Source organism: Gopherus flavomarginatus, chromosome 6 (genome assembly GCF_025201925.1).
Source record: "Gopherus flavomarginatus isolate rGopFla2 chromosome 6, rGopFla2.mat.asm, whole genome shotgun sequence".
Taxonomy (NCBI): domain Eukaryota; kingdom Metazoa; phylum Chordata; order Testudines; family Testudinidae; genus Gopherus; species Gopherus flavomarginatus.
In genome coordinates, this window is record NC_066622.1 from 116,688,921 (window position 1) to 117,672,117 (window position 983,197).

The window sequence follows — 983,197 nt, forward strand, 5'->3', positions numbered from 1 at the left end:
ATAAATATCTTATTTCTGTGTGCTCCATTCTATGCATCCGAAGAAGTGAGCTGTAGCCCATGAAAGCTTATGCTGAAATAAATTTATTAGTCTCTAAAGTGCCACAAGTACTCTTGTTCTTTTTGCGGATACAGACTAACACGGCTGCTACTCTGAAACCTTTTTAATACTGTGTACTATTCTAGTCACTCCAGTCTGAAAAAGGATGCAATACAGAATCTCACCCAGTGATCAGCTCAAGGTCTCATAACAAGTCAACTGCTGGAAGTAGAACCCAAGAGCTCTGGCTTCTATGCTATTTCTAAGCATTTCTGTGTGATAAGACTTGTGCAGGTGCATGTCACTCTGTCACAGTAAGGTAGCTTAAAGCCATAATCTGTTCCATGATGCCAGAAATAGAAATTAGCTGTAAAATCACATTTTGTGGATCCTGTCTTGGACTTATTCAAAAGGTGTCCTCAACAGCATCAGAGTCACAATCCTGTATTTTTAAAGTTTAAGTCATAATCTATAATTACATTCTGTTATCCCATTATAGTTCAAGCATATAGGAATAGCGTGGGCTCATATGGTGAATGTTTCCTCATGCAGCTCTGACAATCCACGTCACTGCCAATTATGCCAAACTATGCTGTGGTTTTGAGCATGCTCCTGCTGAATGTCATCATCACCTATTGACTTCAGTTCTTAGTGCTACACAACATCTGGCTCTTTGTGAAATGCATAAACGTCCACTGGGACCTCTGCTGAAACCACAAAGTGCATATCTATAGCCCACTGCAAATGATGAGAATAACCCATTTTATGTAAGGCACGGGTGGAAAAAAATCATATTTATAAATAATCTTGAATTTTTAAGCAAATCTTCTAAAAAAGAATTTACATGGTGCCTAATGATAAAAGTTAAAGATTGTTGGAGACAAATTGTTTAGCATGCAAAAGCCCAAGTGTGCAAATAATTTGAGAGCTTGTATTTGGAAAAATACAGCAGGCAAAAACTGCTCAACAAATTTAGGAGAAGAGTAATTAGCATATTTGCTATGCATATTTGCACACCAACATAAATTATGCATTCAGAAACTTCTCAGATAGGTAGCAACTTCCCTTAAAATCTAGGAAAAGATGTCAGTATCAGGCTAAAGACATCTGTCAAAGATTAAATCTAATTTCAGTTTCGATGGAAGAGCTGCCTCAACTGAGAAAGTAGGATAAACATTTAGTGTCTGATGGAGCAGCAAGGATGAGTCCATACAAGAAAGAGAAAATGCAGCATAGCAAAGCCTTAAAAATCAATGTGGTGGGTAGTGGTGGGGACAAAAGAAAACTGAAGAAACATTGGAATGACTTAAGAAGAAGAGATCTCACTATAAAGAAACCAACAGAAGCAAATATGCCTGGTTTACTGGAGAGTAGCTTGGTTTAGAGAAAACTTTAACCCATCCTGAGTCAAGATTTTTTATGAACACAGTCATGTGTGTATTGTACTACACCATGCTCTCAGTTGCCCTAGTGCAAAGCCAGAGAAATTTCTTTGACTTCAATGGATTTACACCAGGGTAACAGAAGAGAATTAGGCCTATTATGTACAGGATACACTGTCTTAACAGGTGATTCACCTGTAACTTCTTCATCACTGTCTATCCCTATCCATTTTTATGTATAGTAAATATATTTCAGTTTCTTAACATACAGTCACATTTCAGTTCGTCCAAGCTTTTATGGGGCAGTAGGAGGATATAAAAGTAGACCTGCAGCTCTCTTAATCCCCACACTCCAACAGTTCTCCTGGGCAGGTGGACAGGTGAGCAGCATGGGTTTTAATGTGTCAGTCAATGTGAAGACTAGAATTCTGACCTCCTCAGTGTGTGGCTGATCTCCAGGGCTGCTGGGAGAGTGCGCAAAGCCGGGATTTATGGCAGATGGTTATGGCCTGCAGGCCCCAGATAGTGGCTGTCGTTTCTGTTTACTACTCTGGCATCATGTGGCCACAAGAACAGGTATTCGGCAAGGGTCCAGCCTGTTTCTTCTGTCTCCCATTTGACTTTTGAACTATGGATGTCAAAACAAAGAACTATAAACTATAGCAGATGTCTCCTCACACTGTCTCAGCCCTAGAACCAACCAGTCCACCACTCGTCTTCTGACAGTAGGGAATTGTTCTAATGCTCAGGTGACTTCTACTGTAGCCCTCTGTAGTGGGATGGTCACCCCGTTCCAGCCCTGAAGGGGTTAAAGCAGCCCTGGAGAGGGCTGTGGCTGGTAAAAGCTGGGCTGATTGGAGAAGCCGCCACAGCTGTGGCCAGCTCAGTCAGGGCCCAGCTGGCCCTATAAGAGGGCTGAGGGCCAAAGACTGAAAGACACTCCCTCTCTAGCTCCCTAGAGAGAGAGAAGGACCGGGCTGCCTGAGAAGCTGAACAGGGTACCTAGGGTGGAGCAGTGCTGGGGAAGGGCAGAGGGAGATGGGGAGCTCCAGCCTAGCAAGACTCCAGGCTGCAGGCTTAGTAAAGGGCCCACAAAAGGGGTACTGGGGCTGCAGAGGGGCAGCCCAGATATAGGCAGAGGCAGCTGGTCCAACCCCCCCTTGCTGATGATGAATGGTTTATAGATTGCAGTTTGCCCCAGGAAGTGGGGCTAGATGATGACTGGCACTAGCCACTGAGGCAAGGTGGCCAGAAGCCTCCAGTGCAGTCCACCTCTCTACAGCCACTTACTACAGCTTATCCACTGACCAAACCACCAATGTGTGTCCCAGAGCAATATTCCAGTAGGGTTTCTAAAACCTCCCTAGAGCCCCATCCCAGCATCCTGTTCCTTCAGTGAAATGCTGAGGGAGTTTGCCAAGGAAATAATCAATGAGTGGGAATCAATGACTGGATGGCTTTTGGGGGTGGAGGTAGTAGCGGTGACCATTTTTCTAAGGCATAAGTTAAATACTCTGGCTAAAGAGTTGTCAGATCCAAGGAAGCTCACCTAGAATAAAGCTACTAAACTCAAATTGCTCTACTCTTTAAGGTACTCAGCTACCATAGAGTTATATAATGTAGTAATAGAAAGGCAAAGAAAGGTGGGACACAGACCATTCATTGTGACAGCCAGGCAGTCAACCACTATGTTGGGAGACAATCAATCAATCAATCCAACAGAAATCTTTGGCTACTGGGAGGGTTAGTTAAGGTCTACTGTATAGTGGCTCATTTATGGTGCTGCAGGTGTGTTGCTGTATTGCCATAGTGTAGATGCTTCCTACATTGACAAAAAGGGGTTTTCCATTGAAGTAGTTAATCACTTCTCCAAGAGGTGGTAGCTAGGTTGATGGAAGAATTTCAGTCTACACCGTGGATTATGTCAATCTAACTACAGTGCTCAGAGTGCAAAAATTTTGACAGCTCTGAGTGATGTAGCTAGGTCGATCTAATGTTTAAGTGTAGATCAGGCCTTAGAGCCAGTACTTAGAGCAGTAAGCAAGAGGAGGAAACTAGAGGGGAAAAACCAAGACATTTACAATGAATGTCCCCACCTTTTACACACTGGATGAATATGGCTTGATAACTGGGAAGGGATAAGGTGCTGGCAGTTTGGCAGGTTTTTAATTACAGCAGTGTATCCCTGAAAGTGAAATGCAGATCAGCAGGCCCATCCACTGGAGGTCCCCTCAATGTCCCAGGTAGAGCCACCTAGGACTAGGGGTGGTGATGCAGGCAACGCCAACTAAGCAGTATGTAAGCTGTATCTTGATGCCCATAGACCATTATTTAGACTACAAGTAAATGAAGGTTCACATCCTCATAAATTTGATCATTTTGGATGCAGTGGAATTCAGCCCTCCTACAGATTAGAGATTGAGTAGGGATTAATAGAGGCTGGTCACCAGAGAGCCCATATCCTCCATACAAGAGGAAGACATTCCTGCATAAGTGACTGGCAATGTGGACTCTAGGAACCTGTGCATCATTTGTGAGTAGGGTGGGAATTTGTGCAAGTTTCTTCTCCAAAACTCAGTTTGTTAGAACTAGTTTCCATTATGCCTGGCCGATATGTCCCTTTAATTAGCATTTTTTTTCTACCGTGTCCACAGCAGATACTCTCGAACACTACAACCTCGCATCACCCAACCCATCAAAAACCTTTTGCCTAGAAATGGTCTTTACATGAGTGTCTTACTAAACTACAGAAAACCTGAGGGATGTTTTAAAGGAACCACTTCATACTCAAGCAAATTTCACAGTGTGTATACATGAATATTTTTAAATTATCGCCGGTAAAAAAGATAAAATCAAACCATTATTCTGCCTTGCTACAGCATTCAGCCAGGACAAAAAGCCTATAAGTAGGAGGGAGAGGGTGAGAGCAGGTAGTTCCATATCTACACAGCTCTAGTCATCAGTTATCAGATGGTACCCTTTGTAAAGTTTATGACTGACAGCAAGGAGCTTTACTACTACTGCAAATGTCAGGCCCAGATCATTATTTGATGACTATCATTGCTGGCATAAAGGTCCTCATGTAGAATAAAGCTAATGTTGCTGTCATACAATTCAGTGCCCAGCCTGACATGCCTTTTATCTGAATGTAAGCTTTTGAACCTGGTTTCCCCGCCTCACAATAAAACGCCTCATTCAGGAATATCACATACCAAGGGACATCAGAGTTTTCAGCTTTCTCCCTTAAAAGCTATCATGTATCCCTCTACAGTTAATAATGGTAATTTAACACACTGACATGAAAATGTCTTTAGGGTGTTTCCTCTGGGACCGTTATTGTTTGGTCTCTTACATTAGTATTTAATCTACTTTAATCTACTGCCTTTTTGGCCTTCTAAATTCTCATTTTAACTTTAAGGTCCCTAATCTGGATGAGGAGCCTTAATCTGTCTGAGGAGGACTAGACAGGAATCATTTTAGAGTCTATTAATTATTTTAGAGTCTATTAATGACACTCTTTAATCAGTAATAAGGATTACCAATAGTAAGAGGAAGTCATTTTCCCTATGGGCAGACTATTCTATAACTGCCTACAGCAGGGTTTCCTTTTATGTTCCACAGAGACAGCTAGTACTGACCATTTTGAAGATAGAATAGTCAATGGACCATTGTTCTGAACAAATATGGTGTGTTTATGTTCCTTGATAATGATAAGCAGATATTGCAAAGAATCAAGTGTAATCCTCCTCCCTCTCTTTCCAGCAGTCCTTCTTCCCAGAACACCATGGTACAGAAAGCCAAAGCCATCCATTCAGCCCTCTCTAGGATGTTTGTGTCCCTGCCTTTGCTCTTACCTTCAACTGGAAAGATGGATGAGAAAAAAAACCTGCACCCCCCCAACTCCTTCACTCTTGCTACCAGAGCCTTGTAGTCACTGCTAATCTGTTTAGGATCCCACCTGGTAATATCATTAGTGCCGAAGTAGATAAGCAGCATAGGGTAGTGGACAGAGAGATGCATGAGCCTCAGCAACCTTTCCATATCATCTTGTATGCGGGCTCCAGACATGCAGCACACTTCTTGGGACACCATGTCAGGTTGTCAGATGGATGTTTCTGTCTCCCTCAGAAGGGAGTCCCAACCATTGCACTCTATGGGTATGTCTACACTACGGGATTATTCCGATTTTACATAAACCGGTTTTGTAAAACAGATTGTATAAAGTCGAGTGCATGCTGCCACACTAAGCACATTAATTTGGCGGTGTGCGTCCATGGTCCGAGGCTAGCGTCAATTTTTGGAGCATTGCACTGTGGGTAGCTATCCTGTACCTACCCCATAGTTCCTGCAGTCTGCCCTGCCCATTGGAATTCTGGATTGAGACCCCAATGCATGATGGTGCAAAAACAGTGTCACGGGTGATTCTGGGTAAAAGTCGTCACTCTTTCCTTCCTCCGTGAAAGCAATGGCAGACAATCATTTCGCACCCTTTTTCCCTGGATTGCCCTGGGAGACGCCATAGCATGGCAACCATGGAGCCCGTTCAGCTTTTTTTTACTGTCACCGTATGTCTACTGGATGTTGCTAACAGATGCGGTACTGCAGCGCTACACAGCAGCATTCATTTGCCTTTGCAAGACAGCAGAGCCTGTTATCAGTTGTTCTGTACCGTCTGCCATGCCATTGTAAATTGGCGATGAGATGATGGTTATCAGTTATTCTGTACCATCTGCTGCTGTCATGGGTGCCCCTGGCTAAGGTCGGCCGGGGGCGCAAAGACAAAAATGAGAATGACTCCCAAGTCAATCCCTCCTTTATGGTATATAAAAATAGAGTCAGTACTGCCTAGAATATGGTGCAAGTGTACTACAGCACCAGTGTACCAGAGAACCAGAGAGCACAGCTGCTCCATGTCAGATCCCGCAGAAATGATGAGCTACATGCCATTCTAGGGGTGCCCCTGCAACAACCCCAACCATTGCTTCCCTGCTCCTCCAACCCTCCTGGACTGCCGTTGCAGTGTCTCCCCATTTGTGTGATGAAGTAATAAAGAATGCAGGAATAAGAAACACTGACTTGTTAGTGAGATAAAATGAGGGGGAGGCAGCCTCCAGCTGCTATGATAGTCCAGGCAGGACATTAAACAGTGCAGGGGAGAGGAGTCCAGCAACTTTACACATGAAAGGGATGGGGCTGATGGAGCTCAGCCCCCGGTTGCTATGATGAAGATGGTTACCAGCCATTCTGTACCATCTACTGGGAATGACTGGGAGTCATTCCTATTTTTACCCAGGTGCCCCCGGCTGACCTCACTTGAGGCCAGCCAGGAGCACTCACGGGATGATGATGAGGATGGCTACTAGTCCTACTGCACTGTACCGTCTGCCACCGGGGAGGGGAGGGGAGAGGATACTGCTGTTCACTGCCGCAGCATTGAGTCTACCAGTAGGATGCAGTAGACATACGGTGACATTGAAACAAGTCAAGAAACGATTTTTTTCCCTTTTCTTTCACGGGGGGAAGGGGGTAAATTAATGAGCTATACCCTGAGCCACCCCGGACAATATGTTTGACCCTACAGGCACTGGGAGCTCAGCCAAGAATGCAAATACTTTTTGGAGACTGCTGGGGACTGTGGGATAGCTGGAGTCCTCAATACCCCCTCCCTCCCTCCATGAGCGTCCATTTGATTCTTTGGCTTTCCGTTACGCTTGTCACGCGGCACTGTGCTGTGGACTATGTATCATAGCCTGGAGATGTTTTTAAAATGCTTTGGCATTTCGTCTTCTGTAACGGAGCTCTGAAAGAACAGATTTGTCTCCCCATACAGCGGTCAGATCTAGTATCTCCCGCACCGTCCATGCTGGAGCTCTTTTTGGATTTGGGACTGCATCGCCATCCGTGCTGATCAGAGCTCCATGCTGGGCAAACAGGACATGAAATTCAAAAGTTTGTGGGGCTTTTCCTGTCTACCTGGCCACTGCATCTGAGTTCATATTGCTATCCAGAGCGGTCACAATGGTGCACTGTGGGATACCGCCCGGAGGCCAATACTGTCGATTTGTGGACACACTAACCCTAATCTGATATGGTAATACCGATTTCAGCGCTACTCCTCTTGTTGGGGAGGAGTCCAGAAACCGGTTTAAAGAGTCCTTTATATCGATATAAAGGGCCTCGTGTGGACGTGTGCAGCGTTAAATCGGTTTAATGCTGCTAAAATCAGTTTAAACGCGTAGTGTAGACCAGGCCTATGTCTCCTCCTTTTTGGTGTGATGGTTGTGAGCCTCTCAGTCTTTGGAGCAGGTGGCTCCTCCTCCTCAGATGTCAGGGTCTGCTCCTCACACTTCTTGTCGCTAGAACGGCATACCGATTCTTGACCTCAATGGACAGGGGGCCTAGGTAGGGGCTCGAGAACTGTCTACTGCCCAAAGAGCCCAGTAGCCAGTTCTCCTCCTTCCTCTGGTGCCACTGTAGTCATCAGGCTAACATCCTCCATCCCATCTCCATGTGCATCCTGCTGATGAAGCACACGTGCTTCTGGAGGCCAGGGCCGGCTCCAGGGTTTTTGCCGCCTCAAGCAGAAAAAAAAAAAAAAAAAAGATCCACAATCGTGATCTGCGGCACTACCGCTGCTGCATCAGTCTTCGGCGGCTAGTCCTTCGCTCCAAGAGGGAGTGAGATACCCGCGGCCGAATTGCCACTGAAGAGCCGGACGTGCCACCCCTCTCTGTTGGCCACCCCAAGCACCTGCTTGCTGGGCTGATGCCTGGAGCCGGCCCTGCTGGAGGCTACACAGATGAGCTGCCTCCTCTTGCAATTCCCTTACCGGCTTCCTGAGGGACTCCATCATTACATACCTCTCACACTGGGTCTTTCACTTTGCCTGGCTTTCTGTGGAAGGGGCATGCAGGCTGCATCCCCAGTAAGTCAAGACTAGGACCTGGTTAGAAGCCTCCTAGATCAGAATGCCTGGCTGGCCAAGGCCAGGGCCAGGGCCTTCATAGGTTCAGGCATATGAAGAGCAATGCACCATTTTCCTTTTCCATTTTCTTCCCATTATAGGTTTTTCCTTGTGTAGTACCTGCAAGTTAAGGAGTGGGGGGAGATAACCTTTCTCCCTGCCTTTCTCTGCTGGGAAACTCAGCTGGCTAACTCCCTTAATCTCCCAGCATACCAAACACAGCAAACCAGCCCAGAGTCCTACCAAACTTCCTGGCAAGCTCCCAGCACAGAAAAGTGCTCCTTTTTGTCCCCCAAAATTAATCAATGGCAATAAGACAGAAGTGGTCTAGAGATATGCACCAGTGGTTAACTCCCTTAGTCTCACCAGCCATATATCTTACTTCTTATGTAGTATTATTAAAATTTATATTGAGAACTGGATAATAATTGGATAACCTATCTGTGGATACAGTGCAATTGGTACTAATTGGTTATATGCACACCTGTCTGCCTCATTTGGTTTACAGATGCTGCCTTCCATTTCTAATGTCCTCTTAGCTGCATAAGCAGCGTAGAATAATGGGGGCATAGCCTTCATCTCTCAGTGTTTGCCTAATTCCTTTGAACCTGAGCATTCCTATAGCCTTCATTCATTGCATTTCACCCATAAAATCACCCAAACCTCAGAGGGGAAAGTTCAGAGCCAGCTCACCAGATTTGCTCTCCCAACATTAACAAAAATGGGAAAGCATTCTGTACCAGCAGGAAAGGAATATGGGCAAAGCTGAGCTCCTGGACCCTATTACGTCTGAAGATATTACTGTTGCCTGGGAAACCACTCTCTTTGTATACATGAGATCACTAAAATATATTCTATATGTTTATCTTTAGATATGAGTTTGTCACCTTGCCTATATGCTGTGTCGGGAGAAAAACATGACATTGGATAAAATTTAGATTGCAACCTGCTAAAATTGATTAACTGTTTTGTGGCGTTAGAGGCATTTTCCTAATGTTAAATGCAATACAAACCGTTCAGTGTCCAATATCAACAAATCTCATCTTCTGCTGTAAAGGTGGATTATTCTTTGAACCTTTCATATTCCAGGTTTAACTAGTGCTAGAAAGAAAAACCATTCTCAAACCATCTGGTATATTATTAGCAGTTCAGTGAGCTCTATCAGGTGAGGCAGATAATCTGTAATCACAAGATGTCAGGGTTATTTGAGGATTGGGATAATTTATTTAGTTTGGCTGGTTGTGAATGAAGATCGGAATATTATATGTTGAGGATTCTTTGTTTTTTAAAGGAACTACACAAGCCACTTTTAATATCAGCCAAATTACCATCAGGATCATATTAAAAACAAAAGAAAAAAGAAAAATTAGAAACCATCACTGAACAGTCAGGCCATTTATCTACATATTATTTCCCATAACAACAAGCACAAGAGCATTTGCACCTAACTGAAAGTTTAGATTTTTGAAGCATGATCAGCTTGTTCACTTCTCCTGAGTCTTTCCATGGTGTCACAATGCAATATTCATGGCATCACATACATATCCCCATACCAATTCTAGAATGAAGGATCTCTAAATAATTTAGAGATAGGAGCAGCAGGCAGAGAATAATACTACTGGCCAGATAAAAATATATGATAGTAAGCAATAAGAAGTAAGGAAATAAAGTTAGATGGGGTTTTATTAAAATACAATGAGCCGTATTCTGCTCTTATACCTGTGTTTTCACATTCAATTGACTTCAGTGGGGATTGCAAAAACTCATCCCTGGGAACATGTCAGCTCTGGGTATTATGTCCAAATCAAAGGAGACTAAGAGAGGAGGTTTAGAGAAGAAAGGGGAAGGAAATATAATAATGTGGTGCTGGAAAACTCTTTATATCTCTGGAGTTATCTTAAAGAAATAATTCAGTACAATCCTACTGCTTGCTTACTCAAATCACAAGACAACACCATGCTTTCAAATTTTCTCTGCATGTTGTATTAATTTCAATGGACTAAATGGACCCAAAGAGGAAAAGGTGTTAACATGACTCTGTCACTGTCCAACATAAAATAGTGTTAAACAAAGGTTGTGGTTTTGTATATGGAGACTTCAGCTTGCTTAGTGCCATGGCAAACACACCATTAATTTTTATTAACCTTTTATTAAAGATACAGAAAAGAAAGGGGAGAAGTGTTGAAGCATTTGAAAAAAGAAGTATTAAGACTTTCATTTTAATGACTTCCCTTCTTCCATTTCCCTTAAGATGGAAAGAGTTTTTATAAAGAATCCTCCTCTCCTCCCACCCAACCCCATTTGGCAGGCTTTTAGATGGTATTAAAGATGGTAATAACTGTCCTTAGGGGTGGAGGAAGAGAAGAAATTAGTTGAGCTGTGTTGGAGCAGTTTTTGTTGCTGTTAAAATCCAATCCCATTTCCCAGAAAACAAAACAAAACACACACAAGACAAAAGAACAGCAAAGACAGAAAATGCAACTTCTATCTTCACACTGCTGGAGAAACATAGGAACAGCACATGGTCTTATCCACCACTTTGAGACCTGGCAAACTTGTACCAGTATTGGGTTGTTTCAGCGATTGCTTTTATCTGACTCTCTGGTGACAGGCTTACAGCAGTGTTGCGAAATATATGGTATTGGCCAACTAAGTCAAACTCTTCTTAGACAGAAGGAAAAAGGAGGATAGAAAAGTGAAGAACCCAGGTATGTGTTGTGTGTATGGGGGGGGAAAAGGGGAGGCAGGATTCAGCCAAAGCAGGTGAAGGTGGTGATGTCACCTGGGTCCCTCTCTCTCTCGTGGTCTGGTCAGGATGATGAAGACCTAATAGCATTACAGTACATCCCGGGTCCTAGAAGATGGTGAGGTTGGCAGCCATGATTGCAAAGCTCACTCTTTCCCTTTCTTTCAGTGAGAAATTTTTGTATTTCCTTCCCTCCTAATTTTCCCCTCAAAATATTTTTAGGACGCCCAAAAAGGGAATAATGGTGGAATAATGGCGGAATAGCCCATCCCCGTGTTATTTTGTCCACCAATTAGGCCTAATTTCTGACATATCACTTTTATTAATAGATTTCTATTCCCACACTTCTCTTGTTTATCAGGCACAGTCGCAACCCAGTCCTTGAATTATACCAATAGACGTGTTTGTTTATACTAATTCAATCTGTCTCCTTTTTGTATCTTTCCCCATCATTTATGATAAGTTGTTGTGCAATTTAAGAACTTTCACTAGCTTATTGTAGTTGAGCTCAGAATTTGAGTAAATTGTAGCCCCAGTTATTACAACAGTGTGATACAGGGCTCGTAAGCTGAAATACATCTTTATACCATCAACACTCTAGGTCACAAACTGGGACCCAAAGCTGTGTTTCCTACAGGAATACCAAAACCTAGCCATGGACACTAAACTCCATTTTGTACTTCAAGATCCCAGCATATCAACTGCCAGAAACAGTCTTTTTCTCTGGAAGTTCCAAGAAGTTAAGTAAGGGGAGAAGGAGAAGTGGGAGTAAAAACCATGTTACAAGGTCTTTTTAAAGTTCTGATTCTAATGGGCAGCGCTGCTCTACTAGTACAGCCAACAAAGAATCCATGATAACCTTAGCTGAGAATACATTGCGCAGTATAAGTAGCTGAACTGTAGGATAAAAGCATACATACACCTCAGAGGTGTAAGACAGCATTCGGGAGTGCTCCACTAGCATATTTTTTCTGTTGTAAACAGGACTCAATATCAGTGTTAAAGGAATTAGTGGGATCATGCTGTTCGCACGCATGGAAAACGGAGGCTAAGGTGCATATATAGCTAACTTGATAGTTTTTTTTTAATTTGAGGCACTTTGGTAAATGTTCCAGGGTTTCATCAGTAAAATCTACTGCTGCATCTGGTATACACCCTACAAGGTAATTTTCAGTATTTTAGATATGGTTCAGTATATCATTAAAATTATACATACCCTTTTATCATGTCATTCATTGTGGTGTGAATTTCCACAGTTTATTATGATCATACTGCACATAAACATAATTACTTCACAGCAAGCTATAAATTCCACCTATTGGAGAACATAATTAGTTTCATTATTGTATGTTTAGTATAGTTTGTTCATGTACAACAAAAATATATAGCAATTCTTCTTTGTGAAAGTATTATAAACAAATGGAGACAAGGTCTTTTATTTCGAACGCTGACCGTTCATTGATGAAGTTTAAATAAATAAATTTCATTCAATAAGAGAAGTATCTATATACTTTGAAGAATGTAAAATTGAGTATTGCTGATGTCTTTTTTCCTTAGGTCACAGTAGGTCAAATTCAGAGCTGGGGTAAGTGGAATTCAATTGCATTTGTGCCTACTGCTGCCAGTGTTAAATTTGGTCCTATAACTATCATCGACTTGTTGGGTCCTTTTAAAATGTAACCTCTTAAAGGGATTTTTACACTGTTTTGATTTAATTGTGGTTTTAATTATTCTAAGGTTCAGGTAAGGTGCTTAGAAATTAATTACCAGATTAGCCACTTTAGGAATAAAATGTTTCTTATTTCAGTTGACATCTGATGTTAGCATAAGAGATTATGTTGACAGAACAAGAACATTGTCCTAATCAGCTATCTCTTTGGGATAAAAGGCTAGCTCTTTGGGATAAAAATAAATAAAATTAAATTACTTTTTCATTTTTTTTTACTGGTTTTAATACAAATTTCTGGTAGTTTAGTGCTCACAAAAAATGCCAGACAATCAGGCCAGTCAGCAGAGACAAATGAAGTTGCCCCAATCTCCACCACCTGCCTCAAACTTGGCTTGAAAGGATGACCTCTTGGGGTTGATAGGGTAATTCAATCTCCATGCTCAGGCAAATCTTTGGTCTTTCAGCAGAGACTGCCAATGAGGCTGTCAAATTAGTGCTCAGTGAGGTGGTGTTTTTGTGATGTGGATGCCTCTCATGTAGGTCAGCAAACCTATTTCATATAGGCTATCAAAGAGCCGCTATCAGCGTGGGCTGGATTCAAACTAGCCACCTAGAGATGAATGAATCAATATCCAATTACCAATTCCTGGAGACATCTAGTCCCTCTCTGCTAAGTTTGTTTTAAATAGGAACAAAATGCCAAGATATTACCATGAGACAAGAATGCCATCATTGCTCTTTAGCTGGCTTTTATATTCTGTGTTATATTTTATATTGTTTTACCTCATTTTAATATATCTAAACAGCCTACTACTATTGGAGCTGGAGTGGCTGGAAGAAACGGAGGAAAAACTACAGTATTTCACATGTTATTTTAAAATATAGCAATAGCATTGTGACAGGCTGAAGTAGCTCTACCTGAGCTCTGGCGGACTCCCCTTCAGGCAAATGGTGAGATAGTCAGCCAGGCTCAGGAGTTCAGAGTTAAATCAGGAATTGCCATGATAACATGTCTGTGATACACAAGAGAGTGTGAGTGTCTGAGGAGGAGGCAGACAACAACACCCATTTATTTGAAGGGGTAGATTGTCTTGGAATCAGAGCTGGGCCTTTTCCTTTTGATTTCTACTTGAGGAGAACATGAGTGCCCCATCTGTGTAGGTGTCTGCTGACCCACTGCTTCTGCACCTAGTGGTTGATAAGGGAATCCCAACTATTCCCAGGGCTTCAGAAGTTCCATCCTAGGAGCTCTTACTCCACTTCTGTTGGACGGTGAAGCTGGAAAAAAGAGTTTCTGGAGCCTCTGCAAGGGGATATCTCCAAGAATTACTATATTGTAATAGCACTGATCAGAACTAAGGTTAGAAATGTTCTGTATTAAAATAAGAGTAAACAACCAGCAAACATGACTGATGCCCCTACCTATGGAACTCTTGATCAATGAGGTCAGGATGAACTCAAGGTGCATCAATTGTAAAGTACACTGCAAAGCCCATCTTTGTGGGCAGGCTTTCCCCAGTAACAATGGCCAAAGTTCCACTGAACTGCATACATGAAGAAGGGAAGGGAGAAAAATAAAATCCCCTCGTATAAGGAACAGTTGGCAAAATTTAGGAGCAGTGGGAAAACTGAGGTCCTTTGTGGATAAAATGCAGGTGTTTTTTTTTATTTAGTGTCTGTCATATATATTGCAGTGATGGGTGCTTTCTAAGTGACTAACATAGGTAAATCCTTTGAGGGGGGCTGAGAGGAGGAGATGTTTCTGCAAATAACACATTACAACAGTGTAGATAAAGCCAGTAATTCAAAACTGCCTGTTTATTTTGTATAAATACATGGATCTGAGTCATAGTTTCACGTCCTGTACAGGTTCCTGCCCCCAAGCTTAGTCAGAGGGCGCCCTCCTTCTTATTTTAACTCTACTGGTTTCTCTTACCATTTGGGCCGCTCCTCCTTTACTGCCAAAATGGGTTTGTGCCGATGGAGCAACTTTGCTATACCACTCCCAGAGCTCCTCTTCCCTTCCTTCCCTGTTATACTTGCCCACCATCACCAAGGTAACATTCAGTTTCACCACCATTAAAAACAGGTACAGTTCAAAAGCTTCAGTTCCCTTCATTTTGAGCTTTCACCCTCCCTTTCCTATCCATCCAGCTGCTCGGTGATAACAGCGCCATCATAGCATCTTATCTCAAGATGTCACAAGTACATTCTTGTTAAGTATTTCATGGATTATTGAAAGGACAGATGGTCTAAGTACGAACCCCCACAACAAGTTCAGCCTTGAAAGAGAGATGGGTTTTCTATAGCTTTGGCATTATATTGTGCAACTGCTACACCACAGGATCAGGAATTCAGATACAACCTTTTAAATATGTGTGTTTAGACAGAGTAAATGCATATGTTCTCATCTGAACTGTTTTGTTTTTTTCTATATACTCACCTGAATGCAATGAACATAACCAGTACCATGGATAACTCCAGGACCAGTGAGGCAGGTAAGACAATTTAAAAGTAACAACTCTCTTCAATCAAAACAGATTAATTTCCAGGTGTTAAAAGGAGCAGAATTTAGAGAACAATGCCAATCACTATGGAAATCAAATTAAAATACATGCATAAACTTGCTTTTTCCCTTATATAACAGAAAAAAATTACAAGAAATAAGCATGTAAAATACACAGGTTTTCAGATGTGAAGTGTGGTGTTATTGTACAGGTATTTGTTGCAATATTGTTGTATGCTGATACTGTAAGGCCCATGAACAGGTCTATCTATCTAAGATACTTATATGATCTCCATTACTGTAGCTAAGTGCCTCACAATCGGTAATGTATTTATCCTCACAACATTCATGTGAAGTAGGGAAATACTATTAGCTTCATATTACAGATGGGGAACTGAGGCATAGAGACACTAAAGGTATGTCTACACTGTAATTACATACCCATTGCTGGTCCATGCCAACTGGCTTGGGCTAAGGAGCTGTTTAATTGCAGTGTAGACATTGGAGCCTAGGCTGGAGGCTGGGCTCTAGGACCCCGTGAGCACGGCAGGTCCCAGAGCACAGGCTACAGCCTGCGCCCAAACATCTACATCTCAATTAACCATCCCCTTAGCCTGAGCCCTGCAAGACTGAGTCAGCTGGCACAAGCCATCTGTGGGTGTTTAATTGTAGTGTAGACATACCCAAAGTGGCTTGTCCAAGATCACACAGAAAATCCATAGCAGAGCAGCAAATGAACCCAGGTCTCCAAAGTCCCAGGCTAATGACTAGACCATCCTTCCTTTGACCTTTACTCACAGGTAGGCTAGATCTTTCTCCCTGTAAGGTCAATGTCAAAATTTCCTTTGATTTCAATGGTGCAGAATTGTTTTACTCTGGAAAAGTATGCAAATGTTATTTATTCACTATATAAATGAGATATTACACATGCATATTTACTAACTGTGTTCAAAACTGTGTGCTAAATTATGCCAGGAATTTACATGGCCAGCAGCTTGCAAAGCTGTGCCATTAAAAACAATGCAAAGTACACTGAAAGCAAAATGAGAATAGTTCATGTATACTAATAATCCAGGAGGGCATGATCAGCATGGAGAATCTAATTAATGTCCTTGAATTTTTTGAGAGGGTTCAAGATATTGATAATGACAGTGCATACATAATCATTTATTTTGATTTTCAGAAAGACATTAATAGACTGTTCCTCATCACAGCATCTTGTGTAAGAAATGAGCTTGGGGGATGCAGCTTGGAACTTCAGAACTGATAAAGAACTGGTTCACTACATAAAACAGATGTTATTTATCTATGTAGAGGACTAAGTGAAACTTGCCATGGATCCAGATCAGAGTAATAGTAAATATAAAATGTGAATCAAGTGATATACCACAGGTTTCAGATCTCATTAATAAGTAGGATAAGTGGCCCATATGGCATTAATAAATACAAAGTGCAGTGAAAGCAGAGTTTAAAGCTAATTACATGACATACAAAATGAAGAAAACTGAAATAAAATAAACCCAAAACTGATTTCTGGGGAAAAACCTCTCTGTGAAGAGTTTGATAGATTTTCTAATGTAGAACTTACACATTCCAGTTAATTGTATGTAATTGCTGCATCACTGAATGCCTCAGTGTCAAAGATCTAGGAAAGCTCTCCCCCATGGACACTCACCAGACTGCTGTGAGGGGATCAACATACTAAATCCACCTGTGCTTTAGCCTCCAGAATCCAGGCATTGCCCCTAGGTTGGGGTTTCTAGGCACACTCTCAGGTGCAGATCTTCTCTGTCTAGCACCCTGTGGGGTGTATGCACACCCTATCTCCTATTGAGGCGGACAACGGATGTGCTGACATTGCGGTTACACTTAGGGTTGCCAGGTGTCTGGTTTTTGACTGGAACGCCCGGTCGAAAAGGGACCCTGGCGGCTCCAGTCAGCACCGCCTACTGGACAGTTAAAGGTCTGGTTGGTGGTGCAGCAAAGGCCCATGACTAAGGCCTTACCTAGTTCCATGTGACTCCCAGAAGCAGCTGCCAGGTCTTTGTGGCCTCTAGGCGCTGGGGTGGCCAGGGAGGCTCTGTGCACTGCCTCCACCCAAAGTGCCGGCTCTGCAGCTCCCATTGGCCGGGAACCGCACAGAGCCTCCCTGGCCACCCATGCACCTATGGGCTGCAGGATGCAGGTGTCTGCTTCCTGGGAGCCATGGTTAGTGCCGCCAGGATCCCAAACCCCCTCCTGCATCCCAACCCCCTGCCCCAGAGTCCCCTCCTGCACCCAAACTCCCTCCTGGAGCCCACACCTTGCACCCCTCAACACCCCAACCCCCTGTCCCAGCCCTGAACCCCCTCCTCCACCCCCAAGCCCCTCATTCCCAGCCCCACCCCAGAGCCTGCACCTCCAGCCAAAGCCCTCACCACCACTACCCCCGCACTCCAACCTCCTGCCCCAGTTTGGTGAAAGTGAGTGAGGGTGAGGGAAAGCAAGTGATGGAGAGAGGGGGGATGGAGAGAGCAAGGGTTGGGCCTCTGAGAAGTGGCGGGGCAGGAGCAGGGCCTTGTGGAAGGGGCAGAGCAGAGGCATTCAGTTTTGTGCAATTAGAAAGTTGGCAAGTCTAGTTATGGTCTACTCGACTGTCTCGTGCTTCATCACGATAAGGGACAATTATCAGATTCATAAGGGTGGCCCTTCAGTTTAGGAGAGTGAGGCCCAGTGGCCAGCCTCATTACCACTGCCCTTGGAGTCGGGGCTGTGCAGCCTACATACCAGCCTCAGTACAATGGCCCTTGGGGTCAGGGCTGCGTGGTCTAGTGGCCAAGGTCAGTACAATGGCCCTTAGGATCAGGGCTGTGCAGCCTAGTGGCCAGTCTCAGTACAACAGCCCTTGGGGTCAGGGCTGTGCAACCTAGTGGCCAGTCTCAGTACAACAGCCCTTGGGGTCAGGGCTGTGCAACCTAGTGGCCAGTCTCAGTACAACAGCCCTTAGGATCAGGGCTGTGCAGCCTAGTGGCCAGTCTCAGTACAACAGCCCTTGGGGTCAGGGCTGTGCAACCTAGTGGCCAGGGTCAGTACAATGGCCTTTGGGGTCAGGGCTGTGCAGCCTACACATCAGCTCAGTACAATGGCCCTTGGGGTCATGGCTGCTCATCCTAGTGGCCACTCTCAGTACAACAGCCCTTGGATCAGGGCTATGCGGCCTAGTGGCCAGGGTCAGTACAACAGCCCTTGCGTCAGGGCTATGCAGCCTAGTGGCCAGTCTCAGTACAACAGCCCTTGGGGTCGGGGCTGCGCAGCCTAGTGGCCAGGGTCAGAGAAGTGAATTGCCACCTAGGGTGGCAGTGGAGGGGGTAGGAGAACCTGGCCCCTCCCTCTCCAACTGGTCCTGGCCCAAGGCCCTATTAGTAGTGAACATGGTCACCAAACAGTCAGGAGGGATCCTACCACAACACGCTGACTTTCCTCCGGTGCGAGGTACCACTCACTACATCCCTCCAGGCCACTTCTTACCATGAGTTCTGAAGCTGGGGTCCATTCATCATCAGGGTCTCTAAGCTCCTTCGCGCAGGTAGCTTGTTGGGACTCCAACTCCTGTCGACTGGCTGTAGGCAGCCAGTCTTTGGTCTGGGCCTCAGGCTTTCTAGTTCCTGCAGTCAGGGGCTGAAGTGGCTCCTGGGCTGGAGCCTTCACCGAGCGTCCTCCTTCCCTGGCTGTCAGTCTGAAATGAAGTGGGCTGCCCTCCTTTATACTAGTGCAGCATTTGGAGCATGCCTGGTCTGGTCTAAGAAGCAGGACTTCTGGCGCCTATACTGTGGGATTAACCCTTTCCTGCTTAGTGTTGGGAATGCACGCCCCGTCACACACACCTTCTGACAGCTGTGACAATATAATTCAACTGGTGACCCCTCAGGCTTCCCACCTCCATAGCTTATTAACCTCCTTTCCCAGAACTCTGTCTTTGTGGATGCTCTGGGTTTATAGTTTACTTTTTCAGGGGCAGGTGCTAGGTAACACACAACACACACGTGGACTTTGTTCAGAATTCTAAAACATCATTGATTTTTACTTAGCAAAATGAGAAATGCACACATCTTGACAAAAATAATAAACTCTGCATGTATTTCTCTGCCTCAGTTTCCTCACAACTCTGGAACATTCTTTGGATTAAGGTTAGGGTGTTCTGTGGCATCCAGAATCCTTCTCCTACAGAGCATAGGTTGTCTTCAGAACCACAGAGCCTCTCTCTCTCTAGGTTAGCTTACTTTGACCTTGGTTGGTCCTGCAGTTGATCTGCCTCTACACCCTCACTACAAAAGCATGCCCATCTCTCGCCCTCTCCTCTTCACAGCTTCTTGCATGACTCTGAGAATCTTTCCCCATCCTTTTCAAAGAACAATTTCATAACAACTTTATAGCATCAGCCAGAGTTCAATAGTTATGCAGACATATTCTCCAAATCATCACACTGACTGTATACTGCATCAAGCATACTAAGGCCTGGTCTACATTATACAATTATGGTGATGTAAGTCACCTCATGTCGACCTATTTGTGTATGTTTCTACACTCAAATTTGTCTCCAATAGTCATAAGTGCCCTGTTATGGTGAGCCAGGAAAACCACCTCTCTGAACAGTGTTGAGCCATAGTTGACCTACCAAGGTCAGCACAGTCCAAGTGTAGACACTGTGTGACCTGCGTCGGCTCTAACAGTCATCCAGCAACTGTCCCACAATGCCCCATTCCATAGACAGTGACCATTCTGGTCTCAATTGTAATCTCCACTGCCTAGGGAGTGGAAGCCACCTCCCTTTCCTGTTTAAAACCCTCAGCATATTGTTGAAATGTGTTTTCCTGATTGTCCACATTGGCAAGAATACCTACCAGCTCTCCTTTGTTATGTGTAACTGCTCAGCTGACCATGCTGGCTCCATGCACAAGATACAGTCCTGCTTGGAATAGATGGGAGGTATTGGATTTCCTGGGCCTGTGGGGAGAAGAAACTGGGCAAGCACAGCTGCGAACCAGCCATAGACATCTATGAAAAGGTTTCATGAAGGAGACAGGCAAAGGGGTACAGCTGCAATCAGCATCAATGCCATATGAAGGAACTTTGGCCATCAGACCATAAGGCCAGGGAGACCAACAATAGACCTGGTTCCGAGCTGCTGACCTGCTGCTTTTACAATAAGCTGCATGGCATACTTGATGGAGACCCCTCCAGCACCCTGCAAACCACCATGGATACCTTGGAGGAGCCCTGAGACAGAGTCTCTTGCTGCGAACAACAACGAGGAGAAGGGATACGCTGTGCGGGAGTCCAGCCATGCCACAAGGCAGGACCTATTTGAGAAGCCACCAGAGTCTAGCCAGTCCTGCCAGCCAACCATGGATGAGCCCGATGAAAGGGAAGGGACCTCGGGTGAGTGTGTGCATGCACTCTCCTTTCCAATATTTAAATTTAAAGATGGCTCCTGATTCATCCCAGGTTGTCATGAGACAGGAATCAACTTTTCATTGTTTTCCTCACATGAGAAGGGGTAGCAGTACAACAAACAGAGGCAGAGTTGGTATCTGCTTTTCATTCCTCTGTAGGATTAGACAGGGGGCAAAGAGGTAGGGGAGAGCCCAGACAGAGTAGCTTGTTTATCTACATAGGGATATCCCTTGTATCCTCCTGAGAGATCTTGATGAAACTTTCATGGAGATACTCTGCAATCCTTTCCTAAACCTGTGACTTTCCCAAAGGTTGCTAGGGATGGCTGCCATATTTCTTCCTCCATGCCACTCCACAATGAATTCACTGTCACCATTACAGTAAACAGACTAGTGACACATGAGCCCCATAGGCTTCAGAATGCCAGTAGCAGCCGAGTGCTCTGTGCACTTGTAACCCTCAGGAGTGAGATATCAGCTAAAATCACCAATAGTGCCAATATTCAGTGCCATTACCCAATAAAGACCAACATTTTATTTTTTCATGAAATTCCTTCCTCCCTCCCCCGCCCCCCTGCCTTGCTCCTGCCCCTGGCAGGCCATACTCACCATGGCTGGGGTTGGAGAGTGGTGCTGTGCAGGGGCAGTCCAAAGCTGAAGTGTTAATTAGCATGCCTTATTAAAAGCTTGTATGGGAATAAGAGAAAGGAGTTTTAAACTTATCTTTTCCTTTGCATTATGACTTTAAATCCAGTGCTACAGCTATCTGTTTGTATCAGCAGCTGCTTCCATTCTGCCCTTGATGTATTGCATTGCCTGTTTTTTGTTTTTTCTGGGTTTAGGAGAACAAAATTATCTATAGTAGTAGTAAAGAAAACCTGTGTTTATGTGCATGTAAGCCTACATAATTTATCTTTACTTATTGATTTTATGCAGCAAAATCACATCACAAAGAGAAGCTGATAGAGGATGCTCTTCTAGTCATGGGAATGTGAAGGATCTGTTTTTATCTGAAGCAGTAGGGGAAATGTGTTGTCTCTTGGATGATAGACTCAGCAACCATGTAGTAATAACAAGGTCAACTGATTCAGGGCATGCAGCTGATTCATAATGAGTTGTCCAATAATGAGAAGCACAGAGCATAGTTATCTGAAGTGATTTTAGGATTTGGAACAGCATGTTGGGAAACTTACAATGATCCAAAGAGATGGGCTCTGCAGAGTGAAAGAGGATCTCTCCATAGGTCTGGCTGAGGCAAATGAGGCAGATGTCTTCCTATCAAGTTACCTCATTGCATCATTTAATTCCCCATCCTTGAAGTGGCCTGCTGGCTAAGTAAGCGATACAAGGTAGAAAGTTTTAGTTTGGTGGAACACTGGCCCATCTTTTATAGGGAAAGGAGATTGTACAGTTTGGATTGCTCCATTTCAGTATAAGGGGAACCAATCATCGAGGGGACAGTCTGGCTAGACTAGTAAAGATGGCATTAAACTAACAACAAAAGGGAAGCATGCAAAGAGAGAACAAATGAGCACTCATTTAGGACAAAATCAAGATGTTGAGCAAAAATGTAGTCAAGAAACCAAAGGACATGAAGTGAAGAAATTCTTTTTAAATTGCCTATCCACCAATTTTAGGAGCCTGGGTAACAAACAAGAAGAATTAGAATTGCTCACCTGAGAGCTATAATTCAATCTAGTTGGCAGTACTGAAACTTGGTGGGAAGATTCATATGGTTAGAATGTTAAAATCACTACTTTGACCTATAGTATTACCTGTTTCGGAGTCATTGTCAATTCAGAAAAAAATTATTTTGAATTCTTATGTGTAAATGTTCTGAAAGATAAACACAAGAGAGGGTGGTATTTGGTGTTTTTTGCAGACCACCAAATCACACTAGAGAACCCAGCAACCAGCTCTTCAAGTACCTATCTCTAACATATTGGGGGCGGGAGCTGAGTTATCATGGGGGACTTCAATTTGAGTGATGTATTCAAAAAAGTCTCATGCTGCCAGGAGTACATTGTCCTTGGAATTTATACAATTTATAGATGACTATTTTCTAACTCAAAAAGTGTTGCATCCAACATAGCGGAATTCTATATTAGTCCCCATCTTGACAGATAAAGACTTGATTGCAGAAAAAAAAAATGAGTGGCAGCGCATGCAGAAGAGATCATGATTTGATTATATTTGTTACATACAAACAGAATAAAGTCCAGACCAGTAATACACACACACACACAGTATTTTAGAGGGGCCAGTTTCACAAATATGGGTCATATCAGTTGGGTGAAAAAAGATGAATGATAATTGGGAACTGTTTAAGCACATTTTATTAGATGTCCAAAAAGAAGGTAACGCTGACTAAAAAACCCAAACTTGGCTTAGAAGTCAAGTGAAGGCAGATAGAAAAAAATAATAATGTCCTGCCACCACCACCATATTAAAAAAAAGAAGAAAGGGGAAGTTGATAGTTTTGAATATAAGTTAGAAACTAGAAATTAGAGAAAATTGATAAGGGAGGCACAAAAGGAGAACTCTATGGCCAGCATTGTTAAGGCTAATAAGGAATTATTTTAAGTAGATTAAAAATAAAAGTAATACCAACAATGTTATTGGTCCATTACTAAGTAGAAATGGTAGAATTGTCAATAACAATGCAGAAAGGGTAGAAGTAGTCAATAAATATTTCTATTTTGTATTTGGGTTGAAGTTAGATACTGTAGTCATATCATATGATGATAATGAAATAATTTCCATTCCAAGAGTAACTAAGGAGGATGTCAAACAGGAGCTACTAAATCTAGACATTTTAAAATCAGCACGGGATTTGTATCTGACAGTTTTAAAAAAAGAGCCCAAGGAGCTCCTTGGGCCATTAATGCTGATTTTCAATAAGTTTTGGATTACTGGGGAAGTACCAAAGAACTAGAGAAAGCTAATGTTGTGCCAATATTTTAAAAAAGTAAATGGGACAACCCAAGTAATTAAAGGCTTGTCAGTCTGACATTGATCCTGGGAAAAATATTGAAACAGTGGAGACAAGACTCAATTAATAAAAAATTAAAGGAGGGTAGTATCATTAATATCAATCAACATGGATTTGTAGACAACAGATCATGTCTAACTTGATTTTTTTATGAGATTACAAATTTGGTTGATAAACAGTAATAGTGTTGATGTAATAGACTGTCATAAAGCACTTGACTACCACACAGAAATATTGAATTAGAATAATATTAAATCAACATAGCATTAAATGGATTAAAATCTGGCTAATTGGGAAGTCTCACAAATGCAACTGTAAAAGGAGAATCATCATTGGGTGTGTATATTTCTAGTGGAGTTCCACAGAGATTGGTTCTTTGTCCTGTGGTATTTAACATTTTTATCAATGACCTGGAAGAGAACCCAGTATCATCACTGATAAAGTTTGCAGATGGTAGAAAGATTGAGGGAGTGGTAAATAAAGAGGACAGGTGACTGTTAGAGAGTGGTCTGGTTCACTTGATAAGCTGCGTGCAGGCAAACAGTATATGCTTTAAAAAAGATAAATGTAAAGTTATATATTTAGGAACAAAGAATGTAGGCTATATTTACAGAGCGGGGAACTCTATCCTTGGAAGCTAAGCCTGTGAAAAGAACTTGGGGCTCAAGGTGTGTAATCAGTTGAACATAAGCTCCAAGCGTAACACTGTGGCCAAAACGGCAAATTTGATCTTTGCATGTATAAACTGGGAATATCAAGTAGGGGTAGGGCCCTACCAAATACACTGTCCATTCTGGTAATTTTCACAGGATTTTAAAAATAATAAATTTCATTATTTCAGCTATTTAAATCTGAAATTACACGGAGTTATAATTAGAGGGACCCTGACCCGTAAAGAAGTTGTGGGGTGGTCACAAGGTTATTATAGAAGGGGGGTTGTGGTACTGCTACCTGTACTTCTGCACTGCTGCTGGCAGTGGCGCTGCCTTCAGAGCTGGGCAGCTGGAGAGCGGTGGCTGCTGGCCGGGAGCTGAGCTCTAAAGGCAGAGCCACGGCCAGCAGCAGCGCAGAAGTAAGGCTGGAATGGTATAGTATTGACACCTTTACTTCTGCGCTGCTGCCTGCGGAGCTGGGCCCTCAGTGAGCAGCTGCCACTCTCCAGCCGCCCAGCTCTGAAGGCAGCAATGCAGAAGTAAGGGTGGCCTGGTATAGTATTGCCACTCTTACTTCTGTGCAGCTGCTGGCAGGGCTCTGACTTCAGAACTGGGCACTTGGTGAACAGCCGCCTCTCTCTGGCCACCCAGCTCTGAAGGCATTGCAGAAATAAGAGCAGCAATTCCGTGACCTACCCTAAAATAACCTTGTAACCCCCCTGCAATTCTCTTTTGGATCAGGACCCCCAATTTGAGAAACGCTGGTATCCCCCATGAAATCTGTATAGTATAGAGTAAAAGCACACAAAAGACCAGATTTCATGGTCCATGATGCATTTTTCATTGCCTTGAATTTGGTAGGGTCCTAAGTATGAGTAAGGAGGTTATACCATTCTGTATCTGTTACTGATGTGATCGCTACAGGAATACTGTGTCTGGTTCTAGTGTCCATAATTCAAGAAGGATATTGATGAATTGGAGAGGGTTCAGGAAGAGCCACAAGAATGATTAAAGAATTGGAAAACATGCCTTTTAGAGAAAGACTTAAGGAGCACAATCTGCTTAATTTCACAAAGAGAAAGTTAAAGGAGGACTTGATCCCAGTCTCTAAGTACACTGCTACCTCGATATAACGCCACCCAATATAACACGAATTTGGATATAACGCGGTAAAGCAGTGCTCCGGGAGGGCAGGGCTGCGCACTCCGGTGGATCAAAGCAAGCTCAGTATAACACGGTTTCACCTATAACTCAGTAAGATTTTTTGTCTCCCGAGGACAGCGTTATATCGAGGTAGAGGTGTAGCTACATGGAGAACAAAAAATTGAAAATAGAGGGCTCATCTGTCTAGCAGACAAAGGTATAACGAAGCTCCAGTGGCTGAAAGTTGAAGCTAGACCAATCCAGACTGGAAATTAGGAGCAAACTTTTAACAGTGAGGATAATTAACTATTGGAATACTTATCAAGGGTTGTGCTGGATTCTCCATCAATGGCCACTTTAAAAACAAGATTGGATAATTTCTAAATATATATACTCTACCTCAAACACAAGTTAATTCAGGTATGTTCTATGTTATACAGGAGGTCAGACTAGATGTTCACAATAGTTCATTCTGGCCAGACAATCTATGAATCCTCATTAAAGAGAAATGAAATAGATTCTGTGTAGACAATGAGATGGGCTTTCTTCCTTCTCCATCCCTACAGCTCTGCTGTTGATGCGCAATAAAATCTATTTTCTTCATCATCTTCTCAGTACACAAAGAATGACATTTTCAAAAGTGCACAGCATTCGCCAATCTCTGCTCCCATTAAACTCAATGATAAAACACACTTTCACTTCAATGGGAGCAGTTAATACAATATTAAGTGCTTTTGAAAATGCCATCCAGAGAGTTCTTGGAAAAGCACAAATTCAACAAGATTAATAATACTTCTCTGATGGATTGAATTTACTAAGGGACAACGTATACTAAATTCTCAATTACTGAAGGAGAATCTACACTCATTGCTATGTTTGTTTTCCATAAGCTACTCTTAATATAACTTTTCTGAGTGATGTACCAGAATATTTGGATGCTAATATTTTAACTGTATTGTTAAATTTATTAACCTTAATTTGGCATATTGAAGATTATGTACTACATGTATTTTATGACTTTTAAATCAAATTTTGTACTTAGGGATAATATCCAGATGTACAGACAATTTTCCCTTAACCTGTGTATTAGACAATTTTAACATTATGTAAGTGGTCATTTTAACATTTTATGTAAAGTGGTCATTTTTCCTCTGTTATTTGATCTATATGGCATAATTTCAAAAAATATCATTAAAATGGGGATCTTCAAATTTAGTTCAACTTTTTTATATTAAGTCTATTTTGCATTAATGATATATTTTTTTATATTAAGTCTATTTTGCATTAATGATATATTTTAATAGCATACTTTTTTGGGGGGGGAGGGTGGCATATGTATGTGCATCTTTTAAACCACTTGCTTGCTTAAAAACATCATATGTGTATATTACTTGGCTATAGGTATGGATGTAGATGTTTTTGTAAGTTATAACAAACATCGCCTTTCTTTCCCCTTTGCTTTTCTTCTGAAACGCATTATCTTTCTAATACCCTATGCCTGTAACACCAGATGTGCACAACTTTTAACATCTAGAGCACAGAAGTGAGAGAACTAAATTCAGTCTCAAGCCTTAGGTTGAGCAGCACTTATCTAGTGGTCCATTGAAATCAATAGAACTACTTGTGTAAGTGCTATTCAGCATGAGGCAGGGTTGCAGAACAGGGCTAGGACAGAATATGATGGATGGGTTTGAGTTTCCTTACTTTAACTGATTTGTTGCAGCCTTACCACTTTTGCTCTAGAGTTTTAGAAAATATGAATTGCATGTCAGTTGTCAAATTACACAGCTTTGATATTTTTCAGTCATCCTCAGAATTTGGGACTAAACTTCCAGCCTGAAATTGAAAAATGCCCAAGGTTCTATTTCTAATGCCTTGTCTATACTAGGAAAACTCAGTGTCCAGACAGCTCTGTACCATCGCCATCAAGCCCTTCATCCATGTTCTCTTAACAGGATGACAGAGTTGGTGCTGTGGGAGCTGGACTTGTGGGTGGTCCCGTCAGCACATGCCCAGGACCCAGGAGACCTGGCATGGGTAGAGGCTTGCCAAGAAATCCGTTTGGCAGTCTCTTTTGCCTGGCTCAGCTGGGTCAAGAGCACCGGCCTGGTGGTCAGGGGTGGGTGGTAGGTGGGCTCCCTCCCACCCACATGCCATGCCATCTGGTGGGGTACAGGTACACTGCTCTAGCTGGGTATGTACCTTTCTGCCATCAATCCTTCCCCACTGGAGAATTGGATCGATCTTCTACAGGCCAGGGTGTTTGATTGGTTGTGGAAGTGGATGGGGCTGCTCTGATGCCTTTCCCTTCAGCGGAGGGTACTAGCAATCAATTAGCTAGTCCTGTCCATGCTCTGGCACTGGTTCAACACCCAGAGTCTGCCCCCATAGAACCTGGCCAGCCTCCAGAAGAAGGTCCTGGAGTTTTTATGGCTGGGGCTGCACTGGGTTTCTGGATTGTCCTGAAGGTGTCCTGATCCCCCTGTAGGGATTGCAGACAGGGCCTGGTTGGCTTCAACAGCCAAGTCCATGTCTTCCACCTCCAGACCCTGCAGAGATTTCTCTAGAGTCTGGCATGGAGTGTGCCGGCATATGCCTTCTGTGATCGTTGGACCCACCATCCGGGATGCCACCTGATGTGCTGGGGTCCCACTAAGCCCACCTGTTCCATCAGCCTGGGCTTCCTCACTCTGTCCTTGCTGTGCCAGGCCCTGAAGCCTTCTCTGGCACATGCACACAGGTAAGGCCACACCCAGCTGCAGACATAGACTGAAATCAGCTCTATGTGGAAGGATTCAGCTTGGGGATTTGCCCAGCACTCACGTGCAAACCTCCTTTCGGGTGTAAACCCAAAATAATATTGTCTTGTGCTATATAGAGCTCTATATAGAGAAAGCTCGTAAAAACTGCCCTCTCTCTCAATGTGGAGGGAGATATGCACCACTTTTTGCGCCCCTCGCCTGCAGATATGAATTACACAAACTGGGTTTTGAAATAAACAGAAACCAAGTTTATTAACTACAAAAGGCAGATTTTAAGTGATTGATTATAAGGGATAGCAAACAGAACAAAACAGATTCCTGAGCAAATAAAACAAAACACGCAAGCTAAGCTCAATATACTAAAGAAATAGGTTACAAATAGTAATTTCTCACCCTAAATCTTGTTTTAGGCAGGTTGCAGAGTTTCTGAAGCTTAGAGTTCCAGTTATTTCTCTTCACAGGCTAGATCTCTGTCTCAGCCTGGACTCAGCCCTTGCTTTTCCCCAACTTAGTTTTGTTTCTTCAGGTACTTTCAGCAATCTTCCTTCTTAGGTGGGGAGGCAATAGAGAAGAGCCTAGATTACCTCACTTCCCAGCCTTAAATAGGATTTACACAAGGCAGGAATTCTTTGTTTCCAGCGGAAAAATATCAGCAGTGTCCAAGGTGGTACTCCGTACCAGGTGACATCATCACATGACCTTGCAATGTTAAAGCAACCATGAGACAAGGTTTATTTGTAAAGTCCACAGGAGGGAACTCCAGGAAGACGAGAGGTCAGCATCTTCAAAAACCCATTCCATTGTCTTTCCTAATGGACCATTCAGGCTGATTGCTTACTGTCTGGTGGGTATTACCCAAAGTACACACACAGTTGTAATTGTTACATAGTCAATATTCCTAACTTCAGATATAGAACTGATACATGCATACAAATTGGATAATAACATTCAGCAAATCATAACCTTTCTAATGATACCTGACATGACCCATCTTGCATAAAACATATCTTAGTTATGCCATATTCATATTATAACAATATTTTTATGAAGGATATTCCTCCATTGCCTCCATGGGCTCTGATATGACTGGATTATCTCCACCCAAGCGGTCTCCACTTAGACCTTTCTGAGATGCCGGTCTTTTGCCAGGACCTCCTCAGGACCTGGAAGCTAGTTTCAGTGATGAGGTTTATAGTGGCCACCGAGCGGGAGACCTCCTAGGAGAATCCCTGCTCTAGAATCCAGACCTTAGTGTGCAGATGGTGGAGTCCCCTTTGGTGCACTGAAGGTTGGTACTACCAGACTCAGAGACCTCCTGGACTACTATCAAAGAGACGGGGTGGACCCCGTGATGCTTAGCCAGCACATGGGGCTGCCCACCCTGTACATCCCCTGTCATGTGCTCCAGGAGGTGAGGGCAGCCTTGCCTTCTGCTTCTCCCACTTTCCTCAGGGGGATCCTGTGGAATGCTGATCTCTGCCCACCCCTCACCCTCCAGAACTTATCATCAGCCCCTGCCCTGTGAGCCTCCCCTGCCACCCCAACACTCAGAGAACATCTATACATGCTCATGTTTCACATCATATACTTCATTGCCTTGGTGTCCCACCCTGACACCAACTGGTGGGAGCTGTTGCCAATAGAGGAGAGTGATGAACCCCGCTGAGCCAATCTGTACTCCACTATGGTTTCACAGCCCACCGGAAATATTATTTGGGGGCTCCTCCATGGAGTCATGACCAGGGGCCTGTACCTGGGGACATTCATGTTAACTGTCCTTTTTGTAGCGAGACCCTGGCACAAATGTACATAGAGTGTGTCAGGTTGCAGCCCCTCTTCTGGCTCCTCCAGAACTCCTTACTGAGATTCTGGCTAAATGTCTTCTCATTTATGAGCACCTCATCCCTGGCCTCCCAAAGTCATTGGACCTCCTCATCAACCTCTTCCTGATGCTGGCCAAGATGGCCATCCATCACTCCAGGAGGAGGAAGCTGGACATTGGCGGTACACTGCGATTGTGAGGTCTCTTTCCATTCCCTTGTTTGATCATGTCTCTGGGCAGAGTTCCTCTTGTTGGTGTCCACTAACTCCTTAGATGCCTTTGAGGAGCAGTAGGCAATGTGTGGGTTCTCTGCTTGATGTCCCCTTTGGCTGATTTTCAACCTTTGATGTCACTCCTGTCCCTGTTTTTTCATTTGCTGTCCAACTCAGTTGCAGCCTGGGCCTAGTGCTTCCTCTCCCATAGCTGAGATATGGGCCTTAATCCACCTGTCCCAGTCCTGCAAGTAGTACTAGAAAAACTCTGACCCATAATTCACCACTGCTGCAGCTTCCCGATCCTCAGTGATTACAAAGGTGGAAGCTGCGGTGGGGACACTGTGCCTACAGCTTCTATCATCACCGGTGGAGCTGCACCAGTAGAAAGTTATGGGCCCCAGTTTCACCACCAGACATGCAACATGATTGCCAGGCTGATCAGTGGAAACTCCTAAAATGGATGACTAACATAGTAAGATATTAATAGAAACAATTGAGTCTAGCAGCCTTCATAGAGAAAAGGAGGGATCTTCTCACTTGGAATTTTTATTTAAATACAAATATACCTAACAGTTTTTCCATTTAATTTAATTTGTTTTATTATTAGTATTGATTGATCTCAGTTTGATGTACGTAAAGAAACAGAAAAACATAAAGTCATCCTGGTAAGTAATGCTGATCAACATTGCAAGAAAAATTAAAAGAGAGCACAGAGGTGCATACTTGTTAGTTTCTCCACCTATCTTCTCATCTGAAAGGTATTATTTTCACTGTTGAGAGGATCTGTAACAAATTTATGAATGATTTTAACCTCAGCTAAAGGTTAAAATCACCAACATCTTTTGGTGCAAATTTTTGAAAAAATTGTTCAAAGAATAATTTTTTTTCTACAAGTATACCCCAAAACAGTTCCTATTAGACCAAACGTACTCTTCTGAACTGGATAACAACAATAAAAGTTTTCAGTGTGGTGGATGTATTTAAAGCATTTGGAAGTCATCTTAATAGGTCATAAAGTAAAATAAGTTATTGTGATGTTATTCATACCTATAAAAGTAAAAAAAAAATAATATAACCAAATTAAAATAACTAAGGGAGAAAATTCGGGGGGGAAGAGGGTTGTTGCTTTAAAAAAAAAACTTTAATCTCTAACTTAGAGTAAAAATTATTTTTAACCATTATATATTTTAATTCAGTTATTTTTTGCAACTGGAAAAACCCACCTCTGACATTCAGCAGAGGCTAAAAACACATCAATTACAAGCTGCTAAAAGAAAATGTATCAGTGAACTGCAAGCTGATTATATGGTACCCTTGGGCATTCTGACTGTTACAGAATTTCAAAACAAGATGTGAGAATCTAGGACAGTCTGTTGGTCACCATATCTTCTGAGAGATTCTCTGGCTTTTAATTTGACATTAAATTACAATATTTCTATTATCAACTCATCCACTTTTGCTAAAGTGGTCTACAATTCCTAATACAGCACATAAGGTTTGTCTAGCAATGAAAGGGGATGATGGGGATTAAATACAAAAGTAATAGCAGCATATGTTGTTAGACATAGGATAAACACAGTCTCTGAATGAAAGGGCTGTATGTGCGACTGTATATCTACACCCATTGTGAAAACAGCACATTGCATAACTAATGAAAATGCATCGGTTCATACAATACACATAGTCTTCCAAGATGCTGATTCCACAGATTTTTACATATTTAGTAGAATAAGCCAATATTTAAATATAAAATGTACAGGTTTTACATATTAGGTGACGTTTAGTGAAATGGCACCACAAACCTCAACAGCATAGTTTTTGTTAATGAATGGAATTCCTGCATAATGCATTCAAGCAAGAGCAGGATGTACTTTCAGTAGTGGTGCCACAACTGCAGCTAATGCAGATAGTAAAGTGCCCGCTAAAAGGTTATGTACAGAACCTTAAGAATATTTTCAAAGTCTACTGTGCACAATGAACTTTCTATGTCAGCAGAAATTCAGCTAATCCTATAGCAAAGAGGATTTCAAAAGGTAATTGATGTCTTTTTAACCTAGAACTGTCAGATTGTATTGAGAATAATGGAACCTGACAAGTCTAAAGTTAAAAGAGAAATTGTAAAATTGATCCACCTCAGGTTCTGAATTTCAACATTAAGTTAGCATTATACTTGTATTGGCATATTATTACAATATTTGCCTTTAAAGCTTGGAGTTAAAGTATGGAGGGAGTGTTTTCTAGTGCTTAGATAAGGGATGGAGTGTCTAGACAATTATATTTTTCCTATAACTCTGCAGAATGGCTGATTCCCATTTTTAATAGCAGCTACAATGCTGCTGATAAGAGTTTGATGCATTGGGAAGAGTTTGATCATCTACAATGATAAAAATCTAGTCAATTTAAAAGAAAACCCTTTTAAATCTAAAATACACTCACCTTTTGCAGCCTTGTTGCTGTTACTGTGAGTCTCCGATCCCATGCAGAGAGGCCAAAGGGAGACCTATATGCAGAATTTTAAGGGCTTTTATGACTAAGAGAAATGAGAAAAGGCACAGAAAGAACTCAGCGAATTTGTTCAGAATTGAGAGACCATGTCAAGATCAAAGATTTGGATGCTCATGTTAAGGAAACTGAAAATGCTTCTTTCAGTTATGTTATTAATTCTGCCTATAATGATACATAACATGCTCTGTGATAGGGTAGATAATCTTGAGACCAAAGCAAGGATGATGAACCTGAGCACAGATGGAGCACAAGAGCAGTTAACTAGGGAATATTGCCAGATTTTTTGGCAGTCTACACTAAACTGTTCCACCCTAAAGTTTTCCACTGTTGCAGTTCTGCTGATGATAGCAACAATGGGAGTTCTAGGGTATGAAACGCACCAGCAGAGACCAGTGTTTTAGCCACTGTGCTATACAGATCCACTCTGAGCAGAGTTAGACGAAATGACAGTTCAAATTGAGCTTAAAATGCCAATGATGCCTTATTTTCACCAATATTTCCATCACCAGCTACACTGCATGAGTGGTAGTGATAGTGATAGATTTTAAGGAACAAATGCTGGCACACATAGGGCTTCAAGAAACAGTTGGCCGAGATGACTATGTCAGTTAGAGGGCTTAAAAGAGTTGTTATGGTCAATTTATGGTACAGAACTGCCACCAACTGGGGTTTCATGCACTACATTTCTGAGGCCTGTTTTCTCAGATTTTTATTCCCTTTAGTGTGAAGAATTTAAGCAACATTTTCAAAAATGGGTGCTTGAAAATAGGTTCCTAAATCCATGTTTAGGTACTTAAAAAAGAGGCCTGGTTTTCAAAAGTTCTGAATATCCAGCAGCTCCATTAAAATACAGTGTAAAAATGTATCCTTTATACATATAATACTCAGACTTTATGCTTTGTATTATAAACCCATTCACTTTAAATAAATTAAATATTTAATAAAATTATATAGCAAAAAAAGCACAAACAGCTAATTAAAGCATAATATAAGCATAACAGGTAAAATCCTAGCTTCAGTGAGGTCAATGGCAAACTCTCATTGACTTCAGTGAGGCCAGGATCTCACACAGTGCTTCTTAAGCCCAGCTGTGCTCTGCCATGTCCAGCAGGGTTGAAAGTGGGGTTCAAGGGCCAAATTTAAGTATTTGCTCTTTGGATGAAACCGGATTATGTGATATCCTGGGATCAAAACAACCACAAACAACACTATTTTCAACTATGGATTATGTGATGTCAGATGCGACAGTTTAGGTACAGTCAAACCTCGCAATATCGTGCCCCGCGATAACGCAAATTGGGATATAATGCGATCTTAAGTTGGCACCCCTTTAAGGCCGTAATACTGTTCGCGTTTTGCCGGAATACTTTTTTTACGACATTTATAAATAAACCGCATTCTTCTGGTTTTATAGGATAAAGTGATTCGTGGCCATTACAGGCCCATTGCACTTAGTTCTTGGGTTGTACATGTGTATGGTGTTTGCCTATGAACTTCTTATTAATCTCCTATATTTTTGAAAATATTTTACTGTTTTGGACACACCAATTGCAAATGCAAGTCATTTTCTGCCCAAGAGAAATTGTATGTCCTGGATCAACTAAAGAAGGGCAAACAACAAACTCAGCTTGCTAGAGATCTAGGAATTAGCGAGTCCACTCTGCAAAGGTGGAAAAAAGAAGAAAAACTCCGTAGCCTACCCTTAATTCTTGAAGCGGAAACTGGTTTACAGAGTAAAAAGGTCAAATTTGCTAATGACGAAAGCCTAGATTCAGCCTTGTTTCAATGGTTTGTCCAGGCTCGCTCAGAAGGAGTTCCCATTTCTGGCCCTATTCTGAAAGCTCAAGCAGAGAAATTTGATCGCCTTATCAATAGAAATGAACCAAATTTAAGGCAAGTAACGGCTGGCCGGACAGATTCAAGAAAAGGTACACTATAAGTAAAGTTCTTGTGTCTGGGGAAATCTGCCCAGCTGATAAAGAGGCTGCTGATTCCTACCTAATTGAGCTTAAAAAGTTGCTGGAGGAAGGTTGCTACACAGCCAATCAAGTTTACAACTGCGACGAGACTGGTTTATGCTTTAAAATGTTTCCTGATCGCATCCTCGCAACCAGGAGTGATAGTCACAAACAAGAAAACTTTAAGCAGGGGAAGGACTGAGTCACACTCTTGTTTTGTGTCAACAAGTTTGGCAGCCACAGAGTCAGACCTCTGATGATCGGAAAAGAGAGGTCTCCCAGATGTTTTCATCATGTTAATATGAAGGTCCTTGCCTTTGAATATACCAACAGCAAGAATGCATGGATGAATAGCTCCATATTTAAAGGCTGCGTCCACAAAACTTTCGTGCCAGCAGTTCGGGCTCATTTGTGAAAACTCAAGCAGAAGGAAAAAGCTCTCCTCCTGCTGGATAATTTCCCTGCCCACCCCCCAGCGGAAAATCTTGTCAGTCGTGATGGCAAGATTAAAGTCTCTTATCTCCCAAAGAACACTATGTCAGAAATCCAGACACTGGACCAAGGCATCATATCAGTATTTAAGCAAAACTATCATTTTGAAATGATGAAGTGGATAGTAGCGGATAACAACTCCTCCGTCGACACATCGCTGGCATCATTCAGCTTGAAAGAAGTCTGTCACCTTGGCAGGAAAGCCTGGGATGCTATCTCTGCACGTTGCATTGAACGATGCTGGATACAGGGTCTTGGTCCAGCTTTTCCGACATCTATATACAATGACAGTAACGATGACGAGCCTGAATTTACAAGATTAATTGAAGACGACGTATGTTTAGCCAAAGAAGCACTCAGAGAATATGAGCACAGTCATCATGATATCTTCAACTGGTTTTCAGCAGATGATATCTGCCCCATATATGAACACATCTCAGATGTCAAAATTGTTGCAAATGTCAGTGGGAAGAATGAAGCTGCACCACTAGAGCCCAAAACCAGTGGCGTTGATGATGATGATGATGGCACCTCAACTCCACCACCAAAAGTGTCCGAGGCAGTAAAGCACCTAGAAGCCAGTTTGAGGTGGCTGGAAACTCAAGATGTGGACAGCATCAAAATCCTCCAACTCAGAAGCATACTTGACTTTGCTAGAAGCCAACAGTCCGCTGCAAATAAGCAGACCACACTAGATAGCTTTTTAAAGAAGAAGTGATGAAATTTAAAATTATGGAGTCATGCAACCAGATTGACTTTGCACTCTGCGCAGTGATTAGTATAGTCGATTTCACGTTTCTTTCATGTACAGTACATGTAATTAAATTACTACTGTTGTGTTTAAAACACGCTGGGATAACTGTTAGGTTTTTTTTACAAGACTTAAACTGACCAGCTTGAAATGGTAAATTTTCGTAACCCCACTATAAAGCGACCCCGCATTTATCGTGATCGAATTTTTTGGACCCCAATTATCGCGTTATAGCAGGGTTTCACTGTACTCATTTCCATGATTTTCCCGAAAACTTGCCATATTTTGGCCTTTAATCTTTGCTTCCCAATATGATTAAGCACCTTCAAACACAGACCTGGGGAATTATTTGGTGGTTCTGTGAGCCACCAAGTTTATTTCCATCCTGGTCAAAACTAAAATTCTAAAGGGGAGAAGAAGACAGTTACTCACCTTTGTAACTGTTGTTCTTCGAGATGTGTTGCTCATATCCATTCCAATTAGGTGTGCGCGTGCCACGTGCACGTTTGTCGGAGACTTTTTACCCTAGCAACACTCGGTGGGCCAGCAGGTCGCCCCCTGGAGTGGCGCCGGTATGGCGCCTGATATATACCCCTGCTGGCCCGCCCGCTCCTCAGTTCCTTCTTGCCGGCTACTCCGACAGTGGGGAAGGAGGGCGGGTGTGGAATGGATATAAGCAACACATCTCAAAGAACAACAGTTACAAAGGTGAGTAACCGTCTTTTCTTCTTCGAGTGCTTGCTCATATCCATTCCAATTAGGTGATTCCCAAGCCTTACCTAGGCAGTGGGGTCGGAGCGAGACGTTGCGGACTGTAAAACCGCTGTACCGAAAGCGGCATCGTCTCTAGCTTGCTGGACCAGTGCATAGTGTGATGCGAAGGTGTGCACAGAAGACCAGGTGGCCGTACGGCAGATTTCCTGTATGGGGACATGAGCCAAAAACGCGGCCGACGAAGCCTGAGCCCTGGTAGAATGGGCGGTAAGGGCCCCCGTTGGCACGCGGGCCAAGTCGTAACACGTCCTGATGCAGGACGTGACCCAGGATGCAATATGCTGGGAGGAGATTGCCATGCCTCTCATGCGTTCCGCTACTGCCACAAACAATTGTGGTGAACGTTGGAAGGGTTTAGTTCTCTCAATGTAGAACGCGAGAGCCCTTCAGACATCCAAGGAATGGAGCTGTTGCTCTCTTCGGGATGAATGCGGCTTTGGGTAAAAGACTGGCAGGAAGACGTCTTGGTTAATATGGAAGGCGGAGACGACCTTAGGGAGGAACGCCGGGTGCGGTCGCAGCTGTATCTTGTCCTTATGGAACACCGTATACGGAGGGTCCACGGTCAGAGCCCGAAGCTCCGAGACTCGCCGAGCCGACGTGATAGCGACTAGGAAGGCCACTTTCCAGGGCAGGTACAGCAGTGAGCATGTGGCTAAGGGTTCGAAGGGGGGCGCCATGAGCCTGGTCAAGACAAGGTTCAGGTCCCAAGTAGGGGTAGGCCGTTTGACCTGAGGGTATAGTCGTTCCAGGCCCTTGATGAAACTTGACACCATAGGGTGGGAGAACACGGACTTGCCAGCCTCGCCTGGATGGAAGGTGGATATAGCCGCGAGATGGACGCGCAGAGAGGAGATTGCCAAGCCCTGCTGCTTGAAAGACCACACGTAGTCCAAAATGGTGGGGACTAGCACGGAGAGTGGGTTGTGGCCGTGCTGGTTGCACCAGCAGCAGAAGCGTTTCCATTTCGCTAGGTAGGTTGAACACGTGGAAGGCTTCCTGCTGCCCAACAACACTTGTTGTACTGCGTCAGAACAGCGCAACTTGGACTGGCTTAACCAGCCAGGAGCCATGCAGACAGATGGAGGGACTGTAGATCCGGATGGCGCATCCTGCCGAAGTCCTGTGTGATCAGATCCGGCCAAGGAGGTAGGGCAATTGGATTCGCTAGGGACAGATCGAGCAGCATGGTGTACCAAGGCTGCCGCAGCCAAGCCGAAGCGATCAGGATGAGGCGGGCCTTGTCTCTCCGGACCTTGATCAGGACTCAGTGGACGAGAGGGAAGGGTGGAAAGGCGTAGCAAAGACGTCCCGTCCACGGAATGAGGAACGCGTCCGACAGGAAGCCCGGGGAGCGACCCTGTAGAGAGCAGAACACCTGGCATTTCCTGTTCGATCTGGAGGCGAACAGATCTATCTGGGGAAACCCCCACCTCCGGAAAACGAAATAGAGGACGTCCGGACGGATGGACCATTCGTGGGACAGAAAGGATCTGCTCAGGTGATCCGCAAGGGTGTTCCGCACTCCCGGGAGAAAGGAGGCCACTAGATGAATAGAGTGGGCTATGCAAAAGTCCCACAGACGTATTGCTTCCTGACACAGCGGGGAGGACCGGGTCCCGCCCTGCTTGTTGATGTAATACATGGCCGTTGTGTTGTCCGTGAATACCGCGACACAACGGCCGTGCAAATGGCGTTTGAATGTCTGGCATGCTAGGCGAACTGCCTGCAGCTCCCGCACATTGATGTGAAGAGTCAACTCTCTCTGTGACCATAGACCTTGTGTACGCAGGGTCCCCAGGTGCGCACCCCAGCCAGCGATGACGCGTCCGTTGTCAAGGACACTGAGGGCTGAGGGGCATGAAATGGTAGGCCCGCACACACTTGGGAGGGCATTGTCCACCAGCCTAGGGAACCTAGAACATTCGGTGCAATCGTTACGATTGTGTCTCTGGCATCCCTGCCTGGTCGATAGACCAACGCGAGCCAGGTCTGCAGCGGGCGCATGCGGAGTCTTGCATGCTTGGTGACGAAGGTGCATGTGGCCATGTGCCCCAGGAGAGCGAGGCACGTTCGAGCAGACGTGGTCGGGAAGGCCTGTAGGCTTGTGACCATGGACACTATGGCTTGGAATCAGTGCCGGGGGAGGCTAGCCGTCGCGAGGTTGGAGTCCAGCATTGTCCCGATGAATTCTATGCTCTGCGTAGGCACCAGAGTGGACTTGTCTGGGTTGATGGTCAAGCCTAGACTCACAAACAGCTCCGTGATGATGGTGATGTGCCCGGTCACCTGTGCCTCCGATGTGCCTCGAATGAGCCAGTCGTCGAGGTAAGGGAGACATGGATACAACGACGGCGCAGGGCAGCGGCGACGACCGCCATACACTTGGTGAATACCCGGGGAGCCAAGGAAAGCCCAAAGGGGAGGACCGTGAATTGGTAGTGGTCCTGATTTACCACAAAGCCTGTGCGGGGGAAAGATCGCAATGTGGAAGAAAGCGTCCTTCATGTCGAGAGCGGCGTACCAATCTCCGGGATCCAGGGAAGGAATGATGGTTCCTAAGGTTACCATGCGGAACTTGAACCTTTTGATGAATTTGTTCACGCCTCGCAGGTCCAGGATGGGTCGAAGGCCCCCTTTTGACTTGGGGATTAAGAAGTTCCGGGAATAAAACCCCTTGCCCCTTAGCTCCCTTGGCACCTCCTCTATAGCTCCAATGAGCAGGAGCTTGCGAACCTCCCGGATGATAAGTTGCTCGTGAGAGGGGTCCCTGAAGAGGGACGAGGAGGGAGGATGGGAGGGGGGTGGAGAAATAAACTGAAGATGGTAACCAAACTCCACCGTGCGCAGAACCCAACGATCCGAAGTTAGCTGGGACCATGACGGCAGGAAGGGGCGGAGGTGGTTGAGGAAATGAACTGGATCCAGGGAAGGGATTGGTAAGCTGCTCTCGGGCGTACCTTCAAAAGTTCGCCTTGGGTCCCTGCGGTGGCTTGTCGGACCCAGAAGTGTTACCCCTTTGAGGACCTGACTGACGTCTACGGTTCGGCCGGCCTCGCCTCTGGTTAAAATCTTGTCTGGGGCGAGGCGGGGGGTAAGTGCACTGATGGTAGGGGCGGAATGGCCTTCTCTGAGTCTGGGGCGTGTGCATTCCCAGCGAACGCATGATGACCCAGTTATCCTTCAGGCTCTGTAGCCTGGGATCCGTCTTATCAGAGAAGAGGCCCTGCCCGTCGAATGGCAGGTCCTGGATCGTGTACTGTAGCTCCGGCGGTAGTCCGGAAGACTGTAGCCACGATACACGGCGCATGGCTACGCCCGACGCCAGTGTTCTTGCTGCCGAATCTGCGGCATCTAAGGACGCTTGTAGCGAGGTCCTGGCGACCCTCCTGCCCTCTTCTAGGAGAGATGAAAACTCCTGGCATGAGTCCTGGGGAAGCAGCTCTGTAAATTTGCCGACAGCCTGCCAGGTGTTGTGGCTGTAATGGCTCAAAAAGGCTTGCTGGTTCACCACACGGAGCTGAAGGCCTCCCGCAGAATAAATCTTGTGGCCCAACAAGTCCATGCGCCTGGCTTCCCTGGATTTTGGCGCAGGAGCTTGTTGGCCATGGCGTTCCCGCTCATTGACTGATTGTACCACCAAGGAGCAGGGAGCGGGGTGTACATAGAGGTACTCATACCCCTTGGATGGTACCATATATTTCCTTTCCACTCCGCGGGCAGTGGGTGGAATGGAGGCCGGAGACTGCCATATGGTGTCCGCCTTCGCCTGGATCAACTTGATGAAGGGGAGGGCTACCCTGGTCGGTGCCTCCGCAGAGAGGATGCTTACCACTGGGTCCTCTACTTCCGGGACTTCCTCTACAGGAAGGTTTATGTTCTGGGCAACTCGCCTCAGAAGGTCCTGATGTGCACGGAGATCAATCGGCGGGGGCCCTGATGAAGATGTGCCCGCTACCGCCTCATCTGGGGACAAGGAAGAAGACACCCCAGGGAGGAGTGGTTCCTGAACGGAAGCCTCGTCCAGAGGGACCTCCTCTTCCTGGGCATCCTGCTGCGCCAGGGGATCCGTAGGATTTTCCTCTATACCTGGGGGGGGGGGCAGCTGACTGTGGCCTCTGGTGCACGATGCTCCGATTGGCTGGAGCGAGCTGGGCCCGAAGGTTCGCCCTGGGCTTGGTGGTATGCCCAGGGCGTCCAAAAGGACCATTGAGGTGGTCCCTGGTCCGGGCGGGCCTGAACATCCGAACCCCCGTAAGAGGCGCTCTCCATACGGGAAGAAGCGGACGAGTGCCTTGAAGGCCATGGAGGAGCCGTTGATGACTGCGGCAGGCCTCTGTGCATCCCGTCTCTGCGCGGTGCCGGCGAGCGGTACCGGGAGTCATGGTGGTACCTCGATCTGGACTGGGACCTGCTACCAGCTCGGTGCCGGGAGGTCGACCGGTGCCATATGCTGCCGTGCTGGGATCGGCTGCAGTAGGAACGTCGGTGCCGCGATCTAGACTGGTGCCGCAGGTAGCGGTCCCGGGACTGCGAGCAGCGTCTGGATCTTGAGCAGCGACGCTGAGAGTGGTCCCTCGATTTGGAACGGGACCGATGCCCAGTAGTGCCTGGCGAATGCGGCCGCACCATGGCGGGCTTGCCCATCGATTGGAGAACCCACACCGGCGGTGCCGGGGGTTGGGGCAGCTCGGGCTGTCAGGGCAATGAGGTCGCGTGCAACGGAGAAGGTCTCCGGCATGGAGGGCGCGACAAGCTCAACCGCTGTTCTCACTGGGGAGCTGAGAGGCACCGGACTCAACGGTCCCTGAGGAGCCGGAGTCGACGGTGCGATGACGCTCGGTGCCACGGCGGATGACGGTGCCGGGTGGTCAGGTTTGGAGGCACGCTCTGACTGCGGTGCAGTTGTAGGTACCGCAGGAGCCCTGTGCTTCTTGCTCCTCGGGGAGAGGGAGCAGTGCCGGCTAGGGTGCCGAGCCGGTGCCGAGCGGGAAGTTGAAGCCTTTGCCGGTGCCGGGCGACACTTGGTCCCGGTGCCGGAGTTGGTGCCGACGGTGGGGGAGTCAGCGCTGCCTCCATCAGGATCTGCTTCAGGCGACTGTCCCGCTCCTTCTTCGTTCGGGGCTTCAACGCCTTGCAGATCCGGCACTTGTCCGCAAGGTGGGACTCGCCTAGGCACCTCGGGCAGGAGTCGTGTGAATCTCTTGTGGGCATAGGCCGATGACAGGCCGCACAAGGCTTAAACCCGGGTGAACCGGGCATGGGCCCCGGCACCGCGGGGAGGAAAAGGGGGCGAACCCCCTATCCTCTGTATAACTATTTACAAACTACACTTAACTAACTTTATAACTACAACTATTACAATAATTACAGAACTATATATACTGTAGAAGAATGAAACGCTAGGGAGGTGGAGAACGGCTAGCCGTGCTCCACAGTTCCAACGACTGACACGGGTGGTGAGAAGGAACTGAGGAGCGGGTGGGCCAGCAGGGGTATATATCAGGCGCCATACCGGCGCCACTCCATGGGGCGACCTGCTGGCCCACCGAGTGTTGCTAGGGTAAAAAGTCTCCGACGAATGTGCACTCGGCGCATGCACACCTAATTGGAATGGATATGAGCAAGCACTCGAAGAAGAACTTATAATTTAACACCCCAAAAAATCACTCTTTGGTCTCTCCTGTTGCATGGGCTTTTGATTTAAACAGCATAGCAAAACCTATAGTAAATATAATTATTAATAATTATGCTTTGAGAATGGAAAATATTGCTTCAGTCAACTTAGCTATTGTTAAAACTAATCAATCTACTGTGTTTTATTTTTATGGTAAGAAAAACTGAGGAGAGGAAAGCCAAGCTCTCACCTATTTCTAGATAATTTACCTGTGTTTGAGCTATAAAATAAATGTCTTCTGGATTTCTCTCTTCCATTGTAAAAGAGAATGATGGAGCAGCTGAAGGCACCTTCAGGCAAGAGCAGAACTGGCTAAGAACAAAGTAGAACACATGCTAGCATTCTGGTTCCTGGAAAATTATGAAAGCATTCTGCAACTCCCAGTAATATATTGTGACATCTGTATATTCTAAACAGGGTGCTGTTAAGTAACAGTGGGTAGCAAAAAAACCCACCACCACCAGACTGGGAATTACTGTAGCCAGGTCTGCTGATCACATGAATTATTTTCTGGTAGGAAAATCACATCTGTTATATATCTCAGGTTAAGATTTTATTTATTTTGCAGTATGTCCCCTCAAAGCCCTTCTTTCTTTTTTTAATTAGCTGAAAAAGGGCATACTTACCCCACCTGAACCATTTAATCAGCACACTGTGTTATTTCAGACATTTGGTTTTATTACTATGAACACAGGACAGAAAAGTGCTACAAGATTAATAATATATCAGTGCAGTACATTTTAAAAGAGATGGTGTGGTGCAGTACTTAAGAGTGCCTTTGTTTGTTTTGCTGCCTGTTTTTTCAGATGCCTGAATCTTGCACACTGTGAAAAGAGCCACCATTTCCTAAAAGAGCATTTCTTTCTAGAAGTTTCAGTGTCTGCCCAGAAATAGAAAGAAATCCTGGTCTTATTGAAGTCAATGGGAGTTTTACTATTGACTAAACAAGGCGAAGATTTCATCTTTAGGAATGCCTTGCTGGTTCAGATGACTGCCATTTTGACTGTAGCAGATCCCCGATGATCAGTGATTTGCTTCAGAAAGTGGTCACCATTAAAAAGCCAATACTGTATTAGTTCTTCAGCAGGAGTAAGAACTTGACTTTTTAATTACATTATAATTCAATTACATTAAAATTTTGATTAATTTCAGGATCAAATATAAAGTGACTCTGTGTGACACTAAGAACCCTACCCCAGAAAACCCTTGCAAGGTGGGGCATTAGACTACCATCAGGTTCTGTGTGTTACTACAGACTTCATTTTCTATATATACGCATTGCTTAGTGAGGTCTAAGAAATCCACAGCATCCCATGGCCTGCAGGGCAGGTTGGAGGGCAGGGAGGTCTAGCTGATGTCCAAACAGCACCTGAAGTTCCATGTTGGCTTAGTGTGGTATTTATCTGTCCATTGTCTGTTTGCAGCTGAGTTAGCTTTGATTTCCAGGCAGATCTGACTTCAGAGTGTTGCCTAAGAACTGTACTCAGAAGCCAATGGACAGATGGATCCCATAATTCCTGCAACCAGACCATGAAGAAACTTTAAGTTGCTTCTGGATAGCAGGTAGGATTCCAAGAGACAGATTTTTAAAGAAATGGGATGGATATAGGAAGGCCCATTAGGCTTTGCTTGACCACCAGTAGGATGATCAGGAGTCCTTTTAAAATAGATGCCAAAACAGTTGTTTTTGCTATTGTGAAACAAGATGCAGGATAGTTTGGGCTTCTGAAGGAAGGTGGGAAACTTTAGAAGCTGAGAGTGGAAGTGGGTTGTCAGTCACTAGATGGGACGTTCATAGGAATTGGGCAATTTCCTTTGTCCCCTGAAGAGCTTTGTTGCTAGAAAAGAGGACTAATCCTCTAGTGTCTGTTCTCTGATGATCCCTTCTCTTAACACAGTCTAATGACATGTCACATGTGGAACTGTGAACATCAGGGAAGCTGCAAAGATACTCACTTAAAAAAAAAAGAAAGAAAGAAAGAAAGAAAGAAAAAGGCCTACATCACAATTTTGGGGCTTCATGCACCTTTTTGCCAGCAAGGGTGTTTATGAATGAAATATTATCCTTGGGAAAATGGAGCCAGTGCAATTCTGCTATGCGCGAGAGCATGATAAACGGAACACATGGACATAGATTTTTAGGGAAGCAAGGCAGTCCAAGAAGTTAAAATATGCAGTTGCTGTGCAAGAATGGTTCATTAGAAGCTAAAATATTGAGCCTTGGAGTAAATGCTTAATCTAAATACACTGCAGTAAATTGTATAAGCTTGCTTACTTGTTTGCTCTATTGATCATAATTTTCCAAATATTCATCAATATGCCCCATTCAGAGTGAGGACTCACCATTACACCATAAACCAGAAATAGAGGGAAGCTAGGATAGTGTCAGTTGCCATGTAATTTTTCCTCCAGTGGATATTTGCTGAAATAAAAAAAACATTAGGCAGTTTGGTGCGGTGGCCAGTCTGGTGCTGAATGGATCCCTAAGATTTAACAGTAGTAGGGAAGGCTGTATATCAGACCTTGTAAAATATTCTAGGGTATTAAGCCATAACATTACTGCAAATTGTAGCATTTTAGATGATTACTGTAGAATATTATACTATTTTAATTTAAAGGGAGGATAATGGTTTATTGGCAGAGCTGTGACTGAAAGTATGCATAAAGCCAGCATACCATCTATCTTAGGTACTTATATGGCCCCAGCACCACAGTATCCGAGCAACTCCCAATCTGTAAACGTATTTATCCTCATAACATCTCTATGAGGTATGGGAGTTCCACTAGCCCCATTTTGCAGATGAAGAACTGAGGCACAGAGAGGCTAAGTGAATTGCCAACATCACACCCAGAAGTCTGAGGCAGAGCAGTGAACTGAACCCGGGCCTCCAGAGTACAAGGCTATGGCCCTAATCATTTTAAGAGCCTCTCTCTCCCACAGCCAATGCTTTTAAATCCTCAGTTGCAGGAGCAAAAATTTCATCCAGAAATATGTTTTTACAACATTCCCCTGATTAAGTAAGGTGCGATATGCTAAATGAATGGAGATTCTGTACTGCTTTGAAATGTTTACACATTTGTATGTTGTGCTGTAATTTGGTGGTTACAGTGCATTCAATGTACTATTCCTCCATAGACTGGAGAGAGGGGGAGGAATAGAGGGAAAAAAGTATCTTCAATGCAAACATTTTTAAAAGGAAGAACTCCCACACAAGATTTTGTGGTCACTGGTCACTTCCAATTATGTTGCAACATCAGCTAAGGTTTGTTGTCAGCCAGAAACAAAGAGCAATGCAGAAAAATAAGTTCGAAACAGAGAAATTGTTTCTTCAGTACTATAATGGCCTACAGTAAAAGAAAACACTTCTGCTGAAGTTACATAATTATATGTTAGATAACCCTATCAGAATCTCAGTGAAAGCATGGCAGTGCTGCTTTTTATTCCCATTAAAGATCAGTGCCCTACTGTCAATTACCTGCCAACTTGAGGTCACACTGCTCTGGGGATATACTTTTCCTGTACTAAAATGGAGCAAACATTTTTACTGTAGTTCCTTTAAAATAATATTCTATGACTAGTGAACACAGGAGACAAAATCATTTTAACTAAATGTAATTGAGCATATATATAAAACATCAAGATGCACATTGGTTAGAAAGACTGCTATTTTTGAATCACAAAGGTATTCTGCATCTCAGGTTGACAATACTATCTTTTGTAATTCTGATCACTATAAATGCAATTTTAAAGGATAAGAAACTCAATGGAAACTGGTTTAAAATAATTCTGCAGGGTTCTAATTTTTAGAGGGTGAGAAAGCAAAAGGCAAAATCATACCATTAAGCTTATAATCAGATGATTTTCTGGGGGCCCATCTACTGAGCAGTGGATTCTGGATAATAGGTTGCTTTTGGCCTAACAACAGGCCTCATCCTCGAAGTTCAGATACTGATCCAAAAACATCCAAAATTCTATAGGGATTTGCTTTTATTCCTTTATAGAGGTATCAGCCATGAACTCCCCATTTGGCTCGGAACTTACTTTGTCTGAGGTTTTGCTTTGGGCCCATCTTTACATCACAAAACGTTCAAGACCAGCAGGATGAAATCCTGCATCATGGAATGGACCTTTCTGAGGCACCCTAACAATAATCACCTGAACCTGACCTTTCTGGTAAAGGTCCCAAACCATAAACTGCTGGGAGGTGAGAAGAAGAAATGAAGTAAGGTTACAACAAAGCAACGGGAGCACATTCTGTAACCTTCAAAAACTGACACAGTCTTTGGAGGATAAGCCTGTGGGTGAGTGGGAAACTTCTCATTCCCAAAATGCAACTGCAAGAATTTTAGTGGGACAGGCCAGTCTATGATACTGTGGGCCCCTATTTGAAACGAAGATGTTCAAAGGCCCATCCTCACCATACCTATTGCACCCTTCCACCCAACACATATCTGCCAAAAGTCTGCTGGTGTGTGTGTGCATGCATTTTATATAATATCGGGTAAACATGAACGGAAGACAAGTGATGCAGAGACGGAACAGGTAGGAAAATCTCTCTGACATTGTATCTTACTACCCTGAAACACACCCATCACAGAAATGGAGAAGGAGACTGAACAGGGAGGAGTGGCCTTGAAGCAGTGAGAGAGCCGGAAGTATATTGGCAGCTATATTACTGGAACTGTCAGCTGTGTACAGGGCCTTGTGCAACCACACAGAAAGCATAGGTATGTCACGGTGCTTTATCCTTTTGGTCAATGTTTTTTTTCTCCTTTGTTGTGCTCTTTACACAATACATGGAATATGCTGGAATCACGAAGGCAGAGGAGAGTCCATATAACCCCATTTACTTACCACAGACAACATGCAAGGCCTAGCTACGTATATGTATATTGCTGCTTTGGCAGGGTTCTGCTGGCTTCTGAAACATAGATGACAATAAGGGCTACCTCATGGCTCCAAAACTATTTAAAGTGATACTACTCAATTCTTATACACTACATACTTCTCCACCTGTAGAGTAAAAATGAAATTATGTATGTATTGCTCTCATTAGAGCTATTTAAAAGGATTCTACCCAATTCCTGTACACAATGTCCTTCAAGGATTGGTATGGAAAAAACTCAAAAATTCTTGCTATCCCCTTTATTTATTTGGGATTTTTGAGATCCTCTTCCTGAAAGGGCAAATGTGGGCATTTTTAATAGGCTCCAGGGAGTAAAAAGTGCTTAATCATCTCTCTAGCTCTAGCGAACATTTCCAGTGGCATGTATATATGGAGTTTGCATGAGATAGACTTGCTGTCTTCTTTATCTTATTGGTACAGCACACTGGTAGTCCTTCCTTCTCCAACTCCGCCCCCGCTCCCAGCCTTGTTCAGAACAGACACAAACCGTTCCTCCAACCTTCTCCTCGTTAAAGGGTTGTTTTACCTTAAAGAAGCTATTGCAGTTCCTCTCTTCAGTTCTTATCCCCAAGAGGCCTGGACTTATGAAGCAGACAGTCACTGTCTGCTAATGGGAATGCCTCAGGGCATGGCTACACTTGCAGATGTAGAGTGCTTTGAGTTAAACCAGCCTTCATAGAGCGCAGTAGGGAAAGCGCTGTAGTCTGTTCACACTGACAGCTGGCAGCGCACTGGCATGGCCACATTAGCAGCTCTTACAAGGGCCACAGAGAGCAGTGCATTGTGGTAGCTATCCCAGCATGCAATTAGCTTCAATGTGCTTTTCAAATGGGAGTGGGGTGGAGTATGACAGGCAGTGTGTTGTCTGTACGTGGGGGGAGAGTGAGTGGTTTTTTTGGGGGGCTGAGAGCATGTTAGCATTCTGTCTTGTAAGTTCAGACAGCGGCAGACTACCCCCTCCTGCTCAGCCTCTCTTTCTCACACAGCATTCCACAGTAATGGTTGCTTTGTCTCGGAGCAGATAAGCAGCTGGCTGTCAGAAATGGAGCTTTCAAAGGGCATATCTAAAACAATGACAAGAGTGGCCACTTGACTTAAGGGGATTATGGGACATTTCTGGCAGGGCCAGCTCCAGGCACCAGCAAAGGAAGCAGGTGCCTGGGGCAGCCAATAGAAAGGAGTCAAAGCGCTTTACGTGCCTTGCCAGTGTGGACAGATAGTGAACTAATTCACCCGAGGCTCCTTTAATACGCTGTAACTCGCAAGTGTAGAGACGGAGGCCAGCTAAGCTGCAGCTAATTCAATGAGTTTTAGGTGTGGCACTTAGCAGCTAACTGGAACAATTGTATAACAAAACAAACATTCACTTCAGGGCTCACTGCTGTTTAGCGCTTCAGAAAGGAAGGTCAAATTAAAGAAAGGGTCCAGGATAACCTCAGGAGCAGAGGCTAGGGATGGAATGTTTCATAAAGAATCTGATGCAGAAAACCACTCTGTTTTTTTAAAATAAACACTTTGTTTTATTCAAACCTGAACTTTTACTCAAAAGTGCATCAGTCACTTTTATGTGAGCCCATGCCTTTCCCTCAGACCAGCAAGTTTAAGGTTACCAAACCTAATGGGCCTTTTTTGTGGCCACTATGTGAAGGACTGTATCAACACCCTACAATCCTTTTGCTTGCATTTACATAAGTGCCCCATGCAACCAAGTTGACAACCATCTTGTTCACTACTGTGGTAAATGAGATGAGAGAGGTATTAGAAATGAATATCCTGAATATAGTGTGAGTGGAGGAAGTTGAGCACCTAGCTAAGAAACGAGGAGGAGGAAAGAGAAAAGTTAGGAACATAAGAAAGGCCATACGGGGTCAGCCCAAAGGTCCATCTAGCCCAGTATCTCATCTTCCGACAGTGGCCAATGCCAGGTGCCCCAGAGGGAATGAACAGAACAGGTGATCATCAAGTGATCCATTCCCTGTTGCTCATTCCCAGCTTCTGGTAAACAGAGGCTAGGGACACCATCCCTGTCCATCATGTCTAATAGCCATTGATGGACCTATCCTCCATCAATTTATCCAGTACTTTTATGAACCACGTTATAGTCTTGGCCTTCACAACATCCTCTGGCAAGGAGTTCCACAGATTGACTACGCATTTCTGAAGAAATACTTCCTTTTGTTTGTTTTAAACCTGCTGCCTATTAATTTTATTTGGTGACCTCTAGTTCTTGTATTATGAGGAGGAGTAAACAACATTTTCTTATTTACTTTCTCCACACCAGTCATGATTTTATAGACCTCAATCATATCTCCCATTAGTCATCTTTTCCAAGCTGAAAAGTCCCAGTCTTATTAATCTCTCCTCACACAGAAGCCATTCCATACCCTGGGATGACATCTGCATGCAGTATTCAAGATGTGGACATACCATGGATTAGAGGCAGCACGTTATTTTCTGTCTATCCCTTTCTTAATGATTCCCAACATTCTGTTCACTTTTTTGGCTTCCACTACACATTGAGTGGATGTTTTCAGAGAACTATCCACAATGACTCCAAGATCTCTTTTTTCAGTGGCAACAGCTAATTTAGACCTCATCATTTTATATGTTTTCCAATGTGAATTACTTTGCATTTATCAACACTGAATTTCATCTGCCAGTCACTCAGTTTTGAGAGATCCTTTTGTAGAAAGGAGAAACAAGAAGACTTTTTATCATTACATTAGAAGCAAGAGGAAGACCAAGGACAGGGTAGGCCCACTGCTCAGTGAGGAGGGGGAAACAGTAACGGGAGACTTGGAAATGGCAGAGATGTTTAATGACTTCTTTGTTTCGGTCTTCACTGAGAAGTCTGAAGGAATGTCTAATATAGTGAATGCTTATGGGAAGAGGGTAGGTTTAGAAGATAAAATAAAAAAAGAGCAAGTAAAAAATCACTTAGAAAAGTTAGATGCCTGCAAGTCACCAGGGCCTGATAAAATGCATCCTAGAATACTCAAGGAGTTAATAGAGGAGGTATCTGAGCCTCTAGCTATTATCTTTGGGAAATCATGGGAGACGGGGGAGATTCCAGAAGACTGGAAAAGGGCAAATATAGTGCCCATCTATAAAAAGGGAAATAAAAACAACCCAGGAAACTACAGACCAGTTAGTTTAACTTCTGTGCCAGGGAAGATAATGGAGCAAGTAATTAAAGAAATCATCTGCAAACACTTGGAAGGTGGTAAGGTGATAGGGAATAGCCAGCATGGATTTGTAAAGAACAAATCGTGTCAAACTAATCTGATAGCATTCTTTGATAGGATAACAAGCCTTGTGGATAAGGGAGAAGCGGTGGATGTGATATACCTAGACTTTAGTAAGGCATTTGATACGGTCTCGCATGATATTCTTATAGATAAACTAGGAAAGTACAATTTAGATGGGGCTACTATAAGGTGGGTGCATAACTGGCTGGATAACCCTACTCAGAGAGTAGTTATTAATGGCTCCCAATCCTGCTGGAAAGGTACAACAAGTGGGGTTCCGCAGGGGTCTGTTTTGGGACCGGCTCTGTTCAATATCTTCATCAACGATTTAGATGTTGGCATAGAAAGTACGCTTATTAAGTTTGCGGACGATACCAAACTGGGAGGGATTGCAACTGCTTTGGAGGACAGGGTCAAAATTCAAAATGATCTGGACAAATTGGAGAAATGGTCTGAGGTAAACAGGATGAAGTTCAATAAAGATAAATGCAAAGTGCTCCACTTAGGAAGGAACAATCAGTTTCACACATACAGAATGGGAAGAGACTGTCTAGGAAGGAGTATGGCAGAAAGAGATCTAGGGGTCATAGTGGACCACAAGCTTAATATGAGTCAAAAGTGTGATACTGTTGCAAAAAAAAGCAAACGTGATTCTGGGATGCATTAACAGGTGTGTTGTAAACAAGACACGAGAAGTCATTCTTCCGCTTTACTCTGCACTGGTTAGGCCTCAACTGGACTATTGTGTCCAGTTCTGGGCACCCCATTTCAAGAAAGAAGTGGAGAAATTGGAGAGGGTCCAGAGAAGAGCAACAAGAATGATTAAAGGTCTTGAGAACATGACCTATGAAGGAAGGCTGAAGGAATTGGGTTTGTTTAGTTTGGAAAAGAGAAGACTGAGAGGGGACATGATAGCAGTTTTCAAGTATCTAAAAGGGTGTCATCAGGAGGAGGGAGAAAACTTGTTCACCTTAGCCTCCAATGATAGAACAAGAAGCAATGGGCTTAAACTGCAGCAAGGGAGATTTAGGTTGGACATTAGGAAAAAGTTCCTAACTGTCAGGGTAGTTAAACACTGGAATAGATTGCCTAGGGAAGTTGTGGAATCTCCTTCTCTGGAGATATTTAAGAGTAGGTTAGATAAATGTCTTTTAGGGATGGTCTAGACAGTATTTGGTCCTGCCATGAGGGCAGGGGACTGGACTCGATGACCTCTCGAGGTCCCTTCCAGTCCTTGAGTCTATGAGTAGCTCTTCACTATCTGCCTGAGGTTTAACTATCTTGAGCAGTTTTGTATCATCTGCAAATTTTTCCCCTTTTTCCAGATCATTTATGAATATGTTGAATAGGACTGGGCCTAGTACAGACCGCTGGGGAGACCACTATTTACCTCTCTCCATTCTGAAAACTGACCATTTATTCCAACCCTTTGTTTCCTATCTTTTATCCAGTTGCTAATCCATGAGAGGACCTTCCCTCTTATCCCATGGCAGCCTACTTTGCTTAAGAGCCTTTGGTGAGAGACCTTATCAAAGGTTTTCTGAAAATCTGAGTACCCTATATCCACTGGATCCCCCTTGTCTGCATGCTTGTTGAACCCCCTCAAAGAATTCTAGTAGATTGTTGAGGCATGATTTCCCTTTACAAAAACTGTGTTGACTCTTCCCCAACAAACTATGTTCATCTATCTATCTTACCATTTTGTTCTTTATTGTAGTTTCAACCAGGTTGCCCTGTACTGAAGTCAGGTTTATTGGCCTATAATTGCTGGGATCACCTCTGGATCTCTTTTTAAAAATTGGCATCACATTAGCTATCTTCCAGTTAAGAGAGACATATCCATGTCCAGCAGCGCTTGCTAATTTAGGGTACAATTCAGCAGCCCTGAAGCAGACAAAACTCTTGCTGACTTAAAGCACTGCAGGACTAGGTATTTTTATTGACATTTAAAAAATAACTATGATTTAGAATGTAATATTTTAAAAGGGGTTCAAATTCTAGTCTATTAGCCTTTGGAAAAGGTCAAACAAAACCTGGAACAATTCTAAAATTCACTTTGGAAGCAAGTGTATACATAATATAGAATAAGAAAATAAGAACATTTTTGCTACTCAACCATTGTCATATATATAAAAGGAAATAATACTGTTTGGCATCAGTCTTGGCCAATCTGCATTCATTATTGACTTTTAAGGTAGACTTATAATTTGTACTAATTTATTATGTCCCTTTGTAATTTGCTCTAGGGTTTTCTTGTTTATATATAAACAATAAAGCTTTATTTAAAATAAAGCCAAAAATGAAGATGATAGACAGTATCTTGCAGATCTTGACATCAATGGAAATTATGTCTGAGTGAGACTTGAGTAAAGACTGCACAATTTGCCCTATGTTTTCTATAACTAATGAGCAGAATGAGATTTCTTTTTAAAGAAATGGAAAGTAAATGGTATTGCAAAACCATTTTTGACATACCACAGAAGGAACAAAATAAGCTTTTATAGCAACTGTTTTATTGCCTAATGTTACCAAAGTTTAGAATAACAATCACAGTGTAAGTGCTATGGGCATAAACTTACTACTGGCCTTGCAGTTTCATTACGCTGAAGAGGTTGTTATATAATTTAATGGATACATTTACACTGAGTAAATCTTAAGAACGGGGCTACAGTTGACTCTTGGTTAGACCTGCGAACACTGATTTTGATGGCTTTGCATAATTGTACTGTAACTGAGGAAAGACTTTATAGCCCACCGTGTTCTCTCTCTTCTTGCTTTTAAAGTTGACAGTTACAAAGCTTGTGAGATCAAGACTAAATTTGCCTCCAAATTTGCCTCTAAAATTTTTTTTTAAAAGAAATATCCTATATTAGAACATGGATTCTACTCTTTACCCCGTCTTTCCCCTACCCCCTTTTTTGTTTGTTTGTAAAGAACAATATTTTGCACAGAAACTGAGTCAGGAAGGACAGAAATATAACCAGTTTTTCAAAGACAGTCAGCTTTCACAACTGTTCATTTCCAGAATCCCCACAGAATAGGTATTGAAGAATGAAGATTCCCCCCATGTTACTTTTTTTGATACAAGGTTCAAAAGTGGATTGGCTTTTTTGCTTAGTTAATATTTTTCCTAACATACTTGACCCTGTGTGTTGGGTAGGTCTTCTTGAGTGATTTGAGTTCTAGAAGACCCAAATTAAAGCACTCAACAATCCTCCACAAATCCTCTCGTCTCTGCAAGGATGATGAAGTTATTTATAAAAAGCTGACCTTTGAATCTCTTATTTACATTTTTCTAGCTATTTCCTCTTAAGATGGATTCATCAATAGGATACTGAAAGGAAGAGAAACTGTAACACACACACACTTGGGTACTACCACTCAGTAATAAATGCAAGTAAAGGTCATGAAGTATTCTAAGACCTTTATGAAAAACAGAAATCAACCTGGTTATAGATACATTTCAAGACAGGCTGCTTTTTAATGCAAGTCTGTAGAATATAGTTACTGAAGTTTTTTTTTTGTTGATTCTGAGCATGTGTAATCAAAAGTCAAATGAATGTATATACCACACAGAATTTTCTCAGACACATTAATTACAGCTTAAATGAACTTTCCATATTTTGCAGTGACTTCTTTCCTCTGTAGAAGAGTACACTCCTCAAACCAGTGTTCATAATGTTAATTTAACTGTTAATAAGCATTTTAAAATAGTGTAAATAAAAATTGCATAATTTATGCAATATACTGAAGCTGATGATTTTTTTTACCTTGTAAATTGTTTCACTTTTACATAGGGTTTTTTGATTAATTGCAGCATGCACGTCATACTGCTTTGTAATGGTTTTTGGATACCCATTAATTTCCATTGGATATTTTATATTTTTATGTGCTTGCCTAAGTATTTTTTAGTTGGAACATATTTCACTTTCAGTTTACTCAGTGCTACAACATTGAGACTTTGATCTGTTATTGTCTGCAGGAATGATAGAGAAGAAAAAGTCAAATTAAGTTGTGCTTATAGTTCTGAATAAACATAAGAATAGTCACAAGAAAACAACCCCCTATGAATAAGTGTAAATTTTTTAAAAAAATTCATAAATACTGCAGACAGGCCAAGGAGATAGATCAAGAGAAATGAATTCAGAAAGGCAACTCTGTAGTAATTCTCTTCCTACTTGTAGGAAAAATAAAGATATTGTTTACCTGCTTTTTGAGGAGGAGTCACAACGATGACACCTCCTAGTCCTATGATGAAAACTGGCAAAAAGCCACAACTTTTTAACTGTAGCAAAGCAAGCAAATGAACTATGGCATTTCCTCAAGCACCTGGTACATAATCCTTGTAGTTTGGAAATTCATAAGAAATCCACATGCCCATTCTTGATCATGTAATTGTGACTGTAGTCTTCAGACCCAAAGCTCTCCCACACAAGACTCACTTTATTTATGCCAACCACCCATAGAGAAAATGGGTGACAGGAAACTTGGCGGTCCTGATAAAGAAGCCCATTTATCTATCTATAGCTGGAGTTTGAAGAAGAATAAAGGTTTCCCCTTTACTGCAACCCTTTACCGGATTTGGTATAAATTAACTACGTGCTTATTTGTCAGTGAGTATGGATCCACCAGAGAATTATCCAGAGTAATTACTGTAGGTTTTCACTGCTTACTGAGCACTAACAGTTTTCTGTATGCTATATAAAAACATATCAGGGGATTTGGGGCCTGAATCTGATCTTAGCTACACTGTTGTAAATCATGAGTAATACCACTTAAATCCACTGGATTACACTAGACTAACAAAGCCAGTGTAAGAAAGACAAGAATCTGGGTCATGGTCCCTATTTCAAGGAGTTTGTAATTTAATCCAGCTACACAGAGAACGGTTCAGGTACATACAATACACTGGGTGCCTGTACAGCTTAACGTAGCAAAGGTAGCAAAGCAATTCTGGTGCCTTGCAGAAGCTGCACTGTGATACCTTTCATGGTTGTGTGTGTTTAACACAGGGGTAGTAAGGAGTCATTTGGCAAATGAGCAGATGCCGGGCACGTGAAATATATGCAGTGAATAACTGAAGGTCAAGCTGGTGTTTAGTACTGACAGTGAGAGGGAGAAATGCACACGAAGAAAGTACTAGTATGGAGGGCAAGAGCAATAAAACCAACAAAGCCAGAGGGGTTTGTTAGTCACACTTACCCAACACAATAGCAGGATTTTTCTTTGTTTAGAACAGCATTTCTCAAACTTTTTTACTGGTGACTCCTTTTGCATAGCAAGCCTCTGAGTGCGACCCCCACCCATATAAATTAAAAACACTTGTTTATATATTTAACACCATTATAAATGCTGGAGGCAAAGTGGGGTTTGGGGTGGAGACTGACAGCTTGCGACCCCCCATATAATAACCTCATGACCCCCTGAGGGATCCTGGCCCCCAGTTTGAGAACCCCTGGTTTAGAACATGCAACACCATTCATGGTGACTCACGAAAAAGCTGAGGCTTTTTTTGGGCTTCACTGTAGTTTTAGATATTAACTCTTCCAAAAAGCATGTTTACTTTGGTAACGGAAAAAAAAAAAAAAGAACCTGGGAGTCTCCAACAATTGGAGGATGGCAGAATTAACCCAACATTTTCTCAAACTACACAAAAGGCAACTGCCACTTCTGAGGACCCTGGAATACAGAAATTATTTTAGATTGTCAGATGATGTATTTTGTAGTCATTTTGAATGTTGCTTGAATATTTGTTTATTTCATTTGTAGTGTTTGCATTTGTGTTAACAGATGTTTTATGTAAGTAAGTATAGGAAGGAGAAAGCACTGTCAGGGGTTTATGAGCAGAGCATGCTGATGCACTGAGAAATCTGCCTGAATCCCCACAGTGGGGAAGGACACAGCCTACAGGAAATGCCATTAAAAAACGAACTTAGAATGCAAATAATAAAAAAGTTATACTGCAAGAAAACAAAGCATCATCACTGATTGCATACCGGCACCATATCATGGCCAGACTATCCCCCGTCCAGTTCCCCAGAAAAACATAATGGGTATACTCACTGTGAAATCAAGCCCTTCTAATATCACCTCCCACACAATCTCTGTAAATTTGGGGTTGCAGATTGGGGCTTAGAGGTGACTCGAGACAATCTGCTTAGACTCCAACAACTATATAGCATAAGTGAATAAAGAACTGGAAGCAGGTTTGCAAAACAGAGTTTTATGTCGTCCCTGGCCATGGTGGGTCCCACTGAGTGATCTCTCAATGACTGGAGCCTGAGGAACCCATCAGTTCATCCATGTCCTTCAAAACCCACTCTGACTAAATTTGGGGCAAGTTCTTTAATTCAGCTTCGTTCATTAATTCAGGAGTTAAATACTGTATCACATGTCTGATAGAATACAAAGGATGTTATATTTTCATTTTAGAATTGGAAAAGAAATCTCCACAAAAAGCATTTCCCTTTCTGATGGACATATCTCATTTACAGTAATTATTCAAGTCTGCAGTATATTCATGAGGAGTTTTTACAAAACCAGGAAAGAATTAAAACCATAATCAATGGTACTACTGCAAAATAGCTACTGTATTACTGTAGCTAGTTCCCATTTACTAAGAGGTTATTTATTCCCCAAACCACACTCTTCTGTATCACCAGAAAAAATGGCAATTGTAAGCCTGAAATTAAGTTTAAATCCATGAAAAATACAAAACTGGAATGAAAGGAAATTGAAATGTCAGAGCAACTGGACCTCGCAGCTATAATATACTGTATTCATGCTGAAAGCTGAAGATAAAGAAAAAAAAACCCACCTTAAAATAAGCTTTTCAACACACACATTCACATCTAGCAAGCTCTCTCTTTGTGTATGTTCTGAATGGAATACAATTTGTAGCACCTATCAGCAGAATATGATCTGGATGTAAATTGAAAAATGCCTTTTTTTTTCTAATTCTATCAGACACTATTTTTTCCTAGCACAAAGTGGGCCAGCAGCACAGGAGCAAGAAAGCTGCACCTTCCACAGTCTAAGGATTGCCCTACTGCAAAGAAATGTCAAGGTAAGTTGTCCACTCTCCCTGTGAACTTGGGGTGGGGTGGAGCCTCCTGAGAAACCATCCCCTTCAGAGCTACCCAAGGAGGGTCCCACTCCCAACCATACCCATAGAATGTGTGGTTGTTACACGTGTAACACCTTTCATGTAATATAAAGGTACAGAACAGAGTGCAGCTAAATTGTTGGAGGTGTATATCAAATGGCACAATAAAAATGGGTAAACTACACAAAAGAAAATTAATCTAATATGTGGTAAGTTGGGGGGAACAGGAAATTTTACAAGAGAATAAAAAATAGCCCAAAATACAAAATCAGGGCAAAGGGATTTTCATCAGTGACAACATGAACGAAGGGCAGGTGTAGTGTTTGTAACAGAGGAGGGAAGCCAAGGAAAATTTGAGAAAAAGCGAACGCTTCTTACTCCATATTTATAAATTGAATGAGTTTTTGGTGCTATATAAGAGATTAATAATAGCAACAATATGAAATGCTGCAGAACACACACATGGTACATAACACAGTAGATGAAGGAAAAACAACTATGTCCCAAGATCTCTGCCTGGAATAAAAAAAATTGTTTTATCTTGTTTAATAGCACCCAACACACTGGTGTTTAAGCACTGTAGCACTTGAAACATAAGAGCATGACTCCCAGAATTCCATATGTTTATTAAAACTTGTCCAAGCAGATTTAAATACTGAATTGTAATCTTTATAAAACCTTTATTTATAGTTATTTCATCAGATTGCATCAAACACTTATATTAAGAATGAATGACTAATGTAACTATGGGAACTTTGGTTAAAAACAGTTGATCATGTATATTCATCATAACGGACAGCTTCCTTCACAATTGCACTAAGTTTCTTGGGCAGTACAATCCCACACAAGGCCATAAAATTTTTGGGAACATACATTGTATGAAGCAAAATATGGTGGAATCTTCTTTAACCTGATACTGAAATAGTTTAATATGGAAAAACATCAATAAAACTTGCACCCAACCTAGATTTTGTTTTTAATCCTGCTCCTATTGAAGGCAATCCGTGTTTAATCGTTACCTTTAATGGGAACAGGATCAGGACCTCTAAGTTTCTCACTAACATCATCTACTACAAGCTCCTCCTTTGGCTCTCTCTACACAAAAAGTCAACACAGACATACTGTGTACTTACATTATACATTATGAAGAATATTTCATGCGTTAATGCAACACTGATTTTTCTTACTTTATTATTCTTATACATAGCATTTGTGACCTCACAATCACCAGAGGCATTTTCAGTAGTTATAACTCAATCCTAAAAAAATTGGTTATTATGGCTGAAAATTGGCTTGGAGTAACTCTTTGAAACAAATTTGATTAAAAATACTTCTGGCCTACTATTCATAGATTCCAAAACCAGATGGGACCATTGTGATTATTTAGTCTGACCACCTATATAAACACAGACAATAAAATTCCCCCCCCCAAATTCCTAGAACATATATTTTTTAAAAATATCGATTCTTGATTTAAAAATTGCCTGTGATGGAAAATCCACCATGACCCATGGCAATTGTTCCAACAGTTACTCCATGTTAAAAAATGCTTTTTTTTCCAATCTGAATTTGTCTAACTTCAATTTCCAGCCATTGTGTTATACCTTTCTCTGCTAGATTGAAAAGCTAGGTTGAAATATTTGTTCCCCATGTAGGTACTTATAGATTCAAGTCACTCAATAACCTTCTCTTAAGAAGCTCAATCTATTTAGCTTAACAGTCAATTAATATAAGGCAAGTTTTCTAATCCATTAATCATTCTCATGGGTCTTCTCGGAACCCTCTTAAATTTATTAACATCTTTCTTGAACTGTGGAAACCAGAACTGGATCCATTATTCCAGCAGCAGAACTACCAATATCAACTACAGTGATAAAATACCCACTCCACTCCTGCTTGAGATTCCCCTGTTTATGCGTCTAAGGATTGTATTATTCTTTATGGAGACAGCATTGCACTGGGCGCTCACGTTCAGCTGATTATCCAACCCTCCATCAAAAAAAAATCTTTTTCAGGGTCACTACTTTTTGAACTCGAAGGGAGCAGTCTCTGTTGGCATTGCTCAACCAGCCAACATCCAAATTTTTAGGTACAATGACTGGGGGTGTCTGGGTTCAATATGACAGAAATACATAAATGAAAACTGCCCTTTATATCTCAAGGTAAACGACAAAGAAATAATAACTTAAATTTCCTTCCTATACAGGAAATCCTTGAGAAAACATTCAATAACTAGAGACTGCGAGCTGTTCATTCAACATCATGAAGGCCATTCTTGGATTGCCTACGTTTTGGACTCCTACATGAATATTTCTTTGCTTTGGCAGATTCGTGTAACAAACCAGTTACGGTATTATGACTCCTTTTTTACTGAGTGTATACCAATGGCTGATTTTGCAGTCTTGGAGGATGCAATACTTCTGTTGGTTTCAATAGCTGCTTGCAACTCAGGCTTATACGCACAAAGTCTGAAATATTGGGTCCACGGAGGAACTAAGTACCTTCATTTTAGACAAGGATGTTTTAATCTTTGTAGTTTAAGAGACAACAATCAAACTGCATGAGTGATGAACATGTTGTGATAAGCCATCTCCCGATAATATCATTCTGCACTTATAAATATAGGGAACCAGCTAAATGTATCACTAGCTTTCGCGTATGAGTTGAATGTAGCTCACAGCAAAAATACTGGGGACCACAGCCAGGCAGGAAAGGTGAAAAGATCGTGTTTGGAGCCTGATAGCTGGAACTGGCAAGAGCAGTAACCAACTGAACTCTAGAGTGTGACTAACAGTGACACCCTTTGGCAGGTCTTGTCTGTGAGGCCAAGAGGGCTGTCACCTGTCCCAATAGTTTTAGGATCAACTTGGTTTTATTAGTGTGAGTCTACATCTTGCAAAGAGAGCTTGAAGGATGCTCACAGGCCCTGAAATCAATTCTGGGGCCTGCAAAATGTCATTCTGCTCTTGATACTACAAAATGCTGCAATTTTTTTTTTTTAAATATAGTATCCTCACATTGCATTTGGATATTTTGATGCAACATCACTAGAGTGTGAAGCAAGAGTTTATCTTGCTGGAAAAATGACAATCCTACCAGCGTGATCAATGGGTAAGAAGGTTGTTGTTGGATTAGTTCCTGGGCTTGGTGCAATGTGGCTTGCCAGCAATAGCTGTGGTGAAGAGAGGGATTCTTGGTGGCTGGGTTTTGTACAGTAACTCCCCACTTAATGTCCTCTCACTTAACATTGTTTTGATGTAACGTCCCTGCTCCATTACAGAACATGCTCGTTTAAAGTTGTGCAATTCTCCGCTGTAATGTTGTTTGGCTGCCTGCTTTATCCATGGCTGGCAGCTCTCCTATCAGCTCCTCTATGCCCCCCCCCAGCGCCTCCCACCCGCTGGTGGACCCCGCGGATCAGTGCCTTTCCCCTGCTCCCCACACCTCCTGCCTGCGGCAATCAGCTGGATTTCCATGAGCAGGAGGCAGGGGAGGGAGAGGGGAGGCTGCGCGCTGCATCCTTGCTCCTCCCCCCTCCCTCCCTTGCCTCCTGCCTGTTGCAATCAGCTGGTTTATGGCATTCAGGAGGCTGGGAGGAGGGAGGAGGAGCGAGGATACAGCGTCCAGAGTAAAGGGGGAGGCAGTGGAAGGGGGGAGAGGAGGTGGGTTAAGGTTGGAGGCATGGAGGAAGGAGTGGAGTGGGAGGGTTGAGCACACCCCTCGCCCGTGGCAAAGTCAGTGCCTGTGCTTGCACAGTAGGTGAAGCTGCCGCTGCACAACATGCTTCTCCGAGCCTACGGCACCTTCAACCTCCTCGCCTGCTTCATTGTCTGCAGTGCCAATGGGCTGTGCCTGTGTGGGGTAAGGTGGGGCACCTCCCAACTATAGTACTGTATGGTATGTACAGCATGTTTGTAAATACACAGCACATGCACCCCGCCCCTCTTATACCTGTATTAAATTGCTTGTTTAAAATTGTTTAAAATGGATATAATGCCTTTTGTTTGGAACCTAACCCCTCCTATTTACATCAATTCTTATGGGGAAATTGGATTCGCTTAAAGTTGCATTTTTCAGGAACATAACTACAAAGTTAAGTGAGGAGTCACTGTACAAGTTACTAGAAACTGCTGGGTAATAAATACAGTGAGCAATCTGGGTCTCAAAGTGAACCTAAGAGCCTGATTTTCAGGCTACACCAGTGTGTCTGCAAAACTGTGTGTACATATATAAGAACACATGCAAATGTTGCAAATTTTACTTGTCCTAAACAGTCTTGCAGGACCAAATTCTAACATTCGCACAAAAGTTAGAATTTGCAAAAGCCATGTGCAAGTGTTTGCCCCTGCAAAAAGTATGCACAGGCCCATGTATGCAATTTCATGTGTGCACAAGTAGAGACTGTGTTAAGGTCCAGATGAAAATTTGGCCCTCTGAGGCCAGCTCTTAACTGAAATTAAGTGAAATTAAAATGACTGGAAAAATTACCACACACAATGCGATTTCAGCACCGTTACTTAAAACAAGAGCAGGAACAACAACAACAACAAAATCTTCAATTCAAAACTCTCTTCCTACAACCATACTGCAATTTAAATTCGTCATTACCTAAAAAAACACTTTTCTGATTGACTGTAGCCTGAAATCCTTTTCTGCTTCAACCCTTTGGATCAAAGGTTATATTAATAAAAAAAATAGTAAACTGGAATTGAAGGACCACTTGTAACTTGTGTATAAGAAGTTCAGTTGTATGGAGAAATTTTGGTCAGGTGGCATGTTCTCTCTCTGTTGTAACAAAAAGTGCTTGGTTGTGATCCAAAGCTATGTGGTGCTTCAAGGCAAAATAATTTGCATATTTATCTGACCAACTGAGCTGACAAAGACTATCTGTATATTTAACGAAGTTGTTGCTTTACTGCTCCGTAAGTCATGTCTCTGCCTTTTATTTTTATCTGGTTGGCATCAAGTAAGCATTAAAGCGCCATGCAAAACTAAGCTATTTTATGTGCTGTTTATACAACATTGGCTTTAAAATTGAAATAGACTGTCAATTGCAATGTGAATAGCATATAAAAGATGCACCCTCATAGTGTTGAAATTCTTATTTATTTCAACACTACATATATGCATCATAAACACGTCATGTAACTATTATAAAATAATAGGGTAAGAATGTGGAATTTATCAGAGGCAGTTTCAAATTTTTCTTGTTATAAATCTGCATTTCAGAAAATTAAAAGTACAGACATTTAATAAAGCAGCTCCTGAAATTAATAACACTTCCATAAAAAGGATGAAAAATATATAAAGTAAATACATTTATTTTCTTAGACAAACCTTTTTTTAAAAAATGATCCTTAATTTTTTGAGTCAGCGATGTATTTAAAACAATCTACTGTAAGATTATAAAGATTGTAGATAGTAAAAAATATATAGTGTGAGGGCAATAAAAACACAGAGGAATAAAAAAAAAAGAGTTACTTTCCTTTTCTTTTCCCTTATCATTGTCCAATATTTTCAGATGCCAAATTTGGAAAAAAAAAAAAAAAAAAGTTAGCTATTTATACACTTCCAGCAGTTACAATTAAAAACACATAAGGAATCATTTGCAGATACATTAAATCATTATTATATGAAAAGCAGGCAGCAAAAATTAAAAACATTCTAAGAACCATCATATATATAAACTTCTGTACAGAACGATGACACAGGGACAAAAAGATAACATTCAATTTGTCCTAATCCACCTAAAATATTACACAGTATAAAAAAAGCTCTTCCTGTTCTTATGTTCAACTGTTCGGTTGTAGAATCACATCAGGTCCCATATTTGTATATTTGGTTTCTTTTCCTATAAATTAGTGCCTGTTTAGTAGCTAAAAAGTTACCTTAATTTAAAATGGTATCAGACAGGAGGAGCAGCCAACCATTCATGAAAGTTTTAAAAAAGCTCATCAGAAATCAGCTTATTTATAACACAGAACAATTAAAAAAGCTATGGGAAAATCAGGTTTCTGAATGTGTAATGCACTGAATATATTTGTTATTTGAAGCTATCATAATGCTGCTTCTTAGTATTGTTATTAGGCCCAATCCAATGCCCACTGAAATCAATGTGAGTATTCTCACTGACTTCCACAGGTGTTGAGATCAGGCCCATAGTGGTCAACTGTCATTTTTACACACCAGTATCCATTTCTATTTTCTGTTAAGTAGTTTGGTATGACAAAGCAAAATGTTCTGGAATTGAGAGTAGTGTATTGTCAGTTGACAAATGCCCCCTTGCTTTGAAATAGGTTGCAAGCTCCTCCCAAAAAATGGGTCACCATTATCCTGTGACAGCTTTATTCCAGTGACATGATCTCTTTAGAAAACTGTTTTCATGTTACAAATGAGTTCCGTTCAGAGTTAGAATCACTTCACTAAACGTTAGACACTACAGGTGTGAATGAGGTAACTGTTATATACCTTAAAATATTCAGGGAAATGAAATATTACAGCTTCATCTTTGGAGAAATGCTTTCTTGTTCACTGGACAATCCCAGAGTCAACAGATGTTTGCTTTCGAGTTGTCTTTGGAGGAGGCGGTGGTGGAGTTTTGCTGGGTAATGGAGGTGGTAGGTGCTAGAAAAAATGAATTTTTAATAGAACATGTTACTGATGAACTGATTTTGATGAACTGGTTGATAATGTATGATTTCATATACTGCTGTAAATCTTTATCTGCTTTATTCCTGAAAAATTCCTCTCAAACTTTGCCATTATGAATACAGTTTTGCTTCTAGCTTTTCACTTACAACCTAATTTTTACTGCTGACAATAACAAGTCTCTCAAGAGTTATTGATTAACTATCTCAATATTACAGAAAAAGTCTACTGAAAGAACTTGTCAATTTTTATATCTCTATACTTTATATCATATTGATTATCAGCCTGTACTAATTGTTGTCACCCCTAAACACTACATGGTTTAAAAAGTACATTGAATTACAGCTCTACTTCTTGTCTTTTCTTTTTTCTTTTCATATTTTATATTTTTAGAAAAAGCACCACGCTAAAAAAAGAAAAAGCAATAGATTAAACAGATTATAAATAGTTTTCATCTTATTACTGGATATTTGATAATCTTCAACATTATTCAAAATAACTTCTGAGTTGATGAAAAACATTACAAAAATTATCCCTCTACATTATAGGAAATCATACAACAATGTAACAGGGCTGTCGGTTTGCTTCAGAAGCGAATGGAAGGGCAAATATAAGCAAGTATTCCAATTGATCATGGAAGTCAAATGATTTATTTTTATAAAAATCAAGCTATATGTATGATGACAAAAATTCATATTGCTGAAAGAATACAAGGACATTGCAGGCTTGTTCATCACTGTTTACAGGATAGATTTCAACAGCATGTTGGCTATGAAATCATTGCAGCTTTTCAATCACTGCATTGGAAGTTATACTGCAGCATTGCACCCGCTAAGTATTGTTTTTCGGTTCATAACATCCTTCCCCTGCTGGTGAAGATAAAACCCACCTTTGCTTTTTTTGGTTTCTCTGTAATTTCCTTTTTTGCCATTTACACTCATGTTAAATGCCTCCCTCTCCTTAACCCATTCTTGTTATACCTTATTAGATTGCTATCTGACACACTTCCAAACAAATGGTTATAAAAACGTTAGCCACACACTAATACTTTAAATTACAATAACACTGCGAGTTTTCCATGTTTCCTGATCACTGCCATGGGAACAATTCAAATGTTTGAAATAGCTTAGCCTTTTATTGCATGTACTGTACATGGAATCTTGATATTGGCGTTTCATTTCTACTTCACATGGCTCCATTTATAGATTGTTTTAGTTACTAGAATTCATTGTAAATAAGATCTTATTTTTATTAGTGTCTTGGAAGGCAGTCCATAATTTCTAAATCATAGTTACACACTCATGCTATTATGAGAACATCATGGATAGACCATGTGAAATTACATTATTTGAAAAGAAGCCGAATATTGTGATACAAAAACCTAGTGGCTCTGGATGACTCCCTGCCATTTCACATAATTCCCTCCATTCATTTTGGGCAGGGTAAGCCCTAGAGCTATGCTGGATATGTTTGCTCATATTGAAACATTTAATTTACTTATTGAGAGCCAGCAGAAATGTCAGGGAGTAGAGGAAAAGTATTTTTAAGGTAATTTAAGGTCCATTTCATGGCTACATTTTAAGACAGCAGCAAACAGAGTTAAACACGGGCTTGAAATATTTACCAGCCCTCTATTAGCCATAGGCAGATACAAAAGATGAGGGAGGGGATTGGATTCCTACTGAAGCTCTATTCTTGGATCCTAATTCGAGAGAAATGTCTTTCATATCAGTCTCTGCCTGGTAGGTGTCAAATTTGAAGCCTCATGTCCTCTTTCTGACTACTGGAGGAGAGGACCGCTCTCTCTCTCTCAGCTATTCAGTGGTGATTGTGATGATGAAATCTTTGTTGCTATAGTCCTGTCCGAGCTTCCTGGCTGCAGCAAAGGGAGGTAGATGGCATTTCTCCCCTACACATACTCTCATATGAAAAGCAAATACTGACTCTTGCAGGGAGGGGGCCTGTAGTGAGGCAGTGTGGCTCCCCTCCTCCCCAGGGAGGGTTGAGCCCCGTCAATCACCCCTCAGGGCGGAACCGCTGGGAGGAAGTCCCGCCCCTCAAAGGGTCAGGCGGCCACCCGGAAGGATAAAAGCCTGGCCTCAGCCCTCAGTCAGGGCCCGGCCGCCGGCAGGAGCAGACATGCCCGCTGACCCTCCTCACCGGGAAGCCGCTGAGGCCCGAGGGAGCTGCCCCGCAGTCGCTACGACAAGGAGCTGCTGGAGCTGCCCCGCAGTCGCTATGACGAGGAGCTGCCGGAGCTGCCCCGTCCCAACTACGGCCCCGAGGAGCCGCTAGACCAGACCTGGTCCGCCGTCCCGGAGGTATTCCCGGACCTACCGCCCTGCCCGGACTGGGAGGAGCCCATGGTACTGGACACCCCGACGGACCAGGTAGGAACCAGGGGGGAGGCTGGAAGTAGCCCAGGGGCAGCTGACTACAGTCAGGCTGCAGAAGGCCCTGTGCCTATGTCAGTGTGTTTCGGTCAGGACCTCCCCACTGACTGCCACTAGCGGCGTCAGCCGCTACTAGGGCCCCAGGCTGGAACGCAGAGGAGTGGGTGGGCCTGCGTTCCCCCTGCCACCCGTAACCGGGTGGCAGTCTCCCCCTCTTCCCGCCTAGTGTCACTGCTCTGCCCTGCTCCAAAGGCCAGAGCTAACTGAACTGTGTTTGGTGCCCCGCTCGAATCAAGGGCTGGGCCCCCTTTGGCTTTGCCACTGCTCTGCCCTGATCCAAAGGGCCAGAGCTAACTGTTACTGCGTTTGTTGGTGCCCTGCCCGAACCAAGGGCTGGGCCCCCTTTGACTTTGTTACTGCTCTGCCCTGCCCCAAAGACCAGAGCTAACTGAACTGTGTTTGTTGATGCCCTGCCCGAACCAAGGGCTGGGCCCCCTTTGACTTTGCCACTGCTCTGCCCTGCTCCAAAGGCCAGAGCTAACTGTTACTGTGTTTGTTGGTGCCCCGCCCGAACCAAGGGCTGGGCCCCTATCGACTCGCCACTGCTCTGCCCTGCTCCAAAGGGCCAGAACTGATAACTGTGTTTGGTGCCCTGAACCAAGGGCTGGGCCCCTAGTATTTAACTGTGTAGCTGTTCGGTCCTGCACACAGGGTCCGAACCGCCGGGGCGGACTGCGAACCCGAGGGCAGAGGCCCTCGGACGACGAGACGAGGCCGGTGTGGCTCCCCTCCTCCCCAGGGAGGGTTGAGCCCCGGCATCCCCTCGTCCACAAGGCCTTTGCTAGTCTCCTCTTCCATAACCTCTGTCTTTGGGTCCTCATCCAACCATCTGCAGAGTGAATATGACATGTTTCTTGTTAGTTTTTGCTGACTTTTACAAAGTTCTGATAGCAATTGGGAAAGTAATCATAACTGGTAATTTTAATCTGCTGCTGGATCGGAAAATATGAACAGCAGCAAAGACAGTTGGGTTGTATCTACAGATGAGGGAAGATAACACTGCATGAGTTCCTATTTGTAAGATTATATTTGCAGTCATAAAGGAAAGAAATCTTACAGAGATTGATAGTTTAGGCTCCACACTTACCATATGAAGGTGCCTACTCAATAGTAATGAGTCTATTTTTCCAAGACCTGATTAAGCATATCCCATAATGAGGAATTTCACATCCATAGTCCAATTAAAATTTACAATATGTCTTTCCAGGGAATAGCCAGATTACCAAGGAAAGCTTTTATCCTATAAACAGCGTTGCTGCATTAGTTACATGATTAATGAAAATAATGCTCACAGCAACATTCATTTTCAGTGTTTGTCTAACAAACGATGTACAAGTTTCTCCTGATTTACATTGAAATACAGTTCTCAGTGACCTCTGTATCAGAAGATCAAGTCAACATACTATTAATATGAAAAATAGACCGCTAAAATTAGAATTTATTTTTGGTTAAAAGTGAAACTTTTTTTTCAAAATTGGGATTTCTTTTATGTTGTGCTAGTAACTTTCAGTTTCTAGGTCTGATGGTCTGAAGCTTTAAGTTTATTTATTCCTATCTGGCCAAAATTTTTGAACGTAGGTCTCTAAAGTTAGGCTCCTAAAGCTGTACTTATGCACTTGAATAAAAGTGGCTTGATTATTAGAAGGATCTGCAGATCTCAGCACTTTTAAAAAACAGGACATTTCTATTAAAGTATTTACATATAGATTTATGAACGTGGTGTTAGGGATCCAGTTTTGAAAATTTTGGCCACATTAATCTACGGATATAAAGTGAACACTTAGTGGCCCAGACCATCAGACACAGAAACTGCAGATCACTAGTAAAACATTAAAAAAAAACCCAAACCAAAAGATTTTAGTTTCCTACTAACATAATAAACTGCATATCCCTTCTGAAAAACTTTATGGAACATCACAAAAAAGTGACTTAATATTCCTTAGTATATTTTCGTCACAGGCATTTTAACTTCGTATTTGTCATTAAGCAAAACTACTTTAACTTTATTGATCACATAACTTACAAAGAGCCATTTTGAATTAAATTAACTTTAAACTGGTAGTAATTGGCAATTTTACAAATCAAAGTCCTTAATCAAACCAATGGGTTTTTTGTATGATTATCACTCATAGAAATCAAATGATCAATTATCATAAAATAGAGTTGAAGACCTAATAGGGAAGAGTATATATTGAAAACACGGTGAGGATGGGCTAAATATACTAGCCATAAACAACATGCATATTATGTGAAAGCGCTCACATTCTGCAAGTACATTAGCCAGAAAATAAATAACAGAGATAGTTGGATAATTAATATAATTGAATTTACAAATTCCATTATAATGTGGGCTAAATTTAGCACTCATTCATTTACATAAGCTACCACTGAATATATTAGTACAACATTTAATGATGCCAAGGCAGCAGTATTGAGAAATCAGCCAGACAAAACTTAACAACCAATGAGAATTGGTACAAAAACAAATTTGGTCACCTAAGAGCTTACTAGTCTTTTCTTTTACTCATCTATAGTATGAATAGTGACATTCATACTCAATATGAAATTGGGAAAATGATCATTACACTCACAAAACTGATATCACGAGTACTCAAAACAATTCCACATCGAACATTTCTGAAATACAAGATAAAATTTCCCTTGCATTTACATTTAATTAAAGGTGCTCCGCAGAGTTTATGTTTATGTTTCAGTGGTAATAGTGAGTTCTTCAATTCTTGGAGATTGCTTTTCTTTCTGAGATACAGATAGTGTCTGCCAGTGCACATTAGAACCCATTTTCAGCAGATTCCCTGACTCACGTGCACCTCAGGAGAAATGGGAACCTTATAAAAAGGCTCATCTGGAAAATATAAGCATTTTGTCCTTTCCATTTCAAATATTAAATTGCTCCCATTTGTTTGGCTTTCCTCGCTACAAAAAGAAGTAATCAAATTTAGAAATCTCTCCTTTCTCCTCACTCTCTTGTAGAAATAGAGCACAAAATGTTGTACGCACAGAAAATAAGAATTAAAGAAGGCAAAAAAAAATTATTTCTTAATCTACAGAAAAGAAAAATATGATGAGTGAAGGGTTTTTGTTGCTCAGAAAGCAGTATAAAACACACAAAATGAATTCTACAACGAAACCTTGTGGCACTGTACAAGAGATGAGTTCCTATATTCTTATTTTATTGGAGCTGAATAACAAGATATATGGTTAGCTTCCAAAATCTGATCAGGAATACTTGACTTTTCAGAATTAACTGATTTCACTTAATTAAACCATAAATTGTGGGAGGTGTAGGATGGATATTAGGAAAAACTTTTTCACTAGGAGGGTGGTGAAGCACTGGAATGGGTTACTTAGGGGGGAGGTGGAATCTTCTTCCTTAGAGTTTTTTAAGGTCAGGCTTGACAAAGCTCTGGCTGGGATGATTTAGTTAGTGGTGATCCTGTTTTGAGCAGGGGGCAGGACTAGATGACCTCCTGAGGTCCCTTCTAACCCTGATATTCTGATTCTATGAGTGAATGAAAAGTAATCAGGACATGAGCTACATAGTGTTGTGCAACAATTTTCCAGCACTGTTGTCTAAAATTCATTCTCTTTTACTATTATTTTTACAGTGCTACTGAGTCACACAATCTATAAACAGCAGCAAGTTTGTTATTTATCTATAGAAACAAATGACGCATGGCAAAAATTCGTCAGGATATAATACTCACATAATTAAAATTTGACAATGTGCCAAATCTTCAGCTGGTATAAGTCTGTATAGCTCCACTGATTTCAATTGAGCTACACCAATTTACACCAGTTGGATATTTGGCCCAATATCTGTAAGCCTGTCACATTTAAAATACTATACTGTATAGTGCTGATTTGGCCGGTGATGGTAGTGCTCATGGCCAGTGATGGTACTCATTAAGAAGAGTATCTTGTCTCAACTAGGTAAAAACACACAAAAAAATGGTTATATACCTATACGGTTATTGTTGTTCTTTGAGATGCTACATACACATATACAGTCTACTGCAGATGTACATGCACCCAATCATGCACTCAAGTGGGAGACTTTTGCCTGCATGTGCCTTCACTATCCTCATGTGATTGCTGCTTTCCTCTCCATTCCTTCGTACCGTCAGAAGCTAATACTCTTAATAGTGGGGAAAGTGGGAGGGTCATAGAATATGCATAACATCTTGAAGAACAACCGTTATTGTAGGTGATTGGGTTTGATTTTTTCCCCTTTGAGTGACTGTGCACATATACATTCTACTGCAGGTGACTCACCAGCAGTTTCCTAATAGGTGGTGGAATTCTGATTTGGAGATTGTAACACTGACTTGATGAAGTTGACATCATTTTGGGAAACTTGAGTGACAGCGTAGTGTCTGGAAAAGACATGTATAGATGTCCATGTTGTTGTTTTGGAAATGTCCAATATAGGAATGTTGCTCAAAAAGTTGGTGAAGAGGAGTGAGCCATAATAGAGTGAGCCATTATCTTTGGTGGAGGAGAGACCTTAGCAAGATTGTAGCAAAGCTTGAGGAAGACTGAAATCCAATGAGAAATATGCTGGGCTGTAACAGGTTGTCATTTGATCCTTTCAGCATAGCTTACAAAGAGCCTAAGAGAGGATCTGTGTGGTCCAGGTAAAACTCCAAAGCCCTGCAAACATCCAAGATTTGAGTTTTTCTTCAGCCTTGGAAGAGAATACTGGGAGGGCAAATTGTCTCATTCAGGTGCAATGCTGATACCACCTTAGAGTGTGGTGTAAAACAGACCTTGTTTTTGTGAAAAAGTTAGCTGATCCTCCTGCCTGAAGCTCTGAGAATCTCCTTACAGGGATAATTGCTACTAAGAATTCTGTTTTAATTGACAACAGCAACAGTGATGTTGTCATCAAAGATTTAAAAGGGAGAAAAGTACTCTCGATCGAGCAGGACAATACTAAATTCAGGTCCCATGAAAGTACGAGATTGGACACAGGAAGGCACATGTTAATAAGTCCCTTTAAAAATCTGGAAACCAAGGGATGCAAAAAGATAGAAAACCCATCCAATGAAGGGTGTATGGCAGAGAGGATGCAAGGTGGACACTCTCTAATCTGGCAGAGAGACCAGAGGATTTCATATACAGTAGGTAGTAAAGTATATGTCTAATCTCTGTACAATCTGGAGATAAATGGTGAGATTCCACTCAGACCGAAAAGCTTTTCCATTTCATTGCATATGTGGCTCTAGAGGAATTCTTTCTGCTGTTCACCAAAATGGTCTGGATATCTTGGGAGCAGAGCATCTCTTCATTGCTCAAACAGGAAGGTGAAGTTTATGGCTGTGAGGTGGAGAGACTGTGAGTTGGAATGTAGAGATATGACTTGGTCATGAGACAGGAAAACCTCAACCAAGGGTAAGTCAACAAGTGGTCAAATGGAGAGTTGATTTAGGTCCATGAATCTATACTGTCTTGGCCAAGCAGGCACTACAAAGATTAAGTGTGTCCTGTCATTCACTCTCAGAATGGAAGTGACTGGAGGGAATGCATAGAGAAGATTTCTCCATCATGAGAGGAGAAAAGCATCTATCATGGAACTCAGGCTGTGACTTGCCCTGGAGCAGAATCTCGTGCATCTTTCATTCAGATTGGTTGCAAAAGAGGTCTATTACCAGGTATCCCCAAATTTGGAAGGTCTGGTGTAGAATGTTTCTCCTTATTGACTATGCAGATGGTCTACGAAGTTCCTGCTGAGGGAATCCACATTAGTGTTCGTCACTCCTGGAAGGTAAAAGGCTTTTAGTGAGATATTGTTCTTTATACAAAAGCTCAACAAATGGATCGCTTCCTGGCACAGCTGATATGACCTTACACCTCCCTGCTTGTTCAGCTAAAGCATAGCTATGGTATTGTCTGTGAGAACTTGACCCGCTCGATCCCCGATGGTCGATCTCTCAGGCCCAATGAATATCTCAGAGCTCTAGTACATTTATAGAGAGTGAAATCTCCTGAGGATTCCAAAGTGCGTAAGCCTGAAATCGACCCAGATAAGCCCCCTAGTCTTTGGTGGACATGTCTGTTACAACAGTCATAATTGGTTCCAGCAGAAAAGGAACCCCTTTGTGTACATTCTCAGGATCCAACCACCAATCCAGGGACTGAAGCAGTTGTGGAAGTATGCAAATCAGCATGTGCAGAGAACATCTGTTTGGAAGATGTACTGAATGAAGCCAGGCCTGCAGACATCTGAGGTTAAACCTGGCATGCTGTCATACACATGGACGAAGCTGGATAGGGGAAGGTGACCTCCTCCTAGACTGACATTCTGATGCAGATCTAGATGCTCTTGGAACAGTCCAAGATGCCTGATAAGGCCCAGGAGAGTATTCTAATCTTTGTACTGCCCATGGTGGTGGGTACCATACTGGAGACTCTTTGTAAGGATACCGTTCTTGTTCCCTGGTCCAGGTGTCCCTAGAGCATGACCTGTATGGAGCGCTGAAAGAGCATGGAGGAAACATAGGTCTGTCATTGTCAGAGTCTGAAGAGGAGAAAATGTAGCTCTCCTAGTGAATGGAAGAGCAGCTCCAGATGGTGTTAGTGGAGGTTTTGGTACTGCCAATACCTGGTGGGGTCCTAAAGGTGGGAGGAGACAAGGTGGTTGGAAGGCAGAAGGCTAGAGCTGTGTTGAGGGTTGCATGGAAGATGCAGGAAGAACCAAGGGGACAATGAAGCAAATGACATTGATGGTGCCGATGCACTGAAGGCTAATGCAGTCAGTGCCAGATGATGTAGTATAAGAGTCTGGCAGAGAGAAACGCAGAAAGTCCTTTGCTACAAGGAAAGCCTGTGCTATAGACAACCCTGATATTGGAGGCAAGCATTTCTTTGCCATACAGAAGGTATGAGCACGTGTGCTAGTTCTTCACTTGCCCCTAGTTCTTTTCAAAAGCCAGGTGAACAAATAGACCTTGTAGTGTGCCCTGAAAGTCAGCTATTCTGAGCTACTTCAGGCCAGGGGTGGAAGGACGTTCAAGTCATCCAGGGCTATTATGGAGACTGTTCTGTCAGTAGCTCATTTTGTTGAGAGGGATGTAGCATCAGGGCATCTGCAGTGAATCTCAGAGAGAAAGAGAATCTCTCAGGTAGACTAATGCAGGCCATTTAGGGCTTTACAAGTGAAAATGAACTCCTAGGGTCAGATCCTCGGCTGATGTAAATTGTCATAGCTTTATTGACTTCAGTGGAGCTATGACAACCTACATCAACTAAGGATCTGCCCCTAATACTTAACTCAACTTCCAGCTGAATCTTACCAGTGTTTTTATGGCTAAATGAGGATAGCACATAGTGAAAACTTCTTATAATCATTTTCTTCACATAAGAGGAGTAAAATAATCTGCAATGCAACATACAAACATGCAAACTCTGGATTGCTTCACTATAAACAGATTTTCACTATATCCAACAGATTCCAGTCTGAATGTTCTGATGCATCAGAATCTCAAAATGTCAAAATAAATGTTAATCATCATCATTAACAAAGTTTGTTTTTGTTCTTTTATTATGCATCACTTCCTTCTTTGCCACACTGTCAAGTTTTGTATCTGCTGCTGGATTGATGGAAATCTTCTCATCAAAACTGTTGTCCTGTGAATAGTAAGTATTATAGCCAATATTTATAAATGTAAGTGCTCCTTTGTCTATTTTCTTTGAGTTTCCCTTTTGACTCTGAATGCTAAAGAGGCAGTTGATTTTGTATGTGAAGATGTACATGAACCTGTGAAGGAGCACAAAAGCCTAGAGGAATGCCTTGATGTAATAATAATCCTTGCAAGAGTCCTAGGATTCTTTTCCTGTTCATGTACATTATTAAGAATTTTTTGTAGCAGAACAAATCAGACAATGCAAGAACGAATACATATATATGGACATACTAGTTAATATTTTTAAAATGACAATGAACAAGATAACAATCAAAACATTATAGTTAGAAGATTATTGGGATAAAAAGAATTAAGTAAAATAGGTTAACAATGGATTCCAAATAATCTAAACGTAAAAAAAATAAAAATCTCAAGCACCATAAATGATTATTGGTAGCAGCTAGACCTAAATGTATTTCTTGATACATTTGTCATTGTACCCTTTTCTGTTCACTGAAGCTTTTTCATGTCTGACTTCAAGGCAACCAGTATTGTGCCAAGTACTTAATTTTAACACAGTGAGATCTTTCCCATTCTGTAATATTATTTTTAAAGCAATTGGGATAAGATCATCTACAGAACTTTTTAATGGTTTGTCCTTATTGATGCAAGAATAGATAACTAACATTCTTGATTCTGATTAGTTTTAGCTTATCTCATTTATGAAATACTATAGCCTGCAACCATAAACTGTGGGGGGTCAGTCATAAAAGTTATAAGAGCATATCTGACTCATCTTTTTCATGCCCTGCACCAGTCTTCACATTTTGCTTTTGATAATCTTACTGGGGTCCAAGTACAAAGTGAAATAAATGCAATCATTGCTACAAAATTGGAAGCCTTTCTTAAATTATATGAAATATAATCCCTCTAGCTTTGTGTCAAATCTGTTTTCAAATCTACCTCACAGACTTTGTCACTGTTCATTCACCCAGACTTTCTGCTCTTGAAGAGTTTATGAAGTCTAGATAGAGAGCCAAGCACTCAATTGTTGTCTTATAAAATTGCAGGAGCTTATTATCTAAGGATTTAGAACTTATTTTTGATTAACTTTTCAGGTTGTGTTCAAATCCTGAGCTCCTTCAGAAACTGGTTGTTAGGGATCAGGACATTTTGGCAAGCTAGAGTAAAAGAGAGAAAACATTCTGGAGGACTGTAAAAAATGTGTAAAACCTCACAAAGTCCCAATGAAGCATGGTATTATGATCCTCGTTTTAAAAATAAGGAAACTGAAGCACAAAAGTTAACTGAATTGTCCAAGATCACTCAGCAACTCAGTGGCAAAGTCTCAGAATAGAACCCTTATTTTCTGACTCTCAGACCTGTGCTTTAGCTATTATGCATGTTTCTTTCCTGTTTGTACTTGAATAAATTCACTAGCACTTGTCCACAGAACTGATGATCATATTAAATAAGCTTTGCAGTTGAGGCACAAGACAAGGAATCAGAAAATCTGGGTTCTATTTCCAGAATTACCACAGACTTCATGCATGACCTTTGGCAAGTCACTCAGGGCCTGATTTTCAGAAGTGGAGAGTATGTACAACTCCAGTTGCTCAGTCCGTCTGAAAAATCTGGCCTGTAGTGTCTCTGTAAACCATATTCTTCACCTTTAAAAATGGGGAAATTTCCACCTAACTTTTCTTCCAGACTTGATCAAGTTTCCATTAACTTTTTTTAAAACAAATTATTTGAAGGATACATTTCAGAGTAATTTTGTTAATTCAGACAAATCTGTGCATATCTCTGATAAGCAAACTGAAAAATTATCATTCTTACTAGGAATTTGCACAGGGGAACATTCCTGCATATGACTGTATCTCTCTTTTCTAAAAAGGTACAACATTTCAAGCCCAAATGATAGCCTTCTCCAAAAGTGCTGAAGATTTTTTGAAAATCAAATTATTTTTAATAACTGCAATATATTCTAGTGGCTTTCAGGAAATAAGAAAGCTGAAAAAGTATCTGCCCCTGCCTGAATCTGAAAAATATGTTCATGATTAAAAATGTTTCAGGGATCTGCTCCTTTCAGCAGTAACTGTGCTTGCCTATATAGAAAATGACATAGAACTAAAAAATGTAAAGCTGTCAGAAACATACTTTATTTCCTCTCCTGAAATAGAATTGTATACGAGTATAAAAACTAATTTGCTGCTGTAACTACATCCTGTCACTTTAAGCTCCCTTGCTAACATATTTAACAGTGTTTTGCTTTATATTTAGTTTTCTCCACCAGAATGAATCTAACTTTACTTACAAGTCATTCAGAATGAGCTACCACGTTCCTTCATGCCCTGATTAAGACACTGTTCTGTAGCAGTAGAAATCATTTGGATGCGTACATGTCTGCTATCAGCATTACATAAAACTTCATGTTCTTGGCCAGTATAATGTAAATAAACTAGCAGAAAATCATTTGTACCTCTAAGACTTACCCTTTGATGTGCAGCGGGGGGTGTTGTAGGGCTAATCAATTCTTGATTTTCCATGAGATTTCCATAGTCTGCCATGTTACCTTTGAGAGGCAGAGGAGGAGGAATGTCTGCCATTTCCAAACTAGAGATACCATTCAGCTCCAGATCTGTAAAATTAACATTTAAGTCTCTGGATCATTCAAATCAATCTTAAGATGCAGAATGTTCCTTCAGGCATTAATACTGATAGAGATAGTGCCCATGCATCCATTTACCCACTCTTCATTTCATAGACTATATAATAATTTGCTGCTCATGGAACAATAGCTTTTAAATTAAAAAAAACTGCTGGAAACATGAAAGTAAGGATCACTAGGTCAGGGTAGGTCAACTTTTAAGTGTACAGTCTGTATCAACACTGACAAGGTCTCTCCCTGTTTAATAAAAAAGGAAATTGTACAACATTGTCACTTGTCTCAGATTTCACTTGCTGATATTCACAGAACATTTAAAACAAATAAAATTGTCTCAGCTGTAACCCCTGTGTATATGCATTGTACATCCAAGGTATACACAGAATATAACAGAGCAGAGCTTTATTTACTTTTCTACTTTTAGAAATTTAGACTTTTAAAAATTAAATGCACTAAAGAAATCCATAATTAACCACAAATCTCTACTGAAAATTTTCAAAATCCAGAGCACCATAAGAATGGCCATCCTGGGTCAGACCAAACGTCCATCTAGCCCAGTTTCCTGTTTCCCGACAGTGGCGAATGCCAGCTGCCTCAAAGGGAATGAACAGAACAGGTAATTATCAAGTGATCCATTCTCTGCCTCCCATTCCCAGTTTCTGGCAAAATTATATATTAGTTGTTTAAATAACTAACATTATAAACCAAGAGAATGTACAACCGATTTTTTTTTAATTTACTCATAGAAGGTGGGGAACAATCATTAACAGGGTGAAATTTAGCCCAGTGAAGAAGATCAGAACTAGGCCTATGAACCACTTAATTTCTAATTAAGTCTTGTTTTGAAGGCCTAAGTGGTGTATAGGTCTTGTGCTGGTCCTCCTCACAGGGGTAAATTTCACACACAGGAACATAGTCAGCCATTCTTCAACAGGCAAATCTTCCACTGGTTTAAGCGAGAGCTCTGCCAGAGGAATGAGCACTGATAAGGCCCTTCTTATAATACATCATTTTGTTTATAAATTGGGGAAAATTATTGTCACTTAAAGGTGGATTTTTTTTGAGTAGATGGAGGATTTGTTAACACTGATTCTTTTTTAATGCAGAGTATTTGGCAATATCTTATAGTGTGTGTTTTTTCTGGTTTTCCTACTTTTCTATTTTCTTCACTAGTACAACTTTAGCTTCAAGACAGTTGTATTGATTTATCACTGAAATCTCTTTGTCATTTCATCTCTATTTAGTCCATTCAGACTACATCGTCTAAAAGAACATCCCTCATCCATCACTTTCAAATTCTTCCAGTGGCCTCTTCAACTCAAAACTTGTCATTTCCTTCAAGGACCTGAGCAGTTCTATGGCTTCCTGCTTCACTGTTCTCATTTCTGTCTACTTCCTCCTCAATGAATCCTGCCTCACTTCTCTCATTGTCTCCTTTTCTCTCATTCTCATCCTTCCTTTCATTCTGTTCCCTACACTTGGAACTCCCTCCCAGATCCAAAAGTAGCAGGCACCCCACCACCTCTTCTTACAGACCCCTCAAACCCCACTTATTCTTAAACACATCATCAGAATATAGCATTACAAAAAAAAATTTTTAAAAAAAAGCTTCAAACAGGCTTCTCAGATAGCCCACGTTTTATGTGTCTATTTAGAAATTTAAGCTGCTGACGGGAAAGACTGTCTCTTCATGGTAAAAATCAAGTTTCATAACATTCATATGGCATGTGTCTTCTTAACAACAAAATTTAATACAATACAATAGTAATATGTTAAATAAAATGATACTTCCACAGTGATTTAATGGAACATTTGGAGAACCCTGGCAGAAGTAAGATTTGTGTGTGTATGCAGTTTTGACAAGTGTCTGTTTTTTCTTTAGTTGATGTTCTTCCATATTTAGACTAGCTACATGCACATGTTTAACCCTAGGTTAACCTATAGGCTTTACCCTAACTGTAGTTTTTGAGAGGAACATTTAAACGCCTTCACATTTAATCGTATCATTCCAGAGAGTTAAAGAGTATTTTATTATGTCTAAATAAACATCTTAAAGTGGGAGATTTAAGCCTTTTTAATAGAGAAATATAAGTGTACTGAAGACTTCCCCTAGGTATATTAAATGATAGTATAGTATGTATTAAATATTAAATCATTGTATGCTATTGTGGATAAACCACTAAAAACTATCAAGAAGATAAAAGGTCAAAATGTTGATGTCAATTAGAATGGTGAAATTCCAGTGGCTATAACAGAACTCAACCATTGTAACTGAGAGCAGAATTTTACTTATAAAATGTAAATGTACACAACTGTAATCCCTGAGTTAGGGAGATAAACTTAAATTGTATGAATATTTTAGTTCTAAGAAACACTTTCCTTAATGAAGCACACACATATTTTTACTTAGATTAACATAAAAATAGCCTGGTTTATAATTTCAGTGCTGTCATAGAAGAGCTAATTCTTAAAGGTGAGGAAAATGATCAAATTTTCTATTAAATACCAAATTTACTTTGATTAGAAAATGAAACTTTTGAGTAAACAGAGCACACATGTAGCCCTCAAAAATAGATGCCTTTGATGTTTACATTATTTTTAGTAGCTGTAATTGTATTTCAAACTCTTAATTCATTTGATTTTAATTTCTGGTCAAAGGAAATTATACAGGAATTTCTGGTAAAGCATTTTAGTGTATTTGCTAAGAGTATGAGAAAACCGGGCTCTCTGTTTCTTTAGAGCCAAATCTACTTGTCCAGGCTCAGCCTGTGAATCTCAGATAGCCACTGGGGAGATCCATGGAAGAGGTAGAAAAGAAATCATTTCCTCAAACAAAGGAGCAGCAGAAAAGATGCCCTGTGGAGACTACTTCATTTTAATAAATGGACTAGCCTTGACAATTCCTAGTGGCCCCCAGCCCTGGCTAGAACTGCATAAGAGTAGATTTTATTCCAGCCACATCCATGCTCCTCTTCCAAATAACTCTGTCCCCCTGTACCACTGCGTAGGGGGTATGCACCTCTTACCTAGCCTCCCCAAAGCCAGGACCCACCTGTTCCATTGCCAGATAGCACTGCACACTTACAGAGAAGCAGCAGGATACGTCCCAAAGTGAAGGACTTTGATACATACAGTATTTGTAACACACTCTATTTTTCATTTAATATCAAAGTTCAAATTTAGCCATGGACCAAGTCCAGCACTTCACTTAGCAGACAATTAACATATATAAAATAAGTACATGGCCTGAATGGGCAGTCCAAAAGTCATCTTACTGCAGCAAAAAGTTATTTAAACAAAACCACATAATTTCACTGCTATTATGTTGTATGTCTATTGGTGATATCCTGAAGACAATGTACCCCCTACTAAGCTCCTCTTGGAACCCAAAAGCTTGAATTCATCTTGATTTCTGAACATTTAAGTGTAAATAAGTCTAATATTTTCTTTTTGCTACAACTGTGCAGGGTACTTTATCAGAGATGACAATCATCCAATGTTGTCTGTGTATCCCTTAACTTTATTTACTATATGCCATTAGGACGATTCTCAGCTGGCAGGGATCAGCTAGATGACTTCAGTCTTTTTCATCTCTACCTTCTTTGAGTCTGTGGAGCAGATTATCAATTTGTAGTTTTCATTCTCCTAGATAGTCAAGAAGCAAGCACTATTCTCATAGCTCAATATAAGATTAACTCTTTTTAGCCAGCTTGCTTCACAAGAATTATTATCCAGGAATTATTTAAAAATGTTAGAGCTATAATTCTTTGAATGATTAAGGTCAAGGTTCTGTGTACTCTGTAGCAAGCTGGACCTAAATAATGGAGCAAGGTCCTACAGCCTGCGGCAATCTGGTAGAAACATTCTCAAAACTATGTGATAGCTTCAGATACATTTTTAAAATGGAGGTTTGCATTAAATATGAAAATGAATATATAATTAGCACAGTAGCCACTGTGAAATGTAATTCAGAGTATGTTATGTTTCCAAATTTTCAGTTTTCAATATGTTAGATTGTCATTTTTGGATTTCAAAAATTTATACCTGTCAGAATTATTGTTTCAGGCTGGAAACTCAGGAAGGCAACATTTGATTTACACTTGGTTCACCTTTTTGAGGTTATCTTTCCAACCAGGATGTCTAGAAACAATTAAAAACCCAAACAAACAAGCCTCCCTCTCCCCAAGATTCTATAACACACTTTTGCTACATACAGTGAATTCTGTTGATACAGCTTTGTGGAATACAGAAGTCTTGGATTATGGTTTATAAATTTGCTGTGTGTCAACATTCTTTGCAATAAGTTTTGCTTATTTAAAAACAAAGCACTTTGAAATATCAAAGGAAATAAATAAAGCAAACGTGAACTTCCCAGATCTGTAATTCTTGCTCTCTGGAATAGAAGTTAGTCACTTGCATAAAAAATGATTATTTTCTAAACGTTTCTTTACTAGTTTAGTGCCCAGTGAGATTTTAGCCAAGTGTCAACAACAGGACACTTTGCAAGGCAATTTGTGGAAGCTAAATTTGTACACAAAATGGGAGTTATACTCCCTCCAGTTATATAACAAGAGTTCTTGAAGACTGAAGCCAATGTATGAAAGTTTACAGAAGAATTCACTGAGAGATGCAGGGAAAAGACAAGCTATTCTATGTCTACACACAAAAGGAAAGTCCATTTCAGGTACTAACTACAGTAGCTGGAGACTTCCTTCAACCTCTGTACTCTCCAGAAGCCAGCACAGCATGAATCTTTAGGCACTTATAAAACAACGACCTTGTGAAAAGGAGCAGAAAACTTATTTCTTTAAGCAATTTTTCTTGTTTTAGTAAAAAATCAAAAATAGTTTTTGTCACTTGACAAACACAACAGGTGTACCATAGCACAGGCCTAAGGAGTAAATTCCTTACTATAGGATTTATCTGCAACCTACATCTTATGGTCAGTAGCAGTAAAACTCAGAGAGAGAACTCGGAGCATGCTGGCGAGAATCTTTGGGAACAGATGTTGATGAAATATTTGATGGTAGCACTTATAAATCACCTGAAATGCTTTGCAGAATTAAGGCCTGCCTGTGTGTGTTAACAAAAAAAGCGGTATTTTTCCTATGTATAGAGAGGTAGAGAGGATGGTATTAAATGAAAGTAACCAAAACTCCAGTCACTGAACTCTTTACACCAAATCTCTAAAGAGACGTGACAAATACAGTCATGAGAGAGAGAGTCAGTTAACAATATTCACATTATTTTAAATTAATTCTGATATTAAAAGGTGTAAGAAATGTAAACATAATCAAGTGATCAGGTCACAGACATCATCATCTCTAATAATATAGCTTAACCAACCATATCTCTGCTAACTCCCAAAAATGCACTTATACCTCATGATGTGAACGTACGCACTGGATTATCCTCTTGTTGATCAGACCTAAGTGATTCAGTTGATTCTGAAACATTTCAGAGTAAGGGGGCTGAACTGTAATTCATTCTGCAAAAAATATTTTAGGAAAACAACGTTTCATTGAAAAGAAAACTTACTGGACTGTAAATTGAAAGGAAGTTTGGTCCTTGGAGTGATTGGAGGTGGTGTTGACTGAGAAGCTGGAGATGACGGAGAGACAGAAAAACGTCTTTCACTTGCAATGACATTGATAACTTGGCTCTTTGGTCTCTGTGGTCTCAGTGGACTGATCTGCATTAGGACAAAAACATAAAAATGTGATGGTTTCATCATGACGTGTCACATAGCCTGAGCAGACACACACATTATTACAGCACAGCACGTTACACTGTAAAAAAAAGCACTTCTTATTGAGTTGTTGATTTTGTGATAAGTAAGACATTTCCCTAGATCTAGAATGTAACATTGCAATGATAAGATACATGTTTTAGATTTAATGAGTACTGTACTGAGGAAAATCATGGGTTTCCCCCTTTCCTGCACAGGTTTTTATGAACTAGAGCATATAGTCTGGCAATTTTTAATCTTTTGTTCAGTGTTTGGAGTTATTCCTGGCCTTTTGTGACTATACTCTGATATTCAACAACTTCCATCATAGTAAAAAATGGGTTATAAACTGAAGAACACTTAAAAATCAAAAGTCAGGGATGCAGAATTGGTTGTTAAACATATTGCCTTTTCCTCACTCCAGCAGTCACACATGTATTGTTTTATTTAATGCATACTTTTAAAATGAAGTTACAGTAAAAAAAAATAGCCTGAAATCCTTGATGCTAGCAACAAATGCACTAAGACAGCCTAGGTGCCATCATGAAACATAGTTAAGCTCAGTTTCATGCAAATAATTTTTTCTTTGAAAATGTTTCTTCCATCCATCCACTGTCTCAGATGTTAAATTAGTCCTCTTTCCCCAAAACCCTCAAAATCACTCAAAATTGAATGCATCCAGGGTGTTTAGATATACACAGTAGCCCCAGACTGATACATTGGCATACTTCCTTCGGTTCCATAACCTACACATCTCTCCTTAAAACCTGTGTCTTCCAGGATGTAGGGATTCCCTCAAGACCTTTTCCACTCAGCTTATCCAGAAAAACTATACAGATTTCATGGGGGACACCAGTATTTCTCAAGTTGGGGGTCCTGGCCCAAAAAGGAGTTGTGGGGGGGTTCACAAGGTTATTTTAGGGGGATTGCAGTCAGGGATGGTTCCAGGCACCAATGCAGCAAGCGCGTGCCTGGGGCAGCAAGCTGGGTGTGGGGGGAGGGCGGCGTGCTGGTCGTTGTGAGGGAGCCTTCAGTGGCATTTCTGCGGAGGTGCGGTGGGCACGACAAAGGTGCAGGACTGGCAGATCACCCGCAAAACTTCCGCTGAATCTGCGTGACCAGTGAACCTCCCGCAGAAAAGCTGCCAAAGGCCGCCTGACTTCCGTGCTTGGGGCAGCAAAAAACATAGAGCCGCCCCTGATTGCAGTATTGCCACCCTTACTTCTGCACTGCCTTCAGAGCTGGGTGGCCAGAGAATGGCAGCTGTTGGGTGGGTGCCCAGCTCTGAAGGCAGCACCCTGCCAGCAGCAGCGCAGAAGTAAGGGTGGCAATACCATACCATGCCACACTTACTTCCGCGCTGCTGCTGCTGGCAGTGGCTCTGCCTTCAGAGTTGGGCTCCCAGCCAGCAGCTGCTATTCTCCAGCTGCCCAACTCTGAAGGCAGCACCACTGCCAGCAGCAGCATAGAAGTAAGGACAGCAGTATAGCAACCTCCCCAACTCCTTTTTGGATCAGGACCCCTACAATGACAACACCGATATTTCAGATTTAAATAGCTGAAATAATGACATTTATGATTTTTAAAATCCTATGACTGTGAAATTGACCGAAATGGACTATGAATTTCGTAGGGCCCTACTTATACAGCATGCTCTGTCTATGCATTGTCCACATTTGACCTATTCCTTAGCTGATCTCTACGTTCCTAACTTATCTTGTCCATTGTTATTCTTCTTCAAAGTAAATGGTTCCCTGGGAGCTCTCCCTCTTAGCTTGCTCAGACATTCTGTCTTTTTCAACCTCATGACCTATTTACCTCTGTGATGGGGTGGACTAGGCCCAGGGGCTCCCTGCTGGAGGTCTCAGGGTCCTTCCACACCCCGTCCCAGAGAGAAGCAGAAGTCCTTCAAGCAGCCTCAAGTGGTTGCGGGGAAGTAGCCAATAAGAGAGGCTGCAGAGAGCAGCCAATCAGGGCCCAGCAGGCTCACATAAAAAGAGCTGCAGGGCTGGAGTCATCAGTTACTGCCTGGAGCGGAGGAGAGACAACTGTGTTCCTGGCTGGCTGGCTGGCTGGCTGGCTGAAAGAGCAGCAGGACCATGGACAGCTCAGTGTTGGCAGGGTCTAGGGGAGCAAGAGAGAACTCCTGGCTGCTTGCTGGGTCTGAGGGTACGTCTACACTACGGGATAATTCCAATTTTACATAAACCGGTTTTATAAAACAGATTGTATAAAGTCGAGTGCACGCCGCCACACTAAGCACATTAATTCGGCGGTGTGCGTCCATGGTCCGAGACTAGCGTCGATTTCCGGACCGTTGCACTGTGGGTAGCTATTCCGTAGCTATTCCATAGTTCCTGCAGTCTCCCCTGCCCCTTAGAATTCTGGGTTGAGAGCCCAGTGGCTGATGGGGCAAAAATCATTGTCGCGGGTGGTTCTGGGTAAATGTCGTCAGTCATTCCTTCCTCCGGGAAAGCAACGGCAGACAATCATTTCGCGCCCTTTTTCCCTGGATTGCCCTGGCAGACGCCATAGCACGGCAACCATGGAGCCCGTTCAGCTTTTTTTTTTTTTTTTTTTTTACAGTCACCATATGTATACTGGATGCCGCGGACAGAGGCGATACTCCAGCGCTACACAGCAGCATTCATTTGCTTTTGCATGATAGCAGAGATGGTTACCAGTCGTTCTGTACCGTCTGCTGCCAGTGTAATTTGGCAATGAGATGATGGTTATCTGTCCTTCTGTGCTGTCTGCTGCTATCATGGGTGCCCCTGGCTGAGATCGGCTGGGGGTGCAAAAGCAAAACTGGGAATGACTCCCCGAGTCAATCCCTCCTTTATGGTTTCTAAAAATAGAGTCAGTCCTGCCTAGAATATGGGGCAAGTGTACTAGAGAACCAGTGTATCAGAGAGCACAGCTGCTCCGTGTCAGATCCCGCAGAAATGATGAGCTACATGTCATTCACGGGGGGTGCCCCTGCAACAACCCCACCCATTGCTTCCCTCCTCCCCCAACCTTCCTGGGCTACTGTGGCAGTGTCCCCCGCATTTGTGTCATGAAGTTATAAAGAATGCAGGAATAACAAACAGTGACTTGTTAGTGAGATAAAATGAGGGGGAGACAGTCTCCCGGTGCTATGACAGTCCAGGCAGGACATTAAGCGGTGTGGAGGAGAGGAGCCCAGCATGCCGCTGCTATGATAGTCCAGGCGGTACAGAATCTTTTCTTTACACAGGAAAGGGAGGGGGCTGATGGAGCTCAGCCCCCAGTTGCTATGATGAGGATGGTTACCAATCGTTCTGTCCCATCTACTGGGAATGACCAGGAATCATTCCTATTTTTACCCAGGCGCCCCTGAGGCCAGCCAGGGGTATTCAGCAGTTATCAAGCACGGGCTGATGGTGACGACGGATAGCAGTCATATTGTACCGTCTGCCACCGGGGAGGGGAAAAGAGCAGATACTGCTCTTCACTGCTGCAGCATCACGTCTACCACCAGCATTCAGTAGACAAAGGGTGACATTGAAAAAAGTCAAGAAACGATTTCTTTCCCTTTTCTTTCACATGGTGGGGGGAGGGAGTAAATTGACGAGCGATACCCTGAACCACGCTGGACAATGTGTTTGAACCTACAGGCATTGGGAGCTCAGCCAAGAATGCAAATACTTTTCGGAGACTGCTGTGGACTGTGGGATAGCTGGAGTCCTAAGCACCCCCTCCCTCCCTCCATGAGCGTCCATTTGAGTCTCTGGCTTCCCGTTACGCTTGTCACGCAGCACTGTGTAGCCTGTAGACTTTTTTTTCAAATGCTTTGGCATTTTGTCTTCTGTAACGGAGCTCTGATAGAACAGATTTGTTTCCCCATACAGCGATCAGATCTAGTATCTCCCGTACGGTCCATGCTGGAGCTCTTTTTGGATTTGGGACTGCACTGCCACCTTTGCTGATCAGAGCTCCACGCTGGGCAAACAGGAAATGAAAATTAAAAGTTCGCGGGGCTTTTCCTGTTTACCTGGCCACTGCATCCGAGTTGAGATTGCTGTCCAGAGTGGTCACAGTGGTGCACTGTGGGATACTGCCCGGAGGCCAATACCGTCGATTTGCGGCCACACTAACCCTAATCCGATATGGTAATACTGATTTTAGCACTACTCCTCTTGTCGGGGAGGCGTACAGAAACCAATTTAAAGAGCCCTTTATATCGATATAAAGGGCCTTGTAGTGTGGACGGGTACAGCGTTAAATTGGTTTAATGCTGCTAAAATCAGTTTAAACGCGTAGTGTAGACCAGGCCTGAGTAAGGACTGAGCCCAGGTTAGGCTGCAGGAAGACACTGTCTCCAGGGAGGAAGCCCTGGGGGTACAGCCCCATAGCAGGGCTGGGACATGCTAAAGACTCTATACCCCAGAAGAGGTTTGTTCTGTTTCACATACAGACAGTGTGTTAAACTTGGCCAGAAGCTGAGTCACTGAAAACCTATCTGAGAAACCCACCAATAAGGGTCACCACAAATTGAGAGACTGCAGGCACATGCATTCAACCAGCGTGTGCTCATGAGAGGTGGGTGCCACCATAGTAGGATCTCCCTAATTCTTTCTTTCAAGGAATGAGGCCTCCTTCCAGGTGTTAACTACTCCTGTCAGGTCAAGCCTCAGCTGCAAAGGACTATCTTGTTCTTAGACTCATAGACTTTAAGGTCAGAAGGGGCCATCGTGATCATCTAGTCCAGTGGTTCTCAAACTGCAGGTTGGGACCCCAAAGTAGGTCGTGACCCCATTTTAATGAGGTTGCCAGGGGTGGCATTAGACTTGCTGGGGTGGAAGCTGAAATCTGTGCTCCACTACTTAGGGTTGAAGCCAAAGCCGAAGGGCTTCAGCCCCGGGTGGTGGGGCACAGGTTACAGGCTAGAGCCCTTGGGCTTTGGCGCCCCCACCCGAGGTGGTGGGGCTCAGGCTTTGGCAGGGCTCAGGCAGGCTCAGGCTTTGGCCCCCCATCCTGGGTTCATGTAGTAATTTTTGTTGTCAAAAGAGGGCCGCGATGCAATGAAGTTTGAGAACCCTTGATCTAGTCTGACCTCCTGCCATAATTGCAGGCCACAGAACCTTATTCATCCATGCCTGTAATAGACCCATAACCTGTGGCTGAGTTACTGATGTCCTCAAATTATGGTTTAGAGACTTCTTGCCAATAATCTCCCTTATCTGAACTATTGTCTCAAATTTTATCTTGGTCTTTTTAGCCTATCTAAGGGTTTGAGAATAGAGCAAACAATCTCATATGTCAGTAATGTTATTCATTTGAGCTCTAAGCCCATGTCTATCTATGTAAGAAAGTCACACATGTTTAACTAAAATCATGATTTAAACTGATTTAGTTAAAACAGTGGGACAGTGTTGTTGACACTCTTATTTCACTATAACAGTGGCCTATTTTTGCCATACGGCCTACTTATCCTCTTTCTCTGACTGGACCTTGATGGTGGCTACCACCTTCTTCCCCATGATTTCAAACATGTCAGAGAGGGAGAATCTCTCCTGCTTCTCTTGTTCAAGTTTTTCATGATCCAAAGCCAAGCTCCCCTTCTTTGAGAGGTGATGAAATTCATGAAAGGAAATGGGAATCTTGATCACTTTTGTCCTATTCACCCCTTTAACTCTTCCAAACTACAGCTGGAAAGGAAGTGGAGGACAACATCCTTAAAACAGCTCAGTTCTTCCTCTTGGGAAGAATAGGTTATAAGAGAAAATGTCCCTGCCAAATTACAACTTCAGAACCAGGGATGGAACCTTGAAACTTCTCCCTTCCAACCCTGTAGAAGTGTCTCTGGAAGAGACTCAGTTGATGTGGAGCAATCAGAAGTCCCAAACTCTGGGACCTTTTCTCTGACATTGTGAGGGTCCATAGGCTGGGAGCAATCTTGGTAGAGCTCCCTTTCTGTGGCTCCTGAAAGGATATACTTCTACAGACAAAGGGTAGTCCAGTGGCTAGGACTGGCTAGCCAGACAGTGATGGCTATATTTGGCTATTTGCAAATATCATTCAGTGTATACATTGGCTCAGCTCCTTCTACAGTATGTTTTCCTGTATTGCTAAATATATATGGAAAATATAATTTGGCAAAGGAGAAACCATAAGTCCTTGCAAAATAACTGACCTTTTCTTTTAAGACAGAGCAGGCTAATGTCATTTTAAATGAAAACTGATTTCCCTTTCACCAGTGTAAGGAAAGCAAATACGGCAAAGTTAAGCCCACCCTTTTAGAAGATGGATAGGTTGATAGCCTGGGAGTAAGGAGGCCAGTATTCAAATTCCTGTTCTACTACAAGCTTCCACTGTGGGCTAGTCATTCTGTGCCTCAGTACCCTCTCTGTAAAATGGCAGGAAATAGTACCTGGCGGGAATGTTGTGAGGATAAATATATTTAAGATGTGAGGTACTCAGATACTACAATAATGAGAGCCAGGTAAGTACCTAACATACTTAGAGAGCCCCTCTTGGTCTTCAACTTTCTCCATTTGACCTGCTCATCCTGACAAGTGATAGAGATAATGAGTTTGCCCTTAGGAGAGAGTGGGAAGAAGGCTGATGTCCCCAAATCAGCCTTAAAAGGTGTGGTTGCAGCTCTGCTTGTACCCCTGGAGACAGAGGAACTGGTATAAAGACAGGAGTGGTGTGGGACAAGTGCTGGAGCCATCTGGACAAGTCTGAACTGCCTGAAATATTTCTGAGTACAGAGGTGCAGTCCAGTTGTTTCAGTGTGGAGGACAGCTCAGGATTCAGAAAGAATGATTAAGGCAGATAAATGACAGTGATGGCTATATTTGGCTATTTGCAAATATCATTCAGTGTATACATTGGCTCAGCTCCTTCTACAGTATGTTTTCCTGTATTGCTAAATATATATGGAAAATATAATTTGGCAAAGGAGAAACCATAAGTCTTTGCAAAATAACTGACCTTTTCTTTTAAGACAGAGCAGGCTAATGTCATTTTAAATGAAAACTGATTTCCCTTTCACCAGTGTAAGGAAAGCAAATACGGCAAAGTTAAGCCCACCCTTTTAGAAGATGGATAGGTTGATTCAATTAGCTAAATGGAGATCTGCTATCTGAAGACAGAAAATTCTGCTTGGAAGGATCTTAATATGAATAATTTAGTTGTCAAGAGTCCTAAATGGCAATACCAACATGTATCTGCACCACTGTGTGGCAAAGTGAAGAGTACTATTTTGCTCAGGCTGTGCTCACTTTGAGAGACTTCTGGCTATTTCTCTGCAAAGGTGAGCCAAGACCTAGGCCACTTGTCTCAAATTTGCACCCTAATTAAAAGTTTAAATGCCTGTGTTCTCATGCAAGACTTCATCATATATAAAGTTTTCTTTCCCTCTTCCCATATTGACCTAGCGTTTTTTATTCTTCTCATCTCTTTCCCTTTCTAACCTTTCTTCTCTCTCAATAATTGCTCCCATTCTCAGTTTCTCTCTTACCTATTGTGTAAGAAAGGAGCTCTGTATTGGGTCCATAAACTCTTTACTTGATGTTGTGTGCTTGTGTGTGTTTGCGTAATTGAAATGTCCCAATACAGCTGGTCTGCCCACCCCATAATCCTCTCTCAATTCTCTGCCACAATCTCTTCAATGAGATGCTCCTAATCAGACAGAAAAACAGCCAACTCCTTTTTGCAGTTTATTCCCTTTGCCATCTTTAATTTTGAGTTCTAATGTTTCGGCCCCATCCATTGTTAAAAATACCTTCCATATACCAATTATAATAAAAAAAGGGAAATGTTTACTCTCAGTAGATGGTAGAACATGGAGTAGTGGCCTGAAGCTAAGAAAAGAAAAATGCAAGCAATATACTATATAAAGGGGAAAATGGAGGTTACTTGCCAGGAGTAATTCTGTTTTCTGCACATGCTGCCTCCACAGACACAGCAGGAGTTGCGTGCCTAGCCTCAAAATATTTTTCAACAGTAGCGGGCACGTAGGCCTGATCTACACTAGAAAATTAAGTTGACTTAACTATGTAGCTCAAGGGTGTGAAAAATCCACACTCCTCACTGGCATAGTTAAGCTGACCTAGCCCCCTTGGTGCAGCTGTGCTGCTGTAGATTTTAAAGTGTAGAGAAGCCCTTAGAGGGCATACACAATCACTCTGAGAATGAGAAATTTGGAGTGAATCTAAGTACCACCTTTTCTTTGTGGAAAAGGATAAAAGTTGGGTTGGCCTTAAAGCACTGTATGTCTTAAACCTTCCTGGCAGAGGTGATGACAGCTAAGACTGAAACATTCTGAGAGAGTGAATACTTTTTATGAGTTCAAAGCTCCCTCCCAGAAGTTGGGTTAAATTCAAGTTCCAAGGTCAAATAGGCTTTCAGGTAGAGGGCATCTGTTTCTTAGACCTTCTAAAATCCAAACATTCTGATCCTTTTCTCAGGGACATGGTAGATAGAAAAGCAAATAAGTAAAAGTCAGTAGTTGCTAGGGATAGCTGTGATTTCAGAGTCAAAAGAAAGTCCAACATAACTGGAATTAGACAAGAAACAAGGTCAAGGTGCCTGTCTCCAGCAGAAACTTTTTCAAGTTCCATTTGACAGCATATCACCTCCTATTGAAAGGCATTCTGGACTCCAACAGGACTGCCTCAATCTCTGTAGACAAGCACAGGACGTGCCTTAGAAGCACAGCATCCATGCTGCCAGGTGAGATTATCTGCTAGGACTACAGTTCTCGACTTGGGGAAGAGATTTGTAGACTAGAAGGCCAGAAGGAACCATTGTGATTGTCTAGTCCAGGGGTTCTCAAACTGAGGGTCGGGATGCCTCAGGGGGTCATGAAGTTATTACATGGGGGGTTGTAAGCTGTCAGCCTCCACCCCAAACCCCGCTTTGCATCCAACATTTATAATGGTGTTAAATATATAAAAAAGTGTTTTTAACTTATAAAGAGGGTTGCACTCAGAGGCTTGCTATGCGAAAGGGGTCACCAGTACAAAAGTTTGAGAATCACTGGTCTAGGCCGACCTCTCGTATAGCGCAGGCTGGCCACAGGACTTCCCTGAATTAATTTATGTTTGAACTAAAGTTTATCTTTTAGAAAAATAAATAGTCATTCTTGATTTAAAGATTTCCATTGACTGAATCTTGATCTATGAAAAGGACCAGAAGCTCTGAGAATGAGGACTGCGATATCTAGACCAGTGCAAGTATAACCAACCTGGATCTGTCCTCTCCAATATTCGGCAGTGCTCTTGGGATGAGAGGCCATGGAAGGAAGACATAAAAAATTCATTTCCTTCATTGTTAACTTAATAAATGAGCAGACTGCTATTTAAATCCATTCCTGTGTCTATCATTGACCTGTGTGCGCTAATCCAACTTCCTATATATCCTCTGTAGGCATTTCCAAGGTGCCCATCACTGAAACATCTGTTTCCACATCTCATTGAGACTTACCTTTGCTCCATTCAACCTTTCCTTATCTCTTCTCGGTGGGATGCATGGTGCCTCCCATTGCTGTAGCCAATGCAGAGCAGCTGTGCAGTCACCAGGGGAGCAGACTTTTCCTCTGCAGCTGCCAGCACAGCTCCTCATGTGTAGATGTGAACATATACACCCTCTGAGCTATCAAGGTGTGGGCCTCTGAGTTTACTCAATGTACACACCTGCAGATTGTGAATGCTAGTGAATTCTACCTACAAAATATGTCAGCTGTGCGTTGACACATGCTCCATCCTAAGACCTGAGACTAGGCCATCAATGTTTGATAGTGTCAGCAGTTGTGAACTGAACTCTGATATCATGCATAAAGAATGAAAAAAAGATATTCCAAAATTTGCAGCAGTCACTTAACCCATGTTGTTGTCACCCAGAAAACAGCAAGTAAAATTAAGTTATACTAACAAATATTATTTATCTAAGTATTTATACAATGTTCACCACTGAGCATCTCCATGACTATATGATAAGGACCTTTGGTATGTACTAGTTTAAAAATGAAAAAAATCCACTCTAAGGATTCCAAATGGAAATCAATGGCAACAGCCAAGATGGGTTACTGATCACAACACCTAAGACATGTCAGTGCAATAGTGATCTATCAGAGATATGTCGAATGCAATGCTTAGATTCAGTGAAAATATGCCTACTAAAAGACCCTAATATTCACACAGTTGACTGCACTGTGCCAAACACATGAGGCACATTGGAAATTTATACAAAATGTGTCTTCCGGTTGAGAAGAGGCTAAGAAAACTCTTCTTGCTAGATCTGGTAGAGAGACAGTCTCCCTTTTAACAAACCTAGGGCTTGACTCAAAACCAACTGAAGACAATGGAAAAACTCTAATTTCAATACTCTTTGTGCCAAATCCATGGAGAGAACAAGGATTCTGATTTAAGTTTTTGCTGAGGTCTGTTCAGGGTGTACACAACAAAACTCCAGCTACCACAAAGGGATCCTGCTAACAGGGAATTTTGCTCTAGTAGTCATGACACTAACACAGAGAAGAGACCATTACATGTATTTCTTGAGGTCAAAGTTTTAAACCAACAGCATCAAAATAGATGTCCCTCCTGAGCTTCCAAGGCTATGGTTACTACTCTAGCAAAAAATGGATTAATTTTCAATTTAAAAAATAAAACTTCAGTATTTACATATACCAGTGGGGTGGTCCTGGTAAACTGGAATATTTGCAAAGAAGGGTGGGTTTCAAAGAAGAGATACACTATAATAATTATCTTTACATACAGCCACCAGTGAACTGATGAAAATGTATGTATGTTTCTGTTAAAAATTGCTTTCCAAGAATTACTCCTGGGGGAATTCTGTGTCACTGTGCAATGCAGAATTTGTGCAGAAATTAATGTTCTGCGCAGAACTTCCTTTCCCCTCTCCTCCCCCACAGGAATGGGCTGTAGAGCTGCTGGTTGCCACTAGGAGCTGCTGGACCTGGCAGAGCCCAGCTCACAAATAGAAGACACTGCTGATGAGAGGGGAACGGAGCTGGAGGGCTCCAAGCAGCTACAGCTCCAGGCATGCACTGAAGAAAAGGAGGCAGTGCGCAGGAAACTCCACACAAGCCTGGAACCCAGCATCAGGCTGTTTCTCCATCTGGATTCCTGGGCTCTGAGAGGGTAGGGTATGTGAGTGTGTGGGCTGAGGGGGGTGCCCCGCGGTTGGGCTCTGGAGGAAAGAAGTGTGGGTGTCTGGCTCCTGGCTGGGCTCTGGAGGGGGGAGGGGCAGAGAAAAAGGAACTGGATTGTGGTAGGGGTTTCTTTTAACTCTACTCCTGGGGGAATTTTTTGTGTGGCTCTGCATTGTTACAGAGTTGCTGAAAGGTGTTTTGAAATAAATTAACGAAATAATAGAAACTGAGGTGATTATACATAGTGTTATTTTGACAAATTAAATATGCAGAATTTAAAATATGGTGCATGGAATTTTTAATTTTTTGGTGCAGAATACATCCACCAACAATATCTTGCAGAAAATAACTGAAACCACATTGGAGAACCATCAGAATCTCACATGACCAGCAACTAGAAGAATCCCTGCTATGAATGGAGCAACTGAATGTTCTTTAATTTTATCAACTATTGTATTTTTCAAAAGGCCATATATAAAAATCTTACAGCAGGTCTATAAGAAATACCATTATTCTGTTCTTTTTGTTTAGTAAAATATCTACTTTTGGTACACTAATGAATGTTTTAAAGAGTATACATTTTTTCTCAGAGTTATTTTAAGTCTAAAACCAAAATGAACTGTCAAAATGACCCTTCTGCATTGTAAAAAATGTCCGAGTTATTGCCCACAATTAAATAAAACTGTTGGTTAACATTACCGTTTCTGAAAGGATCACTGCTTCAGATTGTTGCAGAGAAATATCTGTAGATTTCAACTCTTTATCAAATATCTCTTGGTGTTTGCTGTTCCTTTTTTCCTTCTTCTTCTCCTTCTTATCTTTATCTAGGTCATCCTTGTCCAACTTATCTTGAGACCTAGAATGCATCTTTTTTGGCAGAAGAGGTTCAAGCACAAACCTGAAGGAAAATTTGGTTTATTTAGACCAATGAAATATTACTGTCAAACAACAAATTTTAATTTTCCAAGTTCCCAACAACAGTATAATTTTAGTCCAGAGATCTTTTGTTAACCAAGTAAGGCTCATTACACTGCTCTACAGCCAAAATGCTTCTGAAATAAATGTAGTCCAGCTTTACTAATTCTGGGTCACTGAGAACGAAAATGATGCTTAAAATTGTTGATTGGCTCTAGTTTTCAAGATATGCTATTGGGTCAGTATATACGACCCTTGACTTGGGAATGGCGGAGGATAAGTGAGTTATAAAGGGAAGGGATCTCAATTTAAACCAGAAATGACTAAAATACATCTTTGACTGGATCTATGAATAAATCTATGACTGGGTTTGGACAGTACTTGCTTTTTAGGCAAAACAATGAATGATGCAATCTGAAGTGGTATTGCATCATACATGATATGAATTGCATCGTGTTATTCCTAGACGTCATGGATGATGCAATCATAACGAAGCTTACATCACTCTGCTGAACAAATTGCCCTATATCAGCTCTAGAAATCATACAGTGCGGTGCTCTCTTATTTGTCAGTGTTTGATTTTGCAAAGGGACACATTTCTGTTTAGCCAAAGTGAGCAGAGATGCCTCGTACTTGTGTGAACAGTGCAGATAACTTCTGCTATGTTTGTGGTGAAGTGACTTTTGCATCACAAAAGCGCAGTATAACCACTATGGTTAAGAAAGCCTATCACCTTTATTTTGGCTGCAAAATTGGAGATCAGGACAAGAGGTGGGCCCCACGGGACTCTTTGCTGCTGTATCTAAAAGGCATCATGTAGGATATCACTGGAAAACTAACAACTCACTGATCATTAATAGTCTTGCATGACGTATGTACAGGGTGTGTACAAAAAGTTATGTGCTAGAATTATGTTCCTAAAATGCACAAGCCCAAGGTCTTAACTAAAAATCCATTATGGAAAAAAGAAAGATTGGTAAGAAATCTATCTTGTACCAAGGCTGTAGCTTATTTAGTTAAGTCTTAGCCACTAGGCAGCATATTTTCCTTTTATTTGCTCGTAATGATTTTGTCTTTATCCCTTGTACTTGAACTCTCTTAGAACCTCTCTTTATTAATAAACTTGTCTTACTTTTAATCTAAACCAACCCAGTGTTGTGTTTGTATTGAACTGAATGTTAAGTTCAGTTAAGGCAACAAGTTGCTGTGCTTTTGTCTCTTTAAAGGAGCAACAGATATTATTAAGTCTCACTATTCCAGGAGAGGGCTGGACAGTTCAGGATAGATGGTTTTGGGAAAATTAGGGACTGGGGGCCTGTTGGGGTCACCCTACAATTAGTAACCAAGGATGGTCAAGATGAGGATGGGGCTGTTGTGTTGTAGGCAGGCTACTGGGGTCAGACTGCTGAACCAGGGTTGCACAGCACACAGACACTCAGCGCATTTTTGTATGCTTATTGGGAATGTCCAGACAGGGAGCTACAGCACTGAGCATTTAAGGCACTCAGGACAAAGTGGTGATACAACTTCTCATGGGTCTGAATTGCAACCCAGAAGATGACAGATGTACAGCCTGACAAAAGTGAGACAAAGGTCTTTGTGCATATTCAGCTATAGCTATATTCAACCTTCCAAGGCACTATGAGCCTGAGTTAATGTCCATTAAAAAAAATTGAAAAACTCCCATTAATTTCAGTGAGCCTTGGATCAGGACCTACTGTGAGTTTCAAAACTAAGTTCTTTTTTCTGGTGATGAAGTGTATCCAGCAGGTTATCGTGATATTTATTACAATTGCCTTGCTGCTTAGTTCACTGTGTCAGCTGAGCTGTGCTGAGCTGCAAAATGAGCCTTGTTGGTTTCACTTTTCTGTTCAGCCTCAACTGAATTCACCCATAGAGTTGACTTCATGGGAAGGGGCAGGCCAACCTACATAACTATAAAAGAAAATTGTAACCGTAATTCTTTGTAATAGTTCCATGTGTAAAAAGCTCACACAAGGAAGATGACTTGCATTATAGAGCTTTCTTCCGAATTGGACAACCTCTATGAAGCAGGATTAAAAAGGAAACAGACTGGAGGAGGAGAACAAAGGAAAACTGTAATCCCAGACAAACTGTCTGCAACATGCATACCCCACCTCCACCTCAAACATAGTGCCTGCCAAATGGTACGTACAATGGCAGAGCTGGAGTAGAGGTACAAAATGGAAAAAGCTGAAAGAGAGGCAAAAAAGTAAAAGGCTTGAAGGGGGAGAGATAAGAGCCAAATATGCAGAAATGGAAAAAGTAACGTGAGGCGTGAGAAACAAAGAGAATGACACTTTTACGATGGCAGCACACAGCCAGTTTCCCCACTAGCTTTATATGGATATATAGTTTTCTTTTAAGTCATTTTCTGCCAATGAAGAGCAATCCTACTGCAAAGCTTCACTTTTTGGCAGCTAAACCCTGCCTTACTCCAATCTACACCTGGTGGACAAAGCATGAAGGGGCATATGAATGTTTAGCACATCTGGCACATAAATATCTTGCAATGCCAGCTACAAAAGTGCCATGTGAATTTCTGTTCTCGTTTTCAGGTGACATTGTAAGTAAGAAGCAGGCAGCATTATCTCCCATAAATGTAAACAAACTTGTTTCTCTTAGCAATTGGCTGCACAAGAAGTAGGACTCAGTGGACTCTTGTAGGCTCTAAAGTTTAACATTGTTTCATTTTTGAGGGTAGTTATGTAACAAAAAATATCTACATTTTTAAGTTGTGCTTTCATGATAAAGAGATTGCACTATAATACTTGTATGAGGTGAATTGAAAAATGCTATTTCTTTTATCATATGTATAGTGCAAATATTTGTAATAAAACTAATATAAAGTGAGCAGCGTACACTTTGTATTCTGTGTTGTAACTGAACACATTGATGTACTTGAAATCAATACATTTGAAAATGTAGAAAAACATCCAAAATGTTTACTAAATTTTAATTGGTATTCTATAGTTTAACAGTGCAATTTAAACTGCAATTAAACATGATTTAATTTTTTTGAGTTAATTCTGTGAGTTAACTTCGACCAATCAACAGCCCTAATAAAAATCAAACAGTGTATCTCGAAATCAGCATTGAGAAAAACAAGGTTCTTTTAAGAAATGATAGTATTTGTTAAAAAACAAAGCTTTCTTCTCAGTGGTAGAGATGTAAGTATCACTGCTGAAAGAATTTTCTAAAATGCCTAATTTCTAATAAGACCCATGTCTCCCCACATGCACACCCAAAAATGCTTTCAGTATAGAAACAATTTGCTCAAAAGAAATGTACTTGAGTTTTAGTTGCTCATATTGGTAACTTTATAAAACAAAGAATTAAGATAACACATGCACTACACTATACATTTGTAATTAAAGAGATTTTTAGGTGCTGACGGCTTCTCAGAACCCAGTAAGGATTTGCATGCTGAATCTTTCTCCACAATTACAAGCTCTTAATTGTTATACCTTACTTACCCATCAGAGCCAGGTCTGGAAGGAGTACTGTCCGATGAGACAGATGATACTGATGCAACAGATAACGGTCTTGAAGATGAAGGCATTGTGAATGATCTAACCATAGACCTTGGCCGACTGCCTCGTCTATCATCCAAACTTGAGGGCTACAACAAAGAAAAAATATGATCTTATTCCTTTTAGAACACAACCTGAAATTAATGAGTCATTATCATGTAATGCTTAATGGTTAAATGCTTCTTTTCCACTTAGAATTTTATGCTATTTCAGTTACAAATAATCTATAACAACACAGATACTGTTAATAGATATATTTAAGGAGAAAAAGCAAACAGGCCCTGATTCAGGAAAGTGCTTAAGCATATGCTTAATTTTAAACACAGGTATGGCTCTGCAAGGCAGGGGACTATAACTCCTCCTCACCCACTGCACTTCCCATTCTTCTGGCCAGGTAAGGGGAAAGCCCTGAACCAGGAAGTGGCTGGGCTGTGGTTGGAAGCAGTGGCTGCAAGCAGTGGCTGCAGGGAAGCCAGGGGCTGAGGTCAGCTGAAGCAGTAGCCACACAGAAACAGGAAGCTGGAGAGAAGTTGAAAACAGGAACAATATGGAGAGCCACCTGTGCAAGAGGCTGTGACTGCCAGACAAGACCTGGATGCAGGCTTGTGTGGGATTTATGGGGGAGCAGCAGTGGTTGGCAGGGAGCAATTGCAGAGGGGCCCCAATGATAGACACTAACTGAGCCTGGCTTGGAAACCTGAAAAGTCCTATTTGCTCTGAACAGTGACTGGACTGGTGAGGAAACCTCAGGCACTAGTAGGCCTGGAGAGCCCCAATTCTCAATTGGCCTGCCCCCTAGGGCCTGAAACATTTACCATTATTGCACACTTTGCACTGTAACTGTTAAGCCTCCATTCCTAGGGTATCTGCAATCTTTCCCTTTCCTGCCACTTCCACAAAAAATAAGCTTTCCCTTAGCCATGTGTCTGAATGGTTACTGGGACTCACCAGGGCTACCAGCACCTACAATGCCTTGAAGCACCTACAGTTTCCTCTGAGTTGGGGTGCACATGCATGCTACTGGTACCCTAGTGTACTCCAGGACTGAGCAACAGCAATAATGAGCCAAAGTTTTAAAAAACCATGAATATGATATTGCTGTTAACAGAGCCATTTTCACAGAGTGACATCTAGGTTGAGAAGGAAATATTTAAATAATGTTTTTTATGCAAATAGTCTTTTATAGTTCTGAATATTTATACAAGCTTTGTTAGTCATTAATAACTGATATATGCATAAAATAATTGAACTCTTTCAGACAAAAATAAGAATCTCCTGCTGTTTAGTCACAGGTAGCTTTTCCATGCTGTCAACTACTGCTAAGTTGGCACTGAACAAGAAAAACAGAAGTGATAAAATTCCATCAATTCTTAGTAGCGGATCAGAGTGACACTGGCAAGATAACACCAGCTGGGTCTGACTTTCCAGTTGTCTCTTTGACAATGTTAATGTATATGACTGAAGCAAGTGACACATAAGTATAGTTAATGCCAATATCTCATTTCTTCCTGGGAATAAATTACTATTTAGAAGCACAGTGCATCAAACATATCAAGCAGGGATTTAAGGACCATAAAGGGAAAAACATTTACTAAGACACTATCAAGGCTGGTAAGCTTCAGATAGGATTTCTCTCTTCTCTAAATATGTCACCACTATAGAAGGATCTGAAAATGAGTTTCTGAAGTCAGGGCTGTCATAGTCAAATTCATTAGCCCATTCTGCTCCCCTGGTGCACTGGCTCTCATGTCACTCATCCCACTGACTCCTAGAGTAGGATGTTTAGTCGGGGAAGAGAGTTGGTGTGGCTAGCGTGTGCTGTGTTCTTGCTATCTTCAGCTGGCATCTGTTCTCTTGGGGACTGTTGGCACCTGGCCCAGGATGCTCTAAGCTACACTGATACTGATCAAAGAATCAGAGAGCTATACCCAGATCCTTGTTGACCCACTCTACTGTGCCCAATGGAAATCTGGCACAGCCATGATTCTGACTTAGTGCATTTAAAATACACAATCTAAGCACCTGTGTGATCCCCAGTAATAACAGAAATTCAGGGCCAGATCCTGATCCCAGTTACACAAGTGGCAATTTGGAGTAGCACCATCACTGGACATACAGTGCTGTACATCCATTGTAACTGCAATCAGAATTGGGTGCACTGAATCTTGGATATAATATGTTTAGATTACACATTCCATGAATTACAGTTTGTCTTTTTCACACAAGGGATATAATATCAGGAGGCTCTTTCTAGTGGTGGAATCACCCTAGAATTAACCTTTAACAGACTTCTTTCCAAAATTTTCCTATTAGTGTTTCAATTGCTATTCACTAAGGACTAGATGGCAGCTAGCTCTTTCATGGGTGTGCACTGTGCAGTGAGGTGAGATTCATGAAACACATCTTGTGCTGCCCAAAATCTCAGACCTGTTGGGAGCTCCTGTGTGATTAATCCTACCTTAAAGGTCCATAAAAAGTTCAAAAATGGCATAGAGGGAGCCCTGTTTATTCTGTAATTCTGCAGCTCTGGAATTCACCCAGTACTGCAGAATCATGCTCCAAATTCAGAATAATTATGGCTTTAGCCCTTATGGTTGCAGAGATAACCTTCAAAACATGAACCAAATGTAAACCACCACAGTGACTGCTGTTTAAGTATGCAGACTGCATAATACAATAACTCACATGAACTGCCCCTAATCGTCCCAGCTGGGGTATGTAGCGAGGCGGCTGCCCCACACCATGAGAAAAAGGGCTGAAACAGGCCAGAGAGGCTGTGCAGACTGGCAGCCAGTCAGCAAAGGCCTGTGGAGAGCCAATCAGGGCAAAGAAAGGGGCAGCCAATCTGGGCCAGGCTGGGCCCTACATAAAGGCTGCCAAGCAAAGGAGAGGGCAGTCTCTCTCTGACTAGCAAGGGAGAAGGACTGGTTGCTGAGGTAAGACCTTGGACAGAGCAGTGCTGGGCCGGCTCAGGGGAGCAGAGAGAGGGCTCCCACCTGTGACCTGCCAAGCTGCAGCCCCTGACTAGAAGGCCCAAGAAGGTGCAAGGGGCCAAAGGGGAAGTGGCCCAGGGAAGATAGTTGTACAAGGGGAGAGAAGGAGGGCAGAGAGAGGCTGCCACTAGAGGGTCCCTGGGTTGGGACCCAGAGTAGTGGGTGGGCCTGGGTCCCCCCCTTTCCTCTTACACCGCACCTGGCTGCGGAGGAGCATGGCTGATACAGACTGCAACATGCCCTTAGGTGAGGGGCTAGATGTTGGGTTGTGGTTGGCCACTGAGGCAGGTGCAAGCCGAAGGACTGCCATTACCCCCAGAAGGGAAGAGAACCAAGTTGGGCACAGCCAGAGAGCTGTGTCCAGAAGAGGACACTGAAAGCCAGGGAGCAATGTGGGTCCCAGATAGCCCAGCAGAGCAGGCAATGGGCGGGGCACCACCTGCTGAGGGTTCTGCACAGCTAGGACTGAGCTAATTCTCGGAGCAACCAACAGGAGGCACCAGCAGTGGTAAGTCCGCACCGTCACAGGGTGACAGTGGAATCTGGCATTTTTCCAAGCTCCACAGAAGTCAACATTTCACCATGGAATTTGCCATTCTGCTGCAGCCAGGCATTCAATATTTTGTTTTGTCTCCTTGCTCTTTCTTCTAATGGGGAGTTAGCTGGATTACCATGCATGCTTCCTACAGTATGCCACAGAACTAGGCAGGAAGCCAGAGTTGGAGTACAGATTGCAGCCAGGTAGCTTGGGAACCAGAAGCATACACTGGGAGGCTGGACTGCCTGCAGAACAGTGTAGAAGCTAATGTTCCTTCAACTGGCAATTTTCCTTTTTTAATGGTCTTATTGATAGGAAATGCATTTGTGCAACCTTACAAATATATTGTTTTTTTGTGGGGGATTTTCTGAAAGTTTCAGTTATTAGTGTATGTTTTCTCTTGCTTGTAATTATTCTTTACAATTTCTGGGAAAATATTTACTCTCTTAGGCAATTTCTGATATTTGCTTTCTTGGAGACAAATCATATTTTGCTACAAGGTCACATCTTATCAAATTGTTAAGTAGATTTTCCCTTAATTTCATTTTTCATGAGCTATTTGTGTGGTTACTACCGCTTGAAATCTAATTAGCCATTTGGGACCAAGATGAACAATGCAGGTCAACATAAAGAAGTAGACAAAATCTGAGTTTATTCACTCACTGGTATAGATTCACTTATATTTCTGATAAATACTGAATACATTCATGTATTTATTTTGAGGGTTCTTTTTTAACAGTAAAGTGGACGTAAGTTTCATCTGAATCTTTCTTTTTCATTACAAATTTAACCAAGACCTACAACAAGGTTAAAGAATACTTACAGCAGTGACGGAGGTTTTGATTCTGAGCCTGTCAATGCTACTAATATACAAGGCATAAGAGTTGGAACAGAAGCCTTCAACGTACTTTCAGAACACAAATCCCAGCACAATCAGACCTCTAACTCTAACTCTTTACTTGTATGTTACTGAATTTTAAAAATGTATTTATAAAACATGTGCCTGCTTTGCATAATCTCCAAGTGCACTTATGGTTTTCAAAACACATTCTCAATTAAGAACCTACAGGCAGGCTACAAAAGCCAGCACTTGAAACACTCCCCGCACTAAGCAGCAACACTCAGTCTTAAACCAAAACAAAACCTCTCTATTAACTAACCCGCCTTAAATCAACAAGATTCAAAGTGTAAGGGGACTTTCAAAATTTCTGGTTGCATCTTGAAGCTGAGGCAGAAGGGTGGCCAAAAATGATTGATTTGTTCATGTTGGGAGAGTGCAAATTACAGTACTGAGGACCATCCACAGACAACAATCTACCCTTCTCTCCTCTCTCCCTCCTTTCCCCTCCCCCAGTCTTCTGAAATACAGTTTGGAGCTATAGCAGCAGGAGATTTACAAGTAAGGTCAAGGATGCAGTTTGTACTTAAGAGCAGCAAGTCATTGCTGAGAATCTGCAGATACAGGACCTTGACTTATTGAAAAAAAACATTTAAAACAGCCTTAGAACTAGCTTTGGAAGTGAGAGTCTAGCTTTGGAAGTGATGATACTCTGTGATATTCCTCGATATGAACCTCTGACTTCAAAGAACAAATGCTTCAAAGATGTCAGAACCTCCTAGAGATTGTAACCTACGTAAAAGATCCTTAAAACTTGAACACTGAGGGACTATCCTGACTTCCAAAGGACAGATCCTGATATTTTAGGGTAAGTCTTCTATGCTGTGGAGTCATGTTGATGAGGGTTTTTGAATGTTTTTTAGGACATTTGGTTACTTCTCCTCAGCACTGACAATTTAAGTCTTTAATGAAGTCTTTAATTGGGTCCCATGCTCTAAACTACAATTGCTAGTCCAGAGATAAATTAACCAAGTAGACCTATTCATCTAGCATAGTTACAGACAAAGATACCTGTTGAAGTCACTGATATATAACTATGCTTCAGAAGACAACCTTCTGGATAGGTATATAAGTACAGGACAAATCTAGAAACCAGAAAGATATTATATTCTAATCTCAGGAGAGATACTCATTTGATGTGCAACACAAGGCAAGTCATTACACTTTTGTGCAGCTACCCATGTGGAACATTTTAGGAACATTAAGAGAAATAAACCTCTGTCTAAAAATGAGTTTAAAGCCCCCAGTACCACAACACCAAAACAAAATGAAAAACCACATACTCCCTTAAGATTCTTAATCACCCTCTATTAAAACTGTTTTTTCTATATATTCATTTAATCACTGAAATGTGAATTACAGCAATTCTAAAAACAGATTCTCTCTTAAATGTCAGGTTTGGAGACAACTTACAATTGTTCTGATACCGTATTGCTTTTCCACTTTTTCTTTAAGCTGTTTAAAACAGGCCTCCATTCTCTCATGAAATGGCCTTAGTGCTTCAGTTACTTTCTCTCCATGAATTCGAATACCTTCTGCCAGGAATGGAATCTAAAGAAGACAATTAGATGACAATGAATTTTCTGGTCTTTTCTCATGAAAGGGAGTAGAGCAAGGGGGATTCTATATATACTATAAGGCTTCTAAGAGGAATATGAGATTTTTATGGAATACTAGTAGCAATTAGAGCAGAACATGATTTTTTGTACTATATATGATTTCATTTTCACTCTGCTTTGCACATAGTAATTTAAAATTAATGTATGCATAATTCTGCCCAGTAATTATAAGGTACAGCTAAATTTATCAGGTTGAACAAATACTCCTTTACTTTATGTTTAAAAAACCCTCAAACATACTGCCCTTTAAATATGACTCAAAAGCTAGACCAGTGATACTCAGACCTCAGTGGTTCAGGAGACAAATTAGCAATCAACATTACCCAAAAGAGCCACAGTAGTGTGAATTCATTGTTTCATTTACTATAGTATACAATATTCATATTTAAACAGTATGACAGGAGAAATATTTAGTTTTTATATATATAATTCTCACAGCAAAATGACTGACCAAATATTATTATTTTATCATCTACAACTGGTTAATAACACATTAAAAACATCCTGCTTGGTTAATAATTAAATCAGTGTTTTAATATCATGTGCTGCAAAGAGCTGAAGGAGACACATTAAAGAGCCACTTGCGAACCCGAGTCTGAGTATCACTGAGCTAGACTATTAATAACAGTCCCACCAGATTTCATGGGAATAAACAGCAGAGAAAAACAATCTTCATATCTATTTCTGTTTAACACATGCTATTTGTGAAACCCTGTGTTATCATGAAAAAATATCTTACATATTGTACACAACATAATTTTAAAGAAAACATACAGCTCTACATACAAAAACGACAATATTTTCATCATAAATTGGTTTTCAATGATTTTTAGTAGAGAGTGAGGTGGGGGAAGGTGGAGAATAAATTAAAATATTATTTTCAGTTATAAAAGAGAATTATCTGCAAGGCTGCTGTCACAAAATATCCGTGCCAACACAAAGTTATATAATTAGTTCATAGAGTGGAGGTGTAGCTGACCTTTTAAAATGTTTTAAGAGAGACGTTTTCATTCCCACAGCAACATAAAAGAATCTGATAGTAGGTGTATCTCATGTTTAAGAAAAATATTTCCTTTTCCAGATTAGCTCCAACCTACACAGTACTCTGGTTCTGAGTCAGATATCCTTCGCAGCAATCAAGCTAAGAGGTTTCCCCTTAATAATTCATAATTAAACTATAATACTGATTAAAAACAGATTTTTCTAATATGATGGATCAGCAATCTAAATGAGCAGACTTATTAGCAAGGAGGATAAGAAGTACACAATTAAATTACATGTGAATAAATTTAAGAAATCTTATCAAGATGAATCCATGAAGAAAATGCATTTTGTGCCATTTAACGGCACACAGCTGTTGCTTCTCTTGGCACTCTTCAAAAAAATACAATATTTATTTCTACTCTATCCACTTTTATTTATAATCCATATGGATTTGTACTCAGTAGCAAAAAATTAAACTTTCAAATGGTCTTGTTCCTAATTTTCTGTCTACAATAAATGAATCTCTGTTTCCATAGGGCCAAGTAAAGAGTGCATTGGCTCATTTGTTTTATCTCGCTATAAGGGAATGGGAAGACTTGGGCAATATATCTTAAAATTTATATATTTTTGCACCAGGGGTACATTGTTTGCAGTACATATGTTGGTGGGGGAAGAGTTACAGCAAGGGTCCATTTCACTGATGTGTTTTGAAGGATTGTCAAGGAACATCTAAAGGAAGAGATGGGTGCGCCTTTTTTTTAATAGATGTACAAATAAAATAATAAATGAGATAAATTAATGAGATCTCTGCAACAGCTTGACCAATCCTGAGAACAATTAGGCTGGCAGAAAAGGGGATATACAGTGCCTCTGCAGACAAGAAGAGAGGAAGAGATCTTTGGCACCAACAGGACCATCCTCTTGTGCTGACATCTCCAATTTGGAGAAACCAGCCCGAATTGCTGTTTGGAGTAAGTGGCTTCTTTACAGCTGACTTGCCCCCAGCCAGAGAGAACCTCAGAGATCTGCTCCCAGCCCCACAAAATTGAGGAAGCTCAGCAGGACCTCCCTGGTGCCATCCCCAGGGGCCTGGAAGAACAGAGTTTGTTCCTTCTTCCTTTGGGAATTGAGCAGGATCCGCTGCAGCTCCTAAGGGGAAGCATCCTATTTCCTCACCTACATCTGTTTCCATGACTGCAGAGTCAAGCTGAGCACATAAATTCAGCTGGCTCTGTGCAGCAGAATTCAATAGGGCTAAACTCTCACCTGTTATGACAGAGGTGTTAATGAAATGTATGTTATGAATTCTTGATGTAGAAGTGTGATATGAAGTTCTGCACAGAAAGTTAAACAGAGGCCTGGCCCAAGGGACCTCAATAGCACTGGCTATAGCAACAGCAACTGGATGGTCATTAAGAAGACTGTACGGGTTAAGCATTCTCTTTAGTTAGACAGAGACTAGCAGATGAGCAGGCTCCAGTGGACAATGGATATAGTCAAACCTGTGTGAAGTTCCTTGATGTTCAAGAGCAGCTGAACAAGGAAGACTAGTGGCCAAGCCTGTCTGAACTAGTCCAGGTTAGTTTTGAGAACATGAGCACCACGCACCCAGAGCTTAATGACATTGGATTAAAGGGTTTGCTAAGCAAAATTCTCAGCGTAAAGACAGGGGAGAAGACCAGATACGCTTGAGAGCAAGGAAACAAGGAAGACAGTGCTGTTTCTTAGATGAACAGGGCTGAATTTTAGAACCTGATAGTGTCTTAATTTGGGGTTCTGCTTTTCAAGGTAACCAGCACATAAAAAATGTATCCATATGTTATTTATGCCATAATATATTTTTCCTTATCCTCTATTTTTAAAAGTTTATCATGGCTCTAGCTGCCCTTACTTCTTAATACCATGAAGTACTACAGATAGGGGTTCTGGGTTTTGGTTTAAACAGAAAGCTACCAGTAAAATCACACCAATTCTATTTTTTTAAATAATTGAGCACCTATGAAATGGAACATTTTACATGAAAGGGATTATTTTTTAACTTTTCATGTTGTATGCTGTAATTCACTTTCCCCGGTATGGGAAGGGTACAGAAATAATTCTTTGTGCTCTATCCTAGTCTTGGTGTGCTCTAAGTAGAATGGCTAGAAGCTGAGTGACTATCATACTGAGATGAACTTCATTACTGTCATGTACTGATGAAACAGTCTATTTCAGATCTAAACGATACTGTCAAATAGAACTACAGGATCTGATTTCTCTAGGAAGTGAAAAGGCACAAAATTAGACAAAAAGAAACGTCTAAAATGAATACAGTAGATTTAAAAACTAGAATATTAGTGGTTGAGCAGTGCAGTCATTTCCCATGAGAGAGATACCATGACATTTCATAGGATTTTAATGAATTTAAAACAATGTTCAAACAGCAGAAGTTTGGATGTTTTTGAATTCTGTTGTAACTCTTTTACACGATACTAATTTAGGGTAGTAGCTGGAAGTACACATTAACAGAAGACACCAGACTACATGGAAGCACTGAAAAATAAAGTTCTCATCCACAATTTAAGTAAAGCATAGTTTGCAACACTGAATTTTCCCACATCTTGCTCTCTCTCTCTCTGTACTTCCACCCTGTTCTGTAGGGGCCTCTCCAAAGAGTAGTGCCAATCTGCAGGCCAAATTTGAGACTGAGCCTAGAAAAGTGGTCACCAACCTGTAGATCATGATCAACTGGTTGATCCTGGTGACTCTCCCAGTTGATCACAATCTCCAACCACTACAAGTCTGGTCGTGTAGTGGGGAGGGGGGCAGGGGTCTCTGTGCGCTGCTCCTGCTTGCAAGCACCATCCCCACAGCTCCCATTGGCTGGGAACAGGGAACTGCAGCCAATGGGAGTTGCAGGGGTGGTGCCTGCAGAGAGACTCAGTGCACAGAGCCATGTGGGCCCCCTGCAAGGGCGCGTTGGCCTCTTCCGGGAGTGGCGTGGATTTGGGGAAGGCAGGGAGCCTGCCTTAGCCCGGCTGCGCCACCACCAGGGAGCCACCCAAGGTAAGTACCACCCAGTGGGAGCCTGCATCCCAACCCCAAGTCCCCTCCCAGAGCCAGCACCCCATAATCCCTATTATACCCTGAACCCCAACCCCATGCCCCAGTCCTGACCCCCCTCCCAGACTCAGCACCCTAGACCACCTCCTGCACCGCAACCCTCTGCCCCAGGCTCAGCCCAGAGCCCCCTCCTACACTCCGAACCCCTTGGCCCCAGCTCAGAGCCTGAACCCCAACCCCTGCCCCAGCCCGGTGAACGTGAGTGAGGGTGGGGAAACCAAGAGACGGAGGGGGGGGGAATAGAGTGAGGGGGTGGGGCCTCAGAGAAAGGATGGGGTAGATTCTGGGTTGCACTTAAATTCAAGAAGTGATTTTGTGTATAAATAGGTTGGAGACCACTGGCCTAGAAGGTGCCCAGGAATGAGGTCTTAAATCTTTGCCCTCTCTCTCAACAAAGATTACTCTTCAACTAAAGAGTATCAATTAAAGATTATTACCAATTACTTGTTTCCGGTGGTGTGCATGCATACAAGTTACTGCCAATACTTATATTTTAAAATAAGAATATACAATAAAAAAATCATATTCTATTCCAAATACACGTTTTATTTTTCACTTGTCAAAGCGAAGGCACTATCCCTATCCTGAAGAGGTTGTTTTCCAAAAGACAAATGAGACAAAGGAAAGGTGAAGGGGTGCAACAATACAAACAAAATAGTCACGGAGGTAACTGGCAACATTCAATATCATAATGCTTTATTAACACAATGATCTATATTGAGAGATCAAATCTCTGAGCACCTATAATATGCTCAGCTGAGATACAGAAACCTATTTATTAGGAACTGGACTGAGACTGTCAACTTACTGTGTTTCATATTGGCCAACAGATACCAACTGCTGAGCTGGAGATGAAGTCAAAACAGTGATTTAATGGATAAAGGCTCTATACTGTATCTCTCTCCAGTCCCTTGAGCCAACTTGTTCCTTATGTGAAATACAGTTTAAGAGTTTTCTTTAACCTGCCACCTTTTCTATGAAGTTATGCTATTTGATAAAGTTTTCAGAAATGTTTTAGAAATCATGAACACTCTAATTTTATAACAGATAGTTTCAAAATTATTCCTTTTCCTTTTTGATATTTATCACCTTACTGATGACAGTTTCAGAAAAATATTTGTATTAATCTCTTGTCTTTAAATTGCTTAGAATTAAATTCACACTTGGAATTAAACTAGTGACAAGAAAGTTGTGTGTATTTTTAAACACGTTGACAAAACAAAACGTACAGATTTTAAATAATGCATTTTCCAGTGTTTATTCTTATTTTAATGTACATGGGTTGCCCACAGGATGATCGTCTTTGGGGGTTAAGTGTGTTCATGAGCACCAATACAATTCATTTTTAATATGGTCATTAGGGGTAATGACAGTGCTGACATGAAGTTACTCTCTTGGGATCAAATTATTTTCCTCTCTAGAATCTGAAGTCCCTACAACCCAATCTGCTGTAAAACCTTACAGGGAAACAGATAAAAAAAAAAATCAATAGAACTTTTGCAGACCAAACTAGTGTTTGTTCTGCAATAGTTTTATGGCCTTCAAAGGATTTTTGAATTTTATATCTTTGGTTTCTACTACATCTAAAATTGAATCCTCTAGAAATGTATATTATTCCATTTATTATAAAGTCAGAATTGAATATAAAACACTATAATATACTTTTTTCAGGGTAAAAACATTTCCAGTCACATCTGTGGATTTTTATCATAAAATTATTCTGACGCCAATGAAAAAATATCAGAGTATATAGCCTTACAACACAGCTAGAATGTGGTTTCCTGTTTTTCCTGAAATGTATTCTTTGGAAGACATAAATGCAGCTCTTCACAGAGGAAGGACAGTACTATGTTTAAGGGACGGGATTTGGAGATCTGGGTTCTAATTCTGGTTCACTACAAATATCTGTGACACCTCTTAAGTTAGTTAAAGTATGTTTCTTCTGTGAACAATGATTGTAAAAATGGCATTGTAGAATTCCACCATACATTATATATTATGATATTTATGTATATATCGTCTGCGTGTATATATAGTAATACATACATTTGTTACATATGCCTATCTATCTACCCCACCCGCCCAATTTTGTAAAGGGTGCTGGGAATGAGGCAAAGGCTTCGCATTATATTATAAACTCTTGCCTCTTACACATTTTGTGTATACGTGACTTTAACTGACTATCTATTATACACAATATACAGTACTACAAGATGGTACATATGCACATCTGTGGTTGTGGAAAAAAAATTGTTTGGAGGAACAACAAGTGATCATGTAAACAGACTACATTATAAAACATTTGCATAAAGGGACAGACTTATGGTTGAACATGTAACCTAGGCACTTAAATTGAGTTCTTAAACTGTAGGGCCTTAATACGCCTAACTTAGTTTTTATTGTAATTCTTTATTAATTTAGCACTATCTTGGAAAAAATTACAACTAAATTTACAACAGAATTGGCCAACACAATCATAAGATATTGAGTCATTTGAAAATGAAAGTGTATTTGTATCTCTAAACTGGTAACAGGAGAGACTATGTAATAAAAAATGGGTTAATAATGTTAGTCACTTATGGGATTATCAAATGACAAACTATGTCAGATTTGAAAAGATGAACTTTAGCTCATGTTCCAAGACAGTCTAAATGCCACGGAAATGTATACACTAGGGTGAATGGTTTGATGCCTGAATTTTGTCACAAGTGACAGCAGGTTGCCTTTGTATGCCACTTGGCCCAGGCATGATTTGAATTAGACAGTTTACCTGCCATGCTATGAGGTCCTTTAGTTTTTCTATCTTTTCGTGATCTTCTGGGTGCTCATGCATGTATTTTTCAGTAAAAAAAGCCTAATGAAAACAGAAAAGTACCAGTTATTTCAGAAAAGATTGAACATTTAATATCTAGGAAGGCTTTTAGTTAAAGCAAAGGAAAATGAATAAAACCAAAAGATTTTGCTACAAAATATCATGTTATTAGTAATAACATGCCTACAAATACATAATTAAAAGCAATAAATGACAATTTAATAGTGCATGAGATCATGATATCCTTTCTTTTGGGGAAAGGGGAGGACTATTATCATATGCTGCTCAACACTGAAACCTCTGGTCAAGCAAGAAGTACGGCTGAAGGGTTTAACTTAGTTCTTATGTCCTCCTCATCTACAATTATGGGTATTGTGCCTAAGTGCAATTTTGGGGGTCACTAGGAAGATTAGTTAAATTTTGAAGCCAATACATGCTGCAGCACGACATGATTTATGTTCCACAAAACTATATATCAGTGTCCAGTGGTTTAAGTGTCTTATATAGGTAAACTAGACTAGGGATGTTGGAGGCTGGAAGAGTTCTTCCGATAAGAGCTCAGAGAGTGCAAATAGGATGACCAGATGTCCCAATTTTATAGGGCCAGTCCCGATATTTGGGGCTTTGTCTTATGTAGGCTCCTATTACCCTCTTACCCCCATCCCAATTTTACACACTTGCTGTCTGGTCACCCTACGTACAAACCACATGTCCCCATTAGTTATCTTACAAAAACTTATTGCCTATGTACAGCCGTTTGAATAAGCACTAATATAGTTGTTACATTTTCACCATTTTTATACTAAGCTCTCGTGAATATATTTATCAGACTAAGTCTGTGATAAGCAGCTGGAGTCATTCAAATATATTTGGGATGGACTGTATATTAACTAATATATAATAATGAGGCAATTTCACTAAATTAATCCCAATTATCTTGACGTCATAGATGTTAAGGCAGGAAGAGACTACTTGATCATCTAGTATGACCAGCTGTATAACACAAGCCACAGAATTTCACCCAGTAATACCTGCATCAGCTCCAATAAATTTCAGTAGAATTACAAGCATAAATTTTATAAAGTTATCAAATATTCATTTAAAGATTTCAAATGATGGAATCTACCACACCTCTTGGGAAATTGGTCCAATGGTTAATAACTCTCACTGTTAAAAATCCTTATAGTTGTTTCTCTTACTTCAGCCCACAGAATTCCTTTATAAATAACACCCATTTATAATATACTTGAGATGTGGAAAATTTTAGCTTTCCAAAACTGACCTATAATGCATGTGTTTACTCATGCACCCGTAGACACCACACACACTTGATTAGATTCCATAAGCAAACAAAGCTAATTTTGAACATACCTTTTCATAGTTTGTGAATCCTCCCATGACTGCAGGATCCACAATGCCATTAAGTAGCATAGAGAGGGGGTTAATAGGTAGGTCTGCATCATTCAAATGTTGTTGAACCATATTATTGATCTTATCATTTGTTAACTGCATAGTTTCTATTGCATTTTCCAGTGGACTGATTTCAACCTGAAAGAACAGCACAAAAATAAGTTTTAATTACTGGTCCAGTAGTCATGTAACAGATCACACTTGAATAGTTTGCTCCTCACAAAACCATCCCAATGATAACTAATAGATTTTAGAGTGAAAGAGGAATTTTAGTCAACAGCTGCAGGAAGGTGCCGTTTCTACTAGGCAAGATATATAGTGTCAATACTGCGGTAACTGATATGATATAAAAGATAAAAGGTTTACCATTTTTCACTCTTACAGCATAATTACTGCATAGGCCAAGGCTCTCAGAAAGATCAAGCAAGTCTAAAACATTGGAATTACTTTGACAGAGCCCAAGTGAGCTTCTAGTGAGAAACTGAAGAAAATTATGCTAAGACGACTTATAGAAATGCAGCTCTTAGTGGGTACACAAGAGTGATCCAGTTACCATTATGGTAACAGCAGAGCCAGCATCTTCGACTGGATTGTCTGATAGAATTTGATGATGTGCTCTTCAGAAACTCAAATATTAAAAAGGGAGAAGGTGCTTTTGCAGTAACTGTTTTGGCAGCCTCTCAGGAAGTTGTATTAAATATGTTGTAAAAAAGGCCAACAAATTTATCCAGCAGATATCACTGTCTTCATTCTATTTTGGATAATTAAATCAAAAATATGCCTTCTTCTCATGCAAAATGAGAAATGACTGCCTAGGAAAGAGTATTGCGAAAAGGGATCTGGGGGTCATAGTGGATCACAAGCTAAATATGAGTCAACGGTGTAACACTGTTGCAAAAAAAAGCAAAGATCATTCTGGGATATCTGTGGGGATACCGGCTGGCAGAGGGCACTCCAAGGCCGGAAAAGCTAATTCCCTGGATGACCAGCAGGAGGCACTGTGCTGGTGAGTCGTCGCTTCGCTACAGATGTATTAGCAGTATTGTAAGCAAGCTATGAGAAGTAATTCTTCCGCTCTACTTCACACTGCTTAGACCTCAACTGGGGTATTGTGTCCAGTTCTGGGCGCCACATTTCAGGAAAGATATGGACAAACTGGAGAAAGTCCAGAGAAGAGCAACAAAAATGATTAAAGGTCTAGAAAACATGACCTACGAGGGAAGATTGAAAAAGTTGGGTTTGTTTAGTCTGAAAAAGAGAAGATTGAGAGGGGATATGATAACAGTTTTCAAGTACATAAAAGGTTGTCACAAGGAGAAGGGAGAAAAATTGTTGTTCTTAACTTCTGAAGATAGGACAAGAAGAAATGGGCTTAAAATGCAGCAAGGGCGGTTTAGGTTGGACATTAGGAAAAACTTCCTGTCAGAGTGGTTAAGCACTGGAATAAATTGCCTAGGGAGGCTGTGGAATATCCATCGTTGAGGATTTTTAAGAGCAAGTTGGACAAACACCTGTCAGGGATGATCATGAGTGCAGGGGACTGGACTAGATGACCTCTCGAGGTCCCTTCCAGTTCTATGATTCTATGCTATGGTCTAAAGTTATTACATTGTTTAAAGTAGGGGTCCTCAAACTCTTTAATAAGGTGAATCGGTTCTTAATAGAGAGATTGCATTGTATGCACCTCCTTCCTATTGAAATCATAGGGATCACCTCCCATCATTTATGATCAGATAACATCCTTTTGGCAACTACAGCAGTTGGTTATGTCTAAAAGTAATATCTGGAAAATATTTAAAATATAGCTAAAATACATATTAATGTGATTTAACACTCTCTATGAAGAGAGCAAGCTCTCTACAGACCACCAGCAAGTCCTCTGAATACCCTAAGTGATCCACTCACCACATTTTGGAAGTCTCTCACTTAAAGAATGATAAAGTTCTAGCCTATTTATCCAAAAAATGTTGTGGTAGGAATGCAAAAGGCGTGTGGGGGGCGTTAATTGGGGCCTGTTAGGAAAATGCAAGTGTGTAGCTGATTACACTCTAATTTACATAAACTCTGCATAAATGAAGCACTTCTAGCTAGCTATCAGTTGCTTAACATGCTTCTAAGAGCCACTTATAATCAAATTTCTTCAGTTGTCACTCTTACACCTGCTATCTGATTAAATCAAGTCTGTTTTAATTATAATTTTTTAAAGTGTATTTTGAGCATTTATTTTAGAATTCAAGGTTTCATGACAAATTACTCTGTCTGTAACTAAGTTTGTGCACACAAACTTTTAAAATGAATACTGAACTTGTAAATCTGTGTATTCAAACCAGAAACCTGATTTTAGAAGTTATGCTCATCCATTCATTACAAACGCCAGTATATGATCTGTGAGTCCAATTAAAATTTCAGAGTTCAAATTTAAACAACCTGCTTGCAAACAATCTACAGACCAAGAAATATTAGTAAAAGTGAAACAAATAATTTCAAACAACACATTAAAGGAAATCAAAAGCTGCTATTAGTTATTTACAAAAAGAAAAAATAAATTAATTCGTCTATTAAATTATTTAATCCTCTCTAGTCAATGATATGATGTGGCATCAACTCTTTATTTAAAATGGAATTTCCTAGTTCTATCAACACCGTATAAAATATTCAGAGGAGTTTAATTCATTGTGTTCTGTAATGTACCCAGAGTATTTAACTCCAGAAATAAAATGTTGTGTTATAGAGGTACAAGATTTGCAATTTTGCTGCTAGAGTTTTACCTGATACAAATAACTGCTTTTGTAGTAAATAGATCTTACATAGTCAGTCAAAAGTCATCCTTTGCTCTCCTCTAACATTAAGGTACTTTTGTTTCTGTTTCCTTTTTTCAACTGTGACTAATATAATCCTTGCTTACAAAAGGCATATAGAAAGAACTCCATTAGACAGATTCATGCACATTTCTATCAGATGCGCAGAATTAAAAGTGCACATGTACACAGTGGATGAAGTGGCCTGTCAGACCGTGTTCTTAACTCAGAAGGTGAAAGAATTTTCATTGGATATGCTAGGTTTTACAGAAAACAATTCTTGCAACAGGGAAGGCAAATGCTATCATCTCTATCAAGATTATGTTGAAAATATAAAAATACAAAAAAAATCAAAATGTTTTATTCAGTTGCCTAATACTGTCAAACATCACATTCATATTCTGTTACTATAGATACCATAGTCATTTTCTGCATTACTTTTGTTCATCTAAATACAACTGTCCAACCGAATCTCAATGGAGCAATAAAATGCTTTTAATTAACCATATGCAAATTGTTCTGTTTGTTTTTTTTTAAAAGCCTCACAAGGAAGATTTAAAAACTGCAGCAAGTAACAATGTTTTCATTTCAACTTAAAAATTACAGTTAATTTAGTACGTAAGATATTTTATGGATATATTTTATGTAAACAGGTATGAACTAGAAAAAGGAGGTACACATTTGATAAAAATCTTGGTGAAGTTTTTAGGGCATATTTTAGCCAAGTTAAAAAACAGAGAGAACTCAAACATTTAATCACTAATGATATTTACAAAAGAAATTTAGTCAGCAGAAATAATTTAATTTAGTTTGTCTTCTCTTGGATAAATTACAGTTAAATTATCCAATTCCTACTTTTAAAAAGCAATACTTTTGTGGTCCTTACAAATTAGGGCCCCTGGCAGAATTTTTTTAATTTAAATAATTTTGACAGATAATATTATATTTATTTTTAAGTATTTTTTAAATTCTTATCAGTTAACAGTTTCATAATTGTGCAAAATCATTTGTTTGAAGCATTTTTCAATTTTTATTTATGTAAATTTTCACAGTTGTGGGAAATTATGGAGAGGTCAGACAATACTTAATGACAGTAGATGTAGAGAATAAGACGGTTACTCACCTTTGTAACTGTTGTTCTTCGAGATGTGTTGCTCACATCCATTCCAGTTAGGTGTGCGCGCCGCGCGTCGGAAACTTTTTACCCTAGCAACTCCAGTGGGCCGGCAGGTCGCCCCCTAGAGTGGCGCCGCCATGGCCCCCGATATATACCCCTGCCGGCCCACCCGCTCCTCAGTTCCTTCTTGCCGGCTACTCCGACAGTGGGGAAGGAGGGCGGGTGTGGAATGGATGTGAGCAACACATCTCGAAGAACAACAGTTACAAAGGTGAGTAACCGTCTTTTCTTCTTCGACTGATTGCTCACATCCATTCCAGTTAGGTGAATCCCAAGCCATACCTAGGCGGTGGGGTCGGAGTGAGAAGTAGCGGCATGGAGCACTGCAGATCCGAAAGCCGCGTCCTCTCTGGACTGCTGGACCAGGGTGTAGTGGGAAGCAAAGGTGTGGACCGATGACCAGGTCGCTGCCCGACAGATTTCCTGGATGGGCACACGGGCGAGGAAAGCCAGCGACGACGCCTGCGCCCTGGTAGAATGCGCAGTCACACGGCCCGTAGGAACGTGGGCCAGCTCATAGCAGGTCCTGATACAGGATGTTACCCACGAGGATAACCTCTGCGAGGAAATGGGAAGCCCCTTCATGCGGTCCGCTACTGCCACGAAAAGCTGGGGGGATTTGCGGAACGTTTTGGTCCTCTCCACATAGAACGCGAAAGCCCGACGGACATCAAGTGAGTGGAGCTGTTGCTCCCTGCGTGAAGAATGAGGTTTCGGGAAAAAAACCGGGAGGAATATCTCTTGGTTGACGTGGAAGGCTGAGACCACCTTGGGGAGAAAGGCAGGGTGCGGCCTCAGCTGCACCTTATCTTTATGGAAGACTGTATACGGGGGATCTACCGTGAGAGCCCGGAGTTCCGACACCCGTCTAGCTGAGGTAATAGCTACTAGAAAGGCAGTCTTCCAAGAAAGATAGAGTAGGGAGCAAGTAGCTAACGGCTCGAAGGGAGGCCCCATGAGCCGAGACAACAGCAGGTTAAGATCCCAGGACGGGGTAGGGGGTCGGACGTTAGGGTATAGACGTTCCAGCCCCTTCAGGAATCTAGTCACCGTCGGGTGAGAGAAAACGGAGCGGCCATCCCCACCCGGGTGAAAGGTGGAGATGGCCGCCAGGTGGACCCGCAGGGACGAGATCGCCAAGCCCTGTTGTTTGAGGGACCAAATATAGTCCAAAATATTGGCCACCGAAATTTCCATCGGGAGGAGACCTTTCTCCACGCACCAACAGGAGAAATGCTTCCACTTTGCCGAGTATGTCGCTCTAGTGGAAGGCTTCCTGCTGCCCAAGAGTACCTCACGTACCGGGGTGGAGCAGCGCAACTCAGAACTGGTCAGCCACGCAGGAGCCACGCTGCTAGGTGCAGCGACTGGAGGTCCGGGTGACAGAGAGTTCCGTGGTCCTGGGTGATCAGGTCTGGGTGAAGGGGCAGGGGAACTGGGTCGGCTATGGCCAGGTCCAGCAACATGGGGTACCAATGCTGTCTGGGCCACGCCGGGGCTACCATGATCACGCGGGCCCTGTCCCTGCGCACCTTCAGAAGGACCCTGTGGACCAGCGGGAACGGGGGGAACGCGTAGAACAAGTGGGTCGTCCACGGAATAAGGAAGGCGTCCGCTATAGACCCGGGTTCCCGGCCCTGAAAGGAGCAGAACACCTGGCATTTCCTGTTCCCCCTGGACGCGAAGAGGTCCACGCGGGGACAACCCCACCTCTGGAAGATCGAGAGGGCGACGTCCGGGCGAAGGGACCACTCGTGCGAGAGGAAGGATCTGCTCAGGCGGTCCGCCAGCGTGTTCCGTACTCCGGGGAGGAAGGAAGCCGTGAGGTGAATGGAGTGGGCTATACAAAAGTCCCAGAGTCGCATCGCCTCGTGACATAGGGGAGAGGATCTGGTGCCGCCCTGCTTGTTGATATAGTACATGGTCGTCGTGTTGTCGGTAAATACCGTGACACAACGACCCCGAAGCTGGTGACAGAACGTTTGACAAGCAAGGCGGACCGCTCTCAACTCCCGCATGTTGATGTGTAGCTTCACCTCCTGTGGGGACCACAGGCCCTGTGTTCTCAGGGTTCCCAGGTGGGCCCCCGAGCCGAGATCTGAGGCATCCGTCGTTAGGGACACCGAGGGCTGGGGCGGTTGGAATGGGAGCCCCGCACACACTACGGACTGGTCTAGCCACCAGCTGAGAGAATCCAACACCCCCTGGGGGATTGTGATCAGCATGTCTAGTGGTTGCCTTGCCGGCCGCTAATGTGCGATGAGCCACAACTGGAGGGGCCTCATGCGGAGCCGTGCGTACCCGGTCACAAACGTGCAGGCTGCCATATGGCCTAACAGGGTTAGACATGTCAGTATCGATGTCAAGGGGGCTGTCAGCAAGCGCTGAACGATCGCCGACAACGCCTGGAACCTTGGCAATGGCAGAAGGACCCTGGCCATGGTTGAGTCCAGGACGGCCCCAATGAACTCCACCCTCTGCGAGGGGAGCAGGGTGGACTTGTCCACGTTGATCATGAGACCCAAGGTAGCAAACAGGCCGGTGATCCTGCAGACGTGGCTGCAGACCTGCAGCTCTGACGTGCCCCGAATTAACCAATCGTCGAGGTAAGGGAACATGTGAATGCGACTGCGCCGAAGATGTGCCACAACGATGGCCATGCATTTTGTGAATACCCTCGGAGCCGTAGAAAGGCCAAATGGGAGGACTGCAAATTGGTAGTGAAGGCGGCCCACCATGAATCGAAGGAAACGTCTGTGGTGTGGCCATATAGCAATATGAAAATAAGCGTCCTGCATGTCGAGGGAGGCATACCAGTCTCCCGGATCCAGGGATGGGATAATGGTCCCCAGGGATACCATGCGGAACTTCAACTTCACTAGGTATTTGTTGAGCTCTCGCAGGTCGAGGATAGGCCTGAGGCCTCCCTTGGCCTTGGGGCTCAGAAAGTAGCGGGAATAAAACCCCTTGCCTTTCTCGTTTTCCGGAACCGCCTCTATAGCTCCTTTGTTGAGGAGCGTCTGTACCTCCTGTCGAAGGAATTGCTCGTGAGAGGGGTCCCTGAAGAGGGACGAGGAAGGGGGGCGGGAGGGAGGAAATGATACAAACTGCAGACGGTATCCCGTCTGCACCGTGCGTAAGACCCAGTGGTCGGATGTTATCCGGGACCACGCCTGGATAAAAAACGAAAGGCGGTTGGAAAACGGGGGGGAAGGATCCATGTAGGATACTGGTATCACGCCCTCTAGCGCACCTTCAAAATGAAGGTTTGGGTCCAGGTGGGGCTTTAGAGGAGCTTTGGTTTTGCCCCCCTTGATTGCCCGACGGCCTGCGCCTGCCATTTCTGCCGCGGCGCCTATTAAGGTCCTGCCGCTGGCGGAACTGGGGGTATGGCCGACGCTGCTGCTGCTGCTGCGGCCGGAAGGGTCTGCGTTGCGTCCCAGGCGTGTGCATCCCAAGGGAGCGCATAATGACCCGATTGTCCTTAAGACTTTTCAGTCTGGGGTCTGTCTTCTCCGAGAACAGGCCCTGGCCTTCGAACGGGAGGTCCTGGATGGTGTATTGAAGCTCCGGTGGAAGGCCAGAAACCTGAAGCCAGGAGATGTGGCGCATCGTTACCCCCGAGGCGAGGGTACGGGCAGCCGAGTCTGCAGCGTCCAAGGAGGCCTGCAACGAGGTTCGTGCAACCTTCTTGCCCTCGTCAAGAATCGCCGCAAATTCTTGACGTGCCTCTTGTGGCAGCAGCTCTTTGAACTTGTCCGCTGCCACCCAAGAGTTAAATGCGTAGCGGCTAAGAAGGGCTTGTTGATTGGAAACCCTGAGCTGAAGGGCCCCAGCCGAATAAACCTTGCGGCCGAGGAGGTCCATACGCCTGGCCTCCTTGGATTTGGGGGCTGGGGCTTCCTGTCCATGACGCTCCCTCTCGTTCACCGACTGCACCACCAGGGAACATGGTGTCGGGTGAATATGGAGGTACTCATAGCCCTTGGAGGGGGCCATGTACTTCCTTTCGACGCCCCTTGCAGTAGGGGGGATGGAGGCCGGTGATTGCCAGATTGTATTGGCGTTGGCCTGGATCGTCCTAATGAAGAGTAGGGCGACCCTGGTGGGAGCATCGGAGGAGAGGATGCTGACGACGGGGTCCTCGATCTCAGAGACCTCCTCAGCTTGCAGGCTCAGATTCTGTGCTACGCGCCTGAGGAGGTCCTGATGTGCCCTGAGATCTAGCGGAGGAGGGCTATTGGAGGAAGTGTCAGCCACCGCCTCATCAGGAGAAGAGGATGAGGAGACCCCTGGCAAGAAAGTGTCCAGCAGGGGGTCCGCCTCAGCCCTCGCCTCTGGCTCAGGAGGGAGACCAGGGTCCTGTTGCTTTGATCCGTCCTCCCCGTCTGGGGAGGGAGGGGGGCGAGACAACGACGCCTCCGGCGCCCTGTGTTCTGCCGTTGCAGGCCTAGGAGGAAGCTGTTGGGGGCCCTGGGCTTGATGGTACGCCCAGGGTGTCCAGAACCCCCACTGCTGCGGACCCTGGTCCTGTTGCGGAGGGTCTTGGAAAAGAGCCGCTTGTCTGTCGGTGCCCAGCGCGTATACGCTGTCCGCCTGCGATGACACCGACGGCTCTCTGGAAGGCCATGGAGGGGCCGACCGCGGCTGGTAAGAGTCTCCGCATTCCGGCACCGAAGATGTTCTCGGTGCCGGGGACCGGTACCGGGAGTCATCCCGGTGCCGGGATCGGGACCGGGTTCTGTCTTGGACTCGGTGCCGGGATCGGGACCGGGACCTGCCACCGACGCGGTGTCGGGAGGTCGACCGGGACCGGGACCTGCCACCAGCTCTGTGCCGGGAGGTCGACCGGTGCGCTGATCGACGGCAGGACTGGCTCCTAGAGGCCCGGTGCCGGTATCGGCGGCTGGAACCAGACCATGACCATCTGGAGGCCAATCGGTGCCACGAGTACGACCGGTACCGCCGAGGGGAGCGGTGCCGGGACTGCGAGCGGCGGCGGGATCTTGAGCGACCATGGTGTCGGGACCTCGACCGCGAGCGTGAGTCCCGAGACGGCGCCGTCATCATGGGTTTGCCCCGGATGCCACCCGCACCGGAGGGACCGGGGGTGGAGGCTGAGTTGACTCAGTCAGGGCAATGAGATCCCGTGCCGAGGCGAAGGTCTCTGGCGTCGATGGGACCAATAGCTCAACCCCAGATCTTATGGGGGAGCTCGGCGGGACCGGACTCGGACCCACCGGGCCCGGAGTCGACGGTGCCGGTAGCGCTGCGGCAGATGTCGATGCCGGGCGCTCCACTCGAGTCTGCCTGGATGGAGTTGCAGACTTCGAGGGTCTTGCTTCTGCACCTGGTGCCGGGGAAGGTCGGTGCCGGGGAGTCTTTCCGATGCCGGTGCGATCCGGTGCCGGTGTCGAGATGACGGTCTGCGAAGCTGCCGGGTCGAGTGCCGCTTCCATGAGGAGAGTCCTAAGTCTCTGGTCTCTCTCCTTCTTTGTTCTGGGCTTAAAAGCCTTGCAAATGTGGCACTTGTCCGACCTGTGCGATTCCCCCAGGCACTTTAGACACGCGTCGTGAGGGTCGCTGGTCGGCATAGGCTTCTTACAGGCCGCACATTGCTTAAAGCCTGGCGAACCAGGCATGAGCCCGGTGCCGGGTGCCGGAAAGGGCTACGGCCCAAACCGGCTAACAACTATCTACAATATTAACCGTAGAACAAGGAGAGCTAGGGACGTGGAGGACAGCTATGCCGCGCTCCACAGTTCCAACGACCGACACGGCAGTAAGAAGGAACTGAGGAGCGGGTGGGCCGGCAGGGGTATATATCGGGTGCCATGGCGGCGCCACTCTAGGGGGCGACCTGCCGGCCCACTGGAGTTGCTAGGGTAAAAAGTTTCCGACGAGCGTGCACGCACGGCGCGCACACCTAACTGGAATGGATGTGAGCAATCACTCGAAGAAGAACAAAAAGTTAAAGATTTGTAACTGCTAAAACACAAATTGTCAGCTTCACGTCAAAATGTACAAAATAAACATACATAAATCAAACTCAAGTAAGATCTCAAATATCATTGTTCTTACTTTGCCTATCTGTATTTTTACTATTATTAAAACTGGAAATACTTGTTTGCTGATTTGTGTGTTTACGGTGAAATTGACACAATGTTAAAAATCTAATCCTTTCAAGCCTACTTATACAGCAATGAATGAGTAATCCCTTTGATTTTAACGAGGCTACTCCCTGTGCTTAAAGGTAAGAAGCGCTAAAACTCTTGCTGAATCAGGGCCTATAGGTTCATACCATTCATATTTTTGTACCAGTGATGGAAGAATAATACTTTTGCTATCTGAGCATTCACCTTAGTCAATAAACAACAGTATTCCTGATGAGAAGAGTGGGTATATAAGTCCCCATTCCTTTAGCAGGTTACATATAGTTCCATTGTTTAGACTTTGAGGTTAAGCGGAGTTATATACACTGCATATATGCAGTAACTGGAAAAAAAAAAGTTCTAAGTAGTCTCAGTAAATTCATTCTGATTTGTTCTTACCATGAAAACTGATTTGACTTCAAACCATCTTAAAATCCCTGGTAATTTATATGCTGTCACATAGATGGTTCTCTCAATCCACATATTCTGCAAATATAACATTAAAAAGGTTAGAAATAGCATGTTAGTAGATTGATAGCTTTTATCCTAACCAAAGATCTACAAATTCTTTATCAGAAAGAAGAACGGCACCAGTACAGAAATTACAAAGCTAAAAAAAAATTTGCAAATGGAATCTATGTGTATTTCAGGGCTATGTCTGTGGCGAGATTGGTTTCAACATGCTCGCTAATGTGCTATTTAACAGTCAAACATTGGTCTTTTAACTAAAGGGTAACATTATGTAAAAATCCACCTGCTTCTGTTGAACTGTCATTTTCCCACTAATCAGTCTCTCATGTGAAAAGCACATTAGACAAAGTGGGATGAGAGACTTCAGAAACAAATCTGTCTACAGAAATCCTCCACTCCATTCTCTGACTGGACAATTTTAAATATAGCTGAAAACAAGTTTCCCAGGTGCAACCTTGAGGGTTCTCACATTAGTGCCTTAAAAAGTGCTTTACAGACTACCTTTCATCAAAAATCTCAGTGAGTTTAAGTGCAAGGAGAAGCAGCCTAATCTGAAAACTTCTTCAATTTTAAAAGAAATTATTGTTTTAATTATTGCTCTCTCATGTCTGTAAATGTTAAAGTCATGATGAAAATGTTTCTTTACCTAATTTTGTTTTATCTGGCCCTGCCTCCCCATTTTAAATGGGGAATATATTGGCATGGCTGTCTTTTATTAGCCCCTAGCTCATTTAGGAGCCTATGTCCCATTGAAAGTCAATAGGATACAAGGGCCTGATTTTTAAAGGTATTCACGTACCTAGTGGGATTTTCAAAAGCAACTAGATGCCTAGAGTTAAGCACCTAGGTGCTTTTGAAAATCACATTAGGTGCCTACGTGCCTTTAAAAATCTGGCCCTAGACTCCTAAGGGTTTTAGTTATTTTAATTTTTTTTAATTGGAAATCAAGATGCATTGTACATTGTAGCACTTTATCTCGCCAAAACATCTTTGTTGGTTTTTGCACCAGCATCATCCATTGATGATGGGAGCATTTTCTTCCATCTCATCTGGGATCACTTTGATTAGCAGCCAAGTTTACTTTGAGTAGCAGAACAGCCTGCTGTGGCACAGGGCTTGTCAAGTGAATCAGGATAGGCTGGCCTGGTAGGGGGAAACTCTCAGTATCTTCTGCCTGAAATGACAATCTGGAGTTCCGCATCACACCAGCCCCTCAAAGCACAGCCGATTAAAATTGGCTAGCTTGTATGGAGGCGTAAGACTGCAGCTCTGTATTCACAGCAAATGGTGAAATGGACAATGAAACTGGGAAAGCTGTTCACAGTTCTCTGCTCTAGTAAACCAATTCCAGTCTATTCAAAGGCACAAGGAGCCTACTAGTCTAAAGAAAATTGAGATTTACAATTGAAAAATTATACATAAGTACAAAGTACTGTTAGTATTATTCTTCCTCCTATGCCATGAATAAGGTGGGAAGGGAATGGGAAAGCACTTGATTTTGTGGTTTGTTGTAACCAACTTGGTGGTCACAGGCTGTGATAAGAGAGAGAGAGAGCTTTATTGACCATATGGTGAACCATATGGCTTTGTAAAATTGTATTGCTGTAGCAAAGACTGATTTTTAAAGGATGCCTGGCTGGGATCCTTATGGTAAGACAGCTTTCAGTGAAGGATGGTTACATTTTAAGGCCTGACAGTTTTGTATTTCTCCTGCAAAGCGGTCAAGTGTTCAACAGACTAAAGACAGCTTTGTTCATTTTTCTTCGTGCTATAAAAAAGAATTCATGATACATGTAGTTTTCATTGCACTCATAATAAATTCAGTCCCATTTTATTGCAGTTACAAAAATCAACCAACCTACCACCAACAAACCAAAACGTAACAGTTATGCTGCATTCACAAAAAAGAAAAGAAAATTACCGCAAATTCATTATCTGGGTTTTTCTCTCCTTTTCGGACAGGCCGTGAATACTCAAATCTTTGGACCTCATTCACCCTATAGAAACTGAATTAAAAAAACCAAACAGATTGCATAACTGCAAACATTTTGTATTAACAACACGTTTAGTCATTAGATCATTTAAATAAAATACTGCTGAACCTCTCTAATAACAAGGAAGAAGAGTCGCAGTTTGCCCCAGGGCTCTGAGTCTGCAGGCATGTATGGATGCAGTGTAGTTGTAGCCGTGTCGGTGTCAAGATATTAGCGAGGTAATTGGACCAGCAGAGATTGGTCCGATACAAGATAAGAACATTATGTTCTTATCTTGTACTGGATCAACATCTGCTGGTGAGAGAGACAAGGTTTCGAGCCACACAGAGGGCTGGTCTACACTACGGGGGAAAATCGATCTTAGATATGCAACTTCAGCTACGTGAATAACGTAGCTGAAGTCAAAGTATCTAAGATCAAATTACTCACCGTCCTCACGGCACGGGATCGATGTCCGCGGCTCCCCCTGTCGATTCTGCAACTCCGTTCGGGTTGGTGGAGTTACGGAATCGATATAAGCGCGTTCGGGGATCGATATATCATGTCTAGATGAGAAGCGATACATCGATCCCCGAGCAATCGATTGCTACCCGCTGATACGGCGGGTAGTGAAGACGTACCCAGAGCTCTTCTTCAGGTCTGGGAAAGGAACTCCCAGCATCACAGCAAAATACAAAGTGGAACAAACTGTTTATTATAAGTAGTTAGCACATATTGTAAGGGATCATTCAAGGTAGAGTGGCCCGTTAACACTTCTGCGGTCATAGGACAAAAAGAGTGGGTGTGATGAGGTGCCTGCCCCTCAGCGGCAGAAAAGGGGTTAAAAGGAGCCCTAGGGAGACTGCACTTGAGACAGCTAATAAGGGCCAAGCAGGCCCATATAAAAAGGGAGCTGCAGGGCAGAGTTCAGTTCTTTGCTGGGAGCCCAGAGAAGAAGGACTGTGTCTCTGGAGGGCTGAGAGAATTGCCAGCACCGAGGACAGAGCAGTGCTGCAAGCAGGAATGGAGGGAGCGACAGACAGTTCCTAGCTGGCTGCTGGGGTTTGCAGGCTGACTGGCTGAGGTCCTGGAGTGATGAGTGCACACCTGTTAGAGTGGGTTACAAAATATTGTAGTAAGCGGTAAATCCATAATGAATGGCTTTAGACACAAAAAATACTGGACTGAACACAAACACTGGATTTATTGCTTATTGCAACAATCTGTAACCCACTAATCCCCTTTTTATCTTACAACTGCAGAGGTGTGCAGTTGTTTTTAGTAACTACAAGGGTTCTTTACTCAGGGGCTAAAGGCAGTCTGCAAAGATTAAGGGCCAGGTCCTGGAAACTTTATCAATATTGTCTGAAGAGCTATAAGTAGCCAGGTAAAATGGAAAATTCAGCATGATAGTGTTTAAAATTCATACTTTACTTTTCTGCTTTCAGCTCTTGTCATGTCTGTGAATATAATGGTTGCTTGGTTCCCGCTTGGCTACAGTATCACATCATTCACTGGACTGTGATGTTGCAACTAACACAGTCCTCTACTTAGGCATGGAGCCAGCCCAAAGAAGTGAAGTAACTGCAGTAGAACCTCAGAGTTATGAACTGACTAGTCAACCACACACCTCATTTGTAACCAGAAGTACGCAATCAGGCAGCACCAGAGACCAAAATACCCCAAAACAAAACAAAACAAAATACGGTACAGGACTGTGTTAAACATAAACTACTAAAAAATAAAGGGAAAGCAGCATTTTTCTTTGGTACGGTAAAGCTTCAAAGCTGTATTAAGTCAATGTTCAGTTGTAAACTTTCGAAAGAACCATAGCACTTTGTTGAGAGTTACGAACATTTCAGTGTTATGAACAACCTCCATTCCCGAGGTGTTCATAACTCTGAAGTTCTATTGTCACTTTTATTATTATTTATATTTTGGTTTGTGGTACCGCCGAACAGTCCCAGTTATGTATCAGAACCCCATTGTGATATGAGCTTGGGCTCACCTCCTCAAGAGTTGTGTGTCTGTATTATCTTCAATGGCTGCTTATAGAAACTTATTTTTAAAATCAAACACGCACTATAACAATAAAGAAGAAGAATTACAGTTTACAAGGGTTTATGTTAATTAAGTGTTGTGTGCAGGCCATTCACCCAGATTGGTAAGAAGGTAGAAATAACGGAAAACTCACCTTACAATTTGCTCTGATACCGGCTTGTGAAATTTGGGTGGTAAATTAAGTTTGGGTTTTACAGTAAAACACTGAATATCTGAATTGACAGGTTAAGAATTGAAAAGAGACAGAGTTTAAATTATGCAGGAGAGATGGTTCAACTGAGAAATGTCTCTTGAAAATGGGTATAAAGACAGTAATATATCAATAAAAACATAAAAAGTGCAGTGAACTTTTGTGCAATTTTAGCAACAACACCACATTCTCAGTCTGATTAGATTACATGAGCATATGCATGTAGCAATTTCCAAGGATACACTGACCAGGGGAGTTTTTAATATCATCGCCTGGTGGAGATGTTGTCTTCATTTTTTCGGCATTTGGAAATTGGGTTAATAACCTTGCTTCAAAGTCTTCACGACGTTCATATTCCTTCCCCCGGTAAATGAACACTTTGTTCTGGAAACAAATTAAAGTGAAATTCATACAGTAATATTCACAGTAAATTCACAATGAAATAATATCCTAGTCCTCTGAAAGTGTATCTGGAGGATTCTTCAAATGCTACTAATTAGTGGTAGAAATATAAAATATCTGGTTTACAACAGAATGACACACAACAAATTACAGGTATTGTGGTCAAAATTTAGTACAGCACTGAAGCATTAATTAATCCATAAAGCTTAAATTAATCCATATTCAGTAAAGCCATTAAGCGCATATTGAACTTCAAGCACAGGCTTAAATCCTATTGAAGTTAATTGAACTTTAGTATGTGTTTAAATAAGGGCCTATGGCAAATAATTAAGGCCTCAATTCAGGATAGCTCTTGAGCACCTCTTAACTTTAAGTGCATAAGCCACCTTCCTGAATATCTGAAAAGATATTGGCCCAAATAATCCTCTCCATTGCACCCACAAATCATCCTCTGAAGTTAATGGTGTTTGCATGGTGTATCAAAACAGAATTTACCTATTATGTCTACACATTTACAAAAACAATTCTGATGAAGTGAGTATTCAAGGAATATCAGAGATTCTTGCTACATCTAGCAGGACAGTTCCATATAGTTTGCAGTTATAAAATCACATCTTATCACATAATATCTCAACTCTAATGCACAGCACTTCATATACATCCAAGGATTATATATCTAATTTAGCTTTTCTAAAAAGATTGAGATACTGTGGATTTCACTTTAGTTCTGTCAACAGGTTTCTATTAATACTTTACAGTTATCTGAAAAGAATAACTTCTATATGATTATCTTAGTGCTAGGTCATTTCTATTTATTGCTTTGTGTCACTGAATGATGAAAATAAAGATAAATCTGTAAACTAAATCTGAGTTATGCATTCAACAAATATGCTTAATTCTAAAGATAAATAATGTGTATAATAGGAAGCACAAACGTTCATAGCACTAAAGCGATCAAGACACATTCAAACAAATTTTGACATGAAAGTAACAATCTAATCTGAAAATGTTTTATCTTACTATTCATCTCAGAAATAAGATTTGTAAAAAAATTATTAACAACCTAATAGAAAAACAATGATTTGTGGAGCATAATGCTAATAATTTCTATAATAATCAATTAAGTTTGGTTCTGCAATGCTGCTCCTTGAAATTGACAAGAGCTGAAAAATATTTATCTTTATTTGAGAATAGAAATATGAAGATAGATACATTAAAAGTGAATCATTTATATAACTCAAAGACAACACTGAAATACAGTGAAAATCTTGTACTGAGAACCTTTTCTGTCAGCAGAGCACTTAATAGCCAAACGTAACAGTTTTTATTGCTAATATATATATGACATACTGACCCTTGACAATTTTTGAAGCATAACAAACGTGTTGCTACAATAACACAAAATTATTCAATTGTGAAGAAAAAGATCAGTCCAATCTTAGTAAACCTAGGTTAACTCTCTATTCTTACTTTCCATTATATCCCTTTGAATATACAGATAACACAGTGCTTCAACTGGAAAATTGTGTGTTGTATTCTATGCATATTTCCTGAATGCAAATGTATTACTGGCTGAGATGCTGGAATGTGCGAATATACTGCTATTGCACTCAGATATTCAAGACAGCTTGCTGCCTCTCTTATGATCCCAGCAGAATCATTTCCACAAAGTTGTATTTAACAGCTCTAAATCGTTGACAGATAACTCTGTCCGTAATGGGAAATATGCACTCTGTTGTATGTTAATGTACATGTGGCAAGATTAATAGTAAATCACAGACATACTCTCTGAGAAGTTACCAGCAACTTTATGGTACCTTCTATTTTCTAGTTTTGAAGATTACTGTTATTCTCACCATTCCCTGTGTTTTGTTTTTCAGGAATTTTATAAAATGTTTATCCAATTATTTTCTGGGGAAGCAGTCAAGTTTCAGAATTGCAGATCAGCCGACGTCTCACAAGAACAGAATAAGCAAAGCTAGCATTTACAACTACATAGACAAAGCACTAGAAAATATATGGTAAAGACAAATCCTGCACTTACCAGGTGTAAGGATTGCATGCCCTCATGAGAGCTTATCATTTTCGTAATTTATGATTCTAACAATTAGAATAGGAAATATCTGCCTGCTGTAATCCCCAATTAGCTAAGTATTATATTTTAATACAATAATTACATGCAGCTACTTTTTATTCCTAAATCTTCTACAATTTTTGTTAAGAATATCTTTAATCTGCAAATGAACTATGACAAAATGTAAGCAAACATCACAGTATCACAAACAATTAGAAAATACTTTTATTAGATATTTTAAACTGTAACTATACAGTAGTTCAGACAAAAATAATTTATTAAACTTATTGGCCCTATACTAGTGAAAAACTGTTCTCTCTGACAATCATTATTTGCACTCTGTATTAAAGGAACAGTCAAAAGGAAGACAATTATTTAGATTTAAAACATACTGGTTATACATGTTCATTTCCAATATATGAAAACTTAAGATTTATAAAACACTCCTTTTACTACAATTCTGCTAAGTCATAAGTGAAAAGAAAATTGACATCTGTTTCATATAACTACAAAAAGATTCCTATTTACAAATCCTCTCCAGCATGAAAGGAAAATTTGTACAAACCAAGTAATCTACCTGTAACTCATGAAAAAACAAAAAAAGAATATTTACCCGTAGAAATGTAGGGAATCCTTGGCCATAGTATCCAACAGCAAAGTAATCTGGTTTAGGTCTTATCACTTTCACAATGTTTTCATAGAACTGTGCTTGCTTTTTCTGTAAAGTAAACAGCAACAACACTTTACCTGAAAGTTTCCTTCTAAGATTTCACCTGAAGATGAGAATCCAGTGTAAGAGTTTTTCTGTTCAAATCATTCTCTATTAAGTGTTTTTGTCTTTATTCATCTTTCGACCAGTTGTCTATTGATATCGAAAAATGCCAAACTATTTATCCTCCATATTCTTTCTGGTTAGGGTGAACTTGTGTTAATGGATACAGAACATGGACAGAATAAATACATACTTCCCCAAAGGAATTTTCCAAAGCACTTGAATTCTGACTTGCAACAACTCTGTTGTCCTACCCTCTGGAAATTTCTTGAGTAGACATGACCAAAAAGTACCAAATTCCATACTGGGCTCAGTGATATAGATTAAAGGCTTCAAAGTTGAATCCTGGAAGAACTTGCAGCTGAAGCTAGCTGGTCTCATGGTACTGGCTCCCCTCCTTTTTTCCAGCTGCTAAATTGCATTAAAATATGCTAACATTATATAAATACATTCCTAGCATTACTCTTCCATGTGAACAATTGCTGTAGTTGCAACTGGAATGTTCTGCAATTGTGAAGGGGAGTGAAGGTTGTCAACAGGACTCTATTAAGATGCCATCCATAAAATTGAAAAGTTTGTGAACCCCATGACATAGACAAATGTGCCAGGGACTATTAGGCCTCTCCACGGATCTCTATTTGAACTCAGCTTCTTATTTCTTTTAAAACCAGTGATAAGCTCAAATGATGAGAATGAGCTGTGAGATAAGAGAACAGAATTTATAACTTTACAATATGTACTCATTAACATAATTTCAGTCTACAACATTTTGTTTGTGGATGTAGTGTGATTCTGGGGTAGCTTTATTACTGCAACCATATGGCAGAGAGCAATTGGTTTGTAAGACATCAGCTTACCAAGTACAGCTCAGTTCATCTTTGGAAAAGTGAATTTTGCAACTGGCAGTAAAAATATCATTCTGCTAATGTCTTAAAGTCCAATGTTTAACATTTGAACAACAGCCTCTTCATAGAAAGTATTCAGAGGTGCTGCAGGATCCAGCTTTAAAAAGCCTCCCAGTAGATGAACATGGGAGGGACGCTACTTACATTGTCTTATCTCTTCCTTAATTAAACATTAGGAATCTAAACCTCACAATTGCCAAGCTGTGCCGGGTGCACAACCAAACTATGCTCGGTGGCGGGCCAAAAGTAGCTGCATGCTACCTTTATTCCCCTGTGAACCCTGCCCTAAGTGAGAGCTGCCTAAGGAGAATAAGATCATGGGCCTGGTCTGGGAATTCTTCAAGCACAGTAGATGTGTCATCTTCTCTGAGGGAAGCAAGGCTGTGGGGCTGGGTATGTTGCCTCAGTGCCGCTGGAGGGATCCTTAGCTGGCCACTTAGGCAAGCTGTATTTTTCTATATCTATCTAAGGTACTTCTGTGGTCCCCATTACCTTGGTATTTGAGCACCTCATAACCTTTTAATGTATATTTATCCTCACACTGCTGTGAGGAAGGAAGTGCTTTACCCCATGGTAGAGAGGGGAAACTGAGGCAGAGAGTGGCTAAGTGACCTGCGCAAGTCTGTGGTGGAGCAAAGACTTGAAATTGGGACTCCCAAGTCATAGAGTTGGAGTTCTAACCTCTGAACCATCCATCCTTTAAGTCTGCTTTGCACCACTAAAGCCCTGCAGAACAATCTTAACAGGGCGGAGAATTAGCTCAGTTTTCACAGATGGTCAGCTACCACTAAAATCAATCTTAGACAGTGTGAGATACACAGTTGGACTGGTATAAACAAGAGAGACCAGCTAAATCTAAACCTGCCTTGCCAAGAAGAGGGCAAAGATACATTAGCTACAAGGACTGGAGAGCAGAAATATGCAGCCTATTAAAGTCCATATTATGGGTACTCCTGTACTGAATGAGATCTAGCATGCCTCCTATTGAAGAGGACTTGTCTAAATCTCTCTTTGAAATCTAGACTGACAGCAGACTACTTGCAGCTGATTCACTGATTCAAATGATTTTGCAACTTCTAAAAATTTGTATTTGAGCTTTAAATTGGAGATGAAAATCTTATGTAATAACTTTTCCTGATAAAGTTATATGCATGTTTCCCTTTATGAATTTTTTTTATATATGAATACTTATAAATACTAAGCTATTACTTAAAAATTATTCTCTGGTTTCATCTGTATGATCCAATTTAAAGATTGACAGTAATTAGCCATCCAAGTGATGATAGAATCTATATACAGAATCATAGAAATAGGTTGCTAGTCATAAGGTCCCTGCTCTGGAACCCAGAATAGCTAGTGGACCCAGGTTCCCCTACTAACCAGAGAGGAAATGGCAAAGGACCTGGATAATTGGAACAGAAGACCATCTGAAAACAGTCTTCCAGTGATAGGGAACTGTACAGTGACCTTGGCCCAAGGGTCAAGTCACAAAGATGGAGTACCGCACATCCCAAAGAGAGAGGGGTCACAGAGAAAGCACCCAACAGAATGGGGTGCCAGACAGGGCGGGAGCTAATTGTCAGATCTAGCCACAATGAGGGACCCCTTCGCATTCACATAGACAACTGCTGCTCAACTGTCAGACTAGACTAGAACAGGTTTGCTGCTAGAACCTGTTCCACACATAATAAATGTAAGTAGCAGGAGAAGTGCCCTTCATATAGCTCGGGTCTAGAACTCTTCAATTGAGCTTTATCACTTTATCACCACTTCCCTGGAGCTATCCTACCATCTCCACATGCATCTTCTAACCAGACAGACTCACAGGTGTAGTTAGAACAGTTAAATGGACATCAGACATGCAAGTTCTCTTAACCAGTGTTGAGTTGCGGGATCACCATATGAGAGAAAATCATCTGTGGAATGGTTACAAAAAGTTATATATGCAAGAGACTACATATCACTTGGGCCATGCTCTATTCTCTGCTGGATCTGATGCACAGAAGGAACATCTGATGGATCTGAACTCAGAAGCAGGCCAAGGATATAATCTCAAGGCAAGCAACAAATCCAAGAAACTGCATTCCCCAGGAAGAGAATGTAACATCTGGACAGTTGATTTTACATTGATCAGTCTTTTTATGGATACGAACTATTCCTGAGGTCTGTACATAAATGGATTCCCTGATGGATGAGATTCCAAGAAGGAATCCTCGAGCTTTTGTTGGGATTCACAGTGAGATCAAGAACTCAGAGCATGGCTACAGTCTGGAACACTTAATGGTATCTCCTGCAGTTATTGCTGCAGACCAGCCAGTTTTCAGGAGAGGAAATTATTATTTAATAATTACAAAGATTTTTTAAAAACTGGGATTGATGAGAAGCTGAATTATAAAGTGCACATTCATGATTCAGGTTTTCTGAAGCAGAATTTAGGTACTGTTGGTGCTAAGGAGACATCAACGTATACCTCTAGAGGAATGGTGATTCACAACTTTTTGTAATGGATCAGTGCCTGCCTTTCTTTTTTTTTTAATATGAAGAATTACCAATCTCATAGAACTGAAGGAGACCTTGAAAGGTTATTGAGTCCAGCCCCTTGCCTTCACTAGCAGGACTAAGTGCTGATTTTGCCCCAGATCCCTAAGTGGCCCCCTCAAGGACTAAACTCACAATGCTGGGTTTAGCAGGCCAATATGAAAATCACTGAGCTATCCCTCCCTCTGCCTTCTCTGCCCCAGTATCTTTTCAAGTCATGCCCATGTGTGCCCAGTAACAATTAAAATGCCTGGTGTTCCTTACTCAATTTTGAAACTAAAACAACACTTTAAGTGACTTTCTGAAGACTAAATAGTAGGTCAATGACAGAGATTAAAAAAATTCAGTTTCCTGGTTTCCAGTCCTATACTCTGTTCAGTACACCTCATTACTACTAACAAGCTACAAGCTCCACAGTTATTGGTAAAGTTATTATACAGAGATTCCCTTTGAAATAACTGTATTTACATACAGTTTAAAAAAAATTAAATAATTCTATCAAAGACTGAGCTCGCTCTATCTTTAATTGCTCCAGGAATGATAGGAAATTTTCATGTACACATCTTGCCAAGATACATCCATCTATTTTTTAAAAAAATCCCATATTTGCTTCTGACCACAAGCAAACAGATTATCTTCGTTCCAATATAAAAACCTAACATTTCCCACTTAAGTCACTTCCAAAGATGGTCATTTAATTAATCTGCCAGACAACATCTGCCACAAGAGGCCAAGTAAATCATTCTTCCCACTGGGCTAGTATATCCAAGGAAAGAGGAGTTTTCAATATTATTTTAAACACTTAAAAAGTGAAATTCCAGAGAAACTGTTTGATAATATTTATGTTAATTTAAACTGAATGGAAAAGAAACCTACCAGCAGTTCACTGAGTTGTTCATAATCAAACATTTCATTTTCATACTGTTCTGCCAGTTCTTTGCCCAAGGCAATGGCCTCTTCCCACATCTGTTTAAAAAAAATGCAACTGAATCATATACCTTAGACAAACAATGAAACTGGATTAAAATAAATTTAAACAAAACATAGCAAAATACATTCTGATAAGCCTGCAAACAACTGTGCATAAAATGTGACAAAATAAATATTTGTGGCAGCTTTTTTCATCAGCCCATCTTTTTATTTACTGAAGATTAAATAAACACTTTTCTTACCAGCCAGGCCAGGTACCCAATGTGTGACCAACTCTTACAGTCTACTTGGAAATCCTAAAACTCAGGGCTTCTGATAGATTCTAGTAACTGTTTATAATCTACAAATCCATACTAGATAAAGCAGGCTACACTTGAGAAATACTTCTTTTGCTTTGTGTAAACATTCAGTATATTTCTGTTGTCTCTTTTTTGTCTCCTTCAAGCATGAAATTCAAGAGCCACACGAACTGACACAAAATAATTTAACAATAACTAGCAATATCCTTCATCTACTCAGAATACAGAGACTCTTAAAGAGGAAGAGTAAGAATGTTTTAAAATGTGTATTTTTCATTTTTTACTAATGTACGTGGAAAGAATCACGTTTAAATCGCCATACCAAGAAATCCAAGAATCAAGCCTTACAACCTATCTTTACGGCTGAAACTTGGCTGGCATCTCACTTAATAAAATATGAGCATCAGAATGAGTTGGATACCAATTTGTTCCATATTACCCTTCATCTAAATTTTAAATCGTTACATTTCTCGCCGAGCCACCTAATTTCCTTCTTGACATGTGCCACTCCCCTCCTTGCCATGCTGAAAGACACATGGCTACTGCTTCAAACAGCAGAAGCATAAAAATGGGGTAAAAGCGAAGGGGTAAGCACTTGCTTTCCTGTCACTGCCCAAAGACATCTGCCTTGCAGGGAATGAATTTGAGATGCAGCAACACAAGCTTCCTGAGCTGGCTGCTGAGAAGGCGTACGAAGAAAGAGCGCTCCTGGGAAGATCTGCGTGTAGTGAAACCGATTCACAGACCTCTCCTACATGGACACTTGCTCACCTCGACTCTCAACTCTAATAGTGCTGACTGAATCTTGCTAGCCCCCACGTGAGAGCAGCTGTGGAAAGGGCTGAGGGACAGAAGAAAAGCTGGTGAAATTTATTCATCCAATAAGCTTCATCCAGAGGAGAAGCAGGTGGTTCTGGGGGAAGTAGTAGGTGTCAGTGGGCTGTGGATTTCATGGATCAAAGCTAACGGGCAGGTCTAACTGAATAGTTTCGCAAAACACATTAAAAAGTGAGCCAAGCCACCCAAAAATCATAAGATTGGCTTAGAAGTGATGAGATTAAAAACAAATTTGTAAATGTTAAGTACATTTTGTTTGCCTTGTGGTTTGCCAGGGTACACTTAGGTCACATCTTCAAGCTTTTCTCCACAACCATAAGGGCTCAAAATTAATGTTGGTTTTTTTTTTCACATAAAAGCTGAGGTACTCAGGTAATCACAGTATCCTGGGACCCGGGCCTTTAAGAACAGCACCAAAATGTCACAGGACTTACAATAAAATCATGAGAGTTGGCAAACTGAGTTTTTCTACAAATTATCCCAGAGGCTTTTTAGGCCAAAACGAGAGACCTGTGACAGACTGGTATGAGCACCATGCTGGGAGCCCGTAGGCTCAGGCAGCCCATACAATTCTACCAGACAAAGTTATTTGACAAACACTCTCTGCATGCATGTGTCCATCCAAATCCATTCCTTCTCTTCCCACAAAACAAATCTATTCCTTCTCACCTACTGACATCCATCCATCCATCCATCAATCAATCCATCCTTTCTTTTCTCTCTTCAACTTCCATTCTTGGTCTTCTCCCTTCACCACAGAAAAACATTCCTTTGCTCCCTACCCACCTCCTCCACAAAACAAACCCATCCCATCTTTTCTCCACTATGCTCCTTTTTTTTTTTTTTTTATGTAGGGCTTGGCAATTGGAGTAGGCAGGCAGGCTGCATGATAAACAAGACTGCTTCCAAGCTGGTATGGCGCTGAGCCAGATAGCTGGAAGGCAAGTGGATGCCTCAGCCTGATAGGTCTCATCCTTGTACAAAGCCCTGTAGTAAGTACCTCTCAACTCCCTGCTTGTCATCCACCCTACCACATTCCAGAACCCTGACGAGAAGCCTGCACAGCTTAGTCACTGCTGGAGCGTGGAACAGAGGGCAGCAGTCAACAGCCTGTAACCTGGAAGAACCACTCTAGCAGCTGGGGGAGAGGGGAAGAGGGAGAGGAAAGGAAAGAGGGAGCCAGAAGCTGGAGAGAGAAGTTGCTCTCTGTTGTGGGGGGAGAGATATAGTATGTCTACAGCTTCAAAGGGAAGCCCGTGCAGGAAAATAGGTTGGGGGCTAGTTGCAGGCAGAAAAGATACAGTGAATCTGGAGTCCCAGAGAGAAGCTGTTGTCAGAGTTGCAGAGATGGAATGGATGAAATAATAACCCAGAATCCTCAAAAACTGCTGCTGGATTAGGGGAGGGAGGGTAGTGGTGAGGGGATCTGAGGCCTTGAAAAGCAATTATAGACTCACAGACTTTAGCAATTGCTGCTGCTGGTATGTGTGGGTTAGGAAACAAGGGGTCTAGAGCCCCAAAAACAAGCTCTGGACATCTAGGAAGGAGCAGAGCCTGAGTTGTGCTGGAATGTCCTGGAACGCCATTTTGGCACTTTTTTGGGGAGCCAAAGGCTGTTCCAGTACTTCTGGTTCTCTCACTTATAAGTGAGTTTCAGCACTTCTTTTTTCAAGAGTCTAGCACTATTACGTAGAACAGAGACTGTGTCACCAATCTAATGTCTGCTGCCAGCTGCCTAGTCCGGGACTAATGGGAGCCAGGAATTCATGAGGTCTAAAATTTGGTACATTCAGTTCTCTTTGTAATTTCAGAAATCACTTAACCACTTTGCCAAAGTTTCTACCTCTGCAAAATGGGGATCACAACATACTCACCTATGGATAACAAGGATGGAATGAATATTAGTTAATGTTTTTAAAGAGCTTTGAAGATGGAGTGTGCAATATAAATCCATGCTGTGCCCACACCTTGAATACTGTGTCCAGTTCCAGTCGCCCCATCTCAAAAAGGATACAGTGGAACTGGAAAAGGTTCAGACAAGGGTAAAAAAAGTGACCAAGGGAACAGAATGGCCTTCATATGAGGAGAGACTAAAAGATTAGGGCTGTTCAGTTTAGAAAAGAGACAACTAAGGGCGATACAACAGAGCTCTATAGAATCATAAATGGTATAGAAAAAGTGAATAGAGAAGCATTATTTATACATCACACAATACAAAAACCAAGGGTCACCCAATGAAATTAATAGGTAGCAGATTTAATACAGACAAGAAGAAGTACTTTTTTTCACACAATGCACAATTCCCATGGCAATGAGTTCCACAGGTTATGCTGTGATGGCTAAAAGTATAACTGGGTTAAAAAAAGCTGGACAAGTTCATGGGGAATAGGTCCATCAATGACTAGGATGTAACCCCATGCCTGGGGTGACTCGAAACCTCTGACTACCAGAAGCCAGGAGTGGAAGACGGGATGGTTCTCTCCATAACTAGCCTGTTTTGGACACTACTCCTGAAGCTCTAGTATGTGTCATTGTTGGAGACAGGATATTGGGCAAGATAGACCATGGTCTGACCCAGTATAGCAGCTCTTATATTCATTGGAATTATTAATTACTATTTTGAAAACAAAGCATCTAGGCCTGATAAAAATTATATGACAATTGCTACAGTAGGAAACAGATTTTTTGCAAATGTATGGCTTTACTTTCCAGTGCAAACTACATATACGAAACTAAATGGTGAAAGAAAAATGTTTTAACTTTATTTAAAGTGTAATATGGCTACAATAATCGAGGAATAATTAGAAAAATCTTGCACTTTTTATGTTTTAGACTAAGTTTCTTCTGACCTATAGCAACAATATCCTGCAAATGTATATAAACCAAAACTAATATTTATTGTAGTGTGGTAAGTCAGCAAGTGTAGAATTCTTTTTAAAGCATTGAACCTTTCTTAATGTTTAATACTTCTTTACAGCTTCAGTCATCCATAACATCTTTTGAACAAGTCTGTTTCAAAGAAAATATCCTTATCTTAATTTTCATCACACTTTTTTTGTTTGGTTGCTCTAGACTTAACTAGTCAGTCTCCAAAACTGAAGTATCACTAGCTTCTGCTTTTGTGAAAATATTTTAGCGACAGATCTAAAGTGACAGATGATCTGTATCACATAGTTTTCAAAAAACTTCAGGTTTAAAAAAAATGTAATTCTAAATAATTTTGGAATCACACCAACATTATAAAGAAGCACATTCAGTCCTTTTACTGAACTCTGCATCAGAACAATAATTCTAGCAGCACATTCCCAATCTACCTTCAGTAACTAAAAGTGTTGCTTCAGTATAAATGCATGGTGCCATTTAATATAAACTCACTGGGCCAGATCCTCAGCTGGTGTAAACTGGCATAGCTCCCTTGACTGTAGTACTACTACTGACAGTTCCTGGGATAAAATTCTCTAGGATTGGAAACAATCATTCTCCGAGAAGCTCTTTGACTGGAGAATTTGCTCTTTCTCTGGCAGCTCACCAGAGCTAGAGTCTGGTGGCCTTTTGGGCACAAAGATAGGTCTATTTAATTAACCAGGCTTTTGGAAAAATAATTACATAGGGCTGTTATGAAGTGATCACTGACAGATGGATGTCCCTATTAAAATCAGACAGTAGCAGTATATTTGATATTAGAGAATACTCTTAATTATAAATACTTGATCTTAAGAATTTGATTAACCTAGATGTGACTACGATGGGCAACTTATGCAAAATAAATACAAATATGTAAAATCGCAGTTGGGGCCCGTAGAAGCAACTGCAATACAAATCACATTAATTATACTTTTATTAATAATAAATTATTGTTATGACATGAGAGCTTAAACATAAATCCCAAAATTTAATATGATATAGACTATAACAGAGATTCTCCTTTATATCTGCAGTCAAACAACCTCAGCCTTCTTCCATTCTGTTGAAGAAACAATTCACTTAACTACAGTTGTACCTGAATGGGGGGAAAAAAACATCTCAGACACCACCACATTTTCTGATTTGAAATACTAAAACTACTTTAATAGCATCCTTAACTCCCCCTTCCCTCTTCTCACACTAGAGAAGTATTAATGGGTCACTTCACCTTGAATGATCCCTTAAAATATGTTAACTACTTATAAACAATTTGTTCCACCTTGTAAATTTCCCAGACCTGAACAAGAGCTCTGTATAAGTTTGAAAGTTTGTCTCTAAATCTAACAGAAGTTGGTCCAATAAAAGATATTACCTCACCCACCTTGTCTCTCTAATCATTTTTGTAACACTAAAAATAAGTTTTGCTTAGTTTTCTTGTTAAAACTGTAACTGTGGGACAAAATTCTTTTAACTTCCTTCCTGTGTCTACACTGGTACCTTTCTGTGGAAGAAATTTGACCAAAAGCAAAGGACTTGCTGTTGGTCACAGGGACCTTCCTATAAATCCCACTATACCCCTACATGCTCAACTTTGACTCAGTGAGGAAATCCAATTGTCATATAGTGAGGGAGTAAGAAGGGGTTTTTATCTTCCAATCTGTGTGTTGCTGAGTGCCCTCAATTCCAGTGGCCCACAGTCAGTTAACCATGTGCCTTTTCCCCTCCTTTACTTTCTCAACAAGGATTGGTAGATCTACCATCATGGCAGGGAGAAGAAAATTTAAGCATAACACTAATCCTTACCATTTTTCTAACATTGTGAGGGTTTTAGATATCCATCTTCAAGTAAATTGTGCACCTAAAATCCACTGCAAACTCTCAAAAAAATTCCCTTGTGTATACTACAGCTAATGTATATTGGATGAGGGCAATATGGCTGTGACAAAGGATTCTGTTAACTGAAATCTATAAATATTCTTGAAGGTCAGTAATATCCAATCTGCTTCCTCAGAGACTTCTTGCTTTGGAACTTTTCCCAGCTTTGCCTAGGACATGGTAAGTCTTTTAGAGAAATGAGCTGTAAAGGGAAAGGGAGCTAGTAGTATATAGTACTTGTTTGATGCATGATTCTTTAATGCAAGAAACAATTGATCTGGATAGCGTACAAGTGAGAATGGGTTCTGATTTTATTGGGAAAACGTCTCTCTTCTGTTGAAAGAACGAGGAAAAATGTGTCCTCCTGAATTCAGTTGTGTGGCATATACAGGACTCTGACTACATTCTTTTATGGGAAAGCCTTTGAGAATCTGAAAGGATGTTCTTTTTATCGAATAGCCTACAATTAAATTAATTTTAAAGTTCACATGAAATAGTCACAGCCTGAAAAGAGCTTTGGGATCTAGTTTCATATGCTTTAAAAAGGTTCCTTAGCAATAGAAATGGATATCAGTTATGATATTATTTAACTTCTGGCTTGGTTAACGATAAGTAAAAATATAATGTTCCAAGATAGGAATATTAGTTCACAATACTGCTAAATCTCAGGAGAGTCCTAACGACTGTACCTAAGTTCCAGAAGCTATTACAAAACTACTAAAAAAGCTTACGTATGTAATGAAATTATAAAAATACATTCTTTGTCAGCTCTTAACACTGGATTTAATGTGTGTCAAAAACACTGATGGGAAGGTGTCTAGAAACCCTCTAATAATAATACCTGACTAGATTCATTTCAAAGAGTTCCAGCAGATGGTCTCACTCCATAGTCACCCTCCTCAATCTGTCAAGATAGTCAATCACCCCTTCTCCTCCTCTGCAGGTTTCTCTCCCTGGGCTTTAGTGATTCTGATGCCCTCTTTCTTCTTCTACCTCTCTACCCAGCATTTCCTCTTCATCTTCTCTTTAGTTATCCATTGGTGTGCACCAGGGTTCTGTCCTTAATCCCATCCTCTTCTACCTTCTCCTAAGGAAAATTCATCTGCTCATGCTGTATCAATCTTTGTAAAATTGCAATTTAGCAAATTATGTAAAGGAAAATTTATAATATTATTGTAAAAAAACATTTAATACATACTTCTTCAGTAGAGTACACAGGAATCTGTTCTTTTCAGTGACTGGAGATTATCTGCAACTCCTTTTACTAAACAGAAAGTTAATATAGCTCTCTTATAAATGGTTATCTTGAACACTACATAATTCTATCTATCTACCCAAACTATCCTTGTGCAGTTTTGGATTGCTGACTGCCCTTCTGATGTCTCCTCCTAGATTATCCTTCAACTATGACAACCTCAAAAGAGTGTAAACTGAACTTCTCAATTTTCCTTCAAAAGCTTTCTGCTCTCTTTTCCTTCTCTATAACCTTAGACTATTCCAGGTTCTTTCTAAATACTGTTGTTTCCTCCTCTTCATCACCTCTAAAGTCCCTCTATCTCGCAACTTCCTCCTATCTGGCCTCCAGGCATCTCATTTCATTCCATCCCCTCAGTTTCATCAAAAAGCTACTCTTAAAATTAATCTCCTCTCCATCTGCTTTGACCATTTAAATCTCCTATTTGAATTTGTTCAGTGGTTTACTCTTATCTTTCATATCATGTTCAATTCTTTGTAACATATCACATTATTAAACTCATCCCTAATGTATATAGTTCCTCTCACTTCTTCTTGCTGCCCTCCCCACATGCCTTTGTCCACACAATCCTGCCTACTGAGCACCCTTGGAACACGGTGGCAGAATTCTCTGTTGCCCACCTTGGGAGCAGTCGTTGGGACCTGGCAGGGAGCTGAAGGTTAATTACTGCTGACTGGAGCAGATGTAGCCCATTAGATAGTACACTATATGTAAGTAATAGCCTTTTGGAATCAGAATGTAGGGGCCTGAGACAGACAGGTAATAAGGGAAGTAATCTAGTCTTGAAGAAATGAAAAATAATGGGGATGAGGCAGTGAAAGGAGGATGTATCCATCTAGTTTTCGTTCACAGTAAGCACATATTTCCTATTGCTTATGGTATGAAGAATACAAAATGTTTAGTTGTATCCATCATTTTCTTGAATATGTTGTCAAAGGCTAAAATTCATACATGGCCTAGGCACCACTTAATTCCTATTTAAAGCCTTAAGTGTGACTTAAGCAGTGTACAGACCTTGAACTGGTCCTCTGCACAGGTATAAATTTCACAGAGAAACGCTATCATGTGAGTTGCAACAGACGTTTGAGCTTTTTGCCATCACAAGATATTTAGTGTAAAATATCACTTATACTTTAATTATTGTGAATCCAGCAAAAGCATGATTTTTTATCAAATCAATCAGCAGTGTGAATTTATTTATTGATTAGTCACTTCTGAGGCCAACATTTTTAATTTATGAAATAGTTGTGAAAAATGTTTATTGGTCTGTATATCATAGTATCCAGCTCTAACCTTAAAACATGTTTAAGAAGTTGTACATTTTACTTACAAGGAATAGGAACAGGTATTCCACAGCTTCTGTTGAAAACGGTTGCAGAGACCACATAAATTGGGTTATAAAATCTATATTATTTTTACTAGTGCCTCTAGCCTATTTCTTGGCTTCAGTGGTTCTTTGACATTGACTAACATCAACTTCTCCACATGGACTACATTTTTCTTTTATTACTGCCATTCTATTTTCTACTCTCATCATGGTACACAGTTACATTTTCAGGAAAGTCCTTGGATTAAGAGCTTTATGGAAAACTACAAGATCTTAGCCAAACATTGTACTTCCAGACAATTCAGGGCAGATTCAGTGGATAGGTTAGACTGACAGGATAAAACTGTACACAAAGGCATTTAGGGGGAAAACCAAAAGATGATAGCAAAAAGTACAAAACAGGTGAAGGATAATTATCTAGGAGAGGAAGAAAAAGATAGGAAACCTGGAGGAAATTGCATTTTACTTTGGAAAGGACAGAGATTAGAAGAGTAATGAGAAGGTTAAGAAAAAACATCTTAGAAAGAAGAGACAGGGAGCAAAATACGGCACGCATGCTGAAGGCGGTAAGCGAGTTGATTGTCAGTGGCACTCACACTGCCCGGGTCCTGGCCACCGGTCCGGGGGGCTCTGCATTTTAATTTAATTTTAAATAAAGCTTCTTAAACATTTTAAAAACCTTATTTACTTTACATACAACAATAGTTTAGTTATATATTATAGACTTATAGAAAGAGACCTTCTAAAACTGTTAAAATGTATTACTGGCACGTGAAACCTTAAATTAGAGTGAATAAATGACGACTCGGCACACCACTTCTGAAAGGTTGCCGATCCCTGATTTAGGAAAAATGGTAAGCATTCTAAAGAATAAAGGAGAACATCAACCAGTTAGAAAAAATAAAATGTTTGCAAGATGGAAGGTCATATACAAGAAACAGGCAAATGTATTGGGGAATTTAAAAACTAAATTCCAAAATGTTAATCTTGTCTCAAACTACAAAAACAAAGACATGCAAAGTTAAAGTTGACATTCTGTTTTATCCTGCTACGCTATGCCTATGTACTATAACCAATATGGTATTTAGTGCAGCCCTCCAGTATATTAAGAGAATATTTAATTCTGAATTTCTCTGGACTTGGATCCTAACTCTGAAGGTCTAAAAGCAGTACATTCTCCACTGAGGGGTAGCTTGTCTCTGGAATTTGCCTTACACATTAGTCCAAGATTGCATGCGTTTATTAACCTCAGGGCACACTGATATTGTTAACTATCCAAAAATATGTGAAAGGGGCAAAATATAGGCCGTTCAGCAGTTCTTAAACAAGCGAACATTTACTTCCCTCTCTCACTTCTGAATTATACAGTACAGTATGTTCAAATTATGTGGGGTTATTCAATCCAACAGTGTTCTCTCAAGCCTTAGATGCCTGACTGTGTAATGCTGCACAGGATGAACGTTTGTAAACAGCAGGTATTTTTGCCTGCTGTTCATAAACAGCTCATTAGTTCTAAAAGTAGCAGAAATGGGCAAGTACAACTTTAAAGTAGCTTGGCTGTTTCACATGCAGCTGAGGAGAAAGGACATTACTGGTTTAATTTAAAGTTAAAATCCAGTGGCCTGATTTTCAGAAGTTCGGCTCCCATTGAGTCTGGGGGAATTGCAGGTGTTCAGTTACTGAAGAAATTAGGCCATTGAAAACAAAAATGTGTAATTTATTTAGGAACAAGAGTGAAACTATAACATGCAATAAAAAACAAACCCTTTCTACCAGCTGCCCCCAAAAATGTATACTGCAAAGACAATTAAAATATATTTTTGGTCATGCTTTCTATTAAGGTTCAATGTATTAATGGTTGATAGAGGGCTAATAAGTATTTAATAGAGGTTACAAGCAAGTTAGAGACATGACTAGCATACCTTATCAATAGTTACAAGCACACCTGGAGGCTTATATAAGAATCTAGAAGATTAATCTTTTATTAAAATATATATCATCATTTATTAACTATTTATAAAGGTAACTAATATCAAGTGATCATATTTGGCTTTTTCAGTGCATAGAATATAATGGAATTTCATCCAAACCAATATGAAGCCATTAAAAATATGCTTGCATAGTGCTGAGTTGGCAGAACAACAATTCATTCTTGTAAAAACTGACTATTTTTTGCACCATTTCTGTACAATAAACTGTGACAACAGACGTATACCTGATGATGACCACATTCTGATGATGAGTCTGCCATCTCTATTATACATCCTTTTAAACATTTTCTGCAAGGAAGGCCCAATGAATGGTGTGCCACCAACTGTGTCTCCTCTCTCCTTCTCCCCCCCCCCGCCAACTTAGACAAACTGACAGACACACACAAAAAAATGAGCCAATGTCAAACCCATATTCATCCAGAGTTAAGTAGCAATTCCAATGAAATATTCCCTTCTGACCTCTCCCCTCCCTACCTCTTTAAGATACCAAACTGAGATTCATCCATCCTTCTAGGTAATTAATTTGATTGTTACAAAGGGGGAAAAAACAAAGATAGCTAACAGACTGCATTAGCCACAATTGCCAATGAACCCTCTCAAAATAAGATGCTTCATTCCTTCTCACCCCCAGCATGTACACAATTGTTTACTCTTTTCCTATTTACACTTAACACAGCATTTATAAAAGTACCATTGATTTTTTTAAAGTATTATTATCTGTAAGTGGTAGCTGGCAGATTGTTTACATAAAACATTCCAAATTACAATTTATAACAAGTTTAAAGCTCCTTGAAGGTCACTTGATGCAAGTTTACTACTTGGCATGCGTTTAGCGAGAGAGAGTGTGTCAGAGAGAAAAGCAGTGGAACATGCTTTTTTTTTTTTTTTTTTTTTTACCTTGCCCTTGTCAAAGTAATGGATAATTTCTTGATACAGCTGATCTTTAAGTTGTCCTTGAGTAGTTGCCTGGTATCCATCTCGCTGAGTAAGATGCGCTGCACAAGCCTCTTCTGACCACTAAACCAGATATGAGGAGTGAAAAAAAGGAAGGCAATAAAAGGTGATGTAACATATCAATGACATTAGGCTAATGCAAACGTTCAATCTTGGTTTATTTTTAAAAGTGCCATCACGGCTGGCCTGATATTTAGAAGATTTTACAGCACCTATGATGCCGTATTTTGATTTCCAGAGCAGTGGAGTTACTTACCTGAACTATAGTAATTATAGGATGGTTTATATATCTCAGCATCAGCTAAGGGACAGGTCTTTGAGGTGGTTTTCTTTTCTCCTTGATAGAAGGGATTAGAGTGACCTGGCAGTCTTGATCAATACAGTTGGCTGGATAAATAGCCATTATTAGTAGGTTTACACTGAGAGAAAGCCTACAAAACTGGGTTATGTCAATATGGGTGGCCAGAACTGTATACAGAGAAGGTAAAGAGCTAACATTCTTGGAAAAAAATGACTGGAGAAAAAGGAAGAATAGCAAACAAAAATATAAAGACTGCCTGAAATTGATGTGTGTGGGGGGAGGGGATCTTGCTTTTTGTAACTTTCTAAACAATTTGACTCCATGACTATCTTCATTAAGGTTGAGAGGGTCTTTTCCCCCAATTGCCGGCTCAGTGAACAATAGGCTGTCTCACACTTTGATACTGCCATACCTAGGCATGATACTTGCCATAGAACAAAACAACAGTGCCAACTACCAGAGATGCGACGATAAGTCTGCACAACCCACAACCTGAAATGTCCTGTTACAAACACTGTCTTTAAAAATATGCAATCTATATACAGATGTGTTTTCAATAAGAACATTGGGGTATAGTGTTTTATGTAAAATATCCATCTGGGAGGTGGTAAGGGGGAGGGATAAGGTGGGACTTCAAGTAGATTAGAAAAAAAAATTCGAAGAACTGCTCATTGTCTGCTACAGAATGTAAAATTATTGTTTTCTTGTCCCCAAAAGTAAAAGGTATAACTCTGTGATGAAAAGGAGTCCCTGCAAGGACAGCAATTCATAGATTCATTCACAGAGTTTAAAGCCAGAAGGGACTAGGTCATCTAGTCAGAATACCTGCATATTATGAAATTTCACCTGTTACTCCTGCATTGAGCTCAATAACTGTGTTTGAATAAAGCATATGTTCCAGGAAGACATCCAGTCTTGATTGGAAAGAATCAACAGACAGAGAATCCATGAATTCCCTTGGTAATTTGTTCCAGTTGTTCACCACCCTCACTCTTAAAACTGTGTGCTTTATTTCTAATATGAATTTGTCTGGATTCAGCATCCAGCTTCCATTGGTTCTTGTTATGCCTTCCTCCACTAGATTAAAGAGCTCTTTGACACCTAGTATTTTCTCCCCCTGAAGGTACTTATGCACTGTAATCAAGTCACCTCTTAATCTTCTTTTTGATAAACAGATTTAGCTATTTAAGTGTGTCACTGCTCCTAGATTTATAACTTTGATTAGATTACCAAGCAATTAGATTTGATTAACAAGTGATTAGATTAGATTACCAAGTGATCCAGACCACTCTGTATGACAATCTATTTGTCTGGGCTAGAACAATTTTAGTATATACTCAGTAGAATGAGTTTAATCAGAAACAAGCTGCATCTGGAAGGAAGAATAAATGTGTTTCCAAAGACCCAGTGATAATTTCAATTTTTAAGTCTCCACTGCTCAGCTACAAGTCACATTTTGTAAGTAGCCACATTTTTTGTATGCAAAAGTCATATTGTTCAACTGCACAAATTCCAAAGGAGTCTAAAATGCAATTACATTTTTCCATACACAAAGACCTACTGTGCACTATTAGCTTGAACAACTTAATTTAGACCAAATGAAAATAACAAGAAAAAACATCTCCAAGAGAGAGAAAGTCTCCAGGAGAGAGTGAGTGTGTATGTTTGTGTTCGTCCAGCTGTCCTATATATGGCGTGGAGTAATTCTAAGAACTAAATAGCTGTGCTCTCTGCACAGTGACATAGTTCTTATAGATTTAAAGGTGGGATTTTCCAAAGCACTCAGGGCTGACCTAAGTCTCATCCCATTAAAACTGATTTGTGTTTTACTATTAACTTCAATTTGATAACATTTATTCCCGTGCTGAGTGCCATTGAAAATCCCATTCTCAAGGTCCAGTGGAAAAAAACCCTGAAGCTTTGAAGTTTAAAGTTACAAGCTCCACAGTAATGCAGAAACACTACATGAACTGAAAAAGCAATAAATAAACTTTAGAAATTTTGACATAATCCAACCATTCACTGAAGGATTTAGAAGAAAACATTTCTCAGGGGCAGGTTATCCCATAATGCCTACTGAAGGGTTTCTTTCACCTTCTTCTGAAGTATCTGGTCTTGACTACTATTAGAGGCAAGCTATCAAACTAAATAGACCACTGGTCTCATCAAGTACTTTCCTACGAAAAGTAAAGTAGACTGTGTACTCTTTAGGATGTGAAAATCACAACAGATCTGACTTATTTGCAAGCCAAAGCAAATGGTACTTTTATTTTTGCTATTTTCTATTGTCTTACATTGCATAAGTAGAAAACTGATTATATGATAGATATTTTATTTCAATTAATTAACAATAGTAAATTAAAATACTCATCTGGTAACTGAAAATATTTTACGAGGGAGAATAAAAATATACTCCAAAGTGTAGTTAATTGAAATAGTTTAAACTATAAATAGAGGCCACATAAAAACATATTGATTAAAAAATTGCAAAATCTAATGAGTAAAAGACAGAGTGAAATTATCTTGCCCTCTGAACTCCATCATCTTCCTGGAAGATGCAGCACCTCAATAGAGGGAAATGTTTTATCTGTCTATCAGATAAAAAGTATGGAAAGTATGATCAAGCAAGTTATGACAATCTAGACATCATTTAATAACTCCAGTAACAAAATATTATCCAGACTGTCAATCCCATTTAATTTCCCTAATGCGAATAACAGAGATCCTTGTGTCCACAAAATCAGCTAGTTATTCATTCAAATTTGTAATCAAACCCTCCTGGAAAATCCAGTGTGACTGAAGGTGTTAGAGCCATCTTCTCAAATCTTTACTTCATAAGTTATGTCTCTGCGTAATATATTTCATTATGAAAGCAATAACTTATAAAAGCACTTTAGCAATAGCTTTATCCTTTAAGTGCCAGCTGAATATCATTGACATTTTTGTTTTTATATAATCACCAATCAAGTTTAAAATAAAGTTGAGTATATACCTTTGAAAATGTCTTCACACAATTTCACAAAAGTGTTCTGAACCACATTCAACCTTACAACTACAATTTTGGCACAATGTATTCACAATCCTGAGAGAAAAATAAGAAGGTGCCCAGGATAGCCTTTAAAAGTGTTTCAGTCAACACTTTCAATTATGTCTTTCTAAATGCAAGTTTATTTATTCTTTATTCCAAACATTTTTTTCTGTGTTCCCCAGATTAAAATTACTAAAACTATTTAGTTGCAATTTATTAGCTAAAAATCCTTACAAAATTAATTGCTGTTAGAAGGGCCGACTTCTTTCTTATAAAGAACCACCCTATCTTTCATATATCCGGTAACTGGTAGGTTTTTGTCCTTTGGTAAATAGCTGTTGACATGTGTTTTTTTTATAGCGCTTCCCACTACAGGATACTGCACTACAAAATTGTAAAGGCTTTTAATTTATACGTCTGTTAAAGTTCTAGGTACAAATACTGAGCTACATATTGTTTATATCTCTATACATACACATATATACATATTTACATAAATGCACACACTCTAAATTGATAAATTATTTTGAATTACTGCTATCACAACAATGAAATATTATAGTGACAAATTACAAGAATGAAGCTACTTTGTACTCACAGTTGTCTGCTTAAGAGTCCAAATTTGGGTTTTATAAATGACGTGCAGAGATAAATTTTGCATGCAAAACTTAAGCATTAACCTTGCAAAATGTGCATTAACCTTTTGCTACTTTGCCTATCAGTCAATTCTTTGTTATCATTCTAGTTCACACAGAGAAGTTCCCATGACTATTTTGATTCCCACTTTTGGAAGCTGTGATTTCACTAGACATACCTAAAAGCAGCAAAGAGTCCTGTGGCACCTTATAGACTAACAGACGTTTTGGAGCATGAGCTTTCGTGGGTGAATACCCACTTCCTCAGATGCATGTAATGGAAATATCCAGGGGCAGTTGTATATATGTGTGCTAGCAAGCAAGCTAGAGATAACGAGGTCAGTTCAATCAGGGAGGATGAGGCCCTGTTCTAGCAGTTGAGGTGTGAAAACCAAGAGAGGAGAAACTGGTTCTGTAATTGGCAAGCCATTCACAGTCTTTGTTCAATCCTGAGCTGATGGTGTCAAATTTGCAGATGAACTGAAGCTCAGCAGTTTCTCTTTGAAGTCTGGTCCTGAAGTTTTTTTGCTGCAGGATGGCCACCTTAAGGTCTGCTATAGTGTGGCCAGGGAGGTTGAAGTGCTCTCCTACAGGTTTTTGTATATTGCCATTCCTAATGTCTGATTTGTGTCCATTTATCCTTTTCCGTAGAGACTGTCCAGTTTGGCCGATGTACATAGCAGAGGGGCATTGTTGGCATATGATGGCGTATATTATATTGGTGGATGTGCAGGTGAATGAACCAGTGATGGTGTGGCTGATCTGGTTAGGTCCTGTGATGGTGTCGCTGGTGTAGATATGTGGGCAGAGTTGGCATCGAGGTTTGTTGCATGGATTGGTTCCTGAGCTAGAGTTATTATGGTGTGGTGTGCAGTTACCGGTGAGAATATGTTTCAGGTTGGCAGGTTGTCTGTGGGCAAGGATCGGCCTGCCACCCAAGGCCTGTGAAAGTGTGGGATCATTGTCCAGGATGGGTTGTAGATCCTTGATGATGCGTTGGAGGGGTTTTAGCTGGGGGCTGTATGTGATGGCCAGTGGAGTCCTGTTGGTTTCTCTCTTGGGTTTGTCTTGCAGTAGGAGGCTTCTGGGTACACGTCTGGCTCTGTTGATCTGTTTCCTTATTTCCTCGTGCGGGTATTGTAGTTTTGAGAATGCTTGGTGGAGATTTTGTAGGTGTTGGTCTCTGTCTGAGGGGTCAGAGCAGATGCGGTTGTACCTCAGTGCTTGGCTGTAGACAATGGATCGTGTGATGTGCCCGGGATGGAAGCTGGAGGCATGAAGGTAGGCATAGCGGTCGGTGGGTTTTCGATATAGGGTGGTGTTAATGTGACCATCACTTATTTGCACCGTGGTGTCAAGAAAGTGGACCTCCCGTGTAGATTGGTCCAGGCTGAGGTTGATGGTGGGGTGGAAGCTGTTGAAATCATGGTGGAATTTTTCCAGAGTCTCCTTCCCATGGGTCCAGATGATGAAGATGTCATCAATGTAGCGTAGATAGAGAAGGGGTGTGAGTGGACGAGAGCTGAGGAAGCGTTGTTCCAGGTCGGCCATGAAGATATTGGCATATTGTGGAGCCATGCGGGTGCCCATAGCAGTGCCACTGATCTGGAGATATATATTGTCATCAAATTTGAAATAGTTGTGTGTAAGTATAAAGGCACAGAGCTCAGCAGCCAGTTGTGCTGTGGCATCATCAGGGATAGTGTTCCTGACAGCTTGTATTCCATCTGTGTGTGGGATGTTTGTGTAGAGAGCCTCTACATCCATGGTGGCTAGGATGGTGTTTTCTGGGAGGTCACCAATGCATTGGAGTTTCCTCAGGAAATCAGTGGTGTCGCGGAGATAGCTGGGAGTGCTGGTGGCATAGGGTCTGAGTAGAGAGTCCATATATCCAGACAGTCCTTCAGTGAGAGTGCCAATGCCCGAGATGATGGGGCGTCCAGGATTTCCGGGTTTGTGGATCTTGGGTAGTAGATAGAATAACCCTGGTCGGGGCTCTGGGGGTATGCTGATTTCTTCTGGTGTAAGTGTAGGGAGTGTCCTGAGTAGATGCTGTAGTTTCTTAGTGTATTCCTCAGTGGGATCTGAGGGAAGTGGCCTGTAGAATTTGGTATTGGAGAGTTGTCTGGTTGCCTCCTTTTGATAGTCAGACCTGTTCATGATGACAACAGCACCTCCTTTATCAGCCTCTTTGATGATAATGTCAGGGTGGTTTCTGAGGCTGTGGATGGCATTGCGTTCTGCACGACTTAGGTTGTGAGGCAAGCGATGTTGTTGTTCCACGATTTCTGCCTGTGCACGCCGGCGGAAGCATTCAATGTATAGGTCCAGGCTGTCATTTCGACCCTCAGGAGGAGTCCATGTGGAGTTCTTTTTCTTGTGCTGTTGGTGGGAGGGCACCCGTGTATCAGTGCACTGTTCAGTGTTGTCCTGGAAGTATTCTTTGAGTCGGAGGCGGCGAAAGTAGGCTTCCAGATCACCACAGAACTGTATCATGTTGGTGGGGGTGGCAGGGCAGAAAGAGAGTCCCCGAGATAGGACAGACTTTTCTTCTGGGCTGAGTGTGTAGTTGGATAGATTGACGATATTGCTGGGTGGGTTAGGGGTACCACTGTTGTGGCCCCATGTGGCAGGTAGGAGTTTAGACAGCTTACAGTCCTTTTTCCTTTGAAGAGAGGTGAAGTGAGTAATGTAGATCTCCTGTCTTATTCTAGTGAAGTCCGTTTGTATAGAAGTTTGGTTATTAATGAGAGTCTCCAGGATGGAGAGCTCTTTTTTGATGTTTTCCTGTTTGCTGTATAGGATGCTGATCAGGTGGTTCCTCAGTTTTTTTGATAGAGTATGACATAATCTCTCACTGTGGTCTGTGTAGTATGTAGATAGCAGTGGATTTTTTACCTTTAGTCCATTTGGTATGATGTCCATCCGTTTGCATTTGGAAAGGAAGATGATATCTGTCTGTATTTGTGCAAGTTTCTTCATGAGGTTGATGGATTTCCATTCCATACGGCTAAATGCAGTGCCTTGCATGGTGTCAAGTATCAGAGGGTAGCCGTGTTAGTCTGGATCTGTAAAAGCAGCAAAGAGTCCTGTGGCACCTTATAGACTAACAGACGTTTTGGAGCATGAGCTTTCGTGGGTGAATACCCACTTCCTCAGATGCATGTAATGGAAATATCCAGGGGCAGTTGTATATATGTGTGCTAGCAAGCAAGCTAGAGATAACGAGGTCAGTTCAATCAGGGAGGATGAGGCCCTGTTCTAGCAGTTGAGGTGTGAAAACCAAGAGAGGAGAAACTGGTTCTGTAATTGGCAAGCCATTCACAGTCTTTGTTCAATCCTGAGCTGATGGTGTCAAATTTGCAGATGAACTGAAGCTCAGCAGTTTCTCTTTGAAGTCTGGTCCTGAAGTTTTTTTGCTGCAGGATGGCCACCTTAAGGTCTGCTATAGTGTGGCCAGGGAGGTTGAAGTGCTCTCCTACAGGTTTTTGTATATTGCCATTCCTAATGTCTGATTTGTGTCCATTTATCCTTTTCCGTAGAGACTGTCCAGTTTGGCCGATGTACATAGCAGAGGGGCATTGTTGGCATATGATGGCGTATATTATATTGGTGGATGTGCAGGTGAATGAACCAGTGATGGTGTGGCTGATCTGGTTAGGTCCTGTGATGGTGTCGCTGGTGTAGATATGTGGGCAGAGTTGGCATCGAGGTTTGTTGCATGGATTGGTTCCTGAGCTAGAGTTATTATGGTGTGGTGTGCAGTTACCGGTGAGAATATGTTTCAGGTTGGCAGGTTGTCTGTGGGCAAGGATCGGCCTGCCACCCAAGGCCTGTGAAAGTGTGGGATCATTGTCCAGGATGGGTTGTAGATCCTTGATGATGCGTTGGAGGGGTTTTAGCTGGGGGCTGTATGTGATGGCCAGTGGAGTCCTGTTGGTTTCTCTCTTGGGTTTGTCTTGCAGTAGGAGGCTTCTGGGTACACGTCTGGCTCTGTTGATCTGTTTCCTTATTTCCTCGTGCGGGTATTGTAGTTTTGAGAATGCTTGGTGGAGATTTTGTAGGTGTTGGTCTCTGTCTGAGGGGTCAGAGCAGATGCGGTTGTACCTCAGTGCTTGGCTGTAGACAATGGATCGTGTGATGTGCCCGGGATGGAAGCTGGAGGCATGAAGGTAGGCATAGCGGTCGGTGGGTTTTCGATATAGGGTGGTGTTAATGTGACCATCACTTATTTGCACCGTGGTGTCAAGAAAGTGGACCTCCCGTGTAGATTGGTCCAGGCTGAGGTTGATGGTGGGGTGGAAGCTGTTGAAATCATGGTGGAATTTTTCCAGAGTCTCCTTCCCATGGGTCCAGATGATGAAGATGTCATCAATGTAGCGTAGATAGAGAAGGGGTGTGAGTGGACGAGAGCTGAGGAAGCGTTGTTCCAGGTCGGCCATGAAGATATTGGCATATTGTGGAGCCATGCGGGTGCCCATAGCAGTGCCACTGATCTGGAGATATATATTGTCATCAAATTTGAAATAGTTGTGTGTAAGTATAAAGGCACAGAGCTCAGCAGCCAGTTGTGCTGTGGCATCATCAGGGATAGTGTTCCTGACAGCTTGTATTCCATCTGTGTGTGGGATGTTTGTGTAGAGAGCCTCTACATCCATGGTGGCTAGGATGGTGTTTTCTGGGAGGTCACCAATGCATTGGAGTTTCCTCAGGAAATCAGTGGTGTCGCGGAGATAGCTGGGAGTGCTGGTGGCATAGGGTCTGAGTAGAGAGTCCATATATCCAGACAGTCCTTCAGTGAGAGTGCCAATGCCCGAGATGATGGGGCGTCCAGGATTTCCGGGTTTGTGGATCTTGGGTAGTAGATAGAATAACCCTGGTCGGGGCTCTGGGGGTATGCTGATTTCTTCTGGTGTAAGTGTAGGGAGTGTCCTGAGTAGATGCTGTAGTTTCTTAGTGTATTCCTCAGTGGGATCTGAGGGAAGTGGCCTGTAGAATTTGGTATTGGAGAGTTGTCTGGTTGCCTCCTTTTGATAGTCAGACCTGTTCATGATGACAACAGCACCTCCTTTATCAGCCTCTTTGATGATAATGTCAGGGTGGTTTCTGAGGCTGTGGATGGCATTGCGTTCTGCACGACTTAGGTTGTGAGGCAAGCGATGTTGTTGTTCCACGATTTCTGCCTGTGCACGCCGGCGGAAGCATTCAATGTATAGGTCCAGGCTGTCATTTCGACCCTCAGGAGGAGTCCATGTGGAGTTCTTTTTCTTGTGCTGTTGGTGGGAGGGCACCCGTGTATCAGTGCACTGTTCAGTGTTGTCCTGGAAGTATTCTTTGAGTCGGAGGCGGCGAAAGTAGGCTTCCAGATCACCACAGAACTGTATCATGTTGGTGGGGGGTGGCAGGGCAGAAAGAGAGTCCCCGAGATAGGACAGACTTTTCTTCTGGGCTGAGTGTGTAGTTGGATAGATTGACGATATTGCTGGGTGGGTTAGGGGTACCACTGTTGTGGCCCCATGTGGCAGGTAGGAGTTTAGACAGCTTACAGTCCTTTTTCCTTTGAAGAGAGGTGAAGTGAGTAATGTAGATCTCCTGTCTTATTCTAGTGAAGTCCGTTTGTATAGAAGTTTGGTTATTAATGAGAGTCTCCAGGATGGAGAGCTCTTTTTTGATGTTTTCCTGTTTGCTGTATAGGATGCTGATCAGGTGGTTCCTCAGTTTTTTTGATAGAGTATGACATAATCTCTCACTGTGGTCTGTGTAGTATGTAGATAGCAGTGGATTTTTTACCTTTAGTCCATTTGGTATGATGTCCATCCGTTTGCATTTGGAAAGGAAGATGATATCTGTCTGTATTTGTGCAAGTTTCTTCATGAGGTTGATGGATTTCCATTCCATACGGCTAAATGCAGTGCCTTGCATGGTGTCAAGTATCAGAGGGTAGCCGTGTTAGTCTGGATCTGTAAAAGCAGCAAAGAGTCCTGTGGCACCTTATAGACTAACAGACGTTTTGGAGCATGAGCTTTCGTGGGTGAATACCCACTTCCTCAGATGCATGTAATGGAAATATCCAGGGGCAGTTGTATATATGTGTGCTAGCAAGCAAGCTAGAGATAACGAGGTCAGTTCAATCAGGGAGGATGAGGCCCTGTTCTAGCAGTTGAGGTGTGAAAACCAAGAGAGGAGAAACTGGTTCTGTAATTGGCAAGCCATTCACAGTCTTTGTTCAATCCTGAGCTGATGGTGTCAAATTTGCAGATGAACTGAAGCTCAGCAGTTTCTCTTTGAAGTCTGGTCCTGAAGTTTTTTTGCTGCATGGATGTAGAGGCTCTCTACACAAACATCCCACACACAGATGGAATACAAGCTGTCAGGAACACTATCCCTGATGATGCCACAGCACAACTGGCTGCTGAGCTCTGTGCCTTTATACTTACACACAACTATTTCAAATTTGATGACAATATATATCTCCAGATCAGTGGCACTGCTATGGGCACCCGCATGGCTCCACAATATGCCAATATCTTCATGGCCGACCTGGAACAACGCTTCCTCAGCTCTCGTCCACTCACACCCCTTCTCTATCTACGCTACATTGATGACATCTTCATCATCTGGACCCATGGGAAGGAGACTCTGGAAAAATTCCACCATGATTTCAACAGCTTCCACCCCACCATCAACCTCAGCCTGGACCAATCTACACGGGAGGTCCACTTTCTTGACACCACGGTGCAAATAAGTGATGGTCACATTAACACCACCCTATATCGAAAACCCACCGACCGCTATGCCTACCTTCATGCCTCCAGCTTCCATCCCGGGCACATCACACGATCCATTGTCTACAGCCAAGCACTGAGGTACAACCGCATCTGCTCTGACCCCTCAGACAGAGACCAACACCTACAAAATCTCCACCAAGCATTCTCAAAACTACAATACCCGCACGAGGAAATAAGGAAACAGATCAACAGAGCCAGACGTGTACCCAGAAGCCTCCTACTGCAAGACAAACCCAAGAGAGAAACCAACAGGACTCCACTGGCCATCACATACAGCCCCCAGCTAAAACCCCTCCAACGCATCATCAAGGATCTACAACCCATCCTGGACAATGATCCCACACTTTCACAGGCCTTGGGTGGCAGGCCGATCCTTGCCCACAGACAACCTGCCAACCTGAAACATATTCTCACCGGTAACTGCACACCACACCATAATAACTCTAGCTCAGGAACCAATCCATGCAACAAACCTCGATGCCAACTCTGCCCACATATCTACACCAGCGACACCATCACAGGACCTAACCAGATCAGCCACACCATCACTGGTTCATTCACCTGCACATCCACCAATATAATATACGCCATCATATGCCAACAATGCCCCTCTGCTATGTACATCGGCCAAACTGGACAGTCTCTACGGAAAAGGATAAATGGACACAAATCAGACATTAGGAATGGCAATATACAAAAACCTGTAGGAGAGCACTTCAACCTCCCTGGCCACACTATAGCAGACCTTAAGGTGGCCATCCTGCAGCAAAAAAACTTCAGGACCAGACTTCAAAGAGAAACTGCTGAGCTTCAGTTCATCTGCAAATTTGACACCATCAGCTCAGGATTGAACAAAGACTGTGAATGGCTTGCCAATTACAGAACCAGTTTCTCCTCTCTTGGTTTTCACACCTCAACTGCTAGAACAGGGCCTCATCCTCCCTGATTGAACTGACCTCGTTATCTCTAGCTTGCTTGCTAGCACACATATATACAACTGCCCCTGGATATTTCCATTACATGCATCTGAGGAAGTGGGTATTCACCCACGAAAGCTCATGCTCCAAAACGTCTGTTAGTCTATAAGGTGCCACAGGACTCTTTGCTGCTTTTACAGATCCAGACTAACACGGCTACCCTCTGATACTTGACACCATGCAAGGCACTGCATTTAGCCGTATGGAATGGAAATCCATCAACCTCATGAAGAAACTTGCACAAATACAGACAGATATCATCTTCCTTTCCAAATGCAAACGGATGGACATCATACCAAATGGACTAAAGGTAAAAAATCCACTGCTATCTACATACTACACAGACCACAGTGAGAGATTATGTCATACTCTATCAAAAAAACTGAGGAACCACCTGATCAGCATCCTATACAGCAAACAGGAAAACATCAAAAAAGAGCTCTCCATCCTGGAGACTCTCATTAATAACCAAACTTCTATACAAACGGACTTCACTAGAATAAGACAGGAGATCTACATTACTCACTTCACCTCTCTTCAAAGGAAAAAGGACTGTAAGCTGTCTAAACTCCTACCTGCCACATGGGGCCACAACAGTGGTACCCCTAACCCACCCAGCAATATCGTCAATCTATCCAACTACACACTCAGCCCAGAAGAAAAGTCTGTCCTATCTCGGGGACTCTCTTTCTGCCCTGCCACCCCCACCAACATGATACAGTTCTGTGGTGATCTGGAAGCCTACTTTCGCCGCCTCCGACTCAAAGAATACTTCCAGGACAACACTGAACAGTGCACTGATACACGGGTGCCCTCCCACCAACAGCACAAGAAAAAGAACTCCACATGGACTCCTCCTGAGGGTCGAAATGACAGCCTGGACCTATACATTGAATGCTTCCGCCGGCGTGCACAGGCAGAAATCGTGGAACAACAACATCGCTTGCCTCACAACCTAAGTCGTGCAGAACGCAATGCCATCCACAGCCTCAGAAACCACCCTGACATTATCATCAAAGAGGCTGATAAAGGAGGTGCTGTTGTCATCATGAACAGGTCTGACTATCAAAAGGAGGCAACCAGACAACTCTCCAATACCAAATTCTACAGGCCACTTCCCTCAGATCCCACTGAGGAATACACTAAGAAACTACAGCATCTACTCAGGACACTCCCTACACTTACACCAGAAGAAATCAGCATACCCCCAGAGCCCCGACCAGGGTTATTCTATCTACTACCCAAGATCCACAAACCCGGAAATCCTGGACGCCCCATCATCTCGGGCATTGGCACTCTCACTGAAGGACTGTCTGGATATATGGACTCTCTACTCAGACCCTATGCCACCAGCACTCCCAGCTATCTCCGCGACACCACTGATTTCCTGAGGAAACTCCAATGCATTGGTGACCTCCCAGAAAACACCATCCTAGCCACCATGGATGTAGAGGCTCTCTACACAAACATCCCACACACAGATGGAATACAAGCTGTCAGGAACACTATCCCTGATGATGCCACAGCACAACTGGCTGCTGAGCTCTGTGCCTTTATACTTACACACAACTATTTCAAATTTGATGACAATATATATCTCCAGATCAGTGGCACTGCTATGGGCACCCGCATGGCTCCACAATATGCCAATATCTTCATGGCCGACCTGGAACAACGCTTCCTCAGCTCTCGTCCACTCACACCCCTTCTCTATCTACGCTACATTGATGACATCTTCATCATCTGGACCCATGGGAAGGAGACTCTGGAAAAATTCCACCATGATTTCAACAGCTTCCACCCCACCATCAACCTCAGCCTGGACCAATCTACACGGGAGGTCCACTTTCTTGACACCACGGTGCAAATAAGTGATGGTCACATTAACACCACCCTATATCGAAAACCCACCGACCGCTATGCCTACCTTCATGCCTCCAGCTTCCATCCCGGGCACATCACACGATCCATTGTCTACAGCCAAGCACTGAGGTACAACCGCATCTGCTCTGACCCCTCAGACAGAGACCAACACCTACAAAATCTCCACCAAGCATTCTCAAAACTACAATACCCGCACGAGGAAATAAGGAAACAGATCAACAGAGCCAGACGTGTACCCAGAAGCCTCCTACTGCAAGACAAACCCAAGAGAGAAACCAACAGGACTCCACTGGCCATCACATACAGCCCCCAGCTAAAACCCCTCCAACGCATCATCAAGGATCTACAACCCATCCTGGACAATGATCCCACACTTTCACAGGCCTTGGGTGGCAGGCCGATCCTTGCCCACAGACAACCTGCCAACCTGAAACATATTCTCACCGGTAACTGCACACCACACCATAATAACTCTAGCTCAGGAACCAATCCATGCAACAAACCTCGATGCCAACTCTGCCCACATATCTACACCAGCGACACCATCACAGGACCTAACCAGATCAGCCACACCATCACTGGTTCATTCACCTGCACATCCACCAATATAATATACGCCATCATATGCCAACAATGCCCCTCTGCTATGTACATCGGCCAAACTGGACAGTCTCTACGGAAAAGGATAAATGGACACAAATCAGACATTAGGAATGGCAATATACAAAAACCTGTAGGAGAGCACTTCAACCTCCCTGGCCACACTATAGCAGACCTTAAGGTGGCCATCCTGCAGCAAAAAAACTTCAGGACCAGACTTCAAAGAGAAACTGCTGAGCTTCAGTTCATCTGCAAATTTGACACCATCAGCTCAGGATTGAACAAAGACTGTGAATGGCTTGCCAATTACAGAACCAGTTTCTCCTCTCTTGGTTTTCACACCTCAACTGCTAGAACAGGGCCTCATCCTCCCTGATTGAACTGACCTCGTTATCTCTAGCTTGCTTGCTAGCACACATATATACAACTGCCCCTGGATATTTCCATTACATGCATCTGAGGAAGTGGGTATTCACCCACGAAAGCTCATGCTCCAAAACGTCTGTTAGTCTATAAGGTGCCACAGGACTCTTTGCTGCTTTTACAGATCCAGACTAACACGGCTACCCTCTGATACTTGACACCATGCAAGGCACTGCATTTAGCCGTATGGAATGGAAATCCATCAACCTCATGAAGAAACTTGCACAAATACAGACAGATATCATCTTCCTTTCCAAATGCAAACGGATGGACATCATACCAAATGGACTAAAGGTAAAAATCCACTGCTATCTACATACTACACAGACCACAGTGAGAGATTATGTCATACTCTATCAAAAAAACTGAGGAACCACCTGATCAGCATCCTATACAGCAAACAGGAAAACATCAAAAAAGAGCTCTCCATCCTGGAGACTCTCATTAATAACCAAACTTCTATACAAACGGACTTCACTAGAATAAGACAGGAGATCTACATTACTCACTTCACCTCTCTTCAAAGGAAAAAGGACTGTAAGCTGTCTAAACTCCTACCTGCCACATGGGGCCACAACAGTGGTACCCCTAACCCACCCAGCAATATCGTCAATCTATCCAACTACACACTCAGCCCAGAAGAAAAGTCTGTCCTATCTCGGGGACTCTCTTTCTGCCCTGCCACCCCCACCAACATGATACAGTTCTGTGGTGATCTGGAAGCCTACTTTCGCCGCCTCCGACTCAAAGAATACTTCCAGGACAACACTGAACAGTGCACTGATACACGGGTGCCCTCCCACCAACAGCACAAGAAAAAGAACTCCACATGGACTCCTCCTGAGGGTCGAAATGACAGCCTGGACCTATACATTGAATGCTTCCGCCGGCGTGCACAGGCAGAAATCGTGGAACAACAACATCGCTTGCCTCACAACCTAAGTCGTGCAGAACGCAATGCCATCCACAGCCTCAGAAACCACCCTGACATTATCATCAAAGAGGCTGATAAAGGAGGTGCTGTTGTCATCATGAACAGGTCTGACTATCAAAAGGAGGCAACCAGACAACTCTCCAATACCAAATTCTACAGGCCACTTCCCTCAGATCCCACTGAGGAATACACTAAGAAACTACAGCATCTACTCAGGACACTCCCTACACTTACACCAGAAGAAATCAGCATACCCCCAGAGCCCCGACCAGGGTTATTCTATCTACTACCCAAGATCCACAAACCCGGAAATCCTGGACGCCCCATCATCTCGGGCATTGGCACTCTCACTGAAGGACTGTCTGGATATATGGACTCTCTACTCAGACCCTATGCCACCAGCACTCCCAGCTATCTCCGCGACACCACTGATTTCCTGAGGAAACTCCAATGCATTGGTGACCTCCCAGAAAACACCATCCTAGCCACCATGGATGTAGAGGCTCTCTACACAAACATCCCACACACAGATGGAATACAAGCTGTCAGGAACACTATCCCTGATGATGCCACAGCACAACTGGCTGCTGAGCTCTGTGCCTTTATACTTACACACAACTATTTCAAATTTGATGACAATATATATCTCCAGATCAGTGGCACTGCTATGGGCACCCGCATGGCTCCACAATATGCCAATATCTTCATGGCCGACCTGGAACAACGCTTCCTCAGCTCTCGTCCACTCACACCCCTTCTCTATCTACGCTACATTGATGACATCTTCATCATCTGGACCCATGGGAAGGAGACTCTGGAAAAATTCCACCATGATTTCAACAGCTTCCACCCCACCATCAACCTCAGCCTGGACCAATCTACACGGGAGGTCCACTTTCTTGACACCACGGTGCAAATAAGTGATGGTCACATTAACACCACCCTATATCGAAAACCCACCGACCGCTATGCCTACCTTCATGCCTCCAGCTTCCATCCCGGGCACATCACACGATCCATTGTCTACAGCCAAGCACTGAGGTACAACCGCATCTGCTCTGACCCCTCAGACAGAGACCAACACCTACAAAATCTCCACCAAGCATTCTCAAAACTACAATACCCGCACGAGGAAATAAGGAAACAGATCAACAGAGCCAGACGTGTACCCAGAAGCCTCCTACTGCAAGACAAACCCAAGAGAGAAACCAACAGGACTCCACTGGCCATCACATACAGCCCCCAGCTAAAACCCCTCCAACGCATCATCAAGGATCTACAACCCATCCTGGACAATGATCCCACACTTTCACAGGCCTTGGGTGGCAGGCCGATCCTTGCCCACAGACAACCTGCCAACCTGAAACATATTCTCACCGGTAACTGCACACCACACCATAATAACTCTAGCTCAGGAACCAATCCATGCAACAAACCTCGATGCCAACTCTGCCCACATATCTACACCAGCGACACCATCACAGGACCTAACCAGATCAGCCACACCATCACTGGTTCATTCACCTGCACATCCACCAATATAATATACGCCATCATATGCCAACAATGCCCCTCTGCTATGTACATCGGCCAAACTGGACAGTCTCTACGGAAAAGGATAAATGGACACAAATCAGACATTAGGAATGGCAATATACAAAAACCTGTAGGAGAGCACTTCAACCTCCCTGGCCACACTATAGCAGACCTTAAGGTGGCCATCCTGCAGCAAAAAAACTTCAGGACCAGACTTCAAAGAGAAACTGCTGAGCTTCAGTTCATCTGCAAATTTGACACCATCAGCTCAGGATTGAACAAAGACTGTGAATGGCTTGCCAATTACAGAACCAGTTTCTCCTCTCTTGGTTTTCACACCTCAACTGCTAGAACAGGGCCTCATCCTCCCTGATTGAACTGACCTCGTTATCTCTAGCTTGCTTGCTAGCACACATATATACAACTGCCCCTGGATATTTCCATTACATGCATCTGAGGAAGTGGGTATTCACCCACGAAAGCTCATGCTCCAAAACGTCTGTTAGTCTATAAGGTGCCACAGGACTCTTTGCTGCTTTTACAGATCCAGACTAACACGGCTACCCTCTGATACTAGACATACCTATTTTACCATAAACATTGTTTTCCATCAGTTACCTATACAGAATCCTCATTCTAAAAAAACATCTTCAGGGCTGGACAAAGTATTTTGTACGGAAACTTTTTTCATTCTAGAAAAATGACCTTTGTTCAAAACTGAAACTTTTCATGAAAAATGGTCAAAATTATTGACATTTTAAATTTTTTGCAAAAACTTGCATAATATTTTTATAATTTTTACCAATTTTTATTGAAATGTTTATCAAAATTGTTATGGAAAAATTTAGTTTACCAATGACTGTCTTTTCTTAGAGTTTTCAATAAACAAAGTATTATGAAAATGAATGCAGTACAAGTTTTTATAAAAATATAATGGAAGATTTCACAGAAAATGAGTAATTTCAAACTCTGCTAAACAGAAATAACTTAAACAATTTCAAAATTTTTCACTAAATCATTTCCCTATTTTACATGCTTTAATTATCATAATAAAATTAAAGTTTATAGAAGGACGTGCTTTCTGGTACATGCACTGCATGAACATCAGCTCAGTTATGCAGCTCTCACTTACTGAAGACCAAATTTTTTTTCTCAATAAGCATATGAAATTTGCACTAAAGTCTATGGGAAGAATGATCAAAAGAGTGAAGATCTTGACACACTGAAGTATATGCACTATCCAAACTCAAGTCCCAAATTTAATCCTTTCTTCTACCTTTCCATGTCTTATTTTTTGAGCTCCCTCCCTTTGAGATCCCTTTGACACAGGATCTAACCCTGCAAAGACTTATACTCGTGCTCAATTTTATAATGCGTGGCCAGCCCAATTGACTCCATATGCACGAAGTTAAGTACTGATGTAAGTTTTTGCACAATCAGGCCATAAACAGAAAAACAAAGATTTTAAAAAAATCTGACCATTTCCAGTGTGAAGTTTAGATTTCTACTTCTCCCCCTCTCTCTTTTAAAGCTAAAAATAAAAACTCACTGTCACTCATTAACATGGGTGGAGTAGTAAAGTAAAAATGTGATTTCAAAATGGCATGCATACTGTTGAAGTGCAACTGGAATCTTCCTAGATGACAATTCAGGGAATAAAAGAAACTGTTAATATATGCAGCAATATTTATGATGTAATGACGTAAGTAAGCCACTAGTTTTAGATAACAATATGTATAAAGTGAAGCTTTTAAGTGACATTACATTATGGCTTTATTACACTGTCAATCAAAGCTATAAAAAGTTAGGTATTATTACCCGGTAATATTAAAATTCTCTGTGTTTTATTAAGACGTTATACAATTAATTTAATTTATACTATGGTCTATTTATTGACCTATTTCAGACTTTCTTTAAAGTACAGTGGTATCATTAAATGAATTTAGATGCATTTGGTACATCATACCATTGAATTATTATAGACACTCCTTTAAAAAGACATGATCTTGGAAGGAGGACTACTGTTCATTTTTCCCCAATGTCTTGAAGCAAAGGACTAAGTTTAAGATCCTCCATAACAGTGCACTGAGCTTCCACTAGACTCTTGGGCTGACTCATTCATTACTTTAGCACAGTTTTCTATGAAAAGCTGATTTGCAGTGCTTAGATTCTTCCAAAGGTTACTAGCATTCCTATGCATTTAGCTAATTGTTAGCTTTTTATTGATAGTTTATGCTATTTACTCTTGATTTTATTGCACTTTTACTGCTGATGTTTTAGATCATCATCATCATCATCAGTAAGTCACATTGCTCTTCTACGAGACTGAGAGAACATGGATTCAATTTTCGTTCTCTAGGCTATATTCTAAGTTTACAATAACATCTAATTATGGAACAAATAGTAAATCACAATACAACTTTGAATTACTTCTTTTTTTTGAATACGGCAATTATTATAATTTGTAAATGTGGATGTCCTAAAGCTCATATGAAAAAATAAACACAAAGCTACATACATCTGCAACAGCAAGATCTTCAAAATGCTAAATATATTTCAAGTACTTTACCTTAAGAAGCTTTGCGTGCAGAAGTAATGTGTAGGCAGCTTCAGTGTAGTTATCACACTCTTTGTGCAGGTCACATAGCTTGTACAAATACCTACGGTAATAAAAGAGAGTCAATTCTTAAAATGTCACAAAATAATTTGTGTTGAAGACTACAACAGCTAAATTCTATGTTCAAACAGTAAAACATATCTGGGATTTTTTAAAGCTCATATTTCTCTTCTTCAGACAAATTTTTCGGATACAGCATGCCAAGAAAACCATCAGCAACATCAACAAAATATACTAGTATGTTTTAGAATAGCTATAAAACTGTAACTTGTTCTGATGTCCTGTTTTTTGGGAGACGAGCAGAAAAAAAAAGACATGTAAAGAGTTTGATATAAAAGTGCAATTCTCTTTAAAGAGCAACACTAGCAACTTGCAGTCCTCACTTCATTTTCCCAAACCATTCCTGTCAGATAAAAAAGTCAGACAGAATGATAGGAAAATAATATAAAATACTAATTATATGATAAAGAACAATAACTTTGCATTTCTATAATGCCTTTCTTCCAAAGAGCTGAAAATGCCTTGCACTTATTTATGAATTAAACCTCACATCACACCTGTGTAGTAGGCGGTATTATCCTAATCTTATAGATGGGGAAATAGACACAGGAGAACAAATCAATGGGCCCAGCATCATACATGATGTTTGTGGCAGAGCTAGCAAAGAACAAAGGTATTCTGACTTCTAGTCTTTTGCCTGAACCTCAAGACCGGCCTACATCTTGAGAAGAATTCTATTTTGTTTTTCGAAGCAATTACCAATAAGTAGATTAATTGTGTACTTTAAAAATCAATTTAAAAACAAGCTTCAGTGCCCATATTAAATTGAGTCAACATTTTCTGTTTACAGAAATAGGATTTGATCCTGTTCCCATTGACTTCAATGGGTTCTGGATTGGCCTCATACAGATGTTGTATCAGACATATGCATGAATAATGCTCTTGAATGCACTTTCATAGTCAGCAATTCATCCTTCTGTTGCAAGGCACAAATTTAATTCTTTAAGACAAAAAGGCATGTACATTGATGAGAATTATGTTACTCTTTCTCCCAAGATGAGAATAAGTGGCTAAGAATGAATGCATAAAGGATATGCAAATACTCATAGCACAACAACGAGAGAATCTGTTTTATCACAACAGTACAGCAGATGGAGTATCTTAAATTGATGTAAAAATATGGGAGTAGCAACAAAGTTCACTAGAAAACTGCAATCAGAAGCTTTCTTGCAATGTTACCATTTTTAAAGTTACATAATAAAGGAAAATCTTATATGGGTTCCTGAAAGCTTTAAGCTTAAAATAAACATTTGACATATACTCATTAACGGTCTTTATTCCAGCAGATCTTTTAAGTTGGCAGAAAATAAAATTCAATTAGTTCCTTGCTTTTCTTTTGCCTTAATTTTCTTCTGTAGGTCATAATACCTTTAAGTATTTAAATGGTTATAATAATGAAAGTGAAAGTGATGTAGTAAGGTTAAAAAAGTTTATGAGCCTAATTACTGATGCTTATTATTCTCTGTAAACTCAGTCTGCTTATGCCTCAGTACAGGTATGTGCCTTTCATTTCTGCCATTTCCCCCCCTCCAAATCAGTAGCTCAGCAGACAATTCATTTTTTCCAATTATAGGAAAGTGAGCTGGAAAAATATGTCAAAGGGCATGCTTACACACCTTATGTACATTTCTTCTCTTTCAATTTCTTTGTAGAAATTCTGAAACATAAAATTATAATTTGATTTTAAAGGCTTTGATTTTGCAGTGTGTCATGTACATAGAATATGTACTAAATTAAAAGTCATAAGTGCATAATATCAACCTCAAAAACTGAAAAACGAAATTTGCCTCTGGTTGAGAAGCCTGTAAGCTATTTAACTATAAAATCTAAAACCATGATGATGTTTCATTGCATAACATTTTAGGGCTTACGTTCCACTGCAAAGATTATGAATCAGAATCACAGTACTAGTAGAAATATACTTCGGGCATTTGCAAGTTACACAGCATTAATGGCTTTCAGTTAAAATTTGGTAATCTACAAAAACATAATTTTCAAGTAATTGTTTAACTATGAACTTTTTAAACTCTCAAACTTGAATAATAAGTCATTAACTCTTGAATTCAAAAATTTTCCTAAAAAATAGAAAGTTAAAATTGTTCCTTTTTTGGTTTTTATATACCACATCTCATCCTACTGCAGGAAATGCCTGAATGCCTCTGGCCTTGAGTCAGACAGAGATAAAGTATTGCAAATATTGGAAATGTATGATATGAAACATTGGGAAAGATATTAAAGATGCTAAGATTTACCAATTTTTTTCCTCCAGCCGTCACGGGGAGACACTCGTCCTTTAAGAGGAACAAGGCTAGTGCACCTGTGACTACATAGCTGCCTCTGAAACTGGGTTTAAAAGAAGGCATCTATCCCATATAAGTCGGCAGAGACTGAGAAGGAGTGATCAGAAAAAGGGCAGGTAAGGTAAGGCTGCCTGAGAGTGAAAGACTGACAGGCAAAATCTGCCAGAGACTAGGAGACTGTAGAACAGGGGTGGGCAAACTATGGCTTGCAGGCCGGATCGGGCCCACGAGCTGTTTTACGCCGGCCTGCTAGCTCCAGCCAGGGAGCAGAATTGGGGGCCACACCATGTGGCTTGGTCCCGCTCAGGTGCTCCGGCCAGGGTACTGGGTCGGGGACCACACCACGCAGCTCCCAGAAGCCATGACATGGCCCCCTTCTGGCTCCTACGTGCTCCAATGGCCCCCTCCGGCGCTCCAATGAGAGCTTCAGGGGCGGTACCTGCGGTTGGGGCAATGTGCAGAGATGCCTGGCCATGCCTCTGCATAGGAGCTGGAGAAGGAACATGCCGCTGCTTCCAGGAGCTGCTCGAGGTAAGCGCCGCTCGGACCGTGCACCCCTGAGCCTCTCCTCATGACCTAACCCCCTGCCCCAGCCGTGATTCCCCTCTCACCCTCCAAATCCCTTGGTCTCAGCCCAGAGCACCCTCCTACACCTCAAACTCCTCATCACGAGCCCCACCCCAGAGCCCACACCCCCAACCAGAGCCCTTACCCCCTCTCGCACCCCAACCCCAATTTTGTGAGCATTCATGTGTCCCTTCTCTGGGTCCTACGTGGAGGCGTGGCCAGGAGGCTCTGCATGCTGCCCCATCCACAGGCACCGCCCCTGCAGCTCCCGTTGGAGCACTGAAGGGGGTCACTGGAGCATGGCCATGCCACAGGAAGCCGCATGGTGCGACCCCTGACCCAGTGCCCTTGCTGGAGCACCGGAATGGGGCTGAGCAGCATGGTGTAGCCCCCAACCCCGCTCCCCTGCGGGATCTAGCAGGCCAACTTAAAACAGCTCACGGGCCGGATCCGGCCCACAGTTTGCCCACTCCTGCTCTAGTAAGTGCAAGGCCTATGTCCTATTTAAGCCCTACTTTGAGATTTTAAGAAGGAATTAAATGGTGAATTGACGTTAGGCTGGCCCTCTGTACAAGGATGAACTTTGCCCTAGGCGCACTAAGGATGAAAGGATTATGTTAAACCTAAAGGCTGAATACATCTTTAAAATGAGACCATGTCATCAAATATGATTTAAAATCTATGAGGCAAGTACTGCCCTGAGATGTTTGCATCCATCTCCAAATGACTTCAATGGGAGTGTTGTGTGGGAGAATCTGATGGCAATTTGGCTCAATGACAATAAATCCCCCACAAAATTTACCATATGCAAATATTTGAAATATTGAGATCACATCCAGTATAATAAAAATTCAGCATCAGAAGACACTATTATAAAAATGTGTTTCTGTATAGATGAATAAAGTGGAGTATGTTAATAGAAAGGCAAGATGTGGTTAGAGAGACATGCAAGTGCACATTTAGATTCCGACATAGCTGATATGACAAGTTTTACTATGAAGAATTCTTAGAGTTGACATTAAAGAAAAAACAACAAGCATAGGATATGAAGAAGGGAAGGAAAAATAAACCTCTTTCCTACTAGACTTTTCCAGTCTTGTTTTATATCTTCTTAAAAGCCACTGCAAATGCCTCTTTATTTTTGTAATTTGTCAGTTACCAATAGTCAGTCTCTTGTCACTCTAATTCTACGCAGAATGGCATGCTGCCTCTTCCACAAGCAATCTAAGAGTCATTCCTTGGATCACTGATCAGTGGCAACTTCAAGAGTTCTCTCCTCCTCAGATTATAAAGTGCTCAGTCTCTGCTGTACAGATACAAGAAAAGCAAACCTTAATGCAAATCCTCGTTTCTAAATCGACAGACTGGTATGCTGTGCCATTCTGTCACATGGGTGTGGCAACTGGGCCAAGTAATCCACCATCTGTGCAGTCTCCCTCACACAACCAATAAAATTGTTTCATGCAAATTAGCTTCAGAGTAAAGCTGGTAATTGGTTGAGTTACCTCTGATGTCATGAAAAGAAACCATTGGTCACTTGCAAAGCAAGGGACAGAGGCACTCCGACTGACCACCATGGGTGGTAAGAAGGAACTGAGAGGGCACAGGGCTGACGGTGCCTGATATACCGTGGCAGGAGCACAGCACTCCAGAAGGCGTCACAGCTGGCCCTACGAATACTGCTAAGGCAAAAATCTACAACAGCCAAGCACGTAGGCATGTGCACACTGTGACAGACCCAGACCAGTGGGGTACAGGAGTCGTAGAGGGCAAATATACTGGTCACTGGATGAGTAGTTTTCTGTTCCCTGAGTGACCAGAGCAGGGGCTGCACTAGAATAATCAGGAACCTGCTAGAACCAATTAAGGCAGACAGGCTGATTAGATCACCTGCAGCCAATCAAGGCAGGCTAATCAGGGCACCTGGGTTTAAAAAGGAGCTCACTCCAGTCAGGTAGGGAGGAGCCAGAGGAGAGGAAGTGTATGTGAGGAGCTGGAAGCAAGAGGCACAAGGAGCTGAGAGTGAGAGGCTGTGCTGCTGGAAGACTAAGGAGTACAAGCGTTATCAGACACCAGGAGGAAGGTCCTGTGGTGAGGATAAAGAAGATGTTTGGAGGAAGCCATAGGGAAGTAGCCCAGGGAGTTGTAACTGTCATGCAGCTGTTACAAGAGGCACTATAGACAACTGCAATCCACAGGGCCCTGGGCTGGAACCGGGAGTAGAGTGCGGGCCTGAGTTCCCCCCAAACCTCCCAACTCCTGATCAGACACAGGAGGAGCTGATCCAGACTGTGGGGAAGATCACTGAGGTGAGCAAATCTGCCAATAAGCGCAGGACCCACCAAGGTAGAGGAGGAACTTTGTCACAACACCTACACTGGAATCGACATGAGCAAGCATCCGAAGCAGAACCCGGTGATATTCTGAACCAAAAGAGCTCTCAACCATTCTTGTAGCTGCTTCCATCACTTCACACTGACTCAACAGATATTTTAGGCTTCAAAGTAACACACAGGTGACAATCCTGGTATCTGACTGTGTAGATGATGATGTGGTATATGGGTTATACTGACAGGAGCTGAGGATGACTACATTACTCCCTTTCTAAATTCTCCCTTAAAAAAAATAAAATGAAAAAGTAAATGTGCCGAACAATATTTTTCAAGAACTCCCCTCTTTAAATCAGATTCATCAGCCTTATTTCTAACAGCTGGGTGAAAATCATAAGATCTTTCATTTAGAACAAACAGAAGCTAGCTATTAAAATTAAAAATTCAGTACCCATTCTAAATTTAGCCAACTCATTTCTTCTCACTCACCAGTACATTGACAGTGCAGCTCATGCGATTTTCTTTGTTTTCATCGTGCATTATAGTTCTGTAATCTAGCAGTCTTTCCATCAGACGGACAACAAGTTTGACAAAAGTTTCTCCATTTTTAGCAAGATATTTGTGTTTTCTGCAGTGCTCCAAGAGTCTGAAAAATAATTACACACTCCTTGTTAATCACACTCAAGAAGAGATACTAGACTAAGGTGCAATTTTAAATATTTTGCACCATTAACAGATTTTAATTATTTCTGGGCTACAAAGTTCATTGTAGTCCAAAAATAGTCTGACATAAATCCCACTGCTAATCAACACTTACATTTTGTCAAATAACACTTTGTACTGTTCATCGCCTCTGCCTCCTTCCACTTCATGATCCAGTTTTGTGATGATCTCATTTTCAAACTATAATAAACAGAGCAAGCATCAATAATCAGTATGGCAAATACTTCATTTTATTACTGTAGCATTAATGGTTCATAGATTGGTTGCATATCTCTGTGATATGTTTAACCATTGTTTTTAAGCCTGACTGACTTTAAAAGTCTGCAGTCTCAGATATCCATTATGATCTGTTGCCCGACAAGGATTTTCATTTGAGGAAACCATTGGTCATGTTGTTAAATGAAGCTTAAATATATGCAATAGGGAAATCTAAAAAAGGTGGCAGATGACAGGAAGGAGTGGGGGGAGGAAAAAGCAAACAGAGCGGGATACACAATGGTCACCTGCAGTGATTACAACAGCCACAAATACAACTCAATTGGATGAACATCCCAACATCTGTTTTTGGCTCACACTAACACACCTAATAGACCGTTTCAATGTCATTCCTGAAGGGAAGAGAGTTCTTTTGAATGGGTTAAGATCAGTATTTGTATTTAAGAAGTAATAAGAGTATACACTCAAAGGGATATTAACTATTTTAATATTGGATTGGATAGTTCCATGGATTTTTAACATAGTACAAAGCCTTCTGTCTCCAGTTTCCATGTCATTTTGAATCTGGTCCAGGTCGGTAGTAAACTAAAGTTGTTACACAGGATTGGTGACTGGCAGCCTATCATACACGGAATGAGTGATGTTGTCTTATACTACCAAGGGTACAGGTATTCACATCACAAATATATATTCTATTTAGTATCAGTCGGCGGAGGAGCCAGAATTGAATGGGCCCATGACGTTGAACTACCCTATCACAGCTGGAGTTAGTCCCATTAGGTCAGAGTGGGAGCACATTGGTAGAGCAGTGTCTTGAAATTCACTCTCACTTGTTCATGCTGTACCTATTCTGTGGCTAAATGAAAGACTTCAGTCTCCAAGACTCTCTATCCAATATCTTTCACAAGAACTAAAATGTACTCAATTTTTTTTAAATATAAAGAGATGTATTTTCCCCCCACACTTTGCATCTCTTTAACAATAGAGTAGACAATAATATATTTCGATGAAAAAGAGTGAGATTCTTAGTCTAACTTAAACTATCCATTCACCAATAACTTAACTCTCAGTTAAACCATGTTTCATTTATGTCACTCTTGTAGCAAATGCTACTATTGCAGTGACATGTATATTACAAATAACTAAGCAAACACAGATGCCTTTACCAAAAGAGACAATAAAAATGAGACAAAAACAAATATGACTTTAAACAAGTGTGAAATAGAGCTCACTTGCAAAAGATTTAGAGGAAAACTAAGCTCTGGCCAAATTTTCTCATCAAATGTCCTACACCCAAAACAAAGTGAATCTGCCACGAAGAAAAAATCCTTCCTTCTCCCACATATAGCAATCAGGATAACTATTTGCATAAGGACAAAGATCAACTCACATCAACAGTAATCATTCAGTAGTTAAATAACTGCAACATGCACATGATCTGTCAGAGACCAATATAGGAGGGCCAAATGATGTCAGTGCTTACCGAGGAAAAGCTATGGGAAGAGATGGTGAGAAGAAACATCCTGCAATGGGCAAGGAAGTGGATATGTGTGGCTGCCTTCCATTAGCGGCCTTTCATGGCCCCTCACACACCTGAAGCAACCATAATCAAGTTTGTCAAGAAACACACCAGTCTCAGGACAGCAGAATTTACATACAAATCCTGTCCATTTGGCTGAATAGAATGTGTGGGAGAATCTGTCCTGCTCCTAGCAGTTCTACAGATGGCAGGAATCTGTATCTGTGAACAGCTTAGTAACAACAAAGGAGATCTAAACATCCACTCTTTAGGGTCAAATTATTTGATTCAATCTCTTAACATCTTGATGTCCTTGCAGTAACTCTTCCAAAAGATCCTTAGCATTGTTTGTGTCTCCCCATCTGAGGCCTAGTCCCCCTTCAATTCCTAGTCCCAGGCTCGCTCTCCCAGGTTCCTTGACCCAATTTTGCTTCCTCAGTCTGGGTCCTGTCCCCACTGCTTTCAAGTGAGGTGGCTTTCTCCTCCATACTGCCGGAACAAGCAGGGGGAGCACTGAGAGAAGATGAGAGCTGACCTCCCTGCTCTGAGTTTAGCGGCTGGTACTGCAATGTGGCGAGCAGCAACAGCTAGAAACAGCAACTGCAGGGAAATCCTGCTCGGCCCCTGAACCCCTAGAATGAAACATGTTCAGTGCAGACTGAATCTTGGTGATCATTTAGCCGCCAAACTCCCAACTGGTCTCCACAGAGCATGTGTGAAGTGAGATTTTCCAAAAGCTTATAACTTGGACAAATTTAGGCAACTTTTTAGAGAACAGCAAAAGGCACATCCCTGACTCCAGGGAAACTCCTCGACCAAACATCAAGCCCATGTTTCAAAGCACAGACACTCTAGTGCTTCTCAATAAAATGATTATAGGATTTATTTAGAAAAACATGGGCAAAGTAATGGACTTTTCCCTAGTATCATTCTCTGAAATTGGATGAATCATTTTTGCTGAAACTTTAACAAACGAACACACACACACACACACAGCCTGAGGTAGACAGGCGGATCTGGAAAACTTCAGCCCAAATGTTTAAAGTTTGGTAAAGTTATAAGCAAGTGAAAACAGGGGTTTATAATTAGATGTCTCAGGCAACCTTAACTAGCGCCACCTATAAATATACAGTATATACAGCATTAAAAATCATCTGAGTATCCAAGATATAGTGCATACAACAATGATTTAAAATGCTTTGTTTGGCCAGTTTTTAAAAAAATGAAAAGCTCATAAAAACCAATTAAAACACAAGTTGTAGAGAATTTCAAATGTCCCCTTCTGTGCCCTAGCTGAAACAAAGTGACTCTTAATACATTGCAAGTATTATTTCGGAAATAAAATGAGAAAAGGAATCCACCACTTCGAAAAAGCAAAAACAAACTATAAAGCCCAACCCTGTAGTACAAAGACAAGTCCAATAATATTTAAACCACTATGTAAAACAAAAGTCACAAATGTCATGTTCTCTAATAAGGCACAAAAACGAATGGTCTTTCCCCATCTATCTGAAGGAATGACACTTGCCAGCATCAGCTCTCTGGGTGCTTTACCTATTTGTTTGAAATCACTCATAAGAAGAGGAGGATTACACTTGACATACAGGATTTCTGACATTTTGTTGACATCAAGATTATTCAAATCACATTTCAGCTAAATGTAAATTCCTATAAGTTCTAGCTCCTTCTGTAGACCGTAACACTACAGTCTGGATACCCAGATATGGTGGCACATCCCTCTGATGCTCACTTTAGGTTGTTTGAGTGGGCTGAACAATGCTGGTGTATACTAGGATTATGGCAATCGCTGTGGGAAGTGGCGGAAGGGAATGATTGTGGAAGGGCTTGTTTCCTGGATCGTTGCTGTGGTATTTGGAAGGAAACTGACTGGTTTAGATCAAATACCAGGCACAGGTTGAGAGTACATTATTTAAGATAATGTTTTCACCTCTTAGCTCAGAGAGCCAAGAAGCTATTACTTCCAAGGTCTTTTCACAGAAGATCATGGTGTCAATAGCAGCCCTGGGTTCATGTTGATAAATTCAAGGCTTATAAAACCTTTATGTTGCCATAAATTTGTTGATTAAGGATGATGCCCTGGCATTGCCTATACTAACTATTCAGGGAGACTGCATCTGATGTTAGTCAAGTGTTCCTTGCAATGAAGATTTTTCACATTATTCTGCATTAAAATTGCTCAGATTCAGACTGTGCAGTCTGCCTCTAGATTGATGGAACTGATTCTTAAGGGAACAAGTGCTGAGTCCGTGGTGTTTAAGTTCCAGTTGGTGATACTCATGGAGGTTGAACCTGGAAGTTTAGGGAATGTATTTGTTAGGACCTATGAGTTAGAGCCATATCCTTCCTCTGGTTTGTGAAAGCCAGTAGGGTGGTGTTGGAACCACTACTGGAGATTACTGTTAACTCTTCCTTGGAGGTAGTCAAGAAATCATCCCTTGATGTAGACTATCTACCCAATTATTTCCCTGCTTAGTCTGCCATTTTTGAGAAAGACTACCATGACATCTGAAGGGAGGATATGCCCACAATATGTGGCATCATCAGGTCTTTTTTAACACCCTGAATCAATTTGTTTTTTGGCCTCAGAACAGTATGGAGAGACTACTCAGGTAGCACTGGTTTACGGCTTCCTTCTGCCAAAGGATGAAGATCAGATACTAGTATTTTTTAGTACAATCAAGCTGCCTTAAATATCATTAACTTTGTGAACTCACATTTGCCAAATGAGAATCTCAGATACCTGCAACTAGGAAATAAGTTCAAATAAAGAAACAAACAAGATTTCACATTAAGTTTGTACTAAGGTTAGCATGAACCTTAATGAAAACTTCAAGTGGCTTCAGCTCCTTCTTTTGTTATACCCCTACAACATCCATCTCCATAGATGGACCTAGGACCAATCACTTATCACAAGGTGATTCTAGTGTTCAGTGACCTTTACTACCTTACCCCTTTTCTTGATGTCGCTGTGTGGGCCAATCAGCTGTCTTTCAAAGAAATCAAAAGTCAAGAGAACGTTAACTGCCACTGATACTTCAATCCTAGAAAACCCCTTGTGATAAGCTACCAAACAAAGTCCAAGAGCCTTTTGGAAAGAGGGTTGAGTTTGTGAGGAGTGTACTCGCCCATGTCACCGCAGCATTGGAAGATCCTGGACAAGTCACAAACTTGTTGTGCCTCTGTTTGCTCATTTATAAGATGGGTATATTAAAAATTGCATATAAATGGATGTGACGTCAATTGAAATTGCCTTTAAAGCATCTGGCATTGGCCACCATCAGAAGACAGGATACTGGGCTAGATAAACCACTGGTCTGGCCCAGTATGGCCATTCTTATGTGATGTCTGCCTAGCCATTGGATTATAGCTACATTATATTAATGTATATTCCAATTTCTGCGGATATGGGACAGATGTGCTGTGGTGTCCCATGGGGCTCTTTTCTTAGACCATTACTTTTCAGTATTTATATGCACCTTTTAGCTTTAATATCATAACAAACTTTTTGGAACTTTCATGCGTACACCAATGACACTCAGCTACTGGATACTATGCTGGTCCATCTTATTTCTGTTGTTCAGCCTTGAAGTGCATAAATGGACGTTTAATTTCTTTATGCTCAGTGCTTTGGGGTATTTTTGTAGGGAAAGTGAAGACATTCTGTGGCATATTATTTTACAGATAAGGAATTTTCTTTCCATATTATTTCATAAGAAGTATGGCAACTATTTTGAAAAAAAATAGGCAATAGTTATTTTTGGCTAATTATATTTTTTGTTAATGGTTCTTTTCTCTCTTGGTGAATATGCTAATTCTACCTATTACTGTGCAAGGTTAAAATGATCTTTTATACTATTATAATTCCAAATTTGGATTTTAATAAGGGTAATTTGAACCAGTATGGATTAAAGATGAGTCTTATCCAAACACCCATTAAATCTGGGGAATGCTGAGATCCTGACCCAAACTATGCAGCTAGTGCCCATTTGTAGTTGTGATAAAATGAAAACCTCATTTGGGCCTTCATCCAAAACAACACAGTAGCTGCAAAAAGTTCTGTTAATGATTTTTTAAACAAAGAGGTGGTGGTAATATTTGGATTTGACTCTATTCTTCCTGGCTCGAGTGAAGAGAGGAAGCAGTGTCCAAATATTACTAAGAAAGGCTATTTTGTGGTATTTTGGGCCAGCGTGGGAATTAAAAAGCCTGTTTGACTCAGTTTCCAGGTCATTTTTGTGGATTTTTTGCAGGTTCCATTCCTATTGCCTTTATTCACATGACTCGAGGCTAAAGGGTTTGCCCTGTACTTTAGATAAACATTTACATTTTGTGTGATATTCTATTCTCACTTGTACCCAAACTGAATCATTTGTGGTATGCTCAGGGATATCACTATAACACTCTGGTATTTCTGGATCTGACTAAAGTTATTTAGGTGCTCAGAATGGAATAAAATTCTGCTACCAAGTTCCAACCTGTACCATAGAGTCTTGTTCCAAAATTTATTTTGAAAACTTTACACTAATTTCTTGCTGAAGCTTATATTGATTATCAAATCACTCTTTAACCTCTTAATATTATCAAACTGTCCAAGTGAATTAAATGAAATGGTGCTCCTTATATGCACCTGTGATTTATTGATGTGGAGCTCAGCGGTGAATCTAAGTTTAACATTTTGCTCATGACTTTGTAAAATACCTTGAGATGTGGCTTCATGAAAGGTGCTCTACAAACTTACTGCTGCATTTATACAAATTTGTTTCCTTAGCTAGGAAGATCAGACTGTTAAACTGAAATTCAGATAGCTTACTAATAAATGTAAAATTTGATTTTATTCCTATTGACTTAGCAAGTCTCCTTCAGACATGCCAAACCCATGAAAAAAAAAGCAGAAATTGGGCTTGGTTTTGGCTTAATTGGCTTGTGAGTTGCTTGTTGGATAGTTTTTTGCTTGTAGCTTGTTTGGCTTGTAGCTTCTTTTTTTTGATCAGCTCCTGGCAAGCAGGTGCAAGGAGTCGGGAGGAGAGTCAGAGGTGCACAATGGGCCCACCACAGTCCCAGACTGCAAGCCGGGGGGACCTAGTCACATAGAGCGTTGGGGTTCTTAGCGATTGGCTTGTTTTGGCCTTGTTTTGAAATGGGATTAGCTTGATTTTTGATTTATTGTGAAAGTTGTGGTGCTGATTTATCATGTGAAAGCTGGCAACTGTGGGTTCTTTGTGTGTATATTTATTTTGTACACCAGACATTGGATAATTTATATAATCTTAAAATGGAAAGATGATAAGACGATATAGCTTTACTATAACACTATTATTTTAATGTCAAACTTTTAACGTGAGCACAGGAATTGGAAAATTAATCATCATTAGCAATGGGTGAACCACCAAAGGTTCAGAGTACTGGTTCAACTAAGTACCCAAGGATTCTACTTGCTGAGGTCTGGTTTTGAAATCTCACATGATTAAGCTTTTCCTACAGAATTCTCCTCGGTGTAAACCTAGATGGAAAGTCCACATACATCAATATATTATGTTTGCTTCTGTTCTGACCCACACCAGGAAGCACAGAAAGGTGCAAAGACATATAAAAAAAACCAAAAAACAAAAAACTAGAGCCTCAAAAAAGTTCTCTCTTTTGTTTGGTTCATGTTTTGAATGAAGCTACAAGTCTGTTTTTATTTTAATCCAGACTGGTTCATCCAACATTAATTGCACGATTTTAACCCTTAGGAATTAGCTGGCTCCCCACTGAAACAATTCTAATTGTCTCTTTTCTCAAGTGTTTGCAGGTCACATTGGGGGTGTTTACATGCAATTTCAGAGAGGATTTTTGGCAGCAGGTCTAGATGTGAGTCCTGTCTTGCACATTGTGCCAGCCTATCTCACCCCTCTGCTGATGGAAACCCTCACTGATCTTCAGAATGTATTCTCCAGTGTTCCTTCTCCCAACTCGCATTCCTCATTCCCAATGTGACTCTCATTCTCAACTTTGGAGAGATAAGGCTGGAGTTAGAGAAGGTAGATCAAGGAGACAAGCAGAAGTGAGGTGAGAGGGGAAAGCAATGGGATGGGTCCAGGGAATGAGAGCTAAAGCTTTGTGTGTGCAAAGAGGGGCAAGAAAATTAATGGGAAGGGTCCAAGAAAGGTGAGACCAAAACGAATCAGGTGGTGCAGTGAAGGTTGTAGACCAGTGGAGCCTAAACTTTTCATGGTATGGGCCACCTTTAGTAATATGGTCATCTCATGGACTACCTTCCCTTCCGCAGCTACACATGACTTATCACCACTACCTGACTGGGATTGGGACTCTGATAGTCAAAGTGATTCTCCTCACTATCTTTCTCTGGCTCTGACATTCCCTCTGGTCTTTGAAGTGTGGAGTGCACTGATGCAAGGGAGGCAGGGAAGGAAGCAGAAGAGCAAAGGAGACAGCTTCTTCTATGGGGAAGCCTTAGTGGACCTTAGTGGCAATTCCATGTTCCTTGTTTTGTGGTGTGTCCTAGCTGGAGCTGCACACAAAAGATGAGAGAGGGGAAGTGGGCAGCATTATATGTATGCCCAGATCTCCACATACCACGATTTGGGAACTTACAACTTAGTTAATTAAAGACAGAGCACAATTTTACTGATCTTCTGTTCTTTCTCAAGGCTGCAAGTACAGTAAGAGTAAATACAGTCATGCTGTCTAAGACTGTTTTCACCAGATAAGAACAAAAGATAAAATACTGAAATAAAAGTAGATTTGGTGAGAGTTGCCTGTTAATAATATAGGCCACATGTTCTAGTATTACAATTCTGTGAAAAATCTATATTCTTCCCACACATTATAGATTTACACATTTGCTGGGGAAGTGGAGCCAATTTAAACCCTTGCTGATGTGACTAATAAGGTTAGATAATTGGATTTCTGGCAGATTAGTTAAACAGCAGCCAACCATTCAATTCTAAGTTCTCTTTGCAAGCAAAGCAGAATAACTGGCAGTTGCATGTACATAATATAATGCAGCGCGTGCACACACAAAGCCTACCTAGGTACTGGTAATATTTCTTGAAAAAGTATGACTACCTTTCTCACAATGCATAAATCTGTTTTTGTTATTGAAAGAAGGCCACTCACCATAAACAGTAAACAGCAAACCAGCAATAGTCTGCATAACAAGACAGGAAAACCTCGGTCTGCTCAGCTTAAGAAAGCATCAGGGAGCTGGAGCTGGCTGCCTTCTTCTCCAGACCAGAGTCAGCCCCAACACTGGCTTAAGGCCCTGAATGCACTCTGCGCTAGTGGAATAGTGCCAAGGCAGTGCAGGGCTCTGCAACACCCAGGCAGCTTGGTGGAGGAGAAAAGAGGCAAAGGGGCTGGCTGCTGTGTAGCTGTACCAGTGAGAACTTCCTCTACCTCGAGGGAATTCTCTACTGGCCATATGCAATTGCCTTTCAGCCTCTTTGGGGTGCAATCTAATTAGAGGACTAACCCACTGAGTTGGATGTTGAACATGAAAGAATCTTTTTGATGAGGTATAAGGTGGCATACATGTACTGAAAGTTGAAGTTAGACAGGGGTATTTTAAAACTCATAGCCACACTGTTTAATCAGTGAGTATGTCACATTCTGTGCCAAATATAGTCTAAGGTCTTGCTTAAATGCTGGAGCTTAACACCAGTACAGAGATGTGAACACAGTGATGTGCCTTGCAAAGTATACTACCTAGCACTCTAGCACTTAAATGTGAAACTATGGATGGACAAATTTTCTGTTAGATATAAATACGCATTCCAAATGTACTATACAAGGGGTTTAGTGCTTCTCTGTATGTTATGATAATATTGTATTCATAATGAAGCAAGCTGTTGTGACACAAGGATATAAATATATAGAATATTTCTATCTAAAATCCAAAACATCTGTGGTTTAAGCATAAGGTATATTTCTCTCAAAAAGGGAAGAAAGTTTACATTAAATATTTAAGTTGTTCATCTATTAAAATCACTAGTCTATTCTATGCAAAGAAATATAGGGCCATAAATTAAACTATAATGCCATCTTTATATAGTTCATGATCCATATAGTTACACAAATAAAGAAACAACAAGTAACAAAAGTAAGCATCTGACATGAGAATGTGTAAGTGGTATCTCACTGAGCACTTCACGTTTTTATTTAGTTACTTTTTATTATGGCAAAGTTACACACAACGTTACACTACACTGTACGTTACTTATTACTGCAATAATATCAGAGATAAATATAAAAACTGATTATTGAAATTGAATTGAATCAAAATACTGATCAAAAGTTCCTCTTTCACTGCAATGCAACTGAAAATTAATACAGCTGGTCATGTTTTATATGTTTAACTCATTCTTCGTAGACATTCATTTATTTTGGCTACAGATATGTTAGAAGCTCATTATGAATATTAACTTATGAAAAATAAGTCCTGCACAGAATTAGATTAGTTCCCACCCAATGACCACTCTGCACCTTTAAGCAGGTGTTGGGGGCATATTTGGCTGGCTGGCTGATTGAAGGGAACAGTGCTTTATGGAGGGGCAAAGATGAAAACTGTTGCAAAAGGGGTCAGTGTGGTTGCTGACTCAATCCCTAGGAATGCAGGGCTTAAAAGGGGCAGCCCTGGGCCTGAAGACTCCCTTTTACACAGAGCAGTATGAAATAGGATGAAAAAGAGGGCGCACTGGTAAAAGCTCTCCAGGGAATTACAAAATAAACATGGGGTTACCTGCACTGTACACTTTTATCTGCGGGTTGTCCTAGACATCTAACAACAAAGTTGCAGCTTGATTAAACCCATGTCAAATGTCTCTGCCTTCTTTCGGTATAGCCAGACAAGAAACACAAACCTCAATTTAAATGAACAAATGGTTAAAAACAAACAGAGCTTCAGAACTAGAGCTGGGAAAATAAAGGATTTATGGTTTGCTGGAAATTCTGATAAGTCAGGTGAAACCAAAAATTTATTCTAATTTTTTTTTTTGTGAATCAGGAAGTTTAAAAAAAAATAGCATCAGGTCGAATAAAATGTTTTCAAAATAAAAAAAAGGAAATTTCAAACAAAAGTTTTTTCAAGTCAAAAATCAAAATATTTAATTTTAAAAATGATTTTTTTTGTTTTCTTCTTTTAGTTTTTTTCCTCCCAATTGAAAGAATTAAGCAAAATCAAATCAACACAAATTCATTACACAGCTGCATTTTTTGCCCAAAAAAGTTTTGGTCAAAAAATGTTGCCCATTTTGATTCAGAACACATTGTAAAATTCATAGGGATAGATCCCCAGCTGACATAAATTGGCATAACCTCCATTGACTTCCATGAAGCTGGGCTGATTTACACCAGCTGAGGATTGGGCCACAGGAATCTAAGTTCTTTTGCTCAATATTGAAAGTACTGCTAATCTTCACTTTTTCTCATTAAAAAAACTTTGGTCTCAAAGATACTTGCCTCTAATGCACACTCACATATTTCCCATTTAAAATACGGTTTCAAAGAACAGATTGAAGATACAAAGAGAGTGCTGTCAAGATATTTTTTGCTATTACTGCACTAATCTTTCAAACACTGAAGATGGCAGGCCAAGATTTCACATGGCCGCAGGAAGATTTCTACCTCTGCTCCAGAATATAACATTTCAAAATGCTATTTACAGTACTCATATACAGTATATGAGACATTATTTTGATGTCAAAATCATGGTAAAGACCATCATAATTATGAGAGAGACTAAAACAATATACTACACAGTTAATTTTGGCTTCCTATTTTCTTTCGTACTATGTTCAAAATTTCTTAATCTAATTTAGCTCAGTATGCAGCCTCTTTTTTTGAGTGACAGTGCAGAATTAAAACACCTGCCTTTGTATTCCATTTGTAGCATAAAGAAAGGTTTCATTTGCTTTGTGAAAAACAAGTTTCAACAAAAAATAAGAGTTAAACCATTTATGCTGAACATCTTACAGCCACTTAAAAGTTATAGAAAATGAACTTATCTGTAATTGTACCAAATACATGTAAAACAAAATTTAGTATTTATAACCAGGTTACAGTTGTGCTTACTCATTGTGATGCTTCCCCAGGGTTATCCAGAATCACAACCACCTTCCCTTAGTGGAGGAAGGCTTGACCCCAAGCATCCCTCTGAAGCGCCCAGCCCCTTATCACCTGAACACTCACAGAACTCTCATATTCTCTGCTCCCAAAGGATTAGTACTCACCAGATGACTAGATTCAGCTCAAGATCATCACACTGCTTGACATTCAATACTCAAGATATATTTATAATGAAAACAGGAATATGTTTATTATCAACGAACAGACATTTCAAATAATAGCAAGAATGAATACTGGAAACAAAAGGTTACATGCAAAACAAAATTATAAGAAACTTTTTAGAGCCTAAACTTAACTCACAAGACATTATCCTGTCTCCTACAAGTTAGCACACCCCAAAGTCCTTTTCCTAGAGTTTTCAACCAAGATGGCTGAGATCCTCCTTTCATAAAATCAAGTCCACTAGTAGCTTGTCTTCCAAAATGAAGGATGCCATACCCTTAATTATTCCTTTAAAATTCATTGTCTTTACTCAGACAGGATAATCCCTATTGTTTTTGTGTTTTCCTGCAGTGTATTCATTAGCTTTGACTCAATATGACAATAGACTTCCATTGTAAGATACACAATACACATTCATCAGCCAGGCGAATAAGTGTCTCCCATCTCCTGTCTGGAGAAGTCTTTCTCAATGCATGCTACCTCTGAGCAACGTGTGTTTATCTACAAGGACTTAAGAACATAGTTTTCAGTATACACACGTAACTCCTTACACATTATCTCCACATATATTTCTTAATGGTCATGATGGTCTGCTTTCTTAGAGATCTTACATGACCTCTTTTGGTGAACCCTGAGGATCACTGTAAGGCTATGCATCTCTGCGCCTTTTACCAGTGGGCATCAAAAGGTCTTTGGATCACATTCACAAACCTAAAATATTTGTAGCTAAACAATGCTTACCATTTGGAAGCTTCTGGTAGAATGAAATTCGCACTGCATCATGTCAAAGAATATTGGGATCGTAGCTTTCCGAAGCTCAGTTTCAGGAATCAGTGTCATTTCCAACATAGGCCCAACCATTTCTGGAATGAATTTGATCTTATGTTGACCTTTGGAGGGGGAAATGTACTTCAGAATTAATGAAAGGCCACCAATAGTGCTACAAGATTACCTTAAAAAATGCCACAGAGAATAAGCTTTGACTATCCTGAGCGTAAGAATGCATTTCCTGATTTTGGCCTCAATTTCTTAAGTGCAATTTATGTCCTAATGTAAGTCACTAACCCTCAGAAAGAGAAGTGAACTCTGTTCTTAAGGCTAACAGTAAAACTATTAAAGAACTGTTCAAGAGAGAACCAAACCAGAACTTGCCATACTTCCATAAATCAAACAAATTCACACACATCCATATTACATATTAAGTACTTGAGTTACATCATGCAAAGAGGATGGAAGAGGGGGGAAAAGCCTATTTTAAATTATTTAAAATTCTGTATGTTTCTCAGTGTTACAAAATGTAACACTCTATCAAAATGTCATTATGATTGCATACTTACAGCCTCAAGATACGAAACTACATCTAAGTCAGATCTAGATTATGTCTTCTTTCTTCCAGAGTTGGTTTGACTGGCTAATTTTATTTTACATTTTTCTTCCCAAAAAGAAACTGTGTCTCCCCAAGTTCTTCCCCCTCACAGATTCAGAAGGTAAGTTAATTCTTAACAGCAACTTGAATCCTTAGAAAAATTAGACCATTGAACTAAAAACATCTAGTTACTGTAAGCAGCATTGGCTAACAATAGAAATTATCTATCCAATGAATTATCTATTCTATAATATTAAGGAAGTAAGAATGGATATCGTGCACAGTAAATGAAATGTAAAACAGATTTGGGGGTGCTGGGTGGGCGAATATATAGAAGTCTTAGAAATATGATTGTATTCCAATCTCAGCCATAGACTTCCTGGTGTGACTCTGAAAAAAATCACGTAACTTCTCTAGGCGTTAGTTTCCACAGCTGTGAATTGGGGTAAATAATGATTACCTAATTCAGAGGAGTGTTGGGACACTTAATCTCTTAATATTTGTAAAGTGCTGTGAGATCTCTGTATGGAAGTTGCTAATAAGACCCAGTGTATTATAATACTGTACAATGTAGGGAACACTAAAAAAAATTAGTATATCCTATTGATTTTTAAATTAAATGTAATATCTATATGCAAGAAAAATGTATGGTATATTATGAATTCACATAATCTGAAATTTCACACACATACAGCCATGGAGCAGTATGTAATACACTGTATTTATTAACATGCTTGTCCTCATAAGATTACTGTAGTAATCACTGAGATAGTATTCATATTCATTACCAATTTTAGTTGTGATTGCAACTAACGTTAACATAAGATCATTTAATACATGAGGTGATCAAGAAGAAAATCCTTAGTAACAAGAGAGCAACATTATAATCATTTTATTTTTTTAAACAAATACGTTGCTTTATTTGCTTTCTTGGTTGAGAATTTTAATTGAAAGCATCAATAGCAGAACTTTAGATATACCTGGAGGATGAAGGGATGATCACTAGCAGCCAACATGGATTTACTTAAAAACAAATCATGCCAAACCAGCTTGATTTACTTCTTTGACAAGATAACAGGTTTGGTGAATAGGGGGAATGTAGTGGACATAATATACCTGGACTTTAGCAAGGCTTTTGAGACAGTCCCACATGACGTTCTCATAAGCAAGCTGGAGAAATGCAGGCTAAGTAAAACTAACATTAACTGAATGCATAATTGGTTAAACAAACACCAACAAAGAGTAACTATTAATGGAATGATGTCAGATTGGAAGGTTTCAAGTAGGATTGACATACTATCTTTCCCAAATCTGAACCTTAGCGTCCAAAATGTGGGTACTAGCATGAATTCCCCTAAGCTTAATTACCAGCTTAGATCCTGTAGTGCTGCCACCAATCAGGACTTAGAGTAGAGTGCCTGATAGACTCTGGTCTCCCCCAAAACCTTCCCTGGGGACCCCAAGACCCAAATTCCTTGAGTCTCACAACAAAGGGGAATAAACCGTTTCCCTTCCCCCTCCTTTCTTCCTCCCAGCTCTTTCCCACCCTGGGTACACTAGGAGATCACTGTGATTCAATTCTTTGAATCACCACACAGAGAGGAATGATACCTTCCCCCCTCCTCTTTTCCCTTCACCCAGAGGCAATCCACATTCAAACTCCATGAATTTAAAACAAAGAGGAAATTCACTTTTCCCTTCTCCCCCTTGCTCTCTTTCCCTTCTCCCCACCAATTCTTTGGTGTACAGACTCAGTTCCTTTGAGCCTTAACTAGGAGAAAAAAATCAGACAGGTCTTAAAGCAAAGCTTTTAATAAAAAGAAAGAAAACAGGTAAAAGTTTATCTCTGCAATTTAGATGGTAAAAAGTTACAGGGTCTGTCAGCTTATAGAAACTAAAAAGAAGCCTCCCCCCAGCAAATACAATTTAAAATACTTCCAGCAAAATACACATTTGCAAATACAGAAACAATCAAAAGACTATAACCGCCTTTCTTACTAAATTACTCACTATTCTGAATATATGAGAGACTGTAGCAGGGAGATTGGCAAGAAACCTGGTTGCACATCCAGTCCCTTCCAGGACCCAGAGAGAACAAAGCAAAACCCAAAAAACACAAACAAAGGCTTCCCTCCACCGAGATTTGAAAGTATCTTGTCTCCTGATTGGTCCCCTGGTCATGTGTTTGGTTCCCTGTTTGTTAACCCTTTACAGGTAAAAGAGACATTAACCCTTAACTATCTGTTTATGACAAGGGTTCCCACAGAGATCTGTTCTGGGGCTGGTATTATTTAACATCTTTATTAATGACCTGGATGTAGAAATAGAGAGCATACTGATCAAATTTGCACAACATAAAGCTCTGGGAGGTTGTAAACACTTTGGAGGACAGAGCCAAAATTTAAAGTGATCTTGATAAATTGGAGAACTGGCTATAGACAACAAAATGAAATGTAACAAAGACAAATGTAAGGAGCTACACTTAGGCCTGGGCTACACCAGCGTGGGGGTTCGAACTAAGATACGCAACTCCAGCTACGCTATTCACGTGGCTGAAGTCGAAGTATCTTAGTCTGACTTACCTGGTCGTCCTCACGGCGGTGAGTCGACTGGCACGGCTCCCTCGTCAACGCCTCTTACTCCTCCTGCCTAGGTGGAGTACGGGCATCGATTAGCGGATCGATTTATCGTGTCCAGATGAGACGCGATAAATCCATCTCCAATACATCGAACACTACCCACCATTCCGGTGGCTAATATAGATGTACCCTTAGAGAAGACACACCAAATGCACAAATACAGAATTGGAGATAATTGGCTCGAAAGCAGCACTGCTGAGAAGCATCTGGGAGTTGTGGTGGATCACAGCCTCAACATGAGTCAATGCAATGCGCTGTCGCAAAAAAAGGAAATGCAGTTTTGGGTTGCATTAACAGAGACATAGAAAGTCATAAGAGGTGATAGGACCTTTGTATTTGGCACTGGTTAGGCCTCAGCTGGAGTACTGTGTTCAATTTTGGTCACCACTGTTTAGAAAGGACGTAGAGAAACTGGAAAGGATTCAGAGGCAAGCGACAAAGATGGAATGAAAGCCATATGAGCAAAGGCAGAAGGAACTGGGTATGTTTAGTTTGTAAAAGAAGAGATTAAGCGTGGCGGGACATGTTAACAGTCTTCAAATACTTAAAAGATGGCTATAAAAAAGATGGAGAAAAAATGTTTTCCTTCCACAGAGGGCAGGACAAGAGGCAATGGGTTCAAAATTATAGCATAGCAGATTTAGATTATACCTCAGGAAAACTTTCTAACTGTAAGAACAGTAGGACAATAGAAGACACTGCCTAAGGAAGTCATGCAAGCTCCTTCACTGGAGGCTTTCAAAAAGAGGCTGGATAGCCATCTGTCTTCGATGGTGAAGACACAACGAATTCTGCATCTTGGCAGCGGGTTAGAGTAGATGATTCTATGATATAGCTAAAATCTTATTAGCATGTTTGCATGAGATCGGTTAGTGTTTGACAACACTGACTCTGCCAACGCTGAATGTTTTTGAGGAGAATGCAAGTAAAAGTTGTAAAGTTTTCTATTCTATTCTTTTTTTTTCCTAATGCTATTACCTTCAGCCTCTCCGGTGACAGTTTTCTTGTATCATGCCTGAAAAGTGTCAGAGCCAATATTTCAGAGAACAAACGATAGTGACAAAGTTATTTGTCAGGCGCAACATCAATGTCATGAAGTTCTCTATCTGTCACAATGAGTTTTTCATTGTTCCAAGCTTAAAGATACACAGCAAAGAATAACTAGTATCTCTTGAGGCCTAGACGTGAAAAATAGCAAATTTAAAAAATAATGCATTTAAAATTTTTGATTACTCTTCCTTTTCTATAACAGAATATATTGTTTCTGCCCAAACAGAAAGTCACACAACATCTCAACTGAGTGACCAACAGCTACATTTCTTGACTATGCAGCTTTGAGTCGAATCCTATGAGGTGCTGAGCACCTCATACAAAGTGCTGAGCATCTCACACAAAGTGCTGACATTTATGGGAGCTGTGGGCACACTCAGGACTTGCTTCACACCTCATACATTCAGGTCCTTTATAAGTATCAGCAGAATCTAGGGAAATTGCTGCTGTTAAGTATTCAGTCCTTCTGTTATTTAGAGTGCATTATATTCACACTAATCCTCTCTCACAGGCAATAATCAACAGAGTTTTTAAATCAATGAGGACAGGGGAGGTTTTCAGCAAGTGAAATAAAAGAGAAGAACATGGGGGGGAAAGGGGAGTAAGAGTGATTAGCAAAAATATTAAAATTATTTGTATAATTTTGTATAATTTCATCTGCTGTGTGAAGCCCGTTTAGCTCTTCACCTCATCTGGAGAGTATGTAGATGGCTCCCATCAGAATTTACACTCTATGCTGCATGGAAAAACAAGTACAATAATCTATAAGAACTGTGGAGTCAGCATGCTCCTGTTCTGGATGCTAAGCATATTGCCTCACGAATCAGAGTTACTGTACCCACTTGAGATTTAAGACACAAAGTAGATTCTTAAATACGGGGAAGTTGTAGAGGACCACAAAAAATCAGGATAGAGCAAATGAAAATGTTAACTAATCCTCATCATTACCCTAAATCTACATTACACAAGGAAAAACAGATACTTTGGCTTGTCCAGTAAGATGTGAGCAAACTGTTCAAATGGAAGCAGGTTTAAGCCTCTTACTGACACCCTTCTAATCAGAATTAAAATGATATACTATATGATGTATTTCAGTATATCAGCCATGTACAGAAATACACGTGTATTTGCCATGACAACATGATGCAATGCAATGTTGTGCCACGATATAAAATGTTACAGACAAAATATACAAGGAAACAATCTTATTCTGGGACTCAACAGCATCTACTCCAGCTGTCTGTCACATACAAGGCATATCCCGAGATAAACAAGTGAACAATGAATTCACAGGTGTTTTTTTTCTGAAGTGTGAGAGCTCCCATATACAGATTCAAAATGTGACAGGTTTGGAAGAAAATTTAGGACTCTTGTCTTTGGAAAGGTAATATAATGTGCAGCTGCTTTAAAACTATAGTGAAACAACATTTGTTGTTAAACAGCATGTAAATTTGTGCTTTATTTTGGCCCCTGCTTTGCTGTAGTATGCACTGCATCTTTTAGAGTGCTTTCATCATAGTGCCTTATGATAGATAATAAATTAATTGTACCAAAAATAAGAGATGGAAAACATTAGATAGTTATGGTTTTCTGATTGTGCTCTATACCTGGACACCACAATAGTAATATATGGTGAAAAGCTGGATATTTCTGGTATTCTTTAAGTAATTTCAAATAAGCCCTTTGCCTTTGCCTTCACCGAGAAATATAAAGTATGACACAGTTGCTTTGCACCTGCTCTGGGCTACGGAGCTCCAAAGATATGAAGCCTTAATCACAATATTTGCAGTCATAAACTGACAAGATAAAATGGGATATTTCCAGTCTGAACCTTGTCATTTATTTTTGGATATCAAGTCACAGCTACTTGGTTTCATCATATTTTTTGTACAATGATAGAATAACATCATAAACTTGTTCAAGGACATACAGAAATAATAACTTTTCACTTCTGATTTTGTTTCTGAGCCGTATGCAACAGTGATTTGACTACTCAGTGTAATAAACACTGTCAGATATAAAAGTATCAGTAATAATAGGAATCTGTTTATTACCAATGGTAATTTAGTATTCTTAATCTTTGCTCTGAAATATACGCAAGTAATGCAGAGCCAGGGAATAAGCATTACCAGCCTACTTTTCCCATCAGTAATAAGAGTAAGGTGGGATGTGGAAAGGTTTCTCTTCAATGGAGGGTGCAAAGTGCTAGTTGGAATGGGATTGATTTTCTTATCTGATAGTTAATTTTCTCCTCCTCCTTTTGTTGTGGGAAAAAAACAACAGTTTGCTTAAAATGTGAAACTCCAGCATAAATTAATAATAATACTGTGCTCATCTACAGTATGTTGCAGCTAAGGATCAAGCACAAATAATAAATATTCAGAGCCTCACAACACCTCTGTGAGGCAGGTAAGTATTATAATACCCATTTCACAGGAGGCACAAAGCAATTGGATGACATATCAAAGGTCACTCAGAGTCAGTGACAGGAGTAGATATTAAGAGTCCCAATTCACAGTCCTACTATCTTTATTTAAAACGGGGGAGGGAAATGAGTCACAGAGCTATTGGCCTGCATTAATTTGAACATTTTAAAAGGACTGTACATGGTTGGTGCAAACATATATCTCAAAGGGAACATTTCATTCAGCCTTGAAATAATAATCTGATGGACGGAGAATCTGAGCACTCAAAGGCTACACAGAGGTAAATGATGTGTGTATATGAAAACATAGATTTTACCTTTAATTTTGTAAATTTCTAGGGAGGCACAGAGGTTTAAATATTGCCTCAGCAATAGATGCTGTAGAAATTGTAGAAATTAGTAAAATAAATAATAGATAAATAAATAGCCTTAAGGTTGGAACAGTGAAAGAAGATTTTGGTGAAAACTGGCAGAGACTGAGCTTTGCTGACCTGACATAAGGGAAAGTAATATTGATTTTGCTATCTGTCTGTCAAGTCATATATTATTGTGTACTTTGCTTTATTTTGGTCTCCAGCCACTAATTCACTAAAGACACCTTTAATAAAAAGAGAATTCAGCTGTTCTCAAAAAAGCCTCTTTTTCTATCACTACATAGCTCTGCAACAGAGTGAATGGGAACACTTCCTCCACGTCACATAAATATGCACTCTTTCTCTCTTTATATATGCTGCACTATTTTTTAAAGTTTCAGCAAAACTGATTTAGCTATTTCTGAAGATGAAGTTAGTGTAAAATAGGTGTTTTCTGCTAATTTAAAAAAATCTGATAATTTTCTGAACAGCTCTAGTGCCTCCAAAGTTTGGGCCAGGAACTTGTAATTTGGCAGGTGGAGAGTCCCAGAGTCACAGTGATATCTTCTGCTTTTCCCATGAAATTCCATCCAGCTATGGCTAACATTATACCCAAGGAATATTGCCATTTGCACGTGCACAGCAGAACTTGTACGATATGCCTTAATTTTCTAAAAATTCCAAATGTGTTGTGCATGCTCCCGGGCCCTGCTGACTGTTCTACATCGTTCTGAAGTAGCCACACAGAAAAATCAGTTACTGACCTGTTCTGTAACTGTTGTTCTTTGATATGTGTTGCACATGTCCATTCCACTTCAGCTGAGTGTGGGCACAGTGTACCAGAGTTGGAGATTTTTCCCTGAGTGATATCTGTTGGGGTGGAGCATGCACCCTCTGCTGCCTCATACTGCTGCACAATGGTATAAAGGGTGGAGCCACTCTCAGTTCCTTCTTACCAGAGACACTGATACTGGAGGAAAGGAATGTGGTTCATGGGTCATTTTCATTGCACATGTCCATTCTACTTCAAGTGACTCACAAGAAGTTCAATCTGGAGGTGGGACTTGAGTCTATCTGAACAATGACTGAAGGACTATTTGTCCAAATTTGCTGTCTTTTCAGGAATGCTGAGAAATGGCACAATGAGTCACAAACGTATGTACCAATGACCAAGTTGCAGCCCTATAAATGTCTAATATAGGCACTTGAGCCAGATAAGCTGAAGAAGTTGCTTGAGATGTAGAGGAGTGTGCTATCACTCTGGTTGGTGGGGTTATGTTGGCAGTGTCACAGCACACATGAATACAGGAGGAAATCCATGACAAAATCCTCTCAGTGGAGATGAGAGGCCCTTCATCCTGTTTGCAACTGCCATGAACAGTTGAGATGAGGACCGAAACAAGGCCTGACCAAGTGAAAAGCTAACACTCTTCTGATATTTAAGGTATGGAATCTCTCTTCATCCTTATGAGAATGAGGCTTAGAAAAGAAAGTAGCTAAGTACATCACTTGATTGAGGAGGAAGTACAACACTACTTCAGTAAAAAATTTTGGATGCAGGCATAAGTATACATTGTTCTTATAAAAGACTTTGTAGGGAGGGTCGGCTACCAAAGCTTGCAACTCCCCACTCTTCTCGCAGGGGTAATTGCTACCAAAACCACCACTTTCATGGATAGATGAAGGAAAGAGCAAGTAGCCACTGATTCAAAGGGTGGACACATCATCTTTGATAACACAAGACTTAAATCTCAGAAAGGGATAGGTTCCACCATCTGGGGACATAATATGTCCAGACCTGTTAAGAACTGGAACTCAACACCTTGAATTCTACCTGGCTCTTGGACCAACCTCTCACCAACCAGTTTTTCAGCTACGGGAAATACGTTTACTCTTGTTTTTCTGAGGAACACAGCCACCACTGCCATGCATTTTTTAAATACTTGCGAGGCTGTGGATAGGCCAAATGGCAGGACTGTAAATTGATAATGGAAATAGTTGAGTAGAAATCTTAGGAATCTCCTAAGTGGCTTTGATGGCGAGCCACGTGGAAATACGCATCCCTCAAGTTGAGGGCAATTTTGTTGGGATTTAAGAAGGAGATAATAGAGGTTAGGGTGACCATACAGAAACTTATTTTATTTATTTTATTTGTTCAGTTCTTCGCAGGTCTAGAATGGATCTTAGGCCTTCATTTGCCTTTGAGATCAGGAAGTAAAGTGAATAAAATCCTCTTCTTTGGTGGAATGCAGGAACCTCCTCTATAGCTTCCAAATGGAGATAAGACTGCATCTCTGGGAGCAGGACAGCTTCATGAGAGTGGTGTCTGAAGAGAGATGAGGAAGGAGGGATAGGAGGGAAGGACTGAAATAAATGGAAAGGTGTATCTCTAATTCTACAGTGCTTAGAACCCATTGATCTGTGATAATATGAGTCCAAGCACATAGGAAGTAGGATAATCTGTTGGAAAACACAGGGGTAGGAGAAATTGGTGTGATGTAAACTGACCTCAACCCCGACTGCTTGGCATTATTGAGCTGCCTAAAATCACGTCAGAAAAAGGGAAGTGAGGAGGTAGAGGTCTCCTATGATTCTCCCTTTCTTCCTAGGCTAGTCAGGGTGCCTAGACATGAATGACCAACATCATTGGTATGTTTGAGGGCGGAATTGTATTTCTTTAGGCAGAAGCGTATAAATCCCCAAAGACTATGAAGTTTCCTGTCAGCCTGCTGAGGTAAGAGGGTTACCCTCAAAGGAGAGATTCTGTATAGTCTGCTAGAACTCAGGAGGAAGAACTGATGATGGAAGCCATGAACATTTGTGCATCACTACTGCAGATGCTATAGCTCTAGCTGTTGTATCCAATACAGTTTGAAGAGTGGCCCTAGCCAAAAGCTTGCCATTCTTCAATACAGTCTGAAACTCCTGCCTGGCATCTTCTGGTAATTTGTCCATGAATTTAAGGACATTGCTGCGGAGCAAGGCTTGCTGATTTGAGATACAAAACTGCAGGCCAGCAGTAAAATAAATCTTTCTATTTGGCCCGTCGATTAATTGCAGTTAACTCATGCGATTAACTAAAAAAATTTAATAGTGATTAAAAAATTAAAAAAAATAATTTAAGTTAATTGCAGTTTTAATCGCACTGTAACACAATAGAATACCAATTGAAGTTTATTAAATATTTTGGATGTTTTTCTACATTTTCATATATATTTTATTGTGTTGTAACTGAAACCAAACTGTATATTATTTTTTATTACAATTACACTATAAAAATGATAAAAGAAATTGTATTTTTAATTCACCTCAGACAAAGTGCAATCTCTTTGTTGTGAAAGTGCAACTTACAAATGTATTTTTTTGTTACATAACTACACTCAAAAACAAAACAATGTAAATGTCACAGCCTACAAGTCCACTCAGTCCTACTTCTTGTTCAGTCAATTGTTAAGACAAACAAGTTTGTTTACATTTACAGGAGTTAATGCTGCCCTCTTCTTATTTACAATGTCACCAGAATCTCCATTCAGTCCTCTTGGTTATCATTGGCAAAGATGATGTTATCTGCCACGTTAGCCTTTGCGGGCATCCAAATACAGCTTCGTTTATAGGCAGAGCCCCATAAGAGGTCCCACTGACTCCAATATGTCCACCAATCTATGGGAGCTGTCTTGTACTACCTCCACGTGGATGTCCAGAGAGGAAGCAACTTTCTTTAGCAGGACCTAGTAGGCCCTACAGTCATCCTAAAGGGAGGAGGCCACCACAGATCTTGCTGCTTCATACGGTGATGATGACAAGGAGCTAAAAAGGGAATTGAGATAGATTCTCTTGTACTTCCTCTGTCAGGAAGGATGGTCAGGTTCAGTACCAATCTTGGTACGAGGGGTAACCTCATGATTCTCTGCATGAGAGCTATCCTAATGTCTGTTTAGGGAACTGGAAGGAGGAGGAACCAGGAGGATCTGGTGCTGGGAGAAACTTTCATGGGTTCCAGAACAGCCGTTGGTAGGACGGGGGCCCCAACTTCTATCAGCCCATGGATCTGGGTCCTTGGACCACTGTGGGACTTCTGCCTGGTACCTCTTGTTGAAGGTGAGTGATGCCTTTTATTCCAGGTGTGAGGGGCACAGGAGCCTACTTCCAACTCTGAGGAAGAGTCTGAGTTGCCTGACCAGGAAAGTGTGGTACCACACAGTACTGAGGACTGGTAGTGTCTCTCTGGAGATGTAGGTACCATATATAGCTTGTTGGGCTTGCCTCTGGATGGCACTAGACAAGGAGGACTGGATAGTCTGAAATGGGCCATTATACTGGAGGCTGGATAATGCTACTCGCAAAGGAGCTCAACAAAGACTGCAGATTCATCAGTACCAGATGATTTGTCTCCAAAACTGCTGAAGAATCTGGTGCTGAGAGGCACAGGAGATCCTGCACTGCAGCATATGCCTTTGGCGTCATGGATACTGACCTGTTCTCCAAATGTTGCTGATGTTGCATCAAAGGGGTTGGTACCACAGAATCGGTAGGTCCTGACCACATAGGCACCAGTGTCAACGACTCCAGGCAAGATGAAGTCAGTACTAGGGAGCATCCCTTTTCCAGGGACACACTACCCTGCCTTTCACCCTGCATGCTGGCAGATAGAACTGGGGACCTTGATCTCTTGGTGGAGGCTGGCTCCTTTGAAGCATTTTGTCTATGCTTCTTCCTCGGTAGTGGGGAAGGAGAGTGGTGCTGACTCTCCACAATATCTGTATAGCCACTTCTCTTGGCCCTCGTCCTGAGTGGGAAGGCTCTGATGGTGGACTGAAGGCTGCCTTCATGAGGAGGTAACACAGTCTCACATCTCTGTCCTTCTCAATCTAGGGCTTGTAGTCTCTACATATTTTACACCTGTCCCGGAACAGAACCCTTTCCAAGGCACTTCAAACACCTGGAGTGAGGGTCACTCACCAGCACTTCTTGCCATGGGTGCAAGGCTTAAAGCTCAAAGATAGAGGCATGCCCCAGTACTGGGAGTCAGTACTCAGATATACAGGAACCAACACTCTAAGTCAGTGGCTCTCAACCTTTTCAGGAGTCTGATTCATCTTGTCTACCCTCAAATTTCAGCTCACTTAAAAACAACTTGCTTATAAAATCAGACATAAAAATACAAAAGTGTCACAGCACATTATTACCGAAAAATTGCTTACTTTCTCATTTTTACCATGTAATTATGAAGTAAATCAATTGGAACATAAATATTGGACTTACATTTCAGTGCATAGTATATGGAGCAGTATAAACAAATCATTGTCCGTATGGAATTTTAGTTTGTACTGACTTTGCTTCTTATGTAAAACTAGGCAAATATCTAGATGAGTTGATGTACCCTCTAGAAGCATAGACACTAACTCTGTGGGTGCTCTAGGGTTGGAGCACCGACTTCATGGGCTGGAGCACCCACAAAAAAAAATTGGCAGGTGCTTAGCACTCACCGGCAGCCAGTTCCCTCTCCCCCCAGTGCTTCCCCACCAATCTACTTCTCCTCCTCCCTCCCAGCACCTCCCACATGCTGCAGATCAGCTGAAAAGCTGGGGTGGGAGTGGAGGCTTGAGGGAAGGAGTGGAGTGGGGGCGAGGCCTGGGGCTGAGTAGAGACTGAGCACCCCCGGGGCAAGAAGGAAGCTGGTGCCTGTGTCTAGAAGACATCTGCATAACTCTGGTTGAGAACCACTGCTCTAATTAACATTAAATATCTAAAATAAATAAATAAATGAAACATATTGAAAAGCTCTATTAACTATGCCAAGCGCACTATAACTATATACAAAAAATCTGAAAGGGAGAACACCTGGAAAGCAAGTCAACACAATCCCACTACCAATCATGGGAGGCAAGAAGGAACTGAGGCTGGTTGGGCAGCTTCACCTTTTATACCATCACACAGCAGCATGAGCCAGTAGAGGACACATGAAACTCAACCTTATTGAGTTGTTGGTCACAGCCACAGAGAACTGAACCACCACTGTCAACCAGAATTGTTAGTCGTCAACTTTCATTCTGTCCCTTGTGCATATGAATTATGATACAGTCTCCAGTGACAGGATCATGTACACAGATGAGGATAAAAAAGATTACTGAACAGTTGCCATTAACTGAGCATCAACTATCTTGTGTGAGGCGAGAGTACTGGAGAAAAAATACTGTGTAATCATGTAATAAGACTATCTTAATTAAGCTTGCATGGGAAACTTCAACTCTGGCATTACTTGAATTCTGAGTGTGTGACATTGCAACTATTCCATTATTTTAGGAAAGTTTTTTTTTTAAATGCTATGTAGTTTTAAATGAATATACAAACAAAATGAGCGATCAAAACAAGAAGTAATTCTGACTACTCACCTAGGTTATACCACATGTCTCTGATCTCAAAACCAATTTGCCTCCTCATGTCACCATACCTAAAAAAAGAACACATTTCTTTATAAATGGCAGTAGGCAAAATGAATTGGATATGACAATTTGAGTAGCATTTAAAAATTCTTAAGATCCCTAAAATTCCAAAATACCAACTTATACTAATAATACAATTAGCACCATTCATTTAGTACTCTAAAACAGACAGTGGTATAAGCCACCCAGAAGAAGCATGGTAGCATAGTCAGGAGCTATGGCTCCCAGGCTTGGGTTTTAATTTCTACACTACTAGCTCTCCCTTGAAGGAAATATATTGCGATTTCTACAAAAGAGGTCACAGAAATGAGTCACCTGCGGGAATTTCTCTTTCCCATATCTGCATATTACATAACTGTCCTTTGGGACCATGGGGGTGGTTGTGTAGATTAATGAGAGTATTTTCCGTTTTTCAGTCTCTAATGGTGGGAGAAAGCATACTGTACAGCTTTACAACCTAAAGAATATTTTATTTTTATACATATTCTTAGCATAATATAGATTGTCCTAGCAAATGAAATGAGAAACACATCACAACATACTTACACACGAAAGTCACCGGCACAAAGCCACAATCATTTGGGATTTTTGGATTTGAAGTTTATGCTGGGAAGCTGTGATGTCCTGAAACAGGGCTGATGGCATTAACACTTCATATCCCACCCCAATACTCACTACTTAGCAAACTATCATGGAATCCCTCTACAGTAATGAAGATCAGGGCCTAATCCAGCTCCCAGAAATCTTTGCAAAGCTTCCCACTGATTTTGATCGGGGCTGGATCAGGGCCTTAAGTGAGTTCCTAGAATATATTTGCTTGGTGGAGTATACATTTTTAAAACATTGCTTTTCTCATATTAGCAAAATCACAACATTTGGTAACTGGCAAAGGGTCTCCCTGATATTAGTGTGGGTTAAAGAGATTCTACTGTATTTTTAAAAATGTCTGCTGCTATTTAACAAACATAAAATCCCAGCTGAGTAGGAGTGATATTTGTTACACAAGTAAATAAAATCTTATGCTTCAAGATCCATGACTTTATTGGTTGCTGAGCAATTTCCTCTCTCATTTTATTGCCTAGACAAATCTAATTCTATTAAAATTATAATTTGTAAAACCATTATCACAGAGTTTTATAAATCAGCAAATTTTAATAACTAGTCTTGTCCAAGATCTGATCTATTTACTTTTATTCTCAGACATGAAGAATATGGTGAAAGTCTGTTGATCTCTTACATTTCCTCCATAGTGCAGTGTATAGCACAGATTGGTGGAAAAAGAAACCCTTATAAGGTTCTCACCTTATATGAGTGGGTGAACAATCTCATTTACAATCTCTTCCTCCGAGATTAAAATATAAGGCATTTCCAGTCCGACCACCTCCCAAATTCTCCCTGCTCTTTACTCCTTGAATCTCCTACTGTTTCATGGATGGATACAGGAAATTTGCATGTCTATATGCACACACACACAGATTTAATTTTGTGAATGTATGAAACATTATATACATACATAATTTATCATGCCAGTATTACCTCTACATACATGATGCATGTGTACCTTATAAATGTGTGTATATATACACACACATATATACATAGACACTCTCACAATTTAAATAAATAAACAAAGACACAGAGAGACAAATATATAATGTGGAGGTGATATCCATATAACAACTTGGAAAGGTATGTGAAATTGTCTGGGTATGTGAGAATTAAATATAATTTACTATATGTCTATGACCATATTATCTACCTACTAAGCTAGCTGCCTGGGACCTATTCTAATATTCAATCCCCATTCTCCCAAACAGCTTCAGACACATATAGTAAAAGTAAAAAACAAAAACAAAAAAATTACAAAAGCCTCAGCCTATCAGAGAAGCATTTTCTCCTCCTAAAGTTACCCTTGCCTGAGGCTTGGGATGTGTAATATTCAGTCCTAAACCAGTAATTACCTTTCTGTACATAAAAATGTCATGATTTTGAAGTCTCTTATTTTACAGCCCTGTGGGGCCAGACACAGGAGGGAACCCAGCCTCCTCAGTGGGGTCCAACACTTCCATCTAGCCCTGGAAGGGTATGAGATTATGGATTTTAAGGCTGTAACATTTCCAGGTTTTTTTAAAAAAAGCTCTCAGGTACATTTTGGAGGTTTTTATAGTCCTGTAATTTGGACTCCAGGTTAATAACCTAGCTTTTCTCACACAGGGATATGACAAACAGTCCCAATAAAAACAAATTAAAACTCTGAGTTTACTACAGTAAAATAGATATAATGTATGTGGCACATAGAGAATACACAATAGTATGGTATGAAGGTTTTATTAACATGAGTTTGTGAGTCATCTACATAACTCAGCTGTGACTCCATCTCTCATAACTAATATCAGCATCCCAAACTCATGTCCACAAAATACCACCCCATCATATATTCTCTGTAGTGCATGTGTGTATACATAATTATATACACACACACACACACATATACACACAATGGCTCAGATTTCAAAGCTATCATATGGGGATCTGGATATCCAATTTCCATTGATTTTACTAATGCCTGGTCTACGCTGGCAGGGATCGATCTAAGATATGCAACTTCAGCTATGAGAATACCATAGCTGAAGTCAACATATCTTAGATCAACTTAGAATCACTTATTTTGCATCCTCGTGGCACGGGATTGACGGCCACCGCTCCCCCATCAACTTTGCTTCCGCCTCTCGTTGAGCTGGAGTTCAGCAGTTGACGGGAGAGTGATCGGGGATCGATTTATCATGTCAACACTACACGTGATAAATCGATCCCCAACAGATCGATCACTACATGCTGATCTGATGGGTAGTGTAGACGTACCCTAAGTATCAGAGGGGTAGCCATGTTAGTTTGTATCCACAAAAACAAGGAGGAGTCTGGTGGCACCTTAAAGGCTAACAGATTTATTTGGGCATAAGCTTTTGTGGGTAAAAGCCCCACTTCTTCAGATGTATTGATTTCACTGCAAATTGGGTGTCCAAATCCCTTAGGAACCTTTGAAAACTTCAGCCTATATACAAAATGTAAACTACCTAGATTTTTTCAGACTGCAGTAAGGCAAATCTTGAGGCATGGTTATCTAAGCATAATTATCATGCTTCTTGGAATAAATAATGCTGAAATGGTGCTGGTGGCATGAGACACTACACTCCAGGAAATCACAGCACCCCTCTGCTGTGATATGCTTGCCTATGCAGCTACAGCTGATCTTATTGTGTTCTTTGAGTGGTTTGTGAACATTTTGGGCTTTGAGTGTTTTTGGGTGGAGAGAGGGATTGGCGGGGATTTTAAGTGCCCCTGTCTGGTAGGTGGTTGAACATCATTATTTTGATACCCAATTGCTACAACTACATTCTTTCAGTGGCTACATAGTTTTCATGTTTCAGTACAAGACTGTATAATATTAAGAAAACAGACCTCTTTTAATACAGTAAAGCCCACCCTCTTATGACACAAAGGATTTGCCTTCTGAAAATGGCCACAAACATCTACCACATATGCAGCTTTCAGTATTTAGGCAATGTGCTCACTAATGCTAACTTGTGGTCTTGGCAGAGATCCTATAGAGAGGAAATGTTTTTACAACATTCAGGAGATGGCTGTCACTGTAAGGCCAGATTTGTACTACAAGACTTCTTCCTACAGAGCTATCACAGGGACAAAGGAGAGACAACAGGAAACACAGAGGGGAAATCGAATCAATATCTTAGATGTCTGTATACACACAGTGATTACAAATGATGTTTTAATGGTCAAATAAAGCAAAGGTTCCAAAGCAAGTGTCTCAAACATCATGGTGGGGAGAATAAGAGCTTGAACAACAATATCAAAGGTTAGGGCTCAGGCAGAGAGAGATGCATCCTGGAAGTGAATGGATGGCTGTGCAAATGGTGCTGCGAGGAGGATTTTGCCTTCACTGACCACAGGATCTTGTTCTGGGAAAAAGAACTGCTGAGTGTAGATGGGGTCCATCTACTGAGGAAGAGGAAGAGTGTTTTTGGATACAGATTGGCTAACCTGCTGAGACAAGCTTTAAACTAGGTTCTATGAGGGCAGGAAACAAAACCCCATAAGTAAATCAAAAACATGGAGACCTGGGTGATGAGTTGGAATTTGGGGGGAGCATGGGCAATTATAACATGAATTCAAACTGGAACAGGTTCAGAGACAGGCTACTAGGATGATCCGAGGAATGGAAAACCTGTCATATGAAAGGAGACTCAAAGAGCTTGGCTTGTTTAGTCTAGCCAAAAGAAGGCTGAGGGGGGATATGCTTGCTTTTTATAAATATCTCAGAGGGATTAATATTAGGGAGGGAGAGGAATTATTTAACCTTAGTACCAGTTTGGACACAAGAACAAGTGGGTATAAACTGGACACTAGGAAGTTTAGACTTGAAATTAGATGAAGGTTTCTAACCATTAGAGGAGTGACGTTCTGGAACAGCCTTCCAAGGGGAGTAGTGGGGGCAAAAGACATATCTGGCTTTAAGACTAAGCTTGATAAGTTTATGGAAGGGATGGTATGATGGGATAGCTTAATTTTGGCAACTGATCTTTGATTATCAGCAGATAAGTATGCCCAGTGGTCGGTGATGGGATGTTGGATGGGATGGGATCTGAGTTACTGTAGAGAATTCTTTCCTGAGTGCTGGCTGATGAGTCTTGCCCACATGCTCAGGGTTTAGCTGATAGCCATATTTGGGGTCGGGAAGGAATTTTCCTCCGGGGCAGATTGGCAGAGGCCCTGGAGGTTTTTCACCTTCCTCTGCAGCATGGGACACGGGTCACTTGCTGGTGGATTCTCTGCAGCTTGAGGTCTTCAAACCACAATTTGAAGACTTCAATAACTCAGGCATAGGTTAGGGGTTTGTTATAGAAGTGGATGGGTAGGGTTCTGTGGCCTGCTTTGTGCAGGAGGTCAGACTAGATGATCACATTGGTCCCTTCTGACCCTAAAGTCTATGAGTCTATAACAGGGACAAAGGAGAGACAACAGGGAACATAGAGGGGAAATCAAATCTGTATCTTAGATGTCTGTATAATAATGCAAGAAGTATGGGGAATAAACAGAAAGAACTAGAAATACAAGTGAATAATTACAACTATGACGTAGTTGGAATCACAGAGACTTGGCAGGATAATACACATGCCTGGAATACTGGTGTAGAAGGATACAGCTTGCTCAGGAAGGACAGGCAGGGGAAAAAAGCGAGTAGGTGTTGTCTTGTGTATTAAAGATGCACACACTTGCATTGAAGTTGAGATGGAAACAGGAAGAGACTTGTTGAAAGTCTCTCGGTAAATATAAAAGGGTAAAAAAACCCACAAGGGTGATGTCATGGCAGGGATCTACTGTAGACTACCTAACCAGGAAGAAGAGGTGGATGAGGCTTTTTTTTTTTAAACAATTAACAAAATTATCCAAAGCACAGGACTTGGTGGTGATGGGGGACTTCAACTACCCCGTCATCTGTTGGGAAAATAATACAACAGGGCACAGATTATCCAACAAGTTCTTGGAATGCATTGGAGAGAACTTTTTATTTCAGAAGATGGAGAAAGTAACTAGAGGAGAGGTTATTCTAGATTTTATTTTGACAAATAGGGAGGAACTGGTTGAGAATTTCAAGGTGGCAGGCAGCTTGGGTGAAAGTAATCATGAAATGACAGAGTTCATGATTTTAAGGAATGGTAGGAGGAAAAAGCTGTATAAAGACAATGGATTTCAAGAAGGCAGACTTTAGAAGAGAGTTGGTAGATAAGATCCCATGGGAAGCAAGTCTAAGGGGAAAAATAGTTTGAGAGGGTTGGCAGTTTTTCAAAGAGACATAATTAAGGGTATAAGAGCAAACTGTCCCAATACGTAGGAAAGATAATAAGTATGACAAGAGATCATCCTGGCTTAACCAGGAGATCTTCAATGATCTGAAACTTAAATAAGAGTCCTATAAAAAGTAGAAACTAAGTCAAATTACAAAGGATGAATATAAAAAGCAACACAAGCATGTAGGGACAAAATTAGAATGGCCAAGGCACAGAATCAGATTAAACTAACAAGAAAACATTCTACAAATACCTTACAAGCAGAGGAAGAAAAAGGACAGGGTAGGCACATTATTCAGTGAGGGGCGAAAGATAATAACAGAAAATGTGGAAATGGCATAAGTGCTAAATGCCTTTTTCACGTCAGTTTTCACCAAAAAAGTTATTAGCAATCGGATGTCTAATACAGTGAATGTCAATGTAAATATGGTATGATCCGAGGCTAAAATAGGGAAAGAACAAGTTAAAATTAGACAAGTTAGATGTCTTCAAGTTGGCAGAACCTGATGAAATACATCCTAGAATACTCAAGGAGCTGACTGAGGAGATATCTGAGTCATTGGTGATTATCTTAGAAAACTCATAAAAGACAGGAGAGATTCCAGAGAACTGGAAGAGGGCAAATAGAGTGCCAAGCCATAAAAAAGGGAATAAAGACAACCCAGAGAATTAGAGAAGGCAGCTTAACTTCAGTACACAGAGAGAAAATGGAGCAAATAATCAAACAATTGATTTGCAAACCCCTAGAAGATAATAAGGTGATAAGTAAAAATCACATGGATTTGTCAATACCAAATTATGTCAAACTAACCTAACAGCTTTCTTTGACAGGGCAACAAGCCTTCTGGATGGGGGGAAGTGGTAGATGTGGTATGTCTTGATTTCAGTAAGGTTTTTGATACTGTTTTGCATGATCTTCTCATAAACAAACTAGGGAAATATTGCCTAGATGGAGCTACTACAAGGTGGGTGCATAACTGGTTGGAAAACCATTCCCAGTAAAGCTGGTAAGGCGTATTGAATGGCGTTCTACATGGATTGGTCTGTGTCCAGTTCTGATCAATATCTTCATCACTGGATCACAAGCTAAATATGAGTCAACACTGTTGCAAAAAAAGCAAACATCATTCTGGGATATATCAGCAGCAGTGTTGTAAGCAAGACACAAGAAGTAATTCTTCTGCTCTACTCCTTGCTGATACCTCGATTGGAATAGTGTATCCAGTTCTGGGCACCACATCTCAGGAAAGATGTGGACAAATTGAAGAGCAACAAAAATGACTAAAGCTCAAGAAAACATGACCTATGAAAACAGATGGAAAAAATATGATTTAGATGCCAAGGAGGAGTAATTTATCTTTCCTTTGGTTAAAATAAAGATTCAGCCTTAAAAATGTGAGCACATTTAATCCTAATGATGAATCTTACCTGTTGCCTCCCATACCACTTATGGCTGCCATCTAGTTGTAGCCTAAAAGAGCTCTGAGATTTGGGCCATGACATGATTTCAAGGACATTTTGGCGTGAGGACTGGTGCTGAGTGGGGGACTGTCGGGTAGGAGGGTCCCCCAAGAGCAAGGCATTCAACTCTGGGCACCACTGGTTTCAAAGGCTGTGAAGCTGGCTCTACAGGTCCTAGCAACAACGGTTTACTTGCTTCAGCTGAGTGCTGTGTGGGCAGGAGGACAGAGAATTAGGAAAGGGAGGAGGTCTAGTTTGGCTGAGTTGGGGTGGAACAGGGGGAAAGTAGCAGACAGTAGAGGGGGCCTGTGTGAATTGCTCTTTTCTTTCCCCTCCCAGGTCTCTCATTGGATTTTTTGGGGACTTTACCTCCCCTCAACTAGATGGCCCAACCCACAAGGGGGTTCTTCATGAACCAATTAAAGAAATGCCCCATACGTTGAGTAGCACTACACTGAGCTATGCTGCCTCTTACTACAACACAGACATACTGCACTTCTTTGCTGTCAGGCAAAACTAACAGTGACACAAAAGGCTACATAAGCACAAGGGTGCTGAGATAGATGTGGTGAGGGAACTATAATATTGAACTTCCTAGCATGTGTGCCATTAATGCAGTGTTTTGGTTGAAAATTTAAATACAGATTTTTGCACTAATTTATTAAAAATATTTGGATTTTGAAAGAGTCCACACACATTGTTTAAAACCAGTACACTGATTTTTATTGTCTCTAACTTATTTGCTCAGTGAAGGAAGCACACACTATGCCTGAATTTAAAGAAATGGAGGCAATAATACAGTGGGCAAATCCTCTGTATTCCCAAATCTTTGTGTCTTCTCATTTTGACAGGTTTTATTTGCTGTGAAATTTAGAACTTCAGTCCAGACAGTTCAAATTCCCTGTCCAGAGGTAGCAATGTAATCCCTTTTGACCAGGAAACCGTAAAAGTCTGCAGCTATGCAACAAAACATTCTTCCGGGGTATCACAGTGACACTGACTGTTTCACTGTAAAAGGCCTTTAGGAATTAGGCAATAAAGAATACAAGTGAAATGAGATTAGAATAAGCACAAACCTAAAGAGGATTTAAAAAATCTACTTTTGGAACATGTTCATACTTCTGAAAGTCTTGACTAGGAACGTACTGCAGCATAAGCCATTTCAGACCTTGATTCACTGGTAGGAACATACGTTATATTTGATTCATAGTTTTAAAATCAACATTTCATTACATCACGATTACATGTAAATTTGTATGGATTTATCCAAGGAACCAAAGTAAAATTATGTTAATAGTCACTCAAGTTCTTGCTGATGGTTTATATTGAGACTAGGACTTACTTGTTAAGTATTTTGGCTCTTTTAGCACTTGAAAAATTCTCCAGTTGTAGAGATTCTTGTGTAAGAAAAGCAACAGCCAGGTGGAAGTAGTTGTTCCAAAGCTGAAAATCAGAGAGATGCCAAGAATAAATACTATTAAATCTCTGAAGTGTTCTTCTACACACCTACAAAACATCTTAAAATACACAATTTATGCACATAAATATTAATAGAAAAAACAGACATCACCTTCTTGAAGAGATCTTAGTCCATCTCCATACTGTTTATATTTTTAATGAAACAAAACAGTCCATTTACACAAAATCAAAGGCATTTTGATTATTCAAACACATGAAATATGAATACGAGTGTGTGTGATGTTTTATATATATTTGACACATCCATAATTTCATGCATCTATGAATGAGACTGTGTGTGTGTGTGTGTGTGTGTGTGTGTGTGTGTGTGTGTGTGTGTGTGAGTGTGAGAGAGAGATAGAGATAGAGAGAGATTTAAGTTTACTGAATGTCTATTAAAGTTTGCTGAAGGACAGACAGGGTTGGCTGCTCCTTGTGCAATTATCTTTGGAAATACTTACAGGAAAACAAGTCTGGAAGGGACCTCCTGGGTCCCCGAGTCCAGTTCCCTGCTATCACAGGCAATCCCATCCCATCATCCCATTCATAAATGTATCAAACTCCATCTCAAAATTAATTAGGTTGTTTGCTTCCATCACTACTGGAAAGTTGTTCCAAAACCTCACTCCTCTAATGATTAGAAAGCGTCTTCTAATTTACAGCTTAAACTTATTCATGATCAGTTTATACCCATTTGTTCTTGTGCCAACATTTTCCTTTATTTTAAATAATTCTTTTCTCTCTCTGGTGTCCTCCCCGCTGCTCCAATGAACTTACGAAGAGCAATCACATCCTCTCTCAGCCTTCATTTTGCTAGGCTAAACAAGTCAAGCTCTTTTAGGTCCTGTCCTAAGACAGATTCTTCATTCACCTGTTCATCCTAATAGCTCTTCTATGCCACTGTTCCAGTTTGAAGTAATCTTTCTTGAACTTGGGTGACCAGAACAGTACACAGTATTCCGAATGAGGCCTTATCAATGCCTTGTAAAATGGCATTAACACTTCCCTATCTCTACTGGAAATACCCTGCCTCATTTGTCCTACGATCACATTTGCCTTTTTCATGGCTACATCACATTGATGGCTCATAGTTACCCGATGATCGACTAATACATACAGGTTCTTCTCCTCCTCTGGTGTTTCTAACTGATGAGCCTCCAGCTTACAGCAGAATTTCTTGTTAACAGTCCCTAAATGCACAAACTTGCACTTTGTACTATTAAATTTCATCCCATTTCTATTACTCCAATCCTCTGAGTCAGGCAGTTCTTCCTGTATAATATTCCCATCCTTTCTTGCATTGATTATGCCTCCCCACTTCATGTGATCAGCAAGTTTCATTAGCACACTCCTCCTTTTTGTGACAAGGTCATTAATGAAAATGTTAAATATAATCAGTCCCAAGACTGATCCTTGAGGAACTCCATTAGTAACTATCAAAAGAAGTTTCCTATAATGAATCTCAACAAATCACAACACTGTAATGTTAACAGTCTCCAGCCCGCATTCCACTCTGTGAGGCTACCTCAGAACTTGGTTTCAAAGAACCATTGCCAGTATTCGCTCCTATTGATACACTATCCACTGCAGACCTCTGTCATAACATTTCTTTCCAGATCTGGACCTTAGCGTTCAAAATATGGGTGTTAGCATGAAAACCTCCAAGCTTAGTTACCAGCTTGGACCTGGTATCGCTGCCACCAGCTAGGAATTATACAGTGCCTAGCTCACTGTGGTCTCCCCAAAACCTTCCCTGGGGGACCCCCAGACTCAGATGCCTTGAGTCTTACAACAAAGGGAAATAACTCCCTCCCCTTGTTTCCTTGTTACTTCCTCCCAGGCTCCCCTCCCTGGACGACCCTAGGAGATTCCCTGCTTCCAGTCCTGGAAACACAAGTACCGAGAGATCTCATCTCTCCCCCTCACCCAGAGGGTATGCAAACACAAAGAGATTTTTCCCTTGACTTCTTCCTCCCACCAATTCCCTGGTGAGCTGCAGACTCAATTCCCTGGAGTCCCCACTAAAGAAAAACTCAAACAGGTCTTAAAAAGAAAGCTTTATATAAAAAGAGTGAAAAAGGACATAATATATAGTTTTTGTAATAAGATGACAATATACAGGGTCAATTGCTTAAAGGGAAAAAATGAATAAAACAGCCTTATCCAAAAAGAATACAATTTAAAACACTCCAGCAACTACACACATGTAAATACAAAAGAAAAACAATATAAACCTATTGTCTTATTATCCTTGTACTTACAACTTGTAATTAGAAGATTAGAAAGCCTGGAGATAGAAAAATCACTCTCAGAGCCGAGAGGGCACAGACACAAGACAAAGAACTCACACCCAAGACTTCCCTCCACCCAGATTTGAAAAAGTCTTGGTTCCTGATTGGTCCTCTGGTCAAGTGTTTGGTTCCCTGTGTTAACCCTTTACAGGTAAAAGAACATTAATCCTTAGCTATCTGTTTATGACAACCTCAAAGCATTTTCCTATGTATAAATAATTAAATAATAAATAAATAAATAAAGTGCATGCATTTATCTGATTAAAAACTAAATTTATATGCAAATAAGGTATGGCCCTCATGCTCTTGGGAAGTTGCCAACAGGTCTCCCAGCGCTACAAAGGTTGTGCAAGATCACTGTTTTTATTTTTTGCGGTGGCAGACATAATGTAAGGCGTACTTATTGGAAATATAAATTTTTCAATACTCTCTAAAAATATTTAATTGATTTTTAAAATTCTACTGCCATAAAGAAATCTCTAGGTGACACAAACAAAATAAATTAGTTTAGTCTGGTATTTCTTATAGTATCTCCTAAACTAGAGCAAGGGAGAGAGGGAAGGAGTCCGGTTATGGTTCACCAGTTCTCTGGGCTAGCTCCAGATTCAACATGACATTCAGCAACCCCTAGGGTGCTCTAAGTGATGTCACTGACATAAGGTTTTTAATGGGTCCTATGCTAGTAGAGGATCAGGGCCGCCCAGAGGATTCAGGGGGCCTGGGGCAAAGCAGGGGAGCTGCGGCGCTTGTACTCACCCAGCGGTGGTCCGGGTCTTCGGCGGCATTTCAGCGGCAGGGGAGCCCTTCAGTTGCTCCGCGTCTTCGGCAGCACTGAAGGGCCCCCCGTCGCCGAAATGTCGCTGAAGACCCGGACCACCGCCGGGCCAGGGCTCGCAAGGCCCGGGGCAAATTGCCCCCCTCTCCCCTTCCCCCTTGGGGCGGCCCTGTAGAGGATAGGCATAGATGAACTCTGCTCTGTCACACCCTCTACCTGCCTTCCCTATACCAAGAAGGGTGGAGTGCTACAGGTGGAGGACCCAGCTGTGGCATGTCTGTGCCAGCAGCAAGTTCTCTAACAGCAGAAAGCTGCACATTGGTGACCAGATTATGGCCCTTTTGCACTGTTGCTGTAAAGAGAATCTGGCCCACTATGTTATTCAGGCTTTGTTGACTGAACAGTGGACATGATGGTTCCACAATGAGAAACCCTGCAACGGATCCTCAAACGTTTAAATCTTGAAGTGTTAGCTGATCTCAATTGTCAAGACAGAACAAAAGCAGAGAAGCAGTCTTTAAGGTAGTCAGGCCCCAAATCAGTGCAGAGCTCTACAGATCAATAGTTATATACTGAATTAAGTTAAAAGAGTGGACTTGTTACTCCACACTAACTCCCTGCATGGACACTTTTACTGTGCACTAAAAGTTCCTTTGTGTGCATTAGCTTAATACACTTTGGAAATATACAAAGCTAAACCACCTCAGGGCACTCTTTGTGCACAGTAAGAGTGTCCACATAGGGAGTTACTGTTGACTAGCTAGCGCACTCAATTCACACCCTAGCTTACTGAGCACTAACTTCCCCGTGTGTCTTCATTCAAACCTCATACTCAGGCAGACACTAGTAAAATTGAGAGACTGCACTGTCCGAGTTTGATGAAAAGGTAACTTAGGGTTGAGTATCTTCAGCATATTGATGGAAGAGCAAATTAAACTACCTCACCATATCTCCTAGTAATTTCACAGTAGCAGGAGGATGAATGCACAGAATAATGCAGTATTCCTCATAGGAGAATTCTTGGAGAAGAGCTGGATCATCTCAGAGAAACTAATAGAGACACCCAATGTGCCACTGCCATCTATATCTACACGGGGTCACAACCAAAACAATTCCTTGTGGTGGACAGTCATAGGCAGATGAGAGATTTAAAATAATCAGCAAGGACTTCTTTTTATTGTTCTTTACCCAGAGATCACTTACCAACCAGACCAGGACTTCTAGGACAGTCATGACATAAATCAAATTGAAACAGGTCCAGGAAATCTGAGATCACTAGATAATACCAGAGCTATCACACCACAACATCCTGAATAACAGATTGTTTACACGAGAAAGTTGCACTGATTTTAACCTCAGGTGTAGTTTTATATTAATTTAATGAAACTGGGACAAAACAGTGCGTGGACATGCTTATTGTGTTATGAATGGTTTATCTTAAACAGATTCCTAAACAATTTAAAATGAACTGAAATAAGGGTTGTTTAAACCAAAATAGGGGCATTCACACAGCCTTTTACATGAGTTTAACTAAATTGGTTTAAAAAGTATACCGTAAGTTAAATAGGTGCAATTTTCTCATCTAGGCAAGGCCCAACTTTCCATCAAAATGGAACATGAGAGCAGGGCTGTAATGAGGATGATTATCAGTATCAAGACACGGCTTGATGGCCCCAATAATCACTTCTTTGAGATACACTGGAATCTTGCCCTCAAAATTTGTTGATCTTCTTTTTCTAATAACAGATCCGCTGTTTTTAGTACCTGAAAGGTGCATGGCTCCAATGAGTAGATTTCACTTGAAGTTCTTTAAATAGCTCTGGAAATTCAGTAGGTCAGGTTGACTGAAACTCCATGTTGTAGTTGTGCCTTCTCTCACACCCCACACATGCAAAACTGCCAACTGCAGAAGCAGCAAATTTGGCCCATATGTGAGATTTGCCACAAATTAGGTAGAAAACTGCTCAGAGCAAGAAACACTTAACTCTGATTTCAAGTGCAGACAACCTAGATTCACCTTGCTGTTTACCACCCAGAACTGTTCTACTGACTGAAACTTCATAGATGCTAGGGTGGAGAAGAGGGAATTTTTCTTTGCCTACATTATGACAATGGCATAAGACTATAATGTGATAAGTCAGAATAAAAGTATGATTTCCACTACGGACATGTTAGTCTTCACCTTTCATCTGCTGCAATGTCATTTGTAACTTATCTCCTTGCAACTAAACCTGCCAAAATTAACTAAATGAAAATGAGTGTCACACATGGCAGGCCACGGCATTTCCAACACTGAACAGGATTTTTCCTGTTACTCAAAACAAGAAGCAGTCTTTCAGTCACACTGCTTCATGTGCTCACACAGCAGTTTTCCAGGCAAGGAGAAAGGCAGTGGAGTGAAACTGACTAGGACCACCTGGAAGAAATGATGTGTGAGTTCAACACAATTAGTGCTAATAAGAAAGGGACTGGGAAATACTCAGGCCTTTAAGGCTTTGTGATGATTCTGAGGAATAAGATATGGGGAAGCATTCTGGGGTCCTTCACTTTTGAAAGAAAAAAAGACAATTTTAGCATTTGAGCCATTTCTTGTTGAGGGGAAGAGCAGACCACTGAGAAGGGAATTGGCAGAACAGATTTAACAAGCCAAGAAAAAAATTTACAATTCAAAAATAGAAGAAAACTAATGAATTAATAAAAAGGACTATAAAGAAATATCAAAGGTGAGCATGTGTGTTTGTATGTGTGCACGTATTGTATGTATATGAGAAAGAGATAGGCAGACAGCCTTAGGGAAGAACAAGATAGACTGCAGAGTCAAAAATAAGCTGGGGGCAAAAGAGAAAGAATCAGAAATTAAAAAATCTTGGAAAAGAAAAGATGAAAAATACAGAAATTGAATATTACCACATGACTTCTTGATTAATAAACTACAATGATACAAAAATCAATGCAGCACATATTACATGGATTCAAAACTGATGAAATTATATGTCTCAAAATGTAATTATAAATGGAGAGTCATTCTCAAGTGGCTGTATTTCTAGTGAGGTCCAACAGGGATCAGTTCTTTGCCCTACGCTATTTCACGTTTTTATTCATGGCCTGAAAGAAACCACATGATCATCACTGACAAAGTCTGCAGGTGAGACAAAGATTGGGGGGAGTACTAAACAATGAAGAGGACAGGTCACGGACAAAGAGTGATCCGGATCACTGAGCAAGCTGAGCTCAGGCAAACAAAGTATGTTTTAATATGATGAAATGTAAAGTCATAAATCTAGGATCAAGAAGGTAGGCCATCCTTACAGTTAGGGGGACTCTATCCTGGGAAGCAGTGACTCAAACAGATTTGGGGGTCATGGTAGATAATCAGTTGAACATGAGCTCAAAAGGCAACACTGTCCAAAAAGGGGTAATGCAATCCTTGGATACATAAATGGGTCATATAAAGTAGGAGTTGAAAGGTTAAATATTACCTATGTATTTGGCACTGGGGCAGCCACTAATGGAATACTGTGTCCCATTTCTGGTGTCCACGATTCAAGAAGGATGTTGATAAATTGGAAATGGTTCAAAGAAGAACCATGAGAACAATTAAAGGATTGGAAATCATGTATTTTAATGATTGAGGTATTTTGGGTCTGTTTATTTTAACAAAGAGAAGGTTAAGTGGTGACACAGCTTATAAGTACTCTACCTTCATGGGGAACAACAATTTGACAATGGACTCTTCAGTCTAGCAGACAAAAGTACCACAAGATCTACTTGAAAGAAGTTGAAGCTAGATAAATCCAGATTGGAAATAAACAGCAAATTTTTAAGTGAGGGTAATTAACCATTGGAACAACTTACCAAGAACTGTGGTGGATTTTCCATCACTTGCAATTTTTAAATCAAGATGGGCTGTTTTTCTAAACAGATATGTTCCAGTTCAAACACAAAGTAATTCAATTAAGTCATATGGCCCGTGTTGTACAGGAGGTCGGATTAGATAATCACAATCCCTTCTGGACTTAGTCAATGAATCTATGAATGATGTCTGATGCCATTTATAAATCAGTCATTGTTTCCACAAATACACACCTAAATGGAAAGCAAGATGCAGCCTTGTGCCAAAGTCAGAGGGCCAAATAAATCTGAAAGTTTGCAGCCCTGAGATGACATTTTGGAGACCCAACAGGACACCGCTAAATCAGAATATAGCTTACAGTGCTTCCATCCTTAATTGAGGAATGCAACTACATCCCCAGTTTTTGAGCCCCTGGCCTGTGCTTCTCATACTCACCTGACAGTTTGACTCATTAAAATTGTTTATAATCTTCTCAAAAACTGAAATATTTTTAAATTTAATGGGATCCTGTTGTAATTTAAGTTTCAGTTGGACCTGAGTTGTAAAGTTTGCATCTGGATATTTAAACATTCTCAAACAGGACTGGTAGTTATGGTATAGCCACTAAGGCTTGTGCCTAATTCCCCAGCTCCTGGAATCATGTGATTAGATCAAAATAGCATCTTTTATTTTTGCAAGTAAGTTTCTTGCCCTCGTGATTGGGAAGAAAAGCTTGAAATTTGTGTGACTGATGCAGACATGTCTATCTGGGTCTGGAGACAGCCTGAAACAATGGCTCTAAAATGGTGACCTACTCCATGCACTTCAATGGAGTGTTAACTCCAAGACTGACTGTTCTGGGCTACCCCACCAACACAACACCAGCAGACAATGCTGTTCACGGCAGGAGGAAAGGGAGTGCTATGGCTTGGCCCAGCTGCCCAAACAGATACACCTCATCTGCTGGGGTAAGCAGCAAGAAGCCCTATGTGCTGCCACCCTTCCTTCTCCAGGGGTGAAAGGAATCTGCTGCCACTCCTGCTTCTTCTGAGGGGATGGAGAACCTACCTCCCTTGTTCCGCTCCTAAAACCGTGGAATGTCTTAATCTGGCTCTTAATCTCAGAAATGATTGCTATTCAAATCCAGGCTTTTGGCTCAACTTGGCTTGAGAGAGAGGGGGGACAGGTGATGACGTTTGGATCTCGATGCCAGTTTCCTCAAAGTACAGAGGTGTTTGGGTTATTTGTTTAATTCAGCATGTCACAGAAGACATTGTATAAATTCAGCGTTCATGCTCCAAGAAAGAGATGCATAACAACAAATAGAGAAATCAAAACTATTGGTTTGTACCTGAAATATATTAAAACATTAACATTAGTACCAAATATACTGTTTATATTTTCTCTTACCTGTAACTCAAAGTTGGCTTGGTCAAGAAATTTTTTGTTTAGCATATCTGCATACTGATTAATTGCTCGCAAGAAGACTCTGAAAGATCAAGAGAAAATTACATAATTACACACTTACATTTTGGCACCTTTGTAAGTTTGGCATCACAGTTAGATACAAATCTGAGACTATCTGGAAAGTGAAAGCTGTAGCAGTTATTTGAAAAGCAGTGTGATCTCACCACTGTTAAGCATACAGAATTATATGCAGATGTTCCCAAAATTAAATCATGTAAATTAGCATATGCAGAATAAAAGAAACAGAAGCAATGTTTCGGATAAAATCACTTCTCTTTAAAATACCACAAGATAGTTAAGTGAACATTAAAATTTCATTTCATTAACAAAAAGTGCAAATTAATTACTTTTTAAAGTCCAAGTGTCTTAATGTTATATATTTAGCATTAAACTTATCTTAACAATTAGTTCAGGCAAGACACATTTTAAACTAATTATCAACCATTCACCATCTTACTTATCGGCCAGTGGCCAAAGTACATACGTTGTGCTTGAGAAAAATATTTTGAAGTTGTCTAATCCTATGCTCTGCTTTAAAATGATAAATTAGGACCTGTATCAATTTACTACTTCTCTAAAACAAGAAACTTCTCAAATAGATAGTAGATGTTGTTGAGAAGCTTTAAAAATAAAAAGCATTTAAGTAGAATAAGTAGGTCTCTACATATTCTTGGTGTCAAAGAATAAAACATTATTCTTTAGCCTCTTGGTCTCCACTTTTGAGACAAGCATTATCTTCCATCTGTAAATTGCTTAATTGATGCTATTAGACTGTCAAGCTAAACCCTGGGTAAAGGAACATGTCCTTTGAGCAGACTGTACATACTGTAGATTTTATTACTTTTCAAGGCATGTGCAATAATCAAGACCAGTCACAATGCCTTTTTCTAATGGCCTCTCTCTTTTGCACAATAGCAATCTGTCAAGTAGAATCCACATTAGGATACAGATAATAAACTTAATTACCTTTTCTATATTTCAACAGCAAGCAACAGAAAATTTAAGACACTAAAGTTAGGGACACATGATGTACTGGCAGCTGGAAATATCTTTCACAGGAATTAAGAGTCTTACCTACATTTGAACAAAATGAAAGATCCTTTGTCTTTGCCACATCTCTCTCACAATTAAGGGAAACAATCCCCCCAGTTGCACGTACACAGCACGATAGTAAAGGAGTTTCTATGTAGAGACTACCTGCTTGCATTTACTTAATTTCTTAAGACATTCGGATACCATTGTGATGAACATGGTACAAATACCTATACCTATAGACAGACCAGATACCTGCTGTAGCATGGCCCCTTAGAAATTTAAAGAAAATGTATGATGGTGGATGGGCGGGAGCCTTATTACGGTGTCAATTATGCCTAAAAACTAGAGTGATTCTCCATTTGCCTAATAATCTTTAATAATAGAATAAAGTGCAAAATTACTTTTGTTATTCTTCTTTGTTCTTACACTAAACCAGGCCTGCACAACATGTGGCCCGCAGAGGCTCACTGTGCGGCCCACGGCCGGGAATCAAAGGGCTCTGGGCTGCCTGTTGGCTGGAGACAGGGCAGGGGGTGCAGGGCTGGTTGGAGACAGACGTTGGTGCAGGGCTGGAGACAAGGCAGGGCGTGCGGGGCTGGCTGGAGGTGGGCTGGCTGCGGGCAGCGGGTGCAGGGCGGGCTGCAGACGGGAGCTGGTGCAGGCAGGGCACGAGGTGCGGGGTTGGTGCGGGCAGGGGGTGCAGCAAGGGTTGGCTGCAGGCAGCTGGTGCAGGTACAGGGGGTACAGCCCATCCTGTATGGTGAGTGTCCCCTCCTCCTCCCTCCCCCACCAGGGTAGCAGCAGCAGCCCGGGGCTTTCCTGCTTCCACTGCCCCAGCCCTGTAAATAGCTGCGGGAGCCCTGGGGAAGCGGTGGGGCTCCAGTGGGTATTTAAAGGATCAGGGTGGTAGAAGCGATGGGCTCCCCGGACTTTTTAAAAAGCCCCCAGAGCCCCACAACGCTACTCCAGGGCTCCAGCAGTGGTGCTCTGGTGTCAATTTAAAGGGCCTGGGACTCCAGCCCCTGCTGGGAGCCCCAGGCCTTTTAAATTGCCCCCTGGGGAAGCTGGGCCACCCCGGTACAGCGCACTGGCTTTTGCCGGTACACCATACTGGGGCTTGGGCGTGCGGCCCTCTTAGGGGCGGGGCCCAATTCAGGGGAATTGGTTGAATTGGCCTAAAGCCGGCCCTGGTGGCTGGGATTTAAATGGCTCTGGGCTCCCTGCTTCTGTGGACAGCCCAGAGCCTTTTTAATCCCGGCCGCGGCTGAGATTTAAAGGGCTCAGGGCTCCTCGTCGCTGCTGGCAGCGCAAAGCCTTTTGAATCCTGGCAGCCGCTGAGATTCAAAGGGCTCTGGACTCCCCTCAGCGGATGGGCTGGGGCTGGAATTTAAAGGGCTCGGGCTCCCCTCAGCAGCAGGAGTTCTGGTCCCTTTAAATCCCTGCCCCAGCCCAGCAAAGCTCCGGGTTCCCCCAGCCGCCGGAGGCCCAGGCCCTTTAATTTGACCCTGAGGGCTCCCAGCCACCTCTTCAGCTGGGAGTCCCTGGTTGATTTAAAATCAAGTATCACCTCCCGACCCCCAACCTTCCTTTTTGGCCCACAGTTGTTTTGGTGGGGCAGCGCTGGGGAAGGAGGGTTTGTTTCTGCAGGGCTGGGCGGTGCTGGGGTGGGGTGTTTTCGCTGGGCCGGGAGGTCCTGGGGGTAGGGGGCGTGTTTCCGCAGGGCCGGGGGGTTTCGGCCCTCAGCTGTTTTCTTTGGAGTAATGTGGCCCTTGCCGCTTTACGAGCTGTGCAGGCCTGCACTAAACTTTTCTTCTCCCCTTTTTATATGTACACATTTTGCAGTATGACCCTAGCATTTCTCAAAAAAACAAACAAATATATGTATGTGCATCCCTAGCATGCACAAATGCACTGGAGGGTTTGCACAAACATGTATGTCTGCATTAGCTATCTTTGTCAGCATATACATTTTGGGATCAATTTATTTAATGGATTTTACAAGTGAGATGAATTTAATGTATATTGAAAAGAAAACCAGGGAGACACATAATATGTATTTAGATCTTACAGTGATTCAATTACTCTGCTGTGATATATGCAAAGACTGATTACCTTTCCAAATAATTTAATTATGTTGCCTCAATATATTGCCATAATGGATTCAATGTGATCCATCTAATTAAGCTTTGGAAGAATTTCAGGACTTTATAGGCAAATATTTTCTTAAAAATTTAAGGTTCATATTTTACTCTCTGATAATTCTAGTACATAACAATAATAAATAATGAACAAATTGACTACTGAAAAGCAACAAATTATTTTATATATATATTTATATATATATATATATATACACACACACACACACACACTTGACTGTATATAAACTTTAAATTAGAAAGTTGTGATTTTGTATTATTGTTTGTGTATTGAAGCTGTAAGGATAACAAATATTGTCTATACATGTATTTATGAATAAACTACCAAATGAATTAGGTGATGGGAAAAATCAAGGCCCCAAACTTACAAGTAACAATGTGCAAATGAACCCATATGAAGAGCCTCACTGAATTCAATATAACTTGCAGGATCATGGCTCAAAAGAACAGCATAATCTATGTAGCAAACAGGTCTGTTTGCAAAGCACAATAATACACATAAATTACTTCCTATAGTTCATTCATACCAAAGTAAACATTCACTTATGGTGTCAGAACTATTTAACATTAATCGGTAATCCTACTAGAAAAAAAGGGTTTTTCTGTATGAAGGTGCAACTTGTGTAGAGACAGCCTTTTTGGTAAAACTAATTTATTATAAGTTATAATTCACCCTTTAGTTCCCAACAGATGTCAAACCTGATAAAAATTGAAAGGAAAACACTTTAGAGGAAAAGCTTTTGTAGAGCTGTGTATGAGGTTGCAAAGAAATGTTAAAATACCTTTGCTACATAAACCAATGGTCTGGACATTATCAGAGTGAGTTACGTGACATCAGTTACGTGAGTCCAAGCTCCACAATTCAGAACTGGATTGTGATTAATACTGTGTTGAGTGGAAGGGTGCAGTGGGGTTGAGTTCAGATCTTGGAATTTAATTCACTCCATTATAGAAACAAGATCACTTGCATAAGCTAAATATGGAGTATTTGGATCTGGATTCTTAATCAGGCTGGTCTCTAACGATAATGTTACAAAAACAGCAAAGGCCCGAAATTCTGCTCTCTAATGTCAAAGACATCCTTGTGATCTCCAGGAGTTCAAGCTTTGCTCTTAACTCTGAACTTATTATTATTTCTAATTTGTAGAGAGCTCAAAATGCATTAGGCATTTTAGACAGAAAAATAAGATTAGGTTCTTCCTGGGCACATTACAACGTGCAGACAAAGAGGGGAACAATATAAGGCAGCGTGACTCATCAGTGGAATGGGGCACACTCCATGTAGTTCCATCACATAGGGTAAAGCTATCCTGGAAGAAGTGTGTTTCAAGAGGGACAAGAAGAGGAGGATGGAGCCACAGCAGAGAGGATCAGGGAGGAGCATCATAGAAGCAGGCCAGAAGAAGTGAGTGAAGAGAGGACACAAAGGGGGAGTTCATCAGGTGGTTTGGTCAGAGGGAATGGTCATGGATGGAAACAGGTATATGTGTGTGTGGGTGAAGTGGCAAGGTAGTACAGCAGTGTAAACTTGTCCTGGTACGTAATGGGAAGCTAATGAAGGGACCAAAGGGGAGGACAAGGCAAGAACTTGAATGTTTCCTTGCTTTTGTGGCTTTGACTATTACCTTCAGAATGTGAAAGGATTTTTTTTTTTTTGGTGTGACTTTAAAAAAAAAGAAACAACAAAACTATTAACCCTGCCTCTCCCTCATCACTATGGCCAAAGCTCTGGTAATCTGTAATTGAGATTAATGCAAACCACTCCCCTCCGTCTTTCCTCATTCCTATTCCTTTCCCATTTCAGCTGATCCAAAACACGTACAAAAGACCTTTTTTTATGACCCTGACTGACTTTCTGGCCTCTCTGAAATCAACTGGAGTTTTTCCATTAGCGTTAATGGACCAGGACTGCATCCCATGTCTCCCAATTACTGATTCTCTTCACTGGCTCCAACTTTTCTTCTACAGGACATTCAAGCGTGTCCTGTTCACAAATAATAGAATGAATTTATTTCAAACTTTTCAAAAATAAATCAGCCTTTGGACTGAGGAAAAAGAAAAAAGGAAACTTTTTAAAAAAACTTAGAAGCAAATGAAAATAGCGGCTATAATGAAATCAAGTTGCAACCTTAACCATACTGCTTGCTCCAGCCTGTCTCTTAGATACCACTCTTGCTTTTTTGTAAAATTGTAAATGAGTTTGCTTTTGTTTGCTGACAAATGTCTTTGTACACAAACATAAAAATGGCTGGCAGTAAACAAAAATGTTAAGTTTTAAGCTAAAAATAGGAAATTTAAGGTTACTTTTTCCATTAAGGTAGCAAATATAAAATAAGAGACAAAATGTGAAAGTTAAGCTTCACACTATATGTAACTGTGTATCTTTATCAAATGTGGGTATACACAGACTTTATACATATATAAAATCATCTTGGCCAAAATACCAGCCAACTGAGAGAGAAGGAGGGAGGGAGAGAGAGAAGTAAATTAAGACCTGGCTTACCCACAGAGTTACACCAGTGTTATTTTTAATCAAGTTAGTTAAATTGGTACAACTTTGTGTTTAGACACACTTAAGTCTATTTAAACTTGGTTTATATTGGTCTAGCTTGCCGTAAGGGCAGGCAGTTGTAAAACAGTAACTGTGTCCACACAGAGGACCTCTGTAATTCAACTGGAACAAGCTGCATGTAAGCAAGTACTGTACATAATTGAGGCCTACTACCCTTGTATCTGGCATTTTGTTTTGTGTCCCATCCCCTGACGCCAAGTATTGACCAGTTCAAAATTGACTAATCTTCTTGCTGTCGTGTCTCAATTGGATTGTTTTAGCCTTTGATCCTGTTACCATCTTAACTTCTTTCTCCTCAGCCACCTCCTTATTTATTTATTAAAAAGTGTTGCCATTTTCTGCTATGCCAACATCCTTTTTGGAAGTAGGATTTCTTCGGTGGATGTCAGACAAAGCCCAGAGATCTTAGGATGCCTGCCATGGAGCTGCCATGGAGCTGCAAAAGAGAGCTGCTATTAAAGGACTAGAGCTGTCTGGAAAATGACAATTCCATTTCAAGGCAACTTACAAGATTTCAAAATTTGTTTTTGTTTCACATTGGAACAAAACCAAAACTTCTAGAGCATTCATTCATTAAATGGAATTGTGTCAAAATGTCTGTTTTTGGATCAAAACTGGAGCTCTTCGATTCAAGACGGAAATACTGACTGAACCTTTACTGCGGTATAGTTGAAGGATGATGGCAGCAGATATTTAGCATAAAGCTATTCCAGAATACAGTACTGCATAATGAAAAGCAATATCTGCATTGCAATAAAAGGAACATCCACCCTGAATAATTACAAGTTAATTGAGCAAAGGGGAAGTTAGAAAGGGAAATAATCAGAAACCAATTTAACTGCTATAGCCTCCTGGCACAATTAAAGTTACTAAAATGACATTTGTTACAATCAAGCCCACAGCACTTTCTAGCATGTCTGTTACTCACTGGTGCCAATAAAATACAAAATTTTTGATGATACATTATCTTATAAAAGGAGGAAAAGATCTAACTTTGAGCAGAAATATGAAACCAAAGGTAAATTTTGTTTCTTATTAAACTTGGTATGAGTTAGAGGACAGTAAAATTCTGCCAGATATTTCCAGGTGTATTTTGGCTGACTATAAAATGAATTTGCTTCAGTCATACTCACATATGTGTTTGTTTTTCACAATGCATTCATCAATGCATATGATACTTGCATGAATGCTCAAGAAAGTGAAAGTGTTCAAAACAGAAGTGATCTATTGTATAGGATGGAATGCTATTTGGTACAGCAAGGTCACTGAGGGCCTTATTCACCACTGCATTACTTCTGTTTTACCTAGGTGTAAATCGATTTTGCAATAGACTTACATAAATACAGGTCATAAAATTGCAATGGTATATTAGGACTGCATTCTCCAAAACCCCTGAAGATTGCCTTAGTAGAGAGGCAATTAAGTAAGCCAGGCAAGGATCTGACCACCGATGTCACAGCTAGGACCATGAATACACATGCAATTACTTTGTGTGAATGTGATGTGGAAAATTAACTTGCAATTCTGCACCAAGACAGTGCTTTTTTACAGTAGTCTAATTCTTCTAGGGTTGATGTCTCAGGTAGAGTCTATGTGAGCTAGATTCTATGATTCATCGGGTCACTCAATGAAATGAATAGGCAGCAGGTTTAATACAAACAAGAGGAAGCACTTTTTCACCCAAAGATAACCTGTGGAATTCATTGCCATGGAACGTTGTGATGGACAAAAGTATAATTGAGCTCAAAAAAGAACTGAATATGTTCATGGCAGATAAATCCCATCAATGGCTGGTAGCCAAGGCAGCCAGGGATGCAAGCCTAAATCTTTGGCTACCAGAAGCCAGGAATGGAAGACAGAGTAGATCACTCCATAATTTCCCTGTTCTGTATATTCTCCTTAAAGCTATGATACGGGCCACTGTCAGAGACAGGATACAGGAGAAGATGGACCACGCTCAGAACCAGTACAGCAGCTCTTATGTTTTTATGTAGTTATTCATCATTTATTGTGTCCAAAGTGTGTTAGGTGGTTTACGGATATAAACTAAGAGAGGTCCCAGCCCCAAAGAACTTTAAAATGAATTTATCGCTAGATGCATGTGGAAAGACCTTTGCACCCATATACAGTTCCATGGATCCCAGGGGGATGCCTACGTGTATCAGAATGCAAAATCTGCTTAAAAGACAAAAATATAGATGAAGGATAGGTAAAAAGATGCAGCTTCCAAGAAAAGTGATTGGAGGTTTGGCACACAATTCATCTCTGTGTGGTTTTTTTTCGTTATTTAGTAATGTCATCCTTCTCTTCTCCTATTTTCTTTTACATTCATTCAGGGTGCCCTGACTTGCTTAATCACCAAGGTTTTTAAAAGTCCTTATGCTCTGCCTTCTCTTCACTCGCTCCCTTTTATCGCATGGGGGTTTGCACAAGTGTAGGGGGAAAGAGTGTAAATCACATAATGTCGTAAGAGTGTAAAACATCTAATTCACTCTCTGAGCAACACTCTCTGTTACACACGTCAAACCTACCAAAAATCCAACAAGTAATTGTGAAGAAAGGATGTATGTGAGCAAATCATAATCCTCATACAGACATTTCATAAAAAGAACAAAGCTAATTCGTAGAGGACATTAGTCACTGCAGATTATTTAGTTAGATATAGTTTGGGATTCACAATTAAATTGGAAAGCCCAACATATTGCAGTATTTCTGATATTAAAACAATTCAAGCTGCAAATACTCCTCTCTCAACAAATGCGTTACCCAAAATGATACCACCTTTTCTAGAGAGTGAAAAAAAGAGTGACAGATTCAATCACCAGAGCACAATTATCCAAATAACCATACATGGACTCAGTCTTTTTACTATTTGGGTCTACTTGAGAATTCTGTGAATGAGAGGGAGTTTAAAGTCAGGTTACAAAAGGCATTGTTATGAGGTCACCAATTAAGTCAGATGGAAGGATAATGAATGCTTTATTTCAGCTGACCAACTTCCAGTTCATCATCAACCTTTGCCTTTTGAGCTTTCGCATCTTTGGAAGTCAGATGATCCAATAGATAAGGCCTGGTCTACAGTGGGGGGGGGGAGGGGATGACGTGACTAAGGTAGCTGAAGTTGACGTACTTAGATCTACTTACCGCAGTCTCTTCAGTGCGGTAAGTTGATGGGCTGATGCTTTCCTGTCGACTCTGCCTGTGCCTCTTGCCCTAGTGGAGTACCAGAGTCGACGGGAGAGTGCTCAGTGGTCTATTTATCGCATCTAGACTAGATGCAATAAATCGACCCCTGCTGGATCGATTGCTGCCCGTCGATCCAGCAGATAATGTAGACAAGTCCTAAGAGTCAGATACCTCCTTTCTTGGTACATTTGAGATGAAACTAGAGCAAAATAAATAAGAGTGACCAGAACCTCACTAAAGCATAGCATTCTCTTTTCCTTTAAAGGCTACAATCGCATATAAATACAAGTAAAAACTATTGTTTTTAATCAGGGCTGCTGGAGGGGGAGGGGACGAGGGAGCAAGTGATGCAATTTGCCCCAGGCTCTGCAGGGCCCCACAAGCCCTGGCCTTGCGGTGGTCCGGGTCTTTGGCGGCATTTTGGTGGCGGGGGGCCCTTCAGTGCTGCTGAAGATGTGGAGCAACTGAAGGCCCCCCCCCACCGCTGAAACGCCGCCGAAGACCCGGACTGCCGCTGGGTGAGTACAGGTGCTGCAGCTCCCCTGCTTTGCCCCAGGCCCCCTGAATCCTCTGGGTGGCCCTGTTTTTAATTTCAATAATTTTTTTCTTTTCAGTAAGCTTAGAAATTCTAAAAATCAATAAAGTGTGAACAATGCAATCGACTTTATGAAGTACACTTAATTTTGAGCAATTTTTTACTTCACATATAAAAAGCTCTATTAAAACGCATATTTTAATAAACTACTGCATAATGGTTTTAGTCATGACAATGTACACAGTACATTGATTCTCTGTTTACTTTGCCATCAATGTGGACAAAAGATGTAGTGATCTGATGCGGTATTAAATATTTACATGTATTAGCAGTATCCAAGTTTTATGATAAAAAGTTGCTCACTGATATCTTTATTGTCATAGGTTGGAGAATGGGAAACCATGGAAAGTGGGACACCACATGGAAGAATCTCTGCTTTTGTAGAAGCAACCACATGAGGGTTGTGTCAGTCCCCAGCACTCCCCAGAGCCAGAGGGACCATCATACCTATCACTCTGTTCTATCCCCCACCACCTGAATAACAGCAGCAGAGGAGATAGGAATTTCCAATTCCTACAACTTTCCCCCCACCAACCCAGAAGGACCCAGCCTAGGCACCAAGCTAAGGGTTTGTCTACGTACGTTTTCTGTCCTGTTGTCTTTGTGTAAAAATTGTAAGAGTTTACATTTTTAATAAGCATCCATTTGTATATGTTACAACTGGCATATTTGCAAATTGTTGAAGGTGGTTTTCTGCTGATAAATGCATAGGAATAAGTTATACCATTATAAACACCCGTATACTGGTATAACAGCATCCGCAATATGGGGTTGTACTGCTTTTTAATCAGTTTCTAAACTGATACAGTTCAAGTGGTGCAAAAACTGTATGTAGACAAACCCTTAGCTTGGTGCCTAGGCTGGGTCCTTCTGGGTTGGTGGGGGGAAAGTTGTAGGAATTGGAAATTCCTATCTCCTCTGCTGCTGTTATTCAGGTGGTGGAGGATAGAGCAGAGTGATAGGTATGATGGTCCCTCTGGCTCTGGGGAGTGCTGGGGACTAACACAACCCTCATGTGATTGGACCACTTTAACTGTATCAGTTTAGAAACCAATTAAAAAGCAGTACAACCCCATAGTGCGGATGCTGTTATACCAGTATTCGGGTGTTTATAATAGTATAGCTTATTCCCATGCATATATTAGCAGAAAACCACCTTCAACAATTCGCAAATATGCCAGTTGTAACATATACAAATAGATGCTTATTAAAAATGTAAACTCTTATAATTTTTACACAAAGACAACTGGACAAGGGACATCAAGTCAAAGGCAGAATTTACTTGCTTAAAACCTAAAACAAGTTTCAGAACCTGGCTGTGGGTCTGTGAATCTGAGCTAGGGAAAATGTGAAAAATCATACATATCTCTTCTGTTTAAAACTACACTCCAGGAAGAGAATGCTATAACTGATTCACGCTTTCCCTACATAGGTCTGACCCAAAGCCTAATGAAGTCAATGGAAATGAGCTTCAATAAGGCCTTCGGCATTCGAAGATTAGCGTAGGGAAAAGCGTAGATGAAGTCGACATATCTTATTTCGACTTACCTCCTGTCCTCATGGCGCAGACTGTGACCTGACATGGTAAATTTCACTCCAGAGAGAATTTTTCTGACTGAGTCATAGAAGCTTGGAAATAGGGTTTTATAATGGAAATGCGACTTTTAAAGAATTGTAAGCCAAGGCCATGATATTAGGAAACTGGGATCACTTTAAGGTGAAACTGTAAGTTTGGCTTTCCAACATTTTTTCAACAAATTCATATTCTACAAAACTAAGCTAAGCTTGTAGGCACAGGGCTCAAAGATGGCCCCATCCAGCTGTCAGGTGGGTGCCAGCTCAGACCTGGCCCCTCAACAACCTTACAGCCCAACTGTCAGCCAAGTGGTGGAGCTCAATTTCACAGCAGGGAACCTACCAGCAGTGAAACTGACATTCTTGTCAGTTTCATGACTACGTTATTTCACTTTTCAGATCAGGTTCTGGCTATCATCCCATGGGGGGCTCACAGTTGACCCTCTGACCCCTGTCCTGATGTGGGGCTCACAGTTGGGAGCTCTGCACCGGGATTACAGTTTAGGCTGTCAGTCCTGGGGGAAAGGAGCACTCCCACTGTGAGCCCTGCTGCCAGAGCTGACAGCCAGGAGCTCCACTGTTGCCACCTGGTGAGAGATGGAGGGTGGGGAGGAAGGACAAATATTTAGTTGATTTAGTTGGGAATTGGTCCTGCTTTGAGCAGGGGGCTGGACTAGATGACCTCCTGAGGTCCCTTCCAACCCTGATATTCTATGATTCTATGACAGTTGGGCTTGGACTCGACTCTCCTCTCCCCCAGTCCCTCACCGAGAGGCAGTAGTGGGGCTTCGGGTTGTCATTGCCCAGGGGTTGCGGGGGGAAGGGCTTCAGCTGTTAGCCCCTGTAGGGCTGACAGCCAACAGCCGATGTAAGTAACTACACTGACATAAGCACTATGTCTCTCTCATGGAGGTGGAGTTATTATGTTGGTGTAGGCTATGTCTGCACTGTGTACCCTACAGCGGCACAACTGTCAACATAAGAACATAAGAACGGCCATATCGGGTCAGACCATAGGTCAATCTAGTCCAGTATCTGTCTACCGACAGTGGCCAATGCCAGGTGCCCCAGAGAGAGTGAAGCTAACAGGCAATGATCAAGTGATCTCTCTCCTGCCATCCATCTCCATCCTCTGATGAACAGAGGCTAGGGACACCATTCTTTACCCTTCCTGGCTAATAGCCATTTATGGACTTAGCCACCATGAATTTATCCAATTCCCTTTTAAACATGGTTATAGTCCCAGCCTTCACAACCTCCTCAGGTAAGGAGTTCCACAAGTTGACTGTGCGCTGTGTGAAGAAGAACTTACTTTTATTTGTTTTAAACCTACTACCTATTAATTTCATTTGGTGACCCCTAGCTCTTGTATTATGGGAATAAATAAATAACTTTTCCTTATCCACTTTCTCCACATCACTCATGATTTTATATACCTCTATCATATCCCCCCTTAGTCTCCTCTTTTCCAAGCTGAAGAGGCCTACCCTCTTTAATCTTTCCTCATATGGGACCCTCTCCAAACCCCTAATCATTTTAATTGCCCTTTTCTGAACATTTTCTAGTGCTATAATATCTTTTTTGAGGTGAGGAGACCACATCTGTACACAGTATTCGAGATGTGGGCGTACCATGGATTTATATAAGGGCAATAAGATATTATCTGTCTTATTCTCTATCCCCTTTTTAATGATTCCTAACATCCCGTTTGCTTTTTTGACCGCCTCTGTGCACTGCATGGACATCTTCAGAGAACTATCCACGATGACGCCAAGATCTTTTTCCTGACTCGTTGTAGCTAAATTAGCCCCCATCATATTGTATGTATAATTGGGGTTATTTTTTCCAATGTGCATTACTTTACATTTATCCACATTAAATTTCATTTGCCATATTGTTGCCCAATCACTTAGTTTTGCGAGATCTTTTTGAAGTTCTTCACAATCTGCTTTGGCCTTAACTATCTTGAATAGTTTAGTATCATCTGCAAACTTTGCCACCTCACTGTTTACCCCTTTCTCCAGATCATTTATGAATAAATTGAATAGGACTGGTCCTAGGTGTGACCCTTGGGGAACACCATTAGTTACCCCTCTCCATTTTGAGAATTTACCTTTAATTCCTACCCTTTGTTCCCTGTCTTTTAATCAGCTCTCAGTCCATGAAAGGACCTTCCCTTTTATCCCATGACAGCTTAATTTACATAAGAGCCTTTGGTGAGGGACCTTGTCAAAGGCTTTCTGGAAATCTAAGCACACTATGTCCACTGGATCCCCCTTGTCCACATGTTTGTTGTCCCCTTCAAAGAACTCTAATAGATTAGTAAGACACAATTTCCCTTTACAGAAACCATGTAGACTATTGCTCAACAGTTTATGTTTTTCTACGTGCCTGACAATTTTATTCTTAACTATTGTTTCGACTAATTTGCCCGGTAGTGACGTTAGACTTACCGGTCTGTAATTGCCGGGATCACTTCTAGAGCCCTTTTTAAATACTGGCGTTACATTAGCTAACTTCCAGTCATGGGTACGGAAGCCGATTTAAAGGACAGGTTACAAACCATAGTTAATAGTTCCGCAACTTCACATTTGAGTTCTTTCAGAACTCTTGGGTGAATGCCATCTGGTCCCGGTGACTTGTTAATGTTGAGCTAATCAATTAATTCCAAAACCTCCTCTAGTGACACTTCAATCTGTGACAGTTCCTCAGATTTGTCACCTACAAAAGCCGGCTCAGGTTTGGGAATCTCCCTAACATCCTCAGCCGTGAAGACTGAAGCAAAGAATCCATTTAGCTTCTCCGCAATGACTTTATCATCTTTAAGCACTCCTTTTGTATTTCGATCATCAAGGGGCCCCACTGGTTGTTTAGCAGGCTGCCTGCTTCTGATGTTACTTAAAAAACATTTTGTTATTACCTTTGGAGCTTTTTTCTAGCCGTTCTTCAAACTCCTCTTTGGCTTTTCTTATTACACTCTTGCACTTAAGCTGGCAGTGTTTGTGCTCCTTTCTATTTGCCTCACTAGGATTTGACTTCCACTTTTTAAAGGAAGTCTTTTTATCTCTCACTGCTTCTTTTACATGGTTGTTAAGCCACGGTGGCTCTTTTTTAGTTCTTTTACAGTGTTTCTTAATTTGGGATATACATTGAAGTTGGGCCTCTATTATGGTGTCTTTAAAAAGGGCCCATGCAACTTGCAGGGATTTCACTTTAGTCACTGTACCTTTTAACTTTTGTTTAACTAACCCCCTCATTTTTGTATAGTTCCCTCTTTTGAAATTAAATGCCAGAGTGTTGGGCTGTTGAGGTGTTCTACCCCCCACAGGGATGTTGAATGCTATTGTATTATGGTCACAATTTCCAAGTGGTCCTGCTATAGTTACCTCTTCGACCAGCTCCTGCGCTCCACTCAGGATTAAATCTAGAGTTGCCTCTCCCTTTGTGGGTTCCCGTACCAGTTGCTCCATGAAGCAGTCATTTAAAGTATCGAGAAATTTTATCTCTGCATTTCGTCCTGAAGTGAAATGTTCCCAGTCAATATGGGGATAATTGAAATCCCCCACTATTATTGGGTTCTTAATTTTGATAGCATCTCTAATCTCCCTTAGCATTTCATCATCACTATTACTGTCCTGATCAGGTGGTCGATAATGGATCCCTAATGTTATATTTTTATTAGAGCATGAAATTTCTATCCACAGTGATTCTGTGGAACATGTGGATTCGCTTAAGATTTTTACTTCATTTGAATCTACATTTTCTTTCACATATAGTGCCACTCCTCTCCCTGCATGACCTGTTCTGTCCTTCCGATATATTTTGTACCCCGGAATGATTGTGTCTCAGTCCACCAGGTTTCTGTGATGCCTATTATATCAATATCCTCCTTTATCACAAGGCACTCTAGTTCACTCATCTTCTTATTTAGACTTCTAGCATTTGTGTACAAGCACTTTAAAAACTTGTCCCTGTTTATTTGTCTGCCCTTTTCTGATGTGCCAGATTCTTTTTTATGTGACTGTTTATCATCTGATCCGGGCCTTACATTATCCTCTTCCGTCCTCTGTTCCTGACTATAACCTGGAGATTCCCTATCATCTGACTCTCCCCTAAGAGAAGTCTGTGTCCGATCCACATGCTTCTCTGCAGCAGTAGGCTTTCCCCCATCTCCTAGTTTAAAAACTGCTCTGCAACCTTTTTAATGTTTAGTGACAGCAGTCTGGTTCCACTTTGGTTTAGGTGGAGCCCATCTCTCCTGTATAGGCTCCCCCCATTCCCAAAGTTTCCCCAGTTCCTAATGAACGTAAACCCCTCCTTCTCTACACCATCGTCTCATCCATGCATTGAGACTCTGAAGCTCTGCCTGCCCACCTGGCCCTGCGTGTGGAACTGGAAACATTTCTGAGAATGCCACCATAGAGGTCCTGGATTTCAGTCTCTTCCCTAGCAGCCTAAATTTGGCTTCCAGGACATCTCTCCTACCCTTCCCTATGTCATTGGTACCTACATGTACCACGACCACCGGCTCCTCCCCAGCACTACACATAAGTCTGTCTAGATGCCTCGAGAGAACCACAACCTTCACACCAGGCAGGCAAGTCACCATACGGTTTTCCCGGTCATCACAAACCCAGCTATCTATGTTTCTAATGACTGAATCTCCCATTACTAACACCTGCCTTTTCCTAGCAACTGGAATTCCCTCCCCCGGAGAGGTAACCTCAGTGCGAAAGGCAACCCCAGCACCATCTGGAAGGAGGGTACCAACTATGGGAAGGTTTCCCTCTGCTCCCATTGACTGCTCTGCTTCCCTGGTCCTTTCTTCCTCCTCAACAGCACACAGAGGCTGTCTGAGCGGAGGTGGGACTATTCTACAGTGTCCCGGAAAGCCTCATCAACATACCTCTCTGTCTCTCTTAGCTCCTCCAGTTCCGCCACCCTGGCCTTCAAAGTCTGTATGTGGTCTCTGAGGGCCAGGAGCTCCTTGCACCGACAGCACACATATGCCACCCGCCCATAAGGCAGGTAATCATACATGCTACACTCAGTGCAATAAACTGGATAGCCCCCACTCTGCTGCTGGGCTTCTGCCTGCATTGTCTCCTAGTTAGTGAAAGGGTGGTTTAAAGAAAGGGGTTTGGAATATGGTTTGGATTACAGGTTTTCAGGGGACTACAGGGAAACAGGTAGGACTGACAAGAGCCCCCTCTCCATTCCCACTCCCCTTCCAAACTCCCTTGTTGCAAGCTCCCTGGTCGCTTGTGCGCGGCTTTATAAAGCCCTGGCCTCGCCCCACCCACTGATTAAGGCTCAGCTAACGAAATAAAACCTCCCTCAATGGGAGTGGCGGTAGCTTTGTTGGTGGGAGATGCTGTCCAGTTGACAAAGTGCTGTCAACACCAGCGCTTTTCATTAGTAAAATTTTGTCAGTCAGGGGTGTGTTTTTTTTACACCCCTGACTGACAGAAGTTTTACCAACAAAAGTGCAGTGGAGACATAGTCTTATTTTGGCAGAAGCAGCATTGTAGTATAGATGCTGACATAATTAAGGTGACATAAGATGCCTTACATTGACCTAACTCTGTAGTGTAGACCAAGCCTTGACTTTAGCAGAGGTACAGAACTTAGCAACACTTTATTAACAGTTTGTGATTACACTGTACCCAATTTTTTATTTAAAGACAGATGCTATAAAAAGAAATTTTAAAGAAGAAAATTACAATATGGTGCTCTGTCACACAAAACAAAAATCCCACCACCAGTGCCTTCTATCTCAGCTGTTTGATTCAGATTTTATTATTTATCAGTAAAATTTATCACCACAAAATTGTCAAATGTAGTGGAATTCAGTTCAGCTGTCTTATATTTCACAGTAATAGAGTAAAATAAAAGTAAGAAAAAGGTTGTGTACAATGTACGGAGCTATATCAAAATGCAAAAGTCTGCTGGATATTCAGGTAGATATATTTCAAGAAGATACTAAGAGTTGCTGGATTTGTGTTCTATCACACCTATTAGAAATTACTACCATTCCAAAGGTTGCGTATTAAAGTACAATTCAGCTACTTATTGCAGTGTTAGAATCAGTAAGGCAAAAGATGCTTTTTACTAGTGTCCTGCTTTGGGAGGAAACATTAAGTTCTAAAAAGAGACTTAACTGAAAAAAAATGAATGAACTCATGCACATTGCAGGAATGTGAACTATAGGCAAATTTCTCAACAACGCATAAGAGTTCTAACTAGGAACTTGGCAAGAAGTTTTCAAATACGTTGCTGTAATTCATAGACTATCCCCTTGGTTTTCTGCTGACAGCACAGTATTTTGTAACTTTAAAATTTCTGATGATACACAGACTTGAATAAATGTAAAGTTTACTCAAGATAATTATGGATAAATATAACACGTTTAATGAAATCATTTCTCCATGTCCCAAATTATTTGATATTTCCATCAATGTTACAATCAGCTGTTAAGGCAATTGCTGATGACTGAATAAAACATGTAATATAACTGGAAAAAGTCATTCTTTATTCTTTCAAGCATTCAAATACCTTGTCAGATGTCCATCATAAAGTGCTAATAAGGTGCAACAGAATAATCTGCAGATGAAGGAGGTGTCAAAAGGTCAGTTTAACACCACTTCAATGTTATTAGACATAAATTAGGTATGCCTCAGCAGCAATTTAATTCCCTGGAAAGGTCTCTTTCTCTCTCTGTTACCAAGACAGTAAAAGCAGCAAAGAATCCTGTGGCACCTTATAGACTAACAGACTTTTTGGAGCATGGGCTTTCGTGGATGAATACCCACTTCATCAGATGCAAGACAGTAAAGCTAATCATGATGTCAGATGGGCAAAAAGTTTCGCAATGAAAGCTAGCTAAAAATCATTTTGTTCTCAGCCCCAGATCTTTGATGCAAACAGCAGGGAAATGAGGACAGAGAATTTACTAAACTTAAACACACAGAAGGAGAGCTACCTGCCCATCACCCAGATTCTCTTATACCAGGCATTTAGGTGGTTCCAATACAGGGGTCCAGAGCTCCTACCAGACAACCCATAATGTGGGGTAGGCTCTCCTCAGCCTACCTCGCAGGACTCAGGCTGGAGGTGGGGGACAGAGGGTGCACAAGAGTAGGGACCTTGGCCCACAAGGTCTCATCATATCCCATGAGCCCAAGGGCCACCAGCAAAATCCCAGGCCTTTTTATCATTGGGTACCATTCATTTTATACTTTTAATAACACTGGAAAGCAGCCATGGGACACCAGTGACGAGCTTGGTCACAGCCCACTCAGCAATGCTGCCTGATATCACAACTCCTGCCCCATTCATTCCTTCACTTTCCGCAGCCATATGTCAGTGTCTCCATCTGAGAAATGTAGACAATCATCCCTGAAAAATTCAGCCCAGTTCTGACAAACAGCCAGAGAGACACATACATACACAAAGAAATCCCCTCAAGTGGTATAAAGATTTAAGCTCCAATATAATGGAAGAGAATGATACAATTGTTCATACATACAAACATACAAAATGTTCTGTTTTGTTGGTCTGATAATGCTTGCTCTTTAAATGGATCACTAATGTTGGTAAAGTGGAAAACCTTACTGCAGCTTTAGATAAGCTTGTTTTGATCTAAACAGTGGCAGGTTGTCATATTTTAACACGAAACATTACACTTTTAAAAGGCACTGGTGTGTGGAGAGAGAGGAAGAGGAGACATGGGGGAGGAGGAAATACTGGTTAGCATGCAGAGAGCATTGGTTGCACATGGTTTAATTTGAACTGTTAACCTGGGGCTAACACCAGTGTTGGTGCTAGCCTGTAGCAAAGAGGCAGGCCAGGCTACGTTTCTTGGCAAGAATAAGAGCCATCTAGTCCAAGCCTCTGGCATTCAGAGGTTTAGAGAGACCCAGAGTATGGGCTTGCATCCCTGACCATCTTGGTTAATATACTACATGAACTGATCTAATTCTTTTTTAAATCCAGTTACACTTTTGGCCTTCACAACATCCCACGGCAATAAGTTCCACAGGCTGACTGTGTATTCTATGAAGAAGTATTTCCTTATGTTTGTTTTAAATCTGCTGCCTATCATTTTCATTGGGTGACCTCTGGTTCTTGTGTGATGTGAAGGACTAAACAACACTTCCTTATCCACTTTCTCCACATCATTTATGATTTTACAGACCTCCATCATATCTCCCCTCAGCTGTGTCTTTTCCAAGCTCAACAGTCCCAGTCTTTTTTATCTTTCCTCTTGTAAAAGCTGTTCCATATCCCCTAATTCAAACATATCTTTCTTGAGACAGGACAATCAGAACTGCATGCAGTATTCAAGGTGAACCAGTGATTTATATAGTGGCATTATATTTTCTGCCTTATTATCTATCCCTTTCCTAATAGTTCCTAGCATTCTGTTAGTTTTTTGACTATCACTGCACATTGAGCAGATGTTTTCAGAGAACAATCCATGATGACTTCAAGATCTCTTTCTTGAGAGATAACAGCTAATTTAGGCCCCATCTTTTTATATGTACATTACTTCACATTTATCAACAATGAATTTCATCTGCCATTTTGTTGCTCAGTCACTCAGTTTTGTGAGATCCCTTTGTGACTCTTTACAGTCAATTTTGGACTTTACTACCTTGAGAAATTTAGCATGGTCTGCAAACTTTGCCACTTCACTGTTTACCCCTTCTTCTAGATCATTTATGAATATGTTGAACAGCACTGGTCCTGGTACAAACCCTTGGGGGCAAAGGACATCAAGCAACAGGGGATAGGTGGGGGTGGAGGGGAAGGGTGGTAAAGGAAAGGACCTGTCTTGTGAGCAGGAGGGGTAGTTGTGGTAATGTTAGGGAGAAGGAAGTGTTTGAGCAGGGGGAATCAGGTTGCTGCAAGAGATCAGAGTGCCTTTGAAGGTTGGGATGATATAAGGTAGAAAGAGGGTTGAGAAACTGAGAAGCATTTACCAAAAACAAATGTACCCGTTTGTCCTCAGTGCTAAGGATTCTGAAGCCATACCCTATCAGAAACGTACAAATTGTGATGAATCTACATTTTGGGTGGTTTTTTTCCTATAAGTAATGTATTTTTATTTTGAAAAGGAGTTTGCAAGGAGCATAAAAGCTAAGTAATTGCTAATATTCCAATTTAAAGAACAGTTTTTAAAAAATGTTTGGTTTTATTATCATATTAGCAAAATCACTCAAAATATTGCAACATGGAGAAAACAGAATGAAACTATTTGTCAAGGAAAAGAAATACTTGTCACTGATTTTGTTGATAGCATAATCCAGTTTGTGTCCAGTGATTACTGTTCTTCTTTGTTGGATGTGAACCTCGGAATAGAAGGTAAAAGTATCTTATTGGGAAAAAAAGCTCAAGGTTGCATTCTAATTATGGGCCTGACCTTGCAAACGCATACTACCAAGAGGACTTCTTTACTACCATGAGTAGTTCAATATTCTTAATATTTGGTAGCAAGTCATTGGGCCTGGCACTGAGCATTTGCATATTTGGACCCTAAGGATACATCTACACTATAATGAAACACCCATGGTTGGCCCGGGTGGCAGGACTACAAAATTGTAGTGTAGAAGTTCGGGCTCAGACTGGAGCCCAGGCTCTGGGATCCTCCCCCTTTACCGCGTCTCAGAGACCAGGCTTTTCACTACAATATTAAAGCTCTACAGCCCAAACCTTGCAAGCCCGAGTCAGCTGACCAGCACCAGTCATTGGTATTATATTGCAGTGTACATATATCCTAAGACTGCCGAATGTAATTGTGCCGTTTTGATCAAAAATTCCATTTTCAAGCAGGTGTTGGCCAGTTGAGTTAATCTCACATACCCCGTGATAAAATGATAGCTTAAGTCTTAATATTTGGAAGAATCATCTCCTCCCATGAGGAAATGAAGAGAAGCTTCAGATTTTTCATCTCCTTGTGTAAGATTTGAACTGAATCCTACTGCCAGTTAATCACTAGATATTTCAGGCGAGTAATTACCAGGTGCTACAATAAAGTTCTTCCTCTTGCATTTTCTCCTAGTATCTCAAATACTTCATATAACTTTGTTACTGCTCCCTTAATTTGAGATTAAGGAAATCAGCATTCCTTTGACAGGCAGATTCCTTAAGCAATCATTTCAATCCTTGATATTTATTTTACTTAGTTCAGAAAGGCAAATGGTGTCTGAAGGGCCAAAATCCATGTGCTGTTATGTAAAAACCTGATAAAGGCTGTGTCAGCTCATTTTACAGGCACCAAGTCCAGAGTATGGTCAAGAGGTCAGAGGCCGAGTAAACAGTGAACAATATTAGCTAAGAGAAGCAGAGCAAGCAAAAGACAACCTTGCTTTTTACTAAGGCCTGGTCCACACTACAGCGTTAAATCGATTTAAACAGCGTTAAATCGATTTAACGCTGTACCCGTCCACACTACAAGGCACTTAAAATCGATTTTAAGGGGTCTTAAAATCGATTTCTGTACTCCTGCTCAACGAGAGGAGTAACCCTAAAATCGATATTACTAAATCGATTTAGGGTTAGTGTGGACGGAAATAGAAGTTAATGGCCTCCGGGAGATATCCCACAGTGCACCAGTGGCCGCTCTGAACAGGTAAATGAACTCTACTGCACTGGCCAGTTATACAGGAAAAGCCCCAGGAACTTTTGAATTGCATTTCCTGTTTGGCCAGCGTGGAGCTCTCAGCAGCACAGGTAACAATGCAGTCTCCTGAGAATAGGAAAAGAGCTCCAGCATGGACCACATAGGAGTTATTGGATCTGCTGTATGGGGAGAAGATTCTGTGCTATCAGAGCTGCGTTCCAGTAGACGAAATGAAAAAACTTTTGAAAAAATTTCTAATGCCATGAGGCAGAGAGGACATACCAGGGACTCGGTGCATTGCAGAGTTAAAGTGAAGGAGCTCAGACAAGCGTACCAGAAAGCAAAAGCAGCAAATGGCAGATCCGGATCTGGGCCAAACACATGCCGCTTCTAGGCGGAGCTGCATGCAATTTTAGGGGGCTGCACCACGACAAGCCCCCCCTTGTCTGTGGATTCCGAGGTGGGGGTAATAATCTCACCCATGGCTGAGGATTCAGCGGAGGGGGAAGATTACGAGGAGGAACAGGAGGAAGACCTTGCTGAAAGCACACAGCACTCCATTCTCCCCAACAGCCAGGAGCTTTTCGTGACCCAGACAGAATTAAACTCCCAGCCCTCCCAAGCCACTAGCCCAGCCAGTGAAGCCATGGAAGCGACCTCTGGTGAGTGTACCTTTGTAAATATAAAACATAGTTTAAAAGCAAGCATTTTTTAATGATTGATTTGCCATGAGGGCTTGCATGCATTAGCTGGCATTAAAGTTACTGGAACAGTTTGTTAACATGTCTGGGGATGGAGCGGAAATCCTCCAGGGACATCTCTATGAAGCAGTCCTGGAGGTACCCCAAAAGCCTTTTCAGAAGGTTTCTGGGCAGGGCAGCCATTCCGTCCACCATGGTACGACACTTTACCACGCCATGCCTGGAGCACGTAATCGGGTATCATTGCATGACAAAGCCTAGCTGCGTATGGTCCCGGGGACTGCTGGCATTCAAGAAACATAATTTCTTTTTCTCTGTCTGTAATCCTCAGGAGAGTGATATCGTTTACGGTCACCTGGTAAAAATTAATGTATTTTATTAAGGGGACAGAGATGACCATTCCTACAGTGATGCTTTCCTGTGGCTTAAAAGAAATCCTTCCCTTGCAGTTAGCCATGTGGGGGGAAGGGAAAAAGCTGCCCATTCCTACGGGGAGGTGTCTTTAATGACGCTGAGCTTTTTAGTATTTGGGCAGCAGGAATTTTCCCTGCTAATAGCCAAGGGGGGGGGAAGGGAGAGGGGGTAGGGTTTCAGTGACCTGCCATTACAGCAGACATGCAGAGTGGGGGGGGAACACAATTCACAATTTCCTCTAGTGCTTAACCTTTCTGAAGGCATAAGAAAAAAAGCAAAAGATGTGCTTTTTAGCATTTGGCTGCCCAGCAGGAATTTTACCTGCTAATAGCGGGGGGTGGGGAGAACGGTGAGGGGGTAAGGTGATCTGCCATTAGATGTAGGCCTTACCATGACCGCCTGCAAGCTGAATTGTAATCCCCGGACCTGTGTCTGTGTCGATCTGTTACACCACAGCCGCAGGCACTAAATACTAAAAGAATCCAAAGGCGACCTTGTAGTGAAGTGACATGTGCTACGTACGGTGAATAGTGTAGTTCACTGTGAAAGAGTATAACCATTGTTCTGTGAAATGTATCTCTTATGATCCTTCTCTATGATCCACTCTTTTCCCCCACTCATTCAGCTGCAAAGTTTTCAAGCCTCCCTACTCCAGCCCGAAGGCTAGCTCAGATAAGGAGGAGGAAGACGACGACACGGGATGAGATGTTCACAGAAATCATGGCAGTAACCCGCAATGAAAGAGCTCATCTGGGGGAGTGGAAAGACGTGGTAGCAAAGTACAGGAAAGATGCCAGTGAACGTGAGGACAGGAGGGACCAACGTGAGGACAGGAGGGACGCTCGAGATGAGATGTGGCGGCAGGAAGATCAGAGGTGTAGGCAGGAAGATCAGCGGTGGCGGGATGCAACGCTGGAGCTGCTGCGCAATCAAACTGACATCCTCCGAAGTCTGGTGGAAGAGCTGCGGGGTCACAGAGTGCCACTCCAGCCCATGTTTAACCTCCCTCAGTACTCACCGTGTTCCATATCTTCCACACCCAGACGTGTAAGAACGCGTGGGGGAAGGCTTTCTGCACCTGCCCACTCCACCCCCGTTGACAGTCCAACCAAAAGGCTGTCATTACATTGAAATGTCCTTAATGGCCTTTTTCTTCCCTCCTATACTCCTCCCAAACCACTCCCGGGGTACCTTTTTATTTCTCTTACTCTTCTTATAATTACATGCTATTCAAAGCAAGTGGGAGGGTGGGTTGGTTGGTTACAGGGAATGACTTTATTTCCATAAGCAAGCTGTTATGGAAGGGTGTGTACTAAACCCAGTACTGTGTGTACTAAACCCATGTGCTTGAGTCCACATGGTGTCCATTTTGTTTCCTTCGGTGTTCCAGATAAAAATGATCTATCCTACAGTTATAGGAGAGTGTAATGAAACTGATTAAATGAGAATATTTGTTTGTTATTTCACATACCATTCTATATTTAAATGGAATTTTCCCAGAAGTCTAGACATGTTTCTGAGGCTCTAGATTTAGAAAGAACATCTTCCCTATTAAAAATGATGTGTTCGTCAATTAGCTAACCCAAGGTAATATCCTAGTGAAGACAAGGCAATCTGTAGTTTTAATTTGTCGGGAGGTTGAGTTAAAGACTATAGGGGAGTTTAGTATTTATCGTGACCTGCTAACTCATGTTAAAACTACGAACTGCCTCGTCTTCACTAGGATTTTACCTCATGTTAGTTACCACATATTAGCTAACTTGAATTATGAACACGCCTTTGTTCTAAGTGAAGACAAGCCCTTCGGGGTGATGCAATATATTTTGAAAGGGAAATAATTGGAGGGGGAATTTAGATGTCATTATATGAGTGTCCCCAATAGAGTTGTGAAAATTTGATTATGGGTATGTCACATCTGACTTTCATTTGGTTAAGACGTTTAAATTAATTTTCGAGGCGTTATGCTGGAAGATATTAAATTCCATTCTATTTCCAGATTTTGACTGTCATATCTGAAAATGTATACGGCACATAAAAACCGTTCTACAAAAGAAGAAACACATGCAAAAAAGATTTATCCCTAAAGCTTTCTAATCTCTCTCCAGAGCCTTCTGAAGTGCAAAGCTACAAAGTGCCAGCTGGTAACACAGTCATTTTCTAGTGGACGGTGGGTTTCCTTGTTGAAGTTGAGAAAATATTGTCTCCAAATGGGTGTGATGGGCAATTTCTTTAAGCAAGTTACTTGGATTGATAAATCTTACTGCCAAATCCAGTAGCATGAAACTTGGTCCTGTAAGATCTCTCACGCATATGCAGCACTCTTAATATTTCTCCTTTTATTGTTAATTGCTGCCCCCCCCAATATAATATAAATTGATTAAAACAAACATTTTGAAGAGTATTGGAAATTACCTGGCTTCTGCAGTGTAGATATGATCTGCAAGAAACCATTTCTTGGAACACCTTGAGCTTGAAATTTTGCTCCAGGTGGCTGAGCTTGCAAGACTGTTATAAATGGTTGTAATGGGTGGCTGCAGCATTTTGGAATAAGTTTTAATCTTAGGTCCTACTAAACCACAGACATCTAGAATGTTTTCTGTTAAATGTGGACATGAGGAAACAAGCTTGTCAGCTGCACTGGTTCTCCTAATGCCATCCAACATGCAGCACCATGCATTTGGAAACTACCCAAAAAACTCCAACAGTGCTAGGAACTGTAGGATTGGGATTTAGATTCATAGATTCATAGATTCTAGGGTCAGAAGGGACCAATGTGATCATCTAGTCCGACCCCCTGCACAAAGCAGGCCACAGAACCCTACCCATCCACTTCTATAACAAACCCCTAACCTATGCCTGAATTACTGAAGTCTTCAAATTGTGGTTTGAAGACCTCAAGCTGCAGAGAATCCACCAGCAAGAGACCCATGCCCCATGCTGCAGGGGAAGGCGAAAAACCTCCAGGGCCTCTGCCAATCTGCCCCGGAGGAAAATTCCCCCCCGACCCCAAATATGGCGATCAGCTAAACCCTGAGCATGTGGGCAAGACTCACCAGCCAGCACTCAGAAAAGAATTCTCTCCAGTAACTCAGATCCCATCCAATCCAATATCCCATCACCAACCACTGGGCATACTTATCTGCTGATAATCAAAGATCAATTGCCAAAATTAGGCTCTCCCATCATACCATCCCTTCCATAAATTTATCAAGCTTAATCTTAAAGCCAGATATGTCTTTTGCCCCCACTACTCCCCTTGGAAGGCTGTTCCAGAACTTCACTCCTCTAATGGTTAGAAACCTTCGTCTAATTTCAAGTCTAAACTTCCTAGTGTCCAGTTTATACCCATTCGTTCTTGTATCTACATTGGTACTAAGCTTAAATAATTCCTCTCCCTCCCTAATACTAATCCCTCTGAGATATTTATCCCCCCTCAGCCTTCTTTTGGCTAGACTAAACAAGCCAAGCTCTTTGAGTCTCCTTTCATATGACAGGTTTTCCATTCCTCGGATCATCCTAGTAGCCCGTCTCTGAACCTGTTCCAGTTTGAATTCACCCTTCTTAAACATGGGAGACCAGAACTGCACACAGTATTCCAGGTGGGGTCTCACCAGCGTCTTATATAACGGTACTAACACCTCCTTATCTTTGCTGGAAATACCTCGCCTGATGCATCCTAAAACCGCATTAGCTTTTTTAACGGCCATATCACATTGGCGGCTCATAGTCATCCTGTGATCTACCAATACCCCAAGGTCCTTCTCCTCCTCTGTTGCTTCCAACTGATGCGTCCCCAATCTATATCTAAAGTTCTTATTATTAATCCCTAAGTGCATGACCTTTCACTTTTCACTATTAAATTTCATCCTATTACTATTACTCCAGTTTACAAGGTCATCCGGATTTCTTGTATGATATCCCGGTCCTTCTCCGTGTTAGCAATACCCCCCAGCTTTGAGTCATCCGCGAACTTTATTAGCACATTCCCGCTTTTTGTGCCAAGGTCGGTAATAAAAAGGTTAAATAAGATTGGTCCCAGAACCGATCCTTGAGGAACTCCACTAGTAACCTCTTTCCAGCCTGACAGTTCACCCTTCAGTATGACCCGTTGTAGTCTCCCCTTTAACCAGTTCCTTATCCACCTTTAAATTCTCATATTGATCCCCATCTTTTCCAATTTGACTAATAATTCCGCATGTGGAACCGTGTCAAATGCCTTACTGAAATTGAGGTAAATTAGGTCTACCGCATTTCCTTTGTCTAAATAGTCTGTCACCTCCTCAAAGAAGGAGATCAGGTTGGTTTGGCACGATCTACCTTTAGTAAAACCATGTTGTACTTTGTCCCAATTACCATTGACCTCAATGTCCTTAACTACTTTCTCCTTCAAAATTTTTTCCAAGACCTTACATACTACAGATGTCAAACTAACAGGCCTATAGTTACTCGGATCACTCTTTCTCCCTTTCTTAAAGATAGGAACTACGTTAGCAATTCTCCAGTCGTACGGTACAACCCCTGAGTTTACTGATTCATTAAAAATTCTTGCTAATGGGCTTGCAATTTCATGCGCCAGTTCCTTTAATATTCTCGGATGAAGATTGTCTGGGCCCTCCGATTTTGTCCCATTAAGCTGTTCAAGTATGGCTTCTACCTCAGATGTGGTAATATCCACCTCCATATCCTCATTCCCGTTTGTCATCCTTCCATTACCCCTACGCTCCCCATTAGCCTTATTAAAGACTGAGGCAAAGTACTTATTTAGATATTGGGCCATACCTAGGTTATCCTTAACCTCCTTTCCATCCTCAGTGTGTAGCGGTCCCACTTCTTCTTTCTTTGTTTTCTTCTTATTTATATGGTTATAGAACCTTTTACTATTGGTTTTAATTCCCTTTGCAAGGTTCAATTCTACTTGGCTTTTAGCCTTTCTCACTTTATCCCGACATGTTCTGACCTCACTAAGATAGCTTCTTCCACTCCTTGTAGGCTTTCTGCTTTTTCTTAATCACCTCTCTGAGATGCTTGCTGTCATAAACAGATAGCTAAGGGTTAATGTCTCTTTCACCTGAAGCACCTGACCAGAGGACCAATCAGGAAACCGGATTTTTTCAACTTTGGGTGGAGGGAATTGTGTGTCTGAGTCTTTGTTTTTCTGTCTGCCTGTTTTCTCTGAGCTTTGGAGAAGTAGTTCTGTTTTCTAATCTTCTGTTTCTAAGTGTAAGGACAAAGAGATCAGATAGTAAGTTATATGGTTTCTTTTCTTTGGTATTTGCATGAATATAAGTGCTGGAGTGCTTTGATTTGTATTCTTTTTGAATAAGGCTGTTTAGTCAATATTCTTTTAAGCAATCGACCCTGTATTGTATCATCTAAATACAGAGAGAATTTGTATGTATTTTTCTTTCTTTTTATATAAAGCTTTCTTTTAAGACCTGTTGGAGTTTTTTCTTTACTTCAGGGAAATTGAGTCTGTACTCACCAGGGAATTGGTGGGAGGAAGAAATCAAGGGGAGATCTGTGTGTTGAATTGCTAGCCTGATTTTGTATTCCCTCTGGGGGAATAGGAAAGTACTTTTTGTTTCCAGGATTGGGAACAGAGAGGGAGATTCACTCTGTTTGGATTCACAGAGCTTGTGTCTGTGTATCTCTCCAGGAGCACCTGGAGGGGGGAAGGGAAAAAGGATTATTTCCCTTTGTTGTGAGACTCAAGGGATTTGGGTCTTGGGGTCCCCAGGGAAGGTTTTTCCAGAGGGACCAGAGTGCCCCAGAACACTCTAATTTTTTGGGTGGTGGCAGCAGGTACCAGGTCCAAGCAGGTAACTAAGCTTGGAGGTTTTCATGCTAACCCCCATATTTTGGACGCTAAGGTCCAAATATGGGACTAAGGTTATGACATGGTGTAGCAGTGGTGGGATATAGACAGAATCCAGAAGCCAGTAGAAATATTATATTTTTCTTTTCTCTGCTAAGGGCTTTTTAGCAGAGAGAAACAGTTGGTTTTAAAAGGGAACCAGAGAGAATTTTTTTTTCTGCTCTCTCTGGCAGTTTGTGGCTTGCATGTTAAGCGAGAAGCCATTACCAAACTGTTAAGGGTCTTTTGTCATGCAATAGCCCTCCCATTAGGAGGCAAGTCCAGCACTATAGGCATGCAAATAAAGTGGTTTTTCAGGTTTACTTAACATTGAAGATTAGCTAAAGGCACTGTTGCTAGGCAGACTTCAGGAGGCAACAGAGCCTGCAGTGCAGAAGATAAACACCGGAGGGCACCCCAACACAAGAAAACAGGAATCATGACTTCTAAGGCAAAAATTGAGGTCGAAGAGCAAATCAAAGAAGCTGAACACAGGCGACAACTGGAAATAAAACAAAAAGAGATGGAGATGAAAGAAAGAGAAGAACAAATCAAACAGGCAGCACACAAAAGGAAACTAGAAGAAGAAGAGTTCACCCACCGAAGGAAACAAGAAGAAGAAGAGTTGGCCCACCGCCGAGAAATGGAAAAACAACAAAAAGAGAATGAAGAGAAGGAAAAACAGAGAAAACATGAACTGGAGTTGGCAAAAGCTGGGCTGCATGTGCCAGCCAACCCTAACAACCCGGCGCCAATTATTGCTCCACAGCACAGGAAATTTCCCACCTACAAGGCAGGTGATGACACCGAGGCCTTCTTGGAAAATTTTGAAAGAGCCTGTCTTGGGTACAGCATTCCCGAAGACCAGTACATGGTAGAATTGAGGTCACAGCTCAGTGGACCTTTAGCAGAGGTGGCAGCTGAAATGCCTAAGCAGCAAATGAATGACTATAAACTTTTTCAAACCAAGGCCAGATACAGAATGGGGATAACCCCAGACCATGCCCGTCGGCGTTTCAGAACCCAAAAGTGGAAACCAGAGGTGTCATTTCCCAAACACGCCTACTACATTGCAAAAAACTATGAGGCCTGGATAACAGGAAACAACATTCAAACCTTGGAAGAACTAAACCTCCTCATACAAATGGAGCAGTTCTTGGATGGTGTTCCTGAAGACATCACACGGTACATACAAGATGGAAATCCCAAAGATATCGCTGAGGCGGGGGAGATTGGAGCCAAATGGATGGAACTGGCAGAAAGCAAGAAAGCTACTGTCAAGGGGAACGATTACCCCAGGGGGCACACAGACCATAAACCCTACAACCGAGGACAGCCAAAGACCCCACATACAACCCAAGTCAAGCCACAGACGCCCTACTCTTCCACCTCACCAGTCTCCAGTAACTCACTTCGGCCCAGTGACCCATCAGATGGAAGATGCTTTAAGTGTAATGAACTGGGACATATCAAGGCCAACTGTCCCAAGAACACCATGCGAGTGCAATTCATTACACCACCATCACACCAAAGATCCCCAGGCCCGGATGCCTCTCAAATACCCTTGGAGCGAAGGGAAAATTTGAGAGTGGGCGGAAAGAAGGTTACTGCGCGGAGAGACACGGGGGCACAAGTGTCAGCTATCCACCAATCCTTCGTTGACCCCAAATTCATCAACCCAAAGGCCAAAGTTACAATTTACCCCTTCATGTCACAAGCTGTAGACTTGCCTACAGCTCAACTGCCTGTCCAGTACAAAGGCTGGTCAGGAATGTGGACTTTTGCAGTCTATGACAATTATCCTATCCCCATGCTACTGGGGGAAGACTTGGCCAACCAGGTGAGGCGGGCCAAGAGAGTGGGAATGGTTACACGTAGCCAAACCAGGCAAGCTTCCAGACCCATTCCTGATCCTGAGCCGTCCACAGAGGCCCCGTCTGTGTTACCAGAGACCCAGACAGAGGTAGTGGACCCGGATTCCATGCCTACCACTGAAACAGCCACAGCATCTCCAGTCCCAGGCCCGGAACTGGAACAGCAACCAGCACCAGCAAGTGCAACCACATCTTCAAACTCAAAGCCAGAGGGCGCCAGCGAGCCAGAACTGGCAAAAGCAACATACAGCCATACCCAAAAGGCTCAGCCAGAGCCCGAAATACCCTCAGGTGCACCAGCGGAGAGCGGTTCACCAGCAACGGAAACAACCCCATCACCTACATCGCTTCCAGAGGGACCAAGCCCAAGTCCACAGTCTGAGGAAGAACTGGTGACCCCAGCCTCAAGGGAACAGTTCCAGGCTGAGCAGGAAGCGGATGACAGCCTTCAGAAAGCTTGGGCGGCGGCACGGAGCACCCCACCGCCTCTCAGCTCTTCTAATCGATCCCGGTTTGTTATAGACCAAGGACTTTTATACAAGGAAATTCTTTCTGGTGGACACCGGGAAGAATGGCAGCCGCAAAAACAGTTGGTGGTTCCAACTAAGTACTAGGGGAAGCTCTTAAGCTTAGCCCATGATCATCCCAGTGGCTATGCTGGGGTGAACAGAACCAAGGACCGGTTGGGGAAGTCCTTCCACTGGGAGGGGATGGGCAAGGATGTTGCCAAGTATGTCCGGTCTTGTGAGGTATGCCAAAGAGTGGGAAAGCCTCAAGACCAGGTCAAGGCCCCTCTCCAGCCACTCCCCATAATTGAGGTCCCATTTCAGCGAGTAGCTGTGGATATTCTGGGCCCTTTCCCAAAAAAGACGCCCAGAGGAAAGCAGTACGTACTGACTTTAGTGGACTTTGCTACCCCATGGCCAGAAGCAGTAGCTCTAGGCAACACCAGGGCTAACACTGTGTGCCTGGCCCTAACAGACATCTTTGCCAGGGTAGGTTGGCCCTCCGACATCCTTACAGATTCAGGGTCTAATTTCCTGGCAGGGACCATGGAAAAACTGTGGGAAACTCATGGGGTGAATCACTTGGTTGCCACCCCGTACCACCATCAAACCAATGGCCTGGTGGAAAGGTTCAATGGAACTTTGGGGGCCATGATACGAAAATTCATCAACGAATTCTCCAATAATTGGGACCTAGTGTTGCAGCAGTTGCTGTTTGCCTACAGGGCTGTACCACATCCCAGTTTAGGGTTTTCACCATTTGAACTTGTGTATGGTCACGAGGTTAAGGGGCCATTACAGTTGGTGAAGCAGCAATGGGAGGGGTTTACGCCTTCTCCAGGAACTAACATTCTGGACTTTGTAAGCAACCTACAAAGCACCCTCCGACACTCTTTAGCCCTTGCTAAAGAGAACCTAAAGGATGCTCAAGAAGAGCAAAAGGCCTGGTATGACAGACATGCCAGAGAACGTTCTTTCAAGGTAGGAGACCAGGTTATGGTCTTGAAGGCGCAACAGGCCCATAAGATGGAAGCATCATGGGAAGGGCCATTCACGGTCCAAGAGCGCCTGGGAGCTGTAAACTACCTCATAGCATTTCCCAATTCCTCACTAAAGCCTAAAGTGTACCATGTTAATTCTCTCAAGCCTTTCTATTCCAGAGATTTACAGGTTTGTCAGTTTACAGTCCAGGGAGATGATGCTGAGTGGCCTGACGGTGTCTACTACGACGGGAAAAAAGACGGTGGCGTGGAAGAGGTGAACCTCTCAACCACCCTGGAACATCTGCAGCGGCAACAAATCAAGGAGCTGTGCACTAGCTTCGCCCCATTGTTCTCAGCCACCCCAGGACGGACTGAACGGGCATACCACTCCATTGATACAGGTAATGCTCACCCAATCAGAACCCCACCCTACCGGGTGTCTCCTCATGCCCAAGCTGCTATAGAACGGGAGATCCACAACATGCTACAGATGGGTATAATCCGCCCATCTACCAGTGCATGGGCATCTCCAGTGGTTCTGGTACCCAAACCAGATGGGGAAATACGCTTTTGCGTGGACTACCGTAAGCTAAATGCTGTAACTCGTCCGGACAACTATCCAATGCCACGTACCGATGAGCTATTGGAGAAGTTGGGACGTGCCCAGTTCATCTCTACAATAGACTTAACCAAGGGGTACTGGCAAGTACCGCTAGATGAACCTGCCAAGGAGAGGTCAGCATTCGTCACCCATGCGGGGGTGTATGAATTCAATGTCCTTCCTTTCGGCCTTCGAAATGCACCCGCCACCTTCCAGAGGCTGGTAGATGGTCTACTAGCTGGACTGGGAGAATTTGCAGTTGCCTACCTCGATGATGTGGCCATTTTTTCAGACTCCTGGCCTGAACACCTACTACACCTGGAAAAGGTCTTTGAGCGCATCAGGCAGGCAGAACTAACTGTTAAGGCCAAAAAGTGTCAAATAGGCCAAAACAGAGTGACTTACCTGGGGCACCAGGTGGGTCGAGGAACCATAAACCCCCTACAGGCCAAGGTGGATGCTATCCAAAAGTGGCCTGTCCCACGGTCCAAGAAGCAGGTCCAATCCTTCTTAGGCTTGGCCGGATACTACAGGCGATTTGTACCACACTACAGCCAAATCGCTGCCCCATTGACCGACCTGACCAAAAAGACCCAGCCAAATGCCGTTAAGTGTACTGACGAGTGTCAAAAGGCCTTTACCCAGCTTAAGGCGATGCTCATGTCTGACCCTGTGCTCAGGGCCCCGGACTTTGACAAGCCATTCCTAGTAACCACGGATGCATCTGAGCGTGGTATAGGAGCAGTGCTCATGCAGGAAGCAACAGATCACAACTTCCATCCTGTCGTGTTTCTCAGCAAGAAACTGTCTGAGAGGGAAAGTCACTGGTCAGTCAGTGAAAAGGAATGCTATGCCATTGTGTACGCCCTGGAAAAGCTACGCCCATATGTTTGGGGACCGCGGTTCCAACTACAAACTGACCATGCTGCACTAAAGTGGCTTCATACTGCCAAGGGGAACAACAAGAAACTTCTTCGTTGGAGTTTAGCTCTCCAAGATTTTGATTTTGAAATTCAACACATCACAGGAGCTTCTAATAAAGTTGCTGATGCACTCTCCCGTGAGAGTTTCCCAGAATTCAGTAGTTAAAAAGTGTTCTTAAAATGTAGAAGTCTGTTAGTTATATACTTAGTAGTATATGTAAAGGTGCATGTGTTGTATTAATCTGTTTATTTTCAAGTTCTAGAAGGAAATCGCCGCCAGTGAGCTTCCCCACTGTCTGCAATTTGGGGGGCGTGTCATAAACAGATAGCTAAGGGTTAATGTCTCTTTCACCTGAAGCACCTGACCAGAGGACCAATCAGGAAACCGGATTTTTTCAACTTTGGGTGGAGGGAATTGTGTGTCTGAGTCTTTGTTTTTCTGTCTGCCTGTTTTCTCTGAGCTTTGGAGAAGTAGTTCTGTTTTCTAATCTTCTGTTTCTAAGTGTAAGGACAAAGAGATCAGATAGTAAGTTATATGGTTTCTTTTCTTTGGTATTTGCATGAATATAAGTGCTGGAGTGCTTTGATTTGTATTCTTTTTGAATAAGGCTGTTTAGTCAATATTCTTTTAAGCAATCGACCCTGTATTGTATCATCTAAATACAGAGAGAATTTGTATGTATTTTTCTTTCTTTTTATATAAAGCTTTCTTTTAAGACCTGTTGGAGTTTTTCTTTACTTCAGGGAAATTGAGTCTGTACTCACCAGGGAATTGGTGGGAGGAAGAAATCAAGGGGAGATCTGTGTGTTGGATTGCTAGCCTGATTTTGTATTCCCTCTGGGGGAATAGGAAAGTACTTTTTGTTTCCAGGATTGGGAACAGAGAGGGAGATTCACTCTGTTTGGATTCACAGAGCTTGTGTCTGTGTATCTCTCCAGGAGCACCTGGAGGGGGGAAGGGAAAAAGGATTATTTCCCTTTGTTGTGAGACTCAAGGGATTTGGGTCTTGGGGTCCCCAGGGAAGGTTTTTCCAGAGGGACCAGAGTGCCCCAGAACACTCTAATTTTTTGGGTGGTGGCAGCAGGTACCAGGTCCAAGCAGGTAACTAAGCTTGGAGGTTTTCACGCTAACCCCCATATTTTGGACGCTAAGGTCCAAATCTGGGACTAAGGTTATGACACTTGCTCATCCAGCTTGGTCTACAACTCCTGCCTATGGTTTTTTTCCCCTTTCTTGGGATGCAGGCTTCCGATAGTTTCTGCAGCTGCGTCTTAAAGTAATTTCAGGCCTCTTCCGCATTTAGATCCATAAGTTCTTCAGTCCAATCCACTTCCCTAACTAATTTCCTTAATTCTTTAAAGTTAGCCCTTTTGAAATCAAAAACCCTAGTCCCAGATCTATTTTTGTTTATCCTTCCATCTAGTTTGAACTGAATTAGCTCATGATCACTCGAACCAAGGTTGTCCCATACAACTATTTCTTCTATGAGGTCCTCATTGCTCACCAAAACCAAATCTAAAATGACATCCCCTCTTGTCGGTTCTTCAACTACTTGGTGAAGGAATCCATCAGCTATCACATCCAGAAAAATCTGAGCCCTACTATTCTTGCTAGCACTTGTACTCCAATCTATATCTGGGAAGTTAAAGTCTCCCATGATCACACATTTCCCATTAGTGTTTACTTCCTTAAAAACATTAAAAAGGTCTCTATCCATATCCAAATCAGATCCCGGCGGTCTGTAGCACACCCCAAGCACTATCTCAGGGGAGGCTCTAGTAGCTTTCTTTCCCCATGTGATTTTTGCCCAGACAGACTCTGCCTTGTCCATTCCATCACTTCTTATTTCTTTACAGTTAACCTTCTCATTGATGTACAATGCTACTCCACCACCTTTGCCTTTATTTCTATCTTTCCTAAACAGCACATAGCCTTCAATACCTGTACTCCAGTCATGACTACTATTCCACCACGTTTCTGTTATCCCTATAATATCTGGTTTCACTTCCTGCACCAGTAGCTCTAGTTCCTCCATTTTGTTCCCTAGGCTCCTCGCATTAGTGTACAGACATCTTAATTTTTGCCGTTTGGCTTCACTCACATTCTGTACCCTGTTAGGCACAGACATTCTACCACCAACATCACCTGTTAGTCTGTTATTTACACTACCCTTCCTCCTTACGCCAATTCTTCTGTCCACGGCTGTATCTCCTCTTACTTTGTTTACTTCCCTCTCAAGGTTAAATTCCGGCGTGGAGATCTCCCGAACATCTCCCAACCTTCTCCCCCAAATTTCTAGTTTAAAGCTCTCTTAATCAGGTCGGTGATCCTCTATCCTAGAAGTCTATTTCCCTCCTTGCTCAGGTGAAATCCCACAATGCACTGACACAGAAGATGAAAGACACACTAAGAGAAAGTGACAAAAATGTTGTATCAGAATCAGTTCTGCTCTGTGAATTACTCCTGGGGGAATTCTGTGCCAAAAAATTAAAAAGTCTGCACACAGTATTTTAAAATTCTGCAAATGTTGTCAAAATAACACTACATAATCATACCAGTTTCAATTATTTTGGTAATTTATTTCAAAATACTTGTCAGCAAGTATGTCTGTAACAATTCAGACACACTCAAAAATTCTCCCAGGAACAGAGAATTAGAGAAACCCCTACGACAACCCAGTTCTTGCTTCTCTGCCCCTTCCCCCCCAGAGCCCAGCTGGGGGGCCAGACACTCAAACCCCCTTCCCCTCAGGGCTCAGCCATGGAGGCCCTCCCTGCCCACATATATGCCCCTTCCACCCTCCCAGAGTCCAGCTGTAGGGTTGCCAACTTTGTAATCACACAAAACTGAACACCCTTACATCACCCCCAGCCTCTTTTCCAAGGCCCCACACCTGACCTGACCCTTCTCCGAGGCCCTGTCCCCATTCACTCCATCCTCCCTCCCTCCATTGCTCACTGTGCCCCACCCTTACTCACTTTCACTGGGCTGGGGAAGGGGATTGGGCTGCAGGAGGGAGTAAGGGCTCTAGATGGGGGTGCAGGCTCCGGGGTGGTGCCAGAAATTAGGGCTACAGGGTGCTGGAGCAGGCTCCGGGCTGGGGGTTGGACTGCAGGAGGGGATGTGGGCTCTGGGAGGGAGTTTGTGTGTAGAAACAGCTCAGAGTTGGGGCAGGGGGCTGGAGTGTGGGAGGGAATATGGGGTGTGCGCTCCAGGAGGGGGCTCAGGGCTGGGGTAGGGGTGAGGACTCTGGGAAGGGATTTGGGTGCAGGAGGGGATTCCAACCTGGGACAAGGGGTTGAGTAGAGGAGGGTGTTCAGGGTGAGGGCTTCGGCTGGCCGGCGCTTAACACAGGAGGCGCCTGGTAAGCAGCGTAGCAGGGCTAAGGCAGGCTCCCTGCCTACCCTAGCTCCACATGGCTCCCGGAAGCCACTGGCATGTCCGGCTCCTAGGCAGAGAGGCCCGGGGGCTCTGTGCACTGCCCACGCCTGCAGACGCCACCCCAGCAGCTCACATTGGCCACGGTCCCCACCCAATGGGAGCTATGAAGCCGGTGCTCAGGGCAGGGGCAGTGCGCAGAGCCCCCATGACTCCCCTTGTGCCTAGGAGCTGGCCATGCCTACAGCTTCCAGGAGCCGCACAGAGCCAGGTTGGCAGAGAGCCTGCCTTAGCCCTGCCGACCGGACTTTTAGAGGCCCAGTCAGTGGTGCTGACTGGAGTACCAGGGTCCCTTTTCAACCAGGCATTCCAGTTGAAAACCAGATGCCTGGCAATCCTATCCAGCTGTGGGGGTCCCTAGCCCAGATACCTGCACCCCCTGTCTCCCACCCAGCCCAGACACCCACCCACTACCCCTCAGAGCTTGACGCTTGGTCCTAGGCTTGCATTGGGTTTCCTGCGCACCACCCACTCCTTCTCTCAGGGCATATGGGGAACTCCAACTGCCAGGAACCCTCTAGCTCCTTTCCTCTTCCCCCAACAGTGTCTTCTACATGCAAGCTGGGCTCTGCTGGGTCCAGCAGCATTGCAGCCCATTTCTGTGGGGAAAAGGAAATTCTGCGCAAAACCCATTAATTTCTGCAAAATTCTGCATTGCGGAGTGGCGCTGAATTCCCACACGAGTAAATGAAGGTACTAAACCACTGCAAGGACAAATGAGACAGCCAATAATTTCATGCAACCAGTGACATTGGAGCAATGCATTTGCTTAGGATGACATTCGCCCTGGGAAAAGGGCCTGCACAAAGAGTATGCACCACTGAAGTCCCTTTTGACCCTTCGTGATCTGAATTTCACCCTTGATGGCCACATCTAGACAGCTGGTTTATAATGCCAAGTTACAGTGTAGTTAGCTTCTGTATGAATTTTAGGATATAAACCTTTATGTAATTTCCATATGTCTGAACCATCTGGCATCAGGAAGCAAAAAGAATCCACACTATTTATTTAGATTATTCTGCAAGGGATGTTCCAACCCTAAGAGCCAGAGCATGAAAAGGACAAAGCAAACCAGTCACTTAAACTACAGTTAAACCATCCTATGGCTTGCAAGGTTCAAACGCTTATTGAAAACTGGGGTAGAAAACTAGCCAATCAGGAAAAGAGATTTGCTCTGGGATAATGAAGGGCAGTGCGATCCAGAAAAGAGGTGAGCTTGCCTATCCAAGGAGACTCTTGCTTATCCTTGCCAGGACTCGTAGGGTGTGTCTACAGTGCATTTGGGAATGAGCCTCCCAGCCTTGGTTGACAGACTTGTGTTAGCAGGGCTTGCGCTAGCATGCTAAAAATAGCCATGTAGATATAGCTTTGGCACGACGACTCAGGCTGGAGTTCAGGCACTCAAGCTGGGATAGTGGAGATGAGGCAACATCTACACAGTTATTTTTAGCACAGCAGTTTGAGCCTGTGGACCTGGGCCTGGAGGTTTATTCCCAGATGGGGTATAGACAGACCCAACGAGACAGCGAGGGATCACTGAAAAAGAGGCAATTTTTAGACTCCAAGGGGATAAGAGATGAGTTTTTGCAGTTGCTCAAGGTACAACCATATTTCTAGGAAAATTTCTAACTCACTTAAAGATATTCTTCACTCATCAGCCTGAGATGTGTTTAGTTTTTTTTTTATCTTTTATTTTATTATATTCTCACTAATTGCTCATATGAAACTGTTTTTAATTTATAATACACTAAATTTGGATTACAGTGCTTGCTAATGGGGAGTATGTGGGGCAGGGAGCGTTCCCAAAGAAAGGACACTGACTTATCGCCTTAGGAAGCAAAAGCTGAGTGGTGGCAGTGGTTCAGGATACATTTATGTCACCAAGGACATGGAAGTCACGGAATCAGTGACTGCCAGAGACCTCCCTGACAATTTCTGTTTCAGCCCCAGGGGCTGCAGGACTCTGGAGCGGACAGCCAGTGAGGCCCTGGCAGGGTTCTGGTGACAGCAGTGACAAGTGACAAAGGGCCCCCTGCAAAGTTCCAGGGAGAGGTTACAGACTCCTGAAGTGACCCTCCCCAGGGTTCCAGTGATGGGTGGCAGCCTCACAGGGAGTGGGCGGGGTAGGGACACCATGGGCAAGCAGCTGGGGTGTCCTATTTTCTCTTTGGGAAATATGGTCATCCTGCAGCTCCTGGGCACCATGGGTGGAGGGGGAACCCCACAGCTCCCAGTTACCATAGTGGTGGGGGAAACCATGGAGCTGCAGCAGCAAAAGTCACAGACATGTCACGGCTTCCATGAATTTTCTTTTATTGCCCGTGACCTATCCATGACTTTTACTAAACATATCCATGACAAAATCTTAGCCTTAGCAATGGTGTGAACGTTTAGTTAGAAAGCATGATTATAGCAGGGATAAGCATTCCCAAAAGTGTTACAAATGGCTGACTATGGTTAGTTGGTATAAAGACCTAAAGACCAGAAGGATAGAAAACTTAGCTATAGAATTCTATAAAGCAAACTGAATGACATCTCCCTTCAAAGAGCAATCACACACAATTAGCCAGATGAGAACCAAAATAATATAAATTTTATTGCTCCTAGACAACTGTATCATGACTTCACAAGCAACCCATACAAGAATTTATTTCATCCAACCACTGCATCAAGGCGTAAGCATCAATTTCATGTCAGAAGATACATTTCTGACTCTAGTGGCCTTGTCTTTGAACATTCCAAGCTTGTAGCAATAACAAACACCTGACGTAGGAGGTCCAAGACTGGAGAGGGACAGACACATCATGTGAGGATGAAGAATTGATTTGAAGCAGCTGGATTTTCCCTGACTCAGTAATTAAGCTACTGTTACAACCCTACTCAAGTGCCAGGACCAACACGCTAGAAATAATTAGAGCATTTTGCAGTGACTAACAATAGGAGCCTCTTGGTGAACAGTGAGATCCTGATATTGTCAAGTAGTTTATGAAGGGCAGTGAAAACACTTCTCTTGGAGAAGATATTTATGCTTAAATAGAGAGGACTTGCCAGGATGCCCAAACTCTCATGCACTGGACATTATGGAAAGTATGATGAAAATAAGAGGCTATTGGGAGGATCACACAATGCAACACCAGACCTTGACCAAGGTTTTCTATAAGCTAGATGACAACATATTTGGTGTCACTAGGTACAAGATTAGCAAATAAAAAGTTAGAAACAGAACAGCACATGTGGTTGTTAACATTTTAAATAATTTCAGTTTTCAAGTTTTTAAATATGCTCTATAAAATGCTGCACTGAATGCCATAATGGGAATGCTAAAACTGAATACATGTACTGTTTTAGCTTCCCTGACTTTATACCTGTCTAACTTGGAAAAATAATGCTTTTAAGAACTAAACATTTTTAAAAGGTCTTTGATACTTGCATTATTTTTGTAACAACTCACAACAATGCTATCTTTACAAAATCTCAACTTGAAGATAAAGATTTATTCACACCTTCAGGATCTTTTCCTATGTTCTAACTTTATTTTTAAAGTATCGAACACGTTGTTATTTAGGTAATTTAAAGGTTACCTACGGGCAAATAGTCAAGTTTTTTTAAATCTACTTACCTTAATACTTAATCTGCTACATTACAACTGTGAAGCTAACAACAAAAGTCTACCTACGCATTTCTTATGCACTCCTACATAATAAGTTAAGGTGACAATGAGCCTAACAGGTTATGAAGTGATTAAATGAATAGTAAGCCTTAAACACTTAAACAGCAATTGTGCCATTCAAATATTACTGCTGTAATTGGTGTATACGTACATTAATACAACATTTCTTCAGATTTGTATGTGACTGTAAACAAATAATAGTCTGATTAAACAGAAAACATTAAGTATTTAGGACTCCCTCAAAAGTCACAAAAAGATGACACGGGATTCAATAGAGGCCTCAAGTAATTACAGCTTTGAAAGTGTTTAGGATTCACTCAACCTTTCTTGAGAGAATTCCTTATTTCAGAAGGGCGGAGCACTGACAATTGGGGCCACAAACTTCTCTATCATAGAGTCCACTTCTACCTGACAAAGACCTACTCCGACCTCCCTCATATGCAGGGTGGAATTAATATGCCACATATATGCCACAAGTCATCAGAAAATGAGCAGCAGCTCACTGCAGGGTTTCAACACTTATTAACAGGATGGGTCAACAGAAGATTCTTGCCACTAATGCTAGTCAGAAAATACATTTTTCCCTCCGTGGAAAATTTCAGTTATATCGCCCAGGGTGCACCCTGGTTTCCGCTCTTGATGGTGGGATACAAGGCATCATAGGGACCAACTGGGATGCCCCGATTGCAGGAGAAGAACAAGAAGCAACTCCAATGAGGCACCCAGGCTGGCATATCAAAAATCAAAACACTTCAGTTTTCAGACAAAACTAAACAAACTGGCAGTTTAGGTGCTTAGTTTCTTCATAAAAAAAACAAAAAAATATCCACAGAAAGCAGATACAAAATATAGCTTAGTTGAAAACCCAATTATCCATTGAAAACCAGTTTTGAGGGACAAATTTTAACTAGCCCTACTAGGCACCTTGTAAAATGGTATTTTGACAGTGTATTATATATCCAGATATTTTTATTAGACAGTTTCTGACTGTTTAGAAAAGGAGGGCAGGATTAACAAGATCTTCTAGTTCAGCGGTTCTCAACCAGGAGTCCGCAGCCCCCACTTTCAGGGGGCCCCTGTGGCTGAAACCTGGTGCAACAAGTGTTGGGAGTGGTGCAGGGCTTAAGTGAGGTCCATGCTAACACACTGTTTGCAGGATAGTGGGACTTATAAAACTGATTAAAATTGTGAATAATCATCCAAGTCTTACTGCATGCTAAAATGTATGTATGCATGTGAAGGTTTGAACTAGTCACTGAATTTCATAGAATGTTTACAGACATGTACAAACTTTACCATAATATATTATTCACAGAGTCAATACATACAACATTTTTACAAGTCTGAGAGTGATGTACAGGGCGCTGCATGCCAGCTATATCCCTAAAGCACAAAATGAAAATATATTTCTAGGGGCATTTTTATCTATCTACCTACCCTCTCAACCACTAGAAATTCCAAATATCTGCATAGCATAAATACAGACTGTTTTTGTAACAATACCCAGGTTTTGCTGAGGGTACTTTTTCCATTCCATTAAAAATATTAAGTGACAACCCAGAACAAAGTCAATTTACTGTGCTCAATTATTTTTCCATAGCACAGAAAACTAATTTAATTGCACAAAACAGAACAAAAAAACCTGAGTCCAAATCAAACCTACACATATCACCTCTGTAATACAGTATCATGAGTGCAATAAGCATTCAAATAGCAATACAGAAGTTTGTTATTAATTTGTATACAAGTACTTTGTTATTAATTTGTATACGATGTAGTGAGTAAGTCTCTTAAATTAGTCAAAAAAGTGAACATTAATCTGTGACAAGTTATTACTGGGAGATCATTTAGCTGTATAAATAAATGTGTTAATTTCTAAGTTGATTTCAGTTGTAAATATAGCTGTGTGTTCATGTTCAGAAAAAGGTTGCATTGTATCACAAACAGTTGATAGGGCTTCAGTTTGCTTCATTCAGGATTACTTATTTAGACATTCAGGAAAGTGTAATCCACTTTCACTGACACATAGCCTTTGAATTTGGTCTGCTGAATCTAAGTGTAAGAAGTGTAACAGCCAGATTATAGTTGGCCCTTTCCTGGGAGAACTGGTGGTTCCCATTACACCTCTGGCATTTAGGGCAGCGACGAAGCTCGTCCACTCCTGTCTGTTTCTGGCAAGTCTTTCTATGGTTCCCCAGCTGTGCCCCAGGTTTTTCAGCTTGCCTTCCACAGCTCGTCACCATGTTGTTTTTGGGCAGCCTTGTTTCCGCTTGCCTTCAGGTGTCCATCTTATTGCTATTCTGGTGATGGAATCAGTTTCCATTCGAAGCACATGGCCAATCCATCTCCAGCGCCTTCTGGTAGTAAGAGTGCTCATAACTTCTTGGCTGCACTGTGTCAATAGATCTTGGTTTGAGATTGTTCTGGGCCAAAAGATATGGAGAATTTTTCTGAGGCAGATTGTATATGGAATGAAGACAGTTTGGACATGTCATTCTTTCTCATTCCCCAGCAATCTGACCTATAAAGTAGTGTTGAAAGTATACAGCTCTCATAAATCTTGAGTTTGATTTTGGTGTTATATTTTGATGATTTCCAGACTATTTAAACCCGTGAAAGTGTTCCTAGTTGTACTGATTCTGTTCCAGATATTCTGGCTTGTTCCACTGTCCTGACTGACGGTGCTGTCCAAGTATGTGAATGTTTCTACATGGGTGAGAAGATGATCCTCTATCCCAGGGGTCGGCAACCTCTGGCATGCGACTCACCAGTGTAAGCACCCTGCTGCATCGGCAGGTTCGGTGGACCGCAGCTCCCACTGGCTGTGGTTCGCCATCCCAGGCCAATGGGACGGTGAACCAAGGCTAGTGGGAGCTGCGGTTCGCTGAACCTGCCGATGTGGCAGGTAAAAAAATGGCCCAGCCCGCCAGGGTGCTTACCCTGGTGAGCCATGTGCCAGAGGTTGCCGACCTCTGCTCTATCCATACTAGCGATGGTGAGACAATATTAAAGGTCATGATATCTGTCTTATTGAGATTGATTTTCAGTCCAATTTGCTGGAGTCAAGTGTTTTTGATTCTGTATGGTGTTGGATATGTGATAGGAGAGCAAGATCATCTGCGAAGTCCAGGTCTTCAAGTGATAAGAAGAATGACCGCTTAATGCCTCTTGGCATGTTTTCTGTTGTATGCTGCATTACCCAGTCAATGGGAATGTTGAAGAGGATTGCAGATATGACACAGCCCTGAAGTACGCCTGTTTTGACTTCAAAATTGAGCTCACTGTGATCAACACTGCATGTAAAGTTGGAATAGAAGCTTTTGATTATGTTGATTTTATGGAGAGGGATTCCATATGCCCGCAGAACGCGCCATAGGCTGGTCTTGTGAATTCTATCAAAAGCCTTCTCAAAACTCTATGAAGTTTATGTAGAGTTGCCATTGCCATTCTAAACATTGCACTATTATATTTTGTAGAGTGAAGATCTGGTGTGTGCATCCATGCCCTTTCCGAAAACCGGCTTGCTCTTTTCTGAGAACACTATCAACTGCCTCTGATTTACACTGGACTACGATCTTACACACTACCTTGCGTGGCACAGATAAAAGTGTGATATCAGTGTAATAACGCCAGTTATTACAATCACTGAGAGTTCCTTTCTTAGGTATATTCACTATAACCCCACTGGTCTACTCATCTGGCACTTTTTTCCTTTCCCAGACTGATGTAAATAGAGGGGTCAGGATAGATGCCTGGATAGGTCAGGGAACCTTTTTGCATACCAGTGACCTTAAGGAGGATTTATGTGTCCCTGACGGTACATCTATACTACAAACCAGATCGGTGGGTAGCGATCAATCTATTGGGGATCGATTTATCGCATGTAGTGTAGATGAGATAAATGGATCCCTGATCACTCTCCCATTGACTGCTGAACTCCAGCTTGGCGAGAGGCAGAAGCAAAGTCGACAGGGGAGCAGCGGCCATCAATCCCGCACCACGAGGATGCAAAGTAAGTGATTCTAAGTCGATCTAAGATACGTTGACTTCAGCTACGCTATTCCCATAGCTGAAGTTGTGTATCTTAGATCGATTTCCGCCCCCCCCCCTCAGGGTAGACCAGGCCTAAGACAAAAACCCTTTCTGAATTTTCCCCAGGCAGTGCAGCACTGCATTACCACAATCCAGGGTTGCACCTTAAAGGCATGAACTAATCTAAATTTGTATACAAGGGCAGATGAGATGAATGTAGCCAGAAGTGGAATAACAAACAGAAAGTTAAAGGTCACCCTTACTTGAATATATATATTTTTTTCTGGGTCCTCTTCATGTACATTACATCAATGCCCTCCCTTAGATTTGCTACTGATGTATGAGGGAGACTAAGGAAGACTAAGGAAAGACTAAGGAAACATAAGTTACACTACCAAAAAAAATGACAACATGATTGGTAAGTTCACCTTCAGATGCCTTACTATTTTTCCCTCTAATAATATCAATGTGTTGGTTATGTGAGACAAGATCACACTGTGTACACAGTATATGTCTGCTCCAGCTACTCAAATAAATATAGTCGTCTTTGAGAATTATTTGTTTTCTTGAGCCCTATTTGCTTGCTTCAGTTTGTTTGTAAAGAAAAATATATCAAAAATATTTTTAAAAAACCCATTAGTCAACATTAACTAGTTTACATTCTAAAGAACAGTAATTTACATATTTTGCCCTTTACATTTCAAGGCTATACTATAAATAGACATCACTGCTATGATAACCTCAAGACATTTGGGAGTTACATGTCACAAATGGTCTCGTCAGCCAACTAAAACTGAAAAGCCAGGTGTTTGCAGAAACCATTTTAGTTATGAGCAAAGCTTCTCAATATAAATATTAGGTCCCAATCCTGAGTAGGTGTATGGGTTTGTCCTAGCACATCACAATTCAGGATATAGGCTTGAGGGAGGGAGGATGATTTGCGGCTGTGGAAATACCATGCTGCATTTCTTTGCAACATAAAACAGGGTATCAGAGAGCTGATTTGCTCACCACGGACCCCGATGAGAATCAAATGACTTTCCATCTTAAAGAGACCTGAGTTTTACTCTGAGTCAAAAGTTTGGTTTCACTACTTGATAAAGACAATCTGCCCTTAGGTGAAACTTGTAGATCACAGAAACCGAAACCTGGCAAACAACCATAGCATAAATTCATCCAGCTGTATATGAAACACGATGATGTACATCTGACAGAGAAAATGTTTAAGCTTTTTATCCTTTGTTTAGTAATACAAAACACAAAATAATCTCCATTTACCCACAGTAATTGAAAATCTAATCGTTGGTACTGCCATTGAAAACAACACAGGTCTGTTTTTTGAACAAATCCAGTCCTCATAACATGGGGATCTGTTTGAATAATTAAGCAAAGCTGTCTCTCCATGTTTCTTCATCCTCAGCTGAACTCAGTGTTTCCTTCTTTCATTTCAATAGGGGTTTATGAGTATTTAATAATAAATGTATTGTATGATGGACTGCTCAAATCTGGCAGGGTCAAGGCAGGTACAATGCCCGCCTTCCAGGTGGTTTTTGAATTTAGGTCTAGTGAAAAATACTAAAATGACAATCTTAGCAATGTCCCCCGTCTACAGAACAAGCACAGCCCACACTACCTTGGCAACAGGGCCGGCTTTAGGCCGATTCGCCCGATTCCGAGGAATTGGGCCCCACACCTTAGACCCTTTTTTTTTTTTTTTTTTAAACTTACCCTGGGTCCCTGGCTGCGATCTGCTCAGGGGTCGTCCGTGGTCCTGCTCCCTTGAGCGAAGCGCAGGCGGGAGCGCGGCAAGCCCCGTGGCCCCGGCTGGAGCCCTGGCCAGAGCGCGGCAAGCCCTAAGGCCCCGCTCTCCCGGCTGGAACTCCGGCCGGAGCGCGGCAGGTCCCGAGGCTCCGCTCTCCTGGCTGGAGCCCCGGCCGGAGTGCGGAAAGCCCCGCTCTCCCGGCTGGAGCTCCAGCCAGAGCGCGGCAAGCCCCGTAGCCCTGCTCTCCCAGCTGGAGCTCCGGGCCTTTATATAGCCTCCAGAGCCCTGGGGTAGTGAGGGACTCGGGGGCTATTTAAAGGGTCAGGGCTCCAGCTGCCTGCCCCGGTCCTTTAAACAGCCACCAGAGCCCTGGCACCCCCATGCATTCCCCAGGGCTCCCACAGCTATTTAAAAGGTCCAGGGTGGGGTAGAAGCTGGGGAGCCCCGGGCCCTTTAAATAGCCCCCAAAGCCCTGGGATAGCAGGGAGCTTGGGGGTTATTTAAAGGGCGAGGCTCCAGCTGCCTCTGCTGAACCCCCTGCCCTGCCCACACCAGCCCCGCTCCACCTGCCTGCAGCCAGCTCTGCACCCTGTGCCCACAGCCAGTCCCTGTCAAACCCCCTGCTATGTCTCCAGTCAACCCCTGCCACACACCCGTGGCCCTGCCCAAAGCCAGCCAGCCCCACACACACTGCTGCCCGCACCAGCCCTGCACACCCTGCCCTGTCTCCAGCCAACCCCTGCTGTACCCCCCTGCCTGAAGCCAGCTAGTCTCACACTCCTCTGTCTCCAGCCCTGCCAACCCCTGTTGCATCCCCCCGCAGCCCTGCCTGAAGCCAGCTCGCCTCACACCCCTTATCTCCAACCAGCCCCGCACGCCTTGCCCTGGCTGCAGCCAGACCCTAGCTCCAGCCAGCCCCATGTTCACTTGTGCCCTGCAGTTCCCAGGGCAGTAACCTTGCACACCTGCTTCAATGAGGGGGGCAGAGAGCAGCTGGGACCCACACATGTGAAACGGCAGTCATTAATAACCAATCAACAGCATATATGATGCAATGTACACAATATATAATTTTATTATTTAGATAGTTATGGAAAGTAAATAATACATGAAAGAAATGAAAGGCTTTTTTTTCCACTTTTTTTTTTTAAGTCATCCCTGCCAGGGCCCCACCGAAAATGTTCGAATTGGGCCCCGCGCTTCCTAAAGCCGGCCCTGCTTGGCAATAAACTCCAAATTAGAGGGAAATTTTTAAAAAATCCTTCTGACTGCTAGATGTTATCTCTCTAGTTAGGAGGGAATGTGACTGGAAGGGCAGTGTGGGCTACACTTGTGCTGGATCTTCTTTGTAGATGGAGCATCTCTCTAGGACTGGCATTTTGGTACTTTCACCAGCCCTAAATTCAAAAGCCATCAGAGATCCTGGAGGGCACTGATATTCTGTACTGGCTTGTTAGCTGAGGTTGCCAACAGCAATGCCCCCCCCCCTTTTTTTTAAAGGCAGATACTGTGTGGTAAACCTAGATGATATTAGCAATTACATTTTTTTTTTACTTGAGACGTATCCCCTTACATTGCATTCAAGGAAGTCTCTGTTTTCATTGGAAGTAACAGTGGTAAAAAGAAAAGGAACGGAGAAAAGAAAGGGGTGGGAGAAAGAGGAGCAAGGAAGAAAGGAGAGTGGAAAGAGTGTTTCTCACCCCCACATCCCTTTTTATTTTATTTTTTAATTAAAAAGATTCAAAAGCCCCTTTTTTTCAAGGAATCTATATATTAAGTTGGTCTTTCCACATATAGTTTTAACACAAGTTAGTAAGTCAAAGTAAAACTCTAGGCTCCCCCAAAGTCTTTACCTTGACCTGCTAACATGTAAAAAACCCAGCAGACTACCTTGTCTTCAGTTGGATTTTACTTTGTGTTGTTATCAGGTCAGAGCACATATTTTTTCCAAGTGAAGACACACCCTCTAAGGACAAGGCACATCTGCTGGCAGTAATATTGACTTAGAATTGTTAAACACAGATTGATTGGCTGAAAATAACCTTCTGCGGCTGTTAGAAAAGTGGTCTATAATTCACACTTTTGCTGTACATTGGAACTATTTGCAAAGCATAATATGTGAATGATGATGCTAGTGAAATAATAGTAAGTTGGAGTGTGTTAACACTACTTCATAAAATAACGAAATTCTTTCAAATAAAAACACTGATCTATATGCTGCCGAACAATTGCTGCTTCTAAACATTTTTTTAAAGAAACAAAATTAGCATCTACCTTGCTTTCTTAAAATGTTCTTTTTGGAGCACATGTGAATGCAATCTACTGGAATAAAAATATACACTTGAGAAAAACCCACATGATGAGATATCCTAAATAGAACACGACAGTTTGAGAGCTATCCCTTTCCTTGCCAACTACTCCTCTGTAACACAATATTCATAACAGGGAAAGAGTTAGATAAAGAGTGGCATTTATTGTGTTTATTTGTTCTAGATACTAAATGCGTGAAGCCATCACATCAGAGTTCCATCTCTCTTGAATAGATAATTTTATATAATCTCCATATACTAGTCTACATGTACAGTATTATCTCACTATAACAAACCCAATCAAAACAATAAAACAAGCTTTAAAACTAAAAAATGGATTGGATAAAAGAACAAAAGATGCTTGACCTATATTATTTTATCTCAAATTAATTTTCTGCCATCCAGCTTTAGTAGTTCTTATTTTCCCCTCCTCTGAATAAGACCTAACAGGTGACAAATCAGTTTTCTAGTTTTGGGCATTAGGAGATTGTAGTGATATGTTCTGCTAACCCACTGTAGTTTATATCATTCTGTTTCACAACTGGGGCATTAAATAGTTTTAAATCAAAAGGCTGTCCCCTTTTCTGCTCTGTGGCCACTCCCGTGGCTTTGAAAATTGAGTATGAGAAATCATTCTTTATGGCAAGACGTAGCTCCAAGCAAAGCAATTTAGAGAACATTTTTATCACAGCAGTTTCTACATATTGCTTCTGTTACAAATTACTTTGCTTTGACAACAGTTACAAAATATGCTGTTTAAGTAATACAAATGGGTTATCAAATTACCATGATGTAAACAGATAGGAAAGTTGTTTCCTATCAACAAATCCATTATAAACTAGCAACATAACAGGAATATTTACTCAGCATCTATTCATTCCTGCTAATTTGGCACAATGTTATTAGAGGTGAAGCTTTAAATGCAATTCACTCAAATATTTCAGTGTAATTTGCTAATGCAGTACGTGTTGCCTAATCCATCTTTTTCTATTAAAAAGGTGGAACAAACATCCTTGCTAACATCAAAAATCATTATTCAACTTTGATCAAAGTATTTATGTTCCAATTATAATTATTATTAATAAAAGTCTGAATACACTTGACACAAAATATTTTTGGCATATTATACACCTTCTCTATACTCCATGCTCTAAAAGCTATAAGCTGTTAAAATGCTATTAGTTAATTAGGTTCATTTGCTCTTAAGAGTCCCTATAAACCTACAAATTAGATATAATTATAACTTTTTCATATAAATTATAACTAATTTTCATAACAGTCAAGGTTTTAAAACTGAGCTGAATGAAATTCAAGTACTTCAGTAGACGAAAGCTTTTTTTGCTTTATAACCTTGAATAATTTCTCCAGTTATTCAGTGAAAATAAGATGTATGCTCCTTTCAACTACAGTAAGGGTCTGTTGTTCATATGCACAACCACTACACAGGGAAGTGGCACCGATTAGGGAAGAAGACAATAAACCTGAGTTCTATTCTGGACTATCACTAACTCACTGTATGAACATAAGGAAATGACTTCACTTCTCTGTGCTTCACTTCCCCATTTGTTTAAGGGCATAATGCCACACATCTTCCTAAAGTGCTTTGAGATCTGTGGATGAAAGCCTAAGTATAAAAAGTTTCAGAGTGGTAACCATGTTAGTCTGGATCAGCAAAACCAACGAGGAGTACTTGTGGCACCTTAGAGACTAACAAATTCATTTAGGCATAATAAATAATGTGCTAAAACCCACTTCATCAGATGCATGGAGTGGAAAACACAGTAGGAAGATATATATACACAGTGCGTGAAAAGATGAGAGTTGCCTTACCGAGTGGGGGGTCAGTTCTAACCAGACAATTCAATTAAAGTGGGCTATAATCAACAGGAGGAAAAATCACTTTTGTAGCGATAACCAGGGTGGCCCATTTCAAACAGTTGACAAGAAGGTGTGAGTAACAGTAGGAAACCCAAGCTCTAAGATACAACCGCATTTGCTCCAATCCCCTCAGATAGAGACAAACACCTACAGGATCTCTATCAAGCGTTCTTAAAACTACAATAGCCACCTGCTGAAGTGAAGAAACAGACTGACAGAGCCAGAAGGGTATCCAGAAGTCACCTACTAAAGGACAAGCCCAACAAATAAAGTAACAGAATGCAACTCCCATCTTTTCATGTACTGTGTAGATATATCTTCCTATGATATTTTCCACTCCATGCATCTGATGAAGTGGATTTTGGCTCACGAAAGCTCATGCCCAAATAAATTTGTTAGTCTCTAAGGTGCCACAAGTACTCCTCGCTGTTTCTGTAAGTACAAGACGTAGTTATTATTCTTATTACATATGAATTTTCCACTCTGCAAAAAGAGAATAAAGTTATAGCCCTTTTAAAAAAGGCAGCATTTTAGCAACTATCACTTGCATCTATTGCAAACACCAATTGTCAGCAATTGGCAATTTTCTTACCATAAGCAATGTCCAAGTGTTCGCATGAGAGATTTGAGTATGTTTTGTAAATTATTATGATTTAGCAGATAAATATACACCATTATTACTACTTAGTCTGTCTGATGATAATTTTACTATATCAGGCAAATTATGCAAATATTACAGTGTACTTGTCATAGAGGAGCTATTTTATTCCGTTTCTTGAAAACACATAAAGGAAAGTAAATACAGTTATATCAAGATGATTAAACCAGAAGCTAAAGAATTTACAGACTCAAATAAATGCAAAGTTAAGTTTGATTATTGGTTTTAGGTAAACAGATTTGTGTTTTGGTGAATGAAAGATGGAAAGTATATTTTAACTTTGAATTTATGGGATTAGTGAATTTTTTACATTTATGAACATATTATTTCCCACTATAATCGATATATAATAACAGACACAATTTTACCTTTGTCAAGGCCACTGGCATATTTTTAGATTCAAATTTATACAAAGCATAATAAAATATATGCTATGTATTACTCCCAGCACAGAAGTGATAGGCTGTAGAAAACTGATCTTTGCTACTGCTCTTTCTCCCCCCCCCCCGCAATTTATTTTTGGAAATGTATAACAACAATACTACAACTACAAACAAAAGGGCCTGATTTTCATTTACACAACGGCCTATTCACACTAGTCTCACAGTGTAAAGAGACTTTACAGTAAGTATAAATCTTGGAATAGTGTCAAATGACTTTACTGTAAATGAAAATCAGGACCAACAGAATTTTCTGAAAATTAAAATTTAACAGCTGTGATGCTACAATTGAATTTAGGGTGATTTATTAAGACTATATAGAGCAGCAAAATGCAATATGGTTTTGTGGAGATGTGAAACAAATTGCAGTTTTGTACATTACAAAATTCTGTGCTTTTATTTAACTACAAAAACAATGAGAAGTGGTGACAAACATGTTAAGAAAAATTCTTCAGTCTTCCTACTGGGCAATCCTTTCAAAGTATTCTACAACACCACACCTGTTTGATATATCATACAGTACATGCTATTATACCAACACCTGTTCCCAAAGGACACAGTCCCTTCAATTTATGCACATTATTTTGAAGCATCTCTAAGTGCTTCAGCACTTTCAGAAATGAATTGCACTTCATTTAGAAAAAGTCTGTCTCCTTTATGTAAAATACTCTATTGCCCACATACATGTTCACCATTCAATTTCAATTAATTTTTTAAAAAATTGGTGTCTTGAAATACAAATGTTGTTCCTTCTACTGTAGATCTCATTTTTTAAACTATGTATTCAAACCCCATTATACCAATATAGACGTAGACCCTGATCCTAAAAAAATGTATACACACTTAGTGCGCTGTATGTAACTTAGCACACTCTCCAGGACTCAGAGTTGTGGACCTTGTCACTACCTGCCCTTGAGTCTTGCCTGTGCTTGTTGTGGATCAACGCACTTAAATCACCAGCCTCTGCACAGCCTTCGAGGACTCTGCAGGTCTCACTCTCTCTGTACAGGTTAACAATAAGTACACACCAAACACCAATTCCTCTGACCATCCCTCTGGAGTGCCCAGTTCCTGCTTCACTGAGCACTCACAAAAATCTCAGATTTGCTACTCCCAAAGGAATAGCACAACCCAACTTGCATGATTCAACTCAGGATCACCACTTAACTTAGCAAGCACACAGCACTTACATATATACAAGTGAAAAAAAAAGAATACGTTTATCATCCAGAACAGAGATTCAAGTGGTAGTTAGAATATTGAAAACAAGTGGATACATATAAAACAAAATCATAATATGTTTTCTAAAGCCTAAACTTATCTAACAAGGCATTCCCCTATCTTCTGCAAGATGGCTTGCCCCAAGTGCTTTCCCCAGTATTTTCTACCAGTTTGGCTCAGATTCCTTCTCATAAGATCAAGCCTGCTGGCAGCTTGTCCTCCCTGACTGCTGGTTCACTTTTTCCTGTAAATGTTCTCTCTCTAAAGATTTCCCAATCCTTCATTAGCATTCAGATCAGACCGTCAATGGATGCCCATTGAGAACCATACAACACTTAATTTACATGTAAACAGACAGATGGATAAACATTTCTTGCCTGAAAGAAAACCTGTTTTTCACCTTTCTGGTGACCAGCCACTAATCACAGATGTTAACATAATTTTCAGTATATAACGTCTTATACAACATTCATACACGTTTTGCAATGATTATGATGATGACCAGTGTGACACAGGCTTTCATTAACCACCTCACATGACATTACTTTGGTGAACTCAGGTGATCCCTGTGCCCCTTTGTATTCCTGTGCCCTCTGTCAGTTGGCATCCAGTTTCTTGGGTCCCACACACCAAATAGAGTAGGTCCACTGGCTTCAGGTGGGAACCATATGTGCTTAATTTACCACATTCCTAGTAGTCCCATTGTTTTACATGTTACATTATACTTCAGTGGGGCAACTGAGAATGCCTTACATTAAATAGATGGATAAAAGTTGTATAAAAATTGTTTCCTTAGGTTTGCTCCCTACCTTTAAAATACTACTTTGGCAACTCTCCTACTTTCACATGTTGTATACAAGTCTTACAAAATTAGTTATAAAAAAGAGGAAATAAACGTTTACACTAGCAAAGTTGTGCACGGTATGGGGAAACAAACAGATTAACTAGAGGTCGATTCTCTCTCTCTTTTTTTATATCCCATACATTTATTCTCTAAATCAGCATAGAAAAAATAGATGGTAATTGATACATTTTCTGTAGTGCACTAAAAAGCTCTAAGACCATAAAACTTCAAAAACTCTATGCTGCAACTTCTCTGATTTGGACAGGACTTCTACCACCTGAGGTCTGGCCCTCTTCCCTCCCAAATGATCAGTCACAGGCTATCTGAATATCAGGGTGACCTGTGAGGAGGAAGCTAAAATAAAGGACATTTATGAGACACTGTATCAATAGTCAAGGATAGCAGAACATTGACATCCCACCAAAACGGTCAGAAACTTCATTTTCCCCCTCAGTGGTGTGGTGTGCAAAAATGCCTATACACAGTAATTGTGCACTTTTGATAGTGTAGGCCTTCTCTTGGTTGGGGGTTTTGGTTTTTCTGTCTTGGTTTTCAAAATACATGAACAATCCTGGATAAAGTATAAATAAAAATACCTATGTCCAATATTTTTTCCTTTAAATCAATGGGTAACACTTTCTATGACTCTTCATATAGTTTAAAAATGCTCAGCTTTGAGGCAGATCATCAACCTTTCCACTTCCTGGTCCCAGACAGCAACCTTAGCAGCCCGACGATTTATGTTCCAGTGAAAAAAGGAAATGCTTAAGGGAACTGCTTTATAGGTTGACAATGGTCAAAGCAATTGCTTGGTGCAGTCAAGGAGAACTGAAGGATACTAAAGTACATTTAGAAATGAAAGGAAACTCATTAATTGAATTACAAAATGTACCATCTAAAAAAAATTGTCATTTTAGTAAACATGAGTTTTTACAAAGCATTTACAAAACAATGGACCCACAGATACTGATAAGAATCTTTAACAAATTAACATTTGACTTTTAAGCAAGTGAGCAACTAACCAAGTGCTTCCAAAAAAGAAAAAAAAAAAAGATTGATTAATTTTTAACTCCTAACAGATTTCTGTATTTTACAATTCCAGGAAAATCAGTGCATAGCTTATTGATATTACTGTGAATACACAAAAGACTAAGAATACCGTATAACTAGCAATATGTTCATGTATTCTACAACATACAGTGCTTTGAATTGTTACAAAGAAATTAGACCACAATTAACAATGGGCCCAAATCCTGCTTTTACTGAAGTCAATTTTGCCTTTGTCTACAGAGGGAGCAGGATGAATCCTAATGTGTGATATTCAAATCAGTTCTTTCTTAATAGTCAAAACGTTAAGCTACAGGTAGGGTGCACAACGATACACTTAGAGGGGTTTTTTCCCTGATGTTTCTTTCCCTTATGCCAAGACCCCAAAATGCCTCAGTGGCAGATTCTATACAGAGGGTGCAGAAATTATTCAATAATTTGATGCTGGGTGAAGTTTGTACTGTTTACTTTTACAAGCCACTGAATTAGACTGTAGTTTCAGATACAGAGCATCAAAATTAAGAGAGTCGCTTCTAGAACTCCATTAAACATATATTTTTGTACACAAATTTTATAGAACATATTTTCTGCTACAGATGAATTTCTATGCAAAGCTTTTTCATTTTAAAGCCTCAAGTTTCCAGTTAATGCAGTGAATAAGGTCTGGCCTCTAGATGGTGCTTGTGTGAGTATCAATATACAAAAACCTGATTTTTAAAAATATTTGTCCTTTACCTACCTTACAGTCCCTAGGGGTCTACAAAGACAAGGTGAGTTACTATATTACATAGAGAGAGAGAGAAAATGAGATTATTCATTGTCCCAGAAAGAAAGACAAGACACCAAGACTGTGGCTTAAGTAGGCCGCAACTTTATTAAGGAATGCATCTGGGAACGATCTGGCAATAACTCATGTAGTATGTGTCATCCTCCCTTTGTAATCTGCACCCCCTGGTGGAGAGCCCGCACACCCCATTACAGCTGGTAGAGAGCTATTGGTATTCTCCAGCCCCATCGGCCTCTCCTCAAACGAGGGTGCGGAAGAGGGGGGTGTCTCCTCACTCTCTCTGTCTCACACGCTCAGGACTCAACTGTTCCCATTTCATGGCTTGGCCCTTCAGCCAGGGGATGTGGTTAACCCTTCCAGAGAAATCATGTGCACATAAGTCTCGCCAGACCCTGTGTCCCAGGAAGTCTTCTCTTTCTTTGCCCCTTTAATGGTGTCACTTCTCCAATGGCTGGTAGGGGAACCCAGGCCCATCCTCTAGACTGGGTTCCAGCAGTACTTAATTTGTGCCAGGGCTTGCCAGCCAGGGCTGAGCCTGAGCACCTGCAGGCTTGGCAGTTCATAGCCCTGGCACCTTGGCGCTTGCCGTGTCAGTTATGACAGTAAAAAAATTGCTTCAGCCCCAGCATCTCTTTCATTCAAATTAAGCACTAAGTCCAGGGACCCTACAACAAGCAGTCCAAGGTCTGCACAGTCCTTAATTACTGCTGTATCCTTGGGCTACTTCCTACTTTACCTTCCTACCTACCTCTGAGTGTGACTGTAGCTCCTCTTTCTGCAGCCCCCTTCTACTCGCAGCTAGTGGGCTTTATACAAGCCCCCCCGTTTCTGTCTAGCTGAGTGCTAAATCCTTGCTCCCTGGCTCCTCCTCCAGGTGCAGCCTAGGCAGTTATCTGGTCCTTAACCCCTTCAGCCAGCTTAACCCCTTCAGGCCTTGTACGGGGTGGACACCCCATCAAAATATCACATGCCACATTTCTCTTCCATGCATCTGTGTTTTAATTCATGTCATGTTCCATGTGTATCCAAGAGCAGAGAGCCAGGGTGCTCCTTGAGGCAATTTGGCCCTAAAACTCTTTACTATAATGGAAACAGACCTTCATGAATTATATTGCAGGAAGCTGGATTTACTTAAACTCCATTTCGGGGAATATCATTTCTAAATAATCTTTTCTTAAAGAAAAATCAGTAATTTCAAACACTTCAGTGTAATCGAATCCTTTTAATGTTTACATTTCATCATCTTAAAAATAGAATAGCATAGCACAAAAACCTAGCCTTACAATAAATAAAATAATTTAGGTTGGTTATGATTGCTATAAATATCATATTCAATAAAGCTTTCTGAGGGAGATATCTCTCACCACTCCATTATCAGTTGGGAAAACACTACTTTCATAAATTCATAGATTTTAAAGCCAGAAGGGATCATTATAATCATTTAGTCTTGCATAGTGCTATACTGTACATCATAACTTTCTTCGGTACCCTACACTACTCTATACGCACTATAACTGTGTAACATACATAGTATGAATATTTCACATTGTTTACTTTGTTTGATAAACCTATTACAATACCTATATTAAAGAAAGACAACCATTGTATTTCACCTGTTTTAGTAAACTATATGGCATCAATAAGATGAAGTTCATCGACTGGTCCTTTGTCAGAAGGGGAGCTATGTCCAGATAAAATTTGTATGCCAGAACAAGAACGTCATCTTAGCAAAAATGTATAAGCAAGATAGGATTCCATATTTTACACGAGAGAGAACAGCATGCGTAGCATTGTGAACTTTAGCCTGGATACAATTAAGAATTTGTAAAGGAAAAAGTGAATGGGAAGTGGAGATGGTGGAGGGAAAATTTAAGGTGAAAGCCTTGCTGAAGTAAATGGGAGTTTTGCCACAAACTTCAATGGGCAATGGTTTTCACCCGTAATCTTCAGAGTAATCAAATTAAACAAAACTGCAGATACCATAAGAGATAAAGACAATTTAATGTGGTAATCTAACCAGAAAACAATGGAATTTAAACAAGCAAATGTTTTTTATTTCTCTTGATAGATGATTCCATGGATTCTGTCCAGTATGTATTTCTGTTTTGTGTGCATGATATTCAGATCTTCCAGTATATACTCTAATTTCTTTTTAACAGATGTATGACACAGAGGCCCATTGGTGCGAACTGGCAAAGGGCTCACTGTTCTTTACAAACAATTCCTGTCTCAGACTGACAAACTCACTACTTTTAATACACTACTTTCATTGTATTTATCCATAAAGGATAGTATGTGACATCTCTGCTGAAAGCTTGTTACTTATCAACACTCGTAATCATTGCGAGATGTGTGTACAAGTAATATTTAAGGAGTAATGTAACTATACTGAAAATTATGACCCTATGCTTTTGGCATGAAAGTGAGTCACAAGGGGTAATATGACTCGCTGATGGTCCATTCAAGTGGGAACGAGTTGCCACCCCTCTCTGGCTAGTTGATTATGTAATACATTGCTCAACAGTCTACCAGGCAAAAAGAAAACACAGGAAAGTCTCCAGAAAACTCTCAAAGACAAACTATAAATATTGAAACCATCTGGCAGTGAAAATGAATGAAAGGACAGTGACAGGATGGCCCTATCTGTGAATGAACACAACAGACTAATTCAGTATATCACAGAGAAAGATGCTCTAGATCTATTCACAGAGTAGGCATCTTGATGAGCCGGACTGCTGCCATGGCTACACTAGAGAGTTGCAGCGCTGGTGAGGGGGTTACAGCGCTGCAACTTAGGATGTGGCCACACTTGCAAAGCACGGCCAGCGCTGCAACTCCCTGGTTGCAGCGCTGGCTGTACACCCGGTCGAGCCTCGGGTGTAGCGATTCCAGCGCTGGTGATCCAGCGCTGGTCAGCAAGTGTGGACCCCACCAGCGCTTTTATTGACCTCCGGGGTATAAGGAGGCATCCCAGAATTCCTGTCCACAACAAACCGGAAGAAAGGGAGAGCTCGGAGTTCAGCCAAACTGCTTATTTAAAAAACAAACACAGCTCCTGTTTGCTGAGCGAGCGGAGGCAGGCAGGGGAATTACTTTGGAATGTTCACAGCTGTTTGCTTGAAGAGAGAAACAGCACGCTCACATGGCAGAGGGGGAGGGGGAAGTCCGTGTTGAGCAGATGCTTATCTGGTGGCTATTTAGGAGTGCATAATTTGCATTTAGTGAATGAGAGAGGAGTGGGGGAAGGGGGTCAGAACTTTTAAAATGATTGAAGGTAGGCACTGTTCAGTGTCTTCCAGTCCTTAGAACTTGCAAGGCAGGGAGCTGACACAGTGTCAACTCCAAAAATCCATTCTGTCTGTCTCCTCCACGCTCCCTGTCACATTCCACCCCACCCCCCTTTTGAAAAGCACGTTGCAGCCACTTGAATGCTGGGATAGCTGCCCACAATGCACCACTCCCAACAGCGCTGCAAATGCTGCAAATGTGGCCAAACTATAGCGCTGGTAGCTGTCAGTGTGGCCACACTGCAGCGCTGGCCCTACACAGCTGTATGAACACAGCTGTAACTACCAGCGCTGCAGAACTGTAAGTGTAGCCATGGCTTACCAGGCAAAAAGAAAACACAGGAAAGTCTCCAGAAAACTCTCAAAGACAAACTATAAATATTGAAACCACCTGGCAGTGAAAACGAATGAAAGGACAGTGACAGGATGGCCCTATCTGTGAATGAACACAACAGACTAATTCAGTATATCACAGAGAAAGATGCTCTAGATCTATTCACAGAGTAGGCATCTTGATGAGCCGGACTGCTTCATGAAAGACTGAGTCCTAATTCCATAGAGCTAGTGAGCACTGCAAAAGACCTGAACTTTGGAGTGAGACTCCACTTTATTAGATAGGAAAGGTAACTATTCATAAGTGTAGACACTAGTTAACATTTTATGATTTTATTTTATACATAACCATTTGTTTCCATCACTCACACTTTTCTTAAATAAATTTCCTTTTGTTTTACTGTAATCAAACTCAAGTGTTGTATGTGATACTGAAGTGGTGATCTAAGGAAAAACTTGAAAACTGGAGTAAAATGTTCCTTGGGGAACAGATGATCTGGGATTTCTGTGGGTATCTGGTGATCGGGGACTGAATATTCAGGGGAACTCTTTGGGTGTTGGGGTGCATCTGTTGTTAAGCAGAAGAGCAAAGGCAGGGCTGGTATAGCCCAGAGGAGAATACTTAGGTGGCTGACAGGCTGATTGTGTTATGGAGCTGTCACAGATGAGACTCCCTTGTGCTGGAGGCAGGTGGTAACAACGTGCCCCGAGAAGCATCATAATAAGAACTTCTGTTCTTTTGGAGATTCACACGTAGGTGCTGGAACTAGTAATGCTGAGGGTGTGAGTGCAGCCGCACCCCCTGGCTTGAAGTAGTTTCCATTATAGGGGGTTTATAGTCTGGTTCAGTGGCTCTCAGCACCCCCACTATACACATTGTTCCAGCGCCCCTGGATTCACATTGTTTCCTGATCACTGTATCCTTCATCTGAAACACAAGGGCTGACTATGAATTACATTTGTATCTCTTTGCATTATCCTGTTTGAGGCATCTCGAAGGTTCACTCTTTCCTCCTAAGACACATGGTTCCATGTGATATAAAAGCAACACTTGCGTTTCTGAGACACATTCTAGACTATTCCTTTTTCTGAGAGATGGATACAGAATGATATCCTTGAAATGTGTCACCGGTGGCATTTTAGTTTTCTGCTACAAATGTCACTGTCCCTCTTTGGTTAATGCCTGTTTCAACAAGGCACTATGAATCTCCTGAGAGGGGCGGTGGCTCTAAACTGCTACTCATGTTATTGTGAATTAAGCGTGAAGCACCTTGCAGGATCTCAACCTAGTGTCCAATGTTTATGCTAACCCACATAACCAACAGTCCTACTTTTTATGTTCTAGCAGTTCATATTACCAGCTATGAATCTGAGAAGTTGGAATTTCATTTTCCAGTTGGATAAGTTAATCACACATGCTGGTACAAATTCTTCATGGGAAAAGCCTCATTTCACATTGTCCAGTGTCTTCTTGGCAGGGACCAATAACATCTGCATTCAACAATACTAAGACCAGCAGATATGATGTGTGTTTATCAGCCATATGCATGTGTAGTCACACAAAGAAGTATGTAACAATGCTTTTGTAAATAAGCATACTTCAAAATTCAGATTCACTGCTGTGAATTGCCAGTTAACAATTTTCTTTTCTTCACACTCTGAGCACTGTTCTTTCCATCACTCATTTTCATCTCATGATTCCTTTAGGTCTTTATATTCTATATCTATCTGTTTATAAACTCAAACCTATTTACGAGCTGCATTTTGTTTCACTTCTGCACAGAATGGGAAATATTTGAGCTTTTCACCCTCTTAAATTTATATAGTAAATAAAGTATATTACTGGAAAAAGACAATTCTTTTAAAAAAAAATCAATCTGAAATTCTGCCTTGTACTGAAATCAAGTCTATTGAAAGATAAGAGATACCATCTTCCTGCTCCACCCACAAGTGAATCAGGCTTCATTTTCATTCCCATAGGCTTCATTCTCAATCCTAAAACTCTCCATCTTCCAATTTCCTAACTGTTCTTCTCCCCAACAGTATCTTGGCTGGATGACAGCAGCTAGGACCTAGCTGCTGTCATCCAGCCAAGATACTCCAGCCACCATTTGCCCCACCTCTAAAGATCCATTGCTACTTCAACTCTACGAGGGAAAGACCCACTGAACAGGATGCTAAATGATTTATTACAGAAATAGTAGGAAAAGCAGGAGATGACTGAGTCATCCAAAGTAAGAAAGGATAAGATTTAACTAATGGTGGCTATGATTGAGAGTGTCAAGAGCCGAGGCCAAAGTGGATGAAGACTGAGTAGAAGCCTTAAGAAAATGGTCATTAGAAACCTTGGTGAGAATACTTTCAATGGAGTGGAGAAGGTGCAGAAACAACTAGAGGGGATCCATGACTGAGCTGGAGACAAACTTAAGACAACAGGTGTAAACTGTGCATTCAGTAAGGCTAGAAATGAAAGGAAGATGAGAAAGGGTGGGAGCTGAAGCAGCAAACAGAGCAAAAGGCTGGATTTTTTGACTATGGGCAGAGACTAGAGCATGCTTTTATTCTGAGGAGGAATGGCCTGGAGATTGTGACTAAAACCCTGCCACTAAGGATTTTTCAAAATAAATTTGACCATTATGAGAAATGACATTTCATTTTTACTTAGGTATGTCTACACTGCCCACATTACAGCCCGGCCACACTGTGACATGGGCAGTGTAGTCACGCTTTATCGCCAGGGGAAAGCTCTCCCAGTGATAAAAAATAACCACCCTGAACAAGTGGTGGTAGCTTTAATGCCAGGCTCCCGGTCATAAAGCGCAGTCTATACTGGCACTTTTCAGCAGTAAAATTTTGTCGCTCAGGGGTGTGTTTTTTCACACCCTGGAACAACAAAAGATTTAGTGCTGAAAGTGGCAGTGTAGATACAGCTTTAGTTGCTACTTTCTTAAATTCATCCACAATGCACTGGGGCTCTCGAGCCTAGACAAACCAGGCAGAGAGCCATGCAAGACGGGAAAGATTCATGCTCTCTCAACTTCCCTGGCCTTGCAATGAAAAAGCCCACTGAAGCTCCTGTGGTTGAGCTGAGTAGAAAAGGCTGATTTGCAACCCTTGAAGAGACATTAAATTAGTGATGAGAAGAAGAGCTCTTATTTAAATTAGAGTCCAACTGTTTCCTTTCACATCATTGTGAACATAACAAAAACAAGTTATGGGGGAAAAATCAGCAATGAATTTTGGTCTGCATATGCAGAGGTGTCAAATCAGTAATAGCCAAATCCAGCCTAGGTGTGAGCATATGAAACATACTGATTTTAATAGATTTATACCCGCTAATCCCAGCACTGAATTTGGCATGGTAACGGGAGGCAATAATCCCTCACTATACAGCTCTGATGAGACTGCACCTGAACAATGGCATTCAGTTCTGAGCACTGCTATAGCAGAAAGATATGAACAAACTGAAAAGAAAAAAAAACCAGAAAAAAAAAAACCACCTGTGGAATAGTCTCCTAAACAAAGTGGTGGGAGCTGCAGGTTTATTTAAACTAGACCAGGCAAACATTAAAAACATGTATTGTAGAGAAAAGGGTCTTTTGCTGTCAGGAGGATGACCTGGAATGCCTTCCCCATCACTGATTCCTTTGATTCTATAAGGGAAAGTAAAATACCATACAATAGCAGTGGTGAAAGAGTCTAGTATCCATTGTGCATCACCAGTGTGCTCTGCTGTACAAAGCAAAGAGGGCAACTGAGTCCCGCAGAATTTACAATCCAAATCGCAGAGGCAATACACTGGATGAGCAAATGGAGATCAAATCTCAAAATGATACAGATTCCCCCTAAGAACTGCTTCTTTTTTGGAGAAGTATCATTGTAGGGGTTTGTGGAAGAACTATACTGTCAGAGTGATTTGACTGAAGAGTGGGAACATGTTTGATGGGCAAGGAGGAATGACGTCAAACATTTTGGGGAGTTCAGATACTCTTCACTTTTTTCCTCTTTTGTTTTTATTTAAATCTGATTCTGCCTCACTGGTGCTGCCTCCGGCTGACAAACTACAAGAAAACCGAACACAGATCATATGGGAAAAGCCATGATGAGAGGGTTATTTGTAAGAGTGAAGCACTTCTTTCATGTGTGTCCATGAGAAGAATATTAATAATTTGTTGCTTCTCTGTGTAAAATAAACACTCAGCAGTGCTTGTATTTTTGTTTTTGTTTTATCATCTTTGTAAACAAAGTGTTGGAACATCATTCACTACCTTTCTTAATACTTCATCAGTCTTCAGACTAACATTATTAATACTTTTTGTATGCTTAACACATTGTGGACACCATTGGGAATATAAATAAAATAATAATTACAATACTTCTGATCACTTGAACATGATGTGGGGAAGGAGTAGACATCCTGCTGACAAAATATCTGACCGACTGTAGGAGTACTTTGAGTCTGACAGGATATAAATAATACCAGACAGAAATTGTTTTTATTTTCTGCTGCCACCACCAGACCCTCCTGCTACTACCAAAGAGGTATCCTGGAATGACCCCAGTGAGAACAGGATTGCCTGTAATGTGAGACAGCAGGTGAAGTAGTTTTGCTGTAGGGATAATGTAAGAAGTCTTTTCATACTTACAAAAACAGTAGCAAATAGACAGAGACACACACAACCAGGAGGGAATGGCAACAAAGGGAGCAGATAAGTAAAGAGACGGGAGAGTAGGTAGGATTCCCACATTCATCTTGTGAGCACTACTCCATCTAATCTACATTTAATTCATCTTTGCAAGTGAAGAGTATGATAGGCATTCATCACTATGCATAACACCATCTGGTGGACTAAATTCTGAATGTTTTTGAGAATAAGTTAACTTGCAGCATGCTGCAATGCATGCTAATGTACAAGCATTAGCAAGGAACTTTTCATTGTCCTATGCATTCTCTTGTAACTATAACTGCCCCTTGAATCCAAGTCTCTTAACAGAATTAAATTGGTTAGTCGTTGAATTTTTTTTGAAAAGTACTTTACAGCAATGTTTAGGATTTGATCAGGACCCATAAGAGCAAGAAACTAAATTAAGTAAAAAAAACTAGGCTGACAGGTATGCACTTGCCCAGAGCCCCTTGGTACATACTTGAGCAGGGAGCCTAGTCCACTGTCTGTGCCACCCTGGCTACATTGCTTATTTTCAGGGCGCTAGCTTGAGCAGAGGAAGTGTGAGTGCACAGGCACAGTGTGTAGATGCATAGAGTACATCTTCATTGGAGCAGGGGGTTGTGATTCCCAGCTTGTGTAGATGCATTCTATGTATTTAAGTATTGCAGTCTCAGAACATGATGCGTGTCCCATGTGTACTACAAATAATATTGAAGTACAATGTCATCATTTAAGGAAGAATTGTGAGCAAAGACTTTCTGTGTGACTTTCTATTCTAGTCTATATAGTTTCTTACCTCACCCTCCTCATTGTAGTGTGTGAGCACCTACTTTGGATTGTCATTGTTCATACTGGCTTTAAAAAGTACCTCAGTTGAGGGTTACAGCATTAAAGCTGAGAAGCAACAAGTAAGACCCTTCCTACCATCATCTTTCCTGAGATCACAGGCTCCCAGATTCAGAAACTAAGACTTCTGAGCTAGATTAACTAAAGCTTTTGGAAGGCAGTGGAGAAACAAAACTTGATAATGGCTCTTCAGATCGGGGTTCTCAAGACACATTTTTTGGTGGCCTCAGAGTGATGACTACAGAGTGGAGCCAGAAACCTTACTGCCCTGCGACCAGAGCCTGAAGCCTCGCCACCCCACAGTCAGGGCCGCAGCCCAAAGCCTTGCCACCCCACAGCCGGGGCAGGAGCCCAAAGCCTCCTCGCCCCATGGCTGGAGCATGAGGCCGAAACCAGAAGCCTCCTCGGCCTGTGGCCAGAGTCCAAAGAGCCCCAGTCCTGTGGCCAGAGCCGAAAGCCTCACTGTACTGTGGCCGGAGCCAGAGCCCAAGCCCCACTGTCCCCGGGAAGGTGGGTCAGGAACTCACCAGCCACCTGTTCCTCTGCCAATGTGCCCACGCGTCTCCAGAGGTGGGGCAAGGAGCTGACCTGTGCTGACAGCCCCACAAAACAACACTAAGGTGGCACATCCAGGATCAATAGGGAACAGAGGGGTTGCTGCTCCTCTCCCCCACACCCCAATACCGCCCAGGAGGCTGTCGTGGCTGCAAGAAAAGAAGCTGCTTTAGATCCTCTTTTAGAGCAATCACTTATTTCACTGCATTTCAATAGGTTACTGAAATTTTGAACTATCAAAACACAACACCCACAGAGGATGGATTTTAATGCTGCCCCACAGCTCAAAGTCTAGGATTTTAAAAGATGTGAAGTGCAGGCAGACAAATGGGGATAGGGTAGGGTCAGATAAGGAACAGTAAAGTTGTCTGCATAGGCTACTACTCTCAGTGGTCAGAATAGTGTTCACTAGCTTAATCACTTCCAGATGGCTGTGATTTGTAGGGAGCACAACAGAGGTAGCCTTCATACAGGGATTTAAAAGTGGAAATGTTGCTGGCTTTGTAAATTTTGCTGAAACATTCTTCCCAGGTCTAAGGCATTACATGAGAGAAAGTGTAAAGGTGTTGGTAGCACAAGTGGACAAGTGGATGATTGAAGCCAGTGTCACTAGCAGAGTGAAGGTGAGGGTCTTTATACTAGGGATGATTATCCTTTGGTGCATATATCGTTAGCATTTGTACTAGAACTTGGAGGCGCAGATTGACACTTTATTACACAAATTTAATACACAAATAATTAAGTTATATCAGTAAGGAAAACAATGACATTTTATCATAGTGCATACAAATAATGATTAAAAATCCAGAAAAAATTAATGTTGGAGCCAATTCTTCCCTCAAGTACCCCAATCCAGCACCTATCAACTTCACTGGGACCTGTATTAAAGTATATGAGGACAGTGGGTGGCTCTTTATGAATATCTGACAATATTAAAAATGAAAACACAAACAAGTTGCTATAACTTTGATAGGATTTTTTAAAAATGTCTGTTCCAATATTTACCTGGCATCATGGAATTCTCTAGTTACTGGGTTATTAAAATGATCTCTTTACTATCCATAATGGCTGATTTGAGGCTATTAAATGTGCTCGTATGACACTGTAAATATCAACTTCTAAAAATGTCAATGGTGACAGCAATTTAAATGCTACTTTTTTTAAAATGTAACATTCCGTAATAATTTAGGGCAAAATAATGGAATGGATAATAGAGGATTTGATTAATAAATATTAAAGAGAAGATAATATAATTAACGTCAATCAATATGTGTTTCTCGACATGTCTTTTTAAACTAATGATATTTTTTGATAAGATTTCAAGTTGGGTTGATAACGGTAGTAATGTTGATGTAATATACTTAAGACTTCAGTAAGGCATTTGACTTGCTACTGCATGACATCTTGATTAATAAACTAGAATGATAAAAAATCAACATGGCACTCATTAAATGGAATCAAAACTGGTTAAATGATATGTCTCAAAATGTAATTATAAATGGAGAATCGTCAAGATGTGATTCTAGTGGGGTCCCGCAGGGATCGCTTCTTGCTCCTGCACTATTTAGCATTTTTATTAATAACTTGGCAAAAAATGAAAATTGTTACTCAAAGTTTGCAGAGCACACAAAGATTGGGAGAATGGCAAATACTGAAGAGGACAGGTCGCCGATGCAGAGTGATCTGGATCGCTGGGATAGGCTTTCAGTATAGCCACGTATAAGGTCATACATCTAGGAACAAAGAACTTAGGCCACACTTACAAGATGGAGAACTCTATCCTGGGAAGCAATGACTTTGAAAAAAAACTTTGGGCTCATGGTAGACAAGCAGGTCACTGTGAGCTCCCAGTGTGATGCTGTCACCAAAAGGGCTGTAGGAGGCTGTCCCTTCTCAAGTGCCCTCTTGTGGCGCGTCAGATGACAACCAGTCTCAGTTTCCCCTTCACTCATCCATAAAAAGGAGCCCGGACAATCTCAGTGTCTGGTACAAACTCTGACATTCAGGCATAATTTATTCATATAAACCATTGCAGTAATTCCTCAAAACTATTGTAGGAAAGCCATTCTCAAGTTATCACACATAAACAGTCCAGTGGTTTTCCATTCCTCTCTCCAGGGACAGCACTTTCTTTTCACCCACTGTAGAGTTCACCTGCACTCTGTCCCCTGTTCCTTTTGCTCAGGGCCCACTCTCCAGGCCTCCACAAGAGAGTGACCAGTCTTATGCCTCAAGTCAAGTCTCCCATAACAGAACACCCCACGATGTTCCATTACCACAGCCTTCCTGCCTGTGAGTCCAATCCCTGCTCAAAGAATGTCTCGTTGGGATCAATCCCTTGTTCCTGGTTCTACTGCAGCCCTGGCCCTTGTCATCCTCCTGCCTGAGTGTTCTACACCTGTGGATCCACCCTCCAACAACTCTCTTGTTTCTGGGCTGGGTTACCCCTGACCAAGCTGAATCTTTCCCTTTTTCTAAAAACCCAAGACCTTGGCAGTGTTCCCAGTCAACAGTTCTCTTTCAGCTTTCATCAGAACTCAGCTCTCTCTCCCAGGTCCCTGGTAGCTTTCTTCCAAGCACCTCATGCCAAGTCTCTGCTGCTCTACTGGCCCTGGGTCACCCTTTTCCTCCTCAGGCAGCTCTCACCTGCCCTTCCTGTATTTTGCTCCTTTCAGGCTCTGACTCTCTCCCTCTCTAGGGCCCACCTGCCCTCTTTCAATCCCAGCTGGGGATCAGCTAGCCAGTCACAGGTGCATTGGACTCTTCCCTCTTAAAGAGCTAGTGTCATCCGATGACAAAGACAAATGCAATCCTTGGATGTATAAACAGGGAAATATCAAGTAGGAGTAGGAAGGCACTTATACTGGCACCAGTGAACTGCTACAGGCATACTGTGTCCAGTTCTGGTGTCTACAAAGGGTTTTGAAAAATTGAAGAGGGTTCAGAAAATGAAAGGATTGGAAAATATGCCTTATAGCGAAAGACTTAAGGAACTCAATCTATTCATTAGCTTATTAAAGAGAAGCTTATTGGGTGATTTGATCACAGTCTATATGTACCTATATGAGAAAGAAATTTCATAATTGGGGGCTCTTCAGCCTAGCAAACAAAAAATAAGATCCAGTGTCTGGAAGTTGAAGCTAGACAAATTCAGTCTAGAAGTAAGGCACATTTTTAACAGTGAGAGTAATCAGCCATTGGACCAATTTACCAAGGTTTCTGGTGAATTCTCCATTTCTAGAAATCTTTTAATCAAGAACGGATGTTTTTCAAAAATATATGTTGTAGTTCAGGCACAGCTTTTGGAACTGAAGCAACAATTAACGCAGGGAAGTCCTATGGTCTATGTTATGCAGGAGGCCAAACTAAAGGATCACAAAGGACCCTTCTGGCCTTAAAATCTATGAATCTATTAATGTCATGACCTACCTAATTTCTGTTTTTGTATCTTTGTTTATTATTACTCTGGCAGTACTTTCTGATGTTTACAACTTTAAGGAGCATGTTTTGCAAAATACTTGCAGTATACTACAGTTTAAATGGCAAGGACTGAATCCTGGTTTTAATACCCAGCAAGGGGCTTACTTTTCACTTTGTGCATAAAGAATACTCTTCCTCACAAACCAAAGAAGTGCTACATGTTTATAAAATTGACAGCTATTTAAAAAACAGACACAGCCCAGAAACAGAAGTCTGTCATTAAGTTAAAACCTGGCATAGATATCAGGGAGACAGTTTTTATACTTACTAGACTTAGACAAACGATTTCACAAGTCTTCATTTACTTCCGGGTTGCCCTCTTCTACCAATATGCTACACAGGGGAACCAATTCCTTTAATCTCCCCTGAATTACTGGACTTAACTAAGGGTATGGCTACATTTGGAATTTCAAAGCGCTGCCCTGGCAGCGCTTTGAAGTGTGAGTGTAGTCAGAGCGGCAGCGCTGGGAGAGAGCTCTCCCAGCGCTGCATGTAAACCACATCCCTTACGGGTGTAGCATGAAGCGCTGGGAGCCGCGCTCCCAGCGCTGCTGCCCTGATTACACTGACGATTTACAGCGCTGTATCTTGCAGCGCTCAGGGGGGTGTTTTTTCACACCCCAGTTGCAGCGCTGTAAAGTGTGAGTGTAGCCAAGGCCTCAGAAAAGTACATTATAGCATCTTTAGGTCATGTCTACACAAGGACACTCAGGAAAATGAAGACAAATTACCTAAGGTGTGAAGTTAATGTGAGTAAGTTAAAATGCATTAAATGCCTATGGGGACGCTCTCATTCCAAAGTAAATTGTAGTTCACTGTAACTTAATCCTCTTTCTAGGATTAACAGCATCCTGTCGATTTTCTGGTTCAAAATTTCTAGCTGCTCTCTAAGAGAGTTTTGTTTAGCTTCAGGTTGATAGGAGAGCCAACTACCAGATTTTTAGAAGCAACATGATGTTTGTGAGCCACGAGGTACCATCACCTAGAATGGCTTAAAAATGTCCAAGGAATCTGCTTCTCTCTTTAGTTTTGGTACATTTATACTGCCAAAAAACCCTGCCGTAGTGAGCATCAGAACCTGGATCAACTGACTCAGGTTCACGGGTCTTGCACTATGGGGCAAAAAATAGCAGTATATATGTTCCCACTTGGACTGGAGCTAGTTGACCCAGACTCCGACCCATTGCTGGAGGTCAGGGGGAGGGTGGGATAGGTGTACCCTTTATCTACACAGTTCAATGTCCGAAGGATCTCAGTATTGCCTCAAAAAGGAAAAAACAAGCCCCAGAACTATAGAAAATGGCTAAACCTAATGAAATATTAGGTATAAAGAAATAAAAATAGCACTGCTATGTTTGTCAAAACATTAGTACTTTTTATCAAAATGCCATTACATTGATAAAATGAAGAACAAAATGACATGATGTTATTGCTGCTTATGCAATATTTATACTGGCTACTGATCATCTCCAGAAAAAGGTCAGTAGCAAATAGTTCATGGAGCACATTTTGATAAGAAATTTTTTTAGTCCAAACATTTAGACCAGTTCCAATCACTAAAGCACCATAAGCATTTATAAGGCCACACTGTCCTTTATGAATAAAGCTCCTTCACATCACTCTAGCAATATAAAGGATCCTTAAAATTTTTACACCTGTTTTATACTCCTGGGGGAATTCACTAAGAACAACAGGAACAATTCACTAAGCAGGCAGGCTGCTACATTTTGTTCTGCCTGAGGGGACAGAGCCTGCCCCACATCTACCTCTTCAGAAACACCCCAAAGCTCTGCCCCTCCATGCCGAGTGTGCCACAATAGCGAGCGACAGGGACAGAGTGTCTCTCTCTCTCACCTGCACGACTGCCCACCCCACACCCCCAGCAGTGATTTATGTCTCTACCGGCTGCTCTGGGTGACCAAACCAACCTGCCTGCACCGCAGGGGATGGGGCACATGGCATCTTTTGCGGCTTCCCTTTGCTTCCCTGTCAGAAGTCATTTTTCTGCAGGGAAGCAAAGATATCTGCGGGGGGCATGAATTCTACACAAGTGCAGTGATGCAGAATTCCCCCAGGAGTAGACCTAGTAAGTTACAGCCCTACTCTAGCTCCCTTGCTGATCACACACCAGGTCATTGTGTTTGGGTCCCACAGGTGCTTTTAAGATTTCCTGAGTCTGAGCAGAGTCTAGGTCCTGCCTTCAGCTCTAGGTTTCTAGCACACTCTCAGGGTGCAGATTTTCTTTCAAGTACCCCCTTCTAAGAACTGAAACTTTGTAGTCTAAGTACCTAGATCCTCAGACTAGTGCCGACTCCCCTTCTCAGAGTTACAACCTTGAGGGTACTCTTGTTTACAGTTTTGCCTCTTCAGAGACACATGATAGTTGAAGCAAACTAACCTAGGCTTTTCTAAAAGTATTTCTAAAACAAGTACTCTGTACTTTAAATTGTAAAAGAGATATGTAGATCTGGGTAAAGCAATAATATCTATAGAATATTCCTTTCCCATCACTCTTGAGCACTCTTTGGGATTTGGTCAGAGTCCTCTTCTGAAGCTTCTGGATTCTCCTCCAAACCATGGAATGTCTCACTTTCACACCCTTGAAAGACATAGCTATGCTAAAGTAAATTCCTACGGTAGCCCAGGCCCTAGATTCCCCAAATTGTTGCAATGTTGTATTGGTATTTCCAACACAAACTTTTAAAGGACCATAACTCAACCCTAACTGTTGTGTAATATTTCTCCATGTGTTAATCAGCTTCCAGGTTTCACCCAATACCTGGGTAAAATAATCACATTTTGTTGTTTCTAAAACTCTGCACCAGGATACAATAAAAACAAGAAGATATAGTTATGGGAGCAATGACAGTCCTAAAAGCCACATTCTAGACAAGAAGTGCAACATTCAATAATCAGAGACTGTCTGCTAACCTGATGTATTCCTGAGGTCTAGACATACACAACCAGCCTCTCTGATTTAGTATGGGAAGGATAAATCTCAACAAGAGTATTCTGACTTTTCTTTTCTCCTCTGCTACATAAAACAGGTCTAAAACCTTCTGACTTAGTACTAGCCTCAGGAAAATCATTTGTTGGAATTTGCTGGTGCTGGTTCTTTTGTATTGGTCTGCAAAAAGGATGATAACTTTAAAAAAAATAATTCCCAATCATTTTCATTCCCTGATCAACAAAAAAGTACTCAGTATGGTGGTTTGCCAAAAGTATAGCACTGAAGGATCAAGAACATCACTTTGTTGCTGGAGCATATAGACATACGAATACAAATATAAATAATAAATAAATATTTCCTATAGTGGTCACATGGACATAAGGAAAATGAGAAGAATTATCTTTTATTTTTCATGACCATGTCAAGGCCGGGTCATAGGCAGCCAGACCTAGTGGTCAGAGCCAGAGTCCACAGTCAGGTGTTGAGAGTCACCTGGATTAGGATACTGGGAGATCACAAGCAGGAGATAAACTGGAGACCAGAACCACAATTCAGTAACCAGAGTCAGGCTGGGTTAGTATTCCACAGGAGAGGCAGGAGACAAACCAGAGATCAGAACCACAAATCAGAGGTTAGGTGCTAAGCCAGGTCAGGATGCCAGGAAGTTAAGGTGGAGCAGGAAGCACAAGGCACATAGTCCAGAGCAGAGTGGTTCCCAGTTGTTCAGATAGTTTTCTGTTCCTGTTGCTGGCTTAAGTATGGCCACTGGGCCAATCAGCTGCTCTGTGACTCCACCAATAGGATGTCAGGGGAGTAGCCTCTAATCAGGGCTGGGCTTCATGGGTCTTGGATCAGCAGTTGTCAGCAGACTGCTAAGTGCAGGGTTGAAGTGTGGCTGCACTTGTGGATCATGGGTCATGACAGACAGGCTTCATATAGTCATTTACATTCACCAATGTACTACAACAACTTTCCTTCAGAGAAAAACCTAACCTTAGGGGAAGTGCAATGGTTTTTTGTTTGACTTTGCTGCTGGTTATGTGGGTTTTTTGAGAGGGAAGGATATCCTAGGGTATTTCATCACAGAGCAGAACTCAGATATACATGACTCTCCTTTGTTAAGGCTCTTTCATTCAAGTGTCTTATACGAGTCCCTTTAAATAACAATACTTTCCTCTTACCTGAAATTCAGTAATACCTAATCTAGAAGTTTTTTTCAAGCAGAGAGATAGAAATACAGTCCACAGATAACATTTTGCAGAAACAGTAAGTAAAATGTTTCCTCAAAATGGCGAGCAGCCTAAAACACCATTTTTCTCTTTTTCATGTTTGAAGATACAAGAAAGGGAGATGAATAAAGAGACATTAAAGCCCTTGATGGCCAAAGCCAAAGAATCTACAGTCCAGTTTCAAAACTGATTACAGAAATCTTTAATGCTTCTCTAAGCCTGTAACCTGCGACAAAGTCTGAAGTACCACTTACATAGTACACTGAAGAATTTCTGGTATTTATGAATGTGGAAAAGGCTAGCCAGATTCTTTGAAAAATAGGTGAGATGAATAAGGCTACATTTACAAATGTGAAAAAGCAAAATATCTGTCATCCACTAGGTATATTTTATAAACCTAGGTAAGAGCATTATTTTAAATTAAATAGCCAAAGGAAAAAAACACCATTTTAAATAAAATACAATATCTTCTGTTCAAAAATAGCTATCACATGATATAACAGCTTTTTACGGTAATAAAAAGGAATGCTGCTAAAGTATTCTTTTTAATTTAACACCTCCAACTTGTTTAATTACCTACTTCACACTCTTGCTTTTATAAGAAACAAATATCCACACATTCTTGTTCCTAACACATACTGCATCAAAGAGAAAAATAATGAAACTTGGTATTTTGATATAGGATGCTAACAACATTTCATAGGATTGCTTTTAATAAAGGGCCTGATCCTGCAAGTCTTACTCTCACAAGTAACAAAATGGGACAAGTCACCTGAATACTTGCACTATGGGGACACCAAAATTGTAATCATTACATGAAACAATGTATTTATGGAGGGCAGGGTCTTTTCCCCCCAATTATTGTGTTTTACTATGTTGCTGGGCACATTTATAATCTCAACTTTCTGTGTAACATTCATATTTTCGAAACAAGTTTTGTGCAAAAACTTTTTCATATCAGTATTTATTTAGAGCTAGATTCTGGTATGTAGCTAGTCCTCAGAAGTGGGCACTGTTGAGCTGCACATCCCTAGGAGATCTCTGGGACTGACTTTGCCTCAGGATGCAAAATACCGCCTGGAGCAGGGGCAGCGCACATGGTAGAGTGCTATCCCCTCTCTGCACTCTACCAGCTACGTGAGGAAGGGACTGGACCAAGTACTTGGTTCTACTCAAGCCATTTGGAGAGATCTGCATTCCAAGAAGTGCATGGAGGGACCAGTCCCTGCTCTCCTGCAAGCATTGGGAATTCAATTGCCCTCAGCCTTTGTGTAAGGACGGGAACAGCCCCTAAGAATGTTAAGCTGGTCACCTCTGTGGCCCATTCAAACTTTACCTACTACATATATTTACATTTGCTACTTTTTATTTCAAAACCACTCTGCATCACACAATTATTTCATCTGCAGAAATATGAGTAAAGAGTAAGAACAGTTCAAATTAAATATAAATATATAGTTACTTAGGGTATGGCTACACTTGAAATTTCACAGTGCTCTGAAGTGTGAGTGTGGTCGGAGCGCCAGCGCTGAGAGAGAGCTCTCCCAGCACAGCACGTAAACCACATCTTCTACGGGTGTAGCTTGCAGCGCTGGGAGCCATGCTCCCGAAGCTGCGGCACTGATTACACTGAGGCTTTACAGCGCTGTATCTTGCAGAGCTCGGTGGGGTGTTTTTTCACACCCCTGAGCGCGAAAGTTGCAGCGCTGTAAAGTGCCAGTGTAGCCAAGACCTCAGACAACAACTATCATTTGGAGCTTCCCAGTGTTCCCATAGTGAACTCCTTTCTAGAAAAAAATCACATTGGGTGAAACGTGTGTCAGTTGTTAACCTGAAGGTTGAGTCAGAGTTGATTCCCATGCCAACAGAATTGTCATCTGTTCTGTTAAGCTAGCTTCCCAACCCCTTTATTCTGAATTGAGTGGTGGCCTGGGTCTGGCCCCTTATTTGTAAGATTATTGACAGCACCCGATAACTTCATATGACACAAGAGTGGATTTCTCTCATCTAAAGGAAAACACAGACGTGCAAGTGAGAAATGTGAGATTGGTAAGGATAGTTGTTGACAGGTCCAAGTGATAAAGAAATCTAGGGCTTTGTCTTTGTTCAATTTTTTTTTCCTATTGCTTGTCCATAGTTATTTCTATATATAATTTTGAACTGCCACAGAAAACACTGTCAAAAAGGTTAAGTTTGTTTCCATGCTATGCCTTCTGGCACAAACCTATAACAGTAAGGAAATTAACAGTTAAGTGCTGCAAGATAAGAGACCTCCATGCACACAACAAGTCACCATCACCTCTTTAGTCACCATTCAAAACACCTCAGTCAGCTACAGCTTACTCCACAGCAAACTCACAATGTTAACTAACACAACCATATTTGTGTTCCTTCCACTCACAAACACCAACTTTCTTTGCATTAGTATTTTCACAATTGTTCGCTTGTGAAATATGTGCAGTAGAGAGAGGAGGGAGCCACACATACAGGGCAATATGCTAAGAGCATCCCAGAGCTGAGCAAGAAATAGTCTGACTACATTTGCCTACCTGGAAGGAGGAAAGACCAGGGCCGTCCTTAGCCATAGGCAGAATAGGCAGCAGCCTAGGGCACCAAAAGGTCTGGGGGCACCACTCTGCCAGGAGCCCGAACAGACGGGAAGCAGTGGAGAATGTAAGAGCAGGGCTGCTGGGTCCTAGAGACAGCCGAATGCAGCACAGTCTGAGGGAGGGGATTGGCAGCTGGGAAGTCTCTGGGAAGGGGCAGGGGAAGGAACTCACCTGCGAGTGTGACTCTCTTTCCCCCAGTGTGAGGGCTGTCAGGGCTGTGTTGGGTGAGGTGCTGGGGCAAGGTGAGGTTGGCTGCCTACCTGCTGAGGAATGACAGTGAAAGTAACTCACTTCCTCGCAGGCAGCCAGGATTGGAATGGTCACACATAGCTGGGCTGGGGAGCGCCAGATAGCATGTGCGAAAAATCAGGACAGGGGGTTGGGGTAGGGTGAGCAGATGTCCCACTTTTATAGGGACAGTCCCAATATTTGGGTCTTTTTCTTATATAGGCTCCTATTGCCCCCCAACTCCCATCCTGATTTTTCACACTTGCTGTCTGGTCACCCTAGGTGGGGGTAATTGGTGCCTATATAAGACAAAGACCCAAATATCGAGACTGGCCCTATAAAATCAGGACATCTGGATCTGGTCACCCTAGCTGGGGAGCGCCTCTCTCCCCCGGACTGGCAGTGATCCATCTCATCCGGGGGGAGCTGCACAGGACAGGATGAGCTGCTGTGGCTCCATGGGTGCCCCGTCCCTGAGATCAGATGCTGTACTAACTTCACCATGGTCCATTGAGCTGGCGGTGGTGCCCATTGGTGTATGATCGGACCTGAGGGTTTGCTGCTGCTGTTGTCACTCTGCACCTCAAGATGTGGATTTTGGGGTCCTGCAGTTTTCCACCTATCTCCTCTTCTACTGCAGCTGTTGAACCAGCAGGCTGGGGGGGTGAGCCAAGCCTGAAAGCAGTACTGTGTTGCCATTTTGATTGTCATTGAGCAAATTTGTTTGCCAAAAATGCTTGCTAAGAATCCTGAATTCAATTTCAATATATATTTTTTTAAAAAATCAATATCTTAGCCAAAAACAGAAAATTAAGTTGTTGACAATTACTTGTGACAAGTTTGGTATGGGGAAGGGAATGGGCCAGTTTTCATCAGATAAAACAAAAAATGTTGACTGACTTTCCTATGGCCCTGTTACTGCTAAATAGAGCCCTCCAACAACTGTAATGTGCTCATCTCCTTACTAGTGTATAGAGCAGGGGTCGGCAATCTATGGGCACATGTGCCAAAGGTGGCACGCGAGCTGATTTTTGATGACACGCAGTGGTGGGCTGAATGGCTCAGCCCACCGCTGCTCTGGGATTCTGGCTGCTGCCCCACTGCCACTCGGGGTCCCGGCTGCCAGCCCCACTCAGCACCCACTGCTGACCTGGAGACCCCCAAGGAACCCCAGGCTGGCAGCAGGCTGAGCAGGCCGGCAGCTGAGACCCCAGCTGAGCCACTCAACCCGCTGTCGGCCTGGGGTTCCATTCACTCAGCTGGCAACGGGCTGAGCAGGACTAAATTCAACGAAATAGGAAAACAAGAGCAACTAATGACAAAGTGCAAGAACCTAGAGCAGTGGTCCCCAACCTTTTTCATCTGGCGGGTGCCAGACGAAGGACCGTGGTGGCGGACGAGCATCCGCCGAAATGCTGCCGAAATTTGGCGGCAAGCAGAGTCATCCAGAGGCGTTGGCGCCAAAATGCCGCCAAATTTCGGCGACATTTCGGCAGATGCTCGTCCTCCAGCCAGTAAGCAGGTGCATTGAGAAGCCCCTGTGGGCGCCATGGGGCCCACGGGCACCACGTTGTAGACCCCTGACCTAGAGAGCCTCCTGAAGCATGGTGATCATTTTGATTTAAATGGACTTGAACTGTAAGAAGAATTGAGTTGTTGCCACATGCAAAATCAATGATGGACATTGTACAGTTTATTCATACCAGCAAACTTGCCACTCATATTCTACTGACAATTCCTGTAGAAGCAGCATCAGGAAAACGGAGTTTCTCAAAACTAAAGCTCATTAAAAACTATCTCCGCTCTACAATGAGTCAGGAACACTTGACTGGTCTTGCTATTCTTACAGTCGAACAAGACATCACTTTGTCTTTGTCATACGATGACATTGTTACTGATTTTGCAGCCAAAAAAGCCAGAAAGATTGCCTTTAATTAAAAACTAATCCTTGTTTCAATACCTCTTCATATAAATTTCCAAAAAAATGTTGAGAAATTTAAAAAATTATATTATTTGCATCATTCTGTCAAATCAGAATTTTTTCTATAGTGCTACATTTTAGTGCTAGTTCATCAGCATTACAGTGTGCTTAATTAAGTTAAACTGGTTTTAGTAACATGCCTGTGGAAAGTTTTCCAGTACTGTAAGCTTATGTTTGTGCTGCTAAGAGCAAGACAGGCACAGGGGCACCAGTTTAATAATCCCGCCTAGGGCACCATAAATCCTAAGGACGGCCCTGGGAAAGACTCATTATTTCAGCAACTTGAGAGCAAAGTTTTGCTAAAGTATCATATGGATGAAGAGCACAGGAACAGCCATAGCGATTCCCAACACCTGTACAAATGGCAGCAAGCAGAGAGGGTGAAGAGTGCAAGTGGAGCCCCCGAGACACCCCTGCAGTGTCCTTCACAACTGCAAAACACCATGACATCAGGATATTCAAGTCTCTGTTTAAACAAGGATGTTCTGAGTGGGTTCTGGGAGACTCCCATCTCTATGTGGGGCAGCTGTCCATAAGGAAGAGGAACCATTGGAGAACAAACGGTTTTTTGGTTTGTTTTTTAAGGGAACTAGCACTGCTAGGAAGAGAGATCATTGGGGATTATTTAAACAGAATTACGGGAAAACAGGCAGTGAGTTCAGGATCACTTTGGGGGTGGGCTGAGGCCAATGGAAAGTGTTAGTGAGCATGAAGGGTTATGTAGTTACACAGAGAGTATCTGAAATTAAAATTTACAAGTGTTTACAGTAAGCCGATCCAATTTTGCACACAGCTAGCTTATGTCACTACATGACTAAGTTTTACGCTCGTTTTTTCCACATAGCAAGATTGTCTGCTCTTCAAGCCTGTTTGTACAGCACTTAGCACAATGAGGCCCAGGTCTACCTGGGTCTTTGGGCACTCCCATAATATAAATAATAATTGTAAGGCAATACACAGCCCTAACTTTGGCTTTGCCCGACTTCCGAGTGCTCAGTCTTTTCTTACTGTTGTAGGTCTTTTTAAAAATGGAGTATGTGTACATTCCAAATCATTTTATTTATTAGTGATGGACTAAGTGGACTAAGACTTAAGTGGCATCAAACCTAAGAGCATGAACACTCCTAAATACGAAAGAAATGTTCATGTTCATTTCTAATTACTTAAAGTGCTTTCTAACAATGAACTCTTGGGTATATGCCAACAAGGACACAAGAAAGGCAACAAGTTTGAAAAAGGTATTCTGGAAATACATGGATCTGATGGTGAAAAACAGGAGCAAGAAAGTAAAAGAATCTGTTAAAATACTAACTGGAGAAGAGTGCTGTGTAAAGTACTATAGGTATCATTTATTTTTCTGATTAAATTTATGAGATTGGTTTTGTACCTGTAACATATTACCACCTACTCTGACATGGAGTATAGTATAAACAGATAAGCACACATAATGCTAATTTGGGAATCCTTCAAAATTTAAGACAGTAATCTCTACAAGCACAGTCTGCCAATTCTTGCGAAGATTGTGCTATTAGTCATTTTCATTTGCTGGCAGCATAGTAGGGAGCTTTCTGTTCTTCAGTGTAATACACTTGTTTCACCATATCAGCAGCTGCTGGAAGAGAACAAAAGCCCTTCAGGGCACTCTCAAGGAATGTGGTGGTCCAGGCAGAGCAATTGGTCTGACATTGGATAGGAGGAGCCAAGCAAAATGAAATTAAGCAAGAGCATATGTCACAGTAGGATATCACCACACCTCAGGTGCATTATGGAGCATGAGTGCCTTTAAGATGACAGAAGTATGACAGCATCGTATGGATGACACATGCCCTGAAGTGCCTTAATGAAATATACACACTTTGCTTCATCTCAAATATATATAACATTAAAAAAATGTGCATTCACATTGTTACAGTTTGGATCTGTCTCTATTTTACACACAGCTATGAAGCTTAAAACTTTCACTTAAGAAATGGAGGATCAGACTCTTAAACACACCCAACATTTTGTATTTTAATAAAACTGAAATCAAATACAGCTAACTCAGCAGAAGGATTTTCCCTCAAACTCACAGGAAGTGAGATCTGAGCTTCAGGATTCCCTGCAGATGACCTGGTATTCTGTTGTGTAACATCCAAAGCAAACATTAGGGATGCACAATCTAGTTCTGAATCTCGGAAACAGAGGGAGCTCTGAGAATTAGAGAACATAAAGTTGGAAGTGAATCTTCCACTAAAGAATCCATTTTTACCTAAATGTCATATGCTAAGGGCACCTCTCACTTATAATAATATTAAATATAATGTGAATCAAAGAGGGACAAAAATAAAGAAAAATAGTTCAATCCTTCTACTCTATCTAGAATATCTGGGCTTCTTTTTCAGTTAGACCATGTGTCACCCAAAAAAAATTGCATAAAGATGAACAACAAATGTGTTGGTTTGTCTTGTGCTACTTCCTCTGGTGCAATTAGTCACATATTATTTTAATATTAATATTTTCATACTGGAAAAAATAACATCTCCAAAAAAAATTAATTTAATTTGATTTTTCAGTAATCATTCCGATGTCAATTAATTAGCTTTATCCATATAATGTAATAGCACATGGAAAGCTTACTGGATACTCAAATAACATTTCAGATTTGTCCTATAGCTTTGAGAGAGACATTTCTGAATTTTCTTTCTAAAAACAGTTGTGTTCTCAACTGAATACAGAGGTTGTCATAAACAGATAGTTAAGGGTTAAGGTCTCTTTTACCTGTAAAGGGTTAAGAAGCTCAGTAAACCTGGCTGACTCCTGACCAGAGGACCAATACAGGGACAAGATACTTTCAAATCTTGGCAGAGGAAAGTCTTTTGTTTGTGCTCTTTGTTTTGGGGGTTGTTCGCTCTTGGGACTAAGAGGGACCAGACGTCAATCCTGGCTCTCCAAATCTTTCTGAATCAGTCTCTCATGTTTCAAAATTCTAAGTAACAGCCAGGCAAGGCGGTTTAGTTTTATTTTTGTTTTCTCAACTTGTAAATGTTCTTTTTTTGCTGAGAGGATTTTACCTTGCTGTAACTCTGAACCTAAGGCTAGAGGGGGTTCCTCTGGGCTATATAAAAGACGGTTACTCACCTTTGTAACTGTTGTTCTTCGAGATGTGTTGCTCACATCCATTCCAGTTAGGTGTGTGCGCCGCGCGTGCACGCTCGTCGGAAACTTTTTACCCTAGCAACTCCAGTGGGCCGGCAGGTCGCCCCCTAGAGTGGCGCCGCCATGGCACTCGATATATACCCCTGCCGGCCCACCCGCTCCTCAGTTCCTTCTTGCCGGCTACTCCGACAGTGGGGAAGGAGGGCGGGTGTGGAATGGATGTGAGCAACACATCTCGAAGAACAACAGTTACAAAGGTGAGTAACCGTCTTTTCTTCTTCGACTGATTGCTCACATCCATTCCAGTTAGGTGAATCCCAAGCCATACCTAGGCGGTGGGGTCGGAGTGAGAAGTCGCGGCATGGAGCACTGCAGATCCGAAGGCCGCGTCCTCTCTTGACTGCTGGACCAGGGCGTAGTGGGAAGCAAAGGTGTGGACCGATGACCAGGTCGCTGCCCGACAGATTTCCTGGATGGGCACACGGGCGAGGAAAGCCAGCGACGACGCCTGCGCCCTGGTAGAATGCGCAGTCACACGGCCCGTAGGAACATGGGCCAGCTCATAGCAGGTCCTGATACAGGAAGTTACCCATGAGGATAACCTCTGCGAAGAAAGGGGAAGCCCCTTCATGCGGTCCGCTACTGCCACGAAAAGCTGGGAGGATTTGCGGAATGGTTTGGTCCTCTCCACATAGAACGCGAGAGCCCTACGGACATCAAGCGAGTGGAGCTGTTGCTCCCTGCCTGAAGAGTGAGGTTTCGGGAAAAAAACCGGGAGGAATATCTCTTGGTTGACGTGGAAGGCTGAGACCACCTTGGGGAGAAAGGCAGGGTGTGGCCTCAGCTGCACCTTACCTTTATGGAAGACTGTATACGGGGGGTCTACCGTGAGAGCCCGGAGTTCCGACACCCGTCTAGCTGAGGTGATAGCTACTAGAAAGGCAGTCTTCCAAGAAAGATAGAGTAGGGAGCAAGTAGCTAACGGCTCGAAGGGGGGCCCCATGAGCCGAGACAACACCAGGTTAAGATCCCAGGTTGGGGCAGGCAGTCGGACGTTAGGGTATAGACGTTCCAGCCCCTTCAGGAATCTAGTCACCGTCGGGTGAGAAAAAACGGAGCGGCCATCCCCACCCGGGTGAAAGGTGGAGATAGCCGCCAGGTGGACCCGCAGGGATGAGATCGCCAGGCCCTGTTGTTTGAGGGACCAAATATAGTCCAAAATATTGGCCACTGAAACTTCCATTGGGCGGAGACCTTTCTCCACGCACCAACAGGAGAAACGCTTCCACTTGGCCGAGTATGTCGCTCTAGTGGAAGGCTTCCTGCTGCCCAAGAGTACCTCCCGTACCGGGGTGGAGCAGCGCAACTCAGAACTGGTCAGCCACGCAGGAGCCACGCTGCTAGGTGCAGCAACTGGAGGTCCGGGTGACAGAGAGTTCCGTGTTCCTGGGTGATCAGGTCCGGGTGAAGGGGCAGGGGAACTGGGTCAGCTATGGCCAGGTCCAGCAACATGGGGTACCAATGCTGTCTGGGCCACGGCGGGGCTACCATGATCACGCGGGTCCTGTCCCTGCGCACCTTCAGAAGGACCCTGTGGACCAGTGGGAACGGGGGGAACGCGTAGAACAAGTGGGTCGTCCACGGAATAAGGAAGGCGTCCGCTATAGACCCGGGTTCCCGGCCCTGAAAAGAGCAGAACGCCTGGCATTTCCTGTTCTCCCCGGACGCGAAGAGGTCCACACGGGGACAACCCCACCTCTGGAAGATCGAGAGGGCGACGTCCGGGCGAAGGGACCACTCGTGTGAGAGGAAGGATCTGCTCAGGCGGTCCGCCAGCGTGTTCCGCACTCCGGGGAGGAAGGAAGCCGTGAGGTGAATGGAGTGGGCTATACAAAAGTCCCAGAGTCGCATCGCCTCGTGACATAGGAGAGAGGATCTGGTGCCGCCCTGCTTGTTGATATAGTACATGGTCGTCGTGTTGTCAGTAAATACCGCGACACAACGGCCCTGAAGCTGGTGATAGAACGTTTGACAAGCAAGGCGGACCACTCTCAACTCCCGCATGTTGATGTGCAGCTTCACCTCCTGTGGGGACCACAGGCCCTGTGTTCTCAGGGTTCCCAGGTGGGCCCCCCAGCCGAGATCTGAGGCATCCGTCGTTAGGGACACCGAGGGCTGGGGCGGGTGGAATGGGAGCCCCGCACACACTACGGACTGGTCTAGCCACCAGCTGAGAGAATCCAACACCCCCTGGGGGATTGTGATCAGCATGTCTAGTGGTTGCCTTGCCGGCCGGTAATGTGCGATGAGCCATGACTGGAGGGGCCTCATGCGGAGCCGAGCGTAACCGGTCACAAATGTGCATGCTGCCATGTGGCCTAACAGGGTTAGACATGTCCGTATCGATGTCAAGAGGGCTGCCCGCAAGCGCTGAACGATCGCCGACAACGCCTGGAACCTTGGCAACGGCAGAAGGGCCCTGGCCACGGTGGAGTCCAGGACGGCCCCAATGAACTCCACCCTCTGCGAGGGGAGCAGGGTGGACTTGCCCATGTTGATCATGAGGCCCAAGGTAGCAAACAGGCCGGTGATCCTGCGGACGTGGCTGCAAACCTGTAGCTCTGACGTGCTCCGAATTAACCAATCGTCTAGGTAAGGGAACACGTGGATACGACTGCGCCGAAGATGTGCCACAACGACGGCCATGCATTTTGTGAATACTCTCGGAGCCGTAGAAAGGCCAAATGGGAGGACTGCAAATTGGTAGTGACGGCGGCCTACCACGAATCGAAGGAATCGTCTGTGGTGTGGCCATATGGCAATATGAAAATAAGCGTCCTGCATGTCGAGGGCGGCATACCAGTCTCCCGGATCCAGGGATGGAATAATGGTCCCCAGGGATACCATGCGGAACTTCAACTTCGCTAGGTACTTGTTGAGCTCTCGCAGGTCGAGGATAGGCCTGAGGCCTCCCTTGGCCTTGGGGATCAGAAAGTAGCGGGAATAAAACCCCTTGCCTTTCTCGTTTTCCGGAAACGCCTCTATAGCTCCTTTGTCAAGGAGCGTCTGTACCTCCTGCCGAAGGAATTGCTTGTGAGAGGGGTCCCTGAAGAGGGACGAGGAAGGGGGGCGGGAGGGAGGAAATGATACAAACTGCAGGCGGTATCCCGTCTGCACCGTGCGTAAGACCCAGCGATCGGATGTTATTTGGGTCCACGCCTGGAGGAAAAACGAAAGGCGGTTGGAAAACGGGGGGGAAGGATCCGTGGGGGACACTGGTATTGCGCCCTCGGGCGCACCTTCAAAACGAAGGTTTGGGCCCAGGCGGGGGCTTGGAGGAGCTTTGATTCTGGCCCCCTTGGTTCCCCGACTGTCTACGCCTTCCATTCCTGCCGCGGAGCCTATTAAGGTCCTGCCGCTGGCGGAACTGGGGGTATGGCCGACGCTGCTGCTGTTGTTGCGGCCGGAAGGGTCTGCGCTGCGTCCCCGGCGTGTGCATCCCGAGGGAGCGCATAATGACCCGATTGTCCTTAAGACTTTTCAGTCTGGGGTCTGTCTTTTCTGAGAACAGGCCCTGGCCTTCGAACGGGAGGTCCTGGATGGTGTATTGGAGCTCCGGTGGAAGGCCAGAAACCTGAAGCCAGGAGATGCGGCGCATCGTTACCCCCGAGGCGAGGGTATGGGCAGCCGAGTCTGCAGCGTCCAAAGAGGCCTGTAACGAGGTTCGTGCAACCTTCTTGCCCTCGTCAAGAATCGCTGCGAATTCTTGACGAGCCTCTTGTGGCAGCAGCTCTTTAAACTTGTCCGCTGCCACCCATGAGTTAAAAGCGTAGCGGCTAAGAAGGGCTTGCTGATTTGAAACCCTGAGCTGAAGGGCCCCAGCCGAATAGACCTTGCGGCCGAGGAGGTCCATATGCCTGGCCTCCTTGGATTTGGGGACTGGGGCTTCCTGTCCGTGACGCTCCCTCGTTCACCGACTGCACCACCACGGAACATGGTGTCGGGTGAACGTGGAGGTACTCATAGCCCTTGGAGGGGGCCATGTACTTCCTTTCGACGCCCCTCGCCGTAGGGGGGATGGAGGCCGGTGACTGGCAGATTGTATTGGCGTTGGCCTGGATCGTCCTAATGAAGGGTAGGGTGACCCTGGTGGGAGCATCGGAGGAGAGGATGCTGACGACGGGGTCCTCGATCTCAGAGACCTTCTCGGCTTGCAGGCTCAGATTCTGTGCTACTCGCCTAAGGAGGTCCTGATGTGCCCTGAGATCTAGCGGAGGAGGGCTATTGGAGGAAGTGCCAGCCACCGCTTCGTCAGGAGAGGAGGATGAGGAGACCCCTGGCAAGAAAGTGTCCAACGGGGGGTCCGCCTCAGCCCTCGCCTCTGGCTCAGGAGCAAGACCAGGGTCTTGCTGCTTCGATCCTTCCTCTCCATCCGGGGAGGGAGGGGGGCGAGACAATGACGCCTCCGGCACCCTGTGCTCCGCCGTTGCAGGCCTAGGAGGAAGCTGTTGGGGGCCCTGGGCTTGATGGTACGCCCACGGTGTCCAAAACCCCCACTGCTGCGGACCCTGGTCCTGTTGCGGAGGGTCCTGGAATAGAGCCGCTTGTCTGTTGGTGCCCAGCGCATATACGCTGTCCGCCTGTGATGACACCGACGGCTGTCTGGAAGGCCATGGCGGGGCCGACTGCGGCTGGTAAGAGTCTCCGTGGTCCGGCACCGAAGATGTTCTCGGTGCCGGGGATCGGTACCGGGAGTCATACCGGCGCCGGGATCGGGACTGAGTTCTGTCTCGGTGCCGGGATCTGGACCGGTACCGGCCGCTGCTTCTGTGCCGGGATCGGGACCGGGACCTGCCACCGACGCGGTGCCGGGAGGTCGACCGGGACCGGGACCTGCCACCAGCTCGGTGCCGGGAGGTCGACCGGTGCGCTGAACGACGGCGAGACTGGCTCCTCGAGTCACGGTGTCGGTATCGGTGGCTGGAACCAGACCGTAACCGTCTGGAGGTCGATCGGTGCCGCGAGTACGACCGGTACCGCCGAGGGGAGCGGTGCCGGGACTGCGAGCGGCGTCGGGATCTCGAGCGACCGTGGCGACGGGACCTCGATCGCGAGCGTGAGTCCCGAGACAGCGCCGTCATCATGGGCTTGCCCCTGGACGCTACCAGCACCGGAGGTACCGGGGGTGGCGGCTGAGTTGACTCAGTCAGGGCAATGAGGTCCCGTGCCGAGGCGAAGGTCTCTGGAGTGGATGGGACCAATAGCTCAACCCCAGACCTTATGGGGGAGCTCGGCGGTACCGGACTCGACGGACCCACCGGGCCCGGAGTCGACGGTGCCGGTAGCGCCGCGGCAGATGTCGATGCCGGGCGCTCCATTCGAGTCTGCCTGGCTGGAGTTGCAGACTTCGATGGTCTTGTTTCTGCACCCGGTGCCGGGGAAGGTCGGTGCCGGGGAGTCTTTCCGGTGCCGGTGCGATCCGGTGCCGGTGTAGAGATCACGGCTTGCGAAGCTGCTGGGTCAAGTGCCGCTTCCATTAGGAGAGTCCTGAGTCTCTGGTCTCTCTCCTTCTTTGTTCTGGGCTTAAAAGCCTTGCAAATGCGGCACTTGTCCGATCTGTGCGATTCCCCCAGGCACTTTAGACACGCGTCGTGGGGGTCGCTGGTTGGCATAGGCTTCTTACAGGCCGCACATTGCTTAAAGCCCGGCGAACCAGGCATGAGCCCGGTGCCGGGTGCCGGGAAGGGCTACAGCCCAGACCGGCTAACAACTATGTACAATATTATTTACACTACAAACTAATTAACTAACTATACTTAACCACTAACTAACAACGGTAGTAACAACGGTAGTAACAAGGAGAGCTAGGGACGTGGAGGACAGCAATGCCGCGCTCCACAGTTCCAACGACCGACACGGCGGTAAGAAGGAACTGAGGAGCGGGTGGGCCGGCAGGGGTATATATCGAGCGCCATGGCGGCGCCACTCTAGGGGGCGACCTGCCGGCCCACTGGAGTTGCTAGGGTAAAAAGTTTCCGACGAGCGCGCACACCTAACTGGAATGGATGTGAGCAATCACTCGAAGAAGAAACCTAATTACCCTGTGAAGTATTTTCCATCCTGATTGTACAGAAATGAATTTTTTACTTTTCTTTCTTTAATTAAAAGCTTTCTTTTTAATAACCCGATTGATTTTTCCTTGTTTTAAGATCCAAGGGGATTGGATCTGAACTCACCAGGGATTGGTGGGGGGAAAGAAGGGGGAATGGTTAGTTTTTCCTTGTTTTAAGATCCAAGGGGTTTGGAACTGTGTTCACCAAGGAATTGGTGACGCCTCTCAAGGCTGCCCAGGGAGGGGAAGGTTTTGGGGGGGGACAAGAAGTGATCCAGACACTGAAATTTCTGGACGGTGGCAGAGTTACCAGATCTAAGCTAGTAATTAAGCTCAGAAGTGTCCATGCAGGTCCCCACGTTTGTACCCTAAAGTTCAGAGTGGGAAAGGAACCTTGACAGGGGTGCTGAAACAATTTTTATAGTGGAGGTACTGATGATGGAAACCATGTATTTGGTGTTTCTTACTACTACTTCAAGCCAGGGGGTGCAGTAGCACCCCCAGCACCCTTAGTTCTAGCACCAGTGTATATACGGAAGTTTGAAAAAAAAACCCAGCAGAAATGTACAAAATGTTGTATTTAGTTTTATTTCACTTAGGATCCTGTTAAAAGAATCAGTGAAGACAAGACTCTTTGGATGATGACTCAAAAAGTCATCTTAGAGAAGAACTCAAAGTAAAAATAACAGACGTATAATAATGTGATCTAATCTTACTTTTGCTGAATATATCTGTCCTGACTGAAGTTAGTAGCTATTTTTAAGTTGACTCTGCATAACCAGTATGTCATATTTTTCTCTTAAAAATTATTTCTGAACTACAAAAAAAAATTAAGAATGGAGGGCAAATATTTCCTTGAAGATTTTTCTTGTTCTTCAGTTTACAAACTGTGAGCTGGCTCTTAATTTGCTCATTATCATTTTGGCAGAATAAGCATTACAGAGCCAGTAAAATGTATTGAAGAAGGCAAACAGCAGTGCACACTGTTAGCACTGGAGCTCTCCCAGCAGTGAAGTCACAAGAACTACCATGTGAATTAATAAAGGGGGGGGGCTGCATGGGAAGTTCCCAGGACTGAACAATACTACAATCTTATAAATCTCTTTACAATTGTCATGTTTCAGAGGATGCATTTAGTATTAAAAATGTCCTGAAGACATTGGCTCTTCCATCACTCTTGCAGGAAGATAACCAGCTAATGAACGAACAAGTACATTTCCAGCTTCAACTCTTAGATTGTCCTGGTTAGTTAACGCTTTTCAAGACGACAAAAAACACCAGCTTGTGTGGATTAGAAATACAATCTGATTTTTATTTATTTATTTATTTCATGTTATTTATTTGGTTTCAAAAATTTTGGAAACTTTTATAAAGGATAGCAAGTTGGATTCTTGTTATGCCTTTACTCATTGGTGCTGGAACTAAGCGTGCTGCCACACAACCTATCTTGAAGTGGTTTTCATTATACACTGGGTTCAATGGCTCTCAGAACCCCCACTACACAAATTGTTCCAGCACCCCTGTCTTTACTACCAGAAAAGAAGAGAGATGCTTCTCAATGTCCAATATTCTTTTAAAATTCTATTTCAAAATAATATCCAATTTATCAATTAAAAGTAATCCCATGGCATACAATAGGTTGAAATAGCTAAAAACAATACATGCGCATTCAGGAAGCATTAATTACTAATGAATGGTGAAGCTATGCATATTAGTCTAATGATAGTGCTCTACACTGATATTTTTGAGAAACACAAATTTCTGAGACTTCCTCCATCAGATAGGAGTCAGTGGGTCCAGCCTCTTTCTCCATGTGTCCCCAAGCACCTGCCATTAAAAAACCCACAACGCTTTCCAAAATACACGGTGGCACCAGTACTGTATAATAATTAAATTTGGCAACTTCAAGTCTTACAAAATTAGTTATCACCTTTATGTTTACCCACTAGAAGCAATGAAGCAAGAAACAAGGTAATATGGTCAGGATTAATCAGTAAAGCAATAGTACTTTTTTTTTTTAAATCTCATCTGTACTGGCAAGCTCAACTTCACTGATTCAAGAGATCATTGTAGAACTTCTGTAGTAAATCAGAGAACTGGGAAACAAATAAGATGGAAAACAGATCCATTACACCTAATGGTTTCCAAGGATGCCAAGAAAAGCACTTGTCCCTAAATACTCTCATACAATATCATTATCAATATGATACCAAGGTCAAGCACAAACCAGCTCTAATACAGAATGGTTCAGATAAAATAACCCACCGTGTAAGATGTACTGTTTCTCTCTTACTGAGGAAATATATCCAACTGAAAAGAGCATTCTGTCAAAGTATTGTCCTGTGAGGTACAGGTACAGACTACAGAGTAAGAAAAATAATTGCATTTTAAAACATAACTGGAATGTCCAATTTAATTTAAGTTCTAGTTAATTTGACAGGTACTGTATCAAGTAAAAACATCCTGCAAGGCCTTTATTGAAAAGGTCAAAGCACTATACAACTAGCTTCAAAGGACAACAGAACTCCCTTCCATTTACAGAAATGTAGCCCTTTGATACTTAATGTAGCTTATCAATATCCGTTCATGCTTTGTATAATAAGAGAAAATCAAGGTTCTAAGTGCCTAAGTCATTTTTGAAAAGTGTCTCCCAACTCACTTATGCCCTTCTGAAAATTACATCCTAATCTGTAAATAATTAGAGTTTCTCCCTTTGAACATATGGAAAAAAATAACATTCAGGAAAAATATGGAATGGCCAACATTGATATGTCCTATCTCATTCTCACTTCAAAATGAATCCATACCTTTCAGTATGCACAGTCTCTTAACAGGACAGCCTTCGCAAAGGAGTAAACATAGTATGGTGTAAGACATATAACAAGACAGCAACACTGATGTCACTTTCCTTTAGCCAAAGCTGCTCTACTGTCCAGACTCAAAACTAATCTAATAAGTATTACTACTTCACATCAACAGGTAGACTATATATTGTAAATGAAATGTACCTCAGTTATCTATTTAAGCTTTCATGTTGTCTTAACACCCAATTATCTCCTTGAATAGTGCATTATCAAAAATTCTTGGTAAAGTGGCTGCTAATTTTGAAGTCTCTCCCTTTTATAGCATGCATGCATGCGGTGCATGTATAAATAAATCGGAAATTACTTGTTGACTCTGAATTTCTGGCAGTTTCCTTTCCAAAAATATCCACACACCCTGCATGAATTTCCACTATTCTGACAACTACTGATCCATCGATAACCAGTTCATGACTCAGACAGTCTTCCCTAACTCTGCCTATATGATTATAAAATATGATAGCTGAGATCTAGAAACCTAACTGAAACAGACAAAGCAGATCTCCCAAAAGATGAGAGTTAGAACTGAACTTTACACTGAAAACCAATTTGATACACTATGTTAGAATTTGCAACTATTTATAATTTCAGAAGGTTATTTTCATTCATTCATAGAAAATCAGATGTATTCAAAACATTGCACAGCAAATGTTTAACAATAAAGCAAATGTTTAATATTTTAAACATCGTTTTCATTTGGCTTTGGGTTGTCAACAGGCATAATTCACTAAAGCAATTTAAGTGAGTACTGTACTACAAGCTTTAAGGTTATAGATAAGCTTGTTTTGTTTAGAATGAGACATTGTGTTGCAAAGTTCCTACAACGATGACAGATACACACACAGTAGACATTGCTCTCAAATTACATTACAGTTTGACAGATGCTGATATGACAACCGTGTAGTAACACACACCCTTTATTTCACTGACAGTTTCAAACAACCAAAATAAAGAAATATGTACAAACTATGCCTGCTACTACAAAATACCAGAGAAAAAAATTAATTTCTGAAATGGGTGCATTTGTTGATGGTACTACTGTAGATTGCTGTTGAACTGTATTTTTCAAGGGTATTTCTTTCCGTAGTTTGATTTCTTTTAGATGAGGAGAGTGGAAGAGGACATGAAGAAGGTAGGATAAAATGCAGACTGCACAGGAGACCTTGACAATGATCTTGGAGGTAATTTATTCATTCAGTTTTGTAGAATGTTTATAGATTTTTGGTTGTGTGTGTAAAATAGAGAGGACATTTGATTACATTTCTTATAGAGATGAAGTACCATTTAACAACAAAATGAAGTATCAGTATGTTGAATGCTCCCCAAGACAGCTCTCAAGCTCTAGAGCAAGAGTTGTATATGTTTAGCAGACTCTTCTCTCCCTATTTTTGTGGGGTTTTGCTTTTTTAAACCAGAACAAAAAGCTCATGAACGTGCTGCACTGTCAGCAATGGGCAAATGAACAACTCCATTTATCTGCAGAACAGATACTGCACTGGCAGCTGCAGGGAAACTTTCTGCACATCATCTTGCCAATGTGACCTCACATATAGGAATAATGTGTAAGCATGAGAGGCTTCAGTCTTCCTGATTCATCCCTACCTTTTTTCTCAGTGGTAAGACTGCCAACAGGGATACAATTGATTCCAACTGTGGTGGTGGTTTTTATGATGTGGACATCTGCCCGCAAGAAGTAGGATTCACACCACCAAACTTATTTTACATGGGCAACTAAACCTGCAAGACTATTAGTGTGGACCAAATTCTTAGTAGAGATGAATTTATCACAAGATCTGTCATCACAACTGGGTCCCACCACTGCCAACAGAAAGTTCAAGCATTAAATGAGTACTGAGATTGAACCATCCTTTCGTCTACAGAAATGGTCCTTCCCGGTCAGGGTTGTTGTCATAAACAGATAGTTAAGGGTTAATGTCTCTTTTACCTGTAAAGGGTTAACAAGCTCAGTGAACCTGGCTGACACCTGACCAAAGGACCAATTGGGAGACAAGATACTTTCAAATCTGGGTGGAGGGAAGCCTTTGTTTTGTGCTGTTTTCTTTGTTCTCTGTTCTCTCTTAGGATTAAGAGAAGCCAGACACGTACCAGATTTCTCCAATCTTACTGAAACAGACTCTCAGGTTCCAGATAGTAAATAATAGATAGAAAGCGGATTAGACTTATGTTTGTTTTCTTTATTTGCAAATGTGTATTTTGCTGGAAGGATTTTACTTCAGTTTGCTGTAACTTGTATTTTATGCTAGGGGGTGGGAGTCCCTCTAGTCTATATAGCTGAAGACCCTGTAAACATTTTTCCATCTTGATTTTACAGAGATAATTTTTATTTTTTTCTTTCTTTAATTAAAAGCTTTTCTTTTAAGAACCTGAATGATGTTTTTATTCCTGTGTAAGACCCAAGGGGACTGGGTCTGAACTCACCTAGGAATTGGTGGGGGAAAGGAGAGAAGGGGGAGGGAAAGGTTAATTTCTCTCTGTGTTAGGATCCAAGGAGTTGGGATCGGTGTCTCTCTCTCAGGGAGAGTCTGGGAGGGGGTGGGGGGGGAGGTGAATTTCCTCTCTGTTTTAAGATTCAAGGAGTTTGAATCACAGTGATCTCCCAGTGTAACCCAGGGAGGGGAAAATCTGGGAGGAAGGAAGGAGAGGGGAATGGTTTATTTCCCTTTGTTTTAAGATCTAAGGGGTTTGGGTCTTGCGTTCCCCAGGGAAGGTTTTGGGGGACAGGGAGTGTACCCAAACGCTATATTTTGGGTTGGTGGCAGTGTGATAAGATCTAAGCTAGGAATTAAGTTTAGAGGGGTACATGCAGGTCCCCACTTTTTGGACGCTAAAGTTCAAAGTGGGAAAGAAGATCCTGACAGTTGTGATTTGTGTATAGACTAATGTAGGAAAACTGGCACTAGAAATGACAATACAATGCCTGTTTTGTGGAAAATGGACTTCAGTTTCTAGGGCTATCAGCTGTGCACTTATCACAAACACTGTAGATTAGATCACTAGCCTCTGACTTTTGGAGTGAAAAATCCAAGTTCAAATCTGTCCCAGAGCACAAGTGACTTTGGTGATCAAGGAACAAAAGGAAGTTTAATAGGCAGCACTTGTTTAAAACAAACAAAAGGAAGCACTTTTTAACAGGGCTTTGGAGTAGAGCCCGGAGCTGGAGCCTGGAGCAGCTCCAGAGCAGTGGAGCTGCAGGTTTTTGCCTGGAGCTGGAGCAGAGCTGGAGCACAGCTCCAAAGCCCTTCTTCTTAACATAACACACAGTCTACCTGGAACTCGTTGCCAGGGGATGCTGTGAAGCGAAAACTAAAACTGGGTTAAAAAAAGAACTGGGCAAGTTCATGGAGGACAGGTTCATCAATGGCTATTAGCCAAGAATGGTCAGTGATGCAACCCCATACTCTAGGTGCCCCTAGCCTCTGACTGCCAGAAGCAGGGAGTGGACGAGAGGGGATGGATCACTAGATAATTGCCCTGTTCTGTTCACTCCCTCTGAAGCACCAGGCATTGGTGACTGTCATAAGACAGGATAGCGGGCTAGAGGGACCATTGGTCTGTCTCAGTATAGCCATTTTTATGTTTTTATCTCCTAGTCCCCATTTCTGAACATCACAGGAAAGCCACCCAACAATTTAGCCTTATTCAATATAATTAGCAGTCTCTCTCAGGGAGTCTCATGTCTGAAACCTAGAATTCACTGGTAGTGTACTGGAAGGAAGCTAGTACTACAATTGCTCTATAACTAACACTATGCTTAAACTGGGGCTCACACTAGTAATATTAGATCCTTACTTGCATGACTACTACATTCTGTCAAAACATCCACATACATAAACCTTAAAATAAACATAACTTAAAAGCATCTATAGTATCTTAAAGAGCATAATTCTAAATCAACTTCTGATAAAAATGGCAGAATTCCAAGAAATGTTTTCTTTAAAGTTATTTTGTTTCATCTTTATTTTCTAAGCAATTTTAAAAGGAACATATTTAGTAACAAATGTTCAGAGCCAAGTGCAGAATTATCTGTCATATAAAGCAAGTGTCTTGCACAGAAACTTCCTCACATGAAAAGCTGACTAATGTAAATTTAGCTAGATACAATTCTAACTCGGTATGTACTGAGATCAAGAAATTAACTGGAAGATATCTAATAAAAGTATTATGAAGGCATATGCTGAAGAAAAAAAAATGGTAAGGCCCTGATCCTGCATGGACTTATGCATTTGCTTAACACACACTGAATAGCACTGCTGACTTCAGTGGGACTTCTCAGAGTGCACAAAAATAAATCTCTGCAGGACTGTAGCCTAACTGATTCAAAAAACCTGCAGTCTTCTGCTATTTGCAATCATTCCATCTCAGACCATGATTGCATCAGACTCACATGCTAGGAACGATTGCCTCTGGTAACTGATTGGATGAGATCCCTTCAAGAAAAACAAAAGGTACTATTGTAATATTCTTCTTAGTCAACAACCAACTTTGCTCTAAGCATGGTGTAGGTAAGCATCATGCTGTTGGGTGTTCTGCTTTTTGGTTAAAAGAAAGTCTGGACAACTTGCTCATTAGAAATCCCACACATAGAAGTAAAACATTTACTCTGGTGTCCTTACCAGATTCCAAATAGGTAGCATTTCATTACAAATAGTGTGTCATTACTGGGAAACTTTGCAGATGACACAAAGATTGGGGAAATGGTAAACGATGAAGAGGACAGATCACCAATACAGATACTAATATAATACCCTCTGGATCGCGTGGTAAGTGGGGCTGAAGCAAACGATATGCATTTTAACTTGTACCTCTAGAAACAAAGAATGTAGGCCATACTTACAAGATTGGGGACACTATCCTGGGGAGCAGGGACTCTTTAAAAGACTTGTGGTCATAATTAGTAATCAGCTGAACATGAACTCCCAGTGCAACGCTGTAGCCAGAAGAGCTAAAATGATCCTTGGATGTATCAACAGGAATGTCAAGTAGGAGGAAAGAGGTTATACGACTTCCATATTTGGCACTGGAGTGACTACTATTGGAATACTGTGTCCCAATCTGGTGCCCATAATTCAAGAAAGATGAAGAGGCTTCAGAGAAGAGCCACACGAATGATAAAGATCATAAAACATGTCTTATACTGAATAGACTCCAGGAGCTCAATCTGTTTAGCTAAACAAAGACAGAGTTGAGGGGCTATATGATCACAATCTATATAAGTTCCTATATTGGGAACAAAATTTTGATAATGGGCTCTTCAATCTAGCAGACAAAGGTGTAACAAGATCGAGTGGCTAGAAGTTAACTAAACTTTATTAACTAAACTAAACTAGAAGTAACTAAACTTTATTCTTGTGACTGTTGACAGATTTGACAGTTGGCGTCTAGCAAGCAGTATCCTGATTTTAAATCTGGGTAGTCCTCCTCCTACTGGAATAATGACTGTAGTACCACTCCGCCAAAGCTTGCACCTGACCTAGAGGCCTGCCCCAATGCATAGGTAAGTACTGAATGTGTGAGCTGAACTCCACCTAGCTGCCCTACAAATCTCGTCAAAGGGATATTGTTCAAAGAGGCTGTGGAGGTTGCCTGAGTTTGAGTTGAATGGGATCTAACATCCAGGTGAATCTTCTTCGCAAGAATATAGCAAGTAGGTATGCAGTCCAAAACCCACTTGGATAGTTTTTGTTAGGATACTGGCTGCCCTCTTATCCATCCTGCAAACGCCATGAATAGTCTCAGAGAGGTTCTAACCGTTCTGGTTCTATCCAGGTAAAAGGACAAATGTCCTACCCATTTCTAGGGTGTGAAGCTTCACTTTGGCTGCTGAAGAATGAGGTTTAGAAAACACAACATGGGGTGAAGAGATTATTATTACTACTCAAAATAATCATAGGCAAGAACTTAGGGTGAGGTCTCAGGGTGACCTTGTCTTTGTGGAAGATAATAGAGAGGAGACCTGCCACGAGGACCTGAATTTCCCCATTTGTCCTGGCAAATGTTATGACCACTCGGAAGGCTGTCTTTACAGAAAGTTGCTGGATTGAGCAGGTAGCCAGGGGCTTGAACTGAGGCCCAATTAATCCAGCCAGCACTATGCTAAGATCCCAAGCAGGAGAGTGTTCCTTAGTTGGTGGAAAGGCCTGGATCAGTCCTTTAAGGAATTTCATCTTGGTCCTGGCAACGATGTGACAAGTCCACTGCTGTTTGGAGTGCCATTCTAGAGGTGACCTGCCCCTTTGACATGGTGGATCTTAACTCCTTCTAATATTCATTGGGGGGCTTGTCCATTAAAGAGGAGGGTTGATTCCATAGCAGAAAACGGTACTTGCGAAGGATGCCTGATAATTAGTAATTCTAGCCTGAAGACTTCCTAAGGTGTACACTTTATGTCCGAAAAGGTCCAGTTTTTTAGGATCTTTTTCTGTGGGAATTGACCTAGTTTGTTGTTCAGACCTTTCTTGTGGAGCTTGGATGATCAGAGACCTCAAGGTGGGGGGCTGGAAGGAGTACTCAAATCCTTTTCCGAGTGCCTTATATCTCCTATCTGCATACATGGAAGTTGGCAGGGACTGATGCAGGAGCATGCCATACAGTTTTAGCTGGTTCTAGCAGTACCTCATTGATTGGTAGGACCATTCTACCCGATTGAGAGAGCCGGAGAACACCCAGCACATTGTGAGGCTTTTCTTGTCTGATGCCAAGTGAAAAATCTAGAGATGCCTCATCCAGTCCTGAGACGTTCAACTCATCTGAAAGGGGTGCGGATGGAGGGTTGGTCATTTCATCAAAGGGGCAGTGGCTATTGGTGTTTAGTGGAGAAATCATGCCCACTGACTCTTTGTTCCTCCTCTACTACAGATTGTTGAGAGGTTGATGTCAGGGCCAATTGCAGAAGCTGTTCGGGGGAGGACAATCTTAATTTACAGTTGAGCTGGGGACATGTAGTAATTGGTGGTGTCATCAGAGATTGGGACCATGATGGCTAGACTGCAGTACTGGCATTGGGTGCTTCCTGGCTATTGGTACCGTGTGCTGATGCAAAGTGGCTACCATTGGTCTTGGAACTGGCTTCATGATCAATGGGTCAGCAACATGGAAAGCAAGGTATGCACTCGGGCAAGACACTATCAGTCTGAGTAATCTGCCAAGGTGGTATTAAGAAGCTTAGGAGATCTTTTGCAGCTGCATAGGGTTCCAGGGTGGTTGGTACCAAAATAGACCTTTGCTCCATTATGATCAAGGATGATGGCTTCAGTGTCTGCTCTAAGAAAGCAGCCAGCCTCAACTGTCCCAGCTCAGGAACCAGAGTCAACAGCTCTGTCCTGATCAAGCCACTAGGGAGTGATATTGAGGAACAACAGCCAAAGGGTATGCTCTACCTTCAGTACTGGAATAGTTAGCCTCTGCAGCCAAAGAATCCCCCACCAAGGACTTCAACAATGTGAAGCCATCCCTTTCTTTCGTTTTGAAGGCTCAGGGGGCTCTGAGCATTTATGTCTCTTCAAGGAGAACTCTGACAAAGAGGAACACCTTTATCTGCTTTCTGGTAAGGACAGGAAGCACTTCAGGATTAAGAGGAACTCCCTCTATCTGATCAAGGATGATGGGCAAAGGCATTCTTCTCTTACATTCTTGATTTGTGAAACCTTAGTGAAAGACAGAACGAAAAAGGAGGTTTGAGGACCCCAAAACAAGTGCCACTAACCAGCAAAAATCACTAGCCATATGTTCACAGAGTAACAGCTGACAGCATACGCCGAACAATGACAGTACAAAGGAACAGAAGGGATCCTGTGTGCCTGGGCACCAAGAGAAAATAATTAATAGTCAGGTATGTGTATGTACATATTTCTCTCTTTTTTTCTTTTCTTTTTTAATTATTTAGAAAGTTTTAACATGTCTATTAAACCTTGCCATGTAAATATCAGGAACAAAACAACCATTACAACTCTTCTCTTTTGTTTAAAGAGACATTATACAGGAATATAGCCATCAGATCTTTCTATTTAACAGGTTGTCACCATGTTACAGAGTAAGCATCATTACAACACCTATGACATTTTTAGTGATTTTATTAAATTGAGTTAAACCTCTATATCCACATATTTAACAGACCATGTATCATCTATCAAATATTACTATTCAAAAAAAATTAGATGGGTGTTTTTTTGTTTTGTTTTGGTTTTTTTGCAGGTGAATGTACTTTTTCTGAGTAAGGAATAAAAGGTAACCAAATATCAAGCATCTATCTGTCCTCTGTCTGTTTTGCTGGGTACATAATTAGTGTCTTAATTTTTCTAGAATCACAATCTTCCATATTTTTGAACCATTCCTCAATGGTTGGGCTGTTTTTCTTCTTTTTTCCATTGAGAGACTACAAATAGCTGAGAGGCTACTAGCAGATAGGAGATTAATTCTTGAGTTCTGCATATAGTTTTCTACACAGAATTACACAAGTAAAATGATTCTGAAGTAGGTACATTACTAAATTTCTAGATACAAATTTTCAAAAGTTCTCCTTAATTTTACCCAAATATTTGCAAGGGTTCTTCTTCATATATGCAATATTCATCTGTACACAAGGGTATTCCAATGTGCAAAATGGGTAATTGTGTCTCTAACTGTAAGATTTTCCATGCATGGAAACAGATGTGCTTGCAAATACTCTGGGCACAATTAAAATATGTCATTTGAGGGGTTGCCCCACAACTGCCAGATCACAACAGTATTAAATCTACTGAAATAAATTAATGAACTAGTACACACTTTTTAATTTTTTTTTTAATAGTGGTGTGGCACTATGTACTCAAATTCAATTTCTACTGACGACAGGAAGCAATTTCTGGCAGACAGATTTGTTACATGTTACAGGATGTTTTAGTGACTCTTTTCCAATAATAGGTTGAAAACAAACAAACTAGACAGGGGAAGATATTTTCAAAATGTAGTTTTCTATTTTTGGAAGGCCCACCCTACTTCAGAAGTTAAAGAGTTCAATTAATTTCAGAAACACACACAAAGATGCACTTAATTAAAATGCTCACATTCCCATTAAATTTAGGTAAAGAAGTTTAACTTAGAGATGAATAAGTCTCTATACATCTTTCTCTGGATAACTGTCAATACAAACAAGCTTGTGGATACAACATTCTTTTAGCCTGTACCTTCTTCAAATACTGTCTCTAAAAGTATAGGAGTGATAGCACAGAAGACCCTAACATTGTGACAATACAGCTGGTTTTCCTGCTTTTTCAGGAAGTAATGTCCAGTATGGGAAAATACACGTAAGCCACATTTTGCAGGTACCAGATGATCAGGCAAGAATCAAAATACATTACCTACTTGCAGGCCTCTGCAGACTCCTGTCTCCAAAGTTATTCTAGTTCAGATACTGTCTTATTTTCACCTCTACAGTAAGCTGTTGCAGACCTTTATTGAGTTGTACTGTATTAAAGTTACTTGCCATAGTCCGAGACTAAAATTATCATGCTTGAAAATACTGCTATATTTGCTAAATCAGGCAGGAACTATACATTAAAACCCCCCACCTTCCTAAAAAAGGAACTTTTTGGCTACTATATTTTCAAATTGGTAGCACATAGACAAAAACAAAAAACAAAAACAAAATAAAAAAAAAACCTCCAAACAAACATTCACAAGGCACTTGACCCTGCCACTTGGGAAATTTGGGTTCAATTCCAGGACAAGTATTTCATTCACAGCAGTGGCAGAATCCTGGGAAAGCATCACACTCATCATTGCCAAGTTTGGGGAAAGAAGCATATCAGTCTCTTAAAGATAACCGCTGCATGACTAGTAAGTGGGGCCAATAGGCTGTAAACAGAATTCTTTCCAGTGCTGTCTCAACTCTTCTGAAAATGATGGTGCACCGAGAAAAATAGAGGGGGGAAGAGATATTTTCAGGATTTCAGCAAGGGCTGTGGGATAACATATGCGGTGAAGGCTCCCACAGAGATCACTGCGTATTATAAATCTGCAGTAAAATCCTCAAAGTAGCTGGAGTTTATGAACAGGGGGCCCATTTAAGACCTGAACAAAAAACCCAGTAGGTTTAAGTCCACATTATCAACTAATTTGAAAAAGTTATTTTATTCAAAACACAGTGTTTTTTGAGTTACAGCAGAACAAACATGTTTGACCATAGCCACTAAACACAAATTCAAGGATGGCTGAATTAATTTTAATCCAATTTATTACCCATTATAAAATTCATTCTTGAGAGGAGTTATCATATGCCAAGTTTCAAGATACACTGGATTTTTATGGCAAAAGTATAGCCCCCATTTTATGGGTTAATAGGGTAAAAACTGACAACTTTTTAGCCATGATAGCTAACAGTAAGCACAAGATATTTCTCCAAGCAACATGGAAACAAGATGCTTTTTTTTTAAAACTTGCATCAAAGTGCACAAAAATGTGTGGGAGATATTTACCAAAATAGCAAATGCAAAATATTCCACTGAATCCTGTTAAATAATAATAACCAGAGAAGCAGTGACAAACCAAAAAACAAGATTTGAAAGATTCACAACCTGTCACTTCATTATCAAGCTGATGGGGACAGTTTTTAAATCCCTGCCCTTTCAATTAGGATGTATGAAAATGCATCATCTACATGTTAACAACATCAAAACACTCTCACAGCAGATGCTCAACCCTGCACAGTAGCCATTTATTTCTGAAATATATGATGTACAAACACATGTATCCTGACTGGAATAGTATTGGAAATTCAATTAACCAATAATAATATTAAAAATATTGGTTTACTTTTCCTCTTCCACAATCTGTTCTAAAATGGTTGATGTTTTTTTTTAAATGACATCCTCCCTTGACTTGTGATGGACTTGAAGAGGCCATGGTTTACTGCTTCTGTTTCAATAATAGGTCTACTGCAATCTCTAGAGCCAATTTTTCAAACAATTATTTGCATCACAGAAAAAAAAAACCTCTCTGCTGCATTGTGTGTGTTACTGTTTCCAAGCAACACTTGTTTCAGATCAAACATGAAATAGTCACCTCAGTAAGGGTTCAGCGCTTTTTCTCTGTACTTACTTATTCTGCATCATGTTCATTATAACCCAGTCGAAGGGATAGACATTCTTCCCAATGAGATTCTTGAACATGATGAATGTTTCCATCAGAAAGTCCTAAAATAAGAGGGAAAACATTTGAAAAAGGCCACTCTTTCAGATCAAATATGATACCATATGGCTGATGAAAACTCACTTGATTAATGACTAAATTCAAAAAGGTATCTCTTGCTTTGTTGAATGAAAAAAATACAAACTACTGTTCAGGTAAACTTTATATTAATTCTATGATAATTATATTATTTATCTCTTTCAGATGATATCTGTAACAAGTATAGGGTTATTTCTTTTTTTAAACTAAATAGTTCTATATTGTAATCGACCAATTCATTGTATAATTCCATGAAAAAGAACAAATGACAAAAAATTCATCAAACTGAAATTTTGCTGAAGGTGGTTCCAGCGCTCATTGATAAATATGTGGTTAAGGATAAGCATGAAGTCTTACAAAATGGACTTCATAGTACATGACAACATAACACACCAGTCAAAGAAGAACAGATATATAGAATTGAGATCTGTCAATCCTGTTTTGAATATAAATGTTAAAACAAACTATTTGTATATGTAAAAAGAGGGAAGAAGAAGGTTTTAAAAATATTTCCTACGTTAATCAAATAAGGATCCAATTATACAGAAGTATTCATTGGTGAGTAGGTCGATTCTCCAGCGTAGACTAGTTTTAAAAGTTATGCTCTGGTTTGAATTAGAATTAACTCCTATGCCTGTGTTATATGGGAGAACAGAGTAGATGATCATTTTAGGCTCCCTCTGAAAAGAGACACAAATTGGTTCTGCAAGAGAAAAACTGATGCTGCACAAAATAAGCTTGGTGGCATAAGCCAACTGATTTTTGTATAGACATGAACAAACAAAAAGAACAGGAATACTTGTGGCACCTTAGAGACTAACAAATTTATTTGAGCATAAGCTTTCGTGGGCTACAGCCCACTTCATCGGATGCATAGAATGGACCATATAGTGAGGTGATATATATAGACATACAGAGAACATGAAAAGGTGGGAGTTGCCCAACCAACTCTAAGAGGCTAATTAATTAAGATGAATTATTGTCAGCAAAAAAACTTTTGTAGTGATAATCAAGATGGCCCATTTAAGACAGTTTGACAAGAAGCTGTGAGGATACTTAACATGGGGAAACAGATTCAATGTGTGTAATGGCTCAGCCACTCCCAGTCTCTATTTAAGCCTAAATTGATTGTAACTAGTTTGCATATCAATTCAAGTTCAGCAGTTTCTCATTGGAGTTTTTTTGCTGACAACAATTCATCTTAATCTATTAGCCTTTTAGGGCTTGTCTACATCACAAAGTTGCAGCGCTGGTGAGGGGGTTACAGCGCTGCAACTTAGGAGGTGTACACATCTGCAGGGCACCACCAGCGCTGCAACTCCCTGTTTGCAGCGCTGGCCGTACTCCCGTTTTGTCTCGGGTGTAGAGGATCCAGCGCTGGTGATCCAGCGCTGGTAATCAAGTATAGACACTTACCAGCGCTTTTCTTGACCTCCGTGGAATAAGCAGGTATCCCAGCATACCTGAGGAAGCCTCTGGTAATCAAGCTGGTCTCCTTCCCCGGCTTGCTCTCGCGTTCCCCGAACAAGCAGGTCTCCTTCCCTACGGTTTGCAGGGTGGTTCGGGGAACGCGAGAGCAAACCGCGGCGAAGCTGGTCTCCTTCCCCGGTTTGCTCTCGCGTTCCCCGAACAAGCAGGTCTCCTTCCCTGAGGTTTGCTGGGTGGTTCCGGGAACGCGAGAGCAAACCGCGGCGAAGCTGGTCTCCTTCCCCGGTTTGCTCTCGCGTTCCCCGAACCCCCGAGCAAGCAGGTCTCCTTCCCTGCGGTTTGCTGGGTGGTTCGGGGAACGCGAGAGCAAACCGGGAAAGGAGACCAGCTTCGCCGCGGTTTGCTCTCGCGTTCCCCGAACAAGCAGGTCTCCTTCCCTGCGGCTTGCAGCGTGGTTCGGGGAACGCGAGAGCAAACCGCGGCGAAGCTGGTCTCCTTCCCCGGTTTGCTCTCGCGTTCCCCGAACCCCCGAGCAAGCAGGTCTCCTTCCCTGCGGTTTGCAGGGTGGTTCGGGGAACGCGAGAGCAAACCACGGCGAAGCTGGTCTCCTTTCCCGGTTTGCTCTCGCGTTCCCCGAACCCCCCTTGAAGCCGCCCAACAGCGCTGCAGTGTGGCCACATCTAACACCACTTGCAGCGCTGGTTGCTGTAAGTGTGGCCACTCTGCAGCGCTGGCCCTATACAGCTGTACTAATACAGCTGTAACAACCAGCGCTGCAAAATTGTAGATGTAGACATACCCTTAGAGTTGGTTGGGCAACTCCCACCTTTTCATGTTCTCTGTATTTATATATCTCCTCACTATATGTTCCATTCTATGCATCCGATGAAATGGGATGTAGTCCATGAAAGCTTATGCTCAAATAAATTTGTTAGTCTCTAAAGTGCCACAAGTACTCCTGTTCTTTTTGGGGATACAGACTAACATGGCTGCTACTCTGAAACCTGTCATGAACAAACTCCTCTCTGGAGAAAGAAACTTGTGCAATTTACATGTGCTGTGAAGCACCTAGCACAATTTGTGGTGCTGTAAAAATAATAACGCGTATTAACATGTAACACTTTACAGAGCATCAAAACCACAGAAAATATGCAAAGAGCTTATGCAACAGCTCCTCATCCCACAGAATGTACCAGCTAGTCCCGCTGAACTTTTTATTCTTGATACAATTGTCTCAGTTATTCTAGTCCAAGGCTATTTCCTGTGCTGGAGCTTACATGGAACCTTGTTCAACATCATTTCTTCAAAATGTCAGATTTCTCCAACGCAGAAAAATGACACCCATCTGGCTTTTCATGCAAGACAGTGTTCTCCCATTCGTCTGTCCATCCACAGTCTTAATGAACTCCATGCTTGTTTAAGTTAATCTTTCTTGCTCATTGTTCTTTTAAACACTGATATGAGTCCCGGTATTGAATATACCCTGGGAATGTGTTATTGCTTTCCCTAGAATACCAGAAGAGGTGCATATTTCCAGGATATACACATCTCCCTGGTCAATATTATGAATACTGCCATTGACCAGCCAGGGAATTTCTTACCTCCAAGAACCAAGGAGTTCCTAAGCATGCTTAGCAGTTGTACAGTGAGATGGGAGTGAGAAAAAGGATGACTGATTTAGAATGTCTCATGCAGCATTCTGCAGCAACTAAAGGAGGAAATATTTCACATATTTGTATCTGTTTAATCGTATTTAGGTGCAGTGGCTATACAGCCAAAGAGGCCCACAAAACATCAGATGGCACAGAATATGTATTTTAAAGAAACACCACTAGGTGAGTAAAACAGCTAATGGTAAAATTACTCTCCATAGCACATCAGTAAAAGAAGACATTCTGACATTAAAAGAATTGACTTCCCAGACTTGCAGAGTTTGCAACTGCTAATAGTTAATATGAGATGTTACTGTTGCATAAGTCAAAATTCATTCCAGGCAAATACTTCACTAGTTCAGTAAATGTGTTCTCAGTTTAGTGATCAAACTGCATACTTCACAGCTAGCTTTTCATATATAAGTTACAAATTTTTAATGATCATATTGCATATTTTGCTGACTGGAATCATGCAGTATTTCTTTCATTAAACTATGTTTCTACTACATGAAATGGTTGATTCCCTTGTTGATCCTGCTTCCTAGCTTAATAACTGAGATGTCAGTGGGAGTTGTACTCATGTGAATGAGGGCAAATTTGGGCCCACAGAGTTTATCTTTCTGAATATTTTATGAATGCAGATACATACTTTCCTGGTTTCTTATAGCAGATTTCATTTTGTACTTTATTAGTTCTGCTGGATGTTTCAGCTGTGGAGTTTTTGCACACATTGCTGATCAAGCTGCATGTGGTGGCAAATGAATTTTCATGCATTTTGCTGATCAACTTGCATACTTTACTGACCATGAAGGAGCTGTAATGTCTGATTTGTGCTAATTTGCTGATTCAGCCACGTATTTAATCTACTGACATTTACACTTTAATAATCCCATTTTCACAAAGGTACTTTAATAATCAGCTTGTAAAGTTTATTGAATAGAATTTATACCCTCTGAAGTTTACTTATTCATTATGTATTTATATCAGTGCTCTCTTGGCAGTTTAGATTCTATGCGTCCTATATGAAAAGTAGTTGATTTTGTGCCAGTACGGCTCGCATTATGAGCAAAAATCTGGATTTTATTTTTAATCATCAGCTCATGCTATGTTTCCTCAGCAATTTTTAAGGAGAAACTTTTAGTGCTACTTTGAACCAATACGAACTGCTCTAATTGTAAAGTAAGGATACAGAATCAAATTGTAGGAGCAAACCATGCAACTCTTCCTTCATAATAGCACAGCTTCTGCCTTCTGCCCATCTGAGATGCCCACTTGATATGTCACTGAGGACAAGAAAGGTCTGAAGCCCTCTCAGCTGCTGCACCAGTGAGCTTCGCACTGCTGACAGAGAAGGGGCAACCAGCTGAGCTCCGAGACAGATGGGTTCCATTTGCAATCTTTCTGGTTTTTTAACTAAGGGAAAGGGAGAGGAAGATGGACAGCGTGTAGACAAACAGGACTTGCAAAGAGATCAGGGTGAGGAAAGGGAATGGAGAGCCATTTACTTTAGTTCTCCGTCTTTTAAACACAGTGTTTAGCTAAGATTGGCGTGAAAAAACAAAGAATGCAATTTTCCTTGTTTCAGCTGACTATCCAGCAAGCTCAATATACAAAGACCTCTAGAAAAGTGGATTATAGGATTTCAGAGTGAGAGTTTCTGAGCACAGAGAGAATAAAGGAGATAGGACATTGTCTGTCTGCTGTGTGATGGCCTCTTTCCCTGCCTCACCTGACTGTTCATATCAGGCAAATTATGTTTTTTCATGAACACTGGAAAGAATGGGGCTGGGGCTGCCCTGCTGTATTCTCCCTCCCTCCCAATAAGCCTGACCCTTTGCCTTGTAGTTGGGTGCAGAACGGAGAAGAGAATGCCCCTTTCCATCCTTCAGGCCTCCAGACATCACACACCATGTATGTTTCATAAGCTCTACTGTTCATATAGTTGTGATTTTCCAGGAGTTCTCCAATAAATCCCAAGGTTTAGTAAGATCATTTGAAGCTCTCTACAGAGCACATAAGAAACATGGGAACTCCATATAAAGAGGATTTTAGGGGACAAGCAACTCCCTTGTAAAGCATCCCCTGTGATAAGTCGATCCCTGCCTACCAGTGACATGTATTGGCAGCCAGGCCTCCCCAGGGCACCACTATATAAAGCAGATGGCAGGCGGACTCCACACAGCCCATTTATAGGGACAGGGGCACTTGAAGTGTAGGCAGATATGCTAGGGCTTTAGTAAGGGGGGATGTTTTCATATAGCTTGCGAATTTTTTTTTTTTTTTTTAAAAAAGAGTAAAATCTTCAAATTACTGTGGTTTTTCTGAAGTAGCAAGTAAAAGTGGCAGGGAAAGCAAGCCAAAAAGAAATTGCTTTAAACTATAAAGCAGCCATGAAAGTAATCTCCCACACTCCCAGTAGTGCCAGTTCAAAATCTGACTTCAGATGAAATACTTAGTACAGTGGTTCTCAACTGGGGGTCTGCAGTCCCCTGGGGGGTCCATGACTCCTTTCAGGGGGTCTGTGTGGCCCCGTGTCTGAAACCCGGTGCCCCAACCTCTGGCGCCCTCCGTGGGGCTAAAGCTCGGAGCAGCGAGGGGCTGAAGCCAGCAGACTCCCTGAAGCAGCCCAGGGCTGAAGTTGGCAGGCCCAGAGTTCCATCTCCCCACCACAGGCAGAAGCCCTGAGCCCATGGGCAGAGATGGGGGTGGGGGATCAAGGGTGTTGGTCCTCAAACTACAGTGCCTTACCCAGAGTGGGGCAGCTCCGCCTCCCCTACTTCCTCCTCTCTCCGAGCCCTCCTCAGATCCAGCCCTCTGGCCAGGTTGTAGATGGGACGCCAGAGCCAGGCAGTGTGGGGCAGCTGCTCCTCTGCCTGCTGGTGCCATGGAGTGGACAGCTGTGACATTCCTCAGCTGCTGCTGGTGCCAGGGGTTGTGGCTGCTCCTCAGCTCCCAGCCCTCTTTGACGGCTCACGCAGCCAGTAAGAGCCACCTGGGAGGGCCAGCACAGTTCTCGGGGAGCAGTCACCGCAGGGAAGCCCTTCTGTCATATAGCCCCTAACTATCCTTCTCCCTGAAAGCTAAGCTACCCCCTACACCCACACACAACCCTTAGCTACCCCCTGCCTGCACCCTAAGCTACCCCCTCCCTGCCCATGCATCCCCTAGCTACCCCTTGCCTGCACCCAGAGCTACATCCCTCACTGCACACAGCTCCTAACTACCCCCTGACTGCACTGAACTACTCTCCTCACTGCACACAGCCTCTAGATATCCTCAGCCGACACCCTAAGCTACCCCCTCCCTGCCCTCGCATTCCCTAGCTACCCCCTGCTTACAACCTGAGCTACTCCCCTCACTGCACAAAGCTCCTAGTTACCCCCTGCCTGCAACCTTAGCTACCCCCTCTGCCTGTACACAGCCCCTAGCTACCCCCTGAGCTACTCCCCTCATTGCACACAGCCCCTAGCTACCCCCCTGCTTGCACCCTGAGCTACTCCCCTGCCTGTACACAGTCCCTAGCTACCTCCCGCCTGCACCCTGAGCTACCTCTGCCTGTACACTGCCCCTAGCTACCCCCTGAGCTACTTCCCTCATTGCACACAGCCCCTAGCTACCCCTCTGCCTGTACACAGCCCCCAGCTATCCTCCTGCCTGCACCCTGAGCGGTTTTCAAACTTTTTGAGCTGAGTCCCCACTTTGAGTTATATGTTTTGGTTGCAGCCTCCCACAACCCAGATAGGTTGGGTTGTCTGCTTAGGTGAGTCTGGGGGTGGAGGTGGCGCTCCCTCTTTGGGCCCTGCCAGCCCTTGCCCCCCCCCAGTAGAAGTTAAATTATGCCTATACCCAAGGGTCCCCCCCGAGCCCATAGCCCTGAATCCTCCTCCAGCCCCAACTGGGCCCTGGAGTTTTTATACATATTGGAGGAGGGTGGGGGAGGCTCAACAAGAAAAAGGTTGAGAACCCCTAACTTAGTAGACAATTAAACTTCCTGGAATGGAACCATGAATCTTACATTGTGTTCTCCAGACATAATCAACAAGAATCTTCACAAAATTTAATAGCCCTCCAAAATAGTGGGAAGCAGTTAGCAGCACCAGAAGTGCCTCCCAACCCCTTCGACCTAGGTCCCCAAACAGAGACAGAAACAGGGGGAAGTGGAGGAGCACAGGACACAAATCAGGAGAGAGAGTTTGAGCTCAGTGTCTCTGAAGTTGAGGAGTTTCAAAGAGGGAATGAATGATCATGTCAAAGGCAGCATATATAATAGATCAAGATGAAGAAGTGCTGTGGCAACCTGACCAAGGGGAGGACTTCAGTTAGCAGAGGTTGTGAGCAGTGGATTTGGTCGAAAATGTAACTACTGATTACAGGCAAGTCGCATCTTAGGTGCATTTAACATGCACAAATTCAGCTTTGTGCAGTCGGCAAAAACAGGGAAAAAAAGAGAAAAACAACAATATAAACACTGCATCTGTAGTGCGGGCGATTCCACCCGCCATTCAACTCAATGACTGTTTCACTAAACGTGGTTTTTGGAACAGAACCCCCATGTAAGATGAGTCTTGCCTGTACATTTATTTGTATAAGAGCAAGCAAGATTCAGCTTCTCTCTTACTAATTTTAGGGAGAGCTGAAACAAGCAACCCAAACCAGTAGATTCAATGTTTGTAAAAAAGGTGGCGGTGTTTTTTTTAATTAATATTCTAAACATAATGTAGACTGTTACTTTCATTTGAATCACATTTATTCTGAATGCTAGATTAGAGAACTTCACAAATTGATTATAAAGTATGTAAATACTAAAATATGTACACTGATGAGAAGTTACAGACTTTGTCGATGACTTTACAGCCACTCTTTCATAGTTAGTCTACTAAGACTTTTTCAGGAATGGAGCAGCTGATTGTTAGTAGAGTGACCTGAAGGAATTTTAGGTAGCATTATTGCTCAGATTTCCTGCTAGGCATGGCAAAATCATAGAGATGCTTCTGAACTTCATACTGAATAGATCCCAACAGCACCAACCCATAATGCAGAGGGGTACAAAACAAAACCTGCTATGACTTAGGGCTTGTCTACACTTAAAACGCTGAAGTGGCGCAACTGTGTTGCTGTAATGCTTCAGTGAAGACATTACCTATGCCGATGGGTGGGCTTTTCCCGTTGGTGCAGGTAATCTACCTCACTGAGAGGCAGTAGCTAGGTTGATGGCAGAATTCTCTCATTGACCCCATTGTGCTTGTCTACACAGGGGTTGGATGGGTAAAGCTGCATCTCTGAGGTTGGGGACTTTTTACACTCCTGAGAGATGTAGCTATATTGAAATAAATTCTTAGTGTAGACCAGGAATTACTTCTCTATGAGCTCACGGATCTGTTTATGAAAGCTCTTCTGCTTATTCTTTTGGCAGAAAGTTTTTGAGATCCTGCTTCTTGGCGTAAGTGCTAAAGCTATGCTTATCAAATAGTCTGAATGTTAGCTGGTAGCTGACTGAAGGAAGAGGCTTTCAATGAATTGCACGTCAAAACTATACGGCCTCCTGATAAATCACAACTACACAGTTGTTTATTTCACATTTGTACATAGCCCCATAAGAGTGCATTGTATTATCAAAATATATTCTTATATTAAATCATATTTATATATACTTCTGGCGATACAGAATTGTGTGTGTGTGTGTGTGTGTGTGTTTATTTTAAGCGCAAGTCTTTTCCTATGTTGTGTTTGTATCAAATAATGTACACTGTAGTGGCATGAGGTGCGTCAGGCTCTGGTTCCAGGAAGTCAGGCCTGGCGGTTAGAGTGGTGGTCAAAGCCAGATGTAGGGTCGGGCCCAGGCTCAGGGCAGCACTAAAACTGGGGTCCGGGGACAGGCCGTGGGTCAGAGCCAGAGTCAGCAGACAAGACAAATCAGTATCATTGATGTAGTCGAGTCGTAGGCCAAGCGTTGAAACTGGGCTGGAGTCAGTCCAAATGTCTGGAGGTCACGAGGTGGATACAGGGCTGGAGCAGGTCAGTAACAGGGCTGGAGCAAGGTCAGATTTCAGTATGAACAGTGCTGGAGCACACTGGAACAAGACTCGGGCAAGGCTGGGGCAGGAACTAGAACCAGATCAAGGGCCGGCTGTAAGCCTAGAGAGTCTGCGAGGCAGCAAGAGGATTCCTGTGTTGTTGCACAGACTAATCTGCAGCGCTGGCAGGGTCAGTGAAATACCTGTGCCTGGGGGTCATTTGACCCAGGCCCTGATCAGGGAGAGGCCATCGCAGCATGCCTGAGGGCTGAATCACTCAGTCTGTTGGGGGACTGAGTCACAGTGCAGCTGAGTAAGCAGCCCCGGTCTGCTTGCGGGTTTGCCTCAAAAAATGACATTTCCTTTCCTCTCTCATGTGGTCCTGCCCTTCACTCTCCTACTCACCTTGCTTTCTTCCCACGTTCTTCCTCTCTTCCTTTAAACTTTTGCTTCCCTCTCTTTTGCTCCCTTCCCACATTCAGTGCTTCTTCCTGTCTCTGCTTCTTCCATCTGTCTGCTTTTAGCTGGGCTGTACTGGGTTTCAGAGGAAAAGCTGCTGCTGGCTATACCACATTCAGCTGTTTGGCTGTTATAGGGGTATAAAGAACAAATAGCAAAGTGCATACCACCTATATACAGTTGAGCAGAGCAGGACTGACAGCAGCAGCAGCTTCTCTTTTGAAGCCTTGCCATAAGCTAGCAAAAGGAAGGCAGTGGGGGAGGGGGGTAAAGGTGAAGAAACTGGATGGATATGGATTAACAGATTTTACATATACATACCTCTCACTTACACACACACACACACGTATAATATGTGTCCTTGATACACAAACATAATGCACTTAACACTGAAAAACAGACACTAGCAATAGAAAATCAGCCTTTTAAAACTCTCTCCAAGGCATTCAGGACTTCACAGATATTCTATAGTCTCTAGCTGTATCATATCTAGTGAACACCTTTACAATGGAACTACTGTCTTTAGTGGATTATTATTTAATAAAGTATTGTTTAAAAAGTCTATAATAAAGCAAAGTATAAGGTCAATAATATATTCCAGGCTATGTATCAGTCAGCCAAAATATGCACAAATTGACTATGTAAAGGAAATGTATCCTTTGCCCTTGTTTACCTAGCAATGCATGACCTCCTATAATCAAGAGCCAGCGTGCTTGGCCTACTGACAGCAGTTTAAATCACTAAGATCTCCTGGGTGAAGTGAAAGGATATTATGAAAATAGCAACTCTCATAGCCAAATACTAACACAGAACCTTTTGCTAGCCTGAAAAAATGAAGGTGAGATCCCACCTCATTTAGAGTCTAACCACTGACAGCTAATATTTTCAAAGTTGTATAAAATGAATGCATGTTCCTCTTCTAATACATCCCCTTCATACAGATTCCCAAACTAAGGTGAATGATCGCTACCATCTTAGGCCTAAAGCAGAGAAGAGACTTGTAAGAACCTATTTTACACATCTGTTTAGTAGAAAGCATGAAGGGCATTTGAGGTCTAACATTATCTGGAACTAAAATTTCATTTTTGAATCCTCTTTCACTGTCACAGGCTCTGCCACATGTATATGTCTGTTGCAGAAACCCTAAGGCAACCTATATCTACAGTGTATGCTTGAAAGCATCTTTGTGAGTCAGATCACTCTACTCTAGAACAGGAAAACATTCATTTTACAAATCCAAGATGTAAGAAGACTGACTAGTTCCTAAAGAAACGTCAGTTGGTTCTGATGCCTTCTATGTATTTACTATTGCAGTAGTTTGAGACATACCGTGGAAAAGGCAAAACAAGTTCCACAGTGATTCAGTCAGCATCCTAAACCATGGATTGAGTGGAGTAATGTGCAAAGACGAGTCTGAACTGCAATTATTAGGGCCCTAACAAATTCACTGTCCATTTTGGTCAATTTCACAGTCACAGGATTTTAAAAATTGTAAATTTCATAATTTCAGCAGTTTAAACCTGAAATTTCATGGTGTTGTAAATGTAGGCGTCCTGACCCAAAAAGGAGTTGTGGGGAGGGATCGTGAGTTTATTGTGGGGGGGGGGGTTGTGGTAATGCTACTCTTACTTCTGCACTGCTGCTGGTGGCGGCACTCCCTTCAGGGCTGGGCAGCTGGAGAGCACCAGCTACTGGCTGGGAGCCCAGCTAGGAAGGCAGAGTCGACGCCAGCAGCAGCGTGGTATTGCCACCCTTACTTCTGTACTGCAGCCTGCAGAGCTGGGCCCTCAGTCAGCAGCCACCACTCTCCAGCTGCCCAATTCTGAAGGCAGCAGCACAGAAGTAAAGGTGACATGGTATGGTATTGCCACCCTCACTTCTGTGCTGCTGCTGGCAGGGTACCACCTTCAGAGCTCTAGCAATAATCGATGATGTTAACTAATTATATGATAACCTCCCTGAACAAGCAAAGAGTGATAACCTCAAAGTGAAAGAATTTTGAACCACACTGAAGTAGTGCTGACTAATCTCAAACTGATAAGGAGAGAGATGCTTGTCCCAGAGAGTTAAGTTTATGAATTTTGGGTGATGATGCATTAGTCATTTTTACAAAGAGCTGATAACTCACATATCATATAGCAAATCTGGTATCACTAGTTATTCCTAAATCAGAATAGTATAGTTTGTTATGGTCAAATCCTTAGTGCCTACAAGGCAGTCCTAAGCCAATGTGCGGCCTCTTCTCAACACCTTGAATAGTGTCAATGAACAAAAAACAGTTTCTGTACAAAGAGCAAAATCCAAAATGTCATCTATTAAAAAAACTCCTTATTATGACAATACAGAGTCAGTATAAAACAAAACAAGTTTAACCTTTTTTTAAAGAAGCAATAAAAAACTGGAATATAGATCTCATGGCATAGTAAGAGTAATAGTTCATAAATTATTGTCAGATTTACAAAATTACGGTGAAGTAGTAAAATGAAACCATGGTCTAAAACAGGGGTAGGCATCCGGTGGCACGCGAGCTGATTTTTAGTGGCACTCACACTGCCCGGGTCCTGGCCACTGGTCTGGGGGGCTCTGCACTTTAATTTAATTTTAAATGAAGTTTCTTAAACATTTTAAAAACCTTATTTACTTTACATACAGCAATAGTTTAGTTATATATTATAGACTTATAAAAAGAGATTTTCTAAAATCATTAGAATGTATTACTGGCACACAAAACCTTAAATTAGAGTGAATAAATGAAGACTCAGCACAGCACTTCTGAAAGGTTGCTGACCCCTGGTCTAAAATCAACAAGATGAAATCCAATAAAGGTGGTCAGTGCAAAGTACTTCACTTAGGAAGGAAAAATCAAATGTACATCTACAAAATGTGCAATAACTGGCTAGGTGGTAGTACTGCTGAAAAAGATCTGGGAGGTTATAGTGGATCACAAAATGAATCCAATGAACTATGTGATACATTTGCAAAGTAGGCTAATAGTCTGGGTTGTATTAACAGGAGTGCCATACGGAAGACATGAGGGATAATAGCCTTCCTCTATTCGGCACTGGTGAGACTACAGTTGGAGTACTGGGTGCCACACTTTAGGAAATATATGGACAAACTGGAGAGAGTCCAGAGGAGAGCAACAAAAACGAGAAAAAAGGTTTAGACATAACCTGACAAAAGGAAAGATTAAAAAAGACGGTTACTCACCTTTGTAACTGTTGTTCTTCGAGATGTGTTGCTCACATCCATTCCAGTTAGGTGTGCGCGCCGCGCGTGCACGTTCGTCGGAAACTTTTTACCCTAGCAACTCCAGTGGGCCGGCAGGTCGCCCCCTGGAGTGGCGCCGCCATGGCGCCCAATATATATCCCTGCCGGCCCACCCGCTCCTCAGTTCCTTCTTGCCGGCGACTCCGACAGTGGGGAAGGAGGGCGGGTGTGGAATGGATGTGAGCAACACATCTCGAAGAACAACAGTTACAAAGGTGAGTAACCGTCTTTTCTTCTTCGAGTGATTGCTCACATCCATTCCAGTTAGGTGAATCCCAAGCCATACCTAGGCGGTGGGGTCGGAGCGAGAAGTCGCGGCATGGAGCACAGCAGATCCGAAGGCCGCATCCTCTCTAGACTGCTGGACCAGGGCGTAGTGGGAAGCAAAGGTGTGGACCGATGACCAGGTCGCTGTCAGACAGATTTCCTGGATGGGCACACGGGCAAGGAAAGCCAGCGACGACGCCTGCGCCCTGGTAGAATGCGCAGTCACACGGCCCGTAGGGACGTGGGCCAAGTCATAGCAGGTCCTGATGCAGGACGTTACCCAAGAGGATAACCTCTGGGAGGAGATAGGAAGCCCTTTCATGCGGTCCGCTACTGCCACGAAAAGCTGGGGGGATTTGCGGAAGGGCTTAGTCCTCTCCACGTAGAACGCGAGAGCCCTACGGACATCAAGCGAGTGGAGCTGCTGCTCCCTGCCTGAGGAGTGAGGTTTCGGGAAAAAAAACCGGGAGGAATATCTCTTGGTTGACGTGGAAGGCTGAGACCACCTTGGGGAGAAAAGCAGGGTGTGGTCTCAGCTGCACCTTGTCCTTGTGGAAGACCGTATATGGGGGGTCTACCACAAGAGCCCGGAGTTCCGACACCCGTCTAGCTGAGGTGATAGCTACTAGAAAGGCCGTCTTCCAAGAGAGGTAAAGCAGGGAGCAAGTAGCTAACGGCTCAAAGGGGGGCCCCATGAGCCGGGACAACACCAGGTTAAGATCCCAGGTTGGAGCAGGGGGACGGACGTTAGGGTATAAACGTTCCAGCCCCTTAAGGAATCTAGACACCGTCGGGTGGGAAAAAACAGAGCGACCATCCGCACCCGGGTGAAAGGTGGAGATAGCTGCTAGGTGGACTCGTAACGACGATATGGCCAGACCTTGCCCTTTGAGGGACCAAATGTAGTCTAAGATGTCGGCTACTGAAACTTCCATAGGGCGGAGATTTCTCTCCACGCACCAATAGGAGAAGCGCTTCCATTTGGCCAAATACGTCGCTCTTGTGGACGGCTTCCTGCTGCCCAAGAGCACCTCCCTCACCGGCGTGGAACAGCGCAGCTCAGAGCCCGTCAGCCACGCAGGAGCCACGCCGCTAGGTGCAGCGACTGCAGGTCCGGGTGACAGAGGGTCCCGTGCTCCTGGGTAATCAGGTCCGGATGAAGGGGCAGGGGAACTGGGTCGGCTATGGTCAGGTCCAGCAGCATGGGGTACCAGTGCTGTCTGGGCCATGCCGGGGCTACCATGATCACGTGAGCCCTGTCCCTGCGCACCTTCAGAAGGACCCTGTGGACCAACGGCAATGGGGGAAACGCATAGTACAGGTGGGTCGACCACTGGATGAGGAAGGCATCCGCTATCGACCCGGGCTCCCTGCCCTGAAAGGAGCAGAACGCTTGGCACTTCCTGTTCCCCTTGGACGCGAAGAGGTCCACCCGGGGATAACCCCACCTCCGGAAGATGGAGAGGGCGACGTCTGGGCGGAGGGACCACTCGTGTGACAGGAAGGATCTGCTCAATCGATCCGCCAGCGTGTTCCGTACTCCGGGGAGGAAGGAAGCCATGAGGTGAATGGAGTGGGCTACACAAAAGTCCCAGAGTCGTATCGCCTCGTGGCACAGGGAGGAGGATCTGGTGCCGCCCTGCTTGTTGATATAATACATGGTCGTCGTGTTGTCGGTGAACACCGCGACACAACGACCCTGGAGCTGATGACAGAACGTTTGACAAGCAAGACGGACCGCTCTCAACTCCCGCATGTTGATGTGTAGCCCCACCTCCTCCTGGGACCACAGGCCCTGCGTCCTCAGGGTCCCTGCGTGGGCCCCCCAGCCGAGATCTGAGGCATCTGTTGTTAGGGACACCGAGGGCTGAGATGGGTGGAAGGGGAGACCCGCACACAACACTGACTGGTCCAGCCACCAGCCGAGAGAATCTAAGACCCCCTGGGGGATCGTGATTAACATATCTAGTGGCTGTCTTGTCGGCCTGTAATGACCGATGAGCCACAGCTGGAGTGGCCTCATGCGGAGCCGAGCGTAATTGGTCACGAAAGTACAGGCCGCCATGTGGCCTAACAGGGTTAGACACGTCCTCACTGACGTCAAGGGGGCTGTCTGTAGCCGTTGCACGATGGCCGACAAGGCCTGGAACCGCTGCAATGGCAGCAAGGCCCTGCCCACAGTGGCGTCCAGGACGTCCCCGATGAATTCCACCCTTTGTGTGGGGGCCAGGGTGGACTTGTCTGTGTTCACCAAGAGGCCCAGAGTGGCGAACATGTCGGTGATCACACGGACATGGCTGCAGACTTGTTGGTGCGACGTGCCTCGAATCAATCAATCGTCCAGATACGGGAACGCGTGGATACGACTGCGCCGAAGCTGCGCCACAACAACTGCCATGCATTTCGTAAACACTCTCGGGGCCGTGGACAAGCCAAATGGGAGGACTGCAAATTGGTAATGCAGAGACCCCACAAGGAAGCGAAGGAAACGTCTGTGGGGTGGCCAGATAGCAATGTGAAAATACGCGTCCTGCATGTCGAGGGCGGCGTACCAGTCTCCCGGATCCAGGGATGGGATAATGGTCCCCAAGGAAACCATGCGGAACTTCAACTTCACCAGGTACTTGTTGAGCTCTCGCAGGTCGAGGATAGGCCTGAGGCCTCCCTTGGCCTTGGGGATCAGAAAGTAGCGGGAATAAAACCCCTTGCCTTTCTCGTTCTCCGGCACCGCCTCTATAGCTCCTTTGCCGAGGAGCGTCTGCACCTCCTGCCGAAGGAATTGCTCGTGAGAGGGGTCCCTGAAGAGGGACGAGGAAGGGGGGCGGGGAGGAGGAAATGAAACAAACTGCAGGCGGTATCCCGACTGCACCGTGCGTAAGACCCAGCGGTCTGATGTTATTAGGGACCACGCCGGGAGGAAAAACGAAAGGCGGTTGGAAAACGGGGGGAAAGGATCCATTGGGGAAACTGTTACTGCGCCCTCGGGCGCACCTTCAAAATGAAGGCTTGGGTCCAGGCGGGGGCTTAGAGGAGCCTTGGTTTTGCCCCCCTTGGTTCCCCGAGTGCCTGCGCCTTCCGTTCCTGCCGCGGCGCCTGTTAAGGTCCTGCCGCTGGCGGAACTGGGAATACGGCCTGCGCTGTTGTTGTTGTTGCTGCGGCCGGAAGGGTCTACGTTGCGTCACTGGTGTGTGCATCCCTAGTGACCGCATGATAACTCGGTTATCTTTCAGACTCTTGAGTCTGGGATCTGTCTTGTCTGAAAATAATCCTTGGCCTTCGAAAGGAAGGTCCTGAATAGTATGCTGGAGCTCCGGCGGAAGGCCGGAAACCTGGAGCCAGGAGAGGCGACGCATAGTTACACCCGACGCGAGGGTACGGGCAGCCGAATCCGCAGCGTCCAAAGAGGCTTGCAAGGACGTGCGTGCGACCTTCTTGCCTTCCTCTAAGATGGCCGTAAACTCCTGACGAGCATCTTGTGGCAGCAGCTCCTTGAATTTATCTGCTGCCACCCAGGAGTTGAATGCGTATCTGCTTAACAGGGCCTGTTGGTTGGAGACCCTGAGCTGCAGCGCCCCAGCCGAGTACACCTTACGGCCGAGGAGATCCATCCGCCTGGCCTCCCTGGATTTGGGGGCCGGAGCCTCCTGGCCGTGACGCTCTTTATCGTTGACGGACTGGACCACCAGGGAACACGGAGTCGGGTGTACGTGGAGGTACTCGTAGCCCTTAGAAGGAGCCATGTACTTCCTCTCGACGCCCTTCGCAGTGGGAGGAATGGAGGCCGGAGACTGCCAGATGGTGTTGGCGTTGGCCTGAATGGTCCGTATGAACGGCAGGGCGACCCTGGTGGGAGCGTCTGCCGAGAGGATGGTCACAATAGGGTCCTCTACCTCCGAGACCTCCTCGGCTTGCAGACTCAGATTTTGGGCTACTCGCCTGAGGAGGTCCTGGTGCGCCCTGAGGTCTAGCGGGGGGGGGCTGTTGGAGGAGGTCCCAGCCACCGCTTCGTCAGGGGAGGAGGATGAGGAGACCCCCGGCAAGAGAGTGTCTAATGGGGGGTCTCCCTCGGCCCTCGCCTCTGCCTCAGGAGCCAAAGCGGAGTCCTGATGCTTGGACCCTTCCTCCCCATCCGGGGAGGGAGGGGGGCGAGACAAGGAGGCTTCAGGTGCCCTGCGCTCCGCAGTCACCGGCCTAGCAGGGAGCTGTTGGGGGCCCTGGGCCTGATGGTATGCCCAGGGTGTCCAGAAACCCCATTGCTGCGGGCCTTGGTCCTGCTGTGGAGGCTCACTGAAGAGCGCCGCCTGCCGGTCGGTGCCGAGCGCGTAGCCACTGTCCGTTAATGAACACACGGACGGCTGTCTAGAGGGCCATGGCGGGGCGGACCCTGGATGGTAAGGGTCCGCGCGGGCCGGCACGGGCAATCTTCTCGGTGCCGGGGACCGGTGCCGGGAGTCGTATCGGTGCCGGGACCGGGACCGGGTTCTGTCACGGTGCCGGGATCTGGACCGGTACCGAGCGCCGCTTCGGTGCCGGGACCGGGACCTGCCACCGGTTCGGTGCCGGGAGGTCGACCGGGACCGGGACCTGCCACCAGCTCGGCGCCGGGAGGTCGACCGGTGCGGCGAATGCCTGGATCGGCTCCTGGAGTCGCGGTGCCGGTAACGGCGGCTGGAGTCTGACCGCGATCGTCGTGATGTCGACCGGTGCCGCGAGTGCGACCGGTACCGCTGAGGGGAGCGGCGCCGGGACTGCGAGCGGCGGCGGGATCTGGAGCGACCATGCCGTCGGGACCTGGATCGAGACCGTGAGTCCCGAGACGGTGCCGACATCATAGGCTTGCCTCTGGACACGACCCGCACCGGAGGTACCGGGGGTGGTAGCTGAGTGGGCTCGGTCATGGCTATAAGGTCCCGTGCCGAGGCGAAGGTCTCTGGTGTGGATGGCACCACTATCTCGACCCCAGATGTCATGGGGGAGCTTGGCGGCACCGGACTCGACGGACCCGCCGGGCCCGGAGTCGACGGTGCCGGCGGCGCCGCGGCCGATGTTGAGGCCGGGCGCTCCACTCGGGTCTGCCTGGCCGGAGTAATGGACTTCAACGGCCTAGGCTCTGCCCCCGGTGCCGGAGAAGGTCGGTGCCGGGGAGTCTTCTCGGTGCCGGTGCGATCCGGTGCCGGCGCCGACATCACGGCCTGCGAAGCCGCCGGGTCAAGTGCCGCCTCCATAAGGAGAGTCCGGAGCCTTTGATCCCTCTCCTTCTTAGTCCTTGGCTTAAAAGCCTTGCAGATGCGGCACTTGTCGGATCTGTGCGATTCCCCCAGGCACTTCAGGCACGCGTCGTGGGGATCGCTGGTAGGCATCGGCTTCTTGCAGGCCGCACACTGCTTGAAGCCCGGCGAACCAGGCATGAGCCCGGTGCCGGGTGCCGGGAAGGGCTAAGCCCCCGGCGAAAAACTATTTACAACTACTTATCAGTTAACTACTACTATCTACTTAACAATCTAACTAACAACTACAATAGAGATAACGATAGAGAACAAGGAGAGCTAGGGACGTGGAGGACAGCTATGCCGCGCTCCACAGTTCCAACGACCGACACGGCGGTAAGAAGGAACTGAGGAGCGGGTGGGCCGGCAGGGATATATATTGGGCGCCATGGCGGCGCCACTCCAGGGGGCGACCTGCCGGCCCACTGGAGTTGCTAGGGTAAAAAGTTTCCGACGAACGTGCACGCGCGGCGCGCACACCTAACTGGAATGGATGTGAGCAATCACTCGAAGAAGAAAAACTGGGTATGTTTAGTCTTGAGAAAAGAAGACTGAGTGGGGTCCTGATAACAGTCTTCAAATAGATTAAAGGCTATTATAGAGAGCGTAGGGATCAATTGTTCTCTGTCTCCACCAAAGAAGCAAGATATTAGTAAAAACTCTGCATCTATTAGAGTAGGTAAGCTCTAGAATAGGGCTCCAAGGGAGGTTGTGGAATCCCCATCATTGGAGGCTTTTAAGAACGGATTAGACCAGAGGTGGGCAAACTATGGCCCACGGGCCACATCCGGCCCACAGGACCCTTCTGCCCAGCCCCTGAGCTCCTGGCCCTGGAGGCTAGCCCCCGGCCCCTCCCCTGCTGTTCCCCCTCTCCCGCAGCCTCAGCTCACCGCACAGCCGGCACAGTGCTCTGAGCAGCCGGGCCCTGCGGCTGCAGAGCTGCAGCCTGAGCTGGTGCTCTGTACTGCGTGGTGGCATGGCTGGCTCCAGCCGGGCGGCACGGCTGCCTGTCCTGGTGCTCTGGGCAGTGCGACTGTAGCGCCACCAGGCAGCACTCCAGGCAGCATGGTAAGGGGGCAGGGAACGGGGGAGCGTTGGATAGAGGGCAGGGGAGTTCAGGGTGGTGGTCAGGGTGGGGCAGTTAGAGGGCGGGGAACAGAGGGGTTGAATGCGGGCAGGGGTTCTGGGGTGGCAGTCAGGAAGGAGAGGGGTATTGGATGAGACAGTGGGGGGCAGTCAGGGGCGGGAGGTCTGGGGGCAGTCAGGGGACAGGGAGCAGGGGGTGGTGGATGGGGCAGGAGTCCCCGGGGGCCGTCAGGGGACAAGTAACCGGGGGGCGGGGTTGGCTGGGGCAGGAGTCCTGGGTGGAGGCATGAGGGGGCAAGAAGCGGGGCGGAGGCGGGGGGGGGTCAGATTGGGGGTGAGAGCCAGGCCAAGCCTGGCTGTTTGGAGAGGCACAGCCTCCCTAACCAGCCCTCCATACAATTTTGGAAACATGATGTGGTCCTCAGGCCAAAAAGTTTGCACACTTCCCTCCTCGCCCCCGGATTAGACAAACACCTGTCAGGGAGAGTCTAGGTTTATTTTGTCCTGTCTCAGCACAGTGGGTGGACTTGATGATTTCTTAAGGTCACGTCCAGCCCTACATTTCTATGATTCAGTGATGTGAAAAGCTCCCTTATGCTGAAGGAGAAAGTGACACAATATAGTATATGGCCAAATATCCTTGGGGAGTTCTTCCTAATAAAAAGTTAAAATTCATAGAGCTATGAATATACTTCACTGATGCTCCACACGATTGGGAAGTGTGAATCCATAGACAGTTCTTATCTTTTGAAAACGCAAACATTCTACATCAAGTTAATCTTTGTTCCAGTTACTTTCCTGTTTTGGGCTTAGGACTACTGACCTGTACATACTCTCTACCTATGTTTGGTCACCAGAAAAATCAACTCTATAAACCAGATTTTCAGGAAGCAGGTGAAAGTGCTAGCATCACCCATTGCTAAATACCTATTTTGTATTGCCCAAATGATATGAGAAATCAAATAGTGAGCACAGTCCAATTTATGACAGGATGACTGTTTGGTGCCATATTCAGATAAGTCTGTCATGATTCTATGTAGTTTTTACTTCTTTGTCATTCAAATGAGATGACCACAAATCTCTAAGAATACTGGCGTATATGAGATATCCCAAGAGGGGAAAAAAAACAGTTATAACAGTATCTATGGTTCTTTGGCAGTGTTACCTCTCCATGTTCACACCTGGAGTTATGCCCCAGCTCTGAGGAGCTTCTATTACATTCTAGAAAGTCATGCTCACTAGGGCTGCACAAACACCCTCTCATGACACTCAAGGTTCAAAGTTGACACTATAAAAGGGCCATGCAGCCCAAGCCATCTCAGCTCACTACCGTAAGCAGAGATCAGGAGCACTCCTCTGAAGGACATCCTTTGGGCAGGTCTAAAAATGGATCTTGCCTTTCCCTAGCTCATCTATTCATAGATTTTAAGACCAGAAGGGACCACTATGATCATCTGACTCAGACTTTTTGCATAACATAGGCCATAAAATTTCATTTAACATCAAGCTGAATTGAGGTAGAGTATGCATTTTAGAAAGATATCTGATTTTAAAGACTTCAAATGATGGAGCCTCAATTATAGCCTAAGGTAAGCTGTTCTGATGATAAATCACCCTCACTTAAAAAGTTGTACATTTTTTCTTGTCTGAATTTGTCTTGCTTTAACTTCCATCTTCAGGACTTCATTATGCCTAAGTATGTTAGATTAAAGAGCCATGTACTATAAGAAATTATTTTTGTATGTAGAAGCTTATGGACTGTGATGAAGTCACCTCTTCATCTTTTGTGTCCCCCAAACTCCAAGGGGTGAGCGCAAAAACCCTGGCAGAAAGGCTGACAAAACCTTGGGTAAAAGAGCCTCAGGCCAGGACTCCATGAGCCTTCATCAGAAGGGTACACGCTATATTATATGCTCCAGGAGTTGCACTGAAGGTCCTATACTAATCAAAGAGGAAGGAAATGAACCAGGAGTTCTACGAATCTGAAACATGGGAAAGGCAAAAGAGCATTCAACACTGATGATGCAATGACAGGGGATTCTCTTCATATGAAATATAACCCTTGATTTCAATATTCATTATTGTATGATGTATCTTAAAATGACACGGTGTTTTAAAAGAATAAATGATATTTCAGAGTTAGATGTCAAGAGGTACTCAAGAGTCCATTCTGAACACAACCAATACAAATACTATTTTTAATAAGAGCAACTTAACTTTTCCCTCTTACTAACAAGCAACACGACTGTTTTCCTTTGAACAGAAAGCTACACAATTTAAATAATAAAATACTACTAGCTATGTCAAAAAGGAAAAGTACTGATTTATTATTACACACTGAGTTACATACTGTAATTTCATGCCAGTAATTTGAACTGATAACTCTATTAGGTACTGTGCACATTAAAATACTAATCAGTTTATTCATTGTCATTACCATGCCATTAGTTTGCTATTTTTTCTTTTCACCAGAGAATTACAATCCATTACCATTACACATCCAATTGTATAATTTATGTTCTAATGTTAATTTAAGATATAATTATTTACCATTAACTTATTACACATTTAACATTTGTTACTATATTATCATATATATTACTCCCATGTAGCATAAATGATCATTTACAGAACAATCATATCACAACATTGTATGTATGAGGTCAAGACACAAGAGAGAAAAAGGAAAAAGAAGGGGATGGTTAGTAAGTAACAGAGCAGTGGTAAAAGCAGACAACTCACTAATTCTTCTAACTAGTGATTACAATTTGATGATTTAACAAACTTCAAAACAATAAGCACTCTTTTTCCAAAAGGAGACCAAACTGGTCTACTAAACTGATTTTCAGACCTGCCGAGGAAGTGAAAAAAATAAAACAACAATGGGCGGATATTCATATCAAACTTTGACAAATCCTCATTAATGCACTAGAATAATCAAAGGGATGTAATACTTGTTCCTTTGATTCAAGATATCTGCTTTTTGTTGCTCAGAATTGCAATTTGGAGATCCTGTTGGATCCTAGTATCAGAGGGGTAGCCGTGTTAGTCTGGATCTGCAAAAGCAGCAAAGAATCCTGTGGCACCTTATAGACTAACAGACATTTTGGAGCATGAGCTTTCGTGGGTGAATACCCACTTCCTCAGATGCATGTAGTGGAAATATCCAGGGGCAGGTATATACATATTCGTATTCACCCACGAAAGCTCATGCTCCAAAACGTCTGTTAGTCTATAAGGTGCCACAGGATTCTTTGCTGCTTTTGTTGGATCCTAGATTGCTTCCTGGTGTCCTGTAGCAGCAGTAGACTAGAATGTTTTCCCATAATTGTTTGGCTAAGAGGCTGTGATTTTCTATTTTCTTTGAGAGGTGGAACTTGGATTATTGTAACACACTTTATTTGGGACTACATCTGAAGGCCACTCAGAAACTCTAGGTAGCATAGAACAAGACTGCCCTGATAACTCAACAAAGCTCCTCAGAGGAAGCGTTATGTTTTTGGATGTAACTGATGATGTTGATCTTGATTTCGAAAGCACTTTGTGTTTATAGGTGGATCCTGAGATAACTGTAACTATGTATCATAGGTAAAAGTGGCAAGCAATTAAGAGCTACCATTGTATGAATTAGATAAAGAGAGGCTACTTACCTGTACAGTACCTGGAGTTCACTGAAATGCTTTGTCCCTATATGTGCTCCACCTCTGGGATGCGCATGCACTCTTGATGGGAGATTTTTAGTTAGTAGTGTTTGCAGATTCGTGTCTGTACCCTACATATTCCCATACGCTGGTGTGAGGATATATAGGAAGCTGGGTGAAGAACAAGGTACTGAGGGAAAAATGACAGAGGAAACAACTCTCCATAGGTTCAAATGGGGGTTTCTGTAGAGTACTGAGAATTAAGTTGAAGTCCACAGTGGAGCTGGCTCTTGGGCAGGAGAGAAGAGATTGAACTCTTGATAAATTTTGCAGTAGTGGGGTGGGTGAAGACTGAGAACCCTTTGTTTAGGAACCCAAATTGTTTAGGAACTTGAGTAATAGAGGCATTGGTGGTCAGCATATAGCAGGACACGAGGCCAAGGAGTGACTAGGGCATCTCAAGTCGAATAGTGGCTGCACCCTTCCTTGAACAGAAATGTTTGCACTTTGCATTGGATGGCATTGTGATGAGATCTATGTCCCAATGACCCAAGTAAGACATATCTTCCAGAATATCTCATTGTTCAGTTCCCATTCATGGTCGATCCTGAAATTTCTGCTGAGGGAGTTCACCAGCATTCTCTAGACCAGGCAGATAAACCACGGAAATGTGTTTGCCGAGTGATATGCACCTGTTCCATAATTTTATGGATTCAACACATAAGGACTGGGATCTTGCTCCTTCTTGTCAATTGATATAATAAATTGCTGCCTTGTTGTCCAGCATTTCTTCGGATTGGATGGTCCTTGATATGGATTGGGAAGTGTTGGCAAGAATAAGGAACTGCTCTGAGCTTCATTATGTTGATATGGAGGGTCACCACAGGAAGGGTCCATTCTCCATTCACCCTGAGCTCTGAGGTTCTGGGAGTGTGCGCCCTAACCTATCAGGGAAGTGTCTGTGGTGATAATCCTCGTGGGAGGAGGTTGTAGGAACAGAACTCCCACACACAACTTTTGTGGGTCCTTCTACCAATGTAGAGAATTGAGGACGTTGGATAGACTGTGTTGTTGGGGGTGTAGACAGTTCTCAACCAGGCCTGAAGACACTGAGAATGTAGTCTTGCTAAGGAAGTCATGAATGTAGAGGCAACCATATGGCCCAGAAGTTGCAGGCAACCTGTGGTTTACGGGCTCTGCTGAATTGTTGAAACAAGATTGGACATTGTGGCGAATCTGTCCTTAGACAGATATGCTCTATCAGAAGAAGAGTCCAGAGTGTCTCTGATTAACTCCATATGTTGAATGGATGTGAGGGTAGGCTTTGCCACATTGCGGCGGAGGTCCAGTAAGTGAAATGGAGACAGGCCTTTTCTGGTTGCTGTGAGCAACCTTTCAGGAGCCAATCATCCAGTTAGGGGAAAGCAATTATGCCCATTTGTTGAAGACAGGCTGCTGAGGCTGATACAACTTTAGCGAACACCTTGGGGCAGTGTAAAAGACAAAGATACTAGTAGTGGTCCCTGCCTACCCCAAAACATAGGAATTGTTTGTGCAAGGAATGAATGGTGACATGAAAATAGGCATCCTAAGGTTGAGGGACACAAACCAATCTTTTTGGTGGGAATAATCATTGCTATGGTCCCCATTTTGAACCATTTGGAATGGACAAAGGTGTTTGAAGTCCTGAGGTCCAGAACTGGCATCCATCCCCATTTTTTCTCAAGGATTCTACCAAGAATAGAAGCCTTTTCCAACTAGTCCAGTGGAACATGTTTGATTGCTGCCAGAGCTAAGAGGAATTGTGCCTCCTGATTTAAGAGGTTTGAGAAGGGTCCCTGAAGAGGGACAGGTGGGCGGGGTGGTAAGAAGCTGAATTGGATGGAATAGCTTGTAGAAATCACTTCCAGAATCCATCTGTCTGAGGCTGTGTTCCAGGCAGGTGGGAAAGGGGATAGATAAGACCCCTAAGGTTGGAAGAGCAAGGGAATAAGTGCAGCTGTGTCATCAGCACCAAGCAAAGCCCAGAGAGATGTTCTGGCAACTGTCTAACCTTCTGTAATGAAGCCCTAAATTTTCTCTTTCTGATCCGGAGGCAGGTGTTCAATGAATAATGAGAATTTTGAACAGACTGTGAAATCACTTCAGAACTGGCTATTCTGAACTGCAAGGAGTCTGAGGAGTAGCTCTTGAAACCCAAAAGTCCAACTGTTTTAGCTTCTTGTTGGATGGTGTTGAATGGGACACTGATGTTGCATGTTCCATTCCTTAACAGCCTCAACAACCAGAGAGTTGAGAACAGGGTAGGAGAAAAATGCTCCAGATCTCTGGGTTGAATGTATTTTTTTTCTTTTTTTTTTTTGCTGGCTCATTTACGTGTGGATGGGATAGCAGCTGGAGTTTGCCATACTATGCATACTTGGGTTAGCAGAGCATTGCTGATGGGCAAGTCGATCTTGCCCTGAGTAGGTGTATGAAGGATATCTAATAAGGAATGTTGGGCTTCTCCAGCAGGATTGGTAAGGTGCCTGCTACTCTTTTTATAAAGTCTTGAAAGGTCTTAAAATCATCAGGGGTAAGATAGTGGGAGGAGGCATGTCAGTCTCATCTAGTAAGGAAGAGGACTTCTGGGAGGGCAGTGTTTCTTCCTGTTCCACTGTTCCTACTCTGAGAGATTACCTATGAACTGAGCCTGAAGGAGTTGGTTGATGCTCCTGATGAGTCCTCTTTAGAAATGTTACCCTATAGAAAAGATCATAATAGGAAGTCCCCAGGTTCCAGTAAACCCACTGTGGTGGGGCATAAAGGAAAGGGGCAGGATACCAAGGTTGTCCTTGCCAAGACAGCTGGGCGTGCTTCCTAGTAGCAGCTTCCCCTTCAATGTGAAACTCAAAATAGGGAGGTTGGAAGGTGGATTAACCTTGTACAGAAACCTCGAACTCAGATGATGCATAATCCCCCGTAGCCATGAGGGGCAAGGGCGCCAGTACCAGTGATCAAGTTGGTACCAGTCCCCAGGAACAGACCTGTACTTGCACTAGTATCAAAATTAGAAAGGGCAGTGGGAGAGGCAGTATCAGAAAATGTTAAATCGGTACCAGCTGGAAATACTTCTCAGCACCTTCAAAGCGTCTGTGTAGAAACTGTGTCGGTTTTGGAAGGCAGGTCACAGTCGAAGACATGGCAGAGGGTAAGTAGGCTCTGAGAGGTGAGTTGGAACCAGTGCAGATTATGTCTCAATACCTCTCAACATTAGTAATTTGGGCTTTTCAAGGATTCCCAAGTCATTGTGAGAAAGGAGTCTAGATGGTATGGGGAACTATGCATGGGGCTCCTCTGGTGTCAGTGGAGACTGTTCCAAAGTGAGATCAGTGTGCCTTTCTCTTCTGGCTACAGAAGACGATACCAATGAGGATTTCATCGTAGCTCTGGATTTTGGAGACTAAGCCTGGTGCCAGAGTAACTCTAAACAGTTTTTTGCTATGTGACATGGTCTTCTTAGCTGGTACCATGATTGCAGTACCAGAGGGAGTAGGAACCTCAGCTGTACCTGTCCCATATTGGGACAAGCAGTGTCCTGAGACCTAGATCAAGGAGGTGACTTTTCCCTTTTCTTCTCTTGTACCAGAGAAGGGGTCTTTTCTTCTTAGAGGGTCTGGGAAGCACCACAGAGCCTTCAGAGTCTTTACTTATCTCTGAAGAGTAAGTGGTCTGTGGATCCGATGTACAGGGGGTGACCAGGAGATGCACACACACACGGTCTCAAGGAGCACTCCATAAGCAGAGTCTGTCCTCCCTCAATGTTTTGTATCTGCTTTTAAATCCTGAACAGATCTTACATTTGGTGGGGATGTGAGTCTCTCCCAGACAGCAGAGGCAGTTTGAATGTTCGTCACTGTATGGAAAGGACATGTGGCAGATCTGACAGGGTCTGAAGCCCAGGTTCTTGAGCATAACCCACACTCATGGCCATGGATCGAGACCCGAGAAAACACAAAAGCCCCAGTTGACCAAACAAGCGAAAGGGGGAAATCTGCCTCTCCAAAAGCAACAACTGTGCTAAATAACAAGAACAAACAAAAAACGTGGCTCTTTTACCCTTAAAGTATGACTCAAGGAGCCCCCCAGCCTCCTCCTTTCTCCACCTATTAGACTGGGGTGGCTGGGTGGGCAGGCTGAAGCCCCAAATCCTGGCCCCTTGCAGGTGTGCCCTGGCTCTCATACTTCTGAAAATTGTTGTATGCAGCTTGGAGGGCCAGTAAGTATGGCCACCTGTCACAGCATGAGACTGCCTAGCCACTGATGACGAAGATCTCCAATCAAGTGGGCACAGGTGAGCACACATCCTGAAAATGGATCAGTCAGAGGGAAAATGCTCAAAGAAGAATCAGACACATGTGCGACGGGGTGGAATGACCTGGGAATATCTTTAGTTTTACTGGGACTGTCTGCATGGAGGATGGAAGAGCAGGGGATGACTTTAGGTGAGGGACAGTAATTGAGCCTGTAACCTGAGCCAGGAAGGGGGGTGGGGCGAGTCGACACCTTTGCCTGGGAAACTGGACAAAGGCCTTGGCTACACTGGCACTTTACAGCGCCGCAACTTTCGCGCTCAGGGGTGTGAAAAAACACCCCCCTGAGCGCTGCAAGATACAGCGCTGTAAAGCCTCAGTGTAAGCAGTGCCGCAGCGCTGGGAGCGCGGCTCCCAGCACTGCAAGCTACACCCGTAGAGGATGTGGTTTTCGTGCAGCGCTGGGAGAGCTCTCTCTCAGCGCTGGCGCTCCGACCACACTCACACTTCAAAGTGCTGCCGCGGCAGCGCTTTGAAATTTCAAGTGTAGCCATACCCAAAGGGAGAGGGGGAGAGAAAGAGGGGGAGAGAGCCTGCTGGAGGGGTTTTGGTTTCAGTTTTGGGCTGGCTGGGAAGAGGCAGGGAACCCCAAGTCTAGGGTCTAAGATCCTTGCTCCCCAGAGGGACCTGGCTGGGGGGTCCTGGTTGTACCTACAAGCCCTGCTTGGGACCATGTTCCTGTCGTCTTCTGTTTTACTGGCTGGTTGAGAGTCACGGTGAATCACAGGAAGTGGGGGGTGCAGGGCCCTGACTCCCCCACACTCCGTGACAACATGTAACTATTGAGTAGCTTGTTGTTATGCTGAGCTATTTCTTTTACTCTCTCTTTTTTCTTCTTTAAAAAAAAATTAACACACACTAAAATGATTTATGTTGCAGCAGGGATGAGTGAATTGTTATATCAAGAAAAGCACCAATATTGTTCCTGTCAAGCTACAATAAAACTTCAGGCAAGAATATTAAATTACACAATGTTGAGGTTGCCACAAATCAGGAAACCTATTTTTTCTTTTTTTGTATCTAACTCACTATAGTGAATAAAGAGACAAGGTGGGTGAGGTAATATCTTTTATTGGACCCAACTTCTGTTGGTGAGAGAGAGAAACTTTCCAGCCATACTCTTCTGGTCAGGGAAAGGTAATCCCAGGATCACAGTAACATGAAGGAGGAACAGATTGTTTAGCATAAGTAGTTAGCACAAATTGTAAGAGATCATTCAAGGCAGAGTGGCCCATTAACACCTCTGAAGCCACTGCAGACAGTGAATAAAGTCTGTTCTGAAATTAAAATACATCAAAAAACTGCTTAAAATGGTCTACCATGGGAACCCATTGTTCCTAAGTAACAGAATTTGTAATGTAACAGCAGATCAGAGCTCAGCTTGTCTGCTGCTTGATGGATCTCAGCCAATAAGTTTGGTTGCCACATGTCAAAGATAGTTCCAGGTCATTAGAGTTATCTGCTTAGCAATAAATTCCTTTCTGTTATGCTCTAATTTTGTTGTGTCATAGGTGGACTTAAAGAACGATTACAAACAAAAATTGATGCGCTTCAATCATTATTGCTGATTATTAAATGAGTGCATCTTTAAACTTAAAATGTTCTAGATAAAGCTTAAAAATGGCAGTTCTATAAATAAAATTAAAGTCAAGGTAGAGAGAAAGTTGGATCATTTAGGGGATACAATTATTTATAAACAGAAGTGTAAAAATTCACTCATTAAGAAAACATCCTTTCATAAAATAGATCTTTAGGAATACCATGGCTGTGTTGTCTCCTAAGATTTAATTTGAGTTATTTACCCTAAATCCAATATTCTAGAAGCATGTTCATCAAATTTCAACATTGCTTGAGAGATCAATTACTTTATTATTTGGTATAATAATAAAGTTTCACATGCCATTTCTGGATTCAGAAGATGATGCTTCATTGATCATGTTTTTATGTTAGGTCATATGAATCAAATATCTTTTTTTAAAATCTGTAATTGTATTTATCAAATACTAACGGAAACAGAAAGTAAGACAAATGCTACATAGGGTAAAGATGCCAATGTTAAACTTACCACAACATCTGACCTCATCTTTCCAAAAGTCTTGATTAAATGAGCATAATGATAGTCTTCCATTTGCCTTAAAATGGCTGTCATGCTTGCAACGAAGTTCCCCTATTTAAAATAATAATGATAACAATGGTTTAAGAGATGGAGCTAAACAGTACCCAATATCAAAATGTTGTGTCACTAGGCTCTAACAATTTCTTTTGGTATGTCAATAAAATGGACTAGTCAAAGTAAAACTTTATCATTAACATGTCATGAATGGAAAGAAATCCATGCACAGTCTGCTGCTAGTGAATTGGCACTCAAACATACCTAATATACAAGTGCATGAAAATGTAAAATTTAAATGTATTTGTTTCATACTTGATCAGGCATTTCAGGCCTGATTTTGGACTATATTTTGATACAAAAACTATTTGGAGATATAAACCTTGTCTGCATTACAGACTTTAAAATCTAATAAACACATTACCAATTTTAGTATCCACATTTGGGCAAGTCAGTATAGCATGCAATGAAGACATCGCTTTAAAAATCATTACAATGGATATCGCAAGAATGACCAGATTTATGAAAAAACACTATACTAACATCAAAAATATTGTCTGACACACCATATCTCTAAACCCATTAAAAAGGTTTTGAAAGTATTATTTTTTAAAAATCCCAATATTTAGATTTTCATGCACTGAAAATTCATAACCCCAAACTACATTCTGCTAAGGAAAAGCCTGACTGGTACTAGCATATATAAGGTATAATCAGTGACAGTTCTACCTGTTTAGTAAACTTATTCTAATATCCCTGTTAAGAATATGTTAAGTGGACTGCTCATGACCCAATAGAACACAAACCTTTGGAATTATTCTTAATAAATCAACAAATAAGTCTGATTTTTAGGAAATTCTCAAAATTTAAAGGGAAGTTAGAGAAAAAATAGGCAATGCTCTTGGATTTGTATACTCCCCTACACAACATTTCAAATTAATTTTTTTTTCCTACTCCAGGCATAGTGTGATATAAATTCAATTGGAGTGGTAACAGAACACATGAGAAAATAGTTTTTGATGAAACACTTTCTTTCTAAGCAGGATGTTGATAAATTCTTGCCATTTAAGGCCTTCAATACTTAGCACTTCAATCTCTTTGCTACATAAATCTCAAGTAACTGAGGTCAAATATCAGGCCATGAAAGAGGTTTGACTTGTACATCTGTGTAATAATCTGTGTTAATTCACCACACACTCACCCTGTCCCCAAACTTTCTAACATATGCAACTGACAGATTCCTTGCATTGGGTTTCTGCATATCCTTTCTCCAGGGCAGCAGATCTGGTACTTGTTCTTCTGCTTAGCTGGCTTTGTTTCTGTTGGAAGGCATGCCTTTTCCCTTACTAATTTTTCTATACTACACAAATATAGATTAGAAATATTAAGAGGTGAAAAAAGTGTAAATAAGAAAAGGGAGTGACCAGCTGATTGGGTGTTTTGCTATGTCAAAGACCTTTATGGTTACTCTCTCTTATCCATAGCAAGAGATGGGGATATAAAATTATGCTAATAGGAAATTTACATAATAGGGAACCTTATTAATGGAAACAGGAAAGGAAATCGTTAATTGTCAAAAGAGACTGTATAATATGTACATAAGGACACAGAAAAAGAGTTTGCTACTTAGAGGCCAAATCCAAATAATATTCAGTCCATCTCCCTTAAGGGTCCGATATAATAATTATATAATGTGGTGGTTCTGAGCCACAAAGGCCACAGTTTGGGGATGGGGGTGGGGGGGAAGGAGGGAGAGTGTTCTGTTTTCTTAAACTGCCCAGTTAGGGCTAGATTCAAGATAACAGTAGGTCCTACCTCCCCCACAAATTCCTGGTTCATATAAATTCAGGAAAGGTGAAGAAGAGAAAGGAGATTAGATAGAAAATCTCCTGTGTTTGACCATTTAAATATCTTATCTTTTAAAACTCCACTCTTTTGACCTTAGTCCTTCAAACACTTATGTACATGATTAATTTTACTCATGTAATTAAAGTTAAACATGTATATTATTTCTCTACTGAATCAGGACCTTAATGGTTAATTCATCAGTACACAGATGACTTTTTTTTTTTTAAACATAGCATATTTTCTCTACCTGGTTAAGAGCTTTGTTCACATAGTTATGCTAATCTCATTCTGTTTGTTTAGAAATTTAAATTATTATGAACAATGGCAACAACTGAGAGATGAATTTTGTACCAAGGGAACAGATAATGCTAACTTTGTATTTGAATGGAAGACTAACTTGGGAAAACGGTTAAACCGTATGGATTTAAACATGCACTTTTCAGATGCATAAACATTTAGAAATGAAGTTCAGCTTATATTAATTTATCTTTTATGTATATTTGTAGCCCTTTCCCCATTAAATGGCTAATTATTGACGTTTAATGTTTGCAAACATGAGCTCTCTCCTTCATATTCCAGTACCTCTAGCCCTTGCCAAGAGATCATAATCCTCTCTTTGTAACAGCACAGTGTTTATCTGTGGGAATTACTACAATCATGCTGATAAGCAAGAAAAGAAGATGAGTCATTGGAGAGAAAGATCATTACATAAAAATATCTTATTAATTAGCATGGTAAGAGTTAGACAAGATATATGAGAGGTTAATACTTTATACTTAAATGTTGTGTTTCCATATGAACCATAAACTGTTTCCTTTTTTAAACTAATGTTTATTAGATAAAGAAAAACACAGGAACAAACACACTGCATATGAACTCAGCATAATGCAAAGTAAAGAATGAAATATGTCAAAGTGTACACCCAGGTCAGCAATGATCCATAAGACTAGGGTATAGGCCTTTATCCAGCTAAGCACAATTTAAATATCAATACAGATAAATCCATGGAAATAGGGAAATGTCTCCTTAAGGAATTAAAGTAACTCATCCACAGTATACACAAACAACACACAATTAAACAATATACCCAAAATGAAAAAAGCAAAAGTCCCATAAAATATTTTTCACACACAAAACCTCAAAGTCAAAAAGAGGAAATGGGATGCCTGATAACAGCTGGCAATGTTAGAGGGGACTACATTTCCACTAGGAAGGAACCAGGGTTGCAAACCCTTGAGGATGGTTATGGAGTCCCCAGGAATGAAAGATTAATCTTTAATCAAAGATTATGTCTTGTGATGAAACCTCCAGGAATATATCCAACCAAAATTGGCAACCCTATGAGGAACACAGAGTCCCTTAGCCATCTAAAAATCTGTTCATCCATAAAGAACTTGTATAGGGCAAAAACTAGATGCTCGTAAAATAAATACAAGTGACAGTAATCAAATCATCTGAATGACACTCGTTGTGTCATACCATCTGACCAGTGTGTGTTTCCATTAGACCACTTTCTCCTGAATGTAAGGTCAAAAAGAGACAGAGGAGTTCATCTTTATCCTAATTCTGAGGGAGTGGGAGTTTTGGGGAGAGGGGCCTTTGCACTATTTCATCTTAAGTCTATTAACGCCATCTTAAAATATATATAAAGAAAACCATACAAAAGTTAAAAATACACTACAAAGCTTCATCAATTTCCATTTATTTTAAAACCCAAGGAGCATGTGTGTTCCAACTATATTTGACTATGCTGTTTGACTATCCCTATAAAATGCTTCATATTTAAAAAAACTCGTTAAACTTAGTTTCTCTTTTCATGTGTCTTCAGATTTAGTAATTTTAAGATTTTCTTCCATTTCCAGCCAACACAGTGTGCTCTTAATTACCAAGCTGTCTAAAACTGTAAGTTTATAACAGACACAATGTGGGTGAGGTAATATCTTTTATTGGTATAAATTGTCCCTCTAATATCCTGGGACCAACATGGCTACAATACTACAAACATAATTTTCTAATAGTTAAGCTTATTTCATATGGCCTATTTGCTATATAGCAATAACTAGTAATATTAAATACTTGTCTTAAGTTGATTTCTTTAATGTTTAGTTGTATTCAGAAAATACTATAATCTCACATAGCAGATCACTCCAGGCAATACAAAGCAAAAAATCTAATTTTCTAAAAAATCAATTTCAATTTTATTGTAGGAGTAATTGCAGACCTATATTTATGTAACTAGTACAGCAAAGGGCAATAAATGGGCCTTACTGTTGCCCTTTGCAATTATTAGCTATTCATTCAGTGCCAAGGTTTTCACTGCAAGCCCTTCACACACTTTCATATTTACAAAGCAGGAAAACAAACATTATAAATGAAATACTCACAAATGTAATCACACCATACAATATAAGAAAAGTGTACTTCATGTATTTTTTTATGTTTCTTAATATAACTAATTTCTTTCTAGCACAAAATCACCAACCAGCAGAGCTGCTAACTTAATCCTTTTTTTCTTATCAATAAACCAGGTACACTGAGGCAAGAGAGAGTTTATGATTCCCAAAACAGTATTCTGTGATGTGCTATGTCTGCAATCACATCCTAATATAAGCAAGAGTAATTTACTCTTAAGCTCTCACTGGCAAAGGATCAATAACTCAGCCCATTTAAAAAAAATACTGTTGACTTCTTTTGATAAAGGATCCCATTATTACTTGGATTACGTATTTTATCTGAGAGTGATTGTTGTCTTCTTTTTTTTTTAGAATGCAATTCCAGTACCTAATTCATAACTTGTTAAAATTTCTACTTTTTTAAAATTAGAAAAAAAAAAAGGTGGCTATTGCATATGGACTTAATGAATCAACAGAATGAAGCAAATATTACATTTTCTTTAAGAACTCGATAGTCAAACTATTGTTAAAAGTGGAAATTCCATTTTAATTTAAAAACTCTTCCCTTCACCAATGTCACTAGAAGATTGCAAAATGAAAGTCAATTTCCCAAGGGACAGGAAGAGTTTTCTTTGCTTAGAGTACCAGGAGAAACACATGAAGTGGGAAACAAATAGGCCATTATGTGTATTGCACCTCTAAACTGGTGTCTCACATGAAGTTTATCCATCAACCTGGAACACCTACCAAATCAGCTACTAAACTGGGTCCCACCCAAAGAGAGAGAAGCAGGACATTCTTTTAATTTTTTTCTTGTGCCAAGATACTCTGCCTTAAATAGCCTCTAGCCATTCCCAGAAAAACCTCAAGCTGGAATCATTAAACTATTCATCTGCAATACGAAAACCTATTTGAAAGAAATGGAACAGAATGAAGGGATGCTCCATTATTATTATTACGACTTGTATTACAGTAGCTACCAAAGGCCCTAATTAGGTTTTAAAAACACATCTGATTTTCCTCAGACTCTCCCAAACATTTACCACTTGACTCAAACCACTATGATAAGTTTCTCTGTAAGTTATCATTTGGGCAGAAATCTATAAACAAATTAAAATATGAAACTAGAATTAAAGGGCCATATGAGTTTAAATTATAGTGTTGTTACTATAATACTATTTTCTAATTGATGCTTTTATTTACATCTGTGCAAAATGAGTGAAAAGTAGATATAAGATGCTTCTAAATAATAAATCCATATATTAGAAAGCAGTGACCCTGCTTTTCGAAAGTAAGTAGTGAAATTGTCTCTCTCAAGTTTTGGCATCCAAGTTGAGATACCTGGAAGGGGATTGATTTGCAGGCACTGCAAATCTCCTTTAAAGTTCAGTGTTCAAGTATCACATTTAGCGCCCAACAATCACTAGCCACTTTTGAAAACCTGGCCAGTATGTAAACCTGAATTAAAAGACAATTTGTCTATTCAATATAATGCTGATAAATACGTTTACACATCATTTTACTTAAGCAAACAAAGTGGCAACCAAATGTGGTATAAAGCAGAGGATTTCCAGCATTTTGCATTCTGTGGACTACTTTCTAAGAGAAACAATCTTTCATCTTCCTGCCTGCAACCATTCTCCTGCTTGGCCTCAAAGTGCTTCATTTTGCATACTCCCAGGAAGGGGTCCAGTAACCGCTGTTTGAGAACCACTGGTGCAAAGCAAGTGCTAAAACACATACAAAGAAATAGCAAGCTGTTTTTTGCAAGACAAATAATGCCATTTTTTGGTTAGCATGCACTATTCTGATTAATTTAATAAATGCATATATGGTATATATCACTAAATCATGGTAAAAATATATTAGCATGGATTTCAAGTAATAACAGATTCCTGTAATCATCCATCAAAATATGTTGCAAAGGTTAAGCCAAAACTGCAAAATATGCCAAAAAAGCAGGCACTGAAATCAATCTGTATGCACATAATTCAGGTCCCTAGAAGCATAAAAACTCATTTCTGCTAACAGGCTTTTCATAGCATTTGAGAGACCATTATGCTCAAGTACTCTCCACTGGTCAGTGCGCAGTAGATTAGAATCAATGCTATTATTTTGTCATATCAGTGTCTGTGCAGCATTTAAAATGTTTGTGACAGAACTTCCCTCAGCTTCTAGTAGCAAGATATCAATCTATATTATAATATAATGGGGGATTGAGGTAAAAATACATACATGCTCTCAGTATGAAAACAAAGCTAGCTATCCCCAAAATATGAAATCTGAGAGTAAATTCAATGGTATCTTCAAAAGAAAAAGTATTTTAGGGAAATAGCAGCAGAATTTAAACAAGAACAAAATGTTAATATTTGTCATCTTTTTACTTGTTATATGCTGCTCTCCTATTCTTAGGACCCAATCCTGCCATCCTGAATAAAAACAAACAGAACCAATACAACAGTTGAGTTTCTCTCTATGAAATAAATGTAGCAGCATTTATAAGAATTTAAATGACAAATGTGTGGTTTTTCTGTGGCTGCAGACGTAATTATGAGAACACTTCTTCCCCTCACGTGATTGCCCATCCAGATCCAATAATGTTAAGTGTTCCAAAATTGTTTGAATTTACATATCATTCTCCTTTACAATTTCCCTGGACAATATATACTTTCTTCCTTTTGTATATTAACCTGAAACAGATGTCTCACCATTGGTTCTAAGGTAACAACCCTGTCTGCCTCAATTAGAAAAAGCATATGAAGCAGTCAGGTTTCTGAAGACTGGTGGGGAAGGTGTTTATAGAGGAGTAATTCATTGATTCAGTGATGTATACACTCCATTTTACAAAGATGACTCACAAATCCACATTTGGTCTGTGGGTGCTGGATCTCTGAGCTAGTTGAAATATGTTTAGAAAGAAAGCTCCTTATGTATCCTGGACTTCACACATCTAGCCCTGTCCTCTGACCAGTAGACAATATTGCAGTATTTTACGTTTTGTGAAACCAAGTTAGCTGATTTTGTAAAAAGACAAATATATAATCTAACAATAAATATATCATCTGATATACAACAAACATATAATCTGATATAACAATAAATTAAATATATTTTCATTTCCATATGTTGTGCTGTAGAAGATCGAGACTATATTTTTGGTGTTGGTGTCTGTCTATGTAGACTATAGTGACATTTATATCCTAGAAGCACATTTAAACAAATGTTAAATTAAGTGTTTTGTTCAAAGTTAAAATGGAAGGACCTTTGTGGGAACTATTCACTGTGGCTCTTAAATCAGGCAGATCAGCAGTGCCACTCTGGGAAGATCTCCCTAACTAAATAAAAGAATAAAAAAGGATCATCATAAGCAGCATTTATTGTAAATTGAAGCATCACTAGTAACAAGAGAACGTATATGGATCCAAACCAAAGAAAATGGTTGCAAAGACATATCACATATATGTTTCTCTGTTTCCTCATTTGTATTGTATGTATAGTGATACTTACCCTCTTTTGTATAATGTGTTGAGATCCACAAATAAAAAGTGCTGTACAGGAGCTAAGTACTATTATTAGGAAAAAAAATAGAATCCATAATTGGGAAAGATTTTAATTATCCATTTGTGTTCTCTTTTAAGGAGTGTCTGGGCCAATATGTTTTCAAACTAGTTTGCATGAAAACATGGCATTGTTATGAACTACTTATTAGAACTGCTATAATTATGTCCTGTCTTAATGTTATTCACAGAGTCATAGTTTATAAGGCCAGAAGACATCACTGTGGCCCTCTAGTTTGACCTTCCATATAGCACAGATCATTGGATTTCCCTTAATTCCTGTGTGAACTACAGCATATCTTTAAAAAAATAAATTACATCCTTGATTTAAAAATTGCCAGTGACAGAGTCCACCACAAACCTTGATAAATGGTTCCAATGGTTAATTACTGTCACTGTTAAAAATTTGCCCCCTTATTTCCAGCCTGAATGGGAATGCCTACACTGCAGCTGAGAGTGTGCCTCTCAGCTTGTTAGACAGACACACGCCAGCTCAAGCTAGCATGCAAAACTAGTTTGGACACAGATATAGGCAGTGGCTTGGGCTACCACCCAACCTCGAGTCCGTACTCTGGAGGCTAGCCGGAGCCACTGCTCGTGCCACATCGTTCACACTGCTATTTATAGCACAAATCTGTCTACTCAAGCTGGGAGACACTCTCCCAGCTGCAGTGTGACCACACCCAATTCATCCAGCTTCCACTTTCAGCTATTAGATCTTGATATACCTTTGTCTGCAAGACTGAAGAGCTCATAGTTAAAGTTTTGTTCCCCATATATGTTCTTATAGACTGATCTAGTCCACCCTCACTCTGCTCTTGGTTAAAGTAAACAGATTGAGCTTCGGGAGACTATCACTATAAAGAATGTTTTCCATCCCTGTAAATCACTCTCAAAGCTCTTCTCTGAACCTCTCCAATTTATCAAAATCCTTCTTGAATTGTGGACCCCAGAATGGGAACACAGTATTTCTGTACTGGTCACACCACTGCCAAATACAGAGGGAGTATAACCTTCTTACTCCTACTCAAAATTCCCCTATTTATATATTCAATGGTTACATTAGCCCTTTTGGCCAAAGCTTCACACTGGAAGCTCTCAAGTTCAGCTGATTATCCACCACACCCCCCAAGTTGTTTGCATTGCTTCCAAGGATAGCGTTTCCCCATCCTGTAAATATAGTCTACCTTCTTTGTTCCTAAATGTATGTCTTTACATTTGGCCTTAGTAAAATGCTTGCTGTTTGCCAAAGCCCAGTTGCCAAGTAATCCAGATCGTTTTGTACCTGTATCACTGACCTGTCCTCTTTATTGTTTACCAGTCTCCCAATTTTTATATCATCTGTAAGCATTATCAATAACAACGTTATATATTCATTGATGAAAATGTGAAATGGCACAGGACCAAGAACCAATCCTTCTGAGACTCCACTAGAAATCGAGTGGCTCTCTCTAGGATTCCCATTTGCAATTACATTTTGAGAACAATTAGGCAGCTTTTAACCCTCTTTTAACCCCCTCTGTCTCTCTCTGTGTAAAATATTAATTTTGTATTGTTCTAGTTTCTTCATCAAAATGTCATGTGGTACCCAGCCAAATGCCTTAAAGAAGTCTATTACATCAACACTATTACATTTATCCACTAAACTTGTAATCTCATCAAAAAACATACAAGTTAATTTGACAGGATCTATTTTTCATAAACTTATGTTGATGGCTTTTACCCCCTTTAGTTTTTTTTATTGAGGACTGTAACAGCTGTTGAACTATTTTGCGAGAGATCAACGTCAAAAGTGTTTAATGTAATTCTTGTTAAAATACGTTCCTACCCAACTTTATTTCTAGCAAACCCAGAGTAAAGCTTCATTTATTTGTTATGACCTCACAGGTGTTCTGTTCATGGATGAACCATTTGAGTGTTAGCTGCCCATACAGCTTGAGCAATTACAACACCTACACTGCTTGATTCCATGGTTTGTGATGCTGCTGTCACAATTGCCAACTATACCAAGTTTACATGCATGAGATTAGGCATATCCAAGACATGAAAGAGGGTTGCTTATAGTATTTTAGGGTCATCATGATGTCAGAATAGTGTTCCATTTCTGTATATTGTTAATAGTTGAAAGAACTGCTGTATAAAAGAAATTTACAATAGTAAAAAAAAATACTCAGGTGTTTTAATTGCTAATGTACTGATAATCTGAATAAAAGCACGTAGCCTACCAAAAGAAACAGCATCTTCTATTGCATTTCACAGTAGAAGACTTGTCATTCAGAGGTCATTTCTGCTGGCAAGGACCAAAATCCATGACCACTTTCCACCTGATTTCCCTGACAGTCTGCTCCCATTTAGTCTGTCTGTGGAAAGAAAAACTGACAGATTCCAATCCCTCCCCAACAAGTCAGATAAAGGTAAAGATACTCAACCAGCTCCACTCATCTGCCTACTGCTGTACAAGATCTGTGACTGGCTCTGATGCCTCCCCTTTGCCCACTGAGATCACATTTCCAGTACAAGCTTCAGGCACACTTCTGCCTTCTTGAACTGCAAGCAACAAACTTTATTTTCCCTTCTAAGAGACAGAATTATTTTGAACTGACATATGTCTCTGATTTGAGCATAACATGAATATTTTTTTATCTTGCTTCAATAGTTTACTGTCTATTAACCCTGCATCTTGATGTAAGTATATTTAGTGAACATTCTACTAGCTGAAGAAACTAAAGAATACACATTTACTGCTTTAACTCTGTTGACGTAATGCTGACCATAAAGCACGGAACTTCTAGGGTCAGACAGATGCCAAAACTTTGAAGTGTCACATTAGGAAAATAAGCAGTGAGTGCTAGGGAAGTGCACTGTTAGTCATGCGAAAGACATCTTTTTTTTAAATCTATCATCATAGATATGATACCTGACAATATTTGAGAGAAAAAGCAGTTTATGATTCTTACATAAACTGATAAATTATTCTCATTTTAATGACCTGTCTGATTATTTATTTATTTATAAGTGTGTTGAGAAATGGATAGGTGCGTGATGTAAATAGAAAGAATAAAATTACAAAGCATGTGTCTTCAGAACCACTCTACATAGACAAGAGGAGTGTGCACTATGCAAAGCATGTGAGAAACAAATACAATGAGTCAGACCTTCTGTTGCTGCAAATCAGTATAGCTCTACTGAAGCACATTTACACCACTGAGATTCAGGCCCATTACATATAATTTACAGATTGAATCAATATTTATTTTTAAATCAGATACAACACGTTCAAGTTAAAAGCTCATTAGTATTTATAATGGTATGAATGCATTATAAAGGAGGAGTAAACAATACAACTGGTCCATTAACTGATTCTTTTAGAGACACATCTCACTTTGCCCAGGTGGACACAGAAAATCTTAAATGCAGAGGAACCTCTGGTTCTGTACTGGGAGGGGACGGCAGTCCACAGAAAGCCATCCTCATAGTATGGCGGTTGCTGTGAAGGCAGGCTATTTAGAGGCCAGGAGATCAGCCGTTATACAGATCCAGAAGCCTAAAACACCTGCCTTGGAAAGTCAACGTGCTGGGGCTCCAGATGCTGCTGCTGCTGCAGCCTCATTGATTATAGTACTGAGAGCACAATAATTTCACTTCTGCTCCATGCCCAACTGCTGAAACAGAATAAAGAATTCCTTTCCCCAAATGCTTTTTATAAATCCATTAACTTGCTTTTTGTTTATGGGATGAATAATAGCTGGGTTGCACCATCTGACCCTTATGAATTGCACAATACAGCACCCATCTGAGTCCCAGTAGTGACTTGAGTCATATTAAACAGCAGGCACCATAGTTACATAGCTACATAGGCCAATTCTTAAAAACTAAATAAATAAATGAGTGCATAATTTAGGGTCCTAAATGTACATTTATGCACCTAAATACATGCCCTAATTTTCGTATCTAGAGTAGAGTGGTGGAAAATGGAAAAACAATTTTGTGGGGGGAAAAATGAAATTTCAAGGTTGTTTCCTTTTCACAGGGATCAAAATGGAATAATTTTACATTTTGGGGGGATATTTTAATTGAATTTTTGATGAAATCACTACTTATATTTTTTTTCATTTCCCAAAAACCACTACTCTCAATGAAATCCAGATTTCTGAAGAATAAATTTTTTACTTATAGTTTCAAAAATGATTTTGTTGAAAAGGTCCAAAAAGTTTAAACAACAAATGTTGAGGAAATTTTTGATGTCAACATTTTTTCATGAACAGTTTCATTGTTGCAAAAAGCCTATTACAACAAAAACACTTTTCATATGAAAAATTCCAACCAGTGCTGAGAAGCTTGCTGTTCCTATTGAAATTACAGTCCTCAGCACCTTTGAAAATCAGGCCATTTATTTAGGTAAGTAAATATGGACCATAGGGCCTAACTTGACGTACTCATTTTAAAAAAATCTTGGAGGAAGTATTTATTACTTAATGGGCAACCCAGAGAACAGCCCGAACAAAGCCTACTGTTGGAACTTCAGAGCTTGTTGCTGTTGTTTTTAAGTCTAATTAATTATCTAATCACACTAATATCACATACATATTGATGAATAAGACGGTAACAAACATAGGAAAACTTTTCAAATTTTTATTAAAGGAAAAAAAAATCTGATTACTGCCATGAAATTTTGCATGCATCTAAACCTTGATATGAACAATGAGCTCCATCAAACTGGGATAAACTCCAGCGTCCTTTTATTCAGTATTTAGGATTATTATAAAGTGGTTGAAATACAAGGCCTTCACACCACTCAAGTCTCACATCAGGACATGCAGTGAGATATGGTCAGAGTGGCAGAACAGCAGGTACCATTTGCTTCCAACAAGTCATGGAAAGGGTCTCCACACAACTCCATATAGCAGGAGGAACAACCTTTGATTATAGCTTGATCAATACATTCTCATAGGAGAACCACACACACTGGTTATCAGCAGGTAAGTATACCCAGTGGTGTGTGATGGGATGTTAGATGGGTTGGGATCTGAGTTACTGTAGAGAATTCTTTCCTGGGTGCTGGCTGATGAGTCTTGCCCACATGCTCAGGGTTTAACTTTTTGCCATATTTGGGGTCAGGAAGGAATTTTCCTCCAGGGCAGATTGGCAGAGGCCCTGGAGGTTTTTCACCTTCCTCTGCAGCATGGGGCACGGGTTACTTGCTGGAGGATTCTCTGCAGCTTGAGGTCTTCAAACCACAATTTGAGGAATTCAATAACTCAGACATAGGTTAGGGGTTTGTTATAGAAGTGGGTGAGTGAGATTCTGTGACCTGCATTGTGCAGGAGGTCAGACTAGATGATCATAATGGTCCCTTCTGACCTTAAAGTCTATGAGTCTATAAGAATAGTTTTCATCACAGGAAAAAAGAGGTATCTAAAACAACTACTAACTACTGTTTATGCTTTCATTCAGAAAAAGAAAAAATTCTTTGAGATCTTCATAAAATTGTATTGCTTACACATCCTTTAAAAATACTGTATATTGTAGTCTCTTACAGTTCAACTAGAATCTAATCCCGTGCTTGATCCAAAGCCCACTGATGTCAATGAGTGTCTTTTGACTGATTTTAATGACTGTGATTCAAGCCCTGAGATCAGCAGTGAAATCTGAAATGTATTATGAAAAAAACAAACTACTGTATGTAAGCGAATTGTTAAAATTCTGACCACATTGCCTTTACACCTCTACCTTGATATAACGTGACCCGATATAACATGAACTCGAATATAATGCGGTAAAGATGCATACTCCGGTGTATCAAAGCAAGTTCAGTATAACGTGGTTTCACCTATGATGCAGTAAGATTTTTTGGCTCCCGAGGACAGCCTTATATCAAGGTAGAGGTATATTTCTACCATTATATTCACCAGATCAAAGAGCAGCTACTTCAACCTGCCACAAATTGCATTTAACAATTTTACTTTGTTATTTGGAAAATGAGAATAAATATACATTAGAAACTGCTAATAAGAAGATTGCAAATAATTAAAATCAAACCCATTAAAGTGAGTTTCAAACTTTTTAACTGAAATTCACATAAATCCTGGAAAATAGAGGGCAGGCAAACAAAGCTGCCACTAAATTTATTACAGGATTGAAAACAAGGAACTATAAAAAAAGGAGTATGGCAGAAAGAGATCTAGGGGTCATAGTGGACCACAAGCTAAATATGAGTCAACAGTGTGATACTGTTGCAAAAAAAGCAAACGTGATTCTGGGATGCATTAACAGGTGTGTTGTAAACAAGACAGAGAAGTCATTCTTCCACTCTACTCTCGCTGGTTAGGCCTCAACTAGAGTATTGTGTCCAGTTCTGGGCACCGCATTTCAAGAAAGATGTGGAGAAACTGGAGAGGGTTCAGAGAAGAGCAACAAGAATGATTAAAGGTCTTGAGAACATGACCTATGAAGGAAGGCTGAAGGAATTGGGTTGGTTTAGTTTGGAAAAGAGAAGACTGAGGGGGACATGAAGCAGTTTTCAGGTATCTAAAATGGTGTCATCAGGAGGAGGGAGAAAACTTGTTCACCTTAGCCTCTAATGATAGAACAAGCAATGGGCTTAAACTGCAGCAAGGGAGATTTAGGTTGGACATTAGGAAAAAGTTCCTAACTGTCAGGGTAGTTAAATACCGGAATAAATTGCCTAGGAAGGTTGTGGAATCTCCATCTCTGGAGATATTTAAGAGTAGGTTAGATAAATGTCTTTTAAGGATGGTCTAGACAGTATTTGGTCCTGCCATGAGGGCAGGGGACTGGACTCGATGACCTCTTGAGGTCCCTTCCAGTCCTAGAGTCTATGAGTCTATTATTTCACAGACTACAAAACATACATATAAAAATGAATGAGTTATACATAAAAATATAGTGTTAGGTATAGTGTTAGGTACTGTAGCCAGACGCAGACCACTCCCAATTTGCTCTTTCAAGTGCAGTCCGCACAGTTTCCTGCTATGCTGTTACAAAGCCACAAGCAGCGGAAGCTCCCCAATGATGTTACATGCTTGCTTAAAGCTGCATTTCTCTATATTACCAATTGTATTCATGCTTATGAATACGTAATCAATGAATGTAAGGAATAAGTGAGAGAGTGTGAGTGACAGCCAATGGCAATATAAAAACGCAAATATTGCCTTTTATGGAACCATGCTATTATCTTGGTGAAGGTATAAATCTCGAGATTAGTGGCCAGGTGGGTTACCAACAAGGAAATGTAACAGCACGCTAAACTTGGGACAGGACCGGAAGCAGTAGAGCCCTCCTGCAGATCCAAAGGACTTCAGGGACTCTCGTCGCCTTGCAGCCGATCTCTGGACACATGTCAGCTGGCCAGCGTCAGCCACCTGCGAAATCGAAACCAACATCTGTGCCTGCAGCCTGCCAGCATGAATTTGTTGTGTGTGTGAGTATAACTGCGCAAATAAGGGATATCAATAAATCAAACCTCAGTGCTGCTCTAGTTCAACCTTTGTTTGTGGTTATTTCTTGGCTGGTTCCAAGAACGGGTAACAGGCATTTTGCAAAAGACAGAGCATTTTTACAAGCAATGTCCTCTGGGGATGCTAGTGCTTTCCTTAAGGTTTTTTTGTTTTGTTTCGTTATTTTGCTTTAAATACAGATTTAAAATAGTAATGACACAGTTATGTTTCTGGCAGTGAAAAATGTTTTCAAAGTTTGAGTGCATAAAAGATATTGACTACAGTAAAAGTGATAGCATATTCACAATTCTTGTCATTTCATTGGTAAGTCCTAGTCCTCTGAAATATAAAATATGATTACAAATATGGGTTGGCACATTCCACTCTTGTAAAACTTACGATATGTAATGCTACAGAACTGCACCAGGTAGTTTCAGAGCATGGACTTTTGTGGTACAAATTACATATTACACCAAAAAAAGTAAAGAATGTTGATATGAAAACTGTTTTCCTGATGGCACATCCATTAAACTAAAGTGGCCCGTTTGCAAAATGTAATAGTTATAATAGCGCTTTCTCATAAAACAACAGCATCTGTATAATGTTTAAAATAATTTTGTCTGTATCTTATAAAATATAGAATAGTTCCATTAGAGTAATTTTCCTCACAGAAAGCTAAACAATCCTATTTGAAGATGACAATATATCTTTTCCCAAATAGCTACAGTTCATCATATGGGACCTAATTCTGCAAGGCTCTGAGTGCTCTCAGAGTGGTGTTTAGTGCTCCCAGCTTAGAATGGAAGACCCTCAGCAAGTGTTCAGCAGCTTGCAGACTCTGAACTTTTCAAAGTAATGAAAAACAGTAATAGATAATTTTTTTAAAATTGCTAAAAAATCCACAGATTAAATTTAATTCCAAACCATTTCAGTTTTTGCTATCGTTTACAAGAAATGGATGGCTTTGCTTTCTAATATGTACAAATTAAAATCTTCTGCATATTGTCAAGTTAAAATTAATCAACTGCACAAAAATTTCAGATTGAGAAATGTTTGTGGTTTTACTCCAAGGCAGGATCAAAAAGGCCTCCGCCAAAAACTGGGAATGCGAGACAGGGGATGGATCACTTGATCTGTTCATTCCCCCTGGGGGCACCTGGCATTGGTCACTAAACAGAAGATAGAATACTGGGCTAGATGGACCTTTGGTCTGAGCCAGTATGGCTGTTCTTATGTTATGTTCTTATGAGAAGAGACCTGTTTTCAGTCAGAAATTATCTCAACTTTTGATTGAAAACAGAAAAAAGGCCAAACAGAAGAAAGGGGAAGTTGATAATGAAGAATAAAATCAGAAGCTCAGAATTACAGAAAATTGATATGGGAGGCAAAAGTATACAAGGAGAAATCCTACTGTCCCTGACTCTGGTGGCTATAAGAATTTTTTAAGTATATGAGGAACAAAAAAAATCCTAACAATATTATGCGTTCATTACTAGACAGAAATGGTAGAATTGTCAATAACAATGCAGAAAAGACAGAAATGTCAAACAAATATTTCTGTTCCATATTTGGGAAAAAACAGATGACGTTGTCATCTCATATGATAACGCAGGGGTCGGGAACCTTTCAGAGCAGTGTGCTAAGTCTTCATTTATTCACTCTAATTTAAGGTTTGGCATGCCAGTAATACATTTTAACGTTTTTAGAAGGTCTCTTTCTATAAGTCTATAATATATAACCAAACAATTGTTGTATGTTAAGTAAATAAGATTTTTAAAATGTTTAAGAAGCTTCATTTAAAATTAAATTAAAATGCAGAGCCCCCTGGCCTGGTGACCTGGGCAGTGTGAGTGCCACTGAAAATCAGCTTGTGTGCTGCCTTCGGTACGCATGCCATAGGTTGCCTACCCCTGTGATAATGAAACAACAGTAACTCAAAAGGATGTTAAACAGCAGCTTGTAAAGCTTGACACTTTTAAATCAGCAGGTCCACATCATTTGCACCCAAGAATTTTAAAAGAGCTGGCCAAACAGCTCTCTAGACCATTATTCTTGATTTTCAGTAACTCTTGGAACACCACGGAGGTTCTAGAAAACTGGAAGAAAGCTACTGTTGTGCCAATATTTAAAAGGAGTTAACAGGATGACCTGGGTAATTATAGGTCTAGCAGCCTAATGTCAATTCTGAGCAAAATAATGGAATAGCTAACATGGAACTCAAATATAGAATTAAAGGTGGGTAATACAATTAGTGACAAACAGTATGGGCTTACGGAAAATAAATACTATCAAACTAAAATTATTCCATTCAATCCAGTATGGAACAAAAACAATTTTAAAACCTCAAAATGGAATTGTCATTCTCTGGACAGCTCTAAAACTGTTCAACAGTTCAACAAAGTACTGACGCATATGCTCAAGTTCAGGGCCAGCTCCAGGCCCCAGCGTGCCAAGCGTGTGCTCGGGGCGGCATGCCATAGGGTGCGCTCTGCCGGTTGCCGGGAGGGTGGCAGGCAGCTCCAGTGGACCTCCCACAGGCGTGCCTGCGGAGGGTCCGCTGGTCCCACGGCTCCAGTGGAGCATCCACAGGCACGCTTGCAGGAGGTCCATCGCGGCTCCGGTGGAGCATCCGCAGGCACGCCTACGAGAGGTATACCGGAGCCGCGGGACCGGCGAGCAGCAGAGCGCTCCCCGCGGCATGCCGCCGTGCTTGTGGCGGCGAAATGGCTAGAGCCGGCCCTGCTCAAGTTCCATTGATTACAACAGGATTTAAGCATGGGCTTAGGCACTTTGCTGAATCTGGGCTCTAACCCTGAGACTAGCCCAGATCAGAGCCATTACATACTGGCAGTGTCTCTAAAGATACATGTTAGAGGCCAAACACTCAGCATAGTTGAGTGTAAATTCATTTCATCTGAAGAGAATGAGGGCAAGGGAGAGGAAGGTGGCTCTAAGTCACCTTTGCATTCCCCTGATTCTAGGCTGTCTTGGGGCTAGTTTGGACCTTGGTGTAATTTAGAGTAGCCCAAGGAAATGTTGAGTACTTTGCCACACCACTTCTCTGCTTCACCTGTGTAGGGAGCAGAAGGAAGAGCGGGTGGCCTATAGCTAGTTTTGCCAGCACTACATTCCCTGAAGTATGCTGGAATCCTCAGCTGCCCCTTCAGGTCAGTTTACTGTTTACATTGCACTGCTAAGGCAGCACAAATCTAGTGGAGTCAGGTATGACAATCTGACCCTAGATTCGCTGCTACAGTCTAAATCTAGAAATGCTTAGCAAACAGGAACGAAACTCACATGGACTGAGACTTGAGGTTGTCTTTATCAGACAAACAATGTTTTACCAAGGCAGTTAATTTCTCTGGAAAGCTTTGCATAAATAAATTCTCTCCATCTAACAGGCTGCCCACTGTATATTCATGAAGTAAGTTCTTAGAAGACTGCTAAGGAGATTTTATACATTTTCCATCACATGAGAAGTAGATAGGTAAACAGATGACTTTGGGTTTGGGTGCAAAGAAATAAACAGGATGGGGAGTGACAGATTCATAGTGGTCTGAATATAGGACTTGGAAACAGGAACTCCTAAATTCTAAACCTATGACACGACCTTTGTGGACCTGGCAAAGTCTCTTACCCTCTTTGCCTCAGATTCCCTATTGCTAAATACAGATGATAATACTTACCTCACATTAGGAGGATTAATTAATTATAATTGAACATGTATCTGAAGTGCTTTGAATATGAAAGTCACAATGTAACTCAATTTTAACACTCAATCTTTACATGCATTGTATGGAAAACAAATCAGAACTTTCTCTAAAGCAAATAATATGGATAGAGCATATAGAACTCCCTGAACTGCTACAGACAATTTATAAAGATATTGAAAACTCATCCAAATGGAACAAAATATGCAATGCAGCTGAGGGACAGACACATACACAAATACTACAGTCAAGTGTCCTCTCTTTACATGGCTTTTCACTAATAGATGTACTGGATGTTCTTATTGTGTCTTTAAAATACCTTCTAAAAATGCAACTTTATTGTTGGCACATCATCTGAGACTTTAACAAGTAGGAGTGTCTGTCTGAACTAAATAGCATAGTGGGTTTTGTTTTTAACTCACTCTCTCTGCCTCTGTCACCTCCATTGAGATGCTGGGAAACTGGCCACTGATTCTGAAAACAGAAGACTAGATCTAGCAGTAATTTGGCATGTTGTTTTCCTCTGACTATAAGATCTGTTGCATGATCATCACAAAAGAAAAAAACAAAAAAGAGAAACAAGATAAGATCTCAGAGGTAGATCTTTCCCCTTCAGTAAGGTATTTTTTTTCAGGGATGCAAGTGTCGGCGTGAAAGCAGAAAGTAGAGTAGCATAGTAATGCACTTGTATGGTTAATTAACTACATGGTACTATTTTTTTTTTGTGTCTGTTTGAAGTGAACATCCATCTGCGGCTTCAAGCTTATTTGAGACTTGCTGTAAGTTTACAAAAAAATATGTCTACTACACTAATGGATTGTCAAAACTGTGTACACGAACCTGGCATCATGATTAAGTAATGACAATTAATGGCTGTAAACAAGACAGGGAAAGTGAAACTTCTGCGGTCTAGACCTACATGGCAAAATTTTACCTGTGGCTGAACACACTTGTGAACAGCAATGTTAGCTGACATAATCCTCAACACAGTTTAACCATCAGTGTGGATCAGTGTTGAGCATTGTGTCAATTAACTGAGATTAAACTCTTCTCAACCAGATAAAGAATTTGCCTAAATCTAAAATTTAGAGAATACCACAAACACCAAGATAAAATGATTTATTGTACACGAAAACCGCAAGTTAGTTAGGATTACACTTCAGTAGCTCTAATGTTTGTGATGGCCTTCGCATTTTATAAGTATTGTTTCTGTTGTAACCATATTGAACCAGCATGATAAGTCACAGGGATGTTATGTTTTTTTTTAAATGAACCACGTCTTCAAATGAAACGTGGAGATCCTTCTTAATGAAGACAAAGTAATTATCTTTGGAAATTTTTATTTTTCAGGGAAGAGCTGTGTAAATAGTAGCTGATCAGATGAACAACTACAAAGGCATACGAATACTGTATCCTGAAAATGTTGTAGCCTACTTGGACCTCCAAACATTATTACATTTACACCTTTCAAAAGTGATCTTGCCATTATTTCAGAGTTCCTCTCCTGGCAGATAAGGAAATATACCAAGGAGGATTAAATATTTGAAAACTAGAAATATAAAGCAGAATCTTTTTCTCTGAGATGAAAATGAAAATTATATTTATAATCTAGCATTTCTAGAAGTGCAACACATTTCACAAACATATAGCAAACAGAGTATACAAAAAACTTCATTCCGGAAGCTGCAGTAGAAATGTGTTAATGGATTTTAGTAATTAGCTACGGACTATCATAAAACTAAAATAAACCTTGCAACGGTTTTAATCTTCTTATATTATATGGTTTAACACCAAACATAACAAAATACTTCCATTTATAAGGAATTCCAAAATACAGATTTGTAATACTTTTCTGCATTACATAGGATTACAACATTATGCACCACAAAGCCAAAGTGTTCCAGGATCTCACTCCTCAGAAGCATCCAGGAGGGCATGAAGGAGAGGAGGCATTTTGTAAGTAGGTCATTTAGTGACAGGAATATGGCCAGTGGGTGCAGAGGCCACAAAATACATGCATGGGGAGGAAAGTGCAGGTATCCCCTGCCCTAATTGCAAATTGGCAGGTGAAATAAGCATGGGATTACATACCTTCATGGCATGCTGTTAGCACCATCTTTTTCATAGGCTTATAAGGAGAAACCTGAGGTGGTAAGTTTCATGAGGGAAGTCAGTCTCTGGAAAGGAAAGTTCTTTTTCATTGTAGGCTGAGATTCAGTTTTGTTAGAGGTTGGCTGCTAGTTAAAACTTGGATTGCTATTTCAAAATTCTGTAAAAGGTTCCTACAGTACAAAAAAGAGCACCTATTTCATATTTTTATATCAAAATAAAAAACAAACAATACTTAGGAATCCCATTATAGATAGACATTGATTTGAAAAAATATTGATTTGAAAAAATATTGATTAAGAAAATTAATCCAAAAGAAAATGCAGACATTATAGAAAGTACTTTGTTCATTTATTTTAACTTGCATAATTTAGTTTTAATTCACTGTTATAATGTTTCACAGTATGTTAGTAAATGATTTTTATTTAAACAGAACTGCAGGTGATCATGGTACTTTACAGACAGATAGCATTACAAATCTGTATCTCAAGGATCTTATAATTTAAATTAGATTTGCCATAAGAAAGGATGGCAAAAAAGACAAAGAGAAGTGATAGGAATATTAGCTTCCGCAGATGATCTGAGAGGAGAGCAGCATTAATGTGGCGGCTCCATTCTCCTCTCTTCCCAGCAGTTTCCTTAGCACCATACTGTATTTCATCTCCCATGTGACCATTTTACTCAGATGTTCCTCAGGACATATTTAAAACTAATGGCTGGGAGGAGGCTAGTATTAGTAACAACACTTCTCTAGTAATTTTCATCCACAATTACAAAATGCTTTACAAACATCAGTGGATAAACCTAATCTCCATTTCAGCAACAGAGAAACTGAGGCACAGAGAAGAAAAGATCACTTAGTAAGTCAATCACAGATGTGGGATCAGAACCCAGATCTCCAGTCTGGGTGCCCTATGTGCTGCAGCATGCTGACTGTATTGACTGGACCACCGTAACCTGACAACAAAAAACTGGATATAGATCCTATGGATGTTTGTAGCAGTAGAAGAAGCAGAGAGATCACCGAGGGCTCATTGACACTCTGAGGGGAATTCTGAACTGGCAAGTAATGATATTACTATTTGGTTTTGCATTTGGCACAAGGTCTGAATTTTTATATATTGAATCTGCAGCCTGGTTTACTTTTCCAAAAAGTGACATATTAGGCTGAATTTGGAGACAAAGTAGAGCTTAAAATTTTATAGATACGTGTCTGTGGAATTTCCATTTGGACAATTAACACCACAGTGTTCCTACTTAACTGTTTTCCTCAGGACAGTGCTGGAAACTACTTACATTTTTAATTTATTTTAAGCTGCTCTCTGTCTATAGTTACCTACTAATGACACTGGACCAAATAACTGAGTCCTGATTTAACTAAATGGAAAGTGTCCTAGAGAGTAGCAATTTACTGAACGAATTCATTGCAGTTGAAACTGGGATGGATTTGGCCCAATGATTTATTTGTGGTGACATTTGGTGGTTTCTGCAAGAATGATATACTCTTTTCCTATAACAGTATCAATTACATTTGAATTTTATTTCTTATTAAACACAGAACTACTCAGAATACTAATAGAGATTACTTCAGACAGCCTATTACTGAACAAGGCATAGTTACAGGAAGAGCTTCAAAAGCTCACAGTGCATTTCAATGAAAAGAATATGAGGTAAATCTACAGTAATAAATATGGATAAAAATAGCTGAACATTTACACACTGGAAAAATAACTTCATTAAACCTTTTCAAAGTTAGTTAAGAAATCAGATGATCAAATATTTCAATACAATATTTCCTAACACAAACTTTTCTACGTGAAGTAACTTTTCAAGTTTTCACATTCCAGACTAAAGAGAACAGCTAGTGTAACTGGACTTGGCAGAAGGTGTGGCTCAAAGAAAAGATGCAAATTACTCCCCATAGGACAGATAGCGAGTCAGACCATTTAGTAGTAAGCTGGGAATTTTTGCTGAATTTGAACCTCATGCTCCATTATATGGCATCCTTGAAACAGTGCCTTAGAAAGCAAAGTCTAAGGGCTTGTCTACATGGCACAGTAAAGCACACGAGAGAAGTGTGATTTGTAGAGCGCTCTAACGTGCAGCACTCTAACTGCCCATGTAGACCCTGCTGGCATAAATTTGATACCTTTTTAGTTCACACCAGTAGGGTTTACACAGAGCGATTAGAATAAAGCAGGTTACAGCTCTACAAAATCACACCCGTCTACTGCACTTTGCTGGTGCTATGTAGACAAGCCTTGAGCAACATAAACTTCCCAACAAATGTGCACTGCTGAGACTATAGCAACATGCATTTGCTCTGCTGCTGCACTAGAAGGTTGAGGGAGCATGGCTCTGCTTAGTTAGGAGGAAGATGAGGAAAGTAATGACTCAAGCAGCATGATCCCATGATAACCTATCACTTATTCTGTAAATGGAAAAATAGAATAATGCAGACAATTGCTTCATGGTTTCTTCATACTCTTTTCATGGCCTTCAAGATAAGAACACATAGTAAGTGATAACCCAGCCAATGGTAGTACAGCATGGTAGGAAATAGCTGTGTAGGCTGAAAAGCAGGCAGGGCAGAGTGCAAGAAACATGCAAAAGTTTACAGATTTATAGAATTTAGCCAAGTGTTTCTGGTGACTCCCCGGTCTCAATGCCACTGGCAGGCCACGTCCCCTATCTCCAATTCACTTTCATGTACCTTGCCTGGACAAAGGGACGACTATGTTTATACACATATTTTGTCCTGCTGCAAAAAGAAAGCTTATTACTATTATTATTAGACATTATTTTAAGGAGCCTTTATGACTTATTTTATGTATCTCTGTGTATTAAGAATTAGGCTCTTTATATTGTATATGCAGTTTTTTCATATTCATTTATTTCTGCATATCTTTCTGTTTAATGTGATAGTAGCAGTACGCATAAAATCAGATCTAGAAGGAAGATTTTATGTTTTTAAATGACTGGTATAACTTTGGGGTATGTTCTGTGCCCATCAATGCAAAGGCATTATTAAAGTAATTTGTTAGTCTCAAATCCAGTAAAACAATTGTTTGTACTGAGCTCTCTCATCAGGTAGTCCTGCCTCAAGGTAAGAGAAAGGAATTGGGATTGCAGGCTCCACTACTTAAGTGTCCTAGGGAGTCTGAATCAACAGAGTGGGTAGAAGCAACCATTCACTCGGAGGGGTTTTTGTAACATTCCCTACATTAACATTTATTCCCCATCTGTAGTCTTTTTAAAAAGAAAGAAAAGCAAAACATCCTAATATATAGTTTGTCTGGAATTAGTTTTCATATAGGAGTATATTCGCTGCTCTCTCTGGTGGCCAGTCACACATTTGTTTAATCTAATTTTCATGGTAACCCACATATTTACCCATATGAAACCTTTTCACCAGATGTTAAGATGACAACAAAGATGAGGGCAGAAAAATATTAAACTTAAATTCATTTTGTGCACCAGATCTTAACTTGTGTACATTTTCATAGCTTAACTGAAGTTAATGGAGCTATGATAATTTACACCAGCTGAGAATCTATTTCTCTCAGGACGTGTGGAATGAAAGAAGTGGTGGAGATGGGATAGAGACTTCTATTCTTGGACTTGTGTTACTTTTAGCTTAGATTTTTCTTCTCAAATATACCCATGAGATTGCATTGAAAACTGTGGGACTGATTCTCCTCTCTCTCTCAAACCTATATAACTCCACTGAACTTTAACGGAGTTACTCCCAGTTTACAAATACATACATGTGGGGTGAATAAGGCCCAGTGTTTTTAGCTACTAAGCCCCTGGAGGGAAAACTAAAAGTAAAAACTGATGCATTTGTACCAAAGGATAAGTAGAAATGAAGACAGATTAGATGTTCTGGAGGAAAAAAAAAACCCAATCCTAAAACTGTGAATAAAAGCACTCAACTTGTAAATGCTGAAATGGAAAAGTTTAAAGAATATCTCTGGGGCTTTAAATGTAAGAAAATACTTTCTCTGCTGCAAAATGGAGACATAAAAAAACAAGGCTTAAAGTCAAAATGGAAGGGTTCAGTGAAGGACCTGAATTAAAGGGTTTCATTGCTGCAATATGTAAACCGTTGGAAACGAAGAGACATATTTTACGTTCAAATGCACACGCACAGTTCACACTGAGATCCCTACATGTCCAATGGCGATTGACCCTTGGTTTGGAACATTTGGTTCTCAATTAAAGGAAAAGGGTAAGTAGAAAATGCCTCTCTCATTACCATAGAAATCTCCAGAGCATGCATAAAAAGAATTCACAGCAAATTCCGCACACTTCCATATTTTTATACCTCAGATTCACGTGAAAGGACTGTTATAAACTTTCATTGTTGTCCTAGCAGAGAAAGAGGCTGCATTCATTTTGAGAGTCAAACAAACAAAAAAATAGAGAAAAATAAATGGCATATACTGTTACCAGATCTATCCCTTGCAAGTATGGGCATGTGGAGAAGGCTTGTTATACTGAAAATGCTCTGTTCTCAAATCACAGCAGATGTGCTTATTTTATACCAAGCCAAACCCTGGGTTATTTAGAAAAGTTTTAATTATTTTAATGTTTGGATAATGCTAAGACTACTCTTCAAACAAATTCACAAGCCTCTCTAAGGAGAACAACCCAGAAAATTCAAATGGATATAAAAAGGTATTTTTGTTGTTTCTTTGGCCAGATTTTTAATCATATGTTTGGATTTCGTGGATTATGCATCTGGAAAAGAAAAAATATAGAAGGGTAGAGGAAAGAGTGTTTATTTATTTTCTCAGATAGTCGGATTTTGTATTTAAAAGTAGATTTTTAAAAATCTGAAATCATTAAAACAATAAACCTCCACCTTCTCTTCCTTTAAGTCTCTCCTGAAAAAAAAAACACTTCAAGATGATTTATAAAGTCTTTCCCGTTTCTTCTAGGTGTGAACATTTGAATTCTTACCAACAGGGGAGTCAACAATATGTAGGTTTAATAATAATAATACCTAGCTCTTATACGGCACTTTCCATTAGTACATCTCAAAAACCTTTACAATAGTCATAGAATATCAGGGTTGGAAGGGACCTCAGGAGGTCATGTAGTCCAACCCCCTGCTCAAAGCAAGACCAATCCCCAGACAGATTTTTGCTGCAGATCCCTAAATGGTCCCTCTCAAGGATCAAACTCACAACCCTGGGTTTAACAGGCCACTGCTCAAACCACTGAGCTATCCCTCACTACCATAATGCCCATTTTACAGATGAGGAAACCAAGGCACAGGAGGTGACATGCCTTGCCAACAGTTACCTGGCAGAACTTGTGTCCTGAGTCCCAGTTTAGCACATTATCTACTAGGCCACATCACATCTATGCTTTCACCATAATAAAAATATTAAAATGACCCATTCTCAACATGTAATAATCTCAAAAAATAGCTATGCAATAATAATACCATGGAGAAACCAAAATGCCAATATACTTGATTCTTATACAAAACCATGCAGGTGTATTCAGAATATGGCACTTCAAGAATGAAGAGTAAAGAAAGTAAAAATCCACAGAAGAGTACAAGTAACCACCCACGAAAAAGGGAAGGAACATTTCAAATACACTCTTGTTATTAGCCTTACAAAGATAAAGTCAAGATTTTTTTTAAAGTCTGCTGATTTTAATAACCTTCCATTAATATCTCCCCTTATTATCCAGCTATATGCCAACCCCAAATAACCTCCTGGTGGAGGGAATATGTTGGAGAGGTGGCTGGGAAGAAAGGGATGTGCTGTAGTGCTGTTCAGCTGTGGAGATTCCCTGGTTGCAGAATGGCCCCAGCTGTTGCCAGCTACCAAAAATCAGTCCTGAAGATGCTCAAAATTGCACCAGATCCAAACTGGTACTCCAGCTAGTCCCAGATCAGAGGAGCATAGAGGCACCTTCCCCGTCAGTCCCCTTCCTTTCAGCACCCACAGAACCTTAGAGGAAAACCCATTGCCCAGACCCAAAGATCAGGACTTCAGTTTCAGCATACAGGAAAATTAAACATAATCCTCTGAATGCCAATAGTCTCTCAACTTGATAGCCAAAATAAAGCAGTAAATCACTCTGTATTGGTATATAAAGCAGACTGAGAGTTACCTATTGAGCAGGTAAATGTAAAGAGACTTTCTTAAAATAATACCTCTGAAAACACTACTTAGGTGAAGATATAAAGTTGTTTTCAGTGTTAGGGAAACAAATAAACCTACCAGGACTTCATTATCTTTCCCTTGGTAAATAATTGTCAGGTATATGGACAATTTCTACACAAATGCAGCCTAAATATTACCCATCAAGTCATTAGCTTGTCAGAGGGAATTAATACTTCTACAATGCAAGCAAACTGATAAATATATACAAATAAAAGCAAAAAAGTCATTGCATCCACCTGAATTATTAAAACATTTTCAGTCCTCTATTAAATGGGAAAATGAATGTGCACAATTACCCTCTTTCTTTCCCATCACTGCTAGTTCTGCCTTTCTAGCCAGCAGTCCTCACCCAATATTTGCCAGACACATCTAGAATTAAGAGTTTTGTTACAGATTCACTTATTTTTAATTATAAGAGAGTAATTGTATATACATTTAGAGAGAAATCAATTCTCTCTACTAATGGGCTTGGGCCCAATTGCCCCTTCCTGGAGGCAATATAAAGGCCTAGGTTAAATGGAAGAAACTATATGCAGGTCTTATAACAAAGATTAAGACAATTTTTCTGTCAGAGGGAAGCATGCAGATCTGTTCCCTCAAAGCAGGACCTAGTCACAAGACCAGGGAACCCTCAGAGAGGAGCCAGGCACTTCTATACAAAGGCTCTGTGGCTCCACAGCAGCTCTGTGTCTGAATGGCTCCCCTGGAGGGAAGCAGCAAAGTAATACAGCCTATTGCTGTACTACATTTCCAGGGAATTGCCATTGGGCATGCATTTAGCCTCATGCACAGTTGACAGGGAGAGTGGGGGAGAATGGAGAATACTGCTGTCATAACATTTTTCCCAGATTTGGACCTTAGCGTCCAAAATATGGGGGTTAGCATGAAAACCTCCAAGCTTAGTTACCAGCTTGGACCTGGTAAAGCTGCCACCACCCAAAAAACTAGAGTGTTTTGGGGCACTCTGGTCCCCCCAAACCTTCCCTGGGGACCCCAAAGACCCAAATTCCTTGAGTCTTACAACAAAGGGGAATAAACCATTTCCCTTCCCCCTCCTCCTTCCAGGTGTTCCCTCCCTGGGTTCCTGGAGAGATACACAGAAGCAAGCTTCGTGAATCTAAACAGAGGGACTCCACCCTCCCCGTTTCCAGTCCTGGAAAACAGAAGTACCGAGAGAGAGCCAAGCTCCCCCCCCCAGCTTCACCCAGAGGGAATGCAAAGTCAGGCTAGTAAATCTAACACACACAGATTTCCCCCTGACTTCTTCCTCCCACCAATTCCCTGGTGAGCTACAGACTCAATTCCCTGGAGTTCCCCACTAAAGAAAAACTCCAACAGGTCTTAAAAAGAAAGCTTTATATAAAAAGGAAGAAAAAGTACATAAAAATGGTCTCTCTGTATTAAGGTGACAAATACAGGGTCAATTGCTTAAAAGAAATATGAATAAACAGCCTTATTCAAAAAGAACACAATTTAAAACGCTCCAGCAACTACACACATGTAAATACAAAAAAAAAACATATAAACCACTATCCTTTCTGTACTTACAACTTAGAAACAGAAGATTAGAAAGCAGGAGACAGAAAAATCCTTCCCATAGCCGAGAGGGACAGACACAAGACAAGAACAAAGGACTCACACACAAACTTCCCTCCACCTAGATTTGAAAAAGTCTTGTTTCCTGATTGGTCCTCTGGTCAGGTGTTTCAGGTTACTCCTTTCCAGGTGAAAGAGACATTAACCCTTAGCTATCTGTTTATGACAACTGCTATGGAAGCCCCGCTTCTAAGCAGGAGGGGGTGGGGGTGGGGATGATTCCTAGCCATATGTTGATCCTGGGGACACAATCAAGCCCCTGTTGTTGTTCCTTTATTTGGTTGTTTTAAAGTGTATTTTTTTACCCATACAAGGCAATGAAATGACACGCTGACAGCCTTAAAAGACCAGTTCTCACCTGATCTTCAGAGCAGGTACAGCACAGTTTGCTGTAGAGCAAGTTTCCCTATATTTCCCAAATTCTGTGCATAACCTTGTTCTAAAGGAACCACATCTAGGGGGAGAGGCCAGTTTAGTCAGTCATTGGTTTGTGTACTGGATCCGTCAACAAGGATATTTAGTGACATGTATGTGGCAACTTATGAGAGGTTAATACCCATCTACTAGATACTGGACTGAGACTATCAGCACCTTTCCCAAAGCTATTGGATTAGAAATTCCATTCACTATTTATCAGGGTCAGATACGAAAAAAATATCTCTAGGCGAAAAGCAGAAGCTCTCTTGTCCCACAAATGTTAAATGTCTTAAACCAGATCAAACATGCACCAAGAATACTATTTTTCAATAGGTCCCTTAGTGGTCCTTACTGAATCAACGAAGATGGTTTGTGTATAGAAAAAAGATTGTTATTTATTGATTTTTTAAAATAACTACAAAACACAGTTACAATAAACACCATATCTCATACTTTAACTGGTATGAAAAACAAAATAAAACATAATGAACACTGTATGCTTGTGATACCAGAAAAATTGAAAAATATTCTACTCCTTCTCACAGAACACTTAAATAGATCTGAAAAAGAAATCCAGCGTTATCTGTCCAGTGTTGTCTTTTTACTGACATCTTATCTTGATTAATAAGATGTTCTCTTAAGGAAGTAAAAAGTGCAAAGAAAACTCCAAACATACTGCTCCAATTCAATTAAAAAGAATACTACATAACTTTGGTCTCAGTAATTAAAGTCAATATTAAAAATATGCTTAATAGTTAGACTCTTCCCAATCCAATGACCCAAGCATGGGAACAGCATACTCTACTTTGGAAGCTCAGAGTGCCAAAGGCCAAGAGCCTTCAAGTACAGTACAACCCTCAAGTCTTAGAAGTGAATCTTGACATAGCTGTTCATGAACAGATATTATGACAGCTAATTCAAACAGTGAAACTGAAAGTCTATCTTACAATAAATGGTAATTTTCCCATAGCACAGACATACATCAGGATAACTCTAGCACTGGGTGTGGACAGAGATGAACACATATCCTCGAAGCATTAAAAGACAATTATAAAATTTTATAAACAAGCTAGGAAACACAGATCCTTTCTGGGAGCAATTCAGTACAGTGTTATATAAACCATGGTCAATGCTGAATCCATATCTGCTGACTTTTAGGGTATATGATTTTTCTGCACATCCTGGAATTAACAGAACACAAAGTTATCCAAGCAATCACTAAATTCTCTCGATACCCATCCTCCATTATATTCACAGTTGACTAAGGAAAACAAAACCTATCTATATGCAACAAAATCTCTGTTCTCCACCTCTGCATTCTTGGGCCCAACTGTGGTAATCAGAGTATTCTTGGATGCATCAGGGAATGTATGAGCCTGGACTTGACCCACTGATCCCATAGACTTAAAATTAAGGAACCTTCTCAACCATAACTAGAACATTTGGAGATAGATTTTTATTTTAAGGGACTTGTCATTGATCTGTATGGTGTTGTATAAATATAATAAAAAATAAATAAAATGTTAGTAATATGACACTAAAGTACGCATTCTTTCTGGTCTACATTACTAGAAATAGACATATCTTTTTACTATGTTAAAATTATATTATATGACATGAGATATAATTGCCACAGACATCACACAGTGGAATGTGAAATATATTAGCTATCTCCTATGTTACATATTGGGAAAAACTGTGATTACTACTGAGTTGTGACTGTTAGGAAATGTTGCCTTTAATAAGAACTTTTGTACTCAACTCCCAGCTTCACTTGATTACTCACTATAGTATCTGCAGAAATCCCAGAGGGTTCTAGCCAAAGGACTCCAAGTAACATACAAAAACAGCACTCTGAATTCTCAGTAGATCCAATTTTTCTCCCAGTATGTAGCAGTTCCTCTCACTGACTCCCAGTAAAATACTGTGTTGATTTTAAGTTCACAGTGTTTGCTAAGGCCCCCTCTACCTTTCTAATGATATCATCCTTATTTCTCATCCCATTTACAAAAATAAACTATTGTCAGTATTCAGACTTCTTCTCCACAATGCTGACTGAAACCTCTTTGGTTTCAACCATTTGATAATTATGTTTTACAAATGAAGAATCTGCTGACAATTAATACTTAAAATGCTGAATTGCTCCCAGTTTAAAAATTTAAAGAAACCAAAGTATGATGATATTTTAAATAGTTTTTATAAAGTGTCCTGGAAATAATTTCTAAAAGACATATTTTAAGCAACAAACATTCCCAGATTAATAATGGCTACAGTACATTTACTTGGGATATTACTGCATTTCATAAAGTCCATGTTATCCAGTTACATATATTGTTAGATTGTTGTCCGACATAACCTGCCTTATTTGAATATTTTATGCTTTATAATTTCCAGATTTTTTTGCTAGAGAAAAAAAATGTTATAATATTTGAGCACTAATATGTAATTGTGTATAACACATGGCAAAAAACGGGAGAGTTAAGGCTGTGAGTTTAAACATACCTTTGGTATTTTGTGTTCTGTGAGTGCCTAACTTTGCATGATTTTGGTTTTGGCATATTTTATATCTACGTTTGAACCCTTTTCCCTCTTCAGTATCGTGGAGGTATTAAAAAAATTTCACCTAGAGCACCAGCACACCAAATACTTATGGTATTTTCCTATGCATTAAGTTGTATTCCTATGGGTGCTCCACTGTAGGTATGTCTGAATCCCTGTGCTGCTGATCAGAGAACTTAGGTAGCAGTGTCCATTGGGCATGCAAATGCGCTGTCTCTCCTCTTGCTGTGCCAAGAGGCTAGCCAGAGCGTGTGAATTAACAGTCCTCAGTTCCTTCTTCACCGCAGAGTCATAAGCGAGAACTCCAGAGTAGAGGGGAGGAGGGAGGGTAGCGGAACACCAATAGGGACACATCTCGAAGAACCACCATTACTGCACAAAGTGAGTAACTACTACTTCTCACTTCAGGTAGAGTCCCCAGTGATCACATAATGTTCTGCAAAGGTGTGGACTAATGCCCATGTCACCGCTCTGCAGATCACTGAGATGGGGACAAACTTAAAGACGGTGAGTGAAGAAATCGATCTCATGGAATGTGTATCGAGTCCGGAGAGGGTCATGTTACAAATTTGGTGGCACTGTCAGATGCAATTTGAGACCCACCTGGAGAGCCTTTAGGATGAAATGGTGGAATCCTTACATCTTTATGCCATAGAGAGGAATAGCCTAGGGAACTTCCTGAAGGCTTTTGTCCTATCGAAGTAGAATGCAAGGGCTCTCCTAATGTCTAGGATATGTAGCATGGCTTCCCTATTGTCTCAGTGAGGCTTGGGGTAAAAAGTGGGAAGGTGAATAGACTGATTCATGTGAAATGAGGAGATCACTTTAGGGATGCAACCTGAGTGCAACCTTATCTGGGAAGAACACTGTGTATGAAGGATGCACCATCAGAACTGCTATTTCCCCTATTCTTTTAGCTGAGGTAACTGCAATCAGGAAGATTGTTTTCATCAATAGGTATGCTAGCGAACAGGTGGCCATATGTTCGAAGGGGGGCCTGTTCAGCCCTTTCAGCACTAGAGTGGCAAGGAGTGACGAGGGTGGCACCTGTAAGAAGAGGATCACTTTGCATGCATTGGCCAGGTTCTTCCACCAGTCCAAGGAGTTCTTGAACTTAATGGGCAGTGATAGGGATTCGTTCAGACACTCTCTGTTCGGACTGTAAACCAAACTGAAACACAGCTGTAGACATCACATGTGGAGTCTGGCGTGCGGAATCACTACTGTGCTTACTGCCACGTGCCCCAGGAGCTGGAGGCAGATTCTGGCTGGCACTTGAGGGCTGCATTGAGCTGGGTCTATAAGTGAGACCAGTGATAGAAACCTGTCTTGAGGTAGGATGGCTTTGCCTTGTAGCGTGTTGGCCCACATGAATTCCAGGTGTTGCACTGGTGTGAGGGTCAACTTCTGGGAATTGATCTGTATGCCCAGTTCCGTGAACAAGTGTATTGTGGCCTGGGTGGCTCGATGAGCCTCCTGAAGTGATTGGGCTCTGAGGAGACAATCGTCCAGGTAAGGGTAGAGCATTATCCCTTGTGATCGTAGATGGGTGGCCACCACTGAGAGAATTTTGGGACATACTCTTGGGGCTGACAAAAGTCTGAAGGGGAGAACTCTGGATTGGCAGTGGTCGTGTCCCAGAGTGAACCTAAGAAATGTCTGTGAGCTGGTAGTATTGAACTGTGAAAGTAGGCGTCCTGTAGGTGGACGGCCAAAAACCAGTCTCCCTGTTCCAATGATGGAATGATTGTTGGCCTTGGACTTTTGAGCTCTGACAAACTTGTTGAGAGCTCTGAGGTCCAGAATGGGTCTCCAACCTCTCTTCCTTTTGGGTATTAGGAAATAATGAGAATAGAACTCCTTGCCTCAGAGATGTTGAGATACTGGTTCTGTAGCTCCTAACTGCAGGAGCTGATCTAACTCCTTCTGTAGTAGACTCTTCTGAGTAGGGTCCCTGAAGAGAGACGAGGAAGGGTGTTGTGGAGGGCATAGGGAGGTGAAGTGGATCGACTAACTGGATCCGATGATCTCTAGGACCAATCTGTATAATGTTATGCGTTCCCAGGCACTGAAGAATGCTGCCAAACATTGGTCAAATGGGTGCATAGGCACAGGTAGTAGTGGGGAGAGGTTTCACAGTGCCTCAACCTGCCAGTCAAAAGTGGGGCTTAGGGACAGGTGGCTGGCTCGAGGATTGGAAGCCAGAAGGCTTCCATTTTGAGAATTTCCTTTTTTCTTTTTTACGGGCTCATAATGTCGTTGTGATAGGAATTGGAATGAATATGGCCTTTGTTGATAGTGAGGGTTAAAACATCTCTTTTGTCCCGGTGTGTAGATTCCACAGGTGGCCCTGGAATCCTTCTAGGAGTGGAGAAGTGTGTCATTCTTCTCAGTGAAGAGATTCACATCCTCAAAGGGGAGGCCCTCCAGTGTGGTCTGCACCTCCTTTGGGAATCCCGAAAGGTGAAGTCATAATGCCCGTCTTATCACCACAGCCGTGGAGATGGTCCTGGCTGCCATGTCAACAGCATCAAGGGCTGAATGCAATGTTGTTTTTGCCACCAGTTGCTCCTTCTGGATGATGGCCTTGAAGGAGTCCCAGGAACTCTCTGGCAGTGAATCAGCAAAGTCATTCAACATATTATAATTTGTGTAGTGGTACTTTGCTGTGAGTGCCTGGTAGTTGGCAATTCGAAACCTGTAAGATGGCCGAGGAGTACACCTGGATCTATGAAAGCCTCGTTGACTGGGAGGGCAATTTTGGAAACAGATGAAGCATGGAAAATATAGATGAGATTGTGATGTGGCTCTTTATGGCATGTGGAGGGTGTCCACCACTCTTTTCTTAGGTGTTACCTCCTCCTCTGTCTCCCTCTCCTGGTCCTCTATTTCTTGAGGTTCTGAGGCCCATGATGCTGTAGCGGAGGGACCCTGCCTGGAAAGCTCTTGGACAATGTTTGGTGCCCTTGAGGCAGACTTGCAGGGCACTACTCAGGGGTCCCAGTATGGCCACTACAGTGGCATAGGGCCTGATGGAGGTGCCTACAGGTGGCTGTACCAAGATGGTGGTTGTGTCATCTTGTGGAACATTCCCAGATCCTGTTGATAGTGAGTCCCATATGGAGCTTGGGAGGAGTACTGTGAAACTGGTTCTGGCTTGCTATCTGATCCCTCGCTTGACATCAGAGGGGCATGGCATAATTGTGGCTGGCCTTAGCTAGGTGCTGTGACCACAGTACCAAGGGGAGGAGAGTCAGGTGGTACCAACATACTAAGGTCACCTTATGGAATTCCACTGGTACTGAGCATCCTGGTGTTGGCAGCAATGCTGTGAGAAATAGGAACCGTGCTTGTACTGATCTCTCTGGTGCTGGGTGGACCAATGTCACTGGTTGTACCGATGTTGATTCATGTACCAGTAGCATCTTAGGGCACTTGCCCTTACCTCTCTGTACCAAAGATTGAGTGCCTGTGCCCAAAGGATCTGTGGGTATTGACGGTATAGGACACCAACGGTCGCAATGAGGCGTGGATGCCAGATTACCTTGATGCTGGTGGTGCCAAGGATACTAAGTGAGATGGTGGTCACTTTTGACTATCCCTGGGCTCACTGACGGGACTTCCCACTCTCTTTTGTGACTTGGGAGAAAAATCCCCTGACCGTTTCTTCGACCCACTATCCTTTGAAGTCAAAGGTTGAGGGGAAGACTCTTGCCCGCCAGAGGGCTGGAGTTGAGAGCCACCTCCATAAAGATGATTTTCTGGCGGAGCTATCTGTCCTTGCAGGATCTTGATCAGAGTTGCTGGCAGAGGGAACACTTTTGTTCTATGTGACCCTCACCGAGGCAGCAGATGCACTGAGATTGCTTATCCACGACCTGGATCACCTCGCTGAAAGTGTGACACTTCTTGAAACCTAGAGAGCCATATCCTTGTCCAATGCAAGAACAAAGTCTTTTCTTTCTCTTTTTTTAAAGACATGGCCATAGGAGTCAGAAGAAAAGCTAGAAGGTTTCTAAAAACTCAAATTTAACAAATGAAAGGGAGAGTTAACTATCAGCTAATGGACAGCTAAAGGCTCCGTCTCTAGTCAGGGACCACTGAGAAAGAACTAAGGATGGTCAGCCCTCGCACACTGGCTAGCTTCGTGGTACAGCACAAGAAGAGATAGCACACGTGCAGGCCAAAAAGACACTGCTACCAAAATTCTCTGATCATCAGCGCAGGAATGCAGGCACACCTACAGCGCAGCACTCATAGGGACACTATTAGAAAGCATTTAGGCTCCTAAATAGAACTGTTCTGATTTTGAAGGTGCTGACAACCTGCACATTCCACTGACTAGAGTACAAGTCTAGTTGGGTTGCTCAGCACTTCTGAAAATCAGGCCAATTCCACGGATGTGCCTACATATGATTTTGGAGCCTACCCTCAGGAAGTAAGGTCTGAGAATTTTGGCCAATACCATGTTTAATTGTGATTTTTCTATCTTGTTCAAAATCAGCACATTGTCAGAAATAAGTTAATAAATTTGATTGACCTTCCCCCATTTATATAGTTTACTTTTACTGTTTCACTAATCTCACAAAACTACATATTGTATTCATCTTAGACCGGTCTAATTCACGTCACTCCTGGTTTGTTTTTCCTTTCAGGATCTTCTGCATTAGTACCAGGCTGTGGTGTGGGTTTCCAGCATTCTATGGGAATATGTAAAAATATGAAAACTCACTGTTATATAATATTTTAAAAATAAAAACCATCTATATTTATATTAGAATTTGAGATAATCCAAACATTTTATTAAAGAAAAGCTAAACTGGGGCTGTGAAGAGTGTATGAACTTCTTTATAAAGTTCAATAATTCTTAAACAGAAAATTCAACTCAATTTATCTCTCCAATTAAATCAATGTTTTATGAAGGTATGGTGCCCTGCCAAAGGACAAAGTGTGAAGCAGGTGAAAATATTCAGGTTACTAACAAACAAACAAAATATGAAAAGTTACCAACATCTTAGAATGCGAAGATGGCAATAGGAACTCATTCCAAATTTCAAATAGTGCATGAATCACAAACTATTTTCTAAGTCAGTGGTGGGCAACCTGCGGCCCGTGAGGGTAATCCACTGGCAGCCGCGAGACAGTTTGCTAACATTGACCATCTTCAGGTACGGCCCCCTGCAGCTCCTAGTGGCTGCGGTTTGCTGTTCCCGGTCGATAGGAGCTGTGGGAAGCGGCAGGCTGCAGGGATGTACTGGGCACTGCTTCCTGCAGCGCCCATTGGCCAGGAACGACAAACCGCGGCCACTGGGAGCTGCAGGAGTCTGTGCCTGCAGATGGTCAATGTCAGCAAAATGTCTCGCGGCCTGCCAGCGAATTACCCTCATGAGTCGCGTGCGACCCACAGGCCACAGATTGCCCATCACTTCTCTAAGTGCAGTCAGAACCATAATCAGAGATTTTCTTACAAGACACTATTTCTTCCTTTATCCTTAGAATAGCTTTAGATACATTCCTATGATTCTTAGAGGATGATGAAACTGACCAGACAACAAAAAATATCAACAAAGTTCACAAACCACCACCCTAAAACTACGTTTCACAATACTCACAGCTTTTCAAGATATCTTAATAAAGTATGTTTTACATTTGCTCGTACTGAACAAATTGAACAAGGTGATTTATTATTCAGACGGGCACAAAAGATTTCTGAAATACAAAGAGAAGGACTATAAAGGCACAAATCATCAGTAATGATGACAAGCTAAACTGCCTTTCAAATATGAACAAAATGCAGGCATTTAGGGTATCATATATCATGGTCTCACAGACCCTCATTTATTTTCTACCCATAGAGACTGCCTGATAATTTAACTTGTGCTGTGTTTCACATCTGTTAAGAATCTCTTTATTAGGTAAGTGTTTCTTCAACTTGTATACAGAATAGAAAATTCTTTCAGGATCTCAGCCATTTGAAATTGAAACAAATAAATCTGTGCATAAACCGTTTCAGTCAAGACAATTATTTCCTTCACAATCATATTTGCACATTTAAAATGATTTTTTGCAGCACTGGTGCCACATAGAAAACTAAGGATCATATGAAAAAACCCTGCCCTTCACACCCAGAAGATAAGGGTTGCTCAATCCATATCAGTAACTAAAGCATTAACATTTACAGTGGTTTGTATTACTAATGTGATGGTATGCAGCTGAACACAATCAGTTTTAGCTGGTGGGATTTGTTGTTTTACTGTTTTTCCAATGGTCCGTGCAAAGCAAAATTAAGGTTAAGAACCAAATTCTACTCCGTTACACCAGTGTAAATACCTCCATGTTTACACTGACAGAACACAGCAGAATTTGGTCCTAAAAAAACTTGATAGCCTTAATTCAGCTGTTTAATTTATATATATTACTGAACATTATACTATAGTTTTCCATTTATCATTACATAGTTTAATCTTATACTCTTAACAATAAGACATATGTTAAATTAATCTTAATTCCTGGTCCTGCAAATAAGACGTGCAGTGCAGATTTCAATTAAACCACTGCAACTCTCTGCAGAGTTAGAATCTACACCAGGACATCTACTTCAGAAATGGGAGCGTAGTGACTATAGCCCCAATTCAGTAAGATACTGAAGCAAGTGCTTATTTTGAAGTATATCTATCTGTGGTACTTATATAATCCCCATTACCATAGTATCTGAGTGCCGCACAATTTTATCTTGAAAATATCCCTGTGAGGAAGTGCTATTTTAGAGATGGGGAACTGAAGCATGGAGAGAGTAAATGACTTGCCCAAGATCATAAAGGAAGTCTGTGGTTGAGCAGAGAACTGAATCCAGGTCTCCCACATTCCAGACCAGTATCCTAACCATTGGACCATCCTTCCTCTCTATTGAGGTCAATAGGACTTCACCTGTTTTTTGCAACATGGAATGTGCTTAATTACCTTGTACAATCATGGCTGCTACAAGAGGCAAGCAATGTTTAGAGTCACCTTAGCTAGTCAAAACATATGATGATAAAGTTCAAGAACTGCACATGTAACATTTCTTCTTCTTGAGTCCAACTACAGATAAATTGAGCCGATTTAGAAGGAAAGCTAAGCAACTATCACAGTGCAGAAACTAAAGTAATGACCTATTTAATTTCAGTGAAGATTCAGCAATATGAAAATAATTGCTTTTAGCAGAACATCTAATGATCGTGTTGGTCCCAAATGATTACACAAACGAACAGCTCACAGTTCACATCTGCATGTTTCAAATGAAACAAAACTCACTCTCTTTTCAACTAAATAAGGAGCAGCTAAGATTCTGATATCAAATCAGGCTAGTCCAAAACAATTATGTAGTCACAGTAATCTAGACTGCACATTTAATACTAGTAATTAAATTTGCTTAATAAAAATTATTTACATTATATCAAATGGCAAGACCAAAATTTTGAAGATTAGAAAAAGAACCACTAAGTTTTATTAACTTTTAGAAATAAAGGATAAGTCCTCAGCTTACTGTTGTCATTTGATATGTTACAATTTAATTGAGATATAAATTGAAACACAAGATTGGCAATTTCAATCATAAAACACAAGGCAAGTATGACAAATGTTTAAGGCATAAAACATGACAAGAACATGTATTAGACAAACTGAACAAATATAGACTTGTGAAACTAATTTTTGGTGTCCCCACAATTTGTATTATGAGGCGAGCTTGACACATACTTCATAAAAAATGTTCCCAAAATTTGACAAATTTCCCCCTTCACAAACTGTTCAGGAACTTTGATTTATATTAACTTGAAATTTTCTCTGCAGTGTAATTTTGAAAGGATTTTGAATTATGCAGGAACTAAGTTTACTCTCTATATTTGCTATTTATTATTCTCACTCTGACTGATCACCATAGTCACACAGTATTTTTTTTTGATTGGATGAATATGTAATGTAATCAAATTGCTGAGCATTAGATTCTCTCAGAGATAAGGTGGGGCCATTTTTGGAATTATAAATAGCTTTGCTATCAGGATTAAGGAATTAGAACGTCATAAATCTTTTCCCTTTGGGGCCCCTTGAGTTAGGTCTTGCCACAGAGATCACACCCCCAAAAATCTGTCTATTGTAACATTATTGGTTAGATTACATAAGAGGTAACTTTCTTGTTATACAGTCAGAACATAATTGCATGTGGGATGCATGTGCATAGTCCAAGCTTTGAAGGGTGCTGCCAGATCATGTCCCAAGGCTCTAGTCAGGGTTTGGGGGCACTTATAGTTGCTAAGTGTGCAGTTACCTACTCTTGTCAGTCTCATTTAGCTCTTTTAGTATCAGAAACATTAATTCATTTTAAGATTTTGGTAATACAATCCTCACATCATACTGTGTCACTTTTAACCACAATACCAGGGGTTCTCAAACTGGGGGTCATGACGTTATTACATGGGGGGATCACAAGCTGTCAGCCTCCACCCCCAAACCCTCCTTCACCTCCAGCATTTAGAATAGTGTTAAATATTTTTAAAAATGTTAATTTATAAGTGGGACAAACCCTTACATAAGAAAGGGGTCATCAATACAAAAGTTTGAGAATCACTACATCATACACCTCTACCTCGATATAACGCTGTCCTTGGGAGCCAAAAAATCTTATCGTGTTATAGGTGAAACTGTGTTATATTGAACTTGCTTTGATCCACCGGAGTGCACAGCCTTGTCCCCTCGGAGCACTGCTTTACCACATTATATCCAAATTCATGTTATATCGGGTGGCGTTATATCGAGGTAGCGGTGTACCCAATCCTATATATAGCAATAATTAATGGATCTACAAAGTGCATGTACTCAATTAAATGGTTTTCAATTTTCTATAACCTATCACCACTATTCATTACAGTCATTGTCACAAGCACAATAATAATTAACAAAAGTTAGTGGGTTGCTTCACATAGCTGTGCTGCAGATCTCAGAAACTGGCATGTTCCTGAAGCAGGCAGAAGAGGATGCCTGTACCCTATAATTTTTTATAATTGGAGATATACCTATCTCCTATAACTGGAAGGGACCTTGAAATGTCATTGAGTCCAGCCCCCTGCCTTTGCTAGCAGGACCAATTACTGATTTTTGCCCCAGATCCCTAAGTGGCCCCCTCAACGATTGAACTCACTATCCTGGGTTTAGCAGGCCAACGCTCAAACCACTGAGCTATCCCTGCCCCCTGTTCAGAATGAGAGGCTTGCTAGCCATTTGACAGAAGATGGAAATATACTATGTGATCCACTTAAAGATTCTCTGCAATAGGTTGGTGTGCTGGATATGACCACAAAGATGCAGGGAGATGGCCTAAATGTCTTGGTGTTATTGAGGTACTGTTGAAGCTCTGGGGGTTTCCAAAGTATGAAACTTTTTTCTCCTGGTGTTAAATGTGGTTTTGAGAAGAAGCCTGGTAAGGTTTAAGTGGAATTCCAAGACTACCTTGCGAATGAATTTGGAATATGATCTGAGAACTATCTTGTCCCTAAGGACAGACATGTAAGACAGTCTGGGCATAAGAGTTTGCAGTGCATCTACTCTCTGTGCTGATGCAATGTCCACAAAGAAGACCATCTTGATGGAAAAATGCTGCACTGAGCACTCTGACCATGGTTCCAAGGGAGGTTCCACGAGGCTTTCCTTTAGAAAGACAGTGTTGAGGCCCCACACTGGTGGCAGACCTCTGACTGGAATGAAAATATGAAGGAGGTCCTTGAGAAATGTGGAAAACACAAGGTCTTAAGAAGACCAACTCCACCTCTACTGGAGCATGCCATACACATATCAGGTGGACCTTAACAGAGTTAAATGTTAGGGCTCTATGTTTCAGGAGCAGCATATAGTCCAAGATCTTCAGTATTAGGACTTGCACAGGGTCAATATAATTTTGAGATGTCTGTATGGAGAATCTTCCATTTCAATGAATAAGTTTTTCTGGTGGAAGGTTTCCTGCTTTGTATGAGAATTTCTTGAACTTGTAGGAAACAGCATCTGTCTGTAATGAATAGCCAGCCAACATCCAGATCTTCAGTGGCAATGACTGTTGGTCTGGGTGCAGTATCTGACCTTGGTTCTGAGATGATATATCCAGGCAAGACATGGCATGTACGGAAGGAAATCAGTAACAAATCTAACATCCAAAACTGGCCATACAGGGCTATTATAATCATGGAAGCCGTGTCCCATCTGATCTTGGATACTATTCTGTGGATTAGAGGAATCAGTGGGAAAGCATATAGGAGCCTGCAACACCACCAAAGGAGAAAGGCACCTAGCAGAGAGCCCAAGCTCAAGCCCCCCCTGGTTCAGACATTCGAACACTTCGTGTTATCATCTGCAGCAAACAAGTCTATGACAGGAATCCCCCACCGACAGAATATTCTAAAAGATGATGTTTCAGCCTCATGGCTCATAACTTGCATGTTCTAATGTAGAAAAACAAGCAAACAAACATCTGCTCAATATATTCAATTCTTTAAGGCCAAAGGGACACCTGTGTCCATCCTTCAGGGGGATTACAGGATGGACCAGCCTAACGTCTGCCATGATAATTAGCCCTCTACAGGGAATCTGTATGGGAAGAGGAGCAGAGGGGGAGGGTCTGACTAACAGAATTCAGTCCAGATGTGTTGGATCAGTTTGTGGTAATTGAATAGAATAGATCAGAAGTTGTTCTGAAGACTTTGGAATGCTTCAAACACGTTTCCTGAGCAAAAAACTAGCAGGCTGGATGCTTGCCAGGTTCTGCCTTGCTGCTACAAATGGTAAGAGAGAAACTAGGAAGGATCGCAGCTGCCCCACACTTTGTGTCCTAGTATAGGAACATAAGGAGACATAGGACGCCTGCGTAACCCCAAAGGGTACTGCAATTAAAAAACAAAAATAAACTGTGGCCTTGTGCAAAAGCACATGTGCACTTAAAGTGGGATCCAATGTAACTCAAAGAACACATATACTCAAAGAAAAGGAAAATTCACAAGCAAAAAGTTTTGTTAACATGAAGTTAACAAGGTTGCAGACACTCAGGACTCTGTGCCCCCATTACATTCCAGAATGTGAATTCAGTTTCCAAAAAACAAAAACTACCAAATCAGGAAATGCTGATTTGAAATGTTCTTACAAGAATGTTAGCATTACAGATAAAACATAACACAAACATTAGAAAATCAGGAAATGGGGAGTTAAGGTGACACATCCCTCACAACACAACCACCTTAACTCTGCCCTGGTAGGGATGCCAAGAACAACTTGGAACATCATAGAACCTTATGCATCCCTAACAAAAGCTGCTATTTTGTCTATGTACTCTGAACTCTAAATCAGAACCAGAGCTATAAGAGTAACTAATTTTTTGTTTTGGTGGCTGAACTGAAGTTTTTATTAAAAAAATTCATTTCAACTGAAACTGTTTGACCTGAAACTAAAGATTTTGTTAACATATTTTTAAATCTCTTTAAAATATTAAAGTGCAGTAAAATTCTACACAAAAAATGCATTTCAAATAAAAAATCATAACTGAGTGTTTCTGGTGGGGTTTCCCAACTGAAACAGTTCAGCAAATTTGACCAATGAGCCCAAATCTGTCAAAAAAGAAGAAAAAAATGAACCCGAAAAACACTTTTGCACAAAAAATTTCACCCACCTCTAATGAAGACTGATATCCATACATAATCCATCAACATGCTTGCAGATATATGAAGAGATAAAAGGGACAAGATCCTGTGATTTTCGTGTGAGACTCCTCAGGGCAGAGTCAACGTTGTCTGATCATTTCACAGATAGGACAAAACAACAATGAAACTATCTGCTTTCTCAGTTAATATCAGAACTATTTGTATTTTTCTCTCTCAAATATCATTGTGATTTTTGTTGTTGTTGTTGCATATCATTACACAACACATGTACTCATTAATGTCTCTCCCAGGACAAAATATTTGCAAATGGAATGATGGGAGCGACATTTTTATTTTAGTTTGTATTTTGCAGCAATGAGGATTGCTTACTCTGTTATCATGGACTTGTGTTGTCACTTATACTCTTGCAAAAGGAGGTTAAAATGCTCCTACTTTTATTCACTAGCATTTTATACCCACTTTGTACTGGTGCTAATGACTACGCAATGTGCAGGGCAACAGAGAATCTGGTCCATGATCTGTAGTGGGAAATCCCTTCTTATTCCCATGACCTTCTTCAGAAAAGGGCAGTTGCTCCACAGGCTAGTAATGAGTTATACTTCTTAAGAGTACTCAGCACTGGGCGAACAGCCACTAAATGTGATTGAGAGGAAGACAAGGATGCTGTTTCCAACTGCCACTTTTGTCAGACAGTTCTATAATTTCATCCGTGGGCTTTAGGTTATATGGCAACAATATTTTCCTTCAGCATCAAACATTACGTCTCTGTGATGCTATTTGTGCAGTTCACATCTTGTGTGTGTGAAGAGGGCTTTGCTTCTATTATTGTTGCGGCAATTGCTGCTGTCACAAAGTTCTATAACTTAATTCATGGGCCTTAACTTATCTAGATAAAGATTTGATCATCATATTATGTAATGTTGCCAATGCCTGTATGTAGAGCACACCTGGGCACAACGTTGCTTTGGTACACACAGAAACACAATGAGGAGAGATCCTGGTGGTGAAACAGACTGTCATCACTGAAAAAGAAAAATTAGAAGACATTTTGGACAGCGGAAATTCTTCCCACCCATTTCTTTGGAAATTACACTGTGAAAAACCCTGTCAGACCACAAGCTTTCTTAGCGTTGCCATCTCCTAACAATGTCAACAAGGCAGAAAATGTGAAAAGGTGCTGCAGCAGTGGACAGAAAATGCACAATAACACTTCCAGCCACTATCCCGGTACAACAGAAGTACATGCACCCAATCAAGAGGGTGTTTTCTACAGGGGCTTTTCCAGCACAATTCCTAGTATTGGTGCAGTATAAGGCGTGAAGGAAGGTGAGGGAATGAGCCAGCAATATGAAGAAATGAGATACTACAGTGGTGGTGGCAAATCCTGCAAACAAGTTCCAGTTGTGGGACAATAGGCTAATAAGCAAATATCACATTGTGGAGAAGACGTGTCCTAAAACAGGAAGCTATACAGTACAGGAGATGGTGCTTAACGTGTGCTTCACCAAAACAAGCCACAGACACAGGAAATATTATTTCTAAAAAACAAGACAGATCGCTGAGGGGTGCACATTTTTAGTATCACCTAGGGAAATCTACCTCTCACTGGCTGCTTTCCCCACTTGCCTGCATCCTGAAGAAGAGCAGCCAGTCAGGGTTGCTGCAAGAAAGAGACAGAGCTCTTCCCCTGACCTCTCCAGACATCATTCTCACAGGAGAGGAGGGGCAGGAAGAGGGTGGGGGGGGGAAGCAGAAGGAGCCCAGCATCTCAGGACAGCCCTGCTCCCCACTCCCTCTTCCCTCCTGTGAGTAAGGGTTGGTTCTTCTGCTGCTCTCCCTGCCCCCCCTTTAATGTCCAACCTGGGAAGGGGCATAAGGGACCCCACTGAAACTGCTCCCCCTCCCACCTCCAGGCCTGAGAGAGGAGACTGAAAGAGCTCAGGAGATGCAGCAGAGGTTGGAGGCGGCAGAACAGGTGACAGGGCAGAACTGATCAGAGTCTAGAGGGGGCAGAATTAATTGCTGGGCAAGGGTAGGCAGTTGTGGGGATGATGAATCGCCCGATCCCCCTCCCCTCACCCACCCATTTTCAGATCACTTTAAACATAATTGCTAAATACTGGAAAACTCAGCCCAAGGATCTGGGTTCCCAGGAGACAATACTCAGATCAGATAGCTTCGCAAGAATTCTGTCCTGCCTGCCAGACAGATTTAGTTAAACATCAGTAAATTCCAATGGGTGTGGCATGGCCAATCACAAAATCTCTGTCCTCCTCTTTGAAATGCTGTTGGGGACCCAGGGGAGAGGAAGAGAGGGATGGAAATTCTAGGTAAAGCAGCACAAGGTGGGGTTACATTGCTTTGTCAAACTACTTCAGTTCCAACCTAGACCCATGCTCCTTAGAGATCAGAAGCAAGTGAAAACCTGTGTGTTTATTTTGCATCTTGAACATCCTTTTCTAGCTAATAGCTTTGAGATAAACACTCCACTGAATTCCCAAATGCACCAACATCACCTACTTTGCAGTACATACCGGAAAAAAAATAAAGGAAGAATGGCTGTGATTTGATTCTACTGATTCAGTAATTTCTCAATAATTCAACACATTGTTGCAATGCTTGCACATAAAGTATACTGAATAAAAATGGATATCACTCCATGCATATGGTTTAACAAAAATTAAACAGATACCAAAAATTATAGATGAATTTAAAGTATAACTAAAAATAACATAATAACTGAAAATTTTCTATGATTTTCATTGTATTTTCTCATCAATTTAAAAAGATCAAAATATCCAAGCCACATTTTGTTTGTTTTCATTTCATTTACCTGCACTTCTAAATTTGCTATGCTTGTTTGGTCACGAGAAGCTTTTCAAGGTTGTTGATCTTTAGTTATATTTCACTTGTATATTTTGTTGTTTTCCTTGCTTGTACCCCCAGAACCACAGGTTGCTATTATATATATTATCCCAGGGGTTCTCGACCTTTTTCTTTCTGATGCCCCCCCAACATGCTATTAAAAACTCCAGGACCCAGCAAGGCAGTCTTGGGGGTCTAGCTGTGAAGTGAGGAAGCCTCAGATTCAGGGCTTCAACCGCTGGGGTGTATGCCAGGGCTTTAGCCCCATGGGGTGAGGGGGCTCTGGGCTTCAACCCCATAGAGTGCTGGAACTAGGGGTTTCTGCCCTGCGGGGCGGGGTTGCTTGGGGCTCTGGGCTTTAGCCCCATGAGTCACGGGGCTCAGGAATTCTGCCTTGGGGAGCACCAGGGCTTCTGCCCCACAGGTGAGGAGACTCAGGATTTCTGCCCCAGGAGCTTGGGGCTTTGCACTCCGGACACGAGCCCCATGGGGTTGGGGAGCTCAGGGCTTTAGCCACAGGGGGCAAGTGGGCATGGGCTCAGAGCTCTGGGCATTCACCCTATAGGTAGCCCTGTGGAGTCAGGGGCGGGGGGGGGGGGGGGGGCTCGGGGCTTCTGCCTCTGTGCGGCAGGGGTCTTGGGGCTCCAGTCTTTAGCCCAGCAGGGCAGAGGGCTCCAAGCTTTAGCTGTGGGGTATCAGCACTCGGGGGCCCTGCTCTGCAGACCCCCTGAAACTGACTCAGGCCCCCCTGTTTGAGAACCGCTGTGTTACACTATACTTGTGAATACACTCACACAAAAGCCAAAAAGATGTTAATTCAACTCAACACACTAGTACAGTCTCCGGCATTGTCTTGCAGCTTTGTTTACACTGAAAGAGTGACAGACTCATGGCTCTGATGTAGGCTAGTAATAAAGAAAAAGTACATAAAATTCCAAAAGAAGAATTTCTTCACATATGTTAGACTATGATTCCCTCCTTGTGCGAATTAGAAGCCAGTGTCACGGCTCCTCCCCCCTCCTCCCTCACTGGACCCAGAATAATCATCAACCATTATTTTAAGATCTGCACGTTAAACTCAACAAGTTCCTTGTCACAGCCCGTCCACATCAGAGTGAGTGAACACGAGAACTCTCCCTAGTGGAGAACCGGCGCCAGTGGCTGCTGCCTCTGCCTGGCTGCGAGACACACACACACCGCTCTTCCTAGCACCACATCACACGCCACGGTCTCTCCCATCGCTCATGCATTTCCAAAAGTAGCAGGGAATTCAGCTTCATCAAATCATCTGCCTGCAAAGACAGGAGCATTACAGAGATGCCTTCATCCTGACCAGATCCGGAACCCAGATTGGAAACGGTGTCTGCTGAAACGACTCCCCACTCCTCCCCCCACCGTAGGATTCGCGATCTCAGTGAAGACTATTGCAGAAAATGAGGACATTTCAGGAGTGCGTGGCTGCCGCCGCCGCTGCCTAGAGGCGAACGCTCTCTTGGTCACAGCTGAATAAATGTCTCAGTGTGATAGCTAAAGGGGTGGTGGTGATCAAGTCTCCGGAAAGCAAAAGAACATTTCCAGCCGGTCTATCTTGCAGTAGATGCTCTACACCCGTGGATCGTTTCCCTGCAAGCTTGCAGAAGTGAACGGAGAGAAATGCATCACAAAGGAATTGCACAGACTTTTAGTTATTTTTAAGGCAGCGTAAGGTAAGCTTCCCACTGCAATTAGACATGTTACCCTGAACTGTACTGCTACCGACAGACCTGGAGGGATCAGACAGTCTGCTTTGCCACCTCCCTGAGAGGGGATTCGTGCAAATAGTGAGTTTCCAGGTTTTCATAATTAAAACTTCTTAGTGAAAAGTGTAAAGCCGCTAAGCCTAAATGTTTGAGGAGGGGCTGTTATGCAATAGTATTTGGCTGCCTGGGAATAGGTATTGCATCCTGTAACTTTCATGACAGGGCTGAGGAAATATCACTGTGCGTCCAAACCATTTCTTTGTTCTAGAAAAATACCACAGCTTCAGCTACTAAAACACCTTGCCAGCGGATTAGTAGTTAAAAGAATTTTCAGAAGATGCACAAGGTGCTTCAGCCTTACAGGATTGATTACAACTACCACGGCTTATTAACTTTTCTATTATAAAGCCCAAATAGAGCCCCAACACAGAGATTATAATTATACCTACCTATAAAACATGGTAATGAGATTATTACCAAGCAGATTTCCTTCCCAGTAACTTGCTGTAAAGTACTGGGGCAGGGGAACACACACCTTGCTCTGGCTTTGAAGCTCCTAGCATTTTCTGAACTATTAGTATAGTTGGCAAACAGTGGCTCTCACCATTTAATATCCCCAACCCCCTACCGCCTAACACATTTCAATTCGAGACGGCATGAAAATGTAGCAGACCAACAGGACAAAGGTTAGCAAAACATCAAGCACCAAAGTCAGAGACTGCCTCGGACCTTGCATCTTGCTGCTTCATGCAGAGGGGGTTCTCCTGTGACCTCAGCGTCTCTGTTTAATATAATACTACAGAGAGCTCCAATAATAAAGGGGGAACTCGGATTGTGTTTAGCCTGGATTTGCAGGGGGTGGAGAACCATGACAAAATAGGGCATCTTTGCATTCTGCAAAGCAAGAAACAAATTCTCAGCTTCTGTCAATGTCTCCCAAGAGGTCTGTCCCAGTAGAACTGCGGCTCCTCTCTCTGCCAGGGGAGCGGGAATAGGCAGTGAAGCAGTTTAATTCGACCTTCTATGTCTAAACAGCTTAAATTCTGTGTAACCATAACCGAGAGAAATTTAACTCATTAGGCTCTGGGATCTGGAAGTTTGAAAAAGATCCATTTTTTAAACTCCCATGATTATATTATTTTACACCTGATCACTGGAAGGCACCAACAAAACAGACAACAGTAAAATATCACATCAGTATTGGAGATTTATTTCCTTCCTTTCAGTGTTTCATTGTGGTTACCTTTCATATTTACTATCAGTGTCAGGGATGCTGTACCTATGAAGGTTAAAACCTAGACGTTGGGTGAAAAACTAACCAGTAAATTACATGCCATAACCATTCCAATTTGTATTCTACACATTAAAATTAATGTAACATTAATTTCAAACCACAAAAATATGTCTGTAAAAATTCTCAGCATGGAGAATCATAAGCCTTATCGTACTCTTGGTGTTATACTGACTGTATTCCACCAATATGCTAATGTTTCACTTTCTTCACAACAACAGTATTATTCTCTGGCCCGATTGGCAATTAGAGTTTGAAAAGTTGTTTATTTTAGTATATCTTTTAAAAATATATGCAAGCAGCTCAAATAATGAAAACTGTCATCTGAATTTTAACTAGATATTACTAATTTAGCATCTAGAGGTTTACACTCTATATGGATGACATTGTTAGTCATGCCGGTTCTATTAAAAGCAGATTATGAACATTTCTAATGCAGCTACTCACACTGAACAGTTTCTTAAATATAATTACAGGATACAGTTTTAATGCGCTTCTGCATTTAAAGGATATTAAATCATCTAATGAAGACTCAGAACTGCTGAAAGCTTACAGCACAGAAAATATTTTTATTTTAGTAATGACATCATTATGTCCTTGATTGGGGGGGGAACCTGTTATCACTGCTTTTAAATTTTAACATGATTAACAAAATAATTCTAACTTTTAATAAAACAGGACCCACTTTGCATGTCCACCCCCCCAACATATAGAAGAGTAGCCAGGTGACAACAAGCCACCTGATAAAGAAAGTATTAGTTACTAATCTATGGGAACATTTAAACTGTTCAGCAATTGACATTCAATGCACAGGTCTGCTCCTTAAGCAAGTGCTTCACAGGATCATCTTTGTGGTTTGCAATTTAACTATTTCACTGACAGTGGCACCTTTCAGAATAATATAATATCTAACAAATTTGGAGAAAATAAGGAGATTAATTCTCACTGAAATTACTGTGTACAATGAAAACATGGCCAACAGAACCACAAGCCTCTGCACAAGTGATGAATCACAAAGCATGTGTACTCCTCTTAACACGCACCACAGTGGACAGAATTCTATTGGTCACCAAAACACACTGTCACGTCACTTGGAAATCCAAACTCAGCAACAGACTTTATATATTTAATGTTGAGACACCAATCATTTTTTGTATAAAAGGTATTATTCTTAAAATAAGATAAAAGCAGAGTTACACAATAGTAACATAAAGCTCTGATAGTGCCACTGTAGTGACCACTGAGATAATGAAAGTCAATGAAATCGATTAGCTTGCCAAAAATCTATGCTAAAACATAAGCAGAGCCCTGCAAAGCAATTGAGCTGTGAAATCTCAAGGCAATTCCTTGATAGGGACCAGTTAGCTTGGGTAATCATATAAATTTTACAGACCTGAGGCAAATCACAGTAAATCTAAAAAAATGTACAACGTAAAGACTCCCCAGACAAAATTTGCTTAATTATTTGTTAAGACTGTGTTATTTATTTCATGCCTTCTGATAACTACAATTTAGTTAACCAGCTGAAATCCCACTGAGACACTAAACAAAAACATGGATGCAGCAAACCTGTTTCATAGCACATAAGTCCTTTACATTTTATTGCATCCACCTTTCCAATTTAGTACAGTTATTTCTTTTAGAGATTGAGATCACAGGTGTATTTTAGAGTGAAATCCTGAAGTGGTGAATTCAGTGGGAGTTGAAGATACTAATCTCTCAAGAACTGGTCCTTCAGTTTTTTTTTGTAATTGGATAAAATACAGGACAACATGGCAACATACAAAGCTAGAACTAATCTGATATTCAAATATTTTTGTGAAGTCTTGAGATTCATTATTAATTACAGAATATAACCAGATGCATTTTTATTATAGTGGAACATCTCTACATTGAAGTCAATTTACTGCAAATTTTACTACACTCAGAAAGAGAATAGAATCTCTTCTGATCCCTTAATGCTTTCAAAAACGGTATGACTACTTTATGCATATGCACAGCACAAAGTCAGGGGGATCACTGGCTTAAAATCAGCTATTATTCAGTTATGCACATAAGCACAAATCTCACAGGCGAAGATAACTAGTTGTAAAAAACAATACAAAGACCTAAAAGCTCATTTTGATGTCCTTCCTTGTGCATACTTTTCTCCTTGAGCTGTGGAGAGAGATATTGGGCCTGATTTTGCTGTCATACCAATTTTAAAACTAGGCTCACAGACTTCAATGCAATTGGTCCTTATTTACACCCAGTGTAAGTTAAAGGGAAGTCAGGATCATTTAATCAGTCAGAGATGGACAGAACCAAAACCCCAGGTCTGAATATTCCCACGTTTGGGGAAATTTAGATCCCAGATGTGTGGCTTGGGTCCCTTTCTAGTTATAATATAGACTTTCTTATGATTGTTAAGAGTCCACAGAGGAAGTGGGAGAGGAGTGTGCATTCTCACTGGGAAATGCTAAACTATTAAATACAACACCAATTCCTAACTTTAAGCTATAGTATATGCCAATTCCAGTGGCATCCTACATCAGCGGGTTTCCAAACCCACCCCAGATGAGACCAGAAACTGTATGAAATGTCTTATCAATGCTGTGAATATATGTGCACGTACACTGTACTATTTAAGGGCCTGATCCTGCAAATCCTTATTAACATGAGTAGTCCTGTTGAAGTTACTGAAACTCAGTAAAGGATCCCAGAACCAGACTCTAATGTGCTCTCTGGAATAATATAGTCATTAATTTTGAATGTATTTACTTGCTTGGCTAAATGCAGATATATTTTTATAGGGAAGTTTCTATGGAAAAAATGTTAGACTCTTTAATCATTTACTCCTAAGTTTAAATGCATTAGACTAAGGATGTATTTGGTAAAAAAAATAGCCTATGAGATGGCTAAGAAATAAACCTCAACCAAAAATATGCACCCATCCTTTTGTACTTCACGTCCAGGAGAGCTGCCATCCCAGTGAGACATCATAAAACATTCTAAGTAAGGGCTGTGATACACCCAGACAAATAATTCCTTAGATTTTCTGCACAAACATTACCAAACGAGTTTACCATTTCTTACTTCTCTCCCTAAAATGAGTCTTCATTAAGCAATCTAAAGATCTGCACTTACACAACAGACCCAACAAAATAGGCAACTTTCCCACCTGATAAGAAAAAGTCCTACACAACCTACGTAGTGTCAAGATAAAACCCCTTCCTGGAGTTTGACATTATATACAAATTAACGTAAATACCAGCCCAAACCTTCTCCACAAGCTTGGCTCTCCCTCGGGTTTCTGCTTTAGATCAGCCTGACTCTTAAGTCTTTTCTGTGTCAGACCCATGATTCCTCTTCTCAGGGGAGCACTCGCTCTAAGGTATACTTCCTCCCTTTTTAATGGCCTTCCGTCTGGATGGCCTTTTCTTTAGGTTTGATCTTGCTGGTAGGTGTTATGGGGTGGGGACAACTTCATTCCATCAATCCCTTCTGCCACAGTCCACCCCATCACAAGATGGCGTTTCTGGCTCTAATTGTCTGTGTTTTTTAACTTTTTCTTTATCTGGCTTATCTTTCATTTTATCCATTATTATTATTTATTAGTTGTACTGTGGTAGCACCTAGAGGACCCCACTCCTACCTCGATTTTTACATCAGTGTCCACATCTGTAAAATGGGGGTGGTGATACATACCTCCCTTTGTAAAGCTTTTCAAGATCTACTGATGAAAAGAGCTAGGTGGTAGTGTTGTTTGGAAGGAAAAGAGGAAGGGGGAGGAGGAAGCTGATTTTGACTTTTTTCCTTCTTAAGGATCAGCGTAAATATCAGTCGTCAAGTTACAAAACCAGATGCTAAAAACTGATTTTAAAAAGATAGCCTACGTGAAATCCACTTTCATGATCTGAAAGATGAGTGGGGGGAAATGTCAAAAAATAAAGGATGTGAACTATCCAAATTTCATGGTTATTCTTTCGCCTCTCTATCCTCCCACATTTATGACAATTAAGTGTACCAATTTGTAGAACTCTTACAGAAAGACGTGCATCAGTGAACAAGCAGTTGACATCATGCATAGGCTACTGCTTGTATTATATGTTCTCCTCCTCTCCTTTTCATTTTCTTGTAACTTTCAGGAAGCCAACAGAGCTTATAAATCACTAATGAAAAAAAGTAGGACCAAAGATTCGAAACAGACATTGCTAAGATATATGACAGTTAAAGACTTAAGCAAGCACATAGAAAATAAAATGCTACTTTTCCAATGTATGTATATAAAAATTAATGTTCAAAGATGTAACACCACATTATTTTGGTGTCTCAAGCATCTTTCAGTCTGATGCCAAATTGATCATTAACAACAAACTTTTTCATTTCTGAAAAAAAAATATTACAGAGGTAATGACATCTGCACAGGTTTCACTCAACAAGCAGGCACTTCTGATGTTAAAATTCTTTGACAGCAACCTTCAAAATCAAAACAACTAATCAGTAGTTCAATCATGTGAGACATCTGCCTAGAAACAAATCCTAATTGTATATTTTAAAGAAGTAAAACCTTTTGCTATTAAAAAAAAAAAGTTATACTGTTTCTAACTAAATATAAACAGGCCCATAATGAAAACTCTAGAATTTCAGATCCAACTTTTGTGATTGACACCTAACTAAAATAGGTTGCACCAAAACGCTGGATTCTCAACTAACCGCAACTTTGGATCAATATCAATCTGGATCTAAACATTGCCATTCAGCTCTCTCTCTCAAAAATCCCCATCATCACCTAGACCAGATAAGTATTTAAACAGAAAAGCATACCATAGAAATAATTCTGCCAACTGTATGACTTAATACATCTTTTATCTCTAACTTCTCCAAGATATAGAACTGCAGAAGCAAACCAGACGCTCCACATTATTACGATCAGATATAAATATGGCTAAATATAGATCTATCTCTATTTACCCATTAAACAGAAATGCGCTTATTTTACTTAATTCCATGAAAATCACACAAGATAGCTCTTAATACCACTAGGCCCCATCCACACTGAGAACCATGTTAACGTAACATGGGAGCAGAACTCCCATTGTATTGCTTTCTAACATGGTTTGGTTAGGCAGCATGGGAAGTGCTAAATAATGTTAAGAAAAAAAACTATTTGGGATTAGGTTCTTAGCTAACCTTGAACACTTTTTTTTTTTTTAAAAACCCAGCTTTTATCATAGTTTGGCTCATTCTATAATGGCTGGATTATTCATATTTATATTAGTCACCCCCAGGAGCCTCAATCAGGACTGGAGCACCGTTATGTTAGCCATAATACAAACCAACTGGCCCAGATTTTAGAGGTATTTAGACATTGCTCCGCACTTTTGAAAATGGGACTTAAGTCATTTAGGCCTTGCAGCACTAAGTGAAGCAGTGCCTAAATATCTTTAAAAATTTGGGCATGAGCTCTACCCAAATAACTAAAGAATCTAAGGAGACAAATTACATGAAAGGTCTGGGTTGTATGGGGGACAGGTATGAGAAAGAAGGCAGTCAAATAAATACAATATCTACATTGGTTATTTTCTTCCTGACATCCCACCACATATAAATGAAGAGATTATGTGCAGAAGAGGATAGTGATCTTATGAATCAGTTCAAGAAATTTTCTGTGCATAAAGGCCAGCATCAAAGAAAGTACAGAGATGTTTCTGTAAGAAGCTGACAAATGGACAGACAAGACTGGAACTATTGACATCAAAATGCATAAGACAGTAGATCAGCAGGAACTATGTGTAAATTCAATATGATTAACACACACTGCTCCATTCTGAGTGTAGACTAGGCCTAAATTCCCTGCATTTTAAGTGAAACCTGTAAACTTTACATAGCTCTTTATAACTACACAACTAGTGACAAAAAGGTGTTCAAGACTTCAGTCACATTCCTAGATTCATATCTACCAGTGCTGTTTAAACACAAAAAGCCATATTAAAAATGACAAAAACTGTCTAATGTCTGACCTTGATACCTAGGGCTTTAGTCAGGCCATTCCTATTAATGCATATGGGAGTTCTCAGCTAAAATCCTACACAGTTACATAAGCAGAGCACAATTCAAGCCAACAAAAGGAGGAAATTCAGAGTTCTAAGACCTTTAATTAATTTTAATACAGTTTTTGTTATCCAAATCACATATACCCCATCTTAACACAACCACTAGCTCATTCATCTCAACATCCTATTTGACATTGTCTTTCACGTTCATAAAACCTGCAAGCAGTTCCTGCTCTATGTCTACTCACTTCTGCACTTTATCTGCCAGTTTAACTCTAGCCTCTTCTTTTACTCTCCATACAATCCTTCCCAATGTTGGTTTGAGAACCTTCTCCCTTGCAAATCATGTCAGCTGGAACAAATCTTCCTGCATGTCCCATTAACTGCCCATCTTAATTCAAATTTGATATGACAATATCAATTCCTCTTGTCTATACCTGTGAATCGTGCTCTCCCTTTGCTATTATTTACCTAAAAAGCATCTCCCGAAACAGCTTTTATCAAAGATGCTTCACAACAAAGATGTCCCGTAACGTTTTACTGTATTGTAATACACTTTGGTACAACAGCTAAAAAGTATTTTCTGTACCGATTTTGTTCTTTTCCATTTAGCTAACATTGATTTTTGTACTGTCTCTCCAGTGTGTTGCAGAAGCCAGTTTTGCTTACTTCTCTTTTTCTTGCAGTAGCATCACTAAGCAAGAATATGCACAGGACTTACAATACTTTCTGTTAGTTAACAGCCACTGCAGAGCCAGCACAGGGAGCAGTTGAGGACAAAAACTGCTTACAAACAAGTTTTTTTGGGGTTTTTTTTTAAGTGAATATTGCTTTCCTTTTATTTTCTGGTGACTGGTAAAGTTTGGAATTCAGACAGAGATATCCACAATCCTGAAGTCATTCATCAAATAATATTCTATTAAAGATATGTTAAATTTGGGGCCTAAATTACCTGCCTGCGTTCTTAAGCATGCATAGATATAGTGCTAATCTCATCACCTTATGTCTATTATTACAAATGGCTTTTGACCAGCAGCATTTCATACAATACATAGTGCTAATCATTATCCAAACAGAATGAGGTGATATTTGGATGTCTTAACTCTGACACTGACCTCAGGTCAGTCACCAATGCCTTTGTAACCTCCTAGCTGCAGTAGGCTCTAATGAAGGCTACCCTTGAAGAACAGTTCGAAGCTTCAGTAAAATGAGATGATCTGCTTGTTCAGGGAAAAGTTTGGCCTTAGTGCATTACACATGTGCTCAGTGTATTGCAGGGGTTTCCCATCAACTCCAAGGTGAAATTCAAGGTTTTGGTTTTTGTCTATGTGAGGGTTTGGATCTGGTTATCTTACTGACTATCTTCCTACAACAGCTAAGATCAAACATCAGATGAGCCGTTCTTGCTGACAGACTCAAGACGTACACCCTCAATACAAGGTCCCCATCTAGCTCTTTCTAGGGGTTTGTCAGATCTCAAGTCCACTGGCCTTCAGAACCTGGTTCGGACTCATCTTTACCAATAAGCTTTTGCTGTGTCTAAACAAAAGCATTGTCTTGTGGTAGTAGTTTGATGTTTTCATGATGCGTACTGATATTGAGGTTTATTATTGCTGCCTACTGTGAACAATTTAAAATTCATATTAAATAACAATACAACTTACAGGAGAGGAACTGATTTAACAACATTTACAATTTAGTATTTGAATTTTTTAACGAGTAGTCAAATTTGAGGTTCTTTTGACCTATCAAATGTAATGGAGCCATTTGGGTTTCCAACGGCAACAACAACATGTTAATCAGAATTGTTATAATATGAGGTACACAGATTACATTGCAGAAAATTCTGGTAAAATTTTACTGATAATTTCCATGTTATCAATAAGGTGCAGTGCACAGTAGAAAAATAAGCAAAACTTTTATTTTTTCTACCAGTATCCTAAATCCCAGCAATGTTTGAGAGAATAACAACTCCATGTCAAGTAAATAGTTATTAATTTGGACCTCCGGGGTCTATTCACCTCTTGATGCAAATACCTAACTCCTACTGTTAACATTGGTTACACTACCAGTAAGGGAAAATAAACCCATAGTATGCAGAATTTGATCAAGATAAATAGGATTATATTTAATCATGTGCATATAATGCAGTATACAGGATATAATAAGGAAGAAATATAATTAAAGACTGTGGCAGTGTGCATAATATCTCTTTTTCAGTCTAACAGAACAGAAGTTTAACAAAGTGTTTATCTAGCGGAATATTCTAAGGAATAGTTGCAAACTTTTATTTTTCAATATACTGCTGTTTTTGCTCCAGCACTGCTCTATCAAAGTATGCAAATATCTTTTTTTTTGTGCATTCACCCCCAGAGCTCATCTTAACTATCTAAAAAGGCATAGTTTAATAAAAACAAGAGAAACTCTTACAGTAACAACACATGTTCTTTTTTTGTATGTGATGCAATTATTGTAAATGCTTTGCTACTCTACCTATTAGAAGAGAAGGCAATCAGAAGCTACAGCCTCTTGCGTTATTCAGGAGGAAACCTTCACATTTTAAGGCAATGAAGAAGCAGTACATGAGTTTTCATAGGTTATCATAATAACTATGGTGCTGAAACTCTGAACACATCAAAATTAGGGATTTTACTAGTAGTAACTGTCTCAACAGTGCTGAACCTACAGTAGTTTAGAACACATTCAAAACACTATACGCCGCAGCTATCGTCTACAGTAGGACAATAGCAATTTTAAAACAAAGTATCACCCTAGGTTCACAGTGGCACTGCTCTGATTTCTTGCAGTAATAACATGTATCAAGAGAGGAGACGGTACATGGCTAGAGCAGTTTGCACTTACATCGGTGAAAAGAAGGATCCAAAAAGAATAATAATAAGGAATAACTTTGATAAATGATGAATAAGGAAGCCCAACATATAGAGCAAAGTAAGAGTCTAAAATCAAATGCATGAGGTGTCCAAAACAGATTTCTTAAAAAGTTTAATTTGGCAGTAACTGTCATTGTTAGCTCCATTATTCTAGGTGAGAACTATAATAAAAAGTTGAGAGTGGTCCACACAACTGACACTTGTGTTGTCAGAGTTGTGATGTACACAACTCTGTATAACATCGACTGTGCTTTTTTGCTTTTTAACCACAAAAACTAAACATCTAAAAGCATTTGATTGTGAGTAGAAATCAAACTATAGTAGTGTGCCTGCATTTTAAGACTCAATGAAAAATGCATGTTACACAGGAAAAGGTTCTGCAAAGATCATTAGTATCAGCAAGAAAATTTTCCAGAAGAGTTTTTCTTGCATACCAATAATCCTCAGTCCCATATTCAGGCGATGAGTCTCCTGATTTTTAAAAATTTTGTCATAGTAATATAGACAGTTTACTAACAATTATGTACCTGAAAAAATTCTAAATATGTTTACTGGAAGACCATAATGCATGAAATTGGGAGAAAAAATTATAGTATTTTGTAAGCAAAAATTCAAGGCACTTTAATAAGCGCAGTAGCCACGTGATATTTAGAATGAAGAGAGATTTTGGCTGCCATGTTGGATTTGTTCATAGAAAGTAAATCCATGTGGTTGCTTTAGAAGTTTTGTTTCAACTGCAAAAGCCTATTGTGCACTACATATTCTTACAAGAAAAACATGGAAGAGGAGACAGGACACATGGATATTCATACATTTTGAAGTAAAACATGGTTTTCTCATTAAACCATGTGATATTCTTTAGATGTATCAAACACGACACAGGAGATTTCTTGCTAAAGGTGTGCCTTTGGTATATTAGTCTTAAAGGCATCACATACCACTGACTCCATCTTCGCTTTCTTGTGGTGAAAGCAAGTCTTGTGCACATTGGTGAATTTCATCCTAGGCTATCAAATATAATCAGAATCCTTTAGTATGTGCGTATAACCTTAAGAGTTGTTATTCATGTAGTCTTTCAATTCTGTGTGAAACTATACCATCTGTGAATTTTACATCTTAAGCTGTTATGGGAATACAAGATGAAGTTAAAATCTTTTATTAAACATACTTTTTGTAAGAAAGTTTTGCTTTACATATATGTTTCTACAGAGCAAAGAATATAAATCAATTTTAAATTAGAGTTTGGTGTCACTTTCAGACTACAAGATTGTTTTTTCTCTTCACTAACAAATCAATAGTTTATAAAACTGCAGTAATGTAATTTATGTTGTAACATAGGTGGTTGACTTCACTGAGCTTTGGATCAAGGCCCTGAACCTGAACAGACTTATACACATGTTTAACTTTACATATTGACTTTAATGGGACTCATCAGAATGCATATATTTTTGCAGGACTGGGGCTTGAATCATACAGATAAGACCCTTTGCTGCATTTGCTAGTACTGGAAACTGGATGGTGAGAAATCTGGATTGTTAGCAAGGGATGAAGAATAGTATGGGAGAGAGAAGTACGCAGTTTAATAAAATATGCCACAGAACACCTGAAACAATGTAAAAGTTAACAGCTACTGTGACTTTCCATAAAGATTCTCAGTACTTTTGACATCACACTTTGATACAGTTTGATGGACTTCTTCCATATTCAGACAGAAAGTGAAGTTCTTTTAGTAATAATCAACCTTAAACAAACAACAAAAACAAAGAAATCAAGGATTAGGGTTTAGCATCTAGAAAAATAAGCTCTGTGATCCCTTTAATATTTAACTTGGCAAATCATGTCATTCAATCAGTTAATCTCTTTAAATGTAGCTACAGCACAAGAAACTATAATGCAGTATCTAATATGCACGTCTGCAAACTCTGAACTTCTGCAATATTTATGCATATTGCTGAACTCCATCTCAGTAGTTTTTTAAATTTCTGGAAGAGGAATCAGTTCATTCCATGTGGTACAGTCACTCATTTTATATAACTGAATGTTTATGTCACCTTTTGTCTTGTATCTCAAAAAACTCTACAGAGCTAAGTAATGTCAGCAGAATTACAGAGAAATAACATAGGCAAGGGAGTTAAGTTATATTTCAGGCCCACCAAATTCACAGACCATTTTGGTCAATTTCATGGTCACAGGATTTTAAAAATCGTAAATTTCATGATTTCAGCTATTTAAATCTGAAATGTCACAGTGTTGTAATTGTAGGGGTCCTGACCCAAAAAGGAGTCGTCAGGGGGATCGCAAGGTTATTGTAGTGGGGTTGTGGTATTGCTGCCCTTACTTCTGTGATGCTGCTGTCGGCAGCGCTGCCTTCAGAGCTGGGCAGCTCTAGAGCAGTGGCTGCTGGCCAGGAACCCAATTCTGAAAGTAGAGTCACCAGCAGCAGCAGTGCAGAAGTAAGGATGGCATAGTATGGTATTGCCACCCTTATTTATGTGCTGCTGCTTGCAGAGCAGGGCCGTCGGTCAGCAGCTGCCACACTCTGGCCACTCATCTCTCAAGGCAGCAGCACAGAAGTAAGAGTGGCATGGTATTGTATTGCCACCCTTACTTCTGCACTGCTGCTGGCAGGGCACCACCTTCAGAGCTGGGGGCCCAGCCAACAGCCACTGTTCTGCAGCCGCCCAGCTCTGAAGGCAGCACAGAAGTAAGGGTGGCAATACTGCAACCCTTCTAAAATAAACTTGCAACCCCTTCTCTCTATCTCCACCCCACCCCGCAGTCCCCTTTTGGGTCAGGACACCCAGTTTGAGAAACGGTGGCCTCCCCCATGAAATCTGTATAGTATAAAAGCCCACAAAAGACCAGATTTCACGGTCTGTGACGCATTTTTCATGGCCGTGAATTTGATAGGGCCCTAGTTATATTACAGTTTCCCATATTCAATTGGCCTGTCCAGGGGCACAGATTTAGGAGCCCAATCTGGCAAGGGACCTGCTCCTGCTCCCACTGAAATCAATGTGAGTTTTAGCATTGACTTCTGTGGGAGCAGAGCAGGCCTGTGGGCCTCCTTCTCATAATAAGGGAAGTCTCCTGCAAAACAGCACATTCAGGTTTTCAAGTACAGATGAATGGTTTACCCCAACTTTCCGTTAGGTTTTAGTCTGGATAGAAGTGTCTGGATAAGTAGAGCACGTTTCCATTCCCTTGGTGAAAACACTACACATACAAAAAAAAGTACAGTTAAAATCCTTAATAATTTTACTGTGCATCAACTGTTTTGTTGAGCATTCTGTCAGCAGATATGCATGTGCAATTCTCACTGAACACAACAGAAGTTAAATAAGGCAAAGAATTTGCAGTTACCCTTTTTGGTTGCAATCACCCCTAATCACAGATATCTAGAAAATTATTAGTTCAAGCTGCTACTGGAAATAAAAAAGTCTCTCTAGCTGAATTACTCAGGCTAATGCAATTGGGAAAGGGAGATAGCCATTTTTGAAGTATCAATTTACTGGCTATTAAAGCCACACTTAAAATTAACTGCATCACAGAATATACTACATCATTTATCTCATCTTCATTTTGTAGAATATTATCAGATTCCTTGGTACATCTGTATTAAGGACAATATTAATTCTGTCAATTACCTCATTCCAAAATAACCTAATGTTCTGGCATTCCGAAAGCATATGGGACAAAGCAGCGGCTCAATCAATCTGGAAACTGAGTCAGGACACCTCTGGACTGAAAATCCTAACAAAACCTCATACCAGTTCTTTAAATCTATCACTTGCTAGCAGATTCTAATGCTAAATAGCAAAGTCACTAAAAAACTCAGCTTTCATATACTTAAGTTACTAGTAACCATTCTAGTAACTTTTCATTATGAGACTTTCACAGCTGAACGCTGAGTTTTGTTTTTTTTAATTGTTTTTATCCTGGATGCCTGTGCCCTAAAACATGACCTTCTTTAAGGCATAATCATTCAGTGTTTGACAACTTAGTAAATGCAGCATATTCCATAGCTGATTAAATTTCATAGTTTAGTTTTTATGCAGTGGTGCAGCAGGTTACAGAAGTAAAAGCCCATAGACAAAGGATTTATTTCATAAGTGTCTTCACTTAAATTTCCTGTTAGGGTCACTGGTTTAACAGATTGCCATGGAAAACTGGTTTCCCATAGTTTTGAGCATCTCAATAACTGGCTACCTGACAGGTTTCAGAAAGTATTCATAAATGGGGAATCATCATCAAGCAAGTGTGTTTCTAGTGGAGTCCCTCAGGGATAAGTTCTTGGCCTATATTATTTAACATTTTTAATCCATGACTGAAAGAAAACAAAATCATTACTGATAAAGTTTGCAATGACACAATGCCTGGAGGAATGGTAAATAATAAAAGAACAGGTCACTGATACAGAGCAATGTGGATCACTTGGTAAGACGGATGCAAACAAACAATACACATTTCAATACAGCCAGATAAAAAGTCATATCTATGAATAAAGCATCACTGGGAAGCAGCGACTCTGAGAATCATGTGAGTGTCAGGGTAGATAACCAGTGGAACATGAGCTTCCAGCAAGACATTTGGGACCAGAAGGGCTAATGTAGTATTTGGATGTATAAACAGGAATCTCAAGGATGACTACGGAGGATATTATCTTTCTGTTTGGCTCTGGGGTGACCAATACAGAAACACTGTGTCCAGTTTTGGGTTTCCCAATTAAAAAAGGATGTTGATAAATTGGTAGAAGTCAGAGAAGAGCCACTAGAATGATTAAAAGGATTGGAAAACATGCCTTATAGCAATAGACTCAAGGATCTCAATCTAGTTGTCTTAACTAAGAGAAAGTTAAGGCATGACTTGGAAAATGTATAAGTATCTAGGTACAAAAATTTGATAATGGGCTCTTCAATCTAGAAAGCAAAGGCAATGACAAGACCCAATGGCTGGAAGTTGAAGCTAGACAATTCAAACTGGAAATATGGCGTACATTTTAAAAAGTGAAGGTAATAAACTATTCCATTATGCTGGATTTTCCATCACTGGCAATTTTAAAATCAAGATTGGTTGTTTTTCTGAAACGATCTGCTCTAGTTCAAACAGGAATTAACTCAGGGAAGTTCTATGGCCTGTGTTATACAGGTGGTCAGAGTGGATGATTACAATTGTCCCCCTTAGTTTTATAATCTACAAATAAGCAATAGGAGGATAAAAATGTAATTGATTATACTAGCCTACATTTTTGACCTACTTCAATGAAGTCTATTTCAGGTTTGTCTGTTCTCTCCAAGTTGGCTGGTCTCCATATTGTATTTTACCAGGCTTTACATAACTTCTGAAAATCCATCAGCATTCTGAAAATCCATGTTTAGCTCAATTTTTTATTTTTGGTAGCTATGAAACAGATGGCATTCAGCATACAGAATCCATGTAACAGAAATGGGCACCAATCCAATGAAACAGTTATAGATGAATATGAATTAAAATAAAACTGAAAATAGCAAGTACAGTATACTAATATTTTGTCCCATAACAAACATGGCTGACATTTTTGGATATTCTTTACTGCTAAAAGACTAACAGTTATGTGTGGCTCATTAATAAACTATTTGCCCTGAGTCCCTACACGGTCCTCAGTAGAACGCATGAGGTGAAACAAATTGGAGTTTTTCCCATTGATTTCAGTGAGGTGAGATTTCACTCGAATCCCAGAGTTAGACTCAGACTTTAAGGCCAGCCAGAAGGGACCATCATGATCATCTAGTCTGACCTCCTGCATGTTGCAGGCCACAGAACCTCACCCATCCACTCCTATAATAGACCCCTAACCTCTGGCTGAATTGCTGAAGTCCTCACATCATTATTTAAAGACTTCAACTTACAGAGAATTCACCATTTACACTGGTTTAAATCTGCAAATGGCCCATGCCTTGTGCTACAGAGAAAGGCAAAAGCCCCCAAGGTCTCTATCAATCTGACACCCAGAAAAATTCCTTCCTGACCCCAAATATGGTGATCAGTTAGATCCTGAGCATGGGTGCAAGACCCAGCACCCAGACACCGGGGAAAATATTCTCTGTTATAACTCAGAGCCCTAACACTCCTAACTTACCCCTTTCCTAGGGTTTGGCTTTATTGATCACTCACTGCATGAAAAAAGTGACAAAGAATCCTGTGGCACCTTATAGACTAACAGACGAATTGGAGCATGAGCTTTCATGGGTGAATACCCACTTCATCAGATGCATGGGCTGATGGATTTCCACTCCATACAGCTAAATGCAATGCCTTGCATGGTGTCACGTATCAGAGGGGTAGCCATGTTAGTCTGGATCTGTAAAAAGTGACAAAGAGTCCTGTGGCACCTTGTAGACTAACAGAAGTATTGGAGCATAAGCATGCGTCTGACGAAGTGGGTGTTCACTCACAAAAGCTCATGCTCCAATAAATCTGTTAGTCTATAAGGCGCCACAGGACTCTTTGTCATGTTTCACAGACCCAGACTAACACAGCTCCCCCTCTGATACTTGACACTGCATGAAACTCACCTATGTTTCTTCTCTAGGCTTGGCCGCCTCTAGTGTTTTCTTCCAGGACTTCCTCTACCCGAGCTCCGTTACCATTGCATAGAGGGCCACCGGTATCTTTTTATATTCAGGGTTGAGTTAAGAAGCTGGACCTTCCACAATGAATCAGCAAGAAATTCAGCAGCTTTATGCAGCATAATAGCATCTTTTCAAGTGATGTGTCAACAGATGAGCCTCTTACTATTTTAATTGTATTACAAGGCCTCATTATTTTAATACTGAGGCTGAAAAACTCATACGTGGGCAGTAAAATCTTTTGTGATCATTTGAATTCTTTGATTCTGCTTCTGTCTCTCCCGCACACTCAGTTTGAACATTTTCCTTGCAGGCTCATGCAGAAAACATTTCCCTTTCTACAGTAACTCTACTTCACCCACAGCCACCTGCAGGTAATGGTAATAAATATAGATTAGACTAGACATAATATGCTTTGGCTTCTATAAAGTCTTACTTCAGGTGTTTGCTAATGATTGATTAGATTTACAGAATTTAGGGACACAATTAATTACAATTAATGGCAGCTGTGCATGAGATTTTCAGAAGCAGCTATGTGGTTAAGAAGCACAAATTACTGAATTTCAATGGGATTTGTGCTTCTAAACCATCTTGCTGTTTTTGAAAATTCCATCCTGTATCTAAATATCCTCAGTGGCTCTGAAAACATCAACCCTGGAACGATATTAAAATCCAACCAATGTTCCAGTATTGCACCTAGCATATTGAACTTTTAAGTTTTGCTGCTTCTAAATGTTAGGCTTTATCCCCACAGGGAGAAAAAAAGAGAGAGAGAGAGAGAGAGAGAGAGAGAGAGGGAGAGAGATGATAGGATTTAGGGCACATCTAAACAACAAATGAAGATGTGATTGTAGCCCAGGGAGACATACCTGCACTAATTTTAATGTAGCTAACATGGCTAAGAACAGTAGTAAAGACATGGAGGCACAAATTGCAGCTCAGGCTAGCTCAGGGGTCGGCAACGTTTCAGAAGTGGTGTGCCGAGTCTTCATTTGTTCACTCTAATTTAAGGTTTTGTGTGCCAGTAATACATTTGAACGTTTTTAGAAGGTATCTTTCTGTAAGTGTATAATATATATATATATAAACGATCGTTGTATGTAAAGTAAATAAGGTTTTTAAAATGTTTAAGAAGCTTCATTTAAAATTAAATTAAAATGCAGAGCCCCCCGGACAGGTGGCCAGGACCCAGGCAGTATGAGTGCCACTGAAAATCAGCTTGCATGCCGCCTTCGGCACGCGTGCCATAGGTTGCCTACCCCTGGGCTAGCTGCTCCAGTACAAGCCTACTGGGGTCTCCTGGTCTGGACTCTGGTGCTAGTCCACTCTGAAGTCCATGCCACCATGTCTTCACCGCTATTATTACAGGGGCTAGCTAGATTAAAGCTACTGCAGGCATGGCCACCAGAGCTGCAATCATACTTTCATTTGCTGTGGAGACATCATACCTTAGAGAGGAGAAAGAAGAATCAGTATTCTGCCCTGTTCATAGGTAGCTGACAAACATGGCTTCAAAGTGGTAAGAGTAGAGTAGAGATCCAAAAACTAACAGCAGCAAAAAAAAAAAAAAAAAAAAAAAAAAAAAAAGCAAAAAGCAAACAAACAAGGGTTTTAAAAGGAATATGCCCTGAAAACAGACATTTCTGTATGTTCAGTACGTTACCTGAATTCCAGCAGTAAACAGTTGAGAAAATACTAAATATTACAGATGACAAAAAGACAATTTCAAGTTAAGGCTGAAATTGTCTGTTAAGGCTCACATTTTCTTCTGTTGGTTTGGCACTGCAAGAGTGTTAAATCAATATTAAGTGGTCTATTGCGTAATACCTCTTTGCAAGTGTGATGGACCCATGTCTCCGAAGGAACTCATGAAGACATCATCCATTATGATAAGTGGAAATGTGTGTTGTGGGCATTAGGGTATAGTTAAGAGGTATGACATAACTTGGCATTCCTTGGTAGCAAGGGTTTGCAATGAAGGATATCATACTTAAACATTTTTCTTTATGAAATCTAAATATAAGATACTATCCTTTGATTACTATACTAAGCTAGTATAAAGTTTTAGCTGGATTCTTTTCTTTACATTTTATCCTAATTATATGTATTTATATTTGAAAGGCTTTCATAATGCTGAATTAGTACCATTGCAATCACGCAATAACAACATTTCTAGTGGTTTGAGAAGGTGGGTGGGAATAAGGACTCCTGGGTGCTATTCCAGCCTGCCATAAGGACTCTTGAAGTCACTTCTCAACTTTATCATTGGCTTGCTTTGTGACCCTGGGGAAGTCACTACCTCTGTTTCCCCATCTATACAATGGAAATAATATTTATCTTCCTAGGAGTGTAAGGAGGCTTTATTGAGGTTTGTAAAGCATGTTGAGATTTACAGATAAAAGACACTATAAGTAGAAATCTTTCCATGGCAACAGACATATGCAGGATTATGACTTCACTGCAGGATCAAGCAAAAAAGATTGTGAGGGATAGAAATTTCATTCAAGTATAAATGCTTAAAAATGGCAGGGAATACAATGAAAAAGGATTAGCCATGTAAACAGCTTTTTATATAAAACACTATTTTCCCCATGTTTGCCCCAGCTTGCAAGTCTTGCTGGAATACCTAGACACATTTTTTAAAAACTTTTTATGAATCCTAAAAAACATCAGTTCATTTATCATAACAGATTCTTACTGAATGTGGGGGGACGGATGGGAGGGACACGCCATCAATGAAAGACACTTTAACAGTTTGCTGGTGTAAATATACACAAATCCACTGACTTCAACTCTGTTAATTTATGCCAACAGAAATGTATTTTCTTACTTCAGCAATCATGTAAACTTTTCCATGCACATAAAACTGCTGTGAAGCAGCATAATAAATTCAGGTGTTACTCTAATGTGGAATAATCAGCCAGCCACCTGGATCTTAGCTACACTTCATAGTTCAGCACAGGATGAAAACTGAATGCTCAAAACAGAGCTCCATATTTTACTATTTCTTTGAGAGAATTTCTCTGTTTTTACTATCGGATATTGTAAACAATAATAGGCTTACTGTACAAAAAAAAGTTACTACAGAAAATTTTTTTTTTTAAATTAGTGATAACTGGTTTTCTGTCTTTAAGACTAAAAAAGTTCAGATGAATCCATTGACACAGAAGCAGTAACAAGAATGCCCTCCACCATAATCATTGGACTTGCTTGCAAAAAACTATCAATATGTTGTAAAAATCTGGATGTCTTCTCAAGCAGAGCAACATGTTCCAAATATTTAATCTGTCCATATGATCTAACATACAAATAAAACCTATTAAGCTCTATACTCACTACACAATTACTAATCCTTTCAGATGTTCTGATCTTAGATATGTGCATACACTTCTACCCTTGAACTACAAAAGCTGGATTTTATAGCCAGGGGATTTAAAGACGATTGTTCTTTAAATCTAATCAGAAATTAATTATGCAATGTTCAAAAAATTAGTAGAGCCAAAACTTAACTCAATTATAATAATGGGAGGACTATGAAGTATTCTTAGTACTTTAAAATTTCATGTCTCTTGCAAGAAAGAAGTGTCTTTCACAGAAACCCATCGCTGTTCATTGACAATCACCCTGCCCATAAGTGTTTTCAACTTTTTGATTGTATGAAGTGCTGATTATAACAAAATATCCAACAGAGAAATACATAATTCTCCCAAAAGCAGTAAGGTATAAAACAAAGGAAGTAAAACTTTTCAAGCTACCATGAGGATCTAGTTTTCCACATACAGCCTGTTTTTCACAAAGATAAAATGGGACTACTTAAAAATACAGGATATTTTCTAGAAGTTTATAATAGTTGAATTAAGGAAACATTTCTGTTTTAATAAAAGACTTCTTAAACTGTTTTTAAACACAGGCATCATGGTGAGTAAGGAATCCAGCAAATGCTTACTCACAACGTCAGAAAGTGAAGCTGAGCCAGCAGCTTCACTTGCTTTGGAGATGAAATATGCATTGGATCCCAATCGACAGATTAAGAAAAGAAACAAAGCCCTTCAGGTGAGATTTAAAGATATCTGTGAGGCCCAGAATGAACAAAGGGACAAACAACTATCTACAGTACAGCATGCAGACAAAAGAGAAACAAAGCCCATCTCTTATAAAGCAGCTTATCGTAAATATATGACAGTGCCCGCACGAAGGTCCATACCTAATGTTACTAAGAGCACAGGAGTTCAGACCTCACCAGATCTTAAGAAGTGTTACCAGACATTCCCTTTGGACCGCAAAAAAGGGAATATTATTAAAAGCGTCTCAGCTGTTGATGCCTTTAAGAGTCAAAACAATGGATTTTTAATAGATATTAAGGATGAAGATAGTAAAAACTCAGGGGAGGCTGCTCATTGTAGCAAGGTCAGTGACCTAAAGACAGCAGAGTTTATTTCCCATACTCATGAACGCATGAATGCAGTAGATCAGCCTTCTAGTGACAACTGTGCAGAGGCATGTAAAAGCACTGATTTGCACAGCTGTACTAAAGAACCTCCTTCTCTTCAAAACTCAGCAGACTCTACTTCAGAAGACCCTGATTACCAGCTGCACGATAACGCAAAACATGATACAGTGCCTCTGGATAATGAGGAATCTAATCAATCAGCACATGGGAAAGTGTTTAAGACGGAAGTAGCTACAATTTATTTACCTGCATCCAGTTCACATGCCACACAGCCTGATTTGCAAAACTCTGCAGCAGAGACTGAATGGTCACTATGCCCAGCAACAGATGAGGAAAAAAAGAGAACTGTGCATCTTAATGGTCTGCAATCCCAGTCAGTAAATGCTCAGGCCTGCTCAACACAGGCACAGTGCCAATCAGCCGAATGTAATGAACAGACCCTTCAGATAAATGTTTCACCTATGGAAGAAAACCAGCCTTGTCAGACAGCAGTTGCTGTGAGTGAAGAATGCCAACAAATTGTGCCTCACACAGAAGTGGTAGACTTGAAAGCACAGCTTCAGATGATGGAGAATTTAATCAGCTCAAGCCAGGAAACCATAAAAGTGCTGTTGGGTGTCATTCAGGAGTTAGAAAAAGGAGAAGCTCATAGAGAAGGGTAAGTATAAACCAAACTGTTTTTAAAAGCTTTCTTAATATGTACTGTCATTTAAATTTGCCAATTTAATCTACACAAGAAGCATAAATCTTAAGTATATTCCAGTACTGAACCAGTGTCATATTCTTCACATGTTCTAAATGTTTTTGCTTTAGAAATATGTCCTAGATTAACTACATTGCCATCTTTAAAAATGGGTCTTATTTCTTTATATTCCTTAAGTTGAATATTTAGTTGATTCATCTTTCTTGCTATATATATATTTTTGTTAAGGAATTGAATCTATTAGTCTGAGGATTAGTGCCTGAAATGACATTGAAGCTATTTCACTTTTTCTAATATGCACATAACAAACTACCTTTCAGAATATGCATTACTCAGTATGCTTTTTATATCAACAATTTGTATGAACAATAATTCTCTGTATGGCACTAAAATTTAGAAGAAAAGTCTCATTCTATAATAGAAATATCTTTTAAGATTAAGGAATACTAATACAACTCTGAACAATCTCATTAACTGCATGAGAATCTTGATTGTTTTATTCTTTAAACTTCAAAGTTTTTAATCTTATTTGTATTACTTCAGATATTTAATATAAAGGAAATATTTGAAAAACAAGTCTTCCACACAATGTTGATACTGTCCAAAATACGCAAAACTTTTCATCACAGCCAAAGGGAAAATTATTTTGTAATTATTTGTTTTCTTCCATAAGCTTACACATTTTCTACAAGTACTATTACTTTTGCACGAGTGATGCAAGTGATAGTTATTTAACCAGATACAGATAATTTAGTCTATCTGATAATTGCAACCCTTGGGTGCCTTTGGTGTCCCATATACATGATCTTCATTTAATACTATAAGGATTCATTGTCGTCATTTGCTAGTTTTTACTCAATGGCTGCATTTCAGAAGAAACACTTTTCTAACAGTTGCTCACACATTTTTAAACCCTTCTATAATATACAAGGTTTTAAATTTAACAACAAAAACAAATTCAGTTTTTCCCTCTCAAATAAACATTAGACCTTTTCATTGTGTTTGGAGCAGATGGTATTCATCACCCAAACAGTAGACTTAAGAGTTACACTTTAATTTGTTTATTATTAAGGCACTAGAGAATGTTTTGTCAATCCTCAAATCTCTAAATATAATGCTTATAAATAATTTAAAAGTCACCCAGTTTTCTGAACACATAACTGTTTTCATTTGTTTACAGATGGCTATATTATGTTCAGGATAGACTGATAGTGTTTGGCCTTTCAGACTAAGGATCTACTCTCTCTCAAGCAATAGCTGAAATAATGAACTCAAAGATGCCCTTTTTAATTAAAGGGTAACTCCCCACCACCATCAATTCTGCCCCATATTTCTCCTCACCTAGATGGGTCCATTCAATGTACCCAGTATTAGGACTGTACCCAGTCCTATATCACTGATGAATCGCTTTCCTAAAACCACAACTCCTACCTCAATCGGTGAATGATCCCTTTTAAAGTTTTTCAGCATGACAAAGCCCTTGTCCTGTATTTCCCCTAATCTAGAACAATAAAAGTCTACCTTCAAAATAATACCCAAACCTAACAATGTTAGCACTGAAAGACAAGATGGATGAGGTAATATATTTTGTTGAACCAACTTCTGTTAGTGAAAGAGACAAGCTTGTCACCAACCTAAGTTGGTTCCATACAATATATTACCTCACCCACCTTGTTTCTCTTGTATCCTAGAACAAATACATCTACAACATCACTGCAAACAATATTAGCATAGACTGTTACAGCTATCTTCCTCATATCTTGCAAACTGATCAGAAAGCAAGCCCTGTTTTCACTCTGATCACCAAGATAGGAGGTATTAGAACTCCATTTTCTACAGGGATTATTTCCTGCCCCACCCCACCACTTCCAACACGTCTCATCTGTGCTCAGATTGTTTAAAATAGGTGAACTGCAGCAAGTTCAAGCAGTTGGAGGCAAGGAAAAATTTAATACTTCTGGACAATTCAAACACTGACTAATGTTAAAAGTTCCATTAGCATTTACATTCTAAGCCCCCTTCGGTGTATGCTTGTATGCTGACCATAACATATGGATATAAGATAACACACAGCTTTCCAGTCTAAATGCACTCTTTTTTTTGTTGATCAATAGTCAATATTTTAGTATCTGTCTGAATTTAGAAAATGGCCTCAATTTTAAAGATTGGAGTACTTAATCCAACATGTGGATTGTTAACTAATGATGTTTGTCATTGTTTATAATAGCTGAAGAGTTTAATTTTTGAAAAAGTCCTATTATGTTTATATTGCATACTACAGTCATGCTAACACAATGATATATTAAAGAGTCATAAGACAGATCTCTTACAATATGAAATATAACTGGACACAGATCAGAGAATGTAAAATCTTTATTGTACCATGTAGTGTAATCTTTATTATGATGGCAAGATGGAGTGTAGGGCTGCCCTAAAGTACACCAGCTGGCACTAGCCCTTGTGCACCAGCCACACTCTTGACATATCCCTGTGACAGTTTCTCAGGATGCCCAGGACTGACAGTCACCTTGTTACCCCACTGCCTCAGCAAGAGAGAGACTTGCTTGTGCTTAAATGGATGTCGGCTCTATGGTGACTAGATAGCAAGTGTGAAAAATCGGGACAGGCTTGGGAGTATTAGGCACCTATATAAGACAAACCCCCAAATATTGGGACTGTCCCTATGAAATCTGTACATCTAAGTCACCCTAGTCAGCTCCCTAACACCACCAGTCTGTTAGCCACCCAACCAATCTCCTCAGGGCTTTGCCAGCCCTTACTTTGTCTCGCAGGTAACAAGAAGTATACTTTAGTCTCAGAGCCTCTCTGAAAGTATCTCCTGTAGGATTCAGCTGCTATCACTGGACACCGTCAGAAGTTACCAGGTTTGCTGTCTCCAAGGGAACAACATACACACAGCTTGACCGAAACATCTCAGGATCAGCTCCTTTATAACATCACAGCCCTGAGATATAATTATAGTGAATAGAATCATATGTTTAGTATTGGAAATAAGTATTTAAGAGATACTGAAAAAGGAAACATCAACGGTCACATATAAAACAAAGTATAACAGGCTCCCTAAGAGGCTAAACTTAACTTTAACAGACTCTTACCTAAAGCTGTCTCCCAGCATCCACCTTTCAAGAGTGCAAAAAGTGCTGTCCATTTTGCTCCCTGAGTGATGGATAAAGATGTGTCCTTTTTGCTTTCTGATATTCCCAAAGTTCATTGTTTTGCCTCCAGAGTCAGAATACCCCCATGTGATTTAGGGCAGTTTTGTGCTACAGGGGAAAGTTGATCTAAGCGACGCAATTTGAGTTACATTAGTAGCGTAACTCAAGTCGACAAAGCTTAGATTTACTTACCGCGAGGTCCACACTATGCGTTGTCGATGGGAGATGCTCTCCTGTTGACTCCCCTTAATCATCTCGTTCCGGTACAGTACCAGAGTCGACGTGAGAGTGATCTGCGGTCAATTTAGCAGGTCTTCACTAGAGACAAGCCCTTAGCGGAGACAAGCCCTTAGTCTCTACTGTCCTCCCAATTCCATATACTCCTTATGCAGATTTAGCTTTCATTGTGTTGGCTTACAGTCCTTAATTTACGTAACAAATAGCAAGACAACTTACTTTGTCTGACTCAAAGCTTGTTTGTAAACCCTGCCTTGATTTAGACATCTATTTAGTACATATACACAACTTCTGTACATACATCACACAATGATTATGAAGATCAGTATAGTCCTGGATTCATTTAAAATCCCACATGACATTCTTTATAGATAAATACTATGTCAGCAATGTGTTGAGTGCTGTGAGTTTATAAGGCCTGTTGGGGCTCCTGTTACAGAACAGTCACCCCTCTGCCAGTTAGCACTGAGTGGTTCTCAGAGTCATAATTTCTACCTACTTAGAAATGTGGGTGTTGTGCAGGAGGTGAATACACCACCTCTATGCCAGCCTAGTTTCCCCCATTGCCAAGGGAATTCTCAGAATGCCAGATCTATCTGCTTGCCAGACTGTTTGCATCAACGGAGCAACACAAAAAAGAATCTGATCCTATGGCATAGAGTAAGTCCATGCTCCATTGATTAGATTCCATAACAGTAGCTAAGGGAACATTCTGTTCCCTTAGAAAATGTATACCTCATGAAGACCAATTGTATCTTAATCACACTCTTTCCCAAAATACCCAACTCATGAATAAATAAATAAACCTTGCATTGTTCTAGGAATTTTCACCCATAACTACTTTTTTTCTACAGTGATCACAAATGCACAAAGTTATTCATACTGTCCATCAGTCCTTTTTTATAATGCTAGAATACTCACTTTTTTTCAATATCTTGTTCTGAACTGATCCTGTCCTTGGTTACTTGGTTTTATGAAAACAAAAAATATTCCTCTAGTTCTATGCCTATTGTAGCAGGCTGCCAAAATATCCACAATGCTCAGCATTTCTACCACTTTATATTTTTTCATCTATTGAAAAATGTACATACACTTGTGAAGAAAATATAGCTTATAAAAATAACAAACAGCTTAATATTTGGTAGAATAAAAAGTTTTAACATTTAATCAGACTTTCCTCCATTCAAGAAAGTCAGGGTCTTAAGTACTGTGGTAGTGCCATGGAATTAGTGCTCAGTGGAGTAATTTTCACTATTTTATAGGTCTTGAACTACTATGTACCACTCATCACTAAATATATCTGTGCCAGCAACAACTATATCAACATCTCCAGTGCTAGTGGCATCACCCTCTAGCTGACAAGCATCCCTGTTTACTTTTTAAGACTGTCATTTCTACATTCTCTCTACTCATATTTGTTCATACAGTACCAACATGCAGTAGTACCTGACTATACTGAAAATACATTCTGAACAAGTGCTGCAGAGAGAGAAGCTGTAATACTTGACAGCAAGTAGAGGGCTCTGTTTGGCTCTTTCTGGTTTACATGCAGAAATCGTACATTGGTTGCAGTTCCTCCCCCAGTCCTGACATTTAGAGAAATAAAATCTGATGTCTCTTTTGCCTCTGGACTGGGTGCCGATCCCTGTATGCTTTTCACAAAACATTAAAATTGGGCCATGAAGAAACACTTCTAGCCATACTGAAAGTCTGAGGTTTTATTTTTTTAAAAAGCATTAAAGACAGTTTTGACATATGAACTGTCTGAATGTTTTATAGGATTTTCCAGAGGAAATCAAAATTTGGTATGTTTGATTTGTGACCAAAGTTCAAGGAGGGAATTGTTTTTAAAAAACCACACTTTTTTTTTATAATGTATTTATTTAGATTATGGAAAATGGTGATGGGGATACAGTGAGCTAAAACTTAGGTTTAGACTTACAGGGTAAGTTAAAGCTAACAATGTATTATATATATTGTGTAATCTTTATCAAAACTAAAGATACAAGATGCAGATTCAAAAACCAACAAATCACAAACTCCCTGCTGGCAGTTGAGGGAAGATATTTGGAATACCTCCCAGTGAGCTGTCATAATCATGTAGTCAGGTATTGCTCATTTAAATGCAATGGATACACATTTTTTGAGTCAAATTCTCTTTTATTTGTACAACCTTAGTTATGCCAGTGATGCACAGGAGCCACTGAAAGCAGAATTTGAACCACTGTCCTAAAAACTGGTTAACTACAGTACTGTACATGGAATGTATGTTGAATATGCACTGCTTGAGCATTAGGAGGACTGCAACATACTTAATTTGTTAAATTGTAGAACATCTGTGGCCAGTCCTTTGAAACTTCCAAGTATGACTAATGGCTATAAGCTAAGCCCTTTGTACTCTTGTTCTGAAGTAGACTGAAATTCTATAGAAAGGATCTGATTTATGTGGCAGAGCTGTATGGGATTATATGGCAATGGCAATGAAAAATCCATCAGGGTAAAATTTTCAGAAGATTCTAAGCGACTTAAGACCTTAAGTCCCATTGACTTACAGTCTGGGACTGGATGACAGGGGATGAATCACTCAAATTGACCTGTTGTGTTCATTCCCTCTGAAACGTCTGGCATCAGCCACTGTCGAAGCCAGGATACTGGGCGTGGTGGACCATTGGGTCTGACTCAGTAGGGCCATTCATATGTTCTTAAGTCACTTAACTTTTGAAAAATTGTTGCCCTTTTCAGAGTATTTTTCAGTAAACTTAAAATGCACCATAATGAGAATATATAATTATTTGTACTGAAAAGATCTGAAGCAGCTCCTAACTGTTTGGAACTTGTAGAGCTGACTGAGTCTTTAAAGTTTAAAATTCAGGATTCACACTTAATTCAAATGAATATGGGTGCTCATATTTATTACTGCTATTGTTTGGAATAGTACTTTCATGTCTGACTGGAAGCAATATAGAGAGAGCATGTGTGTGAGAGACGGACAGACAGACAGACGGGGGGCAAGAGGCATGTCCCATACAGTTCTAAGCTATTTGTAGTAGCAGCTTCTTCCTATCCTCACAAATACTGCAGCTACTGTTGATGCTGGCTGCCTCTACTCCTGCATTTCCTCCAAGAGAGTCACGGTCTCCACGCTTGGGAGGTTCCTAAGAACCACAAAAGCTAAACAACTTAGAGCCAAAGTGTTTCCTCCTTACACACAAATGGAAAAGCAAAGATCAAAGAGCCCATATAAATACACTCTATAAAAGAAGTTCCAGTGGGAACAGGGTGCTCACAGTGGCCTGTTTTCATTCTGGAAGGAGCTGCTTCTGCCTGTCTCCTGCTCTTCTCTTTTAAGGGAAGTCATAGCACAGAAGCAAGAACGGGAAGTTCAGTAAAATTACTGTGGGTGAGACTTAGGCCAAGGAGGAAGGCAATAGAAACCGATAAATCACATAATTACATTATACACTGAATGTATTTAAATCTTAGCTTCTGTAACAGCAATCCTTTGGAAGACAAGACGACAGTGACTGTACTTTACTTTCTGCTCTGTAGTCTCTACATTTGTTTGTTTGCTGGTAGAATTAGTGACTTACTGAGACTGTCTCCTAAATTTTCAAACTAGTACTGCCATATTGCTTTATAAATTATTCTTGAGTGCAGATGTATCAAGATGGCTTGGAACCTGTGGTGGCTCACCCTTCTGAAGCAAAGACAGCAAATTTCCTTGGATGTGTCTTCTTGCTCAAGGCAAACAATTCTACACAAGTTTGTGCACTGTTGAGACTTGCTCAGAGTGGCCTGCCGCTTCCTTGAATGTTTTTTTTCACTTACGCTGCACCTTTTCACCGTCACCACATTTGCCCATCAAACATTTCCCTTGTCTTCTTGACACAGCCGTACTACTAGCAGGAGCAGTTGTGTTTTAATTTTCTAGGTTATCTCAAAAAACCCAGCATCTCTGCCTGTACTCCTCTTACCCTCCACACAAACACTCCTCTTTTGGGAACATCCAACATCTGAAGTTCATTGAACTCTGATTCTGAAAATTGTCAGTGTCTGAATTTCAGACAGCTTCTCCCACTCCTTGAAGTAGTAGTAATATTGGGACAAACACTGCATGCCTTCTTGCATGGGGTCACATTCTTACGTGTGACACTTCCAGCTTTACTTCCCTGTAACACTTCTGTGGCTAATACTTTTTGTGGAAATAGGAAGGGAAAGATAAGGTCCACTGCTTTCTCTTTTCTCTGTGTGACCCTGTGTTCCTCATTCCAGCTCCAAAGTGTCATCAGTGGCCCTCATGCTATCACCTCCAGCCAGGGCCTATGAGAGCATTAAATGTTCATATAGGTGCCTCTTGGTAGCTGCCAGGTCACAGCATAGCTACCACCCCTTACATCTCTTCCATAATAAAAACCTAATGGACATAGAGCACACGTGCTTCACATTGGTGACTGGGTAGACTTAGGATACACTACATGCTTGGGATACAGACCTCGTGACCTCCCCCATACTGGTTGTGCTGGCATAGACACACCTGTTCAAACATTCCCTGCTTCCAGGTTAAAACTCAGAGTGAGGCATCTTCCCTCAGTACTGCCTGAGAATTCTGAACAAGAGGGATCAGTGGGCCCCAAACTGAAGGTCTTGCTGTTAAACTCAAGATTGGTCATCAACAGATCCAACACCATTCAAGTTTTAATCACGGATTCACCCCCCACTTCTGGCCTGTATGTCCAAAACCAGGCTAGATGTCTCAACTAGATGTGTGAGGACACAACTAGCTCCCGATGGTTATCCTATGTTCAGATTAGCAGCCTATTTTTCATCCCAACTTCAAATACAAGTAAGGTATTATCTATGTAGGGGGAGCAGGGGGCAGAGCTTTCTCTCTGAAGAACCTATAGCTGTGAAACAGATTTCCATTAGATGTGAACTGAACCCATGTCTTGTGACTTTCAGAACATGATGTGCATTTTGTATTTTTTTGGCCAGTGTGTTCATAGCAATTGGATGTGATCATTCTACTCCTGTTGGATTAAATGTCTAGAGAGTGGAGAAAAGGGAGGACAACCTTTCTCTATTCAAAGAGTATTCCTTATAATACCTTTTCAGAGAACCCAGATATTATGACAGTTAAGGTTCTAGAAATACAATAACTGCCCTGCCATGTGTCTAATCAGAAAAATCAAAAGGCAATCTGGAAAAAAAAAACAAAGAATGAATGCAGAATGAGGAGGCCATTAAAGTGGTTCAGCCATACAAAGCCACTGAAAAAGAAAACATCAGCAACATCCAACTTGAAGAAATAAACGAGTGGGAAAAATTTCAATAACTGAGTTTCAGAATCTTAATACTTATCTTTTTTCCTCAAAAAAAGTTTGGATCCCAGAAAACACATCTTATTTTACTAATTCACTAATAGCTTGGCTGCACATACCATAGAAGCACAATTAAAATATCTTCTGTCAAAAATAGCCATTTAATTGGAATCAAACTTTCTATCTGGCCTTTCAGCTTAGCCAAGATTTGAGGCATTCAAAGAAGAGATTCTGACGTACTTCTAGGGCTATTTAATGTGACTGATTCTAAAGACAACTTGAAGTCTCATCATATTTTACCTTCCCTTCAGCAGGAACTCTGAAATGTGTCTGAGAGTAGGGTCCTTCAGCATGAAGAGACTTTGAAGCTAGGAGGACCATAGTGATATGGAAGTAACTGTGATCTGGATTCTCTGCTATTCATGACTAACTATATTTCCAGGGTGTTAGTCTTTAAAAGTTCTCGCATTCCTTCGTAGTGCTGTAAAATGTTAACTAGCCTTCCTGATAAATCCATTCATATTAGTTGTCATAGATGCTTTTCCAGATGTGTCAAGTTGACCTCCATTCCTCACACAGCCCTTCAAATTATGTACCTGCTAGGACAGATTTTCTACTAATCAATCATTTACAAAGGATACTATTTAGACAGTAAATTACCAATTTTCACTTTAAATGAGTAGAGTAATCCTATAATAAATTCATTTTGACTGTCAGTGGTAAAAGCCAGAGAGACAGGGAAGTGAGCCAGATATCCATCCAAACATGCTAAAATGAGATATGCAAAGCTTAAAAGGTATCCATATTTGAAATGGTATTGTTCTCAGAGAGATTAATCTCTCTTTCCTATGACATAACCATGACAGTTGTGTCGGAGCACCTCCCAAAACTATGAAGTACACAGAGATACATTCAGCTCTTTCACCCCCATCAGAAAAAAAATGGCCTTCACGAGTGTGGGCTTTTATTGTGCAAAGGCTAGACCTAAGAGGTCAGTTTAGCTTTGAAACTGCTGAGGGTTCAGCACTGATTCTGGAGCAAGTTCCAGATTTGCGAGTCAGTCAGGAATAAAACTTCTCCATGTTAGTCTTACTTTTGAGGTTGCAGTGGGCCATAACTATTGTGGGAGGTCACTGGGTGAAGTGGTTCTTATGTAAACTCAGTCCAGTTCTATGGAGAGCTTTGAAGATGAAGACCAAAACCTTTACTTTGACCTGATTTTCAGTGGAGATCCTAATAAGGAGCAGAAAGCATGGTTGTGATGTGTTCTCAGTGGTTTACATTGCTGAGCAGACAGACTGCTGTGTTCTGAACCAACAGTTGACTTCAGCACTTTAATATCTAGATCCAGAGAATCAACACCATAAATGTGTGGAATACTATGCAGTATACTTATATGATGTAGATGGAAATAGTCTAAGACACACAATCTGGGTATCCAGGGGCAACAAAGAGTTGAGTTGGGTACAAAATCTTTGCACAGTTTTAGCAATCTGATGGCTCTGTATGGAATTAATAGTGTACTGGGTGTGTCTGTCTCTTCCTCCTCCCTCACCACCATCACAGCATCACGCTGTCTTTCCAAGATTCAGTTTTAGAGTCAGCTGCATTTCAGCTAGTTGCTGATCTCAGTCAGGCACTTTGATAGGTGGGAGATGGTGCTATTTGTGTTTGATATGATATAACAGCTGGGCTTCATTTGTGGATTGTGCAACAATATTGATTATGCCAGCAATCTCCCAGTGGATCTTTGGAGGACTCCACAACTAAGAACCTTAGAGGCAGAGGAGCTGATGCCTATGGTCAACTGTATCAAAACTGGCAAAGCAGTCCAACAACATAAGTATGGCTATGCAGATTTTGTCCATAACCACAACTAAATCACCCCTCATTGCCACCAGCACCATCTCTGTTCCATGTCCTAGCCTGAAAACTGATCAGGAGAGGTCCAGGGTATTAGAATATTCAAGCAAGATGGAGGCAACCCTTGGTGAGCTTCCTGTTTCTAAGTAAACTACTTAAGAGGTTACATACTGGGTGTTAGTAAAAGAGAACAGTTGGCTCGAGCAATGGTTTAATTGCTCGTTGGGTTATGGGGTACTTTAGGATGGTAGATTTTCCTCCTCAAGAGAGTTGGCAACAGTCTCATCTAATAGGTCTCATACTATTGCCTTGGGAAAGAGAATCAAGGCAGTTAGGGATCAGATTTACAGGTGGTGGCTAAGTTTTCTGCAGTGCCTCTTGTTGCATGAATGAGTTAGGTTGATAGCACTTTATTGGATGGATGGATGGATGGATGTCCATTGTTTCCTAGCATTCTGAAAGAGATCTTGGATGCAAGTGATTTTCCACAAAAAGTAGGCTAATAATTCTTCATAAAAAATGCCAGGTTCTAGAATTGAATAGAGATATATAACAAGGCAATTCACATTCCAAAATCGTTCAGCATGGCATGATTCAGCAGCTACTTGGGTGGAAGAGATGACATCGTTCACCATCCCCTTCAGATCAGTCTCACTATAATTCCTTGTGCCAGAGCCTATCTGTAACTGCTTCCGCTTTCTACCAAGATGCTCAAAGTTTTCTTCCTTCTACTTTATCTGTCACAAGTCACCGGAGAACCAGATGTGCACTACAGAAAGGTCTCACAAACTCTGCCATAAATTGAGTTCACACAAATAGGAAAACAAAATTCAGATCTGAGAAGAGGTATTCAAGTTCAACACATCTGCACACAGTAATAAAAAGTTCTATCCTTTGGGGGGAGGGATAGCTCAGTGGTTTGAGCATTGGCCTGCTAAACCCAGGGTTGTGAATTCAGTCCTTGAGGGGACCACTTAGGGAACTGGGGTAAAAATCTCTGGGGATTGGTCCTGCTTTGAGCAGGGGGTTGGAGTAGATGACTTCCTAAGGTCCCTTCCAACCCTGATAGTCTGTTTTTTTCTTGCATAAATTTTTAGCCCTAACTACAGATACTATACAGTTAGTAATGTTGCAGGTTACTCTTCCTATTTTATCTCCTTTATTTCATGATACTTTGAATATTTAGGATTTGAAACCAGGGTTTTTTTGCATAGTGACTATTGGACCATACAATACTTTATTATTATAAGCCAACATGTGATTATGAATCTCACATGCAGAAAAGGAGTATTTGAATGACATTTCAGTATAAAGTACATCTGAAAATATTATACAATGTATAGATGGTTGGCAATTTCACTTTTGTTTTATATCTTTTTCCTTGACAGTTGTCAGAAAATAAGCATTTAAAAATGTTATACTTATTGATAATGTATTGAAAGTAGAACCATCTCAGCCAACCAGAGTCCAGGGTTTTCTATACAGTTACTGACCCATAAATATGTGGTTAATCCTCTGTTATGAAATTCACTACAGTATGATTGGTTGAGAGATTTTAATTTGCATAATAACTGTCTGGTTATAAATCCCAGTACTCTGACTAAGGGCTATTAGCCACAATACCAAGTGCCGAATAATCACTGTACAGTTGCGAAACAATTCAACTAGGGATCATAAGCGATAGGAAGTTATGAAGGCAATAATCCACAAAGGCAGATTTGCATAAGGCAAACACATGATCCCAGCTAATCCCAGATATTACACACTACAGAAATTCTTTTAAAATTTAGGTGGGGTTTTGCTGGGGGCGGACTGTAGGCAGAAATGGGAAGAAGGAATACAAGTATTCCTAAACGTCAAGGAGCAGCAGTGTGGGAACACAGAGATATTAAAGAACAAGTGTGTAAGAGGGGTGGGCTACAGGGTCAGATGTTGGTTGGGAGCATATGTAGTGATGAGGTTCAGTGGTAAATCAGAGAAGAGATTTATGACAGACTGCAGGTGCTGAAAAAAGAGAGTTCGTTTTAGTGTAACAGCTTTGAGTATATTCTCCAATAATGTGGTGATAAGTGCTTTGCCACAGAATTTATTAGTGCAGGATACAGTTATTACATCGTGTTCCAGTAAAAGAGTATGCTTCTGCTAAAATTTAAATATTTATTAAAATACCTGGCACATTTATTACCTTCCTTGATTTTATTTATGGAAAAATCAAGGCACAAAGTGATTTCATGAACATCATATGGTTCTTGACATATGGATTCTATGACTCATCTGTCAGGGATATAACTCAAGACCCCTGATTCCCACTTTTGGCCTCTAACCACTAGATATGCTGCCTTATTAAAAAACGCCATGCGGAAATTAAAATAAAATTTTAATTCCTGACTAATCTCAGAGTAAATATAGTTTATATGGGAAAAAATACACTTGAAATTGTTGTCCTGGACTTATTCAATACAAACACAAAGCTCAAAAAGGAGATTAGTCATCTAGTTGCAACTGTCAAAATGAAGTTTCACCACCACCACCACAAAGTACTGACCTGGGAACAGTTTGAAAAAGCTCATAATTGAGCCATCATGTAATTCAATATTTTTGGACCCACTATTCATCATGAGCCAAATAAGTAATTTCAAGGTTAAAATCAATGTAGTATAAAGTTTGAGATGAAGGCCCCAGTAAGTAGGAGTACAAAATCTGCATTCTCATTATTCCCAAATTGTTTGGAAGAGTGGTATTTCTGCATTTTTTCATTTAAAACATCAATCCTTTTCGTGGGTTACTTTTACTATCATGTTGCTGCTACTATTGATCAAACCAGTTGCGTACAGAATTTGCTATGGTGACTGTTCCAGGACTTTCCCCCTCCCCTTTTAGTGCCTGCAAATGAAAACTGCCATAGTGACAGTCAAGGGGCGGCCCCTGATCCTCTGCCAACAGTGCAGCAACAAACTTGGTCAGGCTGAGAACTGCCTCCCACCCTCATTTGACCTGCCAGCCACCACTGTTCCCCTGAAGAAGGGAGATGCCTTACTCAGGGTTCAGTTAATCCAAGTGTGGACACTCTCCCACTTGGTGACCAGAGTCGGGGAAAAACCATCCCCCAACACACACTGGGCTTTAAGGATGTCAATCACTATCATAAAAGGAAAGGAATAATGTTAGGTCATCTTCAAGCCAGCCAAGGTCAGAGATACTATGGCTTTGTCTACATTACGGATTAGATCAGAGGTGCTCAACTAAAATTATTAGCTTCATGCAAACTAAAGGGAGTCATGGCATCTGCACACAGACCTTTCACATGCATTCAGTGTATTTGCTGTTATATCCAATATCCACAATAGCACTAAACTTGAATTATGTTGGTTGAAATTATTTCTGGGCATGCATTACATTGTACAAATGTTGGTATTAATTGTGCCAGCCAAATTTGTGAAATATTGATGCATCAGCCCAAAGCTCTGATGGTGGCCTCTGGCCAAAGGGAAGCCCTCTGTGATATGTTCTTAGCATCCGTTATAGATCTAGGTTCATCAGATACTTCAGGAATCAGTATGATAACGTTCACCTCCATGAAAGAACTAGAAGTCATGTGACTGTGACTGGCGACATATATTGGGAAGCGGGTTCTGGTTGGGTTGACCTATTGACACTAGCTATCTAAGGCCATTCTGTGGTCTCTGCGAGGCATTATGGGACAGTATTAAATAATTAGCTTCCACTGACTGTTGTAACACATTGGCACGAACACAGCTGATGCTCAATACTCTTTAGCCTCACTTGGAGTCAACCCTAGGCCACAGCCTAGACTGACTGCTCCAAATTTTACCTTGACCTACATATGATAGTGTTGTGTTGGACACAGGTATTTAGATTCTGATTCTGACCATGAACTAAAACTTTAATCTAAGCAAGGATGTACTTTTCCTGGGATCACATGGTCAGATTACTCCTAGGGGAAATCTGTGCCAAAAAAAATCTGCATATTTTATTTGTCAAAATAACACAATATAATCGCACTAGTTTCATTTAGGTACTTTTATTTCAAAATATCTGTTAGCAAGTATGTCTGTAAAAACACAGACAACAAAAAAGATTCTTCCAGGAGTAAAGAGTTAAGAAACCACTATGACAGCTCAGTTCGTTTCTCTGTTCTGCTTTTGTTGAGCACCTGAGCTGGACTCAACTTGGGGAAAAAGAGGGAGAAATCTCCAACACTCACACCTTTTCCCCCTTGAGCCCAGCCACAGGACACCCCAGGGCCCACACACCTGCACCCTCTCCCACCATAGCCCAGCCATGCTCACCCCATAGCCCACACACCCGCATCCCTTCCTCCCAGTGCACAGCCACAGGGTTACCCTCAGCCCGGACACTCACAACTCTTACCCCTCCCCAGCTCAAACACCCGCACCTCTATCCTCCAGAGCCCAGCCACGGGGCACCCCCATCCCAGACACCTGTACCCCCTATTCCTCAGAGCCCAGGGATCCAGAGAGAGAAACAGCCTGATGCTGGGTCCCAGGCTTGTATGCTGTTTCCTGCACGCTGCCGCCTTCCTTCAGAACATGCTGGGAACCGTAGCTGCCCAGAACCCTCCAGATCTCCCCCACTCCACACACACACACACGGTGTCCTATATTTGCAAGCTGGAGAGCCTGGCTCCGCTGGGTCCAGCGGCCACTAGTGGCGGCCAGCAGCTCTGCAGCACCAATTCTGCAGGGAAAAATTAAATTCTGCACAACTTCTTCATTGCGTAAATTCTAATGCAGAATTTCCCCAGGAGTATCAGAGGGACCTAGCATATACCACAGACTAATCACCTACAAAATTTCATCCAGGGGAAAAAAAAGTGAGGTAGAAACAAATGTAAAGCAGAAAAACAATGTCAAATTTACATTCAGGTGAAGACCTTGAACACCAAAGTCTCAAGAGAATTTTTAGAATAAAATTATAAAGCATGAAGAAACAGTTAAGAATATGTTCTCAATTATCACTGTACTAGCAAAGCAATGCACATTAGTGTCTGGAAATGAAAACCCTGTGCTTGTACTTATAAATATAATGCAAGTACAGCACCATTAAGGCTAGGTCCTCCCATGAATCTTTTGTCAGTACAATAATGAGAGTATGATTTTTGACCTTTTTTATACCAGCACATACCACAGATGCAATTATACACCAACAAACACTTTTTTCATTCAGGGAACTGGTATAAACTATACCACAAAAAGCAAATTTTTGCCAATAGGAGCTGTGTCTATACTAGGAGGATTTGCTATACCAGTAATCTGACAAATTTACATATTTAATTTTCCTCCAGTAAGGAGAGTGCAAGAAGTAACCTAAATCATATGTTGAACTTAAATACAGTGTTAACTGTTTCATGCTTTTCCAGTAGCAAGAAAATGTATGAACTTGGTAAGTTACCAAGTTACAACCAGGATTTCCATTTTAAGGCCCCAAGCCTGTAAGACTTATTCATACGCTTAACTATACACATTGTGAGTAGTCCACTGTGAGTGGAACTAGTCACAGTGTGGAACTGCAAGCACATATTTAAGTCTCTGCAGAATCAGAGCCTAAATTTTTACTATACATTTGTATAGCAAGTCTAAGTTCCAGGGCCGGTGCAACCATATAGGTGACCAGGGCACTGGGATTTGGGGGGGCGCCATTTTCTTCGGCAGCGACCGCAGTGGCTGGATCTTCAGCCGCCCCGGTCACCACCAGCATTTAGGTGGAGGGAGCTGGGGCAAGGGAGCGTGGGGAGGGCTGCCTGCAGCAAGTAAGGGGGGGAGGCACGCAGGAGAACTCCCCGCCTCAGCTCACCCCTGCCTCACCTCCTCCCCGAGCATGCTGGGGGCAGGAGTGAGCTGCTTCACTTCTCCTGTCTCCCAGGCTTGCGGCACCAATCAGCTTAGGCGCCACAAGCCTGGGAGGCATGGCATTCTCGGGGTGCTAGTGTGCAGAGCAGGGGTGAGCTGGGGCAGGGAGGTGCCTCAGGGTGGAGCTGTTGCAAGGGGGGGCACCTCAGGGCAGAGGAGGGGAGCTGCCGTGGGGGGGGCATGCCTCAGGGCGCTGGGGGCGGGCAAGATGGAATTTTCGCCTAAGGTGCGAAACATCCTTGCACAGGCGCTGCTAAGTTCTACAAACTTCCTCAATAGTGAGGAGTAGCCAAAATTGTCATGTTAAAAGGATTTCAAAATCCCATTGCCCTCCTCAGAAACAAATTTAACTAGTTTTTCATTGTAAATTTCAGTCTTTAGAAAAAAATTCTCTATTTATCTCCCTTGCAGGTGGTTGTGCTTAGTTTATCACTCGGTGTATTACATCAGTACTATCTAAAGAGAACACTTACTGTACTAAGGTACAGTATAGTCACGTCTATGGAAATCATGCCACGAAGTAAGGATCAATATGAAGGATTCCCTAGTCTGTAATCGCTTCACTAAAAGATTATTAAAAAATAGGAAGGCTACTTGAACTCTTTTTACACATATACAAGAATGCAGAGAATTAGACTCCGCTACACATCATCCAAACAGCAATTGAAGACATTAGAGAGAACATCTGGGCTTCAGTTTCTTAGCTCCATAGTCTCCCAATCAAATTAATCTAGCAAATGACAAGTCAAACGCAAGGAAGATTCTGTTATGCATTAAGATGAGGCTTTTCAAAAAAGCCTAAGGCAGTTGGTAGCTCAACTCCAAATGAATTTCAGTGGGATTTTGGAGCTTAACTTCCTTAGGCTCCTTTTAAAAAAAAATTGCAGCCTGTTTTTTGTCACTAGTCTACAGGTCACAAAGATGTCTGTCCATGTCAATCCATTTATTTATTGTTTATTATTTGTATCATATTAGTGCCTAGATGCCCATGGTGAGACTAAGGCCCCATTGTGCTAGGTGCTGTACAAGCATATTGAGACAGTTCCTGCTCCCAAAGAACATAGAAACTAGACAAAGGATGGGAGTGGAAAAAGGCAGAGAGGTCAAGTGACTTGCCCAAGGCCAAACAGAAAGTTAGACCGATTCTGTTGCCAGCTCACTCATTCTCAATTCCCAGTCCAGGCTATACCTTCTTTTGGGAAGGAAAGTCATCTAAAAGGAGGCATATTCATGGGGTTGGTTTTGACATCAAGAACAAGATTGCTAGTCAGCTTTTAAAACTCCCTATGGGTATTCACAAATGTCTCATGACTCTTTGTCTTAATCTTAGTAACAACCAGTATGCCATGGTCATCAGAGCATTTGCTTCCACACTTGACAATGACACAGCTAAGGAAGACCAGCTCATCTTCATGGACAACTTCAATTCAAGAGTTGGGCGACACCTCGAACTCTGGAGAGGTACCGCTGGAAAAGAAGGGTTGGGGAAAGTCAACTCTAATGGCATTCCCCTCATCAGCAAATATATGGAGCATGATTTGCTTACCTCAAATACCATCTTTGGAAACACTCAGTTTCCACACACTGGCATCTTCCTGACTGTGTCATCGTCAGAACCCGTGATTGTACTGACGTCCATATTACATGAATCATGAGAGGTACGGGTGACTTCTGGACAGACCATCATTTGGTCAGATCAATCGTGAAGGTGGCTTGGACCAAAACACTATAAACATCCTGTAAATCATGCTAGTCCTGAGACCCTTCATAATGCCTCATCGAGAGTCTCGTTGACCCATCTGACATCATCAATGATATCCAAACACACTGGGAGGAGTTCAAGAGTATTATTCACAAGGCATGTGAGAGTCGACTGGATACTCCATCCACCGCCATCAGGATTGGTTTGATGAGAACAGCAGGGAAATTCTAGCACTTATTCATAAGAAGAGAAGCACATTTTGCACCTCGAAAAATGAACTCTCTAACTAGCAAAAATGAGACTTATCATCGGCTTAAAGCTCTTGTTCAAAGAACACTGTGTGACATCAAGAACCAATGGGGGCAAACAAAGGCTGTGGAGATCCAGAGCTTCACCAATCAGCCTGATATGAGAAGTGTTTGTTTTTGTTAAAGCAATGAAAGACATCTATGGGCCAAGCTAAAGCAGCACAACCCCTCTGCGATCCCAGGACAGCTCCACCCTTCCTAAGGACAATGTAGCCCTCAAGCTATGTTGGAAGAAGCACTTCGACTCTACTTAACCACGAATCTGAAGTCTCAGCTGCCATCATTGAGTCCATTCTCCAGCATTCTGTAATAGAATCTCTTGCTTGCCCCCTATTTCCTGAGGAAGTTTGGCATGCCATCGTTCAGACTAGAAACAACAAGGCACCAGGCCCAGACGGCATCCCGTTGGAAGTCTTCAAAGCTGGTGAAACGGCACTTGTGCAAAAACTTCATCAATTTCTTATTAGAATTTGGGTTAACGAAGAAATTTCATCCGACCTAAAGAATTCCTAAAAATGGTCACAATATTGGCAAGGGAACAAGTCAATGTGTGGGAATTACTGAGGCATTGCCGTCCTCTCCGACACGATTTTTGTTGCACGACAGATCCAAGAGCAATGTAGAGAACAACACCAGCCATTGTTTATGGCATTTATTGACCTAAGGCCTTTGATTTCATTAATCATGCAGCATTATGAAAGGTGCTGTCTAGGTTCGGTTGTCCATTAAGTGAATTCATGTTCTCAGGCCATTTCATGATGGGATGACCGCCACCATCCTCTGTAATGGGTTGGAGATGGACTCGTTCACCATCCATACTGGTGTTAAGCAGGGCTGTGTTAGCGGACTAACCATTTCTTCCATCTATTTTGATATGATCTTGATGCTTATTCGTGACTGTCTTTCTTCTGGAATTGGGATTGTGTATTGCATGGACAGCCAGCTCTTGACCTGCAGAATCTTCATTCTAAAACTGAAGTCACCAGGACTGTTATTACTGACCTTCGCTATGCTGACAACTGTACCATCCTTGTGCACAGCAAGGCTGACTTACAATCCACCCCAGATCTTTTCATAGTTGCCTATCATAGCCTGGGATATGTTAGCGAAAAGTTGCCCCCCTTCTCCCACTAATTGTCAATGGTGATGAACTCCTGGAAAGCATTGAAAATTTCCCTTACCTTGGTAGCCACCTTTCCCAGACAGCCAATCTTGATGTGGAGATTGAACATTGGATCCTTCGTGCCAGCACATCCTTTGGAAAGTAGCTTCATCGTGTCTTTATTGACAGAGGTCTTCATACGGAAACTAAGATCCTGGTCTACAATGCAGTAGTCATCCCCACTCTTCTTTATGGATGCGAGACATGAGTGACATACTGAACCCATCTTAAGCATCTGCAGTGCTAGCAACAGCTCTGTCTTAGGGAGATTCTCCATATCAGATAGGAAGATTGTCACCCTAATACCAGCATTCTCTTTGCAGCTAACATCACCACTGTTGAGGTGAAGATTATGAAATATCAACTTCACTGGGCTGGCCATTGTGTGCAGATGGCTGATCCTCATCTTCCGAAGCAAGTCCTCTTTTCTCTACTTAGTCATGGTAAGAAGACCCACAGGGGAACAGAGGAAATGCTACAAGGACACCTGAAAATATATCTTAAGAAGGGAGGCATTGGCCCCATGAATTGGGAAGAGCTAACTGACAATAGACTGAAATGGTGTTGCATCATACATCAAGCCTCTTTCCATTTTGAAGAGAACTGCCTTGTTCAAGAGGCTGAGAAACAGCAGAGGAAGAAGGAAATTGTACAGAATCCCAGCCACCGGTTGTGCTCTGTCCAAGCAACCACCCATCATATATGTGGAAAAACCTGTTGAACACACATTGGACTCCACAGCCATCTTAAGTTTCACCAATGAACCCCCTCTCCAATTTTCCCCGCAGACATCATCCTCATATCGATAGGCGACAATGACAATATACACACAACCGTCTTCTAGAATACTCACTGATCAGCATTTTCTTTTTCATTCTTGTAGAACATGTCTGTCTCAGTACTCTAATGTTTTCATATTTACCTCAGTGTGTAACACTCAAATCACTACTTTTCTGATGGCTTCTTAAGGAAAGCCATCAAGTAGCAGGGATTCTATCCAATTACCCAGAAGAAAATTTAAAGATAGTTTTCCTTCAGTGTATACATGGTGAACAATTTTTATTTCCAACTAAAAACCAGGACATCTTTTTTTAATAATGTCACTGGAAGGAAGGAAATAAAATTCAGAAGAGATTTTTTTTTTTTTTGCAACTGAAGGAATCAGAATGAAGTACAGGCAGGAGAGGATTTGTATTGGGAGCAGGTAATGGCTGATGATTCTCTCTGCCTATTCCCTCCTTATCTTCTGCCCCCAACAATTCCTTCCAGCCTCTCCATCCAGTCTGTCTTCTTAGCAAGTTCTTCCTTCCTTTCCATTTCAAATGAATATGCATCCAGGTACCTCTTCAACAGACCATGCTGAACAACTTACTTGCCTGTCTTTCCATAGAACTAGCCACATGCTAAGGTAGAATAGAGTGTTGTACATTCCAAATCCCCCAAGATTGTCTGAGACATTATGGGATTTAGAATGTTCTGACTCCACAACATTGCAGCACAAACAATATGTCAGCTAGGTTATCAAGGTGCACATCAAAAGGTCTGACTGGTACCAAATAAGTTTATCAAAGTAGTACAAAGTGGGATGGAGTCACATCGGCAAGGTCAGGTAGCTGATGTTCAGTCAAAATGCTTCTCAATCCACACTTTTTTTTAATTGAAAACAATTCAATTTTAGTTTCACTGTAATCTCTACATACTACTACAGGCTACTATATACTAAAGCACATTCTGATGTGCTTTTATGTCCACTGAAAGGACAGTTATATTGATAGACACTCAGCTGAGAAAAGCAGAGCGTGCCACCACTTTCATGGTTTGGGTTTGAGCCCAAAGATGATCAAAGTCATTTTACAATATCTATAGTCTTTATCCCTACACAAAATAAAATAATTTATCAAAATGAAAATGTTTTGTTCAAATTTTTTCCCAAAGAATTTTTGACTTGACTAAATGAAAAAAAAATCACCCCCTCATACTTGCCCTCTTCCTTTTAAAAGGTTAAAAAGGAAAATAGATGGGGGGGGGGGAATAAAGCCTTTTTATTGGCAAAAATCAGATTTTTTTCTCCATTTTTTCCATCAAAATAGGATACATTTTGTACAAAAGCTCCATTCCATTTTTCAAAACAATTTGCATAAAAAGGTTTCCCAGTTCTAATAAATTGTAATCTGTGATAAACAGCAACGCATCCAAACCTTGAATTAGCTGGCACGTTTATTTGTCAAAGTGCTCAATGAGCTGTACAGCAGAATTTGAACACTGTACACTTAAACCATTTTGAAAAGAGAGAGGTTCTAACAAAAAAAAACAGAACAGGAAAGTTATAAATAAGGCCACAACGGTGATTAAATCAAATCCATCTTTGGAAATGTCTTAAAAAGCCCTTAAAATGGAAGGGAATGAGCTGAGTGTGACAAGCTAGCAGTGTTCACCTCAATCACCCCACCCTATAATCAGATGTTGATTCCACCTGGAAACAGCTAGGTGGGAGGAGGTGGCTGATTTTCTTACCAAGAGATATAATGGAGATGGGAGGAAAAAAGATCTATGGTGTGGGCTGAGCAACTCAGAAAAAGAAACCAAGGAGCAGCTTAGCCTAAGGTGAGGGGCTTCAGCTAAACTTTAACTCCTGGAAGGGAAAGAGACTGGACTCCACTGAGTATGTGAACTGTGCTCATTGAAGTAGTTGAGCAAGGCAACTTGTTGCACCAAAGACAAGAGAATTCCATGCCCCACTGCAGCAAAAACATGATGCCCTGCTCATGTTATTATGTAAGATGAGACAATGGGACTCTTAAAAGCCAAGTGACATCAAGCAGAAACCAACATTTCAGAATAATTAGTAGAACTGAGTGAAATTCAGAATTTATGTCCATGGAAAACATTTCTGTTAGTCTCAAAATGAGACAAAGTTGACATTTCAAAAAAGTTTTGTGGAATGGAAATTGCAAAAACTTTTAATTTGGAAATGTTGAAATATTTCATTTACAAAGTTTTTCTCAAACTCCCCCCCACACACGTCAACATTCCCAACGTTGAAACGATTTGAAATGCTTAGAGCAGTGGTTCCCAAACTTGTTCCGCCACTTGTGCAGGGAAAGCCCCTGGCAGGCTGGGCTGGTTTGTTTACCTGCCGCGTCCTCAGGTTTGGCTGATCGCAGCTGCCAGTGGCAGCGGTTTGCAGCTCCAGGCCAATGGGAGCTGCTGGAAGCAGCAGCCAGCATGTCCCTGAGCCCGCGCCGCTTGCAGCAGCTCCCATTGGCCGGGAGCAGCGAACCACGGCCAGTGGGAGCTGCAATTGGCCAAACCTGCGCAGGCAGCAGGTAAACAAACCGTCTCAGCCCGCCATGAGCTTTCCCTGCACAAGCAGCAGAACAAGTTTTGGGAACCATTGGCTTAGAGCAATAAACCGTATTTCCTCACTGGGGTACATTGCTTCCTGCGAGTTGTAGTTTGAGAGCCTGATGCCCAACTTACTTTCTTGTCTGATATTCTCATTCAGGTTGAACGAATCCTAAATCAAATATTTAATTTCTATTTGACATGAAAAAAAATCGAAGTTTTCCCTGTAGAAACTTCAATTTTGTTGAACTGCATTTTCTGCTGGAAAATCATTGCAATAGAAAATTCCCAACCAGCTATAATAATTAGTGAAGGATGAATGTTACTAGGTTTATAACCAAGACTCTTCTGAATTTGAGTCTTGGTATCCCAAGCAACATTTCCCCACACTAATATTTAAAAAGAAAAAGCTGAATTTAACATTCTCTCTCTCTCTCTCTCTCTCTCACACTCACACACAGAAAATACAGTCATTTGTATTCATGCCCACTGCACCCAGAACATGTTCATAAACTTCTATTTCCATGTATGTCTGTTAGGAAGAAAAGGTCCTCTTTAACAGCTCTATTTCTTAACAGGTTTGTATTTTAAAAGGACCTCACTGCATATGATTTTACAAGGAAATTGTCAGTTAAGCACAACATCATCTTTTCCGGCCTGAAGGAGAATAACAACAAGATGAATTCCATGCAATTTTCTGTTAAGTAGATGATTATATGGAAATGAGAAAGTGTGATCCCAGTGCCTCAAGGTGAACAAGATAGATATCCTTGACAGAAAGAGTTTTACTTAGAAGAAATAATTGAACTTACATTGTTTCAACCATTCCAGAATACCATCTTAGCCCGCTAACTACCTTAGAAATACCTAGGTCATTCCAATTTAAGAAAAAGCATGTGAATTTTAGAATCCTGCTGTAGTTACAAAGCAAATGCGACTTCCATTCTAAGTCTGTATTTTCTGTAGCTAATGAAGAATAAACAAACTATTTTTAATTTAACAATTCAAATGTCTCATAAATATGATCCTCATTAAAGAACATTGCTTTGCTAGGTGAGAGGGAAAATTGGTTGGTAAATAAAGTTAATTACAAAGAAAATCAACTGGGTATGTACTATTTTCCTTATAGATTTGAGTGCACAGAGTGTAATTACATTAATACATTCCAAGGCCAAAACAGACCACTATGATTATCTAGTCTGACCTCCTGTATAACTCTGGCTATAGAACTGTCCCCAAAATTCTTCCTAGAGCATCTTTTAGAAAACATCCAATCTTGTTTTAAAAATAATCTGTGATGGAGAGTCCATCACAACCTCAGGGAGTTATTCCAATGGTTAATTATTCTCTTTGTTAAAATTGTACACCTTATTTCCCATTTGATTTTGTCTAGATTCCACTTCCAGCCATTGAATCATGCTATCCCTTTCTCTGTGAGACTGAAGAGCCCAATATTAAGTGTGTTCCCCATGTCTACACAGCAAAGAAAAACTTGCGGCTGGCCTGTGCCAGCCGACTCAGGCTCACAGGGCTCAGGCTGTGAGGCTGTTTCACTTCTGTGTAGACTTCTGGGCTCACACTGGCGCCCAGGCTCTAGGACCCTGTGAGGTGGGACAGTCCCAGAGCTCAGGCTCCAGCCCCACCCCAGAGATCTACACAGCAATGAAACAGCTCCACAGCCCAGGCTCCACGAGCCTGAGTCGGCTGGCATGGGCCAGCCGCAGGTTTTTCTTTGTTGTGTAGACATACCCATAGATTGTAGTAAAGTCATCCCTTAACTTTCTCTTGTTAAACTAAATAGAACAAGCTCCTTGAGTCTATCACTATAAAGCATGTTTTCTAATCCTTCAGTCGTTCTCTTGGCTCTTCTCTGAATCCTCTGAAATTTATCATCCTCTTTCTTGACTTGTGGATACCAGAACTGGACACAGTATTCCAGAAGCAGCGGCACCAGCAGCAAATATAGGATTAACATAACCTCTCTATGCCAACTCGAAAGTCACGTTTACACACCCAAAACTTACAATACCCCGTTTGGCCATAGAGTCACACTGGGAACTCATGTACAGCTGATTATTCACAACCCCCAAATCTTTTTCAGAGTCACTGCTTCCCAGGATAGAGTCCTCCATCCTGTAAGTACGTTCTTTGTTCCTAGATGTATACATTTACCTATATTAAAATGCATATTGTTTGCTTGAGCCCAGCTTACCCAACAATCCACATTGCTTTGTATCTGTTACCTGTACTCTTCACTATTTATCATTTCCCCAGTTTATATCTCATCAGCAAACTTTATGATTATACGTTTCTTTCCAGGTCATTAATAAAAATGTTAAATAGTGTAGGGCCAAGAACTTATCCCTGCAAGACCCCACTAGACACTCAGACATTTGATGATGATTCTCTGTTTACAGTTACATTTTAAGACCTATCAGTCAGTTTTTAATCCATTGAATGTGTGCCGTGCTAATTTTTATATCATTCTATTTTTTTAAATTAAAATGTCATGTGGTTCCAAGTCAAACACCTTACAGAAGTTTACTACATCAACATTATTGCCTTTATAAACTAAATTTATCATCTTATTTAAAAAAAGATGAGACTGACTTTGACACGATCTATTTTCCATAAGCCCATGTTGATGAGTATGCATTATATTACCCTCCTTTAATTCTTTATTAATCAAGTCCCATATCAGCCACTCAATTATCCTGCCTGGGATCAATGTCAGAAAGACCAGCCTACTATTACCAGGGTCATGCCATTTACCCTTTATTACTATTGACTCACCTTTAGCTTTCTTCCTGTCTTCTGGAACGTCCCTGCTGTTCCAAGACTTGTTGAAAAAAATCAACATTAACGGTCCAACAAGCTCTTCCCCCAGCTTTTTTAAAAGCTTGGGTGCAAGGTATTGAACATCCTCCTGAGCTAATAGTTAAGGCTAAGATTTTGTCATGGAAGCCATAGAATCCATGACTTCCAGAGCACTCTGTGACATTTTCCACTTCAGCACCAAGGCATTGGGGCTGGAGCTGTCAGCCAGAGGGAGCCCCACGCAGCTCCCAGCTACACTGGGTAGGGAGGGGGACCCCGGAGTCTCAGCATTTTGTCACAGTTATTTTTAGTAAAAGTGAGGGACAGGTCACAGGCTTCCATGAATTTTTGTTTATTGCCTGTGACTTGTTCCTGACTTTCACTAAAGAACTGTGACAGAAGTTTAACCTTAATGATAGTGCAGTGGAAAGTGTGTTATATTATATGACTATCTCTGTTTTTTCCCAAATACGAAAAAGAAAAACATTTATTGAACACTTCTGCCTTTTGATAATTCTACCCTTTCCATTTAGTAATGGACCAATACTAGTTTTAGGATTCTTTTTGTTCCTAAGACACTTTAAAAAACTCCTTCTTATTGTCCTTAACTCTGCTGGCCATAGATTTCTCCCTGTGTCTTTTTGTTTCCTCTATCAATTTTCTACAGTTCTTAGCTTCTGATTTATATTTATTTTCAATGCTCCCTTTTTTCCATTTGTTAGGCTTTGTTTTTTTTAATAGCTGCCTTCATTTCCCCAGGTTGGCTTTTTACCAATAGAGCCTTCTTCCTCAGTTGTGGCTTTTTGGTTATTTAATAAAGTGTTCTTAAATAATTCCTAACTCTCAATCACATTTTTTCTGCCTCCCAACCCCCACAGCAAGCCACAGGTAGAGTCACTAGAAATCCATGCTAATCTCATGAGCATTCTCTCCACACTTCTGAAATCTTAAGAAACTGCATGCTGCAATGTTGAGAAAATGAAATTAATTGAACACACAGCTTTATTTTAGCATGGATTTCTAGTGGCTCTACCTGTAGCTTGCTGTGGGAGTTGGGAGTCATGGATATAGGGCAGAGAGAGAATACTGCCCTCCAAATATGGTATTAGAAACAGCTGAATTTTGGAAAGCAACTGATCTAAATATATAGCAGTTCATTAAGGTCTCTCGTTCAGCAGAAATATGGTACATCTTAAAAGTCACACAACTGATCTAAATTGTACTTCAGGCATATTAAGTAAAAATGTGTTCAAAACATGGAACTAAGTTTTGGCCAGGTATTTGGCAGCTTGGAGCAGATTTCTATTACATGCCACTCTTCCCCATCTTCCTTGCCCTTTGCCCCATAGCAAATCGTTAATCACTAGGCCAGAAAAGACGGTTACTCACCTTTGTAACTGTTGTTCTTCGAGATGTGTTGCTCACATCCATTCCAGTTAGGTGTGCGCGCCGTGCGTGCACGCTCGTCGGAAACTTTTTACCCTAGCAACTCCAGCGGGCCGGCAGGTCGCCCCCTAGAGTGGCGCCGCCATGGCGCTCGATATATACCCCTGCCGGCCCACCTGCTCCTCAGTTCCTTCTTGCCGGCTACTCCGACAGTGGGGAAGGAGGGCGGGTGTGGAATGGATGTGAGCAACACATCTCGAAGAACAACAGTTACAAAGGTGAGTAACCGTCTTTTCTTCTTCGAGTGATTGCTCACATCCATTCCAGTTAGGTGAATCCCAAGCCATACCTAGGCGGTGGGGTCGGAGTGAGAAGTAGCGGCATGGAGCACTGCAGATCCGAAGGCCGCATCCTCTCTTGACTGCTGGACCAGGGCGTAGTGGGAAGCAAAGGTGTGGACCGATGACCAGGTCGCTGTCAGACAGATTTCCTGGATGGGCACACGGACCAGGAAAGCCAGCGACGACGCCTGCGCCCTGGTAGAATGCGCAGTCACACGGCCCGTAGGGACGTGGGCCAAGTCATAGCAGGTCCTGATACAGGACGTTACCCACAAGGATAACCTCTGTGAAGAAATGGGAAGCCCCTTCATGCGGTCCGCTACTGCCACGAAAAGCTGGGGGGATTTGCGGAACGGTTTGGTCCTCTCCACATAGAACGCGAGAGCCCTACGGACATCAAGCGAGTGGAGCTGTTGCTCCCTGCCTGAAGAGTGAGGTTTCGGGAAAAAAACCGGGAGGAATATCTCTTGGTTGATGTGGAAGGCTGAGACCACCTTGGGGAGAAAGGCAGGGTGTGGCCTCAGCTGCACCTTATCTTTATGGAAGACTGTATACGGGGGGTCTACCGTGAGAGCCCGGAGTTCCGACACCCGTCTAGCTGAGGTGATAGCTACTAGAAAGGCAGTCTTCCAAGAGAGATAGAGTAGGGAGCAAGTAGCTAACGGCTCGAAGGGGGGCCCCATGAGCCGAGACAACACCAGGTTAAGATCCCAGGTTGGGGCAGGGAGTCGGACGTTAGGGTACAAACGTTCCAGCCCCTTCAGGAATCTAGTCACCGTCGGGTGAGAAAAAACGGAGCGGCCATCACCACCCGGGTGAAAGGTGGAGATAGCCGCCAGGTGGACCCGCAATGACGATATCGCCAGGCCCTGTTGTTTGAGGGACCAAATGTAGTCTAAAATATTGGCCACCGAAACTTCCATCGGGCGGAGACCTTTCTCCACGCACCAACAGGAGAAACGCTTCCACTTGGCCGAGTATGTCGCTCTAGTGGAAGGCTTCCTGCTGCCCAAGAGTACCTCCCGTACCGGGGTGGAGCAGCGCAGTTCAGAACTGGTCAGCCACGCAGGAGCCACGCCGCTAGGTGCAGCGACTGCAGGTCCGGGTGACAGAGAGTCCCGTGTTCCTGGGTGATCAGGTCCGGGTGAAGGGGCAGGGGAACTGGGTCGGCTATGGCCAGGTCCAGCAACATGGGGTACCAATGTTGCCTGGGCCACGCCGGGGCTACCAAGATCACGCGGGCCCTGTCCCTGCGCACCTTCAGAAGGACCCTGTGGACCAGCGGGAACGGGGGAAACGCGTAGTACAAGTGGGTCGTCCACGGAATAAGGAAGGCATCCGCTATAGACCCAGGTTCCCTGCCCTGAAAAGAGCAGAACGCCTGGCATTTCCTGTTCCCCCCGGACGTGAAGAGGTCCACACGGGGACAACCCCACCTCTGGAAGATCGAGAGGGCGACGTCCGGGCGAAGGGACCACTCGTGTGAGAGGAAGGATCTGCTCAGGCGGTCCGCCAGCGTGTTCCGTACTCCGGGGAGAAAGGAAGCCGTGAGGTGAATGGAGTGGGCTACACAAAAGTCCCAGAGTTGCATCGCCTCGTGACATAGGGGAGAGGATCTGGTGCCGCCCTGCTTGTTGATATAGTACATGGTCGTCGTGTTGTCGGTAAACACCGCGACACAACGACCCCGAAGCTGGTGACAGAACGTTTGACAAGCAAGGCAGACCGCTCTCAACTCCCGCATGTTGATGTGCAGCTTCACCTCCTGCGGGGACCACAGGCCCTGTGTTCTCAGGGATCCCAGATGGGCCCCCCAGCCAAGATCTGAGGCATCCGTCGTTAGGGACGCCGAGGGCTGGAGTGGGTGGAATGGGAGCCCCGCACACACTACGGACTGGTCTAGCCACCAGCTGAGAGAATCCAACACCCCCTGGGGAATTGTGATCAGCATGTCTAGTGGTTGCCTTGCCGGCCGGTAATGTGCGATGAGCCACGACTGGAGGGGCCTCATGCGGAGCTGAGCGTAACCGGTCACAAATGTGCATGCTGCCATGTGGCTTAACAGGGTTAGACATGTCCGTATTGATGTTAAGGGGGCTGCCCGCAATCGCTGAACGATCGCCGACAACGCCTGGAACCTTGGCAACGGCAGAAGAGCCCTGGCCACGGTGGAGTCCAGGACGGCCCCGATGAACTCCACCCTCTGCGTGGGGAGCAGGGTGGACTTGTCCACGTTGATCATGAGGCCCAAGGTAGCAAACAGGCCAGTGATCCTGCGGACGTGGCTGCAAACCTGTAGCTCCGACGTGCCCCGAATTAACCAATCGTCTAGGTAAGGGAACACGTGGATACGACTGCGCCGAAGATGTGCCACAACGACGGCCATGCATTTTGTGAATACCCTCGGAGCCGTAGAAAGGCCAAATGGGAGGACTGCAAATCGGTAGTGAAGGCGGCCCACCACGAATCGAAGGAAACGTCTGTGGTGTGGCCAAATGGCAATGTGAAAATAAGCGTCCTGCATGTCGAGGGCGGCATACCAGTCTCCCAGATCCAGGGATGGGATAATGGTCCCCAGGGATACCATGCGGAACTTCAACTTCACTAGGTACTTGTTGAGCTCTCGCAGGTCGAGGATAGGCCTGAGGCCTCCCTTGGCCTTGGGGATCAGAAAGTAGCGGGAATAAAACCCCTTGCCTTTCTCGTTTTCCGGAACCGCCTCTATAGCTCCTTTGTTGAGGAGCGTCTGTACCTCCTGCCGAAGGAATTGCTCGTGAGAGGGGTCCCTGAAGAGGGACGAGGAAGGGGGGCGGGAGGGAGGAAATGATATAAACTGCAGGCGGTATCCCGTCTGCACCGTGCGTAAGACCCAGCGGTCCGATGTTATTTGGGTCCACGCCGGGAGGAAAAACGAAAGGCGGTTGGAAAACGGGGGGGAAGGATCCGTGGGGGAAACTGTTATTGCGCCCTCGGGCGCACCTTCAAAACGAAGGCTTGGGCCCAGGCGGGGGCTTGGAGGAGCTTTGATTCTGCCCCCCTTGGTTCCCCGAATGTCTACGCCTTCCATTCCTGCCACGGCGCCTATTAAGGTCCTGCCGCTGGCGGAACTGGGGGTATGGCCTACGCTGCTGTTGCTGCTGTGGCCGGAAGGGTCTGCGCTGCGTTCCTGGCGTGTGCATCCCGAGGGAGCGCATAATGACCCGATTGTCTTTAAGACTTTTCAGTCTGGGGTCTGTCTTTTCTGAAAACAGGCCCTGGCCTTCGAACGGGAGGTCCTGGATGGTGTATTGGAGCTCCGGTGGAAGGCCAGAAACCTGAAGCCAGGAGATGCGGCGCATCGTTACCCCCGAGGCGAGGGTGCAGGCAGCCGAGTCTGCAGCGTCCAAAGAGGCCTGTAACGAGGTTCATGCGACCTTCTTGCCCTCGTCCAGAATGGCCGCAAATTCTTGGCAGGCCTCCTGTGGCAGCAGCTCTTTGAACTTGTCCGCTGCCACCCATGAGTTAAAGGCATATCTGCTAAGAAGGGCTTGCTGATTTGAAACCCTGAGCTGAAGGGCCCCAGCCGAATAGACCTTGCGGCCGAGGAGGTCCATACGCCTGGCCTCCTTGGATTTGGGGGCTGGGGCTTCCTGTCCGTGGCGCTCCCTCTCGTTCACCGACTGCACCAGCAGGGAACACGGTGTCGGGTGAACGTGGAGGTACTCGTAGCCCTTGGAGGGGGCCATGTACTTCCTCTCGATGCCCCTCGCCGTAGGGGGGATGGAGGCCGGTGACTGCCAGATTGTATTGGCGTTGGCCTGGATCGTCCTAATGAAGGATAGGGCGACCCTGGTGGGAGCATCGGATGAGAGAATGCTGACGACGGGGTCCTCGATCTCAGAGACCTCCTCGGCTTGCAAGCTCAGATTCTGTGCTACTCGCCTAAGGAGGTCTTGGTGTGCCCTGAGATCTAGTGGAGGAGGGCTACTGGAGGAAGTGCCAGCCACCGCTTCGTCGGGGGAGGAGGATGAGGAGACCCCTGGCAAGAAAGTGTCCAGTGGGGGGTCCCCCTCAGCCCTCGCCTCTGTCTCAGGAGCAAGACCAAGGTCTTGCTGCTTCGATCCTTCCTCTCCATCAGGGGAGGGAGGAGGGCGAGACAACGAAGCCTCTGGCACCCTGTGCTCCGCCGTTGCAGGCCTAGCAGGAAGCTGTTGGGGGCCCTGGGCTTGATGGTACGCCCAGTGTGTCCAAAACCCCCACTGCTGCGGACCCTGGTCCTGTTGCGGAGGGTCTTGGAATAATGCCGCCTGTCTGTCGGTGCCCAGCGCATATACGCTGTCCGCTTGAGATGACACCGACGGTTGTCTAGAAGGCCATGGCGGGGCCGACTGCGGCTGATAAGAGTCTGCGTGGTTCGGCACCGAAGATCTTCTCGGTGCCGGGGATCGGTACCGGGAGTCATAGCGGTGCCGGGATCGGGACTGGGTTCTGTCTCGGTGCCGGGATCTGGACCGGTACCGGCCGCTGCTTCGGTGCCGGGATCGGGACCGGGACCTGCCACCGACGTGGTGCCGGGAGGTCGACCGGGACCAGGACCTGCCACCAGCTCGGTGCCGGGAGGTCGACCGGCGCGGTGAATGACGGCGAGACTGGCTCCTAGAGTCACGGTGCCGGTATCGACGGCTGGAGTCAGACCGTGACCGTCTGGAGGTCGATCGGTGCCGCGAGTGCGACCGGTACCGCCGAGGGGAGCGGTGCCGGGACCGCGAGCGGCGGCGGGATCTCGAGCGACCGTGGCGTCGGGACCTCGATCGCGAGCGTGAGTCCCGAGACGGTGCCGTCATCATGGGCTTGCCCCTAGATGCGACCCGCACCAGAGGTACCGGGGGTGGCGGTTGAGTCGACTCAGTCAGGGCGATAAGGTCCCGTGCCGAGGCGAAGGTCTCCGGAGTGGATGGGACCAATAGCTCAACCCCAGATCTTATGGGGGAGCTTGGCGGTACCGGACTCGACGGACCCACCGGGCCCGGAGTCGACGGTGCCGGTAGTGCCGCGGCCGATGTCGATGCCGGGCGCTCCATTCGAGTCTGCCTGGCTGGAGTAGCAGACGTTGATGGTCTCGTTTCTGCACCCGGTGCCGGGGAAGGTCAGTGCCGGGGAGTCTTTCCGGTGCCGGTGCGATCCGGTGCCGGCGTCGAGATCACGGCCTGCGAAGCTGCTGGGTCAAGTGCCGCTTCCATTAGGAGAGTCCTGAGTCTCTGGTCTCTCTCCTTCTTTGTTCTGGGCTTAAAAGCCTTGCAAATGCGGCACTTGTCTGACCTGTGCGATTCCCCCAGGCACTTTAGACACGCGTCGTGAGGGTCGCTGGTTGGCATAGGCTTTTTACAGGCCGCACATTGCTTAAAGCCCGGCGAACCAGGCATGAGCCCGGTGCCAGGTGCCGGGAAGGGCTACAGCCCAGACCGGCGAACAACTATATACAAATACTATTTACACTACAACTAATTAACTAACTATACTTAACGACTAACTAACAACTGTAGTAACAACGGTAGTAACAAGGAGAGCTAGGGACGTGGAGGACAGCAATGCCGCGCTCCACAGTTCCAACGACCGACACGGCGGTAAGAAGGAACTGAGGAGCGGGTGGGCCGGCAGGAGTATATATCGAGCGCCATGGCGGCGCCACTCTAGGGGGCGACCTGCCGGCCCACTGGAGTTGCTAGGGTAAAAAGTTTCCGACAAGCGCGCACACCTAACTGGAATGGATGTGAGCAATCACTCGAAGAAGAAACAGTGCATCCTATGTCTATGAAAATTATTCTTGATTTTCGTAGTTAATCCATAATCCAACGCTGAGTGCAAATAGCTGAAGCTCAAGATAGACAGATGCTTTGGTTGTCCTAGTTTAGAATTCTTTTCTCAAGTTGCACATAGATGGGAGCACGTTTACACTCAGGTTATACATTAAGATGGTAGCTTGTGTATTCAGAATGTGGAATTACCATCAGATTAATGCACATGTCCAGTGAAAATGTTAAAAAGTTAGCATTTTATTGTAAATGCTCTATGTCCCGTTTAAATCCATATTCAGACAACAATGCCACATGCCTTCTGAACTAGATTACAACAACTGGCACTTATGTGCTGTAGCCTTTATGGCCTTTATTGATTCATCAGTACATATTTTTAAATGTCAAATCTATAATAATGTTAAATATGTAATCCCTAGAGTGGAAGATTAAATCTGAATTCTTTAATAATGCTGGAAAGATCCTGTTTCACGCAGACCTTTAAGTGTTATGGGACTATTTGAAAGTTAGTGGCTTCTAAAATTCTCTTTAAAAGTAAAATGTACATGTCATCAGAGAAAGATACAAGGCCATCACACTGACAGACAACAAGATAGAACACAAGCAATTATAAAATATAGTGGTTCCCCTGGAAAGTAATGCTGGCATAGTACATATAACTACCCTATGAAGAAAGAGAATTTTATGAAATGTATGATGATGTTACTAAATTTTGAACCTGGTGGATTAAAAATTAACTTTAATAGGTTCTTGCAAGTATTACTGATGCAATTTAGTTAACACTAAGATAGCTCTTCTTCACAGATCTCAAAAGTCCTTCAGAAAGGAGGATGCATTAAGAGCAATAGTCCTTGTTTACAGATAAAGAAACTGAGCCACAAAGAGGTTACAACTTGCCATATTATAATTATTTGTATTAGCATAGTGTCTAGGAGCCTTGTTCATGGACCAGGACCCTATTGTGCTAGGCACTGTACAAACACAACAGAAAGACCATCTCTGCACCCAAAAGATTAGATTCTAAATAGTCCTACTTTAACTAATAATGGCAGAGAAACGAGGTCTCCTGACTCTCAAGTCTAGTCTCTACCTTCTAGATCACACTGATTGATTAGCAAAATCTAAATAAAAACATGGTTAATTTATTTTGGACTGGAAAAAGTATCTTTTAAGCACTTCAGTCAATCCAGTGGACAAGCCCAGAGACTATAGAGAAGGAGGGGAGTAGTGACAGATTGGATAAGCTATTTCTAGGATGACTTCCAAAGGAATGGAAGAGTTAAACAGGCTCAGAGAGGAGAAAGCAAATAACCATTTTGAGGCTATGTGTTGTGTGAATGAACGTCTCTTGTGGAGCACCATGAATTCTCAAAAGGATCATTAAGAGTTGTGAATCCCTTAAATAACATTTATTCTTCGTGTTAGAATTAGACCTACAGCTTGAGTGATATGGTTATAAATGAGTATTTAACATCCTTTGGATTTTCTCTTTAATAACCGATTTGACATTAAAGCTCTAATTTAAGAAAACCAAAAGTGATTTCTACAGTTATGGGGGAGGTTTTTTTGGGAATGTTGCTTTTAATTTGTCTGTTAGGGAAGTAGAGGAAAGGAGGTCTCTATCCACAGTGGGCGTGATTAGAACCCTGGAAGGTGCAGAGAGGTTATAAAAGAATAAAGATTGACACTAAAATAATTTAATGGAGTTCCATTAATATTGGTCTTTAAAATATTTTTGGGAAGATAGAGGGCACATAACGCAACTACCAAAATGACAGCATTCTTTTAAGTCAATTCTAAGTACTTCAAATGATTTCCTATAAGAAATAAACACTTCAATTCACTGACTAAATATTTCCCCATTTAATGTAACCAGATAGGAGTTTTGCAGATAAACAACCTGTATATGACATTGTAATTTTCTCAAGTTAGGTTGACTGCATCAATAATTAATGGTTTCTCTCCGTAAAAGTTTTATACAGTTAACAGCCTTGTTATCCGGCATATTGGGGGAATGGGAAGTGCTGGTAAGTAAAAACTTTGGGTTTACTAAGAGAGAGGGAGTTTGGGTGCAGGAGGGGGCTCAGGGCAGGGGATTGGAGCACGGGAGGAGGTGTGGTGTGCTGGATCTAGGCGGAGCTCACCTCAGGCTAATTCCCGCAAGCGTGATATGTCCCTGCTGTTCTTAGGTAGAGGTGTGGCTTGGCAGCTCTGTGCATTGCCTCCACCCGTAGGCGCTGCCCCGACAGCTTCCACTGGCCACTCAGTTCCTGGCAATGAGAGCTGCGGAGCCAGTGATCGGGGTGGGGCAGGGGCAATGCATAGAGTCACCTAGCAGCGCCTCTGCCTAGGAGCAGCAGCAGGGACATGTCGCTGCTTGCAGGGAATGGCCCTAGGTGAGCGCTGCCTGGATCCGGCACCCCGCACTTCCTGCCGCGCCCCAACCCCCTGCCTTGAACCCCCTCCCACACTCACACTCCCAGAGCCCACATCCTCTCCCACACTCTGAACCCCTTGTAGCTATTTCCTCCACCTAGGAGCAGCAGGGACATTTCGCCACTTCCAGGGAGCCAGGTAGGGAGCGTGCCAGCCCGCCAGCCCAACGCCAACCAGACTATAAACCAGACTTTCAATGAGAATCAGAAATGCCGGTTTATAGATCTTTCTGATTGGTAAAGTGCTGGATAATACAACTTTTACTGTAGTATGAATTCCATATCAACTAATATTTTATCATTCCTAGTATTACTGAGTAAAGGGAACAAAGTTGATTATTCTGGAAAACAGAGATATAAAAGATTTGAAAAGCAACACAAAATCCACTGACGGTTTATACTATTTTATTTCACTTTATATATACACACACACACATAAAATAGGCACTGAATCAAAAAAAATTTTTTCCATTTAAAAATCCATTATACATGTAAGAAAATTTCCCATAAAGCAGAAGGCAATTATAAGAAACACACACAAAAAAAGAAGACAGATATTCTACTTTTTCCATGTATTTCACAGATCCTCCCATAATATGATTGCTTCCTGCTACGAAAGAGACATTCAGAGAAGTCTCCCATCTAATATTGTTGTGAAATGCATGGAAGTTAGACACAGGGCAGGTAGGTAAGGGAAATACTGTGAAAGCTACCTTTTGCTGATTTTCGAGATCATCACTGTAACAAACCTTCAGCGCCCTCCTCCCCTTACAGGCAAAATGCCAAAAGAAAAATGTTACCATCTAAATAGTACAAATTAATAGCTTACACAATTATTATAAAAGATTATACACGTGCAATGCTTGCTAGTGAAACCTCTGTGGTTTACTGAAATTTCTAAGGTGGCTGTACAGAAAAGTAGTTAAAACACCATCGCTATGTCTTGTAATTGTACAGTAATGAGGCAATTTAAAATGATAACTCAGCATTTTGGTGGCTTTTACATAATTTGCTTTGCTCAGAGTTTTCTGTAGAAATGTTCATAGAAGTATAGTGAACTGAATCATTACATTCCCTCCCTTAATGATTCAATAAAACTTCTTCATAATTTCCAAAATGCCCTAATCTTCATGTTTCAAACTTTAAAAAGTTGAAGAACACTAATTTTGGACAGTGTTATTTCCTATGGATGCTTAGATTTTTATAATCAACATTAAAATGGAAAAAACAAAACTAAAGCTTTGGTTACAGTGAACAGCAATGATAGAGGGCAAAAAAAGGATAAAACAACCACTTGTAATGATGTCATGTTCTTATCTTTGTAGGCTTTCATATCGGACTGGTCAAGACACAGCTAATTGTGACACATGCAGGAACAGTGCATGTATTATCTATAGGTAGGTTAAAAATTCTAATATTCCCACTTTTTATTGAGTGAAAGTAATGATTTTATCCACCAATGCAAGATCAAATGTTAGTTACTATTATAAATGTCTATTTCAACGAGAAGAAAGGAGAAATAAAAGACCAGGAAATTAATCTTTATTTCACTATAAAATTCAATGAATAAAATATTTTTAATATTAAAACTAAAATACAGAACATGCATATAGTCCATGAATTAAGCACGTTCTTTCCACCTCTGCTTTGCAAGTTTAACTGGCTGTTTTAAGCAACACGCTATGACCTGGAGGGTTTTAGTGTAATTTTGCATCTTACACCATTGTAAAGAAAACTTATACAATCTTACAGCACTACTCTTGTTCATGAAAAATAACCAGAAGTCCTAGAGAAGACCCTGAATGTAGTGGAACAGGTGCAATTGCACTACACTTGAGGAGGGAGTAGGAAGGGTTTCTGGGACCTATGTGCCACACAGCAAATCTTCATAGGAGGCTTCTCTGGAGCTGCCATAGAAAGAGCCATGGCAGCAGAGAGAATGGGATCTGGCCATTGGATATGAAGGCACCTATATTAGTGACCATTACCCCTCTGGAATAGGGAGGGGAAGATGCAGCAGTGGCTGTAGAGCTGCTCTGCATCCCTAACCCATTCCATTTACACAGGCTGTAAGGTCTACCTATAAAATTACTTCAGATCTTAAAATCAAATCAGTACTAAAAGAGAGTGGAGTTTCCACTACTCCCAGATCTCAACCTAAGCATCACCTAAAATTAAACAAAGCAAATAAAAACTTTACCTAGTAGCAATCACTTGAAATATTATTTTTTCCAAACTGAAGCCCTTAATGGATTAATGCAAACATCATATTATTTATCACGATTGCTATCACCCAAGAGTAGCAGTTAATGTTCCATGGAGGTCATTAACAAGCAAACTTTCTGCAGAGAAGGCTATATGAAAGTCTACAAGTTTCTGCACAAAATCCATTAAATTTGCATTGCAATGCATGTTTTATGTAGTTTTTCAGAAAAAAACCTGCATTTCTAGTTGTTGCCACTTCAGATTGATTTCTAAAATGAATAATTCTATATTTAATGCATCATTTATGAACCTTTTGTGTAAGTATTAAGATCATTCTTAACCATCATTTATTTCTTAGGTTTATGATTTACAAGTAAAACTGGATTAACCCCCTCTGATGTCAAACTGTACCAAGCATTAATATTGCTGAGTGTATATAGTATTTTCTGTACTATGTGCTGCAGCAAAATATTTTAGAATAGCTTTTCATAGCTGTCATGCATTAGGATTGGGGAAGTAGTATTGGGCAGAGCTTATAGCACAGATCATAATCAGACAGACATGCACTACATGTGGAAAAATGACACTTCCATCACTAAGCATTCTGTATTACAGATCAAACACACAGAAGTCCGTATTAAAGCATATGGGAATATATCTTGCTTGCCTAACTTAAATAGCAACACTAACTTCATTAGGATGAACCACTGCCTTCTGCATACAAATGTGCGTGGTTAACAATGATGCCGTTCACATGCTTCAAGTTAAGCATTGGCTTATTTTCAAGATCACAACCAGTTTGAATAAAGTAAGCAGGATTTTGTAGCATCAGAGCAACTGATAGACAGTGACAACATTTGCCTACGAAATGAACAGATTTCTTTACCAGAGCCTTTAACATGAGATGAGAGTTCTGCAACAGCAAGAAAGTTTCCAAATTTATTGTAACACTGGATGTTTTAATCACTAGAGAGAAATCAGTGTGCACAAGTTGTAAACATTCATTTCATACTACTTCAAAGAGAAGTTTTATGATGCTAAACGTTAAATTGTGGAAGATCGTTTGAATTTACTGGATACATAGCTCAATTTCTGCAGACTATCATATTGCTTTGCTGAACAGCTTAAATCCAGTCTATTCTGTAATGAAGTGCTCCAACAATCAATGAGTGTGACAGGGCTATGTCATGACACTTATACGGTGTTTTATACTGACAACCCAGTTATTGTCATCCCACTGCAGTGAAGGCTACACAAAACAATTGGATGTCTTCATGTATTGCAAGTAACATGAAAAACAGTATGTCTCAGAATTAAATTATCAACCTATCAAGAACTCCCTTTCTGTCTCCTGTCCAGGAGATGCTTATGAAAATTATTTCAGGGATTCAGGGAACTGTGTTCACAAGAAAATGTGCAACAAGCCTATTAATTACGAGCTAGCTTTTTACATCCCTTACTCAGCCATGCAGGGAAATAATGACACACACACTTCATTTCTCTACATAGTCCTGCTCAGACTTTGACCCACACATGGGGGGAGGAACTGGGGCAATTTACCCAATGCTCCTTCCCTGCAAACAAGTAAATGAAGAGTGGACAGAGAGCAGAAGTCCCCAACTCCACCTCCTCTGCTCAGCACCCACCTATGATCACAAACATGGAGATAGGAGGGCGGTGACGATGCTGCTGCATGAAATTAGGTATTCCTCCTCTAAGCAAGGGGAGAAGAAGAGGAAAAAGTATAACAAACACAGCCACAATTTGCTCTCAGCTCAGCTCTGGAGGCTGGGCAGCTATGCACCAACCCTTTCTCAAAGCAGATTTCAAAATTAAAGTCTAGCCTTAAATGATAAAGAGCTCTGGTTTTGTTTGCTGTTAGAAAAATTAAGAAAACGGATACAATGTTTATTTCCAATAGACAGTTCCAGCCACTTGGTACTTCCATTTCACATGCAACTAAGAACCATAATCACATACATAATACAGTAGTGCAGTATAACTAATAGTATTGCACACAATAGTTTAGTCAGTGTATTATCTACTAGAGTTAACAAGCTTCCAACCCTTCAGACAGAAAGGTTGTAGAAGCGGCATCTCTGATACAAGAAATATGGGACATTAAGATGTTTATGGAGCAAGGGTTTGAAGAACAAAATGACAGGTGGCCATATGATTCCAGATAATAAGTTTGGTTTTTTAAATCTAGAAAATTATACACAAAATGTATGTTCAAAGAATATTAAGGTTGCCCACAAGGTGAAGCCAGGCACCCAGAAGACAGGAAATGCCAGAATTAAGTATGTGTGTAACGTTAATTTGCACCCCATTTAGTGTCTGCATGATGATAGTCTTTAATTACATGAACACATTCCCCCCCACACACACACACAGGACTCTTGCCTCATTCAGTGTACAGGATGTTCTGGGGATGGGTTATTTAGTGAAGGAGCCTGTTCTCTGTGGGACACCTACTTCATTTGTTGTAGAAGTTTGAAGTTTAGTGACTGAAATGGGAATGCGGTAAGAAAAAGGTTAAGGCAGCTGATTGGAGAACTTGATTATATTCCTGTCTCTGCCACAGAGTTACTGTGTGTTGCTGGAACAAAATGTCCATACATTTCACAGGTGGTCACTAACTGAGTGTTCCTTGCTTTCTGGGTGCCTGACTTGAGCCTCTGGGATCCAATTTGTAGAGGTGATGAGCATTCACAGCTTCAACTGAAGTTAATGAAAGCTGTGCTTTGAACATATAAAATGCTCACGATTCTGAAAAATCAGGCCCTAGGTGGCTCAATTTGGGCACCCAAAATTCATGTACACTTTTGACCACAATTCTTCTGTTCCTCCAATTGTAAAATGGTGATAATAGTCCTCACTTCAGACAGTGTTGTGAAAATAAATTCATTAATATTTGTGAAACACTCAGATGTTACATTGATATGAGCTATAAAAAAAAACCACAACGAAATTAAGAGAAGGGTTTGCAATCACAGTTGCCAACTTTCACGCGGTAAATAAGCACCCCAACATTTACAATAAACCAAAAATCAAGCTAATCTCATTTCAAAACAAGGCCAAACAAGCCAATCTCTAAGAACCCCAACACTCTATATGACTAGATCCCCCTGGTGTGCAGTCTGGGACTGTGGTGAGCCCGCTGTGCACCCCCCGACTCTCTCTCCACTTTGCCCTGCTTGCCCTCCCTTACCGGGCGAGCTGATCAAAAAAGAAACAAGCTCCAAGCCAAACCAGCTACAAGCTACAAGCCAAAAACTAGCCAACAAGCAACTCACAAGCCAATTAAGCCAAAAACAAGCCCAGTACTTGTTTTTTCCCCTCACAGGTTTGACATGTCTGGTTTGCATAGTGTGCAGTAAGCAAAGCATAGGGCTACATACAGAATAATGGGGATAAAACAAAATATTAAAAAGCTGCTCATGCAATGAGTACCATACATCCAGTGTACTGAATGGAAAATATAGTACATGATCTCATAAATAAAGATAACCTCATAATGCATATGCATCAGGGGCACAAATTATGTTGTACAGAGAACCTTAAATTTAGGAACTGCGAGATTTAGAGTACTTGACTTGGCAAGCTTTACGTTCTCTTAACATAGTTTTTGTGTGTAATGTAAGAGCATGTTCAAGTTTAAACAGGTTAATTGTAGAAAATGTGTGAGTTTCTCAAATAGCGAGCCCCTCTTTATTTTTAAACTGGTTTAAGTGAAGCAGAACAGCACTTTTACGGCAATGAGTCAATTGCCCTGCTGACTATCCAACTGCATCCAGTAATGTCAAGTGCAGCATAACTGAGAAACTGGTATGTAGAAATGATTAATGTAATTAACTTTTTTCTGAAGATGACATTTTAAAAATATTAATGTGATCTAGCTCAATAGCTGAAGTCTAATTAAAGACCATCAAGACGTGGAAGAAGATTAGAAATGATTCAGTACTTTAAGTTTTTATCTTTTTGTTGAATTTGTAGATTGTCAAAATATATTGAGTATTTTTGCAAACATTTTAAGTCTGCATTACTAATACAATATTTGCCAACATGCAGTTTACATTTTCCACAGATATTGCTATCACTTTTGTAACTTTTTAGATGTTTCTTTCTTCCACAAGGATAAGAGTGAATCGCTAATACCTTTGAAGAGGAAAAAGGAAAAGATGAAAAAACTTAATTTTAAGTCACTTTTCCCCCTTTTAAATAAATGGAAAACTGATAAATCATATGAGAAAAAGCTCTACTGTGTATTGAAAAGTGAAACACTTTTTGTAAGAGAGAATACATTTGATTTTTACCTTTTGAGTAAAATAACAGCAGGGTTTTTTTTTGAAATTCTAACATTATAATGTGGAGTTAGACCAAATTTTTATAACGAAGTTTACCTGACAACACTTAGATATGTAGTCTTTTGTATATACAGGTTTTTATTATAAGCATCAGCTGGATAACACAGGGCATATCCTGCTAATATTCTCTATGCCAAATTCCAGTGAAAGTCAACTGTATAATAATGAGAGGGGAAACAGAGGTCTCTGTTCCCTCAAAAATGTCATGCAAAAATAGACAGTGAAAAAAGGTTTTCACTGGATACTCAGACTGTACTGGATCTTGCAGGCACATACATTCCCACTAGTTACTACCAAGAGAATGGGAGGGCCCAAAATTGAAGTCTCTATAGAAATTGGTAGGACAATAATACACATTTGAGATCAAAATCATCTTTTTCCCAAGCCCCAATTATTTTTGCTATTAGAAGTAAACTAAACAGTTTGGCAGGGATTAAAAACGCTAACGTACTACTGTCTACTTTCTCCCATTTCACAAGATAAGTAAACTTAACTACATCTCCTTATTAATAGCACATGTCAATTCTTCATTATCTTTAATGCAAGTGCAAAATATCTTGTTAGACCTGGAGAGTGTAGGTAGATGGTTGTGCAAATATAACAAAGGGTTCTGCCACTGTAGTACCATTGTTCTGTCACTACACTTCTCATGAGTCAATTGTGCTAAATCAGACAGAGGTTTTGTGATGCAGACTACTAACCTACAGAGATTAGCCTACTTTATGCTTTAAATTTAAAGTCAAGCTTCTATTAACAGAGAGCACCATCACCATAACCCGTAAAGAATCAATATGAAGCCCTTATTACATAGCAATAGACTAACATTTAGTTAACAAAAATATTCAGCATACGTGGAATGACACTAAGTTCTAGACCACATATAGATAACGAAAGCAGTCAAAAATCCCTATTTTGGGGAGTAAAATAAACTTAACAATTCAAGCGTTCATTTTGCTTTATCAAATGTTCAAGTACATTAGTATTAATATCACAAAATATGAAATCACAAATAGCCAATTCTGAAAGGAAGTATCTTTTACAAATGGAGGTATACCACTGAATTAGACTATAAAAACAAGAAAAAAATTAAATAGTGCACTATCAAGACAACTCAAATACTGAAGTCTAATGAACTCTTATTGTTAAGGGAGATAATTGTATTGGTATGCAGAAATCGTGCCAATTCAATTATGTCCAATACCTACTTGGAATAAAATCTTTGCAGCCTGTGTCATTCTGTGATTATCTCTTAGTGGAAGTACCTTTTCCATTCCTGCTTAAATTACTATCACTTGTGAATTTAAATTCTTTAACACAATGAATCAACGTGGGGAAAATTAGCCTTTTGTTTAATATTTTGTGCATTACTCTTAGGCATTTATCATGAATAATATGAAACTGGGAACATCCTAAAGAATTAACGGTAGATTTCATATTGGTCAGAAAGGTCAGAAGTACTCTATATAACCTGTTCAGGGTTATTTTAGCTTCTGGAAAGATTCTTTTATTAATCAGATTAGTAGTCAATTTCTTCAGAGAAAAAAACCTGATTAAACCAGACTACAGAACTGTAGTTATTGAGAAATATTACTGAAAGCCACATCAACCAATAATTCAGATATTTTCTACTCCTATGAAATTTTAAAATTGTATTTGCTATTTTTAACAAGTTTTGTCCTTGGTATTAAAGTTCTTCTGATGCTGAGTTCTGACAATTGAATTGAAAATAGATTATTCAAGTCTATGAAATTTAATCTTCTCAGTACAACAGCAGCAAATGCAACAAGTTCATAGGTTAAAAATCACACTTGTCAGTGAAAGCTAATTAGATAGCAGAAAATCCTCACAGAGCTAAGTTTCCTTTATCTATCAATGTCAGAAGTCTATGAAAAGGTCTATCAATATGGGATAGAGAAAATAAGAAAAAAGTAAGTAGATTATGGACTAAAAACTGCCAATATATATGCATAACCAACTGCATGTGCATCGCTTGTTTGTGAAGTATCAAACGTACTTTTAATTTCAACAATAGTAATATTCAATTTAAAACTGTGTAATTTTAAAATTTTGATATCAGTCTACTGGCCTATATTTTCAAAAGCAACTCGTCACTTTGGCCCCAAAGCTTCAAAGAACTTACACATGAGTAGACTCATTGAGTCCAATTAATAAAAAAAATATATATTTTTGGTAAGTTAGAAATAGCGGGGGTGGCGTGGTGGATAAAGTGTAATGGTATTTCTTCTCTTCCTGTTCCAGTGGGACTACTTGTGCCCATCAGTTAAGCAAGCATGTAAGCACTTGCAGGATCCAGGCCTTAATGTGTACTCATGTCACACATTAGGTAATAAAGTGAACATACAAAAGGCATTACTTTAGGCCTTAAGTATATTAGGAGCTGACTGTAACGAAGCCACCTGAGGTATTCTCAATAAATGTTTCAGTAATTGCAAAGATACCTACTGTTCCATTGCATGCTCCTGTGTGTACACACACATCCTTGTTTTTACCTTGCCAAGTATATATGTTTAAATTCATAGGGCTGATTAAAAAGATAAATAGTACTGGCTAATAGACAGAGTTAGGAACAAAAAGATTCTCCAAACAGTGTTGTCAATGCAGCTTGATCATGACTGCACTAAAGTCCTGGCTCTCCTAGTTATGCCCCATTCTTACACCAACTGCAGTACCAGCTACCGTACAACAGGCCAAATTTTGTAGTGATTTTATTAAATGTGTAACAGACCGCCAAACTCCTTCATATACACAGCGTCTCCTAGCCTCATCCTCCAAACTGTCACCAGACATTTTAACTTGTAAATAGTTAGAACAAGGCACACAAATACAAATATTTGAAATCCAGTGCAAATCACTGGAAAAATCCACCAATTATATTGTTCTCCACATCAGGGAAATGCTTGGGTTTTTATTTTTTTAATTTAGTCAAATGGATTAAATTAACAGCTATCCATTCTAAAATAATTCAACTCTGGACTTAAGCCAACAAAAACAAAAAATACTTGAGATAACTGTTGACAGTTGTGGCTAAATATTCTACAGTTTCCTGATCAGTGCATAAACACTGATATCTTATACGGTAAAGTAAAGTAGGAAAGGAAAACATCCCTATTCAGGAGAATGGTTAAACACATACTGAGCTTTAAGCAAATGTAAGTGCTTTTTTAAACTAGATTGAGAGCAAATAACAATGCTAAAATATTTTGGTCAATTTATATTAATGTCTTAACCTCAAAACTGTTGTTCTTTTACATGCACGGAAATAAAATCTAAGTGTTTTGGAAAGTATTTTGGGAATATTCTATTGAACATCAACATATACATTTATATTCTGATTTACAGAAGAATTGAGCACCTTCATTTCCCACTGAAAGGTAGGCTTATCACTTCCAAACATTCAGGATACATCATATTTACTTCCAGGGATGAAGTCAGTGGCAAAACCCCAAAAAAGCCCAAATTATCTTAAGCTGTGAACCAAAAAGAGACATAACCAAAAAACAGCAGAAAAACTGCTTAGGGAGTGACGTGGGAAAGCAGTTTTCAAATGCCTCTCAGTCTGGTTATTGGAGTATTCAATATATTGTTAAGGCTACTGAAGTTTAATAACTTGTTACACAGGTCACCTCTGAAGTGTAGTTCTGATCTGAGAAGAAACCATTTGAAAACATCACTTTCATATTCAACAGCTCTGCTTCTTTTACACACTGAATCTAAGGGATGTCTATACTACCCGCCGGATCGGCAGGTAGCAATTGATCTATCGGGAATTGATTTACTGTGTGTAGTGTAGACACGATAAATCAATCCCCAATCGCTTTCCCGTCGACTGCTGAACTCCAGCAGTGCGAGAGGCGGAAGCAAAGTCGATAGGGGAGCCACGGCCGTTGATCCAGCACCGGGGGGACGCGAAGTAAGTAATTTTAATTCGATCTAAGATACGTTGACTTCAGCTACGCTATTCTCGTAGCTGAAGTTGCGTATCTTAGATTGAACCCCTCCCCCAGTGTAGACCAGGCCATATTCATTCACTTGAATGAGAAAAGTACATTTTTCTTACTCTTACTCTTACTCATTAGTCCTGCAGAGCCAGCATAGCTATGGATGAGCGGTATGTTAATTCTTCTTGTGCATTAGCAGAATAATCCCAATTACAGAGCCACTTACACCTGTGCAACCCCACTGACAGCAATGGGATGCCCCAGGTGTAATGGAATGCCATAGCTGTAACAATTTTTTTAAAATATCTTTTTGTTGTAAAGTGAGCACATTTCATATGCAGGCTATTGAGAAACAAATATGGAAATTCATACTTAAAAATAAATTGTTTATTTCAACTTTTGATAGCACCTATACCCTGCTCTAGATACCTTACAATAATTAAAATGAGTAATACTAAAATATATAACAGTATACTCACAATGCCATAATAGTTGGGTTTAATAATAACCACGCATCTAACTTCTCCTCATTGTCATCGTGTCCACAGGCTATCAAATCTGCGTTCTGGGGCACCAAGGAAGGGACAAGATCCAGCATTCAGAGCCCTTCAGAAAAATACCTTCCCCTGCAGCCCCATTCTTACTTAACCAGAGATGCTGCTAAGTTAAGCATGTCTGCTGAGTGTAATTCCTATGGTTCTGTACCAAATAAAAGAGACAATCTCTAGAATAGGTAGGGCCCTTAAGCTCTATCCAGAAATTAACAGCCAGTGCAGACTACAGAGCGATAACTATATGAAGCTGTAAAGCAGGCAGGATTGGCAGAATTCAATTTTTTTGTAATTTCAACAGATACTACCAATGCTTATTTTTAACCATGTGTTCTATTTTTGGTTATTTAAATTTTCATAGAGGTGAAAAATTATGAAGAGGATCAGACAATTATTTAATGACAGTAGACACAGATTCAAAAAGTTTAAGCTTTATAACCATTAACACAAATTTTCAATGTTGTACTTTAAAATATACGAAGTAAATAGCCGTAAAATCAAATGCTAATAAGTTCTCAAGCAGCATTTTCTTACTTTACCTATCTGTAAATTTCAATCATCAGGGGAAATATTTTTTCAGTAGTTTGTGGATATAGAGTGATACCAACATTTATCGATTTTTACTTACTGGTAAAAAATCAAATCTTTCCAAGCCTACAAGTAGGCCTGATTCTAATCTCACTAATATTAGTTTTACAAGTATAAGGAGGATACACGGATAACCTCTGTCAATGCATCAACCATGCCAGGAAACGTAGTAATAGAAAATTAGTTGCTGAATAACAGGGACATTGCCACTCATGTTGCTCCACTACCTCTCCTAATGGCCTTACATACACATTGAACAGGAGGGACGAGAAACTAGAACCCTACAGTACCCCAATCTGAAAGAGCCATCAGCCAAAGCCATCATCTGGGACCTCTCACAAATTACCCATGATATTGCCATGCTTTCCTCCAACACACTGCATCAGAATGCAGCCTCACAGACAGTATCACGGAGACCAGAGGCATCTATTGGCATAGCATTTTTAATAAATCAGAATGTCAATGAGGGCAAAACTGTTGTAATATTATTTGTTTTTAGACATGATTTCTCAATTGTTACCTTATAAACAACCAACATGTTTCAATTTGTTACTATATTATTTCTTAGAGCAATGTATATTATGTAAGATTCTTAGATAAGGAGTAAATCCAAAAGAATTTCCAAGTTTGCTACTAGTTCTCCTCCCACATACCATATGTTTGAAACTAGTGTTTATGACTCAGCAGACTCTTTGGGTAATATATTGGTTTCATTTTACTGCAGATCTGGGTTAAAATGAGTTTGTACACTCATCCAGTTTCTTTTAAAAGTTAAAGACTCTTCTTATGTTGCTGGAACTCCTCCTCCTCAGAAACAAGATGAGAATCCTACTTGAAAAAAAGTGAAGAGAAAGGAGAGAAAAGAGGATTAGGAAGGAGGGAAAGTAGTTTGACGTGGAGTGATAAATGAAAGGCTAGAATGGAGGCGCTTCCTAGAGTAACCTTGCTGAGGAGTCACAAATCATGATGCTATCCCTGCTGATTGTTCATTGGAATTTTGGTATAAATATGTAGCTATACATTTGCTATTAAAGATAAATGTTATAAAGGGATTGCTGCCTTATATTTCTTTATACTTAACATTTGTATGTAGTTATATTGGTGTGGGTAGCATTTACAGAGACAAAGACAAGCTCCTTGCCTGAAGAGTTTATAATCTAAATTAGATATGACACGATACGGGGGGGGGGAAATATGTCAAGCGAGAGGGAGGAAGGCTAATTTACACAAACTACCATTATGACAGATGTATGCATTCACAAAGTATGCATTATATTATGCCAATTACAAACATGAGCATGCGCGCACGCACACACACAAAGTTAAAGGACATTATTGGGCTTGCAAAGCACTCAAAAGTTAGCAAATGCCAGCATTTCCTAACTTATGAGAGCTTGACTTTTCAATTTAAATAATGTTCTTTTAATATTTGCTTGGGGGAGGGGAGGTTGTATGAAGTTGTCATAATATAATGTAAATTATGAAGGCAACTACCTCTCATAATGCTAATACCTGTAGAACCTTCATTTGGCGCTCTGAGCAGATGCATTATGAGACAGTCTTTAATTGCATGATCAAATAACATTTTTCCCCACAGGACCGTTGCCTCATTCAGTGGATGATTCAGATCATATACTCATGGTTCAATGTGTGGCCCAATCCTTTCTTTATTGCACACTCTTCAAACCCTGCTCTGAAGATAGTATTATTAATTTCCTCATGGGCTTTTCTCTGGCACCCATCACTATAAAATCTGAGTGTGTCACAACAATTGATCTTCACAAAACACCTGTGAGAAGAGTGGGTATTATTATCCCCATTTTACAGATGGGGAAGTGAAGCACAGATAGATTAAGGTCAAAAGTATCTACTAATTTTGGATACCCAATTTGAGAAGCCTAGGACCTGATTTTTCACAGTGCCTAGCATTATATAGCATTTTATATAGAATCACAGAAATATAGAGCTGGAAGGGACCTCAAGCACTGAGGCATGACCAAGTACACGATCCCTGACCGATGTTTGTTCAACCTGTTCATAACAATCTCCAATGATGGGGATTCCACAGCCTCCATTGGGAGCCTATTCCAGAGCTCAACTACCCTTGTACCTATTGGGTTCAGGGGTCAACTACCCTTGTAGTTAGAAAGATTTTCCTAATATATAGCCTAAATCTCTCTTGCTGCAGATTCAGCTGATTACTACTTCTCCTACCTTCACTGGACTTTCCTATGGCACGGTGCCCAGAACTGGACACAGTACTCTGGATGGGGCCTCATCAGTGCTGAGTAGAGTAGGATAATTACCTTCCAAGTCCTCCAGACAAGACTCCTGTTAATACACCCCAGAGGATATTAGCCTTTTTAGCAAATACATCATGTTGTTGACTCAGTCAATTTGTGATCCACTATAACCCCCAGATCCTTTTCTGCAATAGGACTAACTGGCTAGGTAATCATTATTTTGTTGTTGTTGTTCATTTGATTTTTTCCTTCTTTAGTGTAGTACTTTGCACTTGTCTATACTGAATTCCATCCTGTTGATTTCAGGCCAATTCTCCAATCTGTCACAGATATTTTGAATTCTTTTAATCTTGTCCTCCAAAGTGCTTGCAACCCTTCCCTGCTTCTTGTCTTCCAAAAATTTTACAAGCAGACTCTTCATTTCTTTATCCAAGTCATAAATGAAAACATTGAATAGTACTGGACCCAGGACTGACCCCTGCTAGACCCCATCAGATACCTCCTAAATTTGACAGCAAACCACTGAGAACTGCTCTTTGAGCATGGTCTTTCAACCAGTTTTGCACCCACCTAATGGTAATTTCATCTAGACCTTACTTCTCTAGTTTGTGTATGAGAATGTCATGTGGGACTGTGTCAAAAGCCTTACTGAAAATCAAGATATATCATGTCTACTGCGTCCCTCTATCCAGTAAGCCAGTTAAAGAAGAAAATTAGTTTGTTCTTGGCAAATTGGCATTTGTTCTTGACAAATCCATGCTGGCTATTACTTATAATCCTATTAGCCCCTGGGGGCTTACAAATTGATTTTTTAATTTGTCCCAGTATCTATCCAAGTATCAAGGTTAGGCTGACTGATCTATAATTCCTCAGGTCCTCTTTTTCCCCTTCTTAAAGAGAGATGCTATGTTTTCCTTCTCTGGTCCTCTGAGACCTTACCCATCTCCATGATTTCTCAAAGATAATCTGCTAGCGGTTCTGAAACTGTTTCAGTTAGTTCCTTAAGTACCCTAAGATGAACTGCAACTTTAATACATTTAACGTTTCTAAGTATTCTTTAACCTGTTCTTTCCCTATTTTGGCTTGCAATACTTCCCTTTTGTTGTTAATATTAATTATAATTATCTATGTTAAGCATCTAGTCACAATTTACCTTTTTAGTGTAAACAAACAAAATAGGCATTACGCACCTCAGTCTTCTTAGCGTAATCCATTATCATCTCTCCCTCCCTGCTAAGAAAGGACCTATGCTTTCCTTTGTATTTCTCTTGCTCCTAATGTATTTATAGAACCTCTTCTTATTACCTTTTATGTCTCTTGCTAGGTATACCTCATTTTGTGCCTTAGCCTTTCTGCTTTTCCCCCTACGTGCTTGGTGCTATTCTTTTGTACCCATCTTTAGCAATTTGTCCATGTTTCTACTTTTTGTAGGATCCTTTTCAATTTTCAGGTCTTTACACTGTTCTGATGGAGCCACACTAACCTCTTACTGTTCTTATCTTTCCTTTCCATCAGGACAGTTTACTGGTCTGCCTTTAATATTGTCTGAGAAACTGTGAGCTCTCCTGAACAACTCCTTTTGTTCAAAGCACAGCTCCAATTGACTTCAGTCGTACTGTGAGTGCCCAGCACTTCTGCAAATCAGACCCCAAGCGCCCATAAAATGAAAATTAGTTACTGCCTATGAAAAGTTTGGTGTGACTTGCCCAGCACCACACAGGAACTCTGTGACAAAGTCAGGGATAGAATCCAGTTTTCTCGGGTAGCATTCAACTGCCTTAACCATGAAACCATCCTTTCTTTCCCTTCAATCCCCTGCCTCAATCACTGCACAAGTTCCAACATTTTTTGCAATAAATGTAGCAAGGGTTCTACACACAACAGCCTTCTTGACTACACAGCCTTAATTAACTCCCAGAGCAGGTCCATCCTGTGTACTTAATGAGGCAGTGGTCTTGTGGGGAAAAAAAGAGCATGTGCTCATGTAATTCAAGACTGTCTCAGGACACAAGCACAATGGAGGGGGAACCTTCATTTTGGGGTTTCCTACTTGACAGTGCACCTTTAATAATGTCCTAACAGAGGGATATGAATGTATGTGTAATTTATTAGGTTTTTAAAACCAAGCTGAAAAATCAGAAATGCCATCATGTCAAGTCATATTGACACCCATCTGAGTCATTCTGCGATTTGAGCTAAAAGAGTAGCTGATAGCAGTAACAGGTTTTCATCCAATGTGGACCAGCACTAGAAGGGGGATGATATACACTGCCAAAGGGTTTCACGGATGAGTGGTGAGATTTAAAAATCATGAGTTCCACTACAGGCTCCAGAGAGAAGTGTGCTCTAGTGGGCACAGACTCTTCTGCCTTTCCTTCCCTCCCACTACGCTCATTCCCCAACGACCTGTCACCCCATCACCCAGTCCTTTGGCCAGCCATTCCCAATCACCTCCCCACTCCCATGTCCAGTTTCTCCCCTCCCAGCTCCTCATCCAATCTTTCTCTTCCCCTTCCATTCCCCCAACTTCCATATGCCTGCCCCCTGCCTACATACCCTGTCTCCACTGGGTTCCCACTCCTGGTCTTCTCAACCAGGTAGTCACAGCCTCTTTCTACCCCAATCCCCAGGTTCCTTCTCTTAGATACAAATACAAAGTCAGCCAGAGGCAGACTCCTGGCATGGAAAATTTCAGCCCAACTGGTTAAAAACTGTCAAAGATAGAAGCAACTGTAGGTTGTGTCAGGCAAGCTTTATATTTAGGCAGTGCTACCATCCCTGTCTATAATATTTAGCATTGTGTCTCATTTCTGGTGACATTTGTTATTTATTAAGTTTTAGGCCAGCCTAATAAAAGCTAAAGCTACTTAATTCTGCTTCCCTTTCACATGTTCGGTAATACCTCACTCAGAGCACTGATGCCAACAGTAAAACACACAAGTAAGGGTAATGCAGCCATCACTTTCATTAAGCTTGTGTGGGTCATTGTGGGAGAGGCTGAGGAAAAAGAGGGGAAGATTCTGAAGGTGAATGAGGCTTGTGGCTGACAGGATCAAGGATAATTAAGGCACAGAGGACAGCCTGGGAGAAAAGAGGCATGAAGGTATTCAAATTATCAGAGGGTAGAGTTCAAGCAGAAGAGTGGTAAGAGGTAACATTGTAGCGTGGTCAAAGATCTGCAGCTCCCTGAAGACAAAGGCAAGGGGTTTCAATATATTGATGAAGATGAGGAAAATAAAGGGACTCAAGGGGGGATGACGTGGTCAGAGCAGCAGGAGATGACATTGGCAATGGTATTTTGGATACTCTAGAAGGGTGCAATGTGGGAATCAGGTAGATCAGAAAGAAGACTGAAACAGTATCCGTAAGAGATAAGTGTTTGGAAGTAGGGATAAAGGAGGGATACATTGGGATATATCGTACAGGAGGAAATGGCAATTTTTTAGCAATAGCCTAATGTAACTAAAGCCAACCAAGCCCAGAATTTTGAAAGGCAAAGCAGGAGAAAACTACAATAATGGTACATCAACTATGTTAACATGATGGACAGGTCACAGAAAAAGAAGATTAAGGAGAAGCTGCTGGACTTGGCCAGAAAGAGGATGCAAGTGCAGGCTCAGTGAAGTGAGAGGCCAAGTAAGACTGAAGAGTCATGGACAGAGTTAGCAGCATGGAAGTCAAGGCAATGGGACAAGACAAAGAAAAACAATGTATCTGACGTTCCTGTTTGTAAGCTTCCCAAAATGTTATTTATTTTTAAAGCAGTACTTGTATACACAGCCAAATGTTTTGAGGTCAACTGTAAACAGCTTACATTTTAGTCAGGCTTCTTTTAAAAGTACACTGAAATGTCTGTATCAGCAGCATAATGCTAGTAACAGCTGAGCAAAGTGTACAGACAAAGCAGCATTTACTGTAAGTAAACCTCAGTATTTAGACCAGCTCCCATTAGTTGAAGTCTTGCATGTCTTAAAAATGTAAATGTTAGTTATTAGACTAGTTCAGAAATATTCAGTTAAAAATACTTGTATAAATTCATCAGTACTCATGGCTTTCAAATTCTCATTTTCAACCTCTTAAGAACAGCATCCTAATTATACCATCACCAAAATACATATTATATAAAAATATAGCTGGACATATAAGCATGTGTGTAACTATCGATAAGCATAGCTATAGTTATCTAGATAGATAACACGTGACCAGCTGTATTTTACTGCATTATAAAAGACTTTGCATATTTTAACATTGTGAAACAAAAACAAATATGTATTAAGTCATTAATTTGCCATCACACAAGTTATTTTCATGGAAGGTTACAGGAATGAAAGAAAATTCTAATTTAAATGCATTTATCTTCTGAGCCAACAAGCCATTCTCCTGTAAAACTTATCGTTTATAAAGGGTGACAGGATATAAGTGTTAGTATTCTCTCACTCTCTTCAAAATAACACATTGTTATTTTGATGCCAACTGATAAAAACAGACTGAGATGCAGTACAGATGGTTTTATGCAGTACAGAATAACAATAGTTTCTAGCCCAAATATGCTTTTCCTCACAGGAATTAAAACTGCATAAGCTTTTATCTTGCAGTCCGTAAACATTTTGTAATAAAAACTGATTATAAAAAGCTGCTTAACAGGTTATAAATGATTTTAAGAATGATCTTTGAAGTCTAAAATCGACCTTAATTTAAAAAAAACTTTGAATTGGTGAACATCACAAAACATGATAAAAACATATTGAGCTAGGTGAAAAACATTTTTCCCCAGTTAGAGCTGAACTGCATATTTTACACATTTATTCAAGGTAAGCTGATGCTAACATTGCAAGCCAAATTCTACCCAGGTTTGCATTCCATCATAATGAACAGACCCGTAATGCAAAATTTCTTCTTTTTCTATGTAAGATATTTTTAATTGCCACGCTGATTTTTCCGGTTTTATTTTTGGAAATAAACACACAACATGCACACACACTCAATGTATCCCAACCTTTTAACCAAACCACAGCTTTCTTTCTAGCTTTCTTTTGCTAGCAGTGCAGCTAAACTGCAAATAACAATTTGTCATCCACATAGTCTTGCCATTTTGTTAACAAGGAGCTGGATTATGTTACTCTGTAATTACATGGTTCTGCAGTGAGATTACCCAATGTATCTGCTTAACAGAAATTCAATATTCGGTCAGTCTGAAGCAACAGAATTTTTTTTTCACGTTACAATTTTTAACATGTCTTTCATACTGTTAGATTAATACTCAATATCCACTTTGAAGTGTCTCCATTCTTGGAAGTGTATTTACTTTTCTCTTATACCAGCAATCAGAAAGGCTATGTAAAGATTTCAAACTGACAGGAATGTCCATACTTATATTGAAGCCTAGAACACATTTAGCCATTCTCCACAATTTAACAAACTAGGCCGTTCTCCTGCGTTTATGATCCACATAAATGGATCCTCACACTGGTGCAGAGCCCACTGATTTCAAAGGGATGTCCTGCAGGTGGATTCTTGTGAGCTCTGACACCAGTTCCTCTTAGTAAGTCACTTAACCTCTCTGGTTTTCTTTTCCCATCTGTAAAATGAGGATAACATTTAGCTACCTCACAGGACTGTAGTGAGAAGCACTCAATATCTGCAAAGTGCTACATAGGAGCTAAAATACACCAAAACCTTCCAATGGCTGGAGGCATAATGGCTCCCAAACACCCAGCATATCTAAAAAATTTCCCTAGAAACTCTTTAAAATGTAACGTTAGGTATGAAGCAACAAGGCTTTACATCTCATGCAGCTTGAGGTTGGGGAAAGAGTTGGAGTGTCCCGTTTTAATATATGGAGAGAGAGACAGAGTGTGTGTGTGTGAGTGTGGAGGTGTGGGTGTGAGAGAGAGAGAGAGAATATGTTAAATTCAGCTGCTTTTTAAAAAAAAATTTAATGTGAGGAAAGGTGGCTTGAGATACCAAGAGCCAAGTTCACAAGAGTCTTGTTTATAAACCTAGTAACATTCATCCTTCACTAATTATTAGAGCTGGTTGGGAATTTTCTATTGCAATGATTTTCCAGCGGAAAATGAAGTTCTACAAAATTGAAGTTTCTACAGGGAAAAGTTTGATTTTTTTTTCATGTCAAATATAAATTAAATATTTGATTTCGGATCCGTTCAACCTGAATCAGAATATTTCGTTCTGTCCCAAAAAAGAGACATGAAAGAAAGTCGGGCATCAGGCTCTCAAACTACAACTCCCAGGAGGCAATGTACCCTCAGTGGGAAAATGTGATTTAATGCTCTAAGCCAGTGGTTCCCAAACTTGTTCTGCCGCTTGCACAGGGAAAGACCCCTGGCAGGCCGGCCGGTTTGTTTACCTGCCACGTGCACAGGTTCAGCCAATCGCGGTTCTCACTGGCCATTGTTCGCCACTCCAGGCCAATGGGAGCTGCTGGAAGCGGCACAGGCCAAGGGACATGCTGGCCACTCCCAGTAGCTCCCATTGGCTGTCAGTAAGCCCCTTGCTATCTCTCAAAATCCTCCCTAAGCCTGACCCTGCCCTGTCCCCTAATTCTCTTTCCAAAATCCTGCTGTGCTCCCTAACACACAGAGTAAGGTGAGAAGGCCCACTGTCAACTTTCTCCACATACAGCTATACCACATGCATTGGAACAAGATCATTTCTGCTTCATTCAGAGCTTTTGAGACTCTAATTTGGCTTGGATTACTGCACCAAATTCCCATTTTTATTCACCCTTTTGCTGCATCTTGAGATTGCATTTCTTTCTTTTTGCAAACTAAATTTGAAATGTACTTTAGTGCTGTATCTTTTTTCTTAACTACAGGGCAGCCTGCAAGGTTTTCCACTCCACAAACTGCTTACAATTTAGGATGCATATTTTATGAGTTTAAATTTACTTTCATGTGTTAGTTTTAAATTGTTGAATGAGTAATAGATTTTATAAATATAACAGATTATAAATAGATTTTTTACTATAATATGGGGCTATCAAAAAGTACACCCTAGATCTACTGAAACAACTTTTTCTTTAGCTAAAAATGTGGATCTACAACAGATGTTTTGTCTTGCAATCAAAATAAAGACTCAGGCATGTTTTTGACTTGGAAGGGCTATTATTGGCAGTAGGTCAAGTGTACTTTAGATTATGCTGCCAGAAATATGGCCAAGTTCAGAAGCAATTAGTGTGTGCTAAGAAGCTTGAGCATCAAGGAGCCTTAAGTCACTGTAACGTACATAGAGATAACACCCACTTGTGGAAAAAGATGCAAGGAACTGCTCCCACACCTCACAAATCCCAAGAGATTTACACAAATCCCAAAATATCAAAGAGGAAGTATGTCTCTCTCCACCAGCTTTGGCCCCACTAGAACTATGCCACCAGGGGGTTGAGCCTTACTGATAGCTAAGTCTGAGATGCCTGGGAGGGTAATCTCCACATGAACTGGAATAAGGAGGGCAGGCCAATAGGGAAGTGTTTCCAGACTCCAAGGATGAAACTGCCTAAGGAGGTTGTAGAATCTCCATCACTGGAAATTTTTAAGAGCAGTTAGACAGACACCTGTCAGGGATGGTCTAGATAATACTTCGTCCTGCTATGAGTGCAGGGAACTGGACTAGATGACTTCTCGAGGTCCCTTCTAGTCCGATGATTATATGATCTGCCACATAGCAAGTTACTAAGGAATCATCTCTGAACGTGGCCAGAATTCGTATTTTTCTTTGTGGTACAAGGAATTTTTTTTTCCAAATTCACATTTGTTGGAGTTACAGAGATCTAGTTTATATTTCTTTTGTATATACTGTTAACACTGTTGCACTTGGATATCAGTGTTGGATGTTGTCTTAATTGAAATAATAATTTAGCACTTAATTGCATTTTTTTTCCCCTTAGTGTGGAGTTGGATTTTAAACAGCAGGAAGACAAACTACAGCCGGTTCTGAGAAAACTTCATCCTATTGAGGAAACTCAGGTTGCACCTTTGCCTTATTCTCAGGAGAGTTACTCTTCAACTCCCAAACAAAAATCCAAAACTGAATCAAAAAAGCATGGAAGATGGAAACTCTGGTTTCTTTAACTAAGTTCATTAGCTCTGGAGTTTAAGGCCTTCTTTGAAGCATATTTGGAATTCAGTTAATCATCTAAAAACGGATCTTGGTAATTGATCAGTGTTATCAGCCACTGTTACTCTGGTTATTATGGGCAGCATTCAGTTCTCACCATATGTACCAAAAAGGCCTTTGTACCTATAAACTAATGTTCACGAGCAAGGCATTAAATCATACCTTGCCAACTTTTATTTGCAGTTCACCAATGTGGGATGTAAAATCAGAAATTTGTATAGATAAAGATGACAAGCAAAACAATTTTCCCATCACCACCACCCTCCTTAGATCTGCAAGTGTTACATTTCAACCTAGTAAATGGCATCCTGCACACAGCTAAAATAACTATTTTAAAGCCTTTCTATGTTCTGTTTCATTTTAAACATTAATAAGGAAAAAATGCAAGCCTTGTGTTTGCAAAGATCTTCAATTTTACATTTAATTTTGCAAAATAAGTGGGGGTCATGAGAAGTGCAATTTTTAGCACACAATATCCTGGAGAAAGCACAACTTTTTAAATGGTCCACGACCATGAATAATCTCTATGATGTGACTATATATGTGTATTTGCCTTCATGTGCTGTAGAGTTAAACCAAGTTATTACATCTCAGCGTCATATTGACACCTCTAATTTAGTGTCATATTTATCACCAGACTTATGACATATTTACTGCTCATTTTAAAGGATGAGCAGCCAGAAACCACCCGAAGTCAGGACACACCTTTAATCGCTAAAAGTTGACAGGGTTGAAGCTATGGGAGACTAACCTTTCTTAGATCTCATTTTTATATTTTGGTACCCAAAGGCCAAAATGCTATATTCTGGCACAGAATATGAAAAAAATAAGATGGATAATAGTAAAATGATAGATTGTTGGCAGTTGCCACACTTTAAATCCTTTCTGTAATTCAATCGTCAGAAAAACTGTACACTATTGTAGAGGGTGCTAGAAATTTCATAGTACGTATTATGCTTTATTACAAGAGTTCAGAAGGGCAAGGCAACTTTAATAGTTACTTATTTAGCTGAGCTTCTAAGATCAATTTCCAGACCAACATAATATCATTTGTATTAAAGTAATATATTAACTGTACTAATCAATCACACTTCGGGGGGAAAGCTGTGAATCAAATTTCTTCTTAGATTTTTAAAAACAGTAACACTTTAAATCCACTATCGGTTATACACTGCAATCTTTTCCCTTTCCATATTAAGCACTGTCATTAAAAAACCCTAATCTAGGTGACCGTCTGGAAAACTCTTGTAATGATAGGAATTGGAAATCTTGTTTCTTTTTTCTTTTAGTTAAATAATTTGAGTAGTGTACACTCGTGACAAAAACTGGGATACAAGGTACTGGCTCTGCAACTTCATATCCCAAGGCAGCATTAAGATGCGAATATTTCAGTCTTTAGATGCAGGAAAAAGGTGGAAGAAATGAATCCCTAATAGAAGAGTCTGCACCTACTAAATAAACCTGGAGATGTTTATGTTCAACTCTTCCCCCCCCCCCCCCCCCCCGTTACCTCAACATCAAATCCATTTTAAGTACTATTAATTCTACAAAGATCCTGAAGCAAGCCGTGTGGTCTTTGTCTTCAAAGTAAATAGAAAGTTAATGTGAGTACATACAGTATATGTGAAACTGTTTATGTCCACTTCAAAACTATTTCAACTGGATGCTTTAATGAAAAACTCACCTTTGCAGTAAATGTCAAGAGGGCTACAATCCTTGTACATAAGTAAACAGTATTCTAAACTATTTTTGTGAGAGATAAAGGATAAGAAAAGGTATGCTATGAAGGAAGTGCAATTGTTTCATGTGGGGAAAAATGTTTCATGTATTTTATACTGTTTTTAATTAATTAAAGTTATAAAACTGTTTACAAGATATCCCATCTTGTTTTAAAAATTCCAACTATTTCAAAGCAGTATATATTATTTATTTATTTATTTTTCCTAAACAGGACAACATCTTGAGTACGGGCATATGTAGAAAAAACATGCACGTTCAGTATTTTAAAACAGTGCTAAACTTCAAAGTATAGTGTCACACTTACAAGGTAAATATCATACATGTCAAGTATATTTTTTAAAACACTGAGTCAAACATCTCACAAACGGGATTCTTTACAGATTGTTAATGCCAACTAATAAGACAGACTTCTTAAAAATCCATTCTAAATATTCTTGTGCGCAAGAACTCTGATGCAAAACTCTATAAATGTTTTTATGCTTGGTTATTGAGTCATAACCAAAACTAGTATTATACAGGTGTTCAGAATGAAAAAGGATTCCTTGATGAAATATTTAAAAGCTAAAAAAATGAAAGTTATCACTGAGTGTTCTCTACATGTCCAGACTATTTTCTTAAACAAGTTGAAGATTTTTAATTTTTTACATTTTTTTAAAAAGAAAAAGCATAGTATGATGCATAGTAAATACATATTGTGTTGAACCATGCCATACTATGTAATCTGTAATAAAATATTTTTTTCAAGTGTGTTAAACGCATCATATTGTATTACATTTAGGATCACACAGGCTCGATTTAGATCTTGAGAGGAATATTTAATTCTTATAACTTTTAGCTACATATGGTATGTGACTGACCTAGAACTGTTTCCACCCTAATGTGATACATGTGATAAAAAGCAGGAACAACATTATGACAAAGGAAACATCACCACTATTACTGTAGCATATTATGTAATTTTGCTGCTAAATTCATTGGCAATATCATGCATTCTCAGACACTAAATCTACTATTAATCACTGTAAAGTACTTTATAATCAGGGTAAAATGAAAAAAAATCATGATTAAAACTAAAAAACACAAGAAGTACAAAGTGTTTGTTTTTTCTTGCTTCAGATAAGATGCTATGCAATGAACAAACAGAATAACTGGCTATGCGTTCTTTACTTTCTTCAATGTTTTAATGCTACATTACATTTAAAAACTTAATAATTTTTTCATAAGCATTTTGAAATCAAGCTGTTAAAATTGCATTAATCTAATGTAATAGCACACAGTATGTACTACTCTTAATTTCATGGCTCTGATTACCACCAATAATATAATGGCAGTATGTTTACAGCTCTGCTATACTAGGATGAAGCAGAAGGCCTGAAACATTTCTTAGCATTATTTCAGAATCAGTAAAGTACAACTGTAGCTGCTGGAAATATGCTTTCAATTTATGTAACTGAATGCAGTCTCGAGGTAAAACTTGGTACATTATATGTATTTTCCATGTCCATTTGCTCCATTCATGATGATATTCAATTCATACATCAATGCACAAAAAGCTAGATAATAGTGAAGGAACAAAGTCTTAATTTTTGCAATAGCTTGTAATGAGTAATTTGAAATGTGTATGAGAAAAAAAATTAAATTGTGCCACAAGTAAATACTATTTTTCACTTTGCAGTAGCCAATGAAGAAAATAACATTGTAAACCTTCTGCCCAAGACTTTGGCACTCACTGTACCACATGATTCATAGAGTTCAAATTCCTCAAATTTTATAAGCAAAGATCCAAAATAGCAAATACTGAAAAGTCCACCTATTTATTTTCATTGCTGTGTTTGTGAGGGGAAACATATTGAGTTGGTGTTTTTGATTAAAGCATGGGTCTTCATGATTTTTGGACTTCTAATACTTATCGAAAGTGCCTAAAGAGAGCATCAGAAATTCTAAAATGTTTTTACAGGACACTCACAGTTCTTTCCATTTTTCATTTTTTTTTTTAAAGCAACCCAGTTTTTCAGCACCAGAGAAGCTTAAAGATCCTGGTACTGTCAAAGCAAAATCTTACTGCAGCTATATACATTAAGCCTTTATTGGGTCTTCCATAATAAAATGAAATAAATAAATAATCTAGTGTGGACAGAGTGACTATAGATAGCAGAAGAAATCATAAAAGAAAGTGAGAGGAGACTGGAAGACTTGAAGATGACAGACACTGGAGACTGGATGTAAGTGTACAGAGTCACTTGTGATAACAAAGGCCATGGTTATCTTGCAAAAATCATGGTCCATATCATATTCCAGTAACTACTCATGACTCTCTTCACCTGAGCATCAAAGAGATAAACTGATACGAATTGATATTCGTTTTACCAACTAGCTAGTGAGCTTCATTCTCTTACTAGAAGGTTTCTAAAGGTTTTCAAACCCTGGTGAAGGCTGGGAAAAAAAATTATCTAGAGATAAAACTAAATGATCAAAACAGATTTAGCTTTTAATAGCAAAAACACATTTACGATAAAAATGGTAAAAAAAAACAACCATTGAAGGGAGTTTTTAGGAGGAGTCATGAGGTTTCCAGAGTCCCTGCAAATTTTAAATGTAACAAAGAAGAAAAAATTAAAATGTTCTGATCTCTAAAATTTGTTACTGTGCTCGCATGTGGAATGTAAGTTTGTGACATATAGTACGTGACAGTGTATCCCATGTTAAACATAGGTATCTGGGACCAGTATGTACAACAGAAGCATCTATTGTCAATACTTTTGTTGAATCAATTTAACAATTGTCACAACAGTAAATCAAGATTTTCAATCATATCCATAAGCTGTAAGACAGATAAAATAAGTCTTTTTGAATAGTCACAAATTCTTAAAAAAGCTGAAAGCGAGGCTTAGTATTAAATTATTTATAGTTTCATAACCAGACTCTTGAATTATATATTCTCTTGCAACAGCGAATATTCTGCATGTTATATTAGTGCTTATCTACAAATTTCATGTCCTACTGATGCTCTGTGTCTTGTGATCAGAAAACACACTGTATTTAAAAAAATAACCATCAACATACCTTTACTCTCTCTGTTTCAAGGCAATTCCATTCTACCTTGAATAGTTGAATTCTGTTAAAATCCCCTGTTGACATCCAAAATGCTAGGTTCTCAAGTATAGACACAGACACATGCACACACTTTGGAGCATACTACATACTTCTGCACAGTTTAGAACTTGGAAATGTGAGTAAAGAGTATTATCTATGCAAATTAAAGCATCAACAAAAGAACACCGTGTTGGATATTTATACATAAAAAGCACCCATTACAGTGTATCTAAGAATACCAAATAAAAATCCCACCGATCTTAAAACCAACTTGTGAAAAGAATGCGTAATACAAAACGAATGTTATCTGATTGACTTTTGTCATATTGGGCCCAATCCTGCAAATCCTTGTTCAGACATGTACCTCCATTGTATTCATTGGGGCTACTCAAGCAGAACCACTGAGGAGTGAATATTTGCAGAATCAAGATGTAAATTTGTATCATAATTAACATATTGCCTTCTTTTAAAGAAGAAGCAAGCACCATCAAAAATCTTCTAATATCTTTGCAAATACATAATATGCAAATTCCATATTATTACCAGTGCAATACATTTTAAATAAGAGGTGAAATATATAGTCATTTTTTCAAGGTGAAGAAATGATTTAGATGCAACTACTAGAACACCTGTATAGGTATTTTATGTAAGAAATGAATTATATATGATTTGTGATACATTACTTTAAAAAAATGCCATTACCTAAATGATCCTTCTTTATGGTTCTTTGTCTAGAAAATGCTTTTTCTTCTATTTGTTCTGCTATGATCTATTCTCTAATCTAAATTCTAGGTGCAACTTTCAAGTCAAAAAAATTTAATGCATAAATCTCAATCTGATGCTGATCCAAGAAGGGTAAGGTTATGCATACTAAGTATTGGTTGCATTTCCATCTTATTACTTTATTGACACCACAAAAATGAATCATTATTGGTTGATTACCGAGAGATGCTTGTAGAAATGCACTGAATTTTAAATAGTAAGTGCCTTCTTAAAAATTCCTGATGCCGTCAGCATTCATTAAATAATTATAGTGTGTTCAGATGTAATGCTTTCAGGCTATGTTCATGTTCACAGTGTGCATTTTTAATACAATTGCGCTTAGTTAAAAATATATATATGCAAGACTTAAACTTGCAAATACATTTTGCCGCAGCTAAAAAGGAGGAAAACTAACTATGGGTCTAACAACGTAATGCTTCAGAATATATCCTGTTCTGGTTTTGTATCATCTCAAATATACAGACATCATCACAGTTTAGCAGAGGGGAAATAAAATTGAGGAATTTTGATAAATACATCAACTATATTTCTACAAACAATTTAACCCATAGAAAGAACAACAATATTTTGTCTGCATTCTACTCTCTACATATTTTATTATATACAAACATATACAATTCAAATCTAATGACTTTTGTCTGCTTTCTCAATATTAAGTTTTTCTTCCATAAGAATTATAGCTACTTTACTTACTCAAGGATTAATCCTTGTCATTTGGGGGCAGGGGTGCAAAATCATTAACGGACAGCATGTTGTTGGAAATGGGAAAGCAAGGGCCAAGATGATAGCTGGAGAGACAATTAGGAGTAAGAGAAGGTTTTTATCATTCTTGGGGATACAAAGATCATTACGGATGATGAAGAGTGGAGGACAGGGTGAGAGGATGGTGTCCAGGGGATGGACTGAGGGCCCAGAAGGATGAAGGGAGATATCACAATGAGAGACTGGGGTAAAGGAATAATATGGAATTAGAGAAAGAGAGGAGAGAGTTAATTCAGAACATTCTCAGTCTGGGTTTTTTTTTTAAATGATGTAATATAGTACAGAGAAGGAAGAGGTAAGGGAAGAAGTTTTAAGAAGAGAGTCAAAAGCCATTAAAGTGTGCAGATTGGTAGGAAACATTTCATGATCTCTCCTTCTAGGTTTCCACCAAAGTAATTTTTCCAGAATGGTACAGAACTTTAAAGGAATAATGTTCATGTAAAATGCAAGCTTTTACACCAGTTAAATACACTGTGTGCATACGTGCTGCAAATAGTGACAAACATTTACAGATTTTTTTTAAAAAGTTAATAAAGGCCCATATCTTCAGCGGATACAAACCAGTGTAGCTGCACTGATGCAGAATATTTAAGTGGTCCAGTAAACAAAATATTTTAAAAGGTAACAAACTTTGTTAAATATAATGTTGAGCAAAACTCAACAAAAGTTAAGCTCTTCTAATATTAAGTTATGTCAGTGCATTCTCAAATGGATAATCTTGGAATAACCATATTATTTCTCAGGACTTGCATGGGCACACGCCAGAGTCTTTGTTTCAATATGAAAGTTGTAATTGCCAGGGCCGTATTCTGCAATCCTTCACTTATTTCAATCAATATGGCTATGTGAGTCATTGCCCCTAATGAACCACCAATAATGCGAGTAACTGTTGGCAGAATCAAGCCTCCAGTCCGATTTACATGTCAGCAACAAAAGTTTGTTTCATTTACACAACATTTTTAGCTAGTTAAAATCTTGAATTGCAAAAAATAAAATTAGTTTTGGTTAAACATACCCAATTAAATTAATCATTTGATCATTGACCATTTAAATAGGACCTTTCTCCTCCTAATATAAGCCACGCAAAAATTATAATCCAAATCTCTATAGTTTACTGAACACACAAGAGAGTTACAGTAGGTTTTTTACCACCGGGGATTTAAATCCTATATTATGTGAAGTGCAAGAAGTTGTGATAAAAATACTTTTAAGTTTATGTCAAGAGACACTTACAATGAGCTCTGAATCGCGTCCCATGGAAATGACGGTTCTATTTACTGTCCTCAATAGCTTCTCCATGATTATCTGGACATGTCGCTGTGTTGGTCCCTGGAGAGAAAGGATAATCTAGTGGAAACCATCATCAAAAGACAATCATTAAAACTCAAATACTGATGCTCGTTATTAAAATTCACCTATCCTGTTGAAACCAAATCAATTATAACTCCTCACAACTACTGCTCAACAAGATGAAAAACAGTCTTTGTTAAAAGCAAAGACCGCAAAAAGGAAATAGACTATTACTGCCTGCTGCTGAAAAGTCAATTACAAAATTAGAGTAATTTAAATAAAATGTAAATCCTTGGGGGGGGAACACAATGTTTATGGCATTTGGTTAGTTCACAATTTAGTTTTCCAAAGACATTTGTTCCCCCATTTAAAATCAAGGATCTCTAATCAAAGTAAACATGGCATACACCTCTACCCTGATATAACGCTGTCCTCAGGAGCCAAAAAATCTTACTGCGTTACAGGTGAAACCGTGTTACATCAAACTTGCTTTGATTCGCTGGAGCGCGCACCCCGCCACCCCAGAGCGCTGCTTTACCGCGTTATATCTGAATTCATGTTATATCACAGGGGTCGGTAACCCTTCAGAAGTGGTGTGCCGAGTCTTCATTTATTCACTCTAAGGTTTTGCGTGCCAGTAATACATTTTAATGTTTTTAGAAGGTCTCTTTTTAAAAGTCTATAATATATAACTAAACTATTGTTGTATGTAAAGTAAATAAGGTTTTTAAAATGTTTAAGAAGCTTCATTTAAAATTAAATTAAAATGCAGAGCCCCCTGGACTGGTGGCCAGGACCTGGGCAGTGTGAGTGGCACTAAAAATCAGCTCGTGTGCCGTCTTTGGCACCGGTGCCATCGGTTGCCTACTCCTGTTATATCAGGCTGCGTTATACTGAGGTAGAGGTGTACTTAATAACAGTGTATCAGATAAATTAAACAACTTAACTAAGGCATTTCAAACTGATTCTCAATTGTTTCATATATATTCTGCTTTTAGAGGTGATCTGCTAGGATTTTTTTTTTAAAGCATTAAAAGTATGTTGTTGGTGTTGACTGTGAATGCCCTTTATGAACACATTAGGGATGAATGTGTCAACCGTGTAAGGGGAGGAAGTCCCACAAAGATTGGGGGTAGGGAAGTATTATACTAATATAGGCAACTTGCTTCCTCTACTCTCACAATGTAAACATGCTCCTTAAAAGTTACTTGCCTTCCCTTGCCCTAATGCAACTTTCTTTAGGGACTACTCTATGGTTGTCAATATTTGAATTGTTTTGCCAGACAATTCTCTGAATAGGATATGCTACTGGCTGTTGCTGGACAGCTGTACAAACCTTCTTGTGAATTTTTTTTTTTTTTAAATGAGTGAGAAAAATAACCCAAGGATCACCAGTTGCATTTAACTTCCAGAGGCTCCCGCTGGCCAAAGTCAAAAAATATCCCTCATCTCCAGTACATGTATGTGCAGCTACTGTTCTGCAGCACCCAAGCTTCCTGATGGTGACTGGAACTTTCCTACTCTGTGTCCCTTCTCACCTTCCTTTCACCACAGCTCCTCCATCTCCCTTTTCTGCCTGCATATAAGCAGCTCAGCAGCCCTCTCTCATCCAAATGTTGGTTGTCTCTCTCAGTAACAGACAGGGGCGGCTCTCGGAATTTTGCCGCCCCAAGCACGGCAGGCAGGCTGCCTCCTGCAGGCGTGCCTGCGGAGGGTCCGCTGAAGCCATGGGACCAGCGGACCCTCCGCAGGTAAACCGCCGAGGCCAGCCTGCCTGCCGTCCTCGCAGCGCCGGCAGAGCGCCCCCCGCGGCTTGCCGTCCCAAGCACACGCTTGGCGTGCTAGGGCCTGGAGCCACCCCTGGTAATAGAAGCCAGCTCCTAATTCTGCCCTCTACCCCTCATGCAGACCCTCTCAACTGTGTTCAGCTCAGCAGGTGGTGGAGCTGAAAACCAGTAAGTACGGCTTACTGAGAGAGATGCAGACAGCAAAAAATGGGGAAGGACTGCTGCGCCGTCAGGACAGAAACTCGTCTTTTTAATGTAATCTGCTTCCTGATGCCATGGAAAAGACGGTTACTCACCTTTGTAACTGTTGTTCTTCGAGATGTGTTGCTCACATCCATTCCAGTTAGGTGTGCGCACCGCGCGTGCACGTTCGTCGGAAACTTTTTTACCCTAGCAACTCCAGTGGGCCGGCAGGTCGCCCCCTGGAGTGGCGCCGCCATGGCGCCCAATATATATCCCTGCCGGCCCACCCGCTCCTCGGTTCCTTCTTGCCGGCGGCTCCGACAGTGGGGAAGGAGGGCGGGTGTGGAATGGATGTGAGCAACACATCTCGAAGAACAACAGTTACAAAGGTGAGTAACCGTCTTTTCTTCTTCGAGTGATTGCTCACATCCATTCCAGTTAGGTGAATCCCAAGCCATACCTAGGCGGTGGGGTCGGAGCGAGAAGTCGCGGCATGGAGCACAGCAGATCCGAAGGCCGCATCCTCTCTAGACTGCTGGACCAGGGCGTAGTGGGAAGCAAAGGTGTGGACCGATGACCAGGTCGCTGCCCGACAGATTTCCTGGATGGGTACACGGGCAAGGAAAGCCAGCGACGACGCCTGCGCCCTGGTAGAATGCGCAGTCACACGGCCCGTAGGGACGTGGGCCAAGTCATAGCAGGTCCTGATGCAGGACGTTACCCAAGAGGATAACCTCTGGGAGGAGATAGGAAGCCCTTTCATGCGGTCCGCTACTGCCACGAAAAGCTGGGGGGATTTGCGGAAGGGCTTAGTCCTCTCCACGTAAAACGCGAGAGCCCTACGGACATCAAGCGAGTGGAGCTGCTGCTCCCTGCCTGAGGAGTGAGGTTTTGGGAAAAAAACCGGGAGGAATATCTCTTGGTTGACGTGGAAGGCTGAGACCACCTTGGGGAGAAAAGCAGGGTGTGGTCTCAGCTGCACCTTGTCCTTGTGGAAGACCGTATATGGGGGGTCTACCACAAGAGCCCGGAGTTCCGACACCGGTCTAGCTGAGGTGATAGCTACTAGAAAGGCCGTCTTCCAAGAGAGGTAAAGCAGGGAGCAAGTAGCTAACGGCTCAAAGGGGGGCCCCATGAGTCGGGACAACACCAGGTTAAGATCCCAGGTTGGAGCAGGGGGACGGACGTTAGGGTATAAACGTTCCAGCCCCTTAAGGAATCTAGACACCGTCGGGTGGGAAAAAACAGAGTGACCATCCGCACCCGGGTGAAAGGTGGAGATAGCCGCTAGGTGGACTCGTAACGACGATATGGCCAGACCTTGCCCTTTGAGGGACCAAATGTAGTCTAAGATGTCGGCTACTGAAACTTCCATAGGGCGGAGATTTCTCTCCACGCACCAATAGGAGAAGCGCTTCCATTTGGCCAAATATGTCGCTCTTGTGGACGGCTTCCTGCTGCCCAAGAGCACCTCCCTCACCGGCGTGGAACAGCGCAGCTCAGAGCCAGTCAGCCACGCAGGAGCCACGCCGCTAGGTGCAGCGACTGCAGGTCTGGGTGACAGAGGGTCCCGTGCTCCTGGGTAATCAGGTCCGGATGAAGGGGCAGGGGAACTGGGTCGGCTATGGTCAGGTCCAGCAGCATGGGGTACCAGTGCTGTCTGGGCCACGCCGGGGCTACCATGATCACGTGAGCCCTGTCCCTGCGCACCTTCAGAAGGACCCTGTGGACCAACGGGAATGGGGGAAACGCATAGTACAGGTGGGTCGACCACTGGATGAGGAAGGCATCCGCTATCGACCCGGGCTCCCTGCCCTGAAAGGAGCAGAACGCTTGGCACTTCCTGTTCCCCTTGGACGCGAAGAGGTCCACCCGGGGATAACCCCACCTCCGGAAGATGGAGAGGGCGACGTCTGGGCGAAGGGACCACTCGTGTGACAGGAAGGATCTGCTCAATCGATCCGCCAGCGTGTTCCGTACTCCGGGGAGGAAGGAAGCCATGAGGTGAATGGAGTGGGCTACACAAAAGTCCCAGAGTCGTATCACCTCGTGGCACAGGGAGGAGGATCTGGTGCCGCCCTGCTTGTTGATATAATACACGGTCGTCGTGTTGTCGGTGAACACTGCGACACAACGACCCTGGAGCTGATGACAGAACGTTTGACAAGCAAGACGGACTGCTCTCAACTCCCGCATGTTGATGTGTAGCCCCACCTCCTCCTGGGACCACAGGCCCTGCGTCCTCAGGGTCCCTGCGTGGGCCCCCCAGCCGAGATCTGAGGCATCTGTTGTTAGGGACACCGAGGGCTGAGATGGGTGGAAGGGGAGACCCGCACACAACACTGACTGGTCCAGCCACCAGCCGAGAGAATCTAAGACCCTCTGGGGGATCGTGATTAACATATCTAGTGGCTGTCTTGTCGGCCTGTAATGACTGATGAGCCACAACTGGAGTGGCCTCATGCGGAGCCGAGCGTAATTGGTCACGAAAGTACAGGCCGCCATGTGGCCTAACAGGGTTAGACACGTCCTCACTGACGTCAGGGGGGCTGTCTGTAGTCGTTGCACGATTGCCGACAAGGCCTGGAACCGCTGCAATGGCAGCAAGGCCCTGCCCACAGTGGCGTCCAGGACGGCCCCGATGAATTCCACCCTTTGTGTGGGGGCCAGGGTGGATTTGTCTGTGTTCACCAAGAGGCCCAGAGTGGCGAACATGTCGGTGATCACACGGACATGGCTGCAGACTTGTTGTTCCGACGTGCCCCGAATCAACCAATCGTCCAGATACGGGAACACGTGGATACGACTGCGCCGAAGCTGCGCCACAACAACTGCCATGCATTTCGTAAACACTCTCGGGGCCGTGGACAAGCCAAATGGGAGGACTGCAAATTGGTAATGCAGAGACCCCACAACGAAGCGAAGGAAACGTCTGTGGGGTGGCCAGATAGCAATGTGAAAATACGCGTCCTGCATGTCGAGGGCGGCGTACCAGTCTCCCGGATCCAGGGATGGGATAATGGTCCCCAAGGAAACCATGCGGAACTTCAACTTCACCAGGTACTTGTTGAGCTCTCGCAGGTCGAGGATAGGCCTGAGGCCTCCCTTGGCCTTGGGGATCAGAAAGTAGCGGGAATAAAACCCCTTGCCTTTCTCGTTCTCCGGCACCGCCTCTATAGCTCCTTTGCCGAGGAGCGTCTGCACCTCCTGCCGAAGGAATTGCTCGTGAGAGGGGTCCCTGAAGAGGGACGAGGAAGGGGGCCGGGGAGGAGGAAATGAAACAAACTGCAGGCGGTATCCCGACTGCACCGTGCGTAAGACCCAGCGGTCTGATGTTATTAGGGACCACGCTGGGAGGAAAAACGAAAGGCGGTTGGAAAACGGGGGGAAAGGATCCATTGGGGAAACTGTTACTGCGCCCTCGGGCACACCTTCAAAATGAAGGCTTGGGTCCAGGCGGGGGCTTAGAGGAGCCTTGGTTTTGCCCCCCTTGGTTCCCCGAGTGCCTGCGCCTTCCGTTCCTGCCGCGGCGCCTGTTAAGGTCCTGCCACTGGCGGAACTGGGAATACGGCCTGCGCTGTTGTTGTTGTTGCTGCGGCCGGAAGGGTCTGCGTTGCGTCACTGGTGTGTGCATCCCAAGTGACCGCATGATGACTCGGTTGTCTTTCAGACTCTTGAGTCTGGGGTCTGTCTTGTCCGAGAATAATCCTTGGCCTTCGAAAGGAAGGTCCTGTATAGTGTGCTGGAGCTCCGGCGGAAGGCCGGAAACCTGCAGCCAGGAGAGGCGACGCATTGTTACACCCGACGCGAGGGTACGGGCAGCCGAATCCGCAGCGTCCAAAGAGGCTTGCAAGGACGTGCGTGCGACCTTCTTGCCTTCCTCTAAGATGGCCGTAAACTCCTGACGAGCATCGTGTGGCAGCAGCTCCTTGAATTTATCTGCTGCCACCCAGGAGTTGAAGGCGTATCTGCTTAACAGGGCCTGCTGGTTGGAGACCCTGAGCTGCAGCGCCCCAGCCGAGTACACCTTACGGCCGAGGAGATCCATCCGCCTGGCCTCCCTGGATTTGGGGGCTGGAGCCTCCTGGCCGTGACGCTCTTTATCGTTAACGGATTGGACCACCAGGGAACACGGAGTCGGGTGTACGTGGAGGTACTCGTATCCCTTCGAAGGAGCCATGTACTTCCTCTCGACGCCCTTCGCAGTGGGAGGAATGGAGGCCGGAGACTGCCAGATGGTGTTGGCGTTGGCCTGGATGGTTCGTATGAACGGCAGGGCGACCCTGGTGGGAGCGTCTGCCGAGAGGATGGTCACAATAGGGTCCTCTACCTCCGAGACCTCCTCGGCTTGCAGACTCAGATTTTGGGCTACTCGCCTGAGGAGGTCCTGGTGCGCCCTGAGGTCCAGCGGGGGGGGGCTGTTGGAGGAGGTCCCAGCCACCGCTTCATCAGGGGAGGAGGATGAGGAGACCCCCGGCAAGAGAGTGTCTAATGGGGGGTCTCCCTCGGCCCTCGCCTCTGCCTCAGGAGCCAAAGCGGAGTCTTGATGCTTGGACCCTTCCTCCCCATCCGGGGAGGGAGGGGGGCGAGACAGCGAGGCTTCAGGTGCCCTGCGCTCCGCAGTCGCCGGCCTAGCAGGGAGCTGTTGGGGGCCCTGGGCCTGATGATATGCCCAGGGTGTCCAGAAACCCCATTGCTGCGGGCCTTGGTCCTGCTGTGGAGGCTCACTGAACAGCGCCGCCTGCCGGTCGGTGCCCAGCGCGTACCCACTGTCCGTTAATGAAGACACGGACGGCTGTCTAGAGGGCCATGGCGGGGCGGACCCTGGATGGTAAGGGTCCGCGCGGGCCGGCACGGGCGATCGTCTCGGTGCCGGGGACCGGTGCCGGGAGTCGTATCGGTGCCGGGACCGGGACCGGGTTCTGTCACGGTGCCGGGATCTGGACCGGTACCGGGCGCCGCTTCGGTGCCGGGATCGGGACCTACCACCGGTTCGGTGCCGGGAGGTCGACCGGGACCGGGACCTGCCACCAGCTCGGCGCCGGGAGGTCGACCGGTGCGGCGAATGTCTGGATCGGCTCCTGGAATCGCGGTGCCGGTAACGGCGGCTGGAGTCTGACCGCGATCGTCTCGATGTCGACCGGCGCCGCGAGTGCGACCGGTACCGCTGAGGGGAGCGGTGCCGGGACTGCGAGCGGCGGCGGGATCTGGAGCGACCGTGACGTCGGGACCTGGATCGAGAACGTGAGTCCCGAGACGGTGCCGACATCATAGGCTTGCCTCTGGACACGACCCGCACCGGAGGTACCGGGGGTGGTAGCTGAGTGGGCTCGGTCATGGCTATGAGGTCCCGTGCCGAGGCGAAGGTCTCTGGTGTGGATGGCACCACTATCTCGACCCCAGATGTCATGGGGGAGCTTGGCGGCACCGGACTCGACGGACCCGCCGGGCCCGGAGTCGACGGTGCCGGCGGCGCCGCGGCCGATGTTGAGGCCGGGCGCTCCACTCGGGTCTGCCTGGCCGGAGTAATGGACTTCGACGGCCTAGGCTCTGTCCCCGGTGCCGGAGAAGGTCGGTGCCGGGGAGTCTTCTCGGTGCCGGTGCGATCCGGTGCCGGCGCCGACATCACGGCCTGCGAAGCCGCCGGGTCAAGTGCCGCCTCCATAAGGAGAGTCCGGAGCCTTTGATCCCTCTCCTTCTTAGTCCTTGGCTTAAAAGCCTTGCAGATGCGGCACTTGTCGGATCTGTGCGATTCCCCCAGGCACTTCAGGCACGCGTCGTGGGGGTCGCTGGTAGGCATGGGCTTCTTGCAGGCCGCACACTGCTTGAAGCCCGGCGAACCAGGCATGAGCCCGGTGCCGGGTGCCGGGAAGGGCTAAGCCCCCGGCGAAGAACTATTTACAAACTACTTATCACTTAACTACTACTATCTACACTTAACAATCTAATTAACAACTACAATAAAGATAACGATAGAGAACAAGGAGAGCTAGGGACGTGGAGGACAGCTATGCCGCGCTCCACAGTTCCAACGACCGACACGGCGGTAAGAAGGAACTGAGGAGCGGGTGGGCCGGCAGGGATATATATTGGGCGCCATGGCGGTGCCACTCCAGGGGGCGACCTGCCGGCCCACTGGAGTTGCTAGGGTAAAAAAGTTTCCGACGAACGTGCACGCACGGCGCGCACACCTAACTGGAATGGATGTGAGCAATCACTCGAAGAAGAATCTGGGATCGTGGAAGAATGCAGTTACCAAGGACAGTTTTTAAAAAGTTGGAACTTGCCCTGGCCAAAGTGTAGGTAGCTATGCAGCTCTTGTATAGGAATCCAGACTCAGGCAGCAACCCTCTCGACCAAAAATCTTTATCGCTGGCAAATAGCCACAACAGATTATAGCTCCCCATCAAAGGAGAGAGATTTGTATAGTTACTGTCTAGTCAATAAAAAATTGAGATCATGCAAATGACACACCCACAACTGCATAACAAAAAAAAGTTGTGCAGTTTTGCATGTATAATAGTACAGCACCTTTACATTCTGAATGGCTAGGACTGTTCAACTTCCCTATAATACTCAAGCAGAGGGAAGCATTGTCAAGTTACTTAGTTATATCTTGAGAGAACTGGCTAGAGGGGGACTGTTTTATTTTACTGAGCTGTCTGAAGAGTAGCCTATTTTCCACAGATTGTTTTTAAATGTCATAGATCACACGGGGATATTTCTGTACATTTTAAATTCCTGACAAATTGTTCATTCAGACCATCAAACCAGCATTTTGGATTTTCCCATAACTCGAACAAGTCCTGTTGCTAAGAAAGTCATTTAAAACTACTCTTTTACAGAGAGAGACTTGTAAGAGACTCTTTTTTCCTGTATTGAAATTTTCTGCTACAAATTTCAAACAGCACACTCAGTTTTTATCTTCTTTAGTTGATGAACCACCACCAAAGGACCAAAAGCTGGCCCAACAAACCAGCATCAATGCAATGAAGAGGTTGAAGAGTTCATGTTCCAAACTCATCAAATGCTCCCCAATGTGGCAGGAGATGCAAGTGCTGTGGAGGAAGGATGCTCAACTCCTGTGAGCATCTGACCAATATCTGGAGCGGGAGCCATATTCCATTTCCTCTTGGCCAGAATAAAAGTTGTCATAAGTGAGAAACGTTTAGGCCATAGAGCAGAATGGTGAAAGAGTAAATATCAGACAACGCCACCTCACCACCGACCACCACAATAGAGGAGGTGAAGAAAGAAAAAGAAAGCAAACACTCAGAACAAAAATAAATGACAAAAACTAAGTTATTGCCAGCTTCACTTCATGATCACTCCTGTCACTCACAAGACGCGGTATTCTTAAGAGCTAATTGGTATGAACATCAGTTACTAACCACATCTTTCCTGTAAAGGACTTCGAGGATGTTACTAAGCAGTTGGCAGCAAGCCTCCAAGTCTTCCTGCCTTTCCAAATGATACTTCAACTGATCTGTCATCATTGGCAGCAAGATCTCCCTGCAGTCTGCACATAAAGATACAATGTTACAAATATGTCTGACATAATTTCATAGTATACACACATATCATGTTGCAAACAGATCAAATATTTTAAACAACACTTTCAGGAAAAAAGTTAACTTCCTGGAAGACAGAAAGCCAGAGCAAATTTTGGGCAAAAGTTTAAAAACCAAAAAACCAGACAGTCATAAGCAAATGCAAAGTGACATCTTTATAGCAGAGTACAACTACACAGCAAAAAAATCCTTCAGCAGTAAGTCTCAGAGCCCAGGTCAACTGAGTCAGTTGACTCAGGCTTTGAGATTCGCTGCCACATGTCTTTTATTGCAGTGTAGACATTCCCTAGACAACCTGCAGTATAAACGACTGGTACACGCTTTGTCCCCAGGCTCCAATTCAGCAAGGTACTTAAGCATATGCATAACTTTAAACACATGACTACTCTTACTTATGATAACTACATGTATTTAAGCATTGTGATCATGCAAATGACACACCCACAACTGAGCACAGGGCACTGCATAACTAAGGAAAAAGGTATGCAGTTTTGCACGTGTAACTGTACGGCACCTTTACAGTTTGAATGGATAGGACTGTTCAACTTTCCTATAATACTGAGGCAGAACAAAGCACTATCAAGTTAGCATTGACACAATCCAGTGAACATATGCCCTGCAAATTAGGCTGCAAAAAGAGTGGAAAGTTTTTTCATTATGTTTTTGCCTTAAGGGGAAGAAGGATGTAGTCAAGAAGTAAGGAACTGTCCTGACTTGCCACAGAACCCTTAATTATGAGTTGGGGCAATGCAATGATTTTTGTGGGTGTCCCCACCCCAACTGAGAAGCAGGGATGGTGGTGGAGAGAAATAGTTCCTTCTTCTTCATAAAGGAGCAAAGCTAGATGTTTCTTGTCAGAGATGAAGGAGCAACATGGGCCCTCGAGGTATTCGGGGGGGGGGGAGGGGGCGGGAGGAGGAACAGATAAGGAAGACACTACATTCCTTGAAGAGAATGCTACTTCACACTAACCAGTTGTCACTTTTTCTGAATTTCCTTCCAGGACAAGTAATGATATTAGCCACAGAGAATGATATCACCGCACGAGGCAACATCAAGTCCTTATATATCACAACATCACTCAACTATGTGATGATGCATGCAAGCAGCCTGGTACTGAAATTCATGGGATTTTTTTCCCAACACTTCCTGCATATTAATCTTATCGGATGGCTGAAAATCCATTTTACTCTCCTTTAGCCACGGACACACTTTCCAACCATCTTCTTCCAAAGCCCTCTCCCACCGCACACACCCAAAATTTAATTAATATTACATCCACCGCCTTTCTGGCCAAACAGTGGAGAGATCTCTCAAAGCTCATTTGTGTTACACCTTGATCACCCCAAGAGACTACACACATGCAGAAGCATAAGTTCCACTTTAATGGTTGAGCACAGTACCTCTATGTTATACAAGGGACTAGGTTATTAAAAAAAAAGATAGGCAGCATATTTTTCAGAAAATGTCACATTCACATGAAAAAGGGAAAGTAATATGGTTATGTTTTAATACTGTTTTAATTAATGGCATGGCTAATATTTTATAGTCTCACAAATAATGCATTAATTATTAGCAAGTACTTTCAATTACCTTCAGACTTCTTTGTTTCTAACACAGGAACAATATTCATCTTTACAGAGCTAATAGCAGAATCCCTTGAACGTAGTATTTCTGTTTATCTGATCCTTGGTCATTTAGCCTCTAGCATAAGGCTTCAAGGGAGCAGAATCACAGCTTGGGAGTTGAAATGTTTGCCTCAGGGCACAACTATTAGGCCTGCATTGTATATCCACAGATAAATATTGTCATTATAGGGTTCTATGTACCTTACAGGTAAGTATTATCTATAGATTCACATTTTTAGAGACTAGAAAGCTCAGGCGATGGTCTACACTTGAAACGTTCATCAGCATAGCTACATCTCTCAAGAGTGAAAAATCCACACACCTTAAGAGATGTAGCTATGCCAACCTAACCCCAGTATTGACAGCACCAGGTCAACGAAAGAATCATTCTGTTGACTTAGTTACTGCCTTTCAGGGCAGTGAAGGGAGAACCCCTCCCATTGCTGTAGTGAGTCTCTACACTTAAGCTCTACAGTGACACAGTTGCAGCTGTGCTACGGTAGCCTTTTAAGTGTAGGCATAGCCTATAAAGTTAACAAAGCGTAACAGTGGCCCAAACTGCATTTCAGTTTTGAAAAGTACAAAGAAAACCTTAAGGGGTCTATAATAAATTAATAAGATTTGGTGTTACCTACCAGACAAGAAAATGTATACATGCATAACAAACATTAATAATATGGCACACTGACAGAATCTTTTATTGTATCTGAAAGCAATTTATGTAATATGAAGTCGGACAAGACTCCTACGCTGCAGGTAATGAATTATAAGTATTTAACCTAATAGTCTGCTGTGAGTTTTCAAGATACATGATCCTAAACCACATTCACTAAAGATTATGGCAATGAAAAAATGGGGATATGAGACACAGAAGAATATCCTGCCATCAGCTAAATAAGGCAAGTATTAGAAATGCTGCTAAGAAATACTCTTATAAATATTAATCCAAACTTTTATTTTCCTGTGAAGCTGTTCTGAGGTAATACATTGCAGATTATTGGAAAATCTATCACACGGTGCAGCCTTTCAAATCCATTATGGAGGAGGTTATACATACTCTCATAGGTCTGACTAAGTATGCTTTAATATGTTTAACTCCTAATAAGGAACAAAACAAATGGCTTCTTGAACACTAGCTGCTGTAATGTATTCATAAGTAATTCAATAAGATTAAATTGTGAGGGACTTCATTTACCTCAGACTCAAAATAGACAAGTTTTTTGTTTGTTTTTTTTTTTAAAATAACCAGTTTGTGGAATACTGCTTTTAATTACATAAGTAAAAGCGGGATTCTGACACATGGTTGGCAGGCACTATGGAGAAGTAACTGTACTAATTCCCAGAGCTGGCACTAGGCATAAGCAGAAAAGCAATTGCTTTAAGGCCCCCAAGCAGCTCACGGTGGCCCCTATTAATTATTAGTGTGTGTTTGGGGGAGGGGAACATTCTTGCTTAGGGTCCTCAATAAAGTAGCACCACTGCTGCTAACTTCTCTTTGTGAAGCGTCTGGGTGCATTAATCAGTACCATTACAAAAGCCCTTAATTAGGGATTGCACATTTCATGTCCCTTTTAAATCTTACTACTAGAGAATGGTCACAGATCAATGTAGTAACTGCAAAGCATGTGGAAATCTAAAATTGCAGTTATATCAGCTTTGAGTGAGTTGCCTGGAGCTGAGACTGATCAATAGAGAAGGTAAGCAAGCTGATTTTAAGAGACAAAGAAATTGATTTGTCATGTTACTTCCATTTGAAATTATAATAAACCTCTATACAGAGGGCTGGCTTCTTTCAAGTAGCAAAGAGGACTTGACAAAATTTCTGTGTCATAATTTCAGTGGATCTCTGCTTTCCCAAGAACCAAACTGTGAGTAAATGAACTGTGTAGTTTGTAAATCTTGCAGGTTATATAACATAAAGATAAAACAAGGAGTCGTGGATGTCTCAGGTGCACCATCAATCAATATCAGTCACACACACACAAAAAAGGTTTGCACAGAAGATAACTCTGCTATTGGATTTGGCCTTAGCTTTATTTCAAAGGCTTCACTGAAAAAAAAGGTAATCACTCCCATACTCGTACTTGTTTGGGACAGTAATATTAGTTAATTATAGTTATTCTACTTGGAGATTTCCTACCCAGACATGATAGCTTTCACAGGCAAATAAAAGTACATTACAGTCACAGTCATCACCATGAGATCTTTCTGGGACCTTCTGGTACCCTCTATTATGGGGGGGAACACTGCACAGAAAAAATTCTACAGTCTAAAGCTTATTCTTCAGCAGTCTGAAAGTAATAAATATCAGGAACTAAGAAAATGGAAGTTGTGATTACGATATATTGGGAAATATATATATTTATATTTACATATATATATATATTTTTATATCTATATATATAAAGCATTTCACAGTAGTAGCATTTAGAGGGGGAGAGTGATTTTTGTGTCAATAAGCACTCCCACTTCTAGCACTCAAGGAGCAGACCTAATATTTGTGCTGGGAGGCAAAAGTCTTTACCTTTGAACTACAAATTCCACTCTGCTGATAGCATGCATCACAGCTAGAGCAGGTTGAAAAAATGTTCACAAAGTTTTTTTCTTGTCAAAAAAAATGCTAATTTTTCAGGAAGGTTTCTCAGTTACAGGATGTATCTAAACATTTTGAAAGGTCTCTGCTTCATTCTGTATTAGAATGAAAACAATTTTCAAAACCTCAAATTTTTCTCACAAAACCAAATTGATATTTTGTAGCCAGCCCTAATTACAGGCAGTATGACCCAGAGGTAGCAATCCAAAGATAATTTCAGGCAAATTATTTTACAACCAGCACTACAATAATATGATGTACAAAGCAGGTGATGCCTTGAATGCATCCTTCCTATAAACCTGAATATTATTCTCAATATTTTATCATCTATATTTAAATTATCAGAAAGTACAGAATAGCAAAGGTTAATCTTTATCAAATTGACTGTCACATGTACCTCCGAGCACTGATGAATGTGCAACCTTAATAAATCTATAGTCTACATCACTACTCTCCTGGTCAAAAGCCAGCTCTGAAGGTAGCTCATAAGTATGATACACAATGATTACAGACAACAATAATTCGACATCTGTTCCTCCCTTGCTGCACTGGTCTATCCCACAATGATTAATGTCAGGGTAACGTGCATTGAGAATAAAGTATTAATCTTTATAAGAGGACACTCAACAAGCATTAACGGCTTATGAATATCCAAGCAAAAATATTTCACCAAAATACTGATATGGGAACTTTGTTACAGCAAACTGCATGAACATTAAGAAATTCGTCAGTTTAAAACATTTATTTTTATGAACACTAAGTAGTATGTTTTTTAATTTTTTGTTTGGTCACATTAAACAAAATGATCCATAAAGTGACATTAAATAACTCTGCTCCCATTATATAGCACTGAGATAAAGATTAACATTTTTATGAGAATTAAACAGTGAGAGTACATATAAATGGTGTATGCTTTCTATTAAACTTTTATGGACAAGCAATTTTCTAATAGAGAAATCACCTGATTTTTCAGCTAAAAACCCAGAACTCACATAATTCAGTTGACACTTGCCTTTGTTTTACAAAAGAGTTCAAGCTACTCAAAAATAGTTATACCATGACTAAGCAGATAAACCATTAGTATAAAACCAAATCTTGGAGTCTGAGTTGTATATTTTAGGTCATTAACAACATCCATAACAAAAATTAAATACAGTTATAGTTTAAAGCATCCATTAGGTTATTGCAAAACCAGTGTATTCAAATACATATTTATACACATGCCCACTCCCTATGTAACCAGACCCTGCCAGAACAGATGCAAATTCTATAGGCTTATCACCACTGCTATGAAGATCAGTGCCCCCCAGAACATACCTTTTCAAGATCCATGGTCCTACACATGCTATCACAACATGTTGTGTACTTCATCCAGTGCATCAAATGCCTCAACAACTATGTGGGTGAAACAAGACAAGCACTATGCTCTTGAATGAACTCTCAGAGAAAAATTATAAAAGACAAAAACATCCTATCACCTGTGGGTGAACACTTTTCACAAAGTGATCATTCCATATTTGGTCTTTCATTCCTCATCCTCAAAGGAAACCTACACAACATTTTCAAAGACAAGCCTAGGAGCTTAAATTCGTAACTCTCCTGGACACTAAAAAAAACCATGGACTTCACAGAGATACTGCTTTTATGGCTTATTACAACAATTTGCAACAAACACTGCTGCTAACTAATCCTCCTTTATCCTACGACTGCAGAGATGTTAATTGCACCCTTGGTCTCCTACAACATGTATAAACCCCTTAAGCTTAACCATCAATACCACCTTGCATTTAGCTTGGACACTTTGGTTACCTTCCCCAGACCTGAGGAAGAGCTCTGTGAAGCTTGAAAGCTTGCCCCTTCCACCAGCAGAAGTCAGTCCAAAAAAGATATTTTCTCACCCATCTTGTCTCTTGCATTCTTAAAGTTAGGGATGTACCCAAGTACCTGGCTGAATTAGGATTTTAACTTCTAAATATCAACATACTCAGTACTGTGCAGAATTAGACTTCAAAATGCTTTCCAAAGTAAGAAAGCAGCATCCCAATTTTTAGAAATGAAAGCTGGGATTTTTAAATGAGCTGGGCACCTAATTCCCTTGAATTCCAAAGGGATTTGGGCACCTAACCCACTTAACTTTCTTTTGAAAATCTCTACAAATTCACAGAAATGTTAAGTATCTTGTTCAAGATACTGACTCCACATATTCTCATTCCCACACTTTATTCCTATTGACCATGCTTCTTCTAATATTAATATAGCTACAAACTGCGTAAACCAAAAACAGAAATCCTCCAGAAAATCATAAGGCGTGAAAAAGCATCAGCCTCTAGATTTTAAATAACTCTTGCAAATCAAACAGAACACACTTGGATCATCTATATGATACAATTCCAAGGCAATAATGTTTTGTCAAAGACTCTAAGGAATTTCTCTAACAACGTAACCGTGACCAAATGATCTTTTTAATGCCCTTACAGTAACTGTTCTATCAAATCAGATCAAGGACAAATGAATGTAGAAACAATTTAAATATGGTTCTTTTGTGAGAGGAGAGAGAAGTTTGGGTATCATTTCCCAAGAGCTTTGTCCATGCCAAAGAAAGACCAAAATAATTATTTGTTTGTTTCCCCCGTGATGTTACGAGTATAATATAATATCTCATTACAAGGTGACAGGGTCAGAAAGAGTTAATTAACTCACCTCACCGACTGACCTGACCATGGGTGAACCTTAAGAACTGGTTAGCAAGATATGTAAATGAACAGAGCTTTGAAATGCAAGTCTGCATTGTTGGAGGTAGAAGGGGAGGTGTTTGCTCAGGTCTTGGGATGTCAGCAAACAAGTCTTGTCTATTGCTATAGTTTTAATTCAAAGATCAAAAAAGGAATATTAGCATTTATGATGATACTCGAGTGAAATAGTATTATTGTCTATGTGTCTTTTTGAAGGTTGTGGTAACCTGTATCTGAACTGTTTAATGGATAAATTACTCTGTGCTAATTGCCAGGATGTTGGGAGAAGGAGTTAAGCCTATTGTTTTCTCAGGCCGAAAGGCTGCTGGAAATGTATAAGAAGCCTGGGACATGATCCTTCTTCATCTCAGATCCGCTTTGGGTTTCAAGAGGGGGAAACCTTAAGCCACAAGGATTGAGATCCCCAGTCATTGACTGGAGCCACCCTGAATATGGACATTGGACTATAACCTATGGACTATTTCTAAAAGGACTTTTGGCTACTATAAGCTCACCTCTACTATGTATCTGAACCTCAAGAACTGAATTCAAGTCTGTATGTGTATTCATCTTTCAACCAACACTCTCTCTTTTCTTTTCTAATAAATTTTAGCTTAGTTAATAAAAATTGGCTATAGCATGTATTTTGGGTAAGATCTAAGTTATAATTGGACCTGGGTATGTGGCTGATCCTTTGGGATTGGAAGAACCTTTTCTTTTATATGATGAAGTAAGATTTTCAGGAATCATCATCATATCTGACAGGTGTGTCTGGACGGAGGCCTGAGGCTGGGCACTTTAACGGAACTGCATGGTTTGGACTTCTAAGTAACCAGTGAGGTACTATAGAAGCTGTTTTGTGCTGGCTTAGTAAATCCTAGTATTGGAATAACCACCAGCGTTTGGGGTTTGTCTGCCCCATTTTGTTTGCAGTTAACCCTGACTGAGTGACCTCAGCTGGCTCCAACGGGCAGCACCGTCACACCCCCACCCCCAAGGGAAATCTAATTTATCTATCAAGCTTCAGAAAAATGAGGATATCAGTGAGGATATAAAACTAGGGGGACATCTAACAGACTAAAGTAGATGTACAAAGTAGCCTTTGGATGGAACTCAATGACTATGACCCTAACGAATTTATATAAATTGGTTTGGTTCTATTAGTAGGGGAATAATTTCCAGCAGTAAAAGAAAACAATTTTTTCTTCAAACAGTAGCGAATATTGTCTTAAAGCTAGAAATGTGATGAATACCCAAAGTAGAATCCGTCTGTACAGAGTTCTCTGTTATACTTGGAAATTTATGTAGAAAATTTGGAAATGGTCACAGGCCTTGAAAAGTGTGGGTCTTGGAAGTCAACTGATAATTCCTCACCAACAAAATTTCCCTGTTTGATGTTCCTTTGACTGATTGGCTAATTTTAAACACTAATCAACCTCTGTCCTTTTTGGTACAAGTTCTCCATTTTGAATCACTACAGAAACAGAACAAGCAACAAAATTAAAGTACTGTATAGGAGTTTCCCTCCAAAGCAACAGGAATCCTGCTAAAAGTAACGTAGGTTGCCATAAAGAATAAAGACCATTGGTTATGGTTCAGTATGTTTCCTCCAGCATTGTCAATAACTGATACTTCAGCTGCTTGGGGAGAAGGGGGAAATGTGTGGAGAAAATATCCCAAAGTCTTCTGAAATCCATGTATTCGAGGCATTCTGATTTATGAAGTTAGCTGGACATACCACAGATAAAACCTGTCCTGTTCTCTAGTGGCGTGTACTTCGATAGCATATTTTTCCTAACAGTCATGCTGTTATTTAGTAGTTATACACATTTTATAACCAGACTTCATGTACGTGTAGTGTTAGACATATGCATAAACCTCAAACCATTACAATGGTCTTCCAGAGAAGCGTACCCTCTTCCATCACCAAATCCTCTCTTACCATCTGCTCAGTCTGTCACCCTCATCTTTCTTCACCATTCAATCAATCCCCTCACATTTCATATCCTGCCCTCCATCACCACCCAAATACTTTCTTGTCCTCACTCTTCACCGAAATGTCAAAGTCAGTCAATCGTGGTGAATACTTTACACCTCCACACCATTTCTGACCACCAGAAACTTCAAGGGCTTTGAAAGCTGCTTCTACTCCTCCTCATCTGCCATTGGCTAAGGAGTCTGCTTTACTCCTCTTCCTGTTAGACACCAACTTGAGGATGTTATCACAGATGACCAGAAACATAACTGGAAAGTGTCAGGTTACAATTATTTCTTAGAGGCCTAGAGAGCATGAAGATCCTGCTGAACTATTCTGCTAGTGCAGTAGCTAGTGCTCTTGCTGGTGCAGTTTCTGGCTTGTTCGTGGTATAATAAAAACTGTTTTCTCCAGCACTTCACCAATCAGAAAGCTCTATAAAACAGCATTTCTGATCTTCATTGAAATTCCAGGTTATAGTCCGGTTGGTACTGGAGGGAGTGTGGAGCGCAGGCTCTGGGAGGGAATTTGGGTGCAGGGGAGGGATCAGGGCAGTGGGTTGGGGCACAGGAAGGGATGCGGGGTGCCGGTTCTTGGCGGTACTCACCTTGGGAGGCTCCCCGCAAGCAGTGACCTGTCCCGTCTGCTCCTAGGTGGAAGAGCAGCAGGCGGTTCTGCACACTGCCCCTGCCTCGAGCGCTAGCTCTTCGGCTCCCAGCGGTTGAGAACTGTGGTCAATGGGAGCTGTGGGGGCAGCGTCTGTGGGCAGAGACAGTGCGCGGAGTCGTCTGCTGTGCCTCCGCCTAAGAGCAGCTGGGACAGCTCACCACTTGCGGGGAGCTGCCCGAGGTGAACGTTCTATGGATCTGGCACCCCACACCCCCCCTCACATGCCCCCTCCTGCACCCAAACTCCTTCCCTCTTAGTTAACTGGTATTTTTCACTTACCGGCACCCCTCATTCTCCCAATATGCCAGATAGAACAGCTTTTACTGTAGCTTGTCCAACCTTATCTACTGAGGTTACTAAGCATTTAATGTCATAGTCCCAGGTGTGTAAACAGAGGATGGCTCTACCGGACCTCATTCCATGCAGCTCTGCTGATACAGCTGTTCTGGATGCTGCTGGTGGAGTTTCTGACTCTCATTATCAATCTCATTAACCATCCAGTCTCTCCTGAAGTGTGAGACTTCACTCAGTACCTTTACCATAGATCATTGGTCTTAGAGGGTATACCACACTTATTTCAGTTTTAGGGACATGCAAGTACAATGTGATGTAAGAAGTTTTATGCATATACTATCATGCCTCCTTGCTTTTACAAATTTACTTTAGCCCACAAAGTAACCTTAGAGTAAGTTTTTACCCCTTAATTTCCTTTATACTTAGTAGTACATTTTACATTCATGTTCTTGCATTTTGACCCTTCTTCCTGTTTCTAGATCGTTTCTTATTTCTACTATATACATTCCTGCATTTATGTGCCAGAGTCATCTTATTATGAAAGATGAATGTAATTTATTTTATTAGCCATCTGCTAAATTTGCCTCCTAATACACTAAATGATCTGTGAACCATTGGGAGCCGTTACTCTCAGGCAGGCATTCTGCATGTGAAAGCATATATACTGATTCAGAATATCTGTGCCTGTGTGTACACTGGGTTTAACCAATCAATTTATTTTAAAAAAATCAAAACAGGAAAAGCAATTACTCCACACATTTAGGAATACATTTTCACAGTATGGTGCTATGAGGGTACATATAATTCAGATAACTACAGAACATTACTGGTGCAGAGGGTACTTGTGCATTTTAAGGAGCAGCACCTATTGCACAGCCCTTTCAAAATGTTGAGTGTTAAGGACTAATGCACTCTGAAAAATCTGTTTCATACTCCTCTTACGAATAATTTTAAGAACTATTTCCCCAACAAATTTTTATCTAGCTCCCCTCCCCAATATTTTAGCAACAAAAGGAATTTTTCCAATATAATCACTAAATTCCTGAGAAATATAGGTTAGGAATGGAAAGTCATATAGCCTATGAAATGTACAGTATAATCTTAAATAAAAACGTCAATGCATTTTTCTTTTCAATAGGACACAAATTTTTAAATTGAGCTTGGGGTGGGGGTTTTGGGGGGGGCGGGGGAGAGTTGGCTTGCACGCCTTGCAATGCTGAGGAAGCCTATTTATCAAAGTCCTACTACTCTACGTTCCAATCACTAAGTTCAGACTTCATTTATTTTTTCAGTGTGTCATCGTTACCTACAAGTAAAATCGACACTAGATAAAAAAGGACCACAGCCTTCTAGAAAGTTTCAAGTCTCTGTAACTTGTTACTTCTCTCACCTAAGTAGCTTCTTTTTATAATCATATCAGACAAAGAAGGAATTATGTTTGTTAAATCTGTAACATTGTTACCCACAAAATAGATACATTAAAATACATACTGTGAGGTTTAATTTTCTTTAAAATCCTTATCAGTATTACTAAAATTCCCTTAAATAATCAAGACTGACCATATTTTTTAAATTAAAAAATTATTTTTCTTCATCCAAACTGCGTTGTTTAATTGTATAAATTGTATAAATTGGGCAGCGAAATTAGACTGCTCTTTTTTATAGCCCATTTTACTTTATGGTCCATATTATTTATATATATATATATATACACATACACACATACACACACACACACACACACACACACACACACCAGTATAAGAAGTCTGCTTGCAAACACTTCAGGGAGACGTTTAAATCCAAAAATTAGTTTTCACTGCTCATTATAGTTTCATAAATACAGCATTTATTACTATTAAGATTTGGAAAGCTTTTAAAAAAGAACCCATCAAATCTAAATTTGGGGTCTAAATGGTTTAGCAGCTTCCTTTTAAGCTATCCTGGTTAAATTCATTCACCCTACTTGATCACTACAAAACATCTAAATGAAGAGAAAGACTTTGCCTCTCTCTCCTCAGGCCCTTAGAACTTTGACAAAATTGAAGAGATTACTAGGAAGGGAGGAGAGGGCAACAGTTAGTTGCTCACTGTGTTAACTTATCTCACCAGGAAACACCACTTTGGTCTACACTATAGCCATCTAGAAAGAAAGGTAATGCTGCACCTCAAATGAAAACCTAGATAGTCCATAAAGTAACCATTTGAACTGGTCTTTCATTGGGCCACAAACTGCAACTGGAATGAAAATGTGGGTGCATGGTATAGCATCAATGTATTTAATTTGTGGGAAGTATTTAAAAAATAAAACAGAAAGGTCGAGTTCTCTCTCTCAATTTCCTTGACACAAAATTCCATTACAGAAATGCAAAAGTGACAATTTCATATTTTAAAAATTACAATCCAAGCCAGTTACACTGTGTTTAATGCTCTTTTAAATTACAAAGTACAAGTTTTTGCCTTCATTTCTCCATGATCTACCACCTACACTAACTGTTAATTAGCATTTTCTCACATAGTCTAAATCTACTTGTCCTTGTAGTGGAACAACTTTAATTGGTTGCAACCTCCACTACCTTCTGCAGTGAGGACAAAACTGACACTGACAGGGATCTAGAGGCAATGAATAATGTGACAATGTAATGATTTCCAGAGCTTTGCTTACCATGCTGCGTGAAGAGGTCACTGTGAACTATTTCGATCAAACAGTACAGCTTCTGAATTGTGAGCCGGCCCGTTGGAACATTTAGGATGAAATCTGTAAACAGCTTGCTATACAAAAATGGGCAATTAAGAAAAGGAATATGTTAATATCTCAAAAGTATATAAAAGCAAATGTCTATAGCTAGAGAAGAAATTGACCAGTTAGTTCAGTAAACATTTTTTGGGGCGGGTGGAAGGGGGAGCAGAGGAGGACCAAGCCCTTTTCTACATAGTGAGGAGTTATAGAAAAGCAATTCAATGTTCACAATTAGTTTAAATTATTTTGGCCAATATATTTATTTCTACTCTTCATTTTTCTCCCTCATGTCACTACAGATGAACAAGGCTCTACTCTTGTAGCAGCATACAGCTTCTCCGTTTTTCATGCTGGCTTATGTATTTCAAAATCGAACTGAGGTGCAGAGGAAATACACATAAGACAATTAAAACATAAATACGATTTACTGTAAATGCAAAAGCCTGCTACTCAGGTAGGGGAAGACGCATGATAGTAAGCATCCTTTATGTGAACAGCTTCGATTAGGGTAGGGGCAGAACTGAGACTGACGCAGAAAAAAATCACAGGCTTTGGGACCAGAAGGGACCCGGTTGACAACCTGCATAACAGAGGTCATTGAACTTGACCCAGTAGTTCCTGCATCAATCCCTATAACTTGTGGTTTAGCTAAGCATATCTTTTAGAAAGACGTCCAATCTTGATTAAAATACTTAAAGTGATGGAAAATTTACAACATCCTTTAGTAAGATGGCCCAATGGCTAGTATTTCACTTATGGACAGATTTTTCAATACTTTTTGCAACCATACATCTTTCAGAAATGGCTGAGTCTTGGAACTCTATACTCATGGCCCCAGGAGACCTAGTGAAAAAGGATATATAGAGGCATGCAGAACAGGTAAATGAAAAGTTATACTTCAGCTTCTGGATGCAATGAAAAATTTCAGCAATAATTATGATTTTTTGTACAGAGTATTTCCAAACTGAAATTTGGCATTTGAATTATAGCTTTCTCATTTTCCAGCTCCAAACATTTATTTTTTAAAAAATTAACTCTGAATTTCCACATTTATTTTTATTAACACTTGGAGTGTTCTCTTAACTACTTCAATAAAATCACAGACTGTACAATTGAAGACAATGTAGAGTCTGTGCAATCAAACATCTAAAATAGATTACTATAGTTTAAAAAAAAAACACACACACATTAGTGGTATTACAAAATCTTAGTTATTTGTTTTAAAACAAATTTTCCCCTTTACCTTTTTTGTAAAAGGGGTCCATGGAGAGATGACTGTTTTTGCTCTAGTAAAATTTCCACACACAACTAGTGTGCACTGAACTATAACAAAGCTATCATTATTCAAATCAACTGAGGTGCAGAGTGATGCATGAAACACATGAACTATAAGTCTGATATCACTCACGTGATTTACAATTTTTGACATCTCATTAAATGATCTTTACTAGACAGCCTTGCAAATTTGTCAAGAAAATATAATAAGCTTCCCTACCACACATTTTACTTTAAAATAAAAATATGTATATATACTCCTGAAGATGGCTGGAGCAATGAATTTTGATCAAAGTGCAATATCATAGGTGATTATAATTTCTTATCCTAGGGATTCAAGTTACCAAGATAGCAATAAAAATTCATATAAAATGTTGTGCATTAAATGATTATACACAAGTTCAAACACAAAAATGTAGATCTAGATAACAGGAAGTACACAGTACATTACTTTATTAACATTACTTACCTAAGTTCTTTTGGATCAAATACCAATTTCACATCATTGACAATAGTTGGCAAGTATTTAAGTGCAGCCCCCTAAAAATTAAAAACACAGCAATGACCTTAGTGGAAACACCAGTCTGACAGTTGCCACAATTTAAAGTTACGATGCAGAGTTCACTGAAAGGGAGAGAAATTAAAAATAAGGGAGTTGTACAATATTACAAGATGGACTTACCTCAGAGCTGGAAGAGACCCTGAAGGGTCATTAAATCCAGCCCTCTGCCTTCTCTAGCAGGACCAAGTACTGATTTTGCTGCCCCAGCTCCTTAAGTGGCCCCCTCAAGGGCTGAACTCACAACCCTAGGTTTAGCAGGCTAATGCTCAAACCACTGAGCTATCCCTCCCTCAATTTAGACAGAAACTACTTGAACAGAAGAGGCAAATTCCTCTTATCACCATATGTTGGAATGGTTCCGCCCAAGAGTAGGAATAGAGTGACAGATTTGTCAATGGAACAACAATGAAAAAAAATTAGGAACACTAATTGAAGTCCCGCAAACCTGTAGAAATCCAGAGGCATCATGAGACAAGTAAACTATATCAGCTGGATCACCCTAGTCCACATGCTTGTTGATGTTATCAGACTATACCGAATGAAGGACAGAAGACACTTCATAGGGATTTAATCAGGACACAGCTTTATTATTAGATACCTGTGACTACCCATCAGATAATAGTGTACAGCACTCACAATTCCATATTCATTCAAATAACTACCAGGGGCTTCCACTAGCCCGTCTCATAGGAGAGTTAAGGTAGGCCATCAGAAAGGGGAGCTGGCTCCCTGCTGTACCAATCATAGGAGCCCTGAACCAAGGTGCTGCCTTCCCTGATGTTTGGAGAAAGGGCTACTGAGTAAACTTGCCCCTTTTAAAGTCTTTCGCACTTACGTTCCCACGGGCATGAGTCAGCGTCATCCATGCTGAACCCCAGCCACCCCTTTTGCAGAAGCTTGACCTCCTTTTCCTCTACCCACAAAGCACTGCTACCCTTACTCTCCCAAGCTCAGAGAATGTCTCCCATCCCGCACCCCCCATTTCAGGTATGTTGCAGTCATCCTCAAAGAATTTTAATAGATTGATGAGGCATGATTTCCCGTTACAAAAGCTGTGTGACTCTTCCCCAACATATAGTATTCATCTGTGCATCTGATAATTCTGTTCTTTACTACAGTTTCAACCAGTCTGCCTGGTACTGAAGTTAGGGTTACCAGCCTGTAATTGACAGGATCGCCTCTGGAATCTTTTTTTTTTAATCGATTATTTACATGGATAAATAATAAGGAACATTTATTGCTTTTTAGATCTGTATATCTCTTCTGCTGACTAACAGTAAAATGCAGGATGTGATCAGAAATGTCTTTGCAGAGACTGTGTTACTTCATTACAAATTCAAATTTCCATGAAGGAGGTGGGTGGGAAAACAAAAATTCTGTGCCCCTTGCTAGCAAACAGTACTTTTTGTCCACCTGTTTGTGTGTCTGCCATATGACCCTAGCAGGATCTAGGAGGGCCTCTGGTAGAGCTGGAAGAGTAGAGAACGTTCACCAGTTTGTGATGGGGTTCAGTTACTTTATGGAAGACTTCGGCCACTCTTTGTGCTAGGTGCTGGAAAGATTTAAAGACATCCACCAAGGAAGGCGGAGGGGGCATCACTGCATCGTCAGGTGAGGATGATGAAAGATAGGCTGAAAGAATACCCTCTTTTTCTGATTCAGTTTCCAGTCCTTCCCCCAATAGCTCAGAAGGGTCTGCCACCTTTGAAGCCGCTGCTAAAGGAGGGTGCCTGGTACTCCATGCTAGGGATCTGTGAGGCTTGTTGCCTCTGGATTTGCCAGAGGTCTCAGTTTGGCCACTGCGGGTAGGGAGATGGTGGCTGGAACTGTGGCTGCCCAAACCACGGACCAGTGTGGGGCTAGGACATGCAGTAGAAACCCAAGTCCTCTCGTTCACTATCTGAGTCCAAATAGGAGAGAAATGGTGCAGGGCATGAATATGCCATTGTGTCCACTACTCCTGGCAAGCTCAGTGCTGGAGCCTCAGTACTGAGAAGGGGCGAGTGTGGTGCATCAGAGGGCAAGACGTCCAATGCACACCTGTAGTCAGTCAGAGCGGGCACTACTAGTATCAGTTCCGATGGCTGTTGGTGCCGGTGCCGACAACCTAGTCAACGCAGCCTTCCCTGGTGCAGAATATCTGTTTCTCATGCACAACCTGGCTTTCAAACTTCCTTCCCTGTGCCCATCAGGTCATTGGAGGGACCAACTGGCTCTGTTGGCTTGGTACCAAGTGTGCCCTGGGTACTGACTCTAGGCAGCTTTGGCGCCATAGGTACCAAAGATACTGATGGAGCCGAAAGTCATTTCCTGCTCTATCTGGGCTCGTTATGGGGACTCACAGACCTTTTCTTAGAGGTCTTTAGTGAGTAGCTCCTCTTTTGGGGATCACCTGCCTTTGATGTAGAAGGTTGCGGTGATCGTTCTTGGGGGGACTCTGGGGAATGGACGGCAGGAATTTTAACTCTGTCCTTCCTGGACCTGGGTTTTAGCTGCTGGCACCAGCCACAATTTTGTGGATTATGCTTCTTCCCGAGGCAATAGATACATTGCGAATGTCCATCCATTGGAATCTTTCCAGCTAAGACACTTTTTGAAGCCTGGGGAGCCAGGCATACAGTTGTGCAGAGAGATCACTCCCCACCAAGGTTGGCAGGAGGCAAACCTTTTCTATCTTTTTTTCCCTTTCATTTCTCCCCCTTCCCCCCTTTTTTTGGCATGGACAACTAAATACAAAGAAAAGACAATTAAAGAGAAGCAAAAATTTGCAAAAAGAAAGGAGCTAATGATCTCTGAATGGACAGCTCCTAGCTTCATCTCTAGCCTAGGGCGGTTGAGGAGGAACTGAAAAGGGAATACCCATGCATGCCAGCTGGCCTCACGGCCAGAGGGAAGCCCTACAGGAGGGACTGACTGCTATTGAAATTCTCCAATGGACAGCACAGGGACACACAAACACCTAGACTGGAGCACCCATAGGGACACTACTCAAAGAAGGAGGTAAGTTGACGTTCCTTCCCTTACCCCTTTAGTCACTGAATCATTGAAAGTAGTCAGCTTCCCTTTCTGCCTCACAACACATTAGCTAATAAATCCTCACGTTAATGAATTATATTACGGTTGAAATCTTTTTCATGGCACCAAAACTGACAGTCACTAACTCTACATAAATGTTAATTTAAGGATATTGCAGCTTCCATCTTTTTCTCTTGGCCATACACAAAGATTAAATGTAGTATGACATCAGATAAATGTCTTGTAATATTTATGTACACGTCATAGCTTAATACTGTGTACAAGTGACACTGGTTAGTTCCACTGTCATTGCAAAGTCTAACCATAGCAAAAAAAACTGCACAGTTCAAATAAGAATTAAACACAACTGTTAAGTCAAGTGAAACTGATCAGAAAAATGCAGAAGCTCACTGAAAAAGTTAGGCTCAGATCAGGCAAGTTCTGCTTTGTGTCAAACCAAGACCTTTCTGATCACAGGACAAAAAGGTTTCCTCCCTCCTCCTACCTTTATTTTTATTTATTCCCTTCTAACTTTTAAGGTAGATAAATAACAAATATTTACAGTATCAGAGGGGTAGCCGTGTTAGTCTGGATCTGTAAAAGCAGCAAAGAATCCTGTGGCACCTTATAGACTAACAGACGTTTTGGAGCATGAGCTTTCGTGGGTGAATACCCACTTCCTCAGATGCATGCACAGGATTCTTTGCTGCTTTTACAAATATTTACAGAAGGAACTAAAAGAAGTTAGGTGAGTGAAGAGTCAGGAATAGAAATCAGAAGTTCTCAGACCCCTCTGCTGACATCATATTTTAAAGTGCCCAAAAAGATGACAAATGCCTCACAAAACAAGGGGAGCTATGGGTCCTTGCTCCAGAAAGTGTAAGCATTTAAATTGAACATAATGTAACAAATCAGGTGTCAATCCGATAAAGAAAGAGAGTGGAGGGAGAGAAAAAGCGTGATAGGAAGAGGAAGCACAGGGGTGAATTCTTCAAATTATGCTGCATCTCTAAAAACATTCAAGCCAAATTATATTACACAATAAATATGAAATATTTGCATCATATAGTACCAAAAACTATTCACCCAATTAGACTGTTAGATTGACTGAGGACTCAACAACTCATTTTCTGAATTTATCAAGCAGTGAAACGTCAAATCATTTCAACATGTTATCAGTTTCAAAGGTCCCAGTAAGAATTTTCACACACACAATACACAGAGAGAGAGAGATCCAAAAAACTGTATTAAAAGAACGTTACTATTACAAAACCAAGCACTCAAAAGTTAGAAGATGCCAGTCTTAAAGTTGCCTGTGGAACTTTAATACTGCCTCCTTGTGCATATACACTATGAATGAGGACCTTCAGTTTATGTTTTTACCAGTTTTGGGCAAAAATTTCCCATGTTTTACAGAAGCTATGATGTGGGTTTTACCAATTTTCACCCTTATTCTGAAAGTGCTGGAACTTTCCAGACCCACTCTGGAAAGAGAGGCAGCTCTATAATTGCCATCTCTCCTTACAGGGTGGAAAGCTGGTCAACATTCTGTGGCGGGTCACCCTCAGCATAGTGGGACTTCCCAGGCCCCAGGTTGCCACGCTTCTCTCCCCCCTTCTGGAGCAGAGAACCAGATCAGAAGTACTGTAGTAACTCAAACACTGGCATATGTACCGTTGTCAATTCTGCACTCAAACATCTAGAAAACATGACATTCAAGGCAAGACTGAAAAAATTGGGTTTGTTTAATCTGGAGAAGAGAAGACTGAGCGAGGACATGGTAACAATCTTCAAGTTTGTAAAAGGTTGCTATAAAGAGGAGAGTGATATATTGTTTTCCTTATCCACTGAGGACAGGCAAGAAGTAATGGGCTTTAATTGCAGCAAGGAAGATTTAGGTTATACATCAGATAAAACTTCCTAACTCTAAGGGCAGTTAAGCACTGGAATAAAATACATAGGACGATTGTGGAATCCTTGTCATTGGAGGTTTTAATAAGTTTAGACAAACACCTGTCACGCATGGTCTCAATCAGCGGTTCTCAAACTGTGGGTCAGACCCCAAAGTGGGTCATGACCCATTTTAACGGGGTCATCAGGGCTGGTGTTAGACTTGCTGAGGCCCGAGCCAGAGGTCTTCAGCCTTGAGTGGCAGGGCTCAGGTTATAGGCTGAAGCCGTTGGGCTTTCGCTCCCCCCTTCCCACTCAGGGTGGCAGGACTCGTGCGGGCTCAGGCTTCGGTCCTCCGTCTTGGGGTCGTGTAGTAATTTTTGTTGTCAGAACGGGGTTGCGGTGCAATGAAGTTTGAGAACTGCTGGTCTGGATAATACTTGGTCCTGACTCAGGGAAGAGGACTGGACAAGATGATCTGTCGATGTCTTTTCCAGTCTTAGATGATTACCAGCTTTACAGATAACTCTCCATGCTATCAGCATTCAAAACCAATAATAATAAATTACTTTTCATGCTAGAATGAGTTGAAAATAAAAAACTGTACCCATCTACATTTCAAATTATTAGTTTTTTTAAAGTTAAAAACAGTGATATTAACACTGATATTTACCCAGAAAATTGTAACATTAATTTTTTGCAGCAATTTTCATCCATTTTTTAATTTTTTGTAATGAACATATAAATTCCCAGAAAATGTAAAACAAAATAAAAACTGAAAACTAAGTGCCTTAATCATTAGAAAATCATTAATTACATGATCACACTTTTTCCACAGGACCCATGTTTCCTTCAGTGTACAGAATGGATAGGGCTCTGGGAACGAATCAGGACAGTATAGTGAATAAGACTGTGTTCTGTAGGATCACTGCCGCATTTGTTGCAAAAGTTGGAAGGTGTGTGTTGAATAAACCTGTGGTGAATAAACAATAGAGAAAGAGGAAGAATGAGCTCACAGTTAAGGCAGCTGAATGCCACCCTGGAGAACTTGATTCAATTCCCACTTCTGCCAGAATTCCTACATGATGCATGGCAAGTCACTTAAACCAAAACTTCACAGGTGGCCACTGTGTCTTCCTCATTTTCTGGATACTCAACTTGAGATATCTGGGGGTTCAATTTGCAGAAGCATTCACTGCTCCTACTGACATCAATGGGAGCTCTGCTCTGAACATATGAAGTGCAATAAAATTCTAGGTACTTTGAAAAATGAGGCCTATGGCTTATCAAATTGAGCACCTAAAGTTACTTGGAACTTGATAATTTAGGCATTGATCTCTGTGCCTCAGTTCTCCATCTGCAAAATGTGGATAACACCACCAGACCTCACAGTGTTGTAAAGATAAATCCATTAAGAATTAAGATACTACAATGAGAGCACTAGCCAATGAAGAAGTTAATTCTGTATTAAGGGAAGGGTTTGGTATGGTGTGGAGTAAATAATGCAAAGGACCACGCACAATGAATGATGAGAAGAAGAAGAAAAAATGAACAATTCCAATGAGCAACATCCATCAAGTACACTGAATGAGGCAGGGTTCTTTGGGGAAAAGAGCATATGATCATATATGCATATGCACAAAGGGGCTGAATTAAAATTGCACAGGCATCCTTAAGTGTGACACTACCTAATCAAATGCTTAATTGACAACTTTAATGCTCTTAAGATAGGTTTGTGCATATATTTATGAGTGTATATATACACACAGTTGTAATGTGCACACACAAAAATGCAATTTTAAAGTTAAAATTCAAAACAATAATTATTTGAATTTTACAAAATTAATAAAATTACTATAATTTTACTTTAAGATTGTCACATTATCAATAACTGGGATGAGGCAAGAACCAAGAGGTCTTAGCCAAATTATTTCAGAAACAATACTATAATAGGAAAGCCCGTTATAAACACATGATCATAGAAGTTAGATACAGAAAATGCTTATTAAGTCATCCAAGTCCATCACCCCGTCAATGTAGGATTTAACTCTACAATGCATTTTCTCACATTTTATCCAATTGATTTTCAGAGTCCCAATCAACAAGACTTTTATCACGTCCACTAAGGCATTATTCCACATCTCACTAATAACTAGGATTGTCGACTATTAATATCTGCTTAGTCTTAGTTACATCCTCATATACATCACAATAAATTGTTTTTCCTTCTTTGTTTTTACACCATTCAAATATTTATAGATGTGCCCCTAAGATAGCAATACATAGTCATTTTTAAATCTTTCTCAATAAGTCAACCATGATAGACTCTGATCATTTTTGTTGCTTTTCTCCAATCTCCCTCCATTATGCCAGTATATTTCTAGTGATGTAATGCCCAGGAAGGAACATAATATTGCAGATGCAGATGTAACACAGCCATTCAGAAAAGCAGAATTATCTCCCTTTGTCTTGGATCTTACTATTTATATGAAAAAAGATCTGCATTACTGAATAGCCCCTTAAAAAAAATTTTAGAGGCAAAAAAGAATCAGATCCCTATATCATTCTAAGAAATGCTGAGCACCTGCAGCTCACATTTAAGTCAATAGCACTTGCAGGTTCTCAAAATAAAATCAGAATAGACCATAAATCACTAGGCAGAGAAGTCATCATATTTATTTATGATCACAACTCTTTCCAACGCCAAGCATCATGATGTGTCAGATAAATTACACTACGAATACTCAAGCCAAATCTTTAAACAAAAAAAAAAAAAGGAAAATATTTGGTTTGTTATCTAATATCAATCAAATATTGTAACTGTCTTTGTAGCTAGAAATATGACTACTGATGATTAATATGTACTATTTTAGGGTAAAGTTCAGGGTACATTATCCAGTATAATTATTTTAATTAAATCTATTAGCATATCTTTATATAAGATTAGAAGATCTATCAGCGATACAAAATAAGCTTTGTCTTGAATAATGTATGAAGCAATTATTAATTTACATACTTCTTAATAAAATGCATATTAAACTGATTTCAGTTAGATGGCTGAACCGGAAATACACACAACTGAGAAAAACAACTTAAAATAGGAGATGTTCCTTTCTCCAAATAGTTAAGAGCCATCTACTACGGTTATTAGTTTTGTGGTCCTGGCAACAGGACTAAACATGACAGGATTCAATTTAGGAACACCTGTTGGTCTCCCTCCACCTCCACTCAAGAAACACTGGCATTGGTGTCTAATGGCACATCTGGCATCCAAATCCGGGTCACTATACCAAGGACAAAAAACTTCCTTAGGCCTAGATTGTGAAAAAGGTCACCACCCGGCTAATAATGGTCTGATCCACATCCTCATCGTCCAATAAAAAGACACCTACTGGTGAACTCAGTTTTAGGTCAGACCTCAAGTGAATAACTTTGTGGCGTGGAATCCCAAAAGTAAAGAAATAAGCACTATGATGTATGAGTTTGGCAATGTATTTATATAACCAATGGTTCTACATATTGGAAAGGACTTTGTATTTTTCTGAGAGGCTGTAGTGTAAGTGGGACAAGACAGAAACAGTGGCAGATTTTTTTCCCAAAATAATGAGGAGTTTAGCTGGCCATGCAGGTGGTAGGCCACTTCTTCCTGATGCCCCAGTGATTTCAAGGGGCCTTGTGGTCATCTCCATCATCTTCCAAGTCATGAAGGGGTTCCAGCATCTACTTCAGGGGTGTGGCAAAAGCGGTCCTATCCGCACAGCGGTGGGAACATTCTGCCCACTCCACAGAGCAATAGGACTGTAAGGAGTACCTACTCCTGAGGGGACTCACTATTTCCTGTGTGAAAGTAGAATGAATTATATAGTAAGAATAGAAAGGATTAAAGAAATGCTGTCTGTACCTTTAAGCAAAACTGTTGGAATGCTGCAATCCAGGTGTCAGGAATACAGACATTAACATAGAACAATTGCACCATTTAAGGGCAATTGGTGAAGTATTAGCCTTAAATCGATAACAGTTAGTAAGGAAATAGGATATGCATGCTGTGCCCCAGGTGAATTTTCCTGTTTTGCTTTCTTTGTCCCTTTGTCTAATTCCTGCTCTTTTATCTGTATAAATAAGACTGTTTGGGCCTTGCATGGGCACTCACATATTCTGAATGTTATTGGCGAAGCGCTGCGCTAATAAACAGAGTGGTCTGACAAATTGTGAGTCTTGATTCTAACTTTGACAATTTGGAGGTTCCACCGAGATGGCAACCGTCTTCACTGGGGCTGTGTGATTCCTGACTGTTTTTGTGGGATAACCGTGGCAGCCGGCACCTGGGCATTTGGCCCAAGCGGTCCCCCACTAGAGCGGAAAGGTGCACAGCCACAGTGAGGTCTACGCCATCGAACCTGTTGGTTCCCACTCTGTTCTGGTAGGGATCCCGGGATCTGACATCAGGAATCTGGTCAGGTAATTATTTCTGTGTTTTGTCCGGACTGAGGACTGTCCTGTCTCTGTGTCTATCTGTCCTCTTGTGGAGTGTTTGAGTCTGGATGCCGTCTCTGTCTGGGGATCGGCCGACCAAGGGGTTCCTGTCCCTGCGGTCTGAGTGAGTGAAATCTGCACAATTGCAGCCGCACCACACAGTGGGTAAAACCCTTAGTGTGAAAGCAAGGGCAATTGAGACAGTAGCCTGTGGGCTCCTTTTGTGTGTTGCAGCAGGCATCGCTCTGACGAACCTGAATTTCCTTCTTGCGTGATTGGTGTGTGAAAGTCCTCCTGTACTGGTAACCAGACGTCTAAGTCGGGACAGTTCCCTAAATGAACGCCGGCTCATTTTATGTATTTAGGATGGGTCCAGACTCCTGTAAAAAGGGTCCAGACTCCTGTAAATTTCTGGGAAAATGGTCTAGGCTAACTCAGGGGGATCCCAAAACTCAGTGGCCACTGTTAAAATCTTGGAACAAAGACTGAGTGGACATCTTAAAAGACAAACTCGGCCAACCTAAAACTAAATTGGCTAAAGGAGAGGTTAATTGTTTCATGCAGTGGTGGGAAGAGGCAAATCATAGGTGGACAAAATCAAAACTGGCCTCTCTCACTTATTCAAATAATAAGTTAAAAGCTTTATTAAAAGCCTCCTCTCCCACCACTAGACCAAGCGCTCCCCTTTACCCCGTTCTCCAAACCCCGGATCGATCCAACCCGCTTCATACTCCCATCTCATTGTAAAAAGGACAAAAAGCCCCTTGTTCTGTTCCCCTTTGTTGTCTGCCTCAGAAACTGATTCTTTATAGTGTCCCACTACCAATTCAGCAAGGCTGGGGGCGGGGGGGAGCTCCTCAACTAGCCCCCACCCTTCCTGGTCCCTTTCCTTGAACATTTCTTTCTCTGAGCTCTGCTGATGGCTTTGAATCCAAAAGCCTAGCCTGTGATGATGCAAATTACCTAACTGATAAAGAAAGGTGAGAACTGCCAGCACAAACGAAGCTGCAAATAAAGAACATACCTGGTCAGCAAACAAACTGCCTACATAAAAGGCATGCTTTTTGTCTTTCAGATAATCCAAAGTACTGTATAATGGACTATGTGTATGTGTTAATTCTTGGGGAAAAGTGTTTAAAAAGTGTTAGCAACCCACCAGAAAACAAATGTAAATGTAATGTAAGTACTGTGTTTACCAATAATCACATTTACTATTTGCCACAACAACAACAACAAAAGAGTCTCAGCTTACTGTAAGCACTGATTTAGCTGAGTTCTCTATCAATCTTGGCATTGAATGGCAAACAGTTACCAATCATCTGTTAAAAGGTAAAAAGGTAACATAGTTCCTAAAAAAAAAAAAAAAAAAAAAAAAAAAAAAAGTGGAAAACTGGACTATTCATATTATACACGCAAATGGGGACATGTTAAGAATTGCCACTGCAGAAAAGCATAACAGCTTACCATTGGTATAACATATTTTCTGGATTGTCTCCCACAACTACTGGCATACTAATGTTACTACCCCTAATTGTTTTTGGTTTTAAATTGTATGTGTTTAATTGAAATGTTTAAAATGTGCTGGTGGATAAAACAAATGTATGTAAAGCTAAAGCCACAGGCCCAAATCACCTCCCAGTATTTTCTATTACGTGGACTAAATAAGAAGTGACACTGGCGATTAATAATCTTAGTGTCAAAAGGGGGATATGTAGGAGCAGGATTTTATAATGTCCCATAAGAACTAAAGTATAATTTGATTTCATCCTGCTAGCCATTATTTTTTTAAATAGCAGAAAGAACTGACAGCCTGGGACTATAAGATTCTGTTTTCCCATATGCATTACAAATTGGGCCCTCTCTAACTCTTTGTTTTAAGATTTAGGTAGTAAGAGACAGGATTCTCTATTGTGTCTGTGTTAAGTAAATTAGAGAAACATTGAAGGCCTGGGTCTCAATGTAAATTGTCTTAGTTATCAATTGTAAAACTTAGCAAGGTTTAATTTGCAATGCTTTTTTGTTCTATATAAAATACTACTGTTTGTATTCTCAATCTATTTGTGTGAATGAGGAATGTATGCATCAGGAAAAGACAAGGTGTGAAGGCCATTGTTACAGCCAGAGTCAAGGGACAGCTGTTAAACTGTCTGGCATCTCAGAGTGGATACATGCTTCGCAGTGTAAGAATGCACCACCTCCAGTGAACCAACCACCACCTCAGGACCACGCAGAGTCAATTTTTTTTGACTCCAGAAGAAGACGTAGAGGAACAGCCTGCAATAACTTACAATCTACACTCTCGTAAGGGTTGCCAGAAGCAGATGACTACATAAAGCAAGGCTCAAGAAGAAGCAGTAGTGAGCTTAGCGCCTGCTGCCTGGTGGACATAAAACTGTGACTGCAGTTCCCTCAGTTGAGGTTGTCAGAACCAGAAGGGCCCTGCCTCCAACATGCGCCTCTGGTGGTGCCTGTTCTTCGGCTGCTGGTATCTTAAGGTCTGGGGAGTCCACAATGACAATTCTTTTATCCAGCAGCAAGTGTGGATAGCTCAGACCCTTATTATTTCTAAATGCTGGGTCTGCAGCCACATCCCAGCCCACTCTCAAACTGGTGTTCCTGTCCTGGCTATCCCACTCAATTCCCCAGACCTCACTGGAGGACCTTGTCCGTTTAACACAATATGGAACAGTCATGACACCTGGAAGAGGCTATTGGCAGTTCCTTTATCCCACTTGGGGGAGCAATACACCAGGCAAAAAAAGGCTCCTAAGTAGTTAAATAATGGCAAATAAAACCAGAGAAAGTTTAAGAGCCCTGGCCAAAGAAACCGGGGCGATCGGACAGGTGGCCCTCCAGAACTGTCAGGCATTGGGCATAGTGCTGGCGGCCAAAGGAGGGACCTGTGCTCTCACTGGAAAACAATGTTGTGTGTTTATACAATACCAATGAGGTAATAGATCGCTATAGCCACTTAGAACAAATCGCATATCTTCCTCATGAAGAGCTGAGTTCTTTATGGAAATGGCTAAGTAACCTGTTCAATTTCTCTGGCATAGGAAACTGGTTGTTTCAGGGAGCCCTAACTATCCTGTTTGGAATCTTAGTGATTTTTGTATGGTTTCAGTTAATCTCCTGTTGTATACAGAATTGTGTCACCCAGATGACTGCCCCAAAACAGAGTGCTAATATGATGATTTTGAATATCGCTGATGAACTAAGAGATAAGGAACGGTTAATTTGTGGAACTCAGTAAGGGTTGGTCATGGCGTACGCCTGACCAAAAGGAGGGATTGTGAAAGTAGAATGAATTATATAGTAAGAATAGAAAGGATTAAAGAAATGCTGTCTGTACCTTTAAGCAAAACTGTTGGAATGCTGCAATCCAGGTGTCAGGAATACAGACATTAACATAGAACAATTGCACCGTTTAAGGGCAATTGGTGAAGTATTAGCCTTAAATCAATAACAGTTAGTAAGGAAATAGGATATGCATGCTGTGCCCCAGGCGAATTTTCCTGTTTTGCTTTCTTTGTCCCTTTGTCTAATTCCTGCTCTTTTATCTGTATAAATAAGACTGTTTGGGCCTTGCATGGGCACTCACATATTCTGAATGTTATTGGCGAAGCGCTGCGCTAATAAACAGAGTGGTCCGACAAATTGTGAGTCTTGATTCTAACTTTGACACCTGCTAGCAGACGTTCTCCCAAGCCAGATACAGAGATGCCTCATAATTCCCAGTGTGGGGACCACATGGAATACCTAGGATTCCTGACAACTGCTTGCTAAGGATTCAAATTCCTCTCTTCCTTGGGGGGAAATTAGCAAGGAACTCTGGGCTGAGGTTTTCTGAGAGTAACAGAACATGAACCTGACCCTGTTTTCCAACAGGCTCTGGGTCTTTTGTGAAATTGTCACAAAACATATGTTGCTTTAAAGATTAGAGTCAAAACCCTCCTTTGCCTTTAAGTTTTGACTGAAGAAGTGATTCAGAGTCTCAGAGGAGAGAGTAGGATAGAAAGACTTCAGATTAGGAGGTCTCTAAAACAATCCAATTTGATCCCTGAACTTCACCATCTCACAGAAAACATCCTCCCACAAGCTATGAAACGGGAAAGTATTTTGTTGCAGTGGAAAATAAATCATTCCAGATAAACAAACAGGCATATCAACTCTGATATCACTGCTCTACAGCCAAAATGCTTCTGAAATAAATGTAGTCCAACTTTACTAATTCTGGGTCACTGAGAATGAAAATGATGCTTAAAATTGTTGATTGGCTCTAGTTTTCAAGATATGCTATTGGGTCAGTATATATGACCCTTGACTTGGGAATGGCGGAGGATAAGTGAGTTATAAAGGGAAAGGATCTCAATTTAAACCAGAAATGACTAAAATACATCTTTGACTGGGTCTATGAATAAATCTATGACTGGGTTTGGACAGTACTTGCTCTTTAGGCAAAACAATGAATGATGCAATCTGAAGCTGGTATTGCGTCATACATGATATGAATTGCATCACGTTATTCCTAGACGTCATGGATGATGCAATCATAACGAAGCTTGCATCACTCTGCTGAACAAATTGCCCTATATCAGCTCTAGAAATCATACAGTGTCATGCTCTCTTATTTGTCAGTGTTTGATTTTGCAAAGGGACACATTTCTGTTTAGCCAAAGTGAGCAGAGAAGCCTCGTACTTGTGTGAACAGTGCAGATAACTTCTGCTATGTTTGTGGTGAAGTGACTTTTGCATCACAAAAGCGCAGTATAACCACTATGATTAAGAAAGCCTATCACCTTTATTTTGGCTGCAAAATTGGAGATCAGGACAAGAGGTGCAACACTTGTGCAACAAATCTTTGCCAGTGGTTGAACAGGAAAAGGAAATCTATGCCTTTTGCAGTGCCAATGATTTGGAGAGAGCCAACAGATCATACCAGCAATTGTTACTTCTGCATGGTGCCTCCAGCTGGGAAAGGTGTGTCAAAGAAGAAAAAGTGGACTGTGCATTATCCAAACATTCCATCAGCTATACGCCCAGTACCCCACGGAAAAGGACTGCCGGTTCCTGATGCACCAGAATCATTCTCACTTGAGTCAGACGAGGAAGAGGAAGAGGATGAAACTTCTGGTTCTGAACTATCAATGTCAAGGACCCACATTTTCTCCCATCCTCTTCCTCTGAACCACACCTCGTAACACAAGGTGAACTGAATGACCTTGTCAGGGATTTGGAACTACCCAAGAGTAAGGCAGAGCTGTTGGGCTCCAGACTACAGCAGTGGAATCTCCTGGCAGGCTATCAGGGCAAATGAAGCCCATCAATGCTTGCAGACTATTGCTGGACAGTGACAAGAGATGCTCCATTTAATGAATACAAGAGACAAGCGAAGAAGCGCCGAGTAGACACTGACTAGGACTAAACTATGTACATAATAGTTTTTGGCCTTTTGTTTCATAATACATTTTATCTATAGAACCCTTTTGCTGATTTTTAAAGTGTTCCATAAACAGGACAGGTGAAATATTATCATGTAAAGCAACCATAAACACATGAAAAGACCTAGGTTTACAATTTATGATTAAAACTCTACTATCTACACAATATACATAGACATAAAATGTAAAAACTTAAATATCTTAGAAACAGTAGCCAATCAGTTGTTTTAATTGTCATATTTGAATTCAGCACATCAAAATATATAATAAATAGCACATTTTATCTCTGAAGCCGACGACTTCTCAAAAATTGTAGACAGTGTATATAGGTAATGGCATCTACCTTCTCTTTTCATAGCAGGTTGTCTAATGTGCTAATGAAGATAATGAGAACAGTATCACAGTCAGCCCTGAGTAAAGCTCCGTCCACAGGACAATCCCTAGGCTGCTCTGTTGCATCTCAATCCACTGGACCCATGTGCTTGAAGCTTCCCTTGATCTGAGCAGGCTCCAGCACTGTCTCTTTCCTTGGCCTCTCCAAAACATTTCCAGGGCACACGCTGCCAGTCTGTTTTCCCTTCACAGAAATGGGAGCAGGTGGCCCAGATGCCGAGGGCCTAGAACCTGTGCTGACCCCTCATACTCTCCAGAAACTTTAGTACACCCTTCCCAAAATTCCAACTGTGTGGACACTCCAGGCTTACAATTTAACTCTTCTGGGGCATGTAATACTGAAAGCAAACAGACAGACACACTTTGCACAGAATTCTAAAAGAAATTACTCGTTACTTAGACTGCACAAGAAATACACAGATCTGTATGAAATAAAATACATCTATACTTGTTTCTCTGCCTCAGTTTCTTCACAATGCTGGAGACTTATCTGGGATGGCTAGGATCCTTCTCCTACAGCACATGGCTTCTTCCCCTAATCATGAAGTTTCTCTCACCCTCTAGGTCAGCTGGCTTCCTTCTTCCTCAGTTGATCCTGCAGTTAAACAGGACACCCCACCACCACTATGAAAGCACACCAGCTTCTTATCATCTTTTGCACAAAGCTTACTGTGTGTCTCTTGAATGTATATGTTCCACCAGTAATACCTGGTTTCTTTGTTCTGCGGCTAGGGATTTTCCACTCACTAAAACTGAGCACCCTCCAGGGAAGATGGAGAAAACTGGCTGTCCTGACATCAATCAACCAGTGGTTCCAAGGTCTTTAAACTCAATAGACAACCATTAAGGCTAAAAATTGACCATTATCCCTGGTCCAGTAAATATGAGATACAGCTCCTGTGACCAAATGGAAGATTACACATACAAGGCATTCCAGGATTCCACAATTTCATATTAACTAGAATTTATACGATGTACATAGACAGATTCCTAAAATCATCACAGAAAATATAGTCATGTCTTAACATATCTAACTCAATTTTAGAACACAATTACAAGGTTATGATGTTATATATTTTTTGCATATGCCTGGAGTTATATAACATGTCACGCTACTTTTTCACTAGGGAAAGGAAAATAATTTAGTCTCAAAATGTCCCTTTGGGCCTAATACATCTTGTTTATGGCTAGTCAGAGCTTTCTTATCATGTGGTCTACCAATCAGTCAAACCAGAATGGCTCCAAAGTAAGTTCTTTTTTGGCTCATACATTTATCTATCATGGAACTTCTAGGCTCCCAGGCAGAGGTTGGCTAGTGATCAAGTAACAATCTACATAATATAAAAACCTTTCCTTTAACAAGACATGCGCATGGCATCAGAATACTTGACAGTTCTAAATAGTGATATTTCCACTAAAACAAACAGATTAAGCAGCTAGTGACAGAGATATAGAAAAATATATATATAGAAAATCCCCTTCATAGAAAACTGGGAGAACTGAAAGTTCAGGCAGGGACCAGCAATATTGGCCTGACCACATACCGGTTGATCCAAGATCATCCTTGTAAAATTGCATCAAAGCAGTAATCTTAAAAAAAGTATATAATGAGCATCAACTTGCTGCCTGGCACATTTTGATAGCTGTCACTGCCCCGAAGCAAGCTACTATCAATGTTCCAGCTTTAATGAAATAGACTTTAATTTGTTCCATGGAAAACCAATGAGAAATGCACAAGGACAACCATTTCAATGACTATTAAACACAGGCACCGAGTTATTGTCTTAACATCAGGAGAAGCAAAAAAGATTTAATGATTTTTCTCCTGGTGTTCTATCCGTTGCTGACAAAAAAATCAAAGACCATGTGGAAACACAGTTTGGAAATTAAATAACTAAAGGACAATTAGCCTGATTTCAGATCAAATAATTTAAAAATTCCAAAGCCATCTTTTACTGCGTGTTTTTGAAGAACTAGAGGACTCTATGCTTTATATAAAGCAAACATGACTATATTAATCACTAGCGTTTATTTCTCATAAAGTCTACAAAACAAAGAGGGAGAGTCCTTTTGGTGCATACACTACATGCACAGAAAATCCACAAGAGAGAACATCATTCTCAATTCCTAGGCTGCCATTATGAAACTTGTCCCAGAGGGCTGTGGCAGATAGTTTATCTTAGCTTCCTCAGGTAAAATAATCTCTCCTTTCCCTGATCACCCTAGTAGTCCTCCTTTGTACTTGTTCCAGTTTGAACTGGAAAACAGTGTCTCACATTTCCACAGTAGTAAGTGGGAACTGGTGATCGGTCCCCAAATGTTATTTCACACAAGGCTGCCCAAAACCTAGAAGTGGCTGACCACTGCGTAGTTCAACATTTTCACTGTGATTTCTGTCAAATTCGTCTCATATGATGCTTTCAAATCTGGGGGAAAAAATAAGCTTACTTCTCAGCCCTGTAATCTGAAAGTTCAAAAAATAAGTACTTCCCAGCATGGGAACTTTGAGGATTAGCAGAGATACTGAAAGGTAGAGGGGGGAGAATGAGTGGGAGTGGACTATTGGGGAGAGCAGAAGGCAGATTTAGGGGTTTTTATTGACAACTGACATTTAGAACTAATTTCAAGTATATGTAAGAATATATTCATGTGAGAAATATTTATCGTCTGAAATTTCAGACTGCTGAGCTGAGTAAGCGTTCAAAGAGTTCCTCCCTCCATTGGACCAATTTATGATCAATTACTTCAACTTTGTGCCCCCAGTAGCAATGCATGGTTGCAAATAAGTGTAAAAATGGTCTTAACAGTAGAAAACCAGCAGAAATCAAGAGGAAACAGTATTGACAAAAAGGACAATTAATTTGAAAAGATATGAACTTTAGTGCAAAGAGAAAGTCAAACAGAATGCACAAGAAACTAATCTTAGAATAAAATCAATTCATGTATTCTTCTGAAATGCAAATGTACAATTTTGTTTTATACTGAACTACGCACACACTGAAATACATTGAGGACTCTTAAGATATGACTGATACAAAGATGGAACAAACAATAAAAAATATGTATCACTAGTAAGCTAGAAAGGGGTTCTAAAAACAATTCTCAACTTCAGCACTGTACTAGAGTTGGGTAAATACTTCAGAACATTTATACTAATGAAAAATATTTTGTTCAAATAAAATATTGAATCTGCTTTCATTGTGTGCATATCATTTTTGTGTTTGCTTTCCATAAATAATCTGATGAACGTATTTACTGGCAGGAACATTCATGGAAAGAGAGCATTTTAAAGAGAATGATATAGAAAATGAGTTTTAAATTCAAATATCAGCTTCAGCAGCAGAAATATGGTCCAAAGAGATACGCTCATCTTACAGAATATGACCCAACTGTGCAGCCTACACACTAACTTAAAGAAACTTTTGTAAGAGGAGTATTTGTCTTTTGCATTAACAAGACTGTTGTATTAAAATGAGTGTTTTATATAAGACACTGAAGGTAACTGTCCTGCTATACTCAGCGCTGCTGAAAACTCAGGTAGAGTACAATTCCAATTATGGGCCTCACATTTTAGGAAAGAGATAGACAAACTGGAGACAGTCCAAAAGAGGGCAAAAAAAGAGGTAAAAACAATTAGAAAACCTGACCTATGAGGAAAGGTTAAAAAACTATATGTAGTCTTGGGAAAAGACAACTGGGGGAGGGGAGGGAGACGGGCGATGGATCCGATACTCTTCAAATATGTTAACAGGCTGTTATAAAGAGGATGTTGACCAATTGTTCTCCATGTCAGTTGAAGATAGGACAAAAAGTAATAGGCTTAATCTGCAACAAAGGAGATTTAGGTTAGATATTAGGGAAATCTTTTTAACTACAAGGGCAGCTAAGCTCTGGAATCGGATTCCAAGGAAGGTTGTGGAATCCCCATCATTGGAGGTTTTTAAGAACAGGTTGGACAAACACCGGTCAGTGATGGTCTAGGTTTACTTGGCCCTGCCTTAGCACAGGAGACTGGACCTGGTGACTTCTTGAGGTCCCTTCCGGCTCTACATTTCCATGATTCTCTGAAACTTGTCAAATAATTTCAAATAATGAATAAAATGTGATAAACTCCTAAACTGATTCCTCAGCTCTCGTCCACTTACACCCCTTCTCTACCTACACTACACTGACGACGTCGTCATCATCTGGACCCATGGGAAGGAGACTCTGGAAGAATTTTATCATGGTTTCAACAGCTTCCACCCCACCATCAACTCAGCCTGGACCAAGCTACATTGGAGGTCCACTTCCTAAACATCACAGTACAAATAAATGATCATGTTAACACCACCCTATACTGAAAATCCACTGACCGCTATCTTGATGCCTCCAGCTTCCAGCCCGGACACCACACGATCCATCCTCTACAGCCAAGCGCTGAGGTACAACCGCATTTGCTCCAACCACTCAGACAGAAAACAACACCTACAAGATCTTCACCAAGCATTCTCAAAACTATGATACCCGCATGAAGAAATAAGGAAACAAATCAAGAGAGCCAGATGTGTACTCAGAAGCCTCCTGCTGCAAGATAAGCCTAAGAAAGAAATCAACAGAACTCCACTGGCGATCACCTACAGTCCTCAGCTTAAACCTCTCCAGTGCATCATCGGCGATCTACAACCCATCCTGGACAATGATCCCTCGCTTTCACAGACCTTGGGAGGCAGGCCAGTCCTCGCCCACAGACAACCTGCCAACCTGAAGCATATTCTCACCAGTAACTGCACACCGCACCATAGTAACTCTAACTCAGGAAAAGACGGTTACTCACCTTTGTAACTGTTGTTCTTCGAGATGTGTTGCTCATATCCATTCCAATTAGGTGTGCGCGCGCCGTGTGCACGTTCGTCAGAGACTTTTTACCCTAGCAACACTCGGTGGGCCAGCAGGTTGCCCCCTGGAGTGGCGCCGGTATGGCGCCTGATATATACCTCTGCTGGCCCGCCCGCTCCTCAGTTCCTTCTTGCCGGCTACTCCGACAGTGGGGAAGGAGGGCGGGTGTGGAATGGATATGAGTAACACATCTCGAAGAACAACAGTTACAAAGGTGAGTAACCGTCTTTTCTTCTTCGAGTCCTTGCTCATATCCATTCCAATTAGGTGATTCCCAAGCCTTACCTAGGCGGTGGGGTTGGAGCGAGACGTTGCGGACTGTAAAACCGCTGCGCCGAAAGCGGCATCGTCTCTACCTTGCTGGACCAGTGCATAGTGTGATGCGAAGGTGTGCACAGAAGACCAGGTGGCCGCACGGCAGATTTCCTGTATGGGGACATGAGCCAAAAACACGGCCGACGAAGCCTGAGCCCTGGTAGAATGGGCGGTAAGGGCTCCCGTTGGTACGCGGGCCAAGTCGTAACATGTCCTGATGCAGGACGTGACCCAGGATGCGATACGCTGGGAGGAGATTGCCATGCCTCTCATGCGTTCTGCTACTGCCACAAACAATTGTGGTGAACGTTGGAAGGGTTTAGTTCTCTCAATGTAGAACGTGAGAGCCCTTCGGACATCCAAGGAGTGGAGCTGTTGCTCTCTTCGGGATGAATGCGGCTTTGGGTAAAAGACTGGCAGGAAGACGTCTTGGTTAATATGGAAGGCGGAGACGACCTTAGGGAGGAACGCCGGGTGCGGTCGCAGCTGTACCTTGTCCTTATGGAACACCGTATACGGAGGGTCCACGGTCAGAGCCCGAAGCTCCGAGACTCGCCGAGCCGACGTGATAGCGACTAGGAAGACCACCTTCCAGGACAGGTACAGCAGCGAGCATGTGGCTAAGGGTTCGAAGGGGGGCGCCATGAGCCTGGTCAAGATAAGGTTCAGGTCCCAAGTAGGGGTAGGCCGTTTGACCTGAGGGTATAGTCGCTCCAGGCCCTTGATGAATCTTGACAACATAGGGTGAGAAAACACGGACTTGCCAGCCTCGCCTGGATGGAAGGTGGATATAGCCGCGAGATGGACGCGCAGAGAGGAGATCGCCAAGCCCTGCTGCTTGAGAGACCACACGTAGTCCAAAATGGTGGGGACTAGCACGGAGAGTGGGTCGTGGCCGTGCTGGCTGCACCAGCAGCAGAAGCGTTTCCATTTCGCTAGGTAGGTTGAATGCGTGGAAGGCTTCCTGCTGCCCAACAACACTTGTTGTACTGCATCAGAGCATCGCAACTCGGACTGGCTTAACCAGCCAGGAGCCATGCAGACAGATGGAGGGACTGTAGATCCGAGTGGCGCATCCTGCCGAAGTCCTGTGTGATCAGGTCCGGCCAAAGAGGTAGGGCAATTAGATTCGCCAGGGACAGATCGAGCAGCATGGTGTACCAAGGCTGCCGCGGCCAAGCCGGAGCGATCAGGATGAGGCGGGCCTTGTCTCTCCCGACCTTGATCAGGACTCGGTGGACGAGAGAGAAGGGTGGAAAGGCGTAGCAAAGACGACCCGTCCACGGAATGAGGAACGCGTCCGACAGGGAGCCCGGGGAGTGACCCTGTAGAGAGCAGAACACCTGGCATTTCCTGTTCAATCTGGAGGCGAACAGATCTATCTGGGGAAACCTCCACCTCCGGAAAATGATATAGAGGACGTCCGGACAGATGGACCATTCGTGGGACAGAAAGGATCTGCTCAGGTGATCTGCAAGGGTGTTCCGCACTCCCGGGAGAAAGGAGGCCACTAGATGAATAGAGTGGGCTATGCAAAAGTCCCACAGACTTATTGCTTCCTGACACAGCGGGGAGGACCGGGTCCCACCCTGCTTGTTGATGTAATACATGGCCGTTGTGTTGTCTGTTAATACCGCGACACAACGGTCTTGCAAATGGCGTTGGAATGTCTGGCATGCTAGGCGAACTGCCCGCAGCTCCCGCACATTGATGTGAAGAGTCAACTCTCTCTGAGATCATAGACCCTGTGTACGCAGGGTCCCCAGGTGCGCACCCCAGCCCAGCGATGATGCGTCCGTTGTCAGGGACACTGAGGGCTGAGGGGCGTGAAACGGTAGGCCCGCACACACTTGGGAGGGCGTTGTCCACCAGCCTAGGGAACCTAGAACATTCGGTGGAATCATTACGATTGTGTCTATGGCGTCCCTGCCTGGTCAATAGACCGATGGGAGCCAGGTCTGCAGCGGGCGCATGCGGAGTCTTGCATGCTTGGTGACGAAGGTGCATGCGGCCATGTGCCCCAGGAGAGCGAAGCACATTCGAGCAGACGTGGTCGGGAAGGCCTGTAGGCTTGTGACCATGGACACTATGGCTTGGAATCGGTGCCGGGGGAGGCTGGCCGTCGCGAGGTTGGAGTCCAGCACTGCCCTGATGAACTCTATTCTCTGCGTAGGCACCAGAGTGGACTTGTCCGGGTTGATGGTCAAACCTAGACTCGCAAACAGCTCCGTGATGATGGTGATGTGCTCGGTCACCTGCGCCTCCGACGTGCCTCGAATGAGCCAGTCGTCGAGGTAAGGGAAGACATGGATATGACGATGGCGCAGGGCAGCGGCGACGACCGCCATACTCTTGGTGAATACCCGGGGGGCTGAGGAGAGCCCAAAGGGGAGGACCGTGAATTGGTAGTGGTCCTGATTTACCACAAAGCGAAGATACCGCCTGTGCGGGGGAAAGATCGCAATGTGGAAGTATGCGTCCTTCATGTGGAGAGCGGCGTACCAATCTCCGGGATCCAGGGAAGGAATGATGGTTCCTAAGGTTACCATGCGGAACTTGAACCTTTTGATGAATTTGTTCAGGCCTCACAGGTCCAGGATGGGTCGAAGGCCTCCTTTTGATTTGGGGATTAAGAAGTACCGGGAATAAAACCCCTTGCCCCTTAGCTCCCTTGGCACCTCCTCTATAGCTCCAATGAGCAGGAGCTTGCGAACCTCCTGGACGATAAGTTGCTCGTGAGAGGGGTCCCTGAAGAGGGACGAGGAGGGAGGATGGGTCCCTCGATTTGGAACGGGACCAATGCCCAGTAGTGCCTGGCGAATGCGGCCATACCATGGCGGGCTTGCCCATCGATTGGGGAACCCGCACCGGCAGTGCCGGGGGTTGGGGCAGCTCGGGCTCTGTCAGGGTGATGAGGATGCGTGCAACGGAGAAGGTCTCCAGCGTGGAGGGAGCGACAAGCTCAACCGCTGTTCTCACTGGGGAGCTGAGAGGCACCGGACTCAACGGTCCCTGAAGTGCCGGAGTCGACGGTGCGACAACGCTCAGTGCCGCGGCGGATGATGGTGCCGGGCGGTCAGGTTTGGAGGCACGCTCTGACTGCAGTGCAGTTGCAGGTATCGCAGGAGCCCTGTGCTTCTTGCTCCTCAGGGAGGGGGAGCGGTGCCGGCTAGGGTGCCGGGTGGGAAGTTGAAGCCTTTGCCGGCGCTGGGCGGTCCGGAGCGGAGGCGACACTTGGTCCCGGTGCCTGAGTCGGTGCCGACGGTGGGGGAGTCATCGCTGCCTCCATGAGGATTTGCTTCAGGCGACTGTCCCGCTCCTTCTTCGTTCGGGGCTTGAACGCCTTGCAGATCCGGCTCTTGTCCGCAAGGTGGGACTCACCTAGGCACCTCAGGCAGGAGTCGTGCGGATCTCCTGTGGGCATCGGCCGATGACAGGCTGCACAAGGCTTAAACCCGGGTGAACCGGGCATGGGCCCCGGCACCACGGGGAGAAAAGGGGGGCAAACCCCCGATCCTCTGTATAACTATTTACAAACTACACTTAACTAACTTTATAACTACAACTATTACTATAATTACAGAACTATATACACTATACTGTAGAAGAGTGAAACGCTAGGGAGGTGGAGAACGGCTAGCCGTGCTCCACAGTTCCAACAACCGACACAGGCGGTAAGAAGGAACTGAGGAGCGGGCGGGCCAGCAGGGGTATGTATCAAGCGCCATACCGGCGCCACTCCAGGGGGCGACCTGCTGGCCCACCGAGTGTTGCTAGGGTAAAAAGTCTCCGACGAACGTGCACGCGGCGCGCGCACACCTAATTGGAATGGATATGAGCAAGCACTCGAAGAAGAACCAATCCATGCAACAAACCTCAGTGCCAACTCTGTACACATATCTACACCAGCAACACCATCACAGAACCTAACCAGATCAGCTACAACATCACCAGTTCATTCACCTGCATGTCCACCAATGTTATATACACCATCATGTGCCAGCAACGCCTCTCTGCTATGTACGTCGACCAAACTGGACAGTCCCTACGTAAAAGGATAAATGGACACAAGGCAGATATTAGGAATGGCAATATACAAAAACCTGTAGGAGAACACTTCAACCTTCTTGGCCACACAATAGCAGATTTTAAGGTAGCCATCCTACATCAAAAAAACTTCAGGATCAGACTTCTAATTTTACACCATCAGCTCAGGATTAAACAAAGACTGTGAATGGCTAGTCAACTACAAAAACTCTTCCTTTGGTGTTCACACCTCAACTGCTAGAAGGGGGCCTCATCCTCCCTGATTGAACTAACCTCCTTATCTCCAGACTGATTCTGACCTGCATATTTATACCTGCCTCTGGAAATTTCCATTACATGCATCTGACAAAGTGGGTATGCACCCATGAAAGCTTATGCTCCAATACATCTGTTAGTCTATAAGGTGCCACAGGACTCTTCGTTGTTTTTAATAGAGAGGAAGGACACTGTTAAATAATTTAGCTGCTAACTAGAAATTGTACAGTCTTCTCTGAACAGTGTCAACTGAACTTGTACAACTCTTATGTGTCAATGCAACTGTGAAGAGTTTGCAGCTATTCCCTAGTTTTAACTATCTCAGGGTGTCAATCCTTTATAACAAGATCACTGAACAACGCTCACTATCTAGAAAAATACTAGTGTTACATTCAAGCTATGTAGCGAATAGAAACAGAACCAAGGGATTATTGTTACTAGTGTTACTTTCAAGCTATGTAGCAAATAGAAACAGAACCAAGACTGAAATCATAAATAGAAGAATTAACCATTATTAGTTTTCCATTAACGTACAACTGGAATTTAAAACTAAGCCACACAATGGAATTAGTAAATATTTTGACTTTTCCATGACATTTCAGGATTAACATTTAGGTTTTTAAATTTAGATGTCAAATATTTTGACAACCTCTAATATTCCCTCATTTAAATGACATACAAACCCTTTCAGCTGCCTCTTATATTGTTCTTCTGCAGATTTTTGTAGGATTAGTTTAAATCCTTTAACCAGTAATAATAGAGATCCTCTGTTATTTTAAAGTATAAGCTCTTTAGAGAAAAAAAAAATCTCTTCTCTATACTGTGACTTGTGCATTACATCTCTAGAAAAAAATAATATAAAAAATTAACAATAAAGTAATAAATTCCAACTGAGCATGAGGGATGATCATGTCCTGTTATAATCCAGTGGCATCAACAGCAATTCAAAATAATCTCTTGGGGGGTCTGCAATGGGATGTTAATGTCCTAATGTGAATAGCAATGTTTCATCTTGCTAGTTTATCGAAATAGGTGAGCAGGCAGCATTGCAGGCATTAAGTAAAACTTTCCGAAGTGCTTAAGAGATTTAGGAGAGTAAATCTAATTCACCTTCACTAGTACCTAACTCCTAAATCACTTGGATGCTTTCGAAAATTTTCAGCAAGAGTTGACTCTCAAAATCTACTCCATTACCAATCAAATCCTTCTTCCCACTCTCACCTAGATCACATTTCTCAACCAGGGGTCCGAGGCCCCTTGGGGGAGCCGCACACAGGTTTCAGGGGGTCCACCAAATAGGGCCAGCAATAGACTCACTGAGGTACAGGGCAGAAAGCCAAAGCCCCACCACCCCGAGCTCTGCCAACCAGCCCTCAAGCTGAAGCCTGAGCAGCACAGCTTTGCGGGGGTCCCTGTGGCGTAGAGCCATGGGAAGTTGCTCTGCTTGTTACCCCCTAATGCCAGCCTGGCTTTTATATGCATATAAAACAGTTGTTGAGGCACATATGGGCCGTGCAGTATGACACTTTCTAATGGAACATTCAGAGGTCACTAGATAACAGAGTCAAAACTGAATAAAGGAAGATGATTATTAGAAGTTAAACGGGGCCTAATACAAGATTTCCACTGACTTCAATGGATTTAAGCATATGCTTAATGGAACTACTCATATGCTTACAAATTAAGCACACAGAATCACAGAATATTAGGGTTGGAAGGGACCTCAGGAGGTCATCTAGTCCAATACCCTGCTTACAGCAGGACTAATCCCCAACCAAATCATCTCAGCCAAGGCTTTGTCAAGCTTGACCTTAAAAACCTCAAGGAAGAAGATTCCACCACCTCCCTAGGTAACCCATTCCAGTGCTTCACCACCCTCCTAGTGATTTTTTTTTCCCCTAATATCCAACCTAAATCTCCCCGACTGCAACTTGAGACCATTACTCCTTGTTCTGTCATCCGCTACCACTGAGAACAGCCAAGCTCCATCCTCTTTGGAAATCTCTTTCAGGTAGTTGAAAGCTGCTACCAAATCTCCCCTCATTCTTCTCTTCTGCACACTAAATAATCCCAGTTCCCTCAGCTTCTCCTCATAAGTCATGAGCTCCAGCCCCCTAATCATTTTTGTTGCCCTCCACTGGACTCTTCCCAATTTTTCCACATCCTTCTTGTAGTGTGGGGCCCAAAACTGGACACAGTACTCCAGATGAGGCCTCATCAATGCCGAATAGAGGGGAATGATCACGTCCTTTGATCTGCTGGCAATGCTCCTACTTATACAGCCCAAAATGCCGTTAGCCTTCTTGGCAACAAGGGCACACTGTTGACTCACATCCAGCTTATCCACTGTAACCCCTAGGCCCTTTTCTGCAGAACTGCTGCCTTGCCACCCTAGTCTGTAGCAGTGCATGGGATTCTTCCATCCTAAGTGCAGGACTCTGCACTTGTTCTTACATGTGTAAGTACTTTGCTGGGTAGGGCTATAACTGCTGCCATTACAAAATCATTGTTGTATCTTTATTTGCTTATCTTTCAGTAGCAATGAATGTTGCAGTATATGTTTAGTAACAATATAATTAAAAACAGGTTGTGCCATCATGATATATCATGGGAAAAGGGGTAAATTCATACAATTCAAGAAAAAAAATTCTGGAATTCAGTTTGAATTAGCATTTCACACTGCAGCAGCATGATAACCAAAACAATCTGTTGATCAGATTTGATGATTACTTCGAAAAAATCTGTTTTAACCGTATTTTAATGCATCTACAGAAAACAAAATTAACCATATCAACTTTGTTAAATGGGTTAATAAATTTAGACACTAAAGCCTTTAAGTTTAATTTTAAGAAAATTGCACAAAACAAATTTGTAATATCAAGACAAATCCCAACTGATTCAGTTACAGTACTGCCAACGTCAAAAGATCAAAAACCTTCAAAAATTCATGATATTAGCCCCTCTCCCAAAAATCAGTTTTTTTTTAAAGTCAAACCATATTTTTAATCTGCCAGTCTGTGAGAGATAATTTAATGCACACAGAAATTCACACCTGTCCCTGGCTGCTCAGATAGCAACTTCATTTACCATCTCCTCACCCCTAAAATACAGGAATTGCCATCTAATTTAATATATTGTCCTCTCCCAGCTACAATATTTCTTTGTCTCCTGCTGCCCAGGACTTCTTTACCCGGAATCCAACCGCACCATTTCCTCAACTCCCCACTCCCTCGCCTCTTGCTACCCTATCCCAGGGCTTCTCTTCCGTCTGGGTCCCAGCAACATCACTAACTGAACTCTCCCCACCCAGGGACCCTCTCTGTCTGCTCTGATACCATATATGAGGGCATGTGAGGCTAATCACACAGACCTCTGCCTAGCCCTGGAGGAGCTTCTTGCATCATGACAGCTCATCCTGCAGGCACCAAAATCCCATGTCTCACAATCAATTCGTGAGAGCTAGCAACAATGTATAGTGCCTTACCCTGGCTGCTCAGGGGTGCTCTCCTTCTCCATCACCACCTCCAAGCTGAGGGAGCTGTCCCCCATCACTGTCCTCTGATCCCCTCCACCCTTGTACTTGCCCCCGTGTATCCTTATACCTCATTCCACTGCAACCTCTAAATCTGCCTTCTGCTCTCCCCATGCTCCACTCATACTCATTCTCCCCCCTCTACACCTTTCAGTGTCTCTGCTAATCCTCACGGTTCCCATATTCTGGCCAATTCCAGAATCACAAAGTGGCAACCATTTTGCCTGTATACATGGCTTCAGAGTCACTGAGAACAGTGGAAGGTGGCAGCCAACTCTACTAAGGCCAGCCTCATTTCCACAGGCAGACAGATCGTAGGGAAATGGCAGCCATCTTGCTGACTTCAGCCCCACTGACAGTAGAAGGCCATTCATCACATTTTTATGAGACAAGTAAAAAACACCCCAGAAAAATCACTAGAGCTGTGATAAAAATCTCAAGTGTTGGAAATACAACACTTATAAGTAAGATTATGTATCAAATCAAATTAAAAGGGATAATATAGTTAGGCAAGATAGCCACAGAAAAGTGAATCTAAATTAGAGTAACTTAAATGGGATTTTTTCTTAAACTACATAAATACTAACTAACTTTTACTCTGTTAAAAAGGTGCAGCTGAAAATAGATCCCAACAATACCAGAAACAACATTACAATCTAAATTATTCCCAGATGCTGAACTAAAGAGTGCAAGGACATTAATTTCATAAAACACTAAATAGTCTTCAGATACGGATACAACATCAGGAACAACTCCAAACAATTCATCAGTTTATTAAATTCTTAAAATTAACATTTTTAATTAGAATTACTACACACTTGTGCAGCACTGGGCCAAGGTTCAGATCCCTGTCCTCATAAATCACAAAAACTACAGGTTTTAATTAGTCTAAAGAAAAGACTTATTTCCATATCAAAAAAACCTAAACACATATGAAAAAGAGGACTAGGAAGCACAAAAATGAAATGCTTCAATTCCAGAATTTTTAACACTGATAGAATATTACCATAATCATTAAGTGATCTCATTAGGAAGTAAGCACTGGCATACAGAATTAGAAATACAGATCTCTGATATATTTGCACTATTACTGTACACTGATTTAATTTGGAGAATTTCAAACAATTACATTGTGATAAATGATTATTTTATACCACACAGGAAATAGGTGAGTACTTCACAGAAAATGAAGTCCCTACACTAAATTGCTTGCAAGCTACATTTTAGACATAATACAACAAATGAGGGAGAAAAAGTAGCAGAGAGGGGATGGTGTAGGAAATGACAAGAACAGAAATATGTCTATATGATTATTCTGTTTAAAGCATTTGCACAACTTGGTAGTTCTGCAAAGTGTATCACAGATGTGAAATTTTTAAGGGGATGTGATTAAGTGACTGATCCACGGTCAATGAAAACTAGCGGGCTTTTCATCAGACTGTAAACAAAGACGAAGAAGAGGAATCCCTTCCTCTGAATGAACAAACTGATGACATTACCTTGTTGAAGCACCTGTAAACTATGGCAAAAGGTCATTAACTATACCAGAAAAAAAAGACAATTAAATGAAAACAATATGGTCCAAAAAAGTCCATTCTTTGCTTTAAATAGTTTTAATTAACCAGGAATTCATAGTCACGGTTCTTAGCACATGCAATATGCAGGCTGAATTTCTTATATTGTATAGTTGCAAGAGGAAATTGCAGGTTATTTCTACAATCATCACAAACATCTCTGCACGTCATCCTTTGAGGCCTTTTAAGGCATTTAAAAATAAAATCATTTGAATAATCATTAAATCATTTCTCCAAACATTTTAAAAATTTACAAGATTTTGATAATGCTGATCAATTATTTCAGTGGTAGCCTACCTGAAACTATTAGTGGCAAAGACAGCACTAGTCTTAATTTTTAAATTTCCACGATGAAAGAAAAAGCTAGCCTCTTAATTTTTAAGTTTCCTATTTCAGTCCCTTCCACATTAGAAAACTGTGTTTATTATGAAAATTGCCATATTTGATGGTTAGGAACTATTTAGAAGTACTGGGAATTTTTCTGCCAATAACCTAGTATGACAGAATATACTCCTGTATTTATACTCTACACAGTACTGTATTAATCTTTGTGCAATATATGCTTTACAAGGTATCATCTGAAAACAAAGTTTGCTGCTCAGTACCGTCCTGATAAAATATGTGAAGGGGAATCTTACATTCCAAACCCCACAGCCCTGACCAAGCAGAAGTTGGCAATCAGATCTGTCCTAAACAATGGAACGTGTGCTTGCCTTAATTTGCATTTAAGCAGTAAACAGAGTCATCAAGTAGAAAGGAAAACAAAGGAAGCTCAAACAGGTGGAAAAAGACAGCAGGGAAGATCCTTCCACGCAGACTCTTTGTCTCCTAGTTCCCAGCTGGAAATAGTTTTTCAAGAGGGGGATAAACTATAAAAAGAAGGAGCAAACACCCTCTCTCTCTCCTGCATTGCATCTAACATGAAAAAGGAAAAGAGCCACTGGACTCTCAGGGCGGTCCTGACCTGAACAGTTTGGTCAGTAAACCTGCTGGAAGTTGTGGTGAGAAATTTCGCTTGAATCTAATATAGTTTGTTAAGTTAGGCATTATAAGCATTTTATCTTTATTTTTCTTGTAGGCATTTCTGACTTTTACACCTCATTACCTGTATTCACTTAAAATCTCTCTCTTTGTAGTTAATAAATTTGTTTAACTATTTTACCTAATCCAGTGTGTTTAAGTTGAAGTGTCCTTGCAACTCTATTTAAGATAATAAACTGGCATACTATTCTCTTAGAGGAACAATAGACTTAATATATTTGTACTGTCCAGGAAAGAGCTGTACAGTAGAGGACAAAAATTTCCGGGGTAAGATCTGGGATTGGTGGTAAATTGGAGTCATCCTGCTATATAACGAAGGCTAGTGACAGTCCCGGTGTAACTGTCAGGCTACACTTACACGCAGATACTCAGGGTACGGCTTATGTGCTGGAAGGCTGTTTATGAGCAGTCCAGGAGTGAGCTACTTCAGCAAAGCATTGTAAGGTACCCAGGGTTGCAGGGCAGGGGTGACACAGCCCCCCACTAGTTTGGGTTGTGCCCTGGTATGTCACACCTAGTCATTACTGGTTGGCCTACATTTTGCATATATCACTTCAAAAGACAGGCCCTGAGGAGGAATTTGGCTGGTTATGACTCCTCTAAACACAATGTAGTTAAACCTTCTTGAAAACTCAGACATAAAATATGTTTGAAGAAAACTGGTTGCAATTAAGCAAATTTATAATTATAGTTGTTTGTCCTTCCATAGGGACATCTGACTTATTTTTCCAACTGAAAAAGAATTCTCATCAGATATTTTATATATATAAAAATAAATTATATATTTCAGTACTACAATCTTAGCTCATACACCACAGTAAGTACTACCTCTTTCATCAGTAACCTAAAAACAATCCCTGCATTTATTTGTATTGATAAGATGATCACTTTAAGATGCGGAGTAGGCACAACTCCCATCTACGTAACTGAAAATCAGGCCTACTATGTTGATGGTGGGTTTTTTTGAGAGCAGTGTGATATTTACAAGAAGATCGACTTTAACTATTAAGTTCTATAGGTGCTCAGCTTTTGTTTAAGGACATGCAATTGTCATTTAGCCACCTAAAATAAGATACAGGATATTCCAGTGGCTACTAGCCTAGGTACTAGCCTAGATCCTGGGAGACCCAGGCTGAATCCCCTATTACATCACAGACTTCCTGTGAGACTTTGGGCAAGTCACTTAGCACCTCTGCACTTCAGCTCCCCATTTGTTAAAAATGGAGATAAATGGGACTTCCCTACCTCACAGAAGCGTTGAGAGGATAAGTACACACAGATTGTCAGAGGCTCAGATACTACAGTGATGGGGATCAGATTAGCATCTTAGATGGATGTTTCACTTTGAGCTGGTGCCCTTTAGCATGCCCTTCTCTCGTGGTGTTTCCCTTAGCATTCCTGTAGCAGCACACCCTTCCCTGGTGCCGCCTCTCCTTCTATGTACTGTCTTAAAAGATTTGTATAGGTTCCAGACTCCTCTCACTGACAGCATACTTTCCTAAAGTTCACTACTTCTACCAGGCTCCCCTCTTCCCTCTATCATTGAGTGATGCCACCTGGACCACAGCGTAGTTCTAATCCTGATTTAGATGAATATTTTCTATATCTTGCTTCCTTGCATACTCAGCCCCTGAAAGACCTTGAGTTTTTCCTTTCTCCTTGTGACAGTTTACTTTGTCACAACCAGCATTAATCTTCTGTAAATATTCTATCACCAGTCCCCAAAGCAATCTAGACCACCTTGGTAAATGACCTTTTCAACATAATAAATCACCAAATGTAACAAGGTGTGAATACAAAACCTTAACAATAAAGTAGAACTGAAGCATGTTTTGTATTTGTATAAGTGCAATAATTATCTTTTTCTTTAAAATAATATAATGAAAAGATGTTCTACTCAGCGGATTTATCATAAATTGTTTGTAAACAAGTCACTTGATTTCCATGATTTTGACAAGTCTAGAGTGCTTATTGCTGTTTCCAGATTTGGGGAATGTACAAGACACAGAGGACATTCCACCATGAAAATGTTATGCTGAAACATTTAACAAATGAATTAACAAACTAATATTCTATCATATTAGTGTAAAGCTACAATAAAGGACACATAAATGTTAGAGAATTATGTTGCATCATGGCACCCTTCTGTCTCTTGATATTAGACTAATATTAAACCGCAAAGCCAATGTCTATAATGCACAAGCACTTCTTTACCATATTAAAGCAAACAGAAAACGAGATGGAATATCCCCACTAAGTGGTTTAAAACCACTTCTGACAGCTTTTAAATAATGCAGTACATGAAAGATGGGGACTTCATTTTATTTTATTTTATTTTTGCTCATAATACAGGCCTCTTGTGAAGACCAAACCATCCTTTCGGAAATACAAAAATGGGACTTAAGAATAAGAGTCAAAAAAGAGTCAGTAGCAAACCATTAAAAAGAACAGGAGTATTTGTGGCACCTTAGAGACTAACAAATTTATTTCAGCATGAGCTTTCATGAGCTACAGCTCACTTCTTCAGATGCATAGAATGGATCATACAAACAGGAGATATTTACACATACAGAGAACATGAAAAGGTGGAAGTATGCATACCAACAACCACTGTAAAGACAAAATGATAGTTCTATGTGAACAAAAACAAAATCTTATAACAGAAAAAAATCTCAATTTCCAATCCATTCTTAGATTTATCCAACAAGGAACAGCAGAAGCAAAAAACCCAAATACCTGTCAAAGCAGCTGTTTTTAAAAGGGGATTCAATTTACTGTTTTGAATAAACAGTTTGATGTTTCAGCAAATACTAAGTGTATTTTGCATAAATACAAGAGAAAAAACACAGTTTAATCTGTATAGGATTAACAAAAACCAGTTTGGTATCCTATAGAACGAAACACCTAATTTAACGTGTGTCTGTTTTCTAAATGATTCATTTGAAACTGCATCTCTAGTTGTGTAGTCAAGAAATTGAGTATATTGTTACTGAACATCCAGCATGTGCAATTATGAAAGCTATTCATATGATGAAGTAGTAAAGCTGCTTTTACTAGATTTATTCATAATGTGATTTCAAGGTTACTTCTATCTCCCATGTATTCAACAGAAAATACAATACAGCTACATGAGTATTACCTTGGGCTGCGATCCTGTCAAACCCACAAGTTTAGCAAGATCAGGTCTACTCAGCATTTGTACACTATCACACAAGACAACTACGTGATGCAGTGGCTCAAAACTATAGCATTCAGATTTTCTGTTTCCCACCTTAAAACTAAAGAAAATGTTTTTTGTGGGATGAACCATAGTTTTTAATTTATCATAGTATTAAAGGAAGCTAACATGAAAGTGCAAAAGGAAACCTCAAAATTCCCTGTCACAGATCCACAGAAAATATATGGAGAGAAATTAACTTTTTTCAGGCAATGGATTGCAAAACAATCTCTGATGTGCATTAACAAAGTGACTGCATCTAAATATAATTGTGTTATGCTACCTCAGGAAATCAAGGTTACATCACTTAACATTATTTGGTGCCTAAGAGAAAGCATTTTCACTCATTCTTATTAGTTATACTTAGTTAAGTCAAACCAAAGTTTTCAAATATATCCTATTAAGTCAATAGTGGTAAACTCAACTAATCAGTCTTGATCAGAATTATCAATAATATGCATTAATTGTTAAAAATCAAAATGTAAAAATATATGCAGCTTGAAAAATCCCTTTTTGTAAAATTAACTCCAAAGAGTTCCAGAAAGGTAACAACAACAAAATATCCACCCATGAGCTCTCATGATAAACACCTTTCTCAAGTAAATTTTTTGTATCAACAAATAAAAAAGTTAATTTAAAATATTCTGGGCCAGATCCTTGGCCCAGAACGATATAAATTGGCAAGCCTGTGTAGCCTATAGGATTATTTTTCTAGCTATTATATCATACTAATCCAGTCAGCAGTAGCAATTAATATGTTTCTTTTTCTGAAATTAATCCATTTTATTCTTATATTTTACTAGTATTAATTCCTTAGAATTTAGGATGTGTTTCCTAATAATAAGTTTTGCTGAAATGCAAGAAGCCTACCAGCCTGTAAGATCCAGTAAGATCAAATATGGATTGCTGTGTGACAGGGATGTCTTGGCCATGCCCATTTCTCTCTGAAAAAATCATAATGTCAGCCCCTGGTAGCATGTCAGGTGCACCTGGCTGACATTAGAGCAGCAGACACTTCAGTTACTAAGGCTATGTCTACACAACAGCTGCACCACTGTAAGGTCTCCCATGTAGCCGCTCTATGCCAACAGGAAAGAGCTCTCCTGCCGGCATAATTAAACCACGCCCAACAAGCAGAGAGCTCTCCTATCTACATAATTAAACTACCTCCAACAAGTGGCATTAGCTATCTTAGCAGGAGAGCATCTCCCGCTGACATAGCACTGTCCACACTGGCACTTTTCAGACCCCTGACCGACAAAAGTTTTACTAACAAAAGTGCCAGTGTAGATATAGCGTGCAGCTCTACAGCAGGGGTCTCAAACTGCCGGCCCGCGAGCCTCCCCAATGCGGCCTGGGGGGCTCCAGCAGTTTGGGGGCCAGGTCTCTCCCTTGGCCCCACCTGCTACCCCCGAGCACTTCCCCCTCAAGGGCCCCGACAGCGCAGCGGAGCTGAGCCGCATCTGCCCGCTCACTCCAGTGGTTGTAGGCCCCTCCCTGTGGCCCAGGGGCGGGGCTGTGCCTCCGCGTGCTGTCCCCGCGCCGAGTACCCCTGCGGCCAATGGGACGCTGCACACAGAGGCCCCACAGCCCGCCCCACCTTGGAGCCCAAGGTAAGCACTGCATCACCCCCCCTCCCCAGAGCCTGCACCCCCACCCCCTCCCCATGTACCCCCTCCTGCCCCCAAACTCCCTCCCAGAGCCTGCACCCCCTCCCCACACTCCCACAGCCCCCAAACTCCCTCCCAGAGCCTGCACCCCTTCCCACACACACCATCCCACTCCCAAACTCCCCTCACCCAGAGCCTGCACCACATCCCCACACATCCCCAGGCCCCAGACTCCCTCCCAGAGCCTGCACTCCCTTCCCACACACACCCCAGCCCCCAAACTCCATCCCAGAGCCTGCATCCCAGACTCCCTCCCACACCCAAACTCTCACCCCTTCTGCACCCAAACTCCCTCCCAGAGCCTGCACCCCAATCCCCTACCCCAGACCGCCTCCCCGACTCAAACTCCATCCCAGAGCCTTAGGCAGATGGAGTGGGGCAGTTTTTTGGGGGGCAGGTCTGGGTGGCATAAGTGACACTGGCCCACTGCGAGGATTTGAGGACTGGCACTGGCCCTGAGGTAAACTGAGTTTGAGACCCCTGCTCTACAGCTTTAACACTTGGTGGGTCCCAATGTGCAATCCCCACCTTCCTGCAACACCATGCTCCTCCAGAGCCCTAGATACTCTTTTTCTCACTCCTCCCAACTATCACGGAATCTTCTCACTGGCGACCCATCACACATATGAGTAAGAGGAAAAGAGCAGCAACAAAATAACCTGTTGCAAATTCAGCACACTATCCTCTGTTGAGCATCACTGTTCATCACAATGTAACAAAGTTATTTTATTAAGTACTCTTTTGGAGATCAGGATGAGACCTACATAAGGGGCACATGATCCCACATCTGCCTACTGTGGGGTTCTTACACCTTCCCCTGGGGCATATGTGCGGCACTAGTATAAGATGGGTCTTGCATACATACATCAGGTTTGTTTAAGTATACAGCTAGACAAACCTTTTACTAGAATGAATTAAGTATTAACTATGTTCAAAGTAAAATACACTATTGGCACACTATATAATTTCATGCTGTATCAACTGCATAATTATTGCTTCTCAATGCAATGAAAATATATTAAAGTCATGCTATCAAAGTATACAAATGCAAAGCCAAGATATGTTTCTTTGAAACACCTACCTTCACCATCACAGTTTGATCAGAGACACTATTCATCATCTCATTGATAGACTTAAATAGCTGAAGCAAGGATTCCATGAAGTCTGCTTCTCCTTTGTTTTCATAAAGTCTGAGAAACAAATAATTGCTTGTGTAATATAAGCATAAGCCACAAGGGAAAAAAACCCTGGAAGTACTGTATAAAGTGTTCCCAAAGCAGTCATTTTTTGTTCAAATGACAACTGACAATGCCATGTATTACTCAAGACATTTAAAATAAAAGGGTTTCTTAAATTCCACAACTTTTATCAATCAAGCAGAAGTGTTTTTCCACAGAATGGTATAGAACAAAGCGTTAACCAAAAGGAAATTCATTGAAGTCACCAACCTAAAATGGATTATTACTGATTTAAAGCTTCCCCAGGTAAAACATAAAATAGGTGGAGATTTAACACTGAATCCTAAGTCACTGAGACACAATCAATCCATCTCATTATCACCGAACTCCACAAAACTGCAAAATAATGAGCTAGATTCACTCCTTCACTCAGGACAGGAGTAAGCAAGGAGGTGGGAAGAGCATGCCAGGAAGCCAGTTCCAGCTCACTGATTCTCAGGACCTCAGCCAGCCTAACTTACAAGTGGTGCTAGTCATCTTTAAAATCTGCCACTGTCATAAGGTTCTTAATAGACGCTATGCAAGGAGAATTACTGTGGCAACCCCATTTGCACCACCAGCAAACCCACTGCATAGGAAGAGGGGAGTTTGTATTAATTGACGTGGAATATATAGGCTAAGTTAACATAACAGTTGCTGTCTAAAACTCAGTGTTAAACAAGATTTGCTGTACACACAATTTAGCCTTCTTAGTATTATGGCAAACACACCGTGAAACAGCCTTTTTATTGAAGACAAAGATAAAGAAAACCAGTTCCAATATTTGACAGGTAAAGTATTAAATATGGAGTTTATTTTAACAACATTCCTGGTTCCTTTTCTTTTTAACTGGAAAGAGTTTTTAGAACTCTTTTTAGAATTTCTTGTCAACAGTCTTTTTGATGGTATTAAAGATGTTAGTAATTGTTTTTTGGAGGGAAAAAGAAGCTAGCTGAGATGGGCTGGAGCTGTTGTGCTGCTGATAAAGTTTGATTTCATTTTCTTTTAGGTGGTGTTTGGGATTCAGCATATGTTATCTGGGTCTCTTATTTTAGCCCAGTTTGGTCAGGACATTTTTCAGGATTAGGAAAAAGAAGGTCTGGGGTCTTAGGAGATGGTGGGAGTGGTAATCACAATGATGAGGCTTGCTCCGATAGCCTCTCATCTTTTTTTTTTTTTTAATAAAAGGTGAGGGTTTTTTTAAAGACTTAAAAAGGAAGTCAGAATAGTCCATCCCCTTATTATTTTGTCTATTAATTAGGTTTAATATCTAACACACTAAATTTTGGTTTATTAATTTTTGGACTTGCTTTTTATTTATTCAGCATGACCTTAATAGAGTTTTTGAGTAATATTAGTAGGCTTTTTGGTTTGGACTAATTCAGGGTTTTTTTTGTTTTTGTTTTTTTTATATTTATTAACATTTGTTATTACAGATTTTTGTGATAGTTTATGAACTTTCACGTACTGTTTATAGATGAGTATATAACTAGGGTAAATTTGTAGGCTTAACTATTGCAACAGAACTAAGTCACAGGGGCCACGCTGCAGAGCAGATACATCAGCAGAGCATTCCTCCAATGCTAGAGGATCTCTGCTGGTGCTTGAGGCCAGATCACAACTCCTCTGTACCACTTCAGTGGTGTAAAGGATGTAACCCAGCTAGAGAATTTGGTACAATCTCAAAATATGGCAAAAAAGTGACTCAATTCCAGAATCTCCTTTCTATTTTAAATCAACATGGACTTTGCCTAGACTGTAAGGGGAAGGGTGAGATGAGGAATCCTTCTGTCTACGTCTAAAAGGACAGCACCATTACGATGAACAAAGTTCCTGTAGAAACTTAAAACATACTGTTTGTTCTGTGAGAATATCCACATCTCACATTTAGCAGGGATGCAGTCAATAGACTTCTGAGAGCTCTTCCCATTTAATGAGCTTCAATTAAAGAACGTATGACTAGACAGGTTTAATATATGCCAGAGAGGGAAACGATAGTTAAGGGTGCATGGTATATAGGAGACAGAAGGGCAGAAGGCCACGAAACCATAACATCTTTGTCAAGTCTAAATTGTGATATTTATAAAATGGGAGTGGGAAGCACCAGAAATGTTTCCCATGCACTATACATTCAGTTTTTGATTGGCTATGGGCCAATTTGAGACATTTAGTCTCTGGCCTCTTTCTCAATCTTGCTATATTCTATTTCACGGGTAGGCAACCTATGGCACGTCTGCTGAAGGCGGCACGCGAGCTGATTTTCAGTGGCACTCACACACCTGGGTCCTGGCCACCAATCCGGGGGGCTCTGCATTTTAATTTAATTTTAAATGAAGCTTCTTAAACATTTTTAAAACCTTATTTACTTTACATACAACAATAGTTTAGTTATATATTATAGACTTATAGAAAGAGACCTTCAAAAAAGTCAAAATGTATTACTGGCACGCAAAACCTTAAATCCGAGTGAATAAATGAAGACTCGGCACACCACTTCCAAAAGGTTGCCGACCCCTGTTCTATTTACATCAAGTGCTGAAGTGCCCCTTTGTTGTATGTCTTCACGATCTGTCACAGTAGCTATCATAAGAACAGCCATACTGGTTCAGATCAAAGATCCATCTAGCTCAGTATCCTGTCTTCCGACAGTGGTCAATGCCAGTTGCTCCAGAGGGAATGAATAGAACAGGTAATCATCGAGTGACCCATCCCCTGTCGCCCATTCCCAACTTCTGGCAAACAGAGGCTAGGGACATCAAACATGCCAATCCTGGCTAATAGTCATTGATGGACCTATTTTCTATGATCTTTAGTTCTTTTTTGAACCCTGTTATAGTCTTGGCCTTAACAACATTCTCTGGCAAAGAGTTCCACAGGTTGACTATGCGTTGTGTGAAGTTATTAATGGCTCCCAATCCTGCTGGAAAGGTAGAACAAGTGGGGTTCCGCAGGGGTCTGTTTTGGGACCAGCTCTGTTCAATATCTTCATCAACGACTTAGATGTTGGCATAGAAAGTACGCTTATTAAGTTTGCGGACGATACCAAACTGGGAGGGATTGCAACTGCTTTGGAGGACAGGGTCAAAATTCAAAATGATCTGGACAAATTGGAGAAATGGTCTGAGGTAAACCGGATGAAGTTCAATAAAGACAAATGCAAAGTGCTCCACTTAGGAAGGAATAATAAGTTTCACACATACAGAATGGGAAGAGACTGTCTAGGAAGGAGTATGGCAGAAAGAGATCTAAGGGTCATAGTGGACCACAAGCTTAATATGAGTCAACAGTGTGATACTGTTGCAATAAAAGCAAACATGATTCTGGGATGCATTAACAGGTGTGTTGTAAACAAGACACGAGAAGTCATTCTTCTGCTCTACTCTGCGCTGGTTAGGCCTCAACTGGAGTATTGCGTCCAGTTCTGGGTACCGCATTTCAAGAAAGATGTGGAGAAATTGGAGAGGGTCCAGAGAAGAGCAACAAGAATGATTAAAGGTTTTGAGAACATGACCTATGAAGGAAGGATGAAAGAATTGGGTTTATTTAGTTTGGAAAAGAGAAGACTGAGAGGGGACATGTTAGCAGTTTTCAGGTATCTAAAAGGGTGTCATCAGGAGGAGGGAGAAAACTTGTTCACCTTAGCTTCTAATGATAGAACAAGAAACAATGGGCTTAAACTGAAGCAAGGGAGATTTAGGTTGGACATCAGGAAAAAGTTCCTGTCAGGGTAGTTAAACACTGGAATAAATTGCCTAGGGAGGTTGTGGAATCTCCATCTCTGGAGATATTTAAGAGTAGGTTAGATAAATGTCTACCAGGGATGGTCTAGACAGTATTTGGTCCTGCCATGAGGGCAGGGGACTGGACTCGATGACCTCTCGAGGTCCCTTCCAGTCCTAGAGACTATGAAACTATGAATCTATGAAGAAATACTTCTTTCTGTTTGCTTTAAACCTGTTGCCTATCAATATTTGTGCACTTCCCTTTTATTACCCTCTGCTTTACCCGTTGATTAAACTGAGTCAGAAGAGACACTTCTAACTTCAGCATACGGTTTTGCTTTTCTAGGGCAATGGAAGCATTATAGGTTATGCATTTTACACACATTTAAACCTTAGTCTGATTTCTTCATACTTGAAAACATCATATAAGATTTATTTAAAACTCATTATGGAGAATCCATATTACAAATTCCAAATAAGGAACAGGGATTTATTTTTTTAAAAGTGATGCATGAAAAAGAATATGATGTTCTTGCTACTTTACACTAAAAATTAATGTCTGTTATTTCTAGCACAAAATGCATATTCCTTGGGAGCCATTAATACAAAACAAAAAGCTATTAAAGATGTACACTAGAGAAAATGAAAAAAAAAAAAAAAAAAGGAATTAAACTGTAATGTTTTGCTATGAGAACTTTTCTTCCTAACTAGAATTCTAGGCCATGCAGGACAGATTATTAAAATTATATTTTAGGAATAAACTAAGACATTACAATCTTCCCCCAATAAAAGGAACTGTAAAGCTTGACAGTCAGTATCCATCAAGACATTTTATAGATACACGAAGCTGGTTAAGACAAGGGAAAAAAAAATCATTGTGCTTTAGTGAGTCCTGAGCACCTGCAACTCCCAATGACTTCAGCTGGATCAGGGTTTATATAAGATTATAGCAAGCTTGGCATATGGAGGGCATGTGTGTGTGTTTGTTATGCAGTACCAAACACAGTCAGCATGTTCAATAATAAATTATTTATTTCAGAAGTTATTATTTGTCATAAAAACGCCTTTTTAAAAAGCTTTTTCTTTAGAACAGAGACTACTTGCTTGTTAAGTGTTTCACACTAAAACACTAGCACAGAGACCATTTCTTTTAACGACAGCCTCTTATGCCATAGTTTTAATAGTTCTAAATAATCACCACATATTAGCCAGGGTTTCAGCTTTAGAACAGAGAACCAATTGTTGTATCACTCCAATTTAGTAGCTTCTCTGATTAAACCCTTATCATTCAGACTTGCGATTTCCCAGTGCTAATGCATTTTGAATTAGAGCTTAGCACCAGGAAATCCAACGGAAAACACCAAGGGATCATTTTTTTCTGTAAATCTCATCTGCAGTGAGAGATAATTTTTTTTCTTGTAAAATGATTTGTTACACCAGAAACAGAATAAGTGACAGTCAGTACCTTATAAATTTCACAGCAAGAATATTATTGAAAGAAATTACATTGCCTAATTTGTAAAAAAAAAAATTTTGGTGACGTTGTTAACTTCAGAACTCTTCATAAATCCCTTGTAATAACCTTGTTACATCCTATAAGAAATAGCAAAAGGGTTACATTAAAGGTTAAGACAAATACATAATAAACTTCTTATTTATAGGTTTGTATATTTGGTGCATGCAATTCTATGATAACTTTTAATTTGCTGGAAAATGACTGTACTTAGCTTGATTGGTGAATATTGACTTTAGGCATGGCAACAAAGTTACCTATTCCAGTCACAGAAAATTAAACAAATTGGAACACAGCCTGTTAGAAAGGCTGAAACTCTCCCCTCCCATATTAAAGTCACAGGAGTTTTTGCAAAGAAATCTCCTCAAGGATTTTCTCATGAAGAAGCTCCATATCATTCTGTTGGAGGAAGAGAGTGAGAAGGGTTTGGTACCCCCTACAGGAAAACCCAGCCCCAAACCTCACAGATACCCTCAGCATATGCAGGAGGCCATGGTTATCCACAGAGGCTCCCTCCAACTCCTTTGACCATGGGAGTTTATGGGAACCTCTTAGATAAGGGGGGTCTGTGTGAATATGCTAATGTTTTGTCACAAATTGCATTAGATTTGAGGGGGGACATTTTGCATCCTCTCTTCCCTCCCTCGATGCAGGACTTGGAATGAACATAAAGCCATCTGCAGGGTCCCAGAGAAGAGGACTACCCTACAGAGGACCCAGAGTGGCATGCAGATCATTTTGATATCAAAGTGATTTACATCATGATTTAAAATCATTATTTAAATCAATTTTAATCATGATTTAACATCAACAAACAGGAAACCTTGATGGAAATTAAGAATTTTAACCGTGAGGTTTATTTGTATTTTTATATTATTTTCCTAAATAAAGGTCCATTCTCATTGATTCGTATCACTTAGTACAACTTTTTGCAAGCCATGAAGATATAGTGTATCTACACATACACATTTAAGTAATTATAGAGTTTTAAGTATGTTCATTCAGGTCCTTAATTTTTACTTTTTTATTGTGTTAGAAATGGTGAATGATGCATTTTTTATTGACTAGATTAACTTTTTAATCATGATTTACTGTTCAAGCTACATTTGGTGAGAAATTGGAATTCAATTAAAATGCACAGAAACAGCCTTTTAAATTTGTTTTGATTAGTTAAATAAAACTACCTTAAATGTGCTAGATGCACAAGATGAAAAGTATATCAAAGTTAGTTTTTAATACAAAACAAGTTAACATTTTAAACAAATCGAATATTATCTGCTAGGGAATTAACTTGATTGCTTCTGGTCACCATGTCCTTCAAGATTTTAGAAAAAGTAGATCTCATCTCCTCACATCTCGTTTTTATTCATATATTGACAGAGGAAATTAAGCTTTTCTGCTTTTTCCAACTCCCAATGAATCAATTTCTCAACTTTGAATGAATCAGTCACTGAACTGAAATGAAAAAAATTCTCTCTCTGCATCTGCAGAAAAAGCCAGTGCTATCAGAGTGGCATGTTAAACTCTGGTTCCAGGTGCTTAGCCAGTGACTTCTCCCAGTTCATTGGTCTGACTTTCTTTAAAACTTCAGCAGTAAACATACTGCTTGAATATTATTGTTTTTTATTTTATTTAAATGATTTTTAAAAATTATAGTAAGTTGAGGCCTTAACAAAGGTTACCATAATTTCAAATAGTTTTTTTTGAAAAGACAATGTATTTATTTTAATTTTTTTTATTTTTATAAATGCATTGATTTTAATCAGCCCTTAATGATGTGGCCCAGAGAAAAGTTTCCTTCTGCCTTCCTTCAAAAGGCTGAGTATCTTCCAACCAGGTGAAAAAGGTACAGTAATCTGAGGCAAGGAACTAGCAAAAGTCAGTCCCAAACCAGTGGTGGTTATTGAGCTCCATCCCACTAGCAGCAATATTTGGATAATTATTATCTTGATGCCATTGCCAATGAGAGGTTCACAGATTTCCAATGGCATGCACAGTATTCGTTTTGAGCTACTGGATCACAAAACCATGACACTATATATATCACTCTGCTACCTGGTGTGATTGTTAGTTTTCACTTTTTTCTACCCTCTGTTTGTACAGGTTGATTAAAAACTAAAGAATCCTAGCCATGAGAATGAAAGAATTTAAATATTAATAAATTTAAGACACTCAAAATATTTCTAAAATAGTGTTCCTGGTAACATATGCAGAATTCATACTAATGTAGTATGGTTTAAAAGATTGACTGGAATTGTTTGGGATGAGCAGCATAACTCATTAGTTTGCCACTTGTAAGTAACACAGCCATTCTAAACCCATGCTAATAAAGTTGTTACATCTCACTACATCATCAAATAGTCTAATTACAGCAAGAATAACTGGCATAGTTAAGGCTGCCTTCCCACGCTAACCTTCTGTTTTCAGACTCCTACAACATTCAGATAGCTATAAGAAACAATGGAAGCGCTTATGTGCCCTTTCTAAACTGAGGTATCACTCTCACTGTGAGGTCCATGATTAAATATACCCACATATAGTCACTGTTTACGTTTGCAAGGCAGCTGAGAGAAGGATGCTGAATCACAGGTGTAGTTCGGGTTTGGTAGCTGGGAAGGGATTAAGCGGACAAGGGACAAACTATAAAACCAGTAGTAGTGTGGTCATAAAATAAACGGTAGCAGTATGTCCATAAAACCATCACACCTCACAAGGTTTAAGCACCCTCAGTCTTATTCCTTCTAATGCCTCAGTTACATTTTCTTATACTTGGGGATAAGCCAAATTTGTGCAGAGTAAACAAGTGCTTTATGAAGAAATAAATTATATTCTATTTACTGCACAGTACTTCTTACCTTTAAACAACCAGTGCCCTTATGAAAAATGCTTTGTTTCACACCAGTCTACTAGTAGGCATAACATTTACAGTAAATAAAAAAAAAGCTAGAACTCATCACAAACTTCTCTAATGTCAATTGTAATTTTTAAATAAAAAGAGAAAAATCATAGTTAAGAAAGGAAAAAATATGAACCCCGAGGTGTTTTTTTTTAATTGTTAACACTTACTGATTGAACAATATTCTGGACCGTACGATAAATTTGAAGATGTATTCCAGAGCTTTCATGGCTTTAAAAAGTTGATCAGTTACGCCAGGTTTCTCAGCATTATCCACGTAATTTCTTAAAACTTTAGTCAGCTTTCTATTAAAAAAAAAAAAATACAGGTTACTTGTACTTTTTCCAATTAAGAATTTTGCTTCCTGAAGAATTTAACGTTAGCCACAGCTAGTGCAGATAACATGAAAGCATTTTATTATGTGAGAGTAAGGACTCTTCATTTAATTCTTGTCCTTACCAGTGACTAGCTGTGACTCTGGGGAATTCTCTTAATCTCTCTGTTGCATACTTTACCTGCCTACAAAATGAGCACAGCATCATGTATTTCATAGGAGAATTAGCAGGCTTAATATTTACGAAGTCCTTTGAATCTTGAGATGTTCAGGTGAAAGGCACTATGCAAGTGCAAAGAATTATCCTAAGTATTTGTGAGTAGATTTCTAAATTTAATTATACTATCTAAATTAACAGCCCCTGCAGGGCTGTATCTAGTATCCTTGCATATGGCTTTACTTTGGAGAAGTGACAAAATAGATCTTGTAAAACTTGCCTTTTCAAAATTATAGACAGTAGCAGTTGACATTAAAAAATGACTTCGTCTCCAACTTTGGGATTTTTAAAATTTTGTTTCTACAGACTAACAAAATTACTACTTCTATAGCCTCACTTTTCCTGACTGGAAATCACTTTTTAAACTGGAATATAGACAACTCCTAGTTTTAAAATCACCATCTTTAGATTTATTTTAAACATACAATAAGTGATATTTTTAAAATACATATAACCTACTGAAGCTAAAGACAACATAATTTTGTCCTTATCACATAAGTGAACACACCCTATGCATTTTCTTCCCACATAGATCATAAAGGTAAGTTAGCTGCCATACTCCATTCTGAGGAAGATAAAGTTGCCAAGCAAAGCAATCGATTGCTGTTTTTGTATCCAACAAGAACAGTCTGCAGTAGCAAATAGCAAAAGAAAGTTGAGGGGGCTTGTTTTTGTTTTGTGTGGTTTTGTTTTTGTTTAAAGATGACAACGGTGAACACATAATAGAAGATAAGCAGAACTTCAATTTTATACTGTAAGCAAGATGGATTTTAAATTTTTTAACATTTATTATTCCTTGCACAAGTATAATTGGCAGTTGTCATGTTTTATTTATTATACATTTCTCCATAAACACGCCTGAAATAGTTCAAATCACCATCTCATTAAAAGGAGGAACTCTGGGCTTCATGCCTCAGGATTGACAGCACTGTTACTATTAATTCAGATTTGAAAAAGGAAAGCAGGAATATCTCCTACTCAAAAACAAAAAAAACCATGTTTCTTCATGTTTATAGGCAAACATCTATTTAAATTATGCAAAAGGAAATGTGAATACCATCTGGAGATACGCTATACAACAATTTTTTCATTAGAAAAATATTTTTAAAAACTTACGTGTAGGCTAAAGTAGCACTGAAATGTTTCTTAATATAGGTTTCCAAGACAGGATTAAAATGCTGAAATTTTCTGTCAGCAATCAGTCCAATGATAAATACCTGTTAAATTAGTATAATTATTCCATTATCCACAAAATCTTTGAATTTCTATATTCTCAGGAGCTAATCAGTTGAATCATTTCAAATGAGTCACAATAGCAACATACAGTCACAGACTGACCTTAGTTAAAAACAACAATCATACTACAGTAACTCCTTGCTTAACATTGTAGTTATGTTCCTAAAAAATGTGACTTCAAGTGAAAAGATGTGAAGCGAATCCGATTTCCCCATAAGAATTAATGTAAATGGAGGGAAAGGGAGGAAGGTTCCAGGGAAAATTTTTTCACCAGAAAAGACTATATATATATATATATATATATATATATATATATATATATATATATATACACACACACACACACACACACACACACACACACACAGAGTATAAGTTTTAAACAAACAATTTAATACTGTACTCAGCAATGAGGTTGTGAAGCTTGGTTGAGGTGCTGGAGTCAGAGGGTGGGATATTTCCCAGGGAATGCCTTGCTGCTAAATGACGAACTAGCATTCAGCTGAGCCCTCAAGGGTTAACACATTGTTGTTAATGTAGTCTCACACTCTACAAGGCAGCATGAATGGAGGGAGGGGAGACAACATGAGAGAGAGAGAGATGCACAAGTTTTTTTTGTTGGAGAATTGCAACTTTTAGGTCTGTAATTGAGTGACCAGGGAGGTTGAAGTGTTCTCCAACTGGTTTTTGAATGTTATAATTCTTGACGTCTGATTTGTGTCCATTTATTCTTTTGCGTAGAGACTGTCAAGTTTGGCCAACGTACATGGCAGAGGGGCATTGCTGGCACATGATGGCATACATCACATTGATGTGCGGCTGAATGAGCCTCTGATGGTGTGGCTGATGTGATTAGGTCCTAATACTCCAACAAAAAAACTTCAAAAACAGACTCCAACGAGAAACTGCAGAATTGGAATTAATTTGCAAACTGGACATCATTAAATTAGGCTTGAATAAAGACTGGGAGTGGATGGGTCTTTACACAAAGTAAAACTACTTCCCCTTGCTATTTTTATCCCTACTGTTACTCATACCTTCTTGTCAACTGTTGGAAATGGGTCATCCTGATTATCAATACAAAAGTTTTATTTCTCCTGCTGCTAACAGCCCACCTTAATTAATTAGTCTCATTATAGCTGGTATGGCACTACCCACTTTTTCACGTTCTCTGTTTATATCTATCTTCCTACTGTATTTTCCACTGCATGCATCTGATGAACTGGGTTTTAGCCCATGAAAGCTTATGCCCAAATAAATTTATTAGTCTCTAAGGTGCCACAAGGACTCCTCATTTCTTTAAGTATGCTGATCCCACTCTAAGAACATTGCCTTTTTAGACCAGCAAGTTTAGATAGCAGCTGCTGCCTGCAAGCTCCATCTGTCCTGAACTCTGACATGTCTCCCCCCTGCTCTACGGAAATGGGGTACGCAGGTGGCAGGAGCAGGGGGCACTCTGATATTAGCTCCCTTTTTCTCCCCCCCCCCCCCACAGCAAGCAGGAGACTCACGGGAGCAGCTCCAAGGCAGAAGACAGGAGCAGCACATGGCAGTGGGGGAGGAACAGCTGAACTACCGGCAATTGATAGCCTGCTGGGTGGCTGCTGCACAGGGAACTTAGGGGAACGGAGCTGATGGGGGGGCTGCCGGTCCACACTGGTTCCAAGCTCCCACCAGCTAGCTGCAAAGGGCTGCTCTTTCTGCAAGCAGTGAACAAAGCAGAGGGCTGCCAAACAATGTTATAAGGGATCACTGGGCAACTTTAAACGAGCATGTTCCCTAATTGATCAGCAACATAACAACAAAACAATGTTAACCAGGATGACTTTAAGTGAGGAGTTACTGTATTCTATTTACTTTACCAACTTTCTGTTCCAAACACAGGAATGGTTCTCTCTCTGCCCCACCACCACTCTTATACTTTTACCAGTGTCCCAGCACAGCAGCAGGTCCACTATATGCTCCGCCATTTCTTCTGGCCCTGACATTGTCAGCAGAGCGCCCCCTTTACACTTGTCTTCAATCACTATGATTCAGTGTATCAGAACCCTCAATCACTATGATGCAATGTACCAGAAACCTCCATCCCCTTTGAATTAAAGCCCTATTGGGAGTTTAAAAAAACACTTCAAATAAAACAAAATTTCAAAAGGTGTGATTTTCAAGTGATAGGATGAATATTATTTATGAAAAAACCATAATTAAGTCTATAAATCAATAAAATTTACATTTTAGCCAAACACCTATGCACAAACAAGTCAACTTACCAAAGCATCAAACACTAGGGTGTCAAACGTCTCACTCTCTGAATTCTCCATCATGATGTTAAAAAGTGCATCCAGTGTATCTTGTAGGAACTGCAGATAAATATTCAGTCACTATATTTTATAGGAAATTTGAGATTAAATTTCCAAAATTGATATTTTTCATGGATCTACACACTAATTTTTATTTTTACATTGTACAGAATATAAAAATAAAAGAGTTAGTTAGAAAATAGAAGAATTTTTCCACATTTTGTTTTTCAGTGAATATTTATAAAATTTAGTATTTATATATCAGAGTAGGCCAGAAAATGTATTCCCACCCCACCCCACTCCCCCACCCCCACCACACACAGAGAGTACTTGAACAGAAACCTTTACTTTTTATAGTGAATATATCAACAAAGTGTTTCAGAATTCAATCTTAACATACTGTTATTAAAAATAATCATGCAATTTTTGAGACACGATCGTGTATCTCAGTACAAAACACAAACAAGCAAGTCAGACTCATGCTAAATAAATCAAGTAGTACTCAGATGCTTTGAAATTATCTTGACATTAACAGAAAATACAACATAGCTATTTATGGCTCCATGAACTCACAGACCCACAGCAGTCAACTAACAGCATACATGCAGGCATGGGAAATACCACACACAACCTTCTTCTCCCCCCTCCTCACCCCCAACAAAACCTACAGGCCTCTATCACTGTAACTGAGGAAGAATCTTCACTAGACAGTTGGCAGGACACCCTGATCTGCACAACATGAAAGTAAAAGCAGATTAGCAAAGGGGACTTGATTTAAGCACAATGGGAAAAAGCACTCTATAACCATATAATTTTATATTCCCTCTTATCATAGGCTAATAGCAAATAGGGTTGGAGTTCTTCAGGTTGCATGATGCATTTAGTTTTATCAACCAATAAGTCTGAGTCTGGGCAATTTGTGTTACTAGATGGACAGAAAACAACAGCTCCTCCCAGGCAGACCAACACGTGAATGGATCACTCGCTCAGATTCAGATTTTGAGGGGAAATGTAGTTTTATGCAGCAAATGCCTTTTGTCTCCGTTGAAACAGGTAGGCAATTTTCTCCTGCAGCCGGACTCCAGTTTAGGGGTGGAGTAAGCTATTTGTTTTGTCAAGAGATTTTATTGGGAGGGGAGGGGGGGAAATCTTCCATCAACCAAAGGAGTAGAGTAATGATCAAAAGCTAAATTTATTTAGTATCCACTGTAGTCCTCTGTTGACCACCAATTTCTGTCCCCAGGAATCTGTAACCACAATATGATGCTACTAAAATCTGGAGGCAAACAGCGTAGAAGAGGAAGAGCTTGCAACATCATTTTCATATGGGCACGCAGCTTGGGGCAGAAATCAGCTTTTGACTTCACGTTTTAATTTTTAGTAGAACAATGTGTGTCTTGCAGTCATATTCATTTAATTAGGGGAAACAACATGGCAGTTCACACTGGTATGTATTTAAACATTCACTTTTCAGTGGGAATGAGTAAAGCTTTCCCGAGCATATGATGGCTTGATAGCATAGCTAAACTCCATTCAAAAGAAAACAGAGAGATGAAAAAGTGCCATGACTGGATGTTTTTTGCACATGTGGGCATCACACACATTTGCTTTCATTTGTAGAACTCATGTTGTATGAGCAGTTTTGAACACATGCAATGAGGACTTCCAGTGATGGCTAGAAAGATTCCAGGCTGTCCAGGACATAGAGAGTAGGCGTACCCCAAGTAAATTACTAATAGCATCTTGCTGCAGACTGTGGCAGTGCTTTGGAGACTAGCAGGAGCACACATTAATCAGGGAGGGATGTCCTGAATAAGGACTACTGCTCTGTACTATTGTGTCTATATCATATATGGAGAATTCCATTACAATTAGAATCTCCATTGAAAGAAGACAGCATTCATTCTATTGGTACTACTGATGTAGGATGAGAGTCAAATGTCAAACAAGTCTCTTGTATATTCATTATTGATGTGTGAACACTAGTAGAGTATGTAAAGATATTTTGATGGAGATTTATGAATCAATCAATCATTTATTAACAGAACATTTTAATATTCTTGACAAGTAATTATTATTAGAAGTTATGTTATTGAAAAGTGGAAGTAGTTTAAAGGAAAACAAATGAGGGGAAGGGAAAGGAACAGTTAAACTAGAAATGAATAATAAATATGCAAGATTATACAGACTAAACTACTAAGAAATTTTTCTCACACTTCAGAAACAGTCAGCAATGGTCTTTTAAACAAAGAACTAAGCTAAAGACCAGCGTATCAAATAAGAACTCTTCAGTCATGGGCAAAAATTTAATTGATGCATGTCCCTATTAATAATGGGAGCTTTTTGATGGACTTCAGTGAGGCTAAGATTTCACCTGCAAAGTCTACAAAAGTGTATGCGGAGAAGTGAGGGAACAGCAGTGTAGTGGGAGGGGGAAGGGAGGTTCACCTAAATATCATTTTAACTTTCAGTTGTGTCACATTCTGTTATTTTTGCAATCACTGAGCATGCAAGTATTTGCCTGCTGTATTCTCTCCAAGGTAATTTGGAAAACAATGAAGATTACCCATGGTAACATTAGTTGGCAGTGAGCATCAGCATTAGCTATGGCTATCAAGAAATATAAGCCAAAAATGTAATAAACAAGGCCACTCTGCAAAGTTCTATGTAAAAGGCTATTTTTTCCTTAGTCAGTAAAGAACAATGGCTCTGGTCTCAGCTGTGCAAAATTTCCTTAAGAGGAAGCATTCATTAGTGCTTTTTTACTTTATTTGAATTTTAATTTGGTTAATAGAAGCATAAAGGCCCTTAAGGTTCATCTACTCCTGATATATTACTTCTGCTGACATTATTGGATTGGATTTAGTACAATGTATCCAATAAAGTCTAAGCCTACTGTTTTCCACAAATAAACCTGTCTTTCTGTTGGTCTCTACAATCACTCAATGCCCTTACGGCCTTGGCAAGCGTAAATTATTTGGCCCAGCTACATCTTCAGCGGGAAACATAATTAAAAAAAAAATTAGCACCACTTGCTGAAATGTGATACTTGCACTCCACATTCAAACATAATAAAATGCACTTAATATTTATTTAGAGAACTGAACTTTTGCTATGCATTTTATTATCTCACAATGATTGAGGCACTCTCCCTCAGCAATAATGTCAAGAAGTTTTGATTGTACTGTTTAAATAAAAATCCCTTTTGGCAGTTGAATGTGCATATAAAAGCAAGTTTACTGCAGTATTCAAAATATCTATATTTTAAAAACCTGTGCATTACATATCTGTATTTAAAAGTAGTTCCTTTACAGGGGTGTTGTGAAGACACATATACTAAAGATTGCAAGACACTCATATACTACATTAATGAGAGCCATATAAATACCTAAGATAGAGGGACGCAAAAATTAAAATATCAAATTCATTTTAAAAATTTAACTTGTTTGTTACCTTAACCACTTCACCACCATCAACTTTCATCAGCTGTCTCAAATTCTGCTGCAGCAAGTTTGTGTTAGATCGCCATTTCAAAAGACCCAAGAGATCCACTAGAAGTGAGAAAAACATTCAATTATTATGTGCTGCAGGAGTTATGTTCTCATTCATATACCATGACTATATTCATAATAAATAAAAACTTCACTTCCAAGTTAGTCATTTTTATTGGCTGTTCACATATTTCACTACTGTATATCTGCATTGCTGAAATCTAGTACCACTATATTCCTACTTTCACGTGCATTTACTCTGAGAATGTCATCCATCGAAACTTGAGAAAATCAAAAATCAATATTAATTATGATAAGGATACCTTTGTGCTATAGCATACAGATTATGATTTTTATTATGAAAGCACTGCTATTTTCAAAAAAGTGGATTACATTTGCTAAAGGTACTTTTAAAAAGGAGGCTGAGAAAAAAAAGACGGTTACTCACCTTTGTAACTGTTGTTCTTCGAGATGTGTTGCGCACGTCCATTCCAAGTAGGTGTGCGCATGCCACGTGCACGATCATAGGAAGATTTTTACCCTAGCAACACTCGGTGGGTCGGCTGAGGCGTCCCCTGGTGTGGCGTCCTTATGGCACCGGATATATACCCCAGTCGACCCAGCACCCCCTCATTTCCTTCTTGCCGGTTACTCTGACGGAGGGGAAGGAGGGAGGATTTGGAATGGATATGAGCAACACATCTCGAAGAAAAACAGTTACAAAGGTGAGTAACCATCTTTTCTTCTTCGAGTGCTTGCTCATATCGATTCCAATTAGGTGACTCCCAAGCCTAACCTAGGCGGTGGGGTCGGAGAGAGACATCGCAGAGTGGAGAACCGCTGAGCCAAATGCCTCATCACCTCTTGACTGTTGGGCAATCATGTAATGGGAAGCAAAGGTATGCACTGATGACCAGGTTGCTGCCTTACATATCTCCTGTACAGGTACACGAGCCAGGAAGGCGGAGGAGGAAGCTTGAGTATGGGTGGAGCGGGCAGTAAGGTGCGTAGTTGGGACACTCGCCAAGTCATAGCACACACAGATGCAAGGTGTGATCCAAGACGAGATGCGCTGGGTGGAGACCAGGAGGCCCTTCATCCGGTCTGGCACAGCTACGAACAGCTGGGTCGTCCTCCTAAAAGGTTTCGTTCATTTGATGTAAAAGGCGAGGGCCCTGCAAACGTCTAGGGAGTGCAGCTGTTGTTCTCGTCAAGAAGCGTGCAGCTTCGGATAAAAGACCAGAAGGAAGATGTCTTGGTTGACTTGGAAGGCAGACATCACCTTAGGAAAGAAGACAGGGTGTGACTGCAGCTCTACCTTGTCCTTATGAAACACTGTATACTGTGGGTCCAACGTAAGGGCTCTAAGCTCCGACACACATCTCGCCAAGGTGATAGCGATGAGGAAAGCTGTTTTCCAGGAAAGGTCCAGGAGTGAGCAAGTGGCCATCAGCTCAAAAGGGGCACCCAGGATTCTGGATAGGACCAGGTGGAGGTCCCATGTAGGGGCCGGATGCCGAATTTGCAGGTACAGACATTCCAATCCCTTGAGGAACCTGCTGATCATGGGATTGGAGAAGATCGAGCACCCATTTTTGCGCGGGTGGAAGGCCGAAATCCCTGCTAGGTGTACTCTGATGGATGAAACTGCTAGGCCCTGCTGTTTCAAGGACAAGAGATAGTCTAAGATGGTAGGCACTGGTGCCTCCAGAGGGGCAGCATTGTTCAGAGCACACCAGCAGGAGAAACGCTTCCACTTGGCCAAATATATGGACCTAGTAGAGGGTGCGGTTTGGAAGGAGGATAGGAGGGAAGGAAAAGGCCATAAAAAAAAATTCAAAATAACAACAGCCTTTTGCTTGGGCTGTCCACTGGGGTGGAGTGGGCAGGTGCACGGAGCCTTCCCCCACGCATTCTTGCACGTCTGGGTGAGGAAGATATGGAACATGGTGAGGAGGGAGGGTGGTTATACAGGGGCTGCGGCGGCACTTTATGATCCTGCTGCCGTTCCTCAAGTTCCACCAGACGCTGCAGCATGTCAGTTTGATCACACAGCAGCCCCAGCATTGCATCATGCGTCCTCTGATCTTCCTGCTGCCACCTCTCATCTCGAGCGTCTCTCTTGTCCTCACGTTCACTGGCATCTTTCCTGTACTTTGATACCACATCCTTCCACTCTTTCAGATGAGCTCTTTCATTGCCAGTCACTTCCATGATTTCCGAGAACATTTCGTCTCGCGTCTTTTTTTTCCACCGCCTTATCTGAGAAAGCCTTTGGGAAGGAGGAGGGAGGCTTGAAAAATTTGCAGCTGCAGGAGGGAGGGAAAAAAGGGAGAGAAGCATTTAAAAAGATACATTTTACAGAAGAATGGTTATACGCTTTCACAGTGAACAATACTATTCACCTTACATAGCACATGTGATCTCACTACAAGGTTGCATTTTGCATCTTAATATTGAGTGCCTGTGGCTTTGGTATTAGAGATCACAGATGCAGGTCCAGGCAGCAGAATTCAGCTTGCATGCAGCCATGGTAAGACATTGTCTTTCGGCTTCTGCAGCCTTCATATATCCAGCGCCCTCCTTTCCCAAATAGCAAGCAAAGCCTGTTAAGTTCTGTTTCTTTCCTGTTAATGTGCAGCCCCAGAACCCCACCCCCCAACCAATCCAATTCTCCGGGATGATCACTTTACCCCTCCCCCACCCTCACCGCGTGCTGGTAGCAGGGAAGATCCCTGCTGGCCAAACGTGAAAAAGCTCAGCGTCAATTCCCCCCCCTCCTCCCTCCTACTTGGCTAACTGCAGGGAAGGATTTCTTTTCAGCCACAGGCAAACAGCTCAGTAGGAATGGCCATCTCTGTCCCATAATTAAATTCCTGTATTTCAACCAGGTTACCATGAACGATATCACTCTCCTGAGGATAACACAGCGAGATAAAGAACGGATGTTGCTTGAACGCCAGCAAACACCAGGACCATACACAGCTAGGCTTTGTCATGCAATGATACCAGATTACTTGCTACATGCATGGCGTGTTCATGTGTCCTACCATGGAGGACGGAATAAGGCTGAACTGCCCAGAAACCTTCTGCAAAGGCTTTTGGAGTACCTCCAGGAGAGCTTCATGGAGATGTCCCTGGAGGATTTTCGCTCCATCCCCAGACATGTTAACAGACTTTTCCAGTAACTGTATTGGCCGCAAATGCATCCCAAGTCCTCAGGGCAAATTTATCATTTAAAAATGCTTGCTTTTAAACCACGTTTTATATTTACAAAGGTACACTCACCAGAGGTCCCTTCCATGGCTTCATTGTCTGGGATAGTAGCTTGGAAAGGCTGGGAGGGTACTTCTGTCAGGCTGAGAAAAAGCTTCTAGCTGTTGGGGAGAACGGAGTGCTGTGTGCTCTCTGCAAGCTCGTCCTCCTCTTCCTCCTCCTCATCTTCCCCGTCCGCAGAATCTTCGGGCAAGGCTAAGATTACCCCCACCTCGGAATCCACGGACAGGGGTCAGGTAGTGGAGGCGGACCCCCCTAGAATTGCATGCAGCTCACCGTAGAAGCGGCATTTTGAGGCCCTGCTCTGGACTTTCCGTTTGCGTCTTTGATTTTCTGGTAGGCTTGTCTGAGCTCCTTAACTTTCACATGGCACTGTACTGACTCCCTGGTATGGCCTCTCTCCATCATGGCCTTGGAAATTTTTTCAAATGTTTTTTCCTTTTATCTTTTGGAACAGAGTTCTGTTAGCATGGAATCCTCTCCCCATATAACGATCAGATCCAGTACCTCCCTTGCAGTCCATGCTGGAGCTCTTTTTCGATTCTCAGACTGCATAGTTACCTGTGCTGATCAGCTCTCTACGCCGGGCAAACAGGAAATGAAATTCAAAAGTTCGCGGGGCTTTTCCTGCCTACCTGGCCAGTGCATCAGACTCCAGATTGCTGTCCAGAGCGGTCACAATGGTGCACTGTGGTATAGCTCCCAAAGGCCAATACCGTCAAATTGCAGCCATACTAACCCTAATCCGAAATGACAATACCGATTTCAGCCCTACTCCCCTCGTCGGGAAGGAGTATAGATATCGGTATTAAGAGCCCTTTATATCGAAATAAAGGGCTTCGTTGTGTGGACGGGTGCAGGGTTAATTCGGTTTAACGCTGCTAAATTCGATATAAACTCGTAGTGTAGACCAGGCCGAGGTCCCATTAACGTATTGACCAAACTTCTGAATACTACTAACATTAATTAGCAAACATATAAGAAAAACTGTAACAATAAATGTTATTAATCACAAACTAAAATAATGTTTCAAGTAGTGCAACCTTCTATATTGGATTCTGTCAGCTACGTTTTATGAAACTATAAAATTACTGTGTTATCATTAGGATATTATCATATATTTGGGTTGCAATTCAAAAATTATTTCAGAATTATTGCTAAGTATCTCTTTATGCCATAATATTGGTTGACTGCAGTGAATCTTATGTGCTTTGAATATAAAACACCAGGAATATGTTTCAGAGATGTCACAAAGTACTGCAGTATAATTGTGAGGTGACTACAAAGTCATGTCAGACCTGTGATTTTTCTACTTGGATTGGAACTGAATAAAGAATATATTTACAGGACAATCTTAACAGCTGCTGGCAGTAACACATCACTCAGTATTGTACACTTTACACAATATGTATATTTATAAGCACTTATGTAAAATACAAGTGAGAGAGGGGTACAGATCAACACAGTCATTCATGGTATTAAATCCATTGAAAGTTTTGAAGTATTTCAAAATACTATGTGTATGAACTGTCAATTAAGTTAAGCTATCTCAAAGGCACAGATCCAACCACATTTTTGAAAGAGAGGACAGAGAAATTACATACTGCAGAGACTTGTGTTCATTAGGTTAGACCCGTCTAGACTAGATTCCTTCTGGCCTCCAAAGTCTGGGATCCCACCATACATCACTAAAATAGCCAGCCTCCAAGTACTACCTGATCCCTCTCCCCCTGGTGACTCCTTTAATGACTCTCTCCTTTCCCAAGAGGACTCCATCACCCCCAGATAACCTCCCCTACCCCATATCCTGAATCCTATCCACTAATCTAGAAGCAAGGAAGGAGGCTGATCACTCCACAGGAACAGAGTGAAAAAAGAGCTGGCTGGAGAAGAGGGTCAGTTGCTTCAGTGACCCGTGAGCTGTACCAATGACTATACCAGAGGCTGCCAAAGGAGCATGAAAAGCAGGTCTGAGGCTGAAGGGTTTAGAGGAGATGATTCTAACCACATCCCTGCCATTCCATGCCCAATCCTTAAACTCTAGCCATGGGGCACTTTCTACAGAGAGGGCGAGGCTTGGCAACTTCCTCCTCCCTCCCACACCCTTCTATCCATCCACGCTCTGGTCTCTGTGCCAGATATAAAAAGAGGGAGGAAACTGTCACTTGGAGAACCCTGCACACACAATGAAAATCATATAAGGCAGCCCACTGGGGACCATAGCAATTCCAACACCCTCTTTACCAGCCCTTCTATACACAGAGGCACTTTGAAGAGATACTAGGAATGTGTTCCATCATCTTCTCCCACACATCTGTTTGCACCCATGCTAGAAACTAAAGTTTTATATAAAGCCTATGGTGCCCTGTTTTATACCCAGAAGGACCTTGGCTTAAATGGGCATGGAAATATTTTCTCATCCCTAGGCAGAACTGGACTAAAGTATATAGGCTGAGCAAGGTTTGGATGCTACACTGCCAATTCTCATACTGTACTTGTGCTGTGTCTAGACAGGACTTCATTTGCCAGGGCTGTTGATCAAAACCCTTCACAAGCAGTATAAAATCCCCTAAATAAAAGAAACTACTACTACAGTCCCTCCCCACTGATAAATGGGGGGAAGTTACGGGGGCACATGCGGTGGAGAAACATTTCTTCTAACAACTCACCGTTCTGAGTGAGTTTTGTTGAACAAACAAGAGTAGAAATCTGGAAAGAATCTTTGCTGATGGTGCAACTTCCAAGGTTTTGCATGCTCTTCCCAGTTGTGGCATGCCCTTTTTCTTCTAATTCTATTTTAGTGGATGGCAAGCTTAAATATGTTGAGGCATCCTCCAACTTCTTCGCTTCTGCCTGCAAGATTTTTTTTTAAATCAAAACATAAACACGAAAAATAATTAAAATAATAAAGAACAAAGTTATATAGTATATTCTCAAACAGGAATAAACATATTTATCCTAAATCTCTATGCAACTATTTACAGTCTATGTACTTTACGTTTGTTATGGTTTTAGAGAAATTTCAGGTTAAAGTCTGTTTGTTTGTTTTTTTAAAAAGGCCTGAACAGCTCTAGCACCTACATTTGGAGCACGAATGTGAAATTTCACATGGCCAAAGGTGTGCTTTTTTTGCTCTCCCACGAAAAACCATCCATATGCAGCCAAATTACAAGCCCTATAAAATCAGCATTTCCACATGCACAGTATAACTTGTTCAAGACGTGTCCCTCAATTTTCCGAATATCCCAATTGTACGGTACATGCTGTTGGGTCCTGCTGAGCCCTCTGGGCATCATTCTGAAAGAGCCATACAGAAATGAACTTCCATTACCTCCCATCCCTTTTACAGTTCCACTGCTTGACTCTGCTAACAATGTTCTTTTAATATAGTATTTTGCATGTACTTACAACTAGACCGATGCGTAATAGATTCCATAAAGTGAAGCTTTCACAGTAAACAAATCTGTGCAAGGACGGAAGCAAATATCTTTAAAATTATACCTTGTACACTATAAGATCATGCTCTCCATCCCTTAAAGTTGTTCCATCGTATCTCATTAGCTTCACAAATGCTAAAGCAAATATTTTCTCTGACTTATCTTTGGCTGTTAAAAAAATAAGACACATAGCATAGTTTAAGTAATTGATATTGACAGAGATACTCCTCCAATATCTCAAGGAAAGATCATTTAGAAATGATCTGACAGTGATAAGGGTTCCCATATGCAGGAAAAGGGCTAAGAAATTTAATAAGGATGCAGTCTTAGAATCAAAGAATATCAGGGTTTGAAGGGACTTCAGGATGTCATCTAGTCCAACCCCCTGCTCAAAGCAGGACCAATCCTCAGACAGATTTTTGCCCCAGATCCCTAAATGGCCCCCTCAAGGACTGAACTCACAACCTTGGGTTTAGCAGGCCAATGCTCAAACCACTGAGCTATCCCTCACCCCATGTAAGTCCTCTATATGCAAGACAAGTTAGATAGTAAAATAAAGATTTTCAAACACAGGTGCCTAAAAACTGAACTCTTTGGAGCTGCTGGTCGCTCAGTACTTCTGAAAGTCAGGCTGCTCATGGATTTAAAAGCCTAAATTGAGGCACCAATGTTTTAAAATCTTGACCTACATTTTTATACAAATCTCCAAATTACCATTTGACAGAGCAACAGGTCAGTATCTCTTATACCTGGAATGATATGTTCTCAACTATTTTATTACTACAACTTATTATTTGTATTACTGCTGCACCTAGGAGCCCTACTTATGGCTCAGGACCCATTATGCTAGTCACTATCCCAACACAGAACAAAAAGACAGTCCTTGCCCCAAAGCAGCCCACACGTAAGCATCCTTAATGAAAGCCTGCCACATAATTTCACTGCAGTAGAGATGAGGAGGTCACTTACTTGCAACTGGAGGTTCTTCGAGATGCATAGTCCCTATTTGTATTCCCAATGCAGGTCTGCATGTGCACCATGCGCCAAAGCCAGAAGGTTTTCAGCAGCAGCATCCGTTGACCCACATATGTGTCATATGTTGCCTCATGTTCCAGGAGAGGTTATAAGAGGCCATGCGAGCTGACACACCCTCCGTCACCCTCTTACTGCTGAATAGAGCTGTGCACAGCACAGGGAATGGTGGATGGGTATTGGAATACAAACAGAGACCACACATCTCAAAGAACCTCCAGTTACAGATAAGTAACCTCTTCTTCGAGTGAAGGTCCCTAAATGTATTCCAAACACGTTTGCATATCAAGCAGTGGTCAGCTTGGAGGTGGATGCCAGGATGCAAAAGGTCTCACCACCTGCAGGATGGCAGGGCCCACAGTCACATCTTTGGCTGCCCCTTGGCCAGTGGCATAGCAGGCAGTTAAGGTATGTAGAGAGCGGCCAGGTTGCCACTCAGCAGATATTGTGCTAGTGGATGTCCACCGGGGTGCAGAGATGGCTGCTTATGCCCTCGTGGAGTGGACCGTAATTCTGCGGGGCGGTGTGGCATTGGACTGCGGATAGCACTCTGTGATGCAGGTAGAGACCCACTTGGATAAAAGGCTGTGAGGAGAGGGCCCGGCTCCTCAACCGCTCTGCAGTGGCTATGAGAAGGTGTGGAGAGGAGCGGAAGGCACAGGTTCTGTCTAGGTAGAACGCGAGTGCACAGCAGACGACCAAAGAGTGCAGAATCCTGTGCGTGGCAGTGGCATGCAGTTGAGGATGGAAGACCAGAAGATGGATAGACTGGCTGAGGCGGAACTCAGAGACTATTTTCAAGAGAAACTTAGAGTGAAGGTGTAATGAGACTTTGTCCTTATGAAAGGCCATATGGGGTGGTGGGGGTCAGCCATCATGTCTGCCAAGTCTCTGACCTACCTGGCAGAAGTGATTGCCAGGAGGAAGGTGACCTTCATGGGTAAGTGTGAGGGGAAACACATGGCCAGGGGCACGAAGGGAGGTCTGGTGAGGGCAGAGAGCACAAGATTGAGGTCCCAGGGAGGGGTAGGTTTAAGGACCGGTAGGAAGCTGTTCATCAGCCCTTTCTGAAAGTGATAGGGTGAGTAAACACCAAGTATCTGTCCACTGGTGGGAGGAAGGCACTAAGAGCTGCCAGGTGGTCCCAGACAGAGCTAAAGCCGAAGCCTGAGGTCTTAAGTTCTAAGAGGTAGTCCAGGATAAAGGGAAGAAAGATGTCTCTGAGGGGGAGACAGTGGCGTTGCACCCAGGACATGAAAAACTTCCACTTCGCCACGTAGCAAACCTATGTGAAATCTCATCTGCTGTGCATAAGTACATGTCGCACTGGTGTCAAGCAGGCATGGTTTACATGCGTTCCCCATCCAAAAATAAGGCCGTCAGTCGAAGCAGGCCTGGGCTGCGATGTCGGACTCTGCCTTGGTCCTGGGTGAGAATGTCTGGCAGATCAGGGAGATAGACTGAGGGGGGGGAGAGACCCTGAAAGTCTGAGTAGATACTAGAAGGACCATGGCTCGGTCATGGCAGATCTTGCATAGATTTTAGAGCAGAAGGGGGATGGAGGAAAAGGCATTGAAGAGCACCTTGCCATGGGACAAGCATCGCCCTGGGAATTAAGGCCCCTGCACCCTTTGAGCTGTAGAGGAGTAACTTGCAATTTTCCTAAGTTGTGAAAAGGTCCTCGGCGATGGGTGCCCTAAGCATGGCAGATGAAACAGAAAATGGGGTTGTGGAACTCCCACTCATGACTGAGGTACCAGGTCCAGCTAAGCGCGTCTGTCAGGGAGTTTTGTGCCCTGGGAGGTATGCCGCATGGAGTGTGATATATTATCCAAGACAATCATATATAATACCTATATCAAACGAATGCTATCACAGTCAAAGTAAATCCTTCTTCTGTTACTATAACAGTAACTGCTAACACATGGAAAATGCTTAGTCACAAGGCATCATTCTGGAGGGCTCAGAGTATCTCAACTGCTAATGATTTTAAAGGAAAATCAGTGGGAGTTGCAGGAAGGCAAATAGCTTGCATATCCCAAACCATCATTCGAAAGCCAACAGCAGGTCAGTATCAGAACCAGGATTAGAACCCAGGCCTAAACTGCCTTACGTACACAAGACCACATTGTCTCCCAACCAAGTCAAATTTCCTGTCTCCATTTTCCTCATCTGAAACAGGTGGCTCTTCACCTCCTACTTACCTACCTATCTACCCATGCCCTCTTCCTTAAGGCAAAGCTGGCATATGATTTATTTACTGAGTCTCTCATTTGGTGACTTAGGAAGAAGGCATGAAGACTTTCAGGAGAGGGAAAGGAAACAGAGGAAAAATGACAAGCTGTACAGCACCTAGTACAATGGAGCTCCCAAGTGCTACGATAATAAATAAATAAATATTAGTGGTAGTAGAAGTACCTCATCCACGCACAAATAGCCAGAAACAATCTCTCCATTCAGGCACCAGGAATTGACAGAAGCAACAGAGAAACAAGACTGAAGTACTTACAGTCCTGTGATGATCTGTGACGGAATGTAAACCTTAAATGACTGCGGTTCACATCTTCAATAGGAATAGCAACCTTCACAAATTAAAACAAGAGAGAGAAATAAGAATCATAGATTATCAGGGTTGGAAGGAATCTCAGGAGATCATCTAGTCCAACGCCCTGCTCAAAGCAGAACCAATCCCCAGACAGATTTTTATGCCAGTTTCCCTAATGGCCCCCTCAAGGATTGAACTCACAACCCTAGGTTTAGCAGGCCAATGCTCAAACCACTGAGCTATCCCTCCCCCATGACTTCAAATAGTTGTTACCAATACCAGACTTTCACGGAGGTTCTTCAAATGTATTTTCTGCATTTTTAGAAAGGGTAATGTAATATTAGCTTTCTCGCATTTCTAATAATTTGCTTGGCTCTTTCCAAATGAGGTATTTAAGGACCAGGATGACTTTTCCATGAAAGGCCTCTAAAGTCCGTAGCTCCCTTGGAAGAAATCTCCACTCCCTCAGTCATTAGCAGGTTGGGAGAGAGCCACACCTACTAAGTTCCCCATCATGTGACCTTATGGGACAGGCAAGCTATACAAGGGACACCCAGCAGCCCTCACCCCCACCAATATCTGAAGCAGAACCTTCTACACTCGTCAGGTACCCTTCAGTTCTATTGACATCTTCACATCATCAACAACAGACATTGTATTCTTTACCCCTCAGATGTTGTCAGTTCCTCTCCCATCAATAATAAGACTCCTGACACTTACGCTATAACTACATAACTCTCTAGATCAGTCTCTCTCTCTGATCCAGGTGGTTGCTACTGTCAATTCAGTTTAACTGCCTTGGTCTCACCGTACCACTTGTACTGGTAGCCCTTTTCTTGACCTCAACCCGCCACCCCCTTCACTCACACAATGTCTTCCTTCTCTCCACTATCTAAATATCCAGTGTACCCTAAACTTTTTTAATTATTATTATTATTATTAACACATCTTCAATCACCTCATTTGTACAGACACAAAGTTATATCATTAAAAACTTCAGTTTAAAAACAGTTCAAGCAAGTTACACCAAGATACACAAACCTAACCAACCATATGATCTTATAACTGTCTTACATTCCCTTATCCCATCCTGTAAATTTTTTCACTATAAAAGGCCACAAACACTTAGGGTGATGCATTAAATAAATAAACTTTAAACAAAATCTCAAGTGTATATATTTCTCCCCTCGATATTTAATTAGGGTAGTCCTATTTTCCTAAGCATATTTAAATTTGGATTGCATGTTGCTGATCTACAAGTCTGCAGTTCATTCGACCTCACCACAACCATTTTCTGTGGGTACAGCTGTACTGAAAAAAAAAAAAAAAAAAAAAAAAAACAAACAAACAACAAGCAGTAGTGAGTCCCATAGCCCAGGTTAACTGACTTGGGCTCACAGGGCTCACTCTACAGGGCTAAAAATAGTTCCCACTCAGGCTGGAGCTCGGGCTCCGAGACCCAGCAAGGCAGGGAGCATCTGGGAGCCTTGACCCCAGCCCAAGCAGGAACATCTACGCTGCGATTTTTAGCCCTGTAGTTCAAGCCCCACAAGCTCAAGTCACTTGACCCTAGCTCGGAGACTCGCTGCTGCAGGGGGGGGCTAGGGGTGCATTAACAGTGCAGTGTAGATGCACTATTAATTCCCATGGCAGCTAACTCCTGGCTGCAAGCGCAATGAGAAAGCCATTCTTTCTCGAAATAATATCGAGAAAGAAAAAAAAATTAGCCAAGTCTCCTTTCAATTAACATTCTTTCCAGCAATAACAGCTGTGTGTGTCTTTAAGAAGGCTACCCCTAGCCTCATTTTTAATATTAAATCTTTGGCACCTAGCTTAGGAAGTTGTTACTATGATGCTAATTTAGCATCATTCGCATAATGCGTCAGTAAACTCGACATCTCAATATACTAATGAGCAAGTCACTATAATATATGTTTACCATGATTTCTTTGTACGGTTATTTACAAAATAAAGTTATCTTAAACTGATGGTGGAATATCCCCGTCAAAATCTATTTTGACCACAAGGATGGAAGAGTAATTTACATTCTACTCAATGCCAATGTTCCTTAGCAACCCTGAAAGGCTTTTGCTTAGCTGAGCCTTTTACCCTTCCTACAATTGACCACATTAATTCCCTTTAATTTTGTTCTTAAAGATTTCATATTAAAATCTATTCTCATTTTATTTTAAATTAACCCATTATGAGGAAAATTATTTTATCATCATCCGTACCTTGACAGTCTCAAACCAGCGAGGCTGTTTCACTTGGTAATAGATCACTGACTTGTATTCCGAGATAGCGTCATCACCAGCCCCAGGAAAAATCACATTCTTTAAAGACAAGGAATAGAAATATTTACCCGCACATACATACCCATCTAATAGAGAACAAATAAATTGGCACTGTCATTCAATAATGAAAGAGAGGATCCAGTGGGTAGGTTAAAATAAAGGAGGTCTTATGCTTTAAGTTAATCACTAGTTAATTTCAATCAAAATTGCATGCAATGATATCACAATATTTATTTACTTGTCACAAACAACAAACTAAAGTATTTATTCTTTGATGAGAGAACTTGGGCAAGGCATTCTTACAAAAAAAAAAAAAAAGCCTTCAGATTTTGACAAATACACCTCTACCTCAATATAACGCTGTCCTCGGGAGCCAAAAAATCTTACCGCGTTATAGGTGAAACCACGTTATATTGAACTTGCTTTGATCCACAGGAGTGCACAGTCCCGCCTTCCTGGAGCAGCTTTACTGCGATATATCCAAATTTGTGTTATATCGGGTGGCGTTATATCAAGGTAGTGGTGTACCGAAGAGGTTGATGGAAAAATGTGGGCAAATATACTGAAATATTTCAGAGATTACATTTTCGAATAGAAATACCTCCAATCTTTTGCCATCTTCGTCATAAACAGATACTGTAACTTCTACATTCTTTGCTGTTGTTTTGCTGCCTTTGTCAAAATCTCCTTGAACTAATGTTACATAGATATCATTGCGAACATCACCTGGCAGGACAAAAAAAAAATTATTATACTCGCAATGTTCATATGCAGTTCTGCATAAAACAATGAAGTATAAAACCATAAGAAGAGACTTTAAAGGAACATTCGTTTGGCAAAAGAATCTGCATCCTTAAATTTTAAACATACAGTACTGAGGAGTACCACTGACTAGTGTCTTACAAGAGTATCTTCACCTACAACTCATACTGAAGGCACTGTATTAACAAAGCATGACCAGTGGTAATGTTAATAGAACATGTGTATTTAACCAGGTTTGGGCTGAGGCTGAGAAAACATATCCCCAAATATTTGTTAGTAAGATTTTTGAAAAGCCCAATCTACCACAGTAGTGGAGGTGAGAGAGGTGCAAGAAACTAAATAGAACAGAAAATAAATCTGATAATGGTAGTTATTTAAGATGATATATTACCATACCATGTCTCAAGATGCTTTTATTTCCTTGGTTTTCCCTTTTCCAAACCTAATTTTAATTCATTTTGTGTGGACTAGAAAGGCAGAACTGCAGGTGATGTGCTAATATTTTTTAATTTAAATTTTCCATGGATGAAAGTGTGTTTAAGTGGATGCTTTATATATGGTACACTGTCTTACAAATATTCTTATTTAAAAAGTATCATGAAATGAGGGAAACATATGTGCATAGAGACAAGTAACTCTGGCTGACTGCCTGAGACTCAGGGTCTCTGTCTCATATCACAATAGGTGTGGTCGACTGAGGCACTTAAGCTATATAGGGCTTATATACAAACATCTGGAAGCTACTGACAGCTCATGACTTAATGGAGTGTCCTGAACTCTGAAATTCTCCTTCAAGATGTCCAACAGAATCTAGAGTCTGTGGATCTTATGTGGGACAGTACAAGCTAAATCTTTTCCTCAGTCATTTTCCTTGAGAAGAGGCAGGGACAGTCATTTTTATTTTAGGTATGTTCCTTTTCCTTCATAAACAAGCAGCAAATATCTGTTTTCAAAATTTTCTATACATGCCCCAAGACACATGAAGAGGGCATCTTTTATAAAACAAAACAATTAAGTAATGCTTTTTTCTCACACTGATCTTTTTAAAAAATCATATTTCAAAACTTTCAGATATACAGACACATTTAACAGGTGACTTAAGAAATAATGCAAACATGTGGTATATATAGACAGTCACTCGAACCGTGTGAATACAATTATCCATTATTGCATTTAAGTACATGAACTAAACATGTAGTTGTCCATTTATAGATGTAGTTTAAGCTGCGCCTTTTGAAACTGTATGCTGCACATTGCTTCACAGCTCCACTGGTAACAAAGTAGTCAACACCACTCAGGTGTATGTGATTTGAAACAAACCAGATGCTCTACTATCTGAGTAGAGCAACTCAATGTCTATCACTTTGCGACCAAATTATTAATATAAAATTTTTGAAGCAGGAAGTACTTCATATAAACTGAAAAAAAAATTATGAACCTAAATATTAGTTCTTTTTATGGATTTGATTCAGATAGTTATATTCTATTATCTATGGAAATGTATCAATTTACTGCTCTAAAAAGCGTGAACTTTAGCAGCGTGCCTCATTTTGCTCTTAGTATCCCAATGCAATTATTGACACCTACCAGGCATAATAATCTCAGGAAACCCCATTTTCCGAGCCACAGCTGTGGACCTATCCACCAAGTGAGGAAACTCTTTCCTAATCTGATGAATATCTCCTGGAAGAAGTTTCAAAGTCACCCATAAACCTGAAGCATAAAATGTAATTATTAGACATATTTTCCAATTTTTTAAAACAAACAAAAAAAGAGGTCTTATAAACTTCAAGAGACAATGCACATAAAAGTAACTAAGTCCTGCCCCAAAACATTTACATTTTGCAACATTAGACTAGAAATAATTATTTAAGAAAAACTTTGAAATAGAACTACAACTATCACACCTGGAATGCATTGAGTACATCAGATTTTAGAACAGATTTTAAGGCAAACAATAAAAAAAAAAAGATAGAAAAGCTGGAAATCCAGTGTGTGTGTGAGAGAGAGAGAAAGAGAGAGAGAGAAAAAGAGAGAGAGTGAGTGTGTTGGAGACGTAGTGGATGTGGCTCATGTAGCCTATACAATACCTTGCAGGAGATTCCTAAAAGGAGGATATAGCATTTTAGGCCATAATTCCACAATGCGTGCACAAGGGCAGGTGGACCCCTGTGCCCACACAAAGTCAATAGGGTTCTATGTAGGTGCAGCTCTGCCCACTCTTACACACGCAGACACACAGAGTAGCAGAATTAGGGTCCTAGTTTATTTTTTCTCTGGGGAGTGTAATGCAATCCATTAGCAGTTTGTTGTCTATTGCATGTTAATAGACGGCAATGATAGAAAGGAATGTCTTCTTTTCACACAGGAGAATATATTTTAGTAAGCATGATGGCTGATTGGGTGGGATAGGATCATCTTTTTCAAGTCTAAGAAAATGGAATTTGAGGAAGGGCTTCAGTAAAACAAAACTTAAGTCCACCATAGGAACAGTTTTTTGCAGTACCAACAACATGAGTATGGATTGGCAGAAAGATGTTGGAATCTTCAGTGCTTCACTGGGCACAGTGAAGCTGGCACTGTGGAGCTGCTATAGCACCTTTTAAATAACTTCTGCACTGAACAAGATAAAATAGGTGCCATGGAGTATTCCAACTGTCCTCAAAACTGGAGAGCTAGTTCTTCTCAGGCTTGAATTCAGAAATGGTTATTAAGCCATCAATAGCACTGGTCTACAACTTACGCCTGCCCTTGGACTTTTCATAAATCTTCCAAATGAGAAAGTAAAGGGTTTTATTCTTTTCATAGGAAAAGAACAAGGGCGGAAGATCTGAGAAAAAAGTATCAAGTATCTGAGGAAGATGTCCCCAACTCTGATACTCTTCCCCAATGCACATTATCTGGCTATGCCAGGAGGAGGACAGGAGGCTCTGAATTCACTTTAATCAGGCTACAACTTTAGCCCTAAAAGTCTGGAAGTGCCCAGCAGGTAAAATTTTACACTACAGGTAATTCCATAACCATTTACATGCCTCGGGGGTGAAGGGGGAGGCTGCTATCAGTCCACTCCTTTACCCAGCCTGGTTGCCAGGCAACCTGCTTCTGGGACCTCAGCACACATCTCCCTCCATCAAATGGGGGTTAAGGGTGACTACTGGGGGACAGGGGTTGACTCCCTGCCGTAACAGTCACAGCAGACCTGAACAGCTCCCATATTCACTCCTTTAAAGAATACCTCCTTTAAATACTTTCCCATTTGATCTGATCACCATATCCACTCCCTAAGGAGTACCTGCATTGGACATCCGCCACAAGCTACCAGTGAATTGCATCATCATAGCCTAACCCTCCCCCATTTAGTTTGTTTCCCCCACTCAGCTCCCAACCCACTGCAGAAAAGGCAAAAACCCCACCTCGACTTGACCGGTCTGGCCATCAGGAAATATTCCTTCCCAGCACCCCCCCAGAAAGGAGTAACTGTCCTAATGTCCACAGCAGATCGTGGCAAAACCTGGTATTTCAAGTACTTCCATGAGAGGGAGGGTGGGTGCTGCTCATCCTGGTTCAGGTTTTTGTTTTTGAATAGGCTTTTATTGTACATGGGGGCATAAACAACATCCCCCAGACACAAACGGGTCACCTGGTGGGAAGGATGGGTCAGTGTCCCCAGCACTAACCAGGCATGGAGCTGCCTGCGTCTGTAGCAGATAACTCTGGTTCTCTAACCCTGCAAGGGGCAACACGCTTCCTCCAACAAGCCAGACAAACGGCCCCACTGCCTCATGTGCTGTGAGATCATTTCTGCATTTCATTTATGGGAATAACCTGGGAAAGTGGAACTTGTAGTGTATATACACTATTCTGAAAACTTCAACGATTCCTTTAAAATGTCAGCATTTGCCAACAGACACCACGCAATTACTTCCTGTGCTATGACACAGATGAGAAATGCGGAATCTCAGATACCAATGAGGGATAACTTGGTAAAACGGACTCCTTAATGGTGGTCATTGCAATGAGATATAAGAGTTAAATAAAAACAAAGGCAATTATAGAAGTGAAAGAAAAATCAGCAATACAATAAAATGGTATCTTTATCAAGCAAATTTTATAAAAAAAATCTGCATAACGTTTGTAACAGGATAATAACACAATTAGCAACTTGTGCACTCGCAGCAAGTACTCTCTATCCACTAATTTTTTATTTTTACAGATGAAGAATCCGAAAGTAAATTTAAAGTTATAATTTAGTAACTTGTAATAATATACCTCCCTACAAATATTGGCTGGAATGGCAGTTCAAAATAGCGGAAAATACTTCTTAAAAAAAACCCATTCGCCTCTTTATATTGCTATTGTATAAAAAAGCTGCAATTCTGTTATGTGCATACGAGTGATCAAAGTGTATTTTCTTTAAACCCTTTGCTCAGACACTTTATAAATTAAAGAAAAATAGTTCCAAGAGGAAATTGGTAGACTGAGATTCTGCATTTACTTACACAATGATGAGTTAATCCAAGACCAGAAAAAGAATGAATCAAGTATATAGCAATAGGGTTGGAATGCATTTAAATTTTTTAACTAGTACATCTCTTTTATATTTATATTCATGTCAGCAGAGAATACACTGAATTATCTGTTCAATCAATAGACAGTAATTAACAGTGTTGTTTATTTTGCAGCCCTCCTTTACCAACTCAAAACACAAGTTGGTATCAATTCTGATGAGAGTAATTGCCTTGTCGTATTGACAGCAGACCAGCTGCTTTGACTACAATTGCTAATAGGAAAAAATGAGAAAAATGGGGAGGAGAGGAACACCCCCACTCCCTTGATGGACCCAGGGTGTGCCAGAGTTCAAAGGCATGAAAGCCAGTTCTTGAAGTCATTGCTTTCAATACACAAATATACAAGAATGGACAGGGCAGAAATATAGACGCATGTAAAAGTGGCCAAGCACTACATAAGGACAGAAGACAATCTGTAGAATAACAATACTCCCAAAAAGGAAGCGGGGGGGGGGGGGGGAAAGAGGTCGGGGGGGGGGGGAGAACCGGGAGCGGGGAGGGGGAGGAAACAGGACAGGTGTCTTTTCTGGTACCAAACAATAGCAAGCAAACAAAAAAAAAATGAATCCTCCAGTCCAAATTTAATAGTCAGATGGTGTGAAGCCAGTTTACATAAAGAACAGTACCTACCCTGACCCTTGTGGTTAACTTCTTTAGCAGCAATCACTTTGTTTATAACAGTCTGAAGGAAATCATTCTCCCCTGCCACCCTGGGTGAAAAACGGGATGATATGTTCAGCTGCTTGTGTCGAATGGCGTCATCCAATGCTAGCCTGGAGGATGCACATGACGACCAACACCAGGAAACAAAGGGTCACAGAAAACCAGAAGTCACAGTAACAAGGGAACACAAAAGATCATATCATAGTTGTGACAAAGAGTATTTATTAGTCAACGCAAGACAAAAGACAGGAAAGGTAACAAGAAAGACATAGGAAGATCATTAATCAGGAAAATGCTGACCCGCTAAAGAGAAGTCAAGCAATCCTATGTTACCCTTCCCAATGGGAACACGCATGTGTCAGGTCCCAATCCCACTTCCAATAAATAGCATGTATAGTAGTAAAGAAGAATACTGATCTCCTGAGAGACTTGTGTTAAATACTGAAATCCAATTGGGATGATTTTGCAAAAACGTACAGTATGTTAATTCAGTGCAACCTTTAGTATGTACAGTGCAACCGAATATATTAAGAGGTAGTGTAAATGATTTGATGGAATTTACAGAAGAAAAACTTTTACATTTAACAGAAATGGCTTAGTGCAAGAAAAACAGATAATCCATCATTTTGTTATACTAGGTGAAGAAAAGAACATGTGAAAATTATAAATGAAATGCAACATTTACAAATGTCATTTAAGTACCCACACTAGTCTTGCCAAGTACTTCTGACAGCTGTTGTGTTGGTGGCCAGTGAATGAATACAAACAAACATACATATGAAAACAGAATTGCATGTAACACAACAAAAGCACAGCATGAAATGAGTAGGAAAATATGCCTCTTATACACAGTGTTTAAGTCAACATTGGAAACAACAACAAAGCTATTCTTCATGTGTTTGCACATTACTCGTATTCTTGGTGTAGACTTTGAAGAATATTTTAATTTACTGCAGAAAAAACACAACAAAAACATATTGCACACCCTTTCCAAAAGCTGGTTTGTATATAAATAGACTATAAATCGGTTTAAATGGAACAAAAGGTTAAACATTCCATTAGCATCCACTTTCTTGATCCACAAAGATTCATTTTCCATGCATACTTCCACACTCACTAAAACAAAAGCTTGTCATTGTTTAAATACAATAAATAAATCTCACAAAGGCACTCTTCTTTAAAAGCTTCTACTTTCCTTGAACAATAGAATTGTTACTATTCTACAGACTATTATGTACACAAATTACACACAAATTCCAAAGCTATCATGAAATATAAACAAGAAGTGGCTAGGACTAGCGTCATTAGGCACATAGTAGAAAGAAATTAGGTGACTAGCACTGATTCTGCAACCTCAAATTTTCTGTTAAGCTCCCCAAACATCCTTGCTAACTCTTGTACTTTTTAATAAGGCCTAGTTTCCAAATTGAAATTATTTGATGTTACGTTATTTTAGTCTATTGCTCTCTAGATTTATAAAAAAAACAAACCTCATGAAATCTAGAAGCAGATTAAGTCAAAAGGGAACTCAGCTATATAAAAACTGCATTGTGGCCCACATTTCTTACAACAGTAAAGCTGAGACAAGATGGGAGAGGTGATATCTTTTACTGAACAAAACTTGTCTCTCACCAACTGAAGGTGGTCCAATAAAAGATATCACCTCACCCACCTTGTCTCTCATATCCCGGGACGAACACAACTACAACAACACAGCATTCAACAACGATAAAGCTGAGCATTCAGATTTTAATGGGGATGTAGTTTATCTACCCCATTGACCCTTCCTCACTTCATTTTATGATATTAAAATTGGAATCTTTAAAATCCCCACACATTTTAATTCCTTTGTTAATACTAAGCTCACACTTCAGAAAAGGACTTTTTTTTCCTTTAAGAAGGAAGAAAACCTATACACACACACACACAAATACAAACATTCAGACTTATTCAACACACAAAAACAGATTAGGAAATTCAGAGTAAAATCTACATCTGACCTTTGACAGTGCTTTCTTTTAATCCTAAAAATATCTGATAACACTGTATGAAGCCTCACATGGCATAGTGGTTCCTTTTATTTCACTTTCTCCTTTAAAAGCCTTGTATTTTGCTTTTAGAGAATTTAGTACTTATGAAAGCTGCCAAACTGAGCGTCTAGTAGACCATGATCCCATTTATCCATAAAACACCACCCACAGGACAGGTAAAAGCAGTGTAACCTTCCCCTTGCTGCCACACCAAAATCCTTAAAAGAGCTGAAAAACTAGTTATACGTATGAGGAGTTATTTCAGTTCCTGTGCCCATTCATTCTTTGGTTTCTCTGTCTTTAATTATCTGCCAATTAGTGCTAATTATGGTGGTGATTTAGTGACATGGACAGGCACCTGATACAACCAACTCATTTCATACAGGACACTTAACATCCATCAGATGGTAACAGCTTTTGGTCATTACCAACTTTGACTAGACTGGAACCAGTAACATATAAAAGAAAGAAGCTTAAAACATCTGTCTCAAAAACCCTGGGCCCATCTAGTTAGTTCCAAGCTCCTTCACACACAAAAATGGAAGACATGTTTCAAGTTGAAGCTTAAAAAACACTTAGAAATAGGTGAATTTTTTTTTTGTCACCACTATTCATTCCAAATAAATAAGTGAAGAACTAAGAAAGGGGAAAAATGCTTTTAAGATCTCATGTGTTAAAATTCGAATCTGCAGCAAGTTTACAAACTTCAAAATATCTACATAACATTAGTGGACTGTAAGATCAATTTCAAAGGTTGACATTGAAAAGTGTTTTATCTTTAACCCTCCTTAAGTCCTCTGACAATGCTTTACATTATTTTATACTTACGGTTGAAATGGTATAAAGTGTTGTTTGTCCTCATCATCAACTTTCCCATTAATTATGTCAGTTACATCCATTACTGAAATAAAAAACAAAGCTACTGCTTTAATTTGTCAACAAATGGGGGGGCGGAGAGGGGGAACAAACAAACAATGTACTATAGTCCCTTCATCTCTAATAAAAGAAATTAACAATGGCATAAAACCAGTATAGTTCTATACAGAATAGTTTCATGTTTCAAATACAGACTCAATTTTCACATCAGTGAAATAAATGGTATCCTCTGAAGCTACTAGTAGATGCGGATACAAGCTTTTGTTTGTCGCACGTACCATCATGTGACATTACTTTAATCTTCTGCTTACAAGAACAACTGAGAAGCTTATTGTTGCATGTGCCTCCAGGGATCTAAATCTCAATACAAATCACTTTATTAACCTAGGGCTTGGCCTGATGAAGAAAACTATTACTGAAGTTATTTCTTGATTTGAGAAAGAGCGAGAGAGAGAGAGAGAGAATATATTAGTCTTCAAATCTATATTTAATTTTCAATAGCCATGAGATGTGGCATAGTCAGGTGCAAGGATGAATGGAAGTAGGAAGGGTCATACACTGCTTTTGAAATAATTCGCCTCTGGATCCTTCTACGATAGTGTTCAGATAATATTTTGTGAATATATAGAAACAAATCATGTCACTACTTTACACATGATATCTGGACAGAATAACATTAGGTTGGCTAGTATCAGAGGGTAGCCGTGTTAGTCTGGATCTGTAAAAGCAGCAAATCTGAGGAAGTGGGTATTCACCCACGAAAGCTCATGCTCCAAAACCTCTGTTAGTCTATAAGGTGCCACAGGATTCTTTGCTGCTATTAGGTTGGCTAGTAACACTGCCAAATGCTCCTTGAACAGTATAATAAAATGAAAGATAGTAGCCCACCAAAGTTCTTCTTTGTTGTGTCAAACAAAAGTTACATGGCCTTTATATCAAGATATTGTTTGACTTCTATAGGAACTAGGAGATCATTGACATAATAGTGGTGAACAGAGCTATTCTGACACAAGCAGCCATGAAATTCCACCCTTGAAAAGAACACAAACACACAGAGCAGTCATTGTCTTCAGATTCTACGTGCATTATTATCATTACTCTCTGCTGGGAAGTTTATACCTGCTCAAGCTTTTGTGATTATGTTGCTCTGTAGTGGCTGGACCACAGAAGGGATATAAATTTACTTTAATTTGAATGGGGGAAAATTCCATGTTAGTCTAAATGAACAGGAAGAAAAATTATATGTCTGAATATTTCTCTTAATTTGCTGTAAACTGCTGTACTGTATTTAAGAGTACAACAGGGAAAGGTAGAGCATATTTGAATTCAACATCTGAATTTCAAGATATGGTTATCTCAGCATTTGAAGAATTCCCTTTACTGTAGGGAATAATAAGGAACTTTTGGGGCTCATCTATACAGGGAAGAGGACACCACTACCTACTCAGGACTAACTGCCCATGTGGACACACTTTCTGTGGACTAATCTAAAAAGCCCAAGGGCCCTCTTAAGATATGCTCAAGGAGCCTTAAGCTATTGCACACAAAGGCACTCATCCACACAGGAAGTTGGCACAGAGTAGCCAGGGTGCTTTAAATTCACACCCGAGCTTATTGCACATTAACTTTTCCATGTAGACAAGCCCTTAGATATCAAAAGCCAGGATAATTTGTTTTAAAAGATGACCTCCCTGGTGCATGTTTTAATGTTAATAAGAGCCCATTAAAAATACCCCTAAATTAATCAGTGCTGAAATCTTCTCACTGTATATGCCATGTGAGCTAGAAGCCTACTTACTACTTATATTTTGGAAAATATTATCTTAACATTCATCATTCTTGCATAACCATGTGTGTTAATAAAAAAAACCCTTCCTTTTGCTTGTGTTTTTATTAAAGGCAAAGTAATTTGTTTCTGAAAGTAATTACAAAGGGTCACAGAAACAGGACTTATGATGAGATCATGTAACTATGCAGTGAACAATTAAGTTATTTGTGTTTTCCAAATTTATCTGAGCAATTTTATCATGTGATTTCTTTGACCTTTCATCTCTTTGCACCTTATCCTTAATAATTCTGAGTATCTGTCTTTTGTTCATAACCAGCTAACTCACTTATTCCTGAGTGACTTCAGAACCTCTAGCCCAGTTGATGCTCTGCCATTTCAAACATTTAAAAGGTAGTATATTCCATAGTAAGAGAACTAATCTGATTTAAACTCTAAGCTATAGTGCACTTGTACATTTCCATTTAGGTTTTAAAATACCTGATGCTATACACGGAATGCTACAGAATCATAGAACTGTAGGGCTGAAAAGGACTTCAAGAGGTCAAGTCCAGCCCCCTGCATTGACACAGGACCAAGCAAACCTAGACCATCCCTGGCAGGTGTGTGTCCAACATACTCTTAAAAACCTCCAATGATGGGGATTCCACAACCTCCCTTGGAAGCTTATTCCAGAACTTAACTACCCTTATAGTTAGAAAATGTTTTCTACTATCTAACCTAAATCTCTCTTGCAAGATTAAATTACTTGTTGTCCTACCTTCAATAGACATTGGTAATAACTGATCACTGTCCTCTTTCTAATAGCTGTTAACATATTTGACTTATCAGGTATTCCCTCAAGTCTTCTTTTCTCAAGACTAAACATGTCCAGCTTTTTAAACCCTTCCTTATAGGCCAGGTTTTCTAAACCTTTAATCATTTTTGTAGCTCTCCTCTGGACTCTTGCAACTTGTCCACATCTCTCTAAAGTGTGGTGCCTGGAACTGGACACAATACTCCAGCGGAGGGCTCACCAGTGTCTTACATACAATACTCCTGTTTATACTGCCCAGAACGATATTAGCCTTTTTTCAAAAATGCATCACATTATTGATTCATATTCAATTTGTGATCCACCACACCCTCCAGATCTTTTTCCATAGTACTACGACCTAGCCAGTTATTCGCCGTTTTGTAGTTGTGTGTTTGATTTTTCCTTCCTAAGTGAAATTACATCAAGTGTAACATATGCATCTAAGATACACATAAAAGATTTGTTTTGCTTACCAAAAAGCTGACAAAAACATGGAATAATTATTAAAATCAGCTCTTATTTACAGTGAATTCTGACTATGTAAAAACTAAGGAGAATAGATTACCTGCTACTCCAAAAGGTCGTCTTAGCCCAGAGGTTAGTTTTCTTGTGTTGTTATCTCTTAGTTCCATTCTGCCAACTCTTACAATCTGACAGACAAAACTGATTTTCTCTCTTTTCAAATCTTTGCTGCCAAGGTCCTAGAAATATTAATTTCCATACATTATAAGAATCCTATTCATTTCAGGTTTTACTTTAGCAGCCAGCAGAAAGACAAGTTGTTGTTCAGAATTTAGTCTTGTCACCTTTTAGCATTAGAATAAGTTATTCTTGTGACAACAGAATTTTCACAACATTTAATCCATTAATTTTTACACAGAAGCCAACGCGTCCAACTATTTTTGAACAGTTTAAATCTTTTTCACAATTGTCAGAAATTGCATGAGAGTAATTAACAAGGAGTGACTTATAAGTTTCTCCAGGACCTAAATTCAAGTCTGCAAAGATAGTCTACTACCTGTTAACTCTTAAGCATTTTTCAAGATAGGAAACAAAGCACATTAAACACTGCAAAAACAAAAGCACACTTACAGTGAACACAGCTCGAAGATTATGTAGCCTGTCTATGTCTTTAGGCAGCCCAGAGCTTGACCATCGAACTAGATAGTTTTCACTGTAAGAACAAGGTTTTTAAAATATATATAGATATGTATTTAGATATATACGTATGAGTTCAGATGTTACAAAATTAGGTTACGTTCACATTAAACAACCTATTTTTCAGCACTGTGAGATTCTGCTCAGTGAAGTGATCATATTAAATAGCACCTTCTTACCCAATTGCTTGTTCCTTATGTGTAAACACTGCCATTTCTGTCATTTTACTGACTAAATTATATTTGGAGTTTTCTTGTTATTTTGGGAGGGGGAGGAGGAGGATTTAGTTTTGGTGTTTTACACCTGTTAATACAGGAGGATGGTGCAGCTCTGGGACAATGAGCTGGATTCTTATTCAGCTCATGAAACAGTAGGACAATTAACTGAGTTCTGTCATTAGCCAAAAGTACCCAGTTTGACTTTCAGTTCTCAGTTTGAGTTTGCATGGCAGGCAATTTGAAAAAACACACAAACCAACTATCTGATTGCCAGATCTAATCTGTTGAGTGAGACACAAATACAGCACCACATAATTGCATTTTTAAAGTCACTGTTTAGAATAGAACCCTACTTCAAAATCTAAACCAAACATGCATCAACATTAACTTTAAGATGCCTACAGAATTTTATAATCCATTAGCCATGGATAGTAATGATGAAGTTTTATGAGGGTCAAAAAGTAATATACTCTTTTGTCTCTTTAAACCTGATATCACAGGTGTGTTTCACTCCTATTACAATCACAGGAACATTTACTCAGTGGGCAGCTGCTATTGTGCTTTCTGCATGTAATATGAATAGAAGAGCAATTCTTCTTCAGCCTAGTAAAATGCAGTCCCTGTAAGGAAGCAGGGGATCCAGAACACTCACTCTCTCTGATGACTGCCAAGGCATCTGAACAGTGAATGAGCCAAGTTTTGTTCATGTGTCATTTACTTCTACACAGGTGGAACTAAAGACAATGCAATAAGGGACTCTACAAATTTCTAATGTACTGAAGCAAGGGAGACTAATCTGTTGCTGTGTTAAATAAAGCAGATGAAGTGCTGTATAATCCATGCTTCCCAGCTAACTTTCTGCTAAAGTTTACCCAGCAAACTGATCTTCCAAAAAGCCCTCTCTAATCTGCTATGACTCGACCAAAATCCAGAGAGACACAAGATAAACAGGTATATATAGTGCAACAGACAGACGACACTAACCTGATAAACTTTGATTCTAGTGGGTCATACAGAGACATCAGGACTTCAGCATCTTCTCCTATTTTGCAGACTACATTTTTTAAATTTACAAATAAAGCAAACGAAGGCGTGGCAGCAAATTTGGCTTGTCTGTTAATATCAATGTTCTGCTTTTGAGACTGTAATTAAGAGAGACAAAACAGTAACATTTAAACAGTACTAATGACTAGAATCACACCCTTAAATCTTACCCTTCCACTACAAAATGTTTACCTGAAACATTTAGGGCAAAAGAAGAGTGTGGGAAGAAGCCCCAGGGGGAAGAAGCCCCAGCCCTTGCCATTTTCTATACTGGGAATGGGAAGGGTGCTAAGATTTCTGGCACACTGCTCTACCTGGACCCTCCTTGGAGCTCTGTTTTGTATTAGTTTCTAGCTGCCAAGGAGGAACTGACAGAATGGAGCAAAGGATCAAGCTTCAAATTTGTCTGCTGGAACAGAAGAGCTTTCCTTCTGTTTCCACTCTTCTACTCTTTCCCTGGCCTCCTACAGGCTGCAAGGAAAGAAGGGGGAGAAGACGAGACCGTTACTCTGCCCGTCCCCTAGTTGTTTTTTTTTTTGTCTTTCTCCACAATGGATGACTTTAGGGCCTGCCTCTGTTCCTGCTGCTTCAAGCTTTCCCAAGAGCAACAAGATGACTGTAAACAGCACCACAACCTATCCAGAGCCTTGTTAATTACACTCTGCTCCTGGTTGGCACACCAGTGAGTAGCAGCAGAGACAATGAAGACTTCTGCATAAAAAGCTCAGGAAGAGAAGATTTCACTGTTCACATTTGGACAGGTCTTCGGTAGAGAGAATTTAAAAAGAAAGAGTTTAAATTCTGAAAAATTTTTGCTTTGCCTGCACATTTATCAGGGAACCTTTTTACTTGCCACAGATGATTCAACAAGTACTTTTTAAACTCAGCATACAGATCTCATATGCAATCCTAATGAAAATATTAACCGATCTGAAGCAGAACACTGTATCCTAAATTAAGCCTCAAGAAAAACCACCATTAATATATACAATTTCATTAAATATGCATCTCCTCTCTCATGTCATCTTCATAGTTCTCTCTCACAGTAATCCATCCATTATTTTATTGGTAAAATAATATATCAACATTTACACTTCTGAAGTATAGGAATCATTTTTTTTAAGAGGTGCGTAAGTTATGCAGCCCATATAAGATAAGCTATACAAAATCTTGAGAATGCTTCATGGACTAAAACAGAAGACTAAGCCAAATTCCTGTTTTAATTATATTTTATCATTATTTTTCATATTAATTTACATGATTCTTAATTTAAAAAGATAACAGTTGGGGATAGTGTATCTTACCTTTTCTTCTAGTAGTCTTTCCTCAACTTGCTTGGAAGCTATTTCATGAGCTCTAAAAAGGCTGATTGTGCTGGTTTGTTCTGGATCTAAAATGTTGCCATCTTCATCCCTGACAACCAGATCCAAATCAAGAATCCTGTGTAAAAAGTTACAGATTACTTATCATTATGCATAAAAGGCCTGCAAGAATTGCAGAATATTGAATATGTAATCACACATAGCTGATTTAGACGAGGAGAAAAATCTCTTTCTGCTCTGTCTCATTTAACATCTGGACAAAGTAAGCAGTATCACATACAAATTGGTTGTCAAATAAACGAGTTCTAGCTTCTTTTTTAAAAATCTTCCTGGGCAGGCAGTTCCATGTTCCTTCAGAAATCCACAAATCCATAAAAGCAAAAGCTATGAGACCCAGCAAAGGAGATACGAAGACCTTTATCTTTCCTTAAGGCAGAGTCCAATTTTCTGTCAGTAGGGTCCAAGTGTCAAGGTTTAGCCTCTTCAGAAAGATTTTTTATCCCCATACACACAGTCTATCTTTTGGGAGGATCATCTGTTTTCCACTGTGCCAGCTCCAGAACTTGTCATAAAACCAAGGGACAAAGAACATACAGTTTATATCCCTCCAAATCTCTCTAACAATCTTGGCCAAGGCCTTAAGGAAGAGAAAAAGTCTTAATCTTCCAAATATCCTCAGGGAATTACTCTTTCCTGTTCTCTTGTGAATTCTTGTTTTGGCAGTCCTTTCATCAGGAGTTTGCTAAAACTTAGAGTACTAGAAATCCCAATTGGGTGAATCCCAATCATCAGCACTGAAATGTCATACAAAGCCAGATTCTTCTGAGTAAGAAGAACATAGACAGGAGGTAGCAGTTTCTCCTTCCTCTCTTCTGCAGGGAAGACTCTGAACCATTTCTACCTGGCTGCGGACACTGGAGGAGCCACGCATAACATTAGAGGAGAAGCCTCATGAGCATATGGAGCCCTGGAGTCCTTGACAGTGTGACACACCAAGGACAGGATCCCAGGGTAAATCTCCTCTAGATAACGTTCCAGATTACCTGAGATAAAACACTATCACCTGAGGACCTTAAATTAAGGGCCTGAGAGCATCATTCTCATGAGAGAAGGAAACACAGGATTATTGAGAAGTTGAGCTTCCTCCAGTCTCAGTGCAAGAAACTCTTCAATGACTTGCCTTGAGTTGAAGGAGGAAGGGAGTGCTAAATGCTATGGTGTTCCAGGGTCTTTGTACAGAACGACCATCTAAAACTGTGCTCTGTCCCTAGGTTAGGAGAAAGAATTGGAGTGCAAACATGTATAGGGCTACTGCTCAGAAAAGCTGAGGCAGAGGATGTGATGATTTGGGAATCTGTCTGTAGAATTTGTGAACAGAGTGAGATTACAAATTCCATGTCTTTACCAGGTTGCAAACTCAATTTTGAATGTGCAACCTTTTGCCTTCTCTGCTGTTTGTTTGCCTCCATGTAGGGCCGAAATTCCAAAGATTTGGGGCAAAAGAACAACAAAAGAGTTGTCACAGTTAAGTGCTCTTCCAGTGAAGGATAACAGCTCTTTACAAAAGACAGGCTCCCAACCATAAAAACAGGTTTAGCAGGGGATTAGGGTGACCAGACAGTAAATGTCAAAAATTGGGACGTGGGGTGTGGGGAGGGAGTGGGTAGTAATAGGAGCCTATATTAGACAAAGGCCCAAAAATCAGGACTGTCTCTATAAAATCGGGACATCTGGTCATCCTACAGGTTTTTCTGGTCAACTGGGGAGACGGAGCTGGATGTCACCTGACAGAAAGGGCTGAAAGTTATCAATAGTGAAGAGCTGATGGGTCAGAGTCTTTTGACTCCAGCTGTGTCTCCAGCAACTTAGCATTTAAAGGCTGCATAAAGCAGGAAGCCCTCCCTTCTTTCCTGAGCCCAGAAGGGTTCCCAAGGGAAGAAGAGGTTACTTACCAGTACAGTAACTGGAGTTCATTGAGGTGTGTTAGCCCTACGGGTGCTGCATTTCAGATGCATGCAAACCGTCAGGCTTTTTACCTGAGATTTTTGGTAGCAGTGCATGCAAGATCTGCGTCTGCGGCCTATACATCCTTGTGTTCTGAGTCAAGGTCATATAGGGGAGGGTGCACCCATTGCCGCTTTGGTACCTTTCCAACTAGGCAATCCAGCCAAGGGAAGGACTGCAAAGTAGAGGAGAAGGAATACAGGTAGTGGTGCGTTAATAGAAACAGAACATCTCAAACAACTGCAGTTACTGTACAGGTAAGTAATCTCTCCTTGTTTGTCTCTATGGGTCCTTCACTGTAGACGAGTTCCGAGCAGCATCCAAACTTCTGGGGGTGGATGCTAGGATGACCGATCTAGTAGAGATCAAAGAACAGCTGCACAAAAGGCTACATCTGTCCTTGAAGCATGCACAATAGTACAGTGCTGGGGGAAAGTTTGTGCAGATGACAAAAAGAGCAAATGTGTTAGACCTGTATCTTTCCTGTGCGTAAAATGCTTTACAACTACTGCATGCCACAGATTCCACTGCAAACCAGAAAGTTCACACGTTTTGGGTGGAATTCTGGGAGAAGATGTGCTTAAGTATGAGGGAATCTGAAGGGTCTGAACTGAGCCCCAAGGGGCTAGGCAGCTGGACAGCAGTTTCCAGCTCTCAGGATGAGGTGCGGACAGGACGTCTGCACCCAGAGCGTGTGCCAAGGGACCCAGAGATTAGAAGGGTGGCTGGATTCCATTCAGGCTTGAAAGGCTTACGCTATCCAGGGACACAGAGGCTTGGATTCCCTCCAAGTTTGGAGGGTAGCCAGCAAGAGGGTGCCCAATTGAGTTTGTGATAGTCTTTGAAATGCTGTTTGCCCTGAAGTGGAACATGAGTGCTAAAGACAGTGGGGTTGCCAGAGGACAGTTCAGGAAACCTTGCAATATGCATTGACTGGCTTCAGCTCCTAAGGAGAGCTACCTGGCGAGGAGCTGGACTCTCCGGTTGAAGCCTGAGATAAAGAGAAGGCACGGCATCCTCATCTGTCACTGCTGCCACAGGTGTGGACATGACACCCTCTTCTGCTTGCCGTGAGAGGGCAGAGACACTCCTAGCCTAGGTTCGGAAGCAGAATGAGAGGATTTACAACAACTGTGGCTACAGGAGCCTGCCACTGGAAATATTAGGCACATAGATTCAGCCAGCTGTCTGCTCTGTGAGGAGCCAAATGCATCTGCTTGGAGCTCAGGAAAGCACAGGAGTCACCCTGTGTCTAGAAGAGTGTAGCCGGGTGGGGGTGGGGCATGGGGAGCAATAATCTAATACTCAGTGACTGATCATTCCGCCTTGCAACTATGAACAACAGAGTGGAAACCTAGTGGCACAGATTGTCAAATGAACAGGAGCAGAAACTACTTTGACTTTATCTTTTCATTTCTCTTTAACTTACAGGTAGGTGACCAGCAGCAAATGTGAAAAATCGGGAGAGGGTGGAGGGGTAATAAGAGCCTATATAAGAACAGACCCAAAAATCAGAACTGTCCCTATAAAAACCAGACATCAGGTCACCCTACTTACAGGTGACATTTGTAAAAACATGTCAGTGAGTAAGGAGTTGTTCCCAAGTGTTTCATTTTGTTTACAATCAGCTTTCAACCCCAAAAAGAAACCTGTCAGTGATACCCAATAAACTGATCCAGTCTCATAATCTCATATCTACCCATTTAAAAAACAAAAGTCCACAAATCCACAATGATAAAGTTTTTGATTATCACAACACAAATAAAATTAATATCCTGCCTTTTTTTATATAGAAGCCCATTCATATAATTACTTTCAGGAAACAAGGGAAAAAGTAAGCAAATACATGAAATCCAGAGAGTATATATTTAATGCATAATGTATATTTCTTATGTCTGGATATTAGAAATTGTCATTTTATTTCATTTTACGCAAAACATGATATATAGCTACACTAAAAAGATACTGCACCCTTTTAAATGTGCATATTTACTCAAAAGTTCAAATTCAATTCTCTCCCCTACTCTACAGGGAATGTTTTGATCACTTAATTAGTCCATCAGAACATTATGAATAAAAGTCACAGTACAAGATGTTCTATTGTGCTGAACACTGAGCATCTGGACGTTATTCAGAATAACTTTAACCAACTCCTTAACCAGATGGTAAAATACAGTAGCCAAACAAATAATATCAACAACATCTGGTTAACTGTCTACTGGGGTACAACAGACAGCATCTTGGATTATAAATGCTAAATGACTTACTGAATGGAGTTAGTGATTTTTTTTAATCACTATTTTTGTTGAAAAAGTATATGAGCACAAGAATTGAAGAAAAGATGGTTACTCACCTTTGTAACTGTTGTTCTTCGAGATGTGTTGCTCATATCCATTCCAGTTAGGTGTGCGCGCGCCGCGTGCACGTTCGTCGGAGAAACTTCTACCCTAGCAACCCAGGCGGGTAGGCTGGGCGCCCCCTGGAGTGGCGCCGTTATGGCGCCCAATATATAACCCAGCCGACCCAGCCACCCTTCAGTTCCTTCTTGCCGGCTACTCCGACAGTGGGGAAGGAGGGTGGGTTTGGAATGGATATGAGCAACACATCTCGAAGAACAACAGTTACAAAGGTGAGTAACCATCTTTTCTTCTTCGAGTGACTGCTCATATCCATTCCATTTAGGTGATTCCCAAGCCTTATCTAGGCGGTGGGGTCGGAGTGAGATGTGGCGGTATTTAAAACTGCGACACCGAAGGCCGCATCATCTCTTGATTGTCTGACTAGCGCATAGTGTGCGGTGAATGTGTGGACCGATGACCAGGTCGCTGCACGGCATATCTCCTGGATAGGCACATGCGCCAGGAAGGCTGCCGACGCCGCCTGAGCTCTCGTGGAATGTGCCGTGAGGTGGCTAGAGGGGACACGAGCTAGGTCGTAGCATGCGCGAATGCATGCAGTTACCCAGGAGGAAATCCTCTGAGTGTATGTCTACATCTACAATTTTGCAGCGCTGGTTGTTACAGCTGTATTAGTACAGCTGTATAGGGCCAGCGCTGCAGAGTGGTCACACTTACTGCAACCAGCGCTGCAAGTGGTGTTAGATGTGGCCACACTGCAGCGCTGTTGGGCGGCTTCAAGGGGGGTTAGGGGAACGCGAGAACAAACCGCGGGGAAGCAGGTCTCCTTCCCCGCGGTTTGCTCCAGTGTTCCCCGAACAACACCCCCCCCAAGCAGGTCTCCTTCCCCGCGGTTTGTTCTCACGTTCCCCGAACCCCCATGCAAGCAGGTCTCCTTCCCAGCGGTTTGCTCCGGTGTTCCCCGAACCCCCCTGCAAGCAGGTCTCCTTCCCAGCGGTTTGCTCCGGTGTTCCCCGAACCCCCATGCAAGCAGGTCTCCTTCCCCGCGGTGTGCTGTCGCGTTCCCCGAACCCCCGTGCAAGCAGGTCTCCTTCCCAGCGGTTTGCTCCGGTGTTCCCCGAACCCCCCTGCAAGCAGGTCTCCTTCCCAGCGGTTTGCTCCGGTGTTCCCCGAACCCCCCTGCAAGCAGGTCTCCTTCCCAGCAGTTTGCTCCGGTGTTCCCCAAACCCCCCTGCAAGCAGGTCTCCTTCCCAGCGGTTTGCTCCGGTGTTTTTTGAACCCCCGTGCAAGCAGATCTCCTTCCCCGCGGTGTGCTGTCGCGTTCCCCGAACCCCCCTGCAAACCGCGGGGAAGGAGATTTGCTTGCACGGGGGTTAGGGGAACACGAGAGAAAACCGCGGGGAAGGAGACCTACTTCCCCGCGGTTTGCTCTCGCGTTCCCCGAACCCCCCTGCAAACCGCGGGGAAGGAGACCTGCTTGATTACCAGAGAGGCTTCCTCTGGTATGCTGGGATACCTGTTTATTCCACGGAGGTCAAGAAAAACGCTGGTGCGTGTTTACACCTGATGACCAGTGCTGGATCACCAGCGCTGGATCCTCTACACCCGAGTTTCAACGGGTGTACGGCCAGCGCTGCAAACAGGGAGTTGCAGCGCTGGTGATGACCTGCAGATGTGTACACCTCCTAAGTTGCAGCGCTATAACTCCCTCACCAGCACTGAAACTTTATGGTGTAGACAAGGCCTGAGAGGAGATTGGTTGACCCCTCATCCGTTCTGCGATCGCCACAAACAGCTGAGGGGACTTCCGGAATGGTTTTGTTCGCTCAATGTAGAAAGCGAGCGCTCTGCGTACATCTAAGGAGTGTAGCTGCTGCTCCCTCCGAGAAGAGTGTGGCTTTGGGAAGAAGACCGGGAGGAAGATGTCCTGGTTGGTATGGAAGGCAGAAACAACCTTAGGGAGGAACGCCGGGTGGGGTCGCAGGTGCACTTTGTCCTTATGGAAGACGGTGTAGGGTGTATCCACTGTGAGAGCTCTCAGCTCTGAGACTCGTCTGGCCAATGTAATGGCCACCAAGAAGGCCGTCTTCCATGACAGGTACGTGAGCGGGCAAGTCGCCAGTGGCTCGAATGGCGGGAGCGTGAGCCTGTTCAGAACCAAGTTAAGGTCCCAGGTAGGAGCAGGGCGGCGTACGGGGGGGGTAGAGACGCTCCAGGCCTTTAACAAATCTGGCGACTAAGGGGTGGGAGAATACGGAGCGGCCACTCTCTCCTGGCCGAAAGGCGGATATGGCCGCTAAGTGTACCTTTAAGGAGGATGTCGCCAGGCCTTGCTGCTTAAGGCACCAGAGGTAGTCTAGGACCGTGGGAATCGGGGCCTGCGTAGGGTTCACCCCCTGAGTAGCGCACCAGCAAGAGAAGCGCTTCCACTTGGCCCTGTACGTTAAGCGACTGGAAGGCTTCCTGCTGTTAAGGAGGATATGTTGGACCGGCGTAGAGCAGCTGAGCTCCGCCGTATTCAGCCATGCAGGAGCCACGCCGCGAGGTGCAGGGTCCGTAGGTTCGGGTGACAGAGCCTGCCGTGATCCTGCGTAATCAGGTCTGGGTGGAGAGGAAGGGGAATCGGAGGGTCCACAGATAGGTCCAGTAAGGCGGTGAACCAGTGCTGTCTGGGCCACGCAGGTGCGATCAGGATTAGATGCGCTTTGTCCCTGCGTAATTTCAACTGGACTTTGTGCACCAGAGGGAACAGAGGGAAGGCATACAGTAGGTGGCGGGTCCATGGCAGGAGAAATGCGTCCGTGATCGACCCGGGAGAGAGACCCTGAAAGGAGCAGAACTCCTGGCACTTCCTGTTGGATTTGGTTGCGAAGAGGTCTATGCGGGGAAATCCCCACCTCTGGAAGATGGAATTGATGACATGTGGTCTGATCGACCATTCGTGGCATAGGAAGGATCGGCTGAGTCTGTCCGCCAACGTGTTCTTGACCCCTAGGAGGAAGGATGCCACCAGATCTATCGACTGGGCTATGCAGAAGTCCCAGAGTCGAATGGCTTCCTGACATAGGGGAGACGAACGGGTTACCCCCTGTTTGTTGATATAATACATGGCCGTTGTGTTGTCCGTGAGTACGGAAACACAACGGCCGTGTAGGTGTCGTTGAAACACCTGGCAGGCGAGGCGGACTGCCCTCAACTCCCGGACATTTATGTGGAGTGACAGCTCTTGGGATGACCAGAGGCCCTGGGTGCGCAGGTGTCCTAGGTGGGACCCCCACCCCAGGGATGATGCATCGGTTGTTAGAGTCATCGACGGTTGCTGTGGATGGAACGGCATCCCCGCGCATACCAGGGATGGGGTCAGCCACCAGTCGAGGGAACGGAGAGGGTCGGGGGGGGGACCATCACCAATACATCCAGGTGGTCCCTGCCCAGGCGGAATACGGAATGAAGCCACGTTTGGAAGGGCCTCATTCGGAGCCTGGCATACTTTGTCACGTAAGTGCATGCGGCCATATGCCCTAATAGTGTGAGGCAGGTGCAGGCCGAGGTGATTGGGGAGGCCTGCAAGCTCCGAATGATCACAACGATCGCCTGGAAGCGAGGTTGAGGTAAGTAAGCCCTGGCTTGAGTAGAGTCCAGGGTCGCGCCTATGAAGTCTAACCTCTGTGTGGGGACCAGGCTGGATTTCTCGGCATTGAGAAGCAGGCCTAGCTGGGAGAAGAGGTTCGTAAAGGCCTCGAAATGCCGCCGCACCTGCGACTGGGAGGACCCTTTCAGGAGCCAGTCGTCGAGGTACGGAAAGACATGGATTTTCCGCCGACGGAGGTGGGAGGCCACAACGGCCATGCACTTGGTAAACACCCTTGGGGCCGTGGAGAGGTCGAAGGGTAGGACTGCGAACTGGAAGTGCTGATGTCTGATCGTGAAGCGAAGGTACTTCCTGTGCGGTGGAAAGATGGCGATATGGAAGTACGCGTCCTTCATGTCGAGGGCGGCATACCAGTCTCCAGGATCCAGGGATGGGATAACGGTTCCCAGGGAGATCATGCGGAACTTCAACTTGAGCATCCATTTGTTGAGGCCCCACAGGTCTAGGATGGGTCTGAGACCTCCCTTGGACTTGGGGATCAGGAAATATCGGGAGTAGAACCCTTTGCCTCTCTCGCCTAGAGGTACTTCCTCTATAGCTCCCGCCGCGAGGAGGGAACGAACCTCCTGCAGAAGGGTTTGCTCGTGAGAGGGGTCCCTGAAGAGGGACCGGGAAGGGGGGCGGGAAGGGGGTGAGGAAGCAAATTGCAGATGGTATCCATGCTTCACTGTGCGAAGCACTCAACGGTCTGAAGTTAACCGGGACCACGCCGGGAGGAAGTGGGAGAGGCGGTTGGAGAAGGTAGGGGAAGGATCCTGTCGTGCGTCTGCTATGCCGTCCCCGGGCGCACCTTCAAAAGCCGGACTTGGAGCCCGGTGGTGCCTTGGAAGGCCCTTGGCTTTGGCCTCCCTGGGAGCCGGATTGGCGTCTGTGGCCCCCCCGGCCACGCCGTCTATTAAGGTCCTGCCTCTGACGGGGTGGGAAGTATGGGCGTCGTGCTTGGGGCCTCAAGGGTCTACGCTGGGTGGAAGGTGTATGCATCCCCAGCGAGCGTATTATGACTCGATTGTCCTTCAGGTTTTGTAATTTGGAGTCCATCTTGTCCGAGAACAACCCTTTCCCGTCAAAGGGTAGGTCCTGGACTGTATATTGGAGTTCCGGAGGTAGTGTGGAGGCTTGAAGCCATGAAATGCGCCTCATGGTTATACCGGAAGCCAGGGTTCTGGCTGCTGAGTCAGCCGCGTCGAGGGAGGCCTGGAGGGAGGTCCTGGCCACCTTCTTACCCTCCTCCAGGAACGCATTAAACTCCGGGCGGGAGTCCTGGGGTAGCAGTTCGGAGAACTTACCCACCTCCGCCCATATATTATAGTTATAACGTCCCAGTAGGGCTTGCTGGTTGGCCACACGGAGTTGCAAGGCCCCAGCCGAATACACCTTGCGCCCTATGAGGTCCATTCGCCTAGCTTCCTTGGCCTTAGGGGCCGGAGCCTGTTGGCCGTGCCGTTCCCTGTCGTTAACAGACTGGACAACTAGGGAGGAAGGAGGAGGGTGGACATATAGGTACTCGTACCCCCGAGAGGGTACCATGTACTTCCTTTCCACTCCCTTAGCTGTCGGCGGGATGGAGGCTGGTGACTGCCACAGGTTATCGGCGGTAGACTGGATAGTCTTTATGAATGGAAGGGCTACCCAGGTAGGTGCATCGGCCGAGAGGATGCTCACTACCGGGTCCTCAACCTCTGGGACCTCCTCCACCGGTAGGTTGATATTGAGGGCCACTCTACGGAGGAGGTCCTGGTGGGCCCTGAGGTCTATCGGTGGGGGTCCTGACGCTGAAGACCCAGCCACTGCCTCATCTGGCGAGAAGGAGGACGAGGATACTCTGGGGATGAGGGCATCCTGTGCGGTCTCCTGTTCCTGGCCTGGTTCCTGCTCGAGTTGACCCGGGGAGTCTGGAGGCGGCTGTTTGTCTGACTCAACCACAGGGGGGCGGGAAACAGTGGCCTCTGGCACTCGATGTTCCGAGGCGGTGGAACGTGTCTGGGGCATGGGGGCACCCTGGGTCTGATGATATGCCCAGGGTGTCCAAAAACCTCACTGTTGGGCACCCGCGTCCTGTGGGTGGGGGTCCTGGAACACTCCCAGCGGTACTTAGGGGTCCTGGTCCCGTTCGTAATAGCTACCCGCCTGGGAGGATGCTGACGTGCCTCTAGATGGCCAAGGTGGAGCGGCGAAAGTCGGTGCCGAGGTACCGACAGATCTTAAACCTCTGGGCAGTGGTGACCGGTGCCAGTATTGGTGACGGTGTTGAGAGCGAGATCGGGACCTGCGACCGGCTCGGTGCTGGGAGGTCGACCGGGATCCCGAGTGCCTCTGTCTCGATCTGCTCCTGGAGGTACGGCGCCCGCCGCGGTGCCGTGAGCTGGAGCGGTGCCCGGAGTACCGGGTTGACGCTCGGGACGTCGACCGGTGCCGGGAGCCTGACCGGTGCCAAGAGCGTGAGCAGTACCGAGGTGATCGGTGCCGGGAACCTGAAAGGTGCCGAGGTGACCGGTGCCGGGAGTCTGACCGGTGCCGGGACCGAGATCGACGTCGAGAGCATGAGCGGCGCCTCGATGTAGAGCGTCCGCGGGACCGCGATCTGGAGCGGGGCCGGTCCACCACACTGACCGAAGCTGGTCTGGTCAGGGTCGGTTTGCCCAAGGAGTGTAGTATCCACACCGGCGGTGCCGGGGGTAAGGGCAACGGTGCCTCGGTGATCGCAATTAGGTCCCTCGCTGCGGCAAACGTCTCCGGAGTAGAGGGCGAGGTAGGCTCTACCACGGTGTGCACCGGGGAGCTGCCAGGTGCCGGACTCGACGGCCCTCGTGGTGTCGGAATCAACGGTACCGGCTTAGACGGTGCCGCGGCAGGTATCGGTGCCGGGCGATCCGCCTTATGCGCAGTCTCTGACTGGGAGGCAGTTGGTGGCGGGATGATCTGCGCCCTCGCCGCCTTCGGCCTCGGGGGAGGGAGCGGCTCGGAGTCGGTTTCGGTGCCGGCTTCTTGGTGGTAGCACTCGGTGCCGTGGCGGAGCCCTTGCTTACCGGCTGACTTGCGCTCAGTACCAAGGGCGGAGGTGTCAGGGCCGCTTCCATAAGGAGCTGTCTCAATCTAATGTCATGCTCCTTCTTGGTTCTCGGCTTGAAGGACTTACAGATTGAGCACTTGGCCGATAAGTGCGACTCCCCGAGGCACTTCAAGCAGGAGTCATGGGGGTCTCCAACTGGCATGGGCTTGTGACAAGCCGAGCACTGCTTGAAGCCCGATGAGCCGGGCATGAGCTCCGGCTCCCAGTGCGGGGAAGGGCGGGGGTGTCCCCGATCCCCTCAAACTACAACTAATAACTACACTAATAACTCGTGTGTGTGTGTGTGTGTATATATATATATATATACACACACACACACACACACACACACACACACACACACACACACACACACAACAATGAACTATAACTACTATATACAATGATAGTGAAATGAGCTGCTAGGGAGTGTGGAGGTCAGCGAAGCCGCGCTCCACAGTTCCAACGACCGACACGGGCGGTAAGAAGGAACTGAAGGGTGGCCGGGTCGGCTGGGGTATATATTGGGCGCCATAGCGGCGCCACTCCAGGGGGCGCCCAGCCGACCCGCCTGGGTTGCTAGGGTAAAACTTTCTCCGACGAACGTGCACGCGGCGCGCGCACACCTAACTGGAATGGATATGAGCAATCACTCGAAGAAGAACCTGCAGTATTTAAGTAGCAAAGCACAAATAGCTGAATTCTCATGAACTAATCATACTACAGTGGCAATTAAAGAAAGTTTGGATGATCGATCTTCCATCCCCAGGAGTTCAATAACCTTATATTACCCCACCTTCTCATTACTGAGAATGCTACTTTGACCAGATTCCAATTTTGTGTATTAGCAAGGAAAGATTCCTCGCTTTCAATTAAAAATAATGTCACAATTGAGTAGTATGACATTCTTCCTTACCATGGGATGATTTAATCTACAGCTAACTAGTTAATTTTCAAACACAACATTCCTTCCATCCAAATAGTTTTCAGGAGGCTTAGCCTTAAATCAAAAGGCACTTCATCTAAGTTGCTGACATATCTGATGCATATTCCATTGTAATATCTGTCATAATTTAGGTGCCATTTCTGGTTTTTATCCTCATCTTCTGGATGAATATAAATGCTTATGAAATCTAATCAACTTTTAACAGTATAACCATTAATACAAGCTAGATACTACACAAGCAACAGCACAATGAGATACCCCACATTTCCCAGACAAATCCTCTAGCACTGCATGAGGGCATTAGCAAGTTCAGAGTGCAAACAGCTAATGATACTAGAGAGGCAGCAACAGTTTATGTGGAATTGTCAAAGGTTTTTCAAAGACAGGAACATTTATATCTTTTATCTGACCTCAGAAAAACCATAGTTTTAATCTGACATCAAATCGATGGTGTCACAAAGTTTATGAGTGACAGCGTAACAGAAAGATTCTAGTATACAAATTATAATTTGTACTGTATCAAAAATGCTTTTATATTGCAATTTTTCCCACTTCGCTGTACTCTAAAAAGATTCAAGTATCAGAGGGGTAGCCGTGTTAGTCTGGATCTGTAAAAGCAGCAAAGAGTCCTGTGGCACCTCACGTCATGCACGACGAAGTGGGTATTCACCCACGAAAGCTCATGCTCCAATACGTCTGTTAGTCTATAAGGTGCCACAGAACTCTTTGCTGCTCTAAAAAGATTGCTAATTAAAATACAAGTACTACTCCTTACAGAACTACTTTCTTCATACATATGCAGTGCCTTCAAACTGCTATATAACACGACAAGGCTGATTCTCCCCACCTGCTCAAGAAGCACACACTATGAAGTAGTCATCACAAACCTGTTTCCATAATCTATTTTGGCAGTCACTTTCTTTTTCAGTTCCTTGAGCTCATCTTGGGGTAGAGTTCCAGAGAGTATCTGTGATCTCCATTCAATAAGATCATATATCATGTGTCGTACACTGTGGAACATGTCTCTGTTATCTTGCTGTTTGAAAATGAAATAGTTAAACAAGACTGTCAATGTTATTTTAAAAAGGTAAACAACAGAGCACATTTTAGAGTTTTTATATGACAAATTAAAAACATGGGCCATGAGATTCAAAACTAGGTGTCTAACGCTAGGCTCCAAAACTAGAAGCCTGGTTTCCAGTAGTGCTGAGCATGCAGCTGTCCCCTCAATGGGAACTGTTGGATTCCCAGCACTTTTGAAAGTCTTGCCTCTTATTTAGGTGCCTAAATACTGATTTAGGAGACTAAGTTCCTTTAAAACATTGACCATGATTTATTCAATACAGTGAATCATTTAGGACTAAGGCATCTTTTTTGTTTATATGATTATTTGTTTATAAACATCTTTTTTGTTTATTTGGTTATATACACAGAATTCAAAAGGACAGACTGATAGCAGGGACGTTAGAAGAATAATACAGGAACACTTTGGTTTTAAAGACTAATAGAATACTGTATAATTTACTGGAGTGGGTGTGATGGACTTGTTCTACCATTAAAAGAAAAGGTGTTTCTGGATTTATGATGATATTGAATATCAAGAGATCAGATCTTAAACCTGTCTAGCTCAGAACTGAATATAGGCTCTCCAGCATCTCAGAGCAGTATAATATTTTTAGGGAGGGGAAAATAAGGTAGAAAGAAGGGGACAGGGAGATGGAATTCCATATTTGAGAGGGAAGTAGTAATTTCTCTGATGGTATTTATATAAATACACAGGATTAAACTTTAGCGACCATGAAACAGGGCCACCTCTGGAGCGAGATGCAGTGGTTGCTTAACAGTGCACAGCAATGCTACACAACAGTTACGGCAGCAAGTGAATGTTATACCTAGGGCCCTACCAAATTCACAGTACATTTCACTCAATTTCACGGTCATAGGATTTTTAAAATCATAAATTTCATGATTTCACCTATTTAAAGCTGAAATTTCAGTGTTTTGATTGCAGGGGTCCTAACCCAAAAAGAAGTTGTAGGAGGGAGGGGATCGCAGGGTTTTTCTAGGGGAGGTTGCAGTACTGTTACCCTTACTTCAGCGCTGCTGCTGGTGGCAGCACTTCCTTCAGAGCTGGGCAGCTGGAGAGTGGAGGCTGCTGGCCGGGAGCCCAGCTCTAAAGGTAGAGCTGCCGCCAGCAGCACTGCAGAAGTAAGGATGGCATGGTATGGTATTGCCACCCTTACTTCTGCACTGCTGCTGGCAGGACGGTGTCTTCAGAGCTGGGCTCCCGGCCAACAGCCGCTGCTCTCTGGCTGCCCAGCTCTGAAGGCAGCACAAAAAGTACGGGTGGCAATACTATGAACCCCCTAAAATAACCTGGCAACCCCCCTGCAACTCCTTTTTTGGTCAGGATCCCCAATATGAGAAATGCTGGTATCCCCTATGAAATCTGTAGAGTAAAAGCACACAAAAAGACCAGATTGGGCAGGGGGGGGAAGGGGGAGATGAGATTTCACAGTTCGTGACACATTTTTCATGGCCACGAATTTGGTAGGGCCCTAATTAGATCCAGCTGAGAAACTACAGTAGCTATTAAGCAGATTACTTACCACAGTTGCCATTTGGCAGCGAACCAGGGTTAATCTCCCTATTCTTAAAAAAGAGACTATGATATTTTTAAAAAGATGAGAAGTAATCAGAACTAGGGTTGCCACCTGCCCAGGTTTTCCCAGAATTGTCCCTTTTTGACGCAGATGTCCTGGGAAATCTGTAAGAGTTTTCAGTACACATTGTCAGCTGTCCAATTTTAGTTTTTTGGGCTCAGGATCATCCTGGAAGTCTTTTTTTTCTTTTTTATACCTCAGGGGGTGACAACCCTAGTCAGAACCTCAGTTATATCTGATCAGAACGACAGCACTTCCAACATCACAATGTCATTCAGTACATGCTAGGCCACCAGTTCAGTACTGATCCAAAAGGGAATTGCCAACATCTTCCTGCAGTCAAGATATTTCACTGAGGTCTCCCATGCAGGCCATGATCAGGCTCAATGCTATTTATCAGTCCCACAAGGACCAGCAGGTATAACTAAGTGCTCAAACTTAAGCTACAGTTCTTGGGTCCACCTTTTAAAAAGAACATTGAAAAGTTGTTGGTGTAGAAAAGAAAAAAAACCATCTGAGGGCTGGAGGAAATGAGACACTGCAAGAGCTCAATCTGTTTAGCTTATCAAAAAGAAGATGACTTAATTGCTGTGTATAAATACCTTCACGGGGAGAAAATACCAGGTACTAAAGGGCTCTTTAATCTAGTGGAGAAAGGCATAACAAAAACCAAAGGCTAGAAGTCAAAGCCAGACAAATTAAAATTAGAATTAAGCACAATTTTTCTAACAGCGTGGGTGATTACAAGCTGCTAAGAATAGTAGTAGATTCTCCATCCCTTAATGTCTTTGGATCAAGACTGGATGCCTTTCTGGAAGGTACACTTTAATCAAGTAAATTTGAGAACTGCTGGACTAGGCTCCCCTTCTTTGGGTCTGTAGTCGCTTATGCCCTCCCCTCTACACCACTCCCAAGTACCTCTACTGCCATCCAGCTCTGAAGGCAGAGTGGAGAGCAACGGTTGCTGGCTGGTTGCCCAGCTCTGAAGGCAGCATCACACCAGCAGCAGCACAGAAGTAAGGGTGGCAATGTGAAAAGTGCCATTCGTCAATATCGCTTTTCACAGCAGACTTAGCATCCCATTGCCACCTGACCTCTGCATTACTTCTGCCACCCGGGGGCTGACAGCCAGAGTTCTGCCGCCTCCAGGTGAGGAATTCGGGGGGGGGGGGGAAAAGAGACCAAGCAGCAAGGCTCCAGCTGTCTCCTTTATCCCCACCTCCCGGTTATGCATGGCCCTTCTGCATGAGCCCCAGCCACACAGGGCTGGCAGCCAGAGCTCTTCCAAAAAAACCAAAACACACACACACAAAACCGCGCACACAGGTCACACATCCTTTGACACATTCCTGTGTCTCCCTCGGGAGGCCCACCCCCCATAGTTTGAGAACCACTAACTTTGGGCAAACAAGTTTCTGGGGTCAATAAAGGCTTAACTGGATGAAATGTAATGGTCTGTGTTATACAGAAGGTCAGACTAGATCGACTTTCTCAGACTGTGGGTCGGGACCCCAAAGTGGGGTCACCAGGGCTGGCTTAGATTTGCTGGGGCCCAGGGTTGAAGCCAAAACCAGAGGGCTTCAGTTCTTGGTAGCGGGGCTCAAGTTATAAGCCCAGGCCTGGAGGCCTTGGGCTTTGGTCCCACTCAGGGTGGGTGGGGGGCTTGGGCTTTGTGTTCCCCGGGCAAGGGGGCTTGGCCAGGCTTGGCACTCTTCAAGTCCTTTCTCCTGGGGTCGTGTAGTAATTTTTTTTTTTTTGTCAGAATGGGGTCACGCTGCAATGAAGTTTGAGAACCTCTGGACGATATGATCTCACGGTTCTATCTGGTATTAAACTCTATAAATCTAAAAACCACCTTTTCATTCTACCTAGTTCCCCTTTGGGAAGGCCACATGGTTCTTTCAGAGATTAATCAAATTTTGTTATGTAATGCAAGCATTATCTGTAAGACATGGACCACAAATGAATGGATCAGAATGTAGCGTTTGACTCAATTTATCTATTCACTTTATAACTACAATAATGACTGTGGCATGTCGTTTCAATGAATTCCTGCCAAAGACAGCAGCATGCATTCCCTGTTCAATAAGGAATTCTAAATTTAAAGCAGTATGCAATATGATCAGATACTTGCTTCTATGGAGAGGCTGTTCATATGTAAGAGATGCTCTGTATTTAATATCAGAATTAGTACTTCACATTTTAGGCACCCTTCTTCAATTGTTTAATTGGTATAAGAGAAGTATATGCGGGTAGGAAGGAGTTTCTGACAAACTTCCCCTTCCCATGCTCCCCACTTCGCAACCAACTATGTTACGCTCCATGTGCGTCAAAGTTGAGAAAGAATCGCTGATTTCCCCCTCTGAATGCTCCCAAGCAATGAAAGCAGGGGGTTGGCAGGACTCTGATCCCTACATAATTTAGAAGTTTGGGATAAAATAGGGAAGCCACTGGGATCAGAGTATAGAATGAGCTGTTTTAGGGGTTCAATGAGAGAATCTGGAAAATTACTGGGGGTGTAAAGGAGACAGCCTGTAGGGGACCTAGGGTCATTTCTCATGCTGTTCTTCCTAGTTATTCTTCCCAATTCTGCCCTTTTCATATTTTGTCCCTTCCAGGTCCCGTCCCACACATCCTTTTCCTGCACCAGAAAAGCACTTTTGCTCTAGTATGTCCAATTTCTACTTTATATTCATTTGCATCTGATATTCTCAATCTCTCTCTCTAGCCTCAACTGCATCATATTTCATCTCATTCTGATTCACTTCCAACATAATTCCTTTTTGTCTCCCCTTCCCTCTCTTTTGTGGGCCACATCCAATGCCCACAGAAGTCCATCAGAACATTTCCATTGACTGCAGTGGAGTTTGCATCATTCGCATTACCTTCGAAGTTTCTAGCTTCTTTTAAGTGTCCCTTTATGTGAAACATGATCATTACCACGCTCAAGTAGTAATTTATTTCCTTGTTATCTTCACTTTTCCCAAGTTATGTTCTCAAAATCTTATTTTTGCAGGATATTCACTTTACTTTTGCCATAAAAACAGAATTAACATAATATACATTTCATACAGCTGTTCGTGACATCTAGAAATTTTGCATCAAATAGCAAAGAACATACTTTGAAGTGGAAATTTCCCATTTTCTTTAAAGAAGATGGGTTTGCTAATCTTCCATTTGTAGTGACCTTAAACTAAGAGCACTGGGATGCTGCATCTCCTCTAATGTGGTATCAGACTACAATAATACTGTTTACATTTCAGCCATATTTTTTTTAAATCATTATATTTAAGCACAAGCTGACTATCTGAAACTGCCCAGATCATCACAAAATATTCATAGCTAACTCCAAGCTTGTAGTTTTTCAGTTAATCTGACAGACGATTAATGCTTTTTGCTGTACATTTGTAAGATGCTACTGTGTAATCGAAAACAAGCACGCATAGAACACAGCTGTTGAATTTTAAGAAGTTTTGTACGTGTCAAACAGAGACATTAACATACTGGTTTAATTAATGAGTACTAACTTTTCACTCAGAATTTATGGATAGGAAAATAATCAAGACTGAGAATTTAAAATTTGTGCTAACCAAATAAAGCAATTTAATCTGTCCATTAGTATTTATATGCCTAAAAGACCTATATTGATGCATTTTAAGGATATTTTAACCCTCACAAAAGTTAATCTCAGTTTTCTGAATTTGTCATAACAACCTTGAATCTCTTCCCCTTAAAGATAAATATTACAATAGGGATCTTTCATCACCTGATCACACAAGTATGTAACAAACAGCTATATCCTACACTATTTTATAGTTCTATAGTTCCTTCAGTCTGAAGATTGCAAATAATTTAACAATGATTTAGCCTTGAAACATCCATTATGAGATATCTAACTATGGCACCTATAAAAGAATAGAAAACAGCACAGCTTCTTTCCATTATTCCAGTGTCATAGTAACACTGTCTAGGATGGAGGTAGCTATTGTATTAAGTTTCAAAATATGTTGTATTATATTACCCCCAGTACTGCAAAGCTATCTGGGCCAAAACTGGCCCTGAATCCAAACCATTTTTAAATTTAGGGAAAACAGACTTCAAATTTGAACCCGATTCTAAATCTGTCCTTATTTTACAGGGTCCGAGAGAATAGAGACTATTTTCTGATTCCTTTCTGGACATAGCTGAAATTTCATTTGAAGTCTCATGATATGAAGTTTGGAGAGTTTGATATGATCAAATCCTAACTCAACCCCTAGCCAGTAAACACTACTCATCTGCACTGTATATAATTATAATAATAATTATAATAATAATAAATAATAATACATGAGTTGATATTAATTGGCACAGAATATTAATGAAAAGTCTGATAGGAGAAATGTTTGGGCCTGACTTTAAAAAAAAAAAAAAAAAATCTGATATGGTCTAAAAAAAAAAAAAAATCTACAACACAGATAAAAAGCCAGCCCTCCAGGGCGACCTGCTCATATTACCACCTCTTGGTACAGTGACTGAAATCACAGGCAGGCATGTTACTAAATCATGTTGCATCATTTCTCAGCTCTTACTGCATACCGTGGTCTCATAAGAACACAAGATACTGCTATACCAAGACCTGCTCTCCAAGTCCCTGACCCTGCATACCATAACCAAGGTTTTCAGAGCATGGCTCAGTATGGAGAGGTATGCCAAACACCTGATTCAGGTTGCCTTGTCACAGAAGCCCCAAAATAGCTTTGCAAAATGAGTTTCCGAGCTACTTTGGGAGAGTAAGAGAAAGGGAAGAGTAGCCTTGGTTAAATAAACTCTATGTATCTTACATTCTACTATTCCTGATTTTTAAAATTCTGTCTTTTCTCCTTCTTTCTATCCAAGTCATAAAGTCCAGCATAAATTGAGAAAAAAAATTAGCATATTTTACTTACCACATATAGTTGCCGCCATATTATGGACCACTCTCGTAGTGTTGTGGTAACTTCCTGAATCAATGGGAGCTCACTAGGTATGACTGTTTCATGCTGTCTAAAGTTTGCAAAAACAAATTTTGGTAGAATAGTAAAATGGTTAATATAGTCCAATTTGTAGACACGATTGGTTATTGCTAAGTTTCAAACTCAATTCCATGACAACAAGGTTCAAAAGAAAATACAAACATATTACAAGTTATACAGTATATCACTATATGCCAGAAGAAATGTGGCCTATTACACAGCTCTGGACTGGGATTCAGGAGACCAGGGTTCCATTCTTGACTCTGCCACTAGCCTGCAATGTGACCTTGCACAAATCTCACTTCACGTCTTTCCCTCAGTTTCCCCATCTATAAAATGAGGATAACAATACTGATCTACTGATGAAAAGCACTATGTGAGAGATAAGTATTCTTTCCACAAATTTTAACATTCCACGTGTATCACACTAGTTACTTCTTTTGTAAAGTATTAATGTACTAATTTTGTAGGAACTGACTGGGGGAAAGCCAGTTATGTGGCATGTATGACACCATGCCATTATGATTGATCTTTTAGCAAAATACTGTTTTTACACAGGAAAAACATGTTTTGTAGGTCTTCACCACTGGTGTCTCTAGATGACTATTTTAAAATAGTGCATCATCCAAGTACGGAACAACAGTTAGCTCTTTTAGCATGCCAAAAGTGCAGCACTTAGTGGCAGTTTTCTAATCAGCCAGGAAGATGCCATTATACAGTAATCATATGATTAGTAGTTTTATCATTTACATATTTAAGAGGGTTAAAAAAAGATCAGGCAAAAAGGAGGAAATATTTTAATTCTTTGCACCAAAGTTCATATCTGGCTAGTCATTCATCAATTCCACTCAATATTACTTTTGTTTCACAAATATCTTTTTTAAATCATCTTCTATAACAGTATTATGACCTTTATTACACATGTACAGTAACTTGGTAACAAAGTTCAACTTCATACATATCAATGTAGCACTGTTTCATTAGTATAAATTGCTTTTATATAATAGCTCAAAATGTCTGCAGGCAAGTGAACTCAGGACAGTGGAATGTACACAACACCACAAAACTTGGCACTGAGATTCACCAATGGAGATGACCATCTTTTGTAGAAATGCTTCTCGGCAACGAACGACAGATACCTTACCATGAGGAGCTAAGTTAACTTAGCTTATTCAAGGAAAGATCAATAACTGACTTGATCATCATCTACAACATTTCCCAAACTTGGGACACCACTTGTGTAGGGAAAGCCCCTGGCAGGCCGGGCCGGTTTGTTTACCTGCCCCATCCACAGGTCCAGCTGCTTGTGGCTCCTACTGGCCGCAGTTCGCTGCTCTAGGCCAATGGGAGCTGCTAGAAGCGGCGCGGGCTGAGGGACGTACTGGCCACCACTTCCAGCAGCTCCCACTGGCCTGGAGCAGTGAACCATGGCCAGTGGGAGTGTGACTGGCCAGATCCACGGACGCGGCAGGTAAACAAACTGGCCCAGCCCACCAAGGTCTTCCCCTGCGCAAGTGGCGCATCAAGTTTGGGAAACACTGATCTACAAGTTCCTACATAACGAGAATATATCTGTTCTTAGAGTCATCCTTAGCCTACTAGAGCAAGGCATAAGATCCAATGGCAGGAAACTGAAGTCAGAAACAATGAAACTGAAAATGAAACAACTGCTCAATCGTCAGGGTAATTATTAACCATGGGAGTAGATTATCAAGGAATGCGATAAACTCTCCATCATTTGGAGCGTTTAAATCAAGACTAGAAGCTATCATGCTCAGTGCGGTAATCAATGGATGAAAATCTATGGCTTGTGGTACACAGGAGGTCAGACATTTGTTCCTAATGGTTCCCTTCTCACCTTTAGATCTATGAATCAATTTTGAAGTGTTCAGCACATCCTTTCATTAGCCAGTAGGAAATGAGGTATTAGCCTATCTCATAAAAGCACACAGATTATATTTCCACAAATAGGAAATTTTATTCTTGTTAAACTTCAAGTCTCAACTCACCCTTTTCCTTCAACTATTGCTTCTTTAAGCTGAATATAGGAAGCAGGAAATATGCCCTTTGCGGGGGGGAAAAAGAGTTTGTCTGGTTACTTATATATATACACAAAAAAAAAAAAAAAAAAAAAACTTACATACATTCAGACTAATTATTATCTAACAAATAGCTACACTCTGTTCTGCACAGAATTTTTCATATTCTATTCAATAGCATTAAATAGAAAGGCTATTTTATGAATGTCTTAAATCTGAATTTGATTTTGTATATGTATTTTAAAACCATTATGTCCCTAACTTCATATATAATCTTTATAAAACTGCATTATACAGCAGAGGTAGCTCCTTAGTTAAAGTACAGTGGCCTGGAAGGAGATGCACTTCCCCCTCTGCTCATGTATCTACTGCCTCAGGTTCCCCAACTCACTTCCCAGAAGAATGCATATAGACTCATGGGCTAAATCAGATCCCCTCACTAGGTCTGGTTCATTAACAAAAAAGTTCAACTCAATTCAACACAAGAAGTGGCATGGGATGTGCTAGCCATGGCTTCACGCCTCCTCCATTGGCCTGGGACTGCAAACCACAGCCAGTGGGAGCCGCGATCAGCTGAACCTCCTGACGCGGCAGATAAACAAACCTGCCCAGCCCGCCAGGGAGCCACGTGCTAGAGGTTGCCAACTCCTGATCTAAGCTATGTTTCAGATCTTACTCAGTACCAACACTAATAAATATGGATAGATTTTATTTTACCTCAGCAAGTTTTCCAGTTATCTAGACTAACTCTCAAAGGTAGAGAAGCATAACTGAACCAAATTTTGTGCAAAAGCTGTAAAATTCTGTATTCACGCATACATTAACATTAACTTTTTATAAGTTGGTGCCACTTTAACATAACCTCCACACAAGTTAATTTAACTGAGGGATCCAAGTTACAGCCCTTGAGTGGTTAACTTTCTTTTTAACCTCCACCTCAATCCTTTGAATATGAAACACATTAGATACACAAGAGGGATGGGGGAAAGGAATGAATAACATAGTTGAAGAACAGACTCAGAAAGGAGGAGAAAATGCCAAATGCCAGGGGAACAACCAAGAGACACAGGTCAGAGGAGAGAGAGTTTCAGCAGGTCAAGGATGGGATGTGCAAGCAAGAAAAGGGTCAGCTGCAAAATCCAGACACAAGCCAAGAAAGCAAAAGAAACAGAAAGCCCAGGGTATTGTAATAGGAAGAAGTTCTCTCTCTCTACTTAGCTTCAATCCTTAAGAAAGCAAAGGGGTGGAAATGGAATGAGAAAGAGTAAGAATACATAGGTATTAACACTGTCAGCATTCAGAAGCTTTTCTACAGGGAGCCATACAAATACAATCAATCAAGATGCACTAGCATTAATTTAGGAGAGGTGAGTCTCCACCACACCAACACCCAATTAAAAACGGATTCTGCAGGAATTCCCCATTTTAAATATAGGAAATCTCTCTCAAACCAGTAAGATTTTTCAAAACAAAAGAAGATTTTTAGGACTTGCTACACTTAGCAGCAGTCAGATTAATACAGCAGCACCTGGAATTATTTTCAGTCAACTTAAAAATCCACTACTTAGAATTTAGCGAAGCACATTCTTGAAGTTTTACTTCAAATGAATTTAACATAGCACCCCAAAAGAAAAACAACAAAAAGGAACAGAAAAATCAAAAGGTTAGGATATGGGAGAGGCCTACCACAGAATTCAATACGTAATTACTTTAGTTACTTTTAGACATGCAGAAGGATATGCAAATAAAAGGAGCTCAAAGTTCAGTTCTGTATGCAAATATCTATTTCTAAACATTTTTATTTTAAAAAGGTAAAAATCAAGACTATAAATCTTTAATTCTGGTTAAGTACTATTATAAAATAATCCTCCCTCCAAAAAATAGAATTAAAATGCAACATTATAGGCAATAGTTCAGCTGTTTCCTTTTTTGTTTTGGAATGTCTGCCGTCAACAGACATTTTATGCTCAGTTCAAGCCAACAACAAGGCAAAATTGCATTGCAGAAAGCAAGATTACTCCATCTTTCACAGAGAATGGCTGAAAATCCCAATGCTATCACTTTGCAAGATGCAATTGCATTTTATGAGTAATTCAGTATTTAACAGAACATGAAGCTAATATTAGCATAACAGATCAACTAGATTTTAAGTTATATAAAAGTTCTTAGTTGACTTTTTAACAAAGTTCCAATATAGAAATGAATCTGACATATGTTTATAACAAATATTTGTTACAAGAGAAAATGAATTTGAACTGGGAATAGAACATTTACCTTTTTTGATTTTTTTCTTAATGTGTAACCTCTGTACCAACCTAGAATAAAGTTATGAAAAGTTTATTAACACACTGCAACAGATTCTCCTTTGGAGTTGGATAATATCTTAGCTTTCTTTCTGTCCACAAAGATTTTCTCATTGTAGCTGAGTTTCAATTCTCCGTAAAATTGATAGCTCAATGTTCATCTTCACTTAAATCAGCTTCGCTTAAATTGGTATTTCCCAAATCAAGCTAACCCATTTTAAGTGCACATACATTAAAAGTTTGCACTAGTTTAGCTAGTTTGCTTTAAAATTGATTTAGCTAAACCAAAGGTAATTCTTTCATTTAGATCAGCCCTTTGTCATCAAATCAGGGAACAATACCATGCAATTTAGGATGCTATTCACACACCACGAACAATAAATAGGCAAAGACCCAGATGAAGCAGATAGTTTGTGAACAAATTACTGGCTGAAATGTGTTTTCATAAAGCATCCGAACAACTTCAAGCAAACAATCAGAAAAATCAACGTTTATGAATTATTCATGAACTGGAAAAAGGGTTACGTGTGTTTGTTAATTTGTTCACAGGGTGGCCCCGAGCACCCTGCTAGGGCATTGGTGCAATAGAGTGTCAGAAGGAAGAGCCCCACCGACTGTTAGTTAAACAATGGACTCAGCAAGACAGAAACTACAGAGCAGCACATTAACAATAACTGCTTAGGGGTCCAGCAGCCACAGAAAATACAAAACCTGTGATAAGTTCTGTAATGACTGAATGGATAGTTAAACGGTGATGCTCTGGGGGATTTGTGTTTTACCTTTCAAAAGTAAAATTTATGTTGGTTCTCCAGAGTTCTGTGTTAAAGGGCCTGAAGCCCTAGTTCAATGCCAGCCAGCACGGAAGCTGGCATCCCAGCTCCCTCCCCCCCGCCCCCGCCTCATTCTATTGTAGTGCAATCATTCCAATCCAATAAGACATTTCTCACACTCACAGAGGCAGGTGGCATGCCAGGAAAATATGGAGGTAATCTCTCATTTATTGTGCCCCCAGTTCACTACACAATCAGCATTACCGCTTTTATTGTTTCTGAGACCATTCTGTTTCTTTGTGACTGTTTAATTAAAAAATCCCACAATACAGTCATTCGCTCCCAAAGAAGGTGCTGTGCCAGGCAGACCAGCAGGCATCTCTCATGCACACTGTCCCCAGTTCAGTACAAGTTGGCTTGCAAACCTGTCTCATGACTATTCTGTATTTCAGTTTATGTTCATATTGGTTCTCTCGCACCCTCTCACTCCTGCCTTGGAGAACCCACAGTAAAATGGTTCTGCTCTCCAGTTTTATAAAGACAGTAGAGCGCAGCAAAAGATTTTGTTTGGATTTAGTACAAATCTACCTCATGGACTGTTCCAATAAGTCAAGGAGCTCATGCTTGCACAACAGCCTGTCTGCAAATACTAGGCACAGTTGTCCCACCTCTAAACCTATCTTCCCCACAGTTCAACACATGGAAGATAGAAAAGTTAGCAGAGGGAAGGGTAGAGAAACAGACCACCACCACCAGTCAATCCCCCTTCCCAGATTTTGACTTCTCACCGAAGTATTGCCTCCTACTCCCATCTCTCATAATGTCTGTGGCTAGTAAGTGTCACAGCCTAGCTATTTGGGGTCTAGTAATATTTCCTAACCCTATGTAGGGGTGGGTTTGTGACAGGGGCAGGGGCAGAAGGGAGAAGAGAAATGGGATATATTAGAGAGCTAAGTCTAGTACAGAGATATACCATAGGTATCTTTCCACTCTGGCTAGCAGGCTTAGACTGCAGGCTACTAGGTGTTGGGGGAAGAGATCAGGACAAGACTACTCGGTTTTGATATGTGACTGTTAAAATGATTCGTACAGCCCGTAGCACAATGTGGTTCTGGTTCATGACTAGGGGTCCTCTGCACAATGATAATAATACAAATAAAAATTTCATGAAATGCTTCCTTATACAAACAACTATGGAAAGATTTGTTTCTCCATAATATTAAAGATTGAAGCAACACTCCTGGTATCACACTGATTTTATTTTTATATTACATAACCACACTCTGGGTCAGATCCTGGCCCCCCACTCCATCCCCTTTCCATTGGCAGAGAACTGTCAAAGCACCAAGTGTGGTCAGGGAATGACTGGGTGATTCAGAGATGGCTTAGAAACCTATTCCTAGCAGGCTGAAGCATGCTGTGCTCTGGCAATTCTGAGCCAATGGAACAGCTTCTAGAGCCTGCTGAAGTGGGGATAAGTTTGAATAGTCCTGATGCTGCTCTAACTTGCACCAGAGCCGAAATGGTTCCCAGTTGTTACCAGAACTGAAGTGGGGAGAGGAAGGGAACATGGCAGAAAACCACCAATGCACCCACCTCCAGTTGCGGAGAGTACAGATGAGTAACTGATCTGTGGAGCCCTTCATTTTCGGTTTTTATTTTATTTATTTTTTTCCTGGGTTAATCTGTGTTTATTACTAAAACAACAAAAATAAGTTAAAAATCAGTGGAAAAAAACCATCAGTAATTTTTCTGGGTAAGTATCAGGGTTTATTCTGGTGGACGGAAGGACAGGAGGAAAAAGTATTCAGTAGATTAATGCTTTCATGAATGGAATTCAATGTGGTTTGCTGCAGAGTTAAAACAGAACTCAAAACACAATGCCACCTCTGAGTTTAAGAAAACAATATATCTCTAATCCCCAAATAAAATTTTTCATTTGAACAAACAGTTTATTGTTGTAGACTTAGAACTATTAGCCTATAAATATTTACATTTAATAATTGGGCCGCACCACTTGCAGCGCATACACTGAACTTCATCCTTCACTCTTTTGTTTAGAAAAAAAAAACTTTTGAATACTTCCTTGTGTTCTGAAACATATTCTGATACATATTTTAGTTTTCTTTCAATTTTAGTGCATCAGATTTTTAAACCGTTATCTGGTAGCAGGTTGAAATGTGTACATGGTGGGAGTGAAATTCATCAGTATGTTTGGATGCGCATGCACATCAGAGCTTGCCTGTGTGTCTGCTAGCTTATTGTATGTATATTCTAGACTAATACATAGCCTTACTTCAACAGTTACCTTTGTATATACACACAGACTAACGTATTGTCGTAATACATATATCTCATGCAAATTATTGTATTTTCCTAATAAAACAAAGATATTTTTTATACATTTGAATGATACAAAAGTAGAGTGAAAATTGGAAAAAAATTGATTTAAACTGAAAACGAAGGGACTTACTGATCTGTTAACTCTTCCGGGACTTATTTAGACAAAGAACTACTCCTAAACAACAGGATTTGTTTACTACAGTTCACAGTCTATTTGGAAGTGATCAATAGAGGGTGACATGGTGTAATGGTGATTGCAAACAAGCAATATAGTTCAAAGGGTATATCGAAGTAAAACTAGGGTTGCCAACTAGGATTGTCCTGGAGTCTCAGGAATTAAAGATCAATCTTTAATTAAAGATTTTCCATATGATGAAACCTCCGGGAATACATCCAACCAAAACTGCCACCCCTAAGTAGAACATAAGATACTCATGTGACTTGACATGCATACCAGAATCTCCTTTTCCAAACAGGGCAGTGGGTGAGATAATTCATTGGCCAGATTATATCTAGGCAGCCTTAATTTGTGTCCCTTTACATGTATGCAGGATAATCTTTAATTACTTGATCATATGCTATTTTTTTCCACAAGACCCCTGCCTCATTAAGTGCACAGAAAGGACTTGCTCTGGGGAATGAATCCAGGTTCTGTAATGAAGGAGACTGTTGTCTATAAGACCTCTGCTTCATTTGTTACAGAACTTTTAAGGTATGTAGTGAATGAGGCAGATGATTGTAGAAAGGGAAAGAATGGTCTCATGGATAACGCAATTTAATGCTGTCCTGGATAACTGGATTCGATCTCTACTTCTGCCACAGAGTTTTTATGTGATGCTGGGCAAGTCACATAAACCGAACATTTCACAGAGGGGTCACTCACTCTGTGCTCCTCATTTTCCGGGTTCTGAACTTGATACCCAGGGTCTGATTTGCTAAATTGCTGAGCACTCACAATTCCAACGGAAATCAAATGGAGTTGTGCTTTGAACATACATGCATGCCCACATCCCTACACACACAAATGCCGCCCACTCAGACGCTATCTATAGCATACTATGTAATACAAAATACTCTGAAAAATCAGGTCCCAGTAATCTCAAATTGAGTATCCCAAGTAAAGGGACGCTTTTGACCATACAATCTTTGTGCCTCAACTCCTGTTCTGTAAAATGGGGATAATACCATCCTCTCACCTCATAGGAGTATTCTCAGTATTAATATTTGTGAAACACACCGATTCTATAGTGATGAGCACCAGATAAAAGTTCATAAAGAAATTAATAATTTTGTCTTCAGAGCAGGGCTTGTTTAGCATAACACGTGGGGCCACATGCTGACTGATGGTAAAACGAAATATTGAATGGCTGCCCATTAAGTGATCCTTGTCCATCCTGTACTCTGAATGAGACAGGGATTCTATGGAAAAAAAATAGTACATGACTGTGTAATTTAAGACTACTATTGCATTTGCACGGGGGGGCCAGATTAAGCTTGCACTGGCAACATTAACTCTGGCATTTCCTAACTTCTGAGTGCTTGATTTTGCAACCTTAATATTATTTTTAATGTAGCTTACTTTGTGTGCAATTAGATTTAATTTAAGATGATACTTTGCTCAATTTAGAAACCTGATTTGTTTTTTGTCTAAAGCTGTGATGGCAAACATTTACCCTCAAGTGGCTAAATGAAGACGACGACCATCCTAGAGAAATTACAAAATTTCTTCAATGGACTCTTTTATTGGCACTTTGTTTTAGGCAAGTATCAGTAATGGGAAAACTGGCCCAAGCCTCAAATGATTTCTGAGTTGACCTGGATTTTGAAAATTTTTTAATTATGTTGTGAACTATGCCTAAACTTTTTAGAATGTCCCATGACCAGTGTTGTAAGATTTAATTTATGTTTAGGTCTGCGTCTAAAAGAATCTCAAGTGAGAAAAACCTAACGTGCACACACACTATATTTCAGTAGCCCACTCTGCAGAACATTAAATGATATACAATCCCAGTACTGTACTCTGTCGTAAACAGTGCCTTCTCTTTGCTACACAGTCATCTAAATCAAGCAGGATAAATATCCCCTAAAAACTTGAAATGGCCATCACCATTACAGGTGAACATGAGGCAAGGCCCCCAAATCAGATTAAACCAGTGGTTCTCAGACTTTTGTACTGATGACCCCTTTCACATAGCAAGCACCTGAGTGCAACTCCCCCTTATAAATTAAAAACACTTTTAACATCGTTACAAATGTTGGAGGCAAAGCGGTGTTTGGGGTGGAGACTGACAGCTCATGACCCGCCATAACCTCGTGACCTCCTGAGGGGTCCCAACCCCCAGTTTGAGAACACCTGGATTAAACTGATTAAGACAGCCTTGTTTTGAAAGGCTGATATTCCAGCTGAATTCTGAAAAAGAAAATGCAAGTACTGCAATGTCGGATTTAAGGAAATACTTATAAAGCTAGAATAAAGAGACCTGAAAATATCCTGTATCTATTACTAGGATGTTCCTTTTATAGTGCTGCCTTCCAGAATTTTACAACAACATACTCAATGAAAACAATATCAGGAATCAATTCCATGAAAGAAATGGTTTTGGAATTCCTTCCTCACCTAAATCAGTTCCTCTTGAGGCCTGAATGACCTGTGGAAAATATTAGGCCATGAAATTTAGAGGATTTATATACATTTCCTTTTCAACAGTCATTGGATTTAATGGATAATTTCCACTGGCTGTTTGTTGGTTTGCCCATTACACGAGAGTGAGATTAGGTTAATAGCATGAGAACCAGATAAAATATAGATTAGAAAAGTGTCAGGTGTTTTGTTCTAGGAAATATTTCTTCAGACTACAGCCCTACTTTTCTCTTGTATCAGGAAAAATGCATGTAATTGCATAGGTTTGCTTTATTATTATTATTTATTCCTTTAACATTTCAAATTACAAATGTGGGAGGGAATTTTCTAGTTGAAAAAATGTCTCTATGCTTCTGCCTAAATACGAAAGCATTAAACTTGACTTTTGTAATTTGAGAAGATTAATTATTCTCTCTGATTAAATTTTAAAATTTAGTCTAGTGCATTCCTGAACAGTGTGGCTTCCTTGAAGGGAAGAGAAATTAACTTCAATTTTGATGGTGAATTTGTGTTTCATGCTCTAACCCACAGCGCCTTTCTAAAAATTATAGCAGGGTACATGCTGTTTGCAGCAAACTTAATAGCCTTGGAAGGATGCACATAGAAAATTACGTGTAGGTTGACTTGAAGACACTTTTTTTTTTAATTCCAAAGGAACATTAATATCTTGCTATAAACTACATATCCAAGAAAAATATTCATTTTAAGCGATAAAGAAAAAGTCAAATATTATTTCAAATATAGGTGGGAAAAGTCGTTAACATTTTAAATACTGTAAAGAAACAAAAAGCAACTCTAGTGATCCAACTTAATACAGCCTACCAAACTGATTTAAATTAGATACATACAAGTGGCTCACATAAAACAGTATCCATCAGTTCTGTCCTTCAAGTTAGCTTTTTATAGCATCCCTATCTTACCTTCCCTCCTCCCTTTCCCTAGAATATTGAGTGGGAAGGGCTACACAGATAAACCTCCAAAACAGATGGATGATCATTTATTGTGGTGGAGAAAAAAGATAAGTGTTTTAGAGCTACTTGTCCAAAACTCAGATTCAAAATTAGAATACTTGTAAATCTTTGCTGATGGCTGTTGAAATGAATCTTCCTGGCAAGTTATTTACTATAAAAAAATAATTAATTTTTCACAGTAGGAAAGATATAGTATGGTTTTGTCAGCCCTGGTCTGAAAAGGAAACAGAGGAAAATATTCCAAAGCATGGAACAGTAGACAGGAAAATGGCAACATTCACAACTTTTTAAACAATGTTAGATGTGTCTTCTTCTCTGTACCTTTTAGATGAAACCATGAGACAGATAGAATCTTCTGTCCCATAGTTAACACCCAGTGACCAATCTTACGGCAATGAGAATAAGGTTAAGTGGAGAAAGCGGCTGTTTTATCAGATCAATGAAGAGCAAATCAAGGGAGGCTCCACCTTAAAAACAACAACAAAAATCTAGTCGTTAAATGATTAATGCATCTGGTTATGAGGAAGATTTGCTTCCAAAGGAGCAAATTTGGACATGGAGCCCCCACTAGCACCACAAAACCTTGTTTAAAAATGGGATCATTGTAACTCAAAATGAAGCATATTAATGGCCGCTTCAATAAATGGAATTATAATTTCTTGTGCTTGCTCCAAATTCTTCATTTGACTATCCTCAGCACCTTCACCCATCATATCATTTAAGGAGAAGAAGAAAAAATGCTGGACATGATTTTAAAACGGGGTGGGCAAACTTTCTGGCCTGAGGGCCACATCTGAGTATGGAAATTGTATGACGGGCCATGAATGGTCACAAAATTGGGGGTTAGGGTGTGTGAGGGCTCCAGCTGAGGGCTCTGGGGTGGGGCTGGGGACAAGCGGTTGGGGGTGCAGGAGGGTACTGAACTCTGGGATTAAGAAGTTCAGAAGGCGGGAGGGGGATCAGGGCTGGGGCAGGAGGCTGGGGCACAGGAAGGGATCAGGCTCTGGGCAGCGCTTACCTCAAGCAGCTCCCAGAAAGAGCAGCATGTCTTCCCTCCAGCTCCTACATGGAGGTGCAGCCAGGCAGCTCTGCGTGCTGCCCTATCCGCAGGCACACACACACCCCCACAGCTCCCACTGGCTCCAGTTCCCAACCAATGGGAACTGCGGGGGCAGCATGTGGAGCCCCCTGGCTGCCCCTACACATAGGAGCCGGAGAAGGGACATGCCGTTGCTTCCTGGAGCCAGGCCAAGTGGGGCAAGACCCCGATCCTGCTCCCTGGTTAGAGTGCCGGAGTGGGGCAAGCCCTAGACCCCACTTCCTGGGGGAGCTTGAGGGCCGGATGTGGCCCCCGGGCCATAGTGTGCCCACCCCTGTTTTAAAACACAGTCTGTAAGCAACTGCATAGCTATTTTGTGTGCAATTACTGATTTGTATCCAAATGACCAATTCCTTTACCATGCACAATTATCTAATTTGCATATGCCATTACGGAACTCTGCATGACTAACAAAAAGAAACTTCAGACCAACAAATTGTAAAGCATCTCCTGGCACACATGATCAAAATATAGTACAGACTGAGGCACATTAGGATGAGACTGATCCTCCTATGGATGACTGCAAAGTGTCATTACAGATAGTGCAACTTAACCCTTTTAATCATTTTTCCCTCCCAGGTCTGAATCTGTATTGCTAGACTGAAAAAGATCATGGAGACAGAAGCTGGAGAAAGAATGCAGCACAGATATTAGAAAACAAAAAAACAAAACCCAAGCCTAGGAAAGCCCTCAGGCAATACGCTTAAGTGAGGCCTAGACACCCAAGTGTCTGACACCTTATGAATGTGTATAGTATTTTATAATAATAAATTAGATATAAAGGGATCCATGCAATAATGTTTATTAAGAGTGCAAACGTGAAGACAGCAACAGCAAATCATAACATTCACATGTTCTAAGGGGGGCTAGGAGTGGGGAGCCAAGGAGTTATATACACAAGATATTAATAACCTTAAGCATACAGCAGGATTCCAGAATAGTGTAATTTAGTCTGCAGGATTAGTTTAAAAAAATCAAACAGAGATGATGATGGGCGATCACTTGTTACTCTGTATGATCATCTTCCTTGGGAGTTATGGGTCCTATTTCCCAGTACAGAGGATGAGTAATGATCAGGCATGGTAGGAATCAGATCAGCCTTTAAAGGAACATTATTTTATTTGAACTTCTTTTTAAACAAACCCAGCCAGCACTGTTGAGGCCTAATAACCATTAGATGTGTGTGTGAAGGTCATTCTATTACCCGGTCTAGGGAAAAGTGCGTCATCTCAATTGTCCCATTTCATTTGAAGCATGTAGGAGGTTCAAAAAGTATAAAATTTTACACAGCTACGATAGACTGATGCTATCTGTGTCACAAGCCAAGCATCACTGTTATTCACACATTAGGAAAATTCATCCATTATCATAGAATCATAGAACTGGAAGGGACCTGAAGAGGTCATCTAGTCCAGTCCCCTGTACTCAAGACAGGACTAAGTATTATCTAGACCATCCCTGATAGGTGTTTGTCCAATCTGCTCTTAAAAATCCCCCATGATGGAGATTCCTCCACCTCCCTAGCAAATTTATTCCAGTGCTTAACCACTCTGACAGTTAAGAAGTTTTTCCTAATGTCCAACCTAAACCGCCCTTGCTACAATTTAAGCCCATTGCTTCTCGTCCTATCCTGAGAGGTTAAGAACAACAATTTTTCTCCCTCCTCCCTGTAACAACCTTTTATGTGCTTGAAAACTGTTATCATGTCACCCCTCAGTCTTCTCTTCTCCAGACTAAACAAATCCAGTTTTTTCAATCTTCCCTCATAGGTCATGTTTTCTAGACCTTTAATCATTTTTGTTGCTCTTCTCTGGACTCTCTCCAATTTGTCCACATCTTTCCTGAAATGTGGGGTCTAAAACTGGACACAATACTCCAGTTGAGGCCTAATCAGCACGGAGTATAGCAGAAGAAAAGACGGTTACTCACCTTTGTAACTGTTATTCTTCGAGATGTGTTGCTCACATCCATTCCAGTTAGGTGTGCGCGCCGCGCGTGCACGTTCGTCGGAAACTTTTTTTACTCTAGCAACTCCAGTGGGCCGGCAGGTCGCCCCCTGGAGTGGCGCCGCCATGGCGCTCAATATATACCCCTGCCGGCCCACCCGCTCCTCAGTTCCTTCTTGCCGGCTACTCCGACAGTGGGGAAGGAGGGCGGGTGTGGAATGGATGTGAGCAACACATCTCGAAGAACAACAGTTACAAAGGTGAGTAACCGTCTTTTCTTCTTCGAGTGATTGCTCACATCCATTCCAGTTAGGTGAATCCCAAGCCATACCTAGGCGGTGGGGTCGGAGCGAGAAGTCGCGGCATGGAGCACTGCAGATCCGAAGGCCGTGTCCTCTCTTGACTGCTGGACCAGGGCGTAGTGGGAAGCGAAGGTGTGGACCGATGACCAGGTCGCTGCCCGACAGATTTCCTGGATGGGCACACGGGCGAGGAAAGCCAGCGATGACGCCTGCGCCCTGGTAGAATGCGCAGTCACACGGCCCGTAGGGACGTGGGCCAAGTCATAGCAGGTCCTGATACAGGACGTTACCCATGAGGATAACCTCTGGGAGGAGATAGGGAGCCCCTTCATGCGGTCCGCTACCGCCACGAAAAGCTGGGGGGATTTGCGGAAGGGTTTGGTCCTCTCCACATAGAACGTGAGAGCCCTACAGACTTCAAGCGAGTGGAGCTGCTGCTCCCTGCCTCAAGAGTGAGGTTTCGGGAAAAAAACCGGAAGGAATATCTCTTGGTTGATGTGGAAGGTCGAGACTACCTTGGGGAGAAAGGCAGGGTGTGGCCTCAGCTGCACCTTATCCTTGTGGAAGACTGTATACGGGGGGTCTACCACAAGAGCCCGGAGTTCCGACACCCGCCTAGCTGAGGTGATAGCTACTAAAAAGGCAGTCTTCCAAGAGAGATAAAGTAGGGAGCAAGTAGCTAACGGCTCAAAGGGGGGCCCCATGAGCCGAGACAACACCAGGTTAAGATCCCAGGTTGGAGCAGGGAGTCGGACGTTAGGGTATAAACGTTCCAGCCCCTTAAGGAATCTAGACACCGTCGGGTGAGAAAAAACAGAGCGACCATCCCCACCCGGGTGAAAGGTGGAGATAGGCGCCAGGTGGACCCGCAATGACGATATCGCCAGACCCTGTTGTTTGAGGGACCAAACGTAGTCTAAGATATTGGCCACCGAAACTTCCATAGGGCGGAGACCTCTCTCCACGCACCAACAGGAGAAACGCTTCCACTTGGCCGAGTATGTCGCTCTCGTGGAAGGTTTCCTGCTGCCCAAAAGCACCTCCCGCACCGGTGTGGAGCAGCGCAGTTCAGAGCCGGTCAGCCACGCAGGAACCACGCCGCTAGGTGCAGCGACTGCAGGTCCGGGTGACAGAGAGTCCCGTGCTCCTGGGTAATCAGGTCCGGGTGAAGGGGCAGGGGAACTGGGTCGGCTATGGCCAGGTCCAGCAGCATGGGGTACCAATGTTGCCTGGGCCACGCCGGGGCTACCATGATCATGCGAGCCCTGTCCCTGCGCACCTTCAGAAGGACCCTGTGGACCAGAGGAAACGGGGGAAACGCGTAGTACAAGTGGGTCGTCCACGGAATAAGGAAGGCATCCGCTATAGACCCGGGCTCCCTGCCCTGAAAGGAGCAGAACGCCTGGCACTTCTTGTTCCCCCCGGACGCGAAGAGGTCCACACGGGGATAACCCCACCTCTGGAAGATGGAGAGGGCGACGTCCGGGCGAAGGGACCACTCGTGCGATAGGAAGGATCTGCTCAAGCGATCCGCCAGCGTGTTCCGTACTCCGGGGAGGAAGGAAGCCGTGAGGTGAATGGAGTGGGCTACACAAAGGTCCCAGAGTCGCATCGCCTCGTGACATAGGGGAGAGGATCTGGTGCCGCCCTGCTTGTTGATATAGTACATGGTCGTTGTGTTGTCGGTAAACACCGCGACACAACGACCTCGAAGCTGGTGACCGAATGTTTGACAAGCAAGGCGGACCGCTCTCAACTCCCGCATGTTGATGTGCAACCTCACCTCCTGCGGGGACCACAGGCCCTGCGTTCTCAGGGTTCCCAGGTGGGCCCCCCAGCTGAGATCTGAGGCATCCGTTGTCAGGGACACCGAGGGCTGAGGTGGGTGGAAAGGGAGCCCCGCACACACTACGGACTGGTCTAGCCACCAGTCGAGAGAATCTAACACCCCCTGGGGGATTGTGATCAGCATGTCCAGCGGCTGCCTTGCCGGCCGGTAATGTTCGATGAGCCACAACTGGAGGGGCCTCATGCGGAGCCGAGCATAACCGGTCACAAACGTGCATGCTGCCATGTGGCCTAACAGGGTTAGACATGTCCGCACTGATGTCAAGGGGGCTGCCCGCAGTCGTTGAACGATCGCCGACAATGCCTGGAACCTCGGCAACGGCAGAAGAGCCCTGGCCACGGTGGCGTCCAGGACGGCCCCGATGAACTCCACCCTCTGCGTGGGGATCAGGGTGGACTTGTCCATGTTGATCATGAGGCCCAAGGTAGCAAACAGGCCGGTGATCACGCGGACGTGGCTGCAAACTTGCAGTTCCGACGTGCCCCGAATTAACCAATCGTCTAGGTAAGGGAACACGTGGATACGACTGCGCCGAAGATGTGCCACAACGACTGCCATGCATTTTGTAAATACCCTCGGGGCCGTAGAAAGGCCAAATGGGAGGACTGCAAATTGGTAGTGAAGGGGGCCCACCACGAAACGAAGGAAACGTCTGTGGTGTGGCCAAATGGCAATGTGAAAATAAGCGTCCTGCATGTCGAGGGCGGCGTACCAGTCTCCCGGATCCAGGGATGGGATAATGGTCCCCAGGGATACCATGCGGAACTTCAACTTCACCAGGTATTTGTTGAGCTCTCGCAGGTCGAGGATAGGCCTGAGGCCTCCCTTGGCCTTGGGGATCAGAAAGTAGCGGGAATAAAACCCCTTGACTTTCTCGTTTTCCGGAACCGCCTCTATAGCTCCTTTGCTGAGGAGCGTCTGTACCTCCTGCCGAAGGAATTGCTCGTGAGAGGGGTCCCTGAAGAGGGACGAGGAAGGGGGGCGGGAAGGAGGAAATGAAATAAACTGCAGGCGGTATCCCGTCTGCACCGTGCGTAAGACCCAGCGGTCCGATGTTATTTGGGTCCACGCCGGGAGGAAAAACGAAAGACGGTTGGAAAACGGGGGGGAAGGATCCGTGGGGGAAACTGTTACTGCGCCCTCGGGCGCACCTTCAAAATGAAGGCTTGGGTCCAGGCGGGGGCTTAGAGGAGCCTTGATTCTGCCCCCCTTGGTTCCCCGAATGCCTACGCCTTCCATTCCTGCCACGGCGCCTATTGAGGTCCTGCCGTTGGCGGAACTGGGGGTATGGCCTGCGCTGCTGTTGCTGCTGTGGCCGGAAGGGTCTGCGCTGCGTTCCCGGCGTGTGCATCCCGAGGGAGCGCATAATGACCCGATTGTCCTTTAGACTCTTAAGTCTGGGGTCTGTCTTTTCCGAAAACAGGCCCTGGCCTTCGAACGGGAGGTCCTGGATGGTATGTTGGAGCTCCGGAGGAAGGCCAGAGACCTGCAGCCAGGAGATACGGCGCATCGTTACCCCCGAGGCGAGGGTGCGGGCAGCCGAGTCTGCAGCGTCCAAAGAAGCTTGCAACGATGTACGCGCAACCTTCTTGCCCTCATCTAGGATGGCCGCAAATTCTTGGTGGGCGTCTTGCGGCAGCAGCTCTTTAAATTTGTCCGCTGCCACCCATGAGTTGAACGCGTACCTGCTGAGCAGGGCTTGTTGGTTCGAAACCCTGAGCTGCAGCGCCCCAGCCGAGTATACTTTGCGTCCAAGGAGGTCCATACGCCTGGCCTCCCTGGATTTGGGGGCTGGAGCTTCCTGCCCATGACGCTCCCTGTCATTCACCGACTGTACCACCAGGGAACACGGTGTCGGGTGGACATGGAGGTACTCATAGCCTTTAGAGGGGGCCATGTACTTCCTCTCGACGCCCCTCGCCCTAGGGGGGATGGAGGCCGGTGACTGCCAGATAGTATTGGCGTTGGCCTGGATCGTCCTTATGAAGGGTAGGGCGACCCTGGTGGGAGCATCCGACGAGAGGATGGTGACAATCGGATACTCGATCTCCGAGACCTCCTCGGCTTGTAGGCTCAGATTCTGAGCTACTCGCCTAAGGAGGTCTTGGTGTGCCCTGAGATCCAGCGGGGGGGGCTACTGGAGGAGGTGCCAGCCACCGCTTCATCAGGGGAGGAGGATGAGGAGACCCCCGGCAAGAAAGTGTCCAATGGGGGGTCCCCCTCGGCCCTCGCCTCTGCCTCAGGAGCCAGAGCGGAGTCTTGCTGCTTGGGCGCTTCCCCTCCATCCGGGGAGGGAGGGGGGCGAGACAACGAGGCCTCCGGCACCCTGTGCTCCGCCGTCGCAGGCCTAGCAGGAAGCTGTTGGGGGCCCTGGGCTTGATGGTATGCCCATGGGGTCCAAAACCCCCACTGCTGCGGGCCTTGGTCCTGTTGCGGCGGGTCTTGAAAGAGCGCCGCCTGCCGGTCGGTGCCCAGCGCATACCCGCTGTCCGTTTGCGAAGACACCGACGGCTGCCTAGAAGGCCACGGCGGGGCCGACCTTGGCTGGTAAGAGTCTGCGCGGGTCGGCAGCGACGATCGTCTCGGTGCCGGGGATCGGTACCGGGAGTCATAGCGGTGCCGGGATCGGGACCGGGACCGGGTTCTGTCTCGGTGCCGGGATCTGGACCGGTACCGGCCGCTGCTTCGGTGCCGGGATCGGGACCGGGACCTGCCACCGACGCGGTGCCGGGAGGTCGACCGGGACCGGGACCTGCCTCCAGCTCGGTGCCGGGAGGTCGACCGGTGCGGCGAGTGACGGCGGGACTGGCTCCTGGAGTCATGGTGCCGGTATCGGCGGCTGGAGTCAGACCGCAACCGTCTGGAGGTCGATCGGTGCCGCGAGTGTGACCGGTACCGCCGAGGGGAGCGGTGCCGGGACTGCGAGCGGCGATGGGATCTTGATCTGCCGTGACGTCGGGACCTGGACCGCGAGCGCGAGTCCCGAGACGGTGCCGACATCATGGGCTTGCCTCTAGATGCAACCCGCACCGGAGGTACCGGGGGTGGCAGCTGAGTAGGCTCTGTCAAGGCAATAAGGTCTCGTGCCGAGGCGAAGGTCTCCGGCGTGGATGGGACCAATATCTCAACCCCAGATCTTATGGGGGAGCTTGGCGGCACCGGACTCGACGGACCCGCCGGGCCCGGAGTCGACGGTGCCGGCGGCGCCGCGGCCGATGTCGAGGCCGGGCGCTCCACTCGGGTCTGCCTGGCTGGAGTAGCAGACGCTGACGGTCTTGGCTCTGCACCCGGTGCCGGAGAAGGTCGGTGCCGGGGAGTCTTCCCGGTGCCGGTGCGATTCGGTGCCGGCGCCGAGATCACGGCCTGCGAAGCCACCGGGTCAAGTGCCGCCTCCATGAGGAGAGTCCGGAGTCTTTGGTCTCTCTCCTTTTTTGTCCTGGGCTTAAAAGCCTTGCAGATGCGGCACTTGTCCGATCTGTGCGATTCCCCCAGGCACTTCAGGCACGCGTCGTGGGGGTCGCTGGTAGGCATAGGCTTCTTACAGGCCGCACACTGCTTAAAGCCCGGCGAACCAGGCATGAGCCCGGTGTCGGGTGCCGGGAAGGGCTACAGCCCCCGGCGAACAACTATTAACAACACTATTTACACTTAATTACTTACTAACTATACTTAACGATCTAACTAACAACTATAACAATAACGAGAGATAACAAGGAGAGCTAGGGACGTGGAGGACAGCTATGCCGCGCTCCACAGTTCCAACGACCGACACGGCGGTAAGAAGGAACTGAGGAGCGGGTGGGCCGGCAGGGGTATATATTGAGCGCCATGGCGGCGCCACTCCAGGGGGCGACCTGCCGGCCCACTGGAGTTGCTAGGGTAAAAAAAAGTTTCCGACGAACGTGCACGCGCAGCGCGCACACCTAACTGGAATGGATGTGAGCAATCACTCGAAGAAGAATTACTTCTCACGTCTTGCTTACAATACTGCAGCTAATGGTGTTTGCTTTTTTTGCATCATCGTTATACTGTTGACTCAAAATTTAGCTTGTGATCCACTATTCCCCCCAGATCCCTTTTCACAGTACTCCTTCCTAGTCAGTCATTTCCCATTTTGTATGTGTGCAACTGGTTGTTCCTTCCTAAGTGGAGTAATTAGCATTTGTCCTTCCTGAATTTCATCCTATTTACTTCAGACCATTTCTCCAGTTTGTCCAAATCATTTTGAACTTTAATTCTATCCTCCAAAAAACTTGCCAAGCTGGGAGGGGTTGCATCGTCCGCGAACTTTATAAGTGTACTCTCTATGCCATTGTCTAAATTCACTGATGAAGATATTGAAGAGAACAGGACTTAGAATCGATCCCTGTGGGACCTCACTTGTTATGCCCTTCTAGCATGCTTGTGAACCACTGACACCTACTCTCTGGGAATGATTTTCCAACCAGTTATGCACCCATCTTATAGTAGCTCCATCTAGATTGTATTTCCCTAGTTTGTTTATGAGAAGGTCATGCAAGACAATATCAAAAGCCTTACTAAAGTCAAGATATACCACATCTACTGCTTCCCCCACACGTACAAGGCTTGTTATCCTGTCAAAGAAAGCTATCTGTTCTTGACAAAACCATGCTGACTGTTACTTATCACCTTATTATCTTCTAGGTGTTTGCAAACTGATTGCTTAATTATATGCTTCATTATCTTTCCGGGTAGAGAAGTTAAGCTGACTGGTCCTTATTTCCTTTTTTAAAGATGGGCACTATGTATTATAATTATGTATAATTGTACAGCATTCAAATATTCCTGTTTACATGTATATTTAAAAGAAATATATAATAAAACTGCAAATATTTAAAGTACATAGTATGCAGATTAATTTTCAGTGGACAGATTCCCTCTCTGCAGCTTTGACAGTATCAGGGGTCATTTACTGCTAGTGCAAACTGAATTCATTAACAAGTTGTTAGCTGATGAACAGTTAGTATATTCATTGTATATGTAAACCAAATTAAGGGTAATTGAACTAATTAGCTACTTTCCTATTTTAGTAGATCTAAATAATAAAAATCACCTTGGATCCAATTTCTAAAACAAACTTACCACCAGAATTATTTTTTCTTCCCTAACAGATTCTTTAGCAGTGACAAGCAGAAATTTTAAACCCATGTACAAAGGCAAATCACATCCAAAATGCAGAAAGTTATTCTATTACTGTGATGATTTCTAATTTTCTGACACAAAAGCCATCTAGATCACTGCTTCTCTTCTAAGACACATCATAGAACTGACTGAATGAATGAGAAATCAAGGATCTGTGACCCAAAAAAAAAAAAGGTTGTACTTAATCATTACTATCTGATCACTCAACAGCAGCAAAACTAAGAATTTTCCTTCATTCTCAAATTAAATATTTTTCAAGATAAATTATTATTTTATGAGAATCAGGGAAAATAACTAATTGAAATTTATGTTGTATGTAAAATTGCTATTGCTTCTCATCAAAATTAATATACTGCATTTTATTTATTTTTAAATGTTGACTGAATAAGTTGCATAATAGCAAATGTATCTATTTTACAAAGAGATATGAATAATTTAGAGGGTAAATAACTTTCAAATTCAAATTAACACCATTAAGAAGCAGACAGGTCTTGTGCATTATCTGAGGATATCTAGAGAACATCTATCATTCCGCTAACCACTCAACAGATGTTACCATTGATCCATACAAATTAAGGGTGAGAGAACATTTATCTTGCATAGAAAAAGTAATTGTACATTCAGAAAAAAGGTATTCATTAGGTATTTTATTACTCGCCTCTTCATTTACATGTAGCACTTGTTATTTCTGTCCCCGATACATTTTATTAGTCATGAAAAAAAATAGTAGTTCACCATCTGCTAAGATAGAATATGTTATAATCACACACAAGAACAGAGTGACTTTATGAACAATAGTTTTGAATCAAATATGTGTTTTACTTACCTTCATACGTTTCTAATATATGTACAGTGTCACCTATTTGTAAGGAAAGTTCATCTGCTCCCCTTGCATCATAATTATAGAAAGCTAGAAAGAGAGAATATTGTTATTAGCACACAGAAAAATAGCGCCACTTTCAAGTTATTGATTTTTATTCTACACATTTGAAAGTGACTTTATACCACAGTCAACCTCTTGACCCAATATTTTATACTGGCTTTCTATATCTTCAGTACTATTCTAATCCACTACTTCTTCGAATCACATGAAATACAAAAAAAAAAAAAAAAAGAGAAGCTACAAGTCATCTTTTCACTCAGTTTAACAGCATAAATTGGATAAAATTAGATAAAATATTTTTGCAATCATGTCACAGATTTGTTATTTGAACCAATACCTATTACTGTAAATATAATTTCTGATTTGCTTTTTTCATAAAAATGTGTATATCCTGGAAAACAAACCTAACAAAGTATGTAAAAGTACTTTGTGTTAACCTCATGAGGTTTTATAATTAACTATATTATTTTGTCCTTCACTGTCACCTTTATAACAGCTTTATTTAGATACACTTGTAAAATGTTTAGAAAGCTTGATTTATGAATTTTAAAACAAAGCACCTTAATATTACTAAAATACTAAAGAGCAATCTGTGTTTCAGGCCGCATACCAAAAAACTGCACTTTTATTGCATCAATACTATATCCTAGAAACAAAAAACAGGATTAAATAATCGTGCGTATAAATTAGGCACGTTCATTATTAGCAATGGCTAGTTATGAAAGGCAGAGGGTATAAAATTTGAGTTAAATACTTTAACCTCACCTGATTTGCAAGAGAAGGCCAGTATCCCTGATTCTATTTTATTCTATTCAGGTTCTTACACTTCACCCATCACTGGTATCTGACAGCAGACCAATGTTGCCCTATAATTACCACTAATCCAGAAGATTTCTCGAACAATAAAAAGGAAACATTTATGTGCATACAGTGAAGTGTTTTTTTTTTTACATCTGCTCATGTAAGCCCAACTTGGACATAAAAAAATATTACCAGGAGTGTTTGTTTTCACAAAAATTTCCACAGTCCTAGATATTTGCACCTAACATGGCAGATTACAGTAAATAGTGAAGTGCAGTATCCAAGTATTCACTTGCTGTCAGTGTTCAACTGACATCTTTGATCACACAACGCATCATAAGCAGCAAGGGGCTGGCTGAACGGAGACTTAGTACTCGGCAAACTGAAGTGTGAATCTACAGCGTTCTAGTTTGCTACGTACTAAATGGCCATGCAGATCCTGCCACCATACACTAAAAGTTCCATAATGTGCTCACAGAACTTTTATTACATGGAAGCATGGCAACACAACCACTTCAGTGCACAGCAAGCTACAGCACTGTACGTTCACACCACGGCTTGCCATGCACTAAATTAGTAGACATGTCCATGCTATATTCAGTGTAAACAGTTGACAGTAGTATAAAAATAAATGATACAAGGGGAAAAAAAGGGTTGGCTAGTGCAAAGGTTCTCTCGAACCATATTAGACTATAAATCATCTAAATATCCTCTGGTAATACGTTCATTTATTGTACCTCCTTGCGTATTGTAATCACTTTGACAAGTCAAGAACTGTCTGTATTTAAATATTAATTAACAAAATGGCATCATAAACCTGTACAATTCATTAGCATTCCTCTAAAAACTATGCTCTAGGAATTATTTTGGGGAAGTTCTACGGCCTGTGTCAATAGGTCAGACAAGAGGGTCACAATGGTCCCTTCTCGCCTTCAAACGTACGCATGCCAGTAGCACAGAAAATCATGCAAAAACATATAAATAGTTTGCAAAGAAATTCCATAAATATGAAGTGATAAAGATACACAAGTCATGTAAAGGTATCAATGTCAATTTAATGTCATTTTATTATAACTTGTGAACTCCAGCTAGTAGGCTGCTAAAGTCTCTGCCCAATAAAACACCAATGATCCCTGTACCCTGATAAAAAAAAAGTGTCCCTAAAATGAACACTGGAAGTTAACTGCTGTAAATTGCTACGGCCCCAGGGCACTGCTGAGCTTCACATGACTGCATGCATACATCTTTCATTCTCTGCTGGACCTCGCTCCTGTCTGAGGAGTAATTTCAGAAAGATTAACTGTTTTGATCAGATGGACAGCGGCAAGATGTTCCAATGACAACTCAAAGAAAAAAATTCAGAAACCCAATTAAGTAAAACATATGACTTTACATCAATTATTTAGAAACTGCAGTAGGTTTTCTGAAGTGCTAGCTGACAAAAAGAGTGAAGTCTTTGAAGTTTTGATTTTCTGAAATAAGATCACCTCCCGTTTTTGTTTTCTTAGCAAAACTTGAAATAAAATAGTTGAACCTTTGCTGTTTTGGGTCAAACTAGGGATTCCAACAAGAATATAGTTCAGACATCTGGCATCTCTGCAAATTCCACAATAGTGTGATCTTGCAGAAAAATGCATCCCATGCAACAGATATGGTTTCAAAAGTTATAGGAGGCCCAATAGCTACAAAACTGAATACAGCAACTTTGTCAAACGACACAACATGGCAGCATCATGGCTGAGGATGTTTCAAGAACAATTGCTTTCAAAACTTATGTTAAAAATTCCCTACTTAGCAATTCAAATAGATGATGCAATCTACATCACTGGTGAAGAACAGAGTCTAGGGTATGAGAATTATGTATCCAATAGCTCCCTTCAGGAAGGCTTGCTATTTTATAAAGCTGTGCTAGGACACACAGAACAGGGGAAAGCTCATAGACTCATAGACTCAAGGACTGGAAGGGACCTCGAGAGGTCATCGAGTCCAGTCCCCTGCCCTCATGGCAGGACCAAATACTGTCTAGACCATCCCTGATAGACATTTATCTAACCTACTCTTAAATATCTCCAGAGATGGAGATTCCACAACTTCCCTAGGCAATCTATTCCAGTGTTTAACTACCCTGACAGTTAGGAACTTTTTCCTAATGTCCAACCTAAATCTCCCTTGCTGCAGTTTAAGCCCATTGCTTCTTGTTCTATCATTGGAGGCTAAGGTGAACAAGTTTTCTCCCTCCTCCTGATGACACCCTTCAGCTCATTCAAAACATTTCAGGAGGTAAAGATTTCTGTATGTGCTAGGATTACTGTATTGCAATCACATGGATTGTGCCATAGCAAAGACAGGTAAGAATAAAGCCTGGTCACACAGATCCAAAAACACTGAACTTCATGCCTCCGGGCTTTGTTTCACACTGCCAAGATCATGCTGTTAAGAAAATGTCTGAAAACCCGTGCCGAGTTATTGATGAAGCTGTTAAAAACACAGAACTTTATTCAAGACTGAATGCTCAAGCTTTCTCATTGCTCTATTATAACTAAGATTCCCTTCAACAAAACCAGCAAATGTAAGGAATTTGATAATCATGATGAAATGACAAAGGCCAAACTTCTCATATGGCTTCACAGCCCTAGACTCCAAATATGAAAAGAGTTTCCTCTCCAAGGCAACAATCTGTTTACACTACCTTTTTACACACTTCAGAGCTTGGCAGCATCACAAGGAAAGCCCTTAATCATATTTTAAAAAAAATAAATCAGTATCTCTCATTGGCATGAAGCTTATTGCTCAGTCTGTTTTCCTAAATCATTTCTGAAAGAACCATATCAAAACATGTTTTTCACGGTAGTCAGCCATTAATCACCCTGTCTCCGTTAGCTTCCAGATAGACTTGTTTCTTGAAACAGTGTAACTGTTGACAATAAAGTTCTTAATTGCCCTTTGAGATTTTGATATATTCCTTTTTTTTTATTTTAAGTTCCGCTTTGATACATTCAGAGGAGACCAACATGGGTTGCTTCTTCAACTGACCCATTGGACATCTTTTGTTCTGTGAAAAGTAGACTTTAGAGTTAGCAAATGAAATCCCAATAACATGTAAATGAATAACATAAAATATAAAACAAAGCAAATAAGGAACAGCACATACGACACCTATTACAGGACTCTGAAGGAATACAGGATATTGTTTAAGATAACAAAAAAAAGTTTCGATAGAACTGTCACAAAAATGAATTATAGACTTTTACTGAAAACTAAGCACTTCAGCACTATTTAACGTAAACTTTAGGGAACAAAGCAGTTCTACTGACATCAAAACCTGGCAATTTAATTAACCCTTAAATAAAATTTTCACTTTTTCATTAAAAACAGAAACCTCTGCTAAATATCTGAAGCGTGGCATTTTAAAAACATAACTGCTATTCGGCAAAAGCGTTTCATGAAAACACATTAACAAAAAAAATTTGAACAGTTCTGAACAGTGAAATGTTAACAATGAGCACATCTTGTTTCCTAAACAGCAGAACAAGGGACACTTTATTTGATTATGAGCCATCAGAAATTTTCCAGTTTACCTGTGTTACCACTTTGTACAGCCCAATGCCATATTTTTAAGGATTGGGTGCCTAACGTTAGACACCTAAATTCATACTTAAAACTCCTAAGTGAAAGTGGTCTGATTTTCAGATCTGCTGAGCACTCGTAGGTCTGACTGAAATAAAAAGGATCTGTAGGTGCTCGACATCTCTAAGATAAAAATATCTTGATATTTTTCCCTTTGGTAGCTAAATAAGGATTTATGGGCTTAACCTTAGGCTCCCAAGTCTAAAAATCTTTGGATCAAACGTTTTCCTTTACTCATCTAAATTAGAGACAGATCCTGACTACCCATTTCGCAGGCATCTTAACTAAACAATGTTAATAGGACAAAAACTAAATGTGGGTAGGAATGAAATACATTAAATCCATGTCTTCTCTCTCATGCAAGTGAATTCTCCGCTCACGAAAAGTGTTAACTGGCAGGCCTATAAAATGAATTATTCTGTTCAGCTACTGATATTACAGAGGAAGAAGCAGTGCAATCTATCCCACCCTTCCCTGCCAATATGCTCAACTCAGCCTGACAGGACCACCTCCAGGACTGAACACAGCTCTGCCTCCATTCTGATTCAGTTCTTGATCTCTCTGAGATAGAGAATGAGAGTGATAATTAGTGCGGACTGATTTGAACACTCATCTAATAGGCAGTCTACTGTGATGACCAACTACTTTCATAGAGGACACTGAAGAGTCATCAGATAGTAACTGTCTGGCACATCATCATTGATGTGGGCTGAATAAGGAGCAATGACCTATGAGTATTGTATAGAAAGGATTAAATTAAAAATCACTTTAAAAAAAGCATGTGAAAATGTACCTGTAGCACGCGATTCGGCTAGGTTTCTACTTGCAGTAGCGCTAACAGGGAAGAAGATAAACATCTAAAATAACTGAAAAGAAAGCGTACCAAGCACTATGGTTATAAATCAAGAATTGGTAAAAGCGCTCCATATAAGGGATCTAAAACACACTACAAAAGGATTTTAAAATGTACATTACAAAAGCTGCCAAGTGTCAAAAGATTCTCTTGCAGAACAGTTACTTAATCTAAGTCAGTGGTTCTCAACCAGCGGTATGTGTACTCCTGGGGGTACTTAGAGGTCTTCCAAGGGGTACATCAACTCATATAGATATTTGCCTAGTTTTACACAGGCTACATAAAAAGCACCACTGAAGACAGTACAAACTAAAATTTCATACAATGACTTGTTTATACTGCTCTATATACACCAAAATAGAAGCACAATATTTATATTCCAATGGATTTATTTTATAATTCTATGGTAAAAATGAGAAAGTAATTTTTCAGTAATAGTGTGTTGTGACACTTGTATTTTTGTGTCTGAATTTGTAATCAAGTAGTTTTTAAGTGAGGTGAAACTTGGGAATATACAAGACAAATCAGACTTCTACAAGGGGTACAGTAGTCTGGAAAGGTTGAGAACCACTGATCTGAGTGGCTGGACACACTCTGAGGGCAGATTTTTATGTACAGTAAGTGAAACAAGGCTGTTCTATTTACTATAATCATTAACATTTTATCCATCATGCTAAGGTTATTTACTATGAGAAAAGACATAAAACTCTTCTGATTAACAAGATATGAGCCCAGGACATTTGAAAGTCACTTTGGGTCAAGGCCATCCTAAGGACTTGGTTGGGAAAAATATACAAAAAGGAGTCAGGAGTGACACCTGAATACTGGATTTCTAATGAGAGGAAACAGAAAAACGAGCAATTCATGGCCTCTAGCTCTAGGTACAAGAGCAGATGGCATCATTTTGTTGATGTGAGGGAAACAGAGCTTAACTCCTAGGAAGAAACTTGAACTAAAAAAAATTTAGTTACCCCCTAAGCTTCCCACAAAAAGCTGGGGGGAACAGCATTTGAAATGTACAATGCTCACTCGACCAACAAACCTTCAGGGGGTGAATCCCCTTGGCACAAGTATTGGCCAAGTGTAGACAAAGGAGCATATGCCAACATTATGAGCCTGATCCAAAGCCCACTGAAGTCAAATAGAGGCATTACATTGAGTTCAGCGCACAGTGGATTCAGCCCTCTTATTTGAAGAATGCATCATATTCAACGCTGTACATTAAAAACACAAAAACATATGCAAGCGCAGGGCAGAACAAAATTATTTCCTGCCTAAGGATCTTGCAACCTAAACTGCACGCTTATTGGAAGTGTGTGGTGATGACTCCTGTGGAACTGTGGTGTACTAAAATATTGTTTGATTTTATAATGGAAAAGCTTTACATCAAGTACGTACACAAGAGACATGCCAAAAAGAAGCCGATATTAACAAACATGGTCACCTTTTCCAGTATAATCAGAGGAAGAGAACTCACCAGGCAGCAAGCCAGAATCTTTTGTCCGGTTCATTATTATTACCTGATCTTTAATAAGTAATATACAATGTAGCATGTTAACATTTTATTGTAACTTGGCCTTAATAAAAAGTTTTAAAAAATAATTTAACCTGATAAGCCAAGATTGGAAAGACCAATATCAAAGTAGTACTGGGCTTATGTTTCTGTTGGACTTTAAAAAAAAATTAGAGGTGGAGACTATAATGGTCATGTTGGTTAATTTCTATGGTAGGTTACTGCTGAAAGGTTTTGCGTACAAAACGTACAAGGGATCTGACCAATTTTATGCTGCTTCCAAAGAAAGTCACCTTTTAAAGTTTTAAAATCCTGAATGATAGCTTTAGAACTTTTACTCAAAAAAAGCTTTGCTCTGTATGCCCAATCTCCAGTGCAGCAGAGGGAAAGATTTCTCTTTTTTTAAATTGTGACCACCTAGCTCTGAAGATAGTAACTTTGTAATTTCATCCTTTGCTCAATCTGTGGCTTTACAAGCCTTATGCTTTGCAGTCCTTTGTACAGGAGTTAAAGAATGCGACCTTACTCATGGACTGATCCACTTCAGTAGAGATTGGTAAATTCGGAACAGGAATCTTTGCTAAAATTAAATAGAAACTATAAAGTTGTAATATAGGTGAAGTGTCGGCAATGGGACACATGATTAACAGTCTCTAAAACAGGATCTTGATACTTTAAATTTTTAAGACGATTTCTCTCTTCCTGATGGACCTGAGCTTATGACATTGAGTCTTCGTAAGACCAGCAAGCCTCAAATCCGGCCCAGTAGACCTGCCTAGCAGCACTTTCACACCGCCACCCAGCGGCAGCTTTAACGAGCTTGCACTCGCTTATCCATGACCCACTGCAGACACAAACCACATGAAGTTCCACCTCCAGGGATCCAACAGGCAGCAGCTTCCTGGCTCCTGATTAGCTCCCCATCCTCTATAAACCCAACGAACATTCCAGGAAATGTCTAAGCAACAGCGCAGGTCTCCTGTAGCTGACAGAACCATTCCTGCTCACAAATGTCTGGCTTCAACCTCACCTTGATTTGGACCTCACCTCCTAATCCGGACCCTGAAACCTGACTCAGACTCTGATCCTTGGTATTTACCTCAGCCTGGAACTTGACTATAAACTCCTCTGCTATACTCGGCCTCAGGATTGATCCTGTTCTGACCCTTGGTCTTGACTGCCCTTATCAGGATACTGACAGTCTTTTCCATTTCAATTAATATTTCTCCTGTAGTTTACTTCTTCAAAAACACATTTTCCTATGCCTCTTCCAGCAGCAGACACACACGCAGGTAAGGGAAGACTAAAAATTCAGGCAGACTTAATAAGAGAGGAACTGGAGCTCAAGGAGAAGCCCACTTCCTTAGCCAATAAGCACAATGATTCTCCCCAGATGTAGCACCCATACAGCTAGCGGGGTAGGGTACGATTGCTCCAAGAACTTGCTGCCCAAATGTCATCACAGCAATAGAGTTAAGACCCAGGTAGTCCTTGGCAGTGTGGATGAAGTGCCAAGTTAATACAGTTCATTCAAAGTTTCTTCTTGACCAACCCAATATGTGGCAGCTTCTCTCATGGACTGGACACCAACCTTGCCTGAGCAGGGAAGCCTTTCTGAAAGGAACACAAGCTGGATGCTGTATGGTTCCAGGCAGAGAGGACTATTAGTCTTTGTATTCATGACAAGGATGAAGAGAGACAATTATTATCTGAAGTCTGTGGCCTGAGCTAGCTAACTAGAAGGCTAAAAATTTCTTTTCTAATTGTGTCTATAAACAAAGTTAACACGCAGAAAAGTACACCTCAAAAGCACACAACAGCACGTTATAAAAAAATATAAAAATAAATATAAGGCCTTGTTTTCAAAGGTACTGAGCACCCATAGCTTTTATTGATGTCATCTGGAGGTTCAGGTGCAAAGTAACTCTGCAGATAAGACCTGTGTTTTCTAGAATGACCATATTATGAATATTCACAAATACTGACTTGCAGCAGATAGCCCATAGCCCATTTCCAGGGTACTACTAAATGTAAACCACTGCTGAAACTGAAGATAGCAAACTTATCAAAATAGGAACAGCACTTCATAATTTTAGAGTACACAATGATGAATAAGAAGAACTGCTGTTGTTCTTTAGATCTGCATTCAACAAGAACAGGTCCAGATGGATTTAGCAATTTTCCATTACCAAGTTGATATGGATCTCCCTGTGGGCTGAAGAGCATTCAGTGAATATGACAAACTACCCCAGTGGATCTGAGAGCTTCAGTTATATGATTTAATGAATCAAGCAACTATGGAAAGGGAACAGTAAAGAAAATGAACTAAAGTCAAAAGGACAGAGAATGCCCTCCAAGCATCTCTCATATGTGTGTGTGAAGGGTACAATATATTATTCCCTGTTTTTAAAAAGGCATTTCAATTGAAATGGCACTTCCTTTTCTTCATGAGTGCCTGTTTTCAGAAATAATGACACAGGTGACACTATTCAAGCAAACCCCACCTTTTCCCCAGAAACCAGGCTTGAATAAGTATTGAAGTGTTAGAACCGAAAGATAAGCATGGGCATAAAGAGGCTACTTTCTGAACTCTGGGAGGAGAGAAAGGAATGAACAACAAATTGGATGCTACTGTAATTACACACACACGAAAATAAATTCTTGGTTTAAAAAAAAAAAAACAACAACCTATAACATCACATCCATTAATCTGTGCATAACAGAAAAATGAGAAGTGCAACATGGAAGAATTGAAGCAAGGTGTATATGGGAAAAGGAACAAAAAACTAAAGTAACCAGTGAGAATCTTAGTATATACTGAAAGGACTCTTCTCCCAACAGTTGAATGCAAAGGTATCTTAATATACCACAAAATGATAGGGTACTATATGTTCCCACGTTAGTTTTACACTTAAAAACCAACACCTATTCGTTTTTTAGCTCCAGGAAGACACAAATATATTTAACCACCACCACCACTCTTCCTTCACAATGTCTTAAAGACTAGGCACAAAGGATATGTTTACACAGCAAAGAAAAACCCTCAGCTGGCCGAGTTCAGCCAACTTGGGCTCATGGGGCTCAGGCTGCTGTGCAGACATACAAACTTTTTGGGTAACTTTATCTTTCCATAAAAGTCAAATACAGCTGAAAGCAAGCAAGAAGTGTACTACTACAGGTGATGGCTTTCGTACACCCATTTGTACACCCACCATTCTGCTCATCATTCTCTTAATATTAGTGTTCACTTACACAAGCTTCGAAATAAAGTCTAGTGATAAAATATGTCCTGGAATAGAAAAGTTACTTCTACAGTGCACCCAATAAAGTGAGCCTACTCATTATCCCGTGGTCAAGTAGACTCTGCAGATTTCCATGATCCTCAGCAGCTGGTTTTCAATAACTGAAGTCAAACAATTTGGCACATTTCTTCATCCAGGTTCAGGCTGGGATTTCCAAAAGGAGCCTAAGGGAGTTAGGCACCTAAATCACATTGAAATCCAAGAGAATTAAGGCAGTTAGTTCCATTAGGTTCTTCTCAAAATTTAAGCCTTAAAAAATAAACCAGAAAAGAGGCAGGAAAAAGGAAGAGGGGATACGTATTTTCTAGTCAAGCTGTTTTCTTGTTCTCTCTGTATTTACTACACTAATAAGTCCATGTCAACACTAAAGAGTTAAGTTGACATAAGTTACACTGACAATCATAAACTGCTGAAATTACATCACTTGTGCATGTTCACACAACACTCCTTGGGTCGGTGGAGAGCATACACAGGTGTGTTCTAGCACTGACAGAGGGAGCAGTGCCCCATGGGTATCTATCCCACTGTGTAAATCATCACCTTCTTCCTCTAAGAGTTCTGCGAATGGATCACATCATGATGTAGTTTTTTTCCATCCAATAATTCCAAGGGCCTCCAACTGCATTTCATGCTGTTTTTCAACTGCCACTGTAAACTTTGCGCCCGCCACCTCTACCTGAAAGCATGGATACTGCACTGCTCACCAGTCTTGTGATAAGTGTTATGGACACAAATGCAGCTGATCCTCCAGTATTTCAAGAGATGTAAATCTGAACAGGAATTGTTGTGTGCCATGGAAAGAAACAATTCAGGATTTACGCTGGCATTCATGGAGCAGCTGAATATGTTAGACCAGGGGTCGGCAACCTTTCAGAAGTGGTGTGCCAAGTCTTCATTTATTCACTCAAATTTAAGGTTTTGCATGCCAGTAATACCTTTAAACATTTTTAGAAGGTCTCTTTCTATAAGTCTATAATATGCAACTAAACTACTGTTGTATGTAAAGTAAATAAGATTTTTTAAATGTTTAAGAAGCTTCATTTAAAATTAAATTAAAATGCAGAGCCCTCCTAACTAGTGGGCAGGACCCAGGCAGTGTGAGAGTGCCACTGAAAATCAGCTCGCGTGCCACCTTCGGCATGCATGCCATAGGTTGTCTACCCCTGTGTTAGACTGTCGCTAGTGGGCTCAGGAAACAAGCATCAAGTGGTGGGATAGCATTGTGATGCAGGCATGGGGGAGGATGAGCAGTGGCTATAGAACTTTCATATGCACAAAGCACCTTCCTTGAAACATGTGTATAGCTTGCCCCTGTCCGCAGTGCAAGGTGTGATACAGCATGGCCAGAGGACAGCAGGAGAGTGTTAGCAGGGAGCCTTATTCCCTGCAAGGGGAGGAAGGTTTGCTATAGATTAACTAGAGCACCTGAAGCCAATTAGAGCACCAGCAGTCAGTCATGTCATAAAAATCCCTGCTTCAGTCAGACAGTGTGGGAGTTGGAGCAGAGAGCAGTTTGAAGGAGTTGGAGAAGAGAACAGTTTTGAAGAGAGACAAAAGGAAAGTTTGGAGGAGTGCTGCGGTGGGCTGAGAAATCCAAAAGAAACCCTAGGTAAGGGGCACCTGGCTTGTGTAGAAGGAAGGCAAGAAGCCCCTTCACAAGCTGAAGGGCAGGAGAGGGAAGTAGCCCAGGGGAAGGAACCGCTAGTTCAAGTGGTTCACCACAAACCTCAGGGCCCCTGGGTTGGGACCTGGAGAAAAGGGTAGGCCCAGGTCCCTCCCTCTCCACTCCCCTCCTCAAGGACACTAGTGGGGTAATTAAAATACTGGTTCAGAGGTAAGCAATGGCACCCTGAACCTGCCCCAAAGAAGAGAAAGCGCAAGACCCAGCATAACAGTACCGGCAATTTGCCACAAAGGACACCAAAATGAGAGCTGCCCTAATGGTGGAAAAGCAAGTGGTGATAGCTACCAGTCAGTCACAAATCAGTTTGGAATTTGGAAGTCTACCATGGGGGTTGTGGTGACCATTAATTGCCTCCTGGTATGAAGGACTGTAACTCTGAGCAATGTGCAGGAAATAGTGTATGTCTTTGCAGCAATGGGATTCCCTAACTGCAGCAGGGTGATAGCTTGCATGTATATCCCAATTTTGGCCCCAGACCATCTTGCGATGGAGCACATCAACAGACAGGACTGCTTCTCTATGGTATTGCAGGGTTGTTTCACTGACATCAAGGTGGGGTAGTCAGGGAAGGTGCATGACACACGCATCCTCAGAAAAACTGGCCTGTACAGAAAGCTGCATGCAGGGACTTTCTCTCGAGACCAAAAGATTCCAATAGGTGATGTGGCAATGCTCATAGTGAACCTGGGAGATGCAGAGTCAGTATTATGTGTACACTCACAATCTTGCAAGCATGCAGCACAGCCAGAGCACTAAACATGGTGAGTTCATCCCAGGAGGAAGGGGTGCAAGATGGAACAAAGGGTCTGGGCGGTTTCAGAAGAGGATTAGTACAAGTGCCTGGGGACACTATTCTGAATACTGGCACCACTGTCCATAGGCAGTGGGCGACTGAAGCTGAGGATCCACACTACTGAGGATAACTGAAGACGCAGGCATGTATGCGCACGGCTTTAGACCAGGTCTGTATGCTGCTCGCCTGTGTCCGGCTTTGGGTCTTCCAGAAGTACTTTCCAATTGATGCGGCAAAGTTTCCTACAATGGGGAAAGAAACAAAGCAGCTCTGCCAAGGAATCTTCGCAGAGGATTGCAGAGTATCTGCAGGAAAGTTTCCTAGAGATCTCTATAGAAAATTCCTGGGAAATCTCGGTGTGCATTAACAAATTCTTACACAGGGCCCCACCGCATAGCTGCATGGGAGAATACAAAGCAGATGCAAACAGTACCTAATCTTGTTAATTTCGATTCTTTCTCCCACATGCTCCATGAAGCAAAATAAAGGACACCTCTACCTCACGTAACCATGCACTATCAAAGAGAAATAAGTACTTACCAGAGCTCCCCTCTCCTACTTCAGGCACACCCGAGACAGACTTCTGGGACTGGCTAGACCCCTCCAAAGTCAAAAAGTTGTCCTGGCTCGCCACGCCACCAAACAAGCATGTCTCGTGTCCCATATCCTGCTCCAACTCAATCTCCTCATGCCACAGAGGATGGCATGCCGGTCCTTGTAAAAACACCATGTTTTTGGTGCTACACCAGAGCGACAGTTGGCCTCATTTGCATTCTGGTACAGCTGCCTCACCTCCTTTATCTTAGCAAGGCACCGCTGAATGTCCCTTTCATGCGCTTCTCATCCATGCCACGAGCAAACTGCTCGTAGATGTCAACGTTCCTATGGCTGGATCAGAACTGCGACTGCACAGCCTCCTCTCCCCACAGACGCAACAGATCCATTAACTCCGGTGTATGAAAGCCAGCATGGTCAGCTGGGAAGATGTGATATGAGGTGTCTACCCTGAGCAAACAGGAAGTGGAATTTCAAAAAATTCCCAGGATTTTAAAGGGGACTGGGCACATGCCTGTGTACGTGGCTGCATAGCAGTAGAGAAAAAACTGCTTACCAGAACAATCATGATAGGCATTATGGGACACCTCCTGGAGGCCATTTAGGGCAACATAAGCAAGCTCAGTGTCTACACTGACACTGCGTTGCTCTAACTATGCCACTCATTGGGGTGGTTTTATTATTTCGGAATAGCAAGAGAATTAAATCGGTGGGAGGGACATTATTATGTGTACATCTTCACTGTTTTGTTGATGAAACCTGACTTTTGTCAACAAAAACTATGTGGTATAGACGAGGCTTAATTCATTAAGTATTTAGACTAGGAAAATCTCCTTTCTTCACTCCCTCCTGAAGCACAAATTGTTGGGATAGACAGAAAGCTGAATGAGGGAAAGAAATTGCCCTGGTGAGGGATGAGAAAAAAGTCTACACAAGAAGAAGGAATTCAGACAAGAGAGAAGGAAGCTGGAAAATGAAGAGAAGTAAAACAAACTGGATTGAAAGAGTTAGCATATTTACTGTTAAATTGCTAATAACGGCAAATTAAGAGTCTGTAGTAGTTAAAAGAAAACTCCTAGACCAAAGAATGTATTTAATAATTACATTCAATATTGGACTAAATATATGTTTAGGGATAATTTAGTTCCAATCATACAACATATCAGGATTGACAGATAGAATTCCCTGTACCCAAAACCTGTGGAGTTCGTCTGGTGCAATAATGGTAATTTTGAGATTAATTTTTAGAAGACATACTGAGACACTCAGACGGAAGCCAATATATAAATTCAAGCATTCTTGTTTTTATCCCCAACCAAGACAAGAGACAGACAGGGGAGTACAAGGAAACAATGAGACGATACTGGTTAGCATGAACCAGCATTCTCAATCACACCAGTGGCCTGTTCTCAAGTGCTTTGCATGCATCACAGCCAAGAGAGTTTTGAGGAAGGGTTTTAAGGTGGATAATAAGTTAGCTTTGGGGCTGTTTATGGGCACATGGGACAGCACAGGAGAAAGCACGAAAGTGCTTCTTTGAAAATTTAATGGAGGCTGGCATTATGGGCTGATCGGAGATATCAACACCTCCATAGCAAATGAGAGATGATAGGGAAGATGGTGATTGACCATGAATACGAGCAGCTTATGTTTGATGCGATAGAGAAGAGGGAGCCAGTCAAGCGATGCAAAGAGAGGAGTAATATGCTCATAGTCACAGGGTAGGAAAATGATCTCTGCAGCAGCATTCTGAATAGGATACAGTGAGAACATCCTTCACCAGGAAACCTTCCTCCCAATAAGAGCGGGACAGCACCTGTGACCTGCAAGTGCACTTGGGTATAATTGGTGCACTAACACCAACTCTTATGAATTATGGCAATATATAACTAAGCCCTAAGCCGCACTGAACTATTATTCATTCACTTCATATTGGGATATATTAAGGACAGGAGGTGCAAAAGGAAAATTCTCAGCACCATCTAAAGGGGAGAAATAAAAAGTCTTTTCATCTTCCTGGATGTCAGCCATCAGTGTGAGGGTGAACCCAGTAACACAGATACACTGTATTTTGTCACTACTAACTGCACTCAGGTCAGTTCACAATTCCTTCTCGGTCCTCCATGTATTTTACAATGTATGGTATTCTTAGGGGATGCATTTCCTAGAGAAAGGAGGAGCCCTTAGAGAATAAGGATATCCCCCAATTCACAAGGAGAGATTATGTACAGGATCCTGCTCACTAGCATAGTAATAGTCTTATTTGTTGATTTCACAAACATGACAATCAGTATTTTTCCAGGAGGACTGGATTAAATCCAATGTTTTGGAGCAGAGCCTAGGGGCCGTTTCTGTGTCATTTTCCTCTATGACAGGAGAAATCTTTTTCCCTCTTTTTCCTAACAGAGTAGTAGACTGAGCTGAAAGACATGCTGGTAGATCTAGAAAACAAATTCTCAACTGAAACCAGGGGTAGGGGTTGAATATTGCCTCTTCACTAAGAAGGGAGTGCTCAGTAGAGAAGGTGTTGTATCTTAGAGGGCTCGGCTGTGAACTAAAATTTAGCAGGAACACTGTAAACTGAGATATCTGCAGAGACTACCTCTCTGTGCACCTTCCATCTTTTCTAGTGGTCTGGAAGCAGAGTAAGTCAGGAGATCATTTGTAACTGGTGCAGAACAAGCTCACAACTGGAGCTTGCAAGGTATTTCTGCACATAGTGCACCTGTAGCACATGGTGTTATAAAAATTCCATGCAATATAATCCCATATTGACATCGAAGTACAGTTGCACACTTAACCAACTTACAAATTGGCTAACGCCTCTCTGGGTGAGAGAACTTAACTCTGCAGTTTACATGGGTGGAGCTCATATGAGATCAACAAACAAATGGAACAAATATGATCTATATTATGTTACTATTCTACCAGTAGTACTGTAGAACTTCAGAGTTACGAACACCTCGGGAATGGAAGTTGTTAACTCTAAATTATTCGTAACTTTGAACAAAATGTTATGGTTGTTTTTTCAAAAGTTTACAACTGAACATTGACTTAATATAGTTTTGAAACTTTACTATGCAGAAGAAAAATGCTGCTTTCCCTTTTTTTTTTAGTAGTTTACATTTAACACAGTACTGTACTGTATTTGCTTTTTTTTCAGTCTCTGCTGCTGCCTGATTGTGTATTTCCAGTTCCAAATGAGGTGTGTGGTTGACTGGTCAGTTGTAACTCTGAGGTTCTACTAAAATAGCAATCCAGCACCTCAAGAAAGAAAATTTTAACATACCCATATTGAAGTAGATGAAGAAAGTTCAAAGTGTCAGACATACGTGACAAGTGTGAAATAAGAAATCAATCAATCTACCTTGCTAAATGGCTTCCATCACCTAATGACCCCTAGCTCACTGTTAAAAATGTGTTAGAGTGGTTATTTAACCATTAAGGATTAGGTGCACACAATAGTGGCCAAGGCCCAAAAATCAATCAAAGGGCTGGATCAGTACTGTGAATGTGCTAAAACTCACAACCATACAAAGCACAACTGAATTAAATAAAAAACTGTGTGTGTTTGAAACACACAACAGGAAACCGTATCAAACCAGCCAATGAACAGCAATCTTTGTAGGAAACCAAGATACTGCTCTATGTTAACATTGTCATTTTGCCCAAAAAGAAAGAGATACTAACTGTAACTGTAATTCTTCAAGATGTGGTGCAGATTCTACTTAGGTGTGTGTATGCCCAGTATCCCAGAGCCAGAGACTTTTGCCTAGCAGTACATATAGAGGGGAGGTGCTTGCTATACAAAGTGGTGCCGCCCCAACCCCCCTCCATCTAGAGATCGTCTGTGCAGAGACTGCTTGCTCCTTCATGCAGTCCACATGTAACATGAACAGGCGAAGTGAAACACAAAACAGTTTAATCCTGTCTAGATAAAAAACTAGACATTGCTTGACATCCACAGTATGAATGCACTGTTCTTCTGGGGAACAGTGCAGCTAGGGACAAGGACAGGTAAATACACCACCTGATTCAGATGAAACTGAAACCCCACTCTGGATAAAAACGTTGGGTGTAGTCGCAGCATTACCCTGTCCTGGGAGAACTGAATGTAAGGCAGCCCAGCTATGAGGGCCTGCAACTCATTTCCTCTTCTTCCTGAAGTGATGGCTTTCAGGAATGTAGTTTTCTGAGAAAGGAGGGCAGCGGACACAATGCAGTGGCTCAAATGGAGGGCCCATCAGAACTGTCAGAAGCATGTTTAGATCCCACAAGGGAACCAGTTCTCAGATTGGAGGATAGAAGCAGAGAAGCCCCTTCAGAAATCTCCTCACCATGGCACTGGAAAAAACTGACTTTCCTTGAATCGAGGGATAGAATACTGATATCACTGCCAAATGCACTCTCACCAAACTGACTGCAAGGCCCGATATCTGAAGATGTAGCAGGTACTCCAAGATGGATGGAAGCCTCTGTTGGTTGGGTCCCATGGGCCATGAACCACACTTTGGTAAGTAGGCTGACATAGCGGAGAACTTCCTGTCGTTGAGTAGGACTTGTTGGACAGCCACTTAGCACTGCTCCTCCTCTTCCTTAAGCCATGAAACTGTCATGCCGTAAGGTGCAAGGAGCTGATCGCAGGATGGAGGGTGAGGCCCTGATCCTGAGTGATCAGATCAGGATGGAGAGGAAGTGGTATCGGAGGTTGAGCCAACAGAGCAAGGAGGTCTGGGAACCAGCACTGCCTCAACCATGCTGCAGCAATGAGGATGAGGTAGGCCCGATCTGCCTTGAGCTAGAGGTTGACCTGTGGAATGACTGGAATGGGGGGAAGGTGTAGAGAAGGGCCAACTGCCAGCTACAGTGGAAGGTGTCAGAGAGGGAGCCTAGGCTGAGGGCCCTTGAGAGCAGACTAGTAGAAACTTCCTGTTTTCCTTTATTACAAACCAGTTGATCACAGAAATGCCTCACATCGCAAAGATAAGCCAGAGAACACTCTCCTTCAGGGACCATTTGTAGCTTAGAGAGAAAACACTGCTGAAATGGTCCACAAGACAATTTTGCACCCCCCAGCAAACTGATTGCTCTTGGAGTGAAGTCTTCAATGCAGAATTGCCACAGGTTGACTGCCTGAAAGTAGAGTAACCTGGAAAGCAAGCCCTTTTGCTTGTCCCCATAATACAACATAGTAGTGCTGCCAATGAATATGTGAACCACTGCCTGTCTGATGTGGTCTTGGAAGGCACAACATGCATTGTTGATGGTCCAAAATTCCAACACACTGATATAGAGTGAGGCTTCCTGTTCCGACCCCAGGCCCTGCACTCTCAATGAGTCCAGATGCACCCCCAACCCAGAAGGGAAGTGTCATAATCACTGTCTTGGTTAGAGAGGGCTGAGCGAAGGGGATCCCTTGGCACACACTGCATAGGGACTCCCATCTAGGGAATATAGGACTAGTGGAGGGAGGTGAAACAACCCATCCAGAGGATGCAGGGCAGGGCAATAAACTGTCTTGAGCCACATATGAAGGGGATGAAGGTGCAACCTGGCCAACTAGACCACCTGTGCGCACACACACACACAGACATGTGGCCCAAAAGGCTCAGACACACAAGAAGTGTCGTGGACAGCTGGGACTGCAGACTGAGGCAGGGCTGTTGAATTGCCTGGGAGCAGTCAGTCAGCAGGAGAGTTCTTGACCTTGTGGAGTCTAGCAGGATCCCAATGAACTCAATTTTTTGAGTGGGGGGGCCGAGGTTGCTTTGCTGTGTTTAATCTGAGTCCCGGATGGTCAAACAAATGCAATGTGGGGTAGACATGGGCAAGAACCTTCCCTCTGGAGCCACCCATCAGCAACAAGTCATCCAGATATGGAAAGATGTGAATACCCTTCCTCCTGAAATATGCCACAACCACCGCCATGCATTTGTTGAAGATTTGGAGGGCCGAAGAGAAGCCAGACAGGAGAACTGTATGCTGAAAGTGGCATTCCCCTACCACAAAATATAGAAGCTTTCTATTGGCTCAGCACAATGGCCACACAAAAGTAGAGTGCCCTTAACATCCAGAGCAGCAAATCAGTTGTTCTGAGACAGTGGGGGGAGGGGGAGAAACAGCGAAGAGAGTGACCATGCATAATCTCATGTACTTGATAAATTTGTTGAGGCTGCGAAGGTCGAGAACAGGTTTCATCCCATCCTTGGATTTCGGTATCAGGAAATACTGGGAGTAAAAGCTATGGCCCTGGTGTTCCGGTGGAACCTCCTTCACCACTCACAACTTCAAGAGAAAGAGCTGATCTGTTCAATAAGCAGTGTCTCGTGAGAGGAGTCCCTGAAGAGGGGCAAGGAAGGGGAATGTAAAGGGAGTGTGGATAGGAACTGGACTGCATAGCCCGATCTGACAGTGTCTAGAAACTAGCTGTTGGAGGTAATCGAGTCCCAGGCATTGTAAAAGCAGGCCAGACTGTCCCCAAAATGATGCAGGGGGGAGGAGGGGGAAGAGCCAGAGAAGGAGGAGGAATTACTGGACCAGTGCTCTGGACAAAGGAGTCAAAATGGGCACTTGGTCTGCTCCAAGGGAAGACATGAGGGCTACCTAAAGCTTGAAGGACTTGCAGAAACCATTTTTTAAATTTCAATTTAGTAAAAGCACTCATCTGAAAACTCTAGGCTAGCACAGTGCCAGCTCTTGACACTCCAGCAAAAGTCAGACTGCACGGACTCTTGTGCTGGACTGCAGCCTGATTTGGAAGGAAGGGGATCCAACCATTTGCCACAATTAGCTGAAAGTGTCAATTCACGCAGTCCCCAAATACACACACTGGATGCAGTGTTATTGTTGGGCCTTAGCCTCAGCTAGCCCCTCTTTACAAGCCATTCACGGAATGAAACAACTGAACTCTTCCCCTCTGAGGGCTTGTCTACATCAGAAAGTTGCAGCGCTGGTGAGGGAGTTACAGCGCTGCAACTTAGGAGGTGTACACATCTGCAGGGCACCACCAGAGCTGCAACTCCCTGTTTGCAGCGCTGGCCGTACTCCCGTTTTGTCTCGGGTGTAGAGGATCCAGCACTGGTGATCCAGCGCTGGTAATCAAATATAGACACTTACCAGCGCTTTTCTTGACCTCCGTGGAATAAGCAGGTATCCCAGCATACCTGAGGAAGCCTCTGGTAATCAAGCTGGTCTCCTTCCCCGGTTTGCTCTCGCGTTCCCCGAACCCCGAGCAAGCAGGTCTCCTTCCCTGCGGTTTGCTGGGTGGTTCCGGGAACGCGAGAGCAAACCGGGAAAGGAGACCAGCTTCGCCGCGGTTTGCTCTCGCGTTCCCCGAACCCCGAGCAAGCAGGTCTCCTTCCCTGCGGTTTGCTGGGTGGTTCCGGGAATGCGAGAGCAAACCGGCAAAGGAGACCAGCTTCGCCGCGGTTTGCTCTCGCGTTTCCCGGAACCACCCTGCAAACCGCAGGGAAGGAGACCTGCTTGCTCGGGGTTCGGGGAACGCGAGAGCAAACCGCGGCGAAGCTGGTCTCCTTTCCCGGGTTTGCTCTCGCGTTCCCCGAACCACCCAGCAAACCGCAGGGAAGGAGACCTGCTTGCTGGGTGGTTCGGGGAACGCGAGAGCAAACCGCGGCGAAGCTGGTCTCCTTTCCCGGGTTTGCTCTCGCGTTCCCCGAACCACCCAGCAAACCGCAGGGAAGGAGACCTGCTTGTTCGGGGGTTCGGGGAACGAGAGAGCAAACCGGGAAAGGAGACCAGCTTCGCCGCGGTTTGCTCTCGCGTTCCCCGAACCACCCAGCAAGCAGGTCTCCTTCCCTGCGGTTTGCTGGGTGGTTCGGGGAACGCGAGAGCAAACCCGGGAAAGGAGACCAGCTTCGCCGCGGTTTGCTCTCGCGTTCCCCGAACAAGCAGGTCTCCTTCCCTGCGGTTTGCAGGGTGGTTCGCGGAACGCGAGAGCAAACCGCGGCGAAGCTGGTCTCCTTTCCCGGGTTTGCTCTCGCGTTCCCCGAACCACCCAGCAAACCGCAGGGAAGGAGACCTGCTTGTTCGGGGGTTCGGGGAACGAGAGAGCAAACCGGGAAAGGAGACCAGCTTCGCCGCGGTTTGCTCTCGCGTTCCCCGAACCTCCCTTGAAGCCGCCCAACAGCGCTGCAGTGTGGCCACATCTAACACCACTTGCAGCGCTGGTTGCTGTAAGTGTGGCCACTCTGCAGCGCTGGCCCTATACAGCTGTACTAATACAGCTTTAACAACCAGCGCTGCAAAATTTTAGATGTAGACATGGCCTGACAAAGAAGCTTGGCAAGCTAGATATCTGTAGTTCTAACACCAGTACACTTTGCAGTCTTCCCTTTCTGTGGCTGCACAAAATCCAGTGCCAAGGAAATCTGGCTACATCAGTGTGAGGTCTCTATAAAGAAGACAATTTTAGCTCCTTTAGATGATGGGAGATGTCTGAAACACCAGCCCCCTGCTTCTGCAAGTTTTTCTCTCCCAATTGCATCAGGTCTCTATTGCAGTGAATACAATTTTGCAAGAAGCATGGCTTTTCCTAAGTATTTCTATAGCAGTGCAGTAGTGAGTTTAATGTGCTAGCTATATTTTAATACTCATTTCAATTGACTATAAAAATACAGCTCTGCATAATAAAGCTGCTATTGCACTACTGCAGAAATACTTAGCAAAAAAATGTCCCCTGCAAGACACTATTCACTACAATAGGGCAGGGCAAAAAGCCCAGAGCTAGAGTGGAAAAAGGGGTGGTGGCAAGAAATTTGTGTTTTCCTTCTGTCACAGTCTTTTTCCACGGGCAGAAAATCAACCAATTCCTATACTGATTTTTTCAGGAGGCCATGGTGTATTCATTTTTGTTTAAGTTCTTCAGAGATCAAACCTTATTACATTTATCTTTACTTGCCATCAGCTTACATACAGGCCCCAGTCCCTGAGGCTCTCAGGCTCCTGCAGCAAGAACTGCAGAGAAAGAGCAGAGATACATGCAGAAGTCAAGTAGTCCCCCAGGAACCTACTCTCCACTGTTAAGAACAACTGCCAAAGAGATGAATTACTGCAAACAACTATAGCTTGTCCCACCAATATTTTCTCTCCTACACTACAGTCAGCCAGCTTCATAAATATGAACTGTGTGGTTTGTTTCTGAGGTTTTTTATACACAGAAATTAATATAAGATTCAAATATGTAAGCAAGCCAAACAGTATTGCAGGCATAAAAGAGAAAAGCAGCATTTTGAAAAAAAACAGGGGGAAATTGTTTTACTCGAATCAATAAGAAGTCACATGACTTATGTAGCTTTCAGAATAGCAACAGAACAGACTCAGCTTGGAAGCGAACCCAAACAAAGAGCTACTGTATGCCTTAGTCAAGGTTTCAAAGCCCCACACTCTGGTAATCAATCTTTTTTTTCTTACAATGGCGTTTCCCTATGGTGATCTTACAATTTTTCAGGGTCTCAAAAACTGTGTCTTCCCCATTTAGGAAAGCCTTTTGAACCAATATAAAATGATATGTCCATTCTGAAGGAAATGGAGAAGGGAAATTTAATTGGTACAGTATGTTTAGCAACTCAAATATAACTATTTCCAGCTTCCCCAAACACTTAAGTGCAAGGCTACCTATACTTACAATTGTAACATCAATTTGATAATTTAATACAAACTAATTTATTCAACATATGATTTCTAATTGCTCATTCTAAGCCCTTTCTAGGCTAATTAAAATACATTTAATACAGGACTTCATCAAAAATGATAAATCTCTTGCGATGAATGCAAATATTATAATTTTCCTATAAATATTTACTGCTTACTGTATTACCAGTAAACTGAATCCTAACACTTTGCTCTCTGCTGTTAGACATATTTTAATGTATTTAATAGGTCAAAGACCCATCAGAAGTGCTGTCCTTGCACCCTAAAGATGTAAAACATCCCTATTAAGACAGATTAGCTCAAATAATATTCTATACTATAAATTATTACTTGGTAAATATAATAATTGGAACAGAGTACTTAGAATGCTGTTGAAGCTCATACATATTAATGTTAATATGATATTTAAACTGTCACTAGCCAAACAGTGATCTGCTAACTACCTTCCACCTTTACATAACAGATCAGAGAGCACGTTCAATAACAACATGCTATTTGTATACCAGTAACCACATCTGTGCTAATAAAAAGGAGAGAGAAAAAAAGGGATTACCAGACTAACCAACCATGGAACTAACATATTAATCACAGAAAGATCAAGAAGAAAAGATGGAGAGGGACTTCAGCAGTGAGAACTAGTGCAACCTTATGCAAGCTGCTGGAATCCCTACCAGGCTACTATTCATCTTTCTTAACAACAGTGGCTAGGAAGGGGCTGATGTTTTGTCTACATGGGAAACTTGCACTGGTTTTTATTAAATCTGAGCACATGCACATAAGTGTGTGGACACACTTCAATTTAAACCTCTTCCCAGTCAATAAAAGGGGGCGGCACCAGTTTAACCTCCCACCTTAGCTACACCAGTGCAATTTCCCCATGTAAATAAGGCCCATGTAAACAAGGCCCATGTAAGCCCCACGCCTCAAGCTTCCTCTCCCTGCTGAATAGGAGACAGCGCTCTTTTTCTGTTAACTCCTTCTAAAGCCTGTGAGGGTTGTAAGGCAGCGGGAAGAGGGGAGTGGTCTCCAGCACTTTAAACATTCCACTAGCAAAAGAAACATTTTAGATTTTCTCCCTTTCTAGCCCTGCACAGTTCTTTCCACTCTCTTCCTCTTACTCTACCATGTGGTGTTGACCTCAGAGGGCAAAGTCAGAATTCAGGTGGCTGATATAGATTTCTAGTAACATACTGAGACATAGGACCTGGTCAAATGCCCATTCAAGGCCTCTCATTGATAGATTAACTCCAACAGGCATCAGGTCAGACCCTTAGCATTCAGCCATTCAGACCACATATTTTAACATTATGCCATTATGAGTATGGCTGTATTTTAGAAAACAGAGCATTCAAATGCATCTTCGAGCCATCAAACTAGGGCATGGGGAATGAAGTCTTTTTAACGGGTCACTGTTTGTTTCTTCACAATCAGGATCAATGTATTGTGAAACTGCAAATGCCGGATGGTTGGTTGTCCTTTTATATTTCTATACCATACTCCTGATCCTTCTTTCCATCCTCTTTTCAGTGTGGTATCTTCCCACTGTTGGCCTACTAAACGTTGGGGGGGCAGGGGAGAGTATTTCTTGCATGTGTGCCTTACAAAGACAGGTCGATGCTTAGCAACAGTTAATATACAATTGTACCTCGGATACTGCTATTTCCTATTAAAAGAACATGTTCCTAAGAGTAAATAACTCTCTAGTACAGAGGTCAGCAACCTTTCAGAAGTGGTGTGCCGTGTCTTCATTTATTCACTCTAATTTAAGGTTTCACGTGCCAGTAATACATTTTAACGTTTTTAGAAGGTCTCTTTCTATAAGTCTATAATGTATAACTAAACCATTGTTGTATGTAGAGTAAATAAGGTTTTTTAAATGTATTAAGAAGCTTCATTTAAAATTAAATTAAAATGCATAGCACCCTGGACCAGTGGCCAGGACCCAAGCAGTGTGAGTGCCATTGAAAATCAGCTCATGTGCCGCCTTCGGCGGCCGTGCCATAGGTTGCCTATCCCTGCTCTAGTATCTCTGATACGGCTGTGCAGTTACTCTTAGTAAATGCTGACTTAAAGATAGCCACTGTGCCCCTACTAATTTTTACATCCAGTACAGAAAACTGCAAACATGCTTGAAGGAGAATGTCAAGCTCTTTCACTGGAACTGTGAACAGATCTTGTGCTGGACAAGCTCTAACTTTCACAAATCACCTTTTCTTTTCAATTCTTTTCTGTATCAAGAAATCCTCACTCATGTTCTATGCATTACACATAGAGCTTGACATCGTATGGTACTCAATTTGTTAAACATTCAATTCATTCTTCATCTCCAGTTTCTGAACTTCTATCTCAAGACAAGACTATTAAGGAATCAAAGGCAATGATAAGACAGACATCTACTGCTGATAATCGAAGTTTCTATGTCCTGAAAAAGCAGCTTACTCTTAATACATAAATCAGTGAGCTTATTTCATGTAATGATTAATGATGAATCATTATTTAACTTCAGGGACCTCATTTTCCTTTTCATTCTGCCTTCGGTTTTATACTTTACATCCAGTGCTGAGAAAAATAAAATAATGTGTTATCTTCAAATGCAAAAAGTGGTTTTGCAACTGTGTATTATTTAAATTTTCAAAAAAAACAGGAGTACTTGTAGTACTCGAGTCTTAAAAGCCACAGAAAACAGCCAATAAGAAACTAAAAATTAAAAGTTCAAGAAACTTTAAAAGTGCTACACTGTTCTTCTACAATGTTATGCTATAATTAACAAGTGGCATGCTCTTGTTTTTATTTGTATTTAGGGAGCACCTAAAGAGGTCAATGGCAATACAACTGGGGTCCTCACATTAGATATTGCATAGTAAGAGAGAGAGCCCATGCTCCAGAAAGTTTACAGCCTAAATAGAGCAGGCAGAAATGGATGGAAACTAACAAAATATATCCAAGAATGAAGTTCAGTTCTTACTTTGGGAATTTTTTTTTTTAAGTTTTGTTTTTTAAAATCTAGCAAACCAGTGTCCTCTCTCCTGTCTATTTATATGCTAACTAGCCCCAAATGCCCGACAATTACCCTGCTCACTCCAAATTCAGATTCCCAGACTAAAAAAAATTGATAAGACTTAACAGCAGAAAAAATAAATCAGATAATTCAGTAGAAAGCCAGAGACATCAAGTTTAAAAGACCTGTACCTTCTACAAATAATCTTAAGTCTGTCTCTACCACACTGCACATTGTCCACATGACGATGATAATTTTTCCATCATCTCTTCTTTACCTTCTGAGTGCAACACAAAGTTGCACCCTCTCTAATTTTTGTAGACAACCAAGCATTGTATTGCTAGCTACCATTATCTATCCAGTGGGTGAGGTACAAGTGGAAATTTGGTAGTAAATATGTATTTTACACACACACACACACACACACACACACACACACACACACACAGTAAGAGTTCTAGCGGCCCTTCTATTGTGACCAGAGAAGGGAAACATTTGTCTGTTCTAGTTCTTCTAACTTGACGGTATGTGAGGGTTTGTGCCTCTGGTTACAGGGTAATATGGCCTAGTGGCCAGAGTCCATAGAGTCACCCCAGATTGCAGGGCAATACAGCCTAGTGGCCGGAGTCCATAGAGTCGCCCCAGGTTGCAGGGCAGCACGGCCTAATGGCCAGGGTCTATCCCACTCCACCGGGCCCCGGCATCCGGCCCTAACCGTGGCATAGGACCTTGCCACTGGCTCGGCTGGGGGTCCTACTGAAACACGCTGAGGCTTGCCAGGGGCAAGGTACCAGTCCGTCACACACACACCCCAGGTCATTTCCTACCAGCTTAAGTGTTGAGGTCTCCCATGAGTTTCTAGGTTCCCTGCAAGACTCTGGGTTAGTCGCCTCCTTGGGTTCGAGCTGGCCTGGAGAGGCTTCAGTCCTCTGCACCTCCATGGGCGGTGGCTAGTCCTCCGCAGGAGGTTCCTGTTCAGGTCCTTCCCCTGCAGCCGCCAGCCCAGACTGAGCTGGGCTCCCTCCATTTATACTCCCAGAGCACTTGGAGCATGCCCAGTACAGTTGGGGCGGGACTTCCGCCAACAGTGCTACCAGCCTGACGCTGCTGGGACTGGTGCTGCTCAGTCACACAATATCAAAAAGGTTCAATGCAAGATAGTGGCTGCTGGGGAAATAACAGAGGTAATACGTGAACAGATTGTAGTCGCTTACCTGTAGCTAGAGTGTTCGATGGATCAGGTACAGGTCTTGAGTTAGGATACAGCAGATAAGCAGGATATTAGGTGACAAACAGATGATATTACGTGACAAATCTGAGGAACTGTCCCAGACTGAAGTGTCATTAGAGGTAGTTTTGGAACAAGTTGATACACAGTAATAAGTCACCAGGCCCAGATGCCATTTACCCAAGAGTTCTGAAGGAACTCAAATATGAAATGACAGAACTACCAATTGTAGTCTGTAACCTATCATTTAAATCAGCTTCTGTACCAAATGCCTGGAGGATAGCTAATGTGATGCCAATTTTTAAAAAGGGATTCAGAGGTGATCCCAGCAATTACAGACTGGTAAGCCTGACTTCAGTACGGGTCAAATTAGCTGAAACTGTAATAAAGAACAAAATTGTCAGATGAACATGATTTGTTGGGGAAGAGTCAACATGGGTTTTGTAAAGGGAAATCATGCCTCAACAATCTACTAGAATTCTTTGAGGAGATCAACAAGCATGTGGACAAGGGGGACCCAGTGGATATTGGGTACTTAGATTTTTTTGAAAGCCTTTGACAAGGTCCCTCACCGCAGGCTCTTAAGCAAAGCAGGCTGTCATGGGATAAGAGGAAAGATCCTCTTATGGATTGGTAACTGGTTAAAAGATGAGAAGTAGGAATAAATGGTCAGTTTTCAGAATGGAGAGAGGTAAATAGTGGTGTCCCCCAGTGGTCTGTACTGGGACCAGTCCAATTCAACATATTCATAAATGATTTGGAAAAAGGAGTAAACAGTGAGGTGGCAAAATTTGCAGATGATACAAAATTACTTAAGTCCCAGGCAGACTGCGAAGAGCTACAAAAGGATCTCTCAAAACTGGGTGACTGGGCAACAAAATGGTAGATGAAATTCAATGTTGATAAATGCAAAGTAATGCATATGGGAAAACATAATCCTAACTATACATATAAAATGATGGGGTCTAAATTAGCTGTTACCACTCAAGAAAGAGATCTTGGAATCATTGTGGATAGTTCTCTGAAAACATCCACTCAATGTGCAGCAGCAGTCAAAAAAGCAAACAGAATGTTGGGAATCATTAAGAAGGGATAGGTAAGAAGACAGAAAATATCATATTGCCTTTATATAAATCCATGGAACACCCACCCCTGGAATACTGCATGCAGCTGTGATCGCCCCATCTTGAAAGAGATATATTGGAATTGGAAAAGGTTCAGAAAAGGGCAACAAAAATGATTAGGGGTATGGAACGGCTGCCATATGAAGAGAGATTAGTAAAACTGGGACTTTCCAGCTTGGAAAAGAGATGACTAAGAGGGGATATGATAGAGGTCTATAGAATCACGTCCGGTGTGGAGAAAGTAAATAAGGAAGTGTTATTTACTCCTTCTCATAACACAAGAACTAGGAGTCACCAAATGAAAATTAATAGGCAGCAGGTTTAAAACAAACAAAAGGAAGTATTTCTTCACACAATGCACAGTCAACCTATGGAACTCCTTGGCAGAGGATGTTGAGAAGGACAAGACTATAACAGGGTTTAAAAAATAACTAGATAAATTCACGGAGGATAGGTCCATCAATGGCTATTAGCCATGATGGACACCATCCCGAGTCTCTGTTTGCCAGGAGCTGGGAATGGGTGACAGGGAATGGATCACTGGAGGATTACCTATTCTGTTCATTCCCTCTGGGGCACCTGGCATTGGCCACTGTCAGAAGACAGGATACTGGGCTAGTTGGATCTTTGGTCTGACCCAGTATGGCCGTTCTTGTTCTTATTGATTTAGCTCATAAAGACAGTATCAGAGCATATGCTTCAATATTATGAATTTTGCTTGCACATTAATGTGTCAAATGGAGGACGGTATAATTGGGTATGGAAATAACAAAATTATAGAAGAAGCTATGACATGCACAGATGGAATACAGGAAGGGATGGTCAGGGACACAAAGAGGTAGAGCTAAGACTTCACAAACTCCCCCTAAATTTTAATAAGTTATGTTTTAGTAATTAATTGCTCTCTCTTAATACTAATGCTATTTTATTCTTTTAATCTGAGATTTAGCTAATATTTACCCAAAAAGTTATTTTTTATAAGTTTGTTTTTCTATTCTTTGTTCAATTGTATTATGAGAGCACCTGGAGGCTAGCGGCCCAGTAGACACAGTAAAACATATAACAGGCAGTCCCTGACCAAAACAATTTACACTTTGATGTGCAAAAACTTTTTATAGCCCTTGCATGATGTCTTGCATCACAAAAGGACTGGACTCAAAGAGCTTATAAATTCCGTGCAATATTTTAGATATTCAAGAATCTCAGTGACCCCAGAAAAGCTTTTTCACATGGAGGCCATCTTCAACTCCATATGTCCTGGCCTGATCAAATATGGACTGTCAAGTCATAAGCCTCACACAGTGCCATTGTGTGGACTTTACATACTCATTGTTCTCATGGATTTAAAGAATTCAGACACTCAAAACTATCACACTTTGCAAAACAGTCAAAGGCATCAGCTTTTACTGAGGCCAAAACTTATCTGTTCTGGAAACTTCAACTTGTTTTTTGAGATGAGGTGGCCAAAAAGAAAACAAAAAACAAACTTCCCATCCCCCACAACACACACCCCAAATCACTGAGAAATTGAACAGGCCCCTTATAATTAAATAAATTTCTTTTCAATATGCCTAATTTCTTCATCTCATTACTTTCAAGAGACTGTTTCTGGCAGAACCCCATGCAGACATATGAAGCTTAGCACAAGTTGAAAATGAGTTTGGACAAAGTTAGTGGGGGCAAGTTTGTGCCTTGAAGACATGCTTTAAACACAAACCTAGTGAAAACATTAGGTCATTGAGATACTATTAGCTCTTCATAAAGTACTAATCTAACACAGGAGAGAAGAAAATCATGTCAAGTATACTCAGAATTCACTGCCAAGCAAAGTTATTGTCTGTAGCCTAAACAAATAACTACTGTATTATATTATCAACATTTCATGTATGACTACAGCCAAGTATTCATAATCTGTCATCACTCTTTTAGTACTTGCATGCATATCAACTGCAGCAATGCTGTTACTCCTAAGAGTAACATACAGAAACTGCCCAATTGGACCAGACCATTTCATCTAGTCTAAAATCCTGTCAGTTCCCAACAGTACCAAATGTTTCAGAAGATGATACAAGAAAGCCCTGGTGGACAACAATGGAGTAGTCTCCACATAGGGAAACCCTCTGTCAGTTAGCGATTATTTCATGCACTGAAAAAGGATTTATGTCCTTTTAGATGTTTTTAAATCCTACTGTAGATCTTCACATTATCCATGCAAGTGTCTAACCCTGTTTTGAATCCTTCTACATTCTTGGTCCCAAAGACTTGTTAGAAGCACAAACTGACAAATTCACCTAACGATAAACAAACAAACAGTTTATAACAATGCAGTAAAAAGAAGAAATCTTTGGTTCCGTCAGAAGGTTTGGGTCCCCCCACCCCTACTCAGACACTGTGGAGATGACCACATTAGAAATGCCGTTAAATAAACTCTGTTGTCACCTTAGTTGAACTGGTATCTGAGCAGCTTCTCCATTTTCCCATTAGAACATTCCAAGAGCTGAACATTCTGAACTACAGATCCTTATTATCTTCTTTTGGTTTAGTCCCTCTTAATGCTCAGTTGTGTCTCACAACCCATTTTACAGAGGTTAACACAGGCTGCTCTATTTGCAAGTGAAGCCCCAGTCGGCTGAAAGTTTCTTGATAAATTTTTGTACATATTTTTAAATCACACTCTGATAATTTCTCAAGCAATATTTTCTTACATTGCCTCGCTGTACATTTTGATTATCGGTGATGGAATTTTTTTTTCATTGGTTTATATGTGTATGGTGAAATTGACATTTATCTACATTTACCATTACAAATCTAATCCTTCCAAACCTAATTACAAAAGCCACCTTTAATTAAATGATCACACACTGCTTACCAGATACAACATACTGTTTTTTCCCTGTAATGTTAGATACGGTGCCTGAAAAATCCAGTGTACCATTTAGCTGCAAACTCCAAAGAGGTGTGCATGTATACACACACAATAACATAGCCAATTATTTTGTGTTGTATGCTTAAGTTTGTAGTATGTAAGTACTGTTTCCTTTAGATTTTTATTATGTGTGGATTATCTGGTACACGGAGAACAGTCACATGAAACAAAATGCTCAAATATTATTCTAAAGCTGAAAAAATAAATTAAGGGCCAGTCCTTCAGTGAGCCCATACTGCATGGTGGGACCAGAGAGAGAGAGAGAGTCATAACCCAGCAAGACAACAGCTCCCATTTCAAGGACTACACCCTCCTTTGTTAGGGGGGGTCACCACTGCCTAATTCTCAGGGCTTCACTGAAGGAACATCTTTTGTTCCACTTTCCACTATTTCAAAATTCCACTCTTTCCCCTGCTGATGTGGGTTTTTTTGGCCTGAAATGTGACCACTTAATTAAAATGTGTATTGTAATGAATACTCACAAGGGCAGTGTTTCTCAAACTATTGTACTGGTGATCCCTTTCACATAGCAAGCCTCTGAATGCGACTCCCCCTTATAAATTAAAAACACTTTTTTATATATTTAACACTATTATAAATGCTGGAGGCAAAGCGGGGTTTGGGGTGGAGGCTGACAGCTCGCGACCCCCAATGTAATAACTTCTCGACCTCAAGGGGTCCCAACTCCCCGTTTGAGAACCCCTGCACAAGGGGGTACAGTTTAAGGTTGCAGACAACCTACACTATAATATTTCATAACTTACTGATGACTAACCAAACAGTCTTACTGTTCTCCTAACAAATCTTAATTTAATAAAATATTTTTGTAGCTTTTAGTATAGATTACAGTATTCCCTGAACATTTCAAATACTTACCATGAAGATTTATATTTGTTTGGCATGATTTGTCTACTGGATTCACATGCATGACAGATTTCTCTTTTTTTCTGTCCAATAGATTTTTGAAAGTGTGTAACTTTTTGAGTTGCTCACCATCTCTCTGTTTAAGGTCCTATAAACTCAAATATCATGAGCTACTTCCACCTGGCCCAGTATTTAGACATATTTTTGTTACAAAGACCAATAGAGGAATATTTCTAATATTATCAGCAATTTCCATTTCAGTTTATTTCTAATACACTGACTTCTCCCCACATTACTTTAAAAAAAAAATCACAATGAAACAACTAAACAATTCTTTAACTGATAATATACAATTACAATACCCAACAGATTCACTCCTTACTGCCAGTTCTTCTTCTGCAGTCCCCTTGGACTGATCATATGACCTCTGTCACAGAGAGGCAAGAAGATGCACCTCGGTCAGAGTCACTGTACTAGGAAATAGAGCTTATCATAAGTGAGTGAGTACCTCAGCACCAGCGAACTAACCTGGATTCCGATCAAGTACATCTTCAAAAATCAGAAGTTCCTTGGTTTGCACAGCATAAAATTACGAAGTCGTTAAGCAGAAAATGTCAAGCCGATATGGCGGCAGACGTAGTGATATCTGGTACAAACAGCCACAGAAAATTAGGCCAAGGAGTAAAATCCCACCAATACCTACACATTTTGCATCTAACTTGTGCTGGAGTCAGTAATAGATAGGTGTTAGTCAAGAATGGTGTAAAACACTCTAGAAGCTTACAGTTTTATTTTGGTACATATTTATATCCACACCAACCTAAAACTGCTATATTTCACATGATTCTTTAATCATTGTTTTTAAGACATATTTAGGCTTTTAGTTAATCTAATAGCAATCTATTTTAAAGAAGAAAATCCCTTTGGTCTACATTTTCCACTTAATAAAAGAAAAAAAATGAGAGTCAAAACAGATTCCCAGACATCTTTGCTGTTCCAGTGCCCTTTGGTCCTATTAAACAATACAAATTATTGAAACACATTTTGTGAAGTCCATGATGCAACAATATGACCAGTAGATTACAGCAAAGCAGCAGGACCATGAAATATTGTATAGAAAAAATGCAACTATCACAGCTGATAATTATTTTGGTTGCTGATCCATCTGTTTGCTTTTTCATATACATACAGATACATTACATATAATAGCTCTCAACAGCATTATTTTGGTTTTGTTACAAAAATACATAGTGGCAATGCACTTCAATAGATATTTTAAATTTCACTGCTAAAATTGAAATTCAGCAATTACTTTTTATATTACCCAAGTTTCTATGCTAAAACAAGAGTTTACTTAATGCAGTAATTGTATAAACATGGCAAAAATTATATTAGTTTAAAGGAAAATACATGAGACTTTGTTTTTACAATCCTAGTTTAAAAATTATTACTACAGGACCCAGATTCACCAAATTTTTAACAAGCACTGGTTCAGGAAGAATATACTTGAATTTATACATCCCTCCAAGCCAGTATGAGTCTAATATCTCTAGAGTTATTTTAGGCCTTCATTAGTCTTGTAAAAAGCAACTTTTTGTTGAGATACTTAAAAAAATAACCTTTGCACAAACAGCAAAGTAAGAACTAGAGCCAAAAAAAATCTTCAAATTAAAAAAATCCTTAGCTTTTATGTTGTAAACGTTGATAGAATAAAGATGAAGGTAAAAGAGCCCTATTAGATTATCCAGTGCATCTTCCTGCCAAAGCAAGAGTATTCTGACAAACAGCAGCCCATAAATCCTGTACAGACTTTGACTAGTTGCCGCTGAGCCTTATTCAAAGAGTCAGCATTATAACATGTAGAAGTACATAGATAAAACTGTCAGACATCTTTAACATCATAAATCTTTTAAATATGGATTAGAACTAGTTCCTCATTCTCATTTCCACTCACTGCTATAAGTCATCTATCATTGATTCTTTAGACAAATTTAAACACACATATACAAGTATTTACAGAATCGATCCAGTAACAGACTTAACGTTATGATTAGAAAAAGTGCATCTGATGGTCCACAGCTGATATCGGACAATCCATAACCACATTTACTTCAGCAAATAAATCTTGCAATGTTTGTTGCATTTAAGATAGCGAGCAGAACAATAGTCCTTCCTGACAGAATACATCCATCTGACTTTGAATTACATTCACTTCCCTTTTCCTACCAGCTTTTCCACACACCAGAGCAGATGCTCCAAAGGCACAGTATTATACCACAAAACTGTTAACTATATATAGCATACAGCCAAACCACCTTGAATCATTACTGTATCAGCAGTTCTAACTTAAGCAAGTTTCAGCAAGATCAATATTTGAATAGGAAAACACCAAGATGCTACAGTAAGTGGTATTGGCAAGTCAGTACTCTTCCCTCTGAGTCAATACCACATCAAAATCCTAGCTGAAAACACTATTTTGCTACAGGTTTGGTCTTTGTATGAGATGTAAACCTGAAATTCTGATTATCAAATGATACATGGAACTTCTTCAGAAGCAGCTGTGTTAAACCAAATAACACAGACAAATTTCAAGTCCTAAACTATTCTGTAGAGTTGTCCAATGCTGATAAAAAGATGTCATGTTTCAATCCCATGGGCAGATGAATATCAGTAGTAGATAAAGTGATCCACCTAGATAGTTTGTAAAGCTACATGGGATCCTTGAGGATGAAGGCTTTAAATAAAAATGTACAGTACTGCATAAAACTTTTTAAGAACCTTTTAGGCTAACAGCGCATTTGAAATTCAGATATGGAACAGGGTCTTTTGCTGAAATAGCACAGCATAGTCACAATGCAATTATTTACATTGCAGGACAACCTCAATGAGATCTGCTGTCACCACCAAAATGAAACTACACAGGAATGACTTGGATAAGGAGAAATAGGTGATGTAGTCCCCTTAGAATTTCGGATCATGATTTATTAGCCTCAGGAGCAAATAGCACAAGGCTGGCACAAGAAAGGTGAATGGTCAAGACCTCTAAGCTCTCAATGCTGGAGCTAAGTAGCCAAAACATTTTGATTAAGAAATTAGCACTATATAAATTGATATGACACTTTAAAACTGCCTAATTAATAGATCTCAGAATGTAGTTGTTAATGGGGAATCATCAGTGAGCAGGGGTGATTTTAGGAATATTCCATATGGATCAGTTCTCAGCTCAATGCTACTCAGTAATTTTATCAATGACTGGTAAAAAAAAAAAAAAATTGTATTATATATAACACCATTGATCAAGTCTGCACATAGCACAAAGGTTGGCAGGCGGTAAACAATACTGAAGACAAAATTACTGAGAGACAGAGAGAGAGATCTGGACTGCATTGTAAGCTGGGCATAATCAATCATATGTTTTTATACATTTAGGAACAAAAAGTGTTGGCAAATAATTCAGATTTTCAACTTGTGATACCTTACCTTTCAGTCACATGTTGCCAATAAGACTGTAGTTCTATAATGGGCCCCCAGAGCAAGTAAAGTACTAAAGAAAACAACCATTTTCAGACACTGAAAACAGGACTCCCATCAGAACTTATAGGTTAAAATATAAAATCAATAATACAATTAATATCTTCAGGACAGGACATTTGTATATATTTCTTTACTGTCTTTAGAGAAGAAAAGTTGATAAATTCTACAGCTGAAAATGCTGATATCGGCTAATGTCTACACAATGCTCAGTAATGCAATATAGGATTTCTTTCACTGTATAGAAAAAACGTGTGTTTAAGAATTAATTATACTCTTCAAACTTTTTAAGTTCTGCATTGATATAATTATTACTGGAACATTTTTTAAATCTAATTCCACAAGTGAACAGACATCTTATTATAGGAAAATCAAAAACTGTCCTCGTAACTAAACAACTCTATCATGAACTTTAAGTAATGCTAAAATAATTTGCAAGTCTTATCAGAGGACTAGCAATTCAATGGGAATGAAATTCTGCATTAATTCTGGCAAAAGGCTCCATCTGTCTAACATTACACAAAGTATCGCTGCAAAACTGTAAACTGTACAGACAGTATAAATAAAAATAATTAAATTAATTTTACCTACCTAAATTTTATCTTCTCCCATGTGGGAACTTAATGCTCCATCAGCCTAGTACAGATGGTCTTTTTGCAATTTAGAAAGCTAATGGCAGGAAATCTGAAGCCCTTCTTTAGCAGACTCTTGATCTTTCGGTTTACAACCTCCTGAAGGCCTCTGCTCTATACATTCAGTTTAGGATCTTCCTGTACTAGAAGCAATCTTGGCTAAGATGAAAAAAGAAGAGTCAGTCTTGGTGATGGAAAAGAACTGAGGTGTTTATTTGCACCTGGTATAGCTTTGAATGACTGTGCTGATGGACCCCTTCTTCTGGGGTCAAATCCACCACTGTCTCCAGAAATTCTAGCATAATGAGGACTGGTTGCCTTTCTTCCTTTGTTTAATCTTGGGAAGGTCCTGAGTTAAGGACAGCCACGAAGAAGAGTTCTGGCAATGGTAAGTAAGATCTGCCAACTCATCAACCTTATCTTTTAGGCCTCTGCTGATGACTGGGAAAAAGCTGTAGACGCTGATCAACTCTTCAAATGAGGAAGGCTGTTGGACCTCTCTGCTCCTAATAGGTCTTTATTTCTTGTGATAAGTTCTGGATGGGAACCAAGAAGATTTTGAAGAGACTGAGTGCTATTCAGGAAACTTGAGGGACTCAGGACAACTTGCAACCACCAGACCAGGGGGCCACTATGACCCTATGGCAGGAGACAGGCGGAGAGAAGAGGCATGAGTGCAGTCTGGATCTCCTCTGAGGACTTAGGCCCTAAAGCTGGGCCAAAACAGGTGGGAGGGGCAGGGTCTTTCAGAGTCAAAAGGCTGCTTACATGTAAAGTCACCGGGAGTTTCAAGCCAGGTGAAAGACAGTGCTGTCACTTATGACAGAATGCCTGGCTGATCCCTTAGAAGAGCAATCAGGAGCAGAAGGGACTGAGAACCAAAAGATGTCTGAGCATCCAAAACTTTCTCCCTCCTCAATATGCAGGACATATGGAGCCAGCTACAGAAGAAGTCTAGAGAGGGTTGAGAGAAAAGTACCGTCCTGAACATATCCTTTCCTTTTAACTGGCCTGTTGCATTATCTTGTAGCTAAGATCAGTTTCATTTGAAAGGAGCTAAACTGAATGTTGGGAATACCCAAGAATCCAGGCCCTGCTTTAAACTGTCCAAAAAGCTCCTCAGACATCTGTAACCACTGCTCTTGCTCGGCGGGGGAGGGAGTCTAGGTGGCTGGAGCTCAGTGGCCACGCAGGACACTTTCATAGGAGTATTTGGTCCCAATTCAACCACCAATTGTGCTAAATCAAAGAATTCCTAAGTTCCCTTGAAATCCTATAGAATGACCCTCTCACTAGCAGTACTGCTGCTAAGCTGGAGAAGAAAAGGCAAAACGTCTTTCTTTAAATGAGGATCCACGGATAAAGCCCTGAAAAAGGAAAAAGACTGTCTTTCACAGGCGCAGATTACTGAGTGTCATGTGGCTACAACACAAGTGTGCTAGCTGACAATCAACCTTTTAAAAATATGGTCAGGAGAATTTTTCCCCCACTACTTCTGAGGCATGGAACAAAAGCAAAGGACTACTGGAGCTGATGGTACTCATTAGGGATGCAAAAGGTTAACCAGTTAACCAGTAAGCATTAGGCTTATCGTTAACTGACCTTAACCATTAACCCGGCAGCCCCGCACCAGGCTAGCTGGCCGGAGCAGCCCCGGCCATCCCAGCAGGACTCCAGCCACGGCAGACTCAAGACCCCCACTGCTCCACACCAGGCCGGCCAGAGGGACCTCTAGTATCCATAATGGAAAAGGTCTCTTCAGCATGAACCAGGACAGAGTGTTTTTAAACCAAAACAATTTTAATAATTGATTTAAACCTTTTTTTAAAATCACTGATTTAAATCAGACTGAGGCTTTGTAAAATTAATTTGAAAATTTCTGCTACTGCAACTTTAATCTAAAGTTTATAATGAATTAAATTATAAATACTGTTTTTAAGTGCAACTACTGGTATTAGATATTATACCAGTTCTTACAAAACTGCTATAAGCAAAAAATAAAATATTGAAAATTCAGACCCTAATCCTGCAAATACTGAAGCAGATATATAACTTTAAGCACATAAGCATGTTCTTGAAGTTAAGCAAGCACTACTGCATCACACGCTCACATGATATTTTTTATTTAAAAAATCTTAGGCCCTGTCTTTGTTAAGAAAAAAGATATGTTCTTAACTCAAGATAAAATGCGAGGAAGACAAGGAAGTTTATAGTTTTCAAATATTGAAGTATTATCAGCTTGCTAACTCACATGAAAATTAGAAACTGCCTTCTCATCCCTAGGATTTTTACCTTGAATTAGCTAAGTCAGGTTGAAAACGCACCCTTTTTTCCTAGTGAAAACACAAGCACCAATGGAGGAGCACAGCTTGGCTCAAGTACTTAATCGTCCTCGACTTGTAGAAATTCAAATGTTGAAAATGGTGTTGGTCACAAATATGGCATAGACTATTTGCTTTTCAATTTTGTGTCTTTTGTTCTCACAGAGAAGATGTTAATGAGAGCCTGGACTTGCTTTTTTCCAGCACAAATAAGCATTCTAAGTGTGAAAATTCTTACTTTAAAAAAAAATGTAAAATCTGAAATTTTACTAATTGTGAAACTTAAAAAACAAATATATAACATCCACTTCAGCTATTTAAGACTATAAAATGGGGATAAAGTAAAAGAACTAGCAATATAGAAATAAAAACATGATTTAAATAGAAAAATGTTTTCCTAAGTCATGATTTTTATCTACCGTGACATGAAGTGCTTTACATTTCAAATAATTTATACCACAAAAACAAGCCACACACTCTGGAATGCGGTCAGATTTGACAGGGAGACGGTCAGCATTGTAAATTGCCTGCATAGGACTGTATTTCCTATATTCAGAGAAACCAGTTGCCACTGTCACCCCAAGACCAAACAGAATCCTCCATAGAAGCCCTAGAAAAGATACACACAATGTAGTTCAACAACCAAGAAAGCATTTTATGCAGAGGCTAATTTAATAGATATTTTAAAACATTCCTTAAAACTCTCTCAAACATATCAGGTCTAACTCCATCTAAGAGACACTCGGATAAGTTTGTATACTATAATAAAGGGGAGGACATAGATAATTGACAGCTTGGCACTGGAGAATCAGAAGTTATTGCTATTAATATTTATGAAAAATATATCACTGTATTACAATGGAAATTCCCCTCTCTCAGCGCTCAGGGACATCAGATACCAATCAAAAATATCAGAAGAAATCTGATTGCTTCCTTTAAAATGCCAGTCACATCTTTTATTAAACTAAGTTTGTAAGTACATTTGCCTTTTTTGTTTCTCTTTTTTAATTTAAGAGTGAATTATACTGTAACCATAGACAATCTCCTGAGAGGGGCTGAGCACGCCCCTTCAATGTGATTCACAACTGCTCAGCTCCTTTCATGGACTCATCCCAAGCAGAGGAAATTCTGAAATTTAATCATAATCACCTGATCCATAACACACTTTCATCAACAGAAAGATCCTTGTTTGCTTCAAGAGTCTTGGAAGAGGCCTTATTTACTTGTTGGAATGTAGTGTACAATTTTGCATAAAGCTATCAGGAATTAAACTATCAGTACTTTTTCCTCCTGCAGTTTCACAAAATAATTACATATATGAAAGGACTTAAAAAAACAAGTATTTATTATTATTATTATTTAAACAGATAAACAGGTTTAGACTAATATCACAAGCAACATTTACAATCATTATTTTAAAAATTTCTCTGGGAGCGCCTCTTAAGATACACATCTCATTTTCATGAGAGAGTCCCAAGAGAACAGCAGTAATGCAATGTTGCTTTAGCACAGCACAAACAATAAAAAGCAGGACACTCAAGATAATCTAACAGAAAACACAGTGAGCAGTTGCAATTTCAATAAGCTATTTAAACCAGGAAACTCCAAATTAAGCCTGGCACAATGTCCTTGACTCATCTCAGACATTACTAGCACACACAGAAACAGTAGCATGAGAAGGAAAATATCAGCCTTAAGATATCTAGGCTTCTATCCATACTGCATCTTTAACACTGAACACTTCATGTGTATTTTAATATCTTTCATGGCTTTTGGCCAGGTTCCCCACCAGCAGAAGTTTAACTATCCTGTATGACCTATCAGAGAACTAACCTGCATTTCTGGCAGGAGAGATTCACTGTAATACATTATGAACCTTTTCTTCTTGACATAATTTTCAGAAACTATGAATGCAAAATCAACAGCTCTACAACTCAAAACTATGAGGAGAGTCCCTATATGCTGCCAGTCAAAGCCCTCCATATATTATCATAAGTGTCAGTCAAAGCTCCAAACCTTATACTAACAATCTTTTTCCTTCTGTCTCTAATGGGAAGGTTTGACTCAGTGAGGTGAGCTGGACTGCAGCGGTTCCCAAGCTTTTGGAGGGCCCTGCTTTGTCAGCACCCACTCCCGTGCTTTATCCTAACACCTATTTTGTAGGACTAATGCAAACACCCAACCATTCTCCCAGTTACCAAAAGCTTATGTATTGTGACCAAAGTAGGCAATTAAAACCTTTTGATCACTCGTACGATCAACTGCCTCACAGTTAGTTCCCTCCTTCTGATACTAAAGTGTTCCCACATACTCCTCATGACATACATCCCTGACTGACCCAGTCAGGTGCTACAATTTACCACCCCTGAACTCTGTCTGAGGCCCATATTGTCGTTTCCTGCAGAACCCTGTAAAACCTAAGACCAGCCACATCAGCAAGTTTAACAAGATGTTACCAGTAACTGGCAACTTGTGCCTTTTATCGGATAAAATGAGACCTAGTCATGTATATACAAGACATAAGCCAATATGCTGCTCAGAGCCAACAGCTAGTATCCCTTACCTCAAGTGGAAGCAATGCCCTGTATTTTTAGGGCCAAAGATAGAATTCTTTTACCAATGTCATACAAACGTGGTATAGCAGAGAAGGCTAGTGCTTGTACACAGACTTAGATCAAAAATACCATGATAAGAAAATGATTTGGCGTAATTTATTAGTCCAACAATTACTGAGCTAATGGATGAAACCCTACCTAGCTATAAGGTGTCGAGACAGCAAATGTGAAAAATCAGGACAGGGGATGGGGTGGTAATAGGAGCCTATATAAGAAAAAGACCCAAAAATTGAGACTGTCCTTATAAAATCAGGACATCAGGTCACCTAGCTATATGCTCACACCAGTACTTGGAATATGGCTTGTCACAGTCAGAGAACCTTCCTTCACCATCTTCTTTCGCCTTGAATTTATGAAAATGGCCAATTTATCCAAAGCCAAGAGCAGAGCAATAAGGGTGAGATTTTATGGAACCACAGCAGACAACAGCAGCAGAATTATCCATGCCTTTAAACTGTTGGCCATTCAGAGCAACATGGCAAACAATAACCAGAGACATGAAAGGTAGTGCAGTTTGAAGGTACAGATGCTCCCCGACTTATGCAAGCGTTCCATTACGCCCTGCGTAACTCAAATTTTCTGTAAGTCGGAAACATAAACGTGACCATTACACATAAAAAAACCAAACCTATTTCTAGCTTACGGAACTTCTTCCGTAAATGCGGATTTGCATAAGTCGGGGAGTGTCTCTATAGGCACAGGATTGGGAGATAAGAGGCCCTGTGCCTTGATCAAGATACTTCGTCTTTCCACCTGTTTTCCCCCCATTTGTAATGATCCACCTCTCTCAGTATTGTCCGGATTAAATATCTGCAAGGCCATGCCAGGTGTTCTGTGGCCCACAGCAGAAAATGTTTTCAGTTCCCCCACATACACCCTCAAAAGCACAAAAAAAAAATTAAACATGCCCGAATGAAGGCATCTAGGATAGCTGCCCTGCTCATCAGCCCCTAACACCAGCCCTGAATATCTGTACAGTGCTTTGAACACACACAATCACTGTACAAATTCTAAATATTACATTTAACCATGGCTAAGGCAAAATAAATCACCAGCATGACTGGCACTGTCTCTGCACCTTATCCCAGTAAAAAGTCAAGCCAGAAAGGGTCCAGAATATTAGCAGAGGTCCGGTATATTTGGAGAGTCTCTTCATTAGCTTTTCTATGAAGCATAAGTTGGGATCATAATAATATGTCCACACCACCTCTAAGCTCTCACTCAGATTTAAGACCAAACCCCCAGCCCCCATTCGTCCACACAGAAATTGGCTTTATTCAGGCCAGGACCCCTCTGGACTCAGGCCCATGGACCATGCAAGGGGGATGCATCAGAATCCAAGTCCCATTGTGATGGTATTTTGCACTGTGGGTGCAACTCCAGTCTGAGTCACACCCAAGTCTGGTGGAGAGTCCACCAATGCTATCCCATGATCCCTTGAGGCTGTTTCTCCCAGTCCTTCCATCTAGATACTTTCCACTTACTTTTCAGGAACCAGAAGGAACCTCTTCATTCAAATACAACTCCTTGACATTTTCCCTTTCATTTCTACATGGTCTGCTCAACTGGAAACACTGGCAGCATTAACAAGTTAGCCAGCATCAAACACATGGCTAGATGGCCAAAGGAATGCAACCAGATTCAGATAAACATCTTGGACACCTGGCATCAGAGGCTAGATTTTAGCAAGAACAAAAAAAATAATCACATCTACAAAGCTATATCCAAGCGGCTGACAGGAATGGGGATCAAGCAGGCAGCAGAGCTAAGCAGAGTGAATAAAGAGGCTGAAGACAGATTACTGAAAATTCAAAGACTCTAACAGCACCTCTGAGAACTCCCCATCTTACTGCCTTCTTTATGAGGAATTCGACCCGGTACTGTAATTGGTAGTAAGCACAGAGCCCACAGTAGTAGTGCACGGCAATCTGTTGATCAAAGATGGCACACATAAAATGCACCAAAAAGGCCAAGGAAAATAGTGGGACAAAGGACACCTAGAAATAGTTTGCCATGCTATCTATTTATATGCATCTTTTACTGATTGGCATTGAGTTTGGTTACTGAGTTGTATGTTTTGATGTCAGCTGGCCTGCTTTGCTGATTTTCACATTGTTATGTAAATATATGTGTAAAATAAAGTTTTGAATTTGCATACAAGACTACAATAAGCAAGTTTTATTATATGTAACGTTAAAAGTGGCACAAACTTTAACAAATATCAGCCCATTCTCAAGAAATTTCATAATAAAAGTTTTAAAACTTATCACAGTAATCCATAAACTGTAAATTTAAGTACATGGCCAATATTTACAAAATGTATAACATCTCTTTACATTTCATGAAAGTGTTTACAAAATTCTTAATACTCCTTTACCCCAATATAACGCAACTCAATATAACATGAATTCGGATATAATGCGGTAAAGCAGTGCTCCGGGGGAGCAGGGCTGCACACTCCAGTGGATCAAAGCAATTTCAATATAACACAGTTTCACCTATAACGCGGTAAGGTTTTTTGGCTCCCAAGGACAGTGTTATATCGGGATAGAGGTGTACATAATACCAATGTTCTAAAAAAAAAAAACCAAAGCTGCCTCACAAGCATACACAGCGCAACTTCAAATACCATTTCATTCCCCCTCAGGCTTGGGACTGCACAAACTCATTATGAGGGCACATAAAGCATCCCTGATTTCTGTTAAGTGTCTGGATCTAGCACCTTCATGACAAGTGCATTGTTTGGCTGAATTTACCGATTCAGAAATCCAGCATTAGGTTGAGCCCACTCCTGGCAAAAATGTTCACTATTCTCCTTACAGACATTGTGCAGAACACAGCAGGACACAGTAATGCAGACTGTATTGACAACATGGTTTCCAAATGGCTCTGAAGAAAGCATCAACAGGATTTCAATCTGCCAAATGCACATTCTACCATCATCCTACAGCCACTGAGTGAGTAGATGAAGCTTCTTTCGCTAGGTCCTCTGAAATCAGGGTACAGTTTCATAAGTCATGGATGGCAGCAGGGAATAAGAAAGGTCCCCTATAACAGTGCGGACAGTGAGTCCATTTGTAACAATGCCATTTGGTAGGAATAATATTCCTGCTTAACCATAATACTAAAGTCCTGATGTCTGGAACACCCTGGCATCATGTTCCTTACCAATGTAGCCCACATTAGTGTCCATGAATCTGCCCCTGTGATCAACCAGGCCCTGCACGTCGGAGCCCTTTCCAGTTTATGTATTCATGTGCTCCTAGCGGTGAGCAAACTATAGGTGCATGAGTCCAATCAATGGCCCTGGCCCAGTTTGCAACACTTGTTCTCTCCAAGCCAGCAATTATTTCAAGAACATTGTAATGCCCACTACCTTTGGGTACATAGAATCCTGATCACAAACCTCTGCCACAACAAGCCCCACAGTTGATTTGCCAATTCCAAACTGGTTAGCCCTGTACCTGCAGCAGATGGTGGTAGTCAGCTTCCATATGGCTATAGTGATCCACTTGTACACTGGCGTGGTCTCCTTCATACAGATATTGTGGCACTGCAGGGTAGGGGCAAGCTGATCACAATCCTCCAAGAACATCTGCTTCTTCATGCAAAAGTTCTGGTCATCCCAGGTCCAAATAGTGATGTGATGCCATCAGTCTGGAGCCCTGCTCTAGAAACACCGTTTCCATCAGGTTGGGATCCATGTTAGTGGCTCTGGCTGCTGGGAGCATGTAATCACAAAAAGTCTCAGCTGGATGTAATGGTTGGTTAAAACCACCCAAAACACTTCTGGTCAACTCCAGCAGGACAGTCAGACAAGTTCTCCCACAACCCAATGAATCAGATGAGGGCACTAGGAAGCCTGGGATACAATAGTATATGCCCAAAGGAAATGAAGTTCTGACTCAGATCTGCATAGTACAGCATGGACATACCAGCACGGTTGTGAGGCTCAGGTTTTAACACAGAGTGGATGCTGAAGTGCAGGCCTGGAAACACTGAATCTGCAGGCATGAGTCACACAGACTCAGATTTACTATATCTTGTACCCCGAGTCTTCTAAGACAGCTTACCACACTTAGCTCCTCTTCCTGGCATGCATGACGGGTGAGCTCAACCAGGACAAAAGAGCACAAAAATTACAGTACCTACATCCAGACTGAAGGCAAGTAAGTGTGTGGTGGACTGTGGAGGTGTGTTTCATGATCACTTGGGATAACACCATAGCGGATAAGATAGACATGAAGTCTCTGGACCCCTGTAAACCACTACCACTATTGTGTGCAGAATGCTGTATATCCCCCTGGCTGGTCTGCCTATCTGCCTCTTCCTGGCCCCGCAGAGTTTGCTGTATTTCAGTAGTGTTATATGTATACGTCTTTGAAATGGTTTGAGATGAGAGCCAAAATATAAAATTAAGATATTACATGTGGGGTGAGAGTGAGGGAAGATATGATCAATAATCCTACAGTTTAATGAGGTTAATTGTGGTTTAAATTATGTTCTGTGTTAATCCAATAATGATGTTCAGTCTGCTAAGAGACAACACATTCCCCCACACCCATTCCTGGCCTGACCTCTCCCCGAATGAAGTGCCGTATTCCTGCAGGAAATGAAGCTGAGTCACACTTACAACTGCATTCTATGATAATATTTATAAACTGCATTATAATGCCTTTCATTTAGAGGGAGCAATTGTAGTTTATACGTGCATGGGATATTCAGGATAGTTTATAAATCCCACACCAAAAGATTAATTTAATAGAGAGGAAACACCATTTCTGGGACATAATATCCTACTACAGTATCATACTGACACCATTACCCATCAGTACAGATACAGAGAATAAATTATTGTGATACATATCAACATACCCAGTAAGTTTCTGGAACCTGATATTTTAAAAACACTAGTCACGTACAGAAGCATACAGCTCAAAGGAAAGAAAATACTTTTCTGAGCTCCCATGACTACAACAGAAGTAATAAAAAAAAATGTAAGGGGTGTTATTAATCCTACCACTATTGACGGCGACTCTTGCTTAAGGGTAGCACACATATGATAAAGGTGCAAGGGTTAAACATTAATTTTATATATATCACTAAGAGCCAACTGCAGCTGAATTAACAATCCCATGTATGAAGTGATAGATATTCCTGTTTTACCCTCAAATCGTCAGATCATATTGTTCTAGTCAATGTTATTAACAGCATTTTCCAAGATAGAGCATGGCAAGTAGTTAGACTGTTTAAAAGAATTTTTGCTTCTTTGATGGAAAGTGGCAACTGAATTAGAAAACTCAGAACAACTACACTTCATCCATCATTTTCCGCAATAATTCCATCAAGATCTCCCTGATGTCAGAGGCTACACCATATGGGTAGAAATAAAGAACACGCAACTAAGATTAGAAAGGAAAAGGGGGGAGGGGGAGAGACAAAGTGTGTGTGTGTTAAAAGAGGTGAAGAAGCAAAGGGAAGCTGTGAGAAGAAAGATGTTTCAAGGCTCTTTTCACATCTTAGATTTGTAATGTACTTAAAGTCAGTCAGTCGAGCCACTTTCATGAAAAATCTCAGTGGGAACACTTTATTACCAACCTTTTGACTAGCTGTCCTTGCACATAATTGATAAAAAAAATAAGATTTTCATTTACCTCATATTGATTTTTCTATAAACAGATGCATGTTTAAATGGGAAGCTATTTCCTTTCTTTATGAAAATGTTCATTTAAACAGTATATTCCCATGAATCAAGATGATTTCTTACTGATACAGAACTGATATACACAAACGCTTTTTAAAACATTTCAGAAATTTTAGGTTTCCCAAAAACAATAAATCTGGCAAGACCAGAATCCTCCTAGTTTAATATACAGACATGAAAAACACATGTAACCAAATTGAACATATTAATCATCCTTAGAAGGCAATTCAGTGATGCAGAAAAAAGGATATTCATCCTAAATCTGTTTTGAGAGCCAGATTTTAAGAGTATAGTGCAGGCAAATTAAAATGTCTATGTTCACTTAGCATCAAATCTAATTTTCCTTCATAGCAACAATACATCTATTTTCAACTCCTACACCCTTGAAATTCATTCAAGAATTTCCATAATGTAGCTAGTGATCACCACTCACATCTAATCTGGAGGGGGGGAGCCCCAGGAAGCTGTTATACCAAATAAATGCATGAACTTTTTCTAAGATCTTATATTTGGAATTAAGAAATATATAGATACTGCACCATTCTCCTACAAACTCTGAACCTATTTTTAAAGAGATAAAACACTGATTCAACACTAGTACGTCAGCTAGTTCCAAAATACTTCTGTCTTCTATATATATCAAAAGCAGTATTTCAATTTTAATTCAGTGAAGTCCATATCTCTAAAATGTGATAGCTTCCCACAATGGATACCCAGATTTACTTAAAGAACTTAATTTACACCTCTAATCTTTACCCAAAGTAACCAAAGACATTACTTTGGCTCCTGAAAAGCAAGCTCTCCAGATTCTTCATCTAATTTGTAGCCTCTTGGCAGTGGTCCTAGATCCCAGTATTCCAAAAACCAAGAGCTGGAGCTTTAAATTCAAACTTTAATCTGCTTCCCAAGTAGCCCACTAGATCACTAAACACCTACATATTTACTAGATTTTACATATACTCAACCATTATGATTTTTCCTGTTAAACAGACAAGCATCTGTCTTTTAAACGTTCAGTTAACTGGATTTCACTATATAGCATCAAAAACTGAATTAACTGTCTGTGCTTTACAATTAAACTTCCCAACTGCACCTTGGTGATACTGGAGAAGAGACAGAAAAACAGGATTACACATTGCTGTACTTGTGAAAGACCTTATATAAAATCCACACTTGACTATAAATGACTAGCTTTATAGCATCCCCTTCATTCATCCCATCATGCCTAAAACAGTTACAGAAGATACAGATGTGAATCTATATACAATGTGATCTGAAATATTTAGACACCTTTGGGATGAGTTAATGATCCACTAGAAGCCTTAATTTTTTAATTTCCTTTTTTATTTTCCTTATAATTGAAGTTGTGTGTCTTACACATAAAGCATCGCTCCATTTACTATCTAGGTAGTAAGGGTCTACTACTAAACCAGGGTCTAACACAAAGACATGCATCCGATGAAGTGAGTATTCACCCACGAAAGCTCATGCTCCAAAACGTCTGTTAGTCTGTAAGGTGCCACAGGACTCTTTGCTGCTTTTACAAAGACGTGAAATTTTAAAAGTTATGTACTACCCACAATAAATTCCTGAAGTTCACTATGCTCCTCCCAGTCCCAGAACTTCCTTCTCCATTATATACAGTGGTTCTTCAAAAAAAAGTAAATAAATACAAAAAAAAGTTTAAGCACTGAACGAGACAAAATAAAATTCATTTTCACACTTGCAAGCAATATTTCTAAGCGAATCCACAAATTGAAAAAAAAATTCTCTCACATTAACATTTCCAAATGGAATACTAGAGTTTATATTTCCTACCTCAAGAGAAACACTCTTACATATGCAAGTAAGATATAGTCTGCTCCCCTTCTACTCATAGCAAATGCTTTTGATGAAATGGTCCACCTTGAAATTCAGGAAGTTTCTGGTTATCTAAACATTCTGCCTAGATACTGACTTTACTATGGAGACTTCTGAATTAACAGTCAGCTGTAGTTCCTCTCTCTCATTTCAGAGGGACAGATGTGAAATTGAGAAATATCTAAAATAGTGTTTTCTGCAGAATAGAGTGCCCTTTTCTCCATCTATCCCCAAACCTTACTTCTCTTAATGTGGAACAGTAAAGTTAGAGAGCGCTCAGTGCTGTCAAAACATTCATTTGTGGAGGGTAAGCACTACAATTCATGCACCAAACATTCATGAACAGTCTCCCAAGGGAAAGGAACTGAGTCAAGTAAATACCCTAAAAAATGTTTGGGATCAGTTCTGGAATTTTACATTTTATTCAACCATTACCAGCAGAGAGCTATTTCAATAAACCTGAAATAAACTGTGTAACAATTGTGTCCCATTATACTCATCTAAAATAAAGCAAAAAAAAAAAAAAGTGACAGGGCAATAACCCCTAACAGCCTTGTTTGCCGTGATCACTGAAATATACCCTCTCCTATGTTTCTAAACCAGGCATTTAAGAAATTCAAAGCAGAAAATCCGTAATACACTGATGATAACACCTGCCCTTACAGTGCAGGAGTCAAAACCCACTGCAATTAGGCTGCATAAATAAAAGAAAAATTTATTCAGTGAACGAGAAATGGCTACAGAGAGGCTCATCCTAGCTCAAAAACGACAAAAATCAAAACCAGGCTTGTCCTGGGGAAGGACGGAACTTTAGATATCTTTTTAAGGAGGGTGGTAATAATGCCCTGCCAGCAACTTCCCACAGCGCTGTCCTGGGCTGCACCCTAGCCAGGCGGCTAGGGGGAAAAGGGCCCGCGGGACGTTACTTAGCAGCCAAGTGCCACGGAAGTCAAGCCAATCCCGCGGAGGAAATGCGATGTCCAATGTGAGTTTCAGAGAGGCCGCAGCGACGGCTGCTCCACATTCCCACCCCCGCTACGCAAGGCCTTTGCGGAGGGAATAGGCGCGCCTGCCCTCCACCTCCTCCCAGTGGAGTGCCAAGCAGCCACGAGCTCCGGCACAGGGCAGCCCCATGGGCAGAGCTCGCCTGCCCTCGCCGCGGCGCAAATGCAGACAATAAGCAGCAGGCAAGGAAATAAAGGGAGAAAAGGCTGCAGCGCCCGGGGAGAGGCCGGGAGCAGGAAACGCTCCAGCAGGGGAGTTGTGCGGGCGCCGACTCTGGGCTTTCCCGGGAAAAGAACGAACTTGTGCAAAGTTTGAGTCAAGCAAATAAAGCGCAACAAGCGGGATCCCGGGGGAGCGGAGGAGAGGGCCTCACCCACGCCGTATTTCTCCTCCCTCTTGGTGGGCACCCAGCGAGTCATGGCGCGGGGGGAGGCTCTCCGCCCGTCAGGCGCTGGGGACCCGCGACCGCAGCCGCCGAACCGGGATGGGATGCGGGGACTCCGCTCCTAAGCCGCCATTTTCCAGCCGCGGGACGGGAAAAGTTTGCTCCTGCGGATGAAGTCATGTGGTGCGGGCGGAGTCAGCACTGGGAGTCCCAGCCCCCTACAAGCCGGGCCGGATGAGAGCGAGTGTGCGGCTTCCCCAGGGACTGGCAGAATGACCGACCAGGGCACCTCACACCAGCCTGCCATTGCTCCCCCTGCCCCAAGAAACCATCCCCCCATTACTGCCCCAAGAAACCAGCCTGCCATTGCTCCCCCTGCCCCAAAAAACCATCCCCCCATTACTGCCCCAAGAAACCAGCCTGCCATTGCTCCCCCTGCCCCAAGAAACCAGCCTGCCATTGCTCCCCCTGCCCCAAGAAACCATCCCCCCATTACTGCCCCAAGAAACCAGCCTGCCATTGCTCCCCCTGCCCCAAAAAACCATCCCCCCATTACTGCCCCAAGAAACCAGCCTGCCATTGCTCCCCCTGCCCCAAGAAACCAGCCTGCCATTGCTCCCCCTGCCCCAAAAAACCATCCCCTCATTACTGCCCCAAGAAACCAGCCTGCCATTACTCCCCCTGCCCCAAGAAACCAGCCTGCCATTGCTCCCCCTGCCCCAAGAAACCATCCCCCCATTACTGCCCCAAGAAACCAGCCTGCCATTGCTCCCCCTGCCCCAAGAAACCAGCCTGCCATTGCTCCCCCTGCCCCAAAAAACCATCCCCTCATTACTGCCCCAAGAAACCAGCCTGCCATTACTCCCCCTGCCCCAAGAAACCAGCCTGCCATTGCTCCCCCTGCCCCAAGAAACCATCCCCCCATTACTGCCCCAAGAAACCAGCCTGCCATTGCTCCCCCTGCCCCAAGAAACCAGCCTGCCATTGCTCCCCCTGCCCCAAGAAACCATCCCCCCATTACTGCCCCAAGAAACCAGCCTGCCATTACTCCCCCTGCCCCAAGAAACCATCCCCCCATTACTGCCCCAAGAAACCAGCCCCCACTGCTGTCCCTGCCCCAAGAAACCAGCCTGCCATTGCTACCCTACCCAAACCAGCCTGCCATTGCTCCCCCTGCCCCAAGAAACCATCCCCCCATTACTGCCCCAAGAAACCAGCCTGCCATTACTCCCCCTGCCCCAAGAAACCATCCCCCCATTACTGCCCCAAGAAACCAGCCCCCACTGCTGTCCCTGCCCCAAGAAACCAGCCTGCCATTGCTCCCCCTGCCCCAAGAAACCATCCCCCCATTACTGCCCCAAGAAACCAGCCCCCACTGCTGTCCCTGCCCCAAGAAACCAGCCTGCCATTGCTCCCCCTGCCCCAAGAAACCATCCCCCCATTACTGCCCCAAGAAACCAGCCCCCACTGCTGTCCCTGCCCCAAGAAACCAGCCTGCCATTGCTCCCCCTGCCCCAAAAAACCATCCCCCCATTACTGCCCCAAGAAACCAGCCTCCACTGCTGTCCCTGCCCCAAGAAACCAGCCTGCCATTGCTCCCCCTGCCCCAAGAAACCATCCCCCCATTACTGCCCCAAGAAACCAGCCCCCACTGCTGTCCCTGCCCCAAGAAACCAGCCTGCCATTGCTACCCTACCCAAACCAGCCTGCCATTGCTCCCCCTGCCCAAACCAGCCTCCCATTACTGCCCCATCCCAAGAAATCAGTCTCCCATTGCTGCCCCTGCCCAAACCAACCTGCTCTCAGACAACCAGCTTGCTGCCCCTGCCCAAACCATTCTGTTACCAAGAAACCAGAAAAAAAGAGAAGCTAGATCTATCTGAATATTGCCAAATTTTGCCCCCCACCCCCATTAGTAGCATCTGTCACGGACTCACAGATCATGCCCACTCTTGGCCCTATGTGGTCCATGGTGGGGTGCCCCTTTCAGTTAGGCAGCTCTTCTCCCAGGGGTCCACTCTTTCTTGGGTTAAGCCTCTGCACCTCCTGGAGCCACACCTCTCTGAGTCTTAGCACCCCTGTTTCTCACCATGGGCCCTTGCTCTGATGCAACCCTGTTCTCTAGACCAGAATGACTCTTATCTAGCATAAGACAGGAGGGTTTATTCAGTGTTGAACACAGCACTGGAAGCTCTCAGGCCTGGCCTCCCTCAGCACGGTACATCCAAGTTTCCCCTGCATCCAGGTGGGCTCTGCCTGCTCCCCCTCTTCAGCCCTGAGCCCCCTGCTTCCCAGCTGTGCATCTGATATCACCAGCCTCAAGCCCCACCTCTATCCATTGTCGTCTCTCCAGGTAAACAGGGTCGCATGGGCCTCCTCTCTTCTCTTCGCAGCCTATTGTGCTCCCGCTGGGCAGAACCGCTGTGACTCCTGAGCTGGGCCTCTGGGTCACCAGGTCACCAGTTGCTGGGATCTCCATTCTCCACGCCAGTGGTTGGGGTCCCAAGTTCCCTCACCGGTCCTCTGTAACAACAAACTCCCATCACCTCATTAAACCCATAGCACCTAGGGAAACTGCGTCCCATACCCTCTTCATGCAAACCATAGGAAAACCAAGAAAATCCCCCATAGGAAACAAGAAAAAAAAAGAAACTCCTATACTTATTCACACCATCAGAAATTAAAAAAGTCTAGCTACTGTACTCCCCTCCCCCCAATTTTTTTTTAATCTGACTTCCCGTTTCACTTGGAGAATGAGCACTGCATAAGCCCACCACAGGTGTGTGCTGGTTCCAGACGAATGGTTCCGGCAATGGGAGCTTCAGGAGATGTACCTGCAAGTGATGGCAGCATGCATAGCCCTCTGCCCCCGCCCCCTCCTCCAGGGGCCACAGGGATGTGGTGCCGGCTGCTTCCGGGAGCAGCGCGGGGCCAGGGCAGGAAGGGAGCCTGCCTTAGTCTCGCTGTGTGCCACTGCCACCTCAGAGCCGCTCAAGGTAAGCGGTGCCAGGCCAGAGCCCACACCCAGCACCCCACACCCCAACCCCCTGCCCTGAGCCCCCTCCCACACTCCACACCCCCTGCTCTGAGCCCCCAACCCCCTGCCCTGAGCCCCCTTCTGGACCCCACACCCCTTGCCCTGAGCCCCTTCCTGCACACTGCACCCCCTCCCGCACCCCAACACCCTGCCCCAGCCCTACATTCATGGCCCTGCATGCAATTTCTTCACCCAGATGTGGCCATCAGGCAAAAAGTTTGCCTTCCCCTGTTCTATGGCATGGATAGAGAATAGGTATTGACACTCCTGTTGCACTGAATAATTTTGGGCTCTGATGTATCCTTGTGCACAAGTGTCACAAAGATCCATTGAAGGGGTGTGCTTGTGCACAAGGGTGCAACAGGATTCAGACATTTATGGTGCAGTAGAAGCAGTCTATTGGTGCCATGTAATTTGAGTGATGAGGGATGAACACTGGATGGATCTTGGCTTTTGGTTTGCTCAGGTACCAAAATGTTTTGGTGGAGCTGGAAGAGCTAGATTTCATCTCTATTTAAGCATTCTAGGACTCAGAGACAGGTTTTTTTCATTTCTACTTGTGTGGGATCTGGTTTTTTACAGCACTCATGCTACAGAATGTGTTGGGATCCAAACTGCTTTTGGTGCAGTAAGAATGGCTAGTCTTCTCTATTTTGATGGTGGAGTTTGGTAAATAAGTCGCCACATTTGTCCTTCCTAGAAAATCAAGCTATCCCCATCTGTCTCATCGCCAGAGAAACTGAGCCCTTTTAAGGGTACATTTACACTGCAGTTGGGAGTGAGACAGACTTGTGCTTGCTCAGCTCAAGCTAGTACACTAAAAATAACACTGTAGAATTGCAGTTCAGGTGACAGCTCAGGCTAGCCACCTCATCTCAGACCCACAGGTTCAGGTGGGCTTGAGATCCCAAACTGCTGCTTAAGCTGCAACATCTACACTGCTATTATTAGTGTGCTGATTTGAGCCAAGCTAACCTGAGTCTGTCTATGTAGCTTGGGAGGATTGCTCCTAGTTGCAGTGTAGACATGCCCTCATTCTCCTGAGACAAGGTGGGTGAGTAGACAGCAGGCCTACACCCTATCCCTATGTTATTCCTACAAGCAACCCTCCTGTTCGCCTCTCATTCTCTATTCAAAGCAACTAGAGCAATTCTCTTTTCCCTCCAAAAACCAATTTTCCTCTGCCATACTGTTGTCCAAGCCAACTGCTATATCCTGTTTCTCCTGCCCCTAGGTTATTCTTTCTCTTTTCTTCACAGAGAAAAGAGGTGATAAGAAGAAATTTTAGTACGGGGTTGGCAACCTTTCAGAAGTGGTGTGCCGAGTCTTCATTTATTCACTCTAATGTAAGGTTTTGCATGCCAGTAATACATTTTAATGTTCTTAGAAGATCTCTTTCTATAAGTCTATAATATATAATTAAACTAGTGTCGTATGTAAAGTAAATAAGGTTTTTAAATGTTTAAGAAGCTTCATTTAAAATTAAATTAAAATGCAGAGCTCCCCCGGACTGGTGGCCAGGACCTGGGCAGTGTGAATGACAATCAGCTCACGTGACGCCTTCGGCACATGTGCCATAGGTTGCCTACCCTTGTTCTGGTATCTGAGACTGGCAATCTCTTTGCCAGCAGGCTGTCTGTGTCTGGGAGTTTCCCGGGAGTTATCCCTCTGTCATGGTACAATTCCCCATTCTGAACCTTAGCGTCCAAAAGATGGGGTACCAGCATGAATTCCTCTAAACTTAATTACCAGCTTAGAACCTGTAGCGCTGCCACCAACCAGGAATTCCAGTGCCTGGTACACTCTGGTTCCCCCAAGACCTTGCCCAGGGACCCCCAAGACCCAGACCCTCTGGATCTTAACACAAGGAAAGCAAACCCTTTCCCCCACCGTTACCTCTCCCAGACTTCCCCTCCCTGGGTTACCCTGGAAGATCACTGTAATTCAAACTCCTTGAATCACAAAACAGAGAGGACAATTCACCTTCCTTCTTCCTTCTCTTTCCCCCTCCCAGACTCTTCCTGAGAAAGAAAGTAATCCTGACACAGAGAGAAATTAACCTCTCTCTCCCCCTTCCCTCCTTTCTCCCCACCAATTCCCTGGTGAATCCAGACCCAGTCCCCTACGGTCTCACCAGAATAAAAAAACAATCAGGTTCTTAGACAAGAAACTTTTAATTAAAGAGAGAAAAACAGTAAAAATGATCTTGTAAATTTAAGATGGAATAGGTACAGGGTTTTTTAGCTATAGGCACTGGGAATACTCTCCCAGCCTAAGTATACAAGTACAAATTAAAATCTTTTCAGCAAAATACCAATTTGAACTCCTTTCAGCCAAATACACATTTGCAAATAAAGAAAACAAACATAAGCCTAACTCGCTTTATCTATCTAGTACTCACTATTTGGAATCTATAAGAAACTGTATCAGGGAGTTTGGAGAGAAATCTGGTTGCACATCTGATCCTTCTGAGCTCCCAGAGTGAACAACAACCAACTTCTAACAGCACAGCACAAAAAACTTCCCTCCCTCAAGATTTGAAAGTATCCTGTCCTCTGATTGGTCCTCTGGTCAGGAGACAGCCAGGCTCACTGTTCTTGTTAACCCCTTCCACAAAGAGATATGAAGCACTTCTGTTCTATTAACTCTTACTTATCTGTTTATGACACCCTCTCTGTATGGATCTATTCTATGACTATAAAGACTTGAGATTGTAACTCCCAAACCCAAAGTTCTGGGGATTCTCTCAAAATTAGAGTATGTCAAGCAGATACTCTGTGTGTGGGGTGTTTCAGTTATGAGGGGGACAGGTGAACAAAGGAGCTGAGCTTCTCCACTCTCTTCCCCAAGTCCTAGTGCCATCAGAAAACCTGAGAGACAGCATATCTTTTGAAGTAAAGCAAAACAATAAGAAAATTTTGCTTTACTAAGAAGAAAATGTGAAAAAAGTAGTGGAGAAAATTAAAGGGATAAAATTTGTAAAGAAATAGAAAGGGGAAGGGCAAAATAAACTGTGGAAAATCTGAACTGCTATATTCTGCTACAAAAAAACTGACAACCATAGGACCCTGGTGCGCTGATGCCACTGCCTGTCATGCTGACCAGTACTGTCTCATTTCCCCCGTCTATCCCTCTGTATCCACCTGCTTTTGTTCTATACATACATTGTAAGATCCTGGGGACAGGGATCATCTTTTTGTTCTGTGTTTGTACAGTACCTAGCACAACAGAGTCCAGCTCCTAGGGCAAAGGTTCTCAAACTGGGGGTTGGGACCCCTCAGGGGGTCATGAGGTTATTACATGGGGGGTCGTGAGCTGTCAGCCTCCACCCCAAACCCCACTTTGCCTCCAGCATTTATAATGGTGTTAAATATATAAAAACGTGTTTTTAATTTATAAGAGGCTTGCTATGAGAAAGGGGTCACCAGTACAAAAGTTTGAGAACCACTGTCCTTGGGGCTATGATAATACAAATAATAATAATAATAATAATACACTAAGGATACTTAAACCTAATATTTTTAGGGTGAGACCTAATCCCTTTCAGGGGTCAGGAAGGAATCTTTACATTCAGTGCATTTTGGGTGGAGCCATCTCCTGAAGCATTATTGCCTACTGTTGGGGCATTGTTCCAGACTATATCAGTATCTGATTCACACAGCAACCCATTCCCACCTAGTCTTTCCATACACACTCCCACCTTCTTTGTGCCTTATTTCCCAGTTCAGAGGTATGCTGCAGCATAATATAGATTCCACCACCTAGAACATTGTCTGCCAAGGACTAGACTGAGACCCTGAATCTCATTGCTCTTTTAACTAAAGCAAGCCTTTAGAATTCAAAGGCCATTGCAATGTGTTGAACCACTGTACCCTTAGGCATTATTCCGTAGGGTGAGGAGATCAAAAGTGTTTCAACAGCAGTCTCGGCTCGTTATCTTTGTCCTGCAGTATTGTGTAACTTTGATTTAAAGGGTTTAAGAGGGTTGTAAGATGAATCAAATAAAACTGAAATATTAAAACAAGTGTTCTTGTTCCATTTAGTGCTTCTTATCTTTGTTTTTCCATGCAAATGAAAGAACAAATAAAAAAGAAATGCAGCACATGTATTTATGTCTATGGATAAATATTTTGCAATGCTATACAATCTATAGGTTGTTCCTCTGATGCTTCTATATTTGTGAAGGGAAGCTCCAGAAGAGGTTGGGATCTGAAGGCACTGTCACATGTTGGCTCACAGATCTTCAAAACTACTGATGTAATAGTCTTTTCTAGCATTTACAGTATAAATGCAAGTCTGGGATCCGATTTGCTTCTCTCTTATCCTGGGGTAAATCAGGAGCTACTCCACTAAAGTCACTGAAGGCATAAGGAATGAGTGTGGAGTACAGAATAGTGCCCTTAGATAAAGTTTAATTAACTGTGGTTTGGTGGTCAAGTGGTCTAGCTTGGTGTATGCACTATTGCTTCACATCTAGGGTCCAACGTTCAAATCTGAAATTAAATTTGGTATCCTCAAATTAGGCTATAACTGCACAGCTGTCTACATGATGAAAGCAGCATTGGCAGTGCTCATTCAGGTAGCAACTAAGAGCCAGATTATGTCTTCAGACTGACACATACAACTTAATTGGCATATATATATGTATGTATTGGCTAACTGCAAGTACCTATCTGAGGCAGAATTTAGGCCTAAAATAGGAGGAATCAGAATTCAGGAGAACTGGAAAAACTGAGGACACTTGTGCAACTCCTATCTGCACAATAAGCTAAACCCCTTGTTCTGTTGAAGCCAGTGTCTAAATTATCTTCAAATTCACTGAGAGCAGGATCTGGCTCATTTTCTAGTTATACAGCCAAAACTGTCCATTCATTACCTCTGTAAACACAAAATTCACATAATTAAAAAATATTTTTAAAGACTCATGTGAGGATTAATAAAATCTACTAATTATGATCCAGATCCTACAACAGGATCAGCACAGGTGAACCCATACACACATACTGAGCCCTGTTAACTTCACGTGAGGCCTATACTGTCCATTGAGTACTGTCAAAACTTTCATTTTAGTGAAAGCCTGTTAAAAACAAGAAAAACCCAGTTTAAATTATGATAGCCAGCAAATAAGATTCCTACTGATTCACCGTGCACAAATATTCCTCTGGTACATTCTACAACAAGGGAAAAGTATGTAGTGAGACAAGACTATGAGACTGAAAGTATTAAAACAGTTTTGGTTTTTTTTTCCAGTAGCCAAATAATATTAGGTATTTTTGGGAAGAAAAACAGTAATTTTCCATAAGAGTTTGAAATGTTCTAGTTGACAGGTTTTCCATACGTGTACATAACATGTTTCCACCTACTGTGTATATGGTATGTATTACTTACCAATCTAAAGCTCCATCCCACTGCTAAACAGCACATCATATGCAAAATTAAAAATTATCTTTAAAAAGTGAAATTAAAATAAATTAAAAAATAAAACTCAAATCAGTGACATAAAAAGGGAATCAATAACAATGTCTGCATGGTTTAAAATATCATTACATCAGCTGTTTGGATCTCCAGGTTCTGTATAAATGCACCACATAAATGAAGGGTCAGCTCTCTAGCAGTAATATAACATCCGTTTTAACATTAACTCCAACAGATCCGCATCACCACTGGCCACCAGTAATATTTGAAATTCTTGGCAGAGGGACTGGAGATATCTTTTTGAAAAGGCGGAATAGAAACAGATGCGTTAATCTGGGTCAAAAATCTGTAATAAATAAATAAGAAATACCATATAAATGTACCAATATAGTCAAGATATATATTACACTTACTGAATACAACTGCATAAGGTGGATGCTTGTTCTGCTTCAGTTAAATGTCTCAATTTTTGTCATCACTATTTCACTGTCCATGCCAGTAGGTGGATTCAATACTTGTGGACACACTAAGTATGAAATGACTCTACCTGCGTAGTGAAATCTCACTGAAGATATTGCCAGTGTGGAAGGCCAGTAGATTCCTAGCTTTGCATAACTGTTTTGCTTTTTTACTTCTGATAAAGATATCCTGTTAGAAATTATATTGCTCCCAGACTAGATAAGAGCAATCAGTGTTTACTACTTGCAACTAATGACCTCTATGCAGAATAATTCTTTGTTTCATTCTCTGATAAATGGCTGCCACTGCAACCTTGTTTGGCTACAGACATGGTAAGAGATCTTCATACTTCATCAGTATGCTTTTTTCTTTTATATCTTAGTTTAAAAATATCATTGTCTTGATCCATATGCAAATATCAATTATATAAATATTCTGTTGTACAAAATTACTTCAACATTTAAGCCCAGTCTTGCAAACATGTATGCACATGCTTAATCTTGTGTGTGTGAGCAGTCCCACTGAAGTTAAGAAGTTGAGGACCACTGGCAGCTGAACATGTTAGAGAAGCCTGTGTTCTATTCTAGTCTCCATCAAGGATGAGTAGAGAGAAGCAAGGATACACAAATAGCTTTCTGTTGGCCTCCTGTCTTGGCTTCATAGAACCTAAGATTTGGCAAAGCAGAGAATATAGACTAGCATCTGGGGGTGACTATACTTCATACTCTTCCAACCTGTGTCCTTGTATTTTGAATGCCTAGCCACTAATACATTGCATTCATTTGAATAGTTTGTATTTCAGATTTTCTGTATTCCACAACATTTTCTGAGTTGAAAAGCTTCCTCTTTTATCTTTGTAGAATAATCGTGTCTGTCCAGTTAATGCATTTATGTGCTCTTCACCAACAGAATGTCATTTGGAGGCACTGTCATAACATGTAAAAAAAGTGCCAAATGGGAGAGGGTAATAAAAATATTTGGAGGAACTGTCTGAATGACATGATATTTTTAAAGGAGTAGAATCCATTCTGTGAAGTTTGTCTGCTAGAATATAATGTGGTCTTTAATATCTTTTAAATTGGACCAAATAGAGGAACACATCTCATTTCATTCTATTGTTTCCCAGTCAATGTTTACTTCCTTCTTCCACTGAGTTTTGATATTTATTGATTATGAGAAGATTCTATAAAGCTACAAAAGTGAATGATTTCTTTTTAAAGGTGAGAGGGTGAAATGAATTTAATTGTTATGTATTATTTCTCTATTTAGCTTGCCCATATTTTACTATATTTAACCATATTTGGCCTGGTTGTATGTAATGAAAATAATTTTGTTCCATAGGTTCTATTCTTTTTGAAGTTGCTCAAGTTGTTTTAGATTATTATGGAAGTGATATAAAGGAGAAGAGAAATGTGATGAGTTTGATGTCAAGGGTAACTGTTCGAAGGTATGGAGGTAGACATTACCCCATCCAAGGTAGAAGCCAAACTCAAACAGCTTAATGGGACTAAATTGGGGGGCCCAGATAATCTTCATCCAAAAATATTAAAGGAACTGGTGCATGAAATTGCAAGCCCATTAGCAAGAATTTGTAATGAATCTGTAAAGTCAGCCTTCCAAGGGGAGCAATGGGGGCAAAAGACATATCTGGCGTCAAGACTAAGCTTGATAAGTTGATGGAGGGGATGGTATGATGGGATAGCCTAATTTTGGCAATTAATTGATCTTTGACTATTAGCGGTAAGTATGCCCAGTGGCCTGTGATGGGATGTTAGATGGGGTGGGATCTGAGTTACTACAGAAAATTCTTTCCTGGGTGTCTGGCTGATGAGTCTTCCCCACATGCTCAGGGTTTAGCTGATCACCATATTTGGGGTCGGGAAGGAATTTTCTTCCAAGGCAGATTGGCAGAGGCCCTGGGGTTTTTTCCACCTTCCTCTGTAGCGTGGGGCACGGGTCACTTGCTGGAGGATTCTCTGCACCTTGAAGTCTTTAAACTATGATTTGAAGACTTCAGTGGTCCAGACATAGGTTAGGGGTTTATTACAGGAGTGGGTGAGTGAGATTCTGTGGCCTGCATTGTGCAGGAGCTCAGACTAGATGATCATCATAGTCCCTTTTGACCTTAAAGTCTATGAATCTATGAAGGTCTCCTAATAATTAGGGTTTCTGTAAGAGTTTCTAGATGGAGGTTTCTTTGGAAGTGTACGTGCACTAGAGCCAGATTACCCAACTCTTGTGTCTTCTCATGTGTTCTAGGATACAGGTTTTTCCACTGGACTTTTATAGTGTTATTTAATGATAGAAAATCAGTGAGAGTATCTTTGTTTCTACATGTGGGGGAGCTGAGCACCAGATCATGCCAGAATGTGAGATGTTGCAGTTGTGCTATAAGAAAGTAAAGTGGAAAATTATGAAGGGTCATGTCCCCCCGCATCTGCACAATTAGCATTATCTTTTTAGGGTATTGTAACAGAGAGTGATTCAAGTACTCGCCTGGCTCAGCGGGACGGTTCACCTTCCAAGATCAGAGATGTTTGGTCTGGTATGGCTGTGCAGGGGATGAACAGGTGAGCCTGCAATCCAATTACTTATATGCTAAGTAGTCCCCCAGGAGAAGCTGATTGGGGTAGTTATCTAATCAGGCTGGTGGACTGGATGGGATAAAAAGCCAAATAGCCCATCCACCCAAGTCTGATAAAGAGGCACAGGAAGGAAGTGCCAGGAGAAAGAAAGAACTGGACAGGGTTAGCTGAGCCTAATCACACAGAGGCCTCAGAGAAAGGAGACCTCTGTTCCCGTCAGGTCCCGAGGAGAGGGCTAAAAGCATTGTAGATATTGTAAATAGACTGTTGCACAGGGACTGTAGTGATATTGGTGGAGGGAACTTGAATGAAAGGTCACTGACTACACACTTGATGGAGTTAGTACAGTTTCTGCAGGGGAGAAGACAGTAGTAGAGCCATGCCCTGTTACAGATATATATGGGGATTTTTATTGCTCCATAAAAGGGATGATATTGGAGGGGTTGTGTGTGTGTGTGTGTGGTGTGTGTGTAGTAACTGGAGTAGAGACAAAAAGTAGTAACTTTGGAAAGAACTGTCACCTTAATGATGTTAACTTTGTCAATAAGTGTAATCAGAATGGCAGGCCACTTTTTTAATCATTAATAATTTTATCCAAGAGTGGAATGTAAAGTGGAAAGTGTATTTACTTTAATGTCAACTTTGTGAAAAAATATGTTGGATTGGGCAGGATTGTGGGAGCTGTGGTATCTAGGAAGTTACATTAACAATTTCTTGCACTTAGGGGTACAAGTTAAAAGTTCACCAAATTCTGGGAGTAATCTTAACATTTCAGGCAGAGATGTTTAATGAATATGAGAATAAAGTGTTCTGGATTCTGAATCACAGGGAACTTAATTGTTCAAAGCTTACTCATGTCAATTGGACTTTAACCTTTACTTGAAATCAGTGGAAGTAAGAATTCTACAATCAGGCTCAAAACAGTTACATAAATTACTAGTATAATATACCTGAACAGCTAAAGAAACTCATCTTAACAGTCAGTCTTTTATTTGTAACATGATTCTCTTTGCACTAACATTAATGAGCCAACAGAATAGTATTTTATATTCTCTTATTTTAAGAGACATAATATTACCTGCTTTAAGTTATTGCTGACATATTTACAAGCATTGGATATTCTCATTCAAAATCAAATAATAAATCCCATATACATAGTTTGGGCAGAACTGCCAGACAAGAACAAGCAGAACAGAAAATATCTTCGTAAAAGTTAGGGAAGTATCATGCAGGTATAAACAAGTACTTTGTTTTCAGAGGACCATCTGGTTTGCTGTGTAAATTCCAATTGACTCAGTATTTTTAAAAAGAATGAGCTAAATTTTTCAAACTTTAGCATAAAAGATGAAAAACATTTAAAGAGAATAGGTGAAGAGAGATTATTTGAACTATAATGTATGCAAGTAAAGTCATTACTCATTGCAAGCTAGATAATGATGAGTTAGAGGCTGACAAGCTCAAGATGAAAACATGCATTATCCTGTTAATAATAGTTTGCACTTGTGTTGCACTTTACATTCTCAAGGCACTATACAAATATTAACTTTCCTTCATGAGAGAGAAAAGTATCATCTTCATTTACAACTGAGACACAGCAAAGCTAAGGCCAACATTTTCAAAACAAGCAGGCACCCAAAAGTTGAAGAATCCAAAGTCAGAGACTACTTTTTGAATACTTTTGCCTAAGTGACTTTCGAAAGGCCACACAATACATCCTTAGCAAAGGCAAAGTTAGACTTTAGGAACTCTCCAATTCTATCCTCAGTTCTGTAGAACATGTTCCACTTACTCTTTTACTATCACATGAGTTAGCATTGAGCAACCAAATGCTATAGCATCACCTGTTTACAAGAGTTTCAAGAGACAAGGGGCTTGAAGTGTTGTCTGTTCTGTTCTACATAGGTTTTTATACTGCGCCCATCATTGTAATATCTGAGCACCTTCCAGGAGCACAGTAAGCCATGTGACTACACTTCTGTCATGTGGTATTTGTTCTGTCATCCTCTCCTCGGAAGGAAAAGTGTGTGCAGTGGAGTATCTTGTTATGGAAGCATATCTATCTGTATAAACACACACACACGTTGCTATGTGTTTATATTCAAGGTAGGTCAAAAATGTGCCTTGTATTTGGTGTGGAAAGTGAAGAGGTTTGTGATAGTCCTTAGTTCATGAGGAGTTTATTCCATGGTCCAGTCCAGGAGAAAGTTCTGTCTCTTGCACAGATGAGCTTTGCTCTTCCTATTGAGAGTTCCGTTGTGCCAGAGGATCATAGTTGTTTACCACAGTCTTCATCCCAGAGCTTTAGATATCCTCGGCCCAGGACAAGGAGTGCTTTGAAGATGAGGACTGAGAACTTGAACTCGATTTGATATTTTATGGGAAGCCATATAGAGTGCCAGGGTGAAGACTAGGAGTTGTGGGGGGAAGCCGGCTTGGAGCTCCAGCCCCAGGGCAGAAAATTTCACAGAGGTCAATGGAAGTCATGGATTCTGTGACTTCCCTTATCTCCTTGATATAATTGTAGCCTTAGTGATAACGGCATGAATAACTGAAGCCAGATCTTCATCTATCAGGATGGGACAGAATTTCCTAGCCAACTGGAGATGGCAGAAATCTTTACTCACGTATGCTGCTCTGTAAGAGCTCAGAGTGAGTGAGGAATCCAAGTATGCCTAGACTACGACTGAATTCTTATTATGCACAACGTGCCTCCAGTGTCGCATGACCAGGATTTGTCATTGATTTTGGTCCACTGGTTGAATCATTAGCTTCCCCAGCCTGGGCCAGGTATTAACAGGCAGTGTGACGTGAATGCTGATCCATGCCCCCATGGACTGAATTGATCAATTATGAGTGTGTATCTTCAGTCAGTGGAGATTGCAACATGGCTACAAGCTCTCCAGAATACTTTACTGTATCCACCAGCATTTGATCTGCCGTGTTCATGTTCAGTGCTTTCATTGGAATGATGAAAATGGTTTTGCAGGAACAAAGAGCCAGATTCACAAAGGGATTTAAGTGCTTAAACCCTAGTTTTAGGCACATAAATCATAGTTTTAGGCACCACTGGATTCCAGAGAACTTCCACTCAGCTGCTTCTTAATCCTTTAGGCGCCTAAATTTTCTTGGTGCGAAAATTTTCACTGTAAAAGTTCCCTCGGTGCCTATGCTTCTGCCTCTGAGCACATACACTGCTGCTTTGCTCTAGGCCTCCGGATGCCTATCTCCCCCCTAATCCCAGAACCAGGGAAAGATAGGTGCTTCTCCGCCTATCTTGCTCGTAGGGCTTGATCGACTAAGTGTGCCTGGAATATACCTAATGCCACACAAAAAGGCCTTAAACTTTAAACCAGTGATTGGGGTACTCAGGATGTGGAAGACCCCAGTTCACTGCCCCCCTCCATCTGATGAGAAGAAGTAATTTAAACAGGGATCTCCCATCTCTCTGCTGAATGTCCTCATAAATGGGCTATGGGATAGTCTCATATGGGCCTCTCTCAATCTTGCTTATAAAAGTTGTTCCACGTTGATTGAATAATTAATGATAATTGGGCCAGAGAAAGCATGAGAATCCCTCTCCAGTCAGGATATTCACCTGAGGCTGCAGAACCCCCACATTCAAATCCCTTCTTCTCATTAATCACAGGGGGAAAATTGAACTAGGAGTACCTTAACCAGTGGGAGTACCTTAACCTGTGGGAGTACCTTAACCAGTGAGCTAGAGGGAGGGCTTCTTCCACTAACTGGCCATTTTGTGTGGAGTTAGGCAGACACCTAACTCATTCTGACAAGAAATGACTTAGATAGATACCTAAACTGCCTGACTCCAGAAGAAGGGTTCCCAGCTGCAAATTGCAAGCTGAGATAGGCACTTTCCTGTAGCCTGCACTAAATCTGAACTCCAGAGAAGGTTTAGGCATGCGCAGCAGGTGAAGCTTCCCCTTGGGGAGGCTAGTCCTCTGTCCTGCCTTTTCTGGCCAAGGCCATGCCCCCTGGCTTCTCTCAGTCATCTGCCTCTGGCCCTGGCCAGGATAGTGGGGGGAAGCTGAGAGTTCGGTCCCTTCCCCACATGGCCCTGGTGGGAGTGGGGGCTGAGAGCTTGACCTCAGCTCAGATGGTGGCAGAGCTCTTGGCCTTGGCTGGAGCTCTGAGTCTGCGGCCCCGCCCCCATTCCACCCCTTCTACCCATGGCCCCACCTTGGTCCCACCCCATTCCACCCCTTCACCCTCCTCTATTCCACCCCTTCCCCCAGTCCTGCCCCTATTCCTCCCGCACTCCGCCTCTTCCCCTAGGATTGTCAGGCATCTGGTTTTCGACTGTAACACCCAGTTGAAAAGGGACCCTGGTGGCTCCAGTTGGCATTGCCCAGGCCATTAAAAGTCTGGTCAGTGATGCAGCACGGGGCCAGGGCTAAGGCAGGCTCCCTCCCTGCCCTAACTCCGCATGGCTCCCGAAAGCGTCTGCCAGGTCCCTGCAGCCCCTAGATGCATGGGTGGCTCGGGAGGCTCCGCGCACTGCCCCTGCCCCATGGGCCAGCTCTGCAGCTCCCATTGGCCAGGAACCATGACTAATGGGAGCTGCGGGGGTGGCACCTCTGGGTGCATGGTAGCCCGCGAAGCCTTCCTGGCCGCCCATGTGTCTAGGGGCTGCAGGGACCTGGCGGCTGCTTCCTAGGAGCCACGGTAAGCCCCACCTGGACCCCGCAGCTCCTCCCACACTCCAACTCCCTCTCCCATCCCAGAGTCCCCTTATGCATCCAAACTCCTTCCCAGAGCCCAACACCCCAACCCCATCCCTCAGCCCCTTCCTGCACCCCAAGCCCCTCATCCCCAGCCCCGAGTCCCCCACCCCCAGCAGGAGTCCTCAACTTCCCCTGCATCCCAACCTCCTGCCCCAGCACCCCCAACCAGAGCCTACCCCCCTCCTGCACTCCAAATCTCTCCAAGCCCCAGCCTGGAGTCCTCTCCCACACCAAACTCCCTCCAGGAGCCTGCACCTGCCCCAACACACCAATCCCCTGCCTCAGCCCCCTCCTGACCCCCAAACCCTCATCCCCAGCCCTACCCCACAACCTGCAGCCCCCAGCTGGAGTCCTCAACCCCCTTGCACCCAAACCCCCTGCCCCAGCTCAGAGCCCTCTCCCACACCCTTAACCACTCGTTTCTGGCCCACCCGAAGCCTGCACCCCAGCCCTGAGCCCTCTCCTACACCCCAAACCCCTCATCCCTGGCCTGCCAGCCTAAGGGGGCAGGACTAATTGGGGTCAGGTGATAGCCTGATAAACACCTGAGCCTCCTCAGAAGGCAGAGGACTCAGTTTGGAGGCAAAACAACAGGACACTTGTTGGGGTCTTGCAGAAGGTCCTGGTTTGGGGCCTTGAAGAGGCAGGTCTGGTTGAAACAAGTTGAAAGATAGACTAGAGGGGCTGAGACTGTGAGGGGACTTCAGGGAAGCACCCTGGGAGTTAGGGCTCTGTCCCAAAGCAGAGAGACTTAAAGGTAGCCCAGAGGATGAGCTAGAAAGGAACTTAAGTAGGGTGGTAGAACCTAAGTGGAGTGCTAGAACCTTTTGTCTGAACTTTTGTTACTGACGAAGGAGACTGAACTGTGAAAATCATCTAGCTGCAGAGTTGAGACATGTAAATGCCCAAGAGAGAGAGAAAACCCTAGGGAAGGGGAAACTGAGGAAAGCAGCACCTGCAATGCACTCCGCCAGCAGGCGAAGGTGTTATGTGGCAGCAGGTATACATAAATGCTGTTTTAAAAAGAGACATTAAAATATACTTTACTAATTTTTCCTCAGTTTAGCCAATGCCCGCCACCTAGCCCTGCCACAGCAGCTACCCGCCAGATACTCAGAATTTGGAGACTGGGTGTCATAAATCAGGGATGAGTTACACTTGTGACCTCTCTCTCCCACCCCTATCTCTGGGAGTGCTCTTTCAAAATGACAGGCCTGTATCTGCATTGTTCCCCAGAGTTTGCCCTACTTTAGACTCAGTTGCTAGGCTACAACACCTCTTGGTTACAGGTGAGTGGTGCCCTAGACTCCCCTCCCCCAACCTTTGCAGCCCTACTTGTGTGTATGTCTCAGATGATAGATTTTGCTACCTTCACCTTTAGCTGCGGGGAGCCCTGTGGCTCTACCATTCTCAAACTAGATGCCACTGTGACAGTCCCTCTATTTCCAACTGTTAATATGACATCCCCAATTCTACTTGTAGGTACCTGTAAGAAACTTCCTTCAGGAAGTAGAGAGAAGGATTAACACACTCCATATTCATCTGGTCTCATCTAAACTTTATCCTTTTCTTGAAAGTTTTGGTAGAGAGTTTCTGGTTAGCCCAGTTTTCATCTCTGGGGTCGGAAAGACAGACTGTTCCCTTTTGGTTTTCTCTCTCAATGTCTTTTGCCCACTCCCAAGCAGCTGCTGCTCATTCACATCCTTTTTCTCTCCAGGTTGGTATATTTGTTTAGTGTCCATTTTATCCTAGGCTCAGGTCTAGGCAAAACTAATACCTTTCCCATTGTTTCCTGTTAAGAACCCTTGGTATTTTGTCTGTGGTCCATTATCTTTTGTCATTGATTCATTTTCTGTTTGTCTGCCTTAAACAGCATCCTTTGATTTAATTCCATGCAGCCATAAAGCACTATATCAGGAGGATAAACCAAGGTACATATATTCTGCTCACTGATGAATAATGCTGATATTCAAATATGGGAGTAATTAAATCATCCATATTTACAGTGGCTCCAATTAAAAAAAAAAGTTTGCCCAATGCAAAAGAGAAAATGGCATGGAAAGACGTTTTATTTTTGAGCTTTTCTAACATAAAAGAAACCCATACAATGATAAGAGATTACTAGATAGCACTATTTTAACTTTGGTTGTCTCATTTCTCTTGGTATGTGAGGCTTGTAATGACTCTATTAGGAAGAAGAATCCTTCAGAGAGTTAGTAATAAAGGTTATCTGCTAAGTGGGGAAAATAGGTACTGAGCTCCTTGAATTTGGTGAAGGTGGTCTACTTCTAAAAACATCTGTCTTAGGTACATATGTTAAAATGTGCAGAGAGAAATAAAATAATCCAAAAAGCTATAGAGCATTGGAAGCAGCTGCATTCTCATTTTGGTGCACAGGGTCATGGATGCAGAAACAAGTGAAGGCTAGGGATCCATATGGTTGATGGCAGAATTTTGTGTATGTCCCAGGTCAGATGCAGAGAAAATTTTCCACAGTGAGTACAGAGCTAGTTCCCATCTGTGCTGCTGCCAGCTGCCTGGCACTGTGTATTGTGAGCCTTCTGATCGGAATAACAGAGCGCCTAATCCAGTTCCTATTAAAGTAAATTGAAAGGCTCCCATTGACTTCAGTGGGTATTGGGTCAGACCCATAGTGCAGAGGCATAGTTAGTACTGCAGATAAAGCAGCATTAACTGATCTCCTTTTTGACAAGTATTGAAGGGGAAATATGTTGCACAGAGTGTCTGTTCCCCAGGTCTTCCTCTTCCAGGATAATCCCCTCTTTCTATGCAGCCTCTTGGCCATGTAGATTTACTTTAAGAAGGAAAGCAGTGAGTGACTGTCATAAACAGATAGCTAAGGGTTAATGTTCTTTTACCTGTAAAGGGTTAACACAGGGAACCAAACACCTGACCAGAGGACCAATCAGGAACCAAGACTTTTTCAAATCTGGGTGGAGGGAAGTTTTGGTGTGAGTTCCTTGTTCTTTGTCTTGGGTCTGGCCCCTTCGGCTCTGAGAGTGATCTCTCTATCTCCTGGCTTTCTAATCTTCTGTTTCCAAGTTGTAAGTACAAGGATAGTAAAACAATAGGTTTATATTGTTTTCTTTTGTATTTACATGTGTGTAGTTGCTGGAATGTGTTAAATTGTATTCTTTTTGGATAAGGCAGTTTATTCATTTTTTTCCTTTAAGCAATTGACCCTGTATATTGTCACCTTATCACAGAGACCATTTTATGTCCTTTTTTTTTCTTTTTATATAAAGCTTTCTTTTTAAGACCTGTTGGAGTTTTTCTTTAGTGGGGACTCCAGGGAATTGAGTCTGCAGCTCACCAGGGAATTGGTGGGAGGAAGAAGTCAGGGGGAAAATCTCTTTGTGTTAGATTTACTAAGCCTGACTTTGCATACCCTCTGGGTGAGGGGGAAGAGAGATTAGATCTCTCGGTACTTGTGTTTCCAGGACTGGAAGCAGGGAATCTCCTAGGGTCGTCCAGGGAGGGGAGCCTGGGAGGAAGTAACAAGGAAACAAGGGGCGGGGGTTATTTCCCTTTGTTGTACAACTCAAGGCATCTGAGTCTGGGGGTCCCCCAGGGAAGGTTTTGGGGAGATCACAGTGAGCTAGGCACTGTATAATTCCTAGCTGGTGGCAGCAATTACCAGGTCCAAGCTGGTAACTAAGCTTGGAGGTTTTCATGCTAACACCCATATTTTGGACGCTAAGGTCCAGATCTGGGAAGAAATGTTATGACAGTGACTAAAGAAGTAGGAATTAGGACAGCATATGTAACTTCCTCCTGCTTGTCTTCCCCTTCCCTCCCCCTCCAGCGCTGGTGTCTATGCCGTGTTTTCTCTTTGTCTTACTCCTCTGTGTACCATACAGTATGGGGAGCATAAGGGTCTTGTATACTGGCTTCTAGTTAGCTGGAACACTTTCTAGTTGCCTAATTTTGAAAAATAAAATCCCTCCAAGTATTCCTTCTGTCATGTTGAAAAAGGTCACTAGTTTCGATGTGTATACATGTAGCAGTACACTTAACTTGTTCAAATGTATCTGGCCGGCTCATTATCAACTTCCTTTGTTTACTGAGAGTACATCTGCACCTTTAGCTTGCCAAGTAGCTGCAAGTGCTTTGGGAGCTAAAGGTTGTGAATTCAGTACCTCATGCTACAACTGTCATATGTTGCTGGCTAACAATTATATATGTGAGGTTATGGGCTATTACGAACGCCATATATTATGGATGTGTCCAGGAACCCAGATTTTTCTAAAATGGCATTTACTCGGTAGTCTAGATTTAAACAATGGGAGCTTTGCTTAAACAATAGATCTTAATAGTTTCAACTTTGTCATCGAGCAACTTTGGTTTTTTTAACTTTTGGCTATTTTTAAAATGCTTCCTGAGCTATGAAGGAGTCTCTGTAATATGTTCACAATTTCACCTGAAAACTACTTCAAATAACATGTGGAGTTGAACTTCCTGTACTAAATTTGAATACTGCATTCCTTCAATATGGTTTATATTTGTGATTCTTTAGTTCTAAACCTATATATTGCATGCAGGATCTATCTGTTAGTTTCTTTCAGGCAGAAAGTATGATAATTTGAAGTGCCTGGAAGCTTTCTTGTTGAGGCTGATTAAGGTGTTACTATCTGATAGCTGTTATGATGACCTCTTGTATGCGAAAGGAGTCATTATCTCTGTCCATTGCATGGTGGAGAGCACACATTATGAAAGTCACCATCAGAAATGGTATTGTTTTGGACAGTCTGAGGGCAGAGGCCAAGAACTTGGATGACCATGAAGACTCAGCTATTTCAGCTTTTGTGGTGACCCTTCTAGGAAAAGGTTACGGCACTTTTATTGTAGGGTAATTCATACTGTTGTTGCCTGTGTTCAGTGAGCTTTGGGCCAAGGCCCAAAGTAAACAGAAGTCAGTGGAAAGACTGTCATTGACTTTAGTACACTTTGGATGAGACCCTGCATAAATCAACTGAGCGCTGCACGGTGTCTAGTATATTTCATAAGCACTAAACTCACTTTTTTACAAATATTGCTAGGTGTAAAAATTGCGATAGGCTATGTTGGCTCTATAATGGCTGTAATGTTATGTTTTTATCCATTCCTGTTCTTATATTCTTTAATAATGAATTGATCATTTTACTTTTTTAATTTTTAATATATGGATGTACCTTTTCACTCTCTTCAAAACAAAGGCAAAAAATGGTAAGGCAGTTTTAAAAAGTTTAAAGAGTTGCATGGTGCTGAGCTTTACATTTAAGCCTGGTGTGCATCTGTGCCATCATTTCCCTGTCTTTTTGAGAGATTTCTCTTCATTCCTTTTCGCTTTATTACACAGATGTAACAGAGGGTGAAAATAGTCACTTCCTAGCAACCTCTCTACTTGTCATTGAGGGTGGGACCCAACTCACTTTGGTCCCTGTCATTTAATATTACTTAGATGAGTAAACCAGGGTCAGTCTTCTCAGCAGGTTGATCTTATTGCCTCTGCACAGCTGCCATGTCCTGCTGGACTAGGAATAAAAGATCAAGTTCATGATCCAAACTCATTTCTCCTGCATGCAGCACAGATTAGATGCCGAGCTCACTGTGAATTGAAACAATTATTAGTGCCTTAGACAGAATTATGACAGAAGACAGAGATTGTCAAGTTTGGCCCAGGATCAGAAAGAAAGATGTTTCTTAAAACGGCTTCTCAAATCAAGGCTACTCATGATCTGTAGTGACTTCAAAATACCTGCTATGAGAAGATCCAGTTATGGCTGAAAGAGACCATCCTGCCTTGAAGGGCTTTTCAGAGTTCCCCAGCACACACAGTGCACCTACTGATCCACCCTCCAAAGGGGTACAGCATATTACAGAGGGGTATGCCTAGCCAGCTCTGATTATCAGGACAGGAGGATAGGATTGTCAGGATTGTCCATAGCCCCACTGCCTCCTTAATTCTTGCTAGCTGCTGACCACACTGCTTGTCAATGCCAATATCACTTTAAAATACAATTAATTAAACTTTAGAATTTGAGAGGTATATACTTGGGTATGCAAGTTTATTGTTGTGTGATGGCTTTCTTAATACTGTACAAATTTAAATTTCAGTTCAACAGAGTAAGATTTTTTTTTCCTGAAAGCTGGTAATGTATTTGTGTGTTATACCGATCTGTCTTTGGGGCAGACAAGCAGACACAAGAATTGTCTTGTAAAATTGTAGTTTCTCTTTAACAAGCGACATTGACAGGCAATTATTCATGGAGGCTGTTCTGTGCTAAATGTTTTTTCATGCTGTGCATCCCTGTCTGTTGATTGCGGGAATGCGCTCCTGTGAATTATAATTATAAGTATATATGAACTGATATGTTTGAAATAATTTACTAGAACTTTTGCTTCTCTGTAATATTGATTATATTCTCCTGCATCAGAGAGATATATGAACTCTGAAAAAGAGTATTTAAAAGAAAATTAATTCTTAGGAAACAGTTTATTGTAAAACAGATTCCTTATATTCTTTCCCTGGCATAAATTTTGTCATAAACTTTCAGGGTAAACTCAAGTGGCCAAATTCTGCCCTGAAAAGTCAGTGGCATTACACAGATGTAACAGAGGGTGAAAATAGTCTCATTCTCCTCTCTCACTTATAAATCAGGAGGTTCCACAGAGGTTCTCACACAAAGAGTGAAATCATGGCCCTCTTGAGGTTAATGAGAGTTTTGGACTGAAGTCCAGGCCCACTGAAGTCGAAGTGTTTTATTATTTACTTTAAAATACTGTATTCTGAAGAGTTATGGTATGTCTGCTATAAGTCAGACTTCCATATGAGAAGAGATTAATAAGAGTGGGACTTTTCAGCTTTGAAAAGAGACAACTAAGGGGGGATATGATTGAGGTCTCTAAAATCATGACTGGTGTGGAGAAAGTAAATAAGGAAGTGTTATTTACCCCTTCTAATAACACAAGAACTAGGGGTCACCAAATGAAATTAATAGGCAGCAGGTTTAAAATAAGACAGAAAATATCATATTGCCTCTCTATAAATCCATGGTACGGTCACATCTTGAATACTGCATGCAGATGTGGTTGACTTGCCCCATCTCAAAAAAGATATATGGGACTTGGAAAAGGTTCAGAAAAGGGCAACAAAAATGATTAGGGGTATGGAATGGCTCCCATATGCGGAGAGATTAATAAGACTGGGTCTTTTCAGCTTGGAAAAGAGATGACTAAGAGGGGATATGATACAAGTCTATAAAATCATGAATGGTCTGGAGAAAGTAAATAAGGAAGTGTTATTTACTCCTCATAACATAAAAACTAGAGGTCACCAAATGAAAATTAATAGGCAGCAGGTTTAAAACAAACAAAAGGAAGTATTTCTTCACACAACGCACAGTCAACCTGTGGAACTCTTTGCCAGAGGAATGTTGTGAAGGCCAAGACTATAAGAGGGTTCAAAAAATAACTAGATAAATTCATGGAGGATAGGTCCATCAATGGCTCTTGGTCAAGATGGGAAGGGATGGTGTCCCTAACCTCTGTTTGCCAGAGGCTGGGAGTGGGCTGCAGGGGATGGATCACATGGTAGTTGCTTGTTCTCTTCATTCCCTCTGGGGCATCTGGCATTGGCCACTGCTGGAAGACAGGATACTGGGCTAGATGGATCTTTGGTCTGACCCAGTATGGCCTTTATATTTCTTATATATTAAAAATTGGTACTTGATACAGAGTGAGAAGCTCAAACTGCAAAAGTTAGATCTGGTTCTGGAAAATCTGAAGTGTTTGGCTCTAAAGGTTTGATTTGGCCCATTGTGCCTGTGGTTAACCTTTGAATCTGGGTCTGGATTTATAACGTCCCCAAAGCTGAGGGACATTTGGATCTGGAATTTTGTTTCAGATCCAAACTGATGTGCACTACAGTGGTAGATGAAGTTATCTGTGTATATTCAGTAGGTCCTATCATAACTTAAAGCAACACCTTGGAATTCTTTGCTATTGGAAGGCACTATATAATGTAAACTAATGGACCAGATTCACACCAATGGTCTTAGGGGGTGAAAACTGCTTCCACACTTTCCCCTGAAGACAGCTGTACTTGGCAGGAATTTACCCTTGAAAGTCAATCACTGCTGTCCCTTCTTTGGTAGGTTTGGCCAAGGAAAGATGCTCTAATGACATTTGGAACCCTGTCAGAGGAGGCTGCCCTGGAGAAGAGCACATCTTTTGAATAGCCTACCCCCACCCTTTACTGGGTCAATCCCGCTCAGTTTATGGGCTGCATCTGCGAGTTCAGCAAAGCTAATTTATAAATTAAATTAACAAGACAATGTGTACATAGTGACAGGAATGTACCATTTAAGAGAATTCCTTCCAAATCAAAGATGCATGTCTGCTAAGAAGAGTGTGTGTGTGATAAATAATTTTGAAATGTAACCAATGTGTAGTATTAATTATGTTTAATTTACGAAAATGTTTACTCACGGAGAAACAACTGTTTTAGATTAGATTCCATGTTTATTTCCATAACAAGGCATAGAATTAAACATTTGCACTTTACAGCCATACTAAATTAGGTTAAAACATTTTAAAAAATGTAATTATGCTGTTTTGTCGTTAGTGTCAGCTTATCCTCTCAAGTACAAAAACAAACTGCATGATAGAGAAGCACAAGGAAAGCATGACAGTAAAAATATTATAAAATGCTTCTTACTTGCAAGAGAAAAGCTAAGTGCTAAAATGTCATTCTTCCTCAGTAAATATAGCTCTATGAGGTCATATAACAGACAGAAGTGGCCAAAAGGGGTACAGCTCAACATTTTATTTAATTTAAAAACTAATCTTGCATTGATTTATAAAGAAGAAATCCTACCAGACAAAAATTTTTTTAAATGAATTATACAATTAGTGGACGAAGGGAATGGACTGCATGTAAAGTATCTACACTTCAGTAGAGCATTTGACATGGTGTTTCACAAAATCTTGCTTGACAAATGACTTCAAAATGGATTGGATACAGACACTATTACAAGGATTGGTAAATGATTTAAATAATGTAATAAGCAACCAGGGTGAAATCCTGGCCCCATTGAAGGATTTTGCCCCAAGAAAGGAGTTGGGGTAGGTTTCTAGTAGGATGCAACAACAGTCAAACCTTGCTTTGTTTATATCATATGGAAAAAAGGGATTAAGAGCACATTGTGGGTGAAATATAACTTTATGACCCAGGCCAGGACAAGGGCTATTCACTCTGCATTTGACATAGTGACCACATAAAGTAATCTCTATGGGATGTGCCAGGGAAGCATCTACTAGTATTCCACTAATTTTCTTTTTCTAATATGACTGAATCACTGCACTGTGTCTCAGCATAGGATCAACACTTGATGGGGAATCGGACCGCATGTGTTGAATGTCAGCTTTCCTTCTTCAAAAATGGCATAGTGTCTAAAGCTTCTGAGGCCATATAGAATTTGCATCTTGTGTTCCTCTTACTATGTATGTCTGGTAATGTGTCACACTGCAGAAATAACACAACTTCTGATGATGTTGCATCATGAGATGGGAAGATACTGCACATCTTAAACAGATCTACTTTTGATTTCATTGTTGGTGTACATCAGGAGTAACTCCTTTGAATCAGCCTCATTAGTATTTTAACTAGATCTTGTGAATAGTGATGAAGGTCAATACAGCAAATTAAGCAGAATTGCCATATGACACCAAGTGAGATATATTGTTCTTCTTCAAGTGCTTGCTCATGTCCATTCCATCGGAGATGTGTGTGCTCACCACATTCATTGGTGCTGGAAGTTTTTCCTTCAGTGGTATCTGTACGGGACGAGCTCTGGTGGAAGTCTGGGAGTGGGCAGTCTCCTACATCCCGTAAGTGGAAGGAGAAAGCTGGAAGTGAGTAAAGACCCATGTGGGGCAGCTCATCCTCTCTGGATCATAGCCAGAATCCACAGATCTGTTGAGTGCCCTCCGAGACCTGCCTGCCACCCCACAAAGCAGCAGTGCCGTCCACACTGGAGGCCTTCCAGGCTGTTAGGGACACATTGTTGCTTCCGTGCCGCTGACACCTACCAGAGAGGTTGACAGTTCTAGAGGCAAACCCGCCCTGTGGCCCTTCCAGCGCTCCCCATCTCTGCAGCACTGCTCCCCAGCACCGCGGCAGATGGCATCCTGACAATGGTCTCCAGAGCAGCCCCACCGGCCCTCCGATACAAGCCATCTTACCTGCCATCTTCACTCCCCAGACTCTAGGCATCACTCTCCAGGATGCCAGCATTGATGGCCAGCTATCTAGCACAGACCTATCGAGGCGCGTCACCAGTCCCCAGAGATCAGGCACTAGTCCCTTGAGCATCCGCGTTGCTCTCTGGACTCACAGCATTGATCCCTTAAGTCATGTCGCCGGTCCCCGGAGTCACATCATCTGTCTCCAGATCATCTAGACTGGTCTCCAGAGTTGAGACAAAGGTCTCCACACTCCCAGTCAACAGAGCGGCACCGTTCTCATAGCATGAGGCATCAATCGCCATATTACCATTGCCAGTCTGCTGGGCACTGTCACTAGAGATATAGCACCAAGCTCCACTATCCTGGCACCGGTCCCCAAGAGAAGAATACAGGGACAGTCAGCATGGAAATGGCAAGGAGGAGGCAGTAGTACAGGGCGGGTGCAAGGATGTTTCGTGCCCTGGGCAAAACGTCTACCTTGCGCCCCCCCCCCCGAGCCCTGTGGCAGCTCTCTGCCACCCCTCTGCCCTGAGTCACTCCCCCCTGCGGAAGCTCCCTCCTGCCCGGTCTGAGGCGCGCCCCCATGGCAGCTCCCCCCGGCCCAGGGAGCCATGCAGCAGCTCCCCACCCCAGCTCACCACTGTTCCGCCTCCTCCCCAAGCACGCTGTTGCCGCTCCACTTCTCCTGCCTCCCAGGCTTGTGGCGTCAATCAGATGTTTGGCACCGCAAGCCTGGGAGAGAGAGAAGCAGAGCGGGACAGCGTGCTCAGGGGAGGAGGCAGAGCAGAGGTGAGCTAGGGCGGGGACCGGTTCCTCTGCGTGCCGCACGCCCCCCCTTACTTGCTGCAGGCAGCCCTCCCCGTGCTCCCTTGCCCCAGGTCCCTCCGCCTAAATACCGATGACGTCCAGAGCAACCGAAGATCTGGCCACCGCGATCGCCACCGAAGGACCCAAAATGCCGCCCCAAAATGCTAGTGCCCTAGGCGACCGCCTAGGTTGCCTAATGGGTTGCACTGGCCCTGCTGTAGTACCACCCTGGTCCCTGAGACAAGTTTCTTCCTCCTTAGGCTTCGAAAGTGAGGAGTGTGCATTGCCTGTGGGCCAAGGTCACCTACCTGTGGCATCAGGATTTCCCCTGGTACCGACAGCAAGTACAAGACCACAGAGCCGGTGTCTGGCTCTGTGACAGTTCTGGAACGCCTGGGAGTTCCCTCAGATATAGGAGCATGTACACTGGTTGGTCTTGGGACATCTGAGAAATGGTCAGCGACAGTCTCCCACCCACCTCCTGACTGAGAGGAGGAGTTGGAGCAGGGTGCCCAAGGTCAGCCAGCCTCAGCCAAGGTTCCCCCAGCAGGGTAAATGGAGTTAACTGACTACCTGTACTCACCTCCTCATCTTCACCTGATAAGGCAGTAGTGAGGCCTTCTCATGCGGTTTCCCAGGATGATGTGAAAGCTCATCAGGAGCTACTGAAAAGGGTGGCAACAAGCCTGAGGCTAGAGGCTGAGAAGTTGTCAGAACCCTCTAACACGCTATTTGACATTTTGAGCACGGCCCTCCCTTCTAAGGTGGCTTTATCTATCCACAAGGGAGTGGTAAAGCTAATCAGGGCCTTGTGGCAAACTCCCTCCTCCCTGCCCCCTATCTCCTAGCAGGCAGAGAGGAAGTATTATGTCCTGGCCAAGGGCTTTGAATATCTTTATAACCCTCCTGCCCCAAGCTCACTGGTTGTATCTGTGGCCAATGAGCACGACAGACAGGTTTGACCTCTAAGGGCAAAGAGGCTTGATCTCTTTGGCAGAAAAATTTGTTCAACTGCCAGCCTCCAATTGAGACTGGCCAATCACCACGCCCTGGTTGGTCGCTACAACTATAACATTTGGCACTCTGTGGCCAAGTTTGTGGACTTGCTGCCAGAGGACTCCAAGCAGGAGTTCCTGGCTGTTCTTGATGAGGGCAAGACAGTGGCGAGGGCTGCCCTCCAAGCAGCCTCGGACGCAGTGGACACTTTGGCCATTTCCATGAGGAGCGTGTCTTGGCTGCAATCGTCCATGCTGTCAGCTGAACTTCAGCAGTCAATCCAGGACCTCCCCTTCAATGGCCTTGAACTGTTCTTGGACCAAATAGACAGCCGATTACATGGCCTGAAAGATTCTAGGGCTACTTTGCGCTCCCTGGGCCTTTACACACCAGCGCCAACAAGAAAGTGGTTCAAACCGCAGCAGACCCAGATGTTCAGGAGTCAGACCCAGTTGGAGCCATTCTGCAAAAAGGGAAAGGGCTATAAGCACCGACCAGGACAACCACCGGCCTTTACAGCTCACTTGAGTTCTCCTCACCACCAGCCAGGTAACAAACAGGCATTTTGAGATTGTTCTCTAGGGCGACCTCCCAGCCTGCATCCGACACCCCTTTTGTTTTCCAACCGTTTATTGCCCAAGCTGGGCTTGAACTTCAGTAACATCAGACCAGTGAGTGCTCAGCACTGTGGCAGGGGGGTATACCCTCCAGTTCCTTTCTATCCCTCCCTCTCACCCCATTCCTCTCAGGTACCCTTCTCATGAGCATCTGCTCGCTCATGAGTTGCAAGGCCTCCTGCGGGTGGGAGCCATAGAGGAAGTTCCACAGCATTTGAGAGGGCAAGGGTTTTATTCCTGCTATTTTTTTTTATTCCAAAGGCCAAGGGGGGGTCTACACCCCATCCTCGACCTGTAGAACTTCAACAAATATCTCAAGAATTTGAAGTTCTGCATGGTCTCCCTGGCCTCTATCATCCTCTCCCTGACTGCAGGAGACTAGTATGCCACCCTTGATCTGAAAGATGCTTACTTTCATATTTCGATATTTCATGGCCACAGAAGGTTTCTGTAATTCATAGGAACACCCACTACCAGTTCACAGTGCTCCCGTTCAGCCTACCAACCGTGCCCAAAGTGTTTACAAAGTGCATGGCAATAGTCACAGCCTGCCTCAGATGTCGGGGTATCCAGATCTATCCATATCTCAACAACAGACTCATCAAGGGCTGCACCAGAGAGCATGTCCAGTGCCCTATGATGATGCTGAGAGCCACCGTCAAGCACAGGGACTGTTGATAAATGAACAAAAATCAACATTGGTCCCAGTGCAGAGGATAGAGCTTATTAGAGCGACTCTACCTGAGCCAGAGCATTCCTGCCAGAAGCCAGGTTTGGGGCAATGTCAGATCTGATTGCCCAAGTCAATGCCCACCGGCTCACCACAGCCCAGGTCTGTCTTAGGCTATTAGGGCACATGGCGGTATGCATTTACATTGTCCAGCATGCGAGACTGCAGCTCAGACCCCTCCAGACTAGGCATCAGCCTAGCCCCCATCTAGACATCACCTGGACAAATTTCTCACGATCCCACCACGGGTACTCAACTCCATGCAGTGGTGGTCCCACCTGGATCCATCCGGTGTTGGAAGAGGTTCCATTTGTGAATCCACGACTCAGTGTCTCTGGAGTCAGATGCGTCCAACCTTGATTGGGGAGCACACCTCGGTATACTCAGAACCCAGAGGCTATGGTCTTGAGAGGAGCTGTCATTGCACATAAACGTCACAGAGCTCAGGGCCATCCGCCTGGCTTGCGAAGTGTTTCTTTACTATCTGTCTGGTCGTGTGGTGCAGGTGTTGACAGACAACATGGCCTTCATGTTCTATGTCAACAGACAGGGAGCAGCTCAATCATCGGCCCTTTCTCAGAAAGCCTTTCGTCTGTGGGACTTCTGCATCCAGCACGCTATCCACCTGGAAGTCTCGCACCTCCCTGGCATCTGGAACATTTTCTTTTTATTCTCTTTCTTTTTTAGCTGTGTAAACATACCCTAAGATCTCATTTAAAAAAATCCTTTCTATATCTTCTGTATTCATGGAGATATTTAAAACCCAAATATAGGAAGAATGTCTCTTCTGACTCTTTCTTTAATTGACAGCCATGTAACTATTAAGTCTTGTTTCTTGAACTTGTCACCTCAAGAAATAGAACTGATTTAACTTCTTAGTGGATTTGCTCTTAGAGATAATCCATGTTATCTGACATAAGTATTTGAAATGTAACACCTACAAAGACAGCATAAGTAGCATTATTTTCTGTTTCAGTTCATTTTTGTTGGAGCTAGCATTGCAATGAAAGATCTTATATCATACTTCCCACAGTATACAATTGGAATTATCAGAGTTCATAAGACTTAGAGAATATTGATAATTAGTTTTGGTTTATTAGATAAACCTTTTGCAAAGTTAAAATACAATTGTGAAATATTAGAAGATAAATGTATTTAGGTGTCATGGTAAAAATAAGTTTAGTGCATATCTCCCCAGTCATCTATCTGTAAAGAAACACTCCTTAAAATTCATAATCTGTCTTTCACAAATTCAAGATCTTAAAGATGCAGCATTTCAGAAGCAACTGGGAGATTTGCCCACTGTAATTCTGTATAAACAGTATACTTTTGGGACTCAGTGAAATCCAACTAAAATCAATTATGCATTGTTTTCTTTATCAGCACTGGAAATTATGATGTTGCTAAAGACCTACTTTCCATGAATTATCTAGGTGTGATTTTCCCAACTGAATGAGTATATGAAAACATAGTTTTAGTTCATTGATACTTACGTTTTATGGCCACACTTAGTTTTTGCAGATAGGTGTGTCAGCACCGATCCTGAAGACTTACACATTCTGCCCCTTTGTATTGCATACCACTTTGTGGGTGATGGGTGGAGATTTTGGTGCACTCACAGAGGATTTTCAAATATAAAATGGGAAATTAATATTTTCATCATACACATACATTTTTTAACGTAAGACGATTGCTTGTAAGCCACATCTGGAAATGGACTTGGCATTATGCTATGTTTTGTACCTACAGTTTCAGAGAACTATAAAATTCCACCCATCCTGCATGGGAATTCCATTAAATAACATTGAGTTACTGTACAAAAGTCAAACCTTGCTTGGAATTTTAAGGTGTACTCTATCTTTAGGCTTGTTATGAAAAGTAAATTTTCATGGGCCATATTCCCCATTGGCATTAGTGGGTGCAGCTCCATGACATCGCACTAGTTGTCCATTTGGACAGTGGATGTAATCATTTTGTGTTAAGGACAACAACCTCATATTCAACATGTACCTATAACCATCAATTATAACAGAACTTCGTAAATAAAATGAAAACCGATTAGTTCAATTTGGATTCACACATTGGAAGAGAATCAAATACAGCCAAGTCCTTTACATACAACTCTCTTCCCCACCTTACATGCTCTGAGCCAAATTCAGCATACAGAAACAGCCCTGTCAGCTCCATATCAAGTATACTAAAAGCTGGTCCGAAACTGTGTGAATGTGGTAAAACAATATAATTTGCACAGACTTCGCATTCAGAAAGAAAAAAATTGGGTCTCCATATTTTATTTACATCCATCTGCTATTTGCCTTTTCTTCCACACCCTTCTATCTACTGCCAAATTGCACTGTTTTTATAGTTCTTTTCACATTTTCTGACCACTTGCACATAACATGTAACTTGCATCATCATTTATATCACCATGGAACTTGGCCAAGAGACTTCCATGGGAATTCCACCCAGTTACTCAAGGCTTATCCCAATCTGACTTTAACCCTCTCTCTCTTCCTTCCCAAGATGGGGAACATTATATAAAAAAATAGTTGCTTTGGGGACATAATTGGAAGCAATTTAAATTAATCTATTGATTGTGATCTTGGCAGGGATTAGGACTCGAAGTAAGTAGATAGTCTTGGAAATTCTTTTAAATATTACTATCCTTGTTCATAAATATGCTGTCTATATTTCTATAATTATTTCTACAATTTCTAACTAATTCAGTTCAGTAGTAGGCACCATAGATCATGACCCTGATTCTGATCCTACGTGCACTTGTATTACATTAGTGTAACTTAATTCCAATTGTATTAATCTTGATTTACACTGGTGAAAAAAGATTGGACTCAGACTTCTACATCTCCACCCTAAATAAGATTTTCTGCCTGCTCTTTCATCTTTTGAATGTCTTTGACTTTTTCTGAAGTAAAAGCATGTCTCACTGTTTCCTCACAACTCACTCCAAGAAAACACTGATTAAATAATCATAGAGATGAAGGGCTGGCATCTAGTTCAGCCCATTGTGCTGAGGCAGGACCCATGCCTGACAGGGGTTTGTCTAACCTGTTCTTAAAATCTTCCACTGATGGGGATTCCACAGCTGCCCTGCAAAGCCTATTCCAGTGCTTAGGTGACCTATTGTGGAAAACTTCCTAATTATATCTAAACTAAATTTCCCCTGCTGCAGATTAAGTGGCACTTCAGTAATCAAGGAAAACAATCACAATCCTCTCTAGAACAGACCTTAACACATTTGAAGACTGTTATCGGGTCTCCACTCAATCTTTTCTCAGGACTAAACATGCCCAATGTTTTTAACCTTTTATCTAACACACTACTCCAAGTGGGGCCTCACCAGTGCCAAGTAGAGTGGGACAATAACCTCCTGGTGTCTTACACAGGATACTCTGGTTAATGCACTCCAGAATGATAATAGCCTTTTTTCAACTGCATCACATTGTTGACTCATTCACTTGATGATCCACTGTAAGCCACAAATCCTTTTCAGAAATATGACTGTCTAGCCAATTATTCCCCAAGTCAGCTGCTTGATAACTGAAACATGTTAATGGGCGGGAATGAAAGCTGGTCAGTTCTAATTGCTCAGAGTACAGCACCACAGAGGGGAGCAATCAGGTGATACAGGGCTCTAAACATTTTCCACTAAATCCTCTCAATGTGGCAGAAATGATAGCTCACAAAAAAAAAAATGCAGTAACCAGTAGGCCCCTACAAAGATGTGTATTCTTCTAATAGGTCTGAATGCCTGCCTCACTACGACTTTATCAAAGTTTGGGGGATGTTATAATCCAGCAGTAACCTATACTTGGCAGGAAAGATTAGGACTGGGGGACTCCACTTTGTCTGTTTTTGACACTGTTAAAGCAGAGGTTGGGGTAGTTTGAACCTGCATGAAGTGAAGTGTCGATCAGCCATAACCATGTGCCCTTAGCTACATACTTATTTAAATTTACCATACCTTATTTTCCCTCTGCAAACTCCAGACTTGGTCCCTCGCCCTACACTTAGGTGTCTGGATAGATTTCAGACTCTCATGCTTCTGAATGCTTGTACTGTGCAACTTACATCTTCTCAGCATGTACACCCCCAGGGCCAGACCCTGGACATCACTGTGTGCCATTTGCACCATGCTGGTGGAATAAAGGGGATAACCCTTATATAGGTGAATCCCTTGAGTGGCATGAAACTGGCTCTACATCACCTGTTCCTGTGGAGAGCAGAGCAGCAAAGAGGGAAGAGGAGAGAGCTTGGCCAGAGCAGACTGCATACCAGCAATTGTAGGATGGAGGATTAATTTAATGGAGACATTACTGCTTCCTCAAATTAGAGCAGCTTTACGCCTTTTGTAATTACTCTGGAGTCCAAACCAGTCTTGTCTGTCTTTAGGATGGGAGGAACCCACTCAGCCAGATCCAAAAATTAGGTCCTCAAACTGATTAATTTACATGATATCTTTTTCAGTACCTAATGTAATTGCCTCAATGTTTGATACTGAAGTGGCTGAAGTGTTGTTACAGATGCGTATCTTGGGTTCTTAGTTCCTGAGTGAATGAACACCAATATTGAGCAATGCATTGTTACAGTCATGGGTAATTAGGTCTGGGGAGTTTCAGTATTTGCTAAAAAATGGAGATTGTGCATCTCTTCTAAAGAATTCCATGTTTCCCTTGAATCATTAAATACTATAATGAGATGTTGTGTACTGTTAAGGTACATCTGACGAAAGTTATAATTTAACTAGTACTGAAATTTTAATGTTGGGTGCTTAATCCTCATTTACATATGGTATACTCATGGCACACCTGAGAGAATGTCAGACATGAATTGCAGAGTTGCAGTGACAGAATAAGGAAAATAAAAAGCCTTAAATTGGGATTTGGAGAGTAGTTTTCAGTTAATCCTCAAGAGAAGGTCAGTTCTCAATCTGGTAAAACCAGAATATATTTCTGAGAGATTCTATTCAAGTAGACAGAAAATATTTGGAATATAAAGAGCCTGTATTTGTCCAGGGTATTGCTGTTGACTTTTGATGAGAAATTTCCTCAATGATAGAACATGTTTTATAACTGCTTTTTGCACGTTTGGAGTAGTATGCAACTCTTCCTGCTGATCAGAGCCTTTTCCTCTCTAGTTATTTATCTTTAGCCTTTTTGATAAATTGGACTCTGCAGAGGAGCACTCATGGAGTTCTTATGTATTACTTACATGCATTTTAAAAACAATATGGCATATTAAAAATTAATGGAAAAGTTAAATATGCACCAATCACTTGTACTAACAGGAATCTGCAAAATATATTGTGACAAAGTTCCTCCTCTACTTTGGTGGGTCCTGCACTTATTGACACATTTACTCACCTCAGTGATCTTCCCCACAGTCTGGATCAACTCCTCCTGTGTCTGATCAGGAGTTGGGGGGAACCCAGGCCCACCCTCTACTCCGGGTTCCAGCCCAGGGCCCTGTGGATCGCAGCTGTCTATAGTGCCTCTTATAACAGCTGCATGACAGCTACAACTCCCTGGACTACTTCCCTATGGCCTACTCCAAACACTTTCTTTATCCTCACCACAGGACCTTCCTCCTGGTGTCTGATAATGCTTGTACTCCTTAGTCCTCCAGCAGTACACCCTCTCCCTCTCAGCTCCTCCCACGCACTTCCTCTCCTCTGGCTCCCCCACCCTCCCAGCTGACTGGAGTGAGCTCCTTTTTAAACCCAGGTGCCCTGATTAGCCTGCCTTGATTGGCTGCAGGTGATCTAATCAGCCTGTCTGCCTTAATTGGTTCTAGCAGGTTCCTGATTACTCTAGTGCAGCCTCTGCTCTGGTCACTCAGGGAACAGATGCCTGCTTCTTCTGTGGTCAGTAGTGGCTCTCCATTCTACTGCTCTGCTGTAGAGGAAGGAGGGAGAGGGCGGCTGCTGCTGCTGCTGCTGCTGCTGTTCCTGCTGGGCACTGGGCCCTCGCTGCTGCTGCTGCTGCTGCTGCTGTTGTTGTTCCTGCTCCTGCTGCTCCCCTGGCTGGGCTAGACACCACCACCCACCCCTCTCTCTGCTGTCTGTTTGCTGGCTGGCTGGTGGTTCCCCCCCCACCTCAGTTACTGCTGTTACTCCACCTACAATGGGGGGGGGGGCTGCTGGCCTGCTTCCCAGAGAGGAGGGGAATGAGGGACCCCAGCTTTGTTGCTGAGGACACCATCTGAACGGGGTCCCTCCTGCCTGGACACCAGAGCACCACCACCTGGAGCTGCTGATGCTACTGTGGCTGTTGCTGGGGAGCTATTGGAGCCCTGAGGAGGAGGAGGAGTAGAAGAGGACCGCCTGCTGCTGGGAGACCACATGAAGACCACTGTGGAGGGGGCTGTTCTGGACTGAGTCTTTTTCACACTGTGCTCTTGTGGTGGGGGTTTGGACTGTGTCTGTTGGGATGCCGGGGGTGTGGTGTGGAGCCTGCCCCCGGTCCATCCGTGTCCCCTTTCGCCCCCACCACCATTGTTGCCCCCTCCACCACCCCCGCTGGCTGTTTTCCTTCTGCTTTGGACTCCTGCCTCTGGGACTGAGCTTCTCACCTGGCTCACCACGCCCACTTCCATCATTTGGGCCTGCAGCAGCAGCAGCCAACCATTGACTTTTTGGCACAAGTGCCTGTGAGCGCACACACCCCTCCGCCCCCTGGGCTGACCCCCTCCCCTTTGCCACATTTGTCTGCCCACCCATTTCCCTCTGCGGCCCTGATAGTCCTGCCCCAGCCTTGCAGCTGTCCCCCTAGTCCCTCTACCGCATTCCCAGCTCGCCCTTCCCCCCCCACCCTGTGCTCCCCCAGCCCTGATTGGTCCCTCCCCTCATGCGCCCATGCCCTCTCCCATGCGCTTGTGCCCTTCCCCATTTGGTTTCCCTTTGTTCACTGCACCCCCCCTCTGCCGTTGTCCCCCCTGATTCCCTAGTGCAACTAGAGGAGCCAGAACTCCCCTCCGCGTCGGTGCCCTGAAGCCCTCCCACTCCTAGGTCCTTGGTTGCTCCCCACGCCCCTTTAGCCTTCCCTCTCTGGCGCCCTCCTCCCCTGCCTGCAGCCTAGCGGGCAGGGGTGGTTGCCTCCTCTCCTTCCCCTCCCCTCGCTGTTTGTCCCCCTCCCCGCCCCTCCTCCACCTGCCCATGTGTCCACTGCCCAAGCCTCTACCTCAGCCGCCGCTGCCGATCCCCCTACCACCGCCCCTGCTGGGGCACTGGTGGCGGCGAGTACTGGGGAGACCTCCGCTGCTGCCACGTCCCTCGCCTCTTCCTATTCGGGGGGAGTCCCCCCAGCCGGTGGGAAGGGTCAGGGTGGGAAGAAGGGTAAGGGCCCCACTAGAAAGGCCGGGCCCTCCATGGCGGAGACTGCCCCCACTGCTGCGGCTCCGCTACCAGCTGCGGCATCCCTCCTCGCTATTCCCTCCACCAGCTCTACAAGTGTCCCTCGCCCGACCATCAGGGCGTATGCCCAGGTGGCGGCGGCCCCCCCGCCTGCCGCCACTCCTCAGACCGCCACTTCCGCTACCATCTACAGCAGCCGGGGCCTCTTTCCCACTTTGACCAGGAAGCACGGCGTCCGTTGCCTCCTGGTGCCCGCCTCGCCCCACGTGGAGACGTATGTACGGGCATTGGCGGGGGTGGTGGGGCCCACAGCCATCGTGGCGGCCTCCAAAATGTACGGGAAAGTGGTCTTCTTCCTGGCATTGGAGGCCGCCACCCAGGAGGCGGTAGAGACGGGCCTGGCGGTGGAGCCGTGTTCGTCCCCCTGGAGCCGTGTTCGTCCCCCTGGAGCCGTTGGAAGACCTGGGGGTCCCCTTAATCCTGACCTCCGTCCCTCCCTTCCTGCCCAATGCTGCCCTACTGCCCGCCCTTTCTTCCCTGGGGCACCTCATCGCCGTCATCAGCCCTCTCCCCTTGGGCTGCAAGGACCCCGCCCTCCGTCATGTTCTCTCGTTCCGCCGGGAAGTGCAGCTTCAACTGCCGCCGGCTGCACGTGGCAGAGAGGCGCTCGAGGGGTCCTTTCTGGTCCTCTACCAGGGAGCCCACTACTGGATGCATTACTCAACGGGGGAGGCCCGGTGCTACCTCTGTCGGGCGATGGGGCATGTCCGGAGGGACTGCCCCTTGGCCCAGCGCGGAGGAGTGTCTGGGACCCCCGAGCCCCGGCAAGGCGCTGACCCTGTCATCACCGGTACCCCTGGCTACCCGGCACCGAAGCTGCCCCTCCTCCTCCTTCTTGGTCCACCACTGTGGAAGAGGGTGCGGCAGAGATACTGCCGGACGTGGGAGAGGATTTGTCCCAGGGGGAATCCTCCCTCATTTCTGCTGTCCCACCACTGCCTCCCCGAGTCCCTGAGCCATTGCCCTTGCCCCCTGACCCGACCCCTGTTAGCCAGTCCCCGGATGATGCCATGGAGGGCTGGTCCTTAGTGCAGGGGAAGTGGGGCAAGCAGAAGGCTCGAGCTTCCTTACATCCTTCGGATTTGGAGGCCCCCCGGAAGAGCAGGAAGGGGGCACTGATGATGAGTCTTCCGCCTTGCCCCCTGATGACTCCCGTTTTGTGGTGCCGGTTGGGGACGCCATGGCAGCACTGGAAGGTAACACCGCCCCTCCTCCGGGGTCCCTTCCCATGGAAGCCCCCGAGGGAGCCTCTCTCGCCCCCTTCCGCCTCGAGGCCTCTGTGAGCGCTGAGGTGGGCGTTGCCTCGGGTGCTGGCGAGGGGGGCCCTGGGGTGGTGGACGGTGATCTCCCTTCCATCTACGAGGAGACCGAGGCCCTGGGTCTGACCCCGGTCACGCAAGGGGAGGACAACCCTCTGCCAGCGGGCCTCGATCTGGGCGACCTCACCACGGCCCCCCTGTCCCCGAGTTCCCTTCCCCTAACCGCTGCTTCTGCTCTCACCTCTGAGGGTCCCCTGGAATCTTCCATCAACCCGGCTGCAGGTGGCTCCCTGTTGACAGCTGCTGAGCCCATTGGGGCGACGGCCAGTGCCCCGCTGCCGAGACTCGGTTCCCAGGGGGTGTCCCTCTTGGGTGTGGAGGACCCACCCTCCTTCCTAGGTAGGGACTCCATTGACAAACATCTATCTCTGGATGCCGGGGCAGCCGCCCGTGCCACAGTGGCTGAGCCCGGCATCGTTAGGGGTCCCCTTCCCACTTCCCAGATCCCTGAGCCTGGCCAGGAGGAGCCACCGTCCAGCGGCTCAACTATAGAGGCTCCGGATCCTGCCTCTACCTCCTTCCCGGATTCTCTCCCTGATCCCTGCCCTACTCCTGTTAGCCCTGTCCTTGTACCCCCCCCACCTCCTGTGATGCCAGTGCCGCCCCTGGGAATGCCCCCCAGGGAGCGGCTTCACTAGTTTTTCCTTGTCCTGACCCCCCAGGGGCTGCTGTTCTCCTTCCGCCACCCATTCTTGAATCTGGGAGCGAGTCAGGTCGCATGGCATTGGCCCATCTGACGCCACGTCGGGGGTCTACCCCCTGCCTGCCCGCCTTGGTCGGCCACGGGGCTGTGACGGGGGCCCCACTGGGGGACAGTCATCGATTAGTGACCCCGCCCCCCCATGCGCTGAGGGAGGAGCTGCGGGAGTTCCTTGAGGACGTCCGTGGCTCCTGTAACAAAGTCCAGCTTACGCTCCAGCGAGTGGGGAGATTTCCATCAGATCCTCCGGGCTGCGAGGGCCCTCATGAGGGAGGGTAAAAGGACCGGGAAGCAGGCCACCGTGGCCTACCGGAGGGTCTGCGTCTTCCGTGACTCTTTACTCACCTATGGGGTAAATCACGGATTGCTGTGCAGCCTGCCGGAGGCCGTGGGCGTGTCTGCCAGCGAGGATCCCCTCCAGCCCTCCTCATGGCGCCGATCATCTTTGCCACTTTAAACACCCAGGGCTGTAGGATGTGTCTCCGCAGGAGCCAGGTGCTCTCCTTCCTCCGGGAAGGGGGGGTACTCTGTGGTTTTCCTGCAGGAGACCCATACGGATCCGGCCACTGAAGCTAGCTGGTGGCTGGAGTGGGGGGACGGGGCCTACTTTAGCCACTTCTCGGTTTGCGCGTCTGGAGTGGCGACCCTGTTCTTCCCCGACCTATGGCCCGAGGTGCTGGGAGTCTCTGAGGCTGTGCCGGGCAGCCTGCTGTACCTCCAGGTCTGCATGGAGGGGCTTGTGGTTAATCTTGTCAATGTTTACGCCCCGACATCGGGCCCGGAGAGGTTGCGTTTTTATCAGCAGGCGTCCACCTTCCTCGGCTACCTGGATCCTCGTGAGTGCCTGGTCCTTGGAGGGGATTTTAATACCACCCTTGAGGAACAGGACCGCTCGGGAACTGTGAAGTGCCCAGCCGATGCGGATGTCCTCTGGAAGATCGTCAAATGCCACTCCCTGGTGGACGTCTGGCACGACCACCACCCAGAGGACTTCTCGACGTTCACCTTCGTCCGGGTGGAGGCCCATTGGTCGCGCCACTCCTGGCTGGACCTCATTTATCTGTCCCGTCTCCACCTTTCATGAGCTCACTCCTCCAGCGTTCGGCCGGCCCCCTTTTCGGATCATCACCTTGCCACCGTGACGGCCTCTCTCTGCATGGAGAGGTCGGGGCCGGCCTATTGGCACTTTAATAATAGTTTGCTGGAGGATGCGAGCTTTGTGGCATCCTTCCAGGAGTTCTGGCTGGCCTGGTGAGGGCAGAGGCGTGCCTTTCCCTTGGCGTGGTGGTGGTGGGACCTGGGGAAGGTGCGCGTCCGGCTCTTCTGCCGTGACTACACCCAGGGCGCCAGCCGACGGAGGGATGCGGTGATAGAGCAATTGGAAGGGGAGGTCTTAGAGCTGGAGATGCATCTGGCCGCCAGCTCCGAGGATCCATCCCTCTGCAGAGCTTGCCGGGAGAAGCGGGAGGAGCTCCGGGCCCTCGAAGACTATAGGGCCTGGGGTGCTTTTGTTCGATCATGCATTCGCCTCCTTCAGGAGATGGATTGTGGCTCCCGCTTCTTCTAGGCCCTGGAGAAAAGGAGGGGGGCCAAGAAGCACGTCACCTGCCTCCTGGCGGAGGACCGCTCCCCCCTCACGGATCCAGCAGAGATGTGCGAGAAGGCCAGGGCCTTCTACGCAATTCTTTTCTCTCCGGATCCGACCGATTCTAACGCTTGCAAAGTGCTATGGGACGGACTCCCGACGGTCAGCACGGGCGACCGGGGCCTGCTAGAGTTGTCTCTCACTCTGGCCGAGCTCTCAGAAGCCCTCCGTCGCATGCCCACCAATAAATATCCGGGCATGGACAGGCTGACTGTGGAGTTCTACCGCATGTTCTGGGACGTCTAGGTCACCGTCTGGGCTGAGTCTTTGCAGAGCGGGGTCCTTACTCTGTCGTGCAGGCAAGCTGTGCTCGTCTTTTTGCCGAAGTGGGGGGATTTCCTAGACTTACGGAATTGGTGTCCCATCTTGCTTCTCAGCACGGACTACAAAATCGTTGTGAAGGCCATCTCGATGTGGCTAGGGTCCATGCTGGCGGACGTGATCCATCCAGACCAGACCTACACCGTCCCGGGACGCACGAACTTTGATAACTTGTATCTGGTCCGGGACCTTCTGGAATTAGGGTGTAGGGATGGTCTGTCCTTCACCCTCTTGTCCCTGGATCAGGAGAAGGCGTTCGACAGGGTGGATCACAGGTATCTCCTGAGCACTCTGTGAGTGTTCGGCTTCAGACCCCGGTTTGTGGGTTTTCTCCAGGTGCTGTATGCTTCTGCGGAGTGTCTGGTCAGGCTCAACTGGACCCTGACCGAGCCGATCAGCTTTGGGTAGGGAGTACGGCAGGGGTGCCCCCTCTCGGGCCAGCAGTATGCTCTGGTGATCGAGCTCTTCCTCTATCTCCTCCGCAGGAGGTTGACGGGGTTGGTGCTTCAGGAGCTGGAGCTGCGGCTGGTTCTGTCGGCATACGCTGATGATGTACTCTTCGTGGTCCAGGACCTGGGCGACTTGGTGCGGGTGGAGGCTTGCCAGGCTGTGTACTCGGTGGCCTCCTCCATCCGGGTCAACTGGGTCAAGAGCTCTGGCCTGGTGGTCGGGGACGGGTGGCAGGCGAGCTCCCTCCCACCCATGCTTCAGGCCAGCCGGTGGAGCGCGGGTCCACTGCTCTATCTCGGCTTTTACCTTTCTGCCACGCATCCATCTCCGCCAGAGAACTGGCACGGTTTTGAGGGCAGGGTAACGGAGCGGCTCCGAAAATGGACAGGACTACTCCGGTGCCTCTCCCTTCGAGGGAGGGCACTGGTGCTTTATCAATTGGTCCTGTCCAAGCTCAACACCCTGGTCCCGGCCCCGGATTTCCTGGCCAACCTTCGGTTGGCAATTCTGGAGTTCTTTTGGCCAGGAATGCGCTGGGTCTCTGCAGGGGTCCTCCACCTGCCCCTGGAAGAGGGGAGGCAGGGCCTGAAGTGCCTACGCACTCAAGTCCATGTCTTCCGTCTCTAGGCCCTGCAGAGGCTCCTGTATGGTGCAGGTACTCTGGCGTCGAGCGTATTGGCGCATGCCTTCCTCCACCGCTTCCAAGGGCTCCGATACGACCCGCAGCTCTTTTACCTCCATCCGAGAGGTCTTCTGTGAGACCTCTCCAGGCTACCGGTCTTCTACCAAGACCTCCTCCGGACCTGGAAGCTCTTTTCAAGGACCAAGTCTGTGGCGGTCACGGTGGGGGTTGATCTCCTCGCGGAGCCCCTGCTACTCAATCTCCAGGTTCGTGTGCAGGTGGCGGAGTCCCCCGCGGTGCACCAGAGGCTGGTCTTGGCGGGAGTCACCAGGGTCGGAGACCTCCTGGACTATGACCAGGGAGACTGGCTGGATCCCCTGACGCTCGCTCAGCGCATAGGGCTCTCCAGCCCTCGTACTCCCCGGCGTGTACTTCAGGAGGTGAAAGCCGCTTTACAGCCCACTGCTTGGGCCTACCTCAACCGGTTCCTGCAAGAGGCCACTCTCTGCCCGCCCTCCACCCCAGGCCTCGTGGACATTTTTATCGGGCCTCTGCCCAGTGGACCCAATCATCCCCCCCTCCTTTTCACTGCAAGCGAGCTGCAAGATCTGCAGACCGCGCCAAGGAAACATCTGTACACGCTCGTGCTCCACACTCTTCACTACCTCACCGTCGCTTCCCGCCCCAATACCAAATGGCGGGACCACCTGCCACCTCTCAAGGGTGAGAAACCCCGGTGGGCCAGTTTATACTCTGCCCTGGTCCCAAGGACTGCCAGGGATGTCAGTTGGCGGCTCCTTCACGGGGCCGTGAGCACGGGAGTGTACTTGGCATGGTTCACCCCTGTCCCCAACACCTGCCCTTTTTGTGGTGTGAAAGAGACCCTGGCACACATTTATTTAGAGTGCGCCAGATTGCAGCCCCTGTTCTGGCTCCTCTTGAATATCTTATTGCGTTTTTGGTTGCACTTTTCCCCTCACCTTTTTATCTATGCACTCCCCATCCGTGGCCCCACAAAGTCGCGAGATCTCCTTATCAACCGCCTCTTGGCCCTGGCCAAACTGGCCATGTACAAAACCAGGGAGAGGAGGTTGGCCAACGGGATTTCCTGCAACTGTGGGGCCTATTTCTGCTCCTCCATCCGTTCACGCATCCGGGCAGAGTTCCTCTGGGTGGCGTCCACTGGCTCCCTTGACGCCTTCGAGGAGCAGTGGGCGTTGTCCAGGGTTCTCTGCTCAGTGTCCCCATTAGGTTCCCTTCGTTTAGCCCTATGATCTCACTCTCTATCCTGTTTTTTCTTTAGTTGTCCCATGGAATTATTTAGTGTCACAGACCTGTGGATCTTCCCCTTAGGCTAGGGGGAGGTCCTTAAGAAGTGGGCGGGCTTTGCCCCCCCACCTCCTGGATACCAATAGGACCAGACTCCTGTACCCCCCGGTCTGGGTCTGTCACAATATATTGGAGTCTGGTAGATGTTTAGTATATTTAATTCATTGTGTATGCCAATATGTTTTAAAATGCACAGTTATGCACTTAATTTTTGTATTAATTCAGTTTAATATATTTCATACATATTTCCCCATATAAGTTCATGAGCAGTCAGTCTGTCTTTCCTATCTAGTTGTCCATCCATTCCTGCTCTCATTAACATTGATTTTATTATGGTGTATCTATTGAGTTTTCTAGAGATTCTACTCATTTATATTGGTGCAGAATGAGAAGAGTCATCCAGAAAGGTAACAAAGATGCAGACCCACATCCTTCACTGTAAAGAAAGCATTCATTGTATAAGACTTGGTTTAGAAGTCTTCCTGTCATTCAGAGCAGTCCAACAAGATGTTACAATGTTCTGCTCTCTTTAATGAAATGAATCTCCTTTGTCCAATTAGGTTTTTCCTTTTTTATCATCCACAGGGTTAATATCTACAATTAATAATATACACTTTAGTTAATAGATACCATTAACAGACTTTTTGTAAGAATTAATCTTGCATTTTAATCTCTCTGGTCATACTAACAAATAATTTAGGACTAAATGAGTCTGAAGCCTTAAGTGTTTGATTGCATTGTAGTCTTATTTATACAACTCCTTAGGTGTTTATGGTACTATACGAGGGATTCAGAGTCTAAGTTACTTAGCACAGCAAGATCTTTATGGAGATCATAGGAAACAGGAGGAGGTGTAGAAGTGTGAGGGTTATACAGTAATGACACAATGAATTATGCTCATTGTTAGATTCTTGTCTTGTTAGTACCTTTTTCATTTATTAAATACTGGGGACAGTGTCTGGAATGAAGGCCAGGGGGTGGGGGAGATCAGTGATGGAAAGTTAACCAAAAGATGTTTTGTACAGGATCTAAAAGAGCGGACATATGTGGTACACAGGTTTGTAGTGTGGACTTGTAGCCAAAGCAGTTTTGTTTCCGTTCTGGATATTTCTTCAAAAGGTGATCCAGGTTTTCTTCCTACATTTATTAGTTAGCCTTCCATGAAGGTTTTCCATGTAATGTCTACTAGGTCAAAAAAAGACCTTAAACTTCACCGTGAAATAATTTTTTAGCCAGTGAAGTTCATGGAGACAAGATGAAGTGTGCTCCCTACAGAAAATACCAAGGTCCCCTGTCTTCATCTTTTACCAAGAGGAGGTAGGTCTGTGCCAGAAACATAACAGGTCAAGGAGACCTAAAGACTCTGGGTAGCATGGAGCTGTCCCAAACCAATTTTCATCCCCGCTCCCAATCTTGACAAAACAAGAGACAACTCAATACAATGCAATGTTACAATCTGATGTTTATTTCTTTTTAAGCAGCTGGGATCTTTCCCAGTGAAGAAGGCATTAGCAATCAGCCCCAGCAATGGTCCCAGTATCTCCCTGTTTACTGTCACTAGGCAAGAGGGTCATGAATCATTAGGCCTGCTTTCACACCAAAGCCCACAGTTCCAGTAGCACTTAAAGAATCATGCTGGACAAAATTGGAATGCAGAGATTTGGATTGATCCTTGTTGCAGCAGGGAGGATTATGGCTACATAATGATTTTGAAACGGTCTGTTTTTGGACCTCAAGTTCGTCAAACATCAAGGACTTGTATGAAGTCCATGATCATTTCTTAAAGCAGAATTTTACCTGAATTTATTAACATCAGCAGCAGTATCTACAGAATACTGCTGCTTCTTGCATAGTAACACATACTGGTATTTTTATGTGATAGATTGTATTATGCTTTTGCACCACAAATCATTTTCCCTGCCACCCCCCACCCCTTTTTTTGCCTTAATGCAGAATCATAGAACTGGAGGGGCCTCAAGAGGTTATCTAGTCCAGTGCCCTGCACTCATGGCAGGACTAAGTGTTATCTAGAATAAGACTTCTCCTGAGATTTTTCATCATATAGACTTGATGCCTTAAATAAACTTCTTAAAAAAAACCAAAGGATTCAAAGTTTATGATCGGAGGTAACTTTCTTTTTGAAAAAATCATCAGTCCCCACTCATTTGCCAGGGCTGGCTTCAGCTTTTTTGCCGCCCCAAGCGACGAAGAAAAAAAACCCCAATTGGGCCAAAGCAGTAGAGGTGGAGTGAAGGACCCGCCACTGAAATGCCGCCAAAGAAAGGAGTGCTTGAGCTTCCGCCGAACTGCCAAGGTCTGCTTAGTCCTCATCCTTGCTGCTGTCTCTTGAGCTGCTTCCTACTCCACATCCCACAGGTTCTCTTCTCCACTCTGCTTTCTTCAGGGTAGACCCTGCCCTCAGGGGCAGCTCCTAGGGGTTCTACTCTTTCCAGAGGTTCCCTCCTTCCAGTGCTTAATTTGTGTCAGGACTGAGCCCAGATACTCTGGGGCTTGGCAATCCATAGCCTCGTTCATTAAAAATTAAGCACTGCCTCCATCCCTTTATAATACAAAGAGGGTAGGTGCAAACTTTCTCACTGTCCCCATTTCTATTGCCAGCTTCCTCACTTTATATTAGCCCAGCCTGCTTAGTTGAGCTTCATCTTCCAGTCAGGGGTAGCTTCTCCAACCTAAATCCTTCAAGTGTGGCCTATCACACTAATTGGCTCTTACTCGCCTTCCTTAATCCTTTCCAGGCTGGTGTGGGGTGAATACTCCATCACCCATGATGTCCTTTTTGTTTTTTCAAAACTCAAATAGTTACGTGTAATAAAAAAATGATCCAAAACCAATCACAGCCAGGAATTAGCACCCTACATAAAATAATGTGCTTTTACGTGTTTGCATTTATTTCATACCTTGTTTACTCTATGTTCTTTTTCCTTTTGTGATTCCCTTTTCTTTATAGTGTGTTTTCAGTGTCTTCTGTCTTCATTTCTTTACTTTATTATTTTTTCTTTTACTTTTCACTTTGATATTTCTTTCTTCATGTTACTTCTCATGTCTCTTCAAATACCAGTTCCTCTTTCTATTGTACATATTTCACATATATTTTTCTGCATTTGTTTTTCTTTAAATGTTCTATAATTTTTGTGTTTTATTTCCTTCAGTTGTAATTATATGACTCAGTTGACTTGAATTCTGTCAATCTGTGAGATGATGTGAATGAATAGGTCATTTTTGCAAAATTTCTGACTCATGATAAAAAAAGTTTTTTTTAATTAAATCCTGTACAGTGATGTATTCAGCACATCTTCATGAGTTTGCATAACATACATGTAAATGTTTCAGAGCCATTGTTAACCTAAAAAAAGGCATAAGATGTCCCCTAGCAAAATATGGCATTTTTTTTCTACATGTAAAAATTTGAGTAACATTTTAGCCTATATCTTCAAAATGGTACAGTGGATTGCATGTTTGGGAAACCTCCTTGATACCTTCCAGAGACTGCACAGCCTTATTCTATTTTTACTCAATCTTTTTCATGTGTGATGGATTCTCTATTTTTTTTCAGACTTTCTATAACATTCCCATATCACTTTAGGGACTCCCTTCTAATAAGTACATCCAAAATGCTTAATAAAAAGACTTTAGAATTCATTTGGAAATGCAAGAATTATAATGTCAAAGTTTAAAGGAAACCTTTTGGAAGTGGAAGCTGAGATTCTTGCACAGTATTTCTTTTGTACATAGAAAGCTTTGAAAGAATCACTGGACTTGGTTCTTAAATACTTGTGACCACCAGCAAACAGTGAGGTTTCCCATTTCAAAGTGGTTAATAATTGCTACATAGCTGTTTTTATTTAAAATGAAAAAATTCTATTATTGAGAACTTATTCTCAAGTGCTGTCTTTACTGAAATTGCTCAGAAATGACTCTTCTGATGAGATTTTACTGAGAACAAGATGGCCGTGCTTTTTAACTACATAATCCTCACAAGGGAATAATGAGGCCTATCTTTCTGCTCATGGCAGGAATTCCTAAATACAAAAGATCAGCTGCATAAATCATTATTGAAAAATAATCTTTCATCTTCTTCAAGACATACTCACTAGTCAGCCAGACCTTCTACATTTGGTCTCCATGACTGTCTTGAAGTGCATAAATCACCAGCTTTGTTTAAAATATATATATAATAAAAAAAATGATGATGGGAACAGAGTGGTTCTCTGCTGCTCTTTGCTAGACACTAAAATTCCTGGACTGAATGGAGACACTGGATTTATGGCTTATTACAACAGTCTGTAACCCACTATCCCTCCCTCCCTCCCTCAGCTTTTTCCTCTCCTTTCCCCGCTGTGACTGGAGAGGTGGCCATTTCACCTTGAATGGTCCCTTGAAATATGTGTTAACTACTTATGCTAAACAATCTGTTTCACCTTGTATGTTTATTCTGCAACTAAGCACTGGTGTCTGACCTATGCTAGCTGACTCAGGCTAAGGGGATGCCTAACTGAAATCAAGGTCGTCCTTACCCATACGCAATGTACGCAGCTGTGTAGGGCACAAGGAAATTTGGGATGCCAAATTGCCCCAAATTTCCTGGTGTGCTACGCAGCTGCGTGCTGGTCCAGTGGCCAACCTGATCGCCCCAACAGGCTGAGCCATCCAGGAAATCTGCGCGCACCCCCAAGCCTGGCTCCGCCTCTTCCCCATAGCCCTGCCTGTGCTCCGCCCTGCCTCTTCCCACCCCTGCTCCGCAACCACTCCACCCCTTCACCTGATGACTGCAGCAGGGATTGGGCCTTCCCTGCACTCACTGGGCGACGATAAGTGGAGTGACCTGACCCAAGCCCGGTCCACTCTGCTGGCTCACAGCCGTGCTGCTGGTGAGTGCTGGGGGGCAGTTTCCCCCTGCCCCCCCAAGTCCCAAGGCTGGGAGCCAGGGGAGCAGAGTTGAGTGGGCTGGGGCTGGGTCAGTCCCCTTCCCGCCACCCCGTGAGTGTGGGGTCCGGTCTGCCCTTCACTCAGTGGGTGGCAGGAAGGGGAGCAACCCACCCAATCCACTCTGCTGGGTTGTGCTGGGGGGCGGTTTCCCCCTTACCTCCCAAGCCTGCTCCTGCCCCCCTGCGGAGGCCTGGGGCCACACCCCGCCCCTCCACGGGGGGTGGGATGGGGGCCGCGTGGGGCACCAAAATGGTTAGGGACAGCCCTGAATGCAATGTAGACGTTTGGATTTGGGCTGGAACCTGAGCTCTGGGACCCTCCCCCTCCCAGAGTACATTTCCTATACCTGAAGAACTCTCTGTCACCTCAAAAGCTTGTTTCTCACCACTAAAAGTTTGTCCACTATAAGATATCTCACCCACCTTGTGTCTCTGCTTCTCTAGTACTCAAAGAAATGAGCTATGCAGAATATTTGCGCATGTTTTATAAAAGACGAAAATACACTATTTCATGAAGTATTTTAAGGAGTACTGTTTCTTGAGAATATTTTTGTTTAAAATGGGATCATGAGAGTGTATGACGGGTAGGCAACCTATGGCACATGTGCCGAAGGCAGCACACAAGCTGATTTTCAGTGGCACTCACACGGCCCAGGTCCTGGCCACTGGTCCGGGGGGGCTCTCCATTTTAATTTAATTTTAAATGAAGCTTCTTAAACATTTAAAAACCTTATTTACTTTACATACAACAATAGTTTAATGATATATTATAGACTTATAGAAAGAGACCTTCTAAAAGCATTAAAATGTATTACCGGCACGCGAAACCTTACATTAGAGTGAATAAATGAAGACTCGGCACACCACTTCTGCAAGGTTGCCAACCCCTTGTGTATAATAAAGTACCTAACTCAGTATTTGTGTCTGCACTCACCTAATCCAAATACATCATCACAGTATTTATGCATGTAAACCTAAGAGTGCATGGGTGGCATGTGAACCTCCAGTTGGGGGAGGCTAGCCCCAAGTCCCTCCCATTCTTCCCCCCCACCAGTGCCCAGAATCCCTCATGGTAGCTGCCTGCCTCCTGCTCCAGAACACTGGGCGGCATGGCCCTAGCCCCCGCAACCTCAGCCCCAGAGTAGCAGGTGGGTGGCATGTTCCCAGTCCCAGAGCACCCGTGGCCCCAGCTTCAGCCCAGGCCATGGCACTGGAAGAGCTGCAGAGAGCAGGAAGCAGGAGGGGGCCTGAGCCCTGGGGGTGGAATGTGGGTGGGACCATGTCTGTCTGTTTGAGGAGGCTCCCCCTCTCCCAGCTTATGATATCCACTGCCCATGTGAGAGTGTAATTACATGCAGACTTCAGGCTTCCTTTTTAAAAATGTGACCCTTGCTGTTTGAATATTGTGTCTGTATCTAACAACCTCAAGGTCTTTAAACTCTCCCAGTGCTCAAACTGAGTGCAGCCAGCCTCAGGACAGCACATTTTTGGAATAGGTCCAATAATTCTTGTACCTCTGACGGAGTATCTAGGCCAAAACCTCACTCCTGACTCAGTGTCCTCTAAGAGCTGAGGCCATGGGCCGTTCTCTGGATCATCAGTCAGTGTTTATCCTGAATACAATAGTATAAATAAATCACCAATTTCAGCATGTTTGGAGATTTTCTTCATCTGTTACCTAGGAGCTTGTCTACACTTGCGGCGTTGCAGCACCAGTGCAGCTATGGCACTGTAGTGCTTAGTAAAGATTCTATCTATGCAGTTGGGAGAGTATCTCCCATTGCCATAGGTACTCCACCCCCCCACCCTCAAGAGGCGGTAGCTATGTCGAGGGGAGAAGCTCTCCTGTCATCATAGCACTGTCTACACCAGGGATTATGTCACTATAACTGCGTTGCTCAGGGGTGTGAATATTCTGCACCCCTGAGTGATGTAGTTTACTGACATAAGTTTGTAGTGTAGACCAGGGCTAAGATGTCAATATACATTCAAAAGTGTCGCAGCCCTAAAGCCTATGCTCAAACATGGCGTCTGTATGGTCAATTATCAGTCAAAAGGTCACACTGGTACCGTGTGCAACACCGTAGTGCGGTGTGCAACATTATAGTGCCGTGTGCCTATTCTCAAACCTTCTGTCTGGTCAAAGGGTAAAGTGGGGCCGTGTGCAGAAGTACAGTGCCATGTGCAAAGGTGTAGGACTGTGGCAAAAAGTAGTGTGCCGGGTGCAGATCCTGTTTACGTAGAGGGCACCAGCTCGGAACCCGGTTGGTGCAGGAACTGGGAACCAATCAGACACTGACATGGGTAAGAGTCCTCGAATAAAACTATGTCTCGCGCCAAAATCAGCAGGAGTGTCCGTGTGCTAGCTGAAAGGCCTGGTCACCCTTTCAGCCAGGGTGTCCTCCGGATTTAGCCGGCTCATGTCGTGTCGTTTCTTGGATTATCCCCACCCCCACCCCAATTCGTCATGCCCTTGGTGTCTGTACTGCTGGTCAGCTGTGCCTGGAGTGCGGTATGTGCATCTTAATTTCTGTAAATACTCTGTTTGCTTAGCCTCTTCTTCCCTTTTTCCTCCCTTACTTGGTACCAAGCTGCGTATATAGTATACGAGAGTCAAATTGTTGAATTAATTGCTATTGTGTTTAATTGTTGTGTCTTGCAATATCTGGTTAATGTGTGTACAGTTTACTCAGTTTTGTGTATCTATTCTGGATTTTTAGTGAGCAGTTAATCATAGATTGCTTGGTTTCTTGTTGTTGGATGTAAATAGATTGTTTCAAGTTGTGTGTGTATATACTTGTTTTGATAGTATTTGGTAAAAGTGCTCCTCCCCAGCCCAAGTTGCAACTTATCCCCATTAATAAACAGTCACGTGGTTTGAAGTTTCAATCTGTTACGTTTTGATTTTCTTCTCTCAATCAAATACTTAATTGAATGTGTATCAGTCTCGGACAAAAAGGATCACTACACTATATTTAATCATGTTCCTGATACACAGTTTCCTGTGGCAAGCCCAGGCCAGTGAGTAATATGCACTCTGTCTAAAGTGCCTTCGGGAAACTCACGTACAGAGAGAAGTGCTAGATCTGCAATGGCTATCGACTGCCCACTCAAAAAGACATTTTTCTGAAGGTCTTGCTCATGGAGGCAGCCCTCAGACTGGCCTCAGAGCTGAGTTGCTCAGAATCAGCGTTGAGCACTTTGGCTTACGTGCGAAGTGCTCCACCGGCACCATGCTCTTCCCAGCACTGTTCTCCCTCCCTGGTGCCAAGGAAGAAGCATAAGAAACAATGAGCTAAGAGAGGGCACTCTCCAGTGCTGAAGAGGGACAAGTGGGGAATGACTAGCGCAGTGAAATCCATGCCAAGCCATTCATCCTCCCCAGAGCCACTGTTGGCTCCGGTGACTCCACCAAGAGCACCGAGAAGAGTCTGGGACCTACCTCCGACACCCAGGAGTGGTCATGGGACCTCACGCCTGCAGCCCCCTTCAACTCCTGAGGCTTTCCTGGTGAAAAAGTATCAGAGGGTAGCCGTGTTAGTCTGGATCTGTAAAAGCAGCAAAGAATCCTGTGGCACCTTATAGACTAACAGACGTTTTGGAGCATGAGCTTTCGTGGGTGAATACCCACTTCCTCAGATGCATGTAATGGAAATATCCAGGGGCAGGTATATAAGTGTGTGCTAGCAAGCAAGCTAGAGATAACGAGGTCAGTTCAATCAGGGAGGATGAGGCCCTGTTCTAGCAGTTGAGGTGTGAAAACCAAGAGAGGAGAAACTGGTTCTGTAATTGGCAAGCCATTCACAGTCTTTGTTCAATCCTGAGCTGATGGTGTCAAATTTGCAGATGAACTGAAGCTCAGCAGTTTCTCTTTGAAGTCTGGTCCTGAAGTTTTTTTGCTGCAGGATGGCCACCTTAAGGTCTGCTATAGTGTGGCCAGGGAGGTTGAAGTGCTCTCCTACAGGTTTTTGTATATTGCCATTCCTAATGTCTGATTTGTGTCCATTTATCCTTTTCCGTAGAGACTGTCCAGTTTGGCCGATGTACATAGCAGAGGGGCATTGCTGGCATATGATGGCGTATATTACATTGGTGGATGTGCAGGTGAATGAACCAGTGATGGTGTGGCTGATCTGGTTAGGTCCTGTGATGGTGTCGCTGGTGTAGATATGTGGGCAGAGTTGGCATCGAGGTTTGTTGCATGGATTGGTTCCTGAGCTAGAGTTATTATGGTGTGGTGTGCAGTCACTGGTGAGAATATGTTTCAGGTTGGCAGGTTGTCTGTGGGCAAGGATTGGCCTGCCACCCAAGGCCTGTGAAAGTGTGGGATCATTGTCCAGGATGGGTTGTAGATCCTTGATGATGCGTTGGAGGGGTTTTAGCTGGGGGCTGTATGTGATGGCCAGTGGAGTCCTGTTGGTTTCTCTCTTGGGTTTGTCTTGCAGTAGGAGGCTTCTGGGTACACGTCTGGCTCTGTTGATCTGTTTCCTTATTTCCTCTTGCGGGTATTGTAGTTTTGAGAATGCTTGGTGGAGATTTTGTAGGTGTTGGTCTCTGTCTGAGGGGTCAGAGCAGATGCGGTTGTACCTCAGTGCTTGGCTGTAGACAATGGATCGTGTGATGTGCCCGGGATGGAAGCTGGAGGCATGAAGGTAGGCATAGCGGTCGGTGGGTTTTCGATATAGGGTGGTGTTAATGTGACCATCACTTATTTGCACCGTGGTGTCAAGAAAGTGGACCTCCCGTGTAGATTGGTCCAGGCTGAGGTTGATGGTGGGGTGGAAGCTGTTGAAATCATGGTGGAATTTTTCCAGAGTCTCCTTCCCATGGGTCCAGATGATGAAGATGTCATCAATGTAGCGTAGATAGAGAAGGGGTGTGAGTGGACGAGAGCTGAGGAAGCGTTGTTCCAGGTCGGCCATGAAGATATTGGCATATTGTGGGGCCATGCGGGTGCCCATAGCAGTGCCACTGATCTGGAGATATATATTGTCATCAAATTTGAAATAGTTGTGTGTAAGTATAAAGGCACAGAGTTCAGCAGCCAGTTGTGCTGTGGCATCATCAGGGATAGTGTTCCTGACAGCTTGTATTCCATCTGTGTGTGGGATGTTTGTGTAGAGAGCCTCTACATCCATGGTGGCTAGGATGGTGTTTTCTGGGAGGTCACCAATGCATTGTAGTTTCCTCAGGAAATCAGTGGTGTCGCGGAGATAGCTGGGAGTGCTGGTGGCATAGGGTCTGAGTAGAGAGTCCATATATCCAGACAGTCCTTCGGTGAGAGTGCCAATGCCCGAGATGATGGGGCGTCCAGGATTTCCGGGTTTGTGGATCTTGGGTAGTAGATAGAATAACCCTGGTCGGGGCTCTAGGGGTATGTTGATTTCTTCTGGTGTTAGTGTAGGGAGTGTCCTGAGTAGATGCTGTAGTTTCTTAGTGTATTCCTCAGTGGGATCTGAGGGAAGTGGCCTGTAGAATTTGGTATTGGAGAGTTGTCTGGCTGCCTCCTTTTGATAGTCAGACCTGTTCATGATGACAACGGCACCTCCTTTATCAGCCTCTTTGATGATAATGTCAGGGTGGTTTCTGAGGCTGTGGATGGCATTGCGTTCTGCACGACTTAGGTTGTGAGGCAAGCGATGTTGTTGTTCCACGATTTCTGCCTGTGCACGCCGGTGGAAGCATTCAATGTATAGGTCCAGGCTGTCATTTCGACCCTCAGGAGGAGTCCATGTGGAGTTCTTTTTCTTGTGCTGTTGGTGGGAGGGCACCCGTGTATCAGTGCACTGTTCAGTGTTGTCCTGGAAGTATTCTTTGAGTCGGAGACGGCGAAAGTAGGCTTCCAGATCGCCACAAAACTGTATCATGTTGGTGGGGGTGGCAGGGCAGAAAGAGAGTCCCCGAGATAGGACAGACTTTTCTTCTGGGCTGAGTGTGTAGTTGGATAGATTGACAATATTGCTGGGTGGGTTAGGGGTACCACTGTTGTGGCCCCATGTGGCAGGTAGGAGTTTAGACAGCTTACAGTCCTTTTTCCTTTGAAGAGAGGTGAAGTGAGTAATGTAGATCTCCTGTCTTATTCTAGTGAAGTCCGTTTGTATAGAAGTTTCGTTATTAATGAGAGTCTCCAGGTTGGAGAGCTCTTTTTTGATGTTTTCCTGTTTGCTGTATAGGATGCTGATCAGGTGGTTCCTCAATTTTTTTCAATGGTGAAAAAGGATCTGATGTCTGTCCTAATCCCACCCGTCCCCAATGCTCCCTGCCAGCTAGGGCTACCAGGGATACAAGGGATCAAGGGGCGGTGAGCTGCATCACAGCACCGAACATCACGGCACTGTCCAGAGGAAAACTCTCTTTGGTCCCATTGCAATGGTCTCCAACCCATCATAGATCACCAGTTCCCAGTCACCACCTGGAGGTGGAAGCAGGTACTACACCACCAGGTCTCTGCTGGAAGAATCCTCTTCAAAGTCCAAAGGGGAATCCTTCACCCTGCTGAAGAAGCACCAGGACATGACCTATGCACCAAACTTCAATACTGGCCCTACAGCTGGCACTTGGCCGTCAGGCCACTGGCAAACGCAGTGGCAGTATTGGAACCTCTGGAGGCTTCCCCCGGTACTGGGGGCCTCTTCCCACCATTCATACTTGGTGGTATGCGAGAGGTTGTTATGCTTATAAGAAGCACACTGGATCTTTTTCAGGGGAAAAGGCAATACGCCGCATTTATTGAAAATACAACAACTGGCATATGAATTCAATCTCTCTCTCTCTCTCACACACACACGTTGTCCCACCAGTCAATGTATAGTTACCAGTCCAGAGTCCGGATCAATCTAGTGGCCAGCTAGGTTGATCACGGGTAGGGAGTAGCTGGAGTCTGTCGGCCGTGACACGATGCTCCGGGGAAGTCTTGGCAGGATGAACCCAAAGTTTCATGGCAAGGCACCCTGTTTATATTTTTATTGTTATGCTGTAATTAATTTTTGTTTGATGGGTGCTTGTTTTCTTAATATTTTTATTTTATTTAATTTTGTTTTTATTACATCTTCAGGGAGTTATCTCATGCTGATTTTGATCACAGCTATTTTGTTCCCATTCATAGGTGCCTGTTTTATTTTTAGAGTCATTAATCTACCCTCCTTTGACATTTCAATGGGGATGTGTTGCAGCCTCCTGGTGCTCTTGTGTTTGTTTTTGGTTCCTCCCTAGAATATCTGGTTCGGTGATGGCCCTCACACTTATCTCTTAACACACACATTCCTCATTCACACACAAAACAGAATTGATTTACATAGAACATTTTGAACAGGAACATCAAGTTGCAATGCAAAAGAAAAACAATCATTGCATTCTTTTACTGCTAAACCTACAACAAAGTGGTGACTCTAAAAGGTCTGTTACTGCCTTGAAATCAGCCCAGATACAGATTCTGGCTGATGCATCTCTACCAATGGCATATTAGGCCATTTCTTTCTGCTATTTAAAAAGGGTGGCTGGCAGGATATGGTAAAATCACACATTAATATATTTAATACATGCTACATTATTATTTTATTATTTTTATTCTTAATTCTAAATTATACAAAATACAAACATAAAATCGTACTACTACACGTCCCCCTTTTGAGCCCTCAAGAACAATTCTTGAGTGGGTCATATTTTATACAACTGTTTTATAGTAATATACCGAAAGGCAATTTGAGCTTGGAATTGTAATTTAACAAACTCTTTTTTTTTTTTAATAGCACATACAACCAGGGCTAGCTCCAGCTTTTCTGCTGCCCCAAGCGGCGAAAAAGAAAAGAAAAGCCGATTGGTGGCACTTCGGTGGCAGCTCAATAATTGCACCACTTCATTTTTTGGTGGCAATTCGGTGGCGGGTCCTTCACTCCCTCTCTTCCTTGTCAGCGGCACTTTGGTGTCAGCTCAAAAAGGAAGAGAGAGACTGAGGGACCCGCTGCCGAATTCCCACCAAAGACCCAGAGGTGCCACCCCGATACCGGACAGAGTGCCGCCCCTTTATATTGGCTGCCCCAAGCACATGCTTCCTTCACTGGTGCCTGGAGCCGGCCCTGCATACAACACACTTTTAGCAAGCAAACACGGTATAATATTAACACAACTAGTAATGGGTGAAACATAATAGACAATATGCCCTTAGAGGTCGGGGACTAGCCTGTAAAAATGTTGTACCAATGATAGGCTGTAATTTTTTATTTTTTTTTTAGATTTAGCAATTTTTAGTATGTTGTTATTTGCATGTAATAATTGACTGACACACTTTTTTTTTGTGTTTGTTGTAAAAACTGAGTCACCTTTGTTTTTGACAACAGGTGATTAGTTAGATTGTGCCAATTAAGGCCAAGGATAACAGAGAAATTAACTGGGGTGGCAGTTATAATGCTTTGTGTTTTTTTTATTTTTGGTAAATAGTATGTGTGATTACTAGTATATAATATATGGACATTATATTTACATTTATTTACTAGGGGTTGGCTAATATCTGCATTTTTAAAAAAATATTGTTTTTTAGGATGTAACATACATATTGTTTGTACAAAACACGTTAAATTTTTTAGTTTGTTTTATATATATACGTTTTTAATTATGTGGTTTTGCTGCGTGATTTTGTGGTGATAGGTAAGGACAAGCACACCCATTTTGTAGGGCTTTACTTTGTACACCCTTGGGAGTTTAATAATTTTTTTTTTTTATTTTTTTTTAGTCCACTGATTCATACCCTGGGGTAGTCAAAAGGATTTTATGGTTAATTTTGGGAGCGGGCTTATTTTTTATATGTTTGTTTTTATAGATTGTTGGTGGAAATTTTAATAATAATTTTACTTAGTAACAAATTAGGCTTAACCATGCTGGAAACATACTGCATTTATTTATGTTTGTTGGTGTTAAGCAAGAACTTCTTTTGTTGTTTTAAAAGATATGTTAATACCCGAATATTTTTACCCAAAACATTTTGTGTTTAAGTGATGTTAAACCAAGAATTTGCATTTTAGTACATTTTATAGTTAAGGCAGTTTTATTTATTAATTTTATTTGTATTAAGTTTATAGTAGTGTTTGCTTGCTTGTGAATGAGACTATTTTGCAATTGTGATAAGGAACTTAATCTATTTTTAAATATTTTTAGGGTTGATAGTATTTATAATTTTTACTTTAAACCAATTTTTGTATATGGTGTTTATTATATTTTGTTTTGTTTGGCTATTGGAGTGTTGATGTGTTTTTATTTAGGCCGTTATAATAGGAAGGGAATAGGGTGAACATTTGGGTTTTAATTTGGACATGCTTAATTGAGTTTAATTTATACTAATTTTTATTTTTATTAATAGTGGATTTAATAAAAATTTTATTGGATTATTCTGAGTTATAAACAATTTTTTTTATTAAACTGGGGTATTTTTTTGAATGCATAGTTTTTGGTTTAGGTTTTGATGCATGTGTTTGGGAACCATAGGTTTAATTTATTACGGGGTATTGGATAGTACACCACAAAAATTGTAAGTATTGTTTTGTTTTTATAGGCTTATTTTATTGATATGGTAATTGTGGGTAGCTGAAACTTTAGGCAGTATTTTTATAGGGACTTTTTATTTTAATGTATTTTTAGTGGTTTGGTATTTTTGTGATGTTTATAAGGTGAATTTTAAGGAGGTTGGAGGGGGTTGGTTTGTTTTTAGGCATATACATGGGTATTTTTTAAGGGTTTTAAGATTTGGCTAGTATTTTTATTATACCATTTTATGAGGATTACCGGATTATGGGTTGGAATTTATGATTGGTTGTCAGGGAATGAATTATTTTTTAAATATTGGTTTATAAGGAGGGCTGCATTTTTTTTTATGATTGCTTTAATTATTTGGGCACTAAGAGTTTTGAGAAGCAGGAAAAGCTAGATTTTACACTGAAGTTTTATTTTTTGTGGATTAAAATTGTGGTGGTTAAGCAGCGCTTTGTGCTTAGGTTTGGGGATTTTTTTAAAACATTATTATTTATGTAAACAATTTAATTTGTGAAATATGTACTTATTTTGGGTTTTTTTAAATATGGTATTTTAATGGTCAAAGCTGGTTTATTATGGAGTAAGGGCCTATTTATTTTGATTTTAGTGAGTGATTTTTATTTTTTATTTTATGGTATATGATTTTTTGTTTTGTTTTTTATAGGGGTGCCTTTGTGGGCCTTTGTTTTTGAATTTTGTTGTTTATGTGTTTGATGGCATGATTAACCCTATACTGGAGGGTGGTTTTATTTTTTTCTGTAATTTTTTGAGCCATTGAAAAGAATTATGCTGGGTTATATTAGAGCCTTTTTAAAAAATTTTGTATTAGATAATTAGGATTAATTATTAGGCGCATTGGATGTTCCAATGGAATTTGAAAGGGTTGAAGTTTTGGTTTTAGTTTAGTATTGCTGCGGATGGCAGCCAAAATTAGAGGCAGTTTATTTGGCCAGGCTTTTTGTGTGATTTACTATTTTTTGGAGCGCTTTTTTATTAGTGTGATTTATGCACTCTACTTAGCCTGAGGACTGAGGCCAGTATGGTATATGGAGCTTTTGTTTAATTTTTAAGGCTTGTATTATTGTGGTAAAGATTTTTTTTATAAAGGCTTTTTTATTGTTAGAATTTATTATTTTGGCGGTGCCATATTTACATACTACCTTATTAAAGAACTTTTTGGCTACTACCTTGGTGCTATTATATTTAGTAGGAAATGCTTCCACCCATTTTGAAAAGGAATTAATTATTACCAATAAATATTGGATTTTTTTCCATTTTTAATTTATTAATAAAATTAATTTGAACCCCATGCTATGCCCTAAGCCTTTGTTGTGCATTATGGGTTGCCAGTATGAAGGATGAGCCTTTCGCACCCATGTTTTAACATTTTTTATATATTTTTATTTTGCTACTTGTATTAGCTTTTGTAAAGTTATTTTATTTTTTTATGCATAAATTGATGGGCTGCATTAAGTAACTTCTGTTTTTTTATTTTTTGGGAATTTGGTTTCTTGTATATAGCTGTTTGTAGGGTTCCATTGCTGAAGCTGATCATGATGTTCAGGAAATTCATGCTAATGTGAGAGTGTTCCAGAGAGAGTTTAATGGATGAATGGTAGTTGTTGAAGGTTGTGGTGGAAATCTGAGGGTGTTTAAGTCGTCTGTCCAGAGGATGAAAATATCATCAATTGATCTCAGGTATATCATTTAATTACTACTTATGCTAAATGATCTTGTATTTAGCTATTCCTTTCTTCTGATTTTTGTTCAATAAGCCTGCATGAGAACTGGTGCAAATTTTGGAATCCTGGTTGTTCATAGATAGGAAGTAGTAGGATGGGCTAGATTAGTATATTCATCAAGATTCATCTCCACAAGCAGCATCAAGTATTTGCATTGGGTTTGTTATTGGTATAAAACCCAGCAGAGAAGCTGCAGTTTAAACACAGCTGCAGCACTCTAATTTTAGTAGAGAGCTGTGATAAAAGGTTTTCAAGATCAGGAAGGTTTTTTTTAATATTGTTAGGGTAGTTTATGTGTTGGGACTGCAAACCTTGTTATCATTAATAATGTCTTTTATATTATAGTATACATCTTATTTCATGTTCAAAATTAAATTAGCAGCCATCAGCACATCATAATTCCACAAACATAAAGGATAGGCAAAAAAATAATAGAAAACTATTTGTGTGGGAAGTGGTAGTTTTCAAATAAAAATATGTGCTTAACTATCAGTTTCTGTCACACCAGTTGGTCTTTGCTTTGAAGGATCTATTTAATTATCTTCTTTGTTTAAACCCTGCAGGGTGTAAATTCAAGCATATTTTAGGGAAGAATGCTCACAGAAAATAAAATCTTTCTGGCAAGAACCCCGTTCTGCTTTTATTTTTAATATACAGTGGTGCTATTTTCAGCACTATAGCTAAGGATCTGTGTCATTGTTCCTACTAAAACATCCATCTTCAGGGTTTATAGAGTGACTGTGAAAAATTTGCCCTATGGCAATGTCATGCAAGTGTTGTTTGGATTGAAAACTCCTTGGTGCATGTTCTATATGGTGCAAAGCACACTGTTGGCAGTCCACTAGTAATAAAACTAACAGAATACAATATTTTAATAAGTTAATATTAATTTTTCAGTACATTGAAAACACTCAAAGGTAAAGAGAAGTTAAAGGTAATTACAGCATAAGAAATTGAGACACAATACAATCACACTAATTGTACTGAATATATATTGTATAAAGGGGATATTCATACAATGCATCCACGGACACACATAAAGGATCCAATCATCAGGCAAGACTCTAGTTGACTTCAGTTTGACTCTTGTGCCTAAGTAAGGCAAGATCAGGCACAAAAGTACATTCAAATAGTGCACTTCTTGTCTGTCATCATACGTCCCACTAATCATTACAAATACATGCAAACAGTACTTTGTCTTTGAGTAGGGATTTTTTAATGTCTTTTGATTCAGTCTGCAAAACAATTATAGAACTCTGTATTATAGTTAAGAAGGATGTGATGGGAATACATCCAGGTCCCAAGAAACCACCAGACAGTTTTACTAGAGTTGTTCAGCTATGGCCAAAACCTACAAAACAATTTTCCTGGCAGTCTTTGGGAGAGCAGACAAGGCCAGCAAGAGTTACATGGCTGAAGGCCTGATTCAGTAGGGGCTCATTAAACTAGAAGACCCTCTTCTGAGGAGTAGGAAAGGAGCAGTTGGTGGTGGCCCTGGTCTTAATCTAAGGGGAAGAGTGCAAATGCACTGACCTGACTGTTTGCAACCTTCACAGGAGGAACAAAGTAAAACCCAGCAAAGGGCAGAACTTTGTGGCTTGTGTATTCTGTGAGCCACTAGGAAGCCCACCCAGGGTCACATTGTATTAATTTATCATTCTCTCAACTTGGTCATAAATCCCTGTATTTCCTTAGACAGTGGTCCTTGCCTGCTGAAAAATCATTTACAACTTAAGTACTATCTGTGTCCGTGTTTTTTTCTTGTTAATAGGGAAGCTTTTCTCCTGTATATTTGAAATGTTTTTGAACAGGTATAAGTCCCACTACTACTCTTATATGGGATAAATATCAGAGGGGTAGTTATGGCAAAAAACATCAAAACACATATCCAGTCAGTTTTAGTCCTGGTAAAAAATATATTTAACCTTATCCAAGATAAAAATAACGAGGAGTCCGGTGGCGCCTTAAAGACTAACAGATTTATTTGGGCATAAGCTTTCATGAGTAAAAAACCCCACTTCTTTATACCCAAATAAATCTGTTAGTCTTTAAGGTGCCACCGGACTCCTCGTTATTTTTATCTGGGATAAGGTTAAATATATTTTTTACCAGGACTAAAACTGACTGGATATGTGTTTTGATGTTTTTGCCATAATTTATTCCATTAGTTCCCCTTCCCCCCCATATTCACCCAGCTCATGTAACTAGGGCAAGAGGTATGTAGCTGGGAGTGGAAGTGAATAATTCATCAATATAGTCATAATATAACTTCTCTGGTGAATTTCATGAATACTTTCAAATTTAAATATTCAGTTTTTTGGGTCAATATTCAGTTCTAGACAGACTTTTCAAATGTATGAACACAATTATATTTTCAGCCACTGGCAGGCATCAGGAAAGGATTATTTTTCCCTCAATGTATTATGGGGTTATTTTTAGTGTCCTTCCTCTGAAGCATCAGGATGGCCAGGGCTGGAGATGGGACACTAGGTACGCTGGGCCAGGAATCTGAGGTGGCACTGAGCGCACGCTCTCGCTCGCTCTCTCTCTCTCTCTCTCTCTCTCTCGTGTGTGTGTGTGTTGGGACTTTCACCTTTCTCTTCAGTGTGTGGGTACAGGTCATGTGCCAGGATTATCTGATTAGATCTCACTTAATTATTTCCTTGCCATTGCAGGGGCTTCAAACATTAGTGCACCTCAGAATTCCCTATTCTCTCCCTCTGGCATGTAATAGTCTAGTCTCCTGTGCCAACATTTTTATGGCTGACCTGGAACAACGCTTCCTCAGCTCTTGTCCACTCATGCCCCTTCTCTACCTACGCTACATTGATGACATCTTCATCATCTGGACCCATGGGAAGGAGACTCTGGAAAAATTCCACCACAATTTCAACAGCTTCCACCCCACCATCAACCTCAGCCTGGACCAATCTACACGGGAGGTCCACTTCCTAGACACCACACTGCAAATAAGTGATGGTCACATTAACACCACCCTATACCGAAAACCTACCGACCGCTATGCCTACCTTCATGCTTCCAGCTTCCATCCCAGGCACATCACACGATCCATTGTCTACAGCCAAGCACTGAGGTACAACCGCATCTGCTCTAACCCCTCAGACAGAGACCAACACCTACAAAATCTCCACCAAGCATTCTCAAAACTACAATACCCGCATGAGGAAATAAGGAAACAGATCAACAGAGCCAGACGTGTATCCAGAAGCCTCCTACTGCAAGACAAACCCAAGAAAGAAACCAACAGGACTCCACTGGCCATCACATACAGTCCCCAGCTAAAACCCCTCCCATGCATCATCAGGGATCTACAACCCATCCTGGACAATGATCCCACGCTTTCATAGGCCTTGGTGGCAGGCCAGTCCTCACCCACAGACAACCTGCCAACCTGAAGCATATTCTCACCAGTAACTGCACACCGCACCATAGTAACTCTAACTCAGGAACCAATCCATGCAACAAACCTCGATGCCAAGTCTGCCCACATATCTACACCCGCGACACCATCACAGGACCTAACTAGATCTGCCACATCATCACTGGTTCATTCACCTGCATGTCCACCAATGTAATATATGCCATGATATGCCAGCAATGACCCTCTGCTATGTACATCGGCCAAACTGGACAGTCTACGGAAAAGGATAAATGGACACAAATCAGATATTAGGAATGACAATATACGAAAACCTGTAGGAGAACACTTCAACCTCCCTGGCCACACAATAGCAGATCTAAAGGTGGCCATCCTACAGCAAAAAAACTTCAGGACCAGACTTCAAAGAGAAACTGCTGAGCTTCAGTTCATCTGCAAATTTGACACAAACATAAACAAGGACTGTGAATGGCTTGCCAACTACAAAACCAGTTTCTCCTCCCTTGGTTTTTCACACCTCAACTGCTAGAAGAGGGCCTCATCCTCCCTGATTGAACTAACCTCGTTATCTCCAGCCTGCTTCTTGCTTGCATATATATACCTGCCCCTGGAAATTTCCACTACCTGCTTCCGACAAAGTGGGTATTCACCCACGAAAGCTCATGCTCCAAAACTTCTGTTAGTCTATAAGGTGCCACAGGACTCTTTGCTGCTTTTACAGATCCAGACTAACACGGCTACCCCTCTGATACTAATCTCCTGTGGGTGTCATTTACTTTTGTCTCATTTCCATTGCTGCATTTAGTGTGCAAGTGCTTGGTGGTGTAGATGGTCGGTGATATACAGGATATGATCTAATGGTCCTTTCTGGCCTTAAACTCCTGACTCTAAGTAGGACTGCACATGTACTCACAATTACTTGATGTGAATGTGACAAAAGGAAATCGAACGAATAGGCTGCTGGGACTAATACATTTCTTTCTCCCTTAATCAGACAGGATAATACATTTCTTTCTCCCTTAATCAGACAAATCTGGAGTTTACTTACATAGATAAGTCTAATATGAAAGGACAGGAAAAGACTTAAATCCTCCAATAGTTTTTAGGCCTGATTTTCTCCTATTAGGGCTCCTCCATAAATCTCCCCTTTCAGGAGGGAAGTCACATGTTCAGCACAGTAGGAGAGAATTTCTTTGAAGCACAGAGGGTTGTCCTGATCCATTGAGGGGAGAAGTGGCCAGACTCTAGCAGAAATGGAATTGCAAAGATTCTATATGAGAAAATTAACTCAAAAGGAGAAAAGATAAGAATAAAACCATATTCTGGCATTTTCTTTCTTAAATGTCTTTGAATAAGAGACAAGATGACAAAAAAGCAGAATAGTGCTGGGAGATGGAATTGTTCAAATGTGATCTAGTTCTAAGATTAAGTTCTGATGAAATGTGAATGATTTTCCCACTAAATTCAAGTCCTCTAATGGAACAGAACTGCTGGCTACTGCTAAAGGTACTGAATGCAATAGACTCTTAGAAAGGGCCACCAGATTCGAACAGACTGTTGGGGCATTGAGGATTAATGGAGATGTTAGTGACCAACTTCTAGTCAAAGGATCTATAGAACTTTAATCTTTCTTTTTTTTCCCTCTGTGAGCTCATTCTAGTTTTTGGTTTGTTTGATTGTTTTTTTACTTGTAAGAAAGCAAAATCTTAACCTAGGCTAATATCAGCTATGCTAATCTCAGTGGAAAGCAATGAGTAATTGGCACATTAATGTAAATTCTTTGGAAGAGGAGAAAAACACTTACTTTGAGTTTTAACATTTTAAAAGTCATCCTTGTTGTTTCTCACTCTGATACTCAGTTGTTTTTTCCTAATTCTATATTTGCTGTTTCTTTTTGGGGATCAAGTTAAAAAGGGAAGAGGTTATCATATAATTTTAGAAATGCAGGGATCGAAGAGACCTCAAGAGGTCATCTAGTCCAGCCCCCTACACCTGAGGCAGAACCAATTATATCTAGACCATCCCAGAGCAATGTACAAAACATTCAATTTGCAAACGCCTGAAGGATGAAGGGATAATCATTAGCAGCTCACATGGATTTACTAAGAACAAATCATACTAATCCATCTTGATTTCCTTCTTTGACTGGGTAACTGCTTTGGTGGATAGGGGGAATGCAGCTGACATAATATATCTGAACTTCAGCAAGGCTTTTCACACAACCCCCATGACATTCTCACTTAATACAGGCCAGAATACAAGCCTTATTTTGCAACTGCATCACATTGTTGACTTATATTCATGGTGTGATCCACTGTTTTTCGTAGATCCTTTTCAGCGGTATTACTGCCTAACCAGTTATTCTCCATTTTGTATTTGTGCATTTGATTTTTCCATAAGAGTAGTTTTTTGCACTTGTCTTTGTTCAATTTCACCTGTTGATTACAATTTCTCCAATCTATCAAGGTAATTTTGAACTCTAGTCCCATCCTCCAAAACCCTTGTAATCCCTCCCATTTTGGTGTCATCTGCAAATTTTATAATCGTAGTCCCTACTCCATTATCCAAGTCATTCATGAAAGTATTGCAAAATACTGGATGCAGGACAGGTCCCTGTGGGACCCCACTTGATATGCTCCTCCCTCCTCCCTCCAGTTAGACAGTGAACCGTTAATAACTGCTCTTTGAATCAGTCTTTCAACCAAATATGCAACCACTTTATAATAATTTCATTCAGATCACATTCTCTAGTTTTGCTGATTAGAATACCATTGTGGGATGTTATCAGAAGCCTTACCAAAATCAAGATAAATCAGGTCCATAGCTACCCCATATCCACTGGGCCAGTAACCCTGAGAAAGAAGGAAATGAGGCCGGTTTAGTATAAATTGTTATTGATAAATCCATGTTGGCTATTACTTATCATCTTATTATTCTCTAGATGTTTATAAATTGATTAATAATTTGTCCCAGAATCTTTCTAGCTGTCTAAATTAGGCTGACTGGTCTATAATTTCCGGAATCCTTTTTGTTCCTCTTTTTAAAGATAGGAATTTTTTGTCCTTCTCTTCTGGGATCTCATCCAGCCACGGAGAGTTCTTGAAGATAATCACTAACAGTTCTGAGATATCCTCTAGTGAATTTCATCAGGCCCTGCTGACTTGAATACATTTAACTAAATAGTTTTTAACCTGTTATTTCCCTATTTTGGCTTGTTACTTTCCCTTTGTTGTTAGTATTGATTGTATTAAGCATCCAGTCACAACTGACTATTTTGGAGAAGACTGAACCAAATTAATCATTAAAAAAACTCAGCCTTTTTTGTGTCATCTGTTCTCACTTCTTCCCTGCTAAGTAGTGGACCTACATTTTCCTTTGACTTTCTCCTAATGTATTTATAGAGTTATAAATTGCCTTCTTACTGCCTTTTATATCCTTTGCTAGCTATAACTCATTTTGTGCCTTAGTCTTCCTGATCCCTTTGTTTCCACATGCTTGTGCTGTTCTCGTTACATTCTTAACATTTGTCCATGTTTCCACTTTTTATAGGATTCCTTTTTGATTTTCAGGTCATTATAGAGTTCCTGATGCATCCATATTGGCCTCTTATTGTTATTCTAATTCCTTCTTATTGTGATAGTTTGCTGTTTTACCTTTAATATTGTTTCTTTGAGAAATTGCCAGCTATTCTGAACTCCTTTTTTCCTTAGATATTTCTTCCCAAGGGCTCTTACCTGCCAGTTCTCTAAGTTTGTTGAAGTCTGCTTTTTGTGAAATCCATCATCCTTATTCTGCTGCTCTCAATCCTAGCTTTCCTTGGAATCATGAAGTCATCATTTCATGATCACTTGGACCCAAGTTGCCTTAGGTTCACAACTAATTCATCCCTGCAGGTCAGAATCAAGTCTAAAATAGCTGCCACTCTGGTTACTTCCTGCACCATCTGAAACAAGAACTTGTTCCCAGTACATTCTAAGGTTATTGGACACCTTGTGTGCATATTTTTCCCAGCAGATGTCTGGGTAGTTAAATTCTGCCATCACTACCAAGTCTTATGTTTTGGATATGTATTTGTTCTAGCTTGTGAACTAGAATCCAAATTTACAGCTCCAGAGATTTAATTTTAACTAAACTTTAACTATCTGGAACTATATCTAGCTAGCTAGATAGCTATCTAGGTCTAGTATTCCTTCCTCTCATGGAGTCCAATACAATGCCCATCGAAGTCATATGCCTCAATTAATGAAAGCATCTATATTGAGGACAGCTGAAACTAATTATGCCCCCCAATTTCTTGTTTAGAAAGCACTTCAGCACATGTTAAACTGTATATGCATAAGTCCTGTTAAATTTAAAGCAAAGTTTAAGTAAAGGATATGGTTATTCATATATTTAAGTGCTTTTCAGAATCAGGCCCATAATTAGTTTTTAGATAATAACTATTAAGACTTGTTCGGTGTCTGAACTGACCTGTGACTGTTACTTCAGAATTATAGAATTTAGAAATGGAAAATGTCTACTAGATTTTCCATTCAGTTTCCTTAAATAGATGTTTAACTTAACTGTCTATGTCCATACAACACAGCTTCCAGCATTTCCCTGGGAGACATCCTAATGACTCCCATTGTCAGGAAGTTTGTCCTTATATGCAGCCTAAATGTTCCCTTTCTTCATTAAACCCAATTACTCCTCATCACATCCCTTGCTATCCTAGGCCTGGTCCACACTACGCAGTTAAATCGATTTAAACAGCGTTAAATTGATTTAACGCTGTACCCGTCCACACTACAATGCACTTTAAATCGATTTTAAGGGCTCTTAAAATCAATTTCTGTACTCCTCCCCAACGGGAGGAGTAACGCTAAAATCGATATTACTATATCGATTTAGGGTTAGTGTGGACGCAAATCGAAGTTATTGGCCTCCGGGCGGTATCCCACAGTGCACCAGTGGCCGCTCTGGACAGGTAACTGAACTCTACTGCACTGGCCAGGTATACAGGAAAAGCCCCGCGAACTTTTGAATTGCATTTCCTGTTTGGCCAGCGTGGAGCTCTCAGCAGCACAGGTGACCACGCAGAGCTCATCAGCACAGGTAACAATGCAGTCTCCTGAGAATAGAAAAAGAGCTCCAGCATGGACCGCAAGAGAGGTACTGGATCTTATTGCTATATGGGGAGAGGATTCAGTGCTATCAGAACTGCGTTCCAGAAGACGAAATGAAAAAACTTTTGAAAAAATTTCCAATACCATGAGGGAGAGAGGCCATACCAGGGACTCAGTGCAGTGCAGAGTTAAAGTCAAGGAGCTCAGACAAGCCTACCAGAAAACCAAAGCAGCAAACGGCAGATCTGGATCAGGGCCAAAAACATGCCACTTCTACGCTGAGCTGCATACAATTTTAGGGGGCTGCGCCACCACAACCCCCCCACCCCTTGTCCGTGGATTCCGAGGTGGGGGTTATAATCTCACCCATGGATGAGGATTCAGCGGAGGGGGAAGATGAGGAGGAGGAAGAGGAGGACGAGCTTGCTGAAAGCACACAGAACTCCATTCTCCCCAACAGCCAGGAGCTTTTTGTGACCCAGACGGAATTACCGTCCCTGCCCTTCCAAGCCACTAGCCCAGACAGTGAAGCCATGGAAGCTACCTCTGGTGAGTGTACCTTTGTAAATATAAAACATAGTTTAAAAGCAAGCGTTTTTTAATGATTGATTTGCCATGACGGCTTGCATGCATTAGCTGGCATTAAAGTTACTGGAAAAGTCTGTTAACATGTCTGGGGATGGAGCGGAAATCCTCCAGGGACATCTCTATGAAGCACTCCTGGAGGTACTCCAAAAGCCTTTGCAGAAGGTTTCTGGGCAAGGCAGCCTTGTTCCGTCCACCATGGTAGGACACTTTACCACGCCATGCCTGGAGCACGTAATCGGGTATCATTGCATGACAAAGCCTAGCTGCGTATGGTCCCGGTGACTGCTGGCATTCAAGAAGCATCATTTCTTTATCTCTCTGTGTTATCCTCAGGAGAGTGATATCGTTCATGGTAACCTGGTTAAAATTAATGTATTTTATTAAGGGGACAGACAATTCCCTTAGGGGTAGAGTATGTCGTCTGCTGCTCCTTGTAAAAGCAGAAGAACAGGGAGAAGATGTGCTTTTTAGCATTTGGCCAGCAGGAATCTTCCCAGCTACTAGCCACGCGGTGGGGGGGAGGGGGGGGAGGAGAAAGGGGGGTGATTAGATGTAGGCCTTACCATGACCGCATGCAAGCTGAATTGTGATCCCCGGACCTGCGTCTGTGTTGAACTGTTACACCACAGCCGCAGGCACTAAATACTAAAAGAATCCAAATGCGACCTTGTAGTGAAATGACATGTCCTACGTAAGGTAAATAGTGTAGTTCACTGTGAAAGAGTATAACCATTGTTCTGTGAAATGTATCTCTTAGAATCCTTCTATCACTATTTTCTCCCATTCATGCAGCTGCAAATTTTTCAAGCCTCCCTACTCCATCCCGAAGGCTAGCTCAGATAAGGCGGCGGAAGAAGAGGACACGAGATGAAATGTTCACAGAAATCATGGCAGTAACCCGCAATGAAAGAGCTCATCTGGGGGAGTGGAAGGACGTGGTAGCAAAGTACAGGAAAGATGCCAGTGAACGTGAGGACAGGAGGGACCAACGTGAGGACAGGAGGGACCAATGTGAGGATAGGAGAGACGCTCGAGATGAGATGTGGCGGCAGGAAGATCAGAGGTGTAGGCAGGAAGATCAGCGGTGGCGGGATGCAACGCTGGAGCTGCTGCGCAATCAAACTGACATCCTCCGACATCTGGTGGATCTTCAGGAAGAGCTGCAGGGTCACAGAGTGCCGCTCCAGCCCATGTTTAACCACCCTCAGTACTCACCATGTTCCATATCTTCCACACCCAGACGTGTAAGAACGCGTGGGGGAAGGCTTTCTGCACCCGCCCACTCCACCCCCGTGGACAGTCCAACCAAAAGGCTGTCATTACATTAATGGCCTTTTTCTTCCCTCCTATCCTCCTCCCAAACCACTCCCGGGATACCTTGTTATTTCTCTTACTCTTTTTATAATTACATGCTTTTTAAACGAAGTGGGAAGGTGGGTTGCTTACAGGGAATGACTTTTAATAAAGAATACAAGCTTTTTAAACGATAGTAACTTTATTTCCATAAGCAAGCTGTAATGGAAGGGGGGGGTAGGTTGCTTGCAGGAGGAGTCAATAAAGGGGGGAGGCTCATGAAGGGGAAACAAACACAGCAGTCACACCGTACCCTGGCCCATGATGAAACTCGTTTTCAAGGCTTCCTTAATAGCCTTTTTCTTCCCTCCTATCCTCCTCCCAAACCACTCCCGGGATACCTTGTTATTTCTCTTACTCTTTTTATAATTACATGCTTTTTAAACGAAGTGGGAAGGTGGGTTGCTTACAGGGAATGACTTTTAATAAAGAATACAAGCTTTTTAAACGATAGTAACTATACTTCCATAAGCAAGCTGAAATGGAAGGAGTGGGGGGTAGGTTGCTTGCAGGAGGAGTCAATAAAGGGGGGAGGTTCATGAAGGGGAAACAAACACAGCAGTCACACCATACCCTGGCCCATGATGAAACTCGTTTTCAACGCTTCTCTGATGCGCACCGCTTCCTGGTGTGCTCTTCTAATCGCCCTGGTGTCTGGCTGCGCGTAATCAGCGGCCAGGTGATTTGCCTCGGCCTCCCACCCCGCCAGAAAGGTCTCCCCCTTACTTTCACAGAGATTGTGGAGCACACAGCAAGCAGCAATAACAAAGGGGACATTGGTTTGGCTGAGGTCTGAGCGAGTGAGTAACGTTCTCCAGCGGCCTTTTAAACAGCCAAATGCACATTCTACCACCATTCTGCACTTGCTCAGCCTGTAGTTAAACAGCTCCTGACCACTGTCCAGGCTGCCTGTGTATGGCTTCATGAGCCATGGCATCAAGGGGTAGGCTAGGTCCCCCAGGATAACGACAGGCATTTCAACATCCCCAACTGTTATTTTCTGGTCTGGGAAGTAAGTCCCTTGCTGTAGCCGTTTAAACAGAGCAGTGCTTCTGAAGACGCGAGCGTCATGAGCCCTTCCTGGCCATCCCACGTGGATGTTGGTGAAATGTCCCTTGTAATCCACCAGTGCTTGCACCACCATTGAAAAGTACCCCTTGCGGTTTATGTACTGGGTGCCCTGGTGCTCCGGTGCCAAGATAGGGATATGGGTTCCATCTATGGCCCCCCCACATTTAGGGAATCCCATTGCAGCAAAGCCATCCACTATGACCTGCACGTTTCCCAGAGTCACAACCTTTCGTAGCAGCAGCTTAATGATTGCTTTGGCTACTTGCAACACAGCAGCCCCCACAGTAGATTTTCCCACTCCAAATTGATTCCCAACTGACAGGTAGCTGTCTGGCGTTGCAAGCTTCCAGAGGGCTATTGCCACTCGCTTCTCCACTGTGAGGGCTGCTCTCATCCTGGTATTATGGCGTTTCAGGGCAGGGGAAAGCAAGTCACAAAGTTCAAAGGAAAGTGCTCTTACGCATGCAAAAGTTCCGCAGCCACTGCGAATCATCCCACACCTGCAAAACTATGCGGTCCCACCAGTCTGTGCTTGTTTCCCGGGCCCAAAATCGGCGATTAATGGGTAGAACCTCCCCCATTATCATCAGGAGCTCCAAAGCGCGGGGGCCCATGGTTAGGGAGAAATCGGTGTCCAGGTCCTCATCACTCTCGTCGCCGCGCTGCCGTAGCTGCCTCCTCCTCTCCTGCGTTTGCAGTTCATGGTTCACCATAGACAGCACGAGAATGCGTGAGGTGTTTACAACGTCCACGATCACGCTACCGAGCTGAGCAGGGTCCATGCTTGCTGTGCTATGGCGTTTGCTCAGTTCACCCAGTAAAAAAGGCGTGAAATGGCTGTCTACTGCTTTCAGGAAGGGAGGGGTGAGGCTGTACCCAGAACCACCCACGACAGTGATTTTTGTCCCATCAGGCACTGGGGTAGTAACCCATAATTCCAAGGGTCAGGGAAGACTGTGGGAACTATGGGATAGGTAACCACAGTGCAACACTCCGGAAATCGATGGTAGCCTAGGACCATGGACGTACACCACCGAATTAATGTGCCCTAGTGTGGACGCATAAAATCGATTTTATAATATCGGTTTTATAAAACTGGTTTTAGTTATTTCGATTTTATACTGTAGTGTAGACGTAGCCCTAAATAACTCACCTTCTATATCTGAACCTAATTACTGATGAATAAATTAGCTTTCAACAATGTAATGGTAACACTGGTATGTGAAGATTCATAAATATGTACCAAAGTTCTTGGGAATTCCAAAGAACTGAGGAATACAAATGAGGACACTTGTGCAGTTACACGGCGTATTTCAAGGTGTATATGGGGCCAGTAGGTAGATTTGCAAAGAGTCACGGGTTCTGATCTTTTCAGTATGCTGGTGAGTTCCATCTCTAGTGCATTCTCATCCAACTCACTAAACACTGTCAAACCCAATAATCACCCACACACCTAACTGAGATATATGATTTGGATGTAGGAAGTACCTTGACTGCTGGAATAGGCTGTGCTGTGGTGGGGAACATAAGCAAAAAAGCTATGAGGTGAAGCTAAGCCACACAGAGCTACTGCTAAAAAGGCAGAGATTCCTTGATGAGAACAAAATTGGAAGTTGTTCAAACTGCTCCTAGCAAAGGCTTAATATCATAATTGATGAGCACTCTCAGCAGAGAAAAATAATCCTCAGAAATGTGAAAAATAAAGCTCCCAGTCAGAAAGCAGGAACACTTCACAGGCAGTGGCACAAAGCAGCTGAGCTGGTGCTCACTTCCAGTCTCCAATACTGATGCCAACATTCTTCTTCAACCCTGCTGCCTTTTGTGGCATGGATAGGGCAGGCTCAGCAGTACCTAGGGAGCTGTAGGTGTATGGCATATAAATTTGCACTGCCTAGAAATGTTTTACATTGACAACTTGAAACTTCTGTGGCCAGCTTTTAATTAGAGCATATTATTAGTTATGGATTATAAGGCCAGATAGTACCACTGTGATCTAGCCTGGCCTCATGCATAACATAGACCATAGTACTTAATTCCTTTTTGAACTAGAGCAGAATTCGACTTGCTGGTAGCCATAGTAAGCCACAGTCTTTCGGCATCTTCAACCTTCATAACATGTGGGAATGGTTTCAAACGGCAGCACCCTTATTTCCCATACCAAGCACCAGCTGGGTTGGCCATTTAAAAGGGGGGGCTGTACTGGCCACGAATGCATCCCAAGTCTTCAGGGCAAATTAATCATTAAACACGCCTGCTTTTAAATCATGCATTACATTTACAAAGGTACACTCACTAGAGGTGCCTTCTCCAGTTTCATGGTCCGTGAGCCCGGGTTGGGAGGGTATTGGCTCCAGGATGATAAACAGTTCCTGGCTGTCGGGGAGAATGGTTTCTCCACTTGCTTGCTATGTGTTATCCTCCTGCTCCTCCTCCATCTCCTCATCCCCCAAATCCTCATCCCTGTTGCGTGAGACTCCCGCCTTGCAGGTGTCCACGGACGGGGGTGGGGTAGTGGTGAGGGGCCCCCCCCAGACTTGCATGCAGCTCATCGTAGAAACTGCATGTCTGGGGCTCCGAACCAGAGCAGCCATTTGCCTCCTTGGCTTTTTGGTAGGCTTGCCTGAGCTCCTTAATTTTCATGCGGCACTGCTGCGGGTCCTTGTTGTAGCCTCTGTCCATCATGCCCTTAGAGATTTTTTTCAAATATTTTGGCATTTCATCTTTTGGAATGGAGTTCTGATAGCATGGATTCATCTCCCCAAACAGAGATCAGATCCAGTACCTCCTGTTCAGTCCATGCTGGAGCTCTTTTTCATTCTGGGACTGCATGGTCACCTGTGCTGATGAGCTTGCCACGCTGGGCAAACAGGAAATGAAAGTCAAAATTCCCGGGCTTTTTCCTGTCTACCTGGCCAGTGCATCTGAGTTGGAGCACTCTGGGATAGCTCCCGGTTGGAGCACAATGGAGCACTCTGGGATAGCTCCCGGAGGCCAATACCATCGAATTGTGTCCACACTACTCCAAATTCGACCTGGCGATGTTTATTTCAGTGCTGCTCCCCTCATTGGGGAGGAGTACAGAAATCATTTTAAGAGCCCTTTAAGTTGACAAAAATGGCTTCATTGTGTGGACAGGTCCAGGGTTAAATTGATCTAACCCTGCTAAATTCGACCTAAACTCATAGTGTAGACCAGGGCTAAGTGTGCTACATTAGGAACTAATACAGCATCTTAAACTTTTTTTTTAATGCATCCATTAGCTGAAATATTGTTCACAACATTTTGTCTAGTCCCTTGATTTTCTACCACCATACATTGCATTACTGAAATTTTATGTTACTTGAGATAAAACATCCTATTAATTTAAGGCATGGCATTTTCTTCATAAACAGTTTTTTAAGTGACTGGCAGCAGAGCATCTCATTTACTTTAATACCATAAGGATTTTAATAGTTGTATACAACACTGAAAACGTACACTATAACATTTCTATCAGGAATGGACTTGATGCAGATGTACTAAGAATCTGTGCTGAGTGCTTGCCTGATTTTTTTTTTGAGAGAGAAATTCCACCTATTACGTTTACTTGCAACTCTTCTACTGTCCTGTTCTAAATGAGAAAAATTCAAAGGGCCCAACTGGTAATTACTTAATTACAGAGGCGACTCTAGACATTTCGCTGCCCCAAGCATAGCATCATGCCGCCGGGGGCGGGGGGGCTTTGCCACTCACTGGTCCCGTGGCTCCGGTAGGAGGTTCACCAAAGCTGCGAGACCAGCGGACCCTCTGCAGGCATGCCGTCGAAGACACTCTGCCTGCTGCTCTCCCAGCGACCGGCAGAGCGCCCCCCGCGGCATGCCGCCCCAAGCACACGCTTGGCGTGCTGGGGTCTGGAGCTGCCTCTGCATAATTAGTATTCCTTTATAGGGAGCCCTGAATGTGCTCAGCTGGCCACCAGAGTGCGGCTGGTGGAACTAAGGAGAATTCAGCTATGCCTCCTGAAAGACTCTCCAACCATCCCTGTTCCCTATAGAAAGTATGGTGGTTTGACCACTCCACAGGCAGAGTATCTCTGATTATTGCTGCTTGGCCCCAACAGCCCTCAGAGCATGGCTCTGGTTTTAAGTCACAATAAAGACCCTGGCATCCAGGCACTTTTTATAGCATGAAAACATTTGCTAAATCTATGTGCAAAGCTCTTTTCAACTTCAATAGGAATTTTGCATGAGAAATAATAGTAAATTATGGCTCACAAAGGGAGGCACCCAAAATTACAATTTACATTTGAAAATCTTGAGTGTGATGTGTGGTTTGTGGGGAACAGGGATGGAATCAGCAGATGTTCAAGGCCTGGCCTAGCTCCGTAGGTATTTCCAAAATACTACATTTGTTCCCTTTGGTTTTCTGTGTTAAGTTTCAAGTTCAGCAGTAGAATAAATTCTCTAATACTATTATTCCATATAAATTGATTGCTTATCTTTTCAAGAAGTTTAAAGATTTGCTGAAATCTAAACAAAAAACTAAGTGGTCCATATGACTTTTTTGCTTGCATTTTAAATCTTTAATCAAAAAAGGATTTCCCAAAATAGAAAGAGTGAATGGACGTGAGAACTGACAATTGTTATTTTAGAAAAAGAAAGCTCCTTCAACTAGAAAGGAAGCAACCTCAGGGCAATCTCAACAGAGAAATTTCAATGTATCTTGTTCTTGTACTCTCTCTCTAACATGACAGAAATGACCTAAGAAGGGGCATGGAGAGGTGTTTCAACTTAATGTATTTTTAAATAATTAATAATGCCTTTATATAGGGCTGTGTTCAAGAAACAGCAAACTGCCTTTTATCTTTTATCAGTGAAAGGGTAACTTAAGTTTTGAGATCAGATAAATCTGGGTTAATGGCTGGATTTTCCTGTTTTTTTCTGACACTTGTATAAATCAGAAATATGTTTGGAATGATGTACTAAACAATCACAGATTATCCAAAAATGAAGATGCTTTTGAGAACAAAGTTTGGGTTTTTTTTTTGATTGGTGAAATCAAAAGACCTACCCAGTCCATTCCATTGCTCTCCAGCATTTGCAGTCTGCTTCTCTGGATGTGATTCCAGTTATGATATTGTCCTAAAATGTCTTTAAATCCCTCCATGCTACTTGCCATGGTCATTTGACTCTATCAAGCTGCACTGAAGCTTTATGCCACATATCGATAACCTTGCTGAAAGGTTTCTCAGGGATGTCCTAGCTATTTATTGCTTTCTTCTTATATTCAAACTGTGACAACATATTGTTCTTCTTCCTTGCAGTGGGATTAAGTCTTGCTTTGATATTTGTATGAGCTCCTTAGATACTTGTGTAACCCTTCTGCCCCTCTGAGTTGGCAGCAACAAGGGCCGGGTTCAGTATCCAGGGGTTCTGTTTCAGTAACACAATGCATAACCGGCTCGAGCCCCCACCCAGTGACCTGGGACACTCACATACCACACCCCCCTGGGCGCCTCTAGGAGGCAATACTTCCCCTCTCGCAAGCACGGAGTCTGAGTGTAGCAAAATCTTTTTAATAAAGGAAGGAATTAATGCGGCATCCCATTGGAGAAACACCACAAACAGGGTTATAACACAAACCATAAACAAAAACCCACCTCCAAGTACATTTGGCACTGTCCTTTTTTCCCTTAGGGTTTTAAGTCCAATCACCCCAAAGTCCAACAACCCAAAAGTCTCTGGTCAATGCCACCCCAGAGTTCGAGAGTTTATCTGTAGAGGTCCCTCCCCCCAGCCTGGGTAGAAAGGGGCACCTTACGTGGTCCGGGGCCAACTGCCCTGCCTCTCCATGGGTTCTGCTTCTGCCTTCTCCACAAACTGCTCCGCTTTACCAGCCACTCCACTCTGCTCCTCCAGCCGTCCTCAGAAACTGCTCCGCTCCACCAGCTGCTCTGCTCCATGAGCTGCTCTAGTTCTCCCTGCAAACTGCTTGGCTCCGCTCGCTCTGTGGGCCGCTCCACCCGTCCCACAGCTACTCCGCTCTGCCAGCCGCTCCGCTGCCACCAGCTGTCCCGTAATCCGCTCCAGCCGTCCCTACAACTGCTCCACTCTGCCAGCTGCTCTGTTCCACAGTATAGCTTCAGGCTCCCCTACTAGTAGCATCAGTGCTCTCAGCTCAGTAATTTCAGCTCTTTAGTGATTTCAACTCTTAGTGATCTCAGCTCTTAGTAGGGGAGCCCCAGTGCTAGTGCACCATTAGCCCTAAGTGAGTTCAGCTCAGTAACCTGTATTTAGATTCTTGAGGGAATAAAAAAAAATCAACTCTGACATTCCACAGTGGAGAGAGAAGGGGGTGGAACTGGTGCTTCTGGCTCCACAAGGAGACTGCACCAACAGGCACAGATACCTGTCCCCAACCTCTCTCAATTCACTGGGTTTTGGAACCCATGTCCCTTGTCTAGCAAGTACCACCCAACTGAGGTTGAGTCATTTGTCACAAAGCAGTCCCACAGCTCGGCAGTCTGGGATAGGGTAGGCGTGACTATGCAAATACACTCTCTGAAATTCTTTCCACCAGATGTCAGGGTAGAGCTTATCCTGACACTGCTTACACTTGTGACCTAATCGTACTCTACTTGTCCATCAGATTTGAGTAAGAATGAACATGTTTTCGCTCCTGAAGTTTATCCTCATAAGTGTGAACCTTGTTAATCCTCTTCCCTCATCATCTGAAGGTCTCTTTATAAACAAGGCTACTATAGTAATGAACAGCTTAACTACTTCTCAGTCTTCCTCATGTTCAGCAATCTTATGTTAAAAAGATGTTTCCCAGGGAAAAGGATGATAAATGTCCCTGCCTGCAGGTATATGGGATCTTGGGGAGCAATTACCACACAGCTGGGGTTCCAATTAATTTCTTTATTAAAGGAAAAAAAAGGAAGTGGTGGGAATTTAATAATGAAATACGATGGGATGGGGTGTATAGGGTGTTTACAATAGACAACGATGGGGGGGGGTTCTTCTTATTGAACAGTGTAGGGAGTTCTAATAGTGGGCTACAGCAAGTGGGGTTCAGCACAATGAGATACAGTACAATCAATAAGCAACTCTAGATACAGTGTGGAAATGCAAAGCGTACCCAAAAGAAATGCAAAATAAAATGGTAGCTTCTATATGAGTTAATAGCTAGATACACAATGTAACACAGTGGCATCAATGTAAACACAAAGTATATCAGAAAAGTGGAGGCAACCAATGGGGTGTTATAATTACAAGTAAAATGTGAGTTACAGTACAACAATACAATATCAATATAAAGGCTGGGTCAAGAAGGGGGGGGTGAGTGATTAGTGGTATGCAGACGAGCGGCTGGAAGCAGCGAGAGACTCTGAAGCCCTGCAGGGCAAGGACAACGGAGCAGTGTGATGGTGATCTTCGGTAGGAGAGGGGCAGCGGAGGAGTGTAAAGAAGGGCTAGAGAGAGGTTTAAGCAACAAGCGGACACCAAAAACAAAGGTAAATAAAACAGCAAAGGGTTTGGGAAGTTTCACAGGGGGAGAAGCAGCAAGGGGTTTGGGAAGTTTCACAGGGGGAGAAGCAGCAAGGGGTTTGGGAAGTTCGGAGGGTGATGCAGACGCAGGGGGAGAAGCAGCAAGGAGTCGGGAAGTTCGGAGGGAGTGCAGATGCGGGGGAAAAGCAGCAAAGGGTTATAACAGGGAGACACGGAGGAGCACACAGAGGGGGAGATTGGAGCGGGGGAAAAACAGACACGGGAAAGTTCAGGGAGAGATCGGGACAGCAGGATGGCGAATTTAAGCAGCAAAAAACCTTATCTATCTTAACCAACGACTAGGCAAAACAACAAATATCACAATTCTAAGCAAAGCTATAACAAGCAACTATAAGGAGCAACAAAACAGTAAACTATAACAAGGCAGTTGAAACTTACAAGCTCTACAATCTTAACAAACTATGACTATTAAACTAAAAAAACAAGACCTATGGTGCACCTTATGCTATGGGGAGGTTACAGAGGGCAGAGTGGTATGTGTCCAGGACCCAGCTCCCAAGGAAGCCAAGGGATGGTGGCTACAGCGGTGGATACAGCTGAAAGCAGAGAGCCCCAAGGCAAAGCCCACAGGAGCAGAGCTTAGCAGCGGCACAAACTTATTTTTAGCGGCAAAGAGCCCTGGAGTTTAAGAGAGGTTTTAAGACACAGACCAAGGTTTAGCTTGAGTCTGTGTGCTGGGGAAACAGAGCCAGCAGCTAAAATAATAAAATAAAAGTATAGAAAGTTTTACAGAGGGATTCTTACCAGTCCCCAAGGCAGCAGCAAAGGCAGAAGCAGCAGCAACATCAGAAGAGGCAAGGAGGGCTTGGTACAGTCTCAATAATCAGGAGATCTCTCAGGTAGCAATTCGTTCTTCGTGGGGGGGGGGGGCCTTTCAAAAAACAGGGGTACGCTCAAAAATAAAACGAGAGCAGAGAAAGGACCCCCCAGAACCCCTGGCTGATCAGACCAGGCAGCAATGCAGGAACCTTTCTGAGGTGTGTTTCAAAAATGTCTGGTTTTAAAGGCAAACTTGGGCAGTTTCCCGCCAGTAATCCTGAAAGGCTCCCTCTGTCACAGGGGAGGGGGCACAGGGAAAAAACTGAAGGTAAGCCCAGAGACATGCCTGGACATAGTCCTCTGCAATAGGTGACTCAAGAGCACATGAGGCCTATGACTCATGCCCAGGATCTTAAAAACACATTAGGTCTTGCAGCTCTGGACATTGCCTACCCTACACCAAGCCCAGGCTCAACGAGGTGATAACAGGACTAACCCTTTGAACAGGGCAGTGGTCCCACTTAGCACGCAGCACAAGTGGCCATCCCTTTGAGAAGGGCAATGGCTCTTGTTAAACAACTTAAGGGGCCCTCCCTTTGAGAAGGGCAGTGGCCCTGGTAAACAACTTAACAGCCAGGGAAGGGCGGCCACAGGAGAACAGAAAACAAAATGGAGTCTGGGGACAGCTGTAAGAAACAAAATGGAATAGGGGATAGCTGTAACAGACAATAAAGATTTTTAATATTAACACAGTGAATTGTTAAGATCCATCTGGCCCCATCAATTCTCAAAGTCTAATAGAAGGGCCTTCAGGCACAGAGAGGGGGAGGGCAATCAAGAAAGGATAATTTCCCTAAGGGATGAGGAAGAGTTGAAAAAGTCTGGGTGAGGGGGAGGCAGTGGAATTATTTTAATGATCTGTTAGCCATTCTTCTTTGTGATTGCATTGTGATGTTTAACAGTCTCTTCTGCTGGGCACTAAAACCAAATTCCATCCTGCATCACTGTTGTACTGTTGGAGGGGGAGGGTTTTTTCCTCTTTTGAAAGTTGTATAAAAATGATGTGCAATGGCTTTAGTGCTAGCATCCCTTTTGTAAGTGTATGATGTTAACAGTAATGTCAAAACTAGACTTGGTTAGAAAATAAAACTGCAAAAATGTATCCCCCTGCTTTTTAAAAACGTACAAATTCTTAAATTGTGGTCTTCTACTTTCAGACCACAGACTCCTTTTACCTACCATAATTCTTAATAGGAGCACCTGAGACTCCCTGCAGAAGTGTGGGTTTCAACTATATCTGCATGTTTTTCAAAGTTTAAGGAATGGCAAGTTACTATGACAAATATTAGCAAATAGCTATGCAGTTTCATTTTGAGTGCGGGTTCCCCACAATCTTCCACACCAGTCCATCACACAAAGACGTGCCATGCAGACATTGAAGACAGAGGCAGAACATGAGTTAGCCTAAAACAGCACCCTCTGTGCCACACTTTGCTCTCTGTAATACCAGTGGAACCCCATTGAAATTGCAGATGATTAAATCTGTAAGATTTTCAGTGGGATGCGATAACTAATGGCTTCCCATATGAAAAGAGAGCAGAAAGCCACTGACTTGGCCATTCAGAAAGGTTGCTCAACTTAAGATTCTTTAAAAACAAAAACCAACCCACAACCAGTGACCACTTTGCTTTAATTTGTGGCTTCCAGCTTCAACTGAAAGACATTTCAGTGATTTCTGTTGATATTGCTGCTAGAAACAGGGCCAGCTCCAGGTTTTTTGCTGCCCCAAGCAAAAACAAACAAACAAACAAACAAAAAGCCGGAGTGCTGCTGCCAAAGCAAAAAAAAAAAAAAAAAAAGCCAGAATGCCACCCCTTGAAAAGGGCTTCCCCAAGCACATACTTGGAATGCTGGTGCCTAGAGCCGGCCCTGGCTAGAAAATACAGAAAAAAGGAACTAATATCACTTACCACAATGTATATGTCTACATTGCATGCTTCTTTTGGTGGTGTGGAGTGTGCATACACAGGTAGTCCTCCATAGCATAGGTATAAATAGAGACTAGTGTGAAGACACATCTGGAGAGTGTGGATTGATATGCCAATACATACTCTACATGGCTTTCTACTCGCTCAAGCTGTGCCTCCTGATTTGTGCTGCAGGCTGCTCGATCCCTTTCCCCTTCCCACTCCCCAACTCTCTGCAGGGAAAGACTCTGGCAGTGGGGGAAATCTCTACCAGCTCCCCACTGTTGGAGCCCTGTCCCCCCGTCAGGGAAAGACTTGGCTAGAAGGCAGCTGCCGAAGCCTTTTCCTGCTGCCTCTCCCCGGCCAGAGCCTGTCACTGACATGCATAGCTACACACCACAGTGTGGACGCAGCCTGTGTTTCACTGCTTGTGTAGCTACATGTACCCTACCACCACTGGCAGTCACACGTAATGTAGATATAGCCTGTGATTAGCTTTAGAGTTTTACTCATGATGTGCACATTTAACTATCTGCTTGTGCTAATGCACAAGTTATTGAAACTTTCTTCCCAATCACCTACTTTGAGATATTCATACAGAAATAGGATTTAAGTAAAGGATTTATTCATTGACTGTTGAAAAAAATGCAGTAGGGGAATTTGAAAGCGACTCCGTCACAGATTTAACTTGGGTATAACAACATCCAAAGGTTTGCACGCTGGTCCCATGTTTGTATGAAATATGTTGTGAGGATTGGTTTGTCTGAAAATATAAAATAATTTTGTTTTAAAGTGCGGTGTCCCAGGACACTTTTTTAAATGAATCATTTCTTCATCTTCGCTGAAGTATAAGAGAGCTCACATCCAGAATCAGCTAGGATTTGCAAGAGCCACTTGCCCTTTTGCTTCAGGGCAGGAGGTGCCAATTTATTGAGAGGGTCCTGTTGATTAGTCTGGATCCAGGAAACCAAAGAAAAGATAGATGAACACTGGTGGCTGTGGGGAGGGAATACTACATAGTTAATGCAGCAGTGAGTAAGTTATATTTATTTGTCTGATAATTTATGATTATTACATGATAGTTTCTCTTCATGCAGCCATTGCTTTTGGAAAAAATCTATTAGTTTAACATGCTGTTTCAATTATCCTATAACTGAGTCTGCAGAAATAACAGACATATTAAAACAAGAAAATCACATCATCCATCAGTCAACTAGGTACTTAAGCCAAGTGAAAGGACCTAGAAGAGTGTTTTTTTTAAATTTTACTGCAGAGTTTTCATGCTAAATCACAGAAAAAATAACTTGGACTCCTCTCATGGGATTTTTTTTTTAAAGAAGTTAGTGGATTTCATGCTTTCCCAATCTTTACCAGGGAAATAGAACACTTGTCAATTATTGATGAGATGTGGAATAAGGGAATTTGTATTTTCCATGTAAACCAATAGTGCATTGGCATATGGGGATAATTTTCCAAAATGAATTTTTGCTAATTTTGATATGAGTAAGCTCTTCATTGCTGTTCATTCTAAAAGAAGTAGTTAATAGTTTATAGAGGAAAAAATGATAGAGGGAAACTTTGATGTTAGATTCAGGTGCCAAAACTCCTCTACGAGGGGATTCTCCCATGGGGTCACAGGCCAGTGCGAGGGGCTCCTCACCACTTAAGTCTTACAGTGGTGATGCACAGGAGAGCCAGTAGCAATAGTGTCTCTGCACTAGCCCTGTATACAACAGTGTAGAGAGCAGTGATTGAGTGTGCCAGGGCATGATATCCAAATTAATACACCTCGCAGAGAGGGAAACTGGTTTTACTACTTGAGGTATTCCATGACTGGGAAGTAGTGGTAGGATTTGCCCCTAATTGAATGAAAGTAAGTGTGTTCTGCAGTTTATTTGAATGACACATTTTTAAGTCATAAATTATAAAGAAGGGACCATTGTGATCATTTAGTCTGCCCTCCTATATAACAGGCCATGAGGCTTCCCTGAATTAATTCGTGTTTGAACTAGATTATGCAGGGCCAAACACATATAGCGGGGTCTCAGCTGGGGTACAGATGCCAAGCACTGGCTGACAGCCAAGTGCTTCTTGAGTCTGGCCCTGGAGAATGGGAAGCAGGAAGGGTTTTCCTATGCCAACTTCTCTCTTTTGCCCCAGTCATTCCATCATTGCGGTGCTGATGAAGTTTTGATTTCGTTCATCTAGTTTAGGAAGCTGAGGATCTTCTGGATCACAAGCAGTGTGAGAAGAATACGCCTATCCTCATTTTGCAGATGAGGAACTAAGCCAGAAAGAGAGGATAAGACTTGCAAAAATGCCCAGTCATTTTTGGATGCTTTGTATTTTTTTTGAGGGAGGGTTGTTTGAGTGCCCACCTTACAAAATCTTTAAGGGTCCTGATTGTCATAGGGCAGATGGTAAGCGCTCTCTGCAAATCAAGTTATTTTATGGTATTTCAATTTGAGCACCCACATATCTTTAGCTATTTCTGAAAATCTTGGTCTAAAGTGACTTGCACAAAGTCACACAGGAAGTCTGAGTGCTAAGAATTTAACGTCGGTCACCTGTGCCCCACTCTGATGCCTCAATCACAAAAAACGTAATCGGAGATCTGAAAACTGATTAGTGGGAATATCTCCGTCCCAGAATGCTTTTCCCTTTTGGAGAAGAGGGGCTAGAATAGAAGGAAATAGTGAGCCGGATCCTAAGGTGCCATGCAACCACTCTGTACCATCCACTGACGAAAACTGGCTGTGGCGCTGGCATAACCAGCTGCAGGAGTGTTACCCCAATACACCTACATCACCACCTTCCTTGCTACTAGCGTAAATGGCTAGACCAGAGCAAAGGGGGTATGGATGGATTCCTAATCCACTGATCAGCCATTAGAGCATGTAGCAGGATGACAGCCTGTCATCTATGAACGCATCCCCGCATGGTATGGCATGCTACCAGAGCCACCCTACCTCAATTTCTTTCCTGAGTCTTCACTAGTAACTCTCACAGCTTTCAACCCATTCAATTACCAGCTTTCAGTTGCTGAAGTGACTTAGTCCTCCAGCAGAGTTATGTACAAATCCTAACCTTCCGGGCATTAGAGTCCAAAAAAACACAAACATTTCAAGGGCTCTGCTCAGTTTCTCCCACTCTTTAATAGAGCACTGACTCTTACAGCTGTTCTTGAGCCCACCCCCAATCTTCTCCCCTAACTCAGGGGTTTCTGTGAAAAGTTAACTGAGTTCTTCCACTCATTTAAACTCTTCATGACTTGTTATGAGCACAGGTGCTCCTCAGCCTATTACCTGATTTAGTCACCAGACCATTCAGCATCTCCTCCACCTGGGGGAAGGCTTACTAGGTCTGTCACAGATGCAGCTGGGTCCAGGGCCCTCTTAAAATGGCCAGCTCACCCTGTGACAGAGATTTTGACAGCCACCATAAGGCTGTTCTGATTTGTATCTGGGTCTAGACCAGCAGCAACGCAGGCTCAGATTTGGGGGAGTGTAAAAGTGAGCAGTATCCCACTTTTGCATCTTCTCTATCCTGAGTTTCACCAAGTACAGCTGGACTAAAATCTGTTCCTAAATTTAGTCATCATTTGAACAAATAAATAGGGACAGCCTGCTCATTGTTATCATTCATTTTCACTTATGGCTCAAAGGCCAAATTCTACCTTCTTAGCATTTATACAACTTTAATTAGGGTTGCACAGGCATCTCCCGGGGCAGAATTTGGCCTAGGAAAAGCAGACAGCTCCATGTGGATTCTTTTGAGAAAAAAGATCAAACAAGAAGAAAATATACTAGCTTTTTCATTTCTCCTGAGCGTCCTTGAGTCTCCTTTGAGAGAGATAGGAGCTCTCCCAAAGATGCCACACAATATGAGAAAATGAGCCTCCTGCTTGAGGAACAATGATAGTGCACTCCCACTGGAAAGCTTCAGATGCAAAAGTTGCTAGGGGACACATATAGTCTAGGCATTTGAAAACAACAAGGGTCTTCCTTTCTTTGCTCTCTTTAGTATTTTGCATTGTGATATTTACATACTGATGTTTATATAGCAGTCATAGGCTGTCACATGCTATACAAACTCCTTGCAATAAATTCAATATTTTTTCAGAGGTTCCCAGGCTGCTGACTTACTCTTGTAAAAGCCAAGCAATTGTGCTACTCCGCGTTTTCTTGGCTTCTCTTCACTTTCTGAATACAAAGAAGAGGAGCAAGCAGCAGTGTATCTGTGAAGCAACACAGTGGACTCTACTGCAAAACAAGCTGTATTCATTAATATGTATTCCATGGTGATTTTGTATTTCATAAGCTTCTTTTTTATTTCTTCTCAAGCCCTCAGGAGATGGCAGATGTTTCCAAGTATCACACTGTGAGCAATGTCTCTCTTTACTGTGAAGATTTCTTCTCACTTCAGAGGATTAGGAGAGGAAGACCTTAGCTGTTTATCAAATGCTTAGGTCAGATCTGTCCACTAGCGAAATGCAGCCAACACACCTGAAATTTCTGCCATGGGAGAACAATCTAGAGCTTTTGCCCTTTCAAAAGTCTAAACTACTCATTAAAGCAAGCTACATGTAAGTTTAGACCCCTTACATTTTAGGGAACACAGCTGATATACAGTAAAGAATCAGAAGCAGGACAGTTGCAGAACATCTCTGGTTATACATTTCTTTCATTTATATATTTATTTTTAAAGGAAATGGTACAAAATATTTTGGTAAATCAGAGCCACGCATTTGTTTTCTAAAAAAAATGTCTATCATGTAATGTCTCAAACTAGAGAAACATAACTTATCAATACACATTTTTTCCTGGCTGAATGTCGCCTACATTGGCAGTGAAACACCATAATATTTTTCCATATCTGAGAGGAAGAGAAGGAAATAGAGACACTAAAACCTGTTTTGTTTTCTACTATTAAGTTGTTATATGTTGGTATTCAGACTCTCAGATCTGATCTGTGACTTTTTTTTTCCCCTTGGTTGCATTATTTTAATTTGTAATAGAAATTGCTCTCTTTTATATACTGCATAAGTGCATGGCAAAAACTTTGTGTAGACAGCTTTTTTGATAAATGACAAGTATTAGTAGCAATAAACCCTGCTTGGGGTAAAACAGCTGATCTTAAAATTATTTAACTGCAGATAAATATCTACCACCAGAGGGCACTAACATCTTAATGAACAAAAGCTGATGGACAATTGGCACCATATACTGTGGTATGTTTTCCATAGAATATCTGGGTTGGAAGGGACCTCACGAGGCCATCTAGTCCAGCCCCCTGCTCAAAGAAGGACCAATCACCAGACAGATTTTTACCCCAGTTCCCTAAATGGCCCCCTCAAGAATTGAGCTTACAACTCTAGGTTTAGTAAGTTAATGCTCAAACTACTGAGCTATCGTTCCCCTGCAACTGTTCTTGGGCAGCGACTTGTGTCAAGACACTTACATGCTCTGTCATGAAGGTAAAAGCCTGCTGAGTAAAATTCAGAAGTGTTAGTCACTTAATTTTACAGGATTCTTACATGCTTTACTGGAGTATTGTACCTCAAAGGAAAAAGAGGTATGCCTAATGCTTATTCATTTATCCATGATGGATGAGCATACAGGAGAGTGCATTTTTTCCATGGTATATTCAATTGCTGTCTTAAGAACGCCTTGTGAAATGGGGATAAATACTAAAATAACATAGGCAATGCTTTGCCTATTGGGTATAATTAGTGCTCAGTTACTGACTAACTAATAATAATCAAGACTGGAGGCTAGTTAACTTATAGAGATACTTTGTTTACCTGCACTAGCAATCAGTGAAGGTAAAGCAGTGGTATAAGTAGTTCAGGAGATTAAAATAATATAGAAGAAGACCACTGAACAAGTGTTAATTGTACAGTTCAGGTAAAAACAGATCTTGTTCATCTGGGCTTAAAATGCAACAAATGATTTTTTTTTAAAGGACAGCAAACATGAGCAGTTTCATAAAGTGCTATTTGTTGTATTCTATTATGGAGTTTAAGAATAGCCTCTGATTAGGGGGTCTCTTGTACATGGAGTGTCAAATCTCTGCCAAACATTCTACCCTTTTGACATTTAAAATACTTCATTGCAAGACTATCAGAGGTTTAAAAGGACATGATCAAGTTGTAGGGCCCTAGCATTCATTTACTTTACTTCAAAAATTATTATTCTTTTCAAGTATGAAGATGGGGATTCTGTCTTTTTAACTGAGCTTTCTTTCTTTGAAAAGAAAAGAGTCAAATATAATATAACAATACAATTTATTTTTATATATTGTCCTTCTCATAAAGTATTTAGAAATGTTTTACAGAATCAGGCTGGCTATCTTTCACACCCAGATAAAGTAACTTGCAGAAGCAGAAAGAGATGGAAACAGTTGTATAAAGAAGGAAGAGAGAGAGATTACTTTTAAGGGATGGATTGTGCACTTCTGCATGTTGGCTGTGGTGCAGAAATGGATTGCACCAGCAGGTACTCCAGAGGGCATTGTATCTGGCATGCAGGTGGAGGAACATATCAGTTGTGCCAACCATAAGTGCAACATGTGCTCCTGATCAGGGTGTGTCATAGCCCTACCTCCTCCTTTGCCCTGCTGCCTCCCATGAGGTGAATAGTGGCACTAGCTTCATACAGTTCTTGCACATAGGAGAACCCAATGACTGTAATTTTGGCCTTGCTCACAATCAAAAATGGGGTAAACTCCTTGTTTACAGTTACATTAGATTAAGATGCAACCTAGCCTTAAAACTATAGAGATGCAATTATTTCTGGAGGAAAGCTACAGAGACAGGAGAATAGAAGTAGGTATTGCTGGAGGAAAGGAAATATGAGGGAAATTTAGTATTGGACGTAGGCTAAACTGAACAGGGTAGCTGTAAGGTGAGACATAGGATCATAGATGATTAGGGTTGGAAGATACCTCAGGAGGTCATCTAGTCCAACCTCCTGCTTAAAGCAGGACCAACTACAACTAAATAATTTCATCCAGGTTTGTCAAGCCGGGCCTTAAAAATCTCTAAGGACGGACATTCCACCACCTCCCTAGGGAACCCATTCCAGTGCTTCGCCACACACATAGTGAAATAGTTTTTCCTAATATCCAACCTAGACCTCCCCCACTGCAACTTGAAACCATTGCTCCTTGTTCTGTTATCTGCCACCACTGAGAACAGCCGAGCTCGATCCTCTTTGGAACCCCCCTTCAGGTCTGCAGACTAAATAAGCCCAGTTCCCTCAGCTGCTCTTCGTAAGTCATGTGCCCCAGCCCCCTAATCATTTTCATTGCCCTCCACTGGACTCTCTTCAATTTGTCCACATCTTTTCTGTAGTAGGGGGCCCAAAGCTGGACACAATACTCCAGATATGGCCTCACCAGTGCTGAGTAGAGGGGAATAGTCACTTCCCTCGATCTGCTGGCAATGCTCTTACTAATGCAGCCCAATATGCCATTAGCCTTCTTGGCAACAAGGGCACATGAAGAGAGGAAGTGACTCAGTGGATCGTCATGGATGCCTGTATGATCCAACTGAATTATTGAACACCACTAGCCCCAAATCTATTTCTAGGTCTAGATTATTTAGCTAAAGCCTTTTCTTTTTTTCCGAGATGAATATTCCAATATTTCAGAAACTCCCATTATAGTACTTTAAAAATCACAGTTCAAATAGCTGCCATTCCCATCATTTATTGCATAGTCCATAGCTTTTCACACATTGTGCATATGAGGAATAGTTGAAAATATAAACTATGTACTGTAAATGGAAATTAAAACAGGACAGCTGCAATGCCCTGGCACCCTTGAGAGAAGGTGAGGAACCTGAGTAATGCTACAGATCATTTGGCAATGGTTTTGTTTGCAGTTTCACAGAGGTTTTTACATTGGTATGTACGTAAGTTGGGTACATTGTTGCTGTGGATCTCCCACATGTGAGTAAGAAATTGAATTCTTACGCAGATGTGTGCCAACAGTACAGAAGTATGGGGTTCAGTGAGCATGCAATTATGTGTGAGATTCAATTACGAGCTTTGAAGGCATCTTTTTCATTATGAAAAATACTTATGTAATTTCTGCAGGATACACATTGCACCTTTCTGTCCTTGTTTAAACTAAAAGAAAAAGTACCTCCAGGACAAAAATTCCACTTGCCTTTGCCTCCCTCCACATGGATTCTTTTGTAAATGCAGAGTGGTATTCAAGAAAATTCCTGAAGCAGCAGGCTCATCGTTTTCCTCTCTGTCCCCATGGCAAACTCTCTTGAAAGAACACATACTCATTCTATCATTTCATATCACCCCTGATGCTTTCAAATCACACTTCACTCTGTGCATTTCAGAAAAACACATTCCACACTTGTTTTGACAGCAATTTATTTCCTTCCCTCTTTCAACAAACAGTCAATATCAAACATTACAGCCCACAACAGATGGAAGAGTCACAGTCACACTGAGATCACACATTGTCATGGATTGGCAGACTTTGTCCTATCACCCCAGAAGTCATGGAATGACTTAATAGCACAGTGTTTCAGCCTGGTTTTCAGCCTCCATCCAAGTTTTGGGAAGACTTTCAGAAAGTAGCTTTATGAGGTGATAGTTTAACTTTTGTCAGCTCCAGTTAAGCTAAGATTGAGTCAAATGGTCTCCAACGCTAGAGACTAGTTAATCAATTGGTGGAGTCCCCCATTAGCTGACTGGAGCCAAGAATCAAACTGGGATACTTGTCGTTCACTGCAAACAGCATTATCAGGTGACCTGAAAATCCTGAACTTGAAGTGATCAAAATCCAGATTCAGTTCCTAATTTTGCAAATGGTCATTGTCTCTACAAGTATTGACATTCTTCTACCTCCTCTTATTGGTCTGCAAGAAAATGTTTCCTAAAATAGATATGTAGGTGAGCTGCAAAATTCTGACCAGATTTAGATTCAAATTCCTCCAAAGTATGATCGAGTTTGGGCAAGGTTCCAATGTGGGCCATCTCACTTCCTCTTTAGAGTAATAAAATAATCTTTCTTCTCCCAAGTTTTATTTCTTTTCCCATTGTAAAGTATTGGTCCTACAAACTTTCCTATATAGAAATATAATGTTACTTTATTAAATCAAGTCTACTATCTTGATTAAACACAGTTATTGAGATTCATAATATTTTTAGATGGTTCCATAAAGGAAAAATGACAAAAGTTTTAAAAAGAGGCTTGGAAGGATTAGATATTTATGGTTGGTAAACATCGATTTCACCATACACACACACAAAGCAATGAAAAAATATTTCCATTGATGATAATAGAAATTTACAGATAGATAAAATATGAAAAATCCTGCTTGAGAACTTTAAAGTATGATTTAAGGATACTTTGTATATTTGGACATGAGATGTTGAGTATTTGTGTTTTAATGGTTAAGGTTTAACTTCCTGAATCTGAGTCTCCGCTATCATTAAATAATTGTCTCAAAGACCCCCCTACTTTCCCAGGACTGTGAAAACTGAAATCAATATTGATTTTTATTTTTAGGAATTTTTTTATCATCTGTCTAAACTATGAAAAAATAAAAATTGAATTCTGCCAAGCCTGTTTAAAAAGGACCTGACATAAGCTAGGCTACTATGGCTGGAATAATGCAACTCCAACTTCTTATTCTGTACAACAGTGTTGAAATTTGGAGGTATTTCCTTTTAGAAATTAGAACCCCCATAAGGAACTCTATAAGCTATGATAACCTTCTATAATAACTTTCATCCATACATTTCAGAGTGCTTTACAAAGTATCATTAGACTCCTTTTACAGGTGGAAATCTAAGACATGGAGAAGTGAAGTGATTACTCCAAGATCAAGGTTAGCAGATGAAGCGATGGCAGGTCAGTTGGAAAGCCAGGAATAGAAACTAGGGGTGAAATCCTGGCTCCAGTGAAGTCAGTGGAAGCATTGCCATTGACTTCAGTGGGGCCAGTATTTCACTGCAGGTCTCCTGATTCAGTCCAGTGCCCTATCCACAAGACCATGTAGCTTTCCTTACGCATAGCTTCCATCCTAAATATATCAGAGCGGCTGTGAATCCATTCATTTTCTGCAGATGTCAGCATTCTGATGTCCCACATCAGTTGCACTTCTAAGGATAAGATTCAGTAATCAGATACTTTTTGAATAGCGTCTTCATATATGAACATTTGACAATCTCTTTTTTCATCTCTAACAAATTTTTTTACAGTAGATGGAAACCTCTGTCAAAGGTTTAATGAGTCACACTGATCATAAGTACAATTCACTCTGAATTAAGGTTTTGAAATCTCATTTAACTGTTAGCAAAACCATTTTTTAAGTTTCTTTGCTTCCTTTAAGATGTTTTATGAAAGAATTATTCCACTATTATTCCATTCTTAATTTAAAAAAATAATGACCTTCTTCTAGCTGTTCAGTTTTTAAAATGCTCATAGTCACCTAGATCAACATGGTTCTTATTTTCATTTGTGTGGTTCTTAATTCAAAGTGTATTTTTGTTTTCATATATTAAAAATATAATTGGGAAGATGGATAAAGCTCTGGGTAGAGATTTGGGCCAATTTTGCTACTGGCATGAGTGGGTGAAACTCCATTATAATGAATCTGCCTACTGTTAGCGTGAGGCCAATGCCATCAGAGCATGGAATGTTGTTTTTCTCATCATTTATTTTTAATATTTTAAATAGCACCACAGGTGTGCATGCTGATAAACTGGCAAATGCTTGTTCATTTGTCTCAGCTTCTGAAAATGTCCTCATCCAATGCTCAGAAAACACGTAAAATCTTTATAAAAATGCAGATAACAAAAAGGAGCCAGTTTCCCAGAAACCAACACCCTGTTCGGTCTCCATAATTTAAAACTTAAGAGTAGATTTTCAGAAACACCCAGTGTTGGCTTGCACTTTTCTCCTACTGAAAACCTCACTCTCTTTCTCACCACCCTGGTTATCTACTTGCTCAGCCTGCAAAAGCCCGGGACAACATACGGGTCTTAGAATATGACCTGAAAGTGAATCAGTTCAGGGTCTGATAGCTAATGAGAGAAATGAATTCTACATTCCAAGACTTTTCACTGAAAACCACCTGCCTCCAGCCCTGCGTAATTAAATCGGGGGGCTGTTAATTCAGGTACCTCAGCTGATCTCAGTTACTGAAGTATCCTGCAGGGAGAGAGACAGGCTATGGAATAATCAAGACCTAAATCCTTGACTCAACAGCTAAAGTTAAACTGAAAGCACAACGAAAGACAAACAGTCACAGAAAGGTGAGAGAAAAATATCGGGTGGCTAAGAGGCACATTTTCCCACAGACAAAGTTGCGTTACAGATTTTTTTCTCTAGTTACTCTATTAATTTTTATACATATTTGAATAAATATATAAATGAGTGAATCATCTTGAAGTAAAGGACTAGCATTGGTAGTCTTTGTGGAAGAACAGAATTTTAAGAAGAGATTTGAAGAAGAGGGTGATCTAGCCAGGGACTTCAGCTCATAGAGGACATGAGGCAACTAAACCACTACTCCCATGAGGCACCATGGCAGCATTTCCAAATTAAAATATTTAGGTTTTCAAATTTTGGCTGAAGGCTGAGTATTTTTGGTTTTTGTTGTTGGTTTTTTTTTTTTGACAAAAAAGCAGATATTTCTTCATGAAAAATTCATTTAGTTGGAAACTCAATTTTCCATCCAAAAATAGTTTAGAAAGAATTTTTTTGACCAGCTTTAATTGCAAGTTTTCATAAATCTTACTTAAACTCTTAAATCCCTGTCATAAACAGAGAGCTAAGGGTTAATGTTCTTTTACCTGTAAAGGGGTAACAACAGTAACCTGAAACACCTTACCAGAGGACCAATCAGGAAACAAGACTTTTTCAAATCTGAGTGGAGGGAAGTTTTGGGTGTGAATCCTTTGTTCTTGGTCTGTTCCTTTTTTCTCATCTCTGAGAGTGATCTTTCTATCTCCTGGCTTTCTAATCTTCTGTTTCCAAGTTGTAAGTACAAGGATAGTAAGACAATAGGTTTATATTGTTTTCTTTTGTATTTACATGTGTGTAGTTGCTGGAATGTGTTAAATTGTATTCTTTTGGAATAAGGCTGTTTATTCACTTTTTTTCTTAAGCAATTGACCCTGTATATTGTCACCTTAATACAGAGACTATTTTTAATGCCTTTTTCTTTCTTTTTCATATAAAGCTTTCTTTTTAAGACCTGTTGGAGTTTTTCTTTAGTGGGGACTCCAGGGAATTGAGTCTGCAGCTCACCAGGGAATTGGTGGGAGGAAGAAGTCAGGGGGAAAATCTCTTTGTGTTGGATTTACTAAGCCTGACTTTGCATACCCTCTGGGTGAGGGGGAAGAGAGATTAGATCTCTCGGTACTTGTGTTTCCAGGACTGGAAGCAGGGAATCTCCTAGGGTCGTCCAGGGAGGGGAGCCTGGGAGGAAGTAACAAGGAAACAAGTGGAGGGGGTTATTTCCCTTTGTTGTAAGACTCAAGGCATCTGAGTCTGGGGGTCCCCCAGGGAAGGTTTTGGGGAGACCACAGTGAGCTAGGCACTGTATAATTCCTAGCTGGTGGCAGCGATACCAGGTCCAAGCTGGTGACTAAGCTTGGAGGTTTTCATGCTAACACCCATATTTTGGACGCTAAGGTCCAGATCTGGGAAGAAATGTTATGACAATCCCACTTAAGCCTTACTTTAAATGGTACACAGTCCTCTTGCTGGCCTTCTGCATATGGGTGAATTTCACTGTCAGAACACTGGGATCCAGTCAGGAAGCTGGGTTGAATACTGCACTTCTCTTGAAGTGCTAGAAGCTCACAGAAAGTTAAAAAGATTTCAAGGAAATAAATCGTAGTTAAAATGGGGAATTGAAAGGAAATTAGATATTCTATAATCAGAATTTCAGATTAACCAGTAACACTGAAACTTTTAAACAGATACATAGTCCAAATGCTGCTTGCCTTAATGTCAATGGTAATCTCAGTAGAGTATATGTGGGAGTTGACCCTTGAGCTAAAGAAGCTCATTTCAGTTATAGTAAACTACTGCATTGTCTCTCTGTGTGTGTGTGTGTGTGTGTGTGTGTGCTGGAGAGAGAGAGAGTAATATATGAGGCTTGTTTGTTTTTGTGGGCGGGGGGTTGTAGTGATGGAGTAAGGAGGTAGGTGGGGTGAAGTATTACTATTGTTCTGGGTAATCAGTAAAATGTCCATATGGTTTGGAAACTTAACCCATTGATCCTGATTCTTCACTTGTGCCGTCATTGTTTACACCAGTGCAATGTGAGTGCAACATAAGACGTCACCGAACCAGAATGATTTTACAGTCGTTTTACCCTCCCTTTGTCCAGGTAGAAATGTCTACACAAAGTACAAGGCAATGGAGAATCAGGCACAGAGTCTTTATTTCTGTATTTAATTGTGAAGGACTATAGGACCAGGAAGTATTTGAATACTTAGTTTTGAGAGAAGAATAAAAAAATGAAATAGTGAAAGATTGTATCCTAGTTTGCTTTCCATCTGGTAAAACACTTCTAAATAAACTAACTGACTAAACTGTACTCCTCATAATAAGCACAAGCTCTTGATCTAAAAACATCAGCCAGCTTTAAAATCCAGTTAATTATTAAACAACTCATGAACATTTTGGCTGCATGACTGGCTTTTGTGCCAGTCTTCTCTTCTTCTGAAGGAAAATAAATTACTTTAATTTTGTTCCAGGACAAAGGTCTGTTTTACGTAAGATATACTTTTAAGAGACACTATGCAGAAATTAGACTGCTCTAAAAATGTTAAGAGAAGTGGAATAAGTGGATTGTGGGCTAAAGGCCATTTTTGGCACTTGAAGGTCGCATGCAGAGATCATTCTCAAAGGGTATGACGGAAGTAATGTAGGCAGAGGTAATTACTTTGCTCATTCTATAGAAGAAAATTAGATGTATAATCATAGTCTTTCCAATTAAAACATAAGCATGCTATAGTTAAGTAGAAATACTGATTGCAGTTATAAGTACATTCCACCTTTCTAATGCAGCTTCAAGTAAATAGGACAAAATTGTCAATACTAAAGACATGCATACTTAAGGGCTTCTGTTTTATGTCAGATCATTTCTTGATTTTGTTTTTTGTTTTTAGTTTGTTGCATTTCATGTCTTAAAAAGAAATAGCAAATATTTATCCCATTGCTGCTTGATCATTTCGATTGTGGACTCTTTACAACAATACTGAAAAGCTGTAATGTTAGTGTGTGTGGTGTTGTGTATTTTCCCTGACAGTGTGTAGCTTAATTTGGAAATGTATGTAATTAAGTGTGTGAATTTTTCATAATGAGCTTTTATGATTCCTTCCAGAGCATGGAAAATACATTTCTAAAGTGAAAATGATTCATATCACAGATCTTCATGTGAACACTATTCTAACAGGGCTGTTTACACAGTGCAGCGTTTCTCTGGGAGTGAAGTGCTCACTGCTGCTATCATAGGCCTCTCTTCTGCCCGGTATATATGAGCTCTGCTAGATGGTCCCCATTAGCTAGCATTATTTTGGTGGTGGGGTCATATAGCTGTGCTGCAGATAAGGAATGAATTTTGTATCAAAATGAAATCTGTGGATAAAAATATCTATAATAACAAGCCACTTGAGATCCAGGACAGTAGAAAACAGTTTGGCATTTGAAACATACCAATGATAATGACCAGCACATACTTAACCTTCCCTTTTGTTTTTCCTAGTATAAATTTAAGCTCCAATTCTGCTGGCATTGAAGTCAGTGGGTCTCCCTGCACATGCACAGATCTGTCTGTGTGGATTCAGTTGCAGGACTGGAGCCTAACTACTGTACAGTATTTCAAATATTTGATTTTGAAATGGGGGAGATTTTCAAAGGCTCTAAGGAGAGTGATGTCAATGGCAGTTAGGTGCCTAACTGTATGCCAGTGGGAGTCAGGTGCTGTCGTGTAGTGTACAGGGTAGCAAAGCACTTCTTAGGTTTAATTTGTAGCATGTTGTATGGTTAGTGATAGTAATTTTGAGAGTAATGCATTTGTAACTTTTTTGTCCTTTACATCAATTCAGGGTATGTTGACACTGCGGCTGTGATGATGATTCCCAGCATGGGTAGACAGACACATGCTAACTAAGTTCGAGCACTAAAAATAGCAAAATAGCAGTGTGACCACTGCAGTGCAGGCTAGTCACCTATGTACCCAGTCAGGCAAGGTTGTACTCCACATCTAGCACAAACCACTATCCATACCACTACAGCAGCACTCCTGTTTTTAGCACACTAGCTCAGGCAGCTGCAGTGTAGACATACCCTAATGAGAGAGCTGAATATACTGTATAGGAACAGGTAGTATCCCTTTAAATAATTGAGTCTGATAGCAGTGCTCACTGTGTTCTGTGCTTAGCTCACTGCTAGAACCCAACCAGAGCAGCTGTGTTGTTTATATTCAATCAATATAGTTATTTGAACCCCAGCATGCCAATGTGGTTCCTTAATACTATGTTTGTGTAAAGAACAAAAGGTATAATAGGCAATTAACTCCCCTTTGTGCCTTTCTAAATATCCCCCTATATTCTTAATCATTTGATATAGAGCTAATCAAGGTATCAGCTGTAATCTAGATTTTAGAAAACAATGTACAATTTTTCACAAATTGCCAATATTCCTCTACAAACTCTTGTTCTGTATATTGCTCTGCCGTATTCTTATTGTTTCGTCTGTTTGACCACTCAATTCAACACTTAATATTTAACAATTCTAATTATCTTCAAGATGCACCTTTTCCTTTTAGCATAGCATCATTCAGAAATAAGAATCTGATAGATCAGGGGTAGGCAACCTATGGCACGAGTGCTGAAGGCGGCACACGAACTGATTTTCAGTGGCACTCATACTGCCTGGGTCCTGGCCACCAGTCCAGGGGGTTCTGCATTTTAATTTAATTTTAAATGAAGCTTCTTAAGCATTTTAAAAACCTTATTTACTTTACATACAACAATAGTTTTGTTATATATTAAAGGTTTATAGAAAGAGACCGCCTAAAAACGTTAAAATATATTACTGGCATGCGAAACCTTAAATTAGAGAGAAAAAATGATGATTCAGCACACCACTTCTGAAAGGTTGCTGACCCCTGTGATAGATCATTAAAAATGCAAGGCCATTAGACAGCATCTATATCTGGCTTACAATACTGAGCATCTCAAGCCACACAATGAACTCCAGGTGATATTATTTAGGGTGTGGAGATAAAATTGGCAAAAATGTCTAAGGGACTGAAATGAAATTCAATCGGACTTTGGCGCCTAATTCACTTAAGTGGTTTTGACAGTTTTATTTGAGTCTATAGAAAACAGGAGTCTTACCTCTGTCAGGACTAGAGTTGTGCCTATTGTAGCATCACAACTTGTTTAATCATCTTATTAGATATCAGATGATTATCAGTACATACTGAACGCTATTGAAAAAATGTCATTCTTGAGCCCGATGCTGACCAAAAGCAGGATTTGGTCCTATGTGTAGCATCTGTTCATTTTGGAGCTAAATACATTAGTCATATGGGGCAGTACATTGTAATTTAAAAATAACACTTGCTACTATGCTTGCTTATATGGAGAAAAAAGACCCATTTTCTGAGCCTTTAGTTTAATGGTCCAAACTAATGGCTTAATATCCAGGCTTCCTGGCATCCTCATTCTCCTTAAGCAGGATGTTAAACCTGAATATCTAATGGGAACATACGCAGTGGTGTTGTAGCTATGTAGGTCCCAGGACATTAGAGACATGAGGTGGGTGAGATAATATCTTTTATTGGGCCAACCTCTGTTGGTGAGAGAGACAAGCTTTCTCTCTCAACAGAAGTTGGTCCAGGAAGAGTATTACCTCACCCACCTTGTCTCTCTAATGAGAACATAGTCCCACAGTTTCCCATGGTTCCATTTATCAAAATTTCTGTCTTGTCAGTGATAATGTGATATGGTCATTTTAAATGCTCCTAAACACTGCTCTTCCTTTTAATTGCTCATTGATCCTCATACCTAACTCTCTACCTGCTTCAGTGGAGTATATGTTACAGTGAATCTATATTCCATATTTTTGGCTGTTATCCCAAAGGAATTTTCTAGCCCTTATGCTGTTTAATTGATTAATAGTTTTGTTCTGTCCCTTTACAGCTAAAAATGGTTACCCAACATATTTTACCTAATCTGGCTCTGTTCTTATAAAGTACTTAATGATGTTCAGACAGTATCCCTAGTCTTATAATTTTGCATGTAGGGGCCTAGTGCATGAATGAGAATGAAGACCATGAGCATGACATTATGATTCCTAAGTAGATGCTGAAATGCTGTATTCTGCTGCTTTAGATCTTCTTTCTCAATCCCTGCATGTATTCAAAATTTGTATCTGCATCTGATTCACGATCCACAAACATGATCTGCAGATATCTGCTTCTGTATTCACCAATGTCCGCAGATTTGCAGAGCTCTACGTGTTTCTGCATGTGCTAAACTTTAAGCATGCAAGTAATACCAACTGATTTCAATGGGACTTCTCTCATGCTTAAAGTTAATCATGTGCTTAAATACCTTGCTGAACTGAGGACTAAGTAAGTAGGGAGGGAATTATATTAATTTGAATATTGTTTAATTTATTCCTCCCATTATTTTATTTCTCATTCAAGTGAGATTTACTTTAAATGATACAGTGATCCAAGGGAATACATTTCCCCAGTTAGTATAGATACATAGGAATTGAGTATCAGAGGGGTAGCTGTGTTAGTCTGGATCTGTAAAAGCAGCAAAGAATCCTGTGGCACCTTATAGACTAACAGAGGTTTTGGAGCATGAGCTTTCATAGGTGAATACCTACTTCGTCAGATATTCACCTACGAAAGCTCATGCTCCAGAACCTCTGTTAGTCTATAGGATGCCACAGGATTCTTTGCTGCTCTTCCATAGGAATTGTCATTCCATACTGTCTGTTACAGCTATCCCCTATTCCATTTTGTTTCTTACAGCTGTCCCCAGACTCCATTTTGTTTTCTGTTCTCCTGTGGCCGCCCTTCCCTGGCTGTTAAGTTGTTTACCAGGGCCACTGCCCTTCTCAAAGGGAGGGCCCCTTAAGTTGTTTAACAAGAGCCATTGCCCACTTGTGCTGCGTGCTAAGTGGGACCACTGCCCTGTTCAAAGGGTTAGTCCTGTTATCACCTCGTTGAGCCTGGGCTTGGTGTAGGGTAGGCAATGTCCAGAGCTGCAAGACCTAATGTGTTTTTAAGATCCTGGGCATGAGTCATAGGCCTCATGTGCTCTTGAGTCACCTATTGCAGAGGACTATGTCCAGGCATGTCTCTGGGCTTACCTTCAGTTTTTTCCCTGTGCCCCCTCCCCTGTGACAGAGGGAGCCTATCAGGATTACTGGCGGGAAACTGCCCAAGTTTGCCTTTAAAACCAGACATTATTGAAACACACCTCAGAAAGGTTCCTGCATTGCTGCCTGGTCTGATCAGCCAGGGGTTCTGGGGGGTCCTTTCTCTGCTCTCGTTTTATTTTTGAGCGTACCCCCGTTTTTTGAATGCCCCCCCCACGAAGAACGAATTGCTACCTGAGAGATCTCCTGATTATTGAGACTGTACCGAGCCCTCCTTGCCTCTTCTGATGTTGCTGCTGCTTCTGCCTTTGCTGCTGCCTTGGGGACTGGTAAGAATCCCTCTGTAAAACTTTCTATACTTTTATTTTATTATTTTAGCTGCTGGCTCTGTTTCCCCAGCACACAGACTCAAGCTAAACCTTGGTCTGTGTCTTAAAACCTCTTTTAAACTCCAGGGCTCTTTGCCGCTAAAAATAAGTTTGTGGCTGCTAAGCTCTGCTCCTGTGGGCTTTGCCTCGGGGCTCCCTGCTTTAAGCTGTATCCCTTGGCTTCAGCCACCATCCCTTGGCTTCCTTGGGAGCTGTATCCTGGGCACATACCACTCTGCCCTCTGTGACCTCCTCATAGCATAAGGTGCACCATAGGTCTTGTTTTTTTAGTTTAATAAGTCATAGTTCGTTAAGATTGTAGATCTTGTAAATTTCACCTGCCTTGTTATAATTTACTGTTTTGTTGCTCCGTATAGTTGCTTGTTATAGTTTTGCTTAGAATTGTGATATTTGTTGTTTTGCCTAGTCGTTGGTTAAGATAGATAAGGTTTTTGCTGATTCAAATTCATCTTTCCGCTGTCCCGATCTCCCCCTGAACTTTCCCGTGTCCGTTTTTCCCCCGCTCCAATCTCCCCCTCTGTGTGCTTCTCCGTGTCTCCCTGTTATAACTCCTTGCTACCCCCACTCCGTGTCTGCAGCACCCTCCGAACTTCCCAGACTCCTTGCTGCTTCTCCCCCTGTATAAACTTCCCTAACCCTTTGCTGCTTTTTCCCACGCATCTGCACTCTCTCCGAACTTCCCAACTCCTTGCTGCTTCCCCCCCGCGTCTGCATCACCCTCCGAACTTCCCAAACCCCTTGCTGCTTCTCCCCCTGTGAAACTTCCCAAACCCTTTGCTGTTTTTTTTACCTTTGTTTTTGGTGTCCGCTTGTTGCTTAAACCTCTCTCTAGCCCTTCTTTACACTCCTCCACTGCCCCTCCCCTACCGAAGATCACCATCACACTGCTCCGTTGTCCTCACCCTGCAGGGCTTCAGAGTCTCTCGCTGCTTCCAGCCGCTCGTCTGCCTACCACTAATCACTCACCCCCCCCCTTTCTTGACCCAGCCTTTATATTGATATTGTATTGTTGTACTGTAACTCACATTTTACTTGTAATTAGAACACCCCATTGGTTGCCTCCACTTTTCTGATATACTTTGTATTTACATTGATGTCACTGTGTTACATTGTGTATCTAGCTATTAACTCATATAGAAGCTACTATTTTATTTTGCATTTCTTTTGGGTACGCTTTGCATTTCCACACTGTATCTAGAGTTGCTTATTGACTGTACTGTATCCCATTGTGCTGAACCCCACTTGCTGTAGCCCACTATTAGAACTCCCTACACTGTTCAATAAGAAGAACCCCCCACATCGTTGTCTATTGTAAACACCCTATACACACCATCCCATAGTATTTCATTATTAAATTCCCACCACTTCCTTTTTTTTCCCTTTAATAAAGAAATTAATTGGAACCCCAGCTGTGTGGTAATTGCTCCCCAAGATCCCATATACCTGCAGGCAGGGACACATACCAGTGGTGCATCTAGACCAGCACCCTTTCTGATAGTGGGTGTACCAGATGCTTCTAGAATCCCTGGAGTACACAACTATGCAGTATCTTTCCCACAAGGAAGGTTTTTCCTGATTTTCACCCTCAGTTAGTGGTTAGTAGCCTAAGGATTTATATCTTTTCTAAAATCTTTTTTTTCCTATCTAATGCTCTTGTTATCCCTATAAACATCTAATTATTAAAAAAAAACAAACCCAGAAAGCTCTTGGCTTCAAGATGATATACTGTGGCAAAGAGTGCCACTGTTTTTAAAAATGTGTTTATAACTCCATCTTAATCATCATTTCAACCCCTTCCCAACACTTTAGAGTTTTGGCTAACTCAGAGGTAGGAGAAGAAAAAAAAGCAGAAACAAGTGCAAGAGCTGAACATTAAAACCAAAAATATTAACCTAATTTTCAAACTATTAAACATATGAATTGGGTTCTGTCTTTTAGGGTATGGCTACATTTGGAATTTCAAAGCGCTGCCCCGGCAGTGCTGCGGGAGCGCTGCCGCGGCAGTGCTTTGAAGTGTGAGTGTAGTCAGAGCGGCAGCGCTGGGAGAGAGTTCTCCCAGCGCTGCATGTAAACCACATCCCTTACGGGTGTAGCGTGCAGTGCTGGGAGCCGCGCTCCCAGCGCTGCTGCCCTGATTACACTGATGCTTTACAGCGCTGTATCTTGCAGCGCTCAGGGGGGTATTTTTTCACACCCCAGTTGCAGCGCTGTAAAGTGTGAGTGTAGCCAAGGCCTTAGAGAAGAGATGGGTGAAGTCTAACCTGTTCTTATTTTCTCAACCAGTTACCCACCTACCCACAAAATCCAACTTCAAATGTTTTTAGAGGTTTAAAAAAACCTACATGCAGTATATGAATGACATTGTAAAATATATTATGACCTAAGCACATCTTTGGCTGTGAGCTAATAATAGTATAATGCAACCCAGCAGTGAATGAAATTAAATTTTTAAAAAGAGGTTGTTTGCAAGAGTGCGACTACACAGACAACTGGAGATGGGCCTGAACTACAATAAGGGTTCCAAATGCTCCCCAAATTTTGGGCATTTGGGATCTACACAGGCTACTTTTATTACTGTGTTTAAATAGAAAATTCCTTTTATGATCTTTATTTAAGTTAGTCATAGTGCAGGATTGAGCCCAGCTGCTAAATGTGTTTCCTAGAGTATGGCATACTAATGTCCCAATCCTGTAACTAGTCTGTTTAGCAGAGTGCAGGTCCTGCAGGGAGCCACCCTGAACTCAGTGGGCTCCTGTGCCCGCTCAGCAGTAACCTCACCATCAAGCAACTAAAGGGTTGAGATCTAACCTGTTGCATCACACAAAATGCTAATGTAAGCATGGATAGCACACTTTGGATCTGTGTGTCTCCAAAGTGGGATGTGATGCCCACGGCATCACAAACCTGAACAGAAAATGGGATTATTCACTGCCTATCAGTTGGGAAATGTGCCTTGAATTTTGAACAAGTACCATATGTCCTGAAGGGGTGATGCATGTTTCCCCTAGGGTCATTGCTCTCTTGTATCTCTAAAGCTGCCACTGCCAGTGCCTTATGTAATCAGCATTGATTTCTACAATATGTTCTTTAATCATTGATTTCCCCCCCGGCCCGCCCCATAATGACCCACTGTTATAGTCCAATTTCCAGCTACATTTGTGATGTTTTATTCTTTCAGCCTACAGGGTCTTTGGTGCTCCTCATGTTGTTTAATCTGATTAATGGGTTCAAGCATCACATTTATATTATCTTGTCTAACTCCTGCTTTTCTTCTATCAATTGAGTAACTTAAAGTAACGTAGCTTAACATACAATAATTTATCCCTCTCCACATTATTCCTTCTGTCATTTGCTATTCCTGCTCCTCTTTGCATCTTATTTTCTTTTAAGGATTAAGTGGATATCCAAATGTTTTAAAAACTATTTAAACAAGATGTCAGCAGCATATTTCATATATACATTCATAATAGCAGTGGGCCAATTCTCCCTTCATTTGTGTCTGAGTAACCCCACGTGTGCAAATGCAGTTGCTCCATAATGCACACTTAGGCCAACTATGTGTCCTATAGTAAACATGACAGAGAATTTGAGTCTTGTCAATGAAGAGTATAAAAGGTTTTTGTAAAAGCATCTGTAGCAAACATTCTTAGTGTAAACTGAACACATAAAAGCATAAACTGGGTCTTGGCTGACAATGGTTAAAGCATAACTTTAAATAGTGTCTTATGATGGTAAAATATTTATTGGAGATGTCAAATCAGGGTACATGCTATAATGGCTGTATGTTTCATTTTCTCTTTATTTAAATATGCCATGTATAATTTTATATTATTGCACAATCATAAATACAAAAAAGTTTTAAATGTTGGCGCTTTATTTCATTGTTAAACTACAATGAAACTAAAATGGATTTAATATTCACGTCCAGCTTTATACTAAGTAAAGTTGTCATGATTAATGTTACTACAAGAAATGCAAAATTAATTTTTAATTAAATTGCTCTTGCAAGATCTAGTAAGCTAAATGTCTATAACCAGACCTAGCAGTCCTTTCTAGTTCAATATGCCAATTAAAAGTTCACCCAATTTATAGTCAAATCGCTCCTTTATATTTAATATAGATTACACCAGCCATTCATTTTTCAGTAATACAGAACAGAACATTCTCCCTGTTCAGATGCAGGGGTAGATTTATTTTTTTAAGCCATTCTCAGTATTGCATCCCCTTTTCTTCGTCAGCACTTACAACACTCTGGGACCAATTCTTAGATTCCATCGATCTGTGTTTGCTGCAGGACCTGAGGAAGAGGAGGAGTAAAGGTAGTTTTATGTCCTCTTACCTTTCCATTCCCTCAATTCTGGGATTGGCTGGGGGCAGCTGGGCTCCCTCCACATTTTAGAGCAGTTTACAGTGATTCTAAATTGCATCTCTCTGGCAACAACCCTAATAGGTCATTCTGGCAGTTGGGGAATAGTTGGATTGTAGCTGCATTCCAGCCATAGACTTTAACTTCTTGGAGGTAGGGACCATCTTTTCATCATGTGTGTACGGCACCTAGCACAATGATGTCCTCCCTTCTAGAGGCAAACACAATATAAATAATAATTAAGGCAATAATATGATGAGGATTAGGAGGTAGAGTTGGTATAGAGCCAGTACACCTGGCTCAGTGGACACCTGCGGTTCCCCCACATCAGGACAATCCTCATTTGGCTATTTAAACCAGCTTTACAGTCCCTGGAACATACAGAATGGCACAAGGGGGTCACTGCACACCTGAGACTAAGGAAATCTATTTTTATTTAATCTCTTTTGTTTTTTCTACCTTGTGTTTATAATTTGCCATACATAAGATATAATGTGTTATCCACCTTTTATGTTTGTGTAGGCTGTGCTTAATGTATTTGTTTTCTGTTGTTGTTTTTTTTTAACTGTTGTAACTTTTCCTTTGGATTCTAAAAAAATGAACACCTTTTTCCTGGCCACTTTTGCCTTTTAATGTTTAGTGAATGTCATGGGACCAATAGAGAGTTTTACTTAAAAAGTGACATCCATTGACTTTTCTGGGCCTGTTCTGAACGGAGCTGAACATGATAGGGCTTACTTTGTTCAATAACTTCATCTTATAAGGATTCTTTCTGAGCCAAAACATCTTTGTGTTGCAGTGTTAGAGACACATGAGACTACAAATCACATAGGGTGCAAGCTAAATTCAGATCTGTAGTATAGCTGTGCATAGCATTTGTAACAGAACTTGAAATCAGATAAAACTGTCATGAGCTTTTTTGTTGTTGTTGTTTATGAACCTGAAACTCAGCCCAATTTGCAATGTCCTATTTTATTACCACAGAACATTCTGAGTCATTTGTTTGTCATTTTTGGTGGTGAAAAAAGATTCCTTAAGTCAAGTGATCCCACTCATGCACCTACTAAAAATATTTCTAAAAGGAGAAAAGTGCAGTCTTTAGGCAGGTCCTGATTTACACCAGATATAGATTAGGATTAATGAACAGTCTCTCATCCTCCTACACAATATTGCTGATTACTTCCTATCTTGTTTTATCATGCAGTTGTTCACTGGCCCTCAGATAAACATGCTCAAACCATTCTGAAAGTGGCAGCTAAGTATACAGACGTATGCATTATGCACCTGCCCCACAAAGCCAACTCTTTTTTTACATCTCTGATTTTGTTCTGCGTTCCTCTTCTGTTGTGAGATCTATTAATTTTCTATGTTTTAGTTATTGGACTATCACCAGTTGTTAACTTTAATAACTATTCCTTGCTCTTGAGGTAGGCAAAATACATGACCCTCTTCCCCCACTCAGACTGATTGGAGAAGGCAGTGCACATTTACTGCAAAGACTGAACAACATATATAAAGTGGGGGAAGAGGAGAAGGGGAAGAATCCAGCCTTTTTGACCCTTCCTTGCTGGAACTTTTTAGTGCTGAGGAGTGTTTTTAAGGCTGCTAAGTTGTTAATGCTGCTAGTGCTGGATATCTGGTGTTAGCTGCGTGAGCAGAAAGTTCAGCATGCTGATTCAATAGACCTCAATATTATTCATAAAGACAGACCACAGGCTAGGTTTGGTGGCAAAGGCGCTTGGCCAGGTTTATTGTTAACAGAGCATGGTACTAGTGCCCTATAGCAGGGGTTCTCAACATTTTTCTTTCTGAGGCCCCCACCAACATGCCATAAAAACTCCATGGCCCACTTGTGCCACAAAAACTGGTTTTCTGCTTATAAATGCCAAGGTCAGTGTTAGGGGGTAGGAAGCAGGGCAATTGCTTGGGGCCCCACACCAAAGGGGCTCTGGTGAAGTGACATTGCTCAGACTTCGGCTTCAGCCCCAGGGGGTGGGACTCAGAGCCCTAGGCTTCAGTCCCATGTGATGGAGCTTCAACTTTCTGCCTGGGCCTCAGCAAGTCTAACACTGGCCCCGCTTCATGTCCCCCTTGAAATCTGCTTGCAGCTTGCTATGGGGCCCTGGGCCCTTGGTTGAGAACCACGGCACTAGACCAGGACAAAGATGCTCCTCCTATGACTTCTCCTTTGTATTTTAGGACATTGATACCAACAAGTTAGGTATTTCGCACCAGATGTTGTTAGTTACCACCCTAATCCTCATGCCTGCTAGTTCAAACAAAACATCCTTATCCATTATCCTGTCATGCTCTCCTTATCTTTGTGAGGGGTTGGTGTGTTCTTGTACCACCTCTTAGGAATGCATTTATGAGGTTACTTAAGAGATCTGTGTGTTTTTGAACCATCCTCTCTGGTCAGGAATGTGCTTAGCTGGTTAGCTGACACCCAGTGTGTTACTGTTCTGCCAAGGCCAGGCCTGCTCTAGTTCACAGCCATTGGTTCACACTGCTAGTTAAGCCTAGTCTTCAGCAAGACCTATATTACTTACTTTTCACCTACAATAATGTACATTGCAGTTCACTGCAGCAAGTCTTTGAATCAGTGACCATTTCTATTTCATAATAAAGTCAGAAATCCAGCAATGTTTAAAGCAATTTACAAAATAAAATTCATGAGTAATGAAAAACTTGGGATCTGGTTTGCTGCTGATAGAATCGCCATTACTTTCAACATGCTAAGGGCTAATTTATACCATTATGCACAGTCTATACACAGAGATGAAGTGGAAACTGAGCCATCCCTAGAGTAGCCCCAGAAGGGGCTGAGGCATCATTCCCACCCTTCTTCCCCTTTGCTTTGGGGGTGGCTAGCCTACACAAGCAGCAAATTACAACCCACCCCGTGTTGGTGGGTCTGCATGGCCTGGTGCACTGATAGCTGGAGCCAAGACTTCTCCCAATCCAAACCCTCCCCATCCAGTCCTAAAATACATATGACCAGTGTACCTGATCTAAGGTGCTTACTCCTCCTTATTCCTCTACAAAGACATGACGTCTACATTAAAGACCTACAGCGGGACTGGGATCTCATAGGTCCTGCAGGACCTGCTGCCATAATAGCGAGAGTGGATAAAATATACTTTGTTGCAGTTGGTATTGGATGGGCAAAAAAAAACCCTTAACAGATTGTAGTAATTTGCGGGAAAACACTAATTTTTTAAAAAAAATAAAGGTTTTAATATTTAAATTTAAGAGAGGGACAGAAAATATCTGGTGTCTATTATAGCAGGAGTTAAAGTATTTTTACATGATTTAAACAAGATTTATTTTATTCTTTTAGTAGTAAAAATTGTGTCTGAATTCCAGTTTTTATGTGTGTATATACAGTAACTCCTCACTTTAAGTTGTAGTTATGTTCCTGAAAAATGGGACTTTAAGTGAAATGTTGTTAAACAAATCCAATTTCCCCATAAGAATGAATGTAAATGGGGGAGGGTTAGGTTCCAGGGAAATTTTTTTTTTGCCATACCATACCGTACAGTACAGTACTATAGTTGGGAGGTGCCCCTGCCTTACCCCACACAGGCACAGCCATTGGCACTGGAGACAATGAGGCAGGCAAGGAGGCTGAAGGTGCTATAGGCTCGGAGAAGCACATTGCGCAGCAGCAGTGGCAGCTTCCCCTACTCTGCAAGCACCAGGAGTGGGGGGCTCGACTCTTGGCCCCCCCACGCTACCCCTTTCCCCAAGCCCCCACCCTTAACCTGCCTCTTCTTCCAACATCCTCCCCCTTTACTCTGCACATTGCGTCCTCGCGCCTTCCTCCTCCCTCCTGCCCGTGGTAATCAGCTGGCTTGCAGCGTTCAAGAGGGAGGGAGGAGGAACGAGGACTTGGCATGCAGGCTTCCTCCTCCCTCCCTTGCCTCCTGCCCATGGTAGTCAGCAGGTTTACTGCGTTCGGGAGGCAGGGGAGGGAGAGGGAGCCTGCTCCCTCCTGAACGCAGCAAGCCAGCTGATTGGTGTGGGCAGGAGGTAGGGGGAAGGCACTGATACATGGAGTCTGCCGGCGGATGGGAGGTGCTGAGAGGGAGACGTAGGGGAGCTGATGGGGGGCTGCCAGCTGTGGACAAAGCATGCAGCCAAACAACATTATAGCAAAGCATGTTCTGTAACTGAGCAGGGACATAAGTCGAAACAGGATTTGTGGGATCTAAGGTTTTTGCAGGTGGGTGTGGGATAACAATGAGGGAGTGGGTATTGAGGAACAGGATGGGAGCAGGATTAAAAAGATGTTGTAATGCGGGGCTCTAGTTTAAGTCAAAATATGGTGTCATGAGTGTATATTTACAACAGAATAAACCACTTTCCCCACATTTAAAATTATTAGTTTAGCATAAAAATGTGGTATTTATTCTATACTAGTGTTTTATTACGATAAACAAATTGTTGCAGGTTTGACTTTTTTAAACATGGAATTTGAGATAACTCCTCTTACAAGTAAGAAATTTGCGTAGGTGCAATCTGCCATATACAGGGGCTAGCAGAAGTCATAGGCACCACTTAAGTGCCATTTTGAGGGTTTATGTAAGACTAAAATGGAGTCTAGGACATGTACTGGCCTACTGCATAGGGGTGAATTTCATTCCATCTGTTGAAAACATGCATATTCCTATGTTATAACGTCTTGGTTTAGATGTTGGATTTTTTAATTGAAATGCACATTTTCAGTTGCTGTACAATACGCTACATAACTTTAATGATTAATTAAATTTTGGGGTGTAAATATTTGAACAGTGCTCTTTTCATTATCTGTATTTAAAATGATGTGACTCAGTGAGCTGGTATCACAAGTTATGGGATTTGGAGACTTTCACCTCTACAGGTCAGAGGTTTATCTGTTTCTATACACCATCACTTATTATCCTTTGATAATTACTTGGTTTATACACAAGCAATACAGTTTCTACAGGGTAGGTGTCCACACCACTAAAATTATCAGAGTAATTTGCACCCTTATTAGCAAAAAGGCTAAAGACTGAATGGGGTGATGACAACTGAACTCTGACATCCTTCATAAAGTTAAGTGAATTAGGTTAAAACATTTTGGCAGGGCAATTTGCAGCATTAAATCCAATTATTACTTGTTCTGTGAATTGACTTGACTTGAACCTCTAAGGCTGCACAATTTGGTACATTTCATGAGCACTAAATTCAATTTTAAAATCAAGAAGAAATCACATTAATTCAGAACAAGCTAACATAAATGGGAGAAGTTGTATTTGAATTTTTGTATCCAGTGTTTTCCCCAAGGATCAAAAATAGAACAAGATACTAATGATATCAGTGCTTTTTTTGGGGGGGGGGGAGGGGAAGAAACAATAGTCCTCTGCTAATTCCATCTGCACAGCTCTCTCTCACGCTGCAACAGAGCTGTCCTTTGTTCACTGAAGGCAGAACACAGCCATTGTTCATATTAGGCTTAATAATATACTGTAAATTCTTTTAGAAAAGAGTAAACATTGTGATGGGAACTAAATCAGGCAAATAGTTTTACAAAGCTCTTCAGGCAAAACACCTATCAGGGTTACAAAAAAAGTTTTCAATTACAAGAAGACAAAAAAGCTCTTAAATATAATAATTATTTTCACTTAAGAGTTAGTGATAGATAAGCAAGAGTGATGTTCCTTTAAAAAAATTGATAAGTAGCTTGAATGTTTACAACTGATCTTCTCTGGAGAATAAAATCTCCACATGTTTTATTCAAAATGCTAAGGGCATCAAAGGTATAGAAAGATTTGTTTCCTTAAGAAGAAAGTGCACACTAGTAAACGTGGAACTGGTTCTCATTTTACAGTCACCAGATACTATGATGTTCATACTTCTGCTATCTGACAAGGACCTATTATTTACATGCTTCATGAGGATTTCATTCATGCATAAGTCTCATTGGGTAAGGAAGAATTTTGTCATGTCCTCTGCCTGGATATATTTTATCTCTCTGTACCAGTCACTATATAGTCTAGGGATGTGGCATATTGGCGCAAGGCATTCATATTGTGACTATTTTAAATAAACTGAATAATTGTTCTCGGCCTGATTTATTTTTACCTGATGCAACACCAAACTAACTATGATGGATGGAGACCATGTTATATTGGCTCAATGTAAAGAGGGCATTTGTCTGAATTATTTTAATAAGGGCTGTTGTTTCATGAAGAAGGCAGGAACATGAATTCACTCAGCTGAGTGGTCAATGAAATGCTCAGAAGTAAAAAATTACATATCATCCCCTCAAAAGAAACTAAATTACCCATTCATGAATTCATGGTAATCTGTTTTTATTGCTACTTAATGGCTTGTTGGATCTGTGCAGTCCTCTGCAGATAAGCTCAGAAATGCTACTTACGTTGGAACATCTTTCATAGCTGTAAATGCTGATCTTAGAGTAAAACATATTAAGAATTCACAGACATGAATTTCTGGCATTCTATACCTGTGGATCCTTTTCTTTTTGAAAAATTCATTTTTAAAATACTTAAATTCGTATAAGATACTGCATATCCCATTTCATTACAAGCAAGGAAGAACAGATTAATTCCATATGTGTTAAAACAGTCAATGGAGCTTATTAATCAGAATCATAGGCCTGAAAGAGACCTTGGGAAGTCATCTATTCCAGTCTCCTCCTCTCATGACAGGACTAAGTATTACCTAGACCATCCCTGACAAGTGTTTGTCTAACCTGCTCTTAAAAAGTTCCAGTGATGGAGATTCCACAACCTCCCTACGCAATTTATTCCCATGCTTAAACTCCCTGACAGTTAAGAAGTTTTTCCTAATGTCCTACCTAAACCTCCCTTGCTGCAATTTAAGCCCATTGCTTCTAATCTTGTCCTCAGTGGTTAAGAACAATTTTTCTCCCTCCTCCTTGTAACAACCTTTTATGTACTTGAAAACTGTGATTATGTCCCCTCTTAGTCTTCTCTTTTCCAGGCTAAACAAACCTATTTTTTCAATCTTCCTTCACAGTCATGTTTTCTAGACCTTTAATCATTTTTGTTGCTCTTCTCTGGACTTTCTCCAATTTTTCCCAATCTTTCCTGAAATGTGGTGCTCAGCACTGGACACAATGCTCCAGTATCAGAGGGGTAGCCATGTTAGTCTGTATCCACAAAAACAACGAGGAGTCCGGTGGCACCTTAAAGACTAACAGATGTATTTGGGCATAAGCAGGGTTGGCTCCAGGGTTTTTGCCGCCCCAAGCGGCAGGAAAACAAAAAGCTGTGACCATGGCTTCACCGTGCCACTTTCTTCTTCGGCAGCAGGTCCTTCCTTCCGAAGGAGACTGAGGGACCTGCTGCCGAAGAGCCGGACGTGCTGACCCAAGCACTTGCTTGCTGCGCTGGTGCCTGGAGCCGGCCCTGGCATAAGCTTTTGTGGATAAAAAACCCACTTCTTCAGATGCATGGAGTGAAAATTACAGATACAGGCATAAATATATACTGGCACATGAAGAGAAGGGAGTTACCTTACAAGTGGAGAACCAATGTTGAAGGCCAATTTAGGGGGGGTGTAGTCCACTCCCAATAATTGATGAGGTGGTGTCAATACCAAGAAAGGGAAAATTGCTTTTGTAGTGAGCCAGCCACTCCAAAACCACTATGCGTATGCTCACTGTACTTTGCTGTAAGCCAGCCACCCTCCCCTCCCCACTTTGATCTCTACTTGCAGAGGCAATAAAGTCAGTGTTGTTTCTTATTCATGCATTCTTTATTACTTCATCACACATATGGGGGATAACTGCCGCAGTAGCCCAGAAGAGGTAGGGGAGGAGGGAAGCAACGGGTGGGGTTGTTGCAGGGGCACCTCCTAGAATGGCATGCAGCTCATCATTTCTACAGGATGTCTGGGGCTCTGACCTGGAGCAGCCGTTTGCCTCTGGTTCTTTAGTAGGCTTGCCTGATATTCTAGGCAGGACTGACTCTCCATTAGACAAAACTTAAAGAAGAGAGTGACCTGGAGAGTCATTCCCATTTTTGTCCAGACACCCCCAACTGACCTCCCCGAGACCGGCCAGGAGCACCCATGACAGCAGCAGACTGTACAGTGTGACTTTGTCAACTTGCAAAGCAGCAGACGGTACAGTAAGGCTGGTAACCGTCTTTGTCAACTTGCAAAAGGCAAGGGGATGCTGCTGTGTAGCACTGTAGTACTGTGTCTGTCAACAGCATCCAGTAGACATACGGTGACAGTAGTGAAAAAAGGTTGAACGGGCTCCATGGTTACCGTGTTATGGCGTCTGCCTGGGCAATCCAGGGAAAAGGGGGCGAAATGATTGTCTGCTGTTGCTTTCACGGAGGGAGGATTGACTGACGACATTTACCCAGAATCACCTGTGACACTGTCTTTGCCCCATCATGCATTGGGATCTCAACCCAGAATTCCAAAGGGCGGGGGAGACTGCGGGAACTATGCGATAGCTATGGGATAGCTACCCACAGTGCAAGGCTCCGGAAATCGACACTAGCCTCGGTACATGGACGCACACTGCCAAATTAATGTGCTTAGTGTGGCCGCATGCACTCGACTTTATACAATCTGTTTCCAAAAATCAGTTTCTGTAAAATCAGAATAATCCCGTGGTGTAAACATACCCTAGAAGTGCTTTGCTGGTGCTTTGCTATATACTGGTCTAGCTATACTAGTAGATCTGGCCTGTGGGTGCTAGCCAGAACTGGGACTATGTAACTTACAGCAGATGCAAGTAAAATTCTAATACTTAAAAAATATAGGGGATGTCCAACTGTTTGACATTCTTGATCTGCTGATTATATAGAATAGCATTGGTTTAGTCCTCTATTACTGCTGCCTGTTATTGCAGTTGAGTACTCTCTATCACCCTGTCAAGGAATATGGTTTGGCCTGGTCCTTCTTTAAGGCAGCAGAGAATAGTCGGATGGGATCAAGATCATCTAGTCTTGGGCGACTCATCTCAGCATAAAGGCCTGGAGTTGGCTTTTCTACATACATGGGTTTGGGCTTGTTTTGAGTAAGTTCATTGCGGAAAAACCATATTGTGCTACTTCACTGTCTTACCTCAGCTGTCTTAGCTGACCTCAGCTGCTATACAGGCTCACAGAGAGAAGGTTGGTCTTCTAGATAGTGAAGATCTATCTTCAGAACACTTTGTTAAAAAAAGTGAATAAAGCATGATTTTAAAAGCTTCCCCATTTAAAAATTGAGTAATTGGCTATTCTGTGTGTACATTGCTGTTTTTGTAACATGTGTTCAGTATAGTCCTTAATATGTCCTCCAGAAGATCTAGATTCCATAATGGTCATCAAGGACTAGTCTGTCCTCCTGAAACAGTCAGCTATAGTCACAGCCTGGAATAAGTTATCTGCAGCTGAGTTAGAGAGTATTTTGTCTCCAGAGTCAGGATTACATTTATACAGTATCCACAGTTGTCATCTATGTTCTTTGCATTCTTCCCCATAAGTTCTACAATTGCTAAAAAGTTAAATATAAACAAGTAAAATATTAATTTATGATTTTTTTCAAAGATGTAATGTTTAATCAAGAAATCACTTTCATGTATTTACCTAGTGAAGTAAAATATGACCCAGTCAGTTACAAGTATAAGTATTTTCATATTTATTATGAATTATTTTCTATCATAATTGTAACTGAGTATCATCTTACCAGTGAAAAATGTCATTATTTGGCAATATGTGAGTAATCTGAGGAGTACAGAACCCACAGAAACCCATAAAGTGAAAAGTTAACTGTCTTCAGAGGGAACCAGCCAGAAAACTCTGTGGTGATGGGCATCTATATACAAATCTGGATGGATGAATGAATAGTGCCTGCCCTTCCCCAGAGAAGCTATAATAGGAGGATCCTTTCCACCAAGGTTCATTATGTCAAATATATAAACAGGAAGAGGAAATGCCTTGGGGTTTGCCAAGGAAGATGAGTAACCTCTGTCTCTTTACTCCTAGTTTGGGGAGATCCCAGACCAAGCCCTAATCACAGAGCAAGGATAACTTGAGAAACTGACCAACTTGTTCACAGTAGGGGGACTGCATTTTTTGCCAGACAATTTAAGTTACGGATGTTTATTTCATCTTTATTTTGGTTTCTCCTGGCTGAAGCAAGGCTGCCTCCATTAGACACTGGACTCTCCCCTTTGGGCCAAGCTGAGGAAAGCCTTGGCCTGACTGTGGAAGTTGTCCAGAGCAAAGGGGCTCCACGCTTAAATCCAGCTAGTGTGCTAAAAATAGAATGTAGCTGCAGCTAGCTTCCCCATGCCGGCACACATTATCTGAGATCCTGGGCACATATATGCTATTTTTAGCACACTAGCTCAATGGGAGTTAGTGCAAGTATGTCTCCTTAAGCTGGGAATAATTTGAAGTGTAGACTCACCCAAAGAGCCAAAGGATGAAATTCTGGCCCCACTGTAGTTAGAGAGTTTTGCCATTGACATCAATAGAGCCAGGATTTCACCCAATGTTTTGTTTTCCCCTTTTGTAGTGTCCCTCCTTTTTGTTGGTACATAACCCTGTAGCCTTAGGCTGCCCTTGTAGAGGGAGCTTTAGAACCTCAGTTCCCTGATGAGCTAGTGCAATGTCCCATGATATCCTTCCAATCAATAGTTTGGTTATGATGGAATTATGGTTCAGGTCAATGGATGTCTATATGTGAAAGAATCTGATGAAGTGCATGGCTTTTTAAAATTTCTTTCTAGACAAAATGTGGTTGGAAGACCATTGTAAAAAGCTCCACCAACTTACTTACAGCTTTCTGTTTTGTACTGGGGCCCAGAGACTTTGGTAATGGGTTCATTTTTAAGTAAACTCTTCCAGACTGGGACCATCTCTTTGTTATGTGTTTATATAGTGCCTTGCACAATGGGAGGGGGACCGCTAGAAAATACCATAATAAAATAATAAGAGATTTTTTTTAAAGTAAGGAGTTTGCAAAATATATCTAATAATCTAGAGTTGTAGATTTGTAAAGACATAACTGGCCTAATTTTGTGTAAATCAGTGCAGAATATGTCACTGCAGCTTCATTATAAATGAAGTTCTTTCATTATAGAATGATTTCTGGAATTGTTTTCTCTATGTAGGAAGTTTTGTTTCCTACTCAAATGTGTATCTTGTTTCTTTCATTACCGAGGACATTAATTATATGCTCAATTATAAGTTGCATTTAAAAAAAAAATCTTTTGCAGAGTTCATATAATTGCTAGAGAGTCTCTTACAAAGGCCTTTTAAAATTATTTGGATCCAGGGGTTTTGGTCTGAAAAATACAGCATCTTCCTTTGCAAGTGGATAAAATCTTTGTTCAGAATACTTTACTGTAATGTGAAATAAAACTGCTCCTTTGAAATCAGACCAGAACTTGAAGTTAAGTGATATTTATGGAGCAGTGGATCTACCCTGCAAGAAAGCAGATGAAATATAAAATATCAAATGGTGTGAAGGGGCTTACTAGGACAGTGTAAGGCCACAGATGAGACTTCTGCATTCCAAATTCTCTTTCTTGATCTTTGGAAATAACAAGCTTGAAAATATAACTACTCAGTTAGAAAATTTTTGGAAGTGTAACAAGTTAGCTTAATAACGGTGCCTTTTCAAGAGATTTTCAGTACCTGAATTCTAAATAAAAAGTCCTGTTCCTCTACCAGACTTCTTAACATCAACAAGGTTGTCAATAACCTGCAGTATTCTGGATTCTGCATTCACAACCGTTGCAAGAAATATTCTTCAAGGGACATAGAAAGTGTGGCCAGGAAACTTCTGATAAAAATCTAATGTACAAAACTAAAAAAAAAAAAAAAAAGCAATAACAATGGATTTGGGGGAAAGTAACTAGTTTTCCAGACAAAGCAAAGCTAAAATGTGTTTCATCTACACTTTCCGACAAGATAGAGAGCGCAAGGTTTGTATATGACTACTTAACTATAGGAAAATGTCCATCTGTTTATTTAGGGGAAATTATTACATAGTAATAAAATCTTTTAAGATAATATGGTGATGGATGTAATGGAAATGCCCAAAATGGATTTATACATTAAACTATATGTTTCATTTATTTATCTGATTTTTCAGTTTAGAAAAGAAGCCATACATATGCCCTTACAGTGTGCATTACTGGCTATTATAATGTTCTTAATACAGAAAAGGCTGATGAATAAGGGTCTGATCTTGCAATGGGACTACTTGTTCAAGTAAGTATTACTTGCTAGAGTAAGTGGTAGTACCATCAGGTCTTTTACATTTATTTATAAGACAACCAACTCTAAATTACACAAACTTGAATAGTATCAATTTAAGAGTCTGTTGAAAGTAATTAATTTTCTTAGCCTTTAAAATTCAAGGGGGAAAAATCTGAAGTTAGTTTTTTTTATATGTTTCTATTGTTTAATTTATGCATATGTAATACACCTGAATGGTCTTTACATATACTGAATGTTTCAAACAATATAACTCATTTCATGTTCAGGAAAAATTATTCTGTTTTATGAAAGAGAACTGTTATGTGAAAATAACAAGGATAAGAAAGTTTTAAAGATTAAAATGTCAGGGAGATAAACACATTACTTTGAAACATATTTGTATTCTCCAGCTAGTTCAAACACACAGGCAATTTATCTTTCAAAAAGTAAACATGCATGAAATCTGATCAGCTTTTTATTGTATATGGAATAAATTATGCAAGACATTGTAATAGATTCCTGTGTAGCTCATTTACGCATCTTTTGATAAATGTAATATGCAGCTTCCCAGTACTTTGTGAGATATTAACCTTCTTGCATATTGATACTGCTGTTCTGAAAACTGATGGGCAGTCAAAGACCTGTCTTTCACCCTTTGGAAGAAAGCAAGTCTCCTACCCAGGAAGGACTTGCTCAGTATTCTACAAATGTAGTTTCTTCAGAGTCCAGTGTCTTATGTGAATTCTCATCTAAATATTAAATATTTAAGGAGATCAAATAATTGCAATTATAGTAACACAGCAAAGTGTTATTTACAGTATTGCAATCATCCAGTGTGGAAGATGGGCAATTAGAATACACCTAATTGGTGCTTGATGGGAAGATACTGATTATTCACCAGTAATTAACAGGAACCATTTAATAGTTCTTTTGGTGTTGCAAGATAATTCAGTTCATTCAGATCTGATCAAGAGAATGGTCAAGATCTTCAAGAATGACTAGTGATTTCAGATGCCTCAATTTTTGGATGCCCATTTAAGACATCTTAAATAAGCCTGACATGTGAGAAAGTGATGAGTCCAATCTCAGAAAATCAGTTCCCTTCAAGTGTCTCAAGTTAGGCACTCAAAAACTGAAACAACCAAAATCAGTAGTCGCTCTTGAAGATCTTGGCAAAAGTGATTGTTACATATGTGTCCTGCAAGAGTGTATGTAACCATAGGTTGTTTCTTTTAAAATGCTTGGTTTGATATATTAGAGGAACTATAAAGCTGTGCAGCTGTGTTTAGAGAACTTTGAGAAATAGTTATAGAAAGCTTGCTGATAAATAACAGTGCGTTTCTACATTGCGTGTGATGATCTGATTGTGGAAATAAGTTTGCAAAAGTTCTTTTTTCCTGCAAAGAGAAAAGACAGCACAGGGAACTGCATCAGGGAGAAATTAGATCACCAGGATGAATAAAACACCCCAGCACACTATGCACTCAGATGCTTCACTGATGCCCAAAGGGTACCTGATCTGGCCCTTCCTGGCATTGCCTGTGGGGCTGCCCAAGAGATTCACAGATTTGCAGGATTGAGCTAGATTTGGGAACTTCACTACACGATGCCTGGTGTAACACCATCAACCGTGGTCATTCTGGCTAGTGCAATGGTCCTCAGTAAACTATCCATATTTGATGATGATGACTCGGCTAGGCAATGAACATACATAGTAAGAGAGAATCCCTGCTCCCAGAGAGCTTACAGTCTACATAACAAATAGTTGAGATGTGAAGGTCTGTGCATTTCTCTATACTTTGTGAAAGAGCGAGCACCGTCTTACCTGCCACCACTCCAATATACTTTCCACCTGGCTACTTTTTGCAAAGTGGCTGGCCTCTTCAAGGGGAGATGGGTCCCAGCCCAACCTAGGAGACACATAACTCCCTTGCCCAAGTGGAGAGAACGAGTAATGTCATGTGACATGTGAGTCATGTAGAGAAATCAGGCCTCTGGGGATAGATAAGAGAGGCCTGTAGAGGCCTTGTGTCCTTTTGAAAAGGAGACTCCACATAAGAAGTTTTGGGAATTGCTCCTAGATAGGGAGAAGTTTGGTGTGATCAGTCCCACACAGGGACTATTCTTAGCTCCTCGGGACCTGGACAGGAGAGCGCAGAGAGGTAGTGCCAGCAACAGGGCTGGAGAATAGGAACATGTGAGCTGAATGAAAAGCCTCAGCCAGGGAGTTGTTTTTTTAAAGTTCAAAAACAGCCCCCAAGAAGAGGTGTTCTAAAAGGCCATATGAAAGCTTTTATGAGTTACTGAGGAGCCCAAGAAGGGAAACTGGGGTGGCAGCAGAGGTAAACCCCATCCAGGCAAGTGGCTCAGTGCCTCTATGCCCAAACTGGAATAGAAAGAATTCAGCAAATATGGTCGTTGAAAAGTCTTGGAAGCTACTGACCACATAAAATTCTTGTTCTCACTTCTCAGGCATACCTGATGGTCAGTGATTGTGTGACAGGCATCATCTGCTCCAGAGCATTGGATTAATGATGAAAGATTGTTCTCTCACTCCCCTCATGTTGCAGTACAATTGTAGTTAGTGGATTGTATGCCCAATGTGCAGGATAATAGCAGTATTGTAAAACTAAACATTCAAAACATGAGACTTTTTAAAAAATGGAATTTTATTTGCTTTCTGATTTTTTTGAACATGTAGAGTAGATTTAGTTGACACATTTTGGGGCTTTTCTCCAAACTCGGAGGCTGAGGAACATACTTTCATTTTTAATAAATGATCCATAATCCTTTACATCCAGGAGCTAGAGTTTTAAGAAAAACATATAAACTGGTGAGATGCAACGCTGTTTAATAGTGCCAAAGGATTGCAGACAGTGGGATTAATTCCTGGTGTCTGTCAATCCCTGTCTGAGAAATTTTTAAAGAATTTTATTATCCATGGGAGAAGTTAGGCCAAGAAGGGATCTGAGAGCAAAGATCAATTAAACAGACTTGCTATTTTTCTAGAATCTTTGTGCCAAATTTTAGACTAATTAGCAAAATCATCCTACTAAACCCTTGACTTGGTAAGATATTTGAAAACTAAATATTTTCAGTTTAATTTACAGTTTATTTGATGGGTTTAGAACTTGTGTGACAGGGAAAAATTGCTCATTAGTGAAATTATTCGCTGGCTGCTGGGATGGAAGAGTGTCTCTGTTTCCCTACCTTGGGCATGAAGTGTCAGCTGCTGAGCCCACTGTCTGTCTTAGGTACTTGTATGGTCCTGGTTATCAAAGTATCTGAGATCTTCTTAATCTGTCTAGTGTGTTTATCCTTGCAACACTCCTGTGAGTTAGGGAAGTGCTATTAGTCCATTTTACAGATGGGGAACTGAGGCACAGAAAGACTCAGGCTCAGAGCTTTAAATGCATTTCATTGGGGTTAGGGGCTTTTTAACATCCCACTAACCACCTGTCTGTCTCTTTAGGCACCAAGTGACTTGTCCAGGGAAACTGGCAGAACAGGGAGCTGAATCCAGATTTTTTAGAGTTCCATGGTAGTGCCCTAAACACTGGATCATCCTTATTCTCCAGAGTGCACCACTCTGAAATCTCCCACTAGCCAAAGGCTACTAGTTTTAACTAACTCAAGTTTCAAACTATCTCAAACAAAATCAACATAGTGAAAACAAAAAGAAAGATCGTAATTGGCAGAGCTCTCATATGCTCTGCAGGTTCTTCTGGGTCATCAGTCCAATCTGAATGACAGGAACTTATTGCCTCCTCCACTGCAGCTATCACTGTAACACTGATCATTAAAATGTCTTGAAGAACGTGAATGTCAGCAATGGCTGTCAGGATGTGAAAATCAGTCATGCAGTTAGAGAAACTGCGTCAGCTGGCTTCACCCACAACATTAACATTGTAAATGTGGTACAACAGCAAATGTATTCCTTAAGCTATGTTAGTGTGTGTGTGTGTGTGTGGGGGGGTTGTTTATCAGAAAGCCCAGCAAATAAGTATAAACAACTTCATATTTAAGAGAAAAGGAAGTCTGATCATATACTTGCATAGCTGGAAATCTGTGGCCTACTTAATTAGAAATTATTCAGTACTACAGAAATTGAGTAAACTAAACTAAAGCAGAATGGGCTGTCAGTTTTCCACAACTTTTAAAGGTGTCTCTAAGGCCTGGTCTATACTACGATTTTAGGTCGAATTTAGCAGCGTTACCTCAATTTAACCCTGAACCTGTCCACACGATGAAGCCCTTTTTTTCGACTTAAAGGGCTCTTAAAAACTATTTCTAAAAGAACAACTTCTATAAATTCGACCTAATTTCGTAGTGTAGACATACCCAAAATTTAGCCCTTGCCTCTAGCAGACTAAAATTGTCAGCATGTATTGATTTATGAAAAAATAGAATAGAATAACATTTTATAGCTTCTTCCATGAAAAATATGTCAGTACACTTTGTAGTGTTAACCAGTAGCACTCTAGAGTTTAACAAATCCAGAAGAGTTAGAAGATATAGGCAAGGAAGATAGGGTCATTTATAACAGCAGGTTCTGGGGAGGAGCAGATCATCCCCAAGATGTGGAGAAGAGACAGGAACACAGGCCCTTATTTCCTCTGCACAGTACATTGGGATTGGCTGGATATGTGGTGGGACTGAAAGGATGGTACATTGTGCATGTTCCCTCCACACAATAGGGAGCAACTGAGCTCCAGTGGATAGTGCTTAAATGGTACAATATGGTTCTCAGAATCATATTGAGAAAGCTCCTGTTCCCCCAAAGAGGTCTTGCCTTAGATTTTTAGCTGGAGGAAGCTGAATTGAAGTTTCTGTTTTCAATTCTCTTGTGATTTTAATAGTCCATTTTCGAGACTGGTAAGTGTACTGAAATAAATCAAATAAATAAGAAATTGTCATTACTGTGCCTTGGTCTAGGATAACTCTCAGAATGTAACTGTGACCGAATGCTTACCTGTATTCACAGCCTAAACACCATTGTAATAATCTTTATCCAAAGTATGCATTGTGATGTATCATTTGAAAAAGAATAAGCTGCTGGTCAATAATATCTTGGTTAAATGTGTGTAGAAACATTATATGTAAAGTTGTGAACATAAGCTGAAATTGACTGAAATGTGTTGACCAGATAAGTCTGCGGAGGGGGTAAACAAAGACAAAGGACAAGCTGATGCTTCTAGCTGTGTGTCATCAAAGTTGATTGGCGATTACCAATCAGGTGGCCATTCTTTGGCATCTGGGGGGGGGGCAGGAACAGGTCAATCTGCATTTTAACAAACAAAAACATAGAACCTCTTTCACCATGAGACTTTGTCTCCATCCTCACAGCAGGAAGGAACTTTATCTAGGGGTAGCCCTCAGGAAAATGCATTTCACAGGGTGACTGGACTATAAAAGTGAGGGGCAAAATACTTCAGGTTCTCTTTCTTTCTCTCCCTCTTCTTTCTCTTTCACCCAAGACGACAAAGGAACCAGACTTTGGACTTTGTGAGGGGTTCTGACCTGAGAATTTGGTCAGCCCTATTTCTGGGAATGGATGGTAAGGATTTTACCTTAAACCAAGTCTGTCTTTTTAAGTTTTACTTACTAGAATGCATTTTATATTTATTTCTCTTGTAACCATTTCTGACTTTAATCCCTTAGATTTTAAGTGAGTGCAAGTATATCCCTTTGTAGTTATACATTTATCTTGTTTTTAAATCAAAACTAATCCACTGTTGTGTTTAAAGTGAACTGTTTGGGTAACTCCAGTTGAAGTGGCAAACTGTTGGATACTGACCCCTTAATGGGGCAACAGGCCTATAATATCTCAACCCCAGGAGAGGGCTGGACAGTGCAGAACACAAGCTTTTTGGGGAAAATTTGAGACTTGGGAGTGTGTTGGGGTCACCCTGCAAGCAGAGGTGAAAGAAAGCTGGTACGGTCAGGTACGGCTTCTCCGGTGGTGATTTAAAGAGCCCAGAGCTCTGGCCCCTGCGGGAAGCCCCAGGCCCTTTAAAGCACAGCCTGAGCCCCGCTGCTGAAGCTCTGGTGGTGCTTTAAAGGGTCCGGGGCTCCCCACAGTGCCCAGAGCTCCGGCCTCTGCAGGGAGCCCTGGGCCCTTTAAATCACTGCTGGAGCCCTGCCACCACTACCCCAGTGATGGCAGGGCTCTGGAGGCAATTTAAAGGGCACAGGGCTACCTGCAGTGGCAGGAGCACTGGGCCCTTTAAATCCCCGCCTGAGCCTGGCTGCCAGAGTCCTGGAAGCCAGGCCTGGGGATCTCTGCTGCAGCCGGAGCCCCAGGCCCTTTAAATCACTGCTGGAGCCCTGCTGCCACTACCCCAGCCCTAGCCCAAGCCCTGCCACCCAGGGGTAGCAGTGGCAGGGCTCCTGCAGTGATTTAAAGGGCCCAGAGCCCCTGGGCCCTTTAATTTGCCCCTGAGCCCCAGGGCTCCCAGCTGCCTCTGCAGCTGGTAGCTCCGGGGTGATTTAAAGGCCCTGGGGCTCCCAGCCATAGCCGGAGCCCCAGGGCCTTTAAATCTTGAAAGGCCCCGCCTCTTCCGGTTGAGGCCATGCCCTGTGCAGGACTTCGGCATACCGGTAAGTCCTTTAAGTTACTTTCACCCCTGCCTGTGAGTGGCATCCAAGGCTAGTGGAAGCTGGAGTGTGACTGGAGTGTTGCTGGCAGGCTGCAGCTATACACAGACAATCTGGGTTTGATCTGCATGCTGTTTCGTTGTTTGTGAGGGGCCCAAGTTGGGAACTACAGAAGCAAAGCATTGCAAGGCACCCAAGATTGTAGGGTAGGTGGGGATGCAACTCCTCATTAGTCTGGATTGCATCCCAGAATGTGCTAACCTACAGCCCAAACTTTGACTACAATAATTTACTTGGTGACTGCAGTATTGAGTAGGAATGCAGAAATTTCAGGTTGAGATCTGTGTATTCAGTATGCAAAGGTGCAGGATATTCTAGATAATAACGTTTACCACTTATGTAGAACTTCATTTTTCCAAAATTCTATACAAAACAAGTTTCATATCAGTCCCCATGAGAAGAGGGAACTGAGTATTATTGTCACTTTATGGTGGAAAGGCTGAGACACTCAGAGTGAAGTGGTTTGCCTAGGCCCACACAGTGAGTCGGGGTAGCTCTCAGATTAGACTTGGGTTTTCTTGGCACCTGGTGCCATTGTGCAATCTGTTAGACTGCAGTGCCTCTTGAGAGATGCTCCATGATCCTTGCTGAGCACTGGAAATTAGAATCCAGCCCTTATGCCAAAAATGACATATTTGGAGTAAATTCTGATTTCATATAATTTAGGGCTGGAAGGGACCTCAAGATGTCATCTAGACTATCTCTCACCCCCCATATACTGAGAGAGAATTAAGTATACCTAAATGAGCTTATTTTTCACATGTGTATATGAAATATTTTATAAACCACACTGTATGCTAGAATACAGCCTCTTGCATTGAAAACTCAGTACTGCAAAACAATGCTTATAAAGTAACATGTGCCACGAATAATCTCAAATCACTTTACAGACTTTTTGTCAACATCATACGGGCCCAGCACCAAAATGTAGTCCTTTCCAAAATCGAATAGAGTAGCCCTTCTTCACCAGCAAACAGGAACTTTTAGGGGGGAGTTTTAATGTAGCTAAACATCTCCATTAATGATCTGGATGATGGGATAGATTGCACCCCCAGCAAGTTTGTGGATTACACTAAGCTGAGGGGAGAGGTAGATATGTTGGAGAGTAGGGATAGGGTCCAGAGGGACCTAGACAAATTGGAGGATTGAACCAAAAGAAATATGATGAGGTTCAACAAGGACAAATGCAGAGTCCTGCACTTAGGGCAGAAGACGCCCATGCACTGCTACAGGCTGGAGACTGACTGGTTAAGTGGCAGTTCTGCAGAAAAGGACCTGGGGATTACAGTGGACAAGAAGCTGGATATAAGGCAGCAGTGTGCCCTTGTTGCCAAGAAGGCTAACGGTATATTGGGCTGCATTAGTAGGAGCATTGCCAGCAGACCAAGGGAAGTGATTATTCCCCTCTTTTTGGCACTGGGGAGGCCACATCTGGACTACTGCATCCAGTTTTGAGCCTCCCACTACAGAAAGGATGTGGACAAATTGGAGAATGTCCAGAGGAGGGCAAAAAAAATGATTAGGGAGCTGGGGCACATGACTTATGAGGAGAGGCTGAGGGAACTTGGCTTATTTAGTCTGCAAAAGAGAAGAGTGAGGGGGGATTTGATAGCAGCCTTCAACTCCCTGAAGTGGGGGATTCCAAAGAGGATCAAGCTCGGCTGTTCTCAGTGATGGCAGATGACAGAACAAGGAGCAATGATCTCAAGTTGCAGTGGGGGAGGTCTAGGTTGGATATTAGGAAAACTGTTTCACTGGGAGTGGTGAAGCATTGGAATGGGTTACCTAGGGAGGTGGTGGAATCTCCATCCTTAGAGGCTTTTAAGGTCTGGTTTGAAAAGCCCTGGTCCTGCTTTGAGCAGGGGGTTGGACTAGATGACCTCCTGAGGCCTCTTCCATCCCTAATCTTCTATGATTCTAATTGTATACATCTGGGGACAAAGAATGTAGGCCATATTTATATGATGGGAACAACAACTTGGGAAGCAATGACTATGAAAAAAATGTGGTTGTGGTGGATAATTAGCTGAACATGAGCTCCCAATGCCATGCTGTGGCCAAAGGGGCTAATGCAATCCTGGGATGCATAAACAGGGGAATCTTGAGTGGGAATAGAGAGGTTATTTTACCTCTATATTTGGCACTGGCATGACCAATACTCTGTCCATTTGTGCTGTTTACAATTTAAGAAGGATGTTGAGAAACTGAAATGGGTTCCTAGAGGTGCCACAAGAAGATTAAAAGATTAGAAAATATGCCATATGGTCATATACTTAAGGAACTATTTAGGTCACTGTGGTGGGGCAGCAGCCCCACCCCCATGTGAGAGGGGGCTAGAGTAAGCCAGAGAGGCTGCGCAGGCTGGCAGCCAATTAAAAAAGGGCTTACTGAGAGCCAATCCAGGCCAACATTGGAGACAGCCAATCAGGACTCAGCTGGGCCATATATAAAGGCTGCCCAGAACAGCAGTAGGCAGCCTCTCCCAGACCTTCAGAGGGGAAGGTTTATCTCCTGAGTGAGGTGACCAGCACCTGGGACAATAGAAGAGAACTCCAGCCCCTTACCTGACAGGCTGCGGGCCCTGAGGTAAGGGCCTAACTGGTGTGAAGTGGCTAAGGAAGAGAGGTGCACAAGGGGAGAGAAGGAGGGCAGGAAGGCTTCCACCAAAGAGTCCCTGGGTTGGGACCCAGAGTAATGGGTAGGCCTGGGTCCCTCCTTTTGCCCCTTGCATGAACACCCAGCCAGTGGATGTGGTGAGAGTGGATAGCACCAGACCCCTGACACTAGGGATTAGACTTTGGGGTGTGGTTGACCATAGTGGCTGGGGTGCAGAGAAGGACTGCTAATAACACCAGCCCCCTGGAAGGGGGTGAGACTGGAATAGTGGGCACTGCTGGAGAGCAGTGTCCTGAAGAGGGTGCTACTGAGTGGGAAGCAATGTGGGTCCAGATAACAACAGGAAAGGAGTAGAGCAGGGGTTGGCAACCTTTCAGAAGTGGTGTGCTGAGTCTTCATTTAGTCACTCTAATTTAAGGTTTTGCATGCCAGTAATACACTGCTAATGTTTTTAGAAAGTCTCTTTCTATAAGTTTATAATATATAGCTAAACTATTGTTGTATGTAAAGCAAATAAGGCTTTTAAAATGTTTAAGAAGCTTCATTTAAAATTTAAATTAAAATGCAGAGCCCCCCCAGACTGGTGGCCAGGACCCGGGCAGTGTGTGTGCCACTGAAAATCACCTTGCGTGCTGCCTTTGGCATGAATGCCATAGGTTGCCTACCCCTGGAATAGAGGATAGATGGGACACAGCCAGAAGTAGGTGCCCTACCAAGGACTGAGCTAATTCCCAGAGTGACCAGCAGGAGGTGCCATGGTGGTGAGTCCCAACACTCTTACAGTAACAAGAGAAGGTTAATGGGTGACTTGATTAGTCTATAAATACTCATAGGGGAACTATTTAATAATGGACTCTTTAATCTAGCAGAAGCAGCAAAGAATCCTGTGGCACCTTATAGACTAACAGATGTTTTGGAGCATGAGCTTTCGTGGGTGAATACCCACTTCGTCAGATGCATGTAGTGGAAATTTCCAAGGGCAGGTATATATATGCAGGCAAGCTAGAGATAATGAGGTAGTTCAATCAGGGAGGATGAGGCCCTGTTCTAGCAGTTGAGGTGTGAAAACGAAGGGAGGAGCAACTGGTTTTGTAATTGGCAAGCCATTCACAGTCTTTGTTTAATCCTGAGCTGATGGTGTCAAATTTGCAGATGAACTGAAGCTCAGCAGTTTCTCTTTGAAGTCTGGTCCTGAAGTGTTTTTGCTGCAGGATGGCCACCTTAAGGTCTGCTATAGTGTGGCCAGGGAGGTTAAAATGTTCTCCTACAGGTTTTTGTATATTGCCATTCCTAATATCTGATTTGTGTCCGTTTATCCTTTTCTGTAGCGACTGTCCAGTTTGGCTGATGTACATAGCAGAGGGGCATTGCTGGCATATGATGGCGCATATTACATTGGTGGACGTGCAGACGAATGAACCGGTGATGGTGTGGCTGATCTGGTTAGGTCCTGTGATGGTGTTGCTGGTGTAGATATGTGGGCAGAGTTGGCATCGAGATTTGTTGCATGGATTGGTTCCTGAGCTAGAGTTCCAATGGTGCGGTGTGCAGTTACTGGTGAGAATGTTTCAGGTTGGCAGGTTGCCTGTGGGCGAGGACTGGCCTGCCACCCAAGGCCTATGAAAGTGTGGGATCATTGTCCAGGATGGGTTGTAGATCCCTGATGATGCGTTGGAGGGGTTTTAGCTGGGGACTGTATGTGATGGCCAGTGGAGTCCTGTTTGTTTTTTCTTGGGTTTGTCTTGCAGTAGGAGGCTTCTGGGTACACGTCTGGCTCTGTTGATCTGTTTCCTTATTTCCTCATGCGGGTATTGTAGTTTTGAGAATGCTTGGTGGAGATTTTGTAGGTGTTGGTCTCTGTCTGAGGTGTTAGAGCAAATGTGGTTGTACCTCAGTGCTTGGCTGTAGACAATGGATCGTGTGATGTGTCCGGGATGGAAGCTGGAGGCATGAAGGTAGGTACAGCGGTCGGTAGGTTTTCGGTATAGGGTGGTGGTAATGTGACCATCACTTACTTGCACCGTGGTGTCTAGGAAGTGGACCTCCCGTGTAGATTGGTCCAGGCTGAGGCTGATGGTGGGGTGGAAGCTGTTGAAATTGTGGTGGAATTTTTCCAGAGTCTCCTTCCAATGGGTCCAGATGATGATGTCATCAATGTAGCGTAGGTAGAGAAGAGGCGTGAGTGGACGAGAGCTGAGGAAGCTTTGTTCCAGGTCGGCCATAAAGATATTGGCATATTGTGGGGCCATGCGGGTGCTCATAGCGGTGCCACTGATCTGGAGATATATATTGTCATCAAATTTGAAATAGTTGTGTGTGAGGATAAAGGCACAGAGCTCAGCAGCCAGTTGTGCTGTGGCATCAGGGATACTGTTCCTGACAGCTTGTATTCCATCTGTGTGTGGGATGTTTGTGTAGAGAGCCTCTACATCCATGGTGGCTAGGATGGTGTTTTCTGGAAGGTCACCAATGCATTGTAGTTTCCTCAGGAAATCAGTGGTGTCACAGATAGCTGGGAGTGCTGGTGGCATAGGGTCTGTGTAGAGTCCACATATCCAGACAGTCCTTCAGTGAGAGTGCCAATGCCCGAGATGATGGGGCATCCAGGATTTCTGGGTTTGTGGATCTTGAGTAGTAGATAGAATAACCCTGGTCGGGGCTCTTAGGGTATGTTGATTTGTTCCAGTGTTAGTGTAGGGAGTGTCCTGAATAGATGTTGCCGTTTCTTAGTGTATTCCTCAGTGGGATCTGAGGGAAGTGGCCTGTAGAATTTGGTGTTGGAGAGTTGTCTGGCAGCCTCCTCTTGGTAGTGAGACCTGTTCATGATGACAACAGCACCTCCTTTATCAGCCTTTTTGATGATAATGTCTGGGTGGTTTCTGAGGCTGTGGATGGCATTGCGTTCTGCACGACTTGGATTATGAGGCAAGCGATGTTTTCCACAATTTCTGCCTGTGCACGTCGGCGGAAGCATTCAATGTAGAGGTCTAGACTGTCATTTCGACCTTCAAGAGGAGTCCATGTGGAGTTCTTCTTGTGCTGTTGGTGGGAGGGTACTTGTGTATCAGTGGGCTGTTCAGTGTTGTCCTGGAAGTATTCTTTGAGTCGGAGACGGCGAAAGTAGGCTTCCAGATTGCCGCAGAACTGTATCATGTTTGTGGGGGTGGCAGGGCAAAAAGAGTCCCCGAGATAGGACAGATTTTTCTTCTTGGCTGAGTGTGTAGTTGGATGGATTGACGATATTGCTGGGTGGGTTGGGGGTACCACGGTTGTGGCCCTATGAGGCAGGTAGGAGTTTAGACAGCTTACAGTCCTTTTTCCTTTGTAGAGAGGTGAAGTGAGTAATGTAGGTCTCCTGTCTTATTTTAGTGAAGTCCGTTTGTATGGAAGTTTGGTTATTAATGAGAGTCTCCAGGTTGGAGAGCTCTTTTTTGATGTTTTCCTATTTGCTGTATAGGATGCTGATCAGGTGGTTCCTCAGTTTCTTTGATAGAATATGGCATAATCTCTCACTGTGGTCTGTGTAGTATGTAGGTAGCAGTGGATTAGTCCATTTGGTATGATGTCCATCGGTTTGCATTTGGAAAGGAAGATATCTGTCTGTATTTGTGCAAGTTTCTTCATGAGGTTGATGGATTTCCACTCCATATGGCTAAATGCAGTGCCTTGCATGGTGTCTAGTATCAGAGGGGTAATCTAGCAGAGAAAGATATAACATGATCCAGTAGCTGGCAGTTGAAACTAGACAAATTAAGAATGGAAATAAGGCTTATCTTTTAACAGTGAGAGAAATTAACCACTGGAATGATTTACCAAGAATCATGGTTGTTTCTCAATCACTTGCCATTTTTTAAATTAACATTTGATGTTTTTCTAGAAGATATGCTCTAGGAATTCTTTGGGGGAAATTCTAAGATTCACTTTTTTCATTAGCTGACATTTATTTTCCCCGCTCTAGTATTTGACTAGGGACAGTCTGAATTATGTTGATATAACAATTGAGATCTGCAGATCATAATTATATGCACAATCTAGATGCATCAGTATAGTAATTGTGAAGTATTTAAGGGAGGGCTTGGGAAATACACACCATTAGATAAAAGTCATAGCTAAGGTTAAGATTCTGACACAGGTATTTTTAGTAAAAGTCAGGGACAGGTCATGGCAATGAACAAAAATGCATGGAAGCTCTTGACCTGTCCCTGACTTTTACTAAAAATATCCACAGCTGCTGCACCTGCTCTGGGGCTGACCCAACCCCAGATGCCGCTCCAGGAGCCCAGGGACTGTGGCTCCAGCAGTCAGCCCACTGGCCAGCTGTTCCAGTGGCCCTGGGGCTGAACCCCAGGGACAACAGCTGCTCCGGTGGCCCCAGAAAGTCCCAGAATCTGTGACATCCACAACAGAATCTTATCCATAGTCAGTGGTCTAGTGAATGAATGCGTTCTGAATACTTCCATGCTGTGCTCAGTCATGGCAACCATATTAGATTTGGATATATTTCAGACTGCTCAGAAATACAACTGAGGAAAAGAAAGCAGTGGCAGGAAACAATTCCTCTGTAAAGAGGTTGTTGCATCATACAAAGAGCATTTTGGAGCGCCTACCGCTCAGCTGAACATTATGAATTAGTTTCCATGGAAAAGAGTGCAATTGCAATGAGACATCTACTAACACAACAATTGTGAGTAGCTACAGATCCTACCTGCAAAACACAGCCACAGGGTAGTTTATTGCCAGAACAGATTGATACTAAAGATGAATTTAAGTAATCTATTTGTATTTTTTTAAATTAGAAATTCATTAATGGAATCTGTGCAGACTGAAAACACATTGATTTCTAATTTTTAAAACAAAATATTTGAAAATTGGGACCACATTTATTAGCTTGGTTAGACCCAGCCCAGTGTTTCTCCATCTACTATTGAAGATGTTGCCAAGTCCTGAAGTAGTATATAGAATGCAACTCCCTGCTCTGCTGTAGGTGGTGGTGACGTTATCACATTTGTAGGGGAAGTACAGACCTCTAAAATCATAAGTATTTTACTACACCTTTTAAATTCCTAGGTCCAGATTCTCTGCTGGCCTAACTCTATAGAAGTCAGTGGTGTTAGGCCAACAGGGAAGTTAAGCATGAGTACAGCCACGCTGGGTGAGATTCAGCCCACTGTACAGGTCCCATACAAGCGTCTATGCAGTAAAAGCCTATTCAAATGGCTTACATGATCCATAAGGTGTCTACATCAAGGTGAACTTTGTTCATAAGAGATGTCAAACAATTGTTAGTTTATTTTATAAAAGCACTCACCTATAATAATTGAATATTCTATGTCAATTTGCGGTAGGTTCAGAGATGTCCGTGCACAACTAAGCCAATTCATCTCAGTCTAGTTCAACATTTTTGAAGGCAAAATAAAAATGAGGCTCATTTGGATTATGGAACCAGAGCATTTTTATTCATATCCAAACAAGGGAATAATCTACCATTTAAAATCAGACAAGGGATATTATCTCTGTAATAAAAGACAATTGAGAATCTAAATGAAAACTCTAATGCTTTTTCATGCTAATTTATTTTAGATTAGAAAAAGTTAAACCAGCTGTAAACATGAATTGATGGAGCTTGAAAAGAAAATCACCGTAGAGTGATATATTTCTGTTTCACGGTATAGGTTCAGACTTGCATTAACAAAAATAAGTTGATCCATAAGCTTCTCCAAGACTTAATTACTGCTGCAGAAGAAAATGTAAGAGATCAATTATCAACATGATATGTTGGCATAGATCAGTTTGGTTTAGGTTAACCATCAAAGATTTATGCTATCAAGATAAGGGTGAAATGATTATTGTGATGGAACAAAAATTTCAGTTCTGTGCAGCAGGATCTGTCAGAACCACTTATATACATATATGGGTGTATAACAAATGGGTAAACTTCATCCACAGAGCTTGGTAATGCAGGCAGTATGTGCTTAAGAAGGCCCAATTCTGTCTTCATCTGTGCATGTTTGCATATCATGTTGAAATGAATGAGAGGCACACAAAGTAATTACATAAGTAGTGGATTTTTAGCTGCAATTCAGTTGCTAAGGGAAGGAAGAACAAACACCCTATAACCAGCCATTCCTCTTTGGACAGCTGTGTTAAAGAGCATCCATACACCGTATGGGAGAACAGGGATCTGAATCCCAAAGAATAAGTAATTGAATCAACTGATTCTATACAACGTTATTGTACTATAGAAGTGCATTAGTAAGGTTTTTTATGAAAGATGGTGACCCTCTGGTCATTATTATTGTGTGGTGTGTATATACAGTTAGTATGTAAAGAGTGGTGTGTGTGCTGGAAATATGTTCCTAAAACATGTTTGGGGGGGCATTCCTGATAAACATGTTTGTCCTAGCAAAGGGATGTGGTTTTTCTTGTTACCTGTGTCTTCAGTGTAAATTGAGCAAGTTGTTGCCAGGCATACGAAGCAGCAGGGAAATGGGAAGTCAGTGGAAAAAGACAAACAGAGGAGGAACAACTTATCTGGGGCATACACTTCAAAAGAATACATTTCTAAGGTTTACAGTACTTTAAAAAACCCTTAATTATTAATCTCTTAAGGGCTAAAGAGGACAGCACCCTCCAATGCTGTGAATGTTAAATCCTCCTGCCAGAAAGGCTGGAGATGCTTGTAGCTTGATGTAAATGAGAAAGCTGTTTAGGCTAAGATTGTAGCTCACTAAAGTTAAGTTTTGGCACTAGAAAGTTTTTTTGTTTGTAACCATACCTGTTTGTTACCTCTGCTTAGAATGACTGGTCTGTGGGCTTGTTGTGAGACAGTGGCCTCCCTCCAGACCTGAGTCAGAGGGACCACTAGGCTCTTCCTGCAAGCCACTAGACCAGGGATCGGCAATCTTTGGCATGCAGCCCATCAGGGAAATCTGCTGGCAGGCTGGGACAGTTTGTTTACCTGCAGCATCCACAGGTTTGGCTGATCACAGCTCCCACTGGCTGCAGTTTGCCGTTCTAGGCCAATGAGTACTGTGGAAAGTGGCGTGGACTGAAGGATGTGCTGGCCACAGCCCCCATTGGCCTGGAGTGGCAAACTGCGGTCAGTGGGAGCTGCGATCGGCCAAACTTGTGGATGCTGCAGGTAAACAAACCGTCCCAGCCCGCTAGCGGATTTCCCTGATGGGCCACGTGCCGAAGGTTGCCAGTCCCTGCCCTAGACTGTGTGTCTGTCTGCCTTAGCGGAGAGGCTAGGCTAAAGACTGCTTAAAAGTTTACTGCTCTACATCACCCAGACTGTAGTTACTGCCTGCCTTAGCCAGAAGGTTCAGGCTAAAGATTGCTTGTTGCCCTGTCCCGCCCAAAGAGCCAGAGCCTGGTGTGGTAGGCAGCTGAAACATAATTTAAGCTCCCGCAAAGCTCTGTCTTGCTGAGGGAGGGGGGGTAACACAGTGGTTCCCAGTTCTGGGCACCCTGAGAAAAGCCTCACAACAACCAACAGTCCACTGGTCACAGTGGACATAGCTTGGAGCAGACAATGTTGATAAAAATTGACTTTTTTCCAGGATAAGAGTAGTATATTGCTGATAGGGTGGGGCTCACCATGTTGCAGTTTACCTGTAAGAAATTTACTTGGGAATATAGTTGGTGAGGCAAGAAAAGTCGCTTCCTTTCCTCTGGTAGTATCTTGGGGCACTTTCTCAATATATTAATGTACTTTTTTAGTGATATTTTTTCAAAAATCAGATGCAGGGGCTAAAACATTTTGTATTTCATGTTTGTGCAACACAACTCACTCTGACTTCACAATGGGAGGGAAACAGGCAATTTATATTTGGTGCGTGTCTCTAGATATACATCAAGTGCTAATCTCAAAATGTGAGTTACTTCTATAGTTGATATTAACTTACTTACATATAGCACACACAATATACAACAGGATAAGAGTGAAACAGTTGCCCTGTAATGACCTATTCAAGATTACCCTTGGTTCATTAACTTATATTCTATATATTGATGGGCCTGAAAATTCGTGGAACAAAAATGTGTGTGTGAATTCCAAATGTTGATCTAGACTTTAACTCTGCAGGTGGACAATAACTTTTAAAGTGGATAAAATGCAAAGCCTGAGTCTGAATCCATGCATCCTCACATGTTACAATTTTGGATCTGAACTTCATTTAATCTGAACAAAATATATAGACTTGAATATCTTGCATGCAAGGGATTCTCACATTATGATCAGAGGACTGTTGGTTGTCCAAAAAGAGATGGCTGGTGGTAATGTTGGTTTTTCCTTCTTGCAGCTTCCAAATTGTGGTTAAAAGCACACTACATTCCTAATTACTTTTTCAGGTGAGCAAGTTACAGTTACCACAGATGGTCAATGGGAGGGCAAGTAGTCACCTCCTTTGGAATATGAGAGGTTTTTTGAGACAATTTGTCATAAAAGATGTGGTCCTGTTTGTTTGTTTTTTCAAGTCCAATAAAAAGTTTGAGAAACCCAATCCCAGAACATCTGTCAGGCATATTATACACTAATACAATTGTCTGATGCCACAAGAGATGATACATTGTCATCCACATGACCTTTCTTCTAGATGAGCTGCCAGCCCTTCCATGACTTCCCCAAAGCAGTTCGATTTCACGTACAATGACAGTGAGAATCTGAAGATTGTTTTAGGAGTTTTGGCCCCATTCTAACACCGACTAGCTGAATGGCAGTAGGATGTTGTGTGGCTTTAGCAGGGCTCAATCTCTACTCATGCATGGTTTGTCAATGTCTGGGGAAAAGAACACAGCCTGGAGTGGGCTTCAGATCTCTCCAGTTCAATTGTATTGCTCAAAACAGTGTTCCATTTTATATTCCCAACCAGCTAACCCTAGCTTTTTTAAAGATTTCTTTGAAGATGTTAAGTAGAAAACAAAATTGCATACAAGTCATATAAAGAGACACAGCTAAACAAATGTCCTGTGGTTTTAGACTTTAAACTGCTTGAAGAATCACTAAACAGAATTTGTCCTTAGAAATTAAGGAAAGATCTAATCAAACTAGATAATTGACAGATCCTCATAACGTGTATTAATTAAATATTACTGAATTGATGCAAATGGCATAAGGGAATTCAGTCTGATAAAGGGTATCTTACTATGTGTTTGTACAGCCATAGCACAAGAGAATAATTCATGGTTGGGGCCCTTTAGGTGCTACTGTAGTACAAATAATAAACAGAAGTCCGGTAACCACTGGGGGATGTCTAAGTCAATAGTTCACTCTGACAATTTGCCTGCAGCCACCACCTACAGTGAACTAGAGTCTAAATTAAACAGAACATCTTCTAAACAGTTGATAATTAAACAAGAAAAATTGGAATAACATGGCCCCACCTCTCCAACGTTGTTGTCTTCAGTATTATATATGTACACACCATTACTAACTTCATTATATCAGAGACTTAAAATGTTTTTCTTTCCTCTATAATATAGCATAATCTTCATCAGAGGGTATTTAAGTGTGTAGGTTGATCATGGCTTGTTATGTAGTCTTTGCTGTTCCTTTGAACCTCCATATCCCAGCTTTGTTTTCTGTTAGAATTAGCTCAGGGGGAAAAGAAGAAATGAGTGATTCCACAGCTAACTGCCTCTTTGGAGTCCTTAATCAAGCAAAATTCCTATCCTTAGTCTGAAAATGCTAAAATGCTCTAAGATACTGTTTTTGCTTGGTTTTTATACTGATATTAGTGATTTTAAGATTACATATCCTGTAACACAAGTATGTGCAAGAGTGAGTTTTTTTATAGATCAGTGCAGATTGTTCTCACCTCAAAGATCATTGTCTATGGAGAAGAAATGAACATCTGTTTTATTCACGTAAAGAGAACTGTTTTCAGGCTATAGGAATATTTGGTGGAGCATTTATTTACCACTTCTTTTACTAACTAGTAATAAATGATACATTATCTTTGAAGTACAATCTAGCCACAAATATAAAAATACAGTGCAATGGTAAGGACAAGATGTGAGGCAGATTTGAATTTCTAAATAAAAACAAAAGCTTTCAGAATAAAAGCCATTGAAAGGAAAAATGCAGAAGAGAGCTAGTTGATTGCCCAGTACTGTTTGACTGTTGGGATTATGAGAAGATTGCTAATTAGGCCAGGTTTATACCAGCCATATTGCAGTGTGCCATATAGAATGATTAATGGAATACACAGCACATTTTTCATGCATGATGCATTTTAAATATAGATAAACCCCCTTTTTTATAGATCATGTTTAAAATAATGGTACCACTAATGTGGTGTCACTAAATTGCAACCACACAAGTGAGTGTCAATATAAATTGTTTGTAAATAAAGTTTTATTTCTTTGAGATCAGTTCTGTGTGTGGGCCAAACTGTCTCATGTGTATTCACATATTGCTATTAGGTTAACGGAATGTTTCAGTTCAGAGACTGCAGCAATAATAAATACAGAGAATACTGTAGAGCAGGAAAATAGGATTTATTAAAATAGTCCCAGTTTCATTTCCAATTCTCCTAAGTAACAGAATGGTGGCCTAGCTCAGAAGAGGAATTTCTCTTTCATGAATAAAAATGATTCCTATGATCAACTGGGGCCTGGGATCAAAGTTGGTATTTAAGATGAGACTTTTGTACCCCACTCTCAACTGAGAAAGTTTCTTCGAGTGCTTGCTCATGTTGATTCCAAGTAGGTGTGTGCGCTCCGTGTGCACAGAAGCTTCCATGTGCACGGAAGGTTTTCCCCTAGCGGTACCTGTTGGGTCGACTGTGGAGCCCCCTGGAAGGTTGGCATCTTAGTTCCACTAGGAAGTGGAGTCCTATGTGCTGAGGCAGAGCCGGCACCACTCTTGGCATTACTCTTGGCACTGCTCGAGAGAGGAGGAAGGACAGCCATTGCCTATGATGCCGGGGCCAACACAGCAGCAGGCACCAGCTCAATGGCCTACCATCAAGCCCAGGGGCCCAAGTCCAGATTATCAGTTGTATTGGAGGCACGGGACCCTCCATCTGTAGCCTGGGAACCTCCACAAGGCCACCTAGGCCGCAGCAGGAACTGGCACTGAGGCCGGCATGGATCTATCTCACTTCTACCATGCCTGGTCACAAATCTTCTCGACCAATGGGTCTTGAATACAATAGAATTGGGATATTCTCTTCATAGACTTAGGGTCAAAAGGGACCATTATGATCATCTAGTCTGGCCTTCTGCACAATGCAGGCCACAGAATCTTACCCACCCACTCCTGTAACAAACCCCTAACCTGTGTCTGAGTTGTTGAAGTCCTCAAATCATGATTTAAAGACCTCAAGGTGCAGAGAATCTTCCAGCAAGTGACCTGTGCCCCACACTGCAGAGGAAGGTGAAAAACTTCCAGGACCTCTGCCAATCTTCCCTGGTGGAAAATTCCTTCCTGACCCCAAATATGGCAATCAGTTAAACCTTGAGCATGTAGGCAAGGCTTACCAGCCAGCACCCAGGAAAGAATTCTCTGCAGTAACTCAGATCCCACTCCATCTAACATGCCATCACAGACCGTTGGGCATATTTACCTGCTAATAATCAAAGATCAATTAATTGCCAAAATAGTCACACTTGTTCCTCCAGTTAGAGTCCCTTCTGTGGTGGCTCGACCCGCAAGCAGTCTGCATGGGAATACCCTTCTCCAGGCCCCAACCCTCGCTGTCTCTAATCACTGATGTGGCAGCGATGGGATGGTGGGGCGCATCTAGGCAGACTCAGGACTCATGGTCTCTGGTCCCAGGCAAAACTTTCACTGCACATCAACGTCAGGGAGCTGAGAGCAGTTTGCCTTGCTTGCCAGAAGTTTCAAGCCCATCTGGAGGGCAAGTATTGGTATTGACTGACAACACAACAGCAATGTTCTATATAAACGGGGTGGTGCTTGCTCCTCTCACCTGATCTGGGAAGCCCTCAAGCAGTGGGACTTCTGCATTGCCCCCTCGATACATCTAGAGGCATCATACCTTCCAGGATCTCAGAATGATCTGGCTGATCATCTCAGCAGGTCCTTTCACAACCGTGAATGGTCCCTCTGCCCAGATGTTGTGATCAACCTCTTCCAAAGGGGGGTGGGGATGGGAATGTCCCAGATAGACATGTTCACAACATGGAACAACAGGAAGTGTCACCAATTCTGTTCTTTCCTGAATCACCAGCCGGGTTCGCTCATAGATGCCTTTCTCCTCCCTTGGAAGGGGCACATAGTGTATGCATCCCGTCCTTCTTGCTAATACACAAGGTCCTGTTGAAGGTCAAAAGAGAGGGAGCATCAATAATCTTAATAGCACCAGAGTGGCCATGTTAACACTGCCATGTCAACATGCCTTTTGACCTTTTGGTGGACATGCCTGGGCCTGGACTTGATCATTCAGGACCATGGCTGCTTCCAGCACCCTAATCTGGAGTCTTGCCATCTCACAGCATGGAAGCTCCATGGCTAAGCCCTTCAGAGCTCTCATGCTCAAACTCTGTTAGGGAGGTTCTCCTTGGCAGCAGGAAACCATCCATCAGGGCGACTTTTTTGGCAAAGTGGAAGAGATTCTGGATTTGGTCATTGCAAAAGGTCACTCTGCCTTACAGACATCGATTTCCCCTTATCCTGGACTATCTATTAGACCTGAAACAGCAAGGCTTGTTGGTGTCATCAATAAAGGTACACCTGGCTACCATCTCAGCTTTCCATCCTGAGTCAGCCAGCCAGTCAATTTTCGCTATCCTCATGGTTGGCTGATTCCTCAAAGGACTAGATTGGCTGTCTTACTTGAGGGTACAGTCTATCCCACCATGGGATCTCAAGCTGGTGCTCTCAAGGCTGCTGGGGCCCTCTTTGAGCCCCTAGCAGCATGCTCTCTCCTCTACCTCTCCTGGAAAGTAACATTTTTGGTGGCTATAATTTCAGCCAGGAGGGTGTCTGAGCTTGAGGCCTTGACTTCTGAGCCCCGCTCATACTGTTTTTTATAAGGAGAAGATACATCTGCAGCCACATCTGGCTTTTCTCCCAAAGGTAGTTTTCATAATTCCATGCGAACCAGGACATATTACTTTCAGTGTTCTGCACGCTAGCAACTGGAAATGCTGGATCTCAGACGAGCACTGGCTTTTTATATTGAATGAACAAAGCCATTTTGGAAATTGATTCAACTCTTCATTTCAATTGCGGAATGAATGAAGGGACTCCCTGTGTCATCCAGAGAATCTCCTCCTGGATCATGGTCTGTATTAGGACATGCTATGACCTGGCAAATTTACCTGTCTCCACGCTGACAGCACACTCCATAAGGGCGCAGGCATCCTTGGCGGTGTTTTTGGCACAAGTCCCCATCCAAGACATCTGTGGGGCAGCAACATGGGCATCAATTCAAACATTTACATCACACTACGCCATTACACAGCAGGCCAGAGATGATGCAGCATTTGGCAGAGTGGTGCTGCAGTCGGCGACGCACTGTACTCCTCCTCCTCCTCCTAAGATGCTTGGAAATCACCTGCTTGGAATCGACATGAGCAAACGCTCAAAAGAAGAAAAAATGGTTATCTACCTTTTCATAACTTTTGTTCCTTGATGTGTTGCTCATGTCCATTCTAAGACCCACCCACCTTCTGTCAGAGTACTCTGTCAAGAAAGAATTGATGAGGTGGTGGGTTGTCAGGGACCTATATACGCAGCAATGAAGGTGTGACTCCAGGGGGCTCCACAGCCAACTCGACAGGTGCCACAAGGTGAAAAAACTTCTGACTGTGCACACAATGCACATGCACCTACTTGGAAGGGACATGAGCAACACATCTCAAAGAATAAGTTATGAGAAGCTAGGTAACCATTTTTTGTACAGTCTTCCCTTTATTGAAAATGAGTGTTCATTTCTAGGTGCTGGTGGATACTTTGATATCTGATTTACACAATAGACTGTGGTGCAGATATAAACTAGTTGTTAACATGAGTCTAGCAATATAAAATACAAAGTTACATTTCAGGAAACTGTCCTTTTTTATAGGATTAGCTATATAAAATTGTTGTTGTTGTTGTTTTAAACATTTACAGTAGGCCTGGATTAGACTTTGCTGATGTTAAGGAAGGCATCTTATTATGTCAGCACCACTGTTACTGTCTGAAAGTGATCTGTTTTCCTAACTTCTCTCCTATTACCCCATCATTTGAGATATATGCCTCTAATAAATGTGAAAAAAGACGCACCAAATAAAAATGACAAAATCACTCTATCCCCTGCCCAACACCATTGAACTAGCATTTTGGTAGGCTAAGAGTTCCATCAATTGTATTTGGTCTTGTTTTGATAGATTTAGTTCAGCATGTTGGGCATGAGAAGACTGGAGCAGGAGTAGGGGCATGGTGGTAGCAAATTTAGAAGGCTTTTTAAAATAATATGCTGAGATTGTTGCGTGATTGGAAGAGTCATGTGGGTTGAAAGCAACATGTTTCTTAGTGCCCAGTATAGTAGTGGGCACTATATTGCTATGGCAATACAGATTATAATTAAAATGAATATAAAAATAAAGTTCTATATTGTGTACATATAAAAGTGTCTAAAGGATAGTTTGGGGAGGGAGGAGAGGAGGAAATAGAAGTGAAAGGAGAGATGAAAGAGAAGGTAAAATGGGAAAGGAATTATAATATGGTGGTACTGAACACTGCGCAAGAGTATGGTGCTGTCAAAGGTGAGCTACTGCACAGTACTAGTCAAAGTTGCTGATCAGTAGCATGTGCAAATCTGAGAACTGGATCTTTTGGACAATGGAGCTGGTGGAATGTCCCTAACTTCACATTTTTGATTTTTTTTTTCACAAATTCAATTCTCAAACAAATACCTGGACAATTTTGTTGAGGAAATTCTGAGATTTTTGACTTTTTTTTTTGAAAATTAGAATTTTGACACAATTTAAAAAACCATAGAAATACTAGTTTTCTTGCTTTCTGCGATATGATCATTGATGGACCCTGATAGCTGGAGTTCCCTGAAGAGGAAGGACACACAATAGTTATAAAAAGCTGCCCATAGCAGCTTTGTTTTCTGTCATCCTCATGCTCCTTGGAAGTGCCTGTGATACAATTCCACTGAGGTCAACACCGTCTGAAGCCATTCCACCATCTTCAGGGAGTTACTTGGGATTTATCCACATACATCCCATTGGCTTTGAGTGGCTAAACTGATGGCACTCCTGAAAGTCCTGTGTCTCTTTCTTTCTCTCTTTTTTCCACAAAGAGCACTGGCTATGACATTTTGGCAACCATCTCAGTGAAATTTCTAATAATAAAGGACCCCAGGCACTTTGGAGGACAGAATTAAAACTTAAAATGACCTTGACAAATTGGAGAATTGTTCTGAAATCAGCCAGATGAAATTCAATAAAGACAAGTTCAAAGTAGTACACTGAGGAAGGAAAAATCAACAGCAGAAATACAAAATGAGGAATAACTATGTAGGCAGTAGTACCACTGTAAAAGAATCTGGGGGTTATAGTGTGAGGGTTATAGCTCACATATTGAATGAGAGACAACAGTCTTCCAGGTGGGGTCTCACCAGCGTCTTATATAACGGTACTAACACCTCCTTATCTTTGCTGGAAATACCTTGCCTGATGCATCCTAAAACCGCATTAGCTTTTTTAACGGCCATATCACATTGGCAGCTCATAGTCATCCTGTGATCAACCAATACCCCTAGGTCCTTCTCCTCCTCTGTTGCTTCCAACTGATGTGTCCCCAATGTATATCTAAAATTCTTATTATTAATCCCTAAGTGCATGACCTTGCACTTTTCACTATTAAATTTCATCCTATTACTATTACTCCAGTTTACAAGGTCATCCAGATCTTCCTGTATGATATCCCGGTCCTTCTCTATGTTAGCAATACCTCCCAGCTTTGTCATCTGCAAACTTTATTAGCACATTCCCGCTTTTTGTGCCAAGGTCAGTAATAAAAAGGTTGGTCCCAAAACTGATCCTTGAGGAATTCCACTAGTAACCTCCTTCCACCCTTCAGTACGACCCGTTGTAGTCTCCCCTTTAACCAGTTCCTTATCCACCTTTAAATTTTCATATTGATCCCCATCTTTTCCAATTTAACTAATAATTTCCCCATGTGGAACCGTGTCAGATGCCTTACTGAAATCGAGGTAAATTAGTTCTACTGCATTTCCTTTGTCTAAATCTGTCACCTTCTCAAAGAAGGAGATCAGGTTGGTTTGGCATGATCTACCTTTAGTAAAACCATGTTGTAACTTGTCCCAATTACCGTTGACCTCAATGTCCTTAACTACTTTCTCCTTCAAAATTTTTTCCAAGACCTTACATACTACAGATGTCAAACTAACAGGCCTATAGTTACTCGGATCACATTTTTCCCCTTTCTTAAAGATAGGAACTATGTTAGCAATTCTCCAGTCGTAAGGTACAACCCCTGAGTTTACCGATTCTTTAAAAATTCATGCTAATGGGCTTGCAATTTCATGTGCCAGCTCCTTTATTCTCGGATGAAGATTATCTGGGCCCTCTGATTTTGTCCCATTAAGCTGTTCAAGTCTGGCTTCTACCTCAGATGTGGTAATATCCACCTCCATATCCTCATTCCCATTTGTCATCCTTCCATTATCCCTAAGCTCCTCATTAGCCTTATTAAAGACTGAGGCAAAGTACTTATTTAGATATTGGGCCATGCCTAGGTTATCCTTAACCTCCATTCCATCCTCAGTGTTTAGCGGTCCCACTTCTTCTTTCTTTGTTTTCTTCTTATTTATATGGTTATAGAACCTTTTACTATTGGTTTTAATTCCCTTTGCAAGGTCCAACTCTACATGGCTTTTAGCCTTTCTCACTTTATCCCTACATGTTCTGACCTCACTAAGGTAGCTTTCCCTGCTAATCCCACCCTTCTTCCACTCCTTGTAGGCTTTCTGCTTTTTCTTAATCACCTCTCTGAGATGCTTGCTCATTCAGCTTGGTCTGCAACTCCTGCCTATGGTTTTTTTTCCCTTTCTAGGGATGCAGGCTTCTGATACTTTAAGTCGCAGCTGCAGAAACTAATTCCAGGCCTCCTCCGCATTTAGATCCACAAGTTCTTCAGTCCAATCCACTTCCCTAACTTCCTTAATTCTTTAAAGTTAGCCCTTGAGAAGTCAAAAACCCTAGTCCCAGATCTGTTTTTGTTTATCCTTCCGTCTAGTTTGAATTGAATTAGCTCATGATCACTTGAACCAAGGTTGTCCCCTACAACCATTTCTTCTATGAGGTCCTCACTACTCACCAAAACCAAATCTAAAATGGCATCCCCTCTTGTTGGTTCTTCAACTACTTGGTGAAGAAATCCATCTGCTATCACATCCAGAAAAATCTGAGCCCTGTTCTTGCTAGCACTTGTCCTCCAGTCTATATCTGGGAAGTTAAAGTCTCCTATGATCACACATTTCCCATTAGTGTTTACTTCATTAAAAACATTAGAGGTCTCTATCCATATCCAGATCAGATCCCGGCAGTCTGTAACACACCCAAGCACTATCTCAGGGGAGGCTCTAGTAGCTTTCTTTCCCAGTATAATTTTTGCCCAGACAAACTCGGTCTTATCTATTCCATCACTTCTTATTTCTTTACAGTTAACCTCATCTTTGATGTACAATGCTACTCCACCACCTTTGCCTTTATTTCTGTCTTTCCTAAACAGCACATAGCCTTCAATACCTGTACTCCAGTCATGACTACTATTCCACCATGTGCGCCAAACAGAATAAGTATGAAGAAGGATTCTGATCATTTTGAGGTCTTTTTCTCATTTTTATGAGCCAAAGCAGCACTGTAGGCATTGGATTTGCAGGATTGAGGACAGTAGTTTTGAAGCTGAAATACATCTTCCTCTTCTAGACTATTCCCATGCACTGCATCATCGGTTACTCTTCCAAAGTCATCCTCAGAGTATTGTTTGTTTGCTAGTGATAGACTTCATGTTGGCAGATTTGTCTGTTTTGGTTAGAACCAGAGCTCTGGGAATTTGAACTCTTGGGATCTCTTCACAGATCTGCCATTAACCAAGCATCCCAATTACTACGTGGCTCAGTTTACCCTTCTGTAGAATTTCCAGACTGTGCCATGGTTTACCAAGGGCTATTGCAAGTATTAGTGTTCATAAAGTGACTTGAAATCCTTGGATGAAAGGTACCATTTAATTTTAAACATAATTCTGATAGCTGTGGGTGAAAAATACAATTCCCCTGGGCTCCCCTATCTAGTTTAATACGGCATATATGTGAAGAATGCTCCAGGAAAAAAATGTTTTTGGTGACTAAGCTTCAAAAGTGACTGATTCATTCATACAAAAAAGTCAGGCAATTACTGTACATGAGTCATTAGCAAATCCTGCTGTTTGCTGGTTGATTGCTTGTCTTAGTGAAATGTTGTTGTTAATACAGCAGTGGATGGAAAGTGTTAATGCAGTAATGTTTGTGTATTTTTGTGATACTTATGCCAAAATGATCATTTAGCATATTATTATTTTAAAATAGTGTGTGGATTGAAACAACCATGGAACAAAATGATATGTTAACATGTGCTGATAGCTGATAATTATTCATCAGCTATTTGTTTGTATTTAATGCAGGAACAATTCTATATTATCCTCTTGGTGCAAAAAGTAAAGCCTGCCAAGGGTAATATGATAGAAGCCATTGAACTGAATGGGCTCTTGGGTCAGGTGGAAAATGTTTTTCTCAGCTGAAAATACAATATTAAAATATCCTTTCTATTACAAGGACTTGTATATGTTGCTATTTCAGGATGATTAATGCCTAGTAGCAACAGGTTCTGCTTAGCAATTCATTTATCTGTAATAGTAGTAAACAATTGTTTAAAACTTTTGGTAATATGAAGGATCTATAGAATCATTTTTGTTATTTAAAGTCTTTATGAAGGCTATAATGGGAGAAGTTCAAAAGCAGCAAGTAATGTTGAGCACACAGTCTCACACCTACATTTTTTACAGACTTGAATCTTGGGTGTGCAAAACTAGGAAAATAGCTGACCAATCAAATTACTCATGCAAACCCCAGCTGTGAATGTGCCTGGCCCATGCTTTTAATGATAGCTCTTGAGTGGGTGTGGGGTTGCTATTGTAACAGAATCAGCCCCAGGGTTTTTAAGCTGTATTCTCAGCCCATGCTGGGCCAGAGAACAAGACAATAAAATGTAAGGTTCTAGTCCAACTTCTCTTGAAGTCAATGAGACTCTTTCCATTGACGGCAGTGAGAGTAGGATAGGGCACAAAGGGGCATAGCCTCAGCTGGTTTGAAATGTCATAACTCAGTTGAACTTAATATAATTATGATGATTGAATCAGCTGAGTCTTTGCCCTGAAATTGGTGCACTTCCTCAGGCGCACATAGCTCTATGTCCCAGCCAGCAGGATGATCTGTTAACTGTTTTTCAGCTATTATAATGAAACAAATTCTGACATGCTGAATGGCTAATCATGCAAAAGTACCAATGAGAGAAAACTAATGGGTTAGGGCTGATCTTCTTGAAAAAGTTACATTAGCGTAGCCTCACATCTCAGGGGTGCAAAAAATTCACATGCTGGAAGACATAGTTAAACTGACCTAACCACCCATGAGAAATCTCTCAACCTAGCTACCGCCTCTCAGGGAGGTGAATTACCTACTACAGAGACGGGAGAGGTTCTCTCTTCGATCTAAATGTCTACACTGAAGCATTACAGTGACAGAGCTGCAATTGTGTCACTGTAGTGTTTAAGTGTAGACATAGTGTGACAGATTGGATCACAGAAACCCTCTTGAACTGCCAACTGATATACCAAGACTACTATTGCCCCTGCTTTCCCTGCCAGCCTGGGAATCCAGCACCCAGTCTTGTTGAGCCAGACACGCCAGTCAGTGCCAACATAGACCCAGGGTCTGAACCATCCAAAGTCAGTTGTCCTGGTTAATGGGAGCCATCTAGATTCCAAGCCACCATTAATGGCCCACACTTTGCATAATTACAATAGGCCTTCAGAATTATATTTTATATTTCTAGTTTCAGATAAGTGATAAATTTATACAAATAGATGATCACACTCAGTAGATTATAAGCTTTGTAATGATACAAGAGATCTTTTGCATGAAGCATATTCCAGTTACATTATATTCACACTCATTAGCATATTTTCATAAACTCATATAGAGTGCAACATCACACATAGCCTTACAGATATACATTTATATACAGCATCTTCAACTACCATGATAAATAGTTCACTGTATTAGCCAGAAAATTCAAAGACTTTATTTTTTAAATTATGGATTGTTTGAGGGAAACTTTCATTTCAGATACAAAACAGATTTAAAACCAATTTATTATTCTATTCACCAGTAAGATGATAAATAAGGAGAGAGACAGAAACTCCATCCAACAAATTCTGAGAGGAAAGCAGCAACTCAACCCACAACCAGCAGATGCCAAAACCACCAGCTTTTGCTAAGCCTCTACTAAGTACATTTTGAAAAGGGATAAAATACTGTATTATTCTGAATGGCCATTTTCAATATAATAAAAATACTGTGCATTTTCATATTGCTGTGCAAGGGTCTCAAAGAGCCATACATATATTAATATCCATGTCTAGCAGGGAAGTGGTGTTCTCATGTTACACAGGGGAGAAATGAATCGAAGAGAAGTTAGGCAGCTTGCTCTGTGACTCAGAGTATATATCCATGGCATATCCAACCACTGAATCCAAGTCCCCTGACTCCTAGCTCTGTGCTTTAGCCCTAAGCCTCTCCTTCACCTCAGTAACAGCCGAAAAGTCCAGCCAGAGCTATTTGAGTTGCAGATGCTTTGCCTTTATCTTCATTTGTAAAGTAAGTCTTATTAAAGGTCTTCCAAGAGGATTCTGGTAATTGTTCTATCTACGGAAAGGAATAACTAGTTCTGAGATGTTAAGTCTAAACTAATAGTTTTCTTCATAGGAAAGCTAAGTTAGCAGAACTGTCAATTAAATAGAGCTGCAATTAAATATTGAACTGTATCAGAAGTGACTGAAAAACAGTTGGTCTAACTCATGGGAACTCTGACCTTCTTCTCTGGAATGCTAGTCATGCAAGATAATCTGGTTGGGGTCAACACACCAGACTTTTCTGACTAGTTTTGCCTGTGTAACTCCCTCCTCTGAAATGCATTTGCCCGCTGTCTCCTCCTCAGTTGCTTCCTTTGGGGCATGACTACTCTCTTTAGTCTCTTTCGTAATAAGTCTCTTTCGGTCATGACTAGTCTCTTTAGTAGTAGGTCAGCCAAGCATTTAATTGTACTTCAAGAACTCCAAGTGGGTGAGCACTGCGCTAAAAAAAAACAAAATAAACAGAAAACTAAGCATTTACCATATATGTTAACCAAAAATCAGCATTACTTAAGGCACAGGCTAGTACAGAAGAGGAGACTTAGGAAGTTCTCACAAATTCTGTTGTGATTGTTAATAGGCATACTCACAACTTTTGAACTACCAAAACTATTAGATTCATATATATTTTAAATTGTTTACGTGACATCAAAAATGCAGAGTAATTTCTCAGTGGTAGTAAAACCACCTCTAAACAATAGATATAAGCTGTTGAAGTCAGAGAGAAGTTACTTTACATACATTAATTTAAAGTAAAGGTGCATATGTCACAGAACGAAGCAGTTACTAAACATGAAAGGTATTTTGCCCTATCCTTGCAGACGGCAACAGACTAGTTTGTCCTTTTTTGCAATTCCAAGGACAGTTATGCTTTCACATAAGAACAATCAAGGTTACAGGGCTTCTGTTGAAGTGGTTGTCAACTCAACCCAGTTTCTTTAATTGCCAGTACAGTCTAACAGTGCAGCCTGCAGCAGCTGCACCTCTACATCTGTTTATTGATCCTTGTGATTTAGTGTTTTTGCTCACAGGCATAAGTCAGCACATTTAACAGATCAGCACCATGGTTCATGGTCAATCCATTATTTCTCCCTCCTGATCCATTTTAATTGTGATATCAAAGATGGGGTAATCCTTACTTAGGTTAGAAGATATATTTAAAGCCAGGGCAAAATTATATTATAAAAGCAGCAAGACTCTGATATGCAGATCTAAAGGAAAATCTAAACCTAAGATCTGACCTGAAATTAAGCGGACAGAGATGCTGAACTTAGTTTAAGCTTTACAGCAAGCAATTCAGTAAATACTTCACCTTTCACTTAGAAGCATTTGGAATCTGGAAGGCAACGGTCTTTCCAGGACAGTGGAACTCTAGGAAAATTATTAAGCAGAGACTCAAACTCTTTGTTTTGACATCAGGAGTGACCCAGCGTGCTAATGGATTCTGGAATATGTAAGTGTGGATCTGATCTGAACATTAGCTTTTTTATTTTTAAAGTCCTTCTAGTATTCAACTGGAATTGAAGATTAAAGACAATGAACATGTCATCACAAAACTGATACATCTTTTGAGAGACATAACAGAACTGGATATGATAAAGACCAATTTATTCATCTTGTCAAAATGCCTGCTACTCTAGGCGTTGCCCTACAGTATGTTTCTAGAGCTTTGTCCAGTCTAGCTTTAAATATTCAAGGCCGTGGAGCTTCCATGGCTTCCCATGGGAGACTACTCCACAGCCCACAAGGTCTTGCTCTTAAATATTCCCTGGAAGAGGCTTGGAAATCTCTGAGTATCCTTTCATGAAGATGGACAGCAACACACACACACACACACTCTTGTCAGAGAAGTGAGATTTGTGCCCCCTAAAGAAAAGAATCTAACCCCAAATTTGACAAATATCCGGGAAACTCATGGATGCCCTACACCTCAACACCAGCCCTAGCTCCCTGGCAGCAAATTTCCTAGTGCCTCCTCTCCTCCTTAAAGGGAGACCCACAGAAAAGATAATACAGTCCCAAGCAAGAATGTCTTTCCTGACTAATTTCCATGTGTCTGGAAGTAATTTCCTTGTGGCTAGAAATGGGGCAATGTGTGACTCTCCCTCTCTCACACCTCACTGCCCAGTCTTCAACCTCATCCACAGAACTGACCCAGGACCTCACAAGGAGGCCTTCACAGCGGTTGTGTATAGTGCTGCTGAGCCCCCTTTCCATGCAGAGGGAAGGGGAAGAGATTCATAGGTGGGGAGGATCTGCTTCATGCATGGATCTAAGGACAACAATATGACCCTTGATTAGGCTATTAAAGACGTCCCATCTTAATCCTATCACTTCTACTACATCTAATACCTGAGCAAGTCAAAACACTCAAATAGTCTTTCAGTTTGGCAGACACATTTTTCTATGTTTTTGTGAGGCAGAGGCTTACATGTCTCAATTTCATTAACTTCTTTGTTTTCTCAAGAGCTGTTTCCTTCTCAACTGCCAATTTTTCAGGAATGGATAATTCTGCATTTAACTGAAATTGCAACACCCACCTCTGGCTATACAAAGAAGCATTACCATACACAAATCAGGTAATGTATCTAACTACCCAACTGGCATGCACAAATGGGCACTAATGCAAAATCCAGACATACAAATTTAATGAGTTTGAGCCTGGGAATCACTGGCAGAGTGTCTTCATTAAGATAAGGGTGAGGGAGAGTGGAAATGGAGCAGAGGGAATTAAAAAAAAATAGGAAGAAAGTGTTAGCACATAAGGCTGGAAAGGCAGAGAATAACAGAAGGGAAGCAAAATGCATATTCAGTGGAATGGGAACACACATCAGGTGTTTGGACAGTATACAGGCAATAGTAGATGATCTTGTAGCAGGCCAACAGGAAAATGAGGTCACGCTGCAGACAGATGGAATGTAATGGGCAAGGTTAGAGGCCTTGAAAAATTAAGATCTACAAAAAAGATAGGAGATTAGAGGTGGGATTGACATTGAACTGCAGAGACAATGAAGATGAGTGAATAGAAAAATAGGATGAGGAAGAGGAGATGGATGTCTACTCTCTAAAGAAAATTATTCTGATTTGGTAGATAACTTTTTAATAGCCAAAATGCTTTGAGACTTTCCTACCTGTAGAGGGAGCCCAAACCCTAACACTGGATGAATGTGGGGAAATTTGGGGACTGACATAACCTGCATTGTCCAATCCCAACTCTGTAAGATGGAGCCAGGCCAGGACCAGACACCTTTCACTTTGAGAATGTTCAGTTTCTGCTTTACTAATAACTCATTTAGGTCTGCTCCAAATCCCCAGAAATAAACAGATCTGGTATCCAGGATCCATATTCTGATCCCTGTCTTGTACTTCAGGACTGCCTCTGCTCCTCACCTTAAAAGAGAGGGGATAGCCACATCCTATATGTTTTAGAAGTCATTGGGTTTGACAACTTCTGAATGACTGAGCTGTTCTCTTCCCCCCACTCCCTCTTTCTGTGTGGAATGAGCTACAGGACTCAATTCATTCTCTATCTCCTGAAGTTTTCTGCTCTGTTTCCCACGTTGGAGGGGAGAATTTATGTGCCTCTCTTCCTCGTTTCCCCCCACCATACAATCCTATTCCTCGCCCCCACAATCTGTGCCTATTGCTATATCTGTCTCTATCTTCTGCATATTATTTGTCTGTCCTTCCTCCCAATTGTGCCCCCTGTTTTCCCTTACTTTGCCTATCTCATATTTGTCCCGTTTCCTTTTCTGAGTCTCCCTTTCTTTGTGTTCTTTCTGTTTTGGCCCCCTTGTATGTGCCTTTGCCCTTTCTGTGTCTCCTTCCTTCCTTCCCTTCACTACAGCATACACAAAAGGGAGATGATGTTTTCATGGCCCTGAGCAGTAGTGAGGTTAAGATTGAGAGCTGAATGCTCCTGTGGTACCTGCTTGAGCCTTTGCTAGTTGATGTCTAAGTGCCCAGAGCAGCTGAGGTGGAAGGAACGCTGATGCAGGATGCTTTGCTTCAATCTGCACAGCACCTTCTAGTGGCAGGGAAATATACTTACTTGCTGTGGCAGCTGCCTGGAATTGGACTGGGACTGAAGAGTTTCAGGAATGTATTTGAAAACTCTGGACAGTCCAGGCCAAAATGAAACAGCTGGCAAGAATGTTCTGTAATTGCATGGACGCAGGTGTGTTTTGTTTTAATGAAGGCTAGCCTCTCAGCACTTGCCTGTGGAGAAGCAAGTTTGTAAAAACACAAACAAGCACAACCCCTACCTCCACATAAACAAATATCCATGAATCAATCTATCAAATGCATTTGAATAATAAATAACGAAGTAAATAGCGATCTATTTAGAGAATGTCTGGAAGCAGAAAGAGGCTGAATTCATTAAGAAAATGATTTGCTGTGACTTATTCATGCAGCAATACATGCTCTATGGGAATTCCCATGCAGTAATACTGGAAAAGGAGGGCCAGAACATAATGCAATGCAATACCCCTGACTTTCATGAGAAGGACTATTCCTGTGTGATGGTGGGAAGATTATTTGGGCATAGCTGAAAAAATTTGGAGTGACAGCTATTAAAGAAGCAAAATTTCCAAATGGCTGTTTAGGAAAATAACTGATCTTATTAAGAGGAAGAGATTAATTTAAATGAAACTGCACAAGCAGGCTAGAGAGGGAAATTTCTAGTTTCTTCTGGTTCCATAAAAGTACCATCTATTAAAACTACTGCATCTGTCTGTTAAAGCAATATATCATCAGAAGAAACTCATCATGGATCATCAAACCCTGTAGACTTGATCCTATTGCCTAGCTGCTAGTGGAAGCTGTGGTTCTAGCTTTATGCAAATTACAGTTTTTATGGGTGTTACGTAGATGGTATCTCCTGGGGCATATATAAATGATTAAATTGAAGAGTGGTCCCGAGTCCATGTTTGGAGGGACACGAATCTTCCACAGTTAATTTGGCACAACATGAATAAAAAATGTTACTGTCTGAAAGGCATCCATTGCAAATACACTTCACCTTCTCAGGGTAAGTTTCCTGTTATAATAATCTCTGTGACCTAACTACAGTACTTTAATTGTCAATAAATCCTGTTATAATTAAGCTCCTTATAGCAATACTCCCTACTCAGAATGTTGGGCTTTGGAAGATACTGGTGTAACAGAGTGCAACATATCTTCCTGTTAAAAGTCAACAGCAATTTATGATCAGGTCAGAAGGAATTCGTGATTTAAAAATCTCTGGTGGTACTTGAATTGCAGAAAAAGAAACAAATATGGAAAACCGATGCTTCAAATGGAATGTTAGCAGTTGTATTTTGTATCCCCAACCACACACTATAGTTGGCCTTTACACATTTCCTAGCACATAGACAGTGATGTATTAAGGACTCTGTTGGAATTGCAAGCTGTTACTTCAACAGTATGTGTTTGCGGGAGGAGAGAAGGGAAGGTCCTGGTCATGCTTGCAAGCTAGGAGACTCTGTAGTGAAGTGTGTGATCAGCAGTTAGTCTGGATTCTGGAAAGACTCAGTCTAAAGATGCCTTAGGAAGCAGCCTGCTTTGTGTCTTTCTGTGTTTGATTACTGTGTATTATTGTTTTGGAATCTAAGAATAAAGTAAAGTTTCTCTGTAAACTTCCAACATGATTTTTATCTAACTTTTCTCTATATACTCTGTGGACATAACATAGACCCCCACATAAAAATCTATAAATATAATTATTTGATTTAAAAATTCTCCTGAAGGGCCTTGTCGTACAAATTCTCACATCAGAGTTCAGTGCTTCCAATAGAATTACTTCTGGTAGAAAGGTCATGCTCAGTAATATGTGTTTGTAGGATCGGGCATAAAGATAAGTGCCTTCTTTATAAATGCAATAAGACGTTTTATTTTACTAATGTGATCTAAAAAGATTCTCATTTGCTTGTTGCTGGAGTTACTTTGTGTTTTTCTCAGTCAGTATGAGTAGATAGGTGACTTCTGGATATTACCTCTTTGTACTTGCCCCCACATACACACATCACAAGCATATCCTTGAAATAATTTAGTGAAGTTACCTACCCTGTGCCAAGAACTTAGAAAACATAGTCAAAATTTTGTTTCACATAATAAATAATCAGATCTGTTATGCAGAGTTGTTGGAAAATGGTGGTGGTGAGAGCTAATTGGTTTTATCAATACACACTGCATCCACAATAATACTTAACTTTCTGTGTCTCCTCTAGGTACTTATGGCCTCCATCAGAGAGTGTTTGAGCACTTCCCAAAGTTTTTAAAAATAGAAGGACAAATAGCCATCTTTCCAGCCTATGGGTGAAGTAGCCTGATTAGTTTGCAGTTTTTGTGTGTGGGTGTGTTGTCAGTCTGTCATGTGTGAGTTTGACAAATTTATTGGGGGAAAGCTAAGTCAAAGAGGTGGGTTTTGCATTAAATTATTAATGTGATAAGGTCATTGGCCATTCTTATCTGTTCTGGTACTGAGTTCTGTTGTCATAGTGCAGTTCCTGTCAGCGTTCTGTCTCCTGTGCTCACAAGCCTCTCTGTATTCTGTATAACTCTTTTTTAAAGAAAAAGGCAGCCCAAGTTAGCTAGTAAGATAAAAACGCTCCTTTAAAGATGTCGTTCGTGTTTATTGCATAATGATGAGAAAGTACAGTAATTAATATTAACAATTGAAAGAAGATTATAGTAAAAATCCCCAATTACCAGTTTCTCTAATCCACCTATAATAGTGTACCAAGCTATCACTGAAGCACTAAAACCTTAAAAAGCTTTAGTAAGAACCAGAAGGCAATTGTCTGCTCCAGTATCTCAGAGTGGATGTGGACATAATCCAACTACTGTCTCTTACTCTTTCCTTCTAATATTTCTTCCATCTCTTGGACAGCTTGACAATCTTATAATTTTGGCTTCTGAAACATGATAGTTTGGCTATCTACTAAAGCTCATGAAATCAACTGTATAGTTTTTGTGGGAGCTCTTACAAGGAGACAGCTGAATGTAAGGGCCTTTTCTTGTACCAAGGAGGCCAATGGGAGTTTTGCTCCAATGGGAATAGAATCGGGCACAAATTAAGCAGGTGTGTATTTTTTCTGGCAAAAAGCATATTCTGTTTTTTGTTTTTAGTTATAGATATACATGTGTATCTACCAATATACAGATGCATGCATGAATATAATATACTGGGGGTAGATCATCAATGGGTCTATGACAATTTACATCAGCAGATGATTTGTACCTCTATATTAGAGCATATTTTCAATATTCTAAAATGGTGATAAGTAACAATAGTTGGGTTGTATTTTTATGTAATTCCTCTGTAGTTTTGTCTTCAAAAACATTGAATGATGTAGATCTGATTCCCACTAGCTTGCATTACTTTTTCTGAATATCGGAGATGGTGAAGCTCTAGTAAACTAATTAATTTTACTCAATTTTGGCATACTGCTTAAATCAGCTTAGAAATGCCACAGCTGAATAAACCCATCTAAAAGTTTATGATTGCTTCCTTTTGAAGGACCTGGTCACATGCCAACAGCAACTGAAACGGCACACTGAAAAGAACCACTTAATTAAATAACTGTTATAAAAGTAGGCAATGGTAAAATGTAACATTCCTAATGATATTTTTAAAAAATGATAAAATGAAGGGGTATTTCACTTATATATTTTAAGGAGCATACTTGTGATTCAATAGTTAAGGTTGTAAAACAGATTGTATTCTATCCCAGACTTGATCACACCTTTAACTTTTGCAATATCTGTTCATCCTTATTATTTACATACTCTAGGTCCTAATTTTGCAAACAGTTAGGGATTGCACATGTGTATAAACTTAATCATGTGTTTATCTGTTTACAAGATTAGGGCCTTAGTCATGTTCCAACAGAAATTTGTTTTGACAGTAGGAGTGGGAAATTTCAGGTTAGTTAAGAAGGATGTTTTCAGATTGCTTGTGTTTAGAAAAACTGAAAGGGCTCAACTCTCCTCTCACTTTCTTTGGTGTAAAACAAGAGTAACACCATTGAATGTAATGGAATTATCCTGGGACAAAAGTCATGTGAGAGGGGGATCAGGCCTCAAGTTTTTAACTTTTTGATGACTGGTCTACGGTTGGGGTGTGTGTGTCCCAGCACAACTCATGAAGAGAGCGATCAAAAGACTTCAAACATATTTTACAGGTTTAGTCTAAGTAAACCAGTGCCTATGCCTAATTTTACTTTTTTTTGGAGTTCCTTTTTCATTTATTGCTTTCTTAATTTTCCATCATTTATTTTAAATTTTAGTCAGTGTTTATGCAGAGCATTAATTCTGTGTTTATTCCTGCTGAATTTGCAAGGCTCACAAGTGCAGTCTGTGGGCTTTATGATCTCTGTGCTGACTACTGTAGAGTTTAATGACTGTGGACAAAGATGTAGCCATTAGAAGTTACAGAGCTCCTAAATTCTGTATTCATCACTATGATGTTGTTAAACTCCATTGCAGTGCAACAAAGCTTATAAGCTCTTAATATAACCACAAGTCTTCTAAGCTTAAGTATGACCACTCCTAAGCCATGTGTCACTATTTCATAGTATAAATAAATATATGCATCCACCTTTGTACACAATTTTCTGACCTGTGCTCTGTATAGTTCAGCCACACCCAAGGAACTTCTTCTAACTTTCCTACATCCTCCTTAAGTCTGCCTCACTACCCTTAACTACATATCCCCATCTACCATAAAGTACCTCTATCCTCTGCGCCTACTACTTAGTGACTAGAGACCCTTCCAATCCTTACTCTCCAATTATGGGCAGCAGCTCACATCTTACACTTGGCAGACTGTTACTGCTACTACTTATCATCCCACTTTGAGATGAGAGCCTAGTGTACCCAATTCACACTCCCCATTATTGTTCAGGCAAGAAATTCACTTCTATCACATCTAATTTTCTTGAGACAAAATTCTGCTCTTGCTTACACCTACTGAAATTGTAATATGTATTGGGTGATGGGGCTGCTTGATCTAACCTCTAATTTCTTTGACTTTGAAAAATATAGAGAGACATCCTATACCCACGCCCCATGCAGACATCTAAATTAGCCATATAGGAGTGGGAATAGCACTTGCATTATCCTCTAAATCACTGTTTTGTTTTCTTAAATCTTAGCACATAATCTTGTCAGCCAACCTAATTGACCTGTTTTAGGTTTTAATTTACCTCAGACCGCTCATTCATTTGAACTCCCTGGGAAGCTACATCCTGCCTAGCATCATTTCCTATATCAGACAAACCTTTATCTCCTAGTTGTGTTCCCCGCAGTGGTTTCTCAGCTGACCAGGCAAAAGGGATATACATTTTTAGTGAAGGTTAATTTTCATAAGTTTGTATCAGGGTAATAGTGTAATTAGTAGAGTTGGAAAATAGGATCATGGCCAAAGGGAACTGTGAAACTTCATACATTGAATGATGGAGTTACTCCTTGTAGACAATTGGTTTTGATCGTATAGGTTGTCATGCCTGTACATTTCACTTAACATAAAGCACAGTATCAGCAGGGGTGAAAGTAACTTAAGGGACTTACCAGTACGCCGGAATCCTGAGCAGGGGACGTGGCCTCAGCTGGAAGAGGCTGGGCCTTTAAATACCTCAGCCCTTTAAATCACTGACAGAGCCCTGCCACCACTATCCCAGGGCTCTGGCAGCCAGGCTCGGGTGACAATTTAAAGGGCCAGCGGCTCCACCCACTGCAGGGAGCCCTGGGCCCTTTAAATCGCCAAGCTGGGAAAGTCGGTCTGGTCTGGCATGGCGTACTGGCTCTTGCCTGTATGTCATATTGGACTGGATTGGCTTACTTTCATCCCTGAGTATCAGCAAATGATACAGCAATCTAAGTATGCACCAAAGAGAGGCATAGTCCTGTACAAGGCAAGCAAAGACACGATGAAATACTAGTCCCATGATGTCTGTGGGAATTTTGCCATCGGTGTCAATGTGGCCAAGATTTCTTCCAGAGTCCTGAAGAGTTTACAATACAAACTAACTGGGGGAAATGAAACAGAGGAAAATAAATGGAACAGTGGTTCTCAACCTGTGGCCTGTTGGTCGCTTGCAGCCCAATCAGCACAGAGCTTCAGCCCATGTGACATCCTTAGGGCCACACAGGTGGTATTGGATGCAGCCCACAATGGTAAACCAGTTGAGAACCACAAAGTTACATTATGGGGTTGCTCAGGCACATCATGTTAGCTTACTGGGTTTTTGTTTTTGTTTCTTGCAGTTTTAAATGTATTAGATCTAATGATTAACTAAGAACAGGAAGAACTAAAATGCTAAGGTAATATTTAATTATCAAAGACAATTGAACATTTTAAAAGGCAATCATGGTACGTTCCTCTTGCTCTGTCTTGCTTGCTGCCATATGGTTATATTTTCAGAAGTAATGGCAGACTTTCACAGGCTGAGGAGTTGTGTTTTGGGGTGTGTGTGTGTATATCTGTTTCTGAATGAATAAACTAGATTTATTGATCAGTGCTGTGGAGAGGCCAGTTTCTTTAGAATCAACTGGGAAATTTTACAAACATTTTTAAGACCTGATTCTAATCTCAAATACACCAGTTTAATTCCATTGATGTCAGTTACTCTTGACTTATATTGATATGTGAGAACTGAATCCGGCCCTACAGATGTGGCATCACATTTCAGTGATCTACTCTATTAGCACACATTCATTTTCTGAGTTCCGATTTCTAAAATGTAACTAGAGATGAGCACTTTGTGATCTGGATGCTTAGTCTATAAACTAAATCACAATAATTAAAAAAGATGGTCCATAAACAATAGCCTTATAAAAAAAGATAGGGGTGGGGGGAAGATGGGCTTTTCACCATTCCTAGAAGGCATGCTGGGAAGACCAGGGGCCTAGTAGTGAGTTCTAAATCTGAGGGTCTCTCACAGAGGATGTCCTGTTGTCTCATTCTTGACTGTGGCTCTATGTCATGGTGTAGCAGGGTGGACTCCTGCTCCGGGAGAGAAGGAGTTAAAAGAGCCCTGGCATGGGGCCGTAGCTGGAGCCAGAAGTCTGGGCTGATGGCGGGAGTGGCTGCAGCTGGGGGCCACGCCCCAAACTGAGCCACAAGGCTGTATAAGAAGGCCAGGGGAGCCAGAAGCAGAAAGTGTCTCTCTCTGACTGGAGAGGGAGACAGGCCTGGCTGCTTGGGGACCTAAAGGAAGGCAGGGCTGGGGAGAAAAGCCTTAGGAGCTGGGAAGCCCTAGGCCAGCAACTCCCCAGGCTGCAGGGCCTAATTCTAGGCCTCCAAGGTACTGGGCTTGCAGAGGGACAGCCGGAGGGTGGGTAAAGGCAGCCAGGCCAAAACCCCTTTGCCTATGATAAGTGGCTGATACTGCAGTCTGCCCCAGGGCGTGGGGGCTAGACAATGACTGGGCAGTAGCCAATACTGAGGCAAAGTGGGGATAGTGGGGTGGCCTTCCCCTGGGAGGGGGGGAGACCCAGTTAAAGGGGCACCGAGGTCCAGGGAGGGGCCTGGGGCCAGCAGAGGACAGGTGGATCACCGGCCTGCAGAGGGCGCTCTGTAGCTGGAATCGAGCTAATTCCCCAAAGTAACCAGCAGGAGGCGCCGTGGGGGTGAGTCTGCCCGGTTACACATGAGAAATTATAAATAAAGATGAGAACCTTAATGAGGCTCTATTCCAGGTATTTGAAATAGGCCATGAATGTCTGTCTGTCTGTGTCTCTCTCTCTCTCTCTCTCAGACAAACACACTCATTGTTTACTCTGGAATATACAGTAGATGTACTGGTTACACAGCATTTCAACATGGACATCCAAAAGAGCCAACTCTGCTTTAGAGTGGAATTATGCCAAAGGTGTATTTGAGTATGGATTTTAAATGGAAAAACTGCACACTTCAGCATCAAATTATACACTATCCTTGTTACGCAGTGACAAGGAGATGACCTAGTACTACAGAGCTAATTGGTTTTATTGAACGGTGTAAGAACATTATCAAAAGACAGCTTGCTAATGCTACTATTTGTGGTTCTGTGAAGTTCCTGGGACAGATTATTATTATTCTTTGTATTGCAGTAGCACTTAGAAGCTTTGTTGTGCTAGGTACTGTACAAATACATAAGATGGTGCCTGCCCCAATGAATTTACAATCTAAGTAAATGCTGAGACAACAGGTGACTACAACTATATGACAAGGAGAGAACAAGGTAGCAATGAGACTATGATGATCAGTGTTTTAACACTGTACAGGAGTTCAGACTAGATGATCATGATTGTCCCTTCAGAGCTTAAAGTCTATGAGTGGGATAAGCAACAGTCACAGGATACTAGTTGCCTAACCATTGTCAAGTGTCTTTTAGGAGTCATAGGAGAGGTGAGTTTTAAGGAAGGATTTGAAAGAAGAAAATTAGGTGGCTTTGCCTAATGCTCTATGCAGCTATAATGGCTGGCCTGGGAAGGTCAACAAAGCCAAACAACAAAGATGCTTGTTGGAAAATATGGCAGTGAAGGCTGGCACTGTTGGCAGACTGGATGGAGGAATCAGCACTTAAATAGCATACGAGATGATAGAAAAGGTGGAAATAGGCCATGAAGGGCCTTTAAATGAAGACCAGTAGTTTGTTTGTTGCTGTGGAAAAGGGGGAGCCAATGGAGAAGTGATGTGGTTGAAGTGAGGAGCTAGAAAAACAATCATTGTAGCAACAAGGGACAGGAAGAGATTTCTCAAGGTCAGAGAGGAGGAGGTTGCATTAGCCAAGACACAATATGATGAGGGCCTGGCGAGGGTTTTAGCTGTGTAGGTGTAGAGGAAAGATCAGATCTATCTTAGAGGAGATGTGCAGGGAGAAGCAGCAAGATAAAGACATGGACTAAATTCTATGGCGCTACACCAAATTCTGCCAATTGATTATATGGCCCCTCTCTTCACAAACTCTGCTCTTGGTGCTACTGCAAAGCAGAGGTCTTTGACAAGCTAATTTATTAAAGAGATTGTACATTTATATCCATTTCCATAATTTTCATTTGCATGTCTAAAATTTTTTTATGGTAGCATTCCTTGGTTGACATGTTTCCACTGTAATGCAAACTAGAAAATTTAAGTTGAGGATAAACAAATATTGTTTGTTAATAAACACAGGGATGCTGCAAAGATCAACCTGTGTCCCATGTCCAGAGGTTGTGGTATTTATGCTAGGTGTACAGTGCTGTCAGCTACCATATATATTTTTTATTTAAGTGCTATGAGCACTCTTAAAAAAATATTTACTAGATAATGAAATAACTCATGTTGAATTGTAAGGTCTTCAGGAGAGAACGAATTTAATAAATACAGGCCATTTCAAGTGCATTGTCAGACATTAAATATTGACTCGATGTATTTCTGTTTATTATGGGAACTAAAATGAGGCAAAAAGCAAATGCTTCTCCTATGTACAAATTGCTCTTGAACACAATCATTAAGCAGTAGGCATGTCTGTTTATACAAAATAGATATTCTGTCTAGCTTGATCTTTGTCACAGATTCCTGGTAACAAAAAATGATTCATAAATACCCTTTTCTGCTAAATTAAGGTGAAGAATTTACAGACTGCATCTATTTTTAATTCCTCAGTTAGGAAGGATACAAAGTTTTAAATACCCTTTGCACCAGGGCCCTGCCTGAATAAAGAGATTCCCTATTAACATAATTTATTGTAACTTTGATATGAACCTTCCAGGGTAATTTTGTGTCTTTTTAGGTCCCAGTCGTGCAGTTGAAACAATGGGACTTTCCATGACCACAGGGATCTGTGTTACTAAATCTGGTTGCAAACCTTTATATCAAATGCAGTGTTATAACAATGATGTTCATGTTGCAGTATACTTAGGCTTCTGGAAAAAATGATATAACCTTTTCTGTCAGCCAAGATGATTAGTAATTGTATTAAGATAGCATCTAGGAACCTCAAACAAGGATCAGCACCCCATAGTACTAGCTAGGTGCTGTGGATACATGTAGCAGAGAGAGTCCCTTTCCCAGAGCCCTCAAAATCTAAATGACAGACCAGATGCAATAAGTGGGTGAAACAAAAAAGATTTAGAGTGAAATCCTGTCCTCAGTTAAGTCAACAGCAAAATGCTGATTGATTTCAGTGGGGCCAGGATTTCACCGGTATTATAAAAGATCTAGGGGAACATCATTGGTAGTCAAAACTGAAATAAACTAATCTGCCAATTTTTAAATTATAAGAGTATGAAAGAGAGATTTTTTTGTTATTTCAGATTTTTTTGCATTCCTCTCAGGGGCAGATCCAGGCACCAGCACAGCAAGCGCGTGCCTGGTGCGGCAAGCTGGGGGGGAAGCCTGCCAGTCACCATGAGGGCAGCAGTCAGGCAGCCTTTGGTAGCGTTTCTGCAGGAGGTCCGCCAGTCTCACAGTTTCGGTGGGAATTCAGTGACAGGTACGCCAAAGGCATGGGACCGGCAGATCACCCGCAGAACCGCCACCGAATCTGCATGACCAGCAGACCTCCTGCAGAAACGCCGCCAAAGGCAGCTTGCTTGAGGTGGCAAAAAACATAGAAGTGCCCCTGATTCCTCTAAAAATGGGGAAAAAAGCCAAGAAATTTGGGAGAAAACAGCTAAATAAAGTTTAGAAAAGTAGTTTTCATGGAGAATCGGAGAGAACGTTGTGGGACAATAGCTGTTAAATTGTTGAGGGCAAATGGCATTTGGTTCAACTCCCTTTTCCTGTGTGAAAGCTTTCCATTTTGTTTTACTGTAAAATTGTTGCTGGTGACTTTTCAGCAATAGAAATGCCAAATTGTAAAGCCAGAACATTTACTAAAATTTTGGCTCAACTGTTGACAACTTGAGAAACTGCACCATCTTTTAGATACTTATAGGAAGTGGAAATTTGAGCCCCACTCCTACAAACAGCAAGTCGGGATCCATGCAGAGACCATCTGAAATCAAAGAGGTTTGATATGGATGCAGGGGTCTGTGCTAGTAAAGTCAGTTACCAAACTGTGGCCTAAATGAGTGTGGTTTAGAAAGTGCTGAGTCCTCTCATCTCCCATTTTCTTCCATTGCAACTGAAAATGCTCAGCACCTTGTAAAATCTTCTCCTAATAAGGAAAGATTGAAGGTTAATTATACTGTAAGTGAATATTTAGTTGCTTAATTCAATGCATAGAAAAAATAAGCCAGCATATTATATCTGTAGCCCATTTATCTGTACTGCTGCAACTATCTGTGTCTGTCTTTGCAACCTACCTTAAGGTTATTTTTTTTCTAATTGTACTTATTTATTCAGCGCATGAATTATGTATCAAACAATGGAGCAGAAATAAGACAAATGCACAAACTAAACAAAGGGTGTTATTGTATTAATGTGTAGGCAAAGCTACTTGCTTAATGGATCTTTTGAAAGTGCCTATAAATATATTACACAGAAAAACGTGTTAAAAGAACATTATTAAGTCTATCAGAGGGGTAGCCGTGTTAGTCTGGATCTGTAAAAGCAGCAAAGAATCCTGTGGCACCTTATAGACTAACAGACGTTTTGGAGCATGAGCTTTCGTGGGTGAATACCCACTTCTTCAGATGCATGTCTGTAAAATCAAGCACTCAAAAGTTAAGAAATGCCAGAATTAAGGTTGCTTCTGCAGATGGAATCTTCAGGGACTTTAGTTGCTAATCTGCAGCAAGTTTCGACCAGCCACATGTGAACTGACTTTTTCAAAGGCTTATGACTTGACTAAAGTTTGGCTGACTTTTACCATGGAGAGCAAAAGGCACATGGAGAGCAAAAGGCACAACAGCAACCCCATGCCAAATTTCAAGTACTTGCTCTAGAGCATGGGGAGCGCTAGAGCTTCTGAAGGAAATAGTTTCCAGAATTTTGCTAAACTCATTCTTAGAAACAGCTGAACCAGTTTGGCTGAAATTTCCCCCTAAAAAAATTCAACCTAAGGCAGCCACATGACATGGAAAACTTCAGCTCAAAGGCTTAAAGTTTGGCAAAGTTATAAGCAATTGAAAACAGAGTCTTATAATAGTAAGTATCATACAAGTCCCCAAGGTGATGCTACTCAACCCATCTATCATCTATCCAAAAGAGGCTTTGCACCCTAGGGGGTAAATAACTTGTTGCTGCAATAAATATGTATCTATATATGTAAGTGTAGACACAACCAGTGAGTCTGCTGGGGGAATAAGGCCTCTTTAAGCATGGGGGTTAGTAGGAACTGTAGACTCCAGAATAGGCACAGGATGATAGCAATGAGCTGACTGAGTCATGTATCTGCCTGTTGGAAACTCTATAAAGGAGTGCTGTTGACTTGGTCTTGTGAAGTTGAGTGTTCGTAAGACCCTGAAGGAAGCCCTTCGATGGGGACTGGGTAGGACACCCTGGAAGGGTGTGTCATCTCCTCTTCTAGCTTGGAAAATGATGGAAATACCTCTGCTGACTAGAATCAAGTATTCTGAGTTTCTTTGCTCTTGCTCTGGATCCTTCTGTACTAAAGCATATCTGAGCAAAGAGCCTTGGACTGAAGTACAGTTAGGGCTTCATTTTATCTTCTTTGGGTGTACCTCCCAGCAGCTTACAAAATAATGCATCAATATGTGCCTCCTAAATGTGCAAAATGTTTAGGCAAGACACAAACCAACAAAAGCTTGGAAGTTCAATTAAATGCTGCCATTCTAGGCTTAAGACGTACTCCTGAGTTAATGGCTCGAGTTAAGGAATCCACATTATCTTTGAATTTTCTAGCTTTTGTCATTTGTTTCACAGCTTGACATTTTAAAAATACATTTTTTTCTAGTATTTTAAAAATACAAATGGGAAACAATGTCACAGTAGAATGCATAACCCCATTGTAAGGCTTTGCACTGCTATTGATCTACGAAGTCTTAAAGGGATACACCTAAACTATCTCACTACCATAATTCATCACAGTATCTAGAATCAGCTAGTTTGTTACACTGAAGCTCACTTAGTCAGAGACCTGAGGGAACTGTTGGTAGGGTCTTCTCAGCAATGAGTCGATGGCTTTGTCAAAGAACCAGAGAAGTAAGAGGGGAAAAAACAGGCCACACACTGAAAGACAGCTAGCAATAATGGTAAACCAGAGGGTAGGATGGAGAATTGATTGATCGACTGACTTGCTGTCTACATCTCAGTGATTTTCTGCAATCAAACTACAGCAACTAGATACTGTAGCGATAGCTACTTTGAAGATGCCAGTAGTCAGTTGGTCCTGGATCTCCTTACTCCCAAACCTGTTCTGTACTCAAAATTCTCACCCTTTCCCTCCATAAATACAAAATATAGTTTCTGTAGGTACTGTTATATAAAATGTATATTTAACTATGAAAAATCTGAAACGTACAAACATTTCAAATTCTGTGCTATAATTTAATATGTTCTAGATATACTGGCACTTCGGTGGTGGGTCCTGGGGCGGAAGGACCCCCTGCCGTGCGTCTTCGGGGCACTTTGGCGGCGGGTCCCGGAATGGAAGGACCCCCCGCTGCTGAATTGCCGCCGAAGACCCAAAGCAGAGGAAGCTCTGGGGGACTAGGCCCCATGAGAGTTTTCTGGGGCCCCCGGAGGGAGTGAAGGACCTGCTCCAGGGGCCCCAAAAAACTCTCATGGGAGCCCCTGTGGGGCCTGGGGCAAATTGTCCCACTTGCCGCGCCCCTCCGGGCGGTCCTGCTCTTCTCTTCTCCAGACTAAGCAAATCCAATTTTTTCAATCTTCCCTCATAGGTCATGTTTTCTAGACCTTTAATCATTTTTGTTCTCTTCTCTGAACTCTCTCCAGTTTGTTCACATCTTTCCTGAAATGTGGCACCCAGAACTGGAAACAATACTCCAGTTGAGGCCTAATCAACACGCAGTAGAGCAGAAGAATGACTTCTCATGTCTTGCTTACAAAACTCCTGCTGATATATCCCAGAATGATGTTTGCTTTTTTTGCAACGGTGTTACACTGTTCACTCGTATTTAGCTTGTGAACCACTATGAACCCCAGACCCTTTTCTGCAGTATTTCTTCCTAGGCAGTCATTTCCCATTTTGTATGTGTGCAACCGATTTGTTCCTTCCTAAGTGGAGTACTTTGCATTTGTCCTTCTTGAATGTCATCCTATTTACTTCAGGCCATTTCTCCAGTTTGTCCAGATCACTTTGAATTTTAATCCTATCCTCCAAAGCACTTCCAACCCCTCCCAGCTTGGTATTGTCCACAAACTTTACAAGTGTACTCTCTCTGCCATTTCCAAATAACTAATGAAGATATTGAACAGAACTAGACCCATAACTGATCCCTGTGGGACCCCACTCGATATGCCCTTCCAGCATGACACTGAAACACTGATAACTACTCTCTGGGTATATTTTTCCAACCATTTATGCTCACACCTTATAGTAGCTCCATGTAAGTTGTATTTCTTTAGTTTGTTTATTATAAGGTCATCTGAGATAGTATCAAAAACCTCACTAAAGTCAAGATATACCAAATCTACTCCTTCCTACCTATCCAGAAGGCTTGTTACCCTGTTGAAGAAAGGTTGGTTTGATGTGATTTGTTCTTGACAAATCAATGCTGACTGTTACTTATCACCTTATTATCTTCTAGGTGTTTGCAAATTGATTGCTTGCTTAATTATTTACTCCATTATCTTTCCGGGTTCTGAAGTTAAGCTGACTGGTCTGTAATTCCCTGGATTGTCCTTCTTTCCCTTTCTTATAGACAGGCACTATATTTCCAGTCCTTTGGAATCTCTCCCATCTTCCATGACTGTTCGAAGATAATTGCTAATGGCTCAGATATCTCCCCAGTCAGCTCCTTGAGTATTCTAGGATGTATTCCATCAGGTCCTGGTGACTTGAAGACATCAAATTTGTCTAAGTAATTTTTAATTTGTTCTTTCCCTATTTTAGCTGCTGATCCAACCTCATTTTCACTAGCATTCACTAGGTTAAATGTCCAATTGTTACTAACCTTTTTGGTGAAAACTAGAACAAAGTCATTTAGCACTTCTGCTATTTACACATTTTGTTGTTGTTCCCTCCAACCCCTTGAATAATGGGCCTATTCTGTCCTTGGTCTTCCTTTTGCTTCCAGTGTAATTATAGAATATTTTCTTGTTACCCTTTATGTCTCTAGCTAGTTGAATCTTATTTTGTGACTTGGCCTTTTGAATTTTGTCCCTGTATACTTGTGGTGTTTGTGTATATTCATCCTTTGAAATTTGACCTAGTTGACTTTTTGTAGGATTCCTTTTTGAGTTTCAGACTATTGAAGATCTCCTGGGGACACCGGGGTGGTCTCTTGCCATACTGCCTATCTTTCCTACACAGTGGGATAGTTTGCTCTTGTGCCCTTAATAATATCTCTTGGAAAAACTGCCAACTCTCTTGAAATGTTTTCCCCCTTAGACTTGCTTTCCATGAGATCTTACCTACAAACTCCTTTAGTTTGCTAATATAAATTCTGATAGGAAGGAAAACATTTGTAGGTATACCATAGGCTAATCCTGTGTCATCCTGTTTGTTTAAAATCTTGTAGAGAAGGTATCAGTCTGAATAAATAATGTAGTGACAATAATACAATAGTTGCTTTATAAAGAATTAGCTATTGAACTGTCAACAGCACTAGTGGCAGTAAAAGATGTCCTCAGAGCAATGGGTATAGGGGCCATATTGTAATGTGAATGCTACTCAACATCTCTGCAGCTTTCAAATACAACAAAGCAGAAGCTGTTGCTGACCCACATATTATATAGGTGAAGTAAATTACATTTCTTTTATAACGGAGATATACCTATCTCCCAGAACTGGAAGGGACCCAAGGGTCATCAGGTCCAGCCCCCTGCCTTCACTAGCAGGACCAAGTACTGATTTTGCCTTAGATCCTTAAGTGGCCCCCCTCAAGGGCTAAACTCACAACCCTGGATTTAGCTGTCTAATCCTCAAACCACTGAGCTATCCCTTCCCCCGTTGTGATTTCCCTAATCAGTCTCTTGAACAGGATCCAGAGAGCAGTGATAGATAACTTCTCTTGTTTACTGGAATGATTGACAAACATCAGTGTTAGTATTATTTTATCACTGAAATTTTAGATGACAATGAAATTGTCAAAATGGAATAAATGACCTCCAAAATACCACTTTTTGAAAGCTGATATTTTTCTTTGCAATTTTTTCCCACTCATTGACATTAAAACTGGAAGATTTTGAAAACAAGCGTTATCTGACAGACCAAGAGATCATTAGAGAAGCATGTGCAAGCATTATGCCTCTAGATCTGTTCTGAACTTTGCTCAAGAAGGCACTCAGAAAAAAGAACACCAGCTTAAATATTAAAGTCAAGAAAATGAAACATTCATGGGCTGCAGCCAGATATTGTTGCTGTAGCTGAATGTAACAGTGCCTGCCTGAATATGGTTGGAAATGCACTGACAATGTATATGTTGTCAATAAAGCCTGCATTTAGAGACACAAATACTAACTAATCAGACTAAATAAATCAGCAGACCCAGGTTTTATCTTCACAGATAACCCTCATTAATCCAGTGAGCTTATTTTTGAAGACAAAAGAAGAAATGAATTGCTTCATTTGTGTTGCTTGAATGGAATGCTAATGATGGGAGGTGAAAATTCATTAATTATTCATGACTGTGGACTGAGAAGGCAGATCCTGGCTTTTCCTGTTACCATTGCAACAAGTGGCTGCCGGCCTAGTCAGAACAAGGTCATGAAACATTTCAACAGAAACAGACTAGAGATCACAATTATGCCTTCTGGAGAAAGGAAACCCATGTTTCTGAACTGTACAGAACACATTCAGATGGATTTAAAAGCTAAACCTTATTCAAAATGGACCCAGGAAACCAAGCCTTTTGTGTCTCAAATTTACTTTACCATAAACAACTCCTCTTTGGGGAGAGAATGTTGCTTTGGTAAGTTTGTACAAGTTGAGCTTTTCCAAATTAGTTGGAAACTGTTTTATATTTCATGGCAAATGTAATGTGCAATGTTTTTCTGTGTCTTGCAAATCAGTATTGAATAGCTTGGCTTGTTTTTATTTTAAAATAGATTTTAAAACATAAAAATGATAACACTGATTCACAATTTTATACATGTTTTAACCTTAGAAAAGATGTAACAGCAATTGTTTTTAAAAGTTAAAATAAAAAATTCTAAAAATTGGTCTGCATTATTAAAATAAATTTTCCCTGACAGTCAAATCCTAATAAGATTTAAACAAAAAATAAATCTTTGCAAGAAACTAGATATTGGATCAATGTAACACAGTATCAAACTGGAGAGGCCAAAAGAAATCAGAATAGTACTCCGCAGAAGGTATTTTGGTTCTCTGCTTTAAGTTGCATATTTGTGTACACCTTGTATTGTTGCTGTTTTGTACAGTAAAACACATTTTTGATCTGGGAATAGAAGTAGAGAATAGTGTAACATTCTTATAGATTACATAAACTATACTGCTGTAGCATAAATTAGCTGAAAGCAAAGTTAGGAATGAATTTTATTTTTCTAAGTAAAAAAATGACAGATGCTGTGCATGCAAAACACATAACAGTGGGGAAGCAGTGTTTGGCATCTGTTTCCATTAGCGTGAGGAAGAAAAGCATCTGAAAGTTTTTTTTTATTTGTTAGTCAACACCACTACAACTGTAACATTTTCCATAATCTTGAATGAGCAATGAAAAAAACTCAGTATTTAAAATACAGTAGTATTTACATTATTCCAATAGAACTCACAAGCCAATGCACTAAGTAGAATTTTTAATAATAAAAAGAATTGGAAATAATCAGTGTCTAAGATGAGAGGCCAAAATGTTATTAACTTTGTCTCATGAAAATATTGATTGTTTTGGTGCATATTCTGCTTTTGATATACTTTGCCATAACTGTCAACGTGAAGAAAACAATCTTTATTTCATGTCCAGAGGAATCATATTTATAAGAATTGAAAAGAGCATATATCTGCATGTACTAAGGCAATTTGCTAGGTAAATTTTATGCAAAAAGTGATGAAAATAAGGATATGTAGACAGAGCTACACAAATAGGGGGTGTGATCTTGCCACTCTTACTCACAGGAGTGGTCACATAAGTTGACCTATTGTATTCAACAGAGTTACTCATATCAGTAAGGATTGTAGCAGAGGGCCCATGTATTACCAGGAAATAACTGACTGTCTTATGTGACTGTCGTGCAATGTAATTTGAGCAGCAGGGTTTTTTTAGTGATGTGTTTAAATGCCTTAAAGTGTTGTGATTTAAATTAGAGTTTACAGAATGTCTTTTTTAAAAAAAAGTACAAAAAAGAAAAATGGAACAATATATTAGATGTGTCAGTAACAAGGTACAAGAAGCACATGATTTATTGTAGAGATGTGGTACCAGTGGAACAGCACTACTCACTTTAATTTATTTTATTTGTAAAAGAGATTAATTTTCAGTACATGAAGCATGCAAACTTTGCCTTGCTTTACACTGGTGTGGGTGCATCATTTAGCATAGAGAACACCATGACACCATCTCAAGCTACTTTAAGCACTGGACTATAACACAGGTAGAATTGGTGTCTCTCCCCCGTGAAATGTAATGACTCAATGCCTGCCAAAGACTTCATAGTTATTAGTGGAAATGGAACTCGGGAACTTCTGTGCCAGAAACACAGGTTCCAATCACTTGGGCTAAACAAAAGGGTCTGTTAGCTGTATTAGTACTAGGTCTTATATCAAATTGACCCATGGGGAGCTCAGGGAAAAGTGGTGCCTTTGGGGGCGCAGGCTGTCATAAACAGATAGCTAAGGGTTAATGTCTCTTTCACCTGAAGCACCTGACCAGAGGACCAATCAAGAAACCGGATTTTTTCAATTTTGGGTGGAGGGAATTTTGTGTCTAAGGTCTTTGTTTTCTGTCTGCCTGCTTTCTCTGAGCTTTGGAGAAGTAGTTTCTACTTTCTAATCTTCTGTTTCTAAGTGTAAGGACAAAGAGATCAGATAGTAAGTTATATGGTTTCTTTTCTTTGGTATTTGCATGAATATAATTGCTGGAGTGCTTTGATTTGTATTCTTTTTGAATAAGGCTGTTTATTCAATATTCTTTTAAGCAATCGACCCTGTATTTTGTTACCTTAATACAGAGAGACCATTTGTATGTATTTTTTTTCTTTTTTTATATAAAGCTTTCTTTTAAGACCTGTTGGAGTTTTCTTTTCTGGGAAATTTCAGGGAAATTGAGTCTGTACTCACCAGGGAATTGGTGGGAGGAAGAAATCAGGGGGAAATCTGTGTGTGTTGAATTTGCTAGCCTGATTTTGCATTCCCTCTGGGTGAAGAGGAAAGTGCTTTTTGTTTCCAGGACTGGGAATGGAGAGGGGGAGTCACTCTGTTTGGATTCACAGAGCTTGTGTCTGTGTATCTCTCCAGGAGCACCTGGAGGGGGGAAGGGAAAAAGGATTATTTCCCTTTGTTGTGAGACTCAAGGGATTTGGGTCTTGGGGTCCCCAGGGAAGGTTTTTCAGGGGGACCAGAGTGCCCCAAAACACTCTAATTTTTTGGGTGGTGGCAGCAAGTACCAGGTCCAAGCTGGTAACTAAGCTTGGAGGTTTTCATGCTAACCCCCATATTTTGGACGCTAAGGTCCAAATCTGGGACTAAGGTTATGATACAGGCACTCACTGATCTCTCCAGAGTCCAGAGGTGTGGTAACACTGCACTATCCCTCTGAAACAAACTTGCTTCTTTGTCCATGAAACAATACAGAGAGGAGGCCTACAGCCTTCCCTTTGGTCTTGAATAAAAGACCCAGGGGTGCATGGTGACTAAGGGTATAGTTGCACTACAGCAGCAAAACTACAGCTTTGCTGTTGTAGTGTAGACACCTTCTATAGCGATGGAAGAGGTTTTTCTCTCACTGTAGTAAATCTAGTGACTTCAGAAGAATTATTCTGTCAGTCTAGCAGTGTCTACATGAGAGCTGAGGCTGGCTTAGCTATGTCTCCTGAGGTGTGATTTTTTTCATACCCCTGAGCAATATACCTAAGTTTTAGGTGTAGACTGGTGCTAAGATTTCTCTGTCGCTCACACCTTGATGCGCAAAGAGATGCAAGTTTCCATATGCACTTGTAACCTATCCCATGGTGTACTGGTGCTTATATACACTGCAGGTAGGTAACTAGAGCAGATTTGATCACATACACGGAAGTGTGCCATTCCATCCAGCAGAGAGCCGGGGAACATGTACACTCCCTGTGCACTAACCAGTAAACATTACAGTGGGAGACTGTGAAAATTCATCACTGAGAAACTCTGTATGATGATGATAATAACAAACAGTTCTAGACACTCTTGGTACCCTCGACCTGTATGGTAGCAGCGATAACAGAGCTGTTGCTGTTGAAATGTAAACATTGTAGTGATAAAACATTCACATCGTGGAAACATTCTCTTGTGTACTTTGAAAGGACAAGAACAAAATGGAAGAGCAATACTATGAATATCATAAAACCATAGTGCTGGATGATAATGTATCATTTGCAGATATGAAACACCTGTTGGCTTTTTGTAATGGCGTTTGCATTAGATAGCAAACAGCTTGACTAATTCTCTAATTTTTGATCTGTTACATGAAAATAATTCTCTTGTTTGCTAAGTGCTGAGTTTTATTATATTATTTTTACCCACTCATGCAGATTTGTTGCATCCTTGTCTTCTAGTGTTCATTATTTTTCTTTGCTTCAATTTGTTTAAAAATTTTAAAATAAAACAAAGGAATAGTTTTCAATTTTTGCAATAAATCAGTAAGGATAATGGTGTGAGTAAAGAAGTTTACCAGGGGAATTTGATATCCAGTATTTACTCAATTGCTATAGAGTTCAATCCTGCAGCTCTCCCACTGGAGGTCACCAGAATTGTGTAGAATCCACAGCTCTGAGCCTGTAGGATCATCCTGTTTTTAGTTGAAATATAGAGATTTCATTCAGATCTTTGTTTAATGGTCTACTTCTGGTGATAGACAGGGTCAAGTATCCATGCTGATTTTATTAGCCATTTCAGTAATCTTTGATATGAGTGAACATGAGGTTTTATTTAAATGCCTATGGGACCAGGCAAAAGAGAATGAGGCTGCTCTAGAAGTCTCTGCTCATTCAGAGAGGCCCAGTGCCAGTTGCTCATCTTGCATCAAGAACAATGCTCGTGGAGATTTAATTATGTATGATAGACCAAAATACCTCATAGTATACCTATAATTAGTATGCTGATGATGATGATGATGATGATGATGATGATTCTCACTGCAGCATATCCAATTTATGGAGGATTCTTTAGTCTCCTTTCACTCCCTGGTCAAGATAGGTACTTGAATGGGAGCTAGATGCTTAGACTTTATTATAGGGCCATCGATTAATCACAGTTAACGCACATGATTAACTCAAAAAATTAATCATGATTAAACAAATCAATCTCAATTAATTGCCCTTTTAATTGAACTGTTAAACAATAGAATACAAATTGAAATTTATTAAATATTTTTGTTTTTCTATATTTTCAAATATATGATTTCAATTATAACATAGAATACAAAGTATGCTGTGTTCACTTTATATTTTTATTATAAGTATTTGCATTATAAAAATGATAAAAGTATTTTTCAGCTCACCCGATACAAGTACTGTAGTGCAATTTCTTTATCATGAAAGTGCAACTTTCAAATGTAGATTTTTTTTTTGTTACATAACTGCACTCAAAAACAAAACAATGTAAAGCTTTAGAGCCTAGAAGTCCTCTCAGTCCTACTTCTTATTCAGCCAATCACTAAGACAAACAAGTTTGCTTATATTTATTGGAGATAATGCTGCCGGCTTCTTATTTACAGTGTCACCTGACAGTGAGAACAGGCGTTTGCATGGCACTTTTGTAACAGACATTGCAAGGTATTTATGTGCCAGATATGCTAACACTCTTATGCCCCTTCATGCTTCAGCCACCATCCAGAGGACATGTTTCCATGTTGATGATGCTACTTAAAAAAATAGTGCGTTAATTAAATTTTGACAGAACTCCTTGGAGGAGAATAGTATGTCTCCTGCTCTGTTTTACTTGAATTCAGCCATGTATTTCATATTATAGCAGTCTCGGATGATGACCCAGCACATGTTGTTCACTTTAAGAACATTTTCACTGCAGATTTGACAGAACACAAAGCAGGTACTAATGTGAGATTTCTAAAGATAGCTACAGCACTTGACCCAAGGTTTAAGAATCTGAAATGCCTTCCAAATTCTGAGAGGGACGAGGTGTGGAGCGTCCTTTCAGAACTCTTAAAAGAGCAACACTTTGATGCAGAAACTGCAGACCACAAAAAAAGGAAATCAACCTTTTGATTGGCATTTGACTCAGATGATAAAAATGAACATGTGTAGGTCTGCACAGCTTTGGATCATTACTGAGCGGAACCTGTCGTCAGCATGTCCTCTGGAATGATGGTTGAAGATGAAGGGACATATGAATCTTTAGCATATCTGGAATGTAATTATCTTGCAAGGCTGGCTACAACAGTGCCATGTGAATGCCTGTTCTCACTTTCCGGTGACATTGTAAACAAGAAGCAGGCAGCTTTATCTCCTGCACTTGTAAACAAACTTGTTTGTCTGAGTGACTGGCTGAACAAGAAGTAGGACTGAGTGGACATGTAGGCTTTAAAAATTTACATTGTTTTATTTTTGAAAGCAGTTATTTTTTGTACATAATTCTACATTTGTAAGTTCAACTTTCATAATAGAGATTGTATTACAGTACTTGTATGAGGTGAATTGAGAAATACTATTTTTTTACAGCACGAATATTTGTAATAAAAATACACATAACCTGAGCACTATGCACTTTGTATTCTTGAAATTGAAATCAATATATTTGAAAATGTTGAAAGCATCCAAAATATTTAAATAAATGGCATTCTATTATTGTTCAACAGTGTGATTAATCGTGATTATATTTTTAATCACGATTAATCACAATTTTTTTAATCGCTTGACAGTTCTACTTTTATTATAATATTATGTAATAGTTGTATATAGTGCCATAGGTAAGTATGATGGATTTCCTTGTTTTGGGCATGTAGCTGGGGCTATTAGTTCTGTTGTCAGGTAAAGGTAGGCAGGATTAGACTGGCTTGCTGTTCATGAATGCCAACATTTATTGATTTTGTTTTTATTCTCATGATGCACCCAGGAAATTGAGCACCTATAAGCCACCTTTAAGCAAACAATAATTAATTATTGGCATATGGTTTCTGATGTACTATATTGCTACTTATTAACCTAATGTAATATTTAAAATGTGCCCCAGAAAGCCGTCTGCACTGAAAATACATAGTAATAACTTAGTGAAAACAGGACAAAAAGTACATGTTTTCTGAGTGCAAAATTATTTAAAAGAAATAAAAAAATGGGGAAACCGCTGGCAAAGCAGCTCACTTTTGCTTCCTACAGTCAGCACTGAATCAGCACAATGCAACATGCACTATAGTATTTAATTTGGTGTTCCATGGACGGTAGGGGGGGTGTCTCTCTCTCATATACCTACTTCCGTATGAAATCAAATGGTTAGTGTGAGGCAGAAGCAGGCAAGGAAAAACTAAGTGCCAGAGTGAATATATCAGACTGCTGATTGTTTCTCCAGTAGATGCTTTTATGATACTCCTCCAGCCATAGAAATGCCTCCAGTTTCTGGCTTCCTGCAAACAATTTACATATGTAGGTGTATGGAAATATTTAACATGTACAGCAGAAGTTGGTGTGTGTGTCATAAACAGATAGCTAAGGGTTAATGTCTCTTTCACCTGAAGCACCTGACCAGAGGACCAATCAGAAAACCGGATTTTTTTCAACTCTGGGTGGAGGGAAGTTTGTGTCTGAGTCTTTTGTCTGTCTGCCTGCTTTCTCTGAGCTTTGGAGAAGTAGTTTCTACTTTCTAGTCTTCTGTTTCTAAGTGTAAGGACAAAGAGATCAGATAGTAAGTTATATGGTTTCTTTTCTTTGGTATTTGCATGAATATAAGTGCTGGAGTGCTTTGATTTGTATTCTTTTTGAATAAGGCTGTTTATTCAATATTCTTTTAAGCAATCGACCCTGTATTTTATCACCTTAATACAGAGAGACCATTTGTATGTATTTTTCCTTTCTTTTTTATATAAAGCTTTCTTTTAAGACCTGTTGAAGTTTTCTTTTCTGGGAAATTTCAGGGAAATTGAGTCTGTACTCACCAGGGAATTGGTGGGAGGAAGAAATCGGGGAGATCTGTGTGTTGGATTTGCTAGCCTGATTTTGCATTCCCTCTGGGGGAATAGGAAAGTGCTTTTGGTTTCCAGGACTGGGAACGGAGAGGGGGAGTCACTCTGTTTGGATTCACAGAGCTTGTGTCTGTGTATCTCTCCAGGAGCACCTGGAGGGGGGAAGGGAAAAAGGATTATTTCCCTTGGTTGTGAGACTCAAGGGATTTGGGTCTTGGGGTCCCCAGGGAAGGTTTTTCAGGGGGACCAGAGTGCCCCAAAACACTCTAAATTTTTGGGTGGTGGCAGCAAGTACCAGGTCCAAGCTGGTAACTAAGCTTGGAGGTTTTCATGCTAACCCCCATATTTTGGACGCTAAGGTCCAAATCTGGGACTAAGGTTATGACAGTGTGTGTGACGCTTTTATGTTGAGGCTGATCCTGCGAGGTGCTGAGCACCCCTGCGAGGTGCTGCACGTCCTAAGTTTGATGCAGCCTCCTTCAAATCCTGCCTTAAAACTCAACTCTGCCATTAGCACATACAGAAATCTGCCATCTGATTATAAGCAGGCAGGTGGTGAGCTGAGATTACTGACTGGTTAAGAGTTGAGCACACAACTCCTCTGTGCTAAACCCCTATTGTTTTGGTACTCTGTCCTTTTCTGCTTGTTTGTCTCATCCATTTTTTATTTCTTGTTTGTCTTCTCAGCGGTGAGCTCTTTGGGGCAGGAACTGTAATTTACTATAAATTTGTACAGTGTCTAGAACAATGAGCCCTGACCTGGCTTTGTCCGCTAACTACTACCACAGAAATAATATTAAATAATGCATGCAATTCCCATTGGAGTCAACAGGAGTTGAAGATACTCAGCACCTGTAGGCATGTGTGCACTAGGTGGTGATCGTAGCTCAGTGATCAAGGCATTGGGTTTGGATTATGTGAAATACTTCTTGGAGTCACAAGTTCAGACTCTGGCAGTATAAGCAGCATTTCATCTTCCCCAGATAGATACGGTAAGTACTGTATTGTGCAGTTTGACAAGCTGGCCTATCAGATGAGACCATAAATACAGAGAGGGGCTCCAAACAGGAAATGTAATCTGAACCAAAACATTCTCTTCAGCAGCTTTCTGCTTACGAACCAGTCTGCCTGCAAGCAATGTGTTCTAACTATCCCATAGGACTTCTATGAACAGAAGTTTGTCTTGTTCTCCTAAACCAATATTCCCCCCCACTCTCGCTCCCCATGCTGAAATGGGCTGGCTACCTTTGTGGCTGCCTCCAGCCATCCCAAAGTGGGATGCACTTCAGAGGTGCTGTGTGTACACAGTTTGTAAAGCACTGTTAAGCCTTTGGGAGAAAAGGCAAGAGAAATTTACATACTTAGAAATGTTATTTATTATCCTTCATTAAATTTACTGTAGATAGTGCCACATGTTGTTATTCACAGAGTAGTCATATTATCACTGTCTTATTTTCTCACTCAGATTTGTTGTACATAGAGTTTTATTTTGTTAGCTAAATAAAATGCCATTTTGTGCCAGGATGGGTAAAAACTGAAATATACCTAGAGAAATGATCTGATAGCATGGTGGGCTAAAGGTGCTCTAGTAATACAGGGAAGGGGCCATATAAACTTGATATACTAATAAGCCAGACCAAAAAAAAAACAAACCAAACCCTACAGTAAAGTGGAGTTAGAGGGCTGGTCTACACTATGGGGGAAAAATCGATCTTAGATACGCAACTTCAGCTACTTGAATATGGTAGCTGAAGTCGAAATATCTAAGATCGAATTACTCACCGTCCTCACGGCGCGGGATCGATGTCCGCGGCTCCCCCTGTCGATTCCGCAACTCCGCTCAGGTTGGTGGAGTTACAGAATCGATATAAGCACGTTCGGGGATTGATATATCGCATCTAGATGAGACATGATATATTGATCCCCGAGCAATTGATTTCACTACCCGCCGTATCGGCGGGTAGCAAACGTACCCAAAGTTGTGTACATATATGCAATTTAAGGATTAAATAAATCACAAGAATGTTTTAATTATTCCAGCTACAAGCATTTCTACAACAGATAATTCAAAGTTAAGGTTAAACTTATTTAAACATATGGAACTGTACAGCTATGGAACCCAAACAAACTTAATTCTATCCTATGTAATAATTATAAAAGTACAATAATTCAGTGTTTGTTGATCCAGATTAGGTTAAATTGATTAGATTAGTTTATTTAATTTATGACACCATTACAGAAGAGAGGTAAGATCTGGATGCCATAGCTTCAATTAGTGAGACTATTAGGGACATAAAAAGCCCTGAGAAGTGCTAAATTTCTTACAGGATCCAATTAAAAATTCATTTAAACTCAAACAGATTTACCTGTAAAATCTCAGAAAATTAATTCTCTACTCAAAGAGTGAATCATGTACATTTGGGGAGAAGACACTATAGTCTTCATCCATAACAGAGAGGTTGAATCCTTGCTTCAACGGCAAAACTCAGCCTTAATATGGATTTATGATTGGTGCCTCTATAATTACATCATCTTATCAATACCATAGTCACACCTATACTAGCAACATGATACCACAAAGGAAGATTTCATCATCATCATCGCTCTTTCCTTCCCATACATGAGTTGTTGGGAGAGTCTGTGTTGTGCTCCTTTTCATCTTCATGTGAAGGAGGACCCACAAGCTCCCATACTCCCTGTTCTTTTGCTACACTCTATCCACTCTGCTTGGAATGATCCTGTGAGGAGTACTCTGTCCTCTGTGACTGAGATTCCAGAATTTGATTCTGGATTTATTGGCAAGGCTACAACATAGAAATTACACAGTGCCACAAGAAACTCCTCTTCAATAAATTCTGCCCCAGGGCTTTACTACTCAAGAGTGAGTTTGGACAAAAGCTTATCATGTCTGTGCTGTGCTAGGAAAGGGTGGGAATCCTGTTGCAGGCAGATTGCAGTTGAGCTTGGCAGGTTATCAACCACTGCAGAAACGTTAAGGTTTGATCCTGGATGTTTTCTACCTGTCTGGCTTTTGAATGTGCTAGTTTGCCTGCTAGTCACATTGGGTTCCGCATTATTATTTTTAATGTCTTGCTTTTTCTTTCTGCCCTCCTGTTAGCTACTCCCTTTTGGATTGCTTTGGAATTCAAAAGTAATATATTCTGAGACATTATATTTCTTTAATTTGTTGTTGTTGCTGCTTGTTGTTCTGGTGCTTGACATTTCCTAATCATACACAACTCTCACTGGACTCAAGACTCTTTCTGCAGCGCTACAGATTGTAGACACAATTTGCTTTAATCAGGACCCCTGGAATTTTGTAATACTTCAGGCCAATTTCTATAACAAATTTGAATATGTTCAGCAAAAACTTCTGCAGCAGTGATCAAATATAATTGCCTACAATTTCACACACACGCAGGATACTTGGTTAACTACAGAATTCCCGGAACCTCAGCTTTTCACAGTTTCATCACCATGGCATCACTCACTTGCTAAGGAATTCAAGGCTTTTTAATACCTTGAATGTAAATTGTGAGATGGATTTTCAGCATGACATGGGCAATTAGCTGTGCAACACTCCTTTTACAGTTTATTAGAGTAACAGAGATAGAAGGATCAAAAAATAATGATTTGCAAATCTCAAGAGGCTCAGAGGCCAAGTATTCTGAATCTTACCTCCACCTCCATCCATAGATCATCGGCTGGAGTTCAAACAATGACAGAGTTTCACACGAAACCTCTGCCACCTACACTTGTATTTGTGATTAGAATCCTGAATTCAAGTGCTTCTTCCAAACCTACCATAGTTGTTAATAGAACCTGGAAAAGATTGGGGGAAATCCAAACAGCTAACACTTAGAGTGATTAATAACAATAGAAATGGAACAGAACCCAAAGCTCAGACGTGTAGTTGGTTGAGTTTTCATCAGATACGTTATTCAACAAACTTCACACCTTTATTCACAGGAATACAGGAATCTGCATACTGGGTCAGAACGGTGATCCACCTAATCCAGTGTGTTTGCTCAGACAGTGACTATGGCCAAGCTCAAGAGGAAAATGCAAGAAACCTCTTAGTAGACAATGAAGGGGAAGTTTTTTCCTATCTCTTCTAAGATAGAGGCAGGCTTATGCCCTATAGCATGAGGATTTATTTGTGTTCCTTTTCCTTATGTAACTGTTGACGTTCCCATTACCCATAAAAATGTCTAATCCTTTTGTGAATCATACTGTGCTCTTGGCCTCAATGATATTTTGTGGGAATGAGTTTGATAGGATAATACTGCATTATGTGTATAAAAAAAAAAAAAAAAAAAAAAAGGCATCTCCTTTCGTCAGTTTTAAATTTACTACCTTTCAATTTCAGTGATTATCCTATTGTTATTGGACTATTAGAAGGGGTGAATAGGTGCACATGATTATCCTTCTCTCCTCAATTCAGTGTTCTGTATAACCCTATCGTACCCCTTATTGATCCCCACCTCTCTAAAGTAAACAGGCCTACTCTTTACATTCTCTCTCTCTCTCTCTCTCTCTCTCCTTATGGAAATGTTTCCATGCTCCTAATAATTGTCCATCTCTGAACCTTCTCTATTGAACTCCTTTTAGAGATAAAGGGTAAACATTTCAAAAGCACCTAGATGTTTTAAGCACTTGAAAATTTTACCCAGAGGTCCAGGACTGGACACAGTATTCTGGCATTCCATCAGTTTATATATAGACATGATTACATTTTTAGCATTTTCCATCCCATTGTTTATGCACTCTAATGTGTAGTTTGCTTTTTTTACTGCTGTTGCATACTGAGCAAAGCCTTCCCCTGAGCTGTTCACATTGACACATGATTATTTTTCATCATTCATTATCTGATTTTCTTTCTCCCCACATCTGACCAACTGTACTCTAATACCATCTCCAAATTTATGGAGCAGTTTGGTTATACAACCAGAGCCAAAATCAAAGCTGGAGGGAGGGATAGCTCAGTGGTTTGAGCATTGGCCTGCTAAACCCAGGGTTGCGAGCCCAACCCTTGAGGGGGCCATTTGGGGATTTAGTTGGGGATCAGTCCTGTGGTGAGCAGGAGGTGGGACTAGATCTTCTGAGATCCCTTCCAACCCTGATTTTCCATGATCTTGTCTCTGTACTTGCTGAAACAAAAACCTTTGCTCTGAACACCTATAAACTTTGAGAAAGTTTCGGATCCAAATGTTGAGGCTTGGATCCATCTGTAACATTCAGGTTCCATTAATTGCTGGAAGTGTAACATTTATGGATAGTGTAAAAAAATCTCTGTAAATTGAATGAATGCATTTTGTATGCAGTGCTTGTATATAGGAGAAAGTGGCACAGGGAAATTGTAGAACATTAGGGTTGGAAGAGACCTCAGGAAGTCATTTAGTCCAATCCCCTGCTCAAAGCAGTACCAACGCCAACTCAACCATTCTAGCCAAGGCTTTGTCAAGCCAGGCCTTAGATATTTTAAAGCTGGAGATTCCACCACCTCCCTAGGTAATCCATTTCAGTGCTTCACCACCCAAATAGTGAAATAGTGTTTCCTAATATCCAACCTAGACCTTCCCCACTGCAACTTGAGACCATTGCTTCTTCTGTCATCTACCACCACTAAGAACAGCCTAGCTGCATCCTCTTTGGGACCCCCCTTCAGGTAGTTGAAGGCCGTTATCAAATCCCCTCCCTTACTCTTCTCTTTTGCAGACTAAATAACCCCAGTTCCCTCAGTACAGGAAGTTAAGAGAAGAAGAAAAAGCTATATATCTGTAAGAAACATCCTGGGTTCTCGCTTATGCTTGGTTAAAATAGAACAAAATGTAACTGTGGGCTGTTATAACTGAAGTCTCCTTTAGCAAGCTCAAACAGAGTGAAACTGCAAGGAAACAAATCCCGAAGCAAAATGGATGCTTGAGATCAGAGCTGGGAAATGGTATAGTTCTACTATTCAAAGTACAGAACAAATTTTGGATGGAGAAGATGATAATAAAACCTTGGCTTGGTAGGTAGATGTTGTTGTCAAGACTTTGGGTGAAATACTGTCATCTTTGAAATCAGAGGCAAAATTTCTAGTGTCTTCATTGGGGCCAGGATTTCACCCTTGGTTGTCAAAGATACAAAAAACAAAACAAAAGCCTGAAAATATCTGTGTCCCCAACAGGGCCGGCTCCAGCTTTTTTGCCACCCCCAAGCAGCAAAGGCGGGGGGACAAACAAACAAACAAAAGCCGTGATTGCGGCACTTCGGCGGTTGCTCTACCTTGCCACTTCATTCTTCGGTGGCAATTCAGCAGCCGGTCCTTCCCCCCGTGAGGGACCTGCTGCTGAATTGCTGCCAAAGACCAGGTGTGCTGCCCCCTTCCATGGGATGCCCCAAGCACTAGCTTGCTGCGCTGGTGCCTGGAGCCAGCCCTGGTGTCCAGTAGACTTAAACTGTGCATCATGGAAAGATCACTGCTAATAGCACCAAATTCATAACCAGGTCAGTTCTGCATGAGGCATCTAACTGCATTTGTTATATTTTTATTGATTATGCAGAAGTATTGAAGAGTTTATAAATTAATAGAAACAGCACAGGAAACAGCTGTCATCCAATTTAAATTGTCAGCTGAAGTTCTTAGGCCCAGCTCTAAGCAGCATGTTACCACATCTCTGTACATATTTGGCCAGGAGAGACGAGACAAGCCAAACCAAAAGGAAATGTTAGAGAAGTCGTGAGTATAACTATAATGAAAGGGGAACTACTTCTATCAAAAGGCAGCATACTTGAATTCAACAAAAAAACTTGCACCATAATTTTGAGGCTTTTAAAAGACTATTCCTCATTTAAAAATCCTTGTTTGTTTTGTTTGTTGTTTTATGCTGCTAGCATGAATCATAATAAATCATCGCACTTCTGTTGGGGCCTGGTAGCTTTGGTTCATTCTTACTAAGCTATTCAGAATCTTGGAGTTAAAAACTTGGCTCTAGTTTGTGTGGATTGCTCATGTCATTATTTCCCCTTTGTTCACAGTCAGTGAAGAACTTGAATTCCAGAGAGGTGGAAGATTCATGGCCACCCTGCTTGTTTGTTTATCAGAGTTTCAATTGATTGTTGGGGGGGAAGGGGGCAGGTTCCCCTACTTCCTCCTCTCCATATTTTTCTCCTCTCCTCTTTTTCATAATTTTTAAGAGTCCAGAATTTGGGAATGAATAGAAAATGTTCAAGTTCTGGTTGCCTTTCATGCTTCCAAAGTTCCTTCCCCTGATTTTTATTTTATTTTATCTTTTCACCGGCCTATTCTCCTTCCTCCATTCTTGTTTTTCTTCTCTCCCTTATGCAGAAGAATTTTCTGTGTAATGTTACTAGCATCTGAGAGCCTAATGGCTGCCAAAAGTGAAAATTTAGTTGCTCTCCAATATCTCTTTGGTAGCCCATATAATTTTCAGAATAAATATTTTGTTGGGTACTAAGATAAGTAAAGAAAAAAAAGTTCTTGTCCAAGTACCATTCTCTCCTCCTGTACACCTCTCACCTGACCATTTATAGTTTTTCTTCTCATATGTATCTACTTACTGTTCTCCAAGTTTGTCTCTTTCCTCATCTCTCTTTGTTTTTCCTCTGTGTCGGTCTGTCTTTTATTTCTACATCTACCCTCTGCTTTGTTTCCCTCTCACTTTCTGATGACTGTCCTCTGTTTATTTCTCTTTTTTAGCTCTTTTTTGCTTCTTTTTAAGTTATCTTTTGAACCAGCTGGCAGTTGCAACAGAATTTTATTAGTGCTGGGCCTCTAAGAACAAGTGCTTTCCCATCAGTGCCACCTGCAGAGTGAAACTGACTAGGAATCTACTGGTGCCAGGAGTACAGTGCTAATAGAGTTCTTCTAGTCTAGCTGCAGGAGCTGGAGGTCCCGTGGATTTGAAAAGGTAGCCCACTGACAGTCAAGGTCTGTACTGATCTGGCAGACAGTGGCTTTGTTCACCCTGCAAGCTTGTGATTTTTCTTATCAGAAAAGAGTTGGGTAATATGATCAGAGTATTATAGGTAACTGTTTGGGGAAATATGATTTTATACTGTAGTTGGTGGGGTACAGAGATGGTATTCTTGGAAGGATATGTGGCATTGTAAAAGTAACCTGTTACAGCTGAAAGTAATTTGAAATATTTGACCTTACAGAGGGAGTCTCCTGATTAGCACATACCACAAATACTTTCCCTATGTTTTACGAGAAAGGATGATAGTACAGTAGTTGGAGATTGAGATTGAATCCATTCCCCTGTAAGTACAAGAAAAGGTCCACCAAATAATGACCTATTGTATATTAAATATTGTCACCTGTTTTCAGTATTTTTTCTTAGACAAGGCAAGGAGCGGAAGGAAGATCAATAGTTAGGGTGCTAGCTGGAGCATAAAAAGACCTGGATTCAGGTCTTTCCTCTATCATAGACTTCCTGTGTGACCTTTGGTAAGTTATTTATTTTTCTCTCTGCCTCTCCAACATCTGGAGAAAACAGAACTTCCCTACTTCACTGGGGTGTTGAGAGAATAGCTCAGATACTATGGTGATCAGGGGTACATTAAATATTTTCAAGAGTAGGTACTTCAGGTTAGGTTCCTAAATCCATATTTATACACCCAAATATTTGGCCTGATTTTTGAAAGCATTAAGCACCTAAGCAGCTGAACTGAAGTCAATGGGAACTTCTAGTATTTATGCCTTTCTAGAGCACCCATTACTGTAGCGTTTGCATTCCCTACAAAATTCAAATATATAGAAGGCAGAAAGATAACACCAATCCATGCACACACAATTTACATAGTGTAAGTTTAGCAAAATATCATGCAACATACACTGTCAGAGTTTCCAAATATTCTTGCTGTACTATATATAAAAAAGTTCTTGGATTGTAGTTTCAGTTTGATAAATTCATTTTCACGTCTCTTCCTAAAAGCACAATTAAACAGTATGTCTTAGTGTTTTTTCTACAATGTTATTTTTCCCGGGGGAGGTTCAGTCTTCATGCAGCCTTTTTTTCTGCACTTTGTCCCTGGACAGACTGTTGTCAGGATACCTGCCATCCTGCAAACTCTATTTTAAAACAGACTCCAAATCTCTTTGGGTTTGACAAAGCACAATAGTATGACACAAAGTCAATGAAGCACAACATGATGATGTGATGGATGGTGTTTGCTGGTGGCATTGCCTACTGGTTAATAGGTTAGGCCTCTGTTTGCTATGACTCTAATCTTTCCCCTAGGCTATCATCACACCCTGTAGTGGTCTGTATTTTGATGGAAGATGACCATACCCTCCAGTCAGGTCACCAATCAGTCTTATCTCTCTCCACTATGATTGGATTCCAAGGAAGATATGGGGTCCATCTACTGACCCCTGTGGGTGTCCAGTCCAAGCCAGGGGTTTCCAAGGGTCTTTACCTTTTCCTTTCCTTCCTGCAGAGAGTAAGAGTTTAGAATCAAGAGTTTTCATGCCCCTCTTAGTGAGAGTGGTTGGTAGGGAAGCCAGAGTCTTCCCACTCCACCAGGCTCTAGCCCAGAGTCCTGTAAGAGGTACCAATGTCTTGCACCCAGCCTTGTAGTGTCCTCTGGCCACTCCATACCACATACTGTCTTGCCAAAGTCTTACAGTTTGCCTCACAGTAGTAAAGGAAAAGATAATAGTTCAGCCAACTATGGGCTCAGCAAACAAGATCTTGCTCTCTGGAAGAAGGTTGCTTTAGCACCCTTCCCCAGGAGCTCTTAGGGAAGGTCTCTCTCCCTGCCCTGTCAGGCCCCTTCTGCACTGCCTAGCTCCCTTTTAAGCATCACGTCCAGCTGCAGCTTGCTCTGCAGGTATGGCTGGGCAGGGTCTCCTGTAGCCAGACTTGCTCCTTAGCCCCTTCAGTTCCAGTGTGGGGTTTATACACTTGGTCACAGGTATAATCATTTTGTCATAAAGGCAACAACCCTAAAGTTTACTTGCAGATTTCTTGCTCTGGGCTGGATTATTACTTTAAGCCACAGCCTGAATTGGAGAAGAAGAAGCCACACTGTAACCGGAACCTGAGGAGGAACTCCAGCTGACTCCTCCAGAATTCTTCTTGGGGCTCAGAAGAAAGCATGATACTGTGGAGAGTTCACCACCTTTTTCTGGCCCATCTGAGCTTGTTGGTGCAAAGGAGAGCAGGGTCAGGGAGCCACAACCTTGCCCCTTTGCAGTGATAGTAATGGCTGTCCTGGGAACTGTGATTCTAAGCCTGCTCTGCTCTTTGGAAGGTATGGGAGAGAGGTGGAGGCTGGAGCTACAATGGGTCCACTTGATCTCTGAGCAGACAGAAGAAAGGGGAGCCTACTTTGCTCTTAGCAGATCAGTCTTTTTTCCAATAACTGAACTGTTTTCCCGAGACCACTTCCTTTATCTCAGTCCCCCACCACCACTCCATATTGTTCAAGTAATGGATGTATTATGATAATATAGTAGCGTATGCTTATAACGTTTGTGGATGATACCACACTGGGAAGGGTTGCAGGCACCTTGGAGGACAGGATTAGAATTCAAAATGACTATGATAAATTGGAAAATTGGTCCAAAATCAAAAGATGAAATTCAATAAAGACAAGTACAAAGTGCTTCACTTAGGAAGGAAAAGTCGAATGCACAGTTCAAACTGGGGAATAACTGGTTAGGTCATAGTGCTGCTGAAAAGGATCTGGGGATTATAGTGGATCACAAATTGAATGAGTCAACAATGTGATGAGGGTGCAAAAATGCTAATATAATTCAGGGGTGTATTAACAAAAATATTGTATGTAAGACACAGGAGGTAACTGTGTCTGTTTTCTGCTGGAGTACTGTTTCCAATTCTGGTCGCCACATGTTAGGAAAGATGTAGACAAATTGGAGAGAGAGTCCAGAGGAAAGTAACAAAAGGTTTAGAAAACCTGACCTATGAAGAAAGGTTAAAAAAAACTGAGCAAATTTAGTCTTGAGAGAAGACCGCTTAAGGGGGGAACCTATTAACCGTCTTCAACTATGTAAAGGGCTGTTGTTATAAAGGGGACAGTAAGCAGTTATTTTCCATGTCCACTGAAGGTGGAATAAGAATGGTCTTAATCTGCAGCAAAGGAGGTTTAGATTAGAAACCTTCAAACTATAAAGGTATTTTAAGCTCTGGAACAGGCTTTCCAGGGAGGTTGTGAAATCTCCATAATTGGAAATTGTCCAGCCTGTTTTAAAAAACAGGGATGGCTTAGGTTTATTTGGTCCTGCCCGGGTGCAGGGGACTGGATATGATGGCTTCTCAAGGTTCCTTCCAGGCCTACAATTTCTATGATTTTTGGGAGCAATGGAACTGGAGTCAAAGGGCCCAAGCTCTCTGAAGGGAGTGTTATGGACAACATACCAAGGGAACTGGTGGAGTTAGAGTTAGGCTGGAAGCAACTCCGCCACATGGACAGAGCAGTCAACAGAGTTTAATAAAATTCCACTTGTTCAACTTAACCTGCATTCAGCTTCACTCTTCACTAATGAAACAATGGGTAGCATTGGTGCTGGACAGTTCCTCTCTTGAATCTTAAAAAGCCAGTATGCCCTACTACACTTGTCTGTGTGGCTCTTTCTACTGTATGTCTATGTATGCAGAAATCTACTAATCTTCATGTGTGTCACTTATTCTTTCTGTAACATAAAGTAATATAATGTGCATAAAGCTAAAAATCAAAGCCTAAGCTTGTCAGTAACTAAAGGCAGAGAATCCTGCAAACTCATCAAAGAGAACAGTGCAGTATTTAGTCTATGAAGTTTCTACCACAGATGCCTTTGCCATGATTGGGGCACTGAAGGTCATTTGTGAGCTCTGAATTGCTGGTTGTGTGACAGCAAAAAAAAGAGGGCTGAAACAAAGGTTAAATTAGAGAGGCAACTGGAAGTTATTCTTGTATGAAGAAGTACATTAGCTAAATTAATGACAGTAAACCTCCAATTAGCTGAATGGTGATGCTGATTTACAAGGTAAATACGGTGCTTTTTCCAGCTAAAGAATTGGATAGGGAGCTGTCTAGCCTGCACATTTTAATAAAGTGATTTAAGTAATCACTTGCTATGTATCAGTGCATACTAATTTCATTGATATTATTCACACATTTTATATTTACAATAAATCTCTCCGGATTTCAGACCGCTGTATAGAAAACATGATTTATTACCACATTTTCTAAAATGTCATCCCATAAATATGAGGGCGGACAAAGGCATAGGAATAGATCCAGTATCCCTTCACTTTACAGTAAGCAGTTTACCATCTTATTTATAAAACAGGGAACTTCTGGTAGGCTCAAGGTACCTGCATTTAGCTGATACTAAAAGAAAGAGAATTTCCAAACTAGTATCTGTTTCATAATTAATATCAATTTATTGAATGCTCACGTTACAAGAAGGAGAGACAAAAGAGGATAGCTATTATAAATTACATCAATTGTATCTTTTACAGTGTGTTGGAAAGTAAAATAACTAAAATATGAAGCTCTTAATTGGGCAGTGTAATTGTTATACAGCTATATTGAGACTGGATAGGATTTTCAGGGGAAAATGGGTGTAAACTGCTTGGCATTGTAGAGACTTCTAATAGGAAACAAAGCTTTGTGGTTCCCTGTACAGTAAATATTTGCATTGTAGTGCTTGCCTCTGAAGAGGAATTTATTAGTGGATACAGATTTTGCATAATATCATTGACAGGAGCTACTCAGTCAGTTAACCTATAAATCCTTAGTGGCATACTTCATGTTATATTCTCATGTTTTCTCATCTTGGAACCCATAGCTCAAAAAAGATTTATACAATGGCCACAGTGTATATTACACCGAGAATGTGTTATTTTCTTAGTACTCACATATCTTCAGGCCACTGTCCTAAAACAATGAGGAGTCTGGTGGCACCTTAAAGACTAACATTTATTTGGGTATAACCTTTTGTGTAACCCACTTCAGACGCATAGAGTGAAAATTACAGATGCAGGCATTATCTAAGGTAACTTCTTTCTCTTCATGTGTCAGTATAATAATGCCTGCATCTGTAATTTTCACTCCACGCATATGAAGAAGTGGGTTTTTTACCAACGAAAGCTTACACCCAAATAAATCTGTTAGTCTTTAAGGTGCCACCGGACTTCTTGTTGTTTTAGTTGATACAAACTAACATGGCTACCCCCGATACTTGTCCTAGTAATGCTTTTTCGTATTGATTCATTTAGCAAGGTATTGCAATATAAGGTGCATTACCAAAATCCATAGCTTTTCCTCCTAATAGGTTTCCCAACTAAGGCCCTTTTGAATCTTCTTTGAAAGGTCACCTGCAGACTTGAAATACTTGGGCATCTAGATGCCCGCTAATATTGACTGCATATCTGAAATCAATGAACCAGCTCATTAGAAGAGAGTGTAATTTAAACAAAATAAGTTATATTTATCTTTCTCTATAAAGAGAGAATCATGGCTATATGTTGTTGCAGCTATCAATGCATTTTATATGGATAGATGTCCACAAAACTGGCTCATGGATTGGACTAGACAGTGTAGGGAACTAATGTGCAGAAAAACTTAGTTCATATAATGTATTAAAAGTATATAAAATAAATAGTTTAGTGAAAGTTTGTGAAAGAATTTATGCTGAATACTTTGCAGTTATCTATATAAGATAGTTGTCCCTTTAACCATGGTTGATCTGTACATTGCAATTAATACAATGTGAGGGTATATTGGTTGGTTTGTGCACTTGAGCAAGCAAAAAGTCTGGGTCGCTTTGGTCACCATATTGGCAATGTGTTGTTAGCTGCTGCACAATTGGTTGTGGGTATATTGCAGGAGATGTAATATTAGTGGAGATTTATTTATGGCTAGAGGGTGAGCCTTACACCCTTTCACCAGTGCTGGCTAAAATGTGGATTACTCAGTTCACAATTTTACAGGCATTCAGAAATATTTCACAAGTTTTTATGATAGATTAATATGTTAAATTGACTCAGGTGGAGATGAGCTTTATTGAAAAATATTAGTTTTCTCATATTTGAGATTCTTAAACCTTATTAACTACTCAAATAGAGATTGAGAGAAATATATGCATTTCTGGTTAATGCTAATTTCATTTCACATTGACCTAAATATGAGTTTGATGCAATTTAATTAGCTTCTTTTAAACTTTGTGATAAAAATGTGTAAATTTAAACATGTTGTTATATTGGTACTGTTTTTCTCTGAGCTTTGTGTTGCTGTCAATGAAAATTGCTTGGTTTACTTTTTGCCTTCAAAATCTGCTCCATTTCGCCTTCAAATTTTCATCAACCTCAGGTCAAGCTATCTGTTAAGAAATGAAGTGCAGATCAGAGAGACTGGACCATATGGTATTTCCCTCTTAAGTCATTTAGTGGGAAGGTGCAATAATGTAAACAAGCCAAATCACTTCTGAGAAGATAATTTATTTAGATTTTGTTGTCTCTAATACAGAAATGTATGATGAGGGAAAATGTCCCTAACACTTTTAAAGATGCTGAAATATGGGAAGTACTTTTTGGAATTCAATGGCAAACTGTAATGGCTCTAAGTTCCACTTTCGAAGAGCTGTCAGACTGCTTTCTGTATTGAATAACATGTAAAATTTAGCTCCTTTCTCTTTAAAGTACCTTTTTTGGTATGAAATTTAGCATTTGCTTTCTGTAAGGTAATTAGTGTCTGCTGTAATAGCTACATAGGCAGCAGTGTATCAGCTCTTTTGTAAGAGTTAAAGATGAAAAATTATGGCATCTTCTGCAAATTTGATTCATGAAAAATAATTTGTCCCAGAGAAACTTCTTAATGTTCTTGGATAATTTTATCATCTGGTATTTGGCAACCATACATTTTAGAGCAGCATTTCCTTACTGTATTTTGGTTCATTATTTTACTATTCCAGAAGTTTAATGGACCTTGTTTAGAAAAAAGAAATGTTCTTTAAGATTTCTTTTACAATAGTTATTGCATCTTTTCAAATTTATGTCTCAGTCCTTTCCAAATTATGTAAGTTAAAGGTCCCATCCTACCTCTCCCTGAGGCATTACAAAATGTTCCCAGATGGCGCCTACTGCTTAGCTGATGATTTTAGAAGAGATTAGTCCCTATGTGATAGTCTTACTCATTGATGAGGTTGTATTTTATGTGTTTCAGTGCTGAATCTGTAGCTGCCAAATTATCCTCTACTGTAATATATAGGACACTTCCTCATAAAATGGACTGAATTTTACAAACTACATGCCCTTTCTGCCAATCATTTGCATTTTAAATCATAATTATTTCTGGCTCACATTTCCATCAGATGAGTCTTTATTAATTTGCATTATTATATCAAATGAGCAGGTATTGTGTGGCTGGTAAAAATGATGTAAGTAAAGAATGGAGTGAGTGCAAGTTGACATAGCAGAAGTGTAAATATTTCTTAGTGACTCAAGCCTTTACTTAGGGAGTTAGCTGGCGACAGTAGGTTTGCTCCATTATATTTAGCCCAGGCTTGAACCATTATTCTGCCTTTCATGTGCAATGACCTTCACTGTCTTTAAAATAAATGTCAGCATTTTTCCCTCCCAAAAGGAAAAGTGTATTTTGAAGTCTTTAATTCAGGAAGGTGTTGGAAGTCTAATCTAGTATTAGCCCCCTGTTAAATCAGCTCTTTCAAGCACTGAGAATGAGTGAATATCTAAAAAGGACCAAGTAACTACATTTGTGATTTCAGTGCCATACATAGTGGAAGTCAGGCTCAATGGGTAGTGATCAATCGCTCCATGTCTAGTTGGCAGCCGGTATCAAGTGGAGTGCCTGGGCCGGTTTTGTTTAATATCTTTATTTATTATCTGGAGGATGGGGTGGATTGTACCCTCAGCAAGTTTGCAGATGACACTAAACTGGGAGGAGTGGTAGATATGCTGGAGGGTAGGGATAGGCTACAGAGGGACCTAGACAAATTAGAGGATTGGGCCAAAAGAAATATGATGAGGTTCAACAAGGACAAGTGTAGAGTCCTGCACTGAGGATGGAAGAATTCCATTCACTGATATAGACTAGGGACTGAATGGCTAGACAGCAGTTCTGCAGAAAAGGACCTAAGGGTTACAGTGCACGAGAAGCTGGATATGAGTTGACAGTGTGCCCTTGTTGCCAAGAAGGCTAATGGCATTTTGGGCTGTATAAGTAGGGGCATTGCCAGCCGATCGAGGGACATGATCATTCCCCTCTGTTCAGCATTGGTGAGGCCTCATCTGAAGTATTGTGTCCAGTTTTGGGCCCCACACTACAAGAAGGATGTGGAAAAATTGGAAAGAGTCCAGTGAAGGGCAACAAAATTGATTAGGCGGCTGGAGCACATGACTTATGCTAAGAGGCCGAGGGAACTGGGCTTATTTAGTCTGCAGAAGAGAAGAATAAGGGGGGATTTGATAGCTGCTTTCAATGACCTGAAAGGGGTTTCCAAAGAGGATGGATCTAGACTGTTTTCAGTGGTACCAGATGATAGCACAAGGAGTAATGGTCTCAAGTTGCAGTGGGGGAGGTTTAGGTTGGATATTAAGGAAAACTTTTTCACTAGGAGAGTGGTGAAGCACTGGAATGGGTTACCTAGGGAGGTGGTGGAATCTCCTTCCTTAGAGGTTTTTAAGGTCAGGCTTGACAAAGCCCTGGCTGGGATGATTTAGTTGTAGATTAGGTCCTGATTTGAGCAGGTGGTTGGACTAGATGACCTCCTTAGGTCCCTTCCAATCCCATGATTCTATGAAGTCAGTAGTATAAGGCCATTTATTTCCTAACGCCTTAACCATAAAACACTGTAGGCTGAGTTATTGGAAGATTGTTCATTGAGGGGAAATAATTTTATTATAATACTGCTTGATATTATGTAGGTTTCTTTCCCTTCCACCCATCTTCTTTCTCTAACTCATCGGTACTGAGGCTACCATAGAGGCTTATGGTAGAGCGGCCAACACTCAAGCACCTCCTGTGGCCAGGGATGGCTCTGCAGCACCCTGCCTCTGATATCCTAATTGAGTGATTGGTATATTAGTGATTAACCTTTTAGAGCCCAGTTCTTTCAGGTGGTTCAGCCATTAAGTCAGCTACAGTATTCTGATTATCATCAGAGTGAGAGACTTGATGAGCATACAAGAAACAACGTGAAGTAATTATACTTGTGTTTATTAATATGTTTATTCTGCAAACAGCTACTGCTAAGAATACTTATGGGTTCGTCTTCACTGCTATGAACCACCCACCACATGGCTGAAGCTAGCCTGGGTCAGCTGACTCAGGCTCACGGAGCTCGGGCTGTGGGGCACTGAATGTAGTTATTCAGAGTTGGGCCGGAGTCTGGGCTCTGAAACTCTATGACAGGGAAGGGTCTCAGAGCCTGGGCTATAGCTCGAACGTCTACACTGCAGTTTCTAGCCCCACAGCCTGAACCTAATGAGCTCTGAGGCTACAGAGGCCATGGCTCCTGGCCGTGGCTCGGCCCCTACTCCTGGCCTCCAGCCATAGCTCTGCTTGTCCCCACCCCCCCTTCTGTGGCTCCCTGGCCTCAGCTCTGGCCCCAGCCCCAGGCCCAGCTGCGACTCCACTCCCAGTCCAGGGGGCGCAGCCACGTTCTATTGCTGGTAAGGGCGGGAGGGGGGTGAGAGAGAAAAAGTTTGGGCACGACTGCCCTAGTCACACGGTCACAATTGCTGTGCCTGCAGCGTCCCACCCCTGCACTGCAGATGCCTCTGTGCCATCTTCCACATGGTCACATCCTACAGATAGGAATGTGCAATGGACACATACCCTTACGGCAGTGTAGAGTACATACACTGCATGACTGTCCCAGCATGGGTACAAACAGCAGTGTAGATAGCAAGGCACTGCTTAGGTGAGTGAAGACATGCCAGAGGTATTGGGTATGTGCCCTACAAAGCTCTCTCTATGCCCAGGCATGATCTACACTGCTATTTTTTATCAGTGCCGTGTCCTGCTGCTTGAATCTTTCCCAGCTGCAGGGAAAGGCTCTGCTGGGAGGAGGCACCAGGGAAAGGCTCCGAACCTTTCCCTACCACATGTAGCTTCACACGATAGTGTGGCTGCAGCCTGCTTTTCACTGCAGTGTATAGCTCATGTACCCTACTCACAGCTGACAATGGTGCGCAGTGGAGACATACCCATAGAGCCTTTTCCCTTCCCAGAGAGATGGGAGCAGAAGCATGGGATCCCTTTCTTTCTCCAAGAGTGGCAACAGGGGTCCCTTCTCCTCTCCAACCCTGAACAGATGAAGAAAGGTGGGCTCTCAGTGTTTACTCCAGTAGCCAGGGTGAAGCTGGGTGGGTGGGCTAGATCCATTGCACTTGTCTTTTCTTGTCACAAAAACAGTCCTCTGCTTGGGATGGTATTGGCAAGATCCTCCAGAGAAGTGGGTCTTGGAGTTACCACTCCACTGAGATACCTGAGGCAGTGCAGACATCTAAGGGCTGTTTTTTTTCAGGCTGTCTGTAGGCTCAGGCAGATGATACTGTATTGGTTACACTCAGGTCACATTTTCAAGATCTTCTCCCTAGCCAGAGGGCAGGAACTTCTTTTTTCTTTTAAATGAAAGCTTAAATTCTGAAGAAATCATCTGGCTCTAGGAACTTGGGCTGTAAGCATTAGCCTCTAGTGTTTCTACTAGGGCTGTTGATTAATTGCAGTTAACTCACACGATTCACTAAAAAAAAAGAATCATGATTAATTGCACTGTTAAACAATAGTATACCAATTGAAATATATTAAATATTTTTGGATGTTTTTCTACATTTTCAAATATATTGACTTCTATTGCAACATTGAATACAAAGTGTACAGTGCTCACTTTATATTATCTTTATTACAAATATTTGCTCTGTAAAAATGATAAAAGAAATAGTATTTTTCAGTTAATCTCATACAATTACTGTACTGCAATCTTTTATCGTGAAAGTGCAATTTACAAATGTAGATTTTTTTGTTATATAACTGCACTCAGAAACACAACAATGTAAAACTTTAGAGCCTACAAGTCCACTCAGTCCTACTTCTTGTTCAGCCAATCACTAAGGCAAACAACTTTGTTTACATTTATGGGAGATACTGCTGCCTGCTTCTTATTTACAATATCACCTGAAAGTGAGAACAGGCTTTCGCATGGCACTTTTGTAACCGGCACTGCAAGGTATCTACGTGCCAGTTATGCTAAACATGTGTATGCCCCTTCTTGCTTCGGCCACCATTCCAGAGGACATGCTTCCATACTGATGATCTTGTTTAAAAAAAATGTGTTAATTAAATTTTGTGACTGAACTCCTTGGAGAATTGTATGTCTCCTATTCTGTTTTATCCAGATTCTGCCATCTATTTCATGTTATAGCACTCTCAGATGATGACCCAGCACATGTTCATTTTAAGAATATTTTCACAGTAGATTTGACAAAACGCAAAGAAGGTACCAATATGAGATTTATAAAGATAGCTACAGCACTCGACCGAAGGTTTAAGAATCTGAAGTGCCTTCCAAGATCTGAGTGGAATGAGATGTGGAGCATGTTTGCAAAGGTCTTAAAAGATCAACTCTCCAAAGCAGAAACTACAGAACCTGAACCACCAAAAAAGAAAAATCAACCTTCTGCTGGTGGCATCTGACTCAGATAATGGAAAATGAACATGCATTGGTCCGCTGTGCTTTGAATCATTATCGAGCAGAACCCGTCGTCAGCGTGGACGCATGTCTTCTGGAATGGTAGTGGAAGCATGAAGGGGCATATGCATGTATAGCATATCTCTTTAGTGCATCTGGCACGTAAATATCTTGCTGCGCTGGCTACAACAGTGCCACGTGAACGCCTGTTCTCGAATTCAGGTGACATTGTAAACAAGAAGCAGGCAGCATTATTTCCTGCAAATTGTAACCAAATTTGTTTGAGCGATTTGCTGAACAAGAAATAGTACTGAGTGGACTGGTAGGCTCTAAAGTTTTACATTGTTTTATTTTTGAATGCAGGGGTTTTTTTGTACATAATTCTACATTTGCAAGTTCAACTTTCATGATAGAGATTGCACTACAGTACCTGTATTAGGTGAATTGAAAAATACTATTTCTTTCTGTTTTTTTACAATGCAAATATTTGTAATAAAAATAAAGTGAAGACTGTACACTTTTTATTCTATGTTGTAATTGAAATCAATGTATTTGAAAATGTAGAAAATATCCAAAACTATTTAAATAAATGGTATTCTATTATTAATTTATCTATTGATTAATCGCTTGAAAGCCCTAGTTTCTACTTTAATCCAGCCCTGCCAGTATGATACAAGTAATACCCATTAATTTCAAAAGGGCCCCAGAAATATGGTAGGACAATTAAGAAGGAAAAATGACCTAGTAGGGAGACCTGGACTGTATTCCCCACTCTACCACTGGCCTATTGGGTGATCTCAGATAAGTCACTACTTCTTTCTGTGTCTCAGTCTCCACATCTGTAAAATGGGGAAAATGATGCTTACCTCATTTGTAAAGTACCTCTACAGCTGAGAGGTGCTCTGTGAAAGTTAGGTATTATAATTTTATGATATTGGATCCAATCAATCCTGCTGAAATCAATGTAACTCCACTGAAGTTAATACAGCGATACTGATTTACCCTAGCTGAGGATCAGGGCCATTACTTTTAAAAGAAATGTCATAACTAGAGAAGGCAACTCTCTTTGAAATAAACTGATAGTCTGAAAATCCCTGTAAAGCTCCTAAATCCACACCCATGTCCACCATGTCTAAAAAGCCTGCACTTATTCCCAAGACACAGCCACACCTGGTCCTCAGTCACCTATTTAAAAATGCCATAAGTACATAGATTGTCCATATACACCAAATGAGATGGATTAGACTGTATTTAGGTGCCTATTCAGCTTTAAAAATATTGGTGAAGTGTCTATATCAAACTTACTATCGCTAATGCAGTAATGTGATGCTGAATAAATGTGGTAATAAGTTACAGGTCTATTTTGTTCCTCCAAAGATGCATTTATACATTGGGTGTCAAAAAATTAATCCTTTAAAATCAAAGTGCTTAAGAATGGTCTAACTTTATATGGTAGATGTACAATACCCACTTTTAAAATTGTCCAAATACTTATTTACATTAATTTACATTTTTACTTATTTCACAGGTGTTTTAAAAGAAGACTTAAAAAATGAATCTGATCCATAAAACCCTGTATTTTGATCTGTGAAAAGAGGTGGTAACCTCCAGAAACCCAAACAATTCCATTATGGCTAAGAAACAGCACTTAATTCACCCAGTTATGTCTACTATTATAGTTGTCTCTGACCAGTGTGTGACCTTACATAACATCAGTACGTGCTGTAAAGACTGGGAACAACAGCACATATAAAGAATTGTGCAAGAGAGTAAGCTCTGAATGTTCTTGTACTTGTGGGTTTCTCAGACCCTTGACATTATTTGAACATAGTCTTTGTGATTAATTGAAGTTAAAGTAATGTATGAACCTCAGGTTAATCCATTAAAGATTATTTTAATTAGTAAAATTCTAATTTACAATAAATTCTACCACAGTAAAAGCACTATATCCTCAGCTCTTCTAGGTATTGCAACAATTTTTATAATGAATCAGTGTCTGCATATGTACCGACACCATCCTCGCCAGCCAAACTGCAGACTTGTGGCACAGAGAAAAGAAAACAAGAAGTTTGAGCTTTAAAATTAAAGAGCAGATCTCTACATGTCACTTTGACCTAAAATAATATCTTGGTTGGTTGTCACTTGATGTATTTTATCTTCTCTATGGGCTGGCCATCAGAGAGTGCTCTGATCCCGTCCTCATAACTGATCCTGTTGTTCTCCATTTTTTCCTGATGTATGGAAAGTCTGCCAGATTATCCACAGATAAGCTTTTTGACTGTGTGGAAAACATGTCAGCTATGCAAACTAATGGAAAGAACAGCAGATCTTTCCAGGTTTTTGAAATTATGAAAAATAATTGTACTGTTGTGCAGCAGCATAGGCTGATACATACATGACACACACAAAATATAATGAATACGATCTACATGTGTTCTGTTTGTTACAGATTTTCAGTGTCGTGCTCAATTAATACTGTCATTGCAAAATTATTGATATAGATTTGTCTTTCAAATATACTTCACTCTCATTAGAAGACTCTCCATTTTAAAACTTTCTCTTCCTCTGATATAATGTTACTGAACTGCAGCAAAGCCCATCAATCATTCAGGCTTTTATAATATCTCAAACAAAATGCTCCGTTAACCCAAGGATGGTGTTTAGTTTTCTAAATAACCTGACATGCTGTGTAAAGGCACTTGCAGTTAGTCCCAATGATTTGAAGCTCTGTGTACCACCTGTAGGTCTGCAGGGACAAATCCAAGATGTAGTCTCTAGAGCTGATCAAAAGACAGAATATTATCCTGTGTGAAATTCTGATATTTTAACATTTATTTTCTTCCTGAATTGGGACAAGAAGTCAAAATAGTGAAATTTTTTACAAAACAAAAAGTTCAGAAGAATTTTTATTTGGAAATGTTGCAATGCTTTTTTTGACATTTTGGATCAAAACAAAATGTTTCAACCTTCCCCATTTGAAATGGTTCAAGTTGGCATTCATTTCTGCAGCTGCTTGATCTCTCATGGTGCATGTCTCCCATGAGGCAACCTGGCAGCTCAGCCACAAGGAGAGAATGTGATGCATCATGGGCACAGAATACAGAATGGGGACACGAGGGACCCAAAACTACAGCTTCCATGAGAAGCACAACAGCTCAAGTAGAGGTAGAGATTAATGCCAAGCCAAACCAAAATGTTGCAGTCAGATTTTCCTGACAGAATCGCACCAAAATCAAATTTTAGCTGTGGAAAAGGGACTTAGGTAGGATTCAGTAGTGCATAAACCTTGTGCTGGCTCTCTGAACAGGAGTGAGTTTTCCCTGCAGTGCAAAATTCATAGGTCTTGACTTCACACACATCAATAATTTTTTGAAAAATGGTAGACAGAAAGAACCCCTTTTCTCTCCTCTTTTATCTTTAAATACTTCAGAGAGGCTTCATATAAAGAAGCATATCAATCGGTTATCCTTTTGGCTCATATGGGCCTGAAAATCTTCACCTTGTGATCATAGAAACTATTTATATTCTAAAATTATTCTAGCCTAAGGCTCAGCTTAACTGCTGCAGAAGTCACTCCCTCACCAACACCTGAGGGCCTGATTCTCTAGCATGTCTGCTAATGATTACAGTCCCATGTAAGCATTATACTCAGCAGTAAGTATTTCCAAGGCTGAGTCATCAGCCTACAATACACCTCTACGCCGATATGACATTGTCCTTGGGAGCCCAAAAAATCTTACCGCATTATAGGTGAAACCGCATTATATATATATTGGGGTAGAGGTGTACTTGTACTCCTGGGCAATCTTTTAAATACTTTATATTGGCCTCAAAGACTTTCCATGGGTCTTAATCAGTGAGTTTGCCACTAGTTATCATTTCAGAAAACCGCTATAATGACTTAAGAAGTTTCCTAAGCAGAATCAGCAGAGTATACCTGCTTTAACTAGTTGTCATAAAGTTATGTTATGGCTTGAGACTCTCAGCTAAATTCTGGTGCCACTGAAGCTAGTGGCAAACTGTCATTGAATTGAATGAGACCAGAATTTGACTTTGAGTAGAAATTGGGATTGACAGAATACAAATCCCTTTTCAATTTGTGATACACTTGGGCTCTGTGAGTGCTTAGTCCATGATTCTCCATGAGAGAACCAGTGAAACTTCCAAGCTTTGATTAATACACGTACTTAAAATAGCAAAGAATCCTGTGGCACCTTATAGACTAACAGACGTTTTGGAGCATGAGCTTTCATGGGTGAATACCCACTTCCTCAGATGCATGTGAGGAAGTGGGTATTCACCCACGAAAGCTCATGCTCCAAAACGTCTGTTAGTCTATAAGGTGCCACAGGATTCTTTGCTACTTTTACAGATCCAGACTAACACGGCTACCCCTCTGGTACTTAAAATAGGAGCCAGTGGGCTAACTGTACAGTGGCCACCGTTAAAAACGTTCTGGTTTTGCTTTCTTTGACAAATAGATACCTTAGCACTTACAGGCTTAACAGTATCCAAACTGGGCATTAGTTACTATAGGAAATACTTAAAATAATGCAATTTTCGTTCTCCAATGCATTGTAAAGAATAGCTGGCAAGTTTTTAAGGGTGACCACTACAGTAATGACTTAATAAGAGATTGTACACATGACATGTATTCAACATAATTAATCAAAACAAAAGTAAAACAATATTGAGGGCAAACTACTAGATTCACTAGAGAGACACTGTTGAGTCAAACTTAAGCACCTAACTCACCTTTGTGCTTTGAAAATCCTCCCTTAAAATTTTACAAGACAAAATTTTACATTTGTAACATCAATACAAATATTTCCATGATTTTTAAAGTCCTAATGGACACGGCATATTTAAAAAAGTATGCATTGCAGTGTTTTCAGCCTATGCATTATAATATTATTACATGACAACATAAAGGGTGAAGAATAAGCTGATAAGAAAAAATGTGCCCAAGCAGAAAGAAATGTAAAAAGCCAACAGAGAAAGGATAGTTTAAATGGTAAATTAGATTTGTAAAATTCTTTGTTTGAATAGTGCATCAGCAATAAGGGAAAAATCCATCTTTTTTTAAATACACAGTGACAAATTCTCTGCTACCATAACTGCTGGTTTCAGTGAACTTATACCAGCAGAGAATGTGGCCTGTGATGTTTAACCCAACAGTCACTCTTTAAAAGCCCAGTCATGAAAATACTTATGCATGGGAATAACTTTGGGCCTACTGTTGTGAGTAAAGTTACTTGCATATGTAAATGTTTGCAGTATTGGCCTTAAATCCATATGTTTTAATGCTCATGAGAAGTTGTCACATTGCGGAATAGGGAAAGTCCTTTAGGAGATAAAAAGTATAATCTCTCTTTTTTTTGCTGCTTTTTTTTGCTGTTGAATGTGGCGATTTGGGGTCTGAAGTTTTAGGTTTGCATGAGATTTTGGTTTGTTGCTAGGCAACCAGCTTCTTGAAAATGCTACAGAGTCATTGCGTAGTATGAACTGTTCTGCGTAGATAGAGGTAACAGGTAGAATGGCTAACAATTGAGAACTTTTACTCACTTTAATTCTGGTAACAGCTCCAAAATCAAATAGAATTTGGTGGCAACTCAAATGTCGTTCTTTGTGATTTTTCTCTGCTACTTGTGATTTTTTTTAAATTAAATTCTACAGAGGTTATTTAACTACTAGTATTTTCTAAAAGAATAGAAAGTTAAAGAATTGGGGCCTTAACGTTTAAGCCATAATATCAAGCTTTTCTACACACTCTACCACTTTTACATTTAAAGCTTCAGTGATTAAAAAAAACCTAATTACCAGCTATCTTTTGTTGAAACTAGAGATAAGCACAAAATCCGCTTATATTCTGTTTTATTTTTATCTGATTGCATTTTCTTTTAATCTTGGAAATCATCTGTGTTTCCTAACCTGTTGCAGTGGAATTGGAAAAATAGATTCCCAAGACCAAACACATCATTGCATGTTACATAGGTCTGTGAGTTACTGAGTGAGAGAAGCGGAGAGGATTTAAGCCCCTTGGCTTAGGAGTATGGGGTGGGTAGGATGTTTTATTCAGAAGGCTTGAGGTTAGCATGCACCATTCTTCTAATTCCCCTCACTGTTACTGTAGGCTGGGTATAGCTCAACTGATGGAAGAGGGTATGTGGATGATAATGAGGGAACTGGAACTGAAGAAAAAAGTCAGAGTGTACTTTTGGAGCACTCCCACTTTCTCAGCTCTCTGACAGCCGCAGTCAGAAATGGATGTGTGTGACATAATCACCTTTTATCCCAACCCTACAGTTCAAGCGCTGAGGAAAAATAACAATGCTGAATGAACTGACTATATAACACCATCCAGACTGAACCTCCCACCTCTGCATATCTCTTAGGTATTTTACCTTTTTGACATAAGCAAGCCTCTGCTGCACGCATATCTAGCTTTCATGATTGTAAATGAAGCATGTCAGAAAAGCTGCCTGAGGAAGCTATGATGGACAGCATTATTTGAGCTAAAGACATCTCTTCCATACCATTTAAAATCTTGCTGTAATATCTTTGCATCCCTCCATTGGAATCATTGTCCTGCATTATACTCAGAGTAGATGGGCCTCAGCGGGTGAGGATAGTTCGTCACTACAGGGAGCTGAGAAGATCTGTTAGCATAACCCAGTACTGCAAAGGGAAGCACATGCTTGGTTATCCTCCCTACACAAATAGAAATTTAAAAAAAAGGGACTACCTTGTTAAAATTATTCTGGATGGCTGATAAGCTGCGGGTAATTCCATAAAGAAGGCACTTTATTTTGTTAAGTAGGGATACAAAATAATAGCAATGTAGAATGAAAGCAGACTTCAAGATATAGGTCCTATGCCAGTGGCACTCTTGCTAGCCCCCTGATGAGAGCCTTGCTTCTAATGGTACATATAATGAGAGATTTACGACTTTTGGCTTTCTGGTAGCAGACCAGAACTCATTCGTCCGTTTCATGGCAGATCCTGTAATCATCTCTGCAGGCAGTCAGCTACTGCTTCAAGATGTGCAAGCAGTGAAAGATAATTCAGTTAACAAATCTCATGATGCTCCTTGTAATAAAAGTAAATTTATCCTGACATCTTAAGAAAATAATTTTCTACTTTGTTTACACAATGAATCCTCTTGCAGAGAGGACTGACTTCAGGTTGTTTTGTTTACTCTGTTTTGAAAAACTTCCCCAATGAAGCTGCATTAAAATGTTGATACTACTTTAGCACAGACTTGAAGCACTTCATTTTGGGGTCGTAGGATTTTGGTTTTAATTTTTAATTTCTTTTCTCTGCAAAGAGTGGATCCGTTTGCAAAAAGGAATCAAAAGAAGGAGACCGCTGTAATTATATTCCCCAATTAAACCACATACTTCACTCTGACCCACTTTACAAACTTTTGTCTGTTGTTCTATGTAGAGATGCTGAAAGAGAAACAATAGCAGTGCTGATGCCTTCTCTCTCTCTCTGGCCCTGTTAACTCAGTTGAAAAGCCCTCTTAATGCTCCTTAAGGCTATGACTAACTGCAAAAAATAGGTGTGTTTTTTTTTGGTCTAGTGGACACACGGCACAGGTAGTTTTCACCTCAAGGTAGCTGCTTGGGGTAAACCCCAGGTGGGGAATATAGGATTTATATATGCAGGATGGGATTTTCAAAAATATTCGGCATTTGCCTACCTCTATTCCCATTTTAAATGTTGACCTCAGTTTGGTTGTACATTTTTGTTTTAATAAAGATGGCCTGCAATTGAAGAAAAATACAATTTTATTTGCTTCTTGATGAAATATAAAGAAACCTGAAAAGTGTTGAGTAAATTTCTTTGTCATTTATTCTCGTTTGGCTTTTACCTTAGGCCTTTTTCTCATTAGAAAGGATTGGCTGAGCTAGCTATACCAGCAGACTCCCACTAACGGAGATATAGGTTATATTGTCTAAAAGTCTACACCAGCAAAATAACTTTTTTGAGTCACAGAGTTTAAGGCCACAAGGGACCGCCAGAATATCTAGTCTGCCCTCCTATATATTACAGGCTACCAACACCACCCAGCAACTGCACATTAACCCAACAGCTAAAATTAAACCAAAGTATTACAGCCCACAGGAGACTAGATTACTCTGTGCCACAGGCAGAGAATAGGAGGGATTGAGATGCACCAATGTCCAAGTCAACCACATCCACATGCTGCAAAAGAAGGCGAAACCCCTCTAGGTCACTGCCAGTCTGACCTGAGGGAAAATTTCTTCTGGACCCCACATATGGTGACTAGTTAGACCGTGAGCATGTGAACAAGAACGAGTCAGCCAAACATCTGAGAGAGAGAGACTGCTCTGTGCCACCTCAGAGCCTTGGGCCACCCCATCCAATGTCCCACCTCCAGCTCTGGCCATCCTTGAAGCTTCAGAGGAAGGAGATTAAAAAGCAAAAACAAACAAGAACTGAATACATGGGTGGGGGGAAGGAGGAGGAAGGGAATCCCTTCTTGACCCCTGCAGGTTGTGGCTGGTATAGCTTATTCCAGTTCAACAAATAAAATAAGCTGTTCTCACTAAAGAACTGTTTGCCAGTATAGCAGCCTTTATGCTAGGGCTTTTGCTGGCACAACAACGTTGGTTAGTTGCTGACTTGTTTCGCACTCTTAACTGACATAGCTATGCTGGCAGAACTTTTAAGCGTAGACCAGAGCTTAGAAATATCAGGAATGTCAAATCAGGTGTTCATTGGTCTTCCCTGGTTTTGCTGGATGACTCACTGCAGATCTCAGATACGCACTGGGAGCTTTCTTAGCCCTAGCCATTGTGGAGGCTGAGGTACTGAACCTTTGATGATTACATCTTTTCCCCCAAGTGTTTTTCAGGTTTTTGAGTTAAATAGGTATTAAGAAAAACAACAAAAACCCAAACTGTTTTAAACAGCATAAATAAAACTCATTACATGTCTTTTTGAATGATGCTATATATAAATATATGCATATAGCTTGGGGTGGGAGAGTTGTATGGCTTTCGTATCTATAGATAAAATGCCTTAAACAAAAGTTTTTTTAAATTATACCTGAGATAATTTTGGTTTTTAATGTATAAGCTACAAACATCTTCAAACATCAATGTCAAACCAAAACAACTGCTGTTAATTACCACAAAAAGTTTTGAAGATGGAATCCTAATGTAACTGTCCTAGTAACAAACAGTGTAAACATTCCAGTGACTTCGGTACAATTTAGAACTTTGTAGAATACTCTTTAGCCATAGAAGTGGAAGGCTGGGAGCCTGACTTGCCTCTGAGATATTTTTGGATCTTAAACTGTCAGTTTTGTGCCGCTTGTACGTAACATTTATCGGCTGATAAAAGACCTGTATGGTTTCTAAATCTTTAGTTAAATATGATCAATGAAATCAATGAAGGTGAATTTTCTCTTTCTAACATTATTTATATAGTGCTAGAAATTATTTATATAGTGCTAAGTGTTTTACAGACAGCCAAAAAAAGTCCATGTTCTTGAATACTTACTATTTAAACGGACAATTTGGAGATATAGGATAAGGACTGAGGATCAACAAAAAGAAGATGACTGAGTGGAGATGTTTAGCAGCTTTCTTGTTAGTTCCAATGTGTGTGTGTTCCAACATTTCTCTACTAAACCCTTATTTAAGAGAGAACTACAGTTGAAAGACTCTGAGAAGTTTGCTCTGAGGAGAGACTTAAAGAAAGGTAAGATGAGGGCAACGCAGGCCAAGTCAGGGCATAAAGTATATGAGATGGGCTGAACGCACAAGGAAGTGCTAAAGGCCCAGTTAGTCAAATTCACTTCACCCTGGTGGCAATTAGGTAATTACTTGTCAGCCAGACAGGGCGGGACTAAAAGGATCAGGTGAAAACTCAGCAGACCCCTAGGACTTATAAATAGGCTGAAAGTTCAGTAAAGAGGAAAGGAGCCACTGGGAGCAGGCAGGGTTGCTTGCATGCTCACATGTTTGTTCACTTGCTCACTCTGTGAAGAGCTGAAATGCCAAAGACTGTGGGAGGCTAGAGGCCTCAGGAATACTTTGACTGGGCAGGACAGTGCTCAGTAACAGAGGCAGGGAAATACAGTGGGTTAATCCCAGAAGGGGATTAAGCTCAGAAGATAGGTTGATTCTCTGGGACTTTGGACTACATTGAACATTTTGTTAATGAACTGCTTCTCAGCTGGAGAGCTGAGTGGCACGTAAAGGGAAACTACCTAAAGTGGGGAGCTAGAGAGGAAGAACCCATGCATAGGGCGTCATGACATGAAGAGGTGCCGATAGCATGGATAGGAGTTTACAGAGAGAGGAAAAGATCAGAGGGTAGTGGGGAAGTATGTTTGAAAGTTGTCAGCAGAGATGGCAACTGAATGAAAGTATGCAACTTGCACTACTAAAAATTGGGGTGCTAACTGCCTTTTGGTGCCCGCACACACAGGAGTGGCGCCAGGGTTTCTGGTGCCCTAAGCAGAATTCGGGGTGCGGCATTTTATGCGCTCCCCACGGGGTGCACGGGAGCTTCTGGTTCCGCTCCCATTGTGCCGCTGAAGAAGGACCCTCTGCCGAAATGTCGCAGGCGACAGCGGCAGTCATTGAGCTGCTCAATTGTCTGCTGCTGTTTTCCGCAACACGTCGGCAGAAGGTCCTTCTTCGGCGGCGCTACGGGAGTGGAACCGGAAGCTCCCATGCGCCCCGTGGGTAGCGCACAAAATGCCACCCCCCGAATCCTGGTGTCCTAGGCAACTGCCTAGGGTCGCCTAATGGAAGCGCCGGCCCTGTGCACACACAGTTTCTTGCAATGACAGGCATTCACCCCACTGTTTTGACTGCACTTGCTCTGAGCAAGGTATGCCATGTCATTCTGCAGCATGCCCATTTACACAAGTGTAGTGCCAGCCAAGACCAGAAGTTTTGATGTAATACTCCCAACAATGGCCTGTCTGGTTGAGTTTCTATCAAGCTTTCTACAGAGTCCTTGCCTGTACAAATTGTGCTGTGTACACTTGTCATGGGCAGATAGCTGAGGGTTAACGTCTCTTTCACCTGGAAAGAAGTATCTGAACCACCTGACCAGAGGACCAATCAGGAAACAGGATTTTTTTCAACTCTGGGTGGAGGGAATTTTGTGTCTGAGTCTTTGTCTGTCTGCCTGCTTTTCTCTCAGCTTTGAGAAGTGATTTCTGTTTTCTAATCTTCTGTTTCCAAGTTGTGAGTACCAAACATGGTTTTGTTGTTTTTGTATTTACATGTCTATAGTGGCTGGAGTGCTTTGATTTGTATTCTTTTTGAATAAGGCTATTTATTCAATATTCTTTTAAGCAATTGACCCTGTATTTGTCACCTTAATACAGAGAGACTATTTGTATGTATTTTTCTTTCTTTTTTATATAAAGCTTTCTTTTAAGACCTGTTGGAGTTTTTCTTTAGTGAGGAACTTCAGGGAAATTGAGTCTGTACTCACCAGGGAATTGGTGGGAGGAAGAAATCAGGGGGAGATCTGTGTGTGTTGGATTTGCTAGCCTGATTTTGCATTCCCTCTGGGTGAAGAGGAAAGTGCTTTTGTTTCCAGGACTGGAATTAGAGGGTGGACTCCCTCTGTTTAGATTCACAGAGCTTGTGTCTGTGTATCTCTCCAGGAGCACCTGGAGGGGGCAAGGGAAAAAGGATTATTTCCCTTTGTTGTGAGACTCAAGGGATTTGGGTCTTGGGGTCCCCAGGGAAGGTTTTTCAGGGGGACCAGAGTGCCCCGAAACACTCTAATTTTTTGGGTGGTGGCAGCCGTACCAGGTCCAAGCTGGTAACTAAGCTTGGAGGTTTTCATGCTAACCCCCATATTTTGGACGCTAAGGTCCAAATCTGGGACTAAGGTTTGACAACACTTTGGGTTCATTACATACTGTTTCTCACCAGCATACCCATCTTTGCAATCACTGTGTTTTAACCGGCAGATTTCAGACATCATCTGAGTGTGCTACCAGTTGGCCCAAGGTAGACATCCAGTCATTTGTGAGCTGGAGATTCAGTTCCAGCTCCACTCTGTAATTACAAACACCACAGGCTGTGCCCTGGTGTCCAGATGCCAAGGAGTGTATCATTTTGTCCAGCAAACAGTGCTGTGAGAAAATAAAAGGGTTAAATGAGCTAGCAAGGGTCAGGATGCCAACAGCTGCCTCCCCCTTTTTCATGAACTGGACTGTACGCTCAGCATGCACCCATCTACAGAGCCTGAGGATGCTGTTGGACAGTACTGAGGGACCAGGAAAGTCTTCCTCAGCCTTAAAGACAGGGTTTGTGAAAATAGGTTACAGTAGAACAGGAAAAAACAGAAATCCTCAGGACTTCATATCAGTTAGGAACAAGCTTTCTTTTCTCCCCACACTGATAGGAAATACTTGAAATGCCATGACTTCCATAACGGTGCGTCAGGGAAATACTGAAATTTATATTTTGTTGAACGATAATTGTTACAGTACAAAGCACTTTGTCAGCAACAAGAACCTGTATGGGTGCTCCGTGCCTGACATTTATTTCTAATCTAAGCTGCTGTTATTTCATGCAGTGTCCTCATTTTAAATGAGGAGCTTCAAGCTCTTTTCATAAGGTCAGTATTTGTGTTTTTACTGTTCACATGAATTAACAAATGTGAGGCTTCCAAGAATATATATTTGAATAATAGCAGAGAAGTTGTTGGAGGTTTATTCACTACTTTTATTAATCTATTACAGTAGTTGTTAAATTGTTTGCCAAATGTCTGAGTATCTGCCAACACTGGGATTCCCGTGGTAGCATACGAGTGTCATTACCCAGGACGCGATGCAAAAAACCCAAACTGATTGATTTAGCAGACAGGAGAAACATTCACTTCCCCATTCTCTTCTAACTTTCTCCGACCACAGAATGGCTGAACAAACCTACACCAAAGAGATCTGTGTGGAGTGGGGAGGGTGCATCTGTGGACAGTAGCTGTAGCTGTCTATGGATATGTTTTCACTGTGGGGGAAAAAAGGTGCGTATTTAATTCAGGTTAGCTGATTCAAGTTAAAATATCAGTAAAGACATGGCAACTTGGGTTATTACCTCAAGTTAAAGTCGGCAGGTGAGCCTCGGGTTGAACTTGAGTTAGCTAAGTGAAGTTGAGTATACATGCTTTTTTGCAGTGAAAACATATGCTAGAAAGCGGTAATTTACATCTTATATATTTCTCTGTGGACTTTGACATCTTATCCTTTTTTGACCTTGTAGTGTTTCTTCTTTCTCTTGATTTTGAATACAAGTCATCTAAGAGAAATACAGGGGAAAAAACATCTGGTATAGCATGCCTGCTCAGTTTTGGGTTTATCTTTATCCAGCCTTCCAGCTTTCCTTATACACTGTGATTAGCATTAAAAAGTCAGTATTTACCTGCAGTTGCCTCACAGAGATATCTGAGAGAACTGCAGTTTTACCACTTTACTTACAATAGGAAACAATTGAAAACTGTAGGTTAATGATGACTTTTCAATTACTACCATTACATTTGGCAAACCTCTGATTTTTCTCCTGAACTAATTCTTACATTTTGCTTTCATAACCTACCTTGGCCACTTATCCCACATTTATTTATTAATTCATAATTTTTAAAAAGCACAGAGGAGAGGTACATTTGACAAATATTAAATGTAAATCAACACATGCAACAGTCTCTGTTCATCCAAATAGCCACATTTAATTTATCACTGGAAGTACCCCATTCTCCCTACAAACACCAACCCAGATTATACTTCCCCTTTCCCAAACAATTGTGGACATCTGTAGGTTTTGCAGCTTCCTCTACGGGTCAGCAGATTTGTTTGGCCTCCTTCAGACAAAGGGGAGGAGTGAGTTTCAAAGCTGAGAACCCCACATAGTCACTTCTATGCCAGCAGCTCCAGGTGTTTTAAACCAAGGAAGCGGCAGCTCCAGAGCATTCATTAGTGCTGGAATGAAGCAGTTATTACTATTTATGTGGCACCTGAGAAGGGTTAATTTGTCACCAGGAGTCCTGTGTTGCTAAAAAGCAGCAAAGAGTCCTGTGGCACCTTATAGACTCACAGACATATTGGAGCATGAGCTTTCATGGGTGAATACCAGGGCCAGCTCTAGGTTTTTTGCTGTCCCAAGCAAAAAAAAATTGGCTGCCCTCATCCCAGCCCTGGGCTCCCCCCTGCATCCCCCTGCTGCCCCAGCCCTGGGCTCCTCCCTTTCCCCCCACCAATACCCCCCCTACACCTCTGCTGCCCCAGCCCTGGGCTCCACCCCACCACCACCTGCACCCTCCTTCCGCCGCAGCCCTGGGTCACTGGTAACTCGCTCCCAGGGTGTGCCATTCAGCAGGAATTTTGGATGTGCACAGAACACAGACACGATTGGTTCCCATATGGTTACAGAACTGCAGTAAAGTGCAACAATTTTCAGCTTGTGTGATTGGAGGATATCTGGATGCACATTATAAGACTGTCCTACATAAATGAGGAAAAGTTGAGGTGCCTTTATTATTCTTTTGTTCCACTCTTTCTTTCTATGGGGAATTTGCCAATGCAATATCACTGGCTTCCTTTTTAAACAAACAAACAAACAAATAAAAAGGCAACGGCTGTTGAAAATAGCAATTCCAGTCCTAATAGCCACTGAGAAGCATTTCTCGCTCAATTTTATCCTACTTTTTCTACAGCAAGTTACAGTGGATCAGTATATTCGATTTGGGAGAAATGGAGTAACAGCTGCCCAAACTGAGCTTGAGCACTCCTGAATTTTGAGGTGTTCAAATCTGGAAGGCAGGTGCTGAGTGTGTGTGTGGGGGGGGTGGGGGCTGTGGGCTCCTCGGGGGAGCACGGCAGCATGTATGCAGCAGTGTGTCTGGAGCTACGCAGAGCCAGACACGCTGGTCTGAGTGGCACAGTAAAGGCGCTGGGGGGTTGGAGAAGGGGTAAGGGGTTCCAGGGGGGCAGTCAAGGGACAGGGAGCAGGGGGGGTTGGATGGGGCGGAGGTTCAGGGGGGCAGTCAGGGGCAGGGAGAACGGGCAGTTAGATGAGTCAGGGGTTCTGGGGGCAGTCAGGAGACAGGCAGCGGTTGGATAGGCATGGGAGTGCCAGGGGTTTGTCAGGGGACAGGTAGGGGGTGGGATCCTAGGGGGGGAATTGGAGGGTGCCTTAGGAGGGGGCAGTTGGAGACAAGAAGAAGGGAGGCTTAGGTAGGCAGTGGGGTCCTGATGGGCAGTTAGGGCAAGGGGTCCCAGAAGGGGGCAATCAGGGGACAAGGCCCAGCGGTGTTTAGATAGGGGGTGGGGTCCCGGGAGGGGGTGGTCAGGGGACAGGGACCAGCAGTGTTTAGATAGGGGGTGGGGTCCCGGGAGGGGGTGATCAGGGGACAGGGACCAGCAGTGTTTAGATAGTGGGTGGGGTCCTGGGGGGCAGTTAGGGGAAGGGGTCCCGGAAGGGGGCAATCAGGGGACAAGGCCCAGCGGTGTTTAGATAGGGGGTGGGGTCCCGGGAGGGGGTGATCAGGGGACAGGGACCAGCGGTGTTTAGATAGGGGGTGGGGTCCCGGGAGGGGGTGATCAGGGGACAGGGAGCTGGGGGGGTTGGATGGGTTGGGGTTTCTGTGGGGGCCAGTCAGAGGGAGTGGATGGTGGCAGAGTGAGACTTCCCTCCCCATGGAGTGTCCTGTTTTTTGAATGTTAAAATATGGGATCTCTACCATTCACAGTGCAACTCTCCACTCACAGAACGCTGCCGCATGAGGTCCCCCTCCTTCCTTTCCAGTTGGTAGTGGCCAAGGGAATGCTGGGAAATGTAGTTCTTTCCCTGCTCCAGGGCTGGCTCTATAGGCAGTGAGCTAACCAATCAAGAAACTACAACTCCCAGGGCCCCCTGTTGGTTCTCAGCTCCCATGCTGGGTCCCTGCTGCCCCTGCAAATGGGCTGCCCCAAGCAGGTGCTTGCTTTGCTGGTTCCTAAAGCTGCCCCTGCTGAGTACCCACTTTCTCAGATGCAAATGCTTATGCGTCAGTATGTCTGTTAGTCTATAAGGTGCCACAGGTCTCTTTGTTGCTTTTTACAGATCTAGACTAACACGGCTACCCCTCTGATACTGTGTTGCTAAGTAATTCTGAAAGAATCTTGTTTCAAACATCATAACCATTCCTGAGTTCTCTACCTATTTATACCGTACTTCTTGGAGCTTTTACTGGTGTAAAACATGACACCATGAGCTTTGTCTTTCACCTTTGCAAGAACTTCTGTTGGCTCCCCTCAAATCCACTCCTTCCTGACTCCCTTCACCCTCCTCCTCATTGCTGGATTCTTCAGCCTTTCTATCCTCTTTACTACTCCATGCCTGTGCACGTTCCATGGCAACAACAGCCTTCTTTTGATATGGTGACTAGCACTGTACACAGCAGGCTTGATCCACCACACAGTGATATCAGCAGAGCCCCAGTGGTGGAAACTGTGCCCATAAGAAGCAGTGTGACGAAGTCTGCAGCAAGTCAGCACTGCCCTCAAAGTGGACTATGGGCACTCCAAGAGATATTCTGTATCATTGAATCCTTCTGGGCAGCCTCTGCTAGCAGGCCTCCTAGGAAGCCCCAGCTGCAACTTGCAGCTGCCTTCCCACAATGGAACTCTCAGAAGAGCGGTTCTCACTGAAGCAGATGGAGTCACACAGTACACCCCCCTTCTCCCTCCCCTGATCCCTGCACCAATTGAAAGGACTCAAACCTGCTATTGCAGATGAGGTTTAATAAGCAGTTTCTACAGTAAGAGGATCTGACTTCTATTCCTCTGCTAATACAACAATGTACGTAAAATGAAATTAAATGTAGTAAAAACTGCAGACTTGTGCAGTGTGTTGCGAAAACTGAAGTCTATGTTCCCATGAATTTTTACTGCAGAGTTGGTTGGGCAGAAGAGAGGGAATTTTATGCCATTTAAATACTTATTTTATTACTTTGCATTTTCAAATAAGCATCGAGAAGCAAAGAAACATTATTGATGTAAAATGACTCACAATGTGCAGTGTTACAGAATGCCCAGTTACAGCAATCCCAGGCACCAGGCTGTCCAGAAAACTAAAAGAAAACTCAAACCAACAGCCAAATAAAATAAATCAAACAAAAGTTAGACCAGATAAATATACTGACATTTACTAATGCAATTTATTACCACTTTAAGGCTCCTTTGCACTGCCAGGGTAGTGTATAATGTCCTTAGTTCAAATGAAAACAAGGTCCATAATGTCTTGTGTCAGACACTACTCTCAAACACCGTCGGCTGCAAAAGACAGCCAGTTTGTGAAGGCCCATACTCCAAAACCCACTGGGGGGTCAATGGGAGACCTTCCATTGACTTCAGTGGGCTTTTGATCAGGCCTCACTACAGCGTGAGACTGTCCTGGAACCAATCCTGAGAGCAGCCTTTCAGTGTGGTTTAAAGTGCAACCATTGGAAACAGGGAGATGAGGTCTCTCAGATAAGTGGATCCTAGACCATTCAGAATCCATTAGTAATACCCTTTTGCCTTCTATTTGTACTCATTTTTATATCCCATTTTAGCTATACCATCATGTAGTTGACAGTAACATTTCTATCTTTTTCCTCCCCCTCCTAGGAATCAGAGAAAAACAGTTTGATGCTAACGATCCAAAAGAACTCAAAAGCCATCTGCACGATAATGCTGCAGAGAAAGAATCAGACTCCACTAAGGTAAAAAGAAAAAAACCACAGTTGAGCTTTCACAGTAGTCATGATCACCCTGTCTCCATATAGTGTGTTTGCAATTGTTTTTGGTTAGTCACACTCAACTTGGGCAGCAGAAAAGCTAAATAAAGTGATGGCTAACTGGTCATGATTCTGTTTGCAGTAGATTAATTCATCTTATTATCTATATTCTTGTTGAAGAAAAATAAAATGCATATTTTGGAGAAAAGTAAGTTTTTGAGACGTTTCCCAGGCAGACTCAAACAATGATACCAGTGATCTAACCAATGTGTGCGACACTCCCATTCTCTGATCCCCTGAAAATAAAGCCATGGATTTTCAATTTGCCAGAATATTCTTTCCTTTTGCACTAAGACTATGAAGCTTGCAAACTTCCAAAAGAATGTAGGGCCAGCTCAGAGAGACTCATTACCTTCTCAAAACATTGGGAGGAGACATTTGCTATTTATTTTTATAATTTACTTATTCAAAATACTGCTACATGAGCTGAAACTAATCAGATGCATTTCTGACTTGCATTTGGACCATTACATGGGATTTCCATCTGTTTTGTACTTAACAAAAGAAATTAAGTAATTTTCATGTTAATTGCTGGAGCACATGAGAGACATACAAAATAATGCATTTCAAAGCACATTTATACTCATCAATCTGTAAAAATCGAAGGGAGATTGAGAAGATTGGAAGCCATGCAAAGATCTTAAAGATGCAGGTTGAGGTAAATATAGTACAATACAATATGAAGAAACTATTATTCAAGCCATGGAAAAAAATTAGGGAAGGGAAAAAATAACATTCCCTGGGGCTGGGAGGATATTGGATTGCCAGAGCCACAAATAGTTTAGAAGATAGGGAAAATTTCCCTGGATTTGCTCTGCTGTTTAGGTTCCAAAAATTTACCTTTCTGAAACCTTAATCTGAGGATTATTTAAAAGACAGTATTCTGTGCTATTTTCCTGTTATGGCAATACCACAGCAAACAGAGCAATAGTTTGCACAGAGTGTGATGGTCTTCAGCATTGATTCCTCCACAGGAGAGACACTATGGATCTCAGCCTTATCACTCTGAGCCTCCCATCTCAGAACACTGACAGCAGAAGGCCCTGTAATCACCTGAGATTTCAATGCTCTGGAGGCTCTGGAGCTGGTTTGAGGCTCTGGAGCTGGTGCTACTGCAGAAGAAATAAATAATAATGTCAAGAGAAGGGGTTGAGAAGAGCGGAGGCAGAGAGAAAAGGGTCTGAGAAGACACAGGGAAAATTTTCTGCAGAGATAGTAAAGCAAGTACAGTGTGGCTCCAGGGCCAGAAACAATAAAAATAAACAAATTTCTGAAGTGAACATAGTTCCTTGGATGGAATAGATTGCTATCAGCCTTCAGGCAAAATATTAAACCTCAGGAGACTATTTTCTCCCTCTCAGGCTATATTTTACAGCAGTTTCTGTCCAAATTTGTCAATATTTGTATAATATGAGTTTTATTACTGAAGTCTTGGGTGATCACATACCATTGTGACGGGTGTGGCATAAGAACAGAGTACTGAATACCACCTAAACTCTTGCAAAGCACACAGCCCTTCTTCAAAAATAAAACATTCTTCCATCTTTCAGCATCCGCTTTATATTCATATTCTCCTCATCAACCTAACAAATTCCAAAGCTTTGCATAATTAACTGGATACCAAAGCTTACTACGCTTGTTGTTACTTGCAGCTTGGCAATGGTGGGGGGGATGGAAGCAGATGATCTTTATAAGCAGGCGAGGAAGCCACCCTTCCCCTTTCTTGTTATGACCAATCTGATGAGGGCAAGTAGCCTCAGCAAAGACTTTAAGAAGGCCATAAAATTCTGCCATAGCCCTGTCCTTACTTATGATTTACCAGAACCTTGTGGCCTTGCGTATATAATGTGTCATCTAATACCTGGTACAATTAAAGATACACAGGGATGGTTCTTGTAAATTGAGGGACATTAGAGTCGTATTTTGTGGCTATGAAGTCAAACTATATGTATATTTTATTTTTGTAATATAAACAAAATACATATTAAATGACTGTGCTTTCTAATACATGAAGATGTCCTGTACTTTACTCCAGATATTCATAACTGTGGTTATCTAAATTGAACATTTTGGTGTGTATATCTGAATATACATTAAGCTAACCATGTGAACATGTACATCCTAAATACTCTCATGTTCAATTCAAATAATAGCAGTGTATCTCTGAATATACAACTACAGTAGAGCTTCAGAGTTATGAACACCTCAGGAATGGAGGTTGTTCATAAATCTGAAATGTTCATAACTCTGAACAAAACGTTATGGTTGTTCTTTCAAACATTTACAACCAAACATTGACATAATAAAGCTTTGCAACTTTACTATGCAGAAGAAAAATGCTGCTTTTAACCCTCTTAATTTAAATGAAACAAGCACAAAAATAGTTTTCTGTCACACCGTGTCAAATATTTTTTTCTTAAAATTTCCCTTCATTTTTTTTTAGCACTGTAGTTTAACTTTAACACAGTACTGTACTGTATTTGCCTTGTCTCTTCTGTTGCCAGACTGCATACTTTTGGTTCCAAAGGAGGTGTGTGGTTGACCGGTCAGTTCGTAAAACTCTGGTGTTTGTAACTCTGAGGTGATGGCTGGCTGAGGGGATTGGGTAATTGGCAATGGAGCCTTTGACTTAATGGTCTCAGGATTGTCTTTAGCCATATTGGTAAGGATCAATGTTTTTGACCAGTTGTTTGGTGCCATACATGACATGGATTTATATCTCAGCGTAGTTCCTGGTAGAAATGTGGTTACATCACACAGCCCATCACCTTAGTTGGCTGCCTGGATGGCACACCCTGCAGAAAAATTAAGGGCAAAAGGGATATAAAGAAATCCTACTTGCCCCAAAAGATTGTCCCTCAAGCACAAGTTTGAGGTGTATTGCTGAAACTGTTGTAGAGAAGTTTGGATGCTGGCTGACTGCAGTATCACCTTCAGTTGAGTTTCCAGGGCTATCAATATGGCTAACTTCATGAGCAATAAAATAGCTCCCATAAACCACCTAAATAAAAAAAAAAAAGAGTCATTCAGATGACAATTCACCACGTCCCAATCGTGTAGAATTTACTTTGTGACTTGTGGGAACTTTGACTAAGTGAGAACTGAGGACACTCAGATCACAGAGCCAAATTCCCTGCTCGTGTAAATTGATGCAGCTAACATTGACCTCAGTGGAGATATAACGATTTACAGCCGCAGAGAATTTGAGCCATATACTCTGCATGAAATAAACATTATGTAACCAGTCATCTAGATAATAATTGTAGGTAGAGTTAAACTTCATGCTTACACTTATCTAAGGACATCAGGTACATTATGTTAAGATAGATGGTGAGTGTTGTGGTTAGAAAAATGAGTCGGGACTGCTGTCAATCAATCTTGGGCTCCTTACACTGTTATTTTGTGCATCTGGCAAATATTAAGGTAGTGAACTAAATTATATCCAAAGCACTTACAGGAATTTGTGCATATCTTTTATTGGAGAGAACATGAAGGAGTTTTCCCCACGGTCATATTTGTTGCTTTTGTGCAGCAGCACTGACCCAACTCCCACATAAACACTCCACAGAAAATCACAGTACACCTACGTTGTTCATTTTGTATAGGCAGTAAGTGCTTAAAGCACTTTTCATATTTCTGAAGATCAGCATGAAAGAGTAGGTTATAATCTGAAATTGACAATCACCATTGACACATATATTGTTAGACAAACATAGGAACAGATACACCAACTGAGAGAATCAATTGATCATTCAAACTAATGGTTTTAGAATGTTTAATTTTTGCATAAAATGGATCTGATTTTTGCTGAACTTTTCTAGACAATTCTGAACTGATTTTAGGAACATGTCTTCAAAATGACAGAAAGCAAACTGGTACAAAAAGAAATTTAACAAAAAACCTTGAACAAACCCTATTATAGACTTTGAAGGAGAAATAGTTATATGTTTGACAATAGAATATTTTAATAATTTGAATCTTTTTCATTTGCAGGAGTCTCTGGCATCACAAAACACAAAAACGATTTCATCCATAGTCATTTCACAGTTGATTGATGAGATTAAATCAAAAGAAAATGGGTCTGCTTTGCCGATGCAGTCTGTGATCACTCAGCCTAATGATTATCATATGAAGCAGTCTCTGGCTAATGATAGTTCAGTCAACATTAATAGAGCATTCATGTTACTTCCCAGCAGATTAGGAATTCAGGAATCTTTCGATGACAACGTATCTGGAATGGACTCTCATAAAAAAGGATTTGCATCCATAACAGTTACTGCTAGACGCATTGTTCCACCTTTTAACAACCCAGTGCAGGTAGCTGTTACTGATTCTCTGTGTTTGAAATACTGGGGAGGTGATGTTCTAATGAACACTGTTGCTACTTCAAACAAAGCAGGACGAGCTCAGCACTGCAAACCTTTGCATAATCAAGAATCTTATATAAACCGATATGCCACCAGATTAAAGGTTTCTGAATCTTATTCACAAGTATATAAAGGGCATGGAGACTGGATTTTTAACATTGAAAACAATGAAAACAGAACATTTCCTCCAGGCAGCAATCACAGGAAAAAAGCACCAGTTTCATTCACTTCATCTGTTCACTTCAAGATTTCCCAGCACTGTCCAAATACAATCTATTACTTTGACAAGTCACTTTCTGTATGTATTGACCAACTTCAAATTAAAAGCCAAAAGATTCATAGATCAATATTGTCCTTCAATATAAATTGCAGTTCACCCAGATTAACACCAGATGGAGCAGATGGCATAGCTAATGAAGAGTCAATAGCAGAGATACTTAAAACAAAGCTCCCAGATGAAAACAAGACTCCACTCAGAACAAATTCAAATATAAATTTAAAAGAAAATAATGTAGATAAAAAACAGACAGCAGAAAAGGAATATTTGGGTACTACACGCCCTTGGAAAGGTACATCTCCCTCTGACTGTCCAGAATTTGTGAATACACCCAAAGGAACTAATAATTTAATAGTCACAAAGCAAAAAGAAGATAATTCTGATGAACAGTGTACTGGCAATGACATCAAATTGTCCATTCAAGTTCCTAAATGGAGTTATGAGGCAGGTGAGTAATTTGCATAAACTTGAGTCTGTTTCGGAGATTCAGACTGGAACAGACCCATCATAACATTATTATGCAAACAGGTAATAAAAATCTTTGCTTCTGCAAGAATAAATCCATAATGAGTCTGAGTGCAAATTAGACATTTTAAATTCTAGGACTGCTATGGATATAATGTTTACCATACCAGTGATGGATGCCACCTGCCACAATATAGGATAAAGTGGTACCTATGTTTTCAGCATAAAGTCCCTATCTTTAAGCATCTGTAACTTTGATATAAGCTTTTAGCCCAAGAGAGAATTTCAACAAAATCTTTGTTCTGAAGGATTCGCTTTTAAAATAGAGATTGTGGGAAAATAAGAAACGAATGGATTCAGACTGGTTTGTGCTCCTTATGATTAAAAAAGATTGTTTCTAGATTTAATTTGGAAAGCCATAATAAAATAATAATAAGACCAGTCTTCTGGCAAGTAGAATAGATGGCAGTTTTCCATGTGTAAGGGCTACAGTTTCATCCCCAGCAATGTTTTGCAAGGCTTTAAAATATTTCTTCCAAATATCTCAAAGCATTTGACAAATATACAATTAATCCTTACAACATCTCTGTGAGTTAGATGAAAAATAGATGCTGTAGGGATTGCTTCAGTCACTGCTGAAGCGTAACCTCCAGTGGAGTGGAACACAGCAGCTGTTTTACAGTGCACAAGCAATAACTACGGATCAGTTTAAGGCAAGAAAAATATTGACCAGGCAGGGAGAGAATGCTGATAGGCAAACGTTATTCAGATGAGTTGGAATTTGGCAAAGACACCACAGCTAGCACATTTTCTCTTGTGAAAAATACCATGGGATGTAATAGTGATCGTAGGTGGGCAGAACCTTGATTACATCCCATCTGAAATACTTTGCCTTTGATCACTGTATGAACATTAATTAATTAAACCTCACAACAACCACTGAGTTTTTTCCATTTATGGATGAGGGGGAAAATGGGACACAAAGGGATTTTCTTCAGTCACACACTGACTCCGTGGCAGAGCCAGGCATAGAATCCTGTTGGACACGTTTCCTCATCCCCTGTTGTTGTGACTAGCCTCGGTACCTCCCTGCCTCTGAAATGTGTGCTAGTAATCTCTATTATTATTATTAGTAGTAGTATTTATTATTATTTATTTTATTTATTAAGGCAAAATGATTAAATAGCAGATATTCTATACAGAAAAGCTGCTGCTGTACATCCCAGGTAACTTATCAATGGAAACTTTCAGCAGGACGGATCAGTGAGGCCAAGATTTTCAAAACAGAGGACAAGGTTTGGTTCCTAAATCCATATTTAGGCACTAAATCAGTAGCGGGATTTGTAAAGATGCTAAGTTCCCAATGGCAGAGTGTTTAACACAATTTGAACATGAATAGTTATTAGACACAAGCCTCTTGCCATTGGAAGTCACAAGGGAAATGCCAAGCCACGGTAAGGAGGATAAGGGAATGGGGAGGGGCAAGAAGAACATAGGAGGAGCATCCTCACTGACTGATGCTATTGATTTAACTCTTTCACTTCTCTGCTTAGCCATGATACTTGTATATCTATAGCATTTGCAAGCTTACTTTGAAGAACAAATGTTCTGTTGGTATTTTGAGAGGCAAATGCTATGCATGCAAGGCTCTGCTGCCCATAGTTTAGACCAGGGGTAGGCAACCTATGACGTGTGCTGAAGGCGGTATGCGAGCTGATTGTCAGTGGCACTCACACTGCTCAGGTCCTGGCCACCAGTCTGGGGGGCTCTGCATTTTAATTTAATTTTAAATGAAGCTTCTTAAACATTTAAAAAACCTTATTTACTTTACATAGAACAATAGTTTAGTTATATATTATAGACTTATAGAAAGAGCCCTTCTAAAAATGTTAAAATGTATTACTGGCACGCGAAACCTTAAATTACAGTGAATAAACGAAGACTCGGCACACCACTTATGAAAGGTTGCTGACCCCTGGTTTAGACACTGCATGTGATTTACGATAGAAGTGGTTACCTAGAATACTTTTTGAGACTTCTCAGGGGTCAAGAGAAACAGTGGTTTCCATTAATAAAGTCAGCATTTGCCAGAAGTTATTAGAAAACGAGGTGTGAGCTTATCACAATTTATCCGCCTATACTTTAAGAGGAAATAACTGTGGTAACCAGGTGGGAAGTGTTGTCTTTTTAAATGGCTTACACTGTTTAGTCACATGACAATGTAATATGCAAATGTGTATGTTTCTGTATAATAGACAACAAGATGTTTTGTCACCTTACTACAGCTTTCCTGTGTGAGATTTGTAAATACAACTGATATAATGCCTCCAAAGGGCACAATCTTTCTTGTTAGCATCCAAAAATTAATGAGCACTCCAATACTTGTCAGCCTTTAACTGTGACAAATCTTAGGAAACCTAGTAAAATTCATGAGTCATGTAAACTGCTCATTAAAATGAAAGGGAATTGGTTTGATTTTTTTCACCTGGAGAAAATGAATAGAGCTCTTTTGAGTTCATAGAATCATCACAATGAGAGATGAAGAAGATCTGTTAGGTTGACTAGTCCATTCCACTGCAAGCGCAGTATGTCTGTGCCATTTATCTAGGCTTTTGTCTAAACTAGTTTTAAATATCTCAAGTGATGAAGCCATACCTTCCTGTTTCATGATATGACACCTCTGTGTATGGAGCCAAATCTGCAGGCGCCTTTTTAGATGCCATATCACACTGCAAGTAAAACTAATCAATTATCCACTGTCATCTCTAAGTATTTTTCACCATTACTGCTTTCTCCCAAAATGTACTAGCTTGAATTTGTCCATATTGGAATCTGAGTACTACTAGATGTGTCTCCTAGACCCAGGTAGGTCTAGTTGCAAGAAATACCTTCTTCCAGCTAACACTAGCTAGAAGTCTCTGCCTAGTTCCTCCGATGAGGACTAGCAACTGTGATTCATACATTCTTCATTTCAGGCCCAGACCGTTACAACTTTCTTTACCTAGTGCTATCAGTCAAGGTCAACAAGAGACTCCATGTGGTGTAATATGGGGCAGGATGCCTCTTGAGGATGACTAGCTGCAGGAAGCACATTGTACCAATACTCTGCTTTCCACCATGTGCTTACCTTAGACCTTAGTCCATCCTGTGCTTTGCTGTACATTGGGCTATCCACATTTGCCATGCTTGCCTGTCAACTGCCCTTCTCTCCAAATCTTCCCATTTTATGTTAAGGTGCTTGATGTCATTCAGAAGTATTCATTTCCATGTTATTCTTGGTTTCCTCTCTTTCTTCTTGTGTTTTCTGACTTCCATTCAAGGGCGATATTTGGTAAGCGTTCTTTTTCCATTCTCAGCACATGTCCCAGCCACTGATGTCTTCTTTTGTAGATTATTTTTGAGAGGGTATCTTGTCCAGTAATTTTTCTGACTTCTTCATTCCCAATATTCTTCTCAGACATTTGTGATGAAATGCATCCAGCTTTTGCGTAACTTTCTTGGTAAGTTGCCATGTCTCACTGCTATATGTTGTGATGGTGATAACAATTGCTTTGTACACATTCAGTTTTGTCTTGAGGGAGATGTTTCTGAGTTGCCAGATGTTTTTTAGTCTTCCAAATGCAGTGTTTGCCTTCCCGATTCACCATATACTACTGGGTCTAAACCTGATCCTGATCTGTACAACTTTTAATGGGCTTGAACTGGGCTACCTTAATGATAGCCTTTCTGTTCTTGATGCTCTGAGACCATAGGAGAGATAGAAACTATCTGAGCCTGGGGTGAAACTGCTGAGAGCTGGTGTCAATGTTTGTTCAGTGTTGGGTCATGGGGTAGGTAACAAGCCTACTCATGTTATGGTAGCTGAGAATAACATTTGAGTATGAGGGAAATATGTAGAAGGAAGGAACTAGAGAAGAGGAGGATGAGAGGAACAAAGAAAAAGGAATGATGAAGAGGAAGAAATAGTAATACTCCCAGAATAAATAACTGAGCCCAAGAAATACAAGTGGAGATCCTTCATTTTATATTCTTATACCACTTTTATTCTACAATAAGTGGAACCTATCTATTACAGTGACTGATACTCTATACTGTAGATAAAGTGTTATTTATTTTTGCCCTTTCTGATTAAAATGGAAAGCCTTTTTAACTGCACCCACTAAAATACCAAAGTTAGAGAGTTAAAAATTTCCAAGGCCAACACTCATTTTCCTTGTCACCTCTTATAATGTTGACGGGTTTGGTTTGAAGGTGGCCATGTCAAACTGCACTTCATCCCAGGCTTCAGTGGGAGTTAGGGCTGTGCAAGGAAGGTAGGATCAAACCATTTGACAAGCACCCCGTGTCACCATTTAGTGCATTGCTACATTAGCTGGCTTGTCAGCTGAGTTCCCAGCGACTTAAAAAGTTTGAACGTATATCAGTTTAGAGCACTAAATAGTTAGCCAGTAGCTTTCTGGGAATGTGAGAAGGGGAGTAGGTGGATAATATCCTCGCCAAGAAAAGGAAAGGGAAAGTCAATGAGTGAACTTTTATTTTGGCTTCTAATTGCTGGCATTTTAAAACAAATTCAGTTTTCATGTGACCTTATTGGGGATATTAGTCAAGCAATAGTTAACAATCCTTAGCACTTTTCATATTTAAATCATTCTAAAAACATAATCTAATTAAGGAGGTCTAAAATTTGTATATTCGTGTGGGGTTCATGTTAATAAAATGTCTGGTGAGCCTCTTCCAATTTGTGATCACATATCACAGTCACCTATTCAACTACAGCAATTGCTTACATGGGAGAAAAAAATTAGAAAATTATTTGATGTCTGTTTAGCAGCCTTTTAATGCAATTTGGCAGCTGTAAACCAGCAGGAGAGCCAATATCGCATCACCAGACAGGTCTCCATGGACTACCAAGGGTGCATGGACCACAGTTTGGACTGGGCAAGTGAATTATGCATCAGGAACATCCGTCTTGTGGAATGGGAAGGTATCTTCCTTTTCCATAGGCAGGTGACCTGATCCTCCACTGTTTCTTGCCTGGTGTATTAAAATTTACACCAGTGCCAAGTGCGTGAATTGGGATAAATCATTAACATTCTGAACTGGTAGTGTGTTACACTCACTTTGCAATGGCACAGGTGACTATGGAAGATGCAGGGCAACAGAGAGGATCTAGCCTAGTATTCATATAACTTCATCTCATTCAGTGTTTTACATTTAAATTTTATTTTCAGGCTTCTGACAGCAAGCTGTTCATGTTGCAAATAGAGTTTGACTTGGATTTCAACAACTGAGTTTAATAGTGGGTGGCATCTAAAAAACTGTCAGCTAGCAATAGGTCTCTTTGCCTTTGATGCAAATGTGAAATGACTGGTCTCAAGTTATTGAAATTTTTTGTGTGTATCATACCATGAATGTATTTTTTCTGTAGCATATTTTGGGGTGAAAATCTGGAATACAGATAGATAGATAGATAGATGTTAATTCTCCATAGTAAACCAAAGCTCATTATCAGCTAGTGCACAAAGTCATGTTTCATGGTTGTGACATTTGAAAGCCTTGTTTTAGAGCTGCGGTTTCACCTCAGTTGACTTTGTATTTTAATTAATGGCACTGTAGAATTTAAATAAATGAAAATAAATGGTGTCTATAGGGGCTTAGTCACTCCTGAAGCTCCAGCTCCTGTATCCATCAAAGAGATGTACTGTAAGTGCCTCAAATCCATGTGTTACATGTAAAAACAAGCTAGAACATCAGAAGTGGGATTTCTGAAGCTTCCTAAAGGCCTTTGGGTACCTAATTCTTATTAATTTTAATGAAAATTGGACATCTAAATCTCTTAGGCAGCTTTCAAAGTCTCAGCCTGAATGTGCATTTAATACAAAATAGTCTTCTTATTAAAATCCGTAGAATCCATCCCTATACATAAACTACAACACAGACTACGCCTCACTGAAGCTACATACACATCTCAAGTTCCTGGTGATATCACAAACAACTTCAGCTTCATTCTCATGGTGATCATGTTGACATCAGGACCGTCCGAGGTCATAATCTGTGCCCTCAGCAATTAAATGTTTGCCAGTCTGAGTCTGGTCAGAACCTTCAATGAGATATTGCCTTAACCTGTTTAGGTTAACTTTCATTGCAAGCTGTGTGGTATCATGTAGCTTACCTGATGTCTTATAAATACAAGGTAAGTTTAAAAATACAAAAATAATTTATCTTATTTCAACTCAAGACAGGAATATAAAGATCTTTTAAAGTCTTAATTTCATATCTTAGCTTGCAAGAAGAATAACATGGGATCTTGCAGGTTGTGTGTGTGTGTGTAATTCTGATGCTTCCTGCGTTTACGCGTGGTTATGAGGCATCTCACTACCATGTGCCCTTAACATAAGGGACAGAGGGAGCCTTATCTGTGCCTGCCGAGTGTCAACTCCCTGCAACACCTGCCACAAGCAACACAAGCATTCCCCTGTCAGCCCATGTGAGCTTTTTTGCCCCTCCTGCAGGCTAGCAACAGGCGCTCCAATCCTTAAGTCCTCTGAGTGTCCATGTCATATCTAGTATCCAATATCTCTCCTCTTATCCACTAGACACTCACAGAATTTCCAGGCCTGGTATTCCCAAAGGAATAGTAGTCACATGTGGTACACAGCTTACTAGTCACTCCTTGGTACACAGCTCCACTTAACACACAGCACTTATACTTGCTTTCACTATAAACCAATCCAAGTTTAGCAAAGCATAGGGATTTGTATGATAAATCTTTGTTTCCAATATTTCTATTTGTTATGTAGAAAATAAAAGCATAACATACATTGTAGAATCTACACTCAACTAAAAAGATACACTCTTATCTGGTAAGATACTACATACCCCAAAGTCCTCCTCACAGCATTTGTCCACCAGGATTGCTGAGACCCTTCTTTCATGAGGTCAAGACTGCTGGCAGATTGCCTTACCCAGGTGAAGGATACCAGAGTGTCTGCACCTCCAGATATACCAGACTAGTCCTTTAGTGTTCACCTCTAAAATAGGGTGCCCCCGTTCCCACCTTTCCCCACACCCTCTGCTGTTTCCTGGTAATTTCCTTCTGAAGTCGTTCTGGAGCTCTTAATTAGCATTTGACTCAGTATGTGAATATACTTCTATGGTAAAACACACAATGGTCAGCCAGGGAGATAAGTGTCTCCCATCTCCTGTCTGGAGAAGTCTGTTTCAAGGTGCTACTTCTGAGTGACCCACCTTTGACGATGAGGCCTTAAGAACATATTTTCCAATATGTATATCTCACTGCATATTGTCTGCACACATATTTCACAAAGACTATGATGATCAGTGTGACACAGGCTTTTATTGAAACCCTACATGACCCTCTTTGGTGAACTAGAATGTAAATACCACACCCCAGGGATTCCTGTAACCTGTATGCCCCTTGTGCCCTCTGCCAGTTGTCGTCCTTGGCTCACAGTATTATATAAATTTTATATGTCCTATTTGGTTGTGCAGACTGAATCTTTAAAAGGAGCAAAGCAAAATAAATTAAACTGTTTTAAAAGTTCCTTTTAACCTTTGAATTAAACAAAAGTATTTTTAAAACTAATGCAGATTATTGACACTGATATATCAATCTTGGTCCTGTAGGGTGACCTCGTGAGCCTCTGATGGGCATATCTATAATTTAAACTGGGTTAATTTGAGCAGAACAGTTCATCTATTAAGCCAGTACACATCAGTTCTTCTTCTGGTGTTATATCCAAAACAAATGACCAGCATAACATAATGAATTATAGCAGAAGCAGACAGAAACTGAGGTGTGGGAAAGGAATACAGAGAGTAAATTGTGATATGAAATGTAAATTCAATAAGATAGGGATACAGGAAATTTAATTCAGATGGTAGAAGCTGCAGAGAAGGCTCTCACACCAAGAGTGGTGAGTAGGGTTGCCAATTTTGGATGGATGTATACCTGGAGGTTTCATCACATAACATAATCTTTAATTAAAGATTAATATTTAATTCCTGGAGACTCCAGGACAATCCTGGAGGGACCCTAATCGTGAGGATAAGTGAAGCCAGAGAAAGATCCAGTGCTAGATAAGTGAGGAGAGCAGATAGGGAAATGGAGATGGGCAAGTTCTGTTGTGATGAAGGCTGGAGCTAATTCAGGAAAGACATTTGAAACAGGAGAAGCAATTTTGAATAGGATTATGGAATGACTAGGGAGCCATTGGCGATGTTTGAAGATGGAGGTGCTATGGTTGCCCTTATTAATGTGGGCAAAAAGGTATACATCAGAATTCTGTACATGCTGGAGTCTAGGGAGTTGAGACTGGTGAAGAGCACAGAGAAGAAACCAGCAATGATGGAAATGGGATGTGGTGAAGGCATTCTGCAGATGAAGTCTCAGTAGAGTTAAGTCAAGTGAGGTGGCACATGCATAAGCAACTTTGCAGAATTGGGGATAAGCACACATGATGGTTAGGAGAGGAAAGTTTAGGATCAAGGATGATACCCATGTTACACATGGAGGTGGTAAATGGAAGGTGTGACTCAATGAAGGGGACAGAGGAGTGAGATGGTGTCATAGACCTAAGAGGAGTGCTTCTGACTGGCAGTCACTTAGCTGAAGGACAGTTGAGATGAAAGCACAAGTTTACTTGATCAAGGCAGCCTAAGAAAATGGATGAATAAAGCTAAGAAAGTAGCTGATCTTGTGGAATGCTAAATGCCTCCCAACACATTGTAAACTTGCTTTCATTCTTGAGCTAAAGAGTTCCTTCAACTAATGCTGGAGCAAAAAGAGCCCTATCAACTAGTGTTTGAGCTTAAAGAGTTCCATCAGCTCTTGCGTGGACAACATAGATATCCAATCACAAGTTTTCTTAGTTAAAGGGGAAGAGAACTGGTTTTTAATTATTTTATTTCAAGATGCCATAGTTAAGTATGTGTCTGTTATTTGTTTAAAAATTATTTAATATTTGTACTTGGCTATAAAATAAGGATTAAAATGTTATTTAAAACTTCACTGTATAACTGAAAAAAATCTTGTCATTTGCCTGAACTCCCGTGTACCTGATCTGATAGACCATTAAAGGACAAATGCCTGTGACATCCCAGAATGCAGCATTCTGGGATGTTATGTGCACTCAACTACCACATTCAGATATCATGGTGGTGAGTGTGGTAAAAATGCTGAGCTAGATTCTAGAGAAGCTGACATATCTTTGGGGTACCCGAAATGCAAAAAGTCTGTTTAAAAATAGTTATACATTGAACTCTTCTGGATATTTGGGACATTCCGCCCATAAAGATAAAATTTCTTCATTTTTATTGAAATATGTATAGGTCACCTTTAAATTAAAGGGAGCTCATGGTTATCAGGCTAACCTAATTTGTTACTAAGGCATAGGAGTGGAAAGTAGTAGTAGTAGTGTACTTATTTTCAGTTACTGAATACATTGGTAAGGTTACAATGGAAAAAAAGTGAGTTTCTGAAGTTTTTTTTTTTGATCATCTGCCCTTGAGGAAGTCACCACACAGAGGCCTAGAATTTAAGATTAGAAGAAAAATGATTTGGTGTTTAAAATATTACATGAGAACCATTAATTACGATATGGAATTTATTGTTCAGCACTCGAGTAGCTGCAGCTGGTGCCAATTTGTTCTCAAGTTTTAGTATGAGTGTAGAGGTAGTGGCGGTGAAGACAGAGCAGAATGTGAAGTATGATGCAGAAGATTTCACTTTAGTGTACACTTGCTAAACATGAGGGGCCAGATCCCCAGATGGTGTAAATCAGCATATATCTGTTGACTTCAGTGCAGCTATGCTGCTTTACCCCAGCTGAGGATCTGGCCCCAAATGTTCATAATGGGGCTTTATGGAAGTAGTAGCTGGTGCTGACTTGTTCAGAGCTGAGGATCACATGCCCAAAAGCATATTAAAAGGAGTACTTTGATGTTTTACTTCAGCTGGCATACATTTAAAAAGAGGGAGCTTGTCAGTTTTCTCTAGCTCTAAATCTTTTGTTTCGTTGTGCATATTTCAGATTAGATGGTTTTTAGTTTAGTTTAGGTTTAGGAAAATGTCCCAATCCTATAATCTACTGAGTAACATTTGTAAGTACTAAGCACCCTCAATTTCCATTGACTCCAGGAGTCACTCAGAACTTGCAAGATGGAGGCTTAGCTGTATAACTTGTAGTCAGCAATGTCAAGAAATCCCTTATTCTTAGTTCCCTCTTCTCTCCCCTTATGCTTTTCAATATAGAATGTCCCCTAATCTCAGGGCAATCTTTCTACTTGCCTTAAATAGCCAGAGCATTAAACCCTATAGTTTTGCTCTTTCATTTAAATTATGATTGTCAATTTCCCTGTCATCCCAAAATCTGATGGAGTGAAGTGAGAGGATGAGGCTCATCATATCTAAAAGAAAAACAAGGGAAAAGCCCAAGTTGTTTTTATTTTTTTTAAACAGAACTTGCATGCATTTAATTTGGTTAATTTGTTTTTTAGAGAAAATGTGGGAATCAAAAACCATCTTGTCTTGCCCCACCCACACTCATGTAGCTATATAGCTCCCATTAGCTATCATGGGAGATAAACAGGGGCAGCTCTAGATATTTTGCTGCCCCAAGCATGGCAGGCAGGCTGCCTTCAGTGGCTTGCCTGTGGGAGGTCCCCGGTCCCATGGATTCGGCGTCATGCCTGCGGGAGATCCGCCGAAGCCGCGGGACCAGCGGATCCTCCACAGGCATGCCGCCGAAGGCAACCTGCCTGCCGCCCCTCGCGGTGGCCGGCAGAGCGCCCCCCGTGGCTTGCCGCCCCAGGCACGTGCTTGGCGTGCTGGTGCCTGGAGCCGCCCCTGGAGATAAACATATACATGAAGGGGAGACTATACCCCCAACTGCATAAACCAAAGCAGCCCCTAGACCTGCTTTCAATTACATGACTGGTACTTCACCAGCAGGTCATTAGTTGCCTTTGTGACGTTGGCTGAAATCACAACCATAATACTGTGACATGGAACTAATTGTTCTTGAACAATTTCTCCACTGTATAAGACTATAAAGAGCCCTTCACATTAGCCATGGAATCCCTCTCATCCCACTCATTTTAGGGCCTGATCCTGCAGTAACTTATAAATTGACTGGGAAGCACCTTGTACAATCAAGCTTTTATCCTGGAACAAACATTAGACCCAGTCCTACACTCATTGGAGTGAATGACAAAGCTCTCATTGACATGCATGATGCAGGCTCCATTATTTTATCTTGATGATGAAAGGAAAATCACATTAATTTGTGTCTGGAATTCCTTTCTTCCCCATTTATACTATTTTAGATATTAATCCAGTACAAAATCATATTCCAAGTTCCCAGAATTTTCCACTGAACCTCTTTTAATTTTCCATAAATGAAATTGATAGTGTTAATTGATCTTTTATTCAAAAGGAGAATAGCTTGTCTGGTAGGGACAAAAGTTAAAATATAGACTGTTCTCATTTTAGCAGGTGAAAAATCTAGGGCCTGATTGTTTCCTGTTTTCCTACTTTTTCAGTCATTTGCACTTGTTCAAAGTGAGTGAAAAATACCATGGTTCTGATCTGCCTACACTTTGTACAGATGTAAAATACTATGCAAAGCTGTGGATGCTGCTAAGGTAACCTCAGGGATTCATTGACACTTGCAGGACAAATAGTGGAGGACAAGATAGCATTTTTAGATAATTAGATGAATGTTTTGACGTGGGCTATGTGGAGTCGCTAACTGTGTTGCTTTTTTTGATGGAGTCAGTGCAGGGGTGGCTCCAGGCACCAGCGTAGCAAGCGCATGCCTGGGGTGGCAAGCTGCGGGGGGTGGCCTGCCGGTCGCTGTGAGGGCGGCAGGTAGGCAGCTTTCTGTGGCACGCCTGCAGGAGGTCTGCCGGTCCCACGGCTTCAGCAGCAATTCGGCGGTGGGGAAGCCGATGGCATGGCACCGGTGGACCTCCTGCAGGCATGCCGCCGAATCCGCGTGACCAGCGGACCGGACCACCCGCAGGCACACCGCTGGAAGCTACCTGCCTGCCATGCTTGGGGCAGCAAAAAACATAGAACTGCCACTGTGTCAGTGGACCCAATTCTCCTCTCACTTACACTAGTGTAAATCAATAGTAACTTCACTGAAGTCAATGGAGCTGTTACATGGGATTCTCTCAACTCAAAGCTCTTGGTAACTTTACTCTTTGTGAGGTAGTGTCAGGAGATAAATCACTAGGGACACAGCCTGTCCATCTGGTTAAAGATTGGCACAAACCCAAAGTGCTTTTATCCAAAATTATTATTTTATTAGATCTCCAGCACACACAGATATGCAAAAGTGTTAGAGTGCCCCCCAGCAATAGTTACCCATGGTCTGGAAGGGTCTTGAGTGGTCAAATGATGAGGTTCAAGTGGCCAGCTATCCGTCTGTCGCTGGGGATTCCAAGAGATGTCCAGAAGGTCATATCCAAATTCCTCAGACCTATCTACCCCTTTTATGTTAGTAACTGCTACAATTACATCAAAAGAGAGCCTAACTAGGAAGGCAGCAGCAGGGTCATGCTCACTTCTCATGATTACTCAAACCACTCCCCTCTGGCTTGCCTAGTTATGCTAAGGCTGCTACAGAGGCCTACTAACTTAATGTGTTTGGCAATAAGCATCACAATCGATATTCCAGTACGGGCCTAGGCATTTTTCTAGGCTGTCAAAGTCTCCCTAACAGAGCCACACTATTGTAAATGAGATGAGAATCTGGCTCAGTCTGGCTATGGCAAATTACCAGAAATAATTGAGTGAACAAGAAGGTACCCTTAGCATGCTTTGATCAGAATATCATGTGGCCAGTGTATGTCACTTTAAAATCCCAAGAGCCATTTCATTGTATTGAGTCACACTGAATTTTTTTTATAAAAATTAGCACAAAAAATATCTTCTCAGCCACTACAATATAGTGTAACATCTTGTAGTGTGACATTATGATGTGAATATGAATGTCTAATCTAGAGAGCATATTAAAATGTTCTGGAAAAGCCTCACAAATGCATCAGCCAATTTTCATAACTTTCTTAATAATAACCATTTTCATAATTTTTCTTAAAAATATCAACAGAGACCCACTCAGCCTAAGGACCAGTTACCTGGAAATGTTTGGTTTGTAAAAGATATTGCTTTGCTACAGCATGACCAAAAAGACACCACAAGAAAGGCAACAAAGATGGTTCGAGGTATGGTTCTAGGATTAATTGTGATGGAAAGAAGAATAATTAACAGGGGCTTGATTGAGGTATTCAGAATTATGAAGGCGTTAATGAAAACTGAACAATTCCTGCTTTTATCCTGCCCCAACTTACAAGAAAAAGGGGGAGGACTCAAAATTATAACCACAGTAAATATAGATTAAATAAAAGAAAATTCTGCTTTATGCAGCGTAGAATTAATCTGCAGAACTCATTGATGCAAGAGGTTGAATCAAATAATATTAGTAGATTACTTCATGACCACTAAAATATTCTGTAGCAGTTCAACATAAGATACCTTATGGTCATAGCTAAAGATCTCCTGCAGGTGCAGATATTAGGCAGAATTATTTTCCTTCATTCTGATGCAGTTGTTACATTTTGTGCTCTTATTCCATCAAATCTCTCTATTGAAGCAGCACTGGGCTAAATCACCGTATCATGTCCTTCTTAAACTGCAGTGCTTTTATATAGTATCTGTATAATTACACTAGTGTTGACTGTGATTCCTTTATCACAAAATAGTGCTGAGAGGCTTAATTAATTGATTAAGTGCTTTTGAGAACTTAAATTGGAAGGCACTATGGAGTGCTTATTACTATGTGAAGCATTGTTAGCCAGTTTATTAGATACATTATGGGATATTTTTCACCTTCCTATGAAACATCAGGTATTGGTTAAACCTCAAACCTGCAATGAGCTGTATGTAGGTGGAGCCTTCTATCTCTGCTGTGCACTGAAATCAATGGGCCTCCATCCACTCAGCTCACGTTTCAGGGCTGGACCCTCAAGGGACAATGCCTACATAAACCTCCGGACTGCTGTTTCACAAATAAAGCTTTTCACAATCAAATGTTAGTTTTCACAAAAACAAACCATTTTTGTCCTAGAAACTGAAAATATGTGATTCATAGAGCACCACTGACACTTTTCCATTTTAACTACCAAAAAAGCAATGCAATAGATTCAGCTCCTAGAGCATTTTTTGAAAAAAACATTTATTTTCAAAGTAAGAAGGATCTTATACAAAGTATGAATATAGACCCTTTTTCTTCTTTTCTCTGCCCCACCCCCACAAAGCAGTGTGATTATTTATAAGCTAATGGTTCAGGCAGATGTGCCACAAGCTTCATGCAGAGTTCTCCTAGTGCCCTTTTTATTATTGTTGCTATTATTGGTATTATAGTAGCATCTAGAGGGTCCAACCAAGACCTGGGTCCCATTGTATGTCCATGTAGTAAGAGGCAGTCCCTTGCCTGAAGAGTTAAACTCTAATTAAACAAGACAGATAAATGTGAGAGAGGAAACAAAGACACACAGGGCTGAAGTGACTTGGCCAAGGTGTCACAGCAGGTCAGAAAGCTGGGAATAGCACAGAGGTTGCCTGACTCTCTGTCCAGTGCTCTGCCCACTGGACCTCGATGCCTCTCAAGTGTTCCCCTTTATTTCTGACCTAAAATGCTCTTATTAAGCTTGTTTTAGGCCTTGAGCAAAACTGGCCAGTTGGGATGAATTTTGCGGTGGTTTGTGATGTGTATAAATGAAGAATGAGATAGATGGGGGTCACGAAATACATCTTTGCTTGAAAGTCAAACGAGGCTTTGTTGAATCTGTGGTAGGTTTCCAGAGGTGAAAATTCTAAATTGCACACCCTGCTACCCCACAACCCATTCATTCATTTATATTGAAAAATTAACTTTGAAAGGCAGCTAATGAGTTTTTTTTGGCTTGAGTGCCAGGCAGTGGGACTCAAATGTCATGCTAGTCTCTGCTAAACAACTTGGGCTTGATTTCTTCTTGACTGGGTTAAAAAAAGAGATGATATTGTTCCAAGTGCCACCCTCAGTAGATTGTACAGATCTTCACAATGTGTTTGCCACTATTCTTTTACATGCTTTGAACAACAATGAAATAGTTAACAATATTGACATTTATAGTAACATAACTGGGCATCTGAATTAACACCCCATTAAGATCACTGGTGCAGTTCCCACCTTTCAGAGCTATTGTTTCAAGCTGTTTGTGTACTGCAATAGTTATGCTAGGTTCACGTTTTGAAGGTTTTGTTTGCAATCACAAGAGCTTGAGACTTATGTTTTTGCTTTAAATGAAAGCTTCAATTCTGGAGCAGAAGTTGTCAGCTTGGGGGGAAGAGGTTATACAGCATATATAAGCATATGGCCCCAGTTTGAGCTCTGTACAAAATGTAAACCATCCAGAATGTTTTGAGATTTTTAAAACACTGTGTTATTATATTCAGTGGCTGCACTTAAAAGATTCCTTTCCAGCTTGAAAGACTGTGTGGGTTTGAGAAAGAGACTGTGTCTACACTACAGACTTCTGCCAGCATAGCTATGTCGGTCAGGGACATGAAGAGGTGTGATCCCTAATTGGAAGAAGTCCTTAGTGTAGATGCAGCTATGTGGGCAAAGGTGTCTTTTTGCCAGTGTAGCTTGCTTCATCTGAGAGGAGAGGCACTGGTGGTTTTACTATACTATACTATACCGCACTAGGGTCAGGTCTATACTATAAATTTACATGGATATAACTATGTCACACAGGGGAGTGAAAAATACACACCCCTGAGTGACACAGTTATACTGACCTAACCCCTGGGGTAGACAGCACTACATTGACAGGAGGACTACTACCTCTCAGAAAGGTGGATTCATCGGTGATCCCTCAAGTCGAGGATGATCTTTCACAGGTTTTATTTTTTATGGGTCCTTTGGTGACTGAGGAGTCCAATCCTTGAGCCACAGGCTCATTGGCAGATATTGCAAGTGGTGTTGGAAGTCAGGGTTGGGCCATGATGGCTGCGTGACGGTTGTCTTTCTTTTCTGGTGTTTTTCTGTGACATTACAAGGTGATTTTCCTCAAAAGTGGATGTTCCTCTCTGACAAGTCTTCACCGGTCACCCTATCCTGGGCTGCTGTCTCCCAGTGTGTGGTGTCGATGCCACACCTCTTGATGCTTATATTGAGGATGTCTTTACAGCATTTCTTTTGGCCTCCCCATTTCCTTTCTCCTTTGGTGAGCTGAGCATACAGCAGTTGTTTTGGTAAGCGTACATCAGGCATGCGCACACAGTGCCCGCTCCACCTCAGCTGGTACTGGATAATCAGAGTCTCTACACTGAAGATGTCGGCTTCTGCGAGGACACTGACATTAGTGCGACAATCCTCCCTCTTTATGTTGAGGATCTTCCAAAGAAAGTTGCTGGTGCTGGCGTTACAGGGTTTTCAGGTGCTTTCTATAGGTCACCCAAGTCTCACAGCCATAGAGCAGAGTTGGGATTACCACAGCTTTATAAACTAAAAGTCTAGTGTGTGTTCTGTGTTGTGATTCTTGAACACCTGGCGAAACAGTCTGCCAAAGTCAAGGCTGGCACAGCGGATTCTGCGCTGAATCTCGACATCTGTGTCTGTCCTCTAGGAAAGACGGCTGCTAAGACAGGCCAAATGTTCTACATTTTCCATCTCTTTTTTGTTGACATAGATCTTCCTTTCTGGGTTTGATGATTGACCGGGGACTGGCTGGTGGAGAATTTTTTGTTTTGCTGATGTTCAGAGTTAGCCTTAGGCTTTTGTAAGCTTCAGAGAAGCAATTAAGTGCTGTTTATAGATCCTCCTTTTAGTGTGCAACTACAGCACAATCATCTGCATACCAGAGTTTGGTTATTGTTGCCGATATTACTTTAGTTCTGGCATGGAGATGAGAAAGGTTGAAGAGGTTGCTGTCAGTCCAATATTGGATGCCAAGGCCCTGTGGTAGACGGTCTTGGGTTAATGTTTTCACAACTGCTAAGAAAATGAAGAAAAGTGTGGGTGCCGTTACAGAGCCTTGTTTTACTCAAGTCTGGATGACAAAAGGCTCAGAGGTAGAGCTTGGGCAGCCAAACTATAACATGATTTTCCACAGAGCCTCATGGTGGTGCCTTGTGATGGTCTGAAGCTCCACTGGGACTCTGAAAATACTTCCTTTGCAAAAGGGAGCTGGCGATTCAGTAAGATTCTAGCAAGAATCTTCCCAGCAATGGAGAAAGAGGATTAACGACGCCGAAGGGAGAAGCTTTCCCGTTAGTGTAGTAGCGTCTTCACTGAAGTGCTACAGCAGCCCAGCTGCAGTGTTTTCTGGGTAGATCTGCCCTAGAACAGATTTGCCTTTATAGTATACCAGTACTCCTATACTAGTAAAGAGCTCATAGTGTAGATGCAGCCCTAGATTCCCTCTACTTAAAATGGGACAAACTATTGGAACCAGTAATATTTCTCAAAACATGAGTTTTTAATTGCTACTTCTGTGATTCTATCAGAGCTTGAGTTGCTGAGCACCATCAGTTCCCACTACCGTGCAGGAAGTGTTTAGCACCTACCTGGATTGGGCCATTATATAAAATGGCGGGTGGCCTAGAAAGAAAATCTATGGTGTGATCGTCTGACTTCAGTGATGACACGTAGGGAAACAACCTATGCATCTCTTTCTCTGATCTTATCCTATCAAGTTTATTTGCTGATCATTGATAATTCATGGTTCCATACAGCTGTTAAAGTGATCTTTGATCAATTTCAGAGAGTTATTTTTGTCATGAGTTGTAAAAATCCCTGATGAAATAATAGGAAGCAGCCTAAAAGCCTCGTTATAATGCAGTAAAGTAAGGAGGAATATTTAGAGACAATGGCAAAAGAAGTATATTTTTGCATAGACTGGACAATATTTTTGGGATGATACAGTTTAATATATTCTAGTGCAGGACAAAGTCACTTTCTTTTAGTTACAAGCAAATACTCAGCAAATAAAATTAAAAATAAAAAAGCACACGACAGTGAAAAATATGTGCATTTTACTGTCATCAAGAAACTAGTCACATTTGAAAACCAACCATCAATTTGACAGAACAGTTCTAACCTTTTCCCTCTTTTTGTTACAAGGCTGGGTTTTGGAGTGGTACTTTCATCAAGTGCTTATTTGAAAAATGATCTGCTGTACTCTGCTTTTTGCATCAGGAGGCAGAAATAACTTTTGTTGCAGTTTAATTAATTGCTCTTGCTTTTTCTTTTTTAGTTCAACTATTTACAACTAGGATAAATATTTTTAGCAAATTTTATTAATGGCAGTCATTCTGCTTTCTCTTTCTGGGGGCTTTGTTCTCATGTGTTTCCCAAAGCATTACACTTTAATGTCTTTGTTCTTTGGTTTTAAAGTCTTTCTTCAGCTGGGATAATAGAAAAAACATCTCTGTCTGCTCAGCCAGTGGCAATTCTAGCTGTTCTCAGAGGGGTATATATATCTCCAGTTTGTTGCTTGGGGAGTTAGATATACAACTCCAGATAGACTTAATGAGAGTTACATGCTTAATTCTCCACACAGTACATGGAAAATATACCCAGAATGTGAAGAGTGAGACTCTGTGATCTCAGCTTTAAGCATCTTTGCCTTTTTCTTTTCTTAATGCATTATTTCATCTGCATACATTAGCTAAAATAATTGACAGCTGGTTTGCATTTTTTTTCATCTGAGTCTGTGTCTGCTTTGTTTCTAGGGAAGGGCTGCATCTTTTGAACTGAAAGACTAGCTAATTCATAAGGTGGGGAGAGGGATTTGTCAGACAGGCTCTGTTCTTAACTTGATTGCTTTATGTCTTAGCCAAGAACAAGGTGCATTAAGGTCCATTGTCCTTAATTACAAAAATGCCAACTGTGAGTTATCATATTTAGATATTTACATTTATACAAGTACTGAGAAAAAAACTGGGTGCAAGGGGATATGGATTTACAGGGGGGTTCTGGGTGCAATGGTAATGGGACTCTGCAGGGGGGTCCAGGTGAAGGTGGTTGGGGCTCAGTGGGGGGGTCTGGGTATGAGGGAGATAGAGCTCGGCAGGGAGTGTCTGTGTGTGGGGCTCAATAGGGGGTCCAGATGCTGGGGGAGTGAGATTCAGTGGGGCAAGGATCCAGATGCAGCTGGCTAGGGCTCGGTGGGGTGGGGATCTGGGTGCAGGTGGCTCACTGGGGTGGTCCAGGTACAGGGAAGTGGGGCTCACTGGGGGGTTCCGAGTGGGGGGGGGTGAGGCTTGGTGGAAGGGTCTGGATATGAGGGGGTCTGGATGCATGGAGGTTGGGCAAATGGGGATGCAGCTCCCATACAGGGATCACTTCCCCTGCAGCTGAGGAGCGATGGGTTTAGGAAGTGCGGGGAGGGGGAGTTTACAGAGCTTCCTGCAGCTGGGGGAGAAATCTGTTGGTGGGTCTGACCCAGATGCTGTGGAGGGGAAGAGGAAGTCCCATCCTCCCCAGCCCAGCCAGGACTACCAGTTGAGCCCAGCGCAGGGTAGGAGCCACCAGCTGGGTCTTCCCCTGTCCCGCCTCCTGCTTCACAGTGATTTACCTCTCTGCTGGCTGCCCTGGGCACCCGAAACATACTGCTGAGGAGGGTCACATGACTGCTCTTGTGGCCTCCCTTTGCTTCCCCTTCAGAAAGTCATTTTTCTGTGGAGAAGCAAAGAAATCTGGGGTGGGGGAGGAGAGGAATACATTCTGTGCATGCTCAGTGGCGCAGAATTCCCTTAGGAGTACTTTGTGTAGAGACTCCTTCTGCCACTTTATGCTGCCTGCAGCTTCCCCATTACTGTCCTTTCCACCTCTGCTCCTGCACTTCCTTTCCCTCCATCCATCATTCCGAGTCTGTTCAAGGTGGTCTTTTCTGTTTCTTCCCAGAGGTGATCTCTGCTGCCCTTCACCACCCAGCATCCCCACTAGTTTGTCTCTGTATCCAAAAATTTTGCTGGTGGGGGACAGGATTACTGCCTGCAAATATTTGAAGGATGTAAACACTAAGATGGAAGATAAGTTTTTCAGGAAAGATGGTCTAGATGGTTAGGGGCTTACTCTGGAATTTGGGATATGTGGGTTCAGTTCCCTGCTCTACCTCAGACTTTGTGCAAATCACTTAATCTCTCTGTGCCTCAGTTCCCAATCTTAAAAAAAATAAAAAAACAGGGATAATAGTTCTTGTCTACCTCACAGAGGTGTTGTGAGGATAAATACATTAAAGACTGAGGTGCTCAGATATTAAGATAGATGGGGAGAAGGGAGAGACATATTCAGGAGTAATGGGATGAAATGAAAAGGACAATACAAGTTGAATATCAGAATAATCTTTTTTTTTTTTAAATGAGGTATATTTGGCTGCAGAGTCTCCCAAGGGAAATGATAGAAGTTGTGTTGCTTGGGACAAATAACTAGACTGAACAAAACACTAGGAACAATTCTGCATTGCAAGGGAATGGACTAGATGACCTACAGGATCTTTTCTGTCCTTTTACTTCTTTGATTCTCCTGCAGAAATAAGATGACACGTAAGAAAATATGGACCAATCAGGTCATTATATAAATGTACAGCAGGTCTACTACCACATGGAAAAATAGATTTCTTATTTAATCACTTGTGCACAGATTAAACATGGGCAAAGTGATTTGGAAACATAAGACTACCACCTCACCCCAAACCTTCACTTATCCATAATCTGTTACGGATGGGGCAGAGCCCAACATGTTCCTGATCAGTCATCACTTACCTCGTGGCAGATTTTATTCAGGGATGGAGTATAGGGGGGAAATTAATTCTCTGTCATTTGTGTCTCCTCTTTAGGGAACAACTAGGTAACCTATATACTCATCTGGCTTCTGGTGTCTTCAGTGGGAACTGACCAGGCAGCCCATCCCTTGGCGTAGTGCCATGTGATACAGCTAGTCTTACATCCCCCTATCACAAGAAAGCAGGGAAAGGTCTGCTTAGACAGAGTTGGGATTTATTGGAAAAGGGTAGTACTGGAGCTTGAAAGATAGAGGGTCACATGGCCAGTATTTCTAAATGTGATTTCCACAACACATCAGTAGCTTGTTAAATGTACTTCTATATGTTGCAGACAGAAGACAATAAAATTCCCGTCTCTGACTTTTGGCCTGAGTCAGATTTTTCTCTCCCGTTCCTGCCCCCACATTACGTAAGTCTCCAGTCTGCCTTCCCTCTCAGATTTGTTCTCCAAATATTAGATGAATCCAGGTCATTTTCATCCCCCTCAAATCCTCAGGTCCCGGTCCAGCTTCCTGTTCCGGATCACCAGCAGGCAATATATGCACATCACTAACAATATAAGCCCAGAACCATGATGATGGGTGCACAGCTGTAAAATTGCACACCTCACAGGAATATAGGGACCAGTTCACGAGGACTTAAAATAACTCTCACCTAACTGATCCCCTCTTTCTCTCTCTCTCTCTCTCTCCCTCTGACCTTGATGCCCTTTTTCCATGCTGCTCCTAATGCTTGGAATTCCTCTCTCTCCTCATTCAAATTCCTCCTCCTCAGAGCACTCTTCTCATTTGAGATTTAAGCTGTTGTTCTGTAAAGTGTATGTTTCTATACACATATGTTGTTTGTCTGCTTAGACTCTAAAACCCTTATGTCAGGGACCATTTATGACCCTGACATTTTGGGTAAGACAGAGCACATTGTCCTAGTCAAAAAATAATAATGCTGGACTGACTCATGGTTCTCCTGCTGTTGCAACAGGGTTCTGCTACTGCAATGGCTGGGCTTCTGGCAGCAGCAGTTTTAGGTTGGAGAGAATCAAAATGGAAAATGCACTGTATGCAAGTTACGCTCTCTGCTGCTGGTACATGGCAATATTCCTTTAATTCTGGGACTTTCAAGGTAATAGTCCAGCTATATAAGGCAGTACGGAAGCAATTAAAGTTCTGGTCCTCAACCCCTAACTGCTTAGGCTATGCCAGTCATCATGGATCTCACATCTCATCACCACCACCATTGCTGCTGTGGTTCTTACTATGACTATGCATTCAGCCATCTCTCTTGACCAATTCTGCGCAGCCCAAAAATGCATTAGCGGTGAGAGAAAGAAGCAGAAGAAAGTCAAATAGCAGCTGTGTGTCTGGAGTAGCCTTACACTGACCCTTTCCAAAATATCTCAATAGAACATATGTGTGATTTAGATCAACAGTCCATCTTTTATGGAGAACAGTCTTTGTAATATTTTTTCTTCACTGTTTTAAGGCACACAGATAACATTGCATTCCAAACAATCTGCATCCCAGTGGCAGTAATGCATTGGTATTTGTATCAGATCTGAAGTTTCTAATTTATAATTGCAGGCAGTTGTATTAGGAATAAGGAGAACATGCTGAAAAGCAATTTATGTAATAGGGAACTGAGGCAGCTAATGATCTCACCCATTGCTTTCTTATGGCCATGGTACATCAGCCCTGTTTCAAAGTTATATAGTGATATTAATTAATTTTATTTTATTAATTAAAGAATTATTAATTTAATGAAAACATTACATGTGAAATAGCAAACTGCATTAATAAGAATCTTGCAAAAATATTGTTTTCAGTAGCTGTCAGTGTGAAATGGGCTCTTTTTCCTTGGTGTGTCTTCCATTTGCTTTTACTTTATTTTTTTATAGGACTGCAAACTTTTTCTGGAAGCCACAGGAGGCAGTACACTAAAGACAAGTACAATGTAACTGCTCCTGCTTCCTTTATGGAGCGAGCTCCCAAAAATGAATTCAGGGCTGATGTTGGTGGCTCTTTGAAAGACAGAGATCCATCCAAAGGCACTTCAAAGTCCAAAGAGATTCCAGCACAAAGCTTTCTGAAACCAAAAATCCCTGTGTCTGGTTCTGTATGTGATATAAAGGCCTTATCAAAAACTGCACTGGAAGAAAATGATGTCCACAGGAAAAATCAGTTCCCAAAAGGTAAGCTGTAAATCTTGTCTTGGATCTTAGGAATGCCATTTCAGTGTTAAAATGAGGTCAGACTTAAAGGTATAAGTGAAATAATACAAAGCCTATCCATAGTTGTCTAGTTTTCAATACTGGCTAAGAGTTATTTGGTGACAGGTCACTTCACATAATTGATTTGTATAAACACTATACATTGCCGAGGTCTACAGAGACCAAAAAGGAAAAGAAAAAGGCAATGCCTTTATAAATAGATTACACACAAAAAAACCCTACCTTAAAAATGTTAAGATATAGAGTCAAGCACTGAAAAGGAAATGCCAGAATTCAGGTTGCACTTGCAATCTTGATTTGGCCTTCTTGTTTTATTACATGATCACATACTGTTTTTTCCCCAGGACCCTTGCCTCATTCAGCATGCAATCTCAGCATGGAAACTGCATCGAAAATTTCAGCATGTAGCTGAAGTCTGACAAAAGTTATAAGCAACTGAAAATAGGGTTTTGTAATGGAAAGTGTTGGGCAACCTTAACTATATGCAGCACTACATGCCCCGCCTAAAATACTGCCATCTTACATAATATATCTATGTATTTTCTGTTTTTCAAAATGTAAAGACCTCCTTTTCATGTCATTACATTAAAACACATTTTTCTTAGGCTTTGGTTCCTGCACAAAGGTTTTACCTCCATACACATTCATATTTCTATAACTGAAATGACCCCAAGGTGCCAAAATCACCCTGGGAGAGACACCAGACTTGAATTTGGCTCTAATATCTATTGATTTCTAAGAAATTACTCCAGGGATGATTTGGCCCAAGGCACTATGAACAAATATGTTGGTTTTGCTATGATAGTAGCAATTCAGCCTATTTTTCCTTATAATTTATGACTGAATAAAACTATAGTATATAACACCTGTTTAATTGACAGAGGACACAATTTTCAAATATCAGTACCTAAAGTTAAATCTATTTTAAACCACTGACTAAAAGTGACCTGATTTTGCAAATGTGCTGAACATTCACAAATCCCATTGAAGCAATAGGTGATAAGCATCTTTGAAAATATGACCACTTTATTTAGGGGCTTAACTTCAGGTACATCAGTTTCAAAATTTTGCCCAAAAGAAATCAAGCAAACAACTAATATGAAAGGAGAAATGCATCTGAAATTTTTTTAAGACATCTGTGTCTAATAACTTACATAATTTAGATTTTTTTTTTAAAGTACAGCATAATGTTTACAGTATGTCACGAGGGAAAATATTTTTAGTTTACTGCAACCAATCAATTGAAGCAAACAGCAATGGGCTTTATTTCCAGACATAAAAATCCCAGAAATCATATTATTTGACATGAGAGATGCAGTTAGTGTTGCTGTTTTAGAGTTGTGCATATGGGGATTGTTCAGTAGTTAATTTATTCTGGATTATTTCTACATTTTAAATCAGATGCTTCTCAACTGTTTTGAAAAGGTGTCTTTTGCATTTTGGGCATGGGTCTTCTCTTGGGTCTACGTTATGCAGGAAATATTGATTATAAAAGAGCAATAGAGTATGGTCATAAATAAGGAAAATCTTTTTAAAAGTCTAATTACATAACCTGTTGGATTAAGTACAGTTATAATGAATTGCTGTCCTGTGCTTTACCTTTTCTTTATTAGCATTTCATATAATCACACCAAAATAGGCCTAATGAATGCCCAGGAACAATAGAAAGAAGGAAGACTAATATATTAGAAATTAAAAAGCAATACCAATTCTCATTAAAGCCTCAGTTTGGCCAGAGACAAGTAATATGTAATTAAGTTCCACAGCAGTTTATTATTTTCCATTATCAGTGCAATAATTTTAAACGGTCTCAAAGTCTGTGAGTTGCAGTGCAGTAATATTGCTTTACATAAAGTCAGTGTGTTATGGAGGTATCTTGCTTTTCAGGAAGCAAACGCCAAACAGATCTAAATATCAAAATGGTATATTTACACTTAATTGTGAAGACTTGCTTAATGTGAAAGATACTTCTGTGTCACAGGGCAGTGACTAGCACCTATGATCAGGCCTGATCTATTCTGCTTAATGAGGCCTATTATTAACACCTTGGCATTCTTATTTCAGAAATTGCCTTCCATGTCTAATGATGTGCAGACCCAATCAAAAATTAACCATTCACTCTTAATGAACTTTTAAATCTCTCTAAGGTGATTACAAATTCAGTGGTTCAGTTGACAAAATAAAAGATTGTAAGAAGAGTGATAAACAAGAGACGGCCAGCAGGGTAACAACCTCCGCAGCTCACTCACCAGATGTTACTCATGAGAAACAAGAAGCATTCACACAGCCAGAAATCTGCGCTGAGCCTGAGAAAATTCCATCCAGCCTACTGACTCTAAGGGTAAAATATCAAATGTTTCTCTACTGTTAATTCTGGGACTGATTTTTCATGAATGCTGGTTCCTTCCTGGGAACTCACCAAGGGCAGAAGTTCAGAGTTAGTTTTGTGTTCCTTTTTCACTTGTGTTTGTCACTTATATCTGCTGTTGAATTATTCACAAGACCATCTTGTCTGACTGCAAAAGAGACGCAGTGCAACTGGTTGTATCTAGAACAAATGCCATTTTCACAGCTTCAGAAGCCAATGGAATGATGATAAAAGCTGGGAGTTCAGCGTTCAGAAAGTCACAGTTTCCATATGCTCTAGAACTGCTCCTCAGCTCTTCGTGAGCCTGGGGATAATTTACATTTAAATAGTCCTAGGACCAATCCTATTCAATTTATTCATAAATGATCTGGAGAAAGGGGTAAACAGTGAGGTGGCAAAGTTTGCAGATGATACTAAACTACTCAAGATAGTTAAGACTAAAGCAGATTGTGAAGAACTTCAAAAAGATCTAACAAAACTAAGTGATTGGGCAACAAAATGGCAAATGAAATTTAATGTGGATAAATGTAAAATAATGCACATTGGAAAAAATAGTCCCACCTATACATACGATATGATGGGGGCTAATTTAGCTACAACGAATCCGGAAAAATATCTTGGAGTCATCGTGGACAGTTCTCTGAAGATGTCCATGCAGTGTGCAGAGGCAGTCAAAAAAGCAAACAGGATGTTAAGAATCATTAAAAAGGGAATAGAGAATAAGACTGAGAATATATTATTGCCCTTATGTAAATCCATGGTACGCTCACATCTCGAATACTGTGTACAGATGTGGTCTCCTCACCTCAAAAAAGATATACTGGCACTAGAAAAGGTTCAGAAAAGGGCAACTAAAATGATTAGGGGTTTGGAGAGGGTCCCATATGAGGAAAGATTAAAGAGGCTAGCACTCTTCAGCTTGGAAAAGAGGAGACTAAGGGGAGATATGATAGAGGTATATAAAATCATGAGTGATGTGGAGAAAGTGGATAAGGAAAAGTTATTTACTTATTCCCACAATACAAGAACTAGGGGTCACCAAATGAAATTAATAGGCAGCAGGTTTAAAACAAATAAAAGGAAGTTCTTTTTCACGCAGCGCACAGTCAACTTGTGGAACTCCTTACCTGAGGAGGTTGTGAAGGCTAGGACTATAACAGCATTTAAAAGAGAACTGGATAGAGTCATGAAGGTGAAGTCCATAAATGGCTATTAGCCAGGATGGGTAAAGAATGGTGTCCCTAGCCTCTGTTTGTCAGAGGATGGAGATGGATGGCAGGAGAGAGATCACTTGATCATTACCTGTTAGCTTCACTCCCTCTGGGGCACCTGGCATTGGCCACTGTCAGTAGACAGATACTGGCTAGATGGACCTTTGGTCTGACCCAGTACGTCCGTTCTTATATTCTTATGTTCTTACACAAATCCTAAAATGACACTACTCAAGCACAGCTCATAGCAGGAATTATTAGTATATGCTGGCTATAATGTAAATTTTTATTGGCATTCAGGAAGATGCAGTTCTTGGGCAGAGGCAGTAGCCATGGCAGGAGGGGAAACAGGGAATGAACTCCCGCCCAGACTCCCACCAGACCCTGAAAACAGAGGGATTTGCTGCTATCTCATCTGATGCAATGAGTTACACCAGTCCCCTTTCCCCCATGACTCACTCTCATTGGTTGAGCAGGGATGCTTAGGTCTTGGTGCTTCTGAAACATGTCACTGCAGTTTATTTTCTTGTGTATCATCTGGGAATGAGTTTTCAAGAAGATTTATATGTAAGGAAAGTTTGTGAGCTGCTAGTGACAAGCTGTTTCTGAGCTGCTGTTTTTTTGAGAAACATTGGGCAAAGAGTCAGAGTCTTAAATCAGGATAATTTTGTAAAAATCTGAAACTTAAAAACAGTTTAATACATTTACTTCAAATTTGGCAGGAATATTCCACTTTGCCTTTAGAATAAATTTGGTAATATTCAAGTCAAATCAGTTTTCCAAGCTAAAGTTAAAGGGGAGCAAATTCAGGGCTGGAAGATGGTTGTTACCTTAACCGTTGAGATGCATTGACTTCTCCATGATAATCCTTTACTAAACCATACTTGATGGGCGTCTCAATGTTGTGTGTTTTGACTTTTTCGTTTAGGAGGCTCTGGAAGTCCATAAACCTCAGTTTATTTCTCGTTCACAAGAACGGTTGAAAAAACTTGAACACATGGCACAACTGAGGAAAACCCAGCAGAATGACACTTCAGAAAAGCAAGAAGGAGCTCTTCTTCCTCAAAAACTTTCCTCAACATCCATTTCTAACAAAAAGAAGCAATATACCGTTCCTCACCCTCTCAGTGGTAAGATGAATTGTGATTGTTGCATCAGTATCAGGTTTGTAACTGGATATGAAATCTTGGTATGAATGCAGTATTTTCACATTAACTTTAGTGAGAATCAGACTGACTGTTGTTGTTACACAACTGTCAACATGCCAACCTCTATACTAATGCTCTAAACAGAAGCTGTGGTAGGATGCAGCTGGAGAGAGAGAGAACAGTTTTAGCAACAGTGACACAGATTCTCAAAGTTATTTAGGCACCTAACTCCCATTGAAATCACCCGTGGCCTTATCAAAACTTTGGAAATTAACCAGTTATGAGGTTACATCTGTATATCATGGTGCTACTCAGATGCTACAGAGATGAGCACATGAGAAACAGACTGCTGTAGCAATACACCTTAAAACTGGCCACTTTCCTAAGAATAAACCTGGATATGCAAGAGAAGTGGAGAGGTTGTTAGCCCTAGTGAGTAACATACTGAATTGTTTTGGTGTGGTGTGCAGTAGCTGTATGCCTGATAGACCTTCTCATTGCTCAGATCACAGAGGTCTCCAGATAAATGACATCAAACCACATTACTTAAAACTATTACTTTTGGACTTTCTTAGCTTCATCAGCTATGTTTTTCTTTATTAATACCATTCACAAAAGAAAAGTGTGTGCTTAAATATCAGATTTATTTACATGGTTAGCATTCCTCTTTATATTTTATTTTTAAGTTCAGTTAAAGCTGCAGGCTTCTGAAACCACAGCTTTGTACTAAAAAACCAAAACAACGGAAGGCCTCATTAAACAAGTACACAATAAGAAGCTTGTCTTCAGCTATTCTGCTGACAAAGCATTAGAAAGCAAAAATGCAGTTGTTTTTCTGACATGCTAAATTACCTAGTAGACCACATGCTTGAATGATCTCTTACTGTAGTATTCATGCCACTGTTTTGAAAGGGACTCTGTTTTCTTTTAAAGTTATAGTTGGACCAGTATGTTGGCAGCAGTGCTCTGCGCTGGGCCAGCAGAGACTCAGGTATGTAACCTCCAGTCCTCTGCTCCCCAGCTACTGAATACCAGACTCATTCCAGGAATGACATGCTTGATGCTCAAATGGTGTGGCAGGGAGGAAATTAGATGTTTCCTCCCAATTGCTTATGAATGAGAGGCCTTGGAAGAGATGGCAAGTTCTGGTTCTCCAACAAGAGGCAAAATCCTGCACTGAGAATTAGCAGGAGGTTTAATTCAAGTTTTTACAGTGTAGTGGGGAGATGAAGATCCCAGAAAGATAGTTGCAAGGTCCTCACTTGTTCAGTCCCAGATTGGCAGAAGCCTTAAGAGGCTTTGACTTTCATCTGAACACAGCTGCCAGTGAAGTTTTCATCTTGCAGGCCAAGCAGAAATTAGTACAGTTCCATGGATTATTTTCCTCTCCTCTCCCACTGCCATCTCTTGGTAGTTGGAGTATTGAACTGTGCTTACACTCCAGATGCCTTAGTCACACAACAACATAGCTTTAAAACAAAATCTAGGATGTTCTATAATTTTCAAGGTTACATCCATTGTATCTCAACCCCAGGTGACATGTTAGTGCTAATGCATTTTGGATCATTGCTTTGGGGAATTCTAATTCTTGGTGTTATTTGATCTATAGCCTAATACAATCCATTCCATCTTGGCTGTAAAAGTGGAATATAGATTATTACTTTACAGTTCAATAGGTTTAAAAACAGAAGCCAAAGAATACTTTAAAAAGGTGAATAAAATTCATTTCCCCATCCAATTAATCAGGTTCATGTATTTACTTATTGCGAAATCCTCACCCCATTGAAGTCAATGGCAAAACTCCCAGAAATCCACCCTTGAAGATTGTAATGTCATAAAGCTGCTGGTTTTCCAGTCCAAGGAAGGCAGGGAGGCAAGACCTGGATTTCTAATGTAAAAATCAAGAAGGAAATATATGGCTGTGGCTGTATGGATTTTTGTTTGGTTGACTGGTTCTTGGGGAGGCAGTATTTGGATGGTATTGGAGGGGAACATAGGATGGGGGATATCAGGTTTTTGTCATACATCTTAGAGAAGAAGCAAAAAAAAGACACAACTTAATGTTTCCCTTAGTTGGGTCATGTTTAAAGGCCCCAAGTCCAACTATACAAAGATTTTCTGAAATAAAAATGAAAAATTTAACCTCTTTCTCCTTGAATGATTATTAAATATTAATTTATATGCTTGTACAATGAGAAAAACATAATATTGAAATGCATTCATTAATGGCTCAAGTAAATGGCTGTTTCCATCTCTTTATGGTTAGTTATTAAAGATAAATGTGTCTAAAGAGGAGCTTTCATTCCCATAACTCATCTGCCACAACTTGTTACTCATAGAAACTCTCACTGAATTTTCTGTTTGTGATATCTTATCATTCTCATCATGACAGAAATAGTCACATATATGCCATAGTAAATTGACTTATGGATAAATAGTAAATTTTAGGTGTCTGACTAAGCATAAATATGTAGGCTACAGTTAAGAAATAGTTTACTAAATTGTTAATGACCAAGTACAACTTTTTAAAAATGACTCTATTTACTTATTCAGTTAAACGCAACCACAACAAAAAAGAGAAATTGGGAAGTATATAAATATACTGAGCATACTTAATTTGTACTGAGTCATGACCATGAGCATTTTGAACCTTCTACTGATGCTGGCTATTATGCAGAGCCTACTGTCATTAATGGTATTAGCAGTGCAGGCAGAGGCCTTTCTAGTAATAGGCAAGCTTTGCAGCAGATTTCTGGGAGAAGCAGCACAGCAGGCTGGTCTATTGGAGGAGATAGACTGGGGTGGGGTGAATTGCAGAACGCTCTAACTGGTCTGTGTGAACCTGGCTGGCACTAACTAAAAGGTGCTTGCTGATAGAGTTCACAGGACTACATCAATGCATACTAGATACCTTCCAGTTCACCGCAACAGCATGCACGTAGGCCAGTTAGAGCACTACACATTAGAGTGCTCTGCAATTCACACCCCCATAGACCCTGCCTCTAGGCAGCTGCCTCTTAGGAAATAGCTTCTTAGTTTGCCTATAGCTAGAGGAGCTTCTGGGTGAGAAGGACAGGGGCTGGAGAATTGGAGCACAAAACAGACAGTGTGGCCCTATGTCTCTTGCCTCTCCCCCACCCCATCTTCTTCCCCTTCCCCTTTTTACTTCTGGACACAGATCTGAGTGCTGTTCTGTACTCAAGTGTTGAACAAAGCAGGCAGCTCTCTGGAGCTGTAAGTTACCATCCATCTGGGAGTGGGAAGAAAGGGAGGTTCTGATGCACCCTAGTCAAACCGGGGAGCCTGGGACCAGGCCATTAAATGGTAAGCTGAAATGACAAAACATGCCCCCCCCCCCAGAGTGGGGTGACCTGGAGCAGAGAGGAAGAGGGGAATCCTGCAGCAGTCTGGCTCTGGGGTACCAGGACCCCAGAGGAGACCCAATCTTGCTCCTATTGGCAGGAGGGGAGATTGCTGCCGACTAACCCCCTTAGCTCAGTTTAAGCTCCACAGTTTGCTACCTGTTTGCAAGCACCAAGCTCCTCATACCACTGGCTGGGAGGGACAGCAGGTCCCAGTGGAGAGGAGTAATATTAACAGGGAGAAGAGTTCCCACCAGTGGCCACAGATGCAAAAGCCTAGACTCTGAGGTGGTGACACCTGTTACTCAGGAGCGATTCATTGCGTGGAGGGTAGTGGGATGTGTCTGAGAATGAAGATGAATGTGTGTGCAAGGTTGTGTGTGTTCAGGCACGTGTGTGTAAAATTCATCCAAAAGCAAATGCCCTGCGCAGGTGGCTGCGGGGGGAACTATCCCCGATGTGGACCTGGGGCTCTTGCTGACTGCATACTACCAGCACCCCACCAATGAATATTTTATTTTAAAATAATGATTTTAATTCCTGGTGACTATGGCGGAGTGCTGAATGCTGCATGAGACAGAGCCTGCCAGCTAGACTGGGGAATCCCAGCTCCCCTTCCAGCTTCTCCACCTACTCCTTTTGCCATGCAGCTTCCCTATACTTCTCTTCCTTCCCCTGCCTCTCTCCTATCACCTCCACCCCCTCGCTCCTCACCTTGTGATCACTCCTGCTCACCCATTGATCCCAGGTGGCTGGTGCTGCCAGCTCCCTAGCTGGCAAATGCCTGCACAGCACCTCATACCCCCTAGAATCAAAAATGCAGCCAACCAGGCAGGCCAGTGTTCCCAGTGTACAGAGCCCAGGCTGCCGAGGGCCAACTGTGGAACAAGCTGAAAGTTAAGGCTGACTGTCATCAGAGTCTGCAAGCGTGGGCATGGCCACCCGTGTGCTGAGAGCTAGTCTCTCTCTGCCCTCCGCCTGAGCCTGAGTTGGTGACCAGGTGAGCTGACTGGAGTGAGTGACTGGGGCAGGGAAGGCATCTCCAGGACCAGCCCGACTACAGGGGGTGTATATAGCAGGCAGAGACCAAGGGCAGGGCAACCCCCCCATGGACCTAGAAGGCTATCCGGGGGGTTGGGATGGAAAGAAGGGCTACCAGGGGAAGGCGGGTGGTCCAGGAGTTGATTGGAGGGGCTGTGCAGGTCATGCTGAATCCTGACCCCACTGAGCCTAAACCACCAGAGGGCGGGAGTGTGATCCTTGCTGGTGAACTATTCCTCAAAGCACGCAGTAAGGGGGTCAGCCTGGCTTAGAGTCTTCAGCTCCACTGTCATTTGGCAGAGCCCCCAAATTCTGATCACTCCAGCCCCCCACTCAGTCCCGCTGGGCATTGCTGAGAGCAGAGATGGCCACCTGTTTGCACCCCATACAGGCACGTGGGCCAATTATTCTAAGTGGGAGCAGCCTGCAGTGCGCATCCCTGCTGATAAATTATATAACAACTCGACTCAAAATTAAGTATACTGGTGCTGAAGGGCTAAGCCAGGTGTACACTCCAGAGCATGAGAGCAGAGCCTTTCAGTGAGACCACATTGGTAACGAAGGCTACAGAGTGCAGGCTGCGCTGGTAACAAATGGCCCCAGATTCCAGCAGGCTGTCGGTGTGTGTGTGTGTCTGTGTCTGTGTATGTTGGGGCGGGGGGCTGATTCCATTCCACACTTCTGTTCCATGGCTGTGTTGCAATAAGATTTGATAGTCTGCACCGGGCAGAGGAGCAGCACACTGAAGTTTTGCCTAGGGCATGAGCTTGTCTTGAGCAGCCTTTGAGTGCACTTATTTAGCATGCATCTGAGTACTTATTTAGAAGGTTGTGGAAGAGTTATTGTCCTTCTTTAGTACTATATAATCTAGTAGATGTATTTGAAAGTTTAAAGTTTTGCCTTTAAAACAATTTGAGGCTTTTTAAGGATATTTAATAGAATATTAAAATAAACATGGTAATGGATCTGTAGACTGCTTTGGAGATTTGGACCAATTCACATTCATTTTAGTGGGAAATGGCATCTGTATCCCCTAGATAGCTTCAGAAATCCCAGCTGTAGTCTCCAACACAGTTCTCTCTTGCTGTTGGAAAATGATGTCACTTTGCAACAGAATGCCTGGAAGTCAGTCAGCTCAGAAAAGGTGACATCGTATGACTAACACATAAAGCTGGCTTCTCCCTTTACATGCTCATGAGCCTAAGGCCCACCCAAAATGCAAGCTGCTCAGATAATAGTAAATTATCTTCGTTACCTGCAAAGCATCACGCAGAAATCTGATCATAAGTAAAGAATAATATACTCTGGCAATGGGATCTGGCATGTAATTGAGAACTTAGGTCTTGACAGGTAAGTACGGGATGAAAAATTTCCAAATTATTTTGTATTATAACGTAAGTGTGCATGCTTCAGATTGTAAACTCACTTTAGGGTTGTATGCTCATTGGGGGGCAAGGATTGTCATTTACTATATCTTTTATGGCACCCACCACCATAGGAACCTATATATTCTGTTAAGAAGCTGGGATCTTGAAGTGTTTTTTTGTTTGTCTGGATTTGTCGTTGTTTTTGTTTTACAAATCCACTGAATTTCCTTTTTAGTGCACAAGTCCTTCTTTGGACAGCTGTTCCGTTCTTTTACATTAGCACTAGCTGCTCCATTAGGATAACAAAAGGCAGCCTTGTAACGTCCCTTCCATTCTCTCTGATGCTACAGCCTTTAAGCTTCTTCCCCCCAATATCATTGGAAATGAGAATGAACATCCTGCTGACAAAATTCCAGACCTTGGTAACCCTGAACTGTGAAACAGGTTAAATTAGTATCCATGCAAGTGTTCATTACCCTGAAGTCCATAGGGCACTTAGCAAGGGCAGTGCCATTATCAGGCATGAAGAACTATTGGAATAAAGAAAATAACATGGCAAGGGTTAAACAGCTAATTCTTAATCTCTAAACTAGCATCTTCTGGGGCCATTTTCACAACAGCTGAGGGAAAACTGCAGGGACTCTGCCAAATCCGGCTTGTCTGCACGTTTCTTGGTCTCTGGGGAGCAGTATGTTCTTTCAAAACAATAGACATAAAAACAGCATTAGAAAAACAGAGAACCCTAGAGAACAGAATGATGAGATGGAAACCAAGTTAAAGCATATACTATGCTTTTAATAGGGTCCATAGGCTTCAGAGTATGGTCTTCTGATTGCCTCTTTAGCCTGAGAATGATGATTTAAGCTCTTTCCTCCTTTCCCGGGGTCTTTGTAACCATGTCAAACACACAGCTCCTTTTCAGCATATCATCAGTTGTAATTCATGAATTTGCCAGCAACAGTTTTTGTAAGGGCAACTTGACTAGCAGGCATGACTTCCACTGGCCAGGACATAAGTGACCCTGGTCATAGGTTCTGGAACACTCTAGCTGGGCTGCACAGCATCCTTATTATACTCCTGGACTACTTACAGTGAGTAAACTTGCAGGGGTTACCCTATGACTGGAGAATTGCTAGCATAGTTCCTATTTTTAAGAAAGGGGAAAAACGTGATGCAGGAGACTACAGGCCTGTTACTTTGCTCTTGATTGTATGCAAGGTCTTGAAACAAATTTTGAAAGAGAAAGTAGTTAAGGACAGAGGTAATTGGAATAAAATATATCATGGTTTTACAAATCGTAGATGATTCCAGACCAACCTGATATCCTTCTTTGAGATAACTGATTTTTTTTAGACAAAGGAAATGTGGTAGGTCTAATCTACCTGGATTTCAGTAAGGCATTTGATACAGTTCTGCACTGGAAATTGTTTGTTAAATTGGAGAAGATGGGGATTAACAGAAGAATTGAAAGGTGAATAAGGAACTGGGTAAAGGGGAGACTACAGCAGGTCATACTGAAAGGTGAACTGTCACGCTTCAATGGGACTCCACAGGGATTGGTGTTGGGATAAACCTTCTTTAACATTTTTATTAATGATCTTGGCACAAAAAGTGAGAGTGTGCTAATAAAATTTGAGGATGGCACAAAGTTGAGAGGTGTAGCTAATACAGAGGAGGACCAGAATATCATACAAGAAGATCTGGGTGACCTTGTAAACTGGAGTAATAGAAATGGGATGAAATGTAATAATGCAAAGTCTTGCACTTAGGGACCAACAAGAATTTTTGCTCTAAACTGGGAACTTATCAGTTGGAAGTGACAGAGGAGGAAAAAGACCCCTGGGTATATTGGTTGATCACAGGATAACTACGAGCTGCCAATGTGAGGCGCTGTGAAAAAGGCTAATGCAATTGTAGGATGCATCAGGTGAGATATTTCCAGTGTTAGTAATATTATAAAAGGCACTAGTGAGACCTCAATCTTTTTTTTCTCCTTATAATTCACATGTAGCTTCTAGTAATTTGACTGATGATTTTATCACAAAGGTTTTAAAAACTGTGATTGAGATGCTGTTTGTAGCATTGTCTTGAACAAATGTGTATGCTGTGGCACTGAATTGCTCCTAGATGAGCATGCTCTACACCTATTTCACCATGAAAAACACATATTTTTTATCTTAATGTTACTGTGAAAAGGAACCATTGGCATTTAGAGACCTCTCTTTAACATCACTTTAACAGAATGAAGTGTGTTTATTGAGAATATAGGCTTATTAGATCACACATAATCTTCAAACCATTTTGCTCATGTTGTTATAACTTTACTGTTTCTCGCAAAGGAGCAAGATAATTGGTATCCAATATCATTTTCATATAAATACCAACATCTGTGCAGCTTCCCTTTACCTTCTCATCTTCAAAAACAAGTTGTTTACTATTTGTAATTGTAATTATAGACTCATAGACTCTAGGACTGGAAGGGACCTCGAGAGGTCATCGAGTCCAGTCCCCTGCCCTCATGGCAGGACCAAATACTGTCTAGACCATCCCTGATAGACATTTATCTAACCTACTCTTAAATATCTCCAGAGATGGAGATTCCACAACTTCCCTAGGCAATCTATTCCAGTGTTTAACTACCCTGACAGTTAGGAACTTTTTCCTAATGTCCAACCTAAATCTCCTTTGCTGCAGTTTAAGCCCATTGTTTCTTGTTCTATCATTGGAGGCTAAGGTGAACAAGTTTTCTCCCTCCTCCTGATGACACCCTTTTAGATACCTGAAAACTGCTATCATGTCCCCTCTCAGTCTTCTCTTTTCCAAACTAAACAAACCCAATTCCTTCAGCCTTCCTTCATAGGTCACGTTCTCAAGACCTTTAATCATTCTTGTTGCTCTTCTCTGGACCCTCTCCAATTTCTCCACATCTTTCTTGAAATGCGGTGCCCAGAACTGGACACAATACTCCAGTTGAGGCCTAACCAGCGCAGAGTAAAGCGGAAGAATGACTTCTCGTGTCTTGTTTACAACACACCTGTTAATGCATCCCAGAATCATGTTTGCTTTTTTTGCAACAGTATCACACTGTTGACTCATATTAAGCTTGTGGTCCACTACGACCCCCAGATCTCTTTCTGCCATACTCCTTCCTAGACAGTCTCTTCCCATTCTGTATGTGTGAAACTGATTGTTCCTTCCTAAGTGGAGCACTTTGCATTTATCTTTATTGAACTTCATCCTGTTTACCTCAGACCATTTCTCCAACTTGTCCAGATCATTTTGAATTTTGACCCTGTCCTCCAAAGCAGTTGCAATCCCTCCCAGTTTGGTATCGTCCGCAAACTTAATAAGCGTACTTTCTATGCCAACATCTAAATCGTTGATGAAGATATTGAACAGAACCGGTCCCAAAACAGAACCCTGCGGAACCCCACTTGTTATACCTTTCCAGCAGGATTGGGAGCCATTAATAACTACTCTGAGTACGGTTATCCAGCCAGTTATGCACCCACCTTATAGTAGCTCCATCTAAATTGTACTTTCCTAGCTTATCTATAAGAATATCATGCAAGACCGTATCAAATGCCTTACTAAAGTCTAGGTATATCACATCCACCGCTTCTCCCTTATCCACAAGGCTCGTTATCCTATCAAAGAACGCTATGAGATTAGTTTGACACGATTTGTTCTTTACAAATCCATGCTGGCTATTCCCTATCACCTTACCACCTTCCAAGTGTTTGCAGATGGTTTCTTTGATTACCTGCTCCATTATCTTCCCTGGCACAGAAGTTAAACTAACTGGTCTGTAGTTTCCTGGGTTGTTTTTATTTCCCTTTTTATAGATGGGCACTATATTTGCCCCCTTCCAGTCTTCTGGAATCTCCCCCGTCTCCCATGATTTCCCAAAGATAATAGCTAGAGGCTCAGATACCTCTTCCATTAACTCCTTGAGTATTCTAGGATGCATTTCATCAGGCCCTGGTGACTTGCAGGCATCTAACTTTTCTAAGTGATGTTTTACTTGCTCTTTCCTTATTTTCTCTTCTAAACCTACCCTCTTCCCGTAAGCATTCACTATACTAGACATTCCTTCAGACTTCTCAGTGAAGACCGAAACAAAGAAGTCATTAAGCATCTCTGCCATTTCCAAGTCTCCCGTTACTGTTTCCCCCTCCTCATTGAGCAGTGGGCCTACCCTGTCCTTAGTCTTCCTCTTGCTTCTAATGTATTGATAAAAAGTCTTCTTGTTTCCCTTTATTCCCATAGCTAGTTTGAGTTCATTTTGTGCCTTTGCTTTTCTAATCTTGCCTCTGCATTCCTGTGTTATTTGCCTATATTCATCCTTCGTGATCTGACCTAGTTTCCATTTTTTATATGACGCCTTTTTATTTTGTAGGTCACGCAAGATCTCAAGGGTAAGCCAAGGTGGTCTTTTGCCACATTTTCTATCTTTCCTAACCATTGGAATAACTTGCTTTTGGGCCCTTAATAGCATCTCTTTGAAAAACTGCCAACTTTCCTCAGTTGTTTTTCCTCTCAGTCTTAATTCCCATGGGACCTTGCCTATCAGCTCTCTGAGCTTACCAAAATCCGCCTTCCTGAAATCCACTGTCTCTATTCTGCTGTACTCCCTTCTACCCTTCCTTAGAATTGCAAATTCTATGATTTCATAGAATTCTATGAATTCATGGACAGGATTTCACAAAATGCCCGAAGTATTGTTACAAAAATGTGAATGTTTATCCAGCAGAAGATTTTATTATCACAAGTACATTTCAGAGGCAAACAACCTACAACTCTTTTACTAGCCTTTGTACTGTGCAATGTGTACTGTTAAATTTCTAGAGTGCTAATTATTCCAAGAAACACTATTCTGCTGTTGACTATGTCAAACAAATTAGAGATCCCACTGTGACGAACTGAATAGAAACAATGTTCAAATAACTGGATTTAAATCTCAAAAACCATGATGTAATTACTTTAGTGACAAGACTTCCAGCTGTTCTTAGGCCTTTAAATCCTCCTAATGAACAGCTTTGTGATCTTCGTGTACATCAGCACTTCTAGGTGGTCTTTTTTTTAATTCACAAGAACATATTTTTATACCCTCTGTTTTCCTTTCCTTCTGAGAGACTGTTTACTGGAAACAGCAATATAGGAAATAAGACGATTACTCACCTTTGTAACTGTTGTTCTTCAAGATGTGTTGCTCATATCCATTCCAATTAGGTGTGCGTGCGCCGCATGCACGATCGTCGGAAGATTTTTACCCTAGCAACACTCAGGGGATGCCGGATATATGCCCCTGCTGACCCAGCACCCCCTCAGTTCCTTCTTGCCAGCTACTCTGACAGTTGGGAAGGAGGGCGGGTTTGGAATGGACATAAGCAACACATCTCGAAGAACAACAGTTACAAAGGTGAGTAACCGTCATTTCTTCTTCAAGTGCTTTCTCATATTGATTCCAATTAGGTGACTCCCAAGCCTTACCTAGGCAGTGGGGTTGGAGTGAGATGTTGTGGAGTGCAGGACCGCTGAACCAAGTGCAGCATCACCCCTGGACTGCTGCACTATAGCACAGTGGGAAGTGAAGGTATGTGCTGCTGACCAAGCTGCTGCCCTACAGATCTCCTGTATGGGCACATGAGCCAGGAAGGTGGAGGACAAAGCTTGAGCCCTAGTAGAGCGGGCAGTAAGATGTGTAGTTGGGACATCAACCAAGTCATAGCACGCACGGATGCATGATGTAATCCAGAACGAGATGCGCTGTGTGGAGACTGCGAGGCCCTTCATCCGGTTTGCCACCGCTACGAACAGCTGGGTTGTCCTCCTAAAGGGTTTCGTTCATTCGATGTAAAAGGCGAGGCCCCTGTAAAAGGCAAGGGCCCTGTGAACATCTAGGGAATGCAGCTGTTGCTCTCGACAAGAAGCGTGTGGCTTCAGGTAGAAGACCGGAAGGAAGATGTCTTGGTTGACATGAAAGGCAGACACCACCCTTAGGAAGGAAGGCAGGGTGTGGTCGCAGCTGCACCTTATCCTTATGAAACACTGTATATGGTGGGTCCAACGTGAGGGCTTGAAGTTCCAACACGCATCTCGCCAAGGTGATAGCGACGAGGAAAGCTGTTTTCCAGAAAAGGTACAGAAGTGAGCAAGTGGCCATTGGCTCAAACAGGGCACCCATGAACTTGGCTAGGACCAGGTTGAGGTCTCACGTAGGGGCCGGATGCTGAATTTGCAGGTACAGACGTTCCAATCCCTTGAGGAACCTGCTGACCATGGGATTGGAGAAAACCAAGTGCCCGTTTTCGCCTGGGTGGAAGGCCAAAATTGCAGCTAGGTGTACTCTGATGAATGAAACTGCTAGGCCTTGCTGCTTCAAGGACAAGAGATAATGTAGGATGGTAGGTACTGGCACCTCAAGAGGGACAGTATTGCTCAACGGCGCTTGCGGCACTGGAATGGATGGTGCCAGAGTTGGAGCCTTCGCAGGGCGGTCTGGCATGGGACGCTGCTCCAAAGGGGGCACAGGCAGTGCCGGCAACTGTACAGGAGCAGCAGGTTGCTTGTGCTGCTTCCTGGCTCCCGCAGACAGCGAGTGGTGCTGCGCTGGTAACAGTGCCGGAGACGTCCGGTGCCGGGAGTCTTTGCCAGGGCCGGGTCGATCCGATGCTGGAGGCGCGCTTTGGATCGATGGTGCCAGGTCTCAGTGCAGGGCCGGGCTTGAGGCAGGCCGAGCAGGGTTTGAAGCCCGGAGACCTAGGCATGGGCCCAGTACCAGGAAGGGGAGAAGCTCCTTACCTCCAGTCACTATATACACTAACTACAAAACTACTATTAACTACAACTAGAAACTGCTAACAGCTATACTATAACAACTATCTACAGGTATAAACGAGCAAAGAACTAGGGGAGTGGAGATCAGCTATGCTGTGCTCCACAGTTCCAACGACCATCACGGGCAGTAAGAAGGAACTGAGGGGGCGCTGGGTCAGCAGGGGCATATATCCGGTGCCATAAGGGCGCCACTCCAGGGGACGCCTCAGCCGACCCACTGAGTGTTGCTAGGGTAAAAATCTTCCGACAATTGTGCACGCAGTGCGTGCACACCTAATTGGAATCGATATGAGCAAGCACTCGAAGAAGAATTTAAAGTTACCGTCCATCCCCTCAATAGATGTCTGCTGATTTCTCCTGATTTATATTAATATCCAGCAGTCAGTCTCAAATTCTCTATCTTCAAAAGTACTTTGAAAGCAAATGCTTGGAACACCTCCTGAACTATGTCAAAATGGCTGTAGATAACAGGCTTTTTCGTTTGGGCTGTCCTGAGAAGAACTGTACAGACCTGATTATCATTTAGATTATAGGTTTAATAGGGAATGTGGACAATGGTAATCAGAGAATATGGACAAAAAAAACCAAAAAAACCCCACACAACCAACCAATCACACAGCTATTGTAATGCAGCCTGCCTGCCTGCCTTCAGGTGGCATTGCTGGTTGATTAAATGTTTGCAGCCACATTTCTATTGCAAGCTGTATATTACTCCCATTTTGTCAAGACTCTGATTTTCCCGCCCCCAGACGTTATTCATTGCTAGCAACAGCATCACTCACACTGTTGGCACCTTGCTAGTAGTTTGGAGCCAAAGTGATGAATACAGATTAGGGTATTCTCAGGAAAATCTAACTAAGGACAGCAACCACCTATTTTTTTTGTTGTTGTATTATTAACCATGTTTATTATGGTGGTGCCTATGGGCCAAGCAAGACTAGGACTCCATTGTGCTAGGCACTGCACAAACACAGACCCCAGGAGCTAACAACATAAATAGACAAGGGAGACACAGAGTGTGGGAAGGGGTAGAACACAGAAGCAGAGTGAACAATGGGATGGTGACACACGTTAGTTCCACATTTAGGGGAGGGAGGAGGAGATAAGCTAAATGGAAAGACAAGTGAAGGTAGAGAGGGGATTGAAGGAAGCGGGTGAGAGGGACAGAGCAGGGGAGAAGAGGGTAAGAGGGGCAGGTGGGCAGTGAAGCTAAGGTGAAAAGGCTGTGTGAGGGAGAGGACGGGAGAGGATTGGCGCAAACAGCCAATCAGCACAGGTCAGAGAAAGTCCAGTCAAAACTGTAGAAAGTTCTCTGAATATCCAAAGATCCCTGCTTTAGCGATTCTGCAGCTGTTCCTTCTAGCTTGTTCCTCTCTGCAGTTTCTCTTCAAGAGGGGAGGAGAGAGACAGACTTGGCACCTAGTGCCCCAGAGTGCTATACTGTACAAGACAATTGTTATTCCAAAGTTTTCTGACCTATGGGCTAAGCCCTCCAGAAGATCTTAGTAAATTTGGACAGGGGACTGAATTCGTCCCTGGTGTAACTTCACTGAAGTTACACCAGGGATGAATTTGGTCCAGAAACTTTTAGCATAACATTGGCAGTATCTGGATTTCATTCACAAACTTGACAGGTTTTATAGGATAACTGGTGAAGTCTCCCATTGTTGGACCTGTCATGTTAAGAAAGGCCAGTGAGGATGGATATCCAGTGCACAGATCAAATTTGTACAGAGGGAAATGATTAACAAGGGGTGAAGAAGCAGAGAATCAGGCCTACACACTTTAACTTGCACCTTCTTCTGGCCCTTTGCCATATAAACTACACCAGTTTAGGACTGATTATCCACTGTCACCATATCAAAATGGTAGCATGTTACTCCTACACTTCATCCATTCTGCACTGATGTAAATGACCACACAGGCTGCACAGCAGAGGATAATCAGGCCATTAGACTTTCTTGTACTTCTTTAGGGTTTATTTTGACTAGAATAAAAAGTGTGTTGGTAGAACGTGTTCTAAGGGCATAGTATTCACTAGGCAGTGTAGACTTAAACATGAGCTAGCTGGTTGAGTTGAAACTTAAGCAGGAGCTCATGTTAATGTATCCACCATGTTGTCCACACTAGACCTTTAGAATGTGTGTGTTAGCATGAGTTGGCTAACATGTTCTTACAACACTCCTTTAAATCCTGGTCAAGATAAACGCTTTAACTCCCTTGCACCAGGTGACCGGCATATAACATACAGCACATCTGAATCTGGCTACTCTGAAAACACCACAGGGAAAAATTCTTCCCTTGGTTAGCAGGGTGGTATGGGTGTCACTAAGCAGAAATTTGGCCCATGTATTAATTTTATGTTCAGGGTTAATTTTCTTTTTTAAACGGACACACAGACTAATGATATATAATGCAGTAGCCATGAAGTCTGTATGTACTCAACGGCATCTCTGCAATAGACAGCATAGTGCAATGCCAGACATTAAAAAAAAATATTCTGCAGTATGTTTGCTGCTGAAGTTTTAAAGAAAGTCAAACCACTGAACTGGTGGAAGTAACGGGGTGATTTGTCAGTGAAGGAGGATCAATGTGCTTTTGGTGGCTTCCTGTGTTAGTTGAACAGGAGAGAAGCACATGAGTATAACTATCTGCAAGTGCTACACCAGGTCTTCTCTGTTCAGTTACTGTCAATGTACAATGCAGGGTCACATTCTAGCTGTGTTCACATTTTTAGGGCTCCCACTTGTAAGTGGAAGGCACATCCATGTACCAGTAGACAGAAACTAGCCCACAGTACATTCTGTCTCTATTTCAGTGGCTCAGTGATTTATTTCTATGTGGGAAGCCAAGGAACCTATTCCTACTCTTCTCATTCCTAAACTGTCTGTCCTCTGTCTAAACATTTAATAGCTTCCCAGCCAGGAAATGTATTTTTCTTCTAATCCATCTCTGGGATTAGCCTTAGCATTTGTTAAAAATATATTGATGAGGATGAGCTATTTATCTTGGTTAGCACTTCAAGACCTTGGTGTGGCTTCCTCACCCCATTAAAGGAATGTTACAAATAAATCACTCCTGTGCATGGTATTGTTATAAATACCAGTATCTCAGCAGTCTAACAGGATTTGAATAAAACATGGATGAAGCCTCTCATAGGAACATTTTTCCTGTGGAATTTCTCAGCAAAAACGCTGAATAGCTGTCAAGCTTAGAACTCAGTACTTTTCCCTGAATATTTTTCACATTAAAAATCAAAGCTATGAATCTGATGCTGAATTGTAATAATCTAACAAACGTAATTTAGAGGCTGGCTATTATCATCTTGGTGCATTGTCTACCTTATGCCTTACTTTGATCTTCACTCAGTAGGGATGTTAATTCAGGTCTTGATTATGCATTTGGTCAGCTATTATAATTCTTAGCATGGCCGCCCTTTTGAAGAGCCAGCATGGCAGACTTCCACTTGGAACTGTATTTTGCTGCTTGGATGTTAACAATAATTAAGTGCTACGCACATATTATTTGTACTCTATAATTTGCATTGGCTTTTCATTTCCTTTTTAAATGATTTTAAGATTTTCTCCTTGTGCAATCCCACAAGGTTTAACCTTTTTGTAAAGTCATATTTTACATTATTTTTTTCTCTTGAGTATTGCCCTGAGAGTTAGCTGAGAGATGCCAAGTGACTGGGTATTGCATGGTTTGCCTATGACATTGCATTATAAATCTTATGACTGTTCTCTTATGCAGCAGATATTTTTATACGCAAGGTAGTTTTTTTTATCTTCCAGGGAAGATTTTTCAGGATTTTCCCCTTTTATTCTTCCTTTAAAAGCCTCTACTATGGCAGCCTCTCTTTCCTGCCAAGATGTGCTGGCTGTGTCTTGTTCCAGTGCCCTTCAAGACAGTTCTTAGGTCAGCTGGAGATTATTGCTCTAGAGCAATAGAAGGCATACACTAACAATTGTAGTCCTGCATGCTGCCTCTGTGGCAATTCTCTGTAATTCAAACATGGAGGCCATTTTGTCACCTTGGCTTGTGGTAAAATTAGAGAATGGCCTCACCTTATTATTAAGAAGTCGCAGAAAAGTCATGGGCCTGCATTTCAGAGCACACCCTCTTGTACCCTATGCTTGTTCCCAGTATTACGTGCTGAGGCACTGACGAATAGTTTACTCCTTTCCTCAATAGTCCCTGAAGAAAAAGTCTTATCCCTCTCTGCTTGAGCAGGTGGGCAGCCTTATTCTCCAAGTCCATTTCTCCCCTGCTGGTGGCCCTGCTTCTGTGCAAAGAAGCAGCTTGATGCTCGCCTGATCTCCCAGTTCAAGCTGCAGCTCTTCTGCCATTTCATAACCTGAGGGAATAGTATGTAAAAGGCATTTGCGGAAAAAGCTTATGTAGGCTGGGGGACATGGCTGGACTAGACACATAAATATAAATCCCAGCCTAACTTCATCTCCCAGCTGCAGGAAATTCTCCTTCCTCTTCTTACAATTACTGACCAACCACCCCTTAGAAATTAGCCAGTCCTCAGGTGAAACCTAACTGGACATTAACTGCTTTCTGAAGAGATGAAGCCAGCCGCTGTTGTCTTCACTGCACTCCAGGATGGGGAGCCCAAAGATCCTGGCAGGAGCTTGGTTAGTCTGAAGCCAGCTGACATTTCTTCACTGTGTTCCATGGGTGGGAATCTGGAAGGAAGCCTTTCCAGCTTGCTGGCTGGAAATGTCACTAACATCACTTTTTATTAAAAAAGTAAAACCTTTTGAGAGATGATTTTTGTCCCAGCAGTCAGAAAACCACCACACTCCAGGCAAAAAATTAGAGGTTTCCGCAAATACTAATCTTGAGGTATAGAAAGTTATGTGAGCAAATGCTCTGTGCACTCAAATTACATTCATCTGATCAGGCCAAATCCACTGCTTGCCCCAAGCCAAATTTGATTTAGTTCATGAAGGCTCAGTGTAGGACAATCAAGGCCATTGCTGGGGCTACTGGCTCACCCTCACTCCTCCCCTGGCTGTCTCCTGCTGTGCACAGGAGTGAGCAGGGAACACCCCTGAAGCTGGACTCTATGCTGGGCAGGGGTATGAATCCTTTGTACAAGATCCCCACATCTTAGTGCTGGGCAACCACAGAGGAGGGGAGTTTGTCCTTTATTTTTAAATAGCTGATCAGCCAAGTTCTTAGTTCCGCTGTGTTGCTTTGCACCCTTCCACTGCATAGGGGCTATAACGCTGGCTTAACAAGACCCCAAAAGATTAACGTGACCTTCTGCAGGTTAGAGGATGTGGAGCATCAGTGAGGCAGCTCTAAGGTACATGAGGAGCCAAAGTGGCCCCACATAACTTTGCAGCCCCCATCCTGTGCCAAGCTTTGTTTGATCATATCAGACAATATGTCGTCATATGTGGGGGGGGGGGAGCGGATATTGTTTAAAGTTTGTAATACAATATGATTAAGTTTAATTAAAATTTATTTGGCTAATTTATAGGTTTCTTTGCCAGTTATAAAGTATTTGAAAAAGGGCTAATCCTCAAGCATAGAGGAGTTTCTTTTTGCATAACTTTCATTCTGAAAACTGTATCGGTTCAGGAGGGAAATTGCTGAACTGTTCCTTCCATTGTAACTCAGATATGTGAATGATAGTGCTCTTAAAGACAAGTTGCTTTTTTCCCCCTCAGTAAACTGAATGTAATTGAGATGCTGGGTGTGACACCTTTAAATGGCTCTAGGCTGTTTGGTTGCCATGGGCAACCTCCATAAATACCAGTGAAACATATGTGGTGTCTTAAAAAGCTAGGAGCAGAATGTGAAGGAGGAAGGTCTGTACTCAGGGCAGTGGATACAGGCTCAGCTCTGAGCTGACCTGTGTGTCAAGTAGTTCTGGAACTTAATATTTATTTTTTTATCTTCAATATTATTTTATCTTATTTGTAGTGAAACAGAAGAGAGGCACATTTGTCATTTACTGTGAAATATACTGTCTTCTAAATTCCTTTGATATGCAGTGGTATTAAGTAATGTGCATGTGTTTATCATAAATAAATAAAGCTAGTTTTGATGACAAAACACTGAGGACATAGAGGGATAGGGATCCAGGGGCCCTAAGTGTCCCAGTGGCCCTCTAAGTGGTTCAGTAAAGTTGCATTACTGAAATCACCCTGACCCAGAGTGGATAAAAATCAATGATTTAAAAAAATAAATATGCAGATTTTTAAATTTAAATCAGAATTTTTGATAAAATGCTTTTTGAGGAAAAACCCTCTCTAAAGATATTTTTGAGCTATAATGTGTCTTAATTAAAACTATATCATCATGGAATAGGGATTATAAATTCTAATTCTACAGTATGAGACAATATATTCATGTAATGTTTAAGAAAAGTTTTGTGAATGAGTTCCAATAGTTCCTGGATTAGGGACCCAATTTTGTGGGGTTCCAGAGGCTTCTGTATAGATAGATTATTTAGGTTAATCTTTCTATCTACTCAATGGGACTCAGTGCTCAGTCTAGAAGATACCATCAGAGATGCAATTCTCAAACTGTGGATTTGTGTCTCCAGAAGTAACCTGCTTCTTAACAGCAAAAATATTTTAAAATAAATACTATATAGAGGTGAGAAACAACAGACCTCAACTCTATTGTCCCTCTGCAAATTTGTATACACAGAGTCAATCCCTTACCTCTCTCTAAAAGTGCAAAGTTTCAAAAAGTTCAATGAATAAAAAGTTGTTGCGGGCAGATCAGATCTAGACAAAGAGAAGAAGTCTGGAGATAAATGTGAGAAGCGAGGGACATATGCTTGTTTTGTTAAAATATTATATGTTTGCTGTTGAAGACAAAAAAATCCAGCATGCTTAGCGTTGTTGTTTTAGTTAAATAAAACAATGTAAATGTCTGTCTGGTAATGATCTCCTTTTAATACAGCATGACAAGGAAATCCTCCAACTATTAATGATTAACCTGTTGAATTGGAGATAGTTCACCTCCCAATGACTTCATAAATATCTGCTTCAGTTACCTTTGGTAAATGAAATAACCAAACAATCATTCATTTTCTGATATAGCTGTAAAACTAATCTAAAAAGTTTTTTCAAAATAAATCACTGTTTAAAAATATATGGTGTGTACCTTCTAAAAATGAAACCTACATCTATCTCTGAGTTGTGAAGAATACGTATTAAGGTTCTATCCAACAAGAATATGTAGAAAACCATGATTAAATCGAGTCTTCCTGACTAGTCATTTAATCAATTTGATTTAAATCAAATCCATCCTGCCCTGCCCTTGCTAATAAATACCCTGTGATGGTCTTTAAAAAACAAACAAACAAACAAACAAAAAAACCATGGGTCCAAGGCCCAGTGAGGATCTAGAAACTCATGATATGAGGATCCAGCTTTTCAACGATATGTAACAATGTTTTCTGATACAATAATTTGTAAAATATTGGGTTTTAAATTTCAATTATTTGGATTACATTCTGCTGTGTTTACTACGTCCTGTACTTTTTATAATAATGTCTTGCGTAATGTTTATCTTTTCTCCTGACCCTTCCAATACAATACTTAAAATACTGCAGGAAGGAGTCCTTCCTCTCTTTCCCCTGTAAACACATTCACACTTCTGTAATATATGTAAGGTTATTACCCTCAAATCATGAACCAATTCCTGATACAAGTGGGATGACTGCTCAGCCATCCTGCTACTAAAAGCCTCGGAGATAGTAGAGTTATTATAAAATTGTAACACACATGTACAATAGGGCAGAATTTAAAGTTGCTGTCAACAGGCAGGACTCAAGAGCAGGGAAGGTGTCTGGGTTAAACTGTCTACCATTACTTTGCATTAATAAGAATTTATGAAGGAAGAATATCAAAATTACCTAACATTTTAGAAATCAAACTAACCGTTTTGATTCATAATTATTTCCTCTTGACCAGGGAAGTGCTGGCTGAGGTTGTTGTGAGAGTCTCCTCATCTCTTGTCAGCAAAGACTCCGGAGACTGATTCTCCACTGCCTTGTGCAGCTATTTACACCTGTGCAAAGTGGGTGTAAAACTGTCAAATCAGAATTGCACCCACTGGGCCAAGTTTCTGCAGGTGTAAATCAGTTGACACTGGCAGAGGATCTGACCCACTTTGCTAAAATGTAATTTACTACTGAAGATGCATGGCAGTGGAGAATCAGTCACTTGGGCTCTCTAATGGCAAGAAAGAATGACATAAAAATAGGTCATCTTATGCCAGACTAATCATCAGCTGGTTTATGGCTTGAATTGGAGGTATGCACTACTGCTTGTGACAGTGACAAAAGTTATATCCATTTAAAATAAATGAACCACGTAATAAGGCTGGTGGCAATAGGTCTTATCCATCCTTCCTACTCTAAAGGGCAGCTTAAGGGTCTGATTCAACTCCAGATGAAGTCATCAGGAGTCTTTCCTTAGACTTCAGTGCAAGCTGGATCAGGCAGTAGGTCAGCAATGTTTTAATAAGAAATAACACCACGTGAATGAATTTAGGGAAAGCGGTGCTGTTATTGTTTCATTAAAACATGCTAAATAAAGATTCCTCAGAAATTAACTATATGTTTCTTTTATTAGATAACCTGTTCAAACCAAAGGAAAGGTTCATTTCGGAGAAGGAGATGCACATGAGATCCAAAAGGTACAACACATTTTGGTTTAGAATTCACTATGATTCCCTGGGATCCAGTGCCAAGACTCTGCACTTCCTAATTAGCATCTTAATCTTGGGTGTGTGGTATATCATGCCTTGTGCAATATGCACAAACATGGGCAGTGTTCTTCCCCCTAAAATGGCTCAAGTGGATAGGAGCTGTAGCCCTACTTAGTGGATGGTGTGAAGCAACAGGAGGCCTTCTACTGCAGGGAGCAACAATGCTTCTGGGGACTCTCATGAGCACTGAGGGAGAGGGAGGAGAGAACACACCCTCCACTATCCCCCTTTATGGAGTGCAGCTTACACTGCCTTGAATGGACACCAGTTCTTCTGCTCAGTGTGTGTAGGTCTTGGTTCTGCCTCCTTCCACCCCTTTTTGGGGTATCTAGTACCCTGGGAGTGATGGCAGGGAGCATCCCGCGCTCAGAGAGCATAGAGAGTGCAATTATGGCTGGCCTCTGAGGAGGGGTATAATTTGGGACACTTCTGTCTTTACTTTGTGGCCTATAATGCTCCACTTGATCTCACATATCTGATGGTCTTTAGTAATTTACTAAATGTTATTTCTTCAAATCTGTTTATTAACATTTTAGAGATTTGTGGTAATATTGTGCATACATTGTAGCCCTCAAAATATACCAGAAGTTTCAGCTCTGTAATACCTAATTTCACTTCTCAAGATGAAGTTTGCACCACACCCTGCCGAATATTCCTTTGGGGCTCTTATTTTGCAGGCTGCTTTCTCCATCTTCTGCCATACCCATTATTATTCTTCATCTACCATAAACAATCCAGTGCATTTTCTTATTAGCTGCAGGAGTTAATTTCTTAGGTAAGCATTGAATGTGGATAAGGAATCTTTTTTCTCCAGTAGTGAGAACTGTCTTTCTGCAGAGGAGTATAGGTCAAGATTTTTAATAGTGACTAGTGATTTTGAAGGCCCAACTTGAGGCACCTTAAAAGGACCTGATTTTCACCAAGCACTCACTTATTCATCCTCTAAAAATCAGGCCTCTTTAAGGTGGATTAAGTTGTGCACCCAAAAATTGAAGGCAGAGTCACTAATTTTTTTAGATCTTGACCACAGCACATATCCTAGCAAAGATTGCAATTTATTAGATACTTAGGGGTCTGATCTTCCATTGCCCTGCACCTTATATAGTCATTTACAACAATGAAAAATGCAAAGTGATGTCAAGGAGTTTTTCTAAATGTACCCTAATGTCACAGAGATCAGAATCTGTCCCACGGTCCTTAAAAATAAAACACTACTCATAATTATAAGCCAGAATAGGCTGCTATATGGACTCTATAGTGCAAAACAGGTTGAGGGGAAAAGGAAAGTCTTATAGTCCACTAAACTAATTAAGTCTGAATACTTGTGATTTAGATCAGAATACACACAAAGAGCAGAATTGCTAAGCAACAAGATATTTGTTAGAGGGCCTAATCTCGCTCCCACTTGAGTCAATGGGAATTTTGCCACTGACTGCAATGGGGGAAAAGGATCAGACCCAAACGTTAATTTTATGATCATAACCAAGAACTGTAATTACATTAAGAATTGACAACTTTGTTTTCTGGTGAAAGGATCACAGTGACAGTGAGAAAAACTTATCAGTTTATATAATCATCATTTTATTTTTCTTACACATTTTTTAGTAATCACTGAAGGTTCTTGCTTGGAATCTGTATTGTGATATATCTACAACAAGCTTATGGGCCAGAGTCTTGTCTCAGTTCCACTGCTATAAATCTAGATGATCTCCACTGAGATCAGTGAAGTTACTCCAGAATTGCACAGACGTAACTGAAATAGCCTGGCCCTCTACTTTCATTTAATCATTTCAGAATAAAGACTGTTTCTCAGGTTTCTCAGTTCAGAATCTTTCATTGTGATACCAGTGCTATTGCTAATAGATAGCTGTATGAAATCCAATTCAGATATTTACAAACGCATAATAATACCAGTGATCGCCTAGAAGAATTTTTTTCCACTTTGAAAAATTAAGTTAGTAGTGACACTGTAGAATGATATGTTAAAATTTATATTCTGAATTTATGCCAGGATTTATAATAACTTGCCTGAAGTGAAAAAGAAAGAGGAAGAAAAACAGAAACGAATCATCATACAGAGCAACAGACTACGGGTGGAGGTCTTCAAAAAGGTAATGGTTCCATTGTGAATAGGCCTAATTTGGTTATAACTGTGCCCTGCTGCACTAAAATCATACCTCTGGTCCCATAACCCCCAAGTAAATCCACTTACCTATGTATTTTATGCATTTCTATGTATTTATCCTTATAACACCTTTGTGAGGTAGGGAAGTGCTATTATTTCCATTATACAGACTGGAAACTGAAACACAGTGGTTATGTCCACACTGCAACAAAACACACATGGCTGGCCCATGTCACTTGCCTCAGGCTTGTATGGCTCAGGCTACAGGCCTATAAAATTACAGTGTAGATGTTTGGGCTCAGGGACCCAGCCTGAGCCTGAACATTTACATTGTAGTTTTTTAACCTTGCAGCTTAAGCCCAAGTCAGCTGACACAGGACAGTCACAGGTGTTTTGTTGCAGTGTAGACCTACTCTGATAGACTAAGACAAGCTCCTCAAAGGAGAAATCAATGAGAGTTAGACTCCTAAACCCAGGTCTTCAAAATGTATTTAAGTAACTTGCCCAAGATCACACATGGAAGTGAACCTGGGTTCTGAGTTCCATGCCAGTGCCCTAACCACTGGACCATTCCATTTCCCCATTGTAGTCCAATACTACTGGTCACACCCTTTTCTCCCCTGAATAGTGGGCTCAAAGGGAAACCCTATCTCTACACACCTGTCTAAAGCATCTGGCTCCCATCTCTGGCTAGTAGAAGGAAAGGCAAGAGAGGAGGAGAAATTAGTGCAGTTACAAAACAAAGCAAAAAGAGGAAGAAAAACTAAAACAATGCAATATACACGTTAAATGATAATAAAAATGAGTACATGAGTATGAAATAATGAAACCAAACTCCTTAACTCCTCAACAGCCACTAGTCAAAGATGTCAGAGTTCATTATCCCAAGCCTCCAGGTCCAGAGTTGCTCTGGCAGGCGTTTATGTGGAAACTGGTGACTCTCTCCCATGAATTTGTAAAAGCAAGGATTTAGCAGGGTATAGCCTCATGATTCATGTTGATTAGGGTGACCAGATATCCTAGTTTTATAGTGACCGTCGCGATTCTTGGGTCTTTTTCTTTTATAGGCTCCTATTATCCCCCACCCCCTGTCCCGATTTTTCACATTTGCTGTCTGGTCACCCTAGTGTTGATGCCTCTGTCCTGCACAGAGATCAAGTATCCAATGAGATAAATGAAAAATATCAGGAGGTGCAAATAGAGATTATATGCCATAGACATCCCAACCTGTTCAAGGGAGTTTTGCTAGGAACCGTGGGATAGATAGATGCAACACTCCAAAAGCCCTAAAATGTTTGTGAGCACTGCTGCATGTGGACATGGTGCAATGGGAGAACCAGAGACAAAAAGGTTAGTACAGATGATGTGCAGAGTTGTATCTTTCAGTTCTCTACCCCCAGCTATTTTGACACTAGAACTTTTCAAACATGAGGAGTCATGAGAATTTTTTTATAATAGGAAGGTATTGTTTATTCACTGCTGTCATACTCAAATATCAATAGTTTTACATACACACAGAATGCCTGTTGAGGAGAGACTGAACCAGGAACATATGGCTGAAAGGTGAAAGTTTCAAGTGACTGAAGTCAGTAGATTAGAATGGAAACTGTTAATGCAACCCTTAATTATAGTGGTCACTGTGGCTTCTTCTATATGTCCCAACCACACATCTAAATTGTGACCTAAGTGTTTGTTCTTATTTTTGCCCTCTAGCAACTACTGGACCAGCTTCTTCAAAGAAATACGGAGTGACAAAGGAGACCATTGGATCTTGAATGTCTTTGACTATTAGATAAGACATAAAATTTAGCATTATCTTAATTACCTGGAGACATCTTTCTTACCTTCAACTATCTATGTAAAGGAAGATAATTTGTACTTCAGTAGGATTTGAATGAAACTTCCAAATAACCAAGGGAGAACATATAAATGAGCAAACTGCTTTAGGACTATCATCTTATAGTTGGTTTACCCAGAGAAAATAATTTTAAGAAACTTTTATGCAAACGTTGAATTACAATGGTATTTATTTTCACCTTTTAAATATATATACCGTTTTAGCAATAGAACTGGGTTTTCAAGACATAGGAAACTTATTTTTCCAAAGTATTCTACTCATTGATTTCCTGAGAGTAAAATACTAGAAAAATGAATATCATTATTTGTTATGTTTAGAAACTAGCTGAAATGACATTACCGCAGTTTTAAATTAATGGTTAATGCACCAAAAGGGACCAATATTTCTGTGCTCTGAAGGAGTTCATTCCTGTTTATGTACTGAACCCAAATAGCAGGGTTACCTTGTAGAAAGCAATATTTAGAACTTCAGTAATAATACTTTTTACATGTTCTTCGCTATAACATATAATTCTGCTTGCTTCTCTGAGCATAAAGTATTTATAGAAATGGCATATTAAGAAGTGGTGCAGACCCATGCAGTGGTTTCCCCCAAGAAATACGTGTGTGTAAAGATTACATAATTAAAAACATCTGTAATGTTTCCTCCAATAATATTTAAATCTTTATTTGTACATTTTGGAAGTAAAATCTACCATTTTTCATATAAAATGGAATAAATAAATATAATAATCCAAATGCAATATTTTTTATATTATTTCAAAGCATTTACAAAATCATGGCTTAGTATTAATAAAGAGGTCTTCATTGTGTCATAAATCCTACTGTGAGAACAAACTATCTAATAGGATTATTATACATTTATTGGGCAAAATTCTCATCTTAAGTAAATCAGAAGTAACTCCATTAACTTCAGTGAAGTAAACTGCTGATTTGTATTCATGTGAAGGAGGTCAGAATTTGACCTTTAGCTTCTAAACTCCTAATTTAGATTGAGATTTAGGACCAGATTTTTTTTAAAAGCATCCTCCTTTTTCACAAGAGCATTTATTTGTATAGGCCATTTAGCTATCCTCCAGCCTTGCTCGTGTGGAGCAGCAGTAACTTACTTCTCAAGCAGTCTCATTGCAATCTATGGAATTAACTGAAGTAAGTTACTTACTACTCATTTTGAGCAAGGGTAAAGGAGTCTGGCCTTCAATGCACCCAGGAGCTTAATCTCCCACTGACTGAATCCACGTAAAATATCTTTCAAACTGTTCTTTTCTAGTTCTCTCACACCAATTCTGTTCAGAGAGTTTCCAGGGGTGAAATCCTAATCATATTGAAGTCAATGGCAAAATTTCCATTAACTTTAATAGTATCAGAATTTCAAACCTAGATTTTTTCACCGTTGTGATCATAAGGTCTTAAATACACTGCTATGTGATGTGTTGGTTTGACTTTTTGCACACACACTCCATGGAGTTAATTTGCCAATTTTACGAATTGCTTAATTTTAGTGAATTTTTAAAAACATCAATTAAAGTTCACTCATCATTTTGTTTTATGAAAGTCTAGATTCCCCAAATGTTTTTATTTTCTCCAAGAGTAATTTCCTAAATCTAAAGGATAAATATGTAGCCGTTTGTACTGAAAATTCTATTAGAGAAATGAGTTTTGGAGCAGAGTTAATGAACAAGATGCCTAGGGCAAGTCATTGGCTGGGAACATTTGATATGATATAAAGCCGTGCTTTAAGACAACAAAAATAATCTCTGTGGCAGGCCTAATTTCTCATTTCTAATCTTGTGAGAACAGAATATCCTACATTATATCCAAACAGTTCTGACACCCACTTCAGTTCTACAGTCAGGTTATTGTAGTAAGTCATAGGCCTTCAGGGAAAAATTCTACTTCTTGATGAAGTTTCAAACCACCTGAAAAAGCCTTATAGGTTTAGAGTCTTTGCAACCAAAGAATAAAGTTTAGAATTACAGCCAAAGTTCCATTTTAAATTTGCACACACTTTACAATGAAAGAGAAATTTTGCCATTTGATATTATTTAACATGGAAAATTCACAGGCCTGATTCCAATATCAGTAGTTATACACTAGTATAGTTCCACTGACTTAAACAGAATTAATCGGTGCCTAAGTCTGTATGCCCAAACCCTTATAACTTAAGTAAGGACACTCACATTTTATCGCGCAATATTAGATATTATGATTTGTTACTCAGTTTTGAATACGTCAGCCCAAATTCTGTGTGTAGCTTAATCCATCTTTTTAGTCCTAATATGCGAGTTCCAGTAGAACAATATTGTGCCCTCTGCCAGTTGGCAGATAGAAGTCCCTGGTTCACAGTTGGTGCATAGAGTTTTACAGGGATCGCTGGGGTCTGATGTCTACATAATAGTTCACCAAAGGGTGGCATGTGATGTTTCTACCACAAACCAGAGGTCCACTGCTCATCATAATATTGCAAGATGTTTGTACAACAAATAGTTTGAGATATGCAAAATATTACGCTCCAAAACTGTTGAAGTAAAGTTTGTCACCTAAACTGAGGTAAGCATCAGGGCTAACTCAGTCAGCACTCAGAACAATGAACATCCGTGGAGACAGGCTATGTTTATAGGCTGGGACAGGTGTGGGCCTGAGGATTTACAGAGACAAAGGAACCACAAGGTAAGTCTTTGAAGAGCGGACCTCCTGAGGTAAGAAACAATAGTATGTAACTGCATTTAAAAATATATATATATATCCTTCATTGAGGATTAAATAGGGGGTGAGGGATCCAGCTAGGGGTGCAGCCAGGGATGAAGGATTTGCGGCGTAAGAGGGTGCTCTGGGCTGAGGGATTTGGAGGGCAGGAGGGGAATCAGCACTGAGGCAGGGGGTTCAGGCACAGGAAGGGATAATGGGTCCAGTCTCCGGGCAGCGCTTACCTCAGGCAGCTCCCGGAAGCAGCAGCATGTCCCCATTCTGGCTCCTACACGGAGGCATGTCCAGGCAGCTCTGTGCGCTACCCTTTCCACAGGCACCACCCCCGCAGCTCCCATTGGCTGAACCACACTTGGGAATGGAAAGGGCATATGAAAGGCTAATGAAAAAATTATGTTGGCTGAATATTCAAAATGAGAATAAAGGTACACTGCAAGCCTTGTGACTTATGTCAAAAGCAGAAAAAGCATGTAGGTCTCTGCAAGGCTCCTTTGCATCCTTTACTGTTAGTCAAGGAAGCATTTATCAGGGTTACTATGGATATCATAGGCCTTTGGGCTGGCCTGGGTAAAGAAGAAAAAGATTTATATTAGAGGTGGTGGATTTTGCCAACAGGTATCTAGAAGCAGTTGCTCTGTCAAACGTGGAAGCTGAAACAGTTGTTAAGGCACTATTTATTATATTTAGCACCGTAGGTTTTCCAAAGGAGATCTTATCAGATCATGGGTCAAATTTCACATCTCAGCTATTTGGTGAGTTATAGAGGATGTGTGTAGGGGATTAAACAGCTGAAGTCTGACCCATATCACCCAGAAACAAATGGATTAGTTGAGAGGTGCAACTGGACCCTAACATTTCTGCTAAGAATGCATGCAAGCAAGAGGGAAAGTGACTGGGATGTAATGTTACCCTCTCTCTTGTTTGCTTATTGGGAAGTTCTCCAAGAGTCCAACAGTTTTGCCCCATTGGCATCCTATATGGGAGAAAGGTCAGAAGCCTCCTGGATTGCTTAAGGGATTCCTGGGAGGGTGGCACTGAAATAGAAGGAAAAGCCATTGTAAACATGATATGCTGTGCAGAGGACTGAGACAGCCCCTTTATTGATTTGATGACTGAATGTCATAGTGATACTCCCCTGGAGAGCATGGATTTATATGAAATGTTAACCGGGACTGACGAGAGATTATGGCTGTGCTGAAAAGTCACCCTTAGATATTTTCCAGCAGGCTAGGCTCACAAAAAGATCCCAAATGGTCCATAACATTGCAGGCCTACAGCCTTTGCACCCAGCAAAGCATACCAAACAACTGATAAAATGCAGCAGCAAGCTTGTAAGGAAATAGCAAGCATGTTGGAAATGGGAATAATTACAGAGTCAAAACAGTCCCAGGGCTTCTCTAGTAGCTATGGTCCCCAAAAAAGGATAGGACCATAAGATTTTGTGTTGATTACAGAAAGCTTAACATTGGCACAGTTCCTGATGCATACTTTATGTCCAGAATCAATTACGTGCTAGATGCTTTAGGCAGGGCAAAGTTCCTAAGCACCCTGGATTTAATAAAAGGGTATTAGAAATCCCCTTAGACAGTGAAGCACAGAAAAAAATAATCCACTTCATTACTAATTCAAGACTTTGAGTTTAAAGTGTTACCTTTTGGATTAATTAATGCAGGAGCCATATTTCAGAGGCCTGTTAATCAAATATAAGTCAGGTTATAGGACTTCACTCAGGCCAGCATTGATGATATTGTAATCTATAGCAATGCCTGGCAAGATCATAAGGAAATGGAGCCAAAGAGACTCAGAAAAAATGTAAAGTAGGAGGGAAAGCTCCTTAATCTAGGTCACTGGGTAGGAAGAAGCTAGATTTGCCCAGATCCATTAAAAGTAGAATCCACTGTTAACTGGTCTGTACCCCAAAGCAAAGTGCAAGTTCAGTCTTTTATAGGGTTGGCTAATTACCACAGGTTTGGGGAAGGTTGCAGCAACATGTTTGCAATTACAGCCCTGTCACCAGCTCCTGCTGTGATCTGCTGCTCCTGACTGGCCCTCTTTAGTTTGCCCATGCTCAAGGCAGTTCTTGGACTCTCACCTCTAACTGAGTCCAGCAGTCTGCATCAGTCTCTGAGCTGTGTATATAGAAGCAGTCTAGTGCAGGGATGTTACCCCTTTGCTGTCCTGCATTTCTGCCTTCTCTTCGTTTGCTGTACTCTCTCCTTTAGGGCAGGCCTCCTTTCCTCTACTGGCTGCAGCTGTGGGTGCCTGCCGCCTTGACTGGCAGCTGCATAGAGGTGTGGTCTGTAAACAGAAGAGGCTTTCCTCCCCCTTCTATCTATGCTCAGCTTGTGGGTTGTAGACCCCATTAGAAGCCCTCTTCAAAAAGACCTCTGACAAGGTGGTTTGGTCTACAGCCTGTCATGGGGGTTTTAATAAAGTGAAAAGAATTCTGTCAGAGAAATTGGTCCTAGGCAGTCCAAACTTTGATAACGTATTTGAACTCTGTACTGGTGCCTTTAATGCAGGCCTGGGGGCCATGTTAATGCAAGCAGGCAAAGGCAATAAAAAGCATCCTTTTGTTTTCTTAAGTAAAAAAAGTGATTCCTACTGAACAACATTACTCTGCCGGAGAAAGAGAATGTTGTGTGGTCTGAACAACATTACTCTGCCGGAGAAAGAGAATGTTATGCACTTGTGTGGTCTGTCAGGCAGGTAAGGCCTTACCTATTCAATAGGAAGATCAGAGTCCAAACAGACCACTTTCCACGGGTTTTTAATTTTCAGATTATTCAGAAAGGAGTCAAAATTAAGGATGCACAGTGTGTTAGGTGTGCAGGATATAAAGGCTCTGATGTTGGCACCAACACTTTTTTATCTGAAAAGAATACATCAGTTAGGGTCAACATCATTACACCACAGGACACCAAGGGTTATGGTATTCTGGGCATATATTTCAAACTAATAATTTCTTGTATGGGTCTGTGCAAGACAATAGTTACTAGAATTTACTTAGCTAGTCTGATATACCAGTACTCTCTGCATAAAAGGACTTGCTATTAATTTTGTTGCTTACTTGAGTATCTGAGATTTGGTTACATTAGTCTAATGAATTCTGCTACGGAACCAATTTACAAGGAAAACAAAATGGCAAAGGGGAATAATCTTTCTGGTGACTGTTCATAGGAAGCTGTTTCTGTGATTACTGATGATGTAGCATGGAACACCAGGGCTGAAGATCAGCAAGCTTGCCCACTGCATAAAGATGTTTGACCTCTATGACTTCAATAACAAATAAAGCCTTCCACTTATTCTGATAGAGTGGGTAATCGTGTGTTCAGATGGATTTCCCACCTACTTGTTCACTGATAGAATAGATAGTTACACATGTATCTCAATGTACAATACATCATCTCTCATGTAATATATCAAGTGATGTGACATGAGTCTATATAAGAGAGACAAGATTGGTCCATTAAAAGATATTGCCTCATTCACCTTGTCTCTCATATCCTGGGACCAACACGGCTACAACAACACTGCAAATAAGCCTGCGTAGTTCACTATTCAATAAGTTTGTTGTTGACTTCTCTTAAGCAGATTGAATGCTTTTGAGGTGGAATTTTTCCTCTGTTGCTCTCTGTCTTGACTTGTTTGTGGTTCATGAACAGACCAGGAGGTTTCTCAGATAGCAGCCACCTTTAGAAGTGATTGATTTAAATATTAAAGGCCATTGTCGCATTTGGCATTCTTCAGTTTGAAAACTGACAAACTAAGATGCAAGAGCGATGCTTTAGTGTTTGGTACAAGGGCAAAAATCAGCGTAAAATTAGACATGCAAAATCTCTCAACTATATTCCTATTTATGGACAAACAAAAATTAAGAAGCCAAATTCTGCCCTTTGACATAAATATGCTGTCATAAACAGATAGTTAAGGGTTAATGCCTCTTTTACCTGTAAAGGGTTAAGAAGTTTACCTAGCCTAGCTGACACCTGACCAGAGGAACCAATGAGGGAACAAGATGTTTCAAAAGGAAGGAGGGAAGTTTTCTTTTGTTTAGAGTTTCAGTTTCAGCGGGAGTGAAAAAGATCAAGGAACCAGCCTCTTGTCAGAGTAGTAAGTTTTAGAAAGGGATAAATAGGCTTATGTTTATTTTCTTTGTAACTTGTCTTGGTACCATTAAGGGAATTATCAAATTTGGGTATTCTTGTGTGTATTAAAGTTTTTGCCCAGGGGAAATCCTCTGTGTTTTGAATCTGTTGTCTGTGAGAGTAGCTGGTATGCTAATCTCTCCCAGAGAGTTTTCTTTTACCTTTCTTTTCTTTAATTAAAAGCCTTCTTTTTAATTACCTGATTGATTTTTCCCTTGTTTTTAGATCCAAGGGGTTTGGATCTGCATCCACCAGGAGTTGGTGGGAGAAAGGAGGGGTGATGGTTAATTTCTCCTTGTTTTAAGATCCAAGGGGTTTGGATCTGTGTTCACCAGGAAATTGGTGAAGTCTCTCAAGACTACCCAAGGAAGAAAAGTAGGGCTTGTGAGTGGTAGCAGCGATACCAGATCTAAGCTGGCAATTAAGCTTAGAAGTGTCCATGCAGGTCCCCACATCTGTACCCTAAAGTTCAGAGTAGGGAAGGAACCTTGACATATGCAACTATCATTAACATTACTAGGAGCTGATTGAGAAGGTTGAGGAAACAACTATGGGGCCATCCATTTTGGATCTGACCAACAGGGATGAATTAGTTGCAGACATAAAGATAGTCAGGAACTTGGGAGGAAGTGATCATAATCCAATAGAATTAAAAATCCTATGGAAAGGAGGATATGAGAACAGCAAAACAAGGGCACTGCACTTCAGAAAGGCAGATTTCAACTGGCTCAGAGAAATAGTAGGCAACGGCCCATGGAAAGACCAATTAGAAAGAAAAAGAGTAGAAGGGGACTGGCAGCTCTTAAAAGATATAATACTAGAGGCTCAACATCACACTATTCTGACACAGAAGAAATATAAGAAGAGCCACAGGAGGCCAATGTGGCTGCACAAAGAGCTTTTTAGCTATCTAAAAACCAAAAGGGATACATACAGGAAATGAAAGGAGGAGCATGTCACCAAGGGAGTATACATGGGAATAGCATGAGCATGTAGGGAGGGCCACTGCAAGGATATTTTGCACCCTATGCGAAACTTCCACCTTGGGCCCGCCCCCTCCCTTTTCTCCCTCCCGGAGCATCGCTTATTCTAAACTTTCAAAAATGAATATACTGGAGTCACATTTTATGCAGGGGTTTGGTTCTAAGGTCAGTGCGTAAGAGGAAAATCACGTATAGTAAAAATTACCATAAAGTACAGTATACACAGTATAACTGTATACACTAGAACAGGGGTCCTCAACCTACGGCACGTGAGCCGATTTTATTTTTTAATGGCAGCCTGTGGGTCCCAGCCACCGCTGAGCCCGCTGATGGCCTAGGGTTCTGTTCACTCAGCTGGCAGTGGGCGGAGCGGGGCCGGAAGTATGCTGAGTGGGCCGGTGGCCAGGACGCCGGCTGTCAGGAGCCTGCAGACGGAACCCCCCCAAACCGGTAGACTGGCCAATGGGAGCTGCGGAGTTGGCACTCAGGGCAGGGGCAGTGCATGGAGATTCCTTGGTCCCCCTCCTCCTCCATGGGTCACAGGGATGGTGCCTGCCGCTTCTGGGAGCGGCATGGGCAAGGGCAGGCAGGAAGCCTGCCTTAGCTCAACTGTGCTGCCAGACTGTTAGCGCTCAAAATTTCCCGGTTTGGCTGCAGTAGCCTCCAGGAAATAGGGCCTGATTCTGGGAGACTCCCGGCAAAACCAGGAGGGTTGACAACCCTAGGTTCTTCAAATATGTCAGATAAAAAGAAAGATCAAGGATGTTGTGGGTCCGCTACTCAGTGGAGAAGGTGAATTGATAATGGAAGCTGGTACGAAGGCAGAACTGCTCAATGCCTTCTTTGCTTCAGTCTTCTTGCAAAAAATAACATATAATTGGATGACTAGTGAGGTTACCATAGATAATAAAGGGGACGGGATGCAGATTGGGATAAGTAAAAAACATGTCAGACATCTTCTGACCAATTTGAATGAATTCAAATCAGCGGGACTGGATGCTATTCACCTAAGGGTACTGAAGGAATTAGCTGAAGAAATCTCGGAGTCTCTGGCAATAATATTTACAAACTCATGGATGACATGAGGGGTCCCAAAAGACTGGAGAAGAGCTACCGTAGTGCTCATCTTTAAAAGGGGGGGAAAGGAGGAGCTGGGGAACTACAGACCAGTCAGTCTGACTCCCATACCTGGGAAGCTACTAGAGCAATAAAACATTCAATTTGTGAATACATGGAGGATGAAGGAGTCATCATTAGCAGCCAGCATGGATTTACCAAGAACAAATCATGCCAAACCAGCCTGATTTCCTTCTGTGACAGGGTAACTGATTTGGTGGATAGGGGGAATGCTATAGACATAATATACCTGGACTTCAGCGAGGCTTTTGGTACAGTCCCATTGATCATTCTGATAAGTAAGCTAGAGAAATGCGGGTTTGGAGGGAGGTCTCAAGTGGGGTTCCACAGGGAGCTGTTCTGTGTCTGATGTTGTTTAACATCTTTATTAATGACCTGGATGTAGGCATAGAGAAAATACTGATCAAGTTTGCAGATGAGATAAAGCTAGGGTGGGGTTGCCAGTACTGTGGAGAATAGAGCTAAAATTCAGAGGAATCTTGATAAATTGGAGAACTGGGCTATAAACAACAAAATGAAATTCAACAAAGACAAATGTAAGGTACTACACTTAAGGAAGAAAAACCAAATGCACAAATACAGAATGAGGGATGACTGGCTTGGCAGCAGCACTGCTGAGAAGGATCTGGGAGTTGTGGTAGATCACAGCCTCAATATGAGTCAGCAGTGCAATGCTATTGCAAAAAAAGCAAGTGCAATTTTAGGTTGCATTAACAGAGGCATAGCATGCAAGTCACAGGAGGTGATAGTACCGCTCTACTCGGTGCTGGTTAGGCCTCAGTTCTAATTTATAGAAAGGATGTAGAGAAACTGGAAAGGATCCAGAGGCAAGTGACAAAGATGATCAAAGGGATGGCATGAAAGCCATATGAACAAAGGCTGAAGGAACTGGGGATGTTTAGTTTGGAAAAGAGGTTAAGTGGGGACATGATAGCTGTCTTCAAATACTTGAAAGGCTGCCATTAAAAAAAGGTAGAGTAAAGTTATTCTCTTTTGCCACAGAGGGCAGGACACAAGGCAATGAATTCAAACTACAGCATAGCAGATTTAGAGTAAATCTCAATAAAAACTTCCTAACCGTAAGAATAGTAGGACAATAGAACAGACTGCCTTAGGAGGTTGTGGAAGCGTATTCACTGCATGTTTTCAAAAGGAGACTGGATAGCCATCTGTCTTGGATGGTTTAGATGCAACAAATCCTGCATCTTGGCAGAAGGTTAGCCCAGATGACCCTTGTAGTTCTTTCTAACCCTATGATTCTGAAATTTGGCCCTATGGGACTATTTTCCTGATGGGCAAGGGATTGTCACATGCCACGATTCCTGGTTAGTGTTAATGGGCCAAATTCTACTCTCAGTGACAACTCAGGTGTTGCATCTATATCCCTAAGAGTATGATTTAGCCCAGAGAGTGTCACCTGTACAAATATCCTTCATATTGATGAGAGAATACAAATTTTTAATACTGAAATAATTGTTCAATGAATCCTGCAAAATATTTGTAGAGTATGGTGCATAAGGGAAGATAGGATTTACCTTCATAACACAGCCTTGCCTTTTTGTATAGCTTTGACATTCTTTCTAAAAGAGAGAAGCCTATTTTGGTTGTCTGTCAGGCAGCACTACTAGCTGAAAATGGAATAATACTTTGTAAGTGAAAATCCTTTACCAACCTACTGGAAATGTTCTGTGTTTTAGGAGATCATGACTCCAGCCTCCAGCCCCCATCTGCTTGGCTATGACAAGGTTGTTGAAAGAAGTGTACCAAGTGGAACCACCGCTTGTTCTATACTGGGGGAAAAGCAAATCCTATTTCTCAAGAATTTTGAATCTCTTTTTCACTAGTTCTGTTTGGCTCTTTACCAAAGCTGTAGGAGGTAGAATTGCTCGATATCCATTTTAGATGTCCTACAAAATCAGATAATGATATGTATCATCTGCCTACCAGATGAAGAATGAGAAGAGAAAGAAATGTACAGGTGTTCTCATCGTACATGCAATTATATAAAACACTAAACAGAATTGTTCTAAGTTTAGTATAGTAAAACCTTTGTTATCCGGCATGTTGGGGGAATGGTGGGTGCTGGTTAGTCAAAAATTCCGGTTAACTAAAATTTATACTTACCAATCTAGGGAGGGAGTTCGGGTGCGGGAGGGAGTGTGGGGCACAGGCTCTGGGAGGGAGTTTGGGTGTGGGAGGGGATTTGGGGTAGAGGTTTGGGGTGTGGGAAGGGTTTCGGGGTGCTGGATCCGGGCAATGCTCACCTCAGGTGGCTCCCTGCAAGCGGCAACATGTCCCTGCTGCTCCTAGGCAGAGGTGCAGTTAGGCAGCTCTGCGTGCTGCCTCTGCCCGCAGGTGCCAGCCCCACAGCTCCCATTGGCCGCGCCAACTGGACTTTTAATGGCCCGGTCAGTGATGCTGACCGGATCGGCCAGGGTCCCTTTTCGACTGGGTGGTCAGGTCAAAAGCCAGACACCTGGCAACCTTATTGAAGATTTGTATTGGGAGAGATCAGAAATGCTGGTTTCAAGAGCTTTCTGGTTGGTAAAGTGCCAGATAATGCAGCTTTTACTGTAACTAGGGAAGCAAAATAAATTACTTGTTGATATCCCTATTTCTCTTATAGGAACAAGAAAAATGAATCCACTAATTACAGAGGCCTTTTTCAGTTTATAAATGAAAAGACATATTTATATGAACAACCTTCATCTTTTATATATTTTACAATTCTTTTTGTCGTCAACATTTTACAATAACTGGACATTAATGTGAAATTAAAAAATAATTCCTGTGCATTCAGATATTACAGAGATGCTAATAAATGGCCCTGGATTTAATACAAGGCTACAATTCACTTTAGAGAGCTCTAGTACAAAATGGAAATGTGTCTGAATTTTAATGAATTTTAATCTTATATTCTTTCCTAGGCCATCTAATGTTGCAATGAGATGTAATGCATTTTAAGAGAAAAGCTCTGAAGATTTGTTTTGAAGTCCATGCCTAAGAAATAACCACACATGCAAAGAATGGGGAGAAAGCTGCAATTTGATAGCTTTATTTCACATTCGGCTTTGCTGTTCTTACCTTTTTAGGCATTTTAGTACATTGAAATGATTGAAAATTGTATTGATATCACTAAAAATGTATTACCCTTCCACTTGTGTTAATACAGGGTATTCTTACCACCCTCCCATTGATGTCAGGGAGGTTTTACAACCTTCCAAAGATGTCAGCGAAAGGGAATTACCAGTGTGTTCTCTGCTGACAATTTACAAAGAAATAAACCAGTACTTAAATATTATATCCACATTAGTTCTTCATGACTGATGTTATTACAATGCATACCAAATGAATTAGTAATGAATACCCACTTAGTATAAGTAACGAATACCCACTTAGTTGCCAAATACATACTTAACTGGTAATGCTACTGAGAGCACATATATAATTTTTGTATTTGTTACTGTGTAAAAATATAATTTTGAGGGATAGCTGGTCTTAAATATAATTATATAATGGCATATGTTAAAGCACATGGAAGGTATATAATTATGGGTTAAATGTTCTATCAAATATTATCAGCTGATGTTACAAAAAAGCCAACTTTTTACTTATCAGCTTCTAGTTTTCCATATTTCACCTGCTGTGTCTGCAGTCTGAAGGATATGAGAGAAAGGTTTGATTCAGATAGTAATCATCAGGAAACCACCAATACCACCAATAATAAAAACAATGACACCCTACTCTTCATTTCATTCCTAGCAGGAGAGAGAGACATTTTTTTTAACACATATCACAAACACTCCAATGCTTTTTACTGAGTACTGCATGAGGGGAATTTCTTCTTTTTCACAATAGTGACAAATTTCTCCAGGGGATTTAAAAAAAAATTGTTCATTGTCCCAATTTTTGTATAATATTGTGTATTATTGTATTGTTTTGTGATTGTATACTGCAGAGGATTAGATGGGCACAGTAGGAAAAAAAATTGGATTTAATGATAACTTTGCCCTGGTTTAATACTACTGTCTCTTATCCTGGGAAATCTTTTTTAAAAAGTATTTTTATTTACATCATCAGAGACACAGTAACATTAAAATGAGTGGAAATAACAGGGACTAACAGTATTAATTTTAAAAGTCTGATTAAAGAAAGGAAAATTCAAAAACATTTTTAAATGGTGTCATAGAAGGAGACTTGCTTGCTGGTCCCCAAATAAGTATTTGAAAGTGAAATGTCTGGATAAAGGGCTTCTGGTGAAGAATGTCCTCCTTCTAGATAGGTAGTCTTCTGTCAAGTGGATAGGAAAATTTAAAGTGCTTCTCCCCAGCACCCCAATAGGCTCAAACTGCACATTTGTTGCCCTGCCAATCTCTAATGAAAGTAAATATTAACATCTAGTTCTTATAGCCCTTTTCATCCATAGATCGCAAAGCACTTTACCAAGGAGGTAGCCTTATGATCCCCATTCTACCACTGGGGAAACTGAGGCACAAGGCAATGCTGGGACTTGTCTAAGGTCTCTCAGCAATCTAATGACAGAGGTGGGAGTAGAACCCAGGACTCCTGAGTAACAATCAGTGCTTTAGCCACCAGTGAGGTGTTATGTGTTGAGTACAGTCTGTTCCTGACCCCTAGCAGCAGGTTTCATGGGTTTCTCCACCCCAGGACAGAAAATCACTGGGGAGTGGAACAAAGCACTGAGGGAAGCAAGGAGACAGTGGAGAAGCTGTGAAAGCCCCTGGGGCTAGGTGGCGGAAGCACACTTGGGATCCTGGTTTAGGACTAATAGTCTGAGTTGGAAATAATTCTTGTATGTTTTAAAATCCACATTAGTGCAGTGGTATGAAAACAGAGTAGAAAATAGATGAAGACAAATTGACAGGCCTGATCCATTCAGGGTCCAGCCTGTTCCTCCACAGAACATTGGTTTGGGGGAGTCACTGCTTCCTTTAGCAGTGGTAGTTTGGTATAGGACAGAGGAAGAGCTAATCTATAGCAAGTGGGAACTAAAGCCAGACTCCTTGCGGGGCAGAGAAGATTGTGGCTGGGGGAGCTGGACTACTGCATAAAAAGCAGTTACCTTTCCACAGTAGGTGTGCATGCTCGCCATGTGCACCGGTGCTGGAAGTTTTTCCCCTAGCAGTGCCCCTGGGGGGGAGTGCCCCATGTGACCCTTGGAGTGGCGCCTGCCTGGCATGGTATAAGAGGAGCTGCATGCTCCCCCCACCCTCAGTTTCTTCTTGCCAGACAACTCCGACAGAGGAGAAGAAGGGTGGGATGTGGAATAGACAAGAGCAACACATCTCAAAGAACACCAGTTATGGAAAGGTAACTGTTTTTTTTTCTTTGAGTGATTGCTCATGTGTATTCCACAGTAGGTGATTCCAAGCTATATCTGTTGGAGGTGGGTAGGAGTTCACAAGTTACCAGGACGGAGGACGGCCCTGCCGAACCTGGCATCATCCCTGGTTTGGGAGACGATCGCATAATGCGAAGTGAACGTGTGAACCAAGGACCACGTGGTAGCCCTACAAATGTCCCGGTGGCAACGTGGGCCAAGAAGGCAGCCGATGAGGCCTGCGCCTGGGTCGAGTGTGCCCTCACAATGGGTGGCGGGGGAATGAAGTGATCCAGTTGGAGAGCCTCTGGGTGGAGATCAGCTAGCCCCTCGCATGCTCAGCCGAGGCGACAAACAGTTGCAAGGACTTTCTGAATGGGTTAGTCCATTCGAGGTAGAAAGCCAAAGCCCACCACATGTCGAGTAAGTGGAGGCGGCATTCCTCACTGGATGCGTGAGGCTTGGGGCAGAGGATTGATAGAAAAATGTCCTGACTCATGTGGTATGCCGAGACCACCTTAGGGAAGAACACAGGGTGTGGGCGGAGCTGGACCTCATCCTTGTGAAAAACTGTGTACGGGGTTCAGAGGTCAAGGCCCTGAGCTCTGAGACTCGTCTAGCTGACATGATAGCAACCAGAAATGTCACCTTCCATGAAAGGTGAGACCAGGAGCATGTGGCCAACGGCTCAAATGGGGACCCTGTGAGATGAGCTAAGACCAGGTTTAACTTCCACTGTGGAACTGGGGGTCTAGAGTATGGGAAGAGGCATTCCAGACCTTTAAGGAACCAGCCAGTCATAGCGTGGGAGAACACCATGTGTCCTTGCACTGGCAGATGGAAGGCCGATATGGCCGCCAGGTGCACCTTGACCAACGAGGGCGCCAGGCCCTGGACCCTCAGGTGGAGGAGGTAATCAAGGACAAGCTGGATAGTTAGTGGTGGACACTGAGGAGACACCTGGTCCATTGCCCACTTGGAGAATCGTAACCACTTAGCCAAGTAAGTGCAGCAAGTGGAAGGCCATCTACTTTCCAGGAGCACACGCTGAACCTATTCCGAGCATGTCCTCTCCTCTCCCCTTAGCCATTGAGCAGCCATGCCATGAGATGGAGAGCTGCCAGGTTCGGGTGGAGGAGGCAATCTTGATCCTGTAAGAGCAGGTCCTAGTGGAGCGGTAACCGCCACAGCGGAGCTACCGCCAGGCTCATGAGGGTCCCATACCAGTGCTGTCTGGTCCACACCGGGGCAATCAGGAGGACCCAAGCCTTGTCCAACTTTATCTTTTCCAAGACCCTGCAGATTAGAAGCAATGGGGGGAAAGCGTAAAGGAGTTTGCCTGACCAGGTCAGAAGAAAGGCACTGGAGATAGCGCCCCTCCCCAGGCCCTACCTGGAGCAGAACTGGGGGCAACACTGGTTCTGTCACATTGCAAACAGGTCCACCTGGGGAGTTCCCCACCTTCGGAAGATCCGGTCTCCAAGAGTCTTTGTTCTTTGGGTCAGGGCTGGCTGACCTTGTCGTTCCCTGTGGTTGACCAACTCGACCATCAGGGAGTTGGGCACCAAGTGGGTATATAGGTACTCATGCCCCTTAGCGGGTACAAAGTACTTTTGCTCAGCCTTTTTTGATATAGGGGCCAACGAGGCCAGTGTTTGCCACAGGGCATTTGAAATCTTAGCCACCCCTTCATAGAGCGGCAAGGCCGCCCTACCCAGTGCCAATGGGGACAGCACCTTAAACAGGGTGCTTCCATCTCCTCTGCCTGGCTCTTCCACCTCCTCTGTCTGGAGGTGGAGGCTTGCTGCCACCCTCTTTAAGAGGTCTTGGTGGGCCCTAAAGTCCTACTGCGGGCAGGAGGGGGGCAGGGCCACAATCGCCTCCTCCGGGTGAGGTGAAGATGCCGGCGCGGTGCTCTGGGTGTCAACTGGCACCAGAGGATCCACCAGCTGGTTGGACTCCAGGCATGGTGCTGAGGACGTGTGCCCCACTGACTCCTTCATCGGGACTCTGGAGATGGATGCTGACGGAGCCTCCCAAGCTCCGGCCACTGAGTGAGCTTCCATCCGGGGCTGCATCAGAGGCCTTGATGCCCACTGGTACCACTGGATAGGCCACGACGCTCAATGCCACTGCACTTGCTGTGGCACTGGCAGGGCCAGCTATCCGGGTTGGCCGGTTTGGCTCGTCGAAGGGAGGCTACGAGCAGAGACCTGGCTGGGGCAGGATCCGCTGCTGTCTCTCGACCGAGAGGAGCAGTGGTGCCGGAATCTGCGATGGTCACAGGCCCGCAATCTCAACATGGAGGACTGGTACTGACAGTAATATCTGCTCCACGAACAGTGTTGACAGGCAGACCCACGACAGCGAGACACCGGCAATCGACGTCTGGGGCTGCAATGTCTCAGCAGAGACTCAGAGCAGGAGTCCGAGCAGGAATGGCATCGACGACCATGCCATGACCTTCTGCAATACCTTTTCCAGGAGGAGGACCAACAATGACATCCATTGCGATCCTATCGATATCTGCCCACTGACGAGGACTGGTGCTGCGAGTCCTGGCTAGCCAGAGCCCAGCCCAACAGTCTAGTCGGCGACGAGGGCAATCCATGTGGACTCTGTCCTGAGCGGACACTGGGCGGTGATCGGCGTCGGGAATATTCCCTCGATCGAGACTGGTACCAAGCTGGGGGTGACTGCGGAGATCCCAGGGGCAGCTTGCCTCTGGAGTAGGGGGGCCAACATTGGCAGGGCTCCAGGCTCCGGCACGGACATGACATCCTGGGCCACCTGGAGGGCTTTGGGTGTGGAAGGCATCTGGAAAGCTGAAGAGGCCTGTTCCGAAGAGGCCAGGCTACTCCACTTTACGTGAATTGGAGGCCTAGTGCCCGATGGGGATTGAGGACTGCCTGACATGGGTCTAGCCCAGACATGGGCAAACTATGGCCCGCGGGACCGTCCGCGGAGCCTAGTCCCTGGACCCTCCGCCACTGTCCCCGCTACCCAGCAGCTATGCTGCCGCACAGCCACGCTCTGGCCTACTGCTCCAACTGGGCAGCGTGGGGAGTGCAGCTGTCTCTGGCTGGGTGTTGCGGCTGTGAGCTCCTGCTGCTGGTAAGGGAGCAGGGAGTTGGGGGGTTGGGTAAGGGAGTGGGAGGTCCTGGGGGCATTCAGGGAGGAGGGGGAAGTTGGATGGGGCAGAGGTTTTGGGGGGGCAGTCAGGGATGGGGAATGGGGAGGGTTGGGAGTGGGAGTCTCAGGGGGGTTGTCAGGGAGCGGGGATGTGGATGGGGTCAGGAGGGCAGTCAGGGGACAGGGAGCAGGGGGGGTTGGATAAGAGGGTGGGATCTCAGGGGCCAGTTAGGGGTGGGAGGTCCTGGGATGGGGTGGTCAGGGGACAAGGAGCAGAGGGCAGTTGGATGGGGGTTGGAGTCCTGGGGGGACTGTCAGACGTCGGGGATGCGGATAGGGGTCGGGGCAGTCAGGGGACAAGGAGCAGGGGGAGTTGGATGGGTGGGGATGTGTGAGGGGAGCAGTCAGGGAGCGGGAAGTGGAAGGGGACCAGGCTGTTTGAGGAGTCACAGCCTTCCCTACCCGGCCCTCCATACAGTTGCACAACCCCGATGTAGCCCTCGGGCCAAAAAGTTTGCCCACCCCTGGCCTAGCCTCTTTCCCTGACTTCCCTTGGTGCCATTGCAAGGAGGGAGTTTTGGTCCTCTTGGTATGTCCTGTGGACGGGGAGCGGTGCCGACTGGTCAAAGGCACCAGCTGATCACCACACACTGGGGTTGGGGTCAGCGCCGACTCCATCAGAATGGCCCGGAGTCCAGCATCTCTCTCCCTTTTGGTCCGGGGCTTAAATGATTTGCAAATGTTGCACCTTTCCCTGATGTGGGTCTCTCCCAAACAGCGCAAACAGTCTGTGTGCGGGTCATTCCTTGGCATAGAATGCCAACAAGAACTGCACGACTTAAATCCCGGGGCTCTGGGCATATGCCCCGGCTTGGGCTCACTGACTAACTAAACTCAGTAAACAGCTAACTAACTACAGGTACTTTAAATGAATGAAGAGTCCTGGGGACAAGCTACAGTGAAGCCAGAGCAGAGCAGTTCCGACACACCTTCACTGGCGGCAAGAAGGAACTGAGGGTGGGGGAGCGTGCAGCTCCCCTTATACCTTGCCAGGCAGGCGCCACTCCAGAGATCATGGTGGGCGCTCGCCCCCTACTGGTACTGCTAGGGGAAAAACTTCTGGCACCAGTGCACATGGTGAGCACGCACACCTTCTGTGGAATACACATGAGTAATCACTAGAAAAAGAACCTTATTCTCTGCAACAACCCACTCTAGAAACAGGGCCACTTCGATGCTGTGTCCTCCTTAACTTTCTGTCCTAACAACTCCCAGTTCTATCTCTTCCAGCAAGCAAAGTAGAGTTCAAGCTGTGTTGTTTTCTGGCTCTTTTCCTGCAGAAGGACAACTAGCAACTCTTCAAGTGAGTCGGATTTGTTTGTTTGATTGGACAGGAAAGAGCTGCAAAAAGAAAGGAACAGATAGATGGGCCAAAACCCATGATTCTCTTGGCCAAAACATAGCCCTTTGGATTTTTTCTAAATTCAGTCTTGTAGCAGGTTGATGGGCAAAGGGATCACAAAACTTTTGCCTTCTGCAAACCAGTTTTCCCTCATCAGTATAATAGAGGGACTGGTCTGTGAGAGCAGAGTTATACAAAGCAACAAACAATTTTCCAGAATACTGTGACAAATCTGATGAGACAGAATTTACCCAGTATCCCATATGTCATGGCTGCTGTGCTGAAAAGAGATCCCATCAATTATTATAACAGATGTGATTAAGAAAATGGTAGTACAGGAAAAAATAATGGGAATTTAGAGAAGCATATAAGTATTTCATTGAGGCAGCTTATAGGCTTTGAGAGACAAAAGATTCATGGAGATAAATATACAGATGTATAGCAGGATATTAAAAACAGAAGACAGTATAAATGTTTTGAAACAAATCTGTTGCTTTTTCACTGGAGGCTGGAAGAGGAAGGGAAGTGACATTTCAAAGATTTTAATTCTGTACATAATAAAATTGAGAGCTCTACTTGAAAGATCAGCAGTGCTTTAAAATTTTAAAGGCTAGTAGTTGGAGATGTGCAGGTGGAACAGGGCAACAGAGACAGCATGAGAACTTGATACGGAAATGCTTCCAAGGTTCCAGGCTTACACTGCTGGTAGCTAAGCTTGTGAGAATGATAAAATACCCAACTCCTTGAAGAAAAAGTGACTGTGACAGGGAAGGAGTACAAATCTTTTGATACCTCTGCCAAGGGACTTTGGAGTTACAATATGCCCTCTTCCAGGAGTGCTCCTAGCAAGAGGCACTACTAAACTGGGGCTTTTTACATGGCTGGGAAGGAGAGGGAGTCAGCTCCCCAGAGGACTTTTCAGTCCTCTCAAGGAGGAATTCTCAGCAGGGAAGTGATTAGGTGCAGCTGAAATTAGTTAGGTTCAGAATTGTATTAAGAGACTGGGCTGCTGTAATAGAGAAGAGAAAGGAGTTGCTGTTTAGGGGCTAGGGCAGGGAATTTTAGAGGTAAAAGTGCTGGTTTGTTTATGTCTGTGTGTTTTTAATGAGTGGGGGTTTATGCAACAAGAAAAGGATGTGGTTAGAGACAACTTTGAGAGGTTTGGATTTGTTTTAATTATATAAGAAACTGGGGGTGTCTTTTTGTTTTGGTTTTAAATAGCTTTGAAGTCCCAGTGAGATGTGTTTATTTGTTTGCTTTTGTTAGAATATAGTTTCCTGCAAACTCTTCAGCTTCTTAGACTCTGGTTTTGTTCCATTCAGCTATAACAATTCTAACATATCCTTCCTGTTAGAAAACACACAAAGCTTCATCAGAACTGTTTTAAGAAATGTAGCGTATTGTGTTGCCTCGTAACTAAAGGTGAGTTGTCATTGTCTAAAAAGATACTTCAGAGAAGAGGCAATAAGTACCAAGTGCAACAACTTTTTTTTGGGGGGGTGGGGGATTGGGAATGAGATATTTATAAGAGCTATACCTTATGTCCTGGCTGTTTCTGATTTGAAATTATGCTTGGTAGCAACTTATAAGTGCTGTTTAATGAAAGGTGTTTATTCTTTCAGAGTAAGCTTTAGCTTTGAGACAGGCTGCTGCTAAAAGATTAAAATTGCTGCATCTCATTTTGTTATAAATGCATAAATAACTTCAGGATGGTTCTGTTTTATTTATATGTGAATATAATTTTACAGTTCTTTATGATTTTAATAAGAAACTATGGCCTGGCACATTTCCCCTCTGATATTGAGAATGCTGTTATCTCCTAAAAAAATAAAAATAATAATCAGGTGTTTTGTGTTTTTTGTTTTTTTTTAATACTTAACAGTCCAGTCACACTAATGTTGAGGACATATAATGTTTAGTAGTGAATGTGAATTTGGCATAATAAATTCATCAGAGACTAGAAGAAAATATCAATCATATAGGATCTCTTGGGAGTAGCAAGGCTTTTTACAATAACTACAAACACATGCATAATTTATAGATCATAAGACAAGAAGGGATCATTGAGATGCTCCAACGTAACCTCCTCTGTAATATTGGCTTTAGGAGTTCCTTCTATTAATTCCTGTTATACCTACAGAACATCTTTTAGAAAAACATCCATTTTGTGATCTACTTAATTCAAACCCCTGCTATACATGTCTGAAAAGGAAATATAGTTGCCAGTGGAGTGAAATGCATTTGTGTTAGTGTCCCTTTAATTATCAACTTCAAGTTTTTGAAATTCCCAGACTACAAAAATCTAGTTTGATTGAGCACCCTTTAAACAATGTCAGAATTTTCCTAAATTCCTGAGAAAAAATGTTATTTATTTATTTATTTTACTACTTTGGTTATAAATGTTCACAGCATTGAAGAATCTGAATAATGCCCCAATTGTTACATGAACTTCATGCAGGCAGCCCCCTGTGTTCACACAACCCTGTTGAAGCTAAAGGGCATCTGTGTGGGAACAGGAGGCTGCTTGTGCAGAGACCGTGGCAGGATCAAGACCTGACTACCAAGAGGATCAGTAAAAATTAAACCAAGTGCTGTCAATAAACAGAGACAATATTTGCTTCCTCCACTTCCAGTATTCACAGCTGTTACTTGTAAACGCAGAAAGTTCAAAATTTTTACACAGAAATATAACCTTCAATATGATGTCTTTTTACGATCAGCCGTGAAGAATGTTGTAACCAATGTGGGGAAAGTGCAAGAAGAACTGGGGCACAGGTTCAATCAAGGCTTGGAGAATGAAATTCTACTCTGTGTTATACTGGTGAAAATCCAACCAACTTCATTGACAAGTGAGCCCAGAGAAAGAGTTTTCTACTGAAATCAGTGTCATAACATGAGCATCCTATTTGTACATGTGATAAATGTGGGGGGAGGAGGAGTTCCCTTTTATGGACACTCAGCCCGCCAGCTATAAAATCCCTGTTAGTAGCTGTTCTCTATTTTCTTTACCTGTAAAGTGTTAAAACAGTCCACAGGTAAAGGAAGGGAGTGGGCACCTGACCAGAAGAGCCAATGGGAAGGCTAGAACTTTTTAAAATGGGGACGGGGGGACTTTCCCTTTGTGTCTGTTTTGGCTCTCTGGAGAAGAGTGGGACAGGGCAGCAGTTATGCTGTGAGAAGCTGAATGCCAAGTATGAAAATCATCAGAATCATACCTAGAATTGCTTATTTGGAACCCAGATATGTAAGTAGATCAGAAACGGTGTAGAAAGACATGATTAGGTTTATTTTGTTTGTTTCTTATGGCTTGTGGATTCCTCTGTGCTAATCCCAGATACCTTTGTTGCTTGTAACCTTGAAGCTAAACCCCCAGAAAACCTATTTTAGATGCTTAAATTTAATTAAAAACAAAAAAAAATACATCTGAAAACTTAGGCTATTAATAGATTTTTAAAAGAGCAACTCCAAAATTTATCCTTTTTTAAGAACAGAATTTGGATTTTTGTGTCTTACGAGGTTTATGTTTTTTAGTTAGCTGGTGACAACAGCTGATTTCTTTGTTTTCTTTCTCAGCTCTTCCCAGGGGGGTGGGGGTGGGTGAAAGGGCTTGAGGGTACCCCACAGCAAGAAGTTCTCAAGCGCGCCTTCTTGGGTTCCAAGGGGTTTTGCATTTGAGTGGTGGCAGCATCTACCCATTCAAGGTCAGAGAAAAGCTGTGACCTTGGAAGTTTAATATCAGTCTGCAGAGGCCAGTATTAATTTTTAGAATCCTTGTGGGCCCCCACCTTCTGCACTCGAAGTGGCAGAGTGGGGAATCAGCCTTGACATGGTGGCAGAGCAGTGGGATCATTTTGAAGCAGAAGCACAGACCTCAAAAAAATGTGTCCTTTTAAAATCCTTTTTGGCTGATTGAAAACCAGAGAGTGTTCATTTGTTCTATCTAATCTATCTATCTAAACAGGCATGCAAAGGGTTCAGCCTGCAAAGCCAGGGAATCCAAAAAGCAGTTTACTTTTTTCCTCTAGCTTTGTGGCACTGAAATAATTAGGCTAAAGTAGGGCAGCCTGTGCATGAGGTTGAGGTCGGGCACTGAAATCCCAAAGCCGCACACCATGAAGAAGATGACCCAGATCAAGCCTAGACATCCGGCTCCATGTCAGAAATGCAGGGAGGGGACGGGGGACCGGGAACTTTCCAGGAGGGAAGGGTCAGCCCTCCCCAACCCAAGATCCAGGTGCCAAGATGGAGGGATGCCCTCAACCCAGACTGTCTTCTGCAGTCAGAACTAAGGAATTTCGTCACACAGATGATGCGCTTGGAAGCAGAGTTGAAAAGAGAGGCAAAGTGCTTGGACATGAAGCACTCTGAGGCAGAAGCGCTCAAAGCTGGAAAGGGCTAAGCTGGATCCACCAGGTAACACTAACAGTCCTTCTCCAGGTACTGCTCCCCATTCCAAGAAATTCTCCACATACAAGGTAGGCCATGACACAGAGGCCTTCTTAGAAAATTTTGAAAGGGCCTGCCTTGGGTACAACACCTCTACAGACCAATACATGGTGGAGCTGAGGCCATAACTCAGTGGACCCTTAGCAGAGGTGGCAGCTGAAATGCCTTAAGACCACATGAATGAATATGAGCCTTTTAAGCAAAAGGCCAGAATTAAAACGGGGTTAACACCTCAGCATGCCCTTCAACGGTTCAGAGACCTAAGGTGGAAGCCAGATGTGGCATTTTCCTGACATACCTACCACATGGTAAAAAATTGGGATGCCTGGATATCAGGAGCAAGTGTTAAATCTCTGGAAGATCTGTCTCTCCTAATACAAATGGAGCAGTTCTTAGAAGGGTGTTCCTGAGGAAATAGAAAGGTACATCCTAAATGGGAAGCCCAAAACTGTAACTGAGGGAGGGAGGATTGGAACCAAATGGGCGGAAGTGGTGGAGAAGAAGAAAGCTAGTAGCAGTTCATGCGGATACCAGAAGGGGCAACCTGAGATGGCACCCCACCACTGGAGTCAGCCCAAAGCCTCACCTCGCAAGGAGGAGCCATCCACACAGCCAGGGAGACCCCAGATGCCCTCTTGTCCCACTACCCCACTCTCCAACCACCCACCCCGCCCCAGCCCACAGTCAGCTGGGCGATGCTTTAAATGTGATGAGCTGGGGCATGAGAAGGCCAAGTGCCCCAAGAGTACCAGCTGACTGCAACTCATCACCTCGGAGTCCCACCGAGAGCCTTCAGGCCCAGATGCCTCGCAAATACTGCCAGAGGGAAGGGAAACAGTGTGGGTGGGAGGAAGATTACTGCATGGAGAGACACTGGAGCACAGGTGTCAGCTATCCACCAATCCCTGATGGACCCCAAAATCATCAAGCCAGAGGCCTAAGTGATGGCGCAACCCTTTAAGGCCAACTCTTTTAACTTGCCTACAGCAAAGTTGCCTGTCCTGTCCAAGGGCTGGTCAGGAATATGGACTTTTGCAGTTTCTGATGATTATCCCATTCCCATGCTGCTGGGAGAAGACTTAGCCAACCATGTGAGGCTAACAAAAAGGGTTGGGATGGTCACCTGCAGCCAGGCTAAACAGGCCTCCACACCTAACTCCACTCCTGAGCCTCCTACAGTGACCCAGCCAGAGGTGATGAAACCAGACCCCAGACCAAAATCTATGGCAGCAGTTGAAGATCCAGTTTCTGGGACCCAGACAAAACCAGCCTAAGAATCGGAACTGGCAGAGCAGTCAGCACCAGAGCCTGTGTTTGCAACCCCACCAGAGTCGGGGGAGCCAGCACCAAAGGGCGCCACAGAGCCTGCACATGCAGGGCAGCTACACTGGTGCAAGAAGCTCAGTACAACCCAGTGCACCAGCGGAGAGTGGCTCACGGTCGATGGAGACACTCCCATCACCTGCATTGCTTCTGGTGGGACCAAGTCCAAATCCACAACCCAGTGAGGAACTAATGTCTCCAGCATCAAGGGAGCAGTTCCAGGCAGAGCAGGAAGCAGATAAAAGCCTCAAGGGAGCTTGGATGGTGGCACGGAGCAACCCACAACCTCTCATCTCTTCCAGTAGATCCAGGTTTGTTGAAGAAAGAGGACTTTTATACAAGGAAACCCTTTCTGGTGGGCACAAGAAGGACTGGCATCCTCAGACAGTTGGTAGTTCCAATTAAGTATAGGGAAAAGCTCTTTAGCTAAGCCCATGATCAACCTAGTGGCCATGTTGGGGTGAGCAGGACCAAAGACCATTTAGGGGAAGTCATTTCACTGGGAGAGAAGAGGTAGTAACGTTCTTTCCCATGTCCGGTCTTGTGAGGTGTGCCAGAGGGTGGGAAAGCCCCAAGACCAGGTCAAAGCCCCTCTTCAACTACTCCCCATAACTGAGGTTCCATTTCACTGTGTAGCTGTGGATATTCTGGGTCCTTTCCCTAAGAAGAGACCCAGAGGAAAGTTATACATACTGACCTTCATGGATTTTGCCACCCAGTGGCTGGCGGCAGTAGCTCTAAGCAACATCAGGGCTAAAAGCATGAGCCAGGCATCGACAGACATTTTTGCTAGGGTAGGTTGGCCTTCAGACATCCTTACAGATTCGGGAACTAACTTTCTGGTAGGGACCAAGAAACGTCTTTGGGAAGCTCATGGAGTAAACCACTTGGTTGCCACCCCTTACTACCATCAAACAAATGGCCTAGTGGAGAAGTTTAATGGGATTTTGGGGGCCATGATACGTATATTCGTGAATGAGCACTCCAATGATTGGGACCTAGTGTTGCAGCAGTTGCTTTTTGTCAACAGGGCTGAATCACATTCCAGTTTGGGGTTTTCACCCTTTGAACTCACTCATGGCCACGAAGTTAAGGGGCCATTACAGTTGGTGAAGCAGCAGTGGGAGGGGGTTATGTCTTCTCCAGAAACTAACATTTTGGACTTTGTAACCAACCTGCAAACCACCCTTAAAGACTCTCTAACCCTTGCTTCAGAGAACCTACAGGATGTTCAACAAGAGCAAAAGGCCTGGTATGATAAACGTGCCAGAGAGCGTTCCTTCAGAGTAGGTGACGAAGTCATGGTCCTGAAATCTCTCCAGACCAATAAGATGGAAGCGCTGTGGGAAGGGCCATTTAAGGTCCAAGAGCGCATGGGAGCTGTTAATTACCTCATAGCATTCCCAGACCCTGCCCTAAAACCTAAAGTATACCATGTTCTCTAAAGCCCTGTTATTCCTGATAAATCAAGATTCTCCAGTTTACAGCCCAGGAGAGAGACAATGCTGAGTGGCCTGAAGGAGTCTACTATGAAGGAAAAAGCACCAATGGCATAGAAGAATGATCCTTTCCATATCCCTTGGGTGTAAGCAGCGACAGCAAATCCAGGAGCTGTGCACCAGCTTCATGCCAATGTTTTCAGCAACCCCAGGATGGACAGAACAGCCTTACCACTCCATTGACACAGGTGATGCTCGCCCAATGAGAGCCCAACCCTATTGGATGGCTCCTCAAGCCAAAACCGCAATAGAAAGGGAGATCAAGGACATGTTACAGATGTAATCTGCCCTTCTGAGAGTGCATGGACCTCTCCAGTGGTTCTGGTTCCCAAACCAGATGGGGAAATCCACTTTTGTATAGACTACCATAATCTAAAGGATGTAACTCACCCAGAAGACTATCCAATGCCAAGCACAGATGAGCTGTTGGAGAAACCGAGATGTGCACAGTTCATCTCCACCTTAGACTTAACTAAGGGGTACTGGCAAGTGCCGCTAGATGACCCAGCCAAGGAAAGATCAGCCTTCATCACCCATGTAGGGCTGTATGAATTTAATGTGCTCCCTTTCGGACCGCAAAATGCACCTGCCACCTTCCAGAGACTGATAGATAACCTTCCGGCTGGAGTTGGGGAATCTGCAGTCACCTACCTGGACGATGTGGCCATATTCTCAGATTCATGGGCAGAACACCTCCAAGATGTCTTCCAGTGCATAAAGGAGGCAGGATTAACTGTTAAGGGCAAAAATTATCAAATAGGCCTAAACAGGGTAATGTACCTTGGACACCAGGTGGGTCAAGGAACTATCAACCCCCTACAGGATAAAGTAAATGCTATCAAAAATTGGCCTGTTCCTAAGTCAAAGAAGCAAGTCCAATCCTTCTGGGGCTTGGCCAGGTATTACTGCTGATTTGTACCACACTGCAGCCAAACTGCCACCCCACTAACACCCCTAATCAGGAAAAAACAGCCAAATGCGGTTCAGTGGACTGAGAAGTGTCAGAAAGCCTTTAACCAGCTTAAGGTGACCCTTATGTCTGACCCTGTCCTATGGGCCCCGGACTTCGACCAACCGTTCACTTGGACACATCTATGGTTATGACATGGTGTAGGAGCAGTTTTAATGCAGGAAGGACCAGATCAACAATTTCATACTATCATGTTTGTCAGCAAAAAAAACTTTCTGAGAGGGAAAGCCCCTGGTCAGTCTCAGAAAAGGAATGTTAAGCCATTGTGTATGCTCTAGAGAATCAGCCTTGACAACGTATATCAGCATTATTCAGGGAAACATAATTTCCTTTTATTATGTATAAACATTGTGTGATGAGGCATATAGGGGTTATCAAGTCTGCTTAAGTACAGGGACATGTCCTGTATCTTTTTCAGATACTACAGACCCACCTCCACCCTCCTTTTCACGCTATTTCTACAACAATATGACACTTACCACTGTATTTGCATTCTACACACAGCAAAACAATCTGACAGATCCCTGATTCCATAGGGAGCCAATGAAGAGAGGAAGAAGTGATCTTTCATTGGCTTGTGTTCTGAACTGAGTCAAACTTTATAGGAAGGACATGCATTTCATTCCAAAATAAAGAGAATCTTAATTGTCAATCCTGGAGGCCATGAATACACAGATGCCTGTGGCACAGTCAAAATGTGAGAAGAGCAGATGTGGACATCTTGCGAAACACAGACGGGCAGTGGTATTATTTTGCTGTTACAGGTATCGAGAAGAAGCTGAGGATTTAGGAGAACAGAGTCTATGTATGGTTCTTAATGATCTGAGAGCATCCTCAGTGGAAGAAAATGTTATGACCTTGGGCTAGTTACGTCTCTCCCTGTGTGTCCTTTTTTCCTCATCTGTAAACTAGGGATGATGATACTGACTACCTTTTGTGAATCTAGGAATGAAAAATGCTAGACAAGAGTTAGGTATTATTATGGAGGTGCTATCTCCCCACCAGAAACCATTGTCTTTTTGGAATTGAGGTTCAGTCAGCTGCCCGTCTTCCAGTTGTTGATCTCAGCCAGACGTCTGAACAGCTGGGAAATGGTTTCTATTTCCATCTGATGTGAAGGAGATGTAGTACTGGGCTGAGTACCACTATATATTGCTGTCAATGTTTCACAGTCGTCCTTAGTGGCTTTGCAGAGATGTTGAGCGGAATGTGGGAGAGGATGATGAGTTAGTGCTATCATGACTCTCTGGGTGTAGCCTTAGAGGAATGATTGACACTATCTCAGCACAATCGTGCTAACTCTTGCCATATATCTGTGATGAGATGGACAGATTTCACAAGTGGCCATATCCAATTCTGTGGGGAGGTCGACCAACATAACTCCATGCATAATAATACCTAGCTCTGACAGTGCTTTTCATCAGCAGATCACAAAGCACTCTACTAAGGAAGCAAATATCACCCAAATTCTATAGTCCTTATCCATTATCTACTGGAGAAACTTCAGCAATGGTGTGGTTTGGAATAGTTGAGAAGGGTGTGACTTTACAACTGCAGTGGTGGAGGAGAGATCTATGGTGAGAGTGTCAGCTTGCGCGAATCTTTTCTTTTTCTAATTCTGAATCCTGTCTGCATCAGTTTTTCTTCCTTGTGACCCTGGAAAAGTCATTTTTAAACCTTCTCTCTCAGTCTCCTCATCTGTCAAATGGGCATAATACTTGTCTACTGCACAGATGTTGTGAGGCTTGATCCAGTCATATATTATAGTGCCTTCCATCTATCACAGCAGTTAACGAGTATAACATTTCTATATACATTCCTTACCTAGGGGCTTCTTCTCCAGATTCAGCACCCACTTTCCCTCCTGTCTTTGATGCTAACTAATTTCTTCTCAATATCCTCTCTTCATTTAGCTTCGAGGAGTTTGTCTTTTGGTTATCCTCATTTTTGCTGATGACTCTTTCTCTGCTTCCCTCCTCTCTAGTCTCCCAGGCATCTGTCCTTGTGTATTCCTTTCTTTAGGCTATGTTTGTCTTTGGGTGATTTCTGCTACACTTAGCACCGTTCTGCTGCTTACTCTCAAATCTACCTTTTTGCTTCTAATCATACAAACATGTTGCATTTATTATAAAATAATATATGCAAACTTTTGGATAACCAAGCATTTTGATTAGCTTGGATTCTGGTAATCAAAGTTGATCTATACTGACATGTGAACAAAATTTCAGACCAAGTGTCCCTTGGACATGCCTGTCTGGTACAGACAGGTTGTTTACACCTGTGAATGACAGCATGTGGTATTCTTGTGGCTTGAATGTAATACTCGTTGTTACAAGCATCTCAACCTCTCAGATTCCTGCTGTTATAGCTGATGTGCTGTTTATGTTTCTACTGTGCCTTATTTTCAACTACTGGTATATTAATCAGTCCTAGTGATACTGCACACCTTTCTTGGGCAAAGTTTTCACTCAATAACCCTAAGTTCTCTTCTCTTTCAGTAAAGCGATCAGGCCCAAGCCAAAGAACAAGGACTAATGCCACAAACAAATCCTTTTTCGCAGGTTTAACATTGCACTCAGAAATATTTTAGGAATTTTTTTTTAAATAAACACAGCTGTTTGAAAGCAGAGGATGCTAAAGCTCTGTCAATTTTCATTCAATACAGTAATAGACAGTTCCATGCAATAGAGCAAGAGGTGGTTGGGAAGCTGGAGAACAAAGCACACTTTCCTGGCTTCACTGCATTAATGGCAATAAGAAATGATACTTCGCACTTGTACAGGATTTAGCCTTTTTGAAATACTGTATGGATGTTAACTAATGAACTCTCTCAAAATCCTGTGAGGAAGTATTCTTCTCCAATTTACTGATTGTGGAGATTGAGGCCAGGAAGTGAAGCGATTTACCCAATCACAGAAGATTAGGGTTGGAAGAGACCTCAGGAGGTCATCTAGTCCAACCCCCCGCACAAAGCAGGACCAACACCAAATAAATCATCCCAGCCAGGGCTTTGTCAAGCTAGGCCTTAAAGATTTTAAGGATGGAGATTCCACTACCTCCCTAGGTAATCCATTCCAGTGCTTCACCACCCAAATAGTGAAATAGTTTTTCCTAATATCCAACCTAGACCTCCCCCAGTGCAACTTGAGACCATTGCTCATTGTTCTGTCATCTGCTACCACTGAGAACAGCCGAGCTCCATCCTCTTTGGAACCCCCCTTCAGGTAGTTGAAGGCTGCTATCACATCCCCCCTCACACTTCTTTTCTGCAGACTAAACAAGCCCAGTTCCCTCAGCCTCTCCTCATAAGTCATGTGCCCCAGACCCCTGATCATTTTTGTTGCCCTCTGCTGGACTGTCTCCAATTTATCCACATGCTTTCTGTAGTGGGGGGCCCAAAACTGGATGCAGTACTCCAGATGTGGCATTACCAGTGCTGACTAGAGGAGAATAATCACTTCCCTCAATCTGCTGGCAATGCTCCTACTAATGCAGCCCAATATGCCGTTAGCCTTCTTGGCAACGAGGGCACACTGCTGCCTCATATCCAGCTTCTCGTCCACTAATCCCCAGGTCCTTTTCTGCAGAACTGCTCCTTAGCCAGTTGGTCCCCAACCTGTAGCAGTGCATGGAATTCTTCCAGCCTAAGTGCAGGACTCTACCCTTGTCTTTGTTGAACCTCTTCAGATTTCTTTTGGCCCAATTCTCCAATTTGTCTAGGTCACTCTGGATCCTATCCCTACCATTCAGCATATCTACCTCTCCCCCAAGTTTAGTGTTATCAGCAAACATGCTGAGGGTGTAATCCATCCCATCATCCAGATCATTAATAAAGATGTTGAACAAAACTGGCCCCAGGTCTGTGCCCTGGGGCATTCCACTTGATACCGGCTGCCAATTAGACATCGAGCAGTTGACCACTACCTGTTGGGCCCGGCAATCTAGCCAGCTTTCTATCCACCTTATAGTCCATTCATCCAATCCATACTTCTTTAACTTGCTGGAAAGAATACCTTGGGAGACTGCATCAAAAGCTTTGCTAAAGTCAAGATATAGCATGTCCACCATTTTCCCCATATCCACAGAGCCAATTATCTCATCATAGAAGGCAATCGGGTTGGTCAGACATAACTTGCCCTTGGTGAATCCATGCTGACTATTCCTGATCACATTCCTCTCCTCCAAGTGCTTCAAAATGGTTTCCTTGAGGACCTGCTCCATGATTTTTCCAAAACAGAGCCAAGATTACCTCTCAGAAGCTTTTGACCCTTAAGCCTTCACTGTTTTGTTTTGTTTTCTAGATCACAGTAAATGTCACACTAGTCTAGAAGATTCCATCCAAGCATGTCAATCTTATACCAGTGAGACAGGGCAGCTACCTGAGGCTTGATGCCAAATGAGGCTGAATTGTCAGCTCAGTTGTGAGTTAGTGATTGTGTTAATGCAGATTAGTGTCCTGTTACCACACTCCATGCAGACCAGCTACCTACCTTCTGTCTCTTCTTCTCTCCTCCCTCATCTCACAGTACAAGAGAAGTAGTGGCCCAATTGTCAGGAGGAGAAAACCAAGGGGCTGAATGAGCAGCAGTTGCCTGAAGAGCTGCTACCGTCACAGGATGTCATGTGCCTCAGACAGAAGGAGGTGTGGATCCCAAACATAAGAAGTATTGGAAGCACTAGAGCAGGAGTCAGCAACCTTTCAGAAGTGGTGTGCCAAGTCTTCATTTATTCATTTTAATTTAAGGTTTTGCGTGCCGGTAATACATTTTATTGTTTTTAGAAGGCCTCTTTCTATAAGTCTATAATATATAACTAAACTATTGTTGTATGTAAAGTAAATAAAGTTTTTAAAATGTTTAAGAAGTGTCATTTAAAATTCAATTAAAATGGAGAGCCCCCCTGCCGGACCAGTGGCCAGGACCCAGGCAGTGTGAGTGCCACTGAAAATCAGCTCGCGTGCCAGGTTGCCTACCCCTGCACTAGAGTAAGTAAAGATACTTTATGGGAAGCAAGTGGGGCAAAAATGGGTGGGGGGAAGGGAAAGGGTGAGAAAGTAAAATCAAGGTGAGAGAACAAAACATGATTGGTAAAGGACCACAAACAAGAAAAAACACTGACACTTTTAAATGGATAAGATTTTTCTAAAATTAAAAAAATGACGACAGGTATTTGCCTATATGGAAAAATCTGCAGGACCAGGGCCTACCTTTGAAATATCCAGGGTACCTGGCAGCAGCAGTTTGATTTGCTCTAGCTCACCCATTCATTCATCTAAGGTAGATAAGTTAAGTTTCATAAAACTTACTGCAAGTGGGTTTTTTAGTATGAGTCCTTAAGAAATCAAGGAGTACTTGTGTCACCTTAGAGACTAACAAATTTATTTGGACATAAGCTTTCGTGGGCTAAAACCCACTTTGAAACCTAAGAAATCAAGGTTTGTTTTGTTTTCCATGGTCAGTAATGAGTTTGTTTTTAATGAATGAGAGTTTGGTTCTAGATCTTTGGCCAAAATTGTATATCGTGCATTTTTGAGAGTTTGCTGCTGTCCTCCAGCCTGAGATGGTTAACAAAGCACTCTGGATTCCTTGGTGATAAAAACTCTTAATTGATTCACTTTAAACCCCATGAAAATAAACTGAATTGTATATTCCAAGTAGTATCACAGGAATTATAGTATACTCAGTTCCTCACCTTGTGCTTTGGAGGTGGGGGTGGGAGGGGAAGGAGCAAAGCCACAGGTTCCCCCCCACCCCCGTCCCCGCAGACTTGGTGAATGAACAAAAAATAGGGCAACTGGGGAATACTTAATTAAATACAAATCACAACACTGAAATGCATTGCCAGGAGTCTACATGAGCATAAAGAGGAGCTGTTTAAAAGCATGTGTTGCTTTTTAATTTTTTACCCTATGTTTTAAGAAAATATACCTTCAAAGGATAGAAAAGTTACAGCCTCTCCTGACTTAGTTGGGTGTTACCAAGGGCCATAAAGAATCTTCTGGCTTTTTGGACACAAGGGGATTATTGTTTTTAACCTTCATTTTGAAGGTATTGGGATACATACAATAAATCATCCCTTCAAAAAAAAAGTGGCATCATTAACTAGATTTTAAAATTAAGAAGTTGAAATTATCTGGGTCAAAAAAAATGGGCATTGGCAACCTTCCACTGACACTTAACTTTTCTAAAAAACAGATCCATGGGATAAAGAATAATCATAGCATAAACCAATTTAAAGTTATACTGGAAAATAATAACACCTGCCTAAGACCTATAGTTGTACATAGACGGGGTAGAGAATGAGTTCTTTCCATTCAGAAG

General features: G+C 41.9%; 4 protein-coding genes and 1 long non-coding RNA gene across 9 annotated transcripts; 4 read left to right on the forward strand and 1 right to left on the reverse strand.

The window, feature by feature from the left end:
* Positions 1-58,351: 58,351 nt before the first annotated feature.
* DOCK1 (dedicator of cytokinesis 1) lies at positions 58,352-678,814 on the reverse strand. Of its 4 annotated transcripts, none has more exons than XM_050959274.1 (52): positions 678,653-678,814; positions 628,618-628,701; positions 610,679-610,719; positions 608,375-608,430; positions 606,300-606,396; positions 599,596-599,744; positions 586,683-586,818; positions 585,319-585,476; positions 584,051-584,132; positions 583,524-583,659; positions 580,329-580,401; positions 577,438-577,517; positions 573,827-573,952; positions 572,079-572,203; positions 571,418-571,516; positions 569,148-569,220; positions 565,671-565,774; positions 564,839-565,022; positions 558,856-558,953; positions 555,373-555,462; positions 552,986-553,086; positions 551,489-551,623; positions 543,052-543,160; positions 506,137-506,207; positions 504,318-504,424; positions 491,582-491,709; positions 482,164-482,259; positions 346,598-346,699; positions 316,968-317,062; positions 215,855-215,933; positions 207,431-207,531; positions 198,710-198,768; positions 185,226-185,374; positions 172,536-172,621; positions 172,208-172,364; positions 168,138-168,178; positions 166,414-166,504; positions 146,682-146,801; positions 135,243-135,332; positions 130,765-130,869; positions 127,918-128,059; positions 127,619-127,697; positions 125,373-125,457; positions 123,380-123,466; positions 112,815-112,991; positions 111,402-111,485; positions 104,340-104,477; positions 98,441-98,586; positions 94,728-94,926; positions 82,693-82,846; positions 76,982-77,127; positions 58,352-64,366 (listed from the first exon to the last, which is right to left on the reverse strand). In XM_050959274.1, exons 1-52 carry the CDS (start codon positions 678,696-678,698, stop codon positions 64,271-64,273), a joined length of 5,592 nt encoding a protein of 1,863 aa, XP_050815231.1. In that variant the 5' UTR covers positions 678,699-678,814; the 3' UTR covers positions 58,352-64,270. The 4 variants fall into 4 exon arrangements, with proteins under 4 accessions (XP_050815231.1, XP_050815230.1, XP_050815232.1 ...); XM_050959273.1 differs by having other exon boundaries at positions 577,438-577,580; XM_050959275.1 differs by lacking the exons at positions 608,375-608,430; positions 628,618-628,701; positions 678,653-678,814 and having other exon boundaries at positions 577,438-577,580.
* Positions 238,109-749,196, forward strand: LOC127054057 (uncharacterized). Its single transcript, XM_050959721.1, has 2 exons — positions 238,109-238,319; positions 748,211-749,196. Exons 1-2 carry the CDS (start codon positions 238,139-238,141, stop codon positions 748,744-748,746), a joined length of 717 nt encoding a protein of 238 aa, XP_050815678.1. The 5' UTR covers positions 238,109-238,138; the 3' UTR covers positions 748,747-749,196.
* On the forward strand, positions 394,026-476,533 carry INSYN2A (inhibitory synaptic factor 2A). 2 transcript variants are annotated; one of them, XM_050959512.1, is made up of 4 exons: positions 394,026-394,722; positions 415,491-416,688; positions 453,832-453,903; positions 474,323-476,533. In XM_050959512.1, exons 2-4 carry the CDS (start codon positions 415,496-415,498, stop codon positions 474,504-474,506), a joined length of 1,449 nt encoding a protein of 482 aa, XP_050815469.1. In that variant the 5' UTR covers positions 394,026-394,722; positions 415,491-415,495; the 3' UTR covers positions 474,507-476,533. The 2 variants fall into 2 exon arrangements, with proteins under 2 accessions (XP_050815469.1, XP_050815470.1); XM_050959513.1 differs by lacking the exon at positions 394,026-394,722 and adding an exon at positions 394,734-394,836.
* Positions 591,948-592,438, forward strand: LOC127054089 (uncharacterized). Its single transcript, XR_007775162.1, has 3 exons — positions 591,948-592,042; positions 592,095-592,250; positions 592,303-592,438. It is a non-coding gene; the product is annotated as an uncharacterized LOC127054089 (long non-coding RNA).
* Positions 749,197-846,352: 97,156 nt separating the features above from the next.
* On the forward strand, positions 846,353-950,398 carry C6H10orf90 (chromosome 6 C10orf90 homolog). The gene is made up of 9 exons (XM_050959391.1): positions 846,353-846,677; positions 891,362-891,456; positions 895,525-896,623; positions 919,391-919,684; positions 921,871-922,064; positions 924,231-924,432; positions 945,673-945,736; positions 947,820-947,919; positions 949,647-950,398. Exons 1-9 carry the CDS (start codon positions 846,353-846,355, stop codon positions 949,683-949,685), a joined length of 2,412 nt encoding a protein of 803 aa, XP_050815348.1. The 3' UTR covers positions 949,686-950,398.
* Positions 950,399-983,197: the final 32,799 nt, after the last annotated feature.

Bases quoted from the DNA above. Each gene is read 5' to 3' on its own strand.
- LOC127054057 (XM_050959721.1), top strand. From the start codon at position 238,139: ATGGCTGAGGATTCAGCGGAGGGGGAAGATTACGAGGAGGAACAGGAG. The intron at 238,320-748,210 runs GTGAGTGTACCT...CCATTCATGCAG, and splicing joins AGCCATGGAAGCGACCTCTG to CTGCAAATTTTTCAAGCCTC.
- DOCK1 (XM_050959273.1), bottom strand. From the start codon at position 678,698: ATGACTCGCTGGGTGCCCACCAAGAGGGAGGAGAAATACGGCGTGG. The intron at 146,802-166,413 runs GTAAAGTACTTG...TATCTGGTTTAG, and splicing joins TGCACGCAAAGCTTCTTAAG to TGGTCAGAAGAGGCTTGTGC. The intron at 123,467-125,372 runs GTAATTTTCTTT...TTATATTTGCAG, and splicing joins ACCCAGATAATGAATTTGCG to AATATGTGGATTGAGAGAAC.
- C6H10orf90 (XM_050959391.1), top strand. From the start codon at position 846,353: ATGCTAATGATGGGAGGTGAAAATTCATTAATTATTCATGACTGTGGA. The intron at 896,624-919,390 runs GTGAGTAATTTG...ATTTTTTTATAG, and splicing joins TAAATGGAGTTATGAGGCAG to GACTGCAAACTTTTTCTGGA. The intron at 947,920-949,646 runs GTAATGGTTCCA...TTTGCCCTCTAG, and splicing joins GGGTGGAGGTCTTCAAAAAG to CAACTACTGGACCAGCTTCT.
- INSYN2A (XM_050959512.1), top strand. From the start codon at position 415,496: ATGGTGAGTAAGGAATCCAGCAAATGCTTACTCACAACGTCAGAAAGT. The intron at 416,689-453,831 runs GTAAGTATAAAC...TTATCTTTGTAG, and splicing joins GGAGAAGCTCATAGAGAAGG to GCTTTCATATCGGACTGGTC. The intron at 453,904-474,322 runs GTAGGTTAAAAA...TTTTCCCCTTAG, and splicing joins AGTGCATGTATTATCTATAG to TGTGGAGTTGGATTTTAAAC.